We start from the raw sequence: 1,069,644 nt of genomic DNA on the forward strand, positions 1-1,069,644 counted from the left end.
CAGCAGCATAAGGATGGACTGTGCATATTAGAATCTCACTTTTTAAAAGGCCGCTTCTCTGAATCCAAAATATATCACAGTGTTTGCAAGAAGAGGAACGGTGGGGGTTAAAGGGTGTACAGTACCTCTGGTTACGAACACTTCAGGTTATGAGCTCTGCTAACCCAGAAGTAGCTGTTCCTGGTTGCAAACTTTGCCCCAGGATGTGAACGGAAATCGCGTGCCAGAGGTTCACGTGCAGCGGGAGGCCCCATTAGTGAAAGTGCGCCCCAGGATAAGAACAGTTTCAGCTTAAGAACGGATCTCCAGAATGAATTAAGTTCGTAACTAGAGGTACCACTGTATATAGCTACATGCTACCCCAGTCTCTGAGTGGCAAGAGACTCCAGAGTTTCCTTGGAATGAAGACTGCTTTCTTTAGGATATATGGTTTTATTTGCACATCCATACATCCTGACCATAGGATGGACGACTTCCCAGCATTAACACCCCAACAGGTCTTGCTTCTCTACTTGGTTTCCAGGGGAGCCCCAATGTCTACCACAGAGCCAACACACCTCTGTCTGCAGCTTGTAATGTCAGCCCAACTCCCACAACAACTCTGTGCCTTACACAAGCCCTTTGGTCACTTCTTCTCCATCCTAGGATGATATGACACCCAGACACATGAGGTGGGGAAATCCCAGCCATTTGTTCCTATGGCAAAAGACCTCGTTCTTTGCAAATGATGGGTACCTAGCTGAGCTGATATATAAAGCTGGCTTATGCTGACTCAGCCCATGGCTGCATGTAGTCCAGTACTTGATGGAAAACCTGTGATCTTCCAAATGTTGTTGGACTTCCATCAGTCCCAGGCAGCATGGAGGGTGGTCCTGGATGATGACATTTGTGGTTCAGCCCTCTGGCAGACAACCATAGGAATAGCACCAAATCCAGCAGCCTATAAAACTTAGTATTTTTGGTTTCTCAAGCAGACCCCAGCTCTAGAGTTTGAGCCCACTGGTCAGCTCTCACAAGGAACAGTATAAGAGGCCAAAAGCTATCTGGAGCCTTGCTGATTCAACAACAGTTTGTGACTTGTGCTTTGAGAATTGGACACCTGACCTTCTGACTGAATCTTCACATTGATTCTGGCCTTTGCTCCAGCTTGGCCATTCTAGCTTCTGATCTTCAGATTTGGACCATTCTGGTGTCCTCTGACTCATGCTTCCTACCAGCCTTTTCCTCAGATGCTAGCCAGTCTTTGACATTATTGACCACAGCCTGGCACACTCGGAGTGAGACAAATTGCATCATCCCTATGTAAGACTGCCTGGGAATTATGAAATATCTGAAATAACAACAATAATCATATTATTAAAAAGATTGGCCTGATTCAAACCCACTGTCATGGTCCGGTCTACGGGCGATCGAAGTCCCAGCTGAGGACGTCGGGACCAGGGGCAAGATGACGGGGTGGGAGCAGGAACGAGAGTCCAGAAGCCAGGGGTCCAAGGGTCAGGAAGCAGGGAGTCATAAAGTCAAGGGTCTGAGGGTTGAGAAGCAAGGAGTCACGAAGTAAAGGGTCCAAGGGTTGAGAAGCAAAGAGGCACGAATTCAAGGGTCCAAGGGTTGAGAAGCAAGGAGTCAAGTAGCTGAGGTCCAAGGATCAGGAAACAAGGAGCCAAACACAGCAAGGCAGGAAACGTGTTTCTGTGGCAAAGAGCCAAAGGCAAATGCTGACCTTATATCCCTTCCCGGCTCTTGCCACCAGGTGCAGTGAGTTACCAAGCAGCCTCACCTGTGTGGCTGTGCCTTGCCACTCCAGAGCAAACTTAGGAAGGCCTCAGTCCTACAAAGCCCTACTGGTCACAGGGCCTGGCTCCTGCACACACTCCTGACACCCACTGCCTGAGGACTGTTTACAAGGAAGCATTTCAGCAGTCTTTTTTTGGTGGTGATGGTGGGGAGGAATGCACACATGGCTTTAAATGTCGCATAATGGAGTGCAAACCTTAATTTAGAGCAAGACAGCTTAAAAGCCGCATGGAGTTGATTGATGAGACACCCCAGTTGTAATGATGGCTTACTACGCTTTCTGTTGCTAACAGTGAAGTTTGAAACAATGATATATATTTAGCAAAAAAGAGAGTAGAGCTTTGGTATTCCACTGCTCTACACAGATGTTAAATAATGATAATGGGCCAGAGACAGCATTTCACACAAAACAAGTCCTCAATGTAATAAATGAAGGGGACTGTTGTTTGTTTGCTTGTTGGTGATGCTTATTTATTTATTTATTTATTTATTCATTTTTAAAAAAAACAATTCACTCAGGATCAAATAGCTCTCATTGTTCATACTGCAGAAAAGGGGAGGGCATGTTTTTTAAATACCTATTTTTTACTGCTTTTTACTGATATTTTTAGTGCTCTATTCCTTTTTGCAAGCCACAAAGGTTTTAGTACAATCAAGTGCTATATAAATTTTGCTAAATAAAATAAATCAGTATAACAACTTAGTACCACACCCAACAACCTTATTATGGCGACCATTTTCCTGCCACCAAGGAACAACACTTGATGGTCAGGGAAATAAAATATATTTAACAACAACAGTAACACTGCTCTCTACCTAATGAAATACATCATAAGAAGATCACAGTGTGATGTGACATGCTTTTTCTTTTCTTTTTTCTTTTTTTGCATTCAGGAATTTGCACATGATTCACAACCCACAACATGATTCATTCATTCAGAATTAAATGGTGAATTGCAAATTGGAATATGACATGAGATGACAGCTTGTGTATATTAATATGAAGATTCCACAGAGCATCCCAATTCAAAAGCAGATTGAGATGTAGTACAGTATAAAATCAAAGTGGATGATTCAAGTCTGGATGACTATCATGCCTATTTGGAGCCATTTTTTTATGCCTGGGGCTTATAAACAGGGAGGTGCTGAATAACAATCGATCCCTGTTCTCCATTACTTTGTTGAATGTCTTTGTAAAAAGCCACCAAGACTAGTGACAATCATCCCATTTTGTGGGAATGAGTTCCATGAGTTGAAATGAAAGCATCAAACAGCACTTGGGACAAGTTTGATCTGGATTCTAGTAGGATGTAGTTAATAACTCAAACCATGTATTTATCATGCTGGACACAGGCTGGCCTCAACCTGGATGTTAGTACCAGCATTGCTTAGCTTCAGTGAATGAAGTCCTTCTGAGCACTCCATCTCCAAAGCTATAGGACTGCCACCTTGGAAAGAGCATTGCTTTTATCAGAGCAGCCTATAAAGGTGGAAGCATCAACGTTTTGCTATAAGTATTTAATATTTTAGGCCATATGAAAAATCACAGATCACCAGCTAAATATTGCAGAAGATGCTTTGTTAATTGTTTGCATAAACCTGGTAGCATAGAAAGGTTTTCAGCAAATGTTGCCCAATTAAAATAGAAGATTCTTGAAGATGCTCCAATGTCTGTTGAAGGATTCAGCTAACCTGTAAGATATTATTACTATTACTATTTACTATTAATCTGCACAGCTGCGCCTTGATGATATTGCTGTATAATTCACTGATTATTTAAAGAAAGGCAGAACAGGAGTATTACAAATAGATAAAACAAACTAGTCCTGTCGTTCTTTTGGATTTTTATATGTTTTTTATTTTTATTGCTCTACATTGGAATGCAGCTGTGACAACATTTAGGCAGCAAAAAGCACCCAGAAGAGAATCTCAGATTTAGGGAGACAGGGTTTTAACTTAAGACAAAATTGCAGCTGGTGGGAAAGTTGCATTCCAACACGTTTCACTAGTCCCCATGTGGGCCTTAAGTATTTCAGTGCAGGTATTTCATCAATTATTTCTCATCCCCCTGTAAAAGGTGATCTGTTGCCACCCTCTGCTTAACGGCTCCCTAGTCAGGCACAGGAGAGGCTGGCCTTGCTGGAACCCTTCCTACCTCCCTCAGATAAATCTATTTCCTGACATTTTACAATGGGGGGATTTATTGTTTTGGCCCCCTTTTCAAGGTGAGAGAACAGCCACATTTATACCATAAATGCAAAGTGCTATGACACCACTTTAAACAGCCACGGCTTCCCCTAAAGAATTCTGGGAACTGTGCCCCCCTGCCTGCTTTTTGGTCAAAGGAAAGGGTATAAATGTTTGTGTGTGTGACATTTCTTCCTGCCTTGAAGGATGCCAAGGCCAGCCTGGGTTGGCCATTGGCCCAGGGACGTGGGTGGTGCTGTGCCTCTTGGGCTTGCCGATCGGAAGGTCGGCAGTTCAAATCCATGTGATGGGATGAGCTCCCATTGTTCTGTCCAAGGTTCTGCCAACTGGCAGTTCAAAAGCATACCAGTGCAAGGACACAAATAGGTACCACTGTGATGTCTCCATGCGCTCTGTCACTCGTCAAGGTGTCCTGTTGTGGCAGAAGTGGTTTAGTCATGCTGGCCACATGACCCGGAAAGCTGTCTGTGGACAAACGCCAGCTTCCTCGGCTTGAAAAGCAAGATAAATGCTGCACCCCATAGTTGCCTTTGACTGGACTTAACCATCCAGGGATCCTTTACCTTTACCAGGGCCTGAAGGTACTCCTCTAACAAGGCTGCTACTCACAGTTCAGTGTTTCACCTCATGGAGCAGTTGCACACAGATCCAGCAGCTCCTAGCAGGATGTATCTACATTAATGTGCATTAAAGGCAAGGTGACTTGATCCACCTGGAGCAAACTGGTGGCACCCTCTAGATGTTGTCAGACTCCAGTTCCCATCAGTCCCAGTCAGAATGGCAAATAGTTGGCATGATGGAAACTGCAGTCCTGCAGTCCAGGAGGTATCTGGACCCAACACAGTGTGGATCCAGAAACCAAGGACCTGCTGTTTATGACAAAGTGGCAAACAGAGAAAGGGTAAGAAAATTTAGTCCTTTCACGATCTGTAGCTAATCCTTTCCTTCTCCCAGGCCTTTGGCTAATGAAATAATATTTGGCCTTTTAAACTGAGGGAGGGGGTGGTTATTGTTTTTGTTTGTTATTATGTGTTTCTGTGTTGTAAACCGTCCTCTGAATTTCTGGCGAAGGGCAGTATAGATATTTAAGAAATAATAATAATAATAAAATGTCCAGAGAGCTACAGGCAGAGCCATAGTTAGGTGATCTTGCACCCCTGGCAGAACTGTCCAGATTGCACCCCTAGCCACTGACAAAATATCTCTTCTTTCTGCCTCTCCTCCAACCCACCCACCCCATTCAATTCACCCTCTATTTAAAATCTTTTCTTATGAGGCAATAATCAACATTTTTATTTATGCACATATTTTTAGCTGATTTTGCAACCCCTCTTACCTGCGTCACCTGGTGGGTGCCCACCTCTCCACCTATGGCCCTGGCTACAGGTAGCTGATACTTGGCTGAGAGGGTTAATTTCTACAGGGAGGTTTGAGCTGCAGAATTCAGAAAGAATGAGAATCAAGGTAAAGAAGAAGAGCGATAAAGGGACCATATGGTAGAAATCTATTCATCCACGAATGAATGAAGCTTTCAAGCGGCTGCTGTATATTCTTCTATGGAAAAGGAGCTCTGGTAGAAATGTGTTTACTAAATACATCATTATCATGCATTGGTACTGCTGCACGAGCCATTTTTCAGGTTGTGCATGATAAATCTATAGGCAGCCCTAGATCATTTGCGTTGCTCGACTCAACCAAGCACATGACAAAAGTTAATTAGAGTATCGCTGCCTGGGACAGGATTACCTGCTGAGAATGTTCCATTGCTCACGGCAGTTCAGCCAAATGGTTACCCACAATGATTTTTATTATTAATAAATGCACGGCGCAGTAATTATAGACTTTTTACAAGCAACACAGACTCATCTCCAGTGTCGTTAAACCATTATGCCACTCGGAGAGACACACATCGCGCAGCATCTGCGATGCTTTAGTGGAAGGTTTTGGTGTCAATAACACCATTTGTTATTCTTATAAATAATAATGGAGCACATTTTAAATGGCCCAGTGACGCTCATCCTAATTGGTGGGCACAGTTAACAGCAAGGCGGGAGGAATTTGGCCAGTTCAAGTTTACAAGAAACAAGACAACAAATAAACAAACCTATCCACTTCTGTTTCAAATAGGAAGTCAGATACCCCACACCCTTTGAAACTCTTTCCATTTCTTGCATGCAGGTGTTGCCAGTCTCAGTGGCCAGCATCTTCAAGTACGGCAGGGGAAACCATCCCATCCTGAAACTTTAGAGAGATGCTGCCAGTCAGTGTGGACAACACTAAGCTAGATGGGCCAGTGGTATTACCCAGTATAAGGCAGCTTGCTATGTTTTTCTAGGGAAGGGCCGTAGCTCAGTGGTAGAGTATCTGCTTTGCATTGAAGACAGTCCTAGGCTCAGTTCCCAACATCTCCAGGTAGGGCTCAAGAAAACAGAATAAAGTGCTCTCTGACTGCAGCCTAAGTCTGAGAAAATGTGGCATTTCACTGTTGTCCATACATGCCATATAATTATATATATATATATGCTGCCATATAATTGTAGATACAGTGGTACCTCAGCTTACATACACTTCAGGTTACATACGCTTCAGGTTACACACTCTGCTAACCCAGAAATAGTGTTTCAGGTTAAGAACTTTGCTTCAGGATGAGAACAGAAATCGTGCTCCAGTGGCATGGCAGCAGCAGGAAGCCCCATTAGCTAAAGTGGTGCTTCAGGTTAAGAACAGTTTCAGGTTAAGTTCGGACTTCCGGAACGAATTAAGTACTTAACCTGAGGTACCACTGTATATGAAGAAATGTCTCTCCCCACCTCACTGATTATGCTTGGCTGTTTCCCCTGCAGTTGGATCAGTTATTTACTTCTCTTTTGATTTTATCCTGTTTTAAGGCCAAAAAATGGTATATCAATAACATTGCAAACTAACTTCTTAACTTATTATGTAGGACAGCTTCATGCATCATGAATCCACTGGAAACACTGGCATTTCCTGCAGACAGTATGCAACACTGGTGGATTCCACACACGAGTGTACTAGAGATGGGGAAGATGTTTGATGCAATTCACATTCATCTACCTAATTCACACTTTCCAAAATAATTTACAAAGTGAAATGCAGCCATGCTTCAAAATTTGCACATCTCTGAATTTTGCAATGCACTTTCCTGGCCACACAAGGTATACAAAAATGCATTTATGATAGTTAAGCATTCATGAAAATGCATATATTGGTGAAAATAACACACAAAGATGCATTACGTTTCTGGAAACTGCTAGGCAAAAATATATCTATTAAGCAAAACAGCATGCAAAAATGTGTATACCAGGAGAAATTTGTACTAAGATGCTGGAGAATTTTTACGAGGGCTTAAGAAATAATAATTTGCAAACTGATGTTGAAATGTGGAGAACTGAATGTAAGGTTGGAAAAATGAGAAACTGAAAGAAACCAAAATTCAGATGTCCACTCATCCCTAGGACATGCACATATCCTTAAAGTAAACACTGGTATGTGCTTGTTTCGGAAACCTCAGGTTTCCAGAGAGTTATACTACCCTGGCACATGCACACTCCTGTGTGTTGATGCTCACTTGCTGTGTGTTTGTTGTGGGAAATGGGGATTTAACCCTTGATGTTTCCTGCAGCCTCTGTGATGGAGGAGCTGCCATTAATTTTGACTTATGAAAACTGGGGGGGGGGGGGGATTGAAGGTCCCTGTTGCAACAAGTTCATGATGTTTTGTAGGTGCTGCTGAAGTATCCTTGGCCACACCCCATTTTGTTGTATTGATTTTGTTAAGAAGAAGCAGCAGCAGCTGAAGACAGTAATAATAAGGCTAAACCATAGCGTGAGAATTATGAAACAGAATATACCATAATGTGACTGTCAGCTGATATATTTCACCCTGATGTCATTGTGACGGCTGCTGTCCTGGAGGGCAAAAGAAACCCCCCATTTAAACTCACAGGTGGCTTCAGAGGTAATTAAGGAATGGTTTCTGAATCATCCTTCCAACTTGTCATCTGGCATTTACAACACACAGCATTTGTCAACATGAGGGCAATTCTGTTCATGTAATTACCGATGTAAACTGCACATTTTGTCTTTAAATAGAAGCTTGTTATGAAATTCATTTAACACCTTTGGATTCAGTCAAATGAAAAACTCCTAGGCCAGATTCCAGGTTCACCTCCTCTAGATTCCTGCAGAAATGACATCCAGGATGTCTGGTTTTATTAAAGCCCAAAGCATCTGCTCTATAGCCACTCCACAAAATATTTTGTGGCCGAATGTGGTTGCTGGATGAAGCATGAAAGGAATAAGGGCACAAAAAGATCTTAACACTGGACCTTCCAAATCTAACTCTTGTCCATCACACACCTTTACCTGGAATTGGCTTATGGAGCCCATCCATGGATGCAGTAGAGTGGTGCTCGTCAAAAGCAGTGTGGAAATGTTTTCCCTATGGGAAATAGCCTCCCCACCAGTAAGACCCCATCTGCACTTTGCAGCAGCATCCAACTTTAAAGTGTCATAGCTTTCCCTCTAGCAAAGAATCCTAGGAACTATACTTTGCTAAGGGTGCTGAGGCCCTCTAATTCCCCTCAGAGAGCTACAGATCCCAGAGTTTTTTGACAATCAATCCCTGTTCCCAGGGAACTCTGGGAATTGTAGCTCCATGAAGGGAAAAGGGGTTTCCTAACAACTCTCAGGCTGGAATAAGTTCCTCAAGTCTGTTTTATACTATATGATGATCATCTGCCATTGTCTTTTCACTTCTGCATCTCTCTGCGGCTCTTTGCTCCAGCAATCAAGTCCTTGGTCAATGCAATGTGCAATAACTCACCAGTGTTGGGTATAAGCACAGGAGGAGTGGAAAGGCAAATTTTTCTCTGTGCAGATGACATTCGGTTATACATCACCCACCCTTCCCTTGGCAGCGAAAGTTTCTGATTGAACTAGGGGGATCAAGTTTGGGATTTTTGATAATGAAATGAAGAAGTTTTATTCTTTTATTACTATTAAAGACAGATGATACAAAATGGAGCAGGTCCATTTTCTGGGAATGTTAGTCTCTCTTCATACCAGTAACAACACTGCAAAGGGCAGGAAAGGTTTATGAGTTCCATCTTACCTATGTTCTGAACCTGAAACTGGCACTATCCCATTCATAAGCCTATCAGCCCAGTCCTCACTTACATTAAAAAACAGCAACAACTGTGTAAGCTTAGCCACACTATCAGGACACCACAAAAATGTTGTACAAGCAGAGGAGATACACATGCAAAGTGACTGGGAAAACAATTTAAAATCTAGGCTTGGGTGTGGGCCCTGCTACTGGGAGAGAGTGCAAAGTCACCTGATACTTGAGATTCAAAGACAAATATCAAAATAGACAATTTCCTTCTGTCCAATAGGTGTATGCATCAGATAAAATATTCAGAAGTATTCTGTTCCCACCGCCATCATTGGTACTAATAGGAATGATCATTAAATGAAGAGAGGCTTCTACAGCAGTTCGTCCATAGGAAAAAAAATGCAAGAAAGGAGGAAAAGGAACCAATTTCAGCAAAGGAACAACAGGGGGAAAAGAAAGAGAAGCAGACAAGAGTTATTACTGATCTACGGTGAGAAAGATTAAAGGCAGCACCTACCCGGTGGAATTCTGCAAAATAACCGGCACATAAGATCAAAGGGGATACAGAGTGAAAGCTCATGGCTATTAAACTGGCAAAAAAAGCACATACAGAAAGTAGGAATGAGATTGTTAGCAAAGGGGACATAAGAATTTCTCTCTCCTTCTTTTTGATCACGAGGAACAAAATATGGTGGGTAAGCAGAAGGGCTTTGATAGAGATTTGATTTTGTGTCTTCAGAGGAGAAAAAGGTCTTGCGACTTGGAATTGGGCACTCTGGGTGCCAAATTCAATGGTTTTGCACTCTGCACCATCATGAAAGGTCAGCTGAAGAGGGAACCTTTTTTTGTTGGCTGTGCTTGGGCATCTTCAGTGCAAGCTGCCCCAAAGGAGGTACTAAAGCAGGAAGAAGTAGGGTCATATCTCAGAGGTAGAGAGCATCTGCTTTACATACAGGGTTCTTTGGGAGACATCATGTGGCTTTAAATGTCGTTTAAATCAAATGCATGTTACGTATGCAGCCATCATTGCACCAAAGTAACTGCTATCCTAAACTTTCCAATGCAATCAACCATCACTTTCCTTACAGCAAAAATCCCAGTCTTTGGGGGAAGCAGGTTTGTCATGCAAGACCTCAACTACATTGCTCAGCCTCTAAATTTGCTAATAGGTGATTAGATCCCATCCCCAAACAACAATCAGATAGCACCCCATATTATTTGTTTTTACGGTGCTCTCTTTTTAAAAACGTTTTATTGCTTTTATGATGCATTTTTGCATATGGCATAGAGCATTTTATAATACTGAGCTTGAATTTGTTTTAAATAAATAAATAATAAACAATAAAATGTGTTTTATGGTGTGCACATTTCCATTTGGATCCTAACCAGACTGATGCCGACCAGTGGTTTCTTGAGGTTGAGCAAAAGCACTGCCCTTTTTACCTACCAATCCCTCTTAAAGTTTTCGCTGATGTACTGTGACTGCACTTTCCAAAGTAGCCTGTGGGGATATTCATCACTGTGTTCATTGAGGTTAATCCAATCACAGCTAATGACGATCTCCGGTCCAGCTATGGATATGAGACAAAAAGGGGTCTTATTAAATGCATTCTTGTGCCTTAACACTTCCAGCCATCCCCCAAAGAAATTCTGCTGCCTCCAATCCATCAGCCGTTGCACAGCAGTGGTGGAGGCAGTCATTATCAGGTGGGGGAAATTCCCCCTCCCCACATTGGCAGGGTGATCAGTGGCTTTCAAGATCTATGGCTTTCTACCTGAGCAAACTTCTAAATCGCCCTTTGTGATTGATACTGGCAGCGCTTTAAGGAAGTGAATCATTCAGTGTTGCAGAAAATAAGGTGCTACTTAAGGGGTTGGATTTTTAAAAAGTATATACTTTAATCTCTGGGTTGTTGCAGATGACAAATAAGCAGGGGGTGGGGGTGGGACAGTAAACGATGGATAGTTTCTCAGTGAGTGGACTCCAGGCTTGGTGGAGTTTCATGGACCTTGTAAGTTAAGAATGGGGAGTCCGCAGCTCTCTGGATATTGTAGTACTCCAAATCCCATCAGTCCCAGCCAACATGGCCAGTGTTCAGGAGGAGTCCTAGAGGGATAGTATGTTTAGTTTATGTTAACGTACTGACTGTTTTTTTGTACCGCCTTCATGTCTTTTATTCAGCTGGAAAAATAATGAGTGATCTGAGGTTTGTACCTTGGGCCTTCTGCATGCAAAGGGTGTGTTCTACAGCTGACCTGCGGTCCCTTCCCAAAAGAAATGGGAAATGCTAGGCACCCCCATCCTGGCAACTGGATTTTCATCCAACAGTTGCACCACCTTGGCCAACCTGAATTTAGGAACACACACTCTGCTGATCTAAGGTGCGGTTTCACCTTCGGATCTGACTCTATAACTACTAGATGCTTTTTTATTTTATTTTTAGGAACTGATTTGCCCTCATTATCTGAGGCAAAGTCACTGAAGATGCAGTTTCGGAACAGAAGGACTTGTCTTCCGTTTCCCTGCATTGTGTCAAGCAGCCCCCAAAAAGCCAGCTGTCAGTCTTACACATCATTAAGAAGCAGGTTCCCTATGGGGAATGTTCATGTATAGCATCTCTCTCGTTTGCTTTGCTTTGCTGAGATGGTGACTATTCCCCTCACGGAGTCTATATCCGGAACACCACATCTTTGAATGAGGCACGGGTGCTTTTCCAGAGCCAGAATAATATATCTGAAGGGGAGAGTGGTGGGGAGGTCAAATCAAGAAGATGTTTAATGATCAGGGAAATGCAGAAGCTTTGTGGAAGTGCAGTCTATTACTTTAACTGTGGTTCAACAGGAAAACATCACACTGGAAGAAAGAGTAGGCATGCCACAAATATCCACATCTTGGAAGTATATTTTACTCCTGAAGTGTTGTAATTGCAATAACAAATATATGTATTTTTGCTTTGGCAGATGAGTGTCTTGAACAAGATACAGGTTTGCAATAATTTCCTTGGGTCTACTTTAAAAACACACCAGTCTAATGGGCTGTACTGTTGTTAGGGATGTGAGAAAGCACCACTTCCCCTGTATTCATTGCATGAGCATTGTTTCCATTCCACTGCAGTTCACTTTCTGCTGAAACCTATATTATATGTCTTGCTGACTCCTGCAGCAAAATTATGCCCCATATTTAAGTCATTGCACAAATTATGTAATTTACGTTGTCATTACCCATGTCGTGGAATGCCCGCGCAAGGTTAGAGAGGTTAGATTAGCTCCCTTCTTGTTATCTTTCTGCCAGCAGGCTAGTCCTTTGACAACTAGGTGCAAATGATGTTGACAACAGGGGCTCTGTCAGGGCAACTGGTATTTTAATGCTGGTTCGAAATGTGTTTTATTCTATTCTATTGTTGGACAGTGTTCTCGAAGCTACAAACATGAGTCTGACCAAACTGCGGGAGACAGTGGAAGACAGAAGTGCCTGGCGTGCTCTGGTCCATGGGGTCACGAAGAGTCGGACACGATTGAACAACTAAACAACAACAACATACTTTTCAAGTTTATATATTTCAGGAATTTTACAGTCATTCTGACATTTCAAAACTTGACTTCCTTCCCCCTTTCTGCAGTTCCTTAGTTTTGTTTTTAATATCTTCTGCATATCCAAATTAACTTAATTTGCTCATTAATTTGCTCATTAATTTGCTCATTTATTCATCTTCTTAAAATATGTACTCGTATAAAACTGCAGGTTATTACAATAATCCTGCCAATGTTTTTTATCTGTTTATAATTTATCTGTAAATATTCAATAAACCATTTCCATTCTTTTATTTAAAAAAATATTATGTTGATTTCTTATTCTTTGGTAAGTTTCTTTTTTCTTGTCTCCTCCCCTTTCTTCTTACATCATGGAAGCTGAAATCCTAAAACTTTCTCTACCCTGCTCTGTCCACCAGCAGAGAATAACTTGCTCTTATGATGGTTTTCATTGATGGGTTTATGACATAGGTAGGTAAACTAAGGCCCAGGGGGACAGATCCGGCCCAATCACCTTCTAAATCTGGCCCATGGATGGTCTGGGAATCAGCGTGTTTTTACATGAGTAGAATGCTTCCTTTTATTTAAAATGCATCTCTGGGTTATTTGTGGGGCCTGTCTGGTGTTTTTACATGAGTAGAAAGTGTGCTTTTATTTAAAATGCATCTCTGGGTTATTTGTGGGGCATAGGAATTCATTCATTTTTTTTCTTTTCCAAAATATAGTCCGGCCCCCACAAGGTCTGAGGGACAGTAGACCGGCCCCCTGCTGAAAAGGTTTGCTGACCCCTGGTTTATGACTTGCTTCCAGGCCCTTTTACCTTCTGAATGACTTCTATCCCAGGTGAGGCTCTGGTCTAGAAAAGAAACTTAGCCTTCAATACATCAAATATTATCTAAATTCTACCTTTATTTATTTCTAACATTCACTAACTCTAGCAGTTATGGGTGCCCTTGCATCCTCAAACCTCAGATCTGTAACAATATTGTTTCTGGACTGAAAGCAACAACAACACTTAATACCAATCATATTCACAAGAGTAATCTGCATTTCAGACATGGGATGAATAAGTGAACACCACCCATTTCTGCTTCTGTTTTTGTTGGCATTCTCCAACTTCCCTAGCTGTTCTTCATTAGATGAATTGAACACAGAGCAGTGCTTCCAATCTGTGAAGCTCCCTGGGCTTTTGGGTGGGGGAACAATTAGAGACAGTGACCTGCAACGTGCACAACCATGGTTTGGACCCATTTTGCAAATGAATGAATGAATAAGTGTGTGTGTGTGTGTGTGTGTGTGTGTGTGTGTGTGTGGAGAAACACCCAAAAGATGCAGTGCCAAGGACAAAGGGAGTCAGAAAGAGACATGAAATAAAGGGGCCAGTTTCACAGAAACTCCCTAAGGAAGGATGTGTCAAGTTGGGGAAGAGAGATTGTCAGATGAAGCTTCATGGATTGGAGTTTTAATTTGAAAGTGGTTGTGTTGACATAAAACAATATAAATGTCAGGGCACTGTTGCTTTCCCTAAAGGTCAAAAAGAAAGAGCATACAAAAACTGTCTAAAGATGACGTCCCTGAATTGCTATTTTCAAATATTTAGTCATTGTGGAGAGGGTATCTATCAATTTCAGTTGTAGAATGGTCAGGTAAGAATCGGATTGAGCTAAATCTACACTAATTTAACTCTTCTGGACAAAACTCCAAAAAGAATGGATATGAATCTCACCCCAGGGTGTATTCAGATGTGGGGAAAATGTTGTTATTTTTCTTGATTATAATGCTTGTGCTTCTGTCCTGTTCTCTAACATTTGTTTCACACTGTAGTATCCACTGCATGATGGAACTGTGGTTTTTTTTTGACTGATATAATGACATGTCACACACAATTTCATTCATACTAGTGGGTATGGGGTGACGCATCAGTGGACATCACCGGACAATGTTGCTGCTTCCTTCGCATATTCACACGTGTGTTTCTATTCGCCCCATGATTCCTCCATGAAAACAGCAAGAAAGAACTGCATGCCAACATATTTGCCCTAAATTTCACCACTTTACTCAGGGCTGGCCCACCCATGAGGCAGGGTGAGGCCAGGGGCGTAGGAAGGAGGGTGTGTGTGTGTGGCCTGCCCCAGATATCACCCTGATGGGGGGTGACAAAATGGCAGGTGGCACTCGTCACCGTGGGGCCTGCAGAGTGCATGAGCCATGCGTCTCGGCGCCCACAGGCTCCGTCATGTCTACTGCTGCCTCCCCTCAGCTGTAGGGCAGCTGAGGCCCCACAGCATGCCCTGTCCCGTATGGGCATAGCTGTCAACTTTTCCCTTTTCTTGCGAGGAATCCTATTAGGAATAAAGGAATTTCCTTTAAAAAAGTAAATGCATATGGGCGTCGTGCGCCCTGTGGTGCACGGCGCCCATAGGGATGACACAGGACAGGACGACATGGTGTGCGGCGGCGTCCATAGGGATGGGGCATGCCGTGGCGCCCATAGGGACAGCACGGGATGTCAAGCGCCCCATTCCGTCCCTATGGGCATCGCACCCCACCCCTATGGTGGTTTGCCCCTACCCTGGGCACGCCGCCCCAGGTACCTGAGAGGCTTCCTCCGCCGCTGGGTGAGGCAGCCATAGGATCATATTGGGACAGTAGATCTGGCCTCCAAGGAATGCATTGTCTGCTGCTGCCACCTCTGCCACAGTGGCAGCAGCAGCAGCAGCAGCAGCTGAATCACCCTTCTTGGAGGCCAGATTCCCTCCTCCTTGGCAGCCCTCCTCCCAGATTCTGCCTCTACAGTGGCCTCTTGGTGAATAGGAGATGCTGCTTGTCTCCTCCCACCCCCTAGGGAGAAAATGATGGGGGCTGCCTTCTGGGGTCTCCTGGGCTTTGCACCTGCCCAGTGTGATCTTCACCCCCCCCCCCCGTTCCTGAGGTAGTTCTTCACTCACTGCTTCATCTCTGGTGGGAAGGGGCACCATTTTGAGGTTCACCTTAAGTGCCAAAATGTATCGGGCCAGCCCTGACTTTACTCCCATTATTTCCTGGGTTAAGTGGGCCGCAAATGGAATCAGATAACACACAAATCAGTGCTAAACATGCACTCTATTCCATTAGTTTTCCAGAAGCGGCTTTTATGTCATGGGAAAGCTCAAACAGTAAGTGTAGTTAGGGTTGTAAGTAACCAAAAAGTGACCTACCTGCTCAATTGATCTTCCTGCATAATCTGCCCTTTTTATGCATTGCGGTATTACTGATATTGCCTCAGTCATTTATCATCAAATGGTTTATTCTAATTCATGGGGTGATTTTTTTCTTATTGTCCTTAGCCAATACTTTGTTTATATAATCACATGATATTATATGAGAAATGGATTCTTGAATGTTGTTCTTTACTTTTAGTTATAATTGAATCATTGCAAGATGGCAATGTGATCTTTTGGTTCTATATTTTGTCATTTCTGTGGGTTATAAACTGCACTGAGTGCACCATAATGCTGAAAAGTGGCATAATGTGTTTTTTTTTAAAGGGGGAAACAACCTGAAACGAAAAAAGAAAAGACCTTTTGAGAAGCCATAATATAAATGCCTAAAATAAACAGATATTCCAGCACCTCCTTCCCTCCTGCTCAACAGTGCAGTCCTGTGCATGTTAGATCAGAAGTAAGCCTTTCTGTATTAAATGGGGCTTATTCTCTCATAAATGTGCTTAAGTGTTCTGCGCTATAGAATCATATAAATTGTTGAGATTTATTTCCTTGTCTTGGGACTCATTCTACAACAACATATAGTGATTTTACTCAAAACATGCTTCCCAAGCTCCACATGCTGTATCCCATCCCCCCCCCAACAAGAAAAGGAATCATTAATATTGTCAATGCAGACATGTCATACAATGTACAGAACTACAACTGTGGGTGCATTTTTCTCTCCTAAGAGGATTGCGCTAATTAAACAAGGAGAGATTATCAGACTTTGTCTAAAGCTGATAAAAATCCTGCTACAAATTAAAATGGCATGTAAAAGCTAATCTATCACAAACCGGGGGGCGGGGCGGGGGGCGGAGCGGGGGGGGGAAGCTAATGTATTTGCATTTATTAAAAATGTTATTCGTCCTTCACACAGTTTCCCCTGCCAAATGCAAACACTACCATCAAACAGAGCTTTTTAAAATGATGCACAGTGGCAGGATCAGGTAGTTACTTTTAACAAAGTGTTTTATTGTTGATTGTTGTACGGGTGACTCCTGAATTTGCCTTTATACTGGTGCAATCCAATATCATAGACGGGGAGGCAGGGATTGTTAGCCTTCCAGATGTTGTTCAACTCACATCACCTAACATCATTGACCATGCTGGCAGGGGATGTTGGGTGCTGGAGTCCAGTGTTATCTGGAGGGGCCACAGATTCCCTATCCCTAGCATCCTTCCTTAACCTGGTACTCTTGAGCTGTTTTTTGGACTCCAGTTCCCATCATTCCCAGAATGCTTAGCCAATGGCTAGGGATGGTGGATGTTTTAGCCCAAGAACATCTGGAGACTCAAGGCTGAAGAACATTGCTCTAAGCCAAACTAGCTGGGGATAAGCTAGACTCTACCATTGCACCCAGCTTCTTAGGAAAGCATGCCCTCCAACACTTCTCTGATGAAAATAGGGATTACCCATTCCACAATGATAATTTTACTATTTATAGCCCACACATCTTACTGGGTTGCCCCAGCCAGTTTCCAGCATATATAAAAACATAATTAAACATTTTTTTTAAAATTCCCTATACAGAATTGCCTTCAGATGGCTCAAGGTTCAGATACCCTCCAACATTTCTCCAATGAAAATAGGGGCATTCTAAGGAAAAGTGGGACATTCTGGGGTCAAATCAGAAACTGAGATGGCGTCTCTAAATCCCTGGATAATAGGGACACTTGGAGGGTCTGGGAAAGTCTCATTTCAGGTGGGAGTGGAGATTTAGTGCCAGCTCTACCATTAGGCAGAGTGAGGCAGCGGCCTCAGCCAGAAGATGCTGATAGGCAGGGAGGGGCTGGACTGCCCTGTGGCCCCTTAGATAGCTGTCTGCCAGAGCTAAAATTCTCAGAGTGGTTTAGCAGTCCCATATAATTATGGGGATTGTAGCTCTCTGCGTGGAATAGGGGTCTCCTAGCAACTCTCAGCACCCTTAACAAACTGCAGTTACCAGGATTCTTAGGAGGAAGCCAAGGTTGTTTGAAGTGGTATGATACAGCTTTAAATGTATAGAGCAGGTGGGTCCTTGGTCACATGTCTTAATTTCAATGCATCTACTCTAAGTAGGACTAAGAGTGAATACCACCCTTACTCAAAAAACGCACTTCTCTACATTTCCCAAACAGCATAGTTTATTTCTGGCTTGTCCTGAGAACACAGTAAATACATACTCTCTCTTTAAAAGCTTTACCTAATGCTTACCTTCCATCTCACGAGAGCCCTTTCGCTCTCACACAGGCAAAGCGAGGAATTTCTTTGCTTATGCCGCTTCCTGGGTCTCCAGCCCCGAATACATTGCCAAATTGCTCCAAGTGCCAGCGCAATTCAGTGCGCAACATGAATTATTCATAGAATGGTTATTGCCAGCCCGGATACATAATGAGCAGTGTTGTTCTATGTACTGTACGCATGTTAAATTGTTCATGCAATCATGCTCTTGTCAATACGGCTTAGGATTAGAAAGTCTCCAACGCGAATATTCACTCTTTAAAAGTATAGACACGGCTGGCATATAAGTGAGCCTCCCTGCTTATGTATCTGTGGTTTTTATAAATCAAAGGTATCAGGAGGTGACTGATAAATTTAAGCAAAAATGCAATAACTGAAAATGTGATGGGATATTACTATATAAAAAATAGAATATTTTTATGGGGAGGGGGTCAGTCTGGATGATATCTGTGAATCCCTTCCAGGACTGTGATCCAGTGTCCAATATGGGTTTGAATCCAGTGGAAGAAGCTGCAGAAGCTGCCAAACCATTTCTTTTGTTAAGAAAATGGCTTTGGCTGGCCACTTACAGTAAACACCAGCCTCCCAAGGAATAAGCTACATTGCATGAGCTACAACAAAACTATGGTGCTCTCTAGGCTAATGGGTGGACTTTTTCCTGCCATATAGGAGAACACTAGCCAGAGCCATTGTGTGAGAGAGTGCTGAAAAGCTGAATGCTAGAAGCTGCAGAGAGAGAGAAAGATGTTTTCACTCTGTGTTGGATCCAAAGCTGTGACTAATGGAGAAGCAATATCTTTTGGGGTGCTAATGCTGTGAGCCTCTCCATTTTTATGCTCAGGTTATATATGTGTGTGTAAACAAAACCACATATCCTAAAGACACCACAGTCTCCACAGACCTAAATTCTAAGGAAACCAAACCCCGGAAAAGTGCTTGAAACACCTGGAGTCTCTCACCGCTCAGAGACTGGGGTGGCATCTAACACTAAAACATCATTAGAAAACAGCATTAGCCATTGCTTGTGTACATGGGATGTAAACACCACGGAAATAAAAATAATGAAAGGCAGTAAGAAATAGGGAGAGGTCAGGGAGGTCCCTCTCCAATGCACCAAGGCACTGGTTGTCTGAAAGGAAAATGTGCCAGCTGGACTAGGAGTGACATTGCAAGCAAAGTTTGCTGAGGATGCAGAACTGCTCAACCCAAGAGAGGATAAAGCCGAGTGGGAGACACGCTGAGAAAGAGAAGGGGAAGCAGGAGCTGAGGAAACGACATGCAGGAAAGGAGGAGTGAGGGAAAGAGGTGGCAGCAGAGAGAGTGAGGATAAATGGAAGCCTATGAGAGAGAAGGAGAGAGAGAGAGAGAGAAGGTATGGGTGAATGCAGTTTGAGAGTCAGGCCTGAAGGAGAGATTGAGTGAGTGGAACAGAGGACAGGAAGGGGGCACTAATGTGAGACTGAGCATGAAACAGAGGGGGAGGAAGAAGCAGAGAGCCAGGAAGCAAACAGAGAAATCGAGCAGGGAAAGTAACAAGAGACAGGAGTGAGACATCGAGGAAAGCAGGATTAAGGGGAAAGCGAGTAGAGATTGCAAGTGAGGAAAAGTGGATGGGAAGCATCAGCAAAGAGGGAGGGAACAGATAAGGAAGGAAGAAATGGGAACGGAAGTATGTGTGGAATGTTGGGGGCAGTGTATGCCGGCAGCAGGCTAAGCGGCAGGATTCCAGACACGAGACTTGAAATGTAGGGCTGGAGATACTGGGAACTGAACATGGGGACTTCAGCATGCAGCAAGGATGCTCCACCACTCAGCCAGGGGTGTCTCCCAAATAGACCTAGTGGGTCATGTAGCCATGAAATCCCTCTCAACATACAGTTGCAGATGAGGCAAATTCTGTCAGTCACAAAGTACCAACGTCTCACATCCAAAGTCAAACAGTCTGTGAGGCAGTGAAGTGGAGGTGAGATGTGGAAGGGAAGGAGAAAGCATAGGCAGATGGTGGTCCTGGCATGCATGTCATGGAGAATCACCAATACAGTGTTTAGAACAGGCATCACCTGACCCAGAAGAGGTTTGTGTACACATGGCTTGTTTGCTTATTTAAACTTATTAGGATCAGGATTTGGAAACAACTTCCCAATACATGTTTCTGAAGCAGTCAGAAGCAGCTCACAGGATGGGGAGGAGCCGCTTTGCTAACTTCTGGGCAAGGAACTAAAGTTTCCAGTGTTCTCTGGGGACAGTGGTTAATTGTGGGGATTTTGGCCCTGTGAGGTGAATAGGAGTCTCGTAACAACTCTTAGCACCCTTAATGCAGTTCCTTGAATTCTTAGAGGGATAGCTATGACCATTTAAAGCAGCATGATACTCCTTTAAATGTATGGTGCAAATGTGGAATAAGAGCCACCAACTGCATTTCCCACAATGCCCCAGATGTAGCATTACCCCACAGCATTCTGGGAAATTAAAATAGTGACTTCCACCTACTGCTCAATGGGGCCTGCTGGCACAGAAATGCTTCAGGACTGTTCAGATCTAGAGCTGTCCTTGTTTATAGCCCAGCTGTTAAGCAATTCATGCCTGGTAAAGAACAAGAAGAAAAAAACCCAGCCGAAAAGTGAATAATAAATGGGGAAAAGGAGAGAGAATGACTGCAAAGACAGTGAGAAATTAATAACTAACAGGACAAAGCATCTCTGCTTACATTCCCCGTAAACCAATTTCCCATTGGCATGTGTACAATGGCTTTGTTTGTTGATTTGTTTATCGGTTGAACAGGATACATCCCTTCAGTCTCTTGGCTGCTCTGAGCTGCCGAGGTTTTGGCAAGCTCTGCTGCTTTAGTAAAGTATCCATTTGTCTGCAGTTTACTCCAAGAAGGCTGTAATGCATATGAAAAGTGTGCAGCTGATTCACCAGGACATTGCCTACTTGTTAAATATGCACTTTTCAGGAGTATGCTGGCCGAAAAACCCAAAACAGCGGTGGCAAGGAAAATCACCCTTTACCCGTCTTTTGTAAAACAGGGTGCATAGCACGAGTGTTTATGGTAATTATGCCTTTGTGACAGCAACAGAAAGAATGCCATTAGTGGGAAAAGGTTTCCCACAGCCCAGGTCTTTTGATATGCCTTGCATGTTGCACAATAGTAACAACACAACATCCTACAGCAATTGCGAGCAGAGAAACATTAACTTTTCCCGATGCACTTATCTTAACTGATCCCATTGTACTCAGATATTATAGCTTATGGGATACAATATATTAGACAGGCTGCCTGCTGTGACAGAAATGACACCAACAATTTCTCCAGTTTTACATCCGTTTAACCCTAGGGTTGGCAGATGCTTCTTAGATCCACCCCTCCCCCCGTCCGTCATGATGTCCGTCATTTTTAATATGTGCTTTCTCATTCCAGAGCTGCTCAGCCCTGTGAAACATAACCGATGTCATTTATTCCTTATTGTGTAGCAGTGTGGTATAGTGGGTTGAGCACAACTGCGGGAACCTGGCTTCAAACCTGCTTGCTCAGCCAAGAAGCGCAGAATGTGGCCTTGATCCCAAATCTCTTTTGGTCTCAAGCTACAGTTTTTGGAGGCTTTTGTTATTCATTCCTCCACATTTTTTTTAATATAATTTTTATTAACAGGCCAATCAAATCACATTATTTCCAAATCACATTAGTTCCAAATTATACAGCCAGATTTTTAAATTTTGTTGGGGGTGCCCATACTCCAAGCTCCGAACGGGGGTCCAAACATCACTTATATTGCTGCTTTAATTAGACAGTTCTATCCAGTTCTGTCCAGATAGTCTCTTTATTACTTTCTTCATCTTCTTGTTGTTATCGTATATTCCTTTCTTTGCGATCTCTGATAATCTTCACAAGCGGGTTGGAAACAAACATCCTCTGTGTGGGTTTTACACTCTCCAAAAATCATATCACATAGGGACAGACACCATTCCACACCTCCGTAAAGAATTTATCCTCGGTCTGTCCATTAATTTTCCCAGGCTTGCCAAGTATATCCGAGGGCTCTGCCAGGTTTAGATCACATTCCATTCATCATTCACATTCCGATGATCCTGGTCCTCCTCCCCCGTCTTTCTTAGACAAGCCTGTCTTAGCGAGACGCCATTTAAAACTGCGTCATAAAATTTTCCTCCGTTCTCCAATATTTACCAGTCCTCTCTTTGATCAATAATTCACTCCACACAGTTCTTGAATTCCTGCTTGTGATTAATAAAATGCAACGATTCATCTTTCTGGGGTGGAGGGTTGTTAATACTCACATAAGGCAAAGAAAAGAAAAGTTTTTTCCTCCACCCCCCTTCTGTTTCACTCCAAACATACCAGTCTCTTAATGGTGGTTCATCACTTGATTTATTTGTCCCGGCCGTCGCTCCAGTCACAGAGATCCATTAATGAGCAGTCTTATCTCCCGAACTTCGCTTGATGTATGTGCTTCAGCTTCTTTCCAATTATATATTTCCAATTATGTTTTCGAGCTGAAGCGAACCAGAGCGCGATTGGAGAAAGCGTCAGGAAGAGCCGACTTCACCGAGGGCTTGTGCCAAGTGACCGGGCATCCCCTTCTTGCGATTCCGGGGGTGCATTATGGACACTGCTGGCAAGGCAGTCCTCCCCATCTCCTTGGGGGGTCGGGAAGGCTGCATACTTCCCATAGCAGCCTCTTAATTACCTCGTGTGGGTTGGAGAGATGTTATTGTCGGCCATCTTCCAATGCGCCACCTGGTGGCCCCCCCATTCCTCCACATTTTTAACCCTCTCAGGCTGTGTCTGAGAGCAAGCAAGATGATTCTAATAAGTTTCCTCCCCAGTCTCAAACCATCTGTCAAAGCCTAAGGGTGGTGTGGTTGTTCTTGTTGGTGTTGTTTGTTGGTGGTGGTGTCAAAGACATATTGAAGGGCCCCCCGGACTAGGTTTCGAAAACAGGAGTGTTCCACAACATGTTCTTGACACTGACCCCATTTCTCCTATGCATTTAAAGCAGTTTCATACTACTTTAAACAGTCATGGTTCTCCTGCCCCTCCTGCCCTGCCAGATCCTGGGAACTGAATTCTGTTGAGGGTACTGTGGGCTCTCAGAGACCTTCAGTTTCCAGAGTGCTTTAACAATCAAACCCTTTCCCCAGGGAACTCTGAAATTGCTTTCACAAATGAATGAGATTGACATTCCATATATTCTAACCGTTCTTCTGTTTCAACAAAATTAATAAGTGTATTATTTACTTTAAAGCATTTACCTGCCACATATATGGCACTTCAAAAACCTTTAATATCTAATACTTGGGGATGTGAATTTGAAGGATAGCCTTTGCGCTGGACTGAGTACGTTTCTGAAGGAAGAGAGAAAGATTGACCCTAGCTGAGCTGTTCATTGATATAATGCTTCAGTCGCACTGGAGGACAGTGAATCAAGAGGAGCTGTCCGCCCACTTGCAGCTAAGCCACTAAAACCCCACATATCAAAAAAGGGCAGAACAGCTGGCCACATTTGTGATGAGATGGGGTGGGGGCAGCTTTGTGCATGTGTAGGAAATAAGCTCGTACAAATGAGACCCGGAACAAAATGCAACTGTGCAGATTGCTTTGTTGTGCACATTTCAAGTTTTCCTTCTCACCAGCTCACCTTACACCTCATTCTGTAGCCACGGAGCATGCCTCTTGTATGGCTTTAAGAGAGGATTGGACAAATTCCTGGGGAACAAGGCTGTCAGGGGCTACCAAGCCATGATGGCTAGGCTCCACCTCCATTGCTGAAGGCAGTAATGTTTCCAAATACGAGTTGCTGGAAACCGCAGGAGGTGATAGCTCTCTCGTGCTTGAATCCTGCTTGTGGATTTCCTACCGGCATCTGGATGGCCATTGTAAGAACAGGATTCTGAGCTAGGTGGGGCATTGGCATGATCCAGCAGGATCTTCTTATGTTCTTATGTGTGTGAAAGAGGGTCCTCTCTAAGGGCTTAACCCCCTTTTCCAAACCTGTACTGATGGCTTTTGGAGGGCCTATCTAGGGCTCCAAATCTGCTTAATAGTCAGCCATTGCAATACAGTCAAACCTCTTCTTACGTCCACCTCCACTTGTGTTCATTTCGCCCAACGTCCACGGCAAACCCGGAAGTAACTGGCAGGTTTGCCACCATTTGTGCATGCGCAGAAGCGGCGATTGCCATTCATGCATGTGCAGAAGCAGGCAATCGCCGCCCGTGCCTGCACACAATGGCGCCTCTCCCAGCAACCTGTTTCGACCTCCGGACGGACCTTCAGAATGGATTATAGTCGCAGGTAGAGGTTCCACTGTATGTTGGACTGTTTAGCCTGGAAACTTTAAGGGGTTAGCTTTCTATTAGGATATATTAGATGGGGGGAAATGCAAATATGAATGTGGCAATATGAATTCAGACGGGGGAAAGAATGAGAAACCAAGAGAAAGTGAAATTGACAAATCTGCCCATTCCTAAGCACCACAGAGATGCCATGCAGGTGACACCTAAGCAAGATCTTTAGGAACACAAACTAAACCATAGAACAGAGGCAGCTTACAAAAAATGGAAATATGTCATTTCTGCAACAGGCAAACTCAGATGTTAAATCATCATCACTATCACATTTGACTACTATAATTCACTCTATGTGGGGCTGCCCTTGAAGACAGTTCAGAAACTGCAGCTAGTGCAGAATGTGGCTGCTAGGTTAGTAAGTGGGGCAGCCCAGTGGGACCCTGTGCCACGCATCCTGAAAGCCCTGGACTGGCTGCCAGTGAGCTACCAGGTCCATTTCAAGGTGTTAATACTAGCATCTTAAACATAGTTGTCAACTTTTTCTTTTAAGGGAAATTCCCTTATTCCGAATAGGATTCCTTGCAAGAAAAGGGAAAAGTTGACAGCTATAATCTAAAACCCTAAATGTCTTGGGACTCAAGTACCTAAAAGAGCACCTTCACCAATACCAACCACTTGAGACCCTATGATTGTCAGCTGACATCACCAGAGGGCTTCTTTGCAAAGGAAAGCTGAAGTATAAATTCAATAAATAAATTGATCTGTGAAATACCGGTATATAAAGAAGGGCTGTTTTCTATCCTGCTGGTGCAGAGCATGCCTGACTGTTAAAGAGGGGCAGTAGGACAAACAAAAAAACAAACAAAAGCCCACCAAAATACTTTCCAGTCCATCTGCCACTGTGTTTCCTTTCTGAGCCATTTGCTGATGGGCAGGTTGTATCTAAAGGTGTTTTCAGCAGTTGAAGCCAAAAAGAGAGAGTTCAGAATCCCATGTGGTCAGTGGGCCATGCAAAATGCATGTGCCGCAGCTGTGTGTTTTATTTATGAGCCTTTCTTTTAAAATGGTGCCCACGGCTGTCATCACTATGCCCTATTGCTACGGATGGCATGCGCTTCCCCCAGCTGAGCCTCAAGCTGCAGAAGAGACTATACTAGTTGGTGCTGTTGTTAGAAGAGAATGCAAGTGGTAGGCTGGTAGCACTGTTTAAACATTAGTGTTTAAAGCCCTAAATGACTCAGGCCCCCAAATACAGTGGCACCTCGGAAGTTGAACAGAATCTGTTCTGGAAGTCCGTTCGACTTCCCAAATGTTTGGAAACCAAGGCGTGGCTTCTGATTGGCTGAAGGAAGCCGTGTCAGGTTCCCAAGAACGTTCACAAACCAGAACACTCACTTCCGGGGTTGCAGCGTTCAGGAGCCAAAACGTTTGACTCGCAAGGCGTTCGCAAACCAAGGTGCGACTGTACCTGAAAGACTGCTTCCTTCCCTACAGACAGTCTTGGTTGCTGAGATTGCCAGAGGGGGTCCTCTTGGTTGTTCCACTGCCCTCAGAAGCTCAGAGTAGTGGTGACCTGGGCAACCACTCAGTTGCAGAACTGCCTCCCCACAGAAGTGAATCTGGCACCTTCATTATACAGTTTCTGATGAATGCCAAAGGTGCATCTCTTTTGACTCTTCAGACGTATATTTTTCAGACCCACCTTAAGTTTTCTGACTGTAAGCTGGTTTAGACTGTTTATAATATTGTACTCAGATTGTTGTAACCCACCCTGGGACCTTAGTGTGAAGGATGGGATGATTATGATGGTGGTTGTGGTGATTAGAAATAGCAGCAGCAGAAGAAACAGCATTGCAAGGCTTTGTCCAATATGTCCAAAGTATTGCCAGTACTTTTGGAAGTGGCATGGATAGATTGGTTTGTGTTTCCACCTTTGGTGGGGGATGTCTAACAGTGCAGGAATTCCGGAACCCAGTTGCTGATTACTGCCAGGAACATCTCCACCTTAGACTGCGGCAAGTCATAAAACTCTGCTGCTTCATCGTTTTGAACCTAATGACCCTGGATTCCTGCATAAAGACCTTCTAAAGCAATTGTGTACAGCGGCAAAGTCATGTACAGCATGTAATTGGAAGTCTCCCAAGCACCTTTCTAAAAAAAAAAAACTTGTTGATTGATAATGTTTGGGAAGCCGTTATTATGCAACACCTTACTTAGCAAATGCAAAGAACAAGGAATCCCCAACTTTTTTTCTTTTCTTTTAAAGATGCTATACAGTGGTTTCTTGGGTTACATACACTTCAGGTTACATACGCTTCAGGTTACAGACTCCGCTAAGCCAGAAATAGTACCTCGGGTTAAGAACTTTGCTTCAGGATGAGAACAGAAATTGTGCTCCGGTGGCGCGGCAGCTGCAGGAGGCCCCATTAGCTAAAGTGGTGCTTCAGGTTAAGAACAGTTTCAGGTTAAGAATGGACCTCCGGAACGAATTAAGTACTTAACCCGAGGTACCACTGTACTGACATAGATTCTCTTTTTATCCCGTGTGGAAGCTCTGAACAAATTCTAATCAAATACAGATGCATAGTTTTTCTTTTCTTTTCCTGATTCTGGCTTGGTTACATAACTTAAGCACCCAAACTCTCCCAGTACTTAAGCAAGCTGTGATTCTGATGGAAATTACTCCCTCCCTGTGGTGCCAAATAGGAGCATTTTTTCTTTTGCTAAATTGTGGGAGGCGATTTCTGTTGGGGTCGCAGCTGGAGGAGGGAAGGGTTAAATGTCCCTGGGTACTATCGCATCTGTGGAACTTGCTGCCCTCTGAGCCTGGGATTTAATTTTAAAGAATGTTCCCACAAGTCAACTAATTAACACAATGGCTCCAGTTTGGCCTGTGTTCCTAAATACTCAGTAGCTGTCAGGACCGGAGGGGGGGGCACTTATTATCTGGCTTTCCAATGCTGGGGGTACATGATGGGGAGGGTGAAAGGTTTGCCACATCTGCTTTATCATCTCTTCTTCTAGGGTCAATTGTTCATAATATACCCTGAGGTCAAATCCACCCAATACCTTTAAAGCACATGGCTCCCCTTAAAGAATCATGGGAACAGTAGTTTGTTAAGGGTGCTAAGAACTGTAGCTGTGTGAGAGGTAAACTATATTCCCCAGGAACGCTTGAGGGGAAGTTGTGTCTGTAGAAGTGATATTGATGTGTTTTCAGTGTATGCTGTGATTGTGACTTGATCTCATTCCCTCTGAAATACCTCCATGACTTAAGGCTGCTTGCTTCATACTTGAATACCTAGGCAGGGGTGAGGAAGCTGTGTTCCTTCCTATATTATGGGAATGCAACTCCCATCATTCCTTGCTATTGGCCTAGGTTTTAACATACGATCCGTGTTTCTCATCATATTCTTAGCTTGTCATCCAGCAACAACTCCAGCAGATGCAACAAACAGAATTTTTTCATCTTTATGGCTCCCCCCCCCCGAGTGTCTGTAATATTTAAAAACTGTCAATGTATCTTCCTTAATCTTCTTTTACCTAATCCAATTCATGCAGTTTTTGCCCCACATAACTCATCTTCTAGACCTGTCATTATCTTCATGGTTGTCCTTGAAATCTTTTGAAACATGTCAATAACCTTGTGGAACTGTAGTACCAAAACCAACTTTCGGTTCTAAAAGTGCAAGTTGTGCATCAATTGAAATGGGGCTCTGTGATTCAAACAAACTTGGCCCGATTTCACAAAATGTGGTTAAGAAGCTTGACTGTGTTGCTCTCGCTCCTGAACATTGCCAAGGTTCACATGATGCATCTTGCTTGTTGCCTTGTTCCATCTCTCTTAATGGCTGTTGCTTGTGCAAGCTCCCAGTGCAGCAACACAGACAGAAGTGTGACCCCTTCCTGACCTGTCACATGGAAGAGATGAGAGGGATCTGATTTTTGCCCATAAAGCCAGTCCCTCGCACCTAATGGCGCACAATTTGCGGCCCACATAAAAGGAAAAAGCAAAGAAATATCCCCAGCCATATTTATGGGGCAGTAGTATAATTCTGAACTCGGAAGGTCTCAAGCCTCTGCGCCTCCATCCCATTCAGCTGAACTGCTAGCAGAAACCAATATTTCACACCAAACGACCAATAAATGGAATTAAAAAAAAATCCACCCACAGAAAGAGAGATAAAAGCAGAAGGAACCACCTAACACTCAGAGAATTATGTGTCATTGGCCCATATAATATTAGAGGCTGATTATAAACATTTCAAACTGTCCAGAGAAGTCTCTGTGAGATTATTTTTTTGTTTATATGTAATGGCCTCTGAAACTCTTTATGGGTTAATGCACAAAAACATGTTTGTGGCCAAACCACTTGCCCAGGCACCGTCCCCCGCCAGGCGTAGCTGTTCGGATGACATCTTCCTTACCGTCCATAAAAATGATCTACAGCAGGCTCCACAGTTATTCAACAAACAATTTCCAAGGAACACTTTTACTACACTGTATAAAGCAGCTGTAGGACTCCCCTTTCGGAGATGTCAAGCTTTTACACCACATCCACAATACGCCCATAGATCCTCGTCTGGAGGGCGGACGGCGCTTCCAGTTGTTAGACAGAATGTCATTTGTTTCTCTAAAAGGCAAGGGGAGCAATGCTTTGGATTGGGGTCTGTGACTGTGCATATAAAGAGGCAAACCTACCAAGTACAATGGTACCTCAGGTTAAGTACTTAATTCGTTCCGGAGGTCCATTCTTAACCTGAAACTGTTCTTAACCTGAAGCACCACTTTAGCTAATGGGGCCTCCTGCTGCTGCCGCGCTGCCGGAGCACAATTTCTGTTCTCATCCTGAAGCAAAGCTCTTAACCTGAAACGTATGTAACCTGAACCGTATGTAACCCGAGGTACCACTGTACAGTTGTACCTCGGGTTACAGACGCTTCAGGTTACAGACTCCGCTAACCCAGAAATAGTACCTCGGGTTAAGAACTTTGCTTCAGGATGAGAACAGAAATCGCATAGTGGCAGCGGGAGGCCCTATTAGCTAAAGTGGTACCTCAGGTTAAGAACAGTTTCAGGTTAAGAATGGACCACTGTATGTGAGGTCAACATTTGAGTGAGGGAGTATTTGCCACACCCTAACTCCCCCCACCCTGGAAGAAGACTCTGGATGGTTTGTCCCTAGGGGGGAGTTAAGGATCAATCCCATGAGGAGTGGAGCCAATCTGGTTGGGGAGGAAGCTGGGTTTTATAAGCTGGCTCCTCCCCAAACTCTCCACTTTTCCCTTTTCAGCACCTTCCCTTCCTCCCTATGCAATATGGGCTGATTAGGAATTTTTTTTTGGGGGGGGGGGGTGATTCCTGATTGGTCTTGGGACTCTCTTTTTTTACCTATTCCATACTGTTGGGAGGCCTATACTTGAGTGATTTTTTTTTTTTTTTAATGGTTTAACTGGCTTTTAGTTTGGGCTAGTTTGGGCAGGAAAGAGAATTTTATGATCTGGGGGATTATATATCTGAGGCATTATTGGGTTAAGGGCACTCTTTGATCACCTTACACCTGCTTCACTTTGGAGGCATTTGGGGGGCCCTTAAGGCTGTGGTGAATGCTGAACTGGTGGGGCGATGGCACTCTTGCCAAATTTACCTAACCAAGGTTCTCATAGCAAGGAGGAATAATTCCTTCCAATCCTTTGCTGATGAGCCACAGGATGAGCCAGTAAATGTGGCCAGGACTGGGCAGGAGTTGATCCCTATCCTCTTAGGGAGCTTCCCTTCCCAGAGTATATTTTGATTCGCCGAATCACATTTACATGTATTGCTTGCAGATCTTTGTATTGTTACATTTGAATAAACGTAACCTTTTCCACACATCCCATTCCAACTTCACCAGCTTTGTTTTCTTAAATCTACGGGGCGAGCAATTGAAAGGTTTCAGACCTCAAGAACTCTTGACATGGGTGCTGTCAGCTGTCAGAACCCCAAATGGAAAATCTTACAGGATTTGAGACATGTGGAGTTTAACATTAGCTGGAAAAATAAGCCACAAATTATGTGTTGCCAAACGCTTGGCGGACACTGAAAAATTATATGCTGTTTGGTGTGATTTCATCTTAATAAGCAGCAAATACAGTCACGCAGGACTCGCTCTCTCCACAGTAGAATGTGAAATTTGGCTTTCCTAATAGTCTGAAGTAAGTTACCAACCTAATATTAAGTTTCTCTCGGATATTCTGCACTGCTTTTCATACTTCTATGATCTTTATTGTATTTATTTATTTGTTTGATTTACTTCAATAAAATCTTTTTCAAAAGTTTGGTTCCCTGCAACTTCTTTACAGGTGTACTGCCATTGTTCTAAAGGAAAGGGCAATGGAAATAGAAATAATAAACATTTATATTTGCATATATACTGGTACATAGGATGCAACTGAAGACTTGCTTAGGCCCCCATCTGCACTATACATTTAAAGCAGAATAATACTGCTTTGCAGTGCTATTTTTCTGGGAAAAGAGGTGCCAGAACTCACCATGAATGCCTCTTATAATGTTCTCTTATAATGTCAATGGCACCCACCTGAGAGGGGCTGGAGCTGAGTTTCGGTGAGTTCCGGCTGAAAAATGACTCCTGCTTCTTTAAAGAGTCATACCTTTCCCCAAGGAATCATGAGAGCGACAGATTGTTATGAGTACTGCGAGTTGTCAGGAGAACCCTGTTACAGTGTTACATTTCTCAGAGAGGTTTAGTGAGAGGAACAGGGGTATAGAGGAGGTGAGGCCTTAATAGCGGCAGCAGTTCTCTAGGACCTGAGGCAGATGTCATTCATAGATATAGATATAGATGATACAGATACAGATACAGATACAGATACAGATACAGATACAGATACAGATATGAATGAGATCCTTCCAACTGGAAATGCCAGAGATTGACTTTGAAGCCTTCTGCATGTAAAGCCTTGAGCTATGACCCCTTATCAAAGTTGTGGTGCTGCCACATACCACACCACACCATTGTCCTGTCCATGACACTACACTGGCTCTCATTGCCAAACGAGAGTAATAGTGAACAAGAAGGGGTGTCAAATGCAACTGATCTAACACCGCTGTCAAAATTCAACCACATGTAGATGTACAGGTGCTCAAAGTAAAACAACAACAACATTGTTGTTGTTGTTTATTAACTTTGTTCAATTTATTTCTTACATTTCTCACATGTAGTAAATTTATTTATTAAATCTCTACCCAAAGATCACAGGGCAGTTCACAGCAGTTTTACAACAGTTTTACAAACCTTGCTTCTCCAAGCTGGAGTTGCTGCGGTGAAACAAACTGCTTCTCATCTTTGATGTGTGTGGATTTTGACGCACCCATGGGTCTCAAGTTTGTAACTTGATATAAGGTGGGTCACACCAATGTTGCCACCTTTTGGAGCAAGAAGAAGAAAAGTAGAAAACTCACAGAAAGGATCAGGGTGCATTTATTAATTGGACTTGGAGGGAGAGTGAATGGACAGCATAGACAGTGAGGAGGAGGCTAGGGCTTCTGGCACAGCCTCATATATTGGGATAGTCCCTATTTTCAATATTGAATGAATCCACTTTGGCCAAGAACCCCTGGCACATGCTCTGATCACATCATTCTTAATCTGTCTCAGTTTGTGTGCTTATCATTTGGCCCGCTCTGAATAGTTTGCTTCATCTGACTCAGATCAGTACTGATGGCACATTCTGAATGCCAGGACAGCAGCCTATTACTGTAATTTTGTCCTCTGCTGGGCCGTATGTGGTTATTACTAAGTGGAATGGGGAACATCCTCTCCCATCCTGGCTTGTGGAACACATCTGCTGATGAGGAACCTTCTCTTGGGTAAGGTTTAAGGGCTGTGTGGTAGGCTTCAGCCATAGAAAATGCAGTAGTTTATTTACATATTTCACAAAATTTCTATAACACTTAATTTTTTTTATATTAAAAAAAAAAACCTCACGTGTGTTACCAAAAGAATAAAAAAGTGACAGTAAAAAGAGAGTAAAAAACAATTATTTAAGCCATAAAAATAATTAAAATCAACAATAAGCTAGAAGATTTAAACACATGTCAGCATTCTACATGTCTGAATAGGCTTGTCTAAACAAAAATGGTTTTTAGCAGGTGCTAAAGTCCTGGGCTCTGCCATGCTAAAAGATCGATTTATGACAAATGTGGAAGGAATATGATATAACACTTGGAACATCATCAGTTCTGCACAGTTTACATATGTGTGTGTGTGTGTGTGTGTGTACACCCACACCCACACACCCTTCCAGGCAAGCAAGAGGCACGATCACAACTCAAGAACACAAGCCAGGCACAAAAAAGCACTCAAGGAAGGTGCAGAGCATAAGCAAAATGGGACATTGCCTGATGCAGGGATGGGCAGCCGGTGAACCTTCAGATATTGCTGGACTACAACTTCCATCATCCTTGATGGGTGAGACTGATGGGAGTTGGAGTCCAAAAACATCTGGAGGGCCCCATCCTTGGCCTAGTGAGAAAGGAGTGGATAGAGGGGCCTGCAGGGTTTCCACACCCCCATAATAAAGGAAGGGATAGAAGCCTGTTTCTTAATACCTTCTACCTTTCTATTTTTAAAGCTAGCCGTGCTTCATACAGAGCAGCAACATATTAAGATCAAGGGACATCATTGCTATTCAGATGCAGGCCCTCCAGCAATAAGGAAATGAATGTAAAATTTCCAACATTGCACTGACCAAGCACATTAAATCCTTCCCTACCTAGGCCAGACAATAGCATCCGACAATTTGCATCTCATTCCAGGAAGCAGGGGGTGAGCGGGGCAGGACACACGACCGCTGCAACATACAGAACTTCTGCAAAAGGCAGTCAATTGTCAGTGTGAAGGAAGGTGATGGTATGACTGATGTGATGCTTACTGATGTTAAATGCAGAGCCGATACCGAATCTGTAGCCAGGAAGCAGAGGTAAACGGATTTATGCTGAAATTTCATTGCATTTAAAGCATCAATTGGTGTGTGCACTTCTGCCTTTAGCAGCAAGCCGGCAGACAATAAATTCTGGTTGCAAATTTAGGCCTTCACGGCAGTGCCTGCTGTGTGATGGGCCACAACAAACCCCCAGAACATTATATTTCTTCTGCCGCTTTGATTACTTGCATTTTGCCTGGGCGACATGACAAGCAACCAAATCCGACAACGGGAGAGAGATACACTGAACACAGGTCCACATATATAAATATATGAACCTAATAGCCTTATAGATAATGAAGTTGCTGTTGCTATTAAATAACTTATTGATATAGTGTTACCTGGAACTTATGTTCCCGCTCCCAGGAACTTAAAATGGAAAAACAGACACAAGGGTGGGGGACATTTTTCAGCCAAAGGGCCATATTCAATTGTATACAACTTTCTAAGGGCCACATGTGAGTTGTGGATAGGGCTGGAAGCAAAAGTGGGTAGATCAATGGAGTGGACTTTTGCCTTTGTACAATAGGCTACATGCCAGCCAAAGAAAATTCAGAGTCTTCTCCACACCTCCACCCAGGCATTATCACAGTTCAAATACACATTCCAGACATATAACAACAGACAAGGAATGTATAGAATGTGGCCTAAGGAAAGTCCTGAGGATTGGATGTAGATAGACTTGGAGGGCTGAATTTGACCCCCGGGTCTGAGGCTCCCCACTTTGATATGAATGGGCAGTGGGTTGTTGCAAAGGCATCATAGAAAATATGGTCTTTGATGAGGGATAGGTAGGAAGGGAGTGATGTGATTCCATACAAGTGTTCTGGAAGATCGTCCTAAGCATACAGAGCAGGAAGGAAGGAAGCATGTTAGTATTTGATGGTGCCAGAGTCTTTTGGACAGCTGAGAATGGTGAAGCCCAATGAGAAATGGCCACTGGCAGGGATGTACGAATCTGTTAATTTCAGTTTCTCTGTTTTGCATGTTTCCAATCTTCAATTCAGTTCTCCACATTTCCACTTTGACTTAATAAAAGCCCTCATGAAAATTCATCATTTTAGTGCAACTTTCTCCTAATATATACATTTTTTGTATGCAATTTTGATTAACAGACACATTTTTGCAAAGCAATTTCCTCATATGTAATGCATTTTTGCATGCTATTTTCATAAATATATGCATTCTATGCACATTTATCCTTGTATGCACACTACTTGGCTATGCATTTGTAGAATAGGGATATTCTGTGTTCCCTCTGTTTGAGGGATAACTGTGTTCTGGCTTGCATATTGTTTTGGAAAGTCAACCTTTAAATGTGAGCTGAATTGAATCTCCTATCCCCTCATAAGAGGAGAAAGATAAGTGCACAAAGACCATGGAGAGCTTGGAAGGTAAAGATGGGAAGCTTGTGCAGCTGCCTCACTGTACTGGTAGTGCTGGCTCTGTACTCTTCAATATTTTGTATAACTTACAAGGATGTCCCTCTTTGCTTCTGTGAAATAATTGGAAGGTATACAAAAGCCAAATGTCAGCCCTTAGATGCCTCAAAGGAAGGGGCATAGGAAGGGGGGGCAGTGGGGGCAGACCGCACTGGGTGCCCTCACTGAGGGGGGTGACATTTGGCGTGCCAACCACCCACAACTCACAAGCCTACCCTGAGCTGTCAGGGTAAGGGGGGGAGCAGCGCTGCTTTGCCAGCAGCATTCCCCCTTCATTTTGACAGCTTGGGGGAGGCCTGGAAGTCGTGGGCAGGCGGTGTGCCAAATGTCCACCATGGGCAGCTTGTTCTGCCCCCGTGAGCTGTTTGCCCCACCCCCATGGGTGGCTCTCTCCACCCCTGGCAGCAGGGTGTGTGCACTGCTCTGGGCACCCAAGCAGCTATCCTGTGCCTGGGAGGGCACTTTCCATGCCACGCCCCTCCCCTCAGGAGCACACCCGCCCTGGGCAGCACAGGCATATGGTCCCCCATTGCCCAAAGGGAATGAAATTTCAAAAGCTGATGGAGGATGAATTAATGAAATTTTTGCAGCTCCATCTCATAAAGTGTCTGAAAATAATCCCCCCTACAATAAACTAAATTGTTGCCTCCTGTTATGATTCTGTCTGAAGTTCAGCCATTCCCTGAGATTGACAGGATTGCCTCCCGTAAGGACAGTCAGGTTGGCACGCCTGCCTACTTTCCACATCTTATGAATAAGCATACAGTCAGGTGCACATCCCCTGTAAATCTCTATTCACCCCAAAGGAATAATCGCTCGGCAATTCTGTGCAATGAAATGAGCCTTCGTGAAAGAATTTGTGCTCAGAACCATTCCTCGTGACTCCTTAACTTTTCCTCCTTAAGCCCAAGAATATTCCTCCTGCTCTCAAACTCCTCAATGAGTAGCTTGAAAAGTTTCCAGGAATGTAAGGATTGGGGGCTTTGTGCCTTTGCTTTTTTCAACATCACTGTGCAGAATGCACTTCTGGACAGAGGCAATGGCTTAGCCATTCAGTTCGAAACAGGCATCCCCAAATCCCAGAACACCGTTTGACAACAGCCTTCGGCCAGCCTTTCTCTCCCCTCCCTCACACCACTTGGGGGGCTCTGGCTATTTATATTTCCCTCGTTCTCCAGAGACGGGCTTCTGGTTCAACTCACAGGTGCGACATTGACACAGATGTGCATCACTGGGAACACAACATGCGCATCGTGAGCTATCAGCGACTCTAATTAATTTAGGCAGCATGAGAAGGGATGGGAAAATCTATCAATTTCACCTCTCTCTGTCATGTTATCATTTTTAAAATCTTCATTTCAGTTCTCCACATTTCCATATAAGTTTGTGATTTTTTTAAAAAGTCCTCCTGGAAATTCATCAGCATTTTGGTGAAAATTTCCTAAGATGTATATTTTGGTATGCAGTTTTGCTTAATATACACATTTCTGCAAGCAATTTTTCCTAACAGAATGTATTCGTGTCTGTTAATTTCACTGATACATGAATTTTTATGCGCACTTTACCATAGCACATGTATTTGTGTACTCATTACTTGGCTGCAAATAGGGCATTGCAAAATTTGGAGAAGTGTGAATTCTAGAGGCTGCCTGGTTTTCAAGTCAGGTATTATTTTGGGAAGTGCAAATGACCTTTGTGTGCAAACTGAACTGAATTTCTTCCCCATAGCTTACCGTGAGAGAAGGCTGTGGAATGAATTGCAACAGGAATAAATGAGATTAGCAAAGGGTGTAGAGGCTGAATTGTGAATAGGGAAGTCCCTGGTGTGAGTCTTGTCTCTGCTATGAACTCACTTTGGCAAGCCTCAAACATCTGCCTCAGTCATCTGCAGTACGGGGATAAAACAGCTCCACCAGTAATAGGCCACGTGGATATCAACTAGAGTATTAATTAAATGTTTATTATGACTGAGTGGTGCTTGACAGGACATGTGTAGTTGTGGCTCATGAGAAAAGCGGCACTGTTGCACCATCTTCAACAAGATAAACACTTTCCTGGCTACCCCTGCTACTTGGACATCCAGGAGCAAATAATCTGAGTCAAGGAATATTCCCAAAACCACAAACCTGTTTTCCCAGGATGAGGATGATCCTATATGAGACAGTCTGCACCCTTATCCAGTGACAGTGAATGCAAATGTTGGGAAATCCACAACATCAGAAAGAAGGAGTTCTTCACGCAGGTAAACTACATCAGGGGTGGGAAACTGAATGAGGCCAGTGGCCCAGATCCTTACCTTCCCCACCCCTCATGGGCCAACTTTATGTCATTATGACATTGAGTGACAACTTGAAAGGAGCTTCTCTCAATGCCCATCATCCAGTGGGTGCTGAGAGGGAGCTACTTTGAACTCCTTCTGCAGGGGGCAAATGCTGATGGACTCCAACTCTCATCAGCCCTGGAAAACATGGGTAATGGTGATAAATGATGAGAATCTAACAACTTTTGGAGAGCAACAAGTTTCCCACTCTTGATATTAAACAATGAGCCACAAGTCCTCTGCCTCTGAATTATCATGAGTGAGAAAAACGTGGAGTGACCAAGTGGTCTCAGGTTCAGAGTGGGGATGTTGCTGAGAGCTGGAAATCCATTGAGGGCAGTTGCCCAGGCCCCACAAAATCTGGAGCCAAGCATGGGGATGTGCTTCCCCTGTCTAGTTTGGAATACAGAAAAAGGGGTGATCTGGATAAGGGCAAATATCAATAAAGATATCCCTATTGATTGCGATAATGATGTTAATAAATGTGATGGTCCTGCTGTGTCCCTGCATGCCAAACAAATCTTAGTTCTCTCTTTATGTCAAGCATTTTGTCTGCTCCATCAGATGGAATATAGATTTCCCCTTCCCTCACCCTCTAGAAAAGATTATCTTTTTAATTTGATTTCTTTTTTCCCTTTTTTGGGAGGGGGGGAAGTTGCCACACTCATATGTGCTATGGATTGTGACGCTTAATTTTGCTTGATAACATATTGATTTTACAAAATTGGTGGCCTAAGCTTTCAGCAACTTCCACAGATCAGAGAGTTTTGATGCTTATGTTATTTCTTTTTCAAAAACACACACACACACAGCGCTGCAGAAAAGCAACAACCATTATATGAAAGGAATTGCAGATCATCTCGGGTGAATCATGAATAGCTGGGGCTGTTTTGTTTCAGAGCAGCTATGAGAAGGTAGAGGGACAATGGGCAGAACAGACCTGCCAGTGGTCAGTCGATATGTTTCTCTGCTAGGATCTTGCCTGTTTATCTCTTTTTACTGCCTCCCTCAGACACATTTATTCCTAGACTTTGGAACTGAAGAGACACTGTAGTGTATTGGTTGAATGTTGAACTAGAACCTGAGAAACCAGAGTTCAAATCCCTACGTGGCCATGAAGCTCGCTGGATGACCTTGGGTCAGTCACTGCCTCTTAGCCTAACCAACATCAGACGGTTGTTATGGGGATTAAATGAGGAGGGAGGAGGGGACGACAGATACCACCTTGAGCTCCTTGGAGAAAAAGGTGGGATATAAATGCAATCAATCAATCAATCAATCAATCAATCAATCAATCAATCAGTAAACTAGTACACTGCAAGTGTAGCCACACTGTGAATCAGAAAGAAAACATGGTTAATATCTTAGCTCTGCCACAGGAGCAGCTCAGTGGGTGGAGATGGAGCTGCTCTAGCTTCCTGGCAGGTGGGTTGCTGTTGCTTGTTGGGAGGGGTGAGGTGGTGGACTATGGTCCAAACCTCCTCCATTTTGGCCTGTGAAGGCATTTTCCTAATTCATCCCACTTGCCCCAGACCTGGGAAGCAGGTGTGAATCAGGTAAGGATACAGCTGGATCAGTTGTGCAGTGAAGTTACCTGTGCAGAAAGCACAGCTGAACTCACCACCTGCTGGATGATCAAAGCCCTGAGCAAAGACCCTTGTGCTGTGGTTCCCAGTCTCCTGACAACCAGCTGCATATTGGGTGCTTGGGAAGTGATGCACAAGAGAAGTGGACAGCTGGACAAGGCAACCCACCTGTCAGTCATCAGAGTCCATATTAACAGGCAGGTTGTGTCACCTACCTGTCAAAGTTGGCCTGCAGGGGTAACAAGCCAAAAATGTTTCCCAACATTTATTACACCCAGCTGGCTTTATTAAACCCAATGTAATGGCTTGTGAATTGTACTGTACTTGTTAAACTATTCATTTTTATCACAGTGTTTATATTCTTTGATTAGACTGTATACCCTTCAGAGTAGAATTTCTTATTTTAATTGTGTACAGAGCCGTGTAAATTGCTGGTGCTATATAAACAAATGTTAATCATCACCTTTCTTCCAATGAATTCAAGTGGTGCTTGTGATTCTCCTCCATCTCCCCATTTTATTTGCACAATAACCTTGTGAGGTAGGTTAGGAGGAGAGACTGGGAGTGTCCCAAGGTCACACCCAGGGAGCTTCATAGCTGATTAGGGATCTGAACCCTGGTCTCTCAGGCCCTCCTCTGAACTCTGCATCAAACTGGCTCTCTGACTCATAAGGCTGGATTCAACCAAGTCCTACTCAGAGTTGACTCATTGAAATGAATGGACCTCAGTGATGTCCTTTAGTTTCAATAGGTCTACTCCACATAGAACTAGCATTGGTAACAACCCAAAATGTTTTACTCACAAAGTTTTGGAAGTCTCCACTTTTACACATCTCTCCCCCTCAAATAAAGTAGATAATATGCAACTAAAGAGGGGGAAAGGCATTGAGGGATTTTATTTTTACAACCCTCTGCCTGAGGATTACAGCAACGGTGTGCCAGGTCAAGAAGTTGGCCCACACAAGTGGACCATCTGTTTGGGTGGGTGGGTGGAAAACTGATGCGAACTTAAATTGTGGGCTATAAATAGGTGGAACTGGCTGTCCTCCAGGGCAAAGCATTCATTGAAAGTCAGCTCCTCTCTCTAGTTATTGGCTGAAACTGTATTCCCCAAGAAGGCTAACACTGCTGCTGTAGACTGTAATCTTAAACACCCTTCCTGATAATGAAAGGGCCATTAAAGCCAGCGGGACATCCATCAATGGATGTGTTTATGATCAAGGTGTTTGTAGAAACAAGAGAGAGAGAAGATTAATAGGGCTGTCAGTCAACTAAAAGAAATCTGTATTGATTAATCACACAAGCTGTAGTCAATTAATTGGTTAACCAGTGACTTGATTTGCATGTGGATAAAAATAGTGGGTTGTATCCAACTAAGCTATGCTTAGAGTAGACACGTTGAAATGAGTGAAGCAAAGTTATTCATGCCCGTTAATCCCAAAGGGTCTGCTCTGAGTAGGACTTACACTAATACGACCTGTTATGTTGCTCTAGAGCAGGGGTGAAGGACACATTTTTCAGGTATTTTGAAGCAATCTCCCCTAATTGTACAAATTCCCTGTAGGACACCACAAACTTTTTTTTAAAAGATGAATAAACACAAAGTGTGTTTTGCTCCTTGCTTATGCTCTGTATCAGTGGCAGTTCCTTCACAGGAGCCAGTAATTCTTATCTACTACAGTATATATTTTGGAAAATGGTTTGTCTGCCCATCCATCTGTTCTCCAAAGGTTTGGCCACCCCTCAAGATATGGTCACCAAACTTAATGAGAGTTCCTGAGCTAGGGGTGGCAGGTTGTAGGTGTCTGGCTGCTGGCTGCCATTTTGAATCAAGATAGCAGACTGAAGCATGACTTTGGCATGACTTCTCCATTCTTTTTGGCATAAGTCTGGCCACCTCTCAAATAAGCAAGGACCAACTCTCTCCATATGAACCTACCTGGATGCTGAGATCAGTCTCTGAGGCCCTTCTTCATTTGTCTGCTCCACAAGAGGTTTGACGGGTGGCAACACAAGAAGGGGCCTTTTCTTCAGCGGCTCCCTGCTTGTGGAATGCTCTCCCCAGGGAGGTTCGGCTGGCACCTTCATCACACACCTTTAGGCACCAGGAAAGACTCCTTAACCAGGCCTTTGGTGGATTGACTTCTGGAGCCCTTTTAAATGTGTTGTGGAAAGGTGGAGATTGTTGGTTTGTTTTCATTCATATTTTTATTATGTATTTTGTGTTTTTTATATTGTAATTTTATGTTGTGGACCGCTTTGAGATCTACAAGTATAGGGCGGTATACAATTTTGATAAATAAATCATCATCATTGCTGAACTTGGCACAAAGGTTCCCAAGGTGGGGGTCTTCAACCATGTTTGGGTGCTGGGCACCATTTTGGATCAAGATGACAGACTGAAACCTGACTTTGGTGTAACTTTATCCACTTATTTGGCATAGCTTCAAAATCCTCTCGAGATATCGTCCCAAAACTCAACATGAGGCTTCCTGAGATAGGGGTGACAGCTTTCATTTACATTTGGGCATGGGTTCCATTTTGAATCAAGATGGTGAACCAAAATGTTATATTGGCATGACTTCACGCAGTTTTCAGCGTGGGGGGTTCAAATTCACAAGTTACACTATCTGTTTAAAAATCACAATATTTTATGGTTTCTACAAATTCCTGGGCAATACAAGGCACTCCTTGCTAGTCTATATTTTGAAAAGGTAGTTTTGTCTGTTCACAATGCATTTGGATAGCTTTTAAAACTTCGTAATCAAATTTTTCATGATGGTCCCTGAGATCAAGAAGCAGGTTTTCATCTATGTTTGGATACCATTGAATACCATATTGAATCAAGATGGCAGACAGAACTTTACAAAACTGCATTGATTTTTTTGGTTTCTTGGAATTCCCAAGCAACGCTGGGTATGAGGCTCCTAGTCTATTATACACCAAACATTCATTTATGTGTTTGCCTTCATTCAGTAACTGACAGGCACACACACAAACAAGAGAGAACACTTTAAGGCTTTTTATTTATAAGGATGCGACAAAGTTTCACCTGCCTGAAGATGAAGTTGAATTGGAGGAGGTTTCAGACAATAAGAAGTGTTTCAATATGGTTTTGACAGTTTGCTTTCAGTTTGGAAACTGAGAGCAATCTACCTTTATCTAATTTGTGAACATGCTGTCTCTGACACTGCCTGTCATTTCAGTGCTTAAAAAGCACTTTCACTTAACGCACCTAAACCCCCTGTTCCTGTTTTTCAAATTGTACGTTATCGGCTTTCCAATGGTGCACCCTCCCCCACAAATTCCATGTTTATTGTCCAACTGCACACTTAAGAAGAAAACCTTGCCAAGAGCTACAATTTTTCATGCAAATTATTTCAGGGGGCACATGACAGGGGTGTGCAGAGTATGCCCAGCCATGACATAACTCACATGTTTATACACAGCGCACACACACACACACACACATGCACACACATACACCCTACATCCAGTCACACAAGAGGATTTTCACAGTTCAATGCCATATTCAGACAGACAAAAGTATTTGAGGATGGCGTAGAGTGGAGCTATGAAGGGAATGGTTTGGGGAAGGTCTCAAGGGCCAAATAGAGAGGCCTGGAGGGCCTCAAAATGGCAGCTGGGCCTGAGCATGTCTTTCCCTGGTTCTGGTCCTGGTGCTGCAAGCCCTCCCTCTCTGCAGCTGCTATATTTAGAAACCAAACAGCCATGCCAGAGACCTTATAACATCATGCCTGTTGTGGCCCCGAGCTTCTAACTTTAATTAGAAACTTCCACATGCAATGAGGTGATACTGGGGGACCACTGAGGTGATTACAGGAAATACCTGGGGCTGAAATAAAGGTATCTGCCATTGCAACGAATCACATAGCTTCAACCCCAATATAAGTCTGTTAATACTGAAATACGAAAAATAATACTGTGTGAGAAAGACACACACACACACACACACACACACACACAGAAAGAGAGAGAGAGAGAGAGAGAGAGAGAGAGAGAGAGAGAGATTCATCCTCTCTTTTCAGCCTGAGAACTAGTCCCCTCATATGAACTGTTTCTGGATTGACTTTGTATTAAAATGACATTATGCTGCAAAGTGTGGGAGGGGGACAGATATGTAGCTGCTGTCATGTCAGAGAAAAATGAGAAAATGTGGGCTTTGATTCTGTTGGCAGGCTGGAGGGTAAGGTAATTCCAACAAGGAGGCAATGAGGCAGGATTTAAGATTTCTCCCTGTTGAATTTGGAACCTGGCGTGGAAGTGTGGGTGAGAATTGATGTTATTATAGGAACCAAGCTGGGATCCAAAGCTGTCGCTTATGTGTTGCATCTAAGAAGACGGTGAATAAAGGCCACATCCACACTATATGTGCAGAGCACTATGATACCACTTGAAACTGTCACGACTTACCCCAAAGAATTCTGGGAGCTGTAGCTTGCGAAGGGTGCTGAGAGTTGGTAGGGGGCCCCTCTCCCCCCCCCCCACAGAACTACAATTTCCGGAGTTCAATGAAAAGAGGGATTTATTGTTACATTAAGGCTGCCATACACCTGGAATTTCTTGGACATAGCCGGCATAGTTGTCAACTTTTCCCTTTTCTTGCAAGGAATCCTATTCGGAATAAGGGAATTGCCCTTAAAAAAAGGGAAACGTTGACAGCTATGATAGCCGGGATTCGCCTGTCAGAAATAGCGTCTGGGTGGTTTTCCTAAAGAAAAAGCTCAAAACCTCAATTTTGGGGGGCAAACTTGGGGCAAAAAAAGGAAAAAGCTACCTCAACAACTTTTGTGTCCAGGCAGTCCCTGAGCTTCCCCGAACCTAAGTTTTCCCGGGCATTGTACATTTATACAAGGACGTTGATCCTGATTTGGTAGTAGATAGACGGACAATACAGATGCTTTAACAATGATATCACATGTTGTCAACCAGATACTCCCATCAGCAATCTGGACGCAGCATTGAGTGGTCAGGTTACAGGGAACCAGGCAGAGGGCCTTTTTGGTAGTTGTGTCTGCCTGTGGAATGCCCTCCCAGCAGATGTCAATCAGAAAAGCAGCTATGTGATTTTTAAAAGACATCTGAAGGCAGCTATGTTCAGGGAAGTTTTCAGTTTGTGATGTGTTGTGCTTTTACTATTTTTTGTAGGGAGCCCACAGAAAATAGTCATTGTTATTATCCAAACAATATGATCCAGTGTTTACAATATACATTTCAAGCCTTTCATTTCCATAATTAAAACATCACCACCAACAACATGAACCATATTTCTCTCCATAGCACTGAAACAGCTCTGAAAAAGAAGCATCCATATAGACACTGAATCTTGTGCAACCAATTTGAGCCCAGGTTGCGATGGTGCCACATCTGAAGAGTGTGCAGCTTTGTGGCACATTCAGTACATTCATAGCCCTGGCCATATCAGATTCCGTCCCTGATGCTGCAAGTTGTCCCGGAGCAAATCTGCTCGCACATTTATTCCCAGCAGCAATTTGCTGCATTTGGGGCAGGAAACTTCCTCAGTGATTTTGCAGATGGCACTTTGCAGAGACAGGCTTTACCTAAAGCCTCAAATGAATGAGATGCTGAATTATAAGCAGCGGCATTCCTCTCATCCCAGCAAGTGTACACGGTCATCCCTGGATCTTCTGGGGATAAGCTGCACAATATTTCAGAGCTCATTTCACACAGTGGGCTGGGCTTCCTCTTAAGGAGAGTGGCTCCACTAAAAGAGGATTTAGTGTGTATGTGTAGACACTGTGAATCAGTACACCAGGACAATCAAAACAGCAGGCTATGCAATGTGTTTTTTTATTTATTCATTTATTACTACATTGTTATCCCACTTTTCCTCCAGAGAGTTCAAGACTGTGAACAAGGCTCCCCCCCCCCTTCCAGTTTTATCCTCACAGCAATCCTGTGACTGGCCCAGCATCACCCAATGAGCTTTATGGGTGGGGATTTGAACCCTGGTCTCCCAGGTTCTAGTCCAACACTCTGACCATTGTACCACACTATCAAATGATTCTGGTTGTGATCAGCCACCAACTAACCAGGAACAATTGATGGAGTTACAACAACTCTCATAAGACTGTGCAGGGTTAGTTACTCACATGTTTGAAAGTCCCAGACAGGGTTTCATAATGCCTTCCAACACATTTTTCAATGAAGTGTTTCTTTGATGACTTGGTGAAAATGATGAGGACAGTTCAGCGGCGTAGCGTGGGTTGTAAGCACCCGGGGCAAGGCAAGTAATTTGCGCCCCCTAACCCGGGGCAAGGCAAGTAATTTGCGCCCCCTAACCCCTAACCTGCCGCCGCTGCCAGCTTCTTCTTGCTGCTGCCTGGGCTGGTCTGGTGTGGTTCTCTCCCGCGCTCAGCGCTGCGCTGGGCGGCCGCTGCACTGTCCCTCCCCCAGATAGTCCCTCGCTCTCTCTCCGCACCGCACGCCTGGCACCCACCCCCTCCACAGTGGGTGGCGACCCAGCGGCTCGGATCGGATTCGCACAGCCAGCACTGCAGTGAGAGAGAGTGAGTGAGCCAGGTAGGGGCAGAGAGCTGCGAGTGCGAGCGCCCCCCCCCAGATGTTGCGCCCGGTGCGGCCGGTCCCCCCTGCACCTCCCACGCTACGCCACTGGGACAGTTGTGCCTTCAGTGCAGAGACTGGGGAACCTGTGTCCCTCCAGATGCTCTTTTTATCCCTGACCATTGGTCACGCTGGCTGGAACTGATGGGAGATGGAGTCCAACAACATTGGGATGGCCCCAGGTTCCCTATTTAATAGTTGTGCTAAAGAAGAGGTAGCTTCCTTCTTTTGCACAATTCTTAAAGGTGCATGAGCACTCTGCCCTCTTTTTCCATCTGGCCACCTCCAGTGTTAGATCCAGAATAAGCCAACTGGGCCCTATTGAAATTAATGGGACAGAGTAGCCATGACTTAACTTGAGTCCCATTTGTTTCAGCAGGAACAAAGTTTAACTAATTTAGTCTGGATATAACCCTATGTTTTCCTGCTGGTGATGTTGGAAATACGATAGGGCAGAGACAGCTAACTCTGGGTGCTGCTAACCTCCAGGTCCCATCAGCCCCAACCGGCATAGCCAAAAGTCAAGGATGATGGGAGCTGTAGTCCAATAACATATGCAGAGATGCAGTTTATCCCCTTATTTTGGGCAGCCACTCCCCCTTTCCCATCTCATCTTTTCTCTGATTTAACTAACTCAGTTTTATTTTCTTATTCTTTATAATCACACTTATATTTAAGAATTCTGACTGTATTTCTGCTCTTGGCAGTTCTAAGCACACAGCTGAGCACACGCAAAGCCTAGCAAGGATAATTGCACCAGCTGTGACCTTTTAAAGCATGCATTTGGACCAAAACAGAGTGGTGTGTCCCCCCCCCCATCACTTCTGATTGACTTGGGCTTTACTTGGATTTGCATTTTGCAAATTTCAAATATTAGCTTTCTGCTGGGATGCTTAAACACTTTGAAGACTGTTGCAGGTGGCAGGCTTGGCGCCTTCTACCTGGAGGTGGAATTCATGTCACGAGTCATTGCAAAGGTGCATCAGAATGAGATCACCTCCCTAGCTGTAGGGAACTTCGTTACTTGGTAATAGGTGGAAGGAATTAAAAGAAATCTGTGATAGTTTGGGTTGTAGGAGGGAGAAAGAGTGTGTTCATCATATTGGGAGGACCATGCAAACCATCCCACTGAACAGACACAGCCAGGACTCTCACCTGTGAACATATCATCGGAAACTGCTAGATCTTCATGAAGCTTATCCATGTGGGTAAACTACTGAAGTGCAGGCAACATCTTCTCAGTGAAGTAGAGGCCCTAGGCTGGCTACACCCAACCAGGCTGGACAATGGATCCTTCTGGGCAGGAAGGGCTCCATGCTGCAGTTGAGCTTTGCTTCATGAGATACTCCCATAGTGTGGGCAGTGATATTCAAGAGACACTAGGAATCATCTGTCAAGCTTGCATCAACTTCTTATGAGCAAATCTCCAAATCTTGTTGATGTCTTCCAGGTCTCTGGTCACCTCTCTCTTACAGTTTCCGTGAGTTTTTGTGTGTCCCTGCAAACGTGGCTGTACTTGGGTGTGGACTTGCCCTACTGTCCTTATTCCTTACTTGTTTTCTTATTCTGACAGGTTGCTTGGCCCTGGCTGTTCTTGGGTCCCATGACTCCTGGCTAACTCCAGACTACTGCCCATGGCCTAACCCTAAGGCACAGGAAGCTGATTTGTTCTGGACGGACCATTAGCTCCAAGGAGATCCCAAGCAGAGGTTTTTCCCAATCTTGCTGCCTATAATCCTCTGGCTGGAAATACCAGGGTTGAAGCTGGGACCTTCTGCATGCAAAATACCATTGAGTTATATTGTTTCAAGGAACTGACACCCAGGAACTGATCTGCACATAATAAGAAACACTTTTCATATTGTTGTTGCTGTTATGAGTAGTATATAGACTTCTGGTTACAACAAGATGTTGGACTAGATGGTCCATTGGCCTTATCTATCAGGCTCTTCATGTGTTATGTACTCCCTCCAGCTTTCCTTTCCCCATAAAACACTTTAGGCACCTGGATTATAGTACACACATACAGGTTTGGATTCAGGTATTGGATCAGCTTCATCCCAACAGAAATTTACAGTCTGGGAGCAATTGCCCAGCTGTTTCTTACCTTCAAGCTTCTGGCAAGGTCCTGGAGGTCCTTCATCATTGGAATGGCTTGCAGAGGATGTCACTAAACACTCATTTAAGCAAACCCTCGTAAGTAAACGAAGAAAACAGAGAATGGAATAGATCTTAGACTTCAGAACACTCATCTCTGTAGACCTGATGCAGTTTCACACTTACTGTGTTCATTTCCCTCTTCCATCAGAATGGGCCCGAGTGGCAGATTATTAGCAGTCATGGAACAAAAGGCAATAATTGCTCTTCCGAACAGGTGCATTACAAGGTTACAAACAGCATCTCAACCACCAAACATCAATCAACACAAAAAGATAACGTCTGGTTATGTATCCTTATTGAAAAATAAAATAGCCAGCAGTGGTCATTAGGTAAGGTGTGGCTTCTGACACTATCAGTATAATTTTCATCCAGTGTAACCCCTTATTAAAAATTGCTCCCATAGCTGGGATACAATTACGCCATCAATTGTTACAGTTGTGTGTTAATCATTTTCCATAGTTACCACCATTTGCTAGAGTTGATTGCATGCCACAGTTTGCTTTGGTCTTTTATTAGGCACTTGCTCAAGTCAAATATTGGGGACAGATGTCTTAAGTGGGGTGTCACCATCAGTAACAGATGCCAAGCAAATCTATTTAAGAGGAAATAGATTTTATAGGAATGCCCCTGAGATCCCATGCTGGATAATAACAGCTGTTGGCATAGTCTCTCACTATTTATTAGGCTGAGACTGTTCTCACTTGCCATCGGTGTGAAGATTAAAAATAATAATAATTAAAAGCAAGGCATAATGAATCACTTTACTACAAACTACCTCTGTGTATAAGGAAAATGGACAGATTATGCTTTCATGCTTTTGTGCATGTTCAGACATTTCTACCCTTCACTTCTTCTGCACAGTAGGTGCAGCACAATCCCCTCTCCATCTTTTAAAAGGCACTGAGTAAGGAGTACTTTCCCTATCATCAGTTTTGAGTTGAGTTTGGTTCCTAGAACTTCTCATGAACTATAGTGGTGCACTGAGTGATATAACAGAATCCTTATTGAATGTTGATCTATCAACAAGTCCAAAACTATCATACAATTACTGACTAACATTTGTGTGCATGAAAGGGTTAACCTGAGCCTTGAGCTCAAGTTACCAGAGTGGGTGTGGCTTTGCAGGTTCTCTCGGCAACCCACCCTTTTCAGTCTTTTTCTCTCTTCCTGCTTCCTGGAACAAGCAGAAAAGGAGCCATGCGACTTGGCTCTCAACTCAGCAAATTGTGGAAAAGAACCAGATCTCTCCAAAAGGGAGATTATACAACCTGCATCTTTGCTAATCCAAAGATTGCATGATCCCTTTGCAATGAAACCAAGTAATTGTCTGTTTAAAGCCATCTGGAACCTCTTAATCTTTATTTTACTGCCAGTGGATGGAGACTTGTTTGCTGTAACTTCTGGAAACAATGTGAGTAAAATATTCACTCCTCACCTTATGCAGGCTGCAATCATATAACCTTGGAGTAAGCTCTATTTAATTCAACTGTGCTTCCTTCTGAGTGGACATGCATAAGATTGTGCTGTCCATAGGGATGCAAGGAGTCAGCAATTCCCATATTGTCCTGCTCTAAGTAACAGTGGAGCAGGCTTCTGAGATCCAGTGCTGTTTTTCAGGGGGTACTTAAGGGTATGCAGTACCTGCCCCTCTTTTTTGTTGTTGTTGCTGTTGTTGCTGTTAAAAGGTGCGTCACTTACTGTAACAACTTCATGGTGAGTACCAGTACCTATTTTTCTATAAAAGAAAAGCACTGCTGAGATCTATGGGGTTTGCAGGAGTAAGTCCTCCACAGACTGCAACAATCTACTGGGTATAAGGGATAAGGCAGGACCTCAAATAACCTGGTTCTGAGATGTATGGAGTTTACCTGTATATGTTAGTACCACAACCTTGAACTTACTTGGCAGCAAAATTTCAGCCAGAGCAAGTCCCACAAAGTAATGTGTCATGTGCTGGTGGTACTTTGTCTCTATAAGCATCCTAGCCACTGCATTCTGCTCCATCTGCCACCTCATGCTCAACCTAAAGGGTATCCCATATAGAAGGCATTGCAACAATTTATTTATTTGTTGCATTTATATCCCACCTTATCTCTCCAAGGAGCTTAAGGTGGAGACATGGTTCCCCCACCCCCATTTAATACGCACAACAACCCTGTGATGTTGGTTAGGCTGAGAGGCAGTGACTGGTCCAAGGTCACCCAGTGAGCTTTGTAGCTGAGTGGAGATTTGAACCCTGGTCTCCTAAGGTCTATGTCTGACACTATAACCACTGCACCACACTGCCATCACACTAACTGGGGGAGTTACCAATGCATGGATAACAAATAAACTTAAAAAGAATGCTGACCCATTTTTATTTTGCCAACTCAGTGAGTAAAGAACTTGAACTCCAGAAAGGAGGGGAGACGTTGCTTTGGACAGAATAAAGAGACAAGGGACGTGGTTATTTTTAAATGTTAAAAGCGTTCGTCTGCTAAGAAGCATGATAAGTGAATCAATCAGAAAGGAGTTGGTGGGTAGAAGGATTAAATGGGCAATAAAAAGGATACACGGCTGACCTCCAATGGAGGAGGGAGTTGATAATGGGATAAGTAAATCTTATGAAGATAATAAGGATATAATTATGGTTGAGCTCAAACTACTAAGTACATAGTTTGAACCTCTTGAGATATATGCAGATATAAAATTTCAGGATAGTTTGGTAGCAAATGATTATTTTCCGTGCCCCTGTGTAAGAGGCTTGATTAGTGCAAATACGTGGTCCTCTTAAACTTCACCTACCATTCATAATGAGGAATATGGAAGGTCTTTTAGGGTTTCTTTCACATTCTCAGTGTCTCAGGGCCGTAGGGATAGTGGAGGTGGTTGGGGGTTGGTATCCCCCTCACAGATACTCTGCTAGGGTCAGACAAAACTGTCAACTCTCTCCCAGTTTGTCCCTTTTCCAGTCTCCAGTTCTCCCCATTTCAATGCCAGTTTCTATAACCTGCATGAAAATCTGTGCGCATTTTCAGCTTATTTGGGGTGTCATGAAAGATCAAGGCAGTAGTTGGTTGTGTAATGTTATTGCATTTTAATAGGGAGGGGTAGAAGCACTTTTGGAATGTGTATGTGTGTGCTGCAGGTGCCCAAATAACTTCATGGGTCTTGATGAATATTAAAATAAAATAAAATAAAAATAAGTAAGCAGCGTTGCAGTTAAGGGCCTGGGAGCCACATTCTTTTCTGGGTAAATTTCCAGAGGCCACATGCCAGTAGTTGGCCAGGCAAGAGGCAAAAGTGAGCAGGGCAATGGCAGCAATTTTTACCTTTCTACAGTAGGCTAGTTTCTGCCCACATCCACACATCCTTCTCTATTCTTCACCAAGGAAGGGAAGAGGCTCTCTCAGAGAATGTGTTCCAGCTAGACAATGGCACTTGCACTACCCCAACTACTTTTTAGATCATTTAGATAAGTTATTTTATTTTTTTACTGCATTGTTTCAATACTGTGTTGCCACCCTGAGCTCCTGACGAGGCGGCGGTGGGGGGTGGGTGGGTAGAATATAAATTTAATAAGTAAATAATGAAGATGTTGAGGGCCAGACTGAGAATTTTGGGCAGGGTGGGAGAGGCATTTTAACCCCAGGCCTGAGGTTCTTCTGAGTTGTTTGCTAAGAACCAATTCTGGCCAATGAGGGCTGAGGGAATGGAGAAGCACAATTCTTATAGATTGTTCAGAAACAGGGCTATGTATTTAATGCAATTGAACAAACTCAACCCTAATGAGACCAATGTATTTATGTTGTGGCTAATCTGTGGTTTCTTTCTTCACACAATGCATAAACAGCTGAGGAGCTGGGGGAGGGGCTCCTATCCCCATAGTGGCAGACTCAGCAGGAACACACAGGGCTAGGTCACAGCTTTCTCCGTTATTGGATGAGATGCATTGCATTTTTATTTAGACTGTAATCTTTTCCAAATGTGCATTTACTGCATACTCATTAGCACATGCAAATTTTATGCAAATCGGTGTCCTCTTTTAACATTGGCGAGGCAATGCTGGAAGAAGAAGAAGAGTTTGGATTTGATATCCCGCTTTATCACTACCCAAAGGAGTCTCAAAGTGGCTAACATTCTCCTTCCCCTTCCTCCCCCACAACAAACACTCTGTGAGGTGAGTGGGGCTGAGAGACTTCAAAGAAGTGTGACTAGCCCGAGGTCACCCAGCAGCTGCATGTGGAGGAGCGGAGGCGCGAACCCGGTTCACCAGATTACGAGTCCACCGCTCTTAACCACTACACCACACTGGCTCTCTGGAGAAGTGAAAGCACACCCCCTAGGCATGACTCAGTTGCATCCGGTTTGGGTAGATGGAACACCCTCATCCACAGATGCAGGAATAGGGGCCATGACTGGTATGGGAGAAAGTGGGAGGCTTGTTGTGGAGTGAAGGTCAGCCCCACCATGGAGGCAGAGCAGCCAGGTGGCTCATTCCTGGGAGCCACTCAAAAGTCTGAGGCTTCCACATATCTGCACATGCACACACATCTTGCTGTCTGAGGAAGTAAGCGGCATGATCCCAGTTCAAGGGAAAATTCCAGCCAGGCAAAATGACTCAAGGAGGGCATGCCTATGAAGACTATGGCCTGAGAAAGGGACTGTGGCCTGAGGACAGGTTGTAGCCTAGGGAGGTTCTCAAGGCACTGAGGTTCCTCACCCCTGAGTTAGGGCCTACTCTAAGCAAGACAATGGAGGCAGGGAATGTGTGAGGCTAGACTGCTGAATATAAAAGTCAAAGAGGCAGGCCAAGAGGAAAGAAATTCTATGGTTAGGGAAGAAGCAGAAGCAGTAGAAGAAAAGGACCACATGCACAGCCCCCTTTCCTCTGGCCAAGGCCAAAGATTTGCTCCAGCCCTCTATCAGTATCCCATTTCCATTAGAAAGCAGCAGAAGTTAAATTTCAAGGATGGAGTTTGAATGGCCTTTAACCAGAGTTTTATCCTGCAATCAGTCGACAGTCCCAATACTAGAATTGATTTCTTAACACCCACTTCTCTTGGTGCAAAGAGAGCACCTGATCTTTGGCACTCAGGAGCACTTAAAGAGCTCCCTTTGACTTCATCCCCACCTGCAATTTGTGTGAAGGTTCGCTTTGATACTTTCCAAACACAATTGGTTGCAGCAGTGGCAAAATTTTCTCCTGCTGTTGATTGCTGGTGTGTGTATAAAGGCTGGTTTAGAGAGGGGGGGGAAGCAGCTTGTGTTTTAAGGAAGGCTAATTTTCAAGAGATGATGGAGGTGCTTAAGAAGTGGAAAAACAGCGCATAAAGAATGGGAGTCATGTTTCAGCAAAAGTGACAGGTACATGATTGAATAAAATGAAAGCAAATGTGACAGACAACACGGGGTCCTGCAAGATACCGTAGACTTTGTAATTTTTCTTTTCTTTTAGCGTTCAAAAATGCAAGCATAGCCCTGAGAAGCAGCCCTTGAATAACTGTCAATCAAAAAGGAACTTTAAAGTGCCGTGGGGCGGGGGGAGGGGAATGAAACAAAGAGAAGTACAAAAGCTTCATCCAAACCAAATTGCTATCTAGGATGTTTTCTCTTTCCCGCACCCACCCCGCAACACACACCTGCTTATGCAGAAATATGCACATAAACTGTACACATCATTATGGCTACTTGCATGCAGGTCAGGCTGTAATGTACGCAAATGAATACCTAGATGAATAATGGGTGATGAGACAGTGTGATTGGCGTGCACAATCAGCTGGAACATGCACAAGCAAATTAGGTCATTGCCTCCATCGTTCTGCAGTGTCAGTGTAGGCGCATCCATCACAATGTGGGTTGCCAGCTTTGGACTTGAAAATACTGGGCTGTCTTGGTGGGGCCAGGGGGGGTGGAGTGGTGAAGAGGTGTAGCTTAATGGTGAAGTATATGTGTTGCATACAGATGGTCCCAGATGCAATTCCCTGAATCTCCAGATATAGCTGAGAAACATCTTGTCTGGAACTTGAAAAACTGGGGCCAGCCAGTATAGATAATGGTGGGGGACCCCAATGCTGGGGCCAGAATGCAGCTCTTTAGACCTCTCTGCCTGGCCCTCAGTATGCTCCCCAACTCACACTGTGTTCATCACCAGCCCTACTCCAAGCCCCTCTAAAAATACTATTTTGTCTATCTTGTGAACTGTGATTCTTGCCTGGATAAATATGTGTGAGTTTGTGTGCTTAGAAACATCTGTCTTTTCCATAGCTGGAATGCTTCATCGACTGGCATGTGGCCCCTGGAAGTTTCCCAATGAGGAAATGGGTTTCACAAGCTGAAAAAGCTTCCCCATCCCTGTCTTAAGATCCAATCTTTAGATTTGCCAGGTAGAATTGTCCCCTGCTTGGAACCCTGGGGCGTTGCTACCAGTCTGTGTAGATAGCACCGAACTAGATAGACCAAAGGGTCTGACACAGCATAGAATCAAAGAATTGTATAAGTGTAGAGTTGGAAATGACACTAAGGGTCATCTAGTCCAAGTTCCTGCAATGCAAGAATCTCAACTTAAGCATCCATGACAGATGACCATCCAACCTCTGCTTAAAATAGGGTTGCCATACACCTGGAATTTCCAGGACATATCCAGAATACCACAGTCGGAAGCAGTTTCCAGGCAGAAATCGGCAAAATGTCCGGGAAAATCTGGACGTATGGCAACCCATGTCTGCAGTGCTTTTTTCACTTTTTGAAATATAGCAACCTTACTTAAAAAACTCCCAAGGAAGGAGAATCCACCACCTCGTGTGGGAGTCTGTTCCATTGAAACTGGAAACTAGGGATGCTTCCCATGTTCCTAATCAGCTGGGGAGGGCAGTTGTGGGATTCCTTGGAAATTCAGTCTGCTCACTGCATGTCAGTATTCAGCCCTGCCCACACCTGGAGCCTGAGGTCTCCTTAGAGGAGGAACAGGATTGCTCAGCAGATTCTCTGCACCTTGAGGTGTTGGATCCAGACACCAAAACCCTGAGACTAGACTTCTTGACACCAGTTTATAAGTGTTGACTTCTCTGAGGGTGGATCCTTTATGTAGCCAAACTGGTGGATCCTTGTACAGCCAGAATGGTGTCATCCAAGTCCATGCAGGATATGGGGAGAGCAGGTTGGTACGCTTGCCCTGAACCTCAGAGACTAAGCTGGTTGGAGGGCCCCACCCAGGACACACTGCTTATTTTGTTTGTGTTTATAACTTTAATCTAACAAAACACTTATCCTAGGCCTCAAACAAGCTCTCCAAGGGCCTGGTGCCATCCATGCATAAGCTGGCAAGGTTTGCAGAAGAAAGGAAAATCTTTAAATAAAGAAGGAACCCCAAAATCAACTCAGTGAGGACTGAGCATACCCAGTAGCCATGGAATAAGTAAGAGAAATGAAATGTAAAACTGGAGCAGGAGGATGGATTGGAGCATCACAGAATGAGACAGGGCCGGCTGGTTGGAACCCTGAAGAGGAAGACTCCATTTTGTTGAAGGTTATACTTCTAAGGCCAAACAAAGAAGCATTCAGCAGGAAGTTGGAACTCTTTGCTGCTTGTGATTACGGTATTGAAAGCAGACAAGAAAGAACTTTCATGGGACACGCTTCCCAGCCAATCAGTGATGGTGTGCCTCTTCTTCCCTGGAGTTTCCTTCCCTTGGAAATACATGTCCTAAAAAGCCTTTTCACCAGCAGGCCGCATATTTTATGCCCTTAGGCTTCATTGACTATTTATTAATTGTTGTTAATTGGTAGATTTATATCAGGCCCTTTTAGAAACAGTACACAAGGTGCCTTACGTAAAATCAATATAATATAAAGGAGGAGGGGACAAATAAATAAAACATTTGTAATGTATAATAAAATCAAAATTATTAAAGAGAGAGAGCGAGAGATCTGCTTTGGGTGCAGCTGTCTTCCCAGCCCATCCAAATCTCTTCCGTCTTCACAACAGTTATGACTATGGTTAATACTGAGTAGCTAAACTTCTCTGGTCTTATGCGAATTGTGAACATTCTGTGACATCACAGAAGGAAGGTCATTGGACAGCAAGGTTTGCAGACAACAGGTAGTCATTTATACCCTATATACTGTTTTCTGTATTTTCAGCATCCATTTACCTTATTTTCATTTTTAAAAAACTTTTTCTACTGTATGTTTTCTCTTCCCTTGCCAGTGAGGACAATTTCCCCTGTACCCAGGAGGCAATTCCAGCATCTAATAATTTTCTCTCTGTTAGGAAGCTTTCCCTGATGGCACAAACAAAAGGCCTCTTCCACCCATCCCCAGGCCAGCTTCTGGATTTAGTTGCTCCGTGGTGTTCTGCTGCACAGATGTCTCCAAAGAGACAATGTGTGAAGCTGCCTGCCAGATGACAAGAGATGCTTTGAAATTTAGGCTTAGACAAAAATAATATTTCTGGTTAACTTATTTTTACAGAGTGTGACAAAAGCAGAGTTGAGGATGGTAGGAGAAATGAGGAACATTCTCCAATTGTTCTCTTGATATGGGGAGAAAACTAATGGCAAATGAAGCATGTCTTCCTCACATGAGCTGCAAGGTCTGCCCCCCCCCCCAAAGATTCAGTTGCAAATCTCAGGTTGAGTTTTCCTTGAGTGCAAGTCAACATGAATGTCTTCTGTGTATCTTCTGTTCACTTCAATGGGGCTGCCCCAGGAGAATTTTCATGAAGAAGCAGGCTTTGCTTTTCTTCCAGCAAAATTGAAGTACATTTCATTCATTCATTCATTTCCATTTTTCTCCAAAGAACTCAAGGTGGTATACACACATCTCATCCCCATCTTATCATCACTCTGTGAGGTAAAGTTAGGCTGAGAGGCAGTGACTGGTCCAGGGTCACACAGTGAGCTTCATGGCCAAATGGGGATTTGAACCCTGCTCTCCCAGGTCCTAGTCTGACACAGTAACAACTATGCCACACTGGCTTTTTAACCCAGGGCCATAGCTCAGCAGTAGACCATCTGCATAGCTGTCAACTTACAAATTTGAAAATAAGGGACCAGCAGCCGCAAAAATAAGGGATCAGCAGCCAAAATAAGGGATTTTCCAGGCACAGGTATGTTCAACTTCTGAGCCCCTCCGAGCCAAAGGCAGAAAGCCTAGCCAGCAGCCAAATGAAGCATGAAGCCTCAAGGAAAACCACCGTCACCTCTCCACTGGGAAGCGCTGAGCAAAGGCAAGTCCCCAGGCAACACAGCCAATTTGACCAGCACAAGGCATGCAAGCTCCACCCCCCAGTCGTTCTTAGACTTCTTATTGGGTGAGCAACGCAGCCAAGCAACACAGTTGGAGCCTCTCTCCTCCCTGGCTGGCAGGGAGGGAGGGAGAGGAGCTGCTTCCTTTGAAACCCGGGAAATTTAAGGGACATCATCAATAAGGGACAACAGCAGGACACAGCGCTGGGATAAGGGACTGTCCCGCCAAATAAGGGACGCTTGACAGCTATGACCATCTGCCTGGCATACAGAAGGCCTAAGGTTAAATCTCTGGCATCTCTAGGTATGTCTGGGAGAGACCCTGGCCTGAAATCCCAGAGCAGCACTGCCAGTAAGTGAGGACAATACTGAGCTAGATGGACCTCACAGAGCTACACTTTCCAGAGCAGTTTAACCATCAACAGGGGTCTTCTAACAACTCTCAGCACCTTTAGCAGACTACAGATCCCAAGATGCTTTGGGGGAAGCCATGACAGTTTGAAAGGACATGATACTGCTTTGAATCTATAGTGCCTTAGGAGCTTCAAAAAAACCCTTCAATTTTTTGATACATTTACATCTCTTTCTCTTAAATTCTCCATGCATTGCTCTGTTACTTATTACAGACTGAGATCAATTAACTTCTTGATTTCTTTTTAAAGGAAGAAATGAAATACACACGAGTGCAAGAAACCTTCAGATTCTCTCTGTGCTTTGCCTCTTGCTTACTATGTCAGTTCATATCTGCAGGGAGAGAAAGGGAGGTAACTCTTATGAGCTATGAAATATTCATCGCCACACCAGTGCGTTAACTTGGCCTTACCTCTTCAAAGGGAATGCTTCTCGGCTTGGATCTCAAGAGACCGGTTTGCGAGTCAGGCAAGCTAGTGAGTAACTTATTGTGTCATTAATATATTGGTCGTGTCATCTCCTCGTTCTCATTAAAGAAAGTCCATGTCAGCCTGTGAAGCTGCCCAGCTTCAGATGATATGTCGTTTCCCTTCCTCCTCTTCTCCCTATTTTTATTTTATTTTATTATTTTTGCATTCAGCAAGCAGCAGGATGGATTAACCCTCCAGGATTGAAAAGTGAAAAGGTTTTGTAGATGTGTTGAACAGATGCTATAAAAGATCTTTCTTTTTAAAAAAGAAAAGAAAAGATGAGGAACAAACCATCCATCAACTGGGATTTGGAGTGAAATATTGGACTCTCTCACGGTCAGCACCCTGGCAGCTGAAGCAGCATTCAAAATCCTGTTGTTAATTCAATTCAACATGTTAGACCAGAAACGCTAGCAATGGAGGGGGGAAGGGACAGATGATAGCTTACTCCTTTGGTTTCTCCCATGGGTGGATTTGCCCCACCCTGCATTCAGGGGCGAGAACATGGCCTGAGTTGGAGAGGGTCAAAAGGTTTACTGCTTCAGTATTTTATAATCTGAAATCTGTGAATTAGAGAAGACCCCTAGCATGAATTAGACACAACCCCTAGCTTGGTATCACCCTCATGTCCTGGTTGTGGGCTTTCCCAAGCTGGTTGGTCACTAACTGTCAGAGGCAGCATGCCTCAGAATACCAGTTGAGTGCAGCAACACTTAATGTTCCAAGCATCTCCTGCTTGCAAACTTCCCATTGGGGGCATTGGTTGGCCACTACGAGAACAGGATGCTGGACTAGATGGGCCACTGGACAAAGATCACTGTAAATGTAGCCTACTGGAGTAAGGTGGCTGTAGGTGTAGCCTACTGGACAATATAGCCTATTGGACAAAGGAAGCTGTAGATTTAGCCTGCTGGATGAATGTAAGAGTCACATCTATTTCTCTGCCCACTTTTGCCAGTGGCCCCACCCACCACTGACATTTGCATGTGGCCTTCAGGTTGAAAAGGACCCCCCAAGCTTTAAAGTCTCGCGAGGACATAGCCCTCCAAATAGCAGTTTGGCTGCTCATTCTTCATTGTCCAAAAGTCCTTGGGAGTTTATGGTTCAGTGCTAAATCTGTATCTTCCTTTTTGATGAGCCTTTTTATGATGGATAGTGTAAATTATTTTAAGGTAACTTTTTTTGTCAGCTTGAACTCCTGACAAAGATAAATTGATGTGATGCCTTTTAAACTGCCCTTATGAATTAACACTCAACTCCCCTTCCCCTCTCCCAGTTCACGTGGGAGTTTCAAAAGGTTTATAGATGATTATTTTGCCACTTTCCAAGGGTCCCAGTTAGGGATGCAGAGTCACCCGCTTGTTCAGCTCAAAGGCTATTGGATTTCTGCAAGCATTCCCTTTGAATATTCAGAAACGCATTAGAGGGAGTTTTGTGTGTGTGAATATTCAAAATGAATGCCTGCAAAACTCAGTAATTGAAAACCAAGTAATTACAGATATGCGAAGTCACTCACTGTCACACATGCTGCAGGCTGAGAAACAAGAAGGGGATCAGGGGTCATCTCAATAGCTTGGATTGTTCTGCCCTCCATCACAGCAGCTGTGGTAAAAATGGCGCCTCTGAGCACATTTTGGCATGTCACTTCTGGTAGATCATGGGAAATTACCCTTTCTGAAACATCTCTTGCAGGAAGTGGCATTTCTGATCATTTCCCCAATCATCCCCGGTTATTTTTTTTATTGATTTTCCACAATTTTTAACAAATGATGACCAACTTAATACAAATATAAAAGCTGACTTCCCCCGCCCCCGATGTTCCTTTTATTTTCCTCCCTCCTTTGCTGTTCCCAATACATTTCCACCAGTTGCACTTGTAAACGTTCAAGTTGCACTTGTAAACGTTCAGGCTCATCTCAGCTATCTGCCAATCTCCCATTCCCACCACCCTTCTGAGTAATACCCCTCCCCACCTTCTCACTATATAGAAGTGTTGAGTCGTGGGTTGACATAGCAGCCGGCACAGCGATTTCTTCAAGTAGCTCTTTATTATGGTAAGCTGGAATAGAACTGACTGCGAACAGCTCAGCCGGCCTGTATTTATAGGCAGCCGGCTGTCAACATTGTAACCACAACAGCCCAGAGTTCCCGCCTAAAATAACTGCCGCGGACCTGAGTGAAAACTATCTACAGACCTGAGTGAAAACTATATACAGTATCCCCCTGTTGGCCCAGGGTGAAACTACACTACATAACACCCCTCCCCACCGAGATAAGGCGTTAGTTACAATCGTAATGGTTTCCTTATATACAGCACTACGCGTAATGGTTCAATTAAGCACAAAAGCATATCGGTTACATTTCCCATACTTAGACCAACAGTGATACCTGTCCAACAACATAGTCCTTTAAATAAGTTGGGCGCTTGGAAACTCTGCCAGACCGCCGGGGACTGGTAGCCAAGTCCGGAGGGCCACACAGTTCTCGCTGAGGCTGTGGTGCGACCCTAGGTGGCGTTGGAACCAACTCCCCTGGATCCGCTGCTGTGGGTGGAGCCTCCGCAAGTGGAGTGGTCTGAGTCTGTTCTGAAACGGCTTGGTTCGGCTCCACGCTGGCAGTTTGTGAGGGAGGTGTAGGTGGGGCCTCGCCATCTGTACGTGTCTCTTCTGGAGCCGCAAACGCAGTTGGGGGCACCTCGGTAGTGTCCAAGTCCCCAACCCTGCGCCTAAGCTGGTCTATGTGCCGTCGCCACAAGCGTCCGTCTTCGAGTGCCACCTGGTACGAGCGAGGTCCAGTGACTCCCACTACTGTGGCTGGCACCCAAGGGATGTCCCCCACATAGTTCCGGGCAAAGACCTGGTTTCCTGGGACAAATGACCGTGGTGCGTTGGCACAGCCTGGGGGTTCAGCCACGGCAAAGTCTGGGTGTAGCCGGTCGAGCGGTGACCTGAGGCGGCGGCCCATAAGCAGTTCAGCAGGACTCCTCCCTGTGGCCGCATGAGGGGTGATGTGTTGCACGAACAAGTATTCGGCGACCCGCTCATGCCAGTCTCCCCGGTCCAGGCGCGCCAGTGCCTCTTTTGTCGAGCGCACCATTCTTTCCGCTTGCCCGTTGCTGGATGGATGAAAAGGTGCCGTTAGGGCATGGCGGATGCCCAGTCCCAAAAGATACCGCTCAAACGTGCCTGACGTGAACTGCGGTCCGTTGTCAGAGACAAGGACATCAGGACACCCATGCGTTGCAAACAGGCCTCGCAGCACCCGGATGACAGCTTCGGTAGTGGTGGAGGGCATCAGGGCGACCTCCAGCCATTTGGAATAGGCGTCCACCACTACCATAAAGGTCCGGCCGTGAAAGGGGCCAGCCAGATCGATGTGCACCCTCGACCAGGGTGTCTTTGGCGTCTCCCAGGTGTGTCCCTTAGCTGCCGGTGGTGCAGGCCTCGACTCCTGGCACGCTTGACAGGCGGACACCCAGGCAGTGATGGCATCGTCCATATTAGGCCACCAGACGTAACACCGAGCCAACGCCTTCATTTTGACAATTCCCGGGTGGCCAACGTGCAGAGCCTCCAGGACGCGCTGACAGAGTCCCTGGGGAATCACGACGCGGTCTCCCCACAGCAGGCAGCCACGATGAGCTGAGAGTTCATGTTGTCTGGTTGCGAAGGGCTGGAACTCCGATGCAAAAGGCCCTTGTGGCCACCCCCTCCACACCCAGTTGAGCACCCGGCTGATGGTGCGATCCTGGGCAGATGCGGAGGCCACAGTGGCAGCCGATACAGGCGCTGCCGGAAGATCCTCAATCAGAAGGAGCGATGAAGCTGGAGCCGGGTCTTCCACAAATGCTGGAAGAGGGCAACGGCTGAGGGCGTCGGCATGGCCCATCGATTTCCCCGGGCGATGGATGAGCCGGTAGTGGTAGGCAGCCAGGAAAACAGTCCATCGCAGCATGCGTGGTGAGAGGACCGGTGGAGTTGGACGATCACCGGCGAGGAGGCCCAGGAGTGGCTTGTGGTCAGTGATGAGGTCAAAAGTCCTGCCATAGAGGTATTCATGGAACCTCTTCACTCCAGCCACAAGAGCCAATGCCTCCTTGTCGAGCTGGCTGTAATCCCATCCTCGTCGCCAGTGTTGAGTCGTGGGTTGACATAGCAGCCGGCACAGCGATTTCTTCAAGTAGCTCTTTATTATGGTAAGCTGGAATAGAACTGACTGCGAACAGCTCAGCCGGCCTGTATTTATAGGCAGCCGGCTGTCAACATTGTAACCACAACAGCCCAGAGTTCCCGCCTAAAATAACTGCCGCGGACCTGAGTGAAAACTATCTACAGACCTGAGTGAAAACTATATACAGTATCCCCCTGTTGGCCCAGGGTGAAACTACACTACATAACAAGAAGGATCTGGCAACTTCTGTTTCAGTGTATCTGAAGAAGTGTGCTTGCACACGAAAGCTCATACCAAGAACTAACTTAGTTGGTCTTAAAGGTGCTACTGGAAGGATTTTTTTTATTTTGACTATGGCAGACCAACACGGCTACCTATCTGTAATTGTAAACGTTTTGTTTGTGAAGTGGGCAGGAAGGCGGCAGGAGGAGGTCATTGTCAGTCATTTCCAATATCGGCCCAGTCATTGGGTTTAGCTTGTCTCAAAATGAGCCCTGGATTTTTTATTTTTTTTTAAGTGGGGGCCTGAATTTTTGAGGGCCCCCCCATTTATAATTACTCACTATATATCTAGCCCCACTACTTTTACTTCTTCACCACAATAATGTCTGTATAAGAGCTCTGATGCATCTCAGTGCTATGCTAATGAGAACTAATGCAGGAATATTTACGCAATCCTTTTGAAACGCCAAGTGTTTGGGGAAGAAGGAAGTGCAAGGAATAAGTAGCATGTGGTGGTTAGAGTGCTGGACTAGGATCTAGGAGACTAGAGTTCAAATCCCCACTTGCCCATGAAGCTTACTGGGTGACCTTGGGCATGTCTCTTAGGTTAGCCTATCTCACAGGGTTGTTGCAGAGATTAATGTGGGTGTATACCTCCTTAAGCTCCTTGGAGAAGTGGTTTGAGATAGGTGTCATAAAATATAAATAAATACATATTTACATGAAAAGCCAGTGTGTTATATTCAGGAAAAGACAGAAAGGAAAACTACTAAGGGAACCCCTGTCTCACCTGCCACTAAAAGGCTGCATAAGGATATCATAATGTAAGTGGGATCTGCATTTGATTCTTACCCAACTTAATGAGTTAGAGAACTTGTTCAATATACCAGCTTTCACCAGCATTTTCAGAAAGCAGATTCTAGAGTTGCCACTAATTTTCTCCCACAGCAAAACTGGGAGGAACTGTGCTGGGGAGTAACGTCCAAAGAATCTAAGGAGAACAAATAGGGTTTCAATAAGGCTAGTGGAATTTCATGGGGAGGTGATGCGGGGATACCTACATCGCTGCTTGCACATAATATTCTTGTCAATCCTCTACTGGGTAGGGGCAAGAATTCTGCAATATTGGAATTCTTGCTGGGAATCTGTGTTTCTTGAAGGTACTCTCCATACAGTAGGTAAAGTTGGCAAGTCCTGGAACAAGCTGCGCAGAAATCAATTTTTGGTTTGTATCCAATGTCATTCTACTCAGAGGAGACCCATGGAATCTAATGGACATGGTTAATGCAATGTTATTAATGTCAATAGGTCAACTTTGAGCAGAACTTAGTTGGATCGATGTGTCCCTTTGAGTCTAATTCAGTGGCTCCCTTTGTGGACAAGCATAGGTATTTTTTGTGCCTTTTAGAGCAAATGTTTTCTATATGTGATGAAAATGTAGTGTAGGGAAACAGAAAAAGTTATTAGATCCCCTATATCAGTAAAAAAATATTTTATTTTATTGCAAAAGGTTAGAGATTCACTTTTTCTTTTCTTTTGCCACACTCTACTGATAAAGAACCTCCAGAAGTGGTTAGCAACCTGAAAAGCAGAATTATAATAAATCCAGTGATAGCATAAAACAATCTTTTAAAAAAGCAATAGCTGCAAAGAAATAAAAATGCACATTAAAACAGTAATAAAATCCTTGGGGTATATTGAAGATGCTCTCAGGTGCCATCAGGAACTAAAAATTAAAAATTAGATAATTAAGCTTAAGAAATATAGAGATAGCAAATCCATAGAAGAACAGAGGAGGTCCCAGTATAAAAGGAAGGATTAAAAAAATATTGAGATGCACATTATTTTGGCTATGAGGGATGGCACAAGAGTTCAGCCCCTGCCAGGCTTGGTCCTGATGTCACCCGATTTTGTGATGAACTCAATGCCACAATTGGATCACAACTGGAGGTCGCTGGAGCATCTGTGAATTACACCTTGTGGGATCAGTTTGAGTTGTTACAGCCCAAGGATGTGAATAGGACACTATTGGTGGTGAGGCCAACAATGTGCCCTCTTGATCGCTGCCCAACATGGGCGATAAAATCTAGTAGAAGGGGATTGACTGAGTTGGTCCAGGGAGTGTGCGGTGCCTCATTGTGGGAGGGAGATATGCCCATCACCTTGAAAGAGACTGGGTGTGGCCCTTCTTAAGGAGGGTGTCCCTGGGAATATATTTAACTCTGATTAAATCCTAGAGGGAAACAGGTGGGTGAAAGAAGAAATAGGGTGGATGCATTTGGGGTCCAAAATTTGTGATATGCAGGTGGAGAGATTCATTCCCTTTTTGTGGGGGGAGATTTTATTTTTTAAAAACTAAAACTACTAATAAAGCTGTTAAATAATTGGAGGTTCCTCTTCCGGTCTGGGGCTCAGTCTGAGAAGATTGAAAAGAAGCTAATAAAGTTCTAAAGGGATTCATGAGTTTCAGATTTGATATGTTGTTCTTCAACCCCATCCCTAGAAAATGGTGTCCATTCTCAATATCATGGAAAATAAAATGGTGTTCCAAGATTAAGTGATTTGCTTTGGCTACCCACTGGTCCATAGCCAAGCTATGATGCAACCACAGTGGTAACCCAACTGACCCTTATTTACATGACAGTAAGTAGAGAGGGGAGCATATGTTTAGACAGATAAATCTGGAAAAAAATACATGGACGTTGATGGATGAGTCAGGTTTTGCCAGGTGGGCTGCCTGCGATGATAAATCCCCTTGGCTGTTTGAGGGATCTTTCCGCTATAATGCACCTCATTGTTCTCCCTAATGCAGGGTTCTAAGAATAGGATTAATTAGCTCTCGCCACACCACAGTCAGGAAGGGTTGCGTTCATTTTCATTAGTGTTGACCTGATCTCGTCTCCCAACCCACATTGTTATAATTGTTAACGATGCTCCTGAGAGGTATTACTATTAGCGAGATGGAAAAGGCACCAGGCCAGCTTGTTTATAACCTAAGGTTTGTTAATCTGTCAAGTAGGAGAGAACTATTTGTGTGTGAGCTTTGTTGGCATGTCATGAATCAGTCTCCTTGTCATCGTAACTTAGTGTTTTTTTGAGGAGACCAGCAAAAAATGGAATCGCTGTTCAAAACAATCAACAGTTGAGTTAATAATGGTCCCATGCATTGTGAGAGGTAGTCACATTCACACCATGCATTTAAAGTGGAATGAAAGAACTTTTAACAATCATGGCTTCCATCAAAGGATTCTGAGGGCTTTAGTTTATTTAGGGAGCTGAGAGTTGTTAGTAAACCCCTATTCCCCTTCACAGAGCTATAATTCTCAGAGTTCACCATTAAGAGGGATTGATTGTAGCAAGTGCCTTTTTTTCTAGAAAAAGAGGTGCCGGTTCTCACCATGAAGTTGCTACAGTAAGTGCCACACTTTTTAACAACAACAAAAAGAGGTGCCGGTACTGTATACCCTTGAGTACCCCCTGGAAAAAAGCCCTGATTGTAGCATATGGAGGAGAATGGGATCTGGCATTCCCCTTCTGCTCTGGCTGGTGTGAGTGATGGGTTTGCAGACATATCTGTGATTGCTCCACTCCTTTAAGCCCCACTACTGGAAATAGGAAACTGCCTCATACCAAGTTAGACTCCGTCTAGCTCAGTGTTGTCAGCACTGATTAGGAATGGATCTCCCAGTTTTCAGGAAGGGGAGATTCCTAACCCTACCTAGAGATGTTGAGGATTGAACCCAAGTCCTCTTGCATGCACAATGCATGCTCTACCATTGAGTACACCTAAACGTAAAGTAAGTTTATAGTCCTTATGGCTCTGAAGAAAAGCTTGAAATACGAACATAGGAAGCTATTATATACCAAAGCAGACCACTGTTCCATCGGGCTCATCATTGTCAACAGCAGCTGCTCTTCAGGGTTTCAGATAGGGAAAATTACCTGCCCTACCTGGAGGTGCCAGGAATCAAACCTGGGAACATCTGCATGCGGTGCTGATACTCTACCACTGAGCCACAGCCTCAAAGGACGATTTCTTAGGAACATAGGGAGGCACCTATATATCAGACTTGACCATTGGTCCATCCAGTTCAGTGTTGTCTACCCTGACTGGCTGTGGCTATTCAGGGTTTCAGGAAAGAGGTTTTTTTCCTCCATCCCCAATCCTACCTAGAGATGCTGCAAATTAAACCTGGGAGCTTCTGCAAGCAACGTGGATGCTCTGCCACTGAGCTACGGTCCTTCCACCAGCAGGGATTAGATTCTCCCCCCCACCCTAGATAGTGAAGCTGAAGCCTGGGGCTTGGCCAGCGTGTCACTAGAATCCAGGGGTTTAGCCAGCAATTTAAAAATGGAACCTCCTCATGTATCCCCCCCCCCCCTTTCTTTCTTTCCGAGACCCCGCAGTGCTATTTTCCCAGTCAGAATCAGAAATGGGCACTTATCTATTGAAATAAAGTCCTTTGAGGAGTTGTTAAGTTTCTAAAGCAGAGTGAAGCATATCATTTTTCATTATCAGCACCAAGTAGTTTTCCTTTCTTTTTTACCCCAGTCTTTAAATAGCCTGCAGGCATGATTTCCATACGTTTAAAATGATCCTTAAATACGAAATCGTTTTTACATGCTTACCATCTTGTCTTAGACCAAGAACATGCTATTTTTAAACAGAAATGAAAACTATTATTTTCTCCCTAAGCATCAAAGTAGACTGATTGCCAAGGAAAGAACATTAAAATGGCCTGTCCACCCCACCCCCAAAACAACTATGAATCATCCATGCAGGTTCCCATCTTTTTATGTCAGGGCTTAAGCAACACCTAAACTTCTAACAAACTTCTATTGTAATTTAGTGATGCTAGAAATATTTTCCTCTTTGTAGGAAAACCCAATTGATAAGAGCCAAATGGTGATGTATTTTCCTTTCTGTTTTTAATGTCGTGGAAGGCTTTGAGAAGGAGGAAAGCATTCTAGCATTATACTGAAATTTTCTACATTTTTCATTGGAGCTTTGTCAAGTAATGAAAAAGGAAGTTGCATGGGGAAATTATCAAGAGAGAGAGAGAAAATGTTGGTGGAATTCTCATGGGTGGAGCTGTGTGTGTGTGTGCTTGTGCTCACCTTACTTTCAAAGTGTCTGAGGATTTTTGTGAGTGCCCTTTCATTTATTCTACAAATCTCTGGTGGTCTGCAAAAGCCAGGTCTCCTGGGTGCTCACACTTGAAAGCCCCATGACACCCTCTGTTGAGCTTTCCTGTAAGTCCTCTGAGGATGTTTGTGTTCACCTAACTTTCAAAGTATACGGGCATTTTTGTACATGTCCTTTCTTTCATTCTACAAATAATCTCTCTGGAAATCTGCATGCTGCAGCTTTCCTGGATGAACCTCTTTACCCTAACCCTTGGCTGCTGAGAAGTGTGTTTTCAGGGCCCACCCTGCTCCTGTCTTCCACTTTAATTGTTTTCAATTCTGAATTCTAAATTGTTGTAGATAGTGAAATGTATAATAATAATAATAATAATAATAATAATAATAATAATATAGGTTGCATTGAAATGGACTGATGTTAGCAGATGCTAGGTACTCAGGTAACAACTTTACAAGGATTGGAAGTGACGCTGGCAGCCACTTCTGGAATTGTAAATCAAAGCTTTGTCAATGTGCTGTTTCCTTTTGTCAATAATTTGGCAGGTAATCGCATTAGGCCAGCTCTAATCAGTGGAATGTTCACTCCCTGATCATAATTATAGGGGACAGCAACAATGTGTACTTTGGTAGACGAAAACAGAAGTGGACTTCCTAGAAATGTATTTTTTGAAAAATCATCCATATTTATTTATTTATTTAAAAAGATGTGCTAATGTAACCATTTGCCTGTTCTATGAGTTTTGTCCTTAATTAGTCCAAGACGAAAGGGCACTGCTTATTAAAGATGCTTTTATCACTCCACTCACAGTAACCAACAATTAACAAAGGGAGCTTAAGCAGAATATGATTGGCCCGTTGAAACGACCCTTGTTGTTTCTTTGGAAACGCAGCCACAAGGGCCTGGCATTTCCCCTTCCCTAATGTGCATATTAATTAGAGTTATGTGGAATGCTCAGCCATTTAGATTTTTGGGACAATAAAGACCTTCCAGGAAGGGGGGGGGGGTTTCCATGTTTTTCTGTGTATAAGACAATTTTTTTTTCCTTATAAAAAATGTTTAAAATTGTGGGTCGTCTTATACATGGATAGTGCTGAGGGAGGATGGGAGATTGGTGGCAGCCATGAGCAGGAGATTGCCAGCGGCGATTGGGCGGGTGATTGGTAGCTGCGGCAAGGTCTGCTGATGATTGGCTGCTGCTGTGGCAATTGGGCGGGTGATTGTTGGCTGCTGGTGACGAGCGTGCAGACGATTGGTGGCTTTGGCAAAGTGTGTGATTGGCAGCAGCAGTCAGGTGGGTGAGTGATTGTTGGCAACCCGCCCCCCAAAGTTCAACAACTCTGGGCAATCTCCCCCCATTTCCTTAATGTGGGGTCCCCAAAAATAGGAGTCGTATTATACATGGGGGCGTGTTATACACGAAAAAATATGGTATTTCTTAAAGCCTCCCTTAAAGAACACAACTTTGATGCTGATCGCTGCCAAGGGAATAGAGAAAAGTTTTTTCTCTCTCTCAGAACACTGGAACTCATAGGCATCCAAATAAGTTGAAAATTGGATGACTCAGAAGAGACAGAAGAAAGAGACAGCACATAGTTAAACTATGGAGCTCACTCCCACAGGAGGCAGTGATGGTTACTAACTTGGAGGGCCTTAAAATTCATGGGGAAATTCATGTAAGTTAAGGCTCTATCAGTGGCTACTAGTCATGATGGCTATGCGTTTCCTCCACAGTCAGAGGCACTGTCGGATGGACAGAGAGATGCTGCACTTATGTCAAGCTTGAGGACTTCCTGCAAGCATCTGGTTGGCCTCAGTGAGAATAGGATGCTAGACTACCATAAAATTATGAAATGAAATCATCCCTGACCATTGGCCCTCCTGATTGTGGCCAATTGGTGTTACTGTCCAAAACATCCTAAGAGAAGGAAGCGCCAAGGTGCCTTAAAATAATTCCAGCTGAACTACTGAATTCCTCTTGGAGGCTATATCCATCCCCACCTAGTATGTGCTCAGGAGAGAAATCTCCGTTCACAATTCAACAGAAGTTCTTCATTTTTCAACGTTAGCATTTATTACCATTTGCGATTGAGAGAAATGAAATATAATATTATAGGGGAGTTTGAACTCTTCACATAATTACATGGTTTCCACCAACACTGGAAGCTATCAAGCTGCTTAGTCTGAGAAGGCAGATGAAAACATCCTACCCGGTGGTGCCAATGTTCTCTTCACTACTTTAATATATATCATTCATTAACGAAATTATTGATTGGCTAATGTTTATCAAGCTCTTTTGAAGAGGCAAGACACGCTGAAAAACTTAAACATTCCTATCTATGCCAGCCGTCATTTACTAAAAGAGTTAATGTATTCATTCTGATGCAGAGGGTGCTACCATAAGGCTGGGCATATGCTTTCTGTTTCCTAGTGATTTATGCATGATGGCTGTCTCTTGTAGGAAGAAACAGTAGTCAACTATACACTGCACATTGATCTAGCTATCTTTCTATATCTGCGCACACACATTTTATGGATATCCCTTTCCCCTAAATAATATAAAGAACAGGCTGTGGTCAGAAGTGTAGTGGTCCTGGGTCATAGGGGATTGAAGACCTATTACTATTTGTGCAACACTCACCCAGTCAGTATGAACAGGGAGCTTTTTGGTCTTTTCACCCTTTGTGCTGATTGGAAATAATCAGAGTGAAAGGAGGTGAGTCAAGCACCGAGGATTGGCTCCTAGGGTCACGCTGGAGAAGGTATTGAAAGAACATTGAGGAGTTGTTCTGTATGCTTCAAAGCTAGCATTTAGGAATGCGGAAAACGCAAGGCACTTCTGTTTCAAGAGAATGGTGTGCAAGTTCTGTTACATACAATGGAACTTCAAGGAAAACACAACTTAAGTCATTCAGAAAGAAGATACTGGAGCACTCCAAATCATTTGCTCATGTACATCCACAGAAAATAGTGGAGTAGATCTAGATGAAAGGCAACATATGGCGCTCCGCATTGATTGTTTCAATACATTACTGTATAATTATAATTAATATTATTTCATCATTTTAGAAGTTTGTAGAATCTTAGAAGGGTGTGTGGCTATGAGGGGTGTTGTTGTGAGGGGAATGGTTGTGAGTATCTTGAAAGGACCCTGCACTTCTTAATTCTCTGCTACATTAGTGGCTGTGGTTAATAGAAGAGCCCTGCTGGATCAGATCAGTGACTCATTTGGTCTAGCATCCTGTTCTCACAGAGGCCAGTCAGATTTCTATGGGAAGTCTGCAAGCAGAGCCTGAGTGCAAAAGAACTCTCCCTGCTTATGATTCCCAGGATAGAGAACATTGGATACAGCGCCACATCTTCTGAACCCTAAGGTAATCCGTAGCCATCCATTTAAGTGTGTGTGAAACTTAGTGTTTGTGAAAAATGCTATGCAAATAAATGTATAGTGCTGTTTCCAGCTGTTTGCATTTATGTAAAACACAATCAGACTGATATAAATTGTTGGGAGGGAAAAGTGATCTTAAAACAGAATGTCTGAAACAAATTGCAAAAGCAGTACATGTGAAAAGGATCTAGGAGTCTTGGTTTGAGAGCAGTACAAATTGAGAGCAGTACATGTGAAAAGGATCTAGGAGTCTTGGTTGACCACAAACTTGACATGAGCCAACAGTGTTACGCGGCAGCTAAAAAAGCCAATGCAATTCTGGGCTGCATCAATAGGAGTATAGCATCTAGATCAAGGGAAGTAATAGTGCCACTGTATTCTGCTCTGGTCAGACCTCACCTGGAGTACTGTGTCCAGTTCTGGGCACCACAGTTCAAGAAGGACACTGACAAACTGGAACGTGTCCAGAGGAGGGCAACCAAAATGGTCAAAGGCCTGGAAACGATGCCTTATGAGGAACGGCTAAGGGAGCTGGGCATGTTTAGCCTGGAGAAGAGGAGGTTAAGGGGTGATATGATAGCCATGTTCAAATATATAAAAGGATGTCACATAGAGGAGGGAGAAAGGTTGTTTTCTGTTGCTCCAGAGAAGCGGACACGGAACAATGGATCCAAACTACAAGAAAGAAGATTCCACCTAAACATTAGGAAGAACTTCCTGACAGTAAGAGCTGTTCGACAGTGGAATTTGCTGCCAAGGAGTGTGGTGGAGTCTCCTTCTTTGGAGGTCTTTAAGCAGAGGCTTGACAACCATATGTCAGGAGTGCTCTGATGGTGTTTCCTGCTTGGCAGGGGGTTGGACTCGATGGCGCTTGTGGTCTATTCCAACTCTATGATTCTATGAAAAAGGAAATGGATGTAGTCACTGAGAGAAAAGCCAACCTATTTTAAATTCTAATTATTAAAATTTCTCTCTCTCAACAAGTGAAATGAATTTAGCCATTCATGCATAGTAGAAAAGTCAAATCGTCTGTGAATTAAACAAAAATAAAAATGAAAATGAAAAAAATATATACAAATGGGAGTGTTCTGATGTACCACTGAGGGAGACATCATTTACAAGTTGACATTTTGCAGCTGTACTGAAGAAGAATGCAATTTTTTTATTGTGCTAGGTAAATCATGCTCTCCAAACAATGTAGAAATAATTGAAAATGTTTGCTATTTTTAAATAAACATGATAAATCTCATAAGTCTGTAGTAGTTGGATAGAAGAAGAGAATCAAAACACTGAAGCTCCACAGTGAGGATTTTGGTTTCTGCTACACTGATCTGCAGCCTGCTAAAGCAGAGATGGGGAAGCTGTGGCCCTCCAAATATGGTTGGACTCCAGTTCCCATAAACTTCAGCAAGCACTGCCAATAGCCTGGAATTATGGGAGTTGAATTCCAACATAATCTGGGGCAGGGTGGCAGGCAGGCAATGTTTTCACATCCCCAAGTTAAAAGAAGCTTGCTTTTACCCTTTGAGGCTGGTTTCAGAGTTGTGCATCTGAAAACAGTCACAACCTACACATTTGAAATGGCATGACATAACTCAAAAAGGCCCTTTACTCGTAGCTGGGAATGTCACTGAATCCATAAAATGTAGTGTAAATAATTGCCATCTGTTTGGTGTAGCTGACCTTACATGCTAATCACAAAATTACAGAAGTTAGAGGAAGGAGACTGTTTACCTCTCCATCTTCTTTCTTTCATTGAGCAATTGTGCATTAATGCACATTTTGTGGCATTTAAGGATGGAGATTCTGATTCTTCCCTTGGGTGGTTCAATGGTGTAATGGCAAACTCCAAGAAAAGAAATACATGCATTAGGCTGGAAGCAAGATTATCCAGAGGCATTATTGTTAAGCATCTTAAAGGAGTTGTCATAAATGCACCACTATCCTTGTTATGTCCCCATTATTAAACCTAGTAAACATGGTCTTCAAAAACTTGAAAAAGTCATTTCATCAGAGGTAGAGGGTTATGGTGTCAATGGCCTGGTTCACACATAATGCCATGAATTAATCATGAGTTGTCTCACAGACAATAAAACAACCCATGGCTTGTTTCTCTAAAGTTTGTTTTTCCATCTGTTCTTGCCTCATCCCTTTGTAATATGGCTAGCATCTGAATTGGTGTGGTCAAACAAACCATGGTTTAGGAAGTGTGCTAGATTGATACATAACAAACCATAGTTTGCTTAAAAAAACAATCACCCAAAGTTAATAAACCATGGCTTTGGATGGTGGTTTGTGGGCAAGATTCACATATAACAGTAAGTTATGATTTAATAAATGAGATGATGCAATCATATCACCCAGGGGTGGGGAAACCAGGGGTAGTGCCACATTCCAGTGGTAGGTGGCTGGGGGCAGAGAAAACATTGGGTAGAGTAATGGCTGTGTCTTTTACCTTTGTAGGCTACATTTCAACCATACAAAGTTCAGACGGAAACACACCTGCACTCCTTCTGCATCCCCCATCCAGAAAGGGAAAAGGCATTATCAAGGAAACATTACAAGCAAGGAAAAGCTCTCAGAGGTGTAGGTCAGGGTCAGTGAAGGGTGTGACTTGGATAGATTCCTGACTGTTGGAGAGAGGGTTTTGGAGTACCACATTCAGCCCCTCTGGGCCCGAGGTTCCCCACTCCAGTATAGATATGACAGTACTTGGATGTGTTGAGAGAAAATCTGTTTCAGCAGACAATCACAAACTAGTTCATGAGAGTCCCTTTCATTTGAGGAAGAGGACTTAATTCTCCAGATTGGGTTGCAATTGATGGACAATTTGTAGAGTGCCTTCTTTATTTCAGCTGCAAGCTTTGCTCTTCATGACTAGTGTCTGCCTTTTATCACTAATATGAGCTAAATTCCCTTGCAAACAAATTGCATCTGGTGTTTGCTTCATTGAGGGGAAAAAATCTTTTTTGTTCAAAAGAACTATGCAAAGAGGCTGTCTCCACTATTTTCAACAGGACTGACTCCACACCATCTGTTTGGCATGTGCTCACTAGATTGCTGAGTCCATTGCTAGAGAATGCGCCCCAGAAACTGAACAGATGACATTTAAACGTGACTGACAATTAAGCAAAACCTCTTGTCTTTTTCTTCTTTTTTTTGTAATAGCAATGGTCAACAGGATTAGGGAGTGATCTAAGGGACACAGGGAGATGGAAACTGTGTCACTTTGCAGAGTGCTTCAAACACTGTCATGTTGGTGACTAGCTGCGAATGAAAAAGGGAAAAAAGACTGTCACCTCAAGCATCGCCAATTAAAGCAGGATTTGTCTAAGCTTGTGTTTGTCTCTCTACCAAAATCTGTTGGCATATGTGTGTTCTACAAACAGAAGATAGAAATATGATATACTAGCATACACCTACGGAGCGACACTAACTAGGGAATTAGCACATTCGTTTGAGAGAATTGTCTTTTTTTCCTCTTGACATGCTGTGATAAACTTTATCTTCACCCACATGGTGAACCTCATGTGTAACCCATAAACCAACCAGAAGGCAGGCTTAAGTTCTGTAAAACTATCTCTCAGAAGGACAAAGACTTCTGGGAGTCAGAGAGAGCACCAGACAGGATTGTCCCTACAGAGCTATCCCAGTGCCAGGAGTACAAGTAAATCCTCAATCCCAACAAAGCCTAGACTGCTCCTGACTACACCATGCTATCCTAAATCTAAAACATTTAGTGGTACAGACTGTTCTTGGCTTCTCACAGTGTTCTAGCTGTTCATATTCTAACTTTTCATATTCTTTACTAAACAGCTATTGTTCCTCTACGGTGAGGAGAGAGCACAGAAGTTGCTTTAATACCAAAACAGACCACTGGTCCAGCTTGGTCAGTACTGTCTACAACAGCCTTCTCCAAGCTGGTGTCTGTTAGGTGCTGATGGTCTACAACTCTCTGACCATTGGCCATGCTTGAGGGGGATGTGAGTCCAGCAACACATTGGGGAAGGTTGATCTATGCTGACTTGCGGTGGCTCTCCAGAGTTCCCCCCTTTCAGTCCTTGACCCTTGGACCTTCTGTACGTGACACATGTTCTACCGCTAAGCAATGGCCATTCCCACTAAAAGCAGCTTCTGACTTCCTAGAGAATGTAAATAATCTACCATTAGGAGTGAGTTTTATGGTGAAATGAATTGGCGGGTTGGGAGAAGCAACCAACCAAATGTAAAATAATAATAATAATAATTTAGATAAAATAGGGGAAGCAGGTCTGCCAATGCCCGATTCCAGGGGAAGAGCAGAGTATAAGTGCTTTGCTTATTACGGGGATGGGCTGTTTCCCTCCAGATGTCATTGGCCTACAACTCCCATCATCCCTGACCATGGCAATGCTGCCTGGGTATGGGGCTGATGGGAAATTCAGCCCATCAACCTCAGAAGGGTCAGAGGTTCTCTGTCCCTGGCTTATTGATTACTTCCAGGTTTATCATAGCTAATCTTGCTTTCATTCACCAAGAGCTGCTTGACAGCAAGGAGGCTCAATGAATCTGCACTCCACAACATTATTTTGAACTTCAAAATAAGGTCCTTGGAGCTGGACCTCAGTGTCCGGGCTGAACAATGTGGGTGAAGACAGGACCAAGCCCATTTAGGACTTTAAAGGTCAACATCAACACTCTGAATTATGCTCAGAAACGTACTGGGAGCCAGTAAACATCCTTTAGGTCTGGTGTTATGAGTTGGGTAGCCTTGGATTTTGCAAGGCCTTAACTCTTTTAGTCCTAGTTTCTCATTTACCTTTCAGGGCTGCTGTGAGCATGCTCAGACTGGGAGGGGAGGCATGCATGCATGGAAATAGTCATGTCTGGCAAGAACTTATTCTCCCTTTGGCAACTCCTGATTTAGTCATGTGTTTCTCATGAAATCCTCATTTGTGGGGCCTATTTTGTATTAATTTTAAGTGTTGCTGATTTGGAACTCATGAATATTCATGCACCTAATTTGCTTGCTGCCTGTTAGAATTATATCTCCACAGTGTTGTGTGTGTGTGTTGTTTGTTTTATTCCTGCATTTCTCTATGGCACACTGCCCCACACCCAATTTCCTCATGCTGGCGGTTCCTATTTCAAGAGTCTCTTAGCACTGTTCTGCTTTGCAATCTAAAACTGCAGCATCTTTGCCTTCATCAGGTTTTGCAAATGTGTTCCTGGTTCCACAAGCAATTTGTTTCTCCTGGCACCTCTTCTGACAAGGAGAACCTTCTCCTGAAGGACTAAGCGATGCTCCCTGTGAATGTACAACTTGCAGCCTATTCTTGCTCCCCTTTACTTAGAAAGAAAACCCGCTGTGGGGTTTTTATTTCCAATGGGACTTATTCCCAAGAAAAAAAGCATATGGGATTGCAGCTGAAGATAATATCATTTTCCTCCCATTTTAATAAACAAGAACACTCCAAATGTTTTGCAAGTTATTTAGAAGTTTAGCAAATATATATATTGCAGAAACAAATGCACAGAATACTATGTCACTGCAAAAATATATATCCACTTCTGTAATCATATTTTCCAAACCATGCATTTGTCCATTATCTCTCAAAAAGAATTGAAAATACTGCCATTTTAGTCTCAGTGATAATGATATTGGGTGAATTTTGGCCATTCTAAAGGGACTTAATCAGAACAAAAAATGCAGCGTGGCGGCAGCAGGAGGCCCCATTAGCTAAAGTGGTGCCTCAGGTTAAGAACAGTTTCAGGTTAAGAACGGATCTCCAGAACAAATTAAGTTCTTAACCCAAGGTACCACTGTACCCTTAACCAAGAGGGGCAGGCAGAGGCTAAAACCTCCCCTCCATGTCAGTATATGAAAGCATCGCAGCTGCCGACACCCAGATTGTTGACATCACATGATGCGGCTATCTGTGGGAAGGAATTTTCCCGGAAGTTCACAGGCTGGAAAAAGCTCTGTGAGGAGTGTAATTTGAAACCTTCCGTTTGCGTTTGTACGGGAAGTTTGTCAGACTTGCTAGAAGAATTGGACTGAACGGTCATGTTTTTCTCTAGTGCTGTAGACAGAAATAAAAGAATGTAAAAGAGACGTTTCTGTCTGTCTCCTTTTCCCTGCTGGGGAAGAAGCAGGAGGAGGGGGTGTGCATTTACCCACGCTTGGGAAAATGTCACCTATCAATATCTCCCTGGTCTGTCCGGGAAGTCAGCCAGAGGAGGTTACCGGTATGCAAGCTCCAAGGACAGTGAGAGGGGCCAGCCTCTATGGAGGGGGCTTGCAAACTAACACTCCAGCTAAGACTAAGGCTTACCTATGCCTAACCTCACAAAGTTGTGACGATTGCTATGAGGTAGGTGAAAAATAAGTGGCAGTTGCCAGTTTGCCACAAGAGAAAACTCCTGCCCTCCTGACAATGTCCATAGCAAGGTCTTAGCATGAAAGAAGCAGCATATAAAAAAGGAGTAGGAAATCTGAAAAAAAACAAGGAGGAGTGCTAGGCCAGCCTCAGTTTACCCCCCCCCCCCCCCGGGGCAGACCCAAGCAAACTGTGCCCACCCTCTGAAGAATCCCCAGTTCCATACCTTCCTGGGTTTTAGTTGAGATTCCTGCATTGCAGGGGTTGGACTAGATGACCCTCAGTGTCCCTTCCAACTCTACAAGTCTGTGTTTCTATGACAGGTTTTCTTATAAGTTAGTTGGTTACAACCCCATGCATTTATATAATGCTGCTTATGGCACTCGTAGCACTGAGTGACTTTTCCTGAGACTTCCTGGTTCATCCTAGCAAACCACTTCACCAGCCGGTTTGTAGAACCATACAAACCAATGAATTGTGTGCACCTTTTGCACCAGTCTCAGAGTTTTGCTATACTGTTGGTGGCAGTATGCCTCTGAATACTAGTTGCCAGGGATCACAAGTGAGAACGTGCTATTGGGACAGTGGGACATCTGTTGGCCACTGAGAAAAGGATGCTGGACTAGATGGGCTTTTGATCTGATTCAGCAAGACTCTGCAAATGCTCTTCATCCAAGTACAGAAATTTGGGTACCAAAAGAACGCAACCTACACAGATGAAGGCAGCAGAGAGGAGAAAGTGGAAAGAAAGAGGATGGGAGAACAGATCTCTGTAATGGACATCGAGTCAAGACACTGACGTTCCCCTATCTGGTTTACTAAAAATTTCTGGCACTAGGCTTCCTGAAGCTTCCGTACAACAAAAATTTGTACAAAGGCTTAAGTTTCAGCAGCCCTATGTTGGCTCTGATTACTTAACATATTAACATTTTATCAGCTGAAATCCCTTGTGATGTAGTAGGAAGCAGCCAGGCAAACCCACCTTTCTCTCCTATGCAATGTCCTTCTGAACAATCCAGATTTTTATTAATACCCAGTAACAGCTGCCCTCCTCAGGGGAAATGTAGGAAAAGCTGATGCCTGAATTCAAAAGCAAAACAAAAAGCACTGATTTCATTCAAACCCTCTTCTTAATACATAAGAGCAGAGGAGATTCCATCATCCATGTATATGTATGTGTGGATGCACATATATATTTGCTACATTATTGCAGGGAGAATGAAAGCTGCTACAGACACATTTGCAAACAAGAAGAGTTGTCTAAGTTTTTGGGTGCATCTGAAATTTGAAGAATGTATAGTGTCTGCATTTTAAGGTTGGCTTGAAATGTAACCATGGTGTCCAGCAAAAATCAAACAGCTCTTGGGCTGCTTGTGAGTTACAGAAGTGCTTCCAATCCTTTCTTCCTTCACTCCTATTTTTCAAAGGCATGTGCAGCATTTTCATTTCTGCTTCTGTTACAAAGCATTGCCTTAGGCAACTGTCTTGGGATAGCAAGCATTGGGGACAGTCTGGAGGGAAACTGTTTAGAACCAGTCCTGACAGATTTTGGAAGCAGTGAGGTCACCTAGTGGGTGGAGGCAGTGAAGGTCCCTTGGCTTTGTGGAGGATCTGTCTCCACTAAGGTTGTTCAGCATTTGTGCAGAGAGACAACTGCACATTCATTTCATCTGTTAAAGCTGGAGGAAGCGTTGCCAAAACAGCAGTTCCAAGATTAAACCAGCAAAAGGTATCACTGTCAGTGCTAGGCTTTAGGTAACTGTTGAGTCAGGAGTCAGGAATAGATCTTGCAAAGATGGTACAGTGGAGATGTTGCCTAAGTACTGTCATTTTTTGACCAATATTGCTGGCATAGCATGCTAAATTTAATTCACACTTTGTGCTTCTGTTCCTCCATGATTTCCCCCTGAAAACAGCAGGAAAGAACTATGTATACCACCCCAAATTCCATCCCTCTACCACTGGGTTAAGGGGGCTGCAAACAGATTTTTTTCTGGAATCAGATAACATGGAAATGAGCACGAAACTTGCACACTATGTTTTCTGGCAGCAGATTTTATGTAAAAACTCAAATATAACTCCTGTAAAAACTCAAATATAATACATAATGCAGTAATTAAGAGTTAGGGAAATGTCAGGGAAATGGAATAAGCTGCCATGTGAATGCAGACAGAGAGCTCGTCCACATTTCCCCTTGTCCCATGCCTAGAAAGCACAAGTCTGAGCTGTTTTCCTGTTGTACTGCAAGTTTCCCAGGAAAAAACCCACTCTTTAGCTTTAAATTGGAACAAACAGCAATCAGAGAAACAAATTGCTGTTTGTTCTGATTCTGACTGAGCACTAAAAAATGGTTTCCCCCAGGGAAGAGCAGCAGGACAAGAGTAAGTGTGGATAGGCCCTGCGTAAGGAATCCATTAGGGACACAAGTGGTACTGTGGTCTAAACCACTGAGCCTAGGGCTTGCCAATCAGAAGGTCGGCCATTCGAATCTCCACGATGGGATGAGCTCCTGCTGCTTGGTCCCAGCTCCTGCCAACCTAGCAGTTCGAAAGCACGTAAAAGTGCAAGTAGATAAATAGGTACTGCTCCAGCAGGAAGGTAAATGGTGTTTCCATGCGCTGCTCTGGTTTCATCAGAAGCAGCTTAGTCATGCTGGCCATATGACCCAGAAAAACTGTCTGCGGACGAACGTCGGCTGCCTCGGCCAGTAAAGCAAGATGAGTGCCACAACCCGAGTCGTTCGCGACTGGACTTAACTGTCAGGGGTCCTTTACCTTCTTTTTAAGGAGTCTATTACACATTCAGTACCATGGAGAGCTCATATGGTCCTGCTGAGGCAGCTATAGGATCTGTTTTCTCTGCATCTACATTCATCTGAACAGCCAAATACATTGACTGGACCATAGTGTAGCAAGCCCAACCTACACATAAGGACCTTCCTTTTATTTTTCAGTATTTGGCTCCAGCAGGACTGGGAAGACAGGGGTACTCCTCCTCTAAATCAGAGGGGGATGACAGGGCTGTGTCCTCCAGTCAGGATGTTTGGAGGGTCTTCTCCAAAGATGAAGTCAGAGCTTCACTTATATTGAGTATATAAGGGTCACAGCAGTCTCCCAAGCAACCTGGTCCTAAGCTGACTACATTATATATTAGCACTAAAACACTGAACTTGGCTCACATGGTGAAGCCTGCCATTTTCTTCCCCAAGACAAACCAGTAAAGGAGGACAGAACACCAAGCTCAGTTTGAAAAGAGCCTCCAAGAAATTGGGTGGGTGGTATATCCTGTTTCATCTATGTTAAGTGAACCCACTGAGCAGACATAACATTCTGGAGCTCACATTTAATCCACACAACCCTGAAATTCTACCTAAAGTTCAAAATACCATATGGTTTTGCTTTCTACTATAACTTTGTAGATATAAATATGAAAAGATGCAGTGCTCTCTGTCTGGCTCTCCCTGAGAGATACTGGCATCCTGTGGTAGCTCAAATCCAGTTCTTTAGCATGTGCAATTTTCTGTTTGATCTGAGGGGCTCTTGCATCTTTCCACTTTTCTCAAGCCTAGCATCTAGCCTTAGAAGTATCTCTTAAGAGTCTCTTTGGAACAAGAAAAGCTAGAAACAAGGGAGGGGGTATGGAGGAGGAGGAGGAGGAAGAAGAAGAAGAATGAGGGAACATGCTCTTGAGGAGGTCACTCTGTTCATCTAAACTGATGACAGGAATAAAAATCAATCACTGCACTCCAACACTAATTCATTTTAAAGGCTCCGAGGGAGTCACACCATTAAAAACAAAAGCCAGAAAGGAAAGCAGATTGAAGGAAGAGGCCAATAGCTGTAGATCTAAAGCAGACTCTTAATGGAGCCAGCGGGAGCATAAGGAGAAGTATTCCAGCAGGAAGGATCGCAAACAGGGCATGTGCTGTCTTAGCAATTACAATCATCAAAAACTTGTGGGAGCGTCCATCATCTACTTAGAGGGAGAATGACAAGAGGAATATTATGGAAGTCCTCAATATGCTGAATTTCAAGGTGAATTCAACTCTGTTGTGGACAGCCATGTGATTTTTTTTAAAAAAGTTTTTATCTGCTTATCATAGCAAGAAGCCATAAGGCAATCAGCTGACAAAGCCAGTTTGGTATAGTGGTTAAAGTGCCGGACTTGGACCTGGGAGGCAAGAGTTTAAATTCCAATTGACCCATGATGAAACACACATCTGGAGCTGTTCACAGTCTCTCAGTCTAATCTATCTCATATGGTTGTTGTAAGGAGGTGGCAAACCAGGTAGGCCTCCACGAGCTCCTTGGAGGAAGGTTAGCATAGAAATCTGAAAATAAATGAATAGAATCATAGAGTTGGAAGGGATCCTGAAGATCATCTACTCCAACCCACTGCAATGCAGGAATATGCAACTGTTTCATACGGGGATCAAACCTGCAACCTTGGTGCTACAAACACTATGCTGTAACCAGCTGAGCTAAATTTCTGAAAATGGGGAACTATGCCAGAGCTGAAAACTTTATAGAACTAGATGGCACCCCACTTAATTGCTGTGTCACCTGAATCATGCTGAGCTGGTAGCTATATTTCCACCCTCTGTCCCTCACCAGTGGTGGCACTGCAGGGCATCAGAAAGCAGTCCAGCCCAGCAGCCCCCTATCCTGAAAGCTTAGGGTAAGGTATAATTCCTGCAACCAAGTGTCTCTACTGAGACCCCTTATAGCAAAGGCAAGTATGCTGCCCCCATCTCCTGAAAGTTTTACTAAAGTGTCAGCTCCCAATTCCAGATCTTAGTGTGATGCTGAATTAGACTTTCAAAATATTTAAGATTCATTTTCCCCACTAAACGCCAAGCTGCATTTTGGGAACAGGAGGCAAATTTGCACGGAGAATTTAAGCAATGTATTCTGCAAGGGAAGAACAGACTGCTTGGTTTCTTTTATAACAACACATTAGATTTCTCTTATCAGTATTCTGGGGGGAAGGAAGGGGTAGGATGAAACAAACAAATATCTTGATGAAGGAAACAGCTTTCTGCTCTCTCTCCCTCCCCCCCCCCCAACAGCTTGGTATTTGCTCAACTCCCTCCCTCCATTCTTCCCAATATCCCTTTAAATTAAAAGGGCATGAATATGAAACAGTGGAAAATTAGAATTGTAAGCTCTTGCTGGCTTGATTCTAGTCGCCTGCTGGTATTATTCCATTCTATTTATTGATCCTTGTCCCTGATTTACACCTCACTAAGAAGCTGGCACTTGAGCTGCTAAAACCAAGGTATGCATTGGCAATCAACATGGAAATCACAGCCCAAGCAAGTCAGGTAGCTGGTCATCAACAAGCAGAACTTGTCGGGCTTTGGCTTCTTGGCAGAGCATCTCCTTTGCATACAGAAGGTCCCAGGTTCAATTCCCAACTTCTCCAGGTACGGCTGGGAGAGACGTGAAACCCTGGGGAGCAGCTGCCTGTAGATGCACCAGTGATCTGACTCAGACAATTCCCCATGTTTCCTATTTAGGAAAGCTAAAGGTAGGATTGGCAATTTTGTTTTCTCTCATTCTCCTCCCCACAATCTGAATTTCAGTTCAGCCTGTTCCTGCTTCAGTGTATGGATTGTTTCCACCCCTCCCATAACTGCACAAACATTTGTGTACATTTCAATGAGCGTATCTCCTGGTTTCTGCACTGCAGCCTCTGACCCCAATTCTTGATTGCTGCTGGACTCTGGTGTCATGACTCTGGGCGAGTGGGCGGGGAGAGGAGGGACAGATAGACCACTCTATAGATTGCCTAGAGGTCCTAGGTTACAGCTGTGCCCATTTTATTTATTGATTCCATTTATACCCTGTCCTTCAAAGGCATCATACGAGCAGCACAGAATATTAAAACACCATTAGAAAAACAAGAACCCTGAATGCACAAAATTAAGGTAAAAAGAGCAGATCTGTAAAAGCTGCATGAAATAAATCCTTAGCGCAACAGATTAAGTTAAAAGTTCTGGTTTAAAAACAACAACAACTGTCTTTGCCTTTTGTTGCAAAGACAGAACAGAGACCAGGCAAAACTCTCTGGGTAGAGCTAGGGTCACCAACATGGCACCCATGGGTGTTGGTTTGCCAGCCAGTACTTTGTCTGGAACCCACAATTATTCATAAATATTGCCTCAGTAATCTACATTGCACAATATACAGGTCTTGCTTGAGGGCTTCTCAAAGGCACCTGGCTGGCCACTATGAGAAAAAGATGTGGTCAGAGCAGTATGCTGGACTAGATGAGCCTTTGTCCTGACCCAGCTGGGCTTTTCTTATAATCTAATATTCTCATGTTATCTGGTAAGGAAGCCTATCCACTCACAATATCCCCAATGCTTTCTATGCTGGTTCATCTCTCAGCCTCTAATTTCCCTTTTATTTCAAGGGTTTTCATCTCCCCCACCCTGCAAAAAAGCCTGTGTATTTTCCACACATACCCACTGGCAAACAACAATCTAAATATATATTGAAAGCTAGTAGCACTTCTCACAAAGAGAACACACCAATCACACATCTCTTAGCACTCTCCTCTCAATTCTTTGGGGACTTGTACAAACAAACAAAAAAGCCTACAGGTGTGCTTGCACCTCCAAACAATAAACTTGATTATTTCATCAAACAGACTTTATAGAAGCATCTATTTGCATGACTTCAACGCAGGCGTGCACACACACACCCATTTATACATAATTGAGATTGTCCCCACCTTTAAGACAGACTTCATATAAATGCAAGGAATGCAGCTGGGCAAATAAAGCTACCCCAAGATTACAATAAAAAGTTTTTATTTGGATCAAAACCAGAAGCTGCATAATTCCTTTCTGCATATTTTGAACTGTTGCCTAACCTGCAAAATACCTCAAGAGTTGGTAATCTAATACAGTGCTCATCTCTGCTTTTGTGCAAGAGTAATAATCCTTCAAATAGTCATCACAGCTACCCTTCTGTCCCTAAACAGTCCCTGGCAGATGTGCCCTTATTAATTCAGGATTTAGCCTACCCTGTTCTGTGGGCTCTGGATGGAGAACAACATTGCAAAACAACCCCCTGAGTGGATTTATAATTAATCCTGTTTAGCAATGATTAATTAACTGGACATCAGTAAAATGCCCTATAATTTATCTGGATTTTTGTCTCCAGATTAATTACAAATGTCTTTAGGGCTTCAGTGTTAGAATTGCCAGGTCTCCAGATGTTGGAACCCTGAGAGATAAGAGGTTCACTAGGATGAGGCGAACCCTTGTAGCACTATGGAGAATGTGCAGATGTTGATTCCTGGCATGTCAGTGGGTGGTGTTCTGTCCAATCGCTTCACTGCTACCACTTCTCAAGGATCTATCCCCCTTCTGGGTTCTTCCAGATCAGAAGATATGGTTTAGATAGACTCATCAAAACAGTCAATTACTTCTAAATAAGGCAATGGCACTTTAAGACCTCAGGCCTTCCCAGATCTGTGGAGCCAACCAACAGTATTTCCAGACCAGCCAACCTTTATCAGCTTTCAGAAGTCTTTACAGCCTGACGAAGCAGTGATCTGTCCAAGGTCCTGATCAAGCTCTGTCTCTCTTTTCTGGCCACATGTACCTGAAGGAGCATCTCCACCCCATTGTTCAGCTCGGACACTGAGATCCAGCACTGAGGGCCTTCTGGCAGTTCCCTCACTAAGAGAAGTGAAGCTACAGGGAACCAGGCAGAGGGCCTTATACCAATAATGGCACCCACCCTGTGGAATGCCCACCCTTCAGATGTCAAGGAGATGAGAAACTATTTAACCTTTAGAAGACATCTGAAGGATAGATCTATGTTTTTATATATGTGGAAGCCACCCAGAGTGGCTGGGGCAACCCAGTCAGATTGATGGGGTACAAATAATAAATTAGTAGTAGTAGTAGTAGTAGTAGTAGTAGTAGCAGCAGCAGCAGCAGCCGCTGCCGCAGGAAGAGCTCTTGTGACAAGCAGAAAGCAGATTCTCTCTTTGGTCTTGTCAAGCTTGGAGACAGACCACAGCTTTTTCCTGTTATTCCCATACATTTGGTTGCCGTCCTACTCCAACCTGACGTCTTGGAGAGCTGCTGCCAGTCAGAGTAAACAGTCCTGGGCTAGATAGACCCAATGATCTAAGTGCAAGGCAGTTTCAGCTGAACCACAGAAAGCCTAGCAGCAGGGCCAACCCAATACATTTTGGCACCTGATTTGAACCACAAACTGGCACTCCCATCCCCGCCAGTGAAGAAGATCCACAACCAGGAACAAGGGAGGAAATAAAGATGTACATTGGTAATGGGTGTGTGGTGTGTGTGTCAAATCAACTTAACCCAATGGTTGAAGTGGAAATCAAAGGCCATCACTCTGAATTATGCTGTGTGCGTTTGTGCAGAGCCCAAGAGGGCCGCCCCCACCATTTCCTTCCTAGAGGTACTGAGAGGTGGCATGGGAGAGCAAAGGGCAAAAGCACACAGAGCAAAGGAACCCTTAATGACAAGAATAACCTGTACTTTTTCCATAGGTTTTAAGAAAACAATTTGCTTTCTTTAAGAGCAGCAGAGACTGCTAGTTGTTGGCAGAATTCTTATCATGCAAAGTTGGAGGCAAGTTACTTTCCCCCCAACAGCTCCAAGATTTCAAAAAGTTAGGGTTCCAGGTGGAGAAATCGAAGTTGGAAACGGAATTGTTAGAGCCTAAGACTAAGGTACTTTCAAGAATGTATAACTTGCTGTTAAAATGGAACACACAAGATGAAACGGTAAAATCAGCCATGATAAAGTGGGCACAGGACATTGGGTATAATATCATGTTTGAGGACTGGGAAAGGTTGTGGACTACTGGGTTAAATTTCACTGCTTGCAACGCTCTGAAAGAAAATGTAATGAAAATGATATATAGATAGTATATGACACCAGTCAAACTTGCAAAAATATACCACTTGTCTGATAATAAGTGTTGGAAATGTAAAGAAAAGGAAGGAACATTCTTTCACCTCTGGTGGACCTGCCCTAAAGTGAAGGCTTTCTGGGAAATGATATATAATGAACTGAAAAAGGTATTTAAGTATACCTTCTCTAAGAAACCAGAGGCCTTTCTTCTGGGTATGGTGGGCCAAGGGGTGGTAAAGAAGGATCGAATATTCTTTATGTATGCCACAACAGCAGCAAGGATACTTCTCGCGAAGCACTGGAAAACTCAAGATCTACCCACACTGGAAGAATGGCAGATGCAACTGATGGACTATATGCAATTGGCTGAAATGACCGGCAGAATCCGAGATCTGGGAGAGGAGACGGTAGAAGAAGATTGGAAAAAATTTAAGATTTACTTGCAAAAATATTGCAAACTGTATGAATGCTAAGCAGGATGCTTGATCATAAACAATTTGGCACCATTAAAATAGATGAAGAGAAGTAGGAAGATAAGAAAACGTAAGAAAAAAAACAATTCTTATTTTGGACAAACAGTTGGATAAATTTAATTGATAATTAGACAGTGAGGATGGAAGTAAGGTGATAATTTGCTGGATCAAACTTTTTTAATATGGAAGGTAGGGGCGGGAGATGTGAGGAGGTCACAAGAAGATAAGAAAGTATGTTATGTTTTGTTATAATTTTGTTTGATTATTATATTGTAACTTAAAAATTTCAATAAAATATTTATTTAAAAAAAAAAAAAAAACAGCTCCAAGATTTCTATTTGCTTTGCTGCTGCCTTTGGCCCAGCAACAGTTTAAAGACTGACAACGTGTATTAGCTGTGTTTGCCTTCACACTTGTGCAGTTGTTTTCAGATGCATTGCAACATGCATTGCTCATATTCTCTTCTGTTTCATCAGTGTGGATGTTATGGCTTTTATAATCTTGGAGTGCTAGTGTTAAGATAGATGTATGCGAAGATCTGTCACATTTAATTATCTCCTCCATCAAATTCAGTAAGTGGCCTATTAAGAGAGAAATGACTGGTTCATATACTCATTAGAAAGGGAAGATTTCATGGTACAACAAAGAGAGAAGGAATTTTTATTTCTGACTCAGCCTGGAAGAAAAGGGTGGTTGGGGGTGGGAAACCTTCACAATGCTTAAATGAGAATGTGATAACGAATGAACAGAGTTGGGAGCTTTCAGAAACTAGCAATAGATTACGGTTCATTTATAATTATGGAGAAAGAATATGAGGGTGAGGTATTACTCACTTTTGAAATGTGAAAACCATGCAATTAAAAAACTGAAAACCTTCTAATTAAAAAACTACATATGTTTAAGACAAGCTGAAGGAAGAACCACTTCACACAAACTGTGGAACTCTTTGCTGCAATATATTGCACTGGATATTATTGTCGTGAATATAAATGATCATTATGGAGGATTCATTGAACTGAAAATAATTGTCCTGTTGATTATTATCCCACAATATTATTATCTTTGCTCAACCCAGCACCTCCTACATATGCCACCAGGGCCAGGGGCTGTAAGAGGCAGCAGCAGACACCCAATGAGGATGTCCTGGCCTGCGTGCGACAAATATCTAACTGCTTCCACAGCCAGGAGATTCAGCTGCAGAATGGCATTTGCTGGAGACAGCGGGACTGAAATATACCTTTGCCTTGCTATAGTGACTATTGTATCACTGTATCACTGTGTGTTTTATTGTGTTTTAAATATATTGTAAGCCACCTCAAGAACTTTGCTTAGTAGGCATGATAGAAATGCTCCAAAATGAATAAATAAATATGCCTCTTCCATTTCTGAGAAAATATATCCTTGGCTACCAGAAATAACAAAATTAAGAAGAGATAAAATATGGAACTCATTGGGAACAACAAATTACTCTGGAGGCAAGTGAGTGAGGCATCTGGTTGGTTAGACCCAGTGGAATAACCCACCTCTTATTAATAATGACCAGAGATTGAGAATTTGGCAAAGCATAGACAGGATGAACTACAGCCCTGATCCCCACATTGGTTTGGGCTGAGGGTGTTGAACAATTCCAACAAAACAACAGAAGTAGGAGCAGAAAGTGCTGGTGTTCACTTAGTTCTCCCATGCCTGGAATGGAACTCAAGCCATTGAAGGCAATCTGTGTTCACTGTTGCTTTCAGTCCACAATGGATGTGTAGCTGATTGCCTGCCCTCTACCCATATGCATTCTGTTTCCTTTGCAGTCGGAGGCCCCATTAACAAACGTGGTACCACAGGTTAAGAAGGGTTTCAGGTTAAGAACGGACCTCCGGAATGAATTAAGTTCGTAACCAGAGGTACCACTGTATTTATTTTGCAGGGGAAAGAACATTATGTATCAGCGTTTGAGTTTTCTCTATAGAGCTTCTGATGAAAACCCTTCAGAATATATATATATGCTGAGGGAGAGGTTTGGTAAAAAGAGGGTGAGAGCAAAACAGCAAAGAAGGGTTTCAGGTTAAGAACGGACCTCCGGAATGAATTAAGTTCGTAACCAGAGGTACCACTGTATTTATTTTGCAGGGGAAAGAACATTATGTATCAGCGTTTGAGTTTTCTCTATAGAGCTTCTGATGAAAACCCTTCAGAATATATATATATATGCTGAGGGAGAGGTTTGGTAAAAAGAGGGTGAGAGCAAAACAGCAAAGACGTGATGAGATCCAGTGAAAGTCTACTAGAGATGAACTTCAAATACAGCACCCTTTCTACCTGGTTATTCCTTCCCCTTATAAATAATGCTCAAAGAGCTGCTAACATTAGCTTTGGGGAGCTTCTCGGCACGTTAAAGGGAACATTAGCACACAGGCCAGGGAGATAACCTGAATATTTGTGCAAGGCAGATGAAAGATGAGGCACAGAGAATACAGAGTGAGTGAATGGAATGGCACCCCTGTTTTGAGGGCTCTCGTAAGGAGCCATCTTGAGAGGGCCAAGTCTGAAAAATGGACTATCCAAGAAATGAATAAATGGTAACCCATATTTGATCAGTGCAAGTACCAGGGCTGGGTACAAATAAACACACACACCACTAGCCAAATCACAAAGCAATACATACTAAAACAGACCATCAAACAAATCACACAGCTGTATATTAGGAGTAGGTATGAACTGAGTAGCCTAACCCTGTCCCATTCCTACCTTCCTGATGATGATGAAGATGATGATGATTACTGCAGTTGCTTTCTTTACAAATATGCCCCCAAGTGGCTTGCAATAAAACACTAAAACCAAGTATAACAAACAAACAATTTAACTTTTTTAAACACCCTATACAGTTAAAAACAGAACTTAGAGGTTCCACTAATTTTTTGTGAAAAACTAACCTGAAGCCAGGACTAACAAATAACCCAGAATACAATTTTAGGAATACTTGTTAGTCTGTCTGGAACAGGAAGTGCTCATTCTCTCCAGGAACATCCAATTACCAACCTGAGTGGATTAAGTCTGGGGCCTGAACAGTCTGAGAAGTTGGCACTTGCAGTTCCATGGCTTACCACATGAGGCAGGCAAGCATAGATCCAGCAGTTTTCAGTAGTGGTTTTTAAAAAAAGAGTGTATCAAGTTACTTACATAGACACATATCTTTCCCCTTAAAAATAAAACTACCGGTAAATGTAATTTTTTTAAAAATATGCTTTTGGGAGTCTGCCAATGGAAAAGTTTGCTCTCTCTTTCTCTAAAGACTAAGGTAACACTGGTGTATTTATCTCTCTCTCTCTCTCTCTCTCTCTCTCTCTGCCTCCTTACTTCTGTTTGGTAAACTAGAAATGAACTCAAAACAAAATAAAAACCAAAATAAATAAATAACAATACAGGCGGTTGTAAATATTTACCAGTCTTGTGAGACATAACTTCTCAGGTAAGGCACTATATCTGTGGCTTTCCAAATACCAGCCTGGGTTACAGGTGTTCAAACAATCTGTGTGGGGAGCACTGCAAAATCAAATCAAGCACTATATTTAGCTAATTGTCAAGGAGAGAAGGCGAAACGGTGCTACCCTCCCATTCCTTTATAGTTATGTTGTTTTGCAAGCTGGGCTCCATATGCTTCTAATTGACATACAAAGGGAAGTGTGTGTGCGCCTGCTCGTTAATTTGCAGAAACCAAATATTTTGTCATCCCCCTGAAACTATCTGAGATCCATTTTGAAGCAACCTATAATTAGACTTCTGCTATTTGTGAAGTGAGGGAGGATGTCCTGGCTTTGACTCAGTCAGCTGAATGAAAGCGGGGCGGGGGGAGGAAGATAATGATGATTCCCTACCTCTAGGCAAACAGCTATTGGCTTGCACCATTTAACTTTGTGATTACTCTGACAGCAGCAGTACACTGGGGCAGAGGACATTGAAGAAGCAGTAAAAACACTCAGTCGTGCAGGAGCACATGGTTAGAAACTAATGATTCCAGCTTTATGGAAGGTAGATTGCAGGCTGTGGCATATTGGTCATATTCAATATGGTTATGAGTTTTTCTATAACTGGACCAGAACTAAGGCTAGTGAGTTCCACATTTCCTGGAGGATTTGTAGCATTTCTGTCTTTTATTGCAGGGGTCACCAACATTTTTTGCCCAATTTGGAATTGTGTGAAAGTACGATGGGCGCCAGTCACAAAATGGATGCTGTGGAACATGTCATGACACACAAAATGGCTGCTCGGGGGGGGGTGTTGTAGTACAATTACTGCCACAGAAAAAGATACAGTTTAAGTAGTGTAATAGTGCTTTAAATGTATGGCACAGATGTGGCCTCTCTCTTGGCTTTTTCGTGTGTTTCTATAGAGAGTCTTAATATTGAAAATGGATCACTGAGATATTGTAAACAAGTCTGGCACCAGAGAGAGAGAGAGAGAGAGAGAGAGAGAGAGAGAGAGAGATTTCCCCCCAGAAGGGGTCAATCTTGATTAGGCAAGGGGTGGTGGTAAATAAGGAGCCCCATCAACACTATATATCTTAAACTGTATCATAACACTGTACACAGTCCTAGCTTCCCCCAAAGATTACTGGGAACTGAAGTTTGCTAAGAGTGCTGAGAGTTGTTGAGATCACTGTTTCCAATGTGCTTTAATAATCAATCCCTATTCACAGAGAAGGGATGTGGGTGGCGCTGTGGGTAAAACCTCAGCGCCTAGGGCTTGCCGATCGCATGGTCAGCGGTTCGAATCCCCGCGGCGGGGTGAGCTCCTGTCTTTCGGTCCCAGCTCCTGCCCACCTAGCAGTTCGAAAGCACTCTTAAGTGCAAGTAGATAAATAGGTACCGCTTTATAGCGGGAAGGTAAATGGCGTTCCGTGTGCTGTGCTGGCTCGCCAGAGCAGCTTTCTCACGCTGGCCACGTGACCCGGAAGTGTCTCCGGACAGCGCTGGCCCTCGGCCTCTTAAGTGAGATGGGCGCACAACCCTAGAGTCGGACACGACTGGCCCGCACGGGCAGGGGTACTTGACTTGATTCACAGAGAACACTGGGAATTGGAGCTCTGTGAGGGGAATAGGGAACCATTAACCACTCTAAGCACCCTAAGCAAACTGAAGTTCCCAGAATTCTTTGGGGGAAGCCAGGACTGTTTAAAGTACTATTGCAGAACTTCAAATCTATGATATGAATGTGGCCTGTGTTTGCACCAGTGTTCTGCACTGAAATTTGTGCAGAAAAATAAAGCTCTTTGAGCAGCAAACTGTTTTCACTGCTCCATTCCTGTATTTATTTAATGTTATTATTTATTCATTAAATTTGTGTCCCATCTTTCCTCCCATAGGAGCCCAGAGAAACAAACAAGTCATAAGACAATTTTACAAACACCTTAAACACACCTCTTTAACAATAATTTATTTCAACAAAGATGCAGACTAGGAAATATCTCAGCTTAGAAGGCGGAAGACTTCAGCAGGTGTTGAAAAGACAACAGAGATGGTGCCTGCCTAATATTCAAGAGGAGGCCATTCTAAAGAGCAGGTGCTACAACACTAAAGACCCAGTTCCTACAGCATGTGGAATAAACCTCCTGATAAGATGATTTCTGCAGGAGGCCTCCCACCTGCAGAGCACAGTGATCGATTGGCTATACAGTGGTACCTCGGGTTAAGTATTTAATTCATTCCGGAGGTCCGTTCTTAACCTGAAACTGTTCTTAACCTGAAGCACCACTTTAGCTAATGGGGCCTCCTGCTGCTGGTGCGCCACCAGAGCACAATTTCTGTTCTTATCCTGAAGCAAAGTTCTTAACCCGAGGTAATATTTCTGGGTTAGCGGAGTCTGTAACCTGAAGCGTATGTAACCTGAAGCGTATGTAACCTGAGGTACCACTGTATAAGAGGTGAGACAGTTTTTTCACAACTTTAGCTCATTTTAATACCCCCGCCCCACAATGTTTCTGAGGCTGCTGGGAATTGTAGTAGTGCAAGAGTATCTACAAAGAGTCTACACTGCAAACAGATCAAATCTACAGTGCATGGAAACTGGGTTGATGAATGCAAATACAGTACTAGAAATAAAAAAATGTATCTGTATAGGAATGTGGCTTTTATTGTGAGGTGCATTCAGGAATTATTACTGTTTTTGTATTCAAATAACCCTGCTCCCCATTCTGAGTGGGAAAATCTGTAGGGGGTGTTCTTTGTGCATCTGGCTGAATGTACTTAGAAGAAGCTTCCTCGTGATGGGAACCCCTGCGGCTCCACTGCTTTCTCCATGAGATATTTGAACGCATTAATCATAATGCCTGAATCAGTCTTCTGTCTGTGAAGCACCTGCAAAATCAATGTAGAAATTCATATACATGAAATTCCATTCAGCCAAGGAGCTGAGAAAGGAGGTACACTGAATTATTTCATTGCTGACTTTGGCTCAATAGCACATTGGGAGCATAGCTTATACTGCAGTGCACCCAGCCACTGATGATCAAAAGAGGTGCTTGCATACTCAATCCAAAGCAGGTCACTGGGCCTCTACTTCCATTGTCCATGCTGTCAGAGATGGAGTCCAACACCTTCTGATGGAGTCGGATGTAGTCCTCAGTGCACAAGCTGCTTCCACAACACAGAGTACTAACCACTATACGATCACGGCCAGTGCACAAGCTGCTTCCAATGGGATTTTAATGTAATCGCATACTGAATTGTGGCAATGGGAGATTTACACAGACACTTCTGTAAAACTACCCTTCTTTTCACTAGACTTGAATGTCAGGATGTCTCTAAGACATAAATGTCAGGAATAATCTGATCGATGCCCTACCTCATTAAGGGAACCAGCTCAATTAACTTGGCAGTCACTTCTTCAGATGAATTTAACATTTGGCCATCTGATGTGCACATTATTGGGCCATGAAAGGATATCAGGTGTGGTGGGGCAGTCCTAAATTTTCTAACAAATCAAGCCCTCAGGGATTTCCCTTGGGAGAAGTGTGTATTGCAACAAATCCAGCTGGAGGAGGATTATCTACTAAGCAAATATATGCAAATGTTTGCATATTTTCAGCTTTCTTTGACATATAATTGGAATGGCCTTAGTATATAAAGCTGGAAGGAAAGTACTGTCCAAGACGACATGGAAAAAATAAAATAAAATTGTGAAGATTCTTGAAAACCTACTGAATAGCACAAAACACAATTCTGCTTTCTTGGACTTGCCTGGCAGGCAGAGCAGAATGTGTGTCCCTAAGAACAGATGGGCCTCTTCTCAGAAACAAGACTTCCTTCCAAGTAACAGCAAACATTCTGTACTGCAGGCTTCCAGGAGGCATCTGTCACCATTGGAAGCAGGATTCTGGGCTAGATGGACCTTTGGTTGGATCCAGCAGTGCTGTCCGATCCAGCAGAATGCCAAAAGAACTTCTCAAAATGGATTGAAGAATGATAGTGGCTCAGCGGTAGAGCAGCTGCTCTGCATTTAGAAGGTCCTGGGGTATCTCCAGGTAAGGATGAGAGAGACCTGGAACCCTGGAGAACAACTTCCACTCAGTGCAGACAATACTGAGCTAGATGGATCAATAACTGAGGCAGCTGCTACTGTGCTACTGTGATGATGCAAGAAAATAACAGCACAGTTGAATGGGAGAGATTGAATGTCATGTTGAGGCAATTATTCTGTTAAGGCAAGTGTTTTGGTTTATGAGATGGCGTGATTTTCTCATCTCCTTCCCACTGTCCCAGGGTTTCTTCCAGCTCCCTCCCCAACCAATTTCAGAAAAGACACAAGGAGGAAGAAGAGAGGAGAAAACCCTGTTGCACAAACAGAAGTCCTTGCACAGAGGCTTCTACTGATGGGACTCATTATTTAAATCACACAGTGCAGTACATGTACTCTTGGAGAGGAAGGGTAGCACATAAATTCAATTATTAATTAATAGGAGCAGATTGGGGAGTGAGCAATCCTAATTTCATGTTGACACTGATAGGGTAACGGAACCTAGCTTTGTTCCTCTGGCTTCCTAAGGAGGTAAATAGTATATACAGGATTGTAGCCAACTTTTACTAAGAGTAGACCCAGTGGGTTGTAACCAGTGATAGTCATACTCTCAGTATAAAGCTAAATATCAACGATACTAGCTCTACCTGTTAGCATTACAAATCTTATAAAGGAATACAGCCAATTTTTGAGAAAAGGGTGTAAATGACTAAGCTTCTCAACAAAATTTCCTCTTCCTGGCCACCACCCTTAAAAATATTAAGTCATCCCAGCATGACCAAATCCAAATCTACCATGCTTTGAAGAATGCAACAATTTTTTCATCTTGGAAGTTTTCCTCAAGTATTCATTGATTTCATGGTGGCATCAATAAACATTGGGTGTATAGAAATTTTGGTTGGTGGATAATATGAAGGATTTTCAAAGTCCTCAGCTTGGACTAGGATACCTAGAAGATAACCTTCCTCAGTACAGACCAGATTGATCTTTAAGACCTGCTGTGGGCCTTCTCTGTTTTAGCACTCACCCTCTGGATTGCCGTCCCTTGTGTAACTTGTGAGGTACAGATAGTAATGCTATTTAAATGCCTCTTAAATAAATGGATTCTTACTCTTCATTTCCCACCCCCTTTCTTCTACACTGCTCAGTTTTATTTCTCGTATGCAGTTGTGCTTTCTTCTCTTTTTCGTTTATTGAATGTTGTGTTTTTATTGTTTTTGCTGTATTTTTATGTAAACCTCTTAGAGGTTTTTAAACAGCACAAAAACTAGTATAGGAATAACTTTGCAACATGTTAACTCTTTGGAACCACCACAATCATCATTGTTTTGCATTATTTTTATTTTAACTCTTTTTACTGCATTCAGCAGTCTGCAATCTCATCAAGGCTTTGTCATATTCAAGGTGACATATAATGAAATGCATGTGATATTTATACACTTTTGAGCACTACAAATCCAAGGCTGCAATGTCACCAAGAGCAAAATAAGCAGGTGGTCAATATCAAATTTCACAAGCCATCAATTAGCCCAGTAACTATCAGATACTAAGACCACTGGACATACCATTACTTAAACAATTGTTGAATATCACATATTGAAATCAAATTCACACAAGGCTGCATGCAACTAAGCCATATCCAAAGCAAAGACTTAAGTTAGGCATGTGCATTGATATCAGTGGACTGAGTGTGTCTTCACCAACCTAATGCCCTCCAGATATTTTGGACTACCACTTTCTATGTTGTCTTCTATAATGGCCAAATTGCTTGGGGCTGCTGACAGTTTTAGTTCAAAACATCTGGTGGGCACCAGGTTGAGAAAGGCTGGCTTAGTTGGATAAACCCCACAGAATACTCTGACCAGCTCCTCCATTCAAAACCCATAGAATTTAATAGGGTTTTCAATGAGAACATGCTTTGAGGATCATTGCTTCTCAGTTTAAAGGCTGCTGATTTGAAATGGCATCTCCAAACTTCACACCCCACAACATTTAAAATATTAATGGCAGTTCTTTGGCATGTTGTTCCCTGTTTGGAACTGAAGCTATTGCTCTTTAGCTGACAGTCTGGAGCCAACATGATTAACAATCAGGAACAGACATCATGGCTCATACCAGTCTGTTGTTTGTTTCAGAGCTTTGAGAGCACATGCTCAAATGCAAGACTCTTTGTTGGAGGATAATGGAAGTTGGGTGCAATCAATATAACATTTCTGTTATTACAAATGAAATTTCTCACCCAGTTTCTTGAAAGCTTTCATCCTCTTTGAAAGAACCTTACATTTTTCAACCTCATCATTGCAGCACTTGATAATTTCTTCAAAGCTTTGGTCAGTGTGGGGTTGAGCTTAGCATCTCCTTGCAAGGATGGCCATGGGTGGTATGTATTACTCTTTCTATTAAATATTTCTCTATCTACCTGTGCTTCCCAAATTGAAAAATCCCCATGGAAGAAGCAACCCTATGTTCTTTGCCTCTGAGCTTTGATGGAAGCATGGGAAGACAGGAAAACCAAGCACCTGAGATTGGTGTGCTTGTGCATTTTGTGTTCAAGGGAAGTTCTACCATTTATCTTTTAAATCTCTCCGCACTAATTCCTTTAAAGGAAATAGACTTCATTTATTTATTTTTATATAAATGTCATGTGTACAGAAGACACTCTCCCCACCCCCCTATGATTACAGGGAACCCTAGCTGAGGTTCTCACGGTTTTTCTGCAAGAATTATGGATACCAAGAAAGGCTACAGAGTACAAACAAGGGAGAGATGATTTGCAGATTGAAAGAAACAACATTCACAAACATATATTGGTCACCTGGAGAGTAAGGCAAGCACAACACAAAACATGCACCCCACACATGAGGTGTTTTGTTTTTTTTACAAGGAATGGGTGAATCTGCCAATTTCAGTGTCTCATTTTTCCAACCATAAATTCAGTTCTCCACATTTTCAAATCAGTTTGCATTTAAAAAAATAAATAAGCCTCATGAAAAGTTTAGTGCAGATTCCTCCTAATATACACATTTTTTGTATGCACTTTTGCCTAATGTACACATTTATGCACAGCAATTCTCCAAAGATATGGGCATGATATTTTCATTCATGCATACATTTTTATGTACACCTAACAAAAATGCATGCATACACATTACTTGGCTGCAGAATTTAGAGCTGCAAAATCTGGAGAAGTGCACACTGTGAAGGGTGGTTGTCTTTTGGTTTGCATATTGTTTTGGAAAGTGAAACTTCAGTAAGTTTGCCTTTAAATGTGAACTGAATCAAATTTCTCCATCAACTTGAGGTTTCACCAAATTTGTTCTCTCTACTTTGATAATTTTGGATGTTGTTTCTTCCGAATGCAGTTGGCATGGGTGGGCATTGCCATGGCTCCATCCTCCTGGCGGCAGCATCCCTGCCTCTTACCTGGAAAGTGCAGGACAGAAGAGGAGGGCAGTTGTGCTACTGGGGCTGAGAGAATACAACAATTGGTTTTCCTGTTATTGGCAGGATGTCTTTGTGGAATCATCCCACCATACCCATGAAAATTTCACCCCAACATTTTCTGCCAGTTTGAAATGGCAGTTCCAAACCTCACACTCCACAACATGCAATTTCTTTTCTCATTAATTGGAGGAAAATAATGAAAAGTTTTTATCACAACATCTTTCTCTCTATATATAATAAAAATGTAATAATGTCATCACGCAGGCCCCATTGGAGAATCTGTAGTGCTGCATCACCGTCTTGGATTCGTATGAAGTCAGAGTACAGGATCTATCGCAAGACTCTTCATCTTCACGCTCACTCTCTCAAACACTTTTTTTCTGCAACAGACTAACATAGCTACCCATCTGAAAGTCAACTTTCCAAGATAACTAAACAAGTGACACCTTCAACAAAATGTTGCTGTGCAGTGATCCTGTTCAGATTTCCAGCAAATCAGCCATCACCTTTTCCAGCACACTCCTCCACTCCTCTCACCCCCACCCAGTGTTCCACCTCACCACCAAACAAGCACTGAGTATGCCCAGCCCTCATTTTCTTTTATGTAGCCAATCTTATTTATACACATTGTTCTACCTACAACATGAGAGTCCTGGGGCAGCAACGCTGAAGAGAAGTACAGCCAGCGGATGATGAGCCACTAGGAGGCTTCACCCTCTGCCTCCCAGGAAGAACATTGTGACAAGTGGAGAACAACCCTATCTCGTTCAGAAACCAAAGAGGAAGCAACTGCAGGCAGCTTGCTTCACCATTTCCTGCTAGAAAGCACACTTTGAAACTAAGAAGTAGTACCTTGGTTTTGTTTTCCCCTTCTCCCTCTCAGCCCCTTTTCCTTTTGTGCCATGTCTTCAAAGTTTGATGCCAAGCATTGTCTTATTTATTTTCACTGTACACTGCTCTGGGAACCCTTTTCAACTGAAGAGCAAAGTAAGAACCATTCATATATTTAAACAAACTAAGCAGGATTTTCCCTTTCTTCTCCTCCCTCCCCCAGCCCCTCCCTTTTCGTCTTTGGAAAATGAAAGCCACAAGTACATGCAAATGCACTCACCGTTCTCTCCAGTAATGAACACGAAAAGCTCTTAAATATTACAGAATCTCCTCACCCTCCTCCCCTCATTTCAGGTTTATGCCTCTTTACTGTATGTGCACGGTGGCAACATTAATGGACCTTCACAAGATTGGAAAGCTTATCTATTTGCTCAGCTCCCTTAATGCTCATTGTTTGTCCGCTGCTGCCCACATAATGTTTACTTATAGAATACCCTAATTAAACTGATGTAAGAGTGTGTGGGAGAGTGCTGTTAAAGTTAATGGGCCAGTGCTTTAAAACTCAAGGCACTTTTAGGGTCATACATATAGTATATTGAAATGTGTTTTAAGTTCATCGGGTGTGTGTTTACAAGCATGTTGGTGTTAGGCATGTTTTGAGCAACAAATCTTTTGACTAAAAAACCTGCAACAGGGTGCCAAGCATACTTTATGGATGTATTAACCCCCCCCAAAAAACCTGGAATCCATTGGTATAAAATTGTCTTTGATAATCCTGCTTTAATTCCAGAGGCAATTGCCTGTAATTCTAGCTATCCATAGCTCCCCCAAAGTGATAGTGCCGTAATTAAGCACCATTAAAATTTAATGCCTGGGCTTTAACTGCTGCTTTCCTGAATTGCTACCTCATAACCCTAATGATGTGGGAGGGCGTGACACTAAATAAACTATTATTAAGTCCCTGATGTGGAAACTAACTCACCAACTATCTCTATCATTCTGTTGTTTGGGAATAATTACTGAGAAAATTATATACCGTGACGTGGTGTGGAGCTCTGGAATGGTTCTTTGGTTCACATACTGAGGTCAGGTGGTTGCTGCAGAAGAGAAAGGGAAAACTGGGATGTGGCAGCCCCAGCTTGTGGTGACGTGGTAGCATTCAACCCTTGCCGCCAGATTTCAGAATTCAGCTTGCATTGGGGTGCATTTAAAAACCAAACCAAACCAAACCACAGCAATAAGCTTGCTTAGCATCAGCATGTGACCACTTTGGACAACTGCTAGGACTCTTGGTGCAGAACCCAGCACTGACACCAGACCCTCCACCTTTTCCAGTGCTCAAATCAGCTTTGCTCTCTGGCATGAAGTTGACTGATGGCAGGCAGTTCCCATTTGCCTTAATGGACGCACCTCCACTGCTGCAGAGCTTCTTCTGAAAAGGCAAAGTATTTTGGGCATAATGGTTCAAGTCACAAAGCTAACCTTGGGCCACTCACTGTCTCTCAGTCTAAGTTACTTCACAGGGTTGTTGTGAAGATAAAATGGGGGAGGAGAACCCCATGTTGAGCTCCATAGGGGGGAAAGGTGGTATATAAGTGTAATAAATTAAATTAAATACTTTTTTGTAAAGGGGGGCAGTTTTTTTCTCTTTAATATTCATTGCTCAGTCAAATACCTCAATATATCTTTGGCCATTCCTTTCCCATCCCCAGTATGTCTTCTGAGGCTTGTTTCATTTTTGATTTGCCATTAAGATCTTTGTTCTAAAGGGAAATCACCTGCTTAAACTTGCTCAATTCATCACCACCAAGAAAAAAATCAATCATTATGAAGACTAGGACTCTGTGGCTGCCTAGCTGATGTAGCTTCTTAAGCATATGCTAACGTGCATGTCACTGTTGCTTAAACAGTCACTCTGTGTTGAACATTTTCACCAAATGCACACTAGACATCCTTGTAATGACTAACACTGTGTACAAATCAAGACATGTTCAACAGATGAAGACAGAACTTGAATTTCAGAGTGCTGTTATGGGCCCAAGTCAAATGTGTTACTGATATGGAACAAGGCTAAATTGGAAGAAGTAAAAAGATGTGCCAATGAGTTGCTCATACAGTAAGGAATGATGGGCTATAGCAGCAAAATCAATGGGTCATTTTTTGAGCCAAAATGGCAGGTTGTTGGATATAGAGGGTACAGAAAGGCTTAGTCTTTGCCACGCTATCATGGCAGATGACCTGCTGAAAGTACTGCAGATACCAGATCTTACATTTTTATTTATATAAAGAGAAAGAGAGGTAATTATCATTCATTAAATTTATAATTTCCTATTCAGCTGGAAGCTTCCCATAGACAGACAGACAGACAGACAGACAGACAGACATCTAGTAGCCTCATACATAACGTTGCTCTGGAATTCTAAGAAACTCCCCAAAAGGTTTGTTTACAATATCTTAAGAGGTGTCCAAATGCATAACAAACAGACATTTTTCGAAATATATAGTAGATACTGTAAGAAAAACTCTGGGGCCTAATTTGATTAGTAGACTGTCTGGCATCTGGTGGGTGGGGGCTTTTGTGTTGTGCTCTAGAATTGGCCCTTCCCTTCAGGTGTTCAGTTAAATTCAGTTAGAAAGGCCAACTGTCATTCTTGCCTCTTTATTGCCTCATGATGTTGTTTTAGTTTCTCTCAGATAGTATATTATTGTGTTACAATTTTATTTATTGTTGAAGCTTTGTTTCACATATATGTGAGCTGCTGAAAGAAATGGTGGAATATTTTAAACTTGCTGAGTGAGGGGATATTCTCAGTCTGACAGAAGGATTGATTTTTTTAAAAAAATCACCTCACCCTCCACAACAGATACAGCTCTCTCTCTCTCTCTCTCTCTCTCTCTCTCTCTCCCCCCTCTCCTTGTTCATATTACGCAGGTGCTTTCTTTGTACTGTTTTTCATGACTGTTAAAACTTCTAAGAGGAGTCCTCTTGTGGCTCAGCAATTGGTTGAGCAGCAGGAAGCAGAGAGTAGGAATAAATGGACAGCTCTATGGATGAAAAGATGTAGAAGCTGAGTCCCCCAAGGAGTACTGTGACCTCTGCTTTTTAACCTGGTGTTAGCACTGAGGTGATCAAGTTTGCTGATGATACTAAAGTGTTCAGGGTTATTAAAACAAAAAAGGGATCATGAAGAACTCCAAAAGGACCTCTACAAATGGTGTAAATGGGAAGTAAATTGGCAAACATGAAGAAGTGTAAAGTGATGTGTATTTGGGATAAAAAATATCCTTAATTTCACATAAATTCTCACAGGGTTTGAATAGATGGTGACTGACAAGGAGTGAGCCTTATGCTTCTAGTGGATAACTTGATGAAGATGCTGACCCAGTGTGTGGCAGCTGTGAAAAGCATGAATTTCATTCGAGGGATCATTAGGAAAGGAATTGAAAATAAAGCTGCCAATATCGCAATACCGTTGTACAAATTGATGCTGCAACTGCATTTAGAGTATTGTGTACAGTTTTTGATGCATCTTATCTATTTAACTTACAAGCACAAAGTAGGAACCCCATCATGAAAAAGTAAAACAACCTCTGCTTGGTTATTTTCTTCACTCTCTGATTTCCTCTATGCTTATTTGTCAAACAACAAACTTGCAAGCCTTACTATCACTTGCAAAAGCAAGGAGGGTCTGTCTATAAAATGATTTCATGACTCCTCTTCTGAAAAAATATTGGAACTGGCTATCCTTGCACACACACCCCTTTTCTAAGGACTCATTTCAATTATAAAACTAAACCAACAGCCTACACTAAAGATACTATATAACCCACCTCAGAAAATCAGATGAGCTAAATTAAAACAATTTAAACAATTAAATACCCAATCGGCAGTTTTACTAAAAGCAGATTCTTTTGGGGTTTATTTAATGTTTTCAGATTGATATCACACCAGTGAATGTGAGATGTCAAATGAAACTTGAAGCTAAGGTGGTGAGAAAATGGGTCTCCCCAGTTTCATAGCCATAGCCAGTTTATTTATATATCACATTTTTCACAAACACATCTGTGCTTGAAGTGGTTCACATAAAAAATGTCTAAATATAGCAGTGCAATAATTACATAGAGAAGTATCATATCACTGCAATATTACACTAGAAAAATAACTCAGTTCATTTAAGATAAAAGTTCATTTGGAGAAAGTGGATAGAAAAAAGTATCTTCCCCTCCCCCATAATCTATGAGTGGATCTACACACAGGGAAAAACATGCTATTAATAAGTCATAAATTCAATCGTAATGAAAGAAAAAAATGCCATGTAAAACTGCATAGAAAAGTTTTGTGCTCTACAGCGCCATCTGGTGCTGCATGTTCATAATGCATTCAAAACACTGTTTATTTGACTAATGTAGCTGAGTCCTAGGACTCTTGGACATCCAATGAAGTGGAATGTTAAAAGATTTGGGGCAGATAAAAGAAAGGACTTATTCATGCAGTGCATAGTTAAACAATGGAACTTTCTCCCAGAGGAGGCAGTGGTGGCCACCAAGTTGGATGTCTTTCAATGAGGGCTGGACAAATTCCTAGAGGAAAAGGCTATCAATGGCTACTAGCCCTGATGGCTGTACTTCACTTCCACAGTCAGAGGCAGTATCCTTCCAGTTTCTGGAAACAACAGAAGGGCAGCATTCTCTTGTGCTCAGGTCTTTCTTATGGGTTTCTCACAAGCATCTGGTTTGCCACTGTCAGAACAGGATGCTGGACTAGATGGGCCATTGGCCTGACCCATCAGGCTCTTCCTAGGTTATTAATGCAAATCACAATTTAAGTGAGCACAAAATTCACCAATTGAATCTAGCGTCCAGCATGCTGCTTCCCATAGTGGCCAATCAGAAGCTTCCAGGAAATCCACAAACAGGGCATGAAGGCAATTGCCATCTCCCATAGGGTTCCCTAGCAACTGCTATTTTGGGAAATACTGCCTCAAAAAATACAGCCTGGTGTAACATTAAAGCTTGTGCCATTACAGCAAGTGGCTCCCCAACACATATTTAGCCAAGGTCAGGGTGAGTGAATTTTGGGGGCCTTCAGAAATTTACTGATGAATACCAGTGAATATTTTACCACTCATTATGCTGCCACAAACTCATCATAATCATAATCACTTTGGCACTCCACTGCTGATGCTAATTCTATCCAAAGAAACTTTGGGATGGGGCATAATTGTGTCTCATCCCTTGATGGATTATCCCAAGAGGTAGAGGTGGTTTCCGAGCTGCTTAGCAAGCTCTGGAGTCCACATTACACAGCTGTTGTGTATCTCATTCCCCCCAAACTCACTGTAGCATTCAGAGGGGGCTGCCCTTATAAAAAAAAGTTTGGGACTAGCACGGAATGAATAATACCTTACGCAAAGTGAAACACAGCTATCCTTCCAAATTCACAAGGCTACAAACTTGTGATGCACTTCTCCAAACCCCCCAAAATGTGCATGTTACAGGAAATTATATATTAGTTAAAATAAAAAGCACTTTTAGAGAAGAGAGAGACTCCCTGGGACTTATCCTAAGGTAATGTTGGAAGGACCAATTATATTTCATTGTCTGGCCTGTCTCTGCTGATGCTGTGTGCTTCCTTGCCAGGGAATATCTCTGAAATACAGACTGGGCTTATGGCACAGGGTCCATTGCACTTCTGATTTCAAGAGACGATGGAAACATCCCACTCGCACACAGCATAAATCTTGTAGGCTGAAATGGTTCCCCAAGGAAATCCTTTGCACAGCCTTTTTAAAAAAGCTGTTCCTCAAATGAAAATGCTGCTTGGCTCTGTTCCCTGCTGATTGACCTCCCAAGGACAATTATGCATTATGAAAGGTGCTTTTTATCACATTTGTAACAGGTAAGTACTTTGCAATCCTTATCTCATTTAAGAACACAATCATGTTGTGGGCTAGGTCAACAACATTAACATTTATTATTATTTTTGTTGCTATTAGTATTAGTATAACCTTTGACGCGGGTGGCACTGTGGTGTAAACCACTGAGCCTCTTGGGCTTGCCGATCAGAAGGTCAGCGGTTCGAATCCCCGTGGTGGGGTGAGCTCCGTTGCTCGGTCTCTGCTCCTGCCAAGCTAGCAGTTCGGAAGCACACCCAAAAGTGCAAGTAGATAAATAGGTACTGTTCAGGCGGGAAGATAAACAGCATTTCTGTGCACTGCTCTGGTTTCGACAGAAGCGGCTTAGTCATGCTGGCCACATGACCCGGAAAAACTGTCTGCGGACAAATGCCAGCTCCCTCAGCCTGTGAGCGCTGTCCTTTACCTTTACCTTTTTTAGTACTGGTATGAGTATGAGTGTTAGTGTTGGGACTACAGTGCTAAAGATAAACAAACTCAAGCCTCTGTGAAGGCCTTCCAGATTGTATGAGTGTGTTTATGATAAAGCGTGTTCTCCTTCATGGAGAGCACGTGTTGCGGTGGGGGCTGACAGGACACTCCAAAGTTGTGGGGCGGGCTAATTGATTGTTGGTCACTGTTGTGATTGGGCTTCTCTTGTTGTTGGGAAGAAGTTAATGTTGCCATTTGTTGACTGACAGCCAGAAATGCTAAAACTCCCTGCACGAGGCGTAGAGCTTCCTCTTTTCGCCCCGTGCATCGGATTGCCCGTCTCCCCCCCCCCCATATTTAGGGTTGTTCGCTTTGACCTTGCTATGCCTGTCATGGGGTCGTCTGCTCTTGGGGCAGGGGCCCGGTAGGAATTTTGTCCATCTGGCTGATTGGTTGGGACCATTTGGTTTTTGCCTACTGCGTAGCAAATTGTCACAATTTGTAAGGTTGTGGTTAGGCATTGGTTTATGGTTTGGTTGGTTGAGGGGCATGGATTGACTGTGCCTGCCCCTCTAATGCTGCTGCTGCACGGGATTCCGTTAAAGGAATACAGGGGCTTACTACTGCTTTTTTCCGAACCCTGTCAAGGGGCTAGGGCCACGCAAGATCCCCTGGTTGCATTTGGGGAGGGCTGAGGGCAGGTTCCCTGCTCCGTCGCTACCCCAAGTGTATTCCCCTTTTCTGACTTTCACAGGTGTGCGGAATGTCAGTCTGTCCCCCACTGGGGGGCAGATAGTCACAACCAATGCCTAAGCAACCACTCACATTTTTGTATTTTAATAAAGTTGTGGCCAAAATTATGCCAAAAACCTTAAACAAAATTTATGTGTGATGTGTGAGTTATTTGGGGTGGCCCTGGGGACCTTGACACGCACTATAACTCTGGGTGAGGAGCCTGTGGTTGAGGAATGGACTATGCTTTCAGTCACCTCTCTGTTCCATCCTGTGTACCATTCTGTGCTATTGTGGATAAATCCACAATGCTGATACACTCTTAACTTTTTCCTTCCTCAGCTGCTGTAAGAACACTCATTCCAATCACCAAACCCAGCAACACCTGTTCTGAGGTCCTCTGGGACCTTTGCTCTAGAAGGGTTTCTTCTCAAATGAAGCCTGCCTGTGCAGAGTGCAAGTCCTCTGGAGTGATATGCATGAATCCAATGAGCACATTGATAAATCAGTGGACAAAGGTGAAGTGGCTGATGTAAATATTATGCAAATGTGAGCAGCACACCACACAAAAGGTTAATTTCCAAAGTCACTGTGTGCGATGTGCACAGGAAAAGGACATTCATTTCCAGCCACACATGGCTTTGAGAAGTGGGTGGAAGACATTTGGATCAAGAAATGGATCAAGGAGGCAAACAAGGTGAAAGCTTTGCTTCCTTTTGAGGTAGGTTTGCATTTACTTGTTTGTCCCAGTTTTTGTGTTTGTTTGCATTTTATTTTTAAAGTAGTGTAAATTGGAGAGAGAGAGAGAGAGAGAATATTGAACACAGGTATATCTTGAAACTGAGACAATGGGACAGGAAATGTGATGGAGGGAAGCCAATTTTTTTTTATATATAGAAAAAAAACCCTATTTGAAGAGATTAATTAGGTGGTTTATCTGCAGGCAAGCATCTAATGCACTTTTGTGGAGCAAAGCTTATGGTCACATCTCTGGAGATAAAAATAATTCTTAATACAAGCAAGTTTTGACAAGGAAGTTTGGAGATTATGGGTACTGTCAGACATTTTGGAAAAATAGTATTGTTTATGAAAATAATTATGGAAACTGGGGAACAATTGCCTTTTTTATTTTATTTTTTACTTATAGCTGTTTAGTTTGTCCTTACTTCAAAAGTATATGCAGCAATTTCCATGTTTATCCTAACAACTACCCTGTGAGGTAAATTTACTCTAACAGATGGTGATGAGTATAATGCCATCCTTGCGGTCAAGCAGAAACTTAATTATTTATGTGGATATTTAAAGAACCAACAACTCATGATAACGTGGTGGTAAACACCAAATAACAATATCAGTTCATTAAAACATAAAAACTCATTTCTAGGAGCTGGGTTTTGTAGGGACAGGTTGTACTTTGAACAAAAGTGGTATATAAATCAATAGAGGACTGTGCAAGAAGTATGTGTTTGTGCCACAAGAGTTGACTAGGTAGAATGATGTCTTTACTCTCCAACTCTGCTGATCCAAAATGGCTGCATGGGTGTGAGACTGGCAGTGGCATCAAATCAGGAGAGTTCATAGAGGCTGCCCTGGCTATTTCTCTGCACTTCTTTAAACCTTCATTTCCCTCCTCCACCTCACCTACCCATGCTGTGATGATAGCCCAGCAGTGGCGTAGCGTGGGGGGTGCCAGGGGTGCCAGCCGCACCGGGCGCAACACCTGGGGGGGCGCGAGTCCAGAGGGAAGGGACAAGCAATCGAGGCTTGGTTGGGGTGGGGGGTTGTCGTCTCCGCCACTGCTTCTGTTTTCCGCTGCGCTGAGGCGAGCTGGGCGCGGCTAGGCATGCAAGCGCAGCGCCTGGCCAAGCGCTGCAGCCTGGGGAGCCGGCGCCTTAGCGCCTCGCCGTCGGCCGCGCAGCCGTTGCCCAAGCTCGACAACTCGTGGAGGGCGCCTCTCTCTCTCTCTCTCTCTCTCTCTCTCTCTCTCTCTCTGCCTGGAGGGGAGGGGCTTTCCCTGCTCTTTGTTCCGTTTGAGCAAACACAGCAACGAAACAGAGCAGGGTGGGCAGTAAGACCCTGAGGCAGAATGCAGGAAAGCAGCCACTTCCTCTTTTCAGGTTTCCCTTCTCCGGTACCCACGTTTATTGCAAGGGAAATCTAGCTGACTGCAGGGAAGGGGTTGGGTGCATGTAATGTGTGACAAAGGCATCAGGTGTACGTCTTGGGTGGAAAGGGTATAAGGGTGGGGAGGTAGAGTGCATTTAAAAAAACCAAAACATTGTGGATTTAAACAAGGAAAATGTAGCATAATCTACTGTTTGTAAGGGCCCTTTGGGATTGGTTTTACCCATCTCAGACAGTTAGCTCATAGTGTAAATAAAGATGGCTGTTGTTTACATTTTTTTAATAAAAGCATCAACAACGATCCTTTTGCACGGTCTGTTGTGCTGTGTTGCAGAACTTTTTGCAGTTGCAGGATTAGGGATGGTGTTCTGTGCTACAGTGGCGTAGCGTGGGGGGTGCAGGCTGGGCCGGCCACACCGGGCGCAACATCTGGGGGGCCGCGCTCCACGGGTTAGGGGGCGCAAAATCCACGGGTTAGGGGGCGCAAATTACTTGCCTTGCCCCGGGTGCTGACAACCCACGCTACGCCACTGTAGCCCAGCAGTTATCATGCTGTTGTCATGTTGTATTTCACAGCGCCATCTGTCAGGTCACTTTCAGCTGGAGCAACTTTAGAGCTCTGTGTTCTGCAGAGCACAGTTTGAACCCTTGCTTCCAGGCTGAACCTTGTCCCTCCTTGCTTTGTCTTTCAGCCTGGTTGGGCCTTGCCTTCCCACACTGTATGGCATAGTACCCCCATTCCTTCTACTATAACATAAATTGGGTAAGTAGACACCCATTGTCTGGCTTTCTAAGGAAGACATTGACCACATTTAATGAGTATGTTAAAGCCTGTTTTGGTTGTTGGTATATAACTGTGAGAGTGGGGAAAGGCAGAATTAGAAGCAGTGCCCAAAACCAGAAGAACACTGGGCCAGAACAAAATGGTATCTTGTATCTATTCCTCTGTGCTCAGCTATTGTTCCTTTCCATGTACTAAATAAAGCACTGTAACAGCATCTCTTTCTGGATGCTGAAGGATGCTTCAGGGAGCACAGAGGAAGAAGCCAAGAGCTCACCAGAGGAGCTAAGACATTCCCTTCTTTCCCTGCTGAAATAGTCTCCTGACTGTGGGAGGCTTGTTATGTCTATGTTTCTCAGTTTACAGGTGGGTCCACTTTGAAGTTAGTAGCATGGCAGTTGGGGATTGTCCAAACTATCAGTCTTGGTTTCTCTCAATTTATCATTTTTTCAGATCATGAGTTCAGTTCTCCATATTGCCACATCAGTACTGTATAAAGATTGCTTCTTTTTAAGTCACCACAAGAAAGTTATCAAATGTTTAGTGTGCTTTTCTCCTAATCATATTTTTGCTTGCAATACACTTTATACAAGTAATTTAATCCTAATAGAATGCATTTGTGTTTTTCTTTTTCATTACAATGCATACTTTTATGAACACTTTCTCTAACATCTGCATTTCCATACAGATTATGAATTTGGCGAAGTGTGAATGTCAAATTATGACTGGGTTTCAGTCCACATCTTGTTTCAGGAAGTGGGAATTGTGTAGATCTATAGGGTGTGTGCTTTTGTGTATGCATGCTTTATATGGAGTCAGATAGTCGGTCCATCTAGCTCAGTATTGTTGACAGTATTGAATGGCAGTAAGCTCTCCGGGATTTCAGAGAGGGATTTTCCTCTACCTGGAGATGCGAGGAGTTGAACTTGGGACTCTCTGTGTGCAAAATATGTGCTCTGCCTCTGGGCTATATGGGACTTACTTTCAGTGGCAGTTGTGTGTAACAAGAAATGTAGCTTGGCTTTAGGACATCAAAGATATTTAATCTCTGGCCCCCAACCCTGTCTTGGCCATTCTGTCACAAAGAAAGAGGTCTGTAAGAAAAGGTCAAAGCAAGGAAGGAAATCAGACTTTGAAATGTCTTCTAACACAGACCTCCAGTTTAGTAATAGTCTGTTTGTTTATACTCAGTGGGTCTATTGAGTATGGCTTAGTTGGACAACATCCAGAGTCCCTACATTAGAACATAAGAAGAGCCCTGCTGTGTCAGGTCAATGGCCCACCTACTCCAGCATCCTGTTCTCACAGTGGCCACCCAGTTGTCCGAGGGAAGCCTGCAATCAGGACCTGAGCACAAGAGCACTTATCCCTCCTGCGGCTTCCAGAAACTGGAATTCAGAGGTATTACTGCCTCCAACCATGGAGGCAAACCTGTCATGGCTAAGTAGTCATTGATAGCCTCACCCTCCATGAATCAATAGTGTTAGTCTCTTGAGCCATTTTCAAGTGAGTATCTTCAAGTGGGTGAACTTCCCCATGTAACAAAAACTTGCTTCCTTATTTCGGTGCTGTGGATTAAACCACAGAGCCTAGGACTTGCCGATCAGAAGGTTGGCGGTTCGAATCCCCGTGACGGGGTGAGCTCCTGTTGTTCGGTCCCAGCTCTTGCCAACCTAGCAGTTCGAAAGCACGTCAAAGTGCAAGTAGATAAATAGGTGCCACTCCGGCGGGAAGGTAAACGGCGTTTCCGTGCACTGCTCTGGTTCGCCAGAAGCGGCTTAGTCATGCTGGCCACATGACCTGGAAGCTGTCCGCCAGCTCCCTCGGCCAATAAAGCGAGTTGAGCGCTGCAACCCCGGAGTCGGCCATGACTGGACCTAATGGTCAGGGGTCCCTTTACCTATCTTCAAGAGGGTGAACCTCCCCATGTAACAAAAACTTGCTTCCTTATTTCATTGTGCCATGGTGATTCCCCCCCCCCCCCGCTTTTATTTTTATCATAGATCACCTCATTATAGTATATAGGCCAGGCTCACTTGTCTGCTGATTGAGAGCAAAGGAGTGACCTTTGAGCATCTAAGTTCAGGAGAAAGAGGCATTATTAACATCTCTTTGGACACAGGGGAGATGCACGCTGACCCTCTAACAATGATGTGGCACTGCTGTGCTACCTTCACTGCAGGTGTAAGTTCTGCAGTGACTTTTTGCTGTGGTGGCCATCAAACATTCCAGACACAGTACTAGAGCGAAACACTGCAGACAGAGCTTTCTCACACACCACACCCAGACCTTAAATTCAAAGCACTTTAGCAGCCATGGCTTCCCTCGAAGAGTTCTGGGAGCTGTAATTTGTTAGGAGTACTGAAAGTTGTTAGGAGGCCCTGATTCCCCTCATGGAGCTACATTTTCCAGGGTGGTTTAACAATTGAGCCTTCTTCTCAGGGAACTCTAGGAATTGTGGTCTTGTGAGGGGGATGGGGGTCTCAACAATTCTCGGCACCCTTAACAGTTACAGCTTGTAGGATTCTTGGGGGAGGGGGGAAGCCATGCTTGTTTACAGTAGTGTAATACTGCTTTTATAGTGCAGATGGAGCATAAATCTGGAATGGGGGGAAACGCATGCTGCCATTTTGATGACATTGACATTATGTGGATGCTGCAGATGAACTGGCATGAATGAGAAGCACCAACCCCACAGTAAAGCACTCATCTAGTGGCACCCTTTGCTTCCCTTTCCTAGTAAATGGAACCTTGCAATTTATGCAAAGCAGCTTCATGGATATTTCATGTTTCTCCTGGGGATTGCACAGATATTTATAATGCAGCTGTTTTCAGCAGTGCACACAGAGAAATCCTGCAAGTCTTATTGAAAGCCTTTTATAACCTATTTATTACCTATTTATTATGTTCTCCTTCCTCCAAGGAGCTAAGAGTAGCTAAGAGTGGCACATGAGGTTCTTCTCCCCTAGGCATAGTGGAGACATAGTAGCTAGATGCTTGTAATCTGATCAAGTAGATCAGAATTTTATTTTTTTTTAAAGAATATTTATTCCAATTTTAAAGTTACAAAAAAAGTATAGAAAAAAAAAACAAACCACATACATCTTACAAAAAACAGACAGTAAAAAAGAAATGAAAAAAAACAAAAAATCACAGTAGAAAATAACAAAAATCAAATTAGACCATTACAACCATTTTCCCTTTTACTTATTTCCATGACTTCCTCTCACCTCCCTGCTTTGTATTCTAGTTTAAATCGTATCTCCAGCAAATCCTTCAAACCTTCTTTTCTTTTACTTATTTTAACATTCGAAAGTATTTAATTCTCCTCTATCCTCATTTTACACTTCATATTTACTTATTCCATTATACCCTGTCTGCCAATACGGTCTAGTATTCTTCTCCAACCTTTTTCTAACATTCTTTTATATTACAGTGTTTCTGAAGATATATTTTAAATTTTTTCCAGTCTTCTTCCATCAACCCTTCTTCCTGATCTCGAATTCTGCCGGTCATCTCAGCCAGTTCCATATAGTCCATCACTTTCCTCTGCCATTCTTCTCGGGTAGGCAATTCTTGTGTCTTCCAGTATTTCCCAATAAGTATTCTTGCCGCTGCTGTCACATACATAAAAAAATTCCTGTCTTCCCTTCGCACCAATTGGCCGACCATGCCCAAGAGGAAAGCCTCTGGTTTCTTCACAAAAGTGTATTTCAATACCTTTTTTAATTCATTATATATCATTTCCCAGAAGGCCTTGATCTTTGGGCACGTCCACCAAAGGTGGAAAAAGGTTCCTTCATTTTCTTTGCATTTCCAACATTTATTATCGGGCAAATGATAGATTTTGGCTAGCTTGACTGGGGTTAAGTACCACCTATAGATCATTTTCATTATATTTTCTCTTAATACATTGCAAGCCGTAAACTTCATACCTGTGGTCCATAACCGTTCCCAGTCAGCAAACATAATATTATGCCCAACATCTTGTGCCCATCAGAATTTATTTTTTCTCCCATCAATACCTGAACCATTCTCCATGCCCCACAGCAGTCAATTTGTGATCAGAAACCACAACACTTACTCAGAGTTCCACATGGGGCCATGACCCCCAAAATGTTAATGGATGCCCCCACCCCCCAATGTAGAAGGTTCTGGGCCAGACAAAACAATGTATTGATAGATACAAGGCAGCTTTACAAGACCAGCATTAGCCCCCAGAACACCTGGGAGGCTGGAGAAGAAGACTAACCATTTCACTTTCCTCTTTCAAAATACGCCATTGTTCTAACTGTTTTATATGATGTATTATTTCAAGTATGTATATACTGCTGCATATTCTGAATTTCTTTTCTTTTTTCTTTTTTAATTTTTTTATTCAAAATTAAAACAAAACATATTATCCAAAAACATATCATCCTTATTCCTCTCCCCCATTTTTCCTCCCTCCCCCCACCCTCCCACACAAAACCTACTCCCCCCCCCCCCCCGGCTTCCCTCAGTTCCAGTCTTTGGTTTCTCTGAGAATGCTGTTTTCTGCAGGTTACAAAGTTGTATAGATTCTCAAACTATTTAGCTGATTATTATCAATAAAGAGTTTGTGAATGTTTATTCAAAGCCAGCCAAGGAGTCCAGTTCGCTTTGTTGCGTCTTCAAATACTTTGTAAAGGGTTCCCATTCATCTTTAAAGTCACAGTTATCCTTGTCCTGTAACTTATATGTCAGTTTTGCCAGTTCTGCATAGTCCATCAACTTTTCTTTCCATGATTCTTTAGCTGGGGTTTCTTCAGTCTTCCATCTTTGTGCTATTAGAACTCTTGCGGCCGTAATATTCCGAATTTCAATGTAGTGTACCTAAAATGTGTAAAACACCTAAGGAATGAGAACAATTAAAATCTATCCCAGAAACAGAAGCTGCCTTACAAATGGCTGTTGAAATAGGAAAGTCTTTCCCAAGTGCCTGAAGTTCAACAGGAGAAGGTCTATCACAACTCAGCCAACATAGAGAGAGCTCTGTCTTCCAACATCTCACTCCCTGCTACCTCAGGCAGATTCCTTACTTTGCCCAATGGCAGGATCGGCCCTGAGTGTCACCAGAAGAGTTTTCCTTTAAAATCAAATAGCAGATCTGGATAGGTAGTTTCTGTTTTGACTGTGACTGGGGTAGGGTAGGAGACTTGAACTCTCCCTCCTCACCCCACTGGTCTGAAGACTACTCACACTTTCCTTTGGGTGTTATCTGACCCACATATCAGATCATGCAATTAAGCTTATGTGTAGTTTGGCCCAGTGATCCCAATGGTGCCCATATGGGGTGAAGTACTCAGCAGTCTCTTCTCATGGTCTCCCCTCTACTCATAGATTTGAAAGCACCAGTCTTTGTTCTTGCTGTTCTTCCTGCAAATGGTTGTCTGCACTGCTTTTGTATCATTATGATCCATCATATGAGGGCTGCCTTATTGTGTCTTTGATCAGTATTGTAATGTTCTCTTTCCTTCTGCTTGTCTAATGCATTGTATTTGGGGATCTCACTTCTCCATAGCCTCCATAAGCCTAGGTCTGGGCTGTAATTTTATTGATGTTATCTTAAAAATCTAAGCAGCTCCCCAGCGGGTGAGCTGCAAATCTCCTGGTGTGTTTTGTAGCACAAAGGATGATACAAACTCCAGTAAGAAAGTGGTGCAAAAAAGAAAGTCTGATCTCAGACAGAGATAGGAAATTGGTTCCAGACTGGAGGATGATTAGTACCTTCCCCACCTTTGGAAGCCGAGTAAAACATTTGAAGGGGGGCATAGCTATGGAACTCCAGTTCTTGGGAGGCCAAACTGCCCTGCACTCTGCTTTTCTTTCGTTGGTAAGCAAAGACTTTTTTTTGCTGCAACAGGCCTTTGGCCACTAAATGGCTGTTGTGGCAGGCTCTTCTGAATGTAGGTGTTGCACTTGTGTGTGCACACTTAAATTGCTTTAAGTGTTCCCAGTGCTGTTTTAATAGGATTACTTATTTTATTGGGTTTCAACAATATTTATATTTATGTTGTGTTTTTGTTGGATCTGTTTTAGTTTATGCTGTGAGCTGCTTTGACTCCTACAATGGGAGAAATGCAGGTTATAAGTAAAATAGATTAACAGCAACAAGTCACATTCCTGACCTTTTTGCTATACTAAATCCAACTTTGAAATGCTTGCTAAAAACACTTCTATTTTACCATGCCTATGCAAGCAATTAAGAACATAACTATCTACTATAATTAACTGAAGTTTGATTTCAACTTTTTAATTTTTTTTATTGTATGCATTTAAGTACTATTGTTGTATACTGTTCTGGCTTGCTTTTTTTAAATGAAGTAACTGTGTGTGTGTGTGTGTGTGTGTGTGTGTGTGTATTTTTATAAACAAATAAATCCACAACTCCTTTTCATGCCCCCTTGTCATCTTGGACCTAGGGACTGGGTAAAGGAAATCCTCTACCAGCAATGCTCTACTGTGACCTTTGATGGGGAAAGTCCTGCCTTCCTTAGTGAGGAGTGAGGGAAAGAATCGCTGGTACTGAAGGAGGAAGTTGGACAAACAATTTTAGGAAGGAGTTAATGGCATGGCAGAGCTTATTTGCTGGACTTTCTCTGATCCCATCATTGCTGGAGGAATTGGCTTCTCATTGGGCCAGTGGGCTCAGCTGCATGCATTTGGCTCAGGGTACCGTACCTCAACATTTTAATGCTTTAGGTCCCAGCTCACAGCAGAGCTAATTTGGAAAACTGTCCTTTTAGAACTCAGCCAACTCTCTTAGACCTCTGACAATTTCCTGGGAAAGAGGAGATTTGCTGCTGAAGTTCTCTTCAGTAGAGACCTCCTGGTCTGGCTCCCTTTGAGCAATGAGAAGGGTTTCCAGAAGCAAAGGATAAGAAGGGTCTGGCACATACAGCTGTGCCCCACAACAGATTGGAGTGGCTATGGGGGGTCAGGAGAAGCAGCTAGGGGGCTATAGCACCCAGCATTGCCCCCAAAGTAGTTGCCACACTCTGCTTAATGGTAGCTGCACTTCTGGACACCTCCGAGCTGTGGGTTTACTTTCTAAACATAAAAAGCCCTCCCTCCCAATTGACCACTTCATATTTAAAATTGTAAGTACAAATGCACATTCACCTGACTTTGTTCCCAACCTGAAAATATCTACTACTCCCAGAATTTTGGAAGGTTTCCTCCTCCATGACCCCTGCCCCAAAGTTGTGACATTTGTGGAGGGAGTGTGATGTATTGGATCAGCCATACTTTTTTTTGTTTTTAAGTGTCCTACCAAAATACACATGGGCAACTCCTTGTAGCATGGGGAAAAATATAAATTATTCTGTGGATTACTCAATGGTTTCTTGTACAACACAACTATAGCAAATATTCCCCAGGGAGGAATTAAGTTGTCTTGCCTGTCATTCCAGGGTAATTGAATTTCCTTCTTTGGTCTAGCTCTAAGTTATGTCTCATCATTCTCTGAAGGAAGATTGTTTCTCCCATTGGAGTTATAGGAAACTCAGCTAGTAGTTCCTTTCTTTAAAAAACGATGTGTGCATATATGAAACTTGTTTTAAAGCTGCTGGAAACTGTATGGTGATGAAGTTCAAAGCTTGCTTTAGAGAACCTTGGTTAAGTGTCTCACTGTGTTTTGCACAGAGCAGTATACAAATGTAGGACCAACTGATTCACTGACCACTCCCCAAACAAGCCTCCCACAATTGAAACTCCCCACTGCCTCACACACAGGACTGGCCCTAACATTAGGCAAAGTGAAGTGACTGTCTCAGGTGCCAGTTGCTAGCACTTCTGCCACATTGTCTAACCTTCCTTTCACACTTCAGTATCTGTTGAATTGGGGACTGTGCCATTTTTGACCAATATATTGCTCTAAATTTCATTCACACCGGTGGACATGGTGTGACACAACAATGAACATGATTGGACAATGTTTCTGCTACCGTTACTGCACCTATGTGCTTCTGTTTCCCATGGCTCGCCCATGAGAAGAGCAGGGAAGAAGTGTATGCTAGTATAGCACCCAAATTTCATCACTTTACTCCCACAATTTTCTTCATTTAAGGGGGCTGCAAATGGATTTTTTTCTGGAATCAAATAACACAGAAATGAGTGCTAAGCACGCACTATATTCCATTAGTTTTCTGGAAGTGGCTTTTATGTGATGTGAAAGCCGAAATATAATGCATAAATTCACAGGGAAACATCAGGCAAATGGCTTAAACTGCCATTGAATGTAGCCTAAGATTCAACTTCTAGGTCAAGCTGTGGCTGTATGGGGAAGAAGTGCCATCTTGTCATCCAAAATGTCTTCAGATGGACCTGCTCATACAGATGTTTCCCCCTTTTATGTCCCTGGACCACGTTTGATGCCTCATTAATTCACCTTATGCAATGTGTCTGTAAGATAGCTGATCAACTCCTGGGTCCTCTGAGTCTCTTGTAGGCCAGCAGGCCACATGACCGCATCATACACAGAATCATGATGAAGATAACAAAGAAAGAAGCACTTATGTCTTGAGCTAGGCACAGAGCCAAGAATTTAGGAATGTCCTTCAAAACAAAAACCATAAAGAGCAAAACTCAAATGTTCAATGAAGTTTTCTTTCCCCAGGAATAATCAGTGGTGGAAGGGCAAACACCAACAGATGATCTGATAGTTCTCTGCTTCCCAAATCTTCGGATATCTTGACATTGGTGAAAAGAATGGAGCTGACCCAGGAGTTTAGGTGACGTTGTCTAGCATCCATCCATTCCTGAAGGATTATTTTAATGGCTAAGGTTAATGGTGTTTTTAATAGGTTTTATCCACAAATAAATGCTTGCCTTGGTGAAATCTGCATACTTGGCTAATTTGAAATTATTAATGGCATGCCTTAGACTAGCTACTCAGGGAGAAATGTCAATAACGTGCTCTCAAAATAACTGACGTGAGGGGTTTCGCAGTGGGGTTTTTGACTTGGACACTTGCTTCTGACACATATAACCACTTATTGATCTGAACAGGGCCAGTTTTGATGTGCATGGGGTTTTTTATTTCCTTTTTTTGCTAATTCAAACAAGAAAAATGAAGCAAATAAGAATACTTCTCAGTCTGTGTGGGTCTGCAAACTCAGCCTCTTATAAACCCAAAAACAAAATGAGATCATTTGTTGGGCCAGCTTAGAAAAGGAATATACAGTCTTACAAGTTCCATATAATGTTGGCTGCTGCTGCTTCAAATAATGATAATTGTAATAATATTTTCTTGAAGTGGAATGGGTAAATCTCTGTTTCTTATCTATGCCAATTTCACACATTTTACCTGCAATTCCATTTTATTTATTTTTTGCATCTTCTGCCTTAAAAATAACACTCCTCAAAATACAAAGTATGCATTTTATTATTTAGTAGTATAATGCATATTTCAAATGAGCATATTCTCTCAAAATACTTATTTTAAAAGTATGTTTTGATGCCTTTAGATTGCCAGACTGCCTTGGAACATTCAAAGTAATCAGATGTATGGAGAATAGCTAAGTTCCGATCTGAACAGAAGACAGAAGCAGGCACTGAAATGTGTCTTTCAATTTCTGTTTTCTTCCCTGACAAAGGGGCTTCCATTCCCTTTCAGGCCCAGTGGAAGCTGTTCCTTTGGGGCACATGTGGCCCTGACTGCCCCATCAATCCCAGTATGACCTCAGCCAGCTTCTACCTACCTGCCTTCTTACTTACAACTAGTCCAGGGCATGGAACTGTCAGCCAGCTTCCTCCTCCTCCTCAGTCTCAGTGTTGCCTAGGGTTGCCATATGTCTGGGATTTCCCAGACACATCCAGTTTTGAGGTGCCTCTGGGCTTTTTTTTTTTTTTTCATTTTGGATTAAATGTCCAGGTTTGGGTTGTTGTTTTTTGTGTGGCATGCTCAGAAGGCACTGTGCCCCAGAACTGGAAGCAGGCATTGGGTGGCCTGGAGCAGCCTGTTGGGGATCGTGCTAGGCCTGGTGTTGTTCCTGGCCACCACCAGGCCTTGCATGCCCTTCCTGGGGCCACGATAGGCCGCACACCAGTCACGGCAGTTGCCTGGCCTTGGTGACCTTCCTGGGGCCATTCAGCCTCCCATCGTGAGCAGGAGGTTGAAAACACCAAAGGGATGAGAGGGGGAGGGAAGAAGGGGAAAGCAGGTGGGCGAGGAAGGAGTTAGCAGCAGGGAGGGGGAAAACGTGGGATATGCGGAATGGTGGGGGGTGTCCCAAAGGTGGTGGTGTCTGTGTTTTTGATCCCCGGAATATGACAACCCTAGTGTTGCCCTTGTAGAATTCATCAGCGAGGAGGGGGATGGGAACAAAACTAGAATTAGTTTGGCGTTTGGTGATTGCCAATAACTTGAATGGCTTTAAAAGAGGGTTTGAAAACTTCATGGAGGACAAGGCTACCAGTGGCTCCTAGCCACAATAGCTATGTTCTGCCTCCACTGTAAGCAGAATCATGCCTCTGAATACCAGTTGCTGGGAATTGCAGAAGGGCAGAATGCTGCTGAGCTCAAGTTCTGCTTGCTGGTTTCTCACAGGATTGATCAGCCACTTTCAGAACAGACTGCTGGACTTGATGGGGCATTGGCATGATTTGCCAGGCTCAGCTAATGAATTTACCAAAATTCTCTTTCGCTTCCCTGAAAATAACTTGGAAGTTTCCTCCAAGCAAGAGCATCTGCTCTCATGGTACACCAACTTCTGCAACAATGTAGAGATATGTTGACCAAATGTTGCTATTTCACTTTTGACTGAAATAATTCAGACATCTCCTTTGCACACAGAAGGTCCCAGGTTCATTCCTCGATGTCTTCAGGTAGGTTTGTTAGAAACTGAGATATGAAAGCTAGGAGCTAAATGGCACCATAAACCTAGGTTGTGGGCGCAACAATGGAATGTCAAGGCGCATATTTTTATAACAAGAATACAAAGCTGAAAATGAACTGCAGCTAAAATATTATCTTCATTTTTCACATGGTCTAGTCCTTCCCCCTGCTCAGCCCCCTAATATTCTTAAGAGAGTCTTCTTCTCCAGTCTTCAGAGAGTAGCTGGAGATGGGGAGGCAGAAAAAGGTCCTCCTTTCCTTCCACTCTGCAGTTTTACTCTGAAATCTTAGGTGCAGAACTGAGCCCAAAGCTCAGAAACTGCTCGCACTAATGAAATTCCCTGTTGCAAAATGTGCCTAGAACAATTGGAGTTTCAAACACTGTTGGGAATGTTCCATGTCTGAAATCCTGTGGAGCCTTTGCTGGTAAATATAGACAGTACTGAGCTAAATGGAAGCTATTCAGTATAAGTTTGCCTCCTATTTCCCCTTTTCTGGATTTTCCACCTGGGCACAGTTTCCAGATTTGCCTCAAAGTGTAACTTGAGGCAATTGGCAGTGATTGCAATCCTAAACATGATCTTGGTGGCATGCATAATAAGTCCTTTATGAGGAAAAAACAATCTTTTTGGTAACCATTTTCTCTTTCAAAGTTTATTATTTCCCCTGATATTATGCCTATTAATTTCCCAAACTCCTTACAGTCATGAAAATTGGCTATGGCAACTCTTCTCTTTCTCTTTTGATGTATATTTTTATTAAATTGTTTTTCCCCCCTGTTAAAGTCCCCAGGAATTTTATGGAATTAGAAAACCCTGAAATGAGAGGCAAATTACTTAATTTGCTCCACACGTAATTCACAATTTCTAGGTATTTGGGAAATCTGATTGCTGTGGAAAGCATAATTAATCAGAAGAGCCTCTGAGGATAAAGTGTTGTGTCATTAAATTAAGTTTCCTTGAGGTATCCTGCCCTATGAGTGACATGTGGAAGCAATTTCCAGTCCCTGGAAAGGGTCAGTAGAATCAGCCTCTGGCATCTCCTTAGTGAAGGCTTCGTTTATCATCAACAGCTTTGAAGTAACAGATATACTGCTGAAGGCCAAGATCAGATAGCTCAGGAAACCATTGGACTCCATTTCTGAATGTTGTTGGGTCTGCTTGCATGGACAATATTCTCACCAGCATAGCCTAATGTTCACTTCTATCTGATTTTATCCCAAAACCTTATAATGCAACAAATGGAATCAAAGTTGCAATGAAAGTGACAATATTGTGCATGTCTTTCTTGATATTGTTATAGCCCCCCCCCCCCCCAATCTCCACAGCCATGCTGAGATTCCAGGGATTACCCAGGGTTTGTGTTTCCTATGGAATGAGGCAAATGGAGACTGTGGTATCTTTCTGATGTATGTTTTATTTACAGTTATACAGTGGTGCCTTGCAAGACGAAATTAATCCGTTCCGCGAGTCTCTTCGTCTTGCGGTTTTTTCGTCTTGCGAAGCACGGCTATTAGCGGCTTAGCGGCTTTAAGAAAAAGGAAACAAACTCGCAATAACTCGCAAGACGTTTCGTCTTGCGAAGCAAGCCCATAGGGAAATTTGTCTTGTGGAATGACTCAAAAAACGGAAAACTCTTTCGTCTTGCGCGTTTTTCGTCTTGCGAGGCATTCGTCTTGTGAGATACCACTGTATACACAACCTGAGCCTCCTGTGGAAGGGTTCAAAGCATGACACTCAAAATGGGTTCTGTATCTTTCCTGGCTGCAATGTTGGATCCAAAACTGGAGGCAGCCCCCATGGTGCTCTTATCCCTACTTTCTCCAGCTTACAAACTGCTTGTAAAACACAACTTTTTTTCCAAAGGCCAGCTAGAGAGACCTGGAGGGTGACATTTGTCCCCTGACCTGAGGTTCCCCACTCCTGACAAGTTGTGTTGTGGCAAATTCAGAAGATCAGGGTCCCTTCATGGTAATCACAGCAACGGCCCCTCACAGTAATGCCCTGCTAACAATACACTACCTTCTAAGATTATACAACAATATTACAATTATACAATAATATTTATTATTAGGGATGCATCACTATGATCACTGCAGAGCTGCATGTGTTGCCTTTCAGCAAAATCAATATTCTGTGCATGTACATTGGCAAATGATTTGGAGTACTCCATATTTCAGAATGACTTAAAGTTGTGTTTTTCCTTGGATTTCCATTGCACTTAATAGAACTTACACTCCATTCTCTTGAAACTGAAGCACACTGAACTGCTTTCAGTGTTCCTAAATGCTTACCTTTGGAGCATTGAGAAGAACCCGTCGGTTTTCTTCCTGAGCACCTTCTCCAGAGTGACCCCAGGAACTAATCCTCAGTGGCTGATTCACCTCCTTTCTCTCAGAGTGTATTTGAACTGTTTGTCTTATGTGGAATTATTTTTTATAGTGTTTTTACTGTGAAACCACTTCAATATTATCTTATGGGAAGTAATTCACAAATGGGAGCAAATAATTAACAAACACCACTGACTTATCAATTGCAGTTATACTGACTGGACATTCCTGAAGTCCAAACGCTTGCAGCTATTCTGGTCTTGCACATCAGCTGCTCCTGCCAACTACACCCAGGTGCACCTCTGCCTCTTCTGTTAACAAAATGCTTCTTTTTATGATGCTCATGACAGAGCGTGGGCCCATATATTAAAAGGAAAGGGTTCTGAGATGTGCTGCACCTGTCAGTCAGACTGTGGGCAGCTGTTGACTGGAGACTGTGAGGTCAAAACCAGAGAACAAAGGAAGGCTTGTCTTGAATGGGAAACCTTTATAGCTCTTCCTGGTGAAGAGAGCCAGTTGCCAGCTTGGTGGGTGGAGTCACCCCAGGACATAGAAATGCTTAGCTTATTGCTTAGGTAGACTCTGCATTTTGCCCATCGCACTGCCATACAGGGCAGCTGTGGGTTCTTGGCTCCTGCACCAGAAGCTCCTGAGAGCATATTGTATGGGAGGGACATGGGAGTCCACATCTGAGGGCAGAGCATGGTGCTTTGCACCTCTTTGGGCCTCTCTCTCTGTCCATCAGCACTCTCACCAGCTGTGTGTAGAAACAGGCTTAATGTTAAAAAATAAATAAAAATACATTCATTGTTCCACCCACTTTTGTCTCTGGCCCCGCCCACCCTGCACATGTCTCCCTGATAGGTTGCCCAGATGAGAAGGCTGAAAAGGGTTGCTTGCCCCTAGTGTGGAGAGATGTGCCTTACAGTTTCACCCAACTACTCCAAGGCAGCTCATGGGGCTTTTCATAGCAGGTGCTCCCAGTGGTTTTGGAAGGAAAGCTACAAAATATTTGAGGGCCTATCATCTGATTGGAAGGGCATATATTTATTGCTGGAGCTTACCTGCCTGTGATTATGACACAGCCATCATGTGGTTGGTACAATGTAGTGGCAGAGGCAGTGATCCTGTGTATGCTTATGAGGGAGCAAGTCAACATGGGAACTTGGGAACTTGCTTCTAAGTAAAGATGCCTCAGGGTGGCAGATTCAAAAACTCCTGACTAAGAAGGGGGGAGAAATTGGATTTGGCTGGATTTTAATGAGAAAGTACCTAATTCAGCTGATTTTAAACTAAAGCCCGATTATCCTTCAAAATTTGCACTTCTCTGACTTCTATAATGCAGTTTTCCAGGCAAAAGCAATTAATACAAAAATGCATACATTAGAGGGAAAGTGCATATAAAAATGCATACACCTGTGAAAAGAACATACAAAAGTGCATTGTATTAGGGGAAATTGCTTGTAGAAATGTGTATATTCAAATAAACCCACACTAAAATGCTAACAAACTTTCATGATACTTAAAAAAAATGCTACAGAAATGTGAAGAATTAAATTTAAAATTAAGGTAGGAAAAATGAGAAACTGAAATTGACAGATTCATCCACCCCAAGTCCCAAATAAAGCAGCAGTCCTAACCCTGCTTTCCTGTGATTAAATACAGTGTTCTTCAAAGTAAACTTGGTTATGATTGTGGTATGAAATAGCATATTGAATGGGCAGGGGAGGTAAGGGGAAAGGGTTGAACCTCACTCACTGTCGTGGCCACAATTCAGTGGATGGGTGGGGCTTTGTGAAAATAAATTTAAAACTTTTACAAGAATGCTTGAATCATGGATCATCAATGCCTTGTCAATACCACTTCCACTCTAGGGTGGGAGCAAATTGCCGTACCCCCAATCACCCAAAAAGAGCCAAGTTCATTTAGCCCTTGGGAGGAGCTAGTGGTGGTCTATTGTTGGGTTCAGACCGATTCCCAGCCAAGATGGATGAATTTATCAGTCAATTCCTCCCCAAACTCTCCCTCCTCTTTATGGCATCCTCCCTTCCTCCCTTTTAGAGTGTGAGCTGTGCTAGACACCTGTAAAAGGGTCTGAGTAGGAGTTTTGGGGGAAGCCCCTAATTGACTCAGGATAAATTTCCTGAGGCATTGTGGGTAGGTGTACTCTTTGGTTGCCTTATGCTGCATTGCTTTGTGGGAGATTGGAGGTGCCCTGTGGTCTGGGCATGTGTGCCAGGGAGAACACTGAACTCGTGGGGCCATGGTGTGCTTGTTTGATTCACAGCCCATGCCCCTGTTAACAAGGAGGAAGAGGTCATTTCAATTCTTGATACTGGAACACTGGTGGTTCCTGATTATATGTCCAGGAGCAAGAAGAGAAAGGATTTCTCCTCCTATAAGGAACTGCCTTCCTCAAGCTATTTTGATTCAGTTGATTTGTTCAGTCTAGTTACTTGTTTATGTGGATCCTCCTCATTCCTGTAGTTATATTTCAATAAATGTAACCTTTCCCCATTTTAAATTGAGTCTTGAGTCTTGAGTCGTCTTAAAGGTGTGGTGGCAACTCCCTTCTCATTAGTGAGCATGTTGGATAGTTCGCATTTTTTTCTGCCTCATTCCTGCCCTGCAATATGGTGGTGAGAGGAGCCTACCTCTCAGGGTGGTTGTTAGCATGATGGAGGCAATGCATGCAGAGTGCAGTGAGCACTCCATCGTGCAAGGTTTAAACACTGCATGTGGTTTTTTTCCTGCAAGGAAAAAAGTTTCTGCTTTGGAAGGACATGGACTTTTGAGAACTTTACCCCTGGATGACTGCTCAGTGAGTTTGAAAGCCAAAGCCCCACTGTAACCTAAGCAGTTAATAAAATCTATTGCCCCATGATGGATTTTTTCGTCAAGTAGAATTGATCTGTCCTCCTTGTGATTTGCGAGATGGAGGGGGAAACAGCAAATGCAATCAGGATTTCTGGTGCCCCTGAAAGAGCCCCGTTCTGTCAGTCTTTTCAAGCCTGGGAGTAACTGAAGGCTGTGGTGGTCATTCCTTTGATTTATTGAAAATAAAACACCCTTGATTAACATTTTAATAAAGAAGGTCTTTCTTTTGGCACGCAGGGTCTGAGGAGCTATTCTCCCCTATCGTGCAAATCGTTTCCTTCAACGGTGAGGGGAAGAATTACCTCTTTCCAGAAATCCATAAAAGAAGAAGTGATTTCTTAAGCTGTTACTTGTACACACCGAAGTGAGAGCTTTCTTGGGGTGCTCTCTCTCTCTCTCTCTCTCTCTCTCTCTCTCTCTCTCTCTCGTGTGTGTGTGTATGTGTGTGTTTGTCTGCTTGCGAGGGGTGCGCTCCCGATATGTGTTATGCAAAAATGAGGATGATTTGTGAAGAAATCATCCTTGTAAAGCTATTGGTTCTGGTCATCAGCCTTTATCCAATGCTTTGGTGATGCTGCTGCTGATCTATTTGGGAAGTTGGCTGGCTCTCAAGGCAGTCTCTCTCCCTCTCCCTCTCCTCTCTCTCTCCTCAAAGGCTGTTCCACAGTGAAAATATGCTCAGTGCAGTTGAGTGCATGAATGAAAAAGCCTCCAGTATCTTCTAGGCTAGCAAAATGCAGCACAAGGCTCAACTTACCCTGGCTTTCCTCCTGTCCCAGGTAAGGAATTTGGTGCTTTGATCTGGTCTTAGGGGTTATGTGCTTGTGTGTATCTGTGTTTCTTTCTCGGGTTTTTTGGGGGGGAATGTTTTGCATTTGGCTATCTGGAAGTGTCTTGATTTCTCAACGATCGCATGCCGACTTGAAAAACACACAGATACGCACGATGAAGTGTGGATGTGTGAAGCAATTCTCCGATGTGAAAAATGCCTCTCTGTGCTTTCCAGTGACAGGAAATTAGCGACATAATACGTGTGTGTGCATGCAAATTGTATTTCCTTCACATGAAAGAGAGTACGGATTGCTGGTTCCGTGGTGCCAGCAACAAGATATTCTATCACCTTCAATGCTTCAACTTTGATTTTTTTTGCTTCTCCTTCCTATGGCTTCTGCCAGGACAAGATCATTACATTCCTTACTCCCCACACTCGTTAAAAAGAAAAGAGGAAGGGGGGGGGGACATGATTAAGATTTTTTAAAAATAAAAATGTGGAAGAATAAGGGCTTTCCCCTGCCTCTCCTTCTCTGCCCTACCGCTTTCGTGAATTTGTAAAATCGAGTATTAATGAGCAGCTCGGCAGCCTTACCTCCCGCCCTCTTCTCAACTGTAAAAGATCCCACCCCCCACCCCTTGCAAAAAGGTAAAAAAAAAAAAAAAAAAGGACATAGACACCCAGCCTTTAAAAAGCCAAGAGGCTGTGGAGCCCTGCTGTTGCTGTCAGTCAATAGCCGAGGAACTAGCTGCTCTCCAACTTCTGCACTCCTCCCTTGCCTTCCCCTCTGTGAATATGATACGGATTTCATTTTGGGAAGCAGCGTGTGATGTTTAAGGCTCCTTTGTTGTCATTCGGTGTGATGCTCCTCCATCCCCTTGTTCATCCCCCCTCTCCTCTCGCTTGTCTTAGGGAGCTTAATCTCTCATTCAGCTACAAGTCTCTGTCTCTTGGATCCCTGGGATGGTACTCCATGGTGATAAAAGTTAATTCCCTATTGGCTTGGAGACTCGACTCGTTTTTTTGCTTTTAACCCTTGAGGGTGCATAGGAGACCAATGCCTCGGGCGAGAGCAACTTAATGTGCACGATGTCTTCCAAATGAGAGGAACAGCTGTAGCTCGCTGGTAGAACATCTACTCTGCAGGCAGAAGGTCCCAGGTCCAATCCTCAATGGTCTTGAACCTCCAGATAGGACTGGGAAGGACTCCTGCCTGGAAACCTGGGGAGCTGCTGCTAGCCAGTGTAGAAAATGCTAACTATGATTTGACTTTGTAAGGCAACTTCTTAAGTTCCTAAAACATCATAAATCTGGCTGCCTTCTACTAGGTCACAATGTTTGTCTATCCAAGCCACTGCTGTCTGCTCTGACTAGCAGCAGCTCTCCAGGGTCTCAGGCAGAAGTCAGTCCTAGCAACTGCTACCTGGCCATTTTAGCTGGAGTTGCCAGGGATGGGATTTAGGAACCCTTTGCATGCAGAACATGTTCTCCAGCACTGAGCTATATGGCCCCTCAGCACTTCGACAGCCATCTCTATTTATGGTATATAAGTTGCAACTATTTCTCTCTCCTCTTACTGTATTTTTTTTCTATTGAACCTGGAAAAATGGGACCTCCATGTGTATTTTAGAGACAAAACTGTGAAGATACTAGTAGAGTACAGAAACAAGTAATAAGTCACAGTTCCCTCTGTTCAACCGCAGCAGGGTAGTGTCACATGCGTGCTCATAACTTAGAGCGGGGGCACTACAAATTGGTGTCGTTGGGCTTGGTGATTGCTTGGGTAGTGATTTAAGGACAAGACCTTCCATTTATTGAATTAACTCATTCTTTGAAAGTTTTCTAGCATGTAGCAAGCTGGGATCTTGACCAATGCTGCAGTAACTCCCATTACCAGTAGCTCCACCAAAAATGTTAGCTTTACTACAAAGTCCCAATGTTGTGTGAATCTGGCTCCTAGTTGTGTACACTGGTGTTAGGGCAGCAAGAGTTATGGCTCTTGTCTCCTAATGCAGCTTGATTAAGGCTGATTACAGCTCTTCATTGTCAAATGAGAATCAACTATGGTTGACCATGTGAAAGCCATGGAGAGGAGGTTCACTAACTGAAATGTACTGAAGTGGTCTTGAAGCAACAAAATCTAGGGAGCTGTGGCGTGGGTGCAATTTACATGGCAACTGGATGTGCTGAGGCCATTTGAAATATGTGCAGGTGCTGTGTGGAAGAGGGGGAACTATGTGCATGTAATAAAAATGGATGGGACAGGATGTGAAGAGAAAACCAAAACAACTGGTCAGTGGTTTAACTGGTTGCAACTAGCGAATATATGCATACACTTTGGAGTGTGAGAGGGTAGTGGTATTTGTGATGTTGCTACTGGTGACAAAATAAGGTGTCAGATGTGCCTTTCCCCCAGTGTGTGACTTGGCTTACTTGCTTGAGTTATCTGCTCTGCAGTCCTCTTGTGCGATGCACCTTGCTGTCTCTCCTGCCCTTTGTTTGTAGCAGCACACTATGATTTGGAAGATTTTCCCTTTAAGGTTTCTGTAGTTGGGCACACAGAGATAGACTTCCTGCGGTCAAGGAGAAAGAAAAGGTGAAATATAAAAGGAGAAGAGGAAGGAGGCAGGTGGAGAAAAGGAAAAGAGCAAAGGCTGGTAGAAAATAGGATGATGAGTTAAATGTTGTGGCTCAGATCCAAATGATTGTGCCCTCCTTGCAAGGAATCAGGTACTTACTGTCTATCATCTATCTATCTATCTATCTATCTATCTATCTATCTATCTATTCAAAAACCTGCTCCTCTGTCAAGCTATTCAGATGCCCTTGGACAAATGACTATGTCTCAGCTTAACAGACTTTACAGGGATGTTGTGAGTTGGAAATGCAAGCCTGAGCTCTTTAGCAGAAGGGCATTCAAGACACACATGTGTAGCACTGCTTTTTTGGGGGGGGAGGGGGCGGGTAAACAACAATCCTGCAGGAGCTGACCTGTTTCTAGTCACATGCTGGTATGTTCAAATGTTAGTTTTCTGCTCTAACAAGTCCTCTTTTATCAGCATGGCTGGAATGTGTGAAAGTCAGTCTGCTTCTCTTTCTCACCTGTATTTCATGACTCATACAAAAGATAGACATGATAGAATGTGGGCCAACATGTCCTTTGTTAAAGATCAGATTGTATCAGTTGATAGGGCTTGTCCTCAGAAGCTGCTTCAGTGCCAGAACTCAATGTCAAAACACATGGAGCAAAGCAAATGAAGAAAAGATTAACTCTGGGTATGTACAAAGTGCTCCACCCTGGTGACAGAGTTGAAATGGAGAGGAGCAAGGTTTGCAAACTGGAACAGGTGATTCACTCTTCTTCTTCTTTGGGAAAGCAATGACTCTCTGATTGAAATACCACACTTTTGTGGTGGAAATATTAGGAGAAAGAGGCATTGATGAGAAGCTTTGCGACAGCTGGTGAGATGATGAGGAAAAGGCTGCTGTTAAAGGGGCTACTCAGATGGATTGCTTGACTTGGATAGCTTCCGTGCAGCAGCAGAACTAAATGGTACAAAATGGGAGAAGTTACCTGCATGCAGCCATCTGGCAAGGCTCATAGGCGCAGTGATATTTTTCTCTTCCTCAGCAGCAGCTACAACTCATTATTCCTTGATATCCGGCAAGTGGAAATGGGCAACATTGATCTTGATCAACTGATTTATAAGCAATGCAAATCTGTTGCTGTAATGCCTTCCAGGGAAGAGTATAATTCAGGTTTGAGTTAACGATCTAAGTTTGGGTCACGGTGATTAGGGAGAGAAAGCACCTTCTGAGCAGTGTGTTGTAGGCCAATCAACAATCTAAACATGCATAAATTACTTAATAGGTGAAAATGATTTTTTTTTAAAGGGGGGGGGGCACAAAGATCATGCACTCCCAACAGAACTTTGTGAGACAATCCTCTGCTGTTCTGGGGGACAGTTGAGGCTCAGATGTGTTGAAGAGTCTTCTTACATATCATAGTAATAATAGCAGACTGGGTGTGTGGAACTGAGCTGTAATTCCCCTTTCTGTGCTTTTGGAATAGTGTCAGGAGCAGGGAGTTATGGCCACATCTGGAATGTGTACATCTTTCCAGAAGGAAGATGCAGAATTCCTCCTACATACATTTCCACTGAGGCATCTTGGTTCCCACAAGTTGGCCATAGTACATCAACACATGACCAGATCATCACTGGTGGGAACCAGCACATGTAAGTTTCTAAAATGGGGATAGGGTGTGGAACTCCAACCCCCATCAGTCTCAGCCAGCGTGGCCACATTGTGAGGGATGATGGGGTTGTAACCTAGCAACATCTGGAAGGACACTCCTGACCTAAAGCAATTTCCCTATGTTACATAAATGGGCCCATAGCTATGCCTGGTGCCTGTTATAACAAAGAGCGGGGTGTGTGTGTGTGTGTGTGTGTGTGTGTGTAGCACTCCATTAAGCTCTTATGTCCCATTGGTATTTACTATGGATTGCACACCCTAACACAAAGGAGGACTCTCAACTGCAGGCAGCGTTCTGTGCATGCTGGAGCCACTCCAGTCTCTTCTGTGACTTCATGAAACATGCAAAATGGTGTAGTTTTCATACACATAGAACCTGCACATCTTTCTGCAGTGTGATCAGTGTACAGAAATTCCTGCCATCTTCCCAGTACCAATGGAACAGAGAAGTGTCACAATGGAGAGCATTCAAAAGCCAATATCAAGTGGTAGGCTAGATGGCTATGGCTGGCCACTTCTCTATTTATAGAAATAGACAGACCAGTCTAATTCATTTTCACATACCTTTAATGCTAAATTCACTGTGCCCCATTTTCTGTCAATTCTTTTAAACTGCTGAAATATTCACATTTAAAATGCACGTGTTTGTAAGCACTTTCTTTGCAATACATTTTGTCCCTGAAATATACTTCTTTTTTGTGCTCAAACTGCATTGCACATAACTGGCAGTGCATGTGTGCAAACGTATTGATACTTACATTCTGCTCTGTGTAGAAGTTTGTGAAGTCTGTGCATTTGTTTTAAAATTTGAGACCAAATGAACTTTGGGCTTATCCACCCTTACCTTTCCACTGCTCTTTCCAGGCATGGTCTGCACTTTAAAGATTTGTGTCTTAGCAACACCCCTTTTTTTATTTGCACCAGAGCTTTCCCCATGAAAACACACTCTTTAAAGCTCAATCAGAGCAAATGGCAATCCACTGAGAACTTGATGTTTGCTCTGGTTTAATGCTAAGGAGCAGTTTTTGCAGGGCAAAAAAAAGATCCCACTTGAACACGGAGCTTTTAAGCATGGAGCTGTGCCTGGAAAGAGTGGAATGAAAGGTCCTACATACATCTCTGCTGATTTCTAAAAGGAGGGAGAAAGGTATACAGACTGTTGAGGTTGTTTAGAATTGACACTGGAAGGGGGGTGTCCAGGTCCTACTCTTTATAAAAGTTCACCTTATCCAGCCATTGGCTTCATGCTTTATAGCAATTTTTTTTCCACATGATGAAGTTGGGCTAGAAATAATAGGCATAATTGTTTAGCTAATGTGTGCCTTATGGAGCTCTATGACAGTGGCAGGCAACCTAAGGTCCAGGGGCTGGATGCGGCCCAATCGCCTTCTCAATCCGGCCCACGATTGGTCCAGGAATCAGTGTGTTTTTACAAGAGTAGAATGTGTCCTTTTATTTAAAATGCATCTCGGGGTTATTTGTGGGGCCTGCCTGGTGTTTTTACATGATTAGAATGTGTGCTTTTATTTGAAATGCATGTCTGAGTTATTTGTGGGGCATAGGAATTTGTTCATTATTTTTTTCAAAATACAGTCGGGCCCACCACATGGTCTGAGGGATGGTGGACCGGCCCATGGCTGAAAAAGGTGGAAACAATAACTTGAGCTGTAATTGCACTCCAATGGAAACAATAACTTGAGCTGTAATTGCAAAGGAAAAAGTCTCATACGCATGATCTACTCGGAAAGCTTATTTTTTAAATACATAGTGAATTATAGAAAACACAGAAACCACCAACTTTTTCATATTTCTCCAGAAGAGGGCTCCCTGCACAGCATGAAAACCAGTGATAAGATTCAAACAGAGGGATGGGTCACAGCTGTAAAAGAGGGAAAGATGGGGGGGGGGGAGAATCACATTCTATACAGAAGTCATGTCAAAATAGCTTTAAGGGTTGAACTCTGAGTTACTCACTCAACTTGATCTCTTGTTCATACCAGTCTAGTGCAGTACTTGATCATTAATCGTTTTCAGTGAGATAGGTTTTCTTGTGGTAGGGTGAAAATGAATAATTGATACAGAAATGTCCTTTAATTTTGTCCCCCCCCCCCCAAGGAATGAAAACAAGAACCTTGGCAAATGACCTTTCTAACTATGGACTCTGTACGTAGTTGTTGCTTTCCATTTCCGATGTGAAAGCAAAAAATAAACATTGTCCTTTGCTATTATGGAGAAGCATCTTGAACAGGCAGCAGGTTTGAAATGCTGTTTCTGGATCTGGAGGAAAGAAAAGTCAAATGGTTACACAAGATGATACACTGTTAAGTCAGTTGTGCATAGGATGCCACAAAAATAATTTATATGTGCAGTACAGTGCTTAAACTTTAACGTACTTCCGTGTGCTTTCATGGGGAGCATGATGGACAGTTAGGCCTATCATTGCAGATGGTAACACACATGCAGGGTGTGGTTGTGATCATGGTCTGCACTATGAAAACATAGATCAGATTTTGAAAGTACATTCTGAGCATGTGTTGCTAGCACATACAAAGGTAGGGAGATTGCTGGTGATGACATATATTTTACATTCCTGATATTGTTGTCAATGGTCTTTGCTGACATGATGAAACATGGCTTGAGGTACCTAGGTACCAATTAATGTTACTGGAGTGGTGCAGAGCTGCCACAGTTCCCTGTAGGTGGATCCTATGAAAGGGTGTTAGGATAGATTCCTTACTATTTCTTCCTGCCCAAAAGGAACCAATGCCTGGTGGGCAGAGGCAGGCTACACCTGGAAGCAGAGGTGCTGAGCTGCATCCAAAATTTGGGGGGCGGGTGCTGTTGCATTTGTGTGATGTCACACATGCAATGTGCAATGCACGTGACACCCACCCCACCTGCCCAGGCCTTCATTTGTCTCCATCGCTGCAAGACTGAGACTGCCTCCTCCTCCTCCGCAAGACCTGCAGAGGCACTTTGGTGTGTTCCTTTGAGATCTCCAGTGTGCCACAACAGAAAAGGCCCTGCTTCTGATCAGTATTGGCTTACCTTTAGACACTGAAGGGAATTGGAAGCAGGGCCTCCCCTGAAGATCAAAATGAAAAGTGCACCCTTGAAATTGAATGGCATGACTTAAAACAGCCAAGCTGGTGCCAAACAAGTTGCTTTCCTTTCCTTTGGACCACATCTACGAGGCTGAGAGGGGCTGCCCAGACTTGAACCCTGGGGAGGTCACTTAGGTGCTGCTAACACAGAGGTCTGACTTCACCCCGGAGGCACACTCCATTGTCTCTGGAAACGGACAGGTGCCAACGACTTAAAATAGGGGTGAGAGACCTCTAGCTCACCAGATGTTCTTGGACTTTAGTTCCCATCAGCCCCAGCAACGTGGTCAATTATCAGGGATGATGGAAGTTGTAGTCCAGTAGCTTTGGAGGGTCAGAGGTTCTCTGACACCAAATTAAACTGCTAGATAAGCTTTCCCCAATCTGATGCCACTGAAAAGTTTTGGACTACTGCTTACATCAGCTCCAGTCTGTATGGCCTAACTGGGGATGATAGGAATTGCAGCCCTACAACTCCTGGAGGGTTCCAGGTTAGGGAAGTCTGTTGTAGATTCATTAAGCAGCCATCACCTCTGGTAGCATAGCTGCAGTTGTGCAATCGCATGCCTTAAACTTCAATTGAGTGTTGAATGCAGTGGCTTGCACTGCAGCTTTTGCTCACCCCTGTAATTAACAGAAACAGAGGCAATTAATGCGAAATTGCCAGCTGAATGAAATGTTTTTTTTATTTGTATTTCCCCCTGTTGTCCTATGAATCCTTCATTTATTAAACATAGCACCAAGTTCCCTCTATGAATTCTGGAATACTCGTACCAGGCTCAACTCTACACAAGGCATACAGTGTATGTTCTGAAGCATTAACCCACCCTGTCCCTCTTTGCAGCTTCCAAAGCTGTCGGGACTCTTTCCCACTCTTTCCCAGTTATTTTCAACTGATGGAACAAGCCCATTTGGCTGCAGGCTCCCCACCACGACAGGTTTTTTGTTTTTGTTTTGGTCTGTGTTGGATGTGCATATAGCTTTCTGTTAGGCCAGGATTTGGATCAAACAGCTTTATTATGAGTTGGCAGCTTTTGCCTGACCTTCTCTGCTGCCATTTCCACTGGGGCGAAGTGTAAAAGCGGAATCTCATCTTGCAAAAACACCAGTGCAACTCCCGGCAAGTCAGAGAAGCTGCAAAGGCCTTGTGTATACGACCCAGTAAGACTTTGGGATCTCCTTTTAGCCTTGTAAGCATTCCTTCATTGCTTTAGCTTCTAGGAATACCATAAGAAATAGCACTGCTGAGGAATACTAATGGGTCAAAGAAGGCTGGAGTATTAAATTAGGGCTGTCAGGGGATGTTTACACAACTGTTGGATGTGTGCCTGCTTTGAAGAACAAACTTCCTGATAAGGAGAGAGGGGAATTGGTTTAAATGTGGGGCTTTGTGAATGTGTGACCGTAGGAACCTGCTTTAAACACAGGATGTAGGAAGCTTCCAGTGGCTACGGTGAGAAAAGGATGCTGGACCAGATGGGCTACTGACCTAATCAAGGAGGCTCACTTTACATTCATAATAATAATAATAATAATAATAATACAACAACAACAATAATAATAATTTATTATTTATACCCCGCCCATCTGGCTGGGTTTCCCCAGCCACTCTGGGCGGCTTCCAACTGAATATTAAGAACAGTACAGCATCAGACATTAAAAACTTCCCTAAACAAGGCTGCCTTCAGTTGTCTTTTAAAAGTAAAATAGTTGTTTATTGCCTTGACATCTGCTGGGAGGGCGTTCCACAGGGCAGGTGCCACTACCGAGAAGGCCCTCTGCCTGATTCCCTGTAACCTTACTTCTTGCAATGAGGGAACTGCCAGAAGGCCCTCAGCGTTGGATCTCAGTGTCCGGGCTGAACGATGGGGGTGGAGACGCTCCTTCAGGTATACAGGACCGAGGCCGTTTAGGGCTTTAAAGGTCAGCACCAACACTTTGAATTGTGCTCGGAAACGTACTGGGAGCCAATGCAGATCTCTCAGAACCAGTGTTATGTGGTCCCGGCAGCCACTCCCAGTCACCAGTCTAGCTGCTGCATTCTGGATTAGTTGTAGTTTCCGAGTCACCTTCAAAGGTAGCCCCACGTAGAGCGCATTGCAGTAGTCCAAGCGGGAGATAACTAGAGCATGCACCACTCTGGCAAGGCAGTCCGCAGGCAGGTAGGGTCTTAGCCTGCGTACCAGGTGGAGCTGGTAGACAGCTGCCCTGGACACAGAATTAACCTGTGCCTCCATGGACAGCTGTGAGTCCAAAATGACTCCCAGGCTGCACACCTGGTCCTTCAGGGGCACAGTTACCCCATTCAAGACCAGGGAATCCCCCACACCCGCCCGCCCCCTGTCCCCCAAAAACAGTACTTCTGTCTTGTCAGGATTCAACCTCAATCTGTTAGCCGCCATCCATCCTCCAACCGCCTCCAGACACTCACACAGGACCTTCACCGCCTTCACTGGTTCTGATTTAAAGGAGAGGTAGAGCTGGGTGTCATCTGCATACTGATGAACACCCAGCCCAAACCCCCTGATGATCTCTCCCAGCGGCTTCATATAGATATTAAAAAGCATGGGGGAGAGTACGGAACCCTGAGGCACCCCACAAGTGAGAGCCCAGGGGTCTGAACACTCATCCCCCCCCCACTTTCTGGACATGGCCCAGGAGAAAGGAGCGGAACCACCGTATAACAGTGCCCCCAGCTCCCAGCCCCTCTAGACGGTCCAGAAGGATGTTATGGTTGATGGTGTCAAAGGCCGCTGAGAGATCCAGCAGAACTAGGAAACAGCTCTCACCTTTGTCCCTAGCCCGCCGGAGATCATCAACCAGCGCGACCAAGGCAGTTTCAGTCCCATGGTGAGGCCTGAATCCCGATTGGATAGACCTGGTCAGGCTATTTGTCAGTCTAACTCAGCATTGCCTACTCTGACTGGCAGTAGCTCTCTAAAGTCTCAGGCATGGGCCATATATACAATCTGAGCATAGGTTGGAGGGGCTCCCAGCATTAACACTCCAACAGATCTTGCTTCTCCATTCGTTTCCAAAGGTGTGGGGGGGGGGGAGTCCCAAAGTCCAGCACAAAGCAAACAGTCTTTGTGTCTCTATATTCCAACTCATGCATACATATAACTCTGGATATTGTTCTTCTCCAGACCAGCCTGATGCGGAGATAAGGAAAGGCCCACCCGTTTGTTTCTATGGGAGCCTCTTTGGACTTGTAAACCACAGTCCTTAACTAGCCAGCCAAAGCCATTACCTTGACAAAGGAAGTGTTTTGGTAAGCTTTCCCTTATGCATTCTATACAGGATTGCAGGTTCTGGAAGGGGAGCCAGGATTCCACCCAGATGTCTCTCCCCTCCCCCCCCCCCCCCGATAATGAGTTGGATCAGTATGGTGTGAACGTGGCCTCAGTCAAAGCTGGGTTTTGACAGCCAACCTTCCCTATTTGCTGCTTCATGGGATTGCCGTATTTTAATATTATTTTATTGAAACTTTTTTGATTGCAATACCAACACTGCAATGGAGTCATCATCCTGCCATTGTTGAATGTGCACCCTCTGAACTCCTGAACTGCAGTCATTTTGCTACTGCTTTAGGAGACTTTCGATTCTCATTCTCCCAGTATAATGACAAACTTCTGAAATGCAATCGTCTCATTTTTTCTCTCTCCCAGTGCCTGTAACTGCTTCCCAGGGGAGAGTGAAGCTCTGGAAAACAGCTTTGCCAAGCCCGTTTGAAGCTCTGGATGCTTTGGCCTTGAGGCATCTAGGCAGGCAGGTTTGCAGCTTCTAAGTGCTTACTCACTCCTGCCTTGTAAGGCTTATTTTACTAATTTCCCTAGAGATGGGCCCTGTTCTTCTTCTTCTTTCCCTTGGAGGCCCAGGACAGTCAGAAAACCATAGAATTAGCATCCCTTAGAATTGAGGTAAATACAAATAATACTTAAGAGTCATGGAAGTTGAAGGCATCCTGCTCTGAAGATGATAAAAGGGTTAGCATGCCCAGTCTAAACTTGAAGTATAATAAACACAATAGGATTTGGATGGAAATCTAGCATTCTTGCAAAATTGGAGTTGTTTCCTTGGATGAGATGACCCCTGCTCCAGTTGAATAAGTGGAGTCCTTATTTTCTTATCCATACCCTTGGTAAATCAATATCCCTATGTCTGCGTCATGGGGGGGGGGATGCATTTAAATTTTGCTAGCATTAATAAACATATCAGCTTTTTTTCCAAATTTAGCACCTACTCCAGGCTCTGCAGAATCATCTCCTCCTCCTCCTCCTGATTTCCTACCCACCTTTCACCATGAGGTCCCAGGGTGGCTTACAACAATGGAAAAATACAATATGAAAAACAATTAAGTCTTATGTGTGATCCTATGCATGCCTTATTTACATCTCATTTGGATTACAGTAACACATTCTACATGACTACCTTTGGAAAGTGCTCAGAGACTTCAGTGGGTCCAAGACACAATGGCCAAGTTGCTGGTTTCTGGGAGAACAGGAACTCCTTGTCACAATAGCTCTGCTGGTTATTGGTCAGTTTCCAGGCACAATTCAAAGTGTTGGCTATGACTTGGAAAACCCTACACAGCTTGAGTCCAGGCTTTCTGAAGGACTGTATTTCTCTATATGAGCCTGCCTGGGTTTTGCTTTTTGGGGGAGAGGTCTTTCTCTCAGTCCCATCTGCTTCACAGACACCTTTGGTGACGACCAGAGAGAAGGTGTTTCAGTGGCTGTCCTCAGTTTGTGGAACTCCCTTCCATGGGAGAATAGGCTGTCTCCACCCTACTTTCCTATTACCAGCAGGCGATTACTTCTTCTTCTTCTTCTTCTTCTTCTTCTTCTTCTTCTTCTTCTTCTTCTAGCAAACCTTTGGCCTCCAACAGCCTGTTCTGACAGGGTTTTCTGTGGGTGGTTGTTGAACTTGTGGGTGCTTTGAAATTGTTTTAAGAGTTTTCAGTGCTGTTTTTAATAGGATCATTTATTTAATTGCTTTATTTATTATTATTATGTGTTTTAGTTGTATCAATTTTCATTTATGCTGTGAGCCACCTTGGGTCCTGTACTGTGAGAAATGTGGGGTGTGTGTGTGTATAAAATAAGCTAATAAATAGCAAGTCCTTGTCCAGACATACAGAACCAGTGACCTCCAAGAAGGTGTTGGGCTCTCATCATGGCCAATGGTCTGGGCTGATGGGAGTTGTGTTACTGGAAATGAGGTGAGCTGACCCATTGAGACAGCAAGTAGAAACCTCACAGCTCAGCCAGAGGCCCAGCTCTCACTGGCCTCTGCTGACTGGCAGCACCTCTCCAGGCTATCATCTTTCCCAGCCCTGCATGGACTGAATGCCTATGAGTGTGTGTACTTTGCTGCCAGACACACAATTTGAACAATTTGACGACGTTCCTATTGTAGGCAACATATCATTTTCTCTCTTGAAATTGGGCTGCAAGTGGGCTTTGGAAAGGGAGAAGAAAAGAGAAAGCTGTGGATAAAAAGTCAGGCTGAGCCGAAAGTGGAATCACAATGTGAATGGGAAATGGTTGTCAAGGCTGGCATTTATATCCCTGAGGTACTTGACAGCTGGATATGGTGTTTAGACCAGGTGGTATTTCTGTCTCTCTAAAGCACGGACCATAATTGATGAACTGATTTGAACTGGCTGGTGATGCTTTGAACTCCATAAATTGTGCCTTGTGCATAGGAAGCACCTCATTAACCTACAGCGGACACGACTGGTGTCCTGAATACCAACTTTCCCTTGGTTCCTGTGGTTGGCGAATGTTACTAGACTTCAGCAAAGAGACAGAGGGAGTTGGTGGAAATAGGTCACCTATTGTGCAAACTAGGCTCTTACTAGCATTGGATTATGGCAGGCTGTGCTTTTCTTCAAATGCCCTTTTTATATATAAAAAGGGGAAACAAGGGTTTACTTGCTTGCAAACGGAAGTCTGTAGACTGCTCAGTCAATTCTTTTTTTTCATGAAAGAGAGCAGTATGTTGAAGGAGTTTGATATCTCACTCTTCATCCATTCTAATGAATTGATGGAGGAACCTCTAGCCTTCCAGGTGTCAATGAACTACAAGTCCCATCATCCCAGACCATTGGCCATCCTGGTGAGGGCTGACAGAGCCCAACCACCTCTGGAGGGCCACCTCTGTTTTATTGCAATAGTTTTCAGCTTATTCAGACCCATCTTTTAACCCAAACATGAAGTTGGGAACTGTCATCATTTGCCAACTGAAACCTGGGCCCATCAGAAAGTTGGATTTGACAAACAGTGTGCCCCCTTCTGTCTATCTGCCTGTCTTCCCTCCCCATTAGTGCTCCACTGCCATTAGGTGAGAGATGTAATTTTTTTTCCAGGCCACCTTCCACCAAACAGCCCCAAACTCTCTTGTGTCTCCTTGACAACACCTCTTGGTGTTGTTGGCTTTGACTCTTGGATGTAGGTTGAATATATTCATAGAAACCACAAAGATTTGATGAATCAAGATTAAGTGTTTACTAACAGGTTGTTCTTGGGGAGGGGGAGATTTTAACATGTGAATGGTTACATTGACACAAAACATTCCCCCCAATAAGCAAAGTGTACAGAACATAATAGAGCATAAACTCACCTGGCTATACCTTAGCTAAATGGGTTCCCAACTGCTGAAGTCTTACACAGAATCTTGTGTTAATGCTGCTCACCTTATGCCCTCTAGCACTGTGTGTGTTCATTTGTATTCTGAGACCCACCTTGATCTGCCTTTCACTATGTATACCCTTAGGCTAAGTGGTCTCTCAAAACTCAATCTACAAACATTTCAAACCTCAAAAGAAAATACACTTGTCCTGATCCTACAGCAGAAATGACTGGCTTGCAACAGACTTCCCTAATTTGTAACACAACCCCTTCCAGTTTGTTTATGAGACAGGCAGGGTTCAATAACAGGAAGCAAATTAATCCCTTAAAGTCCAAACAAACTATATATTGGACTTTTTAGTTTTGTTTAAACAGTCCAGTTCCATCACAATGACCACATTCTTTTCTTTTCGTTTTCTTTTTAACCATATAATGAGAGTAATGCTGCTATTAAAACCCACCATGGCCCAGTGGTGGGTCCCAATCCATCAGTTGGAGGCCAGCATAATACAGTGGTACCTCGGGTTACATACGCTTCAGGTTACATACGCTTCAGGTTACAGACTCCGCTAACCCAGAAATATTACCTCAGGTTAAGAATTTTGCTTCAGGATGAGAACAGAAATCGTGCTCTGGCGGTGCGGCAGCAGCAGAGGCCCCATTAGGTAAAGTGGTGCTTCAGGTTAAGAACAGTTTCAGGTTAAGAACGGACCTCCGGAACGAATTAAGTACTTAAACTGAGGTACCACTGTAATGCATGCCTGGGTCTTAGTGTTTATAAAACAGCTGGAAAACTGAGCTACAGGAGACCCTTCCCCTGAATGGTCATTTATTCAACTTTCTCAAGCAACCCATTCAGAGAATTACTTGGCCTTCCCCTGCTGCAATAGCTGGTACGTTTTCACAGATAATGTGATTATTTGTCCTCACACACTTGCATTCACACATGCAGAAACTCCAATAGTGGCTAGCTTTCAATATGTTGGCCTCTATTCCACTCAAACCCATGTCCTGCTCCCCGAAAACATTTTATTGTCGTGGTCAGGGAGGAAAGTGGGAAGAGAAACACATATTTTGAATTCCTTGTATCAATTGCTGACACCTTTTGTTGGAACTAGGTAGTCATCTCGTAACACGTTTGCTGTAGCATTTTGTATGGAAAGAATATTGATTCTCCCACAATGTTACAAAGATATCCTTTCAAATATTTCTCTGTGTTTGTATACAGCTGCATCTTCAGCAGTGCACAGCTAAGAAACTGTGACCTGAGAACACAGTGAAAGCTCTCTCTCATCACAGTCAAACGCAGCAGCAATATGTCACTGATGCAAATGTACAACCGGGGGTGCTTCATGAGGAGCTAGTTCTTTGAAGATATCCGATGCATCTGTTCTCTTGGACTAATGTGCAGTGAAGAACTGGATGTCTACTCAGAAGGAAGAACCACTGAGGTTAATGGCACTTGCTCCTGGGAAAATGTGTACAGCATTGCAGCCTTAACCATCTGTTGCTGCTGTTGTTTCACTTCCCAAGTATTCAGACAGTTTTTGGCTCAAAAGTAAAATAAAATAAAATAAAATATCCGGATCAAAATAAATTTAAGAGGAAATACATTTCAAGAATGCATATTTAATTACGAATTATTTTTGTAGATTTTTTTTTTAAAAAATGCTGATTAATGTGGAAATGAGCCAAACTGAACTTATGAACTAACAATGAACACATGAGAAACTGACGTGGTTTGCAAATAGACCTATTCACTTCTACCTAAGCATCACTCTGTTGCAGGGTTCTTTTGTGGTGGATTCTTCTTCAATGGAGGTTTTTAAACACAGGTTGCATGTCAGGTCTACTTTAGCTGTCATTCCTGCATTGCAGGGGGTTGGACTAGATGGCCCTTGGTGTTCCCTCCAGACTCTACAATTCTATGATGTTCTTGTTTTGGAATTCTTCTTTTTACCGAAAGGAAGTATTTTAGTCTGGATTTCAGCCAATCCAAATTATTATCTGGAAGTTAATCAATGACAAATTGTCACTACTGGATTAACAGCCAGCTGTTTTAAAATAAACAACATGCCATGAGAAACTGCTACTGACATCATTTCCCAGCTTAACAATAATACTAATAATAAGAGGCTGTGGCAGTAGCAACAGGAAGATGTGGCAGATTAGATTTTCTTTTGCTATAATGCTGACTGTCGCCTCTTAGAATTTCCTAAGAGGAAGTGGGAGCTTGCAATGTACTTCAGATATTTGGGCATCATGTTAAGCAGCTGTCCCACATTCACTCCTGTGTGACGAACTGAACATCTGCTTCAACCATCCCTCTCTCACGGTAGTCTGCTGCAATGCTGAAGTCAACACAGGGAGAGAGGAAGCTGCCTTATAATGAGACAGGCCATTGGCCTATCTAGATCAGTACAGTCTGCACAGACTGGCAGTGACTCTTCGGGATTTTCCGACAGAAGACATACTGAGTCCTGTGTGAGGATGTTGTGGATTGAACCTGGGATCTTCTGTATGCAATGATGTCCTACCACTGAGCTACTGCCCTTCCCTATGAGAAATGATAGAGGTCCCCCCTCCTAAGTACACCTGATGTTAGATGGATGGCCCTAATGTTAGGTAGGGTGACATTACAGCCAGTTTGGGATGTCGTGAAAAGAAAGCAAATTATTCTATATTTTGTTGTTAAGAGCATAAGAAGAGCCCTTCTGGATCAGACCAAGGGTCCAACTAGTTCAGCACTGTGTTCTCACGGTGACTAACAGGTCTCATGGAACCTGAGTGCAACCACAATCTCCCCACCACCTCATGATTCTGTTATACTGAGGCATACTGTCTCTGATCGGAAGGTCAGCGGTTCGAATCCGCACGACAGTGGTGAGCTCCTGTTGCTCTGTCCCAGCTTCTGCCAGCCTAGGAGTTCGAAAGCACACCAATGCAAGTAGATAAATAGGTACCACTGTGGTGGGAAGGTAAACGGCGTTTCCAAGTGCTCTGGCACTTGTCACAGTGTTCCATTGCACCATAAGCAGTCTAGTCATGCTGGCCACATGATCTGGAAAAGCTGTCTGCAGACAAATGCCAGCTCCATTGGCCTGAAAGTGGAAATGAGCACCACACCCCAAAGTCAAACTCCACCGCACTTAACCATCCAGGGGTCCTTTACTTTTACCTTTGTGAGAAGAGATCTTAGGTTCATGATAGGTTTTTTAGGTAGGGGGCGGTCATTCTGGATGATGCCATGAGTTGCTTTCAATTCTTGTTTTCCTTTTTTTTTGGGGGGGGGGATCCTGAGCCCAGGGCAGGTTAGAATCTAATGGAAGAAGTTGCCAAACTGGTCAGACAAGTTTCTTTGTAACTGTAGCTGGCCACTTAAGTGCCCTCATCAGCATCCCAAAAAATGAGCTAGGTTTCAGAAGCTACAGCTGTGTGATGGTGCCCTCCAGGTGGGCCTATCTTCCACCCCCCTGACCTAGCTGCTAGGTAGAAGAACAATAGCCAGAGTGTGTGTGAGAGAGCTCATCTGGAGACAGGCTGGAAGTTGGAGACACAGAGACATGCTTGTTCTGTGCCAGATCCAAAGCTATAACTAATGAAGAAACAAGATCTGTTGGTGTTAATGTTGTGAGCCCCTCCATCTTATGCTCATGTTGTATATATGTGCAAATAAAACCCTGTATCCTAATGGCACCACAGTCTCCACTAATCTTCCTTCCAAGGAAACAGAACCTGGGAAAGTTCTTGACACCTCTGAAGTCTCTCAATACTCTGAAATTGAGGTGGCGTGTAACAATATAGAGAGTGGCTGTTAAGATTTAAGATTTTGAATTTTAGTATTTTCTTTGTCTCAATCACTGCACAGGCTTCCGGGGTTTCATAGACTTGACCCTTCTTTCTTGTCCAAATCTGTTGCATTATGGCTGAGATGTCCTTGTGCTGCTAAACTCTTAAACCCTGGCTCCAGTCACGGCTGGACCTTGCATTTAGCTTTTCTGTATCTCTGTAATATTTGCGCCATGGAGAGTTTTTTAAGATGCTGAAAAGCCAGCCGTATCAACGCAGTGATATATGGTGCTGGTTTCTTGCTGATGTAGCTGCTGAACTTAGTATCCCTTCTCATGTGCTGACAGAGGAGTCTGAGCAAGTAGATAAAAATTGAATATATTGAAAAGTGCAAAACAAATTGAAGAATGAAAGTTTTTAAAAAATCAGTTCGGTCTACTTTTTGTTGTTGTTGACTTGCTGCTTAGAGGCAGAAAAATATCATCTTGCAGTAGCTGATGTATGAAGAGGAACATTTAACCCTCTGAGTTCTAAATAAAGGCATGAGCACACGTCTTATAGTGTTACGATATCTTTCTTTAAGGGAAAGGGTTTTGGATTACATGATACGTGAGGGAAACCTTAAGACTTTTGATCCATGAAACCTTCCTGAGGTGATTGGAGCATCCAGGATAAGCACATAGGGCTTCTCCAGATTTTCTGGGTTTTCTGGTTGTAGTAGTGGTAGTTTTTACCAGGTGAATTCTGCTACATTCTGTGCAAGTGTATGCATAGGAACTAGCCCAGTGTCGAAGGTAGAATTTATGTTCTTTGCTTTACCCCTGTGAGCTTCTGGCTCCACCCACCACTGACATGCAGCTCTTGGAAGGTTGTCCAGAATGGAATGTGGCCCTTGGGCTGAAGAGGGATGGGATAGCTCAGTTGATAGAGCACGAGGCTCTTAACCTCAGGGTTGCAGGTTTGAGCCCTACATTGGATGAAAGATTCCTGCATGTCAGAGAGTTGGACTAAATGACCCTCGTTATTTCTGGCTATGCAATTCTATGATTCTGTGAAGGTTCTCAATGCGTGTTTTAAAACTAAAAACATCATGCAGAATTGTTTTCTTAAAGTCAACAAAGGTTGCCTGCAGAATCATAATCACATACTATATTTTTCTATGCCTGGTCAGCAGAGATGTAATCGGTCTTCACATGAACATTCATGACAATACATTACTGCTTTAGCACTTAGAATTGGGGGATTCATCCTTGTTATAGCTGTTGGGAAATAACTAGGCCTTGGGGAGGGGGGAAGGAAGGTAAGAATATATCTCTCCTGGTTCACTGTAGGACTGAAGATGTAGAGTAGATGGAAGCCAAGGGAGATCAGTAAGAGACTGATGAGAATTATTTTGCACTGCAGCTGTCTGCTTGCCAGACTTTTGGAGCTGCTTGTCCATCTGTTGGCAGTTTTCTGTGGTGCCCTCTCACCTAACCAGCTGCAGAGTTGAGGTTCATTGGGAGGCTGCCGCATAGCCACTCTGTGAAGCAGCCAGCATTTGTCTTAGCCTTTGCTGCAGATGCTGTCACTTAAGTGGGTAATGGTAATAATAGTGTAATCCTTTGTAGGAGCAAAGAAAAGATGTGTCTGTCATGGTTTTTGGAGAGTGGAGGAAGGAGAAGAAGGAGGTGGTATCATGGTTTGATGGTGGACAGATGTTGGGGTTGTATTCTATTCAGAGCAGATTCCACATTAGTCACATCCAATACTGTCAATGGGTCTACTATGAGTAGATCTGCCATTAGCTCACAACCATTAGAATCAAGGGGGAGCTGGCTGTCAGTGATGCATACAGTAGACACAGCAGGCGAGGACCATATTTTGTAGGGCAGGTATAGTATCAATCCCATTTTTGGGGAATATTGCCTGTGCGCAAGATGGAGCTGATGGAGTACAACAACTTCTAGAGGGATTAGCCATCCCTGTAAACATAAGAACCTAAAAAGAGCCTGCTGGATTAGGCCAGTGGTCCATCTAGTCCAACATCCTGTTCACACAGTGGCCAGCCAAATGCCTGTGGGAAACCTGCAAGTAGGACCTGAGCAATCAGATCATGACATTGCCAGTCAAATTTGGTTACATGGCAGCAATATCATGGAGGGTAATCTCAAAGCCTCCTTTCCATCAATCTTTTGCACTAAATTGGAATGGAAGGAACACTTCCCTATTGCAAGGCAACGATCTTGCTATACTGCTCTAATGGTGATATTGCCCACCAGTCAAGGTGTGTTGATGACTTAGGGTGAAGACAATGGGATCACTTTTCCCTTGAATCAATCCTTGAAGATGAATCCCTTGTTGTACCAAATACAATGGATTCCACTTTGGTTCTGGGCACAATTGAAAATGCTGGTGATAACTGTGGTTTAGCACTTGAGTATTTATTTATTCATTCATTCATTCATTCATTCATTTTCTTGGATCTGTATTCTGTCCGTGGAACCCAATGTGACACAGATGTGATTCCCAGGCAGGTTGGTCATCAGGCACTGACCAGAGCAAGACATACTTAAGCTTCAGCAAGGTGATGATCTCATTTGCCTTCAGATCACATCCTGGAATATCTGAAGGACTGCCTTCTCCCATACAAGTTTGCTGACCTGGACGTGGGTGGTACTGTGGTCTAAACCACTGAGCCTCTTGGGCTTGCCGATCAGAAGGTCGGCAGTTCAAATCTGCTTGACAGTGGTGAGCTCCCGATGCTCTGTCCCAGCTTCTGCCAATCTAGCAGTTTGAAAGCACACCAGTGCAAGTAGATAAATAGGTATGGCTGTGGCAGGAAGGTAAACTGCATTTCTGTGTGCTCTGGCACGCATCACAGTGTTCCGTTGCACCAGAAGCGGTTTAGTCATGCAGGCCACATGACCTGGAAAGCTGTCTGTGGACAAATGCTGACTCCCTCGGCCTGAAGCAAAATGAGTGCTGTACCCCATAGTCAACTTTGATTGGACTTAACTGTCCAGGGGTCCTTTACCTTTACCTTACCTGGCTGCCTGTTGACATCATCTTTGGAGGTACTCCTAGGTGTCTGGGAATGTTCCCAGAAACATTTTGTGTTGGGACAAGGCAGAAGACCTTCTTGGTGGTTGCTTTGAAACTCCCTTTCAGTGGAATCTGGTTTACAACCCTTCTTTAATGACTTCCTAATTTTTAAGAAGACGTTTTGATTTTAAAGGGTTCTTTTAAAGGGCTCTCTAGTTTTAACTGTCTGTGGATTTTGAATATTTTTTATTGTTGCTGTGCTGTGTTAGGTCTTGTTATTATTTTAGTGTTTAATAATGTTCTAAAATGTTAACTTGTTCTTTGTTAGCTATATTGAGATATGCTGGGGGAAGGTGGGGCATAAAAGTTTTAAATAAATAAGAAGAATAGAGTACAAAGAGCTATGTTTAGAATCAGGGAAACTGCTCCACAGATGAATGGATCAGTGCATGTCAATTTCACATGTGACCATTTTAAAATCTATTATCGATTTCATGTGTGCTCATTAGCAAGTCTATTCCATCCTGCCTTCCTCCCATTAATTTGTGATTTTGTTTGAAGTACACATCAAGATCCATGTTTGAGCGCACATTTAATCACAAAATACTTTATGCATTTCTAAATATTTTTAGTTGCATCCAAGTAAGTTTGACTTGGAGTAGACCCATTGGAATTAAATTATTTCCATTCACTTCAGTTATTCAGCTTTTAGCATGTCCGATGCTAGAGAGAACCTTTTATTCTAAAATAGTTTTACACATTTTGCTACATTTTTTGAGCCAAGGCATGTGTCATAAAATTCAGAGAAGTGTGAAATCTGAAGGACCATGGATTAGTCCGAAAGGTATGAATTTGGTTGGCTCACTTAAAAAAAATAAAATAAAAAGGTGCATGGAATGAAATTCTCCTCCATCCTTATACCAGGTAAAGTAAATTGAAATTCATTGCATGGGCTTCCAGTGTGCATACAACGACCATGAACTACCCAGACAAATTGAACAGCAAAATGCCTTGTTTGTTGCAACTTCATGGCCTTTCTTTTCCTTCCTCGGGCTTGTGAGTTTTGTCCAACACAGGGCTGCCTTAAATAAGCCATTACCATCAAATCCTGTGACTTATGAACAATTAATTTACTGTTGCAGCATCACCACGGGTTTCTGCAATATTTACTTGTGACTTGCATGATTCATCTAGCGCTGCTGGAGTTTAAGTGCCAGTAAAGGAGCGAGGAAACAGATGAGTTCAAATATATTCAATCTCTTGTAATATTGCCAAGGAATATTGAAATATTGTTTAGCTACACTAATATGCAATTGGTCAGCATGTGGGGTTGAACAACAAGAGAGCAGCCATTTCATAGAATCATAAGGGCTGGAAGGGTCTCTTTTGGGAACTGTAGTGATGAAATCCTAAGAATTATGTTAGGGAATCCCCCACTTATGCTTCTTGGAACAACATTTCTTAGTTTCACTGTAGAAATGGAATTATGCTAGAGTAGTTTAAGACTGTGATGCAGATATGTATTTTTTGATTTTGACATTGTTTGCAGTTTGATCATCCATCTAGGGATGACCAAATTCGTCAATGTCAGTTTCTCACTTTTACTTTCCTAAGCTCAGTTCACCCCTTTTCTTCAGCAGTTCACAACATGCATGTTTGTATGCATTACTTCTAATATATGCATTTTTGCAAGCATTCTCCCCTAATCGTTATGCATTATGTGTGTCTGTGTGGGTGGGTGTGTAATTTGTGCACATGTACGCCTACCACAGGATTATTATCATTTCTGTACACCATTTTTTGTTTGTGGGGCTAGCATTGCAAAATTTTGAGTTGTGTATTGGTCTGGGAATTGTGAATTAGGTAGTTTCCCATTACAAGGCAAATTGAATGGATTTCTCCTCGGTCCTTACATCCCTTTCCTGCATAATACAAAATAAAAAATAAAAAAAATCAGCTGCTATAAGATCGTTTCTGCATCTTGCCAATTTTTCAACAATAGTTGTATTTAAGCATTTATATTCCTCTTAGAACCTAAAAATAATGAAAGTACATTAAGTTCTTTCCTTTTGACTCGGTGTCCTTCTATGCAGGGCGTTCCCCTCCAGCCTACAGAAATCATGAGTAAGCTGACCATGTACCAGAGCCAAATAGAGTTGCAATGGAACTTAACTCCCTTTGGAATTGCTGTACTTCTTGGTTTACTGTTAGATCTTTTATTCTCATCCCCTCTTGACAGCCCCCTTTTAAAACTCCCGAGAGGCCCAGGGTCAGAATGTTCATTTGAGGCCCTCCTTCTTCCTTCTGCACCCAGGGTCAATAGCAATCCAGCCTCCAAACTAAAAGTGGGGGGACCCTAAAAACTCACACAATCCCTTTTAAGTATATATATATATCACATGGAAGAAGGAGGTGAAGATGTTATGTCTCTAAAATGCAAATATAGCAATTATATTGGGTTCACTAGAAATATATAGAGCAGTGTATCCAGAAAAATCTATCTTGTTGGGGCCCAAGATCAGAGATTCTGCTGGGGCGCATTGTGATTTGCATGTGTTGCTGAACTACATTTGTGCATTTTGTGTGTGTGTGTGTGTGTGTGTGTGTGTGCATGTGCGCATGCACAAGCTTAGAAGTCACATTTCATGACATTTACACTTCTCCACAGAGTAACATAGCATCCTCAGAACTGGGGATTTGACAGCAAAATGCAGAAGTGTGTGTAATGAAAGCTTCATATCAGAATCATCAGAAAACCTAACTAGTTTCAGTTTTTATTTGGAATGATGGACACACAAACACACACACCAAGGGGGAAACAGATGCACAAAGCATAGGATTCTGAAATATACTGAGAGTCGAGAGTGGATTTCATGCTCTTTATTCAGCTCATAGTGGTGAGGAGGGAATGAAAGTCCCCTCAAAGTATCTGCTTTATATACATTATTTACACAATGGGCTGCACGTGATTGGCTAATTCCAGAATTCTCCTGTAGGCCAATCAGGTTGTGGATTCACTTCTATCTGGAGCTGGATTGGGTGGCTCCTGCTGACCAATCATACTGCTGCATTGTTCTAGGACCAATCAGACTGCTGCATTCTGAATCCTATTTTTCTAGGACCAATCAGACTACTGCATTTTGGATCCTATTGTTCTGGGACCAATCAGACTGCTGCAGTTTGGATCCTATTCAACTCAGTACATAACAGATCCCTTGTTAAGTGTATCCTATTATGCTGCTGCATGTTTTCTGGCATAACCACCCATATCATCACATTGGCACATAGCTTCTCAGCGAAGGGGTCCCACATTCTAGAAGGATTTTGAACATCCTGGGAACATTGGTTCAGCACTCTATGGTAGGAGTGGTCCTCCACATGTTGCTCAACTCTGACTCCATAGTCTCCAACTGCCCTGAAAATGCCAGGACCATCACGAAAACCCTTAAGCCATCATGGCTTCTCACTTTCTCATGCAGAGTCCTGAATTCCCATCTTTGTTGAGGCACACTAACAGGAAATGACTTCACATTGGGGGAAGCGAAGGGAAGGAAGAGTCACTGGCTGAGATCTCCTCCTCTGCCACCCCCTTGGCTGCCGCTCCTGGGAGCTGGAGAAGGCGGGGTGAGGGGAAGAGGGAAGAGTTATGCCAGGTCCAAGGGAGGGAGCCACACAGGCCAACTGGCCAGCTGGCTGATGGAGTAGCAGCAGCAGTTGGAAGAGGAGAAGGGGTAAGACAATGGAGCCACTTCTGTCACCACCACTAGTTCTGCCATGGGACCCTGGGACTCTCTGGCCTGGTGGACCCCCAGCCGCACCAAATAAAAACAAGAAGGAGAAAGTGAACGAGGTCAGGTCTAAAGAGAAGACTGCAGCTGGAGGAGACCCTGGGCAGGAACAGACTCTGGGGTGTGGGGAAGGATGTAGCTGGTGGGGTGCAAACAGGTCTGTGGAGGGCTAAAGTTTGAGGGGTGTGGTGGGCAAGGAGATCATGGGGGTTTGGAGTGAGCGCTGGAGCTAGCTGGACTTCAGGGTGGTTGTCTATCATGAAAAACTTTGATAAAAATATTAACATGAATGAACCTACCCACCTACTCTGGCAGCGATACTAATGTAGAATGGAATGGCCCTATTTTCATCTGAAGAATGTTGGAGGCTATGTGACTCCCAGCAACCAGAACCTGCATGGTCGATGGTCAAAGGTGATGGGAGTTGCAATATCTGGAAAGTCACAGGCACCAGGGGAAGATGCGATCTTGGATGCTATCTTCAGTGAGAAGATATAGAGCAGCTTCAATTGACCTATGTGTTATAGTAGACCTTGAGCCTTGGGGGAGACCAGTCAGATCTTGGGGTACGCCAGCTGGATCCATTTTCTAATGCCTGCAAAGTCAAGCAAACAAACCACTTGTAGTTTCAAAGCAGTCCCTGCAGTCATGTTGAATCCATTTTAAATGCATACTGTTAATGTATTTCTCTTTTTTAAAAAAAGTTTCAAAATACACATTATTTCAGTGCATGTTGAATATGTTTTTGTGAGCTGTGAACTATGTCACAATATGTAGAGAAGTGTGAAATCTGATGGATCGCTATAGTCCAAACCAAGCACCTGGGAGTCGGGTCAAATCAGAATGGCAAAGATCAAATTCTCGAAGCAGCTCTTATCTTTATGCAGACCCCACACCTTCCATTGATATTACATCTTTGCTGGAAGGTTCATCCTTGCTGGCTGCATGCTGCATTCCTTTCCTCTAGAACAGCCTGTCTTGCTTTGTTTTAAAAGCCAAGACAATGTTTTGTTTTTTGGGTTAGGAGGGGAGGAGAAAAAAGCAACAACACAGTTGCCCTACAGGATGCTGGCACATCGAAATAGACCTCAGCAGCATCAGTGTGTGAAATGGCTGGTGGTGCAAAGCTCTTTAGAGTTCATATATATATATATATATATATGCATTTTATAACTGTATGCACTAGAGGCAAAACTCAGATTTAAGTTCTCAAGGCCCTGGGGAGCCAGCTGAATCTTAAAGAAGAACAACTCCTAACAACTTGCATTAAACATTTGAATATGCATCCCCAAAAGGCAAAAGTATACAAACAAAAATGAAGAACAGAAATGAGATGGAGATTCACCAGTGGCAGCTGATAAAACAAGCACAGGGTCTATTATTCCTCAATCCTGCTGAGGGTTTTCCAGAGGCATCTGGTTCACCGTATACTTTGTAAGCTGTTTGTATACTTTGTAAGAGGTTTTGGTACAGTGGAGGCTGTTCTACATGGGCAAATGGGACACTGCCCCAACTTCAGTTGACTCCAATTGTCATTGGCTCTGGCGCCACCTACTGTTCATCTCCCTGTCTTTCCTACCAGTCCCAATCAGCACTAACAGCCACAGCATTGGTATGATCCAGTAAAGTAAGAATTCATCCATGCTAAAGTGGATTAAATTCTACTTGGGCTTGAACTGGGTGAAAAGTTTGGTTCTAATCCAAAGTGGTTCAGGAGGCAGCCTCTAGAAAACTTGTCTGAAACTTCCTACTTTTGGATTTCACACCACCACAGCTGTTTCATTGGGATATTATTTTCAGTAAGATATGCATTTCCTAGAGAACTGTAGTGCAAAATTCAGAGAATTGCAAACTTTGAAGGATGGCTGTGTTTCTGTTTGCACACTGTGCCAATTGGGTAAATCCAGTTTAAATGTGATCTGAATCAGGTTTCTCCCACCTCCACAGTGGAGTGCCCCAGTTTGGTTCACATTGATTATATTCTGTCTCCCTATTCTAAAAGACAAAATGATGATGAAAGGTGGAGCTTCACACTAAATAGTTTACTCTTGATATAGCAATCTTGTTTTTGACCATTTTAATCCCAACCATTGCACTGTATAAACACACTTTCTTCAAAACAAGACGATCTGCTTCTATGTGGTGCCGGCTGCTTTGAAAACACCAAGCATTCTGTTGCTTTCTTCTTTTCCTTACCTCCAAGACTCAAACAAACAAACAATATTATTATTACTTTTCCAGAGGGGTTGCTTGGTGCAGCACAGGATATTTTGAGACTGGCTGTGTAATGTTTCGGGAATGTACTAGGACGTCTGTTTCTCATAACGTGGCAGTGAAACCTCCCAAAGCATGCCAGCTCAATGATGTTCTGAATGTCTGTTCCAAGGGTGGTGGCTTGCAATGTTCAGATATATAAGCTAAAAATAGGATGCATTGGAACCCAGAATGCAATAATGCTTTATTTTTATTTTATTTTAGTGAGAGGATGAGTGCTTTAAAAGAGTGAACCTCTAGGCACTAAGAAGTGTGAGGCGGGGAGGTCACTTAAATCCTTGATATGATTTGATTAGATGGAACCTAATCCATATAAAATGATTCATAGTAGTACTTGTTTTTGAGTTTTACAGAGAGGTAGTATACAGCTGTAGCTGAGAAAATGAGCCGGGAACTAGTAAGAGCTAGTTAAAATCTCTCCTCCTGTTCTCTTATGGTGGGACAGGAGGAGGAACATGCCAGTGGTTGGAGGGACCTGAAGCAAAGTGGGTGAGACAATGGAGAATAATGTAAGAAATATAAAAACATAAGAAGAGCTTGTTGAATCAGGCCAATGGCCCATCTGGTACAGCATCCTGTTCTCACAGTGGCCAACCAGAGGCCTGTGGGAAATTCCCCAAAAGAACCGGAGCAAAAGAGCACTCTCCTCTCCTGTGACAGTATTCAGAAGCATTTCCTGCCTCCAGCTATTAAGGCACTTAGGGATCATGGCTAGTAGCCTTTGATAGACCACCAATTTGTCCAGTCCTTGTTTGTCCAATACTGTGGAGAAGTACTTTCTTTTCTCTCTCCTGAATCAATAGGAGTATAGCATCTAGATCAAGGGAAGTAATAGTGCCACTGTATTCTGCTCTGGTCAGACCTCACCTGGAGTACTGTGTCCAGTTCTGGGCACCACAGTTCAAGAAGGACACTGACAAACTGGAACGTGTCCAGAGGAGGGCAACCAAAATGGTCAAAGACCTGGAAACGATGCCTTATGAGGAACGGCTAAGGGAGCTGGGCATGTTTAGCCTGGAGAAGAGGAGGTTAAGGGGTGATATGATAGCCATGTTCAAATATATAAAAGGATGTCACATAGAGGAGGGAGAAAGGTTGTTTTCTGCTGCTCCAGAGAAGCGGACACGGAGCAATGGATCCAAACTACAAGAAAGAAGATTCCACCTAAACATTAGGAAGAACTTCCTGACAGTAAGAGCTGTTCGACAGTGGAATTTGCTGCCAAGGAGTGTGGTGGAGTCTCCTTCTTTGGAGGTCTTTAAGCAGAGGCTTGACAACCATATGTCAGGAGTGCTCTGATGGTGTTTCCTGCTTGGCAGGGGGTTGGACTCGATGGCCCTTGTGGTCTCTTCCAACTCTATGATTCTATGAATGGATGACTTCTCCCTTTGGACTGTAGGCAATAGCCACACAGAAGCCAAACGTGTCTGTATCTCTTTACATCTCTCCATCCTGGCTAGAAAAAAGCAGTCCTTGAGCTGAAGATTCCCCACCTCAGGGTTAATGAAAAGCATCCACAAAGTTGCAGATTCACTTCCTGGTGCTTCTGGAATTGGAGAGAGGGATGAACCCTTTCTGTAGCTCCAGAAAGCGGTTCCTTGGAGGAATAGTTCAAGACTAAATGGACAAATAGCCTGGCTTAGACTGATGTCCTGACACTACTTACCTGGAAATAAACTCTATTGGATTCAATAGGATTTATATTAGAGTAGACATTGTTTATGAGAGAGTCAGTGAAATGCAGTGACCAGAATGTTGGACTAGGGCCTGTGATAGGTAAAGTTAAAGGTAAAGGGACCCCTGACCATTAGGACCAGTCATGACCAACTCTGGGGTTGCGGCACTCATCTCGCTTTATTAACCAAGGGAGCCGGCATACAGCTTCTGGGTCATGTGGCCAGCATGACTAAGCTGCTTCTGGCGAACCAGAGCAGCGCACGGAAATGCCGTTTACCTTCCCACCAGAGTGGTACCTATTTATCTACTTGCACTTTGACGCTTTTTGGAACTGCTAGGTTGGCAGGAGCAGGGACTGAGCAATGGGAGCTCACCCTGTCACGGGGATTCGAACCACCGACCTTCTGATCGGCAAGTCCTAGGCTCTGTGGTTTAAGCCACAGTGCCACCTGCATCCCTTAGGGCCTGTGATAGTGGGATTTAAATTCCTGCTTGGCCATGAAGCTCACTGGGTGGCCTTGGGCCCGTCACTGTCTTTCAGCCCAACCTACCTCATAAGGTTGTTGCAATGTACACAACCTTGATCTCCTTGGAGAAAAGGTGTAATATAAAAGTAAAAGTAACTTTTTTAGAAAAAAAATATGATTGCAATGTTAGCAAGTCAATAGTAAGGCAGGTTTAAGGGAAGGCACATGCCTGATTGGTAAGGCAAAAGCTCAACATGCAGAGACCCCATGTTCAGTTGATGGCATCTCCAGGACTCTGGGAATAGGTTCCACCTGATAATCAGGATAGCTGCTGCCAGCCAGAGTAGACAATACTAGCTAGATCAGGAAGAGTGAACCTGCTACTCTTCAGATGTTGCTGGACTCCAGCTCCAATCAGCTCTGTGCTGGCTAGGGCTGATGGGAGTTGGAGTCCAATGTCATCTAGAGGGCCATAAATTCCACACCCCTAATCAGAGAGCAGCTTTATATGTCCATAGCCTAGTGCAGAAGTATAAATGGGTATCTTTGTAAAGATCCAATCATACAAGTCACCTGAATTATGAAGGGGAGGAAAGTCAATCCCCATGTGCTTTATTTTATTTTTTTACAGCGTTCATTTTTCTTAATGCCAAGGTTTATTTCTACTCTCTCCTAGCCTCCTGTACAAGGTGCGTCACTGCTGTCTGGAGACAGCAAAGATATATCTCCAGTGTGTTTGGGGAATAGCAGTTAGCGGAATGTCATCACCTGTAAGGGAAGCTTTAATATTAACATTTTGTTCTTGCTCAATAAACGGGGAATGTATTGATGACTGGCACATTAACAAATGTAAAATAAAGTGGGAGTAGATGGTATTCAAATCCTTTCCTTGTGCTTGATTTACTTCAGCTTACAGCTCTTAAACCCCAGGTTCATTATTCCGAGAATGTACTGGAAATGGTGTCTGTGCAAGAGAAAATGCAAAAGGAAATTAATTGATTTCAGAATGATTTTTTCTGACAATGGGGTAAGAGGCAGCAGTTGGGCCTGAACATTAAGGATTTCAAATGCCATTTTTTGGCTTTTGCAGTGGTTTCCGAGTAGTTTTCTGCCACCTCTTGTTTCCATTCCCCCTTTCGTTGATGCATTTGTCGAAGAAGAAGAAGAAGAAGAAGAGGAGGAGGAGGAGCGGGGGGGGGGGGGCAGAGACCTGCATAATGTGCTGCTCTACCCCAATAGTTACACAGTGACCTGTGAGGTAGCAAAGACCCATTTTTTACATAATGCTAATCCAGGGGTGGGCCCACTTCAGTCTGGCAGGCCATTTACCCCAAACTACCCCAATTGTTGTACCTAGAGGCAGATAAAGGCATGACTGTCATAATGCTGAAGTCTGTGTTTAATTTTTTTAAATTAAAACCACTTGCAAATCATTTGCAAAGGTGAGCCCCTTTCAAGTTGTTACATATCACCATCATTTCTTACCCTTTCTTCACCCTAACACAATATTAAAAGCGGTTAAAAACAATCCCATGGGAGTGTAGGGATCTGGACCACTAGCCAGATTCAGTCCTGCCCACCCCCCACCCCCATGATAAGCCAAGCCATGAGTGCATGAGAGTGGGGGCTTCCAGAGAGAAGAATGTGCTCCCTCATGAGTTCTGCTACTGTGCTGCAGAATGCTAAGCCACAGTTTAGCTAAGTATGTCATCTGGACCAGGAACAAGTTTACAGCAGTTTCATTTTTGTAGGAGCTTGTAGGGTTGTGGTGGTTATTTTTTTTTTAAAAAAAAAGTTTATAACAATCACTATCTCATGTAGAAATGTAGTGAGCTGCACTTAAAGGTTGGAAAAAACAGAAACCAGGAAAAGCTGAGTTTTGTCCTTTTCTGGAAGTGTCACAACTAGCAGCAGCAGGAATGGAGCTTAGCTTCCCATTCTGTACTCCAAAATCTGCTTTAATGACCCAAAATACACTCCATAGATTTAAATACACTCCATAGATTTAAAACACTCCATAGATTAAAAGTATATCTGACCCACCTTTAAAAGACATGATTTTCCCCAAAGAATAATAGAGACGCTTGTTTTTTAAGGGTGCTGGGAATTATAGCTCTGTGAAGGAGAAATGATAGTTCCTAGGATTCTTAGAGGGGTGTCATGTGATTTTAGTGTGGGTTGGATGTGTTTGAAATATACGTCTGCTCTCCACAGGATGTGATGACATCACCAGATGACTGGCTCATACTTGCCTTGGTTGTATACTGGTCAGAGGACACTTGCAAAGCTCACCTTGCTTACAGATCTTTCTGGAACCTTTCCTGGGAGATGTGACTGAGCCTCTCTCCCCATAGTACTCTATAATGATACCCCTTTATAGTGATACACCTTGCAAATTGTATTAGGTAATTTCCCTGACTTAAGAGCGTAAGTACTTAATATAGCTCCAAAAAGCTCTGGGTTTATTTTTAATTTTTTTTCTTAAAAAAAGCAAAGTGACACCTCTTAATTTAAACCTAATTTTAATTCCTGTAATGCCACTTGTAATAATGTCTAAAGTCCTCAATATTAATTTGACTGGAAAAAATCCAGAAGGACTTTCAATTTTTTCTCATTAAAAAACATTATAGATGTCTTAATTAAGCACTGTTATTAATGGTAATATTACTCAATTTAAACCTACACTAAGATGCCATTACCTCCAGCATGATTAGTCAGATGAGCATTGCCACGCAAGGGTGCACACCACAGTTGTGAATGCCTCCAGATCCTCAGTTGTCCTAAATCGATGTAGGTCATTTGGGAAGCCCTTCCAGACATCATAATGTTAAGTCAGTTGAGGATGAGATGGCCATTTTTGCTATTTATAACTACGGCTACTGGTTGACTCTCCACTAAAAGCTGTGTGTGTTGCTCAGTGATACAGTACTCAGTGCAGTGGCATATTACTATTATCTCAGGTGCTGAGATCCACAGAGGAGGCTCTCTTGGTAGTTCCATTGCTCTCAGGAGCTCAGGATGTGTGGCTTGCATAGGTGCTGGCTTCCTGGAGCCCCGGGTGCCTAAGCACCCACAAATTTTCCCATGAAGGGGCCAGACACCCACAAATTTCAGCTCCAGGGCCATGCACACTACATGGCACCCACAGTCCCAGGCATCCACTGTTGCAGGGCCAAGCTGGCGCTCCTGGTGGCCTGGGAAAGGGCATGCTCTGTGACAGTTGCCCTCCTGACAGAGATGCAACTGGTACCTTCACTCTACAGTTTTCACCATATGCTGGAAGACAAACCTCTTGGCCTTGGTCTTTGACACATGAGGGGTGGGTGTGTTTGTAGGAGCCACCCTATTATTGTGATTTTTTTACAACTGTGTTTATATAGTATTTTAAATTCTTATGACCCACCCTGGGTGAAGGGTGGTTAATTAAGAACAACAACAACAACAACAACAACAACAACAACAACAACATTATTTATTTGCCTCTTTTCCCATGAAAAGTGACTCACACTTTTTACGACTTACTCCCCTTTCTCCCCCACAACAAACACTCTGTGAGGTGAGTGGGGCTGAGAGACTTCAGAGAAGTGTGACTAGCCCAAGGTCACCCAGCAGCTGCACGTGGAGGAGTGGGGAAGCGAACCTGGTTCACCAGATTACGAGTCCACCGCTCTTAACCACTGCACCAAGCTGGCTCCCGAGAAGTATTGAAACCAAACAAATGAATAAGAGTAAAACAATAACCTACAATGCCTCTCTAGAAATATGGTCCCATCTGCACTGTGCATTCAAAGCAGTATCATACCACTTTAAAAGCTCATAACTTTCCCCAAAGAACCCTGGGAACTCTAGTTAAAAAATGAAAATGCGGGAGGGGGGACCCCTTCACACATGTTCCTGCACCTTAACTTTTGTCATTCCTGTTCAGCGCTGTTTACACTTAATATAGGTCTCTACGGGCAAAAGCTTTGAGTTGCTGCCACATCAGCTGCCGTGCAATGCTCAGCAGCTTTAATTGGGCAGCTCAAGTGGCTTAAAATGAGTGGTTTATGACTTGCCATTGGGGTATATGGCTTCATTTTAAATAGCAAATGCTTCAGTGTTTTGAAATGATTACGGGAAAGCCAAGGGCCTAAGTGGACCTGAATGAAACACAGTGAGGTATTTTGATACATTTTATCATCCTTTCCATTGAAATTCAAGGCACTGATTCCATGAGAATGAAAGATGAGATATCTTTATAGCAGTATTTGTACACGCTGACTAGGAGGAAAAGGAGACCAGAGCAACAAGAACCGATTAGAATACCCTCTTTTTTAGGGGGGGAAATGCAGATAGTAAGCAGTCATGTCTCTACCTAGGTTAAAATGTACAGGCGTGCGGGAAACTGTTTCCAATGGAAAAAGGCAGATGAATGTCTAACAATTGGCATATCAGCTAGCAAGGAGTTCTCAGATTGTTACAGACATTTTCCTGTGTTTGCTGATGTGCATAATAGCATGTTCTGGAGGGCCCCAGAGTGTGAAAAGTAAAAGGCGCTTAATATCTTTTGCTTTAATAAATCATTGATTTAAAAGAGGCATCATCCTGCTATTAGAATGCAGTTTTGGAGGGAGGAAAAGCTTCTTTAAAATTGAGCATGATGTTTTGTATCATTGTGGAACATCTGGCTGCCATTTCTGGCAACAGCTGTTTAGTACCTGAGATCTAAACTAAACAGGATTTTATCCATTGATGGTGGTGTTAATTTTCCTGGAAGTATTATGTTCTTACTGAAATATGACAGTCAGTATGTCTCTTTACGTGAAGAGTTTCAAATAAACAGATTGATATCAGCGCCACAGTGAAATGGACATCATTGGAAGGTGATGAACTCTCCTTCACTGGAGGTTTTTAAGGAAAGGTTGGGTGGCCATCTATCAGGGATGCTTTAGCTGTGATTCCTGAATTTCAGGGGGTTAGACTAGATGCCCCTTGAAGTCCCTTCCAACCCTACAATTCTATGATGAGACATCTACTAATATATTAACAGTGGCTGAACAAAAGAATATTAATAGCAAACCTCAAGGATCAAGAAGGCTCTCTTCAGAATCCCAGAGCCAACGGCACTATCCCATGCATGTCTATTCAGATTTAATTCAATGGGTTTTTATCCCAGGTTAGCAGATATAGTGTGGGTGGCAAGCAACTGTGGCCCTTCAGTCCTCTCCCTCTGGCCCTCAGAACTTTTTCCAGACCACACACTCACTACCCCTGCTTTTTCCTACAAATGTTTTGCTTGGAGTGGTATGTGTCCTTGAAATTTCTCAATCTCTCTTGGTGCCCTGGATGTTGGTTAGAGAGGAGTGTGTGTAAAAACTAGCCTACTGTACAATGGTAGAATTAACACATTTGTTGCTCTACTCCTTTTTGCCTCTGGCCCCGCCCACCACTGGCCCTGGAAGGCTGCCCACAATGGAATGTGACACTCTGGCTGAAAAAGGTTCCCTGTCTCTGGAGTATAGTATTGCAGCCTGAATTAATTTTGTGCTGGCTTAGCACCCCTTCCCCCTACTTCAAATCAAATAATTTCCTCTGATTTGCAATTGATTTGATTCACACCTATGTCCCCTTCCTGAAAATCAGTGTGTGGATCACACCACTATTTTTTTTATTTTAAAAAAATAATTTTTATTTTATTTTATTTTTAAAATACAAGCGGCACATTACATTCCAAAGGTGCACACTATGTTTTATTGCTCTATTAATGTTGAAGTGAGATATAAATAACTTCTAGGAAAAAGCTGAACAACTGAGTTAAGACCATATTTTGCTTATTGAACTTGCAAAGGATTTGGATATATTTTCCGACTGAATTAAAGAACTAAATGGCATGAGGTGATATGAGGCTGATCCAGTCCTTGTGTGATGGGAAGAAACCATGGGAGGGAAAGTCCTTGTGCCAAGTCTGGGACTGGTGTTAAACTGATGTGGGCATGGCCTGGTGCAATATAGGGTATTGTGTGTGTTCCCTTCCTACACCAGCTGTGATTCAGCTCCATCGTTATAATTCTGCCTTCATGTCTGCATTCAGACAGCACTTTATTCCACTTTCCTGACATTTCTTTACAAGATAATCTCCACATTTTATGTGATATTTCACATGGCATAAAACCCAGTTCTGGGAATCTGGTGGAATCTAGCAGAAGTTTAGCATTCATTTCAAGGTTAATTGCTTGCATCAAATAAAACAAAATAAAATCAACTGGAGCACAGGATGAAATTTGGGGTGGTATCCCAACACACAGCTCTTTCCTGCCATTTTCATGGGTAAATCACGAGGGAACAGAAGTGTTCATGTAAAGCAGTGGTTCCCTGATAGAGTGGTACCACCCCCTGGGGAACAGTGGGATTACCGGGGCAGGGGGTGGTGCACTAAGTGTCAAGGGGAATGGCTAGGGGGCGGCGGCACTGGAGGTATAAATGACTGTCAGCTTTTGAAACTCTAGCATCACTGGATCAAGTTCACTAATTTGGTTGAGTTACTTAATTAAACTAAATAGTTTTAATTGGATTTTGAATAAATGTGCAATTAATTGCTACTGCCTTGAATTTTATTGTGTTACTATCTTGGTGTGTCTTGCAAACCACCATTCTGAATAATGCTTTTTAATAGCATAGGGTAGGGGGCACTGGAGATGGGTTTATGGAACCAAGGGAGCCATGGCATGGAAAAATTTGGGAACCACTGGCATAAAGGGTGGTGGTGTGTGTGATGACATCTGCTGATGTCCAATGGTGTAAATGCAATTCAGTGTGACATGACTAGATTTTGATTTAAAAAGCCACAGATCCTAAACACAAAAGGTAATGCAAGATTAGCATATAGGGCAGAAGCATTTTAAGCAGGAAAAATAACACAATAATCCCCACACCTGAATGCTCTTAAAATCTTCACCAGTGGTGATGGAATGTTCCTCAGGGATCTTCCACTGCTAAATCTGACATGGTCTTATTATCCTATGCCCCCTCACCTGTCAGATCTTGAACATTTATTTATCTATTGAATTTCCAAGTTTCCTTCCTCCCAAAAGAAGTTCAGAATTTCTCTGGTGGTAGTGAGCGCTGTTCCACTAGGGCAAATGGGTCGCTGCCCCATCAACCTTAACCTGCCCTCAGCCAGCCCTCACCTGCTCTCCTACTTATTTACTCCAGGGCGTGGAAGCACTGAGTGTTAGCTTCATCCCCCTTGGTCTCAAGTGTATAACTCACCAGAAAAGTGGATGGGGACAATACTAGAATTAGTACTGTCTGCGTGGCATTGGGTCTCCGGCTCCACCTACTGCTGAACTCCTTAATTTCTGCCCCATCAGTCTCAAAGGGCACAACACACCATTGTTGTTGTTGTTTAGTCATTTAGTCGTGTCCGACTCTTCGTGACTCCATGGACCAGAGCACTCCAGGCACTCCTGTCTTCCACTGCCTTCCGCAGTTTGGTCAAACTCATGCTGGTAGCTTCGAGAACACTATCCAACCATCTTGTCCTCTGCCATCCCCTTCTCCTTGTGCCCTCCATCTTTCCCAACATCAGGGTCTTTTCCAGGGAGTCTTCTCTTCTCACGATAAGTATTGGAGCCTCAGCTTCAGGATCTGTCCTTCCAGTGAGCACTCAGGGCTGATTTCCTTAAGAATGGAGAGGTTTGATCTTCTTGCAGTCCATGGGACTCTCAAGAGTCTCCTCCAGCACCATAATTCAAAAGCATCAATTCTTCGGTGATCAGCCTTCTTTATGGTCCAGCTCTCACTTCTATACATCACTACTGGGAAAACCATAGCCTTAACTATACGGAGTAAATATTTTTGAGAGAAGTCCCTTTTGTTGCTGCAACAAAATCTCTGATCTGAAACTTCTGCAGAGTAGAAATGAATGTTCCTCGCCACAAGCATGAGTTTTAGAGCTTTACTGGAAACACTCATAAAATAGTTACAAATAAACATTATAAAATTACTCTTTAACAAACACATTACTCTTTAACAAACTAACAATGCAGTCTCATCTTCATTTTAGTCCTTTATTCAGCCCAAGAACTTTCCTCTCTCTGATCCCAGAGAGAGAGATCCTGTGCAAACATCTTGCTTGATCACCATTGTGGAGCTCAGCTTCTATTGCTATTGCTCCTGGCTCCATCGAGATGCTGAATTCTCAAATTTCACCTCATGCTGAGAAAGATATGTTCAGGTTTCCAAAGATGAGTCATCAATTAGCCTTAAGCACTCTCCTTGTCACATTTACTAGAGACAAACCCCTTGTGCCTAATGCAAACTGCTCTGCAAAGCATTTTCAATACAATGCATTCAAACAGAACATTTTATGCATATTAAACTTATATCGTTAAAACCTTTCTGTCACCCATTCTGCATGAGAATGTAGGGAAAGTCTGGTGGATCAGGCCAATGGCTCATCTGGTCCAGGATTCTGTTCTCACAGTGGCTGGTGAAAAGCCTACAAGCAGGACCTATAAGCAATATTCTCCCTACTTATGATTCCCAGCAACCCATGCTTCCACCACACCCTCTAAGTTCCCTGATTTTCCAGGGACAGTCCTGGAATTATGATTTGATCCTGGAATGTCCCTATTTCCCCTGCCAGCTCCAGTCCCACCAAGCTTGGGGAGGCAGATGACCTGGAGCTTCTCCCGAGCGATGGCAGAGGCAGCAGCGGTGGCTGTGAGGAGACATCCTGTGCCCCTCCATGGCCACCACTGCCAGCCTCCTCCCTTGGGCAGCTCATAGTGGCTGGTGGAGAGCAGGTGTGGAGGAGGAAAAGCTACTGGCTCTGAGCGCTAGGCAAGGGACATGGTTGCCCTGGGCAGGAAGAAAGGAGGAATGGAGCTCAAGGAGTCTTGGTTGTTGTTTTTTAAATGCTTTGTGTGACTGCATCTAATCTTTCCCCTTTCTAAAATTTATTTGTTGGTGTGTGTTTTTCATTTTGTGAATCTACTAAAGAATCAAATCAAATCGGGGTTTTCTCAGGATGGTGGCAGGTGTGTGTCCCATTGGTGAAGTGTTAGTGGCACTCACTCTTCTTCTAATAGGAAGTGCTCTGTGGGGGACACAAAAATGGGGGGGTCAATTGCAGGGGAGTGATAAATGTCCCTATTTTCATCTGAGGAATGTTGCAGGGTATGGCTTTCTCTTACTGCCAAAGGAGAGCATAGCTACCATGGTTAGTAGCCTTATCATTTTCTCTGCCACACGGCTTAATTCAAATTGTCTCTTTTGCATTCAGTCTGTGTTAGGGCAGCAGCCCTTTTGCAAGCGCTAAGCAATGTCTGACTTGGAAGATGGATTAAGGTTTACCCTGCTTGACACACAAATCAAGTTGCTTTTGTATTGCTATAAGTGGTGCTGTGGAAAGGCAGGCTGTGAACTGTGACTCTGTCTTGTTTCGGCTTTGGGACAGGGTGAGAAGAGGCTGGCTTTGTGCCCAAAGAAAGCCAATTTGGGGGTGTAGGATCCTTTCCTTTTGAAGTTTCCTCCCAACAATGATTAAAAAGTCTTCCTCCTGGCTTTCTAATCCAAGCACACCATGCATCTAAATATATTTGTCACAGTGAAAGGAGATCCATGGCTCCACAGATGCTGTTTCTGATTTATCTCAGGCATGCTTAACGAGAAACGCTCCTTTACTCTCTCTCCCAGTTTGAATTACTGTGAAATGACATGTATATATATACATAGAGAGAGAGAGACGTGTGACTGTGTGTGTACACAAAAGCCCCAGCACTCTACCCATACATTGATTTAAATGTTTTGCGCTACATACTTTGAAGTGACAATATTTCATGTGGGTGACGGATGATGGAAGGAATATGTTCGGAGAAAAAAAAATAAGCAACATTAATTTCACATTTAATGCACTTAATGTTTGTTTTATGTTAAGAAACTGGAGGACAAGAATGGCATATTGGCCCTTGGACCTGATTAGTTCTAAATGGAGGTTGCATTTCACTTCTGTGCATAACGTTGGGTTTCTCCCAGCACGTGTCAGCACCTTGTTTCTGTGTTACAGTGTGGTGGAGTGGTTACAGTGTGGGAATTAGGACCTTGAGAACCAGGGTTCAAATCTTCACTTGGCTATGAAGCTCACTGGGTTACATTGGGCCAGCCACTGCCTCTCAGCCTAATCTGCCTCACAGGGTTTTTTGTGGGGATTAGAGGGGGGGAGAGAACCGTGCACACCATCCTGAGCTCCTTTGAGAACGCCTGTCCCACCCAGAGAATTTGCCACACCCCAGCTTCCCTTTCCAAGAAGGCTCAGTTGGTTTTGCCCAGGGGAGGAGCTGGTGTGGCCACTAGTCGGGAGAGGAGACAACCTGGTTTTATAAGCTTGCATCTCCTCCAAATGGTGCGGTCCTTTCTTTGTAGTGTCTCCCATCTCAAAGCAATATGGGCTTTGTTAGTCACCTCTTTAGAGAATGAGTAGGAATTTTGAGGGGAGCCCCTAAATGTTCTCAGGGAAGCACAACTAGTTTGGTCACACTGGGCACAGAGCCTCCAGGGCACTGCAACTATGGTGTAGAATGGAAGGTGGGGGTGCCAAATTTGGTGTTTCACAGGGCGCTACTGAAATTTGAGACCTCAGGGTCCGCCACTGCCTGGACTCTCCTTTTTTGCCTACTTCATACTGCTGGGAGTTTTGTTTCAGGGGTATCGTAGTTTGTTTTGGTTTAATTGCCTGTTAGTCTGGTTGGGAAAGACAGGTTAAGAGGGGTGAGATAGCCAAATGAGGTGTAATTGGGTTAATGACACGCTTGGTCACTCTATGCTTTGCAGGAATCATGGAGGGTGCTTTTTGGCATGCATGCTTGTGGTGGGATGCTGAGGTGGCAGGGCCACGGTGTACTTGTCGAGCTCTTATACGCAAGGTGTTCAGAGCAAGGAGGAAGGATCCCTTCCAGTCCCTTTCTCTGAAGCCATGCCTGCAAATGTGCTCAGGTGTAGGGAGGAACTTGATCCCTCATAACATAGGGAACTTCCCTACTCCAGCAGCAATACAACTGCACCTCATGTGGGGGGTCGGTTCCAAGGGTTCCACATATTTGCAAAAACATGTATACTCAAACTGCCCCCGTGCAAGTATGGCTAGCCTTCTGGAGCTTGTGTGCTGACCAGGCCTTGCCCACCAATCAAGACTGAGTGCTTAAAAGCTCTTTTTGTGTCTGGAAAACCCAGCAGGAAAAAAGCTTTGAAGCTCTCCTGCCTTGCTTGCTGAATCTCAACCAGCCGACCTTCAATCAGGTATGATCAAAATCACACAAGTTGAATGTGTGTAAGATGTGATCATATTGCATATTCCTATTTAATTAACCTGGCTGTTGTTGTTGTTGCTGCTGCTGTTGTTGTTTTGCATATACTCAGAGTTGTGTTTTACATTAATATAATCTTTGTCCAAAGTTTGTGTCCTATATCCGCTTTGGAGGTGCGGTGGTCAAAAGGTGGGGTATAAATGCAATTGATCCATAAGCCAGGAAGTGAACTTATTTGTAAGGCTATATGTTAACACTTTGCTTGGAACAAGCTAGAAATTAAATTAAAGTAAATCCATTTAAGAAAATGGTGCACTGCACCACCAACCTCACTGGCCTCCCCAGCTCTCACCTGCTTGCCTTCCCACTTACAATAAGTCCAGAGGGTGGCGCTGTCTGTTAGCTTCCTCCTCCGCCTTCTTCTTTGTATTGCCCTTGTGGAACTCAGCAGGGAGGAGGATGGGGGCTAATACAGAATCAGCTGGCTCTGCCTGTCATTGGCTCTGGTGCCATCTGCTGTTGGTCTCCCTGCCTCCCCCCCTACCAGTTTCAATGGACACCATCTGCCACTGGTACATATCAATACAGATCCAGAGGTTTTCTTTTCTCCAGCCGTAGCAATCAGTGTCTGAAACTGATGAAGACATTCCTTTTTAGCCTCATACATTCATGAGAAGAGAACAAGCGGAAAGCAGTGATTTAGCCTCACCTACAGTAATTCTCCTTCACCTTTATTTTCCATCTGTGGCAAGTAAAATTAGGTCTGCTGAGTGACCACAAATTTACTATCTTGCATGGGCAGATCCATTCACCCCCGGTGGCAAGCATTCAGTCAGTCCTGATAGATGGCCAATTTTGTGGTAGCAAGATCAAAAAGCCAAATGTGCAAGGGCATTGCTTGTTTTGGCACCTTAACAAGTACTTAACAAATGGATGCCAGGAGGCGACTGAGATTAAATTGTAAAATCAGCAGTTAGTCAAAAGGTAGAAGGAAGCACATTTTCTCTCTCGAAAGGTAAGTGAGGAAAGTCAGCATATGGATTTTTTTTAGAGGGTAGGAAAAATGTTTTAAGTGCAGGAGATGAAGGACTGGTGTACAGGTACACAAAATGGTGTGAATTGCAGAGGGGGAGAGCACAGTTGCACTAAGTCTCTATTCTGGTGGAATAGATCAGTGGCTACTGGACATTATGGCTGTGCTCTGCCTCATTGTTGGAGGCAGAAAGCCTCTGAATACCAGTTGCTGATAAATTACAAATGGGGGAAATGCTTCTGTACTCAGGTTCTGCATTGCATTTGCATTCGCCATCACCTGTTTGTTTTATCATCACAAAGGGTCAATGCAAAAACTATTGGGAGCTCTGAATGTGCACAGCTTTCAAAGATGCTGTGCTTATTAAATCATTTTTTGGAGGCAGGCATGCCTTGTAAAAAAAAAAAAAAAAGGTGTATGTATTTATTCATGAGACGGTTGTTCCATCCCAGTCCGTGCTAGACGACACCTTTTAAATGTTTTATTAGTGGCAGATTAATTTTCAACACAGAGCACTGAGAGGAACCAGTCAGGATGTGTTTCAAGCGAGCCGAACAAGTGTATGAAAATGCGTGAAACTTGCTAAAGGATTATGCAATGAATAATTTAAAGGCTAAATATGAGACAAGTAAAGGAAAAAGCTCAACAAAGAGAATCCCTCACCAAATAAGCCACTGGAGATGTACAGAAATGCAAAAAGGAAAAGGGGGAAAAAAGGAAAAGGTAAAAGAAAAAGAAGAAACCCAAGTCTTCAAGTGTAATGTGAGGAAGGAGTGGTGGCAGGGGAGTTGCCAAGTGGCAATGGTAAAAATCAAGATTGCGTCATTTATGATATTTCATCCAATAATACAAATAAAAGTTAAAGGAGAGTGTAAATTTATCCTGTATAAAAAGTGCTGCTTTGTAATGAAAGATTGGGCTGTGTCTAAGACACAACTGGGAAACATTTGACCCTCCAAATGCCTTTGAATGACAAGTCCTATCAACTCTGACCATTGGCCTTGCTGACTGGGACTGATGGGAGTTGGAGCCCAACAACATTTGGATGGCTGTGTGCTCCCCATACCATCTCTCTCTCTCTCTCTCTCTCTCTTTCTGCGTGTGTGTGTGTGTGTGTGTGTGTGTGCGCGCGCGCATGCGCATACAGATATGTATACCTTGGGTGCCTTGGCTCCTTTTTTTTTTTTTTTTTGGCTCAGGGCCGGGTATATTGCCTTTTCTGTGTGAGCGCTTCCCCTCCTCCTTTAATTTATATGCTCATTAATTCTGGGACTGCATCTTATAGAGATGTAGGGAAGAGTTAGAGTATGCGGTAATTCTGAGCTGGGGACCTGACATTCTCTGCTCTTGATTTAATTAGAGGGACAATAAGATGGAATTAATTAATTGTTTCGCTCCCACTCCTCGTATCTTCCGGGCCCCGTAAGGCACTCTCTACCGAAATGCTTTGATCTTGAAAGAGTTTGAAGTCTTTGAAGGACTTGATTTGAGCGAGGGCTCACCAGTGTCCAGCCCCAGATGCTGCTTAGGAGGCTCCGATTGGGCAATCCCAGGGAAAGAGGAGTGCTAATTAAAGAGGGCTATTTGAGCATGTGCACTGCAGGCCATTCCCTCACAATTGAATCTGAACAGTGCCTGCCCCCACCACAAAAGGGAACAGCAAAGGCTGGTCCATTGGGGCAAATGGGGCACTGCCTTGCCAATCTCCAGCTGCCCTCAGCCAGCCCCTTTCTTTCTTATTTACCACCTGTCCAAGGGGCAGCACTGGCTCCCAACTTCCTCCTTCTAAGGTCTCAGTTTTGACTTTTGTAGCAGCTCTGCTTATAACTGGCTCTGGTTCCACTCACTGTTAGTCTCCTAGCCCTCCACCCCACCAGTCCCAATGACCACCAGCCATTACTGGTTTGGGGCTTTTAGGCAAATGTGAATGCTATCTCCTCTATTTTTGTTATCCTGTAATTTAGTGACCAAGGTGGGACTATAAGTTTAAGTCCAGCCTCTACAAGCTATTTTTTGGATCAATCCTGACTGCAATGTGTGCGGTTTCCGTGTGAACCAACAGATCCACTACCTTACAGAACTACTGTAAGGAACAAGAAAATGTATGCAAAGAACTCTTAGCACTCTAGAGTCATAAGGTCACTTCTCTACATGCTCATATCACTTTGCTTTTTTAAAAAAAGTTCTCATGAAAAGTCGCCAACATTTTAGTGCAAATTTCTTAGTGCAAATATATACATGGTCATATGTGATTTTTGTCCGACACACGCACATTTCTGCAAAGCAATTTCCCATAATATAATGCATTTCAGTGCACACCTTGCTCTGGTGTATGCATTTTTATACTCACGACTTTGCTGGAGACACACACTGCAAGTTTCAGAGAAGTGCACATTTTGAGCAATGTTTGCATTGGGCTGGTGCAATATTTCAGAAAGCATGGCTTTTATAAGTTCACCTTCAAATGAGAACTGAATCAAATCTTCTCTCATCCCTAGTTGTGAGGCAACACTGGCTAGCCACACCCACTGCAGCCACCATCTGTATGCAAAAGATCTCTACTCACATACAGTTCTTCTATGCAAGGGGGAAATCTGTCCCATTCAAGGTCTCCCACCCACCTCACGTGCAGGTTCTCTAATGTGTGTAAATCACCACCCTTTCCCAAATCAGCCATATGTGTAGATCAGGGGTCGGCAAACTAAGGACCGCGGGCCAATTCAGGCCCAATTGCCTTCAGGATCTGGCCCGCAGACTGTCTGTGGATCGGCATGGGGATTCTGTTCGTTCGGGTTGCACCATTCTTTTTTCCTGTGCCATTCCATTCCCCCCCTCCCTCACACACACCACGGCGGTGCCTCCTCCCTCCCTCCTCCTGGCTTCTCCCTGCCCTGCCTAGAGGAGGAAGGGGGCTGGGCTCAGCTGGCTGAGCGCCATTTTAAGCAGCCCCTCTCTGGAGCCAGCCCTTTCACGCCGCTCATCTCTCTCTCCCCCCCCCACGCCACCCTGGTGCTCCCATGGGCCAGAGAGCAGAGCGGATGAGTTCTCTCTGCCTACCCACAAGAAGCAGCAGCAGTGGTGGTGGCAGCAGCGGGGGCAGTGGTGGCAGCCTCTGGGAAGGTAAGCGCAACGGCTGAGGCTGGGGCTGGGGGGTGGGGAGGAGGACTACTTGCCCCCCATGCCTCTTCTTCAAGCTGCCTCCCCTGGTGCCGCTTCTCCAGCCCGCCACAAAGTCTGAGGGACAGTGGACTGGCCTGCAGCTAAAAAATATCGCTGGTGTAGATGAGGAAGAAGCATTTGTGCTGTGGGTGATGGTGCGGTTGTGGTTGCTACATGCATTGACAGCAGCAACAGTGCATTTTTGGGACAAGCACAAGACTGCTCACCCATCACCGAGAAAGGTGAAGATGAGGCTTGCTCATGCAATGCAAACAAATGGATGATGTGCATTGGTATCTCATTTCCCACAAGATGATGCAAACTGTTTGGGATGTCATTCATTAGTATGTTGAGGATTGGCAGGTTGTTTATCATAGCACCCGTCACTCCAAAGTGCACTTTAGCTGTTTTTCCAGCAGCTCTGGATTTATTCAGAGTGTGAACTTGCTGATGGAGAGCAAAAAGAGAGGAGAGTGAGTATGAGATGGCAGGGAGAAAAGTATGGGATCTCAGTGATGATGGATAATATTCCATTAGTTGCCTCTAATGGGAGCTGGTGGAGGTTTTAAAGGAATCTGCCAAATTAGAGCAGCTGCTGGTAAACTTTCAAGTACATTTTAGAAAGAGGGAGAGAAAGCTGTTATTTTCTAAGTGGGTGCATATTGTACAAATAATTAATTTGCTGGTGTTCAAAATAGAGTGTGTGTTTTGCAGGGGGTACACAATTTCAAAGTTTTTATCCCAAGTAGGGATGGAATAGAAATTATATTTTCTTTGCATTTTAATGAGAAGCTACTTAATTTGCTCTTCTTGAACTAATAGGTGAACTGAAACACAGTGATCTTTCAAAATTTGCATTTGTTTGAATTTTGTGATGCAGTTTTCCAACCATGCAATGTGTACAAAAAATGCACATATTGGGTGAAAGTTCATAAAGATGCATCTATATGTGAAAATAGCGTAGAGCAATGCATTATGTATGGGCAAATTGCCTTTTTAAAAAAAAAAAAGAGAGAGAGTGTATATTAGTCCAGACTAAATGCAAAAATGTCTTTATGAGTAGAAAAATTGCCCTAAAATGCTGATAAATTGTCCTGATGCAGATTGCTTTGGAAGCTCAAATCAGAAAATGAGAGAAACCAAACTGAGAGAAAGGAAATTGATGGATTTGCCCATTCTTAATCTCAAGCTAAATTTGGTATAGATAAAGAAATAGGGTGATGAGAAACGAACTACCAAAATCTGCTCCACTGTTGAGCCTCAAGATGACACTCCAGGCTGGGGCCAGAAAATAATGATGTTCAGATGTGCTGGCTGTGTGTAAAGGCTAGCTGTGAGCAAGGTGCGTGGGTATGAGTGTGCTAAGCCAGGCTCCCACCACATCACTATTTCCATCATTCTCCATGAAGTGGAGGGCAGAGTCTGAAGAGGTTACCTTCTCTGCTTGTAGAGGCTCCCCTCATAACTTAGCATCCCAATAATGACATCATCAATGTGTATAATGCTTCTTAAATTCTTTTCAACAAGCAATTTTTTATTGGATATTTCTGAGCTAAGACCTAGAGATCTTAAGTCTTGTAACACTCTTTGTATGGTGAGCAAGGACCTCTCTGCTTGCAGCAGCACCCAAAGTTACTTTGAACCATGGGCAATGTGGTCTTTGTTGCTCGCAGCATCCCTAGAAACTACCAATATGTTCAGAAATATCTAGGGCCTTATTCTCTTTTGTGGTATGCCTGCAAAGAACAGAGTCCTTCTAGATGTTTCCTCCTCTCATCTGCCCACATTCTTCAATAATTTACAATGAGTTGGGCTAGCCCAAATTTAGTCCCACTCTAATGGTTCCGTATTCTGACTCTCATCACCATGGATCCATTTCTGTATGGGATGGGCCCTGATCTAACCTGATCTCAGTCCAGGAGACCAAGAGGCCTCTGTCCATTCCATCTAAAATCCAGTGCCCAGTATCTCTCCACACCCAATCCATATGCACACACATTTTGAGTGAACTCTAGTGAAAGATCACATACTTTAGAGTTAATAGCAGTGACATTTGGAGTAGCTGCTTAAGGCTGAAGATTAATTGGGGATGAAACTGAATTTTGAGCCATTAGATAAACTTTGCTTAGAACTGAAATCTTCGGTGGCGGGGGTTGGGGGAGAGAGAATAGAGGTACTTGAGCTAAAAGAAACCAGAATTTCGGGTAATCTAGCTGTGATGGGTTTAATTTCAGCTCTTGCTCCCCATACCTTGAAAGATGGATGGTTTGTGGTGATCTTGGTGCTTTAAGCATGGATGGAAGATATTTGTTTTGTGTTGCTGCCCATTTAAAATGACACTGTCAGGGCCCTGAAGCCATAAAACCTGACCATCCCTGACAGAGGAGCCCTACCTAGACAAACTTGCCCAGTGAAGTCCTAAGGATAAATGTGTCCTTTCTATCTCTCTCTCCCCCCTAGGAAGTTTCATCTGTAAATTAACTAAAGTGAAAGGAAAGGTACTTAACTTTGTGAACTTGATGGGCAAAAACCTGAGAAACCATTTATACTAACACCAGCCTGTAGATAGATGGAAGGATAATACTTGGTGCAACTGGGGGGACAGAGATAAAGAAAGACAAAGAGATTCTTGAATTCTGCAAGGTGAGATTTTCTAGATGAGTGACCTGCTGTCAGGATACATTAATTTTTGCTGCAAAAATACATTGACAGCAGCATCTCTTCTGCAGTGGTGGGAATTGAAGTTGACATGATACACGTCTCTCTGATTGGGAAAGTTTAGTATTTTGTCGTACCTGTACTTTGTGGCTCTATGTATGGTGGTAATTGGTCGTTTTTGTCCATGTCTTGTTGGCTCTTCATAGCAAAGGGGTAACAGGACAAGTCTCTTCTCTTTCTGTCCTCCTTTAAGTACAGCTCCATGTAGGCTATCTTCCAGTGAAGTGGTGGACCTGTACTTGAACTTCAGAGCAGAGGTGGAGACTCAAACAATGGAGTGCTCCTCCATAGAAAAATAGAAAACAAGCATAGAGAACTCATGTGTCAGGAAGAAGGCAAGGCTAGAATACTGATCCCTGACATCTAGTTTATGTAGGTATTTGTATGGTGGAGCATTCAAGTGCATAAGGCCAATAACCCATCTAGTCCAGCATCCTCTTCTCTCCAAGGTCATCCAGATTTCTTCAACACTCCCAAAGGAAGGTGCTAAGTGCAACAGTGTTCTCCCCACTTGTGATTCCTAGCAACTGGCATTCTTTTGCCTATGCTGAATCTTCCAACATTCAGCTTCATTGGAAGTCCAAGGGTTCTAGAGTTACAAGGGCAGAAGGAAAACCTTTCTCTATGCATTTTCTCCTCAGGAAGCCCAATCCATAGTCTGGAGTGGTACAGGGTAGTCACAGTTTTACCAACTGAGTTAGGACTAGACCCATCTCAACTTTTTAATCTTGTGAACCACCCTAAGACCTTCGCATGAAGGGTACTATATAAATTTAATAAATAATAACAATGATTTCCAGTGTGATTGTATTGGACTCCAGGGCCTTTACTGCTCTCCAGTTCCTCATTGGTGACTTGCTCATAAAAGGAATGGATTTTCTTTAACAGCTCTCATGAGCCACCTTTTGGCAACAACTCAAGGCATTGCAGTAGTAGACAACAGCAAGTACTGAGCAACTACAGACTTGCTGCCACCCCCACCCCCATGGAATCAAATTCAGAGGATTGCACCTAAATGTGGGTTGGGGGGGATTGCAGGAAGCTGAAAGTGCTTTGATAAAATTGGCACATTCTTTTCTGGGCAAATTTTGCACTCATCCTTTTATTCACCAAGGCTCTCCTAAAACAGAGGTGGGGAACTCTGTACAAATTTTATGTGGTCCTCCATGCCTCTCAATGGGACCCTGTGATTCTCCTGGGCATCTCCCATCTCCAGGCCACACCTCTCAGAGGCCCAGCTTGGCACCTTCTTTGAGTCCTTTTGCCTAGGTGGAATGTGTCCATGAACTGTGGCAATGTCTCTTTCTTGCTGGCTGGAAGATAGAGGAAATCCCTGATTTTTGCATGACTGGTAGGACTCACATCCATTGCTCTATCCACTTTTGACTACACACCGCTCAGCATATGTGCCCACCCAGGATTCTCATGAGAGAAAGTTTCCCTTGAGGTGACATCTCTTTCCCCATCCCTATTATAACAATGTATAACATGAAAATAAATCCCAATACATAGAAGACATATTTTGTTTGATTGGTTTGGTATACAATACCAACAGCAGTACTACATTTTCTGTCATTATTCTCATTTCCATAATATGTAAGGAGTATGTGAAGAACAATGCATTGTTTCATTTCAAGGCTCTCCAGGAAAGTTCTTGTGAAGTTGGTGATGAGGTCCTAGTTTCATGAGTCCCCAACCACAGAATGAACCCATGCTCTGCAAAATAATCTCCCTTGTTTGTTTCTCTTATTGCTTGCACTTGCTTTGCCTTTCTTTCCATTACAGCATATTGCCATCGTAAAATTTCTGTTCTTGAAATGTTCTTCTATCTTCAGTTTTTCCAGTTCCTTGCTGTTACCTGTCTGGATTCAGCTTACAGCACTGTTTACACCTCTTTATATGGTGCACCTGAATTTTGGTCATCAAACATTTTTGATATATTTCTATCCCTCTGCTTTGGTACAGATATCCAGTGATGTTTTCCTCTCCCTGTACTTAATAAAATAAAATAAAACCACTGTTTTCAGAGAGCCCATAAGAAGCACATTCATCTGGGCAGTCCTCACAGTAATTCAGCTAATATTGCTTTGGTTTTCACCAGCTTACTGCTTTCCTTCTTCCCTCCAGTGGACTATCTTGCAGGCCTCGCTATATTTTGTGTGTGTTCGCCAGACAAGGCATTAAAGTCATTGCAAGTCTGCTGGTGTAATTGCTTTTGTTGCTCAAACGATGGCTTGCGGGAATATCAGGCAGGTGTAATGCTCTCTATTCCTTATCGACATAACAAGGAGTGTGACTTTGCTGTTTCTGCACTTGACTTGGCAGCCGAACCAGGTTTTTTGAAACTCGAGGGGCAATGATGGTCTCGGTGAACTCTCTCACCCCAGTCCCTGGTGTGCCTTATGCCTGCATACTATTTCATCATTTACTTTTATTGTGCCTTCCAGTAAAACACAAACATGAAGCATATGCCTGTATGTGTTTGTTTTATACAAGCAAGGATGCCTTGAGCCAGCCTTAGAGCAGATGATGGAACAGGCAAACCTAAGACAGCTCATAGGAAGCTGCCTTATACCAACTGAGATTGCTGGTCCAACTATTGCAGTATTGTCAACACTGACTGGCAGCAGCAGCTCTCCAGAGTTTCAGATAGGGGACATTCCCAGCCCTTCTTAGATGTTCTGGGTATTGAACCTAGGACCTTTTGCGTGTAAAGCAGATGGTCTATGGCTGACCTATGACCCATTACAGGAGATAAGACTTCTGTTGCAATAAAATGGATTTTACTTCTAGGGATGCAGGAGGAATCTGTGCGGTCTGCCTTTTGCAGTGGAGTGCCCAGATTCAACATTCCTGTAATTGCTTGTGGACCAGAACATAAGTTTCAGTTAGGATCATAGGAAGAGCCTTATGGAAAGTCAGGCCATTGGCTTATTTAACTTAGTATTGTGGACACTGAGTGGCAGTGTCTCTCTAGGGCTCCAGACAAGGATCTCTCCTAGCCCTAATGAGTTGCCAGTGTTTGAACTATGGCTCTTCCCCCCCCCCCCGCCTCAACTTGCTGTAACTCAGTTTTGGCACCTCTCAGGTGGGCAAAATGAACAAGGAAGATGTTCATTGTGAATTCCTGCACCTATTTTTCTAGAAAAATAGCTCTGGTTTGAAACTCCATCTTTTGCATGAAAAGTATGCATTCTGGGAAACAAAATGATCATAGACATTCCCAACAACAAGCAGAATCAGACATGGAATAAAACCACCACCAGGCCCCTTTGTTCAAACTGTGTTTGTTTCTGACAAAACGCCATTGCCTGCAGCTCACCTAAGTGAACAGTATAATGATACATACAATTCTCTAGATATTCATCCTATGATTAGTCTGTGTGAGAGAGGCACTTGCATGGCACTTAAGCAACCAACAGAGCTCTCTGCAAACACAACTCCATTGCCACCCCCTCCCCCGCCACTGAAAGGTTATCCCTGACATTACATCAGGCTGAGCAAGATGTTTAGGGCACGTTCGATCAGATGATTAATAGATACATGTGCCTGTGTGCACTATGATGTATTGCAATGCCCCTGTTGCTTTGACTCAGAGTTGCTTACTGCCAATGCAAGAGTGCACAGCTTTTTAAAAACGACACTCTTCTGTACCTCTGGATCCAGTGCTATAAGCATCTAATAGGCCAGGATTCCATGAAGTGGGCCTTTGCTCATGACAAAAGGTGGAGGGATTGCAAGACTTAATCATTCAACTGCCAAGTTGGAAGGAACTTAGGATACCATCTATAGTCCAAACCCCTGCAATGCTGGAATCACTTGTACACACATTTGACAGTGTTATCATAAGTTGATCATTACACGGAGCAGGGATGAGCTCCTTGTTTATGCAAACTTGTCCACAAGCAAGATGAATTTGGCAACACTCAGAACCAACCAAGTCATGTCCACACCAGTCATGTAAAGCACAAGACTTCCTCCAAAGAACCTTGGGAACTGCAGTTTAAGGGTACTGTGAATTGCAGTTCTGTGGAGGGCAAACTGCTGTTTCCAGGATTCCTTAGGTGAAGCTACATTCTTTTTTCCCTTTAAAAAAAACAAAACAAAAACAACAACAACAAATGTTATTGGTTTTTAAACAAATACAAATACAAGAACCATTAAACAATTACCCAGCCGTACATCTAGTGGTATTTGCTCTATCCACTGACTTTGGACATAAACTTACACATTCGGTGTTCAAACATATTACTTAACGTAACATCTCCACTGAGAATATTGAGTTGTTGGTATAACAAGGTCTTAATCTGGGTCGTTAACACAGTTAAAGAGGGGTCCACATTCCTTGGAAGGTATCTCTATTCGTTATTCCTTTAATTGCCCTCCTGTGTCTGGTGAGACACTCATACATTGTTGCATCCTATATATTATTTCCCCATATGTATTTCAGTCTGGTTCTTCTGTTGTTGAGCTATTGCTAATCATGCTGTGGTCAGTAAGAAGCCTACTAGTTCTATGTGGTGCAAGTCTATGTCCAAAGACAGTTGGGCTAAGGCAGGATTTGGAGAAAGGGGTTGGCTTCTAATAGTAGATATAATGAGTAATACTCTGTTCCAAATGTTTTTGACATTGGGGCATTCCTGCCAAACATGAATAAATGAACCAAGTTTCCCACAACCCTTCCAACATAAAAGGGACAGGGAGGGATTCAATTTTACCAACCTGACTGGGGCCCTGTGCCAGCAGAGGATGACCTTGAGGAGGGCCTCCTGTAAGGGAGAAGAGATGGTTCAATGGAGGAGACAGTGGTCCAGACCACCCTCCCATTTGTGATGTTCAATTGGGTGACCTAATTCTGATTCCCATACAATTTTAGTGAAGCCGTGTTCTTTACAAGCGTGTTGAATGTGGTTTAAGTGCATAGTGCGGATGCGATCGGAGTATATTCTTAAAGGAAAAATGAAACTTCTGAAGAAGGTTTTACACTGTCAGATGCACTTGCATTTGACAGCACATAATTTCTGACATTTAAGCATAATGTTGGGAGAAGTGGGTGAGCAGGGGGGCTTGGGAGCCCAACAGAGAGAATCACACAGTGCTGACTCGCTCTCCCTTACCAAAAGGGTTTAAATGGCATTTTGTGATAGGGGGAATTAAAAGCAGAGAGCCATCTGACAGGAAAGCTTAACTCTTAGGGAAAACTTATGCTGTAGTTTGTTTATAAAGCCATAATAATAAAGATAACTGATCCCCGAGGAAAGGGATAAAATTGGATTATATTCCGCAGTGCCTGCAGTGCCTGGATGCCCCACAATAGAAATTCTATACTTATCTGTGGGTGATGCACTTTCCCCCCATTTTTTTTTAACACGATGCTTGCAAAACAACAATTATATACATTAACTGTAGTCGGTGCCAGGCGAGAAGTTATATGAAATGCACAAATATAATCCTCTTAGACAACCTAATCAAGCATTAAGGCTGTTGCATTTGTGTTTAGAACAAAGCCCATTTGATTGATTGTTTTCCTGACTTGGAGAAGATTTTTTAAAATACATGTTTCAGATTTCTTTTGCTGAAAGCAAGCTGCTTGCTGGCACATTCTTTGAGTTCATTGCCTAATTATGAGCCCCATTGATTGCCTGCTCTCAGACACCCACAGCCTAACCCCAGTCGACAGCCTTGATAGGAAGAATCTGTGGGTGTGTCATTGAAAATCAAGTCTCTGGGCTTTCCCTCCTGCTGCTTTTCACAAGTCTCTGGTAATAGCATCGATCTCATGTGTTAAAAAAATTCCCCTGCCCACCCCCACATCTCCATCTCTCTCTCTCTCTCTAACACACACACACACACACACACACACACACACACACACAAAAATGACCTGACTCACTCTTCATTTCATCGGGGGGTTGCTCTCATGATGTGAGTGGGCCAGTTCTTATTAATGTTAATGAGACCTAGTGTGTAAATTCAATTAGCACTAATGAGAGTTACTCCTATAAACTTTGCATGGATCAATGGGGTGCTCAGGGCAGGCTCCAGCATAACATTACCTATTGAGGTTTTTTTGTTTTGTGGTATAATTAGGTACCTGCATTGGAATATATGAATCCGTATTTTGAAATGCATCAAACTCTTATTTTTTCCACCTGAATTTACATGAATGTGGTAGTGGGTGACCATGCATCTCAGTCTGAGACATATGGAAAGCTCCTTTGAGAAAATTCACTGGTTAATAGCCTAGTTCTCGTGGAAGAGATAAACTTGAGTGTGATCCAATGGCAGCTGCCTACAGTCCTATGATTCTAGTGGGTTGATCTGTGGCTTCAGTATGTGCTCTGGCCACACTAGAAACCCAATTTTCAAAGCTGGTTAGAAGAGGAATGTGGAACCTCAGGCTTGGGAGCTGAATGTCAGGACTCTCTATGGGGCCTTCAGGACTTGCCACAGGCCACATCCCCTCCCCAGCCACACCCCTTCTCCTCAGTCTCCTCCTCAGGTCGTAAATAATCCAAATCACAATTGTTCAATCTAGAGTTTAACTTGCTGTTTGTTTGTTTTTTAAAAAGGGTTCTAGCTCTCTTCAGGTATGTGGTTGACAAAAATGATACATGTTACCCCCAGTTATATCCTACTGTGCCAGACAAGTGGACCTTCCCACACCGCCATACTAAGATTAGTGCAGGTAACCAGGGGTCAATCAGTTTCCCATGCAGAGCCAATGCCCAACCATTTAAAAGGGCGAATCCGATGGAATTGAGGGAGGAGGTAACAGAATTCTTCCCTTCACTTGGAAGGCCCAAAGGGAACAGGTTATTGTTTTATTAATCAAAAAGCGATTCAACATTCATAGCCCATCTTCTCTTGCCATTTCAATCAATGTTCTTTATCTCTCTGAAAGAAACTCAAAGAATGAATCTTGCTTGCAATAGTATCTTTTGTAACTGACATATCATGAAACACTTTACCTGAAAAAGATAGTGGGATACAATAGTTTCACTGGGATGAAACAACAAGGTTTGGGGAGCCGGGATGTGCGTGACTTGATTCTATCATTGTTGTAAAGTTCAGGGAGAGATGAGGGTCTCTAGAGCAAGGGCAGCAGTCATGGAAGCCAGGGTCATGGAATGAAGCTGCTTCAACTCTCATTATCCATGGCCTTTGGCCATGCTGACCGGGGGAGAGAGCACCATATTGGCTATCTTGTTCCATCCTATAATATGGTAGTATTTCTCTTGAGCACTCATTTATTTTTAATTATTTATTACACTCATATACAGCCTTTCCTTCCAATGAACTTGTGTGCATTGGTCTACTCTCCCCATTTAATCTTCATGGCAACCCTGTGAGGTAGGTTAGGCTGAGAGGCAAGGACGAGTCCATGGTCACCTACACTGAGTTTTATGGCTGAGTAGGGATTCGAATCCTGGTCTCCCAGATCCTAGTCCCAAACCCTAAGCATTACTCCATTCTGGCTCTCATATTGACACTCGTCTTAATGAGTGCTTTTATTATTTTTAGAGAAAAAGATGCCAGTACTCACTATGAAGTTGTTACAGTAAGTGCCACACTTCTAACATGTGTGTGTGTGTGTGTGTGTGTGTGTGTGTTTGGGGGGGTGTCAGTACTGCATAAGGTACTCCCAGAAAAAAGCACTGATCTTGACACTTCCCTCAAGCTCCCTTCCACCAACTACATACCCTGTGGGCCTTTCACAGGGAAATGCATATGTAGTGATATGATTATTTCATTCATCAAAGGATGCAGCTCAACTTCACATCCCTCTCCCCCTCCCAAAAATGTTCAGTATGGCTTTCTTGGTATTGTCAGTGTCTGATAAGCCTTGGAACCTGACTACTTCACTAAGCAAAAAAAAATAAATATATCCATTCCCCATCCCATTTCCCCAATTAGCTCACACAACACTACTTTTCCGCTGCTTGAAAGTGCATTTCACACCACAATGATCTGTCATTGAACAGTGTGGCTCAACAGTGCAACAGAGACAGTCTCAATGGACTGCCCGTTGCATCCAGAAATGAATAGGCTTGTATTTCTTTCTGTTAATCATTTTCAAAGCAGGCCCATGCGAACACGTGGACCTAAACCGGGTATGTCCATTGAGTGCAGTAGATCTACTCTGAGTAAGACATATGTTGGAAGCAACCCATCACCTTTCTAGAGTTCAATGTTTCCACTTCTAGCTCCACAGAGAGAATAGACATGGGATAGTGAAAACGGTGGCCATTCAGATGTTGTTCGACTCCAGCTCCCAAAAGTTCCCAGCCATCATGGTCAATAGTCAAGAATGGTGGGAACTGTAGTCCAACAAGGTCAGGAAGGCCACAGTTTTCTTATCCCTAAATCACACCATCTTCTGTCACTATGCCTGTATTTATGAAGCCGTATATTCTGTTTTCCTGATATTTCTGTTAATTTCCACATTACAGTTGCACTTTCACGCACAATGAAAACTCCACTTCCATAAATACTGTGGAATACAGCACAAGTTTCACACTTACTTCTGTGTTATTTGCAAACAATTTTTTTTTCTGGAAGCAAATAACACAGAAATGAGCTCTAAACTTGCACTATATTCCATTATATTTCCAGAAGTGAAAGCTAAAACAAGAGCCTCAGTTACAGCTCAAGGGCACTGCTCAAGAGACAAGGCTGCAGTTCAGTGGCAGGGCATCTGCCTTGCATGCAAAAGGTCCCAAGTTCAATCCCCAGCATTTCCAGGAAGGACTGGGAGAGACCCCTTATACCTGAATCCTTGGAGAGCACATGCCAATGAAGACAATACTTAGCTAGACAGACCAGTAGTTTGACTTGGTATGAAGCAGCTTCCTTTTTTTTTCACTGGGTAAGAGCACTCATGGATGGGGTGGCCTGGGAGACAGTCTCAAGGGCCAAATCAAGAAGCCCAGAAAGCCATGTTTAATACCCACTCCCAGGGCAGAGTTTCCCCCTGCCTGATTTTGTTCTGTTTCAGCATTCTGCTAAATGCATGAGGGCACAGACTGTGTATTTAATTTAACTAAAATGATTTCTTCGCATAAGGTCCCAGTGTGGGTTAGAACAGTATATTAAGGCTATATTAAAATTGCTTAAAACAATGTGCAATGGAGTATTAATTACTGAAATCAGTTAAATCCATTTACATCAGATGAATTTGATGGGTCTAAAGAACATAAAAAAGCCTGCTGGATTAGACCAACGGCCCATCTAGTCCAGCAGCCTGTTCCCACAAGGGCCAGCCAGTTCCCTGTGGGAAACCTGAAAGCAGGATTCGAGCAGAAGAGCACTCTCCTCTCCTGTGACTTCCAGCAATTAGTATTCAGAGGCATTTCTGTTGCGGAGGCAGAGCACAGCTATGGTGGCGAATAGCCACCAATAGCCATCTTCTCCATGACGTTATGTGTGCCCTGCCTTATTCCCCTAAACCATCCAGTAATTCATGCAAAGATCTGGGGTTTCTAAGGGCATTCAGATGAGCATGTTGAGAAGACTCCTTGTGATCAGGAATTCTGGTAGTGTGGGGGGGCCGTGTTCCTTTCGCTCGTACTCCCTATCCACTCACCACCACTGTTGCTGCTCTGTATAGAGGACGGCCTTCCTGCTGCACTGGAGTTTAAATTCCCAGTGCACGCGTCCTTGTTGTCACTGATTGGTTGGCGAGGATCGTCCCTTGAGTGAGGTCGCACCCAGCACTGACAGCACGGGGAGGCAATGGCAGGGCCCAGGGCCTGGCTGCAATGCCAGCCACCAAATAAGGTAAGCGGACCTATCCCTCACCACCACTGCTGCTCTGTATAGCTGACCTTAAAACTTCCACCGCCAAGATGCACCAGAGTGCCTGATCGACTCTAGCCTGATCTCAGCCTTTCCACCTGTTTACTTGCATCCAGTCCAGGGGGTGGTAGCATTTCCTGACGGCTTCCTCCTCTCCTCTTCCTCCTCTTCCTCCTCCTTAGCCTCACATTGCCTTTGTAGAACTCAACAAGGAGGAGGACAGGGACAACATGAGAAGTTATTGGCTATGCCTATCATTGCCTCTGGAACTACTTACTGTTGGGGTTCCTAATTCCTGCCCCACCAGTCCCTCCCACCTTTTAAATTCTGCAAGGGCAGCACTTTGTCTTCCTGGACCCCTCTGTGTCTTGCTTGCATGCAAATTTCTCCCCCATTTTTCAGGAGACCCTCAGAGGTGTAACAATAACAAGGTGACACCACGGATGACATTCTGCCAAGAAGGCTCCTTGTGTGATAAAAATAAAATGAAACCTTTAAGGCAGCATTCCAAGAGCAGCTGGTCTCAGGAGACCTCCACAGTAGGTCCTTGGAAATTAAAATGGTCCATTAGAGCTTCGATTCTCTACCTGAGATGAAATCATGGCATTTACTTAATGTACAATTAAGGCAGCACTGTTTTGGAGAGGAGAGCCTCCTTGTTTGCAAGATAATAGTATCTCATTCCATTCTAAGGCAAAGAGAATGCCCTCCCCTTCACCACAGCCATTGCAAAATGTTGTGGTGTGTTTTTGACTTCAGAGTATGTGTAGGGCCCACAAGGTGTCCCCCAGTTTACAAATGTGCCCACAGGCCCAAAAATGTTGGCAACTTCCATTCTGTACGTTCATTCTGCCTTGTGTTCTGCTCCTGATGAGCTCTAGTTCAAAAATGAAAATATGTAAAATGGATGCTGCAATTGGAACATATTGGGGCCGGCCCTACCATTAGGCAGAGTGAGCCCCCCGCCAATGGCGGATGGAGGTGGGATGTGGAGCATCACTGCCTCTTGTGGGAGTGAACCCCAGAGTCAGAATCATAAAATTATAGAGCTGGAAGGGACCATGAGGGTCATCTCATCCAATCCCTGCAATGCAGGAATCTTTTGTCAAACCCATGATCCTGAGATTAAGAGTCACATGCTCTACTGACTGTGTGTTGTGTGAAGAAGCACTTTTTCCTTTGTCTTTCCTGAATGAGGTTAGTTGACTTGTACTGGTTTCTTCAATATTCTACGGATTTTGCATTTATTGATATTATGATTTATAATTGTGTCAAATGTTCATCTTTATGATTTATTGCATGTGTTGTAAGCCATCTTGGGCACAAGCTTGTGGGAAAGTGACATACCAATAAACATATGGTGATATAATGCTGTTTAGACTCAATGGAGGAAGAACTTGGGCTTTGGCTGATAAGTGAAAAAAATAGAAATAAACAAACACTGTTGCCATGTTCTTGGCTCATCTCTAGCCTTTAGTGACAAGGCTAATGAAGTGCCCAACATTTCATCAAATTTTGAGTAACACATTTTTAATAACCTACTACCTGAATGAACGTGCTTCCCCCGATTTCCCCAAGAAGCGAGAGTAGCCATGGCAACCTCTGCAATTAATTTTCTCCTGCAGGGTACCCTTGAAATCTAGAATCAAAGAGCAGAGATGCCCACCGCAAATGGTAGGAGAGAGTGACAGGGGTGGTGTTGCAGCATTGTGCAGGTGGGGGAGGGAACTGCAATAGGGAAAATCTCGATGATCAGTTGCAAGAGAGAGAGATGGACAGAAAGATTTGAATGAATGAATAGATTTGATGGTTCTCTTATACTAAAAGAAAGAAAAAGAAACAGCAAGTGACCTTCATTCATTCCTCTCCAGGGATCAGATGAAGAGGCTACAATCTTAAAGCTCCTTTTGCTCTTCTGAATGTGGACTCAGGAGAATGGAACACTTGATCATTGTGCTTTGATATAATCTGTCCTATGTGCTGGCACTCTCTAAAGCTCTTCCGTTATCATGTATGCCCTACAAAAGAGGGTTATGAACACCAAGTATCAAGAAATTAAAAAGAGGTGGGGTACAACCGAGTAGATCAGAGTGGATTCTTCAAAACAAAATCCTGAGCAAAAATGCCTGGCAAATGGAAGGCAGAAAATGCACAGTAACTCAAATGTGTATCATCAAGAAAACACACACACAATGAGTATTTTCCCCCTTTCATGCTACTTGTGCAGCTCTAAGAGACTTAAGAGAGAAGGTGTAGACCTACATTTCCTTTTTAAAAGTAATATTTTATTTTGTTTTACAATTACATACATGTCGTATAAAGTCACAAAATACACATGTAAATGTACAAGTGGGGAACTTCAGAGCTTTGATGCCTTTAGACTATATGGGTTTATTTACACATCTATACAACCTGAGCATAGGATGGCAGGGCTCACTGCATTAACACTCCAATAGATTTTATTGAATGTTGTGTTGCTTGTGTTTTGTTCTCACACACTTTACATTGCTATTTCACACTTTTCTACTTAAACAAAGATTGCAACCAGATTTTATTTGTATGATGTTTCACCAATGCATAGGAGAACATCAGTAAAACATTGCCAAAATAATAACAGCTGCTGGAGACCACAGGAGGCAAGTGTGCTCTTGTGGTTGGGTCTTGCTTAGGATTTCCTGCAGGCATTTGGGTGGCCACTGTGAGAACACGATGCAGGACTAGATGGTATGATCCAGCAGGCTCTTCTTATGTTTTTTATGATTGAGACAAAATCATACCGTTCATATGATGTCATCAGGTTAACTTATTTGATTGCAATGTTGTATCAATGTGGATGTCAACAGCAGGAGGGAAGGGTAAATAGACAAAATAAACGAAGGAGTAGGAGCCTTAAATTTTGGAGCTGTGAAATTATATTTTGGAACAATTCTAAAACCCACAATTAGGGCAATATCTTTATTAGGCCTACACACATTTTGCAAAAAATTCTGTGTGAACTTTTGAGACTTTTAGAAAGCTAGGAGACCAGAATCAAACCAGAATTCAGTGGGAGTGGAATGCTGGGCACAGCAAATCCACATAACTATAAAGCAAATTGAACTCTCAAATCCCTAATCAAACCAACACATCTGCTCTCTTTGTCTCTTGTGCCTTTCCTATTTGGAAACCACCCAAGCCAATGCTGCTGTATGCCCTCTCACCAAGCTATAGTAAGCCAGCACTCATTTTCATCTCCATCTCTCTCTCTTTCTCTCTCTGCTCCACTTGTATGGTGATATTAGACTTTAGAAGGATTAAGTGGATGGAAAAACAAGGAACCTCAAGATGTTTATTTGCGGGGAGATTAGCAAGTACAAAAGATAACAGCAATCCACTCAGCCACCATCATTTTCAAGGAGAAAAGCCCACCAACCAAGCATGGCATAGAAACTGCTTTTCCTGAGGTCATCTTAATGGAGTCACTTTATTTTAGAATGGGGTGGGGAGGGAAGCGATGTCTCTTTGGCATGCTTGCAGTAGTCCAGCATTTAGTCATGCTCTGCAGACCCAAAAGGCAAAATTCATTTTAAAACAATACTTGTCTGAGCAGCGAACACAGAGGCTGCTTGGCTCATGGAACTGCACACTGCACTCTGACTAAAGCAGGGGTGTCTAACTCAAATTCATCAGGGGCCACATCAGCAGTTTGGTCACCCTCAAAGGGCCGGTTGTATCTGTAGGACTTACAGTACAGGAGAGAAGGGTTCAGGAAGCCGTTGGATCTGTCACATCACAGGATGGCATGCACTCAATATAAAAACAAGTGGAGGTTTCCTGAATGCATGTAAAGTGGAGGTTTCCTGTGTAGAATGGCCGGCGCCGCTAGAGGGCAGATGTTCTCTGGCTTGTAGGCTGCCGCGCATGCACTGAAGAGGCGGCTTTCTTGTGTCAAAAAAAAAAGTGAGAATAAAAGGTGAAGGCTGGCGGCCGGCGGCAGCTACACGGGCCACATGACGAGGTCTGGCGGGCTGGATTCGGCCCACGGGCCTTGTGTTTGACACCCGTGGACTAAAGTGTTTAACATCACTTGCAAAATCCAGCAGCTTCAGCCTGAAATCCAGGTTTCCATAGAAGAAAGACCCAGTGCATTCAGTGGAGCTTACTCCCAGGCAAGTGTGTGACATAGTGAAGTCCTAATGCATAGCTTTTGCCGTATAACACTATCTTTTCATTTGAGGAGCCATTTGTCTGTGGACCTGGGGAAACGGAATTGATTATCACAAGATGTGGTGATGGTTTTAAAAGTAGGATTATACAAAGCTATGGAGTTGCATTCAGTGTTAGTCCTACCCAGAGGAAACCCATTGACATTAATGGGCATGACTAACTTTAGTCCATTAATTTCAGCATGTTTACTCTGCATGGGACTAGCATTGAGCACAACACATGGAAGGTAGGACTATCAATAGCTACTAGTCATGATGTCTGTAAACTGCTTCCAGTCTCAGAGGCAGTATAACTTGGTAGAAATCAGTTGCTGGTAGTTTTGAGTGGGGAGAATGCCCTTCTACTCAGTCCCTGCTTGTTGGTTTCCCATAGGCATCTGACTGGCTACTTTAAGAATACAGTGCTGGACTAGATGGGTCTTTACTCTGATCCAGCAGGGCTCTTCCAATGTTCTGTTATTGAATCAGGAGAAATGGTTTCAAATTAGAGCTCCCACTTATCTATGAACTTTCCCAACAACTGAGCATTAATATTCTATGTCACTGTCATGACTAGCAGCCATTGATAGACTCTTCATGCATTTGTCTAATCTCCTTTTAAAGCCATCCGAGCTACTGTCCATCAGCACGTCTTCCTCCTAATCTGATCCTAAGAATGCCAATCATTCCAGACTGACTGCAAGGGAATGGACTTCTGTGGATTTTTAAATAAATAATATCCCAAGCACAGAAGCCTGGAAAGCAGAGGGCAACAAATGCACAGTACCTCAACTTTGTTTCATCAAGAAAAAAAGCTCTATGGGACCTAATAGAGAAAGTGTCTATCTGCATATTTTAAACAGGGATGCTGGCTAGTTATGTGAAAGCAGGGTTGGGGAACCTTAGGGGCAGGGCTCAAATGAAGCCCCACAAGCCTCTTCATCTGGCCCTTGGGAGTCTGCCCAGGTCTCACTTACAAGCCCTGCCTTAAAACCTCATTGGGTGCTTCTGCCTGGCTGGAATATGCCCATGAGCTCTGATAATGCCTCTTGTTCATCTGGATAGGAGAAAGAAAGGGGTGTGTGAATGTGTGTAGAAGCTAGCCTACTGCCTCTGGCCCTGCCCACCACTGGCATGTGGCCCGTGGAAGGCTGCCCAGAAGGCAATGTGGTCCTCCAGCTGGAAAACATGTTTTCCCTGGTCTATTGCCTCTGTGCGGAATACCAGAGGTCCATCAACAGTCTCTAGGCTTCTACTAAACTAACTGCTACAAAGTACCGGTATATTAGAAGATAATGTGTGTTATTATGTAAAGCCTCTGAAATGACTCCCCTCCCCAAGCATATATATTCTTTTCTCCTTTTTTGTGCTGCTTATGATTGTTTTACTGGCATAATGCTTCATCTTTGCAATATCAATTTGCTGCAATCCCTTTCTCACTAATCACGTATATCTGAGCGGTACTTTAAGCATCCGGCCGAAGTAGAGCTGCCTACATCTGTGTTTTCAGTTTATTACCCCAAAAAATCTTGTAAAAGGCAAGATCTGTCTCACTTAATTAGATGTCACTGGCATCCTCTCTTGAAAATGTGCCTTGAATGGGTTCTGAATATTAAAATACTGTGGTAGTGATGGGGCGGGGTGGCAGCAGTGGAGAGGCAGTCCATGAGCTTGACAGGTGAAGCAGAGATAGACGCTCAGAACATCCGTGTCTAAGTAGGACTGACAGGGACTGTCGGGAAGCCTCTTTCTCTGCTGCAGAAGTAAGAATCCATCTGAGGAAAGAAGATAATGCCTTTAATTAGATAATTTTAAAGCTAGATTGTCAGCTAAGTAATTTGAAACTTTAAGCATGAACCCAAAGAACAGATCATGGTTCTTCTCATAAAGCACTCCAGGATAAAATATAGACATTAAAAGATGGATATAGATAGATAGATAGATCCACATACCCCTCAAAAAGCAACATTTATAGGTCTAGTTTTAAAGTCTAAGGTGTGTCTACCGTAGTCTGTGGCTTTTTTGTGGGTTAGTCACGCCATATGTTGTGAGATTTTGACAAGGAATTTCATTTTCTAAATGGTAAGATTTTGCTACACCCAAATATCAAAGGGGAAAGCTCCAGGGCTTAACTCTGACTCACAGGTGCTCTCTTCAGACATTTCTTAGAACATATATATGGGTGGGATCACAGACAAACTACATTCCAAGATATGTGGTAGATTTGTTTTAAAATACACATTTAGTACAGGTCAATGCAGAAATGGGACAGAATGGCCTAAGAAATGAACTGATTTGAAACTGACATGGGCTGGTAGTAGTAATAATAATTTATTATTATTATTATTTATACCCTGCCTATCTAGTTGGGTTTCCCCAGCCACTCTGGGCAGCTTCCATCAGTAGACTGATCCATCTATTTCTATTCCTTTCTACTGTGGTGGAGTCTAACTTCTTTCCAAATTAGGTGCCACCTTGAAAACCTCTTTTACTGCTTGCCCTTCAAGCTCGTCATAGTCAATAGACTGCTCCCTACAAAGCAGGGGTATAAAGGCCCCATTTTGGAGAATGATGGAGTATGAGCTTCCTTTTGTGCTGCTATATACCGGTCACCATTGAGGGTGTGCATTAACCTTATTTTTCCAATAGTTCTCCTTCTTTTCCATCATCTACTTTCCATATCATTAGACCTCAACTTTCAAGAGGTTTCTTTAGAAGAAAAATCCATTTGCTGAAATACAGGTTGAAAAAATACACTTGACTTCTTCGTCACTTACACAGAGGAATCTGGATTTTTCCGACACAAAGACTTGCTCATATGAATCAATTTTAAAACATTTCCTGCCCCTCCCCTTTAAACAAATATATTCAGCCCTAAATGAGGTACCTTTCAGAATCTAATGTTTGCAATATAATGTAGGAAAAGTATTCCAAAAGAATAGTTTAGAGGGGGAATTACATGGCCTGCAAAAATAAGTGCTCTTAATGTGTTTCCCAGGTTACTCTTTTATCAAGTGCCTAGACAGATTTTTCACTGCTAAAACATGTTGCTTATTTTTTTAGCAGTCCTGGCTGATAAGTGCAGCAAGGAAATTTGTGATTAAGCTACAGTATCTGTTTAAGGTGCTTTTAGAACCATTTCTAGCCCTGAAGGGCAATTTCCAAATCAGTATTTCTAAGATTGTAGGTGCATTGGTAGATACTATACAGGAAAGATAACATACACTTTTCTCCCACGAACCTGCAAAGAATGATTATTATATGCATTTCATATGAACATAAGAAGAACCTTATGGCATCCGACTAGAGGTCCACCTAGTCCAACATCTTTCTTCCATCTGGCTTTGTACAGCACCTCCTTGAGGACCAGCAGCAGGGCATGCAGTCAACCACCATACTTGGTTGCTTGACCTTGCCGCCAGCAACTGGTATCTGGAGGTTCAATTTAACCGTCACTCCCTCTTAATACTGGACTCGGGCAGAATGTGCCAACGAATTTGTAGCCCACTCACAAATAAGAGAGAGGTATGTCTACCTATTTACTTGGTGCAATATGGTTGACAGGCTTTAAAAAAGCAACCAGCCTGTAAGCAACTAGCTTTTCTGACACTGCAAGTCGAAGGCTGGTGCTGAGGCTTCTCTAGTTTCTAGTTCTTACAAGGGCAGGGCTGTCAAAGGCTGGGTCTGAGAACATCCTGTCCTGGTATTCAGGACATCTCCCCATGAGGATGGGTAGTTGGAGTCCAGGGCTCCAAAAATGGTTGATTCTGGGAAGGGGTTTTTGTGTGTATGTGTATGTGTGTGCATAGCTACAAGCAAGCTGACAATCACTGGAGGGGAGGGGCATATTTATCTGAATATCTACAAAAACATCTTCTGTTACCTTGTTTGCTTATTTTAAAGAGTACTTGTTTGTTTGTTTGTTTGTTTGTTTTTTAAAAGGGTACTTGACATGCGTTGCTGAACACAAACAAAAAATATGCTTCTTTCTCTTCAGAAATACAAATCTAATTAAGTGTCCATTTGCATTTCAAAGGGGATTGCAACTAATGAAAGAGTACTCTGACGAGTAGGCATCTGTCTTAAGAAGCAAGAGAAGAAAACTTATTACCAGTTGATGTAAAAAATCTCTCATCTCTGTATGTCTCCACTGAGCTGCTTTGTGTGATTTGAAAGGAACACGGGAAGCTGCCTTATTTATTTATTGCATTTATGCCTCACCTTTTCTCTCGTGAACTCAAGGTGGTGTACATTGTCCCCCCCCCCCCATTTAATACCCACAACAACCCTGTGAGGTAAGTTAGGCTGAGAGGCAGTGGCTGGCCCAAGGTCGCCCAGTGAGCTTCATGGCTGAGTGGAGATTTGAACCCCGGTCTCTGAGATCCTAGTCCGACATTCTAACCACTTCAACACACTGGCCTTATCCTGAGGCCATTAGTCCATCCAGCTCAAGACTGTTGACATGGACTCATAGTGACTGCCCAAGATCTCAAACAAGGAATATTCGCAGCCCTACCTGGAGATACCAGGGATTTAAACTGTGACCTTCTGCATGTAACACACATGTTGCACTACTGACCTAAGGCCCTTTCCCCTGTATACATGTTCAGTAAGCTCACAACTTACACAGGGCTTACATTCCAGGCCTAAGGCCAAAATCATGTATAGTCAGAATATATTAGGTACAATGCCAGGTGGGATTTCCAAAGACTGTTTTCCCAGACACCCACCCACTTTCCAACCTGCCCCCATTTTATTTTGTTTACATTATTTTGCCAAGCACACAAAGCTGAATGTGCACAAGTTAAAAGTGTGTAAGTTGCAGGCTTACTGGATACCATGTTTGATTGTCTTGCTCACATCAACTGATATGCAAGAGCCCATGTGGTATAAAGGAAAGGATTTGAGACCAAGCGAGTGCTCAACACTGCAAATCCCTGAGGGATGTTGAGCCAGTCACTATCTCTCAGTCTAATCAACCTCACAAGTTTGTTGTGAGTATAAAATAAGATCGCCCCTTATATGTCAGCTTGGAATCATCTTTGAGAAAAAGAACACTTACATGATAAATAATATTCTAATTTGTAACTTTCATATTAGTGCTCATTTGTCTATATTTATATGTGTGGTACTTCGCTGTTGCCGGGAGGCAACAGTATTCAGCATGCTAATTGAAATCTGAATTAATATATCTAGCACACAACTACCTGGTTTATTGGAGAGTAGGGTTCCCCACTCCTTCAGAATTTATTAATGTTGCAATCCTATACTATACATATTTACCTGAACCATACAGATGGAATTCAGTGGGACTTACTTCTGAGTAGACATGCATGGGATTCCACTGTTAGGTATCACTAGCAAAATGCTCAGGATGAGAAAGGCCTTGTGCACTGCTGTTGTGTTGATGAGGACAAATAGCACTGGCGTGGTGGCAGAGAGGACAAGATGATACAACTTGAGTCTGGCACCATAACCTGAAAAAACAGGACAGCTGCTGGTGTCCTCATGCCTCTACAGGGTCCACAGGTGCTGATGTTTGGTCTAGGTTAGGAGTGATGAACCTGTGGTCCTCCGGATGTTGCTGGAGTACAACTCCCTGACCATTAACACACTGGCTGGGCTTGCTGGGAAATGTAGTTAAGCAACACCTGGAGGGCCAATAGTTCCTCATTCCTAGCCTCTAGGCTCACCTAGCCTCCAATCTCTCCAGGGCCTGATCTTACTATGTCAACTTGGGATCCACCATTTTAAATTGCCCACAATGCACTGGGACAGAGCATTGTGGGCAGCTCAAAGCCAGCTCCTTTAGATCACGTTGTTGACCAGTGCTGCCAGGAAGATATACATACATACATGCATATATATATCTCTGTATATCTATATATATATATATCTCCCACACACACACTTAAGCAAAAAGCTTTTGCATGGCTGCAGATGTATAATAAACTAGGATTATGACAATTTGCCTTTAAATACTTTGTCATAAGTCAGGTGTGTGTGCTTGCATGTGTGTTTGGCAAATGTGTCTATTTGTGAAATCTGTTCCACTCAATTATAAAGCCCATTCCAGCTGTCTCATCTTTGCTTTCCATTTTGCTGATTAACCCAACTACTTGAATAAATTTAACAAATAGGATTGTTCTTAACTACAAAATCAGGAGGTTTCTTGCCCCATCCCCCTTGCCGCTTTCACGTAATGTCACCTGAATGAATGCTAACTGTAACGTGAGCTATAACAGGAGATAAAGGAGCAACATAATGTACAATTTCCGACCACATAATGGTAACTCTGAATAACACATGCTCCAGGAAGAAAAGTAATTCAAGCTATATTATAACAAATGCCATATTTCAAAATGGAAACTATCCATCACGGGCTAGAAGGAAGTGTTAGTGTACTACAATAAGTCTAAGGAATGTACTTAGAAATTCTTGTAAGGAGTCCATTAAAAATAAATTGATTGACTTAATTTTGGGACAAATTGTAATAAATTGTAAGTGACAGTTACATATGGTTCTCTCTCTCCTCTTTCTTTCTTTCAGTGCAAAGGAATCATAATTACAGACAGTCAATGGGCAGAATGCAATATAATAAGAAGTAGCTGCTGTCCATAACAATTTTTCCTTTTTTTTAAAAAGAGAGCTGTCAAATGTGAAAAACCCACAAAACTTTAAATTAGATATTTAGATATTTATTTTTTCCTCAGCTGATTTACAGCTCCCCTCCTTTACAAATTTTACTGTTGAAAATCAAAGCATATAAAGTGACAGTAAATAATAATAGGAAGGACCCATTTACACCTATTGTTCATGCTGGCATCAGAAAATTGGAAATCTGCTAGGAGAGTTACTAAACTCTCTCTCTCTCTCTCCATGGATAATTCATATATACATGTATATTTCATGCTTTCAAATGAAGACTTACTAAAAGGTGGAGTAACTTTTCTCTCAGTGCGGCTCTTATTACCAAGGAAGGACACAAGGCAGGTGGCATCTATCAAACTAATTTTAAACTGGGGAGGTGAATTTCAATGGGAGGGTTCTGTGTTTGGCGGCTTTGCAATCCTCTGTGTCTGAATGTCTTTGAGAACAGGTTGTGGAACGCATGCATCCTGATGTAGAGTTTCAGCTGGGTATGACTGTACAAGAATACATTTTCCATTGATTCCAGTGGTGGAAGCCAAACCCATATGCCCCAGTGAGTGGGCATTATTCAAGTTGATCCCGGAAGATCTGTGTCTGAATATCTGCCTAGCCATGAAGCCCATTGAGTTATCATGGGAAAATAACTCTAGGTCATATCCAATGCTAGTCCTACATAGAGCTGAACTATTGAAGTTAATGGATGTGGCTAGCTTAGGTTAATTAATTTCAGTGGGACTGCTCTGAGTAGGACTTAGTTGAATGCAATCCCATCTCTTAGCCTGTCCTACTTCATAGTGTTGTCATAATGCCAAGCAAGTACTATCAGAGTTGTGACTTAATACAAAGTGGATGGCAGCTCAGCTTTTATCAGATTTCTTTTGGTTCTTAAAAGGGAACAGCATCTTTATGGTAGGAAGTCTCTGCTAGAAACCTAGTAAGCCCACCATCCTCCCACCTGCTCCCCATACTGGGAATAATCTCATCCTTCGAAAAAGCCTCCAGATCTGCACCCACAAATTTCTCTCCTTCTCTCTCTCTCTCTCTCTCTCTCTCCAATTTTGAACCATTTCCAAGCTGAGAGTTTCAACACTGGGAACTTGGGGCTCACACCTGTGTCTTGTGGATATACATCACCATTTTCGAAGTGCATGGATAAAGCAATGCAGAATCATCGCCATCATCTCAATCTTGAGTTCATCCAGTCTAACCTGTCATTCACTGCTGTGACTACATTGCCGGAGTCTTGTAACTATAGCACCCAGGATAAGAGTTCCAGAAAACGGTGCACTAACTGCTGAGGAAGATGGCCTTGTAGGAGGCATAGAGATCAGTTGCAAAAGGAGTTACATGCATTTCACCTGGAGCTGGAGCTAACAGCATGCAGCTCTAAGGGCATGAGACTTCTATGCAAGTTAGACCCCCATTCCCTCTTATCTTGAATAAAGTGCCAGGAGATAATGGACATAGCAGCCTTTCCCCCCCCCCCCACCTTCCGGTGAAAATTTAGCAGAGCAAATTCTTCCTTCTCTCTCTCTCTCTCTCTCTCTCTCCCAGAACCTCTAGCGCTGTGCTTAACCAGAGCTTTGCAATTTGCTTCATTATTATGTATGAGGAAGCAAATGGGCTCTCTGGCGTGTCAAACCTTCCTTTTCGAAATATCCCATTCAATTATCGCCTATTGTAGGCCCCTTTTTTACTTATGGAATCATTCAGAACAGAAGTAGATAGAAGGGCTGTAGATTAACTGATGCAATTTTATAAATAGCCTCTTCAGTGGGTGCTGAATTGCGTCTCTCCATCTCTGCATTGGTTTGGTCCCATTTGCTCTCGTGTTTGATAGACAGATAAGAGAACAATGATAGCATAAATAAATCAGTCATATTAACCAGATCAAAGAGGCCATTAAAACCCCTGTTTGGAGGGCACCCCAAGACTGGCAAACTGAAGGTATCTTGCTGAAGCCCAATCCAAACAAAAGTTGATCTAGGGACTGCATCACATGAAGAACTATTTTGCCATGTGGATCAGCTGCTACAGGGGTAGCCAATATAGAACTCTCCAGACACTGGACAACTCCCACCCTAAAAACATAAGAAGAGCCTACTGAATTAGGCCAAAGGCCCATCTAGTCCAGCATCCTGTTCTCACAGTAGCCAACCAGGTGCCTCTGGGAAAATCCACAAGCAGGACCTGAGCACAAGAGTGCTGTCCTCTCTTGCTGTTTCCAGCGACTGATATTCAGAAGCATACTGATCATTGTCCATACTGGTTGAGGCCAATAGGAGATGCAATTCAGCAACATCTGGAGACCACTGTGCAGGCTTGACTACCCACCAGCTACTATCAACTCATCTGTATCTTACTGGTGGTTTGTGGTAGTGTGAAGAACACCACAGGGACTGCATCCACACCTCACATTTATAGCACTATTGTACCACTTTAACAGTGATGGCTTCCCCCAAAGAATCCCAGGAACTGTAGTTTGAAAGTGATTTAACTATCTATTTCTTTTCCCAGGAAACTCTGCAATTTGCACCTCTGTGAGTGGAACAGGTGTCTCTGAACAACTTCCTGCACCCTTAACTAAGTACAGTTCCCAGGATGCTTTGGGAGAAGCCACAGGTGTTTAAAGTGGTCTAATGCTGCTTTAAATATATTGTGTTCATGTAGCTACAATGAACAATCAAATTTGCAATGTTTCTATATATTACAGTGGTACCTCAGGTTAAGAACTTAATTTGTTCTGGAGGTCCGTTCTTAAACTGAAACTGTTCTTAACCTGAGGTACCACTTTAGCTAATGGGGCATCCCGCTGCCGCCGCACATCCACTGTGCAATTTCTGATCTCACCCTGAAGCAAAGTTCTTAACCTGAGGTACTATTTCTGGGTTAGCGGAGTCTGTAACCTGAAGCGTCTGTAACCTGAAGTGTCTGTAACCCAAGGTACCACTGTAGTCATTATAGACTGGATTGACTATCACCAATCATTATAGCACTATTGAGGATTTCAGACAAGGGACATTCCAAGAGCTACCTGGAGGTTCTGAGAATTGAAATTGGGACCTTCTGGTTGCAAAGAAGATGCTCTGCCACTGAGCTAAATAGGTTTCATAAGTGTTTGTCAGCTCCCCCCAAAAAGTAACATTCAATGTGAAGATCAAACCCCATTTAAAATAGTTTACTTCTGCTGCCAAATCACATGTGTGAAATTAATAGATTTCTTTCCCTCACATTTTTCTGGGTTGTAAAGTTGTTTTGTGATTTTAGAACACTGCAAACTAGACTGTTTCCTTTCCCTTTAGCTGTATTCTCCAGATGCACATAGCAAAGGTCACTTGGCACGCATAACTGGCAGTGAGAAGAATTAGAGGCATGCTAATCTTGACTGTCTTTTTAGAAAGCCACCACAACACATAGCTAATCCCCTAGAGTGGTGTCTTGAAAGTGATATTTGTTTGTGTAAGATTTTCAGAGAAGAGTAAATGGAGATTCGTCAAGGTGTTACATGGATTAATGTTAATGCTGAACTTTCTGTTCTGACTCTATTAGCATGTGAAAATATAAGAATGCCAGCTTTCGAGAGCTGTTTCACACAATCATTTGAGCCTAGCAGAGTTGGGCTTGAAGCTGATGGGGTCAAGAGGCATCATAAATGATGTACAGATCTGAATTTCAGGCTCCTCAATTACACAGATAGTGATATGTCTTTACCATGTTGGTGAGACTAGTGGGTGTCATCTTGGTCCCCCATATGAGACACACTTATGTAATGATCATATTTGGAAAGCAGTTGCAACACTAATCTGTTGGTATCTGAGTGGAAGCGCTAGGGCTGAATCCAGCACTGCAGGTCCTCTGGCACAATGGACTTCCATAAGCTCAGTGGAGCTTACTTTTGTCCCCTCTAGCCCCCCCCCCCCATCATACCCTCAAAATCAGCTCTGGAGGGTTAGGGGACCCTCTAGATCATATCTGGTGGTCATGCAGGAGGGGGATGAGATGAAATGGAAGTTCCATTGTGCCAGTAAAACTATGCACACAGAGCACTGGATACAACCCTAATTCTACAAAGTAAGTTATTATGCTTTAGGAGTCCACAGAGTACTGGTAAACTGTTTTGTTATATTTACATTCCCAGGAGAGTTTCAGCTTAGCCTATGTGGTTTCCAAGCACTCACCCCTTGTCGTAATCCATGGGGCTCGCCCAAACAAGGGGGTGGGTCACTGTTTCCAAGGAGACAGAAAGGCAAAACAAGTTTGAATCAGCACCATGGAGAGGGACTTGGTGGTTGGTTGTCAGCTGAGGCAGAACATAAAAGTTGTCGCAGCAGTGCCCTAGAGCAACTATGGGGTAATAATGCCTACCTCTTCCCAAAATACTACATCTGGCCAATTAAGGGACTAGTGCCTTCCTCTGCAGCCATTGGCTTCTTCTAGGTTTCAAATGGTAGGGCTATTTCTACAGAGCTCTCCTGATCCTCCAGTGAGTCTATGGGCCAGTTATGAGAATCTAGTGGCAGAAGAGTCTCCTTGGGTCTCAAGGGAGGAGATATGGGCTTTGATAGTCTGGACTGTGAAACTGCAGAGTGGCAAACGAAGCCTATCAGTAACAACAGGCTCATTCCTCTTCCTTATTAGCATTCACAGAACCACAACAAAGCTTGATGCCAAGTGGCAATCAGGATTGAGTGCATAAACAGGGCAATTGTGCAAACAGCTGGCCAGCTGTGCATCTGCAATTATCCAAAATGCGCATCATGCAATTGCTGCAGTAATAAGGCCTTCGCTTGCATTCCTCCAGCTTAAAAATATCCCCCTCCCATTATATACATCAGGGTGACATTTCAGAGAATAATGGATGTAATGGGCCAAAGCAGAGTTGTAGGGGGGCTTGATTATTTTGAGATGCTGTAGATGGTTCTGTATCCTGTGTGGATAATGGCTAAGATTGTTAGTCTTCTTAGAGTGATTCATATGGTGTTCTGGTGGCACAATCCTCAAGCAGGAGTAAATTTCAAAGTTTACTTTGGTATGTTTAAGTTGAAGTAGAGGGGATCCAGGAACTACAGATAGAATTCAATAGGAATCTTAGGGCTCATCCACATACTGCTGAATCAGAGCAAACAGCAGTTAGGTTTTCCACGGATTGCTCCGATTCAGTGGTAAAGCACTGGTTTTCCCAGGGAAAGCTCTGGGACAAAATAAAAATAAAAAATGCTTGGACACAGACCTAGGAAGCTCAGACCTGTGCATAGAAAGTGCAGAGAAAAGGTAAGTGTGGATGAGCTCTGAGTGCTGTACATGTTTTAAGCTGGTTACTATATTTCCAGGAAAATAAACCTATGTTCTTTATTTTTACATTTAAATTCCACCTTTCATTCAAGGAGCTCAAAGGGGTGTACATGGTTCCCTCCCTTCCCATCATAACCCCAGAACAACCCACTGAGATAGGCTGAGATTAAAGCAACTTGGCCTAGGTCACCCAGTGAATTTTTTGGAAGCAGAAAAAGTGCAGAAACCCCCTAGGCAGCAGGCCCATAGGTGCGTCACCTGCCCCACCACCTCCACCAACAGCTGAGAAGCAGTGCCTCCGCCAGCACCAATTTTGGTCAAGATTGCATCCATTTTGGGTGAGATCTCACCTGACATCAGTGTGATCTTGCCCCCAATCAGCACTGGTGGTGGTGCTGCTTCTCTGCCAGCAGTGGATGTGGCAGGCAGTGGCGGAGCAAGTGGATTGGGCACCTGGGGTGGCGCACCTGGGCCTGGCACCTGGGGCGGAGCCAGCTGCCTGAGGGGGTGGGGCCAGCTGGGTCAGAACACTCCACGGGGCCTCTGAGGAGTCTGCCTCCCTTCTCCCACTCAGCCACCCTACAGGTGAGGGGGAGGCAGCAGGCAGACTGTTTGGGGCAGCGTGGAGCATGTGGGTGCCCAAGCCACCTCATCACTCCCAGGATAGACGCGTGGCTCAGGCAAGCTGCAGGCTCCATGGTGAGTGCTGCCCGCATTTTGTTACCCCCCTCAGTGGTGACACCTGGTGCTGACCGCCCCCACCGCCCCCCTTCCTCCGCCTCTGGTGGTAGGTGCATGGTGGTGGCAGAGTAGATTGTGGCAGGAGCAGGTAGGTGGGAGTTGGAGCCATGGCAGGGCAAAGTGGCACTTCCTGTTTCACGTAAAGCAGCGAAACAGGATGTGCCACCTTGCCCTTAGCAAACTGCAGTTCCCAGAAATCTTTGGGAGAATCCACATCTGTTTAAAGAGGCAAAAGAGTGCTTTAAATGTATGGTGTAAATGTGACTAAAGTTTCCATATGCACCCCAGCACCACACACACACACACACACACACACACCATATAGTGTCACAGAAGCAGATACTTGTTTTAGTTTAGTGGACTTGACATATATCCACTTCTGTAGTTGCTGGTTCGTCTTTCCATCTGCCTTTCTTGGTTAGATGGAGAGGTCGTGTTTGGAAGCAGCCATCTTCCTTGGCTTCCAATTGGCCCTTCACACTTAGAAAGAAAAATCGCTTGATAAGGAACTCTTGAGAAAATAAAGTATTGGACTTGTGGCAGGAAGATACGAGTCTAAAATAGGATGAAGTGAGGCAAACAAAGAGGACAAATGCTTGCTATCTGAAAAGATTAGATAATTCCTTAGCAGATTGCTTTGGAGCCTGTCAGGCTGCTGAGCTGTGGGATGTCTCTTACCTGAACTGATGCTGAGCAGAGCTGAGGTTCTGAAGGGCTTGGACGGAAGTAGAGTCAATTGTTTTAGAAAGTCATTATCTTCTGTTCATAAGGAGGACATTGCTAATGCTTATGGGGGTCCTTGTCTTGGCTCTGTAGCTGACCTTGCTCCACCCTTTAATGTTGATGCTTTTTTCTTTTTTAAGAAAGTGATGGCAGCTATGGGTGGATGAAAAAATCCAGCTTAGTCCGCATCATAATGCAAACCTATCTAGGCAGCATTCATACAACAGACTATTCCATTTCCCTGACATTACCCTAACTGTTACTTTCCATGTTATAGTCGAGCTTTTACATAACATGGAAAGTCACTTCTAGAAACCCAGGGGAAGTGAGGTGCTCATTTGCGTGTTAATTGCTTCTGAGAAAAACCCGTTTGCAACTCCATTAACTCGGAAAACTCGTAAAGCGACAAAATTTGGGTGGTACACCAGCATGCAGTTCTTTCCTGCTGTTTTCATGGGTGGGGAAATAATGGGGGTACAAAATAACACATGTGTAAAAAGGGTGAGGGAGTGGTGATCCAATGACATTTGCCCACTTGTGTGAGTGAGATTGTGGGTAATATGCTGGTGTATTGGTAAAAATAAATAAATCCTGTTTTGCAATATGAAGAAATAATTTACAAATCGGTGTGTGCATGTGCATGCAAGATCAGGGACTCTGATAAAGCAGAGTCGCCCCACCCCCCACCCTCAGTGTGTAGAGGGATGTACTTTCACTCAAGCAAATTATTGTTATTTATTCATTTATATACTGCTGCATGCCAAAATAGGCTTCTAAGTGGTTTACAAAAACAGCAGTTTGACAAACATTAAAATATAAACATATCAGTCATTAAAATACATGGCAGGGAAAACCTGCTAATGTGTCCAGCAGCATCTTTAATAAGGCTGCTGTGGTATGTCTTTTGTTAGCCAGTCAGCCTGATAAAGACCACTATTTCCAGTCTTCCCCACCTCCTCCATCCTGTGGAGGCGGGCATCCTTTGCAGCAGGTGATACCAGCAACAAACCAAAGTGAGCCTGGATAAGTGGGTTGCTAGACAACATGGAAGGCTGGGTGGGAGCTATCAAACACACACACCCTTCCAGTTCCTGTTCTCTTCATCCACGTCAGGGTCAGACAACAGTGAAATATTCAGCAGCAGAGTGGCTGGGGAAATCTCTGTCACATCATGACTAAGTAAGTCCATAAACTCTCCCAACTGCCCCCTTCTGCAATGAGACTTCTCTCTTTGAATAATTCACTGCAAATGTCCCATTGCATTAATGCGGTCCTGGAGCAGGGATGGGGAATTTTTAAAAAGTCTTATGCAAAAGAGTTGCTTGGGCACAAGCTTGCTTTTCGGTGAAGTGGTTCCTTTGGATTTTTGGCCTGCCTTGTAAAGATTGGGGAAGGGCAGGGGGAGAGAAACCTGTAAACATGGCGGGAGCACAACTTGAGAAAACAACCACCAAATACCCACTAAAGACCTTATCAGTTAGGCTGCGACAGCAGCAAAAAGAGACATACAAGGAGCAGCATCCACTTCTTCAGAGTTTATCAGTGTGGCACAGGTGGTGTTTCAAAGTGACAGCAGGTACCTACTAGTACTGCTATATCCCACAGCCGCCACCATCCACTCCTCCAAACCCCAGTAGGATGTTCAATTTTAAAGTAATTTCAAACACCATCCAGAAAGTTAATGGAATTCCACCCCAGCTCCTTTTTTTTTAAGAAAAAAAATTTAGTCTGTTTTGGTACTTTTTTGTCAGAGCCCATAGAGTCCCTTAACAAATCCTGCACTTTTGAAAGGCCATTTACAATCACAATGGCAGAATTATCACACCGCTGCCAAAAGCATTTGCTCTTGGTTAATTCTAATATCTCTGCATACATATGCTTAGGCTGAATGAAGGGACCTTCCCTAGTTAAATCCCATCATCTGCTTTGCTCCCTGCACTCTCGCTTTCATTTGCTTGCCTTCTGCAGCAGAGTGGGAGTTGTTACGGTTGCACAAAACTGAGACCTCATGCCTTACATTCAAAGCAGTATTGTACCACTTTGACTGCCATAGCTTCCCACAAAGAATCTTGGGAACTGCAGTGGGTTAAGGGTGCTGAGTGTCAATAAGAGACCCCTGTTCCAGGCACAGAGCTACATTTCCCCTGAGTGATTCAGCAAGCAGTCCCTCTTTCCAGGGAGCTCTGGGAATTGTAGGTCTGTGAGGGAACAGGGGCTTACCAACAACTCTCAGCACCCTTAAGAAACTACAGTTCTCAGGATTCTTTGGGGTAAAGCCATAACTGTTCAAATGTGAGATGCAGATGTGATGTAATGAGAGGGGTATTCATAGGATCAGAGCACCCATGAGGTTCTGGGTTGGAACACGAGTCCGTAGAATCATAGCAGATGGGTATCCTGAGGTCTGAAAAGTTCTTGCTTATTCATATTCTGAACCGAGCCATTCCTCTGTCACATTGTAAGTTGCTGTGAGAGATATGGGTTTGCATGCCTAAAATTCTTCCACATCTTGTGATTGTAAAGGGTGCTCAGGTAGTGATTCTGATTAGGGGCTGAATTAGGGTCTGTAAGTCACCTTCTTGCTGGGCTGTAGGACTTGAGTTGCTATTTTTTTCTCCTGGCATGGTCAGGACTGGAGTTGGATGAAACCCTGGGGCAGATCAACAGAGAGGGTTGCTTCGTGTCAAGTCGGACCAGTGGACCATCTGTCTCAGATGTCTTGACACTGTCCTGCAGCAGCTGTCCAAGATTTCAGACAGGGAACCTTTTCATAACCCCTGCTTGGAGACCCCAGGGATCAAACCTGGGGCCCTCTGCTTGAAAAGCAGGTGCTATGGCCCCTCCTTGTGGCACAAGACCTTCTCTCCAGGATCCTGTAAATTAGGGGTGGCTAACCCGTGGTCAGTGGACCACATCCCACCTCCATCAGTAATTGTAGCCCCCCCAAGATCACCCAAAATTTCTCATTTGAAAAACTGTCTTATATTTCCTGATTGCTTCAAAGGTCTCTTGCTGTTATGCCAAATGAGTTGTTTTGTCACCCCCCCCACCCAGTTCCTCCAAATTTATCTCATGTATATGAAAATATTGCTTTCATTCTCCATTTGTCACCATCAAATAGTTAAAAGTGAGGGTAAAGCCTGTGGTCTCCTTGCCTGGTTGTCGTGAGACGGTACTGAACTGCAAGTTTCGTCTCTTGAAACAGTGACATTCCACTAATTCAATATTAAAGAGAAGTGCTTTTCTTTCTTTCTTTCTTTTTAAAGAAAGGTTCTATTGCATATCTTTCTGCAATAAGCTTCTCCCTCCACGAGGAAATTAATATAATGTAACCATTTTGAAATGCCATATAATAAAAATGAACATGGGTTATCACAACCTGAAAGAAGTGATTAAAAGATCCTGCTTCATTTTCCGTTGTTACGGTGAAAGGGAAGAAGTTCTTTCATAATGCAATCTGAGTAATTATCCCCGTAATTCTGGGAGAAATAGAACACGGCAGGTGATGTAATCTTGTGAAGAAGCAAGTGACCTGTTTTGGTTTCTTTGGCAGCAAGTGACAGTTCCCACACCCTTTTTTTTTTGGTTACCGGATTCAGTTGACTTAAGAAATGACCTCTGTTTCACTTAGGCCCGAAGCGATTTCCTAACATTTTAGCTTTGTATATTGCTTGACTGGGGAAAACGGAACTGGATTGCCAGAGGTCCCAATATAATATTAATTTATTAATGAAATGCAAATGAGGTCATGCTAAAAAAGACATAGACAGATGGTTTCTTCTTTTTCCCGTGCCATCAAGTCAGGAAATGTGATCGGAAGGCAGGATGTGAAATGCCCTTTAAGTGGCGGCAGGCTTGGAACTAGCTTAAGGGATGTCAAAATTGTCATAGGCATTTGGACACTGGCAAAATTAATGACTGATGAAGAGTGGCATGCAAATTATGAGTGAATGGCACCTGCCTCCATTGTTGAACATGCAGTTATTTATTTGCATCTCCCCAGACACACCTGGGATGCCAAGTGATGTGAATGAGAGTCCATTGACCAGATTGTCTTGTATCTAACTTAGTTTTATTCAAAGCAAAGATGCAGCTGCAGGATAGATTCCTCCTTTTCATGTTTTGTTCTTCCTGTTCACACTTGCCTCATCTTCCTGCTTGACACTTTGGGCCATCCAACCTGACCTGTAGAGATCTAGGGCTGTTTCAATCCGAGTCAATCATTGCCCAGAACCTTCTGAATATGCCCAATTTGGCTCAGACTTCAACCAAATATGCTGTACAGCCTTAACTAAAACAACAATGAAGGGCCATAGCTCAGTGGTAGAGCATATGAGCTGCAAGCAGAAGGTCCCAGATTCATTCCCCAGCATCTCCAGATAGGAGATGCCTGAAATCCTGGAGAGCCACTGCTAGTCCATGTGGACAGTAATGGGCTAGATGGACCAATGGTATGCTTGCTATGCTTGATATGATCCTATGAACTGAAGATAGAATTACCAAATCAGAGATAGGGCAGAAGGGCCCAGTGCAAGTGGTCAGCAAAAGTCAAAGCAAGCAAATGATGGAAGCGGCCAACGTCCATGCCTCCTGAATAACAGAAGGAGTAGAGCATTCCAGAGGGCAGGGGCTACCACAGAGAAGGCCCTGCTTCTATGCTTTTAAAAGAGCATGTACTGGCCACCTACTTGGATAACTTTGAAGAAGGATTAGACAATTTAAAGGAAGAAAAGGCTACCAATGGCTACAAGCCAATGTGGTTATATTCTACCTTTGGTATACCTCTGAAAACCATTGATTCACAGGTGAGGAGAGTGCTGTTGCTCTTGGGTCATGCTTGTGGGTTTCCATACACAATTGGTTGGCCACTGTGAGAACAGGATGGTGGACTAGATCAGTGGATCCCAAAGTGGTGGTGGGATTACCTAGAGGATTCTAAGAGGCAAGGGGTCAGCAGGGGGGTGTTGAAAATGAAAATGACTTCCAAGTTTTGACCAAGTTCATCAGTTTTTCTGAATGAATTAAACTAAATAGTTTTAATTGTATTTTAAATAACTGTGCAATTAATTTTTGCTGTTCTGAATTTTATTGTGTTGTTATCTTCCTTAGTGGATTGTGTAAACTGCTATTCTGAATAATGCTTTTTACAGAGTAGGGAATGGGGCACAGGAGATGTGTTTATGGGACCAAGGGGATCGTGGCCTGAAAAGGTTTGGGAACCGTTGGACTAGATTGTTCTTTGGCTTCATCCAGCAGGGCTCATCTTATGTATGTTCTCATAGGAGGAGCACAAGGATACTATAAGACTCCAGCCCTCTCCTCAGAAGGAAACTGGGGGACAGAGATGCTATGAAACCATCTGGTGGGAATCTACCCTCTCTCCCTCCCTCCCTTCCCAGTAGAATTCCTTTGCACTTGGTCCTCTGTTATTTCTTCTTCTTCTTCTTCTTCTTCTTCTTCTTCTTCTTCTTCTTCTTCTTCCATTTTGTAAAATGGTTTGGAAAGAATGCTTCTGTCAATACACCACAGCCTCCCTTTCTGATTAAATCTCATCTGCTTTACTCAAACAAAAAGTTCTTCATGTCTTGCCTGTGCCCGGAGAATTAGTATCTGAAGGCATAAGGCTTTTACCAGTAGATCACTGTCTCTGGGCTAGCAGCAATCAATACAAACTGCATTGTTCACACACACACACACACACACACACACACACACACACCCATTAGGGGTCCACATCAGCAGGGTGACTTGTCTCTGCTTAACTTGAGCCCCTGGACCTGTGTTTTTCTAAATGGTATTTCTCTTTTAAACAAGAAGGTTTCCCAGTCTGCTAAACAGAACAGTCAACAATCCATTACATCGGACTGAGCAGGTCACCAGAAAGCAAAGTGCTTCTTTGCAGAGAAATTAGCTGCACGGTTGCACGCCTCTTGGCTATGCATACCATCTGAGCCAGCATGTATGAACTGCTGAACTGATGTGTCTGGAAGCTTGTTTTTGCTCAGATAGATAACCAGCTAAAGGGGCAGTCAGCAATTCTTTGGGACTTATATTCCCCATCCCATTTTATCCCATATTTATTTATTTTTCACTGAGCCAGCATCTGCTTGTTTCAACTTGGAAACATATAGGCTCCAGAATTGCATAGAATGAACAGAAAGGTAGCTAATTCTTCAGCTGTATACAGAGGGAGTGAAGATGTATTTGTAACTAACTTCATTGGGTTTCCCTTGCCAACTCTTCAATACAGGAAGTGGCCATTCTATGGACTGAAATCATTGATCCATCTACCTCAGTATTACCTACACTGACTGGCAATCACTGTCAGTCAGAATAGGTAATACTGTACTAGCCTAGGTGAACAAATGTTGTTGTTGTTGTTGTTGTTGTTGTTGTTGTTGTTGTTGTTGTTTAGTCGTTTAGTCGTGTCCGACTCTTCATGACCCCATGGACCAGAGCACGCCAGGCACTTCTGCCTTCCACTGCCTCCCGCAGTTTAGTCAAACTCATGCTGGTAGCTTCGAGAACTCTATCCAACCATCTCGTCCTGTGTTGTCCCCTCTTCCTTGTGCCCTCTATCTTTCCCAACATCAGGGTCTTTTCCAGGGAGTCTTCTCTTCTCATGAGGTGGCCAAAGTATTGGAGCCTCAGCTTCACGATCTGTCCTTCCAGTGAGCACTCAGGGCTGATTTCCTTAAGAATGGAGAGGTTTGATCTTCTTGCAGTCCATGGGACTCTCAAGAGTTTCCTCCAGCACCATAATTCAAAAGCATCAATTCTTCGGCGATCAGCCTTCAAATAGCCTGACCCAATTGCTTCCCATGATTCTTATGTCACTCAGCCTCATATCCCTGTCTGCTATATGGGAATGGTAGCAGTGACCTACCTTAAAGAGTTGTATGTAAAGACTGAATAGGTAAATGGTGAAGTTTTCGATGTTAAGATGTTAAGTGGTAGTAAGTTGATCAACAGGATGAGACAAGTCATACGAAGGAAAGAAAGGGAGATGGGGCTTATCAATTCCACCTTTTACAACTCCTAAATGAGAAACATCTCAGCAGTCCATTCTTTGTTGCACGTTCTGTCCAAACATGTTCTGTGAATAGGTGTTTGTGTGCTCTGATTCTCCATATTGATCTGCCTTGTGTACTTGGTTCTTTCCTCACTTTGTATTTAATGACTGTGATTTTTCAAAAGCTGTTCCTCCCCCCCCGCCCATTTCTGTTGGGGCCTGCAAGAAAGAAGAATGCCTTATTTCTATAGGGCAAAATTCTAGAATCCACTATGCCCTTGTTGCCAAACTTGAGTTGAGCTTTACCACAGAGCATTTCATAAGCTGTTGTTGTGGCCATAGCTCATATGAACTGTTGTGGCAGTGATCCTATGCGGTGCCGCTTTGTTAAGTGGCTTTCCTACCAGAAACCTGCTTACAAAGCAGTTACTGCACCCTGCAGGATTGATACTTCCCCTCAATAGCTGTTGAGGAGAGGCATTGATCCTGTGAGGTCAGTCAGGTAGTACAGTCAGCCAGCATTGGGCTCCAACCTTCTCCTGGGAAGATGCAGCCAAAGCTCAGGTAACACTTAGTCATTTCATGGGTTTCCCCACCTGCCTATCTATCTTTCCTGCCTGCCTGATGCATCACTCCCTGACAGACCCAGATTGCTCTTGACCTTGCATTGTGAACCGTGTCTCAACCCAACTTTGAATTCCTCCAAATTGTCCTGTTTTGGCTCAGTGTACAGCCCTAGCATTCAGAAGAATATTATCACCAGCAGTGGAGATATAACACTGTCCCTCATGCCTTGTAGCCACTGGCAGGCTTAACCTCTTTGAATTTGTCCAATCTGCTTTTAAAACCATCCAAGTTGATAATCAGATAATTATGACAACCCAAATACAGGCATCATGCTATACTTGCACAGAGAATATAAGCACCTCATAATGTGTGGTACATCCCTTTGTGAGTCCTACTCTGAATGAATCGCTTTGAGAACTGCATTCTCTATTTCTTCCTAATTGGCATTGCCTAGTGTTTTCCTATGTGCTTCTTCAAGGGCAATAAAAACAGAAGATAAACCTCCTCCTAAATCTTCCCTCTCTGCTTTATTCTTCTTTTCCTTTCCAAATAGCTGCCTTTAAGTAAGAGATATTAGTATTATCACTGGCTCTGAGTAGGGATGGCTCCAGTTACAACATGAACATTGTTTAAAAACAGCTTTCTCCCCTTTCTCAATTGGAGAGGTTCTCTGTTAATTCCAAGCACCAAGAGACAAATCAAGAGGTTTGGCAATGCTTGGGAACTAACACCGCTAATTTGAGAGTCAGATACATGCATTTTAGCTGCCAAGAGTGTGCAATATAGGCGTCTCATTACAATTTATTTCCTTCACATCGACTTGTAGAGCAGTTAGTCTTCTTCCAGCAATTTCACCTCTGGGTTCGTGCAGCGAGAAGGGGGCGGAAGGCAACCAGCATACGTCTACTCCGTCTCTTCCCTTCATTGTCATTCCGGCTCCATAACAGGGACGTGGGGGTATCTGCCGTTCTCCCTTTTGTTAGCTTTCCATTCAAATTTTGTCAATCAAAGTGAACACATGGTGGTCATTTAGAAGTCACAAGGAAGCTCAGCAATGGAAAGAAATGGCAATCAAGAAGCAAATTTCAGGGTTGGATCCTGCGTTTTACTTACACCAGTGGCTTGATGAAAAAGCTCTGCTGCAGGTATGGGAGAGGAACGTGATTCAGTTCACATTTAAAGGCAAATCTACCTACTTTTCACTTTTGGAAGCAATATGAGAACTGGAACAGTGCAAATGCTTCCAAATTCATGCTTCTGCCATTTTTGCAGTACAGTTCTCCAGGCAAGTAAGGTGTACAAAAAAAGCATATACTAGCTAGGGCAATATGCACATACAGACACATGTGGAGAAGAGAAGAATGGGATGTGGGGCACTGTCTAAAGCAGGCTTCCTCCAACTCGGCCCTCCAGAAGTTTTTGGTCTACAAATCCCATGATCCCTAGCTAGCAGGACCAGTGGTCAGGGATGTTGGGAATTGTAGTCTCAAAACATCTGGAGGGCCGAGTTTGAGGAAGCCTGGTGTAAAGCTACCCCCTTCATTAATGTACTTAAAAATACCTGAATATATGTCACTATATCTTAGGCTTTTTAACATCTATTGGACTTGATACTTTTAGCTGCATTATCAATGCATTATATTGTATCATCTGTTGTGCCAATTTTATGTTATGTAGAAATCATGGGTCTCCCCCCCCCCTTTTATTTTCTTCTTTTCTTTGGTCTTTATTAATGGGGAAAGAATGGTTAAAAATGCATATATTAGTGAAAATAACATGCAAAACGCATTACATTAGAGGAAACTGCTTTGCAAACATATGCATTGGGCAACATGGCCTACAAAAATGTGTATATTGGGAGAAATTCAGATGCATTTTCATGAGGACCTTTTTTTAAAAAAAAAATCGCAATTTAATGTAGAAATGTGAAGAACAGAATTTAAAACCAGAAAAAATGAGAAACTAAGAAAACAAGAAACTAAATTATACTGATAGACATTCCAAGCTCTCCAAAGGAGAGCAGCAAGGTAAGCAAAAGTTAGTCTGAAGTCTCTCACTGCAAACTCTCACTTTTCAATGCATTCACCAGTAAAATACCTATTTTATATGCATCTTTTATATAAAATTTTGTGAGCACTTTTTCCCCACTGAAAAAGCACGGCAAAATCTATAGATGAGCATAATCTGACTGGGAACTGCATTTGGATCTGTAAGAAAGGCCATGTGTGTCGGGATGCGAAAAGCAAAGCAAATAATTTCCTCCAGTATTTCTATCTGTCAATTTCAATTTCTCTCGGTTTCCTCCCCGCCCCCCCCCCCATCTTCAATTCACCACAGCTCTGCTCCAACTTTGACTTTTAAAAAATCCTCATGAAAATTCATCAGTATTTTTCATTCACACATCCCCTAGTACGCATATTTTTGTGTGCACTTTTGCACAAGCAACTTTGTATGGAAATCACATACTTTATCTATTTTCCTCCTGTAGTACAACAATATTGTTTAAATTCAGTGGCCTGATTCACACATATCACTAAATTGGTTTATTAAAGGATGGTTTATTAAATCTTGATTTAGAATTATGCATGACTGCAGACCAGCAGCTTAACTGTGGTTAAGCCACAGTTAAGCAACAAGCCACAATCCAAAGCCATGGTTTGTTGTTGGCTTATGAACTTTCTTTTGTTTTGTCTGAAAGCTTGGTGCTACATCTGAACTGTGCACCCATTCTTAACCGTGGTCTGTTTTTCCAGCCCAGATGCTCACCAACATGTGTTAAGATGAGTTAGAAAACAACTCAAACTTTGGAGGAATCAATCATGAAGGGATAATACATGGTTGACTCATGGTTTCTTAAACAAAGCATGGGTTAGCATTTTATGCAAACCAGGCCAATGTCTGTGCTTGCATAGTATAAATTACAGAGTACAGAGAACTCTGATTGTTTGTGAAGGGAAGGGGCTACTAGCAATAGGATGGCTTTAATCATTTTCAAATACTGCTTTGGAAGCAATCAACTGCCTTTTCAGTAAGGAGTGGGAATAGCAAAAATCCTGACTCTTATTTTTTTCACTACTCTTCAGTCAACAGACAATGAAAGATGGTGCCTATTGCACAGGGTCTGTTTAGCTAGAGGCTTTGCTGTTTCTTTTCAAGCAGCAGAGGACAGGAATCCTAACCTGCAGAGCTGCAGGAGGTAGGGGCAGTGGAAAAAAGGGGGAATGAGTTTTGAGATACAGTACTTTGACCGCTCTGTTGCTTGCACTTAAGTATGCCGAATCCTGCTGGTTTGCAACTGTTACAAGGACTGCACAGCTTCGCACCATGTACTCTTTATTTTGTGGAGCTGTGCCTGGGGCTCTCTATGAGCTGAAGCTGGCTTAAAACATGTGGATTTTTTCTTTGCCGGAGAAGAAAGAGTAGCTCTGGTAATGAGGAAGTTCTACAGGTATTCTGTGTCTCTCAATTTCCGTTGACTGCCTGATGTGAGGCACAGGTCTAGCTCACATATAATGTGCATTTACTGTGTGTATGTGTGTAAAGGAAACTTCCAGACTGTCACTATTTAAAGGAAGAATTCAACGACAGAGCAGCAAATTCAGATTGCACAATTATAGTTGATTAGGTGGTCTTGTGCAACAAACTCACAGTGAGGGGCTTTGGGTTCCAACGGTGCCCTGTGCGGCACTCTTGGAGTTTTCAAATTGATGAAATTTTGGTGCTGCTGTGATTTCTATTTTACTGAGATAGTTTGCTGCTGGTGACTTTCAGTTGTATTCATTTTTGCTTTTATGATCTTGCTTTGGATACACTTGTGTCATGGAAATCTTATCTAAACAGATGTGTTTTGAATAGATGCTGAAAGTCAAATGCAGTTGCCTGAGAGCATATCCTCTCATCCCCTTTTTTTGTGTGAGAAAGCATGCTGGCCATTTTGGGAACAGCGATTATGTCCCCCCCCAACTTTTGTGGTGCCCCAAAACACACATTTTGGGTGTTGTGCTCTCATGTGCTTTCATGGCTGTGGTCTTGCATGGGTCACATGACTCATGCAGGAGTCATGCCCTGGAAGACATGTGTCCCGATTTTCCACACATCCCAGTTGGAGGGTATGTGAGAGTAGGTGTCCCAGAGTGTCCCAGATAGACAGTGCGACAACAGAGAAGGCCCTGCTTCTGTGATGATACAATATCAAGATGACCATGGTACATCTGGCAGGGCCTCTTCTGAATATCATAGGGATTGGCTGAGTCTATGAAGGGGAAGGTGGTTCTCCAGTCCTGGTCCCAAGCTGTCCAGGGCTTTATATGTCAACAACAAAAGCTTGAATGCAACCTTGAATTTGAACTCTCCTTCCTCTTCTTAACCCACCAAAACTTCTCAGACCTGTGTTGCCCCACTGTAAACCCAAAGAGTATTATGCAATATGCTTTCCCCTTCATTTCCTAGGTGGGCACAATCTCTGGAGATTAGGTTATTTAACTGCACTGGCTCAGCAGGAACAGATCTGCTTTGTGGATTCTTAACTCTGAGCGGGAGGTCTCTGTTTCTGAGTCTGCCTGCAAGCTCATCTGAGTATCTTGATTTGGAGGAGAGGGTTTCTCTCAAACTCTACTTCATGTCACAGTTTTGCTTTGCTGTGTGCTGGGTGGAGTCAAGAGGAAGCATGTGAACCCTAGTTCCAATGAGTTATTTGCAATATGCGTAAGAAGGAAGACCATAGTTCAGTGGTAGAACATCTGCCTTGCATGCAGGAAGTCCCAAGGTCCAGTTCCCTAAAATCTTTAGGTAGGGCTGGGAAAGACAATTGCCTGAAACCCTGGAGAGCTGCTACCAGTCAGTGCAGACATTACTGAGCTAGATGGACCAAAGAGTCGACTCACATGCTAAAACCCAAAGAGTATGAGCTATGTTCCTACATAACTGGAAATGGGTATTTTGCAACTGGTCACCTTGGCTGCAGATAGTGCTCTAGTTCTTCAGGTGCATGATGGAAGAGCTATTGGTCCCTTTGGGTTGCCTAGTAACTGAAGGAGATGTTTCCAGCTTCAAAATCTGATATTTTCTTTTTTATAAAAATTATTTGGGGAAAAGAGAGCTTTTCAACCTAAGGTGATTGAGTAATAGATCTCCTGCACCGCAAGCAGGGATGAGGGAATTGGAATACAATATATTCCAATTAGGAATCCTATTTATACCCTGATTTCCCTCCCCTTCCTCCAAGGAATTTTGAGTGAAGGAACTGATGCAGGTGGAACAATTGATGTGACGCTTATCTCTATAAAGTCGGAGAAAATCCAGTGCACAGAGCCAGAGGTTTCTGTATCCTCAGCCTGTACACAAGTGCGTACCAAGCATCCATCCATCCAAGCAAAATGCATTATCACATCACACAAATTCCAGCCATGGTAAAGCATGAAAGGAGTGTGCAGAGCAGGGCCAGTGAAGGGTATGGCCTGGGTAGACCCTTGAGGGCAAAATAGAAAGGCCCAGAGGGCCACATTTGTCCCCTGAGTCTGAGGAAATTAGTGTCTAAAAGGAAGCCCCCAGGCTTTTCAACAATTAGTTTGTGGGGGAGCTCAATGTGATAGGGTCCACATGGGGGAGGGGGCAATTTAGCAACATCCCTCAACTTTCCTCTTAGTTCTTGTGTTTTCCCATATCCAGACTCTGCATTTCAGCTATTGCATCAATGTCTGTTTCCCGTTTTGCCTTTCCTGTGTCTAGAATTTTAATTTAAATTTGTATTTCTTTTTTTCCTTTTTTCCTTTGTTGGGGGTGGGTGGGATGGATATTTGGTTGGGGATTAATTTTAGTATAATTGTTCTGTTTTTGTTTTCTGTTGTTTTATTGGTTCTGTATAGTTTGTGTTTTGTTTTTAAGGGGCGGGATCAGGGCTGCCTGGGAGTGGGGCCCCAGCCAACACGATGGCTGGGACAAGTTCCACAGGGGGGGAAGCACTGGGACATCCGATCTCGGTGATCGTGGGCAGGAGGAGGAGTTACGCTAAGACCAGACCATGTCATTACTGAGGAGGCAGGTTTAGTGGTTGTTTGAAGACTATCCCTGCCTTGACCGGTCTGGCCTTGACCGGATGGATACTGGAATCAACAGGGGAAACCCACATGACCTGAAGGTGTTGCTGTGTAATGCCAGGTCAATGATGAATAAAACCACTGCCATCCACGACCTGATTGTGGATGGAGGATTTGACCTGGCATGTGTGACAGAGACCTGGTTGGAGGAAGCAGATGGGCCTGTCCTTGCTGCCGCTTGCCCACCAGGTTTTTCTTACGCACAGCAACCCAGGTCATGTGGGCAGGGAGGGGGGGTTGCAGTGATTTTTAGGAAGTCATTAGTTTGCATCAGGCGTCCTACTGGGAAGACCCAGTTTTCTGAGTGCATGTTCTGGAAGTTGGGCAATAGGGGCAGTACAGGATTCCTTTTGGTGTACCGACCTCCCCGCTGCACCAAGGATTCCCTGTCCGAGCTGCTTCAGGTCGTGGCGGATGTTCTCCTGGAGACACCTAGTTTGGTTCTCCTAGGGGATTTTAACATCCACGCCGACACGACCTTACAAGGGGCCGCTCGGGACTTTGCGGAAAGCATGGCCTCCATGGGGCTGTCCCTGAATAAGTTGGGCCCAACTCATAGTCATGGACATGCCTTAGACCTGGTATTCACCTCTAGTGACGTGGGTGATCTGACACTAAGTAAAAGTGAAACCAAAGAAGTGCCATGGTCAGATCACTTCCTGGTGCACTTCCTTCCCCTCTGCAGGGAGGTGGGACCAATTCGGATGGTCCGCCCCCGCCACCTAATGGATCCAAATGGTTTCCAGAGAGTGGTAGGGGATGCTTTATCCCATGTTGATGGCCTTTCAGCTGATTCCCTGGTGGCCCGCTGGAATGCGGAGTTAACCAGGGCTATCGACTGTCTGGCTCCGAAGCGCCCTCTCCGATTGCATGGAGCCCGGACAGCCCTGCGGTTTTCTTCGGAGCTGAGGACGATGAAACAATCGCTGAGACAGCTAGAGCACTGGTGGCGGATAACTCATTCCGAATCTGACCGGACACAGGTTAGAGCTCAACGTCGAGCCTACCAAGTGGCGATAGCGACGGCGAAGAAGACTTTCTTCACCGCCTCTATTGCATCTGCAGAAAATAGTAGCAGGAGACTCTTTCAGGTGGTCCGTAATTTAACGGAACCACCTTTACCACCGGGGCCTTGTAAAGACCCCAAGATCTCCTGCAACGATTTTGCAAAGTTTCTTGCAGATAAAATCACTCATATTCGGAAGAAGCTAGACACCACCGTGGGAGCAGGGCTGGGGCGGGAGAGTGCTAGAGCCCTGTCTGGTCAAGTTGCATGGAATCAATTTCAATCCGTTACCCCCGAGGATGTGGACAGGCTGCTTGGACGCATGAAACCAACCACCTGTTTCCTTGATCCTTGCCCATCCTGGCTAATAAAAGCAAGCCGGGAAGGGCTGGGCGATGGGCTCTGCGGGGTGGTGAATGCTTCCCTCTGTGAGGGAACATTCCCAGATCCGCTGAAAGAGGCGGTCATTAAACCGCTTCTTAAAAAACCATCTTTAGACCCGGCCAGTATGGCCAACTATTGCCCAGTCTCAAATCTTCCATTCTTGGGCAAGGTGATTGAGCGTGTGGTTGCTGAACAACTCCAGGCACGCCTGGAGGATGCGGACCATTTGGATCCCTTCCAATCAGGGTTCAGGCCTCATCATGGGACTGAAACTGCCTTGGTCGCACTGGTTGATGATCTCCGGCGAGCTAGGGACAAAGGTGAGAGTTGTTTCCTAGTTCTGCTGGATCTCTCAGCGGCCTTTGATACAATCGACCATAACATCCTTCTGGACTGTCTAGAGGGGTTGGGAGCTGGGGGCACTGTTATACAGTGGTTTCGCGCCTTCCTCCTGGGCCGTGTTCAGAAAGTGGTGGTGGGGGATGAGTGTTCAGACCCTTGGGCCCTCACTTGTGGGGTGCCTCAGGGTTCCGTCCTCTCCCCCATGCTTTTTAACATCTATATGAAGCCGCTGGGAGAGATCATCAGGGGGTTTGGACTGGGTGTCCATCAATATGCAGATGATACCCAGCTCTACCTCTCTTTCAAATCAGAACCAGTGAAGGCGGTGAAGGTCCTGTGTTAGTGCCTGGAGGCGGTTGGAGGATGGATGGCGGCTAATGGATTGAAGTTGAATCCTGACAAGACAGAAGTACTGTTTTTGGGGGACAGGGGGCGGGCTGGTGTGGAGGACTCCCTGGTCCTGAATAGGGTAACTGTGCCCCTGAAGGACCAGGTGCGTAGCCTGGGAGTCATTTTGGACTCACAGCTGTCCATGGAGGCGCAGGTCAATTCTGTATCCAGGGCAGCTGTCTACCAACTCCACCTGGTACGCAGGCTGAGACCCTACCTGCCCGCGGACTGTCTCGCCAGAGTGGTGCATGCTCTAGTTATCTCCCGCTTGGACTACTGCAATGCGCTCTACGTTGGGCTACCTTTGAAGGTGACTCGGAAACTACAGCTAATCAAGAATGCGGCAGCTAGACTGGTGACTGGGGGCGGCCGCCGAGACCACACAACATCGGTCTTGAAAGACCTACATTGGCTCCCAGTACGTTTCTGAGCACAATTCAAAGTGCTGGTGCTGACCTTTAAAGCCCTAAACGGCCTCGGCCCAGTATACCTGAAGGAGCATCTCCACCCCCATCGTTCTGCCTGGATGCTGAGGTCCAGCGCTGAGGGCCTTCTGGCGGTTCCCTCATTGCGAGAAGCAAAGCTACAGGGAACCAGGCAGAGGGCCTTTTCGGTAGTGGCGCCCGCCCTGTGGAACGCCCTCCCATCAGATGTCAAAACGATAAACAACTACCTGACATTCAGAAGACATCTTAAGGCAGCCCTGTTCAGGGAAGTTTTTAATGTATGATATTTTAGTGTTTTTTGGTTTCTATGGAAGCCTCCCAGAGTGGCTGGGGAAACCCAGCCAGATGGGCGGGGTACAAATAATAAATTATTATTATTATTATTATTATTATTATTATTATTATTATTGATGAACTGGCAACAACAACCTTCTTTTGAATTTCTTCACTGTGTGCAAATGCCTAGGAGTGTTGACAATGCTTAAATCCACAAGTCTCTAAGCGCAATCCGGCTCCAAATCCAGCCGCTCATTATGCTATTGTTTTGCCGAGGTAGCGGCTGGCTGGCCTGAAGCCGTGTGCTGTAAACAAGCTTTATTCATATCGGCCGCACGTCTGTGACACGCAACAATCCATTTGCTTATGAGCCCAAGACCCCCCAAACAGAGCAAAATTAGCAGCATTGTCTGTGCTGATGGGCAGCATCTTCTCATATTTCCCAAGACTTAAATGGTGATGCAGAACCATAATTAGTGGATGTAAAAAATTTACTCTAAATCAGACAGATTGGTTGTCTGATTGTTTAGATCTCATTTAGATGCCAGTCTGGGGTGCGGAAGAGTTGCCAGTGTGGCAATGGACTGCTGAGCTTGGTTTGGGAACAAAACCAAGTAATTGTCCTTTTACACTCCACACCACAATATACTATTCTCCAGACAATACATTTCTATTCTGCAAGCTGAATTATCATCTGATATATGGATCTGGGAGACAATGTAGTCTAGAGTTAGAGTGTTTACCTGAGATCAGGGAGACCCAGGTTCAAATCCATATTAATCCATGAAGCTCCCTGGATGACCTTGGAATATTGCCTCAGTTTTCCTGATTATCATGCTAGCACTTCTCTCCTGTTTTCTAACACAGTGTTCCTTTCACACTGCACTACCTGTAGTGTTTTGGAACTGTGGCTTTTTGACAGATAAACTAGCATCTTGTGCTAAATTTCATTCACACCAGTGGGTGTGGTGTTACACAACAAAGAATGTCACTGAATAACATTACTACTCTGTGAAAAGAGATTGGCTGCCAAATCTGTGGATTTTAATATTTGGTTAAAAGGGAAAAATAAATATATACAGTAAAAGAAGGAGAATTCCTTGGATGCCTGTATCCATGTTTGGGGCAAGTACTCTTTGGTGAGAGAGCCCATCAGAGATTTAAAATGAAAAATCATGCAGCAAAGGAAAGCATGGAAATATAGGCTGCTAGACCTTTAAAACACCCCATTCTAAGTTTCTTCCAAAGCTCCCCTCTTCCCTTAGCATAGAAAGAGACCATACATTTGGCAAGTTAAAAATGGTTTACTTACAAACCCTTCAAAGGTCTGATTCACATGCCTTTCCATACGGCAGCAAGAAAAGATGAGCAGTTTAACTTAGTCTCACAATGGTAAATGTTTCTAAATTATTTGTCTAGAAATAATAATAATAATAATAATAATAATAATAATAATAATAATAATTTATTTGTACCCCACCCATCTGGCTGAGTTTCCCGAGCCACTCTGGGTGGCTTCCAACAAAGATTAAAAATACATTAAAATGTCACACATTAAAAACTTCCCTTAAAATGGCTTGTTAAAGTCATACAGTCTAAGCTTGGATCATCCTTACTGGAAGGGTTCACATGGTGCAAGTGGGAGAACAAAGAGTTTAGTAACCCCTCCTCTCAAAATAAGGGGGTGTGACCTAGCTAAGCATGGCATGACAGCTTATTCTATGGTCTTAACCCCGCCATGCATTAGTTAGAGTTAAGCTTGTTGGCTATTTGAGGCTGGCATATCCCACAAAACAATTCTGGGAAATGGAGCTCTGGGAGAGGTGCAGGGAGTCTCCTTACAAATCTCAGCACCCTTAACATACTTCAGCTCCCAGGATTCAGGGGGTGGGGCGGACATGATTGTAAAAAGTGATATCTAGTGCTTATATGGAGTACATTTGGCCTAGGTGAAAGAATGTCCACTTGTGGAGTTGTATAGTTCAGCTGTCGTGCACACAGATATATACAGACTGTGCACTTGTTGATTGTTACATGTGAATAACTGTTTAGCTTCATGTACACAGATTGTGCAATCATTGAATGCAGTATATGAATACCCAAATGCCTGAACAAGGTGGACTGTGATGTGAACTCTGATCATGCCACTTGCCTGCTGGCCTAAATGCAGGCCAGAGAGGGGTGTGGAATAACTAACCTCTGGTACAAAAGTAATATTTACTTTAACTGACCCACCGCTTTTGCCTCTGGCCATGCCTACCACCTGAAGGTGACCCACAGAAGACTGCCTAGAAGGGAAAGCGGGTCTTGGGTTGAAAATGCTGCTGTTCCCCAGTTTAAAAGAACAGAAACATGTGAGTCATCATAAGTTAGAGGACAGTGTTTTATCCCTGTGCTTTGATTATCTTCTTGGTTGACTTCATGCCGAATCATATAAAATGATTACTCTTACTTTTAAAAATAAAAATAAAAATGGATTAAATACATTGTTGCTTATTCATTGTGGCTTGTACAAATTCAGGTCCCCCAATTGTTATTTTCAAGGTTAAACAGCTTTCACAGCAACAATCGAATCACTTTTGCGTACTTGAGGGTACAGGGTGACAGAAGGAAATTTCTCATGTTGTGTCAGCGAGCCAGCTATGCCAGCAATAAGCTTCTTCTCACTCCTTCAGGGCAATCCCAGATCACTGACACCACTTGCAGAACTGAAAATAGCAACCTTTGAAATACTACTGCAGGGGAATGAATTCCAAACAGCTCATATTTTATTGTATTTGTAGATTATGCCTCAACTTTGATGTACAATTTTGCAAGTGTGATTTATCCCTTTCAAATAAGACAATACATTTGCACATCTGGCTCTTATCACCATTACTTAAACCAGGGATGGGGAACCCATGGCCCTCCAGATGTTTGAACTCCAGCTCCCATTAGTTCCAGCCAGCATGGCTTACAGTCAGGGATGATGGGTGCTGAAGCAAACAACTTCTGAGTGGATGTGGATGTGGGATAGTTTGTTTAAATGTTAGGGTTCATTATTGTTCCACAGGGTGTGTACCACTTTAAAAGCCAGGATGCATATCCTGACCTAGTTTTTAAAGCTGTGTAGCAGTGTAGCAGGTGCCGATAAGTCACTGTAATTAGCTGTGTCAGCAATTGTGAATGTACCTTACTAAGGGACATGGGTGGTGCTGTGGGTTAAACCACAGAGCCTAGGACTTGCTGATCAGAAGGTCGGCGGTTCGAATCCCCGTGACGGGGTGAGCTCCCGTTTCTCAGTCCCTGCTCCTGCCAACCTAGCAGTTTGAAAGCACGTCCGAGTGCAAGTAGATAAATAGGTACCGCTCCGGCGGGAAGGTAAACGGCATTTCTGTGTGCTTCTCTGGTTCGCCAGAAGCAGCTTAGTCATGCTGGCCACATGACCTGGAAGCTGTACGCCGGCTCCCTCGGCCAATAAAGCGAGATGAGCGCTGTAACCCCAGAGTCAGTCACGAACTGGACCTAATGGTCAGGGGTCCCTTTACCTTTATGTCCCTTACTCTGCCCTCTGGTGGATGGATGGGTGACGATTATAGATACTATGTAAGATATATATTAGAGGAGTTTTGTTATTAAACCATGCAAAGATATTTTTGTGTCTCTTCAGTGTTTCCATCTGTGTGGTCTACTCTGCATGCACTCTGTGGCATGTTCAGATGCCTAATAGTGGAAATTCCCCATCCCTAGCCTGTAAGGCAGCTTCTGCTTGGGGAATATTACAATATATGATATCTTTATTGTCATTGTCCCATACAGAACAATGAAATTGAAAAACTACATAAAACTACATAAAAACTACATAAAACTACATAAAAACTACATAAAACATTCAAAAACCCCTAAAAACTGTGAAACCCCATTTTAAAATACACTATACTATAGAGACCCCTTATGCTGCGTTTAGAACCAGAATTGTATTTGCGTAGAAACTGTTTCTCAGGCGGCTAGTCCTGGCCTTTATAACCCTATACCTTCTTCCAGAAGGCAGAAGCCTATTGGACCTAATCCCTTCCAAAATCAGGACCCCCCAACCCTATTCCTCAAAAGGGGTTAACACACACAATTCCTGGATATAAATTAAATCTGCAGTCTCAAGCCAATGGTGCTGTCAACTTCAACATTTCTAGCTGTAGCCATTTTGGCTAAATCCCTTGTTCAGCTTATAGGGGAGTGAATCCAGCTCCCATTTCTTCCCAAAACAGTTGGATCTGCACCACTAAAGTTAATATCAATGAGCCAACAATTCCAAATACCTCCTGCTGTGTTGGTCTCCAGCTCCCATCACCCCAAGCCATCATGGCCAATAGTCAGGGATGATGGGAGCTGGAGCTCAACAATATCTGTAGACCCACAGGTTACACACCCCTGCAGTAGAAGAGCAGATATGCCTTCTAAACTCACTACTTGTGTACAACATTGAAAATGAATGCAGAACATATCTTTACAATAGTGCTTTCCTAAACATTTCCACTTAAGGAACCATCACCCCTATTCCTAAAACTGGAAGTTCATCTTCATCTGCTTTGTGGCCTTCCACTTCTGTGAAGGCTTCCAGCAAGGCTTGTGTGGTCCTGTAGCTTGAGAATTGGTGTCTTCAGGCTGCAGATTCTGAAGTCTGAGGTTCCCTTTTCCAAGTTTGTAACTTCCTTCAGAATGAGCCTGTCTGACATTATGAGGCATTTGATGGAAACTCAAGTTCTGTTGCTTTCAGTTTATAAGCCATTATATGCCAATGCACTGGCAGCTTTTTAGCAACCTATTGTTTCAATTCCCTATTTAGTATGCATAATGCAACCACACACCTGATGTCCTCAGCAGGCTATGGCAACACCAGTGGAGAAAGGAACAGGGTAAATCACTCAGAATAAGTGACTAATTAATCATAATCTTGATTCTAATAACATACTGTCTCCGTCGGCAGATTTGTTTGTCTTCAATCTCACAGTCTGAGAAATTCTAGTAGTCAGCCAGCCCCCCATGGTTTGCAAATTGACTTTATGGAAGGGAAAGTGAGAGGAAAAGTTTCTGTCTTGTTAGGAAACTTGATTATGGAGGTAATTACTATGGTTTTCTAAGCAAGACTCAGATTAAGGGAGAAAGGGCATGATAACTGGCCATATTTCCCACTCCAAAAAAATGTTCTTGCCGCTTGGTGAATAATGAGAGCTTGTGTTTTCCATCCAGCAAATCATTCCCTCTCTTGTGACTCTGTCTCTATTACGACCTTAGGCTTAAATTAGGAAAGGCTTATAAATTCAGGTACCTCCTCGGATGAAATAAGGATGTGAAATCTCAGATAGGTGTGAGATGAAGAACAATGCAACTGAAAATTTGTTTCGAAATTACTTTAGACACATTATCAGATTTAAGCACACAAGACAAGCCCTGCTGGATCAGGCCAATGACCCATCTAGTCCAGCATTCTGTTCTCACAGTGGCCAACCAGATGCTTGTTGGAAATCCTCAAGCAAAACGTGACACAAGAGCTCTCCTCTCCTGCGGCTCCCAGCAACTGGTATTCAGAAGCATTACTGCCTGCAACTATGGGGGCAGAGCACACCACCATAGCTAGTGGCCATTCATATCCTCCTCGCCCATGAATTTATGCAATCCTTTTTCAAAGCCATCCAAGTTGATGGCCATCTCAGCGTCCTGAGGGAGTGGGTTTCATAGTTTAACTACACACCATGTTAAAAAGTACTTTCTTTTATCTGTTCTGAATCTTCCCAATTTGTCTCTATCTCCATCTCTATTCAGTTACAGAAGACTGCTTTGAAGGTGGTGGTGGGCAGATTCTGTAAAAAAAAATGCTTTTAAGAGTATCATTCCAGAAATTAGGGGTGCATTTTGATTTTGCTTAGCCTCTCGTACAAGCTTACTGTGTGCTTAACTGCATTGGCGAAATGTGTTCTCTCCCTCTCTGCTTTCAAACACAAGCCCATTAGCTAGTCTACCAGGGAGTAAAAATAAGTTAAGTGAATGGCACTCACAGTTAAAGTCATAACTTTACAATTAGCATCCCACTTTTGCAGGGAAAGAACTACAGAGCACTCTGGCGAAATATACTTTTTGCAGGCTGTGCTTAAGGGAGCTTTTCCAGGAGGGAGGCGGGAGGGGTGAAAATGACTAACACAGCCATTTCAGAAAACCTTATGTACAGTAAGTAATAATTAGTTCTCCATATTATTAACCAGAAGGAGCACTTAAAGTTTTTTGACATACCTAATCTCTGTGCCTGGGGAGCAGTGCGGAACATTTGCATTAAATTATTCCCTTGTTTCCCAAGCCCTGCCTGCCCCTTTTGTATGAGACTTTTGCTGCCAGCATTCTTGAGTCTGGCACCAGCCTGCATATCTTACTGCTAATATAGTTGTCTCCTGCCAGGCACATCAATGTAGGGTGCATTATAGTACTGCATGACAATAAGGAGAGAAGGAGGAGAACGAGGCCGTATGGATCTGGCGCCGCTTCCTTCAAATTAATGGAGTGACATCAAAGGGCAAAGTGCCTGATGCGTTCCAGGCATGGGCTCTGCCAGGGCACTTGGAGGAAGACAAGGGCAGGAAGGTACAGTCTTGAGGAAGAAGAAGAGCAGCGACAAGGATAATGGAGATATTTCCTTCTCTTGCTGCTCATGGTACAGAGCGTATAGCAGCTTAGTGCACAGGGTTTTAGTAATGTATTCGATGGATTGACATTTGTACAACCTGCTTCCAAGGCTGCCTGGTATGACTGCACTGATGCAACTATCGGTCTAGGATACTGTCAGGTGGATTTTCCAATAGCTGACTAGGTTTTATTCCTTGGTTGAGAGAGTGGAGGGGAGGGAATGGGAGAGGGAAAGAGAAGCTTTGCAGAGCTCCTCCATCCTCTTCAAATCAGTAATGGCTGGACTTGTAAATGAAACAAGCTCCACACAGGAAGACATAAGAGGAAAATAAAAAATGGAGAATCTCCTTTGGAGAAACATGGTTGGAGGCAAGGAGAACACAAGGATTTCCCTTTGAGCCTAGGCAGAAGCACTATTTCTTCTTGTGCACTCCTGCATGGAAAAGCAGAGAGCCAAAGGCCCACCTAGATCAGCATCCTGCTCTCTCTGTGGCCAACTATGGAAAGCCCACAAGCAGGGCCTGAGTGCAATAGTGCCCTCCTGACCTGTGTTCCTCAGCAACTGCTTTTCAGAGGTTGCCATCTCAACAGTAGAGGTAAGACTTAGCCTTCATGGCCTATAGCAATTATAAAATTATAATTATGAGGCATTATTATTATTATTAAATTTGTTTGATGCTGAAGACAGGATGGCCTTTAGGTGACTTACAATAAGTTTTAAAGACATACACAGTTATTAAAAATGAACACAGGAGCATAGGAAACTGCCTTATAGTGAGTCAGGGCATTGGCCCCTCTTAATTAGTATTGCATACGCAGCACAGCAGTGCCTCTCTGGGATTTCAGGCAGGGTCTCTCTAAGCCCTATCTGGACATGCCAGAGATTGAACTTGGGACCGCCTGCATGCAAAGCAGCTGCCCTACCACTGAGCTATGGCCTAAATTTAACAAATCAATCCATAAGTCAACACCAGATTCCACAGGGTGGGAAACAGGTTTTTTTCAGCACCCAAGGGTGACAAAGTCTTCACACACCTAGACCATTTCCCATCAAATGCCCAGGAGAAGATGAAAGTCTTGACACAGAAAATATGTCAGTTTCAGAAACAGACAGCATACATTTTTGTTTCTAGTTTAAGATTTATAACTCCACCTTTCTATGCTGCAGCTTTTGTTTTACACAATTAGAATTTATTTTTATTTTTTTACAAATAAAAACTTTTTAAAAGGAAGCCACCATTCATGTGAGGTGGGGTTTTAAAGGCCCCTGAATTGACATCTGAGCTAGCCTTGAGAGAACTTTGTCAGTAAGTAAACCTAGTTTTGAATTGACTGTCCAAGTTGAGACACCTTTTCCTCCTGGACTAACAGATTACACAGCCTGGAAGCAAACTCCCAGCTCAAAGTGTTTAGCTATGGATAAGTCATGAGCTTGCAAACTAAACACATCCTTACCCTTGACTGTCCATAGTAAGTGTGTTTCTTCTATGCAAAAGATAATGTAAACCAAATAACCTTTTAAGCAAAAGCCAGTTCAGCTCAGGCTTACGATTCATTCTATGGCACTTCACCTCTGAAATCATACAATGCATTAATATTCAACCCCCAAAGCTTCCTGTACTTGATCCTTTAAGCTCATTAATCCTCCTGCCCTCTTCTAACTTTCAACAAAGAGCAGCACAGAGAATCCATATACATATATGCCCATGAGGGTAGAAATGTATAAACCTTTTCCTTTGTGTATGTATTTAAATCCCATAATGAAAGCAATGGGTGCTTATTAGGGCTGTGCACCCAGTCCAGACAAATTCCAGATCCAAACTGAATTGGGCCAATTATCCAGTGTGGGTTGAGGCAGCCCCAGATTGCCCTGGGTCTGACAGGGTCTGTCTGTGGGTGTCAAAGGGTTGGAGAATGGTCCGGCCGTGAGGAGAGTGGGGTAGAGAACAGTGGAGGCAGAGTCTCTGCTTCTATCATCTGCTTTCCTCACTCTCTTCATTACCAACTGCACGTTTAATTAGAGTTTAAAATGCTATTTTTAACTTAGGGGCTGTGGAAAGCAATCAATTGGTCTCAGGCCCTGGATTGGGCCTTGGGTTGGGTTGGGCCCAGATTGGTCCGGGTCAGATCTGGGCCCAATTAAGATCACCAAATCATGTCTGCCACCTTAAAAAGCCAATTGCATGTAAGGTTTGCCCTTATGAGCTTTCCAAAAGCAAAGTTCCTGTTTGTTATGTAATCCAACCAAGTTGCAAAAGTGGCCATAACTAAGTGATAGAGCAAATGTGTTTCACAAACAAGGTCCCATGTTCAACCCATGGCCTATATATCTCAAACAGCCTCATGCTTGAATTCTAAGAAACATCATTATCGTTTTGAAAAGTTCAGTGTACCACCTTGATTCAAAATGACACCCAGCTGTATCCAAACACACGCAAAAACCTGCTTCTGAATCTCTGGAATGATCATGCGAAACTTGGTTGTAATATCTTAAGCAGAGTCCAAATGCAAAGTGAACAAATATATGGTAGGTCAGGTGGAAAATGACGGAGAAGACTGTTCTCTAGCTGAGACCCTGGAAATCTATTGCCCAGCGGTGCTGTGTCATTCTTCTGTCTGTGTTTCCCCAAAACCACCATCACAGTTGTCTATCAGTTAATGGGGAAAATGCCTTTGAAAATTGTCAGAGAAATGTAGCTTAGTGGTAGAGCATCTGCTTTGTATGTAGAAGTCTCTGTTAGTCAGTGCAGACAATACTAAGCTAGATGGAGCAGTAGTCTCGCTCAGTATTAGGCAGCTTATTTTGTTCCTAAAGGGCATTCTCTCTCTCTCTCTCTCTCTCTCTCTGTGTGTGTGTGTGTGTGTTTGTGTGTTTGAAATTCTCATTGGTAGCGTGCAGGCTTTTTAAAATTGCAGTCAAGAAAGCTCACAGGTTTTATAAGTGTTCCTCTCTCTATTGGTCTAAGCATAGCCACTTCCACAGGTGCCTGCAGTTCCTACCCCCGCCCCTCCACCCAATACATCATCTTCATTATCACTGGAGCATGGGATTATTGGCCTTAGCTTAAGCAGGGAGTTCAGAGGTGTGCAGAGTGGATTTTAGAGAGATGGCAAAGTCTGATGTACAGTTCCAGACATCCTCCTACAATCCTTTGCAGATGTTCTGGAAGGGCTAAAAGCATGGCCCATGGGCATCATGAGATCTGTGGCATCGTGGGGGCACCCCGACAGAACATTTGTAATGGGGCTCATAAACATAAATTGCGAAGTGGCTTCCTTGTCTGAGATTGTTCAATGCCAACTTGCTTGGAGCAAGTTGCTGAAGATGTACTGTAATTGTCAATTAAAAGCATTTAATTTCGGTAAAAAGCTACTTTAATAAAAGAGCATTGTCTCATTCCAGATAATTACAGCTTGCATCCAAACTGCATAGAGGGAGGGCAGAGAATATTTGACCAGATGCAACTTATGAGAAGTGACACAAAATAGACGCAAAGGACTAAATCGTAGATTCAATTTTTGTTGATTACTAGTTCATATATAATTATGGACTCCAGTGTGCTCTGCTGAATGGCAATTTGCTGCTTGTTGTTGGCCTAACATTAATCATTCTCCTTTTCTGGATCAATTGTGAAAAGTGTTTTTTCCTTTATCTTATGAATGGTTATTTGAGGATTATTTAATAATTTAATCTATTAAAATGGATACAAGTGTTTCTATTTCCCCCATAATTTAACAAATGAAGGCTGCAATCCTTAAAAAGCAGAAGAGAGGCTACTACCCTAGCCATGTCTACCCAGAAGCAAGTCCACCCCCAAGCATGCTGATCCTTTCTTCTTATATCTCAGTGGACCTGTTTTGACTCTCAACCTCATCACTAGAGATTGCTGTTTGGAGGTGAACATGTGGTTAGGATAATACTTGGTGATAGCCATGAACCTGCAACCCAGAAAGCCAAGTGCCTTTGGCAAATTCTAATGCTAGCAGATGGTTTCTGCCTAGGCCATATAAGTTTTAATAAAATGAGCAAAACATTTCTTAGGGTGGGTGGAAGCAGACTACTTCTTCTCCTTCTCCTCCTCCTCCTCCTTCTTCTTCTTTATTTGTGGGATATGACATTCCCCCCTGCAGACTAATTCTGGGGAGAAATGTGATTAAGGTTCCAGATAAAATGTGCATATAAGTACATGTATTAGTGAAAATACCATACAAGCACACATTATATTAAGGGAAATTGTTCTGTAAAAAAAGCACATATTAGGAAAAACTGCATTAAAAATGTGTATATTAGGAACAGCTTTGGGTAGTTGGGGCAAGGGCGGATGATTTTAATCACCATAGTAGATTAAGCAATTGTGATATATCGCTTAATATATTGTGATATGTGTAAGATTTATGTATTGGCCCCTTTACACTAATCCCCAGGATGATCAGATGCATTTTATCTCTCTCTCTCTCTCTCCTGATCAGAAAACAACCATCTCTTCCAGGGCGCTAAATGTTGTGCTTCTGCATGTAGCACTCACCAAGGATTCATTTGAGAAAACTTTTAATTTTGTTTCTGTGCCCAGTGTTCTATAGATATACAGTTCGTAGTCATTTTATTGTCATGGTTCTCTACTTTGTTTCATTTGGTACCTTTCCATATATTTGCACAAAGTTCCTTTTTGAATACTGGTCACTGACCATACCAATTTGTTTCATTGATAAATTGATGATTGATCACAGACATGGATGAAGCACAGGGTCCATCCCCACCCCTTCATCACAATTGTGACACAAGATGTAAATGAAGTACAGTGGTACCTCGGGTTAAGTACTTAATTCGTTTCAGAGGTCTGTTCTTAACCTGAAACTGTTCTTAACCTGAAGCACAACTTTAGCTAATGGGGCCTCCTGCTGCTGCCGCGCCGCCAGAGCCCGATTTCTGTTCTTATCCTGAAGCAAAGTCCTTAACCTGAAGCACTATTTCTGGATTAGCGGAGTCTGTAACCTGAAGCGTATGTAACCTGAAGCGTATGTAACCTGAGGTACCACTGTACCAGGATACACTGACCACGGATCAGGTTCACTATGTGAAGTTTGGCCCAAACTAGCTTGCTGACTTTCAAAAGCCATCAATATGCCTCGCTTCAACAGAATTGCCCAATGCCTTTTAAAAAACCATCACCTGAAGAGCTAAGTAGTGCTTTCAACAGCTGTGTAATTGTGCCTCATGACAAGTCCAACCAGTTCATTCAGAAGCGAAGTCTTTAAAAGCCAAGGATGCACCATTTAGATCGTACCCTTAAAGCACAACCTGCCAGCACAGATCTGTGCGAGATGAATGGTGCCAGGCTGACTCCTGGATGTTTCCATTGTGTCGCCCCCAAACAAGATGTGGCTATGGACAGAGGAGGGAGGTGGGAAGTACAGATGCAGTAGAAATCTCTAATCGATAACTTTCTTCCTGGAGAGGGTTTTGCATTTTGGTTTGTGGTGCCCATCATTTCAGTCTGCTATAATGCCAGACTAAAATGATACTACCTCATAGAGTGCCATTCACCAAAAAACGGCAGCTATTACAGAATTGCTGTTTTTTAAAGAGGTGGAAATACAGAAGAGCATGAACCAATGCATCAAATCAGGAAGAAAATTGTAGGCTATTTTCAGTTTCAGGGCTCCATCCCTCAATTTGCAGTGTCATCAGCTTGGCCTTACTTATGGTGTTTAGAGTTACAGTAGGAAGGGGAGAAAAAGAGCAGCAGGGAACCTGGCTGAAAAAGCCAGAGAGATCATTAGTTCAATTGGGAGGGGGAAAGCACAGAAAATGAACTGCGGCAGAGAACGATGGGGTGTCCAACGACACACAACTTCTGAAGCCTGCAGAAAGTAGGATATGGTGAGATATTTTCCTAACCCTGCTAACTAAGAGGTTAGAATTATGGAAAATAGGAAGTTGCTTTCATTCTGAGTCAAGCTCTTTGGTTTTTCTAGCTCAGCTCCGTCTACACTGACTGGCAGCAGTTGTCCAATGTTTTCTGCCCCTTCCTTGAGATGACAGGGCTTGAACTTCTGCATGTCAAGCAGATGCTCAGCCCTTGAGCTATGTACCTTCTGGAATGGAAGCAAGAGAAAGAGAAAGGTCTAAAATTTTGCTTGCTTATAGCCATCCCCATCCTTCTTTCAGTGGATAACAGTGAAACAGAGAGTGCAGCTGGAGTCTACTGGAGGTCACAAGAACATAAGGAGAGCCCTGCTGGATCAGACCAAAGGTCCATTGAGTCAGGGATCCTGTTCCCAAAGTGGTCAAGCAGTTGCCCATTAAAAGCCCACAAAGAGGCCCATCTGCTCTCCAAACCAGCTGGAAGTCAGAGACACACCGCCTCCAATACTGGAGGCAAACATAGCCATCAAATCTCATAGCCACTTACCCCCATAGATCCTCTGTTGAAGCCATCCAAATTGGTTGCTATCACCACATCTTGCAGGAATGAATTCCATAGTTTAGCTCTGCACTATTATTGTGCTTTGATTTGTGGAGATCCAGGTCCCAGAACATTCTGTTCTGTTACTGGCAAACGTTTGTGTATGACAGGAAGGGGGACATTGCTTTATTCCCAATGACAAAAAGTGAATGATGGAGGCTCTGTGCTCTGCTTCATGGTTTCCCCTTGGAAAACATGTGCTTTCCTTTCTGAACCTTTGCTCTTCATTTACTTCCTGATCCTCTCTGAAAATTAGTTTCTTCTTTTCCCTCCCTTAGTGTTTTACTGCTGAGCTACCTCAGGGTTATTGGGTTGACTGTTTATTTCATGGTCCCTCCTTAGAAGATGAGACTGATCTCAATTATTCAGTCTGGAGAAATTTTCTCCCTGACATAGTTTTCCCTTGGCACTTGTAAGCAAAGCATAGACATGAAAAGGAAGAACTTAGTCGACATTGATTCTATCAGTATTCTATGTGGTTTGCATTTCAGCTATTGAAACCTAACTAATATTCTAACAGATATAATAATTTCCAGCTCTTTTGGAGAGTGTTTTGCCTATACGCAGAAATGGCAGCATGCACAAGTTGCGCATCATTTCCTGATCTACCCTTTGCTTGTTACATGCGGCACTGTTTCTGGAGGAAGGTTGTTTTCTCTAGCTCTGGAAGCTAGGACCTGAATCAATGAATTCAAGTTACAAGAAAGTAGATTCTGAATAAACATCAGAAATAACTGTCTGACAGGAAGAGGTGGTGGACTCTTGGAGGTTTCTAAGCAGAAGTTGGCTGGCCATCTGTCATGTATGATCTAGCTGAGGTTCCTTCATTGCAGAGGGTTGCTCTAGATGGCCCTCAGGGTCCCTCCCAACTCTACAATTCTTTGATTCTATGATTCATTTGCCATCAAAAGCACAGTTTCTCATCTCACTGTCTGCTGTGGTGAAATTACATAACTTGTGCAATTTACTGTATGCAATTAGTTGCCTAAATTGCATAATTAATTAATTATGTATGTTACATTATTATTATGTTATTCTACCCCATTCAGTTCAGCGCAAAGGAAACATAATGCAAATAAGGTAAAACAAAACAAAACCACCTCGTAGTGAATTACATCTGCAGACCAAAAACAACAGTTAATACCAATTGTGTTCCACTGGATTGATTTCCATTCCAGGCATGGGACAAATAAGTGAACATAGGCAATTTCTGAACAGAACAGTTCTCCCTAGTATAATGCATTTCTGTATGTTGTTTTAACAAATGCACAATTTGCATGCACACTTTGCTCCTAATATATGCAATTTTTGTACATGTTGCTTGGGTGGAGAGTCACATCGCAAAATTCAGAGACGGGTAAATTTCAAAGGGTGGCTGTATCTCATTTTGCATCTTGTTTCAGAAAGTGCAAATTAGGTAGGTTCACCTACAAATGCAAAATTAATTGAATTTTCCCCCTGACCCAAGTGAAGAATGAAAGGGCCAAACAGTGTTCAAAGAGCAAGCCACCTCTCCCACCCATTGTTCTTTGTACCGTCATTCATTCTCTGCTCCTTCCCCTTACATGTTATTCTCATTGTTTCTTTGTTTCCCTCCACTACACCACTCTTTGCTTCTGGTTGAGGGCAAAATTTTGGGGAAAGAACAGTTTGTAGAAGTTTTGCCAGCATCTGCAACTCAGGACTGCTAAGTTTGTGTGGTTTATAAGGCATTTTGCACAGGAACGTGTTTGCTGCAAGCTTTACTGATAGCTCTCATTAGCTCTCCGGGGGTTGCACACATGATTTTCGAAACCAGTCATCACATTATTAATTTGCATAAAACCGACCATCTTCTGCTTCTGTTCTCCTTCACACATTTGGAGTGGGAAACTTGGAACAATGTACTTTCACATTTCTGCAACAGAAATGTGTGAACCACTGGGAAGCTGTAATTTTTTCTTTAAGCTCTATCTGTCTGCCATCTTCCCCCTCTACTACCACCAAGAGTTAAGCTATACCTGATGAAATTATAGCTTTGGGTCTTGAAAAGCACCTCCCTTACAACATAGCTACCAGATCTGTGATTTACCATTTCATTAACCAAAAATAAAAAATAATAGTCCTTTCTGGACAGCAAAAGAGGGTTGGATTATTGCAATTTACAGCTTTGTCTTAAAATCTTTACAAGGTAAGTCCTCAGCAGGAGAGGCAGATTTTTATTTTTTATTTTTGTATTCACCTGACCTGCCAGCTATTTTTTAAGGCCCCTCTGTTCATTTTCAAGAAGCCAGACTGCCAAACTCCAAAGAAGAAAACTTTGCAACAGCCTCATGTTTCACAATGTTTGAAGTAGGTATTCACCATGGCTACATAAAAAGTGCCTTGAGGAAGCTCTGGTGCAGCTGCCTATTAAATGTTTCTTCTTAGACAATAAGTATGTCAAGGGCAGCTCCTACAAAGCTGGAGTGGTGGAGAATAAGGTGAAGGCTGGGCAGGGCAGAAGCAAACAAGCACAGGGGCATGATTGCCTTCTTTGAAGAGAAGGGCTGTATCTCAGTGATCCTGACAGAACAACAACTGTACATATGAAAGGTTCTGGGTTCAATCCCCATCCAGGCTGTGAAACGCTCATGTATGAAACATGAAGAGCTACTTCCAGTCTTTGTTGATACTATGGAGCTAGATGGATGGTGGTATAAATGGCACCTCTGTTCCTATACTTAGAGTGGTAAAGAAGCTCAGCCTGAAAGCTTTTGTAGCAATTTGGCAATACAGGTGATCCAACTTCTTGGTGTTAAGAGATACTCTTGCTGGTCATGCTCATTTCTTTGCAGTTTTCTCCATCAGCAAAAAGCTGATTGATTCCCTGTCTTGCATATCTCCAATTCAAGGACCATCTGCAGATGACAAAATCCACTATGCGCCTCCACTATTTGCCCATTAATATTTGGCAAAGAAAGAAAGAAAGAAATTCTCCTCTTGTTTTGGTTTTAAGTGGCAGTGAATAAGCTGTCACCTTTTGATTAAGATTTATTGGCAGTCAGTATGAGACCTATTGGTCTTCAGTGAAACTATGGAAAGGAATCTAAGTCATAGAACTCAGAGCATGGGATGAAGGCACATGAGGCAATAACCTTGGCAGAGCTAAGCAGGTCTGACTCAGTGCCTGTGAGTCCCCATTTGAGAACCCTGTTCTTGCTGCCTTGAGTTCCATCATGGAAGAAACAATGAATACATGAAACCAGTGCCTACCTAGATTTAGAAACTGCCCCTCAGAAATTCACTAGTCCCATAAACTATTCTTATCATCCTTTGAAACTCACACTCATGTGCAGGACCTCCAAGTTCCCTTTGAAATTTGCTTTAAGGGATAATGACTTGTTTGTCTGGATGTGTCAGTGTGTGTAGAAACTAGCCCATGGTACAGAGATCAAATTTGCATTTGTTGCCCCAAATTTGCCTGTGACCCTGCCCCCCCGGCAAGTGGTGCCCCCTTGGGTTGTCCTAAGAATGCGACCCCGGACTGAAAAAGTCCCCCACACTTGCATCACAGGGTGAGTTGCCTTGTAAAGTTATTGTCAGAAACTTGCATATTCTCTGAGTCTTCTGTCCCCTGTCACAATAGCCGTGAGGACAAAAGGAACTTGTGTCTGAGCAGCTTGTGGGCACTTAGTGGCCTTGCTGCCATTCATTTTAAACCCGTTATTTCACGAGGTGTGCCTGCTGTGTTCATCATAATAGGCTAATGCTTTCCTGGTTTTAATTTTGGTCAGTCCCTTGGTCTAATTGAGGTTCTTTGCACTTTCTTTGATTGTAATAATGCAAAGCTTTGCTTAAGCTCAGTTATTCCGGCGATGCCTTGCAACTCAAATTGCGCTCGGCAAGCGTGGTGCGCATGACTGTGGGGAAGAGACAAAAGCAGAACCTTTCCCAAACCCAAGACACATGTTTTTGAATGATAAGCCATGTCCGTACTTTTGTTTCTGAATCAAATGATATATTCTGGAGAGAAAGAAAGAAAGAAAAAGGGATTTACAACAACTGAAAACTCTAAGACCTTAATCTTGGGGGAGTGACTGCAGTGAGCACAATTAACTCCGGATAAAGGGTGGCTTTGTACAGCGCATCTCAGATGTGAATATTTTTTCCCCATAATTGAAATTGGAACAGGGGGACTTTTTACAGCCCTTGATGGGAAGGCAGAGCAGTAAGAACAAGACACTATTGTTTCAATTTACTGTACCCTACAAGTGACTTTTTTGACTTTGGTGTATGCAAAAGTCATGAAAATCTACCCCCTCTCCAGCTGTATGAAATTATACTGCTCCCTTAAATGATTCTGCCTTAAAGTCGCTTAAGGCTGCATGAATAGAACCATCCTTTCTGTGTGACAGGGAATAATGATGCCACTTTGTGCTATGCTAGTTACTCCCCATCTGGAATACTCCGGTCAGTTTGGGGCACTGCACTTTAAGAATGATATAGACCAGATATTAGGAACTTCTGGCCCTCCAGGTGTTGTCTGACTCCGTCATCAGCCCCACCTAGCACAGCCAGTGTTCAGGAACACTGAAAGCTGCCCAGTAACATCCGGAGGCATCCCCTCACATAGTGCCCTCCAGATGTTTTAGACACCAACTCCCATCAATCCTGATCATTGTACATGTTGGCTGAGGCAGATGGGAATTGGAATCTGAAGCATCTGGCCCTCACTGCCATCAGTCTCATCCAGCATCTCCAATTCTTAAGGGTGATGGGATACGTAGCCCTGAAATATCAAGAAGTTCCCACTGCGATGTAGGGGGGGAATCCCTGGGGAGGAAAAAACACAGGCAGCTGTGGGGAGGCAGGGACTGATCCATGGGGTAAGACCTACCGTGAATGAGTTCCTGTACACATTAGATCTGGGGTTTGATCAGCAGCTTTCCCCAGCCCTACCTGGAGATGCAGGGGAGTGGACCTGAGACAACCTGCATGGTCTACAGTCCTCCCCCCAGCATCAAGAGGATGTATTGCATTCAGAGCCATTTGGCCACAAAGACCTTCTGTAGCCTGGGCACTGACTTCAATCCCTGGTGTTTGAGGTTCTGTTTCAATCTGTGGCCTTTTTATTGAGGTTAGGAATTCAACTTAGTTGTTTTTTTAATATTGATGCTAGCAATTAAAAGTAGCTTCCTGCTTCAGGAAGTGGGAAGCACTGATGGAGCAAATGTGTGTTTTAAATAATTCAAAATTGCAGAGTGTGGCACAAAACCAACCTCCTTCCACTTTCAAATGGAAGCTTTTTGTTAAAGGGAGGCGGAAAGGAGGCCCTTGGAAAAAAAACAAAACCAAATTATTTCATGCCCAGCCATCACAGCTCCCCTCCTCAAACAATTTCTGGGCTGAGCATGGTTGGAGGGACAAAAATGAAAAGAGTGCTTCAGTAATTTTAAATTGCTATGTGTGATTGAAATTACTGGATGTCAGTATGTTTCTCACACATTGCTATTTGCTCTTGTTTACAAGTGAAGATGAGTAGATAGATTTTCTCTGTGGTACAGCTTTAAATGTGTCAAATCTACCTATTTACAGTGGTACCTCAGGTTAAGTACTTAATTCGTTCCGGAGGTCCGTACTTAACCTGCAACTGTTCTTAACCTGAAGCACCACTTTAGCTAATGGGGCCTCCTGCTGCCGCCATGCTGCCAGAGCACAATTTCTGTTCTCATCCTGAAGCAAAGTTCTTAACCTGAAGCGTATGTAACCTGGGTTAGCGGAGTCTGTAACCTGAAGTGTATGTAACCTGAAGCGTATGTAACCTGAGGTACCACTGTACCGGCCAAGAAATTTTTCACTTCCACACAATAAAAATAATAGCTGTTCTTGCACTATCCCTGTAGTCTACGTAACACCAAAGGTTGTCTTAGAGGAGTTGGTCCCACCATCACCATGTAAACAGGGGAAGAAGGGAACTAGACTAAGACTCTTCCCTCCCCAACCCCCCAGAAACCTGAATTAGTGCTGTCCGCAGACACTTCTGGGTCACGTGGCCAGCGTGACAAGCTGCATCTGGCGAGCCAGCGCAGCACACAGAACGCCGTTTACCTTCCCGCTGGTAAGCGGTCCCTATTTATCTACTTGCACCCGGGGGTGCTTTCGAACTGCTAGGTTGGCAGGCGCTGGGACCGAACGACAGGAGCGCACCCCGCCGCGGGGATTCGAACCGCCGACCATGCGATCGGCAAGTCCTAGGCGCTGAGGTTTTACCCACAGCGCCACCCGCGTCCCTAATTAGTATGTTAGATACTCAAAAATGTAAGAAGAGCCTGCTGGATCAAGTCAATGGGCCATCTAGCCCAGCATCCCATTCTCTCAGTAGCCAACCAGATGCCTTTAGGACACCCACAAGAGCACTCTCCCCTCCTGTAGTTCCCAGCAAATGGTTTTCATGAGCAGCATGGCTAGTAGCCATTGATAGGCTTCAGCTATTGATAGCCATGTTTTTAAATTTTTCTTTTAAAGCCATGCAAGTTTCCTTTCCTCCTGTAGGAGCAAGGTCCACAGTTGTATGAAGAAATGCTTTTATTTATTTTTATCTGGCCTGAATCTACCAACATTCATCTTCATTGGATGTCCATGAATCCTAGTGTAGGGAGAGAGATAGACAAACTTTTCTCCATCTGCTTTCTCCATGCCATGAATAATTTTATAAACTTCAATCATGTCACCTCTTACTTGCCTCTTCTCTAAACCAAAAAGTTCCAAATTCTGCAACCTTTCCTCATAGGGGAGTCACCCCCTTGATCATTTTTGGTTGCCTTTTTCTTTAGCTCATTCTGGTGTTTCTCATTCTGTTGTATGTGAACACTGAGCTTGTTAGATTCAAGCTTTATCCAACCAGAGCAGGGGTGACAATGCTGTGGTCCTCTGTATGTTGTTGAACTCCAACCCCCACCAGCAACAGGCAGTATGGCCAATGGTCAAGGATGATGGGCACTGTCATTCAGCCACACCTGGAGGCCTACAGCTTCTCCTCGCATGTCTTAGGTTAGTGATATTGTAGAGCACCCTTCAGTTTAGGGCTTTATCAGGGATGAGGAATTGGAGACTATCCAGATGTCTCTGGACTTCAACTCCCATCATCCCTGACCACTGGCCATTCTGTCTGGGCCTGAAGGGAGTTGCAGTTCACATTTTTACATTTCCTTAACACCATCCTGAGTTATACAGGTGTAACAGGTATCACAGAACAGTAAGACAAGTGGAATAAAAAGCTGAGAAAGAGTCATGGGTTGTTGGTTTCCCATAACAGATATATATCAGGTGACACTTTTAAGTGGTGGCTGTTTCTTCCTCGAGAAGTAGTTTATTTGGCAGTAAATACATTTGTGGAGAGAAAGAAAAAAAATAACAGTTTTTGTCCCTAGCAAATATATATTTATAGAAGGTAGCATAATTCCAGCAGAATGTATGCTAAGAGTTTAAGGATCATTAGGAACACTTTTGCTGCTTGGGGAGCATTTCAACACGCATATAATTTATGGTTGGATGGTGGGAGGCACCAGCTGAGGACTCCCTAGGGAAGAAGATTCAGAGCCAGGGGATTGGTGGTGGGATGACAATGAGTGGTCAGAGGAAGAAGACTGGTGGGAGGAGGTGTCAGAAGCAGAAGAGGGGACAGGGTTTAGTGATCAGGAAGAGGCTGTGGCAGAGCACCGTTCAGACTCTGAGGAAAAAACCGAGGGTTGGGCAGGAGTGGGGCCAGGTGGCAGAGAGACTGACTATGGAAGAAGACTATGGAAGAAGACTATGGAAGAAGTCTCCCTCTCCTACTTGCAACTGCCTCCCCTCCCCCCTGGTCTCCTACATCACACAGTGAAATGAAACGGGCAGAGTAGAGGGGGGCTGTGTGCACCAACAGCCTGAGACTGCATGCGAAAGACCTTGGAGAGGAGGAGTTGCAGTGGGCACTGGGAAGAGTTGCTGGGGCCATGAGGCCAGAGCTGTGGATTGTTTCCTTGAATAAAGAGTTAACTTCACTCCAGCCCTGACACATAAGGTGTTTTGGAAGGTAAAATACTTTTATGTTTTGGATGCTTTTCCAAAAAAATACAAGTTGGACCAGGATCTGTTGATGATCAAGTATATCTGCTTTCCTCTTATTTGTTTGGGAAATCATATACTGTCCACACATTTCCTTATATATGTGGTTATTTGTCTCACTGGTACAGTGGTACCTTGGGTTACAGACTACACTAAGCCAGAAATAGTACCTTGGGTTAAGAACTTTGCTTCAGGATGAGAACAGAAATCATGCAGCGGAAGCGCAGGAGCAGGCCCCATTACTTAAATTTAAGAACAGGTTAAGAACAGTTTCAGGTTAAGAACAGACCTCCAGAACGAATTAAGTTCTTAACCCGAGGTACCACTGTATAGAATCCTATGAACACTTACATGGGAGTATGCACCATTGGACCTGATCAAATCTTTTTTAAAACAAACAAACAAACAAACAAACAAACAAACAAACAGAAAGCAAAAGCAAAAACAGACATGGAGATGTTTGCAGCACACAGCCTGGGACACAGCTGGATTCAGTTTTAAGAGGTTCCTTCTGGAGGTCCTTCTATGTTTGCAGACTCTGATGTGCTCTAAGTTATGCCAGGAGGTACTGGTGCTATAACTTCATTTCCCACATTGCTCCAGAGTGATACTACATTAGCGGGATAGAGGGATGGCATCTAAACCTAGTCTCCTGGTACTGTTCAATGTATCAGGCTAATTTTTTTACAGGGGGCGGGCAGTCATAGGTGAGCCCTGTAAGGATGTGGGGACCTGGCAGCTGCCCATGGATGTGACCTGAAATACATCCATACCATAAGCTGGCATCTAAGAGAGAAGATACCAGAGAAACCAGCAAGTTTAAATCTAGCTTGATTTCAGGTTAAACCTCTTAATCACCAAAACAATTTACAGATTTTTTTTTCTAATCCTGATTCCCCCCCCCCCCCCCAAGCCGGTACATACAAATTCCATATGCATATGTAGTTTTGCCACACTACCGATGTGTGGAAGAGCCAAAGTCAATTTTCTGATAGGGTGGTGATTCATGTTGCTCCAGGAGGAGGGTGAGTTTTCATTGAAATCACTGCTAAAAATGAGTTTATCCCACCACACGTTAATAGTGCTTTTAATGCAATCTGTTCCCCTATGCTAGAGAAAGATGCACCATCCCCAATCTTCCAGCTATGTCAATCATTCCCTGGTCTTTATCCCTGTGTAAAGCAGTGGAGGATAATCAGAACTATTTTTTCCATTAGAGTGTTGACTCTAACAGAGCAAGATTTCAATTTTTCACATGCAAAAACTTTCTTGGGGACTCTTAATGCATATGAGGTCAACAGTAGCTCCTTTGTACATTAAAAAAAAAAAAATTGTGTTCTGCTGCTGCTTCTTACTTTTATTTTATTTTTTTAGAAAAGGCAAGTAATTACAACAGAGGGTTATGGACCAAGGTCTTGGTTGCATATTTGTGAACTAATTAATTTATGGCAGGTATAGTTCTCTTTCCCCCCCTTTTTTGGTTTGCCTATTAAGTGTTTATCTTTAATGGTTTGCTTCTACTTCTAATGGGTTTTGCTCCTGCAAAAAGGTCATTCCTGATGCAATGTCATAGTTGCCACTAGGAGATAGTAAGCATTAGAGCTTTTGCTTTATTATAATGTACACACAAAATGTTCAGCTGTTGTGCTGAATGACTTTCCAGGTTCTTTCTGAAGAAGAGCTGGGGCGAGGGGATGAGGATGATGACGATGATACTTAATGGTATGCAAATATTAATAAAACCAAATTGAATTTAATAATATTTAAAAATGAGGAAGAGCTGTAGCTCTGTGGCAGAGAATCTGTTTTGCTTGCCAAAGGTCCCGGGTTGAATCCCTGACCTCTCCAGGTCGGGTTGGGAGAGATCCCAGCCTGAAACCCTGGAAAGCAACCGCCAGCCATAGAATCAAAGAATTATAGAGTTGGAAGTCTACTCTAAAGGTCATCTAGTCCAATCCCTAAAATGCAGGAATTTGCAGGTGAACAGTATGGGGAGTGTGAACTCACAGTCTTGGTGTTATCAGCACCAAACTCTAACCAACTGGGCTAACTACCAGTTTTAACAGTATAAGGCATTTTCCTTTGCTCCGAAGGGCCTTGGTGTTGTGAGTTACTCCAGTATATTTGCACTGATTTAGCCAGAAAATAGGGTGATGGAAGGTAGCTCCAAACACACACACAAACACCAATCTTAGTGAGTCATTGTCTAGAATAATGCCTGCATACTCTTCTATGTATGGGACGCGGGTGGCGCTGTGGGTTAAGCCACAGAGCCTAGGACTTGCCAATCAGAAGGTTGGCGGTTCAAATCCCTGTGATGGGGTGAGCTCCCGTTGCTCAGTCCCTGCTCCTGCCAACCTAGCAGTTCGAAAGCATGAAGTGCAAGTAGATAAATAGGTACCACTCCAGCAGGAAGGTAAATGGCATTTCCGTGTGCTGCTCTGGTTCGCCAGAAGCGGCTTAGTCATGCTGGCCACGTGACCCGGAAGCTGTATGCCAGCTCCCTTGGCCAATAAAGCGAGATGAGCGCCGCAACCCCAGAGTCAGCCATGACTGGACCTAATGGTTAGGGGTCCCTTTACCTTTACTCTTCTATGTAGCACAAATTAAAGGTCTGGAAGCTGGAAGTATCAGCCTTAGAGAATCCACATCGGAAGTAGATTCCCAAAGTTTCTCCAATGTTTACAGTCCTGCTCTGCCCACAACAAAGAGGAGAATAGAGAATTTTTGGGTAACTTCATGTAAAGGACTGCATCTCATTTTAAAAAAACAACCTGTGGGTGAAGAGTGCAGGGCTAAGCCTAAGCCATGTTCCTTGCATTGCGAAAGGCACTGACCTGATCTTCAGCCTTAGTGACAGCAGCCAAGAATAGGGCATCCTGGTAGGGTAGCCCTCTAACTTGAAAGGTTGCCATAAGGGGCAGTTGTCTGATGGCATCATCTATTTGAAGGATGTGTAGTCCAAATCTGGTTTAGAGAGAAGGAATCACCAGAGTGCAGATTGGGGGCTTGAAGTTGCATACCAATAGTCAAAATAAAAAATATTCCTTCTAGTAGCACCTTAAAGACCAACTAAGTTAGTTCTTGGTATGAGCTTTCGTGTGCATGCACACTTCTTCAGATACACACTTCAGATGCACACTTCTTCAGATCTGAAGAAGTGTGCATGCACACGAAAGCTCATACCAAGAACTAACTTAGTTGGTCTTTAAGGTGCTACTAGAAGGAATATTTTTTATTTTGACTATGGCAGACCAACACGGCTACCTATCTGTAATTGCATACCAATAGTTCACTTCTGCAAAGGAGATCAGTGCAGGGAAACTTTCCCACCATGGAGATATGGACTGAATTTCTATTCAATTTTCAGGTATCATTTCCAAATGTCCTTCTATACATATAAACCTGCACATGCAAATTTTATGAAAATATGTCTGTTTTGATGCATTTCCCTTTTTTTGCTGAAGTGTAAAGAGTTAAAACATGTTAAAGGCTGTAAAATTAAGTCTTAGTTGAGTCTCTATACCAGCTACTTTGTGAATTTTTTTGTAGGGAAACGATGCTTTGGTGCTGGGAAATGAACTTCCTGGGTACCCTACAAGACTGCAATTATAGGAAAGGGAATAAAAAAAAAACTGTTAATGTCCCTTTGTGCCATAAAATCCAAAGAGAGTAGTTAGATAGGCCTCATAAAAAGTGTGTGTGCGCATGTGTATTGTAAATGTGATATGCATAATGAATGGTTGGATAAATTCCACTTTCTCTCTTCCAGTTAGGCAGGGTAATATTAAACAATTAAAACCCTTCAGATGTCCATTAGTACTTTAGTCTATTTTTTGTCATTTCAAATAAGTTTTTAATGGTAATAGATGCCTACAGTATTCTCTTCATTATGCATAGATTTCCAGAAAGGTAATACCGGTAATTTTCATCTAAACGTTTTGTGATGGAGCGCAAATTAACTTCTGAGCCAACACAGTTATTTTCAAAGATTGTTGGGTATGATTTTTTAAATTCCTCTGCAGATTTTGAAAGACCCGCTGGTATGATCTAAAGTTAGTAACGTCTCTCTAATACAGTGGCTCTGATTTCAGTGAGATACCTTGGACATATGTGGTTTCAGGGTTATTTTATCAAGTCATGAATGCATGGTATAAACTAATGGTACGCCCCTGGATGTTAATACTGCAGAACAGTGCACAGAAGAATGTTATTTCAGTTGCTGAAATGTGATGAATGTTTCTCAGGCAGTATACCTGGACGTCTTCTGCTGCTGTGCTGTGTTATTCTAACTGCATTGTTTTTGGTGTACATTTCACATTGACTTTTTGTTTTATGTACACTGCTGTTATATTTGTGTGAGCAGCTTATTTTAAATTATTTTAAATAAAATAAATAATACATATCTGTGTTCCCATTTCATACATAGGAAATAAGAGCTACCAACTGGCTATGTAGTCTTATCACTACAAAACCAATGATGCAGTCAGCTAAATAGGCAAACAAAGACATTGAAGGGCCTGCAAATGAAATTCCCTGTAGCAAAGGCACTGTCAGTTGAAGCAGATCTATCCAAAATGGCAGGACAAATGTACCACAAATCTGTCATAATGGGTCTTGAGTTCCAGATGGAGCTCTTTGGGAAATTTTGCACACGTAGTACAGACACCTGCTTAAAAGTGTGATCCTCACAATGTGCTTCTTATAACTGCCTTAAGTTTTAGATGGCTCCTCAAGCATATCTGTCTGTCGCTAAATCACCTTCTTAATGGTCCACTGTCAGGTTTTCCTGTCTTTGACTATCCTGTGTGTGATAAAACAAGATTATAATAAACACATCATTTCTTTTATGAGTCCTTTTTCTTATAAAATTTTCCCTGGCGCTATATGGCTCATCTAAAGAGATTGTCATGTTCCAATTCCAGTTAATGGAAGCCTATTGCTGCCATACCTTTTTAGTGGGAAGAGAGCTTGGAATTCATATGAGCCAATAAAGTTCCCATAATTTGCATTTTCATAACCCACCTTTCAGTGTTCCAAGTGTGACTTTCACTCTTAGGACAGAGCCTGGCTGTAAAAAGGAAAGGAAAGGCCCTTTAAAGGAATATTTGTCATCTCAGAAGGATCTTGCTGCCAAATCTTAATAGCATTTCTCACAAAAATGACTTCAATTCACTATCTGATGTGGAAGCAACACCGTAGAGGTTATGAAGAGAAGTTTCATGAATTATCACTGGGTTGTTGGGTGTCTTTTTCCTCTCTCTCTCTTTAAAAAAGAAAGGAAATGTGGAAGAGGATTAAATTCTATGCACACAAATCCAATGGCCCACCACAACTCAATGCACACACAGCATTGCATGGAACTGTTGACTGGTAAAATATGATCACTGCAGCTTTCGTAGCCTGCCATGGCCAGACCTTTGATGCTTTATCACTCAACAGCTGTCCATCAAAACTGGCATAAATAATGTGGGCAGGTGGGACAGCAGTTGCAGCAAAGCAGATCTATGACTTCTGAGCATGTCCCCTCCGGGGTTGCCAATCATGTGGGGGAGGAGGGACGAATCCATCTATTTCCATGACAGGGAAGGATGTGTGAGTGTGAAGAAACTGCAAAGTAAAACTCACGTTCATTATCCAGTTTTGCATCTGGACTTCACCACCACTTGAATGTGCCCCCAGAAGGCTGTTGAGATGATGTCAGGGACTGGCAGAGCTCTGAGGAGCGGGTGGAAGAGGTACCAGGGCCAGAGGTGGATCCATGGGAAGTGGGTAGCGATTTATGGGGTTTTGTGACTCCCATGTGGCAGGAGCCAGAACTGGAGGATAGGGAGGGGTGTGAGCAATTGGAGGCAGGGAAGGAAAGACACGGCATGGCAGAAGTGGAGGCGGAGATGGTGCCTGAAGGGAGAGAGCTGGCAGAATCCCCTCCATCCTCTCCCACACTGTCCCCCAGGACCAGAAGAGCCTTGAAGAGGAAGGCACAGCAAGAGAAGTCGCAAGTTGCTTACACTCTCACTGTCAGACAAAGGTACTTAAATTTGTGTGTGGGAATGATTCCACCATTACTCCAGCAGTCTACCTCAGAGTGCAAGCCCAGGGAGGAGCACCAGCTACAGTACCAAGCCACCAGAAGCGTGTGTGTGCATGCTTAGTGCACCTCAGGAAGTTCATGCTTTGTCAGTAAAGAATTAAAACTGCTGGCCATTTGCCCTCCTTGTGTGCTCAGGACATACAGTCATACCTTGGGTTACGAACGCTGTGGGTTGTGCGTTTTAGGGTTGCGGACCGCACTGAACCCAGAAGTACCGGAACGGGTTACTTCTGAGTTTTGGCGCATGCACAGAAGGGCAAAATGATGTCGTGTGCACGCGCAGAAGCACCAAATTGTGTCATGAGCATGCGCAGACGCAGTGCTTCAGGCTGCGAATGCTGCGAGTTGCAAACGTGCCTTCTGCATGGATCACGTTCTCAACCTGATGTATGACTGTACAGCAAGGTAGCCCTCAGGCTTCAACTGGCTCCCCAACCATGGAGAAGACAATGTTTGTCTACAGTGGAGGCTGTTCCGTTTAGTTCAATGGGGCACTGCCCCACCAAGCTCCAGTTCACCCTCAGCAAGTCCCCACAGGCCTACCTTCTTACATACAACCAATAGGGGGTCAGGCACTGCTGGTCAGCTTCCTCCTTCTTAATGTTGCCTTTGGAAAACTCAACAGGAAGGAGGATGGGGACAAAGCTAGAATTAGTTTGCACTGCCTATCATTGGCTTCCTGGCTCCACCTACTTTTGGCCTCTCCGCTTTCTGCATCATGAGTTCCAATGGGCAACAAGACACTGCTGGTTGGTTAGCTGGGCCGATGACCTATCTCAGGATATGTCATTTTCTACATTCCTGGCATTGTGGACAGAATGTTACATAACTTTCTCCATTGACTGTGCTCAGGTGTTTGGGGTTTTTGAACAGTTTCTTCGCACAATGAGCCCTGTGTTGGATTAATAATTCCGGCCAAAAATTCATGCTGGCAGATGGCTGGGTGCACCACTGGAGCCCCGCTTAAGATGATTTTGAGGGCTGAACTGGTGCTTAAGTTATGGGCGGCCATCTAATTGCCACCCGGATGTACTGAGACACTTTCAGCTTTCGAAATGAAATTAGCAGTCTGGAGCTTATGGCTTTATGATCTAATGCCCCTGAAGGTGATAAATAATGGAGAAGAGTTACAGTGGAACAAGTTGAGAAAATGATTTCTAAACCTGAAATTGCCCAATCTATTTTGATGACATTGAGACCAGCTAGTTGGAAATTAATTTTATGTTCTGTGCAGCAGCTTGTTTCAGAGGCTATCTCCCTGCTGTTAAGAAACTCTCTGGAATGCCTCTGGAGGGGAAAAGAAAGGAATAAAGAAAGAAAAGAGAGGAGGAGAAATGAGTCCATAAACTGATTTTTTGATGGACAGGAATTGCTAGCTTTTTTGAGTAAAACTCTGTCCCTACTTAATACTTGCAGGATCAGAAGAAGTTCAACAAGTGCAGCATGTTGTGCAACATGATTATCCTGTGATAGAAGGAAGTCTCACTTCCTGAATCTTTGCCACCATTACATCAACAGTTGCGAGTTATGGCAAATTATTTCTTCACTTAAAAGCTTAAGAAGAGATGGTGCAGCAATAAAATGGCTAGCACATTTGCAGACCTAAACAGGGTCTAGCATGGTTTCAAATTGGATGAGGAAATCGCGTGTTGAGACCCCTGCATTGCAGGGGTTGGATTAAATGACCCTTTGGGTCCACAAGTCTATGATTCTATGATGTCCAGCATCCTATTCTCACAGTAGCCAACCATCTGCCTGTGAGAAACCTGCAAGCAAGATTTGAGCACTCCTGTATTTTCCTAGCAACTGGTATTCAGAAGCGTTACTGCCTCCGACCATGGAAGCAGAGCAGAGCGATTGATAGTTTTGTCCTTCATGTATTTCTTCAATCCTCTTTTAAAGCCATCCGTATTGGTGATCCTTATTGCCTCCTATGGGAGTGAGTTCCATCATTGACTTGTGTGCTGTGTGAAAAAGTACTTTTTAATATCTGTCCTGGATCTAGCATTCAGCTTCATTGGATGCCCACGAGTTCTCGTGTTATGGGAGAGGGAGAAAGCACGTCTCTATTGCAAGACATAGAGATGGTCTCCAACTTGGTTAAATTTTGAAGAGGCTCAGACTGGGTGCTAGCCAGTGTTGGAGGCACGAGACTTTTCCTCTGATTGATAAACCGTTTGCAGCGGGGGTGTTGTTAACACACTCAACTGTACTTTGTTAATGAAATGAATCTTGTAGGTTAAACAGAGTATGTGTCCTAACCCCCTTCAATGTGTTTTCATGGTAGGTTCTTTTCTCAGTTTGTATTTGTTCTGTTCTGGGGACTCTGAATTTTTCAAAGCAAAGACATTTAGCAGACAAGACAGCCATTTAATTTCAATAAAGGAATTTTTCACGGTGTATGTGGGTAAGGAACACAGAAGCAGGCCTGTGCTTTTAAAAGATAATTAATTAAAAACCTTCTGGGTGCAGGTGAATTTGGCACCTTGCCGAACATCTAGGAGAGAAGAAAGTGATGGAAATTGTGCGGCTAGAATGATCTTGTTTTGCAAGAGGGCTGGGCCAGCATCTTGTAATTATTCCCAGGAGAAAGCAGGGCACTTTGGGTCACTAAGATGATCTCACACACATCCCTTGCAGGATAATTTCTGAAGCCATTCAGGGTACTCATTTCTTTAGTTTGATCTCCACAATGAGCCAATAACACCTATCTGTTTCTTTGCTGAGAGGTTTGGATAAGAGGTTTTCACTTCAGCTCTCTCCAAATGCTTTAGTTTTCTGTCCCTTTACCATCTCCAGCTCAAGAATCCATTGATAAGACATACTGAGAAAAGCAATGTTGATGTGATTGAAAATATAAAGATGTAAGAACATCAGAAGAGCTCTGCTGAATTTTGGCTTCTCTGTCCCCCTCAAACTTAAGTCCAGTGCTCCATATTTCCACATCAGCTTTTGATTTAACTTTTTTTTTTTAAAAAAAATATTCCCATGAAGATTCATCAGCATTGTACACTGGTACCTTGGGTTACAGACGCTTCAGGTTACAGACTCTGCTAACCCAGAAATAGTACCTCAGGTTAAGAACTTTGCTTCAGGATGAGAACAGAAATCGCGCAGCAGCGGCGCAGCAGCAGCAGTAGGCCCCATTAGCTAAAGTGGTACCTCAGGTTAAGAACAGTTTCAGGTTAAGAACGAACCTCCAGAATGAATTAAATTCTTAACCCGAGGTACCACTGTAGTTGAATTTCTCCAAATGTACACATTTTTAATGCAATTTTGAATATACACAAAATGATTTCCCAAATTATAATGCACAACCTAATGTTCTTTACCTAAGGATTAGGGAAAAAAATTTTTACGGGGCTTGCAAACTGCATAGCAAAACTCTGGGAAGAGTGAATTTGAGTGATTACAGCATTTCAGTTGGTGCATCGTTTCAGAAATTGCATATACAGTATTGTAAGTTCACCTTTACATTTGAACTGAATTTCTCCATTCATACTCAGAGAATAAGGTGAGCTACAAACTACTGTAGGGTGTACCATGGCTTGTTCTTTCTGTCCCACTCCTGGCTCCTTCCAATCTTCTAGTTTATCACTTGATCAAAAGGTCAAAGTTGTTGCACACCATTTAGGATGAGGAATATATCCATCTGCTCTGCCTGAGCTCTGCCAACTTGTCTTGGCATCAAGTTCTCAGGCTACCGGCTGAGATACAGTTAAGTGAGAGGAATGGAGTTCAAATGCCAGGTGTGTTAAAAAGCAGCCACAACACCAACCAAATGTTATTGGGTTGTATGCAGTAGGGTAGTGGCAAATTCAGAAGTTCAGGGCTCCTTCATGACAATCACTCCGTCTCAAAACCGTGGTTCCTCACAACCACACATCCTTCTAAGATTACACTACCTGCTAAGATTATACTTGTTGTTTAGTCGTGTCCGACTCTTCATGATCCCATGAACCAGAGCACACCAGGCACTCCTGTCTTCCACTGCCTCCTGCAGCTTGGTGAAACTCAAGTTGGTAGCTTTGAGAACACTGTCCAACCATCTCGTGCTCTGTCATCCCCTTCTCCTTGTGCCCTCAGTCTTTCCCAACATCAGGGTATTTTCCAGGGAGTCTTCTCTTCTCATGATGTGGCCAAAGTATTAGAGCCACAGTTTCAGGATCTGTCCTTCCAATGAGCACTCAGGGCTGATTTCCTTAAGAATGGAGAGGTTTGATCTTCTTGCAGTCCATGGGACTCTCCAGAGTCTCCTCCAGCACCATAATTCAAAAGCATCAATTCTTTGGTGATCAGCCTTCTTTTATGGTCCAGCTCTCACTTCCATACATCACTACTGGGAAAACCATAGCTTTAACTATAAGGACCTTTGTCAGCAAGGTGATGTCTCTGCTTTTTAAGATGCTGTCTAGGTTTGTCATTGCTTTTCTCTTTTACATGGCTGCTGTCACCATCTGCAGTGATCATGGAGCCCAAGAAAGTGAAATCTCTCACTGCCTCAATTTCTTCCCCTTCTATTTGCCAGGAGGTGATGGGACCAGTGGCCATAATCTTAGGTTTTTTAAATGTTGAGCTTCAGACCATATTTTGCGCTCTCCTCTTTCACCCTCATTAAAAGGTTCTATATAATTATACAATAATAATAATTCGTGGTGCATTGCAAAGATCAATGCAGGCCTCCGTGAGCTGCTCTTCAACTAGATTTATCTATTTTTCTGTGAATGTAGGCAAATGATTTAGTGTGCTCCAATATGTTCTTTCACTGTAACTTATCTCAGTTTTCCTTGAAGTTCTATTGTACATAACAGAACTTGCAAACCATTCTCTTGAAACTGAAACACCTTGTGTTTTCAGTGTTAATGCTTAGCTTTCCAGCATGTAGAATGATTCTTCCTCGGTGCTCTTCCTCACATGTATTACTCACCTCCTTGCATATTGATTGGCTCCAAACAGTACATAAAACAATACTTCTCAGTTGCTTAAAAGCTCCACTTTCAAGCTGATTTGGTGGCTCTAAGGTGCTGACACCTCTAGGCCAAGAATGAGTAACCTGTGATGCTCCAGCAGTCATTGTCCCAGACAGCATGGTCAGTAGTCAAGAACAATGGGAGTTGTAGTCCAACAGCATATGGAGAGTCACAGGTTAGTCGCCCAAGCTCTGGCTTCCTGATGGTTTTTCAGAGCCATGTGCGTGCTCCACTGAACCTTTTAAAATATTGGGCAGTATGTGTTTGGCTTGTTTTGTCTCTAGTTTTCCATCATCGCAAGCTTGTTCTTTATTTAAGATTACCCAGGAAAATAGCCTTATGAGATTTCAGCTGCACTCAGAGGAATCACTTTGGAAGTGGACTTTGACAAATTCCTTTCTTTTTGCCTTTCTCCTCTCTTTCCTTGGCACCCATACAGTGACAAGGCAGATCAGTGATCTCATACAAACACTGACACAAACTGTACTTAACTTTCACCTTCAGATTCACCTTCCAGCATGCTGCAAACATTTCATTTTAAGTCTTCCTCCAGGTAAACATCTTTTGAATGATAGCCAAAACTGGGCAAATTGTGGCTTATGCCGAAGATGGGAAGTAGTGTTCCTGCAGGCTATGTTTTCATCTTGCTCCAAAAGACTGAAGAATGAAGCTGTGTCCAGCTGAAAACTTTGTTGTCTTCAGGGCTGGAGTAGTCGTTCTCCATAGTACCCCATAGGATAGAGGCTCAGTGGTATTTAGTGTTTTTGCTGTGATGCGTTATTCAAGAGTACCACTGTACTGAAAATGTTCCTATCCTTCCTATGGTGTGCAGTGCAATATATTTTGCTTCCCAATTGACTGACAGGGAAAGCAATGTCTACATGGCAGACTGCATCATTTTAAATGTGTGTGTGCTTATTAATTTTTGAGAATGCAACTGCAAAAAATAATAATAATAATCAATAGGATGTACAAATGAATCAAGGGGGGGCTGTAACCATGACTGCAACTGAGTTAAGTACAGATATTGCTTATATCACCTTATTCATCCTTTGCATGCTGGTGGTCCCAGGGTTGACTCGTGGGAGCTCCAGTTAAAACTATCTTAGGTTGCCATGTTGGATCAAAATAAATAAATCAAACATGCCAACTGATTGGCAGTGGCTCTCAAACATACAGAGTTTTGGACAAGAATCTTTCCCTCTCCTGCCAGGGACTGAGCCTGGGACCTCTTGCAGGCAAAATATATCCTCTACCATTGAGCATCATTAAACTCCCTGTTTCCCCTTTGCAACACTGGTGGCTGCTTGTGGGAAAGGAAATTGTAGGCTCAATGGTGTCATGGTTGGTAGGTAGCAGGCCATAATGTCCCCGATAATGGCTACTTTGGGCCTTAATTAACAGATTTGCACCATTTACAATTAGTCCCATGGACTCCTCATTGCCTTTCTTCCCCCCAGTGCCCACAGATGTTAACATTTCAAAGACATTTAACAGCTTGCTTCTCAGAGACTGCTTCCGCACACACTGAACTTTCATGTCCTGGGAGATTACTGGCACTCAAACACTAAAATCAATGGGCAACCCAATAGGGGACACACATACACACACGCCAAAGATGAGTGTCCTAAAATACCTGTTTGATGTGCTTTGTTAACTGCATTAGATTGACTGCATGGGAAATGTATTTATGTCACTTCCTCTTACAGTTTGCATGAAAGCTCCGCAGTACACCCTCAAGGCAAGAACTAGCAAACTTAAAGGGAAATTTTTAAAGTAACTAGCAAACTTAAAGGGAAGGTGTGATGTAAGGGAGCATTTTTAATCTCGTGGAAAGTTGAATCCAAACCTGCTATCATTTGCAGAAGCCAGCATGAGCGGTGAACAAGCAGATATGAAAAGTCATTTTCCCCTTTGTTTTCTCAGGTGCTGCTGCATGTGTTCACGGAAGATTTAGAATGCATCCCTGGATTCCAACAAAAGGTTTTTCATATTGAACACCCGTCTGCATTCATGGCGGACCAGCCAATTCTGAATTGTAAGGAAGCTTATTTTCATATGTCATTTCTGCACACGCACACAAATTGTATTAACCACAGCCTGTGTGTTCCTATCATTTTTGGAATATATCAGAAAATTCATTGTCCTTGTGACAGGCTCCCCTCTGTTGTTCCTACAGGAGTGTGATTACTTCTATTTATTTTATTATTATTATTTTGAAAGCGGGAGAGGCTTTTTCTAAACCCGTATTAATACAGACTTTTCTTTGTATTATGGCTCTGTGTTGAGTAGTTCCTGTCCATTAATTAATGGTTGGCTTGAATATTGATGTGGACACAGGGAATAATCACTGTACCCTTTCTCCTGAATTATTTGGTTCTTGAATTAATTTGTTGATTTTGTGCTGATAACGAATGACTATGATAGAGAACCTTGAGTTGCAATTGAGTCTGTGTCTTGCAACTTGTCCACAAGATGTTCCTGCTATGTGTTGCACCTCAGAATGTGCTACTCAAAGCTTTCCAGACATTTTCTTATCCTCTGCATTTGAACCTCTGGTGACCAACTGCTATTGCCAGTTGGGAGTATGAATGAACTGCATGGCCAAATTCCATTTCCAGTAGACAGGTGTTGCATTAAAGTGCTGGCACTGGTGCGAAGAGGCTTTGTGTGCTTGGCAAGCAGATAGCACAAGGCTAAATGGTCCATAAAGTCTTAACTGTGCTTTCTGCACTTGAGTTGTTTGATCAAGGTACTCAGGGGAACATGTAGTGGTGTTACCATTCATGTTTCTGGAGGTTTCATGACCGATGGATGAAGTGTTGCATCCACACATGTCTTGGATTTGAACCAAGGTTGTCCAAATATAGTGTTAGTGGTATTTCTCATAGAGGAACTGCAGAAAGCCTCAACTGCATAAGACCCTTGTTACGTGGTTTGGAAGAGGTTTTTTCACTTGTCTCTGTGGTGACAAAAGTTAATGGTTCCTAATGCCTGGGTGGAGTGGATGAAAGCCAAGAATCTTGAATGCTGATCTTGAACGCTGAGAAGATGGAGATGCTGTGGGTTGATGGTTCCAATGTGCAGAAGATGGGCCAGTTGCCTGTGCTAGGTAGGATTGCACTCTCTCTGAAAGAACAGATTCAGAGTTTGTGGGTGCTCCTGCACCAATATTAGTGGCTCAGGTAGCCTCAGTGACAAGGGATGCCTTTTACCAGCTACAGCTGCTATACCAGCTATGGACATTTTTGGACAGAGATAGTCTGGCCACCATGATTCATGTTAAGCTAAAGACTCAATTACTGCAATGCATGCTGTGTTGGGGTACCCTTGAGCTGCCCAGAGTGACTGGGGAAAACCCAGCTGGAAGGGCAGGGTATAAATAATAAGTTGTTGTTGTTGTTGTTGTTGTTTGTTGTTGTTGTCCAAAGACTCCTGCTGGTGCAAAATGCTGCAGCTAGATTTTTGATGGGAACAGACTATCACTGGCATGGAACTCCAGTGTGAAAAGCTTGCATTGGATGCCCATACCCTACCAGGCCAGGTTCAAGGTTCTTATATCAATTAACAAATCCCTTCATAACTTGGGTCCAGGAAACCTCAGGGACTGCCTGATCCATTATATCCCTGCTTGGTCACTAGGGTCTTTGGGGAAGTCCCTGTTAGTGGTCCCCCATGGCTGGGTTGCATGGCTTGTATCCACAGAGGGTCATGTATTCAGTATTGCGCTACTTGAAATCAGAAAGGCCTTTTCCCTGTTGAACTTTTGACACTTACTGATCACTTCTTTATCCTTCAACAGGCTTTTAATTGAATTCTGTTTTTATTGTTTTAATTCATTTTTAACTATTTTTAGAATTGCTTTTTTAGTCTCCTGTGCACTGCTTAGAGACAACTGTGATTAAGTGGCATACAAATCACAGTAATAAATAAATAGATGCCTGATGACCACCATTCTCAAGGTGTGCGAAGCAAACCTTGTGCATTCATAACAGTTTGCAGGGGAATGACCTGACTTGTTCTCTGCCTGTTTTTCATATGTGCCATCCTTGGACAGAAGAAACAATGCAACTCTTCCATGTTTCCCAGTTAGTGTGATATAGACATATCTCAGCAATGCATGCTCTCAGTGATACTGGATCTGCATATTGTAGGGAATTTTGAATTCCCAAGAAGAAGAAGAAGAAGAGTTTGGAGTTGATATCCCGCTTTATCACTACCCAAAGGAGTCTCAAAGCGGCTAACATTCTCCTTTCCCTTCCTCCCCCACAACAAACACTCTGTGAGGTGAGTGGGGCTGAGAGACTTTAGAGAAGTGTGACCAGCCCAAGGTCACCCAGCAGCTGCATGTGGAGGAGCGGAGACGCGAACCCGGTTCCCCAGATTAACCACTACACCACACGCGCTCCCAAATAATTCTCCCTGTAAAAAAATTAAGTGAGTCAAAATACTCTCAGTGATTTGAAGTCCATTTCCTTTGAACAAAAGGGAGCTTTAGCTGTCTAGTCGTCATTACTATTGGACATCTTGTTTTTATGTTCAAGAGGCTGTCATGGATATTTGATCCTTCTAGGTTGTGTGTGTAAAAGGATTCTGCCTGTGTTTTACTGTGCTTGTTTCAAGGATAGTGCACATGTTGTTCTAGAAGAACATGCTCTAACATCATATCCTCCAGGATCCTTTCCTTTTAAGGGCACATATGCTTGATTTTTGAACATCATTCATTCAAAAGGACTGTGGCTCAGTGACACAGCACATGCTTTGTATAGAGAACCCAGATACAATCCCTGGCATCTCCATGTAGGGACCGGGATGACTCCTGCCTGAAAACTCTGGAGAACAGCTGCTGGTCAGTATAGTCAGTAATGAGCCTGATGAACAAATGGTCCGACTTGGCATAAGGCAGCTCCTTGTGTTCTAATACCCCACCCCACCCCATGCTCAATAGGCTCTAGGGCTTAATATGACTTCCTGAGAATAATTTTGGTCATGCAAATCTTAATGCTAAGCTAATAAAGGTACACTCCACCATATTTAATACTACTCAAAGGTAAGTGTTGATAAATTCACTGGAATGTTTAAAAAAATGATGTAGACCCCTTAGTTATGCCAAGCTTTTGAAATTATGGAAACAAGACAAGGATATGCTACAGTGTGAGTTTCCATCATACACTGAAGATGTACCTTTTTACCATGATTTTTGACAGTTAAGGTATTCTTGTAGAACTTCCTCTTCTCTTTTGGTTAATATATACCATGTTGTTTCTGGGATAATTTTTTTTTAAAAATGAGCATTCTATAACTACACTATTTTACTTTTCCTCCTGCTCCTCCTTGTCCTCTTCCTGCCTCCCCTTCTTTAATTGTATGGTTGTATTGCTGTAACCAGTCCTGGAAGCTTATGGTGAAGGGTGGGTAAGAAATCTTATCAGTAGTTAAATTAAAATTTCCTCAGAAACTGAGGGGGGCGGGAGGAAAAGATGGAGGGAGAGAAAGAGGACTGGTTGTTAATTTGAATGAGCATTTTGGCCATAGTTCCCAAGGGGGCTTAGAGGTCTCAAATCAAGCCGGAGGAAACAGCCTCATTTTTTTGCCTTTTGCCATTGGCCACCTAACAGTGATGTGCAGTTGGAGGGTTCAAATGTCTTGTTGGTTTTTTCTTTTCTCTGTGTTTGATCCTTTAGAAAGGAAAAGCTGTTTCAGCCACATCCAACTGCTGCTTCTGTGATAACCAGCAAATGGCACTGGTGTGAAATTGGCATAATAATTAAGACACCGTTTTTAATATTAAGTCAAGGAAAGACAAAGCAAGGCTGCTGCTTGTTATCTTGTTATTATTGGTTTCTATTGATTTATTGGTTTGTTGCCTGAATAGGATATTCTGTTTCTTAATGTTTGATGTTTTATTGTGGTTTTATATATGATGTAAGCTGCCCCGGTGGCTGGGGAAACCATAAATATAATAAAATTATATGTATAAAACTATAATGATATAATAATAATAATAATAATAATAATAATAATAATAATAATCTCTTAGTGATCTAAGGAATTAGGCAGTTCTACTCACCAGAGATACCAAATTGGTATGATATATCATATTCCACTTCAGTGGAATGTTGGCCCTACACTTCTAGCCAATTTAATCAGATCAGAAGTTCTAGGTCTCAGTCATGATGGATTAAAGTCTGCATTCTCATTAGACACAAGGGGCATCAAGACAATCCACTGTGCCACACTCTGGGTGAAGTCAGCCCACCACTACCCTGCATTAGTACAGTAGGTGCATTGCATGCATGAGGCCACCTGGAGAGAGTGATTTGCCTGAGGCCACATTCATACCACACCCTGAAAGCACTATGATACCACTTTAAAAAGTCATGAATCCTCCCCAAAGAATTCTGGGGTCTGTAGTATGTTAAGAGTGCTGAGAGTTGTTAGGAGATCCCTGTTCCCCTCCCAGAGCTCCAGTTCCCATGATGGTTTAACAACCAATCCCTCTTCACTGGGAACTTTGGGAATTAAAGCTCTTCAAGGAGAATATCCTAACAAGTCTCAGCACCCTTTATAAACTACAGCTTGCATAATTATTGAAGGGATGCCATGGCTGATCAGAATGTATGTGCTTTAAATGTGTCTTAAGTCAGTGGTATGGAGATCCAACCTCCAGATCCAAGGTTGATGTGTCTTTCATAGCAAGTGTCCCAGAGTCCCTACCAGGAGCAGCCAATTCCCTTTGGTCCCAACATCTACTGGGCTCAGCTGGGGCCACCCATTCCTCTCCCAAGTAGGAGAGGCACGTGTGCAGCTGGAAGGTTGGGAAAATAACAGGTCAGTTATATTAGCCTCTCCTCAAAATCTTTGAAGCTCTGGGAATTCGATCCACATATTTTCAGTGTAGGATGATAGCAGTGTCCTACTTGAGGGGATTGCTTAGCAGAATGAGATAAGAGATAAGGGCAAGAGGGTATAATCAAACCCCAAGATGGATCAGTGCGGAAGAAGTGCCCCTAAACCAGAGGCTTTCCAGCCGACTCATCAATATTTTTTATTGTCTGTTTGACTAGGCTGAGCACTTTTTTTAATGTTGCCATTACTCAAGAACAGTGTAATTTAGTCGTTGCATCTGCATGTGCAGCCCACCATGAGTATGTAAATTAATAGAGCAAATATGCAAAGCAAGTCTAACGGTGATTGCTTTTGTAGTCTTCAATAAACAGAGTACTTTTAATTCTCAGCTGAAGATTGAAAAGAACAGTCATATTTTGTTGTAGGGGAACATCTATCTCCCCCTCCCCATGCTCTGCAAATCCCCTTGATATTTTTAATTTAAACAGAAACATACCACACATACCATTGCCACTGTTTCCATCAGTAATTAAGAACGGGGCTTTTTTTTTACTTCCTTCTTATGTATTTACTACTTAGTTGTAAATGCCCTTGTGTTCATTATTCATGAAAGTTACGAGGGGAAAGAAAGAGGCAGAAGTGAAGAGGCCTCTCTCTCTCTCTCTCTCTCTCTCTCTCTCTCTATTATTTGCATGCAGGCTGAAGCAATAAAAAAGTTTGCTTCCCACATTCAACAACCTTTTAAAATGCCTTGTAGTGAGATATAAAACAAAGTGCAATAAAGAAGTTTGAAACAGGGTGGGGAGATGAATGTTTTGCCTATTAATCTATGAAGGAGAAGGCATCATGAGAATGTAGGGAGAGCGTGCTGGATCAAGCCATCAAGTCCAGCTTTCTGTTCTCACAATGGCTGTCCAGATACCTCTGGGAAACCTATAAGCAGGACCTGAGCACAAAAATGCTGCTGAATTTTCCAGCAGTTGGTATTCAGAAGCATTACTGCCTCTGAACATGGAAGAAAAGTCTCACCATTATGGCCCACAGCTGTTGATAGCCTCCTCCTCCTCCATGATTTTGTCTCACCTTTAAAAACCCTCCAAATTGGTGGCTATCACTGCCTGCAGTCGGAGCAAGTTCCATAGTTCATGGGCTGCATGAGTCGAAATGGGACATTCCAATCAGAAGCCAGGGTGGCTTTTGTAATTCTGCAATGTCCCGCTCAAGTGAAGACTGTTAAGGGATGTGATGTGGTGTACTCCAGCCCTGGAAAAGTGTCTTTTCCTGATGGATACTAGGATTGGAACAAGAATCAGACCCTGGTAGGAAAAGAGGCTTCTCCAAGACTCAGTTATGCCTTCCCCTGCTCTGCCTCAATACTTACTTACTGATTGGTTGGTTTACAGAATTTATATCTTGCCCTTCCTCTGGGCATGATATCTTCTTGCTTATACATACACGTCAATGCTTCTAGAGTCTTTCTAACACTGACTTCAGAAGCAGATCATCTTTGTATTATGAGCCGGACTGTTACAATAACAATGATAACAATCTTTAAAATATTTTAACAGAATGAATGCTTGCATCCTGATCCTTTGCATGATTCCTCATAAGTGTGGGGAATTTGAAACATGTGGGCCCTCAACCTCTGGTTCTGAGTGTGAAAAATTGTCTTCTTGGTTTGAGTTGACTTGAGTAAGTGTGTGTGTGTGTGTGTGTGTGTGTGTGTGTCATTATGCAAACACAGAGACACAATAAATGACTCAGGTCAACTTGAAACAAGAACACAATTTTCTATTGAAGTTTCTAAGCATGTTTCATCCACCGCCCCCCAAAAGCAAAAAAAATATGCCTGAGAGCTCAAGAGAATTTCAGATGACAAGTAAAAATGGAACACAGCAGGCAAACTCAGGGTAGCAGCAGTAGAAACATTTCTGCCGGTGCACCTAATTTCTCATTGTTGCTTTCCTCTCTCATTTTTTTTTCTTCACTTTAGCTTTTGACTAACCTACGAAAAGGTAGTTAAAATGTTCTCCCCCACCCCCCAGTTTCCAGTGTTTCTAAGGAAATCAGCATGACTTCATCTTAGATCTTCTTGGGTCTCAGAGACACTGGTAAATGTTTCATTGCTATAATCTTTGAAGCCATCCTCTAGATATTTAGCCACTGCTGACATATTTATGTGGCAAATGACACCCTTCTTCATCTAGTTTACTGCAGAATTATGGTGTTTGCATCCTGCTCACCTTATTCATAAAAAGATATATATATACCACCAACTTGTATAAAGTAACAAGGCAGTGTACAGCAGACTACAGAGACTCACGAGTCTTAAGGTCAGCAGAAGGGACACTTTTGGAAGTTCCATCTCTCTCAGAGGTTCAGAGGGGAAAGGAATTCTCCGTGGCAGCCCCTAAGTTGTGGATTTCCACCCACACAAGATGCTGCTCATTGTTCATATTAAAGGATTTCAAAAGATAATTGACCCTGTTCTCTCACTAGATGCCACCTTTGGGAAATTTCCATTGACTCCGTCATCATGATACTCCTGGCTGCACGCAGCGCTTTAGCTTCAATAACCGCCCGGGTTGGCAAATTTCTAGCAGTGGCAGTCGTTGTTCATGCGGGGATGATAGAACATCACCAAGCAACCCTGCTACATGCATAAAAATAATCATGTTGCATTAATCATGTTTTACTTTTTAACATACACGAGTTGTGGCTTTTGCGGGGGGGGGAGGGTCCTTTTTTAAAAAATGACAATAAATGAAATGGTATACATGAAAAATGAAGGCAATTAACAAAAAGCATTGGGATGGCGTGCTGTGAATGCAAAGCCAGGAAGAGCATTGCCAATGATTTAAATGTCAAAACAAAGGCAGTTGTGACCCTTACTTGAAAAGCTTTAATTTGGATGTTAATTAATGGCTGACCTCTTCTGTCACTTACGTGATGGATTGCATTTTCTGGGTGTGCAATCCTTCAGATCGGGGTGGGTGGTTGTCTGTCCATCGGCAGGTTCTTGCGTCTGCTGGATTTTAATGAAGAATTTCCTTCCCAACCCCATTCATTTTGCCCTGGTGCTGTTAGCTTAATTTACTTCCACTGTGTGGGATTTATTAACTGATTAATCACGGGTGCTTTAAGGTGTCTCTGCTGCGTTCTTTGATGAAAGTTGCACTTTTGTTGAGCCTAACAGCAGGGTCCTCTGAAGAGCATCCAGTACTAGAGCAACTCATCGTAGGGGGTGCAGATTTTGTAAACACAACACAACATGCCGGAATACAAAAGCATATTCCCTAATGCTTTCCTATTAGTGCATGAAAAACATGCATAAGAGAAAGGCATAACTCATTCCTTCTGTGCACACAGCACCTGCTTTCAACCTCTTTCCGACGTTCCTAAAGGTCAGCTTTGGAAATGCAGTATTGGGGAACATCTGTGATCCTCCAGATGTGGTAGGACTCTAGCTTCCATCATTCCCAACCAACATAGCCAATGGTGAGTGATGAGGGGAGCTGTAGTGAGCTACAGCTTGAAGGTTCTCCATCCACAGCTTCTCCATCCCTTGCTTCACTTAAGCACTGTCACCTGAGCTGGATGGTACTCTGCTCCTAGCTGTGCATCTTGGTCCTTTTAAAGCCAGAAGAGCCTTAGCTCAGTGGTAAGAACATTTGCTTTGCATGTGGAAGGTCACAGGTTCAGTCCCCAGTATCTCTAGATAGGGCTGGAAGAGATTACCTGCCTGAAACCCTGGAGATCCAAAGCCAGTCAATAATCACCCAGATAGTCTGACTCTGTATAAGGCATATTCCTGTGGTTCCCATGGAAATTTTGAGCAAGTTATGATGAAGGCAAGCAAAGCCCCTCAGGTTATTTTGAAATTTGTATCTATGCATATAAATTAGCTTATGCAAGGCCTACACAAATGTGTGACTCCCTTTTTGGTGGGACATTTCCTCTTCATTGGGAATGTGGCTGCCCTACATCTGGTTGGGCACAGCAGAGAAACAGGATTGTGCTAGACCAGGGGTTGGAAACCTCTCGCCCACAGCCCATATCTGACCTGCCAGTCCTCCCCATTTGGCTCTCCAGGCCATTTCATAAGAACATAAGATGAGCCTGCTGCATCAGTCCAGTGGTCCATCTCCTCTAGCATCCTGTTCTCAAGATGGCCAACCAGATGCTTGTAGGGAACTTGCAAACAGAGTCTGAGCAAAAGAGCACTCTCCCCTTTTGCAGTTTCCAGCAATTGGTACTCAAAACCATTGCTGCCTCTGACCCTGGAGACAGAGCATAGTCATCATGGTTAGAAGCAATTGATAGTCTTTTTCCTCCTTGAATCTGTCAAATCCTCCTTTAAAGCCATAGGATATGGAGGCCATCACTGCCCCTTTTATATGCAAATGACTTTTCAGCATCTTTTATTTCAGCTAAGCCATGTCCACCTGCCCTCCACCTGCCCTGACAGGGATGCTTGGGAAATGCTGCACAAGGGACTCTGCAAGTTTCTATGGAAAAAAAAGAAAAAATGCTTGTCTTTTAAAAAAGGAGCATTCTTTTTTTCTTTCCACAAAGAGCAGTTTGCATTCAAAGCGCTTCTTCCCAGTGTTTTGAATACAATGATTCCCAGGATTCTTTTGATGTTCTCATAACATGCCATAGATTGGCGGGGGGGGGGGGCAGGCAGGCAGGATTTAATATCTTGGGGGGAAAGTGATTTGAATTCAGCTCTTCTAGGCCAGGCTTTCACGCACAATTTCATACCATTTTAGTGCATGTTTCTTCCAACACACTCTTTATGTTTTCCCTAATGTAGTGCATAATATTTTCATGAATGTATACATATTTTTTGAAATCTTATTTGGTTGGAGAATGGCCACATCCACACCATACATTTAAAGAACTATGAGGAAACAGTTATGGCTTCCTCCAAAATAATTATGAGAGCTATAGTTTCTTAGGGGTACTGTTCCCCTCACACAGCAGCAACTCCCAGAGTTCCATGTCAGTAGAGATTGATTGTTAAACTACTCTGGGGAATTGTGACTCTGGGGGCATATGTTCCAGCAGTGGGAGAGCTGGGAAGCAGAGCTCACTCCCATACATGCCAAGCATAGGCACCAGGTCTAGGGAACTCTGGGTGCCAGGGCACCCAAAAAAAAAAATTGTGGGTGATTAGCACCCAAAATGCGAGGCTCTGACAGTACCTCCCAGACCACATCGGAAGTTCTACCAGGCCTCCGAATGCGACTTCTGGTAGAAACCTAACGCATCATGACATCATGACATCACAACACCATGTTACATCACAGGCGCCATTGGGCACCCATAACCTGGGGCCAAAGTCAGCACCCCTGGCGCCAAGTGTCCTGTAAAAAGGCACAACCTGGATTTTTTGCAGGAGATCATGTTTTGGTTACTGCATGAGATTGTGCTAATTGTCACCTGGGGACAGCCATTCCATTAGACTGCCTCTGTGTGAGATGTAGGAAACAGGGCTTAATGTCCTTTGCTGGAAGCCTAGCTTCATCAGGGGCCTCCTGTCCCTGAACTGTGCCAACTGATCATTATAGGGACAACTATGTAGTTTTGATTTTGATTTTCCTCTTGCCTCCCTGCCCCTTTTCTCTTGGTTTGTTTGTTTGCTTGGATTGTAAGCCTGTTGGTATGGACTGTCTTGCTTTGATTGTATGTAAGTCACTATAGGAGTCTCCCAACAGCTCTTAACAAATTAGAGCTCCTAGGTTTTTTGTGGGGGAAGCCATGACTGTTTAAAGTGCTATCACAGTGCTTTAAATGTATGGTGGGAATGATGGACAGTGTTGCATGGCACCACTCTCAGAAGTGTGAGTTTCAAAGGACAGCTCTTATTCAGTTGGTCTTTATTAATTTCTACACCGCTTATATGCCAGTATATTAATTTATACACACTTATATAAGTGATTTACAACTAGCAAATCAATACATAATTAAAATACAGAATAACAATTCCATTGGGAACTAAAACATCCTTGATTACAATGAAATGAGCCATTAAAAGAAAGGCAATTACAACAGTTTTAAAAACAGTTAAAACAATAAAGTCAGAAGTGGTGTTCTGGGGAATGTGTGCCTAAGCAAGGGTGTCATCAGGAGATGTCAGCATGCCAACACTGATAGGACTTCAGGTAATATTTCAGAGAGTGTGGATTATGTTGGTCCACACTGTATTGTGAACCAAGCTGAATTTCTTTCGCATCCCTGCCCTTGTGTGTATTTGGTGCACTTTAAACCACCCTTCATTAAAGGATGTAAAAGACGTGTGTGTAGGGGGTATGAATTTGAAACCTCATTGCATATAGGAGAGGTTTGTGCTTGCAAACATCTTCACAGCATGTCTTTCTGAGCCCATCACTGCATTGCACAATTTGTGATGCTTCTTCTTCTTCTTCTTCTTTTTACACATGATCAAAGCCTGCAAAGAGCACAGTTGAGAGCTGCCAGGTGGCCAAAACAGTTGCCTCTTTCCAGCCATCCGTGTCAGCTTTTTAATAGGGCCTGAGGGGGGAAATGAATTCTGAAAGAGGCTTTGATCTTTATGCATATACTTTTAATTTTAACTTTTAAAAGACATTTCAGATCAGAGCAAGGCTATTATGCTGAACAGTGTGTGAGGGAATTAATTGGTGGCTGAACTACAGTGCCAGGGCCGAGTCCAAGTGGGAGCCAGGCGGAGACGCTAATATTTGCATTTCATTATTTCTGCTGCCAGGATTTTAAAAAAGAAAATCCACAGAATGAGCTCCACCTATGCTAGAGTGCCCACATACGCAAGAGAGTCTTGGGTGTCTGTTTGTCATGCGTGTTTTGCATGTGGCAAACCACTTTTGAAAATGCATTTATTAACATTATTAACAACTCAAAAGTGCAGTAACAGAGCATTATATCATACAAAGCAAACAAACTAAAATAAGAGAAAGAAATGGTGACACACCAATATAAATCAAGACATCCATATTTCGCAACATAGGCACTGACTCCTAGGGACCGAGGCAATTTCGGTCCTCCAAATATGCTTTTTAGGGGGCTGGGCCCCTTCAATAATCTGAAGATGTTGCTATAAATTGTTGTGGTGATTCAGAGATTTAATATGAAATCAAGCTAGATTTGAGTTTGTTGATGTAGCAACAGTAAAAGTAAAAAACAAAGCAAACAAACAAACAAAAACAAACTACATATAAAATCAGTTAAAATCTTGGGCGCTTTTTTATTTTTTTATTTGGAAAATGTCTAAAACGTGGCTCTCTGGGCAACCCAGTCAACCCATAATTGCTTTTGTTTCTTATGTTTTTGATCTGTTTTATATTTGTTCTCTTTTGTAGGTTATCTTGAAAATCTAGATTAATAATCATAATAAAGAGTGTGTGTCTCTGGTAACTTCTCTCTCTTACATCTTGAATGTTGACAAATTGGATTTCTAAAAGGCGAAAAATTATTAGAATTGGAGCTGTCAGAGAAGCACAAGGGAAACTGTGTTTTAATGCTCAGGAACTTGGCAAAGTTTTTTATATTATGGATTTTTATATTATGGATGTATGTTCTGTATTATTTTATTAATAACATTGCCTAATACAAGTTTGTCATGGCCTTTGGCTAGAACAATAAACTTATGAACTTGAAGGTTTTCCATTGCAGGCTATTGAAATCCTAGCTGCAGCTAACATCCATGTGTCAAACCACATTTGATATTGGGGGAAGTTACACCAGAGGCAGATTTAGGGGAGTGCAACCACTTTGCCTGCACTGGGCACCAAGTCAAGAGCGAGCCAAAGGGGACACTGCAATCATGACTTAGAACAGAAAGTGAGAGGTGGGGGTGGACAACAAATTTTGGCATTGCACTAGGGGCTGCTGAAATTTTAAAGCCCAAAGTCTGCCACTGGTTACAGCAGCACTTTGATAAAACTAGGAAAGTTTGATAGCTTTCCACCCATTTGATGTGACACACATTTTCTAATCTTACTGTCTTCTACATGAGAATGGCTTTGGTTGAATGGCAGTGACTGTCTGATGGATAGTGAAGTTCCAGGCTGCAAATTAGTATGAGAAATGTAGAGATACAATTATTTTAGAAATGAATTTATAAACATATCATTTGTGTTGCTTGTTTGCTCCCCTCTTATTGGCTATCTTTGAACCTAGTGCTGTGGTTCCCAAGGTGAGCAGTACTGCCACCTGGGAGGCAATGAATTACCTAGGGGATGATAAGAGGCAGGGGACTGGCAGGGGGTGCTGGAGATGTAAATGATTATCAGACTTGGAAAAACTGGTCTCACTGAACCAAGATCATCAGTTTTGCTGGCCTTCTTACTTACAACCCATTGAGAGTTTCCTTCTCCTTAATCTCAGCATTGGCATTGTAGAACTTTGCAAAGAGGATGGGGGCAAAGCCAAAAATAAGTGGTTTTGCCTGTCCTTGACTCTGGTTCCATCTGCTGTTGACCTCCTCTGCCTTCCATCCTACTAGTCAAGGTTGACATGAATTGGCCCAATTCAGTTTGAGATTCAGCAGAATAAGATGCACAGCCCTAGCGTATATATAGGTACTTGAACATGTTGCTTATCATGGTGCACATCTTATAGGATACAGTGAGTAATTCATGCTGCTCACCATGTCTGATTGGTGAACCTCAGTGACTTTTTTTTTTTTGAGGGGGAGGAGCAAATTATACCACAGTGAGCCCAAGAACTTTAGAACAGAGATCCTGGACAGGAGTGGGGGCGGTAATACAAACTGCAAAGTTTGACTTCCTGACATCTTTTGGCATAAAATTGTTTTGTCAAGCATCATTTACTCAAGGCACATTCATGGAAATAGTGGATGCAAAGAATTTTTGCAGCATCAGTTGGTCCCAAATGAGAGAGTGCTAGCATAAATAAAAAGGAAAGGTTTTTCATTTTCTCATCAGGTTTCATAATTGTTCAGAGGTTGGGGGAATCAAAATATAAAGCAAGTGTGTCAGCATCATCTGTTACTGTTTTCTTTTTTTAAAGCCAAACACGCCTTTCCAATGTAACTTGCACATAAATAAAGGTGATGTGATGAAGACAACATGCTCCATTAACCTCTTGGTTGTGAATAGAGGTGATTGAACTGCGGCAACTGAGCTCGATTTGAGATTAGATCTGTTCCTGGAGCCATGCCAGGGACCAGCCTAGTTTACAAATCACACTTTTTTGAAATATGTCTCAGCTTTGGTTGGGTGATGCCAGACAGCTGTTCATCTAATAGCCTAAATCAATGGCCAACTGCTCACAATTAGGAGGTATGTCAGTTGCTCGGTGCAATGAGAAAACCTTACATTAATTATGTTTTCAGAAGAAACTCTTAGTGAAAGAAGGGGCAAAGCCAAACTCTTTCCCCCACCCTTTATTTCCTATGCCCAGTTGGCACATCCAATATTAATCAAAATTTCAGTTAGGTAATATTTTCGGATATAACTCAAATTGACTAGCACTGTTAGGTTAAAAAAACTTTTTTTTTAATGACCTTATCAGTATCCTCTTTCTCATTTATCAGGTAACAAGGATGCTTTTTGATGCCCCTTTGAAGGACAAGACTAGGGTGTCTCACCATTCATGATAGTGTCCAGATCACAAGAACTAGCATTCTATTCTGCAGTGGTTAAGCCATATTTTGAATACTGTGTTGAGTTCTTGATACCACATTTTAAGGAGGACATTGGCAAACTGTTACATGTCCATAGGAGAACATCTTGGTTGGTGTGGTTCTGGAAACTGAGTCCTGTGAGGAATCCTAGAGAGAGATGGTTATTTTTAGCCCGGAGAAGAGAAGGGAAGACAAGATAGCTGCCTCTGACTATCTGAAGGGTTGTCATGCAGTGGATAGTTGATTGTCACTGATAGCCTTATCCCCAATGGATTGGTCCAATCTTTCAAAGCCATCCAAGTTTTTGGCTAACATCACACTTCTGAAAGCAAAACTACGCCCTGTTTAAATAAGTCATTTCTTTTGTCAGTCCTGGATCTTTCAACACTGCAGCTATGCAAAGGCCCTCTTTTTGGCATGGTAGATATATGGGTTATATCTAGATATATGTATGGGTTGTGTACATTGCTAGTTCCACTCAAAGTTGACCTGTTAGAGTGTGGCAGACATAGCTTCATTAATTTCAATGGGTCTGCTCTGAGTTTAAATTAGATGGAGACGCCACATTATATGGCACAATTTTAGACTCTTCAGAAGCTCAATTGTGAATGCATAAGAAATGCATAAATGTACAGCCATCTCCTCTGGAGATACCTTTACCTGTAAGAAATAAAGACAACAGTCAAGTGAGCAGTCATTGGGTTACTTGATATATACACATGCTATATAATGGAATACAATACAATACAATACAATACAATACAATACAATACAATACAATACAATACAATAGGGTTTTTTTAATTCTCCTTTTAATGTATGCATGCATTTGTTTATTGTCAGTCACTTTGAGTTCCTGTGGCAAAGAAAGCAACTAATTAATATAGAATACTAATAAAAGGCACAAGAACTTAACTAGAACCTTGCTGGATCATGCCAAAGGCTCATCTACTCAAACATTCTGTTTCCAAAGTGGTTAGTCAGATGTCCCTGGGAAGCCTGTAAGCAGGACTTGAGTGCAACAGCACTCTCCCCACTTGTGATTTCTAGGAACTGGTATTCCATTCCGACAGTGGAAGTATAACATAGCCACAGTAGTGGGTAGCATGGTGAGGCTGTTAGAATTCCTGCTCCATGATTGCAGTCATGGGATTTTTGTCTATCACATGACGGTGCATGTTTTGACTCCACAAAGTCGGAAGTGACGGAGACAGGATGTCTATGTTACTGTGTTCCGTGAAGTGGGACTATTGTCCTTTGTTCTTTCTTTTTGCTGTCTGATGCTAGAGAGAGAGGGAGCCATGTTGCAGTGCTCCGTGTGTCTTTATATATAAATAAAGTAGATTAGCCAAAATGCTGAGTTGCTGAGGTCTGTCACACAAACTGTGCAGACTCTGTGGATCCCTAAGTGTGCCGGTGTCTGTTGGCATTGGTCACTGTGATGTTCGGGCAGAAGAAAGCTTTTGAAGCTCCCGAACAAAAGACCAGGAGGGAGAGAACATGCCAGCCGGGCATGTGTCTCTGCCAGTGTCCTACTCGAGTGTAGGACTACAGTTCCCATAATGCATGATCATTAACTATGCTGAGTGAGGCTGAAGGAGGTTATAGTCATACTGAAGACATCAAATTGGGGGAAGCTGTTCTGCACTGGTCTCCTGGTTTGAGCCATGAGTCTTTTTTAGCCCTACCCAAAGATTATGGGACTCTTCCTATGCAAACCTCTTAATGCTAGCTCTATTCAGAGTAAATACATTGACATCAATGGACAGGGCTAACTTAGGTTCATTAATTTCAAATAGTCAACTCTGCCTTAGTTGGTTTTAGTTTTTGGAAATCATTAGATAATACATGTCACACCCATATTAGTTGTCTTCAGGCTGCTGAACAACTTAGGTTAGTGACCTAGAGAGCTGGTGTGATGCAGAAAGCGGTGAAGGGCATGAGCTCCAAGCTTGGTTCAAATTGCAGCTCCCCTATAAATTGACTGAGTAGCTTTATGTGAGCCATAGTCTTCTACTTTTAGGGGGGGGGGGTTGGTATAAAATATGGAGGCAAGATTACAAGGTTATCCAGCATTGTTGCAAAGATCACAGAAAATTTACACAGGGCATTCTGAGTATATAGAAAATAGGGCTATATTATGCTGTACAATAATGCTAAGTACAAATGCTAAGAGTATAGCACTCCTTTCTGGACACCCAGAGGATCAGGCTCTTAAGAACTGTCAAAACATAAGAGGCCAATCACGTTGATTTATTCTCTCTCTCTCTCTCTCTCTCACACACACACACACACTCACACACACACACACACACACACAGAGTGAGAGCAATAGAGAGCAGTAAGATAAAGCTGTAAACAAAAGGCTTTTATATGGAAATAATTTTTATATCTTCATACTTGCCATAAAAAACACAATTTGAATGAGACATTTCCTGAATGACAAGAAGATGGGGTTTATAAAAAAGATCTCAGAAGGTGGATATTTATTGTTCAATTAAAAGTTAAAGGTCACAATCCAGTCCAGAGTTAAGTGTGCTTAAACCTATTGATTTCAATGGGCTGAAGTGCCCTGTCATAAATCTAGGTTGAATTCTGCCCAAATTGCATGCATTTCAAAACGTTCATCCTCAGAAAGAGGTGCAGTCTATAGTATATGCATATACAGTGGTACCTCGGGTTACAAACACTTTGGGTTACAGACTCCACTAACCCGGAAGTAGTACCTCAGGTTAAGAACTTTGCCCCAGGATGAGAACAGAAATCGCGTGGTGGTGGTGCGGCAGCAGTGGGAGGCCCCATTAGCTAAAGTGGCACCTCAGGTTAAGAACGGTTTCAGGTTAAGAACGGACCTCCGGAACAAATTAAGTCTGGAACTAGAAGTACCACTGTATACTTATAGAGACCATCAGTTCCTATGGGATACAGAAGGATCAAAAGGAGGGCAGTGCACGGTTGGCTTGATCTGGGGGTTCTGAATCAGGACGACCCTGATTGAAGTAGTTCAGGGGTGCAGCTTATGTTTAATTAGTAAAAGATTTTTAAAAAACCTTAATTAAACATACAGTTGGGAGCTGGGAAGAAGGAGACTTATTAATGTTTCAGTGTAAACTTATCTTTATGTTAAGGTTGCATTCAACTGTAATTAAACGATCAAGTCTTTTCCTGGTTGCATGGATATTGTGTGGCCTCAAAACATTAAACCAATGAGCAGTGGTGCTCCCCCTCCAAACAAGAACAAAATAAAGTAAAAAGAATATTGAATGCTAAGGGCGCATAAGATAAGAAGAATCTTTTTCAATGAGTTATTTTTCAATCATCTCCCACTGGAACTGACAGGAAGGGGGGGGAAACGCATACTTTTATGTTCTCTGGAAATCCCAAGAGACTAAATTATAGCATGACAAATAAACAAGTTGCTGAATTCTGTTAGAGGGAAAACAGTTTTGTAAAACAACAGGCATTTGAATAAACTATTTATGCATTTCCTGTTAATGGCAGCAGCAGGTGAAACACCTAAGCAATGGTAAATTATAAGAAAGCTCTGTGGAGTTTTAGAAGATTAATTGTCTCCTTCTAGGACCAGCAGCAATGAAAAATTAGTGTTCATTGTGAGAAACAATGGTTAACTTAGCCATTGTCACAACCTGGGCTAACAGGCTAGCATTATGCTCTGGTCCAAAACATGCCACTACTGCCATGTTGGCAAACATGGTCATTGTTAGATGTGACATGAAACACAACATTGGGTTGGATCCAGAGCAAATCCATTGAATTTAGGTCTCATTGAAATCAACTGGACAAGTTAGTCATAGCTTGCTTCAGTGGGAGACTTGTGGAGTCTCCTAAGGATAAGAATTGAGACTTGTGGTGAATACTATTGCTTTGTTGCCTGGTATGACCTCATACCAGATATGGTAGCACACAAATGATGCCTCTGGGGAGCAAGGCTCATAGGACAACATCTGTGAAGGTCCAGGCTCAGGCTCTTCAAGCTCTGGGCTACAAGATTACTGTAGGCTACAATTCTCTATCTGGAGGCACAGCAAAAAAACCCTGTATTTGGCCAACTCCTCCTCCTCTGACTCTGAACATAACACTATGCAGGATGCTTCCACCTGATTTGCCCAAGTCCACTGACTGAGTTTTATAGCTGAGTATGGAATTGAACTAGAATCAAACACAGACATTATGGCCACCATACCAGAATATTTGTGCTTATTTTTGTAGGACACTATTGCCTACCACACTTGGAAACTTGCTCACATTCAGAGACTCTTGAAATGTTAAAGATTTGTCTAATAATTCCGATCGCTTGGTTTGGAGAAAAGAAGCAATCTTCTTTTAAAACCATGCAAATTAGTGGCCAACACTGGCTATCATGAGAGTGAGCTCCAAAATTTCACTATACACTCTGTCAGATTGCCAAAAAAAGCCCTTCCATCTGTTGTCTGACACTGTAAGCAGAACCAGGCACACCGCTTGTAGTAATTAACTTTATTGCTCAGTAACCAAGGAATCAGCACATGGCACATCCATCAGATAAGCAAGTAAGTTGCAGAAGCTAAAGTTCTGGCCACTCTTCCCCCATATTTATACCTCCCTCCTGTGACTCAGCTTAATTGTTCTTTTCTCGGCCCTTCATTCCTGTGCTGAGAGTGGGGGAGGGGAAGGAGACGAATCAGGGCTGTATTGCATAGCAGGAGACACAGCCCCTGCTCCTTCTCTGTCAGCACCTGAGGCTACCTCAACTGTCTCCTTTTCACCCTCACTCTTTGCTGATGATTCCTCCCTGTCCCACCAGTCTGAACCTGGTTCAATGTCCTCTTCCCCCTCAGGTGCCTCCACACTTCATGAATAAATTCTTTCTCTTTCTCTGACCTTACTCTCCCAACGTTCTGCTTCATTGAAGGTCCACAAGTTCTACTGTTATGAGAGATGGAGAAAAAAATATTTCTCTATCCACTTTCTCCATGCTGCACATAATTTTATAAACATTTATTATGTCACCTCCGGCCATTAGGATCACCCTGTAGTTCTCACAATTTCCAAGATGCAAGAGAAAGACAGAACATAGGAAGCTGCCTTAGACTGAGTCAGACCGTTGGTCCATTTATAACAATATTTTCTACATTGACTGGCTGCAGATCTCCAGAATTCAGACGTGTCTTTCCCAGCCCTACGTGGAGATGTCAGGAATTGCACCTAGGGCCTTCTCCCTGCAGGGCAGGTATTCTCTCACCAAGATATGGCTCTTCCTCAGATGCATCACTTTGCCCTCAAACAGCATTGCAATGCCTTTAGGATGGTAATAATATCCCAGGGTGTTAAGAGCTAGCAATATGCATAAAATTGTCAGGTGACCTATAGATATATTCTCATTATTACTTACTCAGCAGAGAAATTAGAGGTATGCCTTACTCAAGTTGGTGTAATGGTATTTATTATCTCTCGCTGCTCTAGAAATGATTCCTTGCAGCTTAATTGCTCTCCTGCTCTCCACCTCCTCATTATTTATATTTCGTGGGGGAGGGAGAGGGGAAGAGATTAAATATAAGGAGTGAACCATAAGGATTTTCTTTTTTCCTTGCTTCATAAGATAAATAAAAATCAATTTCTGTATATATATATATATATATATATATATATACCATGATAAATGTGTCAGGGTGAAAAATGTCCTCAGGAGGTACTGGGATTATCTTAATAGGATAGACAATTAAAATGATTCCTATGCACTGATCTAGGCAGATGTCATGGCTCAAAACCTTTGTGATTAATTCTAATTTTAATGCCTTTTCTCAGCATTTGTTTACCCATTCATATGGAACATGTGAGCTTTTTTGTGTGACTTTCCCCCCACAAAGAATGTGCCCTAGACTGATACTGCACAAAATTACTCACCACCAAGCTAAAGATCATCCAATGATGCTGAATGCTGAAAGATTCCAGGCAGACAATGCATAGTTACTGTGGAACTTGCTCCTACAGGAGGCAATGCTTGTTGTCAATTTGGATGACTTTTAAATAGTTTTAAAGTCTGAAGCTTGTCTCTCCCAGGCAGTAAAGTCTTCCTCTCCTGCTGTGTAGCATCTATATATATGGCATATATACGGTATATATATATATGGCATTTCCGTGTGCTCTGGCTTCCGTCACGGTCCTCCTTGCACCAGAAGTGGTTTAGTCATGCTGGCCACATGACCCAGAAAGCTGTCTGTGGACAAATGCCAGCTCCCTTAGCCTGAAAAGCAAATGAGTGCTGCACCCCATGGTTGTCTTTACTGAACTTAACCGACCAGAAGCCCTTTACATTTTTACCTTTTATATGTAGCACGGGAGGTGGGCAAGGAACCAGGCCATCCTAGCTGAATGAGGGGAACTTGTCAGAAGCTGCTGGATCTAGCACTGGGAAAGCACAACTTTGTGTACAGTACCCCACACAGAGATCCAGTGCATGTGCAACTTGGAGCATCCTCCTAGACAATAAAGCGTTCTGGATATACAGTAGAGTGTCTCCGCAACAGAGAGTTCTGCAGCTTAGGTGCCCTCACCAAGAAGGTCCTGTCTGACACATCGGGACTCTCTCTAAATATTGTGGGCAGGTTCATAAGGCTGGAGGTGGCCTTTTATGTTTCCAAGCTCCAAATATAGTGTTGGCTGTTTTTAAAATGTTTGTTTTTTAAGGGAGCCGTCAGCTCCCTGAAGAAGGAAAAATTAAAAAGTCACAAAATAGCACATGGGGACTAGTTCTTCACCCATCTAGGCTGGCCATAGCTTCTCCCCAAGGACAATCCAAACTTCATGTTCAGGCTGAGACTTTGCCTGGACAATGATAGCCTTTACTTACTCTGAGGTTGGTTCAAACTCCCAGCTCTAAACTCTGACTTGTGGTTCCCACTCAGTGGCTGACATTTTCTCAGTACTAACACTTAGGCCTATAAGAAACATCCATCCTTCACGCTTATGAGGATTGAGCTTGGTTATTCCACACCTTTCCTGCTGACAAATGTAGGTAGCATTTGAACTGGCAATTGCAAGAAAGATTAGAATTTCCATCTGATTCCAGCTGAGTGGGAACTTGGGGAATTGTTGGGACTAGTTTGGGACACTTATCAGGCACTAGGAAGACAGATGTTCTAGTTTACAGACTTCATGTTTTGACTGGGTTTCTACAGATAAAAAAAGGTTTTGCTTTGTTTTCCTGGCTTTCATCTCAGTGTTTTTCCATCTCATTGCTTTTATTACCTGGTTTTATTATTGCCATATAACCCTTATTTTGCATTGTGTCTTTAATGGATCCCCTATTTTTTGTGAGAGTTCCAAAACTAATAAAGCTTCAAATTAAACTTTGTGGAAACAGTGTTAGCATCAAGGGAAGAGCCAAATATCACAAATAATGATGATTACAATTACATTTTAAAAATCCTACTCCTTGATGTTCCCTCAAAGGATTCTTCAGTACTCTTAAAATATCAATTAAAACATGATTTAAAACTTTACTATAATACAAGATTGTTGCAGTACATCCAAATTAGGCAGTCAAATCTCCAGAGCATTTATCCACCTCCAAAGGCCTTGGCAAAAAGGTGTTTCTTGGTCCATTAATGAAAGCATACAGTGATGGGGCCAGTTGCACCTCAGATGGGAGAGAACACCATAATCTGGGGAGCACCAGGGAATATGTCTTCTCATGCTCCACTTCCCCAAGGTTAGAACCTCAGAGGATATTGGCACCATCAATAAGGTCTCCCTCACTCTTTTCTTTCCGGGCTCAATGGAGGGAGAGGAGTCGATTATATGTGTTTTCCTCACTTAAAGGATAACCTGTGAATCAGCCATAAGATACATTTATGAGCTGTCGAGGTGCTGTCAGCAGGTTGCTTGAATGGCTACAGCAACTGGGCTTTTTCAGAAGCAAGAGAGAGAGAGAGAGAGACCACAAAATTAACTGCTGGGCTCCTTAATGTTGGCCAATTACAATGATATGCACGGTCTTAACTCGAATAAATATCCTGTGGTTACAACGCACCAAATCCTGTTAATAACGTGGTGACCTTTTAAAAAGAGAGTGAGCACACGTTGTGTTATATTACTCTATTAATGGTGTAATTGCTGGAAGTTGTTCTTGGCCAGTCAACCCATTCTGGCACGGTGAAGCAGCTAACAAGAAATGATTTTTTCTTCTTAGAGTAGTCTTTTGGTTTTAGCATGGCACAGGGATGCTCAAAATCCACATGGCAGCATTGGTGGGGAACCTAACAACATCTGGAAGGCTACAGGTTCCCTATTCCTGGTGTGTAGGGCATTGAAAGTGCAGGATGTTAAAGATTTAATGTCCGACATCTGCAGATGAAAGGGTCTTCAGTTTGGAGGCTGGGAAAGAACGCTGCACAAGACTTTGGAGGGCTACTACCATTTGGGAGTGGACTCGATGGCTACCATTTGGGAGTGGACTCGATGGCTCTTGTTTTTGTGTAAAACACAGCCTTTATTTATGCAGCCTTGTGACCTATGAAAGAGAAAGGAAGTATTGTGCTGTGTTCTTCCCCCCTTTTATAACTGCTGGTCTACTGTAGGAGAAACAGTGTGATTCAGATTTTCCTGGGTTCTTGGGAGAAGTTAGCTGCGTTCAAAGAATCTCTGACTATTTGTCAGCCACACCCTTGCTCTGGTACTGCTGATTACCTTCTAACGTGATTTTTAGATTTCAGCTGACAGATGGTCAGTTCTTTGTCCTTTTCATTCCTTCACTGTGATCTCCTGACTACAGTCTTGTAGGATTTCCCTCCAGAGAAGAGAGAGAGTATGTTTGTGGCCACTTCCTTTCATGTGTGGGTGGATGCTTATGATTAAAACTTCCCTGGGCAATGATCCAAGTCTTCTTGTGGTGGAAAATCAGACCCATCCACATCCCTTGGTCCGCGTGGTTTCTCTCCATGTAAAGATGCAAGATCTCCTTTGAAGGAACCACCTGGGTATTGCACAATAACTGGGCTTTTAGTTTAGCTTTAGATATGGGACATTGTTGATTGTCTCTGCTCCAGTTTTGAAATGCGAACAAGAGTCACTTGTGGTATTTAATATGTGCATATTTTTGGTCCCTCTTTTTTTTATTTTTAACCAGAACAGCTTGACTTGTTTTCCTTTGACAAGCTACATACAGACTCTTCAATAAATTAGAATTTGGCATGGGTGACACACGGCATGCTTAGCTGGTGCTGCTCATTTTCCTGTTCTAATCAAAGAACTACCCTCTATCCTTTTGCTTGGAAATTGAGTAGCAGAACACGGCCCCTCTTTCATCTTAGCTTCAAGTTTACAACAGTTTTCTAAGCTGCATGTCAAAGTGTTTCTCTTTATCATTATGAATTATTATTAGACATGTGACGGCTGTACTGCCAGGCCTTATTGTAACTCTAAAAGTTTACTAGTTCAAGGTCAGCAAAACAGAAGTCAAGATTTTCAGCAAGTCCCTTTTCCTTTGTAATGTGTGGCTTTATTTTTTAAAAATATATAGGGCAGAACTGCTGACATTGGAAGTCAAGGCATGGGGTATAAAATCAAAGTCTCCGAGAACGTTCTTATCCATCTTTCTTTCTCCCCCCCCCCCCCCCCAAGACAGTGTGATTCTTATGTATCTGGTTGAAGCTAATGCTAAAATGATTAGAGTACCATGACATTTCAAAACAGAGAGAGAGAGAGAGAGAAACAATGTAAGTTGTATTTTTATGTGGGTGTTTTTTAAACCCACATTCTAGCATTTTTCTGTCTATGTCACTACTGGTGATGTTTGAATTTTCTTTTCTGTTCAAGTATTTCTTTACTGTGAATATAGTTGTTCTGAATGTTATTCCACCCATTTTATATGGCCTAGTGATATCATGCATGATCAGGTGCACCAAACTCTAGAGTGTTTCTAGAAAGGGAGCCAGGGGGCCCTCAATGTTGAAGGAGCCCTGCATGCACCGTGTGCGCAAGATGTTACATGTGGTGTGCGACGGGCATCACAGCTTCAGCAGCTGTCGCCTCCAATGTGCGCTGGGCCCCCTCAATCTTGGGGGCAACCTGGTGCCCCTTGTGCATGATAAAATGCAGATTGTTTTATGCAGGATTAAGAGTACAACAGCCATGATGCATTGCGACCACAAGCAAATATGCATGACATGAATACACCAAGAACTATGGCAACAGCAAGATATCACTAATGTAGAGTTTATGGTTGTGTGGATATGGCTTCCTAAATATTTCTCTTAAAGAAAAAGGTATGAGAAGTGTGAGTGAGCCCCCTTCTCCATCTATGGCTTCAGCTTACACTTTTCCAGCTGCTGTTTGTGCACTCAAAGATGCATCCATATGTGTTTAAATGGAGAAAAAAGATTTGCTGTGCAACTGAGAATGAAAATTGTATGTTCAGTATTATATTGGTAAATGCTAGTATCTACCTCTGTTTGAGTCAACTAAACCTCACTTATAGAGTCATTCTCCACCTCCATTCTTTATGCATTTACATAAATTACTTTTGCATGGTGTAGGTGTTGAGTAACAGTTGGGTGGTTTCTTATTCTAATTATGTTCCATTAGCCTTATCCGCGTATAACACTAAACCATGGTTTAGCAATGTAAGAACAGGCTTCAGTGAGTCTTGGGCTTACACACTCTCCTCTCTAATGGATTTGGCTCATTTTAAGCAGGCCAATAATGTCTTGATCACAGTTTGTCATGCCAGAAAACATACTGACTCACAGCTAACAGCAAAAGTAAAAAGAGGGGAGGTGGCAATATGAGACTTTCTGTGGCTCATGTACATCACACTAAACTGTGATTTAGCATGATGTATGAACTTGGCCATTGACTTAGCAATAGGCCAGATGAAAATTTTATGCTCATGTTTCCCTCCCCCCCAAAATGATGTCAGTTAGAGAAAGTAGTTTCCTTAATCATAGCTAAATGTGAAAAAGATAGAGACTAAACAATGCCACTCTGATTATTTATTCCAAACATCTCATTTACAGGAAGCTCCCCGCTCCTCATTTGGCTTGACTAATCTAAGGCATAGCAGAGGAGAGTAATAAAAACAAGCACTTGCAAACACTTGCTAATTAACTTTGACACAGCATGCTTGTGAAATGCCCTTATATAACAATTGCAAGCTGTTTAACTGAGGTTAAAACATGCCGCTGGACAAATTTGAGCTTAAAGTTGCCTCTATACACAGTGGATATTGACCTCTGTGTGTTTATGTGTGTGTGTGTTTGCAGAGTCTTTTACGGAAATCCTCAAAACCACACAAGGAATCACTATCAAAAGCCCCCCCCCCCCAAATTTCTTGAATGCCACAAAGCAAATACTGAGAAATGTGCCTTTCAAATTCCTGAACAACTACTCCTAAACAAACATTTGATATCTTGCGAAGATTCATGCATGAAAAGGAGGGTAAGATTGTGGCAGATAAAACCAACTCAAGACGTTTTACCATCTGAAGTAGAGAACAAGTTGGTACCTCTTTCTCTCATCCCCATTTCATGTACCTCCAGGTGGTATCGTATCTCAGCACTAGCAGTGGGACAGTGTCTTCCACCATATTTGAGTGTGTTAGCTGTGTTGTGGTGACTGGCATTTTCAATATTTCCCATAAAAGTCATAGGTAAAGGTACCCCTGCCCGTCAGGGCCAGTCGTGACCGACTCTAGGGTTGCGTGCTCATCTCGCTCAAGAGGCCGGGAGCCGGCGTTGTCCGAAGACACTTCCAGGTCACTTGGCCAGTGTGACGAAGCTGCATCTGGCAAGCCAGCACCAGCGCCGCACACGGAAACACCGTTTACCTTCCCGCTAGAAAGCGGTCCCTATTTATCTACTTGCACTTAGGGGTGCTTTCGAACTGCTAGGTGGGCAGGAGCTGGGACCGAATGACGGGAGCTCACCCCGCCATGGGGATTCGAACCGCGACCTTTCGATCAGCAAGTCCTAGGCTCTGTGGTTTAACCCACAGCGCCACCCACTCAATAGCTCATATCTATTGAGATACCCAGGAATTTTACACCAATTAAACATGAGCAGGCATCAGGGCTGCATTACAGCATTTGTTCGATCAGACAGTGAGCATGTAACCAGGCAGAATGGCGAGAAAGTGGTGACAAGGAAATGAAGATCAGAGACAGGCATGCTCCATTGCTTGCACTGTGCCCCATAACTTTTCTATGTAATACAGGCTGTCATTTTTCTATACGGAGGATGTGGCAAAAATTTGTGTGAGTGCCAACTCTTATGGCTGGAACTGAATAATTAAGTAAATGTAGTCCTCTAAAAACATGAGATGAGCCCTGCTGGATCAGACCAAAGGTCCATCAAGTCCAGTATCCTTGTTCCCACCGTGGCAACTAAATGCCTGTGGAAAAAATCTAATTGAAGGACACGGTTAGCAATGGTTGCTAGCTATGGTGGCTGTGTTCTACCTCTACTGTTTGAGGAAGTCTTACCCTGAATACCAGTTGATGCAAATCACAAGTGGGAAAAGCACATTTTCACTCAGGTCATGCTTATGGGTTTTCCATAGGTTTCTGCATAGAAACAGCAATGTTTGTGGGTTCCCCACAGGAATCTGTTGGGCCACTGTGATAAAAAGATGCTGGACTAGATGGGCTTTCGGCCTAATCCAACAGTACTCTTCTTATGTTCTTATTTCACAAACAGGGCTTGACAAAATCATTGTGTTGTCCTCTCCCCACCCCACTCCCCAACACATCTGAGGTTATTAGGATGGTATTCATTCATGGAATCATTCATTCATGGTTATTAAAAATAAAGCAAGAGCCCATTGTGATGTTCAAATCACATATTTTTTTTAATCCAGAAATTAACTTGGGCATGGTATGTGATCTCCACATCGCAGATCACTCCATACAGCCATTTCAGCACCCAACTCTTTTAATATCCAGTACTTGATCCTCAGAAAATTAAATAAAGCTATGGGAGCAATATAATGAGCTCAATGAGGGGAACTTGACTACATTGACCAGGTATAATCTATCAATGGATTTTCCTGAACTTCAAGCCTCCCCATCCATTCTGAAACTCTGCACTATTCTGGGAGGTATAGATTTTCTTTCTACATCCTTGTACTTCCATGTAGAAAAAAACTGTTGTGTTTCAAAGAAGAGGAAGGAAGCTATCTAGGATGAGACATCAACTTTTGTGTTAATATCCCTGGGTGTATTGTGTGAACAGAAGCTCATTAGGACTGTGCAAATACACCTCCTTTGTTGGATTTTTTTTCTTCCAATGATGTGGGAGGGCAGGAAGAGAAATTCATCAACTTGTATTGGGCTGTAGGAGTGGGCAACAATCATTAGTTTTTTGGGCCAGGGAGGAATTAGTAAACTGACAATTATAAGGTACTCCAAGGAACCCTTTTCCTCCACCCCCCCCCTTTTAAATTTTTTTTAATTAAAAAAATAAGGTAAAAGCTACCTTAAATATCTAGGAGATATGAGTCCCATTGTGAACATTCAAAATGGAAATACTGGGACAAATGAAGAAGTAGTAATTATCAAAATACAAGAAAAGAGATGCAATAGGTTATGTAATAAATCAGGCATGAATTTATTGTGATTTAATTAAATCTAATTGGTATAGCAGTGGAAGTACCAATTATAACTGGCTGTTGTTTAATTGGTGTGTAAATCTTGAGTGGGCTAATTGTTGACTGTCATGTTTAACAATGGCTTTGTCAGCTGCCCCAGGGAATGGAATATGGACTTCATATATTACTTTTTTTGTGTGTTTTTTGGTATATTGCCAAATTAAAATGGGGTTCAGAAATGTGCCTGGGAATGAAACTCAGTGGTGACAAACTCTCGTTTGCAGGTATGTCATAAGGGGGGAGGGGATGCAAGATATCTGCCCACACATATTGATCTAGAAAATACCTCCTGGCTTGCCATGTAGCAGCTAGAGATTGGGTGGAAAACTTGTCTCATTTTGCACTTAAAGGAGAACCTTCCTAACTGTCCCCTTCTGAAACAATGGAAGAACCACAATCCTTCGAAATCCACATTTCTCCATATTTTGTAGTGCAGTTGTCCAGCCAAGCAACATGTACAAAAAACAAACAAACAACATATACAAGGATAAAGTGTGAATAACAATGGATATATGAGTTAAAGTAGGACACAAAAATGCATTGCATTGGAAGAAATTGCTTTGCAAAAAATGTGTAGGCTAAAGTACATACAAGGCTGTGTATATTAGTAGAAAAATCACAATAAAGATTGGACTAAAGTGAGGCTATTGGAAGAGTATGTGTGTGGACACCACCAAGACATTCCCCCCCCCCTTTCTGTTGCTGCTGCCCCCTTTCCCACTACCCATGGACATTGCCTCCATAGGAACATGGGGGCAGCCATCTTGTTCTCCATGGGTCTGAGAGAGTTGAAAGGGGTAAGTTCACTCCAAAGCTCAGAGTGAAGCAGAATCCTCACTGCCCTGAACTGTGAGTAAATATTTGCCAGTTACCAGGACGCACAGGTTGCAGGAAAAGCAACAGTTAGGTTAAGAAAGGAAGAAAAGGGAGAAAAGAACACAAACAAATGGATAACAAAGTGAATGTGCTCTTTAAAAATGAGACTTGACCAAAACAAAGAAAGAAAGCAAAACTAATGCACACTATTATGGTAGCTATAAAGAAAAGGGCTCAATAGCTAGTTCTCTTCTCTTGGCCCCCTTCCCTACACACGCTTTTCTCTTCCAAAGCTGGAACTGAGCCATAAATTGGCAGCTAGGGGGAGGGGCAGGGGGCTGATGGGATCACAGTGAGCCCTCAGGCAGTCACTCGCTGATGTCTGTGATTAAGTGGTGTTTATAATAGCGAGATTCAGAGTATATTATCTTATTGTGGCTTTTGATAGCAAGAAAAATCCAGTGTGTTTCAGGTCACATTAATACCATACATTTAAAGTGCTATGATCCCATTTTAAAGAGTCACATGCCTATTGTTATGCCACTCATAGAGCTACATTTGCCAGAATGGTCTAACAGTCCATCCCTCTCCACAGGGACCTCCGGGAATCATACCTCTCCTAACAACTCTCAGCACCCTTAGCAAACTACAGCCTTCATTTGGGGGCGGGGGGGAGAAAGCCATGACTGCTTCAAATGGTATCATAGTGCTTTAAATGTATGATGTGAACCACATAGCTTCTGTTCCTGAGTCCTTCACAGGTGTCTGTGGGTTGATTTACACTCCACTGTTTTGTACAAGTGAGCTGTCCAGGCTGTCTTTGCACATTCAGGAAGCAGTTGCATGCTATGCTGGGTGGCTGTTTTAACATACTTTCCATCTCGTACCTGTATCTTGTTGCATTTGTAAAATCATGGTCGCCATTGGCACCAGGACCACGATGACCTGCAGATGACTGCCATAGGCACTATAGCACAGTGGCAGAGCCTATTATTTTCCTGCCAATGGTCTTGGGTTCAAACCCTTCAGCACATAAGAAGCTGAATCATACTATTTTTCCATCCAGTATTGTCTACAGTGAGTGACAGCTGCTTTCCAGGGTTTCTAGTCCAGCATCCTGGTTGCAGTTCTCTCCCGGCCACACCTCGAGATGCTGAGGAATAAACTTGAGGCTGTCTGCAGGCAAAGCAGATGTTCTACCATCAGGTTCAGCATGTTCGGTTAAAGGGTACCAGTGATGGGAAAGAACTCTGTATGATATCTTGGAGAAGACAGGCAGTACTGGACAAAATGGACAAATAGTTCAGGTTTAAGGTCTTAGAATTAAGCTTCCCTGGGCCTGGGATTAAGCACATGACCTGTGGCAAGAGAAGTAGTTTGTGGGCTTTTCAGTTGAGCTGCAGGTTTCCCCCCAAAGGAAAATGATATACACCCATCAAGCCACGTTAATCCTTCTATATACAAGTGGGACCTGCAACAAAATTGAGGGATGTATTCTTACCTCCTAACTGTTCTGTTTGAGCAATGAACTCAGCAATGAATTGTTCTGTTTGAGTGATGAACTCAGCAGCATGGAGTCAAGGCAAGGCTTCTGATACCCTGGACAGCTCCAGGCAGGGTTCAGGCTAGAGAATCAGATAATAGCACAGCCCAGATGTTACAGTAGCAGTCATCCTCCAACTGAGTCTCACATAGGAACCGCAACTGCATCTATGCTGCTAGCTCTGCCTTCTGTGACAAGAGTCGCAGTCCAAAACTTTTACACTTGTCTGTGAGTATATTTATTTTTTATTTTTTAAATTAAGCATACGATCTTGTAGTGCTGGTGGATCACAGCTGTGCTGGAGGCTCTGCTAAAATAAAAAAAGAGCCATCAAGCCACCAATCTTTATTCATTTAGTGCTGATGCAAAATCCCCTTGAAAGCAAAACAATTTTTAACAGGATCATTAGCATATGAACTATTGCTCTTGTTCTGCAATGTGTGTGTTTCCATTTATTTATTTTGAAATGGATTGCTTGAGACATATTCTGTCTTTCAATTCCAGCTGCCTTTTCAGGGTCTTTTTGACCAAGCCTATCTGATGTCCTCTGCAAAGCTCACACCACTTCATTATATTTATGCACTGACACTTTGCAAATGTCTGCCCACAAGATTCAATTCCAAGTATCCAAATTAAACACAGCTTGGAGGAAATATTGGCAAGATGGCTCTTTCTCTGCACCCCTTCTATATTTTATTGCCCCATATTTTAACCAGCACAGATAAGATGAAAAGGTGTGTTTTATTCAATGCGTAGTCACACATTTCCCCCTATCTTTTTGTTTTATCTACAAATGCTGAAATTAAATACAACAGAAATGTGTGCTTGCTTTTGCAGTGCCGGGAATCAGATCCCTAAAAATATATTTTAAAATATCTGATTAAAGGCCTTTGATAAACGTGATTGTGGAAGATTCATTAATAGCAAAGCCATGCTGCCAAGGATGTTTTCATCGCCGTCTCACGCTGAGATCTTATGATACCAAGGTTTTCATTCCGGAATGATTTCTTATGGTGCTTTTAACAGCTTAATTATAGCTTTTTGTTCACCATATTTATTTTAAAGCCTCATAATTGTGGATGTTGATATCATAAGTTTGCCTTTTTGATGGTGGTACTATCTACTGTGAGACACAATGCACAGTAGAAATGTTTGATTAAACTGCTCTTTCATGCCTGTATCAGCACAACTGGATGCCTTCATCTCCCCCAGATGCAACAAAATGTATCTCTCCCATACATATCCCATACAACATATCTCTCTCTCTACAGCCACAGCTGTAACTCTCCAATGATTTAACTTCACCCCCAAAGGTGCACTCTTCCATTGTCTCCCAAGGCAGACAGATGCCAGCCTCTCATTTAGATGTTCTACTCCATAGGTGTCAACTCCCTGGGGCCCTGGGTGCCTGAGCACCCACAAAATTCCCCATGAAGGGGCTGGGCACACACAATTTTTGGTGCCAGGGCCATGCACGCTGCATGGCACCCACGGCCCTGGGCACCCATGGTCACTGGCACTCCTGTTCCACTCTATGTGAGTGTAAATATATGGGAGGGCAAGAGTGGAGCTGTGCTTGCTAATTGCCAGTAGTGGTTGCTAGCCAGGATGACTATGCTCTATCTCGACAGTCAGAAGCAGTAGTGCTTCTGAACCCCACTTGCTGGAAACTACAGGAAGAGAGAGTGCTCCTTGGTGGGTGTCCTGCTTGCAGGTTTCCCAGAGGCCCCTGGTTTGCCACTGTGAAAATCAGAGGCTGCAGTAGATGAGCCATCACCCTGAACCATTATGTTAATCGCTTGCAGATTGGCAAAGGTGGTGGGGTGTTGCTGCTCTGGCTTCACAAAGCACAGGTGAGCCTGTAACATGGAGCCTCTGGTATGCAAGCAAGCTTCTCCCACAATTAATCACCCTGTATGGAATCCTGTCCCTTTTATAAACACTTCGCCCCATACATGAACAGCAGTGGAGGGCACTGAAGTTATAGGTCAGCACTGGGTAATCTACTTTCCTCAATAAATGAATTCTTTGGGGGAGTCACTGTTGGTGGTCCCCCTAGGGCTCAGATAGGTAGCTCATTTCCGCAAGGAGCCCTGCTTTCCATAGTGTGGGTCCGATTTTGTGGAACTCTCTTCAAGATGAGGTCAGACAGGCTCACTTCCTGTTGGACTTCTGGTGCTTACCAAAGACTTTTAAAATATTATTCCAGCAGGCTTTTTAATTGAATTCTGATGTTACGTTTTAAATTCCTTTTTTAGTCTTACTGTATTAGATCTCCTGTACGCCACTTAGAGACAACTGCGATTCAGCAGTCTACTCATGGTTGAAATAAATATATCATGAAATAAATAAATCTGCTCTGCATAAAGAAGGCCTCAGCCTTCTTAATCCCCAGCATTTCAAGGTAGGCTAGGAGAAGGTTGCTTGAAAACCTGGATAGATGCTGCAAGTCAGTGTTGACAGTATTAACCTCAATGGACCAATGATCCCCCTGTGAATCTACAACCCAGAGTCATTTTAGAAGATAGGAAAGTTGTGAGGGGAAATATCAGTTTCTGGGACTTACGTAAGTAGTGTACTAAAAAGCATAGTAGAAAAGATCAATATGAAGTAGTTGCACATTTCCCCTTCTCTTGAGCCACAAGAGAGGATGTAAATGCATGGCCATGCTTCCCCTTTAATAAATAACAATGGGCACCATTTCTTTGCTCCCCAAATATTATTTCCAACAAAGGTCAAGAAGGGTTGTGTGTGTTGTGCTTTTCATGCTCATGAATCGAAATTTGCAGAAATGACTTTCAATCATATCCAAATGGATTTCAGAAGGAGGGGGAATAGATGGGTTCTCTGCAGTGACGCAAATGGAAAAAAACCCCCCAACAACTTAGACGATTTCCAATCTGTCGTAAATCTTGCATCTATTTGCATGCATTACATGCTGCCTCTGGGAGTTCTTTGGCAGGACATTATCCATTTCTGCAAGTGGATGTGAGAGAAGGGTCACCATCACCTGGCCTTGAAGATACCTTTGTACTATTTTAATAGCTTCACAGCATAGGATGCATGGTGCTGGGTGATGCTTTGCACACTGAATATATTCTTACAAATAAGTATTGGGTCAGAAGCAGGGATGTAAGAAGGCAGTGATTTCCAATGTGATCTGTATTTGGCATAATCGGTGCTGTTTAAATTGTACTGCAGTTTGGTTTATTGTGTGCATGTTACATAAGTTATGGGATGCGGGTGGCACTGTGGTCCAAACCACAGAGCATAGGGCTTGCTGATCAGAAGGTCGGCGGTTCGAATCCCTGCCACAAGATGAGCTCCCATTGCTCGGTCCCAGCTCCTGCCAACCTAGCAGTTCGAAAGCACGTCAAAGTGCAAGTAGAAAAATAGGTACCGCTCCAGCGGGAAGGTAAACAGCATTTCCGTGCACTGCTCTGGTTTGCCAGAAGCAGCTTAGTCATGCTGGCCACATGACTTGGAAGCTGTACGCCGGCTCCCTCGGCCAATAAAGCAAAATAAGCACCGCAACCCCAGAATCATCTGCGACTGGATCTAATGGTCAGGGGTCCCTTTACCCTTTACCTTTACATAAGTTATGCAGTTGTGTAATATACGTAACTGACATTCGCTTCATTGTAAAGGGAACTTGAAAGCAATGTTAAAAAATGAGGGAACTCATTCATTACATATCTATTCCCAATGGGAACATGGGAAGATAGGAAGCTGCCTAATTTTGAATTAGACAATTGGCCCATCCAACTCAGTATTTTCTGCACTGACTGTCAGCAGCTCGCTGGGATTTCAGGTAGAGGGCATACCTAACTTTACCTGGGGATGCCAGAAACTGAAGCTGGGGCTTTCTGCATGGAAAATAGAAGCTCTGCTGCTGAGCCATGCCCCCCCCCCCCGTTTAAAGAAAGGCCATTTGTTAGTTACATTCTAAGCAGGTGCACCAAATTCTCTATCGCAAACAAGGACACTGTTAAGAAGGGTTGCTGGAGTCACTAGGGATTCACTTCTTCCACAGTGTAGTCCCTAAATGGGCCTGTTACCTTTCTTCTATATGGTTCTATCACTGCCAGGTTATCCTATGGGAAATAGTCAAGAGATGCTGCATTTATGGGGTGCTGTTATGTTGATGGCATGTCCTGCCTGGCCAGCTCTGTTGCACAGTAGCCATTGATTGACTTAGCATCCATGAATTTATCCAAAACTCTTTAAAAGCCATCCAAGTTTATGGCCTATATAAGGCAGTATAAGCATGATGGTCCAGAGTTTCAATATGCAGTTTGGTTTGACCATTTTGCAATGAAGTGTCCCCCCCTTCTCTCCCCCTCCTCTGCTAGTCTTCCAGAATCCCTTCGCCCTTTGCATTCATTCCTTAACCAGTGTTTAATTCATTACTGTCATTAGGGTAGAGAATAATACACTTAGTATCTCAGTACAGGCAATGACAAGTCCTTGCCTCCTCTCCCTTCCCCTCCCATACAATGTAGCAACACAGAAACTCTTTGCGGCAATTTCACTTTATCTTAATGCACAGTATCTGGCTACTGCTGCTGCATGAGATATCCTTCTGTATAGCTTTTCAGTGATGAATAGGGGATTATGGTACAACATGCCGGTCGACACTCTATTTCACTCTGAGTTTGAAAAACCGTGCCTCCTTTCTTGGAATCTCTAAAACGAGAGAGGGGGAGAAAGCTGGAAACAAAGAGAATAACCTATTCAGCTATGTATGGTCTACAGGTAACTTTGAGATAAATGGCTGAGTCAGCTTAGCTTCTAGCTAAGCAGCTCTGGCTATTTGCAGTGCTAGTGTCCACTCATTTTTTCCCTTGTACCTCAGTGCAAATTCTAGTTACCCCTTGTTCAGCAACTGCCGATGGACACAAGTGTAGGAAGCTAAGAAGCAATAGCTGCTTTTTCTCAGTGGGGTGATTAAACACTGAAATGACATGTTGCCTCCTTTCTGCTCAACTGCATATTTTTGCATTCATCCAGTGAAATACTTCCATCCTACTCTTCACCAAAAGTGGTCACATAACAGCCTGAAACAAAAGAAAGCACCAAGGCCGTGCAAAATGTAATAAGCCAGAACATTAAAATTAATTCTTAGAAATAAGGGAGCAGTCCTAATCCAAGACCTGTCAGGATGAGCTGGGTTAGGATCCAGAGGAACTCTGGCTGAGCCAAGAGGTTCCAGACACAGTTGGGAAATGTTGGTGTAGCTCCCCATCCTGTCTTAGCCAAGATCCAGCATGCTGAGCAGAGCCCAATAAATCTTAAGACAGCATAAGCCCTGAAAAAGGGGCGTGGCAGGTGTGTGACTTGCTCAGGACCAGAGAGAAGGGTCTAGGCAAACTGATGTAAGCCAGCAAACTGATGTAAGCCAGCAAAACGGGTGGTGTGACTCAAACACTATATGAAAAACTTGCTTTCCTTCTGCTAGGCTGAGGCCAACTCAGCCAGCAGTAGCCCCACTTTTGAATTGAGTTTGGATCTAAGAACACAAGAAGAGCCAAGTGACCCATCTAGTCCAGCATCCTGTTCTCACAGTGGCCAACCAGATACCTGTGGGAAACCTACAAGCAGAACTTGAGTGCAAGAATCCTCTCCCCTCCTGCAGTTTCCAGCACATAGTCATAAGCATTGCTGCCTCTGACCATTGAGGCAGAGCATAGCCATCGTGGCTAGTAGCTGTCAGTAGCCCACTCCTTGATTAATCTGTCTAATCCTCTTCTGAAACCATCAAAGTTGGTGGCCATTACTGCTTCTGTGGGAGCAAGGTCCATAGTTTAACTATGACTGTGTAGAGTAGTGGTTTCATTTTATCTGTCCTGAATCTTCCAACATTCAGCTTCATTGGATGTCCACAAGTTGTAGTGCTATAAGAGAGAGATGTACTTGACACTGACTCCAGCTTGTTTAATGTCAGCTTCTTGTGTACAATAATAAATAGGGTGGTGGCCCTAGTAAGGAAGGACAAAGACACTGGTTTCCATTCCAAGACATGTTTGTTGCATGCAACACTGTTTCCATTCTGCTGCAGTTCACCTTTCGACAAACACTATGTTATTTGTCTCACTGTCCACTGTAGTAAAATTTTACAAAATCACTTGCCTAACTAATTATGCTGTTATTGCATTCATTTCGCACACCCTTTATTTTAGTGAAAAGGCCATTCATTTCAATGCAAAGGAAACAGTACAACTGGGGGAGGAAGAGACCACCACCAACCGAGTTTTGTTTGCAGACTGAACACAACAACAACAGTAAATACTACTCATATTAGCTGGATTGATTTCCATTTGAGACATGGGAGAAATCAGTGAATCTTTGCAGTTTCCATTCGTTTCCAATGGGATACACTGAAATTACTAGGCCCTGGTTAATTCACCTCTTTATATCTTGCCCCTTTCTTCCTCATATGGGCAAAAAAATCCTGTAAAAACCCAGGGCAGATGACCTTTTTTGTCTTTGTTCTGATGCAGAAATTAGACTTGTCAGCCATGGATTTAGGGGATTAGCTGGCTGAGTTGCCACATGTTAAAAGGCAACAACTTCACCAGTGCCTTCTATTAAAACTTTGGCACAGTATAGCAGATTCAATGAAGTGTCTGCTTAGAAAGAAAAAGACTGAAGAATGGATTTGTTGCCTGGAGGAAGAAAAGAAAGAAAAAAAGCAGAGTAGGACAGTGCTTGCTTGAAATTTTCCTCTTGGTGCTTAATTAGAATCACAAGTTATTTGCTTTCCTTTTTAAAATTCCAAGTAAATATGTTTTTCAAGCTAGAGCACAAAGGATCAAATTCATTATAGAAAATAAATCCTTCAAAACCAGAGGAAAGCTTCACCATGACTATGGGGATGATGTTATAAGAAAGCAAACCTTAGTAAGAAAAGCTGAAAGGACAAGGCAGGTTCTGCTGAATGAACAAAAGTCAAGGTCTTGACTGAAAACTTCAAAATGCTTAAGAGAAAAAAGAATTGGGACAACTGCTCACTCTATCCATTGTCCTAGCAAGACAAGAAACAAATGGTTGTATCCAATGTTTGTAATACTCAGAGTAGATCCACTGAAATTAATGGGCATGCATAACTCAAGCCAATTAATTTCAGTATGTCTACTTCAGACATCGGTGAGGAATCCAAAGGTGCAGTGCAAGCCAATGTGCATTTACTCTGAAATAAGTCCAACTCTACTGAATGGGCTTACTCTCAGGTAAATGTTTATATGTTGTTTATATACCTTAGATACCTGATTAAGATACCCGATTAAGAGGCTCATTATAATGGGGAGATGTTGTAATGAGGTTGAGGTAAAAAGAAATTAGGGTTTGGAGTTTGATCTCTCTCTCCAGCCATGTGACTGTGGTATATAAAAAAGAGACTGCTAAAGAGGTCAGGCAGAATAGACAAATTAAGTTCATAACTAGAGGTGCAACTGTACCAAAGTGCCCTGCATCCTATACATCAACCTAATTTCATGCAGGTATAGAAGAGCATGCTTTGCGTCTTTTGAAATGGGTGGAGGTGGTCAAAGGTAGTTTATCAAATGGCAAGGGAATGCAAACATTCCTACTGGGCATATACAAGCTATTCTGGCAAATAATGACACTCTGGATCAAGATCATAAATGTTGCTTAAATATATTTAAACATAATGCAACACAGAAAAATGGATGTGAGTAATCTGTTCAGTGAAGCATGTGGTGATAGTGGTGCCAGCGAATGACGTCCAAGATTGTGGGGTTTATTTTTTCTTCCCATGCTTTGTTCTGTCTTTTAAATATAATTTCCAATTTCTACATAGCTGAAAGACTACATAGGTTTCGTCATGATATATGGCATTATTCTTAATCAAGTTTAGTTGTGGGTTTTTTGGTTGGGTTTGTGTGTATGTGTTTCATTAATCACCTACAGACATAGTCACTGAGTTCTGTTAAAACAATTGTGTGACTGTAGCTATTTTGGTGAAGAATCTTGCCAGCTAATTGAGAGATCACATGAGGGAGGGAGAATTTAAAGTTAGACCAAAATACTTCAGTTCTAAAACTTACAATTTATTTGTGGGATTTATATCCTGCATTTCAAACTTCAAGGCTTACAACAACGAAACAACAACTCCCCGTGAACAGTAAGACTAAAAAATAAAAAATAAAAATCTGTCATACATGACTAATAGATAAACAATTCAGGCTGGAATCCTGCACCCAGTTTCTTTGGACTATGCCTTACTGATGTCCAATGATATTTTAAAGTAGGATTGCATAGGACTGCAGTGTAAGGCTGTGATCCTGTGTGTATTACCTGGAAGTATGTCCAATTGAGCTCTGTGGCATTTACTTCTGCGTTAAAATACATAAGATTGCACAGTTGTTTTTGTTGTTGTTAAAAAACAACAGCAGCAGCTAAACGGCATTTAAAATCATCAGAAGTACCACTAAAAAAATATAGACTTGGGTGACCAAAAGATAAGATGGTGCCAGAAGAACATTTCTTAGGAGAGACTTCAATCGTTTGGACAGCAAACTCCAGTATCCAAAATCAGGGGGCATTATAACCGAGGAAGCTGCCCAATACCAAGTCTCACCATTTGTCCATATCACTCAAAATTATCTTCCTGAGTTTTCCTACCTTGGTGCCCTCCAAATGCTGTTGGACTCCAGCTTTCATCATCAGTGACCATTGGCCAATCTCCCTCAGGCCGTTGGGATCTGGGATTCAAAACATTGGAAGGCACCAGGTTGGGGGGCTACCACTTAGCTGTGGCTCTCCAGGATGTCGGATAGTGTTGGATCTTTCATAATGCTGTGATTCTTTTGTAACAGAAGATGTTAGGAATTGAACCTGGAGTTCTTAGCGTAAAGCTACTTTGAAATGGAAATGCAATTTCTTTAAGTGATGTCTAAAGTATGTTTCCTTGTTTGAATCTATATACAACAATATGGTCTTGATGTGTCTTATATTTATTTGAATATCTTTAATGTATTTATCTATTTACTGACATATTTATAATCTCCACATGCATAAAAGCATAGTAAGGCGTGTATATAACATACAAATGATATATATATTTTTAAGATAAGTAAAAGCAGCAGTAAAAGCATAATTTAGAACATCAATAAAAAGTCAGTAAGCACTGGTTGGCTGGTTAGAAAGAAAAATCACATTGCCCAAGCAGGCACATTTCTATTGCTTATGCATGTGGTGGATGCAACTAAGACTGGAAGACAGAGTTGGCAGTATAGATTAAACAGTAGGCCCCCAAACCTTGTGGCTGGGGCCTTTTAAATCCTTTAGCCCCTCCTCTCTTACAAGATCCTGTGGGGTGATACCCCTCCTGCAGCATCTCACAAGAGCACAGCAGGGCGATGTAATCCTGCCTCCCCCACCACTCTGGGAGCTCCTGTGCTGCAAGGCAAAGTTGCCACACTACAAGGCAGGCTTGGAGTGGGACCTTCAAAGGCCTGTCTAAACAATATGGTTTTCAGATGATGTCTAAAGGAAGGCAGGGGCAATTCCTACCAAACCTCTACTAGTAGGGAATTCCACAGGGCAGGGCCTGCCATTCTGAAGACTCGGTCCCTGGTGGAGTTCAACCAAACTTCAGGGATGTGGGGAAATGCCAAAAGTTCCGGATCAGAGGATCTCAGTGATTGAGGTGGAACATAAGGGTTCAGACAGCCCTTCAGATACTTTGGGTCCAGGTTGTTTCAGGCTTTGTGAATTAACACAAGTACCTTGAACACTGTTGAACATATTTGCATGGTGAACTGTGAATCGCCATCCAAAGGTTTTCAGAACCCCCTGAATGCTTAATCAGCTCAACTTCAGCTTTTAAAAAAACAAGCTCTGAATGCTTGCTACCTTGAGGATAACTGTGCTACAAAACCACCACAACTAAATATCATGGGGAATGTATCACTGTCCTTGTCAGCACATATGTTATGTTCATAATCACCACTGGGAAAATTTCCAGAGATAACAAATTGACTGGTTGCCAAAATGACATGAGCACCAGCTGTTATCCCAGTTTATTAAGCATCATATATATATATATATATATATATATATATATATACACAACACATTTATCTGATCCTCAAGAAAGTCAGATTATATTGACCAACAATGGATATTTCACTTTCCATGGGGAAAGCTCCTCAAATACTGGGAGGCTCATGGAGAGACATTGTTTCTTCTAGAGAACCCACTGATGATGTCAATTGCTCATACTCCAGTTTACTCTGAAGGGCAAGAATAGCCAATATAGTTGTTGCTAGGCTACTACTCCCATTGGGCCCCAGCCACCATGGCCAATGGTCAAGGATAATGGCACTGTAGTCCTACAACATCTACAGGGTAACCACATTGCCTATCCCGGCTCTAGTCTATTCAGTAGCAGTGTCCTACTTTTAAGCTGTGTTCCTTATTACTTTTGCAAATGATGGAAACATTCCAGTATTGGCAGCATTCTCTGCCATGGGTTCCCAGATATTGTCTCACATCACAACAAAGAACAAGTTCCAGTTGTCTGCATGTTAGACCAGATAACGGTAAACACATGTTTTGACTGAAAAGGCAGTACTCAGGAAGAACTCCAGGGGTATGTTACACTATCTTCCCTGCCCCAGGATCAAATCCTGGCATAACCAGGATGGAGAACTGGGAGAGTCACTTCCATTCAGTATAGACAATACATCGGCAGATGGATCAATGACTCAGAATAAGGCAGCCTCATACATTCCTATGGGATACGAGAAGAGAAATTCTTGGAACATATTATACTGAGTCAGATCACTGCTCCATCTGCCTTGGTATTGTCTAAACCAAGGTTGCCAATGTGGTGTCCTTAAGAAGTTATTGGACACTAAATCCCATATCCAAAACCATAGACCATTCTGACAGGAGCTGATGGTACGTGGAGCCTAATAACTTTTGGAGGGCACCAGGTTGCTTACTCTTCTCTAGATGTTGGTTACTCTTCTCAGCACTGACCACTAGCAGCTTTACAGGATTACAAAGATTGTTTCCTAACCATTCCTATAGATGCCAGAGAATGAGGCTGAGACCTTTTGTGTGCAACATAGTAAGCTACCGTTTACCCCCCTACAATTTGTTTGCTGTCTTCAGTACCAAGCTTTTTATTTAGGGATGCCTCAGTAATCCAAAAAAGGTTTGATTTTCCGACTAAGTATTGCTGATCAGCATGGGAAATTAATGATACTGAACTCTCCCCATGATTGATTCTATCTAAGCTACTTTTCTTCAGAGAAAATAAATTATTGATTTATGATTATACCATTTCTTGGGTAAGCTGGCTGGTGGGGGGATGATGATGAGTTGTGCAAACTAACTGAGGAATTAAGAATAATTATAGAATGTGCATAACTATGGACTGTTGAAATGAAGTGAGTGCCTACTAGATATCGTCCTCATTCCAAAATACATTCAGTATACTAGAGATCCCTTTGAATTTTTCTGGGCTCAGGCTGGCTTTGAGTTTCAGGACTTACAATACCCCAAGGTGAGGTAAGTTTTGCAAGCCCCATCACTTCCTCCCTGGCTCATATTTTAGAACTCTTGGCTTGCCCACCACCTGCAATTATAGGAGCCCCTGAGAAAAACTACATTCCCCATGGGCTGTGCAGGACTTTATTTCTGGTACTCTACCTGTATGTTGGAAAGGGAAGAGAGGCAGAGATCAAATCTCCCCTCTTCTCTCTAACTGCAGTTGGATCTGAACTACCTCTGCTGCCCCAGCTGGGTAAGTCTTGATTAAAGGGAAGGAGGCTAAGATCTGGGGGTCTGGGTGGGAAGGAGAAGTTGGGAGACTTCTGAAGTCAAATTGGTTTAAGAAAACAGGAGTGCTTAGGCATTTCCTTGAACACTCAGTGTGGACAGGGCAGGGTCACAATCCCAACATCCCCATATTTGTCACTCCCCCTTCAGACCTTCTGTGTATTGTACAGAGAAGATCAGGATTGAGAGGGTACTACACATGCAAGAATATTGGGTTTGGGCTTGTGTGTGCTTGTGTCCCCTGCCCTGCCCTAAATTTGTGAGTGTTCATATGTTTCACCAAGTCCCCGTTCTGATGAAAGCATCCAGATATTGTCCAAATAGGGGGATGCAGATGGCGTTGTTGTCTAAACCACTGAGCCTCTTGGGCTTGCTGATTGCAAGGTCAGCAGTTCAAATCCATGTGGCAGGGTGAGTTCCTGTTGCTTTGTCCCAGCTCCTGCCAACCTAGCAGTTCAAAAGCATACCAGAGCAAGTAGATAAATAGGTACTGCTGCGGTAGGAAGGTAAACAGTGTTTCCATGAGCTCTGGCAGTCATCATGGTATTCCGTTGTGCCAGAAGCAGTTTAGTCATGCTGGCCACATGACCCGGAAAAGCTGTCTGCAGACAAATGGCAGCTCCCTTGGCCTGAAAGTGGAGATGAGTGCAGCACCCCATGGTCGAATTCGACTGGACTTAACCACCCAGGGGTCCTTTACCTTTACATTTACCCTGTCCAAATCAATAGGATGTGACCTATGGAGAAATCATCAATCTGTATAATTTTCCACAGTTGTTTGCAAAAAGTAGGATATCAGAAACATTGCATGAAATTTTCTTAAATTTCAAGAACATAAAGCAGAAAGAAGCAAGCCTCAGTATAAATAAAGGATCAAGACATTCTGTATTCCTCTCTTCTTTTTGCAAAGGCTCACAGTATTTGCTAGCAGAACTATTTTTTTAAAAGAGTGTCATTCACTTGCAAATCATTTGAGAGCACATTGAAATTATGCTGTGTTTGAAGAAGAATTTGTAAACTTACAAGAAGCCTGTTAAAACTTTTTTCCATCAAATGGTCTGGAAGTCTGTTGCAAGGATATTCTCCATGGTCAATTAGAAAGCTAATTTTGGTGCCATATTCCCCCCCTCCAGCATTGTATTGATTTCTTTTTAAAAACAAACAAACCCCTGTCCATTTGCTGAAACAGTGAATTATGTTTTGCTTGGGTTCCAAGTCCAATTCCTGGAGGGGTTTGTGTGTTTTTTTGGTCAACACCAGATGCTGGGTTTATACTGTGGGGGGAAAAGTCGGATACAGATTAAATGTTTGGTATTGGTTATATCTCATTTTCTCTGAGATGCCTGTCTGTTCACAGTTCAGAGATTTTCTTGGAGATAAATCCTCTGGGACAGAATAGGTATTATTTGTATGCAGTTCAATAGTATATGAGATTGTATTTCTTTCTTCTGGGAGGGGGATCTTCTTTGAGGAAACATGGAACCTTGATAGCATTTACTCAAGCAAGAACTGAACAGCCCAGTGTGTGTGGATTTGACTCATTTGCTGAATCCATTTTGGAGGACAAGATCAAGCTATCTGTTTTTGATAGAAGAAATCTTGTTTCCCTCCTTCAGTGAGAAGTGTTGTATTATTATCATTCCTCAAACTTTTGGGATAGTTGGGGGAGGTGTGTCTCCGTACTCTGTATTCAGGGTTGCACCCTCTTCAGTTATTCTCAGAGAAGACCCATATTCATTAACTTCAGTAGGGTTACTCTGGGTAGGACAACCTCAGTGCATAACCCTCCACCTACCCTCATGAACGTTGACAAATAACGTTGATGAAGTGTCTCATGGGATTTATTCCCAGTAAGTAGGTATAGCAGTGGTGGGGAACCTCAGGATCTGGTCCTCCAAGCCTCGTTATCTGGCCCTCAGAACTGTCTCCAGGCCACACCCCTCACTGGACCCCCTGAATTGTTTTTTGCCTGGCTGGAGTTTTCCCTTGAACTCCAGTATGTTCCATAGAAAATGGATGAAGATGTGTGAGTGTGTGTTGAAATGAGCCTACTGTAAAAAACAAAAAAACAAAAAAATATATATCCAGAAATCTACTGTTGCCCCACACCCCATTGGCATGTGGCCCCCAGAAAGTTGTCCAGATGGGCATGCACCTCACGGTCTGAAAAGGGTTCCCCCTCCCTCGGTTGGGTGATTGCAACCTGAGTGTAGCAATGCATGAGGAATGGACAGTATTTCACAGGCTTGTTTTGCTGTTCTCGAGAAGATTAAATTTTCCAAGGTATTGGGATTTCAGCTCTTAAAAACAACAACAATGCAGATAATGAGATTTTTTGCCCTTGCATGCTGCACGCAGATGTCGAAGTGAAAGAAATCAATTTTGCTTGCATGTGAGCATACTCAAGAGGACGGTAATTCCATTTTAACTATGGAATACTCTTTGATTTATTCGCATTTTTTGATTATTCCATAAGTTTCACAGATCTTGCAGCATGCTGTCATGTACAGACTGAACACTCACAATACCTATTATGGAGGAGTGCCAATTGTTTCTGAAGGTGTGGAGAACTCAAGGAGCTGTCAACAAAACCCAGATTGCTCATCGGTAGGTAAAATAATGAACTGGGCCAATAGTGCACTTAGGAATTGTTCAGTCAACAATAAAGCATGAGCCCTCATTGAGTGAAGGGAGGTGGGTAGATGCCCTCATTTGACATGATCCAGAATGGCCAATCATTTGACCTGATTGAAATGAAGACCCCAAGGTCCAATGAAGAGCCTGAAGTCATGAAGTCTGAAGGCCTTATAAGGGGGCAGGCGACTTCAGTGCCACCCATGCAGCATTCTAGTTGCAGTGATGGCTGGCCCACTGGCAGCAGAGGCCTGGAGGGACCTGTGACTGTCATGTGAAAGCATATTCATCTGTGGAACCAGCGGGCAAGACCAAACTGCCTCTCAGCCCCTGGGAATATCAACATCAGAAGGGGCAGGTGCAGCTACCCAGTGATGGAACTGGTGCCTCAAGCCCTAAAAGACTAGACTCCCCAGGAGTAAAGGGTACCTAAGAAGCAAATAATTCTTTAGAACCAAGGAACCTGGATGGGTGAGCTAATCAGTGGCAGCTGGGGCTGGACAGGGTCTGGGTGACTAGGCTCCATAAGCTGTCATTTGCAGGCTGTTAGCTGCTGGACCAGGTCTGTGCAGACTAGCTGCTTCGATCTGCTTCCTACCCTGACTGACCTTTTGGCTCCTGCTAACACGTTCCTTTTGGAATCCTGCCTACTTTGACTCAGTTTTGCGTCACAACCTTTTTAAACTGCCTCATCGTGCTTAATCTCTGTTTTTCCTCAAGACCCTACACTGCTGGACTGCCTCAACTGCTCCCTGCTATCCCCCTTTCCTGGGGGATCTAGCTTCCCTCTCACCTTTGCCTCAGGTACCAAGCCAGAATAGTCATGAATAAGACCACCTTGGGGGTGGCTCCCTAGCAGTGCAATAGCCCATCCAAAGAGGTCATCTGTTGCTGTCTTTATGTTCTTTTTGCCCAGGGCTTTTCAGCAAACAGGCTTTTTAAGTAAACCTTTGTCTCTCACTCTTATGGTATGGTTTTGACTCTGAGTTGAGCAATTAATTCTCAACTCCCAAGGCAATTAATTCTGCCTTGGAGTCCTGTCATATCATCACAATTCTTTGGTCACCAACTATCTTAATTTGCCTTAGTGAGTCCCACAAAGGAACTATAGCGCTCTCCCTCATGACTGGGCACTTAGAAATTATTCCCTGAGCCTGCACTATTGGGTCCTGTGTTAACAATCTTCCCCAATGCAGACTTCTATCAATGTTAGACAACTTTAATACACTTTAGGCAAGTCCCCCCCCCATTTCATATGATAATTTGGAAGCCTGTGAGTCCATTTTAAACAAATGATGCTTGGATACACCAGACATGCTGGAGAAATGTGTAATTTGGTGAAAAGATCCTTGGTGGGGATGCTTGCTTTGAAAAGCACACTTGAAGTTCTGTCATACCTGCTAGTGATTTCTATTAGTGGGAGATATAAAAAAAAACCCCACAATAAATAGCAGGCTCTTATTTCAAGGGATGTCAAAAAAGATTTGTTCAGTTGTGTGTCACAAATGTATAGGGTAAATAATCTTGCAGTAAAGCATCTGCCAACAGCTGCATTTAACCCCCCCCCCTTTTCTGGAAAAAGCCTGCTTTGCTAAGCAAATAAGAAATGCTACTTTCAGTTCTTCCTAATTAAGCTTAAGAGCATGCCGGCTCTCAGCCTGACAGCATCTCAGCTAACGTTTTTTAATAGCTCACTCTCTCAATGCATTCCCAATTCACAGCAATCTGTAGTAAAATATGTTCTTTCCATGACTTCATAAATTGGTTTAAAGTATAGGAGCTCCATGGAGTAGCTGAGTTTCATTGCTGTGTCCCTGGTCGTACCGCCTTGTTAACTGCCATCGAGATGGGGAGGAGATCAGGGACAGAACACATGCTTTGCAAAGGAAAACACACGCACACACACCCAACTGGTGGGCTTGTCTGTGTGTATGTGTGTGTGTGTTAGCCTGTCTGTCATTGGGTGCATTCAAATATGGGGCATATTGCATTAATAATAATAATAATAATAATAATAATAATAATAATATATTTATACCTCGCCCATCTGGCTGGGTTTGCCGAGCCACTCTGAGCAGCATCCAACAAAATATTAAAATACAATAGTCTATTAAACATTAAAAGCTTCCCTAAACAGGGCTGCCTTCAGATGTCTTCTAAAAGTCAGATAGTTGTTTATTTCCTTGACATCTGGTGGGAGGGTGTTCCACAGGGCAGGTGCCACTACTGAGAAGGCCCTCTGCTTGGTTCCCTGTAACTTGGCTTCTCGCAGCTAGGGAACCACCAGAAGGCCCTCGGTACTGGACCTCAGTGTCCAGGCAGAACGATGGGGGTGGAGACGCTCCTTCAGGTATACTGGACCGAGGCCATTTAGGGCTTTAAAGGTGAGCACCAACACTGTTATGTTGGTGTTATGTGGCCTCGGTGGCTGCTCCCAGTCACCAGTCTAGCTGCCACATTCTGGATTAGTTGTAGTTTCCAGGTCACCTTCAAAGGTAGCCTCACATAGAGCGCATTGCAGTAGTCCAAGCGAGAGATAACTAGAGCATGCACCACTCTGGTGAGACAGTCTGTGGGCAGGTAGGGTCTCAGCCTGCGTACCGGACACAGTATTGACCTGCACCTCCATGGACAGCTGTGACTCCAAACTGATTCCCAGGCTGCACATCTGGTCCTTCAGGGACACAGTTACCCCATTCAGGACCAGGGAGTCCTCCACACCTGCCTGCCTCCTCTCCTCCAAAAACAGTACTTCTGTCTTATCTTGTCTAACTCTCCTGATTATAATGCAAGCACTTCTACCCCGTTTTCTACCGTTCTTTCCATGTTGCAGTCCTGTTGTGTTCTGAAACAGCAGCTTTTTGATCAAAACAATAATTTTAAACCAGGATGAGAAATCTTTCCTCAGACCCAGCTTTGGCACTCCTATCCTTGGCATGTGGGATCAACTCATCTATCAAGCATAAATCTCTTATGCTCATGCTTCTTGCAGCAGGCAGATTGACACTGGCTGCCCATTGGAAGGCCAAATCATCTCCTTCTCAGGAGGAGTGGCTAGAGAAACTATGGGAAATTGCACTGTCAGAACACCTGACGTATTAATGGTTCTTCAAAAATAGATCCTATTTACTTGATATGGTATTTTTCTTGTAATTGTTATTGTTATTTTATTTATACCCCACCCATCTGGCTTGGTTTCCTCAGCCACTCTGGGCGGCTTCCAGCAAAATATAAAAAATAATAAAATGTCAAACATAAAAAACGTCCTAATACAGTGGGACCTCAGGTTACGAACTTACCGGTAATTTATTCCGGAGGTCTGTTCTTAACCCGAAACTGTTCTTAACCTGAGGCGTGCTTTCGCTAATGGGGGCTCCTGCTGCCACCGCGCCGCTGCAGCGCGATTTTCGTTCTCATCCGGGGGCAAAGTTCACAACCCAAGGTACTACTTCCAGGTTAGTGGAGCTTGTAACCTGAAGTGTTTGTAACCTGAAGCATTTGTGACCCGAGGTACCACAGTACAGGGCTGCCTTCAGATGTATTCTAAAAATGGTGTAGTTCTTTATCTCCTTGATATCTGATGGGAGGGTGTTCCACAGGGAAGGTGCCACAGAAAGCCCTCTGGTCCTGGAAGCAAAATTTAGGGGTTCAAAATTTAGGATGTAGAAATCCCAGGACCCTTAAGGTACCTTTCTTTGAAATGCTGCAATTTCCACACAGAACAACAAGAGCTGAGTAGACTCGATGTGTGAATGAGATGGTAGTGCTGGGAGCAGTGGTAAGGATTTGCATTAAAATGTGAAGCTGAAGCAAACATGTTTCTCCCCCTTCCCTGAAACCCATTCAGCTTAAAGATGTATATATGGCACAAACAGTGGATGCCGTTAGGATGTTTTCTCTGTGAGTTACTGCATTGTATTTTTTTCATTTGATTATTTGCAAGCTTCCTGAAGGCTTGTTGAAGTCAGATTGGGAGAGTAAGAAAGGAAAGGGAAATAAGTAAATGTTGTTGCAAACCAGGAGTTATCTACCTTTGTAGGTAAAAGCACAACAGCAATATTTTCAGAACGAAGTGCAAACAGAGTGGCGATGGGGCTTGTAGCATTTTAGGTGGTAAAATAGAATGTTGTGCGATTGTACTTAGATGAAATGTGTTTGTTATTTTCTTGCCTTCCCAAATGTAAAAGTATCAGAATTTAAATCAGTTAATAAATATTCCAGCACAAAACAGAGACATTAAAATTACCATTCATTAGTGGTCAGCGTCTTTTTCTTTTTACAGAGGGATCACAAAGCTAGAAAGTAATGCTAAAACATGTACTAAACCATTAATCCAGGAGAGTATAAAATTAATTTTGCCCCATCCTCCTTTTTAAAAGCTCACCATAAAAATCTTTATGCACCCAGCTGTCTATAAAACATGATCAAAATGATAAATTTGATTAAGTGTGTGTGTGTGTGTGTGTGTGTGTGTGTGTGTGTTTTCAACATGGCATGCTAACAGGCAAATGTTGGTGATGACAACCTAGAGAAATTGTGAGTTTTTCAAGGACAGTGAAGAAACTATCCAGTTCATTTGCATGAATCCAAATCCATCTATGAGAGCATTTTTGAAGCAATGGTAACTTTCAGTATACTAATTGTGAAAGTATTTTGCCATTACTTTTCAAAATACAGTCACCTATGTCTATTTTATGGTAAAGATATTGTTCCTGGAGATTTTTCTGTGTTGTTGTCCTTGACTCTTAAGTTTTGATGCAATAAACAAGAATTGCAGACACCAAGCCAAAAAAGACTTTATATCCAAAATGAAAGGGCAACCTCTATAGACTGTTAGGTTGTATTTTCCATAATCCCTGACCATTAGCCATGATGGCTTGGGTTGATGGGAACTAGCAACACCTAGAAGTACATGAGACCATATTATCTGTGAATCCCATGAGACCAGCTCCCTGCTTTGCGGGCCTATTCCCACCTGGCTTGGGAGGGTGGGGCCCTTACTGATTCTAGGTACAGAAGCTGCTTCTGAAGGCACCACCTTCACCTCTGTCATACCTTCTGGATCCAATGAAAGTGGATAATGTGAGCTCTTATGGTTGCAAAGGGGCATATACTTGGAGGCTGAAAAAGTTAATGACCATTGTTCAATGGTCTGAAGATCTTACTGCCCTTCCTACATTTGAATTCATATTGCTCAGTTCTTAATTTCATTTAGTACTTGAGTTAATGTTGATGGGATTATGAGATCAGAATTGTTTTGAAATATTTGTCTTCCCCAATAGTTTTCATCCAGACAAAAGCACTTCTTTCAGAATGGAACTTGTGATGACCCCACCCTTTCTTTTCAAAATTTACAGAGGTCAGTTAAGCTTGACCTGGAATGAGAGGGCTGTGGAGTTGCATTATTGTCTTGAGGCTCAAATTACATTGTCATCTTGATTTATGGATGCAATTTGTCTATGCTTATGGAGGTTGTATGCTTAAACCGTTGAACATTTAATTGATGAAGATACATTGAATCACCAGTATTATTATTTTTTTAATTCAGCTGCTCCCATGGTTACAACTGGGTGATTTCTTAAAGCCACTATCTATAATGTACTTTATGCCTGCAGTCTATTTTCCCTCTAGACCAGGCTTCCTCAACCTCAGCCCTCCAGATGTTTTGAGAATACAATTCCCATCATCCCTGACCACTGGTCCTGCTCGCTAGGGATCATGGGAGTTGTAGGTCAAAAGCATCTGGAGGGCCGAGTTTGAGGAAGCCTGCTCTAGACCATAACAGGCATTATTCTTTGGTCTCTGAGGTGGGGGGGGGGGTGAAGACTCATGCGGGTGAGATGAGGAACCTTGGCTGCTTCTAGAGCTGGCAGAAGATGTCATTCCTCTTCCTCCTTTTGCTTTCTGTCCCCCTTCCTGCTTACTTTAAAAGGACTTTGCTGAAGGCAGCATGACAAGAGCACCATTGGTCTCTCTAGGTTGCTCTGAGGATGGTGGGGGTCCTTCCTCAAAATGAAGCATTCTGGATGAGGTGGCCTAGGAGAGTGCCTGCACCATTGCTGCTTTTCCACAGTGCCTAGAAATTATCCTTTAAATTTCGTTGAGAGTTGAAAGACACACCTTAAAGTTTAATTTCAGAAGAGGGTTTCTAGCCACCATGGAAAAGTGATGGTGACATAGGTACTCTTCTGGACCTCCTCAAATATAATGCCCATCTTGGGGTGGGTGCTATGTGGAGTCCCGAAGGAGCTGGGTGTGTACCACCAACATCCGGCAACATAATGGCACCATCACAGCTTGGGTAAAGCTCAGTCCTGGTGCAGATGTAGAAGGCCCCATCTTTCGTTCCATTAGTTTCAGGTAAAGTTGTCAAAGACTCCTGCCTGAAACCCAAGAGAGCTACTTCCAGTAAGTGGAGACAAACCAGACTGGATGGATCAATGAGCTGACTGTATAAGACAGCTTGGGAAGGTCCATAGTTCAATTGTAGAACATTTTTTTTTACATGTGACAGGTCCCAGTGCGCCTTTTTTTTTTCCGTGGCTGCTCTCATACAGTGGAATTTCCTCCCAAGAGAATATAGACTGACTCTTTCTTTGTTATACTTCCTCTGGCAGAAAACTTTGAAAACTAAGGGGCCAATGATGCTGATCACTGGGTTGCTGCCAGGGCAAACTTTTTTAAATTGCTGGTTTTAAATGCATTATCATTATTGTTTTTAACTAGTTTGTTGTATTAATCTGTCTTCTAAAAATGTTGTTTTCTAAATGTTTTACACTATCTTGAATCCCCAAATAGGAGAAAGGCAGGATATAATAATAATAATAATAATAATAATAATAATAATAATAATACCAAGGGTGGGGGGACACTCATCTGAATTTCTGGAGAGGGTTGATGTATGGAGGGGCAATACTCAACTTGCATGGCCATCCTAGACTAGGTGAACCAGTGCTCTGATAAGGCAGCTTCCTCTTTCCCAAGACAGTCCTGCAAGGCTGTCCCTCAAAAGCCTGTTTTGTTCATTTTGTCTTTATTATTTTGCACGCTGCAGCCGTCTTTGAACTCTGTGGCTCTCATGGAAGGAACGTGCTGCAGAAATTCCACTGCTCTACTGCTTTTGACAAATAAACGCCTTGAGAATTCCAAAGCTTGCAGACGGCAGAGAAAAGAGAGAGGCGCACACACATTCAGGCATACACACATTCACACACTGGGAGCTTTGCCCATTTTTCATTTCCAGCCAGGCAACTCTTGTGTAAAAGACAATGACATATGGGGTGGCATGGCACAGTGTCTGAGAAAATTACATTTTCTCTGAAGGGGGGTTGCATACGAAGAAGCCAGCACTTTTCTGCAACTCGCGGTTGCTTCTCACAAGATGGCTACCTTGGGAGGAAGAGAGACAGGCTGCTGGAAACTGCCTAGGTTGGGACGGCTGCTCACAATGATTGTGCTGACATTACCAAGGTTAATCAACAGGCACATGGGGAGGAGTGGGATTGCTGGTCCCTCCTCTCCGCTACCGTGTTTGTTGCTATGCCTACGTGCCTGTACAAGCAGCTGCAGGCTTCATGTAGAGTTTTTGTATGTTTTTCAGGAGTTGGACTGAACATAGTGTTGGGACCAGCAAGTGTAATCCTTCTTTGTATAGTCTATGACAAGGAGCATAGGAAGTGGCTTTATACCAAGCTAGACCAATGGTCCATCTGGACATTATCTGCATTGACTGACAGTGTCTCTCTATGACTTCTGGCAGGAGATGCCATGGATTGAACTTGAGATCTTCTGTGTGCTGAGCTATGATCTAACCCATATTTTACCAACATAGGATTCTCCCTATGTTGATAATACTGAGTTAAAAGGATCAATGGGCTGACTTGGTGTGATTTGGTATTGTTTACACCAGGGGTGGGGAACCTGTAGCCCTCTAGATGTGGTTGGACTACAACTCCCATCATCCCTGACCATTAGCTTTGCTGGGTGGGACTCATGTGAGCTGGTGTAAAGCAGCATCTGGTTTCCCAGTTCCCCATCTCTGCACTAGCTACGCATCCTGATGCCCACTTCTGTCCTGTCCCAGAATCCTTCTAACAACAATCACTGAAGGGTTGCCTTCACCTGCCTCTCTATTGTAATTCAAGCATTGCTTCACTCTTTCTACTGGATCAAGTTCTGTAATGTTCCACATCCCTTGTCCTGTTTTTCAAAATGTGTCTATTACAAAAAAAAAAAAAAAAAAAAAATACCAAAACAAACCAGAATGCATACAGACAGGTGCATATTAGGAGAAATTCATACAAAAATGCTGATGAATGTCCATGAGGACTTTAGCAAACAAATATGGAAATGTGGAAAACTGGGTTAAAAAGAGAAATGGAGAGAAACAGAAATTGACAAATTTGCCTATCCCTAATCTTTTCAGCACTACAGATGTTTTGTTTTTGTTCTTTCGTTTTTGTTTTTGTTTAACCATGCCTGCCTGCAATGCTTGATGGTAACATGGAGGCAAACTGTGTGAAAGAAACTTATCTGCATTGCAATAAAACGTTGGAAACTAAGTTCAACATTTGCACAATTTGGCTTGGTGATCAGCCACATAGAAACAACTGCTCCATGAAGGTTATTCCGTTCATCCATATGTGCTGGCCATATTGCTGGTAGCACTTTGAGTCAAGTACAAAAAATATATATCTCTGCATTTATAGTAGGGATGTGGTGAAGACCATCCCCACTGGAAATTTCACTAGACTTTATCAAAACTTATTTCACTTCCTTCAGAGCTAGAGAAACCCCACAGTCGGAACTTCTCCATAGGGCGCAACTCTAGTGAATAAGGAAGAAGTAATGGATTCAGCTACAAGGCACACATTTGTCTTTCTTTTCCTTTAAATGTGTGTTGATGTGAGCCTGGCTTGAGTGGATTGTAGAGTAGAGGCCTTTAATTTGCAAGCTCTCCAGCATAAATCTTGTTTTACATAACACTCCCATCCAGACCTTGCCAAATTGACATGCCCCTTCCAAAATAATTCACCATGTAATTAAGTTTAACATAAAGTTTATTTTGTACGACGACGCCTTCTAGCCCAAAAACACTTAACTGAATTAAATGGTACAAAACCAGCTTTTGATGAATGGAAAGAAGTGGTGCTCTGGAGGCACTGAAATGGTAGAGAAATTAAAGCATTCAGTGTTGCAGGTGGGAGAGAGTAATCAAATTGAGAGTAATCAACAAAATACGGGAACTGTGGAAATAGGGGAAGGAGAGTGAAATATTGGTTCAAGGGGAAAGGATGTAGATTGGAATCTTCTTCCAGTTGCAAAACAGAGGACACCTAGGACACACTCACACCTTACATTGAAAGTGCTATGATACCACTTTAAAGAGGAATTATGGAAGCTGTAGTTTGTTCAAAGTGCTGAGAGTTGCTAGGAGACACCTATTCCCCTCACAGAGCTACCTCTCCCAGAGTTCCCCATGAAGGGGGATTGATTGTCAAACCTTTTTAAAAACTGAAGCTCTGGGAGGGGATTAGGGAGTCCCCTAAAAACTCTCAGGACTGTGATCAAACTACAGCTCCCAGAAATCTTTGGAGGAAGCTATGGCAGTTTAAAGTGGTATCATAGTGTTTTAAATGAATGGTGTGAATGTGACCCTAATGTCTTTTTACACATTCAGTGAATACGTGGGTGATTTGAATTGGTGCCTGCTGTATTTGCTTCTGACCTCCATCTATTCTTGTGAAGGTCTGAAAAGTATCTATGCATGTGGTATACATTCCCTCTCTGTGCTCAGGAGTCATGAGAATCAGGGGCCTGATTGCACAAAACACCTTGATTGTTCACCACCTCAAGCTCCTTGGAGAAAAAATAGGTGGGCAATAAATGCAAGCAACAACAGCAACACAACTTGAAGAAAGACAAGGAATTTGAAGGCTGTCAGGTGGCCTTCCTTAGGCCTCTAGACCTTATAGGTCATGCCCAGTGCAAAGATCCATGCAAAATGTAGTTGGTCAGGACTTCTGGGACCTTAGAAACTGAAAGGCTGGAAATAGAAAGTGTCTGGGAGGACACTTTTTTGGCAATAGGCCAGTAAAGTAGGAAAAATCCAGTTCCCAAGCTGCCCAAGACTATCCCAGGCATTGGGCAATCCTATCAGCTGTTCACAGTGACTGCACAGTTTGATATACAATGAACTCTCTGTCTCATGAGCTCACCAATTTTGCATGCATGAAAGCATGAAAATAAGCTTATAGGGCATGGAAGATACGGTTTTGTGTGTGCATGTGTGTGTATGAGAGAGAGAACGAGAACACTGAGTCATGGTGTCTCATGATTCAGGACACTTCCCGGAGAAAGCGCTCTCTCATTCTTCATTGCCTCCCTGAAGGCAGCATCTAAATGACTTTGTCAAGAAACATTAGAGGAGTTTCACTGAATGGACTCTGCATAGACGATGTCTATACCCATTCTCAGCAGTGTTCCCTGGAACCTTCCCAATGGTTACTAAGAGCATAAACCGTTCAGTGCACTTTATTTTCTCACTGTTTCTTTGTCTTGCAAAATTTCAAATGCTTGCATGAATAAGCTCACCAGTAAACCATTGCCAAACTCACTGAGATCCACTCATACATCAATAAATATTCTCAAGAGTGGCTCAGGAATTTTGGGGCATTAACAACTGATTGACTTCTTTGATTTGGAATCCGTGTATGCATTCAAGGGGTGATTCAGAGTCCACTGGGCTGAAAGGCAACTCTTCCAAAGACCAGGTGTTCTGGATTCATCTCTCCCTTGTCCCAGGTAAATGAGTCAACCAAAGAGTGCCAGGATGACTATCCTGGTTAGAAGTAACAAAAGAGTTTACAGCACCTTTGAATACTAATTGTAATTATGGCATATATAAGTTTTTGTGGAATAAGAGAAGGACAGGCTTACATGTTCTTCGGATTTGACCTTCCTTCACTGAGCTTTGGGGAAAGGAATTAAATCAGAGTTTCTCTCTAGTCACTGTCTAACTATGTTTGTCTTCATGATCTAATTGCTCTCTTTCTGATATTGATTGCTCTTGCTTAATTGCTTTTGAACATCTCTTAAGTAAAAAGTGTGAATGGATGCAATAGTTGGAACTTGGCCAACAAACTGCTGAAGATTGCTTGGAGGCTTTTTATGCAAAGCAAGCAATCAGAAGACTTTGATTTTCCAGGGCAAGAAAGATCCTTGTGTCTGTCAATGATATTGCAGATATAAATACTGCACAGATGAAAGTGACTGGATGCATAAAAAACTTACTCCTTTAGGAATGAAACATTGCCCAGACCCATTAGATACCATTCAAAAACTTTACTTGCAGATCTTTCTTCAAAACAGAACAAGAACATCAAAAATAATTCCATGCAATATCTTGTGCTGTTCAGCACAGGCTCAGCATCTTAGAAATAAAATATAAACACAGGCATAACCATTTCACTGTGAATTAAACAATTATACTTAACAAATGACACACAACAGCTAACAAGAATGTGTGGCTAAAACATTTTGAACTTCCTATGGGCAGACTCAGGTTGGTCATGGTGTTAGCCAAGAACCACCTGAATTTTGCAGTAACATAAGAATCATAGAATCATAGAGTTGGAAGAGACCACAAGGGCCATCGAGTCCAACCCCCTGCCAAGCAGGAAACACCATCAGAGCACTCCTGACATATGGTTGTCAAGCCTCTGCTTAAAGACCTCCAAAGAAGGAGACTCCACCACACTCCTTGGCAGCAAATTCCACTGTCGAACAGCTCTTACTGTCAGGAAGTTCTTCCTAATGTTTAGGTGGAATCTTCTTTCTTGTAGTTTGGATCCATTGCTCCGTGTCCGCTTCTCTGGAGCAGCAGAAAACAACCTTTCTCCCTCCTCTATGTGACATCCTTTTATATATTTGAACATGGCTATCATATCACCCCTTAACCTCCTCTTCTCCAGGCTAAACATGCCCAGCTCCCTTAGCCGTTCCTCATAAGGCATCGTATCCAAGAATGGGAACACTACTGCTATTTGACTCCCATTCCCATCAGCTCCTGGCAACATGGTCAATGTTCAGGGATAATGGAGACTGCAGGTCAGTGGTATCTGGAGAGCCACAGATTCCCCACCCTTGCTAACGTAATCAACAAATGCATTCAATGTTACCTTGTTGCCACCTGTCTGTCTCGAGAGGCAATGGAGTGTTCCTCCAGGGGTACTTATTTTTCCTCAGGGTTTACTCCTGAAGCCTTTCTCATGAATGAGTGTATCCACAAGACAGCATAGGTTTCGAATGAGAGTTTTGCTTCTGCTAGATGGGCTACCTTCCCAGCTTAATGAGTCCCATCTGTTCCTCATTTCCCTCTACATGCAGTAACTGCCTTCTTGACTGCTGGATCCACTTGCCTAGGAGCAAGCTGGGCTGCATTCTGAGCAAACGTGAATCAGGCCGTGCTGGTAGATGATGCCCTATGAAGTTATCTCTATGAAGTAAGTGGTCCTCTGCTATGACACCAATGACTGAAATTTGTTGTCATGTCACAGACTACACTGTAGTAAAAGGCCACTTGTTCAATTTACCTGGCACTTTGAAATAATTTTATCACAAGCTCAAAAGCAATTCTTATTTCTTATGCCTTATAGCTATTTTCCCCATTGTTTTTCTCAGATCATATTTCCTCTCAAAGCAAGTTCAGCTGAGTGTCAGAAGTTAAAAAGTAAAGGGTATTGTCATTTACCCCACATTAACTAGTTGTGACAAGTGAAATAGCTTCAGGGTTGCACAGAGTTGGAACAAGACAGGGGAGAGACAAACTTACTCTTTGGAACAAGGTGGGGAACAAAGGCAGGGAAAACATTGGCATTCACATTCCGCCACCATATTATGAAAATAAGAATAATGATACAAAGGGGAACATTTTATACCAGACAAATGAAACCAAATATTGCTTTTATGTAATGTAATTATTTACATGCTATTACTGTTGGAAAGTTGGTGCTTTAAATGTGTCTCTAACCTGGAGACATTTCTTCAAAATAAACCAGATAACCATTTTCATACAGGAGAAGAGGGGATTGCACTAAGGAGGTGTCATTACCAATGACCCGAGGGCTTTGTAGGATGCAGGAAAGAACTCTGGTGAGAATGAGGTTGGGCTGCTTCCTCAGGGGAAGGACTATCTTTACCTTTTGTAGGCTACACCACTGACTCAAAATGTGAGTTTGTTGCAGCATTTCTATCTCCCCTGCATTGCAGAAGTCAGATATTTTCAAAGTAAATCAAAGAGCATTTAAACACCTATCCAGTTCTTCCAGGGAGGCAAAGCCTGCCACACCTGAGATCTGCCAAAAGGCTTCAGTTGGTTCTGCTTCTTTGTCCTGATTTCTTTCACCAGTCACTACGTGCTCTCTCTGCAAGCCTCAAGCTCTCCACACAACTGGACAGAGCCACCATTAACTTTCTGGTTGGTAGTGACTCCACATGTGCATTCATTGTGCCAAATTTAGTGTTCCTTCTTTCTAGTGCATCACCTAAAAGTTGTGATGGGCCTAACAAAACCCAGCTCGAGGCTTAGGGTAGTCCCTTGCCAATTCTCCATGTAAACTGCAGTGAAACTAACCCACTATAATTTTGAGGATCACATACGCAATTCCTTCAACTGTTCCTTATCAGGCTGGGTTTCCAGACCCTTGATCATCTTGATCGCCCTCCTCTGCACATGTTCCAGCTTGTCCATACCCTTCTTAAATTGTGGTGCACAGGACTGGACACAGTACTCCAGGTGCGTTCTGACTAAAGCAGTATGCAGTAAAGTGGTAATTAGTCAATAGGAATTCATATTAGGTTGGGTTGAATAAAACGAGCCACACCATGTATGTGCATGAACCTAGCACAGGAGTCTGCTTTAAACAACCTTGTGATTCTGTACAGAAGTGTGATTACACTTTCTTCTGGAGTGGCATAAAAAATAATATAGTGTGCAGGTCCATGTACATGCAAATCAATTGTAACCCAACTTCCTTTTTGTATAGCTCTTATTTTGTTTAATGTGTGTCCGCAGTAATTTGCAAAAAAAAAAAAAAAAAAAAAGTTTTTGTGTGGGTATTATTTGATTCCCTTCCAGATATTTACTGCACAAAAGATGTTTGTTTTTTCTATTGATATAAAGTGCTCTTTGGAGACCATTTCCCAGCATTGTATAATAGTGTGACACCCCACCCCACATGCTCTCATTTTTATTTAAATATTTTTTAAAAACCTGGAAAGCTTTTTTCATTCTTTTCCATTTTGCAAACATGTTATTTTGTTGTTTTACCAGCAATGCTGTTCTTTGACCAAGCCAGAAAAAATAATACTAGCATTCCAAAACTATGCCCCTTACAGGGTGTGGAACTGGGATTGGTCTCCCTAAGTATAAGGAACATTTATTAACTGGATGAAACAAAAGATTAGGGCAAACAAATAGCTATTTCTTCTTTCTACATTGCAAGCAATTTTATGAGAGCACAAAGCAGAGAGTCAAAGACTGTTTCTTGGGTTTTTTTTGTCCCCATCCAATTTAACAAGTGAAAGTGAAAGACTTGTTATACAAAATGGGGGGAAAGAGATATTTGAAACAGTATAAAATTGGGATGGTGAACCCTTCTCTGTATGAGGGCTGGATTCCCTTCTAAGGGCCACATGCTGATGGAAAGTAGAACCACAGGCAAAAGTGAGTGGAACCGTGAATGTTTATTTTTCCTTGGTACAATAGATTCGTTTCTACAGACAAGCAGACATCACTCTCTATCCTCCCTGCAGCCAAGCAAGAAGTGTTATCAGAGTCCAATGACACATTTAAATGTTTTTAGGTGCTCATAATTCTTTGTAATTGTTTTTAATGTGTTTTGGTTTTAATTGTTTTTACTATATGGGGAGGAAGGGGAGGATAGAAATATAATTGTTGTTCCAGGTAGCAAAAAAACACTCAAGGGGATGGCAAAGTGGGCCAAATGAACATCCAAAAGACCTCTTGTCTTTTGTAATGCCCTAGTTGCTTTTAGGTTCCCATCTACTGCTACCAGTGGCTAGTTCAAATGCCCTTGTTTATTTTTGCAACTGCCTGGAGGTGTAATGCTTGTGTGATTTGCACTGGCTACCAAAGTGCTGGTACTAACCTCTAAGTCCCTAAAAAAGCTCAAGACCAGGTTACTTGAGAGACCACCTTATCCCTTATGCACCCAACAGATTTCTGAGGTCTGTGGAGGTTTCTCCTGCAACTTCAAAAGATCTCAGAATCCTGCTCTGTAGTAACTTGGAGCAGGGATCTTAGTGTGGCTGCAGAGAAGGAGATAGTCTTTCCACGAATATCCACTTGTTAGAGTTTTAGTCTTGTTTTAAGTGTCATCCCTGAAGGCTTTATGGTAGAAATTTCCCTCAGGGGTTCAAGATGGAGGCTCACACCAAATTCATAATTGGTCAGACTTTATTCAGTAATGAACTACAGGACAGAAGAGTCCACAGGAGCTTTCCATTATGATACCCTCTATACAGGAGAAAGATGGGGGGAAACATATCTGCCATCCCATTTCTTCCCCATCTCGTCATCCAGCCACGATCCTTGAAATGCAACTTGCTCAACTCATTTTCACTGCAGCTATCAGAGCCCTCCTTGTTAAGTTGTTTTTCACCCTTAACAGTCAGCATTAGGTTCCCCATTAACTGGTTCTTAGCTGTTTTGTGATCAAGCCGCACTCTTATGTAATGACTCTGGCCTCACTGATGATTTGGTTTTACAGAAATTCTGTGTCAGCTTCAAACTGGGTAAATGTGCTTGTAACCGTGGGCAAAGGTAGATGGGGAGAAAGAAAGATGCAGTGCACCCCCCCCCATCTCCTTCTATCGTTAGCCAAATGCAAATTTTTATATAAAACTATTGGTTGTCGCCTGCACATATTGGTTAGTGTCCTGAAGGGGATTGAACATTTGTTGGAGAATCTGATGTAGGGCTTAATCGTAAAGGCAATGTGGGGGGGAGGCAAAGTCTGGTTGATTAAATGGGAACTGAAACAGGCCCATTATCTGTTTATAGCTTTCTCTGAAAGGTGAGTCGGTCTCCAAGGCCCCAATTTTCCAAAGCTAATAAGCAGCTTTTCTCGACTAAAAGAAAAAGAAAGAAAAAAGTGACTAGAAATTGTACTTTTTATGTTCCTCAGCGTTCTCTTCTGTGTTTGGCAGCAACTTGCTCTGATCAATGCTCTTAAAACTTTAAGCATCAGCACTAAAAATAAGAAGAGGTTCCTGGGGTTGGAGGCAGGGAAAGAAAGGTGGACAATAGTGCTTACCAGATTGTTTATGCGTGTTTGGTACCTGCTCTCCCCGCCCCACCTCATTTTCAAGATCTGGATGACATTTTACACTTTCCTACAGCAATATCTTTTATGGGATAATTGCCGTAGGCAGAACATAATGTACTGCTAAACTTTCCTCTGTTTAAAAAATCTTATTTCTCTCTGCAGTGCAGAGTTGTTTCTGCTGTTTGTTTGTCAAAGCACATGCCAAGGCTCAAAGACTTGGGGAAGGTGGAGTGTTTGCTTGGAGCTCTCAAAATTGTGCTTGAGTGCAGGGGGTGGAAGTGGGCTTGCAGGGATCAATTTAAAATAACTTGATCTGCGGCTTTTAAAAAGCCATAGGCCATAGAGGGGAGGCTTGGCTCTGTATCCTCGATCAGTTTAAAGAAGAAGAGGGCCGTCTGCACAGAGACTGGACTCAAAGCTTTTACTTACGCAATAAAAGTTTATTTTATTTCCTATTCTCCTTCCTAATGGCTGCTATTACTCTGAAACTATCCGGCTGTTTTGTAGTCAATAAAAAAGGCCAGAGAAGAGCTTTTCTCTTCCTGAAAATGGTGTAAAAACTAAAGCGCTTGCGAAGACACTTCCTGAAATGGAATGCCCAGGTGTCCTCTCCCTGGGGAAACAGTTGCAACCCATTAATGCACATGCATTGGCGAAGAGGCAGGAAGGCAAGCGTGGCCACATTATGAACGTACAATTTGTTGGGACATTTCTCTCTCAGGAGTTTATGGGATGGGGTTGGTGATCTGTCACTTCCTTTCAGTTTCTCATCTCTTCCAGCTATATGACTGGCTCCTTCCTTGTCCTGCCAGCAACAGGCTTGTTGCAAAAGGTTTTTGGGAACTGACTGTTTTTAATGAAAGGGCTGGTGCTGTGCTGTGCTGTTTGTATTGTAATTATATATTTAAATTTATTTCTTTTTGTGTGTGTGTGTGTGTGGTTATAATTCTATAAAAGTTTAATTGTTTTTAATGGATTTCCCCACTTTTTTTTTTTAGCTGTTCCTATTCCCCCCACGCATAAGTCACTTTGATTTCTGTCAGGTGGGGTATAAATAAATATATATTAATAATCATTTGCTCACAATATTGACTAATATTTGTATTTTGCATGCAAATTTCCCTTAAAATAGTATGTGTTGTTTTCACTGTGGCAACAGAAAGTATCAAATTCAAAAAGTTCTGAATTCAGTCAGGAAAGTATGACTCTAGAGCACACTTAACAAATGTTAAGTCTTCTGCTGTAGCCGTAGTCTGCAGTTTAAATCATATGCCACCATGTGATTGGCAGGTGGGCAGCCCCTAACCCTCTGGTTGAATCCATTTTCCCCATCCCTGATTTTAGAAGTGCAAACAAATTTCTCTCCTATTCCTAGTGTGGGATCTGGGCAAACATTCCTAAGTGCTGTTATTTTGGGGTTTTAGTATGTAAATGTCCACATTACCAGAGTTTGTTTTCTTTTTCATGCTGGCAATTCCCCTGATGTAGAAGATCTGACATAAGTGCAGTGGGTTTTTTGGAGCTGGTCTAGAGCCATGGGGACATAGGAACACTTAAGGGCATTCAGGTTGAAAACTGGAGTGTAAAAGAACAGCTGTGGAAGGAATTCCTATTTTCTAGCTCATGAATGTTTGAAACCACATGCTGGGATTTGCTGGAGCCCAAACCATTCTGTGCACACTAGGTTTGTGCTATAAAACATCAGGGCTACAGGCTATGCCATCTCTCTAGGTCATCCTTTTCCAACCTCGTACCCTCCAGATGTTGGTCATGCAGGATGGGGCTTATGGGAATTGTAGTCCAAAATGTCTAGAAGGCATGAGATTGGGAAAAGTCAGTTTATTCCCTTTGAGCAACCTTTCCAACCCAATGCCCTCCATATGTTTTGGACTACAATTCCCATCACCCTTGAGAATTGGTAGTGTTGACCCAGGGCTGAAAGGAGTTGCAGTCCAACAACACATGGAGACTACTAGGTTTGGGGAAGGCTGCCCTAAGCAATAAAAGGTCTCCAGGTATTGGGAAAGGCTGCCCTAGGCAATAAAACTTTTCCAGGTAGTGGCCACAGACATGCAGAATGTCTCCAACTTGATCCCTAGCATCTCTTGTTTAAAAAAAGACTAGGTAGCAGAGAGGAATGTGAGGAGGCAGTGATTTCTGTCCCATCACGGGCTCATTTCCATTCTGTGGCAGTTTTGCTAAAATCTATGTTATTCATTTTGCTATCTGCTATGCCCAAAATATACTTAGTTAATGATGTCATTAATATCAATGCATTTCAGTGGAAGAATGACATCCAAACAATGAAGAAAATAACAAATATGTAACATTTGAGGACTAAAAGAAGCAGCTCATATTCACTTGCATCTTTTCCATCCATAACCTCAGTGGAATGTGACCCAGTGGAATTCCCACTCCTGTTTCCCTTTGTAATAAAATTCTCCCAGACACTGGGTTGGACTGACAAATATACATACCTGGTACCTGATAGTTTCTCTCTTGAGTTTGCTGATTCTTTATGCTACCCTTAGTTAGATTTTGGTGACAAATGTGGCAACATGTTGTGTTGTTCACCTTTCTATATAATCTGAGATTGAAATCAGCGAGAGTCATTTGTTCCTTTCAGTTGCCATTAATTAGCAGGATTTATGGGGCTGTTTCAGGAATCTGCTCAGGAACTCCCCCCTTCTCCTCTTCTGGCTTATCCATAACTTTGTTGATAAAATTATATATGGGGAGAAGACTGTTGCCATCCATTTCCCCCAAGTGCCTGCTAATTAACACAGTGAAACAATATTGCTGTGAGCTCTAATGTCCTTGGTTTTATTGCCTCAATGGTCTGATATGCAAATCATCTGAATTTCAAAATAGCAAATGTACAAGGGGGAAAATAAATAAAACCCATATCGCAGCTCTATGGCATGCTTTTGTCTGCAGCCATTTCTCTCAAAGACCCCCTTCCTTCCAAATAAATATTTGGGAAGGCTCTAGTGGGATATGCTTGAAAAAGATGCAGAGAGCTTGGACATGTATGTAAATAGGCTTGGAGCCATTGTTTCCAAGTCAACCACAGTTGCCAGGTCACAGGAAGTACCATAATGGTTCCACTTTATGCTGCACCAGTTGGAGCTCTACTAGAGTAATACATTCAGTTGCATAGCTTTCTAGTCTCCAGCACTTTCCCTTTACTCTGGACTGCTCCACATCTTAGAGGAAGACCTTGAACAGTTTCTTCTAAGAGATCTTGGTACTGAAATGTCTGTCAAAGTGTTTTGATACATGCACCCAGAGGAAAAGCCCAGGGGATTCATACATCTCAGCAGTCCTCATACTTAGCTGGAACCAGTCACTCTCAGCTATTCCTTATCATTCTCTGGCCAATTTGCACATACCCTGAGCCCCAACCATGGCTTGCTATGAACAAGCAAAGGTGTGGGCTCCCACAGTGAAGATCATGGCCACTGCATTCCTTCTCTAGTCCTCCTGCTGGAACATTGCTTGGGACTAAGCCATAGTTTGGCTAAGCATTGTGTCAATAAATAGGAAGCAATGAACCTACCTCAGTATTGTCTATGCTGACATGAATCTTTTCCAATCCCTACCTTGAGATGCTGGGGATTGAACCTGCAACCATTTTCATACCAAACATGTACTGCCAGTGAACTGTGGTCTGTTCACTTTCAGAATGGTATTAGGGCACACAGAATGGATTCAGAGGAGGGCAAGAAGACGATCTGAATTGAGGAAGCATTGAAGCAATTGAGTAAATTTAGCTTAGACCAATGGAAGACATGGAATGAATTCTTCAGTCATCTGAAAGGGGGTAAAACTTGTTCCCTACTGCCCAAGGATTAGATCTAATAGCTTAAAATACAGGAGAATATATTTTGGTTGAACTTTAGGAGGATTTCATGATTGTGGAAGGAGTTCATCAATATAACCAATTATGTCCATTGCAAGTGGGTTCTTTCTTTCAGAGAGACTAAAATGTTTTAGACTACAATTTTTATCAGCCCCATCCTGCATGGAAAATGATCAGGGATGGTGGGAACTAAAGTCCAAAACAATTGGAGGGCACAAAGTTGCTAAAAATTGCTTTTATTTGCTTATTTTAATTTATTGCATTTATTGTAATTATTTTTGTTTTCGTTGTGAAAAGGGGGGAATATGGTATCCTACTAAAGTTAAATTTTCATATTTTTATAGAAATAATTTGGCATTATGTTGTTGAGGCTGCAATGATAGGAGCAATTTGATAGCCTTATGTGGTGGTCATGCCTGGAAGTATCAACATTCTGGGATCAGATAATTGAGGAAATTGACAAAATCACACACCAGCAAGTTGTGAAGACCTCAGAGTTGGCACTACTGGGCCCATTTACAAATTAAAATCAGGACTTGACTGACAAACCTTTAAATGGATTTATTCTGGTGGCAGCACATAGGGTCATGAGCAACTTCTGGAAAGGCTTCAAAGGGGCTACTTTAAAATCTTGGTATAGAAGGGTGTGGTGTATAGCCCTCACTGTAAAGCTACAACATTATGACTGGCAACAGGCATAAAATATATGGACACTGTTACTGGAGAGTGCTGAAACTTTGTCTTTACAAATACATCAGAAAGTGGAATTCTAGTATGTATGATTTATATATGGGTTTCATGATAATCATTTTTTATATACGGTACTTTATATTTATAGAAATATCTTTGATTGCTGTGTGGGATTTTTTTTTTTTACTATTATTACAAGGGTGAAGATATATTCAGAGTGGGGAGTTGTAGTTCTTTGGTTTTCCTGACTGATTTTGTAATTCAGCTGTAAAATGACACTAAACATTTTTGTAAAATTTTTTTTATTATTGTTGCAGTTTCTGTAGTTGAGTGGAGATTTGGGGAATCTGTTTTAGTTTGTGACCATGAAGCTTAGGAGTTAGATTCCTAAGAGTTTTCCACTTGGTTAATAATAATAATAATATAATTTGCAAATCTGCCAGGGATGAGATGTATGTAGGGCCCAGCTCTGTAAAAAATAATAATAATCAAACCTGTAGCAACTCTGCGAGTGGCTGTTTAAATCTCTACCCCACCTTACTTCAAAGTTGAAGAAACCTACATTCACATTTGTTTGTTTTTTAAATAAAACCACAAAGAGCTTTCAACTAGTCCTCCTTTAATTTATTCCATTGAAAACCATGTGAGAATCTAAGTAAAGAGACTTGTCAGCTTTAGCTGGCCGTAACTAGAGCAGGCTGTCACTTTGGTCACTGATAACCAAAATACATGCTCTGAATCATGTTTAGGCAGACATGCAGACATGCATTGTCTTAACTGATCTGTGTTTCACAGCCTGTGACAAGGAATAGCTGTGATTGCCAGTTTATCTGACAAACAACTCATGGGAAGATCTCTTTTGCTGCAATTTCTCCCTCTTTCAAAGAGTGTTAACTGTTCAGCGAGCATGCGAATTATTTTTTTGGAAATTGCATGATGCTACAAGCTCTTCTTGATCATGGACCTCCACATGTCAAAAGGGGACTCTGTTAAAACATCAGATGTACCGAGTTGCCTCCTGAAATTGGGAGGGGGGGGGTTGCATTTGCATGATGTCACACATGAGCCATCACCCCCAACTCAGCCAGGCCGACTCGGCCCGCCACCCCCACTGCCAGACACCTTACCTTTTTTTCAATGCCGTGAGGCTGAGGCCACCTCAGCGAGGCCACCCCCTCCCCTCCGTGAGGCCCATTGAGATTACTAGGGTGCCTTCCTGTGGCAATCGTGAAAGGGATGTGCCAGTGTGAAGAAGCTTTGCCATGGCACATCCTTTTGAGGATCGCCATGGAATTTTGTGCGTGACTCAGGCCCCTCCTTGAAAAGATGGGGGGCTACCCCCCAGATGGCACCCCGGTGGAACACAGTGCAGAGTTAGCTGTTGCACCTATGTAAAGATCAACAAATCTTGTTAAGGCAATGGTGGGGGGAGGGGAATGTGTAAGGCAGCTCCCCAACATCCTCCCTTACCAGCAGATTCTTCCTATGCCTGTTGGGGGGCAGTGAGGTAGCTTCCTCCTTGCATCATCATCATCATCATCATCATCATAATTTATTATTTATACCCCACCCATCTGGCTGGGTTTCCACAGCCACTCTGGGTGGCTTCCAGCAGAATATTAAAATACAATAGTCTATTAAACATTAATGGTGCTGGAGGAGACTCTTGAGAGTCCCATGGACTGCAAGAAGATCAAACCTATCCATTCTTAAGGAAATCAGCCCTGAGTGCTCGCTGGAAGGACAGATCCTGAAGCTGAGGCTCCAATACTTTGGCCACATCATGAGAAGAGAAGACTCCCTGGAAAAAACCCTGATGTTGGGAAAGATTGAGGGCACAAGGAGAAGGGGACGACAGAGGACGAGATGGTTGGACGGTGTTCTTGAGGCTACCAGCATGAGTTTGACCAAACTGTGGGAGGCGGTGGAGGACGGGGTGCCTGGTGTGCTCTGGTCCATGGGGTCACGAAGAGTCGGACACGACTAAACAACAACAATTAAACATTAAAAGCTTCCCTAAACAGGGCTGCCTTCAGATGTCTTCTAAAAGTATGGTAGTTGTTTTTCTCTTTGACATCTGGTGGGAGGGTGTTCCACAGGGCGGCTGCCAACACTGAGAAGGCCCTCTGCCTGGTTCCCTGTAACTTGGCTTCTCGTAGCGAGGGAACAGTCAGAAGGCCCTCGGCGCTGGACCTCAGTGGTTGTGCCTCACTCCACTCCCCCGTCTTTCTTGCCATGGATGAACATTAGCCACCTAACAGGAATGGGGAGGAAATTTACTTGCATTTGAGACAAGCTTAGTGAATCAAGTTATTTTCCTCCTCCTTCATAGCAATAACCAAAGTTTTTCCAATAAATGATGCCCTACCATTTCATACCAACAGTTTTAGCAGCAGTTGAGGGCACTGAGCTGGGTTGATAGCAGGGATAAGTGGAAGTGGACTCCCTACACCCCCTAAAGGGAATCCTATAAAGGATCTTGGTGTTGTCTGGCTCTGCTTGGGGGTTGGCATGCCAGCCCCAAACGTATGGCAGTAATGCCATGATATCAGTTCACACCATGGTGGGCCTGAGCTTGGATTCCCCCATGGAGGATGATGGCAGAGAGTTGGATCAGGTTCAGCTCAGATTTTAATGTGAATCTAACAAATCTGCACTTCCTGAAGCAACATGTGAACCAAAACACAACTGTGGAATGGGGAGATCATGCCATCAGTGTCAACAATACTGAGCAAGATGGACCAATGGTCTGATTGGTCATCAGTCAGTTTCCTAGGTTCCTATGGCTCGACTAATTTCTGGGTCTCCAACAGCTGCTTGAAAGCACAGAAGCAAGCTCAGGTTGTTTTTTTAAAAAAGAAGAAGGCAGGAATGACATGATATGAGAAGGTGGTGGTGGTGGTGTCCCTTTGCTGGCAGACACCATGACAGTGAAATGTTTCAAGGGATATGCAAATGCCCTGTCAACAAAAATAATATTTGTGGATTAAATCCATTGGATTGGGGGATTGCTTTAACCTGGTGCAGTGAATCAATGGGGGGAAATGGGAATGAAAGGTCCTAGTTATCTCTCTCTCTCTCTCTCTCTCTCTCTCACACACACACACACACACACACACGATTTCTGCATACATGGGGCTCTGCAGAGATGCCTACAAGCACAAAATGCAGTTGTCATAATTTTACTTGAAATAACTGAGAAAGACATTTGATGGATTCTCCAAAACTGTGGAACAGGGTAAGCCAACATGATGCCTTCTAGATATTATTGGACTAGAACTCCCATCATTGAAGGTCTTTGTGTTAAAAACCAGTAAATGAATAGACCATATCATGCCACCATCCCTGGCTCTTGGTCATGGTGTCTGAGGCTGATGGAAGTTGGAGTCCCACAGCATTGGAGGATACCATGTTGCCTACCCCTACTGTAAAGACTATTTTTTAAAAAATAAATAAATTATAAAATGTCTAAATAATGGGTACAATTATTTTCCTGTTCTATTAAGGTGTCTACAGCATTATCCTAGCCATGTCTACTGAGCAGTAAGATCTACTGACTTCAGTGGTGCTTGCTCCCAGAGAAGTGAAGTTTGGATCTTTTTAAATAGCTGACCATGTTGTCAACAGAAAATCCTGTAAATACTACAAATGATGGTTTCCCACATCCCTGTAATAATTCATGCACTTCCAAGCACAAAAGAAGCAAGAAAACACACACACAAATGCAGCACAAAATGAAAAGAACATTAATTTGTAAGAGCAAAAGTTCCCCTTCGTATATTGCCTTTTGGAATCTCTGAATAGAACATTAATTGGCTAGAAAGGATTCGTGGAAGTGGTATGGGACCCAGAGAACTTGACTTAGCATGAGGCATGTAGTTTCTGCTCTTCAGAAGGCAGCACAAAGCACAAGAGCCTTGGAGGGTAGGAGAAATCAATTTTCAGCAATTGTACAGATTTCCAGCTTTGTGCTTTAATTCTCTTTTCTTGTTCTCTGTAATAAAAAACCAACAACAACCACTATGTTGGGCAGGTCCCCCCATGTTCCAGATTATCTTTCCTCAGCATCATGGAGCTGAAAAGTTGTACAGAGTTAGACAAATCTGGAAATTCGTCCCATTCCCAAACTCTGAATGAGAATTTATTCAGGGCACCCATCCTCAGTTTCCACTCGATAGCTGCTTCTGTTCTGGATGATCTGTTCTGGATGGGCTTCTTCCACCCATGAGTGGAAGAGTACTGAAACATTGGTTTGAGCAATAAAGTTGATCCACTTCTGCTGTTGACTCCAGCATCATTGTTCGGAGAGTGTAAAAAGCTTCACTTGAAAGAATCCAACCCATGGGATAGTCCATGCAAATGCTAGAAGTGTCAAAAGAGTTTCAGAGGTTTTTTTGGGTGGGGAATCATACTAAACATCAATGAACCAATGCAAGGGAGACTCCATATGAATTCGCTGCTAAAAGCTTTTGTCATATATCAAACTTTAGCAGCAGCCAGGTGCAGAAGGGAGTTATGAACCAGCTAGTGCATGCAATCGCCTCTGTTCTCCTTGCAAATAGCTATGTTTTGTGAAGCAGCAGTAGCCTCAATGTAGCTTTAGTTAAATTGGCAGATTATACTAATGCTGCTCTGACAGCATTTGTCTTCATGCTCTTCAGCAGCACAATGACTGTTACAAAGCCTTAATTCCAGAAATAAACATGCTTTGCATCATACATAATCTTGCAGCTTTCATGTCTGGTGATGGTATTTATTTCGGGACTCTTTTCCTTTTCCCACTTCAAGGCTGTGACAGGCTTAGTGTATAGGGTGCTCCATAGGAGTCCAGTTAAATGATTGAGAATGGATTTGCAGGGTATAAGCTGTTTAACCTCATTCCTCCATGTTCTCACCTGGCCATTATTGAATATTGCTTCTCAGGTGGAGTCCATAGAAAGCCTGAGATTACTCCAGCCATCTATCCTTATCTTTTGCTCTTACACTCTTTCTTTCCTTGTTTTTCTGCAGTTAGAAACTTTAGGTCAACTTTAGAGGAGTAAAATTCTTCCTTTACTTCCATCCCTTCCTGTGCTTGCAACAACAAAAAAACAACCATATCCCAACTATAAGAATTTCACTCAATTTTTTTTCCACCTATGACAATTACCAGTTGTAATTTCTTTCTTGTTAATTACCGTATTTTTTGCTCTATAACTCACTTTTTCCCTCCTGAAAAGTAAGGGGAAATATGTGTTCATCTTATGGAGCGAATGCAGGCTGCACAGTTATCCCAGAAGCCAGAACAGCAACAGGGATTGCTGCTTTCACTGCACAGCGATCCCTCTTGCTGTTCTGGCTTCTGAGATTCAGAATTTTTTTTCTTGTTTTCCTCTTCCAAAAACTAGGTGCATCTTGTGGTCTGGTGCGTCTTATAGAGCAAAAAATACGGTACTTTTCTTCTCGTTGAAGAAAAGAAAAAGAAGATTTTTGGGGCATATCACTCATATTTACCAATGTCCATTTGCACATCAGTAAACACACACACACACACACACACACACACACACACACACACACAGAGCATCTTCATGAAATCATATCTGAAATCAAGATTGTGGTGTTTGTGTGTGTGATGTATTTTATTGATGGAGAGGATGCAAATGAATGGAAGCTACTGAAAGCAGCAGCAAACTGTACAAGCCAAAATTCCAGCATTCACATTGGAAATTCTGATGAATAACATGGAGTTCAGAAGCAGCAGATCATGCACTGAAGGAAATCTTCTCATCCTTACACCATGCATGATTTCCTCCTGTTTCATCCTCAGATTTACTCCATGGGTGGTGGTGAACCAGATGAGTTCCTTGTTCTGTGCAGGATTCTCTGCTCTCTCTTTTCTCCTGACACCTCTGAGTTGCTTAGAGTTCAAAAAGAATTGTGAGGTAGAACAGGATTGTTCCCGTTTTACAGGTTCAAAAGGGAGCCTGAAGGCTAGTGACTTGGCTGTGCTAAGACATCTCTTTCTTTCTGCTAAGCAGTGGCCAGGACAGTGGATTCTCACATCCTCAAACAGGGGAAATTGTAACCAAGGCTGTCGACAGAGCAAAAGTGTTGTATTGTGAATATTTTGAAACACAACTGTTAAAAAGAGAAAAAAGAAAACATTGACAGACATTCATAAATAATTGAAAGCAAACTGATGCCTCTTAAATAGAAAAGAAAAACCTCATGAACGAACAGTCAGCTTGTTATTGGAAGAAAAGGTAAAACCAAATTAACTAACTGAATGGTTATAAATTATTCACCCAGGCCTGCTGTTTACTAACAAATGTATTTAGGATGACTTGTTCATGTAACTGTGGAAACAATATCAGAATGTTGCTTAGGTTTCTGGAATATCAGCACTACAAATTGTGGGTGGCGAAACTATTTCTATTAAGGAAGGTTTTGTGTTGTTTTTGTTTTTTTAAAGTTTCACTTGGCAAATCCAATTCGACAAGAAATAAAGTGTAGCTTTAATGAAAAGTGTTAGATGTTTGGTGCAACATTGAGTTTTGCATGATTAATTTCTTCTAAGCTTTGGGTAAAGCTGCAATATGTACAGGAGAAGTAACATTTGAAAAAAGTCTCTGATTCCCTGAGGTGCCCTTGGGGAATGTGATGTGCTTTTAGTATGCAAGGAGCAAACATGGGAAGTCAAAGGCCTTTTATGTTCTACATAATGACAGTATCAAGTTGACTAAACAGTATTTCACACTATGAAACACAGAAGTTGCAGGGATCTGGTGTGTGTATATGCAAGGGAGAGAGAGAGAGAGAGAGAGAGAGAGGGAGGTAGTTGGGTATGTTTTGGATTTGTTTAAATCCTATCTTGTTTATAACCCATCCATACTCAGGCAGCAATAGTTAAAACTATGTCTGGTCCCAACTCCCCTCTTCTGCATGATGTGGAACTAATAAATGGTTCAATCATAGCACCCACATCTACCCTTAATTCAGCCCTTACAATGAGGTTCAAAAACAGAGGTCTTGATTGCTGGTTATCAACATGTGTTTTCTTTTTAAATAGTTGCAAGATACAGTCTTGTCAAAGGGGAGCCACGCAGCATGTATTAATATTGCATGGCTATTGCTCTATAGGCAATGTGCTAATGAGGCTAGGCCAGCAGGATGCCATTTCTGGTTTATTTAAACACAAATTGGAATTGGCCATAAGGCATTTATGCAAAATTATAGATTGCTTGTTGCCTTTTTTCCCCCTCTAGGAGAAATTTTTTGGCAATTAAATTGAACCGTCGTTAGGTAACTGGAAAACTAATCTTAGGAGGATGTCAGAGAACATTTTGCCGATGGGCATGTACAACGTTTTGAGATACACAATGGAGGAAGATCCCTAGCTGGGACTGAGTGGAGTTGGGCTATCTTTCATCTGCCTCTGACAAATTAACAAAAGTGCTGTGTCAGGTTTGTTCGCTTGAGGTTTTTTTACCCAACTTTCCCAAAGCAAATTGGAAAGTACATCCTGAGCATTTCAGTAAGACCGATTGTCAGACTCTTTGGGGCCTACAAAAGGGGGAAAAGGTCACACTGTGTGCAGGGGTGTACCTAGGGGTTGGGCAGGTTGCTCCCTCGCTAAGGGTGCAGGCCCAATGGGGTGCAAAAACCACACCTTTCCACTCCATCAGGAGTGGCTAGCAGAGAAGGCAGTGAGTGGTGGGAGGGAGGGAGGCAGAAAGGCAAACAGGTGAGCCAATTGAGGAGGAAGAGGGGAGGCAGTGCAGATTGACTCCAATGGCCATGGAAGAAGTCACTGGTGAAGCACAAAAGGTGACCAAAAGCAACCTATTTGAGTTTCTGGTACATGGTCTCTCCCAGCTTTGGAAGCACTGATACACCCCTTTGCCAAGGGCACAAGGAATGGTGGGGGTGGGGTGGGGTGGCACTAATACAACTCCTTACCAAAGGTGCAAGGGAGCCTTGATATAGCTATGGCCATGTGAAATTAAGGATGCAATCCTAATCCCAGTTAATTAGGATGCATTGGGGGTTGCTTCTAAGTAAATCTGCGCAGCATTCCACAGTGCCTTATGGAATTTCCTGGCAGGAGATGCAGATTTGGCTTGGATGCCTTTAAAAAGGATGCTGTGATGACTGTGTGGAAAGTTCGGAGGCAGTAGATCTTCAAGTACCTGTTGCTGAGGAACCATGGGAGAGGACTATTGTCTGCATGCCCTGTTTCTGGCCTTCCCAGAGGCATGTGGTTGGACACTGTGTGTTGTTTTTGTCTCATACAACAGGGCTCATAGAAAAGGTTTGTCAGCAACCCTTAGTCACAATAGCTAAATTGGACCCTGCACGGTCAGAGGCCATATACTCTTGAAAACCAGATGCTGTGGACAAACAAACAAATTCTTTGTTGTGTGCTGTTTTTCCATGTTTGTCAAATTATACAAGCAAAGAAACCAGCCACTGCGACTGCATCCCACCATGATCTCGCTTCTCAAAGCTGTTGGAGAAAGCCTAACAGCACACCCAAATTATCTTTTAAAACCTCAGATTAGCTACTGTCAGTTATTTTTAACAAAAGGTTAAAATGTTCCCGTGGATAATTGATGCTTCACCATTGTGTAGAATAATAAACAGTTAGTGTGTGTATGCGTGTGTATGCACACACTGAATTGGAATCCTTAATTGAAGCAAGGATGTAAAAAAACAGATGCGGTACATGACACATTGAGAGTGGATGTTTACATGGCCGTTGTCATGGAGCAAGAACCTTTCTGGTAAATTCAGCTCTTTGTAGACTGAGCAGCAATGATTTCCCCCACCCCCAGGAACTGGAATGAAGTCTGCTCTTCCCTCCCTTGGATTATTTTAGGGGTTCTTTGGTTCTTTTTGACCCTGACCCACCTGCCTTTAGCTGAAAAGTGAAAAGCATCTGATTTTTCACAAGAGATGGGCTGCAACAAAGCTTTGGGGTCTCCAAACCTTTGTGCAAAGCCTGAGTAGCATCAGTGTTGCTACCGTGCTGCTGGTGCAACACTTGGATCCTGGTTTTGCTTCCTGACATGGCTTTGCCTTGCTTTGGCTTTGTGACAGCACATTGCCATTATTTTGCATTGGCTACGTGATGATTCCTGAAGCCTACCCAGAGATGGGATACATGGATGTGTGGTGTATCCTACCCCAATTCTCATATCTTCTGTGTTGTAAGTAGATGTGTTTGTGTGTGGCCCCAAGTAGGAAGGGCAAGTGATGCTCTGATAAATAGGTCAAACATTTTGTTCTTGTCTGCATTCTCTTCCCCCCTGCAAAAAAAAACATGTTCTAAAGGGTGCAGGGTAGAAGGCTGTTTGTTGCCTGTAAATTGGGGCATATAGTTGGGGGTATTTCAGCCCAGTCCTATGGTTGCTACAACATGGACATCACTCTTCTCTTCCAAAAAGCTCACGTGGTTCATCTGTTGATGGGACAGTTATTGGGATTAAACCAGTTGTGAAAATCTCCCTTTCTGATACAAATGCTCTGACCCTATTTTAGCATCTCTGCAATTCCCAATAAAACTAAACATCTCCCAGTCTCTACCTTGACTTAGGAAATGCTGACCCATCACAGAGGCCAAAACTTTCACTCTGCCCATTCCCCAGCTCAGTAAATCTGCCGCCTACCTCTCTCTCTCTCTCTCTCTCTCCCACCCACATACCCACCCACCCACACCCTGCCACCAGGGCAGATATATTATAAAACTATTGCAGTTTAGGTTTCAGGGTGCCTAATCCTAGTTGGGCCCCAGAATCAACTTTAGTCCACACTGCTTAAACATTTTTGGTCTAATAGACCCAATTAGAGTCACACAACTCAAATTGATTATTTTTTGTTGCCTGTATTTCAACAATCTCAGAGTTTGAGAGTCAGTAGCACAGATGCTATAAAGGTTGTTGTAAACAACCGCATTGAAGGAGGCCCCATAACAGTTCAAGCTTCAGGGCCCCCAAAATTTAGGTCCACCATTGCCCACACCCCACCTTGTACCAAACATTTGCCTTGGTCCTTTACCATTCCTTGCAACACAGTCTCCCAGAGACTTAACACAGACTCATCACTCACCCAACAATCTTGTGATTTCTCTCAAAGTTAATCCTTGTTTATCTGCCATGTTAAGTTGTTCTCCATCCAATGGGTAGGAGGAAAGGTCATTGTGAAACTGTGTCTTGAATAAATCCCAGCCTAAAAGGCCAACAGTTGCTTTGAGGATGCAGATATGCATCAATTAAGTATCCCTTCTCAAAAAGAAACTGCTTGCAAGTCCTTATTTACTGTGTGGATGTCACTATCATATCTTTAGCTAGTAGCAAAGTGCAACCCAGATGGAGCAAGGCAACAGTATGTAGCAACACCATCACTTACTAATGCTGTAAGAGACTAGTGCTTTAGGGAAAGAAGAGAAGCTGGTGAAGGGCGGAGGAGTAGGAAGGGGGAGAGTTCTGTTCCAGCAATTCATTCTTTATAATAGGTTTATAACCATGAGCAATGACAAGCCAAGTCAGACTGATTAGTATCTTATCTCTGTAAGCTTCCTTTGCATGATAATCATTAAGATTTTTCTAATCCAGAAGAATAAGAAGCTATTAGTCAAGCAGTTGTCTCTGATAAGTGGGGGGGGGGGGGAGTCTGGTTCCTCAATGAGGTCAGAGGCACAGCTTTGAAGGACTGGTCATGAAATGTGGGCTCTAGCTTCAGTGGTCCCTCAAGCTAAGTTTTCCCATTGGGCCTCTTTCACCTAGAAGAGGCAAGAAGTGCAGAGTGAAAACTCTGGTCTCATTGGACGCTTTATGATGCCACTGGGACATTTGCCAATGGGAGGGGGAAGGCTTCGCCTTGTCATTCCCTGAACCAATCTGTAGCATTTCCAGGCAGTCCCTTTTGAAACCCCCAAGAGCCTCTGCCAATCAAAGGAGACAATACTAAGCTAGAGGAAACAATGGTCTTATGTGGTATAAGACACCTTTCTATGTTGCTATGAGTTCCTCCATTGAGTAAGGGTTGTAGGTCAGTGGCAGAGGATAAGCGTTGCGTGCAGAAATTCCCTGATTCAATTCCCGGCATCTCCATATAGGGCTGGTGAAGACTCCTGTCTGAAACCCTGGAGAGCCACTGCCAGTCTGTGTAGACAACACTGAGCTAGATGGACCAATGGCTTGACCCGGTATAAGGCACTCCCTAAGCTGTCCCTATTACTACTGCATTCTGGAGGCATCTCTGGGCTCACATGTTGTCTGATTTTAACTTCTAGTGGCAGTGTTCCTTCTAGATGAGCCGTTGAGATGCCCTGACTCCGCATGGGATCAGATGGGCTTTATATCTCATGGGTGTCATTGCCAACATACCCATAAAGAAGACTCAGTAAAAGAAGCTTGGTTGGGGGAAATGTTATATTCATTTAAAATATAACAAACTGGAAGATCTGCAAACAATAAATCAACATGTTTACCGAATCAAAATATAGTGCAGACAAGGATGTCCTTTGGTAGGAAAAACCAATTTCCTCCCCACAACAGGGCATGTTTACAGGCACATCCTGTAGTCCCATTGTAAAGGATTGGAAAGAATTCTTCCTCCTGTCTATGAGAACCTTGAGAATGTGAACTCGATGAGTGAATATGGTGATTGTTAGTAAGGAAAAACTACCTGGCCTTCGTGTATTGGGTATAGGATGGGGGGGGGAGAGTCAATTTCTTTTTGATGGTGCTGACTGGTGAGGTTCTCTTGGCCCCCTGATGGCTCTTTTGCTGGTTAAACAGAAGTGGTTCTTTGTGTAAGTGTGAGTATCAAAGGCAATGTTTGATGTGAATAGAAGCCATGTTGGGAATGGCTGTGAAAGGCAAGACAACATGGCACAGTTTTAATGAAATTGTTCTCAACAGCTGCACTTGTCTGAGACTAAGAGTCAATGTTAAAAGATAAGTTATGTCACTTTGTAGCTATTAGGCTTAGCCCTGATGGAATCAAATGTAGTTTGTTGCAATGCACGGAACACCCCTTCCTGAAAAAGCTAGCAGCTCTGTTTTGATGAGCATTCTCAAGAAAGTCCTGGGCTTCAGCAGGTTATAAATCAGGGTGGTCAGTTACTGGCCATTTTTTAGTTGATTAAGGGTGGGTGTGGATCTCTCCCACACCTTCAAGACTAGTGGATCCCAATGTGTGGGGCATCCATAATGAAGAAAGCTAGTTCTCATGGCAGAGAATTCACAAATCATACCAAATAGTTCACACACACACACCAATTAAAATGAAAGAACATGTGCAATTTTTTGAAACAAATATTTTCTAAAGTCAGATACATTCCAACTAACAAGTCTTCTTCAGTGGTAGATCAAGAATGCAGAGCACCAATATGAACATATTTTCAGAAGGTATAATTATTTTTTATGATATGCTGCAACAAAAAATATATATTTTGAAATGGATTTTAATGTGTATTCAATTTTGTCAATGTCATTACATATAGAGAGGATTTATTTATTTATTTATTTATTTATTTTGCATCCCACCCTTCATCCAAAGATCTCAGGGCAGTTCACAGCATATAAATTCAAAAATAAAATAAAATAACAAAACAAAAACACAAGTTACATAATATAAACAAGAACAAAAACAAAACAAAAAGCCCCTAATTAAGCTAGTATTATTTTTATAAAATTATCATTTTAAAGTTGTTTTATGTATGTAATAGATTCATATGCTACCTTTTCTTTTTCTTTTGTATCCATCATTCCATCCATTCATCCCCAAAAAGGATATTGTAGGACTAGCAAAGGTTCAGAAAAGAGGTTCCAAGGGGTTGCAGCAACTCCCCTATGGGGAAATGTTAGGGTTCGGGCGTATGCAATTTTTGCCCCCAACTTTTAGTGTGAACTTAAGTTGAGGAGATAGCAACAGAAGTTAGAGTGCTGCTGCTACCCACAAATATTTCACTGTATATTTCCTTGGGTGCTCTCTGCTGTATTTTGGATCTATAGTGGTTACCATGGTCACCATATGCTAACTGTTTCAGACTATATTGATGTTTAAGAGAATTCATTAACTAAGTGCTATCTGGTCTGCTCTAAAATGTGGAATGTTTAACTGTATTTTTTTTTGGGGGGGGGTTGTATTTAATTTGTGATATTTTAGGAAGCTTGGAGATTTTCTCTGAAATACGAAGTGGTGTAAAAATTGCCTAAATAAATCAATTAACAGTGACTGCTATGTGGAGTGTTGACACCACCAGCAAGAATAAGACTTTTGAAAGAGAGAGACAGAGAGAGTAACAAACTATGGAGAAGCCTGTCAATAGCTATTAGTCATTCTGGCTATGCTCTACTTCCACAGTTGAAAGCAGTGGTTGCTTCTAACTACCATAGAACCATGGAATTGTAGAGCTGCAAGGGACCACCATCTGGTCTACCCCCTGAAATTCAAGAATCTTTGACTCAACTTGGGCCTTGAACCCACAACCCTGGGATTAAGAGTCTCATGCTCTGCCAGCTAAATTATCCAGCCTCCAGTTGCTGGAAACACAGGAGTGGAGAGTGTTCTTGTGTTCAGGTTCTGCTTGAGGGTTTCCCACAGGTATCTGGTTGGCCACTGTGAGAACTGGGTGCTGGACTAAAGGGGCCACCAGCCTGATCCAGCATAAGGCTCTTCTTATGTTCTTATTTCCATTGTTCACCTACATCAGTACGACCCTCTGAAACCTGTAACATTTTGCCTACTGTAGCAATCCTCTACCTCATTTTGGGTGCCCCCATGAAATATGCTCAGAGTCGAGAGTGGATTTCATGCTCTTTATTCAGCTCATAGTGGTGAGGAGGAATGAAAGTTCCCCCAAAGTATCTGCTTTATATACATTATTTACACAATGGGCTGCATGTGATTGGCTAATTCCGGAATTCTCCTGTAGGCCAATCAGGTTGTGGATTCACTTCCATCTGGAGCTGGATTGGGTGGCTCCTGCAGACCAATCATACTGCTGCATTGTTCTAGGACCAATCAGACTGCTGCATTCTGAATCCTATTTTTCTAGGACCAATCAGATTGCTGCATTTTGGATCCTATTCAACTTAGTACATAACACCCCGCCAAGCTAAAAGTTCAGCTCAGACATATTGTACCTGAAACAAATAAAGAAGGGACACATAAGAAAGCTGGGGAGAAGGGAAAATGGGGCCAAATTGAAAGAGAGGAATGCTTATGATCAGAACCAGAGAAATGTACCATTCCTTTGTATTTACTAAGACATTTATTTGTGTGCTTCTCCCAATTCGGTACACTTTAAGTTTCTGCAGAGCTGTGAAAATGCAGGTTTATCTACTCAGTGCTTCTGTTGTCACAGGTCTTTAAATATCTTTATTTTTTCCCCTCCTGTTTCGAAAGAGAAGGAAAATATTGCAGACCAGGCTCTGATTATTACTCACTTTCATTTTGCTTTGCTACATAAACGATGAATCATGTACTATCACCAAAACAAGCAAGCACTTTGGAAATAATGCTCTGGTATCGCTTACGCCGCAGGTGGTGAGAGACAAAGGCTTTCATTTTGGGTGATGCTTCTTAAGATAAATCTCTTACCCTTTGGAATAAATAGTGTTCCCATTCATTTCGTGCAATTTTTAAAGAATGCTTCCCACCGAGTGCCAGCTAATGTTTCTCTGGCTGGTTTGAGTATAATGGCAGAGTCAGGCATAAGCAGTTCTTCAGGGAGAGCGAGGAGAAATTATTTCACCCACATGATGCCACTGTGAAGCATCACTAATGGCAGCACTCTCAATTGCACATGAATGGATTAGTCAATTTCATCTTCTTATTTTCCAATCTTAATTTCAGATCACCACACCAGTTTGCATCAAAATTAGTCAGCATTTTAATGTGCATTTCTATAAATATATACATTTTGTGTGCAATTTTGTCCAATGTACACATTTTTACATGCCATTTTCACATATATAATGTATTTTGCATATTATTTTTGCAAAAGTTTGCAGTTCTGTGCATATTTTTTGCCGAACAAGACTCCTTATTGAACACTTTAAAAAAATGGAAATTTTTACCACAACTTCTGTAGAAGTGTTGATTTTGAAGGCTAGTTGCATTGGAGTTCACTGTAGATGCAGAATGTGTGAATTAGGTATTGCATTAAAATGCAAATTGAACCAACACCCCCTGCCATACCTCCTGTCAATGTATATGATGATGATCCATGGTTGTATCACTAGTTGCACAAAGACACACAGGCAAGAACGATGATTTACCAGGGATGGATGCAAGAAAACAGAAGATCTCCCTTGCCTCTAAGGACATTGAATACTACCTTAGTTTCATTTTTGGATGAGGTCTATGCAGTTAAGTTCAAAGCTTCAGGGGAAAATGAGTTTTGTAGAGGGTATGAAAGATGTTGAAAGCCCCCATCCCAATTTACATAACGGGACGCAGGGCCATATCATTGGTGTCGCATCCAGCATCATGCGCCTACCCACTTTCATCCTCCAATGTCTGTGCATTAAGCATTGGTGTTTGAAGAAGGAGAGCCTACAAATAACACATGATCTGGAACCTTGCACAATCAGGGTTTCATGTTTTATGAAGAAACATGGTGTAGGCCCCCCTAACAGCTTGGGACCAGTTTACTTCTCAGATCACCTTACCCCATCTTTGCCTACTTGACTACTTCAACTGCTTTACTCTGCAGAGTTGACACTCACTGAACATTATATGTAAATAACCATATGAGTGTATGGCTCAACTATTTGTGAACACAGATTGCACACTCATTGAATGTAATGTGCAAATATTCCTCAAGGGTTGAGTAATCGAATGATGCACATCTCTAATACAGTGACCTTGACAGTGACTTAAACTGCAGACCAAAGTTTATGGGAGAGGATTTAAAAAGAAACCCAATGCCTGCCCTAGTGTAAATTATCTGGCAAACAAAACCCAGTTGATTTTTGTCTCAGAAAGCTTGGGAAGCATATTGAAAGCTACAAAAAGCTATAGTTTTCTGCAGTGTGGTTTGCAGGTGTTGTCCAGGTATGCCTGTCCTTACATTTTGGTGATAGGCTGCAGGTGCTAGACTGTGAGGTTCTGGTTCCTTCTGCTGATCTAGTTTTAATTTTTTTTTAAGGGAAGTTAGATGTAAAATATATAAATAATGAAGAAGAAGCCGATGAGATGATGGGCTCCAGTTTGTTTGCTATGAACCAGTTGCTTCTGCTTTTGCAGCATATCCAGCACAATTGCAAGTAAGACTTTCAAAATAAAGTGGAATTAATATCCATAAATTTGGAATAGAAGAAGCTGCCTTATACTGAATTGTACCATCTAGGCCTGGCCAAGGGCGCTGGCTGCTAGGGTCTTGGAGACTGTGGAGGACCCCCTTTTTTAAGGGGCCAGGACCCCTCAATGTTCAGAGGACTCCCCACATGACATCAGGACATTTCACAGAGTTGCACATGGGCCCCCTCATTCCTCCAGAGAAGGTGGCACCTCTGATATTGGCCGATATCGTTCACAATGCCTGGCAGCTGCCATGAGATTGATGGGATGTAGGAGGCCTTCCCAGCACTTAGGGGAGAGACTAGGGGTTTAAGCTAGTGCTTCTGCCTACAAACCATGATTTCTACTGCTGAGCTACACCCCTTCCCCAAGTTTGCTGTGCACCACAGCCTTAATCCTTAGGGAGCTGAATCAAAGGGCAAATATCCACTGCTACAAACACAAATCAGTGTTAAAGTGTTCTAACTGTCAGGGACATAGAGTCTTTGAGAATGCTAAGGTTTTATTTTTGCTTGCTTGCTTGAATATTCATTGGAAGCTCTAAAGAAGATTCAGGGTGGTGAAACCTAAACTTTGCAGTATGTCAGACAAAGTTTCTGACCACCACATCCTTAGCTCATGCCTGACAGTAGCCCATATTTCAAGTCCTTTCCATGAATTTCTGAACAATGATCAGAAAACAAAGTACAATGTTTGTGTATCAGCTCTCTGGACCTGGAGAATTGACCTGTATTTTATTTCAATGTATCTGTATGTTGTTGCTGCCTTTGTCATGTTTTTTTATGTTGTTGCTGCTTTTGTTTTGTTTTTTGATGATTATTTGGGTCAGACGTGGGAAGACTTAGAATTCCCTTTTCTTCTGAGGTTTTTCAGCTCCATGGGAGAGCTGTGATTAAATTTGTAGTACACATAATGTCAACTGGCAGACAAAAACACATACCACACACACACACACACACACACACACACACACAGTAGAATACAGATATAAAAAGTTTCTTGAAGGACCTGACGCTGAACATAATGCCAACAGACTGGTAAAGGAGCAACAGGATGAATGAAATATAGCTTGTTTTTCATTGGAAGATGCTTGGCACAGACTCTGTTCTCCTCATGCTGAGTTTTGGAGCCTATTCTTAGCCATACGGCATATTAAACATAATAAAGATGTTCACTTGGCAGAGGCAGCATGACTAGGGGTATCAGAAGAGCCATACAGAAGATATCAATAAATAAATAACTTTGCACAGAAATAAAAGTTTGAATATATACACATCAGAGTGTTTTATGGAAGTGAAAAATAAGTGGGTGGAGTGATGTGATGGGTGTTGAAATGGTTGAGCGATTTTGTTTTTGGGATTGTGGTTTTTGTGGTTCATAGTTGTTTTACTTAGTGCATTGTTTTAGAGGCATTTATTTAATTGCATTACTTGAACTGTATTACTTAAAATGTGGAATTATCATGATGATTAGTAATTGTAGGGAGAAAAAAAACATTGGTTCTGAAGATGAACTGTGCATTGTAGCCCTTACATTATTTCCTTTCCATTGGGATTTATAATCTCACTTGGAGGTTTTGATTGAAATATGACATGGTATATAAATTAACTAAACAGATAGATCGAGTCATCTGGATATGACTGGTAGATTTTTAAAAATATGTATTTTCATTGGGGATAATGATGGGAATTGGTAAGATGATATATTAATTATATTTAATCTTCTAAAGACCCATGTATGTGGGTTAACAACAAAGGGAAAATGGCTAGGTGCCTGGATTCAAAACGTAGGGTTAGCACACAGATAGCCCCAGTAGTAGAGTATTGAGTCCCATCATTAGGCAGGTTCATGAAGCATATAAATAGGCTATTGAACCTTATTTATTCCATTCATCTGTGTGAAGCAGCTGACCCCCTTTTACCCCTATTTCAACTAATGCAATGTAATTTTAAAATGTTATACTTACAGTTTCTAGGTCTCAGGCATGCATTTTCCTTATGTAACAGCAATGAAATAATACAAATTGTATAGTTGTTAACTGAAGCAAAGTAGCTTCAGATACGTGGGAGCCAGCAGCAGCTCACTGGCATGATATGTCAAGGGTGCACAGACATTTTCACTATACACCAATGTAACGGTGCCCAGGGCCTCTGCTGTACTAGTATAGGATCTTGGCGCAGCATTGGGCCAGGAGGCCAACTATTTCTCTCTAGTGGCAGAACTGAGAAGTATTTTTTTCCCAGGAAGCTGTGCTTTGCTACCTCTGCATCGCCCTGAATGGTAAATTGGTCCTCTGCACTGTGTGTGTGTGTGTGTGTGTGTGTGTGTGTATATATATGTATATAATGGGTGTCCATTTATATTTTTTATTTGCATTATTGATTTTTTCCAGAATAATATCAGTTCAATAAAAAAAGACACTGAATTACAAGGTGTGGAGAAATAGCAAGTCCCACTTTATCTAATCAATATCTCCTCATCTCCCTGAATAGCGAATTTCCCTCACGGGCATTACATTTCCAGCATGCCATTGTTAAGGCTTGTCAAATTACAAAAAAAGGAATTAATTGCATTGTCTTACTTAAATGTGTGTATTGTTGCTATTTTGACATTTAAATGATTGCTGGTGATACAGACTCCCATCGCTGATGGGAGAGGATGTTGATGGCTGTTTGAAAGCCTCATGGAAAGTCTTCCTTCTCAATCTAGGCAAAAACAGCAAGGGGAGCAAAAGATTGGTTCTTATTCTTCCAGAAAAGTACTTGTGCATAACACTCCAATTGCACGACTGCTACATAGCTTCTATGCTGCTGCCAATCTTTCAATCTGTCAAGGGGCATATGAATGGTGTCCCCAAACTGACAGCTGAATTCCTCCGCAGAACCAATGCATGTAGGGGTCTTTCTCTGTCACTCTCTCTGTCTCTCTTTCTCTCTGCCAGGAGTGGCTAATATGGTACCCTCCAGAAGTTTTTAGATCACATCTCCCATCATCCCTGACAATTCCTGTTGGGGCTGATGGAAGTTGGAGTTCCCATGATCTAGAGGGCACCAGGTTGAGGAATGGCTGGTTTAGCAGGAAGCGGGTCTTGTTCTTTTATTTCAATAAATGCCCTGAGCTCATAACTTCTGCATTAAAAATATATATGGTGCATTTGCATCTAATGAAACAGAGAGCTTCACAGATCAGCAGCCTATTAGAGATGGATCTCAATTCCATAAATATGAAAAGCTTTCCATAAGAAAAAGCCCATGCTGAACATAATTACAGTGGTCTACACAATAACAATTATGGCACTGTTGAAGTGTGGAAATTCATATATTCAGGGAGGCGCTTTGATAGTCAAACCAATCATCCTACAGTAATTTCCATCAAACAAACAGAATTGGTTCTTAATATGAAACAAAATTATTACCCAGCACTGTGTTGTTAGCCTTAAGGATTTTAGATGCCCAGGCCAAGCCCGGGATGATTACTATATCATTATTAACTGAAAACATTTTGTTCTTGCCTGCTGTTTCTCACATTATAAACCTGGGGTAACTGCTCCCAAAGTAGATGCTTATATTTCAAGTTTGTTTAACTCTGCTTCTGATTATATTTTGGTGAATAAATTTCACTCTGGACAAATACTAGAAAATAGTTCACTTCTTTGGACTTCACTATGTGAAAGATACCTATTATTTTTGTCCTAGAGTGTCAAGAGGGCTCATTTGGGAATCCTGTAAACCATTAGGGTGACCACCTATGCATCACTCAAAGAGAAGACAAACAAGGGCATAAATTTGCATACATTTTGCATATGCTAATAGATGCAACTTGAGAGAAAAAATTATAATTTAAATATAAATACTGAGCCTACTCATTCTACCATTTAGGTGCCAACTGTTGATGGGTAATTTCAAGGCTCCTATACTCAATTCTTAGGATCCTTTATCTTTAAACTGGACTTGCACTCGACCACCCTTCAAATATAGGACTTTTTCAGATAGCAAATTGTCCTCTGTAAAGTCTGAAATGTACCCACCCTATATAAGATTGCCCCATCTTGCCAAAAGGATATTGTAGTCCTGGAAAAAAGGTATAGAACCAATCATCCTGCAAAGAAAAGTGAATGACATCTGGGTTGTTTTTTTCATTTAGGAAAATAAAGGTGGCTATAGGTAGTGGTGAGCATGAGGATAGAAGTTTATCAAATGATGTGTATAATGTGGCATGTATAGCAATGCAGGAATTGATATTGTTTAGCAAAACGAGTGCTGTTGGGGAACTTGCTTCTCACTGAAATTAGGGAGCAAGGTGGAAATTAGAAGAAATCTGTGTGGATAAACTTGACATTGAGATTTTCAGAAAATTCTACCCTTTTGTTCAAAGAGTTCTTTGGATTGTGAAAAAAGTCCACAGTCACTTTGACTCCCACAGCCATCCTGCATGAACTATCATGAAGCTGTTAAGACCTAGCTACCCTGGTGCTCAGAACTTAAGCCCTCACTGTCATAGCCCTTTTGACAGATAAACATAAACTTTGTGAATTCAGATTGTATTTCAGTGCCAAAAGTTCCCTCAAAATTTGGCCCTGTCATCCTGTTTTGCCCTGTCGTCCTGTCGTCAATTTAGCCCTGTCGTCCTGTCATCCATTTTGTTCACTGACAGGAGGTACAAGAAACCAACCAAGTATGATATACCCATTAGGTCACTGCAGTGCATTAAAAAGCCTCTGCGTCAAGAATGCTGCTACGAAGTAACCTGGAGCAGGGCTTTTAAGTGTGGCTGCCCCTTTTCTGTGGAATAGTTGTCCTGTTGAGATAGCTGTGCTTCCCAGAAACAAATGAAGTCATTTTGGTTCTAACAAGCTTTCCCTGCAAACAGTTCTCTGCCAGGGTGATATTCTGCAGGGGTCCTGCTTGAGAGTTCCCACAGGCCACTGTGAGAACAGAATGTTGGACTGAAGGAGCCTTTTGCAGATCCAGCAGGATCTCCTTATATCCTTATGTTCCTATTGTTTTAAATTTATCTGCTTTTAGTTTTTGTGTAGTTTTGAACTGTGTCTTTGCTGTTTTATTACATTCTGTATATAGCCTTGAGATATGTGTGGAAGGATTAATAATAATAATAATAATAATAATAATAATAATAATAGATATTTAATGGACACTTATGCTCTTGTTTCTATCTCTTTCCCCCCTTTTTGCCTCTCTCTAGTGGTATTTGATGATTGTCAAGGAAATCACAAATTGAACTTTGAAGTTTCAAACCCAGGCTTCAAGGTGGAACCAAATGGGGTTTTAGTTGCACTGAGAAATTTATCGGACACTGGCAGAGCCTTATTCATTCATGCCCGGTCAGCTCAGGCTGAAGATACAGCAGAAGTATTGCTCGTCGACAGAAAAGAGAAACAAGGTTCTTTAAAGGTAAGACTAAAACAAATGTAAATCAAAAGTTTTCCTGCCGCTAGGGCAGATTACTCGGGACTAGCAGTTAAATGGGGATGTCCTTTAGCCATTTTAACAGAGAATAGTCACTTCAGCTTGATGTTATTTTCCAAAGACTATTAATAATATTTTATGCTCTGCATTGTGAAAGAACATTTGAAAGGAAAACAGTATAGTTCATATTGCTAGATCACATGCATTTTTCTGAACTACGTAGTCATGAATCTTGTCAAAGGCATCAATCCAGGTCCACACTCCATACTTAACTACTCCAAAGCGGTCTGACTGAATGCATTGAGATAGCCCCAGCGGGTATGTCATTTGGGAATATTCCATGCTTGTGTTGCTTCCAGTTGATCCCTTTCAGGACAGACAAAAGGAACTACTTCTTCGAAAAATATATACTCAAGCCATGCCATTTGCTTCCTTGAGATGCTGTGATAGTCATTGAGCTAGATGGCTTTTAAAAAAGAAAAAAGAAATAGACAATCCCTGGCTACTAGTCATGATGGCTATAGAGGCCTTGTTGCTTGTTGCTGGGGAACAAGAGTAGGGAAGGGTCATTGTCATCATGTCTTGCTGCTCTTTCCAGAGGCAGCTGGTTGCCCATGTCAGGAAACAGGGTTCTGGAATAGATCAACCTTTGGTCTGATCCAGCCGGGCTCTTCTTATGTCCTTTCATATCCAACTCCTTTCATATTTTGCAATTTCACTCTAAATCCAGCCTTGGCATACAATGAAGGAGGCGGCAGAGAATCGAGGTCCTTTTGCAAACTGATCGAAATGTTTACAGCACATGCAACCACATAACAAAGGAATATCTGAGATAGCCTTCATTTCTGCACCATGGCATTTAGCAAAGAGGCAGTCACGACAATGACTTACAAGACAATTACGCCAGCTACCTTTTTTTACAGACCTATAATTTAGGATGACAAAGAAGCCATAATGAGGAGGTTATAAAGGATGACTGATCCATTGTCTCTCTCCACTATTTAGCTCATCAGGCAGGCAGCAGTTTCATCACTGTAATGGTTCTAGGGGTTGCTCGTGCGTAAGCCAGTGCAAACACCTGGCTGGATTGCCTGAGTGAACCTTTTCTGTCCGGACAGCCACTCACCCGTGGCTGTCTCAATCGCTGGCAGAATCCGTCAGTGGGCGTTTCTTAAACTTCTTCCAGCAAAGAAGCTCTTTGATGCCTAGTCTCCTCCTACTCTCTCTGCGCGAAAGCCTTCTGCGCAAGGAGGGCGTAGGCAGCGGAGGACCTCTACTCTCCCCGCTGGTCCCTGGCAAGGAGTCATGGGACCGCCTCGCCGCTTCCCCCATCTGCCCCCCTTCTCCACTGGTGCTACACTGATTCTCTTCCCCAGAGGATGGGCTGCCTCTCCCAATCCCGGGACGCTCTCCGGAATCCCTCTGGATTTTGCTCTCTCCCTCCGGCACTGATGGCAGTTCCCTGACATCCACCTCCTCAGGACCCCCACCCCACCCCTGGCGCAATTTTCCGGTACAACCTCCTCTCTCTCCTCTGTCGACGATGCGGGGAATCCCCTGAAGGAACTGTCATCATCTTCTGAGGATTCAAAACCAGCCTCCCATCCACTCGGACTTCTCCCCGCTGGTTGAACCTCCCAGTCTGATCCTTCTCCCTCGGACACCTCCCCTCCCTCCTCTTCGGAGGCAGGGAAACCCACAAAGTACCCTTTGTCATCTGTGGGTCCAAATTGTTCCTCCCAGAATCTAGCTAATGGTTTGGGTTTCTCCGGGAACAAACCGTGGAATTCTTCCACCGGATACCTGTCAGTGATTGATTCAGCCGGGATCCAAGTGTTTTCAGACCTAGGTTCCCCCTCCCAGGCTACCAAGTACTCTACCTGGCGACCTCGCCACCTTGAATCGAGTATTTCTGTGGCTTCGTTACAGTGTTCCCTCTCCTCTACCCGTGGGTGGGTGGTAACCCCTCCCTCCCGTCCCGGGAATTCCCGCCCCTCCCTGTAAGGTGAAAGTAGGGACCTATGGAACACCGGATGTATCTTCATGCTGTCAGGCAACTTGAGTTTAAATGCCACGGGGTTAACCTGCTGCATTACCTCAAACGGCTCCAGCCACCTAGGCTGCAACTTCTTGCACCCTTGGGATGACAACCACACCCGGTCTCCCACCCGTATGGCCTCCCCCTCCCGACGGTGCCTGTCTGCCTGCCTCTTGTAGACTTCCTTGGCCCGCTCCAAGTTCAGCCTGAGTTGCTGGTGTAAGGCCTCCATTTCCTCCACAAATTGCTCAGCCGCAGGTACACTCCATCCTTCCTCTCCCCACCCCGGGAAGGCCCTAGGGTGACACCCGTAATTGGCCATGAAAGTGCTCATTCCCGTGGACACGTGTTCAGCGTTATTGTACGCAAATTCAGCCAAAGCTAATTTCTCTACCCAATCGTTCTGCCTCTTGCTGACATAGCAGCGCAGGTACTGCTGGAGTATGCCGTTAGCTCTTTCGGCTTGTCCGTTGGTTTCTGGATGCCTCGCTGTCGAGAAGCTCACCTCGACCTGTAGCAAGCTCATGAGTCTCCGCCAGAACCAGGAAGTAAATTGTTTCCCGCGATCTGAGATTACCCTCAATGGATCCCCATGCAGTCTGAAAATGTGATCCACAAACAGCCTGGCTGTCTCCTCTGCCGTTGCTGCATGTGAGCAAGCTACGAAATGGCACATTTTAGTCAGTAGATCGACCACTACCATGACCGTTGTCTTTCCCCTTGACTTGGGCAGATCTGTCATAAAATCAATGGACACCACCTCCCAGGGCCTTTCCGGTGTAGGCAAGGGTTCCAGTAGCCCCGCGGGGGCAGCCCTTTCCCCCTTTGCCCTCTGGCATCAGTCGCACCCTCGTACATATTCTCTTACGTCTTCCCTCACCTTTGGCCACCAGAACTGCCTGGTGACAAGTAGCATGGTCTTATGCTGTCCAAAGTGCCCAGCTGTTGGGTTGTCATGGAGTTGTCTAAGTATCTCCCCCCTCAAAGTCTCCCCAGGTACATACAGCGCCCCCTTATAGTACAGTAGTCCTTCCTTTTCCTCAAACCCTCCATTGACTTCCTTCCCGTCCCTGAGTTCCCTGATTTTTGTCTGAGCAAACTCATCGTCTCTGGGGCTCCCTGCCAGTTCTCGTTTCCCAACCAACGCTCCCCCACCCACCCACCGGTCCTCGGGGAACACGTGCCTGGTCTCTGGTGGCCCCTCTCCTTCCATGTACTCCGGTTTCCGAGAGAGAGCATCTGCCCTTACGTTTTCCTCTCCCGGCACGTATCGGATCTCGAAGAAAAACTTGACGAACTCCTGAGACCACCTTATCTGCCTCTGGTTGAGCACCCGCGTAGTCCGCCAATATTCCAAGTTCTTGTGGTCAGTTTGGACCTGGATCTTGTGCCGCACCCCTATCAATAGATGTCTCCATTGCCGAAATGCCGTATAGATCACAAGCAGTTCTCGGTCATACACCGTGTAGTTTTGCTCCGACTTGCTCAGCTTCCTAGAGAAAAAGGCACACGGCATCCAGTTCTGCTTGGCCCCGGAATGCAAAAGGACCACTCCGATCACACGGTCAGACGCGTCCGTCTCCAGTCTCATGGGCTTCTCCGGATCCACGTGCAGGAGCTGCTCTTCCGAGGCGAACGCCTTCTTCAGTTTTTCAAAGGATTGCTGCACATCCTTTGTCCACGCGAACTGCTTTTTGCTACTAAGACAATCCGTTATGGGCGCTGTCAAGTGAGCAAAGTTCTTTATGAACTTCCTGTAGAAGTTGCTGAAGCCTAGGAACCTCTGCACATCCTTTCTGTTTTTGGGGGCCTTCAATTCCAGCACTGCCTTCACCTTGCCCGGATCCATGGCTAGTCCTTTGTCTGACAACCTGTACCCCAGGAACTCGACCTCCCTGGCGTGGAATTGGCATTTTTCCAGTTTGACCCACAACTGATGCTTCTTCAATCTCTGTAGCACCTCCCTGACGTCTCTGACGTGTTGCTTTTCGTTGTCCGAATAGATTAAGACATCATCCAGAAAGGCTGCGCAATTCTTGTACAGCAGGGGCCCCAACACATGGTGCATGAATGCTTGAAAGCAGGCGGACCCCGATTGTAATCCAAATGGTATGACTAAGTACTCAAAAGCCCCCAGGGGGGTGAACATGGTCGTTTTCCATTCGTCCCCCTCCCTTATCCTAATCAGATTGTATGCTCCCCTGAGGTCCAGCTTGGTAAAAATCTTCCCCTGCCTCACACGTGTCAAAATATCGTCAATCCTGGGCATTGGGAAAGTCACGGGTTCTGACACCAGGTTTAGGGCCCTGTAATCCATGGCTAATCTGGGCTGATTAGTCTCTTTTTTGTCCACAAAGAACACTGGACTGCCTCCCACCGCCTTTGATTCCCTTATGAAACCCCTCTTCAGGTTCTTGTCAATAAACTGCCGCAACTCCTGCATCTCCCGGTCGGACATGGCATACAGCTTACCCACTGGTAACTGAGCCCCTGGAAGCAGGTTGATTTGGCAGTCAAATGGCCTGTGGGGGGGCAGCCTGTCTGCCTCCCTCTCGCTGAAGACCTCCTTCAAATCCGCATATTGTGCTGGCACCTCCCTCTTTTGCTCCAGGGTCACCCCAGCCACCCTGGCCACAGTCCTTCTTGGTTCTTTCCCTCCCAGACAGTGTTCTAAGCAGTAAACTGACCCAAAGGTGACCAACCGCTGATGCCATGACACCACCAGGTCATGTATTGCCAGCCAGCTCATTCCCAGTATTATCGGGGGTCCTGCCAGCGTGGCCACGTGAAAGGCAATGGTCTCCGTGTGTCTGGAGACCCTCATTCGCATTGGCGGTGTCTGGTGTGTCACTTCCCCTCCCAGGAGTTCCCTGCCATCGATGGTGTTCACCTGCAAGGGAAAATCTAGTGGCAACAGGTGGAGCTGGTGCTCCAGAGTGAAGTCTCTGCTGAAGAAATTACATGAGCTGCCAGAATCTAGCAGCCCCTCCACTTTGACGGGGTGCCCATTTGGGAGTTCTAGCACCACCTCTATGGCTATAGCTGCTTTGGGGGGGTCAGGCTGGGGCACTTCTATTGGTTGCTGGCCTGGCTGCTGCCCCTGCTGGTTGGCAGCCAGGCGTTGTCGTTTCCCTGCACCTGCTCTTCCTCCCCCTTATCGTCATGGCCTGCAGCCCCCATCATGCCTTGCCAGGCTTTTCGTTGAGGGCAGAACTTTGCAAAATGTCCCGGCCTCTGACAGAGGTCAGGCTCCCCTGCTTGCACCCCATCAGCTCCCTCCGTGTCACGCTTTGCTCAATCTCACTGGAGAACATCGCGTCCATCGCGAGGTAGAATTTCTTAAGATCTTTCAAAGCGTCATTCCCCGATGCCATCAAGGGCCTGGTCCATTGGCGCGCCCCATCCTGCAGATGTCCAATAATGTAAGCCACCCTCTCTCCATCATCCGCAAAGTCTTTTTTCTGCAATTCCAAAGCGTACTGAATTTCCTTCCGGAAGGCATTGTAGTCTTGGGGTGTTCCACCAAACTTGTGTACCAGCCCCGGCGCCTTCCTCCCTATCGGGGTGGCTCTAACCTGTGCATCCTGAGCCCATCTCTCCTTCAGCCGCGCAGACAGGGTAGCGACATGCGCCTCCAGGTCTCGGTTCCTCTCGACCAGACCTCGCACCATGGCTTCTTGCTCTGTCTCTCCGGCCGGCCCCGTTTGGCTCATCGTGCTGCCTCTCCGGTGCTGCGCACAAGCAACGTCAGGGACTGACGGATTGCTGTAATGGTTCTAGGGGTTGCTCGTGCATAAGCCAGTGCAAACACCTGGCTGGATTGCCTGAGTGAACCTTTTCTGTCCGGACAGCCACTCACCCGTGGCTGTCTCAATCGCTGGCAGAATCCGTCAGTGGGCGTTTCTTAAACTTCTTCCAGCAAAGAAGCTCTTTGACGCCTAGTCTCCTCCTACTCTCTCTGCGTGGAAGCCTTCTGCGCAAGGAGGGCGTAGGCAGCGGAGGACCTCTACTCTCCCCGCTAGTCCCTGGCAAGGAGTCATGGGACCGCCTCGCCGCTTCCCCCATCTGCCCCCCTTCTCCACTGGTGCTACACTGATTCTCTTCCCCAGAGGATGGGCTGCCTCTCCCAATCCCGGGACGCTCTCCGGAATCCCTCTGGATTTTGCTCTCTCCCTCCGGCACTGATGGCAGTTCCCTGACATCCACCTCCTCAGGACCCCCACCCCACCCCTGGCGCAATTTTCCGGTACAACCTCCTCTCTCTCCTCTGTCGACGATGCGGGGAATCCCCTGAAGGAACTGTCATCATCTTCTGAGGATTCAAAACCAGCCTCCGTTTAAGAGAAATGTTGGCTGGGAAGAGAAGGCTAAGGCAACTTTTCAAATTATTTTCTCTGCCCAATGTGTTTTGATCTCAGCTTTGATCTGTAGAGTGTCTCGTGCAGATTGTGTGGGCAGATGTGTGTTTTCTCTTTTGTTATGTGTGAACCTCCTTTGAGGCTATACAGGGGTTGGAATGAATGGATCACTCTTTCCAGTGCATGGCAGTTTCACATGTTCTGTTTCCCACATTAATAAGAAGTGCCATGTTTGATCAGGCCAATGGCCCATCTAGCCTAGCATCCTGTTCTTACAGTGGCCCAACAGATGCTTGTGGGGAAACCCACAAGCCACACCTGAGTCCAAGGACACTCTTATCTCCTGCGGTTTCTATTAACTGGTATACAAAAGCCTACTGCCTCTGGCCATGTTATATGCAGTGGTATATCCCCATTGGGACTGGTGGGACGGAAAGCAGAGAGCTCAACAGTAGATGAAGCTACAGCCAATGAGAGAGGCAGTGCCAAATATTTATAGTTTTGTCCTCATCCTCCTCCCTGCTGAAAACTGAGACTAAGGAGGAGGAGGAAGCTTACAGGCAGTTCCACCTCCAGGAATGAATGTAAGAAAGATGGCAGGCAGGTGGGGGCTGGCTGAAGGGAAACTGAGGCTGGTGAGGCAGTACCCCATTTACTCTAATGGCCCAGTTTTATGTGTCTATCTGGAGATTCATATTTAAGTACATATAAAACCATTGCCATAATATTGTTTTCAGTTATCTGCATAGAGTATGTCTCCATTTGACATCTAAGGCCCTCTTATCTATTAAGGTATAGTGGGTGGGCTCAAGGAACAGGGTCTTTTCAGTTGTGGTGCCAATGCACTCAAAGGTTCTCCTCAGAGAGGCCTTTATGGCTATTTCCCGACTTAAAAAGGGGGCCTTTGAGTGAGGCCAAACCAATGTAGGGGTTTGTAGTTGGGTTTTTGGGGGTGTTTGTTTGTTTTTGTTTTGCTGCTACTGAGTTTGCTGCTAAGTTTGCTATCTGCTCTAACTGCTGATTTCTTATTGCTACTCTTTTTATTATTGCTGATGCTGTCACTATTGCTATTGTTGGTGCTTTTATTGTATTGCAAGCATTATGATTAATTTTGCTTTCTATGATTCACTGATTTGAGTTTTCTAGTGGAAGACAAATGATGTCTAGGCATCAGGCAAAAATGTTTCTCTATAACCAGGCCCTTGCACCGATTAAACAATCTATGGTCTTTTAAGGAAAGTACAGTGGTGCCCCACAAGACGAATGCCTCGCAAGACGAAAAACTCGCTAGACGAAAGAGTTTTCCGTTTTTTGAGTCGTTCCGCAAGACGAAGCCCTATGGGCTTGCTTCGCAAGACGAAACGTCTTGCGAGTTCTTGCGAGTTTGTTTCCTTTTTCTTAAAGCCGCTAAGCCGCTAAGCCGTTAATAGCCGCTAAGCCGCTAATAGCCGCTAAGCCGCTAAGCCGCTAATAGCCATGCTTCGCAAGACGAAAAAACCGCAAGACGAAGACACTCGCGGAACGGATTAATTTCGTCTTGCGAGGCACCACTATATGGCAGAAATCCTGCACCCTACCCATGAGAATTTGACCCAAATGTTATCTCCCATGTGATCATTTTCAAATGCAATTCATTTTCTCATTAACTGATGGAGATTGGTTTGCAGGGGGGACATGACAGAAAAAATTCCCCTAATTTTAAGACAGATGTCTCCACTTGCTGGCACTCTAGCTTGTACATCTAGGCTAAAAGCTTTGCCAGACACACATTCTCGATATGGTCTGTTCCCAGCCTCTCAAACTTCAATCCGGTGTGATTTTACAAGAAGCTTGGCTGCTTTTATTTATGCTTTGTAGCCAGAACATGTCAGCCGGCAAACAGTGCCACGTCTCCATCTGTGGGCAAGATGAATCTTGGCTAAGAATAGCTCTGCTTGGAACCGTAGCTTGTTAGTAAAATTGTGTAGGGTTAAGAATAGGCATATGCTGCTTTGCTGCTTAGCGTTTCAATCTGCAGATGCAGTGGAATCTCATTTAACGAGAGCGTAAGTACACTTTAAAACCTTTCCCCACTGACTGTGACTCTTGCTCCTCTTTGGAATGCTGTAGCTGACACCTGTGAAATCCTGTTGTTAAATTGCCCTATTTGCGGGAAACCTGACATATCTGGGAATGACTGATGGCTCAACGGTCTCTTAATACGTGGGCTGCCATTTGGGGGAAACTTTGCTCTGGAGAACAACACATCAAATGATCCTGAGGCACATGATGCAGGTTTTTTTGGTTGAAGCTAAGTGGACTTGATCCTGACAATTGTTTGCATGGCAGATAATTTGGAAACCATGGACACAATTGGGTGCAGAGTTAAGCACATGAGCAGTGCAATTCCATCTTTAAATTTGCAGTGTGTGAATCTACTACAGATCAGCCACTACTGATGTAATGTGCTTTATGTGGGTCTTGTATCAGATCTGGATCCGGAACTGTTATATTGCCATGGTAAATATAATGCTTGACTCTTGAGCATCTTGGCAGACTGTAAAAGTGGTGTGCAGTGGCCAGACCACTCACAGGAGTATATGGCTGTCATCAAGCTACCCCTCTGCTGAGAGTTGTTCACAGGTTGCCAGTTAACGCCCAGCCAGGTTGTAGGTTCTTGTGTTAATTCTCAAGGCCCTAAATAACTGGCCCCAAAGAACCTCAAGGACCACCTAGTTCCTTATGCTCCACCTAGATCACTGAGATCCTCTGATGGAGCACTTCTGCTGGTTTTCCACACCCCTAAGATTTGGTTGGCCTTTCCTAGGGACTCAGCCTTTAGTGTAGCTGGCCCAGCCCTGTGTAACTCTCTGCCAGTAGGTATCATCCCTGTTTTACCCCAACAGCAACCATGCTTGAGAGAGAGAGAGAGACTTCATAACTGATCTAACTATAGGAATGAAGCAGGGCTTGTCCCCCCTCGTAGGGGATTGCCATTCCATCAGAACAGAGGAGAGAAGGGAAGCAGGGCTGTCCCATCTGAGTGACCATCTGCCTTGGTCTCTCCTGAACTGACTCCTAGAGGCCAGCTACCTGAACTGTTTCCATCTCAGCTGCTTATTAAACTGTAACTTTAATGAACTGGTGCCAGACCTTCCTCCCCCCCCCCATCCTTCTTCCCTCTTCCTCACTTTTTCCTTGTGTGCCATGTCTTGTAAGATTGTAAGCCTGAGGTCAGGGACTATTTTACTGTTGATCTTTACAAGCTGCTCCAGAAGCCTTTTACGTTAAAAAGTGGGGCAAATCTTGTTTAAATATATACATGAAACCAATTCAGATCCAGGTCTTACAAATCACAGCCCAAACAACAACTGCAAACTTCTAACCAATACACCACACTCTCATGATTTCCACTCTGCATACAACAAATGTAAACTTCGCAATAATCAAACCTCGTAATAAATCAAACCTCAACACACAATTTGCTTTTATTCCATTTAGCCTTCGTGCTTTTGTATAATGTTTTCCCTTATGAAGCAGTCCAAACGCTGAGCTCTGTAATTTATTGGGGCAGTGGAGACACAGCACCCTAGCATGGGGTTTTTCTCATCAGCATAGCTTTACCATATTTGGCTCTCACTGAGCTCCACTTTGAAAGCTCCAGTTTGTTCTGAGTCACAACCTTGGGCGAATAAATCATCACCTCTAAGCAAGGAGGGAAATATGTTTAATCAACAATTAGGCTTATGCAGCTTGAGAGCTACCTCAGTTGCATCTAGAAAGCTGAAACGTATCCCTCTGTCAATATATAATTGGGGCAACGTTGCTTAGTGTTTTTTGAACAGTGAGAGAATACAGCAGGGATACAGAACTCTTTTCAACCTGAGGGCCACACTTCTTTCTGGACAGCCTTCCAGCGGCTGCATGCTAGGGGTGAACGGAGCAATAGATATATTTTTTTACCTGTGTACAGTAGACTGGCAGCAACACATTGGATGGGATTAATCATTGACATTAATGAACAATGTAAGACTAGTGTTGAATACCACAATACTCCTCTCTGACCTCCATCTAGGTAAGCAAGAGTTGTTTTCAGAATTCACAGTCATTTTCCAGCCAGGCAAATGTGAAAGGTGGGGCTGGTGAGGGGTGGGGTCTAAAGGGAGTACTAAGGGCTCAGCTGAAGCAAACAGAAATTTGGGTTTTCTCTGAATTGACAATTGTTCCGATTTAGCACAAAAGAGCAGGTTTTCCCTGAGAAAGGAGAAGGGCAAGGGGGGAAATTCTCAGAGCCATGCTTTCTAGGCAAGGGACAAGTGGCAGTATTGACAAGTCCGCAGTGTCCTTAGGAACATAGGAAGCTGCTTTATACTGAGACAATCCATTGATTGGTCCATCCAGTGCAGCATTGTTGACACAAACTGTGCCATGGCTCACCGATAGAGCATCTGTCTTGCATACAGCAGGTCCCTGGTTCAATCCTCAGATAGGAATGGAAAATACCCCTCTTTGATATGCTGTAAAGCTGCTGCCAGTCATTATGGGCAGCATTGAGCTAGATCAGGCATAGGCTAATTCCAGCCCTCCAGATGTTTGGGACTACAATTCCCATCATCCATGACCACTGGTCCTGTTATCTAGAGATGATGGGAGTTGTAGTCCCAAACATCTGGAGGGCCGGAGTTTGCCTGTGCCTGAGCTAGATGAACCAATGGTCTGATTCAGTAGGAAGAAGCTTCTAATATTCCCATGACTGGCAGCACCTCTACAGTCCTCTGCAGCCCTAATCTGGAGATGCTGGGGACTGCATGAAAAGCAGCCACTTTGCCCTGGGCATGCACCTGGCAACCCCATAACTGTTGCATGTCCACATTCACAATGATACCACTTATGGGAAGCTTGGCTCAACTTATTTGCATCTTTTGCCCAACAGGGCTGTATTTATAGGAACATGTTTTTTTGATTGATTAGTCCCTCATACGTTCCTGTAATCTTTTGGTGATGGACATGCTTTCTGCCAGTTCTACGTGCTCCTTGTCAAGGGGTCAAGATTAATAGCTCCTTTCTTCTCCATCCTGAGTGCTTTGAGAAAAGACTTAATTGCAACACTTACACCAACTCATAATCATCTTGAAATGCGTTTTTCAATTAATAAACCAATCTTCAAATGCAGTGAACACACTGTGTGATGAATAATACTTGATAACAACAAACCGAGCTAGAATCTAATCTATATCTATATCTATATCTATATCTATATCTATATCTATATCTATATCTATATCTATATCTATATCTATATCTGAATGAGAGAGATCTATATATATTGGTGCATTTTGCAGGACAATGAAATGAGAATAGCTTGATTCTTAGTGAAGACTTGCCAATAACAGTGAATGGAGCACTGATCCACCAACCTCAGTCTGCCCCCAGCTAGCATGCATGCCTTTTTACTTACAAATAGTCAGGGGATGGCTCTGCCTATTATTGTCTCTGGTTCCACCTACTGTTGATCTCCCTGGCTTCTGCCCTACCTGTCCCAGTGGGCACCGGCCACCACCGTTGACTTTTGATGTGCCCCCCCACTCCATTTCAACTAGCACCTCTGCTTTCTAAGGCAGCTTTGTGCTTCAAATTAGCAACACTCTAGCACACCAATCCCAACCTGGCACCCTCCCAAGGTAATTTGACACCAATTCCCATCACCCCCGACCATGGGTCATGATGACAGGTTGATGAGAATTCAAGTTATGCAGCATAGAATCACACCATAGGATCATTTCATGGGATCACATCTGGACGACACCTGGCTGAGAGAGCTGTTCTAACAAACAGTTTTGTCATCCTTTGATACCTATAAGCAGGAGTCATTGGGAACTGCTGAAAGGCCAACAGGGAAAACACAAGAGGAAAATCTCTTCCAAATGCCTTAGCTTTCTTTATGTGGGGTGATTTTGGTGCCTGTAGATGTGTGTGCATGTTTGTGCACATGCTTTCAAAAGAGCCACACACCCAGGAGAACCTTTTATCATCTTTAATAAGTATGATCAAGACACATGTGGGTGGAATTACGCTGTCCATTTTTGGTTAATTATAGATTCTGGTAGATTACACTGCTGGTGGAAGCTTGCATCAGGGATAGGGAATCTGTGGCCCTCACTCCAGATGTTGTCAGCCAGCTCCTCTCGGGTATGGGTAATACAGCCAATGGTCAGGCATGATGGGAGCTTTAGTCCAGCAACTTCTAAATAGCGGGCAACAGATTTCCCTTCCCATCTTACGGGGGGGGGGGGGGAGGGAATCCAGCATAAAAAGTCTCCTAGATGCAAAACTGAAACAAAACTTGGGAGGTTATTAGGCTGGAAACTTTTGTCCCTCTGGCATGGTATATCTGTGTGAAAGAAAGAAAGAAAGAAAGAAAGAAAGAAAGAAAGAAAGATGACACATCCACCCCTCCTTTTATTTTGTTTTTTTACCTGCTTTCAATGACTTGTAATCCAAATTGTTCTGCAGAATATGTGCCCATTCCCTTTCAAAACTAGGCTTGAACATTTTTGTGGGGAATAAACAGCAGTAGTTGATGCAAAATAAAAAATGCTGCCAATATGAGATTTTTCAAAACCTATTTAAAACAACAACCTCTGACCAGCCAAGTTTTAAAATATTGGAGAACCAAACTTGGCCATTTAGACGGTCACCTACATAATTTGGTTCCAGCGTTTGCAAAACAGCAACTAATGGAGTCCCAGCACTCTCTTGATTCTCAGGTCATGACACAACTAGGCACCAATCAGTCATGCATTGTATGACAAGCCCTATTAAATATTCAGCTGTTCTCCGTGGTGATTAGCAACCATTGTTTAAAATGCTTCTGCTACACTGAAGTAAAACATCCAAGCTCAGTTTGATTGGTGATGCAAACACACAATCCTTTTTAAGCACCTTGGAGAACTGTATCATGCTAGGATCTGATGGTATGAATCCAAAAGAAGGCAAAATACACAACAGACAAAATCTGTGAATTTATTTTTGAGAGAGAGAAAATTAATTTTTGCCAAGTTATTTTCTTCAGCAACTGCAAGCACAGAATCCAAGGCTTATTAAGAATGAACCATAATGTTTAGTAGGAGAAAATATTTGATTATATTTCTATGCTGCTTTTCATTCAAATGAATTCCAAAGTGGCTTACAAACAATAAATAAGAATAGCATGATAGAGCATCACAGAACATCAAAACTATATCACATATCATATAGAATAATTAACAAATCATCAGTGAAGCAATTACAATCTATAAAACAGTTGACAAAGCAGGAACTAAAAATAAGCTAAACATCACAATTAAAAGCAAATGTCATGTTATATGGTTAACAAATCAATACAGCATTTATAAGCTATAAAACAATATTAACAACATTAACAAAATAGCAGCCAAAAATAAACTAAGCAACTATGGAGGTGGTGGAAATGTGGGAAATCATTCAAAATTTCTGCCAAATTCTGCTGGCAGCACATTCTAGAATTGTTGGGTCCATTCACTGAACTGTAGAGGAAAAATCATGTTTATCATCTATTTATTTTATGAAATCAGAATTTATAGAAGTGGCTGAACTCTGAAACAGGCTATGACAGGGTCAAGATTGCTGCACAAGACCTGTAGTCTAGGTCAGTGGTAGATGGTGAGATGGTTCACTAAGCAAAACTGCTAGCTGCCTTGGGGAAAGAGCCCTGTAGCTCAGTGGTATAGCATCTGGTTTGCATGCAGAAGGTCTTAGGTTCAACCTCTGACATCTCCTGGTATGGTTTGCAAAAGCACTTATCTGAAACCCTGGAGAGCCACTACCAGTTAATGTGGTGCTGAGCTAGATGGACCAATGGTCCAACTCAATTTAAGGCAGCTTCCTCCTTTTTTTATGTGTGGCGGTAGAACATGGGAGGAACCCTCTCAACCATTGCCTTTCCTAATCTGATGGTGGTGTAGGTGGGGAGGGATATAAAAAGCAGAACTGTGCAAGCAGACAGTTATTATTTGAATGGTTGTCTCTGCTGACGTCAGTGACCTGAATCCAATTCCCAGAATGGTTTAACAACCCATCCCTCTTTCCAGTGAACTTTGAGAAGATGGGGCTTAAAAAACAAATAAACACTTGAGCTTTCTTCTTCACCTGCTATTCAACTTGCTTGGTCAGGTTTTGGTTTCTGGATCACAGCTGTGTTCAGCTATAACCCCCAAGGCATAACCGCAGTAATGTGGGAAGCTCTGAGCCACTCAGGAGCCCCTGGGTGGTGGAATCTGTGAGTTCTCCAACTGTTTTATGCCATATCAAGCTGCCACAGGGGGTGGGATAGGATCTGACAGCTATGTTCCACATAAAGCGATATGCAGCATGGGGGAAGAATGGAGGGGGAGAGAAGATTTCTGAGGTGAATCAGCAACAGTATTTGTTTCTCATTCGTATAAAAGTTGCAGAAAATAGCTCTCAGACATGTGCCAGGACTTTCTTGAGGTCAAATCTAGCTGGGAGCTTCATGGGGGTGAATAGGAAAGAAAGTTCAGAGTAATATAAGCAGTGTAAACAGTATGTACAGCCATCCAAGAAGGTTTGCTGGAGTAATTGACATGACCTAAGGTGACTTCCTCTCTGTCTCTTTTTCTTCCATCTACAACACAATGTGACAGTATTTTTTCTCCACCAACAATATTTATCTCTGTGTTGCTGCTGTGTGTGCATGTTACTTGCTGCATGCATGTGTGTGGATGTGTGCATCTGGGGTAGTTAATAATGTGCCCTTCAAATGTTCTGAGCCCTAGCCAGCATGGCCTATGTTAATAAGAACATAAGAAGTTTGTGCTAGTTCAGGGCAGTTTCCCATCTAGGCTAGCATCCTGTTCTCACAGTGGCCAACTAGTGGTAAACCACAAGCAGGACCCAAGCACAATATCACACTCCCTTCCTGCAATTTCCAGCAGCTGATAATCAGAAGCATCACTGCCTCTGACTGTGGAGCCACCACTACAGAGGCATTGTGGCTAGTGACCATTGATAGCTTTCTCCCCCATGAATTTATCCAGTCTTCTTTTAAAGCCACCCAAGTTGGTTGCCATCAGTGCATCATATTGTAGTGAGTTCCATGGTTTAACCATGTGGTCTGAGATGATAGGAATTGTAGTTTGGTTGGCACCAAGTTGGCTGCTATTACTATTTATTAAATTTGTATACCACCCATCACCCACAGATCTCAGGGTAGTCCACAACATAAAAATGCAAGATAAATAGCACAAAACGCATAACAAAAACAAACCAATAATCTCCCCTCCCCTCCCACAAACTCATTTAAAAGGGTATTGGATGTTAATCAGCCAAAGGCCTGGTTTAGGATACTGGGGACATGCTATGTGGTTGGAATCAATATGGCCAATGTCTGTCTAGCTACCTCCATGTGTGACTGCTGTTGTATGTTTGTGGAACATGTGCTGTGTGGAGTGGAGTCCAAATTAGCTCCCTGCTGAGACTGGTGATGTGCAAACGCTCCTTAGCTGAATTTGGAAATGGCTCAAGAGCTACATTCACTTTTGGAGAGCTATTAGAAGAAGGAAAAACAATTCATTTCCCGCATTGGAGTTCAAAAAAGACATGTAATAAGGACTGGTGTCAGGAGTCACCACCCTCTGGCACAGGTATAGGCCCTCCATATGTTTTGGGACTACAACCCCCATCATCCCTAGCTAACAGGACCAGTGGTCAGGGATGATGGGAATTGTAGTCTCAAACATCTGGATGGCTGAGTTTGCCTGTGCCTGCCCTGGCACTTGCTAAGGCCTATGCAATAGTTGCCAATCTCTAGCTCAGCAATTCCATTTACCTTTGGAGAGCTCTCAGAACAATCTAATTCCATCCCCTCTAGACAGAGATGTGATCAGGGCTGGTGTTGAGGTCAGCAGTGTCAGACATGATAGGTCAGCATCATCAGGCTCCACCCTGTTGGGATGTCCTGCATGCTTCCAGCCAAAGAATGCATACAACAGATAATTATTACTTTATTGTCAAAGCAAGCACTTACGGTAGCTCCTACAGGGCTCCCAATACACGGGCACACATATTCTAGTGCCTGGGCAACTGTTCCCAGGTTGGTGCCCTACGGAGAAGGTGTGGCAGCATGGGAGGCCACACTCCTCCACCAACTTATGTACCCTCCTCTGATGGGTTGCGCTCATGCAACTGGAAATTTCTCTGCGGAAGTCATCACTGCTCTTCCCACTTCAAGCTTCTCCTGGTTCTAGGAGACACCAGGGCAGGGAATGGAGGCATCTCCCAATCCTGCCCTGATGAGCCTTTTCCTCCTCCTCTGTTGTAGCCTGTGCCCCCTTCCATCCCTGATAGCTCCAACCCCTCCTCTTGCCCAGGCTCCTGCCTCTGAGGTGGCACAGAACCCCCCCCCCCAAAACACTGACTCCCTCTCCTAGTCTGCACCTCCCTTGCCTGCAGCACACTTTTGCCAGAGCCCTGCCAGTTCCTGACATGGGGCCTACCACCAATCACTAAAGCCTCCTTGACATGGTCCTCCATGCTGATGTTATCTGCTCATCTGTCTTCACCCAGCGACCAAACAATGACAGGGGGAGCAGCAGCTGCCTTTGCTCTCCTTGAACTTGGCCCTTTTGGGAGCAGGTGTGGATTGGGTCCAGTGAGGAAGGCAACTGAATAGGCAACAGCAACAGTGGCAAAGAGGAGGAGGAGACTTTATTCAAGGAGGGGGATCCACTGGAAACACGGCTAACTAAAAAAAGATGAAACAACAACCCTGGAACTTGCACGGTGCATAATGTTCTTATACTATATTAGATTGTTTATAATTTCATCTATTGCTTTTCTGAATTACTGCTTACACAGAGCTAGACAAGTGACTGAAAGGAAGGATTTGTAAGACCCACTGGTCTCTGGGGCCTTAGAAATCCTCTTTTGGACAGTGGGTCTTTGTTTAGCTCCACGGAAACACTAATTAGTGTCCAATATTATGACTAAAAATGGATTTAAGTTTTAATCATGTGCAGGAACTCGTTTGTTTTTATTCCAGACTGCAAAGGAGCTTTTGGGACTGTCATGTTTCAGTGGTTGTTTTGTCTTGCCATGTTCAAGACAGATATTTTGCTTAATATCATTGGGCCTTTCTGGTTACAACTGCAGCAAGCAGGAAAGTGAAAAAAGAACAGCAATAGGCAGCCCAGGAAGATCACATAGGAAAAATGGCATCTGTTCCTAGGTACCATTTGGTTGCTTTTGCAAAGAGCTATTTAAAATAATAATAATCATACAGTGGATGTTAATTAGGATTGGCAAATCTGTTAATTCTGGATCCTCTCTGTTTCTTATTTTTCCAGTCTTCAGTTCTTTACATTTCTACGTCAGTTTGTGATGTTTTTCACTTTAAGTCCTCATGAAAGTTTATCAGCAAATTTTCCCTAATATACCATTCAATAATTAATTTAACTTGCTAGATTTTTATTTATTTCTTCTTCTTTTTTACAAAAAGTAACTCCAAATGACCTACAACAATACCCGTGTTATTTGTTTAATATGCACATTTTCACAAAGCATTTTCCCCTAATATAATGCATTTTTTTCTTTTTTCTTTTCACATGTGTGTGTGTGTATATATATATCTCACAATAGTTGGATGTAAGACTGCATTGCAAAATTCAGAGAAGTGCATATTTTGAAGGATGGCTCTGTTTCCAATTATGTATTAGTTCAGAAAGTGTGAGTTGTGTGAGTTTAGCTTTAAATGCAGAGGGAATAGAATTTATCCCCCATCCCTCGGATGCTATAGAGATGCATGGTGTAAGCATTGCTGAGAAAGAACCTGGTGAATTTGACTAAACTCAATGAAAGACTGTTAACATTGGCTTGCACATTCCTGGCAGTTGCAAGTTAGACTTCTAAAGTTTTGCTGTCAATGTTAAATCATCAAGAAAGATTACTCCAGGTAACTCTTCCACAGCTCCCATCAATAATGCCTGGTCGAGCTCCGTCCTTTAGAGACTTAAAATTTACAGTGAGCCTAACATGCTTTTGTGGCCACATAATTATTTTTATTATGCTCTGTCGCGGTGTTGGCTGCCAAAAGAGGTTGTCCTAAAATCCCAATGTGACAAAAATCAATTTTCAGATGCAAATTAGGGTGCCATAGGTGACATTTTTCATACCCAATAAATTGCTTGTCTGTGGCTTTGAACTAATGGCCACATAAACAAGAGAGATTGGTGGTGAGGCGTTGCATTATAATATCTACCTATGTGACTTGTGCTACACCAAACTACAAAGGACCTCACAAGGGTTGCTGTATTCTTTCCTACATTCTCCCTCTAAATTTAGCCTGCATGTGAATTGAATCATCTCTCCTGTCCCTCCAGAACAGCCTAACACAACGTTGGCTAGATGCTGTTGGACTTCAACCATCATCATCTCCAGCCATCATGGCCATTGGTCAAGGACAATGGCAGCAGTAGTCCAACAACATTCCCCCAAATTTGGGAAGGTTGCTTTGGGCAGGGTTGGAGGAAAACTCAGGTTGAATGCAGCCTTCCATGCTTTGATATATGCCCCTCCTCCTTAGCCACACCCACCCTCCGGAGACCACGTCCTTCACTGGCCTGGATTCATACCCTCCTAGAGTGTTTTTACCTGGCTGGAATGTGTCTTTGTACTCTGGTAATGCTCCTTGCTTTAATGGAATGAGCACTGAAGTGTGTGTGGGGGGGACTAGCCTACTGTACAAAGGCAAATTGCACATTTTTCACTCCACACATCATTAGAATTCAAATACTATGATCCAACTCACTGCTATGTTCGCTTGCGTTTGGTCCAGAAGTTGCAGGTAACACAGAATGCAGCAGCCTGGCTTTTGATGGAGCATCCCATGAACCACTGCTTAATGACCTGAACTGGGTGCACACAGCCAACTTCAATGCCTTATTGTCAAATCTGACCCTCCTGACCTCCCACACCTTGCACGTCTTTGCTTTAACTCTGATAATGCCTCCTGCTTGTCTGAATGAAGGATAGAGAGGTGTGTGTAGAAACCAGCCCACTGTACATAAGTAAAATTCACGTTAATTCCTCCACCTACATTTGCCTCTGGCCCTGTCCATGACTGGCATGTGCTCCTAGATGGCTGCCCTTCTGGAACTGCAATCTGGGGGGAAAACGTTTCCTCACCTTTGCTACAGAGCCTTGCTTAGCCCTGATCCTCAGTCTTTCTTTCCCTGTTAACTGCCGTACTCTCAGTGACACCCTCTGTCTGGCACAATTTTTTGCTTCTTTGTTCAATGCCGCTCTTCGTGCCTCTCACTGGAAAGCTGTCTTCAAAGAAAAAAGAAACTTGTCTTTGTTACATTCCAGGAGATTTCACTGAGAAAAGCCTGAAAAGGTACGCCGTGACAAGATATCATTTGAAGCCCCCTTGAGGATGGCTGATGTGATGAGCCAGCTTGGTCTGAGTAACTTTTGATTCAAATGTGTAATATAGAGAACAGAAGTGGCAGTATGAAGGAGGGCTTGGTGATGGTGTTTCTTTGGAATCCAATATTTTTGGAGGCCTGCCTCGGATATAAAGATCTAAATGCCTTTGAAACTCAGAAGGGGGTGGAAAAAAGCGAAGGGAAAGCAGAGTGTCTGAATTTTTAAAACAGAATCTCTTTTATTACATCCATCTGTTAGGAGATGAACCAGAAATACTGGATGCTGCAAAGTAACTTCAGTCTTTACTGTATTCATTATCTGCCCACGAGTGACAGGACTACTTCTCCTCCTCTTTGCCACCATGCACACTCCTGGTTTAAACCTCTTTCTAATTAAGAGGCCATAATAAGCACAAAGGGATAACTCTTGATTAGTTATCACAGCTGTGTTTCCCTGAATTGCAAACACAACAGCTTGGATACTAGGCTACAGGGGAAACGTCTGCTTTTGTTGAGCCACAACAACATAACTCATCTTCTTGTGGGTGAAACACACTCTACAGCACGTGCACCAAAAGAACTGAGTCCAATCTGGGTGGGATGCTACAGCTACCTATGATTTTGTCTTAAAACAAGAGCAGCAATAGCAAAACAGAATCAAAATTCTAAATAATCTCATTTAAATAAAGAGGGAGAAAGCTGGGTGTTCAGCTATTGTTGGAACAAAGGAAGCTGACTTATGCTGAGTCAGACCAATGCGTCATCTAGCGTAGTATTGCCTACACTGAGTGACAGCAACTCTCCAGGATTTCAGAGAAGTTTGTCTCCCAACCCTACCTGGAGGTACTGGAGATTGAATCTGGGCTGCAAGGCAGATGCTCTACCACTGATATATGGGGCTTCCCCTTGTAGATATCCATCCTGGGCTATTTACTTCTCTGAGTTTTACCGGTTGCTGCTTTGAAATGGGGATTGGGAGGAGTGAGGCCAATTTCCCTTTCAGGTGTTTGGGAAATTCCATCCAATGCTCCCGCCATTCTTCAATGTAAAGCAGATGTAGAGGTGGAGAAGGACATAGAAAAGGTACAACAACAAGGAAAAAGGTGCTGTCCCACCATCTATTGCTTGCATACTCCCTTCTTGACCTCTCCAATCATTTCTTACTTGGAGAAGGGAAAAGGTACTAGAGATGGAGCACACGATAGTAAGAATAGTTTCTCATTGGCCAACAAACCACCAATGACTGACGAGCTAGTAATTGATGAATGAGCACCTGGGTGGGGGGGGACAAATGTCAGTTGTGGCTACATCAACAGACATGACTTTCATCTCTGAGTAGCAGCCTGCAGTTGAGCCATGCACAAGGCAGAGCTTCCTACATGCACATGTTTCCATCTGGGCAAGCTAGAGACAGGAATCATTACTGTTTGCTGGCCAGGCAGAGAAACGGGAGCAGGGCCAGTGAAAGGTGTGACCTGAGAAGGAGGAAGTGTGGCCTGGGGAGAGTCTGGATTCCGGAGGGCCACATTTACTCTCTAGGTCTGAGGTTTACAATCTCAGGAGCAATATGAAGAAGGTGGCTGCTATGAGTTGAGAGCAGTCACTGCAACAAATATTTTTATGGGCAAATGGTTCCAGGCAATGCCAAGTGAATCAAGTGATACATATGATTTTCTAGTGTACACTCGCCCTATATGGCAGAGAGAGCACCATTGTTAAAAAGGAAGGAAGGAAGGAAGGAAGGAAGGAAGGAAGGAAGGAAGGAAGGAAGGATTCAAAGACTGCAACTCCCAACTTCCCTGCTGGTTGGGACTGATGAGAGTTATAGTCCAAAACAGCTAACAGTTATTATGATCAACAGACCTGAAAGAAGAGCAAAAAGAAAATCATATAAAGCAACATAATCTTAAGTACAGAGGAAAATACAAAAGAAAATGTGTATATAGTATGCATATACACAAGAGAGCAAATGGTCTAAGTTGCCCCCTGCAGCTTTGCATGGTTAATTATCCCCTTGTTCTCACTGTCACTGATAAAATTTGGCCGCTACTGATCACACCTAATGTATCCTCCTAGTTTGAAAACATAAGAAAAGTCAGAAAAACAAATCTGTCCATCCATCTAGCCAGTCTTCCTATCTGATCTGCTCACTGGGTTGCCTAATTTGAATTCTGCCCTATTCAATTATGAATGTTTCTGCTGCCAACATCAACCATTTTTAATTGTGAGGGGGTCTTTGATGCATGCTTTCCTTTCTTGAAACATCCTGAACAGTTGTCTGGTTCCAAACCATCCAGTGTCTGCCTTTTAAGCAGATGAAATACAAACCAACAACTCTTGTTATCTTGGCTTTTCCACTGCAATAATGAAGGTATCACAGACTCATAAAAGCAAACCATTTCATGTTTTGCTTATGCCACTCCAATGGGCGAGTTGCATGGGATGGTCCAGCTTTTCCTCTTTCCCACAGCAGCTCCTTGATGAAGACCAGCGGACAGAATTTTAGGCTGTGAACCAATGTGTACTCCACCCTGTTCTCTTGGCAAGAGGTGTAGAGATGGAAAATATGGAGAGTGATGTTCCCTTTCCTTTAAAGGGCATGGCAAAACATTCCCCAAGCCAGCTGTGCAGTCCAGCAATCTGGATGCCCGAATAACCTCTGGCTCATTTGTTGGAAATATTTTGCAAATAGCTATGTGGCAAGCACTCAGGCTGAGAAACATAGAGTTATGCAGTCCAAGATCTCTCTCTCCATCTGCAAATCAATTGTTTATATGCTCAGTTTACTTGTGATTATATTTGGAAAGGTTCAAAGTTGAAAGCAACTTTACAAATTGTGCATGTTTCCTAGACCACAGTTCCGACAGAGGGACCAGTATCAGTTGCACGATACATTTTAACTCATAGTTACTCAAATGTTTGTGCACTTTTGGCTCCGTCTAGACTAACTTTTTCCCCTGAGCCTATCATTGCCCAGGTAGCTCTCTCTTCAGCAAGCAAAATGTGCAGATTCCTCTCATGTACATGCATGCTGTTCACACCTACCTGTGTAAAGCAGGGGTCACCATGGTGGTGCCCTCCCGATGCTGGATTACAGGTCTCATCTGGCATGGTCAGTGTTTGGGGATGTTGTGAGCTGTAGTCATCTGGAGAGTTCCACCTTGTCTATCCTGGGTGTAAAAAATATATGTATTATGGTGCTAAACTTGTCTTACACTGGCATTAGAAGAATAGAGTATCTCTGACCTCTTTCTAGGCCTAGCCAGCCAGAGAAGACAGTGGAAGGGGTAGATACAGTTGCTATCACCAGGAGCTTCCATAGATTCCTTTGTCCATGATGCTGGCATGGAAGCTTTGGTGACTACAATGCTAAATCTCTGTGATTGGAATGAATGTGCCCATCTGCCGCAGGTCTTTATACACACAGTGGTCCATTGGTTTAGCTTGGCCAATAGATAGCTGGATAATGATAGGCATGCTCAGTATGGAAAGTGTCACATGAACATCATTATTGTTCCTCTTATGTTTCTGAAATGTATATATCAGTTGGGGCTGTCATAATACATTTCTCAGTGGAGCACTGCTCATGGTGCTATGCTGGGAGAACCTAGTTTATTTGCTACCAATGCATGGTTATGTGGTACATTATAGTGGTACATAGTAGCTTGTACTTCAAAGGTTTCAGAAGAAGTCACATGCCCCACCCAGGCAACCTCCATCCAGGCAGAGCTTAGATTTGCAGCCAGACTGTAGCCTGTGCTGTCAGAACAAACTAGGCCAAATCCATTATCTTGCTTACCTTCACAAATCCTTAAAAGCAGCCAGTCTCTGAGCCCATCTGCAGCTCCTTGGGCTTCCTCTGAATGGAAGAACCTATAATCTTAAACTGTATTCAGATTCCCATTTACTGTGCCCTCCCTGAATTTCCAGGGCTGGGCTTTTAATCCATTTTCTCACACCATTATCCTAAATGGATATGTATCGTATATTTTGTGCTAAGGTAGCACTGTCTGTGATGTGTCCTTTCTCACAGCAGCTTCACGCCACTTGCAGTTCATGATAAGCCATTCCTAATTTGTTTCTAGCCAAGGTGTAAACACCTTTGCATAAGGTTAACAATATCCCCATCCCATCAGTGCCCCCTGGTGTGTTCACAACAGAAACAGATCTGACACTAATTAAGCCCTGATGATAGGAACAACTGGGGGGGCGGGCTGTGAAACACACCATGGAGATGGACAGGAGCTCCACTGTGCCTAAGGCAGTAATGTGAACACACCCTTAGTCACCAACTGCCCATGGTCAGAAGAAACAGCAACATCACCTTGTGTTTGTGTACATAAACACCAACATATTCCTAATCATAATATACATTTCTCTCCCCCTCCCAGTTCATAAGGACCAAACAGCCATGCTGTTTACTGTTATCTGTTTAGAGATCTCCTCCCATTGGAAATACCTCAAAGGTTCGTCTCTGATGGGATGGCAAGGGAAAGTTTGGGATCTGGCTCTTTCTCAGCATCTAACGCAACACAGAAAGGTTGTTAGAGATCAAACTAAACATGATCATTTTGACAAGGTATGGCTCCCATACATCAGCTATGTAAATAGAAGTGAAGACAATGTCAGACCTCCAGCCACTCCTGCTTATTTATGGAGAGGCTATGTCATGGCCAATTGAAGCCTTAGCAATGCATTCAGTGATTTAGTTACTTGCTGCCCCCTGCTCAGTTTTCCTTCTTATGTGTGACTGGTTTTGCTGAAGTTGATCAATGCCATTTTATTATTATTTCTTAAAAATCTACTCCCTAAAATTCATAATGTACATTTGTATGGATTTTATATCTAAGACACTTAGGGAGTCAATCTTGGTTGAAAAGCTGGGTCTAAATAAATACATTTAGCCTGCATATCACATTCTCAACAATTTGAGAAGCAGGTTGTGTCTGAGGATCCTCCATGGAGCAGTTTGGTTGCCCACATTTGTTCCTCCTTTGGCAGAGCAAGTGCATAGCAGAGAGAGAGAGAACATTTTAAAAATGCAGTCAGGGTAGAGGAGAGAATTCTTAGTCAGGAAATATATTCAATGATACACCATTAGGCATTTTAGCACTGTAAGAAATGTTAATGCATAGCAGGCACATGGGATTTGATGCTCAGGCTGGGGCTTAGCATTGCTCATGGCAAAAGACCAGTCTTCTTCTTCTTTTTTGAAAAGGACTTAGGAAATGGCATAGTTACATAAACTGCCCTAAAATAACTTTTTTTTTTCCTTTTTAAGGAAGAAGCTCCACAAGTTAGAGAAATTCTGTCTGCATTGCAGTCCATGTTTAAATCCAAGAAATCGTGGGTTACAAATTTGTTTAGCATAGTTACAATCTTGGAAGCTGGAGATACTGTCTCATTCTGTCTCGTTAACACATCACTAATATAAAACACGCAGATTCCATTGATGAAGAAAAAATGTCAGTTACTCACAGCTTCTTCATATTTAGAAGAATGGCTTTGGATTCTAAGCTCACATGGTAGGAATCAGTTTTGTTAGGAACCATGTTAGGAACCATGAAGGGGAGGAGTGTATAGGGTTCCGTAAACAGCAATTGGTGAGGTGGTAAGCATTCTGTTTGCAGACAGTAATATGAAGAGGAGACTTTCCAGGTTCCTTCCCTCCCTTCACCACCTCTTGTAGCGATCAAGAAACATTCACCTAAGCAAGGCCTCAAGTGATTAGAACACGGCAGGTGCTAAACCCATCCCTGAGCTTATCTTTGTGTTTTGTAGCTGGAGTTCATTAACTTGTCAGCACTGATTCCTTTTGAGCAATGTGGAGAAATGAAAGCAGTGGGTGGGTATGGAGGAGAAAGATGATGAAGCAAATCAATACTGGCTCTTAAGCAAGTGCCCTGCTTTGAGTCTGAAGCCATGCAGATGCAAGCTCAAAATGGGCTTCCATAAGGCAACATGGTTGCATCATGACATTATAGCATAGGTTAGTGGTTTTCAGAGTGTGGTCCTAGGAAGCTTGAGATTCTTGGGTTTGCTCATGAGCAGGGGTGGGTGGAGGTTATTACTTCCCTGAAAGGCAGCTTCACATGCACTAGCTATTTATGAGAGACGGTCCATGTCTTCTATTAAGTTGGACCATTCTCGAATGATGAGGGTGAAGTTTTTGTTAGGAAAAACGCAGGGAAGGCCACCAACTTCCCAAGACACCGGGGCGGCTCTCCCAGTCATTCTCTGGCTGTAAATCTCCCTCAGTCCAGAGAGACTGGTGATAAGTGACCCCTCCATCCTGAGAGGAGCACACTTGTCTTCTGACATCTCATTGCAGAAGAAAGAGACAGTCAGTAGCTCTAAACTACTTCATTTTACAGTCTATATACAAAGAATCCATCAGCGTGTCTGTGCTCTCTCAGCAGCAGTATAGAAAAGCATCACACACAGAAGTGAAACTAAAGTTCCAGCAGTATTGAGACTTCCTGTCTCACAGACACTCACATGATATAAAGAACATAGTGCTACGTACTGGAGCAGCATGGGTGGATAAAAATCCTAACAGTTTTCACATGCTTGTGAATTGCATCCAATTCTGAGAAAAGAATTAAATAAAAAAATTGTCCAGTAGCACATTAGAGACCAACTAAGTTTGTTCTGGGTATAAGCTTTTGTGTGCATGCACACTTCTTCAGATACACTGAAACAGAAGTCACCAGACCCTTATACTGTATATATAGTGGGAGGATGGGGTGAAGTTTTTCTCAGAAGGGTAGTAGGAGATGGGTGATTGACTCTATGGGTATGGTAAACTTGTTGACGACTGTTAATGACTGCAATTAGTCCTACAGGAAAAAGCAAGGGATAGTATGCAGATGACCAAAAATAGCTTTAGCATATGTAATGAGACAAGAATCCAATATCTTTATTCAGACTAGGTCTCACCATAGTTTTCAGTTTAGTAATAAGTTGTAATTCAGCAACTTCTCTTTCAAGTCTATTTCTTAAATTCTTTTGTAATAAGACAGCTACTTTGAGATCCTGTATTGAATGTCCTGGGAGATTGAAGTGTTCTCCTACTGACTTCTCTGTCTTGTGATTCCTGATGTCAGATTTATGTCCATTTATCCTTTGGCATAGGATTTGGTCTGTTTGTCCAATACAGCCTACCTGAATCAGAGAAAAAAAGAAGAAAAAAAGAAAAGAAAAGAAGAAGAAGAGTGTAGTTTTGTTGTAGATCTGCAAAATTGCCCAAAGAGTAGTTTGCAGCGCATTTGGAAGATCCTTCTCATGCATATGTTCTAAGAAAATATTTAAGAAAGCCAAATGATTATTTGGGTGCATTCTAATATGGGAGATATTTCATTATTTTTCCTGATTATAATGCTAGTGGTTCTGTGTCATTTTCTAAGGTTCCTTTCACATTGCAGTTCTTGTTGCGTCATAGAACTGTGGCTTTTTGACAGATAGACTGGCATGTCACACTAAATTTAATTCACACTAATGGACATGCTGTGACACAACAATGAATGTCATTGGACAATGTCATCCCTCCTCCACCCTTTCTGCACATGCGTGCTCCTGTTCCCGCATAATGCTCCCGTGAAAACAGCAAATGCATATTCAGCCCCAAATTTCTTCACTTTGCTCCCACATTTTCTGGGTTAAGGGAGCTGGAAATTGATTGTTTTCTGGAATCAAATCATGTGGAAATGAATAGTAAACATGCACTACCTTCCATTAGCTTACTGGAAGTGGCTTCCACATCATGTGGAAGTTCAAATGTGATGCAGAAATTAACAGTTAGCCGAACATCAGGGAAATGGAATAAACTGTGTGAACAAAGCCTTCAAGGAAAATAAAAGCAAGAGTCTTCTTTGCACATCCCTGTTGGAGTACGTCTGCAGTGAAGCATCCATCTCTCAGACCAAGCCTTTGCATCTGGCCAGCATGTTATCCAGACTGTGTGATGCAAAGTTGCACCCAATCTCTTTGCCAACATTTGCCCTTATTTGTATCCCCGAGCAGAATTGCTAAGCTCTTAGCACCAAGCAGTTAATGCCCGTTAATTAATTTGGATAGAGGAGTAAATGTGTGAAGTGTGAAGTGGATTGATGCACTTACATTTCCTAGCTCTTTGGATTCTGTTTCAGAGTTTAGCTTGTTTCAAAACGAGCAGTTTGGCCTTGGCCTCCTCCTATGTGAGCATTTTGTCTTCATCACGGACCACCACTTCAACTGTCAGCCCTGGCAGGCTTGGCTTAGAGTGGGAATACAGGAGCACCGCGATGAGCATTCATTCCTTACGACCCTCTTCTCAAAGGCTGTTTTTGGCAGATGCCAGTGGCTAAAGTAGAGAAGGTCAGGATCCTCTCTCGATTACTAGACCTCCTTTACGACTCGACATTCAGACTGCAGCATGGAGGAGTTTGAACAAGAGCTCTTCCACTCAGGGCCCTTTTCAGAGAATGCCTATCTGACAAAATGAGCCTTTCACAGAAAATTTGACATTTGTATGCATTGCAGTGAGCATGCTTAAAAGAAACAGCATTAAGTTTGTGGCTGGGATGAAACGAACTTCAGGGTGCAACGAGGACCAGTAGCAATGGTATCCTACTTGAACACACACACACACACACACACACACACACACACACAGAGGATTGGTTCAGAAGACCCTTCTTTGAATAAATGATTTAGTCCACAATCTGAAACACACTTACAAGGGAGCAAACACAATTGAATACAGCAGTACTTAATTGCCAAGTATCCATATATCAGAATGAGTTTTTATTTAGCAGTGCTGCCAGATTTTTCATTTGCTGGCTCAGAAACAACCATCTCAGTGGTTTGGAATATTTGCCCCAAATATGGGACACAGGCTCTATGAGGCTGTTTCATGCCAAATCAGCCCATTGGTCCATCTAGTCCAGATTGGTCTGCTTGGACCAGCAAAGTCTCTCAAGCAGAAGTAGGTCTTTCTCAGCTGTACTACATGGAATCATTTTAATTGAGGGGGATGGATACTGAACCTGAGCTCTGATGAGGCCAAAGGATGTGCTCTGCCACAAGAGTTGTGACAAAGCACCAACCCCATTTCCCCTGCCCTTTCCACCATCTGTACAAAGAAGCTGTGTGTCTCATCCTTTTTGTCAATTCCTGGGCATAATACTGTGCAAAAACAGACTCTGCCAAATAAGTGAGAGAGAAAATGAAGGGCAGGGGGCATAAATCACTGCTATTACTGGTTGAGTTTTAGGGTACTAAAACTGATTTTTCACCAAAGGCAGGGAGCTGGGTACACCACTGTGACTTCAGGGATACAATCGTTCACTTCACCTCACCTGTCTAACCTGCAAGTTGATGCCACTTGTTATATCTTGCTGTGTTCCTTTGTTTAGAGATGGGGATATTTCTGGTCGCAAGCTATCCATCGAACACCAGAAGGAATTTGCAAAGTGCACCCGCTGCGTGCATGAACTTCTCTTCTCATTATATTTGTTTAAAGTGGCTTCCCTGTGCACAGATGCCAGCAGTGCATCAATAGACCCAGATGGATCATTTTTATTTCAGCACAGACCTAGAGTACCAGGGCCCTGTATGGCAGAGCCAATAAAATATCTAAAAGTAATTTTTACATGCTGCACTATTGCTTAAGGGAAACAAGAAATTGCTTTTGTGCTTCATTCTCATAATGGAATGAGATCCATATTGGACAATGCACACACATTTATATTTACTTTTTTAACATATATATATATATATATAGTGGGTGGGTGGAAGGCACAGTTAGTTTATTTATATATGACATTCTCCACATATACAGGTGTGCTCAAAGTAGTTTGCAAAAACACACACATACAATAGGGCACACCTTACTTTGTAATTTTGTTTTAAAGTTTTTAAATATTGTATAATATTGCATTTGAATATGAATGTTGTGTTTTAATTATTCTACCCCAACCTGGGACTTTAAGGTGGAGGTTGGGAAATTAATTGCAAGAAGAAGAAGAAGAAGAAGAAGAAGAGGAAGAAGAAGAAGAAGAAGAAGAGTTCAGTTAAAATATATTCAAAGGAAATTCATTAGCATAAAGCTTACCATGAAGTCAGTTAACAGTCTCCCAAAGTTGGCCTAAAGGGGGGGTGTCAATAACAATTATTAGATTCCCCCATTATACTGAATGGGGTCTAGAGGACTTCATAGTAATGCAGTAGGGTAAAGGTAAAGGGACCCCTGACCATTAGGTCCAGTCATGGCCGACTCTGGGGTTGCGGCGCTCATCTCGATTTATTGGCTGAGGGAGCCGGCGTACAGCTTCCGGGTCATGTGGCCAGCATGACTAAGCCGCTTCTGGCGAACCAGAGCAGCGCATGGAAATGCTGTTTACCTTCCTGGCAGAGTGATACCTATTTATCTACTTACACTTTGACCTGCTTTCGAACTGCTAGGTTGGCAGGAGCAGGGACCAAGCAATGGGAGCTCACCCCGTCACGGGGATTCAAACCGCCGACCTTCTGATCGGCAAGTCCTAGGCTCTGTGGTTTAACCCACAGCACCACCCACGTCCCTAGTAATGCAGTAACAGGTTGCATTTTTTAAAACACTGCGAAGGAGGTGGGGGGTGGCCTGAGAAGAGTCCCAAGGGACCTGGAGGGCTACAGTTGTCCTGCTGGCCTGAGCTCCTCACCACTACCCTGCATTTCATTTCATTTATTTATTTATTTTATATAACCCACCTTTCAGCATTCATGGAGTCAAAGGCATCACACATGTGCTTCCCAGGTGGCCACCCATTCAAGCACTGTCCCAGACCAAACACAAACCCAGACCTGCTTAGCATCATCAAAGGAGCAGCCTCATGCACTTTCAAACCATACCCTGTGGCCATCTCCCTACTGTCTAATCTATTAGAATTTCCAATAAATGTTTCTAAATAATCTCTAAACTTCTGGTTCTTGGAGATACTTCACTGGGACATATGGAATCAAGAAGCAAAGAGAATTTATCTGAAAGCCAGTGCTAACATTCCCAGTGAGGAAATTAATTGCTGCGGTATATTTTTTCAGGGAAATAACCTATATCTACAGTTTAAGGAAAGAATATGAGAGCAATAGGAGGCGTGAAACTGATTGACTGATCACATTTCTTTCTCCAGAGCTTCAGACAATGAAGCTGCTTGGAAACTAATGAATTTGAGCTGAAACTGCATTCTATTGAGATGTATGCGGCTATGGCATTATGACTAATGGCATGAGACTGACAAGATGTAAATCATTTACTGTGCTGTGTAATGCTCAAGTCTCATTCAGCTTGCCTTACAGATATGAATCATTTTTAACTAGACTAGGGAATGCCCCCATGAAACATTGATTAAGGGTAGAAAGATCTGAGATCCTGACCTACGTTTTATACCAAAGTACGGAAAGACCTGGAGTGATTCCAGTTGACATTTTGGTTGGTGAGCTTCCATGACAGAATCCTGAGAAATAAGCTGGGTTTTACTGCTCTGTGACCATTGGACCACTAGAACCATTGGATATGAAAACCTTAGAACATTCAGTAAAGGGTGGAAGATTGTTGTGCCATAAAAAGAATCATTAGAGACTTCACTCTCTTAAGCATCCTGTGAATGGAGACGGACCATCTTACTAACTTGTGTGTCTGATCTGCATGTGTGTGTTTGTGTGTCTCCACAAGACTTCTGTGTATCTCTGTTGGGTCTCAACTTCAGATTGCTTGTTGTAGTATCTGGAGTATCAAAGTAACAGATTGTTTGGATGCTGTCTTTCCATCTTTTATGACATGGGTGGATAATGGTAGTGCTCTGGAATACACTCATCAGATCCAGACACCATGGCCCTTGGGAATTGGATTCTAACATATGGAGGATGATAGGTTAACCACCTCTGCTTTATGGCTAGCCTTCTCCTATATCTGTTGGGAGTTGTAATTCAGCAACATATGGAGGGCTGAAGCTTCCCCAAACCTGTTTTAGAGGATGGTCCAGAGTCCTTCAACTAGTTCTAACAGGGCAGAATCTTTCAAATCTAATTAATTATCAAGTTTATTTTCTTATCTTGGGGGGGTGGGTATGGGGAGGGCTGGGAGTGTGAGGTGATTGTACCTGAGTAAGATTTCTGTAGATAGGTCTGGATTTATTTATTAAAAAAAAAACAAAAAAACTTTATTCATTGATCTGAGATTTATTTGAACAGCTGTTCTTTTTGCTCAGTTATGAAAGCCCGGAGCACTGCAGAGTCTTTGAGAGGGCTGTTAATAAGAACAAAGATTTTTAATGATTTGGCAAACATTTTTGAAAGTATTAACTGCCAATATAGAGTCTATGATAACAATCAAGTGGTGCTTGGGATAATTTGTACTTGGCACACTTGACAGATATTAATTATGTCCGACGGGATCCGTGTGAACTCCTGGCAGGCAGGGAAGGTATTGCGACACAGACAAGATGATTTCCCAGTCATCCAATACAAAATCCTCCTCCGGAACTGCACTGATAGAATGTGTGTGTGTGTGTGTGTGAGAGAGAGAGAGAGAGAGAGAGAGAGAGAGAGAGAGAGAGAGACGCACTGGTCCATCTAGCTTTCAGGTTGGTACAGAGAAGAAGCAGGTGCTGAAGAGTCCTCCAGAAGTAATTTATCCAAATCTTAGTCTTCCTTGTGGTGACCAGAAGCAGGGGAAATGACAAATATTGTCTACACTGACTGGCAATGGTCCTCTAGGGTTTCTTGCCTCTCTCCCTCTATATCACTAGTCTCCCATTCTCCTTCTCCTGCCAGTGGGCACCACAACCTGCTGGGCCCTTCCCTGGGATCATCTTTTCCCCATTCTGTGCTCCCCCAGGCTCATCCTGCTCCTGGCTCTGCCAGCCCCTGACATCCCACACATGATGTTAGCTGTAAAGCAGGTGGGCATGGCTTGGTTGAAATGGCATTGTGGGTCAAATGAGGAGGCCTTGAATGATTAATTAAGCTCCCTAGCCCTGCTGTAGACTCTTCAACTAACATCATGAATATTAGTTTCCACTTTGCAATTTCAATGTTGTTGTTTTTTTTGCTTGCAGCTATTTCATAAACTTATGGGGAAGGAGCCACGTTCCTCCTGCAGATCTACACAATCAAATCTAATATATAGCTAATCAACATGGAACACAGCTTCCTGGTCAGCCATAATAGGTTACCGATTGCCACGCCAATGATGATTCCAACTCTTATTGTGACAAATAGGCAACGGCCCAGCTGTCTGACTCATACCCATGACGGCTTCTAATGAAGTTTTCCTTGCTAAGACTAATGGTGTCTGCTACCAGGAAGTGGCCAGGTCATTCATTCAAATTTTGAAAGTGGTAGGATCCCAAAGGGACTTTTCCCAGCAAAAAATAAAGAAACAAACAGAATGGAGAATTCTACAGCAAGGGGAAAAAACATTATGCCCAAGCAGCATTCCACTTTAGATGGGCCTTAAATCTATTTAGTTGGAGTCCACAAAAACAATTTCTGTGTCACTGTGAGCATGAGCCATGATGACAGACAAGTTATTGCTCATTTTCAGTAGGAAATCAAACACCTTGATACTATGGTGTTGGAGCGAAAATGTTTCTTTTGAAAAGTGCTATGTGATTAGCATGATAGTCAAAGCATATGTGTTTATAGTATGTGCAAAATGTATGAAGATACATTGAACCATTAATCTGTCTAGTCCAGAGCTGCATCTCTCCAAGATATTAGAGGGGCCTTTTTCAGCCCTCTTGATTGAGACTTTTCCCATGCCAAATTTGGAGTGCTAGGAACTGAATGTATGTACTCTTCCACTGAGCTATGCCCCTTGACTTTTGATAAGATTTGTGTGGGGCACAGGTCCTTGGTATCCAGAAGGACTTCTTTTGTTAAAAGGGGGATTTTTGGTAATTTTTTGTCATCACTTATGCTGGTGCTGCAATCTTGTTTAGGTAATTAGTATTACATACATGCAAGTGGTCCTGGATTGACTCCCAGGAATCCACAAGGGTGGATGTTGTTGTTGTTCCTACTGTTTTTAATACAGAAGTCTGATTCATGTAAGTCTTCTAACCTCTGCCACAGATACATGGCAGCTGGGCCCCTCTGTCTGTCTTCACTTTCAAAGTGGATTTGAAAGCTTACTTCTGCTGCATCACACATGTTGCCTTTTCGACAGACTTCAGTTTTCCTTGACACATCAACTGTGTGTCTTTGCATGTGTGTGGACTCTCTCTCTCTCCTACACACACACACCCCTCTTTGGAGAGAGTGAAATTAAAATGCAAGGCATTGCAGTGCTCAAGATCCTCAATATTCCATATAATGAAAGGCTAAAGAACCAAGGCAACTGTCTGAGGATGGAGGCAAATTCAATATTAGCATGAATCTTTCATAAATAATGGAAGGTGATATATGATGGCAAGAGAAGATTGTGCCTGTGCAGTTCTCCTGACCAGTGGTGCAGCTAAGGTTGGATTTGGGGGCTAAAACCCAGCGCCAGGATCTAGGCTAAAATAGATATGCTGGGACCTATTAATGCTGATTATTACTAGGAGTTGGGACCTTGGTTATTACTAGGAGTTGTCAAATATGTCAATGTTGTTTCTCTCTGTTTCTCTTTTTCTAGTCATAAATTTAGTTCTTCATGTTTCTGGAGCACTTTGTGATTATTATTTAAAAATAAACCTCATAGAAATTTGTCAGTGTTTTGGTGCAAACTTCTGCTAATAAAAACATTTCTGCATGCATATTTGACTAATATACACATTATTGCAAGCAGTTTCACCTAATATAATGCATTTTTGTATGTTATTCTCACTAACATATGCATTCATATGCACACTTTCTCATAACATATGCATTTATGTGCACATAAATTTTGTTTTGACTGGAGAAGTGCATCTATTCTGCATAGAATTAGCACTGAATCCAACCCTTGCTTCAGAAAGTAATAGCAAGTTCCAACATACAGTGTGGGACATCATTAGACACCCTCTTTTGAGACATCCTGATACATGAACACCCATCCAGGATGCAGCCAACACCAACATTCTGTGTTCCTGCAGGCACAGTTGTACTCTTACTTCAGAAATGTGACCCACACATTTCTGCAATCAGATCAAACAGGCTGACAGTCTCAGTCACTTATGCTGGCATTTCTCTTCCCATACCTTCCTTCAGCAGAAATGGAGAGCTGCTAATATAATCTCTACTGCTTTTTTGACACAATGTGGTTATAGGGATGCAGGGTGAAGCATGAATTATCTGTCATTATTGACATTCTCATAAATAGGCCGATCCTGAAGATTTCACTTGAAGAAGCTTAATAATGATCTTCATTAATCAGAAGCCTGATCCTGTGTCTTGAACTAACAATACTTCTACAGCTAATGAAGGTTGAGAAAGTCTATTAGTAGGACTCTGGCTCATGGATGCTTTTATTCAGAAGTAAAAAATATGTGCAAGATGGATAATAAACTATGCTGTCCTAAGAAGCCTTGGGCTAATTAATCTCATTATTCTTTCCTTCTTTCTTTAGGAAATCTTTAAGGCAGAAGGCAGCCTTGGAATTGTAAGGCAAAGAAGGTCCATTGTGGCAACTCCAATCTTAATTCCTGAAAACCAGAGATCTCCATTCCCAAGGCCCGTGGGCAAGGTGAGTGATAAAATCTGCTGGCCTTAACCTAAATTGATTGTTACCATTTGCGTTTGCAGAGTTATCCATGGCCACCACCAATGTGATTGAGTAGATCTTTCTTTTTTTAGTGTATTTGGATTAGTGGTGCTTCTGAAATTCCTCCAATCCAATTTATCTCTGAATTTTAAAGTACTGAATGACCCAGTCTTACTTTCAGACTGAAATCAGTGCATTAGAATCCTCTATATTATACTTATATCAAAATGTTGGGGAGAACATGTGCAAGAATAGTTTGCTACAGATTTATTTCCTTCAATTTATTCATAACTTCTTCTACTTTCCCTGCTTTTCTGGTTCTAGTTCAGTGGTAGGGTATATGTCTTGCATGCATAAGATCCTAAGCTCAATTTCTGGAATCTAGGACTAAGAAGTATCCCAGTGTGAGTTACTGGAGAGCCACCAAAAACCATAGTGGTCTAATTAGTACAGTGGAATTCCTTGTATTAACATGTAAATATAATAAATAAATAAATAAATAAATAAACAAAAACCACCACTACAAAAAAAGCAATATTGATGGAACTACATGCATGCTGAATTCCTTTTGTGTGCTGGCTTACCATCATCCACTTGTAGTTGTGCATCATGATTAAAACTACAAAAAGCCCTATTCATGTGGTTGTCTAGCTGGTTGTGTTAAATTCTTTTTGAATTTTGTTTTGCTGGTCATAGGAGCTCATGTGAACATCAGTAAAGCACCATACAAAAAGAATATTGATCTAGTCCTAGGTATGGGCTCACCAAAACGGTTTTTTTGCAGTGTTTTATATACGGGCATCAGTAATGTGGAAGATAAATAAAAAGGTGAGGTGAAGGGAAACTGCAATTAACTGCATGTGTTTCAGTACCAAAATTGATTTTAGAAATTCTTTCATCAAACTGGAATAAAGGAGAAGGTAAAACATTGGCAAAAGTGAGTCTACAGAATAATAAATAAATGGAATGCGATAAATTGACTCTTGCCTTATTTTGGAGAGAGAAGCCTGGTGTTTGTTTGTGGAATGGATAGATTTTTTCATTGGAACATCTAATTTGGTACAGAAAGTAATTTCCACTAATTGAGATGGGTTCCATTTGCCATATCTAAAGCCACACTAGCACACTTACCTCTAAAATTCCTATATGTGGTTGCAATGGTTTGTGTTTTCAAGATGTGGGGGCAGAGTTCTTGTGTGCACTAGAGCACTTAACAAATTTGTAAGAAGGAATTGTTTTATATATATATGCACATCCGGCAGTAAATATGGGAAGGTGCCTCATTTGACCTTTTTCACAGTTGCATTACATTTCAAGGGCAAAACACTTATGAGATGTTTATCAGCAGCTCTATATTCATCCACCACAACCCTCCCTCCCTTTTTGTCAAATTCAGGAAAAGGTTGCTTGGAATACCCCTAACATTTCAAGTGGCAAACTCAGCCCTTGAATCACAATACTTATTGTTGGATCAACTGAATCAGATGCGGGCTAGGGTGACATTGCAACATTGCCCATACTTAAATAGCTGAATGTAATAGGGAAGAGTTTTAGACTTGGTTATTTCTGTATTCAGTAGGATTTTAACCCTGATGCATGTTACATTGCTGTGAGAGCTGGTGGACTTTAAGAACATATGAAGCCCCCTGCTAGATCATAAAGTATTGTTTTCCAAGAAGAGCTGAAGACAAGAGGTCTTCCCCCTTGTTGCTCTACCCCAGATACTGATACTCACCAACATTCCTCTTGATGTGGGTCCCACTGGGCAATTGGCTTAAACTAGGTTTACCTAACTTTGGTCTCCAGCTGTTTTCGGACGACAACTCCCATCATCCCTAGCTAGCAGGACCAGTGGTCAGGCATGATGGGAATTGTAGTCCAGGTTTGGGAAACACTGGTTTAAACTGTCTTTGTACATAAAAAAGACCATGACCCCTGCTCAGTCAGGTCAAGAGACTCTCTTGTCTGGTATCCTGTTTCCCATAGAGGCCAACCAGATGCCTCAGATTAATCTGCATGCAGGATGTGAAGTCTTCATGAGAACATGGACAGTATGAGAACCCAGGATGAAGTGCTTTGCTTTAAATGAAAGCAGTTAGAGGGGAAAGTGTGATACTATCAGTGTCCTGGTCTTTGAGAGGCCATGGCTCAGAAGAAGCCTAGCCAGATGTCATCAAGAGGCCAAGTCAATTGGGAATCCAGATCCCCTGTAGCTCCTTGGGGAGATCCCAGGGTAGCTATACCAAACCTTGTCTCTGTAAACACCTGAATCCAACTGAAGTCTTCTATGTGTTGATTGAGCTTTAGTTTAGTAATCCCCACCTCCCCAGGAAAGCTCACCGGCTGGCTTTTAAAATAGGCATCACCTGATTTTGCAATGTTTGGCTCCTGTGAGTGTGGGAAGATTGGGTACTGTGGAAGACAGCTCCACTGAATCAGTTGATGGCAGCAAGGGTTTGTCTTCTGGCTGGAAGAAGCCTGAAAAAAGTGCTTTGGTCAGATACCAAAGTGGTATTGAATATCTTCTGCAGGGGAAAAAGAAAACCCACGTGGGGGATGAAACAGTCCCAGGATGCATGATAACACAGGTTTGCTGAACTTACATGAAGTTATGCAGGTACTGGGATAGGGATATGCACTTGTGAAGTGTTAGCTTTTTTACTTGCTTTCCTTTCTAGCAGGCCCGTTTGCTTCATTTTCCACTTGATATTGTGGAAATTGTTTTCTTTTGTTACTGTTTCATAAATGTTTAATTTGTTTTGCTTTGGCACTGATTACAATGGAGACCTGGCCAATCTCTACAACTTTGGAATTTACCACCCAGATGGCATGTAGCTTGCAGCATTCCCCAAAGGAGTGTTGCGCTGCTCCTGAAGGAACCAGACTTGCCAAATGCAAATAATTCATATTATATAAGCAAATGAAAAGGGTGGGGTGGGGTGGAGGTGAGGGTATCCTCTAAGTTTCATGTAACCTCCAGGGACTGCTGGGGATACAAGGAATGTGTAATAGAGGCAGGATGGCCAAGGCTGATCAAGAGGAAGAGGGTTAACAATTTATGGGGATTTGTGCCACCAGCAAGGAAGGAGCCAGGGCTGGTGGAAAGGAAAGAGATTGGAGAGGTGTAGGATGCGTCAGGAGCCAGTTACTTAGTCAACAGAAACGTGTGTTTGTGTGTGTTCAGTGCACCTTAGGAGCTACTGTAAGTGTGTGCTCTGTCAATAAAGAATTAAACTACCAGCCATTTGTCCTCCTCAGACTGAGTGTACTCAGGACAAAAACCTTGTAACTGGAGAGTTGGAAGGGATATTGGAGGTCATATAACGAAACCCTATGTTCAACAATGGAGCTACATTGCCACATGAAACAGCATTATGTCTGTCAGATGGCTGGTCAGCCTCTGTTTAAATACCTCCAGGAAAGGCAACCCCATCTCCTCTCTTGACAAATCGAAGCTACTGTCAAACAGTTCTTACAGTTCAAAATTCCAACTACTGCTTAGCTGTAATCTACTTCTATACTATTTCCACTCCCTGGATAGGAGGAGAAACGGGGGACAAATCTGCCCCATCTTCTGAAATGTAGTTCGTGTGAGAAACAGCTACCATGTCCCCGCTTAATCTTAAGAACAGAGGAACTGCCTTGTACCAAGGGAAATCATTGGGCCATCTAGCTCAGTATTGTCTACACTGACTGGCAGCAGCTCTGGGGTATTAGACAGGGAGTCTCTCTCCCAACCCCACCTGGAACCTCCTGCATGCAAAGCACATGCTGTGCTGCTGAGCCACAGGCCACCACCACATTCTTCTGAGCAACCCATCTTGGCAGGCTACCCACCTGAGCAGAAACTTTACATTTTGAGGATAACATAGGAATAAAGGAAGCTGCCTTATACTGAGTTAGACCATTTGTCCTTCTAGCGCTGAATGGAAGCAGCTCTCCAAAGTTTCAGGTAGGGTCTCTCTCAGCCCTACCTAGACATGTTGAGGATTGAACATGAGAGCTTCTGCATGCAAAACAGAAGCTATAACTATAGAACTATGGTCCTTCCTACCTGCCTAGGATAGTGTTTGAACAGTTAAACCTGCCTTATGTTGAGTGAGACTCATGGTTTATTAAGCCCGGTGTGGTCTACAGTAGCAGTAGCTTACTAAGGTTGCTAGCAGCGGTCTTCCATAGACATATTTGGAGATGCTGGGGATTGAACCTGAGGCTTTCTGCACACAAATCAGATGTTCTGCTATTGTCCTCATTGTTTTCTTGTCTAAACAAATCTATTTCTTCAAATCATTCCTCAAAGGACTTGGTATCAGACCCCTCACCATTCTGGTTGCCCCACTATGGAACTGATCTAGTATGTCAGTGCCCTTTTAACACAATGCCCAGTAATGGACTTAATACTCCAGTTGTGACCTCAACCATTGCTTCATGCTTCATATTGGAGAATGTTCATGCCTCACCACATTCAGAACACTCGAAGATCCCCCCTCCTGTAGAATTTTCTAGGAATGTATCAACCTTCATTCCTAATAAACCTAATGCTGCGCCTTTTGGCAGTTTCAGGAAATCTCTCCTATGAGGAAATAATGGGAAAACAAAATGAAATGACATTTGCTTCTACCATTCATGTCTTTATTTCCATTCACTTGTCATAAAAAGACATCAGGAAGGAATGGGGATTCATCTATCATTATTAATTTGCTTTACAAGTAAATAACTATCAATGGTGTGCCCAGGCCACAAGTGTTTACTTGTACTGTACCTGTGAATGTAGCTTTGGGAAGCAGCTCAATCTGTTTCAGAGCCACAACATTTCTTTACAATTTGACTTGTTATTTGGGACCAAATTACATTTATTAAAAATGAAACTCTGCCTCCCCATTCACTATAATGGGGGAACTACAAATGGCTATATTTTTTAAATTTTTTGCTTTTACAGAAGTGAATGAAATTTGCAGGCACAGCAGTCCCTCCACATTCAACTGAGCCTGCTAAATTGTAGGCAGGTAGATAGAACAATTTTATTACAGGACATCTTTAAAGTTCTATACTATATATTATTCTCAAATGCAGAAACTGGGGTGGAGTGGGGCATTCCACTAATTATTTTTTGATCAGGAAGACTGAAATTCTCCAACAGTTCAGTCAAGTCCTGAAAAAGCACTCTCAAATTTTCAACCAAAATTATTTTCATAGCAAATTCAGTCCAGCTTTAATTTGCTTTTATTTGCATTTCTGGGCTGCTTCAATGTAGCTGATTGTTGAAAGATTCTGGACAGGCAAAAGAAAGTACTTCTTCACACAGTAGATAAATTATGGAAGCTGTATAACTCTGAATGCCAATTGCTGGGAATCACAAGTTTTAAGAGGTAGTAGTGCTCAGGTTATGCTTGCAAGCTTCCCATGGACATCTAGTGGACCACTTTGTGAACAGGATGCTGAACTTGATGGGTCTTTGGCCTGGTCAGGTAGGACTCTCCTCCTTGTCTTGTGTTCTCAGACTGCAGGCAGCTGATTGAGTGAACACTAGACTGCAAAAGTTTGTCTTTAGTACAGTGATGTGTTGTATGTTTCAATTTGAGAATGGGGGCATTTGCTTTTGTTTTGTTTTCTGCACTGGCAGAATCTCAGAGAAACCAAAGAAGAAAAAATGTGCAGGCGAGCCAAGCAGCTTGGGTGTAATAAAAATGTAATATTGAGTGTTATTGAGCTTGCTCCCTATAAGGACGTACACAGCTGAGCTGATCAATAAAATGCTATAATGAGTTATAGTCATCAGATTGGAGTGGGGAAAATGAATTAGCTATAACTTCATACGGTCATTTTCAGAGAAGTTACTTGTCTGGAAAAGCTACTTGCTGGCAATCTGTGCTCCTCCGGCAGGAATGCAGTTACAAACCACTTCTGTGTCAACAAGGAATAAAGACAGAGCATCTCTTGTTCCTGAGCATGTGGCAATGTGACAGAAAGCTACGGCCCGTGTCCTCGTGTAACTGGAGACTGATTTGAGCTGCCAGTGGCTGAAGGTCTCTTCCTCTAGGGAATTGGACACGAAGCTGCCTTTGCTAGCGCCGTGACTATGAATACAAATTGCACGGTCGAGCTACCTAGTGTTGTAAGAACAAATGTATTGCACAGTGGGCTAATGGCAAGTCATTGGCTGGATTCAGACATATCAATATCAGTCTGACAAACCATGGTTTATTGGATGGAAAAGAATTGTTGTGCATTGGTATTTCAGCCTCTTGCATGCCTTAACACAGGCATAGGCAAAGTCGGCCCTCCGGATGTTTTGGGAATACAACTCCCATCATCCCTGACCACTGGTCCTGTTAGCTAGGGTTGATGGGAGTTGTAGTCCCAAAACATCTGGAGGACCGAGTTTGCTTATGCCTTCCTTAACACATTGCTTCTGCATATTGCTAGATGTTTGAACTCTGAAATTGTGGCTTAAGCCTCTGGTTGGTATACAGATTACTCAGAGTAGACACATTAGAATTAACAAGCATGATTAAGCAGCTTTCTGATGAGGAAAGGCTGCAGCATTTGGAGCTTTTTAGTTTGCAGGAAAGGTACTTTAAGAGGTGACATGATAGAAGGGTATAAAATGATGCATGGCATGGAGACGGTGGATAGCTTCCTATGTTCCTATAGCTAAATGGGCAAATAGTCTGACAGGATAGAAGGCAGTTTCCTTTGTTCCTGTAACAAAACAAAGTACTCTTTGGCATATCTACTCTTCTGAGTTTTCAGGTGTTTTGACTTGCATGTTGATGCACAGCTCAGGGCTCAAACCTATAATGCTCTGATGCCTGGGTCCAGGATATGCTTATTACTGATGAATCTCATCCCTATAGCTTCTTCCAACATTAGCCATATGTGTGTGGATGATACACAAGCCTAAGGCATGTGCTTCTGCTAAAAACTGGAGAGCTGTGCCTTAAAAGCTGACATGCTTGAGTGCTCTGCTAGATGAGGCTAGAGCGTGCAATACCTTGCATGACTGAATCTTACATGAGTACAACTTGATTTGTGCTTGCAATTTCCTCACTAATAAACATACAACATGTCCAAACTTAGCTAGGACTAATTTACGACTGTTTTGATGAACTGAACCACTGCATCAAATCCAGCTGACGATACAATGTTTGGGAATGGCCTTTCTTCCTTTAAATAATGCAGCCTAGAGACTATGGACTGGAGGAGAAATTCAATTCGGTTTGCATTTAAAGACACTTTTGCACTTTCTGAAACAATGTGAGAATGGAAGCACAACTGTCCTTTGAAATTTGCACTTATCTGAATTTCATGATGGAGTTCTCTGACCTACCAGCATTTACAGAAATGCACTGTATTGCTTGTGAAATGTGTACAAAATACAAACATGTCTTTACTAGAAGAAGCTCACAGAAATGCTGAATAATTTTCATGAGATTTTTTAAAGAAATGCAAATTACTGCAGAAATGTGGAGAACTGAATAACTTGGAAAACTGAGAGAAGCTAAAACTGAGGGATAATAATAAAATTAATAATACCATTTAATGTCAAAATAAGCATCTAAGCAGTTTACAAGTATAAAATCAAATTCTATTAAAATATAAACCATAATTTAAATACACAATTAATGTATGCAATAAAACAATTCAATTAAAACAATAGTAATTAAAACAGGACACACAGCTCAAAAGATCAAGGGAATACATATGTAAACAAGTGCAACTTCAAAAGTTGGTGGAATACCAAGTAGGATATAATTCAACAGGGTGCATTCTATAACACTGGTGCCACCATAGATAAGGTCCACCTCTTCATCGCCACACCGATAATAATTGTGGTGATTTTTTATTGAATGTTGCAATATTGGACTGTTGGTTTCTGCATAACTCCTCTGCACTTGAACGCTTTGAGTTTGTCTTCACTCCCTGAAGCTGTTCTTTAGTTCTGCCATGTTTCCTGTGGCAAAATGAAGAAGACGTTTCCTTACACCAGGAGTGGTCAACATGGTCCCCCCAGATGTTGTTGCCTACAGCTCCCATCACATCTCAATTGGCCATGCTGGCTGGAGCTGACAAGAATGGGAGTCCAGCAATATCAGGGCCTCACGTTTCCCCAGACCTGATCTAAACATTCTGAAGAACAGCCTGATTTCTTATCCAAATGCAAGTTCACCACAAGAAACATTCTTGTTGCATCATTCCTGGCTGGTCACATTTGCTTTGGGACTTTTCCAACCCTCTGTTAATCACTGTAAATGGGAATAACTAAGCATCTGCCTTTTTGAAAGCACAGAGGCAACACTTTCATAAGCGAGATGGACATTTGTGTTCTTTAATTATTAAAAAAGAAAACTTCTAATTAGGCAGCACAACAAAGACACAATGCAGAGATCCATTTCCTCCTTTATATTATTGCCGGCCTCTCCTGTCCGCCTGGGAGCCTGCTTATTGCTTGTAACTGACTACCCCCTTCCTCAGTATCTCTTAATTAAATAGCTATCAGACACCAAGCATGAGCCTGTGTTGATGGGCCTGGCCGTTTAGCAGACCTTACACTTCTGCATGTGAGGCAGCATTCTTGTGGGAAAACAATGAGATTAAAATATTTTAATACACTCTTGGCAGCGCTTCCGCTCGACGTCCAGATGGCCTGGGTTACCAATGTTGACGGGTATTATTGATGCATTTCCTCACATTCTCTTGCTGATACAAGCAGAGGGATGTCATATTTGGGGGCTGGCAATTTTTTTGGTCTCCATCCATATGCTACTGTTACAATTTATTTGTCTGCCTCAAGTTGGATGAAGTATGGAATAATGGGATGCACCGTACCCTTTAATTACTGGGATTGTTTATTTGTCAGTTGGTCATGAAGAATGACAGATATTTATCCTATGACGAATGGAAGGACCGTGGTTTTATCTGCTTTACCTGGTGGAATTGTGTTTTGCCAATTTCTTTTTATATTCTATTGAATGCAGTTAGAATCAGACGCTGACAGTTATGTCAGTCAAGAGCTGGATGTCTCAACTTGACGCTGGAGTCATTTGAGCATAGGAAGAGCACAATGCCCTTCTCCAAATGTTGTTGGACTGCATCTCCCATCATGTATGTGTGACATTATGCATGCAATGTGCACACATCACATCGCCAGGTGGAGGCCAAATGGAGAGCCCAGCGTGGCACGGCTCAATGGCTGGCTCCTCCTGTGAGAGAGGAAGATGCACTGCACTGGGCTCCCTGCTTGGCTGCCTCCGGATGATGCAACGTTGCGTGTGTATTGCAGGTTATGCATATGACATTTCACACGTGCAATGCACATCGTTGGGAGGAGGCTGAGTGAGGAGCCAAGTGCAGCGCGGCTTCCTCTCTCATGTTTGGGAGGAGCCAGCCATTCAACCTCCTCCACCCCCTCAATATTCAGGGGGCTTGGCCCCCTCCCAGCAAATATTGAGGGGGCCAAGGACCCCTCCATTGCTATGCCATATTCAGTTTTCTCTGTGCCCTAGCATGGTTTGGGACACTGTCAGGACCTGCCAGGACTGGAATCAAGAACCGTTGGCTTTGTTTGTTGAGATACCAGAGCTATTACCTTGGGCAATGCATCATTGTTTGGCTACCATGAGATAGATTAGGCTGAGACATGGGCTTGTATAAAATGCTGGTTCTACTCAGAGTAGACCCATTGACATTAACAGGCATGATCAATGGGCCAATTGATTTCAGTAGGTCTATTCTGAGTAGAACGGACATTGGATGCAATCTGTTGTGACTGAGATGGGTTTTGAACCCAGGACCAGTCTAAATTTTACATTCTTGCTTCTACACCTCCGTGCTTCTCTTAGAAGGCAGAGTAATAAAATACAATAATTTGCATTTGCTCTTTCCTGTTTGGGGTTTCTAGAAATTACAAGACATGGGCCAAAGCTACTCATCACTTGGCATCACTTGTTTAGGGAAGCTTTTAATGTTTAATAGGTTATTATATTTTAATATTCCGTTGGAAGCCACCCAGAGTGGCTGGGGAAACCCAGCCAGGTGGGTGGGGTATAATAAATAAATTATTATTATTATTATTATTATTATTATTATTATTATTATTTTATTATTATTATACTGAAAAAGACCCTTCTTCTCATTTAGCTATTGGGGGATACTTGGGGTGAGGTTTTTTTTTGGGGGGGGGAGCAGTGAAGTCTGTTTAATAGGCAACAGTTGACATGGAAAATTAATCGGTTCTTTTCTAACTGTGGCACAAATGTGCCACCTTCCTCCCCCCCCCCCATTTGTACAAGTGGCACGTGCATGCCATGCAGGCTGCACAATTAAGGTGAGCATGTTATGCAGCATACTCACAGGGCCACTGTGGATTTTTGAGGGGGCTGACCCCCTCCTTGAAATTTTGGGGGTGCCCTTGCACCCCCTGATGGTGCCTATGCTGTGGTACCATTTACACTATACATGTAGAGCAGTATGGTGCCACACTGAAGATAATTCTGCAGTTCCCAGAGTGGCTGAACAATTAAAGCCCTATTCGCAGGAAACTCTGGGAACTGTAACTCTTGGAGGGGAAAAGGGGGTCTCCTATCAACTCTTAGCAAACTACAACCTCCAGAATTCTTTTGGGGAAAGATATGGCTGCTTAAAGTGGTGTCATAGTGCTTTAAATGTATGGTGTGAATGTGCCCTGTATGATTCTTTGATGTCTTCATCACAGAGTGGCTGCAGTTCAAAAGACTACTTTAAAGGAGTGTTCAAAGACTGGCATGCATGGAATTTTAGATTCCACCTCTTTAACAGTTGTCTTTCTGCAAATACTGTAAACTGAATTCCTCCCTCCCCGAAAATTCTCCTTAGTTTCAAAAGCAATTTGGGTGGGACTGGACTTCAAGAAAAAACAGGATTATCCCAGACTGTGTGTTTATGGAAATTGCTGTGTGGTCCTAGAGGGGGGAGAGAAGTTGTTTTTAACCTTTCTTTAAAAAAGAAGATTGTTTTAAATTGTTTTAGAAGTTATAACTGTATTAGGATTGACATGTTTGCTGCTCTGAGCTCCTTTGGAGAAAAGTTGTGGAGTAGAAATCGAATTAATAATAAAATAAAAAATAATTTGTCTCATGATTGGAGCAGAAATCGATCCAGCCAATATTATCAGTATTCACTGTTGTTGCTTTCAGTCTATAAATGATACCTAATTGATAATGTTCTCCATTTGCATTGCATTTCCTTTATATTGAAATGAATTGGGTGTGTTGACAATGTGACTTGCTCGGTTTGTGCAGCTTTTTGCAATTACGTGAAATATGCAGGTTACATAATTTTGCCACAGCAGAGAGTGAGATGATGTATTTTTGTAGGTGGAAGACTAATTTCAGTGGAATGGGAATGGTGCTTCTGTGTGACAAATGTGGGGCGAAAAATTATGCCTTGGAATCATAGAGTTGGAGTGCAGAAATCACATCCTTCTTAAATCCCTAAAGAATGGTACTTAGGAGCACAGTAGGCAGCCATTCTGTGCTCACAGTAAAGCCTAGCTAAGGACATTATGAGGTTTTCAGGAAGCATGGGCTCCTAGGAATGCACCAGAGCAAGGTCCACCTGAGAGAATGAATGAAAAAGACACTTTGTGAGCCACAGCCCCCGGCTGACAAATCTGGTCGGCCAGGGGGCATGGTTTGGGCTATTTAAACAGCTGCATGGCTGGGGGGCTCTCCCTCCTTGCCTACTCGTGCTTCGGATCTCCCGCCCTCCCACCATATTTTCATGTGTTCACCATCTTGGCCTTGCTATGGACCACGATTGGTCACCTGTTGAGGGGGGCAGGTAGGAATTTTCCCACTTGGTAAATTGACACCAGCCATGTGGTTTTTGCCTGCCTCGTAGCAATCGTCACAACTTTGTAAGGTTTGGTGGTTAGGCATTGGAAAAACCTGGTTTATGGGAGGGGAGGTGAAGGCCTTCACCTGCCCCTCCTCTTTAAGGGTATTCTGTTAAAGGGATCTGGTGTGTGTGGATCTTGTCTGAAGCCCAACTAAGGGCTAAGGCCATGCCATGACCCCATGAGGGACCCTGGGGGAGTTTGCAGTTAATGGTCATTGGCAGGTGGTTGACCCTTACTGGACCACCTGCATGGCGGGCAGGAGTCAGATATAGTCATTTCTAGTCCAGTGCCTAAGCCAATACCACTCACATCTGTAACCAATAAAGTTGTGGCCTTATTTAGCCCATAAACACAAAATTCTGGTGTCCTTGACATGCAAAAAGACACTTTGCAAACACTTCTTGTCATCTCAAAATTAAGGCAAATGTAACACACAGACAGACAGACAGACAGACAGTGGTGTTGCAATGGGGGGCGGGGGGGGCAGTATGCCCTGGATTCCATGTCTGCAGGGGTGACAAGTCACCCCATGGGGGCTCGCGGTGGTGCGAGAGGCCATTGTGCCGCCGCAGCTGCATGTGGAGGATCCTCTGTTCGCGGCTGTAGCTGCGAGCAGAGGATCCCGGCGCCGGCGGCAAATCGCTAAGTACAGTGCATGTGTAGTGTTGCACGCATGCACTGTACGTGGCGATGCCACACATGCGCTATATAGCGGTTTGCCACTGGTGCTGCTCCAGTGCCTTACAGATGGTGCCGGGATCCCTCCATTGCCGCTATAGCCATGAACGGCTGTAGTGGCGGTGGAGGGATCCCAGCACTGTCAGTATGGCACTGGAGCGGCACCGGCGGCAAACCGCTATACATGAGTGCACATGAGTGCAACGCTGCACATGCGCTGTACTTAGTGATTTGCATGCATTGTATGTAGTGACACGGCACATGCACCCTACATAGCAATGCCCGCCCCGGGTCTCACGACACCTTCCTTCGTCCCTGCAGAGAGACAAAAGGATGTCATCAAAATCTTCTGTCCTTTGTGATCATTTTTGAATGCAAATTGTCATGTCTTTAACTGGGGGTGAATGGTCTTAAACTGAAGGAAAAAAATGGGCATAGGACTACTTTAAATGAACACAGCCCTGATGAAATATTCTTGTGCAAATAGTTCTGCTTGCATAAAACATTTTCAGAAGTATTGTTGTTGGCTAAACTGGAGACCTCACACATGTTGACAAAGTAATTATAAACTGAATAATAAATACCACCCTCTTTTTTAAGCAGTTGTTTTGGACTGAACAAGGGAAAAGGACGTGGAAACTTTTTTTGTTTTTTTAAAAAGAGGGAATGTCCTTATCTAGTTGCTGCGGTGACAGATTGGTGGGAGATACATTAGCTCTATAGCAACAGCGGAATTAAATTTTCTGCCCAATATTGAAATATCAGTACCTAATTTCCTGTATCTTCATAATAAATCACACTAATGACCTTGGATATATAATCTGGTCTATGCTCAAGAGTTTACTTAGCAAAGGATAATATGAAGGGATTAACTCCTGTGCTGGGAGTGTTGACCTAAGCCTTGGGATTTAAGGAAATCTTGATTTCTTTGTAATGAAAAAGTAGAGATGTAAGTGTACAATGTCCCGTAGATGTGCTTGGGTCTCTTGCTACAATGTGGCATAGTGAACAAATAGATTCTTTTTTTAAAAAAAAGAAAGAAAAGAAAATGCCTCCTAAGTATCTGCACATCATGAATGTTCAGTGTCAAGTAATAGATTTGGATCTCTATTAGCAGTGCCATTCCTCAAGAGAACTACTTTGAGGTTGCAGTCCTAAACATTCTTACTAGGGAGAAAGCCCCACAAAAGACAGGGGGCCTTACTTTCAGTATACCTATTTCCCATTGAAAAGACATGGAGGTCAGTTTGGAGGCTGTGGGTAGGAAGCTGGGGACCACCGGTTTGTGTGTGATGATAAGAGCCTGCTGGATCAGGCCAGAGGCCCACCTAGTCCAACATCACCGTACCAACCAGATGCCTGTGGGAAAACATCAAGCAAGACCCCAGCACAAGAACACTTCTCCCTCCTGTAGTTTCCAGCAACTAGTATTCAGAAGCATTTCTGCCACCAGCTACATCACCATGATAGTAGCCACTGGTGTAGCCTTCTCCTCTATGAATTTGTCTAATCCTCTTCTAAAGCCAGTCAAACTGGTGGCCATCTCTGTCTCCTTTGGGAGCGAATTCTGTAGTTAAGAACTGTTTCGACTGTTCTGAATCTTCCAACATTCAGTTTCACATGACGTCCCCGAGTTCTAGTGTTATGAGGGAGGATACAAACATTTATCTATCCACTTTTCTTCACGTCGTGCATAATTTTATAAACTTCTGTCATGCCAGCCCCTTTTTGCCTTTTCTCTAAACTAAAATGTCCCAAATGCTGCAACCTTTTATCATAGTGGAGTTGCTTGATCCCTTTGATAATGTTGGTTGCCCTTTTCTTAATCTTTTCCAGCTCCCTGAACCTCAAAGACACAGTGGTTCAGGCAGCTGCATGTATATAAGCAAAGGCCGGAGTTTGTTTTTCTAACCAATCCAGAACATAGAATTCTTCCCTGGAATTCTCCCTAAAGCTGAAATACTATGCACACATAGTCCCGCTGAACTGAGATTTAGTCCTTAATAAACATGCATAAAATTGTGCTCACAAGACAGGTGGTCCAGGAGACACCTGAGAGTGATAGCAGCTCATCAGTTGAGATATTAACCTCAATCCAAGCAGTGCCACCTCTGAGATCTATGGCTGCTGCAGACATACATAAACCCATGATCATTGTGGCAAAAAGATGTGTTAGAGACTAGCATGGACAACCTAAAGCCTTGGGAACATATCTGGTCTAAGGGTTTTTGCCTGAGGGGGAAATCATTTGGCACACCAAGTCAATGGGCAAGCAACCATACAGAGGCAATGAAGGGTTGAACTGGTGCTGGTAGGAATTCCAGGCCTTTCCTTGCATCTCTTCTCTCAGTCAAGAAGTTGAGCACTTAATTTAGTGGCAGTTTCTATTAAGGGAAGGGTAGGCTGAGGTTCCACAAAGCAGACCTGGCTATAAATTATGAAAAGGTTAAGGAAAGCAGCCAGACAGATGATTCCCAAAGAAGGTAATGTGTGTTTTATATGGATCTCATACGCCGTCACATGTAATTAGCTGGGACTTTGAGGAGGGGCAGATGTTTGATGCTCTTTCCCCTGTTTTTAATCATCAGTGATTAATGGGGAGATTTTGATAACAGTAAATTAAAGAGGGGAAAGTGCTACCATCATTTTAGCAAAGCTGAGTATATCACTAGCTCATGGGCTAAACCCCATGTCAGCTTGTTTTTTTAAAAAATATATGTAACACTGAACCAATCCACATATAAAAGATATGATGCATTATATAGTAATTGCATTTATTACCCCAGGCACAGTTATGTTATTTGGGGAGCCAGGGAACACATTGACCTGGATCCATAGATAATTGCTATGTAGAACTACGTGACTCTCATGATTTTGCTGCTGGTGAGAGCAATCCAGCTGTGTCTATGTTTGAACCTGGAATCTCCTGCATGCAAAGCAGATGCTCTGCCACCGAACTATGGTCAATGATTCTCAGGTCAACATGGACTGATTCAAAAGGTACAGCAGCCACGGGCTCAAACACTTAATTTCTCTTTCAACCTGATTCTATGATCTTCTTTGAACCTGTCTGTCCTCTACAGACCTGGTGCTAGATCCCAGCTGTTGTTTTGCCAATGGTGAGATATGTTGCATTGCTTTGTAAGCCTCTGAGGATGTGAGTATAAACCACTAGTAAATAGCAAATACTTTTGCTGTGACATGTTCATAGAGCCACAACTATTGATGTTTCTCACTCAGAGGACTAGTAAAATCATTCAGAGAGAGAAAGAGAGAAAGGGTGCTGTCAGAAAATCAACTACCAAACCACTAATAATGCTAGTCTGGGGACCACGAATAGATAAGGAAAAAGACCACTTGGAATTGATTTCTCATTTCTTCATTCTTGTTCATCTCTCATTGGTAGGACTGACCCCAAATCTTCCTCCCCTTTTACCACTTCATTCTCAGTGAGTTAAATGGAGGGGATTTCATTGATTTGGCGGCAGCAGTGTGAAGGGGATGGAATATATGAGCCTTCCAAATGACCTCAGATCCACCATTTTCATCTTCAATAAGTCCTGTGCAAAGAACCTAAAGAACAGCCTGCTGGATCAGGCCAGTAGACCATCTTGTCCAGCACACTGTTCCACTAAGCGTGGGAGAGAAATTCAACTTATTTCACATTTAAGGCAAACTGACTTAATTCACACTTTCCAAGAAAATGTGTGAACCAAAACACAGTCATACTTTGAAATTCACACATCTCTAGATTTTTCAGTATGGTTCTCTGGTCAGGCTATTTGTACAAAAAATGCATACTAGGGTAAAGTGTGTATATAAATGCATGCTTGTGTGTACACATACATTTAAAGGCTAAAACACTATATTAGAGGAAGTTGCTTTGCAAAATAATGTGTATATTAGGAAAAATTGCATGTTATTTACAGAGAAAGTCACAGTAAAATTCTGATGAATTTTTCTGAGGACTTTTTGAAAAATTACCAACTAATCTGGAAATATGAAGAACCAAAGACTGCACAAATGAGAAACTGAGATAAGCTGAAGTTGATACATTTGCCCATCCCTAGTTCTCACAGTGGGAGAAGGGAAGCCTCCAGTAAGGATTTGAGCACAATAGCACTCTCCCCTCCTATGGTGTCCAGGTGGTATTCAGAAGCATTTTGCCTCTGACAGTGGAGTTAGAACATAGCCATCAGGGTTACAGTAACCATTGTACTGTACAAGGTACTGTGCATTGCCAAGCAGTGTAATTCCAATGAAACATCTGTGCAGAAATTTTGATTTGACAGAGGGCACTACTACCCTGCCACAGCAACCTTGAGGCACCTTCATTCCTTTGACTTCCAAAATCTGGCTAGAAAAACCTTGCCTCAGCCTTTGAGTCAGGGCCCAGCCATTCCCAGACCCTGAACCTCAAATCAGCTCCTTGGAATCCCCCCCCCCCCAGTAAACTGCTGCAGAACCAGTAACTCCAATGACTCATTGTTCCTGAAGTTCCAGACCACATTGCCAAACAAAAAAAAAAACAAAAAACAAAAAAAACCAACCCTGAAAACATAGTATCTAGGGACTTCACATGAATTGCCTAGGCTTCCAGCTGGATGCTAGACCTCAATTCATCACCCCAAGGCTACAGAAGAGGAGATTATGATTTTTACTTTAACTTCAGGACCATTGGTGAAGTCCTTGAGTGGCTACTGAAGTTACTATATAGATACAGCTGCCAGGATCAGAACCTCACTGAGAACTAAGAAGCGCCAGAGCTTACAGCTCCTATATAGGTTCTCAGTTTGAGACAGACCAATGATGAAGCAATAGCTTCCTTGAGCTGTTTGACAAGTTCCTGTTGGTGAGCTTCTAGGAGTATATTCACACCCACTATGGACTCAGCAAGGTATTTCAGGTAGGAGTCCCACTGTCTTCCAACTGATAGCCACAAAGTATTATTGCAGGTTGTTAGTCAAATTGTGTGCTGTGGGAATCACCTGCTTCCTGCTAGCATAGGATGGCCTTTTCCAGATAGGTAAGAAACTGCACATTGGGCAAGTTCTGTTGTGAGCAGTTGACACCTAATTTTGCCTCATGCAAAATTTCAGGGCCAATTGGTAACGTTGCCAGAGCAGTACATATGTGGGAACTGGGGAGGAGGTGTCTCTCTAATCTTCTCCTACCATCTGTTTATTTGTTTGTTTATTGTACATACTGCTTAATCGAAGTGGAATGCATACAAAATTTCAAACAGCCTATAGTCAATGAAATCAATTAAAATAATTAAAATGAAAAACATCCTTAAAATGCCTGCTGGAACATGAAGGTATTTGTCAAGCAGCTGAAGCTTAACAAGGTGTGGAGGTGGGGCTGTTTGAGTTCAGCCAGGAAGGAATTCCACAGAATTGGGCCCAGAATAACACACAGCTTCTGTTGCATCTGAGCCATGTTGTTGTTGTTGTTTAGTCGTTTATTCGTGTCTGACTCTTCATGACCCCATGGGCCAGAGCACGCCAGGCACTTTTGTCTTCCACTGCCTCCCGCAGTTTGGTCAAACTCATGCTGGTAGCTTCGAGAACACTGTCCAACCATCTTGTCCTCTGTCGTCCCCTTCTCCTTGTGCCCTCCATCTTTCCCAACATCAGGGTCTTTTCCAGGGAGTCTTCTCTTCTCATGAGGTGGCCAAAGTATTGGAGCCTCAGCTTCACGATCTGTCCTTCCAGTGAGCACTCGGGGCTGATTTCCTTAAGAATGGATAGGATTGATCTTCTTGCAGTCCATGTCAAGAGTCTCCTCCAGCACCATAATTCAAAAGCATCAATTCTTTGGCGATCAGCCTTTTTTATGGTCCAGCTTTCACTTCCATGCATCACTACTGGGAAAACCATAGCTTTTACTATACGGACCTTTGTTGGCAAGGTGATGTCTCTACTTTTTAAGATGCTGTCTAGGTTTGTCATCACTTTTCTCCCAAGAAGCAGGCGTCTTTTAATTTCGTGGCTGCTGTCACCATCTGCAGTGATCATGGAGCCCAAGAAAGTAAAATCTCTCACTGCCTCCACTTCTTCCCCTTCTATTTGCCAGGAGGTGATGGGACCAGTGGCCATGATCTTCGGTTTTTTGATGTTGAGTTTCAGACCATATTTTGCGCTCTCCTCTTTCACCCTCAATAAAAGGTTCTTTAATTCCTCCTCACTTTCTGCCATCAAGGTTGTGTCATCTGCATATCTGAGGTTGTTGATATTTCTTCCGGCAATCTTAATTCTGGCTAGGGATTCATCCAGCCCAGCCTTTTGCATGATGGATTCTGCATATAAGTTAAATAAGCAGGGAGACAATATACAGCCTTGTCATACTCCTTTCCCAATTTTGAACCAATCAGTTGTTCCATATCCAGTTCTAACTGTAGCTTCTTGTCCCACATAGAGACAGATGAGGTCTGAGCCATGGAGAACACCAAAAGAGATCCCCAGAGATCTTGGTGGTTGGGTAGTTACTTACAATGTCCTGGGTCCAAATTTCTAACAACCTTGAACATGGCTTGGCAATATGTATACAACCAATAACATAACCAGTAGATAAAAATAGAAACACACTCACTCAGGGTTTAGCTTTTGCTTCTATACTTCTAAATTGTGTGACAATCAGATCAAAGGACTGTGCTTTTTCTCTCTCGCACCAAGCACTACTGACCTGTGGGCCAACTTCTGTGTTCTTGCTTTTGCAAGTATTTTAAAGGCTTCCCTGCTCTCTCTCTCCCACCCCCCCTTCCCCATCATCTTTCCCTGCTTTCTTCCATCAGCACACTTCAGGGCAACAGAGGCAGTTCTCTTATCTCCCTCATTAATTGTTTGTGCCACACAACTGGTGACCTGATCCAAGTGAAACTCTCTGAAGTCCTCAACCCAAGCTTCCCACTGTGGGAGGGACGTTTTGCTTGGGCATAGTTCAGCCAGGGATCTAAAACAGCAAGTGAGAAGGCATTCTTCTATTTCTTGATGCATCTCATCATGATCCTCTCGGTATCTTTCCTTATAGCTAACAATGTGCTGTATAGTCTTGCCAACAAGCTTTGCCTCCTAGTTTATCAAAGCCTATTAGCAAACTTATGTTTGGAACATAGGAGTCTTCCTTGTACCAAGGGCTCATCCACACTTACACTTATTATCCTGCTGCTTCTGCCAGGAAAACCTATTGTTTACCACTGAATCAGAAGAAATGTCTAACTTTTTTGTGGTTTGAGGTTTTTTTCTGATTCAGCAGTAGATTGCGGTTTTTCCCAGGGAAAGCGGCAGGATAAACCCATGCCTAGAAAGCATGGAACAAGTGGAAAACCTTTTGGACCTGTACTTTTTAGGCACAGGTGAAGTGGAAGTATGCATGAGCCCTAAGGGTGTAAGTGTAGAGCTTGATGTGATCTATTGACTGTAAGTATAGGACTGACAAATAATTAAATGTTTCCTGTTGTGTCTTAGAATTAAGGCTTTAAAAATATTATTATAATTATTACTATTGATTTATTCATCATATTCCAAACCACCATTTGAAGGCAATTCACACACAAGATAAAAACACAAAAACAACAAATTCATTTAAAACAAGTGTAAAACCCTACCAAGTGGAAACTCATGGTAAAGACCCATTTACCATGGGTCTTTTTACCCATTTCCAGCTGGAAAAGCTTGCCAGAACAAAAGTGTCTTCAATTGTTTCTGGAAAGTGCAGCTAGTGAGTGCCAGTCATATCTCAACAGGAATGCTATTCCACAGAATAGGGGCATCCACACTAAAAGCCCTGTTCTGAGTTCCTGCAGAGCAGGCTTCAGAGATCTTTAGAACTTGCAGGAGAAACTCTGCAGTTGTGGAGGGATGTTGTCAGTTCTTCCTCTCTGCACCTCATACTAAATTCAGCCTCATCCTTTGAACACAGGACCAAACTGAAGTGAGAATAAGGAATCATTTGCGGTGTCTGAAGGACGAGAATAAGAAAGCCTATCCAGATGAGGCACACCGTGTGTTAGATAATTCAGCCAAGTAGGATACCCTATCAGTAATTGCAAACACCTAGAATCATAGAATCATAGAATCACAGAGTGGGAAGAGACCACAAGGGCCATCGAGTCCAACCCCCTGCCAAGCAGGAAACACCATCAGAGCACTCCTGACATATGGTTGTCAAGCCTCTGCTTAAAGACCTCCGAAGAAGGAGACTCCACCACACTTGTTTTTAAATGATTATGTACCTACTTGTTTTTAAATGATTATGTGAATCCACTGATGGTCAGGTTGCAATTCACAGGCTCATGTTATACCTTTAAGGTCATAGTTGACTTCCACACACCTCCTTCACTTGCAGGAATCATAGATGATAGGATGACTAAAGACAGGAGGAAAAATGAAAACAGAACCCACAACGATTTTATCTCTTGCTTAGAGGTATAATGTTCTCTGGCTTGCTGTCTGGGAAACCTATTTTTTCTGGCATAAGCCAAATGGGTTGTTTTCTTCTTTTCTTTTTATCTGTGACGGATCTGAGTGCTTTAAATATCAATTTGCACACTTCAGAACTTCCCACATTCCTTGATAATCTAGGAAATTTCTCTGCATCTTCCAGTAAGCACCATCAATCTTGTCCAGAATACACAGACTCCTGAAATGATTTTAATATTTAATAAAGTTTAATAAACCTACTGAATAATTTTCATACAAAGTTCAAGATGTGTTATTGTCTCATTACCATGAACTAAGCAGTGTTGCTAATGCCATTAAATCATTTGTTCTTTTGATTTGCCGGAAGCATTCACATTTCAGGGAAAATTAGACAACAAAGCATGATCCTGGGAAAGGAGCTTGCTTCATTAAGCGAAAAGTTTGATTTACTCCAGTGTTTATCCCTAGAGTCTGTTTGCCAGTGAATGTGCCATTATCTTGAATTATATATAAAAGAATCTGTGATCTGTTTTAATGTGTCTCTGAATGCATGAATCTTGGCATATGCGAGTGGGTGTTGTGGATTTTAGTTTGGTTTCCCATCCTATTCTTTAACAAACTAATTATGGACACAAAGGCGTTGGGGATAGCTTTCTCGAAGGAGGCAGCCCCTGCACTGTAATGACCGTGAACTTATTTTCCAAATCCTAAGGGTGCGTGGAGTTCAGTAGATGTTATTCTTAGGAGCCGCTTGCATTGCACTGTCTTAGCATTTCCATATATACTAGGGAGGTGGAGATACCCCAACTGTCCCATTTATTGGGAACAATACAGGGATGTTGTGGATGCAAGGTCCTGCATTTTTGATCCTGCATTGAAAATGAAGTTGGATTAGATGACCTCTGAAGTTCAGCTCTAACTTTGACTTCCTGTTTACTCAGGGGAAGGGCATTCCATTTCAAACCCTACTAAATCAGAGACAATGTAAGCAAGTCATTCCCAGGTATGAGAACTGTGGTCTTTGCACTCTTTATAGATGGGGTTGCACTCCCTCTGAAGGAGCAAGTATGCAGTTTAGGTTGCCTCCATGGCAAAGACCACCTACCACCAACTTTGTCTGGTGAATCAACTGCACCCTTTCCCTGCCTCAAGGATAACTTGGACACAATGATCCATGCACTGGGAACCTCATTTTAGACTACTGTAATGTGCCATGTGAGGGGCTTCCCTTCAGAGTGGTTCCGAGGCCTCAGATTGTGCAAATGTCATGACAGGGTGTGGAGTCATGTTCCTTACTGCACACAGAGCTGAAGATCTGTACTAGCTGCCTATTAGCACATGAGCCAGTTTTAAGGTATTGCTCATTATATATAAAGCGCTAAACAACTCTGGGTCAGGTTACTTGAAAGGCCAAGTTCTTCTTCACTGCCCAGTGAAGCTTGTTAGCTGCAAATCTCTCTGTCTTTCTGTATCATGTATTAATAAGGCCCTCCCATAAACGAAGAACTATGCTTGCATTATTCAAAGTGTAGAATACAAAGCCATTATCCACAAAAGTTACACTTCTTAAAGTTTAATAATTTAATAGCTCAGACTTTTCACATAATCTTACCATTAGGCGTAAAAACAACAACGCTGCATAATATTATGGTAAACAGTTGTGTGTGTCTTGAAATTATCTCATTTTTCAAAGCAGTGTGAGGAAATACACTATTACATTAGGCTGATTCTTATATCCATTTTCCAGTGTAATGGAGAGTTTTTTTGTGTGAGATATATTTATATATTTCACATATGATTTATGGTCCTACAGTCCAGGAGTGACGAAGACACTGACTCAGAGGCATAGATGCCAACTCCTAGGGGCCAAAGCAGATATATTTTGGAGGGGATTGGGCCCCCTCAATTTTTAGAGAGTGTTCAGCACTACCCCCTGGCTCTTCATGACATTGTGTGATGATGTCATGTTGTCTCCCACCCCATCCTCTGAAGAAGCTGGTGCTGCTCGGAGGCTACAGTGTTGCAAGGTGGGGAGCCAGATTGGGTATCCTATCTCTGAGCCTGATGGTGGTGATGAGGAGAGCACTAGGCACAAGTCTTCTGAACAAGCTCCCACAGGTACAGGGTTCACAGAACCACAACCAGGACTCCCACAGACACCATTCCATGGCCTGAAGAACTGCATGCCTCTTGCAGTACCTCTCCAGTCTGGTGGCACAGGAAGTGCACAAAGTGAGGAGCCAGGGAATGCAGGGCAGGTGCCTGTCTTGAGGGCAGAGGGTTGGCCCTTTAAGACACTCCAGTTCTCCAGCAGGGGACACAGCCTGGGAGATGAGAAATGAAGCAAAGGCCAATTCCAATCCCTGCCTGAGCAAGTAGCTCACTTGGAGCTCTCCTTGGTCCTGAAGCAACTGACCTGCCTTGCCACATGGGCTCCCTCATTGGGACCAGAACGTATTAGGGTTGCATTTTGCTCTGTCTATACCCTGAAATACAATGTGAATTTGGGTTGATTTGGTGGAGGTTCATGTTTTCCTTTGCTGTTGTTTTCAATCAATTTTAAAGATGCACTTCTGGGTGTACTACCTACAATTTAGCACTCTGAAGAGGCTTATATGCCTATAAATTCCATAAACTTTTGCCTGAAGGAGAAACTGCTCTAGACATTTTAGATTGCTCGTTATAACAAATGGGGGAAACTCTTTCATCAGAGCAGCTTGAAGATGGGAGTACAGATCCAAACAGAAAGATCACCAAGCAACTTAGAAACAGATCACCCCCCCCCCTTATTGCACAAATACAGTGTGAATCTTTGGGGCCCTGCACACCCCTATTAATTATCACTACTCATTTTAAGTTGAATTGTTTGAATTATTTGAATTTGATTATTAACAAACTTGCAGACCTTGAGACTCATTTCGTAGCTTTTGAACTGGGGTGGGAAATCTTATGTAACTCAAGTGGTTACTGGAGTACAATTCCCATCCAATCTCTGTGTTGATCATTACATCTGTGGCTGATTGGATTTGGGGTCCAGCCATTTAAAATGTAATTCGAAGGGAAATGAAGCCACCTAAATATCTTCTTTCCCCTCTTTTACGGTGTCAGAATAATATAAAAGCAACTGCATTTTTTAGCTCATCAAGCTTTCAGCCTCATTTTGAGCCTTCATCTGCTTCCTCCTGATCCCAAAGATGAAGCATAGAGAGCATATTTTATGCTGCATTATTATTTCTGTATATCAAATGCTTCACTAATATATAGGGCGCTAATGCAGAACTTGTAATCCAAAGGGCTTTTTGATAGGCATTTTCAGTTTCCAAAGTTTCAGAGAATGGTTGTTTAGGAAATATATATCCACAGCACCACTTATATGGATGTAGCTAATGTGATCAGTGTTGAAATTAATATTTTTGGATAGGAAGCATGGGGTCAAATTCTGCTGTGTGTATATGTATGTTGGGGGGGGTGGATTCAGAGATAGGTGACCCTGATGGGGCTCTGATGGAGTGGTTTGTGTCTGGCCACACCCATTAGTGGTATGTGTCCCCCACCCCCCAAAAAGGTTTTCTATGAGGGAGTGGGTCCCTCAGGCAGAAAAAGATTCCCCGCCCCATAGGATTCCTAACATTCCACAGTGGTGAGCCCAGATCCATCCCTTCCAATTGGTCTGGAAAGCTTTAAAGCCACCCAACTTTTTTGGTAAGTAAGCATTAAAAATAACCTGAGACTTGATACTGATTGTTCAGCCCATTATTTTATATCACTAATCATATAAAAAACCAATGACATGTTTCAAAATTCAGGCAGCTTTCACTTACACATGTTCAATATGTGTGTGACCATGTATGTACGCATTGCGCTGAACTCGGAAGTGACCTGGAAACATCATAAAGATGTCACTGAAACGTCACTAAAAAGGTGGAATGGGGTGTTTGCAGGCTTTTTCAATGAGCTTCAATTATATGTGATTTCACCGATGCACGCAGTGCCTCGGAACGTAACCCTGTGTAAACGGGGGGCTGCCTGTATGAAATTCAAAAAGCATATGAACACTCCAACTTCTTTGTCAGAAGACACTTCAGTTTTACTTGGTCCTGATTCCAATTGATTTTTTTTATTATTATGTGTGAGCTTAAATTCAATGCAATATCATCAGTAGCACCCCCACTCCAAGGGTGTTTTATTGGAAAAAGATGCATAAATAATGCATCAATGGAATGAGCTACTTAGCAGATCGAAAATGCTGATGGACACTCATGACATAAGGATAAATGACCATTTTTTGAATTGTTTGAATCAAGTGAATTGTGTTTCTTTTATGGTGATGGTGAGAAATGAAGTGTCAATGCTATTATCGACTGGGTACTTTGGACAGTTACTTTCCCAATCAATAAAAAGGCTTATTTTGATGTTAGTTTTAAAAGACCAGTGCAAACAAACATGAGACGCAACACTTGGCACCTGGGCTTCACTTCTGATAATGCTGATGATTCCATTGGATTACGTATCCTTTTGCCAATTGCATCTATTCATCATTAAGCATGGTGGTGTCGTGCCTCCCACGACACCACTCTGGATGGAGCAGCTACGAATGGTTTGGTTTTTTCAGCCAACCCAGCATAAAAAGGCTAAAACAAACAGAAAACAGCCACCAAAGGCGCATAAAGTCTAGCTTAGGGATGGCTAATGTATGACTTTCCAAATGTTGTTGGACTTCAGCTCCAATCATCCCTTACTATTGGCCATACTGGCTGGGGCTGATGGGAGTTGTAGTTATACAACATGAATTGGGCCACAGATTAGCCTCTCCTCCTCTAACCTGTGCTATCCAACAATCTACAACATAGGGATAAGGTGATGTTCCATATCCTAAGAGCCTTGTGACTTTGGGTGAAAACTTTATTTACTCCAGCACCTTGGGTTTCTTTTCAACAGGGACCAGTCAGGTGCCTCTGGCAAGTCACAAGTGAGACATGAAGGCAATAGGCACTTCCTGCTGTTGCTCCCCAGCAATTGCTATCCAGCAGCATACCAGAAGTGGCATATAGCCATCAGGACTAATAGCCATTCTTAACTCAAACCACCACAAATTTGTTCAATCCACTTTTAAATCAATTACATCTCATGATCACCAGCATATCTTGAGGGAGTGAATTCCATAAATCAATCATGCAGTTATTTTTTTAAAAGCACTTCCTTTTGTCTGTGCTGAATGTACCATCAACCAATTACGATGAACGAAATCCTTTGAAAGCCCATGATGCTTGATGATAGAAAGTCAATGGCAGGTAGTGGCAAGTAGAGTTGTCAGAGAATTCAGAGAAAAACAGAAACGAAATGGGAACTTGACAGTGTTCACTTATTCATCCCATGTTTGGAAAAGAATTCAACCCAGCAAATGCTATTGAGATTCATTGTTGTTTTCTGTCCACGAATGATATGTAGTGATAAGTACTTGAAGGCTCCCCCCACAAGTTGTGTTGTGTTTCCTTCATATTGAAATGAATGATGTAGACTAAAGTAATGACAACATAATTAATTACACAAAATTTTGCCGTAGCAGACAGTGAAACCGGTAAAATAGGACAGAAGCTGAACTGCAGCAAAATGGAAACTGTGTGGTATGCAATGAATACAGGGCAGAATGGAAATATTGTATCCCTAGTGGCTGGTTTAAATAACCATCTATTTCATTTTCCATGATTCTTGCATGCAGCAAGAAACTCAGCCAAGTTAACATTCCACCATAGCAGGAGGAGACTTTATCAGTTCTCCCAGCAAAGGCCTTTCCAAACGACTTCAGGACTGTAGCGAGAATTCTGTCAAAATCACTGAAGCACATCTTGACTTCTGGAGTCAAATAGTCCATCATTCCACAGGGATGCTCATTTGGGGAACTCATTAATGGCTCATCAGTTGCCACTGCTGAAAGACTTGAAAAGTAAACAGATTCCTATTTTTGAATTCTATTTTTGCATTTAATTTTTAATGAGGCAGTTTGCATTAAGCGTGTGCACACGCAAGTGTATATGCACCACCATCCGTCATAAAGATTATTTTAGGAAACTTTTCGTCCCCCTTGGCAGTTGCAAAGCAAAGTTGATTGGCTTTTTAATGAACTCTTGCATCAGTTAGAGAAAGAGCATTATCTATCAAAGTGAGGGGGGGATGAATATTTTTAAAGTAAAGATGGTGATGATTTTGTTTTTGTTTTGATTAGACCTGAAACAAATTACGCCCAACAATAAACCCTCATCAGGTATCTATTGTATCCCAACAGGGCTTCACTAGTCAAATGACCCACTTTACAAAAGGCAGACCCTTATCAGCACTTGTGTCAAGCCTCAATCATTAGTCATGGTTCAACAGACCACATATTTCATTTTATGTGTAATGCAGGTTAGCTCGGCACAGAATTTTGATGTGTCTCTTTTTTGGCAGCAGGGCATAGATACCTTCCCACTATGCTATGCTAAAATCCTGATTGGTTGAGGCTGCTCCAAATTTGTCTGGGGAGTAATGGGAATATTGTGGTTGATTTCAGATCAGAGCTGAGCTAGTCCTGCTACTTTATGAAGTGCTGGATTAAGAGAGGATGGCTTGGAATTTTGCAGATTGAAAAACACACAGACTGCTACTTATTGACCTGTTTCTTCCAATATTTGATGCTTTTTCTGCACATAGCATTGCAAGAAAGTGCAAGCTCCCCTGGTTATCCAGAGCTTATATGATCAGTGAGTTTGCACAAACAGGAAGAACAGAGAGGGACACTTCTTTACCGAGGTCGATTTTCAGCAAAGAAGCACTAAACATAAAAACTTACAGTCTTAGTCGCCCATAGCAAAGCAGTCATGCTCTCTAAAATTCAAATCGAACACTCAGATATGGGAGGAGGATTAGGAAAGGATTATCCTGGGGCTTTTGTTCCAGCCTTTTATTTCTATTTCTTTCTTTCTTTTACTTTTGCAGATTTATGGCTTCTTTTATATATAGCTTTTTACAGCCCTTTAAACCTCCTATTTATTGTTATCATATCTCGCTATAATAATAAAGTCTCACCAGCTCCAGTATTTCAAACGAGTTTAGTCAGAATGTTTCATAGTTCATTGTACCAACTGAGAAAGCAGCAGTCCCCCAATGAAGGATATTTTCCCTACATGCACACTGATGCAGTTGGGGCATTTGTTCAAAACCCAGTTATTTTGTGATGCCTTTGTTGGTCACTAATAGTCCATTAAGGGCATTAAAATCAACACAGAGAACCTGGCTAGCCTTAGCATTTCCTATCTGGTTGTGATGATGCAGAGTCAGATTTTTTCACTGCTGACAACAGTGTTGCATTTCAGCAAGGAGACCATTCTACAAGAGGCCCTCTCTTTATTGGCACCCTGCCGGCTTTTGAAAATGCCCCTCTTTACACAGGCATTCCCTTGGTCTATTCATGTGGGTCTGGTGTTTTAATTTGTGTGTGGATTTATTGCACATTTTAATCAGGGGCATTTCTGCTTTAATGTTTTAACAGAATTGTTTTTATTAGGGGAAAGACTAGATATTAATATTGTTATTGTTTAGTCGTTTAGTCGTGTCCGACTCTTCGTGACCCCATGGACCAGACCCCATGGACCAGATACTACTAATATTAATATTACTAGTATTAATAAAAGCATATTTTAATTATGGCATGTTTTAATGTTTATATTAACAATTGTATACTTCTTACATTTGTAGACCACTTGGAAGTCATCTTGGCATCAAGGAGGTCAGACATGCTCCTCACTGTTTCTTAGCATGCCTAGACAAATGTGGTCCAACTTTTTAGACCAAGTGGGCTGCAAGAGAACTTTGACATGGAACTCATGGGCCGTACACTGCCTTATCACGTGGAGGTGGGGAGGAGTGAGGCCAAAATTTTACACCCCTCCCCAGCCTTCACACTCCCTTCCCAAAGCTGGCTAAGTGAAGCACTGGGCTTTGGGAAGGAGACGTGAGGCACTGGCTGGATCCCCAAGCTGGGGAACTTGGCTTTGGGAATGTTAAGTATAATTGATGTACAGTGGTATCTTGGTTCTCAAACTAAATCCATTCCGGGAGTCCGTTCAACTCTGAAACTGTTCAAAAACCAAGGTGTGGCTTCCATTTGGCTGCCTCGGGCTGGCATTTTTCTTATGAAATTATTTGGATGCATCTTTGATGTTTCTGTTTTGTTTTGAAGAAAGTTCTCCAAGTAAAGTCTTAATTAAACTCAAGGGCCCCGACAATGTGCCCCCCCCCGAAAGAAGTCAGTTTTCATGCATCCCAGGAGTGCCAGCTTGGCTCCAAGACAGTGGGTGCCTGGGGCCATGGGTAGCATGCAGTGTGCATAGCCCTGGCACCAAAATTTGCAGGTGCCCATCCCCTTCATGGGGAATTTTGTGGGTGCTCGGGCACCCAGGGCCCCAGAGAGCCGACACCCATGGTGCATCCAGTCAGTTCAAACTATGCAATATTAATTTTTGCAATGGGCAAGGAGGCAGGAGGACTCTACGACCCTGTCAGAGCCCTCACACCTCCTTCCGCTTACCTGGCTTTGGGAAGTTAGAGCAAGTGCTGGGGGTGGTGTCAAATGTTGCCAAAGGTGATGTTGTGGGATTGCTACATGTCTCAGAAGTGGATGGGCAGCTGGCCAAGTCAGTCTCGACCCATCCTCCTGAAAGCAAGCTTCACTTGGTAGCTGAGGAGCCAGCTGGCCAATTGGTACAACTGACTCGATCAGAGGTGGAGGGAGAACCAGAGGACTGGACTTGAGTCCAATCTTCAAGGATCTACCACCTTCAGCACAGGCATGAACAGATGTAGATCTCAGCCCCCGCGAGTGCTCAGAGGTGGGCAAAGTTTTCACACTTGGAACAAGAAGCATAAAAATGACTAGGCCCATATCACATTTTAGAAGTTCAGTGGCGGGGGAAGTGTCAGGAGTTGGGACAATATCTTTGCTTTTGTCTGGACATGACTAAGAGCTGGGAAAATGGGGTTCAAAACTCCACTCTGCCATGAAGCTCACTGGGTGGCTTTGGGCCAGTCACTCAATCTAACTTACCTCACAGCTTTGTTGTGGGGATTACGGTAAATAAGGAGAGGGGGTAAAACCATGTACAGCACCTTGAGTGCCTTGGAGAATAAAGGTGGGATATAAATATATCAAATAATCAATCAATCAATCAATCAATCAATCAATCATAGGCTTTGCTGATGCACCTTTTGAGCTGTGCAACCTACAGTCTGAAGTGGTGCTAAGACTATGTGTTGATTTCTTTTATACATCTTTCAGGGGTTTTCATAGCCAGGAGTCCATGTGTTTTATACAAGGGTGGGAGCAGGGACAACAGGGGCTAAATGAGGAGACTTAAGAGAGTGAAACCAGGTTTGCGGGCCAGTGGTTCCCTACCCCTGGTTATTCTGAAAGTGGCTTTTATTGGTATGAACCCATTGTCTAGAAGACCATTGTATTATGTGTGTTTAAAAAAGAATGGAGCCTTAATTAAGGTACAATGTTGATCTTTCCCAAGTGCGAAAGTAAAAAGAAGAAGAAGAAGGGGGGGGAGCCATAGTAAAGAGCAGAGTTTTCTGCCATAACATAAGAGAGGCTAATAATCTTGAGATTTATTGTGGATTTTGAGCCTTTATCTCTGGAGAAATGAGCATAGAAGAATTAGGAGCGAGAAAGTGCTGTCCGTTGTAGTGAGCAATTATTCCAGCCCTCATGTTAGGGCATTATAGGGCTTCGGAAGTTCTCATTAATTCAGAATCAGTTTAAATAAAAAGGTTTATTTAAAAGAGGAAGGGGAAGGCAGAAAACAATTGAAAACACATTGCCTATATTTACTCCGTGTGGTAGGAAGTTCTGAGAGAAGCCTCTTAAAGGATTGCTAGGGATAGGGAGGAGTTTGATGTAGTTCAGATTTAATTGAGAACCTACCCACTTCCTGAAACAACTTGTGATCCAAAGCTCAGCTCTCCTTCAAAATGTTCACCTCTCCAAATTCTGTGATGCAGTTCCCCAAATAATGTACACAGTAATGCATATATTAGGTAAAGTGTGCATGAATGTGCATATATTGATGAAAATGACCCCCCAATCCCCCCATTATATTAAAGGGAATGGTTCACAAAAAATATTTCTAGCAAAATTGAATACAACAGGGAGTATATTAAGAGCAATATGCTCTAAAATGCTGATGGGTTTTAACAACAACAACAACAACAACAACAACAACTGATGCAGAGATTTGGAGAATTAAATGTAGGACATTGAAATAGAGTAGATACTAGGAGGGTGTTGTAAGACTGTGAATAAACGTGTGTGTGTTTGTTGATGTGTAAGAAGGGAAGTATGTGTGTGTGTGCTTATGCAGGTTTGCCGAGCTCATGCTGAAAATGCTCCCACTCCTTGATCTAGAGATTACAATAGATGTATGCTGCCTTTTGCCACAAACTGTTTGGGTCCAATGTTGCATGCTGAACAGGTAGACAGCATCCCTGCAGGGATGATGATGAAAATCCCATAGGTTGCAACATTAAAGCACAATATTAAATATTAAATATTAAAAACAGTTTGAAACAACTTACAATCACAAAAGTGAAATGGGTCCTAAAAATATTAATTCCAGGTATCAAAATAGCTGCGTGTTCACAATTCATCAAACACTGTATAATGAAGATGCCAGACACACCTCTCTAGGGACTGCCCACATAGCAAGCCATCTGTCAGGCCACACCACCTCCAAGCTTCAAAGGCTGGTGGAACACCCAAGGGAATGAAGTGGTCTTTCAGATATTTGGGGCCTTAGTTGTTTAGGGCTTCGAACATCTTGAATTGGGCCTGGTGACAAACCAGCAACCAAGGCAGGTGTTTTAAATGTGAGAACTCCAGTCAATAATCTCACAGCATTATGGACCATTTCAAGTTTCCAAGTCATCTTCAAGGGCAGCCCCATGTAGAGCACAATGAAATAATCTAACCTGGAAGAGCATAGAGTAGAGGGCCAAGTCATTTCTGTCCGAAAGGGTCTGTAGATGGTGAACCAGTTAAGTGCAGACAGTGCTGTTGTACTTGGTTCCTGCTTGTGGGCTTCCCATAGGCACCTGTGAGGCCAGGATTCTAAACTGGATGGACCTTTGGCCTTATGCAGCAAGCCTCTTAGGTTCTTATGATATGATTCCAGCACTTTAAGATACCAGAACTAGGCTCTGGCAAGATCTGAAGGATCACAGTTTCCCCAGCCCTGGAATTCATAACTAGATGTACTTACAGATAAAATACAGAACTCCACCTTTTGCTTCATCAAAGACTTACGGTTTCTTGCATGCTTAATATTCAGTATTACAACCCTTCCCATTACTGACTGTAAATAATAGCATTAAAAACCAGGCAGCATATTTCTAACATCATATCAACATAAAGTGCCTTTTAATATTCACTAAAACCAATTTAATGTGAATGAGTTTACTGATTTAATGTTTTTTTTAGCTAGCAAATGTTTATTTAGTACGACTCTCTGATGTGAATTAAATAGTGTTTTAGAGCAGCAAAAGTGAGCATTTATTTATATTACAAATGATTTGAAAATGAGAAGGGATATGATATATAAAGGGGTGGAAATTTTTATGATACAGAGTTGACCTAATTTGGGCTCTTAAACTTGCTTTTTGCTACCAAGTCACTTCACATAGGGATGTGGTCTTGTGACACCATGCTGTTTGCGTGAATATTAATCAGGTTTGCAGTAGCAAATCGAAAATGGCCATTGCTTTCTTGGATGCAGACAGTGCAGTGGTCCAGGGGTTCAAATGTCACCGACAACTGCATATATCCATAAGGGTCATGTATTGTTGCCATGATCGCTGCTTCAAAATTCTGCCTTACTGGTGAGACAAGGAAACTGTTCAGTAAGTCAAGGATTAAGGCATCATCCAGCAAAGGTTGCAGGGGAAGTTCACTGGGATAAGGTGTTGCTTCAGCACTTTGGTGTAGGTGAGCCAGTGTGGTGTAGTGGTTAGTGGTTAGAGTGTCAGACTATGACCTGTGAGACCACGGTTCAAATTACTACCAGCCATGAAGCATGGGCCAGTCACTGCCTCTCAGCATATCAGTCACTGCCTCACAGAGTTGTTTGGGGGATGAAATGAGGAGGGGGGGAACCATGTACACCACTTGAAGCTCCTTAAAGAAAAAGGTGGGGTAGAAATGGAATGAATAAATAAATAATGAATTGAACTGCTTGGCTCTGCTGCCAACTTTTCATTGGCATGTCAGTGTCCTTGCCCTCATAGCCAGATGAAGAACGTGAACTCGGGTTTCTGTTTCTGCCAAATTCTTTGAAGCTTAAATCTGAGCAATACATAGGTAAGGCAAGAGCTAAAGGCACAGCAGGTGAATTGCATGCCTAAGCTCCAGTAGAAATGCTGACTCAACAAGCTTCATGCCCCCTACCTCTTCCTTTTGAAGAGCAGGGTGGGCACAAGCCTTAGTGTGGCAAATGACAGGCATCTCTGGTCTGGGAAAGCACTTCTGGACATGCACTCTGCAAATGGGTTGGGCCTGTGAAATTTGTTTGCACCAGCGCTGGCAACACCATGTCCTTGACGATGGAGGTGCTGGCACAGTATCTGACTTACTCTCAGGTGCCTCCCCACGAGGCTGCTGCTAACTGACAGGAGTGATAGGAGGGACTGGCAGTGGCCCTTCCTAGGTGTCTGACTAAAGGTGTCTCTTATCACAGGGGTGGGACACATCTATGACAACCCACTTGAACCTTCCTCAGGACTGAGCTCCTGACACTTTGGACCACTGGCCCCCTTCTCCAGCTCAGACATAATTTTGACCCCCTTGTCCCTCTCAGACTCTACCCCTGGTCATCTCTCCAACTCCCTCATATCTTCCTCCTCCACCTCAGAATCCACTCATCCCTTCCATGACATCTCCACTGGGCTTATGACACTCAGGAAGGCTCTGATCTACAGACCATGGAAGTCATCTGGCTTCCTCCTCATGAGAAGGGATGGAAGGTGATGTGTTAAATACGGGCACCATCTCTCTGATATTGGTCTTCTACTCAGGCACTACCACTGTCTCTGCTTCTGAGATAGGACCCATTTGGAGATCCTGGAGGGTTTGGATCTGGTAGTGGCACCAGTAAGGGCATATGGATTGCCCCCCACCCCCACCTCAAGCAGGGTATCTTCCCAGGTGGTGTTATTAGGGTGGTGGTGGTCTGTATCTTCTGACTCCCCTTGAACTCTGTGTGTACTAGAACAGGTGATAGGGTTATTTTCCTCCTCAAAGATCTCATCTGGTTATAGGCTGTTCCTGAGAGAAAGCTGGTGGAACATAGAATCATAGAATCATAGAATCATAGAGTTGGAAGAGACCACAAGGGCCATCGAGTCCAACCCCCTGCCAAGCAGGAAATACCATCAGAGCACTCCTAACATATGGTTGTCAAGCCTCTGCTTAAAGACCTCCAAAGAAGGAGACTCCACCACACTCCTTGGCAGCAAATTCCACTGTCGAACAGCTCTTACTGTCAGGAAGTTCTTCCTAATGTTTAGGTGGAATCTTCTTTCTTGTAGTTTGGATCCATTGCTCCGTGTCCGCTTCTCTGGAGCAGCAGAAAACAACCTTTCTCCCTCCTCTATGTGACATCCTTTTATATATTTGAACATGGCTATCATATCACCCCTTAACCTCCTCTTCTCCAGGCTAAACATGCCCAGCTCCCTTAGCCGTTCCTCATAAGGCATCGTTTCCAGGCCTTTGACCATTTTGGTTGCCCTCCTCTGGACACGTTCCAGTTTGTCAGTGTCCTCCTTGAACTGTGGTGCCCAGAACTGGACACAGTACTCCTGGTGAGGTCTGACCAGAGCAGAATACAGTGGCACTATTACAGGATAGTGGCAAGATCCCACTTCTGCTCTCCATGCATCAACCTATTCTGTAACTCACAAACTATGTGTGCATATGCACCCTGAATATTGGCAGGCTATAGATTTCATACAGTGAGGGTATTAATTTAATGCTTGCACACGTTATATAGATGAGCTAGTCAACATGTAAATATCAGGATCAGAACCAACATCAACACCTCTTCCACACATTTAGGGTGCATTCAGATGAGGGTAATATTGTGTTAGTTTTCCTGATTCTAATATTAGTAATTATAATCCTTCTGCTAGTTTTCTAACATTCTTTTCACACTGCAGTAGTTGTTGTGTTGTGGAACTGTGAGGTTTTTTTAATCGATGTACCACCATGTCATGCTAAATTTCATTCACCCCAGTGGGCATGGTACGATACAACCATGAACATCCTTGGACAACATTGCTGCTGTACCTGCATCCTTCTGTTTCCCCTTAAAATGGCAGAAAAGAACTGCTTCAGATTTCATCACTTTACTCCCCCCATTTTCTGGGTCCACGGGGTTACAAACAGAAGATTTCTGGAATCGATGGCACATGGAAATGAGTGTTAAACTTCCCTCATGTGCTGCTAGGTTTCCAAAACTGCTTTTTGCACACGTGAAAGCCCAAATATAATGAATAAATTACCAGTTAGGGAAACAGAATAAACTGCCCTGTCAGTGCTGTCTTGGTTCCAGATTCCATCTCTAGACACGTCCTATTTTGCCTGCTGCTTGTTTTATAATTCAATCTTCCATTGGCCACTGTCTGTGTGCCTCTTGGTGTTACAATGCAATCACCTTAAGAGCAATGCAGAATAAATTTCAAGCACCACACCTGTTTATCCATCTTTCCCATTCTGGAAGAGCAGCAACCACAAAGCCTATTGATTAAAACGCTTGGATGTGCTGCCATTTTAAGCTGAAGTGCAGGGACAATTTCTGAATAAATATCGTACGATAACCTATCAGGCATGCCATCCCTTCCTGTTTTTTTAGATATTCACATTGGTTTCTCCTTGTTCCTTACTTTGTAACCAGAAAAATGTGCACCCCCCCCAAAAAACCCCTCATTGGATTCCTCTCTTTATTGCAAGAAAAAAGTAGGTGTTTTAATTAATAATTAAAGTATTAAGGGCTTACAAGATTTAAAAGTTCAAGGTGTTAAATTGGTCCAGTGGACCAGCTGTCTGTCCTTGACAGTAGTGTCATTATCTTGTCACCATCCAGACCTGTGACCTCTAGATAAGTTACTTATACATGGGGGTGGGGGAAAATCTTCCTCCCATGACCTTCAGTACATGAGCCATGGATTTGTTTCCTAGGGAACTGGTAACTGAGAAAAATCTATAATTAGATCTGTGGGTTATAAGCTACATATGGGAACCGGGTGCTAAGTGTTTCCCTGCAAAAGTAAAGCATCTAGATGTAATAAGCTAGATCCAAGATGATTTCAATTATGAGGGATTCATTTGAGAAATTATATCAAGTACTCTGGATTTTCTTCTCACCTTTCTCCCTACCCCAACCCCACCTCTCTATGCCGCATGAAGTTTTGTGTGGGATGATGTTATTAGGAATCATATCTTGTCGGAAACAGTTGGAGTCAGAACCTGATTGCCCGTAGTGAAGTCATTGGGAGAGGATGAATTCTGTCATTTACACACACACACACACACACACACACACACACAGCTGTGATCCTTCAGGTTTCTAATTTTGTGGTCCTCATTCAACAAACCTGTCTGACTTGGAGATGCAAGATTAGGAATGTGAAGGCAAAATAAGGCACTGTTATGCATGTTAATACCTCCAAAGTATTTCTGTCCTCCATCTGTCCTACATCAAGGACTTATCCTCATCTCAGTGTATTTATCCTCATGACAATTTTGTTAAAGTAGATTTACGATGTGGCATAGAGATAACAACATGCCCGATCCTACCTGAGATTTGAACCTGGGTCTTAACATTATGTCAGAAGCAGCTTTCCAAGGCTTATATTTTCAAAATGCTATGGTCTGTTGTAGAGATTTTCTGATTTTTTCTTCCCTTTGGGTTTTGAGCTATATGATTAGATAAATGCATTGTTATCCTCGCTAGTTTATAAATGCTAAAGAAATGCAGGTTTAACTCCCCACCAAAATACCCATGCAAGCTGTGCAGTGGGATGGTTAGCGCATTGGACTAGGACCTGGGAGACCAGGGTTCAAATCACCACTTGGACATAAAGCTCATTGTGTACCCGTGGCCCAGTCACTGTTGTGAGAATAAAATGGGGGGGGGGGCACATGTAAGCTGCTATGAACTCCTTGGAGGAAAGGTGAAATATAAATCAAATAGTGAAGATCTTGTGAGATTTTCATCCCACAAATTTTGCATTGCAAAAGGCGTTGACCTTTATGTTGGTTTTCATGTAATTTATTTGAACCACAAACTTTGCAAACCCTAATAGTGCAGCAACAACAACAAAAAAGTGTTTGGCATGTGTATAGATTAGTACTACTCCATGGCCTTGGATATCTGTGCAGATTATTGAGCATTGCTGCAAATGAGGCAATGAAAATTCACATGTGGATATGGCTACTGTTTTGATTTTAATTGGATTGTAAAGGTAAAGGACCCCTGACAGTTAAGTCCAGTCGCAGACGACTCTGGGGTTGCAGCACTCATCTTGCTTTACTGGCCGAGGGAGCCAGCATACAGCTTCTGGATCATGTGGCCAGCATGACTAAGACGCTTCTGGCGAACCAGTGCAGCGCACAGAAACGCCGTTTACCTTCCGGCCAGAGCGGTACCTATTTATCTACTTGCACTTTAATGTGCTTTCGAACTGCTAGGTTGGCAGGGGCTGGGACTGAGCAATGGGAGCTCCCCCCGTCGTGGGGATTCGAACCACCAACCTTCTGATTTGCAAGCCCAAGAGGCTCAGTGATTTAGACCACAGAGCCACCCGCGATGGATTGTATTCAGATTCAAATCGAAATGAGCATTACTTAGCACAGATACACATGCAGATTTGGAACAGGAAGGCCAGATTGTCAATCTATACTCAGGCATGAAACTCACTGGATGAATTTTGACCAATCCCTCTCTTGGGGCTCATCCACATTCTCCTTAGACTAAACAGTTTTCCCTTTGCCCCTCTCCTTTCCCAGGGAAAGCCTACTCCTTATCTCTAAAATGGTGCAAACTTCAATCTGGTGAACACCTGAATTGCTCATTTGCTTTGATTGAACACTAAAGGATGGTTTTCCTCAGGGGGAATGCAGAGGGACAAGAAGAAGTATGGTATTCATAGAATCTTAGAGTTGGAAGGGAGCCACGGGTCATCTAGTCCAACCCCCTGAAAATCATAAGCTCTCTCAATCTAACCTGCCTTGCAGGGTTGCTATGAGGATAACTTTGGGAAAGTTGGAAGGGAGAACCATATATTCTGTTTTGAACTTCTTGGAGAAAATTCTGCTGCATTTGCAACAAGAATAACAATGTGTTGCAAGAAGGCCTAGCTGCAGCTGTGCTGTAAACTTCAAAATACCTCTAGGGAAGCTGGAGAATTTTGTTCAATCTGCATTTAAAAATGAGCTGACCTAATTTGCACTTACTTCCTGAACTAATATGGAGACTGGAATGCAGTTTTCCTATGAATTGTGCTGTTCACTGAGTTTTGCAATGCAGGAAACTCCCCATTTACGTGCATTCAAGGCACGCACATCACACCACCTGTCCATCCCCCAAACGTAAGAATGGGATATAAATGCAGTAAATAAGTGATGCATGTCTTCATTCAGCCACCATTTCTGCACCCTAAAATGCAAAGCTTTAGCCCAACAGTCTAGTGTCTCCTCAGTCATACAGTGGTACCTTGGGTTAAGAACTTAATTCGTTCTGGAGGTCCGTTCTTAACCTGAAACTGTTCTTAACCTGAAACACCACTTTAGCTAATGGGGCCTCCCACTGCCACTGCACGATTTCTGTTCTCATCCTGAAGCAAAGTTCTTAACCCGAGGTACTATTTCTGGGTTAGCGGAGTCTGTAACCTGAAGCGTCTGTAGCCTGAAGCATCTGTAACCCGAGGTACCACTGTACTCATAAATAACTTATCATTCAGATAACTCCCCAGTCTTTTCTGTTCACCCCTGTTGGTATATGTAGAACTGAAAAATGACAAGTCTATCTAGGTATTTGATGCCAGCCCCTAGAAATGTAAAATCCTAGGTGCCCTCTGATGCTTTTGTCTGATAACTGTTTAAGTGCTTCCTATATTCCTTGCAAGGGAGGAGGATGGGAAGAAAGCCAGAATAAGTTGACTCTGCCTGCCATTAGCTGTTCTGTCCCACCAGCTTCGGTGGTTACCAGCCGCCACGGTTATGGGGTGCTGTGAAAAAGCAGCATCTTCTCAATTATTTTGTTTATTACCATTGTGGGAACGCCATTTTGATTTTCTGCCTGAGGCATCAATGTGTCTTGGCCCGTCTCTGTTGGATATATAGCCCTAAAGCCTGCAGGAAACCACAGCAACGCTTTCAGGAGCTGCATTGCCCAGCAGATATTCATTTTATTATTATTATTCTGCACTTAAAATAGTAAAATTAGAGCAGCATTTCTAGTCACATGCATCTCCCAATTAAAATTGACCCTTGGGGATTTGACATCAAATAGAGGATGGGGGGGGACTAATTAAACCTGCAAAAGGAAATATAGCAAAAAGTTAAGAGCCAGGCTTAGTTTTCTTTGCTGAATTAAATTGAGCCTGTTTATTTGCTAGTGTGCAACTTTTCTGCCTGTCAGAAAAAAGGAAACATTTATTACAGTAAAGAAACACACAACCAAAACCAAAAAAGTGCACTGCAAACACACACACACACACACACACATTCATAATCTGTACTGCTGGATTCCTGAAAAAATTATGTTCAAGAGAAAGGAGGTGTACATGATTGTTGTTCTGTATCTATTTATCTCTTTTTGAATTACATGTTTTGATTACATCCACGCCAGAGTACTGTAATGTGACTTAAAGATGTTTTGGACACTTCGTATAGGGCAGAATGTGGCAGCTGAAATGCATGTTGGCATTGGGACTGCATTACACTTCTTCTGTGGTGGTACCACTGGCTGCCAATTTTCCCCCAGACCCCCATTTAAGGTGCTGGAACTGACCTTTATGTCCCTAAACTGTTGGGGACCAGGCTATCTGAAGGATACCTATATAATACCCACATGAAGGATACCTTTGAGTTCAGTTTCTTTGGTCCTGATCTTTGACTCGCCACAGAAGCTGTCTGGTTGGAGCACACCATAGGCAGGACCCTTTTTGGGTTGGCCCCACACTGCTGGAGTGCCTTCCCAGGGAAATGGACATTGCTCCTTTGCTGTTGATTCTTAGAAGCTGCTTAAGCCCCCCCCCCCCTTTTGATCTGCATTTGGATAATTTTATTGAGCTCTGTTTATGCTGATATTTTTAACACCTTTTTAGCACTGATGTTCTGTGCTATTTGATTTTTTTAAAATCATCTGGGATTGTTGATACATTTAATAATTTCAATGATAATTTTATTATTTGTACCCCACCCATCTGGCTGGGTCTCCCCAGCCACCCTTTGTTTTATACACACACACACACACACAAAACAATATTTCTCATTATATTTATAATACTTTTTGTTATGGTTTGCTGTTGCAAATGTAAGCTGCCTTGTGAGGGTACAGATACACTGGGAACAGGGATAGAAATCTCCAGAACAAATAAATATATAGTATATAATCCAACCCTGTCAAGTAGGTGAATGTTGTTTTTAATTTATACTGTGTAGACTTAAGGTCACCCCCCACGATGCATCTAAAACACTCTTACAGCACTGTATCACTTTAAGAGCCATGACATCTCTGAAAGAAGTCTGGGAACTGTAGTGTGTTAAGGGTGCTGAGAATTTTTAAAAAACCCTTAACTAACCATAGTTCCCAGGATTCTTTGAGGGCGTTGTGAGTCTTACAATTCAACGAGATGATGTGGGTGCCTGGAATGTGTAGAGCAGGGGTAATCAATGTGGTACCTGAACTACAATTTCCATCATCCCTGACCATACTGCCTAAGGTTGATGGAACTTATAGTGGGCACATGTGGAGTACACCATCTTGGATACCCTTGGTATAGAGTTTCTGTTAAAATCCAGGTACTTTTGTGTTGGGAAATGGAAAATTATTTTGAGTGCAACCACATACCTGCCTCTGAGACTAAAGGATGTGCAGGAATACTTGGAGTTTTTTTTTGGGGGGGGGGGATAGACAGTTATTAAGTAACATCACCTCTGTGGTTGCTAAGCTGGAATAATATTGTCAAAAGCAAAATTGTTGTGGTTATAAAACTACACACACACACAAATCCTCTCCTGGGGATATTGTGGGCTGATGTTCCCTCCGCCTGGCTCCACTTATCTATTTCTTTCTCACTCCTTGGAAAACGCTCTGTGATTTACTTCTGTGATAAGATCAGAACAGCTGAGGGATCATACTGTTGAAATGAGCTTAGCTGGAAGGGACATGGTAACACCAGTTGAAAAATGGTGTTGGTGAATTTCTTCTGGCCAGAATTCACTGAGTGTAAGGGACTTCTAAGTATAGTTGCCCATTTGTTTTATACTGCTTGTAGGAGTTTATCAGCCTTCGAATGCCATTTGCCTTAGCTTTGATTTCCCTTATGGAGAAACCTCAAGGGATGCAGTCTTTTCCTGCCTCAGAAGTGCTCCTTTTCCTGTTCAGAAGATTTGAATTAGGCCTGAATCTCACAAGAACATTTATTCACAGGGGGTGTTGGAGAGGGCAAAATGGGCAAGGAGCCAAAACCAACCCCTGCCCAGATTTTTCATAGCTTATTTTGTGGAAGCAATGTAACTTCTCTTGGCTGGGGGGGCACCTTATAATCCCCCCGTAAGTCTCATTGGAGCAATAGCACATCATGGCACAGAACAGCCACCTGTAAACTGGTGCCCTCCAGATATTTTGGCTTACAATTCCCATCTTCCCCAGAGAAGATGGCCAGTGATCCAGGATGAAGGGAATTCTTGTCCAAAACATCTGGAAGGCAGAAAATCAGGGAGTGCAGGAACAGAATCATTGCAATGGGAATTATGGGAAGAAATGGGGTTTGTTTTCTCCACCTGGCTTGGGGCGGGGCCTGACAGGCTCCATAAAGGAGTGCTGCTGCTGCTGCTGCTGGGCAGAGAGGGCTCCGTTTTTGTTTTCTTTTTAAAATTGCTTTTATTTTTTATCTATGTCATTTTAGATTGTGATTAATATTAATGCTGTATTCTTAGTTTTTAGCTTTTATGAATTATGTGGAAACTGTTTTCCATTTCGTTGTGTACTTTCTGATGTGTTTTATTTATTGTTTATGACCTTCATTAAGTTGGTGATTATGTAAATCTTGTCATGCTGTAAGTCGCCTTGAGCATTGTTTTAACCATGGAAAGGCGGCATACAAATAAAATGATGATGATGATACACTGGGATAATGATGATGAAGAAACAGGGATGGACTGTGGCCAACTAAGCCCTACTCAGAGTAGACCCATTGCAGCTAATGTCCTTTAGCTTCAATGTGTCTACTCTGTGTAGGGCCAGCATTGGATACCATTTGATGAAATGTTCTAAAGATGCCAGAATGGTGTTGCTCTCTTATTTATTTCATTTATATCTTGCTTTTCCTAAAAGGAGCTCAAGGTGATATACATGCCTCTCCCTATCGCTATACTATCCTTGTGTGGTAGGCTACTCCGAGAGCTGGTGTCCAAGGTCACCCAGTGAGCATCATGGGCAAGGAGGAATGTGAACCCTAGTCCCTCAGGACTTAGTTTGACACCTTAACCACTATGCCACACAGGTTACTATTACCTGGACCCTCAAAAACATGGCATTTTGATTTCTGCCAATCCCCCCACAACTCCTCATTCTTCGGTGTTATCAAAACAGGAGTGCCAACACACTGTGGGAGCAGATAAGCCCCGTCCCACATAATTGATCACATGATCTGGTGTGCGCGCACACCATTTGAATGGCAATGCCCATCAACTTTGGGGGTGGGGTAGGGTGGCCCCCTCAAATATTTTATTGGGGGTGGGTGAAGGGACCTCAACCAAAGAAGCACACATTTTGAATTGTGTCAACATTCTATAGGCATCATGGTTTTCCCCAAAGGATTCTGGGAGCTATTCCCTTCCCAGAGTTACAATTCCCAGAGCAGTTTGACAATCACTTCCTATTCACAGAGGATTCTGAGAATTGTAACTTTCTGGGAGGAGTGGGGGCCTCCTAACACCTCTCAGCACCTTTAACAAATTACAACTCCCAGAATTCTTTGGGATAAGTCCTGTCTATTTAATGTGGCATTATATATGAATGTCACCTCAATTAGAAGAGGTCCATATTTCTGTCATTTTTGGGAGTACGTAGCTCCCTCTTGTGGCTAATTAAACTTTAAACAAAGTATCAACTTAGAAAGACCTTCTTCTGGGTAATTGTCAATGTCGTCATTCCAGACTTTAAAAGAGCAGGTGCAAGGATAGACTCAGGGATGGGCAGACATAATTGGATCTTGACTCTTGTGCTTAGTTTTCATTGCAGGTGTTTTGTTCTGAACCATATCTAGGAGGGTTTTTTTATGTTAACTTTATTTGCAAAATTTGGAGGGAGAATGACTAGAGGCAACAGCAAGCTTTTCAGGGGGATCTGAATGACTGTCCTTCAGAGCAATAGAATGACTTTCTGGAAAACAAACTCCTTTGTCTTCTGAAGCACTCACTTTGACCACATTCACTTCATACATTTAAAGCACTATGATACCGCTTTAATAATAATAATGGCTTTGTCCAAATAATTCTGTGAACTGTAGTATATAAAGGGTGCTGAGCACTTTGATTGACCTCTATTCCCCTCACAGAGCTACAGCTCTCAGAATGGTTTATCAATCATACTTTCTTCATAAGAATCATACTCCTGTGAGGAGGAATAGTGTTCTCTTAACAATTCTCAGCACCCTTAAAAAAAACTTCAGCTCCCAGAAGTCTTTGGGGAAACCATAGCTGTTTAAAGCAGTATCATAGTTCTTTAAATGTATAGTGTAGATGAGGCCTTGAAATGTTGAGAGGGTGCTGTGGACAGCAGTCAGAACCTGGACTTCCTGAAAACAAACTCCTTTGTCCTCTGAAGTGATCGCAGATCTCTCATGTGGAAGAGCTTTGCTGTTCACTTCTGACACCATGTGCAGAATTCCCTCTTTGTTTTAGTGAATTGAACAACTCTCCAGTTTCCAGTGAGAACCGGTGGCGTTGCTTGACCCAAAATGCAGCAACTGTACACTTTGCACTATTTCCTTCTTGGCAGTGCCACTACCACCCTCAGATATTAAGGGGATGGTTTTCCAGCAGAAGGCATTATCTGTAGCAGCTGTAGAATTCCCTCTCCCCAGAGGCACACCTGGGACCTTTATGATGTAGCCTCATTGGATGCTGCACACACACCTTTTTACCCTCACATGGGTGGGTAAGAAATATTATGAATAATAATAGCCAGCACCACCATTGTATATATAGAGGAAACAATATTTCTTACATCATGAATGTTGCCTCATATTATGGATAGATGAACTGTATTGTTTTATTGCTACTGTTGTTGCAGGTTTGTCATGGTCATTGGCTAGAACAATAAACTTATATTGAATTGAACATCTTTAAAGAGACATGGCAAGAGTCATTATTATTGTTTAACTGGCAGCTAACATTGATGGCAAATCTCTCTCACACACACACACACTCACCCCCCCCCCAAAAAAAACAGGGAAGGGACACATCGAATTAGTGTCTGTTGGGTTGAAAATCACGACAGACGAGTGGCAGGTGTCATATGAGAGGCGTCTGCCGGGGCAAGCCCCGGGAACTCTCTTTTATTGAATATTACAAACATTGCCACAGGTGTGCTTGTGGCTGATTGGTTGATACAAACACAAAGCATCTTGTTGCTGATTGGTTAACATAGGTACAAGGCGGGAATTACATATAACTATTTATCACTGATAGATCAAAGGCTGAGAAATGGAGCTAGAACTAGACAGGCATGAAACCTCCTAATTAAATTATAACTAAAGATTGATATTGAAAGAACATAACATGAAAGAATACAACAATCACGTTCCGTAGATGTGGTTAAGAACAGGTCAGGGTACACTGTTTCATGAACTCAATGGGAACTGTTCAGAACATTCTCAGACTCATGTGCAGAGGCAAAAACTTCCCAGAATGCAAGAGAAAAGAAGCAATAGTTCTCATAGCAAGACTTAATGCCACAGTTATGTGCAGAAAGAGAACTGCAGAAAGAGAACTTCCCTTTAAGTGTCTGCTAGGTTCTGTTGGCATCAGGTTACACCTAGGATTCTGGGGGAAGGCAGGGAAAGCAATGTCCTGATCTCCATTGCTGAAAACATAAACCCCAGCTGTTACCTAGACCTGTCTCTTGCCTTACGTGAGGCCCCATCTGCACTATACATTTAAAGCAGTATCATGTCACTTTAAAAAGTCATGGATTCTCCAAAGAATCCTGGGAACTGCAGTTTGTTAAGAGTGCTGGGAGTTGTGAGTTCCCCTCACAGAACTACAGTTCCAATACTACCCTAGGAAGAGGGATTGATTGTTAAACTACTTTGGGAATTGTAGCTATGTGGGGTGTAGGAATCATAATATAGGCATGCTACAAGATGATAAATTGTTCCTAATTCCTTTTTGCTGCTTCCTTGGCTTGTATCCTCACTACTGTGTTTGCCTCATACAGGTGGTAGACAATGACAGACCAGAGGGCTCCAAATTTCGGATTTTTGGGAAAGGTGTGGACCAGGAGCCAAAGGGATTTTTCAAAATTGTCGAGAGCACAGGAGAGGTCCTTGTGACACGGTCTCTGGACAGAGAAGCAATGGCCACATACCAGGTAAGTCTCCATGCAATGTATTTGTGTGTGAGTGTGTGCGCATGTTGTTCTCTCTCTCTCTCTCTCCCCCTTTTAACTTGTGATTGCTTCCAGACTGTCACATTTTGTCTGAGTGATTCAATCACATACCAGACCTTTATGTTTGTGCATTTGAAGTGGATTTTAAAAACTTTGTCATCCTAGCACAATAAATCCACTTTTTAAAAAAGAAAAGAAAAAGAAAGAAAGACATTTTGTGGTTTGGAAAGTGATGGGGAAATGCAATAGAACTTGTGAGATGAATGTATGGGAAGGTTTAAAAACCCTTACAAGCAAATCAGGATGAATGCAGGACAAATGCTGATTGTTCTATAACCACCCTGCCAACAAATCAGGATGCATGCTCAGTAAATACTGGATATAAAGCAACTTCTGTGTGATCTTTGTGCAAGAAAATCAGGATGGATGATCAATAAACAAGTAACCTGGAGGGGCTCTTTATCTTCATGGGATGTTGCAAAAGTTATGCTTTATGTTTCTTGGCCTCAATTTGCTGCTTCTTCATAGTGTTGTAGATAGTGATGTAGAAAATTCAAAACAAGTGAAGTGATGAGGCTGGCCAGAATATGTGAATTTTGTAGGGCCTGGGGAGAAATTTGTCCCCTTTCTGTTGCTTTCCAAGAGCTCACTATACAAAAATTCATTTATCAGAACACAAGAAATTAGTACCCAAACCTCACTATATGCACTGCAGAATCAGTCAAAACGAAAAGCTGGACTTTGTCCACCTCCTTATTGGTGTTTTGCTTGTCAGTGCCAAACATTTTAGGATAGAAACCATGCAGGGAGGGAGAGATCAGAAAAATATATATTTTTCTTTTGTCTCTCTTCTGCTGGTTGACTGCAGCCATTTCAAGAAGGGTGGTGAGAGATGAGACAAATCACAGATTAGAGATATAGGAAACAATGGCAATTGTCAGCTTGTTATGCAAACACTCCCCTAACAAACAATTTCCTGGGTACACATTATGTTCAGAAAGCAGGACCTGTGGGTATTTACTAAATATCAAACCAAGCAAAATACAGCTCCTTCAAAACTTCTCTGAATTCTGTGGTATGGACAGGAATTGGAACATTATCAAGGGTTTCATTGTGTCCACAAATGCCACTTTGTTGACCTCTGTTCTAAAGGCAGTAGCACTGCCTGTAGAACCAAGGCTGCAGTACCTGTAGTAGCAGGATCAGACCATATATAACAAGGCTGTATGGGCCAGAAAATAGACAAGAAAGGAAGAACGTATTGTCAGAAAGTAGGAAGGCAAGTTACAACTTAATGGTTCATCTCACCAACAAATTGTATAGGCTATAGATCAGATAGTTGCAGAGGTTGGGTCTCTTGATTCTCATAGCACAGGGAGTAGGAAGTTAGCAGTGCCTGTTATTCAGGGCTCCAAATTCAAGAGTGTAGGCATGTAACACTCCTTTTAGGTGTCAAATCCTGTATGGCCAAATAGTTGATCAAAGGGCAGCCTTCTCTCGTAGTAAACCAAAGCATTCCCCATGCTGGAACGATTACAGCACATCTTCAAATATAACCCCAATTTATTTCCTTTAGAATAGTCTCCCCCTGCCCTTAAGCCTTGCAAATCACATAAAACAATATATATTGCAGCATGCTAGATGAGCCAGAAAGGAGATGCAAATGCATCTTTTAATGGGCTGCAACTCTTTCTGTGTGACCCGTGATAATTCTGGTGCTCAGCAGGCCAGCCAGAGTCCCGTTGAGCAAGCTGCAGTCAAGAAGATCTGCAGAAGGAGAATGCTCAACTTGATTAGTCAGTCTTTGGAAAAACAATGAACTGGAATCAATGAAGATGTATTGTGAAGTCAAGAAAGCAGCAGGGTTCTGTCCCCCCTTTGATTTTTCTTGATACATGAAAGTATTTGAGTCTCTTGCAAAGTCTTGGGAAAGTTTCTTTTTTTTAAGAAATGCTTTCCTTCGTTTGGTGCTTATGCATTATTTTAAGAGCACAATGGAGATGAAAAATAGGAGGAGATGACTCTCCATGGAAAGATATAAATATTTTCTGAACTGTCAGTGCAGCAGAATAGAATCCTGGTATTCTGCAAAGCTGGAAGTGATAAGTGGGTCATCTGGTTCAATGCAATAGGCTTGAGAGATGGGCCCAGCTCATTCAAATTACAATTGCGACAGAGAACTTCCTGCGGTACATTTTTTCTCTCCAGCAGAAGAATGATTTGCCACTTGTCTGGAGCAAGGAGCCATTAACCTCAAGTAAATGGCTGAGCTGGAAGCCTTCTAGGTAGTGTCACCATTAACTTCTGCCTAAAACAAAATTTAATGTGAACTTGGAAGTTCTTGCTTGAGCAAGGAACTTTGATTTGACTACAAATCCCATTGGACCAGCCAGCATGACCTAGTATCAAGGGTGATGGGAGTTGTAATTCAAAAGACATGGCTGGCACCAAGTTGGGGAAGGGAGAATTAATGTGTAGATGTTGCAGTTTTATCTTTTAAAAATAAAAACAGAGACAATTGCATTTAGAAAGAAAGAAAGAGAAAGAAAAGGAAGGAAGGAAGTAGCACAGATTAACTAATGGAATTAGTTTCCACCTTTTCATTTAGACTCTCACAGACTTGGTCATTCACAAATTATTCTTCTAGTCTGAGTAAACAGCTTGCAAATCAATTCAATAAACAGGAATACTAAATCCAATTCTGTAGATGGAAGGCTATTAATACATTAACCACCCAATGTTTGTGACAGATAATTTATGGCTAACAATCAGGCTCCAAAGTCATTTTATTTTCCCCAAATTGAAAATGTGTTTTCGTTTCACGGAGTGTGCTCAGCTTAAGCGGGGGTTGAGGAAATCCCTTAATTACTACAAAATATTGTTCCACATAATATTGTACAAAATATTGAAAACAAAATCCCTTCTTTGGAAGAGCAGCTTTGTCTGGTACTTTCCAAAACATAGTGAAAGTCAAGTCTGTCTGTGTGGGAACCAATATTTATTTTACTTACTTGTTTGCTTATTTCCTATATTTATATGTCACTTTATAACTGAGATCCTTTCAATGTGGCTTGCAACAGATGCTAAATAATAAAATGTCTTTAAGCAGCCATAGGAATGGCTGGTGAACCTTTTTCAGGCCAAGGGTCTGCTCAAACTTCTGGGTACCACATGCGAGGGCTGTTGGAGTTTTCTGAGTCCTGGGCCCCTGCAATATATGATAAAATGTGATAGCTCAGTGGCAGAGTACATGTTTTGCATGCACAAGGTCCTAGGTTCAACTCTCAGCATCACTAGGTAAGGCTGGGAAAATCTCCCTGTCTGAAACACTGGAGAGATGCTGTCAGTCAGTATAAATAACACTGAACTAGACGGACTGTTGGTCTGATTCAGTATAAGGCAGTTTCCTGTTTTCCTACTTTCCAAGACTTTCCTGGGTGTCATTCATCTGTCACATAAAGTAGGCTCCCACTACCATCATTATTTGATTTTTATTCTCTCCCCTCCCCCCCAACCTGATTTTAATAATCATGTTCAGTATCCCAATTAATCTCTCTCAGAGAAACAGGGGTGCTTTCTTGCTTCTTTGACGGAGCTGTGGGCTTAATTGGTCTGAACGCTTCCTCTTATGTGTCACTATCTAAAGCTTGGGATCCTTGTCTAGGAAGACAGCCTGTCACCGCAAGAGAAGGAAATAAAATGAAACGTGGAGAATGAAAGCTTCTTAACAATTGATTTCACATCCGGCACTTGTTAAACATTTTTCTTAGACAAATTTAAAAAAGAAAAAGAAACCTTTCATAATCTCTGTTTTGTTTCCCTTTTCATAAAGGGGGAATTGCCTAGGTAAATTTTGTCAGGATTCCAATTTTCATGATGCTGGCTGAGTGGCATTATCAAACTTCTCCCCACCCACCTACCTTGCCCCGACGTCTTATGCCTGCAAAGTGTCAGTTTCCGATTGTGTTTGGTTTCAAAGTATTTGTGCTCTGAAAGCAGCTACATAAAAGATTTGTGACTGGTTGCTATTATCTCCTTAAAAGCTGGAGTGCTCCAAAAGGCTGGCTCCCCACCGCCTAATTCTGACTCTGGAGCTTTTAGAGCTGACAAGTCTCAAGCTTCTGATCAGAGTATTTTGTTGTCATATAGGCCCCACAAATTAGTGTGTTTCAGGAGAAGCTTGGGATCCCTTTGGTAAGTAAATGCATGCCAGTTTTAAGAGGGACAAAGTGGGAGAGCGCTATTGCCTTCAAAAGAGAATGTAAGACTAGCCCTGCTGAATCAGACCAAAGGCCCATCTAGTCTAGCAACCTGTTCTCTGAGCTTCAGGCATTTTGCATGCCTGCAAAGTATATATTCTGTCACTGAGCTCTGGCATTGTTCTGAACCAGTATTTTGGGTTTGATAATGATATAAACACATAGGAAGAGCCTTGCTGAATCAGGTCAATGGCCCATCCAAGCCAGCATAGGACAGCCTCAAGCAGAACCCAAGCACAAGAGCCCTCTCTTCTCCTGTGGCTTCCAGCAACTGGTATTCAGAAGCATGACTAGTCATAATGCAGAGCACGTCATCCTTATCATCCATGAATTTGTGCAGTCCTCTTTTAAAGCCATCCAGGTTGGTGACACAGTCTCCTGTGGGAGCAAGTTCCATAGCTGAATGCACTGTATGAAGAAGTAAACAGCATTTCCGTGCTCTCTGTTCCACTGTGCCAGAAGCAGTTTAATCATGCTGGCCACATGACTGGAAAGCTGTCTGTGGACAAACACCGGCTCCCTTGGCCTGAAAGCGAGATGAGCACCACACCCCATAGTTACCTTTGACCGGACTTAACCATCCAGGGGTCCTTTACCTTTACCTATGAAGAAGCACTTTCTTTTTTCTGTATTGAATCTTCCAACACCCAGCTTCATTTATATTACTCTTACCTTTTCTCTAAACTAAAACATCCCAAACATTGCAACCTTTCTTCAAAGGAAAGTCACTCCATCCCCTTGATGATTTGGGTTATCCTTTTCTGAAACTTTTCTGACACTACAATATCCTTTATGAGGCGAGTTGGCCAAAACTGCACAGTATATGCAATGTGGTTGCTCCATAGATTTATAGAATGGCATTATGATGTCAGCAGTTTCATTTTCATTTTCACTTCATTTCCTAATGATCCCTAGGGCAGAATTTGCCTTTATACATCTCCTGCACACTGATCCAGCAGAATGTTCATTCCGTATAACAATTAAATGGGACTGTAGTGTTCAAAGAAAACAGTATACATACCTCTGAACACCAGTCCCTGGGGGACATATAAGGGTGTTGATGGTTTTTATCTTTGTGACATGCTTGTGGGCTTTCTGGATATAAGCAGTTGTCTACTGGGTTAAGCTGGATGCTGGACTTGATGTATATTTGGCCTAATCCCCCAAATATCTGCCTATGTTGCCGTTCCTGTTCTGTGGAACAGCATCCCTTTCAAAATTGGACAGGCACCTACTATCTGCACTTCCAGAAGATATTCTTGTTCCAATAGGCTTTCTCAGCTGAAATAATAGGTCCTTGTCTATTTTGTATTGTTTTAGTTTTAAACTTATCTGCAGTTTTCATATTTGTGTGTTTCATTTTTTTCTGTTTACATCATACATCACCTTGAGACATGCCCAGTATTGTGTTTTGGGTGGGAGGCAGGACACCCAGTTCCTCACATGTGCATCTGTAAAACACAGAACTTTGCAACATGTGATTGTCATGTACCTTACTTTTGTGGTGTGGGGTCTTGTTAAATCATTTTATGTACAGGCATCAAAATATGTAATCCAGTAAATGTCACAGAAGAATACTTTTGCATGGCAAAAGGGATTATTTAAGCAAAAGCTGGATTTTAGCAAAACAGCTACCTAAATTATTATTGTAAGGTATTAGACTCACAGCACACTTTTCCTTCTGAAAAGCTACCATCCAGATCAGAGGAGGTCCAGTCCCATTTAACTTCAAAAAATGCATCAGATCTTTCTACATCATTAAATGGGCCTTGGTGTGCTTTCATGTTCTCTGTCACATTTGGTTATGTAATATAATAAATCCTCTTGCTGTTTTCTCATCTGTTGCAAGGCGAAAGAGGTATTTTACTTTCTACCTGCAAAAGAAATATCCCTCTGAGGCTTGAAAGCCCATGCATGCCAGTGTTCAATTTCCATGCTCCATTTCCACATCTGTTAAACAAAATTTTCTTTTTAAAAATCTGCACAAAAATTGTGACTTTTTGTGTTAATTTCTCACAATATGTAGTTTTTTTTGCTTTTATTTGTATCATTTGGCTTAATATTTGCATTTCTGCATGCGATTTCCCCCAATATGTTGTCGTTTTATACAGTATTGTCGCTAACCTGTTCAATTTTGTGTAAATGGTTTGGTTGGGGAACTGAGTCACATAATTCAATGTGTGAATTTCAAAGAATAGAGGTATTCCGGTTTACTTATTAGTCCAAAAACTGTGAATTGGGTAGGTCTGCATGAAAATGTGAACTGCACACATTTTTTCCCCATTCTTCCCAGTATTACATAACTTGTGCTACCAAAAACATGTATCCTCCCCTATTTTGTCACTGCATATGAGTTCCACCAGGAAGCTGGGTTTTGCTGAAGCGAGACAGAAAAAGGGGGGGAAAGAGCCCTGGATATGGCTTTAAGAGCTAATGCATTTAGATCAGTGGTTGAGTCTTAAAATGATTGTCACAGGATGCAAACAACCAGAGTAAAATACATAGCAGTCACTGAAGAAAATGGATTGAGTACATAAAGAGAATGGGTAAATGAGAAGGTTAAATGGTAGCTGGCAACTTTTCTGTACAAACTGTTGCAGAAATTGAAATGTAACTATATTCGAGGGAAAGTAGAGCTCCAACTTTATATGGACAGCCACAGAGACAGCCCACAGGCCTGTGTGGAAGAACATTGTTAAAATCCAGTGCATCCTGTTCTGCCATCCTTGTTTATTAAGTGAGAAGCAGTTCCCCACAGTTGTGGTTTTAACACACATATTAAGGATGTAACCTGGGTGTTTCTTAAATTGTGATTTCTGATGTTAGGATTGGTTTATATTCAGATCTTTGTGCAAAACCACCTTCTCTCTGAAACGTTTTGTCAAGTCACACATGTTACACAAAGGGATCTTTACTGAAGCAAAGTACAGTCATGCCTCTTGTTACATTTGCTTCGTCCCACGGTGACCCGGAAGTACTGGAAAGGGTTACTTGAGGGTTTCGCTGCTCGTGCATGCACAGATGCTCAAAATGATGTCACACGCATGCACAGAAGCGGCGATTCGCGACCCAGAGACGCGGGTTGCGTTCTGCGCATGTTGCAAACGGTGCTCCGGAATGGATCCTGTTCGCAACCAGAGGTACCACTGTAACAACAAAGATTCAGCTTCAGGCACAAAGTTATAACAGCCCCGGCAGCCAGGTTGTTCATCAGCGCAAGATGATCTGAGTATATTACACCAATCTTGGCCTGACTGCACTGGCTGCCAATTAGTTTCCAGATCCAATGCAAAGTGCTGGTTTTTGACATATAAAGCCTTAAATGGCTCAGGACTGCAATACCTCAAAAACAGCCTCTCCACATTAACCTACTCTGAGATCATCATGTGAGGCCCTTCATGCAAGAGAGGTCTGGAGGGTGGCAACTGGAGAATTGGCCTTTTCTGCAGTGGCTCCCCATTTGCAGAATGCTTTCCTCAGTGAGACTCACCTGGCACCTTCATTATATATAGGCACCAGGTGAAAATGTTTCTCTTCAACCAGGCATTCAGCTGATTAACATTCATTTTTTTTTGTTTTTTTTTGTGGGATGGAGGTTTATTGATTTGTCTTTGTTTTATTATGTATTTTGAATTTTTATATTGTGAACTGACTGGTGGCAACTCATCAGAATTCCAGGCAGTGTTCTCTCCCAGCCCTACCTGGAGATGCTGGGGATTCAACCTGGTCCCTTCTGTAGCCCTTCCTAATGTGACTAATGTACATTCTCAAAATGCTTTCTAATACAGTGAGGTGGTGCAACAGAATACAGATTCCATCTTATGGAATCTGAATTGCTCCCTCCCGTGCTGGAATACCTTGGGAGGTGTATGGCAGTGGCCATGCCTTGCATGCTGCAAGATCTGCAGGTCAGAAAGGAGAATGCCAGAACACCTTGCACAGGAGACCCCTGTTTATATCTGTCCAGAGCTGTCCTGGAGTTTGTTTGAAAGTAGTGACTAGCTGAGCCTGCATCCCTCTTTCTGTAAATACACATGTTTGAGAAGCTAGACTTGGCAACTTACATAGTGACACGGTGAGCTTATTGATGCATGGAACTACTAGCAGAACATTAAACTGCAATCTGTTCTGTACAGAGACTTCTTCACTCTGCAAACTGATTATCCAGTCATTTAATTCCTGGGCACTCTTCTTTGAACAATGGAGTAAATTGCTGTAACACCTAAGCAGAGAGAAAAAACACGTGTGCCCACTTAATAGCCTAAACAATGTGTCAATATGCTGAGGGGGTGAAGGGAGAGCAGTGATAGATGTGCCATTGTTTTCACAGTTAACATGTTTTTAATAGCAACCATTAATCTGGGTATTAAAATATGATGGGTCCCTACAAAATTGCGGGAGGGTGTGGGAGGAATGCAGTAAGTTTAGGAGAAAACATGCCACTAACAGAATTGAGAAATTCAAGGGCATGCCTCTGGGCCTCATTGTTTTTCTTGAGCAGTAGCTATTGATCAATACAGTGCTTACTATGTGTAGAACATGCTTTGAAGTTCTGGATGCAAGCGTCTATGTAATTTCCCCAGCCTCTCATTGACTGAGCTACCTGAACTGAAATCTAAGAGGCAACTTAACTCCTAAATCCAGGTTGGCAAGGTTAGGAAATTGATCAGTTGAATTCTGAATAATAATAAAAATACCATTAACAGGGTAAGCAGGGAATATTTCCTAGGAAACTTGGAATTAACATCAACCCCAAAAGTGGTGGGTGGGGTGGGGATGCAGCCAGGCTTCTGAAGGAAATGTTCATTCCATCAACAACATAGTTGGCAAAAAAAGAAGACGATGGAGAAAACTTTTTCATGTCCTCTGGTAATGTTATGCATTTTAGCAAAGATGTAAAAAATGGAAATAAGCTGTGACTGCTTCCTCACCACTGCCCCCCGCACCTAATTCTGTTCCATATATACAGACAAAATGTAATTTATTTTAGAAGACAGGAGATGCATTTCAAGGGGGGGAGAATGTACTACTAACCACCGCCATTGGCATTATTTAACTTTGCAAATGTTTTACACTGGAAAAGGGCATTAATTGTGTTGATGTGCTTTGTGCAAGGCAAAGTCAACAGAATATATGCAGTTCAGGATGCTGCAGTGGTGAGAACACAGCCAGAGCCAAGATTCATGCCTTTGACAGAGATTAGATCACAGGCATCTAAATTGTTTAGCTGGTCTTCCACTTCCCCATTTTCAGAGGGAATTAAACTATGTCTTTCTTTTAAATAACCATAGATCAATGGGAACAATGAAACAGGCTGCTGCCATCATTTATCTCTTGCAGAACTTTTGGATGAACTACAGTGGGTGGTGGGTGGGTGTTTGCATACACATGCAGCACATTATTATCAAAAACAATTTCTATACTGCATTTCATTTTGCAGCACCCTACTTTCCCCCTATATAGTGTGGGCTTCAGCTAGTTGTATTTTGGGGGGCTGAGTAGGAATTCCCTGGTTGGCTCTTGGGACTTCCTGTTTCTGCCTACTTCACACTGTAGAACATATTCTCTTGAGTTGGCATTATTGGGCTGATTGACATTCAGTTTGGGCAGGTATGGAAATGTAAGATCTGAATTTACTGCAATCCAGTGGCATTCTGGGGGTGATCAATCACTCAGAGCCAGAGACTAGGTGGTAAGTGGGATTTCCCTTGGGACCTGGCCTATGCATCACGTTGAACATTGGACAGTGGCTCCTTAGCAAGGAGAGAGGTTTTCTCCCCATCCTTGGCTGGGGAACACATAGTCTGCTAGTTTCCATGTCTAGGGAGTGAAGGATGCTTCCCTTGTTATGTAAGCAATTCCCCCTGCCCCCATCTGTAATTTGGCAGATCCTCTAATTTGTTACTTTTTAATAAACATAACCTTTTTAAACATTGACTACAGTGTCTTAAGTCTTCTTTATGGGTGTGAGGGGAAACATTTTGTCTTTCCCCCTATCATATCACTTGAGCAGTGTATGTTTTAAAAAAATATTTTTAGCACTGATTAGAAGGGACAGATGTAGGTCACAGATAAAATAACAAGGAACCAATGAAGTTCATGCATGTATGATGCACCCTGTAGCTCCAGTTAAAAGGATCTCTGGTTGCTGGTGTCTGCCCGAGTTCCCTGGAAATGCCACTGCCAGGTGTAGCAGTTAACGATGGATTAGCTAGACGGGCCAGTCATCTGTTTCAGTGGAAATAGCTTCATATGTCCATTCAAATTCTCCTTCAGGAAATGAAATGAAACATAGAGACACAGGAAGCTGCCTTATCTGAGTCAGGCCATTGCTCCATCTAGTTTTTAAAAAATAAATGGTAAAAGTTTTTTAAAAAGATTTTATTGAAGTAAAACAAATCTATACAATAAAAATAACTGAAAAACAAGATTTTGTTTACTGAATCCCTGGGACCATCACCTGAAAGCTCTCAGCTATCAGAAACTCTTGACATGGATACCTCACAATGGAAAACCTTATAGCACTTGTGACGTTCACTATGGTATAAAAGTATATGGGGTTTAGCATTAGCTGGAAAAATGACTCATAAATTTCATGTTGTCAAAGGCCTGGAGGACCCTGAAAGGGTCTATATAACAAATACAGATATAGATAAACAGTACTCCTTCTCCGAATTACAACATTAATTTTGGTTTTCCTAATGGTCGTAAGTACTTTACTCAACTGATATTAAGTCTCTCAGGGACAGACTGCTGCTTTATTTTATTTTACTTTTAATTCAGTATTTCCTACACTCACTGGCCATAGGTCTTTAGGTTTTCGGTCAGGGAACGCTTCCATCTCTACCTGGGGATGCCAGGAATCGAACCCGGGACTTTCTGCATGCATATCAGTTACTTTGTCACGAGCAATGGCCCTACCACGTCACATTGGGTGCCCCAAATTGGTGTCATTGACAAGACTTCAATTCTGCAGGAGAAGAAGGTGTTTGTAGTTCACAATTAAATTAACTAATATTCAGTATTTTTCAATCCACTGTTTTATACAACACATGTGGGTAGGGATGGGGTGCAATGTTCTTGCTTTATGGGACATGCACTCCTTCCAAACCTTTGCACATTTCTGAGGAAGCGGGAAAATGAGGTGTCCCTCCCCCTTTCAGAATTGCCGTTATCTCGGGCAACATTTTTCATTAATCTCGTTACTAAACTAACCCAGCTTCCCTGTGGAAATTAATTACTATGGTAGCATCAGGAATTTTAATTTCCATAATATACCAGTGAGATATACTGCTGTTTCTTTATATATGATCACACAGCGGGGCAATAATCTATTGTAATGAGCTTTATTACAGAGAGAAGGGGACAACAACATTTAATTAAAACCCGTATAACATGTTCTGAGAAGTTGCTTTTGAGTTCCCCGTTGCCTTTGGTGGGTCCAGATTTGGCAGTCTTAATTTGCAGCATTAGCCTGATGACTTGGGCTGTAAGCCTAACTGGCCCTGCTGCATGGTGGCAGGGGAGGAAGAGGAGGCAGGTTACTGAACTGGTGCAGCAATGAGGCCCAGATTTGGCTCGATGTTGGGCCTCATGACAGCAGCAGGGCTGGCTTGTTCCCTCCCTAGCCCAACTTCACAGCTCTCTGCAAGCAGCAAATTCACTTCCCCATAGCTTCAATGGGTGAAAGGAGAGGTCTATGCTTTTGGGATGATGCAGAGAAGCTGGTAGGGTTGGATAGAGGGACTGCTCTGCCTAGAGTTGGAAAAACCTATTGATTTCAGTTTCTCTCTGTTTCTATTCCACCTGCCTGCCTCCCGTCTTAAGATAAATTATCAGTTTGAAATTATTTTTATTTTAAGTCTGGCTGGAAATTCATCAGCTTCTCCCCCTAGAATATACAGTACATTTTTAAATGCAGCTCTGCCAAGGAACTTATTTATTTATTATTATTATTATTATTATTATTATTATTATTATTTGCCATTTCCTCTTATAATGCATTTCAATTATACCTTCACTGATGTATTCATACTTCTCAGAATTTTGCAGTGCAGTTATTCAACCAAGTAATATGTACAAAAATATGTGTATTCAGGCAAAGTGTGCATAAAACTGCATAATATTGGTGAAAACAACAAACAAATATTATGCATTATAGTAGGGAACATTGCTTTGCAAAAAATAAAAATGGGTATAATATACAAAAATGCATACAGACGTGTATATAACGAGAAATTTGTAGCAAAATGGTGGTGAATTTTCGTGAGGATTTTTTTTTAAAAAGAGCAAACTGATGTGGACATGTAGAAAACTGAAATTAAGACTGAGAAACTGAAATTGACAGATAAACCCTTTGCTACTTACAAAAGAGGGCAGACCATCTTGGCAGATCCATACCTTGATTTTTCTACGAGTTAAGTACTGTAAAGTCTTCAGGACTGGGGTGAAAAATAAAGAAGGAAATCCACATTTCTCAGGTTCTTCCTGTTTCCTGCATGGCAGCTTATTAATGCCCATTTTAAAAATGCAAGATATGGAAGTAACTGTCAGGGAGATGACATAAGTTGCCACCAAAGACCATAAATGCCATGAAGTCCATTATTTCTTATTTCTAAATGAAAACGTGGAAATAATTTATGAGTTCTGGGGTGGGAAATTGCTATCAACCAGCATGCTGCGTAGGGGGTGCTCCCATGAATTCTACTCTCATGGTTATCTCTTGCTCTCCAATTGTTTGACTACTATTGTTCCCCCCCCCACACACACATAATTGTAAGGAAATTTTCTAATAAATTCTTGGTGAAAATTAACTGTCAGTTAGTACTACCAAGAATAATAGTCTTTTATTAGAAGCATGACTATTATGTGGTGTACGGTAATTTATAATATCATGTTTTACCAACCCCCGTAGGATTTTTCTTTGGTTTTTGCAGCTGTTTCCAGAATATATTGGTTACTGTAACATTATGGCTTTGGGTAATAAATGCCATATACTTTCCCCCTTGCTACCTTCCCTCTTATTTTCTCTAACAATTTGGGTCTAATTTCAAAGGGTTTCAAAGGGTAAAAATGTCCCTGCTTTCAATTTGTTACGATTTATGTTTTCCCCCTTTATACTTTTACATAAGGGTGTTCCATTACGGTGAAACACTTGGATTTCCATCTTTCTGTAACGCAATGAGTCTGGGACACACAGGTCCACAAAGGATAGTTTTGTTGTTAGTTTCCCAACTTTCATTGAGTGAAAATGTTATGCTGTCATGATACATGTCATGATAAAATACATTGTTTTATTTGGCTTCACATATTGGGGGAGATAATTTCTCTTGGGTTTTGAAGTACTAGATGTTACTGGGACGAACTGTAGTATATAATGTCCCCCTACCCCCCTGCTCACCAGCTACAACGCGATGCAATGCTCTCAAGGACAGGACAGCTAGAAATAATGGATGGGAATTTCAGGGAAGCAGATTTTGGCTAAATATTAGTTAATTCTTCCTTGTGTTAAGAGCTGTTTGGCAGAATGCCTGGTGTGTGTTTGTGTTGATAGTCAGTTCTGAGGATCTTTTTTATTTCTTCATTTCTTTTTTGTTTGTTTAAAGCATTGATGTCCTAGAATCCATTTTCAAGCCATTGGCTCCTTAACTCCAGTTCCCCGTTACATTGATCAGTTTGCTTTTGATGACCTGGAGTGAAGCCCTGACAATTCTTCATAGAGACAGTGATGTGGAAGGGAGCAAACTTTGCCCTAAAACCCATCAGGCCCAGGCAGTATGGCCAATGGCCAGGGATGACAGGGGTTGTTCTCCAGCTAAATTAGTTCCCGATCTGTTTCTGAGCTAAGTCCATGGTCTTAGAATTAATCCACAAGACCAAAGAAAACTTGGAGTCTAGCTATCTGAAATAATTCGTCTCCCTGCGTTAGTTTACCTGTGCCTTCATATTGTGAGAGGCATCACATCGTTCCACTACCATCTAAAATATATCAGGTGGTGATACAAGATAGAGTTGTATTTTTATTGATCTACTGCTGTTTCTCATTGTTGATGGTTTTAATAGTTTTATTAGATAGTGATTCCTTGCATTATATTTTATTGTTGGTCTTAGTACTGTTGTTGGGACGCGGGTGGCACTGTGGGTTAAACCACAGAGCCTAGGACTTGCCGATCAGAAGGTCGGCAGTTCAAATCCCCGCGATGGGGTGAGCTCCCATTGCTCGGTCCCTGCTCCTGCCAACCTAGCAGTTTGAAAGCACATCAAAGTGCAAGTAGATAAATAGGTACCGCTCTGGCGGGAAGGTAAACAGCGTTTCCGTGCACTGCTGTGGTTCGCCAGAAGTGGCTTAGTCATGCTGGCCACATGACCCGGAAGCTGTCTGTGGACAAACGCCGGCTCCCTTGGCCAATAAAGTGAGATGAGCGCCACAACCCCAGAGTCGGCCACGACTGGACCTAATGGTCACGGGTCCCTTTACCTTTTTAGTAGTTGTTACTCATCCTGGGATTTATATGAAGGGTGGCTTACTAATATATGTAACTAACCAGAAGTCTGCAGGCCCTAATACCTGGTCTAAACCATACAAAGATGTACATCTGGCACATGAGAATATAAGAAAAAGAGTTGAAATATGTTCATTTTGCATCATAAATATAATGTGAACCATTATTTTTGCAGTTGAGGCATAGGAACATATGAGGTTGTCTTACATAGAATCACACTGTTGGTCTCCCTCCCTCCCCCACCCCCATATTGCATCTAACTTAATGTTGTCTACTTTACCTGGTAGTGATTCTCCAGAGTTTCAGAGAGGAATCTTTACCAGCTGCACCTAGAGCTATGACCCTTCCACATTATCCTTTCTTTGGGTCAAACCACTTGTACCTCATGATACATCTAGCTTCAATGTCTAGCATAATTCAAGTTAGATGTATCAGAGTAACAGAGTCTCCTGGAATATTGGTGTCAATGAGCAAACTCAGTGTTGTTCTGGAAATCCGTTTTGTAATCCAGGCTTAAAATTAGTGGGGCAAAGGGAAGGGTGCTTTGCTTACAGAATGTCCCAAGTTTCAATATCTGATATAGGGATATTGTACGTTGTCTGATACTGAGTCAGGTTGCATGTCCATCTAGCTCAATATGGTCTACACTGGTCAGCACTGGCTTTCCAGACTTTCAGACAGAGGTCTCTCCTAGCCCAGATTGGAGATGCCAGGGATTGAACCCGAGGCCTGTGTGCTGTGTCCCTGCCCCTTAGATCTCTCTAATATCTGGACAGTTACAGCCAGTCAATGTAGACAATACTGAGCTAGGTGGACCAACAATCTGGATCAGCTTAAAGCAGCTTCCTGTGTTCTGATGTAAACCATTGCCACAGGGGTAAGCTACCACCAGCTCTTAATATTCTGTGACACAGAAGGGCTTAAACTTAGTGTTCTCTCTTTCTCTTCTCTCTCTCTCTCTTCCTCCCCCATGATTTCAGATCAGACGAACACAGCCCAGTTTCTTTTGTCTTGTAACACAATAGTAATTCTCAGTGGTTTCTCCACTCTGCTCAGCTTGTCCCATTGAATTGTCTTTTGTCTACTGATCTACAGTATCCCTTTCCCCTCCACTGAAATTGAACTTTTATGGCCACGTGAAATTGCTTACTGAAGAAGGGCTCCGTGAAATGCCCCAGTCCAATCCTTCCTTTTATATCAAAGCTAACAGCATTAAGCTTTGTAAGTTAACCTCATTAATATGCTGAGCTCTTGCTGAACCTGCACATGGGACACGAGGCATGAGGTGGGGAATTCAGTTCCGACACTAAAGAGAATGACTAAATAAACTTTGATCTTCATGTTTTATGCAGAAGAAAAGGAAAGAAGGAGAAGTGGGGTTTCTTGAGAGACGGATTGAAAGCCTGGCTCCAGTGGAGCAATATCTGTAACAAATCAGAGCTGTAGATGCATGTATTCAGGGAGCAGCATGCCAGTGAACCTGTTGGGAAGATATAACCTGCAGGCTTCAGCTAGGAAGATACTATCCTTGACCCTTCCTCAGATGTCTAAGTAAGTGTGAATGTGTGGTAACCTTAGTTTTAAGAATGAGTTCAAAGGCTGCCGATCTCTCATAAGAACATACGAAGCGCCATGCTGGATCAGGCCAATGGCCCATCCATCATTCTCTTCTCACAGTGGCCAACCACATGCCTACTGGGAGCCTATAAGCAGGACCTGAGCACAGCCACCCTCTCCCCACATGGGATTCTCAGCAACTGGTATTGAGAGGCATGCTTCCTCTGACAGTAGGTGGAGAACATGGCCATCATGCCTAGTAGTCATATTTTACAGCCATATGAGTTGGGGGCCCTTGCTAACACTTGTGGTGGTTACGGTAATTCCACAATTTATCTTGTTTTTATTGTTATTATTTGATGTATTTATTTATTGACTTTCTCTCAAGTTGGGGTTCAAAATTAAACTGTGGTACTGGCTATGTTCTGAATATCTGATACCCACTAGAAAGGCTGCAATGCTATTCCTGTTTGCCTTAGAGTAAGTCTTTTGAACTGAATGAGGCTCACTTCTGAATACACATAGAGCTGTAGTGGAAGTCAGACACCATGCCTGCTTTCGTGACATGTAAATAGGGCAAAGCCACTCCCGAACTAAGGAGGGGGGGTTGTGGGCTCACGCCCCCATCCACATTCTCGCAGGGCTGGCGCCAGCCCCGTGGGACTCAGGGATCCCCATTAGTATTCATTTCCGGCAGGCCCACCTGAGGGCACTTAAGGTCTGGGCAGCCCGGGCTCACCCCTTTTCCTCCTCTGCAGCAGCCGCGGTTTCCCACCCACCCGCCCTTTAGGTGTGCATTCAGACTTTGCTATGGGCTTCGGCTGGTCGCTGCAAGGGGCCTGGTAAGAGTTTTTCCATTTGGCTAATTGGCTGGATTTTGAAGCCACTTGGTTTTTTTCGCCTACCTCGTAGCAAAACGTCACAACTCCTTGGTTTTGGCGGTTAGGCATTGGCCGGGGTATTGTTATGCAAATGAGGTCGGGGGGGAGGATCGCCATCACCTCCCCCAATTCTTGAAGGGTAGTTCGTTAAAGGACTCCGGGGGGGGCGTCACCTCGTCTGAAACCTACGGAGGCTAGGGCCTAAAGCGCGCTCCCGAGCGGTAACCCCTTGGGGAGCGCCTAGGGATGTGCATCTCGGGGGCTCCCCCTGTTGGTGCTTAACCCTTCCTGGTTAGACCGGATAGTCTGTTAGGGCCAATGCCTAAGGCCAATACCGCTCTTACCTGTAATCAATAAAGTTGTGGCCATTTTTCACCCATTAACCTAAATTCTGGTGTCCGGTGTCTTTATTTATTCCATCTGTGGGAGGGGGCGGGTATCACCACGCAAACAACATCCAGGTAGTGGACTGGTATATAAGTTCAAGTTAAAATTTAACTACTCATCCATCTCTTCAATGCTGTTGTCCATTTTCCTCTATTCAATTTCCTCCTTTGTGTCTCCTGTGCTGAATCGGGTTCTTCTAATCATGGAAAGTGTCCCAATTTCTCTCTTTAAGTACTGTTTCTTTTGTCTACCCTCAGTGCTTTGTCAGCGGTAGAATTTTTAAAAAAGTTTTACTCAGTTACGGTATTGATGAATGCCTAAACCTGTTCTCTGCTCAATCAGAAATAAAGTTCTCATTGATTTACAATGAGAAGAACTGGCCGACAGCAGCAATAAAATGAAATGTTTTTAACAATTTACTACTGTGCCAGCTCTATCCTCCTGAGTGTTGCTTACCGTGATACTTGAGTCCTCCCATACTTGGAGGTAGAGCATGACTGCTAATGCCCAGAGAAATTGCTCTCAACACAAGTTTTATTAGATTCATAATGCTGTATCTTTCTTGAAGACCCCGATCAAGAGGTGTTCAAATGTATTGCTTAGCCTGCAACTTGTTTTTAAACTTGAGGGTTCACACGATAACATTATGAAAATATTTACAGAGTATGAAGATCTAAAAATGAGAATATGTGCATTAAATATTTGCCATGTGCCTTACGTTTAGAACAACCTATTTTGCTCATAATGATAAGCCATGGTTAATGTTAATCAACCATAGTTAAAGCTGAAGTGTCTGGTAGACAGTCACTTAAGCCTTGGTTTATAACATTGCACAGCAGCTGAGCTTTGAGAACAGTTTGAATTTTTCACTGCTTTTTAGACACAGTTCTGTAGGATTGGGTCAGCAATGGCTCCCTTAATACAGTTAAGGAGGAGGTCCAGGTTCACATGTAATACTAAACTACGGTTAACATTAACCATAGCTTATAAACTAGCTACAAACCTTGAATAATAAGTGAACTTTAACCATAGTCCATAGCTGTAGTTAAAGCACTGGGCTGGCTTCATGCATAATATTACAACATGATTTAATAAACCCTGGTTTAGCATCAGGTGCAAACAAGGCTAATGAAATCTATGGAAGGGTAGTGGTGTTTAATGAGGAGTTAAACTAATTCAGTCTTAATGCAAGACTGACCAAACCATTTGTATTCATGATAAGTACCTCATCAGTTCTATATTATCTCTAGTTGAAGCCTATGCAAAAGATGAAATGTATGCAGCCCTCCCACAGATCTAAACAAATTGTCATCATCATAGCTTACCTGCTGTGAATGGAGAATTGATTCACAACTGCTTTAGGTATACAATCACAATACTATGCTTGGCATAATAGGGTCTTGCAGTTATCATATCTCTCAATTTACTGAAGACACCAGAAAGTGACTATTCAGTTCCAGTGATTAGAGGCAATACCCTGCAGACAGCTTTCGTGAAAAGAGTTTCTTCTTAAATGATAATAGTTAAGGAAATGTCGCAATATGGGCAAATTGTGACTTGGTCAAAGGACCAGAATTTCACACTCTGCAGGGAGGTTGGATACACTTAACACCAATTGTATAAAGTTGTAAATGTGCTATTTCTCAACAACGTTTAATGAAATGTTTTCTTATACAGCAGAAAATCAAATTGTGACACACACCCTCCTGAAAGCAACTGAGTTCTTTTATTGAGGATATTAAGTCTTCCCAACAGGCAGTACTAAGAGGGGGGGAGGGTGTAGTGGTCTTTACAAATATTTGTTTGGGAAGTTCAAAGATGGTAATTTCAGAATCTGAGCAGCAAATCAAGGCCATTTGGGCAGTCTCCTCCCATCACTTCCATAAAACCAAAACACACACGCACAAGTTCTCTGACAATGCAGCTACTTTTTTGCAATTCTGCCTTTCTGTGTCGAATGCTACCATTTCAAAACGACCACTTTCAAAAGCAGAAATAGAGGACATATCTCCCCCTATTGCAAATACTGGAAGATATATTTTTAAAAAAAATAAAATAAAAATATTTTTATTGAGCAAATTTAACAAATCAAATTCTAATTCAATATAACAAATTGCATTTTTCTCCCCCCTCTGTCCCTCTCCCACCCTCCAGAGACTTCCCTCAGCTCCCCTCTCTGATGTGTTTATACATATTATTCTCTGCATGTTATAAAACTGTACATATAATTGCCTTGTCTATCATATGTTCTACAGTCATACCTAGGGATAAATACGCTTCAGGATAAGTATTTTCGGGTTGCACTCTGCGGTGACCCGGAAGTAACAGAGCGTGTTACTTCTGGGTTTCGCTGTTTGCGCATGTGCAGATGGTCAAAATGACGTCACACGCATGTGCGGAAGTGGCGAAACGTGACCCGTGCAGGGTCACGTTACATTCTGTTCAGGATGAAAACGGGGCTCTGGAACGGATCCCATTCGCATCCCGAGGTACCACTGTACTAATAAATTTGTGGATGTTTATTCAAAACCTGCCAAGGAGTCCAAATCCTTTTGTTGTCTTTTTAAATAATTTGTAAATAGTTCCCATTCTTCCTTAAAGTCACAGTTGTCCTTCTCATGCATAACTCATCAGTTTTTCTTGCCATTGTTCTTTTGTTGGGATTTCCTCAGTCTTCCACCCTTGTGCTAACAAGACTCTTGCCACTGTTGTAGCACACATAAATAGGTTTTTTGTTTTTCCTGGCAGGTCTTGTCCTAAAATCCCAAGCAAAAATGCTTCTGGTTTCTTAACAAATGTCATTTTGAACATTTTTCCCCCCAATTCATTACATATCATCTTCTTTTTCTTTACATTTCCAACATGTATTTGACCCGGTTTTATACATTTTTGCCAGCAAATACTGGAAGAATTAATTGCTTCCTTTGATTCACTTTGCATCTGCAGAAGCACTTTTACTTGTTTTGTGCCTCAGATACACTTTGTGAGTAAATTTCACTGACTTCAGAAGCACTTCTGAACAGGCAGCTCTATAAGGGAAGCGTATATATCACACACACTACTTTGTTCTGATGGGGTGGGTCTGGAGCAGGTCTAACATCAGGGTGGTGTGGGAACACCTGTGGTTTCATGGGAGAAAGGGTATGGCCATAGCTCAGTGGCCGGGCATGCTATGCATGTAGAAGGTCCCAGATTACGGTAACTTCTGTACATCTCCACTTAAAATGATAGAGTTAGACGGTCATCCAGTCCAATATAGGCTCTACAAACACCTCTGCTTGTGTTTTTGAAGAACCACTGGCAGTCAGTGTTTAACTTGTTTGTAAGATTTCTAACCTGCTGTTCATTAAAATAATTCAGAATCAGGATATATAATAATAAGCATAAATAGATGTAGATTATACTGTACAATATGAACCAGTATTCTGAGACCATCTATGGCTGATTCATTGTTAGAATTATTTTCCAAAGGGCAAAGTCCTTTTCTGTTTATTTTCTAGCTGTTGCAAGTGGCATATTGGAACGAAGCACCCAATTTCTTCATACCTGTAAGCTATAGTTGGATTTATTTTTATTGTGGAGTAAAATATTCCTGCATTGCACAGGGTTGGACCAGATGGCCTTCAGGACACCTTCCAACTCTACAATCTCATGATTCTATGATCCCTTTGGGACCAAACTGTTGTGCCTCTTTTTCAGAGCAGCAAGTATATTAAGCCCTGTGGGCAACAGCTTCATTTGTAGAAAGTGTGGGGTGGGGGTGGGGGCAGGGGCTTTTTAAAGATTTAATAATAAAAGAATCTTGGGATTCATAGTCATTCAAGCCTAACATAGTCACACTTCTTAGTAGCAAAAGAAAAGCAGCCAATGACCCAGAGATGAGACCCCAGGGCAGAGGTGAACTGATACCAGGTGTTTGCAGACAAGAGGATTTCATTAACAGGCGTCATACGTCTTGCAAAGCAAAGAGAAGTAAGACGTTTTGACAATGGCGTGGCATCCTTGTTATCTCAACTGAGACCAAAGGGCAACAGCAGGCGTGCTCCACCCTTTACATGTGGGTCTGCTGGGGAAAGCAAATAATAAAATCACGTTTTTAAAAGAAAGAAAGAAAGAAAGAAAGAAAGAAAGAAAGAAAGAAAGAGGAAACCTGACTTCACTTTTTGCGAATGCCATGAATCTTGTGGGAAGGAGGGAGGTGGAGAGAGAGAGAGAGAGAAATACCACTTAACTGCATAAAACAGGGAGCTCAGCTCAGATTATATTTATTTCTTGGATTTATATCCTGCCCTTCATCCCAAAGGAACCCATGGTGGCAAACACATTCACTTTTTTTTAAAGCAGCATTCTAAAACAATTCATACATTCTATGAACAGCTTCAGTTAAAACATTACAAAAAAAAAACACTTTCAGTTTAAAAAAAGCATTATATACCATCAACAAGTAATGATTTCTTATTATCTATTAAACAATATTTAGGAACCTCTTGATTGTAATAAAACCTCTAAGTGGTTTTCAAGAAATTTCATGTAGCTTCATGACTATTGATAATAGCTGCTTCTATTCCATTGTAAATGGTTGTAGGAACAACACAGAAACATAGGAAGCTTCTTTATACTGAGTCATACCCTTGGTGCAACTAGCTCAGTATTGTCTAAGCAGCTCCCCAGGGTTTTAGACATCTCCCTTGAAGATGCCAGGGAGAGAACCTGGGACCGTCTGCTCTGCCACCAGGTGCTATGCATCCTTCTTCCTCTGTGCCACACTGCTCCCACAGATGCACCCCCTACCTAGGTTGTGTGGCAGCAGCAGGTTCTAATGAGATCTCATGAGATTTGGGTGAGGTCTCATTGTAAGAGGAGGGACTAGAAAGTCAATTCCAAATGTTGGGCAGTGAGAGGGAAGAAACTATGCAGACAGGAGGCATTGCCTTTGTATATCAGTTGCTGGGGATTGCAAGTGGGGAAAGTACAATTGTACTCTAGCCCTGCTTATAGGCTTCCACAGGCAAAACACCCATCCCGTCCAGCATACTGTTCTTATAGTGGCCATCTGGCTGGCTACTATAAGAACAGTATGCTGGACCGGATGGGCGTTTTGCCTAATCCAGCAAAGCTCTTATGTTCTAGTCACTTTCCTGTAATCCCCATAAGGGGGCCAAAGAAGACTGGTGGGAGTAATCTAGAGGACATTTCTACAGCAGCTATGGCAGTTGACTTCACACCTATTTTCATTAGCCTAAGGCAAACATTGTTTTGACCAGATAGTGATGAGTTGAGATCTGGTTCTCTGTAACTGGTATTGACTTGCCAGCATAGTCCGGGAGAATGGAATTGGGCTCCTAACTGGAAATTGCCAAGGATTTGGACTGTGCTGTCTGTGTTCAGTTGTATACCTCCTTGTGATGTTTTATATGAAAGTGGGGTCTATTTATTTCAATAAATGGCAGAAGCCCACTTAAGCGCATTATGTAAGAGTATCTTATTGTCTACTGCAAACATAGTGCTGTCTCTCTCTCTTATCTGTCAGAGGAAAACATGGGGGTGGAAATAATTTTTTTTTATTATTATTACTCTATCCTATTAAAATATATTGTGAAGTGCAGCTGGCTGCATATAGGGTCAATGACTGTGCACTGAAATTATTGTGTGTTATTAGTAATTATAAGGCACTCCAATGCACTATAGTATAATGCATCACATATAATAGATCACCCATGCTGTGAATAGAAAATTGATTCAGGTCTGCCTCAGGGCATTGTGGTTATTAATGATAATTCACCATTTGGGTGCCCTGTGATTTTTTATAATCATTTACATAGAATTTTAATCTGCAAAAGGGCAGATTTATCCTGGCTTTCTTTAAAATGTGATTGGTTGCTGATGGTTCCTATTTATGGTTGTGTGAGCCAAGGCCCCTCCAGACTGTGGCTTGTGTGTGTATATTCTGCATCATGTCATTGATGCAATAATAGTGTATTAGTGGTGATTTTATACTGAACCATCCACACAACATTCCAATATATTAGTTTTCCTGTGATGCTTCCCCAATGTTATGACATTGTTGCTGTCCCCAGGGCATTCTTCTGCAGTAGTGCAACAAAACAGTACAAAAAGAAAGAACAGAATGTTTTCGGTATGAAAAGTTACAGGGGTTTAGCAGAAAACTATGGGAAATGCACTGATTAGGAAAAAGGCAGGATGTCCACCACGAAACCTTTGAAGGCACAAACAGTATTGGATGTGGGATCACTTATAACTGCCCTGAAATCACTGTGAGCACAAATAATAAAGAAGGCACAATGGAAAGCATATATGGAAGTGCCCCAGTTCACCAAAATAGGAACAAGTAAAATGATATAATGTAACCATGATGGGGTACCATGTAAAAATGCTTTCTCTCTCTCTGAAATATGGTGGACCCACATTGCATTTCCATTGTGCGCAGTGGCCCCTTCAATGTAGGTTTTAGTTTACTGAGCAAACATTTGCATCTTTCCTGTTTACCTTGTAAAGTGTTGAAGCTATTCCATCAGTGTGTCTCTCTTTCAGTCATATTTGATTAATCAGGTAATCATACTGGATGCCGTAGTTATTACTGTCAGATAATGGATAGCATTTGTAATTAACCATTCCCAAAGGACCAGGAGAGCTAAACAAACAGGAGGGTCGATTACCTAGAAGGAGCAAGTGGTACATTAGAGATTATAGTTATTATAGCAATAATCATCGCACAATAAGACAATTTTAATTTGAGGAGCCATCTGCACTATATATGTGTGTGTGTGTGTGTGTGTATGCAGGATGTGGAGTATTGATTCCTGTTTCCATCTTATCTGACTCTGGCGGGGGGGCAGGGGATTACAATAATTATTTACATAGACAAGTGATGAAGAAGTCAGCATTCCCCCCCCCCCCCGTGACAAGTTTCCCTCTGTAACATTAGATTGCAAACAGAATGTTTCCTTACATGTTTTTGTAGGCTCCTTACAAAATGTTACATGCCGCCCTCACCGCCCCTGCCCCCACATAGATCATTGTAGGATATGCACACACAAACCAACAAGAAAGTCTCTTTAATGTTTCAGCAGCATACATAAAGTTTTAAATAGAGGTGGTAAATGTCTGAAATGATGTTCTCCATCCTTTGGACACCTGCTTCTTTGGTCTAGGCTCAGTTTTTTTATTCAGTTCACTGTGATCTGATGTTATTGACTAGGCATGGGCAAACTAGGCCCTCCAGATGTTTTGGGACTACAACTCCCATCATTCCTGACCACTAGTCCTGTTAGCTAGGGATGATGGGAGTTGTAGTCCCAAAACATCTGGAGGGCCAAGTTTGCCTATGCCTGTTATTGACAGTTCATGGACTGTCATGGACTCAGAAAACTCTCTTCTATTTTCACACAACTTGAAATTCTGCGATAATTCTCAGCTCAAAAACAACAACACTTAAATGAGTATGTAAGAAAACATACTTCATTTTTTTTATGTAGTCATCTGAAAAAAACAGCATATTGATAGACCACCCCCATATAAAATATCAAGACAGTGTACGATAAATATACTGTGGTTAGAGACTGGGTAGGGATTCAGTTTGGTTAACTTTTTAATATGAACCGGCCTAACTGGTGCTTTCCAAAACAATTATGAACTAAAAGACAGATGTTCTTCAGACATACATTTCTCTTGTTTTTGAGTAGTTTCCCACTCCATCCCCCAAAAACTGCTAACTTGCACAAAAATTAAATAGAATTTTCATATTTATTTAATAAAAATTATAGATCACAGCCTCATACAAAATGTCAAGGTTCTATCAAGGAAAATAAGCAAGTAGAATAAAAAAAAATATAGGAAAATATAATGAAACACAAAATAATCATAAAAATGGCTGGGTAATCTAGAAAAGGTTTAAACAACTGAATAGATAGCTATCATAAAAAGGTATTCAAGAGACACCTGAAAATTACCAGTGAAGATACCTATCAAATCACTGCTGGGAGAATATTCCACAGCATGGGACCAGAGACACTGATAAGGCCACATCCATACCATACATTTAAATAGCTAAAGTGCTATTAAAATCAGTCATGGCTTCCCCCCAAAGAATTATGGGAGCTGCAGTTGCTTAAGGATACAAAGAGTTGCTAGGAGGCCCACATTTGATTGTCTCACATTCTGTTGTTGTTGTTGTTGTTGTTGTTGTTGTTGTTATATTTATATATCACCCGCAAGTGTTTGCCTGAGAAGTGTGAGCTTTAATAATATGGAAGGGATGTGATAATCTCATTTTTATTTTTTTTGTCTTTTCACCTTTAATGTATCTGAGGATCTCTATTGAGATCAATGAAAGTCTGGCAACTATGTAATTTTTACCTAAGCTCCATAGTTAACTGGCAATGTGATGTTCCTTCATCTCTTCATCTAGGCTCAAACACTCAATATAGTTATCAATAGAGACCAGAAGAACCTCCTTCCTAACCTCCTTCCTACTAAAGGCTAAATCCAGTCACCTGAAGTAAAAAAGTAAAAGTAGCTGTGGTCTACAATTGTGACTGGGGTGGTGCTGGGACAGGGGGAGGTTTAACTTGGGGAGCATACAGAGTTCTTAGGGTGGAGGAGAATTTTTTAAGTTGTACCTCCCTTGGTTTATTCCCCGGGATATCTGGCAGTTTAGTAGGGCTGAGTGGAGTGTCAACCAATCAGGAGGAAGCGAAAAATTAATAAGTTAGAACCTGACAATGCGATGTCCGATAAGGCTTGGTTACAGCCTGGAAAGGACTTGGATAGGGGTTTGATAGGCAGGGCAACCCAGATTATTTCCCAGAGGGGAAGGAAAACATCCTAGAAAGGGCTGGAAGTGTTTTACAGTGGTACCTTGGGTTACATACGCTTCAGGTTACATACGCTTCAGGTTACACACACTGCTAACCCAGAAATAGTGCTTTAGGTTAAGAACTTTGCTTCAGGATAAGAACAGAAATTGGGCGCCGGTGGCGCGGCAGCAGCAGGAGACCCCATTAGCTAAAGTGGTGCTTCAGGTTAAGAACAGCTTCAGGTTAAGAACGGACCTCCGGAACAAATTAAGTACTTAACCTGAGGTAGCACTGTACTGGCTTAGCAGAACAAATAGCCATTATAAGAGGAATCAATTTAATTAGAAACAGGTTTAAAGTGGAAGTTTTATGTAAACTTCTTAATCTCTTCTGTAAAGTGATTTTGACTGAAACAAAGTATTGTAGTCATTAAGCTTTAACCCTCATTGAATGTGTTTAAATAAAATTTCAGGGTTTTCTTTTCCCCCAATGTTCCTCATCCTTACTGTGATCCTCTGGCTGAGGGATAAGTGGTCACAGGTTTTCCTTTCACATTATTAAGGATCCTTGCTGTTGGATACAGTGGTACCTCAGGTTAAGCACTTAATTCATTCCGGAGGTCCATACTTATCATGAAACTATTCTTAACCTGAAGCACCACTTTAGCTAGTGGGGCCTCCTGCTGTCGCCGCGCCGCCAGAGCACGATTTCTGTTCTCATCCTGAAGCAAAGTTCTTAACCCGAGGTACTATTTCTAGGTTAGCGGAGTCTGTAACCTGAAGCGTATGTAACCTGAAGCGTATGTAACCTGAGGTACCACTGTATTAGTAAATGCTACCATATACAGAGAATCTGTGTTACAGATATGGAGTGTCTAAGTTTCAAAGCACCAAAAAGCTGGTCATGTTACTTATATCCCATCTTTATTGAGGGAATTTTCCACATAGGGCAATGGTCAGAATTTCCTGCACAGCAGCACACAAGATTTTTTGTTACGTGGATAAACATACTTCGCATGCTACTCTGGTAACTTCTGCTTCAGTTGTAAGGGCACTTGTTGACTTGAGCATATGACCTCCATGATTGAGGTGGCTAGTTCTTGTTGAGATTGATAGGGCAAAAAAGCAGGAAGACCAAAGGTAGGCAGAGACAGAACCAATAACAGTTGGTGACAACTAGGTTTAGCCATAATCTCATCCCTGCTGAGTTCTACAAGGGGGAAACAGAGACTAAGTAGTAGGAAGAGGACAGCCAGGACCTCCCCTTTGGACTAGTTGTAGTGTCCAATTCCACCTAATGTACCAGCCTCCACTATGATGCATTCCACATCACAGTAGACAGGTTCTAACAGCCGTGACATCAATCCTCCCTCTCCCTTGGAGTAGGCAAGGTGGGCTGTCAATTAGAGTCAAAGTTCAAGAAATCATCAACGGCACCACAGTGGGAAATAATAATAAAAAGGCATATCACATTAGAAGCAGACTTTAGAATGCAACTTCAGAACCACTGAGTTATAAATATGAGATCATACTCACAACTATGCTCTGAGTGGCATGCACTTCAAACATTGCTTTACATTTGTATACACATGATTGACACTAATGATTCTAGAAGAGATGCTGCTTTCTATCAGATGCATAATTTGTTTTCGGTTGCTTATAACACAGAAACACAGTGCCACCTCACTCAATAGGCTATATGTTTCCCCTGGGAAGACAGTGATGGAAAATGACTAGTGAAGGAGGTTTGCATGGGGTGCGGCAGCTAAACTCCATGCAGTAACTGTGCTTAATAAGTAAGGAAAAGAACTGGTGAGCTATTTGTGATGCAACATATCAAACTCTAGATGTAATTAGGAGATGAAAAATGATTGGCAATCCTACACTAGTCCTCATCCTTCCTGTTATCAACTTAAACATTCTCTTGTTAGGGTTGATAGATCTCTTGGGACTCAGCAAAGCTACACATTACCGTATTTTTCTATCTATAAGACACCCCCATGTATAAAATGCCCTCTTTTTGGGGGAACTCAGATTTAAGAAAATGGGGGGAGATGTATCCATGTATAAGATGCCCCCTAATTTTTGACATTATTTTTAAGGGAAAAAACCTAGTCTTATACATGGAAAAATACGGTATGTTAACTGCGTAGCTGTGCCATTAACTATGGGATTATTTTTAAACAAAATTACAAGCATGGGAGCCCAAATTCAAATTGAAGCCATGGCTTGGGGCTGGGGCAGGCTATACTTTCTTGTGCACACTGTGGCCTTGATCTGAATTTGTCTCCTTGCATCAGTGTTTTGCATGGGGCGGGGCTCTTAGTGCAGTGAATGGGAGTTCAAATAGTGTTTGGAGAGAGAGGTGGAAGCTTACAACTGTGGCAGGGAATGACTTATCACCCCCACTTTTTATTTTTGGCAGGGTGGTTGGCAAAACAGCAGCAGCTGTAGCAGACCTAGGCCACCATCTTGATTGAAGGCAGGGTTATTGTGTGAGCAGACCTGCAGGTATAGTGTGTAAGCCAGAGGAGATGTTTTGTTGTCTGGGGTAAACAACAAGATGGCGCCACCTCTTCATTCCACATACAGAAGCCAATTGGATGCTTAGCTGAATCTTACTTCAGTGTGGGTGATAGAGTCCTCCACTGCACCAGAGACAGCATGACAGATTGAGGGGGGAGGGCAGCAGAAGCTATGTGGCAACAGAGAGGGAAATTGATAGGGTACACGGAATGAACAGCTGAGGGCTTCTGCTGTTGCACCCACAACGTCTGCCTCTTCAAGTGGTTGTCTCACTTTGCCTAATGGTTGTAACAGCCCTGCTAGATTCCTTCCTTCCATTGAAAACATCAACATTTCTTCATACAGTGTTAAGTTTTATTGATTTTTGCCTCCCCTCCACATGCACACTTTCCCTCTCCCAGGCCAGTTAGTAGGCAGATGGGAGTCTGATCCTTTAAAATCCACAAAACTGAATTAAGCCCATGCCTTATGAGGTTTCCATTCTTCTCTTTGTTGCAGTTAACCTTTTATGTAAATGACCCTAGTTAGTCAATAAGTGCTCAGACTCCTTAATCTGTTTGTGTGGCAAACTGGGCTTTGACAGTAGGAGGCCAATTGCAGACAAGGAGAAAGTAATTCTACCTCAGAAGGTCAGAAATCAGTGCTTTCAGTTAGTTTTAACTGTTCTCAAAGGTTTAGTTAATGAGGGAAGCCAAAAACATCATAATGGGTAAACAGGTGCTGATTTGATTCTCTACTGGCATTTTCAGATCACCATTATTATTTTAAATACTCACATTAACTTTGTTTTGACTGAGGTTGCCTACTTTCAGCAAAGCTTCTGAAGGGCAAAGGAGTTTTGAAATGCCAGATTTCTGAGCATGGAAAGCTGATTGTATTTCATGCTCAAAATAATACTCCTCTCCTCTCCTGGCGCATTGTGAGTGGATTAAATTTCCTCCACTATTAAAGAAACCTTTCATCTGTATATGTAATATGAACTAAGAGTGCTGTTGACAAGCCTTTGTAAGCCTCCGGAATCGTTCAGCAGCCTGAAAAACACTCCCCCCCCCCCCAAAAAAAGTGGCTTAGATTTTAGAGTCAAATAACTGTGACATCAGTATCCACAGTTGGGCAATGCCTTTATGAAGGCCATAAATGTGAGCATTAGAGGTTCCAACAGGCATTCCACCCTATCATGGGGCTTTACTACATGCCTGGAAGTTGATGGTGTTCTTCAGCTCATCAAGAGAGGGAAGGACATCCAGCTCTTCCAAGACAGGCAGAGTCTGGATGCTGTCAACTGTTGTGTCAGTGAACATGTTTTATGATCTCTTGATAGGGCTCTACCCATTGCTTCATCTCCTTGCTACAGTCTTGTGATCATCTCTCCAGACAAGGTGTTCAGCAGTGCAGTTTTTCCCGACTGTTGGTTCAAAGACTTTCTTTATGCCTTCACACATTTTGCAAGTGTTGCTGGTGTCAGTAGAAAGTAGCTAATGCCACAGAAGGCAGAATTGGGATTCAAGATGATCTTAACAGTTGGGAGAACTGGGCTAAAACTAACAATATGAATTTTAATAGGGACAAACATAAGGTTCTACGCTATTCAGGAATAACCAGCTGCAACACTATAAGATGGGGGACGCCTGACTTGCCAATAGTACATGTGAAAAGGATCTAGGGGTCTGAGTGGAACACAAGCTTAATAAGAGTCAACAGTGTGATGCATCAGAAGCAAAAAAAGCTAATGCTGTTCTAGGCTGCATCAACAGAAGTATAGTATTGAGGTCAAGGGGAGTAATAGTACCACTCTATTCTGCCTCAGATCACACCTGGAGTACTGTGACTAGGTGCCACAATTTAAGAATATTGACCTGGAACATGTGCAGAGGAGGGCAACAAAGATTATCAAGGGTCTGGAAACCAAGACTTATGAGGAATGGTTGAGGGAGTTGAATATATTTATCTTGGAAAAGAGTGAGATGAGATATGATAGCCATCTTCAAATATCTGAAGGGCTGCCCCATGGCAAATGGAGCAAGCTTGTTTCCTGCTGCTCCAGAGAGTAGGACTCAAACCAATGGATTCAAATGGCAAGGAAGATGATTCCAACTAAGGTGGTGAACTCTCCTTCATTGAGGTTTTTAAACAAAAGTAGGATGACCATCTGCCAGGGGTTCTTTAGCTGTGATCCCTGCATTGCAAGGGAGCGGACTAGATGACTCTTGGGCCCCTTCCAACTTTACAATTCTATGTTTTACACCAGGCATAGGCAGACTCGACCCTCCAGATGTTTTGGGACTACAACTGCCTTCATCCCTAGCTAACAGGACCAGTGGTCAGGGATGATGGGAGCTGTAGTCCCAAAACATCTGGAGGGCCGAGTTTGCCTATGCCTGATTTACACACTCATGTTGCCCACCACCACCCTGGATTTATGAAAGGTGCTACAAGACTGTTGTTTATGGACTTTTAGGAGACTCCATAAAGGACAGTGGCAAAGGACTTTTAGGAGACTCCATAAAGGACAGCTGCATGTTCGACCATAATCGACCATAATCTCAAGTGTGGAAAGGAAAGAATATGCATATTAATTGGAGGGGCAGGGGAATGCAGTTCTTCATTTCGTTAGCAAGACTCCTTGAAAAGGCAAATTATTTTATACATCAGCTATGTGTTGGAACTGACAGATGAGATTAATATGCTTCTTAAATTACCATTACTAGGGGTCAATTAATAAGTGAACCAACCTTGTGAATGTCATTTCAAGAGACCAGTTACGGGTCCATAATGGTCCCTGTCAAATTACGTAAATTTGAGAAAATGAGAAAGCTGTCAAATAAATGGTGAGCCAGGATATACCTACTAATTGCATTCTACATAAGGTAAATGAGGGTTTTTTGTGCTTGTTGGTAGGAGGTTCATGGAGGAGGAATCCATTTAAAATGGATTTATACACTGAATTTGGCGGTTCCAAACGAATCAAGCTTTGCCCACATCAGTCCATTCCTTGCATCAAGCACCTACTCATGTCTGAGCTGTACATGCAGTGTCTTAAAAAAAATATATGAAACACCAGCCTGACTAATAACTTTGAAAATTATATGCAACCCAACCTCAAACATTATATGCAAAATATGAATGAAAGAATCAAGCCTTATACATTCCTGAAGTTTGTAAACATATTTGCTGATAAAATCAATTATTTTATCTTTTCATGTGCTGGTTACTTTATGGAACAGAGTGTATATGGATGTAAAATGCATACTAATATATGGTACACACACAAACATGTTAGTAATGCATATAATATGCACTAATTTTTCATATTTTTATAGGGGGAAATAGCTTGCTTCTCACTGAGATCAAGGAGTGAGATGGGAATGAGGAAAAAATATGTGTGAATAAATTATGCATCAAGATTTTTGGAAAGTTTAATCTAGGCATATTTATTTATTTTATATATTTCATGGAATTGAGTGTGTGTGTATGTATCCCTCAAATTGAGGGTTTTGTTTGCAGGGGGCCCAGTGTGTGTTGGACGCCTATGATGTCATGTGCAATGCATGGTGCACATCACAATTTCAGCACCCAGTTCCACAGAATTGGCCTAAAGTGAAATTTTGAAGTCTATTTGGATGTTTCTGCTTGTTAATATCTGACAATTTTTCACTAGACTTATCAAAACTTTTTTTTCTTAATCTGTTTGTGTTTTGGGAGGGGGGTGTTTGGTGTATGGAAGAACCTCAAAATTCTTCTTCAAATGAAAAATGGTAGCCATTCAGAGATGTTACTTATTCAGAGCAATTCAGAGATGAGGAAGAAATTTTATTCAGTTCACATTTAAAAGTCAACTTCCCTGATTCGTACTTTCCAAAGCACAGCCAGCCTTCAAAACCTGTGCTTCTCTGGATTTTACAACATAATTCTCCATGTGTTTTTCTTTTGCACCCCAGCACTCATCCTAGGGAAGGGCTGCAGCTCAGCTGAAGAACATCTGCTTTGAATGCAGAAGGTCCCTGACTCAGTTTCTCTCCATCTCCAGGGCTAGGAGAAAACCCTGTCTGAAATCCAGGAGAGCCACTGCCAGTCAGCATAAATGAAATTCAGCTAGAAGGACCAATGGTGTGACTCAGTGTAAGGCAGCTTCCGTGCTCATCTTGTGGATAAGTAAAAAACCATTGGACAAGAAAGTTCAGCCTGACAGTACTTCAGAACCTTTGCACAAGTTCTGCTTTATAATCTCGTGCAGCTAGGTTTTTTTACTCTCACTTGTTGCTTGAGCTGCAGACTCAAATCTGAACTCTTCTCACCTCAAGTTAACTTATTTTCGTAGTTAACGTTTCTCCTCACAACCTGCCTTTGTGTTCATTCACACCTCAAATCACCTTTGATCCTGTGGCCAATTTTCTTCTCTTATTTTGGTGGGGCGCTTTGGAGACCTCTGCCAATTTTCCCTCAAAAATTCACAGCCACAGGGATGAGTGTAATAACAAATATCCTGTTCTTTTTATTGTATGAACTGAAGAGTAATGATACTATCTCTTCAGTTCTCTTGCCAGCTCCCTCCTGAGAATAAACTGTCACCCTGAATTTCCCTTATGCTCACTCTCTTCAAAGCTAATTACATGGTTGCTCCAGAGAGCCTCAAAGACCTAGTTTAGTGTCCCCACTTCCATTTTGTGTAAATGTTGAGCTTAGTTCACGACTATGGCCAATTATTTTATCTTTGTACTTAAAAGACGCATTGAAAGCAACACATGATTATTTTTTTAATGTGTTCAATAGATGGAAGATTACAATGGCTATTATAGCTGACCAAATGTTGCCTACCCAATTAATATCAGGAAGGGATCAATAAAGAGTTTGTTCAGTCTACTTTTTGTAGCAGACCAACTCAATTTGATGACCCCAAACTGGCTTTCATATTGGAGCACAAAGCTTGCTAGGATTTCACACTTCTACAGATTTGGCAAAGCACTTTTAGTGCACAAAGGCTTGCACAAAAAAATATGTACCGTATGGTGAAAAAATGCTTTGGAGAAGTTTTTAAAAATATGAATTTTAGAGAAGATGGGTGCAAAAATGCACACAACAAGGCATATAATACAATATAAATGCACACTTTCCCTGCAATCTTTTGAAAGATCCAAGCAAAATTTTGACTTAAAAAAATACTAAGACAATTACAGACAATACATTAAAACAAACTTACATAAAACAATCCAGACTACATTGAGAGAAAAGAAACCATGGGTACTTATATTTTTCCTTAAGTATGTAATATCTGTACAAACAAAGCTATGACTGAATGCCAGTGAAGCAGGATATGGACAAACTTAGGCAGATATTGATATCAGAATCCCTTATGTTATACCTAGATCTTTCATGATGCTGATTCACCACTTCAGTTATTCAGAAGTTTCACTCACTTTACACTTGTATTGTGAGTGTGAGACTTCACTACACATAGAGCTTTTAATGAACCCAAGCTTCCCTATTTACTACTGTAATATTTAAAACAGATTTTAGGCACCCATGCTTCCATAATTTTTGACTGCCAGCAATTCACTGAGAAAACTTCCTTTGAAAAGTTTGTGTAGTAGACAGGCATTAATTAATTGCCTTCTGTACAGTGTTCTCAAGGTGATGTATAATCAAAACAATTAAAAACACAAATAACACCAAATACATGTAGAACAATTGTAACACAATGCTAAATTGAGACTCATATGAAATATCCATTTACCCAGGCAGGAAAGCCAGTTGGACCAAGAATTCCTTCCATCATTTCAGAAAGTGCAGAACGTGGGCATCTGTCATAGCTTAACAGGATTGCTATTCCAGAGAACAGGGAATATGTTTTTTAAAATGACAAAGAGTAAAGTCAATCTGAATGTTTCATTCAATGAAATTTTGGGTGGCTTTGAATAAGTGAGAGATGTTGTGAGAGGATTGTTGTGGTTCTTAGCAAACTTAAAAGAATACAGGGTTGTCTGTTTTCTTCCTTCTTAAGTGTAACTTACTTAAACCTAAAAGCCTCTCCAAGAGGCTATGAAGTGATACACACTTCCATAGCAAGGCAATGTTCATATATCATTGTTTCCAGGGGCTGATTGGAGAAGGGAGGAAGAAATGATTTCGTTCCACAACTTTCAATATTAAATTGAGTAGTGAAAGCAAACAATTAAACTATATTGAGCAAGGAAGGAGGAACTCTCAAAAAAGAAGAAACTTTCATTACCTGAGGGAGACAAGATTTGTACAACCTTGAAAAACCGCTCCAGGGAACTCTGCTCTGGCCTTTTTTGCTCAGCCTTGGGCAAGGCATTAAGAATGGTTGGATTCAGGCAAGGGAGGACTGAGCTGAAGGCTGTGTATGCCTTGTCTCCATCAGGAAATCTAAGCTCATTGCCTTGGCCTCAGGCAGTTGGGTGGAACTGAATAAGAGATAGCTGAGTCATCTAGGGCTGGGAGGTTGTATGCAGTGTTAGAAATTGAGATATGAAAGCTAGGAGCTAAATGGCACCTTAAACCTAGGTTATGGGAGCAACAATAGAATGTCTAGGCGCACTTTTTATAACAAGAATACAAAGCTGAAAATGAATGAACTGTAGTTAAAATATTATGTTTATTTTTCACATAGTCTAGTTCATGGGTAAGCAAACTAAGGCCCGGGGGCTGAATCCTGCCCAATCACCTTCTAAATCCAGCCCGCAGATGGTCCAGGAATCAATGTGTTTTTACATGAGTAGAATTTGTCTTTTTATTTAAAATTCATCTCTGGGTTATTTGTGGGGCATAGGAATTCATTATTCCCCCCCCAAAATATAGTCCGGCCCCCCACAAGGTCTAAGGGACAGTGGACCAGTCCCCTGCTGAAAAGGTTTGCTGATCCCTGTAAGTCCTTCCCCTTCTCACCCCCCTAATATTCTTAAGAGGGCCTCTTCTCCAGTCTTCAGAGAGTAGCTGGAGATGGGGAGGCTGAAAAAGGTCCCCCTTTCCTTCCACTCTGCAGTTTTACTCTGCAATCTAAGGTGCAGTATTGTACCCAGAGCTCAGAAACTGCTCACACTAATGAAACTCCTGTTCACAAAATGTGCCTAGAACAATGGGAGTTTTGAACACTGGTTGTATGACTTCAAATGTTGTGTTGCAATGAGCAATGAATGGTTTTCCACCTTGAAGATCCTGTTTCCCACTCTAGATGGGTTTTGTTGTTGCTGTTGCATTTATTGCCTTAAATGAGCTTGCTCTGTTAAGTTAATTCCTTGCATTGTGCAGTTTACCTGCTGTCAAATCCCATTTGAAGGAGCATCATCTAGCAATGGGATCACCAGGAATATGTCACAGTTTAAAGAGTTATGAATCTGTAGTCTTTAATGAAATTTGTAAAGGTTTCCTCATGTATTCCTAGCAGCAGAACTAAATAGAGGTGACTGATTTCATGACAGTTTTTATTGTACACATGCCAACATTGCACTTCAAGTTCAGTTCTGTGGTTGTAGTTTCTGCAGGAATGTTAACACAACATCTCAAAATTACCTGTGATTGCTGGATACCAAAGAGACAAATATACAATAGGTACATTTTAAATAATAGTTGTTTGAGTTGTTTATGTTGGTTACCACAGATCAAAGGTAGGGAACTCAGAATTCTGATAAAACAATAAAGGAACCGGAAATTGCCAAAGTTCACTTATTCACCCCACATCTGGAATTGAAATCACTCTAGTGAATAGTGAATACAATCTGTATTCACTATTGCTGTTTGCCATCCTACCCTTAAAGAAGACTAAAGAATGGTGAAAAATGTTTCTGTTGATTCTAAGTAGAACAAAGTAGAGGATCTGCAATAAGCAAATTATATCTGATTAAATAGGAATAGCTGAATCAATGTATTGTCCAAGCATGGAAGCTCTCTAATGAGAAAGAGTTCAGCTCCCACCCATCTTCTGGGCATGTTTTCAGGCACCACTTATGGCCCTGCAGCAAAGGATTAGAAGGAATTTTTCTTCTTGCTATGAGCGCGTTGGGTATGTGAATCTGGCAACAGCACTATGACCCCACTGACTCAGTGTTAACCCCATGCCAAGCCTAAAGGGCACATTAAGGTGAAATTCACAATAGAGTGCTAGTGAAAATTCATGAGGATTTCTTTTTTTAAAAAATCACAAACTGATGTGGAAGTGTAGTGTGGAGAACTGAATTTAAGATAACCCAGAATTGACAAACTCACCCAACCATAGTGGTAATTCCATGACCACTAAAAAGATTTCCAAGTATTGTTTCCCAGTCTTTGCACAAGACTTGTGCTGCTACATATGCTGGCTATGCGTAAGGGTTTTTTTCCACCTTCATAGTGTCCTCCTGCACTGTCTGCCAACCTTTTATCAGGAGCCTGGCCTAATTTTATCACTAAAAAGGCACTTGTTATTTGCAAATGAGGTACTGAAGAGCTCTAAACTATTGCATTTGTCAAGGAAGTAATATAATGCACATACATTCCTTTGCCCAAATTGCACTGAAATATGACTTGCTCAGTCTGCCTGTTTTATTTGTTACTACTGCACCTGTTTGGAATATAGATATTAGTATAGATATATATTTTAAAAATGAAGAGAGTATGTTGTGTATATATGATATATATTCACACACACATATATCGAATTTATTCCTAAACCATTTTACCAGCTAGATGGTGAATCTATTTACTGTCAACTGTAATGAGTGCTCATTTATATCAGGCTTTTACCCAAGTGGCATTTCTGCATGCAACTGGTCTGCTTTGTCAAATAATGGTTATAGAGTTGATGTGATGGGGCTGATTATGAAGCTTGGGGATTAAGATGTAGCTACTGACTTTCGCTAGTGGATTTCCCAACTTCAGTGGGTGTTGAAAATGAAATTGCTAGTTCAGGCTTCACCAGCCTGGTTAATGCCGCCCAGATGTTGTGGAACTGCAAGATGTTTCTGGATTGGCAGAGTGATGCCCAAATCTGATTGACAGAAATGTTTGTGGAGTTTTTCTGGGTTCAAATAGAAATATAAAAGGGGGGTGGGCAGGAAAGAATGTATGGTTTTGAGAGATGTTTCTTCAGGGGATGGGTTTAAAAATTGTTTGGCATTCTTATTGGGAACACTATGCATAAGTGGACCAGGCTCCACAGGATAGAAGTGTGTAAAATTATGCATGGCATGGAGAAAGTGGATAAAGGAAGGTCCCCCCTCTTTCAAAGGGGGTACATTCTGGGATCAAATCAGAAACTGCGGTGGCTTTTGTAAGTTTGGGACTGTCTCTGGAATCAGACACTTGGAGAGTTTGATTCTGAACTCTACATTTTCTGTGTGCTGATATGAAGGGGAACTAACTCTCCAGTTAAAGTGGTAATTGTTCCATAGAGGTAAAGGGACCCTTGACCATTAAGTCCAGTCGTGGATGACTCTGGGGTTGCGGCGCTCATCTCGCTTTACTGGCCGAGGGAGCTGGCGTTTGTCCGCAGACAGCTTCCGGGTCATGTGACCAGCATGACTAAGCCACTTCTGGCGAAACAGAGCAGAGCACGGAAATGCTGTTTACCTTCCCGCCAGAGCGGTACCTATTTATCTACTTGCACTTTGACATGCTTTCGAACTGCTAGGTTGGCAGGAGCAGGGACCGAACAACGGGAGCTCACCCCATCGTGGGGATTTGAACTGCTGACCTTCTGATCGGCAAGCCCAAGAGGCTCAGTGGTTTAGACCACAGCGCCACCTGTGTCCCTGTTCCATAGTGGTAGCTAAGGTTAAAGCCATAACAGTCAGAGTCAGTGTCTGCTGCCTCGCAATCACACTTCCCCCTCTGAACACAGCAGAATTGCCCCAGGCAAAACAAGAACTCTTTTGCTATGTCTGTCATTGTCTCTGGCTCCACCTACTGTTGGCTTCCCTGCCTATTGTTCTGCCAGTCCAGTGGGCACCAGTCACCCCTACAATGCAGGTCACCAAAGCTGAATGCATGAACCTGCACGCGGGCATACTGTGATGGTCAATACATTATGAAGAGCATTTCCAGGTGATCTGCTCAATCGAGCAGTGCATTTGGAAGCAAATGTGCCCTCTCTTTTTCCCTTGTGAAGAACATTGATCAAAGGAGGAGGGAGTAACAGCATCCTTTGATGCTTTACTACATAGGCGTGCACTGAGAGCCTTCTGAGAACTCTGGGGTGAAAAAGTCCTTGAAATCTCACAGGCAGCAACCACTTAGCCATCCATTCAGCTAATTTGGGGCTCATTGGCAAAAGCATTATTTCTTTGCCAATTAATGCAGAAAGGTGTCCTGTGTTTCCTAGATTATTTTTTTGAGACAGAAAACAGATAATGAGAAAAACAGAAGCCTGTTAGCTGTCCTGCTTTGCTTTGAAACCATCTGCAAAGGCTACCCACCTTGAAATCTATGCACTTCTCTCTATGCCCCTGGCTCATCATGATCAAAAATCAAATCAACTGTAGGAATCAATGTACGACCTGCTCTGAATCCTCACTGCTAAAATACTATCCTCACCCCGCATCATTCTCAAATTTGCCCCTATAAAGGGAAAGGAGAAATGTTAAATTAACTATACTTAGTATTCTGCCTTAATCTGTTTAAAGATCCTGGTAACAATAAGTTCTGTTGATAGAATTATAAAAATATGTCGCTGAGCATTGTATTGGCAAAAGAGCTGAACGTAATAGGGAATTCAATAGAGCTGACTGTAGACTGAATCAGTAGAAACTCATTTATTTAAAAGTAACAAGCAAAGGGAGCAGGGGATGATCTGCTACCCAAACTTCCAGGCAGAGAGGGCAAAGAGAAAAACTAGAATTGGCATACTCTAGCCTTTTCATGATTATTTTGATAACAGCAAAGATTGAGTGTTGAGACAGGGTTGGCAACATTCCCAGTTTAAATGTGTCCATTTAGAAGAAGTTTCTGGTTTCTGGTTGAACTGGGAGATATCAACTATAGCTGTAATGGATGCATTAGCAACAAAATATCTGGCATATTGCCCCTTTAAGAGAAACAGCTATGACCCAGGAGTACAGCTCCTAGATTGCTGACTCAAATGGCCAGGCTGAAGAAGTTGAGTCACATTCACACCATGTATTTAAAGCACCACTTTAAACAATCATGGCTTCCTCCCAAAGAATTATGGGAGCTCTAGGTTGTTAAGGGTGCTGAGAATTGTTAGGAGGACCCTATTCTCTTCCCAGAGCTACAGTTCCCAGAATGGTTTAATATTCAATCCCTCTACACTACAGGAATTGTAGCTATGTGAGGGAAACAGGAGTTTCCTAACAACTCTCACCTTCCCACAACTTCCATAATTCTTTAAGCGATTAAACCTTATTGAACACATTGCAATTTATTACTGAGAAAGCATGCAGAGGATTGTCCTTAATCAGTTAAAACTCATACAATTAATCTCCCAATATTAATTTGTGTGATAGTCCAGGCATTGAGTCTCTGTGCTCTACCAACAGTGGGTGGATCTGTCAGTTTTTACTTCCCTCAGTTTCTCATTTTTGCAAACTTAAATTCAGGTCTCCATATTTCCACATCACTTTAAATATTCAAAGTCCTTTTGCATATTCATTATCTCTCATTTCCCGTTACATACACAATGTTTACAAATATTTTCCTCAACATCTGTATTTTCTTGGAACACATTTTTGTGTGTTATTTTCACTAAAACATCCATTTCTTTGCACACATTACCCTAGTAAATGCATTTCTTACAAACATCACATGGCTGGAAAATTCATAGAAGTGTGAATTTCAAAGTACGCCTGTGTTTCAGTTTATGCACTGTTTTGGAAAGTGTGAAATTGGTAGTTTCTTCTTTAAATGGGAACTGGATCAAATATTGCCCTATTATGCACAACAACTTTGTATGGAGGAAAACAGACTCAAATAATTATATATTACATATATTGCTCTGTGTGTGTTATGCCACTGCTCCCAAGAAAGCGTTGTTGTTGTTGTTGTTTTTAATAAGCTGACTTTTCTTCCAGTTCTTCTTTGCTTCTTTTGTTAGTAGCGATCAAAACATTCTTGGTAGGGATGGAAAAGAGATAAGCAATAATATGGATAATGAATTTGGAACCCGTTTTTACTTACAATGCCTTATGTAAAAATCTTCATTTTGTAGATTGCAAGTTGAATTTGTAGCAGCTCCAAAACCAATAGCTAAGCCAGAGCCATCATTTACAGCTGATTCAATGTTTTGTTGTTTTAATGAGTTTTTCATAATTCTGTAAAATCGCTGAGGTTTTGAAACTCCCTGAAGGGTTTTCTTCCCAAAATAAATATAAAGATCTCTTAAATATTTGTACTGTAGATTGTGGAATGCAAATAAATTGTGTTTGTGTTTGTTTATTAATGGAAAAGCATAGTTAAGCCAAAGAAACAGAACAGACACAGTGCATAAAAGGTACATATTGTAACATTTGCAGTGAATATTTTTCTAGGAAACTATATTTCATAGGTCTGTAGCAGGATAGAGCAACTCCCCTATGAATAAAGGTTACAGAGTTTGAGACTCTTTTTTTTACTTTAGAGAAAAGACGAATAAGAGGCAACAATAGCAAAAACCATTCATGGCATCGAGAAAGTGAATAGAGAAATTTTCCTCCCTCTCTCATGACACTAGATATTGTGGACATCTGGTGAAACTGAATGTTGGAAGAATCAGAACAGATGACAGAAAGTGTTTCTTTACACAGCAGAATTCATTTCCACAAGATGCAATGATAGCCACCAGTTTAGATGACTTTAAAAGAGGATTAGTGAAATTCATGGAGGAGGAGGTTATTGAAGGATACTAGCCATGGTGACTCTGCCCTGCCTGCACAGTCAGAGCCAGTGATGCTTCTGAACAACAGTTACTGGGAATCACATATGGGGAGAGTGCTCTTCAGTATCCGTTTTGCTTGAGGGCTTGCATCTGGGTGGCCACTGTGAGAACAGGATGCCATTGGCCTGACCCAGCAGGCTCTTATCATGTTCTTATGTTCATTTCTAGTTATACTAAGAAATGATGCATCTTAACTTTCAGCATTGTTCATGAGGTCTAGAAAATGGCCAAAATGAATGCTAAAAAAATTGGGATTCCCTAAGAACTATGACTCTTAACCAGGTGGTATGTATGACAACAGCCACATGGATTTGGACCATATGATGTTCTTAGATATGTAGCCTGTTAATGGGTATGCTCTGTGTTTAGAGAACTATACAAGTTAAACAGCAAGAAGGTGCTGTTGCACTCAAGACCTGCTAATCGACTTCTCAAAAGCATTTGGCTGGCTGTTGCAGAGAACTGAGTGTTGGAGTGAACAGATCTAGGTCCCTTCTTGTGTCCGTATGTCCATATTTTCATATGTTGTGGGGAGGGGAGTATATATCAGTGGTGTGCACACAGCAGGGGTATGCATCAAATATATGGGTGGGCCATATAATGCAGCAAAATTAGGTAATTTTTATTGGCCAAATGGTGTCAATAAAACACACCCCACACCTGTGCCAAGTCTGATCAGGGCCTCCACAAAGCATCCTTTATCTCCAGTATTTCTTTGTTGTTGTTTAGTCGTTTAGTCATGTCTGACTCTTCATGACCCCATGGATCAGAGCACGCCAGGCACTCCTGTCTTCCACTGCCTCCCACAGTTTGGTCAAACTCACGTTAGTAGCTTCGAGAACACTGTCCAACCATCTCGTCCTCTGTTGTCCCCTTCTCCTTGTGCCCTCCATCTTTCCCAACATCAGGGTCTTTTCCAGGGAGTCTTCTCTTCTCATGAGGTGGCCAAAGTATTGGAGCCTCAGCTTCAGGATCTGTCCTTCCAGTGAGCACTCAGGGCTGATTTCCTTAAGAATGGATAGGTTTGATCTTCTTGCAGTCCATGGGACTCTCAAGAGTCTCCTCCAGCACCATAATTCAAAAGCATCAATTCTTCGGCGATCTGCCTTCTTTAAGCTTTTCTGATGATTATAGCTGTGCATTTTTATCGATTTTTATTTTTCTAGGTCCATGGGCTTTGCAAAAAGTGAGGCTGTCCTAAATGTTGCCCATGAAGCACTGAAGAATTCTGGATTTTGTTTTTGTTGTTAAAGCACAGTAGTGGAGAATTTTTTTTTTTTAAAAAAGTTAAAAACTTTCACCAAATGTGCTTTTAAAAAAATAAATACCGTAAATAAAGTTAATTTTTTTTAAAATAGAATCCTATGTTGTTCTTCTTTAACAACAAAAGCAAATGTCATCTCTCTTCAACATTTAAAAACAGCCTCACATTTTAGGGCCTATCAGAGGACAACAACAAGCTGTGACCCATCCATCGCTTTAATTCCCCGCCACAAAGCCCCTGTATCTATTCTACAATTTGTCATGTTCATCTAATCTTACTCCACATAGCAGGCAATTAGATGTCCACAACTGCACTCTCCCCACTTGTGTTCTCTGCAATGGATCTGAAAATAGGAATGTGTCTTGTCAGCTCAGTATTGTCATCTAGCTCAGTTTTGTCTGCACTGACTGGCAGAGGCTCTCCAGGCAAAAGTCTCTGCCAACCTTAGCTGGAGATGCTGCTGTCTGAATCTGGAGCTTTCTGGATGCAAAGCAGATGCTCTGCAACCGATATACCACTTCCCCATATCCCATCGCTGATCTCACCACTGATAGTGGAGGTAGTACACAGCCAGCATGGCTAGTCATCACCAATGGCTTTATTTTCTATGAATTAGTATAAACTGGTAAGGGATGTCCTTTATAATGTTGCCCTCATTCATCACTATGTAACAGATACTTGAATTTCTCCAGGCACAACTTTATTGTAAATGGACAACGCCTGGTGCTCTGGGGGAACAGAGATCTTTCTGAAATATGGGTATCACATTCAAATACACAAATAAAATGTGTGATCATGGGGGGGGGAGTATTCATTTCGATAACTCTCTAGTGCTTAACATTTGCTGGAAATAATATCTCCCCAGTCAAACATGCAAGAGATAAAACATGCATAATAAGAGGTTTCTATCTAAAAATAAGACACTTATTCAGTCTCTTCTGCCTTTGTGTGTTATGGAATAGAGGGAAAGGAAGGGGAATTTTTAATAGCCTCTTTAATCTCAGTGCAAGCACCTCACAGCACCAATTTATGAAATGCTGAGCTTTCTCTCTCTCTCTCTCTCTCTCTCTCTCTCTCTCTCTCTCTCACACACACACACACCCTCTCACACACAGGATTCAGCTACATTAGTAAAGAAAATGAGTTTTAAATGTGTTATAACACTGTGACACCAGATGGCGCTGTGGAGTTCCATCTTTTAGCAATGTGATTTCCCATTATTAGGTTTACAACACGTTATTAGGTTTACAACACGTTTTCCTGAAACGCTTTTTTAATGTGTCTAGATCCAGCCACAATCTGTTACATGTACATTACTTGAAACACAGTTGATACAAACATAGGAAACTTCCTTATTCCCATTTTGACCATTGGTACATCTAGTTCAGTATTGTAAGCACTGACTGGCATCAACTCTCCAGAGTTTCAGGCAGGAATCATTTCCAGCCCTACCTCTCAACACCAAAGGTTGAACCTGAGAGCTTCTGCATGTGAGCTACAACCATTCCCCTCTGAAATCTGCAGATTTGTGCTTCCCTGTTCAGGACATGGGAAGCTACTTTATCTTACATCAGGCATCCCCAAACTCGGCCCTCCAGATGTTTTGGGACTACAATTCCCATCACCCCTAACCACTGGTCCTGTTAGCTAGGGATGATGGGAGTTGTAGTCCCAAAACATCTGGAGGGCTGAGTTTGGAGATGCCTGTCTTAAGTTAAGGTAATTGGACCAGTTGACATTGACTCTTTGCAGGCTTCCCATTGGGACATCTGGTTGGCCACTGTGGAAACAGGATGCTGGTCTAGATGGACCATTGGCCTCATCTGGCATGCTTTTCTTACATTTTTAAAATGAATACTGGGCACTAGGGGAGACGGTGAGCAAGAGGAATAAATAAGTGTTACTGGGGTCAGAAACGGATCTCTAATGCAAGGGGCTACCAGTCTCATCTGCGAGAGCAACCCAGGGCAATGAATATTTGGGAAATAGAGCTTCCTAGCCCACTGCATCCTTCCCAGGAGATGGAATAATCCACGGGGGGTCTTGAAAGTGTTCCGACTCATTTGTTTATGCAATTAATCCATTCCTTTCTCAGTGTGCATGATATTTATGAGTTATTTATAGGTTCACAGTGAACCCAACTGGGAGCGAATTAGGTCAGAATTCTAATTCCTTTGTTAAGAGGAATGGCTTATTATCTCATTCCAGTCTGGTACATTGTGTCTGTGTGGGGGCTTGGCTGTGCAAGGTTGGAGAGCTCAATATTTATTTTTTGGAAGGGACTATCTGATCCCATATTTTACTACCAGAACACTTAACCTGAACACAGTTCATTTTGTGTGTGTGTGTGTGTGTGTGTGTGTAACTCTCACCTTGAATTGAATCCCTATTCTGCAGTGCAGGTCAGACGCCTATAAGTTAACTCAATACAGTTTTGTGCTTGGAACTAGTTCACTTCTAATTGGCTCAATACACAGATTTGTTTTTCTCCTTCTTTGTACTTGTTAGCTGCATTTTAGGGGGTTGGTATTGGCTTTGTAGTATTAAGGATGGGGGAGGAATTCAATTGAGTTCATGCTTAAAGGTGAACCTACCCAATTTGCACTTTCTGAAACAATACATGGACCAAAATCTACACTTTTCAGAATTTACAATGCTGTTTTCCACCATATGTAAAGGGAAAGGTATGCATATAATTGCACATATTCATGGAGAAATTCACACAAAAATATGGATGAATTTTCATGAAGACCCTTAAAAAAACATGCAAACTGATGGCAATGTGGAAAACAGAGGGGAAACAGAAATGGACAGATTCACCTATTACTATGTAGCACAGGGTGGGACATTGCTTTATATGATAGTTCTAGTGGGCTGTACAGCATTGTGTTATGGCTTCTCCCAAAGAATTCTGGGAGCTGTGGTTTGTTAAGGATGCTAAGAATTGTTAGTGGGCCCCTATTCCCCTCACAGAGCTACAATTTTCAGAATGGTTTCACAATAAATGCCTCTTCACAGGAAACTCTTGGAATTGTAGCTCTGGTTGGGGAATATGGGTCTCCTAACTACTCTCAGCACCCTTAACTAACTACAATTCCCAGGATTATTAAAAGAAACCCATGAGTGAGTGTCTCACTCTACCTAATAGTATTGCCACTACATAGCTATGACAATCTCCAAACCCCAATGTGGACACCTGCATACTGGCCATGCTCTATGTGCAGGGCTGGAGAAGCTGTGCAACATCAGTGGAGTGGGGGTGAGGACTTTGACTCAATGGGACATCTGTGTATGGTGCATGCATGAAAGGTGCTTTAGACTCTTTTGCTTCCAGGAAATCACAGAAGCTGATATTCTACTGCCGTATGTAGTATTTCCCCCACTGTTTTAATTGGCTCTCTGTGTGTACACATCCAAGCACATGTGTGCGTGAGAGTGCATTAAGAAGTCCACTGCAGGCCACTAGGCCAGTGCTTTTCATGTCATTAATCAGGTCCTCCCTGCAGGCTTTTTGTGCGACTCTGGATACATTCAGATGTGGGGAGTATTACATTAGTTTTCCTGATTATAATGCAAGTGCTTCCGTCCCATATCTGAATGTTCCTCTCAAATGGCAGTCCTTGTTGCATCATGGAATTGTGGCTTTTTGATAGAAATACCACCTTCTCGCAATGAATTTCATTCACACCTGTGGGTGTGGGGCAACACAACAGCAAGTGTCATTGGTCAACATTGCTACTCCCTCACCTTTTTCACACATGCCTGCTTTTGCTCCCCCATGATCCCCACCCCCATAAAGACAGCATCGGGGGGGGGAGTGTGCCACCCTCACAATTCATCACTTTATTCAATTTATTTAACACAGAAAATTGTGGGAGTAATCTGCCATGTGAATGCATGAATGCAGCCTAAGTCTTGATGCAGTTGTGTGGAGTGGTTTTGAAGTCTGTGGCTGCAAAGAGACATGTGACAATTTCTACCTTCTAAAGTATAATCCTGGATACAACTAAAAAAGGGGGCTTTGAGTTCTTTCTGTCTAGAATAGGGCAGAGCTGATAATGATAGCAGATGGAAGTGGCAAAGCTACACCTCTCTACTCTGTTGGTTGCTTTGGATTTGATCTGTGAGCCACTAGATTAGGTCTGTGAGCCACTATTTTTGTCCAAATACTTGTCTTCATATCACATATATAGGAGAAGCAGTCTATTTGAACAATAGCTTCATGAGAACAAGAAGGATATTCCCCAAAGCCCACAGATACAGCAATTCTTTGCTTGCTTGCTTTTAAAGATTGCTGTAGCTGTGAAAGGTGGTCAAGGGTGTGTTGAGGGGGGGGGGATTTGAACGTGCTTTTTGAATAGGAGATGCAATGAGGAACGGTGATTTCTCAGGAATGTTTATTAGCCAAGAGTGAGACCTTTCTGGAGGGAGTGATTGATTGTCGTGCAGCATATAGCATGAACTATATCAAATTCTCAGCAAGTGCAAGACATAAATTCTGGATGCCTGGTGAAAGGGAGCCACTAATGGGCATATATCTGAACCAATCATCTTATACCACTTGCACTAGGAGAACTTCATTGGCTCCCATTGTGCATCTGGGATCAATTCAAGGTGGCAGGTACAGTCTAGGTATGAGTGGGTTAGGGAATTTGGATTTAAAAGAGAACATATACAATCCACACTTTCTGAAGCAGCATGAAAATGGAAACTCATCTTTCCGTTGAAACTCACTATCCTCTGAATTTTTCAGTCTAGTTCTCCAGAAAAGGACAGTGAACAAAAAATGCTTATAACTGAGCATATATTAGAGAGCATAACATACACAAATGCATTATATTAGGAGAAATTATTTTGCAAAAAGTTGCATATTAGGCAAACATACATACCAAAACATGTATACCATGAGAAATTCACATCAAAGTGTTGATGACTTTTCATAAGGATTTTAAAAAATGCATACTGATGTGGAAATGTGGAAATGTGAACTTAAGGAAAATGAGAAACTGAACTGACAGATTCACCCATCCGTAGCCCAATTCCTGAAGTCCTAAATGGCTTGGAACTTGGATATATGGAGGAGGACCTTCTACTATATAAGACATGGGGAACTGTCATCCTATGTGTCCTGAACCCCTGGACTACCTGGCAGCAAGTTGGTATGTCAAATCCAAAGTTCCAAGTCTGAGGGATAATCAGTACAAGCAATGTGCCGCAAAGGTCAGGAAATGCGATCCACGGTCAATCGAAGAAGCCAAGTTTGAAGACCAGCAGTGAGGATACAGTCTAGAATCAAACCCAAAGCACAGTCCCATAGAGTAAAAGTCAGAGCCCATCAACATGGGCAGTTGAGCAGACACAGCTCCTCAGCTCTGCTGCCCTTTTGTAATTTGCATGCTGACTGCAACATCTGGGCTTGATGAGGCTTGTGACCCCCACCTGTGCCAAGCCTACTGCAGCTGAGGAATCACACGCTTCCTCTCAGAGCTAGCGAGCTCCACCTGGCCAGCTAGGAAGCTGGGCTTGGGGCCCTTGCCTGTCTCAACCTCCTAGAGTGCCACTCCCACTGCTCCCTACACCTCAGCAACTGCCTTGTTTGTGGAGACAGGGTCCCGTCTGGCTCCATCGATGGGTCCTGCTGCTCTGGTTCCTGTGCACTGACCTCCATTCCCTCACCAGCCTCCATTACCCTGTGAGTACTTTCTTCCCTATGCCCTGCTTGCCCCAGTCCTGGCTACACCTCTCGCCAGAATCCATCTCCTCCCTGCCATCCTGCCAGTACATGACACAATGAATTGGATGCAGCCCACGAGTTCTCCCCATCTGACCTACACCCTCCCCTTCTCATTCTTTGTCCCCTACCACCACAATTAGGCTTAAGGGGGGGGGGGACCTCCTTTTGAAGACTATCAATCATTGTTGTTTTCCCAAGCCTAGACACAGGGCCCAGAGCCATTAAGCATTGCAATGTGTGTGAGAGAACCCTTTTCACAGCAAAAATGCTGCCTGTGACATTTAGGCTTGAGGTAAAGCTTGAGGCTGTAATATGAAGCACTTTAAAAAGAAACAACAGCTAAATTATCACACAGGGTTAGAGAGATTGCTGTTTGATGTGTGGTCCTGTATTAAGTATATCTTTGTATTATGTAAGTAGATGTTTGTATTAAGTGTGCATGTGCCATTCCATCATTTTTTGTGTAGTTAGGATTTGTTTGTGTGTATCCATGTGTGTGTGTTGTTGTGTGAGTGTCTTGATGTGCCAACTTTTGGAATGCCGCCCTCAAAAGCTTTGAACTGTGGCAATGTAGGCCTCAGATAGATAAACATTTCTCACTCCTGTCCTGTATAAATATACCTGAAATGTAACATCCAGTGCTCCCCCCCCAAAAAAAAAAATGTTTAGGGGTACCCACATTTTGACTTAAGAAAATCACCATTTTATAGTTCAAATCACGAAAAATAAATACAGTGGAAGCTCGGGTTGCGGACATAATCTGTGATGGAGGCACGTCCGCAACCCGCAGCGTTCGTAACCTGCAGCGTTGCGCCTGTGCATGTGCGTAACACAATTTGGCACTTCTGCACATGCGCAAAACATGATTTAGCGCTTCTGCGCATGTGCGAGTAGCGAAACCCGGAAGTAACCCTTTCTGGTACTTCCAGGTTTCCCGGGTTCGTAACCTGAAAACGCGTTAACGCAAAACGTATGTAACCTGAGGTACCACTGTACAGTAAGTGGACAAAAGTATATAGATTCACAAAAAGTTTATTGGTATGCATACCCCCAGGAAAAAAAGCACTGGTAACATCTGTGTGGAGGACTCATCTCTGGGACTCCCCATCTTCAAAGATGGGGTGGGTTGTGACTGGCAATAAGGCATTTTCAGAGTCCTCTTTATGGAATCTGCCCTGCATCAAATTCAGTTGAAACAAAATCCCACAGGATTTTTCCTTGTTGCAGTGGGTGAGCTCCTTGGATTTACTTTGTTTTGTACTAGAATAGAACCCCAAGATCTACCAACCAGAGCCAAGGGTGAAAGACAGGTAATTAGAATTAAAGATCTGGGTGTCTCTTAGCACACACTCATAATTTGTTTTCAGTTTTATAACTAACAATGCTTTCACACCAGAAGTCTACTTCTGATTACTCCACACTTTCTTCATTTCAGCAGTCTGATCTGCCTTGGAAAAGTCATGTTGTTTTTGCTGTTATTAAATAATTGGGCATCATCCAGTGATGCTGATCTACTGCAAATGTTCCAGAGGTACAGTACGACTCCACTCTGCCCATCCCTAGCTTAGGAGCTTGATCCACTGTGTTAGATTGAGCCATACTTGGTGTGGTGACTTCTGAAATCATTACAAGGGACAGAACAGAATGCTCTGGATAGAGGCAGAGTATAGTTGCAACAATTCCCTCCTCCTCCTAAGAGTCTATTTGTGCATCTCCACTACAACCTATCTTTCAATTTATTTTGTGGTTCAGTATGTTCCCCTTAAGTGTAATTATGCTTGAAGGAGAGAGAGGAGGGGAAAGAAAAGACTTATTCTAAGCAAATATTCACTTCATTAGCATCAAATTGTGTTCCCCCTTTTTCCTTCTTTCGTTGCTTCCTCCAGCAAATTTGGCAATTCAATTGCAAAGTGCCCAATGGGGATCTCAGCGTGAACTCTTTCATTTTTCTTTCAAATGCTTATGCTCACAACCATCCTGCCTTTAGCACAGAGCTCAGCCATCCCAAGTGCTAACCTTGCCTGCGGCCTTGTTATGGCGAAAATGCTGATGTCAACATTTCCTTTTTATCTTCCTCCTCCTTTGATGCCCAGTAACAATCTGATTCCTGTTAACTTTCTCTTTCCCTTTACTTATACAGTTCCAGGTGGAGATCACTGATGCCAGTGGCAAAACCATAGAAGGCCCAGTCCCTCTAGATATCATCATTATTGACCAGAATGACAACAGGCCTCTCTTCCGGGAAGGACCTTACATTGGGCATGTCATGGAGGGGTCTCCAACAGGTAAACTAACTGCAGACATACTGCAACTGCTTATAGGTTTTGTTTCTCTGCAAATTTTATGCATGTTTATCCACTTGAACTCAATGTATTCTGGTTGACCATGATTGACAGGGCTCATTTGACACAGGAACTGTGAACCTGTGGCTCTCTGCAGATTGCTAGACCAATGACTCTCCACAGATGTCACAGGACCATTGGCCATGCTCACTGGGGTTGATGGGGGTTAAGAGTACAACAACACCTGGAGGGCCAGATGTCCCCCATCCCTAATTTAAACTGTGTTTCCGTGCACTGCTCTGGTTTGCCAGAAGTAGCTTAGTCATGCTGGCCACATGACCCGGAAGCTGTATGCCGGCTCCCTCAGCCAATAAAACGAGATGAGCGTTGCAACCCCAGAGTTGTCCGCAACTGGACCTAATGGTCAGGGGTTCCTTTACCTTTAAGCACAAGGAACGATGGAAGGGAGTATAACAGATATAATACGAATAAAAGGAAAAGGCAGTATATAGAATGCAATCAGTAACATGCTAAAAAGAGCTGCCAGTGTCTGTTGCCAGTGTCACATGGAAAACATTTTTGTCCCCTGAGTTCACTTATTCTAGAATTTTTTTAAAATATGGTTGGGAATGGTTTCTTGTGCAGGATTTTTTTTTTTTTTTTGGTTAAAGAATCTAGATGCTCCATTTGAAAAGTGTGACTATTTGATTTTAAATTATTTGGTGGATACATTGTGCGTTTGTTGTAAACTGACGTAGTCATAGAAATGTAAAACTAGTTCATTGCCATTTTTGCAACACATCTGGGCTCTCCCACTGAGACTGTGACCACTCCTGAATGAAAAATGACTGCTGTATTATTATTTGGGGACTGGCTTGATGTAAGGTAGTGCGCCAATATCCTAGAGATGCAGGAAATTGTTTTCAAAGATTGCTAATGCACTTCTTGCAAAGCAAGACAAAAGTTTGTACTGTAAGGAGGGACATAAAACAGTGAGATTGTGGTGTTGGCTACAAATGTAGTAGAAGTGGGAGAAATCTGAGGAAGCACAACAAGGCTGCAGTACTTCAGATTGTAAATTGGAGGTGCCTTGTTCAAAAGCTTTCCCAACTAACACACATACATATACGCACATGCACACAGTATTCCTGGAAATTTTGTTAGCATATCAGTCACAAACATAGTGGCCTAACATTTTTATAGTGGCTGGCAATTTTATTTAAAATTATTTTTTGGTAAAGAATGGGCACATAAAAAATGGCACCTGCTCTCCCTAGGAAGGTTTCCTTTAGCAAAAATGTGCCTTTGAATCCAAACTACTATTGTCAGGCATGGGAAACATCTGGCCTGCTGGCCATATTAGGCCCAGCAGAGTTCCTAATTTAGCCTGCAGGCCTGTTTTCTCCAAAACACTCCCATCTGCCCTACACTAGATGTAATGTATGGCTGGGCAGGTAAAGATACAAATGCAGAGTGCACTCCATATTGTTCCTTGGAAATCAGGCCTCAATGACACCAGCATTCAGCACATCAATGCTAACACTGCTGTGACTGACACCTTTGGCCAGTTTAGATAACAAAACTGTCTGTTTTCAAATGTGGTGCACATCTGAACTGAGCCTGAAAATGGACAAATTGGGGCTTGCAGTGAGTCCATTTGAAGGCTTTGTCAGCACCAGTCAGCCTTCAGAGGGGTATCACCTCCATGGCTAGTCGCTGTTGATAGCCTTACCATCCAAAGATTTGTCCAGTTTTCTTTTAAAGCTACCCAAGTTGGTGGCCACCATTGCCTCCTGTGGGAGTGAGTTCCATAGTTCAACTATGTGCTGTATGAAATACTTTCTTTTATTTGTCCTTAATCTTCCAACATTCAACTTCATTCTTTGTCCATTAATTCTAATCTTGTGAGAGAGGGAGGGAAACATTCCTCTACCCACTTTCTCCATGTCACACATGATTCTATAAACTTCTTCCAAGCCACCATTTACTTGCCTTTCCTCTAAGTGAAAAAGTCTCAGCTGCTGTAGGGGAGTTGCTCCATCTTTTTGATCCTTTTGGATCCCCTTCTCTGAACCTTTTCCCAACTCGGCATCACTATATAATTGTGGACGATCAACCATTGCCATTTAAAAATCCCATTCTTCCCACCCACCCTGATTTTTTCTTTCTTTCTATTTTTCATAGCAAGAGGGTTTTATACGAAATAAATTTCTTAGCAGGACAGATGTTCTGGCTCTTTTGTTGTGTTGCAAAATGACTCCGTGTCCCCAGTGATCAAATGTCTGGGTTCCTTAATTAGGGGAGAAACTATAAAAGCTGGAATGATATTAAACTTTATTTTTAAGCAAAGATAAAAATTGCTGAAGCCTGCAATGGAAAGCAAAGCAAATTCCCATTAGTCAATGTGACACCTACATTATTTTTTTAAATGAATACGCTGGTGCAGGAGAAGCCAGTGTGGTACCCTGCAAATGTCAGTGGATGCAAAGGGTGGCAGTAAATGCTAGTCCTACTCAAGAGTAGACCTATTGAAGTTAATGGGCATGATTAACTTAGTTTAATTAATTTCAGTCGGTCTATTCTGAGTGGGATTTATTTTATATACTTTACATGTGTATCCCGTATTTCTGTCAATGAGCCAAAGGTGGCATACACGGTTCTCCCCATCTCTCTTTTATCCTCAAAACAACCTGGGAGATAGGTTAGGCTGAAAAACAGTGACTGATCCAAGGTCACCACAGTGAGCTTTGTGAGTGAGTGGGGAAGTAGTAATGGTCACCAACTTAGGTAGCTTTAAAAGAGGTGGCTTTTGTCTTGACATGGAGACATGGCAGGTAGAATAGACCCCCATCACTCCTTGAATGGATGTACACAGCATCTTCAGTAAAGTTGAAGGCTCTTCTTACATTCTTAGAATTTTTCACTGCTCTAGAAGATGCTCCAGACTGCATCTGTGGTGGTTGGCTATTCAAGACAGCTTCAAATGGAACCAAGCATTCCTAGCTCTCCCCTCAGTGGTTCCTGATGCAAACTGATACAATTTCTTTTGTGTGAATGAGATCTGCATTGTAACCTGACTTCTTTGCGATTGCCACAGGCGTACATTTTCACTAATAGCGCCATTAAAGAAACTCTGAGTTCTGTCCACGAGCAAGGACAAACCCCCAATTTCCTTTCTTCTTTACCGGAGAAACAAAATTATAGATAGCTAACTCTCTAGAAGGACACTTTGTTGTGCCGGAGGACTGTATTCATAATGATCTAGTGAGGATGTTATCATATCACAGGTGAATGCGAGAGGCAATTACTGGCTGCACTTCGCAAGCAGAAGCCATCCACTGTCTACAAATGAGCTTAGCGAGGGGCCAGCTAGCCAGATACTTAACAGGCGTGCTGGCCTTTTGGAAATTTCAAAGCTGACGAAAGCTGCTGTTTTCTCCCTACTTCCCTCACTTAGGATTGCTTAACAGTCATCACTAGGATCCTATTTCATTTGCTTGAGTCAGTTTGCACCAGTGATTCCTCATATGTTTTGACTTCTATCCGCAGCTTGGAGCAAATCCTCCTAAGCCCAAAATGTGGTGTGTGTGTGTTTTTTAAAAAAAAGAGTGGCTGGTTAAAATTGCTTTTGAATCACATTTAGAAAAGAAAAGAAACATTGGCAACTTGTTTTTCCATTAAGCCATAATAACCCATGTATATTGCATTCCAGCTGAGGAACCCCCAAAGCAGAACTGATGGAAAGTGCCTGTAAAGAATTAGCAGGAACAAAGGGGCATTGAGAACAGCACATGGCATGGAATTAAGAACAGTAGCCTTGAGGAACATTTAGTATCATAAAACCATCATTTGCAGAACTGGATGCAGAAACAGAGAAGGGGCTTGTCTAACGCAGGACATGCATTATGGATGACCACATGCTAGGAGGTTGTAAGCTGCTGTCATTCATGGAATATGGTTTCACAGAAGCAGCCTCCTCATCAGTGGTGGCTGGTGTCCATCTGGACTGGTAAGGCAGAAGGAAGAGAGGCCATCAGCAGGTGGAGGTGGAGCCAATAACAGGCAGAACTAGTGCCAGTGACAGGCAGAAGCAACCAATTCTACCGTATTTTTCGCTCCATAGGGCGCACCTGACCATAGGGCGCACCTAGTTTTTAGAGGAGGAAAACATGAAAAAAAATATTCTGAATCAAATGTTGTACTAAACTATTTAAAGCAGCAAAGCGGGTGGCTCCTGTCCGCTTTGCTGCTTTAAAGCGAGCCTCAGAGGAGGGAAGGAAAGGGAACCATGGCTTATCTAAGTCCAGTTAATAATGCTGAGCCTGATTTTATATGCATCTCAAAGCCCTTGACATATATACATTATAATGACAAGCCGAGATAGGCCTCCTGCATAGGAGGAGGGGAGGAGAAGAGAGGGAGCCATCATAGCTCAATGGGGAGAGCATGGAGAAGATCCCAAGTTCAGTCCTTGAAAGCTTCTCCGGGTAGGGCTGAGGGTGTGTCTCCTGAAACCCAGGTGAGCCTCTGCCCATCAGTGAAGACAAAACTGAGCTCAATGGGCTCAGGAGTCCTGACGTGGTACAGGGAAGGTCCCTCTGTTCCTGTTTAAATTAGCCCTTTCTTCAGAACCATGGGGACTACAATCTTAGTTTGTTTTTAAAGGGAACAGCTGTAACCTCAGTGGCTTTGCATGCAGAACACCACACGTTCAATCCCCGGCTTCTCCAGGCCTGAAACTCTGGCAAACTGCTACCAGTCAGTGTTGACATTACTAAGCTAGATGGAGTAGTGGATCCAACTCCTTATAAGGCAGCTTCCTAGGTTCCCATTTATGCTTCAGATCTGGGCGTGAGGCCTGCTGTCACTTTTAGTGTCAAGAGGGTGGTTCTTTGCACATCTGGAAGACGACTGTGTCACCTCCCATCACCCTCTTGAAGGTGCTTTTACAGCTCAGGGGAAAGGGCAGGCAGACACAACATCTGTAAACTGTAGCATCCTGAATTAAGGGAGGGAGGGGAAAGAGCTGATCTTCAGCTTGAAACCAGGACTTGCTCTTTAACCATGCTGCTCCTCCAGCTGCCAATGCCATCCATGTAACCTGTGTGAATATCAAGTGTGGGTTGTGTCCAGGAACCTGGGAGGATTTCTTTCACATGAGTGCATGTTTTTGTCTTTAAATAAACAGCCCATGCAAGTTTCCAGTTCTTATGGCCATGCCTGGCTGTCTCAGTGGAAATCTGAGGAGGCTGAGGTGGACTTTCCAGTGGTCAAAGTCTTCCTGTCCGGCATCTATTTCCTGCCCTCTTTCCCCACTGAACTCCTGCACCCTGCTTCAAAGCAAGCTACGGAGGGGATTCCCTCTGCTTTGAAGCAGGAAAGCGGAAGAGGAGCTGCTTACACGAGTGTAAGCTGCTCCCTTCCCACTTTGCTGCTTCAATGCAGCCTCGAGAAGCGAGGAGGATCCATGGTTCCCCTTCCTTCCCTCCTTCGTGGTTGCTCTGAAGCAGGAAAGTGGGAGAGGAGCTGCTTACACGAGTGTAAGCTGCTCCCCTCCCACTTTCCTGCTTCAAAGGGAGCCCGGGAGGAGGGAATCCGCTGCAGCCTTGAGCAGCGAGGAGGATCTATGGGTCCCCTCCTTCCCTCCTCCGTGGTTGCTTTGAAGCAGCAAAGTGGGAGAGGAGCTGCTTACATGAGTGTAAGCTGCTCCCATCCCACTTTGCTGCTTCAATGCAGCCTCGAGCAGCGAGGAGGATCCATGGGTCCCCTTCCTTCCCTCCTCCGTGGTTGCTTTGAAGCAGGAAAGTGGGAGAGGAGCTGCTTACACGAGTGTAAGTTGCTCCCCTCCCACTTTCCTGCTTCAAAGCGAGCCACGGAGGAGGGAGGAACCAACGGAATCCCCTTCCCTCACTCCTCCCTGGCTCAGCTCAGCAGCCGCGGCTCTTGCTGGCTTTACAATGAGCCGGAAGGAGGGACAGACGGCAGTCCCTCCTCCCGCCTCCCTGTAAACCCAGCCAGAGCCGCAGACACACTCTACGCAGCTCTTGCTTTACAGGGAGAGCTGCGCAGAGCTTGTCGGCAGCAGCGGCTCTTGCTGGCTTCGCTCCATAAGACGCACAGACATTTCACCTTACTTTTTAAGGGGGGGGGAAGTGCGTCCAATGGAGTGAAAAATACGGTAGTTTTGTCCCCATTTTCCTTCCTGCTGAGTTCTACAAAGGGCAACACTGAGGCCAAGGAGGAGGAGCAATCTGAAGGCAGTGCTGCCACCCTGGACTGGATGCACGTAAGAAGGCAGGCAGTGGGGGGCTGGCGGAGGGCAGACTGGGCACTGCCCATTGGCCCTAATGGACCACCTTGCACTGTACCTCTAGTCACATGCAGCATAGAAGGCTGCCCTCTTTCAGTTAATCTGATACTAGCAGCAGCGGCAGCAGCAGCAAAATCAAGGTTAGTGTGGAGATGCATAGAAATGAGATCTTCATCAGCAGGGTGCAGGAATCAAAAGACATTAGGCAAAGTCATCAATACCAAAGTTCACCTGGGGAAATGGGCAAAGCTAGAGTTAATTCTTCCCCCATTGTCCATTCTGCAGCAATTATTGTTTGATGCTTATGTCTCCTGGGTTATAATGAGAGTTGGTCTGCTGTTGTGTTGTTTGTGTGTGTGTGTTTGCATGCCCAATTCAGTTTTGCTTGTGATCGTGTCTGGTGCGTAGGCAGGGGAAAAATAGGGCCACTTAAGCTTTCAAATGACTAAAATTGCATTCAATTTGCTGAGCACGGCAGGATCTCTTCTTGGCTATGACCTGTGATTCTAACAACCTCAGGGAAACTACGGGGGTTCTCTTAAGAGCTTTCTGTAGTCAGCAGATAGAATAGACATGTTTCCCCCCCCCCCTTCCCTTTCATATACAAAGCACTTCTAGCAGAAGAACCCATTCACAGACAATTTTGTTTCCTTACTGCTAAGTACATCCATAAGTGTGTCCTTGAATAAAATCCAAGGTGTTCCAATTATTAATCCACTACAGCCAATACTGATCTTCTCCCACCTCCTCGGCCTTTGCATGCTTACTATACATGCACAGACAATTGACTTCTATACCTGGTTTTGTGTTTTAGGGCAGAACATGAATCTAAATCAGGAGCCAGCATGGTGTAGTGGTTAGAGTGCTGCTTTGGGCAGCAGCTACTGAGGGTATGGTGCCATTGTGAGCTGTCTGGAGGACAAGAGTTGAGTATACCATGTGACTTCCCCTGAGCACCTTAAACTAGTTAGCTACCCCCAGGTGCTTTGATGCTGTCCAATTACTGATGCTGAAGTAAGATTCACATGTTGGGCTAGTTGATATCTGTATGTGGAATGGGGTTTGTGTTTACCGCATGCATCATAATGTATTGACCTGGAACACAGGAAGCTGCCTTACTCTGATTCAAATCATTGGCCCATCTAGCGCAGTATAATCAATACTGATTCTCCTCAAAGTTTCAGGCAGGGGACACTCCCAACCCCACTTGGAGGTGCTGGCAGTTGAACCTTGGCCCATCTGCATGCAAAACAGATGCTTCACACTTGGCCCTGGCACTGCCTGACCTACTTCTGCAAATACCTTCATGCTAAATGTTACATGTTCAATACTCAAAGCAATAGTATTATTTATAGCATTCTGCCTACAGAGTTTTGTGAAAATAAGCAACACCCTGATTGATCAGTGGAGAAAACCTTGTAATGATAGTTACAAGTAAATTACAGACATGCAATTAGACTATTGCTAGCTCTAATGATCTTAAATTAAAACTGTGAATAAAAACATTCAGGGCAACATCAAAAGCAATTTTGTGTGTGTGTGTGTGTGTGTGTGTGTTACATACTTCACAGTGAGAAACAAATCAGTATAAACTCCTTTTGATGTTGCTTGCTTTTAAAGACCGGAGGGGGTGAACTTGCTGTGCAGTTTGGGTATGAACTCAAGAATTACGTTTGATACTAAAGGTCCAAAGGGAAACCCCCAAAGTAAATCTTGTCTGGTTCTTGACTTGCCACTAGATTCAACTTGTTCATGTAGTTCAGAGGTGGCCAACACGGTGCTTTCACAATCTTGTGGATACAGTTTCCATCATCTCTGACCTTTGCTCAGATTAGTTGGGGCTGGTGAGAATTGAAATCCAGTAGCATTTGGAGGGCACCATGATGGTTATTCTTGATATAGAATCACACAATTATAGAATTATAAGGTACCCCAAGGATCACCCACTCCAATTTCCTGCACTGCAGGAATCCCAACTAAAGTATCTATGATAAGACATCCAACCTGTGCTTAAACATCTCCAATGAAGGAGAATTCACCACCTTCTGAGGGCATCTGTTCCACTGTTGAATAGCTCTTACCATCAGAAAGTTCTTCCTAATGTTTAGTGGGAATCTTCTTTTTTTGTAACTTGGTTACAAAGCTGTTGGTACAGGTCCTACCCAATGGAGCAGGGGAAAAAAAAAAAAAACAAGCTTCCTCCATCTTCCATGTCACATGGCATTTCTCCTACTTTTCCATACAGAGGATTTACCATGTGCTTGTTCTTCCTCTTGCTTCAAACATAGCCAAATAAACATTTTTGATTATTTTTAACCTCACTTTCAAGCCTCATTCTGAGCTTTGGCCTGCCTGACCTTTCCCCCACAACTGTTGACTGCACATGTATACTCTCCCTTCATGTTTTCCCATTTTTATACATCCCTTCTTAAATCTCAACTCATCTGTAAGCTCCTTATGCAGCTACACTGGTTTATTTAGATGCCTCTCACTTTTCATTCATTTGTAGCTTTCATTTGTCCAGCTTTGTTTGTATGTTAGGAATATTTCTTTTGAGATGTTGGTTCATCCAGCTGTGATTGGCACAAGGTCTCCTAGTCTTAGTGAGAGCTCACTCTCAGTACTGCTTTCTTAGATCCTTAGATATCAGGAACTGTACCCAGGACCTTCTGTGTGAAAAGCATGTACTCTTACACTGAAGTATGTCATCCCTTATTTTAATCTGTTTTATACAGCATCAGAGCATTGATCCATCTGACTAGCAGCAAATCATCCATGCCTTGGTTTTCTATCTCCATTGTCCTTTTAATTGGACATTGCAGTGATTGAATTCAGAATTCTGTGTCCAGGGCAGCTGTCAACCAGCTCCATCTGCTACGAAGGCTGAGATCCTATCTGCCCATGGACTGTCTCGCCAGAGTGGTGCATGCTCTAGTTATCTCCCGCTTGGGCTACTGCAATGTGCTCTACGTGGGGCTACCTTTGAAGGTGACCCGGAAACTGCAACTAATCCAGAATGCAGTAGCTAGACTGGTGACTGGGAGTGGCCGCCAGGACCATATAACACCGGTCTTGAAGGACCTACATTGGCTCCCAGTATGTTTCCGAGCACAATTCAAAGTGTTGGTGCTGACCTTTAAAGCCCTAAACGGCCTCGGTCCAGTATGCCTGAAGGAGCGTCTCCACCCCCATCATTCAGCCTGGACACTGAGGTCCAACTCCAAGGGCCTTCTGGTGGTTCCCTCACTGCAATAAGTGAGGTTATAGGGAACCAGGCAGAGGACCTTCTCGGTAGTGGTGCCCGCCCTGTGGAACGCCCTCCCTTCAGATGTCAAGGGAATAAGCAACTATCTGACTTCTAGAAGACATCTGAAGGCAGCCCTATTTAGGGAAGTTTTTAATGTTTGATGTTTTATTCTGTTTTAATATTCTGTTGGGAGCCACCCAGAGTGGCTGGGGAAACCCAGCAAGGTTGGCGGGGTATAAATATATTATTATTATTATTATTATTATTATTATTATTATTATTATTAAGCCCTGCATTCATTTTTTACTGTACTTCCAACATATCTGTAACTCAGGACAATACTTGTGGCAATAGAGTGGAATGTACCACTTCAGGATAAGGTGGTCCTTAAAAAGGGGGGGCTTTTAATGTCCTGCTGCTGTTGGAGGAAGTATGCTTCTGAGTACCAGTTGGTGGGGATCACAAGTGGTGAAAGGGCTATTGTGCTCAGGTCCTGTTTGGGGGCTTATCAGAGGCATCTGGTTGTCTGCTGTGAGGACTGGACGGACCTTTGGGCTGATCCAGCAGGACTCTTATTATGTTCTTGTATTCTTTGTGCATTTGTGATATTATCTAGCAAGCCAACAAACCTCTCTGCATGGAAAACAACACCCACCCACACCAAGGAGAGAGGTTCTTTCCTAGCTGTGTCTTTGCATAGGGTCATTTTCAGGGGGTAATCTTTTGGGTGGGAGATGGAATGACAGGTGGTAGCCATCAATACTTAGAAGGACCACTGCAGCACTAAAACTGATGGCAGAAATAGGGGGCGAGAATAGAGCTAGTAGTGGTACTACTACTATGTTTTATCCCAACTTCTGATGAGCTCAGTGTGACATGTATGGTTCTCCCTCCTCTCCATTTTACCCTCACAACAACGAATGTGAGGTAGGTTAGGCTGAGAGGTGGTGAATGGCCTCAAGGGCACCCAGTTAGCTTCATGGCTGAGGAGGGATTTGAACTCTGGTCTCCAAAGCCCTAGACCGACACTCTAACCACTATGCAACACTGATTCTACGCACACAGAGTACACACAAACATACTGGCACCTCAAAAATTCTAAATAAAACTTTAACCTTACCTTTAATCAAAATTGCAGTTGTGAGTCCTGAACAGAAAAGATAACAGTATCTCAACCATTTTTCATCACTGCTGCTTCTGCATTAAAATGCTGCTTTTGCAACCTATTTCCCAGGCCCGGAACAATCAAAGCAACCATGTTTGGGGATCTATTTATATTAGACTGTTGGTTTGTTAATTAGGGAGGGAAAAAAGCATGTTCCTTAATTAAAGAACAAATGAATTTTTTAAGGAAGCATTGAGGATCCCCTCTGGGTACTAAAGATTGTGGGCTTCAACAAGCTAGCATAATTCTGCAATGCTTTGCCGGGAGAAACTCATTTGTGCCGCGGCATGCTGAAAGAGGCTTTATTGTCTCTCTTTAAGCATCTATTTGTGTGGCCTCTGAGGGACCAAAGGGAGGGGTATGTGCTTAGAAATAACAGGGGAAGGGTCAAGGAGATAAAATCAATTCATCTAAGCAGCTAATTGGTAGATAGTGCCACATGCCTTTGAGTCAAGGTGATGAACTGCAATGTGAACAGATACTCTATATGTGCTACACTTGCATGCAATGCTAGGTGCTTGCCCCACACGTAACTCAGAGTTTGTTGTCTTGGGGAAGTCATGCTTGTTTTCCAGCTGGTGTATTAATGTATTAATTCTGTCAGAAGTGCAACAGCAGGGATCTTTGTTTCTAACTGAAGGGCTAATTCTGTTATCAGTAAGTCAGCTAACCAAGAGGTAGGAGGTGTTGCTTAGCAATCAGGCAGAATGGGCATGATGTTTGCTGAGGTAGTACATGCCCTGATTGCCTGCAGTTCTGAGGGAGTTTTCCCTCTGTATGTTTGTTTGAATGTCTCACTGCTGTGTAAAAGGTCTGGTGTGAGAAAGGCCTGTTCCTTTCTCCTTAAGTTGTACACTGTTTTCATTCAGTTTCCACAGTAAAGTGTTATCAGGATTTATTTTCTGTCTGAACTCTGCCTGTGTTATATAAGTGGCTTCATGTGGAGCTTTAAATGGAAAGTTCAAGGAAGCTGAGAAGTCTGCAGGCCTGGTTCTAAGAAGCAGAACAAAACTGTTCAGTTTAATTAGAATTTTGGATTGTCATGTGCTATAGGTTCCCATGTTCTGCTGTTGCATTTTTTGTACTGCTGTTTATTACTACTCTTTCTTGTGGTATTTCAAATGCTTTATGATTTATAATATTTTAAACTGAGATGCAGTGAAGACTCTCTGACTAGAAAAGCCTCATATATACAGTATTAGGCCTGTGCACTAAATTTGAACCTCAAGCCAAATTGGGCCTATTTGGAGAGACTTGGGCACTGTATGAGTCTGGTTCAGAGAACCACAGATAGTTATGGGTTGGGCTGGATGGCCCAGGGTCTCCTGCCTGCCTGCATAATACTTACCACTTCCAGATTATCTCTTTCATGCAACAGTGTATGTATGGGGGCAATATTGCAAAGTGTGAATGATGCAAGTGGCTTTTCCCTACATGCTGAGCAGAGGGGTTGATTAGGCATACAGAGAGGCAAATCCAGTTTCAGTAGGTAGCTGGAAATGAGATGCAAGTTTTTCTTTCCCCTGCCCCTCTCCCGGCTATATGTTTAATCAGGGTATTTAAATGATAATTAAATATTAGCACATGGGTCAATTCATATAAACGTTTGAATTTTAGTTAGGATCCTTTGCGCAAGTGCTCTTCCCAGTGTGGTGTAGTGGTAGACTTGTAATCTGGTGAACCAAGTTCGCGTCTCCACTCCTCCACATGCAGCTGCTGGGTGACCTTGGGCTAGTCATACTTTTCTGAAGTCTCTCAGCCCCACTCACCTCGCAGAGTGTTTGTTGTGGGGGAGGAAGGGAAAGGAGAATCTTAGCCACTTGGAGACTCCTTCGGGTAGTGATAAAGCGGGATATCAAATCCAAACTACTACTACTACTACTACTACTCTTCTTCTTCTTCTTCTTCTTCTTCTTCTTCTTCTTCTTCTTCTTCTTCTTTCTCCTCCTCCTCCCCTAATGTTCCACTCCATCTAAAATTGCATGGCATCTTGGTACATAGGAGGGGTATTATGGTCCGTATTCACATAGAATTACTGATGGCAGGAGCCGAGTAGTAGGGTGCCTAGTCCCATTCCTGTTTTTAGATGTGAATCATCCATTCTAGACACCGGCCTTGTTTCTTCTCTGACAGCCTCCATAGGTAGTTCAGGGGCTGGTACCTTAAACTGGTGGCGCTGTTTTGCCTTGGGCCCAATGCTTATTTAATTTTTGAGCCCTTCAACATTCATGTAGGAGGTCATAAATTTCTCTCTCTCTCTCTCTCTCTCACACACACACACACACACACACACACACACCTTGTAATCATGGACCATATATTTTAGGTGTCAGGTTTAGAGACTGATGATCTCAGCTGCATTATTTCAAGTCCTGGCTTTCCTGCCTTCTTCCCACACAAGCGGACGTAAATCCCACTGCCCCAGCTACAAGGGTCTTATAACAATGGAGAGTCATTTCAGATGACAGCAATACATCTGATGCCGCCTGATGCTGAATGTTCAGCAGAGGGCGGCGTATAAATTATTGAGGCAGGTGACAGAAGTCTGCTATCTGAACAGCTGCCAGTATCAATCAATAGAGAGATTTGCTCCACCTTTGTCACCCCGAAAAAAGGGAAGAAAGGAAAATCTGGCTACCATGCAGATTTCCTGCTCTTCTTTTATTTTTATTTTACAGAGTACTGCAGTTTAAAGTGATTTCTACCCTGTTTGAAAGAAAACCCCTGGTTTGGAATTACAGTCAACGACCATTACCTGTGTGGGTTTCATTCCTGGGCCCTGCATGCATTGACAGAGCATGTATAAGTGCACCTCATCCCATTATGCTCCGCTTACATTCCACCCTTTTCGTGATGTGTTTAGTGACATTTTCAGGTCACTTCCAGATTTGGTGCCATGCGCATGTGCATGATTGCATTTCATTCAGACGCTTGTTAATCAGTCGTTGCCTGTACTTTATATTGTGAATCCTTTGTACTTGCTAGGAGTATGGTGGTGGTCTTGGGTGCTTGAGGAAGTTGATCTTTGATAGTTCAAAGAAGGATGTTGCTTTAGCAAAGGGTTTGGTATCTGGAATCTTCATTGCATTATCCTTGAGATCCCGTGTCCGAGTCTGTGCACTAGTGCACTTCCTACTGCAACAGCACATAAGGTCATTCTGTTGGTCTCCAAAAGGATGTAAATTTGACTCAGCTCCAAGTACTGCTGTCTAAGCCATTTGGAGATCTAACTGTCAGACAGCTAGAGTGCAGGACAAAAATGTGAGCACATAGAAGATTTCTTCCTAAAATAATAATACAAGGGCATTTATTTTCATAAAAGTCTGCATTAAAAGGAATGCTTGTTCAACAGAATTTTGAAACCTAATATTGCAAAATTCACAGTATTTTTTTTTATAAAAATGACCTCCAGCAACTCTTCTGCAGCTTCTGGGAGATGTTTGGCATGATAGATGATAGATTACTTCTTGATGTAGCAAATCAATACATCTTTATTTGAGAGAAAAGTTTAAAAATGTAATCAAGAAGCTTTGGCAAATTGGATTTAATGTTTTCTCCGCTCTGTAAATATCAGCCTCTCTCCCTGCGGTTAAGCATTATCTGGCCTTCAAAAATCTAAATTGGTGAACCCACAAAAACACTCCTCACTGGTGTGTCTGACAGAGCATTATCCCCATGTATACCTTGGTAGATAATACATAATGTATGTCCAATGAAAGGGCAAACAGCAGACCCTATGGACAATCTGCTGGATCCATTTAATTAGCTCATTTGTTATAATAGCTTGGTCTTTATAAAGATAGGGCTTCCTGCTTGAAACTCTCATAAATAACAAAAACGCCTTGAAAAATGGCCCTGGAAGAAACATCACAATGTGACTCTCCCAATTCGAGGCAACGTTTGCATTCTAGACTCCCTTGGGTTTAGGTGGACGACCACAGTTTTGATTTTAAGTTGAGATACCGCAAAACCCCAGAGGGGTTAGACCTCTGTTTGGGCGAATGGTTCTTCAGATACTTCCTCATTATCAATAACACAATGTAACATCGCAAACATGTTAAATAAGATTTGCTGCATCAGACAAATCGAACATCTTAGTTCAGGATCTTGTTTCCCATGGTGACCACCCAAATGCCTCCTGGGAGAACACAAGCCTGACTTAAAGACAGTCTTCCACATGGCTGTTCCTTCACTTATAGTCTGGAGGCTTCATGTAGTCCTCCTTAGTAGCCATTGATAGATTTCTAATCCATAAAATTGCTTATTCCCTGTTTAAAGCCACCTCCACTGAAAGGGCTGGGAACCATGATTGAAAAATATATTCCTTACCATCCTTCTTCCTTCACCACACATTCTTGCTTTTTGCACTGGCAGCTGCTGGCAGTTGTAGGTGCCTGTGCTGAAATGTACAGAACAAAGCCATTTACAGCTACCAGTGGTGGCTGGTTCTCATTGGAACTGGTAAGGCAGAAGGTAGGGAGGGCAACAGCACATGAAGGCTCAGCCAATGACAGGCAGAGCCAGGTTATTCAAGTTTTGTCGCTATCTTCCTCTTCCCTGCTCATTTCTACAAGGGACAACCTTGAGACTTAAGGAGAAGGAGGAAGAGGCAGATAAGAAGGCAGACAGGAGATGGCTGGCTGAGGGAAAGCTGAAGTTGGTGGGACAGTGCACCATTCACTCTCATGGGCCATTCATCCTAACAGACCAGCATCCACTGAGGACAAAAAAGCTAAAACCTTAATCTGGAATCACCCATCCACCCCCACCAATCTCCAAGCGGTGAAGGGGCTTCAACAAAGGCCCTTCTAGCATGTATCTTAGGTTTGGTTTCCTTGGAATGAAAGTCACTGGAGACTTACAACATTTCTGTGACATAGGTTTTATACATACATCCAGGCTTGGCAGAAGATTAACACTCTCAACAGACCTTTCTTCCCCATTGGCTTTCTAAAGTGGCTCCAAAGCAAAAGCTTTGGATTGTTCACAGAGAGCAAATCAGACCTCAGTGTCTCCTTCATCCCATGTTGCAGGACTGCAACCTGAACTGAAGGCTAGCTTGCCATCTCCCCTGACCAGGAAAATGGATGTATCAAATCAACTCCTGTCTTTCTTGCCTATTCACTAATATGGCAGCTTTTCTGGGTCCTCAGGGACCTGTCTGGATGTGCCTGGGCCAAGCTCTTTCTATATATCTTGCTAATGCTGGGTCCTTTTATGGTTAGGGTTATTGAGCTGGGGTGGATGGGAATTGCACCCAGAAGAAACACCCTTCCTTCTTGGGGTTTTCCACATATTGTAGAATGTGAATGATCACCTTGATCAGTTGCAGACAACATGGTGCCCTCCAGATACTGGTGAAGTCCAACTCCCATCAGCCCCAGCCTGCATGGCCAGAGGCCAGGGATGACAGGAACTGGAGGAGTCTAGCAATACATGAAGGGCACCATGTTGCTTATCCCTGGTCCAGATTATTGGAATGTGATCAAGGATCCTGATTTCTCCCATTCTGTGTACCTCACATCAGCAAGGATTGCCTCTTGGACAGTCAGTAGCTTGAGCTGTAAGCATGTCTGGCTGCAACTGTACCAGCCGTGCCTGCAGATGAGCTCATTTCACGGTCTTTGCTCTCTGGCTTTGGCCCAGAGCATTTTCTGCCTGCAATTGGACTTCCTTAATTTGTCTTTTCCACACCCTGTAAAATAGCATGAAGATCACGGCAATGTTTCACATTGTTCTAATTGCATTTTAATTGTCCTGCGTCCACCCTGTTTTTACAGGGGGAGGGTGGATTTACAAATGAAATGATTGCTGCGTTGTGTTACTCCAACGATCACACCACTCTAGCTGGAATGCACACTTTTCCTCTGGCCCTCCAGTCTTATGTAAACAACAAATCCAGTACAATATCAGAAGTCCACCAAAACACTCCCATTTAATTGTCCCTGGGTCCAAATCTATCAGTGCTTTGCCTTTTTAATCTGGTGGTTTACAGACAGCATCCTAGCTGTTGAGCACAGAATGTGGCATTTATGAGATAACCTGCTGTTGCGATAACTGCACACTCTCAGATATAACTCCAAACCATGATTTGATTCGGTGTCCCAGGAACTTGGTTTCAAGGACACCACTCACACTTTCTCACCAAAGAAAAGAGAAGGTAACTTCAAAAAAGAGGACCTGGATTTGCATAAAAATTGCAGCTAACCTGAAGAAGTACCTCTTGTCCACCCAACCTGCCTGGTTGCTAAGACTGTTGGATGAGGCTAGTTTTCGTTTCTCTCCCTTTCTGATTTTCTCCTGTCTTAAATTCAGTTCTCCACATTCTCATATTAGTTTGTGAAGTCTTTTTCTTTAAAACCACTCATAAAAATTCACCAGCATTTTAGTACTAATTTCTCCACATTTTTGTATGCAATTCTGCTCAATATGCACATTTCTTCAAGCAGTTCCCCACATTTTTGTATGTTATTGTCACCAATGTATGTACTTAATGCACAATTTGCCCCCAGTTTATGTACCTTTTTGCACGTTACTCAGTTGAAGAACTGCATTGCAAAATTCGGAGTACTGCATATTTTAGCTGTGTTTTGGTTAGCAAATTGCTATAGAAAAAACAATTTCACCTTTAAATGGGAGCTGAATCAAAATTGTCCTAGCTGATGCCTTCCTGTTCATGCTCTAACCTGCAGAATGCTCAGCAACAACCAGAAAGGGGCCTTTTTTTTCAAAAGCAGCACCTTCTCCATGAGAACTGAACTGAGGCAAGCACCTCCATTAACCCAATCTCTGCAGTTTCTGAAAATGTATTTGTTTTTGTACACCTTTGTTGACCATTCATACCATCTGTTTTCTTCTCGCTGTCTGCCACAGCCACCATCACAGCCGCTGTTTTATTCTGAAATTTGTAATGTTTTCCTGATGTTTTTCTGAACCGCCTTGTTATGATATACAAAAGGTGGCATAGTAAGCAAAATAAGCAAGTAAGAGAAATACAGAGATGCACATTTAGAAGTTGCTTAATAGTTACAATATTCTTAGTAGTAATTAAGGTATGTCAGGCATCTTCGCTGTTCAGCTTTTGGTGAATGTTGAACCTTCCTTATGCTGGCCTTTCTGTTCCTATTCCCTATTCCTTTGTTTTTAATTCTGAATTTTAGATTGTTGCAACCCACCTTGGGACCTGCTGCTGAACCATGGGTAATACATTTAGTAGTAGTAATTGTAATAATAAAAAATTCAGTCAATCTTCCAGGGGCACCATGTCAGTGGTGGCTGTGCCCCCGTCCACACATATGCAATGTAGCTCCTTAACTAATCTGTACATATCAGCTGGTGAAGGGAATTATTTCTTCATCTTCACTCATCAAGTGACAGAAGGAATAGTGATTTGCAGCTCCAGCAATCAGTCTACTTCATGCCCAGTCCCTTTTGCCATTATCACTAAAATCAGTAGGGTGCTTGGGAGGGCATAAAACTCTGGGAGTTTGTGGGAAGAGAAAATCAGACTCCTGAACTAGGGGCTAGCCACTCCTGCTGTGGATGCTACAGATTAAGATAATAATGCTGATCTTGGTTGCGCCCCCTTGCTCTGCAGCTCTGACAGCTACTTTACTGCTCAGTCCTTTCTTATTTATGATGGTTCTTATTCCCGTTGCTCTTAGTACATATTTGTGCCTCTCTCTCTCTCTCTCTCTCTCTCTCTCTGGGTTTCCCCCCCTCCAGCTATGATGTGGCTTGTATTGGATGTGTGTTGGTTTAAGGTCTTCAGGATTAACAAGCGTGGCTGTTGTTTTCCTACAGTGACACTTTTTATTGAATGCCTTTTGATTTTAATAAGTTCCTGTTTAATTAATTGTATTGTTCGTTTTATTATTGCATGCCAATGGTAGGGGCCTTCAGGCAGAGAGGTGGTGTGCATATTATAAATAACTAACTGCTATTATTAATAAATAAGTGTGCTGTTGAATTGAATCTGGGCTGTGGCTTATGAGGTTCATGCACTAGAGCATAAGTCTACTTATTCTCTCCTTAGAATAGCAGCATGCAATCCCTGGAGCTGAATCTAGTTCTCACATAGCCCTCTTTGCAAATGTTCCAAGAAGCGAAGAAGTCATGAAGGTTGCCAGCGATGAGGGCAGCTTTGTGTAGAGAGGGGGAATCATTCCCTGCTACCTTTGCAGGGCCATTTGCCCCCTGAGATAGTGGTGAGGAGGAATTGGTGACCTTTGTTGGGATGGCACACTTTTAAGTGAAGGGCTTGCATTCTGATGGCCAAAGGTTTTCCTTTTTATTCTTCCTTTAAACACACACACACACACACAAAGAACAAAGCTAAGCTACCACTCCAAGAGGCAGGTCATTCCTTTGCCAAAGTGGGCCAGAGTGTCCCATGGGAATAATGCTGATGCAGTGTCATTTCCAGGGGCATTTGCAGGGTGTGTGTGGCCCCAAAGTGCTGTGACATCCCCACCTATTAAAATAAGATTAGTACAACCTTCAGAGAGGGTTTAGAATTGTTGGAAGGCTCGATGCAACTCATATTGCAGAAGAGGAGTTTGCAAGGGATTCAGACAGACAGAGTGAGGGACAACCACTTGCCCAGACTATCCTCATATCTTTATCCTCTCAGCTTCCATCTCTATTTCCTTGTTGTTCAGAGTGATACCTCTTAAGTTGCATCTTGTTTAGAACTTCCTCCTCCTCCTCCTCCTCCTCACACTTCTCTCTTGGATCTCAAAATGGAAGTTATCTTTAACCATCCTCTGAGAGAACTAGTTAGATTACAAGTGGGCATTTTTCTATTAGGTATTTTCTGCAGTCAGTAAACAAGTTTATTACTTTCTTACCTACAAGCATCTCTCTCTGTGTGAATGAAACAGGTAAACTCCACTCTCTAACCAAGAACCATGAGCTAAATGCTGTATACTAAAGAGTTTCAGTCGGTAGTTCACCCATATGAACCTGTCTGCCCTCTGAGATCTTTGATGGAGGCCACCCTCACAGGCATGCTTGGTAGAAACACAGGAAGGGGCCTTCTCAATGACTGCTCCCAGACTCTGGAATTCCCTTCCTAGACAAGCCTTGTCCTTCCACCAACAGGTGAAGACTGCTTTGTTCTAGCAGGCTTTTGGGAACCAATTGTTTTTAAGGGAGGGCTTTTAATAGTGCAGTATTGTTGGTATAATCTGCTTTTAACAGATTTGTTTTTATATATATTTTTAATTCTGTTATACTTTAATTTCTTTTTAAACTATTACCTTGTATATGGCTTTAGCTTTCTGTATTTCTTGTGTTGTTTTAATTTGTGTCAACTGGTTTGAGTCCCAGTTTGGGGGAAAGGTGGGATATTACTACTATTTCTACTGCAACAACTGGAAACTACAGGAGGGGAGAGAGCTGCTGTGCTCATGACTGGCTTGTGACATCTGGATGGCCACTGTGAGAACAGGATGCTGGAATGGAGGAGCCATTTGCCTGGTCTAGCAGTCTCTTACAGTGGTGCCTCACAAGACGAAATTAATTTGTTCCGCGAGTTTCGTTGTCTTGTGATTTTTTTCGTCTTGTGAAGCATGGTGTCGGGAAAGTTTTGGAAAAGCTTCAAAAATCACCAAAGTCTTTAAAAACCTCAAAAAAGGCTACCACACCACGTTCTATGAGTTGCTCCTCGAAGTCAAGCCGCAACTGTATTAACGGTGTTAAGAAAAAGGAAACAAACTTGCAAGACGTTTCCGTCTTGCGAAGCAAGCCCATAGGGAAAATCGTCTTGCGAAGCAGCTCAAAAAACAAAAAACCCTTTCGTCTAGCGAGTTTTTTGTCTTGCGAGGCATTCGTCTTGCGAGGTACCACTGTATTAAGTTCTTATTTCCATACATTTGTATTGTTTTGTTATCCATACCTACTATTGCACTAGACACTAAGGGAATCACCATATAGGCATGTGAAATCATTAAATATTGCATGCTTGGCAGTGGAAATACTGGAGATACTGCCTAGAGTCTTCATTAAAGGATTTTTAATCACTCAAAGTGTATTTGTGAAGTAAAGGAGGGGGAAAGGAGATAATGCTACTGGCACATTATTAAGCTTCCATTGCAGACACCAAAGGGCTGGAAAACATATAAAAAGGGATTAATTAAAAACAGGGAAAATTGGGTTGTTTTGTTTGTATATTGTCCTATAGAGACCTAGTAATTCATAGCTTGTGGGCTTTCATTTTTGACATCCTCACACAGGGTGTGTGGCCTATGGAATGTTAAATTGACTGACCTGACCTGGGTCACGAAGTTCTGCTGGGAGTTCTCCTCACCCTCATTGGAACACAGGGAAGGAGGAAAAAAGAGGACATCAGATGCTCTTGCTTTGCCCAGGGACTTTGCAAAATTTGCATATAGCCTAAAACTGCTGATCAGAGCTGATCTCCACCACCATCATTATAGCTTAAAGAAAAGTTTGAATATTCAAGACTCTTTCCCCCCATACATCTCTCCCCACCCTCCCAAACTTTAATAGTCTGAAGGGGAAGGGGATGTAGGAACAAAAGTGGGTCACCGATGAGCCATGAGCTGTGCCTGGTGCCAAGAGTTTCAATGGACTGGTTCTACAACGATAGGCCACCATGGACCAAGCTGTACTCTTGCCTTGGCTCTGATCGTCTCTCCTCCTTTTGTCTTTGCTGTCTGCAATTTACAATTTTCTGTAGAAAAAAAGTGCTATTATGCAACCATTCCTAGAAGACACAGGGCAGTCATACATATTCAACTATATATCGAGTGGTATGTGTCCTTCTTCACACTGGACATTCCTCTGTCTAGATCAGGTGTGATTTAAAGATCGAATACCCTAAGGAGGAAGGACTACAGAAGCCTTGAAGTTGCCTATCAATCTTTAGCATCCAGGCAACAGACTGAAGTGGCATACCAGTCACCTGGGCTTCCTTCTGTCCCACTCTGGTGATACAGAGTGTATTTCTTTTTTAATTTATACTCACCATTAATACGCATCTGTGCATCTCAGTTAGCATATGCAAACTTATACAGAGTTTATCCTCTTTTTGATGCATTTCATCGTTTTTAAGTGATGTGTCAGTGGCTGCTCTAACACTCTAGGATGGACATGAGAGTATGGCAGCATAATAGCCCATGATGCTGTGCTCTTAGACTGCATACTACCAGATGCCAAAACGATTTTGTCATTGGGATGTCTGTCTTCCTTCTTTCCTTTAAAAAATTAGCAGAGATAACTGTTCAGGCTCTGTCCTTTCTGACATTACAAACACTGTTATGTTTTTGGAATTAGGCTGTTAATATTATTGGCCCCATAAAAGTTATTACTCTGCATTGCCGGGGATTTTGAAGGTCACTTGTTATGCGTTTGCCACTCAAGATGATAACGTGAATGAAAGATAAACGGAAGGAAAATGGTGAAGTGTGTAAGCTAAATGGGAAGCAGGCAGGGGATGCTCAGGCCCCATATAAATTAGAGGTTGCATCCTGTCAAATAGCATTTTAAATCTGCTGTACTCTTTTGGTGTTTATGCACACATACTCCTGGGCTCTTGCTGAGGCAGAGGTTAGGTTCATTATTCACTTCATGTCTGCCTTCAGGTAAACTGAATTTCTGATATTATCGCTAAATAAAGAGCAGAGCCCAGAATGGAAGGAGAAAAGGCCAGTGCTTTGGTGCTTATGATATATGAACATAAGAAGAGTCTGCTAGATCAGCCCAGGGGCCCATCTAGTCCAGCATCCTATTCTCAAAGTGCCTGTGGGCAACATGAAAGCAGAACCTGAGAACAAGAACACTCTGTCCTCCTGTGGTTTCCAGAAACTGGCATGCAGAAACATTGCGGAAGGACAATGCAGCAGTGAGCATTGGATTGGCTCCACTTCTGCACCCCACCATCTTGCCCCTGACCCTCTCAGTCACCAGCAGCAAGGCACAGCATTGGAAAGTCCAGAGAGCAATGCAGCCCCACTTATATCACTCCAGTGGCCTCTACTTCCCATTTATTGCTCCCTCTTGATATGCCTTGGTTCCCCCAGTTTCAGAAAGCTCTCACTATGCCCTGAGCTCGTTTGGAGGCTGGTATGTAAATGATTGCCTAGGTAAGGCAATGGATTTCCTTGCCCCATTTCTGTTGACTAACACAGCTGCTCCTCTGGAGCGTGTAAATATTGCACCATGGCTGTTGAAAGGGGATTTTTCGAGAATGCAGACTAAAGCCGGTGTGAAATAGAATAAAGTTACTCCCCCTGAAGCACAGCAAGGAAGACAAATGTGATGAGGAATTCGGGATGTGATAACAAAAAAATCTACTGTTAATCCCTCACAAGGGATTAAAGTTCCTTATCAAATTTCCCCTGAAAAGGCTAGCAGAGCTGGTTACCAATTAAGGAAGAGAAGAAAATATCTAGGATTTCTGCCTTTGTCTTTGGAAGCATGGAATCTGTGGCCCTACACCTCCCATCAATCCCTAACCATTGGGGTGATGACAGTTGATCAATATTTAGAGGGCCACAGGTGCCTCATCAAAGTTCTAAAGGGTGGTGCTTCTATCTCAGTTTGAATGCCCTCATTTAACTGCAGTTTCCTCCTCAAACAATATTTAGAACACAAACACTACACCAAGCCTTTTTCAGATGTGCCTGTTGGTTTCCAGGCAAAATTCAGGACGCTCACATTAGCGTTTGAAGCCCTAAACTACCTGGGTTCCAAATATCTGATGGACAGCTCTTTCCCTACAGACTCGCTTGGGTGTCAAGATTAGCAGAGGTAGCCTTCTTGACCATTTCACTGTCCAGTGCCCTTAGACATTCAAGGGGTGGCAGCATTGCATTTTCAGCATTGTGTTTAAAATTGCCACAATCTACCCTGAAACATAATGGTGAAGGATGAGTCATGAACTGAAATGATGATGCTGATGATGATGACGACAAGGTCCAACTCAAATTGTCTGAAGTGGTGGAATGTAACTGGAGAGCAAGGGTTAGTGAGGCACCTGATCAAAAGTCTGAAACCATGCAGTGGCTCCCTGTAGGAGATGTCTCCATCATTATTAACTCTCAGGAGGAACTTTAAAACATTCCTGTATTGTTCACCCAAACATTTGATGCCTGAGAGAGACTGTTCCTTGCAACCCTGAAAGTATCAGCTGTGGCAGTTTTACGTGTTTTTAGGTGTGTTCCATTGCTTTAAAATGTTGTTAGGTGTTTTTAATTGGTTTACCTAGATTTTTACATACTATTTAATTTTATTGCTTTATGGCAACAAAGATCGTGATGGAAGAGATAGCTAGATTTCTCCCAGAGGCTACCAATTTCTGACCCCTGTCCATTATTTCCCATAACTCATCACTTATATATCAGGAATGCCATTACAAATTTTCTGACTGGCCAATTCAAGACAGATTGCAGCTTTTCACATTTTCATATTGCAAATGAATGAGTGAATTATTCAGAGTAATAAACTGCTGAACGCTCAAACTCCTCTCCTAATAAAAAGTGAAGGGCCTAATGGCTATTTACCGTATATAATTTATATTTATATTGTTAAATGCTGAATATCCTTGAGCTAAATCCTCCCTCCGAAATTCTTGCTAGAATAATTCATGCTGCATTCTGCAAGCAAATACAAAGCAACAACAGCACACACACACACACACACACACACACACAACACACACACCATACCCCCCCCCAAGTTATTGAAGATGCTGGGTTTGCCTAAAGATTTTGGCAGTGGCATTTGTTGTGTGTGTGCATTGCAGGGATGGGAAAGGGAGATCAAGCAACACAAGGGTGGAATCCAAAATTATGTGAAGAGAACTATTATAGGGAGGGTGCCATTGTGCTCACAACCTGCTTGTAGGCTTCTCATAGGGTTCTGGCTGGGCACTATGAGAACAGAATACTGGACAGAGAATTGTAGCTCTGGGAGGGGAATAGGTAGTCTCCTAACAACTCTTGCACCCTTAAGAAACTCCATCATCCTTGATGACTGACCATGTTGAGTGGGACTGATAGGCGTTGGAACTCAACAACAACTGAAGGGCACCGTGTTAACTACTTTTGGTTTTGTTGTTGTTGTCTTGTTGATATCTCCAGTCTAATAGATTTCTAGACAGTGTGGGCAGGGTCCCATGCATCCCATGGCCCCACAATTGTAGTGTGTGAATGCAGTTACTGGGGTTTGGCATTCACTGCCTGAAAAACCTTGCTTTTCACTTTTCGACCCAACCTGTTGATCCTGAATCCTGCAAAGGTAGATCTGGGACTGTTTGACTGCTGCTGGGAGAAATTTCAGAGATGATAAAGAATATTGATCTGACTTTCAAAGTTGCATTTTATCCCACTTTCATCTGAAAATATAAATGAATCTTGCATTCTATTTCTGACAGTGGACAGCCAGTTGCCTCCAGAAAGCCTACAAGCAGACTGTGAAATCTGTGTAGTATGGTGAGACTCAAATGTGGATACAGTGGTACCTCAGGTTACATATGCTTCAGGTTACATACGCTTCAGGTTACAGACTCCACTAACCCAGAAATAGTACCTCGGGTTAAGAACTTTGCTTCAGGATGAGAACAGAAATCATGCTCTAGCGGCGCAGCAGCAGCAGCAGCAGGAGGCCCCATTAGCTAAAGTGGTGCTTCAGGTTAAGAACAGTTTCAGGTTAAGAACGGACCTCCAGAATGAATTAAGTACTTAACCCAAAGTACCACTGTATAGACAAGCAAAGGATTAATTTATTATTATTTTCATTAGTCAACATAATTTTCATTAATTAAATGGTACTTGCCCAAATCAGAAATAGAATTTCAAGTAGCCACTATATATTACACCTGGCTTTTCATCTTAACCAATAATTCTTCGGGAGTATGATACGTGGAACGTAAGCATAACCGAATATATTTCACTGGCTTCATCCCTGAACATTAAAGTTACATAAAAAAGTCCCAATGATGTGGAACTCTTTTCCTAGAGATGTCTGTTAACAAGCCCTTTGCGGAGCTCATATTGGGAGAGTTATGAGTGAGTGTGTTTTATGGAGTAGAATTATTTAATGCCTGGATTGTAATTGTCCAGGTATTGCTACTTTGCTTGTTGTGTTTCATGGAGGAGCTCTGAAACAAAATTACCGTTCAAAGGGAAATTAAATCATTGGCGTCATATACCCCCGCTGAAAGTAATATTCTCAATTTTGGAAACAGAAGCAGTGCTTTGATTCTTGGATCACAATGTAGCAGCGTTTAAGACTTTAGTTGAGAGAAAAGGCACATAAGAGGTGACATTCCATGAGAGAGGCTTATAAAATTGTGCATGGCAAAGAGGAAGCAGATACAGTGGTACCTCGGGTTACAGATGCTTCACGTTACAGACTCCGCTAACCCGGAAGTAGTATCTAGGGTTAAGAACTTTGCTTCAGGATGAGAATAGAAATCGCACGGCTGTGGCGCGGCGGCAGCGGGAGGCCCCATTAGCTAAAGTGGTGTCTCAGGTTAAGAACAGTTTCAGGTTAAGAACGGACCTCCAGAACGAATTAAGTTCTTAACCCAAGGTACCACTGTAAGTGCATTTCTCCCCTCTTATATGAACATCGAATGAAGCCTGAATATGCATTGCTGAATATGCAGCACATACTTAAACTTTGGAACTCGCTCCCAGTTAACTTGAATACCTTCAAAAGAGAAGTAGACAAATTCGCAGAGGAGAAAGCTATCAGTGGCTACTAGTCATGATGGCTGTACTCTGCCTGCATGACACTGGCGGAGGAAGAGGAGTGGGGGGGGGAGCGCACTGCCCCCGGCAGGCTGCCATCGTGGCTGCCCCCCGCCCCACCCCCAGGACATGCACCTGCCCCACCCCTGCCTGCCCCCCGGTGCCAGAGCATGAAGCTCCACCACTGCTCCATGGTTGGAGGCAGTAATGCTTCAGAATACCAGTTGCTGGAAACTGCAGGAGGGCAGAGTGCTCTTGTGTTTGAGTCCTGTTTGCATGTTTCCACAGGCATCTGATTGGTCACTGTGAGAAGAGGATGCTGGACTAGGTGGGCCATTGCCCTGATCTAGTAGGCTCTTATGTTCTTATGCACTAAATATACTGTACAAGTCTTTGTTGAATGACTAAGGAGTACCTTGTCTTATTCAATACAACTGGACTTACTTTTATTAGGCAGTTGTCACTTTGATGTGCCCCTCTACTAGTCATTAATTTCATATTAAGGGTAGGCAACCTGTCACTGTCCAGATGTTGTAGAATGAGAAATGGAACAATGGGAGTTGTAATCTGGCAGCATTAAAAAGGCCATGTCCTATTTTAGCAGCGTACATGGAGGCAAGAGCTTTCATTCTCTCCTCTCAGCCTAGTGCTATGTTGGGGGGTGAGTATAGTGTGTCCCTGATTGGGGTGGGAGAGAAAGGACCTGTTCTGCTTGTCTACATATACACTATGTAGTGTGCATGTCAGTTGATGTGTGGTGCATGCATGGGGAGCGTGTATGAGCGGTTTCTGCAGATATATGTGGCAAGTGCAGTGGCAAATATGACCACCCCTGGCACACAGACCTCAGAGGATTGCCCAGCTTTGAGAATGTTTGAGAATGTTTGAGAGGCTGTGAATATATTTCTGAAATAGATTCTCGGCACAGGGAGGTAGGGGTCAATGAGACAGCATTGTCCATTAGCTTTGGAATAATCAGGCTTGAGCCCATAGCTAACAATTGCAACTGACTCCTTTTGAATGGGAAAGCACACTTTAAAGAAATATACCAATGACCAATCTGTAGAACACTCCAGTTTTAAATGCTCCTTTAACTCTTGCTTTAATTGAATTTTAGGCACTATTATTTAGCAGCTTTTCCTATTTCTTTGTATCTTCCTTTTAACACAGTTTTTTAAAAAACAAAAACCCAACAGACCTACAGATGGTCCAGTTTTTCAGTCACAAACGCATTGTATGTGAACTTTCAGACTCCATACAAATGGATCTCTTTTATTTCTTCCACTGGCTTTTCATTGCTTTGAAGTGCTAATTCCTTTTTAAAAGAATGGTTTAGAATGATTAAAACATCTTCTTGTAACCTATTTCTCCAGCTAGAAGGAGAAGGGAGAAACCTAGGAGTGATATTGAGAAACTCCTGAAGGTGAGATCTTGCTGATATCAATGCACAGGGTGGGGAGCAAAAACGGGAATGTGAGATTACAAAATTGGAGAGAGACATTATAGTTTTAGAATAGTTCGACAGCTTAGCTTATAAGATGGGGGAAAGAAGCGGTGAGCCCTAAGTTTGTTGGAAATCTTGAGAGTGGACATAGAAGCCATTCATTTTTCATCTTTTGATTTATATATTCAGTTAATACTGTCCTAACATTGCATGCCGAGCATATTGTCTGGCTTGCTCTGACTGGCAGTAGCTCAGGCAGAGATTACCCATCCCCACCATGTTAACTGAGAAGCTTTTAAGATGCCAAAAATTGAACCTGGGACATTCCCCATGCAAAGCATCCTCTGTGTCACAAAGGCCCATTATTCCCCTGTTCATCATATGGACGCCTCATATGAATACATTATACCGAGTTATAGCATTAATCTGTATACTGTTGTCCCCAAATGGAGGTGGGGCAGCTAGGTGGTGGTTGTTTTTAAACTCTGGCTTTAATGGTCTTTTGGTTTGGTGAACTCTTTAGATCTCCAGGGTTTATTACTTCACTTCACTTTCCCCCTCTGCTGTTCTTGGCTTAAAAGTGCTCTGATTTTCAGCCAACGGTGGGAAACCTCAGGTCCTGGGACTGAATGTGGCCCTCAGCACTGTCTCTAGGATACACCTCCTCCCCAACCGCACTCTGTCTAAGAGGCCACCCTCCTTGAGTGTTTTTGGCCTGTCTAGAATGTATCCTTGAACTCTGATGGTGTTTTTGCTTTACTTGCTGGAAGACAGAGAGGGGGTGGGTGTAGAAACTCACCTACTGTAGAAATGCAGCATTTCCATTTGTTGTTCCATCCATTTTTGTCTCTGGTCCTGTCTCCTCGTGGCATGTGCACCCACCCACCCCGAAGGGCATATGGTACATGGGCTGAGAAGGACTATATTGGGGTCAGCAAACATTTTCAGCCAGAGGCTGGTCCACTGTCCCTCAGACCTTGTGGGGCGCCAGACTATATTTTTTTTGGGGGGGGGAATGAATGAATTCCTGTGCCCCACAAATAACCCAGAGATGCATTTTAAATAAAAGCGCATATTCTACTCATGTAAAAATACGCTGATTCCTGGACCGTCAGCGGGCCGGATTTAGAAGGTGATTGGGCCAGATCCAGCCCCCGGTCCTTAGTTTGCCTACCCATGGACTATATACCACTGTGCTATATAGAGCTTTGTTCCATCATCACTTTAGCCATTCATGGCCACCTGAAATCAACCTCAGGTATTTGGAAATTCTGAAGAAAACAGGCTAACCGCAACTGAAACAGAATAAATAGACATCTACAACAATTGTACTTATGGGCACCACTATTTACTTATCTGAACACTTTCTGTAGTATATATATATATGATAGGGATGATAGCAAAGCAGATTTTGTTCAGTGGGCCATTGAAGTTTACTTCAGAGTCACCAATAAAGATGGTTATGCATGCTTATCTAAGCCTAATACTACACTTAGCTCTAATTATATAAGAACTGTATTCTGAATGAGTTTGATAGTTAACTCCCACCATGCTTTTGTCCCCTTCAGGCAATTTTGGTTTCCAGTGGTTCATGATGCTTGGGCCAAACCAGGTCGCGTGGGTGTTCTCATAGACTCAATTTTCAAAAGACATTTTCTGGAAGCCCATCCCCAAAAACAAAGAGCTCTACTTAATAACTCCGGATTTCTTTTGGGAATCAGTCGCATGGAAAATAATTGGAAAGCATCTCAAAAGAAGTGACAAATCATGCTCATTACAGCTACATTTTAATGAAGTCCTTAATGACACTTTGAATGTATGCTGTGCAGGCTTTGAAAGTAGCAGTCATGAATTAATTGCAAAGCATTATGTGGTCCACAATATGTAGGGCTGAGCAAATTTCATCTTCCAAAGAAACACACTCCCAGTCTTCAGCAGTTGTTGGTGGGCCTGCAAAATGGGGAGATGCTCACCCACTTAGCACAAGGACTGGAAGCAATCCCTACTCCTTTGGCTAGCTAGGTGGCATTTCTAAGAGCCTATTCTGAGTGAGGGTGATGGTTAATGACTTCTATTGGATTTGAGTTTATAATCTCACCACATGGCCAAATCTAGCTGGCTGTGTGAGAGTGTGAAGACAGCATACTGCCTATGTGTGATCCCTGATTGGCTGTGATCGTTTCGTGAGGAAGCCCCTTTGTAGAAGATAAATTATAGATGTTGATTTGCTCAGGCTTTCTAGGAGGGATAAAGTTTAATCTTCTAACACGAGAGATATGGCAGGCGTTTCCATATCTACCTCTATATAGATAGATGCCTTTGATGTATGTGTGTGTGTAGTCAGGCAAAGCTGTTAGTTTCTACCGCTGTTTTCACTTCAGTGGATATTTGCTGGCATGCCCAAGTCTCACCTTTGTTGTTTACACAGAGACAGAAGACTTTCATTTATTTCCTTCTGCACTCCTGCGTAACATGCAGCAGTGCTCACACCGAGGCTTCTTTTCACATATGCTGTGGGGGGTGGTGGTTGCTGCATAAATTTAAATATCAGTTCATTGCTTTAGCAAACCTCTAGGGTCTTTTTGATACACAAAAGTGGGGAGAATATTTGTTTATATTCTTTTAAGAAACAGGGAGGGTACTTTTTATTTTCCCTGATGCAAACAAGCTTATACCCCCCCTGCTAGCACACACACAACCCCCCTTGCATGAGTCACAACTTCTCCCTTTGCAATGATTCCTGTGGAAATCTCTGAACAAAAACTTGTTAACACCAAATGGGATTTGTGGACTTAATTCCAGCATGCATGAATGTTTTGCTTCCTACCCCCTCCTTCCCTCCACCCCGGGGCTGAAAGGAAACCTCAAACTGCCAAGTTGTTAATGGAATTTAGTATGTCTGTCTTTCAGGGATTTATAAACAGACAAAGTTCACCAATATCCAAATTATCATCAAAGTCTAAAGCTGAGTGACATTTCATTCCTTGCTTTTACTACTGAGAAGCCTTGATAGCTCCTAAATCTATTGGAATGCCTTTCACGATGCAGGTGGGAATCTGTGTGGGACTCAGCATTGAAACGAATAAATAGCACTAAAATCTCCAAGTTATTTCAATGTATTGAAATGGAGAGTGCTTCACTTTGCAGAGTAGGGGACAAGTATAAAGGTCATATAGGTTTATCACTGTCTGAAATATCTGGCCTCAGGTATCATACTTCTCTGACTGTCTAGGGTCATGCCCACACCATGCTTTTCAGGCACATTTCAAGCGCATGGTTCCCCATGAAAAATCCTGGAAATTGTAGTTCACCCTTAGTTCAACTCTTAAGAACCCTAAACAAAACCAGTTTCCAGGATTCCTTGTGTGTGGGGAGAGGGCTTTAAATACTTTTAATGTTCTTTAAATGAATGGTGAGGAGGTGGCCTAGCTCTTAAACTATTAGTGTAGTGCACTCAGCTTTTCTTTTTGCAAAATGTAGGTTTGAAGATTAAGTAGGTGCATTGCTTGGGGTCTGATTGAAAGTAGCTGAAGGTTGGTGAGCTTTCCCCCCCCCCTTCCTTCCCAGTATGTAGGATCAGGTCCCTAATTGTATCTGAAGTTCATTTGAGAAAAACCACAGGACTGAAAATGGATGTTTCATTTCATGCTGTTTCCAAACAATTTCTCTCTATCACTTCAAAAGATGTTTTACAGCTGAGTAAAGCTGAGCAAGATTCCCTGTGTTTATGGTCTTAAAGGAAAATAGCAGTCATCATTTTTTGCTGACTAAGTGATCTTCCTTCATTAATAAGCCCTAATAACAAAATTAGTTCATCATAGGAACATAGGAATCGAGTCCGACTATTGGTCCATCTAGAGCAGCATTGCCTGCACTGATTGGCAGCAGCTCTCTGTGATTTCTCTCTGGGGAAATTCCCACCCATACCTGGAGATGCTGCTGGGAATTGGACCCAGGAATTCCTGCATGCTCCAACACTGAGCGACAACCCTTCCCAACACTTTTTTTTATTGAGAAAGAGGAAGCCCTTGTAATAGTGTCAAAAACTTGAAACTTATTAAAAAATTCCCTGTTGTTGACATTAAGCAATTTCATATGTCCAAAGGGCAGATTAACATCCTAGTGTGATAAAATGCTGAGAACCCTATAAGGACATCAAATAGGTAAGAGAGCGTGTAAGGGTGTCAGATCAGCATCCAACAAACTTGTTCAGATTGTGGACAGCAGAGGAGGGAGAGATGGAACTAGGAGGTCTATCCTGACAATGGAGGAGTAAGACTGAACCACTTTCTGACAGATTTTGCAGCCTGTTCAGAAAGTGCAAGCAGTTTAACTGCTTGCAAAAGGAACACAGTTCAAGTGTGTGTGTGTGTGTGTGTGTGAGAGAGAGAGAGAGAGAGAATATATATATATATATATATATATGTATCATTTGCAAACTGAAAGCAATGACAGTGAATACCAATCACATCCACACTGGATCAATTTCTGTCCCAGATATGGAACGAATAAGTGATCATCATTTTCCACTCCTGTTTCTATTTATGGAAAAAAATATCTGACATGCCTAGCTGCAATGTAGCCTATTGTCTGTAAAACTCATCCATTGTTCCACCCACGTTGTCCCACTGCCTCCAGAAGGCTGCCTTTGAGAGAATACCTGGTGTAGGACAAGGGTGTCAGCAAGAACAATCAACAAAGTGCGTGAAGATTTACTGATGGAGACTGGGTAGGCTGTAAAATATCTGTGAACTTACCTTTACTCTTTTGGCCAGACCTGCCCCCACCACTGTATTTTCCATAGTTATCCATGCCAGATGTGATGTAGCATTTGTATGATTCCACCAGCAGCTCCGTTTAGAAACTTTTAATATCCTCTTCCCTCCCCTCTACCCCTCCCCTGCAACAGTAATTTGTTTCATCAAGGTTTTTATGACAAAGGAGATGGTTTTTCTTATTACACTGGATGATGAAAATGTGTCTCCAGGAGCTCAATAGCCTTTCCCCCACTAAATAAATAAAGCAGGTGGATACGAATGCCAGTTCTAAATAATTGGGTAGTTTATATTCTAATTCTATTGTTTGTTTCTGAAAAAGGTTTGAGAATTATGATTCACAAGGGACGGGTACGTGTTAGCTTTCTTTCTGTTTTTTTAAGCTCACTTTACAATGTGGGTTGTTGTTTTTTTGTATGTGCTCCCCCCCCCCAGCCAACTACTAGTGTGCTATTAGTTATTCCATTAAGCCACATCCAATTTGTTCCCTTTTGTTTATTCAAGGTTTTTAAATACTCTGACATTTTCAGGGTAGCTTTTTATTGAAGAAAAATGTTTTGTGGAGCCCACCCCCTTTTTGTGTTTGGGTAAGTGTGTGGGAGCATATTAATGATTGCTGAGGTCTTTGTGCAAAGTGGAGCTGGTTAAATTCTGTGGTTTTGACTGTTTATTTTTCCAGATTAGCTGGAAAACTTGATGCCATCTAGCAATAGGATTGAGGTGGAAAGAATCGGTTCAGGAAAGGGGTGACATAACTGGGCTCCTGAACCCCACAGGGGTGCCAGAGAAAGAAGGTAGTTGGTCAAGGGAGCTGTGAACTCAAAATGTTTGCAAGTTTGCAAATAAAATGTGTAGATCATTTCTGAGCTTGGCTTGGATGAACTTTGCTGACAGCTCTATTTTTAACAGGTATGCATGGTTATTCTTAGTGACTTCAGAACTCCCAGGTTTTGCAACTTTGTATATCAACCTTCCCCAGTCTGGTGTCCACCAAATGTGTTGAACTGCAACATGCTGGCTGGGGCTGGTGGAACTAGTAGGGCAGAACATCTGAGGAACAGCTGGTTGGGGTGGCTACTCTTGATCCTTGCAGAATGGCTCTAAATACCAGTCACAGAAAAGGTTGTTAGCATGTGTTTGTATGTAATTTCACTGAGTTTTCTTGCTGCCCCACTCTTTACCTTGGGGTCAGACTACATGTGACATTAGTAACACAATTGCACCCTTCTGTGCTGGGTTTTTGGTTGGTTGTTTTTTCTTTAAAAACATATATCACTGGATTTGGATGCTAATGTGGAATTTAGAGAGGATACAACCCTTGAACTCTTACCTGTGTGTCTAATCCCGATTTCCAGTGCCAAGAAACAAACAAATAAATATATAAATGGATGGCATCTATTTTGCCAAGCAAACTTTATGAGTGGAGACCTGATGTGGATTGGACTTAAAGCAAGTGGGTAAAGGGTTAACCCCCAACACACCCACACACCAAATGCTAGGGCTCCTGTCTGGATTTAGGGACACCCTGGCTCTTTGGGAGAAAAACTGTGTTAAGGCTGGAGCTTTGTGATTAACGTAACATGGTTTGACCCTTAGCTGCAACCAGGCTCTCCTGTTCACTTCCTTTCCCACCTTTTTGATCTGCAGCTTACAGGTTTTCCCCATCCCACCTGCATTTGATAGTTCCACCCTGCTCTGCTGTCTCTCCATAGCTCCTGGCCTTCACTTTGCAACTACTACCTTTCTCCTTTGCTGCTCTTCTCCAATTTTATTGTCAATGTCCGCAGTTCATTTTTTTTAAAAAAATGATATTTATTAAAGTTTCAAAGAAAAGATTACATAAGTAAAAAGAGAAAAAGAAAAAAAGAAAGAAAAGAGAAAAAAAATACAAAATACAGAAAAAAGATAAAAAACACTTAAAAAACACATCAATCTTTCCATGCCTTGCATTTCATTTCCTTGCTTCCCTGACCTCCTCACACCTCCCTTTTTTGTATTCCAGTTCTATTAATTAATTCAGCAATTCCTTTCCCTCTTTGTTTTTGTCTTAATCCTTTAAATTAATATATTATAACTTTAGATTTTCACCTGTTAACAATCCATTTTTACATACACCTTAATAACATTGCTGCTAAAACCACTTAACTTCATTATGACATCATTCTAACATTCATTAATTTTGCAATATTTCTGTAAATAGTCTTTAAATTTCTTCCAATCTTCTTCCACCGACTCTTCTCCCTGGTCTCGGATTCTGCCAGTCATTTCCGCCAGTTCCATATAGTCCATCACCTTCATCTGCCATTCTTCCAGAGTGGGTAAATCTTGTGTCTTCCAATACTTTGCAATAAGTATTCTTGCTGCTGTTGTGGCATACATAAAGAAAATTCTGTCCTTCTTTGGCACCAATTGGCCGACCATGCCCAGGAGAAAGGCCTCTGGTTTCTTCAGGAAGGTATATTTATATACCTTTTTCATTTCATTATAGATCATCTCCCAGAAAGCCTTAATCCTTGGGCATGTCCACAAAAGGTGAAAGAATGTACCTTCAGTTTCTTTACATTTCCAACATTTATTATCGGGCAAATGATAGATTTTTGCAAGCTTGACTGGTGTCATGTACCACCTGTATATCATTTTCATAATATTCTCTCTTAAGGCATTACATGCCGTAAACTTCATACCTGTGGTCCATAACTGTTCCCAGTCAGCCATCATTATGTTATGTCCAACATCTTGTGCCCATTTAATCATAGCAGATTTCACCATTTCATCCTGAGTATTCCATTTCAACAGCAAGTTATACATCTTTGACAAAATCTTGGTTTTGGGTTCTAACAGTTCTGTTTCTAATTTTGATTTTTCCACCTGGAAGCCAATTTTCTTGTCCAAATTGTATGCCTCCATTATCTGATAATAATGAAGCCAGTCTCGCACTTTGTTTTTTAGTTTCTCAAAACTCTGCAGTTTCAGTCTATCTCCCTCTTGTTCCAAAATTTCCCAATATTTCGGCCATTTGGCCTCCGTATTGAGCTTTTTCTGCGCTTTCACTTCCATCGGTGACAGCCACCTCGGGGTTTTGTTTTCCAATAGGTCCTTATATCTTATCCAGACATTAAACAATGCTTTCCTGACAATATGATTTTTAAATGCTTTATGTGTTTTGACCTTATCATACCACAAATATGCATGCCATCCAAATACATTATTAAAACCTTCTAAATCCAAAATGTCTGTGTTTTCAAGAAGCAGCCATTCTTTCAGCCAGCAAAAAGCTGCTGATTCATAATAAAGTTTAAGGTCTGGCAGGGCAAATCCACCTCTTTCCTTTACATCCGTTAGTATTTTAAATTTTATTCTAGGCTTCTTGCCCTGCCAGACAAATCTAGAGATATCTCTCTGCCACTTCTTGAAGCAATCCATTTTGTCCAAAATTTGCAATGTTTGAAACAGAAACAACATTCTAGGCAATACATTCATTTTTATCGCCGCAATACGGCCTAGCAGTGAAAGCTTCAAATTTGACCAAATTTCTAAATCTTTTTTCACTTCAGCCCAGCATTTTTCATAATTGTCTTTGAATAGATTCCCATTTTTTGCTGTCATGTTAATCCCCAGGTATTTCACTTTCTTAACCACTGTTAAACCTGTCTCATTCTGAAACCTCTCTCTCTCAATCGCTGTTAAATTTTTCTCTAAGACCTTTGTTTTTAACTTACTCAGTTTAAATCCTGCAACCTGACCAAATTCTTGAATCAGTTCCAAAACCCTTTTAGTACTAGATTCTGGCTCCTGTAATGTCGATACTAAGTCATCTGCAAATGCTCTCAGTTTGTACTGTTTAGCTCCGACTTGTATACCTTTAACCAACTGGTCCCTTCTAATCATATTCAGCAGGACCTCCAGGACCGATATGAAAAGCAATGGGGAGATTGGGCAACCTTGTCGTGTCCCTTTTTCTATCTTAAATTCCTCCGTCACCACGCTATTTACAATTAATTTAACCTTTTGTTCTGAATAAATTGCACTTATACCGTTTTCAAAGCCTTGGCCTACCCCCATCCCCTGTAGGTTCTTCTTCATGAAACTCCAAGAAATGTTATCAAAAGCTTTCTCCGCGTCCACAAATATCAAAACTGCCTTAGTATTTATGTTCACTTGTAATTTTTCTAAAATATTGATTATGTTTCTCACATTATCAGACAAATGTCTACCCGGGAGAAAGCCTGCTTGGTCTTTAAGAATCTCTTCCAGTAACACTTTTTTTAGTCTTTTAGCCAAAATGTCTGCAAAGATTTTATAATCCACATTGAGCAATGATATGGGACGGTAGTTCTTAAGCTGTGTCTTTTCAGTCTCTGTTTTCGGTACAAGTGTAATATACACTTCTTTCCACGACTCTGGTGCCCCTTTCCCACCCATTATTTCATTGCAAACTTCCTTTAAAGGTTGTACTAACCATTATTTTAAGGTTCTGTAGTATCTAGAAGTCAGTCCATCGTCAATGTTCTCAGTTCAAGGGAGCAGAGCCCACTGAGCTTCTTAGGGCTTTCATGTTCACAATAGCTTGGTCTTTTTTTTTAGTTTTGGTCATTGCTGCTGGCATTACCCTCCCTTGCTCCCAAATCTTCAGATGTTGCAACTGAAACTTGTGCTATACATTCACGAAAACACCACTCGGAGCCTTCAGCCTGTATTGCTGTAGAGCTCTCCATTTTTGCTGGCTAGCCAGCTACATCATTCACAGTTGTCATGGAAATCACCCTCTCCATGACAGTATCTGTTCTCTCCTCCAAGATCCGCTGAGGACAAAGCAGGAATGATGTCGGCGGCAGCAGCAGCAGCAGCACAAAAGGCTTACATTGTGCTAGTTTCTCTGGCTTCTTTCTCTTGTTTGGAACCCAGCTCTCCGTTGCAGGAGCTCATTTGGGAAGTAACTAGATCTGACTTCTTAGAATCTAGAAGGCCTCTTTCCCACAACTGGGAGAGGCTGTAGTCCAGTGATAGAGCTCAACCTTCAGAGCTGGTAGGCAGGTGAGGCCATTGCTTCAGGCAGCAGAAGGCACCCCAAGGTAGCATGCCCACGGGTGCCCCAGCTGTCCCACCACCTCTGCCAGTGGGGAAGTGCAGCTAACATTGGTGATGATTGTGGGCAAGATTGTGGCCAATTTGGGTGAGATCTCACCCCAAATGGCCACAATCTTGTTCACAATTAATGCTGCTTCTCCACCAGTGGTGGATGTGACAGAGTGTGTTTCAGAAGCAACAAGATGGTGGCAGCAACGACAGCAGGGCAAAGTGGCACTTCCCATTCCACCTCAAGCGTTGAAATGGGGCATGCTGTCTCTGCCAACTTTTTCATGTCAAAATTCCCCATTCAATCCCTAGTATCTCCAGGTAAAGCTGTGGAAATTCCTGTTTGCAACACTGGAGAACAGCTAGATGAATCAGTGGTCTGACTCAGTATGAAGCAGGTTCCTATGTTTCCCAGTAAACACTAGTGGATTCGCTGGATGACAGATAGATAGATATACCAGGGATTGGGACATATTCATTGGGCTCTGCTCAGTAGATGACCCACACGTCTCTCAAGCAGTCAGAAGAAGGCTGCTTATGAAGATAAGGTGTGTTAGAATGTACCCCTTGTAACACCATAAATGGGAAAAGGTTGGGATGAAACATCTCTGTGTCGTCTCTCCTGTGCTGAGAGTCAAGGCTGAGCCAGACACTTATATCAGAGGTGATGGGAATAGAGCAGCACAGACAGCATAAGGGCAGAGGCATATCTAGGCTTAAACCCAGCCGGAAGTCTAAGATCATGTTTGGTAAAGCCATGAACTTGCCCTATTCTCAGGGAGGGTTGAAGAGCTGGTTTTTTCCTCTGCATAAATTTCAAGGGATTGGCTTGTGACACAAGGCATGCTGGTCCAGGATCCCAGAATTTAACAATTAATCTTATGCTCCCAGCCCCCCCCCCCCCCCGTTTCTGGTGATGTAGGTGACCAAAAAGGGGTGGCGGCAGCAGCAACTACTATAGAATAAGACTCCGCTTGCAGCAGTTGGGAAAGGAAGGGTGGTGAGAGGCTCTCCTAAGCATCCCCCATTCTTCACAGGGAATAGTCCTTTCTGAGCAGCAGTAACACATAGATGTAAATCAGGCTTCCCCAACCTCTCCAGATGTTACTGAACTACAACTCCCACCATCCAAATCCAGCTGTTGTCCAAAAACATCTGCCTGGTTGAGGGAGGCTGCTTTAGAATCTTCATACCTGACTGCCAAACCAACCTCCTTTAATTTGTTCATGAATGATTGTGACATTGTTCCATCATGCCTTCTGACAAAACCATTATTTTCTCCAGTGTTGGAGAAGGGAAAGCATTGACACTGAAGAGCAGCAGTCCTTGAGCTTTGAATTCATGTTTCTAAAATGCATCACATGATGGTTTCTGGTCCTCAAATAAGTGCTTAGAATTCCAGTGTGTTGTGCCACAGGGAAGCTGAAGGCATCAGTAAGAAATTGAGAAGGAAGGTTTGGAAGGACATGGCAATCATCAAGTTTTTTTTCCCAGGAGCAGAATCCCAAAGGAAACCTAAGAATCTGCTTTACGTATACATTTTGGATGCATTTGTGCATCCAAATTAGTACTGTCTATGCTGACAAGAAGGATTGCTATCCTTACCTATCCTTACCTAGCTGCTAGAATTTTATTTCCTGGGGGATGCCAGGAATGGAAACCGGATCCTTCTGCATTCAGAACATGTGCTCTAAAACTGAACTATTGATTACTCTTGTTTGAAACATAGGGAGTTGCCTTGTTCCAAGGGAGGCCATTGGTCCATTGAGCTCAATATTGGTTACACTGTCAGCAGCACTCTAGGGTTTCAGACAAGGATCTCTGCCAGCTATGCCCAGAGCATGAATCTGGATCCTTCTTAATGCAAAGCATGTCCTTTGTCACTTTGCTATTGCCCCTCTCCAATAATATATAAAGTTGTCTTCTATTGAATCAGAGGAATGGGTCCCTCCAAAAGCCCAGTGCTGTCACCTCTGGCTGATGCTCTCCAAGGTCACAGGCAGATTGACACTTCATAGTCCCCTGATCCAAGATTATTCAACTACAGCATTCAGTTCCAAAGATTCCATTGGAGGTTGATGCAATTAACTTCAAGGCAGAAATGAATAGATTTATTTGGTCCCTTTCCTTAGTTACGTCTTTGATTTCTTTGACTTCTTTGAAATGTGGTTTAACCGGGACCAAAAGAGTTCTAATCTTGATTTTATTTATTTATTTATTTATTTCTTATGTTGGAGTAAGATACTGTGATGTATACTGGTATTCTCTGTGAGGGCCATCTTATTTCTCTCACACACATAAACACATGCAGCATCACAATCACAATCACTGAATAGGCACACTTCAAAAGATCAATATTGTAAAAGAGTGAAATATGCAATCAGAGTTCTGGTGATTATATAGTTGGCCCCAAACCATCTTAAAGATTGCTACATTTCTAAACATAGAATAATTGCCTCTGATAAATAATCCCCAGTGATATTAAAATTGCCCTGCAAGTTTGAATGGCCTAGGTAAAATAAGTGGCCTGAATCATCAACAACCCCTTGCCATGTTGGATGCCAAGTTAAAAAGAAAAACAACAACACCTCTCCTGAGTTCACATGGGGCAGCTGTGATGCCCAATAAACCTATCCAGTATCCCACATAAACTCATACTGCATCCCTTCTAGGAATGCTGCAGGGGTGAAATGATTCACTTTGCATTTAAAGGTGAACATACTGAATTCACACTTTATGAAAAAATACGCAAATTGAAACAGCCATACTTCAAAATTTGCACATCTGAATTTTGCATTACAGTTCTCTAATCAAACAATGTGTGCAAAACCCCAAATACTGGTGATAGTGTGGATAAAAATGCCTAGATTAATGAAAATGGCATACAAATGTGCATAATATTAGGGGAAATGGCTTGCAAAAGAAGATCAAAACTTCATATAGAAATGTGTTTATCTGAATAAATCCATGCTAAAATGTTTAGGAAATCTCCCGAGGCTCTTTTTTTTATTATTTTTTTATTTAAATGCAAATTGCTACAGAAATGTGGATAACTGGATTTAGGACTGTAAAAATGAGAAACTGAGTAAAAACTAAAGTGACAAAATCATCCATTCCTACCCCTGCTCTAAGCTTTGCTGATTGGAACAATCAAGACTCAGTGGATGGGCACAAAAGTGCCAAGATAAACTAAGGATTTACAATATCCCAATAAGGAAACATCTGTCTCTCAGTCCACATGCTTCCAGGAACTGGATTTTTTTAGCGCAAAGCTAATCAAGATAAGAAGTATCCATTGTTGATGCTTGTTTTTCCACTTGCTGCCCCCAAATCGTGATAAATTCAAGGCCCCTTAAATTTGAGATACTGAACTGTTGTAGCTTCACAAGGCTTTCACAGAACTTAGGTTTCAGCAGATTTTGTTTTATTTTTCATTTAATGCATTTTTACCATTTTTATCCAAGGAGCTCAAGGCGGAGTACATGGTTATCCTCCTCGTCATTCAATCCCAGCAACAGCCCCGTGAAGTAGGTTAGGCTGAGGGAGGCCGTGGCTGGCTCAAAGTCATCAGGGAGCTTTACGGCTGAGTGGGGATTTGAACCCTGGTCTCACAGGTTCTAGTTCAGCACTCTAACCACTACACCACAGTGGCTCTCCAGTGTGCCCTCAGAATATCTGGAAGTGAGATACCTTAGGATCTCAGTTGTAGACTGGAAATGTTCATTCGGTTCTCATCAGATTGAACATGTTATGCACTGTTGTTCTGTCCTTTGCATTTGGGGCTCGGGGCAGGGGGCAGGGTTTTGTCACCTGTTCCTTGGTTGTAATCAGATCAGCTGCCTCAGGAAGTGGTAATCAAACTTCTAGCTGATCAGCAATTGTGTATAACACATTTGGTAGATAAAGTTGCGCTGGAGGCTAAAAATAAATAAATAGCTGTGTTCTAGTCATATCAAGGATTATAATGTATTATAAACTTCATTCCATGCTTTGTTACCCCCTAAAGAATGGCCCACGTGGCTATTTAAAATTGTTCTGTGCCCTTCCATAACATGGTTCTCCTTTAATTCCTATATTGCTTTGGAAATTTTATATTGTAAGGCATTTGGCTGTGAATAATAAAGTTGACTAACCACCTGACAGATTTGAACATGCACAAGGATTCCACAGTAGAGATGTAGACAAGGTCCATGGTAGACAAGTGAACACATCCAAAGGTTCTGTAAAGTTAGGGTAAGCATAAGAACATCAGAAGATTCCTCCTGGCTAGGTCCATCTACCCCACTGGTTCCAACCAGATGTGTAGGAACTTAGGAACCTGCCTCATACAGAGTCAGATGTTTGGTCCACCTAACTCAGTATTGTCTACTGTATTATTTCAGACCGGGGGGGAGGGGGGTTCCCAGTCATACCAGGTGATTCCAGGGTCAAACCTGGGACTTTCAGTATGTAAAACACATGTTCTACCACTGAGATATGAGATAATGTTTTGATCCTATGTCTACTTATCTGAAAGCAAGTCCCAATTGACACAGTGGGACTTGTTTGTGAATAAGCATAGCATATTACTGAGATACACGTCAGTCTGCTAAATCTGAAGGGTCAAACACAAATCTTCGGGGACATAAATGCATGAGAATTGTATGATTCAAAAACTTTCAGATTATTCTTATTTTTTATATGATCTCAATGAAAAGAGATGTCTGTCTGATCTATATCAGGCAGTTTTTTTGTTTAAATGATTTTTAATGCATCTATCATATCTTTTTTATATGAGGCATTTCTAAGAAATACATAAATCGGCTGACTTTATGCTGATTTGTGTCAGTAGAAGATCTGACTGTCAAACAACACTTGTGAATGTTGGTCTGAAATTTCAAAAAGCATAACATATCAGGGGAATTAATAATAATAATCATTCATTTGCTTTTGAAGCTTTGAAGCTTTATGATCTCCCCCTCATATAGTAGACAGTTTCAACATTTTTAATAATTTGATTTTTTTTAAGTTCAAGCAGAGATTCTGGTAGTTTGTTTGGTTTTTTTAATTAGGCAAATTGTATGGCAAATGTCTGTCAGGAGCTAAATGGGGCACTATGTATCTCTGAATATTATCTACAAACCAATACTGTCAACAAACTTCCTGGTAGGTTTCTTGTAGGCTTCTGGTCTGCTGCAGCATGTTTCTGAATACAAGTTGTTGAAAACCACAGGAGGGGGCAGTGATTGGGGCATCTGGTTGGCCACTGTGAGAACAGGATGCTTGACTAGGTGGGCCATTAGCCTGATCCAACAGGCTCTGCATATTTTCTTATGGGTAAAACTATCTCACCTCACATTTGTGGTGTACAGGCACCTGGGTAACATTACAAAAGGAGGTTCCAAAAGGAAGGATGGTGGAAGCAAATGCCTTAAGAAAGGCATCACCATGCCCACAAAACATCTCAGCAAATGTCCCCTTAGAAATCTGCCGTATGTGGAAGACTGCTTATTCTTCCTTCTCAGTTCTGTTTTCACTGGGTCAGCCTCTCCTACACCAAGCATTCCCACATTTCATTAGTTTACCTGTACACTCCTCCTCCCATTTTGAACAGTGAGGAAGATGCAAAGAGCTTTTCTTTGTTAGCCAGAACAGCAATGGATGAGAGAGGCACATTTTCTCCCATTGACTGGGGAGAGAAAACATGCCCACACCATTTTGTGGCTCTGACTCTTTTTCTACATTTTTAGATGTGAAAGAGCTATTTTGAGTTATTATGTGACCTCATGGTATCCATTTTGTATTGCACCATAGCTTCATGGCAGCCATTGTGTGAGTGGTGCCCACAACAACACATCAAAATTCCAAAGATGCCTGTTAGTCCAGAAAGGTTGGTAACCCCTGCTATAAGGGGAAGTCAGGATTCATTAGAATAGTTGAGGGACTGGACTTTAACAGCAACCCAAGAATAAGCTCTAGAGACCCATGTCACAACCATGGACACATTTTGATAAACTATCCTGCCGTCCCTGGGGGTGTCAGAGTGTCTGACACATACTATGCAAACCAAGGACTCCAGAGCAGTTGCCCATAAATGCTCACTGGGTTTATTGCAATTTAACAATTACAATTTTGAAAATGAGTCTCTACAGGACCTCTGTAGAGCCATGCTAGTTTAAGCTCATTGTAATCAACCGAGTTTTGGCTTGGTATGAACTTACAGCAACAGCAATAAATCAGTCCCTGTTCCTTTGGCATTCAGACTGCCCCTTGGAGATTCTCTCTGCAAAGTTTAAGAGAATTTAGAAGCATTGCCTCTAGCACGGTTGCATTTTTTAAACACAATCACACTTCTGGGTCCATAGAATATTGATTCCCCCCCCCCACTTTTTCTGCAAGTTATTAGTGGTTTTATTTTTATTCTTTTTAGGGAGAGAAAGGAACTATGTGGATCCGTGATCAGAATCCGTTAGCAGGCTGTTTTCCTCTTCAGGATTTAGGGTGCATCTATGATTGGAGGCAGTAATGCTTTTGAATAGTGGTTGCTGGAAACCTCAGGAGGGGAGAGAGCTCTTGCATTCAGGTCCTGTTTGTTGCTGAAGCATGTGGCTGGCCGTTGTGGGAACAGGATCCTAGACTAGATTTGCCACTGGCCTGATCCAGCAGGCTTTTGTGCATCCTAAGGTTGCTTCTGACGTTTTTTTAAAAAGGAACCAGAAATTTAGCTTCTTTCTGTAGAGAGACAGAGGTGCCTGCTTTTGCAAAATACCCTTCCATCCACCTGCGGCCAAGGACAAAGCATCTCCCATCTTGTGTTAGATACAAATTGAAAAGGCCTTCCAGCAAGTGCTCAAAAGTACCAGAGACAGAACTGCTGTGACAAGAGATGTGTGGCAGCATCTGAAGCAAGCCAAAGCCTTTATTTACTTTAGAGGGAAGCAAGGAGGGGAAGGAGGCAACCACCAGAGAGGATGCCCAGAATAAAGAATCATCTGTCTGAAGCGGCAGCAGTTGTCACATGTGAAGGACTGGTGTTCTTTTCCACCTGGCACGCTAAGTGTTTGAGGGCTGATTAAATGCACCTTTTGCTATTGCTTTGCTGCTGTAGCATCCTTTTAAGCCACTTAGCTTGCTCAAGAGGATGACACAATATTGAACTCAGTGCACAGATTCATTCCTCTTCCTCCTCCTCCTCAGCACATTTCTGTAGCACTTTGAAGTTTGCAAAAAAACAGCTTTCATCCATTATAATGGCCTGGCCTCCTAATTGCCTGCCCTTGTGCCCATTTTAAGGAAAAGGAACTTAGATTGATAAAGAGAAATATAATGTAATATATCTCTAGGCCAAGGGTGAAGAACCTTCCCCAGTCTGAGGGCAACCTTCTCAGTTTGGCTTGATTTGGGCCTTGGGCAAATTTGGTGCACATTTGTGGTACCATGTTCTTTATTTGAATATCTGGATGGATTGAAGAATAGATGTTATGGTGTGTGTTTTCTTTCACATTTAGTCCACTTCTTTTATAAGCATAATCTGGGTGAATTGGCAAACCAATAAGCAGAAAACAATAGTAAAGTAACTGCTTTCCTTGTCTCAAAGGAGGTACACATTTAAAGTCCTTAGCATGTCTGACTGGAAGGTGGCAAAGCCTAAGGCATCTCCAGTTTGGACTCCAGGTAGCAAGCATAAAGAAAGCAAAGATGTTTGCATGCCTCCCCTAGTCCTCAGATGTCCCACCTTCTACTCTGCTTCTGAATCCAGATAAGACAACACTGGACTAAATGGATCAGTGACCTGATTCAGCATAAGGCTGTTTAATATGTGTGTGTCTCATGCTTCTCTTTTCTTGGGAAATAACCCTTCTTAAGGCCCTAAAGAGCTACTGCTCAGAACATCCAACACTGAACAAAAGCAGGCATGGGCCCTCTGCACCCCTTAGCCTAATTTTGAATGTGTTTGGACTGTGATCAATTCACCCCCCTGGCAAGAGAGATCTGTCTCTCTCACAGCATCCTATTGGTTTGGGAGGTAGAGACAGAGGTCCTGCCTACTTTTTTTGGGGGGGGGGGTCTGGCCCCACCCACTGCTGGCTTCAGCCCTGCCCACCACTAACATGTGGGGACAGTGACACAACAGGTGACTGGTTCCCCACACCCAGGGTAAGAGTCTTGAGTCAATATAAGCCAAGTTCATAATTCCATGTGGCTCCCGCAATGGACATCTGAAGCATTCTTCATTAGATACCTCCAGCCTTTCTTTCTGAGTGCCAGGATGCAAGAAGTGACCTTGAGGAAGCAGGTTTTCCTCCAGCACAGAGTGAGCATCATGAGGTTATTTATAGGAGCCTGCCTGGGCCGTGTAATCAAGGCCTTGGTATGAGAAACTGAATTGCCATTTCAAGAGAGAAGGAGAGACAAATTAAATTAGGCATTTGAGGGAGGGACCCCTAACATCTTTAGTGCAGCTCAAGTACTCTTAGCACATTATTAAGTAATTTCTTTGTGGTTTCCCCTTCAATTATAGCTATTTCATGCATGTGTTAGATGGGGCCATTGTAGCAGTCAGAGACCAATTTTCATCATAAGGCTGATTAGACATTTAGCTTCATTCTGCTTCTGAAATGTCATCATTTTTTCTCTCTCTTTGGCTTTGTTTTTGCCACTCTCTTCATCCCCTTTATTGATTCATGCACATCGGTCTCTCTTCCCCCCTCAAGTCATCAACTTATTGTCTTAATGAAAACTTGTTTGCATTTAACCTCCTGGTGCAAAAGAGAACCCCTGTTTGCTGTTGCAATGCTTTGCCTGAACATTTCAGCATTTTCCTCTTGATTTCTGCAGACCCAGTACATCACACACTGCAGAAACTACTGGGGCTCAATATTGCTGCTACAAACAGCTCTGGCAGCCTGCTTGCTTGCCCACCCATGACCACCAGCAATTGAGGTGGGGCACAGAACAATCAGGGATGTGTGAGAGAAAAAAATTAGTTTGACTTTAAAGATGATACTACCTAATACACAGTACATGAACCAATACATAGAAAGTCTTCAAAATGGTGACTTCCCCAAATTTTGAAATGCAGTTCCCAATCCAAATAATGGAGCTTTAAAAAATGCATATACTGGGATAAAGTGTATACAACAATGCACATATAACATGAATAAAGCATGCTACATTCGGAAAATGGCTTTGCAAAAAAGAAGTGCATTTTAGGCAAAACTGCATGCAAAAAAAGACTATTAGGAGAGATTTGCATTCAGATGCTGAATTCTTTTCATGAGGACTTTTGAACACTGATGCAGAAATGTAGGGGTCTGAACTTGATATTGAAAGAGCAAGAAACAGAGATGAACTTAAAATGGACAGATTTGCCCATCCCTTATGATAACCATCTGCCTAGTAGCAAATCTATGACAATGGACTCGCAAAGCTTTTAGGGATGTTAGCACAGTAGTAGAAGAAAGATTGAAGCATTGCTTCTCTATGCATACCATGATGGTTTCCTGCCGGTGAATGCATAATCACAGTCTTCCATTTCCTGCCTCTCTTCGCTTCCTTACACTTCAAAGTGTGCTCTTAATGAAGTGGCCACCTTTTCATTTTGTGCAACTCTAGTAGTTCTAGACAATAACCATTTGCGGTGCACATTTGAGGGCAGTGATTCATGGTGCTCTGTGATGCCCACATGCCTCCTGGATTGATCATGTCAACAATGCTTCAGTTCATGCATTCCAATTTTATTTTATTTTTTTAATGAGATAAAGTGGACCATAAAAACTAACTGAGGGGAAATAAGCTCTGCTTCCAGAATTGGCATGACCATTTTGGATCAGTTTCAGTGGCTCCAGAGCTAAGTCCATTCAACTTGCATGTGGCTTTCCAGTCATTCTGTTCTCCAAGCCTGACTCCTATAGACTTCTGGAGCTTCTCCCTTGGTAGTTTCACACCCACCACCCCCTCCTGTTGCCACAGTAAGGTGTGTTTTTTTCAGTCACCCAAAGCAGAGATAATGAAAGGTAGCCCATCTAGGAGAATTAAAACTCTGATCCTAAACCTCTGCTGCCTTGTGGGATATCTTTGGGAGAAGGAAAGGCTAAGGAGTAAACCTTACACAAATCCGGAGTGGATGGCTGGATGGCAATTTGTATGCCTCCTGCAGCAAAACTGGTGCCAAACGTATGACTCTGCTTTCTTTGGACCTATATCAGCAAGGACAAGAGGGGGTCTTGTTGTCTGGGCAGCCCAGAACCTCCGTGCACACTGCCGAGGCTTGCGCCCCAGAGAGGTCACTTTGGTGTTGCTGATGCAATTGTTTGACTTCACTCCCACAGGCATACTCAGTCAGCCATTATTGGCATAATTTAGACAATAAAATAATAAGGGGGGGGGACATCCAGAAAACATTGGTAATCCAGACATATTGAACACATAAAACATATAAAAAACTCTGTTTGTTTGGTTTGTTTAGTCGTTTAGTCATGTCCGACTCTTCGTGACCCCATGGATCTGAGCACGCCAGGCACTCCTGTCTTCCACTGCCTCCCACAGTTTGGTCAAACTCCTGTTGGTAGCTTTGAGAACACTGTCCAACCATCTCATCCTCTGTCATCCCCTTCTCCTTGTTCCCTCAATCTTTCCCAATCTTTTCCAGGGAGTCTTCTCTTCTCATGAGGTGGCCAAAGTATTGGAGCCTCAGCTTCACGATCTGTCCTTCCAGTGAGCACTCAGGGCTGATTTCCTTAAGAATGGATAGGTTTGATCTTCTTGCAGTCCATGGGACTCTCAAGAGTCTCCTCCAGCACCATAATTCAAAAGCATCAATTCTTCAGCGACCAGCCGCCTTTATGGTCCAGCTCTCACTTCTATACATCACTACTGGGAAAACCATAGTTTTAACTACACAGACCTTTATCAACAAGGTGATGTCTCTGCTTTTTAAGATGCTGTCTAGGTTCATGGATCACTGCCTTGTCGTGGCGCAGGGACTGGAATAACTCAGAGGAACTATGAGCTATGCCGTGCAGGGCCACCCAAGATGGACAGGTAATAGTGGAGAGTTTTGACTAAACGTGATCCACCTGGAGCAGGAACTGGCAAGCCACTCCAGTATCCCTGCCAAGAAAACTCCATGGACAAAAGACTCAGTAGCCACTATTGAATAAAATTAAGTAGTTTTAAATTTGAGTTTTAAAATCTCGCCTGAATATCCTGAAACAAGTTCAGAGATTGGGAGGCACACTCCATTGTCTCTTGAGACAGACAGATGCCAACAACCCTACCATTTCCTGTAAAGTTATTTCCTGTAAAGTTTGCTGCTTGCGGGACGTGGGTGGCGCTGTGGGTTAAACCACAAAGCCTAGGACTTGCCGATCATAAGGTTGGCAGTTCGAATCCCTGCGACGGGGTGAGCTCCCGTTGCTCGGTCCCTGCTCCTGCCAACCTAGCAGTTTGAAAGCACACCAGTGCAAGTAGATAAATAGGTACCGCTCCGGCAGGAAGGTAAACGGCGTTTCCGTGCGCTGCTCTGGTTCGCCAGAAGTGGCTTAGTCATGCTGGCCACATGACCCGGAAGCTGTACGCCGGCTCCCTTGGCCAGTAAAGCGAGATGAGTGCCGCAACCCCAGAGTCAGTCACGACTGGACCTAATGGTCAGGGGCCTTTTGCTGCTTGCGCAAAATGGTTGGAGGAGACTCTCTGGAGATATGCTGTGTTGGAGCATGACATGGGCATTCTGTGCAAAAGAGCAAACAGAAGGGTGGGAATGGCCATCTCTGCCACTTTTGGGGTGTGTGTGTCTTTAAAGTAGCAGTAAGAATGTGTGTATCTGTCAGTTTCTCTCAGTTTCTTGTTCTCCACATTTCCACATCCGTTCGCATTTATTCCTCATTAAACTTTGTGAGAAAACTATCTGATGGATAAAAAAGCAAGGAGACACTAGTGGGGCAGACAAGCCCTGGAGGGTAGGCTGATATGATTTGCAGTACCCAATCATGTCTTTAGTTCCTGGAAACCTCTTTTGTCTTGCTTATCAAGCTGCCTGTGGGTCCAGTTATGGGAACTTGGTGTTATGGCTCAGATTGTGATTAGGTCTTCAGTAGTAGGTGTGTGAGAGAGAAGGAAAGGGGGGGGGAGGGAGGTGAGAAACCAATTCATGTGGCAGCAGCTGACATTCATGTAAAATTTCAAGCAGGTTGCCTCTCTAGCTATTTTTAGTTCAACGTTTCAACCAGCCAGCATAAACAGCATCTTAAGGTGGTAAAGAGTGTCACGGTCATAAATCTTTCCCTCTTAGGAGTTTGCACTTGTGCTATTACGGAAGCATAAACCTATTACTTATGGACTGAGTGACACGAATCCGGGGCTGAAGCTCTCGGAAGCACAGACAAAGCAGATTAACCCACAGAACGCAGCACCAGACCAATGTAGAACCCATCCTTCCTGATCTTCTGAAAGGGCTGTTTCATCACTGAGACTTATCCAATTATTCTCCGCACCCCCCCCCCCGATTGTATAGTCACAAGAGAGGCGTGTAAGAAGGCATTGTTTTCCATTCTGCCCTGTATTCCTTGCATGCAGCACCATTACAGGTTCAAGGGGGACAGCAGAGCTCTAACATACATGGCTAGGTGCAAGCTCAGAAGTTGTTCCAACACTTGACATGCCCCCTAAGTTCCTTTTTTGAAGAGTGGGATGGGCATAGTCATTCATGTGGGTGTTTTTCTGAGTCTTGGGATTAGACAAGAAAGCAGACACTCCTCCAAGTAGGCAGAGTGTATATATAGAACAAGAGGAACAGGAGACAGTTCCACGTGATACCAAGAAAGCTTATGCTGTAGAGGCAGATGCCATCTTCCATAGCAGGTTTGGGAGTCACAGGTGCAAGCTGAAGGAATGTATTGAAAGGGCAGGTCTTCCTGAGACACACCCAGTCCCAGCACACCAGCTTTGTAGTCTTCCATAAAGCAGCCTTCCATAGCTAGAGGGGAAGCTATGTTTTCCTGAGTATAATTTATGCAAGGGTCTTTCCAAATGACTGTGCGTGACTCTGTGACTTTGATATTCAGTCCTCCAGCTCTTTAAGTCCTCACATATGTGGTAGTAGTGACCATTTGCTGCAAAGTCCATGAGGCAAGCAAAAGGTGGTATCCAATGTTACTCTTATTCATAACAGACTCACTGAAGTTAGTTGGCATAACAAGCTTACCTGACGCCTGCAATTTCCCCAAATGCGGGAAACTCGACTGCATAATTTGTGATAGCAATACCTCAATAAGTACCTCTCCCCATATGAACTGACCCAGACCCTGTAATCATAATCAGAGGCTCTTCTTCATGTGCCTCCTCCATGAAAGGTCTGGAGGATGGCGACATGAGAACGGGCCTTTTCTGCAGTGGCTCCCCGTTTGTGGAATGCTCTCCCCAGGGAGGCTCACCTGGCACCTTCACTACATATCTTTTGATGCCAGGTGACAATGTTTCTCTTTAAACAGGTCTTGGGCTGATTAACATTCTATGTCCTTTTAAATGTGTTTGTGGGAAGATGGTTATTGGTTTATTCTTTTCATGTCTTTATAATGTATTTTGTGTTCTCTTTTTTTATTTTTATGTTGTGAACCACCCTGTTACCTTTGTATGAAGGGCGGTATACAAATTTAATAATCCCAAGGGTTCCCATCTTGCCACCGAAAGTTGGGGAAATGACCCTTTTGTGCTCTCCAAACCAAACTCAGCTCAAATTAAGCCATGTCTTGGAGATTATGCAAATTATATTTCTTTAAATTATCAACAATATTTCCCATTAGGAAGAAGGGGAAGTGTGGGAACCATGCGTTTTGATATTATTGTTGTGCTTAATGCAATATGAAACTTGTTTGCTGAACCTGTAAATAGTTGTGAATCCCAGCCTTTGTTTTCTGTAAATATCTATTTCCATGTTAGCAGGTTTGAAAATGGAAAGCATTTGTGAAACCACTGCTTTGAATCACAGCAACGCAGATTATCAGATGTCTTAACTATGGTTGCTATGGGCATTAGTGGTATGCATTTGGATGCCTGTGTGCAGTAACACACACACACATCCCTTTCTGATAACACACACACACACATCCACACATCTGGGAAATTGCTCCAATTTAGCTTAACAATCTTCAGTCTTTGTGACAATCATATATATCATCTGCCAATATTTTGCAATTCTGTTTGTTTTATGTTATCACAACGGCAGTAGAAAGAATGATATTTTCCTCTCTTTCCTTTATTTCGTTTAGTAATTATGGTGCAGCTTTCAAGAGGATCAGTTACACCGCCTTCACATTCCTAATTGCTTTTCAGTGCAATATAACAGGAACAATGCAGTTGCTGAATCTGCACTGAATATTGCTTAGAATGGTTAATGGTTGTTTCTCTCACCCACTTTCTCTTCTGTGCTGTTAACACCAAGGGTCCATGGATGAGAATGCAGGGAGCATGTAAAATAGAGAATTTCCAGCTGGAGTCAGATTTTAAGGACAGCATTAAAGGTCAGCTTGGGGACATATAACAGGGGAAGTCCATAGCCTTTATGATCTGCTTGTGAGTATCCCAGATCCATTATCCATCTGCTGCTGAAAGCAAAACACAAGGCTAGATGGATCTTCAAGTCATTCTTTCATTCTTCATGAACAATATTCCTTCTACTCGTGGCCTACACATGGTAGCACACAGATAAACTATGGAACCTGTTCCCACAAGAGGCAGGGATGGCCACCAACTTGGATGGCTTTAAAAGAGAATTTGACAAATCCTTGGATGATGAGGCTATCAATGGCTACTAACTATGATGGCTATGCTCTGCCTTCACTGCTGGAAGCAGTAATGCTTCTGAAAACCATTTGCTGGAAGCCACGGGGAGGGAGGGGTGGGGAGTGCTATTGTTTTCAGGTCCTGCTTGCCAGTTTCCCACAGGCATCCCACAGGTTGACCACTGCGATATTAGCTAGAAACAAAGCAGCAAGCGAGGAAGTGAGAGAGTTAGAGTGAAGTTTGGTTTCTCTTTGAAACCAGGGCTGTAGCTATGGGGGAAGCAAGACCCTCTTAGGCTGTTAATGCTGTGAACCCCTGCATCGTAGGCTCAGGTTGTAGATAATGTGTAAATAAACCATATAAAGACACCACAGTATCTACTGTGCCTCATTCCAAATGGAACATGAATCCTGGGTAAGCACCAGGAACCCCTGGATTCTCTTACTACTCAGAGATTGTGGTAGCATGCAGCAATAATATCTATATCTGTATGTTTGTATGTATCAGCACAGAACAATGGAATTCCTAATGGGTCAGTTGCACTTCCAGCACTCCAAAATCCAGGAAGATGTTTGGATAAAGATAATTTTGGAAGATTCTCCCAAGTATATAATAGGGAAAATGCTTAAAAATGTACAAACAACTTCATTTGACTTTGACTCATATAGCTAGAGTGTGCCCTAGTTGGTTTTCCAAGGGCTGAAAGATTTAAACCATAATTTTTCAAATCTGACACATAATCCATAGGTATAAATCATGTGGCTCAGTATTAGATCACAAACTGTCATTGGCATTTCTTTGTGGATAAACAGACGTAAAATAATAATGTTTAAAAGTCTATCAAAGTCAGTAAGTTATTTATTGTATACTCATTCCCTCCCCCCCTCCTGTAAAAAGAAAAGTACTATAGGAAGCAAGAGGAAAGTTTGAAGGGTAATGAATTCTCTATCTCCTCTTGAGATATAGGATCTAAGTGGGGGGAGTGGAATTATAAATGCAATTCCTGCAATTCTGAAGAGCATTGTTAATGCCTTCGAAAGAAGCAACAACTGAGCAGTTGTCTTAAAGAGAACCTTGCACATTGACTTTCAGCCGTTCGGGTGACTAATCTGAAGGTTTACAGTTCAAATTCACAAAGTAAGATTTCAAATAAGCCAGTGGAAAAGGATACTAATAAATCTCAGAAGTGAGTAAGGCCCCAAGCAAGAGCTCTATCCACTTGTTGTTGTTCTTGTTTTTAATCACTCTGAGGGGTTTTTGGGTGAAGAAATCCCTTTATGCAGTTACGGATTTGATCCTGTAATATGAAATATCTTATAAAACCAGATGAGAATATTTTGTGTGGTTGTTTTTGGCATAGAGAAGCATTGCAAGCCAATGTGGTGTATTGACCAGAGTGTTGGATGCTCAGAATTGCAGCTCTGTGAGAGGATCCTCTCACCATCCTTATCATACTACAGCTCCCAGAATTCTTTGAGGGAAGCCAGGTGTCTTTAAAGTGGTATCATAGTGCTTTAAATGTATGGTGTGAATATGGCCTGTATTGTTGACATTCTGTAGAATATACACAACCCCCCCCTTTTTTTTAAGGCTCAGCCTGGAGTAGACACAAGAATGAATGTTAAATAAAGAAAATTGTATTTCTATTTGTCATACACTGAAGGCTTACAAAGTTGCATGATTCTAACCATGTCTACTTTAGAAGTAAGTCCTGTTGAATTCACTGGGGCTTACTCCCAGGTAAGCAGGGTCGAGTTTGCAATCTAAGGCACTCCCATTATCACTGGTGTCAACCTAAGCTGAATAGCAGTAACAAACATTGAAAGGTTGGAAGGTGCGCTAAAAACCAGTCTGATCGCCGAAAGGAAAGGAAGAAGAAAAATGCAGGTTAATCACCTATAATGGAATTGCCTATGAAAAAAATCAGTGCTGTAGGAGGAAGAAAACATGGAAAGGGCAACATGTTGTTTTTAATCATTTGTATTAATTTGAAGAGGATTACTTTTGGGGAATCAATAAACAAGTATATAATACTTCACCCATATAAAAAGAGTCATGTCAAGCCTTAATTATCAGTTGTGCTTGGGCTTTGAGATCTTTAGTGGATCAATTTAACAAGAGCTGACTCTGAAATCAATATTAGGATGAAATGATAAATTGCAATACTGTGGTGCACTGATGCTCTAAGATCATCAGTGGTGAATGAGCAGAGCTGTGTGCCCAACCTCCAAATGTTCAGCAGCAGCCAACATAATGCACATGTATGACTGGAACCATAGTCTCGATTCAGAGTTTCCAATTAAAATGTGGAGGTTGGGAGCAAAGCAAGACTCCTGTCCATATCCCTCCTCACCCTTTGGGTTGGGTTCAGACATTGCAAACAGGAGCATTCCTTCCACCTGGAGAAGGCTTTGGATCCAGCAGAAGTACCCCACAGATTTAGTGGGTGGGAGGGCTGCTGTAGAGAGGGAAATTTGGCAAAAAAATGTCTCAACCCTATCTAATGTGGAAGTGTCATACAAACATAATAGCAAAAGACAATCCTGCTGGATCAGACTAATGGCCAATCTGCTCCAGCATCCTCTTCTCATGTTGGCCAGTGAGATGCCTGTGAAAAGTCCAAAGCAGGATCCAAGCACATGAGCACTCTCATCCCTGTAAGTTTCCAGCAACTGATATTCAGGAGCATTAGTGCCTCCAACTCTGGAGAACATATCCTTCATGGCTAGTAGCCATTGATAGCCTTCTCCTCCATGAATTTGTCTCATCCTTACTTAAAGCCATCTACGTTGGTGGCAATCAGTGCCTTCTGTGGGAGCAATTTCTATGAAGCACATTAAGAAGTACTTTCTGTTATCTTTTTGTCCTAGCAATGGGACCTCAACACCTGCCAGCAAAGTACAAGACAATGAAAAATCATCAACATTCACTAAGGGCTCATCCACAATAATTTCCCTTTGTGCTTTCCAGACACAGGCCTGTGCTTTTCAAGTTCATGCCTGGGCATCTGGCGTGTGGTCCTCAGACAGATAAGTGGCCCTCAGGCAGAAAAATGTTCCCATTTCTGCCCTAGAGAGCCACTGCCAGTCAGAGTTAACAGTGCCTAGATGGACCTAGAATCAGCTTTGCACCAGGCATTTCATCCTGTCTCATGGTTGAGTGTCCTACATTCTGGGAGCCACAGTGGAGAAAGTTCATTTTCCTACTTACCCGCCAGCTATACTACTCCTATTAGTGGAACATGGCTATGCATGTTTACATATTACATCCAAGTAATTAAGCTGTACACTATAAAATGCAGTGTTCAATGGGTGTACAATCTGTGTGCCTGTGTACACAATAGTTGAGCAGTACAAATCAACAAGTGGGCACTCTTTCACCTTTACCTGTGTAAAGACAGCTTCTACCTGTGTTTAGTGTAACATATCAACAAGAGTAGGACAATACCTCATTTACATTCATTCAGGATTTCAGTGAGCGGTTACAAACCTGTGTTGCACAAATAGGGTTGTTGTCCCCCCCCCCCTAAAAAACAATAATTCATATGAATACGTCTCTTGATTGGCTGTTCTGTAAGCATTGGTTCACATGCAGATTGGAGTTAGAATGTGAGCAAATGTGTGAAGGCCATCCTTTGCTTTGATGCCAAACTTAATAGCAGAGGATTAGCACGCAACCAATTAAACTTGCCACTCAAAAGAGGAGCCACAGAGTGCAAAAAAGAAGAAGAGATGAAGTCATGAAATATTTATGAGTTCATCAATTCATCACCCCCAAAATATAATGCATGATGTGCAGTTGGAAATAGATGATGATAAATAATAGCATCGGACAGAAAGTGATTAGTCTTTTTCAGCACAGAATTTAGGAGCCAGGAATTAAAAGGCAGTGCTGATGACCTCATGTTTTAGAAAACTGGAACATGACATTATTCTGGAAGTGAAAAATACAGCACTTCAGCCAAAGTGATTCTTGCCTGAAAGGGACAGAGATTTCTTTGGTGTCTGGAGGTGATGCTCTAACTTTTGAAAACAAAACTAAACAAAAAACTTATTTCAAGCCTAACTTCACACACAGCCACAACTGCATAGAAAGTAACCACAAGCAAGCTTCCTTCTACTCCTGGTTCATAAAGAAGCTGAACTATCACATCACCATCAAACTGCAAAGTGGTTGGCTTAATTTCTGCATGGTTTTGTTTGCAGGAGGAATGTGATAAAAACTATCTCCTTGTTTTTGTTTACTTTTGTAAACTTGGAGGTTCCACTGAGCCTGCTGATAACTCGCATTTGAACACTGATGGTGCTGTTTTGGTGGTACTCAAGAGTCTGAATTTGCTCTTAGCATACGGCATGTTAGCCTTCATTGACACTTTATTCCATTGTCCTGAGGTTTCCTTGCCTGTTACTTTTCATGTTTTATGTGATCCTTCACATGACATAAAAGCCAGAAATCTAGGAGAATCTAGTGGAAACTTAAGTTTGTGTTCATTGTTACCGGGGGATGCGGTGGGATGTAGTTTGCAACCCAGTTAACTTCAAAAATTGTTGGCGTTTTGCTTTGCAATTGCCTCACAGTTGTTATGATCATGCCACTTCCACTCACATGATGAAGGCTAAAATATAATGGAATAACTGATTGTGTGCTATGTTGTGAAGATGCATTCTGGGGGTGGCACTGTTGCATACGTGGTCGGGGGTGTATTTTGTTCCCATTATAGTAGCAAATAAAGACTATGTGACATTTTCTGTCAAAGCTGGAACAGAAAAGACACTGGTTGCTCTGATCAAGTAATGCAGTTATCAGCAAGGAGAGAGAGAAAGGAATATATCTCGCTGTAATACAAACTGAGTCTTCTCCAAAGTAATTCTTTAACATTGTTATTTTTCTTTTCTCCATTGGCTTTAATTAAGATAGCTCCTGGCTTACGAAATTAGTGGAAGTGGAGAACGTTTACATATATCTATTTAGAGCAAATTAACTAATCAATTTCATTTTGCTCAGTTTATTTTCTTCCCTCTAATATATTACAGAGGGTGTGTGGGTGGAAGAATAGTACAGAATTTGGGCTGCCCCTGTTCTGTGGAGTAGCATTCCTGTCAAGGTATGACAGGTGCCCACTATCTGCACTTTCTGGAAACAATTGAAAACATTTTTGTTCTGACAGGCATTCCCAGATCGAGAAATGAGTCTTTGCCAGGTGTGTCTAGTCTGTCTTGTTTAAGTTTTGTTTTAAATGTACCAGCAGGTTTTTGATGTGTGTTTTTCACTGCTTTTTGCTGTTTTTATTGTACATTGCCTTGAGATGATTTTGAATAACAACAACTCATGTGATAACAACCCTTTGTGCTCAGTTTCTGTGCTTTGCACAGAAACTGCTTTGCACAATCTGGAGAAGTGCATAATATGCCTGGGACTTGCACTTCCATCCTCAGGCAAGTTTAGTTGCCATCAAATTGGGTTGACCCACTTCAAAAAGAGAACCAAACTGATTCTTTCTCCATCCCTTGTCCTGGCTCTCTAACTGCTATTCTGTAGCATGGGGAAATGCTAGGAGAGAATAAGAAAGCAAGCAAGCAGAGAAGCTATAGTGGGGAGGGGTGAACCACCCCCCTCACCCACATTTGGATATGGAAAGCATGATAAGGCAAAAGTCTTGCAGGATTTATTTCTATTCGTAAGCTCTGTGCTTAGCCGTTCTAGACTATAAAGTCCGCATCTGCATTTAAACAGCCTGTAAACGTCTGGAATCAAATTTGAATTATGGCAAGCAATCCCGGCTCGCTTTGGGGGGAAACGAGGAAACTTGCATGGCAAATCCAGCAATAAGTGCACATCTATGATGGTATATGGTAACAATAAAAATGGCTTGGATTGAAAGCTGACAAGTGAAGTGCTGAGGCCAGGAGGAGATGGGTGAGAGATCAGCATGTAACCGTGAGATAGATCCTGCCTGCTCAGCCTGTGAAGGTGCTAAAGGACAGAGCAAGCTTAAAGGGCTTGCTCTGAGGGCTTTTCCAGCCCTGCAACCAAAGTTCCTATAATTAAGGATCAAGCCTACAGTTCCCAAGCTGATACACAAATAGGATTGCACACTCCCCACTCCATTTTGTAATGCAGTTTTGGGTTTGTAAAGCATACATAAACGTGTGTTTTATGGGGGAAATGTGTATAAAATGAGAATTTTAGGAAGAGAATGCATGCAAGATGCACATTTAAGGGATGGGCAAAGGTGTGGCTCTCTGCCAAAATCAGGCACCCTTGATGGGCAGCACCTGCAAAACCCTGTGCCATTGCCCACACGGTGTGATTTGAAACCATGAGGGCAAAGCAAAATGTGCCACTTGACAACATGGCAACATAAGACTATTAACTGGGGGACAAGCCCTGCTCAGCTGTTGAAATGGTCTGTGAGGATTGGAGGAGCCCCCTAGATGGAAATAGTTTCCGACTTGGGATGTCAAGAGAATTCCAAAGGATACAGAAATGGGCACAGATGTTGCCAGTGTTTGCTTATTCATTCCGTTCAGTCCAGAATGGAATTCAATCCAGCCAATGCAATCAGTATTTGCTGCTGCTCTTTTTTCCCCTTCTTTATCCCACAAACAATATATAATTGATGGCTCCTTTGCTGTGCTTCACAAAATCATAGAATTGTACAGTTGGAAGGTACCCCAGGACTCCTCTAAACCAACCCCCTGTAGTGCAGGAATCGCAGCTAAAGAATCCCTGATTTTCAAAACCTTAAGTGAAGGAGAGGCCACCACTTTCCAAGGTAGTCCATTCCATTGCCAAATAGCTATTGCCACCAGAAAGTTCCTCCTGCTGCCTAATCAGAATCTCCTTTCGTGTACAGTGTGTCTGCCACTAACCCGAGGGTTCAGTTTCAGGGGTCTGTGCACAAAGGCAAAATTGTGCAGCCAGGAACCCCTGGAATCACTCCCATGTGAGACAGAGGGCTGCTTACTAAGGGCACGAGAGGGCCCCAAGAACTTCCCAGAGACCTCCTATGACCCTTCTAGACCCTGCTAAGTAAGGTGGCACCTTCCTTACTAGCCTCTGGGATACCCCCCAGAGCACCCATACCTCCTTCCCAGAGGCTGGTAAGGAAGGCAATGTGAGGGTTCCGAGATGCTGCTGGAGCCTTCATGTCACCTTCTCAAAGCCCAGTAAGAAAGCAAGGGCTCTCCATTTATTTGTTCCCCCACCACCCGCATAAGATTGTGATCGTGGAAGTAAAGCATGCACAAGTTGTGGGCTTCCTGCATTTTAAATCCATTGGATTGGATGCTCCATCTTCCAAGTGACAGCCCTTCAGATATTTGGAGATGGCTATCATGTCACTTCTCAGTTTTCTCTTCTCCTGGCTAAACATCGCCAACACCCTCAATTATTCCTCATAAAGCTTGGTTTCCACCCCTTTTACCATCTCAGTTGCCCTTTGCACATGTTCCAGCTTGTCAATATCCTTCTTAAACTGTGGTGCCCAGAATTGAACACAGCAATCCAGGTGGGGTCTGACCAAGCCTGTACAGAGTGGTACTATTCCTTTCCTTTATCTGGTCACTATACTTCTGTTGAGTAGGGACGCGGGTGGCGCTGTGGGTAAAACCTCAGTGCCTAGGACTTGCCGATCGTATGGTCGGCAGTTCGAATCCCCGCGGCGGGGTGAGCTCCCGTCTTTTGGTCCCAGCTCCTGCCCACCTAGCAGTTCGAAAGCACCCCTAAGTGCAAGTGGATAAATAGGTTCTGCTTTATAGCGGGAAGGTAAACGGCGTTTCCATGTGCTGTGCTGGTGCTGGCTCGCCAGAGCAGCTTCGTCACGCTGGCCACGTGACCCGGAAGTGTCTTTGGACAGTGCTGGCTCCCGGCCTCTTAAGTGAGATGAGCGCACAACCCTAGAGTCGGACACAACTGGCCTGTACGGGCAGGGGTACCTTTACCTTTACCTTTTATACTTCTGTTGATTTAGCCTAGAATTGTATGAGGATATTTTTTTGCTGCTGATTCAGACAGTTGACTGATGTTAAGCTTGTGGTCTACCCCTAGATCTTTTTTACATGCACTGCTGCCAAGCCAGATGCCCCATCTGATTTTCTTCACATTGAAATGAATAGTGTGGAATAATATATGTTGTTGTTCTTGATTAGTCGTGTCTGGCTCTTCATGACCCCGTGGACCAGAGCATGCCAGGCACTCCTGTCTTCCACTGCCTCCCACAGTTTGGTCAAACTCCTGTTGGTAGCTTTGAGAACACTGTCCAACCATCTGGTCCTCTGTCAGCCCCTTCTCCTTGTGCCCTCAATCTTTCCCAACATCAGGGTCTTTTCCAGAGAGTCTTTTCTTCTCACAAGGTGGCCAAAGTATTGGAGCCTCAGTTTCGAGTGAGCACTCAGGGCTGATTTCCTTCATGGAAATCATTTCCTTGTCGTGGCAAAGGGGCTTGAATAACTCAGAGAAGCTATGAGCTATGCCATGCAGGGCCACCCAAGATGGACAGGTCATAGTGGAGAGCTTTGACTAAATGTGATCCACCTGGAGCAGGAATACAATATCCCTGCCAAGAAAACTCCATGGACAAAGACAACAGAATAATATATAGATAGCATAATTAGTTACACAAGTAAGTAAGCAAGCAAGCAAGTAAGTAAGTAAGTAAGTAATATTCCACCACAGGGGACAGTGAGATGAATAACCCTATCCCCCATCTCTGCTATAGGGGGAACGTAACATATAACATTTTCTGACCCTACCTTCCTTTCTCCAGCTATCTTTGGATTTAGTAGTTTGGTTCCATCTCTATAAGGGAGCTCAACAGCAGCACATCAGTATCAGAAATGGTTCCTTCCCGACAATGCACCTTCACATCCTTATTCCTGGATGTGCCATATTTCACAATCCCTCCAAGAGCGCCAGGCTCTTAATGAATGCTTTTTAACATATGCTGGCGTTCAACAACGAGGTATATTTCCACCAACAAGAGTGGACATAACTCATTTCCAAGTAACCTTAGCACATGAATAATTTCTCCTACCCAAACACCTATAAAGTTCCCTGGGGTGGGGGAGAGGGTGGAGGGAGTAGGAGAGGTTAAGTGCTGGAATTACTAAAGTCTGACCTGGCTGTAAATCTCCACTTGGCTGATGTTTTATGAGAGCATTCAATGGAAAAGTAATTCCCACTTACTACTGTTGCCTTGCCTTTATAAGTCATTTCTGACTGATTGCTGTCATACTGGAGGTTTTAGCACCAATCCCGCTCCCCAAGGGCTTCAGTGTTATTTTAAATCTCATCCAGTTACAACAAAAATACTGGGTGGGAATAAAAAACCTTCATGGAATAGCGTTGTTGGGTGTATACAGTGCAGACAATCAAGGGTTATTGTATAAACGTTTAATTGGTTACTTCTTAATAGCTGCAAGAATATCGATAGCTAGAAATTGGAAAGCAGCAAAAGGTTTAAATGTGCGAAAACAGTATAATGTAATGTAGCTTGCACTTTCTGAATAACTGATGCAAAACTGTTGTGTGTCTAGGGGGCAAAAAGAGAGATACTTTGATGACAGACGGTTGGCCATTAATCCATCACATGAACAAAGACTCTACAGGGCATACTGTACCTGCTGCATTCCATAATATATGGTTGTGTTAACATTTTTCCTTCATGTTAATATTAGCAACTTTCAGTCTCTCTCCACTTCATTGCTTGTATGAACTTTGCTACTCTTGTTTACACCTGAAATATGCGGGTTAGGGAAAATCGAGGAAGGGGATGTTCAGTTTGCTTTTTCCCCCCAGTAGAAAATTAAATAAATTATAAGACTGGTTGCTGTCATATTGGAGGTTTTAGTGGCTCCCCCGTCCCCCAAGTGTTTCTGTGGTGTTTTAAATCTCATCCAGTAATTGATCTGAAAGAGAAAGTGACAGTTGCACAGAGTTTTACACTGAAAATGTCCAATGTTCCAAAAGTCTGTATCTGTCAGCTCCTCCTCTTCAACTTCACATGGAAAAAGAACGCTTTGCAACAGACAGGGTATAATATGCATAAAATAGATCATGGATAGAGATAGTATCCATATAAGATTGTATGTATGTGATGCTTGGGTTTGCCTGAGCTTGGATTGGAAACACTTGCGTGTGGCTGCCTCATGTGGTGAACATGCAGAACTTCATCTTGGAACATCTTCCTGATTCAGAACTATTTTTAGCTTCCACAAAAACACAAGAGCTTTCTGGATCAGGCCAGTGGCCCATCGGGTTTTCTCACAATGGCCAACCAGATGCCTATGGGAAGCCCAAAAGCAGGACTTGGGGGTAACAGCACTTTGCCTACTTGTGATTCCCAGCAACTGGTATTCAGAGGCATACTGCCTTCAACAGTGGATGAAGATCTTGGCCAACAGGGGTCACAGCCACAGATAGCTCTCTTCACCATGCATTTGTCCAATCCTCTTTTAAAGCCATCCAAGTTTGTGGCCATCACTGCCTCTTGTGGGAGCATGAAGGGGGGCTGTCTGTGCAGCAGGGAGTTTCCTATACTTATGGAAGTTACCCGTGAAAAGTAGAAATTCTACATTGCATGGACAAGCAGAGCAGGCTTCTTGCTGTAGTAGACAATCAGCCTCCAATTCATGGATCACAGCAGGGATGACAACAGGCACAGAACTTGCATGCTTGTTACCAACATCTTTGCTTGCACATGCTACTTCTTCATGAGCATAATGAGAATAAATGGACACAGCCTTCCTGGTTCTGGTACAGTTCTGTGCATCCATCAACTTGCGACTCCTGATTCAATTCCTGGCTTCTGGATCAATCCCAGTGCTGTCTGGTGCACTTTGGGGACTAGTAAGGTGGAAGGCAGGGAGATCAACAGTAGGTGAAGGCACAGTCAAGAATAGTCAGTGCTAATTAATTCTAGTTTCCCCCCATCCTCCTCCCTGTTGAATTCTGCAAGGGGCAACACTGAGACCAAGGAGGTTGTCAGGCAGTGCAGTCCCCTAGACTAGTTGTAAGTAGCAAGGCAGGTAGGGACCATTTGAGTGTAGACTGGGGCTGGTGGGCCAGTGTCTGACAGTTGCCTAAAGCTCAGCCTTGATTGCGAGAATGGGTCTTCATCTCATGGACCCATTGGGCGGGGGGTGTCCTTGCACCCACTGCCCCAGTGAATTTATGTCAGGACAATCCCAACCAACTAGCGTTAAGCTTGTTACACTGACTTTTCCTTCACAACAACAGTGACCTGCAAGTGTAGAATATGGAATATCTATCTATCTGCATATATGAAACTGTCTGATACCAGGTCGGACAAATGCAAACTTACCTGATCTGCACTGCCTAGAGCAATCAATTTGTGAACGTTGTTGTCTCTTGAATTCTGCTGTGACATCCTTCTCATTTATTTATTTATTTTAAAAGAGAAATGTGTTTGAGAATTCATTATTTTGTGAGAAACTACTTTTAGATATGCATATTTTGAAAGAAATGAGGTTTGGAAATGTGTATTTTGAAAAGTGAAAGAAGTTCATATTTTAACACTCCTAAATTGTGGATTTTTGTGGGTAAATGGGACAGGGCAGATTTTACGAGTGAACACCTGGGGCACAGAGAGATCAAACATCTCTAGTACACTTCTTGGGCTGTCAGTATGGAGGCTCCATTAGTAAGCAGGGCTCTCCTGACCTCTCCATATTAGCCAGGTGAGATGTTTACTGTGATGAATGCTGAAAGGGCAACTTGAATCTTTAAAGTAACTTGCATTAGGCAGCCATGTAAATATGCATTAGACAAAACAAGAGTTCCTGAGGTTAGGAAATTTTTGACTCTGCAAAATGCTCAGCTATTCTAAGAGACTGAACTCATTAATTCTTGCTAAACATCCTTCTATTGAGCGAGGCCTCCAAGTTTAATAACAGCCATAAGTTAATATTTGAGGCTGCAATTCAAATGTACTTGATTGGAGACATAATAGATCGTTCTTCTTTTATTTGTTTTTGCTTCCCCGGGGCTTGTTTTTCTTTAAAGTACAAATTGACAGTCAAACATGTAATTAGTTATGATGAGCGTCGCAGCCAGTCATCTACCCTCCACCATTCCACTTTCCAAAAAGTTGATTTATTTCGATCACAATGAATTAGGCAGGCCTTTCATAATCTCGGCTTGCTTGCTTCCCTCACATCTCCTTTTCAAATGAAAGAGGCAACCATTATGTGTAACTACCTTGCTCAAAAGGTGACATGAGATACAAGATTGTCATGAGAGGATGGGCTCTCACCAGGAAGTTTCGCTCTTATTTATTATTATTTATTCATCACGTTTATATACCATCTTTTCCTCTAGGAAGCTCAAGATTGTGTAGATGGTTTTTCCTTCCCCATTTTATTCTCAGAACAACCCTGTGAGGTAGGTTAGGGTGAGAGTGAGTGACTGGCCCAAGGTCACTTTGTGAGCTTCATGACTGAATGGAGATTTGAACCTGGGTCTTCCATATCATAGTTCAACAGTCCACACACTTCACCACACTGGTTCTATTGACCAGGCATTGCCAAGTCTGTCAATGTTGGTTTTCTCTCAGTTCCTCATTTTTCTACTCTCCAGTACCATTTTCTACATTTCCACATCAGTTTGGGATTTTTTTTTTTTTTTTTTAAGAATTCCTTAGGGGAATTCATCAACATTTGAGTTTAAACTTCTATGAATAGGCATATTTTTATAAAGCCACCCCCAATATAATGCATTTGGTATGTTATTTTCATGAATATATACATTCACATAGACACTTTACTTTAGTATCTGTCTTTTTTTGGTACCTATTACTTGGCTAGACTGCACTACAAAATTCAAACAAGTGATTTTTTTTGAAAGATTTGTGTATTTCAGTTTCTGTATTCTTCTTCTTCCAGAAAGTGTGAATTAGGTAAGATTTCCTTTAAACACAAACTGGATGGGAAACTTTGCAAAATGAATGGGACTACTTCCTCAGATGCCTAGCTTGAAGTAATGACAAAAAAAAAAGCCAGTGTGCATGAAAAACTGAATTTTCCCTAACAGTGAGCGCAAAAGCATTGTTTGCAAGTATGTGAAAGAACTTTGACAATTCTGCTGATTGTACATATGTTAATTAACTTGTTCCACCGTTTGATTATATAATGCACACAAGCACAAACACACGTATGCAATGCAACAGACATATTGTTTTAACACAATCATTTTGCAAGCTGTTGTTTGGGGCCACAGAACCCAGCTGCATTTATGATTGATGCCCAGAATGGAAGCATTTATAAAATGACACCAAATTAGAAATAGTCAGTTTATGAGTCTTGGGAAATGAATCTTTTATGAAGAATAAAACTTTATGATGGAGTAATGCCAGGGAGGTATGCATCTTCAATTTAATACATTTGGGTGATTACTGAGCTATAGATCCTTTTGAAATATGAACCCAGCTACATGTGCACAGACCAAAACCAATTGATCTTCCAGTTATTACCTTTTAAAGAAATGCACAGTGCTTTTTTTAAAAAAAACAACAGAAAAATCTTGTGCAACAATAGTGAAGAACACACACACACACACACACACACACACACACACACTAATTAATGCATTAGTATTAGTTCAAAAATGTGTATCATTTGGATGGGTGGGGATATGTTTGTGGAGGGAAACAGCAGTATCAGTGAGGTGCTGAGGAGCAAAACTGTGTACCGCATGGTCTGTCTTACACCCCCTAAATAAAACTTCAGCCCCCTGGATATGGTGGGTTGAAAGATATTGCCCTTAAAGGAGGCATAAACATCAAGGGGCATGAAGCCCCTGTGGTCCCATAGCTGGACCCTACCACTGGGCAGAATGAGGAAGTTGCCTCAGGTGGCAGATATTGTGGGGCACATAACAGCTGTAGTTAGGTGTTGAGAGCTCTTTGTGCTTGTTTGTAGCCTCTCAGCCTCCTGCTAGAGGGTGCTGTCCCATCACTAGTGCTGAAGTAAGATTTAACTAGGAGTCTATGTAGCTTTAGCGGTTGGAATTGTGGGTGAAGGGATCTCTTCCTTCTCCCCAGGCAGAAAGGTGTATTGAACAGACCCTAAGCAAGACCCTGCCTTTCCTCAAATGAGTGAACAGCAACACTCATTCTTACAGGGTGTGGGTGAGGGAAGGGATGTTACTCACATACAATGTTAGCGTAGCCGCCTGCTCTCTCTGTCCTTGGTGACTCCAACTGTATCAAGACTCACTCTCCTCTCAACTGAAGTCTCTTGGGATCTCTATGACTGAGCCATGTTAGGTTTATGCCATTGATCTACTAAAAAGTTTCTCCTCTTACATATTATAGAGGATGCCTCTTCCCACATGATACTTGCTATGGCACATTAGTGTTTCCTCTAGAAACAAACTATATTTCTTGTTTCAGAACGTTTGTCTCACTCGTATGCAAATTTAATTAACAAATTGATTGGCTAATTGACTAAAACTCACCTCACTAATCAACAAAGATTCCTGGAATTAGGTGGCAGGCAGAATCACAATTATGTGACAGACCTAATCATTATTATTCATTATTACTATTTCTCCTGCAACAACAGGATGAATAAATACGCATATATGCCTTTACCATAGGATATTCCCCAAGTTCAATCTCTAAAATGCCAGGGGAGTGAGGCCAATGTGGTAGCCATAGCTGTATCCCAATCTACCATGATGCTCTTGAGCAACTCCTAATTCATTTTGGTGCAACAGAGAAGAGCCTCATGGTAGATTATGACCAATCTCTCTAGGAAAGATCCCCTGTCTGAAATCCTGGGGAGCCATGGCCAGTCAGTGTTGAAAATGTTGATGTAGATGGACCACTGGCATGATTCTGGAACTTGAATTAGACTTTCTCACTCAAAATCATTTCAGCACTACTTGGAACTGAGTGTAAAAGGGGATTTTGTGGGTAAAACAAGGTTGTTTTCCCCTCACTTCAAAATAAATATCCATTGTTTCTGCTCTTTCTGCAGTGGTGGCGAACCAAAGGGGTGAAAGCTATGGCCTACAATGTTTTAGGGGACTGCTGCAGGGTGTGTGTACCAAGTGGGGTGGCACATCAAATTGCACTCCACAAGCACTGCTCTCCATTTCGAGCTGCCTGACTTTTAATCACTCATGTACAAGCCCTGGTTGCTGTCAGTTCTCAGTTACATTTCTCAAGGGTGTAACTGTGCCTGAGGTGGCAATGAAGCAAAGCCTTAGAAATCTTCTTTTCAAGGTCGCTATAACAAGAAGAAAGAACCTGGAAGGGGTGGGAGGCACTGAACAAAAACAATGTTCCTGGGGGAAGGAGGGAGCAAGGAAGCAGCAGCAATATATTGGCTTCTTTGCAGTTCATGAGCTTGTACAATGAGGAAGAGGTGGACAAAAATTGTTGCCCCTAATTATCCTAAGAGTTAGGAGGTCCTAAGAATGCTTCTTTCTTTCTTTTTTTTAAGCAAACCATTTCTTTGCACCATATCTGTGATTTAAGGAGAGAGGAGGAAGGAACACTTGATTCCAATGAACCTATCAGATTGGTGCAAGAAAGCCCAGGAAAACCTTCTTTGCAGATCTCTAGTCAGAACTTGGTTTGGGGAGTCGGTGGAAGAAGATTGGAAAAAATTCAAAGTATACTTACAGAAACATTGTAAAATTAATGAGTGTTAGAAGGATGCTGGAATGAAGTTATATGGTTTTAGTAGAAATGCAACAAAGAATTAAGTAAAAGCTGATTGATAACGGGTTAAAATGAAAAAAAATTAAGGTTAGATCGTTAAGATAAAATATAGAAAAAAAATTGAGAAAGATGGGAAGAATTTGCTGAAATAGTGAATTGAACTAGAATACCAAAAAAGGGAGGTGTGAGGAGGTCGATGAAACAAGTAAAGGAAAGGTAAAGACATGGAATATTGGATGTGTGTTTTAGTTTGTTTTTTTCCTTTGTTTCTTTTTGCTGTATTGTTGTATTGCTTTTCTATGTTTTTTTTCTTTTTTATTGTTGTCTTTTTTCTTTTTTCTGTAATTTTTAAACTTTTAATAAATATCATTTTTTTTTAAAAAAAGAACTTGGTTTGGGGAGTTTTTGCTGTGTATTTAGGAGGCAGGCGTTTAAGTGAGTGAAAAGGCAAGTGAGAAGAGCCAGCTCATGTAAATTGGGATGCTAGATTTGGAGAGGAAGGAGCGGTCTTAGGCCTCCGGGGTTAATAATCCCCTGCCTTCTTTTAATTACAACTTGATCACAGCAGGGGATTCTTTAGGCTGCTGAACAATATGCCAAATGAGGTGGGTATGGAAAAATTCATTAAAGACTTTTAATTGAGTTTGCAGCATCCCCTGGTTGATTGAGGATGAAGTTCTCCACCAGTGTACTTTGGGTGTTAAGTCCCGTTTGGAACTGAACCACACACTGCAGGGCGTGAACACCAATAATGCCTCTTTGTATGCATCCATTGTCACATAGATGGGATCCTTTGAACACGTATTTGGTTGGTTTTGGAGTTTGTAACGAAGCACATGGATAGACAGTAATCTCTTTGACATGTAGGGCCCATATCATTGCCATACTTCTTTTGTTGTGTATTTGCTTAAAATGTTGGTGGGGTGGGGGTAGCTTGCTCTTCAACTGAAAAAGGCTCCAAAATTGCCTTGCAAATCCACTTAGCTTATTGGGTGGGTGGCATTGCGGCCAGGTCTCAGGGCCTCCAGTGATCCAGTGGGGGCCTGAGATGTGCGCCCTCCTCACAGGGGCTTGGGCTTGGCCATGACGACAGCACTAGGCAGGCCCCCGCCCAGGAGGGTAGGCTCCGCTGACCAATCAGCGCCAGTGGGGTGTGTCTCTGCAGTAGATTTAAACCATGGCATGGCCAGGAGACCGCCCTTTGCCGGCTCTCCCACCCACCCATCTTCTTTTTCATTTTTACTAAGATATGACCTTGCTATAGAATAATGTTGACCGCCATATGTATGGGACCGGGAGGGAATTTTTCCACTTGTCAAATTGGCTCCAGCCATTTGGTTTTCGCTTACCTTGTAGCAATTGTCACAACTTTGTGAGGTTAAGCATTGGGTACGGGAATCCTGTTAATGGGATCCATGCTTGTGGATTCTGTCCCAGGCCCAGACATACCACTTCCCCAATAGGGACCCTTCGGGGTGCCCCAATTTGATGTAAGTTATAGGGGTCTCCCTATTGGTGGTTTACATTTAGTTGGACTCCCTGCAGACAGGGATATAGTTGGGATATAATCCAGCTTCACTCAATGCCTAAGCCGAACCACTCACGTTTGTAACCAATAAAGTTGTGGCCTATTTGAACCCATAAAGCAAAACCCACTTGTTCATGTGTTTATTTATGAACCAGGAAACTGTGGGTCATGGGGCCTTGGCACACAATGAACATTAGAACGTAAGAGCCCAGATAGATCAGGCCAATGGCCCATCTAATCTATCATGGTGTACTCGCAATGGCCAACCAGATGCCTCTGGGAAGGCCACAAGCAGGAGCACAAGAGCACTTCCTTCCCACTTCTCCACTCTTCTTTTGTTCATATTATCTGTATTGCTACATGCCAAATACGAAGTTTTCATATTGGTGTTATTCTTGTTCTTTTCAGGAAGTACTGTGATGCGTGTGACTGCCTTTGATGCTGATGATCCAGCTACAGACAATGCTCTGCTGAGGTATAATATCCTTAAGCAGACCCCGGACAAGCCATCCCCAAACATGTTCTATATTGACCCGGAGAAAGGAGACATTGTCACTGTTGTGTCGCCAGTGCTGTTGGACCGTGAAGTAAGTTGCAATTTTGTCAGTTGTTTATGGATAGATGCAATATGCAAAAAGAGGTAAAGGTGGTGTACTGGTTGTTTGTCTACTGCAGTGATAGCCAAACTTGACCCTCCAGCTGTTTTGGGACTACAATTCCCATCATCCCTGACCACTGGTCCTGTTAGCTAGGGATGATGGGAATTGTAGTCTCAAAACAGCTGGAGGGCCAAGTTTGGCCATCACAGGTCTACTGTCTCTGCATTCTTATATGGAGTATAGTAGGCCATGGTTGGGGGAACTTTGCCATGGGGAAAATATGGTGCTCCTGAACTCACTCTCTCTCTCTCTGGCCCTCAGGACTCTGTCCAGGCCACAACCCTCTCCCTAGGCCACACCTTTCACAAGTCCTCATCCATAGTCTCATTGAGCGCTTTTGTGTGGCTGAAATATGAAATTGAACTGTGAGAATACCTCTTGCTTCCTGGAGGATGGATGGAGATTTGTGTTTATAGATAACTTTGACTTCTATATAGAATGCAGCTCAAAGTTATGAGTTGCATCCATTGGTCTGTATTGTGCTCCACCAACCACTGGCATGTGCCCCCCCCCCGGGAGGTTTCCCAAGAGGGAGTGCAGTCCTTCAGCTAAATAAGTTTCCCTTCCTGTGCCGCCAGCCATTCATTGAACATATTCTCTGGAATACTTTAGGAAAGCATGGGGCAGGGAAATATCTAAACAGTTGAAGGCCTTCTTGGTGACCAGCAGAGGCTGTGGAATCCCAGCTTTGTCCTTCCTTTTCAGCACCTTCTGAAGGTCTCTTCAAATATTCAGCCAGGATTTTGACTAGTGACTATATCTTTATACTCTCTATTGTTTTCTGAAGTCTGAACTGCCATCCCTCTCTTTCATAAGTTGCAAATTTCAGTATGTTTTGCCATTGGTGGTTTATGATTGTTAGCAGGAGCTCAGGAAAAATATCACGTAGTGGAAAAAGAATTCAGTGGCAATCCAGACTTCCAAAAACCTATCTGTCTGTTTACTTTTCTAACTATATTTATTTTGCTGTGTTCTTCAGGCAGTGAGATAAGTTTGGTAGTGAAGATGTTTGTGAGAATCTTAGGAAGCCAAGATCCAGATGGAAGGGCTTCATTTGGGGAATGGCTGTAGCTCATTGGCAAAGCATGTGTTTTTCCTGCAGACAGTCCCAGGTTCATTACCTGGCATTTCCATGTAGGGCTAGGAAAATCCCTACCTGAAACCCTGAAGAACTTCTGCCGGTCAGTAGAGACAATACTGAACTTGATAGCTCAGTGTAAGGCAGCTTCCTTTGTTTCAGGTTCTTAGAACATAGGAAGCTGCCTTAGACTGTCTAGTCACCAGTCCATCTAGCTCCATGCAGTCTGTACTGACTGGCAGGAAGTTTCCAGGGTTAAAGACAAGGAATCTCTCCCAGCCCTGCCTGCAGATGCTGGGGATTGAACTTGGGACCTTTTTCATGCAATGCAGATGCTCAGCCCCTGAGCTACAGCTCTTCTCCTGGTTCAAGACCTGTCAAAGTTGCTACGCCTGACAACTGTAAAGTTCAACAATGCTGAGAGATGAAATCGGAGAATTTACTAATATGATTTAGGAGCTTTAATCTGTCATCTGTTTGTTTGCTGCATTCAAACCAAGACATTGCTGATACAGAATTTCATAAAACAGATAAAGGTCTTACATACAGGATAAGCTTTGTAAATTCCTCCAGTTCTTTTGAGGGTTCCTCCTTTGCATAAAGGGGAGGGGAGGGCATGAATCTTTTAAGCATTGAGATCTCTGTGCAAAAACAAAACAAAGGAACAGCCTTTGGAGAATCTGAGCCATTGTAAAGGACCCAGATGTGATGTATGTAACAGGGCTGGCCCAGTATGATGCTGAGACAAGGTGGAAAGTGATAGCTCTGCCACTGATGCCCCCTCCCCTGGCTGATGATGACCACTCTGCTGCTCCCCTCACCAATGACACTGATGCCACCGAAGGAAAGGGAGAAAAAGAAGACACCAAAGGAGGCCAGTGGGGGGAAGGAAGAGAAATTGGTGAAGGGTGCAGTGGACTAGACACAGATGGTGAGACAGGGAAAAGATACTGCGGTAAGAAGGAGGAAGCAGTGGCTTACTGGGTAGTCATGTTTCACAATTCTCCTTGGTCTGAGGAAGGATTAGGTGAGAGTTGAAAATTTCTTTGTTGTTTTGGAAACTCTAGTAATGAAGTCAAGTTTAATTTGGAGCATCTTGACTCTCACTCTTGTTATGGGACTGCCACTGAGAATTGCGATGGGGTAAACTTCCTCAGTCGGACATGGAATTGGGGTCATTTCTCTTCCCCCCTGCTGAATTTCAGGAGAAAGCCCACCCACCTTCCTGCAAATTCCTTCAGACTAAAATCTGACCTGTAGAAGAATGTTCAGGGACATTAAAGCCACCAAGAATTGTATCTCTGTGCCAGGAAATGCGAAACCTGCTAACATCACGACTGAAAACAGTTTATCGGTGATCCATTTTGTAGCTTAGTTTAGGGACACTAATTCTGCAATGTGAATGCTTGAGTAATTACATGTTTGTGAGCTGCTAAATAAAACAACATGATCTGTATTTTGTTGACAAATGTACAGATCAAAACTGGTGCTACCCATTTCCATGCAGCCCTGGTGGTAACTGTGCATAGGGAATTGCAGCCTAACTGTGATGACTCATTTGCTATGTAGTGTGCCATCAAAATAAGGGCAAGGCAAACGACTTGGAAGATTTCCAAGGGTGGCATCTGTATAACTCAAAACTTGTGAAAGGATTTAAGAAGAGGGGCCATGCCTGTTCAGCTGGAACTACTATGTTCTGTTATGAAAATGACTTACATACATAAAATTGTAAGTAGCTGGCAGCGCACTCCCCCTCCCCAGGTATCTGATGTTATTCATTTCCTATAAGTTTGAATACAAATTTAAGATTTGTAGAGTCATAATAACTGGCTGTCACATTCGACAGACTGTCTCTGATTTTTCAAGTCAGGTTGGACATTCTCCCCCTCCCTAAAATATAAACAATCTTAGGATAAAACCAATTTTTTGAAAACTGAAAAATCAATAGGAGGGAATGAACAATACTAGCTTCTCAGCTGTGTTGTAAAGATCACTAGTGATACATGAAATAATGATGCTATATTTACATAGAAAGAATGTCTTGAAGACTGAACGGGTATTACTACTGGAGAGACTGTGGCAGTGAAAGAACTGAGCCACTTGTGATTTCCTTTTAATAGCTCATAGCCCCCCCCCCCCCCATTTCTTTATCAGCGTGACCTTAGGGTGAAGGGTGGGTAAAAATAAACAAACAAACACATAAATAATAAAAATAATATCTTAAAGAAAATAAGAAATACAGAATGATTGGGAGGTGAGGTTGTTACCTATCATAAACTTCTAATCGAGATACTACTTAAAGTTATGGAGCAAAAAACAAAATAAATTTAGAAATTGACATGATCCAGATTAGAAACTGGGATTCAATATGTGAAATATTCAGAAGCATAGAAGCTATGTGGGGAGAATGTGGGATTCAGTCTATTTTTCCAGAAGGGAATTAAAATTTAGACAAAGACTGATAATGCATGCGATATTAATTTGTTTGTTAATTATTAACTCACTTTATTACTTTGAGGACATAAAATATCTTGCTTGTAACTTGGGCTACAATTCCTCTTCCCTGAGAAGCAGCTCCTTTTAACTCAGTAGGACTACTTCAGATAGATAGGTAGGTAGGTAGGTAGGTAGGTAAATAGTTTTGAAATAGCTAGGAAAACAATGGGGGGAGAGAGAAACCCCTTAATAACAACAACAACACCCTTAAAGTATCACATACACTGTTTCACATACTGTGTGTTTATCTTAAGAGTTTTAACATGAATAGACAAATAGTTAGATAAAACGTGTCTTTTTGGATGGGCTGTTGCTGTTTTGAATTACAGTGGTACCTCGGGTTAAGTACTTAATTCATTCCGGAGGTCCGTTCTTAACTTGAAACTGTTCTTAACCTGAACTTTAGCTAATGGGGCCTCCTGCTGCTGCCGCGCCGCAGGAGCACAATTTTTGTTCTCATCCTGAAGCAAAGTTCTTAACCTGAAGCACTATTTCTGGGTTAGGGGAGTCTGTAACCTGAAGTGTATGTAACCTGAAGCGTATGTAACCCGAGGTACCACTGTACCACCCCACCCCGCACCCCAAAAAAAGAAGGAAAGAAAAGGAAGGTTTTTATTAAGCTCATTCCAATCCTTTCGGGGGGGGGGGGTGCACGGTGTGGAGACTCAAGGGTGCTATGTGCACCCAAGATATGTTTCCTGGAATGAAGTCAGTGTACTTGTTGCATGTTTGTAACACACACACACACACACACACACACACACACACACACACACAAATTGTCATGCTGTAGTTTGCCTGGCTGCCAACAGATGGCACTGAGAACTGCTGTCCCTGAGCTCTTCTCACTCATCTACCTGCCAACCATGGGTCCCCTGTCCCTGGGATCCAGGTCCCCAGGCTGGTGGGGTTACTGTCTTCCATCTTCTGGTGTCAACTGTGTGTGGCCTGGCCTAAATGACCTCACGGGCCAAATGTGGAGGTCTAGTGGGCCAGATTAGGCCCAAAGGCCAGACGTTCCCCACCTCTTCTTTAAATTAATTTGCCCAGTTGTCATGCACTGGGCAATAGGTATTTGGGCTTTGATTTTAGACCTATGTCACTTCCCATTCCAAATAGAGAGATTTGTGTGCTGAGTTATTTATTTGTTAATTATTGCATCAAGCATAAATGCCAGAGCCACTATAATACAAGCCAAACCTGATGAAACTTACCTTAGTGATTTTTATCTGTGGTTGTGATGGCTCAAATGTGGTGCTTTTATTATTCTTATTTGTGGCTTCCATCAAAGAAACTGGCTGAGCTGAAAGATAAAAAATAGTGTAAACTGAGGGAGTGCAAGTTCTCTTGTTCTCCAAGCATAAGCACAGCTATAAACAGTTTTTAAAGTAACTGCATTCATTCAGTGATCAAAGCTATTCATGTTTTCATGTTCTTTTTATTAATTTTTGGCCATTGCTTAGATGAAGATGCTTACGGGTAGTGTTCCACTTAATTTAAGCCAAATTGTCAAGGATGCAAAATTCTACTTTATATATATAAATATAGTTCAAGTTCTTTCATGTTTGCATGTTGTACAGAACAGGAACCTGGAGATAAGTGCTGGAGGTAGAATATTGAAATGGAGATTGCATCGTATCTGGGGCTTTTTGATTTCCGTTTTGAACAAGCTGTAACCAAGTTACTATTAAAAGAAGAAGAAGTAGTTTTCCACTTATTAAGAGGAGCTCTTGTAAGACAGCGCTGAGATTTATTTCTCAGCAGCAATTTGAGAAGCACCTTCTCTCAAGCTTTTTTCATCAAGTCATATTTGAATGCCAGCATGCCTATGCAGCTGATTGAAGCTTTTCTGACTGGCCAGTTCTTTTAATTATTGTTTTGCACTTTTTGTTGTACACCACCTTGATATTGCAGTATTTAAATTGTATTAAATCTCTCTCTGTGTGTGTGATAGTTTTAAAATAGCCAGGAAGACACAAAAGAGGGAGAAGGAAACTCCACCCCTTAACAAAAAAACAAACGAAAACCCTTAAAGTATAACAGTGTTTCACATACAGCTTAAGTCTCTCTCTCTCTCTCTCTCTCTCTCTCTCTCTCTCTCTCTCTCTCTGTGTGTGTGTGTGTGTGTGTGATGAACATAAATGTTTTAAAATGGGTAGACAAACAGATAGAAGATGGCCTTTTGGATGGGCTGCTATTTGAATTATTTCTCCCCTCCCCCCACCCTGAAAACAAGAAGGAAACAAAATGAAGTTTTATTATTTAACTCATTCAAACTCTCCAGGTGTTGAAAACTAAAGAGTATTGTGTGCACCAAGGGTCTTTCCTGGAACAAAGTCACCATACTTGCTGCATTTTTGTGAAACATTGTATACATACTGTATACAGTGGTACCTCAGGTTAAGTACTTAATTCATTCCGGAGGTCTGTTCTTAACCTGAAACTGTTCTTAACCTGAAGCACCACTTTAGCTAATGGGGCCACCTGCTGCTGCCACGCCGCTAGAGCACGATTTCTGTTCTCATCCTGAATCAAAGTTCTTAACCCGAGGTACTACTTCTGTAACCTGAAGCGTATGTAATCTGAGGTACCACTGTATCTATATCAGCCTGGATAGCTCAGTTGACTAGAGCATGGTGCTGATAATGCTCAAGGTGGCCAGTTTGATCCCCGTATGGGGCAGCTGCATATTCCTGCATTGCAGGGGGTTCAACTAGGTGATCCTCAGGACCCCTTCCAACTCTACAACTCTACAATTCTATAAATCTATATCTGTATCTGTATAGATATGCACACTTACACATTGCTATGCTGTTTGTCAAGCCATCAACAGATCGCACTGGAAACTACAGTGTGACAAGAGGCAGTGGGGGGGGGGGTCACATGAGGGGCAGCCAGAACATGCTGTGGAGCCTCTGAACTCTGCTTACTCTTTTTCCTTCCAACTGTGGTCCCACTGTCCCTGGGATTCAGGCCAATCAAATCATAGAATCATAGAGTTAGAAGAGACCACAAGGGCCATCGAGTCCAACCCCCTGCCAAGCAGGAAACACCATCAGAGCACTCCTGACATATGGTTGTCAAGCCTCTGCTTAAAGACCTCCAAAGAAGGAGACTCCACCACACTCCTTGGCAGCAAATTCCACTGTCGAACAGCTCTTACTGTCAGGAAGTTCTTCCTAATGTTTAGGTGGGATCTTCTTTCTTGTAGTTTGGATCCATTGCTCCGTGTCCGCTTCTCTGGAGCAGCAGAAAACAACCTTTCTCCCTCCTCTATGCGACATCCTTTTATATATTTGAACATGGCTATCATATCACCCCTTAACCTCCTCTTCTCCAGGCTAAACATGCCCAGCTCCCTTAGCCGTTCCTCATAAGGCATTGTTTCCAGGCCTTTGACCATTTTGGTTGCCCTCCTCTGGACACGTTCCAGTTTGTCAGTGTCCTTCTTGAACTGTGGTGCCCAGAACTGGACACAGTACTCCAGGTGAGGTCTGACCAGAGCAGAATACAGTGGCACTATTACTTCCCTTGATCTAGATGCTATACTCCTATTGATGCAGCCCAGAATTGCATTGGCTTTTTTAGCTGCCGCGTCACACTGTTGGCTCATGTCAAGTTTGTGGTCAACCAAGACTCCTAGATCCTTTTCACATGTACTGCTCTCAAGCCAGGTGTCCCCCATCTTGTATTTGTGCCTCTCATTTTTCTTGCCCAAGTGCAATACTTTACATTTCTCTTACATTCATCTTGTTTGTTTGGGCCCAGTTCTCTAATCTGTCAAGGTCGTTTTGAAGTGTGATCCTATCCTCTGGGGTGTTAGCCACCCCTCCCAGTTTGGTGTCATCTGCAAATTTGATCAGGATGTCCTTGAGTCCATCATCCAAGTCGTTGATAAAGATGTTGAATAAGACCGGGCCCAAGACAGAACCCTGTGGCACCCCACTAGTCACTCTTCTCCAGGATGAAGAGGAACCATTGATGAGCACCCTTTGGGTTCGGTCAGTCAGCCATGCTCCCCCCAAAAGTCCTATTCAGCCCCACAACAGGTGAAGTGAAGCCCACACTTCAAAGGGAGGGAGGGCAGGATGTGGGATACTCCAATAATGAAGAGTTGAGTTTGGGGTGGAGCAGGCTTATAAAGCCTGACTGCCCACCACTTCCTGATTGGCCATTCAACCTCCTCATGCCTCCCCCAGCTTCTCCAACAGGAAAGACTTTGAAAGTTTTCTTTCCAATGAGAGGGAGGGTGTGGCAAATTCATTCCCTGCTTGAGGGTGGGAGCAGTGTTGCCGCTGCTGGACTCTATACTACTTTCGTAAGACCAGTTCTTCACTGTAGGATTTCTGCAGTTGGTGGTTTTTACTGCTTCTGCAATTCACACCTCGTTGCAGGTGTTTGCTCCTGACCTGCATTGCGTTCTCTCCAGCCTATCAAAGTTCTGTTTTATTTATGGATTTTCTGCTGGAATATTATTTTGAAAAGTGCACGCTCTTCAGAGTTTGTGGCACACTCCAGTAATTGCAGAACAACATCCATTTTCATTTTAACAAGGCACATAAGGATATATTTTGTGAAGCTTTATGTGCATTTCTCCTATGCCTTGGGAAATCTCAACATCTTTGAAAGTGTCAGAAATAAAGATTGAGGAGAGATGGGGGCAAATCATACCTGCAAACTTCCATTGGCAAAACTCCCCCCTCTTTTTGTGATTCACTAATTTTAAGCACAAAGGCATTTCTTGCAAAAGTATGTGATGTATAGGCCTGCAGGATAGAAATAGTAAATCCACAGTGAAAGGTTGAAATGTCCCCGCCACCCTGGGTGGGTGAGTGGGTTTGCTTTGTTTCATTTGCTAAGATAAAAATGACATTTGGTTAAAAGCATTTATAAACCAATTAATATTTTGAAGATTTCTAAGTGGTCAATTGAAGTAAATAGGAAATTATGCAAGTCTTGCATTTAGAATGGCTTTCCCTAACATTCAAGATGTTTGTTGGACTACTTCACCATTGGCCATGCTGCCAGGGGATGATGGGAATCGGAGCCCAGCAAGATCTGAAGGGCACCAGGTTTGGGAAGACTGGCATTCAAGTGGACGCAAAATACCCTTGAGCTCAGATATTCCATAATCTTACCTACCCCTCTAGACGAGCACTAACTGGGAGAACAGATTTTTATGTCAATGATATCTCTTCTAGTTGTTTGCTGGAGGGCTTTCCAGCATCTGCTTTTGAGGACCACTGCCAGGCACCCTGACCAGATGGTATTGTGAAGTGGGAGCATGGGGTAAGCTACTTCAGCAAAATGCAAATGCATAGTGGGTATCTAGGTTAAGGGTGTTGCCATCAGCCACTTTGACCTTCGTGGTGCCTGCAGTGTCACCCCACACTTTGCAGGGCATTTATCCATCACTTTCCTGATTACAAGAAGTCCAGTCTTTTGAGGAAGTAGGCTTGTTGTTGAAGACCTCCCAATCAACTATAATTGTGCAACCTGAATTTGCCAGTCTGTGATTGTACTTACAGCCAAAATTAGCAATAGCCTTGAAGTGCCCGTCACAGTGCTGGTGGGATCACTGTGTGAACCCTCCAGATTTTCCTCAGTGGAAAATCTGCATGATTCAGAAAGTAGGTACCCCTTTCTGGTGACTATTTTCTAGCTCTGAATTTGACAGCACATCAAATTACCTGCAGAAGTTGTACACCAGCGCTGTAAGTGGCAACGACACTGAACATCATAAAATTCACACAAATTCCTCAGCATACTATCACTACATCTGTGAGAGGACAGGGACATCTTTTTCTGCATCCTTCCTTTCCCTGTTTTTGGTAACATGAATTTGTAAGCAGTCAATACACTTGCCACCTACTCGATCTAAATGCAAATTTTGAGCCCACCGTTGCTCTCTTCTCTTTTTAATGAAAAGATATTAATCTTTTGAGCGAATGCATTTTGGTGTGATCTCTGCATTACCTTCCCAGGTACCTGTGTTTACATTTGCTTTTACCAACAAACTCTTTTCTCTCTTAAAGTTTTGTCCTCTGTAAATTAGAACACTAACCCTGTTTAGGGCTGCTGTTTAGAAGATATCTGCTTTGTCTTTCAGATGCTAAAACATAAAGGGTGTAATCTCGGGGGAAAGGCAAGTTACATGCTTCACAATCCTTCCTTCACGGGAGGAAATAGTTCCTTCCAAATAAAGTAGAGGAAATAAAATACACTTTCACTTCAAGGCTGTCTGTTGGTATTAATTTGTTAGAAGAAAGGAACAGGGCTGGCTCAGACTAATTCATTGCCTTAGGCAAAAAATAATTTTGTCCTCTCTTTGAATATGGTTGCATGTAGCAGGAGAGTTTGGATGTCATTCTAAACCATGGTTTAGCATGATGAATATGAGATCTAGTGAACCTTAGGCTTATGTGCTTTCCTCACGGCCATCCCTTCTCCTCCTCTGGCACAGCCTTGAAGAATTCAGAAGCATCCTCTTCCATTTTTTTTTAATCACCAGCAACTGTGGTTAGCATTAGCTATGGTTTGCATGAGTCAAAATGGCTTCCCACCAAAATGGCTTCCCAACGTTTATGGAGCTGCTATGCTTAAGCAAGCCACTGTTAATATTAACCACAGTTTAGGGTTTGGTATAAATGAGAAGCCACATTGTGGGAAATGGAAGTGACAACATCTGAACTCTTCCTTTGGATAAAGGATAGAGGGAATGTGCACGTCTGAGGTTCACTGGGGTCTTGTTTTCATCCTATTAAACCAGGGATAGCCAGCAGAGTATGCTGTATGCTGTTTGGACTCCAGCTCCCCAGCCAACATTGCCAATGGTTAGGAGAAATTGGATTTTAAGTCCCCACATCATCCAGAGAGCACCATATGGACTACCTCTGCACTAAACTGTGGTTTGGCTTAGAAGTGCCTTAGGATCTGACCTGTGGCACCCCCTCCTTAACCCCTTTCCCCTCGTGCTGCTTAGGAAAAATCTCCAGTTTGCATGATTTTTTTTAAAAAATTATTATTCTAAGTCCGTTTGCTGTGTAAGGGGCAGCAGGGAGGAGAGGAGAGAAAAAGAGAAAGGAGGAGAAAGGAGGGCAGAAAGAAATGAAGATAAATGCATACAGAGAGAGAGATGGGATGTGGCACAAACAAACTGAGTGAACCATCACTAGCTCTGAACTTTGCATCTGGCACAGTTCAAGAGTGGGAGTTGAAACCCAGGGACTAAATGCTTTCAAGACTTTCTCAAGGTCACACATCTCCACATACCTCACCTTCTCCCCCTGGGCCACACCTACTTACCCTAGGCCACCCGTTACATCACCTTCTTCCCCCAACTACACTTTTCTTTTACCTCCTCACCGGTCTTGCTTCACACACCCTTTAGTGTTCTTGCCTTGACAACATGTGTTCTAGAACTCTGATAAATTCCTCTTCCCTGAGTGGATGGAGGATAGAGGTGTGTGTGCACAGATATGTAGGACAAACATTTGCTACCCATTATGGTTAAGAAGGAGAGAGCTTAAGTACTATGTTGGGTTTGTACGACAAGCTAAACCAAATATTGGTTTAGTTGCTGCTCCGTGCTGACCTAAAAAGTCTAGGGAGGAACAAAATAACTATGTTCTCCTCCTCAGGAACCAGAATTTTCACGCATTTGTGCTAAGCTTAGTCAGTGTGCCATGTGAACATGACCATAGGCCAGGATCTATAAAAAGGGATTGGAAACCCCAGTTTTTCAGCTTGATGGTAGCTCAAAGCCTAAAGACATTTAGTCTGCTATGCCTTTTATTGGTGGTGGCAGTTGTGTACCATTGAAACGGGGAAGGAAGGAAGGAGGGAGGGAAGGAAGGAAGGAGGGAGGGAGGGAAGGAAGGGGCTGACTAGATAGGAGAGCAGAAGGAATTCTTCTCCAGTTCAGATTAATATCCAAGAGCTGGATAATAATTGGGAGGTTGTAATACTCACTTTGGGATTAAGGCAGGCATTACAAGACCCCCAAGTTTGTATTCCCAAATCTAGAAGTAAGAGCTTCAGAAAATCTCTACATAATCCAGTATGGGACACAGAAACAAAATAAAATCCCTTTGCAAGTATCTTCATGCCAACACTCCTAATTTACATAAATATTAGCTGGCAAAACTCTTCCAAACCTTTCATTATGTTATTATCATTCCCTTTTCACTTTCACATACTTCAACAGGTAGTTTAATAGTCAGATTGTATTTTTTTTAAAAGAAGACTGACATTAATAACGAGTGCATTTTCTTTTCCATTACAATCTTTGATAGATGAACAATATAACACATCAGGAGCATCATAAATGAGTGTTAAATCTCAAGGACACTCCATGGTTTTGGATGTGGAATAAAGCATCTTGTAGAACAGGCCAGCATGTAGGGTTTATTCACACTTTGAATGGCAGATGACTTTACTGTTTGTCTCTTGCTTGTATCCCTGTCAGAGCCCAAGCATAATTTCTCTGGGATTGATATCAACCTTTTTCCACAGGTCTCCTCCTAGGGATGGAGGGTAATTTTGTTAAATCTGTGTTTTAACTAGAACTTATCTTATTTGTACACAGTGAAGGCTAGGCTGAGGGACAGTAACTGGCCCAAGGTCACCCAATGAGCTTCATGGCTGAATGGGGATTTGAACCTGGGACGTCCGGGTCCAAGTCCAACACTCTAACCACTGCACCACACTGACACACTTGACTAGGCATTGCCAAATCTGTGAATTTTGGTTTCTCACTGTTTCTCATTTTTCCAGTCTAAAGTTCCGTTCTTGAAATTTTCAACTCAGTTTGAGATTTATTTGTAGAAGCCCTCATGAAAATTCCCCAGCATTTGAGTGAGACCTTCTCCAAATATACCTATTTTTGTATGCAATTTTGTCTAATATTCACATTTTTATATGCAGCTTTTACTAATGTAATATATTTTTGTTAGTTGCTTTCACTAAGACATGCATGCTTTATCCTTATGTAACTATTTTTGTAAGCTTTATGTGGCTGGATTGCAAAATTTGGAGAAGTGTAATTTTCAAAGGGTGACAGTTTGACATGGCACAATCCGTTCTACCATTTCAGGACTTTACTATCACGTTCTGTTGCATCTGTAGATGGAACCTAGGTAAATCCAGATTAACAGAAATGGGAGGTTCTATACCAAAAATGAGGAAGGCTGTTCATGTGCATTTAATACCACAGGAAAGAATAAAAAAACTGAAGGCTCTACAAAGGGGTCTGTTCTGTGCCTTAACATCATACAAATATGAGTCTGCTAGATCAGGCCAACAGCCCATCTAGTCCAGCATCATGTTCTCACAATGGCCAACCACATGCTTGTGGGAAACTGGCAGAACTGGATCACCACATCACTCTCTGTTGAATTGAATTGAATTTATTATTTTGGTCACAGACCAGTTCCAGCTCACATACAATATCAAGGAAGTCATAAAACACGATAGGGATACATTTGAATTTGCAATTAGGTATAACAGGGACAATACAGATATAACACACAGTTAAAAAAATATAAATTAAAACTTAGTCACTAAAATTCAACCTAAAATTATCATTTAAGGCCTTAATCATTATGATAGCACAGATTTGTTCCCTAAGTTTTATGGCAATCACACAGAATTTGGCTACCCTTAACGTGATCTCAGGATCCTTGTCCTCTCCCAGGGATTTTAGACACTGAAGTTCAGACTTGCACTCTCCATTACTCTTGTTCCCAGAAATTGATATTCTGCCTTTGACAGTGGAGTAAGATCATAGTCATTGCAGCTTAATTGTTCAAGGAACCGACTTGTGGAACTTTCTGTGTTTCTTTCTCCACCCCTTTCTGCCGCAGCAATGCCTCTTTTTTCAGACGGTGCAATATGTACAGGTCCTCAAAGAATAAAGAATTGTTAACTTGGCTAACAGAGCAGTTTCATGACACCCACCCACATGTTGTTTCTTTCCAGGAAAGTGAAAGGTGTAATTTGTACTGTGATTTCCTCCAGGAACTGATTTTTTTTTCTTGTAAACAGTAGGGCTAAATCTTGTGTCTCACCTTTCTTCTTAATCTGCACTCAACAGTAGGAGAGCTTATACTGAGCCTAGCCCAGTGTTGTCAATATTGACTGGCAGCAGCTCTCTGGGGTTTAGGGAAGGAGTCTCTCCTAGCCCTGCCTTGTAATGCCAGAGATTGAACCTGGGACCTTTTGAATGCAAAGTATGTGCTCTGCTAGGGATGAAAGAAGGCATCATTTTTCATCCCTCCCTGTATTTGTCACAAGCAACACTGTTTCTGTTCCACTCTGTTCCATCTTCTGCAAAAAAAAAAAAAGCTACATTGCTTGTCTTGAATAATTTACGTAATTTCATTAGTAATTATGTAAATTATGTCATTACATCATTCCACCCTATTCATTTCAATGCAAAGGAAACACAACACACATGTGTGTTTGGGGGCAGGGAGACGTAATCAATTATGTATTGTTTTTGGACTGTATAAAACAATGGGGAATACTGATTGCATTATTTGGACAAAGGGATAAAGGACAAATAAAGGAACACCAGCAATTTCTGCTCCCATTTCCATTTTTAACAGAATTGTCTGTCATCCTTGAACACTTCCTCCCCCCACTCTCCCCCAAACATGCAACTGTGTACTACAGAACACATCTTTTTCTTCAATGGCAGGGCGTAGATATGAGTTCCTAACACTGGGGAAACACAACCCATAGTGAGGGATGAGGACAGCCATCTCCCCCACTCCCACCAAAATTCTCATATATTAGATAGAACATCTAAACCACACAACAATGGTTGTGGAATCAGGACACACACACCCCCGCCGCTGCCGCCAAATTCTAATATTCCTGTTAGGTATCTGTTCACGCAGTGATAACCCCATTAAAATATGTTGCTCTTAGGAGATCAAACCATTATCTCATGCTGAGATGACTAGGCTATCAGGCAATAAATGATCACAATGACGATAAAACCATTATCTGAATCTACCATATATGTATTTCCCATCAAATAAATGTTATCTGTATCAAGCACAAAACCAGTTAGTTCTCCTAGGAAATTACACTGCCCTTATAAAATATACTTTAACCTAGTGGTCGGTCTCTCTCTCTCTCTCTCTCTCTCTCTCTCTCTCTCTCTCTCTGTGTGTGTGTGTGTTTATCTTCACATATCTGAATAATGAATTCAACAAGAATACTGAACTTGTGAGTTTTCTATGTGTGATAACCTTTTTCATATGTGTCCAAAGTATATTATAAATGTAATACTTATTAATTAGCAGGTGTACCTCCACATCTCCTCCCCCCCCCCACAATCATCCTGCCACTGCCACCATTTGCCCACCCACCTGCTCACACCTTTTTGCCTCCTGCTTTGTCCTCCGCCACTGCCACTGCTTCCTACGATAGCAGGCACGCCCTCCCAGAGGCACTTTGGTGCAACTCTTTTACGATCGCCTAAGTGCCTTCCAGAATTGTAAATAGGTTGCACTTTGGCTGGTGCATCCCACTACTCCTCTGCATCTATCCAGTCCATGACATCTGTTGCATGAAGCCAGCTCCCTGTACACCAAACCAGTGTAGACATTGCTGAGACAGGAATGTAAACATGCTGGGAATAGGAGCTTGGGAGAACACATCTTTGTTTGAGTCTTTGTCCGTCATGTGATACCCAAAATCTTCCTGACACAGCACATGTGAAAGGCGGGTGTAAGTTGTCCACCACTCACTACCATAAAGCACCACGCTCAACGCACAAGCCTAGTAGATCTTCATCTTGGTATTGGCTGTTAGCATCACATTCTCCCATACCCTTTTAAAGAGGCAAGCCATTGCCATAGCTGCCTTGCCAATACACTTGTCCAGCTCAGTATCAATGGAAATGTTGCTGGTTATGGTGGAACTCAGGTGGACGAAATCATCTACCACCTCAAGCATGTGGTCACGCATGCTGATGTGTGGTGCGCTGACAGCATTCTGACCCAGGATGTTGGTCTTCTTCAGGCTGGTGTTAAGGCCGAACTCCATGTAGCCTTGGGCAAAATGGCTGATGAGTCTCTGTAGAGCTTCCTTGGAGTGTGCTGTGAAGGCTGGGTCATCTGCAAACAACATCTCTTGGATAAGGACCCAACATACTTTTGGCTTGGCATGGAGATGTTCCAGGTTGAACAGATCCCTGTCACTCCTTGAATGGATGCACACAATGTCTTCAGTCAAGCTCAACACATAGGAGGGCAACAAAGAATATGTCAAAGAGTGTTGAAGCAAGAACACAGCTCCAACCCTGTTTCATACCACTCTTTATAGGGAAGGCATCCAAGGATGAGCCAACATCCTGGATGGTGCCTCACATATTGGTTCACCTTATGATATGAAGAGTCTCAGACCACCTAAACAAGGATAAAGTGACTCACCAAGTCAGCTCTACAAAACTGCATAGACATGGAGTTCTGAAGGAATCTCATTAAACTTCTGTGTTGTTCAAGTCAATAGCTTAGGACAAATCATTATTAGATGAAAACACCAACAATTCTGAAAAATGCTCTTCTGATTGCCACCTCATTTATTTTAAAGCAGCAGCAGTATGGGACCCATAAGTGAGTTGTGGATTCACTTAGGAGGATGGATATAGCAGCTTGCTGGTTGCACATGTGTTCAATCATGGGTATGTCTCATCGTATTTTTCCCCACCAAAAAGCAAACTACTAAACATTTGCATTTAAATTCTACATGCTTTCCCCTAAAGTAGGTATTTTGTATGCATTTTGCACACATTCCTCCCCCAACACATGCATTTTTCTATTTATTTTTCCATAAAATACACATTTTGTGAGCATTTTTCTTAACCAGAGCAACATCACAAAATTCAGAGACGTGTATAATGGGCTTGATATCTCCATTGTGCTAAGTCTGGAACTGGTGACTTAAGTTGGTTTGCTTTAAATGGATGTCCACACCAGTGAACTGCATGCATTGAGAACACATCCACCTTCCCATGGGGCAGATCGGTGAGTGACCACTTTGCATGATGCTTAAGAGCACTGAAGGAGGAAACACACATTATTCACACAACATCTTTTGCCATTTACTTCTATTAGGAACCTAGCAATTGCTATTTGTAGAGTCCTCTCATGTGCCCACATTCAAGACTGCCAATCGCTAATGATCAAGATGACTATATGCTCCCTCCAGGATCAGAATCAGCATGTTTCTGCATACCAGTTTCAGGACAGACAAGTGATTCTGCATATAGTGCATGGTTAAACAATGAGATGGCCACCAACTTTGATGACCATAAAAGAGAATTGGACAAATCCATGGAGGATAAGGCTATTGATGGTTACTAACCATATCCACTGAAGGAGACAGCATGTTCCTGAATGCCAGTTGCTGGGAATCACAAATGGTGAGACTGCTTCTTTGCACTCAGGTCCTGCTCCCCATAGGTAACTGGTTACCCACTGTTATAACAGGATGCTGGACTAAATGGCGTTTGTTCCAATTCAGCAGTGCTTTCCTTGTGTTTTTACATTCCTAGTTGCAGGAGAAGAGGGTGAATGTCTTTGTGCCCTGCTTGTGGGCTTTTTTTGGGGGGGGGGGTCTGCCATTGTAGGAAATACGATGCTGGACTAGACAGGCTATTGGTCTGGTGTAGAAATGCTCTTCTTACATTCTTCTGAACATTTGGCTGTGGGACACCACAGTACAAGCCCCTTCTGACTATAGTCTTCAGGAAGTCTTAGAGAGTTGTTGGGAAGCTAGATGATGTAAAAATTGCAGAGCCTTTAAGTTTGATGTATATATCGTTAGAAAATGTATCTTAGAGTGGTGGTGTAGCATAGTGTCTAAAAGCATAAGTCACCATCCAGAAAGCTGTTATTTATTGCATTTATCCATCACTTTATACAACAAAAATTCTCAAAGTGGTCTGACAAGATAAAATAAAACACATTAAAGCAACTGAAGGACATTGTAAAGAAATGAATGATACAAAGTACACCAAATATTCGTTCAGCGATTTCTTAATAAGGATAAGTCCTACCCCAACCCACTAAAAGATGAACACCTCACAGGAGACAAGTTTAATTAACCAAAACCTGGCTAAACAAAAGACTGACAAGGATGGTGTCAGGTGTGTCTCCCTGGGGAGAGCATTCCATATCAGTTCTCATCTCAGTCACATACTCACTTGGTGATTCTAGACCAGTGGTGAGGAACATCTAGCTTTCCAGATGTTGTTGAACTGCACTTCACATCACCCTGTCTATGGGCAATGTTGGCTGGGGCTGGTGGGAGTTGGAGTGCAGCCATGTCTAGAGGGCCACAGGTTAGCCGCCTATGTTCTTGGTTCATTACCCTATCTGCTCTATAGATATTCTACTGGCCCATATTACAGTACAGTTGAAAGGATCACTGAGATAATGTTTGTGAAGTAGTTTGAACACTGAAGTGCGATATAAATGCTACACTACTCAGTTTTGCAAAGTGTATAGCTTCATGAGAACTTTGCACACTTGATGTTGCATAAAATCTAGTTTTATTCCTTTGAGGTGCCCCCCTCCTCATTGCTTAATTTTTTTCTCGTCTTTCAGGGGAGAGAGAGGTTAGGCTCTTGTTTTTCTTTTTTTCAAAAGGTTCCCACTGTGCTCAGAAGAGACACGAACCATTCTGGCTACTGCTGACTTGATATGCTATCACAAAGTCATCTGAGGTGAAATGCAGGATGAAATTATGGATTTATCTGCTCTCAAGATTTTTGTTTGACCTGAATACAGACTGGAAGTAAAACAACTTCCAAACAGTTGATTCTTTCGTTTAGTCAGGCTGCTGGTGAACATCCACTGACCCCGAACTCCTTCAAGGGGCATGGAAACGAACAGATATAAAAATACTCCAAACCTGCCCCAAACCATACCTTTACAGAGTCATTTCTATTGACTTCCACAAAACTTCAAATTGAACCCTTGGTTAACTTCTAATGTTTCATGTCTTGAATTTTTTTAATGGTGCTTAAGAGCAATCCAAACCCACTGTCACAAACAGAGCCCCATTGCTCATGCCTACCAGGGTGGAAGATACCAGAACAGTATTTTTGCTGTGCTAGCTCCAAGCTGGCATGGCAGAAGGGCTTCAGTTGAATACCTGGATGGTTTATCATTCATCTGATCCTTGGCTGACCCAGATTCTTCCCCAGCCCCTTAAACTCCCCATTTCAGTGGTATAAACTGGCTACCACCCACCCATAATTTAGGTCAGGACAACTGGGATCTCCGTATTGGTAGAAAGCTTCACCACCACACTGGCAGATCCCAGTGTAACCATGCACAGTTGGGTATAGGGATGCCTTGGTCTCATCCAAACCCTCTCCAGTGTGGCAGCTCTGCTAATTTCTAAAACTAGATGCAGCAATGAGCTCTGAAGCAAACCAATGAAGCTCATCTCCCTCTTTGTTGGCATGTGTGGGTTTATTGTTGAGACTTGCAGATCACTCTAAAAAACAGTTTGTCAGTTTTCCAACTGTTGATTCATAATTCTATGTCCACATCAATATTCTTTTTAAATAAAATAATAATAAATAATACTTTTTGCAATTATTTTGTTTTGCCAAATACATGTTTGTATGCATTTTATACCCAAATGCATGTGTCCCAATCCATGTGTTACCCAGCATAGTTGAGCTGGATCATTGATCTCTCCCACCATGGGCCACGTTTGACAGGTTGGTGGGGTTGGCCACTTGTCAGTCACCTGATATCACAATGATGTCAGGCACCTTGATTTTGCAAACAACTGATCTTCAGCACTTGCACAGACTTGCACAAGCTGGAGGTTCCACATTACTCTTCAAGGAAATTAACTTAAAGATGCAGACTGAACAAAGTCCTTGAGCATTCCTACCTGGCACAAAGGCCTCTTACATCATTGGCTGGCTCAGTACTGTCTGCTCTGCTGCATCAGGCAATGGCCCATCTAGCCCAGCCCCGTTTTCACAGTGGCCAACCAGATGCTTTTGAGAACCCTGCGAGGAGGACTTGAGTGCAACAATTTTCTCTCTTCACTTGGGGTTCCCAGCAACTGGTATTCGAAAGCATACTTCCTCTGGCTGTGGTCTTCAAGTCTATTGCAGATGTATCTGGTCATTGGGACAAGCTTTAAATCCATCCCACATTCTTACAGCAATCGAGGGGTGTATGTTTCATGTCTTTGATGCTTCAATAAAAGTTGGTTTGAGGAATCTATGTATGACTAATAAGGCAGCAATGCATTGTGCCTAATTATGTTCTTTAAAGTTATAAGTTGGTGCAATTAAAACAGAGAGAAATATTGACAGACATTTGTGACATAAATGCCATCTCCTTGAAAAGAGCTAGATATATATAAATTGTTGAATTATACCCTAAAGAATGGTGCTGGTGCTAGGAAAATCTCCAGGATGTCAATCAAGGCTTCCTTTTGATTTTTCTCTTGGATCAGAGAACTTTTCTCCCCCTTCAAAACACATTGAATCAGCTGGAGAATCATTTATAAAACATGAATACGTGCGAGATTTTGCCGACTTGAGTGCTTTTCACCATTATGAGCAAGAACAAATAAATAGCTTTGGAATCTTGATTAAAATGTAGCTGTGGAATTTTGAAGGAACTAGCAAAAAAAGAAGTGTTTGCAATTGCTTCAGCACTTTGAAGCATTGGGCTTACATGCAGGCAAAGTGTTTAAAACTTTAACAATGCTGAAGGGAAAGTGTACATATACTAGGCCAAACTAGACACAACTTCAGAGGATCATTGATGCCATTTTGACAATGCAAATACCAGCATCAATGGATGGATATTCCTCAGGACCGCAGGGTGCCAATGCAAGGGGGCTGTGACTCAAGTGGATCTAGGCAACTACGTCCTAGACTGGTGTCAGGATCTATTTTTAGGGTCTCCACAGCCTACACCATGAGACTCCAGGACCTTTGAGTACTCCTTCTCCTGAAGCAGTGACTCAGAGGTCATGGAAAAAATACATACAAATGATTTCCAAAGGGGTGGCCTGTTGGATGTGCTTCCACTTATAAACACAACACGCAACAGAATACGGGAAATTGGAATTGTGGTATGAAACAAGAACCTTGCCTGGGGAAAGTCAGCCTCAGGAGATGTTTATTCCCATCTCCAGGACCAAGATGGTGGATGAACTTCAATGGAATCTTCCTTTTTAGAATCCGGGTTTTGCTTTGTGGCACATTTTGCTGATTTGTTATTCATTCAGCCAGAGATCTCCAGTTGGTCTAAGGCAGTGACATTAATAGCAGAAGATATTTCCACCAGATGCTGTTTTACTAGCCATTTAGAAATGATGAGATACATCATGCTAGTGTAGACTGCTTAAGTGGTGTTCCGGAATGTACCATAGTTTACTCCAGAAAGAAGGTGGGGTTCTTTTTCCTTTTCCTTTGGGCCTGGTTGTATATCAGTATAATAAACAACTGTCATGTATATTTAAAACTGCCATTCCAGGATTTTAATTATGTCATCTCCAAATAACTTCTCCTCAGAAGAAAGCTGTAGTGACAGCTTGTGGACTGAAGAAAATGAAACATGACGTGGCTCGTTTTCTTTTCCTCCTAGAGCTAAAATTTAATTTTCTTCTTCTTGACAAGAAAGTATTTTAATTAGAAATTATTTCTAAATGTGCTCTCATCCTTCCCCCCTCCATAACAATACAGAGAGGATTTAGATGGTTGCAGATGGTATGCAAGCATGCATCTATCCACAAATGTTGTCTTTGCCTGTGCAATATTGTATTAAAGCAGGATTCTGCAGATATGAAATAGATGTCTGAATAAAGAAAGGATCTTTAAAAGAATGAGAAAAGGGACCACTTTTGAAATCCAAGTTCTGCAGAACCTTGCAAAGGGGGGGGGGGGTAAAGTTCAATGGTAGAAGACCTAATTTGTACACAAAAGACCACAGGTTCAATCATCAGGTATGGCTGGAAGAGATGCTTGTCTGAAATGCTGGAGATTGCTTCCAGTCATTGAGCCATCAGTCGTATTGATCTAGAATCTAGATGGACCAACGGTCAGACATGGTATAAAGCATCTTCTGATGTTCCTAAGGGTATGAAATTTGGAAGTGCCTCCCTTGGGTCAACACTTGCTGCAGAATAGGGGTGGATTTCAGACTGCATCTGGGGGATACTACTTTTGAATGCTTCCTCCCACAAAAAAACCCTCCAAGACCAATAACAAAACCCCACCCAGTCTGCAAATAGCATCATTTCCTGTCAGGGAGCATTGCACTGAAGTTGCCCCTGCCCTCCAGTTTAATTCAGGACAACAGCATTAGCACCCATGCTCCACGATAGGAAACGACAGTTCTGAACATACTTTGTTTCCAGTAAAGTATGAGGCCTGCAAGCAGGATTTTACTGCTTCTAACAAGCTAGTTATCCTCACCCCTTTCTAAAGGTGGGAAGCACAACAAAATAAGGAGAGTGTCAAAGGCCCAGCTTCCTATTCTCATAGTGACCAACCAGATGCCAAGTTGGTGCCTAAGTTTGGTAGCCGTAGTTTAACTATGCTGCTTGGGAAGAGTCACAGCTCAGTGGCAGAGCATATGCACTGCATTCAAAATGAACATAAGAACTTAGGAGGATCCCTGCTTCATCGGGCCAATGGCCCATCGAGCATCAAGTTTTCACAGTGACCAAGCAGGTGCCGGCAAATAGAACCCAAGTGTAGCAGTACTTGCTACACCTATGATTCCCAACAGCTGGTGCTCAGGGCCACACAGCCTTTGACAGTGGAGGTAGAAATTAGAATTTGTGGAGGTAGAACGTACCAGGTTCAATCAATTTACCGGACAGTGTAGTCAATATTAAAAGGTAAAGGTAAAGGACCCCTGACAGTTAAGTCCAGATGCAGGCAACTCTGGGGTTGCGGCACTCATAAGCCCATTTCCTAATTTTCCATGCAAATATGATGTAGTTGTGTTATTTTTGCTTGGGATGGGGAAGTGGTGTGCCTGTTGAGTTATTTCAAAGAAGAAGCATTAAAAAGAGACAGCCTAGTGGCTGTTTTTAGAGAAATAGACATTAACCCATTCATCTGAAACAAACATCCCCTAAGAAGCCTTCCTCACAAAGGTATAACTACCAGGGTGGTGGTGAGGGAGCAGCCCTAGATTTGCAGGACCCTTTGATTCGGAGGGATGTTCTCAACCTTCTGCATTTGACCTTTGTAGATGGAGGCCGGTTCTCATTGAGAAAATACTGGTTATAACTTTCCCAAAAAGAAATATCACCAACAGTTGCCTCATAATGAAACATTACAGGCCTTTACAGCCTCCAGATGTTTTTTCTTGATCCGCCCCCCCCCCCCCAGCCTATTGATGTCAGGTTTTTCCTTTGAGATGACCTTCAAAAAATAAGAATCCCCTTGTCAAGATTTAATTCTCATCTGTACAAAGGAAGCTACTTTTCAGGAAGCACACTTCACATTTCTGAATTCTTTGTATTAATATTTATGTTTAATTGTCTGCGAAGGATTTTGCTAAAAGATTTTCTTTTTCTTTTTCTGTCAACAAAGGAGCAGCATTCTTCTAATTCAAAATGACATAACACAGGGAGCAGAGCGTGATTGTCTTATGGAGTGGTTGTCAGAAATTCTATAAGCACCTTAGTGCCGAAAGGGCAATTACATCTGAGTGGAAAGCTGTAGATTCAATTAAAGCCGGCTTTCAGCAAGGCAGTTACAAAGGAGGGAGAGCATGTACAACTTAATTTAGGATGGGTCATAATTGTTTTAAAACAAAGTAAACATTTACAGCTTTCTAAATCAGCAGGATTCCCTTCTTCCCGATCTGTCAGACGAGGCCATCTGCCTCCCAGCCAGAAGCCACAGCAGTAGCAGAATGTTAAGCAGGATGTCCCAAACCTTTAAGGGGAAGCTTCCCTGACATGCAGTTGGAAACCTTGTCCTGTCCTCTTGCTCTTATCAATTAAAATATGGTAGTGACCAGATCAGGGATGGAGAATCTGCAGCCCTGCAGAGGTGGTTCGACTCCAACTCCCATCAGCCCTGGCCATTGCCCATGCTTACTGAGATTAAGGGGAGCTGGAGTCCAACAATGGCTGGAGGGCCAGAGGTTCTCCATCTATAGTCTATATAATATAACAGATGGCAACAATGTACTCTGCATGGTGTCTTAGTGTTCGTGTGCATGGACTATCCACGTGCACTATTTAGCAAAGAGTTATAGCTTGATTGTAAAGCATCTGCCTTGCACATGGAACACCCCAGCTTCAACCTCCAGGGTAAGGACCCTGCCTGAAACTCTCCAGAGTTGCTGCCAGTTGGTGTAGACAATACTATGCTGGTCTGACTCCGTATAAGACAGCCTCCTGTGTTTCCTATGTTTCATCTTATATTTACATTTTCCACTAGAGACAGACACATCCACCTGTCACTCTGAGATTTAAGGTATTTTCCAGGAATGGGGGACTTGCAGGACTCCTGCTTCCATCTTTCACAACCTTTGGCCAACATGAGCCAAAGTCTTTCAGCTGCAAACCAGATTAAATTTATCCCTTATCCTTTATGGACCATCTGCAAATAATGCACCTTAATGGCATAGGCTCCGAATGCACACTCTTTCTTCTGCAATAATCTTCTGCAAGATTATTGAGAGGATGGAGCAGCTCCCCAATTAGGAAAGGAGGCTTTTTTCGTTTAGAGAAAAGGCAAGTGAGCAGTCACAGATAGAAGTGTATAAAATTATGCATGGCAAAGAGAAAGTGGTTATCAGTGGCTACTAGCTATGATGACTAGGCTCTGCTTTCACAGTCAGAAGCAGCAATGCTTCTGAATACCAGTTGGTGGAAACCACAGGAGGGGAGAGGACTCTGGTGCTCAGGTCTTCAGTCCCTGTCAGGGGAAAAAGTGGAATATAAATAAATTAATAATAATAATAATATACGGAAAACCCTTTCGTCTAGCGAGTTTTCCGTCTTGCGAGGCATTCGTCTTGCGGGGCACCACTGTATCTGGTGTGCCGTGTGCCCCTTTGATAATAGGACTATGCTGGACTATGAGCCATTAACCTGATCCTGAGAGCAGTCTCTTCCTGTGTTTTAATCTAAAACTAGAGCATGATGCTTTCATAGACTATGCACATTGAAAGCTTTTTGTATCATCTATGCATAAGTTTTGTTGAACGCATGGTGGTTTTGGGACTGGCCCTGCTGATACCATCTCTCCCCATTTTTTATTTTTTGTTCAAGGACCTGCTTACCTAACACAACATGTAAGTTGCATAAGAACTTATTTGTTGCATGTCAAAACCCCCAAGCCCATTAGCCCCAGAAGAAATAAATTCACACAGACACAGATTTTGGTTTAAGGTTAATGGGCAAAATTGAGGCCACAACTTTATTGATTACAGCAAATGTGAGTGGTATTGGCTTAGGCATTGGCAATAAACTCTAACTGACTCCTGCCCATGTTGCAGGGAGTCAGGAAGGGCAAAGCACCAATGAGGCAGCCACATTGGGGAAACCCACCTGCAGCTCTTCTTGGTGTTCCCAGAGGCCTGGCATGGCCCTAGCCCTTCAAGTGGACTTCAGACAGGATCCAGGCCCTGGATTCCTTTAACAGAATACCCTTGAACATGGAGGAGCAGGCAACGGTCAACCTCCCCTCCCCACACATCAATAAGCCAATGCCAAACCTTGCAAAGTTGTGACGATTGCTAAGAGGTAGACAAAAACCAAGTGGCCAGTGCCAATCTGCCAAATGGGAAAAAATTCCTACCCGGCCCCCAGCCCAAGACAGGTGACCAACCAAAGTCCAAAGCAAGGCCAGAGGGCACCCAAAACAAAAGGGAGGGAGGGCTGGTGTTTGGCAGCATGAAGCAGGTGCTCAGCATACGTCGCACTGCCACTTTTGTACCTCCCACAATCACCCCACGCGATTGGCCAAAAGAGGCCTGGGGTGATCGTGGTGCCACCCTGGAGTAAAGGGCATCACTCCCCCCCATGCCAGGGAGGGGGGGAACTGTGTTTTGGGCCCGCCCGCAACCAGGACCATCCTTTAAGATGATCCAGTATCTGCAACATCTAGCTAAGTGACCTATTTAAACACAATGGGATTTACATTTCATTTGGGGGGGGGTCATTAGCTTCCAGAGGACAGAAAAAAGACTTCGGGGTGGTTGTTGTTGCTTTAATCTTTGTGGAAATATAGGGATGTGTGTATTCCGTTTTTTTTATGGCTGCTTAGTCCAGACACAAGAAGCCAGCAGGAATGTAGAAATACAAATTTGGAATGTAGATGATGTTTGTCGAGAAGAGATAAGCTTGGTTGCTTCCATCTTCATAGCAATGCTGCCTGTCCCTCCTCCCTTCTTCTTCAAATCCTTTTCAGGACAGATAAATTAAATTTCTGGATATTATACTGCGGCAGATAAACCTAATGGATCCAATATTTACTGTAAATATTGCAGCACAGAGTGATGATAGAGGCAACTTTATAAATACTTGAGCCTTTTTACTATCAAATACCTCTGAAAAAAACTGACACTATCTGGAAAAGGTATCATGCAATGCATTATGAAAAGCATACTAGGGTATTTTGTATATCTATTTTATTAGCAAAGTGGCATTGGCACTAGGCCTCCTCCCTCCCTCCCTAAGTTACAACATATAGAGGGGGGGAGGGGAAGGAGGGGAAGTCAGGCAAATATATTGAATCGCTTTACATGTAAATATGAATGCTATTCAAATATTGACAGAGTCGGGGATCTGATAGTAGCTTTGAAATGAACAAGGAGAAACAGCTGGCATTGAAGAAAGAGAAAGGGAAAAAAATGTAGGTGTGTGTGAAGGGCAGTGACAAAAACATTAAGAGTTAATGGGGGGAAATAAGAATGGCAATCCAAGTAACATGATTATGGGCACCATAAGAATTGTTTTTGAATTAACTTCACGGGGGAAGATGGCCCAAGAGTGCACTTCCAGGAAGCCTGTTTATTGAACATTCATCCTAATTTGTTTGTAGGGAGATTAGACCACTTTGGCTGTTTAATTCATTCTGATGTCTTTGTGGGGAGGCTAAGAATATGTTGCGTTAAGGCAAATGTTGCCCTGCACTGTCCATTATTGCATCTTTCTGTCACTTTCCTTATTGGAAAAATGTCTGATATTTGGGGGTGGCGGAGTGGGTTTGTTGCAGAAGTCCTCCTGATCAACTATAACAACAGAGCCTGAATTTGCTGGCAATGGAATCCCACCTGAAAGTGGGGACAGTCTAGAATCTCACATAGTGAATTCAGTTCTCCAACTCAGGCCTCTTTCAGCACATAGCTAAACTGTGGAATTCTCACCCACAAGAGTTAGTGATGGCAACATTTCCCAGAGTTCACTGGGAAGAGGGATTGATGGCTAAACCATAAACTATGCACCCCAAGATTCTCTGGGAAAACCCTTGAGTGCTTGAAGTGTCTTAAATGTATGGTGAAGATGGGGCTTATGATATTAAGCTAGTAATAGGAGCAGGGCTCTGAATACAGCTAATTATATATATTTTCATGAGTTTAACTGAATAATGTTTTCTTATCTATTTGCAGTTTTATTTTAAGCTACTTGGAGAGTGCCATATGGTGGGAACAGCAGCGTTTAGATTTAAATAAATTCACTGGTATATCTCAAGGGGAGGGAGAGAGATCCCTGCAAGCAGAATCTTCCCAGCAATATCTGATGGTTTGTGCTCTTAATGATGTGTTGCCCATTTCCATTCCACTTCTACCTTGTTCCAAAAAGCAGCAGAAGGCAAACCAAACATTAATTTGTCAATGTCAGGGAAGGGCAGGAATCCCACTTTGGACAACACTGAGTAGGGATGTCGGGGAATTCCAACAGGTGGATAAAATCAATACCGTGAATATGATTGGTATTCACTGTTGTTGCTTTCAGTCCGCAAACAATATACAATCAATTACGCTTTCCCCTACCCCAATTTGCATTGAAGTGAATTGGGATAGAGTAAAGTAATGGCAACTTAACTTGCTTAGTGTTCATAATTAATTATGTTACTTGTGTAAGTTACATAATTTACAGTTACAGCAGACAGCGAGATGAATCGTGTGTTTTTTTAGGCAGAACTGCAGCAGAATGGAAACAGTGTTGTGTGTGTTGGACACAGGGCAGAATGGAAAATGCTTAGGATAGCTCAGTTGGTAAAACAGGGGTTCAAGCCCCACATTGGGCAAAAGATCCCTGCATTGAAGGGAATTGGACTAGATGACCCCCCATTGTCCCTTCCCGTGCTACAGTTCTATGATTCTATGATGCTGGATGCTGATTGACTATAACTTATGGGATTTCCCAGCATCCAGTGTTGACCACAAGGGGTGGGAAACTACTCAGTCTGGTATGCTGAGATTGGGAGTGGCTGCACATATACCCACCAGGCCAAGCCACAAAAACCATTCCTGATAAATTGGGGAAATGGGAATACTAATAGGATAGCCTGTTACATGACATTTACGGGTCACAGCTTTAACACATTTGAAGAAAAGTAAAGAGAAACCATTGACAACAGATTAATATGAGAAGTAAATGCTGAACAGTGTGTTCATTTTGATTTCAACAAAAAGATGCAATTTGTCAAGTTTTATAGTTAAATAATCCCATCCATTTAGTTCAGCGTGTCCCAGATGTTCAGATAAAACCACATTATTTTAAGAATGGTGCTGTCATAGCAAACCTTTCTCTGTAAAGCTTTTCTGCATACTTTATTTATCTGCCTTTTCTTCTGCCTTAAAATAAATACATTCATTATCTCCTACAGGCTGTGGGGTTGGGGAACGCAAACAGCAAAACAAATGGCCAGGAAAAAGAAAAAGAAACAGAAAAATTCAGGGGGGGAATGGGAAGGAAAGAAAGTGTTGGCAACATGTTTTTGTGTGTGTTTTCTATTTTGTGACTTGTGCAACTTTTCCGCTTCATGGTAGAAAATTGCTTTACAAATTGCTCCGGGCAGTAAACTCAAGAAACATGTTTCCAAATTTGTTCCCCAGTCTAATACTCTTCCCACATCTCCTCACTTTGAAGGGGCTTTAACAAGTAGTTTAAATGTTGCCATCCCCCCCACACCCCTTGCTTAGAAATTCATGGGAAAGAGCTGGAATGGGGGGGGGGGAGTTTTTTCTGTATTTTATTTTGTTTGCTTATTTTTTATATTAAAAAAATCACACCATACCAAGCATGTATAATATCACAAGTAATTTCTTTAGGGGTTTAGTCTATTCCCTCTCAGATCCCAAACCCCTTGAATAAATTCAGAATCTGGATACAGCTCTAAGAAGGAGCGTCATTTTCCTTTGGGGGCTACCCCCCTTGCAGAGCAATAGCCCCAAGGTTGACCTAATTTGCTGCTTCTGGACATGTTAAAAGAGAGAAAAAGAAGTCCTTCCAGGTTGCTAGGCAACAGCCTAAAGAATCTCTCCAACCAAGACCAGGTGGAAACCTGCATCCCATGGTTGTTTGCCAACCATAAATGACCTCTTTAAAAAAAAAAAAAAAACAAACCAAACAAACTTAAATTATGAATGTCTTGGGGCACCAGAACAGCAAGCGGAAGATAAGCCTCTTGGGGGAGTAATATTCAGTGGGTATGATAGTGAAATGGTAGCTCTGCCTCTAATTACCAGTTTCCAGGACACATTCATTTGCTTGTGGGGGTTCCTGGATGGAAGAACAGAGCTCCCCTTGTCTCCATAACTTCCAGATAGTCAAATTCCAATCAATCTGGATCACAATTCTTCAATACGCCTTCCATCTTTATCATCACCTTTATTAACAAATTTATATACTGCTTAATTCCGTAACAGGCTTCAAAGCAGTTTGCAAGTATAAAAAATCAGTTACACACAAATTAAAATAGGCAATAAAATGACACAAGAATTAAAACAGGGGAGTTGGGTCATGAGGTCAATGGAATGCCTGTGTAATCTTCAAAAGCCAGACAAATACCCTTATACAGAGGCAGCTCATATTTCAGCATGAAGTGCCTTCCATAACACTGGCATTACCAGTGCGAAAGCCCACCTCTGCAGCACACAAGCTGGTAATCATTAGGCTGTGGCAAGATGAACTGGCTTCCATTTGTATGTGGTTGTGGCCACAGCTGAACCTAGAAGACTCAAGAGGAGGGGAAAGGCTAACCTGGATGAATAAAGTCCAGTTGTTTAATTTGGGTCAGAACAAAGGAAGGGCCATGAGAACTTGCTGTCCATAGGAACAAAGGAAACTGCCATCAACACAGGGACATTTCACTGCAACATGCAAGAGCTGGTTCCACATTTGCAAGTCCTGGCTTCTGTTCTCCTTTAGCTGCAGTTGCACCCTCGAAAAAGGAGAACCCATCTGTCATCTGTATGACAACGTGTTTGGAAGATATCTCAGCATTTTTCAACCGAGGAGTCTTCAGATTAATTTATAGAATGTGGGAGTCAGCCCATTTTTTAATAGATTCCTCTTAAATCACAGTAAAAACCCATTTACAGTACATCAGCCCTTTGATCTGTGGAGTGATAGGCTATTGTGAATTGACAGGGATGTTCCTTCTTCCAAGGTGTTTGAGTGAAGAATTCACACCCGCATTTGCTGGTTTCTGCATATTCCACAATATGAATCTATTGGGGAGGTTAGCAGTATTGCTGAACCTGACAAGGATCTTCTATTGGAAATCATACTGAATATTAGCTGATGTTGTTGTGATGGACAGGTTCATGGAGACAAGAAGATAGGAAATGGCCATAATGTCTATCCATCTAGTCCAGTATAATCCACTCTGACTGGTAGACACACTACAGGTTCTCAGTCAGGTGTCCTTCATATCACCTATTAGAGCCCTTCATTGTCTCTACTGATTAGGAATGCTTTAGAATTCTGATGAAAGCAAAAACAGGAGCAGAAATTGGTGGTGCTTGCTTATTCATCCCATGTCTTGAATCCAGCGCATATGATCGGGACTCGTTGCTGCTGCTTGCAGCCCAGAAACAAGACTTAATTGATTAGCCTCCTGTCCCATTTGCATCGTGCTTCTTTGCTCAGGTGAAAGCAAAGGCAATTTGAGCTGGCAATACATCACAGCATCTCGGCCGGCGCCAACATAGCACAGGCAGGCAGGGAAAAGGGAGTGAGGTGCAGTGAGCTGGCAGCGGCTGGCGAGCCGTGATGTATTGATGGCTCAAAAAGTCTGAAACCGGTATCACAATGTGAACGCCATACGGGTTTCAGACAGTGAATCAGAGTATTGCCCAGGGCTATTGGTGAGCTGTACAAATCAACAAGTGTACAGTGTTTCACACGGACATTTGTGTGTAGCAGTAGTGGCGGTGTAGTTATGTAGAACAAGCCCTATATAAAGTGGGGGTAGGGAACCCACTTCCCTCCAGATGCTGCTGGAGTCCAACAATATATGGAGACCTACACAGATTCCACCCCTGATATAAGTGAATCACCACCATCATCCTCACTTCAGTAGCCTTCAGCGTTTCCTTGAAGCCTTTGATGTGTGAGTGTCTCTTTCAAAGTTGCTATGACACCGTGCAACAAATTTGAAAACTTCCTCCCTGAATTCCTAAATGATCTGACGCCACCCACCCCACCTCTGCTGTAAGTATCTTTGCCAGACACCAGCTGCCGTTAGACTGTCTGGCAAATTATTCTCCATTGTCGAGGGAAGAAAAGGTCATATATCAGTGGTTCTGATAATGAGTTTGATAACACAAGAGCAGGGTATGCATTTGCTATAGACAGAGTGCAGGAGAGCTGGGATGAGTGAGAAATGCCATCACCACCTACAGATAAATGGTAGAGCTGTGATTGAGGGCTCACCTGATTCATGAAACACTGTCAATATAATCTTCCCCAGGCAGTGAACAAACTCTCTGACTGCATTAGGTGCCTCTGTAATTGTCTTTCCCTTGCTTCATTTTATGCTCTGCGCTTGGCACTGCTTTTGATTCTCATTATTTTAACACACTTTTTTTTGGTCTCTGTTTTTATGAAGCTTGCCCCTGAGATCGGTTGGCTGGCAAGCTTCAATCGAGAACGGCCTCTGAACAGCAGCCCGATTGCAGTGCTCTTATCTCCCTCCCTCTCTGGAATCACACCCTGGCTCAAAGCTGTTTTTGTACAGAAATATTTCCCATACCTCCTCCATGCCTGATCCAACCCTGCCCCATTGATGGCATCCAACGTTTCCCTGCTTGATTAGATGCCCATGTGGCCTGCTTTACTTTCCTTTACTGGAAAAGCTGTTAAGACAGTTCTGCACTCGAAAAGTGCCCTTGATTTGAAGTAGGGATGCAAGAAGGCATCATTCTCCACTCCACCTTATATGCATCACATGCATCACTGTTTCCACTCCACTGCAGTTCATCTCTCAGCTGGAAGGCACATTATCTATCTCATTATCAGCTGTGGTGAAATTCTTATTATAATCATTTTACTATTTATTAGATGCCTTCTTTCACCGCAGAGAACTATGACTTGAACAGCTCACAACTTTAGAAAGTTCTTCCTAATGGTTTGCTGAGCAGACTTTCTTGTAATTTGAACTCATTGCTTTGGGCCCTATCCTATAGATAAATAAGGATTGTTGGCTGGAACTATGAACCAGCCACAACCCCACTTCTAACCACATATCTGATTGTAATAACTGTTTGAGAGTGAAACAGGTTGCTGTGGAATGTGGTGGACTCTCCTTTGCCGGAGGTTTTCAAACAGGTTGGATGGTCATCTATCAGGGATTTTTAAATTGTGAGTCCTGCATTGCAGGGGCTTGAGTTAGATCAGGGGGTCGGCAACCTGTGGCCCATTGGCCACAAACAGCCCATGGGGGTCATTTAAATGGCTCACTAGCTGCCCCCGAACTGAGCCACCCGCTCAACAATTCCCCCGCACTGCGCTAAACCAGCAGAGTGGGGACTCGCTTCCACGGTGCTGGAAATTGCGTCTGCGCAGATGCAGACGCGATCCAGCCCACGGAGCGATTCCCGCAGGAGTGAACCTGTCCAGGCGAGGTAAACCTTGCTGACCCCTGAGCTAGATCACCCATAGATTCACCTACTCTGAAATCCTATTGTTCTATATTAATAGTGGGCTACATTGCAGGGCTTTTGTAAGCTATAATGCACCAGAAACACCACTTAAACACACAAAAAAACTATATATGGGAATAACAGACTGTGTCAGCTTCTGATTCTGAATGCTTTTCAAGGGTATCCGCACGTACGGAGTGTTACAGTAGTCCAGCCAGGATGTAACTAAGGCATGCATCACCGTGGCCAAATCCAACATACCATGCAATTGTATCACCCCTAAAGAAACATGGGAATTGTAGTTCAGTATTCTCTGTGTTAAGAGTTCTGAGAATTATAGTTCAGTTCCCAGGATTCTTTGGGGTTAAACTGTCCTTTAAATCTATGGTGTGCCCACAGCCTAAGAGTCTTAGCACTGGAATTCCATATTCAAATCGTAGCAAATTTAGCCTCTGGATTGGTGTGAATATTTAAGCCATTGCATTGTTATGATTTTAGAAGGATTTAGAAAGGTTTTAGTAGGATTTAGTTTGTGCTGAGGATCCTTGCCTTTAACAGCTGCGAAAGAGAGGGAAAAAGAGAACTCAGGTTTTGCATAAAATGTGCAGATGCCAATTTACAAGCATAGATCCACATTTAGAAATAATGACTATAATTTAAATATAAATGCATCTCAGCATATTGAGGGGAAACTGAGGCCAGGCGACCTGCATGCCTGCTCAGTTTGCTGTTAATGGGCAACTTCAAGGCTCTCCCTCCACAGGGTTCTTTATCTTTACACTGTACCTATAACAGCACTTCAAATAAAGGATGCCTTCAGGTAGCAGGAAGGTTTCCTTGGGGGAAAGTGGCAGGGGGCAAGGAAGCACTCAGACACAGAACTTGAAAGCATGGATCTGTGCCTGGAAAGGGTGGAGCAAAAGGTTCATGTGGATAAGCCCTCGCTATAAGGCACTGGGGAAGACACTCTTTTACATATAGTATGTCCCAGGTTGTTTATGCTAGCAACAAAAACTTAAATGAGGACCAGTGCGGTGCTTTAAGCACCAGAGTGGTATTTATTTATTGCATTTATATCTCACCTTTTTCCCTCTCCAAGGAACTCAGTGTGGTGTACATGGTTCTCCCCCTCCACATTTAATCCCCACTGCAACCCTGTTAGGTAAGTTAGACTAGGAATCACTGGCTGTCCCAAGGTCGCCCAAGGAGCATTATGACCTAACAAGGATTTGAACCCTGGTCTACCAGGTCCTAGTCTGACACTCTCATCACACTGGCTCCCATTAGATTATCCCTCCTTGCACTTCTTGATAACAGTGAGGCTTCAACATTCTGTACCAGCTGCAGCTCCCTGACCATCTTCAAGGGTAACCCCACATAGATATTTGCATGAAAAGGGCTACTTCAGCTTCAGTCTGGGTTGTTGTCTTTTTTTAATTGAAGATCTCTCTTGAGCCTGTAATCAATCCTTAAGATGTTTTATACTCTTAAATATATATCCTGGGACAAACATACTTTCTTTACTGAAGGGACCAAGCCAGGGACTTCCTACTCATCCATGTACCGTCCTGTCAGGAGATTTAAACAGGAATTATAAGATGTTCTCCCTGTGCACAGTGATTTTCAAAAAGCAACAGTAGATGAGCTGTATTTGCATGCTCAGAAGGGGCCCCGGGGACAAGTCTAAATGATAAACTGGAAGCCTGTACAATCATTCATTAAATATAAATTATTTGGGAGTTAAGAAAAAACTAAGCATACCAAAAATATGTTCTTCTTTCCATTAAATGCTTGCTTTATTAGAAAGTGAAGAGGTCCTATGGCTGGTTCACAGAATGTTCTCCACTGTCCTTCAGCATAAACTTCTCATTGTTGCTTGATTTGTATGCTGTCTTTCCATTAAATTATAAAAATAATAATGTGGCTTACAATTATGAAAATGGCAATATATATATAAAAAAATCAACAATTGCAAGAACAATGTTATAATGACAGCAGTATGGAAAGGACATATATGTAACAACATACCCCACAAAAATATTTCAGTGCTATAAATGTAACATAAAATCTCCGGGCAGAGGCCAAACAAACACAAACACCAAAGGGAGTGTGAACAGTTTTGCCTTAGTCACAGGAACATATGAAGCGCTCTCATATGGAGTCAGACCAAGGGTTTCAGGAAGGAAGTCCCTCTCAGCCCTACCAGGAGAAGCCAGAGATTGAACCTCATCTGCATGCAAAGCAGTTGCTCTATCGCTGAGCTACAGTCCTTCCCACTAGATCTTCTAACCACGGGGGTTATGTTCACTACAAATTAAGGGAATACGTTCATGAAAAACAGCATACAACAATGCATCACAATAGGGGAAAATTCAAAAATGGCTATATTTTGGGGGGAAAATATGCACTGAAATACATATTCATTCTTCATTCATTAAAGTGGAAAACTGAATTTAAGACTAGGGGAAATCACAATCTGAGATAAACTGAAACTGACAGATTTACCCATTCCTAGCTAGGGTTCCTTAGGAGACAGCAGATTCAACACACGGATGATGAAGGAGATGTCACATCAAGGGCAAGATTAAAAGTGCACACCACTCCTACTTCAACACCAAAATGAGTAATGTGTGATTTAGGCTAAAGTTTAACTCCAGCTTGATATGCACCTCATGTCAAACACCTGTGTTCTTGCACTCAGCTGGCGACCGAGAACGTCATACTTTTCCAGCCTAGATTCCACACCAATGAAAGAATGTCCTACCTCCCACAAGGTTTGGTTTGGAAGACTACGTTCAGAATTTGGGGAAAGCAGAGGATGTACAGACAAAATTCATACTGGGGATGTTAGAAAGCTAAAAATGAATTCTGACTTGCACATACACCATTATCCTCCTATTTGCTGGATATCCACATATTTGCAGCTGCCTTTAAAATAACCACAGTTTCTGAGGATCAAGTAGTCACAACCCTTCCATTCTGTTCAACAATTCCTCTAAGCGGTTTGACTGAATCTGATTTGGAATGGGACATTAGGCTTCAGAGACTCCCCGAGGGACTTCTCCGAAAATGTCTTACCTCTCATCTCTCTCTCTCCCTCCTTCCCCCTTCTACATCTTCTCATCTCTGGCGTTGACCTCCTCTTTGCTTTCTTCCTGGGACTCAGTGGGCAGGGACGTTGTTCTCATTTTCCATTGCCCCGTCTGCGACTTGGAACTTCACTACCGTCCTCGCTTTGAACCGCTTGGTCACTTGCTGCCTTTGTGGCGTCCTTTAACCTTCCTTTGAATTTAGCTGGGGGGGTTGGCCGACCTCCACACGCTCCTTTCCTATCTTTTCTTGCAACAAACTTGAGTGTGCCTGCTAAAATGTGAATGGGATTGGCGCAGTATCAAGAACAGGTAGTTCAAGGAGGGATTTCAAAGGAGTACATGGATAAAAGAAGGGAAAAATGTGTCTTAATACTAACCTGCAGTTATTACTATGTTGCTTTTATCAGTTTTTTACCTCATGTGATGAGTTTCTAGATGGGGGCGGGGGGAACCTCCCAAGTCTGTCTTTCTGGTTCTTGAAATTCTCCCTACACCACACACACTCCTCCCAGATCATGGCTTTGTACACTCACTGAGTGTTTTTGCCTGGCTGGGATGTGCCATTGAAATCCGATGACGCTTCTCACTAGCCTGGATGGAGAGGGGTATATGAATGTGTCTATCATCATCATTCTTAATTTGTATGTCACATTCCCATAGTTAGAACCATACTCAAGGCTTTGCATGCAACATGAAAAGATCTACATAATTGCAAAAATATAACTAAAGTAGTCATAAGCAATAAATAAAAACATATCAAAAAGTACACAACAATAAACTATCTCCACATAAGTCCTAATAAGCTAAAAATAAAGATACAAAAATCAATATCAATAACAGCAAAATTAACATCTCCCAAATTAAATCTTGACCCCCAACAAAAAACCATAAACAATACCCTATGACAAGAGTCTGGAGACATCTTGAGAAGCAGGTCTTGAAGGAATCACAGTGAATATGTTCTCTTCTGGCCTCTTCCGGAACTTCAGCTTTGTGGCTGGAGTCAGGACTCTGCTTTCCCCAGCAAGGTGGAGAGAGCCTAGCAAGGTAGGGAGCAGGTATTATAGTACTCACAGAGATATATTTTACATTCCTTGCTTTGCCCACTTCTGCTTCTGCCTCTATCCCCCACTGACATACAGCCCCTGGAAGATTTCCCAGGAAAGGAGCTTGGTCCTTGGGGTGAAAAAGGTTCCCCACCCAAACTCTAGACAATGCTGAACATGCAGTTCAAAATAATGCAGCCAATCAACATGGGAGAAAAAGCACTGGCTCGGTCTTACAAAAACTTAAGCCCCAAATGCAAGCTGAAACACATCTCCATCAAATTAAACAGAGAGACACTTCCAGATAACCTACTTATTTACCATTCGTCATGATTTGTTTGCTGGGAGGTTAGCTTATGTCAGCCATTTATTGAGCATTGGTTCTGTTTTCTTTACGGGAAGTTAGATGACATGGCATCAAACATTGTCCCACACTTTGCAGTGCATTTCCCCATTACATCGCTTATTGCAAAAAGTCTGACTGGGGAAGCAGGTTTATTATGCAAGAGCTCCAAATTTGCTGGTGTGTGAATGAATCCCACTGGAAAATAGTGGCAGACTGGAAATGTCCAGAGACTAAAATCAGAATCAAAAGTCTGGAGGACGCAAGTAGGTCTTCTCCTGGTGCTAAAAAGACATTGAACTAGGCCCCGGGCAAGCCTCTTTGGGGAGTGCATTCCATGCAAGGAGGACCACTACCAAGAAGGCCCCCTTCTCTCTGGTTGCCATTTTCTAGGTAAATGGATATTGTTATTTTCCTGCCTTCCTTTCCATACCTCATAAAAACAAGGAATACCAATTTATATGCAACATTCTTAGCTTCGGTTCATGGAAGTATTGGAAATTGGTCTGAATGTGCATCAATGAAGAGAAAACCAATAAAATCTTCATCTAAGACATCTAAGTGCATATGCCTTGGGTTAGATCTCCACATTTTCCCTCTGTGGGGATATCTGCTGATGTTTAATTTACCTCTTGAAGGAGGGCTACAGATGCTTAATGGTTCAATTAACAAACAAATAAATTGGTACACTTCCAACCTTCTGACTGGTATACCAACCTTCTGACATCTTGCTCTTCTTTAATTGATCCCAGGCTATGTAAGCAAACTGTAGTAATGACAATGCAATAGTTTAAAGAAACATCTATGAACCTGCCTGGTTGTGCTAAGGAAAAAAGACACCTGTAGCCATTTATGAAAACTCCCTCTCAGTTTAATGGCTCGCTTGGTGCTGTTGGGACTTAGCTCAGAGATGGCAGATGCTGCAGGAAGGAGACTGGAAAAGATAGAAGCCCTTTCCTCTTCCCACTTTCACACTAAAGCCAGAGATAGAACATCCAGCCCCCTCCCAGGGGGGAGAGAGCGTTGCTGGAATCTGAGGAGGGCTCTGAGCCACAGCCTGAGCAGAATTCGGGGGAATAAGCATCTCCATCATTCTCTCCCAGGATTAGTTTCTATCCCAGGAGAAGAGACAAGTTGCCCCCGCCTAGATTCAATGCATGTTTGAAGATTAGGTGCTCACTCATGAATAGAGATTCTAATGAATGTATCCGTCTCTGCTTTGAAGCTGGATAGGTGGGTGTGGAATTCTTGTTGGAACAACTTTTCAGGTCTTGCGCAGTCTTGAACTTCTTGCAACTGCCCCTGGACTCATGAATCTTTGCCTCTGTTCCTAGACCAAGCCCAACCTAGCAAACTCATTGCCTTGCGAGAGCTCTGAGGCTGGGATAACTCATTCCATCCTGCTGAGGCCATACTTTAATTGTGTTTTATTCTGCCTTAATAAGGAACATTTCATTGCTTACAAGTAACAGCATATACTGTCCTGTTTTAGAACAGGAGCCAAGGGCAATCAGGCATTTTCAAATGGAAACAGGTAGACCTGTAGTTAGCCAGGATCTAAGCTGTACAGGGCTTCATAAACCCCAGCCAGCTTGTTGAATTATGCCTGGAAGTAACTTGGAACCCATTTTTTTCCAGCACAGGCAAGATAGGTTTAGCCAGCTGGTACTAAAGGTCTTGTTCTGCCATATGCTAAACCAGATCAGGATTATGAATTGTTTTCAAGGGCAGCCCCATGAAAAACACATTGCAGTAATCAAAGCTGAACTAATATTTATAGGAGTCACTGGAGAATAGCTTCCCAGGGAAGCTGTTGTAGAATCTGACAATCTGAACATTTGGCAAGTTGAAAGGCTGGCTCAAAGAGCAGCCAGGGAGTGTTTGTCACTCATAAATCCTTCACTGGTGCAGCAGAGGTTCAGCTTGAGGACCTTGGAGATCATGGACTGGTCCAATGAGTCCATAAAAGAAAAGCTAAACCATCCATTCAAGAAATATGCAGAGATGCTGGCCTAATGAAAACTTGATGACCTGTTTCAGAAACCAAATTGGGAGCGACCACAGCTAAATGACATCTGGCAGTTTGCAACACACAGGGGATCAGCAGGCGCTATTATTTTTAGCTTAAAGGCAGAAAATGCAATAAATATTAAATCGAACCATGCCTCACTCTTATGCAAGTGTTGCTGGATTTGAGTTGCTTGCTTTAACAGTTCATTATGTTCCTGTTAAATATAATGAGTTTTACTTTGAGTACCGTGGAATTCTGGATTTCAGCAAAGCCTATATACATGCACATATATCTTTTTTGTATTTAATGCACCACTTCATTTAGAAATAGAAAGTGAAATATTGGAATGCGTGCCTGCATGCTTCAAATATTTATTTGTCGTCCCCGCTGCTGTTTAGTTTAAACATTTGGAAGCCTCTCCCCATACCCCCTTTTCTCTTTCTCTCTTTCTCTGATCCCACGAGACACCCCATGAAAGAGTTTTGCCTCTGGGTATCAATATCTCCATGCAACACAGCTGTTAGACTTGGGAGCGTGATAGATTCGGCTTTTATGAACGTAATGAAATGGAATTTTAAAATGCAGTAAAAGGGGGGAAAACAGACATAAGCTGGCACATCAAAGGGAATAGTGTATTTCTGCTTTGGTTCCTTCAGGAGCGCTCCACGCTTTTGTGCCACTTTTTTGAAGCGGGAGGCGTGCAAGAGATTCAGCCTCCGACTCTCCAAACTCCAAATGAGGCCAAGCCCCGTGTTCACAAATCAGAACGGATTGAACTGCATATTAATCAAGATCTGTTTAAACTGCTCTCGCCACTCAGGGTGGTGATGGCAGGGAGGGAGGGGGGTTTCTAATGCTTTTCTTACAGAGAAGGGCATTGTCATCACTGGTCTGGGTTATACACGGGGAAACATCTTGCAGTGGAATGACCCATGTAATGAATCAGATGCAATGTGCTATCAAACAGGAGGACCTTGTCTTCTGGGCATCATATGAATAGGTTCCATCTGCCTACATGGTGTGATTGAAATCAGAGGTTGTGTGCCTCCCAAAGGACTGCAAGATTACACTGTAATCTGCACACAAACACAATGCAGGGATCCTACTTTCGAGCAGACAGCATATCGGAGACAGTATTCCCATGTTACCAGCAATATGAGCTGGTGATTGGTGGTAGGCCAGAACTATAGTCTATAGCAGGGGAAGCCAATGCAGTGCCCTCCATTTGTTGTGAACATCAACTCCCATCATCAGTGGCCAGTGGCCATTCCTGCTGGAGAAGATGGGAGCTGTAATCCAAAGTATCTGGGAAGCACCAGATCAGTGACTATATTCACCTATGTGAATGGCTTTAAAAGAAGATCGGACAAATTCGTGGACAGCATGGCTATCAACAGGTGCTAGTCTCAGTGGCTATGCTCTGCTTCTGCAGTTGCTTCTGAATATCAGTTGCTGGAAACTGCAGGAGGGAAGAGTGCTCTTGTGCTCGGTTTTACCATATGCATCTGGTCAGCCAATATGAGAACAGGATGCTAGACTAGATGGATAACTGGCTTAGTCCAGCAGGATCTTGTGATCTTATAGGAAGCAATTTTAAGCTCGTAAGTTGTTTGAAATCAAATGCCTGAAGAAGCAGGCATAAAAGTTTGCCCATGTCTTGAGAACTTATTCTGAAACTCTTCTTGAAGTTCCTTCTATATTGGAATTGCACTCTGTGACAACTATAAACAATGTAAAACTAATGCTTCTGTGTGATAACCTTTTGCATGGATAAATTGCTTCTTCATGGGTTTCTTTATCTCAGTAGCTTCTTCTACATATTGCTATTTCTCCATTAACATATAACTTTGCCTCATTTAAGGGGACATTCAGTGAAGAATGCAGCTGTTTTCCATCCGACATCTGCTTAGTGTCCCAAGGCATTTTGTGAAATTCCTTGCTTCACCATGTCACCAAAAACATGGCTTGCCTATTGGCGTTAGAAGCATCATTAGGTACCCAGATGCCTTGATTATTAAATAAATAAATAAATAAAGTTTATCGGTTTGTACCATACTGTTGTTGTTCTTTAGTCGTTTAGTCATGTCCGACTCTTCGTGACCCCATGGACCAGAGCAAGCTAGGCACTTCTGTCTTCCACTGCCTCCTGCAGTTTGGTCAAACTCATGCTGGTAGCTTCGAGAACACTGTCCAACCATCTCGTCCTCTGTCGTCCCCTTCTCCTTGTGCCCTCAATCTTTCCCACCATCAGGGTCTTTTCCAGGGAGTCTTCTCTTCTCATGAGGTGGCCAAAGTATTGGAGCCTCAGCTTCAGGATCTGTCCTTCCAGTGAGCACTCAGGGCTGATTTCCTTCAGAATGGATAGGTTTGATCTTCTTGCAGTCCATGGGACTCTCAAGAGTCTCCTACAGACCATAATTCAAAAGCATCAATTCTTCGGCGATAAGCCCTCTTTATGGTCCAGCTCTCACTTCCATACATCACTACTGGGAAAACCATACTAGGTTGTCTTTTTAGCTACTACCAGTAAGCACTTTTAAAGCATCACCATTGGAAAACATAAATTACCTGTCTGGAGTCCCTTTTCCCCTATTTCAAGAACTGTCATTAAACTAAATTTGACCCACCTACTGTACCTTCTCTGCACAGCGAGGGGGAAACACAGTGTGATTTGAAGAGCTTCTGGATGGTGATGATGATGATTGAAGGTAGTGAAAAAAGCTGGTGGTTCAAAGCAATGGAAAGTAAGAGCACTGCCCCACCCGGGCAGTTTTACCAGCATCTGATTTAGAGCTGGATGAATCTGTTTGTTTCAGTGTCTCTCTGCTTCCTCAGGTGTTCACCTCAACACATGAGTGCTTGAAGTGTGGGCAGGGACACAAATGCAAGCCCTAACCCCAGTGTCATTGATGGATCATGTCCCTTTCAATTTGAACATGAGTAGAACACCTGATGTGATCAGGATCCCTGATTGTGTGAACATGAGATCAGTCCTGCCAGATCAGTCCAAAGGCCCCTCTAGTCCAGCATCCTGTTTTCACAGTGACCAACCAGATGCTCCAATGGGAAACCTGCAGGTAAGAGCTGAGCACAGTAGCCCTCTCCCCTCCTGTTGTTTCCAGTAACTGGTATTCAGACTCATACCACCTCCAACTGTGGAAATAAAACATATACATCAGGCTTAATAGCTATTTACAGCCTTATACTCCATCTGAGTAGCTGAGTAGAAGCTGTGGCCCACAGGTGTTCCTTATTCAGTACAGGAACAGTGTGCCCAGGGACACTGGTGGGGATGGGCTTGCAGGAGCATGTTGCCAATTCCCCATTTTACTTCTTCAGTTTTCAATTTTTCAATTTCCACATACATTTGTGTTTTTAAAAGGTCTACATGAAAATTCAAACTCATCCTCATGTCTCCTAAAATATGCATTTTTTTCTGCATAGTTTTGCCTAGTCACCTGCATTTTTCCAAACATTTTCCCCTAGTGTGATGCCCTTTTTGTACATTGTTTTTATGAACACATGCCTTTTCACATGCACTTTTCACCATTGTTTTTCTATGTGGTGGAAAAACGGCACCACAACATTTGGAGAAGTATGCTTTTCAAAGCAGGGCTCTTGAATAGATTCACAAGGTGTGAATTTTATAAATTAACAAATTCATATAACAATGTGAACCAAATGAATTTCTTCTCAGTCCCCAGAGAGATGGCACCACCTTTAATGACATTTCTGGCAAGTGCTTGAATGAAAGGGTGACCAGATGTACCTTGTCTTTCATGAGAGAAGAAAGGTGGGATCTAAATGTAAGAAAATTAAATAAATGTAGCTAGGCAATATCAGTGTGCAAAAGGTCTGAAGTTCAGTTCTTGGCATCTCCAGGTAGGGCCAGGTAAGTCTCCTGTCTGAAAGCTGGAGAGCCACTTCTAGCCAGTGTAGACAATAGTGATAGTTCAATACTGAATGGTTCAGTGCTCTGACCTGGCAGTTTCCTATGTCCCAAGGATGGTGGAGACAGTCCCAAGGCTGTACATATTTGAAAACATTTGGTCAGCATGAGTCATCCACTGGACAATGTAATGAGTGGCATCTCCAGCACTCAGGTATATTGCAGAACTGACTTAATATGCTCTTATTGCAATGACTTTGAAAATCATAGATGTAAGACTTTTACAGTGTACCTGCTCCAAGTGTGCCCAAGTGAGCTGTGGACAGAAATCCAACAGAGAAGATGAATGTGTGCAGTGATATGGAATATGGATGTCATCCTGTGATGATAAGCCCCCCCCCCTTTTTTTGAAATGTCAACATACATGCATAGTTTAATTAGTTAGTTGACTGAATTTCTGAATCGCTCCCCACAACAGGCAGTCCTGATTTACACCTATAAAATTCAATAATACAGTAGAAAATATATCAACATATTAAATACATAGCCAGAGTAAAACATTTCAATCACTGATATTATTATTAATAATAATTTTTTATTTGTACCTCGCCCATCTGGCTGGGTTTCCCCAGCCACTCTGGGCGGCTTCCAACAAAGATTGAAATACATTAAAATGTCACACATTAAAAACTTCCCTAAACAGGGCAGAATGATGACGTGGGTGCTCTGACACTGAACTGGGGCTCCTCCCCAAACTTCACCCAAAAATTATGAGAACACAAAAATTACTGTTTGTCTGAAAAGTGACCTGACATGCAGTAGATTTCCTTTTATGCCAGCAAACAAAGTCATTTGTTTTCCACTGGTGAAAACATGTAATCTACTTTTCTCAAATGTGAATATTGCTTGGTACTGATTTTTCTTGCTACTTCTATCAGCAAATGCTATTCTCTGATGTAGCCAACTTAATTGAACAGCTCCTTGACAGGAATTAAAACCTGTTTTACAAATTAGTATGTTTTTCTTTCTTTCTTTGCTTTCTTGCTTTCATTTTCCCCCTCTTTTACTCCCCTCTTTCTACACCCCAGTTCTTCTAAACAAGGTAGTTTCATTCTGAATATTTCCTAGGTGGCAGAAATAAATAAATAAATAAATAAGTAAGTAAGTAAATTGCTTGTGGTGGCATTGAAATTCTCCCTGAAAAAAACACACCAAAAAAACATCGCATTATGCTTTCCACCTATTTCTCAGAGATAGCTGCAGCCCGCGGAAAGCTGCCCGCTGTGCCTATACATATTCAGAGGACCATAATAGAGATTTGCGACTGAAATACACAGCGGCATGTCTTCCAAATGCCTCCATTTGGAAAAGATAAGAGCGTGAAGTTTAGAGAGTACATTTTTTGTGGGGTGTTTTTAAAAAAAAAAAAGTCAAGGGTCACTTTGGACATGACAAAATCCTCACAGGGATATATGATGATAATATGAGTGCACAATGATTAGCACCCAGGTTTAGCATAACATATGGACTGATGGACACTCCTAGATCAGAAGGGTTTATCTTCTGACAGATAAATGCCCACCCGGATCTGCTCTTTCATGGATATAGATATACTTGACTTGATTGTACACATATGATTTTGTTTTGTTTTACAATCATCATGCAGATGGCCGGATGTTTCCTACATAGTTGCCATCCTGCAGGAATGTTATTCCCATGTCCTGAGACCATGATCCTAAACTGCACTAGGCTTCTCTGCTTGCACTTTGAGCAGGTGGAATGGGGGATCTCTGCGCTGGTGGAATGAAATTAGCATCACTCTATGGGCGGAGGTTGGTAGAGCTGTTCTGAGCTGGGCTGTGGAGGCTGGTCCATTAGGGTGTGGGGCACAGCCCCACCAACCTCATTCTGCCTTAAAGCCAGCCCTCCTCTGCCTACCCCCTTACTTGCAATCAGTCCAAAGAGTGGCACTGTCTGCCAGCCGCCGCCTCCTCTTAGTGTTGCTTTCATAGAACTCAACAGCGAGAAGGATGACAAGAAAAGCAGAATTTGTTGGCTCCCCCTATTGTTGGTTTTGGCTCTGCTAGACATTGGCTCTGGCACCACCCACTGGTGGCCTCCCTAATAAGCCCCAGGCTCCACTGGAGCTGCATGGAGGGAGAACTCCACCCTGTATAAACCCCAGCATGGCGGGCTTGGGACTTGGAGTTCATGTATCTAAGGAATAGTCACTTATCCGACATGTGCTGGATTTAATAAATACATCTCTTGGTCTGTACCCAACAGTCTTTGCCTGATAGCGTAAGGGTAAGTATTAACATTGTACAAGAGAGGAATCCAGTGCTGTCGTTGTGCTAGAGGAAAATAGTAGGGCAACACATGGCGTGATCTATTGTGCCACAAAGTTACCAGCACCTTACTTAAGCATTCTCTTGCACAATCTCCTGCTGGTGCCAAACGTTTCCCCATCAGAACAGTATCCTACCAAGTGACTTTAACATAGCGCTACATGGGATGTAGCCATTTGTGTCTTCTACTTTAAAAAATGCTAAATATAAACGCCAACTATAAGTAATTCATAACGCAAAATGAAAGAGAGCATTTAAGCCCTTAATTCCAGGCATTAATGTAAAGATCATAATATTTCAAATTTAATTAGAAAAATCATGTTCATTAGTAGATCTTCAGAGATTATCTACGTATAAAGCCTTTTACCAGCCATTATACTTCCAAAGTTTTATTCTTCTCAGGTTCCCATTTTCGATAGGCTGTTCAATTTCACCAAAGCTGTTAAAAACCAGTTGTCACACTGAACTCCTTTCCCTTTACACCTGTATTTGCTTTCCCACTTTCATGTATATGTTAGACTGTGATCCTACCCACACTTTGATATTGCTAGTTGGGAGGAGCAAGATAATTTGTGGGCCCCTCTGCACCAGCCTCCATTGATGGAGAGCAGTAGTGTTGATAGGGGGAGATCTTTGTTGTGGAAATGGCCAGCCTTTGCTGGAGTGGAAGGTGACCTTAGGCCAGTCATACTCTCTCAGCCTAACTTACCTCACAGGGTTGCTGTGGAGATTGAACAAGGGGAGGGAGAGCTATGCAACACCACCTTGAATGGAAAAGGGGGGGGTATACTAAAATAATGTTAACATTGGCAGTTGCCAGTGGGTGACCCCATAAAAGGGCATTGTGGCCACAGTGGCAACTAGACCAAAGAGGTAACAAAGCACATCTAGATCTCAGTGTGGGGCCCCATTATGCCTGGATCTAGTGCCAAGGGGATGGGACCAGGAAAAACCACACCCAGCTGTGGCTTTACCCTTCCAGTCATTCCCTGGGACAAGGTTAGGACTGCTGTGCCTGACTGATGATTTACTAGACTTGCCACTTAGACCTTGTTTCCTTAAGGTCTCCAAAAGACTTACAACACATTTGGAAACATAAGTGCAATGGGTGATATTCCAATGCTAATGCTATCCATTGAAATTAATGGACATTAATTCTGATGTTGTTTAGTCGTGTCTGACTCTTCGTGACCCCATGGACCAGAGCACACCAGGCACTCCTGTCTTGGTCTATTATTTTCAATTGGTTTACTCTGAGTAGAATTACTTGATACAACCTATTATGCTTTCAAATGAATCCATGCAAAACCTCTACAATTATTTATAACACACCTGCAGACATTACATAAAAAAACAGTCCCTTATTTGTTTAAAAGAAACACTTTTTTAAAAAAACCATTCAGTTCACCACTAGGTTTGGTCTCCAGTGTTTTGTATTTCCCTTTCATTCACATGATCGGAGCAAACAAACAAGTGGCCAGTCACTCTGGGCAATTTAGAGGTGCTTGTGAAGCAGTAAATAAGCCAGAGTGTATTCTTGAGTATGCCTTACATTAACAGAGAGGACAACTGAGTGCAGCATATGCCAAGGGACCATCTTGACTTTACAAGTATGTCTGCACTGTAAATACAGCTTTGGTCAGGATCTTTTGTTTATTTTTTAATAAGGAAAAAGAAGAAGATATGGCTGTTCAGCTCAGCTGGCTAGTCATTCAGAGATTCTAAAGATACAGCAACATAAAATGTGCACAGTTCTGAGCCAGACTGCTGCTGCTATTTTGTGGGCATGATTAAATCATATATTGGCAAATTCTGGATGCACGATTAAAGGGGATTTTGAGCTCTTGCACAACAAAACCCTCTCCATCCCACCACACCTTTTGTGGGAAGGAAAGTAAGGGCTCATCCACATTGACCTGTAATTTGATTGTGTTGAGTACCGATTAATTTTCCTGGGTCCAATAGCTTTTCTTGTAGTTCTGCGGCTGTGCCTTGCGAAAATCCAATCTTGCCCACTGAATCAATCTTATCAGATGTTAAGAAAATACAAAACGGTGGGAGTCTGGCCTGGGGGAAAAATCTTCTAAATTTCAGGGTGCAGGAAATGTACATTTGTAGTAGTCAGAAGCAGAGCCAGTGTGGTGTAGTGGTTTTAGAGTGCTGATTACGACCTCAGAGAGCAGTGTCCAATTCCCCACTTGGCCAAGAAGTTGACTGAGTGACCCTGACTAGGGTGGCCTTCAGCTACTCACCAGCTTTCAGGCTAACCTTCCTCAAAGGGTTGTTGTGAGAATAATAAGGAAAGGGAAAGAGCCATGTGTACCATTTTGAAAACCTCGGAGGAAAAATTGTGTGGTATGCAAATACAGTAATAAATAGACGAAAATTAAAGCGGATTCTCCTTTCCACCTATTTCTTTTAAAATTATTTCTGTGGTGTTTCTATTCCAATCTTGACCTATTTCACTGACCAGGTAGGGGAGAGGAGGAATCCCCACCACCACTCTTGCAGTGCTCTACTAATCTTCCTGAGAGAGAAAACAGGAGATACTTCATCAGGTCACTCAGGGTTGCAACTTTGGAGGCCCCAGGCATTTTGAATGGAGGAAGACTCTTAAGATCATGTTGTTGACACTCTGCTTTGGGTCTTAATTGGTGACTTTCTTTGTAATCTAACAAGCTCCTGCAACAAGGGGTCTCATTCCCAACTGTGCTGGACCTTAAACTTTGCACCTTCTCTGCACACAGCTGCGTACTTTTAAAATTTAATGGCCAAAATATTGACCATTTCTCCAGACACAAGGGAAGCTTTTTTTGTGATTTCTATATGATCAGCACATAATTTCTACTGTTATGACTATCGGATAAAGGGGTGATGATTATTTTTTTAAGGCTTTCATTTAGCTAATAGCTTAAAAAAAAAATATTATTATTAACAACAATGATTTATTCATTGCCTTCTAAACTGCCATTATATATGAGATAATTAAAAGCAGTTAAACAAAAACAACAAATACATTTAAAACAAAACTAAAACACTAACAAATGAACACCTATGATAAAGACCTGTTTATCCATTTGGGAAAGCCTGTTGGAACAAATGGTTTCTGGAAAAGGCAGATAGTGGCCACCTGTCCCACAACAACAGAAATGCTATTCCACTGTCCAGGGGCAGATCTCAGATGGGTTGCATTCAACTAATGTTTACTTAGAGTAGACACATCAAACTCAATGGACCTAAGTTGGTCTTGGTCATTAATTTCAATGGGTCAGACTGGAAGTTAGAGGAATACAACCCACTGTGTTTTGCAAGGCTTTTCAGTTTAGGCATGAATTCACTGGTTCCTTTTTATTGTCATTTTGGATAAGGAGTGTGTATTGCCCCAGGTTTCAGTAGCCCTCCTCTCTTGCAACTCAGCTTAATGGTTGAATGGCTTTTGCTTAACATATGTGTGTGCATGTGTGTCCATTTGTGATCTCACTTATGGACCTAGAAAGCATTTCTGGTCTTCCCCTATCCCGTTTTGTTATTCATCTCTCTCTTACACACACACTTTGCTGTGAAAGGCAAAATTGAGGAGCATAATTTTAAATTCAGCAAATCAAATGAATACTATTAATCCCAGATCCTTCTAAGCAGGGTGTGTGTACACAGGTGATAGCACTTCCATACTGTCTCAGTTTTGAGGTGGGGTGCAATCATGTACCAACAAATTAACTTTGCAGATTCACAGTTGTTTGGGAGATCTTGTCCAATACTTCTCCCCAAAGACCAGATCTTTTGCAATAAGTGACAGGGAAATGCACCAAAAATTGTAGAATAACATTTGCTTTGACACAGTGTCACCTAGCCTCCCTGCAAACAAATCAGAACAAATGCCCATTAAATAGCTAATGTCAGCTAATCTTTCTGCAAAACAATTCAGGTTAAATGCTCAATAAGCTGGTCATCTGGAAGTGCCTTGAGTGAGAGAGATCTCCATGCCTTTCCCTTTATGTTTATGCTCATGGGGAAATCTCCCTTTTATTTCAAGCAGGGAGCAATCCAGCACTTATATTTGCATCATGATGTTTCTTGATGAGCCAACCCTGGTACAAAATGATATATTCTATTATTATATTTTCACTGTAGTACCTTTAAGCCTCTGTAGAGAAATGCATCTTTCTGTAATGATCTGTTTGATGAAAAATATTCCACTTTCCCAGGCGAAGCTCCATTATTTTGGTACCTGCAGCCAGGTGTTTGCATTCCTCTCATGTCCCCCATGTCTACCGCCACAGCACAGACAAATAGGCCAGTGTCCAATCCCATTATGGAATACACACTTAGAGCCCATATGGTGCTAGTTTTCTCATAAATAAGTCATGCTGAGAATGGCTGGATGCATAGAGGACCCCTGTTCCTGTTCCTCCATAGAAGAAAGTATTGTTTCTGTGTGCGTGTGTTTGTGTATATATACATATATTTAAAAAATCCAACCCTACTGCAATTTCAGGTCAGCGGTCTTTGTATACTTTATTGGAATTAGATGAAACAAATGAGATTGTGGTGGATGAGGATCAACAAAATTAATAAAATTAAATTGTAATTGCCATTTAGCAGCCGCATGTTGTGTGATTTGGTGGCTAATTTGAATCCAAAATGATGTTAATTAAGTGCAACTATTGCAGAGCTAGATAGTTTCCATCGACAAGCAAATATATTTTGCAAGCATAGCTCAGGATCTGGCAGACAGGAGAGAGAAAAAATAAACACGTCCAGAGCACAAGTTGTCACTGCACTAATGTCCTTCCCAATATGTATAATCCATGCATGCAGATATTTTATTACTGGTTTTGGAAAATTGGGAGTGACAGCAGAGTTTGACTTGTGATAAGCTGCACTAGACTGGACCTATAGGGCAACAGACCCTCCTTCTGCAGCTGCTTATGCTGTGTGCTTTAGCTTTTTGTAAGGTTTCTCCAAGTACTATCCATTAGAAATGTGCACAGGCTGAAATATTCCGTTCAGACTTCACTTCGGTGCTTTGGAAAATAGCAACATTAAGTTTGAAGTACTGTGCAGTCTGTCTAATTTGGTTCGAAGAAAGAGGTCCTCTGGCTGGGTCGGGATGGCATGCGGATGAGGGACCAACTCCCTTCTTTTGCGGGGGCCCAATTAGTGTCAGTGCCTTCAGCTAAGAGTTTGGGTGTAATCCTTGATGCCTCCCTTTCCATGGAGGCGTAGGTTACAGCAACAGCTAAGGTGACATTTTTCCATCTTCGCCACATTAAGCCGTTGGTCCCTTACCTTTCCCGCCCCAATCCGGCCACAGTGATCCATGTGACGGTCACCTCCAGGCTTGACTACTGTAATTCACTCTATGCTGGGCTGCCCTTGAAACTGTCCCAGAAACTCCAGCGGGTGCAGAATGCTGCAGCGAGGCTCCTCATGGGGTCTCTGCAATGGGAGCATATTCACCCAGTGCTTCACCAGTTGCACTGGCTCCCGGTGAAGTATAGGGTCAGGTTCGAGGTGCTGGTTTTGACCTTTAAAGCCCTTTGTGGCTTAGGGCCCTTGTATTTATGGGACCGCATCTCCTAGTATGCCCGCAAAGGACCTTGAGGTCCATGCATAACCATAGTTTGGAGGTCCCAGGCCCTAAGGAAGTCAGACTATTCTCCACCAGGGTCAGGGCCTTTTCAGTGATGGCTCTGACCTGGTGGAATGCTCTGTCCTATGAGACTAAGGCCCTACATGATTTAACCTCCTTTTGCTGGGCCTGTAAGACAGAGCTATTCCGCCTGGCCTTTAATTTGAATTCAGTCTAATCTTTTATTTCCCTTCCCTTCTCTCCCCCCCCTTCCCTTTTATGAAGATTACCCACTCTGGGACCCCACAGCTAATTCTCCCCTGGCCTCCTCACGGGCCCAAGTAGGACTAATTCAGCCAGCTAGCCGTGGTGACTATCTAATGTTTATTGGATGGATTTCCCCCAAATTGATTTTTGAACTTTGAATTCTATTGCTGTTCATGTTTTTATACTGTATTTATTCTGCTTCTATGTTGTATTACATTTAAGTATTTTAAATTGGTTGTTAGCCACCCTGAGACCAGTTTTCTGAACCGGGAAGGGCGGGGTATAAATAAAAAATTATTATTATTATTATTATTATTATTGAACAGAGGTCAGCAAACCTTTTCAGCAGGGGGCCAGTCCACTGTCCCACAGAACTTATAGTGGGCTGGACTATATTTTTTTTTGGGGGGGGGGGATGATGCAAGAGCACCATGTGCCCTAGTGGCTGCTTACCTGTGTCTTGCAAGCGGCAGGGACTGACGGTGGTGGCGGTGGTGGTGGCGGCAGAGGGATGATGAGCGGCACGCGAAAGGGCTCCGGAGAGGGGCTGCTTAAAATGGCGGCTGCTTGTGTGCTGCTGCTGTTGCTGGCACCAACAAAGCCCAACCCCCTTCCTCCTCTAGGCAGGGCGAGGAGAAGCCAGGAGGAGGGAGGGAGGAAGCACCTGCGCCAGCGCCATGTGAGGGAGAGGGAGGGAGAGGGAAAGAATGTGTGCATGCTGGCGATCCTTGCAGCGATTCCCAGACCGTCCATGGGCCGGATCCAGAAGGCAATTGGGCCTCATCTGGACCACGGGCCTTAGTTTGCCTACCCATGTTATAGAACAACAACAACAAAGGTCTCCCTTTTCTCTCTCTCCACCCTGATGTTTTCTGCATATGGAAAGCTTTGGGAGAAATGTTTGGATTTTTGCAGACACACTGCACATCTCTTCTAAGCTTAATAAAATAAATATAAATATTTGTATGTTTACATCTCCCACGCTTGCTTTCTATATGATTTGCTACTATTTTCTTTACCTTTTTCGTGGGCTGACAGATGGAGTGATTCTATGCCAATGCTTCATGTGCAAATTGCTTGTGTGTTTTTTACTAAGTGCTATCCTATTGCTGCCTGAAGAAGTAGTTATACACGGGTATGCATGTGCGTGTTTGTATGTGCCCAGAGAAATGGGTAGGGCAAGTCAGACACTAAATGTTTTGTATGCTGGATATATGGAAGCCTGCACCATTTGGCTGAGCTCTATTGAAAAGACAAAACACTCAATGCTTGCAAATAATAAAAAAATGAGTTAATATACATTTATAAAATTGCACAAAAGTATTTCATTGACAGTTGAGTGTGGGAAGCACTTGTGAAATTGATGTCAGCATTCACACACTGTTCTATTCTGCTGTGGATCTGTTTATGGGCAAATTAGGTTATTTCACTGTAAATATATCCAAGCATTTCACTCCATGATCTTGATTTGAGACTAGAAAGGTGAGAGAAATCAGAACTGGACAGATGTATCCATTTCTTGCATCCAGCACAGTACAGACCACAGAGCTCCTCCATTGCTCTGCCTCCTGCCCAGAGTACCAAACCACCACCACTGCAACTTAGATGTGGAAAGAGAGCAGAGGCTGCAGTGCAGGTCAGCAACAGAGAAGAAGTGTTACCTGAACTGTTTCCTCAACACCTTTTGCTTCTTTTTCTTCCTGGTGCTGCATTGAATAGGAGCATAGGAAGCTGCTATTGGTCCATCTAGCTCAGCATTGCCATCACACTGACTGGCAGTGTCTCTTCAGGCTTTGAGACTGGGGCTTTTTTTGTATTCCTGGATGTGGTCAGGATTGAATCTGGGACCTCCTGTGTGGACTGCAGCTGCTCTCTCTTCCCCGTAGTGCTGCCCTACCATGTAGGAAGAAAGGAAAGGAAGGGGGAAATTATGGTGCTGTGGCGTCCAGAATAAAATAGGGAGTAGCACTCTTATTTTCTTGCTTCTGTTTGTTGAATGTTTGGTGGTTTCCCCTTTGTTACTAGACATTCCCAAATAAGCAAGGAGGTCACTAGACAAGGTGGGGATCTGTTGAGGGCAGCTTTTCCAGGGCCCCCTCAAACCTGGAATTGGCCTGCCTGCTTCTTATAAAGAAAAACACTGCAAAAGCCTTTTTCTTGTGCCTGAATTTCTGTTAGAAATTGCTGCTCTCACTGAAGGGTTTTAAAATGCACTTTTACTTTGTCTCTGGCTGCACTTCTAACCAGAAACCTGGGATGCCTTTGCTTCAGCAGGCCCACAGAACATAAAAATAATCCCAAGTCGATCTAACCTCTTTCCCCCTTCTGTCATTCTTCTAAGCAGAAGTTGGGGAAAAACATAAAATTGAAAATTGAAAAGTATGTATTTGGTTGGATTCTCCTCCTCCTGACAGTTCTTTATTTGAGGATCAGCCGGTTTCGCATCCAGCGGTCAGATGAATGACCTGATATAGTGACACTGAAGATGAGAGAGGACTTGGCATCCTTCAGGGCTTGACAATGAAGGAACAAGAGGCAGGGTTGTTGTTTTCCAGTTGCCTGATTGCTTGGACATCAATATCACAGGTGGCCAATGTGGTGCTTTCCAGTTGTTGCTGAACTACAACTCTCAACCACCCTAACCCCTGGTCATGCTGTATGTGGCTGATATGAACCAGAGTCCAACAAGATCTGGAGATTGCCTTCTGTGATTGTCTTCCAAAGCTTTCATGCTAGTACCAAGAAATGTAAAATATGTTTCTAATGCTGTGAAGAGAACAGATTGCTATAAAAGCCTGAGTTCTCACAGTGGCCAACCAGCTCCTGGTGGGGAGTTTACAAGCTGGACATGAGCACAATGGCACTCTGGCTACCTGTGATTCCCAGCAATCGGTATTCAGAAGCATTACTGCCTCTGGGAAGGTACCCCATCTAAGGAGAAGAAAAACTGATCCTAAACCTCTCCTGCCTTGCGGGATATCTTTGGGAGAAGAAAAGACTAAGGAGTAAACCCTACAGAAATCCAGAGTGGAGTGCCCAAGAAAGTTGTATGGCAGATGCCACAGTCTATGCAATAATTTGCAGCCTGCTCTGTTCAGGCTGAATCTTGCAAGATGCACGCACAGTCCACCTCCTCCTCCTCCTCCTCCTCCTCCTCCTCCTCCTCCTCCTCCTCCTCTTCTTCTTCTTCTTCACTTTTGTCCACCTGGAGATTCAAGACCTCCCCTTGCCACCTGGTGGTGGGCATGCAAACCTATAGATTTCAGGGCAGCCCTGGCCATCTGGCAACCCTGTTTAAATCACTCTTTAAATTCAGTGCTATTTTTCTAGAAAAAGGTGCCAGAATTCACCGTTAGTACCTCCCTCATGCTCTTAGAATGGCAATGGTGCCCACTTGAAGAAGAAGAAGAAGAAGAAGAAGAAGAAGAGTTTGGATTTGATATCCCGCCTTTCACTCCCTTTAAGGAGTCTCAAAGTGGCTAACATTCTCCTTTCCCCTCCTCCCCCACAACAAACACTCTGTGAGGTGAGTGGGGCTGAGAGACTTCAAAGAAGTGTGACTAGCCCAAGGTCACCCAGCAGCTGCATGTGGAGGAGCGGAGACGCGAACCCGGTTCCCCAGATTACGAGACTACCACTCTTAACCACTACACCACACTGGCTCTTGAGAGGTGCAGGAACTGAGTTCTGATGAGTTCTGACTGAAAAAGCCATGTTTAAAATAATTTATTTAGCAGTAGGAGGGTTATTTTCTGCCCACATTCTAAGTGTAACTAATTTTGAAGTAAACATTTTTAGGAGCAGGGTTCTAGAGAAGATTTTCAAAATTCATTTGCTATTTATAGTTGCAGTGCAATTGCAACTCATGCCTGAAAAAATGAGGCCTTTGGCATACAGGATGAGTCTTGATGAATCTCCCCACCACCAACACAGCCATATATCAGGCCCAGGAAGACTCCCCTATGTGAGTGCCTGAGGGCCCTGCTCTTGCCACTTACCACCTGGCCCAGGGCGGGGCCTGACAGGCCTCACTAGGGCAGTTGCTGTTACTGCTGGAGGGGCACAGAGTGTTTTTAAAATGTTTTTTTTTAATTTCTTTTGAATTTTTTGTATGTGGGGGGTGGGGGTGGGGTGGATGTTTGGTTGGGTTTGGGGAATTTTTTTGATTTTGTTGCTTTTGTAATTTTTACAGTTTTTTGTTTGTATTGTTTTATTGGTTTTGTTTGTTTGTTTCTTTAAGGTGTTATTTTGTTCTTTTTTAAAAAATGATATTTATTGAAAATTTTAGAATTACAAAAGAAAACAAAGAAGAAAAAAAGAAAGAAAAAACAGAGAAAAGACAAACCACAATCAAACAATACAGATTAATAAAAATCAAGATCAAAAAATAACACAACACAATTAAAAAACAAAAATATGTCACAAACATTTAAAAACAAATCCAATATTCTCAACTCTTTAACTGTCATTACCTTCTTTCTTTGACCTCCTCCTCCTCCCTTTTTTGTATCCTAGTTATTAATTGTCGCAGCAAATCCTTTCCATATTTCATAATATTCTGTCATTACTTTACCTTAATCTATTTTAATCTTATCTTACTATGAAAACCTTAAAACTTAAAACTTAAATCTTATTTTTACCAGTTTCTCATAACCATAATATTCTTACATAATTCTTTAAACATTTTTACTAGAGCCAAATAATTTCGTTTCAACATCTTTCTAACATTCATCAATTTTATAAAACAATCATAATAAAAGAAATAACAATCCAATCTTCATCCAGCGTCTCTTCCTCCTGGACCCGGGTTTTGTCAGTCCTTTCTATCCCATCAATCTAGCGCATTAACCTGGTAACCTTATGTCTGAGGCCCTTAAGTCCCTTCCATGTCCCTTCCACAGCTCTTCTTCATATTTATAGCTGTATTTTCCTTTGTCTCCTACTTCTTTCACTCTTGGGAACTCCAGCTTGAGAATGCTCTTGACCCTTCTCAACAAATCAGCCCCTTTTCCATAGTCCACACTAAGCTCCATGTGGTTTCAAAGTCCCTCCAAAATTGAGAGCCCCCACAACCCCAAACATCTCACAGCCCATTGCCAGACTCGAAAAGTCCAAACCTCCCTGCATAGGGGGGGTCTATCCAACTCCCCCATTTCCAAGCCAAACCAAACTTTATCTTTCCAAATCTGGCTTTTTCCAAGTTCATTTGTCAAGTCCAAGAATTCATGTTCCTGCTGGGCCGCAGCTCCCTCCATCTCTGGCACCCAAGATTCAGCAACATCCTCTTCCCTCATCTGTTCTGTCAGGGCACACTCCTGATCTGATTCCTGGGTGGGCTCTATATAATTTCCCACTGCCTGTCCAAAATTTCTAATCGCATCAGTCATAAAATCTGTCTTCTCATGTAGCTGTTCCAATAGGGCACTTGTTTTACAGAAAGCACTCAACAGAGCTTCTGAATACATTGTCCTGCAAGGTCAGAAGTCTATTCCCACGATCGTAATCTGTAACAGCTGCGAGCTCCCTGATTCAAAATTGGTTACAGTTTCACAGGCTCCCTCTAGGGGAAGAACTTCTGTTTGTTCTTTTCTTTTAAAAACAGATCTAACAACAAAGTTTCCTTTTTCAGATATTTTGTCAATATTTGTTCCTTTAAAATGCGAAGGGGAACAATGGAATCACTATGTATCTCTTCCTTTAGCTACCTGTCAGAAATGTTTGTCTCTGGTCAATGAGCTTCAAAAAATGTCAGTCCTGACACCCCGCTCCAGGATCAAGACGGTGGAAAGTTACTTTACTTTACTTTACACTGACTTCTGCAGGTTTAAACAGTCCGGAAAAAATCTCCCCTCTTCTCCTGCTTCCGAAGGGGGTTCAACAATTTTAAATGATGAAAGTTAATCCTTTAGAAGCGATTTTCAGAACTCTAGTTTGCCGTGTCTTTGCTTTAATCTATCTGCAAAGAAACAGAAGGCTGACTTCCTGTTTAGACCTTCCCGTTTCAGTGCCAAATTAAATTAAACTTTTAAGTCCAGTTTTCCTTTCTGCTCGCAAATCCTTATTTAGAGTCCAATTGTCCAAAACTTAAGTACTCACGGGTGGTTGTTTTAAAAGCCAAATCGGCCCAGGAAAAAGGCAGCGCTCTCCGGCAACGGCTGTGCGGCTTCGCTCCACGGAAGAAGCAGTTGACTCTCAGCACCGCGCCACTTCCCTTTCTTCGCTCCGGAGCCCGTTAGTGGGTTCCTTTGCGGGTTGGGGGGGCGCTAAAGGTGCCCGCCGAGTCCCATGGTCACAGGCTTCATCCGCCTGTGATTTTTGAATGGGTCCCCGCTTCGCCGTAGCGGAAAAGACCCGTTTCCCATGGAGCTGGTCCCTCCAGTTCAGAGGGAATCCGCCATTGCCGATGGCGCCACCCCGGAAGTCCTGGTGTTATTTTGTTCTTAAGGGGAGGGGTCAGGGCTGCCGGGGAGTGGGCCCCAGCCCACAAAATGGCTGGGGCATGTTCCACAGGGGGGGATGCACAGGGACAACTGATCTCAGTGATCACGGGTAGGAGGAGGAGTTACGCTAAGATTAGACCATGTCATTACAGAGGGGGCAGGCTTAGTCGTTGTCTGAGGACTATTCCTGCCTCCGGGTCTGGTCCTGACCGGATGGATACTAGAATCAGCAAGGGATACCCACATGACCTGAAGGTGCTGCTGTGCAATGCCAGGTCAATGATTCATAAGACCACTGCCATCCATGACTTGATCATGGATGGAGGATTTGACCTGGCATGTGTAACAGAGACTTGGTTGGATGAAGCAGATGGGCCTGTCCTTGCCGCTGCTTGTCCACCAGGTTTCTCTTACGCACAGCAACCCAGGTCATGTGGGCGGGGTGGGGGGGTTGCAGTGATTTTTAGGAAGTCATTAGTTTGCACCAGGCGTCCTATTGGGAAGACCCAGTTTTCCGAGTGCATGTTCTGGAAGTTGGGCAATAGGGGCAGTACAGGATTCCTTTTGGTGTACCGACCTCCCCGCTGCACCAAGGATTCCCTGCCCGAGCTGCTTCAGGTCATGGCGGATGTTCTCCTGGAGACACCTAGTTTGGTCGTCCTAGGGGATTTTAACATCCATGCCGACACGACCTTACAAGGGGCCGCTCGGGACTTTGTGGAAAGCATGGCCTCCATGGGGCTGTCCCTGAATAAGTCTGGCCCAACCCATAGCCGCGGACATGCCTTGGACCTGGTGTTTACCTCTATGGATGTTGGTGATCTGACACTAAGTAAAAGTGAAACGAAAGAAGTGCCATGGTCAGATCACTTCCTGGTGCAACTGGACTTCTCTGCGACCCATCCCCTCTGCAGGGAGGTGGGACCAATTCGGATGGTCCGCCCCGCCACTTAATGGATCCAAATGGTTTCCAGAGAGTGGTAGGGGATGCTTTATCCCATGTTGATGGCCTTTCAGCTGATTCCCTGGTGGCCCGCTGGAATGTGGAGTTAACCAGGGCTATTGATTGTTTGGCTCCAAAGCGCCCTCTCCGATTGCATGGAGCCCGGACAGCCCCGTGGTTTTCCATGGATCTGAGGGCAATGAAACAATCGTTGAGACGGCTAGAGCGCCGGTGGCGGATAACTCATTCCGAATCTGACTGGACACAGGTTAGAGCTCAACGTCGAGCCTACCAAGTGGCAATAGCGACGGCTAAGAAGAATTTCTTCACCGCCTCTATTGCATCTGCAGAAAACAGCAGCAGGAGACTTTTTCAGGTGGTTCACAATTTAGCGGACCCACCTGCAACATCGGGGCCCAGTACGGGCCACATGTTCTCCTGCAATGATTTTGCAAAGTTTTTTGCAGATAAAATCGCTCAGATTCAGGAAGAAGTAGACTCCACCGGGGGAGCAGGGCCGTGGTGGGAGAGTGCAAGAGACTTGTCTAGTCAAGTTGCGTGGGATCAATTCCAATCTGTTACCTCTGAGGATGTGGACAGGCTGCTTGGACAAGTGAAGCCAACCACCTGTCTCCTGGATCCTTGCCCATCCTGGCTTATAAAAGCTAGCCGGCAAGGACTGGGCGATGGGCTTCGTGGGGTGGTGAATGCTTCCCTCCGTGAGGGAGTCTTCCCAGACCCACTGAAAGAGGCGGTTATTAAACCGCTTCTTAAAAAAAAATCTTTAGATGCGGCCACGATGGCCAACTATCGCCCAGTCTCAAATCTTCCATTCTTGGGCAAGGCGATTGAGCGTGTGGTTGCTGAACAACTCCAGGCACGCCTGGAAGAAGCGGAACATTTGGATCCCTTCCAGTCGGGATTCAGGCCTCATCATGGGACTGAAACTGCCTTGGTCGCACTGGTTGATGATCTCCGGCGGGCTAGGGACAAAGGTGAGAGCTGTTTCCTAGTTCTGCTGGATCTCTCAGCGGCGTTTGATACCATTGACCATAACATCCTTCTGGACCGTCTTGAGGGGTTGGGAGCTGGGGGCACTGTCATGCAGTGGTTCCGCTCCTTCCTCCTGGGCCGTGTTCAGAAAGTGGTGGGGGGGGATGAGTGTTCAGACCCCTGGGCTCTCACTTGTGGGGTGCCTCAGGGTTCTGTCCTCTCCCCCATGCTTTTCAACATTTACATGCAGCCGCTGGGAGAGATCATCAGGAGGTTTGGGCTGGGTGTTCATCAGTATGCAGATGATACCCAGCTCTACCTCTCTTTTAAATCAGAACCAGTGAAGGCGGTGAAGGTCCTGTGTGAGTGTCTGGAGGCGGTTGGAGGATGGATGGCGGCTAACAGATTGAGGTTGAATCCTGACAAGACAGAAGTACCGTTTTGAGGGGACAGGAGGCGGGCAGGTGTGGAGGATTCCCCTGGTCCTGAATGGGGTAACTGTGCCCCTGAAGGACCAGGTGCGCAGCCTGGGAGTCATTTTGGACTCACAGCTGTCCATGGAGGCACAGGTCAAATCTGTGTCCAGGGCAGCTGTTTACCAGCTCCATCTGGTACGTAGGCTGAGACCCTATCTGCCTGCGGACTGTCTCGCCAGAGTGGTGCATGCTCTGGTTATCTCCCGCTTGGACTACTGCAATGCGCTCTACGTGGGGCTACCTTTGAAGGTGACTTGGAAACTACAACTAATCCAGAATGTGGCAGCTAGACTGGTGACTGGGGGCGGCCGCCGAGACCATATAACACCGGTCTTGAAAGACCTACATTGGCTCCCAGTACGTTTCCGAGCACAATTCAAAGTGTTGGTGCTGACCTTTAAAGCCCTAAAGGGCCTCGGTCCAGTATACCTGAAGGAGCGTCTCCAGCCCCATCGTTCTGCCCGGACGCTGAGGTCCAGCGCCGAGGGCCTTCTGGCGGTTCCCTCATTGCAAGAAGCAAAGCTACAGGGAACCAGGCAGAGGGCCTTTTCGGTAGTGGCGCCCGCCCTGTGGAACGCCCTCCCACGAGATGTCAAAGCGATAAACAACTACCTGACATTCAGAAGACATCTTAAGGCAGCCCTGTTCAGGGAAGTTTTTAATGTGTGATATTTTAGTGTATTTTTGGTTTCTATGGAAGCCGCCCAGAGTGGCTGGGGAGGCCCAGCCAGATGGGCGGGGTATAAATAATAAATTATTATTATTATTATTATTATTATTATTATTATTATTATTATTTATTATTATATCTACATAGCAAATCCTGTCTACTTTTGGCTATTAGCATATCTGTCAGAATGTCTGAATGTCCAAACCAAAGAGCTTTGTCGAAATCTGTTTCTCTCTTCTCTTCTCTTTTCTTTTCTTTCTCTCCCCCCCCCCCAATTCTTAACTTATTACAGGGTCATTTGGGGGTAGAAGAGCTCAGATAATACAATAGCGCAAAAGCAGAACAAAGCAGGACGAAGAGAGTGGGAGGTGGGGATGGGTGGGCAGGAAATAAATAAATAAGCCCAGTATCTGATGCAAAATCTATCTGCATTTCAGGAGCTGTCAAAATGAAAAATTATGCTGCAATTTTGGCCTTTGAAAATATTAATTCATTTTAAAGAACTGTATGCACACAAACACACACGTGGTGGAAAAGGAGAGTCGACTTATCTTCAAGAATGAGCGTGGAAGGCTAAACCCTTATTGCTTTATCCAGATCTTGAATGTCACTTCTACGATGCCCTTAAATCTTGAAAGAACAGCAAATATGTGCTTGTCATTTTCTTAAATGGCATAAATCCACAAGGCAGGGTCACTTGGTTATTAGTGAAAATATATTAACCAGGGTTTTATGGTGTTATATTCTCCAGAGATGTTGTTTGTCATTTTTGCTGAACACAGCTGCTTCTACCATCCTCTTTTGACCCTGGGCAGCATTTCTGAGTGGCTTGGCTAGACTGACCAAGCTTTGGTGATGGGTATGCCAGAATAGCCATCGGTTGGGAACAAATTTTAATAGTGAAAATTTGGCTGATGACCCTTTCAGTATCAAAATTTGGCTTCCACTCCCTCCAACATTTCATAAGCAAAAGCAAGACTGTGCTTGTAAGAACGCTTCAGTTCTCTTACCAAATATTACTAGGAGAATGTCGTGTTTCTTTTGTCTCTCTATGAAATGATTTGATCCTTAAACTATAGAGGAGAAAGCAGTCAATGGCAGCTTACCATGATGGCTATGCTTTACCTCCACAGTTGGATGCAGTAATGCTTCTTGAAACCAGTCGATGTAAACAATAAGAGGGATAGATATATTATAATGCATATATATTTGCTGCAAATCTAGAGGCAGAGCATACCCTTCATGGCAATAGCCATCCAGAGCCTTTTCCTCCATGAATTTGCCTAATTCTCTTTTAAAGCCAATCAAATTTGTGGCCATCACTGCTTTCTGTGGGAAGGGGTTTCATGGTTTAAATATGCACTTGGTGAAGAAATACTTTCTTTTACCTATCGGGACATTCAACATTCAGCTTACTTGGATGCCCATGGTTTCCAGTGTTACAATATACTTAGGTAGAGAAACCTTTCTCTATTCACTTTTCCCATCCACACATAGGTTTATACATTTGTATCATGTCACCTCTTAAACTGAGCCTTGCATTGGAAACAGGCATCCATATTTAACATTAGTAGTCATATCATGTCATAGGCTCTGCCAGACCTTAGTCCTTGATCCAGGTGTGCTTAACTCCTTGCTGGTAGAAATATGCTATGTTCTCTCTCTCTCTCTCTCTCTCTCTCTCTCACACACACACACACACACACACACACATGGATTCATGGAAATAAATAAAGACACGTCAAGTCATTGGTTGATCTAGTTCAGTAGTGTCTCCTGCAGGAGTAGGGAACCTCTAGCATGCTATACAGTGGTACCTCGGGTTACAGACACTTCTGGTTACAGGCTCCGCTAACCCAGAAATAGTACCTCAGGTTAAGAACTTTGCTTCAGGATGAAAACAGAAATTGTGCTCCGGCAGCAGCGGGAGGCCCCATTAGCTAAAGTGGTACCTCAGGTTAAGAACAGTTTCAGGTTAAGAACAGACCTCCAGAACGAATTAAGTTCTTATCCTGAGGTACCACTGTATGTTGCTGGATTACTGCTCCCATCTTCCATGACCTTTGGCCATGCTGTGTGGGGCTGATGGGAACTGCAGTCCTAAAGATACATGTTTCCATCGTGTCCTCCTGAACAAAAATATTAGGTGTTTTCATCACACAAACAGCCACTCTACTCTTTTCTTTTAATCAGACTAAGTTGGAAGAGCTGGCTTAGGATGGGGGAGGGAGAAAAATTATCTTCTTTAGCAGCATAACAAATCTCTCCAGTTGTCATTTTCATTTGCCTTCGTGTTGCGGGTGCTGTTCTGTACTAACTCCAATAGAATTTAAAGTCATCGTATCAGCATAATAAGCCTCTGCCTTTGTTCCTTTTATTTCCTGGAGATTAGCTCTTTAGACAGTGTATATTGAACTTACAAATTATTAATGATCCGAAATTTGCCAACACTGCCAGTTGGGCTGAAGTTAAACTAATCAGAAAAGTGATTTTGAGCAGTAAAACATAGCAGTTGTATGATTTAGTGCTGTGAGATTATATGTAGAAAATCTACTGCTCAACATCATTCTCTTGTATCCTGGAAATTAAAGAAAATGTTTTAATGATTCCGTTAGCAGAGTGTGCTGAGCAAGTAAAGCCCGCCAGGGGTGTCCATTACAAGCCAAAACTTGTTACTATATTGCCACCTAATGGCAAAGACAAACAGGAAGTGGTTGCATTTTGATGGAGTTTTTCAGTTGATGACATAGTGGAATGAATTGGCCATTCAAACTATCCCTTTGCTCCCTTTTCAGGTAAATCAGAAAGCCATAGAGCCCACAAGAAAGATGAGTGTATCCCAAGGAAGTCAGTTAAGTGCCATGCTATGGCAGAAAGGCAGGAAATCTTCCAGGGCACTGTCAAGAATTGGGCTTGCAGAAGCATGCCCACTCCTGGTAGATGCTGAATGGCACCCAATAGCTGGAATACAGTACCTGACTACAGCTGTGTAATTCAGATGCCAATGTATCAATTGCAAGCACATTCAGAAAATGTTTGCAGTTTGGATGTAGATCTGGTTGATAGAGCCAGGGGCGAGGGGAACAAGCATATCAGTACTGTCCAAAGATTCACATGCTTTGCACACTTACTTAGAGTGTAGTCCCAGTGAACTCAGTGGAGTGTGCTTCTATGTAGAGATGCTATTCATCTCTTATTTCTGGGAATTCCAGTGCAAACCTGATCTGCACCTCCTGGTGGGGAGGTAACTACCAGCCATGATGGCTATTCTGTGTCCACAGCTGGAAGCAGTAATGTTATTGAAAACCATGGGAAGGGATAGTGCTCTTGTGCTTAGGTCCTGCTTGCTGGTTGGTCATTGTCAGAACAAGATGGTTGACTAGATGGGCCATTGGCCTGATCCAGAAGGTTCTTATTATGTTCTTACAGGTTATCAGAGAATTTTGACAAAAATGGAAATGGGAGTGGAAACTGAAAGTGTTTGTGTACAGTGGTATCTCAGGTTACATAAGCTTCAGGTTACAGACTCCGCTAACCCAGAAATAGTGCTTCAGGATAAGAACTTTGCTTCAGTATGAGAACAGAAATCATGCTTCGGCGGCGCAGCGGCAGCAGGAGCCACCATTAGCTAAAGTGGTGCTTCAGGTTAAGAACAGTTTCAGGTTAAGTACGGACCTCCAGAACGAATTAAGTACTTAACCTGAGGTACCACTGTATATACATTCCATGTCCAGAATAGCATTCAGTCCAGTGCATATGCTTGGTATTCACTGTTTGTTGCTTTCAGTCTCCAGATGATATGTAATTGGTTAAGCTTTCCTTTGCATTGAAATGAATGGGGTAGGGCAATGTAATGACAATGTAATTTACTCAACTTAAATAATAAGTGACATAAAGTTACATAATTTCACCACAGCAGAAAGTGAGACAAAGTGGTTTGGGGGCGGAAGATGGAGTGCAGCAGAATAAAAACAGAGTTGCATGTGATGTATCACATTTTAATGTGGAAATGACAGGACATTCTTATTAATGAGCATATGTGAAACTAACATAGACTGGGAATTAACTGATCCATCCAACCCTGCTTCTGAGTAGTCATGCGTTTGACTGGGGATCCTGTAAATCAAATTCTGATTCTCCTTGTCACCCACACTGATGTCCAGAATACTGAACAGCAAGGAAATCAAGCTGGGACCCTTGTGCCACACTGGTTCTGTCACCCAATTAAAGAAACCTTGTTTGATTGGTTGGTGGAATCTCATAGAATTAATCAATTCGTCAATTAAATCAGCATACCTTTGCATTTGAATGAAACAGAACAGACAGACTTCCATTTATTTTCTTCATTATTATATGATTGACCCTATCGAACCCAATATTGTCTACCCTGATTGTCAGCAGCTTTCTTGGGTTCAGGCAGAAAAAAAGGCATTTCACATCACCTTCTCCCTGATCTTTTATACTTGTAAACCTCTTAAACTTGGTTTGAATCTGTTTACCTTCCTGCCGGAGCAGTACCTATTTATCTACTTGCACTTTGATATGCTTTCAAACTGCTAGGTTGGCAGGAGCAGGGACCGAGCAACAGGAGCTCACCGCATCGTGGGGATTCGAACCGCCAACCTTCTGATTGGCAAGTCCTAGCACTGTGGTTTAACCCACAGTGCCACCCGCATCCCTAACCCTCTTTTAAAGCCCTCCAAATTGGTGGATATCACTGCCTCTATAGTTTGACTGGGGGACGCAGGTGGCGCTGTGGGTAAAACCTCAGCGCCTAGGACTTGCCGATCGTCAGGTCGGCGGTTCGAATCCCCGCGGCGGGGTGCGCTCCCGCTGCTCGGTCCCAGCGCCTGCCAACCTAGCAGTTCGAAAGCACCCCTGGGTGCAAGTAGATAAATAGGGACTGCTTACTAGCGGGAAGGTAAACGGCGTTTCCGTGTGCTGCACTGGCTCGCCAGATGCAGCTTGTCACGCTGGCCACGTGACCCGGAAGTGTCTTCGGACAGCGCTGGCCCCTGGCCTCTTAAGCAAGATGGGCGCGCAACCCCAGAGTCGGACACGACTGGCCCGTACGGGCAGGGGTACCTTTACCTTTACCTTTATAGTTTAACTGGTCACTGCATGAATAAGTCCTCTCTTTTATCTGTCCTTAATCTTCCAACATTCAGCTTCATTGAATGCCCATAAGTTCTAGTGTTATGAGAGAGGGAGAAAAACATTCCTCTAGCTACTTTCTCTATTCCGTGCATATTTTTAAATAAACTTTTATGAATAGAATTTACTCACATTACTGTTCTCAACTACCACCACCACCTGGAAAAACATAAAGACCTGGGTTATTTATTTATTTATTATCCCACCCTGTATCCCAAAGGAGCCCAAGGTGGCAAAGTCACTAACAATCAAACAAAACATCTTTTTTAAAAAAATCTAAATAAGGTCCAAGTATAGATGCAGACTAGGGGAAAATCTGTATCTAAAAGGCTTCTTGGAAGCTTCTCAGCATGCCCTCTGTACTCCATCGCCCTCCCACAATCAAGTACATTGACACTGTGGCTTGTTCATTGTCACCAACAGATATCAGAGGTGCAATGGAATGATAAGCTAGGCAGGCTAAAACTGAGATAGCAACACGGAATCTGCCATTTGCCGGCAATGCTCGTCATATATAGATCCACTGCCCTTTACATTTTCAGTAAGGATTCCTCTGACGTTGATGTAAATGCATCACTGACTTGCAAATTTAAATACAGGAATGTTTTATAACCAATGCTTTCCATTGTATTATTTTCTAGTACCATGACCAATGAGGCAAATAATCCATGGCCATTAAGTTTTCTTTATGAAGAATTGAAATGTATATGCTACTTACAAGGCCATGAATAATAGAGTTCTTTTCTTAGGCCTTGGAAGGCTTGACACACATTTATTTCTCCTTCTTTCAAGAATGCATGGTGGCCCTCTGCACTCAATATGCTTGTCATTGTTACAAGTTTTATGGCTGCTTTCACAAACCATCATGCATCACTCGGTGACTGACTTAAACCATTGACTTGCATGCAAAACTGTGAAAAGAGCTGTTTAGTTCTCCATTTGTATTAGCTAACCAGAGCCATCATTTTCCCTACTGTTGCTAGATCTAAATCACTAGGATAAGTGACTAGTTGCCGCCACCACTGCCAGAAGAACTCTGTATTCTAGTTGTTGGGAGTGCTAAGTGGAGATATTACTATTGCATTCAGGTCCTGGTTGCAGGTTTCACCTAGGCATCTGGTTGGCCACTCTGAGAATAGGGATGCTGACCTGGATGAGGCCTTGGCCTGATCCAGCTGGGCTGTTCTGTGCTGCTATTTGCCTGATTGTGTCTCCATGCTCTTAGATCCAATTGAAGCTTAAGATGTGGTGACTGGATCTGTATTATAGTAATCTTGACCTCTCCAGAGCAGCAGGCTAGCTATTAAAGGACCTTCGCCATATTTTGCAGTCTTTGGCTCCTACATGGATGGGGAGACAAGGGCAGTGAGACACTCATTTGAATCAGAGGAGAATGACAGGGCTGTACCCTCTGACTGGGAAGGTCCTGAAGAACATCATAGTGGTTCTTTCTCCAAGGATGAAGGCAAAACCTGATCTTATTCTGTGTTCTCTACCACACAATTCTCAGTCCCCAGGCCATGGGTCATTGCAGAGGATGGAGGTTGAAAGAAGAATGTCTGAAGAGGGCTTATTTTGTATCTTGTACTCAGAGTTCCAAATAAAACTTTAAATAGATCTCACCAGCCAAAAGTCTGCTTCCCCCCATGGTGTCTTGCAGTAACAATTTTTTTGTCAGATTTACAGTTTGGAAATAAATGATAGGCACAACAATTAAATGGTGCAGAAGAGAGCACTGCAGACATTCTGAACCCAAAAGGGATGGTAGTCCTTCGCCAGATCAACAGACTTAGTATATACAACTAGCTTTCTCCTTCCAGCTTCATCTTGTAGCATTTCCGTATATGCAAACTGACTAGCTCCCTGCAGGGCTGCAGCTCTGCATCCACACTCCTGTGGCTGAGCAAAGAAATTAAATGGATCCTTGCTCATTGAGAATTATCTACTTAACCCACATGGCTGACAGCAGTTGGGAGCTTCTACCAGCTCAAGAGAGAGGGTAGCATATTGGTCCTCCCCCCCCCCCCAAATATGTGCAGAATTTGCTCAGGAAACTATGTTTTAATACCCATATAACCTGCAGCATCTTTGCTAAACATGGGCCTTATTTGAAAGCAAAACAGACAGGAGTGTCCTGTGATACCCAGAGAAATTTAGTGATCATGTGCAGAAAATTGAGAGGAGCTTTGGCTAATTCAATAGGCACTGATGGAATGCAAATACAGGGCATTCTGGACCCCAGATTTATGGGCAGATTTCACTCTCTCCAAACAATTTCCCATGCCACCCCAAGCAGATGGTATATCTCATCTAGACTCCAACTAACTAACTCCTCAATTAATCTATTAAATGGGTATAATCACATTGATCTGTGCTGCAGGATGCTGCCCAGTTCAATTAATTAATTTTCTCAACAGGTTTGGAGATCAGAAGATGAAAGCCACTGGATAACAAAAATAAAGATATAATAATATTAATAGCCCAGAGAGCCACATCAAAGCATCATATTTTCATCTTCTAATTGCACTCATATCCTTCAGCAGATGGTACAGCAGGAGCCTTTATGGCAGCTTACTAGGGAAAAGTCTATAACTGGGGAGATTCAAACTTGTAGGCTCCAAAGTGGTTTCTTGGCCATTGAAGAATGGACTTGAAAGAAAGAAGGAAGCCCCGGAAACAGGGCCAGCCCACAACACGGCACCATCTCTAGACATAAGCAGAAGCCAACCTTGTCCAGCTTCTACTGAAGATGAGACATTGTCCTCCACTGTGAAGGCAGCAGGCTAGCTTAGGAAGCCAAGGGCAACCTGTATGTAGCAGTTGGGGAGAAATTCACATTTAAAGGGGAACTAAGCTGATTTGCACTTCCCAAAACAATATGTAAACCAAAACACAAAATTCATACTTCTCAGAATTTTGCAGTGCAGTTCTCCACTCATGTAACGTGTACAAAGATGCACATACTGGGCGTGAAGTATGCACATGCATGCATATATTAGTGAAAACAACATAAAATAATACATTGCATCAGGAGAAGCTGTTTGCAAAAATGTGTATATTAGATAAAATTGCATATAAAAAAGAAATTTGCCCTAAAATACTGAAGGATTTTAATGAGTACTTTGAAAGAGAGAGACAGCTGGTGTGGAAAAGTGGAGCAACTGAACTGAAGATTGGAAAAATGAGAATCTGAGAGAAACCGACATATACATTTGTTCATCCCTAGACGCAGGTGGCGCTGTGGGTTAAACCACAGAGCCTAGGACTTGCTGATCAGAAGGTCGGCTGTTCGAATCCCCGTGATGGGGTGAGCTCCCGTTGCTCGGTCCCTGCTCCTGCCAACCTAGCAGTTCGAAAGCACGTCAAGTGCAAGTAGATAAATAGGTACCGCTCTGGCGGGAAGGAAAGCGGTGTTTCCGTGCGCTGCTCTGGTTCGCCAGAAGCAGCTTAGTCATGCTGGCCACATGACCTGGAAGCTGTACCAATAAAGCGAGATGAGCGCAGCGACCACAGAGTCGGTCATGACTGGACCTAATTGTCAGGGGTCCCTTTACCTTTTTACCTGTGTGTTACACATAGTTCTGTCTGGCTATGGCTCTTATAGTCATTGCCGGCATTACTTTTTGAACCCAAACCTTAAGTTAGTTTGACTAATGGAGTGACAGGGAAGGACCATAGCTCACGGGTATACAGCATTTGTTTGGATGCAGAAGGCCCCAGATTCAGTCCCCAGCATCTCTTGGCAGAACTGAGAAAGACACCCTGTCTAAAACCATGGAAAGCCACTGTGTAGATGGTACCAAGTTGCATAGACTAATGGTCTGACTAGATATAAGGCTGATTCCTCTTTTCCTGTGAGTTTGGTGCAGAAAATATCTGTGTGCACAAAGAAAGAAGGTACAGTAAAAAGAACTCTCAAAGGCCTTCAAAGCTGACTCCCCATCACTGAACCCCTTGGCTTCACTTTGATTTGTGCCCCATAGTTTTGTTTCAATACATACGTATTCTCACCAATAATTATATTCTGACATTGATAAGCAGGACTGAATGGTGTGGTGAACATTTCATGAAAGGCACTCATTTTCTGCAGTGCTCTCGGTGTATTGATTAAACTAATTGTTTCACCAAATGCCTCCCAGTGCCTCTTTTCTTTGAGCTAAAGTTTAGCATGTAAACTCAGCAATTATGTTTTGCTCCAGAAGCTTGCTTTTCTTGAAGTGACCTAGATAGCGGGGCCTTCAAGCTGCTTCAATATGGAATGCCATTTTAAGTTTAAGCGAGTTTATCTTTCTTCCCCTCCCCTTTCTTCTTTGTCTCTTGATACAATATGAGCAAATAAAATTAACATTTTGTCTAATAGGTCCTGCTTTTAATCCCCATTAAAAATATGAAATTTGCAGCTAAAGGACACACCCGCACAGCTCTGTTGTGGAAGGGCTGGGTAGAGAAATGAAGCAGCTTGCTTTGTGTTTCCCACATTAGTTTTTGTGCCATTAAAAGAAAAGATAATCTTGAATTGTCATGATAATTTAATATCCTAGTTTTTGGTGCTCAATATTAATTGCATTCAAATCTCATTAGGGAGCAAAAAAAAAGTTCTTAAGGAATTATAACTTCTCCTGCCAGTATGCTTTAAGTAGTTCCAACCAAGTTCGGGGCCAATCTAAAATATCTTGCTGTCCACAGGAAAAGGCAAAATGGTGCCCCTCATCTATATATTTATCCAACCACATTGGCAGCTGAATTTTATTTTCAGCATTCCAGGTATGGAGGCTGATTTTAGGGACAAGCTACATATAAAATATGATCAATGGCTGGGTAGCATGACATGAATGTGTCCACCACAGATCTCATAGCATACAAAGCTATATTTGAAGATATTAATCCTTGCCCTACTGCCATTCCAACTCTGCCTGTCTGCTGCAGTCAATAAAGATTTGACCTGACTTTTGCCCAATGCCTGGTGCCCTGTTCCAGCTATTTCACCACTCTCATGGGCTACATACTGTGTCTGTAGCATGTTCTACTTCATGTACATTTAAAAAGAAGCCAATTGCAGCTTTGTAGACTAAGGCAGGATATTTCAGGTGCTTACTGGTGCCATTTTATGAGATAACCATTGTTAAGTCCAGTCTTTGCATGTGAAGGCTCAGAAAAAATAAAAGTTTATTCCCTCTAATCTTCCAGGGATTTCCCTATTTAGCAGTTGGCCATGTTTTTCTAACTCCTTGCAACTTCCTTGTCAATTGACTTTCTTTTAATCTACAAAGAGTTGTCAGTAAATGAAGTTCTTACAGACCCTGCAAGATATCCTGCCTCGTCACAGACCTACTTATCTACCAACTTGCTCTCCTTCCTTCAGTGAACTGGCATCCCTCTGTTCCATTTCCCTTTAGGGAGTCTTTCTTCTTGCTTGTGTTCCTTTGCCTGCCCATAGTTCTCATCTTGCTCCTTCCATGGCTCTCACACTTTTTGAAGTCTTCAACTTGTGTCTTTAGCTCCATCCTTTCATCTGTGCCTTATAAGAAGGTATATCCACATGAAATGCTTTTGGCCTTCAAGGAAGATATCAAATCAGTGTGTGCACTGTAAAAAAAAAAAAAAGTCACCAAAAATTAATATCTGGTGTGTTAGGGGTGTGTGAGTTAGGAATAGGGGAGGAATATATTTGGTCCATTTTCACCCATCTGGAATCCTGGAGAGCCCCTGCCAGACAGTGAAGACAATACTGAGTTAGATGGAGCAATTGGGTGGTATCGAACTAACTGTTACTCATAGCAGACACATGGAAATTAATGGACCTGTGTTCATCATCACCTGTGATTTCAAAGGGATTATTCTGACTATTGGATACAACTCACAGGCTGACTCTTTATAAGGCACCTTGCTATGTTCCTCTGTTTTCTATGGAAGGGCTGTAGCTCAGTGATAGAGCATTTCATTCTTGCTGTACTCAAAATTCTTCCTCTTCTATTCCTTAGCTTCCTTATGTGAAAGAGTTAATGTTTGTGGAGCCTTCAGATATCCCATAGTACCTTCACACAATGTATTTCACTCTTGCTATCGTTGTCTTCAACATTAAGTTTCAGATTAAATGTACTGAGTTAGAACAGATTTTTATTAACAAGCAAACACCCATATATGCACATCTGTCAACTGAACTTAACCTTCCTTAACTGAACAAGGCAACTTAAGGCTTCCTCATAAGATTATATTCATCCTAAAGATACAGTATCACACATAATCACCGGGTGTGTGTGCAAAGGGGGCTGAAGTACAGGAGAGAAGAGGAGGCATGGAAATGTGAATTGTCTATGTGCAAAGGAGAGCTGAAAAAAGGAGAAAGTGGGTAAAATAAGTTGAAGGTGAGAGCAAAGTGTGTGCAAAGGAGGCTGTAGAATAGAAGAAGAGAAGGGACAGAAATGGGCATGATCTGTATGCAACAAAGAGGGGGGTTGGGAAAGCAGGCTGAAGGTGAAAATGTGAAAAATGGGTTGCAAAAAAGCAGGTAGTATGAGGCATGAAATGTGGGCATGGAAGGGTCTGCAGAATAGGAAGGGATGCTGGTTTCATAACTGTGTGGAAGGTGAAAATGGGTGAAAAGCAGGGCTGCAGAGGAGCAAGAAGTGGCTTCAGAAGTAGGTTTGGAAAGATGAAAAAGTAAACTTAGTTGCATGGGTCAGGAAAGGGAAGCTCTGATTGACATGGGGGAAATGAGGTGGATTGTCGAGATGAGCAAGCAGGGGTGCACCCCCCCCCCCAGTAAAGATAGATATGGAAAATTAAACTGATGTTCTCATCAGTGTGTGTGGGAGACATATTCCTATAGAGATGATAATTTTACCCGCCCATTGCAAGGTAGGCATCTTCTTTTATATCGGGGGTAAAACATCAATGATATAATTTGAAATCCAATTTATGTGATCTTTCCTCTGATCATTTAGAATCAGATGAATTTATATTCCTCAGGAACTACCCTACAGGCACAAAAATGCAGGCACTAGGCAAGGCTGATCTCATGTGTTGATTCATTACACTCTCTGCAGGGTGCTTAGTTTTTGAAAGCTACCTGGAATTACTGCTGGCAATAGAACACTAAACTAAGATAAGCTTTCCATTTTTTAAAAAAAAGGAAGCAGAAGAAGAGGAAGAGGAGGAGGAAAAGGAGGCAAGGTGGGGCCACACATAAAGGGATAATAAAAATACTGATTACAACTAATATTAGATACCCTGCTTTGATTAAATTATCAGACACCAAACTGTAAATATCACTGATGTTTCAAATAGGCCTTAGCTATGAGGAAGGATCTGCTGGGTTGTGTATGTGTTGTTTATGATTTCTCATTACTTTCGTTTAGATCCTTGCCAGTTTTCACTGGTGCGAGTGAAGGTGTGATGCAATTATGAATGTCACAGGTGGGGTTGCTAAGCAGGTAACCCATCCAAGTACTGAGCAGACCCAGATCTAATGGAAGTTCTGATGATCTCCTCTAATGCACACACAATACATTTCTGGCCACTTCACCCCAAAAAGCAAATTGTACAGTTTGAAAAGTTCAAAAAGAGCAACCAACATGGTCAAGGGGATGGAGCAACTCTCCTATGAAGAAAGGTTTCATGATAGAAGTGTGTACAAATATGCAAAGCATGGAGAAAGTGGATAGAGAATAGTTTTCCTCCTTTTCTCATAATACTGGAACTTGTGGACTTCCAAAGATGCTGAGTTTTGGAGAATTCAGGACAGATAAAAGGAAATACTTCTTCACACAGTGCGCAGTTGGAACTCACTCCTGCAGGAGGCAATCATGGCCACTGACTTTGATGGCTTTAAAAGAGGATTGGACAGATTCATGGAGGAGAAGGCTATTGATGGCTACTAACCATGATGGTTATACTCTTCTGAATTATATGCTTCTGAATTCCCACTGCTCTTGTGCTTGGGTCCTGTTTCTGGGTTTTCCACAGGCATTGGGGTGGCCACTGTGAGAACAGAATGCTAGACTAGATGGTCACTGGCCTGATCCAGCAGGCTCTTTTATATTCTGAGTCTATGTATGTGAAGCTGCTTAACATGAAGGTTCCCTTTTGCAGACCTTCTGTCAAGACATTGTGGGAAGGTTCCACTCTCTCTCTCTCCCCCCCCCCCCATATTTAGACTGAATGCAGCTGCATTAATAAGGCAAGGGTTGACCAGCTATTGAAACTTGCCCTGTTTTTCACTGCGTCTAACACCTGCTTTGTGCCAGTATGGGTGGGGAAAGTCAGAGATGTGAAATAGCACACCACTTTCCCTTTAATATTTAAGAACATTAACATCATGCCAAAGATGTAAAATTGGAATTGTGGGATGTTTTGCACCTCGCAGCACTAATTTCCAAACTAACCTCTATGATTTCAACCAGTTGAGGTAGGCTTGACAGGAAACTCCAGTAATTGAGTTCTCTTGGACATTCTGACCATCGGCACTAATTTGCAAAGCAGATTAGACAGAGGAATACATTTTCCACCTTGACCTTTATCACATTACTTTCTTGTGGGGGAATAAGGAGGTGTATTGAGGGGGATGTGGCCTTTGGTGCACCTAATTTGTAGCAATGTGGTGTCTCTGCAGTTCCCGCTTCCCCCTCCCCACCAATGTTAATCGAGTAAGGTTCATTTTGATTCTCTTAATAAGAGATTATGTTCAATTTGGCGTAAGGGAGCTGTCATAAAACATGTTATCTTTTATTACCCTGGTGGAAGATATTTTTCTAGCGAATCATAAACGGCACACTTAAGGAAAACTTTAATTTGCACCTTTATGCAGGAAAGTTGTATGTGTGGTTTAATGTCACATTCTCAAATCCAGACCCACAGATTTCATTTTGAACTGAAGGCATATTGAGGTGTATTTTTTTTCCCTTTCTAAATAAAATAAAATCTACCTGAGCTCATAGAGCTGAATTGCAGTGCTTTGAGGATTATTTCCACACATAGCGGCAGCTGATCAGAATTCTTTGCAGATTATAGGAGACAAATCACCTGCCTAAATGGTATGGAGAGCAGCCAATATCCAGGCATTGCTGATCTCAGTGATAAACGCACATTATTTGCAATGTTAGACTTGGGGAGGGGCAAAGGGAGAGAGAGAAAAACTCATTATGGAGTAAAGCTGTATCTGGGTCAAATATTGAATTTGCTCCAAAGGACACCAGTTTGAAAAGTATGTTTGAGGAGGATTTACAAACTATTCCACCTTGTCTGGTGCTTAAACAGTGGCTGTCATGACCAAAGTTCAAAGCGTTGTACAAATGTGTCCTCATCTGAAGAACCTGTATGTGTGGAGCTCCTACAGGTGGAGACTTTGTAGCATTAGACTAATGGCCCATCTAGTCTAGCATCCTCTTCCCTGCAGCAGCCAACCAGATGCTTCTAGGGAGACCCAAGAACAGAAGTTGAAAGCAATCACCCTTCTCCTCTATACTACCCCCAGCAAGTGGGCCTGCGCAATGGATTTGGCAAAAGCCTGAATCCCAAACTGAACTAGGCCAGTTTGGGAGGGATGCAGACTTTGGACAAGTTGGGTAAAGAAAGCCTTGGATCACCCCAAGTCAGGTTGGGCATCCAAGAGCAATCTGGGGATGGTGCCAGCGCCGGGCAGGAAGAAGGTGCTTTGGCTACTAGGGAACACATAATTGGAGCAGGGTTGAACCCTCCACTGACAAGCTGGTGAGCAGAGGATCAGATGCTGGGGTTTTCTGTGCAAGCATGTTCCCCATCAGAAATGTACTGGAGAAACAGGTCTCAAGAGGATTCACCCTTTTGCTCTCTGCTGTGTGGTCAGGGGAGGGGAGAGACATAGTATCTCCTTCTGCCATTCCTTCCCAATGTTATGCTTAATTTAGGTTTAAGAAACCCTAATTAATCATTACTCCCTGCCCCACCCCAATTTATTCAGGGCCAAATTCAAGCCAGGTCAGAGGTGATCTGGGCTCTGTAATAGGGTCAGGTGACAAACTGTGAACAAAAATGATTTGAGAATAACTAGGCAGGAATGAGCCTGACACCTGCATAAAAAACATGCTTTCTGAGTGAAAAATGGTCCCTCCCCACATATACTTCTATAGGTGCTTCCACACATCTGGATCTTCTCCTCCCCACTGAAATCAATGAGGTGCACCGGAGTTTGGCTCCAGAGCCTCTGCATGCTTGCACAAGATAGCTGGGATTATTTTAAGCATCCTTTATGGGGCATGATGTACAAGCAAGTGAATCAAGTGAATTGGCGGTAGGCAGGCAAATGTACTCAGAAGGACAATTTTTGTCTTTCCCATTCTATCCAATTCTTACATTCAAATTACGCTTCTCCTGCAGACAGTAAATAGACACTGGTTTTCATCATAGCAGAAATACCACATTGCTTTGATTAAATGGTAGAACTTCCTTTGAAGCATCATAATTGGAAAATGGGGAATTAAAAAGAGAGTTACAATAATGTTATTGTGAGGTTTTGTTTGTGACAAACCATAATTCACGCTCTGAAAGCGCAGCTGGTCTTGTGTTTCCTCTTTGCCCTGCAAACACAATGGGCACTTTAGAGTAAATGTTAATATTATGATAATCTGAATAGCTGCATTCCTTCAATTCCAGTTCCTCATTTGTCAGGGTTATAACACTTGTTTGCATTGGCTGCTCTATATGATTATTTTATTTCAGGTAAATTGAATAGGTACTCATAGCAGGTGGATTTGGGGTGGTGGGGAGTGATGGATGATCCCGTTGTTTTAAATAAACATCAGCTGTTATTTCCTGCAAGTGTACATTATCTTGCATATTTGCATAGTTTATGTGAAAGAAGAACGGCAACAAGTCTAATCATTAGATGTGGGATAGCCAACATTGTGCCATTCATATGTTGTGTAGTGTAAGTCCCATTGCGTGACCAGGCGGCAACAGCCCAAGCCCCCAGGGATCATAAGGAAGGAATAAAGACTCTGACAACGTTATATGGAATTAATATTAGGCCACAACTTTATTAAACTTCCAAATGTAGGAAGACCTTGGCTTAGGCCTTGGTCCCCAGCCTCCCAGCCCCCCAGCCAGGGGGAACTGGGGCTCATCAGGGTAAATGGGATATGGGGGTGCTCTGCGAGACATAAGTGTAGCAGGCAGACAAGTCCATATCCCTGCACGCGTGACCTTTCAGTTCACTGATGACCTTTCAGTGTATGGCCAGTGACCCCCATATATATAACCCCTTTAAGAGGGGGACTCTGGAATTGCCACCGCGGGGGGGGGGGGTGAGTCACCACTTCACAGACACGCACACACCATAGGGAAGAAAAAACTAAAGGATTCCACCCAAGGCCATAACCGCCAAAGTTGTGATGAATTGCTATGGGGAAGACAAAACCTGCCAATGCAAGAAAATATCTTCCCGGTCCTTCAACAGCAACCAGTCAAAGACCGTAACAGCACCTGCTAAACAGGAAGAAAAAGTTAACCTGCAAACAAGAAAACATTAAACTAAGGGAGGGTGAATCTCCAGAGCCAACTGCCTAGCTATTGTCGGCTCCACCTCTATTTATAAATGGGGCTGGCCCCACCTCCCAGCCAGAAACTTGATTACTGAGGCTGGGCATGAACCTCCAGAAATTAACACTGAGAGGCAAGCCAGACCCTGTTTGCCAGTAAGCTCCCTGGGAACTGAAGCACCACGTGCAATCCCGCAAAGGGCACCCACAATGTAAAGTGTAAGTGCTCATTATTTCAGCCTTTGGCAATGCTGGCTGGTGTAGAAGGGAGTTGTAGTGCAATGACATCTGGAAGGCACCACAATGAGCATCCCTGCATTATGTTTGAACTACTACTACACCAAAAACTCCCACCCAGTTTCTCAAAGCTTGTTTTCCTCTATGAGAGAGCATTTCACCACCACCACCACTTCTTAGGGCACTCTATAACTTATTTATAAATTTAGTACGTGCTGGGTAGAACTTGTAACATTGTGAGGTCGCTGTCTGTCATATCTTAGCCAGCACCACCTGGAAGCCCTGGCATTCTGCCAAGTCCTGTATCTGGCTCAATACTGGTGTTAGGAGCCAGGATCCTTAGATGAAGCTGAGGAATGGCCATCAACAACATGGGTGAGTTCGGCCTCTCATATTGGAACTGAATGAGTATTGAGCTTGACTCATTGAGTCATCTTGAATGCCAGACAGAAACCTGCCCCATCAGGAGATGTGCCTGTCTACAGGCAAGGACTCACCAGGAGCCAAAATTGGGGAGTAAGATCCTCCTCTTGAGGAGACCTCTGGGTGAAGACAACTGATAGGAGTCAGCTTCATTTAAGGTGTGGTTTCAGCAGCTCCAACCCAGTACTAGGCTGGAAGAATTGCTGGAGCAATGCATTTGTACCAGCATTGTGTTTTGATGAGTTTGGCCGCTTGGTTATTGTGAATCTGCTAATGGACTCCCCTGGGGCTGTCTCTTGTCTGTACCCTTGTCTGCCCAGTGATCAACTTGAACATAACCTCAGACTGCCCTGATCTTGCCTCTTGCATGATCCCTTGTTATGGAGCTGGGCCTTGGCTTTGGATACTACTACTGTTTTTGCTAATTGTTGATTTTGCTGCATCAGATGCAGAGCAGGTAGGTATGGTGTGGGGGAAATGGCCTCAAGGGCCAAATTTTAACACCTGCTGGGCCTGATTAAGTCCATGGGTTGAAGGTACCCCACCAGTGTTTTCAATAATAACTCACATATTGTAGTATGCATGAGGTTCTGTCCTAGAAGCCAATTTACTTCCTTTGCAATGATTAATTAATTTTTTTCCCTCTGCTCTGTCTTTCATGGTCTGTTCCGAATATTGGGAGTTTAGGGCTATTCATCTTTCCTTGGCTGAAACAAATTTCTTTTGCTTTTAAAGCCTCAGAAATGTCATGAAACCACAGCATTCTTAGAGATTGCATAGCTTCACCCACAGAGAAAACTCTCTAGATTTCAGCTTGGTGTTTGGTGTGGTGGGGGCAAGGGAAAGAATGACGGATTGCTTGGTTTAGGGGGGAGTTTTAATTCTCATTGTTGGTGATATTCATAGATGGACTAGATGAAAGACTTCTTAATATTCAGTAAGGGCAATAATACAGTTGTGTGGAGGTGGACAAGATTATTATTAACACTGTGGGTGGTTCCCCCCCCCTTTCTGCTGTAAATGGTTTCAGAGATATGACAGCTGTGATTGATTTCTGAAAGGAACTTTTTGAAATGCTTTTCAAATATTTTTTTCCACACCCTTTCATTTCTACCTCTTGCATTTGGAAATTCTGAATATAGTGGATTCTCTGGTCCCTATAGATTCTGCTTATTGTAGCTGACTGTATCTGAATCATTAATGCATATTCCTATAGAATCAGGATAGTACAATCAGCTATGTTGGGTCACTTGCTATACCTCTCAGGTATTCATTAAGCTATTGGTGTACCAGGACATCAGATTCCATCTGTGAGCAACCTAGGTCATTTTGGAGAGCAGGCTTTCAAAACGTTCTTGAAGTGAACATTTTCCCTACCAAATTCTTTGGGGGGTGGGGGAGGCCTGAAAGTCTATCATGCCTCCCAATTAACTTTTCTATGTCAGTACAGGGATTCGCCGCAACCCCAATTGAAAGACAAATAGGCACTGAAGCAGCAGCTAAAGAAGATCTTATTCCCAAAGGCAAAGAGATTTGGCCATACTGTATTATGACTTTGATGAGGGATAATTAAGCCAATTCAGAGTGAGGGCAATATTTATTGAATGGGCATTATTCTTACACAGGATTGACTTATTTTTGCCACCAGTGATGTCATCACATAATCAAACCTGATTGGATCTGTAACAATGTCTCTTGCTTCATGGAAAAGTGCCCACTTTAAACAGAGCCTAGTCAAAGCTAAAAAGAAGTATAATGATCTTAATGGGTGGGCATTAAATCATTGCTCCTATGGTGTCTCATCTGTAGCTAGATGTTGGGAGAATTGATATAATTACAGCAGGGAACCCCTTCATTATCCCATAAATTTGCACTTTAGTCATTTAGCCTGCTGCAAAATGACTAAGGCTTGCAAAATTTGTGGTCTGCCAAAGAGAATGAAGTCAAAAAAGAGGTGAATTACACCATTTCTCGTTGATTTTTTCTCTTGCTCTACAAAAGTTCTGACTCTGGCAATTTTGGAGTCTCTGTGGCTGCATTTGAATGGTTGGAAAGCTACTCTGTGGAGTGTGCAGTACGCCTTCTAGTGCTATCTATGCTACCTCCTTGTAAGTTAAACAAAATTAATGGAGGACATGGATGGCTATAAGTTATGGTGGGTTAAGAATGTCAGAATTGGTCAATTTTGGTTTCTCATTCTTCCCAGTCTTAAACATTTAGTTCACTACATTTCGATATCAGTTTGCACATTTGTTTTTTTTAAAATATTGGGGGTGAGGGAAATCTCTTGAAAATTCACCAGCATTTTACCGTTGATTTCTCCTACTATATGCAATTTGTATTCAGGTTTCTATAATATACACATAATATACACTCCCCACTATACATCTTCGTTTGTTTTTATTAATATTTCCACACTTCACTCAAATATATGCATTTTTGTACAGAGTACTTGGCTAGAGAACTGCCTTACCAAAATTCTGTGGAGTGCAAATTTCAAAAGGTAGCAGTGTTTCGGCATGTGCAAATAGAATCATAGAATTTTGGAACTGTAGCGTTGAAGATACCATCTAGTCCAACCCTGGACTATGCAATGCCTAAATCTTTTGCCCAATGTGGGGCTCAAACTCACAACTCTGAGATTAGCACTGAATACAGCCAGATATTATATGGAATACCAGCAGCCCTAAACTCCCAATATTCGGAACAGACCGTGAAAGACAGAGAACGGGGGGGGGGGGATAATTAATCATTGCAAAGGAAGTACCGTATTTTTTGCCCTATATGACACACCGGCCCATAGGACGCACCTAATTTTTTTGGGGGGGGGGGAATAAAGGAAAAAAAAATATTCCCCCCCCAGCCGCGGGGGAAGCCTGACCTTTTAAAAATGCACCTACCGTAGTTTTTAGAGGAGAAAAGGATATCTGCCCGAACTTCCGCAGGGCTCCCTTGGCTGCGGATATCTGCCCGAAGTGCAGGGCGTTCTGCTTCAGAGCGCCCAGCGCTCCGGGTGGCAGGCTGCTATCCGCAGCCTAGGGAGCCTTGCGGGAACTCCCACGGGCTCCCCAGGCTTGCTGATAGCTTCCTGAAGCCTGGAGAGCAAGAGGGGTCAGTGCGCACCGACCCCTCTCACTCTCCAGGCTTCAGCGAAAGCCTGCATTCGCCCCATAGGACGCACACAGCTTTCCCCTTCATTTTTGGTGGGGAAAAAGTGCATCCTATAGGGCGAAAAATACGGTAAATTGGCTTCAGGGACAGAACCTCATGCATACTACAATATGTGAGTTGTTATTGAAAACACTGGTGGGGTACCTCCAGCCCATGGACTTAATCAGGCCCAGCAGGTGTTAAAATTTGGCCCCTGAGGTCATTTCCCCCATGCCATACTTACCTGCTTTGCATCTGATGCCATATAGGGCATCCCAAGACATGGCTCATTGTCATAAGCAGCATTTGCAGGCACCTGTCCCTTTGCAAACTGCTCATTTTCTTGATTTTAAACCATGGGGGCAAAGAATGTAGGGCTTGCAGACACCAGCAATCAGTTGCTCGGCAGGACATCATTGTTATCATCCCACCCTTCACCATGAAGTCCCAGGGCTGGTTATAACAATTAAAGCACAATATCAAAAGCAGTTTAAAGCAACTTGCAATCATGGAAATAAGGTGGGTCCTCACATTCCACATCTCAGGTGGCAAAAGCCAGAGTAAGAGATACATCTTCAGCATCTGCCAAAAGCTGTATAAAGAAGATGCCAGAAACATATCCTCCAACATCCTGCTGATCAAAATCAGGACATTCATTTTTTGGTTGCGAGCTCTCATGGGAGCCAGCCGATTCATGCCAGAGTATGAAACCCAAACCTGAGTGTCTTTTGGTCCAGCACTCTGGCATGAACCAGCTGGAGCGCTGGACCAAAAAATGGGACATTCGGAGATGCTATCAGAAGCTGGGATGGCTTCTGTAATTCCAGGATGTCTCCTTTAAAATGGCATGGTTGAGGGTTATGCAGACACACCTCTGTGGGCGGGGAGTTCTACAACATAGGAGCTGCCACAGAGAATTTCCTCCCCTGGGTCATCCCACCCAGCTATGAGGGCAGTGGAACAACCATAGGGTCCCCTCCACTAGTCCTAATACCCAAGGGGTCTGTAGGGATGGAGGTGGTCTTTCAGGAATTTGGGGCCTGAGTCATTTATGGCTTTAAACACTAACATGAGCGCTTTGAGTTGGGCCTTAAATGAACTGGCAATGGCAACCAATGTAGGGCTGCTTCTGCAACTTCTAATAAACATGTGTTGTTTGTATATCACTAGGGTTGCAAGGTCTGGAGCATCCCAGACCCTGAGATTTCAGGGCCCAAACCTGAGACCTGGGGCAGCCCCCAGTGATGACATAAAGGGCAGACTCCGGTGATGGCATTAAACATAAAACATTATCAGATGACATATCATCAGCTGCATTTTACAATAATCAAGCCTCAAAGTGATGACAAAAGCAATTCTGTTTAAAACCAGGGGTAATTAAAATAATGACAATGAAAAGACATAAACACTTGCCCAGCAACCAGGATCCTTCGGGGGAAGTCCTGTGTTTTCACTGTGCTTTCAGTGTTTATTGTGTACGCAGCTTAAGACCTATATGGCTGCCCCTGGACTTTTCACTTTTCAGGGAAATGGGGAGCGTCTAGCAATGCAATCAAAGTCTCCAGTCCTATGCACACTTACTAGGAAGCAATGACAAAGTGCTACTTACTTCTGAGTAAGCATGAGTAAGATTGCACTATAAGCCTTGTTAGATTTGTAACGGATCTGTTGGAGGAGATAAAAACCACCTTAATTGGAATATTCAGCGTTTTCTGAACACTTTCTTGCTTTGTGGTGTGTGCGATGGCTATAGGAGTTTGGACTGCAGAAAGAATGTATAATTGGGTCCTAGAATTTGATAGTCACTCATCTCTGAGGATGCTACATCATGTCAGCTCGTCTTTTGATTATTGGACGTGGTGGGACTCTACAGGAGCTCATCATTGCCACTCAATAATTGTCACCAGCTTCTCTCCAAAGAACAAGTTGCTCAGTCTCTTTCTCCTCTTCCCCACCCTGTGTGTGTCATATGCAACTTTTCATCAGCATTCTCTCTGTATTTCCCTCTTGCATTCCTCTTACCAACATGTGGTCCCCTCTCCCGTCCAACTCCATCTCTGTTGCTTTTGAAGAGCAGTCAACTATCACCATTCTTAGCTGACTGGTCCCCTCATGCCTTACTGATGCTGAAAAAGCACATTGTCGGCAAATATGGATAAAGCTGTGATGGATCCACATTACCTTTTGGAATAATAAAGGGAAGAGTTTCGTTATCCCATCCCATAAGATTTTCACCCACTACAAAGCTATATAAGAATAATAGGCAAACAAGCAAATGATGAAAGCTCAGGTTGTTGTTTGAGTGAATGGAGTAGAGCATCTACACAGCTGATAATTAGTTGCTGTGGGTGCAATTAAAATGGCATTTGGATGAAGCAGGAGACAGTTTCAGAACTCAGATTGGTACTTAACTAAATTCTACTCAGAATAAACCCATTGAAATAAAAAAATCTAGCTTATTCATGTTTGTTCATTTCAATAGGTCTGGAGTCAGGGAAGCTTAGTTGAATACCAGACTCAGCTCCTAAACAGGAAGCACACACAGTTCCCAGTGGTTCACATACACATATGCTCAGTGGATATAGCGCAGTGCTCTGTGTCTCCGAAAAGCAGAGGGAAAGAAGTGAATTAACTTTATAATGATTCTTTCTGTGGCCACACTCACTCCATAGATTTAAAGCAACAGCTGTAGCTTCTCCCAAAGAATTCTGGGAGCTGTAGTTGGTCAAGGGTGCTGAGAGTTGTTAGGAAACCCTTATTCCTCTCCCAGAGCTACAATTCCCAGAGTTCCCTGTGAAGAAGGATTGATTGTTAAAGCACTCTTTCCCAGCCTTTTCCCAAATGTGTTCAGTTGGAAATTTGTTCTAAAGTGGAGTCATTTGTCTCTCTTTTTCAAAGGCTAAATGTCTTCCTGTCCTTTTAAAGTCTTTCTCCTATATCACTATTGTGAATCACAGAATAATAGGTTTTGAGAATGCATGAGTGAAGTAGCTCATGACTTTAAAAGAAGATGACCACCACCTGCTCCTTCCCATCTGCATTCCCCATCAGCGATGTGGCCCTTGAGGTTTCCCAGCAGATGGGCCCATGCAAGACAGCCACACAAATCAAGGAAATGTCACCTTTAATAAGTTTTAATACCATTTCCATACAGTTAATCTCTGTTCCTGGTAGAGCCTGAAATAGAGTAGGTCACTTGAAATACACTGGGCGTGGCTATGCCCCTCTCCTCGTGTGGAGGTAGGATTGAAATAAGAGGAAGCAACGGAACAAGAGACTTCTTTTCAAAAGACACAGTTAAAGAGAATGAGTGAATGAGTGAACTGGAACAGTTATGGCAGGAGGCAGAACAACTCCGGAATTAAAACAGAGCTGCTAGGAACATACTGTTCTTATTTTCCACCATTTTACATGCTTTTCAGACAAAAATAAGAGTTGGCATGCTTGCTAGTCTAAGTACTGATGCCCTCCAAATGCTTTGGATTACAGCTGATCAGAGTCTGTCAGAGTTGTAGTCCAAAACATCTGGAGGGCACAAGGTTGGAGAAGGCTGGAAGAGATGTTTTGGGCTATGGCTCCCATCAGCCCCAGCTAGGGTGACCAATAGTCAAGGATGGCAAGCACCAGGTTGGGGCACTTCAACATATCTGAAAGTTACTAGGTTAGTGAAGACTGGCATAGATAGTTAGGTAAAATTCTCAGCACATCTATTTGTCAGGGTCCCCTGGCTTTTGTAATAAGCCTGTTGCCTTCTTTCTTTTAGTAGAAAAACATCCTGCAGATCAGTTTTACCTAAGGGTGCCTCTGATGCCATAATGGATATTTCTAAAATGAAATCAATGCATTGCACACTGGGTAATGTATTATTCTTTTTTCATCTCTGCAGACAATGGAGAATCCGAAATATGAGCTCATCATAGAAGCAAAAGACATGGGGGGCATGGATGTTGGGCTAACTGGCACTGCCACAGCAACCATTGTCGTTGATGACAAAAATGACCATGCACCGGAATTCACCAGGAAAGAGGTAAACATTTACTTTAAGATGCAAAAAGTTGAGCATTGCTTGTTCAATCACACAAGTTCCTGGAAACTCAGGAGAAGAGAGTGTTCTTGCGCTTGCATCCTGCTTGTGGGTTTCCTACAGGCATCTGGCTGGCCACTGTGAGAACAGGATGTTGGAGTGGATGGGCCATTGGCCTGATCCAGCAGGGCTCTTCTCAACCTGATTGGATCTAATAGAAGTTGATGTGCACCCTCTGTGCTTCAGGCCTGTGTGGAGGTTTCTGCAGGGAGGTTGTGGATGGTTTCACCATGGCACACAGCAAATGCTTTTAAAATATGCTTGGGGAGGTTGTGTTTGTTTAAGAGTGTGTCAGTTCAACGTTGAGTATTTCCAAGAACAGGCCTTTAAAACTTTGCAGAGAGTCTTTCTCAAATAAAGTATATTTGCCGTTTCACCCTACTGAAATCCAAACATGGTACATTGTTTGTGTTGAATTGTGTGTGGTGTAGAGAAAGGATTGAAATAGTAGGAAGCAAAAGGTTTGTGCTGATGTATGGTTATTTTAAATAATACTCTCCAAAAAAGAAAAGAAAAACCATCCCATTAATTGGCAATGATGCAAATCAATGCCAGATTCTGTCTCCAGTTTCCCATCTTCCTGGGGCTGACTGGGATTATTTCACATGAGTATATCCCTTTTCACCTGGAGTTTACTACCATTTGAACCAAAAGCTGTGACATGGAACTTTTATGTGAATCATTGTCTTTGGTCTGATCCAGTTGTGCGGCTTTTCTTATGTTCTTATGATCTTACAATTTCTAGTGTCCAAAGGGATTTTTGAGCTTCATTAGAAAAGCAGACACCTCAAGCAGATTTAGGAGACCAGCACTGGTTCCATTCAAACTTCAAGTTTTCAAGTTTTATTGCGTGGATAATAAACTGTGTGGAGCCTCGTGGGCACTACAGGGGACATCACAATGATTTAGAATAGAGCGTGAAAGGCAGGGGTGCTGAATTTTGGCATCGTACAGGGTGCCACTGAAATTTCAGAGCCCAGGGTCATCCACAGCAGGCACCTCTATTGCCCTACCAAAATTCCTCCCCATTTCAAAAACAGTTGGATAGAAGGCAAATGGACCTGTTGTCCCAGAAACAGAAGTCCCAAACCACTTTTGATGCACAGAACCAGTTGTGAGACTCTTTGGATCCAGACCTCAATATACACATGAATAAGCCTATGTCGCCTCCAGGTACGTTGACTATTATAACCAGGTAGTACTTAACACACAGTGTCGATTAGTGTGGCACTACATTTAGCGTTAGTCAATGAATTAATTAGCAAAAAGAAATGTAAATTATACTGGTAAAGTGTATGCAGTTTCGACTATTAATTGAATCCGCCTGCAGGTGTGGCTACTCTCTTCAGCTGGAGTAGGAGGAGTGAGAAAAGAATGAAAGACTCAAAATAGCCTTTAAAAGAAAATTAGACTCATTAACTAAAGAAACAGAGGCATAACCTTTTAGATTGTAATTACAGCTGCTATGAAATAAGATCCTTGAATTTTAGCGCATTTTACAGCTACACGTGGGGCTTCTTCCTCTCGTTACATTTTCTTTGCAATATGCACTGGGATGCAGCATACATATTTCCCAACCCCCTCATTTATTAGTGATCTTAAAATTGCAGCCAACTAAGTCCTACTCAGAGCAGACCCATTGAAATTAATGGGCCCATAAACTTAAATCCATTAATTTCAGTGGCTCTACTCAGAGTCAAATTTAGCTGGATGCAGCCCCCAAATATTGAATCAAAACCAAGAATTTAAGCAGTGTGGCTACACTTAAAATGGCCTCCCCACAAAAACACCAACTGGATAAAATTCCCATTAAACTATAACAACTGTTTGCAAACAGTGTTCCTGGACAACATGGGGAAATGCAGGAGGGTTTCAGTGGTTGGGAGATCATTAAATGCGGAAATGTTTCCCAGTAAAACAACTTCTGAGTTCCTGATCAGGTGGAAGTCCCCTGAAGTGTATGACAGTTGTACTTATGTGTATCAGTGGAACAGTTATGGAACTTTGGCTTTTTCACTGATCTACCGGCATGTCACACAAAGTTTCCTTCACACCATAGTGCATAGTCACTGGACAACATGGCTACTCCCCAAACTTTATGCACATGCATGTTTCTGCTCCTCCATGAAAACAAAAGGAAAGGCCTGCATGCTGACGTGATGCTCCAAGTTTTGACACTTTACTGTGGATTTTTTTTTTCTGGAACCAAATAGCACAGAAATGTGTGCTAAACATGTGTTATGGTCCATTCATTTTCCAAAGGTGGTATTTGCATCATGTGAAGGCTCAATTATAATGTGGGAATTAACAGGGAAATATCAGGGAAATGGAATAAACCAGGGGTCAGCAAACTTTTTCAGCCGTGGGCCGGTCCGCTGTCCCTCAGACCTTGTGCGGGGCTGGACTATATTTGGGGGAGGGGGAATGAACGAATTCCTATGCCCCACAAATAACCCAGAGATGCATTTTAAATAAAAGCACACATTCTACTCATGTAAAAACATGCTGATTCCTGGACCATCCGTGGGCTGGATTTAGAAGGCGATTGGCCCTGAACTGGCCCCCAGGCCTTAGTTTGCCTACCCATGGAATAAACTGTCATGTGAATGCAGGCATACACACACGCACACAAATACCTTTCTTTACTTTTCTCCCAATATATATTTCAACAGTTCTTTCTTTCTTTTTTAAATGGCTTATGTTATTGACTGACAGAATAATTTCTGGCTGAAAGTAGCTTTGGCTTCTATTTTTCATTCATTCTGGGAGTTGCTTTGGGTAGCTTAGAGTATATCTGTTCTCAAGGTCCATTTGTCAATTCTGAATGAATGGAGACCAAGATTGTCCCAATGAAAGTCAATTAAGCTACACCAGGGATGCAGCTAGCTCAGAAAACTCTGGGCAATACATTATTCCAGGCTTGCACTTTCTTCTGAATGTGAGCAAAGGAATTTTGAAGTACTCTCAAGTCTCTCGTGGCGGCACTGATTTGTGCACTCTCATCCATCTAAATGAAGCATGAATAGGAGAACTTCCCTGTGTCTTTTGTCCAAAGGTATTTGTAAAACCTGCACAGCTTCTTCTGATTTCCCCTGTTTCTTATGTCAGCACCTTCTGTGCCCTTTATCAGCACTGAAAGAAGACTGTCAGTCTATATGTGAAGACAAATGTAACATGAAAGAGGATTTCCAGCAAATTCTCCAGTTGCCACACTGATCTATACATATAGCTCATATATATGACCCAGACACTGTTCAGTTTTGCCCTGGTCTTGAAGTTTTAATTGTTATCTCCAGCAGAGGGAATGATATCTGGGGAAAGTGTCATTGAGTGGTATGCATGCAAAAGGTTCCAGGTTCAATCCCCCAAATCTCAAGGTTGGGATTGGAGAGACTCCTATCTGAAACACAGGAGAGCTGCTGCCAATCAGTGTATGAATTACATGCACCAATGGTCTGACTCAGTATGAGGCAGATTACTGTGTTTTTCCTGTCTTTATAGCACATATTGAAACACTACACGAGGGACTTGCCAGTTTAGCATTGCTGCCTCCAATTGTAGAGGCAAAGCATGGCCATGAGGGTTAGCCTTATCTTTCACGGCTTTGTCCTCCTTTAAAGCGATTCAAGTTGGTGGCCATCACCTCCAGCTTCACAGGACAAGCGGAACTACTTCTACTCTGGACTGCAACCTTTCTGCTAGTTTGATATGCACTTCAAAATTGTCCACGCTGCCTCATGTGACAAATGCACACACATACGGTCCCGTAATTAATTGGTTTCCTTTCACCCGGAAGCCTGGGTCATAACTGCAGAGGCACATGTGCTGTAGCCAGAATCCATTTACAAAGTGCCTAATTAGCTGCACATACAAAATGTCTATTACTCACATTGACAGCTATTAATGACAGGATGCCATAAGGAAGTTCGCATCCGAAGTGGAATTAACAATGCCCCCCTCCATAAGTATGCATGCATTTCTCAGAGGACGGGATGTTTTAAAAACAAACAAACAAGCTGACTTAATGTATATTATTTGAAACAGAAGCTTCCACCACCATCCCCTCAGGCTTAATTATCATCCACATCTATTTGGTTAAATAGGAACGCCTAAATATTTAGTGGACCTGCTCATTTGCATAATAGCTTGAATTGCAATTGAAAAGGCAGTGATCAATAGTCACATTCTGTTCATTTAATAATGTGATGTTTAGTAAAATTGATTTATTTTCTGGGGGGAGCGGCAAAATATTTCACTCTTGCTCATGCTATATTTTGTTGTACTCACAGGCTTGGTCCAAATGATGGTTTGCCATAATGTGCAAACACTGGTAAACCTTGGCCTTGGCACTTCCTTCTCTTCTTCACACATGAGAAGAGGACACTTAGGGCTTATCTAGACCTCTGTTTGCCCCTCCACTTTCCCCAAGGGAAACCAGAACTTTAGAGCCGAATGAGAACAAAAAGCAATCAGGTTTTCCGTGAATTGCCTTTAGTTCCAATTTAGCACTAAAGAGTGGGTTTTCAGAAGGGAAGCAGTGGGGCAATGGCAAAACTGCTCAGACCTATACTGTCTAGGTGTGGGACAAGCAGAATTGTAGATGAGTCCTAACCTTTGCAGTTAGCAAACTGTGGTAGAAAAACTGCCCAAAATATGAGCAGCTTAATCTGTTGATTGCCAGGCCACCTTTTGAATGAGCAGAATTAAAGTCAAAGAAGCTGCTTGTGAAATAGTGCTGTATGTAGGCTGCTGTTGTGCAAATAAATGTGGGAAGAATGGGAAATGGCTGGGATTCTTACTGCTGTTTTCACCTGTGTAGTTCTTGTGGGGACAAGAGGCATTATGGAAGTTGAGGATTATTTGCACATACCTTAGTTGTGGCAGCAAGAGGAAAAGCAGGGAGAAGGGGAATGGTGCACAGAATGAACAAAACGTCTCACTGGTGCTCAGTCATAGATCTCTCCTATCCTGTTTTGTGTGGATTTTTTTTTTTTTTTTGAAGAGGTGTAACAAAAAGTCTGCATTTAAATTGTACACATTTTGTATAAATGTGCTTCACATTCTAAACCAAAATTAAAAAATCCATATTTTTTCCATGCATGCCCTGTACAACCTGCATTTTTGTGCACATTTTCTGTACTCCAAAACTGCATTGCAAACCCTGGAGAATTGTGTGGTCTGATTGAAAGCTGCTTTCCAATCCACAAGCAAGTTCTGGAATGTCAGAGTGGGTTGGTCTGCTGAGAAAAGTGGACCAAACAAGTTTTTCCACCATCTATGGATAGCTGAAAGGGGACTTATGATAGTCACATTCAAATTTCTAATGGCCTGTTGCATGGAAGATAGAGCAAACTTGGTCCTGAACTAATGGATTCAAATGACAAGAAAGGAGATTCCAACTAAACTGACTTTTTGATGGTAAGAGCTGTTTGACATTGGAATGGACTACCTCAAAAGGCGATGAACTCCCCCTCAATGGAGGGGTTTTTTTAATGCAGAAGTTGGATTGCCATCTGTCAGAGATTCTTTAGCTGTGATTCCTGCATTGCAGGGGCTCAACTGGATTACCTTCCAACTCTCCTATTCTATGATTTCTCATTAACCCTTCCTACACATTTATTCAAGCCAATTCCTATTGAGAAGTCTGGAGCCAGTACCTTACATCCTTGAGAAGCTTCCAGGAGCCCAGGGCCTCACCGTTGATGTATTTTCTGGGGCCTCCTTCAAGCAATTTCCTTTTGCCATGCACAAATTTAATTTCTCCACAATGCCCCCAATTTAGTATCACTCCAGGATGAGGCGGGATGTTGAAACGATGGCCACTCATCCATGTGGTGATGCTAAGAACCCTGCTGGCCACTGCTGGCACTGCTACAGCCATGGAATGCTACCAAGATCCACTGGTGGAGGAGAGGGGATCATCAGTGAGCCCCTTGCCCATGGCCCCTTGCCCAGAGTCCTCTCAAAACCAGAGCTGACACTTCCTATTGATTTCATGTTAGCAATGCAAATCTGCTTTCATTTCCACCTTATGATTCACTTAATGTTTACATGGAAAGAAAAGTGCCTTTCTTTCAAGCAGCCACAGGAATCCAGGAGTGGGGGTGGGGCAAGCTACTTGTTTGGTGAGTGCTCTCCCCCCCCCCATCATCCCACCAATGGCTCCACCTATGAACTCAATCCTGAATATGTATGGAGGGTGGGGAATCCTTAGCATCTAAAGTATCCAGTTGAATGATTGACAGTCACCTTTAGAGGAGGAGAAACTTGTCCTCAAAGGAGAGAAACAAGATTACTACTCATTTTAAAATAACAAAATAGAGTGCCAATACATTCTCTTCAGAAGAAGAAAGAAAATGAATGTTAACAATAGGATATGAAAAGGGCTCTCCTAGCCCACTTTAACATCTTCAGATATACACTGCCTGCATATTAATTTGATTTCCTCAGATATCCTCTTATGCCTTTCTCAAGAACACCTTATTGCAAAAGAGGGAGCAGCGTCCGTTTGCCACCACATCCTTTCACTTATCACATAATTAGACCTGGATATGCAGCATAACAGTGTTTTGCATTTATCTCTTTCCCTGGCAAGGGTTGGCTGCAATGCTTTTGTTCCACTCTCTGCCAAGGTCACCAAATGAATGCCGTTGTCTCTGTAATCTCCCGATAAACACATTTCAGTGGGCTGCAAAGTGACAGGGCACCTGCCTTTTACAATAGAAAGCAGCAAACCCTTGTAAAAACATGAAGAAGTTGCAACAATCAGGAAGGAGCATTCAAAGAGTGCAAAATTGGCCACAGCACACAAAAGGTCCTTTGGAGTTCTCTGGCCCTCTCCACCACCCCCATAAGAAAACTGATTCTTCTTTGTGAATTGTGTTTTCTCAGTTTGCACACAATTACCTCCAACTATTTCCATACATTCCTTCAAAAGGTTTGTTTTCATAACCTTAAAATTTCCTCCCTTGTTTAATCATCTCAAATAATCAGCTTAGCATGATTCAGATACTTGATTAATGTTCTGACCCACCACCTGCCTCGCTCCCCTTTGATCAAGGCTGGTGAACAAAAACAGATTCTTTTTTTAAAAAAATAATAATGTATGAACCTCCACCTGAGCCTGTGACTTTTCCAAGACCTTTGGCTGTGCTCAGGTCAGCATCTAACCCATGGCGATAAAAGCATGCTTGCTACTACTGTTAACATCCTTCCCTCTAAGCCTGTTGCAATCCCAACTACTCTCAGAAAGCTCCCCCCACCCTAGCACTCTAATCTGTGCAACATCTAAAACACAGAATACAACTCCCAAATAGCATTTGCCTCCCAACATTTCTGATCTCAAAAGAGGCAGGTGGGAAAATTATGTGCCGAGGATGAGTTCATAGTGGAAAAACACAATTCCATCCCTTGGGCCACTTTTTTCTGGAGATCAACAAATGGGTACAAGTTCTACATGTGCAGGCTCTGGTCAGACCTCTGGATGAGTGCATGGGATTTGAGGGAGGGTCCGGGATTAACTATTCCCTGTACACCCAAGACATACCACTATGCTTCTGAAATACACATGCACAGTGTCTATATTTATTTATCTATCTATCATCTAATGTAGCATTTAGAAGGGCTTCTTTCAGTGGTGTTCAGAGCTGATTTAATCAGTTCAACTGGTTTGGTGAACATTTCACTGTCCCATAATTACTTGAATAATATAACCTTTCCCCTCCCTTGTGAATAGGGAACAAGCCTCGGGGTTGAAGGTGACCCTCTAGTTCTCTTTATACAACCCTTGGGACTCTCCCCAGACCACACACTTCATCAGTGCTGCCTAACTCCCCCTTGAGTGTTTTTGCATGGCTGCAATGTATACTTGAAGTCTGATTATGTATCTTGCTTGCCTGGATGGAAGAAAGAAAGGATTTGTGTAGAAACTAACCTACTTCACCCACTTACTCCTCTGGCCATTCCCATTGGCATCTGGCCCTTGGGATGTTTCCCTGTCCCCCATGAACATGTTTAATCCTCTTTTAAAGCTATCTAAGCTGGTGGCCACCACTGCCTCTTGTGGGAATGAGTTAAATAGTTTAACTATGTACTGTGCGAAGAACTACTTCCTTTCAGGTTGTAACTGGATGAGATGGTTTTGTTTCTCCTCAGTCTTCCAAAATTCTGCTTTATTGCATGAAGTCCTAGTATTATGAAAGAGGAAGAGAAACTTTTCTACCCATTTTTTCCATGCCATGCATAGTTTTATGCCCTTCTACCATGTCATCTCTTACTTAGCTGTTCCATCCCCTTGATCATTTTGGTTGCTCTTTTCCAAAAAGCCCAGTCAGCAGCCATGTATCCATTCCAGGAATATTTCCATAAAAACTAGGAGAGTCTGCTGCTTATGGGTAAAGCATGTGCTTTTCATGCAGAAGGTCTCAGATGCCATCCCTGACCCTTCTTAAGGGATCTTAGTTACTAGGACAGACTTCTGCTCGTCAAGACCTTGGAGAGCTGCTGTCAATCGGAGTAGATGATGTCTGGCTAGATGAACTCATGGTCTGACTCAGTTGAGGGCAGCTTCATACGTGTAGCTCTACCGACTTAGAGCACAAGGGGAAATCTTGAGAGCTTGCCTTCTCCCCGACCTAGTGAGGAAGTCGCAGGGAAGCAGATGTCTAGATTTGCATCATGCAACGTTCTTGGCAACCGAAGTTCCTTTCGAGCAAAATAGTCCAGGCCAAGTGAGTTATCTGGAGTCTCGTCTGTTCCACTTTTGGCTTGCTTCCCTGCCTTGTTTTGCTTTCCAGCCCAGATGCTCACTGGCTCACTTGCTTAAAGGGTAGCTGTATCTCAAGCTCACTGTCTGACAATCACTTAATATTTATTTGTTGGCACAAATGCTTTTTCCACAGTACCCAGCCATATGCTACTGGGAGGCAAGGAGGAACAGCTTTGTACAGTGCATAGCACTAAATATATAATGAAGTGATGGTTTATATATTAACAGCAACAGGCTTTTGCATGTGTTTAGGGATGCGGGTGGCACTGTGGGTTAAACCACAGAGCCTAGGACTTGCCGATCAGAAGGTCGGTGGTTTGAATCCCGCGATGGGGTGAGCTCCCATTGCTCAGTCTCTGCTCCTGCCAATCTAGCAGTTTGAAAGCACATCAAAGTGCAAGTAGATGAATAGGTACCGCTCCGGTGGGAAGGTAAACGGCGTTTCCGTGCGCTGCTCTGGTTCGCCAGAAGAGGCGTAGTCATGCTGGCCACATGACCCAGAAGCTGTACGCCGGCTCCCTTGGCTATTAAAGCGAGATGAGTGCCACAACCCCAGAGTCGATCAGGACTGGACCTAATGGTCAGGGGTCCCTTTACCTTTACCTAGGGACATCATGCTTAAAGCACCTTGCATAAATAACCACAGTCATTTTAGAACAGTCCTGTAGGGTAGGCCAGTATTATCACCCCACATATGGGGGGGGGGGATGTGACCATCTAATGAGGCCGTGGCTGGGATTTCTGTTCACAGCTTACACCAGTTCAGTGTCACCCATGATTCTCAAGGGAGGGTCTGCACTACCTGATAACCATGATTGTTGAGTAATTTGATTTCTGTGAACTGGCTTGAACAGCATCTCCCAGCCTAATTTGTGAGCTGGAACACAATTCTTATTTAGATTTTTGCTAGGGAGAGGGAAGAAATTCAATTCACCTCCCAATGCCAACCTAAGTAATTCACATTTTTTCAAAACAATGTGCAAACTGAAGTGCAGCTAACCTTTGAAATTCACACATTTTCAAACGTGGTGATGCAGTTCTCCAAGCAAACAATGCATTAAAAAAAATGTGTGAGAAAGTGGGCATCAAATGCATATATTAGGGGAAATAAAATAAGATGCACAGGACATATGCACAATAAAATGTTGATAAATTTTCATGTGGATGAAAAAATAAATAACATAACATAAACAAATGCAGAAACATGAAGAATGGAACTTAAGAACAGAACAAAATGAGAGAGGGGGAAAAATTACAGGTTCCTCCATCCCTAAATTTCACACTTCGTCAAATTTTGAGGAGGGGTGGCAAAACTTGCCTATTTTAGGATAAAATAGGTTTTGAAATGTGCACATTGAGATATAAAATGTATATTTAAATACACATTTTGTGATGAGAAGAAGTACTATTTAACATTCGGAGGTGCTGTTTTGGTTTGCTTTCTTCTCTTCCCTACCCATCCTTTTTTCCTTCTTTTGTTTTAATCTAAGCCTTTCGGTAGCTACTGTTTCATTATAATTAATTGTATGCAGATACATATTAAATACAGATTTCTATGCAGCTATATATATATATAGAGAGAGAGAGAGAGAGAGCTATGCAGCTATATATATATAAATGGTTACAGACTGGTAGTAGGCTGAACTTTCCATCCCTACTGCCAGTGGAAGATAATTTGGATGTTACATATGGGAGATATCTCCAACAAGGACTTCTTGCTGTCAGCCTCTGGCAATCTTCACTTCCTCTCCACCAGTGCTCTGTTTTGACAGCAAACTGAACTCTGTGCTTCGAGGTGCAGATTGAAGAATAACAAGATTCTTCCTTATCCACTAGAAAGGCCATGTAGATCCTCTCTAGCCTGAAAACCATTTTTGTGCTGAGTGTTTTCACCTTCTACAACCGTTAAAAATATTACTTGCTTTTTGTAGTGAGGGGAGCAAACTGGTGTTATCATGAATCCATCTGAATGCAATGAGATCTTCCTGGGATTAAAGTTTTCTTTCACTTGCCATTCCATAAACTAGTGTCCCTAGGAAAATTGTAAAATTCTCTGAGCTCCTGATAGCTCCCTGAATCTTTCCATTTGTTGTAAGTTTCTAATTTTTCAGAACCCCTCTGAAATGTGCAATTTGGTCCTATTACCTAAGCTGCCTGCAGCTTACTTTTGACTCACTCTCTCCTACTTCTTTCTCTCCGTTACTTGCAACTGGCCTCACCAAAAAAAAATTAAAAAAATTTACAACCTGCTGCCTTGCTGGCCCAGAGATACCTTTGATCTTTCTCTTCTTCTATTGCTGTCCGGTGTTATCACCTTAAATTTGCTCCCAGGAACAACTTGATTGCTTTCACCAACTTAAATTTCACTGCTGCGCTCTTCCCTTTCACATCAACACTTGCCTTTCCACAGAAGCTGCCGCTTCCTTCAGCGTAGCCTTGGATGTGATCAAACAAGATGGATTTGTTCACAAGCCACCTCTCCTCCTTTTGCTAGGTGCATGTTGGATACTCCTGTTTGAAGCCCAAAACTCACACATCATCAATCTGCAGACTGGCTTCATCGATCAATGAATCCATCTGTGCTTCCTCAGAGCCCCTCTGCTTAACAAACTCACAAAAATAAAAGCATGAGATACGTTAGAAAAATACTGAGTTTGTTATGAAAACTCGCATGCCTCTCTGGTATGTGAGTCTTAAGTCACTGCGAGCATTATGAGATGTTTGAAACTCCCCCCAAAAAACTTTGCCACCACCTCCTCTGTTATAAATAAGTAATTGGGGAAGCCTGACAATCCCCATAAGAAATCTCCAAAGTGATCTAGTAAGTAAATTTCCATGTGGAAACCATAGGTGAGGAAGAAAGACATTCAGCTCTCATTTTAACAGAAACCTACTGCACCTCCTCAATCAATATGCCAGCTAAAATACTTCTCTCCTTTGAAATTTGCACTTCTCTGGTTTCGCAATGCAATTCTTCAACCAAAGAATGCATTGAAAAATGTGTGTATTGGAGAAAATCTACGATATATTCTGGAAATTGTCTTTGTGCTATGTGTTTGAACACCTCTTAAGAGATCATAACCAGTATTTTGCATGGTGGTTTCTGAGATCAAGGAGCAGGATTTTGTTTCTGTTGGGATACAATTGGATGCCATTTTGAATAAAGATGATGGACTGAACCTTTTAAAGCTGCAATGAGTATAACCATATTTTTGCATGATGGTTCCTGAGATCACAGAATAGATATTCCTGTTTGTTTGGATACAAGTGGACACCCTTTTGAGGGAAGATGACATAATGAAACTTTCAAAACTTCACTGATTTCCATAGAATTGTAGAGCTGGAAGGGACCACGAGGGTCATCTAGGCCAACCCCCTGCAGTGCAGGGAAGTACCCAATATGGGGCTCAAACCTATGACCCTGATATTAAGAGTATCGTACTCTGCTGACTTTTATATGCCTGTTGTCTTTGTCCATGGAGTTTTCTTGGCAGGGATACTGGAGTGGCTTGCCGGTCCCTGCTCCAGGTGGATCACGTTTGGTCAAAACTCTCCACTATAACTTGTCCATTTTGGGTGGCCCTGCACTGCATAGCTCATAGCTTCTCTGAGCTATTCAGGAGACTCTTGAGAGTCCCATGGAAGAGAACAAACCTATCCATTCTTAAGGAAATCAGCCCTGAGTGCTCACTGGAAGGACAGATCGTGAAGCTGAGGCTCCAATACTTTGCCCACCTCATGAGAAGAGAAGACTCCCTGGAAAAGACCCTGATGTTGGGAAAGATTGAGGGCACAAGGAGAAAGGGACGACAGAGGATGAGATGGTTGGACAGTGTTCTTGAAGCTACCAGCATGAGTTTGACCAAACTACGGGAGGCAGTGGAAGACAGGAGTGCCTGGCGTGCTCTGGTCCATGGGGTCACGAAGAGTCGGACACGACTAAACAACAACAACAACAACTCTGCCGACTGAGCTACTGATTTGCTTAGAATTTCTGAGCAAAGGTGGGCACAAGGCTGCTTGTAACATCTAAAACACACACTTTCAGGAGGAAATTGCCTGCAAAAGTTCATATATTAGGCAAAATTCTGTACAAGAATGCATGTTTTATGCAAAATGAAAATGTCTGTGATTTTCAGGCTATTTGAAAATGGGGTGAAGTGACTGGAAAAATGAGAAACTGAAAGGAGCCAGAATTGTTGGATGTGTTTATCACTACTCCCAAGTAAAGAGCATAGGAATGCAACTTTAGGGTCATATTCAATGTAGGACCAAGTAACTTAGCAGCAGACTTGTCTGAAGTGTTTTGCACCACTAGGACATTGTTGCTCAAGAGAATGCATAAGCAGGTTGCTGGTATCTTTGTTGTCCAATAGCTTGCTCAGTCTGTTGCACAATGAGTTACTGCTTGTACAGGTATTGCATTGGGTTCCTTCACTGCACAACTTTAAAACTCACCCATCCACTAAGAGCCTGGTGCCAGGTGACAGAGAGCTTTGGGTACAGCCCAATGAATTGTGTCTAAAGTTAGTAATACCCATAAGGAGAACCCCTGAAACATGGCTAACTTAATTCTATTAATTCCACTGGGTCTACACCAAGTAGGAGTTGGTTGGATACATACAACCATTAATGTGCCAGTTGAATTATGTTGTTTTCTGCTGGGTTTTTCTTGCTGGTTTCTATGTAGCCACAAACCTTGAAGCATCTGACTAATTGATTCAATATTAAAGCTCATAGGAGACATAGGAAAGGACATATTTTCCTCACTTAGCAGTTTTGACCTTTTCAAGGTCTCTGCCTTAAATAATAACTGAAATTGTAAGTAAGTAAGGCTCAGGATCCTTTGGGCACCTTGAACTCTCATTGCCTTCTTGTTTAATGGCCTCTCTGCCTCCTATAAGCCCCTCTATCAGACTACCACCAGGACTGCTTAGAAATATCTGGGGTGCAGCACACAGTTTAACCTCCAATTAAAAAGGATCTTGGGGCCTCTTTACCTGTAAAGCACAAAAAGAACCTGCTTTGCTACTTCTGCAAGTCAAGCAGGTGCTACGGATCAATGCTCAATCATTGTTCCTGAATAAAATAGCAAAATAAGTCAACAAAATGCCTGTATCTTTGCAACAAACGCACAACTTAAGAAGAGCCCTCAGAAGAAGCATCCCTGTTCCTCAAGTTTTCCTCCCTACTGTTGCTCCATAGCGACTGGCATTGCTATGGGAAAACAGTACCTGCACATGGAGATTCAATTCATGGTGTACAGCAGCAGTGAGGAACCTATGATCTGGGGCTTAGTGGTGGGAGGGAACACAGAGGAAGAACTTAGATGGTGCCATAGGAGGATGTGCCCCGGCAGAATTACTGGGGACTACTCCTAGATCTCAGGTTTGGGCCCTGAAAACTCAGGATCTAGAAATCCTACCATCAGCTAATACATTGTAGGGTTATGCCCTAAGGACCATCTCTCCCCATATGAACCAACCCAGACGCAGCAATCATCATCTGATGCCCTTTGTGTGCTTCTCCATGAGAGGCCCAGGGGACGGAGACACGAGGATGTGTCTTTTCTCCCCATTTATGGAATGGTCTACCCAGCAGTTACATAACTTTAAGTGCCAGGTAAATTGTTTCTCTATAACCAGACCTTTGGCTGAGTAAATATTCTGTGGCCTTTTAAATCTGCTTGTGGGAGGGGGACTATTGCTTAATTTTTGTTTTCGTATGTATTTTGTTTATTTAGCATCTCCTTTGTGTTGTGAACTTCCCTTTAATCTTTGGCTAAAGGGCAGTGTATGAATTTACTTACTTACTTACTTACTTACTTACTTACTTACTTTACTTACTTAATTGATACCTTCCTCAAGGAGGTGGACATGGTTTCCATTCAATGGAAACTGCTTCTCCCTCTCAGCACTGCTCTTTGAAGCTACCCCACATGGATCAGCATGGTGTGGGCTTTGCAACCTTTCCCATGCTCACCCTGCTGCTGCTTTGAGTCCCCGCCCCCCCCCGAATAAAAGGGAGACAGAAGCTTCTTTTTCACCTTCATTCCCCCACCACTGCTTTGGGAAGGAGAAAAGAAAAGGGGGAGTTAACTTCCCTTTATGTGCTCCAAATTCCATTCTCTCTCTTTGCCACATACACAATTCTTCCGTTCCATTTTTGCAAACAGTGAAAGAAACAAGATATGCTGTCACAGAGCTCCGTCACCTCCTCTAGTGTAATATATGACAGCCCCTAGGGACTATATCCTCTTTTAGTCTTATGATTAAAACCATAGATGTGGCCAGTGCATCCATAGAGTTCCTATCAATGGTAAACATTCACCTAGGGGGCTTCTTTGCCCTGGAAGATATTTTTCCCCACCTTGTATCCACTTGGGAAACAAATTCCTTTATGTCTTGTTTACACAGGCTGCCTGCCAACGTTTCTCAGAATACCAGCTGGAATTGTACTCTGTTGTGGAGATGAAACATTTAGTGACAGACTCAGGCCAAATGAGAACACGTTCTCCCCTCACAGAGCTACAATTCTCAGAGTTCCCCGTGAAGAAAGATTGACCATTAAACCACTCTGAGAATTGTAGCTCTGTGAAAGGAATAGGGGATCTCCTGACAACTCTCAGCATCCTTAGCAAACAACAGTTCCTGTGATTCTTTGCGGGAAGCCTTGGCTATTGAAAGTGGTATAATATTGCTTTAAACGTCTAGTGCAGATGTGGGGCCTAAGTATGGATCCAGGCAACAGACATACACCACATGAAGTGGGAGAGCTGGAATATGATTTGTGTGGATGCTTTGAATAGATATTAAATACGTAGATTCCAATACTACATTCCAGAAAGTATCTGATACTGTCTTTGAACAACTATGGACGGCTTATTAGCACAGCATGAAAATTCTTATTCTAAATGCACTTCTCAACACTCTTTTGGGAAGAAACTCCCGTGCCCTTGACATGCAGGAGAAATTCCACTTTTCCTATCATTGGAGAACCATACCAGGAAAAGCAGCATGGGCAAAACCTCTCTCTTCCAGCTGACCATTAAAAAGCACAAAAATATCTGTCAAACAAGGAGTTGGCCAAGAGTTCAGCATGTGCTAGTAAGTGAGTGTTTCATTTCCTTTCTCCTGTTCAGCACAGGATCAAGTGGCTAATTGAAGACTAGACATTCAGTGCATTAGCAGCGCTGCATGAAAGACATGTCAACATGCCTCCTTCAAGTGTATCCATCTAGCCTGTGTTGATAATAGCATTTTATGTTCTCTTCTTCAACAATGCCTGTTCACATCCAACAGAAAAGCACAAAAATCAAACATTAAAAAACAGGCAGGGTCATCTGACCCATGTAATTGGAGGCCAGCCTCCCACGTGCACATTTTAAGTTATTCATTATCAGGCTGGTCTTTTCCCCAGTGCTGCCACCTGGTGCATCTTGCAGCAGGGTTGTCTGGCAGAAGGAAAAGAAATTATTCAGGCCACCCAGGGTGAAAGTCTTAGCCACTGAGCAGGAGGAAGAGGCAAAAGATCAGGTCAAGTCTAATTTTGCCCTAAGCAGATTCCAGCATTTCATATCCACATACACCCCTTCTGCAGATAAATACAGGTGAAAAATGTTCAGTGAAAACGTAAGATCCCCAAGGGTAGCTCCCAATGGACTTTCAAGATCTGGGGGGCACTACTCCACCCTGCCTGCACCACACTCCTTGGCAGCAAATTCCACTGTCGAACAGCTCTTACTGTCAGGAAGTTCTTCCTAATGTTTAGGTGGAATCTTCTTTCTTGTAGTTTGGATCCATTGCTCCGTGTCCTCTTCTCTGGAGCAGCAGAAAACAACCTTTCTCCCTCCTCTATGTGACATCCTTTTATATATTTGAACATGGCTATCATATCACCCCTTAACCTCCTCTTCTCCAGGCTAAACATGCCCAGCTCCCTTAGCCGTTCCTCATAAGGCATCGTTTCCAAGCCTTTGACCATTTTGGTTGCCCTCCTCTGGACACGTTCCAGTTTGTCAGTGTCCTTCTTGAACTGTGGTGCCCAGAACTGGACACAGTACTCGAGGTGAGGTCTGACCAGAGCAGAATACAGTGGCACTATTACTTCCCTTGATCTAGATGCTATACTCCTATTGATGCAGCCCAGAATTGCATTGGCTTTTTTAGCTGCCGCGTCACACTGTTGGCTCATGTCAAGTTTGTGGTCAACCAAGACTCCTAGATCCTTTTCACATGTACTGCTCTCAAGCCAGGTGTCACCCATCTTGTATTTGTGCCTCTCATTTTTTTTGCCCAAGTGCAATACTTTACATTTCTCCCTGTTAAAATTCATCTTGTTTGTTTTGGCCCAGTTCTCTAATCTGTCAAGGTCATTTTGAAGTGTGATCCTGTCCTCTGGGGTGTTAGCCACCCCTCCCAGTTTGGTGTCATCTGCAAATTTGATCAGGATACCCTTGAGTCCATCATCATAGTCGTTGATAAAGATGTTGAATAAGACCCGGCCCAAGACAGAACCCTGTGGCACCCCACTAGTCACTCTTCTCCAGGATGAAGAGGAACCATTGATGAGCACCCTTTGGGTTTGGTCAGTCAGCCAGTTACAAATCCACTGAGTGGTAGCATAGTCAAGACCGCATTTTACCAGCTTCTTTACAAGAATATTATGGGGCACCTTGTCAAATGCCTTGCTGAAATCAAGGTAGGCTACATCCACTGCGTTCCCTTCATCTACCAGGCTTGTAATTCTGTCAAAAAACGAGATCAGGTTAGTCTGACATGACTTATTTTTCAGAAATCCATGCTGACTATTGGTGATCACAGCATTCCTTTCTAGGTGCTCACAGACTGTTTGCTTAATGATCTGCTCCAGAATCTTCCCTGGTATTGATGTCAGACTGACTGGGCGGTAATTATTTGGGTCCTCTCTTTCCCCCTTTTTGAAAATAGGGACAACATTTGCCCTCCTCCAGTCTGCCGGGACTTCGCCTGTTCTCCAGGAATTCTCAAAGATGACTGCCAGTGGTTCTGAGATCACATCTGCCAGTTCTTTTATTACTCTTGGATGCAGTTCATCTGGCCCTGGAGACTTGAATACATCTAAACTAGCCAAGTATTCTTGTACTATCTCCTTAGTTATTCTGGGCTGTGTTTCCTTTGCTGAATCATTTGCTCCAAATTCTTCAGGTCGGGCATTGTTTTCTTTATCGGAGAAGACTGAGGCAAAGAAGGCATTGAGGAGTTCAGCCCTTTCTGTGTCCCCTGTTTGCATTTCACCATCTTCTCCTTTGAGTGACCCCACTGTTTCTTTGTTCTTCCTTTTGCTACGAACATACCCATAAAAGCCTTTTTTGTTGCTTTTAACCTCTCTAGCAAGCCTGAGTTCAGTCTGTGCTTTAGCTTTTCTGACTTTGTGTCTACACGTGCTGGCTATTTGTTTGAATTCCTCTTTGGTGGTTTCCCCCCTTTTCCATTTTTTGTACACATCCTTTTTTAATCTTAACTCAGTTAAAAGTTCTTTAGATAGCCACCCTGGCTTCTTTAGGCACCTTCCATGTTTCCGTCTCATTGGTATTGCCTGAAGTTCTGCTTTTACTATCTCCCTCTTAACAAACTCCCAGCCATCATGAACTCCCTTTCCTTTTAGGAAGAGATCTGAATGAAAATGTATAAACTGGAATCCCAAGGGGTTCTGTTCACCTTGTCAATTCTGAGATGGGAGGAGGGTTTTCCAATTGCATCAACAGCAACAGGGGGTAGGGAACCTATTCCAGTGCTTTGTTTTTGCTGAACAGGATTGAAGTGATGGGAGTGTAAATGGTGCTGAGGTTATTAATTTAAAGTGAACGAACTACTGCATCCTTCTTGGTTATATCCCAAAAATGATAAATGGAAGACAGTATTTCCCCCATTAGTTTCTTTAAATAAATAAAAAAAGATGCAAGAGGAAGAAAGAAATTGGGATAGACGCATGGATTTAAGATACATGAGAAATGGCTTATGAATTTAGATTATGCTTTGACACGGAAAAAAAAATTGTACATTTGCTCATTCATTTTAATATAGCAAAGAAAAATGGTATGTAGTGCCAGCTTTTAGAGAACACAGTGGGGTTTTGTGTGTGTGTGTGTGTTTAAAAAATGATTATATAATAGCATCATTAGCACCTGTAATGCAGCTCATACTATGAAAATGTGCAGAATCAATCAATCTCATCCCGTAACATCGGCCTTTTAATAGAGACAGTTGTTGCTGTGCTGAGCAAGAGAATTGGATTAGAAGATAGAGTGATACCTTCTGTCAAATCAATCTGTTGGTCTTAGTGTGCACCAGTGCTGGAACTATGCAATATTATTCAACGAACAGAATTCCATAATACCTAAGAGCCAGCTCATGCTTCCACAACGAGGTGGTGTGGGCATCATACAAGGGACTGTCTGCTGCAAGTTGTATAGACACTTGAAACTGGCCCCACATCAGCAATCAATCATGATAATGAGGCCACATTCACACCATACATTTAAAGCACTATAATTCCACTTTAAACAATCATGGCTTTTCCCAAAGAATTTTGGGATCTATAGTTTGTTAAGGGTGCTGAGAGTTGTTAGAAAACCCCACAGAACTACGGTTCTAATCCTTTCCCATGAAGAGGGATTGATTGTTAATCTACTCCACAAATTGGAATTCTGTGAAGGGAATACGGACCAAGGGTGTCAACTTGAATAAAATATTGGTGGGGTAGGTAAGCCCCACCTCCCATAATCAATCACAAGACGGTGCACGCACACCATTTGAATAGCAATGTGATAGTCTAAAGTGGTATCTTAGCACTTTAAAAGTATGGTGTGAATGTGGAAGTGTTCTCCAAGGTTGCATTCAGACACGGATTCACATCCTCCCTCATGGAGTTGAGGGAGCATGATGTAGCTGAGTCTAGGATCAGAACTTTCTGGTCTTAACAACTTTATGTACTAACTAGCATTCAAACACAATTAGGTTTAACTGCAATTTCCCACAAAAAAGACGTGCACCAATCTTGGTTAGTAGCCATAGATACCCTTTTGCTCCATGAATTTGTCCAATCCACTTTTAAAGTCATCCAGAGAGAATTGCATGTCAAGACCCCATAGCCACCTGACACATTGATGGATAAGACACAATGACATGGATATTAGGTTAATGGTTATTGGGCAAATTTAGGCCACAACTTTACTGGTTACAGAATGTGAGTGGTATTGGCTTAGGCATGGGAATTGACCCGACTATATCTGACTCCTGCCCGTCACGTGCCAGAGAGAATTCCAGAGTTTAACTCCATACTACATGAATTTCTACAGTATTTTCTTCCATCTGCCCTGGAACTTCCAAACTTCTGTTCCCATAATTTCTAGTGCTATGGGAGAGGTATGGGTTTCATATAGAAACCCCTGACTTTTGCATGACTAGAACATAGTCTCCTGTAGCAAGACAGAAGTTGTTAGGATATCCCCATTCCCCTCCCAGAGCTACAGTTCCCAGAGTGGTTTAACTATCAATGCCTCTCCCCAGGGAACTTTGGGAACTGTAGTTTTGTGAGGGGAATAGGGGTCTCCTAACAACTCTCAGCACCCTTAACAGTGTAGACAATACTGAGTTACTATAAGACAGCTTCCTGTGTGTGTTTCCTCATCACTTCTTTTATAAGAGAAAGTTGTCAGCCATCTTGGGGTATAGTACACATTTAAGGACAGAAAGGTGTGATAGAAATGTTTCAAATAAATAAGCTTGCGATTGAAACATGCACCCCCAATGATGCATTCAGACATGGGGAATATATTATTTAGCCTTTCTGACTATAATGCTAACACTCTGTCCCATTTGCTAACATTTTTTTCACACTGCAGTACCCGTTGTGTTATGGAACTGTGGCATCAATCATACTTGATTTCATTCACACCAGTGAGTGTTGTGCGGCACAACAATGAATATCATTAGACATTGTTACTGCTTCCCTACCCTCTCCACATATGGATGCTTCTGTTCCCTCATGACCCGCCCCCCCTTTCCTGGAGATTGCAGGAAATAAGTGCGTGCCGATGTCCAACCCCAAATTTCTTCACTTTACTCCCACAATTTTCCAGGTTAAGGGGGCTGCAAATTGTTTCATTTATTTTGAATCAAGTAACACAAAATGAGTGGTTCCATTAGTTTTCCAGATATGGTTTGTTTCATTATGAGAAATCTCAAATATAATGTGGAAATTAAAAGTTATGGAAATGTAAGGGAAATGGAATAAACTGCCCTGTGACTGCAGGCTTAGAAAGGATTGTGTGCCTGTGCCTGGGGTGTGTGTGTGTGTTAAGGTTGGAGGCTGTGTTGAAAATAGAATGCCAGGTCTCTGTGCTCCCTTTCATCTTCAACCCACTGTGTGTCAAGAGGCCAGGCAGGGAGGCCACCAGGGATAAAAGGAGTGGGTAGGTCCTCTGACTCCACTGACGTAGAGCCTTTTTCAAACCAGTGGAAGAAGGGAGGCATTAGTTGGTGTGTGTGTGTGTGTGTGTGTGTGTGTGTGTGTGTGTGGTTTCATTGTGTGTGTGGTTTCATTGCTCAAAAGAGCAATGGTATAGTATCGCTAAGGGGCATGGAATACAACTTTGCCATTAAGCAGATTAATTTTTATTTTATTTTTATTTCTGTCTCCCAGCACGAAACAACTCTCCTCCTTCTCTCCCCCACCCCCACCCGCCCAAGTCCTTGAGCTCCTGAGTGAAAGCATCACAAGTAATTAAGCAGAATACCCCGGTTGAATATTAAATTAGAAATTAAGCTAAAATGCTCATCCACCGCAGCTCGGGAATTTTGAGCAGATCGCCTTAAATTTGATGGCAGCGGTGCCTGCATATATTTCTTGAACTGCATTGCTAGCTAAATTGATTGAATTAAACATGCTTCGTGATGCTCGCTAACCTTTGACCCCTCCAGTTACTCAGAATAATCAGGAGGCTAATTATCCTGGCAGGAGCTGAGCTTTGAAGAATCAGGGGCACGGCTGAGTTCAGAGAACCTACACTAGTATTAATCAGGATGTCATGACTGAGGTTTGCTGAGAAACCCAAAGTGTCGCAGGACCATGATGGTGGAGTTTTGTTTGTGAGATGTTGTGACTGTGATTCCAATGGGGAGGTAGACGAGGCTTGTTTGCATGAAGACAGTGATCTGTTTAATTGTGGGTTATCCATTTTCACGGAAAGAGGTGGGAATGTTTTTGTTCAACAGCGGGAACAGTGTTATACACCTTCCAGCATGCAAAACAGGTCGGGCTGTCACTGTTTTTAAAGCAGTGGCATGACATGGGTGGCGCTGTGGGTTAAACTGCAGAGCCTAGGACTTGCCGATCAGAAGATCGGTGGTTCAAATCCCCGTGACGGGGTGAGCTCCCGTTGTTCGGTCCCAGCTCCTGCCAACCTAGCAATTCGAAAGCACGACAAAGTGCAAGTAGATAAACAGGTACTGCTCTGGTGGGAAGGAAAACGGTGTTTCCGTGTGCTGCTCTGGTTTGCCAGAAGTGGCTTAGTCACGCTGGCCACATGACCGGAAGCTGTACACTGGCTCCCTTGGCCAATAAAGTGAGATGAGCGCCGCAACTCTAGAGTCGGTCACGACTGGACCTAATGGTCAGGGGTCCATTTACCTTTACAACACGCTTAGCGGCTGCGTGACAGGCATAAATCCAACTGGTGACCTTTCCCCATCACAAGTGATGTTACCTGAAAATATGAAACTCAGTGGCTCAATATGCTCACTTCAAATATGATCTAAGCCTTATTGTCCGAAAACATAAAAACATAAGATCTTGCTGGATCAGGCCAATGGCCCATCTAGTTCAGCATCCTGTTCTCACTGTGGCCAACCAGGAGCCTGTGGGAAACCAGCAAGCAGGACCTAAGCAAAACAGCACTCTCCCTTCCTATGGTTTCCAGCCACTGGTATTCAGAATCATTACTGCTTCTGACTGTGAAGACAGAGCATATAGCCATCATGGTTAATAGCTGTGGCTAGAAGTTCTTCTCTAAGTCTGTTTTCAATCTGAGATGGAAAGAAGTCATCTCAAGATGGCCACTTCTCAGCGGTGCTACCTCACAAGGCGAAAGCTTGACAACTGCATTTGCATACATACATATTGGAGACAATATGCATCCATTCTCCTTCCCCCAGTTCATGTGAATGCAATGTGCAAGATGGATATTCTTAGACAGGTACTCTAGTTGCTAACGTGTGGCTTTCCAGATGTTGTTGGACTCCAACTCCCATCAGCCCCAGGCAGCTGAGTGGTCAAGGATGATGGGAGTTGTAGTCTAGCAACAACTAGACAGCCACAGGTAGCGATTTCAAAGCCAATATGCTAATACCCATTGCATGAAGTGTGCCCCAAAGAACTTAAGCTTCTCTGTGGTGGCCATGAACCATCTAAAACCTAGACAACACATTACCTAAATCACCTGGAGACTTTTTACACAAGCCCCACCCATTGGTGGAGGTGCCTTGTGCTGGCCTAGAAACAAAGGTCTCAGCTAGATTGGTAAAGAAAAAGCGACTTACATGCATTGTGTGTGCGATATAACATTGTGCCACCAGATGGCGAAGTAGAGTCCTATTTTTCTCTACCTGTTTTCCGTGTACAAATTTACAATGCTTTAAACTGAAACACTTCTTTTATGTGTCTAGATCCAGCCAAACCCCACAATGAGAGCTCTCAATAGTATGGCCCTAGCCATTCCTTAGATCTTTGGGCTGGGGAATTATATTTTGGGGTTTCGGACTGTGCTGGCCCGTCATTTTGTTACAGGAACTGGAGCCCAAATGCCGCCCCCCCCGCAAGAGACAACTCTTTAAAAAGCCATTCAATACCATTCAGACACCAATAACTCCTACTTCATCTCTCCCTTTTTTTGAACGTGCATATTAGCTAGGTTCACCTTTAAATGTGAAAGGTACTGAATACCTCCCCCTTCTCTATACTGCATCAATGCTTCTGCTAGTTAGTTGTGCCCTCATATGTGCAGAGGTGTAGTGGTCCGGGGTTGGTGGAGTATCAAAGACCCATTACCATTTCTGCAGCAAAGTCCCAGAATCCATTGTTCCTAGTAGAACCACCCAATATGCTTGAAATTTGAGCTTTATAGTCTCTGAGATAAGTGAAATGAGGTGAGCCAACCACTAAGGAGTGGATCCTTGGGTCACTCTGGAGACAATGTGTGGGAAGAAGAAGTTGTGCTGTATGATCCCAAACTAAGCATTTAGGAACACTGAAAACACTTCAGTGCTTGAGTTTCAAGAGAATGGAGTCCAAGTTCTATTATGTACAATGGAACTTTAAGAAAAAACACAACTTAAGTCATTCTCAAAAAAGATATCGAAGCACTCCCAAACATTTGCCCGTGTATGTGCACAGGAAGGGGGGGGAGAGATCTAGTTGAAAGGCAGCACATGGACACCTGCCTTGATCATTGCAAGGCATTTTTACTGGATAAATATAAGATGATTGTATAATTTTAGAAGGTTGCATAATCCTAAAGGGCTGTGACTATCTTGGAAGGACCTTGCACTTCTGGATTCATGACTAAACTTCTGCATATGTGCAACAGCAAAATTCTGTATGATTCTGAGCCTCTGTTTCTCATGAGCCTTGACATTTGGTTGGTGATGCAGAGGCATTCAAGCTGGCTTGGGACTTTCCTCTGCATCCCCAAAGTGGCCTGAGACCAAAGCAGGTGCTGGAGAGGGAGCCTGGTTATGCATACCGTGACTCACCTTAAATCCCCCCTAATGGAAAGCCGCATGTTTTTCCATTCCCTTATTTATATTAGCAAGTAAGCATCAATAGCTCAGCCAAGTATGTCAACTTTGCAACAGCTCAAAAGATTAAAGAAACACTCTGTCCATAAATGCCGAGCACTAGAAAGAACTGCAAACATTTAAAAGCTGGAGGGGAGGGGCATTTGCTTTCCCTTGCATAAGAGCAGCTTCCATTAATGTCAAAGAGCTGTGCTTGCTTGTGCCTGGGAGCATGGAATAATAAATATTGTTGAAAATAGCAACAAAATTGAGGCCTCCACTTTAGTGGCACCCACCCCCTCATTTGAAGGAAAGCACTCAGGTTCTCCAAAGCCCAGGGAGAGCAAAGGAAGGTTCAGGTGTTCTTGAGCAGTGAAAGACAGCAGTACATTTTGAGCAGTATAAATCTGCCCTGAGGAATACAAAGCAGACCAAAAGTGTACACACACACATGAGAGAGAGAGAGAGAGAGAGAGAGAGAGAGAGAGAGAGATCAGGGTAGCATTTATTTATTGAATTTATACCCTGTACTTCCTCCCCAAGAAGCTCTGAGCAGCAAACCGATACACAATTTAAAAACAAAAACAAGGACATTCTAACAACAAATACAATTAGAAACATCTAAATGCATTTTCAGTTTAAAAACATTCTAAAAGCACTTGCAATTAAAATATTCTTCTATCCAGTGATCTTGGTGCTTTCAGGAACAGTATTCTTCAGCCAATAAATGTCTGGGCAAACAGAAATGTTTTTTTAATTCCTGCTGATAGTTAAAAATGATGAAAACAGGCACAACTCACAAGGGAGGGCATTCTGCAACTGAGGAACTACCGCTGAAAAGACCCTGTCATGGGTCTGGGTCAACCAGGCCATCTTCAAGTTTCACAGGAATCTTCACGGGGCAGAATGGAAAGGGAAAAGAGACTCGAGGGTCTATCTCTACAGCAGCCTTTGCTAACCTGGTGCCCTCAGGATGTATTTTTGGAACTACAGCTCCCATTATGTCCTGTTCCATTGCCAGTGTTTCAGTACAATACAACTGGCATTCCAGTTCATTTCTATAGGAGGAATAGGAGAGCTCTACTTTGCCTCAGGCAGCAAAATGCTATAGGCTGGCCCCCCCTGCCATCTCATTTTGCTGCATGCATAGAGGCTGGAGCTGTCATTGGTTGATGACTGGTCCCCCTGTCTCTGGCACTGGTTGGGACCAGCAGCCATTTTAACGTCTCCCCAATCCCTGTAATGTTGCTCCAAGTCATTGTGAAGGAACAAAATGGCAGCATCCATCAGAAAGCTCTTTACTCACAGTTCTTGATGCATCAGCTGCCCTTAGCCTGTGTGGTTTCTCTGAAACATTTACGCCATTTAAGAGATGAAGGTCACATTCACACCGTTCATTTAAAGCACAATGAAACCACTGTCAAGGCTTGTTCTAAGGAATCCTGTGAGCTGTAGTTTGTTAAGGATGCTGAGAGTCTCTTAAATGCCCCTATTCCCCTCATAGAGCTACTGTTCTCAGAGTGGTTTAACGGTCAAGCCTTCTTCACAGAGAACTCTGGGAAGTGTAGTTCTGTGAGGGGAACAGGAGTAATCTAACAACTCTCAGTACCCTTAACAAACTACAGCTTCCAGAATTATCCGAGGGAAGGCATGACTGTTTAAAGTGCTATCACAATGGTGTGAATGTGGCTTAAGTGAACCCATGATATTTGGGTGGCAATGAAGGGGGGGATCTGTACATTTCTTCTGTAATGCCTGAACAACAAACAGGCTGTGGCACAAACAGTCCAAGCTGTGTCCACTTTGCTTTAATAATATATATATTGTTGACAAGTTGGGAGCACATTAAACTGAGCAAAACAAGCAATAAGCTGTAGCACATAGTAACAGTAAAACATGCTTGAAGCTGCTTGACACTGCATTATACAGTAGCTCAGTGGTAGAGCACCTGCTTTGTATGCAAGAAAGTCCCAGTTTCAGTCCCCAGTACTTCCAGCGACGGCTGGGAGAGACTCCTGCCTGAAACCCTGTAGAGCTGCTGCCAGTCAGTGTAGGCAATACTCAGCTAGATGGACCAATGGCCTGACTCTGTAAAAGGCAACTTCCTGTGTTCCCAGAGTACATCCTCTGATCCAGTTTCAAACAAATGTTTCTTTTCTTGGAGGCAAATCTCAGAGGAGGGAATGACATTTCTTGGCTCTCTAGCCATTCTCTTCTGGAGCTGATGCATCTCCTGTCATTTTTCATCATTTGTGAGCTCTACGAGGGAAAACAAACACAGAGATAGGATGCACCAAGCACCTTCAGCCAAGGAACGATTCCCAGATTAATGCAAAGCGACTTGCACTTTTAATTTGGTTATTCTCAACTGGTTCTCCCAGCGGGTGGAATCCTAATGACTCATTGGGTTTGATGCTCATCAATCCAGACCATGTTTTCTCTTTCGTTACATTTGCTGCTCTCCAAGGCTCTTTAATTCAAACCGCGTTGGCACCACAGTCTGTGACAGAAATCTGTACCTTTGGCAAAGCCACAGAGTCTAGTTACTGATTCTCCTACTGAGCACTTTGCCCAATATTTGTATGGGATACAAAGCGACTATACCATTACAAGAAGGCTTTATGTGCATGGGTGATTGAGTAGGTCATTTTCAAACAGTTTGGCTTTTCAGCTGAATGAGAGGTCCCACCTGGAGCTGTGTGGAACAACCTCACCTGCATATTTCCTGCTGAATTCTGTAGTGACTGAAATGAGCAGTGGCATATTAAATTTAGGAGCAAATAAGCTGTGATGGTAGGAGATCTGTGATCAGATCTCCCTTTATAAACACACCCCGAAACTATCAATTGAGAGTAAGTGGGGTCATACTATAGAGTTTGCTACCACATACTGTAGTGATGGCCTCCAAGTTGAATGGCTTCAAAAGGGGGAGTTAGACAAATTAGTGGAGGACAAGACTACTAGCCATGCTGGCTATGTTCTACCTGCAGTGTCAAAGGCAGTAAGCCTCCATATACCAGTTGCTGGGGATCACAAGTGGGGAGAATGCTGCTGAGTTCAGGTCGGGCTTGTGGGCTTCCCTTTCAGACACCTGGTTAGCCACTGTGAGAGCAGGATGCTAAACTTACATAGGCTTTGGCCTGATCCAACAGGGCTCTGCAGGCTGAGGTGTGTCATTTGTGTGACACAATATTCCTTGGCTCCCATTACATGGAGAAAAGTGGGATGCAAATGGTGGTAAACAGATAAGCCATGTGGCAATTTCAGCACATGTCTATCTCAGTAGAGGTCTTTTTCATCCATGTTCTCAAGGTGTAGATCTGGACATGTAAATCAATGCTAAGTTGCACTTGAGGATTTGAAGTTTCTGCTTGCGGCCAGTTGCTTGCAATGAGATGAATAAATCTTTTTAGGAGGTGAAACTTGCCAGGGAGAATGTCTCAGCTGGCATGTGAACAAGTATAAATCTGCTGACCCAGTTTAAACCAATTGGGGATTTGGCCCAAGGTATGCCATTACTAAGTGATGGTTTTTAGATGGATGCTGATGGCAACAGCTTAAATACACATCTGGACTCATCTATTTTGTTCTCAATTGACTGTGGTGCTTCAGGGATGTGTAGATATTAAAGACAAAGAAAATCAATTAATGCATAATCTAATCATATCTAACAGTCACTGGAGGTTTGGCTACCAGCACAACTTCTCCCAGTCTAACTATTTTTTCCAACTTTAATGGGGGTTGCTATGTTCATGTTATTTTCAGTGTTAGTGATGTATGATCTAATGCTCCCATGTGGGTATTTCTCTTACTTTGTGTGCTGAAATCTGTCCTCTAGTTTTTCAAAACTTTGCCCCCCCCCCTATAAAATCAGCTTGCATTTGGGGGGGGCTCATTCTCAGGGTATTTGAGAATTCCTTTATTATGGGGATGCAGCGTTTTGAGCTTCCGTTATTTTTGTGAGGTGTCCAAGGGTAGTGTATGTGTTTTCCTGCCCAGTAAACATTTCCCCAACACCCTGAAATTTCTCCTGTTTATCTGCTATTCCTGATCTTAAAAAAAACACCTGATGGGAGGAGCTACCTCCTGACACCTTACCCTGGGCTTAAACTAAAGTGCAGAAATCTGTGGAAGCTGCAAAGTACAAACCACTGGTGAAATGATTTTAAGAAAGAAAGGACACTCGCAAACACCACTTGGCCTTCTTAAAAGCTAAGCACATAAAAAAAAAACCTGCACCCTATTCATGGGAATTTCAGTGAGTTCCCTCTACACACTTTGATAAATTTAGGTGCTGTTTCTTTTCCCATTAATTGATGGGAAAATGCAACATAATTTTTTTTGCACTGCACTAAAAGAATATAAGATGTGCCTGATCAATTGGATCAATGGCCCACCTTGTTCGGCCTCCTGTTCTCACAGTGGCCAACCAGACGCCTGTGGGAAACCTGCAAGCAGGGACCTGAGAACAAGAGCACACTCTCCAAGAACTAGTATTCAGAAGCAATACTGCCACCCATAGGAGCCATCTCCTAGGGGCTGAGATCCCTTTGCCAATAATTTGAAGGGGCTGCTCTCTATGGGTTTGAGCTCCAGAGACACATGCATGAGCGCAAAGAGATGGATAAGAGAGAAAATAGCATGGCTTTTTTGAGCAGTGTTGTTACCTACCCAAAAAAGGAATGCAGCAAAATGTTTGGGTAGTTGGCACTGGCTAATTAGAACATAAGAAGTGCCCAGCTGGATCAGACCAAACACCCTTCTAGCTCAGTATCCTGTTCTCACAGCAGCCAACCTATGGGAAGCCCATAAGCAGGATCTGAGTGGAACAACACTCTTCCAACTTGTGGTTCCTAGCAACAGGTAGAAGAACATAAGAAGAATCCTGCTGGTTCAGACCATAGGCCCATCTAGTTCACTATCCTGCTTTCCTGCTTTCTCAGTGGCCAGACAGACGGCTATGGAAAGCCAACAAGCAGGTCCCGAGTGCAACAGCACTCTCTTCTCTTGTGATTCCCAGCAAATGGTACTTACAGGCACACTGGCTCCAACAGTGCAGGTGGAACCTAGCCATCCTGGGTAGTAGTCGAGGAAGCTTCATTAAAATTAGGATGTTGCCACCTGCTCATCACCACTTTGGATTCTCTTTGCACCTTTGCTCTTTGTCCATAAGCAACAGGCATTGAACAAAACCAGGTCAAGTTGACTCCATGCTGGGCTACTTCAAAGTTGACTTGGACCATGTAAAAGTCTTTCCACCTAGGCTGTAAATGGTTACAATGCTGTCACCATCAAGGTTTCCTCCAGCTCTGTGGAAAAATTTAAATGGAAAGAACACTTAAAGGGGAACTGGATAGCTTGGGGAATAAGCTTTGGGAGATCCTCCAGTTATTTTATTACAAAGAACACCATCGTCCATACAGACTGGAAAGGACAATGAAATATTATGGTTCAAGTAGAGAGGGAAGATAATCAAGATGAGTAAAAATCACCTTTAAAGCACTCTGCTCTTAAAAGCATTCTTAATGCATTTCCTCCTCTAAGCATTGTATTCCAAAGCACCTTTATGTATTGTATATTGAATCTCTTTATATTAAGAGGAGTTAACAAAAGATTTCATCTTTTTTATTATTCTGGAGAGTTTTCAAAGCCTGTCTCAACAATCATGTGGTTCCTTATCTTTAATCTTTCAAGAATCAGAGCAGAGAAATTGTAATGCCGTTTCTTATACTGTACGCTCTCTGACTGCATTATTTATGGCCTGTAAAATTTCAGTTTCACTCAAGGATTACATTTTCCCTTTGGTTGTGGTGAATAATTAATAACACCTTAAACAAATTTGTTGTGCCGACCGTGGTCATTTGTTTGATGGTAGTAACATTTATGGCTTTCTTTATTAATTTTGAGTTCCAAGCTACGGTGAAGGAAGGCAGCACGGGCGTGATTGTCAATCTGACTGTGGAGGATCGGGATGACCCGGCAACAGGAGCATGGAGGGCGGTTTATACCATCATCAATGGCAACCCAGGACAGAGCTTTGAAATCCATACGAACCCCAAGAACAATGAAGGGATGCTGTCAGTTGTCAAGGTGAGCAGAAGGATTAGCTGTGCCTCTTAGACATCTAAAGAATGGCCATAATGTCTTATGTTGCCCCTTTTTGGAAATGCTTTAAATTTTCAGAGGTTTCTGTTGTCAGAGGTGGGGAATCTTAGGCGTATGAATCAGCTGCGGCCCCCAGAGCTCCCTATCAGGCCCTCAGAAATCTCCGCAGGCCACATCCCTCAGTGGTCATGTTTCACACCCTGAGTGTTTTTGTTTGGCTGGAATTTGCCCCTGACCCTTGTTTGGAGGATAGAGGGTGAGTGTAGAAACTAGTCTGCTGTTCAGACTGGGGCTGAAAAAGGTTCACCACCTCTGCCATTGTTCATTTCTAATGATACAATGTTGCTTGCTAAACTAGCCATTGTGGGAATGTTCAGGGGTGCAGGAGAGGATATATTGTGAGATTATATCCTAATCCAATTTGTGCTAACAAGTTCCCAAAATATCAGCAGAGTTTATAGACATTCCCCTTTAAGTTCGCAACGGTAACGTGTTCACAGGTTCGCTAGAACCTCTATAATAATTACTCTGGTAATTTCCCCTTTTGTTCCCTCTTAAAATACAAGACACGACACAGTCTTTATAAAAGTATAAAAGAGTTTACTCACGTTCTGTTCACAATGTGATCCCAGAAGGCAGACAGCTTAAAAAAGGTAAAAGTCACTCAGAATCTATCTTATAGGAAGATAGTACTGTCCTCTCTTGGCTGAGAGCCAAGAGGGCATGTTGCTCCTTCAGAAGATGAAGATGAGAGAGAGAGATATGGCTGCCTGCCCTGTGCTTTTATCATTTACCTGCACAGGTGAGGCCACACCCACCTCTGGTCACATGCAGAGGAAGTCTGTCCCCAGGAAGTTTACCTGCTTGCTAGACAGACATCTCTCCCCATGTTCTAACATGTACACTCTAGGAATGTTGTCATTGACTGCTCCTGCGTTTTTACATCCCACAGCCATGAAGTACCCAGCAGGAATTTTCTGAGGGGAGTGATTGATTGCTGTGAGAAATGTGGGAAGTTTAGACTGTGTGGAAAGTTTAGACTGTGTGTTTCAGACAGTTGTGTCTCCCTCTTGAAGAGGGATTTGAGCAATTTGGCTGGATTTTTTTTTTAAAAAAAACAAAAGTACAGAATCACATAGAAGGAAGACAGAACTAGTGATTGGCTACGGGCCACAATTGGCTTGTAGTCTGCAAGCTGACTACCTTTCCTTTAAATTTATCTTTAACTATGAGAAGCAAAAGGGATGTGGGTGGCGCTGTGGGTTAAACCACAGAGCCTAGGACTTGCCGATCAGGTCGGCGGTTCGAATCCCTGCGATGGGGTGAGTTTATGTTGCTCGGTCCCTGCTCCTGCCAACCTAGCAATTCAAAAGCACCTCAAAGTGCAAATAGATAAATAGTTACCACTCCAGCGGGAAGGTAAGTGGCTTAGTCATACTGGCCACATGACCCGGAAGCTGTACGCTGGCTCCCTCAGCCAATAAAGCAAGATGAGCACCGCAACCCCAGAGTCAGTCATGACTGGACCTAATGGTCAGGGTCCCTTTACCTTTACCTATGAGAAGCAAACTTGGATTTCTTCTGGGCCTTCTTTGACTTACCAGAGGAGGATTCAGGAGCTGCAAGTAACTTATTGGTCTGAAGGACCTTGTGTTGTGAGCATCAACATAAGTCAACACAGGCTGTGGTATGTGCATCATGGCTACCAGCGTTGGTGGCTATATTGCACCCTGACTGGTGGACTGCAGGAGGGTAGAGAGCTGTTGTGCTCAGGTACTGCTTGTGTGCTTCCCATAAGCATCTAGCTGGCCACTGTGAGACTAGAATGCCAAACTAGATAGGCCACATCCATCAGGCCTCTTTCTGCATTCCTACATAGGATCAATCCAGAACAGGAAACATTGAAAGAAGTGCCTGCAAGTTTCTAGAACTCATGGTTGCACAGACAGGGAGAAATCTGTTTGAAAAAGAGGCAACATTTCCTGTTTACCACTGATGAGAGACTAGCAATGGTTTAACCCAATATACAACAGTGTGTAGTAAAGGTATGGAATTCGCTCCCACAAGAGGTAGCAAAGGCCACCATTATGGATAAGATTAGGCAAATTTATGGACAATAAAGCTATCAGTGACTATTAAACCTGGTTGATACATTCTATTTGGCTGGCCACTGTGAGAACAGGGTGTTGGACTAGGATGGCATTTGGCCTGATCCATCAGGGCTCTTTTTATGTTCTTATGTTCTTGCTTTTCAGCCTTTGGACTGTGAGATTTCAGCTTTCCACACACTCCTGATCAAAGTAGAAAATGAAGATCCATTAGTTCCAGACATAGCATATGACACCAGTTCCACAGCAACTGTTCAGATCACGGTTCTGGATGTCAATGAAGCCCCTGTTTTCCACCCAGACCCAATGACTATCACCAAACAAGAAAACATCCCCATTGGCAGTGTTGTGTTAACGGTCAATGCCACAGATCCAGACACCTTGCAACATCAGACTATAAGGTGAGTAGAATATTTCTGAATCCCAGTAATTTCTCATGAACTTGATATTTTTAAAAAATGAAATGCTAATATTGAGGTTTGCAAATATTTCACATTAACAACCATATGGCTTTTATATTTGATTGATTGATTGATTGATTGCTGGGATGCCTGTCCTAACACATGTCCTGATTTGAGCACTGTCAAATAATTTAGAAACAAAGACTGAAAATTGGATAAAGTTCACGTTGACAAGACCAATTTGAAAATCTGGATCTTGATTTTCAGAAAGGGTACTGGGACCTTGATGCTCCTATGCTTCAGGGTCACAAAGAAACATATAAAAGTTGGGAAATCTGTTCAAGTTCTCTTGCTTTAAATTATGTGAACGTGTAATTTATTCTGCAAAATAATGTTGGACAAAATAGTTAAGGCAGGTAACAGGGTGGGGTGGGGGAATGCCTCCTTTGTTTAATAGGCCGAATGATATTCATATTTAGTTCTCACACTCACTGGTGAAATGATAGCTATTTGCCCCAATTTTCCAGTGCTACTGGGAAATAAATGTCCTTCAGTTGAAGCATTGACATTAAACAAAGCACCTACTTTTAGAAGGGGGAAAGACCACCCAGGATCAATTCTACAGAATGATGTCTCTGATAATATCACACATGTAGTCCCTGTCTCCAAGGAAGTGTGTGGACTATTAAATGCTGCCATTGTCTCATGTTTAAAGGATAGAGAATCAATTACAATACTATTTTGTGACATATGAATGTGGTTTCCTGTTCTGAACCTCCTGCGGCCACAGTATGTGCAAATATATCAGATTATTCTCATCTACCGGCACTTTTGCACATCCCTGTGGAGAGAGAAACTATAGGTTTTTCACTCTAAAATTGACTGGCTGTTTGGAGTAGGGATAGCTTGGGAATATAGAAACAGCAAATTCTGTGATAGCCAGCTGACATCCAAACTGTCTGCAACTGGCATCATTGTTAATGACATGTAATGCATGGATGTATGTGTGGACCTTTGAAGATGATTGCCACTCCAATCCACAGCCCCATGCATTTGCCAGTGTACTTTTGGAGTCTCTGCTTGCACAGGTGTGGCCTTCACCATTGCTTTTAGTGCACGAGGAAGCAGCCCACAAAGTTTCCTCAAAGGGGTTGTGTCTTTCATCGATATCAGCTAGAATTATCTTTTGCAGCAAGTGCAAATTGCAAATTGGGGTGGCTTATGCTTTCCAGAAGCCCCAGAAGCAAGGAGCTTGGAGGTGACTCAGGACTTTTGCCTAACTTACCTGTTTGGGCTTCCTTTTCTTTGAGCATTCTTCCATCTCTGAAATCCCGTCTCTGCCTTAACATTTCTGGACCCACTTTAGAGCAATCCTGCAGAACTATAGCTTTGACACTGCAAAATCCCTACTTTCTCTCAGCCTTGGGCATATCTGTTGGGCCCTACCTTCTCTCAGCCCTTCCACATATCTGTTTCCACCCACCTCTCTATTATTCTTGAAAATGGACCAGAGATGTCCTTCTGCATGCCTGGGATTCCTTGATTGTTTGCATGACACACAAGCCACAGAACTCCTTAACAGGGTCAACAGCACTTATTTGCTATGCATACATGACAAGAAGACCAATCCTGGGTGGAACCTCTTACATGTCCCTGGGAGTGATATAGGAGCAGTCATATGTGAAGTGGGGACTTACTCTCTCACATTTTATAGAGTTTATATTTGTAACAGGAGACCATAGCTGTTGCATTCCTCCAGCATTGGTGCATGTCACGAGGGTGGCTCCAGTTGGCAGCATGCACAGCTGCTACATTCTTTCTGCCCATCTGTTTCTGTTCTGGAGGAATCAGTACTAACTCCTGTGCTTAGCAATATCTCAAGCTAGGGATGGATGGATAAAGCTGCCCATTTTGATTTCTTTCTGTTTCTAATTATTGCACATTGTCCTGAGTACACACATTCTGTACCCAAATCTAGCAACACTCTTCACAGAGCTATTGTTCCTAATATAATGCAATTTTGTATGCTATATTAACAGATATGTGTAACTTTATGCACACTTTCTCCTAATATACATATTTTTGTATACATGTTTTGGTTGGAGAACTGCATTCCAAAATCCCGAGAAGTGCAAATTTTGAAGGATGGCTGAACTTCACTTCATGTATCACTTTATGAAGTGCATATTAGGTAGGTTCACTCCAGAGGGCACAGGATGGAAGATGGAGTTCTGCATTCTCATCTTGTAGGCATTTGAGTCTTAGATGGCCTGTTACCCCAAGAGCAGTCAAGCTCTGAAAGGGGCTGGCTCAGAGAGCAGAGAGTTGGCTCAGCCCAGAAGCACATAACTCATTCTGCTAAGAAAACGTTTCTGCTGATCATTGCACTCGTGGTGTATACAAACAAGCAGTGGAGTCATTTGGGTGCATGTGGCTTGAGTGAAGCAGAAGTGGAAACAATGCAAAGGAGAATTTAAGCAGATACGAACGTTGCAAATTGCAATGTTAGGTGAGAAAAGTTAGGGTAGATAATTAGAGGGTTCAATTCCCCATGTCGTTAAAACACCTAGTTAAAGCAGAGTATGAATATTTCATGCACCTGTGTCAGAAATAACTATGAGCTCTGCTCTTAACAGGTGTCATCTCCCCTGTTTATTATTTGGGGGAAATTTATTTATTAATTTCAGGTTTACCCACTTCATTTTGTTTTAGTCTTTACTCCAGGAATTCCTGGTGTCATTTGCTGTTCTCAGGGGTGGCTGCTGATGGATGGACAAGTGCTGAGGAATTTCTATTATGTGTCAGAGCATCAGTATATGACTATCATCACCACCGCCAGCTACCTCCCAGGTGCATCACTTAAAACCTAGCTTGTATTGAAGAAGTCCTGTATTCCCTGATGTGGGTTGGCCTTTTTTATTACAAATATGGCGCTCAAGTTATTGACAGGTGTAACTATTTCCAAGGGAGCTATTTTGACAAGAACAGGCTCATTAATTATTTGCAGTGTTTGATCTTTCACAGTGGAAGGGATGCTGTCTCCAGAGACCAAAGGTGTGAGACAGACTGTGGGCTGCTATTATCCTCAATCTGCCTTGAATACCAGATCCCTCCAATGCTCCCCTCCCCTCCCCCCTCAACCATGCCCAGCGATATTTTGGCAATTCCTATAATGATTATGTTGCAAATGCAAATCACAGCTGGTATTAATGGCTCGTCGGGGCGCTCGTTTGCTTTGCAAATAGCATAACCTAGCCAGACAGAAGGGCAGAAATCCCCTTGGCCATGTACCACCAGCCGCAATCTCCTGCCGAGGAGTTAGCAATCTTGAATAACAATGGCGCAGAACCTAAACGGAAGAGGCTTCCAGAGCTCATGACATCACTTAGACCGTCTCTTGCACTGCCAAGCCGCAGGATCTTTCTCTCTGTTCCCCCTAGGAAAGCTTTGCTTTCCTCAGGCTGAACATCTCAAAAAGAGCAGCAATAACAACATGAAAAGCAAAGCCATGAGGTTGGGGGCAGAGGAGGGTTTGGAAGGTGGGGGAACCAGCTGAATATGGAAGAGGCTGAGAAAACTGAGTGGCTTCACAAGATCATACCATTGTACTGAGGGATATTTCAGCTAATGTTGATTTTAATCACCTTTTGAATGTTTTTAAATATCTGTTTTTATTGGGAATTTTTAAAATGTTTTATTATATAATCGTGTAAGCCACTTAGAGATTTTCTTACAATGAAGTGGTATATAATTTTTGTTAAGTAAATGAAAATGAAACTCTAACTAACAGTTCCCAGACCAATATGTGAAACCAAACATAGCTGCCCTTCTAAATTTGCATTATTTAAAATTTTGCAATGCACTTCTCCAAACCCAACCCACCACCAAAACTGTGTCCCAAACAGCATGCATTAGGGGAAAATGTGCACAAGAATGCACACATTGGTGGAAATAATGCATGAAAATGCATTATGTAAATTGAATATTAAAAGTTCTATTTATTTATTACATTTTGATACTACCTTTTCCTCCAAGGAGCTCAAGTAGGTGTACATGGTTTCCCCCTCCCCGTTTTATTGGGGGAATCTGAAGTTGATAGAGTCACACACACACAGCCTAATTGCGCAAGACTTGGAAAATGGTGCAAACTGAACACTTGGAAAATGAGACCCGGGGGTGTGTGGATCACATGGACTGATTTGGTCCAGTCCTCTGACTGCTATCACTGGATTAGCTTTTCACAACTGACTGCTGAAATCTGAAAACCAGCAGTTGTCTGTATAATATTCCCTGTTATTAACAGAGGCCTAATGGAAACATGTGCTTGTATACTTATTTAGCTGTTGTGGGTGAAAATGTTCCTGGAAAGCATTATTCCTGAGCTGCACAGCTATTTAATGCAAAGGGAGCATCTTCAGGTTGCTTGGTGAATAACTAGGAGATTCTCCAGACTCCTGGTAATGAGCAGCATAAGCTAGCCTGATATGTGCAATGTTCAGAATGCAAGAAAAATAGTGTACTCAAACACTCGGGAACATTGGCTTGGGTGAAATTAAAATTAAACTCTCCCTAGTTTGGAGGAAGAAATATCACTGGGCAGAGGACATCACCATCCCTACTGGGTTTCTTTTTACGTTTTTAATTTTGCTAGTGCTTGCTTTGTCCATCTTTCAGTTACAGGATATTGCCATATTAAAGTTTCCCATTCTTTGAATGCTTTTCCATCCTAAATTTTCTATTTTCTTGCTGTTACCTGTCTTAGCTGCAGCTGGTAGCATTGATGACAAATCTTTATATGGTATAGCTGAATGTTGATCATTAGATGCAGTCCCATCTCTACTGTTAAGTTAACCACAAGTTAAGTTTTCTATTTATTGTGTCATTTTTCTTAGACGTCTGGGGAAGCAGGACCCCAAACCATTTATTATGCAACAGTTAAGCCAAGCTAATGATTAATAGATTCCAAATCACAATTCCCAACTTTGATTTCTTAATCAGGGATTCCTGTCAGTTTTATAACAGATTTAAGAGTTTAATTTTGAGTGCCTCTTCCCCATCTCAGAATTGTTAATCAGAACATGTGTGTGTGTGTGTGTGTGTGTGTGTGTGTGTGTGTAAGAGATGTTAAAGGCCAAATTTTATAATGTTCCCTACCATGGGAAATTAAAAGAAGAACCTCATTCTCAGAAATCCATTATTAACAGTAGATCTTAATTAAACATATTTACCAGCTTCAGAAATATGTCTTTATGGAAAGATCCTTCAAGGTATTTCTTTCCACCATGGGCTCAACAAGTCCAGAGCCTTCCAAGAGTTAAGGCTTCACACTAAGTATAAATAAGTTGTTTACTGCACTGTAGTGGTAATTTTTAATTAAAGCAATGCTCTCTGCTTTCATATTTTATTGTGGCAATATATTTTTATTACCTACTGTGCTTCTGGAGTTTTAATTATTTATGTAAATATATTACTGCAACTTTCATTCTCGGGAAATGATGTGAGTTGATCTTTCTCTTGCAAAGGCAGGAGCATGGTTGATTATGGTTTTGCAGCATGTCTAATTGATTAAATAGCTATATTTAATTGGCACACATATTATCTGAAAATATGGGTATGTGATTATATATATATATATATATATATATATATATATTCAACATCATACTGTTACAAATGTTCCATCTGCACAAACATATCAGCTTGCCAGACAGATCAGCCCCCCCTCTCCCATTCACTGTTCTTGGCATTCTCCTGAACCCCCACATCCCTGGCCCTGAGCCAATTTCTAGATGGTTTCTACACACACCTCTCTTTTCTTCATCCAGACAAGCAAAAAGCATTACCATAGTTCAGGGACTCAGCAAAAACTTACAGGATGTAAAGCAGGAGCATTGCAAGATATGGCCTGGGTAGTATTCTGAGGGCTAGATTTGGTCCCATGCCTGAGGTTCCCCACCTAGATATGATTCTAGATAACTTCTTAAAGAGATTCCAGGTGAGAAATGAGTAGCTACATTTATCCATGGTAGCAAAAAGGAGAAAGTTATGTGGAAACTAAAAATCCTTCTATGACTTGATTTTTATTTGGCAAAAGTCTACTTCATCCACTGGAGAAAAGTAATGCTATTTCATGGCTGGTGATCTGGAGAAAAGCCATGAAGCTGCTTGAGGTGGTCTCTTTGGTATAGTTGTGTGAGGAGATGCTCACATTGAGGAACCCTTCCAAATTTATTCTACGTTCATTGAACGAATTCCTGGATCAGTGTTCCAGAGCAATTTTTTACTGATTCAGTTTTCAAAATATACACCAAAAGAGGAACAACATTTATACCATCATTTTAAAACCATTTTCATTTAGAGAGTGGGTGGGGAGAGAGGAAAACCCTACTAAAACCAGCGCTAACAATAACTCAGCATAACTTGATCATTTCACATCTATGATTTGATATAGCACAGCCGGCAATTATCAGCTGCAAGATGCGGGAAATGCCAAGGGAAAGCTTCTTGGAAAAGTGAAAACAAATCAGATCTGGATATTTAATTTATGTATGTAAAGAGATGGAGTCTGCCTAAAACCATTTACAGGGGACACTGATCTGCTGAAGTTCTGTTTGTGAAGTAGCTCTTCAACCCAACTCCCAAGCATTGCAGAAACTAAGCAGAGCAAGAAGTAACTTACTTCTGTTGTCCCTACTTATGCTGCCAATCACCAGCCCTCTGTGAGCAATGAAAGCATAAGCTATGAGTCATGAAACTAATTCTAGAAATGTATTTCATACTCTGCTGCTGGCTTCATCAAGCAGAGCTGAGCACTCTCTGTCAAAACGTGATGGGAGCTGAGAACTATCATTCCTTGCCGTAATGGCGTGGGGATTAATTTTTCACTCTCTTTATTGTAGGCATGGACCAATAAGCTTGCTGTTGGATTACTCAGCAATCTCGTTTCAAAAAGCACCACACACACACACACACACATACACACCTAGAGAGTCTTGAGCCAAAAGTGTCTGCATGTATGCAGCTAGGCACTCATTCATTGCTAAAAATGCCTTCCAGAGTTTGAAAAGCTTGCCTCCAGGCTCTTAAGTCAGACAATTTCTTTCCTTGTGTAGACAGAAAATATAATAAATCTATAGGCCTAAATTAATAGCCTCGCTTCCACCTCCTCAGTAGTCTGAGAATTTTCATCTTTTTAGCTGAATGTTGGAAGACTCGGAACAGATAAAAGGAAGTACTTATTCACACAGCACATAGTTACCTTAATGAACTTGCTCTCACAGTGGAGTTGGATTTAGGGCAGTGCAACTGGTTCCGCTGAGCTGGGCACCTAGCCCAGGGGGCACTTCAGGGCATCACAGCTATGATGTCCTGAACTGAGCAGGGCACCACTGAAATCTGAAAGACCAGAGTCTGCCCTCGCTCACAGGAGGCAGTGATGGCCACCAACTTGGATGGCTTTACAAGAGAATCAGACAAATTCATGGAGAAGAAGGCAATCAACAACTTCAGGCCACAATGGCTATGTTGTGCCTCCATGGTCAGAGGCAGTGATTGCTTCTGAATACCTGTTGGTAGAAACTACAGGAGGGGAGAGTGCTGTTGTGCTTGGGTCCTTGTGTGAGGGCTCCTGTTGCTGCAGATTCTACAAAATTATGCAAAAGGAAGTTAAAAGAGTGGACTAAACATATATTAGCTAACACTGTGCAGCTCTTGCCACACGTTGAAGTGGCTGTTGTCCCTGAGTGTCCTGCAAAACAACCTCCCTCTGTTCATCCACTCTCAGAACACCTTTGTCCCTGCTGCTCTTATGGTTCAGGCAAACACACGAAAAATCCTTAAGAAAGCCCAGAGCCTTTCAGTAGCACTAGCAATTTTTCCCAGAGTCCTGCCTCTATAATTGCCCAATGAGATGGCATTTTATGACAAGACTGCCTCCAGTAAAATGAGACACCCTTTCAAAAAACCACAAAAATACCCACCCTCCTCCCTACCATTTTTCTTTCAATAACCTCATGCAGCATTTGTTATTAGAATTGCACTTAGGTTCGTTTAGGAAATGGTTGGAACATATGAGCACTCATTTTTCACCCAATAGCTTTCTGTAATATTACAGTAATAGGAAAAATACCTCATGGAGTTCAACTAGTGTTTTTTCTATTAACTTTGTAATAAGAGGTCCAATTTCTGTAAAATAGCTTCTGAGTGTAAGTGAAATTATGCACTTTGTTAGGCAGCAGAGAGACCATAAGTCACCCATGAACTGAAGTTCTTCAGAGCTTATAACCAGCAGTAGGTCGTGTGCCCATAATGTAAAGCTTGATCATTACATATGGAAATCCAGTGTAAGGAGCAGAACGCAGGTTTCATCTCTTGAAAGAAGCCATAACTTTGGAGAAATGATAAACCCAATCTTAATCATGTAGCCAAGCTAATTGTTTGCCAGCGGAGACCATTTATGTATTTATTTAATATTTCCAGTATTTACAGATCACTTTTCACCACAGAAGGTCACAAAGCAGTTTTACAGAACAATCAATGAAACAATTCACCCATCAAATAATTTGGTGTTTAAAAGAATTAAAAAATATGACATAGGCATAATATTTATTTATTTCATTTCATTTCATTTCCTCCAATGATTTCAAAGAGGCAGACATTGGTTAGTAGTCAATGCTAGTCATACTCAGAGTTAATGAACATGAGTGTTGTTGTTTAGTCGTTTAGTCGTGTTCCGACTCTTCATGACCCCATGGACCATAGCACACCAGGCACTCTTGTTCCATTGAGTTTTCTTGGCAGGGATACTGGAGTGGCTTGCCGGTTCCTGCTCCAATGAACATGAGTAACTTGGTTCAATTATTTCAATGGGTAAACCTCCTATTCTCATCCCCACCCCAATGTTATGTAGGTTATGCTCAGTGACAGTGAATGGCTCCAGGTGAGACTGACGGCTGAGTCCCATCCCAGCACTCTAACCACTACACCACTCTGTAATATGGCACATACATGTCTTGGGTGGCCATTAAAATGACACATAACAGACTGGCAAAAAAGAAATAGTTAGTCTGAAGTATATGGCCTATGGAATATCTGTGTTATTTTCTGGGGTAAGACAAAATCTGTCAATTTGGGGAGAGAAGTGAATCATTGTCACTGTGGAAGAAGGTGAGGGGGCTCCATTTGCTTGCATTTAGCTGAAAAGCTTTGCCACTCCTTCAGTCGGAGCTGCAGGCAGCAGGCTGATGGCACTGCAGTGCTGTCCTACAAATAGATCCAGAGGGAATCACACTGCAACAGAGGCTGATTATGCAGATGCATCCTGGTTGGAGCCAATGGGGTTTGGAGTTCAACAACATCTGGAGGACAACAGTTTCCCTACCCCTGGACCACAGAAAGCCATGATGGGAATGATGCTGCTAGTTCACCATCCTGTTCTCACCTGGGCCACCCTGGGAAACCAGCAGCTATGACCCAAACACAAGAGCTCTCTCCCCTCCTGCAGTTTCTAGCAACTGGTATTCGTAAACATTACTGCCTCCAAGCGTGGAAGCACAGCATAGTCCTTGTAGCTAGTAGATGTCAAAAGCCCTCTCCGCCATGACTTTGACTTGAATGGCTTTGAAAGAGGATTAGACAATGGCCACCACCCTTAATCCATGTATTGTGTGAAGAAGAGTCAGACCATGGAGCCATCTAGCTCACCATTGCCTACAATCACCTCCAAGGCATCAGCCTTACCTGGAGATGCCAGGGATTGAACCTGGGACCTTTTGCAAGCGAAGTAGATGCTCCGTCGCTCAGCCATATTCCCTTCCATGTAGCTTGCCAGTCAAAGTCCCAGTGGGGCTTCAGTACAGCAGGCAGAAGGGAGGGGGCATAATTTCCACCAGCAGAACTGTCAGTGGCATTGTACGTCTTCATCGTTGTTTTTCCTTTCCGGTTGCCTTCTTTTTCTTCAGCTTAGCTCCCAAACAGCAGCAGCATTTCATCTTCCCTCGGCTTCGAGAGGCAGTGAGAGAGAATAAATAAATAAATAAAGTACCCAAAGTGTTTTCGCACAGTGTGTAATAACAAGTGTAAGAAACTCAACTTGATGTGTGATACATGAAATGCCTAAAACATAATCCGGTGTTCTCTTGAGAGCAAAAGAATAAAACAAAATGAAATGAAAATGAAAATAAGCAAGTCTCCTCCTCTCCCCGCTAAGGCAAGATGCAAGCAAATCTCTCTGTGGAATTCAGACAACCAAATGACACTGCATTTTTCCTGCAAGCCTTTGGCTACAATTGTAGTGTACATTTAAAGTGCTACTATACCACTTGGCTTCTCCACAAAAAAGAGTTCTGGGAGATGTAATAGGTTAAGGGTGCTGAGAGTTGTTAGGAGGCCTCTATTTCCCCCAGAGAGCTACACTGCCCAGAGTTTCCTAGGAAGAGGGATTGATTGATAAGCCACTCAGAATTGTAGCTCTGGAAGAGGAATAGGGAGCGCTGGCTCAGAATGAGATTGGTGGAGCAGTCCCCCATTTTCCCTGATGTGCCAACCTCCACTGTTTGCTTCCATGGATGGTAAGTGGGTGTAGCAACCTCTTTCTTTCACTGGGCTGGATTGTCAAGGATACAAGTAGCATCCGTTGCCCCACCCACCACTGCCATGTGCCCCCCCCCCCGGAAGGGAAAGCGGCCCCCAAGCTGCTCTAGAGTGTGTTAGAATGCAGGGAACCGGCTTATATGTAAGATAACTCACAATAAAGCATGCTGTTCAGTTTCTCAGTCTCATAGCATCCTTGGATTGTCACATGTCCTGTGGGATAACTCAGTTATCTGTTCCTTCTCAGTTCTTTGTCACGTATGAGGTTTTAATTCATTCCTCCAGGCCAGATGAATCATGGCAATGTTTCCCCATCACCACCCCTCCCCCCTCCATTCCTGCTTCTTTTAAGAAGAGCAAATTAGAGAGACAAGGTACTCTCTCAAGCATGTCTTTGCAGGCTGTTAAGAGCCTGACACTGCCTTCAGCAAATTTGGAAAGAGGGTCTTGTTTTTTTTAAAGGGCCTTTTAAATATAAGCATACACAAAACCAAACCCAGCTTTCTCTTATTGCTAGTGTGCAACATAATGCTCCTGTTTGCCTCATTGTGAGTAAGCCCTGCTCTTGATATAATGCTTTTAACACTGTATGCAGGCTTAGGGATGAATGACTCTGTCAAACTTAGTTTTTCTCCATTCATCTTCCCACCACCACCTTAAGTTCAGTTTGCCTCACATTTCCACATCAATTTATGATTGTTGTTTTTCTTTACTTTTAAAAAAGTCTACAGAAAATATCTAAGATTCATTTGCATGCAAATTTCTCCTAATGTACACATTTCCCAAAGCACTTTCTTCTAATATAATGTTGTTTTGTACATTCTATTTACTCATATATGTGTTTTCTGAGACTGCTTTTCAGTCAAAGAACTGCATCACAAAATTCAGTAAGGTCCAAATTCTGAAGCACAGTTGTGTTTCAGTTTGCAAATTGGGCAGGATTGCATGAAAATGTGAAGTCAATTAATTCTTCCCCCAACCTTTGTCATTCAGTGCACAAATTGTCTGATTTTCACAGTATCTGTTAAATGGAAGAAACATGGGTTAGCACTCTCCACAAATGTAAATGCCCATGCATGTGCAGTAGGGGGAATCTCTTACTGCTGGATCTTCCAGTGTTAATTTAACACTGAATGACTGCATGGTGAGCCCAAACCCCACGGCAGTAGGGGACACATCTGTGAAGGCACCTGTTAGTTAGAACACTCAAACACTCCAGTTAGCTACACCTCACTTAACTCATTCAGCAATCAGCTTATAGTATCTGGGGCTTTGATGGTTGTTCTGCCCACTTCAGTCTACTAAAATACCAGGCCCCCCTTGCACCTGTTTGTAATCAAGCACCAATCACTGCTGATACTTCAGGCATCCTTTATCTTCAAACAGTAGATGTGCTTTCTGCCTTATCCAAGTTAATCATGTTTAGCTCTCAGCTACCCATTGCTCTTCCGCATGAAACTGCAACTTGTCAAAGTGAACATGAAAACTCTCCCTTCTGGGGCCGTCCTTGGCAAGGGGAACCACCACCTCCCTTTTCCTTTTCTTGCATGTGTTTTTATTTGATGGAAGAGGGGAGGCAGGATATTGGATGGCTTTCTGCAAAGCCTTTGGCACAGTCCTGTGCATAGCTGTCAACGTTTCCCTTTTTTTAAGGGACATTCCCTTATTCTGAATAGGATTCCTTGCAAGAAAGGGGGAAAGTTGACAGCTATGGTCCTGCAATCCTTACATTGTACTGTAATGAATCCAAAGAAGATGTAGCTCCAATAATCACACATTCTCTTCGTTTACCCTTGCCTCCATATCTTTTTCCTTTTCTGTTGCCTCCCTTATGTTGTTTTCTAGATTGCAAATCCCTTTAGGGTAGCTACTTACTTATCACCTAAAGCCAGAGATGTATCTCTTTAAAAAGGGTGGCAGAGTGACTAGTTTTGCATAAAAATTGCATATGCTGATGTGTGTTTATTGTGTTTCCACACATACATACTACTGTAATTTAAATAATGATACTCTGCATCTTTCCATTGCTCAGCCTTCTGTCCAGGTGTGAACAGTTCATGGGCTCTTCAACTCCCTCACTCAGTTTTTTATCTTTATGGAGAAGGGCCACAGCTCACTGGTAGAGCATTTGCTTTGCATGCAGAAGGTCCCAGCTTCAGCTCCTAGCATCTCCAGGTAATGTGTGAAACCCTGTGGAGCATCAGTGTAGACAATACTGAGAAAGATAGAGTGATCGTCCAATTCAGTAGAAGGCAGATTCCTATGTTCCTGTGTTTTAAACTGAATTTCAGCCAGAGAGCTCAATGGCTATGAAAGTATTTTCACACCGGTCCTAATCTGATTTCTGGCAGCGAGAACTGCTGACCTCTTGCAACATTGTTGATCTAAATGGGAATTTCGCTTCACAGGAGTGAGCTACTTTTTGATGCCTTCCCCTTACCCGCCCCCGTGCTGCCTCCTGGGGTGGAAAAAAGCCACTCTCTTTGAGAACTGTGCCAGTTAATAGGCTTATTTTGTCCAGGCACTTCTGACGTTTCATCTGCCGGCCTCTCTGTCTTTGAAGACTGCGTGGCAACTAACAAGGCAGGGAGATGCTGTGGATTACTGTAGCACTAGTAACGCTGATTATACTGGGAACAGGAACAAGCTAAGCGTGTGTAAGAACAGTGGGCTGAAAGTCCCCCTTGTCTGTTAGCAAGCAAAATCTCCATGGTGGGAGTACATTTAAAAACATGAGAGGAGCCTTGCTGGGTCAGGCCAAGGGCCTGAACAGCATCCTGCACCACATTCACACCATGCAATTAAAGTACTATGGTGCCACTTCAAAATTATGGAAATGGTGGTTAGTTAAGGGTGGTGACACTCATTGGGAGACTCCTGTTTCCCCCCATCAAGTTACAGTTCTCAGAGTGGTTTAATAATCAATCTCTCTTCACAGGGAACTATGGGAATTGTAGATCTGGGAGGGGAATAACCCCCTCCCAGCAGTGCCAGATTATCAGATAGACAGAGTAGGCACCAGCCTATGGGCCCCATGCCTTTGGGGGCCCCACGACAATGGATCAAAATAATATTGATTTGATCTTGAATCAATCAAGCTTTCTCAGATCAATGTTATCCCACTAGAATCCACACCCTGGGGCCTCCCTGAGATTTCAACTGCCTAGGGGTTTCCACATGGTTTAATTCAGCACTACCCCCCAAACAACTCTCAACATCCAAAACTACAGTCCCCTGAATTCTTTTGGGGAAGCCATGACTGTTTGAAATGGTGTCATGGTGCTTTAAAAGTGGTGTGTGAATGTAGTGCTGTTCTTTAAGGGTGCATTCAGATGTGGGGAATACTGAATTAGTTTTCTTGATCATAATCTAGCACTTATATCTCATTTTCTAATGTTGCTTTCACACTGCGGCGCCTGTGGTGTTTTGAAACTGTGGCTTTTTGACTGATATTGCAACATGTTCCAGCTAAATTTAATTCACAACAGTGGGCATGGTGTGACACAACAACGAACACCACTGGGCTACATCTCTGCTCCCCCCCCCCCATTCTCCCATGAAACAGCAAGAAATAACTATATGTTGGTACACTGCCCTAGTTTTCAGCATTTTATCTCTCATGCTTTTCAGGTTAAGTGGGTTGAAAACATTTTTTTTCCACTGTGATAACATTCCCAGAAGTGACCTTCATGACATGTGAAAGCTCAAATGTAATGTGGAAATTAACAGTTAAGGGAATGTTAGGGGAATGGAATAAATGGCTGTCTGAATGCAGCCCAAGTGACCAACCAGATGCTTAGGGGAAGCCCACAAACAGGAGTGCTCTCCCCATTTGCAGTTTTCAGCAATACCAGAAGTAGATTTTGGTAACTTTGGCAGGCATGGCAATAATTAAAATCAGCAATACAATCCAGGTGGAGCTTTAAAATCTCCCAGAGGAGTTCTCCTTGCCCACCACGGGATCCCAGGCTAGGAATTAGTATTATTTTGTGGTGGGACCATCATTCAATGGGAGAAGATTTTATTTGCATGAAATAGGCTATTGTGGGTGGAAGGCAAAGATGCTGCATCACAAGCCGGCTACACAGACAAATGATCTTACAGTCCAAGGCAATTTCATACCGTCTTTTGGAGAATCTGTGGCCTAATAATGGAGCCACTGTTTGCATGCAGAAGGTCATAGGTTTGATCCGCAGTTCAAGGGATCTTGGGACTGACCCTTGGTAGACACATATAATGTTGGAGTAGATGGGTGAGGGGTATGATTCTGTATGTTCCCTCTTCTCCATGAGTTGTGGGATAATGGGATTCTTGGTTTCTAGGATGGAATAAGCATATCTTTTAATGCACGTGGGCACAGACTGCTTCGTAAAACAGCCCCTCATTTTTCTGAATTACATTCCCAAGTGTGATCACTGTATATAGATATTTCTTTCAAAATATTCCAACTTCTATGATTCTTTATGATTCTTCACAGCCACACATTTTCATCCATAGGGATAATAATAATAATAATAATACAACTTGATAGCTAGAAGTATTTGAAAGGGGTTTCAGGAGTAGACAGATGAAGAAAATCTTTTCATTTAATTTCAAATTGTATTTAACAGCCCTATGATCACCACTTTATGGCTTTAATTTGATGAGGGAATATTTACATTCCATTTTAAAGCTCTCATTGCAACAATTCTGCAGGTTTTAGATTCATTTCCCCCCCCCCCCATCCCTTTCAATTTTTTCCAAATGTAATTAATTACTTGGACATTTTTCCAGATTCTATCATCCAGTGGCAAAGAACTTGCCAATTGCCTGATCTTTTTTAAATTTTGTTTAAAATCATTCCAGAAAATGATTATTAAGGTTAGTTTGCTAAATCTCCAGGCTGACATATATGATAAATCAGAAGTGAATTTCAGGTATGGCTTTCCAGAGATGAGGAGTGGTGTCAGAAATAATAGGATGTATTTGCAGAAATAATCCTCAACCTTACCCAAGATTGCCAACTGACTACAAAAAGCTATGTGGCCTGCTCTAATATCTTTATATGCAACTAGTGAGGAACAGTAGAAAGAGCTCAGTGTTTAGCCTGGAGAAGACAATATTAAGAGGACATGTGGTAGCTGTGTCAAAACTGTGTTTGGTTCCTTTTAGGGCAGTGTTTCCCAATTAGTGGTCCACAGACCTCAGGGGGTCTGCATAATCCACCCAGTAGCACCATTCGCAAAACAAAAACTACCATAGAAATATCCAAAATTTCAAAAGTAGGAGGTCCATGGCTCGGCATTTGAAAAACAGGGGGTCTGCATTACTTAGCTAATTGGGAACCACTGTTTTAGAGGAATCGTTTGGGAGTGACACAGCAAGAGGGGATAAGGGAATATATTTTTCTGTAACTCCCACTGAGTATTATGAAAAAGTAAAATAACTAGGTTTTCCTGCTCATTCTTCCTTTTCTTCATAGTGTGCAAAATCAGAGTTTAGTTTCTTATAAGCAGTTAGTAAAAGTTAGTTAATAACTGGAATTATTGTTAAAGAAGCTAAGCTTCACAGAACCGACATTCCTGTTGAGAAGGCTTTAGGAGTTGCAATAAGCTGTCTTCAAAGGCTGTAATGTAGAAGATGGATCAGATTTACCCTCTGTTGCTCAAGATGCCTAGAACAGATGGGTGGAAAATGCAGGTAAGCAGATTACATCTAAACTTTAGGATAAACTTTCTAACAGTACAAGCTGCTGAGCAGTAGAACAGATTGCTTCTGCAGGTGGTGTATTCCCCTTCACGGGAAGTGTTTGAGCAGAGTCTAGGAACCCATCTATTAACCATGCTGTAGTTTTCTTGTACATTGCATATTCTGCACTGAACTCGTACAGAGGTTCAACATAAATTTGGAGAGAATAAAATTTTCCTCTACTACGTTTTCAACCTGGTGCTTGAGTTGTTCAGACTGGAATGAAGTAGTATTTCTGAATTTTAAAAACATGCAAGCTTTTCAAACTCTTGAAGCATTGCCCCACTCCAAAACTCATAGACCTAAAATCATTGTTGCTGCCAGGATAACTACTTGCAACCCCCCCCCCCAAAAAAAGCTAACTTAAATTTAAAAAAACAAATGTCTTGTGGGAAAAATGAAAAGCACAAAACTTGAAACTACCAAAATTATTTTAAATTGAAAGAACAAGTAATACATCCATCTTTGATTCTCTTTCTCAAATACAAAAGAAAATGTTTTAGCACACAAATCATTTTGAATAACCTTGTGAATTGTGTTGTCGACATTTCTCAAAAGTTTCAGTTTCAGGCACATCAAAATCTCACTTTGCATGCCTTTTCCTTTGCAAATTCTGTCACCGGCTCCTTCAGCTCAAGAGCTGATGCTTTGACACGTTCCACTGATGTAGTTGCCAAGCCAACTAGTCTCTTTTGCAACATTGTTGAGCATATGCAAGTCTTTATAAGTTTAAGCTTCGAGAAACTGTGCTCACCACTTGTCACTGACGCTGGAAGTGTGAGGAGGATTCTTATGGCAACAGAAACATTGGACACGTTATCCAGGAGTTTTTGTTGTAGTATGAAGAGAGGTTCTCCTTATGGCAGTATGGACGTCGGAAGTCTTCATTCTGTTGCTATAAGTTCATAGCACAAATAAAACTGTAGCCCTCATAGGTCAAAACTGTGTTTGTCTGAGGTCTGTCTAGCTGCCCTAATGATAACACTCCTTCCTACAATAAAAATACGAGTGGCCTCTTGGAGCATATTCCTCATTTATATAATGCATGAAGACAGGGTGAAGGCAGGCTTCTGGTGATGGGACCCTGTCTGTAATGGACACCAAACCAATGGGACTCTCTAGAGCAGGGGTCAGCAACCTTTTTCAGCCATAGGCCGGTCCACTGTCCCTCAGACCATATGGTGGGCCAGACTATATTTTGGAAAAAATAAATGAACGAATTCCTGTGCCCCACAAATAACCCAGAGGTGCATTTTAAATAAAAGGACACATTCTACTCATGTAAAAACACGCTGATTCCCGGACTGTCCGGGGGCTGGATTTAGAAGGCGATTGGGCTGCATCCGGCCCATGGGCCTTAGGTTGCCTACACCTGCTCTAGAGATGTAGCAAGCCCTTTTTCTTTGCAGTTTTAGTTGGTCACTGAAGATGCACCACTTCTCCTTTGAGTGTTGAGCTGCTGTTGTTGAGTGTCCCGCTATATACCATCTGACTTGTTGATATGTAGGTCTTATACAGTATGATATATTAGAGTGGGGTCATGCGACTATATTTTTTATCTTTTTAAAAATGTAGCCCACCTTGGTTGAGACTTTATGATGGTGATGATGACAGGGGTGCCAAGTTGAATATAAAAAAATGGGGGGGGGGGTCAGGCAAGTCCCGCCCTGCATAATCAATCACAGGATGTGACACACACTTTTGAATGGCAATCCCCTCCCTCAAGTATTTTATTGGGGGGATGAAAGGACATCGGCCCCTAGGCGTTAACTCCTATGGATGGTGGTGGTGATGATTGTGATAAAAATGGAGTAAGAAAAAGGAGAGGGGGCGGAGAGCAAAATCCTGCAAGTTGTCAACACAAAATCTGATGCTGCAATTGAAATTAAAAATGAATTTCAACAGGGACAAATGTCAGGTTCTACACTTGGGCAGGGAAAACGAACTGCACAAGTATAAATGAGGGTCACCTGGATTGCTTTAGTATATGTGAAAAGGGTCTGAGGATCTTAGTAGACCACAAGCTTAACATGAGTCAACAGTGTGATGAGGAGCAAAAAAAAGCTAGTTTTATTGTAGGCTGTGTCCAAAGAACTCTAGTGTCCCACTCAAGGGAAGTAATAGTAACACTCTGTTCTGCCTTGGTCAGTCCACACTTGGAGTCCTGCGTCCAGTTCTGGGCACCACAATTTAAGAAGGGTATTGGCAAGCTGGAATGTGTGCAGAGGAATCATAGAACTGTAGAATTGGAAAGGATCCTGAGGGTCACCTAGTCCAACCCTCTGCAGTCCTGCTCACACCTGTCTCTGTGTGGGCTTGAACCTGCAAGCTTATGGTAAACAGCCAGATGCACTGATCCATTGTGCCACAGAGAAGCCTGCAACTTACTTAATCAGTTATCATTAACTATTTAATGGGCTTGGTTCAGCAGGAAGGGGTTGCAGTTAGCAGAGGAGAAACAGGCTGTTTTTGTGTGTGCTTGCAGGTTAGGAGTGTGCTTTGGATGAGAGCGATCAAGATGATAAAGGGTCTGGAAACCAAGCCTTATGTGGAACAGTTGAGGGAATTGGTTATGTTTTGCCTGGTAAAGAGGAGACTGAGAGGAGCTATGATAGCCATCTTCAAACATCTAATTGACTGTCACATGGAGGATGGAGCAAGCTTGTTTTCTCCTGCTCCAGAGGATTCTGTGATTCTATGAAAGTTGCTCATTCTTTGTTTGAATTCACACAACATCCAAAGTGCAACAGGGCAGAGCTGGGAGGGATGGAGAGTGGCAGAAGAAAGTCAAGACAGGGAACAAGTGAAAACTTGAGGAGGAGGAGGAATCAGAATAATATATTCCTGGCCCTCCAGTATTTTACTGATTAAAATGGGGACACCACTCCAGTTTTAATACCAAGTATCACTGCCAGACACACATCCCACACTCCCTATTACACATTACAGACAGTTCCACACCACCTGCTGTATCGGTTTACTCTTCAATTGCCTATTATCCTTTTATTCAAATGCCAAAAATCGGGGGAAATGGAAAAAAATATTCATTGGACAAAATGGCATGCTGTTCACTATAGCTAATCAGAAAAGAGTAAATGTGTGAGTAAGGATGAGCCAGTTGGATTTTTATGGGGGAGGGCGTTATGCACAATTCAATTGGATTTCAACTTTAAAATTCCAAGGTGCGTAATATTATGCATGGTGAGGAGAAAACATAAATAAGATGTTTTATGGGGCCACCCAATATTGGAAGATTCAGGTCAGGCTAAGGACAGTACTTCTTCATACAGTGCTGATTCACTATCATAATGGCCATCAACTTTGGATTAGACAATTTCATAGAAGATAAAGCTATCAATGGCCACAAGCCATGATGACTATGTTTCTCCCTCCACTATCAGAGGCAGTACATTTCTCAAGGCCAGATTCTGGGGATTGCAACTGGAGAGAGTGCTATTGTATTCAGGTCCTGTTTGTGAACTTCCCATAAGCATCTGGTTGGCCACAGTGAGAACAGGATGATAGACTAGATTGAACATTTTGCCCTTATTTGCTCTTATTATGTTCTTAAACTGTGCACTTGGCCTAGCTGAGCCCCTCCAGTTGAATGTTCACAGCACACTTGTGTTGCAGGCAGAGCTACAGTGTCTGGTTCAAAGGTTAGCAGCCCAAATTGTTGCCCAAAAGGGGAATTTAAATCCTATTCTTTATTCTTCTTTATTATATACCAGGTCTTAGCACAAAATCCAGAGGGAGAGAGAGAGATGGAAGGAAAAAAACCTCATTTGGTATCTTTTGAAATCTCTCTGCACTCCAGGAAGTGTTTTTATGGCCCGCTGCACATTTCGCATATTATCATGGCTTTGCTAACACATGCAGACTTCTGCATTTTGTATCATCAAATATTTAATGGAAAAAACTAGCCAGCTGGTTATGGTTTCCCATTTGAACAGCCAAATGCGGGCAGAAGATTAGGTGGAGGGCAAACAGAGCAAAGCTAAGAATTCGGGGACCCTTCATTTTTCTTTCTGAAGCACGAATGTGTAGTTTCATTTATTGGTGCACTTGGCCCTGATTCAAAGAACTGGTTTTCATTATTTATTATCTTCTCGTTAAAAGAAAAAGAAAACAAGCAAAAGGTTTTGGAGGTCACTAGCACTTTGGATTCTGAACTTTGCTGTCCACCTGTTTGGAGTACATAAATCAAAGGGATATTCCCAATGTGGCAAAATCTAAAGATGATAAATCAGACATTAAGGGTGATTGGAAATCAAATGGTGAGGAAGAAGGTGATCAGACTGTGGCTGAAGCTGCCCCACAAAATATTAAGATATTCATTCATCTACTCATACTGAATAGAAACTAACAGATTGAGGTTGAATCCTGACAAGACAGAAGTACTGTTCTTGGGGGACAGGGTGTGGGTGGATGTGGGGGAACTCCTTGGTCCTGAATGGGGTAACTGTGCCCCTAAAGGACCAGGTGCGCAGCCTGGAAGTCATTTTGGATTCACAGCTGTCCATGGAGGCACAGGTCAATTCTGTGTCCAGGGCAGCTATTTACCGGCGCCATCTGGTACACAGGCTGAGACCCTACTGCAGACTATCTCGCCAGAGTGGTGCATCTCCTGCTTGGACTACTGCAATGTGCTCTACGTGGGACTACCTTTGAAGGTGGCTCAGAAACTACAACTAATCCAGAATGCGGCAGCTAGACTGGTGACTGGGAGCAGCCGCCGAGACCATATAACACCGGTCCTAAAGGATCTTCACTGGCTCCCAGTACATTTCCGAGCACAATTCAAAGCGTTGGTGCTGACATTTAAAGCCCTAAACAACCTTGGCCCAGTATACCTAAATGGGCGTCTCCACCCCCATCGTTCTGCCCAGACACTGAGGTCTAGCTCCGAGGGACTTCTGGTTCCCTCCTTGCAAGAAGTGGGGTTGCAGGGAACCAGGCAGAGGGCCTTCTTGATAGAGCACCCTCCCTCCAGTTGTCAAGGAAATAACTATTTGACCTTTAGAAGACATCCGAAGTTGGCCCTGTTTAGGGAGGTTTTTAACGATTGGTGCTTTTATGTTTTTAGATATGTTGTAAGCTAGAGCTGCCATATGTCTGGAAAATCCCGGACATCACTGGGATTTGTCACCCGGAAATGGTGTCTGGGTGGAATTTTCAATTCCCGTTGTAAATGTCCGGGGAAACCGAAACATATGGTAACCCCTGTTGAAAGTGGGTGGGTTTTTTTTGCTAATTTTGGTTGGTTGGTTAGTTTTGAGGGAAAGCAGCCAGCGTGCCTTCATCTCAGTGGCCTTTTCCCAAAGAACCATTGATTGATTTATCTCCCTCTCTCCCTAACCTGGAAGCAGTGCTAAGCCGAGCCGTATTGAAAGCCAAGGCACAAGGCAGGAGGGTATGTGTGAGAGGGAGCTTTGGTCTGGCTGGAAACTTTGTGAATTTTCCCCGTGCCCCTCAGTTCCCAGCCAAGCAGATCCCCTGGATGTGAGGGTTCCAGTCAAGGGGGTGCCCTGTGCATGCCAGCCTGTGAGTTTGTGTGCTGTTTGTGTGTGTGCACGTGAGAGTGGAAGTGTAGGAGAGGGAGAGAGGGAAAGAGTAGGAGGGAGGGGGGCCGAGGGACAAGAAGCCACCTCTTGGCACCTGACTGTCATCACTGCCCGATCCAAGCCCCCCAGGGCAAAATCAGTAGCAGCCCCCCCTTTACAACAATTGGGGGGGGGTGGAGGTTAAGTGTTTAGTGAATTTTTTCAAGCAGCAGATGAGTATAAATTATCCTTCCCTGACCACCCCCCAATATGTTTGCAGTACGCGGCCAGAGTGCATAATGTGCAATTGGATAGTTCTGACAACACCACAGCTCTTTCTCTGTGTGTTCATTCACAGAATGGGACAAAGGAAATATGGAACATTTGTGCAGGACTAAACAGGTTGCACTAAACCTCAGCATGTTCTGTGGCCACCACCTTTAATTCTTTTTTCTGCCCATGGGGTCTTTGATCATCAAAACAGGTGCATGGCAGACTCTAAAGGCAGCACAGTGCTCAGCTATTAATGTCTGTCCAAACACTCACATTTGAATGATGGCCTGTTATGCTGAGCTTGTTGAATTGGATACACACAAAAAGAAAAGACTGCAAATATCTGGCTTTGATATAAAGCAGGAAGGGGAGGGGCGCAAGGGAAAGTAGCTGTGTAGTCCCTTTATTTCCTTGATTTGATGTGTCTTTCTAAAAATAGCAACAGGATGACATTGCAGGCAACACTTCTGAAAGGCAACATTTGCAAAGGCCCCTCCTTATATTTTACTGCTTTTACATGGAGTTGTTTAGTAGCAGTGGGCTTCAAGATAACAAAGTTATAATGCATGCCTTATCAGCAGCTCCCATGTTTTGTCTACCGAAACTAAAAAATTTGTATTGTGTCACCTTTATTGACTCAACACATCCTCTGTCTAGCAGTAAGCATAATGAATAAGGAACACATGGTAGAAGATCACATGTAAGTCATTGGATCTGTTCAAGAAACCGCAAGGCAGAATTGGATTAAATGCTGTCTTTATAGATTTGAGTGTTGCTATCTTGCAGTCAATAATCTACCCACCCTGCTCAAGAAGCTAATGTTACTGCTACTACTGTTGCTGCTGAATTATATCAGTAAATGAAGTGGAAAAACTCAGAAGGAACTGTGAAGAAGCAACTTCTAAGTGATTTCAAAATATTGGGAGACATGATTACTCCATGGATCGTGTGCTTTTTAAAAAAATCATGCACTGCATAGTTTAACTATGGAACTTGCTCCCACAAAAGGCAATGAGGGCCACCAACTTGGATAGCTTTGAAAGCTATTGATGGTGACTAGCCATGATGGCAGTGCTCTGTCTCCACAGTCAGAAGCAGTAAAGTTTCCAGATACCAGTCTCTGGAAACCACAGGAGGGGAGCATGCTCTTATGCTCAAGTCCTGCTTCTTGGTTTCCCACAGTTTAGCCACTGTGAGAACAGGATGCTGGTCATTGGCCTGATCCAGAAGGACTCTTACATTCTGATGGAGGCATGTGAAGAAAGGATAGGAAAATCTGACTGGCCACTAATGAACCTTTGATCCAGCAAAGTTATTGTTGATTTTTTGAAAATTGTCACATTCTATTTTTAGGACTCAATTTCTTGACTTTAAGAAAGCTGACTTCATAAAACTTAGGGAAGTGCTGGGTGAGATCCCATGGACAGTAATACTAAAAGGAAAGGGAGTTCATGATGGCTGGGAGTTTGTTAAGAGGGAGATAGTAAAAGCACAACGTCAGGCAATACCAATGAGACGGAAACATGGAAGGTGCCTAAAGAAGCCAGGGTGGCTATCTAAAGAACTTTTAACTGAGTTAAGATTAAAAAAGGATGTGTACAAAAAATGGAAAAGGGGGGAAACCACCAAAGAGGAATTCAAACAAATAGCCAGCACGTGTAGACACAAAGTCAGAAAAGCTAAAGCACAGAATGAACTCAGGCTTGCTAGAGAGGTTAAAAGCAACAAAAAAAGGCTTTTATGGGTATGTTTGTAGCAAAAGGAAGAACAAAGAAACAGTGGGGTCACTCAGAGGAGAAGATGGTGAAATGCAAACAGGAGACACAGAAAGGGCTGGACTCCTCAATGCCTTCTTTGCCTCAGTCTTCTCTGATAAAGAAAACAATGCCCGACCTGAAGAATTTGGAGCAAATGATTCAGCAAAGGAAACACAGCCCAGAATAACTAAGGAGATAGTACAAGAATACTTAGCTAGTTTAGATGTATTCAAGTCTCCAGGGCCAGATGAACTGCATCCAAGAGTATTAAAAGAACTGGCAGATGTGATCTCAGAACCACTGGCAGTCATCTTTGAGAATTCCTGGAGAACAGGCAAAGTCCCAGCAGACTGGAGGAGGGCAAATGTTGTCCCTATTTTCAAAAAGGGGAAAAGAGAGGACCCAAATAATTACCGCCCAGTCAGTCTGACATCAATACCAGGGAAGATTCTGGAGCAGATCATTAAGCAAACAGTCTGTGAGCACCTAGAAAGGAATGCTGTGCTCACCAATAGTCAGCATGGATTTCTGAAAAATAAGTCATGTCAGACTAACCTGATCTCGTTTTTTGACAGAATTACAAGCCTGGTAGATGAAGGGAACGCAGTGGATGTAGCCTACCTTGATTTCAGCAAGGCATTTGACAAGGTGCCCCATGATATTCTTGTAAAGAAGCTGGTAAAATGCGGTCTTGACTATGCTACCACTCAGTGGATTTGTAACTGGCTGACTGACCGAACCCAAAGGGTGCTCATCAATGGTTCCTCTTCATCCTGGAGAAGAGTGACTAGTGGGGTGCCACAGGGTTCTGTCTTGGGCCCGGTTTTATTCAACATCTTTATCAACGACTTGGATGATGGACTCAAGGGCATCCTGATCAAATTTGCAGATGACACCAAACTGGGAGGGGTGGCTAACACCCCAGAGGACAGGATCACACTTCAAAACGACCTTGACAGATTAGAGAACTGGGCCAAAACAAACAAGATGAATTTTAACAGGGAGAAATGTATAGTATTGCACTTGGGCAAAAAAAATGAGAGGCACAAATACAAGATGGGGGACACCTGGCTTGAGAGCAGTACATGTGAAAAGGATCTAGGAGTCTTGGTTGACCACAAACTTGACATGAGCCAACAGTGTGACGTGGCAGCTAAAAAAGCCAATGCAATTCTGGGCTGCATCAATAGGAGTATAGCATCTAGATCAAGGGAAGTAATAGTGCCACTGTATTCTGCTCTGGTCAGACCTCACCTGGAGTACTGTGTCCAGTTCTGGGCACCACAGTTCAAGAAGGACACTGACAAACTGGAACGTGTCCAGAGGAGGGCAACCAAAATGGTCAAAGGCCTGGAAACGATGCCTTATGAGGAACGGCTAAGGGAGCTGGGCATGTTTAGCCTGGAGAAGAGGAGGTTAAGGGGTGATATGATAGCCATGTTCAAATATATAAAAGGATGTCACATAGAGGAGGGAGAAAGGTTGTTTTCTGCTGCTCCAGAGAAGCGGACACGGAGCCATGGATCCAAACTACAAGAAAGAAGATTCCACCTAAACATTAGGAAGAACTTCCTGACAGTAAGAGCTGTTCGACAGTGGAATTTGCTGCCAAGGAGTGTGGTGGAGTCTCCTTCTTTGGAGGTCTTTAAGCAGAGGCTTGACAATCATATGTCAGGAGTGCTCTGATGGTGTTTCCTGCTTGGCAGGGGGTTGGACTCGATGGCCCTTGTGGTCTCTTCCGATTCTATGATTCTATGATTCTTTTTTTAAAAAAAATATTTGTTAGTAGTTTTCAGAATTATAAGAAGAAGAAGAAACAACACTATAATAGACAAAAAGAAAAGAAAAAACACAAGAACCAATACAACAATACAACAAAAAAATAAAAAGAAAAAAGAAAACAACACAAATCCCAGATTACATATCTAAAACTTCCATTTGCTTGTTTCATTGACTTCCTCACACCTCCCTTTTTGTATTCTAGTTTAATTAGTTATTTCAGCAAATTCTTTCCATCTTTCTCAATTTTTGTTAAAAGAATTTATCCTAACCTAATTTAATCTAATAATTAACTCAACAAATCCTTTCCATCTTTCCCCATATTCTATTATTCACATTACCTTAATTAATTTAACCTTATCTTACCCTAAAACACCTTAAAGCTTGAATCTTAGTTATCAAATATACATTACTCCTGATATCATTTCTGCTAAAGTCATATAGTTTCATTCCAACATTTTCCCTAATATTCATTAATTTTTAGCCAATTCCCCAAATAGAAAATTTTCTTTATAAATTTTCTTCCAATCTTCATCCAACGTCCCTTCTTCCTGGTCTCGGATTGTGTCAGTCCTTACTGTCCATTCCATCTAGTCCATCAACCTGGAAGCCTTATGTCCGAGGCCCTTAAGTCTCTTCCATGTCCCTTCTGCAATTCTTCTTCTTGTTGTTTATACTTGCCCTTTTCCTTGTCTTTTGGTGGTCTCTTTCTTAGTTTCTTTCCTTTCTCATTGAGGGGTAGGCCTCTGGGGTATTCCAAGCCAAAATTGTCTCCATTTCCCTTCATCAAACCCGCCCATTCCCCACAGTCCCACTCCCCACAATCCTCAATATAGTCCAAAATGTATTTAAAAGCATATTCCGAGGTCTTTCCAACGTTGGGAACCTCCTCAACTCCAGACTCCCCCTGGCCCACTCCAACTTCAAACTTCAATGACAGCGGCTCATACTCCTGTAGGGCCTCGGGACTCTCCATCTGTATTATTTGGGGTGCAACCACATCCTCCTCCATTATCTTCTGCACTTTCCCAGTCAGTACAGATTCATGAGTTGGTCCCTGGATAATTTCTGTATCAATATTCCCTGTTTGCCCACAGTTATTAACTGCAACAGTCAAATCCATTTTCTCATTCATCAAATCCATCTTCTCATGCATCTGTTCCAGCAGGGCACTTGTCTTGCATAAGGCAAGCACCCAGTCTTCTTTCCAACTCATCTTTAGTCAAGGTCAGAAAAGCCTGTTCCCACGGTCTTACTCTCACATCTGTTGAGCCCTCAAATGTACTGCAGCAACAATTTGACAAGCTCCCTCTAGAGGAGGCAATTTCTATTTGTATCCATTTTTTTTAGGCAAGTCCAACAAAGGAAAATTACTTTCGTTTTTCAGATATTTTTCAGATATTTTGTTTCTTTAGGATGCAAAAGGCAACATTGGAATCAGCTTGTTTCTCTTCTTTAGCTATCTGTCAAAATATTCCATTCACAGTCAATGAACCTCTCCAACAATTTCTGTCTCTGACACCCCGTTCCCAGGTTAGAGATGGTGGAAAGTTATCCTTCTTCACTCCCTCTCCTGCTAGGGTTGAACAAAGTTCCCCCCCTTTTCTCCTGCTTCCAAGGGGGTTTCAGTAATTCTAAATGAAGGAAATTTAGACTTTTTTGACAGCTTTCCAGGCTTTAGCTTACAAAGTTTCTGCTTTAGTCTATATACAAAAAGCGGAAGGCAGACTTCCTGTTTTGAACCTTCCCGCTTCGTTACCAAATTAAGAAATTTCTTAATCCAATTTTCCGTTTCTACTCACGGGTACTTGTTTTAAATCCAATTGTCCACAGGAAAAAGTCAGCGCTCTCCGGCAATGGCTGTGCGGCTTCACTCCGTGAAAGTAGCAGTCAGTTCGCAGCACCGCGCTTCTCACCCCACTTCGCTCCGGAGCCCCTAAATGGGATTCCCTGCGAGTAGGGGGGCGCTCCTGGTGCCCTGCTGAACCCCACGTTCCCAGGCTTCCTCCGCCTGGGATTTCTAGCGGGTCCCCACCTTCGCCGCGGCGGGAAGACCCAGTTTCCACAGAGCCCGTTCCTCCGGACGGAGGAACTCCGCCATTCACCGATGGCGCTGACCCGGAAGTGAAAATTGTCACATTCTATAAGCAAATACTTCCAAATATATTACTGGAAGGTTTTCCTGACTGACTGATTGTAGGAATCAAATAATGTTCTCAGCAGGAAGTTGTGGCCATGCCCCATGGTTTATCAGCACTGATTTGGCACCTGCCCTGTTGTGTTGCTGGTGGAACTCATTTATGCTTCATTTTTGCTATCGTTCTAGGTTGACTCCAAGCGCTAAGACCACTCCTTCCCATTTATTGGCAGCTTCCCAGATCTGCCGTCTTCGGCCAGCATGTCATAGGAGCATGAGCCAAGACACCTATCCTCCTTCCCACAAACCTCTTTATGACTACACTGCTGCTGGCTCTGAACATTCCTAGTCTATGTCGCTGGCACATGTGATGGTACTGATTAGATTTCGGTGTTCTTATTGTTCCTGCTTGGAGCAAAGCATCATCTGCCCATATGACCGAGGTCTCAGCAACTGCCATGAGGTGTAGATGGCAAACAGCCTTGTGGATATGGGCTTTTAAACAGTTTGCATCCTCTGCCAGCAAGCAGAAATGGCTTTGGTTGCCATGATGATTTATTTCTGACTTGTAATGAGCAAAGCTAGTTGTTATTATTGGGGCGCAAGCAGCATCTGATGAAACACAAGACATACCCAGAACTGTATCTTAAACCTTCACAAACATGCTCATACCAAGAATAGTGCAGCTATGAAATTTTGAGCCAGGACTTCATTTGGATGATAATATATATTACGTCCATCCATCTGGGCAGCACCAATGATTGGCTGTTTGCCCTGTATTTATGTTCATCATAAGTTGGCACTAGTGGTTCTGATGAGGATGATCCCTTTTAAGATACTGTATTCTGGCTTACGTTTTTAATGTTTTTCTGTGATTTTTTATTATTGTACTTTCACTCTGGTTGCAATTTCTTTTACCAGGTTTTTTTGCAGTGCAAGGAATATATAAACTTAACAAACTTAATAAGTAGATCACGGTGATCATCTGGAGAAGCCCTCTTTATTGCCCCACAATCATTTCATGCTCATTTGGTGAGCCAGGGCTTATAGCATGGTGGGACCACTCATTTGGATGACTGTTCCTATTGAAATCAAGCAGGTACTGACCATCCTGGTAGTTCATCACCTGCAGAAAATTTATCTCTTTAGCCTAGCATTTTTAGAGAATTATTTTTTTATTCAATGCCAGTCATTTGTTGTGCACTTTATGTTTTCCTCCCTAACTTTATGATATTTTAATTATTTCATTGTACACCACCTTTCTAGATCTAGATATGAGTTGGAGGTCTATAAATATTCCTGTCAATAGAATTTAAATAAAAACTGTTCATATTTTTAAGGCTATTTTCTTCAAAAAGCAATAATTCTACTCTGAGACACCAGTTGTAAATAACCACCTGAAATGCATCCTGCCTACTCTTGATTAAGAACTTTTATTCTTTGTTGTTGCATAAAGGTGTCTTAAACTTTAATAAGAAACCGCAAGAGATTGACAGAGCCCCTGTTCAATCACACAAAGAAGATTAAACAAGATAGCAGTGACAGGTGGTACAGAAGTCGGTGGTGATAGTGTGAGCAACTATATTACAATAAAAGAGGTACCTTTCCATCAACAGCAAGGAAGAGGGGAATATGTACACTGCTCTCCCCCTTTTCCTGGGGTACTGAAATTATTATGCAGCATTAATGCAACACGTTTACTGTTCACAGGGCTTTTTGCTAGCATTTGCAGAAACCCCCTCGGGTGGAAACATGTTATTGCTGTTTTATGGACAAGGGACTGAGGTCAAGGGCTGTTTCTCATTATACGTTCTATATCTGAGAGCGGAAAGCACATTGCAAAGTTTACATCAGAAGCAGCTTGCTTGATGGGGCAAGGCCACTACCCTAGTTTCCTGGCAGGCAGGCAGCTCTACAGGTGAGGAGGAAAGGGAGGTCAGTGCAGTGCAAATGTACCAGCCAGAGTAGGAGCTACTAGCCATGATGGCTATAGGTTCTACCTTCACTGTTAGATGCATTGTGACTCAGATACCAGTTGTTGGGAATCAAAGTTGGGCAGAGTGCTGTTGTGCTCTTGCCCGGTTTGCAGGCTTCCCACAGGAATCTGGCTGACACTGTGCAAACAAGATGCTGGACTAGATGGGGCATTGGCCTGATCCAGCAAGCTTGTCTTATGTTCTACATCCACAGTCAGAGGCAATATGCCTCTGAGTACCAGTGCTGGGAATCACAAGTGGAGAGAGTGTGAATGCACCCAGGTCCTGCTTTTATGCTTCCAAGAGACATCCAGGATGCTGGATCATGAGACATTGGTCTGATACAGCAGGGCTCTTTTTAAAGCTATACTTCGTGAGTGGAAAGCCACACTGTACATGCATGTTCATTTTTTCCGCTTCACATATTAAGTGTGAATTTTGTAGGCAGGCATCTGGATCTCTGTACAAAATAAGTCACAAGAAGTGGTCCTGAAAGCAGCATAACTTGCCCAGAGGAAGGGGCAATTCAGCTCAGCTTGAATTTTATGAGAACCAAAATACAGCCACCCTTTAAAATTCATACTTCCCTGAATTTTGCAATGCCATTCTCCAGACAAAATATGTGTAAAAAAAGATTTGTAGACTAGCACAAAGCTTATATAAAGATGCATATATTAATGAAAGCAACATGCAAAAATGGATTGGATTAGGTAGAAGCGCTTTACAAAAAATGAGTATATTGGGCAAAATTGCATGCAAAATGTGCTAAGTAGAGGAAAAATCACACTGATGAATTCTCATGAGGCCTTTTTTGTTGTTTAAAAAGGGAGTCCCAAACTTGTGGAAATGTCAAGAACTGAACCTATGGTTGGTAATGAGAAACTCAAAAAGAAACCAAGAAGTTGACAGGTTTAATCACCTAACCACCCCTATTTGAGGACCCACTCCTGGAAACCCCCCAAAAGGCATCCTGACTCCCCTCCCCCCTCCAAAAAGGTGGCCTTCTGTTGTTTGTCTCCTGCTAAATGAGTTATGCTGCGCAAGATTTTCATGTAGTTCTTGCCCCCAAAGTTGCTGCCTATTACATGTAAGCCCTGCAGGGTATTCTGTTGCTGTCAGTGGAAGCTGAATATGTACATTATGAAACACAGGAATGTGAACTGGGGCATTTGCATGTCTGGGGGGTGGGAATTGTTGTTTTAGTCCCAGTTCCATTATTTTATGTGATTTTCTCTACCATGAGCCCTTCTCTCCGCATTGTTTCACTAGCGGAACTCTGATTTACATTTATAAAAAATAAACCAACAAAGAACAATTGTCTTAGTTAAGCTGCATTATTCACTTACAATAGGTAATATTTCTGGTATTTATTTATTTTTTAAATATAATAACAACAATATGCTCTGTCAAATTGTGCCCTACGTGCTTCAGCTTTGAAGTGCAATCCTTTGCGGAACAGTTGGGAAATGTATTGTGATCTGTTAGAACCTCTTGTTCCTCAAATGTCATAAACTTGAGGTGCTGATTTTTATTTTTTTTAATCAAATTGTTTTAGGGTTGATTGAGCATTTTCTGCCTGGGACTTGATTCACCTAGCCTTTTTCTGTTTTGATTTCTTTCTTTCTCATTTCAGCTCTATCTCTTGTTTTATTTTTTTTAAGGAACAAAGGAATAGTATGCATTAATTAAGAGCATTGTTATTATTCTAATAACTCATTTTCATGGGAGATAAACTCTTTAAATGGTTATTAACCCAGAAGTATAGGCAGAGTTGATGGACTGCATCATTCACTATTCATTAGCGGTTGCATCTGTCGTGTTCTTTGCCCTTTCCCAATGGGGCCAACTTGTTCCTGGGATGCCAATAACGACAGCCTCATTTGTAGCAATGAGATGTTAACAGACTGGGTAGGGTTGCTATAGATGAGACAGTCTTGATGGCATCAGAACTACTGTGCCTTTGTTCATCAAACATAAATATTGTGCCTATAATGTTCCAATTGCATTGATGTCGAGGCCCAGGTTAGACCCGGTCTGCACCCTACATTAAAAGCGCTGTTACTCTGCTTTGAACAGTCATGATTTCTTCCAAAGATTACTTGAAATATGGGTGCTGAAAAGTGTATTTATTTGCTTATGTCATCTGTAAGTAAGGTTCACCATTTTCTGTGTGTTTTTTAAAAAATCAAGCCGTGTATGAATTTTACAAAATAAATGAATATATCCTGCCTTTCTTCCAAACAGCTCAAGGTGGCATACATGGTTGTCCCCATCTCAGTTCATTCCCACAACAGCCCTGCAAAGTAGGTTAGGCTGGGGGCAATGACTGTCCCAATGAGTTTCATAAGTGTATGGGGATACAAACCCAAGTCTCCCAGTTCACTTTCAGGCACTCTAACTACTACACCACAGTGCTCTTGTTAGGCGATCCCTATTCCCCCACAAAGCCACAGTTCCCAGAGTGGGTGTCTTATACACCACAATGTTTTTGTTTTGTTTTGTTTTTAAAAATAAGAGTACAGTTTGTGAATGTATATACAGTTTGTGAATGTTTGTAAATAAACAAATTGCAACACATTTATTTTAGCCTTAGATTAGCTGCAGGGCTCTTTCAGCTTGAGTTCAAGCTGGTCTGCAGAGGAACATTTCCCCTTGAATTCAGCTTGATTTCCCTGCAAAGGGAAACAGCTGTGAAGGACAAAGCTTCCTTTGCCTGCATAGCTTGAAGAAATCAAATTATGTAGGCAAAGGGACTTCTTTCCTACAGAGCCTGGCTGCCTTTGCCCATAAGGTTTGAAATCCAGCTGGTCTGCAAAAGGAAATGCTTCACCTGATTGATGTCATGTGACTGACAATTGGATGGCCCTGGCAACCTGTCAATGTGTCCCATGGGGAGAGGCAGGCATCAGGATCCAGCCCCCTACCCCTAATTCATGGTGCGTATGCAACTTAACATAGTATTTTTATGTCTTGTGTATGTGCACACACTAACACACACATAATCATTTTGGGATTACTTTTTATATATGTATATAAAAAAAACAATATCTGGAAGATGCCAACTTATTCCAGAAAGATAAAGTTTCTCCTGGGATGACAAGTGGGGACTCCAGATTGTATCTGACATATGGAGCCAGTGGTTTGATTTCTTTTGTTTAATACAGAAAGATCAAAATTTGGACATTTAACACTGGTGTCAGGAACACAGTGAATGCAAAGTGTATGGCTGTGGTTGTGTAGTGGAGAAGGAATCTCTGAGGAAAGGATTAACAATTCCACCTGTTGACTACATGCATATTCCAAACCACCCAGCCAACTTTCATTCAGTCAATAGGTGCTTCATGTTTGCATCAATTTGGTAACGGGTTGGGATTTTCTTCGTGGACCAAAGGCTCCAGGAATGGCCATAGCTCAGTGGGAGAGCATCTACTTTGCATCCAGAAAGTCCCACATCACTTCCCAGCATCTTCAAGTAGAAAAACCCTAGTCTAGAACCCTGGAGAGTTGCTGCCATTCAGTGTAGATCAGGGTTTCCCAAACTTGGGTCTCCAGCTGTTTTTGGACTACAATTCCCACCATCCCTGATCACTGGTCCTGCTAGCTAGAGACGATGGGAGTTGTAGTCCAAAAACAGCTGGAGACCCAAGTTTGGGAAACCCTGGTGTAGATGGACCAATGGTCTGACACAGTGTAATGCAGCTTCCAGTGACCCCATTGTACTCAAGCAGAGCCTAAAATAACTATTTTCATTTTACAGACCATCTTTCCATCAACACAGACCTCTCAGCAGTTAGTCTTCCACATTATGGAAATCAGCAAGTTATGATGACAATGAGAAACAGACAAGTGTGTGAAATTATACAAAACAATGTCAAAAATGGCAGGTAACTAGGGGCATAGATGCCCTTTAATGCAAACAGTAAAAGTGTCATGTGGCACACGTCCATCATTAATGCTCCCAGCCCTTGATATGTATAACTTCCCTATTCTAGACAATAGATGCCTGTTTGATAGATAGATGGATTGTCCACATGTCATACAAGATCACAATTTGTGTCTGAACTGACCCTCACTTGACTTCATTCTTGTGACTTGTTTGCCACATCACATCCCTCATTAAGTGCCCATTGACTGATCTTTAATTTCTGCCTTGCTTAATGGCTAGGTAATGAGGGTTGCCTGTGTCATTTTCTTGTAAACTCAAATTCTTATATGGTCAGTGGTGATTGCACATTTCAGAAAGGTATCTGATAAACAGCTGGAGTGTTATGCATTTTTTTCTCCTTGCTTTGTGAAACTGGGAACTGCAATTCAAAGTATGAAGCCTCTAAATTAAGCCCCATGGTGCCTGTGCTCAAGGTAAGTTCTGTATTAATTGAACTCAATTCACAGCTGATTATTGGGTTTTTTCCTTCCCCCTAGGTACTCCATTAACAAAGATCCAGCTGAATGGTTGGAAATTGACCCTACGAATGGTACAATTCGCACCAGGGGTGTCCTTGATCGTGAATCACCATTTGTTATCAACAATGTGTACACTGCACACTTACTGGCAATAGATAATGGTGAGTAATGGCAATTGATGAAAGAAGAAAGTGGTTGGTTGACATGCTTTTCATCCCATTCATTGTATGTCACATTTTCCTGAAGAATCATTAAGAACAGCTCTGTTGAATCAGGCCAGTGGCCCATCTAGTCTAGCATCCTGTTCTCACAGTGGCCAACTAGGTGCCCCATTGGGAAGCTTTCAAACTAGATGATTGCAGCAGCTCAACAAAAGCATCATTGGTGGTCATTGACTATGCTTGCTGGGGCTGATGGGAGTTGTAGTTCAGCAACATCTAGGAGGTCCAAGGCCCTCCACCCCCACCCCTGCTGTAAACAATACTGAGCTAGATGGACTAACGGTCTGATTTGGTATGAGATAGTTTCCCATGTTTACATATCCCTTCATGCACATCCACTCACATACAAGCCACCAATGCCTCTCCCCTTCATTCATCCACCTATTATGCATTTGCAAAGTGGCCATCTTCTTTTTCCAGTGGATCCAGCAAAAGAAAAATCTGAGAAATGTTCTCAAAAAGATTGTCATTTGAGAGATTGCTTTTCAGCTTTGACTCTGTTAGAAAGGACCATCCCTATTGTGAGGATGTATTTCTTGAAGAAAATAAAGGTGTACAGCCCAATCCTCAGGAGGTTGGATATATTAGCATTAACAGATTTAATTTTGCCCCCCCCCAAAAAAGAAATGATATCAAGCCCCTAGCACCACAGTTCCAATAACTAGCTTGACACACCAGAGACTATCCCATTTAACGTATAATAGCAATTACATTGAAAAGACAATTAAAAACCCCTTGTTAAAATGCAATATTTTAAACATATTTTGTGGATTAAGGTTCCTTCTGTCACACATAATCTAAATTGGAAGGATTTTATGAAAACTCATTGCAAGTTACTTTTGTCGCACATTAAAGCCTGAGATGGGAGGGAGAGATGCTGCCTTTTCCTGAACAGCTGAAAGGCACAAAATAAATAAGGGCTTTGTGTGTAATGTTAGAAAAGCTAATATGCTTAACACTTCTCGGGGATGCAGCTGGTTTTTAGCTGCAGCGATGAATTGTGAAATGCTCTTTTTAAGAGGGTAATTTTACCATCTTTTTCATATTGCACGAGTCAGTACAAGGGAACATTTGCAAGGTTTTGACAAGAATATGGCTTTAAAATGCAAAACGGAGAGCAGGAAGAAGGTCCCCTTTGCCATGGTGATTTACTCGGATATTCATAAATGTACACCTCTCACAGAGCCATTTCTGTGGGAGACATTTTTTTTTAAAAAAAAATGCTATTGAAATTATTCCGCATTCCACATTTGTTGGTTTTGTATAATGCATCTTTTGTCGAGTGTTTGTGTTAGCTGTAATGTGATTAGAACCATAAGTTGCTGTTTGCAAAGCAATGTGTAGGAAGCTGGTATTAGGAGGAGATGAATGTTCAGACACTTGGAGCAATGGCTGCAGCAGGGAGGGGGAACCCTGTTCAGACCCAAGGCTGCTTTCACTTCTGGATGACCTGCCAGCAGCCACATGCCACCTGTGGGTAGGGCATGGAGCAAACGTGGATGGGGTTGGAAATGCCAGTGTTAACCTTTTAGAGTGGGCTAGTTTCTGCCCCTGCTCTAGCCCACACACCTGTCTCTGTCCTCCTTGCTGACTAGCAAGAGGCATTATCAGAGTTCAAGGACTCAATCATAGCTGGGCAAAGACACTCAAGGAGTATGTAGAGCAGTGCTGGAGTCCTGGGTTGGGTTCTGGGAGCCGGACAGATGTGGTGAGCTGCATTTGGCCACAGGTCTAATGTTCCCCACCTCTCAACTACAGCAGAAAGGTAGCCTTCAAAGGAGATGCATCCCTCTAGACATAGCGCTCAACTTTAGTCCAGGAGTTCCAATGAATTCTCATGAGTAGATGGACATCCTCTGCCACTGCTTAAAAGCTCGTCAGGTAGGCTGGGGAACTTGCTGGAACAACTGCAGAGATTCTGTGCAGCCCTGCAACTCAGGTTACTTATCTGGGACATGTGAACCTTGCCCCTGGACCAGCGTTATAGCTGCCCATCCTTCACCTTGTAAGGGCTCCTGGGCTACATCTGTCTCCTTCCTTGCCGCTGAGTGTATGCTATTAATCTGTTTTAATAATGCCTCACTTTGATACAGCTAAGTAAGTACACGTAGTGCCATGTGGGGTTTTTTTTTTTTGGGGGGGGTAGCCAAACCAAAGTGGGTCTTTGGTCCCATCTAGCAGGGCTCCTGTTATGTGTACAATTAGATCCACAATTCCACCCAGAGCCTTTTTGGCTTCTGAGAATTGCACATCAGTGCCTTCACTGTTCTCCTTCACAGATAACTTGAAGGACCACACATTTCCACAGTTTTACTGACTGTGTGCAAGTCAGTAACTTAAACACTGTGATGAATGGATGATCCAATGTTCAGCTACTTGAGCTCAAGCTGCAGCTAGTGCCATATTGACTATTAATAGCAGGGTAGCTTAACCTACAGTTCACGGAAACCAGCTGCAAGCTGATGGTCCTGTTCAGGGTTCACTAAGTGACTAGCTCAAGATTTGTGATGGTGCGCTTTAGCATCAGCTTAGGTCAATTCCCTCTACTGGCTTTGGTTCCTTGAAGGAATATTGTTGATCTCTGTCATTCTGTGACCAAACTTAAGGCACGAATGCAATGAAATTATTCCTCTATAATTTTCCTAGCCAACCAACACTAATGCTTAATTTTCTCAAGATTATTATGTTCCCAATGAGCTACATAATGCATGTAGGCTGGCGCTTGAATAATCCAAAGCAAGTATGAAATGATTCCTAGATCTTTCAGAGAAGGTTAAATTAACTGAAAGAGTATCAAATGGAAATACTTTGCTCTCTCTGGGAGAGCAGTGGCATCTATAAATGTCAGTGCTAACATACCGTTTTTTTGTCCTTTCAATATTACTAGGAAGTTGGGATGGGAGGGAGATTAGATCCAGGTCACATTCAAACATGAACCTACCTACCTACCTAATTCAGACTTTCTGAAACAACATGCAAACTAAAACACAGCCACCCTTTGAAATCCTTGCTTCTCCAAATTTTTCAGTGCAATTCTCCAGCAAAGTATTGTGTGCAAAAATGCACATAGAAATTCATTGTGTTAGTCATCATGACATACAAACTTGTGTATTTAGCAGGAAGCTGCTGAATTTTCAAGAAGAGCTTTCTTTTTCTAAATCAATGTGGAAATTTCGAGAACTGAACTTAAGCTAGGAACAGTGAGAAACTCAGAGAAACTGAAACTAACAGATAGACCCATTCCCTCTGGGGAGGACCCCTGACTTAATGGCAGAGCCCGTTTTCAGCATGCGGAATGCCCTGAGTTCAAAATCAGCAAAGAAAGAGTTTCAGATAGTGGGACTAAGAAAGCTTCCTGACTGTGAGTCCTGCTAGGCAGTGGTATAGTGGTAAAATTTGAAGGGCAAGAGGTCATAATGACAGCCTCCACAGCCACTCTCCCAAAATCAGTCCCATAGGTGTCACCTCAAGGAGAGTCTAAAATTGAAGTTAGTTGTGTTGATTCATCATAATCGTCATCATCATCATTATTATTATTATCAGGCTGTATCCAACTAAATAATATCCCTCGTGCAAAAAGTTTTAGCTGCACAATGGAACTTTCCCATTCTAACCACTGACTGTGTGACATGTCAACCTGTCCCAGTGGTTCCTCCAACCCTCCAGAGAAGATTTATGGAGCATGAGAAGAGAGGGTAGAGAAGTTCCATTGTGCAGGTAAAATGTCTTGTGCTGGTGGAACTATCTACTTGGATAGTGACGAGAGAGAGAGCGCATATTATTTGTATTTACTAAAGATCTTCAGTCAGCTGAAATGCAGCCTTAAAAAAAGGTAAAGGTACCCCTGCCCATACGGGCCAGTCGTGTCCGACTCTAGGGTTGTGCGCCCATCTCGCTTAAGAGGCCGGGAGCCGGCGCCGTCCGAAGACACTTCCGGGTCACGTGGCCAGCGTGACGAAGCTGCAGCTGGCGAGCCGGCACCAGCGCAGCACACGGAAACGCCGTTTACCTTCCCGCTATAAAGCGGTACCTATTTATCTACTTGCACTTAGGAGTGCTTTCGAACTGCTAGGTGGGCAGGAGCTGGGACCAAACGACAGGAGCTCACCCCGCCGCGGGGATTCGAACCGCCGACCTTACGATCAGCAAGTCCTAGGCACTGAGGTTTTACCCACAGCGCCACCCACGTCCCATTGCAACCTTACTAATCATGAAATGCAAAAAATCCTGGAAATAAGTCAACTGGGAGGAATTTTCAGCTCACTCATAGAACATTTGGAATCAAGAGGTGAGCAGGGAGATAGCTAAGTTGGCTGGGGACACCAATCAGTTCTGGGTGATGAAAACAAAGACAGATTATGTCTGTCTACACTAAGTGTACACTAAGCTAGTTGTTGGGGAATGTAAGTGGAAGAGGGCTGTTATCTTTATGTCCTGCTTGTGGGCTTCCCAGAAGTATCTTGTTGGTCCTTGTGAGGCGGGCTCTTCTTATGTTGCCAGAACTGAGCTCCACTGAGTCTAATGGGACTTACTCCTGGGTAAGTGTGCACAGACTTGCTTCCTTAAACTCTTATTGGAAAAATCTTTGCTATTGAATAGTTGATGGAGCACAGTATTTAATTTCATAGATAATAAAATGTGACCTTTTCTGTGGATGGGATCCCCCTTTTATAACCCTCTCCTCAATGAATGTCCTAATTTGCTTTGTAGTCTCTTGCTTTCTGTAAAGGTCAAGGCACTATCTGTAGTGTATGTACTCTTATCTCCCCCTTTTTTTATTAAAGGCTTATGTGGACACAGAAGCTCTAATCTATTAAGGGAGAAATTAAATTCTGAAGGAACTTCCATGAAGCAGAGTTAGCACATTAAAGTGGATCAAACCATGTTTAATCTGGGAGTGGATTGAAAATGGAACAGCCAAAGGCAACACTCAGAAAGCATTAGAGGTTTCAGGCTACTGAGAGAAAACAAATTTCAATACATATTCACATGTGCTTAAAAGTGATTTGCTTCCTTGTTGGTGGGAGCTGTAGCAGCAGAAAACATCAAAGGAAATCCATGGTTGCTATGGACAGCCTTAGATATACTTACATATATTATGCTTTGGAGATTACCGTATTGGCCCGACTATAAACCACACCTTTAAAATTCAAGGAGGGGAAAGAGAAAAAGGCAATACTCAAATATAAGCTGCTCCCTTATAATTCTGTAGGCACTCACACCTGTTCTGTTTTACCATAGGTCTGTTTCAGCAGCAATATCGTAAAAGCCAATTTTTGTAAGGTTGCGAATTTAAGCCGCACTTTAACTTTTCATGGGCGGAATTTGGAGAAAAAGTTTGTCTTATATTCAGGCCAATACGGTATATACAGGCAGAGAACCACAAAGATGGGGAGGTGTTTGAACAAAAAAGAGCCCAGTTGGATGGGGCCAGTGGCCCATCTAGTCCAGCATCCTGTTTTCACAGTGTCCAACCAGATTCCTGTGGGAAACCTGCAAGCAGGACCTGAGCACTCTCCCCTCCTGTGTTTTCCAGCAATTGGTGTTCAGAGGCATACGGCTGCCAACAAAGGAAGTAGAACCTAAGCTGGATTTTTTAAAATGCTATAGAAAAAAGCTATAAAAGCTCTTAATGAAAAATTCTATTCATGACAGATCACTTCTCTATAGCGCCATCTGGTGTCACATGTTTATAACACACTTATAATGATATAATCGACAAGTGTAGCTGAGTCCCTAGTCATCGTGGCTCATAGCCACTGATAGCCTTATCCCTCGTGAATTTGTCTAATCTTCTGTTAAAATCATCCAAGTTAGTGGCCATCACCAAGGTGAAGGCAGTGGTGGCCTTTCTTTATTTTTTCAGTCCCCAAGATGATTTTATGATTTCCCCCGCCCTCCAAAATTGCCATACTTCTCTCTCCCCCCCCCCTCCATTCTGGTGGCATGTTTGGAACTAGCAAATCAGAAACCTCCACTGATCTGCCCTGGTGTGCCCCAGACATGCCTCATTTTGTCCTCTCCATCATCAGTGCACTGAAAGTGGAGCAGGGACACCACAGATGCAAGGGGGACAAACTACTCCATCTATGAAGGACAAGATCCTACTGACCCAGGCATGTCCTCCTGGGAACCATAAGATTGCAGCCTGAGCACAACTGCAGGTGATAGATAGATAGATAGATAGATAGATAGATAGATAGATAGATAGATGATAGATAGATAGATAGATGACAGAAAAGCAAAATATCAGAGGTATATAGGATTCTGCCATATTGAATTAAGTCATTGGTTCATCTAGGTTAGTGTTGCCTGCACACTGACTGGGAACAGCCCTCCAGAATTTCAGGTAGGGGTTAGTTTTCCAGCCCTGCCTGTGGATTCTAAGGACCTTATGCATGCAAAGCAGATGTTCCACCACTGAGCTATGACCCTTCTTCCTTTTGTGCATTATTTTTTAAAAGGTATTGCTTTGAACTTAAATAAGATTTCAAATTTCACACTGCTGAAGCAGTTTATCAGTTAAAGGCTTTTAGTTTACTTAACATGTGTTTGAAGTTACCAGGCAGCAGATTTATATTTATTTCTTTTTTGCAAGTTATTTGTCACACTGCAGGTATTCTCTCCCCATCCACCCCCACTTTCTGTCACACAGGATGGAATGCCTCTTCCAAGATGATGCTTGCTGTGACACACGCATGTATCATCCGCAAACAAAGATGCTATGCATCTTACTCCAGAAGTATGCTTACCCATTTGCAAATATATGCAAATGTCACTGATAAGACGAATTGACTAGAACTCATATGATAAATCAACTGAAGGCTTGTTTAAAGAGGAGAAAAGTTGCGCAAACTTCCCAATTTACCAATGTGGGCTGGGGGAATAAGAACATAGGATGCTGTCTTGTACCGAGTGTTGGACTTCTGGTCTATCCAGCTCTGTATCATCCACAGCAGCAGCTCTCCAGGGTCTCAGACTCAAGGGATTCTCCCAGTCCTACCTGGGGATGCCTGAGACCAGGGACCTTCTGCATGCAAAGCACATGCTCTACCACTGAGCTACAACCCTTCTCTTTTAAGATTACATCTGTGCAGAGTGTGGGGCTGCAAACTAAAGCGGGTTTGCATTTAAGTGCCTATGGTAGTCATAGGCGTCTAGGAATTCTGTGCAGGTGGGTGTGAAGATAGCTCCTCCTTTGCATGCATTAGAGAAGTACAGAGGGCTGCTGTTGGAAGGGCAGAGCTTTCTGTCCCTGCCCTGCCAGCAGGCTAATGACATTTGTGGGCTTGTCTAAATCTCCATTTGCAGAGAATACACAGGCACACACTTTCCCATTGACCACAGCATTGGGGGCTATTTGGTTTATGACAGGGTTAGAGAGCCTCAGGCCTGGGGGCCAAATGTGGCCATCCAGGACTCCACATCTGGCTCTCAGAACTCTCCCTAGGCCACACCTCTCACCAGCCCCACCCTACACCCTTCTCATGTTCATTTGCCTGGCTGGAATATTCCCTTGAACTCTGATACTGCCCCTTGCTTGTCGGGATGGAGGGACATAGAAGGCTGTGTGAGTGTGTGTAGAAATCAGCCTACTGTACAATTTTGCTCTGTCACTTCTACCTCTGGCCCACCCACTAGTGGCATGTGGCCCCCAGAATGTTGTTCAGAAGAGAATGTGGCCCTCAGACTGAAAAAGGTTCCTCACATTGGTGTATGCCGTGGACTTGCGTGGGGGAGGCTATTTAAACTGACATGGAAGCCCACTCTCTCATGCCTACAAAGGAGAACATGAATTGGCTTCTTCACCTTACCTTCTGGTCAGAGATCAGCTAAGAAGATAATGCTATCTAATCTATCTATCTATCTATCTATCTATCTATGCTGCAGATAAACAAATAGAGGTGAGCTTAATTACCCTCCTGGAGCTCTGTGAATCTTCATTTCCAGTCTCCATGTTTGATGCAGAGAAAATGACAGGTGATATGAGGAAGATGCAAGCAAAATAACTAAAAAGTGCTGCCTAATAATTCAGTTAGGAGTTGTCTTTCCATCTGCCGTAACCTGTTTATATACATCATGATGCCTGAAATTAAATTACTGCAGATTGATTCCACCTAAAACACACTATTTGGAAAGAAATCAGGCAATTAGTGGCCATGGCAACCCAATTAAGCTGCATTTACACCCTTTATTTTAATTGCTCTATTAATTGAAGAGGGAAAATAAATGGAATGCTCAGCCTTTACTTGTCATTTTAAGTTTTAGCAAAATATGAATTGCAGAGAAAATATCATTGAAATTAGTCACTATGAACTGCAGGTTTGGGGAAAGAGAAAAATTAATTTGCAGCAAACTGGTTTTAAGATGGATGGCGCACGTTAGTAGCTATTTGATAAGAGCTTTGCTTTTTGAAGTATAATTACTCAAATGTAGAAACTGAACACATTGTTGAAATATATGAGTGATTGTAGTTTTAAAGGGCAGTTTGTTTTTTTATGAATTGTTGAGTGAAATATAAGTTAGGGAGGATGGAGTGGGCTGGGGAGACACTGAGATTCAGCTCTGCATTATGGATCCGCTTCCAAAAGTGAGAGGAATGCGTTTAAATTGGAGCATTTTGTATCAGCTGAAGATGCACAGAAATGATTGATTTTAAGTCAAGTGCAGAGATGTTAACAGGATCACATGAAGTGAAATCAACTAGTAAGGCGGACAAGTCAAGAAGATTGGAAGACCGAGGACTGATTAACACTTGCGCGCCTGTTAAACGTTGGCTCATTGTCTTGTGGTGATGTTCATGCCTGTGGTTTTAAGATCTTCCAGAGCAGCAATCCCACCAATTTCTTCCCTCTCCTTTTCCCTCTTCATTTTACTTAAAAAATATAGGCAACAGGGGGAAAAGAACACTGCATAACAATACAATAAGACCTCTAATTAAATCAGGGGTGTATAACCTTGTGTGCTCTTGATGTTGCTGAACTCCATCTCCCCTCAGCCTTAGTTAGCATGATCAGTCATCTGGTATTAGGGAAGCTGTAGCCCGGCAGTGTCTGCAAGGCCACTCTTAGCTAGTGTGTGCATAATAACTATTGGCAGACCTGTCCTCCATGATTGGTCTAATTATTTCACAACATGCTGTGGCCATGAATCACATGAGTTCATTCTTCTGTGTTGAAGAACAGAGCTCCCTATTTGTTTGTCTTGTACTCATAGCCGATCAGTTCCTTTGGATCAAGGGTCAGCAAACTTTTTCAGCAGGGGGCCGGTCCACTGTCCCTCAGACCTTGTGGGAGGCCGGACTATATTTTGGAGAGAGAAAAAGAATGAATTCCTATGCCCCACAAATAACCCAGAGATGCATTTTAAATAAAAGCACACATTCTACTCATGTAAAAACACCACAAATAACCCAGAGATGCATTTTAAATAAAAGGACACATTCTACTCATGTAAAAACATGCTGATTCCCGGACTGTCCGCGGGCCGAATTCAGAAGGCAATTGGGCCAGATCCGGCCCCCAGGCCTTAGTTTGCCTACCCATGCTTTGGATGGCTTCAATGCCTGGTTCAGGTGCTAGGAAGCTGTAGCCCTCCATATGTTAGCAGACTCCAACTCCTATAGGCCGCAGCCAGCATGGCCAATGGTCAAAGATGAAGAGAGCCAGAGTCCAAAAACAACTAGATCCAACAAATCCACAGGTGAACCACCCCTGGATTTGAACCAGGAAATACCCTCAAGTGTCTATAGCAGAGGTGGAGAACTGTGGCCCTGCAGATGTTGGTGAACTCCAACTTTCATCAGCTCCAGTCAAGGATCAGGGATGAAGGGACTTTTAATCCAACAACATCTGGAGGGCCACAGGTTTGCCACATCAGATTCACCAGAAATGTTGATCTCTAGAAATGTTCACCAAGAATAGACAGCTGACATACAATGCAGAAGATGGTAAAGGTCTAACATTTTGCACGCAACTCTATTCTTTTAATCCAGAATTGTGGGCGCTGCCATATATTTATTCTAGGTTTTGTTGTTGTTTAGTCATTTAATCTTGTCCAACTCTTCGTGACCCATGGACCAGAGCACGCCAGGCACTTCTGTCTTCCACTGCCTCCCGCAGTTTGGTCAGACTCATGCTGGTAGCTTCGAGAACACTATCCAACCATCTCGTCTTCTGTCGTCCCCTTCTTCTTATGTCCTCAATCTTTCCCAACATCAGGGTCTTTTCCAGGGAGTCTTCTCTTCTCATGAGGTGGCCAAAGTATTGGAGCCTCAGCTTCACGATCTGTCCTTCCAGTGAGCACTCAGGGCTGATTTCCTTAAGAATGGATAGGTTTGATCTTCTTGCAGTCCATGGGACTCTCAAGAGTCTCTTCCAGCACCATAATTCAAAAGCATCAATTCTTCGGCGATCAGCCTTCTTTATGGTCCAGCTCTCACTTCCGTACATCACTACTGGGAAAACCATAGCTTTAACTATAGGGACCTTTGTTGGCAAGGTGATGTCTTTGCTTTTTAAGATGCTGTTTAAGTTTGTCATCGCTTTTCTTTATTCTAGGTTAATAAACCTGATAAACGAGTGTGACCTTGCAAAGGGACACATTTCTGCATATAGATAGTTTGCAACTCCCTTCCCCACCATTTCAACTTTCTAGTCCTTTTATGCAAGCATTTAGATTCCTCCCCATCACCAACTATGCAGCATGTTGTTTTTAATAAAAGTTTTTTTTTTTTTTTTTTAAAGAGGAATGCCATCTTTTCAATCCACCTAGGGATTTGGTTGGATGGCCACATGTCAAGTTCGGAACCATCTTTGGGTATTTTCTGAAGCACTTCTTTCTCTTTCTTTTCACAACGATATTAAATACATACACAAAGCAGCCCACAGAGTGTAGCAGCCACCACATCCCTTAAAAGCAAAGGCAAGGAAAAGGCTGAAATGAGAGCACTGGGGTAGGAAAATCCAAGTCTAAGCTCAAGGTCACTGAGGTCATCACAGGCCTAAATTGTGCTCTTTGATACATAGCAGTGAATTCGGAATAAATTCCACTGTCTCCTATGAAAGAGCTGCCTACGTGAACTGGGTTGAAATATAAAGCATTGAAAGCACTGGAAAGAAAGAAGAAAAGTGTTTAGATTTTGGGCAACTCCCCCCCCCCCCAACCAATATACACAAAAGTGCTTCCTGAATCTGAGAATTTTAATTGGAGTTCTGTACAATGGGTGTTGCATGTGGTTTTTCCAATGCAGCTTTTTTTCAGATGGAGGAGGATGGAATGACTTGTCAAGCCAATAGCCACTTCTGGGGACTTCATTAAAGCTGATGGGTTTGAATCAGGGATAGTGTGAGGTTTCGGAATGGGGGCAGAGCAGCTCACAATGTGAAAGTAATCTGGAACTGCACTGAAGCACAACAATTTTTGAATATGGGTGGGATGAAAATAGAATTTATCAAAAGCCAATCAGGCTTCTCCCCCCAAATTCCTACTTAACTGTGAATGGCATCTGGATAAGCCCCTACTACACAAGGGTAGGAGGGCAAGATGCCACTACAAAGAAGGAGGACGAGTCAGAAGAGGGGCTAACGTTCTACCCCATGCCAGTTAGCCAAAACAAGCCACATGGTGAAGAGCAAATACCTTCCCACTCTTGGAGCAAAGTAACATGAGACTTCCTCCTTCATTGAGTTGGAACAAAACCACCCCTAAATAAAGTTGTGAGTGATGTTATTATACGTCTTCATTATCTTATAATTATAGCATGCCTTTGTTCCATCTTGGAACCGAAAGTGGCATAGATGTGGTCTCCAGGAAGTCACCTATCCAGGCCATAAGAAGACATGCTTAGCTTTAACAATATGGTGGCCTTGTGTACCTTCAGTCCATACCCTGTGATTTTGCACTACAGCAGGCAGGGACGTTGCTCTCATTAGGCTGGCGAGTCAGCCGTCTTGGGCGGAAACCTCAGAGGGGTGCAGTACTGACCTTTGAGGGGCACAGCTTTATACAGATTAATTCTTGTTACATATTATAAATTCATGATAATATGTTACTTTTGAAGAACTTTATCATTTCTATAAGACATCTGTTTTTGAAAATTGAAGTTAGAAAAACATTGGGGATGCAAATAGTTAGCCTTGCCTAGGGTGCAAAATAGCTTGGCACTAGTACTGAAAAGGTCTGGGAACCTCAGACCTGAAGGCCAAACATGGACCCCCATGTGTCTATCTGGCCCTCTGGGCTCTGTCCAGGCCACACACCCACTGGAGCTGCACTCATCACCACCCTTTTTTCAGTTCATTCTTAAGTATTCTTGCCTGGCCTGCAAAGTCCTTGAAGTCTGAAAATGCTTTTTGTTTGTCTAAATGTCAGCAAGCATAGACTTTGGCCTTTCAAATTTCAGCGGTGCCCTGTGTGAGCCCAAAATTCAGTGCCCCCCTCACTTCTCACCTTCTGTTCTGTATGTGCACAATGCCATAATTGTGACACCCTGTGGCATGCCACCCTCCTCAGCTCAGTGCCCAGTGTGCGGGAACCATTCTCACTGCCCTAAATCCACCTCTGATGTCCACCTACTTTAGCCACTGGCCCCAACCATCACTGGCATGTGGGCCCTGGATGGTTTCCAGAAAAAATAACCCCCCATCTCTGCAATCCATCTACCCTGTACTTTGCAAAATGTCTGCAAGCTTTCCAGAGAAGATAATCGTCACCTTAGACTTGCTTACTGTCCCCCCCCCCCATTACTAGCAATTTTGCAAGAGTGAGATCAGCCGCTTATACTTCTTAAGATTATGTTCACTTCCAGCTATACCACAGCTTTAAGAAGTGTTCTGTTAATACAATTCATTAGCATGGTTCGTTCTTTCTTTTCCCCCTTCTGTGAGATGACAATAACTTTGTCTCTAAGAAGGGCTTCCAGAATAATTTAGAAATTCTGATTAAAGTTCCTTTAAAGTTCCTTTCTCCTAATTGCCACTGATAAGAAATTCTCATAGAAAAGGGATTTAGATAAATGTTCTATGGTATTGCCAGACACAAAGAACTAGCGGTTTGAAGCTACCCCCTGATCTAATCAAAAATATTCAATCTCATTAATAATACTGTCTCTCTGTATTCACAAATGGCTGCTTTTGACTCTACTGTGTTCTTATTAATTGCACACATTTTTACTGTCATTTTAGCATTTTGTTTCTTGGTCGTCCTATGACCACAGATTACATTCTACACATGTACAATCTGTGTACACAAAAGGGGTGTCTGCACATTGCATTCAATGAGTGTTCAGCCTGTGTATCCATGAACACGAACAGTTGAGCTGTACACTTGTAAAGTCAGTCAAATGTATCGTTCAACAAGTGTAGTCTGTGTACCCATGTACACAACAGTTGCACTCTTTCACGCAAACACCTGTACCACTTTAGAGACAGCTTATACCTGTGATTAACATAACATGTGAATGAGCCTAAATAGTTGAGCTGTACGCTCATACAATTCAAATGCAACATTCAGTGTGTACAGTCTGTGAACACAGTAGATAAGCTGGAGAAATCAATCACTACACACCATTTCACATCGGGGGTACATGTGTGTGTCACACATTCCATTCAATGAGTATACAGTCTGTGAGCTGTACGTTTGTACACTTATTCATGTGACTTCCAATGAGCGTAAAGCCACTGTACCAGCGCACAGAAGGTGAACCGTACAAATTGGCAAGTGCGCATCCTTTCACAAGAACACTTGTACCTGTGTCAAGACACTTGTGCCTGTGTTCAGTTTAACATATAAATGGACCTATTGTTAAGCTAGTTTGCTACTGTGTTGAGCGGAATTGCTCAAAATAGCTGTCTAGGATAAGGACCCCAAGATCATCTGTAGAAGCATCTCTGGTAATTCTGCAAGTTGGTGAGCCACATATGACCTTCTGAGGGCCAGAGACCAGTGGTGGGTGGAGCGAGAGGCAAAGGAACGGATGTGACACTTTAGCTTTGTATGGTAGGCTAGTTTCTACACACACTGTCCCACCCCTTTCTATCCTGTATCCAAACAAGCAAGAGGCATTGTTAAGAGTTCAGGGACACATTCCAGGCAGGCAAAAACACTCAAGGAGGCTGGTATTTTATTGAAGTGTTATATTTCCTGGTTGTTGGTGTCAAAAATTTACTTTACTTTTGTTAGCATCCTGCTAACTTTTGCTAGATCCCACCCCCACCCTGATTAAAAGTGGTGTATAAATGACTGGAAATCTGTTTATTATTTACATGGAGCATTTATAGCATTCAACAACATTGTAGCATTGTACAAAACACACACACACATATACATATTGGTGGTGGTGGGGTGCAGCATTTAAGTGCTAAGAAACTTTTTGATTAATTAAAAAGGTGACCCCAATAATTCAAGGAGCAGATTAAGTAACAATATATTTTTAATTTAAGTACTTAAAATACTGCAGATAACATCTTAAAAGAGGTGTTCCCTTTCACATGGGAAAAGCAGGAAGGAAGCATTTTTTCTTTAGATTCTGTTTTCTGTGACGTGTTCACCATATAAAAATAAAATGGGCTGGAGTCAGACTAACTTAACTGCACTCCAAGTGCCACTGAAATCAATGGGACTTAAGTTAATCAGTGTAAATATTGATTTCAGAGGACCTAAATGCAAACAGCTTAGGCTGCAATCCTGTACACACTTAGTTGGAAGCCAGTGTCATTGAACTCAGTATGACTTACTTCTGAGTAATTGCTCGTTTTTGCAATCTAAAGTGCATTTCTGTATCAGTTTGCAATAAAAAGATATTGAAAATCCATATGCATGAAAATGCATGTGTCCTCATATGCACAATTTTGTACGCACATTCCCTAATATATGCATTTTTGTAAGCCATTTCTCCAAATATATTGCTCATGTATAATTTTTTCTGCACACTTCCTGCCCCCCCCCCCCAACACACAGACATATTTTGAAACCTCGCACCATCCCTGTTTCAAACACATCAACTTTAATGCAGCCTCTTTTGGTTGGCAAACTGCAGTGAAAAATTCCAAGAAGTCTGCATTTCAAAGGATATCTGCATTTCAGTTCACATCCTGTTTCAGGAACTGCAAGTTAGATGGCAAATGCATCTGCATCCTTACTTCTGAGTAGTTATGTATAGGATTGCACTGTTAATCCAGCCCCAGTTGAGTAAGCATGCCCCACACATTTCAAGCAACTTTTCTTTAAAGATGCCAATTTATGCAGATTTAATTGGTTAGTTGATTAAGACTTTTTTTTAATTGGCTGATAGTCCTAAGTACTGTTATTACAAAAACGTTCTGTCATCCTTACGAAGATGTCAAACTTACTCTTGATAATTCCTTCTCTTTGTTGACTTGATCCAACTGTCTCATATACTGTATATATTTAACATGTCTTTATTATTATTATTATTAAATAAGTTTTTATTTATACCCCGCCCTTCCCTGTTTAAAAGCTGGGCTCAGGGCAGCTAACATCAAATATAAAACATTGATTAAAATGTGACTTAAAAACAGCATAAAATACAACATAAATGCAGAATCAATGTCAATAGAATTCAAAAATTCAGGGGTCATTTTTTTTGGGGGGGGGACCCCAATCCATAAAATCAAATGATCACCAGGGCTAACTGGCCAAGTTGGTCCTACTAGGGCCAGCAAGGAGACCAGGGAAGAGTTTAAATGTGGGGTCCCAGAAGGGTTTCTCCATAGAAAAGAAAAGGGAAAGGGAATAGAAGATCAGGCTAATTCAAATTGAAGGCCAGGCAGAATAGCTATAGAAAAGCTATTTAGGTAGTTCCTAAATACACTTTTATAACTGCAATAGAACGAATAATGAGACTATAGTATAGTTAACTTAGTGGTTAATTCAGCTCTGGATGTGTCTATTTATCTCTAGCTTGTCTTTTGATGTATTTCTTGCTGCAAAGTTGCTAACCAGTTACAGTTTATGACCTTGACATTTGCTTGTTTTCCTTTTGGAATTCTGGTGTATTTCATGTAATTGGTTATAAATAATACACATGGATGATAAGTCACCAGAGCACACAAGAGGCAATTTTCTGCTCCTTGTATTGTACATATTAGCCGAGGGATCCTTAAAACATTTAGGGGGTGAAGATGACATGTAAACAAGATAGAGCAAATGAAAATGGTATCTGCAGATGGAGAAACAGGGCCAGATTTGTAATGCTATTGGGTTCTAAATTTTAAAAAAGAATGCGACATTTTGTTAATATAAGATAAAAAAGGGGGCATAGCAGAAAATAGTATCAGCCCAGTGGAAATAATATACTGAATTAAAGATAGTGTTTTAATTAAGTGCATGAAAGACTGTCTTTTATGATCATATTTCAAATATTCAAATGCCTGTTTTTTCATCCATTCTCCTCTGACGTGGCTTAATAATATATCAAGAACAAAAAAAAGGGGGGGTGTATAGGAGCCTTTTTGAAAATTCAATTAGTCCAGCACTAAGGGGGAGAAATAATTTCTTTTTCATTAAAAGGAATTCAACCCTTTACTCCTTGTGATGAGAGAGTCTTGAATTCTGACAATTCTGCCTTTGTTATGCATGTATGTATCTGTAACAGATGAGGTGTCATCCTTGGGATAATTTATCATCCTAACAACTAATATTTTATTACAGTTAGTGATTTCTTGAGATCTAAAGAAAGAAAGCATTATTTCCCCCCTTTCCTGCCAAACTTGTCAGGAGCCATTTTGTAGGCATGGCTGTTTCTCCAGCAGGGTTCTTGGGACTTTGTGACTTAGGGGGCATTCAGATGTGGCAGACATTGTGTCGTTCTCCTCATCCAGCCTCCTCATCCAGCCCCCACCTGCCTGCCGTCATACTTACAACCAATCAGCAGGTGGCTCTGTCCACTATTAGCTCTGGATCAAACTACTGTTGGTCTCTGTACTTTAACCCTCCCAATCCCAAAGGACAACAGTAACCACTGTTTCAGAGAAGAAGAAGAGTTTGAGTCTGATATCCCGCTTTATCACTACCCAAAGAAGTCTCAAAGCGGCTAACATTCTCCTTTCCCTTCCTCCCCCACAACAAACACTCTGTGAGGTGAGTGGGGCTGAGAGACTTCAGAGAAGTGTGACTAGCCCAAAGTCACCCAGCAGCTGCATGTGGAGGAGCGGAGACGTGAACCCGGTTCCCCAGATTACGAGTCTATCGCTGTTAACCACTACACCACACCAGAGCAAGCCAGCAGCATGTTTGATGGATTCAATGTACTAACAGTGCACTAATAGTACCCCAGAACTGTGTCTGTGCCTTCTGGATTTATATGGTCATTTGTAGCAAAGAGATGTGAGGATCCCTTACTGTTTGAGAATGTTTTGTCTTGGTGGCGGCACAGAGAAGTCATTTCATTCTCCATTCACATATGAACCTATGTATCACATGGAAAAAGAATTATGTGAACCATGGACTGCATGGAGACAGTTATAAGATGAAACTGAAAGGACTGCCTGTGCTTGCCCTCCCTACCTACACTTCCAGTCTGTTGCACAAAGGAATCCACAGCCCGTTTCACTTGCTCCCTACTCCCAATACTGTGTGAATGCTTTGCAATTTGTATTATTTTTATTGAAGTGGAGGAAATATTCCAAGAGCACATAGAAGATACATGCAAGTGCATGTGTTTACTTTTGACAGCAGTTGTTTCGAAAGAGCGTGCGTGTGGCAAAAGTGAGTAGTAATGAGAAATCACACTTTTCACCTTTATATAAGGCCCTTGGATCAACTTTGGAAACTGATGGAAAGTTATTAACACCTGTCAGCCCTTTGTTGGCCTAAGTAGAATGAGGTGCTGGTCTTACGTCTGCTCCCAGAAAACAAGTGTCTATATGGTTCTCACAGTACCTCCAGGGGATCTGTTTCAGACACTGAGTGACAGATTGCACTGACCGCATGGTGTATAAACTACCCTCTCAACCCCTGTGTCTGGTTACTTCCAGCATAGGTGTAAAGTGCATTGGCTGTCAGTTGCATGAAACCTGTTCTCTCTCTCTCTCTCTCTCTCTCTCTCTCTCTCTCTCCACACACACACACACACACACACACACACACACTTCAATAGAATAGTGCTCATTCTCCACTGTTTTGCTGCTGTTCTTACCTCTCTAAACAAAACTGAGAAGAAACAATCTTGCTGTGGGTGTAGGTGGATGTCAACAGCTACCAAGACAGTCGCATCCCAGGCCCTCTGAAAGCTTCAAGTTCCACTCCAATAAAGAGCTGGGTGGGGTGGATAGGCTCACACTGGAGAAAACAGGAATGTATTATCACCAGCAATTTTTTAAGGCACCTGTTGGTGTGTCTGATGCAGGTTCCCTGGGAGGGAGAGTGAAGAAAAAGACTGGGAGAGAGCAAGATGTCAGCAGCAAGGGCATTTCTGTCCCAGAAATGTCTGTCCCTGGAAAACTGGTGGGAAATATTGTTAACGGTAAAATAACCAAGCGTATAGAAGAATAAGCCTTGTTGAAGCTGAGTCAGCATGGCTTCTGCAAGGGCAAGTCCTGCCTCACTAAGCTATCAGCATTCTTTGAGAATGTCAACAAGCATATAGTTAGAGATGATCCAGGTGGCACAGTGTACTTTGGTTTTCAAAAAGCTGTTGGCAAGGTACCTAACCACAAACCCAGTCATTGGAGCCTCCAAGTAAGGCTAATCTAAGGTCAGTTCCAGGAATTATGCAATTACTTTTAGTTTGAAATTGCCCTTAATTGCATGCTTACCTGTGATTAAACCCCATTGACTTCACAGTTTGAGCAAACATGCGTAAGATTGCACTATTTAGTTCTCTGTGTAATGCTTACCCACAATATGGCTTTTTTCATTTCTCTTATATTTACTGATTTATTGATGGATGATGATGATGATGATGATTATAGTTGCCAATGGTAGAATGCAGTGGGGATGAAAATAGTGAGTGCATATAGACAGGCCAATGCTCACCAGAAGGAAACACAGCATTTAAAATGTATAGCATTGGCTGATGGATGTCTTGATCATGCAATACAGTGGTGCCTTGGTTTAAGAACAGCTTAGTTTATGAATAACTTGGATTAAGAACGCTGCAGACCCGGAAGTAGTTGTTTTGGTTTGTGAACTTTGCCTTGGAATAAGAACATGTTCCACTTCCTGTTGAGTATGTTCCGTTTGTAAATTGAGTCCCCCACTGCTATGGGAAAGCACGCCTTCATTTAAGAATGCTTTGGTTTAAGAACAGACTTCCGGAACGGATTAAGTTCATAAACTAGGGTACCACTGTACAGTGTACATAAATGTCCAATTCACAAAACTCTGCTACTTTTTCCATAGGTAGCCCTCCTGCAACAGGGACAGGGACACTGCAGATTACTTTGGAAGATGTTAACGACAACGCCCCCTCTCTTTATCAAGCGGTTTCATCTGTCTGTGAAGATGCGAAAGATGTGAAGGTCATCTTTGGAGCCTTAGACAAGGATATTCATCCTAATGCCGAACCATTTAAATTTGAGTTGAGCAAGCAGTCTGGACAAGATAAAGTATGGAAAATCACAAGAATCAACAGTAAGTATATTAGAAATAGTACTCCCTTCCATTATTCAATCTTTTAAGTTCTCTCTCCTCCCCACACCTTTTATCCATCCCAACTGTTATCCACAAAATGGATCATTGTTAAATTTCTCAACCATTCTGTCCGATATTTCCATTATATCTAAGGCTGCTTTCTTATCTGTAATTAACTGTTATATATAAAACTGGGCATCCTTAAAAATTTCTCAGTACTTATGTCTGAGATTCCAATTCAATATATTATAACAAGTTTCCCAAACTTGGGTCTCCAGCTGTTTTTGGACTACCTCCCCCATCATCCCTAGCTAGCAATACCAGTAGTACCAAACAGCATTAAACTTTGTTACTAAGCATTTTCTTCATATTTTCCTCTTCTTCCTTCTGGGATTTGTGTTTTGCTTCCAAGTCTGCCTCCGCCTCACAAAAAAGCTTGGATCACACATACACACCATATATGTAAAGCACAATTTTTGCATGGTTGAAGCATACCATTTTCCCCAGAGCTACATTTCCCAGCACCATTAAATCTACATTTCCCAGGAATTTTTGTGGGGAGCAATTTGTGTAATTTGTATGGTGTGGCAGATGTGCAGCTTCCCGCTTCATTCAAGTGCCCCTGTTTTGTTTGAAAAGCTATAAGGCACCTGAGGCTCATTTGAAAGTGGGACCAATGTGCTGAAATACAACCTGAAGACAGTCCAACTAAATCTTGGTCGTGGGAAATGGCCAAGCAGTAAGAATTTTCTGATGCTATTGTTGAAAGCACCGCCTTTGGCCACAATACACAAATCCTGGCCAAAGTCTCCCTGATAGGCTCTGAGGTTGACTCAGACTGTTATAAAAGCTGTCCAAAAATTCAGTGACACAAAGGAAGTCAAGAGGCTGACAGATTTCTGCTGAGGGAGTCCTTAAGTTTTGCTGCGCCTCTGAAGTGCGTTGAATTATCTTCTGTTACAGTGTGTGGGAAATTTTGCCACTTCCTTAGTAGAAAATGAACACTCAGGGAGTCTGAACCAGCTCAGTGCATTACAGCCATCCCATGCAATGCAATGCAATGACTAGCACACCTGGTGGGCTTCTATTCTCATGAAATTGCAGGTGTGGGGAGAAGTGTTTCCCTGTCATATGTTTTCTCCTGCTGAAGCCATTCCTCAGCAGATGCCTTTCTACCTGCTCAGTTATGATTGCAAATAGACACATTCTGGCCTTCACTGAGCTTTAGTAATGGTTTGAGATCTATCAGCATACAGAGCCAGATTGTTGTTTAGCTTTGTTAAACATTTTCTCAGATAGCAATACAAACTTAAGAAGTGTTGCTACGTTAGGTCATCATGGAAGCAGAATTAATGGTTACCCATTTTTGGAAGGAGCTATGAAAAAACATTAATATAAAAAGGGTTGGGATATGGCTTTAGTTGAAATGTTGACACATAAAATAACACTGGCTAAGTGGAGTCAAAAGAGGAATAATTTTGGATCAGAATGGTTTGCTTTTGCAATGCATGTGAATAAGAAAATTAATGATGTAATTCTGCCATCTCTTTACGCTGCTTGGTGGAATCCTAGATGTTTATATTTGCTGTAGTAACATTAATAATAATAGCAGCATCTGTTATCTTTCTACTGTGTTTCATAGAAAGTAATTCTTGTGTGATTTTTGCTGTGCCGATTAGTCTCTGGAACTGAGTTTTATTCGCAATTTAAATTATGTTCAGAATTTTATTTATGTTTTGAGTTACATTCTTTGCAGCAGTTCAGGAACTGCCTTTGCTACACTGGTTTCAAAACTTATTTTTCCTCCTTTCTTTAGATAAGAATGGGTGATGGAGGTAATGCTTCAGGAACTTGATATTTGTGGGTTTCTCTAAGGAATTTGTCTATCTATTTGAAAGAATTTCTAAACTTCTTAAGGCTTTAAAAGATCAAAACGGTATATGCAACATTCATAGAAACAATAAGGCAGTATAAAAACAGATACAACATTTATAAAAAGCAGTATAACAATGCTATACATGCAGATTATGGTAGGAATTCAATAATCATTTAAACCAGGAAGAACCTGGGCAGAGAAAGACATATTTACAAGACGTCTAAGCTTCTTTTAATGTTCCCTAATTGTTGTTTCCTCTTTCATTTCAGACACCCATGCCCAGCTCATCCTGCCACAAAACTTGAAGAAGGCGAACTACAACATCCCCATCTTGGTGACCGACTCGGGGAAACCGCCTCTTATTAACAATACAGAACTGAAAATCCAAGTGTGTTCCTGCACAAAATACAAAATGGACTGCAGCGCATCTTCGACCCTTCACCTCAGCATGGTCCTCTTCTTCATTTCACTCTTCAGTTTATATTGTAAGTTTCCCGAAAATGTCTAACAGTAGAGTTAGTTGACACTTAACCTGGTTCTATTGATTGATGCGTTCATGCCACTGATGGGGATGAAGAAGCAGGGGGAAGTTCATTCAGAGTGGGACCTCTTTCATCAGTATCCCACCCCGCCCCACCCTCGTCATCCAGCCATGATCCTATCTAGCTGAAGTAGCAGCCAGCCATGGGTTGCCATTTTCCCAGAATACTGCAGGGCACCTGCTGTGGGGATGTTTAGAGAGGCAGGAGAGGATATGTTATATTCTATATCTTAGCAGACTTCCATACATTCCCCTTTTTTAAATTTGCACAGCGGTTAGCTTGTTGCAGGCTCGTCTGAGCCTCACTATATAATATTCCTGATAAGATCCCTTCTTATCCCTCTTAAAAACAGTAGACAGGTCAATCTTATTAAAGTCACTATAAAAGTAGTTTACGCACGGTATAATCAGTTCACAACTGGATCCCTGAAGGCAGACTTAAGTTACTATGTGGAACTATCCCATAAGGGAGTTAGTCCCAAGTGACTGCGAAGAGGCAGTCAATTCTGCTCACATGTAGAAAAGCAAAATGGAGAAGAGGAGCAAAAGAAGGAGGTATGTCCCTCTTGCCCAGATTAGGCCATGCCCACATCTAGTCACATGCAAATGAAGTTTGTCCCAGCTCAGGAGGAAACAGGAAGTTTTCTCCTGGCTGGTACAAAGCATGTTGTACTTGACTGCTATGTGTTTCACATCCTACACCTGCCACAGTGTCACTCTCTGGGAAGTTAGCTTCTAGCTGCCTTATGCTCAGCAGAGGCAACAGTTCTGAGGAGCCTTGCTAGGATGCAGTGGCTTCAAAGGGTGCTGTGTGTTGACTCTAGGCCTGCCTCTGATGGATGACAGCTCTTAATTTCAGATATGCCGACTCGGCTCTAAGTCAAGCAACAGGGAAATGAATGATGCTCATTGAGAGAAGGCATAAAGCAGATTATCAACCGAAAAATAACAGTTTTAGACTACAGTGTATATAAAGCAGTGGTGGGGAGCCTGTGACCCTGAACTCCTATCAGCCCTATCCAGCATGAGCAAGTCTTGAGAATAATGAGAGTTATTAAGTCCCACAACAACCAGAAGGCATCAGATTTCTCTCCCCACCCCCATTCCTAGACTTACATATTTTTTTTTTCAGGCTATGACCCTCTCGGTTCCAAGTGCCCTCCTCTCACCCTACCCTATAAAAAGCATCAGTCATAATAGCAGTTTGCACAACCCACTAGGGAAGATAAGAACACCGACAAAGTCAAATAGTAACAATTTATTTCACAATTATTCAAAATCCAAGTAAAGCAATTAATTCAACAAAATTGATGAACTTGATCCAGTGATATGAGTCTGATAGTCTTTACACCATCAGTGCTCCCCTCTTACTTCTTAGTGCCCCCACTGCACCCCAAGAGGCAGAACACCCACTTTGGGAACCACAGATCTAGACTAAGGTTATCAGATCAGTCCCCATACAAAATCCATTGAAGTTGAAAAGTGTCCCCGGATTCATTGAAAAAAATCTGGTAACCTTAATCTAGACACACAATGGACAGTGCATTAAAGCTGCAATATTCCAAGTGTGATTTAGCCATGCCTTCTCACCCCTGACCTACTGAATTTGATCTGCTTGAATGTGAGCAGAACTCTCTGTTCAGTGGGGGACTCTGCTGGTCATGCGGAGATTTCTACTCTTGTACAATTGAACATAAGTACCACAACAACTGCAGGCCTTCTGTTAACAACATAGGATAAGGCCTGCATGCATGGGGGCATGGGTGTACAGGAACTGGGGGCAGGTCTTGTGTGTGCACCCCTGACCCACCCTGCCTTGAAATGTTGTGTGTTCACATGAACACAGTTTGATGTCAGTTAATCTCTTGTCAACCTGATACAGTGGTACCTCAGGTTAAGTACTTAATTCATTCCGGAAGTCCGTTCTTAACCTGAAACTGTTCTTAACCTGAAGCACCACTTTAGCTAATGGGGCCTCCTGCTGCCGCCACGCCGCCGGAGCCCAATTTCTGTTCTTATCCTGAAGCAAAGTTCTTAACCTGAAGCACTATTTCTGGGTTAGCAGAGTGTGTAACCTGAAGCATATGTAACCTGAAGTGTATGTAACCCGAGGTACCACTGTACAACAATAATGGCTACAGATGAAAGCAGCTTTCTGCAGTATTTCCACAGGTTTAACAATTTAGGATTACAGTGGTACCTCGGGTTACATATGCTTCAGGTTACATACACTTCAGGTTACAGACTCTGCTAACCCAGAAATAGTACCTCAGGTTAAGAACTTTGCTTCAAGATGAGAACAGAAATCGTGCAGTGGCAGTGGGAGGCCCCATTAGCTAAAGTGGTGCTTCAGGTTAAGAACAGTTTCAGGTTAAGAACGGACCTCCAGAATGAATTAAGTACTTAACCTGAGGTACCACTGTATATCCAACTAAATTCTACTCAGAATAGACCCTTTGAAATTAATGGACTTAAGTTAGTCATTGGATGCCACTGTTAGTCTCTGCAGAAAGTAACAGAGAAATCAGGTCAAAGAGCCATCTAACCACATCTACTCAGAAATAAGTCCCATTGAATTGAATGGTGCTTACTCTCAGGTAGGTGAGGTTAGAATTGCAGCCCAAGGATTATTTTATGTTATTGCTTTTGGGTTTCTTACCCACCTTTCACCACTTTGCTACATTGCCAAACATTTCTTTCTTTCTTTCTTTCTTTCTTTCTTTCTTTCTTTCTTTCTTTCTTTCTTTCTCTCTCCCGATTCCACACATGGAGGTGGCTCATTTTAAAACTGCCACAAGCTCTCCCACAGTCCAAATATTTATCAGAATAATCAAAGATTACGGTGCTGTAAAAAAGAAAAGAAAAACATGAGAGACCCTTAATGTGTATTGAGCAGATGAAATATCCCCATCACTGGTGGCAAAATTATGGGCTTAATTTTTGCTCGCACATTCAGAAAGAGGGAGAGGAAAAAAACCTGCTTACTTGCTTGGCTTCGCTCTTGGTGCTTATACTTTATGAGCCACTTCTGCCTGGGAGGTAAATCCCTCTGTCAAGTGAGGATTTTGCTTTCCACGCCAAATTTTGTGCCTGCGTGCATACGTTTGACAATCTGGAATGGAGGAGAGATAGCACAATGTGTGAGCCATTCAGTACGACTATGAGCCCTTTGTGAATCTCTTGCCAGAACAAAACATCTTGGTATTATCATTTAAATGAAGCAATTATTATCTAAGCTTCAGATATGTTCAGGAAGTCAGTGGAATGATATGTGGTTGAGGTTTTTATTTTATTTGGGTTGGGGGGCATTGAATGAGTTTAACTGCTCTGAAAAACTGCAGGATGGCAAATAATATCGGAACAGCATATGCAGTGACTGCCCCTAGCAGTAGATGGGATGGATTCCAGCTGCATCAACTATGTGAAGGGAGAAAGCTAGTATTCCACAACTGAGTTCTACTCAGAATAGATCCATCAAACTTAATGGACTTAAGCCAGAGCTGCACCATACATTTAAAGCACATCCACTGCATATTTATTTATTTCATAAATAAATTATCAATGAAAAGAATTGACAGTAATAATTGAAGTCTTTTGAAGAGTTAAATAACAATAGACTAGAAACAGATGGAAACTCACATCAACTTTCTAAACACCTGGGTAGGCTTGTCTAAAAAAAAAAGAAGAGTTTTAGCAGGCTCCAAAAAAAAGAGTACAGTGAAGGCGCCTGACTGATCTCAATAGGCAGGAAGTTTCAAAGTATAGCTGCAGCCATATTAAAAGAGTGTGTATAAATGTGGAACAGGTACAATTTTGTATGCCACCTGTAGCAGTTCCAGTTCTGCCGATTGCAATGGTTGAATGGGCATATATGGGGTAAGGCTCTCTTGTAGGTAAACACAGATTTCAAACTAACTTTTCCCCAAAGAATCCTGGGAGATGTAAGTTGCTAAGGATTCTGGGAACTGAAGTTCTGTGAGGAAGAAACTGCTGTTCCCAGTATTCTTAGGGGGAAGTCGTGTGCTTTAAATGTGAGTTGGGTGTGCTTTAAATGTATGGTGTGGATCTGCCCTTAGTCATGTCCATTAATTTCAGTGGGTCTACCCTGAGTAGATCTAACATTGGATACAGACCCTATTTTTGTTTGTTTGTTTTATTGCATTTATATCCTCCCTCCTTCCCCCCAAGAGCTTAAGGCATAGTCCTCCTCCTCCCCATTTTATTCTCATAACAACAAAGTAACTTAGGCTAAGAGATAGTGACTGGCCCAAGGCCACCCAGTGAGCTTCATGGCCAAATGGGGATTTGAACCCTGGTCTCCCAGGTCCAAGTAAAACACTCACCACTACACCACACTGGCCCTCAGGATCAAAATGTGCTCTGGAATTTCTGGGTAGGCAAACCTAGGTCTCTGCAGGTCATCTAGGCTTGTTCAGTGTGTTTATCAGTTCCTACAAAAAAAGCCCAAAAGCAATTAATGACCAAAGTAAATGTTAAAAAATACATAAACATTATTTAAAACAACTTATTTTAGCAGTGGAATATCACGTTATTAACACTTTCAAATTCCCAGAGAAACAAAAACAGAATCTTTTACTGGCATTAAAACAATGACAATGTTATGTTGGTGCTGGGAGGACTTCTCTAGGAAGAAGATTTGTATGGTGAGCTTCGCTGGACTTTTAACATAGACCAGTTGCTGTACAAGAGTGGCTTAAAACTGCATTGGTGGTTCCTCTACGCAGTATGCTGCACATTACTCATGGGTACAGCAATTAATTGCAAGCTGATTTAGGAGCAGAGACATGCTTTCCGCCACACCCTAAAAAGAGACACTCACTTCCTGTATGAAGAATGTCATTCATCATTGACTGTAAAGAGTTCCCAGTTTGTGAACTCCAGCTCACATGCTGGGATTATGTGCAATCAGGACACCCACAGAAAGGGTGTACCCAGAGTTCACACAGCCATTACAGGTGCATGGGACAGCTAAGCTGTGCCCCCCCCCAATATCTCATTGACCATCAGGCCCAGTCCGCCCATTGGGGCAGGGTGAAGCAACCACCTCATGGGCACCCTGCCTGCCCCACCACCTCTGATGGAGAAGAGGTGCTGGGGTCGGTGCTGCTTTCTGGTGACATCTCAGGAGATTTCACTGGACTTCCATGAGATCTCATGGAGTGTGCCAGATTTCATGAGACTTTGGTGAGATCTCACTGGAAATCAATGCCAGTAACGGTGCCACTTCTCCACTGGTGGTGGTGACAGGTCACAGCGAGGTGGCATTTTGCCTCAAGTGGCAAAATGCCAGCCCTGTTGAACACCAACACCCATCAGCTTCTGCTGGCATGGCCAACAGTCAGGGATGATGGGGTCCAGCAGCAGCTTATGGGTCACATGTTAGCTACTCTTGGAACAGGAGTCTTCCTCAACCTGGTGCCATTCAGATTTTTGGAAACACAACTCCTGCAAGCCCCAGCCAGCATGGAAAAAGATAAGCCACAGATAATAGTGAATACCTTTAGAAATCTATCTTGCCCCCTAGAGAAATTGGGTGAAATGTTCCTTCCAGACTCTAGAAATAGAGCAGAGGATTTCAAGAGCCCATTTGCACATAGTTCTACCATACACAAAAGTTGGTGCCCCACATTTCCTGCCCATTTTTGAATAGATATGAGCACTTTGAAATGAGCTACAGGAGCAAAGAATTGTTCAGTCATTTTGAAGTCAGTCTAAGCAACCTTTAGTGCTCTCCCTTTTCCAAGTTGCCTTGGGGTCTAGCCAGGTCCGCAAACTGCAAAGTTTGACTTTGGCAGCGATAAGTAAAACACTCCATTACCCTGCCGGAAAGTGAGGAGGCAAAGACTGAACTCGATGTGAAGAGACTAAATGAGTTTTGTGGAGTCTGCATTGAAATTAATTTGTCAAACTAAGTGTGAAAGGCCTCAGGTGTGCTGGGAAATGGCGCATCACACAGATGCCAGGACTCTGATTGCAAATAAACCTCAAAGATATCCTTGTATTTAACTATCTATTAATTTCCTCAAGCCTTCCAGTTGAAGTGACAATTCCTGGTAAGACTTCACCCCCTGGTGAGTCCTCTGCATCCACCCGCCCCCTACTTATGATGATGCCACTCTTTCCCATTTCAGCAATGAACCAGAAGACCTAAGATGCAATATAGTCTCATTTCCCCCTCCAGTCTACAAATCCAGAAGACGTAAACCATTAAACATTTCATTAATTGGATGATTTAAATCTATTTGAGTCTCAAGCGAGCAGAATTTGGGGGAACAGTTAATGGAGCAAAGCAGCCTCCCCCAACCTGACAGTCTCCAGGTGTCAGATTGCAAATGGCATCGTCACATGGGTCACACACTGACTAGGGCTGATGGGACTTGGAGCCTAATAGCTTCTGGAGGGCACTGTGTTGGCTACCCCTGCACAAGAAGTTTCTTAGCAGCCACATGAAGCTTGCTGATCCTATATATTTACACTCCATTGAAATGAATGGATGAAGCCAGGAACTTGTGGATGATTTCACACAAGAAATAAATACATATAGGAAATATGTATTCTATGCATACATATCCACATAAAGAGGAAAAGAGACGGTGAATAAATGTGAAAGATAAGTGTATCCATAAGGCATAAATACTTGATCATTTGGAAATATTCCTACTATGTGATCCAGTTGTTGTTTTTTATCAGCTTTTCCTCAGAAGTGAAAGCAGCACTTGAGAAGATTAAACCTTGATGCCTTATGTGGTGTATCTTGAGGGGGGAAATGTTTAATATTCCCTGGTTTTGACAGAGCTAAATTACTGGTTTGTAATAGACTGTGTTTCTTTTCTGGGCGGTTTATTAATGTCAGGCGTATGACTGCCGAGTCATTTTCTGAATTGTTTTAAAACAGTCTATAGCTAAAACCAGCCAATAATTCACAGAAGATAATTTACTTGACAAATTTTGGCTGCTGCTCTGCTGGCAGGGAGGCCACAGAAAATCACAATTTCAGTCTGCTCAAGTTTATCAATTTTTTATCTAACCCAATTTATCTCCTTGTCTTCCATGGGATTCAGTATTCAGTGTGTGATATTCCAAACTGCAGCAGTGTTGGAGGACTTTCAGCATTCCAAATTAAAGCTACACCAGCTGATTTCTTATTTGCTGCCAAGGCCGCGTGGTGCTTTCTTTTCTTTCAACTTCCCACCTTCAGTTACATTCCCTGATTGTGTAATATTGTTTCTACAGAGTAGCATTTTCATGATTAGCCACTGGTGACATTGCCAACTCTAGATATATGTGAGAGCTCCCACTATGGATCTCAAGGATCTTCAAAGTCCTAAGGGTTCTCTTGCTGTCAGAAAATACCTAGTGAGCTCTTCACTCAGAGGAGTTTAGCGCCTTTCATATCCTCAGAGTCCTTCTAAGATCTACTTGTTTAAGCAGTCTTCCTTCCCCCATTAATCACTATATCACCAAGTGTATAGCCTCTCCTTTTCTTCAGCTAACCCTTTCCCTCCTTGACTCACCACTGAGGTGGCTAGCCCCAAAATCGCTGCCTTTTCCTTCACAAGAACATAGTAAGAGCCTGCTGCATCAGGCAAGTGGCCCATCGAGTGCCACATCCTCTTCTCACAGTGGCCAACCTGAGACCTGTGGGAAACTTACAAGCAGGACATGAGCACAAGAGCCTTCGCCCCTCCTGCAGTTTCCAGCAACTGGAATTCTCAATTATATTTGCACAGGAGGCTTGTTGCTACACATATTCAAACATCCCTTTACCAGGTAAAGAAAAATTATCACAGTTCAAGGGCACATTCCAATTAGCCAAAAGGCACACAAAGAGGGTGTAAGGCAGGGTTTGGGAGGGGGCGTGTCCTGAGGAGAGTCCCAAGGGCCAGATTGGGCCTGAGGTTCTCCATTGCTGGTATAGAAGAAAGCACTCTGGCATTTAAAAAAGCAGTCATGAATTTCCTGACTGGAAATGTGGGAGGGAATGTGGGTAAATCAGCAACCTGAACACTGCTGACTGTCTTGTTAGTGCTTTGATTCTGATCAGCTTCCCATCTCCCTGTTCAGTAGCAGTCAGGTTTTATTGAACCTTATGCTGAAAGTGCATGTTTTTAATCATCTGAAGATTAATTCAATAAATATCTGGAGAGAGGGTAATTGTGCTTCTCCCCCCTGAAGAAACTGAGTGATCAGCTAGCAAACTTGAACATCTATCCTTATCAGCCAAATGACTGTATATTACTAGAGCCAACCTGAATGGCTTTAAAAGAGAATTAAACAAATTCATGGATGGCTGATTTCATGGCTATGCTCTGCCTCCACAGTCATTGGCAGTATTGCTTATCAATGCCAACTGCTGGAAGCCACAGGTGAGAAGAGTGCTCTTCTGCTCAGGTTCTGTCTTTAGACTTCACATTAAGGCATCTAGTTGGCCACTGTGAGAACATATTGCTGAACTAGACGACCATTGGCCTCATTCAGTTCTTAAAATTTTCTGAATGAAATTGATCATATAAGTCCATTCCAGTCTTAAGACCTGGTTTTGCAAAAGAAACTGCCTCCATTACTCTGGAGGATGGCCTGACCTGCACTGTGAAAAGAACAGCGGAAGTGCTATCACGTCAATTCATTTTCATCATCACCCAATAGCACTTGATACCTTCAGCCATGGTATCCTTCTGGGCCACCTGGCTGGAATGGATATACAAGCTGTCACTCTTCAGTGGCTCCGTTCCCATCTGGAAGGCTGGATCCAGGTGGTGGTGCTAGGAGACTGCTCTTCTACTCTATCACCTTTGGTCACCACAAGGTTCTGTTTTGTTTTCTATGATTGTTAATAAATACAGTGGTACCTCGGGTTACATACGCTTCAGGTTACAGACTCCGCTAACCCAGAAATAATACCTCAGGTTAAGAACTTTGCTTCAGGATGAGAACAGAAATCATGCTCCGGCGGCACGGCAGCAGCGGGAGGCCCCATTAGCTAAAGTGGTGCTTCAGGTTAAGAACAGTTTCAGGTTAAGAACAGACCTCCGGAACAAATCAAGTACTTAACCCGAGGTACCACTGTACATTAAAATGGGTGAGGTCATCCAGAGGTTTTGGCTGAGATAACCCCAGTGTGCAGCTGACATACAAACCTATTTATTTTGTTCCAGTATTTCAAGTTCAGGGAGGCACTAGAATTGATACTCCAATGTCTGGAGCTAGTTCAGGAATTGATAGAGTTTAACAAAGTAAAAACTTAATCCTTACTACAGGGATGAGGAAGCTGCAGCCCTCCAGCTGTTGTTCCACACACACACACACACACACACACACACACACACCCGGACCCCAGCCAGAATGGCCAATGATCAGAGTTTATGGGACTTGCAACCTAGCAATTTACAGAGGAACATGTGTTCCCCACCACTGACTTACAAGGTGGAGGTACTATTAATGGAGAATGCTGGTGAACTAGGTAGGGTAGTTCAATCTCTTCTGGATGAGATCGCATTCACCCCAAAGGTGCAGGGTACCTAGCTTTGGTTCAGTACAAGATCTATTGCTTTCCTTGAAGCAGAAGTTATGGTGGTTACCAGGAGGACTTAGATGACCTTTGATTTAGATGATCGCCATTTTCTTGAAGAAATGTTATGTTAAACATAGCATAGTTTCTTGGTCAAAAATGATGGAACCCTAATCACATAATTCTCGAGCTAGAGAAATTCAGCATAAAATTTGATTTGAGTAACAGACCAGTGATATTAACAAACAAATCTTTTAGTAGTATTATAGTATTCCACACAACGCCCAATGTGCCTGTATCAGAGATACAGAAACAAATTATTCAAAACAAACAGCAATAACTATCTAGCAAACAAGTAACAACCATTGAGGCCTTGCTTAGTCAGTATATGTTTAGCAGTCAGTGGAATGCGCAGTGGAAATGGAGGCCACAACTGTGAAATTATTTGCATGCTAGTAAGTCCCCTTCTCTTTGGGAGTGTCATTTCTGTATGGCTGGTAAGAACAGTTTTAACAATATTTGGATTTTTAAAAAAATCTTCCAGAGTCTTTGTTTCTTTGTGCTTTAAGCATAGAGGTCCATTGCAAGCTGATGAGGAAGGCAGATAAACAAAGACATTGTGTTATAGCCAACCAAGTCATCACAGAAATAGAATGACTTCCACTTGTGCAACAGAACGTCTCCTCCCTTTCTCCCCACAAACACTTCTCCAAAATCGTTCTGAAGACTTCCCTAGCCCTCCAGAAAAGATGTGGAGGGTTGTGTGGGGCACATGGGGGTAGAAGTGAGGAAGGGGAGAGTTTGTTACATGAGCAGAAAACATTGGTTGGCTTCAACCCAACATCTTTGAATTAATGATGATAAAACATTTCAGAAAAGTAAGTAGAACATTACTAGTATTTTTTAAAAGATACACACTGCTTACCATATTTTTTCATGTATAACACGCCCCCATGTATAAGACGACCCCTATTTCGCTACAGCCACCAAATGTCTGCACACTTGTTTCCAGAAGTCCACATGCCCACTCAATGCAACCATAGCCAATTGCATGCACACCTCACTGCTGCCGTAAATCGCCTGCCCAATTGCTGCAGCCGCAGCCAATCATCAGCAGGCCTTGCTGCAGCAACCAATCACACACCCAATCGCCTCTGCCAATCTCTTGCTGGCTGCTGCCACGAATCCCCCCTGCCCACTATCCATGTATAAGAGGACCCACATTTTTTGCCTTTTATTTCTAAGGAAAAAATATTGTCTTATACAGGGGAAAATACGGTATATTCTCACAATCTCCATTAATCTGGAAAATTAGCCACCATTTCTTGGGGTTACCTGATACAATTTCTTTCTACTGGCAGTCTATTTGTTCCCAAAGTGGTTGTGTGCTTAGTCATGGTCTTAGAGACAATGTCCCACAAAACAACATAGACATGCATTGCATGAGAGATGAGAAGGTTTTGAGCCTTCAGGTGTTCTTGAACTCCAATTCCCATCAGCCTGCATGGCCAACATTCAGGGATGGTGAGAGATGGAGTCCTGCATCTTCTGGAGAGCTGCAGGTTCCCCCCACCCCTACCTTATATCAAATCAGATCATTTCCCTTTCTAGCTCACTGTGATTGGTATCATCTCTCTTTCTGCCTTGCAACCCTTTGCTCAGGCACAGAGCTGTGGCCCCATAAGCATGGCAGCTTGCTAAATTGAAATGTGGACCTACTACATAATGGTCTTATGATCACTCCCCCTCTGAGAGCCAAAAGGGCGGGAGGGCTCAACCGCTCACTCTTGGAGTAACTAGCACAGATTAAAATCTCCATTTCACTCATAAAAATGCATTAAGCATATGAAACAAATCCATGCAGTTATTACTGTGATTATGAGTATGCCCAGATAGTTAAAGCTGTGTTAACTCTATATTAAATGATCTTGAATATGTACTCAAGGGTGAGTTTATATAAGAACATAAGGAACTTACCATTCTTAATAAAAGAAGAAAAGCCCCGCTGGATCTGACCAAAACAGATGCCTCTGTGGGAAGCCTGCAAGCAGGACCCAAGTGCAACAGGAACTCTCCCCACGTGTGATGCCCAGAAGTTGGTGTTCATGGTAGAACATCTCCATTATGGATAGAACCACTGGCAGCCTCCTCTTCCAGGAATTTGTCTAATCCATTTTTAAAGCTGGTGACCTCCTGCAGGAGTGAATTTCATAGTTTAAGCATGTGATATGTGGAGAGATGCTTTCCTTTATCTATCCTAAATCTTCCAACATTCTGTTTCAATGGATGATCCCAAATTCTGGTATTATGATAGTATTAAATGACTGTAGTAAAGGAAGACTTGTTCCTATATTATTCTGAACGGACGTTAAACATTTTGGAAGGCATTTCTCCATGTCCCACCACTGTTTTAATTAATGCTGGTAGGGGTACTCTTCTAGGTGGTAGCATCTGGGCTCAAGAATGCTCTCTCAAAGACCATTAATAGCACCTTCCCTTTCTGTTCTTGATGCCTTGTAAACATTAATAGCACACAGAAATCCATTGATGGATTATGGATCCTCTTGCAATTTCCTGAATGTCTCCCCCTCCCTCCGCTTTGTTTCTCATTTTGCATCTCAGCTTCCTAGACTGGATATCTGAAGCTATATTACTCAAGGGCTGCAATTGACCAATGTAACATTTTGAACTTTTATCCTCCAGCTGTAAATTGTCATAAATAATTGCTTCTGAACATGGGTAATTTAATGTGCCTTGCTTAATCATGTGCAAGCAATCAAATCAGCAAAACCTTCAGATTAAAAGGGATATATATATATATATATATATATATATATATATATATAATTGTCACCTGCTTGCTAATAACCACACATTATTTGCCCATCGCTTAGGTCTGTAAGAACTCCTGGCTGACACCTGAAGCTGACATTATTGAGTTGCCATGGTGACAAGCAAGCAAAGGATATGCCATCCCAGTCAGAAGATCACCTTTGACTCTTACAATTCCTTCACTCCTAAGCCTCAGTCGTGCCAAATGTGGCACTTTGCAACTTCACTCTGTCTGTCCTCCCAGTTGCACGATAAGTTTCTGACAAAAAACCTCCTGCCTCGGTCTGACTTTACCAATGGGTTCCTCGCCCAAGAAGACGGGCGGTTGATGTAGTTGCTCGCCGAACGGTTACAAAATAAAAATAAAAACACCACATAAATCTGATCTTCTGGGAGCAGAATTACAGAAGGACTCCACTCCCCTCTCTCTCTGTTGACTTGTTGCTATTCAACTGTTTTAAAAAAAAATTGTCTGTGGGTTAGTATTTGTATATGTATGAGTGTATGTATATGTATATATATTTATATAGAGAGAAGAGATATACAATAGGGTTAGCTTTTGTATGGCATTCGCCTTAGGCTCACGGTCAATGGAGCAGAGCAGCACAAAGGCTCGGTAACAGATCAACATACCAATAATAGCTCAACACGCTGTGTAAGCTGCTTATAGAAGGGGAGATCCAATATTAGTCATACTCAGAGTAGACATGTTGAATCAAAGCACCTGAGTTACTTGAGTTCCACTGGTCACAGTGGGTCTACTCTGAAGCACGACCAAAAGAGAACAAATTGTGGTGGTACCATGAGAAATGACCACTTTGGTGGCACTTCCTTAAGAAAAGAAGTCTGGTACCATTCTCCAAAAGGTAAGATACCTTTTGTTAATTCATCCTTCCTGTTCACATCCAAGAATATTTTACTCTTTCAGCTTGCTGTGGAAGGTGAGGGAAAAGTAACACTTAACCGTGTTCTAGGGAAAAGAAAGTAGCTCTTCCTGATGGATCATCTATTTAGATATTTCTGGTTTTATAAAAATCTATTTTATATCCTGCTCCTTCCCAAAGAGAGCACGGGGCAGAAAATTATTTAAAAAAAACACCTGTTTAAAAAACAAATAATAAAACATCAATGACATTTTGATAGAGAATCAAATGATATCTCCTTAACACCTCCTCAAAGGCCTGAACAAACAGATGAGTTTTAAATATGTGCCTGAACATAGGTAGAGTGGGGACGACCCAATTTCATTTGGAAGGGAGTTTCACAGGCAGAGTGCCAACACTGAGAACTCCTTCAGTGAGGTAGCCAAGCTCTTGTAACTGTCCCATTTCAGACGGTAGGTTCACATGATGGAAAATTCCAATGTAGAAAAAGGATACTTCCATATAGAATAATAACACAACAGGGAGAAAGAGTTCTAGCCCAGCCTTTCCTCCTTGACATGGATTGTTTTTGGATGTGAGAATATTCCCTGCATTGAGTACCATTCCATCATGTGAAACACCTCCCCGCCCCCCCCCAAAAAAACAACCAGTGTGAAGTAGTATTGCCCACACACAGGTTCTCCATCTCAATCAGAATGAAGTCTCCATGTTTGTACATGACAAGAGGCCACACACCCACACCCTGCTTATTTGGAACAAGCAACATACTGGCACACATTGCCCAATTGCCCCTGGAGCAAGCAGGATGAACAAATCAGGAAGGCTTGATTTCTCACACCATCCAAACAAGGGATTATAGTTTGTTGCTCCCTAACAATCTACAATCCATCAACCAACAGCAAACCATGGCTTAAATGTTAGCTAGTGATCATGGCTGTTGAGGGGGGCGGGATCCACAATCCCACGTTCAGAAGTAATGGGATGCCAAGGCTTATGGATTTGCTTCTTCCTCTCAGCAATGCAGGAATGTTCAATCTTGATGCTGGCTTATCATTACAACTGAACACAGCCTGTGTGTCAATTATAAATAAGAGATCGGAAGGTGTGCCCTTTGACTTTGCTATAGGCAAAAAACTGATGCAATCATCTAGCATTTTCTCCTTCAGATAATTTACAATGAAAACACTTGAGAATTCAGTGGTTGGGCACCAGGCGGTCATGAGCTTTAGGGGTGGGGGAGTCTGTAGTGTCATTCAAACTCATGCATATGAGAACACCTATCAAGATCTCCCATTGGTGGCCCTTTTTTAAAAAAAGTTCCTCAACAGCCTATTAATAACCAGTTCTCTCAATGCCTTTGGAAGCTAGCTCTCATTAAAGTGACACTTGAGCACACCTAGTGGGGTGGGGGGAAAGTTGTTATATAAATATATACATATATATAAAATTTGTTTTGAATATAGTATATATACATACATACACAGGTACACACACAGTTTAAATGAAAACTAACAATGAAAACTCCCTCTTTTCCCCCTCTTTCTTTTGGTCCGTGCAAAATAACCACACTTGTTTGCAAACTGTAGGAATAAAGGGTGTTCATTATGTATGAATATGAATCCTTTTTTTAAGGGGGGGAGTATTATTTGGTGAGCATGTAAGGAAATGGCAAAGTTCTAATTGTACCAAGATGTCCATCTTGTTAATAAATTGTAAATGATCCACAAAGCTCACACCAAATTTTTTTTATAACAAAGGAAATATCAGCAAAAAAGAGAAAGAAGTATATTAAATTGACAGACTGTGGCTTTTAATAGAATTTGACAGTAACTAGGGGTAAGGTAAGTGTCTTAGACTCTTTTAATAAAGTTGCTTATTTAAAGTTTGAATTGCAGAGCTTTCTTATGCAAGAGAATGTCACAGCTGTATATTTTGGGTTGGATTTGAACAAAAACTTACACACCATGCTGTATGTTTAAGCGTTACCTTCTATGTCATACCTCTGTTCCTACGGTAGCTTTTTATGAATCATTAAAGAAATCCAACCGCACATTTAGTTTTTCATACTCTTACACCAACTAGCAAGTGTGCCTTGAAAGGAAACCACTCTCTCAAGCTTCTTTGTTGTACCAACCATGATTGTACATTCACTTTAAGACCAGATGTTGGCCCTTTTTAAAAGAAACACGCTCCCCCACTCCAAATATTTACAATGGCCAAACGATACACAGATGTTGCTACACCATCTGCAATGATTTCCCTGTTCAGTCCAGTGGGGAGGGGTACAGTTCAGCCTTCTTAGCCCTTTGAGTTGGGAAGGTGGCCTCTCTATTAAGACACCTGAGCCATGTTCATAGGAGCTCCAGTCGTGCACCAGAGCGCATTAAAAAACCATGACTTGGACCAATGCAGGTCAGCATAAGTTGGGTTTTATGCATTGTGTGGGGAAAATGCTTTGACAACACATAAGGGACAGACTGCAATCCTGAAAAAGTCCTTGCACATTGTCTACAGAAGCATGTATTCAGTGTCAGTCATACTCAGAGCTGGCACACTGAAAATATTGGATATAGATCTACTCTAAGTAGCATTTAGATGCAAACCTGAGTATCCCAACTTTTGAGAGACTGGGGGGATTGAACGGTGCCAGAAAACAGGGAGTTGGAGATCCTCTTATAGTGCAGAAATCTAAGAATTTTTTCTTTTTGTCTCTCTCTTGCTGCATATTTAGCATAAGGGTAAACACAGTTCTATCTATAACCGATGTAAACCTATCAACATGGTCCATCTCTGGCCAATGTTGCATCACTCAGAAGGTGGAAGGCCCTTATTCCCCAAATGTTGCATGTGATCAAGATATTTTGAAACCATAGGGAATGTGGAATGAAACATGGGTTATGGATGAATCTGTGTCTTTTTTTGCCTCATTGGCAACTCAATTTTACAAAAACAGGCACCAATCCCATTTATGTCATTTCTTAGTTTTTGAAAAAGGTTGTGATTAGGTATTCATTCAGGAATGTAAGAAGGCTTGTTAAAGCAAGCTAGCCCACACAGATCCATGAAGCTTCTAATCAAACAGTGCCATTTTTCAATGTGGTACAGACGTTGACCTTAAACAGATGCAAGTTCAGGTAAATGAAGTTGAATGAAGATTCAATTGTAAGCCTATGGGATAAGATTGGAAGAGGAAACTGTTTCTCTTGGCACTAATGAATCTGATTGCAACAACATGTTGACCCACCACTCAGCAAATCCCATTTAGCCCTTAATTTGCTAGATTGAGCATATAAAAAATGGGATTCTCTGAAGCCAATGGAACAGCAAAAGCATGCAAATATTTTATTTAGCTCACTGTTGTTTTTATTTCACCCAGATATCGAGAACCTTTAACAACTTTGCTGTTGCATGAAAAAGACAACATTTAAATTTTTTTGTCTTATTTACACTGAATTAAGTGCAGTATTTATTAAGAGTTAAGGCACATCATGTGCAAAATCATCTGCATTGAGAGGAAGGCGCATGTAAAAACAGCCCTGGCATTAAATAATTTTGTTCTTTAAACAGAATTTTTGTTAAAAGCACAACTTTAATATAACCGTTATTAAACTAATCAAAAAATTGTGCTGATTAGCAGGGCAAATGCCATTTTCAATAGCAGTCACAAATGGAGAAATTGCCAGAGTGCCTTGGGAGCCTGTTCATATCTTGCTCGTGTGCATATATTAATGTACATTTTTGTTCGGCATTTGCAAAGCTGAAAGATCAAAGCAAAACAATGCCAACGGAACTTCCTGTGGGTGCCAAAGCAAAATTCTAGATTGGAGAAAGCACATAGCTACTCAGCCAGATTCCCACTTGACATTGATGAGTAATTCAAATGACTGTTTTTCTTATAGATTTAGACTAATGCTGAATGGAAGACATTTTGGCTTGTCATTTCTATGCCATTCTTTCTTTTGTTATTCAACCCAATATTCACCTACGCCATTTGTATGCATCTCTCTCTCTCTCTCTCCCATGAATCTTCTGAGCTGAACAGCAAAGTTATGACCCAAAGTCTCTAGAAGTTGCAATGCTTAAGTGATAGGACATGTTACACCCACACCCCAAAAGAAGACTACCAGACTAACTAAAGAACTAGGTGCAAACAGGGGAAATCAATACTTATGTGTAATGGAATGCTTCTTCTCCCCAGGGCGTGCAGACTAGCAGATTCTATGTTCCACAGCTAAGGATGGGGAAGAAAGTCTCCCTCCTTGCTAAGTAAGACTTGGTTAATGGAAGCCCAAACTGTGCATTCTGGCCCCATTGACCAACATTCGCCACGATGTGCATGCCAGGCCCAAAGGGAACCCTCTCAAATATCAATTTCTGGTATCAAAATCTGGAAAGAGCACCTTTCACTCCCACAATGCCTCCCCATAAAGGTGCTTAGCTGAAACTCACACTATAGAGGGAGAGAGACTGACTATTGCAAAGTGAAACAGAGGGAGAAGAGGGGGGTGGAGTATCATTAAATAGTAGGCTGGTCCAACCCTCTGGTTGACTCTAAGAGACACATGGCCTCAAGGCCACCGCTAGAGGAGGAGGCAACTTCACATCTCCTTTCAGAGGGGAGTGAGGCAAACCTACCCCCAGGAAAGGCAGGAATGGCATTCCCATTGTGTCCAATGTGACAGCATGCGCTGCAGGCATAGATAATGGAATGAGGCAGGGAATCTTTCTCAGACCTACCTTGGAGATCCAGGGATTGAAACTTTTTGCAGATGTTCTACTGCACACATAGGCAAATTCGGCCCTCCAGATGTTTTTTGGCCTACAACTCCCATGATCCCTAGCTAGCAGGACCCAGGGATGGTGAGAATAGTAGCCCCAAAACATATGGAGAGCCGAGTTTGCCTATGCCTGTTCTACTGAGTCATTGCCTTTTCACTCCCAAAGTTCATTGTGATGGAGAGTACAAAAATGCAGGCAGCTGTGTTGAGCCAATGCATTGATCCAAGGATCACATGACATTAGGCCAAGAGCAGCATGCAACCATAGATCAGAAGGTTGCATTTCTGTACACAAAGTTGCTTACAGTGGTCGCACCCAGAAAAAACAAATGACCATAAAGACCAAAAGCCAATACCCAGCAGTGGGCTATTGTGGCAAGAAGGTTCCCTGTATATGATAGTTGCTTTCCCACCAGTTTCAACCTTTCAAAACAGGTTCAAAAAAACAAGCAGCAGCAGATTAGCTCAGAAAGCAAGCGTGGATTTGCAACCCAGAAGGAACATACTTCAGGAAAGGTCTCTTAACAAACAGTAGAATCAGGGTTATGGCTTCCCGCCTTGGGGAAGGGCTCAATGATAAAGCAGGAGGCCACTGGTGCAATCCCCATATTCCCCAGTAGGAAGGGGAATCCCCCTGCCTGAAAACATGAGGAGCCACTACCAATCTATGTAGACAATACTGAGCAAGATGGACCAATAGCCTAACTTTGTATAAGGTGGCTCCCTATGTTCCTATAAGTATCCTTTCTTGGAAAGAGTGTGTGTTTGTTGGGTGGAAGGATGTTTCGGAGAAGGACCGTAGCTCAGTGACAGAACATCATCTTTGCATGCGGAAGGTCTCAATTTCTATCCCCAACATCTCCAGGTTAGGACTGGAGGACCGGAGAGCCATTGTCAGTCACTGTGAACAAAGCTCTCACTTAATACAAGGGATCTTTTGATATTCCTGTGTAAATTCACCAATGTGCCTTCTTCACAGGGATGAGGAAGCAATTTGTTATATTTCTCACAGAAGACTGGCCTGATTCAACACTCCTGGACTTACTTATGAGTTAGAACACAACTCCCATTTGAATTATGCACTTCTCTGGAATTTGTTTTTTTGGGGGGAGTGATGCATTTTCACATTTTGCAAATGAATGCACTGAAAGGTATGCAATCGGAGTGCAGACTTTTCATGTACAGTCATACCTTGGAAGTCGAACGGAATCCATTCTGGAAGTCCGTTCAACTTCCAAAGCATTCAAAAACCAAAGTGTGGCTTCTAATTGGAAGCAGCAGAAGCCCCATCAGATGTTTGGCTTCCAAAAGAATGTTTAAAAACCAGAACAGTCACTTCCGGGTTTCAATCATTCGGGAGCCAAAACATTCCAGAATGAGGCTGTTTGAAAACCAAGGTATGACTGTACTCTTAAAAAAGAAAATCTGCAGGAAAATGATGGTGAAATGGGATGGGATTAGGTTATATAGTCTCTCCCTCAGTTTTTGCTTGCAATTGTGTTTTTGATATTTTTTTGGGGGGGGGGCGTTACCTATCCTCTACCAAGACAGTTCAGAGCTTTTGGGTTTTTTTAAAGACGCCTCTTCTAGGGACAGGAGACAAGGGCCATTGCTCTTGCTGCTGTGCTAAGATGATGTGGTTTCCTTCACTGCCGGGAGCTGGGTGAAAACTCAAAATCTCTCCTCCAGCTTGTTGCCTCTGTTCTGTAACTTACAGAGGGGCCCTCTAATTATAGCAAGGAAGGAGTCTCCATGGCCCAAAGGACTTCACATTACACTAAAGCTGTGTTTTATTATTTAGCGGTTTGCAAGACTATCACAGCTGCTGCAGGCTTTTGTAATGCGCCTGTTATCACAGTAGGAAGGTTTGCTTTTCAGGGCATGAATTTTGAATTGCAGTAGGGAGCACACCCAATCTATCCTGGCATCTCAGAGACTAGAAGAGATTCTCTTGCTTTCCTTTGGGCCATAAAAGAAAGATTATATTAAAAAAAATAAATTCAGAGAGAACAAGCACCCTGATGAATCAAAGCTCAGCATTTAATAACGTATCCTGCACAGCAATGCTGGTGGTCGTGGGTGGGTGTAATTTCTTGCTGTCTGCCAAAGTGGATAAATAGGTGCGCCATAAATGTGGCAGAGGCAACTGACAAGCTGCTACAATAGTAAGAATGATGATCCTCATTATTATTATGACTCTTTAAAATTTATGCCCCACTATGCGGCTGAGAAAAACCTCCAAAGTTGCTTGCAATAAAAAGGACCAAATAGATACAGGATAATAAACCAGAAGTCATAAACTGAAAAGTCACGAAAACAAAGCAGAAAGAACAAGAATTCTAATACTGGGGAAATAAAAAATCTCCAGGGATGGAGGGCCACTGTTACTGTTGCTGCTCCTGCTGCTGCTGCTACTACTATTATTTTGTTTAATTATATATCTCATCTTTTCCCTGAAACAGAGGCTCAAAATGACTCACAAAAAGTAAAACAAACATAGTTAAAATGCAGAAAGCTAAAGGCATATAAAAGATAATAGCTATAAAGGAATTTAACTACTGTTGTACCCCACCACAATCTCAAAGCAGTGAGAGAGCAGTGAGGGGTTCTGGGTGCTTACCCAGCATTCATGTTTCCTTTGGGATGGGGCACAGTGGAGACTGTAGAGTCTTTAGGACATATGGTTTATTTACACATATATACAACCTGAGCAGCATTAACACCTCAAGGGGGCCTTGCTTCCCGCTCCCCGCCCCCAATAGCCCCAGCCTTGGATTCAAACAGAAATAAAACATTACTCTGACTCTGTTGTTCCCAGCTTCTAGCTTCTAGCTAACGTATCTCCAACTCTCAACTCTGGCCTTTGGCTTTGTATTCATTCAACTTGTTTTCATTATTGCTTGTTAGCCGCCCTGAGCCTGGCCTTGGCTGGGGAGGGCGGGGTATAAATAATATTAATAATAATAATAAATAAAATTAAAAATAAAAATAAAATTAAAAATAAATAAAATTATTATTATTATTATTATTATTATCATCAGTGAGTTAAGGTACCAACCCACTTCCTTTGTTTCCTTAGACAAATTAGAAATTGTGACAATTCTATAATAGCTGATCTCTGATTTTAAAATTTTATGTTTTTTTCTTGTATGGTTTATCTACCACCATTGTAAACCACTCTATTTTATAAATGAATAGTGAAATATAATAGCTGCAGTGATGTATAGCTCAATGCTATGCATGCTTACCTTGAGTATGAGACTTTTGAGCCCCATGTTGGGCAAAAAGATACCTGCATTGCAGGAATTTGGACTAGATGACCCTCGAGGTCCCTCCCAACTCTATAATTCTATCATTCTAAATCACACAGAGTTCAATGGGGTTTACTCTTAAGTGCATATGAGTGCAAACTAATACAGTGGCAGGTTACAGGTAGGTAGCCATGTTGGTCTGCCGTAGTCAAAACAAAATAAAAAAATTCATTCCAGTAGCACCTTAGAGACCAACTAAGTTTGTTATTGGTATGAGCTTTCGTGTGCATGCACACTTCTTCAATGGCAGGTTTCTGTGTGTGTGAGTGAGTGAGTGAGTGAGAGAGAGAGAGAAAACCAAAATAATGTCTTGAAAGTGGAATACACCTTCAGTGACAAAGCCTTTCTAAAATGAATGCAGCTATCATATAGCTGCTGTCATTTCCAGTGCATGTTCCAGAGAAGCCTTGCTTGTTTTAATTTCACTATGGCTGTTGCTACTTTTGTCACACAATCGGGGAAAGAAAAAAAGAAAAAGAAACCCAACTTGCGCCGCTATCAAACCAACAATGAAAATGCAAGCTTTCAAGTTTCTAAGCACAGCCAGCGCTCACTTGGTTTTACTTTAATGGCAGAAAACTAATGGAATAATTCCATAACATAAAGCTTGATTAAAGCGGTAATTAAAAAGGAATTGATCTGACGCATCCGATTCTTAAAATTACAAGACTATGTAAAATTTAAATCTTTATCTCTGTTGCAGAAGCCTTGAAGACTCCTGGGTTGATGGGGAAAATATTTGAGAACAATAAGCATTTTTCACCAAAGTGAGCCTTTAACATGGAATAAAAACTGGGGGGGGGGGGGGTGGAGAGAGAAGAATCCGCACTGTGATTATTCCATTTTCCACAGAAGAGTGCCTTGCGCATTACATTAGTGTTTGCTATTAGCGTATTTCATGTCACTCCATCATACTGTCTTTCAGTCAAAACCTTGCACTTGTCAGAGCAGATGGAAAGTTAGTTTAAATTAATTGATAGCATGCTGTGCACAGCTTGTGGTTTCAAGAACACGCAAAGAGAGAAGATACACCAATTCTCTCTTCTAAAATACCTATAAATTCAAGGCAAAATCTCTTAAAAAACCATCAGGAAATTACACTTCACCACAACAACTGCTGTCCCTTTTTTTCTGAAAAAAAGAAGAGAAAAAAGCAATGTAGCTTTGATTTTGACACGAGGCGGCAGTGGTAATAAAATTGGTTGAATGCACATCATTTGGTGGGGGGAATGCAGAGCAGATAAGCCTTGTTGTGATGACACAGCTCTTACTGTCTTTTCCCTGATGTTTTCTTTTCCCACAAACACTTCTAGCCCAATTGATCAGCTATTCTGATTAAGGATCTAATCGCCTGTTTATCAGAAGGTTCCCTGTAAATGGAAAGAGGCCAAGCAAAGTCTGCAAAGTGGACATGTCACTCTCCCTCTGTGATGGCCATTCTTTCCTTCTGACAGACACCCTGAGTTTTTAAACTTGCTTTTTAGTCCATCTTTTCAATTGACTTCCATGCAAAAGTCTCTATGGTAAGTTATGTTGCTCTGAGTTAAAAGAATCTGCCCATTTCTCAATCCCTTTGTTGTTGTTTTGGTGCCCTGCCAGAATTCTGAACCATGTTAACCTTTGGGAATTTCCTGTGCAATGAAGTAAGATTTGCCACTTAGGGGCTGGAATCAGAGCTCCACCCTGATAGGAAAAAAGGCTGATGAAGCCAAGAGTTTACAGCCTAAGAGAGTGTTTTTGTAGGATTCTTTGGCATGCACAGGGAAGCCTTTAGAAAGGATCCTGTGACTGGATGTGGTTTCAAGGGCCAAACTGGAAATCCTATAGGGCCCCTAAGTTAAAGAGGCACACTTAACAGCATGAGGAGTTTGTCCCTAAGAAATCATTGGGATGTGATACAAAACTAAGGTATAGCCAGACAGCAAGCAAACAACAACTGAGATGAAAACACAGCCTGTAAAGATCAGACAACAGAGAGAATGCTGAGATGTTCAGATATTAAAGAGAACCCACTTCCTTCCTAAATAAGCCTTCTCAGCTTGCTTTAGCTAAACAGACATGCGCTCTTAACAAGTATATTCATCATGATGACCTGCTAACTTCACAGGTCTTGGATGCGATCCTGTCAGTCATTGGAGGGGAAATGGAAGGGAAATGGATGCATTTAGGCCTCCCTCAGTCAGTTTGATAGACACATATTTCTTTGAAGCTGTGACAGGCGGCCTCCCAACTGTCAAGTTTGATTTAGCATTTCTAAACACTTGGTTTAGAACATCCTAGATTGGGATGGCTTCCAGTGCTCCTTTTCCTGCAAACTCCTCTGAAGAGGCATGAAACATCACTTAAGAAGGATGTATTCATGTCTATTTCTTTTCCATGAGGTGCGTTCAAACAAACCGGCTTCTAGAACTTTGACAAACGGCTAATTAGATGCGCATAACTCCTCTTAGGTATTCTCCATGAATCTTCAATTCAGAAATGAAATGGGGAAAGAGAGAAATCACTGAATCAGCTCCAGAATGAAGTAACAAGAAAGAAAACTAGTCTTCACAGAGATGAAATTATCACCCCCAATTACAAAGTTCCCAGCAGGGACTTAAAAGCAGAAATGGACACATTCAGTGTATTTCTGGTTTGTGTCGGTTCCCCATAAGTCCCATTGCATAGATCTGCAATTAAAAGAAAATCCACAGGGGAAAAAATACATTTCAAAGCATATTTAAAACTGTATTTTCTCTCCAAATACATATTTTAAGCACACCATGTTACTTTTTTGCAGCCAAGAACTGCATGATGTTTGGGTACTGCCAATGGAATAATTGAGTTCCAATCTGCACAGTAGTTGGGAAGATAAGAATCAGGTGGTTTCATTTTGGTTTGAGGCCCAATCTCTTAAAGAAGCTTCCTTCCAATACCTGCTGACTTATGCCATAAGATCTGATGGCAGTCTCACCAGTGGATGTGACCTGTTTCGTGGTGACATGGTGGCACTCTAGTCATAGAACTTCCTCCATGTAGATTTGCACCTGCCCTGCTCCTCTCTGCTGTATCATTGGGAGTGCTTCATATGAGGTTCTGTACAGATATGGGGCTCTGGACACGAGGACATGAGATTATGCCTTATTATAGGGGCATGTGAATGAAGAAAATTAAACAAGATCCAAATGTGCTGTAAGCGACGAAAACTAACGGCACGAGAAAGGAACAATTTTGTCCTGAGCCACAGACTCAGCAGTAACTTTTATAAACTTGGAAGTCAAGGTAAGATTTGACAAGGAGTTGGTGGATCTATTTTTCTGCAATTGCAAATGTGATTGCAATTGCAAAAGAAGAGGGGAATACTGTAAGACAGAGGTGGGGGATCTTTGAACCTCATTAGGCCTCCCCATTTGGCCCATGACACTGTTTTGGCCAAGCCATGCCCTCCCATCCTATGTCTGGCATCAAGCACAGTGGCCTAATCCAATTTCACACCCTTACCCTAGGAATTGCAAAGTTCTAAGAACTCTGAAGGAACCGTAGAAATAATTGCTACATAATCATAACAATACGCCAGCATTGGTGACTGGTGGCTTGTGGCTGGATCTGAATGAAGACGAAAGCTAAGCCCATTAAAATTTACCCAGTTCTGATACTTAACATATTGTAAGATTTATCACATTTCAGAAACCTCTTTCTCTGAAAGCATTCAGAGAAAACATTATCCAGGCAAATGTGGCCACCTTCTCACAACTTATCACTTCAAATAAAAGTGTGAGTATCATAATTCAGCCCAGAATCTATCAAGTTTGCAAAGCCTTTGACCTCTTTTACTCCCCCCTTCCAGAACCACCCCTCCTTCCAAACTGCTGAGATGAAGTGCTGGAAAAAAGGCCCTCATAAAATGCTCATGAATAATTCGATAGTCATAAAGAAACAGGGAATGAGAGAAAATTAACTTCTCACCTCCTAGTGTTACTTCAAGATTAATTTGCCTAAAAAAAAAACCTAATTAGTTGGCGCTCCTCGGGTAAGAAAGGGAGAACAAAATAAATGAGGGTGTTCTAGGGGGTGAGGAAGAACTGTTGGTGTAAACGTACTGGGATCTGTAAGCAAACAGGTTTGATGCAATCCTTTTGAAAATAGCTAGATTAAACCTTCAAAGAGAAAGCTTCCAGGGAATAAATTGAAATACAACACAGTTGGGGGAACACGCTTCTTTCTACCCCATTCCACTTGTTTAAAAATAAACCATACCTCTAAATTAAACAATCTTGCTGAAGTGGAAAGAGTATGCTTAACGGTCCCAAGTTCTCAGAGGCTTGCTTTGAAGTCTAACTTCTGAACTGTCGGTTTGGGAGGCAGGCAATAATAGCTTAAGGTCCATCTGCCTGACCAGCTGAAAGCATAGTTAGGTTAGCCAACAAAATGTTTGTCGGTTGCATCCATAAACGTGTCCTCCATTCTCCAACAAAGGTGCTGTCCATGGTACTTTACCTGCTATCATTTCCCCCCTCACTACCAAGATTTGCTGAAATTATGCACCCAAACATGTGTGTGTGTGTGTGTGTGTGTGTGTGAGAGAGAGAGAGAGAGAGAGAGAGAGAGACATTTGCTCTCATATATTTTGGACCTATAATTCCTAGTAGTAGCACTGCCTCCCACTATTCCTGGGATCAATGATTCTGATGTTAATGAGGCTTTGGTCCTCTCACCATCTTTCTTCCCTGTGCACAAGGAACTCTGAGACTGGTAGCTGTTGAGAGGGCATGTCGCATATGAAAGCACAAGTCTCTATGCTTCTCAGACTACAAGTTTAACTGTACATTCGCTCTCTGTGTGTTTTGACCAGCAGCTTACAAGCCACAACAAATGTTGACTCTAACACTCCTGATTGCTTCTAGAAAAATTCACAAAAATCTCCACCCTGGCCAGCTCAGCAGGGCTTTTGAACTGGTGGCTCCACCACTACAGACTCTCTCCCCTCATGTTACTCTGTCCATGAGTCAGATGGGCTCCAAATGGAAGGAGTGGGAGAACAGAGGATACCATCTTTATAAGCATTTGCCTTTAGCAGAGAGAGACAGAGAAAGGAAAAATCCCTCTGGCAAACTTTTCTTCAAAACGAAAGAGGAAAAAGTGAGGCAGTTCAAGTCTGGCATGATCTAACACCATCGCTGATGATTTAAGACAACTGATCCAACTTCCTCCAGCTCCTTGACACATCAGGTCTTACTCCACCTTTGTTCTCTCTCCCTTTGTTCTCTTTTAATTATAATCCCTCTAAGCCTGGACATCATCTGCTCGCCCTAGCCAACTCTCTACTTGAATACTAACTGTGGAAATGAGTCTGGGTAGGGGAGGGGGGGAGTTATTTGTTCTTCACAGGCTCCAGTGCTCACAGAAGAGTGCTGAACCCACTGCTAGAATACAGCAGCTTTGACCTTGATCAAACAATACAGATGGTTTTGAAACACACACACACACACACACACACACATCCTCACAAATTCATGAAATGCATGCAAGGTTGACAGCAGCAGAAGCTCCATGCAAGTGGTGGGTCAGGCAAAAGAAAAAAGGGGGTGGAGCCAGAAGCAAACAGGGGTGGAGAGAGAGATGAGATTCCAGGCATAGGTCCCAACACCCACACAAAGACTTCTCTCCATCCAGGATGCAGGCAAGAAAGAGGTATTTTCAGATGTCCAGGTGTTAAACAGAACCTGCTTCCCACCAAAATAAGCTTTCGAATCTAAGCTTGCTTCAGCTAAGCAGGCATGTGCTCTTAATAATAACATTCATCATGGTAAAGTCCAGTTTGTCCAGAATTCAGCTTCCAAGTAAATTGGCTCAGTTGCATTCCAGTCACTGAGATTGCTGCAAAACAGTTGTTTATGGGTTTGGCTAGTATTCCAGTGAGGACAATTTAAGCATGCAAAGACTTGATTTTATTAATTTATATTCAAAGTATAAGTAGCTTAATGATTACAGAGCTTTTTCTATCCCACAAAGAGCCGATTCAACGTGCAGAAGAACTTGTTTTGCCTAACTTGGGCTAAAATAGCCCAAAGTGTGGCATAATTTCCCATTTTTAATTTGGTTTCCTTGTGTTTCCCCAAGCATTTAGCAAAAGGGTCTTTTAGTACATGCAAATCACATTCTTCCCAAAGAGAGAGGGAACCTTTTAATAAAGCTGCCAGCTCTCTTTTTTAAAAAAAAGTCGTACACTTTGTATTATTAATGTGTCAGATTTCATTGCATGTTTTCATCCTTCCACGAGCAGAGGGACGAGGCAGTGAAATATAACAGATATGTCAAACATAATATATGGAAGGATGATTAGGAGGAAACTTTCAGCGTTTGTTGCAGATTAATATGTTAATTACAGCAAGCATTGTGTGTGCGTGTGGTGGTAGAGGGAGAAGATTAAGTATCTCCAAAGTAAATTTATTTTTTAACCAGCTTTTATTCCTCACACTTCATAAATTAACCAACAGAATGGGTAATGGAGTACGATTCCGGCGCGTTAGAAACGGCAAAGCCCAACACGAACAACATGAATGTGGATCCAGATAATGTCTTGGTTCCTAAATAAGCTGTTCATCATTAAGGTAATGCTTTGTCTTCAAGCCACTTGTTTTCACAAACCTTCCATATGTGTGTCCTGGAACAAAAGAAGAGGTGGGTGGGGAAAAGAACTCTAGGTGCTTTGTGCCAAACCCTTGACTTCTGGATGAGCTATTCAGTCTAGCGACTGGTAGCATCCTTAGTTCAGTCCATTTTTACAAAGACTTCCAATGAGGTTTGCTATATATATGATGCATTCCTCTCTCCCTCGCGCGATGTGCTTGTGTGTGCTAATGCTGTCCACCAGATCTGGCCAAATCCCACATCCTGCACCAAAACAAGCTGATTCGGGTTGACCTGGAATTTGGACACTTTGGGTTGAGGCAGTCCCGGATCAACCTGAGATAGATTGGGTTCACCCATAGTGACCCAGGGCTGCCAAAGGTTGTGGGGAAAGGTCTGCTAGCAAGGAGAAGCAGCTGCTCAGGCAGTCTGAATATGTCTCCTGCTTCCCCGCTCCCGGCCATATGTTTAACTGAGGTTTAAAGGTCCAAATAAATAAATAACCCACCTATTTAGCCTCACATCCTTTGAGTCGGCTAGGGAGAGAGACGGTGACTGGTCCAAGGTGAGCATCATAGCTGAGTAGGGATTTGAACCTTAGTCGTCAGTTTCCTGGTCCAACCCTTTAATCACAGCACCACCTCTCTCTCCGCTCCCCCCCCCCACACACACTCTCTGTGTTGGTAAGAGAGCTTCCAGATTGTTTCTATTTACTATTTTTGAGTGGTACTCAATCCCATACCAGCAAATTCAAGTTTCACTATTACACTTGATTGGGAGGACTTACACAACAAAAGGGAGTTGTTAAGAGACCCATCTTTTCCTCACAATTCCAGAGTACTTTAACAGTCAAGCCCTCTTTCCAGGGAACTCTTCTCACCCTTAACAAACTACAGCACAGAGAATTCTTTGAAGGAAACTGTGACTGTTTAAAGTGGTTTTACAGTGCTTCGAATGTATGGTGTAAGTGTGGTCTAAATGTCCATAGGTTCTCCCTACGCAGCCATTCAGTACCACAAAGAAGACTTTTCCACACATCAATCTGCCTTGCTGGATCAGGGCAGAAATCGTTCTGTCAGTTCAACAGCTGCAGAAGCACTTCTGCACACACAAAAAGGTCCCATTATTTCCCACAAGCTAAACACAGATTCTTGCCCCAACTCTTCTAAATCCGTAATTTAATACCATAAAGCATCTTGGTTTTCTACCTTAAGCCGCCACAGTTTGTCACCACTTGAGAAAGATCAAAGCCAGCTGCTGGCCTGCTTTTTGACTAACGTAAAACCAACCCAGACTAAAATTACTTTGTGGAACAACTTTGTTCAGTGAGAGAGCCTTGAAGTTTCAATCAACACCAGTGTCTTCTAGGAGACAACAGCTACCATGAGATCACATTTTATTAAAACGCCATTGACAAATCACTTAGCAAAGGGATGGTAATTAATTGGTGCTTTGCTGCATGATTACTGGCAGGTTGGTGTGTTTGAGTGGATGCTTAGAATTGTTACTACCACATCAGTGAGGTGTTCGCTATGGCTGAGGGGGGGGGCCACTGGTTCACTGGGGCAACTACATGTCCAGAGTTTTCACATAGGCCTAGAGTGGGGAAGACTTTCTTCAGTCTGAGGGTCACATTCTCTTCTGTTTACAAAATCAGAGAGCAGATACTATCCTCCCCTCCCTACCCTGCCTCCACAGGCTACAGAATTGGCTTTCAAAAGAACGAAAGCAACAACAGACCTCTGTAATACATTTTAGGTCAAACTGTCAAGGATAATCCCATGCAAAATTGGCATGTCTGGGCATTAAGGTTGACACACACAAAAATCGCAATAAATGATTCCGGCTTGATAATGCTTTGATTGCTAAATTCAGCATGAAAAGCATTTCCTCTCCTGGTAATAACAGAATTAAAAAGGAGAGACATCTATGCATTCCTTGATACTGCAAGATCTTCTTCCCAGCAAGGGATGAACTTGCTTGTTATTGTAAGGACAGGCACAGAACATGTAATTCACATCAATTTCTGATTTGTGGAGGGGAGCTTAATCAGCAGTGACATTTTGATGAAGCGGGTGGGAAAGCATTAATGCCGTAGAAAATATAGTATGTTCCAATAAATAACAAAAATTCGAGAGAAGTTGTTTGGAAATTCTCAGCACCGCCTTAAGATCTACAAGGGAATGCCTATAGGGGTGGTCTGAAAAGAAGGTCTCCTGCCAAAATCTAAGGTAAAAGTTTTACTTCACAAAGATTCTCTGACAAGAGAGACTGAGTGTTAAGCTGTTCTGGGTATTGTAGCTCTGAGATGAGAAAAGGGGATCTCCTAACTACTCTCAGCACACTTAACAAACAACATTTCCCAGGATTCTTTGGGAAAACCCATTATTGTTTGAAGTGGTATGATACTGCTTTAATTGTACAGTGCAGATGGTCCCTAAATATTAGCCACAGTTCAGGGTTGAGCTAAGTAGTGAAATCTTCTAATCTCACTGAGACCACACCAATAGAGGGGTGATGGGAAATTTGTGAGCTGAAGGCTCTCTGTAGTTTGCTCTCAACACACTAAAATATGGTTTAGCACAGCGATAGGAACCTGTGGCCCTACAGATTTTGCTGGACTCCACTTCCCAATATCCCCAGCTGGAATTGTCAGTAGTCAGGGATGATGGCAGGTGCAATCCAGCAACACCTGGGGGGGGGGGTGTCCCTGGTTTAGCTTGATGTCCAAACATGAACCTCTGTCTCCACACAGTGCTGACCACAAGGGAAGTTTGGGAACTTGCAGTCATCCAGCTTTATCAGGAATCACTCTTTCCCAGTTCTACCTTGGAGTTCACTCAGAGCTTCCCAGTTTTCATTATCTCCAGCCTCTCACCGGCACCCTATAAAGGAAGCGTTTCAGGGTGACTGGGCAGTAGTTCTTGGTTTGGCTACCTGCTTGGACAAGCCCCTTTTCCACAAAATTCTGGTTCTAGGTCTGTTTTCCAAGCTGGCACCCAAGGATTGTCTGAGGAGATCCAGGCCAAGTATTAAAACACAAATAATCTAACATGGTCCACCACTATCACTTAGCTCAAAATAGAAAATCTCTCACCACATTCTTTCAATTACTTCTTCTGCATAATATGCTTTAGCTGCGTAAACCTCTCTCTCGTATATCATATTATATATCTATATCATATATCTATATCTATTCACACAATCAATTCCAACTGCTGATCTACAAAGGCATGTCTCAGAACAGGAGCCCACCTCATTGTGAGCCAAATTTTTCCCCAGCGAATCTTGATTGAAAAAAAGTTTTTTGACTGACACTGGCAAGACATATTACACCCCCCACCACCACCACACCCCCTTTAAAAAATCTATTGTCATCTCAACTCTGATTGGAATCTGGGGGGAAATATGATGGGTTTCAGAAAGATGAAGAAGAAATAAAATGTTTGGCCAGCTGCTGCCTCCATAACTCAAACTGTAATTGCAGTGACAAAGCCTGAGATACAAACCCCTGCCCCACTCAAAGATGTGCAATAGCTGGCTAGTTTGCAATTGTGGAGACCGACAACCTGCTGCTTTAATTGTTTTTTTCTGGATGGCTGAGGTGAACAATAGTTATTCGCAAAATGTAATGAACTGAAGCCTGCAAAATAGAAATTTTATAAATGGAGTCAGACCATGACAAATGTTACCAGGAGGGTGTGTGTGTGTGTGTGTGTGTGTGTTTACACACACACACACACACACACACACAATCGCAAACCTTAAAACTGTTTTTGTTAAATGGGTGGTTGAAAGTGAAGACCCTATCATCAGACCCTATCTAGTGCATGAGACCATATCCAGCGTTACTGGTTCAAATCATGAGTTGTGAAGCTGACATGTTTCAACAAATAGTTAAGATTAACCACAGTTTAGGGTTTCAGCATGGGCCACTATGTCTTTTCTTTGAAGCACTGTAACAGCCCACAGGTTGTTTTAATGTTTTGCTTATTGTCTCACTGGATGCTTATTGCCTAGGCAGGCACATTATATGGCCCATGAAAGAGGTGAAACGACTGAACAGAATACCAGAGTTGGGAGAAAATCAGGTCAATTTTTTATTGACTTCAGCAAATAAGCAGGGTTGGCATGACAGTAGGGCAAAGATCAGTTGTTGATTCCACTCAGCCCTTGCTGATGGAATGTCGCTCTGACAGGGTCTGGAAGCACCCAACCCCTCTCTGTGGGAGGCACCCAGTGTTGAACCCTGTTGTGGTGCAAACCAAGCATCCAGAGTCTCACTAGGGTGTGAGATTCCAGCCAGGCAGAAGCCTTCACCTGAGCTTAGGCCATGTCTTAGCCAATCCAAATATTATGTGTTTGAAATTCACAGACCCAAGAGGTTGGAAGATAGCCTGTTCTGCATGGCGTTGAACTCACCTGGAAGGAGCAGGTCTTTAACTTAGGGATCCTCTTGGATCCAACAATGGAGACTCTAGTTTCCTTGATAGGAAGAAGCACCTACTTCCTGCTCCAGCTGGTTTGCTACAGCGACCGTCCTTATGAAAACAGGCCAGAAACCCAGTGCTGGATTTGCTCACAAAGCAGTGTCTGCAGTTTAAACTCTCCAATTGAATAAATTTGTTTAATGAAATATCAGTGTGGAAGGGGAGGAGGGAATCATGCAATCCCTGCAGATGTTTCTTGGCCTGCGATGAACTGTGAGCCTACCTGAGGGCAGATAATTAAGAGTCTAAATTAGAATTTTATATCTGGCAGTCTATTCCGCTTCAAAATGACAGAGAACATGCCATGGGTGTGATCTTTGGCAAGGAGCACACACTCAAGGAAAGTTTAAACTAAGTAATTTTAACATGATTGGTTGGGAAGAACCTAATGCTTTCCTGCTCACCTCCATCTACTTTCACTACAACATATCCAGTTTTAAAATAGCACAGTGGCCGGATATCCCTATAATATGATTTGCACGCATGGTATTCATTCTCCTGCTGTTTTTTATGGCATAGAAATGTACGACACTGCCTTACACCGAGTCAGACCATTGGTCCATCTAGCTTAGTATTACCTGCTGTAGTGTTTCTCAAAGTGGGTTGTACCACCCCCTGGGGGCAGTGGGGTTACCTGGGGGGGCATTAAGTGGCAAGAGGGTGGCAGGGGGCATTAGACATGTAAATGATAATCAGACTTTGCAAAGCTGATACCACTGGATCAAGTTCATCAGTTTTGTTGAATTAATTAAACTAACAAGTTCTAATTGGATTTTGAATAAATGTGCAATTAATTGCTACCATTTTGAATTTTGTTGTGTTATTATCTTCCCTGGTGGGTCATGAAAACTACTATTCTAAATAATGCTTTTTCTAGGGTAGGGGGCACAGGGGATGAGTTTATGGAACCAAGCAGGAAGTGGCCCAAAAATATTTGGGAACCACCATTCTCTCCCAGCCCTACCTGGAGTCGTTGGAGATTGAACATGGATTCTTCTGCATGCAAAGCAGATGCTCTACCACTGAGATACAGCCCCTTCCCCCAAAGTGAGGAAGTGGCTGGAAGAACGGTGGCACTGAGGCTACAATCTTGGCGTGCCAGATATTATCTGATGTGCTTCCTCACCCTATTGTCTAGCGTAGGGAGAGTTAGCCTGTGGTCCTCCAGGTGTTTCATCAGCCCCAGCATAGCCAAAGGATGCGGAGGATGAAAGTTAAAGGACCATAGCTACCGAAAGCTAGTCCACTAGGGTGAATGGGGCACTGCTCCTCTGCCAGCCTTCATACAGCCCCCACTTGTCTGCCTTCTTCCTTTCAACCAGTCCAGTAGTTGCACTGACTGTCAGCTTCTTCCTCCTTCCTCCATCTCAGTGCTGCCCTTGTAGAACTCAGAAAGGAGGAGGTTAAGAGCAAGAATTAGCTCTGCCTGCCATTGGCTCTGGCTCCACTTACTCTTTGGGCTCCCTGTCTTCTGCCCTGTGAGTCCTAATGAGCACCAGCCAGCACTAATCACCACCTCCCTGATGCTGTTTTGCCAGCTGCAACTTAGTCTACCCACCCCTCACTGAGCCCCCCCCCCAAAAAAAATCAGTAGTTTGTGAGAAGGAGAAGACATGACTGGGGTGAAATGTCATCCTTGCCATCTCTTTAAACCGCCTATATAAAGATCACCTTCACTCATTACCCTTTGAATGATTTGCTACTGCTTTTATTGGCTATCCATAAGTTACCCTGTGAGCCTTGTTGGCTGAAGGGTGCGAAGAAAACCTTGCAGTCATTAATAAATACTGTCAAATTTGTGGCACACAGAAAAAGGCAAAAGGCCACCAACTCTGGCATCAGCGTAGTCACTTCTCAACGGAGAAGTCCCAGGATGTGCTCATCGGCAATACACCGTCAAGAGCATCTGAATACAATTAAACTCCTCGCTTGACACATGATCTCCCTTGGACTTTTACCACCAGAAATGTAATTCAGTTAATAGCTGATTAATTTATTTTTAATCAAAATGTTTTCGCTTTGGCATAGATTCCCTAAAGGTTAATGGTTCCAGTGAATTTCTATAAAGCCCAAGAGTGTCCGTACCGAAGCCTACAGAGATTTGACTTTGCATATTGATGATGCCCTTAACTTTCCCCTGTTGAATATTCATCCATACTGAACTGGAGACCTTGTTGCCAATTTGTTGCAAACCGTGGTAGGAAAGGGATCAAAAATAAAACTGCCAATATGGTAATTCCTTTTATACAGATCTGTTGTGCAGCCCCAGTTAGAGCAGCTCTTGTTGCCGCATATCAAAAGCATAAAAATATAAGAAAGGTCCTGTTGGATCAGGCCAAAAGTCCATCTTGTCTAGCATCCTGCTCTCAGTGGCCAACCAGATGCCTGAAGGAAACTCGCAAGCAGAACCTGAGGACAAAAGCTGCCTCCCATGGTGGATGAAAGAACACAGTCATTATGGTTAGCAGCTTTTGATAGCTTTATTTTCCATGCATTTGGCTAACCCTCTAAGCCACCCTATCATTCAGGTTATAAATAGTTATAACAGGTTTTAATAGTGTGTTTTTGCATTGTTGTAATCTACCCTGGAACCTTATGGTGAAGGGAAAGCAATAAAAGAGAAACAACACCACCACCACTCAACCCAAGATATAGGGAAGGAATGGGTCCCTTCAGATGTTATTGGATGTTATATCCCATCATACCTTATCATTGGCTGTGCTGATTGGGGCCAATAGATGTACAACAACATCTGGAGAGCCACAGGTCCCCCCATCTCTGCTATGGGGTTTCTGTCCTGTGACTATGGTAGCATATTCTCATAGTAGGATGGGGTGACCGTAGGAAGTGGAGTCGGACCGTTGGTTGATCTAGCTCAGTGTTGTTTACACTCATTGGCAGAGGCTTTCCAGAGATTCAGATCCAGGACATTCCCAGTGCTACCTGGAGATGCTGTGGATTGAATCTCAGAACTTCTACATGCAAAGCAGATTCTCCTCCACTGAGCTATGGCCCTTTCCTACAGAAGTAAATTCCTGGAGTGTATAATCTATGTGAGGAGCTCCCCTCTGGGCATATTGATTCTGTACTACTGAGTTTATTTTATTTAATTAATCAATCAATTAATTAACAAGTCACTTTTAAAGCATCAGAGGAACTTTGCTTTAAAAGCAGTGTGTTCACAGCTTAGGGGAATGGAAGAAAATGAGTAAAGTATGGAAAAGGCGAAGGGGGATGAGCAACAGTTTTGCAACATGGTTTTAGTAGCCATTTGGTGAAAATTAGCAAAACAGCAACCACAGTGGCATGTGCCAGATACATCTTGAGTGTCCACTTCTTAAACATGAATGTCTCTATCTGCTTTTGAATTTGAGCACTTAAATCCACGAGAGAGAGAGAGAGAGAGAGAGAGAGAGAGAGAGAGAGAGATTGTTCTGTGATCAAACTAGGGGTTGGGGGGGGGAATTCAATTCAGTTCACACTGAAAGGCGAATGTAACAAATTTGCACTCTCAAAAACATTATGTAAACCAAAGCATAGCCATCGTTCAAATGTGGTACTTCTCCAAATCTGGCAATGCAGTAGCAAAGTGATGTCTACGAAAAAGGAATGCACTAATGTGAAGTGTGCACAAAAGTGAATATATTTGTTAAAAATAACAAACAGAAAGGCATTCTATTAGGGAGAATATAAATATTAGGGGAAACAACGCTTTGAAAACATCTGCTTATTAGGCAACATGGCATACAAAATCATGTATATTAGGAGCAATTCACACAAAAATGCTGATGAATTTTCATGAGGACTTTAAAAATGAATCACAAACCGAAGTGCAAATGTGGAGAAATGAATTCAGGACTGGGGCGGGGGGGGGGGCAGATCAGACAATAAAATTGATAAATCCATCCATCCCTAGCCGCCACCCTTTGTGTATTTAAAGGAGGGTTAGGGTTGCTAATAAATAATTGCTTATTATTAAACAAAACACAGGCTCCATCAATAACCCTTTCCTTTTTCATCCCATTATCATGACATTGTCAATTCAAGGAGGGTTCACACACTGGCTGATATTTCTCTGCAACTAATGGAAGCATTTACTTCTAAGAGCACCTGCTAAGGAGAGAAATGTTTTGCAAATGAAATTATGAATGAATGGAAATGTCATGTATATTTCATGTGCAGGTGGCACCAAAGAGGCAGGCGTTTCTTCTCAATGCATGTGGAGGGCCCATCATAATGCACCTGCTTTGCATGTCAAATATCCAAACTTTGTGCCTGACATTTTCATTTAAAGGGTAACAGGGTAGCCGGACTTGGGGAGATCTGGCTCCCTCTACCTGCAGTTGGACAGAGCTGATTGTTCTAGATAGTCCAAGTGTTCTAGATGGTTCAGTAATCAGTACAGCAGCTTCCTATGTAGCCATGATCCTGCCCCAGGGAACTTGCATGATAAAATGGGAGAATCTATATATCATTGGTAGAGCACCTGCTTCGCATGTAGAAGGTAAGTTTGGTCTTCAACATCTCCAGATAGGGATGGAAAAGACATCAGCATTGACCCTTGACAGTGGAAGCAGCACTGCCTCACCTCTGATCTTCTGAATCCTGTAATCCAACTCCATTTTAGGTTTTATATGATACAGCTATTTACTATATTCGTCACTAAACTAAGCAGTGAAGGTGTATGAGACTGATTTTATGATCTGTGTTGTAGATTTTGTTCCCTATTTATTTTATTCCATTCATTTTTTCCAACTGACCGCATCAGTTATGCTATGTACATTTACTCTAAAATATTTTATGTGAAAAAATATTTGAAAATACAATTATTATTATTTTCATTAAAAATTAAAATTAATGGATGAAGAGAATATTTTTTTGCAGTTACTTTTTTAAAGGCTCTAACTGTTAACACAACTGCCAAACACTTTCTGTTGGTGTTTTGAGGCTGGATTGAGTCAAACTGGGGATCTTGCAAGGAAATCCCTCTCCCAAGACGTTCATGGGAATCTAGCTCAGCCAGGTTGTTCAAACAAATGCCTCAAAGCTAGGATGCTTTCTGAAGCTTATCTGGACCCAGCAGAACCTTCAGCTGTTTTGAGATGTGATTTGAATGGACTCGATATCATCCGCTTCTGCATCACATTCTGATTTCGCCTTCTTATCCATGTGACATTGACCAACAGAGTAAGAGGATTGGGCTCCTTTGCAGTATTAACTGAGCTCATAATGTTCCTATTTCCTACCCCCCTCCCTTTTTGTAATCTCATGCAACAGATCCTGCAACCAACGTCATATGCGAGATGCGACACCAGGGAATGTGGTCAGAGAGAACGGAGCCCACAAGACATATTACTGCAAGAACATAAGTGATGGGATTTCACTGAGAAAGGCTAAGTAATGTTAATTTCCTGGAAGCAGATCCAACCTTTGGACCCAGTGGCTCAGCCCTGCAGGCGACACATCTGTTAGGCCTGTGAAGGACTGGGTTGGGGAAAGGAGCTGGCAGAGCTACTCAGAAACTCAGCTGGAGCCCTGGAAACTGATGTTTCACTTGATGTGGCAAACGACAGGGCTTCCAGAATAATAATGTCTGAAACATCATTCTTTATTATTCGATGAAAATAAAATAAATACCACTCACATTCACTGCACTTTCCTTCCTCCTTAAAAGCACAGAATTAACATATTTCAGGACTGATCAGTCCGGTTTTAAAGGATTTTCTTTAAAAGTGAGCCGAACTTTGCAAACAGCCCAGATTTTGAATGGCAGCCCATGAATGCAAATTGGAGGAGATTGGCAACACCACCATTAGCAAATTAACATCATCCTGCCTTTGAAGGAAAAGTCAATTTTATTAGCAGAATACTAATGGGCAGTTAAAATTAGGATCGGTTATCCAAGAGGTTAGACAAGAGCTGCTGGCATAAGCAGCAGAGAAGTATGGGCTATATTGCAGTGGGCATGGGTGGGAATATGTAATGACCACAGCTCAAGTGAAATGACTATTGCTCAGTGACAGAGCATCTGGAGATGGTCCTATGTTCAATTCCTCACATCTCCAGCAATGGCTAGGAAAGGCTCCCTGTCTGAGATTCTGGAGAGCCACTGCCAGTTATTGTAGCCCAGGAATAACCAATATGCCTCACAAATGTTGCTTGACTTCATCTCCCATCAGCCCCAGACTGATGGCCAATGGCAGCTGTTGTGCAGCAACATCTGGAGGTCCTGAAACTTCCAACTTCACTGAATGACCCCATTGGGTTTCAATATTTTGAGAGAGGGAGAAAGACCTCTCTCTATTCACTTTCTCTACATCATGTATAAGTTTCTGCACCTTCTATTATGCCCAATGAATGCATGATAGAATGAATACATTGAGTCTGGAGAAATAGTGAGTACAACTCGCTTTAGAAGGTATGTTGATATCTGACACTAAAAGGAGCCCTCTTGGAATAGACCAAAGGCCCATATAGTTCAACATCCTGTTCTCACAGTGGCCAACAAGATGCACATGGGGAATCTGCAAACAGAACCCGAGTGCAATAGTACTCTCCCCACCAGTGATTCCTAGCAACTGGTATTCAGAGGCATACTGCCTCTGGCATAGGTCACTAGCTATTGTGGCTCCAAAGGTCAGTAGCTGGAATTAGTAGTTGCTATGGAGCACCACACATAATACAATCTGGAGGAACTTTTGAGGGCAATAGGAAGAACCACACATGACCCATAGGTGAAAGCCCCTCCATACTCTGCCCTGCCTTCTCTCTGACAATAAAGTCACATGCAAACATATCTCCTTGGCAGCCCCAACTTCCAGCACTGAAATGGGCTATCTCCCTGGCACTTTAGGTCTTTGAATGTTGTCATTAGAGCTGCAAAAATTCCTTAAACAAGGTTTGATTTTTGGAATACTCCAACTCAGGAGCCAGCTCCTTGATAAACAATCATTTCTATTTACCCCATATTTCTGTTACTACTCCTCCCCCCCATCCTCCCAAAACCAATTAAAGCCTACTTAAGTCAACACCAACAACGGACAATGGGGGCCTTCTAACATCCTACTTGTCATCAAAAACCATTAACCCAGCACTCCCAAACCACACTGCAATGAGGGCTCAGGTGTGGGAGAGACTTGGATTAGTTCTTATTATACCAAATTGGCTGGCTGATTCTCAGCCCCAGCAAAGTGGATTTTGTATCTGTGACTGATTGATTAACACACAGCGAGCTCTTCTGTTCCACGGGGAACATGTTTCCTCTTTGTGTGCATTTGCAAGAGCATGCAGAATTGAAAGGGCACTGAAGAGGTACTCTCTGAGAAAACAAAGCGTTTGCCACCTTCTGGCACTGACCCATTTTCCTCACCAGATGTTTCAGGGTCTTTTCTGTTTTCACCATTGGAATTTCCAGGCTAGACCTCTTATTTTCTTTATTTAGACCATTTATGTACTGCTTAATTTATAATATAGGAAAGCAGTGCAATAACGTAGAAAACTAAGTCAATAACAAGAGGCAGCTTAAGCAACAAGTGTTCCAAAACTGCAGGGTGTTAGGTATACAAATGTTCCATTAAAATATAAACAGATATACCACCTCCAACAGCCAGACTAGAACATAGCCATCAGGGCTAGTAGCCATTGAAAGCCTTATCCTCTGTGAATTTGTCTAATCCTCTTTTAAAGCCACTCAAGTTATTGCTCATCAGTACACCTTGTGGGAACAAGTTCAATAGCTGAGCTATGCTCTATGAAGAAGTACTTCCTTCTCTTTGTCCTGAATCTTTCATTGGATGACCCCGAATTTTCATATTATGAGAGAAGGAGAGAAATGTGCCCCCCTATCCACACAGGCCACCTAGCCATCTGGACACAGTATTCACCATGACGGGGAGGTGTATTGTATTTCTAGTTAAATTAAAACAGCCATTTCCACAACTGCAGCTAGGCATAACCCCCCCCCCCACCTTATACATTTCTAATTTGTTTTGATGTTTTGCACATCTGTGTCCATTTATGGGGCAGTGATGCATTTTCTCTTTCTCTGGTGATGCATTAAGTGGCCATCCTAGTGAAGAAGGCATTCCTTTGGTCTGTACCCTCCTGCCAGTCTTTTTTCTTTGGATTACACCGGGCGATGGACTCACCAAAGTCTCGGGAATCTCTTGTAACTAGAAGGAATGCTTACAGCTCAAGGGACATTTCATTGCAGAAGGCAAGGGCTGACAGAGCATGCTAAAGTGCCTTCCAGGACTCAGCAGCTGGTGCAGAGAATCACAGCTGGCTTCAGAGCAGCGGTGGCAGTGATTTGAGCAGCAACATGGCATAAAGGGCACCTTTGCACCCCGTATCCACTGCCACATACAGAGTCCCATTCAAAGCCCATGGTGGGACAGGACTGAAAGCAGAACGGCCAAATGCTGTTCCAGTGCTTGGTAGCTGCAAAGTAGCTCTCAGCATGCTACTCAGAAATCCCAAACTAGTCATAAAGACCAGATGCCCTGAGCAGAATATCTCAATCAACTCTGTTTCTCTTGGAGCCGAGTCAAATGATAAAGAGAACAGTATAAAAGGCATCCCTTACGTTTGAATGGATGGTGGAAAACAAGAAAAAACAAAGCATGTGCCCCCAAATAAGGGTGCAGAGTGCATCAAGGGGAACATTTAGATTTGCATGACCCAATGACCCTTGTCAGATTCTCCTATGGGTAAAACAAACATGCATGGAAAGGAGTTACCTTGTGTGTCAGGCACTGAGGGGGAGGGCTCAACTCAACTGGGGCCACCAGTGGCTTTTCTCCTGTGCTGCCATCACTCTGCTTCCTTAGCCAATTGCACTAGGCTCTGTGGCTCTAGATTGCAGCTAAGGGTGGGCAAATCTGTCATCTTTGGTATGTCTGAGTTTCTCAGTTTGCCAGTCTTGCATTCAGTTCCCTACATCTCCACATCAGTTCACAATTGTATTTTATTAAAGGGATGCTGTGTTTTGGTTCACAAGTTTCAGAAGGTTCAAATTAGGGATGCACACTGATCTTCTCATGGAGGGGGCAGACATAAAGAAGGGTCTCAGATTATGGTCACAGGGCCCAGGCTGATTCAAGGGGGAGAGGCTGTTCTTGAGATATTATGGTCCTGAGCCATTTAAGGCTTTGTAGGTCAACCAACACACTGAACTGGTCCCAGAAACTGATTAGAAGCTAGTGCAGTTGAGCCAGGATTGGTGTTATATGCTCAAACTATCTTGACCCAGTGAACAACCTTATTTAATTTACATACTGGTTATATGCCACCATGGCTTACAAGCAGTTTACAACGATGAAATCAATACATAATTAAAATATACAATAGCAATTCCATTAGGCCAACAAAGCACCCTTAATTATAATATACAATAAAGCAAAGAAACAAAAGGCATTAACAATCAAAATAATAAAATCACCACTAAAGAGGAATGTTTGCCTTAAGAGGTTGGTCTTCAGGAGCCAGGATAATGTCAACACTGTCAGGGACTCTCACATTACAGCAGGGAAAGCATTCCACAATATGGACTCTGCCACTTAAAAAGCCCACCTCTGGGTTACCACAGTCCCATAATCATCATGCTGTGGCAAAACTAACTGGGTTCCATTAGCTGATCATAATGCCCTTACCAGGCATATTGGTTAAGATGTTCTATCTCCACTGACAGAGGTAGAATGCCTCTGAATACCAGTTGCTGGAGTAACAAGCAGGAACAGGGAGCACTGTTGCACTCAGGTCCTGCTTGTAGGCTTTCCATTAGAATCTGGTTGGTTGTGAGAACAGGATGCTGGACTAAGATGGGACTGATCCAGCCTTATTTTATGTTCTTCACTTGCACAGAATGCTTTCCAGACATACACCAGGAAACACACTTTTTACATGTTCTAGTGAATGTGCTTAAGTTAGGGGTGAGGAAGCCTGCTTCTGCTGCAATACTACTCCTACCCCCCCAATGTGTTCCTTTTGTTTTCTTTCTTAAATTTACAGCCCAGCATTCCATCAGATTAACTGGCATCTAAAAGGAACTATGGTAGAAGGAAGCCTGTTATGACAATTCACTGGAGCAAAGGCCGGACTGCTTAATCAAAGATGGAGAATCGATTGGCTTGGGGAGGGGAGGGTTTTGGCCAAAATTTGGGGAACATTTGCTGTGGGGGGGGGGGGAGAATACAAAACAATAATCTGAGTAGAGTCACCCTTATAGAAGTCAGGGGACTAAGTAAGGTTCAATGAATCAGTTTTTTTCTTTATCAAAGTCAAACTGTTGAGATTGCTTTGAACCTTTCCAGGGCATTTGTAATTTTGTATTTTTGCATCCAAATCATCTTTCTGGGATTTCAACAAGGGGGATACTTGCTTAAATAACTGGTGGCAGTGATTGCCATCTAGGATTTTTCGTCTACCAAATTTTATTGAATTTGAACCTGGTTGAATGCTTTCTCCATCCTTCCAATGTGCAAAAACAGCACATGTTCCAGGAGGCTATGTTCCAGTAGGCCATGGATATGAACTCTTGGAATCTGTTCTGAAAAAGTCGTCTGTGGAGTTCAACATTCTTGTTAGCTTGTCCGGAAACAGCCAATCAGAACCTGTCATGAAGTACCTCATTACAGCAATTTCCCAACTCTACATTCCATCAATTGATGAAGGAAGACAGGCATTTGCATGTCATTCCACTGAAGATTTCAATGCAGAAGACATCACATGGGTGACAGTAAGAAAAATAAGTTTTCTTTATCTGCATGCTCAACATTTCTCAGTTCAGGAAGAAAAATACTGAAAGCCCTGGATTTGGGGTAGATTTGATTTTCAAGAAGAGGCTCCAAGAGAACCTTTATCTTTCTTTTTTTCAAATCCTACCAAGGCATTTACAAAGGCACAGATCTCGTTGGAAGCAGAATATTCATTCTGAAGCTCAAAACTGCAGAAGTTTAAATGTGAGCAGCTTTGTGGAAGCCGAAAAGCACTATTTCCTCCATCTTCTTCAGAAAATGGCAAGTGTCATTCACAAAGCCCAAATTTAATGAGTGATGGCATCCCACCTATTTTATAGCTGTAAAGGAAAAGAAGAAGAAAAAGACCCACCCCGGTCCACTCTGAGGGCTTTGCAGAACAGAGTGTACCAAAACGGACAAGGACAAACCAGTCAATAGAGCAACTGTGAGGTTTTCAAGAAGCTTTTGATGAGGTCGCTCAAAATGCTAGTCGCAGGATAAGAGGAAAGTCCTTTTTCCCCTCTGTGGGTTAGCAACACATTAAAAACACAGGAAGCAGAACATAAAAAAGCAGATTGTCACAAAGCAGAGAACTATAGAACTGCAGAGGATTATGTTGGGCCAGCAAGCAAAAACCTGTTCTTGTGGTGTTCAATACACCCAATTTCCCATTTAAACTGGGTCACCTTGCCTCTGTATTGACAGCACAATAGGGAACTGTAACCCAGGTCGCTCTTGACTTGTGTGCTAACACTGCACAGATAGTGAACAGGGGTGTGCAAGAATTGTTGTTCATTTTATTATTCCATTTGTTTTTGTTGTAAATCACTTATTTCACTTTGGCCACATCCACACCATACTGCTTCAAGTAATCATAGTTTCCCCCAAAAGAATTATGGGAGCTGTAGTTTGCTAAGGGTGCTGAGATTTGTTAGGAGGCCCCTATTCCCCTCACAGTGACAATTCCCAGAGTTCCCTGCAAAAATGGATTGTTGATTATAACCTACCTTCCCTCCCAAAGGAACTCAGTCCAATCACCAATTGGCAGCCAGCGTCAATGCTTACTCTATGTGGTGTACTTTTAGGTGCTCTTGGGCTTCAACACCCATCAGGCCCAGCCAGCACAGCCAATGCTCTGATATGACAGCAGTTGTAGTCTAACAACATCTAGAGTCTAGCATCTGAACTTAAGGAGCTACATGATACTCAAACCATTGGTCCATCCAGCTCACCATTGTCTACACTGAGTGGCAGGGTTTCAAAGAAGGGGCCTTCCTTGGAGATGCTGGGGATAGAACCAGGAACCTTCTGCATACAAAGCTGAGCTGCAGCTCTTCCCCAGGTCACCACGTTGGTTACCCCAGTCTGGTTCTATAGTGCCTGAGTATAGGATCTTCTATATACCAGCACACATGTCAACACCTCCCATCATACAGGTAGGTGACTACAGAAAACTCTTTGAAAGGCTGTTGATGCCATTTGCAAGCACATTAAAACAATAACAAGTCAGTATATGAACTGCTGGAGAAGGTCATTTCCATAAAACAATGTCAAAGTCAGGCCGCATCAAATCCAAGCTAATATTCAGGGGCTGGTTGCAAAGTCATTTGTGAGCGACTCCATTATTTTCACTAACAAGCACTTGCTCCCATAAGTAATCCCAGTGAAACTGCATTGGCATTATTAGGAAAGCTATTAGACAGCTGAAATAATTTATGCCCTCATCCCCGCAAATCATTTCACCTCTCCAAGTCTCTGCACTCACCCCTACTGGCTTTTGCGCTCTCTTCAAACCCCTAGTCCTTATCGTAAATCTTTCCAACTCTCTTTGTCTGACTCTCATCTGTCCCCATCCCTCTCTTGCTACTTAATATTTCAGATTTATACAGTGCTTAAGAGCAAGGGTGGGCGCAATGGAATGATTTTCTGACTTGGTATAAGCCAGCTTCCCATGTTCAACAAGAAAACTTCCAATCTGATTTGCATTCAGAAGGTCCCAGGCTCAATCCCCAGGTAGGCCTGGGAATGTCCCCTGCCTAAAACCTTGGAAAGCCACTACCTATCAGTGTAGAAAGTGCTGTACTAGATGGACAAGTGATTTGACTCAATAGGAAAGAAACTGAAAATAAAACTTCTGCTATCACAATATATAGTGCAACACAATTTGGAATATTATGTATATTTCTGGCCACCTCATCTCAAAACGCATATTGTAGAGTTGCAAAGGGTTCAAAAAAGGGCAACCCAAATGATCAAGGGGATGCAGTGGCTTCCCTATGTAGAAAGGATGCAGCATTTGGGATTTTTTTAGTTCAGAGTAAAGGAGAGAGTTGATAGAGAAAAGCTTTTCTCCCTCTCTCCCGACACTAGAAGTTGTAGACAATGAATGAAGTTGAACGTTGGAAAACTCAGGACTTCATGCAGTGAGTAGTTAAACTATGGAACTTACTCCCACAGGAGGCCACCAACTTGGGTGGCTTTAAAAGACAATTGGACAAATTCATAGAGGAGAAAGCTATCAAGGGCTACTAGCTATGATGGCTAGGCTCTGCCTCCACAGTTGGAGCCAGCAATGCTTCTGAACACCAATTGCTGGAAACCACAGGAGGGGCGAGGGCTCTTGCGCTTGAAGCCCAATTGTGCATCTGGTTGGCCACTGGATGCTGGACCAGATGGGCTATTGCCCTGAACCAGCAGGGCTCGTCTTGCATTCTTAGTATAGCTTCCAATGTTATGAAACTGGCGGGGGGGGGGTGTTTTGCATGGAATACAAACACCTACCCCTACCTACCCTCCCAGCTGTACGTGTTTTATAAATGGGTTTGGCCACAAAATCCTTGTCAAAACTTGGTCATGTGAAGCCCTTTGAGCTTGTCAACACAGTTTGGTTTTTTCTGCCCCCCCCCCTTTTTTTGCATCCTCATCAACGGAAGCCAAGACAGTGTTCCATGTTAGAGAGAGAGAGAGAGAGAGAGAGAGAGAGAGAGAGGAAATTAGTGTGACTCAGAGCTGGTGCCAGCTCTGTAATGACTGTACACAGATGTTTGTGGAGTAAACTTCAGAAAATATGATTAAGACTGAACAATCAGCCATTTGCTGTCAGGCAAAAAATACTCTAAGTAGCTGCTTGAGTGGAAACATGTGCAAGATGAATGAATCGTGGACGGACCCCAGATGCATAGCAACAACATCTGTGGCAATGAAGTCGGCAACAAGGATTTGCATATTCATACTGTCATTATTCTGCCTGTTTCTATAGATCTCTGTGTTGAACTAAAAAGGCATGAAGCTTGCCTGCATTCACCAGCAGTGGATCTGAGCACCATCAGGGGCCACTGACTTAATCAACAGAGAATTCTTGTTATTCAGTCGGAGCAAAAACTTAAATATATATATATATGAAAAATGGTTACCTTGTTATCTGATGGCAGCAGAACAACTTGGGAGAGCTATAAATGGCAACTTAATGCAAACACCTGAACCTCCTGGCTCTCCTGTGCTGAAGGCTGCTATAAATAATGCAAAAGATTAGCTGCTTCTTGTAGTTCTAATTTAGTCTGAGCTGTAGCACAGAGGACGGTGAAGTTACCAAAATGAAAACACACCCTAAAAAAAAATCTAGTGCATTTCTGGGCCTCATGTTCAAATCCAAAAGCAACCAGCATTCCTTTTTTAGCAAGGTTTCTAGATCTCATGGTGATGGAGGTAGATCTTGGCTTTCATGTGAAATAAGCCAAGGAGAAAAGTATAGAGGAAGAAAAGGAAACAATGTCAGTGCAGGATGCAGCTGCAATGAGAGACCAACTGCCAGCTGGCAGAGGAAAGTAGGATGCTGCCTTATACGGAGTCAGTCCATTGCTCCATCCAGGTCAGTATTGTCTACACTGACTGGCAGTGGCTCTCCAAGGTGTGAGGGAGGGAATCTTCCCCAGCCCTACCTGGAGATGCCAGGGATTGAGACAGGGACATTTTCCTTCGCCATTTCATCCCTGCTGCTTCGCCACATTTCAGAGTCTTACTTTCCCTTCCTTTCTGTACCTTTGCGAAACTGCTAAGCTACAGAGTCCCACTCAAGTACTGCAGTGTGTATGCAGCTGTCTCCTGATGGGCGCGCTCCCAGATTTGCAAGAGAGCAACTCCAACTAGTCTCCAACTAGTTAGCCATGGTGCAAAAGCATGGGGAGGGGGGGTGTCAGTGGAATGGAAAGAGGTGGTGTGTTTTTTGGGGGGTGCAAGGAAGGGGGCATAATAAACACTCTCCCGCCACTTCAGTACCTTCTCTGCATCCAAAGGAGGATGCAAAGAAGGACTGGAGAGTGGCTGTGGTGTGAGCCCAGCCAGTGAGGCCTAGAGGGCTGCATTTGGTCCTTGAGCCTTATTTTTACTTACTTATTTATATCCCACCATTCTCCCTGATGGGACTCAAGGTGGCTGGATATTCCTGATCCATGCTGTAACCCAACACTTTTAACAAACAACAGTTCCCAGAGTTCCTGAGATTTTTTTCTGGTTTACCTCAGCAAAATGTATTTGACAGGCCCTGTACGTTCCTATGTGGAGTGGCTGGAGCATGTCCGACAGCTTGATCTTCAGTTATTATGGCATTAATAGCCTGTTTAGGGAAGTTTTTAATATTTAATGCTGTACTGTTTTTAACATTTGATTGGGAGCCGCCCAGAGTGGCTGGGGAAACTCAGCCAAGATGGGTGGGGTATAAATAATAAATTATTATTATTATGTGCCCTATGCTAGAATAACAACCCCAAAAGCAGAACCAGTCCTACCCTGCTGCCTCAGGGAGCAGCGTATGTGAATAGACACAGTAGTGAAGCATGGAAGAGCAGAGACATGTGTATTACACAGCCTGTTCTGCAACTCTCAGCTTGTCTTTGGCCCTCAGGTGTGGTAGATGATGATACAAGATTCCACAGTTAGTCCTGTTGGCTTCAGAACAAATAATAAAGAAGGTTAGGTGTCTTCTTGTCTCCCTCCTGCAGTACAATGTCTTGGGCCAGCCCTGAAATAAAGGTTAATCTATGCACTTGGGAGAATCACACTTTGTGATACAATGCACACCCACCCTCACTGGAATTGTATCCCCTTTAGAAAGAGGGACACCCAAGTTGAAACAGCGAAGCACAGTGGTGTGCTTAACACATTCCCTCTGCAACAAACAGAACTGAACCTCTGCAATCCGCAGAATCGTGCCTTGCATTAAAACTGCTCCTTTAGAAAAAGGAAAACAACCCAAAGCCCACCTGTATATTTTGTGGGTAGTGAAGGGTGACTGTTCCCTTATGAAAGAGCCTAACTTGCAAGGGTTCTGCAGGGAAATCAAAGCTTTCTGCAAGCATTCCAAATCCCTCCTTTCACCACAAGGGAGTCATGTTGAATTCACGTTGCACGAGAGAGCAGGGTACCCATGCTGACATGATGGATCTTCCTTCCTCCTGAACCCATTTCTCATTAATTTGAAATGATTAAAGGGTCATCAAAATTTAATACATCAAGAGAGCAGCTTCTTCGCAGGAGCCAAGGATGAAGTTGCTGTCAAGGATGAGCAAGATACAAGCATACCTTCTGCCAGTCAGCTTGCACAAGCAGAGACTAGCCATTTATTTATCCTGCAAACCTTTCCTCTCCCACATGAACACAGCTACATTCCCCTTGGATGTGCCAGCATTGTTTCTGTGAAGGAGAGGAAGCCAAACTAGGGCTACCAAGAAAATAAAAAGGCTCTCTAAATGATTCTGAATTTACCAGGTGCCCTTGTCATTAGACCTCATTTGCAATGGGAGGAGATTGAAAGGATGATCTACCATTCCTCCCATGTTAAGTTATATGCATGAGTCAGAATCATATCACAATTATCTGGAATATGTTGGGTGAGTTGAAGCTTTGGAAAGGCAGCAAATTAGCTGTCATTAGTCAGTTGTTCTGGAGAGAGAGAGAGCCCCACCATCCGTCCACTGCCATTTCTAACTGGGTGAGAATACTGGGAGTGAACAGGGACATGGAATGCTGCCTTATACCGAGTCAGTCCACTGGTCCAGTTAGCTCAGTATTGTCTGCACTGACTGCCAGTGGTTCTCCAGGGTTTGGGAAACTGAGTCCTTCCCAGTGCTACCTGGAGATACCAGGGATTGACCCTGTAACCTTGTACCACTGAGTGATGGCCCTTCCTCTATAGATTTATACCATCCAGGCAGTTGATGGTGTGGTTTGCGGGAATTAACAAGGCCAAATAAAATTAAAATGACTTTGTAAATGTATCCCAGAAGTATAGATGAGCTAATCTGTCACAATATAGTAGAGAGTCTTGTGACCCCTTCGAGATTAACAAATGAGCTCTCGGGGACTACAACCCACTTCATTAGATGCATGAAGTGCTAACCCAAATTGCAAGTATATCTAGACATAATTTGGAGGGCAGAGAGTTATAAACATTGAAGTGAGAAAGAAAGAAAATGCAGGAAAGTCCAAGCCGTGACGATCACAGTTGCTATTCAGAAACAACCACCACCTGCTGATAGCACAGACATCCTGGCAAGGGTAAGCCAATTGACACACACACACACACACACACACATACGTGTGTGTGTGTGTGTGTGTGTGTGTGTGTGTGTGTGTGTGTTTAATAATAAAAAAACCTTTATGATTCAATGCACAACTGTAAATACAACATTTAGATGAACAAACCAGCAATACTTTCACCATAAATAATGTGTCAAATAATGGCAGTGCCTATTTCTTAAAGAAATGCTGTAGAGTGGCCTAGGCAGAGTCCAGACCCAGGCATGGGGCTGATGGGTTCTTTGGAGTTCTGCCTCTCTGTGGTAGATGGATCTCCACTCTCATGACCTGGAATGGTCCTCCTTTCCACTCCAGCAGCAGCCCCAACTAAAGGAGTTACATTTCAGTTTGGAAACAATTTACTTTTGTTCTAAAAAGTGCTCATCATTTTTAGGGGTGCCTGAGAGTATGTGGGCAAATAATAAGGCATTGTGTATTTAAAAGAAATGTGGGAAAGTTGCTTTGTATGGAAGAGCAGACTTCTACTTCTCCTTTCCAAAACCAGAGAACTGTAAAATGTGGTGAGATGCATCACTGAGCAGCAGATTAAATATGCAATGAACTGTTATGAGATACAAGTTAATAGTATTTATACCTTTATCTTGGGATCTTGCATACCTTTTTTTAAAAAGCATCTAAAATGCTTCAGTGTTAGAGGACTGAATTCCTTCTGTGGGTTTTTATTTGCGCTTCAGATACCAGTCTGAAGTAACTTCATAAAAAAACAACAACAGTGGTTTGTTTTGCCTTATCTTGGTCATGTCAGTGTCACGGAATTGTCCATTTTAACAAAAAGTTGCAAAGGTGAGGCTCTTTGTTTTGGAAAGCTGTGACCCATATTAAAGATCAAAGCGGGTGCCATTTAACGGTGGACCCAAAGTTCTTAAGGTTTCTTAAGGTTGAGAGAAAGTTTCTTTGCTTACTTCTCTATGGACATGCCTTGTATTGAATTGGATGTGGCCTTGGCTATAGGGCACATGCAATCTGATCCAATACAGTTTACTCAGAAGTGAGTCCCAATTTGAGATTCATAGAGCTTGCTTCCAAGTAACTCTCAAGGAAGCTGTGCATAGGATTGCAGCCTTGATGAGGTAGCATGCAGAAGCATAACTGGGAATTGTACTCACAAATCCCATGATGCAATGCAACTATGAGTGAACCAGCCTTTGTGCACATGGCACTTGGGGTCCCTTCCAGCTCTATAATTCTATAAACACATGGCCAGCAAGTTATGTGCGCATAAAAGTTAAAGTAGGCAGATTCATGTATGCTAAGGGAGCAAGGGGTAGTTGGTATGACAGCTCTCCCCCCCCCCTTTTTTTTTTTTTTTTGCTGTGGCTGTCATGAAGAAGGAAGACTACTGGTGTGGTTCTTTTTATTATTATTTTCTGATTTATTAAAGTAGACTATGCAACTGCTTTCCTGCTGAAAAGAAGATTTGTCCTCATTAACCCTCATTATCATATGCCAAGCTACTCACATGAGGAAGGCCAAATGACAGCTCCAGCAGTGGGGATGGGGCCAGGAGTGCCCCCCCCCCCCGTTATCTACCAGGAACGTGCAGTGAAATGTTTCACTGGTAAGTATTTGGAACTTAGAACTGTGCATATGAACTCATTCCTTCCAAATGCACAACCCCCTCCAAATCCTAGGCCCCAAGTAAAATGAATATTTGTTCTATTTATGTCTAAGTATTTATATTTAAGCACCTCCCTGTTCCTTTCCTGTCACCTTCATCCATTTGTCTCTTCAAGCTTCCACCCCCGTTTCTGAAGCTCCCCATCTCCTTAGCTCCCTGGAAATTCACAGATCCTCCTATCTCTGGGCATTCCAGCTACAAATGATCTTCAGTATCAGATAGTGGACAGCTGCACTGGCTTTCAGTATTCTATGACTGACCCTTCCCATCCTGCCCAAAGTTAGAATGCTTTGTGATCATAGGAGTTTACTTGAAGTGATGACTGTGAACTGTTGTTGTGTGAAGAAGTCTTCCTTAACAGCTCACCCTTCAGCTAAAGCTTCATAGATTCAACCGTATATTCAGCTATAATGTAGAGGATATGAGCATCTTTCTAAAGTGCCATGGGCCTAACACCACTGGTCTCTTCTCTCTCCCACCTTCAAGAGACAGAAAAAAGAGAAAATAAGTGTGCCCACACATACCCTTTGTTTCCCCAAAGGATCCAAGTGAAATAATTCATCCAAGTCTTAAAAAAGCAGATGGAAGAGCAAGTGGGCAAGACTGTCACCTTTCCAACTTTGTTCTTCAGCTCTATGTACTTTCCATAGGTGAAAAGCCAGCAACCCTGACTCCCTAATGACCAATGGGCAGTGAGAAGGTAGGGGAGCTAAGATGCCTTGTGGACACCAGGGAACATCTCAAGAGTTCAACTGTGCCCTGTTTTAGTGCCCAGGCAGGGCTGGGAAATACTCCTTCCTGAAACCCTGGAAAGCTGCAGTGTAGAGGATGCTGTGCTAGATGGTATGATGACCCAACAGCAGCTTCTGAAGGAAACAGGGCAGGAAGGGAGCTTCTTTTCAAAAACTTGAATGACTGCAGAGTGGGGTTTTCCTCCTCAGCATAGACCCACTCAAATTAACGAGCCTAAATTAGTCATGTCCCTTAACATGGGCCTTCTTGCCACTCAGGACTCTCAAAATCATGGCTGCCCTAATCAACCTGGAACAATTGGTGTGGCAAGCAGGACACTCTATTCCCCCCATATTGCAAACTGCCTCAGCTTTAATAAACCAGTCAGCTGTTCTGCAACACAAGCGTGTATCCGTCCAAGAAGCCCCACCCCGCCCCTCTCTCCACTTTCTTTTGTCTGCTTTTTATTCCCTCTTTCTCTGGTGAAATAAAAAAATTCCTTCCTGTAGCACCTTAAAGACCAACTAAGTTAGTTCTTGGTATAAGCTTTCGTGTGCATGCACACTTCTTCAGATACACTGAAACAGAAGTTACCAGATCCTTCTATATATTGAGAAGGTGGGGAGGGGTATTACTTAGAAGGGTGGTGGGAATCGGAGATTGGCAGATAGCTGAGATGAGCCTGTTGACGACTCTTAACGACTGTAATAGGTCTTACAGGAAAAGGCAAGGGGTGAGAAGGTGAGAAATGGCTTAGTCATGTATAATGAGATAAGAATCCTATGTCTCTGTTCAGACCAGGTTTCTCCATTGTTTTAAGTTTGGTAATGAGTTGTAATTCAGCAGCTTCTCTTTCCAGTCTATTTCTGAAATTCCTTTGTAGTAAAACAGCTACTTTGAGATCTTGTATAGAATGTCCTGGGAGATTGAAGTGTTCTCCTACTGGTTTCTCTGTTTTGTGATTCTTGATGTCAGATTTATGTCCGTTTATTCTTTGGCGTAAGGTTTGGCCTGTTTGTCCAATATAGAGAGCTGAAGGACACTGTTGGCATTTGATGGCATACACAATGTTAGACGATGAGCAATTAAATAGTCCCGAGATGGTATGTGTGATGTTGTTGGGGCCAGTAATGGTGTTGTCCGGGTGTATGTGGCAGCAAAGTTGGCATCTGGGTTTATTGCAGGCTCTGGTGCCAGTGTCCGTGTTAAGTCTGGTTGTAGTATTATTGTGGGTTAGGAGTTGTTTAAGATTGGGTGGCTGTCTGTAGGCAATGAAAGGTCTTCCTCCCAGAGCTTGAGAAAGAGAACTGTCATTGTCCAGGAGAGGTTGTAGATCTCTGATGATGCGTTGAACTGTTTTAACTTGGGAGCTGTATGTGATGACTAGTGGAGTTCTGTTATTTTCTTTTTTGGGTCTGTCTTGCAGCAAGTTCTCTCTGGGTATCAGTCTGGCTCTGTTGATCTGTTGTCTAACTTCATCTGCTGGGTATTTTAGTTCTGAGAAGGTTTGCTGTAGATCTCTTAGGTGAGAGTCTCTGTCTGTAGAATTGGAACAGATGCGGCTGTAACGTAGTGCCTGGCTATATACAATGGACTGTTTGGTATGTTTGGGATGGTAGCTAGAGGCATGTAGATATGTTTGTCGGTCAGTTGGTTTACGGTATAAGGTGGTGTCTATGTGTCCATCCTGTATTTTTATAGTAGTGTCCAAAAAATGTATTTCTTGCATAGATTGATTCATTGTAAGGTTGATTGTGGGGTGAAAATCATTGAATTTCTGGTGAAAGGTGTCCAGGGTCTGTTGACCATGTGTCCAGATGATAAAAATATCGTCAATGTATCGTAGGTACAAGAGAGGTTTGAGTGGGTAGGAGTTTAGGAAACGTTGTTCTAAATCTGCCATGAAGATGTTGGCATACTGTGGGGCCATGCGGGTGCCCATTGCTGTGCCGCTGATCTGAAGGAACAGGTCATCACCGAATTTGAAGTTGTTGTGGGTAAGGACAAATTGGCAGAGTTTGGTGGCAAGGTCCGCTGTGGTTTTATCTGAAATGGTGTTCCTTATAGCTTGTAAACCATCGTTGTGTGGGATGTTGGTATACAGAGATTCCACGTCCATAGTAGCTAGTATAGTATTGTTGGGAAGATTATTTAAAGATTGTATTTTCCTCAGAAAATCTGTGGTGTCACGTACATAGCTGGGAGCACTGATGGCATATGGTTTCAGAACAGAGTCCATATAACCGGAGACACCCACTGTAATAGTGCCAATACCTGAAATGATGGGGCGTCCTGGATTTCCTGGTTTGTGTATTTTAGGTAGAAGATAGAAAGTTCCTGGTCGAGGTTCTGTTGGTGTGTTGGTGAGGATCTGTTCTTGGATGTGTGGGGGTAGCTCCTTAACAATCTTGTTCAGTTCTTTCTTGTATTCTTGTGTGGGGTCTGAGTCCAATTTTGTGTAAAAGGCGGTATTGGAAAGTTGTCTGCGAGCCTCCTGAATGTAGTCAGTTTTGTTCATGATGACGACAGCTCCCCCTTTGTCTGCTTCTTTAATTATAATGTTTGGGTTGTTTCTGAGATTATCTATAGCTCTCCTTTCAGCATGGTTTAGATTTTGTTGTAAGCGATGGTGTTTTCTGGTTACATCTGTTTGGATTCTGTGGCGGAAGCAGTCAATGTACAAGTCCAGTGTGGTATTGCGTCCATCAGGAGGGGTCCATGTGGAGTCCCTTTTTGTGTAACACTTTTTCAGTGGTAGTTGGTGGTCAGTGTTCTGTTGGGAGGGTGGTTGTTGTTCTCCAGTGGGTTGAGAGGTGTTGTGTTGTGAAGTTGTTGTTTGTTCTGATTTGTCTTGTTGTTGTGTGTGTTGAAAATACTCCTTCAGGCGTAAACGGCGGAAAAATGCTTCCAAGTCCCCGTAGAACTGGATCATGTGTGGGGATTTGGCAGGGCAGAATGACAGTCCACGTGAAAGGACTGATTCCTCGGCTGGGCTGAGTGCTTGCTGTGAGAGATTGACAATATTGTTGATCTTGTTTTGATTAGTAGCCTGTAGGTTGGAAAGGTTAGAGAGTTTCTTGTTTTTCTGTTTCTTCAGTAGCTCCAGTTGAGAGTGGTAAATATTTTGTTTTTCCTTTTGGAACTCTTGCCAAGCTTGGTGGTTCCTGATAGAGTTGTCTAATACAAGGAGTTCCTCCTTTATTAGCTTCTGTTTAGAGTAGAGAACGCTGATCAGATGTTTGAGCAGCTTCTTAGAGAAAGTGTTGCATAGTTTTCTTGCATATTCAGTGGGATACGTGGATTGTAGAGGGTTCTTTCTCTGGTGAAACTGACTTGCAGTGTGTATAGTACAGTAAGACTGATCCCATCCTTTCTTGAGGTCTGCCAAACTAGCCACATTTGCCTGTCTTCTCTCACTTTGCATGCAACATCCCTTCCAGCTAGCTCTAAAAGCAATTAGAAACCCAGATGCAGCGTGGGCAACGCAGGGATGCTAAGAATACAGAGAGACAAAGGCCCCAATCTGAACACTAATGACCTTTGCAGGGGGCAGGGGAGCGGTTGATGTATCAATTATACCACAAATGCTTGCTTGCCTTTAATTCTTTTTATTCTTTTGCCCAGGAACAGCTCCAGAGATGGACAAAACCCTCTTGGGTTCTCAGGGAACAATTGTTGCTTTGATGTTTCTTCCTACTTCCTTGCTTAATAGAGGGCAGGTTGATACAGTTTTTAATTCACCCTCCCACCAACCCAGCCCCTTTCACTAAGGGCAGCAAGTTCTGCTTCAGAACAGCCAAGCTTTTATCTCTCCTGTTCTTAACAGTGCCCTTTCCCTCTTTTTATGTATTTCTCAAAATTACTGGCCCTGCACACAATATGTCACCTTTATACCCCTCCACAAATTGAATTCCACAGTTTCAAAAGCCTTGGCAGTGTTTTGCACTACAGGATTTGAGAAGTGGTATGTATGTGTGTGGCAACACTTCTTTCTTTATATATGACACACTTGTTTGGCCAAATCACATTATGGCCACTTCATGTTTCAGTTGAAATGTGGATTTTTGTAAAGTGGTGGTGGGGGGTGGGAATTAACAAGCATATGTTAATTAAAAACAAAGGCTGTCCAGTGTTCAAAAAGATATGAAATTGGATAGTCTCACACAGACACAAAAAAATTTATGGATTTTTAATTTTAAAAATAAAGAATCCCTTAAAAATCAAAAGTTTGATATTTCAAATACCTGACATGTTGCAAAGCAAACTTAGATTTGGTTTTAGCTCATTCATTTGTACTATCTGATGAAGCCACAACAAGCTGGAATTCAATGAGGATTCCAAGGGCTCCACATTACATCACTCTTCCCATTGCTGGTGAACCAATCAGGACCAAAGGGTAGCACAAAACTCCCTGCCTCCAATACCAACAAAATGCAAAGACAATATTATTTCCACTGCTCCTGTCCAATCTCCCTCATGAAGTTACATGATGTGCTGGGGTTATACAGTAAGCCTGCAAATTACACACATTTAACTTCTGCACATTCAGCTTTACATCCTTGGCATTAGACAGACAGACAGATAGATAGAAATAGGCAGACAGGGGGCAGACATCCAGGAAAAAAGACAATCCCACCAACCATTAAACCTAATGCGTTTTGACTATACACAACTTCGGCTTTAGACACGATCCCCAGAACCCCCACATAAGTTGTGGGTTTCCCATATATGTTGTGTTATTAATGGTGTAGTGTCATACATATAGATGGTGCTTAACAAGAGTGAGAGTAGATTCCTGTGCCAAGGACAATTTAGGCATAGTCTCCCCTAAAGTGATTCAACCCAGAGGGTGCTGGACTCCAACGTCCATCAACTCTCAGCCAGCATGGCCAATAGTCAGAGATAATGGGAGTTGTAGTTCAAAACACCTAGAGCAGGGGGTTCCACAATTTGCATTCTGTGTCTCCCTCACTTTCCCTCGTTGCAAATTGAGCCTTGGGTATGCAAACCCAACATGGCCACCTGTTCAGCATTCATGAAGGTGCGCATGCCAGGCCTAAAGGGCACCCACAAGAACCAAGAAAAGCCAAAAGCTGTGGAAGATAACTGACTAGTGCCCTTAACTCAATAATGCCTCAGGGTGCTGATCCATTAAGGTCCCAAGGCAGGTTACAACTTTAAAACACAGTATTAAAAACACTTTAAAACAACTTCCAATCACAAAAGTAAGGTGGATACTAAAAACATTCACCTCAAGTGTCAAAAGTCAAGGTAAAGAGCTGCATATCACTCAACTGCCTTGACTAAATCAGGGCATCCAGGGCGGGGGGGGGGGGATGTGTGAGATTGTGGAGCTCCAAAATGTTTAAAATTGCGACCTCTTGCAAAGGCAGGTGAGTCAGATGGGAGTGTGAATGGGAAGATGTGCATCCCGGTTTTTAGCCTCAACATGTTGGGGGATAAGGCAGTGTGGCTTCAGCATTCACCCAAAGCTGTATAAGGAAGGTGCCAGATGCACCTCAGTGCTGCGGGAGTCCCAAAATTTAAGGGCTGCCACTGAGAATGCCCTCTCCCAGGCCGGAATCACAACCTGATTTATTCCATTCCATTTATTATATTTCTCTGCCGCTTTTCACTCACAAATCATAAAGTTGCTGACATACAATATGTAGCAACATAGTAGAATATAACACTTGCAACATAAATTATATAAAATAATTAACAAATCATCAATAAAACAACCACCTTCTATAAAGCACTATTATAAGACAACTTTAAAAAATAGATTAAACAGCACAACCACAAGAAAAGTCATTATAAAATTCACAAAGTATTACAGCATTCATAATCCACAAAATATTAACAAACTAACAACCAAAAACAAACTAAGCACTGCTGAATTCACACAAGCTCTCTGCCCACCCTCATGACTCAATTCATCCAAAAATACATTCACATGATTCTCGGAGGATGGAGGAACTACCAAGAGGACCCCCTCTACCAATCTTAGCACCAGAGAGAGTCTGTACAGAAGCAGGCAGTCTTTCAGATGCTTGGGACACAAGCCATTTAGGGCTTAAAATACCCCTTACCTGTCCACACACAAAATGCCAAACAAACCAGATAGTTATACAAAAAAAACCCACCCCAAAACCATATAAAGGTCAATGAAGATCACCCAACAGTGTGGAGTAAGGCAAAAAGAGTAGTCCCAGAGGCCAAAATAAATACCTACTCAGTCCCAAAAGTGCAACTAGAAAAGTCTACTTTTTTAAAGGAGAGATGGATGGCACTGCAAGGATGAACAAAGGACAAATTGGGGTGGAGCTAGCTTGCCAGATGCCCCTTTACATTGGGGTCTTGAGTCCTCATGATCCCCCAAGCCCCCACCCCTTGAGAGACACTAACCAGAGGCTCCTCCAGGAAATGGATGTGTTTGGCAAACTCACCCTCCCTACAGAGCAGGAACAGCCTTGTCTTAGCTCTGTTGCCTATCCATGTGTGTGCGTGTATGTCTGAAGTAAATTTCTTTTAGGTATTACACAGATGATAGTATTTTTGAATGTATGTAATTGCCTCAGCTGTTGGATACTGAAAGGCTCTTTCCCCTAGTTAATTGCTCTCTGAAAGGCAGTTCCAAATAGAAAATGAGAATTTTTAAGGTCAGCGCCAATGGGTAAGCTTAAGTAGTTCTAAAAATGATCACACTTTTCTAGATAACCTTCAAGAAAATTGTAGTTCAGGAAGGCTATTTCCTTCTCATCTCTGGCCTTGGATAGGTGGCCTATCGACACAGGTTCCTACGAGCTTGCTGGGGTAGGCTGGGGGGAGGCACAGAAAAAAGGATGAGGGCCTCATCCCATTTTGACATCTCCGCCAAGAAACTATTTCCCCCTCTTTCCATCCTTAAGTGCTGTTCACTTGGAGATAATCAGAGAAATTTTAAAGTCATCTGCTTGGGGCTCTTATCAGAATTATACATTTGGTGTTGATCACTTTTTGGAAAAGTTATTCTAAGGCAACCTTCTCCTTTTATCTCTTATTGCGTTCAGCAAAAAAAAAAACCCTTATCGCCTCTTTTAGCTAAAGGTATGATAATTGGAGCTTCGCAATTATAGGTGCAGCATACAAAGATTTAATGGGCCAATTTGACAAGGCAAACAAGGAAGTGGAAGGAATTGCAGCTGCTTTATCTGTTAACGCTTAATAGTATAGGGTTGTGTTTTTCCCTTAATTAATCCATAGTTATCAAAGTAATTGCTGGTAGCTATAATTATAAATAAGAGATCTATGTCTGCATAGCAATCTCAGGGTGAGGGATGGAGGGGCAATAGAGGACTTGCTAAGTGGAATAATTGAAAGCAATCACTCTTAGGACACTTTCCTCACAACATGTTCCAAAGCCTGAGAGGCCTAGTTCTCTCTGAATCAGTGGCCATCACTGCCACCTGAAGAAGCAAGTTCCAAAGCTTATCTGTGTTTAGTACAGTGGTACCTCAGGTTAAGTACTTAATTCTTTCTGGAGGTCCGTACTTAACCTGAAACTGTTCTTAACCTGAAGCACCACTTTAGCTAATGGGGCCTCCTGCTGCTGCCGCACCGCCAGAGCACGATTTCTGTTCTCATCCTGAAGCAAAGTTATTAACCTGAAGCACTATTTCTGGGTTAGCAGAGTCTGTAACCTGAAGTGTATGTAACCCAAGGTACCACTGTATAGTTTAACCAATCCATTTGGCTGAAATTAGGTCTTCTGATTGATTAGCAGTGGGATCTATAATTCAGTTGCAGAGATCCACTCCGAGTCCCTCAGTTTGGCTACTCTGGGGTAATACATGCATTACATTTTACATGGTGTAAAAGCTGCCCCGGGAATTGGGCATTGAAGGGCAGGGAATATATTTTAGAGATAAATTAAGAGAGCAGCCTCTCTCCCTACATTGCATCGTAGTCTCATGGCTGAGCAACAATGTGCAGAGCTCAGTAAAGAGTGGGATGCCAGTCAGCCAGAAGAGTCTCTGAGGTGTACTTACCTGGAGGCAGAGTGAGCATCTGAAGTAAGGTCCAGTCCTAGGGTTGGGCGAACGGCAATCTATGTGCTCAGACAGTCCAGGAGTCAGGGAATCCAATGATCATGGGGCCAAGGGCCAAGAAGAGCAGGAAGCAACAAGGTAGGGCCAGGAACTACAAGCATCGCTACCAGAATCTTCACAGCTGCTGGAAGCTCTGCTGAAGAAGGCTGAAGCCAGCTGGTTCTCATCAGTGACTTCTGCTCTGTGTCCTTGAAGGCTGATTAGCTGCAGGTGTTGTGACTTTACCTTCCCCCTCCTCAGGCTGCTGTTTAGCAGGCAAAGCTGATTCCTGGGCCATGGACACGTTGTTACAATTCCCCACCTAAAATCTGAAATGGCAGAATCCAGAATTGTTTCCCCTTGATGTGCCACCTCATTCTGCATATAAAATGTGGGTTGGCTCCCCATTCAAACCTACCCTGATGGCAGAATAAGAGAAGACATACACATATATATATTTTTTTAAATATTTATTGGGGTTTACAATAAAAATAAATATAATAAACAGTATAACATATATCTTAACATAATTTCACATTTTCTTTGGACTTCCTCACATCTCCCGCTCCCACTTTCATCGTTATAACTTTTTGCCAGCAATTTATTATCTTATTTGCATTCTTATGTCCCATCTGTATATTTATAGTCTTATAATTCTCAAAAAGGTTTATATTTTCTCAATCTCACTTATTATCTTAAATCATCTAGTTTGGTGGTGCTCAATTATTTATAATCTAGCATCCTGCTTAACATTCACTCAAATTACAATGTTTTTGTAAATAATTCTTAAATTTCTTCCAGTCCTCCTCCATCTTCTCTTCTCCCAGGTCACGAATTCTGCCGGTCATCTCGGCCAGTTCCATGTAGTCTATCAGTTGCATCTGCCATTCTTCCAGTGTGGGTAGATCTTGAGCTTTCCAGTGCTTTGCAAGTAGTATCCTTGCTGCTGTTGTTGCATACATAAAAAATGTCCAGTCCTTCTTTACCACCCCTTGGCCGACAATACCCAAAAGAAAGGCCTCTGGTTTCTTTGTGAAGGTATACTTAAATACCTTTTTCAGTTCATTATAAATCATTTCCCAGAACGCCTTCACTTTAGGGCAGGTCCACCAGAGGTGGAAGAATGTTCCTTCACTCTCTTTACATTTCCAACACTTATTATCAAACAGGTGGTATATTTTTGCAAGTTTGACTGGGGTCATATACCATCTATATATCATTTTCATTACATTTTCTTTCAAAGTATTGCATGCAGTAAAGTTCAACCCAGTACTCCACAACCTTTCCCAGTCCTCAAACATGATATTGTACCCAATGTCCTGCGCCCACCTTATCATAGCCGATTTAACCATTTCATCTTGTGTATTCCATTTTAACAGCAAGTTATACATCCTTGAAAGTACCTTAGACTTTGGTTCTAACAGTTCTGTTTCTAGTTTCGATTTCTCCACCTGGAACCCTAGTTTCTTGTCATTTTTAAAGACTTCTTTAATCTGAGCGTAATGTAACCAGTCTCGCACTTTATCCTTCATTTTCTCCAAACTCTGCAATTTCCAGTTGTCTCCATCTTTTTCTAGTATTTCCCAATATTTTGGCCATTTGGCCTCCATATTGGGTCTTTTTCGGGCCTTAGCTTCCAAAGGTGAAAGACACCTTGGAGTTTTATTTTCCAACAAGTCTTTATATTTTGTCCAGACATTAAACAGTGATTTTCTGACAATATGGTTCTTAAAGGCCTTATTTGCTTTAACCTTGTCATACCATAAGTATGCATGCCATCCAAAAGTATTGTTAAACCCTTCCAGATCCAACACGTCAGTGTCCTCAAGAAGTAGCCAGTCTTTTAGCCAGCAGAACGCTGCGGCCTCATAGTACAACTTTAAATCTGGCAGGGCAAAGCCCCCTCTTTCTTTCGCATCAGTTAATATCTTAAACTTAATTCTGGGCTTTTTGCCCTGCCAGACAAATTTAGAAATATCTCTCTGCCACTTCTGAAAGCACTCCGTCCTGTCCAAAACCTGAAGTGTTTGGAACAAAAACAACATCTTTGGCAATACATTCATCTTGATAGCAGCAATTCGGCCTAACAAAGAAAGTTTCAATTTTGTCCAACTATCTAAGTCTCTCTTGATTTCTGCCCAACACTTTTCATAATTGTCCTTAAATAGACTTAGATTTTTTGCTGTTATGTTTACCCCTAGGTATTTTACTTTTTTAACCACATTAAGTTCTGTCTCTTTCTGAAACCGTTCTGACTCTGTATCTGTCAGGTTTTTCCCCAAAACCTTAGTTTTCTGTTTATTTAATTTGAATCCCGCCACCCGACCAAAGTCATGAATCAGTTGTAATACTCTTTTCGTACTAGACTCTGGCTCCTGCAGGGTCAAAACCAGGTCATCTGCAAAAGCTTTTAATTTATATTGTTTCTGTCCGACCTGAATTCCTTCCACCAACCGGTCCCCTCTAATCATATTCAATAGCACTTCCAGAACCGAAATGAATAACAAAGGGGAAATAGGGCAACCTTGTCGTGTTCCTTTTTCAATTTTAAACTCCTCTGTAACCACACTGTTAACTATCAGTTTAGCTTTTTGCTCTGAATATATCGCCTCAATCCCATTCTCAAAACCCCGTCCCACTCCCATTTCTTTTAAGTTTCCCATCATAAATTTCCAGGAAATGTTGTCAAAGGCCTTCTCCGCGTCTATAAAAATTAAAACTGCTTTTGTATTTATGTCTGTTTGCAAAAGTTCCAAAATATCAATAATGTTCCTTGTGTTAGCAAACAAATGTCTGCCTGGGAGAAAGCCTGCCTGGTCCTTATGAATTACTTCATTTAAAACTTTTTTAAGTCTACTTGCCAAAATGTCTGCAAATATTTTGTAATCCACATTTAAAAGAGAGATGGGACGATAGTTCTTAAGTTGTGTCTTTTCAGCTTCCGTCTTTGGTATCAATGTGATAAACGCTTCCTTCCACGACTCCGGTGCCCTCTTCCCCTCCATAATTTCATTGCTGACCTCCATCAAAGGTTGTATCAAGTAATCTTTTAGTGTCTTATAGTACTTGGAGGTCAGCCCATCTGGCCCTGGAGATTTGCCCAATTGCATGTTCTGAATGGCCTGTTCAATCTCTTGTCGTGTTATTTTACAGTTCAGGATTGTCTTATTTTCTTGTGACAATTTTGGTAATCCATTTTTTGCCAAAAATTGTTTAATCTCAGCCTCGTCTTGCGGCCCTTGAGTGTATAATTTTTTAAAATATCTCTGGAAACACTTTCTAATTCCCACAGGATTCTGGATATTTCTTCCTTCAATCTCTAAATTTGTAACCGTATTTAATCTTTGTCTTCTCTTCAACTGCCAAGCTAGCAGTTTTCCACATTTATTCGCCGACTCAAACGTTTTTTGTTTCATTAGTTTGACCTTCCACTCTATTTCCTGATTTATCAATTTGGAATATTGTGCTTGATAGAGTTTGATTTCTCTCAAGGTTGGCTGTGACTTCGGGTTTAATCTTAACTTCTTCTCTAATTCTTTTATTTTATCCAGAATCTTGTCTTTTTTCTCATTTTGTGTCCTTTTCTTTACTGCATTCTGTTGTATCAAGAATCCCCTCATAACGGCTTTGCTTGCGTCCCAGACGATTCTTTTTTCCACCCTGGTGGTCATATTTATCTCAAAATAGTCCTTCAAAGCTTTTTGGGCCTTCTTGGTGATTTCCTGATCTCTGAACAAGTTGTCATTCATCTTCCATCTAAAAGAGCCGGTTGGTAACAGTGTCATGTCCATCTTTACTGCATTATGGTCGGAGCAGATCTTTGGGCAGATTTCCACTTTTCTAGCCTTAGGTGCCAGGCCTCTAGATATCCATATTTGGTCGATTCTTGTCAAGGTCAGTTGGGCTTCAGAAAAGAATGTTCCCTCTCTTCCCAGGGGGTTCTTTGTCCTCCAAATGTCAATCAAATCCATATTGTCTGTCATTTCAAAAAAAGTTTTAGGTAGTCTGCCGTCTTTTGTAACATTTTGACTTTGTGACTTGTCCATGTTGGTTGATACGACCCCATTCATGTCTCCCATCATAATGATGTTGTTATAGTCCAGATAATCCAGCATAGTCTCATGCAACTTCTTGTAGAATTCCGATTTCCCTTCGTTTGGTGCATAAATTCCTAATATCAAAAGTTTCTCTCCTTGGTGTTGTATCTCAATTGCCAAAATTCTTCCATGTTCATCTTTAAATAAGAATTTGGGTGACAGGCTCTCTTTCGCATATATCACCACACCTCTCTTCTTTACTCTGTCCGAAGATATAAATTCCTGGCCCAGTCTTTTCTTTATTAACACTTTTCTGTGGAGCCTTGTCACGTGTGTTTCCTGTAAGCAAATAATGTCCAATTGTTCTTTTTTTAGTATATGAAATATTTTCTTCCTTTTTTCCGGAATGTTACAGCCATTTATATTCCAGCTCAAAAGTTGCAGAGACATCCTGAATAAATCTGATTATTTTTCTAGGGGTGGTATCTTATTCACAGGATCTTCAGGTTCCACAGGTGCCGGTACTGCCGGTGCTCCAGGCCCAGAAGGTAGTTCAATTCCTTTTTGGAGGTCCTCTCCGTATGTAGACAGGAATTTGTCTCTCTCTTCCGGTGTTCTAATTTTGACCTTCTTCCCTCTAAAGGTATAGGATATTCCTTGGGGGAATTCCCACCTGAAAGCAATTGAGTTGCTCCTTAATAATTTAACAAGTTCAAAATAGGCGGATCTGAGGTCCAGCAGTTGTCTAGGAATATCTTTGTAGATTTCAATTCTTCTGTCCAGAATGTCCAGTGACTTTCCGTAGTGTAGGCCCAAAATCTTATCCCTTTCCTCCTTTGATCTCAATGTTATCAGGCAATCTCTGGGCCTCTCCTTCTTTATGAATCTTCCAAGCCTGAAAGCTGACACAATTTTAAAGTCCTTTTCCTCTAAATTCCAAAACTTGGAGAATTCTTTAGTTAAAAACTCAGCTAGGTTGCCTTCTTCTGCTTCTTGTAGCGACCTAATCCTTAGATTATTCTCACGGTTTCGCAGTTCTATCATAGAGAGATAAATCTGATGTTCCCCTACTTGTTTGCTGAGTGGTCTTACCTCTTGTTCTAAGTTTTCTAGTTTTTGACTAGTGTCCTCAGCCAATTTCCGATTTTCTGCTGTGGCCTCCGTCAACTGTCCAATTGCCTGTGTGTTCTGTGCAACTTGTCCAGTTAATTTATTTAAGCATTCTGTATTTTGATCAATCTTAGCTGTTTGCTCATCTGCTTTCTTATCCAAAGCTTCCAATTTTTCATAAATTTTCTCTAGAATAGAAGCAGATGATCCTGAGGCCATATCTTCCAATTGTAACTGCTCTATTTCTCCCTCCTTTGCCTGTGGCAGAACGGCTTCTTCTACTTCTGAAGGCAGAGTAGGTACAGATGATCTACGTATCTGCGAGGCTGAGGTTAGGGTTGTCAAAGTTGTTTGTCTAGTTCTTCCTCTTCTTCTTGTGCCACTCATTCCAACGTTATCTAACAGTCAAGGTCACGCTGAGTTATTCCCATGGGAAAAGAGAGGCCCAGAGAAAACAGGCGGCCGGGAAATAGAAAGTAAATGTAAAGTCACTGTTGTAAATCTCCAATCCTCTAGAGGGAGCTTAAGATGTCTTTAGGGAAGAATTCTAATGTAATTAGAGTCTTATTTAATGTCCAAGAACCTTCAAATACAAATATTTAGCAGAGTTGATGTTAACAGTCACTTTGTTTCAAGCAGTGCTTACTGGTCTTTCAAAAGATGTTTCAAAATAGCAGTTCCAAATACCCTCAGATTGTTACAAGTTCTGATACACAATAGCCAAATCTGCAAAACTGACAGCTCAGTCTCTCAAAGAGCTCAGGCAGCTCCGGACCCTGGGTTTCTCATTCCAATTGTAATTCCAATAGAGGAAAGATAAATCAATGCGAATAAATAGTTCCAAATCATAAACTTAAAGTCTTTACTTTAAATAGCAGATTCAGTGGATGCTCAGATCAATAAGGTTGAGAGTTCTTTTTAAGCCTCCACTCCTCCAGCTCTTTGCTTTTTAAAGTTCAATGGCAGCGGAAGACGGACTTCCTGTTTCCACGTCTCTCCGCTTTCAGCCAAGTTCAAATATTTGATTTCAGCTTTTAGTCTCAAATTTAAAGTATTTCAGTCTTTACTCACAAATAAGTTGTTTTCTTCCGAATCCAAAATTTGCAGGAAAAGGGATCAGCGCTCACCGGCAGCAGCAGCGCGGCTTCGCTCCGCAGATCGCGAAATGGCTCTCAGCGCCGCAACCCCCCTCCACGTTCCGGAGCCCCTTACGGGGTTCCTTTACCGCTTAGGGGGTCGCTTCTGGCGCCCACCGAGCCTCAGGACCACAGGCTCTTGCTGCCTGTGGGTTTCCGGCGTGGGTCTCCGCTTCGCCGTAGCGGACGACCCTTTTCTGCGGAGCCTCCTCCTCGCTAGTGGAAGAGGACCGCCATTGCCGTTCGTGCCGCCCCCGGAAGTCCCAAGAGAAGACATACACATAACCCCCCAAAATGCAGGTTAGTAGACATTCAATGACTGCACAGCAGAAGAAACAACCGCTCATGCAGTCACTAATGATCACCCCAGTGAAAGAAAATCCATGACGTGGAGCCAGACCATGTGCCTTTGCCTGGGAAGAAGGGAGAATGATTCTGTATGTGTCCTCTTTGGGGACAAGCTTTTTGATGCTCAAACTCAAATTGTTCATGTCATATACAAGGTGGTTTTGTGTAAAACAAGTTTTCACGAAATGAAAAGAAGAAGAAGAAGCCCACTTGTCGGCCACTGTGGACATGGGCACCTCAAGGGTGTCTTTAAGCCCACAGCAAGCTGAGCACTGGAAGATTCTGGACAGACAAAAAGGAACTGATTCTCCACACACTGCGCATTTAAACAGTGAAACTCACTCCCACAGGAAGCAGTGATGGCCCCCAACTTGGGTGGCTTTAAAAGAGGACTGGACAAATTCGTGGCTACCAGCAATGATGGCTATGCTGTACCTCCACAATTAGAAGCAGTATGCCTTTGACGCAGTATGCCTGGGACGCAGGTGGCGCTGTGGGTTAAACCACAGAGCCTAGGACTTGCCAATCAGAAGGTCAGCGGTTCGAATCCCTGTGACGGGGTGAGCTCCCGTTGCTCGGTTCCAGCTCCTGCCAACCTAGCAGTTCAAAAGCACGTCAAAGTGCAAGTAGATAAATAGGAACCGCTCCGGTGGGAAGGTAAACGGCGTTTCCGTGCGCTGCTCTGGTTCGCCAGAAGCGGCTTGGTCATGCTGGCCACATGACCTGGAAGGTGTATGCCTCCCTCGGCCAATAAAGCGAGATGAGCGCCGCAACCCCAGCGTCGGTCACGACTGGACCTAATGGTCAGGGGTCCCTTTACCTTTATGCCTTTGAATACTGGTTGCTGGGTGGTGTGGGTGTGCATTGAGGTCCTGCTTGTGGACTTCCCAAAAACACCTGGTTGGCCACTGTGAAAACATGCTGGACTAGATGAGCCAACAGCCAGGCTCTTCTTATGTTCTCATCAAATGACACTAAAGCATCTTTATGTAGAAAGACTCGAGTTTTACAGACCCTAAGGATAACCTGTTGTCCAAACGGAATCAGTCTGTCGAAAAAGAAATCAGATTCCAACTTGTACAGCAAGTGCCCAGGTATAAACGGATATGCCATGGTGTCAACCTGGGGTGAACAAGGCATTTGCCTTTTCATAGCTAGGTCTCCCTGCAACAAACACCAGAGCGGTAGAGTAATTCTTTCCTCATCACTGCTTCCATGTTTAATTCAGGGAACTCCAGGTATTTTACCACCTGCAGGTAACCACCATTCACACCTGTCTTCACTGTGTATGTGTTTTGCCATTTATACTTGGTTACATTTTGTGCCTGGGTATAAAAAGAAGAGTATGCATTGACATAATGGTTGTTAAAAATGGTGCACATGAAAAACAATGAGAGTAATCTTGTACAAACAACTGTGGCAGGAAAATGCCAACAATTCCTCCACCATTATATAATTATTAATGGGTATTAATGCATATATGCAATGCAATGAGTAAGGATGGACAAATCTATCAATTTCAATTTATCTCCATTTTTCTTTTTTTCTTTTTTCCAGTTTCAAGTTCAGTTAACCACATCTCAGCATCCGATGGGGCTCATCAACCTGAGATGGTAAGCCAACTAGGAGAGGGAAAACTCTGATCCTAAACCTCCGCTGCTTAGCGGCTATACTCATTCATGATCAAAGCTTTGGGAGTAAACCTTGAGGAAAAATCTGTACCCACTGCCTTGCAGGACCTCTTCAGAAGAAGAAAGGTCAAGGAGTAAACCCTACACAAATCCCAACTTGATTCTCTGAGGTTTGGTGGCATATTATATGCCTCCTTCCGGCAACTCCTGCAGCCAAGCTGGTTCCAAATGTCTTGTTCTGCTTTCCTTTGGACCACATAGGTGAGGCTGAGACGGAGGTATGTCTGGACAGCTGAGGAGCACCATACACACTGCCCAGGCTTGCACCCCAGAGAGATCATTTCAATGCTGGTAGTGCAGCAAAAACACGGGAAGCGGCTGTTATGATGTTACCAGCCTCTGCAGCCACAGGAGGCACTGTGATTCTCCAGTGGTTTGACTTCACACTGCAAGGTGCCCTCTATTGTCTCTTGAGACAGACTGATGACAACAACTTCCAGGTGAGTGGGGCTAGGATTGCAGCCTTAGATAGTGTTGCATTAAAATCAGGACTGATCTGACACACACTCTCTCTCTCTCCCCCACCCCACCCCAATCGTTAGTACTGAGAAGAAAAGAACAACTGCATACAAAACAAGTTGCTGGGTTTTTATCACAACAAGGTGGCGAGATTGGCTTTGATTGGAAGGGGCCAGCTTACACAGTTGCGAGTCCCCAGCCCTCATTGCAGATCTGGTGGTCATGCCCTTAGTGCCAAAGGGTATTGGTTGGGGAAAGTGTAGAGAGGGGAGGTTATTTCCAGAGACTTGAGTTGCTTTCAGACTCCAAACTGTTGCTCACTTTGTTTATTGCCCCCACTGACCTTTCCAAATGCCAGCAGTCCATCAGACATGGTTAGACACATAAGAAGCATTAGAAAATGCAATGGAGTGTAACCAAAGTCACCCATCTTTGCAGGCTGCCTGAGAATGGTTTCAGGAGCTAAATAACAGCACCTCTGAAGTGATGCCTCTTCCTCGCTTTTGTCACAGCCGGCTTAATCTCAGCAGACAGAGTCAGCTTTGCTTTTTATTTCAAGCAGCACTGGCAGAAATGGGATTTGGCTTGTGCAAAAAGTTTCTGGTGGCCAGGACTAGCCGCACCATTAGGGCAATAGACACAATTGTCATAAGTGGAGGGTGCATGCTGGTGAATTTGACTGGCCTTCAGTGTCCTGTCCTGGCTGTTCCTGCTAGTGATCGGCATCCTAACAAGGCCTTCCACCCTTCCCCTCCTTTTCTCATCCTGCTTGCAGAACTCCCAGGGAAAAGAAATCAGATTCCTACTTGTACAGCAAGTGCCCAAGTTTAAAGGGTAAAAAATAGGCCACGGTGCCAACCTTGCATGAACAATGCATTAGTATTTTCATAGCCAGGCTTCCCTGCAACAAACACCAGAGCAGCTGTCTGCTACTGTTTACTGGTGTGGCATTGTTCTTTGGGGGGTTTTTTTGTAACCTATTCAGGGTGCCAACCAGCCAGCTATGTCCTCCTCGAGAATACTCCATTCCACTGAGAATGTTCAACCCTCAGGGGTCTCTTTTGACCTTCTTCTTCCGCTGCTCCCTTCAGGGTTTTTCCTTCAGATGTTTGTCTACAGAGCTTGCAATTCCTCCCAACCTGCTGATGCCTCCATCTTTTGTATGGTTGGTGCTGTTTCACCTACATAAGGATACAGACTCAGATAATGAGTTTAATATAGGTATACAGCAGAGGTAGGGAAACAGATATAGCCAAATCCAGCATTGCTGCATTACCTGCCCCACCCCCAATTATTATTTATTTATTTAAGTTCTATACCAACCTTCATCGAAAGATCTCAGGGTGGTTCACAAAATAAAATACAAGATAAAACACAAGTAAATAGTTAAACCAAAACATAAAACAATAATACCCCCCCAACAATATGGCATCAGGTGATGTGCAGGTTGGCATGGCTTAAGCCAAATCATGCCATGGGCCAATTGTGGAGGCTTGATGGACCTAATCAGACCTTCAGGCTAGAGATTCCCCAATGTTGGTATATAGGATATATTGTATCCCCAAGTTTTGCTAGCCCTAAATGTAACACTTCTTGCTGGGAAGCAGCCATGCAGTCTGTTTGCACCTCTAAATAATTCTTCTACATCGCAAGGCGATAAAGACTGCATTAATCACACCACAGAGTAGCCTCTCCCCTCTCCCCACCTGTTTTAGCTCAGTCCATCTTGCAATTACCGCATGCAACATAAAATATAGCTCCCTATTCATAAACGAGGGGCTCGCTGGTGATTCCGGAATGACTCTGACAGCACTGATATTTCAGGCTGGTGCATAATGATTGGCTAGCTTTATCAAAGCTGACACAGTTCCTGCATGCTTCAGTGGGTCCCCCACCTGCCAAAACATTATCTGAGCCAAGCCATTCCACACCAATGGAACCCTCCTCATTACATGCACCGCAGCCCTGGAAACAACCAAAGTTTACTTCCCAGTCCCCACAACTGCCTTTCTTGTCTGTTTTCCTAAGAAAATGTGGCATCTTCAGCAGAGCTGATTTTCCAGGTGGATCAAAACTATTGGCTGAACAGAACTTTTAACTTTCAAGTTTGGCATTCACATTTGGAAGTTTGTTCCTTTCACAGTTGGCTGTACGAAACCCTCAAGCACAAGAGAACCCCCTGTTTCTACGGTTTCCAGGAACTGGTTTTCAGAACCATTACTCCTTCTGACCATGGAGGCAGAGCCTTGCAGAGGGTGCAGATAACAAACTGATTCTGAGTTGATGTCACCACGTGGTTCCCTTTTCATATCACCCAGGAGAAGAGCCGGCCCAAAATTTCTCAGAAAAGAATTTCCCAAGAAATTCTCTTCAGATGCCAATCAATGGGAGAGGAAAACTGTACATGACCTTAATACTGACATAGTAATCCCTGTGGAACATTGTCACAATGGGGAAAGAATAACACATCAATAAGACCCATCCAAGAAGATGGCACACCAGATGATATTACATAGTTTTATTACATATACATCACAATGAACAATTACAAAGATTGCAACATTCCAGGCCCGGAGTATTTGTTTATTCTATGTAGAACATGCTCTTATGTGATCTGGAATGAAGGGAAAGAAGAAGAAAAAAATTCATATTTATGTGCCTAAGTTGTTGTTCTTTTTTTAGTTGTTGTTGTTATCATCATCATCATAATCACCATTATCATTATTGCTGTGTTGTGCTTCTGAGCATGCAAGTCTGTTATCCCTAAACTGAAAAATCTCAATCTCTCCCTGTCCCTTTCTCTGTAATAGAAATTATTTCATAATTTTCTGCTGGGGGAGATTCCATGGCTGCCTGCATTTTTTACTCTCCTTTTTGGTGTGGTTCCAGGGGCTGTCATTATGAGCTCCTGCACTACAAAATATACCGTCCACAGCAGTCATAGGCAGAAGATTAGACGATCAACTATTTCTACTCCTATCTCAGGCTACAGTCCTTGACATAGAGTACGTTTGAGTTCAATCCCCCATCAACCCTATATGTGCTCTTCTTTCTCTCTTTTCAACAGGGGAAGTGTCTTGCTACCATGTACTTTTCACCGCTCAAGTTTCTAAAAATACTCAAATATGCCAAGCAAAACTGCCTATTTAGTCGAGGCCACTCAGCAGCAGCTGAGATCAGTTAAATTAAAAGTTCACACTGTGTAATTTTAACCGCCCAAAACTTAACTTTGTTGCTATGGCACTAAATTGGCAGGTGAGGTTCTAAAAGGGTTGCATTGCACTTAATGTCCAACTTTTCCAGTCACATCTCACTCTGTGAGAGACAAGGGTTTGGGAAAACCATAGTGGCTGAAAGAGAACAAGGTATAATGGAAATGAGAGGAACTTAGACTCGGGTTCAAATTATTGCTTGTCAACCACCACATTTCAACCTATCCTGCCTCACAAAGCTGTTATGAGCCTAAAATGCCACCTTCTGCTCTGTGTTTTCTAGTACATTTCAGGTCCAAGTTCAAGCTGTTAGTGGTGACATAAATAGCTGTTAACAGCTTCAGAATAAGGTATCTAAAAGAACAGCAGTGTAGGCTTCTTCATGTGCTATGCTCAGGGCCGGATTTAGGTTTGATGAGGCCCTAAGCTACTGAAGGTAATGGGGCCCTTTATATGTCTGGCTGTCCTTTGTCAACAACAAATTGTCGCTGGTTGTTGTTTTTTTTGTTGTTCTTTAATATATGCTTTATGGTAATTTATGGACCTAATAAGTATCTCAAGCCATTTGCACATAACAAAATATGTATTTTATCAAAGTAATTGTTGAAAAGTCCATGCAAAATGCCAAGTCCATGCAGAATGTAGGCACCCTATGTATAGAAATGGGCAAACCAGTGATATTTTAGGGAGCAGGCTAGCAGGCAGGGCCCATTACTTACATCATACGAGCCTACACAACACAAAACACTGTTGCTGTATGTAGGTTTTATTTTATTTCATCTTATATTCTGGAAATGTACATCCAGTTTTTTCCCTTTATTTTTTTGGGGGGCCCCCCAAGAGAGTGGGGCCCTAAGCTATAGCTTGTTTAGCTTATACATAAATCCGGCACTGGGTATGCTGAATACAGTGGTACCTCAGGTTAAGAACTTAATTCGTTCTGGAGGTCCGTTATTAACCTGAAACTGTTCTTAACCGGAAGCACCACTTTAGCTAATGGGGCCTCCCGCTGCTGCCACACTGCTGGAGCACGATTTCTGTTCTCATCCTGAAGCAAAGTTCTTAACCCGAGGTACTATTTCTGGGTTAGCGGAGTCTGTAATTTGAAGCATATGTAACCTGAAGCATATGTAACCCGATGTACCACTGTACTGGTGAAACACAGGTTACAGTCTGAGTATCCGTGTTCACAACAGTTGCACAAATCAATAAGTGCACACTCCTTCACACAAACACTTGCACATGTGTAGAGGCAGCTTGTACCTGGACACAATGGAACATGTGAACAAGTCTCATTATTGTTTTAAGATTAGTGTGGGTTATTTATTATTTTAGGTTTGTTACCTTATACAATGGTTGTTTTAATTGAACTGTGTATTCCACCCAAGTGGTAAATGGTCAAATTATATTTAAAAAGCATCAGTCAATCAATCTAATTCTTCCATAGCAGCTTTCTAATGATTAAAGGCATCCAACCTTTCTCCAACTTCCTCTTCCTTGTTCTTATTTTTGGCTACTGAGCACCTTCTAAACCCTTCCATCATATTTTAGGTTTAGCTAGTTTCTGTCACTTGGGAATCTTCTCAGAAGCTTCACTGACCTACTGATGATCTCCTGTGGTGATCTCCCTAGGGAGACATCAGTACATTCTTCTTTGTGGTGCATTTCTTTGATTTGGGGAGCAGAAATGCATTTTCTATACAGGGAACTTGCAATTTATGCACAGTTCACTTGTGTTCATTCAGTTTTACAATGCTTGTCAAAAAATATAAAGGTGTCAAAAGCAGGACTCAGATTCTGCTTGTGGGCTTCTCATAGTTGGCCATGGTGAAAACAAGATGCTGACCTAGGTGGGTCTTATCCTGATATTCTTAATCCTGGGGGAAATGGACAGATCATCTCACCAGATATAAAGCAGCTCCCAGGTCTGTTTGCACCCACAGCTCAAAGGCAGAGAACACACCTTCCATGCAGAACATCTTAGAATCAGATAGCATTTAATGGGGAAGACATCTTCTGCAACCCCTGGAGGACTGTCTATCAATCATAACAGTGTACCAAATGGATGAGGAGTCAGACCTGGTATACATCTTCATGTTCTTCCTGTTCGTATTGCAACCCCAGGTTGCACTGTAAAAGACTGTGGATGGAGCTCAGCCTGAGTTTCTTCTAGCCCTTGCCTTCTGTGACTAGCATTTAAAATTTTAAAAAATAATAAAAGAAACTGGAACCCATCTGGTGACTGATAGCTGAGTGAAACTTCACCTCACTCGAATCAATTTCCCCCCCTGCTAATCTCCTCGCAATGCAGCAATTACATGATATCTCCGACCAGACAGCCACTAAACGCTGTCCTCCAAGGGAATTAGGCCTTCTTCATCTCCTTTCCTTTCTGCACTGGCTAATCATAGGAGGATGGTAATGTGCTGTAGCCGCCGTTCTCGAAGGGGTGAGAAAGTAATCGCGGAGACGCTTGGAGAAATCGGCTGCGAGCAGAAAGAAAAGAAGCTGCTCTGGATATTCACTCTGTCATTATTGCCATTAGTTGCTCAGCAGGATGTTTTAAAAAGTCTTTCTTTGCCTGCATATGTTTTTTTCTTTCTTTCTTTTTGCAAAGTTGAAGACAGAAATGCAAGGCCAGTTTTGCCTCGATATTTAGCTCATGTAAGGAGATACTCAGTGATGCTCAAGGTCCAAAAGCAGAGGTGGGAAGGTCAGGCTTGGGGGAGCCCTCCAGGCTTCTCCATCTGGTCCTTGGCATCTTCCAAAAACCACACACCCTTCTCAGCCACATGCACTCTCCAGGAAGTGCCTCTCACCAGCCCCACTTCATACACTGCTTTAGGGTTTTTGTGTGGCTGGAAAGTGCCCTCTTGTTGGCCTTGGTAGAGGAGCTTTTGTGTGTAGAAATTAGGCTCTACTACTGAAAAGCTGACATGTGCATTTTTTGCTTCACCCACTCTTGCCCTTGAGTCCACCCACAACTATCATGTGGTCCTTGAAAAGTTGTATCGGAAGACAATCTGGTCAGCAGGTTGAAAAAATATCCCCCATCTTTACCTGAAAGGGGGCATAAAGATGTAGGGACCTCTTTCCTTTGGTCACACGATGCCCATGTCCAACCATTGGGCAGAATGAGGTTAGCTGCCTCAGGTGGCACAAACTGGGGTGTGGGTAACAGCAGTAGTGAAGTGTAGAAGAACAGAGCTTTGTGTGCCCCACAGTCCTGATGCCTTCAGTTTGCTAGAGGATGCTGTCCCATCACCAGTGCTGATGTAAGATTTAGCTGGAGTTGGATAGAATGTCCCTATTTTCATGTGGAATGTTGGATGGTATGCATGGAACAAATAATATTGAAAGGTATGTGTGGTGCCTCAAGCAGCTAGATATCTTGGGCTGGCCCTTCATGTTCCTCTGGTGAGGCAAGAAGCATACAGTCAAACAGCTGACAGTGAAAGAGATTTTGTGGAGAGATGGAAGCCCAGATGCAATGCCAGGGAATGCCAATATGAGCAGGAAATATTGGGGTGTACTCACCAGTATTGCACTCAGTGCCCCATCCACACTCACTCCAACTCCCCTGTGTGTAAGTTTTCTGCATCACGTGTGTTCAGTTCCATCCAATCAATGAATTCAAAAGACAAGGAAGGAGATGATACCTAAAAACTAGGAACAGTAAGAACTGTTCAACAGTGGAATGGACTATCTTAGAAGGTCTCCTTCCTTGGAGGTGCTTTACCAGATGTAGGATGGCCATCTGTCAGGGATTTTTTTAGCTGTGATTACTGCATTGCAGAGGATTTGACTAGAACAGCTTTTACTGCTTGGTCAGATTCTCCTATCTTGTCATTTGAAGATGATCATCCAAATGTCATAGATCAAATGGAGCAAACAGCACACAGACCTAGTGGTGGGAGGAAAAAAATCCTTAAATAAGAGTCACGGGGGAATGATTAATGGACTTCAATGTCTGTACACTAATGCGCAAAGCATGGGAAATAAACAAGATGAGCTTGAGCTCTTGGTACAGCAAACTAAATATGACATAATAGGCATCACTGAAACCTGGTGGGATAAGTCCCATGATTGGAATGTAATAATGGGGGGATACAATCTATTTCAGAGAAACAGACCAGACAAGAAAGGAGGAGGAGTGGCGTTATATGTCAGGGATGTGTATACCTGTGAAGAGATCCAAGATTTAGAACCTCAAAGCCAAAGTGAGAGCATTTGGGTCAAAATTAAGGGAGAGAAGAATAACAGTGACCTCATTGTGGGAGTTTACTATAGATCCCCAAGCCAAACGGAGGACATAGATGATGCCTTCCTGGAACAGATGGCCAAGCATGCAAAAGGAAGGGAGATAGTAGTAATGGGGGACTTCAATTACCCGGATATTTGTTGGATGTCAAACTCAGCCAAGAGCATAAGGTCAAACAGATTCCTCACTGGCCTTGCAGACAACTTCATTGTCCAGAAAGTGGGAGAAGCAACAAGAGGAACAGCCATTTTAGATCTGGTCCTAACCAATGTTGATGACCTGGTTAGTGGGGTAGAAGTGGAAGGATCATTAGGCGCGAGTGATCATGCTCTTCTGAAGTTTACTATACAGCGGAAAGGAGCAGCCAAGCATACTAGGACTCAATTTCTTGACTTTAAGAAAGCTGACTTCATAAAACTTAGGGAAGTGCTGGGGGAGATCCCATGGACAGTAATACTAAAAGGAAAGGGAGTTCATGATGGCTGGGAGTTTGTTAAGAGGGAGATACTAAAAGCACAACGTCAGGCAATACCAATGAGACAGAAACATGGAAGGTGCCTAAAGAAGCCAGGGTGGCTATCTAAAGAACTTTTAACTAAGATTAAAAAAGGATGTGTACAAAAAATGGAAAAGGGGGGAAACCACCAAAGAGGAATTCAAACAAATAGCCAGCACGTGTAGACACAAAGTCAGAAAAGCTAAAGCACAGAATGAACTCAGGCTTGCTAGAGAGGTTAAAAGCAACAAAAAAGGCTTTTATGGGTATGTCCGTAGCAAAAGGAAGAACAAAGAAACAGTGGGGTCACTCAGAGGAGAAGATGGTGAAATGCAAACAGGGGACACAGAAAGAGCTGAACTCCTCAATGCCTTCTTTGCCTCAGTCTTCTCCGATAAAGAAAACAATGCCCGACCTGAAGAATTTGGAGCAAATGATTCAGCAGAGGAAACACAGCCCAGAATAACTAAGGAGATAGTACAAGAATACTTGGCTAGTTTAGATGTATTCAAGTCTCCAGGGCCAGATGAACTGCATCCAAGAGTATTAAAAGAACTGGCAGATGTGATCTCAGAACCACTGGCAGTCATCTTTGAGAATTCCTGGTGAACAGGCGAAGTCCCGGCAGACTGGAGGAGGGCAAATGTTGTCCCTATTTTCAAAAAGGGGGAAAGAGAGGACCCAAATAATTACCACCCAGTCAGTCTGACATCAATACCAGGGAAGATTCTGGAGCAAATCATTAAGCAAACAGTCTGTGAGCACCTAGAAAGGAATGCTGTGATCACCAATAGTCAGCATGGATTTCTGAAAAATAAGTCATGTCAGACTAACCTGATCTCGTTTTTTGACAGAATTACAAGCCTGGTAGATGAAGGGAACGCAGTGGATGTAGCCTACCTTGATTTCAGCAAGGCATTTGACAAGGTGCCTCATGATATTCTTGTAAAGAAGCTGGTAAAATGTGGTCTTGACTATGCTACCACTCAGTGGATTTGTAACTGGCTGACTGACCGAACCCAAAGGGTGCTCATCAATTGTTCCTCTTCATCCTGGAGAAGAGTGACTAGTGGGGTGCCACAGGGTTCTGTCTTGGGCCCGGTCTTATTCAACATCTTTATCAGTGACTTGGATGATGGACTCAAGGGCATCCTGATCAAATTTGCAGATGACACCAAATTGGGAGGGGTGGCTAACACCCCAGAGGACAGGATCACACTTCAAAACGACCTTGACAGATTAGAGAACTGGGCAAAAACAAACAAGATGAATTTTAACAGGGAGAAATGTAAAGTATTGCATTTGGGCAAAAAAAATGAGAGGCACAAATACAAGATGGGGGACACCTGGCTTGAGAGCAGTACATGTGAAAAGGATCTAGGAGTCTTGGTTGACCACAAACTTGACATGAGCCAACAGTGTGATGCGGCAGCTAAAAAAGCCAATGCAATTCTGGGCTGCATCAATAGGAGTATAGCATCTAGATCAAGGGAAGTAATAGTGCCACTGTATTCTGCTCTGGTCAGACCTCACCTGGAGTACTGTGTCCAGTTCTGGGCACCACAGTTCAAGAAGGACATTGACAAACTGGAACGTGTCCAGAGGAGGGCAACCAAAATGGTCAAAGGCCTGGAAACGATGCCTTATGAGGAATGGCTAAGAGAGCTGGGCATGTTTAGCCTGGAGAAGAGGAGGTTAAGGGGTGATATGATAGCCACGTTCAAATATATAAAAGGATGTCACATGGAGGAGGGAGAAAGGTTGTTTTCTGCTGCTCCAGAGAAGCGGACACGGAGCAATGGATCCAAACTACAAGAAAGAAGATTCCACCTAAACATTAGGAAGAACTTCCTGACAGTAAGAGCTGTTCGACAGTGGAATTTGCTGCCAAGGAGTGTGGTGGAGTCTCCTTCTTTGGAGGTCTTTAAGCAGAGGCTTGACAACCATATGTCAGGAGTGCTCTGATGGTGTTTCCTGCTTGGCAGGGGGTTGGACTCGATGGCCCTTGTGGTCTCTTCCAACTCTATGATTCTATGATTCTTCTATGATTCTATGAATCCATTAATTTGAGTTCTACCTGCTGCTGCTGCTGCAGTAGCAGCAGCAGAAAACAAGCTTGCTCCACCTTCCATGTGACAGCCCTTTACGTTATTTGAAGATGGCTGTTGTATCAACTCTCAGTCTTCTCTTCTTTCAGCTAAACATACCCAACTCCCTCAACCAGGCAAGGAATAGGAATACATTTTTCCTTTCTCATAATACTCAGACCTGGAGTCATTCAATGAAACTGAATGGTGCAAGATTCAGGCTAGAAAAAAGGAAGAGCTGATTGACACAGCGCATAATTCTTGTGGAATTTGCTACTGCAAGATGTATTGAGGACAATCAACCTGAATGGCTTTAAAAGGAGATGGAGGTTAATGCTATCAATGACTACTAGTAGTGGTGGCTATATATTAATTCCAGTATCAGAGGAGGTATGTCACTGAATTCCAGATGCAGCAGAGGGCTGTAATGCTCTCATCCTGCATCCATGCCTGTCCTCTCACAGGCATTGTTTGGCCACTGTGGGAAAAGAATGCTGGGCAAGGTAGACCTTGGTACTGATCCAGTGGTGTTTTTATTATGTTCTACTCTCTAAATTAGGGACGTGGGTGGCGCTGTGGGTTAAACCACAGAGCCTAGGACTTGCTGATCAGAAGGTCGGCAGTTCGAATCCCCATGACGGGGTGAGCTCCCATTGCTCGGTCCCTGCTCCTGCCAACCTAGCAGTTTGAAAGCACCTCAAAGTGCAAGTAGATAATTAGGTACCACTGTGGAGGGAAGGTAAATGGTGTTTCCGTGCGCTGCTCTGGTTTGCCAGAAGTGGCTTAGTCATGCTGGCCACATGACCCAGAAGCTGTACTCCGGCTCCCTCGGCCAATAAAGCAAGATGAGCACCCCAACCCCAGAGTCGGTCATGACTGGACCTAGTGGTCAGGGGTCCCTTTACCTTACTCTCTAAATCAGCATTCAAAAGGGGGCTATTATTCTTTAAAAGGTGCAGACATTTCCTGTAAAGTACAGAAAAGGAGGGTGACCATACAGGATAATGGTGTTGAATAACAAATAACTTCATGCCTTCATGAAGTGCAATGCTTTTTGATAATAGGAGCATATAAGGGAGAGAAGAGGTAACATAGGAATGGGGGACTTGTGGAAATCCAACGCCATCAGCTCAACCAGCAAGGGAATGGTTTAGGGTGATGGGGAGTTGTAGTCCAGCCACATCTGGAAAACTCCAGTTTCCCCATCCCTGTCTTAGCAAAACAATCATCGCTGATGAAGATGGCTGCTGGAACAGAGTGAGCCTATGTTCTGCTTTACAGAGGAAGCTCCTCTATTTGAAGATGTCCTCTGTCCAGTCCAAGTCCAAGTCTAGTTGAAAGATAAAGAATTCCAAGAGGGACCTTGTTCATCAACCATGAGCAGTAGATTGAGATTACTTGGCCACAGTCTTCCCCACTATTTTATTTTTTTATTTAAATTATAGCAACTATTTCCAAATTTTCATCTGTATATATAAATCAGCACATGCAAATCTATGCAGTCTTTTTGTCCTATATTTTTGGGGGATGCATTAACTGGCCACCATATGCTGGAGACATATCAGAATCCCCTTCCCTTAAAAAAGCAGCACACATTTTAAGTGAGGTAAGCTAGAGCACAGTCTCTTGTGGAGGGCTGGCTCTTAAGTCGCCGAAATGCTTCCCTCAAAATGCATATTTTAGTGCTCAAAAGGGACCTGGTCAAGGTGAAATGGAAAATTAGCCTTCCCTTGCAAGTTTCAGAGTTCCAATCTATATATTTCAGGTGGCACAGAGAGTCAGAAAGATGTGCCAAGCAGTCACCCAGCCCGCTAGACAGCAATATAACATTATAGCAGCTGGACTATCAATCCAAGTCTCTCTGGGCCAACTCCCTGGCAATCAATCAGATGATGCTTGTCAAGAGCAATGCAGAACAAGATTAAGGCAGAATCTTAGACTTTCGACGCCAGATGTTGGCAAGAGACCGGGATGCTTGCAGACATCAAAGGTAGAAGGGGAAGGCAAATACAGCCTGGCACAGACAAACAGACAAAACTTATCGACTGGGCATCTGTTTTGTGCCCCTGTTTCCATCCTCATACCACCCCAAGGGTGTTAAAAGATAGCCATGAAAGTTATGCAGTGCCAACTGCTGCCTACTGTATTGGTATATCAACGTTACAGCCTTAAGCATTCTAAGTCTAAGTTTTAGGCCACATTCACACCATATGTTTAAAGCACTATGATGCCACTTTAAACAGTCATGACTTCTCCCAAGTAATTATGGGAGCTGTAGTTTGTTAAGAGTGCTGAGAGTTGTTAGGGGGACCCAGAACTACAATTCCCGGAGTTCCCTGTGAAGACGGATTATTAAACCACTCTATGAAGCAGTAAAAAAGCTTGTGACTATCCGTCCTCCTACCTCCTGCTCCACCAGTTCCGATGGGCCCTATCCACCAATGGGGGGGGCAGCAAAAGTGAAGTTGCACCTTTCTTTGCGTTCTGGCTCATAGTATCTTCTGTTCAGACCAGATGACCATTCTAATTTATCCACTCTCTTTGCACAGCTCTGCCTCCTGTCCCAAAGCATCCCCAGCCCCACTCTCCCGACGGACATGTATTCAATCAAAAGTATGTGTTTACTTCATCCCAGCCAGAATCTGCTCCTGGATTTGATCTGGCTATTTTCTGCTTGCGATACAACATTTCTGCTGCACAGATTCCCTTGCGCAAATGTCCTGCTCATCCCCAGCTTTGGCTTCCAGTGATAGATAACATAATATTAAATCCCTTCCTGACTTTAACATGCTTCCCCACCCCCTTTCCAATTTTCTATGACGCCTGAAGGTTCTCACAAAAACTAAACTGGCTGTTGTTTTCTCTGTACCCGACTCCCAAGAGCCAGAGCTGAAGTTTTGCTTGGGTGCTGATAATTCTGAACCTTCCATCTTAAGGATTTCAAAATTAGCATCATTGTACCTTGGGAATTTTGTGTCTTCTACATTGAAATGCTCAACCAGTTGGTAGGGGACATTTTGCAAAATATATTCTCTGGGTGGAGGGTGTGAAATTCTTCAACAGGTGAAAGTGGCGTCATTTCTCTTCAGAAAAATTTCAGCTCTTTCGAGTTTTAGTCTGATGCAAGTTTTAGTTTCGTGAAAAACTTTCAAAAAGTGTGAAAGTGCCAAAGTTTCCCTTCCAGGAAGCCTAATAGGGAAGCCTAATGGAGTTTTAATGCTGTGAACTAGGGATGGGGAGCATTTCACCTTCTAGATGTTGTTGGACAGATTATACATCATCCTTAGTTATTGGCCAACCTGGGTAGCAGGCATGCCAACCCCAGGGGGTCGTGGGTACCCAGCCACCCACATAATTTTTTCTGTGGGTGCCCAGCCTCCTGCCTCTGCCCCCACCCACCACTGCAGCCTCCACAGTCACCTCTGCACACTGCCACCTGCCACACATCACCTCCATGCTTCTTCGCCTCTGCGGAGATGCAGACCCCAGTCATGGAGGTGGAGGGTAGCACCTGGAGGCTACAGCAGGCAGCACACAGAGGCAGCGGACAGAGCGCTCCGGTTACAGCTGTGGTGAGTGGACTGGATCCTGCACCTCCTCCATGAGGCCCCAGAGTGGAGGCGCAGTCCCTAATTCAGTTGTTGCAGCTGTGCTGGAGTACCTGCACCACGACCTAATTACGGTGTGACATGACATAATGACCTCACACTGTGATGTAATTACAGTGTCGCACAGTGCGCGCCAATGTTGTAGGTGCCCCTGATGCGTAGGGTGGAAGGGAGCTGGGAGTCCAGCAACATTTGCTTATCCTCAGTCGGTATATATATATATGTAGATAAACCTACTATAATCAAAGCAATCAATCAATCAATCAATCGTCATATGCCTCCAGTGACCTCCTTTCAAAGGAAATTGAACCTTGCATTGCATCTTTGAAACATCTCACTGCTTGGACGTGGGATGCACGGAGATAATGGTATTTTAATATTGGTAATGGAAGCCATGGATTTGCTTGCAACTCCTTCCAATCCTCCTCTCTTAGCCCATTGCTACCTACATCCACTAGGGTGATCTGTCAAAAGATATCAACAGAGGGACATGTTTGTTCCATGCTGGACTTTGGTGCTCCCCCAGAAACTTAAAGGGGAAGCAAGATGTATGTGGGTGCATTCTCTGCTCAGGTTGTAGGTATAAAAAACCCCAAACCCATATATACTAAGGAACCCACAGTTTCCACTGACCTTCATTCCAAGGATGCTGAATCCTGGAGAAGTGCTTGGTACCCCAGAGTCTCTCAACACTCGGAGTTAGGGGTAGTAAATAACAATATTTATTAGCTGCCATTCAAAATATAATTTCCCACAAAGAAGCATTTAAAACAATTTAAACTGTATGAAACAGTTCAGTATATCATAGTCAACCATACCATAATAAGACTAAAGCAGAGTCTACTGCCTATTGCTATCCCCACTCTTACCTGCCCAGTAGACCAAATATGCTATAATAAAAAATACATATATTGCTTGATATGCATCATTTATGCAGATCACAAATCATGCTATTCACTCTTCAGAAAGAGAAAATTAGTATTAAGACATTAGATAATGACTGCCAACAACATTCCCCTTAACATAAAGGCTGCTCAAAGGAGACGGAGACTCATTCCTATTTAATGACATTTTTAAAATAAATTTTAAAATCCTTATTGGTGTATTGACTTCCATTCTCTACTATTGACTCTCCTTGGGCTACAAAATGCATATTTCCATGACAAAGCTGCTGGTCCACACCTCTGCATGCACACATGGTGCTGCAACCAACTAAAGTCCTACTCAAAGTAGACCCATTGAAGTTAATGAAGATGGCTAACAGGTTTATTCATTTCAATGTTTTTTCTCTGTGTAGGACTTAGTTGAATACCACTCACTGGTTTTCAGAGTAGACCCATTGGAATTAACTTCTGCTCAAGGACATGGCTAACTTGGGTTCATTCATGTCAGTGGATCTACTCTAAGTGGGACTTAGTGGGGGACAGTCCACAGGCATCACCTGCTCCTCTGCTGAGGCGGAGATGATATTCCCCCATCCCCATTTATCAAATGACTGATCTGAGAAGCAGGAGTATGGGGTAAATTGCAACTCTTCCAGGGCACTGGGCTGAGCAGAAGTAGTTTAAATATCTCTACTCATCCCAGTGCAGTGTCATTTTAATTCCAGCCTCCCTTTTTGTCACCACCACCAAGATCAGTGCATTCAAAAAAAGCACCAGAACATCAGAAGAAACTGCTGGACCAGGCCACGACCCACCTAGTCATCCATCCTATTCCTACACTGGCCAAGTGGCCAATTAGATGCCAGTGGGAAACCTGTCCATGACCTGAGATTAACAATGCATTCCCCTACCAACATTTCCCTCAATTGGTAATCAGAAGAATTATTGGCTTTAGCTGTAGAGGCAGAGCATAGCCATTGTGGTTAACAGCCATCAAAAGCCTTCTCCTCCATGAATTTGTCCAATCCTCTTTTAAAGCCATTGAAGGTGGTGGCCATCACTGCCTCCTGTGGGAGAGCGTTCCATACTTTAACTATGCACTATCTGTCCCCAAAAGTTTTTTGGGAGAACCACAGCAGGCCCTTGGACCAAGAGTTAGCCATCCTCACCTTAGGAAAGGTGGCTGTTCCTGTGCAACTAACTTACTCTCCTACCCGACCTGATAGCTATGTTCTACCTCCACTGTTGATGGAAACTGCAGGAGGAGAGAGTGTGGTTCTTCTCAGGTCCTGTTGGTGGGCTTCCAACTGAGGCATTTGGTTGACCACTATGAACACAGTCCACTGGCTTGATGCAGCAGGTTCCTCTTATGACCTCCATTGGATTGTTCTGGCAAACATATTAAGGTTTACTTATTTATTTACTGCATTTATAACCCACCTTGAGCTCAAGGTGGAGTATATGGCTCTCCCCTACCTCATTTAATCCCCACAACAACCCTGTGAGGTAGGTTCAGCTGAGAGGCAGTAACTGTCCCAAGGTCACCCAGTAAACTTCATGGCTTCATGGGTATTTAAAGCCCAGATGTAGCTTCCAGATGCTCTGTATGCAAAACATCTATCTACAGGCCGGCATTCATCAGCTGGAAAACAAAAATCCCCAGAATATATTATTGGCACTCCCTCCCTCCCTCTGCCATCATCCCTTACTAATAGTCTGTTTTTTAACCAGGAAACACTGACAGTAAAGAAATCTAAAATATGATGAGTAAAAATACACCATATATATTCCCTGGTGTCATTTTAACAGCAGCTGATATATTGCGATTGTATGCACTTTTTAACTGCAAGTAAAATAGCCATTACACTTGTAAAAATTTTATGTGCAGTGTTATTGGAGAGAAAATGGCTTTGACAATACATATTTGAAAAAATGTTACTCCTATTTGGAATTCACGGGCGAAACCTCCTTGCAATATATCAACCATACAGCCAGGCTTCCATCATTATATTTCCTTTTCTAAGGTAACCATTAAACTGATACTCTGAAAAACCCGATAAACTGGTGTGTTGTGTGTTAAGGGGAGTGGAAGATTCTTTAGTTTCCTGTGGGGGGTATGGATGAGATATAAGGATATTCAAGGATTAAGGAAATTGAAAAGTTGACACTGATTAAGTGTTTATCACTGTTAAAGCAAGTGTTCTGGAAAGTAAAAGTGGATATTAATTATATAGCTTGGTGGGGAGAGGGAACTGAGTATAACAGCATATGCCATAGCTGATTATTTTTTCAGTGCGCCAAGGTTTCACAGGCATTTAGTAAAAGTCAATACACAAATGCCATGATCTCTGTGTCTATCAAGTCAGTAGGGAAAAATATGTAAAATCATCATAAAAAAATAAGGAGAGCCTATCACATCGGAGCAAATTCCATCCAGTCCAGTCTTATCCAACCTGGTGCCCTTCAGTTTGTTTGCAATGCAACTCTCATCAGCTCCAGCCAGCACGGCCATGATAAACCGAATATTAGCCATCCAGATTCTTTATTTTATGCTCTTTTCCTGCAAATTCAGAAATATACTGCTTCTGGAATTGGAGGTTCCATTTCCATGATAGGTAATGGCTGTTTATATGGTTGTTGTTGTTATTGGCATCTGAGTCTTGGGAAAATATGGAGTGTGTCTCTAGGGGTGAAGTCAAACCACTGCATTAGCAGCAACCAAGTGACCTCTTCAAGGCACAAACATGGGCAATGTATGGAGGTCCTGGGCTGCCCAGATGACAAGGCCCCCCTCTTGGTCCAAAAAAAAAAGCAAAAGCAGAGAAATATGTTTGACGCCATCTTGGTGCAGGGGTTGCCGGAAGGTGGCATATAAGGCGTCACCCAACCATATTTGGCACACCACTCTGGATTTGTGTAGGGTTTACTCCTTAGCCTTGTGTTCTTCCAAAGATATCCCACAAAGCAGCAGAGGTTTAGGATTAGAGTTTTCCTTCAACATGGGCTACCTTCCCAGGTTGATGAGCCCCAACTGCCTCTCACTTCCCTCTATAGCACCTACAGAAACCACCTTCTTGACTCCTGAGAGCTGAGTGTAGAGTGGGGACAAAAAGATGGTCAAACTACCCCAGAAGGAGCAGGCTTTGTCCCCTACCAGAGGTACTACCCCTCCCCTAACACCCCATACAATTAATGGAAATGTCATCCATTAATTGGTATACTCCTTAATTGGTATCTGCAATCAACAGATCCTGTCCTGGAGAAGGGAAGATTTAGTCATCTTCAAATACTCAAAAGGCTGTCATACTGCAAAGTTTGGGAAAGGGCAAATTTCAAACAATAGCTGAGGGTTGCTTTGCAAATTGTTTCAGAAAGTGCAGATTAGGTAGTGTCAGGGAACTGCCATCGGAGCTAGAGGCGGAGGGAAGGCTCCAGAGGGATGCCGGAGAGGGTCCCAGTAGGGAGAGAGGCAGCCCATCTGCTGGGGAAGGAAATCAGTGTAACACCAGTAGAGAAAGGGGGCAGATGGGGGAATTGGAGAGGAGGCTCCAAGATTCCTTGCCGGAGACCAGTGGAGAGAGTACGGGTACTCCGCTGCCCACACCCTCCCTGCGCAGAAAACTTCCGCGCAGGGAGACCAGGAGGAGACTTGGCGTCAAAGAACTTCTTTGCTGGAAGAAGTTCAAGAAACGCCCACTGACGGATTCTGCCAGCGACTGAGACAGCCACGAAGCTAGAGGCTGTCCAGCCAGAAAGGGTTCAACCAGGTAACCTAGCCAGGAGTGGCGGCAACTTACGCACGAGCAACCCCTAAACCCATTACAGGTAGGTTTGCTTTTAAATGTGAACTGACTTTAATTCCTCCTCCACCCCTAGCTGCCATTACAAATATCACACACTGAGTCAGGGTCCAGAGTAGATGGCCATGCAGCTCAACAATTTTACATTTCTAACAACTGGTGAAAAGACAGCTGTCAGGGGTTCAGGAGCAGAGGCAAGGGCAAGGGAGGAAACAGAGAGCGAGGGGGAGGAGGCAGAAGAAAAGATGAGTGATGACGACGACCCGAGATCTCCGAGTCTTTCCAGTGAATCAGAAGATTCACAGAAAGGAGCACCAGTGGCCAGGGCAAGGGGGGAGCCTAGGGGGACACCCCAGGAAGATAGAGCCAGAGGGGACTCAGAGGGGAGCAGTTGGAAATCGGGACCAGCGTCACCGCCAGAGAGCAGGGAAGAGGAAGGGCGCCAGGGATCAAGCGCTGGCAGCTCACAACAGGGGGGAGGGCACGAGTCAGGAGTGGCCACACCTCCATCGGGGAGCGAAGAAACGGTCAGACGGAAGGTGGAAGGTTGGGCGCGCGCGACAAGTTCAAATGCACAGGAAGGTGGCGCAGTAGGCAGCCCGGAAAGGGAGCCAGGTCCTAAAGCCCGCCGAAAGGAGGGAGAAGAGTCAGGGGGGTCAGCGTCAGCGTCAGAGGAATCCCGGAAGGAAGAGACCCCGGGGGGCAGAGGGACCCAGAGAAGAACAGTCAGGCGGAAAAGGTGGAGCAAGGCTAGGATATTAAGTTGGTGTACAAGGGGCGGAGACTCAGATGGGGCTTCGCCGATCTAACCATTAGACGTAGGGTTGCACGCAGCAGCTTGAGAATGGAAACTGTAACTCAATAAAGACTTTTATTTAATGATCGCTGGCTAGCGTGATCCTCTGTGAGCTAGGATCTGGAAGCAACTCTGACAGTAAGCCCCATCTCTTAAATTGTGGGCATCTACAGCCTCGCGGAGAGGAGAGAAAGCGGGTGCCTACTAGCGAGCTCACGAACGGCAGACAACATGACGGCCGAACAGCAGATAGTGGAACTCAGAGAAGCAGTGTCGCGCCTGAATGCCGAGGCTCTTGCATCCAGGAAGAGAGAGGAGGACGCAGCTGCCGCCTACAGGGATCTCCAGGTCAGGTTGGAAGTGCTTACGAAGCAAGGGCAACTGACACCCAAACCGGAGGGGATTGGGTTGGGGAGACGAACAGGCGGTCTGGTCTCTCACTTCGATGGGAATTTGCAACAGTACCCCAACTTTAGAGCAGATGTAATGTGTGCACTGCAACTGCTGAACAAAGACTTTAGAGATGAGCAAGAGAAGGTGGGATTCATCATGTCCCATTTGCATGGAGATGCTAAAGCATGGCTGCGCAATTTGTGGAGAGATAATGATCCAGCGCTCCAAAATGCGGATGCCTTTATTAAAGCGATGGATGGGTGCTTTTTGTCAAGCATTGACGTGGATCTTGCTCGGCAGCAGATACATGGACTGAAGCAAGGGAGGGCCAGCGTAAGGCAGTACCATGCCCGCTTTTTCGCTTTGGTCAGTGCTCTGGAATGGGACAGAGATTCGGCTCCTGTAAGAGACCTGTTTTGGGAGGGATTGCACGGCTCGGTTAAAGATGAAATTGCGAGGGGGGAGAGACCCCGGACCACGCAGGAGATCGTTCAGAGGGCGCTGGCGGTGGGGGTGCGGCTGGAAGGACGTCCGTGGAGCAGTGGCGAAGGGCGTGGAGGGCGCGAACCAGCCAGGGGCTCCTCCTTCCTTCCCAGAGAAGCAGCGCGTGCGCAATCCACGCCTCCGCCAGGAGGAGGAGCGGAACCTATGGAGGTTGGAGGTGCAAGGGCTCAGTCAGCAGCCAGAGCCCTAGCACCGGCAGCAGTGAAAGCGAAGCCTCCTAGAGGGAACAGGAAGTGTTACATCTGCGATGATCCACAGCATATGGCGAAAGAGTGTCCCCAGAGGCTCCACAAGCACACTGCAGCCTCAGCAATGGTAACTGCAGCAACGCAGCAAGGACAACCACAGCAGGGAAACGACGGAGTCTGGTTGGAAGAGGCACTGGGGCCCAGCCAGACGTGTCAGTGAAGCAGTCCCCAGAGATTTTACAGCCCATGGACCCCCTCCCGCCCAAACCGGTAGTGAGGCTCACCGCGTCGCTCCAGCTGCCCAATGGAATCACCATGGACGTGCCAATCACCATTGACTCCGGAAGCAATGCGGACTTTATAGGGCAGGACTTTGTCGACCGGCACGCTATACAGTTGCTGCCTGCCACGCTGCCCCTGCAGGTTGTCACGGTGGATGGCAGGGAGCTGCTAGGGGGGCAAGTGGTGAAGCAGACGCCACCAATGGTGATGCGACTTGGGAATCACAGGGAAATCATCAGCTTCAATGTCACTCAACTATCGGACACGCCCATTGTATTGGGCATGAGTTGGCTGGACAAGCACAGCCCGACGCTGGCTTGGTACCAGAGGCAGCTGACCTTCGGCTCTTCCTTTTGCGCTGAACACTGCATCGTGCCCAGGCAGGAAGGAGAGGAAGAGGAGTCACAGCTGCAGCTAGGCACGCTGCAAGCGGTTCCCCACAAGTACGCAGAATTTTTGGAGGTTTTCTGCGAGAAGGAGGCAGACAGGCTACCCCCCCACAGACCATATGACTGCAAAATTGACCTGCTGCCGGGGGCGGCGCTGCCCAAAGGGAAGCTGTATTCCATGTCTGAGGACGAACTGCAGGAACTCAAAGAGTTCATAGATCATAATTTGGAGCGCGGTTTCATCCGAGAGTCCAAGGCAGCGGGGGGCAGTCCGGTATTCTTTGTTAAGAAGAGGGACACGCCCCAAAAAAGACTTGTAGTGGACTTTCGCATCTTGAACAGTGTGACCAAGCCATCGGACTTCCCCATGCCCCGAATCGACGACCTCCTCGCAAAGGTACGGAAGGGCAGAGTGTTCACCAAGTTGGACCTGCGAGGGGCATACAACCTCATTCGCATGCGGGAGGGAGATGAGTGGAAGACAGCCATGTTCACGCCCCTGGGCACCTACGAATATAGAGTTATGCCTTTTGGATTGCAAAATGGCTCCCACGTTTTTCAAGCTTTCATGCATCACGTGTTGGCGGGGCTCCTCTACAAGACGTGCGTCTGTTTCTTGGATGACATCCTGATCTTTTCGGAATCGCAGCAGGAGCATGACAGACACGTCAAGGAAGTGCTGAGCAGGCTACAGCAACATAGGCTTTACGCCAAGCTGGAGAAGTGCCAATTCGACGTGACGGAGGTGGATTTCCTGGGCTACAAGTTGTCTGATAAAGGGCTCGCCATGGACAGCGCCAAGGTCCGAGCAGTGTTGGATTGGAAAAGCCCACGCAACCGGAAGGAGGTCCAACGGTTTGTCGGCTTCGCGAACTTCTATCGCAAGTTTATCAAAGGCTTTGCGATGCAGACAGCGGCCATCACGGACACGCTCAGCTCCAAGAAAAAGAAGTGCATCTGGACAGAGCAGGCGGAGCAGTCCTTTCAGGCACTCAAGCGTCTCTTCGCGTCGGAAGAGCAGCTGCTTCATGTCAACCCCAGCAGGCCGATGAGGGTGGAGACAGACGCTTCAGACAGAGCCGTGGGAGCAGTCCTGCTGCAGAAAGACCCGCAGGGGGTTTGGAGGCCGGGAGCGTTTTACTCAAGGAAGCTCAGCAAGTCCGAACAGAACTACACCATCTGGGACAGGGAGTTGCTGGCCATTCATGCAGCGTTCAAAGCGTGGAGGCACTTCCTGATCGGCGCCAAGCACACGGTGCAGGTCTGCACGGACCACAAGAATCTAGAGCACTGGCGCACGGCACAGTTCCTGAACCAGAGGCAGATACGTTGGGCTGAGTTCTTTGCGAATTTCGACTTCCGAATAGAATATGTCCCGGGGGACACCAACATCATGGCGGATGCTCTCTCCCGTAAGCCACAGTATCTGGAGGAGGCAACGCCAGCGGCCGCCATGCACATCTTCGCACCGACAGTGTGGGCGTGCGCGGCGGCAACAGTTGACCTGGATGCGGTGCGACGAGCGTTGCAGGATGACTCCTTCGCGCAAGCAAAGATGGCAGAGGTGCACAGGGGCACGGCAGCGACCGACGAGTTCCAGCTGCGAGATGGTTTGCTCATCCGTAAAGGGGCCATCTACGTGCCGGGAGACGAACTTCGCGCCAAGGTACTGCGGCAGCTGCACGACGCGCCCACTGCCGGGCACTTTGGCAAGGAGAAGACGGTGGAATTAGTAGCCAGAGACTTCTGGTGGCCCGGAATGAGAGGGGAAGTCGCGGACTACGTGGCGAGGTGTGACACCTGCCAGAGGGCCAAACCAGTGCACAGACCGCCGGCCGGACTGCTGGAACCGCTGCAAACTCCGTTCGAACCATGGGAGAGAGTGGCCCTGGACTTTGTCACGGATCTGCCCAGCTCGAGGGGCAAGACGGCTGTGCTGGTGGTGGTGGACTTGTTCTCCAAGATGGCACATTTCATTCCGTGTGCGAAGGTGGCCACGGCGGAACAAACCGCCAAACTGTTCATAGACCACGTGTTCAAGGTTCACGGTCTGCCGCGGTCTATTCTGTCCGACCGAGGGCGACAGTTCATCTCGAACTTCTGGCAGAGGCTGATGGGCTTCCTGAACGTCAAGATCAACCTGGCGTCGGCTAGACACCCGCAGACCAACGGGCAAGCGGAGCGGGTCAATGCCATCATGCAGCAGTACCTGAGATGTTATGCGAATCAACAGCCTGCGACGTGGGTGGATTACCTGCCTCTCGCCGAGTTCGCCTACAACAACACGAAGCACGTGTCCACGGGGGTCACGCCGTTCTTCGCCAACAACGGGAGGCACCCCAGAACCTTCCCGGGACTGGAAAGAATGGGGGAGGGGGAGCCGCAGACAGCAGATGCGTTCGCGTCGGAGTTGCAGGAGGTCCACGATCAGCTGCGGCGGCACCTGGAGCTGGCTAAACACGCATACAAGGTACAAGCGGACAAACACAGAAGGGTTGGCGAAGAGATCCATGTGGGAGACTGGGTCTGGTTAGCAGCCCACGCAGTGCCGGCCAGGTCGTTGGCGAAGAAGAAACTAGGGCATAAACAACTGGGGCCCTACCAAGTTGAAGAACAGGTCAACCCGGTGGCTTTCAGGCTGGCTCTTCCGGAGGGTTCCAGAATGCATCCGGTGTTCCACAGATCGGTGCTCACTCCCTACAAGGCACCTCACAGGTTTCAGGAACCAGGAACGGCACCGGGTCCGCTCCGAGAGAGAACCGGGCAAGGGGGAGTGGCACAGGAGGAGCGCATCAACGAAGTCACGGAGATTTTGGACTCCAGATGGGGGGAAGAGGGGGTAGAATACCTTCTCGCCAAGGAGGGCACCCCGGCCAGTGCCAACAGCTGGGTGCCGGGCTACGCTTTGGACGAACCTCTGCTCAAAGAAGAGTTTCATGCCCTCTTCCCACACAGGCCAATGCCAGCAGACTTTTTCGACGACTGGCTTTTCACGCCCACGCTTTCAGCCAGCACGTTCCGGGGGTTCGACTCGGACGAGGAACCGACACGAGACGCCCGTTCCCCGGAGGGGTCACCCTCGGGATCTGCTTCAGAACCCTCGTATTGGTGGGATGATCGACCAGAGGAGCAGTTCCGCAGAAGGTGGCTGGAGGGTCCAGGACGAGCAACGTCTCCAGAAGGCAACGAGGGAGAGACGGACATGGACGTTTTCGGGGACGACCCGGGTTTCGAGCACGGCGGCACAGAGATGGAAGCGGAAGTGACCGTCGTCAACGAGAGCAGGGAGGAAGAACCGGAAGACTTCGGATGGCGGCCCGCCACGGGAAGCGAACTGTATCCGACATTCGTCCCCCTGACACAGCAGCACCCAGATCCCGCACCGGAAGGAGGGGAGGGGGGAAGAGGGGGCTTCGAGGGGGGGATGGATGTCAGGGGTTCAGGAGCAGAGGCAAGGGCAAGGGAGGAAACAGAGAGCGAGGGGGAGGAGGCAGAAGAAAAGATGAGTGATGACGACGACCCGAGATCTCCGAGTCTTTCCAGTGAATCAGAAGATTCACAGAAAGGAGCACCAGTGGCCAGGGCAAGGGGGGAGCCTAGGGGGACACCCCAGGAAGATAGAGCCAGAGGGGACTCAGAGGGGAGCAGTTGGAAATCGGGACCAGCGTCACCGCCAGAGAGCAGGGAAGAGGAAGGGCGCCAGGGATCAAGCGCTGGCAGCTCACAACAGGGGGGAGGGCACGAGTCAGGAGTGGCCACACCTCCATCGGGGAGCGAAGAAACGGTCAGACGGAAGGTGGAAGGTTGGGCGCGCGCAACAAGTTCAAATGCACAGGAAGGTGGCGCAGTAGGCAGCCCGGAAAGGGAGCCAGGTCCTAAAGCCCGCCGAAAGGAGGGAGAAGAGTCAGGGGGGTCAGCGTCAGCGTCAGAGGAATCCCGGAAGGAAGAGACCCCGGGGGGCAGAGGGACCCAGAGAAGAACAGTCAGGCGGAAAAGGTGGAGCAAGGCTAGGATATTAAGTTGGTGTACAAGGGGCGGAGACTCAGATGGGGCTTCGCCGATCTAACCATTAGACGTAGGGTTGCACGCAGCAGCTTGAGAATGGAAACTGTAACTCAATAAAGACTTTTATTTAATGATCGCTGGCTAGCGTGATCCTCTGTGAGCTAGGATCTGGAAGCAACTCTGACAACAGCGTTGTGGATGAAAAGAAGGGGCAAAGGCAGAGAGACGCTTAGAGAACAAAATTCACATGATCAGCCAATGCGATCAAACTTGGTTTTCCATGGGATAAACTGCAATAATCACATGGCAATTTCTTTGAATCTTATCACAGTCTGACAATCACAGATTGTGTCAGTTCATCACCTAACTTCAGAGAGTGAAAATGGCCTATGTTAGATAACACTGAGCGGGGGGGAGGTGATGGGTACAGTTTTATCAAGTGGAAAACTGTTACAATCCACCTAGCTAACTCACTGTGTAAAATCCTACCTTGACATCCAAAGAAACAGATTTTCAGCACTGCCTCAAAATAATACCCATGTATACTAGGGGCTGTGCCCCTGCTTTGTTGTTGTTTAGTCGTTTAGTCGTGTCCGACTCTTTGTGACCCCATGGACCAGAGCACGCCAGGCACTCCTGTCTTCCACTGCCTCCTGCAGTTTGGTCAAACTCATGTTGGTAGCTTTGAGAACACTGACCAACCATCTCATCCTCTGTCGTCCCCTTCTCCTTGTGCCCTCAATCTTTCCCAACATCAGGGTCTTTTCCAGGGAGTCTTCTTTTCTCAGGAGGTGGCCAAAGTATTGGAGCCTCAGCTTCAGGATCTGTCCTTCCAGTGAGCACTCAGGGCTGATTTCCTTAAGAATGGAGAGCTTTGATCTTCTTGCAGTCCATGGGACTCTCAAGAGTCTCCTTCAGCACCATAATTCAAAAGCATCAATGCCCCTGCTCGCATTGCTTAACTCCCCAACCACACCTATACCTCTCAGTACAGTTTAACAATCAGTCCCTCTACCCAGTCTGAGGACTGTTATCTCTGAGTGAGGAACAGGGGTTCCCCAACAGCTCTCAGCACCTTTCCAAACTACAGTTCCTGGGATTCTTTGGGGGAAATCCATGACAATTTAAAGTGGCATGGTACTGTTTAAATGTATAGTGCAAATGGAGATGTGATATTGGATACAACCCATACTTTCAAAGAAATAGGGGGTGTGGCATGGACAAATAACCTTCCATGTCTGGGTTGACTTCTCAATGAGATCCTAGGACTGCTGGTTGTTTCCTTTTTTTTTTCCATAGAAGGGTTCCTTCTATGAACATGGATGTTTTCTCGTCAAGGAAATGAAGTGATAAGTGTCACCTTCTAAATTTATGCACATCAGGTAGCAGATCAGGGGCAGGGATAAGGGAACATTCATATTCCTACAGTTAATTCTCCACACTAAGCACACCCACCCCCATTTTTCTGTTCAAATTGGTCAGGTTCAGAATGTTAGAATTTAAAATAAGTGTCCTTTATCTGGTTCACTCACCTGTTAAAATAAGCACAGTTATCATTTCACCATGTGAGGATATTTGCAAATAAATAAATAAAATAAAATACACAGTCTAGTACTTGCATCCCACCGAATGCACAAATATATAAATTTATGTTGGGAGTCGGAGGCTACACAGTTTATCAAAGTGACAAAACGGGGTCAATCATAGGGGGAAAGCACTTATCCAGGGAAGAAACCCACTGCTGAAAACTCCTATCATTCTGGGGCAACACTGATATAAAAACACTGCTGCCTTGGAACTATGGACAGACAGATCCATAAAAGTCCAGTCCACCCCAGTTCTACATGGAATGGGATTTAGTCCATCCCATCCCATTTCCAGGCAGATTCCGAAAGCAGGGGATCCTTAAAAATCCATGCAGAAAGAAACACAACATTCAATCCTCCCTGGCCCCACAATCGGCAGGGGAGGCTCTGGTGGTGGGGCTGCCCCTGGGGGCTGCCCACTTGGCAATGACCAGTGACAGAGCCTTTTAAATGGTGATTTCCCATTTGTGGAATGCACTACCTGGTGAGGTCTGCTTGTCTCCCTCTATATTAATTTTCAGGAAGGATTATTTAAAAAAACAGACAAACAACAAAACTGTTTGCCCAGGCAGAAAGTCTCTATTTCTGGCAACATTGAAATTATTACTGGAGAGACAACGCAATTGTTTTCACAAGTTGTTAGCTGTATTGTTATTTTATTTTTAGTGCATCATTTTAAGTCTGATGTATTTATTGCCCTGGTCTCCTTTGGGAGGAAGGAAGCAATAGACAGATACAGATAGATAGATGATAGATAGATGATAGATGATAGATGATAGATGATAGATGATAGATGATAGATGATAGATGATAGATGATAGATGATAGATGATAGATGATAGATAGATAGATAGATAGATGATAGATAGATAGATAGATAGATAGATGATACATAGATAGATAGATAGATAGATAGATAGATAGATAGATAGATAGATAGATGATAGATAACTGCATCTTTCCAGGTAACAGGATCACTGGGTTTTTCTTGCCTTTTTTTTACCTTTTTAAGAAGCTCCAAAACCTGTCATCTAGTTCAGAGCAGCTAGCATATGGGCCTATTGCTGTTGCATGCTTTTACAGTACTACACTAGAGCAAGACCACCACCCCTGGAAGCAATTGTGTGCTCTAGTGACCAATGTCCCCATCTGCACTATACATTTAAATCCCTTTAATGCCACTTCAAACATTCCTGGTTTTCCCCAAAGAATCCTGGGGGCTCTAGTTTCTGAAGAGTGCTGAGTGTTGTTAGAAGATCCCTCACCGGGCTACAGTTCCCAAAATGGCTTACCAGGGACCTTTGGGAATCGTAGCTTTGCAAGGGGAATAAGGTCTCCAAACAACTCTCAGCACTCTTAAGAAACTAGAGTGGCTAACTACAGTTCCCAGGATTCTTTGGGGGACGTCAAGGCTGTTAAAGTAGCATAAGACTACTTTAAATACATAGTGTGGATTGGAGCCTAGAGTGTTAGCTGAACAATGCCATGGGGTCACTTTCTTGCCTTAGGCGAGCCCCTAGTGTAAGCAGGACCAAGGAGTGTTAATCTGTAGCTCTTGGCCTAATTTAGTTTAATTGACATGGAGAGGGAAAATGGTCAGTCAAGAGGTAGGGGGATGAGAGACAGAAAAGATGGAGGTTTCTGCACAGGCTAGTGTGCACATTTAGCTGATCACAAGTTAGTGTGGCTAGCATACATTTTGGAAAAGGAGAAACATAGCCAAGATACCCCTTCTCTTCTGCATTCTGAAAGCTTGCAAGTTCTTATCAATTTTGATTTTTTAAAAAATATCCTTTTAAACTCAAAAACATATGTAGTTCTAGAGCACTGTAGACATATACACATGTAGAAACCATTCCTTTAGTTTTCATTAGGCCCATTTCATTTCCAAAGTGCAAACGCAGAGGCACTCAACCACCTGAGTTCACTCTTAGTGACCCAACTCTACGTGACCCAACTAAACATGCCAACTATCAACATCATTCCTCCAGGACCACTGCTCAGGACAATGGTCTCCCATCCCCAATGACTGGGCCCATCATTCTTCCTCCAAAATGAAAACAGAGCCTTCTTTGCACAAACGCACACCTGGAATCTATTCTTACCCACAATATTGGTTTTTGTTTCAGTAAACAACAAACTAGAGGGTTTAAATCAAACGTGGGGGTGACAATAAATCCTCTCCTCTCTCTTTTTCTTCTTCTTCAAAGTTTCAATATATGTGTTCCATAAATAAAATATACAAGGGGAAACTGTGAGTGCAGTATTGATCCCAGTTGTAAGTTAAGACGTAGAGAATTGCAGTGCTGGCATTCACAATCCTGTGAATCGACAATAAATCCCCCACATCCGTGGCTTGCTAGGACCCAAATTACTATTCTGTGCACTGCCAGTTGAAGGGAAGTCATTAATTAGTTCGCCTTCCTTCCACAGGAGGTAAAGGTAGAATTATCCCTCTATGTGTTTTCTTTGGTTGCAGCTTTTCCAGGACCTTCAGCAAATGGAGGGATAAAAATAAGCTCCCAGAGAATCCACAGTGGTCATTTGAAAGCACAGCTGGAGAAGGTGGAGCGAGACAGCAGACATTCCAAAATTGCAGAGAAGAAAACAGGGACATGCTTGTAACGTTCCCATGCCAAGGATCACTGCCCAAACCATCCTAGCCCCAAGAACATGCTGCTGAAAGTTCAAATCTGCCTGCTTTGTTCATTTACTGTCATGGCCTCTTCTGTGCTCTTTTCAGAATCAAAAAATACATGTGTTTGTTTTGGCTGAAGAAATGAGGGAAGGGGAGAACTTTTGATTCAGTTTAGATTTAAAGGTGAACCTACCTAATCACACTATGCAAACTGAAACGCAACCCTCCTTTGAAATTCACACTGCAGTACAGTTCTGCAGCCCAGTGCAAAAATGCATATAAATGTATGCATATAAATACATACATTAGTGAAAAATGGCATAAAATAATGCATCATGCATTAAGGAAGATTGCTTTTCCAAAATGTGTAGATTGGGCAAAATTACACACGGCGAGGTTCATATTAGGAGAAATTTGCACTAAAGTGCTGATGAATTTTCATGAGGGCTTTTATTTTTAAAAAAGAAACACAAACCGATGTGGAAATGTAGAGAACTGAGCTAAAGATTGGAGAAATGAAAAAGTGAGATAAACTGAAATAGGGTGTTTTGCCCATCCCTACTGGGAATACCCAACTGTCATACCAGCAAGTATCAACATCAGGAAATCTCAGCTTCATCAGCATCAAAATGGCAAGCAGTGTTTCACATGATTCCCTAAGATATGTGCATGTGGGCTACATTCATCACCACTCACAATGAAGAGATTTCACTGCTATAGATCTGTGACAGGGACCTAAAATCTGGCTGCAGCAAAGGGAGAAGTGAGACTGTAAGGCCCACACCATGAGCTTGGCTGTAACTAACTTGTCATTTTCCCCTTCCTGAAGTGTCTTATTCAGTGGCCATCTCACCAGTCCTGAAGCATTTGTGCAGTTGTGATGAATAGATGCCTGAATTCTCTTGTTCTTTCCCTAACACTTTCCCCATTTGTATTATGTCTAATACAAACCCAGCGCCAGTCGTCATCCAGGTCAGGCACTAGTTGAGCCACAAAGAGGAGGAGTCTGCTTCACCAATGTGTTCCTTGAAGGCAAGGGCTTTTTCCTGCTCTCTGCAGGAATCTGCCTGCCCAGCAGCCCCCCACAGGAAATGGGTGGAGCCCTACCCAACTCAACCCATCGTCTGGCATCCTACCTGAAGGAGCGTCTCCATCCCCATCATTCAGCCCAGATGCTGAAGTCCAGCTCTGAGGGCCTTCTGGGTAATCCTCCCATCCGATGTCAAACAGATAAACAACTATGTGTCTTTTAGAAGACATTTGAAAGCAGCCCTGAAGTTAGAGGTTTTTGGTGTTTTTATATTTTGCTGGAAGCCACTCAGAGTGGCTGAGGCAACACAGTCAGATGGGTGGCACATGATGATGAAGATGATGATGATGAGTTGGGCATGGCTGGGGGGAAATGGCCTCACTGGTCAAATTGGACCCCCTGGTGGCTGGAGGTTCCCCAACCCTGCTGCAGGTGGTGCCAGGAGTCAGAACTCCCTAAGGACCCCCCAAGTATGACACAGACACAACTCTAGAGAGTTATGGCCCTACAGGAGTATCTGCTGAAGTCCCTACGCCTATAGTTGATACCCAGCCAGAAAGTGGTTTAAAGCATGCATATAAGGCAAGTGGGAAGAAGAAGAAAAGCAAACCTGTGTCTTAAGTTCGTTAAATCATTAGCAAAATCTGCACCTTTAACCTGCACATTCTGTAGTTAGCATTCATTTATGAATTAATCATGATTTTCTAACTATCTATCTTCCTCACTAGAAAAAGAAGACTGGAAAGCGTGGAACGGTAATTTAATTTCTTGATGAAGTGCCTGGATAAATAGCTGTGCAATCCCATGCAGGAGGAAGTCCAACTCAGTTAAACAGAGCCGTAGGAGCCAACTCCTAGGGGCCAAGGTCCCTTTGCCCTCTCCCAGTAAACTATTTGAAGGGGTCAGCCCCCCCCCAGTTGATGGGCATTGCCATTCAAATTATATGTGTGTGCCGCATCTTGGGATTGATTATGTGGGGCAGGGCTTACCCATCCCCATATTTAATTCAAGTTGGCACCCCTGAAAGGAACCTACTCCCTAGACAGTATGTTTGGGGTTGCAGCCTAATAGTGCAACCAAGGCACACTTACTTCAGAGTAATCTCAGCTGAAGGCAGTGGGACTTAATTCTGCTTAGGAGTGATGCTGTTCCAGACCCTCATTTTCATGAATGCAAAACTCAGCAGTTTTACATCCTTAAATGAAGCTTTATTGAAGTATGTTAAATAATAGCCTCCAGGCTACCGAAGTGTAGATTCCACTCCCTTGACAATTTTGCTTGAAGAGGTTGTTCTGCCCAAGGGACTTTGCTTCAGAACACATAATAAACTCCTCTGCGCTTCTGCAGAACACAGCAAGCAATTTGTAAGTAAAGACTGGAGTCCAGGAGAAGATTTTCTTCCTTAAAAAAACAAACACGAAACAGTCTGGAGTTGCAGTTACAGCATCACCCAGCGTAATCCCCTGGATTCCATGGGACCTTCTGACTTTTGCCCCAGAAATCAGAAATATGCTGTATAATTTTAAAGTCTTTATTAAACTTCTTAGATCAATCAAAGTGTCACAAAATAAAGGTATTGCCATAATATGGATTTGGGATTTCTTTTTTCTTGTAGATCAACACAACCACTTTCACTTTCTGTAGCAGTAGTAGTAGTAGTAGTAGTAGCAGCAGTATTACTACTAGTACAATATTATCAATAATGGATATCCAAGGCAGTTACTGATTAAACTTGAAAAGTACAATATACGGTAGATTTTTTAAAAGCAGATGCACAAGAAATGATCAGATGAGATCAAAGCAAGTGACTTCCAATTCAAAGAATCAACCAGGGTGTCCTGAAGATTATTAGGCAGAGTGATATTATATATATATATACAGACACACACACACACACACACACACACACACACTCTTTCTCCCTCACTGGAACAGCGAACAGCTTAGGGCCAGGGTACCGTAAGTATCACCTGAACCTCATATCCCAGGTAGCTCACCAAGATCATCTGTTGCATACTCTCCAACATTTCTCCAATGAAAATAGGGACATCCTATTCAATAACAACAATAACAAAAACGGCAATGGCAATGGCAGCAGCAACAACAATACCCTGCCCATCTGACTGGGTTGTTCCAGCCACTCTGAGTGGCTTCCAACATATATAAAAACATAATAAAACATTAAAAACTTCCCTATACAGGGCTGCCTTCAGATGTCTTCTAAAGGTTGTATAGTTACTTATCTCCTTGGCTCAGGGGTCTTATAACGCCATACCATCCAACGTTTTGCCATCGAAAATGGAGACGTCCTGAGGAAAAGCTGGAAATTCTGGAATGAAATCAGAAACTGGGATGACTTCTCTAAATCCAGGACTGTCCCTGTAAAATAGGGACACTTGGAGGGTCTGCTGTTGGTGAGGCTCATTTGCTAACAAGAAATAAAGTGTATAGTGTCATCAGCCTAGTATGGTGGGATACTCTGCCAACAGAGGTTCAGCAGGTGCTGTCTGTCTCAACATTTTAAACACCCACTGAAAACTTTTGTATTCCACCAGACCATTGCAGGCAATTAAGAATACATCTTTCCACAACAGTTAATTGATGTCTGAAGATCTCAGAGCCTGGGCAGGTTTATATAGGAGAACACAGTCCTTCAGATAGCCTGGACCTATGCCATATAGCATTCAGCTGTGACTTTAGAATAACATCCATGCCAACAAGCTTTTCCTTTCTCAAACAAATCTTAAGAGCATGATTTTGGACTCTATAAGTCCACATCTAAATACAGAGTATCTAAGAGTATTTAGTATTGAACAGCAGGCCGATTCCTTTTACGGATCAGTCTGGCTCCACAGCTCAGTGATACTTTAATTCCTGTGCCTTAAATTTTATTTAAAGTACCAGATAAGTCTAACTAAAGCAGGACACTTTTATATTTAAACTGAGGCAAAAGAAACCTTCACCATATTCTTTCTCCATTGATAAGATCCTCAAATCCTTTGCAGCTGGAAAAAAAAAATTACATGGGATTTTAAAAAAAGGATTCATGCTCTGACTTATAAACTGACATATGAGCCAGTCACTGTAAGGAGTTCTCTCTCGCAGAGACATTCAACCGCTGCGACTTCAAGCATTTTAAATTCTCCCTAAACCCAATCCCTGACAGATGACAGCAAAGAGAAGTAAATGCGTGTCACTCCCCACCTTCCCTCCCCACATAACTGCTATTACAGTTTTACTTATTTATCTAGGTATATTGTGAACTTTCCCTCTGGAGGAAATCAAGGAGAGGAACAGTCTCAAAGAAATATCTTTCAGAAACTTTGTGTGATCAGACTTGACCAAACACAGAACCCTCTGGAGTACCCGGAGGGTTTAGTTCTCTCTGTGTCGTACAGGGCCTGTACTGAAAGCTGCTTCCACATTTTTCCCCAACCATTCCCCCACAACTAATGAGAAGAAATTTTGTTGGAGAATTATGGAAAAGGACAGAGAAATGTAGATGAAACTCTCAAGGGGTGGGGTGCAAGCTTTTTTGTGCTCACTTTGCTTTTCAAAGGAGTGTTGTGAGTGTCCTTTCTCCCATTTTACAGAGAATGTCTCTAGTGCAGCAGCTCCAAAACTGTGGTCCACAGGCCAGAAGTAGTCCATGAGCTTCATTCTAGTGAGACTTGGTGTGTTTGTGAAGAGCGGCAAAAGCAGTGGTTGTGTACAGTGAGCACCGTGGCTGCTCCATCATTCTGAGGACACAACAGTCCTCTCATAAGTGACAGGGGAGGATGTGACTTGGAAGGAGTGAAGAGGACTGGCAGCAAAGCATCTTGCCTTGCCTGAAGATCGTCCCAGGTTTGATCCCTGTCATCTCCAAGTAAGTATTGGAGAGACCACTGCCTGCAATCCTGGAGAGCTGCTGCCAGCCAGTGGAGACGACATTGAGTTAGATGGACCAGTTTCTTAAGGCAGCTTCTTTGCTGTGGCTTAACTGTGCCAAAAAAAATGTTGCATGCTGTCAGAGCAAGCTCCCAGTCGATGTTCTTAAGTCGTATTCCCTTGACCAACTAAAAGGATTGCTTTGCTGAAACCTGTAGCCATGTTTACCAATTCACTTTCTGGCCCGCTGAGTAATAACTGGCTTTGCTGCTAAAAATGCTTTGCTACCAAGACCCGCACGCACATTTCTCAACCCCTCATCAGCGGAAATAAAGACTGCTGCCTGCAAGAGCCTAGAGAGGCCCAGCCAGGCACAATGCATAACCTTCAGAAAGCTAGGCGCCTTAACCTCCAGACGCAGAGACGAATCAAATGCTAAGCACATCTCACCAAGGGAGGTGGAAAGGTTATTATTAAATGTTTTCAATATATTTAATCTGGGACTGGATTGAAAGTATTAATCAAAGCTATATATTTTGCAAGGCTCCTTGCTCTCCTAGCTGCCGCAATTTTTATCCTCTCTACGCATGCCGGGAGAACACAAAAGGTCTTGGCATTTCAGAGCCTGATAAAGTTTAATTTGTCTGTTTGTCTGATAAACAACTTGGATGCATCAAATATGTAGGGAAATATTAAATCCCACAAAACATGGCTGAGGTGTGCTGAGCAGCATCGGGAGACAGGAGATGCATAGCAGAAGGGGAAGACAACATAAGCCAGAGCCGGTGTAAAAAATGGGTTGGAGTCCATAGAAACTGATGTCATCATAAGCAAACCATCCCCACTATTTGCCAGGATGGCAGGAAGGATTGGCTTTCATGGAGATATTCCTTTGCCCAGCCCTGACAGCCTCCATTGGTCTCCCACGAGCTGCCGCCTGCAAAGTGGGGTTTCCAGACTCCTCTGGGCCAACCTAAAGTACCCAGGTTTGCCTTCTTGTCACTAGGTGGCAAGGGAAGGGCTTTCCTCTCTGGTTGAGATGGCCTTCCCTCACTATGCAGGTGAGACGGAATGACCCTCTTGCTTCAGCTGGACCTGGGAATGCCACCTTTAGCTAAGGTTCCTATCTTAATTTCCAACCAGTGGCATATATGCTCATTTATTAGACCCCAAGACATTTTATTTGAATGACACGCTCTCAGCAACTGTGGTTGATTCTCAATGCATCATGCTTAATGACATCGCTGGGGGCTGCCCCTGTGACATCACCGTGTCCTTCCCCTATGACATCACCAGGGACTGCCCCTAGGTCTCAGGTTTGGGCCCTGAAATCACAGTGTCTGGGGTGCTCCTGAGCTGGCAATGCTACTGAGAAGCAAAGCAGGCATGGAGTTCCCCTTCTGCCCATCTGATGGGTGTGCTTCCCGGACAAGCACTCTCCAGAGAAAAGGAGGGCTTCAGCTTCAACCTCCCTGGAGTCCATAGGATCTTGAGCTGATGCCACTGCTATCATGCTGAGCTGAGAGAGGAAGATGAGCCAGCAATTGTCCCGGGCAGCAGTAGTGCTTCTCCAGGGCCTCTCCAAGGTCGCTGCTGCTGGCTTCCTTCCTTCGGCAGCTCATAGCGGCTGCTGGAGGGCGGACAAGGAGAAGGACAGGCTGCTGCCACTGAGGCCCAGCCTTGTGTGATGTGCTGTGTCTGAGGGGCAGGCAAAGGGCAGGGCCGCCCTGGGTGGAATAAATCAGGAGCAGAGTGCACAGAGTCATGCTTTTTCAATTAAAAAGATGCTTTGTGCATCCGTGTCTAAAATTCTAAAATTTATTTATTGGTGTATGTTTTTCTTTTTGTAAATATAGTCCTACCTTGAATCCCAAATGCCCTGCAAGTCAAATGTTTTGGCTCCCAAACGCCGCAAACCTGGAAGTGACTGTTCCAGTTTGTGAACTATTTTTGGAAGCCAAACAGGGCTTCTGCAGCTTCTGATTGGCTGCAGGAGCTTACTGCAGCCAAACAGAAGCCGCACTTTGGTTTCCAAACGTTTTGGAAGTCAAGCAGACTTCCAGAACAGATTCCGTCTGACTTCCAAAGTACAACTGTATACCAAAGAACAGAATAGACTAGAATAGGGATTAGGGGCTTTTCTCAGGATGGTGGAGGGGGTTTGTGCTGTGTCCCCTTGGTGAAGCGGTAGTGGCACTTGCCCTTCTTCTGATAGGAATGCTCTGGGGGGGACAGGGGCAAAAATGGAGGGTTGAGGAGGGTCAGTTTGGGGACAGTGGGAAATGTACCTCTTTTCATCTGAGGAATGTTGGAGGGTATGAACAGATCGATGACCCATTTGAAAAAAAGGCAAAACAATACATTAAATAGCTTCACTCTACTATCAAGGGGTATAACATCCAGTAACTGACACTTATAAGCAGCTTGCAAGTAGCAGTGGAAAGCACCTGATTTCCTTGGTCAGAGAGAGCCCAGATTGCAGAGTATGCGTGTATGTATGCATGTATTTACTTATTTCTGTATATCCCATCTTTTTCTCCAAGGAGTTCAAGGTGGCGTACAAGGTTCATCACTCCTTATTTAATCTCTCTAACAATCCTGTGAGGTTGGTTAGGCTGAGAGGCAATGACTGGTCCAAGGTCATACAGTGAACTTCATAGCCAAGTTAGGATTTGAACCCTGGTCTTCCTAGGTCCTACTGGTTAGAGTCCAACACTCTAACCACTGCGCCACAATGGCTCTGAGTCAAGGTGTCCATGAGGGGAGACACAAAATGGAGGCAGAATACTGCTCTTTGGAAATGCAGCTGCTTGCTCCCATTTTGATTCCCTAAACGAAAGGCTGCCTCAGCTTTTCAAAAAGCCGAAGAGGAAAAATGCAGCATAGTATTAATGACAGTCTAATTACTCCAGCTAATTAGGAAGTCTGCATTGTAGTTATTTAAGAAACACCAGCAAATGCAGCATTATTAACCGTGTGTAATTGACAAACAGCTGTTAGTTTGATGGAAACAGGAGATGGAAAATACAACTCATCACTGGAACACAAAAGGAAGAGAACCACATCTCTCTCTTTTGGGGGAGATTATTTCAAAGAGAATGAAATCCATTCATTCCCAAAAGATCTTTATTCAGCACAGGATCTGAAAATATTGCTTTGATGGAGTCATAGTTTTAAAAAGCACTGCAATTTTCGTAGGCCTTTGGAAGATAGAAATCATGGTCAAGTTCCCTGCAAGAGATTGCCAAAGTTGAACCAAACTGATTCCCCCCTACAATTGGACTCGTATTCTGTCCATGTGTTTAAGTGTGTAATGCATATATTTCATTCACACACTGGGCTTCCATTCACCTAAACTAGGTTTGCAGACTGGGTTTTGCTAATAAATTTTAGCATCGTATGAAAACAGATGCAGCATTTGTGCAAGAGCTTCAAAATGGCATTAAGATCCCATTATCACCAACATAGGACATTTTCTCACATGCAACAAATGACTTAGGAACTAAAAAGACTTTATTACATGTCATATTTTATCCCAACACCTTCTACAGATGTATGTGCCACCTGTAGACATATTTTTCCAAAAGAAATGGACCCACATTGACAGAAAAATATATTTTGAAGAAAAACGAGCCGATTGAAAATGCATTACCACGCTGTAAAGGTAAAGAAGGTAATGGTTTTTTTTTAAAAAAAAAAACAAACCTAACGTTTTTGAAAGATAAATTCCACATTGGACAGGCTCTTTAAAAATCAATTTGTGCTTGCTTCCGCCTGTAAAGATTTATTCCTAGGGGGGGAAAGCCATTAGTATTAAAGTGCTTAAAAAGTTGGCAGACTATCTCCAAAGGCATCAATTTCTAGTGCTAATTACAACTAATTATTCACTCAGCAGTTGTAAGTCGCATTTGGTCCCTGCGGGTGAAGGCGAGAGATTTGTCACTCTCCAACATAGTGGGTTCCGCGTGTTTGTTTTGAGGAATTTTTTTCCAGGACAAACATAGAAGCAGAGAGAGGATCAAGTTGGCATCTCTCAATAATATTCCCATAGCCACCAGGAAAAAGTCTGAGGACTCTCCAGGTGGTATAATGAGACTGAGCAAAATCCAATGACCCTTGAAGTTCTCTCTCTCCGCCCACCCTCATTTGGGAATTTAATCTATTCTCTGGTGGAAGACAGTGGTTGATTTCCCTGGGAGGGTCCTGCCACTTTAACAGCTATGTGCTGCTGCTGCTATTTTAACTTGCATTTGAGTTTGTATTTGGCTTTATGTGCTTTAACTTTTTTTAAAAAAAAATCCAGGGATAAGGATCAGTTCCCAACTGGTGGGTTGGATGATTTGATCCCGTCAAACCCCATGGGCTACTTTGACAGGTGAGTGGTGCTGGCCAGCTGTAGGGGTGGGCAAATCTGCCAATTTCAGCTTCTCTCAGTTTCTCATCCCCACCCCAATTCTTAAGTTCAGTTCTCCATATTTCTACATTGGTTTGCAATAATAAAAAAAAGAGTCCTCATGAAAATTCATCAGCAGATTTCTCCTTATATACCTGTGCAATTTTGCCTAACGTACTCATTTTAGCAAAGCAATTTCCCCTAATGGAATGCATTTTTGTACGCTATTTTCATAAACGTATGCATTCTTATGCACGTTTAACCCCAGTATATGCAGTTTTGTACAAGTTAATTGGCTGGAGATACTGATTACAAAATTCGGAGCATCGCAAATTGTAGAATGGTGGCTACATTTCAATTCATACATTGTTTTGGAAAGTGGCAAATTGAATAAGTTCACCTTTAAACATGCGCTCAATCAAACATGATCCCGCATCCCTAACTAGCTGTCAATCATCTGATGTCACCATAGTGTCAGCAGAAGTGTTTCTCTTTGTCCACACGGTTTGAAAATCAAACTGTACTTTGCAAACATGTTGTCAATCAGCTGTTTGTTGGAACTTGCAAAGGCACATGGATTTGCTGGCACTTCTCATCAGTTCTGGGCTTGGTTGGTGCCTAGATGGGTAATCGCCTAGAAATAACATGCACACCACATTAAGCTCCATTATAGAAAATAACAGGGCATGAATGGAAGAATTCTTTTTCTGTTGCCACTCTTAGGGCTATCTACTCCCAGAATGATTTAGCAAGAAAATACTGCATCAGCCCATAGGTCCATCTAGCTCAGTATTATCTTCACCAACTGGCAGAGGCTCTCCAGCATTTCAAGAAGGGGGGTTTTCCCAGCACTTACTTGGAGATGCCGGGGATTGAACCTGGGACCTTCTGCATGCAAAGCCGATGCTGCGCCACTGAGCTACAGCCCCTCCCAAAGGCACTTTGCTCATGGCACCTTGAAACTTGAGCCAGTCTTACTAGAACATAGGGCATGAACTTGTGCACTCCTCTGCCCAGAGTACTGGCTATCTATCCTGTGTGACAGCTTCAGGACCTGCAATTCTTTGTGGAAGGCAGGATGCCATCCAAAAGCACCCTTGTCTATTCTGTAGAGTAAGCGAAAGTCCACAGTGCACATTAATGCAATGCTGCGGAAAACCTTCTCTCTCGTACTACTAATAATAAAAAGTTGTGTGTCCATGCCAGAGAGAGGCAATAAAAGGTCAGTAATGAAAGAAATATATCATTTGTACAACCAGCTGGGCTTGATTTGAGATTTATAATCCGCTCTGAGTGAAGTAATGTGAGAGGCTTGAAGATAAATTGGCTCTTTAGCTATGATTTCTGTAGGGTACCACCCAGGAATAAAATATGAGGGATTGTATATAACAGAGAACGAGACCTAGTCCATTTTTCAGCATTTCATGTTCCTTATAAATAGCCATTTCCTCCTCCAGCAGGATGCTTGGCATCCAGAGTTTTCCAGAAAAGGGTATTATTAAAGCCCTGTTCAGAAGTTGTGCCTGAAGAGGAAATATTATAGCATCAGTAGGACCCATAGGGCTGTGCATGCCAGCCACACCCCCAGGACCATACATGGAAGACCTTCTCACCCACCTCTGATTTACAGCAGCTGCTGTTGATGCTGGAGTTTTTGAACTTTTTTTAGAGGGGGCTGCCAAAATAGATTTTGGGCTAGGGAGGGGGTGAATGCTGGGATTTTATTTCTATCTGCTAGTTGGTGGGTGGGAGTATTGTTTTATTCTCTGCATGCTGGGAATGTTTTCCCAGTATATTGCATGCAATGTAAATGTGGTATATGATCCCCCTTTTTCTATGGTAAAGGATTCATAAAATCAAAGAATTGTAGAATTGGAAGTGACCCTGAGAGTCATCTAGTCCATCCTCCAGCAGTGCAGGAATTTATGCATATATATATATATATTTACAATGTACCAGTTACGTGGAGTCCCCTTGGGTGATAAGCAACTACAATAAGTTTAATGAATAAACGAACAAACCAGTTGACATTCTGTGAAGTTCAGTTGCATCTTGGACCTTAGTAACCAGAGCAAAATGCTTTGGGTCAGGGCTAGCAGGAGAACAATGTAAAGATGGAAGAGGCATTCATCAGAAGTGACAGTCCAAGTGCCACCAACGCTTCCATGAGGACTGATGATCAACCAGGATGTGTGTGATGGAGTGTCATGGGAAGCCAGCAGAAGGCAGAAGCTGATTAGCTGAAACCATCATTCAGCATCCAAAAAAAAAAAAAAAAGTAATTCCCCACCCCCTCCACCAAATACGTTTTATGAACAAATTGTAGTGAATTATTTATTTTCAGCGATTTAGTGAGCATGGGGAGCTAACGTTTCTTTTGCTAGGCTGCTAAATTTTTCAGGAACCCCACAGAAGGGCTTGGAAGATGTTTCCAAATGCAGAAACAGAGAAGCCCTCTTCCTCCTCCGGCCAGGCCATGGCGTGTTGGAGAACCGCAATCAGTGATGCCGTCATGGAGATCACAACAGAAGTGCCAAAGTCAAGCAAAAGAGGCCTTTGCCCAGTTGAAGGACTTTGGTCCCTTCTCAATCCGGCTTTCCAGGTTGTGTCCTTTTCCTGTAAGGAACCAAGCATCTGTCGGCATTTGCAGTGCAGGTTGAGCTCCTCTGCGTACTAAGAGCTCATCCATATTAATAGCGTGTTTCAACAGTGCTGAAACTAGGAGCTTCTTGGATATGCCCTTGGTGTCTTCACCTCCAAAACCCTGCCAGGTAGTTCGTTCCAAAACACTTATTACTTTTAGACAGAGGAGGATGCTCCCTTGTGTCTTTATTTTAATTTGAATTCCATTTGTGCTCTTTTGTCAATTTTTTCCCTGCAAAGAGTTATGAATAATGCTGACATTCGCTCTACCATTATAGAGTTTGAGCCCTTTAATTAGATCTGCTTATTCCTTTTTTTCCGCTAAGGTTAAAGTTTTCCCCTCCTCCAGCTTGTCCTCATAATTCATTCCTGTAAAAGTTGGAGGCAACATGTTGCTGCTTCCCTCGGTAGATACGCTCAGGCTCCCTTCAAGAGTCAGGCTTTGCCTGGTGATGTACCTGAAACTTTCCACTCTGAGGCTACATCTGCATCATACATTTAAAGTTTGGTGATGTAGCCTCAGAGCAGAAAGTTCCAACCATAGCTGCATCATATATTTAAAACCCAACTACAGCACTTTAATTTTCATGGCTCCCACCCCCAAACCCCACAATAGAATCCTGCAAATCCTGAGCTTTGTTGAGGGTGCCAAGAGTTGTTAAGAAACCCCTGTGAGCCAGTGTGGTGTAATGGTTAAGAGCGGTACACTTGTAATCTGGTGAACAGGGTTCGATTCCCCGCTCCTCCACATGCAGCTGCTGGGTGACCTTGGGCTAGTCACACTTCTCTGAAGTCTCTCAGCCCCACTCACCTCCCGGAGTGTTTGTTGTGGGGGAGGAAGAAAAAGGAGATTGTTAGCCACTTTGAGACTCCTTTGGGTAGTGATAAAGCGGGATATCAAATCCAAACTCCTCCTCCTCCTCTTCTTCTTCTTCTGTTCTCCACATGGAGATTCAGTTCCCAAAGTGACTTAACCATCAAACTCTATTCCCAGGGAATTCTGGGAATTGTAGCTCTGTGGTGGGAATATGTCTCCTAACAACTCTCAGCACCTTCAACAGACAAACTGATGTAGAAATGTGATGAACTAAACTTAAGGCTGGAAGAAATGAGAAATTGATAGATTTGTACATCCCAACACCCAAATGGGTCAGGCTTTATGTTGGCCTGAAAGCAATATGAATTCCATAGAGAAGCTGTTCTATCCCACAGTTAGATTACACTTTCTCACCTACTCTCAGGTGCGGTCATTTATATTACAGTTTTCTGCAGTGTTTTCCCACCTGCACACACCCCAGGCACTACCTGCTTGCACCAGCAAGTTTGTCAAGGACACTTCCTGACATAAACTAGGAAGTGCAGCCAAAGCTCATTAAATTCTTGAAAATTTCTTTTAACTAGATATTGCCATTGCTCTATCCCAAACTACACAATAAGAGACAGGCAGAGAAAATCAAGCTTGCACTAGGCAAGATTTTCTCCAATGCTATTAACCCCCTAGTGGTTTATATCTTTTTAAGTGGTGCTAAGGCAGAATAATGCCCATTATTTTTCCATACTTTGCAAAAGATGCAATCATAATAGACCCCTTAATGGTGGGTCAGGAGAACTGAGTCCCCAAGCTGTTTCTGACTTTTGGCAGACGTGAGAAGCAAGAAGAAGAGAAGGAAAAACTCCACCCTTTTATTATTTAACCCACTCTGCTGCTTTGTAACACTGTGCAGGAAAATATCGTTTAAAAAATAAAAATAAAAAATCTCATTTTAAATCCTTCAAATTGCACTGTTCTCTTTAGATCTATTTCCCAATTACTATGTTTTTGTTCAATATCTGCTGAGTGAGGAAATCTTAAGAAAAAGAAGCAATGCTGCAAGTACATTCTTCCAAGTACAATTTTTTCACACTTTCATTATTTTCTTATTATGAACAAATGAAACTGCCACAAACAGAGTCAAACCATTGCTCTGAACAACCCACTTTGGTTGTGAGGACCTCTGTGAGGACTCAGGTCAAGTATCAACTAGGGAGTGCTGAGCAACTGAACTAGGACCCCCACCCAGTGCTTAAAAAGCTCCTTTTTCATGTTGATTGGGCAGTTATAGGATGCTGGAGGTAGGGAACTTGCAAGGAGCCTGCTACAGAAGTACTAATGGGTCTTTGACCCCTCTGCCACCCTGCCATCACAGCTGCAACCTGCCATCACAACTGCAGGTTCTGTGGGTCAAACCTGACATAGTGATAGCAAACATTTGCTATCACAGACCCCAGCAACTTTGAACTTTGTGGCAACTTCATAGCACATGGTCTGCATCTGCACCCATCATTCCACTTGTCAAATGTACAGATACATTCATTCTATATAGTCTATTCATTTTTCAGGGTATCATATACCATTTATGGGACGCAGGTGGCGCTGTGGTCTAAACCACTGAGCCTCTTGGGCTTGCTGATCAGAAGGTCGGCGGTTCAAATCAGCACAACAGGCTGGGCTCCCATTGCTCTGTCCCAGCTTCTGCCAACCTAGCTGTTCGAAAGCATGCCAGTGCAAGTAGATAAATAGGTACTGCTGTGGCAGGAAGGTAAATGGTGTTTCCATGTGCTCTGGCTTCCGTCACAGTGTTCCATTGCGCCAGAAGCAGTTAAGTCATGCTGGCCACATGACGCAGAAAGCTGTCTGTGGACAAACGCCGGCTCCCTTAGCCTGAAGAGAGATGAGTGGCACACCCCATAGTCGACTTAACAATCCAGGGGTCCTTTACCTCACCTTATACCATTTACAGAGGAACTTACATTGGGCATCATTTTCAATGATGTACTCACAGAAAAATGCATCGTCTTATATTTCTGCCACGCAGAACTGCCAAGATCTCTTTCTAAAAGGATCCTACACTTCATTTTCTTAAAAGATCAGTTTGATGGATTATATAAGAATATCCTCATTTAACCTCTAATCACTCTGCCAAAATGGCCACACAATGAGCTGACCACTCAAGTGTTCATATTTCCAATTGTTGTGTTAAAATTAAGATGTTCTGAAACCATTAATAAGATGGAGGTACCCACCCACTTAAATTTTAAACAGACCCCTATCTTTCTACATGGTTGAGGCATAGTTATTTATTTATTTCAACTATTTATATGCTACATAACACCTTGGTTTTGAAGCAGCCTACAGTAAGATTGCAAAAGGTATAATAAAGAGAAAACCAGTTAAAATGAGCTGTAAAATCAGAAAGCTTGCTAAAAATGCCTGCTGAAATAAAAAGGTCTTCAGCAGAAGATGGAAGTTCAATGTCTGATCTCAGCTGGAAAGGAATTCCACAGAATTATGTCCATAATACTGAACCCTTTGTAGATGTGAGCTCTGTGTCTGAATCATGGGGGACCACTAACAGTAATTCCACCAAAGATCTCAGGGATGTAAGGGGTCAGGCAAACCTTAAGGTATCCTGGCCCCAAGTTCTTGTAAATTAATATAATCCTATAACACTTCCCAGGAGGTAGGTCCCACTAAATGCAGTGTGTGTTATTTCTGAGCAGGTATATATACACAGCTAGTGATTACACTATCAAACACATGGAACTGTTGCTATCATGTCTAGTTTGAGCCTTGAACATTAACTCCATTATACAGCACCACAGATAATCCTTTTCTACAAACTCTACAATTGACAGAAAGTAGAGTTTAGATTGATCCACCATTGTTGGCTTGGGGTGGAGATCATCTTGTGCTGATGAAAATCTGACACACGCTGACAACTGTTTGATCCAGAAAGGTAAGGCCTGGTGGTAACAGAACAGGCAAATGCATTCCAGAAAAAGCCCTTAGCTCAGTGGTAAAGCATCTGCTTTGCATGCAGAAAGTCCTAAATTCAATTCCTGGAATCTCCAGGAAGGGCTGGGAGAGACTGCTGTTTGAAACTCTGGAGAGCTGCTGTCAATCGGTGTAGACAATACTGAGCTAGATGGACCAATAGTCTGACTCAGTGTAAGGCAGCTTCCTATATCTGCTCACCTTGATCAGTGCTTTAGTCACACTTCTTTGTAAGAGATATAATTTTGCGCACAAGATCTCAGCAAATAATTTTTATCTGCTAAGGACAAGTAGCATCTTCTCAGGAGTCAAGAAACTTCTCCTCTGCTGGAGCATTATAGAAACATTTTTTCCACCACTGACATTTGCTTGCAGCCCACCCACAAGCTGAAGGTGAGCTTGTTCTCTGGGTTCTGCCATCTGTCAATTATGCTCAAAACTTCTGAACTCTTCCTTGTTGGAAGCATAATTGCCACAAGGGGACCAGGCCAAACAGAGACATTTATCAGATTAATTCAGCTCCTTCAGATCTGCTTCTGTTTCATGTGGAACTGTTCGTGATATCATCATCATCATCAAATTAAATTTTCATACCACTCTTCATTCAAATATCACAGGGCAGTTTACAATATAAAAACACAAAAAACACATACCATAATAACAAAAACAGTAACACACACTACACAGTTTAAAAGGTCATAGATTTTCTAATTAGCCAAAGACCTGGGAGAAGAGGAATGTTTTTGCCTTGTGCCTAAAGATATGTAATGAAGGCACCAGGTGGGCCTCCCTGGGAACAGCGTTCCACAAATGGGGTGCCACCACAGAAAACACCCTTTCTTGTGTTGCTGCCCTCTGCACCTCTCATAGAAGAGGTGCATGAAGAAGGACCTGATATTATGATTGCATGTTCATATGGGGAAAGTCTGTCCTGGATGGTAGCTTTACTACCATCTGCAAGCCAAGCTTTTCAGTGAGCAGAAAGTTCAGCAGGTCTGCATTCATTCATTCTTCAGGTAAATAGAACATCAAGGTCTAGGGACAGGTTATATTCTCCCCAGTAGCTACCCACCTAAACTTCACAGGTGGGGACACCTGAGAATAGTCTCCAACTGCAATCTCAGCTGCCAAGTAGGCTCATATGGCTGTGGGTGGTCTGTGTTGCCTATGAAACTCTTCAAGGGTCCATGTACAAGCATTGTGTGGCATTAATAAATATAACAGGTCATAGTCAACACTGCATGAGCAGACTTCTCTCATGCAATGGAGCTTTCCATTCCCACCCCACGCGCACCCTGGCAGCCCCCTATGTCTGCCCCAGATGGTTCCTCAACCTTCTGGATCTTGGCGGGGGGAGGGAGAGGGATTCCCTTTGCATAAGCAGAAGCCTGTTCTGCTCACACCATGGCAGACCTAAGTGTCACACTCAGAGCTGACCTACTGAAACCAATTGGTATGACTAACTTAAACCCATCATTTGCAAGGGGTCAACTCTGAGGATAATAATGGGTTGTCTCTGATGTTAATTCTACTCAGAGTGGACCAATGGAAATGCATGCACATGCCTAACGTAGACCCATTAATTTCACTGGGTCTACGCTGGTTAGGACTTAGGCCACCTTCACACCATGCATTTTAAGTACTATTATACCACCTTAACAGTCATAGCTTCCCCTGAATAATTATAGGAGCTGTTGTTTATAAAGGCTGCTGATAGTTGCTTGGAGACCCCTATTCCCGACGCCCGAGTTACAGTTTCAAGATTGGTTTAACAACCAATCCCTCTTCCCAGGGGATATCAGCACCCTTAACCAAAATTTTGAGCAATCTCTCTCTCCTGCAATCTTTCGCAATAACAAAATTTTGTTTTGTTTTTTGAATTCCTGACATTGCCATACCCAGTGTTGCTTTCCTACAAGGGCCTCTGCATTTCAGCTTCCCCTGCAAGATGAGTTTTGACCTTGATAGGAAATGACTTGGTCTAAGCATAAATCATTTATGGGCTTTACATTAAAAAAAAAAAAAAGAATTGGTGGGGGAAGGCAATGACACCCCCTTCGTCAAATCATGACTAAAAGCACACATCAAAAATGAATATGTTATGCATGCACAAAATACAAATTCCTTGACTTCTAAGTGAACTTGGAGGGTACCTGGGAAGCTATGCCCTTGATTTTAGCTATCGATTAACAGTGGGAAGCTGTTGAGTGAAAATATCACGGTTAACATATATCATGTGAAATCAATGCTTTTGGAGATGGTAACATAAAACCGGATTGGGGAAAGAATAGGCCAAGACTGTTTTCAGTAATGAAAATATGAGTCTCCTTGATATTCCCAAAATTAACGGTATTGACATGTGCAAGATGATATTGAAGAAATCCATTTTGAACCAAGCTATGGCTTTATAACATAACAGTTATCTACAAATAGCTCAAAGAGCTTCAGATTTTCCTTCTTTATGTTGTGGTGCACACATATCCATTCATACGATGGAATATTAATGCTATTATTTGTTTCTGTTCTATTCTGTTCTGTTCTATAAGCCTGACGTTTGAGCAAAAAAAAATAATGTATCACATGCAAGGATTCTTATGATAGTTTAATGGTATAAACCAGAAGTGGTCATTGTGGTGCCCTTCAGATGTAGTGAGACTACAGTTCCCATCAGCCCCAGGCAACATGTCCAATGGTGAGCATTACTGGGTACTGAGGCCTAGCACTCTCTGCAGGGCATCACCTTAAACCCCCAGTGCAGCTCTGCAACAATATACTGAGAGTCACCAATTCAGCAGATGCAAATTATGAAATTAGTTTTGATGCCATGGTCAATTCTTGTAATTAACTAATTATGGTGAGCCAAGCAAAATAGACTAGTAATGTAATAGCCTTAAATTTTGCATGCAAGTGATAAATGTTCCATTTCTGAATGGTCACCATTCTAAAGAGTCAATTCAACATGAATGACAAATATTTGTTTTAATGCCCAACCACTTTCAATAGATTCAGGGTTGATAATATCCAGCCAATTCGGATGAGGAACCTTTAAAATAAAACTAGATTTTTTTATATATACACTTAATGAAGTATATAGCTTACTGGTTACTCTGAAAAGGCACCACACTTGGTTTCAGAGAAGCACTCTTTACAAAGATAATTAAGAATGTTCTCAAAATTCACACTTTAGCATGTTCCTAATTAAACCAATTCCTCCTAGAATGGCTATTGGCATTAAACTACAAAAATACTCCCAGCCCCTTCTAGGTTGTCTGCTTTCCCCTCAGGGAAACAGAATTGCCCTGCTTAGGTAACCCATATTTCAGCTCTTCCTAGGCTCTGAGTTCATCCCTATCTAGCCACATTCCAAGCACTAACTCTTACTGACAGACAAGCCCTATCTGAGCTCTCACAGGCAGTCAACTCCTATCTTAAATGTCAGGTTCTAACTTCTAACATCCTGCTCTCTCCTGATTGGATGATGCTCCGCCCAGCTTTGATTGGTTTCTGGGTCAACTGGAGGCCGGTCCAGGGTCTTTTTACTGTTCTAAAAATGAACCATACACACACACACAAACATCTTGTTCCACTTGACTGGGGCAGATGGCCATTTAAATCAAGCTTCCATCATGGGCTAGTTTGGCCCTGAGTGATGTCAGGCAGACGCACCCAAGTGATGCTTTCGAGCTGTTGTGCTGCTTTTTGGAACAACCACTTTGGTTGACTTCGTTTTCATCGAGCTTTGGGTTTTGTTTGTTTTGTAATAAATATCAAAAGCAAAGTGCAGCTAAAAAACAAACAGGGGCAATTATAGGAAGCAAAAGAGGGAAAGAGCGATCACATTTATCTCTCTCCCTTATTAAAGCAACAGGCAAGTTTTACATGGTGTCTCACATGACAGATGAGACTGACAATTAAAATTATTTCAGCATAAAAAAGAATATTTTACCCTCACATCTCTGAGAACTGTTTGTATTTGCTTGATGGTTTTGCTATGGAGATGTGGCTTCCTCTGGTATCTTGATCCCTGAAGTGCATCCACCCAGTGCAATACATTATTCAACCTAATGATTCTTTCCTAGGGAGATAGGAAATTGCCTTTATAGGGAATGAGCCCATTGTGAGCTGGCTGCAATTTCACTGGATTTCAGATGAAAAGCCCCCCCCCCCCCGACACACCTGGAGATGCCGGGGATTGAATCTTCCACATGCTAGGCCTGCTATTCTACCACTTACGTAGTTACAGCTCTTCTCTTTTCCAGTGTAGGGCAAGGGTGGGGAACTTGTGGCCCTCAAGATGGACTACAGCTCCTATGATTCCTGACCATAAGCCATGCTGGATGGGACTGATGGGTGTTAGAGTCCAATGTCATCTCACCTGGGGGGAGAGAGGTATCCCACCTTTGATGTAGGAAAAGCACAGTGCAATCTATAAAATGACTCTGAGATGAACACAGAGATATGCTGTGTTCAAGACTACCACTCAGTTTGAAGGTTCTCACACTGTATGCATTTAAGATCTTTTTGGTCTTTCCCGTTTTCTTCTTTGAAGAACTAGCTAGCCATAGAAATGAAAAGACAGAAAAGGTCACATAGGCAGCATTCACACGGCAATTTCTTCTGTTTTCCTAATGTTTCCCTCTTCAATGATTTCTGCACTATATTTGAGCTAGTTCTGGAAACAGATTACAGCACAAGTTTGGTGCTCATTTCCATGTTATCATCAAGCTTTGTGGAAGTGAGAGCTAAACTTGCCTTAATGGAGGTCCCTATCTAGCACCTGTGCATAGGATTTTAGCCTTATGTCTCTAAGAAGTAAGCCCTGTATCCGGATGTTCTTAATGTTTGGTATTTTGTGATGCTTTTATGTGTGTTGGAAGCCACCCAGATTGGCTGGGGCAACGCAGCCAGATAGGCGGGGTATTATTATTATGCCCCATATTTAAAGTAGTATTGTACCACTCTGAACCATTTCCAGAGTTCGCTGTAAGAGGGGTTGATTGTTAAGCCATTCTGACTGCAGCTCTGAGGGGAATACGGGTCTCCTAGCAACTCTTAGCACCCTTAACAAACCACAGTTCCCATAATTCTTTGGGGGAATCCATGGCTGATACTTGAACTGTATAGTGTAGATGGGCCCTGAGTTCGTTTTTCTCTCTTTGTGTGCAGGGCCGGCCCACCCATAAAGTGGGCTGAGGCAGCCACCTCGGCTGGCAGAACCCCAAGAGGCAGTGCAGATGGAGTGCATGGGCACTCCATCCGCCTTAGGTGACAGTGGTGATGGCTTCCCTCTCACTGAAATTTGATGAGATCTTGCCAGAACCCACAACTGGTGCTTCATGGGCACCACTGTACAGCCCAGGAAAGGGAGGTGAGGTTTGGTTTGGTGGTGGGTTGACAGGGTGGCACCTTCCCATTTTGCCTCAGGCAGCAAAATAGAATGGTGGGTGGGTGGGTGTGTGTGTGTGTGTGTGTGTGTGTGTGCGTGTGAGAGAGAGAGAGAGAGAGAGAGAGAGAGAGAGAGAGAGAGAGAGAGAAGCAATGCAAACTAATTTTTTCAACAAAAGAATTCATACTATAAATATCCATTTGTCTCTTGGGCCTCACATTCAAACGCAAAGGAATGGCTAGAAATTGGAAGTTGACAAAAACTCTTTTGAAATCCTGTTGCTTGCAAATCAAAGCCTGAAGCAGATATGGGATGTGAAAGGTGGCATGCTCTCTGAACCCCACTGTGTCAAATTCTTCTTCTGGTTTTCTTACAGGGTGATGTGAGGCTGGAACAGAGCTTCCTCGTCTCTGAAGAGACATGGTTTCCTGAAACAGTGTTCCTCAGTGAGAACAATAGACCAGGCTTTCACTTCTTCTGTTACATATAAAAAAACAATTTAACTGGCTTCCACACATCCATCCATCCATCCTCTCTCTCTCTCTCTCTCTCTCTCTCTCTCTCTCTCTCTCTCTCTCCTTTGGAGATGTTTTGGAGTGAGATACCTGTCAGAGTTTGAAGAAGGTGACACCTCTTCAGCTGAGGTTTTGAAGAGCAAAAGACAACAGTTTCTATCTGGAGTTAGCCAGTAACTAGGGGTAGGGGTTGAGCTGTCGTAGAAACATAAGAGCATAGCAGTTCCAGCATTCTGTTCTCACAGTGGTCAACCAGATGTCTGTGGGAAACATCCAAGCAGGACCCAAGCACCAGAGCCCTCTCCCCTCATGTGGTTTCCAGCAACTGGTATTCAAAAGCATTACTGCCTCTGACTATGTACGCAGTGCATGGCCATCAAGACTAGTAGCCTTTGATAATCTTAGCATCCATGAATTTGCCTAATAATCTTTTAAAACCATCCAAGTTGGTGGCCGTTACTACCTCCTGTGGGAGCGAGTTCCATAGTTAAACTATGTGCCATGTGCATAAGTACATTCCTTTCTCTGTCCTGACCTTCATTGCATGTCCATGAGTTCTAGTGTTATGAAAGAAAAAATCCTTACAGGAATGCTTCTTATCTTTTTCTACATTTCTAAATTACGCAAAGGTTACCCTCTTAACTTGTCACCACCAGAGAAACTAGGAGACCTAGGGGTGTTCACATTTTATTACATTCCATGAGTGTACAATCTGGGTACTTGTGTACACAAATAGCTGAGCTTTGCACGCATAGTTATTTACATGTAATATTCAATAAGTGTACAGCCTGTTTACCTGTGTGCACAACAGCTGAACTGAACAGATTAGCAAGTGAACACTCTTTCACGTAAACAACTGTGTGTGTTGAGGTGTGCTGAGACGACTTGGACCTCTGAGTTCAGTGAAACATGTGAACAAACCTCATAATGATATAGATGACTCCAAGTTTTTTACCCTGTTCAGATCTAATTGGCATCTATTGTCCCAAGGACAAGGAACAGACATTTTCATGTCAGATGCAATATTGCATTCCATTCCCTTCCCTTTTTAAAATTATTAGCATGTCACCATGCAAAGTGTCTTTCAAATCTCAGACGCAGCATAGCAAAGTTCTTGGGGTCTGAGAGAACCTGCCTGTGGAGAGATGTGCCACAGCGCAGCATGTGTGCGCTCTATCTGTCATCATGCAGCCTTTTGGCCTGTGATTATTATTCCCCTTTATTACCCCTCTCTTGCAGAGGCATCAGCTTTCGAGACTCAGACTCCACAATGTCAAACACATAATGCTTCTCCCATAGAGGACCCATCAAAGCGATGGGGGGGGGGGTGGAACAATGAGGAGGCACCCCTAAACACACCAATGTGAACCAGCTGCAGCAGTCATTTCTGACACCCTTTCATGCCACCCACCTCACCTCTGCCCTCCCCACCATATTTTAAAAAATTAAATAACCATTCACCTGGAGGCAGATGCAGACAAAGAGTGGGGTTTATCTCTGTGAGGCTGGAGATTAAATTATATAGTTCTTCTGCCATTCCAGTAATGAGCTCATGTGGAGAGATGAGTATGATCGGCATGTGTGAAATCCCAGCACAATGGTGTGGAGGCCAAGTCTGTCATCACACTGAGAAGTATTACAGAGAGGAAAATACATTTTTCATTTCTGCGCTGTTTTAGGCCACTTCGGAAATTCATTCGTTCCTATCCACCCCCATTAGCAGAGCTATTGTGCATGTCCATTTCTGAAAATGGGTAACACAGTGTGTTAGGATTAAGGGCATTGTAGAACAGATGACTCACAGATGGGGGTGGTTCAGCTCTAGATTGAGGACCACCGAAGGAGGGTAATAAACCAGGCAGGCCTACAATCCTTGAGTAATAGCTCAGAAAATAAACAGAGACAGTTGATGCTTCTTATGTCACCTCGATTATTTTATTATTATTAAAGGCACTCTCACTCACGTGGAGATTCAAGCCCTCCATCTGCCACGGTGCCACCTGGATGGGGGCAGGTAAACCTGGGGACTTCAAATCAGGCTTGGAGGTTTAGCAACCCAAGATAAAACAAATGCATAGGGCAGGGATGGAGAATCTGTAGCCCACCAGATGTTGTTGGACCCCAGGTGCTATTGTCCTTGACTACTAATCATGCTAGCTGGGAATTAAGAGTCCAACAGCTTCTACAGAACCCCAAGCTTTTGATTCCGGTACAGGCCGAATTAACTTGCATTTTCAAGTCTGTAATATAGATGGATTATATCAGAGCCAACTCATTACATAGGGCCCACGGTGGACTCTCTCTTAAGTGAGTGGGCCTTCCTTAAGCCCCCAGGGAAGCTTGCGTTGTAGCACAGCAGACACATGGGCTGTCTTTCTTTCTTTTTCCCCATTTTACTATAAGGAGTGGCAAATCTCATGCTTTGATGCTGGCCATTGGCGGGTGGAGTGAGGAGGTACCAATGACAGCTCAATGCTAGGGCATGGAGCAGTATGATGGGACCTGACAGCATGCAGGGTCCCCAAGCATTGCCTGCTGTTGCCACATGCTGACTCCAGGCCTGGATGATATGTAGTTTTCCCAAAGCTTATGCTTTCTGTTAAGTATTCCTTCAGCTTGAACATTACCATCAAAATCCTGACCAGGCACATGCAATTGTTCGGGTGGAGGGGTGCCCATTTTCCCAGTTCTGGAGGGGATTACATATACATGGGATGTGGGTGGTGCTGTGGTCTAAACTGCTGAGCCTCTTGGACTTGCTGATCAGAAGGTCAGCAGTTCGAACCCCCGCAACAGGGATTCCTGCCAACCTAGCAGTTCGAAAGCATGCCAGTGGAAGTAGATAAATAGGTACCTCTGTGGTGGGAAGGTAAATGGCATTTCTGTGCTCTCTGGTTTCTGTCACGGTGTTCCGTTACGCCAGAAGCGGTTTATTCATGCTGGCCACATGGCTCGGAAAGCTGTATGCAGACCATCACCAGCTCCTTCGGCCTGAAAGCCAGATGATCACCACACCCCACAGTCGCCTTTGACTGGACTTAAACATCCAGTGGTCTTTTTTTACCTTTACCTGCATATACAGATGTATATGTATATGTATATGTATATGTATATGTATATGTATATGTATATGTATATGTATATGTATATGTATATGTACAGGAGTCTCTCAGGAAGCCCCAGTGGAGCTGTTGCTTCAGCAGTGGTCTGGCTCAAGATGAGGTGTTGGGAGCTGGAGGCTCAACCCCTTCCTGGTTCTCAGCCAGGTTCCGTCCCAGGCAGATGCCTGCATGTGAATATTTCTGAGTAGTCCTGCAGGAAAAGTGTCACAGTCCGGTGTATGGGCAATCGAAGTCCCGGCTGAGGATGTCGGGACCGGGGGCAAGATGGCAGGATGGGAGCAGGAACGAGAGTCCAGAAACCAGGGGTCCGAGGGTCGGGAAGCAGGGAGTCACAAAGTCAAGGTTATGAGGGTCGAGAAGCAAGAAGCCAAACGCAGCAAGGCAGGAAACGTGTTGCTGTGGCAAAGAGCCAAAGGGAAATGCTGACCTTATATCCCTTCCTGGCTCTTGCCACCAGGTGCAGTGAGTTATCAAGCAGCCTCACCTGTGTGGCTGTGCCTTTCCTCTCCAGAGCAAACTTAGGAAGGCCCCAGTCCTGCAAAGCCCTACTGGTCACGGGGTCTGGCTCCTGCACGCACTCCTGACAAAAGGTAGATTTATGCAACTGGACACGCACATTGTCACCAGCCCTGGAGCTCCAGTGTCAGTTGCTGTCTCCTCTGGAGATGAAGGGAGCGGACAGGAGGCAACTGGTGTGAAGACCACTGGTCCAGCAGCTGGACCGCTGGAGGTTTGCAGCAACAGTGAATTCCTCAGGGTCACTGGCAGTGCAAGAATTTTGCTGGAGGATGCTGATCCTCCTCCAAGGAATCCCTTTTACCGGGTTTGAGCAGGGCTGAACCCTGACCTTTAAAAGAAAATGACTCTTGTACCACCAAAGACTGAGAATGTCCTTTAAATGCAGCCTTGTCTCCTCATCTGGAAGCATGTACAATAAAGGCAATTCTTCTCTCAATATTACAGCATTCCTCTATGTAATGAATTCTCCCTAACAGGCTAAAATGTCTTTATTAGGAAGGAACAACCTTTTCTGCCTCATTATGCACCAAGTCCCATTCCAGACACAGTGGCAAAACATTCATATGTTAATATCCGCTCAGGATGTTGCACTGTGTGAAACTTGACACCCATTCAAATAATAATAATAAAAGTAGAATATTTCTGGCTACTGATCAGGACAGATGAAATAATGACCTGAAGTTTTAATACATCCAACGATTCTTCTCAGAGCTGGAAGAAAAAATAATCTAAGAGGAGCTTGCTCCCCACCCCCCTGCGCTTGGGAGATGATACAGCACCTTGTGCTATTCAATGGAAGTTCAGAACTGACAAAACACTCTGCCATTTCACACAGGGCCACCATCCCACCATATATTTAAAGCACTATGACACCATTTTAAACAGCCACGGCTTCCCACAAAGAATTCTGGGAGCTGTAGTTTGCTAAGGGTGCTGAGAGTTGTTAGGAGACCCCTATTCCTCTTACAGTCTTCAGAACAGTTTAGCAATCAATCCTTCTCAAAGAGAACTCTGGGAATTTTAGTTCTGTCACCTCTAGCAATCAAAAGCTCCAAATTATTTTGGGGAAGCCATGCCTATTTAAAGTAGCATAATAGAGCTTTAAATGTATGGTGCAAATGTGGCAATATGGAAATTCTATTTTATTTCCCTTTCCAAGCATTATGGAATGAAAGCAAACTTTCTGATATATGTTTCCTCTTTGTTTATTAATTCATGATAAAATAATGCATTTGAAAACGTTAAAAAAAAAAAAAAAGCTGTACTCTCAATCTTTTGATCTATATTTTATGAATTCTCTCCAGACATGGCATTTGATAGAAATGGGTGTGTGGTGGCAGCGGCAAGGGCGGAGGGAATGATAGAAAATTAGTGACAGAAAATTAATAGGTTGAGGAGGAGAGGAGATTTGCAATTTGTATGTTTGATAGTGCACGTGTGATGTTGTATTTAAGGCACTTAGCCAGAGAAAGTGTAATCTCAGAATCCGGGGGAGTGAAAGCACGCTTGGAGACAAATGACAGCAAAGCTACTGAATGGACTTTAGGTGTCTTAAACTGGAAAATAAGCAGCTTTTCAGGTCAGCTGCTCAAGCCATTCCAGCTTATGGTGTTGGCCTTGTCACATTTCTGAAGATGAAAGGAAGATACTTGCTTTTTAAAAATAAAACTGCTCTTGGTAATCTCAGCAAAGGATTGTCCTTTGGTTTCACTAAAACAGGCTAGCGGAGAAAGCAGCTGCATCTTGAAAGAGCAGGGCTGGCAGGCTGACCCATCACCATTTAACAGATGAAAATATGGACACGGCTTGTAACAACGCTATTCTTATACCAAAAGATCACTGTGCGAACCCTGTCCTTTCTACTATCACAGGCTCTTTATCACCTAGGCATGTTTGGTATTCATTTATTCTGCACAGAATTCAAAGCCGAGAACAGGAGGATGTAAGGCAAGCCTGCTGGATCAGGCCAATGACCCATCTAGTCCAGCACCTTGTTCTCATAGTGGCTAATCAGATGCACATAGGAAGCTTACAAACAAGACCTGAGCTCAACAGCCCTCTCTCCCCACTTACAGTCCCTAGCAAATGCCACTGACCACCTCTCTGACAGCAGAGGTAGGACACAGCCACCAAGGTAAGTAACGAATGGCAGGAGCAAATTTTATGCACTCTGTGAGTAAGCACTGCCTGTTGTCTGTTGTAAATATTTGCTTGCATAATATAAGGCAGGAGAATGTAATTGTTGCAGTGTTGGCAACCATTTTTCTGTGGAAGGCTGCATTCCCTTAGGATGCGGGTGGCGCTGTGGTCTAAAGCACTGAGCCTCTTGGGCTTGTCAATCAGAAGGTCGGCGGTTCGAATCCCCACAACGGGGTGAGTATCATTGCTCTGTCCCAGTTCCTGCCAACCTAGCAGTTTGAAAGCATGCCAGTGCAAGCAGATAAATAGGTACTTCTGCGGTGGGAAGATAAACGGTGTTTCTGTGTACTCTGGCATTCGTTGTGGTGTTCCGTTGCACCAGAAGCAGTTTAGTCATGCTGGCCACATGACCCAGAAAGCTGTCTGTGGACAAACAGCAGCTCCCTCGGCCTGAAAGCGAGATGACCCCATAGTCACCTTTGACTGGGCTTAACCGTCCGGGGTTCCTTTACCTTTTTTTACCTTCCCTTTGGGGGATAATGTCTCAGAAGTTGCATGTTAGCTGTGCACAGGGTCAAAGCCAGCAGTGGGCAGAGCCATGCCTTTTCACTCTTTCTGCCCTTCCCTCCCTCTCCCTACCAAATGGGTTTCCTGGCAGAAACAGACCATGCTTGCCAGAGTGTTGTGTTAGCCATTAGTCTGTAAGCTTAGGATAGGCTGATTTCCCAGTGGAGTCAACTGCAGGCTTAGGTCCATACCCACTACTGCCAAATGGTAGCAAGAGGAGAACGGAAAGCAAAGCCAAAGTCAAACTGAGGTCAGGTCCTGTAGCCCTGGCATGTGCTTTCCTTGTGTTATTATTATTATTATTAAAGCTGGTCTAACATTCACCCCACCACCACCCCTTTTTGAACAGGCCAGAGCGATAGGGAGGGAGAGTTCAGTCTTGGCAAATGTGAGACTTCAGTTGTGTGATAAGAGATGTTTCATAAGAGTGATAAGCTCCTCTACATCTTCCAACATTGAGAGGTCTAGGTCCTCAGTGGAGGATACAGGGTCTGAGGTTCTTCAGGGCCTGACATGACTCAAAGACTGCTTGCTTGCAGGCTTAGAGGGCTACATAAAGTTAGGTGGAGACCTACAGTGCTGAATTTAGGGCAGTGCAGGTGGATGCCCCTCACAGAGTTCTGAGCCAAGGAGGTGCAAAATTGAGAAGATTCATAACTGAGAAGATCCATTTGGGGGGTGTCAAAATTTGGCTTTTCGCAGGGTGCCATTTTAACATTCTGCTCCTGAAGGCTACATTGGGCCACAGATCGCTTACCCATTCTACACATCAAGGGCCACTTTCTCCTCTCCAGCACTAGACTTCAAGGCCCCAGTAACCCCCTAGAAGTAGTTTTCCCTAGGGCTACTACAATGTGAAAGTAAAGGTTTCTGACCAAATTCAATAAAGGGCCAGAGACAAGCAGAGGGTGGTATCCAATGCTGGTCCTACTCAGAGTAGATCCACTGGCCAACTTAGATTCATTTTACTCTGAGTAGGACTTAGTTGGCTAAAACCCATATGGCTTTTTTCAACTAAATTCTTCTCAGAAGAGACCCATGGAAACAGATGGACTTATGTTAGCCATACCTATTATTTTCATTGTTCCTACTCTGAGTAGGACTAGCATTGGATACAACCCCCTATGGTTTATTTCCCTATTTGTGGAGAAATTACTCCATTTGTTTCTGACCCCAATCCAATGGTGAGGCCAGAGAGGCTTGGCATTTATAAACATTCGAGCTGCTGAGAATTAGCCCTTTTCTTTCCCATTCAGTAATTGTTGTGTTTTGCCACTTTAGAAAAGGAGATGGATTAAAATAGCTAACTCACATCTGAACTACTTTAAAACAACGTAAGCAGAGTGGGGAAAAAAGCCCGTTATGCAAATATAGGATGCTGTTTCTAAGAGAGGTCTCGTCTTTTCTAAAATCGGGTCATTCACTCCAACAGATGAAGAAATCTGCAATGACCCTCACTTTTCAGAACAAATGACATCACTTGCCAATTGGTTTCATTAGCTCTCTCCACTACCGCTGCGAGACATAACTCCAACGGAGCTTGATTGTTTCTAAGTTGCGTTCAAGAGCGATTCGCTTTCTTAAAGGAGCTTCTCTCAGCTGTAAAAATTAACAGGATATGGGTTACAGGACAATATTTTCTGTTAAACTCTGATTGGAGCATGCAAAGTTAATAATCCGTATGGCTATGAGCAACCTTACAAATCTCTGCCTTTCAGTGAGCTCGGAAGTGAACATTTGAGCTTAGGCACTTTCGGTGAATTAATCTAATTGAATTAGAGAGAATCCGTTCATCTAGAATAACTAGTCACTATGAAAGCAGCAGGGCCAATGATCTTGTACGCATCAGTGTTCTGAAGTAACATGGGAGGTGGTGGCCCATGGCTATGAAATGTTCTGCATAAGGATTCTTGCCCGGCACCCACATTTATACCCTCTTGGTGCCACACTAAGCCTTATGTTGTTGTTGTTGTTGTTGTTGTTGTTGTTGTTGTTGTTGTTGTTGTTCCTATGGACCTTCTAAGCAGTGGAGGCTGGCCCATTAGGGCAAAAGGTGGTCAGAAGGTGGTTCTAACTGTCATTGGCTCTGGTTCCACCTATTTGAGACTTTGTGAGATTTTTCAGTTTAAAGAAAAGGCAGGTAAGGGCTGCCTTCCTTTTGCACCATGTTTTCCAAGGATCAAGTTGTTGTTGTTGTTGTTGTTGTTGTTGTTGTTGTTGTTGTTGTTTATCCTAGAGCAGGAATGGCCAAACTTGGCCCTCCAGCTCTTTGGGACTACAACTCCCATCATCCCTAGGTAACAGGACCAGTGGTCTGGGATGGTGGGAATTGTAGTCTCCAAACAGCTGGAGGGCCAAGTTTGGCCATGCCTGCCCAAGAGCTTTCCCCAGGGAAACACACATTTTACAGCTGAATTGGAGCAAACAGCAATCTGCAGAAAACTTGATTGCCATTTGCTCTGATTCAGTAGTAAAACACAGGTTTTGCTGGGGCAACAAACTAACTACCGGTAACTAACTTGGATAGTGAGCCTTAAAGCCCAGAGCTGTCCCTAGAAACACAGCACAAAAGGAAGTATGGATGAGCTCTTTAAGAGATGGCATGATGGAAGTTCATAACATTTTGCATGGCATGGAGAAAGTGAATAAAGATTTTCTCCTTCTCTCATAACAATAAAACTTGTAGACATCTGAGGAAACTAAATGTTGGAAGATTCAAGACAGGAAAGAATGTACTTCTTCATGCAGCACATAGATCAGCGATCAAATTTGTTCCCACAGAGGCAGTGATAGTCCCAACTTGGATGTCTTTAAAAGATGATTAGACAAATTCATGGAAGGGAGCTTCTCAGTGGCTACCAGCTGTAATGGCTGTGCTGTGGCTCCATAGTTGGATCCTGGAGCCTGCTGGATCATGGCGAAATCAGCAATGAATTGGGATCAATTTGGTACCCAGCACCACTCCTGCAATCCCATGTAGAAGATGTGGCCTCAAGTGCCTTCTATCAGCTTCAGTTCTACTATTGGACAATGAAAGGCCTAGCCATTGTCATTCATGCTAGATTATTGCAGTGCAAGATGACTCTTGAAGACTGTCCTTAAACTACAGCTAGCACAGAACAATGCTGGTCAAGTGTTTAGCAGGTATGAGTTGTACACCTTTGCCTGCCCAAAAAAAATTCCAAGAATTGAGCTTCCATGGCCCCCTTTGGCCACTGGCAAGAACATGATACTACTGCAGGCTCTTCTCATGTGCTTACTTTTGAAGTATACAATTCTGGGAGTGGGGTGGGGTGAATCCTTAGAAACATCACAAGTTTCACAGACAAACTAACACCTGGGTACTATTTTGAGAATATTGAAAGGATTAAGAAATAACTTCCTTCTTAGAGTACAAGAGCTACCAACTCATTAAGGGAAGGAAGAACCAGGCTTTAATATCCTTCTTCTCAGAGCACATTAGGGAAAGCTGTGGCAAGCTGAGCAAAACATCACTGAAGGTTCCTAGAAACAGCCATAGAAACCGTAATCTTTGCTGGGTTTTCAGAGTCCAGCCAGAAGCAGCTGCATTAATTCTCTTATGTGCTTTGACCGATACAGTGGTGGCTTAATTGGGTTGATTTTTTTAATTAAGAAACTACTTAGGACTTGTCAGTTGTAGCCCACTCAGTTTGTTCTTGGTTTAAGCTTATGGCTACACAGATAGTAATCTCCAAACGACGCAACATAACCCATTAATATAATTGCACATGTTCCTACATGGTTCTGCAACACACACACACACACACACCACTTATTCAGCCAAGACAAAAGTGTATCAAAAGTCCATTTTATTCAAAGCTAAAACAGCCTTCAATGAAGAAATATTATTAGGCAAGGGGCGGGGGATGAAAGAAGGAGCAAGAAAACCGAGAAACTGTTTGTAAAACATAACTCTCGTGCCCAAAGGGACTTATCATTTTCATATTTTAAATCTAAATGCATTTGAGTTATTTTGTGTTTTTGTAGCAATCAGTTCACATTATGAGAATAGGGGAGCATAATTATGGAAATTAAGTACAGATTTCATTTGAATGAACTCATCAGATGGAATTACAGCCTTTCTAGATTGGTCGTCTGGCTTTATGTCAGCTGATTTGCATAAAACATTTAGCTTAATGAGAAGTAAACAACAAGACTGTGGAATGCATTAACCCAGGGGGGGCAGAGCTGACATGTAAGAAATATTACCAATGTAGATCTTTCTTTCTTTCTTTCTCTTTTTGTGGTGGTGGTTGGGGGCACAGAAGGCCACGACTCGGAGCAAATTAGAGACATAAAGGCAACTTTGACCCGGATCATTATTCTTCATGAACAGCATTTCCCTCTCTCACCACCTACAGTCAAAGACTAAGCCATTTTTCAGGTTTATTCACCTGTGGTTGCCTGGAAGCAAAATGTATCATAACCTTGTTGCAATAGTAAGACAGATTCAAGCTCAATTCTTGTGTCTCTAGGCTCGGATCCCCTTTGGCTAGCTTTCTAAAACCAGGCTCGTTTATATTCCCTGGGAAACTAGACATTTATCCAAACTCCCCAGAGGGCTTGATTCTCAAAAGAAGCATGTGTGCATGTACACACTGTCTTTCTGGTATCTTCATTCATTATGTTTCAAGAAAGCAGTTGTTCTAAAAATGTGGTGATTAATTGCTCCAGCTTAAAAAGCAGCTTACTATTTAACCAGGAATCAGCACCTATATTTAATACCAGGGTCCAACCAGTGGGGCCATCTTTTTTTCTTTTCTTTTTTTGTAATGGCTACCAATTATTCCCCTAGAGCACTTCCAAAAACAGGGCATTTTGAGGGAAAGGTGACAGCCACAATACAAGCAGAGCTCCAACAACTTCTACTCTGTCCTCTCCTGACCACATGTGAGAGCCCCTAAGGGTATAACAGATGCCTAAGAGCAGGCATAGGCAAACTCAGCCCTCCAGATGTTTTGGGACTACAACTCCCATCATCCCTAGCTAACAGGACCAGTGGTCAGGGATGATGGGAACTGTAGTCCCAAAACTTCTGGAGGGCCAAGTTTGCCTATGCCTGCCTAAGAGTGTTTTAGTTAGGCAGAGAGGGTCAGGCTGGAATTGCCAGACCTTGGATACTTCCAGACTTCCAGTCCACTGTACATCTGGTAAAGTATACTACCGCCACAAGTTTAGTCCAGAATTCTGGGTCCTCATAGCCACACTTTACTCAGATCTTTCAAGGGGGTGATCCTGGAAATGTGAGGTATCCTATCCATCCAGTTGCTCTACTTTTCTCATTATCCCCACCCTTTTCTCCACCCACATGTCACAGTGGAGCTGCACAGGCCCTCTTTCCTTGCTGTTTCTAGGGGGTCCTCACTGTTGATTCTTACTTCCAAAGTTGTGCACAAGCATACAAAGGCTTGCAACCTTTTGGGGAGGCGGTCTGAAATAAACCAGGAATCTTGGTTGAATCTAAGCATGAATCAAGCCAGTCAAACTAATGAGCAAGGCAGGACCACAGGACAAGCCAGAAGGCAGGATCAAAGAACAAGTGAGAAGTTAGAACCAAAAAGTACATCAGGACCAGAGGCAAACTAGGAAGCAGGGTCAAAGAACAAGCCAGCAGTCAGGACTGACAAGCAAGCCAGATCACACTAGAGTTCAGACATACCTTGTTACTCAAACATGGTTCAGCTGCAACAGGGAGTCTTCCTGCCCAGAAGGCTCCACTGGCCAATATGGATGGGTAGAGTCAGTCTGGAATCTTCTTCAAGTAAGAAGATACCAGTTGCAGTTCCCTGATTCACTACGGGGACAGATGCATGCAGATCAGGCAGTTACTGGCTTCGAGCCCCTATTTCTCAATTCAAATGAAGTGGCACTCTCTCACCACTGGTCACCACTGCGCCCATCCATAATTAATACAGATGCACCAAGGGGTTAGGAAGCAAGGCATCAGGCAGATGTCATAGGTTTGGACCCTTTTATCAGAACTACAGCTCAATTTGTGAAGAACCGTTTGCTAATATGTAGCTGAGAAAATGACTGTTGAGGAGCTAGGAGAAGATAAATGGCAAAGTATTTTTCGGTAAAAAAAAGAGATATTCAGTTTCTATTAGTTTAAGAGAAAACCACTTTAAAGTTTCTTTAAAGTGGTATCTCATGGCAGCTAGAGTGAATAAGTGTAATTGAGGTGTACCAGCAAATATATGTCAGCGTTCTTTGTAAGCTAATGGTAATGATATGTGAATGAAGTGGAGCTGTGGGGAAGTTCAGATATATTGGAAAGATAGGAGTATAACTGGAACATTTCCTTTCATACTTTTGCAAAGTCCATGCACACATATGGTGCTACAGGAACATGTACAAGCAAGTGATGAGACCCCTCCACCACTTATTACTCACCCCTTCCCATAACTTTCTAGGGGGCTAAATCTTGTGCTGCTGCATGTAAAACTCACCATGGATTAATGTCAACAAAGTTACAATTTTGTTTTCGATGCTTTGTGTTCTATAATACAATGCAGCAATTAGTAATTTCATTGCTATAGTTCTCTGATTTTGTTTAGTATTGTTTCATTTATTTGTATAAGGTTTCTTTGTGATTATCTGTCATCGACCATAATAATGAGATAGATGACAGATGATAGATAGATAGATAGATGATAGATAGACACCCTGCTTCTCCAAAGTTAGGACTATTTTTTGGAATGGGGAAAGGAAATCTGTGGCCAAATTGTGTTTTCTGAGTGTTCATATTGAACACTCAAAAATCCTCTAGACAATTTTCAAGTGTTCAAGCACAATTTCATTGTGGGGAAAGAGGAGGGGGCTCACACGTCTCTGGTCCTCAGTTAAACATGGAGAGATGTAACCCTCCTCTTTTCTTGCAAATAATTCTATAGATGCATATACACTATATAACACAGTTTGAGAACGTCTGGCTGAAAGACTTCCTCTGAGGGAGACCTATCATTATTATAACAGGGTCGCTTAATGCATTCCTGATCTACCAGAAGAATTGAGTAAACGGAACTGTGTTTCTAGACAAGCACCTTGTGATGCAAATTTGACTGCCTCCTTAATTCCCCAAGGGAAATCCCGGTATCAGATTGACAGAGAACAAATAAAGTATGCGAGCTCCCTTTTCATCTAAGCAATGAGGTTTATTACTACTGCCTGGGCTGTTACTGGGAAAGAGAAACATTCTGCCTGGCTGTCCCTTGAATTGCCAACGACAAGAGAGTGAAATGCCTGTTGCCAATTCAGTGAGTTGGAAAAGCAATAGGCAAATGAAGAAATACAAATTCATGCGGAAACTCCAAACGGGTGGCGTGCCTTAACTGCCGATGCTGCCTCAGTGGCTCTTCCTGCCCAGGATGCTGAGAGGTGGGTGGGTGGGGGAAACATCCCAAGGACACACACACATACACAAGCACACAAAAGGGTAAGAGTTGAAGTGAGCAAAGTGGGAAGCTGTCGCCCTTGAAAACTTGCTGAGCTAGCATGCAGGTGACGAGTTCTTTGCATTTGCAAAGTGCAAAATACCTGCATTATGATCAAAAACAAATGAAGCTGTGTATTATTAGCATTATCCATCAGATATACAGCCCTCGAAGGATGTAATATCCGTTACAGCCATTAACCTTGGAGATAGTCAAATCCACCCCAGAGAACAAACAAGTCTTTGCTCAATTAAGAGCTGGAAGGTAACGAAGGAATGACCACTGGCAGCCTTTTGTGGGAAGGTCAGATAACAGTCCAGAGAAGAATCCAAATCATACATAGCTCTGCCCTGACAACAATGGCATAGCATGGGTTGCCAGCTCCCAGGGCTGCACAGAGAGGGTGGGATGGAGGGAGGGAGGGAACCAGACAAAGTATGCATGTGCATTCAACTGCCTAATGGTGTCCACATCACCCAGAAGATCACAGCCGCAGAGAGGGGGGGGGGGAGTCATTCCATTGTCTGGAGAGGTCACTTCCTGGTTCACATGGAGAAGGCATTTTCAATGGAGCCCAGCGATGGAAGCATGCAGCTGTAGTGAGGCAGCACAGGTTGTTGAAATTTTGTGCCGCTACCAATTTTGTGCCTAGAGCAACTGCCCCCATGCCCCCCCAATGCTATACCACTGCCTGACACATCATACTGATTATCAGCCATTTCCTAAGTCTATCTTGCCACTCCTAATTTTAGTGGCAGGTTACATTTATTACAAGAATAAGACGAGCCCTGCTGGATCAGGCCAATGGACATCTTGCCCAGCATTCTGTTCCCACAGTGGTTGACAAGATGACTATGGAAGGCCCCAAAGCTTTGTTTATATACAGTATTTCAACAATTCCCTTCCCTGAGCTACAAATCCCAGTGTGGTTCATCAATCCATTTCTCTTCCTAGAGTACTTCTAACAATTCTCGGCACCATTAACATACTACAGCTCCCGGCCTTTCAGATCTGGCAAAGAGATAGAAACTGCACCACTAAGAAAAGAACTCAGGCTAAGGCTGAGGTTCAAAGAAGAACCAAAGAACTAAAGAACACCTGGTGGATTAAAAAAAGCTCAAGAGATCCAGCACTTAGCCGACACTCATAATGCACAGAGTTTCTTTAAAGCCACAAAGACCATCTATGGACCAATAAATCATGGCATATGCCCTCTACACAGATGGTACCACACTTCTAAAAGATAAAGAAGCTATTGCATTGTGCTGGAAAGAACATTACCAGGATCTCCTTAACTGCAACTCCCCCGCAGCTGCTGAGGTCCTCTCACAAATTCCGCAAAAAACAAATTAGAGATGAGCTTGTAGTATCTCCAAATACGGAAGAGTTGTGTATAGCTGTTAACCAAATGAAAGACAACAAAGCCACTGGACCTGATGGGAAACCTGCCAAAGTCTTCAAAGTGGGCAGAACTGAACTTACACAACAACTTCACAAGCTCATCTAAAAAAATCTGGGAGAGAACGGAGATCCCAGCAGACTTTAGGGATGCCAAAATGATAGAATGGACTGTGGAAACTATTGTGTGCAGGTGGGATGTTGGTGGGTCAGTCCACCATGATAAGCCTGAACAGTAAAAAAACAAGAGCAAAAAACATATTTCGGTTTTGAACTTGCAGTGTCAGGTGTTGGGCAGCCCTTTATCATCACAGATGAGAGGTTTCTCTCCAGTTTCCTCTATGCTGCACACAGCTCCAGGTGAGAAAGGGTAATAGCTGCAGCCCCTCATTACCTCCTTTTCCAAGACTGAAAGTTGGCTCTCTTAAGATAAAATGGAGGCTCAACAGCTAGACCCTTGGCACGGCAGGATTCTGTCCTTCTCGGCAAGTCCCGGGACTGGCTTTGCTCCACTTTAAGCACTTAATTGGCTGCCAAGCTCCTTAGGTAGCTAAGCTCTGAGCTAGCTCGGGGAGCCGGCGGAAGCTCAGAAAAGACCAGCTGCAACATGGGCTAATCAGGAGGGAGCGGTGAGGAGAGAAAAGGTAGTTTTTCGCCATGCAGCGAGAGAATACAAGGGCTTTCATTTGAGCCAGGGCTGAGGCCCAGACCAGTAGACCTGACACTGACATCTCCTTTCAATATTAGATCTGTCCTGAAATACGTCAAAGCATAATTTTTAAAGATTGCTTCCAATTACGTGCAGAAAGCATTTCCAGCTTCAGTAATTGCAGCCTGCCCTTTGTGTCTACTATCGGGAGAGGGTGTAACTTCAGAGACCAGGCATTTGTCAGAATAAGACAAGCAGTCCCTTAGGGAACCATAAGGAGAAACCAAGGATGAGATAAACAAGGCAACTCTCAGTCAAGGAAGTACCCTTTTATGTTCACATAGCCAATCAACAAATTTTAAAATAACCATGGGATGCAACCCTCTCAGGATTGCACGCTTTCATATAGCTGTTGGGTGGCAGCAGCTGCTGACCATATAAACAGAAAGCAGGGAGACCAACTATAGGTGGAACCAAAGAGCCAATGGCACGTGCAGCCATCAAATTCTAGTTTAGGCCTCCTCCTATCTTCTGAGTCCTGCAAGGGAACACTGAGAATAAAGAAGAGGAGGAAGCTGACAGGCAGTGCTGCCACTGAACTGGTTATACGTAAGAAGGAAGGCTGGTGGAAACTGAATGAGGGCACACTGAGTTTGATGGGGCAAAACCCCATTTGTCCTAATAAGCCAGCCTCCACCTCTCGTGGGATTGCACGCTAAAATGCTCCCTTATAAATACATATGGTAAATAGGACCCCCTGAAATAAATAGGACTCCCTACATATGGAAAACTAGCTCATCAGAGTTCGCGCTACTTTCCAAGTAGAATCAGAGAATTGGAGGGAGTCTTTGGTGATCTAGAGCATCTCCAACTAATAGCCTCACCTTGAAGACTTCCAGCCGCAATGAGACCATCACTCTCAGTAGGGCAATGACAAATCCCTTCATTTTAGTCACATACACACATCCTTCTAAGATTATACAATTTAATAATGATAAGATGCATTGCAACAATAATTGCAGATCTGTTTGTGCTACCTTCAGCTAAATCTACTATTTTCTCTGCACTTAAATTGTTCCATTCTACATAAAATAAAACTTGCACACCATGTTCTTGAAAGTGAAGCATCTTGTGCTTTCAGTGTTCCTAAATTCTTAACTTTGGAGCATACAGAACAGCTCTTCCTGGGTATTCTTCCACACACCTTCTGCAGAGTGACCTCAGGAGCCGCTCTTCAGTGGCTGACTCACCTCCCTCCACTCTGATTGGCTCCAAGCAGCACAAAGGGTGAGAAGACCTAAGTGGCTAAAAAGCTCCAATTTCATGCCGATTGGGTGGCTCTAGGATGCTAGAGACAGGGACCCTGTGGCAACATGTCTTCAACACCCTGTAACCTCAGACCACTACACCTGTGACAACTCCTTTAGGTAATTAGTTCCCTGGTTGGAGAGGCTCTTACTGTGGTCTATTGAAAAAAAGAAGGGCTTATACCTGTAATATGCAAGCGAACTTTGAAGTGGTGCAATCACAATGGAGTCATTCCACAAGGCTATTTTGAGCGTGAAGCTGAACTCATAGCTATCTACTAGCCTTACCCTGCATGAATTTGGCTATCAGTGGCTACTAACTATAACGGCTATGTACTTTCTCCACTGTCGGAGGCAGTATGCCTTGGAAAAGTAGTTGTTAAGAGTCACACATGGGGAGAGTAAACTTGAGCCACGTCCAAAGGCATCTGTTTTTTCATGCATGCAAACAAGACATGAAGGCTGGCAACATCAACCCAGCCATGTTGGAATCCCGTGCAGATGACTACAGTGCTTGGAGACAGACAGTCAGGTTGTGTATTCACAGCAGTGCCCAGAGGATGAATGACCACTGGGAAGAGCGCAGAGAGAAGAAACACCTTGGTGCGCCTGCAGTAGCACAACTTTCATCTGCCCCAGCTGCAACAAAACATCTCTCTCCCATATTGGTCTCTATAGCCAAAGTAGGCATTGTAATCTTCCAATGATTTGACTTGACCCGCAAAGGCACACTCCTCCATTGTCTCCCAAGACAGACGGATACCAACAATGCTTTTAAAATCCTATCATGGAGGTACATATCCAACTATTTTTGGCCATGTGATGATAATGACATCATCACCGAGAGCCAACAAAGCTGAAACACTCAGCCTGATACTCCCTGTTCTCTGCAAGTTTATTGTGGCAGATTGGTTGTTGCTGTGCAGCCAAAAAAACAAAAACCCGGTTGCCCTGGCACTGGGGATACCCTTGTGAATACATACACGCGCACACACACACACACACACACACACACACTTGAAGTAACCTCCCTCCTTTAACAAGCACTCAAAAGAGAAATGGGACACTTTCTAGGTGCACAAGACTGTTAATAAAAAAGACCTCTTCCCTATCGCAGCTCAGCTTTAATTTGAATTTCTTCAGCACACACAAAAACACACCCGACAGCTAGCAATTTAAAGCCTCTGATCCTCATATTATTGATCAGAATTAATAAGAGTTCTCACAGGGCATGCATATATTTATTTATTTAACTATTTTATCCAGCCCTCTTGTGACTACCTTCTTTTCTAAGAGAATAATAACCGCAACTCCTTAAATCTCTTCTGTCGTGCAAATGCACCTTGTCCTACATTCTTCTGATTTTTCCTGTTGCCGTGTCTAGACCTTTTCCATTTCAGCTCTTTGCGGGCAGGGGGAGAGGTAGAACAGTAATAATAAGGGAACTTAATCTGAAAAGTGAGGGGGGTGTGGGTGTACCTTTGAATTAGTTTGCATCCGAAGTCCTTATGCTGTTTATGGAGATGTTGAAAGGGGCATGCTGATTGCTCCCGTGGTAACTACCACTTGTGGAAATGGCAGATGCAGCCTGCATTTATTGAATTATAGAAACTCTGAATTATACAATGGCAGAGGTATGCTGCCTGTTGGCAACGCACAGCAAGCTGTGGAGGGTAGTCTATTCGAGTCAATGGGCCCCACCAACATCCCACCTGCTTTGCTTCCTACTTACAGCCAGGGATGCCAACTCCGGCTGAGGAAATGCCTGGATATTTTTTCCCCAACCGAGAATGAATTTCTGCATGTTGCTTTACTCCTGAAAATGCTGCTTACAATTCACAGACTGAGTCTGACCCTTTCGATTTATCTTTAAACAATAAACCCCAGGGAGAGTGGCAGATTTCATCAGAAAACCACTCAAGCCATATTTACACCATACATTTAAAACACTGTGAAACTACTTTAAACAGCCATGGCTTCTTCCCTCCAATAATTCTGGGAGCCCTAGTTTGTTAAGTGTGCAGAGAGTTTTTAGGAGACTCCCATTCCCTTCACAGAGCTACAGTTCTAGAGTTCCCCGTGAAGAGGGGTTGATTAAACTACTCTGCTAATTGTAGCTCTAGGATGGAAACAGGGAGCCTCCTAACAACTGCCTGCACCCTTAACAATCTACAGCTCCCATGATTCTTTGTGGGAAGCCCATAGCTGTCAACTTACAGATTTGAAAATAAGGGACCAGCAGCCTTGAAAATAAGGGACCTGCAGCCTCACCTGTTCCAGGCACTCCAGTCTTCCTGTCCTCCTGCAGTCTGGTCAAACTCATGCTGGTAGCTTCGAGAACACTGTCCAACCAACTTTGTAACCAGAGGTTCAACTGAATAGAATCTGAATCACATGCACCACAAGGCCTATGCAGCCTCAACTTAAGATGGCTCCCCGGCCTGGCTTTGCACTGCAAAGTTTGCAGCAGCACGTGCAACAAAATGGCGTCCAGCATTCAAAAAACCCCTCAGCTTGCATTAACTAGCCACACACAAGGCATGCAAGCTCCAACCCCCCCCCCCCAGTCGTTCTTAGGCTTCTTATTGGGTGAGCAACACAGCCAAGCAACACAGTTGGAGCCTCCCTCCTCCCTGGCCGGCAGGGAGGGAGGGAGAGGAGCTGCTTCCTTTGAAATTTAAGGGACATCATTTAAGGGACATCCATCAATAAGGGACAGCAGCGGGACATGGCACTGGAATAAGGGACTGTCCCTTCAAATAAGGGACACTTGACAGCTATGGGGAAGCCATGGCTATTTAAAGTTGTATCATCATGCTTTAAAATGTGGTGTAAATGTGGCCTCACTCTCTGGGGCCATTTCTGTCAGCCTTCTAGGCTCGTTGTATTCTCCCTCACTGCAGCTAGGACTAATGGGCATGACACTTGCGTACTGAAATGCTTTAAATTTAACATATTATTTTCACCTTAAAGCTGTGCTGTCTTTCCCTTCTTTTAACATATTATTTGAGCTGGCCTCTTTCCATTTTCAGCAGATCCAGGTTCTTTTTTAAGAAGCCAAATTATTATTATTATTATTATTATTATTATTTTATTTTCAAGAAATTCTGCACCAGTCATGTTAATGTTTACTTGCACCTACTGTTTGGCCTTCACAACTCCTATCACTCAGCTGCTTTATGTCCTTGGTCCATAGTAGTGCCATCAAACTGAAAACTCTTATGGTAGGCATTAGATACAGAATAGAAAATGTGAAAGACACCATTTTCTTCACTTGGTTGCCACTACCCTTTGACATTTGTCTGAAAATCTCCACCCATCTCTGATCTATATTCGGCTCCTTTGAGAAAATATCTTCCTTTTGTGGGAATGGATTTAGACACTAGGAGAGGATATGTTATTTAGTTATTATCTTTCCTTGCTCACGCTAGTGAGATCAGCAGAGTACCATCCAGCTTAAACTTGGAAGCTAGGACAAGGTTGATTGAACCTTCTAGAAACAATAATCCAGGATGCTTTAAGGCAGACTGGATTTTCCCTTTTCTCCTCCTCAAAAACAACAACCACACACATTCTGTTTTGTGAAGAAGTAATAGTAGTATTTACTTACATAATCTAGGTCTTGAAGTAGCAATTACAGCAGCAAAATGAAGGCAGGTTTGTAGCTACTATCTAAATTACAAAAGTACAAAGTTTAAAATCAAAAATGGTGTCTGAGCTACACAGCTCAGACAAGCACATGTGGTCACCTTGGAGGCATGATGAAGAAAGAGGAGGCTGCCCAGGCAGGAAGGAATTATGTGGTGTTACAGCTTCCTCCTGCCAAGGCAGACAAAGGAAGTAAACTCATGGAATTCGCTAGAAAATTTTACAGGAAAGCTCTGTGAGCCTCCGCCCCTTCATGTACCCATCTGGCCATACAGTGCTTGTCAACGTCTATCCCTCTAGCAAGAGTCTCTAAATCAACCCATTTCAGAGCACTAATATTTGTTTTGTTTTTTTAAGGGATGTCTCAGCATCATATTATTTCTCCAGGTATTCAAAGCAACCTGTCAATATCTTGCTTCCTGTCTCTCAGATTTTTTTGCTGTCAGATGGGAAGCAATTGCCCCAAACGATCTTCCATAGAATTTGTCTTCTCTCCTTCTGTGGCATCATCGCGTTCTGTGCAGCTGACATTTGTTACAATCCAGTTTCTTCACAGCATCCTGAACGTCTCTCAGATTGTGCTGAAAGCAAACTCAACAAGGAGGGAGAGATTTGTGTTTTCCCTCACTGAATGCTCCCCACACATTCTTCTTTGCACATTCTTCTTCCATCACTGAAAAGAAGGACGCCATCCATGCTGGCCAAAAGTGTGATAGGCGTTCAACAGTGGGTAGAAGTGACAAATACCTTGTTGGTATGTGCCAAATCACATGTTTGTATTCCATTTCTACAAACTGAGAAAGCAAAAAGGACTTAAAGATTCTATCTTCTTGCCAGAAGAGGGGGAAATCACTGTATACTCTGAGGGCATTCCATTTCTATAAATTGAGAAAGCAAAAAGGACGTAAAAGATTCTATCTTCTTGGCAGAAGAGGGAAAAATCATTGTATACTCTGAGGGCAAGTGCTTCTACATCAAAATTCAAAGTCTTCATCCCACCATGTCTGACCCACCCATTAGCCTCTGTGGAGCAGTTGCTTCAGGCAGCAGGCTGAGAACAGCTGAGAGAGTCTATTGTTGCCTGCAATCGCCACCAGTGGCACACCTTGGTAATATGACGTCCTGTGTGAGACCAAAATTTGACACACACCACCAGCCTTGTGATGCCTTTCTGAAGCCGGCTAAGTGAGGTGCTGGGCTTTGGGGAGGAGGTGTGAGGCTCTGGCATAGTCCTAGATCCCTCCTGTCTCCTTCCCCAAGCTGGGCAAGTGCTAACTAGGCATTGGGAAGCAGGCAAGAAGGCGCCCTCTTGGCCTGGTGCCCTGTGCCAATGGTGCTCCCCTAAATCCGCCTCTGTTGCCACCTCAGAAGAGTGGGGCTGTCACTGCCGCTACTTACTCTTCTCCAGCCTCCTTTTTTCTCCCCTGCCACTTCCAGCACACCGGGGCTTCGCTGGGCTGCCTCCAGTCACTTCAGGCAATGGCAGCGAGGAGGAGGTGTCCATAGCAACGGGACACCATTTTTTGTTTTGCCTAAGTGGCCATATGTCTTGGACCAGCCCTGCATCCCATGTTTGAGGCAACTGTAAATTACATGGCATTTGCATCCTGCTGGTGGTTATTCAGCTGCTTTAATATAAGATACACTGACCTGTGTTTTGCAACATTTACAGAGGCATTGTCAGCACATAAGATGACACGGTGTTAATGTTGATAGCATTCTCCTGTAGAATGTTGGAAATCTGTGTCGCAATTGCCTCACTTGTCTTGTCATTGTCATTGTGAAAATGAAGCAAGCCATGCTTAATTCCCTCTCTGTCACTCATAACAGTCACACAATTATTGGGACAATTTCCCTGTGTCCCTTGTTGGTGGCAACAGATCCAACTGGGATAGGGGAACCACATCTGCATACCATCCGAGTCCTTACTCACATGTTCTGGTTATTTTGGTCCCAAAATGTTTTCTGCTATGCTAGTTGCTTTTGTTCATCCATAGGAATTTTATTTCTTTTCTTGCTTGCAATTTCTTGGAAGCATTTTGTTTGTCCACCCTTGACTTGCACCATTTAATGGTGAGAAATACCGTGGTAAACCTACAGAACTTCAGCTATTATCACTGGAATTTCTGGGGACAAATCTTTTTCAGTTAAAAAAGAAAAGATGAGATATGTGGCATCCTTTTGTTGTTGGTTTCTCATTTGTTATGCTTTCTGCTTTCTGCATGGCTTCTTGCGGCTTCTCTCCTCTCCTATTTAACCAAATACCCTCGGTAGCATAAAGTGCATTCTGCTGTAACTATGTCGACTTTGTGAAGCCAATTTTTGAACGCATCTTCCTTGCACTATTTTTGTAGACAGAAACACAGCTCCCCTTTGGAATTGCACAACAACACATTTTATGAAATGATTTGAGAGCTGTTTTCTTTCTCTTTTTACTTTTTACAGCCACTCTCAGTAGCTAGAAAGCATTGCTTTTAGATTTTTTAAAATGCATTCAGCTGTCTCCAGCTGAGAACAGACCCACTGAAATTGAAAGGTTATGTCCATTAATTTCAGTAGGTCTACTCTGAATAGGATGAACACTGGCTACAAACCATAGTTTTACCCATTTTGGTGTATCCTGCCCTGGGCTCTTTTGGAATAAAAGGTGGAATAGAAATTTAATCAGCAATCCTATATGTTGAAAAGCGAATCCAAAACACGCTTTGAAACAACAAGGCTGGATGATATGCCACGACATATAATATGGTAGGACACTTTTATTTTATTTTTCACAACTACATGTGGAATATATCTATATCTATATCTATATCTATATCTATATCTATATCTATATCTATATCTATATCTATATCTATATCGTGCTTTTTATATCCATGTTTAGGGGTACTCTCATTTTGACTCAGAAAAATCACCATTTTATAGTTCAAATCAGGAAAAATAAATACAGTAAATGGACAAAAGTACAAAGATTCACAAAAAGTTTAGGGGTATGCATACCCCCTGCATACCCCCAGAAAAAAAACCACTGCCTATATCTGCCTATATCTATATCTCCATGGCATGAATTAGGTGAATAAGGTGATCTGTGCTCATGGTTGTATGTGGTTGCAGATGGAACCATGCCAGGGAAAGCATTAGAGGCCATTCCCTTTAGTCCAACCTAGAAGCCAGGGGCAGATTATAAGCAATCATTTCACACAATGGCCAGACAGATGTTTTTGCTTCTCAGTCACAAAAGAACAGCTAAGAAAAGCATGTTCCAAGGACCATCTGAGAATCATTGTTTCCCCAGAAGGACTGTGACAACCTGGCAGAGATGTCCGTCTGGCAGCTCAGTAGACTTCAAGGGGCACCTGTCTGCTCGTAGATAATGTAAGGCACTGGCAAGTTTATCAGAGCCTTTGGAGAACACCTCTCAAATTATATACTTCAAAACCAACACGCCCCTTGCCAAGCAATCTGGTGGAGTTCCCAACCATAACATGATCATTCTGAGTCCCTGTTAACCATAATTGCCTTGACATGTATTTTTTTCGCTTCAGCAATTCATCTCAGCAGCATTTAAGTCATTTGCCTTTGGTATGCTTTGCTTTCTTCCCATCCTTTGCTCGGTAGCCTTTGGTGTTGGCTACATCTGTGTTTTCCAATCCTCTTAAGGCGGCTTGCCCAAACTGGATTTTTTTTTTTTTTTTTTAGAAAAAGAAATAAATGAATGCAGAGATGCTTTTCCTCCTGTTCTTTCAACCTCTACTTGCTCTTCAAACTTCAGCTCCAATGGGCAATGGCTGGGAACTGCTAAAAATGGAAAGAAGTGGGTAAGAATTGGAGCCATAGTTTGTAAAAATTGGTGGAAGGAAGGTTGTGCTGGTGGGACTCGATTCCATTGCATGGACCTCTCTCATAAACACTAAAACTTGTGGGCGTCTAATGAAACTGAATGTTGGAAGATGAAAGAAAGGACTTCTTTGTGCAGTGCTTAGTTAAACTACGGAACTCACCCTTTACGTGAGGCAGTGATGGCCACCAACTTGGATGGCTTTAAAAGAGGAATAGACAAATTCATGGAGGATAAGGCTATCGGTGGCTACTAGCCATGATGGCTCTACTCTGCTGTAATGCTTCTGAATACCAGTTGCTGGAAACTGCAGGAGAGGGAGAGGGCTCTTGTGCTTGGGTCCTGCTTGTGGGTTTAACACAGGCACTTGTGTGCTCACTGTGAGAACAGGATGCAGGACTAGATGGACCACTGGCTGGATCCAGCAGACTCCTCTTCTGTCCTTATTCAGCTCTAGGGTGCAAGGAGAGGCATCGTGATCCCTGTCCCCACCTTCCACCTCTTGCCTCATCCCTAGTGCAATTATATTCCCCTTGATCACTTCCCAAGCCCATGGATAGTGATTTCCTCAAACATGCCCACCTGGTGCCAATGTCGTCCTCCTCTGGGCATCAGCAAAGCCCACCTCTTAGGTTTTCACAGTGCATTTCTGTGCAATGGGGAACGTCAGGTCTTGCAGGGATGGATGTGGCCTTTCCATCTGGCCCTCAGGACTCTTATCAGAGCAACATCCCTCAATGGCCCTGCCTTGCACCCTTCTTGGTGTTTTGGCTTGGCTGGAATGTGTTCTTTAACTCTGACAGCACTCCCTAAGTGTCTGAATGGAGGACAGAGAAGAGTCTGCGAGTGTGCATAGAACTATCCTACTGTAAAGGTAAAATTCACATTTGTTGCTCTGCCTACTTTTCCATTTGGACCTGCCCACCACCATCATGTGGCCCTCAGAAGGGAATGTGGCCCCCTTTCTGAAAAAGGTTCCCCACACTTGCTATACTTGTTTACTCAGAAGTAAGACCAGCTGAGTTCACTTTAAGTTTGGGAGGCAGGGAAGAATTCCCTGAAACTGCACCAAGACCACCAACACCAACAACACATTTATAGCTGCCAGTGGCTGTTTGTGTGCTTTTGATGCTGTCAACAGTTACTCCACCTCTTGCCCTTGTGTGCCATCCTTATAGTTCTTTCTGATCCTTTCCCGACCAGGAGGGATTCGCTTCAGAGCCATTTCAGGATGGAGGCAGTAAAGGGAAGCAATGTTTTGGAAGGAACTTAGTTAAACTTAGTTTAAAAATATGAGGATCACAAACTAGTGCCCAGCATCAGCAGGGAAAGGGAATAACCCAACTGCATTGTCCTCCCACCCCAAATAATGGCAGAGTGCCTCTTCCAACCCCACAGGCTGAAAATACGGTAGTGAAGTCGCAGGAAGCTTTTCAGCTCAGCTTTTTCTAAAGACTTGCACCTTAGATAGCATTGTAGTGAGCACCCTGCTATTCCCAATCTACAAGTCAATAAAATGTCCTAAGAGACGCTTCCTTCCATTAAATATATTCCTGTCAAATCAAATAACTTGTTCTTTTAATCCCTCTCTGCCTTACAGTAAAATTAATGAATTTTCCTTACAAAATACTTGAGTGGGGGGGGGCGGTTTTACAATGCAAAACTCTGTTGCTTATCTAGTTATATCTAAATTAACAGCATCTCTTGCTAGCAGGTGCTATATTTGGAAAGCAACATACTGTAAGCAATTAGAGAATTGTATGTAAATATATAATTTGTCTGACGAAAGAAGCTCTTTAGTGTGATTAACTCTCATTTAAAACTTCACTGTCAAAGGTAAACATTTTCCCCAAAACTACTGAGTCAAGCTCAGAAATCTATCAAAAAATGTGTTGCCATTAGGGTGGGTGTGAGGTGCCCATTATCAAAAATAAGAAGCTAAAGTGTTTATTTATAGCTGGGGGCTTCAGGGTAGGGGGGGAAAACCCCAAACCCTTTTATAAAAGCATTACTGCAACACTTTGAAAAGATGCAGCCAATATCTTCCCTTTGGAGGACGTTGCCAGCAATATGCTGAGGACACAGAGCTCTACTTCTCCTTTACATCTGCAGGTGAGGCAGTGGAAGTGCTGGACCGCTGTCTTGTTTTGGTAATGGACTGGATGAGAGCCAACAAGCTGAAGCTCAATCCAGTTAAGACTGAGGCACTGTTAGTGGGTGGTTCCCTAGACTACGCAGATGGATAGGAGGTTGCCTGCTATTGATGTGGTTACACCCCCTCTGAAGGAGTGGGTGCATAGCTTAAGGGCACCTTTGGATCATATGCTGTCACTTGAGGTTCAGGTGGCCCCAGTGGCATGGAATGCCTTCCATCAGCTTCAGCAGGTGTCCCATCTATGCCCCTATCTGGACAGGGATAGTTGAACTTTTGTTGTCTATGCTCTGGTAACTTCTAGGTTAGATGACTACAATGCATTACGTGTAGGGCTGCCTCTTTAGAGGTTCAGAACCTTCAGAAGGTGCAGAATTTGGCAGCCAGGTTGCTTACTGGGGCAAGACGGTTTGAGCATATTACACCGATCCTGGCCATAGCTGTCAACGTTTTCCTTTTTTTTTTAAGGGAAATTCCCTTATTCCAAATAGGATTCCTCTGAAGAAAAGGGAAAAGTTGACAGCTATGATCCTGGCCCAACTGTACTGGCTGTCAATTAATTTCCAGGCCCAATTCAAAATGCTGGTTTTGACCTATAAAGCTTTAAACAGCTCAGGACCACAATATCTCAAGTACTGTCTCTCCCCATATGAACTGACCCAGACCCTGCAATCATCATCTGAGGCCCTTCTTTGTGTTCCTCCTTCACAAGAGGTCTGGAGAGTGGTAAGTTAATGGGCTTTTTCTGTGGTGGCTCCCCTTTTATTATATGCCCTCCCCAGAGAAGCTTGACTGGTGCCTTCATTACATATCTTTAGGCACCAGGGAAAATGTTTCTCTATAACCAGGCCTTTGGCTGATTACCATTCTATGGCCTTTTAAATGCATTTGTGGGTTGTTTTTGTTTTATTATGTATTTTGTGTCCCGTTTTGTATTTTTCTGTTGTGAACTGCCCTGTGATATTTGGATGAAGGGTAATATGCAAATTTAAATAATAATAATAATAATTCCCTGCAGAGGTAAAAATTACAGATAAGAAAGTACAGTCACACTACGGGTTACAGACGCTTCGGGTTGCACGATTTCAGGTTGCACACTGTGCCGAACCTGGAAGTACCGGAACGGGTTACTTCTGGGTTTCAGCGCTTGTGCATGCGCAGAGGCGCTAAATCACGCTTTGCACATGCACGGAAATGCTGAATCGCAACCTGCACGTGCACACATGCAGCGCTGCGGGTTGCAAACGCTGTGGGTTGCAAATGTGCTTCCCGCACGGATCATGTTCGCAACCCGAGCGTCCACTGTACTCTGGACTGGGATCATAAAGAGAAGTACAGTGGTACCTCGGGTTAAGAACTTACTTCATTCTGGAGGTCCGTTATTAACCTGAAACTGTTCTTAACCGGAAGCACCACTTTAGCCAATGGGGCCTCCCCACTGCCACCGTCCCGCCACTGCACGATTTCTGTTCTCATCCTGAAGCAAAGTTCTTAACCCGAGGTACTATTTCTGGGGTAGCAGAGTCTGTAACCTGAAGCGACTGTAACCCGAGGTACCACTGTAGTGCTAAAATGATTTCAACTATTTTTCTGAGAAGGCAAAAGATACAAAGATGCTCACACAAATTCCCATCTCCATCAACATTTTACCATGTTGCAACAAGGGCCTAGTTTGAAGTTGATGATGTTTATTCTGCTGTGTCAAATCCAATTTGGAAGGTGCTCTTTGTGTGAAAACTTGAGAAAGGCTTGACAAAGCAGCAGTGCTGGGAACTATAAGCATTCATTACCCAACCTACCAGGGTGGAATCTTGGGCTAATGTGGTTGTATAAGGTTCCTATCCACTTGCCACAGCTACTTGGAATTTATTTAGGCATGATGGCAAGATATGAGGAGGGGGCTATCCCTCCCTTAAAAAACAAACAAACCCACAACACATGTTATTTGTGCTCAGTTCCTGTTTCTACTGGCTTGGCTTACGTGGCAGCCATTTTGTGTTATGCCACAACCCCACATCAGCCATTCTGGGGCTACAGCCTATGACACTTTCTCAAAACTCCAAAAAGCTTTGGTGATCCCTGTTCTCGACTGCCATTGTTCAGTGGTCACGGTTACTAGAAACACTGCGTGTGTGTAGAGGTCTTTTTATTATTTCTATACACATTTCAGCTCTAGAACTGAAAACATTCTTGGTCTGGATGTTGTGTGCTGTGAATAAAAGTTGGGAGGGCCATCTATGTCACCCCAAACACTTTGGAGGACGGATGGGATTATAATGTTAATAATTACAACAATAAAACCTTGTTTGTTAACAAATTCATTTTCAAAACAGTGTTCCAGTTGGGCTCCTAATGTCTCTCTGCAAACAGCACAACAAATAGGTCGTCATTATGCCGGGGAATAGTCTGTTAATTTTATCTCAGGCCATGTCCTCCTCCCGTTACACAGAAACACACTCATTTCTATATGAATGAATGCCTTCCTCATCACAATAATTTCCTAATGACGTTTCATGGTTGAGGGTTGCAGGTGGGGGAAGCCTTGTCTAGCATTGGCAGTAAAGTCCAAAATGAAATATAAAACATCCTTGCAAAAACTTCAGTCAGGGACAGAATGCAGCTGGGGGAAGGACATAAGACTGGATTATGTGTCTCTGTATCAAACAGAGACATCTGCTGGTCAGTCCCAAAATGGCCCCAACATTTCGTTCTCTCAGGCTGGAAAAGAGTTTGCCGTAACAGGAAGGCAGCACGTTCAGTCGGCTACCAGCTCCTGTGCATTTGCAAGGGGTTATGCATCTGTTCTGTACAAACCCCAAATCATGAGGTGGTATGTGGTGAAATTATGCCTTAATGTGGTAGGAGCAACCTCCAGCAGCCTCTGTAGGCCACTGCATTGGCTACCCCTGCTGTAGCATGACCCAGAAGCGGAGTCCATCATGGAGCGATATATATACATTTATACAGTAATCCCTCATTCTAACTCGTGCGATTTCAACCACATGCAGTCGAAGGCAGGCTGGTTGACATTGCACAAGTCAAGTCCCAAGCAAGACGGACAGCTTAAAACCTCTTTTCATTCCAGTTCCACTTGGGCTACTCAACACAAAAAGAGCTTTTAAACTCTCTGCCTTGCTTACTGGACAAGGCCCACTTGGTGCACCAGTTTGAGGAGTGCTGAGGATGCTATAGGGCATGGGTCGACAAACTACGGGCTGGGGACTGGATTTGGCCCAATTGCCTTTGGGATCCGGCCCATGGATGGTCCAGGAATTGCTGCGTGGATCGGTGTGGGGATTCTGATTGTTCGGGTTGCACCATTTCCCCCCCCCCCACACACACACACACCACGGCAGCAGCACCTCCTCCCTCCCTCCTCCTGGCTTCTACCCACCCTGCCTAGAGGAGGAAGGGGGCTGGGCTTTGTTGAGCGGCGGTTGGCTGAGCGCCATTTTAAGCAGCCCCTCTCCGGAGCCAGCCCTATCACACCGCTCATTGTCCCGCCGCCAGCCAGCCAGCCACCGCCAGCCACTGCCACTAGCAAAGCACAGGTAAGCAGCCACCAGGGCTCATCTGGTGCTGTGGAGAAGGGTCGGGGGGTATTTTTTTCAAAATATAGTCTGAGGTACAGTGGAAAAAGTTTGCTGACCCCTGCTCTAGGGACTCAGCTAGGTAAAGGTAAAGGGACCCCTGACCATTAGGTCCAGTCGCGGACGACTCTGGGGTTGCGGCGATCATCTCGCTTTATTGGTCGAGGGAGCCGGCGTACAGCTTCTGGGTCATGTGGCCAGCATGACTAAGCCGCTTCTGGTGAACCAGAGAAGCGCACGGAAACGCCGTTTACCTTCCCGCCGGAGCGGTACCTATTTATCTACTTGCACTTTGACGTGTTTTCGAACTGCTAGGTTGGCAGGAAGGGACTCAGCTACACAGCTGCAAATAAAACATTTTAAATGTGCTGTAAAGTGCAATATACAAATGTGACACTTGATGGCGATGGTGAGCTATTCAAAATTCAATGTATTTTTCAAAACGTTTTTTAAAAAAGCATTTTCACAGCGTTTTTTAAATATGTGTGTAGATTCCACCTCACTATCCCCGCCACCTGCTACCTGTGGGGCATCTCCAAAGGTTTGACTATGAAGGCATTTCACATATATGTGTAACCCTTGGAATCAAACCCACACATAAAATGAAAACTTATTGTAGTGTATTCCTAAGCACATCTCCTCAGTCATAAGCCCCACCGAGAAGACTTGCTTCAATGAGACTTAGGCTGAGTATGCACCATACATATAAAGCACAACTCCCCCCCCCCCCAGGAATCATGGGAACTGTAGTTTACTCCCCAGAGCTACACTTCCCAGCACCCATAACAAACTACAGTTCCCATGATTCTTTGGGGGAACTCATGTGCTTTAAATGTGTGGTGTGAATTCAACCTCAATCCCCATCATAGAATCATAGAATCATAGAGCTGGAAGAGACCACAAGGGCCATCGAGTCCAACCCCCTGCCAAGCAGGAAACACCATCAGAGCACTCCTGACATATGGTTGTCAAGCCTCTGCTTAAAGACCTCCAAAGAAGGAGACTCCACCACACTCCTTGGCAGCAAATTCCACTGTCGAACAGCTCTTACTGTCAGGAAGTTCTTCCTAATGTTTAGGTGGAATCTTCTTTCTTGTAGTTTGGATCCATTGCTCCGTGTCCGCTTCTCTGGAGCAGCAGAAAACAACCTTTGTCCCTCCTCTATGTGACATCCTTTTATATATTTGAACATGGCTATCATATCACCCCTTAACCTCCTCTTCTCCAGGCTAAACATGCCCAGCTTCCTTTGCCGTTCCTCATAAGGCATCGTTTCCAGGCCTTTGACCATTTTGGTTGCCCTCCTCTGGACACGTTCCAGTTTGTCAGTGTCCTTCTTGAACTGTGGTGCCCAGAACTGGACACAGTACTCCAGGTGTGGTCTGACCAGGGCAGAATACAGTGGCACTATTACTTCCCTTGATCTAGATGCTATACTCCTATTGATGCAGCCCAGAATTGCACTGGCTTTTTTAGCTGCCGCGTCACACTGTTGGCTCATGTCAAGTTTGTGGTCAACCAAGACTCCTAGATCCTTTTCACATGTACTGCTCTCAAGCCAGGTGTCCCCCATCTTGTATTTGTGCCTCTCATTTTTTTTGCCCAAGTGCAATACTTTACATTTCTCCCTGTTAAAATTCATCTTGTTTGTTTTGGCCCAGTTCTCTAATCTGTCAAGGTCGTTTTGAAGTGTGATCCTGTCCTCTGGGGTGTTAGCCACCCTTCCCAGTTTGGTGTCATCTGCAAATTTGTTCAGGATGCCCTTGAGTCCATCATCCAAGTCGTTGATAAAGATGTTGAATAAGACCGGGCCCAAGACAGAACCCTGTGGCACCCCACTAGTCACTCTTCTCCAGGATGAAGAGGAACCATTGATGAGCACCCTTTGGGTTCGGTCAGTAGCCAGTTACAAATCCACTGAGTGGTAGCATAGTCAAGACCGCATTTTACCAGCTTCTTTACAAGAATATCATGGGGCACCTTGTCAAATGCCTTGCTGAAATCAAGGTAGGCTACATCCACTGCGTTCCCTTCATCTACCAGGCTTGTAATTCTGTCAAAAAACGAGATCAGGTTAGTCTGACATGACTTATTTTTCAGAAATCCATGCTGACTATTGGTGATCACAGCATTCCTTTCTAGGTGCTCACAGACTGTTTGCTTAATGATCTGCTCCAGAATCTTCCCTGGTATTGATGTCAGACTGACTGGGCGGTAATTATTTGGGTCCTCTCTTTTCCCCTTTTTGAAAATAGGGACAACATTTGCCCTCCTCCAGTCTGCCGGGACTTCGCCTGTTCTCCAGGAATTCTCAAAGATGACTGCCAGTGGTTCTGAGATCACATCTGCCAGTTCTTTTAATACTCTTGGATGCAGTTCATCTGGCCCTGGAGACTTGAATACAAGGGCTTATAGCAAGGACATGGAATGTGGCCCTCCAGATAGTATTGGACTACAACTCCCATAATCCCCAAACATTGGCCATGCTGATTGGGGCTGATGGGTGTTGGAGCCCACTAACGTCTGGGTGGGCTGAAGGTTCCTCATCCCTGACATAAATGAGCCATCTTAGTTCTCAATGGCTCTCATTAAGATCTGTGGGACAAAGTAAAGGGGTTACAATCTGAGATGCAATATGGAGTGAGCAAAGTATGTTCCTTGTTGAAGATATTGGAATATCTGGGGGGGGGGGGGAGTTCCCCAGCAAATGACTTTGCTAGGGGAGGAGTCATTCATTCATAGAGACAGTAATAGTATACATAAGAATAGTCCTGCTGGATCAGGTCAGTGATACATCTGGTGCAACATCCTGATCTCACAGTGGCCAACCAAATGCCCATGGGAGGCCCACAATCAGGACCAGAGCAGAACAGCACTCTCCCATCTACTATGATGGGGCAAAACGTACCCAATACCCACAACCATTGGTCTCCAATGAAATACATCCCCAGGAAGGAAAGGTTATAATGCAGATGTTTTGTGTTTGCATGCAGATGTTCTTCACTCAGTTGCATTCCATAATGGATTTGATATTCTTAATTCAGCATAAACAAAAATTTATAGAGATGCACACATATTCATTCCAAAGATGTATGATACAAAGAATTGTGTTATGTAAAGACTGTGCTTTTCATACTCCCACCATATAATTTCCCCTGCCACACTCTGGATCTCTCTTGCTCTCTCTCTCACACATACCCCAAAGCCAAAAATATAACACGTTGTTCCCCTTAAAATATAAAAAATGAATTGCAACATATACCTACATCTCTAGCAATACTCTGATCTCACTGATCCCTTGGAAGCAGGAAGAGAAAGGTTGTACTCAATCAAAGCCAAATTGAACAGTAAATGGTAAATTAGCATCCAAATTACAGCAGTACATGAATCATAAAAAAATAACTTGGAAATATCAAGAAATTTCCAGCTTTGTATTCAGCCGGTGATGTTTATAGCTGCAGCTCTCTCATAAATGGGTAGGAATAAAGAAACTGAGATGTTCCTAAGAACAGCCTGGCCAATAAAGAGAAAATTTGCTAAATTGCCATAATAAAGCATTAATTTCTACAGGGAAGGGGAACTTCCTTGTAAAGATGTTTACTATACATTAGAAGACGTCCATAACAGTTTGGTTTAATAAAGTATCTTTCTCTTGTTTCTACTGTTCTCATCCTGTAATGTGGCGTCAAGACCACATACAGATAGACAATGATTATCATCCATTCTGGGTTAACTCGAGTCAAGTTACTCATGGGAGTTGCTCTCAATCTCTTTGCCAACCCTTAACGCATCTTAATAATTAGAATTGACAGTCAGATGTTAGATTAAAATAGAGGCTGGTCGTTGCTATGTTAAAGAGATGGTACAAGATCCCTTATTTGCATGTGTCTCCTTAATAAAGTGTTTGCTAAGTGGAGACGATACTCCCAAAATGAAACTGGGGTTTTTGTGTGTGTGTTTTTGCCTTTCACGTACTGCAAACATCACTTGGATAGGCAACAAATGAGCAAATCTTCTCCGAGCCGCTTTGATGGTGTCTAAATTTAATTTCGGAGCTCACCATTGCATCAGCCGCTCCTCGTAATCATTTGGCATTTTACGGAACAGAGAAAGATATTTAATTGGAGGCAGGGCGTACAGCCCAAGTCTCACAACGGGGTTCATTCCAAGGCAAGGCCAGCAGTAGGCCCTTTGCAGAGCTTTGGCCTCAGCAAGTGCCCAGTGATGCCTTCCACTAGCGCCAGCCCTGCCTTGTTATGCTGTCAATTGAGTTCTTTTTGTTGCCTGGGCAACAAAAGAAACATTGATTGATTTCTGGCCTGAGCTTTATGGGCTTTGTGATTGTTGGTGGTTTTGATGCTCTATTTTGCTTTTTAAAAAACAACTATTAGTTTTACATTAGGGGTCCTGTGAATCAAAGCACAAGATATATTATACATAGTGGGGGGGGGGTTAATAAGAATATCAAGTGCCTGTACTCATACCTTTATAAAATGTCATGGGTGCCAGCACAAGTTGGGGGCCATGGGCAGCAAAAAAAAAAGGGGGGGAGGAGTGACATACTTTGTAGTTTTTTGCCGCCACCACAACCCCACATTTTGTACTACCTTAGCCATAAAAAAAAATAAAAAATGCAATTGATTGGTGGCACAACCTAGCTGAAATTCAAATGAATTTGTTTTGAGCATTCTTCTGGGTCTCACGGGTCAGATAACAAGAAGGAAAATATTTACAGTGGTACCTCGGGTTACAGACACTTCAGCTTACAGACTCTGCTAACCCAGAAATAGTACCTTGGGTTAAGAACTTTGCTTCAGGATGAGAACAGAAATTGCACAGTGGCAGCGCAGTGGCAGCGGAAGGCCCCATTAGCTAAAGTGGTACCTCAGGTTAAGAACAGTTTCAGGTTAAGAATGGACCTCCAGAACGAATTAAGTTCTTAACCCGAGGTACCACTGTACAGCCCAAAAGTGGATGGAGAGGGGAGAGAAGCAGCTGTCAGTTTCTATGATCAAACTGAGGTCCATGGATGTTTATTAAAAAGCAAAAGATGTTGTTGTTGTTTTCTGAGAGGGGGGGGGAGAAAGAAAGAAAGAGAGAGAGAGAGAGATTCCACTGACATAAACCTTGAAGCCTGAGAAGGTCATTAAGCTGTAGATAAAGTTGCAAGAGGTGCAGGCAGGGCAAAGTGAGGAAAGAACAAATAATGGGGTAACCAGATTAAAGTTGCTGGTTTAGACATGGAATTCCACTAGCGGAATGCCTCTTATGCGGTTCAATTACTTTTTTTTTAAGCATTAATTCTGTTTTAAAGGTTCGTTCTCTACAAAATGGCCAAGTTGTTTAAGTTAAAAGTGAATAAGTACCTAACAAGTCATTAAAATCTATAAGACTGTGCAGCCCACAGGCAGCTCCATTACCTAGACTCAGTCAATTGTCGCACCATGTGATAAGATGAAGACGTTGGCTTGTTATTGGGAAATATAAAAGGTTGAATGGGGCCACTAATAAGCCACTTCAGGATGTGTTAAACTTGGTAACACTGTTCGGAAAAGCTTGGCGTGTTTTCCCAGACAGTTTTACACTATTAGAGAGTTTGTTTCTTGGAACTGTTGTTTCAAAGAGCAATCTGCTCACAACAATTCACATCTGTCAGAATATTATGCCGGTTCCAAGATGCAATTGGTGCCTGAGGATTTTTTAAATGTCCTTAGCATGTCCACTTGGGAGGGTTGATGAAATGTTAATGGTAGCTGTTCTTCACTCCATCTTAGTGAGAAAGACAGAAATTACAGGAAAATATGAATGGTATTGAAGTGTAGGTGGGTTCCCATGAGGCAAGACACAATGATAACAGCAAGAACCTTTATTGAACTTACAGAACTAGACAACAGGGGAAAAGCAACTGCTTATATACATTTCTGAAGACCTGGGCCACTCCCACTCCCAACATTATTGGCTATCTAAACTCCCAAGCTGCGAATCATAACTCAGAGTTTAAGGGCCAATGGCAGAGGCCCAAATCCTGAATTATTCTGTGATGTATCGAATCAGAACACAGGGGCTCAGAATCCTTAGTCCAGACTCAAGCTCAGGCAAACAGAGACCACTGAATACATAACAGGTGTCACAATCTGGAGAAGTGAAAAATTCAAGAGGAGCCCTGCCAAAACCAAGCAAAGGCCCATCTAGTCCTATGTCCTGTTCTCATGGTGGCCAACTAGTTACCCCAATGGGAAGCCTGTGAACAGAACCTGAGTACAACAGTGCTCTCGCCACTTATAATTCCAGCAACTAGTATTCAGAAGCCTAGTAGCCATTCATAGCCTTATCCTCCATGAATTTGTCTAATCCTCTTTAAAAGCCACCCAAGTTGGTGACCATCACCACATCTTGTGGAAGTGAGTTCCACAGATCTCAAATCTTCCAATTTCCAGCTTCACTGGATGATCCTGAGTTCCAGTCTCATGGGGGGGGGGGGAATGTCTCCCATGTCACTTGTGCCATGCCCTGCAGCATTGGAGGTGGCATGCTTCTGAATACCTGTTGCTAAAATGCATTGCGGGACATTTTTAAATGTCACCTTGTCACTTCCTGCATCCTGAGATGGAGGCTACATGTCAGATGTCAGCATGGCTATGGGTGTCAATTCCAAGGTGCTGTGCAGCTGCTTAAGGGTGCTGCATGCTGCTATCAGATGCTTCCCAGTGGGAAATCGACACCATACAGTAGGGATGGAGAACTTCAGGTGCACTGGCCCAATGAGGTCCTCTGCATCTGATGCTCAAGGCTTTCCCCAGGCCCCAAATTCACCTCAGCTGCACACCTTCTCCCCAGGCTGCATCCCTCAGCGAGGAAGGGCTGTAGCTCTGTGGTAGAACACCTGCTTCGCACGGAGAAGGTCTGAAGTTCAATCCCCAGCATCTCCATGTAGAGATGGGAGAGACTCTGCACCCAAAATCCTGGAGAACCATTGCCGGTCCCTGAGCTAGTTGGATGGTCTGAGTTAGATGGATCAATAAGTCAACTTCCTGTGGTCCCAACTTGGAAGCCTCATTAAGTGTTTGTGTCCTTGAACCCTGAGAGTGAATCTTGCTTGCCTGAAAGGAGGAGAGAGAGGACTGTGTGCAGAAACTAGCATACTGTGCAAAGGAAAAAAGCCCAGGGAGGTGGACCATGAGAGGTAAACCTACTCAAAGATGGAGCCATGCTTCTTTTAAAAAAAGAAGATATGAGTTGCATAAGCTGAACATATGCATTACTTTACTTAGAAATAAATTGCACTCAGTTCCATGATGTTACTCTCCAGGAAGTATGCCTAGGATTGCAGTCTTTTTCTTTTTTCAATATCATTTTTTTTATTAAATTTGTCAAACCATTTCACAATGATCTCCATATCAAAAAATTATGTTGTTTCATAAATTGACTTCTCACCCCCACCTCCACAGTGTTTTTACTCGAACCTTTTCTACTATATTATATCTTTAGTTATTACAAAAAGTGTCTCCATCACCATTATTTTATGATTTTTCTTCCACTGCTTTTATCTCAAATCCTGCCTGTGATTTCATTTGACTATAGCAGGGCTGTCCAGCAGGTCGATTGTGATCTACTGGTCGATCGTGGGATGTCCATGGTCGATCCTGGTCAAACTTTGAACCCTCAGCTATCCCCCCCCCCCAAAAAAAAACCCTCACAAAACTAAGTTTGGTCAACCCAATCCAATGGGTAGATCACTGCCAGTTTTTTTTATAGTGGGAGTAGATCCCAGTCTCTTGGTAACTGGACAGCCCTGGACTATAGTATTTAGGATTACAGTCTTAAGATTTGCTTTTTTCCCTCTTCCACCAGTGATTGGAAAGAAAGCTCATCAGAACTTAAGAGAACTTAAGAGAAAACAAAATATGCTTTGCCCTCCAAAAAAAAGCCGCTATTCGTTGTTTATAATTTTAAACCCAGCAAGCGGATCTCCACATCAATACAGGAAAACATATGCTGAATTCTTCCCAAAGAATAAGAGGAGGAAGGAAGGAAGAAATAGATGATCGAAAGCTGCATGGAGACGCATTTAAGCAATAAAAGACGTACAGAGCATCATAATGATCATACATTATTAATTATAAACAGTATTCACTTTGCAGTGTACAGCTGTCAATGTATAAATAGAAAGAACTCAGCAAAACTATTGCATGGAAGAGAATCCAAAATTAGGGGTGGGGGTGGTTTTTTGGGGTTGTTTTTTTTTTAATGTGTTTGCACTTTGTGAATTATTCAGCATGCAAGTTGCCTTTGCAAACAATCTATGGAGAAATTGTCCTGCACAACCCCCATGGGATGTCAGTGGTGTTCATTCAGGAGACGTGGTGCTCTTTATCAAAAGCATTTAACTTTTAAATAAAATCTGAGCTTCTTGAAGAACTGCCTCTCCACCCCTACCCCCTAAAGCCATTGCATGCATTAAAATGTCCTAAACAGAAAACACTGGGAAGGCCTGATGCACGGCTGCCATCACGTAAAAGCATTTTATTAGAGCAAAATATTAGTTTTGTTTGTTTGCTTGGCATTCAGCAGCCAGCATCCTTATTACCGCAGAATGCCTCTGGTTCCCAGCCTAAAGGCATTCAGAGTTCATCTAGAGATGGAGCAGGGGACGGCAGGCACTTCACTTCAGCGCCTCTTGCTGCTGAGCTGAGCACCACTTCCTATTCCAGTGCTGTCTGATAAGCTTATGGTGGGTGGGTATGATGCAAAGCTCAACCTGATGCTCAACAGATTGATTGCAGGTGGAGGTGGGCAGCCTGCCCAGGGCTCCCTCCAACCTGAACCTGGAGACTGAACATGAGACCATTCTGCACGAATCACATGTCTTCAGCCTGTGAATGTGAGTCAAAACCTTGGCATTTCATTCATTCATTCATTTTATTTGTATGCCGCTTTTCCACCAAAAAAAGAAATCATGCTCAAAGCAGCTTACAAGAAAGAAAACAAAGCCATTTCAAAAGGAAACAGTGCAGGCCCAGGATTTGGGTTATAATATAGAACTGAAAGAGTGGGGGAAATTACGGGAAGTAAACTGGAAATTTACGGCATGATACACTCTGAGGAAAAACTTTCAAAAAATGCAATATCTTTGGTATTTGACCCCATGGAAGCTTTCAAAAATGTATAAAAATATATCTAGTACTTGTTGGAGATGTGGAGAAGAAATAGGTACAATGTTTCATATGTGGTTATATAAAAAAAATAGGATTTTCTGGGATTATATTTATTCAGAACTTTAAAAAAATGTTCAGGGTGTCTTTTTTAAACAACAACAGTAACAACCAGCTTTCCTACTCAGAATTACAGGACCAGACATTCTGAGGAATGTAAGAGAAATTTTTCTGTATGCCACTTTCACAGCAAGAATCCTAATAGCGTCTAATTGGAAAAGTGATAAAATCCCTTCTGGATCAGAATGGTTACAAAAAATTAGTTGAATATGCACAACTAGCCCAATTATCCGAAAAAATGAAAGATAAATCAAAACAAACATTCATTGTAAAATGGGAAGTTTTCAAAATATATCTTAAGAATAACTCTTGCAGTATGAACTCGGTCGCTGCCTTTGAATAACTTCTGTAGCTGTACTAAGTAAAAAACAATGACTCAGGAGAAATAATATTTTATTATAAATTGAATGGATAGGTTTATGCAATAAGTTTGTACATATCAAATGAAATATGGAGATGATGGGAAGTTAGATGTGCTTAAAGAAAATGTACAGTCAGAACATAGGAATTTATTTATTTTTTTAACTTTGTATTTCGTATAACAGGTGACGTAAATGTATGGTTTTCTTTTGTTGATGTTTAAGCACAATAAAGCATAAAAAAAGGAAACAGTGCAAAAACAATTTCATAATAACATAGCAAAACAACACAATAGCAAATACAAAAAAAAATCAGTAATATAAATATAACAAGGTTACATAGGCAACATCCAGTGGCCAATGGCAAAAACAAGGGAGCTTTACAGTTTCATCTTGGCTCTAGAAATAGTCCCTCTTCTCCAGCAACTTCTTATAGGGCTTCCAGGGACTAGGGGTGGGGTAGCTGGAAATAATCCTCCCATGATTTTGCTCCCTGGGATGCTGCAGGACAGGGGAAGGCAACGCAGTATCCTCTATAATTATGTGAACTCCAACTCCCATAAACCCCAGTCAGTTGGGTCAATGATAAGGGATGGTAGGAGCTTTAGTTCAACATCTTCCAGAGATTCAACCCATGGAGCTACTCTTGCTGTGCAGACAGTGGGTGCCACCAGTTGTGACTTTGCACGAGTAGAAGCCCTCTTATGGCTGGCATTTGGCACACTACCAGACGTCTGTAAAAAGATTCCTTGCATTTTCCCACTCTAGCCACCATTTCCTCAGCTCTCTTGCTTTCCAGTTAGCAATTTTATTCAACTTTTTGTTAGAAGAGGTGCAACCTCCCCCCTAGCCCGACATCAGTTAATCTGCATGCCATTCCCGATATAAAAGTGAACTGTCAAGGACGTCGCAAGAAAAGGTCTACAATTATAATGCCGCATAATCAAGAAACACCACCTGTCTCAGAATTCATTACCTCTGTCAAGCAGGCAGCTGTATATTCTCCACTACCTGACAGAGAGGGCGCAGAAACTCCACAGAGTGACAGGTGATGCTTCCTGTTTAAATCTAAAGGGACACCAACAAAATTATTTTAAACAAATATTTTAATGCCCGCTTGTTATTGACTCTCCAGGGTTTCCAAAACAGACTCTGAAGAACACTGAGTAGCTTTTATCTCCCTGCCAATTCTGTTTTCTTTTCACTTGGAGAATGAAATATCCCCTGCCCCTGCTGGCAGGCTGTGTAAAGATGGGCAGCATTCTCCCTTGCCGATAATCTTATCTTGAAAAGAGTGTGTCGTGAAGTGGTCGTGTCCATTTGGGAATAGACCATCACGCGTCAAGCATGATGGAGAGAACTTTTTGGGACAGTTCCAAGACTAACCTTCCTAGAAACAGTGCAATTTAAGGTTAGGAGCAGCCTTCCCCAACCTGCTGCTCCCTAGGTGGTTTGAACTCCACTTCCCATTACCTCAGGAGTCTGACTCTGGCTCAGGGAAAGGTGCCCTTGTGGTCTGGGTGAATCCTCTGGGAGTTCTTGTTGTTGGGTGAAAACACTCAGGCCGGTGCCTCCCCCCCCCCCCCCCACAAGCAGCATCACCTGGGAGTCATCACTCCGATGTCTCGTCACGCTGATGTGACCCATATCCAAGGACATAAACACACGACGAGCAGAGTTCAAACAGAAGCTGAGCCTTCAGGTGTAACATCTAAGCGTAATTTATTGTGCACAAAATCAAACGTAACATAACATGGCTTCTCTCTCTGTCCTTCTTCCTCGGAGAGAGAACTGCAAAAGCAAAAGCTATACAGAACGGAACAGCATATCTCAATTTCCGCTCACAAGACTCCAACAATCAGTGCTGGAATGTAAACACAGACATGTGACATGTATCAATCCCACACATCTGCAGCACGGGAGGAATGGAATTCCCAACTCTTGTCCTACTGCCTCAGGTGCAAGGGCCTCTCCATCTTCTGCAGTCAGTTCTGAGCTCTGACCTGGCTCTCCATCTGGTGCCCCTACAGCCTCCACCTCTATGCCCAGATCACTGCTGGATGCAGGAGGCATCATGGGACTCTTATGAGCTCAGCTGTGGCAGGCCAGCTCCCTCAGGCCTGCTCTCCCTCCACTGTCACCTGAGGGCAGCCATTCCATCAGACTGCCTCTGTGGGAGAGATGGGAAGCAGAAGTCTTGTTTTGTCATCTTTGCTGAAGGCCCCGCTCCATCAGGCACCTTCTGCCCCTGAATTGTGCCAGCTAATTAATATAGGGACAACTGTTTAGAAACTGATGGCTGAGTTTGTGTTTTTATTTTCCTCTCCCCTCCCTGTTCCTTTTACCTTGTGGGTTTTTTGTTTGGTTTTTGCTTTTGCTTTAGATTGTAAGCTTGCTATTAAAGACTGTCCTGTTTTGATTTTATGAAAGTCACTCTGTGAGCATTTTGGGCTGAGAAGCAGGGTACAAATGCTCTAAATAAAGACACAGAGTGTTATTGTAAAGTTCTCACTCACACACCAAGTGGCAATTCACCTTCTCTACCATAGCACATGGTGGAAAACTCTTCTCTGCTTACAGTATGCCATTCCTGCTCCCCAAATTGCTCTGTTATGGGTCATCCTCCACTCCACTGATTTAAAAGCCAAGAGACTGTTTTGTTCTTTTGGCTAAAGGTTGACTTGTTAAAGAGGTCCTACATGATGTTGTTGTCATGAACTGGCAGGACAACGGGCAAGAGGAAGAGGATCCCAGTGAAGGATGTATCTAGGACTAAGATACACCGGTACAAACTGGGGATTTGGAGAGGTTGGTGTAGGAAGTACTCACAGGGTGACAGAGAATGGCGACATCAGTGCACAGGAACCAGAGCAGCAGGACCCATTACCAGGGCCCTAGCTCTGTAGAAGAACACAGGCTGGTATGCAAAACCTGGCATCTCAATATAGGAGTGGCAAAGGCAGCACTGGAGAGGTGCTGCCACACAATGTAGACCAGCCTGCCCCTAACCTTCTACCCTGCAGATGGAATAAGATGCTAATAGGAAGCTTCCTTATACCAAGTCAGACCATTGGTCCACCTAGCTCAGTATTGCCTACACTGACTGGCAGCAGATCTCCAGGGTTTGGGAAGTGAATATTCTTACCCCCACTTGGAGAGACTAGGAAATTGAACCTGCGGCCTTCTGCATGCAAAACAGATGCTGTACCACTGAGCTGCAGCCTTTCCCAATGTCTTGGGCTACAATTCCCATCATCCCTAAACATTGCCAATGCTGGCTGGAGGTGATGGACATTGTACTCCAGAAACACAAGGAAGGCACTGAACTGAGGAAGGCTATTGTAATAGACAATACTTGGTTAGATGTGCCAGTGGTCTGGCTCAATATAAGGCAGCTTTCTGTTTCCCTAATAGCACCATCTTCTACATCTTTACTCAAAGTCCTATGACTCTCAAAGAAATGGGTCTAAGTCAGTGGGGCTTTTGCAGAAGTAAAAATATGGATGCAGTTTGGCTGAACAAGCCATTTCAAAGAGAAGAGCTGGAGTCACAGGTTTCCACTTTTAATTTCTCTGTTGTGTGGGGGGGGCGCATTGGGGGAGAAGCCAACTTCATTCTGAACACATCACAGAGAGCCTGGAAAGGATCACTAAATGGAAGACAAACTGCTAAGCCGGGAAGACAAATTAGCATCCTTAAAATAAGTTAAATATGGCAACAAATAAGAAAACACCAAAAGGCATTTTGCTGCCTTCCGCAGGCCTTGCAAGATGTGTTGGCCATTACTCCTTATTATTGCCCTGGGAAAGAAATGTGCGCTGAAGACGGAAAATGAAGTTAGCAATGATTTTTCAGTCATGAACCTTTCTCCAGGGATGAGTTATAAAGGAAGAAATGTAGCCTGCAAAAAGGGAGGTGGAAAGCAAGAATTGTCTAATTTTATCTGTTGAAAGATAACACACACACACACACACACACACAGGGGAGGAAAGCTTATGAAAAAAGGAGCATTGAAAGCACACAGTTGTTAAGCCAAGTGTATGGCATGTTTGGATCCTGAGGGTTGTGCTTTACTCTCACTAACTTTTACTCAGAGTAGACCCATTGAAATGGACAAGAATAACTTAGGTCTATTCGTTTCAATGGGCTGCATCAGAGGTAGCAGTATGTTAAAGTCAGTTAGCAGCATGTTCTGCTGGCAAAATGTTTTGCCTCAGTGCAATTTTGTTGTGCAACTGATTGGACAAACTGTTGCGCAGTGAGCTTCCGTGCAAATGGAAAGCTTTGCTTCTTTGTTCCATGTCTGGAACAATGCGCAGGGTATAAATCATAAAATTGTTAATATTATTATTAAATGGATGCAGGGAAAAAGACTGAGAGTAGTTGTTTTCAGTCTGCAGAACAATATGTAATGGGTTAAACTTTGTATTGTGTTTCCAGAAAGTGAGACAAAGCGTGTTCTCCCTAACAGAGAGCACGTGTTGCGGTTGAGGGAACAAGCCACCCAGCTGTTACTGGGCAGTTTTGGTGAGGAACCCAAGCCTTTAAGTGGTTAAAATTGGGTTGCTGGGGAGTTTTGATTGTTGCCAATTTGGAGGAGGGGTCAGAGTCTTTAAATACAGGGGCCAGACGTTGGACATCCTCTTGGCCGTTTTGCACCGGATCACCCGCCCTCCCTCCCTTTAATAGGGTGGTTTTTTCTTGATCGCTTGACCTTGCTATGCCTGTCATGGGGTCGTCCGCCTTGGAGCGGGGGCCTGGTAGGAATTTTGCCATCTGGCTGATTGGCTGGTGCCATTTGGTTTTTGCCTACTGCGTAGCAAATCGTCACAACTTGTAAGGTTGGCGGTTAGGCATTGGTTAAATTGGTGCTTGGAGGGGTAAGTGCCTATCCCTCCAAATGATGCGGAAAGGGAATTCCGTTAAAGGAATCCAGGGGCTTGCCATTCTTTTCGTCCTTGTCCGTGGCGTCGGACTTGGGCCGTGCAAGCCCCACAGGAACATGAGGGTGAGAAGTGAGGGTCTGATGCCCAGCTTCATTTCTCACCCAATACTTGTTTCCCACGCTGGCTTCCGTTGGTGTCCGGAAGGCCAGCTCTGTCCCTGAGGGCAAGGACAGATAGTCATAACCAATGCCTAAGCAACCACCCACAAAAATACATTTTTTGTATTTTGAATAAAGTTGTGGCCAAAATTATGCCAAAAACCTTAACCAAAAATTGATGTGAGAAGTGTGAATTTTTTGGGGGGTGGCATTGTGGGACTCAACACGCAAATAGCATACCTTTGGGTGGAAAATGAACGGCAGTGGAATGGAAACAGTGCTACATGTCACAAATACAGGGCAGAACAGAAAACAATGCCTTATGACATTACCAAAGAAATCTTCTGCCTTCTTTTGACCATGATCTAGGCAAAGCTAGAACAATTTGAAGCTCCGTTTTATTTGAATGGGAGACATGTGTTTGCTGCTTCCACGAGTCAATGGATCTTGAAAGTGGTTACCTTTACCCTGACTGGTGCATATTTCAATTCATTTATATGTGCAGATATTTGCAGGCCCTTTATGGAGTATTCAATTCCTTATCCCACTGCATTCTTCTGCTGACTCTTCACGGTGACTTTGGAGGACAGAAAACGCTGCCTTCTTCCATCCCTAGCTCTGCCCAACCACATGCTCACTACAAGGGCTATCCAATGAAAATTATAATCACCAAGTGAAATACATAAAAACTGCCGCTTAGGCAAGAGAGAAGAGCCATGTCTGCATTGGTATGTGCCCATATAGCACAGGCAATGTGATGAGGAGGAAATGGCCAAGATGCAGAATGCGACTTTGAGCTTTTAAATGGCGGAGCAATGCATATGAAAGAATGGAAAGGAGTCATGTAATGATTAAGAAGGCAGAGTATTATTAGCAAGGGTCCAGGAAGAAAAGGTTACAGTTTTCATTTTGGTTTTTTTTAAAGGCAACTTTTAAGTGATGAAGAAATGTCATGAAGTTAAAAGGGGCGAGAAACAATAAAGCTTAGGTTGGACCAAGTTATTTATTCAGAGAGAGAACTAGATTAAGGAATGCATTTAACAATCACGGAGCCACACTGTGAAGCCTGCTGGAAATTGAGAAGGTAAATAAGTAATGGAAAGGTCAGTGGAAATGGGAAAAATCTGAAATAAGGACAGATTGGGGGTATGCATTCACTACATAGAGGATGAAAGAGGAAGGAAGCCCAAATGGTATTGTGAACTCAGAGTCTAGCAGCAAGCAAGGCACTGAGTCAGAGGCTGTAGCATCAAGCTGGGTTCCTGGCTCTGTGTCTGATGCTGGTGACCAGGGAGTGGGTGTGTGGATGTGGATGGCACTAAACAGGAGACTGGAGAGCAGTAGCCCCGTGGATCATTGTATGGTAAATTCGGTGCTCTGGATTGTCTCCAGGAACAGCAAGGATACTTGAGACTTCATCCTGATTCCTTTAGACTGCAGCCCAGTGATTAAATGGTTGTCCAGAATGGCAATTTATGTGGAACAAGTTTCCTGAGCCACAGGTCCTTGGTCAATCTCTAGAGAGAAACAGACAACTGCACTGAGTGGAGAGAGACAGACAGCCACTCTTGCCAGGCATTTACCAACTTCCTCTTCTCTGCCCTCCAAATTTAGGGGAGACTAATCCCCTGTAATCCAATTAGAAAGGATCAGCAAAGTACTCTGAGCTTATGAGTGCAGCTGTTGAAAACAATGAGATGGCACTCTTGTTTTTTAAGTTGGGCACTAATTTATGATGAGTCATTTATTTAACACTTTCCAATACACCTGATTCACATTAAGTCTCCATGAGTCTCTTTGCTCTGCAGAGTAAAGAGATGTTATGTTAAGTGAACACTGCTGTGACTCCCACACACAATTTCCTAACTGCTGTTGTGGGTTTCAGAAACACACGGCAGATATGGACAGAAGCCAGAGGTGGTGAAAAAGCCAGCAAAAGACAGGCCTTCTGGAGTTCTTGAGGTCAAGGTGAACTCTGTGACACGGCAGTGTCCATTACTGGATGCAAAAGCAGGTGGGAAACATTCTATATGGGGCTATCCCTTGGAGTTGGTCTGGAGGCTGCAGCTGGTGCAGAACATGTCAGCTAGTGTCCTTGTGGGGTCAAACAGATGGTGGTTTAGAATGTGATTAATAAACTAATTGTAATAATAAGAATAGCTTTGTAGCCAAAATGCCTTTGGTTGGAATCTTGCAGTTGGTGAGGTCCGTGAGCTTCCATCAATTTCTGGATATTCTGCAATTTGTTGCCAGCTAGGTTTGACTCAGAACAGACCCACTGAAATTGATGGACCTAAGTTAATCATGTCCATTAATTTCAATTAGCCTGCGTATGACTAGTACTGGATACAACCCACAGAAAATGGAAAGCTTGCTTGGTACCAGAACACTGCTCGAAATATTTGGTTTGGTAATGTTACACAGCTGCTTCCAAAACATGGTCCAGTAATATCTCAAAGCAACTGTTCCAATATACATGCAAGATAACCACAAGTGAGGAACAGAATGCCGGGGCCAAATGACTACCTAGTTCACTGCCCTGGCTTGATGCCAGAAATCCCCAGTGACAACATCCCCCAAATGCTGGCTCTCCATTTTTACTACCCTTCCAGGTAATTGGTTCCATTTTCAAACTACTCATATTGTCAAGATGCTTCCCTTAACGTTCAGCCAAAATTTGCCCACTAGTCACTTAAGCCCATTTGCATTCAGACATGGACAATATTTCATTAGTTTTCCTGATTATGCTGCTAGCACTTCTGTGCCATTTTCTAATGTTCTTTTCACTCTGCAGCACCTGTTGGGCTATGGAACTGTGGCTTTTTGACCAATGCACTGGCATGTCACACTAAATTTCATTCACACCAATGGGTCTCGTGTGACACAACAATGCACATCATTAGACTGTGCCCCTACACCCCCACCCTTTCCACACATGCATGCTTCTGTTCCCCTGTGAAGGGGGGAACTATGCTGGGATACCGCCCCAAATTTTGTCCTGCGATTCTCTCGCTTAAGGGGGCTGCAAAAGGTATTTTGTGGGGAATGAAATAACACAAGCATGCACTATGTTCTATTAGTTCTCCGAAAGTGGCTTTCACGTCATGTGAAAGCTTGATTATAATGAAGAAGCTAACAATTAAGGAAACTTTGGGGAAATGAAATAAGCTGTTTTGTGAATGCAGCACTAGTCTGATTCCTCCCCTTCTGAAAACAAATCTTTGCCCTCTGCTCATCCCTGAAGAGTGCCATCATGCTCCCCATCTCATCAGTCTCCAGGCTAAACATACACAGTTCCTTCAACTTCTCATCGTATAACTTGTCTTCCATCCCCCTGTCCGAATTTGTTACCACTTATGTTCCCACTGACCTATGCTAGTGAGGTCAAGAGTTGTTGGGAGGAACTTAGTATAGACTCTCTTTGAAGCATAACCTTGAGATTCTTGTAAGCCCTATGGTAGGGGAGAGGAGCTGGATCCATCATATATTACCTCAGGTGCAGGACAGGTGGGCATACAATGGCTAGGTCAAAAAGGTGACACAGGCCTTTAATTAGCCAAAGGCCTGGGAGAAGAGTTTTTGGCACCAGGTGAGCCTCCCTGGGGAGAGCATTCCATAAGCAGGGAGCCACCTCAGAAAAGGTCCGCTCCTTCTGGATCTCTTGCAAAAAAAAGGCCCACAGATGGTCATTGCAGGGTCTTGGTCCATTAAAACAGTTAAAGCAAGACTTGGCAGACCTAATCCGGTTCATGGGCCAGAGGTGCTGCCTTAGGGAATGAAAGCAACTGTGCTGGTCCCGTGGGTTTCCGTGAGGTGTGGTCAGAGTCCAGTCCAAGGTTGAGGGTGCAGTATTGAGGCCATCCGTCAAAGCTGAAGCTAGGTTCAAGGCAGGGAGTCAGGCGAGGTCAGGAGATCCGGCAGAACAGGGTGCAGGCAGGACCTGGCTACCAACAACGTTGCTCCCGCAACTTGGGACTGGGGCTTGCTGGCTTTTATCTGACCCGAGGCATAGGGCATCCCCAGTCCACAGGTGACTCACCTCTCCTGGCCTGGAGGCGAGCACTCCTTCTGCGGGACCTTAGTTCCCTCCGCCTCTCTGCCCTGAGCCTCTGCAGCTCAGGAGAGGCTGGAGGGTTACCGGACCCAGAGGCAACCTCAGCTTCCTCTGACGGGGGTGAGAGTGGAGCACCTGCAGGCAATGGGTCCTCTATCACCTCAGGAGCCAGAGCAGACTCAGCTGATGCCTGCATCTGAGGATCCAGCACAGGTGAAGACCCTTCAGGCTCAAGCCCCAGCCCCAGCTCAGCTGGTTCTGGAGGCGGGGAATCCTGTGCAGGCTGGGATTCCTCAGGTTCAGCCTCCGAGTCTGAATCCCAGGCCATCACAGCAACCTTGCTAAACGTAAATTGTATCAAAGATGAATAATGAGAGGGTCGTAGCTCAGTGATAAAGCATCTGCTTTGCATACAGAAGGTCTCTAGTTCAATCTGCAGCATTCCCAGGTAGGGTTCCACTGTCTGAAATGCTGTAGAGTTGATGCCAGTCAGCTAGATCGACCAATGGGCAGACTCGGCTTAAGGCAATTTCCTATGTTTCTATAGTAAACTCCCCCACCCCCCAAAAAATATGAGGCTGAACAAGAAATAAGAGACTATGAAAACCAGATTTAGGTAGTGCAAGTTGATGACCTTCATTTACTCTCCTGCCTTAAGAGTTTGTTGGTGGCCAGAGAGCCAAAGATGGCTGCATTAAATCGCTTTATATTTTATACATTCCACGATAGCATAGCGTCATGAGCCTGAAGGGATAATGTTAATGCACCATTTAAATCCTTTAAGTAGATTAAGAAGAATTATGTCCCCCCACTGAGAAAACAAAACAGGAACAGGTGGTGGAAACCAGTTTTCTACACGCAGGTACAAATTAAAACACAAACGAAAGGAATCTAGGAAGGATGTTGGGGACGGGGGGAGAGAAACTGCAAGCATATGCTGATCGGTGTGAAAGTATGAAAACAAAATCAGCGATAAGAGGGAAATAAGGACTTTGCAAATTCCCCTTCGTTATTTATGTTTTGCATCCACACTTCTGCTGCATTCTGTACATTTCAGGTGTTCTTTTAGTTAACTTTTATTAACTAAATGAAAATGCAACTCTTAAGCTTCTGGGTATACTTGGAAGAGGTTTTGGGAAGGAAAGGACTTCTTCATATAGCTATGGAATCTTGCTCCCACAAGATGTAATGGTGGCCACAACTTGGATGGCTCTAAAGGAGGATTAGAGAAATTGATAGATGAGGAGGCTTTCAGTGGCTACTAGACATGATGGCTTGGTTCTACCATGCTATCAGAGGTTGCATGCCTCTCAATATCTGTTGCTTGGAATCACATGTGGGGTGAGCACTCTTGCACTCGGGTCCTGTTTGCAAGCTTCCTAAAGGTTGGCCATGGTGAAAAGAGGATGCTAGTCTAGGGCTGCCATACGTCCAGATTTTCCCAGACATTACTGGGATTTCAAAGGTGGAAATGCCTTTTATTTTCCAGGCGCTTTTGTCTTTTCCAAGAACTGGAAAAATTTGTCATCATTTTAGCCAGTATACAATACCCCCATATGGCTCCACACTGCAATACCCCAAGGATTCCCCATATGAACCTGTGGTCTTCATCAGATGGGTTTTTTCTTGTGCCCCACCTGAGGGAGGTGTCCACAGAAGAAAAAGACCTTTTCAGTGGTGGCCCCCTGTCTGTGGGATGCTCTTGCTAGGGAGGTACACCCAACATTGTTAATCTTTACATGCACAGCTAAGACCTTTTAGTTCACTTAGGCCTTGGGTAGTTAAGTTGTCTCCTACGATGGAGCACATCTTTTAGCAGAGTGGGTAGAACTTGGTCTCATTGTACTGGAAGAGGATTTTATGCTGTTTTGTGCTGTTGGTTGATTAATTTTTTCCCCGGATTTAAACTGCTTTTATTTATTCAATTTTATATTACTGAATTGCATAGAGCTAGTTTTCTTTTGTATAAAATGACTGTCAGATGTAATAGATGGATAACATCCACAATCATGCCATTTTAAAAGAGAGAGATGAAAATGTGGCTAACAACACAAACCCTACGGTGCTCTCTGAGGTATGGAATGGCATCGGAATAGTTTCATCAGGAGGAGGAAGAATGTATCAAGGCCAAAACACCTCGATCAAATAATGACTGGGTCAGGAATCAACACAAAAGGGGCAAAAAATAACCACAAATACCTAACTTGCTTAGGAGAAGTCTCCTAGGAATCATAACCTGCAGCAGCTAATTTCCTGAGGAGGGGAATGGCACTTCAAAGCATTATGTTGGAATAATTGAATATGTAAAGTGCTATATAAAATAATTATCTAAAGTGAAGCAGATTCAGGGGCAATTTAATACTTTAGTGTGCACAGCAGAAAATTACAGGTATTATAAGAGACTAAAAGCTGCCATAATAACGCCTCAACAGCATATTGCAGTGTGGTCAACACCTGCTAAAGTGTTTTGAATACAGCTGCAATGTCAAGACAAACCTGCATTTTTGTCAAACAGCTACAAGTCTTCTGCAAGAAAATCTCACTTCGAAAGAAAAATGTGTACAATGATTCCTTAATAAGTAAATCTGACCTGTCTATTAATAGGATTCGATTTTAAAAAAATAATAATAAAGAAACCCTGAAGGACCAAAGGGATCTAGAATTGCATTATTCATTTAAACTCTTCCCTTTGCACCTGCCTTGGTTCCTAGCCAGGAACCTGCCAAGACTTTTCTATAAGTGTGTGTATTTGGCAGTATTCCCTCTACCCTTTTACTTGACAAAATGAAACCCTGTGACTCAGTAAATGTTCATTACTTTTCAGAATGTTTTCTAGCCAAAGAATTTTGAGTTCCGGACCGAGAATGATGGTTTGGGTCAGAGCAAACAAATGCCCTCTTTGAAGATGTGCAGCGTGTGGGACTCCTTCATTTAGAGAAAAGATGAGCAAGAAGCAGCATAACAGACATTTATAAGATTATGCGTGGCATGGAGAGAGTGGATAGAGACAGGTTTTCCTCCCTCTCTCATAACACTGGAACTTATGGACATCCAACGAAGCTGCATGTTGGAAAATTCAGGATGAATAAAAGGAAGGACTTCTATGGGCCACCAACCTGGATGCCTTTAAAAGAGGACAGGGCAAATTCATGGGGAGGGGGGGAATGCTATCAGTGGCTACCAGCTTGAGCGTAGCCATAATTTTTTTTTGGGGGGGGGGGGAAGCCTTTTGTTGGGGGAGGGCAGAACTGTCAGTATTTTCACTGCCACTACAGTCATACCTCATGTTACGTCCGCTTCATGTTACGTTCTTTCAGGTTACGTCCCACGGCGACCCAGAAGTACCAGAAAGGGTTACTTCCGGGTTTCGCCACTCGCGCATGCATGCAAAATGATGTTGCGTGCATGCGCAGAAGTGGTGAATTGCAACCCACGCGTGCACAGACACGCCGCTGCAGGTTGCACTCTTTTCATGTTGCGAACAGGCCTCCGGAATGGATCCGGTTCGCAACCAGAGGTACCACTGTATTGCAGAGAGTCACGTGATCAGATGTTTCCATTCCTTATCACTGTTTTGTGTATAAGTGGAAGTCAGGCTGATGAACTTCCGCTCTTTGTTCTCTCCCTCTCCAGACAGAGAGGATGTGTGAGAACGCGCTCACGCATCACACCTTGTTTCTTTTGTTTTCTTTGCTGTAAATGATAAATGCTTGATGCCACAATTCCTGCACAATCTTGCTTCTGCTGACTCTGCTAGTCTGCTGATAGCGTGCACATGTCTTCTGGATGTGTGTCGATGTTTACTATGGGACTCCGGCAAGGGGATCATCCTGTTAAGAACCTCAGTTTGCTATGTATTTTTATTGATGGGGGCAGCTGCCCCTCCCTGCTCCCCCCCTGGCTATACCCCTGGCTACCAGTCATGATGGCTGTGCTCTATCTCTCTGGTTGGAGACAGTCATGTTTCTGAATGCCAGTTGCTGGAAAGCACAGGAGGGGAGAGGGCTCTTGTGCTCAGGTCCTGCTTTCTCATTTCCCATAGGCATTTGGTTGGCCACTGTGAGAACAGGATGCTAGACTAGATGTGCCATTGGCCTGGTCCAGCAGGGCTCTTCTTATGTTAAAGGCAGCTCAAGAAGCGTTTTCCAAGCAGCTCTTTGGCTCCCAGCCTGAATCCTTATTTCAAGTGCTTGCTGGTAACTTAATTTCTGACTCCTGCCACCTATAGTGCCTTCCAATGTGTCCTCACCAGGGAAGGGCTATAGCTCAGTGACAGTGGACCTGGATTTCATGCAAACAGTCCCGGGTTCAATGTCTAGCATCTCCTAGTAGGTCTGGGAAGGACTCCTACCTGAAACCCTGGAGAGATGCTGCCAGTCAGTGCCAACCACACTAAACTCTCTGGATCAATGGTCTTACTTGGTGTACGAAAACCTCCTGTGTTGCACTGTGACATTGTGGAGAGAGGTTTTCAGCCCCAAATTGCCAATATTTGGTTGTACTATGAAGAAAAAGCCTACCAAGAGCAGGTTAACTGTGGCTAGGTTTTGTAGGCAGGTCCCTGGAAATCTGTAGTCAAATGGCATGTGAAGGGCATTCAGTCATAGATAGAATAGGAATGTAAATGTCACCCACACAATGGGCTGTGAAACAAGTGTGAAAGATCTTGTTTTAGTGAAGCAGCTGAGAAGCAACTGCATTATACAAAGTTGACCTAAAAGCTGATAATCTGAGAAAAATCTAGCCAATTCTGTCTCTCTCTTTTTTGTATGTGAAACTGCCTGATGAGAGCTAAGAAATGGCTTGGGCTTTCTTTTTCTTGCACACTTCCACCTTGTTTATCAGCAATCACGTGGCACAGGGTGTCTCTCCGCACTTAGCAATGTGAATCATTCATTCGTAGCTCTGAGTTAAATTACTAATAGTTTTGTGATAACAATGTGCTTTATTGATATTCTCCCATGCTTAAACACTCCTGATGGAATTCTACTGTCTCTAGTAACCCTGAAAAGGATCTGAGGAGCTAAATTATTTTCAGCCATGGTAAGGAATTTTCTAAGTGACAAAAGCTACCGGGGCGGGGGGGAGGGAATAATACGCACTAGATCAGGACTGGGGGATTTGTGGCCCTTCAGATGTTGCTGAATTACAAACCCCATCATCCCTGATCATTGGTCATGCTGGCCAGATCATCTTCATACATTAAAATAAATATCTTTCTATCCCTGATTACTGGGAAAGAAGAGTTTGCTGAAGCCAATTGGAGCACCAAGTTCTTAATATAAAAGTTAAAAGGGGAGGGAGCCAATTTTACATCCTTGTTTCACTCCTCTTGATGTTTTAAAGGCTTCAATCATACCTCCATTTAGACCAACTCTGACCCTCTTTTCCGTATTGCTATATAGTTCATGAATCAATAGCAAAAGTTTGCGGTCTGTCTTGAATCTTGATCATTTCTCCCACAGTCTGCTTCAATTTATAGAATCAAAAGCAGCGGAAAGATCAAGAAAGGCTACGTATAGATTATTCTTGCAATTCTTAGTGTATTTCCTTACAGTGTGGTTCAGAGTAAAGCATTGATCAATAGTGTCATATCCTCCTCTGAACCCTGCTTGTTCTTCATAAATGATGTGGTTAGTTTGCAACCAGTCTAATAGTTTTTGTAGAAGATGCCGAGATAAAGCTTGGAGGAAATATCTAGCACACTAATTGGTTGATGGCTATGAGGGTTGTTCCTGTCCCTCTTCTCAAAAATCGGAAATATGATGCTCATTTTTCAACAAGGATGCAATTTTCCTGTACTATTTATGGCAGTAAATAAGGCTGCCAGGATGGGTGTCCACCAATCTATGTTCTTTATATCTTCTCCAGGAACCTTATTTATTTTCATATTGGAGATAAGGGTCTTTACTGCACTGCCAGAGACGGGGAGCCATTGAGAATTTGCTGCCAAGGAGTGTGGTGGAGTCTCCTTCTTTGGAGGTCTTTAAGCAGAGGCTTGAAAACCATATGTCAGGAGTGCTCTGATTGTGTTTCCTGCTTGGCAGGGGGTTGGACTCGATGGCCCTTGTGGTCTCTTCCAACTCTATGATTCTATGAGACTGGGACACATTAAAACATCCTTACACTCTACCATTTCCAGTGTAGGGCCATGTTACTCTCCAAGTACGCTTGAGAAGTAATTAACCCATCTGGTGGCAGGAATTGAGGCTTCCTGTGTTGATCTCACTTAGTTTAAACCCTGGGCAACAATTTCCTAGAATTTAACTTATTTTCTGTTACTGCAAGGCTCAGTTCCTGCCACTGAGTTTTCATATGCTCAGTTTTCTTGTATTTCAGTAGCATTTTGCAATCCAACCTGCTTTTAATCAGCATTCCATGGGGTTTGTTCCCCTCTGATCCAGTTCTTTACCTGCATTAATGTCCAGAGATAAATGCTTCCCAACTGGTCTATGAGAGCAAAAAGACCCAGGGAATAGCAAGCTTCTCTCTGTGAGTCCATGTGGATCTATGCTCCACCAACTCATCTGATTCTCTTTTTAAAGGTATCTAAGCTAGTGGCCTTGGCAGTAGTCACTAAACTACATCTGTTCTCATCCTATGAAACTTTAAATTGAATCTTATTATTGTCTTATTAGAATTCAAAAACCTTGGTTAGGTTAGTAAATGGGGTGGAAACTTAAGTCGTAATAAATAATAAGATGCCAAGCTATTTCCCGGCTCAGCCTTCCCAGCGGGAATTTGTGTGTGTGTTTTTTTCAGGATTGTTGTTTTGTGGGTAGGGAGAGGAAAAGGGAATTACCGGCCTTTATAGAAGAGAATGGAAATGTTTTCCGCTAATTTTCGGGGACGCTGAAGTGAAACTTTCAGCTGAGGAGAGATAATGTTCTGCAGCAGCCTAGCAAATAAGTTCTGCAGAAATGCTCCAGTTGGGCCGACCCTGAGCAAAATGCAAATGGCCTCGGTTTGCGTCCTCTTCTTTGTCTGTGCCCTAAACAGAGCAGCTTTTGGCAAAGCAGATTTACATATAAATCGCTATGTAAATCTGCAATAAAATGACCAGGTTTCTGAAGTGCCAGCAGACTTCCATTTATAATGTTTGCATGAAAAAAACTTCTTAGGTTCTATGAGTAACACAATTTGGGGAAATCCTGCCCCCCTTCAACAGTAGAATAAATAGCCCCCCCCCCCCCAGTAGACCAGGAAATATCCCTGAAATTGTTATTGAAACACAGTGACTTGCAAGCCAAGGAAGACTTACACAGAGAGGGACCACCACTGAGATCCACACCATACATTTAAAGCATGTGGCATCTCCCAGAAGAATCATGGGAACTGTAGTTTACCCCTCTTGGAGCTCTAGTTCCCGTTGTCTTTAATAACCTACGCTCCCCTGGATTCTTTGGGGGAAAGTGATGTGTTTTTAATGTTTACACAACCTTAGTGCAATGAGGTTTACGCCTCAATACGCATGCTTCTGACTGCAACCTCATAGCAGTCCTATGCATGTCTACTCAGATGTACGCAGGAGTGCCAACCAGCTTGGCCCTGTGACTGTGGGAGCCCAGGGCCATGGGTGCCATGCAGTCCACATGGCCCTGGCACCAAAATTTGTGGATGCCCGCCTGGCCCTTTCATGGGGAATTTTGCCGTGTGCTGTGATCCTGTGGTGTCAAAAGCTTTTGACATCCCATCCATTTTACACTTTGGCAACACCCAATTGATATGCACCACCCCAATGGATCAGTGTGGGCCTTAATCCACTCCAGGTGTCCAAATTGTATTTGCTGGGGAGCATACTCAGAGCAGACCTACTGAAATGAATGGGCCCATTATGTCTGTTAATTCTAGTGGGTCCAATTTAATGGATACATCTCTGGATGCATCCCATTGGGTTGTCTGCAAACAAGTTCTACTCACGAGTAGACCCACTGAAATTAATGAGCCTAAGTGAATCGTGCCTATGAATTTCAATGGGTCTGCTTTGAGTAGAACAGCACCCATAGCCTCTGTGGAAACAGCAGGAGAAAAGTTCATTTTCCTGTTAAAAGACACAAAACCCTTTTTTCCTTGTGTTTTAAAGATCACATTAGTTCATCATGTCCACTTAAGTATATTTTTAGATGCTGATTGCAGGAAGGTAATGAGTTTTCCCACTCTTTAAAAAATTTCCACCACATTTCCCTTTTGGGTAATTAGGCAATGGGGTGGTGAGAGAAAGATGGTTCTGTTTAATTTTCTCTCTCCAAAAGCAACTTGCTGTAAAAGGTTCATTTAGCTTTTCCAGACTAATCCCCAATAATCAGGAGATTGCTACTTACCAGGATTAAACCACAAGGGGGTGGATTCCTTAGCAGAGAATTAATCTGTGCTAAGTTCTTCATATGCTCCCAGAGGACTGAGTATCTTTTGTGCTAGACTTGACAGTTCAAACATGTCCAGTAATCTTGACAACTCAAACTTTCAGAAAGGCAATAAATATGAACCAGTGCTTTTTTCTGGGGGGATGCAGGGGTACGCATACCCCTAAACATTTTGTGAATCTAAGTTTGGCCTCATTGAGGGGCAGTGTTTCAATATGAGTAGGAAAATGAGTGTGCCCCTAAACATTTTTTTTAGGAAAAAAAGGACTGGCACCAACTTCAGGGGGAACAGTCCCAAAGCTATTTTGCTACTGCATGCATAGATGATGGGTTTGTATCCAACACTGTGCCAGACCAATGAGATTTCATCCTCCTTTCCCTGTGCACTCCTAAAATCTGCTCTACCAACCCTCTGAAGCAGATTTCGAGAGTTCCACCACATAAGTGAACACAAGCAGAACAGCAGTTCTCATTTCAGTGAGTAGGACTATCAGCCTGGGTTGCACTGATGCAATACCTAGCCAGCTTGATAAGAACATAAGCAGAGCTCTGCTGGATCAGACCAAAGGCATCCTGGAATGGGGAATCTTGATCCTCCAGCTGTTTTTGGACTCCCAACTCCCATCAGTTCTACTCATTATAGCCAATGACTGAGGATGCTTGAAGTTGTGGTCCAACATCTGGAGGGCCACAGGTGCCCTTCCCATCCCTGTTAAGTCCACCCCCTGAGCCATCTTTGCATATATGGCCCCACCCACATCGCTCCCCTGTACCCTAACTCTGGTTGGTCAAGTAGCTTCCACAAGCATGAATTCTGCCCACTGCTGATGTTGAAGATCTTGTCCCCGTTTCTTGGGTGTGGACAGTGGAGCGAGGGATGCTAAAGCAGAATCTTCTGTAGGATCTCCCACCTAATGCTCAGTGAGTGGCAGATGGTTACAGATGCTCAATAAGGCATAAAAGGGCACTCCCTCCCTCCCTCCCTGCCAGCTCAACTGCATATTTCTCTATTTTTCTCTCTAAGCTCCAGCTCTGAACGTTGACAGTGGGAAGATTACTAGGTTAAGCCCAGGTTCAAAATGCATTGTGAAAAGTTGGCAGGCATCTGTAGAACCAAAGTAAGTCAGGGGCATATGAAGGTCCCAAGTCATACCTTGGCAGCAATTAAAAGTAAAATTGCTCCATGTTTCTGCACCAATACATAGCACACACACATTTTATTCACGCTATAGGTTCAGACATTGGGAAAGGCTGCTTTAAACAAGTCTCAATGCAATACATGATAGAGGAGAGTGCTAAGGAGCAACGATTTGCTGCTTATGTGATCTTGAGTACACACACAGGACTGACGGGAGGATAAGAGATAAAGATTGCATAAAGCATTTGGCTTAGCCAGGGGAGAAATATTAATACAGCATCATATCCTCTGACAAATAATTTTCTGTTGGAAACACCTGGCACCAATTATCAGAAAAACAGATGAGGTGAACAATCTAGCTGACTACTGGTCGAAGGAAGAAGTCTGTAGGTGCATTGGGGTTGGAGAACAGACAGCAAAGTGTGTAGCCTATACAAGTCCATAGCTTATAGTGGAGATGCAGTGGCAAGACACACACCATTTGTGCTAACTCGAGTCAATATACTTTGTGACCCAGTTGGAAGGCCATTTATGGTGGGGAACAGGCCAGACTTCTGTAAACCAGTGGTGTGTTTAACACTTTATGCAAGATTGAAAAGTGTTTTGCATGAGGGATGCTCAGTGACAGAGCATCTGCTACACATTCAGAAGGTACCAGGTTCAAGACCCAGCATCTCCAGGCTGGACAGGGAGATACTTCTGTCTGAAATTCGTGAGAGCCGCTGCTGGTCTTTGTAGCAATGCTGAGCTAGATGGGCAAATTGTTTGACTCTGTACAAAGCAGCTGCCTACGTTCCTAGCCTATAATTCTCTTGTAAAGCCAGCTCCTCATCTTTTGCTTTGCTGGAATTTATTTACGTGTACCTTTCTAGTACAAAGAAGAGAACTGCTGCTAACCTAGAGAGCTGGGCTAACCTAGAGTGGGATGTTGGAATGAAACCACGACAGACGAGTAGCAGGTGTCATGTGAGAGGCGTCTCTTGGAGCAAGCCCCGAGAACTCTCTTTTATTGAATATTACAAACATTGCCACAGGTGCGCTTGTTGCTGATTGGTTAACAGGAATACAATGTAAGGGCATTAATCATGAAGGTTGGGAAAGGGAACACATGGTTACTAATGATTGATATTGCATGACTTGAAAGAACATAACATGAAAGAATACAACAATCATGTTCCGTAGATGTGGTCAGCAATGCATTAAGAACAGGTCAGGGTACACTGTTTCATGAACTCAATGGGAACTGTTCAGAACATTCTCAGACTCATGTGCAGAGGCAAAAACTTCCCAGCGGTGGGGGTTCTTTCCAAAGCACAAAACAACAGAAGGCTGGGGGGGGGGAAGTCAGGGGGAGGGGGGAAGAGAAGGATTGGAGGGCAAAGCTGGCAGAAGAAGGGCAGAAGATTCCTGTAAGATACAGGTGCACTATTCATTTCTACCCAGTTGAGCTAAACCTCACTTTTACACTGGTTTGGGGTCGTGATTGACAAATATTCATTTTCTTTACACTGGAAGCTCACCTTTCACAAACTCAAGCTTAGCCCAGGCATCAGAAGGAATACTTTATAAGCCCATAATGCGACTTTAAAAAATAGAGTATACCCTGGCTTTCAAGGTGGGGAAGAGTGTTTTACTTCAAGCAGAACAACCTCTCAAACCTGAGAAATTTTTGCACCACGAATAAAAGCTCTTTGTTCACAGCAACAGTCACCTTTGCAAACAGTGCTACAATTCACCTTGAAAGCTAAAGAGCGTTGTTATACCTTGGCAGGAAGGCCATGGGACCAGCGTGGGGAAGAAAAAAAGAGAGCGAACAAAGAAAGGTGCACATTTACAGACAGATGTGTCATGTCCTACAGCCACATCCGATGTAATTTTACTCCTGGATGAGCAGCAGCATTTTAGGGACACCCATCTAAAAACATTATTTTGACAGCGACAGTTACAAGGCCAGCATGTAAATGTTACAGCCATATGCAACCTTATTTTACACAGCTCATAAACTACAGAATTTTGCAACCATGAGACTTTAAGAGGAATTTTTTAAAATCATTGGAGGGTAAGGCTATCAGTGGTTACTAGTCATGCTTCTGAATACCAGTTGCTAAGGAAATGTGAGTGGACTGATCTGCTCATATCCTGTTGATGGACATCCCACAGGCAACCAGTTGGCCACTGCGACAACAGAACGCTCAATGAAGAAGTGTTTGGAGTGATCCAGCATGACTCTTACGGTGATTTAACATGGATAAACAATCAGTTGCTGGAAACTGGGAGGTGGAGAGTACTGATTCACTCAAATTCTGTTTGTGGGCTTCCTACTGTCTTCTGGTTGACCACTGTGAGAAAGAAAGCTGGACTAGAGGGCCCTTTGGCATGATCAAGCAGTACCCTTCTTATAGGATTCTCTTGTAAAGGTGCAGTAGGGGGTGCAGAGACAATAGGCCTGCTGAGGCAATCCTATCTCTCATGGGATGAGGGAGAGCAGGGATGAGTGTACCAGTTTCACCCATCCACTGTCACCATCTTTATGCCCCTCCATAAATTAGAGGAATAACTTCTGAAGCAGGGAGTCCATTTTACTTGTAGAGGCTCTCTACCAAATTTAGAATTCTGCTCTTCCAAGGTTTGAAATCAGTTGGGGAACCTATGTAAGTACAATAATCTCCAAGCTGAAGACTATTGCCCTAAGGTTGGGGAGGGAAATGAGGGCGGGCAGAGCTCCTGCACTCTATTCACCTGGGGGATTAGAGCACCCAAACACAGTGAATGCTTCATTCAATGTTTAGTTTGTCATCACCAGTTTGTAAAATCCCTTCTTTAACTACTTTTAGTTAGTTAACAATCAATGGATATCTCAGTGGTAAAGTAAATGCTTTGTCTGTAGAAAGCTCAAACTTTGATCCTAGTATCTCCAAATTTTATAAAGGATATCAGGTATCCGGTGTAGAGAAGGCTGTTCTCTGCGATTTTGAAGAATCTTAGGTGTGGGGAACTTCTGGTCCTCCAGATGTTGCTGAACTACAACTCCCAACATCCCTGGCTATTGGTCAGGCTTGCTGGGGCAGATGTAAGTTGTACTTCATCAACACCTGGTTCTCCACATAAGTACACACACAGTGAGAGGTTCATTTGATACATGGCTCATCCCCCCCCCCCCATTGCCTTAGAATATGAGAATTGAAACAATGATAGGTAAGGAATTTGGTGTTGCAGAATTCTATAAGTGGGTCCAGAGAATGGACTTACATTATTAAAACTAAGCAGGTTTCAGATAGGTCAGTTCTTGGATAGAAGACTACGTCAGTCAAACAATTACAGATTTAGTTTGCATTCATGTTGGAGAAAACGTAGCTGAGAACTTTGGCTTGTAAAGCCTATAATTTCATTTGAAGCTCAATAGATTTTTTAAAAACCTTTTCAAATACAAGTATTGATCTTGTAAAAAACCATCTATTTGCAGCCTGAGCACTTTGTAACGAATCAAAAAGCTGTAAAGCAACTGTTAAACTGAGCTTTAAAGACAAGGAATTTACCTCCATGGCAATTATATAGCATACGTAACACTGGAAGCAGATATTCTACGCCAGGGTGGGGGAAGCTGTGCCCCTCAAGATGTTGCTGGACTTCCAAGTCCCATCAGCCTCAGCCAGTATGACCAATGGTCAGAAATTTCTGCCCTCCAGATGTTGCTGCACTAGTTTTTCCACTTTGGTTTCACTTACAACGAAGGGTGGGTTATAAACATTTTAAATGAATAAATTCTTTTTAAAAAAAATAATATTTATTAAGATTTGAAAGGTTACAAAAAGAAAAAAATAGAAAACAGCATACTAAGCAAAAACAGAACATCACACCACAATAAAAAAAGAAGAAGAAAAAGCAAAAAAGAAAAAAGAAAGAAAAAAAACACAATGGATCTTCCCATAACTTATCTTTCATTTACTTGTTTCCTTGACCCCCACACACCTCCCTTTTTTGTATTCTAGTTCAATTAGCTATTTCAGCAAGTCCTTTCCATCTTTTCCAATTTATATCCTCTATTTTATCTTAATATAATGTAACTTTCCCTCCTTTCACCATTTAACAATCTGTTTTTTTCTTAATCCTTTACAGCATCTCTGCTAAAACCGCATTACTTCATTCCAACATCCTTCTAACATTCCTTAATTTTACAATGTTTCTGTAAGTAAACTTTAAATTTCTTCCAATCTGCTTCCACCAACTCTTCTCCCTGGTCTCGGATTCTGCCAGTCATTTCCGCCAGTTCCATGTAGTCCATCACCTTCATCTGTCATTCTTCCCGGGTGGGTAGATCTTGTGTCTTCCAATACTTCGCGATGAGTATTCTTGCTGCTGTTGTGGCATACATAAAGAAAGTTCTATCCTTTTTTTGCACCAATTGGCCGACCATGCCCAGGAGAAAGGCCTCTAGTTTCTTCAGAAAGGTATATTTAAATACCTTTTTCATTTCATTATAAATCATCTCCCAGAATGTCTTAATCCTTGGGCACGTCCACCAAAGGTGAAAAAATGTACCTTCAGTCTCTTTACATTTCCAACATTTATTATCGGGCAAGTGATATATTTATTAAATGATTAAATTCAACCACCAGACAATCTCTACAGATGTAGACAACCCAGCAGAAACACAGCAACCTGCATTTTACAAAGTTTGCAAGGAATTTAATTCAGCAACCATCCACTGCAAAGACATATTTAATAGGGCCCAGAGACAGTATGTTGATTTTGTCAAGTAACTATTCTACAACGGTGAAGTGCAATGAAGCAGCTCCATTGGTGATTACAAGGACAGTAGGAAGCAAGATCTAAAGGCTCGGCAGGGGTCATTTACGGTAGCTGTTACCCACTGCAAATATTTTAACCAAAAGAATCATGATATTGAAGGGAACAGATACACATGCTGGCTAAGTAGCTATTCCTACCCCTGTCCATTGATGTCAGCATGAAGGAATTACACTGTTGTGCTCTCTTGATAATAGTTTGTGACAGAAAAATGAAAAGAAAGTTATCTGCGGCCCCCTTCCTTCAAATGATTCGTACTGTAGTATTGTTTACCACTTATTTCCTTTTGTCAAAAAGGCAATTATATTGAGGCTCTACAATTTTATTCAAGTCAAGAGGCAGGCATTCAGACAACTAAGTTCTTTAACTGGTCAACAATTTTATTAAAAGCTTCAGGTCTTCCATTGCTTCCAACACTTCTGATCAAGGAGTTTAAAAGCAAGTCCACTCTTCCTTTGTTGGTGTGTCCTGAGATATGCATATTAAGTGAGTATATAGAATTGGCAAAATTAACCTCAATTATAAGATACCAATCAAATCAAAAGTTAAGAATAGAGTGGAAGTATTTCAAAGATTACATGTCAAAATATTGTTCTAAAAACGACATGCTAATAGGCTTAGAATAAAAAATGTAAGCAATAACAAAACCAATAAAGAAAGAAGGAAAAATCAGAATTTAACAAAAAAATAATTTATTATAGAATTCAAGGAAAAAAGGTATAAAGAAATATAAAGAAGTTGAATTGCTGTGAAGGGAAGTAGAGGGTGGGTGGTGGGTTTTATAATTAAGTGTAAAATTATGTAGCTGTTGTAATTTACATATTATATTTTATGTGAGGGAATCATTGGGAATTTTGGTTATTATGTATATATGTTAAGTTTCAATAAAGATCTTTGAATACTCAAAAAAAAAAAAAAAAGAGTTTAAAAACAAGGATGGGGGAGGGAGAGCTACAGTTCTGTTCCAAAACTTTGCATTATTTTCTTTTTATCCAGTGCTTGAGAGACAAGACTTTCAGGTGCTGACAAAGTGCTATGTTGGCACTTAAAATACTGTCTTCTGGCATAGCCTTCAAGATTACTCTCCAAGTTGAGCAAAGGGACTCACTTAATTTCCCTTTAACAATTCTCCCCAGATACACTTTCATTCTCCATCAGGAGCTGCTGGTAAGGTTTTTAACTGGTATCTGGATAGTTTCTTTTGATTTGTTGATGGAATGCTGCATGCCTGCTAGCGATGTGGCATAGCTCTGGATTGCAATTATATACTTTTGGAGAAAAAGAAAGACGCTTTATAGCAAAGGTTCCCTGCCACTGTCAGGCCAGATGATGGGTAAAACTGACTTTGTGCTATGGGTGATATATACAGAATGCAAACTCTTTGAAGGAGCCAGCATGGTGTAGTGGTTAAGAGTGGTGGACTCATAATCTGGTGAACCGGGTTCACTTCCCTGCTCCTCCACATGCAGCTGCTGGGTGACCTTGGGCTAGTCACACTTCTCTGAAGTCTCTCAGCCTCACTCACCTCACAGAGTGTTTATTGTGGGGGAGGAAGGGAAAGGAAATTATTAGATGCTTTTAGAGTCCTTAAGGGGAGTGAAAGGCGGGATATCAAGTCCGAACTCCTCCTCCTCTTCTTATCATTCCATTGTGATGCTCACTAGAAGGTTCTTAAGAGCAGCTGTTTTTATCAACACACAAAAGAATGAGGCAACTGACCTAGAATATATACCAATATCCAACTCAATTATCCAAGTGTGGATTGTTATGCAACCAAAATGCCATTATCCATGCATAGGAGGTAGGTGTCAGAAGACTTGGGGAAGCGCAAGGTTCAAAGGAGAACAAAAAAGATTAGAGGGAAAGGAACAAAAAAGATTTTGGGGGGGGAGCCTACAAAATACATCAGTTAATCCTGAGCATTCTCAGTAGGCATGTCATGGTGACTTAATTGAAGTGGTGAGTAGAAAGAGCAGGGAGACAAGCAGAATAGAAAAGAGCAGAGCCCTGAAGAGCAGCACTCCACAAGGAGACTTTTTCCTCCCAGGTTGTATTTGTATTCTCTTAGAGCAGGGGGCTAAAATGTTCCCAATCAACACGGTCAGTGATCAGGGATGGTGGGAGTTGCCATCTGAAGGGCCACAGGTTAGCCACTTGCCTTGGAGATTCATTCAGCAGGCATTTATCTATTGTGGCATGTCAATGATAATGGAAGTTAAGGTCAAACTGCTCAGAGACTAGAAGACCTCATTGGCCTTCTCCCCAAATAAAGCAAAGGGGCATAAAGGGGTTGAAACTGTTATCAGCGACAAGCAGCAACTGGCCCAAGTTGAAGTACTGGCGATTGCCGAAAATAACTGGGGGGGGGGGGAGTTTGCCCAAGGTGTTGCAACCAGATGAGCCCTGGGGATCACCACCAGCTTTATGAACATGTGTGTCCTGTGGTTTGGACCTAGAACTCACAAGTGGGGTAAAATCAGTCTGAACAGCTTTGTGTCACTAAGAACATACTAACTGCTCAAAGTGAATTTCAGCAAGAGAACAATGAGCAAAAAGTGCAGACAAGAAAGTGAGAAAGCACATTTGGCAAAGAGAAGGATCTGTGCATATATATACATTAAGTTAAGCCACGGCAACTACCGTTTAATAAACTATGAGTTGTGTGTCCCCCCACCTCCAAATCAAACTATAGCTTTTTTCTCCAAAGTCTGGTTTGCTTCATAGCTATTCTTGCCTCATCCTTTCATAGCCTGGCAAGTGTTTGGTGTGGCTAGCAAACCATGGTTAAGGGTGTTGTTTTCATTCACAGCACCAAGCTTGGGTTAAAGCAAACCAATGTTTGTGAGCCAACAATAAACCATGGCTTCAGATGATCAAACAAAACATGGTTTAAAAAACCATAGTTCAATACACAGTAAGCTCAGCATTATGTGTAAACCAGGCCTTTGTGTGTCTAAAGTGAGTGAGAAGGCAGTGGCTTGAAAAGTGAAGGTAAGGTGACTGCCCAGAACTGGGGAAAGCGCACACCTAAGCACAAGGCATGTGTGCACCATTAAAAAGACTGCAGTAAAGAAAGGGTGTCTGAGGCCTAGATGTCATGGGAAATATGGAGGCCCAGCATGACCTGAAAAATCGTTCAGCTGAGGCAGAATTTCAGAAGCTGGTTTGTATGTCAGCTAAATCAAAGGCCACACATTTCCAAATATAACACGCCCATTTTAAAATGAAAGCTTCATGTTCTGAGACGCAGATTCCAGGCTCTCCCTTTCTCCATCACCTTCGTGTCTTCTAAACTGCAGGGTAGCGAGGATCCGTACAACAGAATCAACTTCTGTTAAAGACTTAGCTAAAGTAGCTGCACCACATGAAAAACGGAGAGGGCCTGTTTTCATGGCAAAATCTTATTTTAATGTAGAACATTTCAGATTAATAAATAAATAATTCTGCAAGTTAAAAAATATCATTTATATTCAAAACAAGTCTGTAAACATCATAAAACACATTACAACTTACTTTTCTCTCTTCGATATTTGAACTCTTGATTTCACTTCTGAAATAACTAGTTACTGCAAAGCTGCAGACACTTCATTCCATATACTTCTTATCTGGAGAGCACTTGAGTAGATGAGCCAAAATACACAAACAAACAAACCCACACCAAGGTGTTTCCACGCTCCGACCTAGCAAAGCTATAACTCAAGTGATGGCATTCTGTGCCATGCCAACATGGATGGCCTGATCAAAGAGTTTAGCATAGAACAGAAGGGAAGGGTGTGTAAAACAAACATCTTATTGGAGTAGTGCTATGAGATGCTGTTTTGTTTGTGCACTTGGACAAAAAGTCTTTCCTTACTTGTCCCTTTTATCTAGTAACTCTGGTATTGATCTCCCTCTCCCTTTAATGTGTCAGAGCACTCAGGTGTTCAGCGACTCTTTTGAAGATGTGGATTAAACAAGGCTATTGATTTGGTGAGCAAGGCGAGGGACAACACACAGTTCATAGGAGTCACCACTGGCTTGCCATTTCACTAAGTATAGTTTACCCAGCTCTTTCAGTTTGCAGGAAGTATCATCCAGAACATAAATGTGCTCTTCCTCTCTGGCAAAGCATGTCAATGCAACAAGAATGGCCTGGCAGTCAATACTGAATCCTTGATGAGATTAGGGACAGTGTCTGCACGTTTTATCAGCAACATTCCCTCTTTTTATATACAAACACCACATGACTCTCATTTAATTAAACAGGCATTTGTTGTTTTTAAGCTGCCTCATTTATTTAAAGTTTGCTGTTTTGCTGAAACTGAGTTACTAAGGATAGAACCTGCTCTGAGGCTTTAATCTGTTTAGTTCCAAGATATGCAGCACTGTTACTCATAGTGTCCTCCAAAAAATAGCGATAGTTGACCATCATTCCGCAAGAGGCAGTGATGCCACGGGGGCTTGTGTCGGCCATCCAGTTCAAACGCCATAACACTGCACCGTTCTGAAGATGGAAGTTTGCCACAGGGTTAAGGGCATAGCCACGGTGCTTCTCTCCATACAGATACCAGGCACACAGTCTCATAAGTGGCTGCTGTAAAGCTCGGACCAGTCTTTCCGACCTCACCCATTCATTGTTTGCTAAGAGGCGCTTTAGAATTTCAACAGCAGGGTCTCCTGTGATCTCAGATATTTCTTGATATTCAGGATCTGTGAAAGGATCACATCTGCCCGTCTCCTTGGACTGTGAAGAAAGAAGGCCCAGGAACCACTTGGTGAATCCCGGAATGGGAGACAGAGTAGAGAAGGCTTTGATCTGAGGAAATTCCACCTGCAGTTTTTCAGTTTATAAAGAAAAGCAATTTATTATTATTATTATTATTATTATTATTATTATTATTATTATCATCATCATCTCAGTAGGATAAGGAGTCTAATAGCAAGAACACATACTATGTTTTCCCAGAAACTGGCCAAATCAATTCTTAGAATCAGCAAAGGAAACAGACCAGATCACCTTCATAAATGAGCAGAATGGGACCTTAAGTCAAGAGCATGCTGGTTATGTGAGTTTAATATCCTTTTAGAACCATTTCAGAACACAGTTGGAAAACATACCTACCAAGGTGGGAAAACATTTAAGATACAAATCCCTCATCTCTCATTTCTGTCTAATGAAATAAATATCCTCTGCCCAACATATTAAGTTCTCAGGATCCCAAGACTGAGGTCGTAAATTAAGCTCCCAGCAGGGTAGTTTCCATACTATAAAGGCTTGATCAGCCATTCTCTAACAACTGTTAGATGCCGCTCCAAGTATGTGAGATAAGCAACCACTTCTTAGGCTCTTGAAAAACTCAGATGATGCCAAACTGCTTGGTGAACAAAAATATTTATCTTACCCACAGTTTAAATCTGTTTAGCAACAGGACAGCTACAACAGTATACCCCCAAACACACCATCCTCTGCAGAGAAAGAATGTATCCATTCATCAGACCAAGATTAACTGTGGGGAATTCAGAGTAGCAGTCACCCTGGAAAGGAATCTTCAATTTGAGGGAACAGCAGTGATATGCCTCCCTCCCCTCTGTCTATCTCACACAAAATAAGAGTTAAATAAACAAACTCTGAGTTTAACATATACCAAGTGACTGGTAGTTAGAGGTAGGAGTTAAGAGACTTGAATTAGAGATAGGAGTTAAGGGACTCTTTTAGAATAAAGAGCCTGGACACGGAAGTAAGGCATTCTTATTTCCATAACAACAAAGCTTGTAGCTAAAAATTCAGGTGCCCCTAACCTGAACAGAGTATTTATTTGAACAGCATAGTCCACACAGGTGAAATGGGAAAGCTCTGGATCAACTGTACAATTCTATGATTCTAGTACTGTAAGAGCACTGTTGGGTCAGACCAGTTCAGCACTTTGCCTCCACAGTGGCTATAGGAAGCCCACAAGCAGGATGTAAGTGCAACAGCACTCTCCTGTATGTAGAACTTGATGTGTTTTTAATAGCATTTCTTTTGTTTACAAACAAAAAAGAGTAAACCTCAGCATAATTTATTAAGGCAGAGTCTATTTGGAATGGGGGGAGGGTAAGAAAAGCAATCATGTGCTTCTTTTATTTTAAGAAATAACAAGACAAATTGGCAAAACGACCTAGTTTTTGTAGTATCTCATATCTGATGAATGGCTGAGTTTAGAAGCTTATCTTATGTGGCCAGTTCCTGAAGAAAATAATAAATAGATGCAGTAAAGCATGGCCATTTATGCTGCTGCTAAATTGATGTGCTACTTTCCAGGGTTGCTAGTAGAGATCCGTTAATGTTTATTTCCTTGTCAGAAACCCACACTTCCATTAAGAAGTAGATGCTGGGTTTATTTTGTTGCTGCTTCTGTAGAAGGTTGCAGATTCCTTTCTATTATCAGTGACTCATCTAAAACAACAATGAACTGCATTAGCCAAGGCAAGGGGAAAAAGAAAGCAATGCCACCATCTTTATCCTGACTATAACAGATTAAAGCAGTCCTTGCCAACAGCCTCACCAGACAGAATAACTCCTCCTTAAAATAAGCTTGGTTTGTTGGTCCTATCTTGCACTTTGCAAAGATTTAACACATATAGTCTTATGACACGCTTACAGCCTAAAATTTATTGCAGCATAAGCTTTTATCCGATAGAACCCACTTTATCAGATGCATTGCAAAGTTTTAAAGCTAATTCCTACTGATACCTGGGAAAGGAAACAGAAATCAAAATCTGTGGCCTGCTGTCACACACAAAAATATTTACTAGAATGACTGCACGCTCCCAATCCTGGGCACTGTTTGTGATCTAGTAGCATGACATGTTAATAGGTGATGTTTGCAGCTACCTTTATGAAGAGTGGCAGCTGAGATGCAGTTTCTGAGGCTACAGTGGCATTTACAGACAGAAGTGTCACACTGGGTTAAAGTGAAGGCAAACATGGATAAAGGACTGAATAATTTTTACTGGAGAATGGCCTAGTTTTTAAATAAGTGCAGCATCTTAGGTAACCCTGTTCCTTTTGCAACTTAGATAGATGCCCATTGTGGTTAACCTGGGGCATATCAAAGGCTGCAGGAAAATGATTAAATATTTCATATTGATCATATCTCTAGAGACTGTTTACATGCTGCAAATTAACCACAAGCTGTGTGCAAAGGAACATGTTTCCTTTTTCTGTACTTACTTTCCTCCAGCTTTCTACAAAATAACTTGACTAGCGAGTTTTCTTTTTTCTAACATTACATTTTAAAAATACTTAGGCTGTGATTTTGTGTAAAGTGTTAAACTTTCAAGTTACATTATTTTCTGCTGTCTAAGAAAGCTTGGTGTGGGTTTCCTGCCATGTACCCACATATGCAGATATCAAATAAAGGGATGAGCCGCCTTAAGAAACAAGAGTAACTGAAGAAGGTCAAAAGTCCCCATTCCTTGGTAAGACACTTGTCCCTTGCTTAACTCTTACTGAGCTAAAGTAATATCAGTCTGTTTGCTGATGCTAAGAGAGCTCTACACAGTTTTACACTACTGTGTCAGAGTCCCTGCCCAAATACAAAAATTTAGAAAAGTGTTTTGCTGTGATTTGTTTTACACATAATTCTATTTGCACTCATGTCCTTTTAGTGACAGAACTGCCCCAGCTATTCCTGTTTCTCCTCTTAAACTAACCCACAGTTACTGAAGTTCACAAACATCTCAGGGTTCAAATGGTTAAAATTTCCACCACTCCAGTTCAAACTTCAAAGTAATGTCACTTCACATTCCGACACAGCCATGATGGCAATAATTTAACATGCTCTTTTTCTTGGGAAATTAAAAGTTACAGAAGCTTGAAATTAAGTGATTTGGAATTAATCAAATAGATGAGAGAAAACAAAGCAAATAATGATATATCTTATTTTCTCGGCATTGTTTATTCCCCAAAGGATATTTCACATCCAGCCATGAGAAATGTATTACAACACATTAGTATCTATGGGAATGAACCCCAGCAAATGGAGCAGTACCAAGTAATTTAGTTTGGTATTTAAATGAGTAAGCTGCACTCTTAAGACAAATTCCGAAGCATCTGCCTTAAACTAAGTTTAAAACATACAGTGCTCACACAAAAAACCCGTGGACTTTAACCCAAGTGAACAATCCCAAACCCAGTAGGAGTGGTAATTTCCAGAAACCTAAGTTAACAGGTGAGGTGGAAGTATTATAGTAAGATTTTCACATTCATTAGATATGACATAAACGATTCTTTGTGACAGGACACCTTGGTAGCAAGTTAACAAATGTTACTTTATCATAATAAAAATGTTTTCCAGGAGATGATCTTCACAATCCTACCATGTTGGGGCTCTTTCAGAATGCCTCATTTCACACACTTGATGAAGGGAAAGTCACACTCTGGCTCTTCCAATATGTGAATTTGACCTAAGCAGTTTCTGAACACAGGAATCTCATGATCAGGAAGTCTGGAAAAGTAGGGTGAACACTACACACTGCTAATTTGGGGCATACTTTTAAGTTTCCTTGCGAATTTCCAACAGGGCTCTTTGAAGAGGTGGGCATGGTTTACTCCCAAACAACCTGGTGGGCCAAACTTTTGAGGTCCAGTGGCTTGTGGTCCCTGGCTTGCATTCCAGAGTGTCCCCACCACTACCTTTGGGGAAGGGTGGTCAGTGGTCGAGCACATAATTTGCATGCAATGTTCAATCCCTGGTAGTTCTAGAAATCCTGCAAAGGATTTCTTCCTGGAACCTTGGAACTTTGCTGCCATTCTATGCAGATAATACTGAGCAAGGTGGATCAATGATTTGACTCTGCATAAGGAAGTTTCCTGTGTTCGTATACACTGCATTTCAAGTACAAGTGCACCAGAAGAAATGAAGATACAGTCATACCTCATGTTACGTTTGTTTCATGTTATGTTCTTTCAGGTTACGTCCTATGGCGACCCGGAAATACTGGAAAGGGTTACTTCCAGGTTTCGCTGCTCGCGCATGCGCACAAGCGCCAAATTGCACCGCGCACCTGCGCAGATACAGTGCTTCAGGTTGCGCTCTTTTCATGTTGCGAGTGGGTATCCAGAATGGATCCCGTTTGCGACCAGAGGTACCACTGCAAATACAAATTAGATTCTAGTGCTATAACCAGATGGCAATTTTTCACACATACCTGCAGTTCCTTAACAACTCGCTTGATGAGGTACGTCCCCAGCTCCACACCCTGCAGGCCCTGCTGAGTCAAGCTGATTGAATAGAAAATTGCAGTAGTGATTTTGTTCAGATCCTCAACTTCTAAGGGGGGAATCTCCTTCACTATGGCCTAGAGAAAAATTAACCATAAGTAACATTAGTAACTGCAATCACCATCAAAATTCAACAATTTCACATTCTATAACCCACTGAATCCTACATAAGCCAAAATCATGTGACCCAGAAGACTTGCTTTGCATACTCAGCTGTCATGTTGAGAGTTTAACAAGCAGCTCATGGTGCAGCATTAGGGCTTGATAATAGGAAAACACAAGATGTCAGTGCTCAACTGGGCATGTGCAAGCCCTTCTGTTTGCCTAAAGAAAGTCTCAGGACAGTGGCCAAAGTTTGCTTAAGTCTCCTATTTTCATCAACAGAGTGTAATATTGCTGTGAAGTATGAGCAGTAGCCTAATGCCTAACACTTTACAGGGCTAAAATGACAACTATTTAATTCTCTGCTACACTGGCTGAATTTGAACATCACACCAAACCACTGCTTGTACTAACCATAGTTCAGAGCTGCTTGTTTGTTTGTGTTTTGCTACTACTCAGCCCTCTCAACCTTGTGTTCAAGCGGCTTCCAGAAGGCAGAGCAACAGCCTCAACTATGGTTTGTCAATTCAGACTTCATACACTGTTCTGAAACCCAACAGGACAAAGAGAAGTATATAAAATGCTTTAACAAATAAACCTTAATTCAAATCAGTTTGCAAATCTACATTAAGCTTGCTTTTGTAATTCTGGTTCAGACGATGTGGACACCACATGTAACTATGAATCTTCCTTAATTCTAGTTATTATCTCTATGGACAGTTCCAAGAAATTTCACAAGAAAATCTTACTTCTAAAGATAACATGCATAAAAGCACTTGCTGCTCTGTTTGACGACTTTCAAAAATATTTGTAAACAAAGGAATAAGAGACATCTAAGAAATAGTATTAAGACAGGCTAATCACTTCCTTTGTCATCAATAGAGAGCAACAATTCACTCTAGTTGACTAAGCATGGAAGCTTCATGAACAATTATTATTAATGATATATTTTTCTTCTTCTTGACCACAAATGATTAACAGAGGTTAGTATAGACAAATGAGCTACTTAACATGCTCACAAAAGCAAATTTTTCATGGAATTACTTGAAATTTTATATTAAGACATTTGTTTCAATCACAAGTTTTCACTTAGAAAATACTGCTTGATTATGTTCAGGTACTTTATTTCCAAGAATCTGCTTGGAAGTGTTCCATGGTCACATGCTCAAGGCCTGATGATTAACGTGCAACAAAATTTTTCACAAATTAAGTCGAGCAACTATACCTGGATGCTGCTAGATATCTCATCTGTAAGTGCAACATGCAGAACAACCAACGGCTCACCAGGTATTGCACAGTGGGCAAAGTAATAGCACCTTCTGTAAGATCCAACACGGCGTTTCATGTCCATCCAGTTTCTAACAGGATGTACAGCTTCACTACTGGGGGAAAAAATAACAATTACATTTTAACACAGAGAGAAGACATTCACAAAGGTCTGCTCTCTCCCCTAGATTTATTTTGTCATGCAACCTTGAATCTGCATGTGTACATGACTTCCTGAACTTTTAAAAAAGAAGCCACCAGCAATTCTTGGCACTTACTCGCTAATCTTTTGAAGAATCTCACAAGGCGACTGCCATGTAACTCGCTCTAAATTTAGGAATCCTGTGGAAAACCATTCTGACAGCATGTTCTTTAACACTCCATTCATTTCCTAAAAATAAGAGGGGGGAAACCATTTGATCAATTCAGCAGTAGAAGCAGCATAACAACATAGTTTCATGTAAGAGGATTGCTTACAGCACTAAACTATTGGCATCTATTCAAAATGAAACCCCCACTGAGTTCAATGAGATTTGCTCCCAGGTAAATGCCTACAGGACTAGAGTCTTAGTCTTCTATTATATTCAGTATAAATTATAATGACTAGTCTTCACTCAAATAAGTATTATTTCATTATTATGTTGAAGCATTTCTATGCAGAAAAGAGATCAGTAAAGTCACACGTCAATATTTTTAAAATCCAACAACAATAACCAACAGATTTTTAAAGTAACAGATTAAAGGGGGCCAAAGCTCAAGATTTAAGAACAAAGAGGTCTTTGCCTGGTGCCTGAAATTGTGGGTGCCATGCAAGCTTTGCTGGAAGCTGGAGGGCGGTTCCCTAAATTGAGTGTTATAATTGAGCAGGTCCTTTCTCTGGTCACTACCCACCTCACTTCAGATGACAGGAACACTGCTTGCATGTTTTGGCAATCACTTTTTTCCAACTGAATTAAATTTAATGGTCTTTCACAGCCTACTCTATATATACTTCCTGGAGAATTCTGGCAGAAGGACATGATAGGAGAAATATAATTAAATGTGATGCAATCACCAGCTTATGTGTTAACTTTAGATAACAGCCTTTCCAAAAACAGAAAAAGGAGGCAAGGAGTTTTTTTTAATAAAAAAAAAAAACATTTTTATTTATGTATGTATAAATAAAGCAAGAAGCTATGTTTGATCCCTGCAGTAGTATTTCTCAAGTGCAGCTTAGGTAACCTGTCTGCTAGCCCATCCTAGCCAATGGTCGATTATGAGCTCTGCTGTACTGTTTAAGGCCAATGCATGGAGGATCAGGCAAAACTATGCCTCCTACTGCCACACATTTGTGGACTAGGAGGTTGTTGGAAAGGAGATGAAGATACCCTGCAGCTGTGGCCCTGTTCACACTGATGAAATCATGTCAAACCGTGAGGGACCTTGGCAGACATCCTTGCAAGTCCTCTGGCATAGTAAGATGTTTTTCAACTGGTGTGCAGAATGTAAACTGAATAAAACATTTAAAAACCCATACAAAAGTGTCTGTTTATAGAAATAAAGGCACCCACCAATGAACAGTGTAGTAAGTGACAGCTGCCACAAGTTATCACCCCTTGCAATGTCAGCTGGAGCATCATTGCTCCAAAGGGACATCAGCTGCTGAGGGTTTAGCATCAAGGCAACTCAACCTCTTGGGAAGCATAGTAAAAAAAGCTCTCCTGCCTGTCTTGGTAGTTGAATTTGCTGCAATTTATGGCTAGACTCAGAATGACCTTGGGAGCATTTTCTAGTGCAGTCAGTTACTGGCTTTCCAAAGAATCCCCTAGAGTTTCATTCCCAACACTGCACTGTTGTATGAAGTATATGCTTAAAAACAAGTTTACTGGGGATGTGGTGGGGGAACAGACTAAGTAATTTTAAAATAAACACAAAATAGTGGAGACTGACCTGAGGCTTGTAATGAATAGAGAACAGGTAACAATCCTTGAAATATTTTACAGCTAGCAATTCCTACTTTTTTGAATGGTAATATTGCTATAATACAGAGCAAATGTTTAACATTCTCTGAAACCATGTATGAGGGTGTATTTGTTAAGTGTCTGCAAATTGTTGAAGGGGGTGATCCATAAAAATACTGTTTAGATTCCTCTGACACAGACCCCAGTTTAAGCAAATAAATATAGAGGGACATTTTACAGAAAATAACAATTCAACCAGCAGGAGACATTAGGGTGATGAGGTAGTTTGCCGCTACAAAATACTCAGGACATCCTCACCTACCTGATGATTTATTGAAAAATGCACAGCACAGTTTCATGAACTGAGATCTCAGAACAATCTCAGCAAAGCACAGACATCTGCCATAATGCTCTTACAAGAATAAAAAATGAAGTACTTAAAGGAATACATCAGAGAGTTTTCACTTGACCAAGGTAATTACTTCCAAAACCCCAAAATGAAAGCTTTTCTATCAAAAACAACAGATTATCCTTTTATACACTATATTCGCTACTGGATTAGTATACTAGCTCTGAGTAGTATACACCATAGACATACTTCATTCTACAGTAATCCATCGATGGCATTAAGTTAAATTAATTATTGTCTCCCGAAAGACACCAGAGCAGCAAAAGTCAATCTTATATCCTAGCTCTAAACGCTTCATTCACAGATACACACATTTTGTTTAAACTTAAATTAACTACTCTGTTCCACATTAAGACAGATACAGTGGTACCTTGGGTTAAGGAGTTAATTCGTTCTGGAGGTCCGTTCTTAACCTGAAACTGTTCTTAACCTGAGGTACCACTTTAGCTAATGGGGCCTCCCGCTGCAGCCGTGCGGTCGCCATGCGATTTCTGTTCTCATCCTGAAGCAAAGTTCTTAACCCGAGGTGCTACTTCCCGGTTAGTGGAGTCTGTAACCTGAAGTGTTTGTAACCCGAGGTACCATTGTACTTCCTTTAATTATGTCTATTAACTCTCTCTTTTCAGAATTGGCAATATCAAATTTGGTGCTTTCCTTTCTGTATGCAAATTATGTTCTAAGTGTCATAAATATCAAATAAATTTAACATCACAGTCCCAATGGTGGTGCCCTCAGAATCCTATCAGAGCATCCACCAAACTTTTTAATTACATCCAGGCCAAATTACAAATTATAATGGCAACAGTCAAATTTCTGCTTCATTTCCCTCCCCCTCCCCCAAATTGTTTGCTTTGCCCTCCTACCATTCTGATTGGCCAGAAGACTTGAAAAAGAGGAGAGATAATAGTTATATCTGTTGGGGGTAGTCAGTTAGAACTGTTCTTTCTCCTAATTGGATGCCATCAGCAAAGAGAACAGTTTCAATCGTAAGCTACCAGAAATATGACACGTTGATGCCAAAGAGAAGAAGTACAATGTAGCAGCTGTGCCTTAGTGCAAGGCAGATAGCTAAAGGGGGAAAGGAAGAGCATCTAGGAGCAAGAGAGTCCATGTATGCAACAGAAGTGTTCTCTTTGCCTTGTAATGGAAAAGTCAAGGCAACAATCCCCAAAATATTCCACAGAAAGCAGAAAAGCTTCAGCAGCATGTCTGCTGTAGACAAAACAAACTCATAACGATCAGGAAGAACCTGTTACTGTTCTGAGTCTACTAACTCCAAATCAGTAAGAGAAACTGAAAACCTAATGCCTCCAGAATTAACATTCTTGTCCTTCGCAAGAAGTCTAGCTCAGATGGCAAGACATGAATCCAGATAGAATTTCTACAGCATCACATATGAGGCAGAAAACTATTGTTCTTTCCAAAAACCTAAGAAACATATTTAATGAGTATGGTCAACGTATTTCTTATATAAGCTCATTATTAGGGAAGAAAGTCTGAAATACTTTTTGCTTTACACAATTTAATATTTTCTGGGTTACCTAATCCTGGACCAACGCAAGTGATTCTTGCGCAGTCATATACAGACAGCCTTCTGTATATGAGGATCATGTTTTTAATGTGCGACAATATAATATCATTTGCCGACTCCTAAAACCAAGCACAAGGAAGCTTCATTAGAACAAAAGGGTAGCCCTCCTTCCCAATTTAGGTTGGGGATGATGGGATAATGGAGAAACAATCAGTTGTGAACCATTGACTTAATGCATAAAAATTAAAGCAGTTCTAACTTCCATTAAGAAAAACTCAGAATATTGTAATGCAGGTTGTCATTAATTTGAGTTACTTAGAGTTAACTACTTTTCTCTAAATTAACGTTTGAAGACTACTAGTGAAGTTGCAGTTGTGGATCTGGATGTTCCTGTAGTAAAGGGAGATAATAGCAGCAGAACTGAGAGTACATGCAAACTTCTATATTTGGTACAGGGCTGCTTGCTTCTGTTATATTTCTGTATTTTGGATACAGAATGGCAATATGGTCTCCATATGTTTTGTGCTGCTTTAAAATGTTGATTTTTATTGTAGTTTCTGTGTTTGTTTCTGATGTTTTTATTATGTAAACCACTCTGCGATTTCTTTGAAATATCGAGCAGTATATAAATCACCTAAATAAATAAATAAATAATTGTCCGCTTCTATAATGGATATGTAATAGCACACAAGGGTTGCCATGATGCATGTAAACCTAAATGAGCAATTTATAAAATCAGAATTTCAAGCTGTTAGCTCCTTGCAAAGGACACTTTGAAAGTTATTGTCCTCATTGAAATATATGTAACAGCAAAATCTCCTCTTGACTGTTTGCCTTATTTAAATATTGAGCTAGAATTTCTACAATCCCTGTTTCACTTGCAAAGGTCTGACTGCTTAGTCAGATACTGGTGTCAAGACCATTTTTAGAAACAATATTATTGTGCTGTCCACATGGTTTACTATTGTTTTGACTACGGAGATGTGTAAAACTTTATAGGCGATGAGACTTAAAGAGGAGCTCTGGGGCACATCATGCCTTGAAAGAAAAGCAAAATCTCCTTGGCGCTTAAAAACAGATGGTCTTCCATGCTACCAAAGGACATTTTTTATACTCTCAGGGAAATTCTTTTTACTATAAAATGTACAGTTGAACTTTTGCTGGTAGATATGCCTGAACAGAAGCGCTGTACCTAGGTCACAAGAATCTATCATCTTCCACAAATTCAGCAGGAAGACATTTACTGTTTCTTAGCAACTAGTCACTAAGGAGTAGAGTCATTTTCTCTGGGCCATTGCTCTTGATCCTGGTGACTGTTTAACCTTAGAATACTATCCTTGAATACAAATCTATCCATATTTTGAGGGATGTGCATTCTCTCTCGATATAAACTCCACTATTCATTGTTCACATAATGCAGCATTCAACATTTCTACTTATATGCTCCGAGCTATAGGAACAGGCTACAGTTCTACTGCTGCCGAGGACAATTTGTTCATCATGAGTAGTAGGGCTCCAATGACCTCAGCCTCGGTCACACTAGCAAGACCAGCAAGATGAGGACTACAAATCATGTCTAAAAACATATAATTCAGTCATATTCCAACAGCACTTGTATCTTGATGACCAAACAATCTTATTTATGACTGCAATATACTCAGTCATGCATTGGATAGAAGTAGTGCCATTAAGGGAGAGAATAAATAAATGCTGTGAACGTGTGGAAACTATTGCTGGTGATGGCCTCATCCTACAAGATGCTGTAGCAGCTCCTGGGATTATGTATGAAAATTCCAGAACTCACAATAGGCCACCTCAGCAGTCACTGACTCTACTACACTAGTCTTTTTTGCCCTGTCCTGGCTGCAGCATACTAATGCAGCACAAGAGGACTCACTTGATCAGTGCTTGGGCATGTAAGAAGCTCAACAAGATATGTTAAAACGCCATTTGATGGCTCAAAAGCAGGATCTTCAACAAGGATTAACTGTTCTCCTGACACATATGGCAGAACTGCTACTCTACAGGAAGCTATTTAGACTGAAGTTACTAAAGCAGGTTTATAGGATAAGGCTTCTGGAGCTTCCAATTTGTAGTGCTGAATTAACCAGATATAAAACCACATATAACTATAGCACAGTGCGTCATTTTAAAATGACGTTTTGGGAACATTCTGTTTGCTCCTGCTAAACTGTATCTATGTGGATGGGAGAAAATATTTAACCGCTGATGCTGCCATCTTTTAGAAAGGCTACTAGTTAGCTGAGAGGAGCTGCAACCAAAAAATATAGGTCCAGGAAAAGGGTACCAATTTCTGGGTAGAAGCAGCAAGCTTTTAGAAAGCAGCAGCATCTGTACAATAATGGAACTAAACAGTAGTGTTATTCAATGTCTCTGTCCAGGGGGCTGGGGATCAGCATTCGCTGCCAGCCTACCACTGCCAAAGGACACTGCTGGAACAAACCAGTGAAGAAGGAAGAAGGACTTGCGTTCTGACCATTATTCCTACACTCTGAACTAGATATATAATACTTGTAATTATAAACAGCTTGTTTCTTACAAGTATGAGCTGTACAATATGCAGCAGGTATTATGAAAACATTTTTTCTCAACAGACTCTCTGGTCAAACTTCTTAAAATCTAGAGTATATGTCATGTATCTTGCCTAACATCAAGGCTATTGCAGAAATAGTTGGATTGCACCTCTTGCGTTTCGTTCAGCATTCGCTGCCAAGGCCAAGAATATTATCAGCACATCATGTGCTGATCTGAAGCAGCTGAAAACAGAACTTTGGCACTGACACACAAACTTTGCCCTAGTAAGCGTGTCTGCCAGTGCTGTATATGAGTATCAGACATTGTACACACATAACTGTGTGACCATTCCACACACACCCTCCCACGTATTGCATGAATGAACCTGCCCCCATTTACCCCATCTCACCCTGGTCTAACATCCCATACATATAAGGAACAAATATGTGTCAAATTTTCACTCTCCTGAATTTTTAAAAAACTTTTCCCTATATGTTGGGAAGGGAACTTCTGTGGCAGGGAGCCTAATGTACTCATGTAGTCTCCCCACAAGGTTTAGAACCCTGATCTTCGGTGCAGGAGTAGGCATTGAGGTAGGACTGAAGAGTTTGAGAAGTGTGAAATAGAACATAGTTTATATTTTGTGGTAGGATAAGTTGTAGTAATAGTCCTCTTCAGGTGTTGAAACCTTATGGGATGAAGGGGACAGTGGGGATGAGCCTTTTGACCCTGATGCTGGCTTCATCAACTTTAACATTTTGGGAAGGGAACTTCTGTCACGGGGAGCCTTCTCTTCACTACCAGCATTTATCTGCATCTATAGAATGCCCCATCAGATCTAGTTAAAAGCAACAACACCCAAGCAGAATAAAATGCAATCACATCATGGATTCTAAACTTCACTCAAATGGAGAGCAAAGACTCCCAGGGCAATGAAGTACAGAGTGGGTCAGATCAAACTGGTAGGCTTCATGACATTTCCAAAGCTTGTCAGGCTGTTCACTCTTCCTGCAGGCCTCACTTCCATACTTTTAACAGCAGCCTGCCACAAAAGCAATCCAGGCGATGTTCTTGGCATGAAGTTCCAGGAAGGTCATCACCTGCTTAATTTCAGTGTATCAGATTGCAGCAGCACAGAAATAGAGCTATAAAAAACTGGGGAATGTGCAATCTAGAAAGATATGCAGATTTGGACTACACTGAGTCTTCAGTCAGAGGAAAAACTGACTGGAGATGTAAGCTGTCAAGAACGCCTCCCTTTGCACCATTGATTTCTTCACCTCCTACCTCAAAGTTATGCTGTTCAACTGAATACTGTTTTCACCTCTACAGCACTAAAATTTGGGGTTGCCCAAAAAGACTGACCTAAAGTAGCACAGATGAGACAGAGTCCTTCACACAATTTATCATTAACTTATGGCTTTGACACAAGATTATGTTGATGGCTTCTGGTTGAGATGACTTTTAAAAATTAAGACAGCCTTATCAACCTCACAGGGCTGTTGTATACATTCGCCACCCCAATAGCTTAAAGTTCTTTGGCTTATAATAAACAAGTTTATGAAGCAATTTAAATAAAAATAAGACACATATTCAAAAATAATACAACCCCCAAAGTTAAAACACTGAAGAACTATGGGTGCAAGAATATATAACAGTGATATATGCCATTTAAATAATAATAATTATGATAAACGGCAACGAATTTCTGCCTGCAAGGCTGTTTTTAAAGGAGAAGAGTTGGAGCTGCAGAGGATGTTTACCTTTCCCATTACCGTACATGCAAACAAACCTCACTTCAGACCACATATTACTGATATATGTGTGTTGCTGTTGTTTTAAATAAAAATAGCTTTAACTTAATCCGTTTAAAATTAATACTGGGAGGCGCCTTGGGTCTTGCACTGGGAGAAAGGCGGGATGTAAATAAAGCAATTAATGAATACATTGTAAGCCGCTTACGAGATTTGTAACAGTAGGCGGTACGAAATATGGGCTGCAACCAAGTAAGCCTTATTCAAGAGTAGACACACTGAAATTAATAGACACGGCGAAATTGCGTCCCTGAGTTTTCCACTGGTCTCCTCTGAGTTACACACACATATCTGAATGTAAGGAAAGAGAAACCCTCCCGGGGCTCACCCGGACATGCGGCCCTTCGGCCTCCCTGGCAGCCAGGGCTTCGAGCAGGTCCCTGCGGAGCTCCACCAGGAAGCGGAGGCCGCCCTCCTGCCTGCCGAGGTGCTGGAAGAGGCCCCGGTAGCGCGGCGTGAGGTAGTGGCGGAGCCGGTCCTCGGCCTGCAGGAGGGCGCCGGGTTCGTGCTCCCCTTTCTCCCCAGCCGCCTCCTGTTGTTGCTGCTGCTGCTGCAGCAGCCGGGCCACTTTCCCGCTCACTTCGGCCACCCGGCCGTGCTCGACGCCGAAGTCGCGGGCCAGGCGGCTCAGCAGCTCGGCCCTCGGCCTGCCGCTCTCCAGGGCGCGGTAGTAGCGCATGAACTCCGCGCTGCGCTGCTCCAGGGCGGCCCCGGCTGGCGCCGCCACTTTCTCCCGGGTCTCGTAAGGCGGCAGCGGCGGGACCGCGCGGCTCAGAGCTTCTTCCATGGCCGTCGGGCCTGGGAAGGCTGCGGTTGCCATGGCGACGGCGCTAGGCCGCGGCCTGCCGGAAGAGCGGAGAACGAGGTGGCGGAACAGCTGGTGCTGCGCCGATGCCACGCACGGCCCCGCGCGGCGCATTATAAAGCCCAGCGAACCTTTTCCCTCGTTTGTCGGAATCCCAAATTCGGTATACACTCGGGCGAGTCAATGGGGCGGGAGGCCTTCCTCTAAGCACTCTCAGGGGGCGGAAGAAAAACAAAGAAGGGGATTGGACTACTGAGGTCGCCATGTCTTGTCGCGGCCAATAGCAACAGACTAGGGGCGGAGGAAACATGTAAGCCGACCTGAGTGTGGCGGAACTTGCCTCAGCAAGGAGATCTCTGCCATGTTGAGAGTGGCAAAGGTGGGGCGGGGGAGTGGAACCGCCTAATTCTATCCCTAGCCCTCAACTTCAAAAAGAATATAGATCTAGAAAACACAAGACAATATTCTGAAAGTACAAAAGAGGCTTTCCCAATTTAGTGCCTCCCTAGGAAATTTGGAAAGCAGCTCCTATATTCCGAAACTACAAAACAGACTTTCCCAATCAAGTGCCTTCCTAGGAAGCTGTTATATAGAAGAAAGATCAGCAACTCTGTTCAAGAAGACCCCGTGTGCAGCAACTGTGGAAATAAAAATGAAGTCCATTCCAAGAGTACATTAGGTAAGGAACTGAAAATGAAACTGCAAAGAGGATGTCATCACACAGACAACTGGATCTGGCTGTGGAGCAACATCACTAAGAATGACAAACCTGATTCTAGGCGAGGGCAATGCTTCCTCAGTAGGTTTGACCTGAACTAGCTTTGAAATTTATCAAAGACTTTTTCGTTTGCAGAAAAGGAGAGTTAGAAGTGTCGTGACAGAAGTTTGTAAAACTATGCATGGCATGGAGAAAGTGGCTAGAGAACATTTTTTCTCCCTTTCACTTAACACCAGGGCATCCAAATAAAACACTTCTTCATGCAGCATGTAAGTAAACAATGGAATTTGCTGCCATCAAGAGATTGTGATGGTCACCACCTTGTATGGCATTAAAATAATATTACCTTCATGGAAGATAAGGCTATCAGTGGCTACTAGCCATGATGGCTGTGCCAGAGCCTCCAAAGTCATGTGCAGTAATGTTCCTGAATATCAGTTCCTAGAAAATGCAGGAAGCAAGAATTCTCAGGTCCTGCTTGCAGGTTTCCCACGGACAGGTTCGTGCAGAGGGGAGGGGACATCTGGGCACACTTGACCTCGGCCTCGGAAGGCTAAGCCAATTGGCTGCTTTTTCTTCTTCCTTTAGTTTATAACTTTGGCCACTGTGAGAACAAGCAATGGTGGTCTGGGATGTTCTTCTGGGGGCTTCCATCTGACAGACTTAGGCACTGTGTTCTCCTGATCTCCAGCAATCAGCTCAGGACCCTGAACTTGGCCTGCCTCTTTGAATTGGTGCTGGATTTATGGGCCATGACAGGTTTACAGCAAACACTTGAGGAGGGCTATTATCAGATGGTAATGGGCAGCTTACAGAAAGATATAAGCTCCTAGACACTTCCTGCCCTTAGGTTCACAATCTAAGAAGATAAGAGGCAAGGAATGAGAGGTAGGAGGGGAAAGCAATCTCAAGCACATGTTCTTAAATCTGTAGCCAATGTCAGTGGTGAGTCTGGCGGTCCTGCCCTTAAGAATATAAGAAGAGGCATGCTGGATCAGGACATTGGCCCATTGAGTTCGGCATCCCCACAGTGGCCAACGAGATGTCTATGGGAAACCTAAAGCAGGACCTGAACACAACAACTCTACCCACCTTTGATTCCCAGCAATTGGCATTCACCGCCTCTGACTGTGGAGGTAGAACATAATGATCATGGCCCTAAATAAAGAACAGCCCCTCCTCTGAAGCACTCATCCCCTGAGACCAAATCCAGAAGCAGAACTAGTGACACTGCCCAGCTTCTGCCACATAATTGTTCCCTAGATAGCTTCTGAGCACAGGAGCATTTCAGGCTGGTTTTTGTTCCAGGTCAGTTGGCAACTTTGTTGACAGCACTGTATTAGGAAACTTTGACACACAGCAAAACTCACCGTCACCCTGGAAGCAGTCTGCCAAAAGTATACACGGGGCTAATTTTGTGACTTGAAAATGTGCTCAACGAAAGCAAGCATAGCTGGTCTGGATGCATGAAAGGGGCTGCACATTCCAGGGCTATTGCAGTTGCTGGTCAAGCATTTGAACCTGGGTCTACCCAGCTGCAGAATTACAATCTTGAAAGGTCTGAGGTGGATGGGTGGAAAGCTTGATGGCATTCAGTCTTTGATTGCTGGATGACATTTCCCTCTCTCTTTCCCCACTTCCCCTTCCAAAGGTTCTCCAACTTTCCAAAGGTTAAAGTTCTGTTTGCAGATTCTGGACCAAATTAATTTCCACTGGAACACAGGTCACAGGAGTCAGATTTCAGAATACTTCTGTAATTTGGCACAGTCATCTGCAATTTCCCTGCCTCTGAACATAACAGCAGAGCGGTTAAATTAACAGCTCGATACAATGCGGGTGAAGTTCTGCCTGAACGTTAGCCTTCTCAGAGGATAAATGACCTGGAGCCCCTTGGAAATCAAAGTCCTTTATTACAAAAGACCTGACAAGAAGTAATCGGTTTCAGGACGGAGGCTGTTACATTGTCTACCAATGACCTTAATTTCAACCTTTTGGGAGCAATCTTTCCTTCCTCTTGACTCCTTGAAATTGAATGGCTATAACTAAATTAGGCCACTTGGAAGAGTTCTGTAAGGCACACAACGAAAGCATCCCAACACAGATGGGTTTGTTTGTTTGTTTGTTTTGTTTTGGAGAGCAATTTGATCAGATGCTGGCATTTGGGAGAAACTTACGGTTGTAGACCAGGAGTTCTTAAACCACTGAGATTTGGTCTGTTGGAGAAGGGACAGGTATAGGTGTAGTGTAAAAGCTGAGAGATTGAGCTATGAATTAGAACAAGAAGGGAGAGCCTTTTGAGGGCCACGTCCTTTCATTGTCAACCTTTTGGGGACCACATGCCCATGTTGGGTGAAGCCAGATGCAAAAGTGGACAGAGCAATGGATGTGACTCATACCTTTGTATGACAGGCTGCATTCCTGCTGTGCAAAAGCCAGAGGTTTCTAAGCACACACTCCAACTATCTCTCCATCCTTCCCAGCAAGCAAGAGGTATTATCACAGTTGAAGGACACATTTCTAGCCACACAAAAGCACTTTGAAGGTGAGCCTACCTAACTTGCACTTTCAGAAACAGTATACAAACAGGGATGCACCATCCTTCGAAACATTCCCTTCTGAGAATTTTAACAAGTGCAGTTCTCCAGCCAAGTCATATGTGCATAAAGCTTGCATGAAAATTCATATGTATCAATGAAAATAATATGCAAAAATGTGTGATATTAATGGAAGCTGCTTTTATATTGGGAAGAAGTAAGTCTTAGGATAAATCTGCACTGCAATACTGATGTATTTTCATGAGAATTATATAATTGTAAGTTGTCTTTAAACTGTTTTTAATATTGTGTTTCAGTGTTGTGATCCGCCCTGGGACTTTAGGCTGAAGGGTGGGTGATAAATTGAATGATTGTCATCATTATCAACTGATGTGGGAATGTGGAGAACTGAACTTGAAACTGGGAGAAACTGAGAAACTGAAATTGATGGATTCACCTGGGGCTGAATGCAACCCAGGCATCTATTGTCTTCAAGCAACTGTACACTTCTAAACTGAAACTAGTTTGGGTTTTTTCCCTCCTCTGTGCCCATGGGTATTCAAAAATAAGACAACATTATTATTACAAAGGAAGACAAACGGAGGCTGTGTTAGAGGCTCAAGCAATTAAAGAATCTTTTTTTTTCTTTCAAAAAAACACCTAATTGCTCTTCTGCTTCATTCTCAATAATCAAAGGCTTTTGTTCTCCGACACCATTTCTCCTTTGTTTCTGCGCGTGGATTCATGAAGACATCTCTGAGCGAGTCAAACAAATGGAATTGTCGGGCAGACGTACTGCTTTCTGCTCCTCCCTTTCATCCGGGATGGCAAAGTGTTTTATAAAGATGATTTAAATATGCAGAAATGCTTGTGAGCTAGGTAAGCACCACAATTAATACTAATAGGCTCATTTGATGTGCTTCTCAAACAGCTGCCTGTTTTGCAGATGGATATCAAGGGAGAGGAGGTTGCAGTTGCTCTTTCAGAAACTATTGGCAACATGCTGAGCCAAATCACAGAATTCAAGGGCCCACAGTTCCCAATGGAATTCAGCTGGGCTTGCTTCTGAGTGACACAGAAATCTGCCACTGGGAATTGTGACAGCGGGGACCTTTTCTGAACCAAGGAAGCCAGTTAGGTGCTAAGTATTGATACAATCCACCCCAATCTCCAAGCAGTGAGAGACTCTGGGGTTCCAAGCACTTATCAAGGCTTATATACTGTATTGCATCTATTTATTGCATTTTTATATCCCACCTTTTTCTTCAAGGGATTCAAGATGGCATACATGGTTCTCCCCCTTTTCCTGTCATCCTATCTGCCCATCTGCTTGTTTTTAATACTGGAAGAAAATAGTACATACAGAAAAAAACATACTTGTTATGTATGTTGTGTATAGAAGAAATAATATGGCTGGATGCTTTCTAGTATTCTGATAGTTATTTTATATTCTAACGATTATTATTATTATTCTTACAATCCAGCTAAGATGCTGCAAAATGTAAAGAGATCCAGGACTTCCCCAGTCTGTCTTAATACAGATTCTATTCACTATTAAAAGACAAACAACTCTTATGAAATCCTCAGCTAAACTTGCACACACACACACACACACACACCGAATAGCAGAATTGTATGGTAATAACATATCAGACCATTTTCCCTCCTTCCCTTTCTTAAAAAAAAGTCACCACTCTTACTTATTTAGCAAGTGCTCTGTAGCTTTCCCTTATTTTACAGCCCGTGCTTGAGGAAAATAAATCTTAATAGCAGTCATTTCCTTGTGAAAATTCACCCCAACCTCCTAAAACTCCTAGATGTTTCCTGGGGTGGCAGCAGTCAGCCAAAACCTGCTCCGTGCACTAGAATAGAGGAGACTGTACATTCATCAAGACCTTTACGTGTCGTTTTGCTTATGTTACTAGATTCAGGTAGGTAGTCATGTTGGTTCGAAATAAAATTAAAAAATTGTCCAGTTGCACCTTAGAGACCAACTAAGTTTGTTCTGGGTATAAGCTTTCGTGTGTGTATCTGAAGAAGTGTGCATGCACACGAAAGCTTATACCCAGAACAAACTTAGTTGGTCTCTAAGGTGCTGCTGGACAATTTTTTTAATTTTTTGCTTATGTTAGTTACTGTATACACAGCACATAAAAGATTAAACCATAGTTTAGTATTATAGGGATGAGCTGCTATATACCTCAGGCTACCCTTCCCTGCCCCCTTCTCTAGGATGGCTATGAGGAGATTGGGAGCTTTCACTACTGTTGTAGCTTAACAAACTACAGTGTTGTAGTTTGGGGGGGGGGGTTCTGGCAGGGGAGCGTTGCCATCATATGCTCTTGACTTAAGAGTGGCACGGTCCTATCTGGGATGGTCATCTTCCACCGAGCATGCCACTTCAAGAGAGATGCACATGGAGGAATGAGAAGGGAACACCCACCTGCTAGCCAGGTCTGTGGTGTGCGGTAGATGACTTATGGCCTTTTGCATAGCAACCAGCTCAACTCTTCTCAGCCAATCAGAAGATGTTGAAGCTGTAACTCTCCAGAACTGAGAGTCTACGGTTTTCTTGTGACTGGAGCTGAATAATGTTTCCCCAATTAATGGACTGGCCATCTGGACCTTGAAGGCCTGGTACAAGATTACCAGATGCAAGTAATTATGAGTGCTTGCAACTAGAAAGGGGGGGGTCTGCTTTCTTTTAATCTCAACTCTTACCCAGAAGCCTAAGTGTCTTACTGAACCAAATGCATGAGCCCAATATCTTGACACACTGCAGTCAAGTTTAGAGTGGTGCAGAACAGACTAGGGTGGACACACAGCTTTGCACTCCAACCATCTCACTGTTGTCTCCACCCACAACCAATGGCCACCTGAAGTTTCCACCTTACTCTGCCTAACAAGGACATAAAAAGAGCCCTTCAGGGTCAGACCAAAGGGTCACCCAGTCCTGAATCCTGTTCTCACAGTGGCCAGCCAGTTGCCCCTATGGGAAGCCCGCAATCAGGACCTGAGCATGACGGCCTTCTCCCTAGCTGTGGTTCTCAGAAACTGGCATTCAGAGCTTGTAGCCATTGGTAGCTTTCTCCTCCATGAATGTATCTAATCCTCTCTCAAAGCTGTCCAGGTGGGTGGCTGCTATGATATTGTGTAGGATATAATGGTGGGACCAGCCCTGATCCCTATACCTGGAGCTTCCCACTTTTTGTAGAATTGGGGATCTGAAATAACCGTATGCATCTTCTACTGTTTTCCCTGGAAATGCGAGAACTCTTGGAAGCACTTTGCATCCGATTTACGTCCGCTCTGTGTCAGCCGTCTGTTTCCCATTCCTGTGGGTTTGCTTTTTTCACCTCCCGCCTCATCCTTTTTAAAGCTTATTCTGTTTGCTTGCCTTTTAATTGTTCCATCAATTAAGATGTTTTAAATGGGCTCGCATTCATGCCTCAAATTAAGCTGGTTTTGTTTCCAGCTTTTCTTTCAATTACTCCTGTAATTAAAGCTTCCTGGAAGCATAGCGGGAAGTAGAGATGGCATCCAATTCTTTCTCTCCTTTTGGTCACCTGAATATTCAAACGGCTACCACTCATCTCAGAAACAGCAGGTACTAAGGGAATGGCAACTTCTGTGTACTTTCGAACAGAACGGAGCATTTCTTTCTTTTTCTTTTTCCCCCCCAGAACAACAGCCTTGTCATCCCAGAGGGGGAGGGGATGCTTCGGAGGCCGTCTGGAGAGCCTTCGCTTAATTATGCAAATCTGGTCTTAGAAGAAACTTTTTAAAAATGCAAAGCCCGCATTTCCCATTTGAAGCAAAATGTTTTAATCAAGTCAGCCTGCTTTGTTGTTCCCCTCTCGCCAGCCAACGTCAATTTAGGTTTTTAAATATTTGATTAGTGTCGATGTTCATCCCGGCTACATCGTGGGAGCTGAAGTTTGAAGTAGTAGATCTTTCACTTGGAAGGCTTCAAGACAATGAGAGCTAATTTTCCCTGACACTTAACAACTTGCCAGAGATATTGCCCTGGAGGTGAGCTGTGCCTGAGACAGGAAGATGTGCCAAAGGGTGGAAATATGTTCTAATAAAGTCTAAAACATATGAAGCGAGCACTAGGCACAGGAGCACCGGCTGAATGCAAGGTTGGCAGCAGGGCAGGGCTCCAATGTTGCTTCAGCAAGCATCTGACCTGGGTAGGCCCACTCATGAGACACAGTGAGGTAGTTGCCTCAGGCGGCAGGCAGGGAACAGCAAGGAGGGGCAGCAGACCTGGCCCCCAAGGAGCACACTGCTTAATGCCACCTGAGCTTTTTGCCTGCCTCCTCTCTCCTCAACACATAAAATCTATTTCATGGAGTATGAGGAACCCCACAAAGTACACACAGCAATGCCACTCCCTGCCCTATAGCACCTGCCACTTGAGGCTGCTGCCTCATGGTAGAGCAGGCCCCACCAAGCCACAGCTGTTCTGGTGATTCTTGAGTAACTCTACTCTTGTATAAAGCTTCCAGCTCTTCCCACCTCTTTACAACAGGAGTAAGGAATATATGCAACTGTTTTATATTATATACTGTCTGCTTGTGTGTGTACCCGTGTTGGATTTTCCAAAGCTGTCAAGTTTACAAAGTAAAACCATAGCATAAACCGTGCTTTGTTTGAAAGCCCAGAGTGGAAGCAAACGTTCATCATCCAAGCAAATGAATGCAGCATTTAATACAGCTGAAGCCATGAGGTTAGTTTCTGACAAGTCCGTTTTGGCATCTGTCACGAGAAAACTGTTAGTTGTGTTGGGGTTTCTGAGTGAGTTGTCATATCTCTGCCCTTCTTTGTACTGTGATGGGTCAGAGAATAAAGTCAACAGCCGGCGCGAGCTAATGAAAATGGAATCCAGATCTAATGAAGAGCTGGACGAATAACTGTTAACGGTGGCTCCGAAAAAGATGACAGCTTAATTAAAGTCCTCGTTGGGAATATAAGATGACATATGTTAGCTTCTGGGGAGGAATGGATGCATACCAAAATATGCGTACTTCAAAGGTACAAAAGACCTGGATTAAAGTTACTTAAAAGGTACAAGATGCCAGGCCTTTGAACTTTACCTTCTGGCTTTGCTAGTCAGCCAGGTGTTGTGGGAGCTGCAAAAGGGCACAGTTTATCCCTCTGGTTGTTAATCCCTCAACATCTGGAAGCTGGACTGCCATCCGTTGACTAGCTCCATTGCCTTTAACATCATCTTCCTTTGCAGACAAGTACAGGTGACAGGTGGGAATAGCTTTCCTTGCCGATTCTGGGCAGTTCAGTTTCCTCATAGGAGACCTATAGAATTGGTTTGGGTGTTTTGGCAACCCTTGGTTTATTATTGTGACGGGTGAGTAACAGCAAACCTGAGGCTGTTGTTTCTACCCTCCCCTCTACCCCTGGTATATTTGTAAGGAGCATATTGGAAACATTTGCATTTGAGTTTTCTTAACCCCTGTTTTGTTTTACATCTAACTACAAGGGATATTAGGGACTCGGGTGGTGCTGTGGTCTAAATCACAGAGCCTAGGGCTTGCCGATCAGAAGGTCGGTGGTTTGAATCCCCGCGACAGTGTGAGCTCCCATTGTTCGGTCCCTGCTCCTGTCCACCTAGCAGTTTAAAAGCACATCAAAGTGCAAGTAGATAAATAGGTACGGCTCCGGCAGGAAGGTAAACGGCGTTTCCATGTGCTGCTCTGGTTTGCCAGAAGCGGCTTAGTCATGCTGGCCACATGATCCAGAAGCTGTCTGCGGACAAACACTGGCTCCCTCGGCTTATAGAGTGAGATGAGTGCGCAACCCCAGAGTCGTCCGCGACTGGACCTAATGGTCAGGGGTACCTTTACCTTTTTACTAGGGATATTGGGGTGTCAGAGAATTCTGATGAAAAGAAACAGGAGCAGAAATTGCTGGTTTGCTCATTCATCCCATGTGCAGAATGGAAATCAATTCAGCAAATAAAATTGGTCCTCACTGCTGCTGTTGCTCTCAGTATTGTTGTTGTTGTTGTTAATAATAATTACCTGCCCTTCAATGCAAGGTCCCAGGGCAGGTTACAACATTAAAGCCCAATCTTAAAAACAGTTTAAAACAAGATGGCTCCTAAAAATATACTCTTCAAGGAACACAAGCGCTATGAAGTTGGTTATGTTTCAACCCCCTGCCACTTTGCATTGTGTTTCCTTTGCAATGAAACACAATGGGGTGGAATAATGTAGTGACAACGTAACTCACATAGCTTATGCAAGTTGCGTGATGAATTACATAAATCACAACATTTCACCACTGCAGATAGTAAGACCTCAGGGTGAAGGGCAGGTAATAAATATAATAACACTGGTGGTGGTGGTGATGATGATGATGATAATGTTGGTCTTAGCAGAAGACGATGTACAGCAGAATGGAAACAGTACTGCATGCAATGATAGCCCATGGTTCAGTATGGCATCCTAACAGTCCTCTGCTGATGTTTTTGCAACATCAGCTTTTACAATAAGGCTCAGATGGCATTTCTGCACCAGGCAAAGGCCCTTTTATTTTCCCAGGCTTTTAAATCAGATTTGCTGATGGTTTTTATGCTGCTTTGTATCTGCTTTATCTATGCTAATTGCCTCCCCTTCCCCAGTTCTTTAAAGTTGTAATGTCTTAATGTTTTAATCTGGTTTTAAGCAGTTTTTATTGCAATTTCTGTTCTTTGTAAGCTGTGTTGCAAACTTGTAGAAGGACATGTATTAGTCCCTATAAATAAATAGATTCAAGCATGCAAGTAGGACATAACTGGAGGCAAATGCCAGGCACTCGAATACAGCAGCAGAACCAACACCTGATGTCAGATTCCTTGGAAAGAGGCTCCACAACCCGAAAGTGCTTCCAACCATTGACTCACTCTCCTTCCTCTGCCAGTGTATTCTCCTTTCTCTGGCCAGTGAATGAGGTGATAACGAGGCTTTCAAGTTTTACTGCTGTTTGCGACAGATTAACAATGGGAACCTATGACTCTCCCAATGCCACAGCTCCCATCTTCTCTGGCCATTGGCCATGCTGCCTAAGGCTGATGAATGATTTAGTTCAACCAGAGGCAGTAAAAAAAGCCACCAGCCTGGATAGCTTCAGGTTAGACAAATGCACGGGGGATAAGGCTGTCAGCGGCTTCTTGCCACAAGGGCAATGCTGTATATCCACTGCCAGAGGCAGTGATGCTTCTGAATTCTGGTTGATGGAAACCACAGGAGGGGAGAATGCTGTTGTGCTCAGGTCCTGCTTGCATGCTTTTCATAGGCACCTGCCTGATTTCAATCGGGTGTGAGTTCCATAAAATTGGGTCTGCTCCACTGGTGACAAGACTCCTCACTGACATTAGTTGTGCTTCTGGTCCACAGCAAGCTGCTAATGATGCTCTCCCAGATTATATCAGTGAGAGACTTGTGGCATAAATCAGCCTCTAAAATTCCTTGAGCCTAGGTTGTTCATAGCTTTGTACACTAGTACAATAGCCTTGAACCTGACCCAGTAGCAGATGGGAACCCAGTTTGGTGTCATGTGTTGGCATTGGCCTGTTCCCATCATGAGCCTAGCTGCAGCATTTTGCAGTAGCTAACAGTTTTAGACCAGACCCAAGGGCAGCCTTGCATGAAGTGTGTTGCATTATGGGCTATTAACCTGCAACATACCTAAGAAAGGAATCCATAACACCAAGATTGTGCATGAAACAGAAGGCATCTTCCTAGTGTGATGGTAACAGCTTATTGCCTGGATTTCTGCAAAACTCTAATTTTGCTCAATATGTAACACACTAGTGTATAAATTTGTCAGACCCTCTGTCATTTGTAAATCCCTGCCCTCCGAATTGAAATATGCTCCAGACTGCCCCATCATCTTTCTTTCAGCAATTATCTAAATTACCCCACACTGGGGGTACTTTGGGCTATCTGTAGCACCAACCCCAGGAGAAACTCCTGGTCTCTTTCCACCGCTGGTTAGAGTTATAATTGTGTGGGTGCTTGGGGATGGGGGTAAACCCTATTAGCTTGCAAGTGTAATTGGATCAGTGAAGCATGATGATGCCAATGACTTCCTAGGGATTCTGCTGCAACAATTCAATTAAAGGGGAAGAGATCTGTGGATCTGGAGAAAACCATAGCGGTGTGAAAGAGGGGAGATGGTTTGCAAACAGTGTACACTATTGGGAATGACTAGATTGCTTTGTATAGAGTAGAAGTTTTCAGGTTCTTTAGGAGTGTGTATCAGAGATCTGCAGCTGAAGAAAAAGCAACTGAGTTGTGGAGTGTGTGTATTTATGAATAGTGGATTTCAGCTAATGGGACAGATGGCTGATTTGCTTCAGAATAAGGCCACATTTACAGCATACATTTAAAGTGTTATGATACTACTTTAAACAATCATGGCTTCACTCAAATAATACTGGGAACTGTAGTTTATGATGCTGAGAATCATTGTTGTTGTTTAGTTGTTTAGTCGTGTCCGACTCTTCGTGACCCCATGGACCAGAGCGCACCAGGCACTCCTGTCTTCCACTGCCTCCCACAGTTTGGTCAAACTCACGTTAGTAGCTTCGAGAACACTGTCCAACCATCTGTCCACTGTCGTCCCCTTCTCCTTGTGCCCTCAGTCTTTCCCAACATTAGGGTCTTTTCCAGAGAGTCTTCTCTTCTCATGATGTGGCCAAAGTATTCCTCTCACAGAATTACAGTTCCCAGAGGGATTTAACAGGCAATCCCTCTTCCCAGGGAACTCTGAGAATTGTAGCTCTGTGAGGGGAATGGGGGTCTCCTAACAACTCTCAGCGCCCTCAACAAAGAACTGCTCCCAGAATTTCCTGTGTGGAGCCATGGCTACTTAAAGAGGCATCATGGTGCTTTAAATGTATGCTGAGGATACATGTCTTGGTCTGGAGTAGCCCTCTTAGCTGAAGTCCACTATTCACAAACACACCTCTCCTGGCAGGATCACTCCAGAATTGTAGAATTGTAAGGGGCCCAGAGGGTCATTGAGTCCAACCCCCTGAAATGCAGAAATCACAGCTGAAGAATCCATGACTGATGGCCATCCAACCTCTGTATAAAAATCGCCAGTGAAGGAGAGTCCATCACCTTCCAAGGTAGTCTGCTCCACTGTCAAACAGCTCTTACACATGAGTGAATACTTCTATATGCAAAAAAATGAAAATCAAAATGAAAATCTCTTCTCCTGTTCAACAAGGTCTCTGGGAGAAAGCTGTGGTTTCGTCCATAGTAGCTTTCTATGTGAAAGCAGGTTTTTGTTTTTGTTTTTTCATGTGACAGCATTCAGTAGCATGGGTCTTTACCTACAGCCTGGAGGGGCTCAGCTCAGGCGCTGGTTTACCATGTCACTGAGAACCTTCATCTCACTGCGACTGAGCCTCTGGGATGCCTGTCAGGTTGTACACTGGAAACAAGTTCCTTACTTCTTTGTGTTCTTGTTCCAGCAACATGGCAAAAGCTAACAGATAGACCTTTCAGCCTGTCTACAAGAAGTGAAAGGACAACACCGGGGCAGTGAAGCAACGGAATGTGAACTCTTTGGAACACGCAGCACTGAAAACCATCAAGAAGCCTCAAGGTAGCAAAGCCCATCAGCTAATTTGCCCATGACAGGGATGAAATCCATGTAATTTACGAATTTAATATCGTCTGTCACTTGTGCTTAAGGAACAGAACAAAGCAAGATCTAGTACAACATAGAATGGAAATGAATCTGTAAGGTGAGTGACAGAGATGTTCATTCCATTCCCCGCTGGGCTCTCTTCTCTCGTCCACAGTCATAAGAATAGATATATGTATGCATATATACAGGTATATGTATGAGTGTGTGTCCAACTAAGTTTGACTGAAGTTAATAAACATAAGTTAGTAATGTGTATTAATTCCAGTGGGACTACTCTGATTATGCTAAATTATGGATAGGTAAAGGTAAAGGTAAAGGTACCCCTGACCATTAGGTAGTGGTGGAGCTTCATGCTCCGACACAGGGGGGGTGGAGAGCCAGGGGGGCTGGTGCACATCCCGGGGTGAGACGCATTGCCCGTAGGGTGTGGCATGCGTCCTGGGGCATGGCACGCCGCCCATAGGGGCATGGTGCCCAGCGTGGGGGGGGCAGCCACAATGCCACCCCGCCGGCATTGTGCTGCCGGGGGCAGTGCGCTCCCCCCGCACACCTCTTCCTCCGCCAGTGCCATTAGGTCCAGTTGCAGATGACTCTGGCGTTGCACGCTCATCTCGCTCTATAGGCTGAGGGAGCTGGCGTTTGTCCTCAGACAGCTTCCAGGTCATGTGGCCAGCATGACTAAACCGCTTCTGGCAAACCAGAGCAGCACACGGAAACACTGTTTACCTTCCTGCTTATTTATCTACTTGCACTTGATGTGCTTTTGAACTCCTAGGTGGGCAGGAGCTGGGACTGAACAACGGCAGCTCACCCCATCACAGGGATTCGAACTGCTGACCTTCCGATCGGCAAGCCCTAGGCTCTGTGGTTTAGACAACCCTACTATTACATGGAGCAGCAATAGGCAACACGGTGTCTTCTAGATGTAATTTTATTTTTCAAATTTTATAAACCACACTTTCACAAAATATATAATAACGGTTGGCATAAAAACATAACACTACCAAAACTTCAGTAAAAACATCAGTAGTTTATCAATAAAAACTGGTGGAAATTCAACTCCCATTAGCTCTAGTCAGTGTATCCCACTCTACTCAACCCTGCAAAAAAATGTTCAAGGAGTAGTTTAGAAATAAAATAAAATTTTTAAAAAGGAAGAGGACTTGGAGGGAGAGAAGATGAAAAAGACAAACTCATATTCCTAGAGAGGTGAGAGAGAGGGAGACCATAGAGAAGGAAATGGCTGATGCAAACCCAGAATATGGCTGAGCAGTCTATAATGGATATAACCCATCAGAACAGCAAAGGGATGGATCATCTGCAGCTGGTGAAAATGTACAACTATTATATTAAGTTTTAAAAGTAGGGTTTTGTTGAGGTATGAAATAAGAAAACCCAAAAACTGAAGAAGGGAAAATTAAGGGGGTGTTTTCTTAATGACATCATGCAGATGCCCTGTAAAAAGCATGTAAACAGAATGTGACTATTCCACAATAAGTGACCAGTGTGGAAACATTCCTGTTCTGTGTGGAAATGAATGTATAATGTTTTTAAGGGGCAGTCCAACACACCCATGATCTGCAAAAGGGTTTTTCCTTTGTTGGGGAAAGAATTTTCTCATTCTGAAGCAATGGTTCAGAGACTTTGCTTTCATTGTAAGGGAAATTAGATACCAAATGGGGCTTTTTGTGTTTTTTAAAAAAATTCCTCCATTGGGATGGAGAAGTGGAAATCAAGTGAGTTAAAAGCTTTCCCCCTCTGGATTGCTGTAAATTTGCAGTAAATGCCATATCTGGTGCTAAAACCACTCTGAACTCAATTGAAAGCAAAATGTGTTCATCTCAGACCAAGAGGGTTATAATTTTCTCCAGAAGATAACGTACTGGCTACAAAAAGGAGGCATAATGAATGGAAACATTAAGGTGGGGAAGTGAATACAAAATCCATGATTACATTTGGTTTGGGTAATAAAACGGCAAATAATCTGCCAGAAAGGAAGAGGGGGGGAAATATTTAAAGAAAACTTGCCAAGTTACATCCTCCTGTTTCATTGTCCTACATCCCTTTCCCAACAGAATTAATTTTAAAATATCTGAGAACTATAGAAGGGCTCAAAGTTGTTTTCCTTGGATGTTTTGTCAACGGGTTATGAAAAGAAAGATTGTAAAAACACTCGTGAGCACCATCTATTTTTTGCCCTAAATAGATCTACAAGTATAAAGAAAACAATTTGCAATTATGCGGCAGAGAGAGAGAGAGAGAGAGAGAGAATTTTCTGTCCTTTTTGGTGCACAGAAAGGAGAAAATGCTTGGTTACAAAACTGGTAGTCAATAACTGCTGGGTCTAAAGCAGGAGACCCCATTTTATTAAGCCCTTTGTCTTTTGACTCCTTTGTTTTCTTGAAAATTCTGTTCCTAAAAACCTAAAACGAGCCTGCTGGATCAGTCCATTGGCCATCTAGTCCAGCATCCTGCTTTCACAATAGTCAAACAGATGCCTGTGAAGAACCCACAAGCAGAACCCAAGCACAAGAGCCCCCTCCCATCCCATGGTTTCCAGCAACTGATATTCAGAAGCATCAGTAGCATAGCATGGGATGCTGGAGCCCGGGGTGGGGTAAGAGGACTGCTGTGATGTAAGTGTGCCTTGCTTCTATCTTCTACCTTACACCTTACACACACACAACTCTCAACACTGGCCTTTGTCTTTCTAACTACCAGTGAACTGAGGGAGGGGAGGTGGACCAACCTATCTCTCCTCTGGCACAGAGCCACTTCCTTCGTTCTCTTAATGACCCATACTCAGACCATCACCTCACCAAGAAGCTAGCCTGGCTATCCCAGGAATTTGAATCCTTGCTTAGATTTCAACACTTGCTGTATCCAGGAATTAGAAAAGTCTTGGCATACGGCCTACCCCACATCAAACTCCTAACAATTTACATAAATGCACTCTGAGCAGGTATTGCCACTCCAAAAGAAGTCACATTGAAGACCTTTTTGGAGGAGAAATTGGAATATAAACAGATCCCTCTCCCCCAAAAAATAGCATTAACTAACCATTGGGTGGTTGAGCTGCAAGGGCCACCCTAGAGATCCATGAAGGAAGATAAGAGGCAAATTATAAGATAAGCAGGTGAGCTGTGCCTAAGCCTACAACTGCTTCGGATGAAAGCAGTGTGTCTCATCACACAAGCCAAGAGCAAGCAGCCCTTTGTCCTGAACTCAAATGATAAGAGAAGTAACAGTGGAGTCTGGTAGCAAAAAAACCTTCTTGTTAACCTCTGTTTCCTGCTGATCGATTTGCGGTTATGGATCTCTCTGGAGACAGGAGCTGATAATTGAAGCAAGGTCAAGAGATGGCAGAGAACATGGATAGCTGAAGAAAGGGAGGCTTCATGCCAGTGTCTTGAAAAAGGCTCCAAAGATGGAGGTGCCTTGCTATCGCCAGTCAACAAGGAGAGCGGAGAAATAAAGACAGGAAGGCATCGAAGATATGGTTCAGAAGATGTACCTTGCTGCTTTCACCAACATTGGTGATGCACTAATAGAAATTAGATTTCTATTTCTGCTTTTCATGCTGCTGGATTTGGGCTGGTGTTATGCAATGTTTAGCGCAGGGATACCCAATGTGGTGTCCTCCAGATGTTGTTGGAAAGCAAATTTGTGTATTAAAAAAAGCCTATGAGGTATAACTCCAGCCATTCCTTCTGTCTCCTTGGACTCTGGTTCATGAAGTGGGCAATTCCCTCCTTGACTTTATGAGGCAAAGAGCAAGGGATAGTTTGCCCATGTTTGAGAATTTTATTTGGAGTCATTATGAAGGTTCATCAGTTTTTTTAGTGTGCAATTTCTCCTAATACAGTATGCCTATTTTTGTTTGTGATTTTGCCTAGTATAGTACATTTTGGCAAACAGTTTCTCCTAATATAGTACATTTGTATATCTTGTTTTTGCAAATATTTACCCTTTTATGTACCCTTTCCCCTTATGTGCACATTTTTGTACAGTTTTTTGTTGGAGGCTTGCATCATAGAATCCAGAGAAATATGAGTCCCTTCTGTTGCACACATAGGTCCATCCTTTAGGTCTTTCCCTTCAGTTACTGCTGGAACCTTTTAACAGGAGGTGCCAAGGACCTGGGACCTGCTGCACGCAAAGTATGTACTCAACTACCAGACAAGGGTCCCTTGCTATTAGCAACACCAATTGCTGGGAATTGCAGATGGGCAGAGTGCTCTTGCAGGCTTCCCACAGGCATCTGGTCAGCCACCATGAGAACAAGGTGATGCACTAGATGGGCCACTGACCTGTTTCAGCTGGCTCATCTTAACCCAACAGAGTGACTAGACAGTGTGCATGTGCTCTGCCACTGAGCTATGTCACTCTACAAGGTGCTATGTTCACTGATAACATGTCTATTAGCAGTAGTGGACAGTATGGTGGAGCAGCAACGTGCACATGACCTCCTATCACTGCTGATTACTAGGAAGAAGAGGAGGAGTGTCAGGCATGGGCCGTCAGCCGGCTTGATAACAGCACACAAGACGTAATTAACTGGTAGATTTATTGCAAGTAGCAATTAGTCTCTGACCACTCTATTGGAACATCCATTCATCACAGTCAAGTTGACCCTTCTGAAGAGTGCTTCCGTTTGCTGCAGAATATCCTGAACTTCTGACCCTTACGTTTTAGGGCTTGTTTTCTTTCTAGGACTTTCCCTATTCACCTAGTTTTGGGACTAATGGTGTTAGTTGCCTCCTCTTCCTTTGAGGAACTGCGTACTCTCCTTTGTGCCGGGCATGACTGTGCTTCTTGCGAGAGCTGGCTGCTCTGCAGCCCACTCTGCCGAAGTAGATAAGCTGCATTCCTGCCAGCTGCCAAAAGAGGAGGGGTTGACAACCCCCCTGTTTCAACTGTCTGAGAAGTATACTAGCCTCTCTGCTCTCTCTGCATCTGACTGCTTTCTGTTTCAGGCAGTATGTCTTGGCTTTGGGCTGGCGTGTTCACGACAAGGAGAAATAAAGCAATGGGGGAGTCAGTGTGGTGCAAGTGCACCACTGAGGTCAACTTAGTGCTCCTGCCTGTGTGTTTGCACCACACTGACCTCCCCACCACCTCCCTCTCTCCTCTCCAGCAAACAGTAGCAACAGCTGTCGGGAGGTCAGGTGAGCACCACCACCTGCTTCCGGTTATTATTCTTAATGACATCTCACATGGCAAAACTAGCAATCTTGAGAATGAAGGTTGAGTGGCTATATGGTGGAAAGAACGGCTGTGCTGTGTCAAGAGAAGGATCGCTGCTGAATATGTCCCATGTCATTGTGTCAGTACATTTTTTGAAAAGTAGTATCCTATTATGGAAGAAGCCTTACCATGACGCCACCAGCTAAGCCACAAACATAAACAAGGCCACATGCTGAAGGTCACCTTTAACAAATCCTCGCTAGGAAAGGAGGGATCTGGTTATATGGACACTGCCTTGACAATTCAATTTTATTCCCCCTGCCCCACAACAGTAGCAAAAAAAACTACTTCTGAACTGTGCTTAAAATTAATTTGCTGTCGCTCCATTTGTCTTTGCCGCCAAAGCTTAAATCAATTGTACAGTAGCATCATTTGTACATACTTCCTGCAAACCTTGACAGTAATGGCCACAGCGGGATGTCAAAGAATAGATAATTCCCCAGTAGATTCAAAGTACATACCTTGATGTAATTGGGACACATGAGTAAGATGAAGTAAGATCCAGAATCATTGCTTGCTTATCTGTTTCTAAAAGTAAAGCAGATTAATAAAACAATTCCAGTTTTTGGATGGGGGTCAAGAATGATGCGTTTGTGTGAATGTTAAACCTCAGTGCTGCTGAATGAATGCAACTTTTCTCTGACTTCTCATCTACTGATGTCTCTTAGGATATTACCCATTTCTCATTCTATTTTCTTAATGATTTCCCATTGCACGTCACTCTTTTGGACTTGCTTCATGTGGCCTAATAATTTTTTGAAGAAGCAGCTCTGAAGAATCAGATTTGATTTGACTGATGAACTGTCCCCTGTGTTCCTGAAGTTTTTTATTTTCTCTTCCCAGTCCTAAATTGTCTTTTAACACTGTTAAAATAATGTTGCAGAGTCAAGCACTCTGGAGTCTGCAGAACATCAAAATGAAAGTTCTCCATGATGGTACTAGTTGAACTCAGTCCTATGCCTGTCTACCAAGAAGGAAGCTCCATTGAGTTAATCAGCATCAGCAGGATAGAATGGTTGACTTCAAGCTCTGTTTGTTGGCCTCTTGGGAGCAATTGGCTGATCACTGTAGAAAAGAGGATGTTGGTCTAAATGGACCTTTGGTCTGATCCAGCACAACTAAGAACAGATAACAACATAGCTTCTTATTATCATACTCTAGACATAAGAATGTTCTGACTCTAGATCCAAGAAGGTTCCTACTCTGAACCCAAAGAAGTTCCTATTCTAGACCCAAAAATGTTCTTATTCTGGACTTATTATTATTATTATTATTATTATTATTATTATTGACCTAAGAAGGATTCTTATTTTCTTTTAGCTGCATAACCAATTACTTGAAACAGAGCACTAAGAAATGCACAAACCAAGTGACTTCCAGGTGGAAAGTGGTATGTAGATATTTGCAGACAGGTTACACACACACATACACACAGACCCCCCATGATCTCATGATATTAAGGATTAAAGTGCACTCAAAAGCCATCACTGCTCTCTTCTGATGGTTGCCCTCATTCATCTGTTTCCAGTGAAATGGACTGAGATCTTCATCTTCCCAATTAATTGCTGCAGTTACCACTTGAAAATGATTACCCTTCTTCACGGGGCACTGAAATCCATCAAAGGGTGCTTTGATTGCATGAATCAATTGCTCGCGTATAAATACCAGGGTTGTTGGCTGGGTTAGTAGTTATTGTACTTGCACTACAAAATTACCGATTCCCCCCTGTAAATGTTGCTGGTGTGCATTAATTAGAGTCAACTTCAAAACCCCATGCGGCTGTGTGTTTTGCTTTTGCACTGTGTACATATCACTAGCTGAACTGTGCTGTATTGCAAGAGTGAGCTGTGACTTCTTTCTTGGGTGGTCTCCTGTATGTTTCACTCAAATCCACCTGGTGCCCCAATGTGTTGTCCATTTGCAAAGCAAGCATGCATACCCAGCATCTCTGGACAGCAAGTTGTGTTGATCTAATTTCAAGAGGGGTTTTCACTATGCCACTCTACATTCTACACAGGATGAACAGGCCAGTCTCAGTGAATGGTATCACAAATCTGACCTCAGAAATGGCAATATCCAGAAGCCAGTAGGAAAACATTTCAGCCTAACAGGATGCTGTTGTTCACCTTAAGATGAGCAAAGTAATTTGTCCCACCACAGCTGGGTGCCACCACAAAAGGTTTCCTGTCACACCACAGCAGATAAACTATTCAGCAATACTGATTATCAAGTTATCACCACTGTTGTGAAGAAGGGTGACTGTTTACTTTGCAAACATTTTAAGCGCTAATTGAATTGTCATGGACAATGCTGTTTGCATTTCATTTACAAACATGTAAAACTGTTGTCACACTCTACAGTTCACATGCCAACCTCGTGTGTGTGTGTGTGTGTGTGTGTGTGTGTGTGTACCTCCCCTACACACATCTATACATATGCCAAATTAGGATTACACTCCATGATGCATCTGATGAAACGGACACTAGTCTATAACAGTAAGATGCCACCCAACTCCTTGGTGTAGCTTAATCTCCAGTATGGGGATCTTGAAGGAATGTGAATGCATTGCATTCATAAGTGCCAACTCCTAGGGGCCCAGCTCTTTAGGGGGCCCCAATAATTTGGGGGAGCCCCCGCATCAGGAGCCAAGCATGAAGCCAAGTGTAGCACAGCTTCTGGCTCTTTCTCCTGCTGCTGCCATGGAGGGGGAAGCAGCTCCTGGCCAGTGGCTGTGGCAGAAGGAGGAACAGGAGGCTGATTGTGGAGCTGAGTGCAGCATGGCTTCAATGACTGGTGCCTCCTCCTCCTCCTGCCGCATAAGGAAAGCAGCCCCCAGCCAGTAACAGCAGCAGCAGGAGGAAGAAGAAGCCGAGTGCCAAAGAGGAGGAGCTGCCGGCCAGTAAAGCCATGCTGCTGCTATGTTCGGCCTCTGCTGCCTGGCTCCTCCCAAAGTCCTGATGTCATGTGCATGTCATTATCTGCCCCGCCCCCCATCTCCCTCGCAAGGTGGTGCCTCTGGTTGCATCCTTTGGATCCATGCTTTCCCCTAGTCCTTCAGTGACACACATCCTTTCAGCTCTGCTAATATCAAAAGGGCAAGGGAGCTTTCTGTGGTAGTAGGGGGTGATTTGATATCAGATCTCCCTACCTAAGAAGAGCTGTCTCTTAATACTGATGAGACCTAATGCCAGGACCCATAGAAACACAGGGCGAAAGTCTTAAATTATCTTTCTTGGAGGTAGCAGTGTGAAACCATTAGTGCTTTTATGTCAGGTGTCGGGAACCCTCTTTCTGGCCCTCAGAACTCTCCCCAGGCCACACACACCCTTGCTGGCCCTGCTTTATACCTCTGGAATGTGACGCTGAAAGCAGATAATACCTCTTGCTAGAACAGAATGGATGGATGATAGGGATGGTTTGTGTGGGTGCATAGACATTAGCCTGCTGTACAAAGGGAAAATTCACAATCCCTGCTCCACCCACTTTTGAGTCTGGCCCTGCATACCACTGGTATGTGGCCCCTGGAAGGGAATGTGGCCCTTGCATGTATGCATACAGGTAACTCCTTCATGACAGTGTTTGGTTGTGGAAGAAAAGGTTAGAGAAGGTGATCAGAGGAGGCCAGAAAGATTTGTGGAGGGTTTGGAGAGACAACAGGGGTTTGTTGTGTAGAGGAGGTAGTTGGCAGAGCTTCAGACTACAGAATTTTCCCCCTAGTTTTCTAGGTTTCCCCCCTAGTTTTCTAGGTTTTGGGTTGTTGTTTTTTTCCTTTTTCTGGGGAGTGTTCTGGCTTTACGTCATTTTACTTATATGTGCAATGACCAGGAACATAACCCCTGTTTAAGTTGTGAGCTACCTGTATTCAAAATTATGCATGTGGGGTTCAAAAGAACATCCATGAATGAACAGAAATACGGGGGAGGCTGTCTTCAGAATTGCAATTTTCTTATCATCTGTTCCCTGTGCCCCAAGAGAATGTCCAGATTCTGGAATCTTATTTCTGAAAGCAAAGGAGCGTATGTTTGCTTACTGGCAAAGGGCAATTGTCCTTTGCTTTTATAGATAAGAAGAGATGTGTGTTTAAACGAAGCGACTGCAGACTTCTCTCTTCAACATCTAGACTTTTCATTTCTTTCCTTTTTTTTAAGGGGGAAAGAACTGAAGTGACGTTTACACAGCTTTATGAAAAACCCAAGTGTCAGTAGAATTGGGGGAGATAAGCTGCTGTTCCCTTAACTTCTCTAAGCCAGAGACTTTGGAGAGAGGAACTCCCTGGGAATGCTAATGGGCAACACAAAAAGGCTTTTTTATTGCCTGAAAAGAAAATGACCATTCCTAAAAGCTAAAATTACTCCTTTGCTGCAAACCTGCTTTCAAAAGCACAGATTATACTCAGAGGTCGCAATTGGAAAGGATGAGGCAGGCACCGTTCGTGGGGTATAATATCACAGCTTTATTTGGCATTTTACGAGGGTTATGACATTCGTCTAAGTTAAACCTTGTAGGGGGGTTTAAGGCCATTCAGTCCCCTTTTCCCCATGCTGCCTTGCCCCTCAGGCAATCAACTCGGGCCTGAGGCTTGTGCTCAGCATTAGCTCCAGGTTTTAGAGAAACCTTGGGCAACCCACCCTCCATACTGTCACCCCTCTTCCAGCTTGAAATGCAGCAGCAGAGATCATTCAGTGTGTAGCTTAAGAGTTAATTCTGTTATCAGTACTTCAAGTAATGAAGAGGGTGTGGTGGTGGTGTTGCTTAGCAACCAGGCAGTGTAGCATGATCCTTAGTGAGGGAGAACATGGTCTGATTGGTTGTGTAGTTCTGAGGGAGTTTTTACTTTGTATGTTTTAGTTGACTATCATTCTGCTTTGTATAAAGTCTGAACTGAAAGACAAAACCTCTCTGTTCCTTTTTTCTCAAATTATACACTGGTTTTGTTCAGTTTGCTCAGTAAAGTGTTATCAGACTTTTCTTTCTGGACTCTGTCTGCATCATTTAAGTAACTCTGTCAACACTTCCTCCTCATTGCTACCGCCTAAGAATGGAGGAGAAGTTTGACTCAGTGTGCATTTGAAGGCAAGTCTAGCTAATTCACACCTTCTAAAACAATACACAAAACAGAACACAGCCTTCAAAATGCCCCCTTCTCTGAGTTTTCCAGTGTAGTTATCCTGTGAAGTAATATGTACAAAAATACATATGCTAGGGTAAAGTATGCATAAAAATACATATATTAGTGAGCATGACCCAAAAATTAGCACTAAAATGCTGATGAGTTTTAATGAGGACTTTTTTAAAAATCACAAGCATGGAAACATAGAGAACTGAATTTAAGACTGGGGAAATGGCGAAACTGAACTTGAGGGTTTCATCCATTCCTACTTCAAAGGGAGCCCACTGTCAGGCAAGAATCCTTACCTATGGCATCAAGTTTTCTATGTCCATTGAATGTGGTTGATTGCTGACTTTTCAGCCTAAAATAATATGCATTCATATGACCCCCCCATCTCCTACCATGGTCCAGTCCAGAAATAGGGTTATTGTCTTACCCTCTGCTGTTTGTAAGAGCTAGAACTACATGCTCAGCCTATATTTTCCTATTTCCCCCTGGCCTTAAAGGGCAATTTTCTATATACCTATCCAATACGTGGTTCCATTTGATCTCCCCTGGAGTGAGCTGGCATGCAGTTGCTATTATAGTATCTGAGGAGGATAATTCCACACAGTGGGGGTCAAAAGGGTTTCCTTTATGCATTCTTTCAGAGTTGCAAAAGAAATGGTTTTGCTATTTTAAAAAATAATAATAATAAATAAATTGGGAGAGAGAGATAAAGGCCCTTCTACCAAATCAATAACAAATCTCACAGACCTGAGGCAGATTGGTTCAGGAAAATTCAATACAGATGACACTGGTTTTACTTCAGCAGAGTCCTTTTCATCTGGGAGATGTAATAAGGCCAGGGCTGGTAACCTGAGCCGCTTTGCTCCTTGATTCACTTTGTGGTCATGTGCAATAACTGCTGCTTGGGGCAGACAGTGTTTGGAGGATGGTGAGTAAGCTAATATTTCACAGCCTAGCATGCTCGCATGCACACACACACATGCGCGCACACACACAATCTTGAGATGCCTCATTGCAGGGCCAGCCCTATCATTAGCTAAAGCTAGTCAGTGGGCTCAGGTGGCAGATGCTGGCCCTGCCATTATTCCTCAGGGAGTCATCCCCCATTGCACACACTTGCTGATTGCAGCAAATGTGTTGGCCTGGTCTCAGCCTCCTAGTTCACGCAAACAGTATTTATGAGCAATAGCTTAAGGAAACCCTACTGTTGGTACTGGAGGACCATCTGTTATTTTGAGAATCAGGCAGTGTGTGTGTATGTGTGTGTGTGTGTGTGTGTGTGTGTGTAAATTTAAGAAGACCTCTGCTGGTCAACTTAAAGCACCATCCAGTTTGGTACAGTGGTACCTCAGGTTACAGACACTTCAGGTTACAGACGCTTCAGGTTACAGACTCCGCTAACCCAGAAATAAGACCTCAGGTTAAGAACTTTGCTTCAGGATGAGAACAAAAATCATGCTCCGGCGGCGCAGCAGCAGCGGGAGGCCCCGTTAGCTAAAGTGGTTCTTCAGGTTAAGAACAGTTTCAGGTTAAGAATGGACCTCCAGACGAATTAAGTACTTAACCCGAGGTACCGCTGTATTCAAGTTCCCATAGTGCCTCCAGTAAGCCCGCAAGGAAGGGATGAAGGGGCATGGAACAGCTAGGCAGGTTTCAGCACCAAGGACAGCTCCTAGCAAGGCACTTGCTCCCAGGGTTGGAAGTGAACTGATGACAGTGGTACTGGAACACTGATGTCAAACCACAGATCCATCTTGTTTACTCCTGTCAAAACAAGGGGTGGGTGACTTCACCCCCAAGGGACTGAATGTGGCCCTCCAGGACTTTCTATTGGGCCTTTGGGACTCTCCGAAGCCCACATCCCTTACTGGCCCTGCTGTGCACCCAGACTTTTTTTGCCTACTTGGAATGTGCCCTTGATAACAGCTCTTGCTTGTCTGGATGGAGAAACATGTGTGTGTGTGGAAATTAGCTTACTGTACAAATGGAAAATTGCAGCAAATATGCTTGCCTCTTGCCCCACCCAACACTGCCATGTGGCCACCAGAAGGTTAGTCAGATGGAAATGTAACCCTTGAGCTGAAAAGGTTTTGTTACCCCTGATCCATACAGTCTGGCAGAAGGTTTCAGACAGGAGTCTCTATCCCAGTTGTATGCAGATTAAACCTGGGATCTTTTGCATGCAAAGCAAGTGCTCTACCAGTGAGCCACATCTCTTCCCTGACTGTAGTGTCTGAGTTAGTGTCCCAGTCCCTGCTAGATGCTAAGTTAATGACAAGCATCCTATAAGCAGAAATAAATACATGGCATTTTCTGAATGGTTAGTTGACATATTAGTTTGCATCCCAGGCTAAGTTGTTCTTTATTGTTGCTGTTGTTTATCTCGCTTTTCTGTTAGAAGCCGTCAAAGCAGCTTGTGAAGGGGAAAAACAATACAATCAAAAAGATAGAAGGAAAACCAGACAGCCAATAAATAAATAAATAGGTGAATAACAGAACCACATGAAAATCACATCTCAAACTAAAAGCGGCTGTCTATAAATGCAGCACAACGGTAAACATTAATGCATATATCCAGTGCAGAATTAAAGGTGCTGAAGGTTCCAAGTATATGTAGCACTTGCAATCACATCTTTGGGTTTCCTTTCTCTGATTGCTTTATAAATGTGTGTATCATAGTTATTGTTGGTGGGGTGATTGCAGCAAGAGAGGCTTAAACCCCTCCACGTACAATGACCCATATAAAAAAACCCCACCCCACACATCTGTGATTAAATGAAGCAAAACTGATGGCAGGCTTGCAAGCAGAACAGTCACTGAAGCTCATAGGCCAGGCACCCACTGAGACATTTCAAGTTATTTATTACACTTATATGCCAACTTCTTCCGCAGAAAGCAAGGTGGCATACAAAGCTTTCTCCTCTACCCCAGCTCTCACTTTTACTCTCACAATACTCATGACTTGGCCATGGTAGTTCATGCTTTGGTAACTTCCAGATGGGCTTATTGCATTGCATTCCACATGGGGATGCCCTCAAAGACAACTTGGAATCTTCAGCTGATCCAAAATGCAGAGGTCAGGTTATTGACTAGGGTTTCATTTAGATCTCATGTAACCTCTGTTTTAAAACAGCTACATTGATTGCCTGTTCATTCGTGGGCGCAATTCAAAGTTGTCATGCTCAGGTTTAAAGCCCTAATCCAGGCATGGCCAAATTCAGCCCTCCAGATGTTTTGGAACTACAACTCCCATCATCCCTAGCTAGCAGGACCAGTAGTCAAGGATGATGGAAATTGTAGTCCCAAAACATCTGGAGGGCCAAGTTTGGCCATGCCTGCCCTAATCAAAATAGGGCCCAAATATCTGAAAGGCTTCCTTCTTGTCTACTGACATTTGTGGGTGTTAGGGTTAGCAGGGGGGAACCTCTTGGTAGTCCCTCGTCCCTCAAAAGCTTAGGTGGCAATGGCCCAGGAGAGGGCCCTAAGTTGTGTAATTCCCTCCCCACAGAGCTGCATCTGACAACTTCCTTATACAGCTTTCCTCATATACTGAAGATGCACTGAATAGCCAAAGATCATCTGCTGAGGTTTATGACTGTGTGGGGATTTTAACCTTCACTTCCCAAGCCCTAGTGTCTGACACTCTATCCACTACAACATGTTGCCTTTCGATTTTTCCTTCTCTCGCCAGACTATCCAAATCACATGTTACCTACAACCATCACCTTGAATTGCCTTGACCTTCTTATCTTCCTTTTCATGCCCTCCCACTCACTCCAATCCCATGCTTAGTGAATAAATTATAGAGACATATGCTTGCATTACCATAAAGCCAGGAGCTGTGGGAAAATGTGGTGAATTCCCCCACCACTGCTCAACTCTCTAGAGTGATACATACATAGAAATTCTTGATTAAAGAAGATAAGATAGAGTGAAGGAGCGATGGGAGCGATTGTTGAGTCTAAAATTAGGAGCAGAGCTAAACCATCAGCTGAACATCAAATTGAAATCCATATCTCTTTGGAGCCTTCAGAAGTCTGAATTCCTCTTACATTTCCTCTCCTCTCCGCTTTCATCTCAAGCTTTCTGTCACATCATTTCCCTGGTCTTGTCTTGAGCTGAAACGAACATGTACAATTCCATCAAATACTTTCCTTGTGGACCTCTGTAGGCTCCTCAGAACCAAGGGGATCAATATCAGGATGTGACCAAGGAGAAAGGTGATGGGCAAGCTGTCAATCCTTTTGGGAGAGGGGGGAATAGTTTTGGATTAAAAAATAAATGGGTCCACCTCCACAAGATGCTTTCTGCTTTCATTCTTCTGTTCAGAATCTGATTGAAATTGTATAGCTCATGAGAGGATGGACCTTTTTCTTCTATTGAGAGCCACACATCTTCAGGAGTAATCTTTGTGGAGGACACATTCCATCAGAAGGTGGGTTTGGAACCAGTGGGGTTGGGATGTCAAAATTTGGCATGTCACCTTATTTTTGCTCCCTTTCCTCTCTCTGATCCTCAGGACTCACCCTAAGCCACACTCCTTCCCTGGCCTATTGGAGCTGGGAAAGTCAATGTTATGCCCACCAGATTGTTGGACTCCCAACTCCCATCAGCCCCAGTTTCAATGGCCAATGGCTCCAAGCTGATGGGAGGCTGCAGACCAACAATCTGGAGGGCACCACGTTGGCCGCCCCTGCTTTGGAACAGCAGGGCACAAATGTTATTCTGTCATTTATGTAGCAGAATTCTTAATAATCTATTGCCCAGGCTAAGCATATTCAATTTCTTCAACATCTTCTCATAAGATTTGGTCTCCAGGGTCCTCACCATCATTGTCACTCTGTTTGGGACTAATTGAAGCTTGTTGATAACCTTCTCAAACTGCAGTATCCAGAACTGGTCATACCCAGTGCTTTTTTTCTTTAAAAAAATGTTTAGGGGTACTCTCATTTCCCTACTCATATCGAAATACTGCCCCTCAATGAGGCCAAACTTAGATTCACAAAATGTTTAGGGGTATGCGTACCCCTGTGTACCCCCAGGAAAAAAGCACTGGCCATATCAATCCAGGTATGAAGAGTTTAATAAACCATGTGATAGGCAGAAACTCAGCAGGTGTAGTTTTCACAGCACAGATGCACCATGGTGGGTAAACTTGGAACATTTTGTGCAAATGGATTATTTTTTTAAAGCTAGCTTCATCAGCAAAAGGAATGAAAGGGTGAAAAGTATTTACTTGAACATCTTTGGCTTTTCTGCACAGCGGGGGGTTGGGGAGGGAGCCGTGCAAATTAATGCATTGTTACATTCCTTCCCATGTTAAATAATAAGGGACACTCAGCAGAAAATGAAATGTAACTCGCTGTTCCAGTGTTGAGGAATTGCCTAGGTGGGGCTTTAAAATATGTCAGGCCTCTGCTAGAGACTGTAATAAGGTGAACAAAATGCTGTTCACTCAGCCTCTAGGAACGTATTTGTCTTGTGAATTATTCCCCACGGGCACCTGCAAAAAGTTTACCACCCTTATTATGATTTGCAAGCAAGAGTGAACGAAATATGAAGATAACACAGGCCAAAGAAGGTTCCAGGACACTGAGGCCTGCTCTCTGCCCTGGTCACTGATTCCCCTGATGTTGAGCTGTTTCAATCACGACGGCAATCGCTCACCTGTCAAAAGTATTGATCGGTGGTGGCTTAAGGTCCCGCGTAATGAGCTTGCATGCTTTAATTGTTTCAATATGGATCTTTTCCCTTCGCTTCCTGGAGTTATTAAGGCCATAGGTATAACAAATATGGTAATTGAATGTATAACGCTAGACGACAAGTCACCACGTCGTACTTAAAAACAGGGCGAAAACGGATAAAGCAGAAATATCACTTTTCATTCTAGGGTTGTTGGACTGAGTTATTGGTGTATGGCTACATATGGTGCAAAAGTACTCTGTACAGCTGTGGTTTCCCAAGTGGGTGGTTCTGCCCCCTGGGAAGCAGTAGGATTACCTGGGGGGCACTAAGAAGCAAGGGAGGAGGCAGGGGGCACTGGAGATGTAAACAATCACCAGATTTTGCAAAGCTGGCATCACTGGATCCAGTTCATCAGTTTTGTTGAATTAATTAAATTACATAGTTTTAAATGGATTTTTAATAAATGTGCAATTCATTGTTAGTGTTTTGAATTTTATTGCGTCATAATCTTCCTTAGTGGGTTGTGTAAACCGATATTCTGAATAATGTTATGTATAGGATTGTGGGGAGGGAACTGGGGATGAGTTTATGGAACCAAGGGGTTGTGGCCCCCCAAAAGTTTAGGAATCACAGCGCTTGACATTTCCCTCTGGTAGCATCTTTCCTCCATCAGGAATGCCATCCACAACATCAGAGGTTTGCTGATCTGCTCATCTTCCAATGGGATACATGCTGTCATCTGCCTGCAATACCCTTTTGCACGCTGTGTAGGGCAAACAGACCAGTATCTGCAAGGGAAAGAATAAATGGTCACAAATCTGTCACCAGAAATGGCCAGTATCCAGAATCTGAGGAGTAGGGAGAGGGACATTTCAGCCTCCCAGGAGGCTCTGTAACTAATCTTTAAGTGGCCTTCCTTGAACAAGGGATTGCAAAAGGAGACTGAAACAAAGAATTGCAATTTGTCACAGGCTCAATGCCGTAGTTGATAGTCAGTGTGTTGGACTAGGACATGGGAAACCCAGGTTCAAATCCCCACTGTGCCATAAAACTCACTTGGGCCTGTCACTTTCTCTCACTCAGACTAAGCTACCTCACAGAGTTGTTGTGAGGATAAAATGGAGTGGTAGTGGACTTGTTTTGTTTTATTGACCACGTTTATGGACAGCTTCAAAGCATAAGGCCATCAACGCTTATACAGTGGTACCTCGGTTTAAGAACAGTCTGGTTTAAGAATGATTCAGTTTACAAACTCTGCAAAACCGGAAATAGTGTCCCAGTTTGAGAACTTTACCTCAGTCTAAGAACGGAATCCGAATGGTGGAAGGCCACCAGTGGTGGGAGGCCTCATTAGGGAAAGTGCACCTCGGTTTAAGAACAGTTTCAGTTTAAGAACGGACTTCCGGAATGGATTAAGTTTGTAAACCGAAGTACCACTGTATCAGCTTCAGGTGCTATTGTGAAGAGATGGTAGAAACTTGTTACTTTATTATTTTCACCGCATACTGCTGAAAACAAGTCTATTCCTCTCTGCCAATTTTGGCATATTAACTTCTTTACATTTCACAAGCAGTAATTTATATGGATTACAGGGAGTCACATCCAAGCCCTGTGCTGCAATTTACATTGTTGACATCTGCAGGTCACCTTTTCCTGTTAACTCATCTGAGCCTCTGGGCCCAGGGATATATTTTTCCATTTGAATTACAAAATTAAATGAGTGCCGAGATAAGTAAATAAATGAAATCCATGTATTTCGTAATTTCCCATGAAAAGAAAAAGTGAGGAAAATATTACACTTGGCACAGTTGGATCTAATGCAACATTAATCTGATCTTACAAAATACATCTCTTTTATTATTATTATTTAATCTTTGAGGAGATTGCCAAGACCTTGAAAATCATGTTTTTTGGATGGGGGGGGGGGGAGGAGAAGGAGAGAGAGAGATGATGATGTGGAAATATGTACATTAAAAACTGTGCTGAATAATCTCAGTAAATCTCAACACACCAGTCTCTCCTGGCCTAACCTGCCTCACAGGAATGTTGTATGAGTTTAAAATGCAATTTCCCCCTGCTCAACAATTTATAGTCATATTTCATTAATACATGGATACAATGTTATTATAGGCTTAAAGTTCATAGTATTAATTTGGTACTGTAGCACTTTATCATTACTGGATCATTTGTGTGTTCTATATTTTTATGAACAAGGATGATCCAGTTTTCTTTCTTTTAAAAAGTGTCACATGGGAGAGAAAATGAGCGTGTATTTTGTGTGTATGTGTGCATGAGAGAGGGAGGAAGGGAGAGGGAGACAGACAGACAGACATGTATGTCACCTTGAGCTCCTTGAGGAAAAGAATATAAATAAATCTTTATAACTGGGGAGAGAAGCTTTAAAACTGGGAGTAGCTTTTATGAGCTACTATGGATGGGGAAAAAATTAATTCAGCAGCATTTAAAGGCAAACCTAAGAATTCTGAAACAACATGTGAATTGAGGCAAAGTGATTGTAATGGGTTTAGGGGTTGCTCGTGCGTAAGTTGCCGCCACTCCTGGCTAGGTTACCTGGTTAAACCCTTTCTGACTGAACAGCCTCCAGCATCGTGACTGTCTCAGTCGCTGGCAGAATCCATCAGTGGGCGTTTCTTAAACTTCTTCCAGCACAAAAGTTCCTTGACGCCAAGTCTCCTCCTACTCTCCCTGCACAGAAGTCTTCTGTGCAGGGAGGGTGTGGGCAGCGGAGTACCCGTACTCTCTCCGCTGGTCTCCGGCGAGGAGTCTTGGAGCCTCCTCTCCGATTCCCCCATCTGCCCCCCTTCTCTACTGGTGTTACGCTGATTTCCTTCCGCAGCGGACGGGCTGCCTCTCTCCCTACTGGGACCCTCTCCGCCATCCCTCTGGAGCCTTCCCTCCGCCTCTAGCTCTGATGGCAGTTCCCTGACAGTGATCCTTTGAAATTTACACTTCCTCCCATTTTAAAATGCTGTTCTCCAGCCAAGCAAATGCAAATATCAGAGTGAAATCTGCCTGAAAATGCATGTACTGTAATACTGAAACTGACATACAAAAATGCATTCTATGAGAGAAAATTCCTTTGCAAAAAATGTGCATAGTAGGTTAATTTGGATATACAAAAAATGTGTATTAGGAGAAATTTGCACTAAAATGCTGATGGGTTTTCATAAGGCCATTTTTAAAAAAAAAAAAATAATAATAATAATAATAATAATAATAATAATAATAAGGAACTGGTGTGTAAATGTTTAGAACTGAACTTATGGCTGGAGCAATCAGAAACTGAGAGAAGCTGAAATCAACAGATTCTCCTGACACTGCGACCTATACACAAAGAGGTTGCCCACTCCCAATACACATTTACTCAAAAGTCATTTCCACCATGTTCAGTGGTGCTTGCCTCCAGGAAAATGTACATTGGACTGCAGTCCTAAGTATGGCAAACCTTTTGCCAGACTAGGTCCCTGTTTAAAATGACCTTTTAGCCACCTCAGTGTATATGACTCCTCTGATTCACTCTCCCTCTTCGTAATCTCTTTGGAGGCAGTCTGAAGAAAGCTAAGCACCCTTCTACCCCATTAGAGCCAAAGGAAATTCTACGCGCAGTTAAACATTCCTACTGATTTCACACCGATGGCACATCTGACTTTCTCAAGAGTGAACTCCAGCCTTTACATTTACGTGTCCTGGCGACAGACTATAACTAGGCTCTGTGCACATATATTTAAAGCGGATGACTTCCCCCAGATGGTCCTGGGAACTATAGTTCATCACTCACAGTGCTACGATTCCCAGCATACTTAAGAAACTACAGTTCCTGGATTCTTTGTGGGGAGGGGAAGTCATGTACATTAAATGTGCTTCAAATGTATGATGTGTACCCCGCTTATGAATTAGATTCGGGGGGGGGGGAGAAATTACTTCTTGTCCCATGGGATGAACAGCCCTCTGGAAGTATTTCTCAGAGTGGCACTTAGGAATAAGCCTGATGCTTGCCTGCTTGAACAGAGCTTCAGTATTTGTTCTCACTGGATAATCTGGGGAGACAAAGCAAAGCCTCAAAATAGTCAGTCTCCCTAAGGGCTCACCTCCCTTCCAGTCCTTTAGAAAACAAAAAAATGTTAGCATCCCATTACACATGGCACTAGGACATCTTGCCAATGTGTAAAGTGCATTTTAGAAGCCCAACTCACATCATAGACCATTGTGTGAAGAGGTGGGTGAAGTAAAATGCCAGCCATCTCTCAATTCAGAGTCTCTTTCTTAAGGTGCGCATATATATATATATATATATATATATATATATATATATATAATCTTGGGGAGATGAATTAACTGTGCAGTTACTGCTTCCCTCAGCCACCAACCTGCCTAATCATGATCTCTGGGATCTGGTGAAACTGAAAGCAGCCACTTATTCAAACACCTACCCACCCCATCCATTGGGCTACTCACATGTCCATCAGACACATGTCCATCAGAAACTTGATTGGTGAGGGTTCATGGTGTCACCCAGCTGCAGTCGAGGAGTCTAGGGAGCTGCTCAAGCAAGTCAAACTGTTTGTCCATCTAGCTCTGTCTTGTCTAAACTAACTGGTAGTGGCTTTCCAGGCTTTCAGAAAGGAGTCTCTGCTCATCCTACCTGGAGATCCCAGGGATTGAACATGGGACCATCTTACATGCAAAACAAATTCTCTCCCAGTTAAGCTACGGCTCTTCCCCATTCTCCCTACAATTTCTACCATATTTCCACCTCCCCCTATTGCATATGCAGTTCCAGCTGTGTTTATTTACATATTTATTACATTCATGCCCCATCTTTTCCTCCAAGGAGCTCGAGGTGGCATACATGGTTTCCTATCTCTGGATTTATTTTCTTTCTTTTTTAAATAATTTTAATTTGGTTTTACAAATATAAAATTATAATAATACCAGAACACACATCCACAGTTAAAAGATTCCTCCGAATCTCTGGACTTCCCACCTTCTCCTCCATGGGTTCTGTTGATAAACCTTTTTCTACGGCATCTTTTCCAGTAATCCATTTTTTTTTAATAACTCCATTATCTCCATAGTACTTGTTACATTTCAAGTGTTACTGCAATCCTGCTAAGGTTTTCATCTGCTTACAGTGGTCTCCAAGATAAATTATATTTTCCCCCCATTCCCCCATTCTTTTTTGAAGTTTTGGTCTTTTTGGTTCCTTAGCTTTCCGGTCAGTTTTGCCCTTTCAGCATAGTCCAACGGTTTAATTTGCCATTCTTCTCTGGTAGGGACTTTATCTTTTCCCATCTTTCCTACCTCTGCATTTCATCCCCACAGCAATCTTGTAAGGTAGATTAGGCTGAAAGGCACACTGACTGGCCCAACGTCACTCAGTGAGTTTTCTGGCTGCAGGATACAGAAGGGTGTGTGAGTGTGTATTGAAATGATCCTACCATACAAAGGTAACATTTGCACTTGATGCTCCGCCCACTTTTCCCTGTGGCCCCACCCACCACTGGCTTGTGCCCCAGACGGGAATATGGGCCCCAGGCTGAGAAATGTTCTCCACCCCTGTTCTGGTGCTTCTAGCCCCGCTGCCTCCTGTTTTGGCTTCTGGGCATCAGAGCATATTTTGCAACAAGACAAAACACAAGCGTGACTCCTCTGCTGGCTATGGAGCCAGTGCCGAGTTCATGTTGGTGCCAGTGATGAGCATCCAGCAAATCTGTTGATTTCTCCCTCTGGCGGAAATGCCGCCCAGCTTTCCTCCCAAGCCAGGCTTCAAGCTGTTCGGTAAGATGTTCCATCCTGAAAATGCCGGTTAAGAAGCAGAGAGGAAAAGTCCTGTGATTAACAGGAGAGGCTTAAGGCTTCCAAAGAGGGTTGGCTGAACACACACAAGTGCACACTCATGCATGCTCAGGGCTTTTCTTCTTACAGAAATGTTAAAAGGATCTCTCCTCCTGAATTTCTGATTCCTCCTCCCCTTTCCTGAACTCAGGGGGACAGTAATTGTTTTGTTGTTTTTCCTGAGAGGCTTAATTCTTATCAATAAATTATGGAGTTCCTTCCCCTCTCTGGCTGTTTCAGTCTTAAATTCCTTTCTTGTAACTTCTTGGGATGAGCTTACAAGTGTTTCCCTTTGGCTAGATAACACACAAACACTGCTCCTTCTTCAGCAAAGGTTGAAAGTTTATCGTCAGCTTTTCTCCGCATTATAAGAGGTCTGAATCACAGGCCTCTGCTGCAAAGCCACAGTTGTGACTGGAGCACATGGGAGCTTTCCTCTCCATGCAAACATTGGGCATGGAGGAGGAAGTGTTCTGGACTGGCACCAGAGCAGGGGGCAAAGGGTTAAATTGCCTTCCCTGCTTCCCATGCTGGGTCCACTCTGCAACTGCTCCCCAATGCACTATTTCCAAAATAAAAACCATGCACTCACTGACAAACAGTATGATTTGCATCACATGCTATTTGACCCTGCATGTCTTTCCAAGCGCTGGCTGCTACCAGAGGGAACCTGCAGCCCTTCCAGATGTTGTTGGCTGGCAACTCCCATCAGCCCTGCCCATTGGCCATGCTGGCTGGGACTGATGGCAGTTGGATTACTGCTTGGGGGGGGGAATCTGTTTGTAGCCCACTTGGCCTGGAAAACTGTGAGCATAAAGAGACAAATTTGCGGGTGGCATAGAGTTCTTTCCTGCAGTTATCATGGGTAGAAAAGAAGCACACATGTGTGGAAAGGGCAAGGAGTAGTGATATGGTCCAATGAAATTTGTTGCTCTGTCACACCACAGCCACAGGTGATGAAATGTAGTGTAGCATGCAGCTATGTTGGTCAAAAAGCCACAGTTCCATGATACAACAGGTACTGTGGTGTGAAAGGAAGATTAGAAAATGGGACAGCAAGACTAGCTTTATAATAGGGAAACTAACAAGATGTTCCCTTTGTTTGAATTCACCCAAAGCCAGCCCAGAACCTGGTCACCAGAGCTATTTGAAATGTGCAGCCTCTGCGAAGTGGTATATTCAGTATGAACCAGACATTATACTGAACACACCAAGGTGGGTGCCTGCAATGCCACTTCCCAAATACATTCATATTCAAATAATGTGTGACCAAAGATTCCAGCCAATGCTTACTATATCTATGGGGGGGGGGGTTCTCTCCTTTTAAAACTCTTGTATCACAGATCTCTGCTCTTAAGCAACAAATATTCTCAAGATGTACACTTCCCATTCCCGCTTGTGTGACCATATTTTTTATAGGATCTTCCCCCTTGGCAATTCAGCCAAAGGTAGTCAGTTGCCTGACATGCAGCAACCTGCTTCTGGCCAAGCTAACACATCGGATTTCACACGACTGATTATGTTTTTGTCAAAGCTGCAAAAACCAATCTCCCCTCCTGTCATAGGTCAGGCAGCTTTGCTTTCTCCAAGGAAGGGGAGCAGATGGAAAAAGCTTCCGGATGACCACAAAAGGTTTGCACAGCAACAAGTGGGTTGCATCCCTTGAAAGCTGCTTCTCTGTGTCATGACAGTGAAGCTCCAGATTTGAGGTTTCTGCCCCACATCAATAGACCTCCACCCCGACCCGTTCATGCACCTGTGATGTGCTTGCCCCTCACAGCGTAAGTGGGCCAGGTCAGCAGCGCTTCCAGGAAGCTGCCATGTTAATTTCCCACAATGCCCTTGACACATGACCTCAATCTAAGGAATTGTGGGAAATTAACTTGGTAATTCCAAGACCCATATGACTTGCACAAAAACATTGCTTAATAGAGGGAAAAATAGGAAGCAGCCTGCACCAAGTCAGCTCATCAGTCCGTCTAGCAATGTCTCTCCAGAGCTTCAAAGAGAAAGAAGTCTTTCCCAGCCCTACCTTGAAATGCCAGATTTGCTTAACATTTTGTATATGATGGAAATTGGATCGGTTAGCAGTGGTTTCTGACATATTTTATTTTATTTTATTGCTGGAACAGACACACATACACACACACACTTGCAAGAAGATTTTTTCTTAATCCTTTGTCTTTGCATTTCTATTGCTACATTTCTAATTTAGATTGCAGTCATCATATGCAATATCAATTCTTCCTAGCTTTCTGCTTTTCCAAGAATCCCAGCGGGGGGGGGGGGGGGGTTGGAATCTGGGAGTCCTCCAGTGCCAGACTCAAAAGCACAACCCTTTTCACAATCTACTCTTGGCACAGATTAAGAAACCATCCAAACTGGATTGCTCAGTCATTTAGCGTGACTGCCTATCTAAAGTGGCTACCTCAGAGGCTCACCTTAAGAGAGAATTCCTTAAGAACTCAGTCTATTTCCAGAGTCCATAACTTTCATTTGACCAGGAAGGCTGTAAGTTCTCTGCTAAGCCTTAGTTTACCTCTTTTTCCCTATAGTTAATCAAAATTTCATTAATATGTATTGTGTGAATATGCACATATTGTTCTAGCCCTACACTGTTTCACAGGCTAAGTACCACAACTGAAATGAATGACCCCTGTGCAGGGTAGGATAGCGGTTAGCGTGTTGGGTTCTGATCTCCCCTCAGTTATGAAGTTCCCTGGGTGACTTAGGACACTCGGCCATCTTTCAGCATAACAGAGGTGTTGTGAGGATAAAATGGGGAGGGTGCAGATGTAGCCATCGAGCCTCTTGGAGGAAATGTGAGAGTACACACCTAATAAGAAACCTTCCATCTGTGGCGTTTTCCCATAAGGAAATAGGAAGGTGCCTTAATACCAGGTGAGATGATCTGCCCAACTGACCCAGTATTGGTTATTCCCGTTGCTGCCTGGATTCAACCCGTCAGCTTGCAAAGGCTGCGCTGTATCACAGGGTGATGATGGTCCCTTCCCTGACAGTTCCTAGCAGACCATGCAATATATTAAATAAATCCTTCCTATGGTTTTCTTTGTTACATTGCCAAGATCTTGCAGGAGCAGCAGCTAGATGCAAAACAGGTTAGGAAGTATAATATTTAATCTGTTACTGTGCATTATGCTTCATCTATCAAACAGAGTGTGAACGAACCCAGCTATCTGTTTAATGAATGCATTCTGAAAGAATTCGGATCCCGCAGAAGTGCATATTTTGTAAAGCTGTCTGGCTATGATGAATCGAAACGATGCAGCTTATTATTAATTAAACCCAAAGATCAGCGAAGCTGGTGATGGCTCTTTGCATACACTCTTCACTTCAGTGAGTCCTACTGTTTACTTCCCAGGCCTTCTAATGAAATGCCAGAATTGCTGCATATTATTATTTTTCCCCATTAACAAATAAATTTGAATGGATCCATCCTAAATATTCGGGGGGGGGGGAGAGAATATCTTCATTACAGAAGAAAAATATCAGGCAATTAGCCTGGAGGATGCTGCAGGTGACACAGTTGTGACATTAACCAGCTCACGTGTATAAGATTTGCAAAAACAAATTTCTCTGCTTCCCACCTTTCTAAAGAATTTTAAAGGGTTTTTTTTGAATGAATATAGATGTATTATTTGAAAGAGCATTATTCACGGTGAGATCTTTAACTGCAGTGTGAAGCCAACTTAACTGTGGCCTTGGAACTTCCAACGTACATAGCACAGGGTCAAATGCTGCATCAGCCACTGATGTCCCACTGGTGAGTCAGACAGGCAGCCCATGTTTAAAACATATATTTAACAGCACGGGCTACCAACTTGAGTAAAATATTGGGGTGGGTGGGCAGGTAAGCCCCGCCCCACAATATCGATCACCTGACACAGTGCACACACACCATTTGAATGGCACTGGCCATCAACTTGGGAAGGGGTGGCCCCCTTAAATATTTTATTGGGGGGGGGGGACAAAGACCCCTTGGCCCCTAGGAGTTCGCTCCTGTATAACAGCACATCCTAGGAACATGCCATTGCTCTCTGCTGGTGTGGAATAATGGGGCAAATTTTACTCCTCCTCAAATTAAACTAAGATGTCGGAAAACCTTTACCCCTCCACCACGTCAGATATGCCCCCCCCCCCTACAAAGCCTCAAGTGACTCTGTTCTATGCTGATGAAGAATTTACCTCTGCCCATCTCAAAATGCTCCACTTTTACACACTGCAAGAAGTGTCAAGAGTGGATGACTTATAATACAGAATGACCACAAACGTTTCTTCTCTGTGCTTGTTCAGTGCCATTATTCAGGTTGTTATCGACTTCCGGAGGCGGCGCGATCGGCAATGGCTGCCCGATCCTTGTAAGGAGAGGGTAGCTCCGCTGAAAAAGGGTCGTCCGCTGCGGCGAAGCGGAGACCCATTAAGGAAAACTACAGGCGGCAGCAGCCTGTAGTCTTGGGACCCGGCGGGCGCCAGAAGCAGCCCCCAAAACGTTGAAGGGACCCCGTAAGGGGCTCCGGATCGCGGAGGGGGTAGCGGCGCTGTGGGTCGTTGCGCAATCAACGGAGCGAAGCCGCGTTGCTGTTGCCGGTCAGCGCTGACCTTTCTTCCTGCAATCTTCAAATTCAGAAAAGCTGCAACTCGTGAGTAATTTGGACTTTAAGTAATTTGGACTCTAATTTGGACTCGTGAGTAATTTGGACTTTAAGAATTTTTGGAGACCTTTAAAATCTTGAACTTGGCTGAAAGCGGAGTGACGATAAACAGGAAGCCCGTCTTCCGCTAACACTGAACTTGAAAGCAAAGAACAGGAGGAGTGGAGACTAAAAGCGATGCTTTAATCAATTGCTGGCACCTATTTAAAATAGCTAAGGGCAAAGAGATTTTAAGCTGTTTGCTTTTGGACTTATTTGGGAACAAGGATATCTTTCTTCTGTTGAACCAGTGGATTACAAATTAAATAAGAATCCCAGGTGCTGGAGCTGCCTGAGTAATTGAGCATCAGTCTGCAACATTGGATACTTTGAATTTAGACTTTGAAACATTCTGAGCTGGAACTTGTTATTTTGAAACATCTGCAGTCTAAGCACTGTCTGAAATACTGTTTTGCCTTACATATACTCTGTAAAAATTTAACTTTGTGGAGGTCGTTGGATGTTGAATTAGAGCTATAAATTCGAATTGGACTTGACTTTCTCCCTTAAGACATTTTAAGCTCCCTCTAGAGGATTTCGGACTTACAGCAGTGACTGTGTTTTACTTTCCTTTTCCCGGCCTTCTGTTTGACTGTTGCATCTGCGCTTCTACATTCTCATGGGAACAACTCAGTTTGACCTTGGCCTTTAGATAACTTTGGAATGAGTGGAACAAGGAAAAGGGGAAGAACCAAACAAACAACTTTAACTTTATCTGCAGCCTCACAGCGTAGATCATCTGTGCCTGCTTTGCTTTCCACTTTGCCTCCTGAGACAGAGGCGGCCTCCCTGTCACAGGCAGGGGAGGGAGAAACGGAAGAATTACAATTGGAAGATATGGCCTCAGGAGGGAGTGCTTCTGTTTTAGATAAAATTTTTGAAAAATTGGAGGCTTTGGATAGAAAGGCTGATTTGCAAACGGCTAAAATTGACCAGAATACAGAAAGTCTGAATAGATTAACTGGACAAGTTGCACAGAATGTCCAATCCATTGGAGAGTTGAAGGAGGCTGTAGGTGAAAACCGGAAATTGGCTGAGGATACTAGTCAAAGACTGGGAGAATTGGAGAAAGAAGTTAGACCACTCAGCAAACAAGTTGGAGAACATCAGATTCACTTTTTGATGACAGAGCTGCGGAACAGGGAGGCCAACTTGAGGATACGGTCAATACCAGAAGTAGAAGAAGACAATTTAACTGAGTTTTTGACCAAAGAGCTTTCCAAGTTTTGGAAGTTAGAGGAAAAAGATTTTAAAATAGTATCTGCTTTCAGGCTTGGAAGATTTAGGAGGAAAGAGAAGCCCAGAGATTGTTTGATTATATTGAGATCCAAGGAGGAAAGGGATAAGATTTTGGGCCTGCACTACGGGAAGTCACTGGACATCTTGGACAAGAGAATTGAAATTTACAAGGATATCCCTAAACAACTGTTGGACCTTAGATCTGACTACACGGAACTAGCAAGATTGTTGAGGAGCAACTCAATTATCTTCAGGTGGGAGTTTCCTCAAGGATTATCTTTTACTTTCAGAGGGAAAAAGATCAAAATTAGAACATTGGAGGATAGAGACAAGTTTCTGGGAGCCCACGGAGAAGATCTTCACAAAGGACTTGGAGTACCAGGGCCCGAACCTTCAGGGGAGCCTGCGCCCTCGGATCCTCAGGGACAGGAGAACAAGGTACCACCCCAGCAAGAATAACCAGATTTATTCAGGATGTCTCTGCAGCTTCTGAGCTGGAATATAAATGGCTGCAACAGTCCGGAGAAAAGGAGAAAAATCTTTCACATTTTAAAAAAAGAACAATTGGATATTATTTGTTTACAAGAAACACATGTGATTAGGCTCCACAGAAAAGTGTTAATAAATAAAAGACTCGGTCAGGAATTTATATCTTCTGACATAGTCAAAAAGAGAGGCGTAGTGATTTATGCAAAAGAGAGCCTTTCACCTAAATTTCTGTTTAAAGATGAAAATGGAAGAATTTTGGCAATAGAAATACAACATCAAGGAGAAAAAATTTTAATATTAGGAATTTATGCCCCAAATGAAGGAAAATCGGATTTTTATAAGAAGTTGCATGAGACTATGCTGGATTATCTGGATTACAACAACATCATCATGATGGGAGACATGAATGGAGTCGTATCAACCAATATGGATAAGTCACAGAATCAAAATGTTACTAAAGAGGGAAGACTGCCAAAGACCTTTTTTGAAATGACTGACAATATGGACTGGATTGATATTTGGAGAGTGAGAAACCCCCTGGGAAGAGAAGGAACATTCTTCTCTGAAGCCCAACTGACTTGGACAAGAATCGACCAAATATGGATAACTAGAAGTCTGGCACCCAAGATTAGAAAGGTGGAAATCTGCCCAAAGACATGCTCCGACCACAATGCACTGAGAATGGATATGACACTGATCCCAACCGGCTCCTTTAGATGGAAGATGAATGATGGCCTGTTTAGAGACCAAGAGATTGTAAAGAAGGCCCAAAAAACTCTAAAGGACTATTTTGAGGTTAATATGAACACCAGGGTGGAAAAAAGAACCATATGGGACGCAAGTAAAGCTGTGATGAGAGGGTTCCTGATACAACAGAACACCATAAAGAAAAGATCACAGAATGAAAGGAAGGACAAAATTTTGGAAAAAATTAAAGAGCTAGAGAAGAAGTTAAGATCTAACCCAAAGTCTCAGCCGATTCTACGAGAAATTAAACTTTATCAAGCACAATATTCTAAATTGATAAACCAGGAAATAGAATGGAAGATTAAAATAATGAAGCAAAAAACTTTTGAATCGGCTAACAAATGTGGAAAACTGCTAGCTTGGCAGTTGAAGAAGAGACAAAAACTAAATACGGTAACAAACCTAGAGATTGAAGGAAGAAGCATTCAGAACCCTGGAGAGATCAGAAAGTGTTTTCAGAAATATTTTAAAAAGTTATATACTCAAGGGCCACAAGATGAAATTGAGATTAAACAATTTTTGGAGAAAAATGGATTAGCAAAGCTGTCAGAAGAAAACAAAACAATTTTGAATGGTAAAATAACACGACAAGAGATTGAGCAGGCCATCCAGAACATGAAACAGGGCAAATCGCCAGGGCCAGATGGGCTGACCTCCATCTACTATAAGACATTGAAAGACTACCTGATACAACCATTGTTGGAGGTCAGCAATGAAATTATGGAGGGGAAGAAGGCGCCGGAATCATGGAAAGAAGCTTTTATCACATTGATACCAAAATCGGAAAGTGAAAAGACACAATTAAAGAACTACCGTCCCATTTCCCTTTTAAATGTGGATTACAAAATATTTGCAGATGTTTTGGCACGTAGATTTAAGAAAGTTCTAAATGAAGTAATTCATAAAGACCAGGCAGGCTTTCTCCCAGGCAGACAAATGTATGCTAATACAAGGAACATCATAGATATATTGGAACTTTTGCAAACAAACATAAATACTAAAGCAGTTTTAATCTTTATAGATGCGGAGAAGGCCTTTGACAACATATCCTGGAAATTTATGAAAGGGAATTTAAAAGAAATGGGAGTGGGACGGGGGTTTGAGAATGGGATTGAGGCAATATACTCAGAACAAAAGGCTAAACTGATAGTTAACAATGTGGTTACAGAAGAGTTCAAAATTGAAAAAGGTACACGACAAGGCTGTCCGATTTCCCCACTATTATTTATCTCGGTTCTGGAAGTGCTCCTGAATATGATTAGAGGGGACCGGCTGGTGGAAGGGATCCAGGTCGGAGCGAAACAATATAAACTTAAAGCGTTTGCAGATGACCTAGTTTTGACATTACAGGAGCCGGAATCTAGTACGAAAAGAGTATTACAACTGATTCAAAACTTTGGTCGAGTGGCGGGATTTAAATTAAATAAACAAAAAACCAAGGTATTGGGGAAAAATTTGACAGATACTGAGTCGGAACGGTTTCAGAGGGAGACAGAGTTAACGGTGGTCAAGAAAGTGAAATACCTAGGGGTAAACATAACAGCAAGAAATCTGAGTTTATTTAAAGATAACTATGAAAAATGTTGGTTAGAAATTAAGAGAGACTTGGATAGTTGGTCAAGATTAAAACTTTCTTTGTTAGGCCGAATAGCTGCCATCAAGATGAATGTATTGCCAAAAATGTTATTTTTGTTTCAGACACTACAGATTGTAGACAAGACAGAGTGTTTCCGGAAGTGGCAGAAAGATATTTCTAAGTTTGTCTGGCAGGGCAAAAAGCCCAGAATTAAGTTTAAGATATTAACGGATGCAAAAGAAAGAGGGGGCTTTGCCCTGCCAGACCTAAAGCTGTATTACGAAGCGGCAGCTTTCTGCTGGCTAAAAGATTGGCTACTTCTTGAAGATACGGATGTATTAGATTTAGAAGGTTTTAATAATGCATTTGGATGGCATGCATATTTATGGTATGACAAGGTTAAGACAAACAAGGCCTTTAAGAACCATATTGTCAGGAAAGCAGTATTTAATGTCTGGATAAGATACAAAGACTTATTGGAGAATAAAACTCCGAGGTGGCTGTCACCCCTAGAGGCTAAGGCCCGAAAAAGAGCCAATATGGAGGCCAACTGGCCAAAATATTGGGAGATATTAGAAAGAGATGGTAACAATTGGAGATTGCAGAGTTTAGAGAAAATGAAAGATAAAGTGCGGGACTGGTTACACTACGCTCAGATTAAAGAAGTATTTAAAAATGACAAAAAGTTAGGATTCCAGGTGGAGAAGTCAAAGCTGGAAACTGAACTGTTAGAACCTAAGACTAAAGTACTTTCAAAGATGTATAATTTGTTGCTGAAATGGAACACACAAGACGAAATGGTCAAATCGGTTATGATAAAATGGGCACAGGATATTGGGCATAATATTATGTTTGAAGACTGGGAAAGGTTATGGACCTCTGGGCTGAACTTCACTGCATGTAATGCTTTGAAGGAAAATGTAATGAAAATGATATATAGATGGTACATGACCCCAGTTAAATTGGCTAAAATATACCATTCGTCTGATAATAAATGTTGGAAATGTAAGGAAAATGAAGGAACCTTTTTTCACCTCTGGTGGACTTGCCCGAGAGTGAAGGCCTTTTGGGAGATGATATATAATGAGTTAAAAAAGGTGTTTAGGTACACCTTTACCAAGAAACCGGAGGCCTTCCTCTTGGGCATTGTCGGCCAGAGTGTGTTAAAGAAGGACAGAACATTTTTCATGTACGCAACAACAGCAGCAAGGATACTGATTGCTAAGAACTGGAAAACTCAAAATCTACCTACGTTGGAAGAATGGCAGATGCAGCTGATGGACTATATGCAACTAGCCGAGATGACCGGCAGAATTCGAGACTTGGGAGAAGAGAGGATGGAAGAAGACTGGAAGAAGTTCAAGATTTATCTGCAAAAGTATTGTAATTTGGCCGAATGTTGATTAGGATGTCAGAGTAGAAGTAATTGTCTACCACTAAATAAGATTTAAGTTTAAACTATATGTTAATGATCAAATTCAAAATTACGAACAAAATGATAATTTGTTTGGAAACAATTCTTTAACGATGCAGGTGTGTGCGGGAGGCGTGGGGGAGTCCAAAGCAATGATGAAAAGATGTCAAATAATTAATGTTATTTGTTTAAATATGTTTATGTATTGAAAAACTTGAATAAATATATATTAAAAAAAAAAAAAAAAAATATTCAGGTTGTTATCATCACCACCATCTTTATTAAGGGCATGTAGGCTTCACCCTTTAGCCAAAAAATGCTCTAATATGGTTCCTGCCTTCAGGCTCACAATCTAAAAAAGACACAAAGACAGGGTGGCTCCTGCCACACAGTTCTTCCTTCGAGCAGCTGACTTGACTGCAGTTACGATCCTCTTTCCTCCCTGATATCAGTGGCTGTTCTCACTATCTCACCATCCCACTACCATCACACCCAGGAGCAGAGATTGTGACAGTATCCAAACCAGGAGGGTAAGACACCAAAGTGTTGGTGAAAAACGGGGGCGTGGGGGTTCAAATCAGTTTATAATGGCTCCATGGTCAACAGTTGATTTGTTCTACCAGGTGTAAATTTTTACTCAGTTTTAAAAATGCCTTTTATTTTTCTCTTTCTTCCTTGGTGGCGCTCTCCCCCCCCCCCCCCCAATTCCCTTGTTTCCAGAAGGTCATTTCATTTTTCATTCTCCTTCTCTGAGCAGATCTCTTTTCTTTAATTTTATTTAATTGATGATAACTAATTGGCTCCCACTTTGGGGAAAAGTGCCATCAGAGCCTGCTGGGTTTTTAATTTTTCCGCCTTCCTAAGTAGCATCTCAGGTGGAGGTCTGGAAATTAAAACCTCTTTTCTTTTCTTTTTTTAAAAAAGGTAATATTATGGTGAAGGTTATTAACTTACTTGTGAGCTCCCTATTTTGCTTCTCAGGTACTCCTCTCTTTCACTTTGAGTACTATCTGCTGCTATGAGCCCCTTTTGTGTAAGAACGTGTCCCTATATAGCAAGTTCCAGAGTCAAAGGAACTGCAGCTCAGCAGGAGACTGAGCTCCATTCATTTGGGTCTAAACAGAGACAACATTTAGACAAATGCCTCTGAATACCAGCTGGTGGGAATCACAGGTGGGCCGAGTGCTGCTGAGTTCATCTCCTGCTTGAGTGCTTCCTACAGACATGTGGTTGGCCACAGAATGCTAGACTAGATGGGACATCGGCCTGATACAGCAAGCTCCCCTTATCTTCTTATGCTTGGATCAAGAAGAGCTATACTGAACAAGACACAAGAAGGAATGCAAGAGACTCACCTGAACTGGGCAGACCTCTCTTCTCAAAAAAGGTGCTCAAAAGTAGAGTGGCCAAGGGTCCTACTTTATAGAAGACAGTCCTCTGTTTGAAGGAATCCTTTACTTGAAGAGCTGTCCTGTCCATGTCCGGTTTAAAGTTAAGGAACCACAAGAAGGAAGAGGTGGGGCGGGACTTGAAATTGCCCAGTTTTGGGGGCTTATCCTTCTATTCTATTGCAGACGTGCTTCCAAGTAAGCCTGCATTTTTTGCTATTGCAGATTACGAGAACAGTATGCGCTCTCCCACCTATGGTGCTGAAGATGGGAAAATTTTCCCCACTTTCGTTTTCAAAACAAAAAAAAAGCCCTTTCTGGTGTGGATGAGTTTCTGTCTAGAGTGAAGCTTTTGTGTTGCCCTCCAGTGCCACCTTGCTGCCCATCGCAGCATCGTTTATTGCTTTTTCAAAAGACTCCTTCAATTCTTCGGTTTCTGCTCTCTGCCACCAGGAACTCTTTCCCGTGACAGAAAGCCCTTGGACCACCCTCTCCCTCCTCAAACTGGCCCTGTGAGACAAGCAGTCCCACTTGCTCCCACTTGCATCTTGCTCCTCTTGCATCTCCTGTGATGGTTCTCCTCGCGTCTCTTTATTGCAACCTCCCTTACAACACCCCTGTGAGGTAGTATAGGCTCAGGTGGTAACTGGTCCAGTGAGACTCACAGCAGCGAGATCTGTACCTGGTTCTTCCTGGTGATGGGCCAATGCTGTAATAATAATAATAATAATTTATTATTTATACCCTGCCCATCTGGCTGGGTTTCCCCAGCCACTCTGGGCGGCTTCCAACAAAACACTAAAATACAATAACCTATAACCTCCATCTTTCTCTCTCTCCTTTTTATATCCCACTCAGAGCCATGGAGACTGAGGGTGCTGTATGCAGTCATGGTGAGAAATGTATTCAGAATAAATCCAGGCCAAGCTTGAGGCAAGGATGGTGTTTGGCTGTTGAATATTAGGCACTTGGAGTGGAAAGACCTGGGTTCAAACCCATGCCAAGCTATGACACTCACTAAGTGTCCTTTGGCCCAGTCTCTATCTCTGAGCATAGCCTTCCAATGACCTGCAGTCCTGCCTCTGAATAAGGGCTTCCCAAACTTGGGTCTCCAGCTGTTTCTTCAGACTACACCTCCCATCATCCCTAGCTAGCAGGATCAGTGGTGAAAAATGATGGGAATTGTAGTCCGAAAACAGCTGGAGACCCAAGTTTGGGGAAACCCTGCTCTAAAGGATTGATTCCTCCTTTACTTGCCACGCAAATGGGCCTTTTTATAGCCCCATTGTAAAGTCCACCCACCTCACACCCTTCCTGGGGTCCTGGATCATGCTCTACTCCCTGCTACATTTTTGGAGATAGGCAGGTAACATTCAGCAACGTCTAAGCGAATTACTAGAATCAGACAGGAGCTAAATCACAACATTTTCCCAACAGGATCCCCATCAGTCCTTGCTGGAAGATGGTATTTACATCCTCAGTAAAATGTTCCTTTGCAGATGAGCAATTGTTACCCTAACCACTGCAAAGTGGTCTCTGGATCTATTTTAAGCTGCATAATGTACTATTCAATATCCTTTTGATTATGGCAGAGATTTGAGCCTTTACTTGAAGAGCATGTCCCTGTGTGTAAGTTTTGTTGATGTGAGTACTGCAAATGTATTATTTACGACAGAGAAAAGTCCCCCCACCCCCGCTGCCTCCTTTCGCTGTTTAAGGCAGCGCAGGTGCTTTTTGCAAGACCCTTTGCTGTGTCTCAGGAATGACTACAGCTCCACCTAGTGGGAAAGCATGTGGGCATTCTTTCCTACATCCTGTTATCGCCAGTCTCTTATGGCAAAGGTTCCCCATGTTTTAAAATGGATCTTGTTTGTGCATATTTAAGGCTTGTTCTTTTTAGGAAGCAGAAAATGGAGGGTGCTGTATATTTTGGAGTGAGCTCAAGGAGATTTAGCAACAGCTCTGAAAGGTTCCCACTGTCTTATATCGTTTATTAGAAGAAGCAAAAATAAGCCACACCTCAGTGGGACTCCAAATGCTTGCAGGCAACCCCCGACTCTTAAAAAGGAATCTTCTGTATCTAGGGCAGATTTCAAAGTCATCAAAAGCCTTAGCGCACAGCAGAATAGACTTGATAATAACAGAAAGTGGGATGGTCCCAGTGCAGATAGAATAATAGAACTGTAGATTTGGAAGGATATCTCTGCTTGAAAATCTCTAATGAAGGAGAGTCCACAATCGCCTGAGGGAGTCTCTTCCACTGTTGAACAGCTCTTACCATCAGCAAGTTATTCCTGATGTTTAGTGGGAATCTCCTTTCTTGTAACTTGAAGCCATGGTTCGAGTCCTACCTTCCAGAGCAGGAGAAAACAAGCTTGCTCCATCTTCCATGTGACAGCCCTTGAGATATTTAAAGATGGCTATGAAATCTCCTCTCAGTCTCCTCTTTAACAGGCTAAACACATTCAATGCCTTCAAGCGTTCCTCATAAGGCTTGGTTTTCAGACAGCTGTTGCAGCAAAAAACAACCACCACAATGCAGTGGTGTGGCTAACTTCTCGCCCTTCAGATGTTGCTGGACTACAACTACCATCATCCCTGACTAGTAGTCATGACAACCAGGGCTGATAGGATCTGGAATCCAACATCATCTGGAAGACCACAGGTTCTCCATCTCTACTCCAGAGGAAGAGTGAGCACCACTGCCTTCACTCTGATTGGTTCCAGGGCAAGGCTTCCAATGAAGAAAAATGAATGATGTTGGCACAAGCTGTGGCAGCTCTTAGGAGTTCTGTTGCCACTGGTGTTAAGTTTGCTACCAGCCTTACACCCTTTCACAGCCCCCTCTCCCAATGTACCAAAGTGCTCTTGGGTTCCTTTGCTTTAATTGAAGTTATAGCAGAGTTTAAAGCTTGGAAGCTGGAACTATCCAGTCCCACCACCAGCTGTTCTGTCTCATTCTTGTGACAGCAACATTGCTTTAAAAAGGTTAATAAAACACACAAAGGTCCCACTGATAAAAGGGAGAAAAGGTTCTTTACCTGCATCTTCTTCATATTTACAAGAATGGCTTTGGATTCTAAACTCACGTGGTGAGAGCTAGTTCCATGGATGCCTCATTCAGAAGAGATAGAGTGATAGATAGATGATAGATAGATAGATAGATAGATGATAGATAGATAGATGAGAGAGAGAGAAGGAGAGAGTATGTGTGTGTTTTGCAAGGAACCACAAAGTGTATTTATCCCTATCCATTGGTTTCAGCCCTGCCCTCTGCTGAATGGAGGCATGCAAGTTTGCTTAAAATCAACAAATGTCACCTTCACCTTTGCTGCATGCTAAACTTTTCTTTGCAGGGCATTTAGCTCAGCTCTATTTATTAACAATATACCCACGACCTAACCATGTTGACTCTTGCTCTTGTTGTTGTCCGCCCCGTCCCCCACCGCCACATCATTAAGTTTTGCAGATAGAGGGTTAAAAACAAAAACTTCACAGGTCATTGCATTCATAGGAGGATCCCTCTCACATGCACAGACACCATCCTTTAAATCTCCTTCTCCTTTGTGGCAAAATGCAAAAGAGGATATAATCTGTTGGGGAGCTGGAATCTGAGAATTGGCCTCCTGAGGTTTGATCATGGTGCTGGAGATGAATGGAGATGTATCAACTCTGGCATCTTAAAGCTATGTAATTTGCTGTGGGAGAGAGGAAGGACTGGTGGATTCAGTGGAGGATGGGACAGAGACCTTTCAGTTTCTATTAGGGATGAGAATTCAGCCAAGCAGGCAGGAATAACTCCCCAAGTCCAAGAACGAAAACAAGGACTGCAGGTTCTTCTCCCGTTATAAAGACTGAAAGAGCCAGTTGCCATCAGCTGTAGGATACAGTCCCATTAAAAACGAGGATTCTCAGGAGGAAACTTCCCAGGTGAAGAGAGACAGGCATGCACAAACACCTTTGCTGCATCATATATATTTTTTACCTACCACCATGCAATTTGGGGAAAATACCGCCACTGCCAGTGTAAAGTAAAACCTGTCAGTGCCCATGGTACCTTCCCAATTCTCCCATTGCAGATGCTATTCGCAGTCTCCCCCTCTTTTTTAAAAAAAGGTTTTAAATTAACATTTAAATTATTTTCAATCCTTTCCTTGACTACATTTCCCTAATAATCATTTCTTTCATGATTGCGTCCCTCTCCTTATAATTGTAGCATCCCTCCCACTTTCTTTTGATTTCCTTTGATGCTCATTTCTCCCTCCATTCTTTCTTCAGTGAAGCTTAGCCCTCCTCTTGCCCTCTGGATCTAACTCCCTTCCACAGGTTAGTAGCTATTGATCCAACCATTCTTTTTCATCTTACTTCAGAAATTATTAAAGACTCTGCTGCTTTTACCTATCAACAGCCTCTTGGACTTCAGTTTTGTCCTATTCCTAGGTCAATTGTTTAACTCCCTTTTCTTCTCATGCTTTCCCATCTTATCCTTTTCTCTCTAACTCATTCCTCCTTCTGAGAGGCATTTGTTTGCCTTCTGTGAGGGCAGGAAGCAGCTACTCATGATTGTCATATGATCTCTTGTTTCAGAGCCAGCATGCTCTAGTGGGTAAAGTGTTGAACTAGTGCCCAGGAGATCAGGGTTCAAATCCCCACTCATCCATGAAGCTCACTGGGTGACCTTAGGCCAGTCACTGTGCCTTTCAGCCTAACCTACCTCACAGGTGTCTTGTGGGGATTAAATGAGGAGGTGTAGAACCATGTTTGCCACTTGGAGCTCCTTGGAGAAAAAAGTGGGCTATAAATACATAAAATAAGTAAGATGGTATCCTTCTTGCACCTGAACAAATCATATGCATGGGTGTGCCAGAGGGTGAATGCTGAGGTGAAGGCTAGGCAAGGGAAACATTCTGGCCCATATCATAGATGCAAAAAGGACAGAAGGCCACAATGGTTGTCCCAGACTGAGACAGGATTTTGGATCTAAGGAAGGAAAAAGGGAATGGGAGTACAAGAGCAAGAGAATCTTGTTTGGATGAAGCTATAGAACAGAGGGTGACAGCAGCCACGAAATTAAAAGACGCCTGCTTCTTGGGAGAAAAGCAATGACAAACCTAGACAACATCTTAAAAAGTAGAGACATCACCTTGCCAACAAAGGTCCGTATAGTAAAAGCTATGGTTTTCCCAGTAGTGATGTATGGAAGTGAGAGCTGGACCATAAAGAAGGCTGATCGCCGAATAATTGATGCTTTTGAGTTCTGGTGCTGAAGGAGACTCTTGAGAGTCCCATGGACTGCAAGAAGATCAAACCTATCCATTCTTAAGGAAATCAGCCCTGAGTGCTCACTGGAAGGACAGATCCTGAAAACTGAGGCTCCAATATTTTGGCCACCTCATGAGAAGAGAAGACTCCCTGGAAAAGACCCTGATGTTGGGAAAGATGGAGGGCACAAGGAGAAGGGGACGACAGAAGACGAGATGGTTGGATAGTGTTCTTGAAGCTACCAGCATGCGTTTGACCAAACTGCGGGAGGCAGTGGAAGACAGGAGTGCCTGGCGTGCTCTGGTCCATGGGGTCACGAAGAGTCGGACATGACTAAACGACTAAAACAACAACATAGAACAGAGAGGAAACAAAAGGGAATTGCTATGAACTCCTCAGCCCCTTCAGGATCCAGCATGAATTTGGCAGCCCCAAATGGACCAGAAAGAGGAGGAAGACCCATTGGCCCATCTAGCTCAGTATTGTCTACACTGGGTGGCAGCAGCAGTCCAGGAGGTTGCCCCCCCCCCCGGGCCGTCTGCAGAAACCAGACTCTGAATACCCATTCAGTACAGATCATTTTGAGTGGAGTCGTATTCTCCTGCCAGGGAAAAGAACGCTGGTGGCCGTGGTCCAATCCGCAACAAATTGCCTTTGTTCTTCCAATTAATTTTGCCTTCCACTTAGTGTGCAGCACATGTATAATTAGCTCTCCGAAATGAGAGGGAAATGTTGTTCTGGAAAAAAGCGTATGAAATACCCCAAAGAGACCGTCCAGCCGGCTCTCCCCAGTGTTCTCCATCATATCTGTTACCACTTTAATTACCAGCGAGCTGCCTTGTTTAAAGTTATTTTATGGATGAGGCCTTCCCCACTATTAGGAAAGCGGCAATGTAGAAAAGTGGTGGGAAGTGTCACAGAAACTGCATTTTTCTGTATGGATCTGACATTGTGCATGTGCTCCCTTTAGCTGGGTCAGAAAACCCTGTGGTGTGAATGTCTGGATATAACATCCTTGTGGTGGGTGGGCGTGGGGAAAGAAATCAAAACATAAAACGTTTCTATTTGGAAAAACCTTGGCTGGCGTTTTCAAGTGTTTTACTTGAAAACTCAAGCAGACCAGTTATTCCCTACCTTTTAACATGCAGTACATCTGCTATATAGGCACTGTGGTGTAGTAGTTGGACTAGGATCTGGGAGTAGAGGGTTTGAATCCTCACTCAGTCATGAAGCTCATTCAGTGACCTTGGACCAGTCACTGTCCCTCACTCTAACCTACTTCATGGGATTTATGTGAGGGTAAAATGAGGATAAGGAGAACCATGTACACCACCTTGAGTTTGTCCTCCTCTATCCTCCCCATCAGAATGCCAAGTTAACCCAGTTTCTGCACCAATGAAAGCTGCATTCTAACAGCCACAGATTTTGCCTGTAATTCTGGGAGATATGTGCTGCTCATGTCTCCTAATCTAAGACTCCAACTGTTTCAGTTTCCTTGATTCAATTCTCTCAGTTGCAGCAAGCTCTAGAGAACATCTCAAAAACATCCATTCTTCCCCCACTTCTGCTCTTATTGTCAATTGTCAGTCTAACAACTGTTTTAAACACAAACACACTCCCCCATGTCCAACTGACTGGTACAAATTTATGGGAATTTAGGACTAATGTTAGCTTTCTCTCAGATTCCCTTTTGTCCTCTTCTTATAAAAGGTTTTCAGAATTTTCAGCACTGGACTCTCTCGGCTACATCTTTGTTAATAATCTCACTTCTGATTTTATCCTGCCTGCTTTTAAACTGGCTGGATACATATTTACTACAGTCTTCCTCAACCTGGTGCACTCCAGATATTTCAGAGTAGCACTCTCATCAGCCCTGGACAGCTCAGCTTAGCTAACTGGGACTGATGGGAGTTGGAATGGGGGTTACCAATGTTGTGCCTTCCAGATGCTGTTGAACTACAATTCTCATGTTGGCTGGGGCTGATGGGAGCTGTAGTCCAACATCTGGAGGGCGTCACATTGTCCACCCTAAACTAGAAGATGACAAATTAGATGAGGTTTCATTTGCTACATATATATTTCACCTTCATCCAATGGCATTCAGGGTTACTAAAGCAAACACAATTTTTAAAGAGTAGATTGGTGGCCTCTTTAGATCTAGATGTTGTGGGACTCCAACTCCTATCAGCTTCAGCTACCATGGCCAATGATCAGGAATGATGAGAGCTAGGGGTTCAACAATGTCTGGAGGGCACAGCATTGGTTATCCCAGTTTTAGATACTGATGCAGCCTACTCTAGTGATTCCCTCTCACAATGGAACAATCACAAGTTCTTTTTAAGCTCCTGATCATTCCTGTATCACCACATCCTTACCTGCCCCATGTCACATATGATGTCAGATATGGAGTGGGTAGATGTGATTGTGGGAAAACAGCTACGGATCAGGATCCGTGCCAGGCCAGATTGGCCCACTGTCTGGAGGCTCCCTATCTTTATCCTAGAGCTCTATGGCCTGTTCTGTCTTCCCTCAGGGTATCCTGTGTCCTGGCTCCTATTTGAAGATCATTGACTTACAGCATAATTGTTGCCAAGATGTTTATTCCAGAATCCATTACAATGCCCAGATGTAGATCAGACTACAGGGTTCACAATTCAGAAGTTCATAGCAGAGCTCTAGGATACATGGCTAGTGTAAGACATTGGTGTAAGACATTGTCTCAGCATTTGACATGCCCCATGAGCTCCCCCTTTGAAGAGTGGGGAGCCTTGAAAGAGTGCAAGCAAACAAGTGCTCCTGCAAGTAGGCTGGACTTGCTCATGCTGGTGCAGCCAAGCACTGCATCCTTGGAGATGAAGGCAAAGTTGATAAATTTGGTTCACTGTCTGATCCAACCTCAGAACCTCCTCAGAGGAGTGGTGCACTTCTATGATGAGAGGCAGTGCCAAAGACAAGTCAGGTAGCTGCTCCTCAGTTCTCAGGATGTCTGATGGTACCTTTATTTGACAACTGGCTCAGTCCCTCCCTGGTGTACAGATCAATATCTCTCAAACCATTGGGCCCCACTTCAAGATCCACTTCCATGGCCTCATTGTTCTGCTCAGCCCTATGAAGTTGTTTCCATGGGACTAATGACACCCAAAAATTTAAGTTACCCCTGGAAAATTGGCTGCCACGACAGTATTTTCTGTCTTTTGGTGGGCTTATTAGAAGCCGATAGCATAAGCTAAGTTGATGTACACCTTCCTGACTTTTCCTACTAAAAGGAGGTTCACATCCCATTATTATTGTTTTGCCACTTTGCAGAGTTCATTCTGCTTCTATAAGCTGCTGAAGAGCATAACAATTTATGCAAAACAACAACAAAGAGTTTGAGTGCAAATTTGTTTCCTCCACAGAATTTTATGCAGACAACAGAATCCACCTCTCCATGCCATTATAATCTGAGTATCCTTGGACTAGCTTTTTTATGACAACACAGACCACAAACTGGAAAGGAAGAGAGTGGAAGAGACATAATTGCGCACTATCATTACTGAGCACTAAATGAACCCCATGGAGCATAATGCAGAGAAGCATACTTCCTCATGGTGCCTTTAGTTCCCCAGGGGGCTCTGTTAAGTACTTTGTAGTTCTCTTTGCCAGCCTGAAAAGAAGCCACCACTGGGAGTAGAGCTTAATGTCCAAATTCCCAAATCATTTAGAGCAAGAAATATGTTCACGCTTGACTCATGGGGAAGCAGAAATGTACATATCAGAATTCAGGATGGGATGCCAGATAAACAGATAACAACTAAAGAGTCTCCAGTGCCTTTTATCAACCAGGCCGCATATATGATTTATGGATAACTAGCGATAAAACGTTAAGGGAGTTTTGCTCTGGAAGCAAAGGTATTTTGGCCAAGGAGGAGCTGTCCAGTGCTGAAATCCAGGCAATTGTTTATAGCCTAAACAAAAGCAACCTCACTCTACTCGTGGCCCTCCACATTTTGTGGAACTACAACACCCATCAGCCCCAGGCAGCATAGCTAATGGCAAGATATTATGGGAGGTGTAGCCCAACATCATATGGAAGAAATCTGACCTAGAGCATTGGCACTGAAGAAAAAGGGCCAATTTAAAGGCAATGGCTGTGTGCTCCTCTTCTGCCTCCTATTGTATGCATGGCTTAGTGGAGAGGGGAGGTAGGAGACAATGCAGCTCTGAGCCTTTTTCATCTGCTAGAGCTCCGGGATAATTGATGGGCCCCTTTTCTTGTGACAAATGATCCATGACCCATTATCACCCCCACAAAGAGCAGCAGCAGTGTTTGTGTGTGTGTTTGTGTGTGTGTGTGTGTGTGTGTGTTTGTGTGTGTAATTATATGAAATGTATTAAGATCTGTGTAACTGCTATCCTATGCCTACTGTGAGTCAGCTCAACTGAACTCAGTGATGCTTATGTCTGATAAGTCATAGTTTTAACGAGAAATCTGTGGCTTGCCGAGGTCCAGTATAGCCTCTCTTGTAAACACGTTACCATTTACATTGTTAGGGTGAAAGCAGGGACCTCATTAAAAAAAAGAGGAAAGAAGCAACCAACCTATGTTTGATTTCTCCCCTCATTCTTTGACTTGCTTGTTATGTTAACCTGTCACAAGAAACTCAAAAGCCTTGTTATCACCTCAATTCATTTGCTGAAATCAGTGGACTAGCTTAGAGGACACAGGGTAGGCTATGTAGCACACACAGCTCTGCTCTCCTACGCCTTACCCTGCTGCCCATCCCCAGTATCTGCTGCCTTTGGCAGCTGCCTCACTCTGCCTAATGGTTGGGTTGGCTCTGCTCAGAGTTCAGGCAAATTGTTTCAAGTTCAGAGGCTAGTAGCCCCTCCGCTACTCCTTGAGAAGCTTTGCACAGAGGCCTTTCTCATTTTGCCTGGAGGGAGGGTTTCATCACAACCGTGCAAGGCCCACTCATGGTTGCTGCAGGAAACATCTAAGAGGTAGGGTTATAATCTCGTCCTGGGTGTCTGCTGTTGCCTCCTTTGAATCACAGCCCAGATATGGTGGCTGCTTCCTTTTCAGTACTCTTCTTCCCCTGTCCTTCATCTTTCACATGATTTAATTTCAAAAGAGCCACAGAGAGAGAGAGATCACAGCAAGCCTCGAGCCCCTTCGGAGCAAAGCAGAGGTTCAAACGGTGGTGTACAGAAGGATTTGTTGAGCCCTGTTCACTTCCTTAATGGTAAACACACTGCCTAGTTTAATGATCACATTTCAAATCCACATGTGGCCCATTAAAGTGGTAACATCAAAGCTTCAGTGTAAGAAGGCAACAAGATAAATAATTGGAACAGACTCTGTTTTTTTATTAAAAACAAGAAACAGGGACATTGTGCACTAGAGGGCAGTATCTGCCATAAAACTGCAATCCGGATTTATGCTTCTAGAGGATGAGAAACATAAAATCAGCTATGGCCAAACTCCAAGGAGAGGAAAACAGATGTCCCTTTGTGCCAGGAACCAGAACTGTCATAGGAAGATAGGAAACAGCCTCAGCCCAAGTCAGGCTACTGAAACACCTGGCTTGGTATTGTCTATACTGACTCACAGTGGTCCTCCAGGATTTCAGGCAAGGATCTCTCCAAGCCCTACTTGGAGATCACAAAGGGTAGATCAGGTTAATATGTCAACAGAGCTGGATGACCCATCAGGGATTACTTGGGTGAGCAGGTGAGTTTTAAGCAGGTGCCTAAATGTCAGTCATGAAGGCTTCCGCCTATTCATTGGAAACACATTCCAGGAACTGGTGCTGCCACACTAAAGGTCCTACTCTTAGTGTAGCATGCAAATTTGCTAATAAGAAAGGATGGCAACCAGTCATGGAAGAACAATGCCAAGGGAATTTGAGTGCAATTAAAAAGCAAACAAATTTAAATCAATCTATGCTTTCCAAATTGAGGGTTTAGATGACCCTCTCCTCCCCAGTTGTGGTTGCTTTTCAACATAGGAATGTTAAAATAAAAGCTGCCAGTGTGGTGTAGTGGCTAGAGTGTTGGACTAAGACCAGGGATGCCAGGGTTCAAATTTTCACTCAACCATGCAGCTCATTTGGTGAGCCAGATTCTTAAGCTTAACCTCCCATGGTTCTTGTGAGCATAAAATGGGGAGGGAGAAAGCAAAGCACACTAACTTGAGCTCCTTGAAAGAAAAGTGGGATATAAATAAAACAAAAACAACTCCACTTGAGAAGTCCAAATTACTCAGATTCACAAACGAGTTTTGTATATTCAGTTGTAGCTCAGTGGGTTTTCATTGCAAAGAGCTGGTGCACCCAGCTAGGTGTCATGGAGCGCTGAGTAATCAGAGATCAAGTGGTGTGTTTGTGTGTGTGAATCAGGGCTGACTGTAATTGTGGAGTACATTGTTTTTGGTGTGGGCTGATTACCATCAGCTCTGTGCTATTGCTTTTTTTACTTCAACTGATGAACTGCAAAAGAAACATCAATTGCAAACTTGATGTTTCCAGGCACAATTCAAAGTGTTGGTGCTGACCTTTAAAGCCCTAAACGGCCTTGGCCCAGTATACCTGAAGGAGCGTCTCCACCCCCATCGTTCTGCCCGGACACTGAAGTCCAGCGCTGAGGGCCTTCTGGCGGTTCCCTCACTGCGAGAAGCAAAGTTACAGGGAACCAGGCAGAGGGCCTTCTCAGTAGTGGCACCCGCCTTGTGGAACGCCCTCCCATCAGATGTCAAAGAAATAAAAAACTATCAAACTTTTAGAAGACATCTGAAGGCAGCTCTGTTTAGGGAAGCTTTTAACATTTGTTGAATCATTGTATTTTAATATTCTGCTGGAAACCGCCCAGAGCGGCTGGGGGAAACCAGCCAGATTGGCGGGGTATAAGTAATAAACTATTATTATAATATTATTATTATTACTTGTAATCTCAGGGGCAAATGGCACTTAATACAAGAGATCTGTGATCAGAATTCCCATTCTAGCTTTTTCCACCCCACTCTGCCCTGCTTTAGCTAAGGAATGAGGAACCTGTGCCCCTACAGATGCTGTTGGACTCAAAGTCCCATCATTCCCAGCCAGCATGTTAAAAGATTTGGGGTGATGTGAGATGTCGTCAGTAGCAGGCAGTGTAGTGATAGTGGTGTTCACCTAACCCGACAATCACATCTGCTTCCTGGGGAGGTGGAGGGAGGTCATCGAGGTACAAACACATTGGCAGAATCAATCTGGCACTCCTGCTGATGTGTTTGCACTGCATGAAATTCCACACTTCCTCACCCTTCCTTCTCTAGTTCCTGGTAACCATCAGAGGCTCAACTGTCAGGAGGTTAGGTGAGCATAGTTGCCCCACCATGCCATCTGCTAATGGGTATGGAATCCTTCAGGCAAACCAAGAGCAAACAAGGGTTAGTTTATGGTTTTTCTCCAGTGAGACAAACCATGGGCCTAACTTTGGACAGCACACTAAGCCAAACCCTGATTTAGCTCACAGTACCACTGGAGGAGCAATGTGGCCACAATTTCCTCTCCAGAAATCAGTGTGCTCACATAAAGCTGGTTTATTGCTATTTGTGAACTGGGGCACTGTCACAGCATACCTGCCTCACATAAGCATGTAAGAGTAATCAATCCCTTTTCTCAGACCAAAGGCTTATCCGGCTCAGCATTCTGGTCAACAATGACCAGCAAGATGCTCCTGGAATGCTCAGAATCAGAATGACAAAGCAACAGCCCTTCCCCACTGTTTGCCCGCCAGCAACAGGTTAAGAGGTATAGGGCCTCTAAGCATGGAGTTTCCATTTAGCTATTATAGCTATTATAGCTAATAATATAATGCAGGAGCCTAGCTGGATCAGACAAAGGGCCTATCTTGTCCAGGATCCTGCAGCCCACACTGGATGACCAGGTCCCCCCTGGCCACCCCAGACCCCATGGCAGAATAATTATTCACTGTGGAGACTTCCAACCAAATGTTAATCACTAAAGACACAAGATCCGCAGAGTGCATGTCCTACACACAAATCTAGCCTTATTTTAGAGCAATTTCAGCATTTTATTAGACAGTTCTAACAGGACTGGAAAGTCTAAGGCTGGTGGTACACAATGCATTTTCTCCTATCTCCCTTTGCTTTCTTAATACAGCTTAAGAGGACTTCCTTGGCACCTTGAATATTAACAGTGTCCACGTTATCACCACAACAGACATGAGATGTTTTATGAGTGGCACAAACAGATGGTGAATGACAGATGCTGCTGAGGGGTGGAGAAGTATCTTGCATGTTTTCGACAAGGTGGGGAGTTATTACAACTTCCAGCTAGTCACCCCCAAAAATCCTATCTTCCTCTCTTTATTTCTTGGTGCCCAGCCAGATGGGCGGGGTATAAATAATAAATTATTATTATATATTATTATTATTAACAAATGTTCAACTCCTAATGAAATGTTCAACTCCTAAAGTGGTTCTACTGCTGGGAAAATATATAAATGAGAAGGTTCCCAATGTCTTCTAGAGCCCCCTATAGCTATTACCTTGAGTGGATAAAGACCTCTTACGGACCAATATGTGGCTCTTTCAGTTACAACTACGTAGATGGACTCTCACCTGGTTCACATCAGGCTTGCTGAGTCTTTTCACAAGCAGGCCAGTTAAATGGAGGGGCTAACCAGCAAGAGCAATTGACATATAACCTGGCCTGTCATGGGACAGGTCCTCTCTGTGCTATCAGCAGCTAAGATTCAAAGCAAACATGCATGGGAGCTTATCATATGCCCCATCTGCATGGTATGTTTTAAGCAGTATCATGCCACTTTAAACAGTCAGGGATCCCCCCCAAAGAATCCTGGGGATCATAGCGTTCCAGTTGTTATGAGACCCCTTTTCCCCTCCCAGAGCTACAATTCCCAGCATGATTTATCAATCAATCTCTTCCCAAGGAACTCTGAGGCTATACTGTAATGTTGACGCAAAGTGTAGTGGATTCTTAGGCTGCAATCCTAATACACTTGTTTAGTAGCAAGCCCCACTGAACAGCGGGATTTTCTTCTGAATAAATATGTATAGGATTACACTGTTTAAGAGTTCTAGTCTTCCAGCTGTTGTTGGGAACTCCAGCCAGCATGACCAATGGTCAGGAACAATGCAAGTATGTGGTAAGGCCAGAGCTTCCCAATCTCTAGCATAAGCAAATGTTATATTTGCATTTATGTTTATCCTGGTGCAAATAACATTTGCTTTGTAGCGTGCTGGATTGGGGTTGCGGCTATCTTGTGCTAGAGCACCTACCTGCAGCAATAGGCCCTGTCTCCTTTGCTGCACTCTGCTGGGATATAAGATCAATCAATAGCAAGATCCTTGACCAGTGATTATTAAAAGTGACTGGTGGAATTCCCTTGGAGGGCACAAGACACATGGAAAATAGGGAGTAGTGATTGAAGGTGCAGGAAAGGATATGATCCTGAAGCAGGCGGGCTTATTTTTCAGTCACCAAGCCAAGACCCAAGTAGCCCCATGAAGCACAGGACCTTCACTGATTCACATTGGTTTTGGGATGGTCTTCACATCCAGCATCCCACTGAAAAAAGAAGGGAGCCCAGGATGAGCTGCTGGGATGTCCCAGTAATACTTCCCTTTTATTTTATGAGGAATGCAGAACCATCCACCCCCAAGTTAATAATAGGTTTAAACAGGTAATCTCCACACCTGGGAATAAACTAGCTTTCTAAAGGGATATCTCACAAATACAGAAGCCCATTCCCAGGGCAGCACTGCCTGCAGCTTACTGAAATATGACCTTAATATATCATTTGCCCAAAACCACAAGCTGGTATCATGAAGAACACTGACTGATAATAAGAAAACTAAAAAGAAGAGTTATGGTTCATGCAGCCTAAATCCCCCAGAGCAGATTGCTTGTTGTAGTAAATCCATTACTAACAGGGCAACATACTGGTACAATGACAGATTTTAGAACACAATGTTTTCATTCTTGTACTCTAGTCCACAAAAGTACCTTACAAACACATGACAAATTTGTTGTGCAGGCTGATGGAAAGGACTAGTCTTTAGCCACATCATTGAAAATAATTACAAAAAGGCCACAAGTAAAAATGTTTTCTTTTTCTTTTTAAAAGTGCGACCTCACAAAAGCCCACTCATAATGTTAGTATTTTCAATTCAATTCTTATCAAATTCTGCAATGCCATCAAATTCTGCTTAAACAACTGAAGTTTATAGAACGTGTTACTTTGAAAAACTGTGTGAAACCCACAAATACACAAGAAACCAGAATAGAAATTGTTCCAAATCTAGCTATACAAGGTACATTAAGAATGCAAGTTCTACAGCAGTAGAAAAATGTGTTTACATATTAGCAGTTGAAAAAAAGGAAAGAAAACAAAAAGGCTGTCTTCAAATCCCTGTAGGCTTGTAAAAACCGCTTCCTTCCAGCACCCATCGTAGATTATTGGCAAGCTGTTGAGGGGATTAAAAAGACACATTTATTAACAAGAATGCTACCGGAGAAAACTACCAATGTTCATAAGCAGTGTTAACAAAGTCTGCATCTAAAAATACTTTTAACTGAAAAAATAATGTAGCAAGTAGAGTCCAAGATTAGGACCAAGGTTCAAAAACACTACTCAGCTATGAAGTTGCTAGTCCTTGACCTTGTCCCAGTCACTTCCTCCCAACCCATCCTATCTCTTAGGGCTGTTATGAAAACAAACAAGAGGCAGAACTACATATGTGACCTTGGGGTTATTGAAGGAAAGAACACAAGGAGAGTCTGGCTACTGAAGCAGGGCCAAATCCCATGTGCTCCTACATTCTGTTCTCCCAGGGGCCAACCAGATGCCCCAATGGGAAACCCGCAAGCAGCACCTGAGAGCAAGACAACTCTCCCTGCCTGCAATTCCCAGCAACTGGGATATAAAAAGCAGGATATAAACACTATAAACAAGCAAGCAAGCAAATGTTCTGAACATGCAGCCCTTAACGTGGGAGGGAGGCAGGCAGTGTTAAATCTGAAAGGAAGTGTGGTTAGATGCTAGCAGTGAACACATTTTCTGAATGTGGATTATTCTTGTGTAGCCAAAACAGAGCCAGCCTAAATAATCCAGAGGCAGGGGGGAATTCTCAAGAAAACCTTGGGTGAGGGGGGAAATATGGAAGGAAGGAGAGGCTTCCAAAACAGCCCCAAAAGGACTAAGTATGCTCAGTGGTCATGGAATGTCAGCTGATTTTGTAGATGGTGAGGGGAGAAAATCAGGGAGAGAAATGTAATGGAATATCTTGGAGGTGGCCATGGGTGTCTGTCACACTGAACAGGAGCCCTCCACACTGCAACAGTTTGTGGTAGGTTCCACTTGTTTAAGAACCTTATTAACTAGCTTGCTGGACCACTAAGCCAGGCCCAACACTGGCCAGTGTGATTTCTCTGTAGCTTGCAAGCAGGGCATGAGGTGATAGCTGTATCCTGCCAGCTGGTATTCAAAGAGATATAGCTCTATAGGCTGTATTGCGCACAAGTGACTACTGTTACTATCAGCTGTTTCTATCAACAAGATTCTTCTCCACGCAGCCACAGCTACACCTGGTGGCAAGAAGTGCCATCCATTTATTTCTTCTATTTAAAACCTACTGCCAATAATACTCCAGGAAGTATTATTCTATTAAACTTAAGACACTCTGGAAAACTGGGGCATGGCACCCATCCAGATGTTTAGCAAGCCAAGGCCTATTTAGCTCTAGCACTGTATGCATCTGGTGTGTGAATCAGCTCCTGTTCTAAACAGAAGGGCAAAATGTTCCAACCTTTGAAAACAGACAGTCCAAGCCTAGCACTCTTTGATAATTTCAGACCCAATTCAAATACAGGACTACTTTTAGTTCTTTCTGGTAAAGGGGTGGTGAATTAGTAACTCACCAGATGCTGTTGGGTGCCAATTCAACCCCAGCATCATGGCCAATTAGCAGGGACAATGAGAGTTGGGAGTCCAGCAACATCTGGAGGTTCATGGGTTCCCTACCCATTTTAGCAGGTATTTCCCCTCTCTCTTACCAGAAGAAGAAAGCAAAGCAATGTAAGATTGTGGTAATGGTGCAACCCATCTTATCCCCCTTCATCTGGGTTCCCAATCCACCAGCTGAAAGCCACTCTGCTTAGCCTGCCCGCTCCCACAGTCCAAAAAGATAGTTTCAGTTCCCAATATGTAGCCCTGCTTAACATGTTCTGAACTCATTTGAACATGATTCTCACTTGATGTTTTGGTAGCAGGTGCCTTGTTCTCGCCTTCCAGCTCCTCCACTCCAGCTTGCGTCATGAGATCTGCGATGTTCTTCTCCAGGTCGTCAATACGGCAGCTCATGTCATCAAGTGAACAGAGTTAAAGAAAACAGACTAGAGAAATGCAAAAGTGAAGAGACACCACCTGACCCTAAGAAAGCCTAGACCCTGATGTTTTTATAACTAAGTAAATTGGGCCTCATTATAAAAATCAATAATGAAGATTTCAATGTTAGGTGGAACTGGCACTGTTACAGAGCCCACATATAACACATCCTACACTTGTAAGAAATTGGTATTTTAGTGTGGCAGCACCTATGCTTTGGAAGTCTTGCTTATTGAGATCAGGCAGACGCCTTCACAGTACTCTTTTTGGTCCCTGCTAAAAATGTCTTTGTTTAGATATGCCTGCCCAGATATTTAAAATGTGGTGCATTTTTAATTTATTGCTTGGTATTTTTTTTTTAAAAATCATGAATGTTTTAAATTGATTTTACTAATAATTTTATTGTTTTAATCTCTTTGTAAACTGTTTTTTTACAATCAAGCAGTATATAAAAGTAAGAACTGCTCAGCACCTACTGAAGCGCTAACAGCTTTAGAACACAGTAACACAAGCAGGACATGAGGCCTCTTCTACAGTTGCTCCCAGATGACCAGTACTCATCAAGTTGTTATGGCTAGTAGCTATATGCCAAGAAATCATCATTCACTTCCTGCAATCCTGCCAGAATAGACAATCCTGGGCTGGGGGAGAAATAATATATTATCTGGTATAGAACAGCCCTCTACCTTCCCTTCCTTTGTCCTCAAAAGTTAGGCTCCATCACATAATGTTTTAACCATCACTCACTCTTCCCAGGGAACTCGGGAACATATAGCTCTTTTGAGGAGAGATGGCGTCTCCGAATATTTCTCAGCACTTTTAACAAGCTACAGTTCCTAGGATTATTTGGGAGAAGCCATGACTGTTGAAAGTGGTATGATACCGCTTTAAATATACAGCCTTTGGAGGAACCAAGTCATTTGGGGGATTTATAGAATTCATCCATTCTGTACATCACAGAGTGGCTGGGGAAACTCAGCCAGATGGGCGGGGTATAAATAATAAATTATTTTATTATTATTACATCACACAAAGAGCTCTGTTTAAAAGATGGAAAACCCAAAGGATATTCCGGCCAATAATCTGGTCAGACATGGTTTGAAACTTGTCCTGCATTTGCTGCAGCAGTGTCTGCACCTGAGGAGAAAAAAAAAAGTAGAGTTTTGCTTTAAACAGGAATTATCTGGGGCCACAGGAATTTAATTTCTTGGCCCCCAGGTGCAGTATTTAACCCAAAGGAGGTGTTTTGGCCAATACTAAGCTCTGCATGTGAAATGTATTCATCACAACTTCTGAAAGTGAACACTGGGTTCTGACAAAGATCCCAAGCATACTTGAGCTATGAAGCATTAAATGAAGTTCTGAAGGGTTAGTTATGTGAAAATATCTCTTCTTGTGGAAACTGCCAGGCTGGCAAATAGCAAATTATTAAGCGTGGCGGCAGCGGGGGGGGGGGGGGCAGGCTTGTCAATCCAACAAATATAAAATTGCATAGGAGCATCACCACTGATAAAATATGATATATGGATGTTTCAATTTCTCTTGCTAGGGTGGGATCCCAATGAATAAGGATACAAAATGCATCCTGAAATATGTTTCCATACTGCTCTGGGCCCAATTCAACATTTTGTAGCCTGAGGTGGCCAAGACAGTGACTCCCCGCCACACCACATACAAAAGGTGACTGGACTGCAGCTGAATCCAACTTTAACACTGGTGACAGGATAGAATTGCCAACACTGGTATGAGGGCAGAGCACCAACTTAGCAAGCCAAGGGGTAGGGCATGCAACACACACACAGCCCTGCCCTCCAGAATCCTACATTGGCTCCCTGTCCCTCAGCAGCTGCCCCTACCAACTACACTGTAGGAAGTACCCTAATGGAGTGTTGTATTCTAAATATTAGTATTAGTGAATCTTTGTTACTTCCAAACTGCCTGGGGAGGATCTGTGTTCTGAAAGGCAGGATGTAAATAAATTTGTTATGTACATAGTGTACATATAATAAAAGGGGGGGCAGAATGTGTGTGTGTCTTGGGGCACATTACAAAAATACACAATATATACATTATATAATATCCATCACATATACATTTCTCTCTCTGGGGTAGTCATTAAAATAAACCGCACAGAGTAGCCCCCGCCCCAAATATCCATAGAGGCCCCACCCGACCCCCAATCTCTGTAACAAGCAGAGCCCCCTCGGTTTCCATGGCAATCAGACCCGCCCTGACCACTCCTGCCCTCGTCTCCATGGCAACCCCCACTGCTAGGTAGGCCCCGCTTCTCTCTTCTCCATGGCAACACACTCCCCCACTTGAGTGGCCCCATTCGGTCTCCATAGCAACCGAAATCCTTTCCCGCCCGCCCCGGCATTCCCCGCGGCTGCTTTTCTTGCCACCTCACCACGGCGGTGAGGTCTTGCACAGTCTTGGGGTCCGTCTCGGCCATGTCGGTCCTCTCCGTGTCCAGCCTCTTTCCCCTCTCCAGGCCCGACTCCAGAAGGCGCTTCCGGCCTCGCCTACGAGATTTCTCCGCCCTCTCTCGCTGCTCCGAATCCGGCTTCCCTGCCCCAGGCCTCGCGAGACAAAACGGACAGGACGAGGTCGAGAGATTGCAATGCATTGTGGGACTCGTAGTTCGCCCCGTTGGACGCCCTGACAGGTTTGTGTGCGTGTGTTTTGTTAATATAAATTATTTTCTTGTATGTGGTTGTGCTTAATTATTATTTTAAAATTGCGTTTTGGAACCCGTTCTGGTCAAGAAGCAGGATTAAAAAGAAAACCTTTCATAAATAGGAGCGGGGAAAGAGGCAGAGCCTTATGGGAAATGGAGTGTTTTTAACAATCCAGCGGAGTGGCCTCATAAGGGGAGAATAGGATTGTGGGGAATGTAGTCTCTCTGGTTCACAGAGGAAGGAACATTTAGGGCACTCACAGTCTAAATTCAAAATAGGAAACACGCGAAAGGTCGCACCGCTCTAGACCTTTCATTTCTTTGTTGACCTATCTTCTGTATCCTTTGCATTAGGAATCTTTAGAAGTCTTTAGATTTGAGATCAGAAACGATCAAAGGGACTCCAGCAATGTGTGACTCTACATTTTTTGCTATCTCTGTGGGACCAAGAGCTAGGAGATGAGCACTGTGGGAAATGGAGTCATGGGTGTATTGAAGGTATCAGGAGCAGGCAGGTGTAAACTCAGAAGTGATAGGGTAGCCACTTGCACATCACCTGCCACCCAAAAGGACATTGATTTGCATAACATTTGCACCTACTAATTTATATTTATAGATGCAGATTTTAAAATAAGTTCTACAATTGCTAGAGAAATAAAATATATTTTAAATAGAAATGCAATCATCTAACTTTAAGCTAGATTTGGACCAGAAAGCCCTTGAAATAGTGGACACCATCAGACAGAGAAATGTCTGTAAAGCAGGGTTGCCAAATTAGAAGCATCCCAGCTGCAAATAAAACATTTTGAATGTGTTGTAAAGTGCAATATACAATTGTGACACTAGATGGTGAATGTGAGCTATAACAAATCCGATGCATTTTTCAAAACGATTTTTTTTTTTTTTAAAAAAAAGCATTTTCACAATGTTTTTAAAATGTGTGTAGATTCCACCCCAGACTGCAAGATTTCAGGACCCAAACCTGAGACCTAAGGGTACCCCCTCATGAAGTCATGGAGTGGTATCTGGAGATGGAGGTTAATTGAGAGATGGGAACAGAGGAGAGCAGACCCCCACCTCACCCCCACCCTTGGAGTACCTGTGCTATAATTTTCAGCCAGCTCCTGTAGCTTTCCACCCATAACTCAAATGCTGGGTATAACTTTCCAGTCGATTGAGATTGTTTTTCTTTTATCGTTTCCACCATCATTTTATTTTTTGCCTTCTCTATTAGATTGTATGTCACAGATGCAGAACCTGTGACCCTCCAGATGTTGTTGGACTGCAACTCCCATCAGCTCCAGCCAGCATGGCCAAAGGTCAGAGGATGATGAGAGTAGTGCAACAGCATTTGGAGGGCTATGGGATCCCTGTCCTTGGTGTATGCCATTGTTGCAGGAGATTGCCTTGATGCCATTCTGGTGCTGCTTAGAATGGGTGCTCCCTCTTCATCCTTACACAGATGGCACCAGCTGGCAGAAGTATGTGCACCATCTAAAAGCAAGCAAGCACTGTCCTAGACGGATATGCAGAGCAATCAATTAATTTGATTGAAACTAGAATTATAGATATGGGAGGTACATCTGAGATCATCTAGTCCAATCCCATGCTGATAATGTTAATCAGCTGCTATGACATCCCTCAATGGTAGCCACCCAGCCTCTGTTTAAACATCTCTGACAATGAATCTGTTTTAGATTTATTTTCCTTGGGGAATCTTTTCCACGCTTGGTTAGTCAAAGAAGCATTGTCAGTCCATTTTTATTTGACCGCAGCACATGAAAGTTTGGAAACATAATCCTGCTGCTTATTTTGATGCTTTGAGTATAGACTTCCATGCTGTGCAGGTAATCTGGAATCAAAAGGGGAAGCCATCTGTACAAACAGTAGATTCTGCGATGAAAGATTATCTGAGTAAGATTATGCAGAGGTTGGGCACTGAAAACAATATATGTGATTAATGTGCAGTAGGGACTTTCCTTCAGTGTTATGTTTTATTATTTCTAATGCAAAGACGCCAGTTGATTAAAGAGTTTCTGTTTTTAATAGAAGAACTGCTACCTGCATTAAAAAAAAAAAAAAGTTGTGTTGCAATTGCTTTGGAAGGCAATCTGCTGAGGCCATTGATTCCTTTGAACTCATCTGCTGATATCATGTAGTCAATTGCCAACTAAGGCTACCACACATTTGTTGGAGGCTGTGCACGTTTTTCCATACCTCATCAAAGCAGCCTCTTTCATTGGGTTGCTTACTAAGCCCCTTTGTCTCTCCTACTTTATATCCTTTTAGTTAAAACTTAATTGCCACTTGCATTCTATTGATCTTTCTTAATACAGTTTGCTGCTTTGGGGATGCTGTTGTGCTCAACAAACCTATTCTTCACATTAACCTATAATCTTTTGTCTTCACTTAATTGCATCCCTGCAATAACGGGCTGGAGAAACAACTGTTCAAAGTTAGCATTCACTACAGAGATGTGAGTAGTCTAGATTTACACCCACTATAATCAATGCATACCGTCCAATATTTCTCCAATGAAAATAGGGACGTCCCATTCCATAATGATAATTTTACTATTTAAACCCCACACATCTTACTGGGTTGCCCCAGCCACTCTAGGCAGCTTCCAACATATATAAAAACATAATAAAACATTACACATTTAAAAAAACTTCCCTATACAGGATTGCCTTCAGATGGCTTGGGGCTCAGATAACTCCATACCCTCCAACATTTCTCCAATGAGAATAGGGACATCCTAAGGAAAAGTGGGACATTCTGATGGGACATCAGAAACTGTGACGACTTTTCTAAATCAGGGATGTCCCTGGAAAATAGGGACACTTGGAGGGTCTGTCAATGGAGTTATATTTCTTGCATGTGGAGGAGTAGCAAAATAGTAGTCAGAACTCAATTTGGCTACTATCTATTCTAGAAACATCACCACCTTTGTCATCTTTCTTATAATGTGCCTTATCTGCTTAAGTGTGCACAGGACACAACTCAATGTGGCCTACAAATCCAGATTCCTATATGGCTAACTCATTCTGTGAGTGTGGACCCTTTTGTAGCCAAAACAGCCCACTCTCCTTGCACAAAAGAAAGTTATCAGTGTGTTTGTGGGAACCCCTAGTATAGCGCAGGTTAAAAAAGAAATTGGAGAAAAAACTTTGCAGAGGGGATCTGAAAACATGCTCATTAGGCACAGAATGCTGACTGGCAGTGGAAATCACAGGAGAGGGGAAATGGAATGGAGTATCTTGGCAGGGGGGCTGGCTGGCCAGCAGACAGGCTGGCACACTGAACTGGAGCACTGCACATTGCAGCTTTTTGTTGCAGGCCCCACTTATAAACCATTAACAATCAAATCCCCAAAGTCATACTGAAACCCAGAGAGCTGGCACAATCCACAAAAGGGAAACAGGAAAAAAATATCATCCCTAGAATGCTCTAGAAATAAGGCAAATTTTGACTTGATGTGTGCTGAAGAAGAAATGTGCAGAAGCCAGATGAATATTTTTGAGGAGGTGTCATACTCCAGGGGATGCCCCCAAGGGACCAGTTACAGCATACTGTATATAATACTTCACCAAAGTACTCGTCAATGAGGACAGGGTTGCTGGTGCAGCACAGTCCAAACCAAAAGGTAACTCCTGGTTCAGATCTCATATCCGCTGTAAGTAGGCTTAAGCAAGCTTCTCTCTCAGCCCCCCATCTGCAATATATTACAGTGGTACCTCAGGTTAAGTACTTAATTCGTTCCAGAGGTTCGTTCTTAACCTGAAACTGTTCTTAACCTGAAGCACCACTTTAGCTAATGGGGCCTCCTGCTGCTGCCGCACCGCAAGAGCACGATTTCTGTTCTCACCCTGAAGCAAAGTTCTTAACCCAAGGTACTATTTCTGGGTTAGCGGAGTCTGTAACCTGAAGTGTATGTAACCTGAGGTACCACTGTACTTTATAGTAGGGGTAGCCAATGCGGTGCCCTCCAGATGTTGTTGGGACTCCAAGGAGTCCAACATCTGGAGGGCACAATGTTGATTACAGTGGTACCTTGGGTTACATAAGCTTCAGGTTACATAAACTTCAGGTTACAGACTCCACTAACCTGGAAATAGTACCTCAGGTTAAGAACTTTGCTTCAGGATGAGAACAGAAATCGTGCAGCGGCAGCGGGAGGCCCCATTAGCTAAAGTGGTGCTTCAGGTTAAGAACAGTTTCAGGTTAAGAACGGACCTCCGGAACAAATTAAGTTCCTAACCCGAGGTACCACTTTACTCCCATGTGTAAGGCTTATAAGCAGATGAGGTGTGTGCTTGGAACACCTGAAAATGCAATGTAGATTGTAAGCATCATCATTATCACCATTATGCTGAAGGTGGGCAAAAGGATATACAAGAACCTTGGCTAATACTGACATTCACAAACCTAAATGCTGTCCAGGTTTGCTCTGTATTCATCTAAGAAGGTCTCTGAGAAAAGCAGAGCATCCGCTGATGTAATTTAGGATAGTGTTGAGCTTGGGGGGGGGGGGGATCATCGGCTGAATGTTACCCTGTTCCTGAGCTCTTAAAACCCTGTCCCAGATGGAATTAACCTGGGTTGACATGACATTTGAGCAATGCCGCATTCTCAGCTTTATCACTTCAGTTAGTTTCCTATACGTTGTTGCTGCTGCTGCTGCTGCTGCTGCAGTAGCAGCTGTCCTCAGATGGGCACCTGGGAGTTTGCCATCTCCTGATGCCCAAAGGCACCCTGAAGGAAAAACAGAGAGAGATAAAAAGCAGCAACAGCATATATGCATATATTTATTTTGTACCGTCAATATCATTTCCACCAGTGATCATATGCGGGAGGTGGGGTGGGGGCAAGGACTACTATCCTCAATGGCTATGTTTTGCCTTCACTGTCATATGCATCTGAATACCAGGTGCTGGGAATCACAAGTGGAGAGAGCGCTGTTGATCTGTGGACCTGTTTTCAGGCTTCCTATTGGGCTATCTGACTGGCCACTATGAGAACAGAACGCTGGACTAGATGGGCTCTTGACCATGATCCAGCAGGGCTCTTCTTATGTTATTGTGACCCAACAGGATTCATTCTGTGTCTAGAGGACTGCTTTAATCACTCTAAACAGAAAATGGATTTGCACACCACCACAAAGTGCACATTCTTTCAAAATGCAGTTATCTTGAGGGTAATCTGGCAAGCACTGCATGTGGGAGGTGGGCAGAGATGTTAGTGGGTTGAGTTTGCAGGATTGCATGGTTCACTCTGCGTCTATCTCTCTCCCTACCTACCACACTTTTTCTTCCCCACCACCACCACAGTACAATTTCCCCCTTCAGTGCTTCCCATGGACCGCAAGGTTGGGGAATCTTTGGCCCACAAGCCAAATTGGGCCTAGCACAGATCTGTGTTTGGCCCACAGATCCATTTTTCCCAAACCATAAAAACCTGCAACCTGCAGTGTTGCAAGTCACCACCCATCAGCTCTCTTGTTCTAAGGCAGGCTTCCTCAACCTCGGCCCTCCAGATGTTTTTGGCCTGCAACTCCCATGATCCCTAGCTAGCAGGACCAGTGGTCAGGGATGGTGGGAATTGTAGTCTCAAAACATCTGGAGGGTCGAGGTTGAGGAAGCCTGCTTTAAGGGATGCTAATTGGAATGCTCTTATTGCCAGAGAAATATTTCTATTAAGTGTCATGCTTCACAGTTCTGAAGCCGGACAGTTTGTTCAATACTAGCATCTCAAAAGGGAAATTACATTACTGCATTTTGTGCAAGAGAAGCAGCATTTTGGTGATTACTTTTAGATCTGCTAGATGCCACTGGCACGTAATTTATCTGTGCTTTGTGTAGTTGGTGCTGCGTGTCTTGTGTAGCAACTAAACTGCAGAGTCTGTAAGCTGCCGTTTATGATTCCCGCATAAGAGTAAGATCTAGCAATTCAGAAGGTTTCTTTAAAACAAGAATCCTGCTGTGAAACTGTGTTTTACATAAGAACCTCTCCAGGGAGGCGCATTGGTGCGCAAGGAGATTGGAACTGGAGGAAAAAGTTCTGCAAGGTCATTCCTTCCCTAGAAGCCCTGATTCCCAACATTGTGCCGGTGGGTTCAGTGGTGCCTTAGAAGTCATCCCTGGGAGCCTTAAAAGACTCTAACCTCTTCCACTCCCTGCCCCCTTGGTCATGAGGTGGTGAATGTGGTTATGTTTTTCTTCCTTGAATAGTACATAGAATTGAAGGAGAACGTTGGAAGAGTGGTGCTCTTTCTTTCCCACTTTCAGCTCTATGTGCTTTTCATGACTCAGATAAATTCTGCTGGATCTGACTTTTGCCCAGATCTCTTGGGAAAGCTGAATGGGGCTGGGGCTGTGTGTGCGTGCGCACACACGTTTTCTCTCTTAGTGTCTCATGGCATGGCGGCCGATCTGAGGTAGTGGGAGATAAATGACCAGAGGGGGTGGCACACACAATACTCACTTAGATATCCAAATTTGCCTGTAGGGCTGAAAAGGTTGACTGCTGGCTGATTTCTCTTCCATGCTGTGTCTCAACTTCCTACTTTGATTCTTCATCCAAGAGGTGAAGATTTTGTTCATAAGTGTATGGAATGATTTTGTTCTTCCCTGTATTTCATGTCACATGCAAGCTGCAGAAGATGAGGGGCTCAGTTGAGAGACTACCAGTTTTTTGCACCTGTCCTTGAAATTTTCCATCCTGGCTGGTTAAAAGAAGAACCTGTAACTAAGAACTTGCCCCCAAATTTGTCCTCCTCCCTCCAAATCCATTTCCCTTTTGTGCCATGTCTTTAGATTGTAAACCTGAGGGCAGGTACTGTCCTTTGTTTATTGATCTGTAAGCCACTTTAAGAACCCTTTTTGGCCAAAGAAAAGGCTAAAAGTTGTTTAAAAATAAGATATACAGTGGGCCCTGCAAGAAACAATTCCAGTGTCTGTTCATGCTCTTATCCAACAGCTCATTCCATTCTCCTCTCCCAGAATTCCATGGTTTGTTCAGTCCTCATTAAGCTGTTGTGGGGCATCTGTTTTGTGTGCAGAAGTTCCCCAGCTCAAATCACAACATCTCTAGTTAGGGCTGGGAATGTCCCTCATCTGAAACCCTGAAGACCTGCTTCTAGTCAATGTGGACAATACTGAGCTACATGAACTAATGGTCTGACTCAGAGTAAGCCAGCTTCCTCTGTCTTGGTGGTGGTTTGTTTTGGTTTTGGTTTTTGCCACTTCAGGTTTTTGCCACTTCAGGTTGTCCCAGTGCCTCTCCATATCCCAGTGGCCACAGTGGCTCCATTTCTGTTGATACTCACCACCTGAAGTGATCTCCTATTCTATCATGAAAAAGCTGAGAAAGGTCAAGGTGTCTGAAGGTGCACAAAGCTTGTGGCAGTGGAGATATTTGGAAGTGGCACTTGCAAATATTTCAGGTTCTGAAATATTTGCAGGACGTGCCATCAAACCCTGGGAAGGCATTTTCAGATGACACTCACCATTTTCTTTGTTTCGTCTCGGCAACTCAAATCAAAGGAATCCAAAACTTCTTGGAAGCATGAAAATGAATTTTTAATACATCAATTATGATGTGGGTAGTCAAGGGTGGAAAGTATTAAGGAGAAAGCAAGTAGAACCCATCCATAAGCCTAGAAGGGAGGAGGGATGTTCCTTGAGGGCTTTCAAATATAAATGAAGTTGTCGGAATAACATTAACGAAAAGAATATAATTAGAAATCAACAGGCACAGAGGAGAAGGGGAAACAACAAGCTGAACTCAGCCTTTTCATGAATCACATAGCACTGAAATGAAAAGCTCAGGAGTAGGAGATGAGATACAAGACTAAGGCCAAAATAATGGTGATGTCTAGGGGGGGGAGAAACACTACTCTTGTTTTTTCTTCAAATCCTACAAATACTTCAAGCTTTCCAGTTGCTTTTCAGTAGGGATGGGTGAATCTGTCAATTTCAGTTTCTCTATGTCTCTCATTTTCCCCATCTTATTTATTTATTTACAAACACAATTTCTATACCACTTAGTATATTTAAAAAATACATATCTAAGCAGTATATAGAAAACCAATGCAACAACCGACAACGTAAACAACTACCAATGTACACAGATATAAAACTGTTATATTCATACAAAGGTAGTAATAAATATAAGCCAATATCATTTACATTCATTTACATTCTGACGCATCCTCCCCTCTCAGCCTCCTGGCTCTCACTCAGGACTCCACCCACCCAACTTGGCTCTCACCCAAGTAGTAATCAAACTCTTAGCTCACTCACAAAAGTCTTGCAAAGAGGAAGGATCCTGGATACTGCTGGTGTCACCCTTGTCTCCCAGTCTAGGTTTGCTAGAGTGGGTGGCGGTTTCTCAGTCTGCCCACAACTGTGTCCCATTCAGCAGTCAACTGCACTCTCTAAATTCCCCTACATGCGAAGACAGCCTCCAGCAGTAATCAATAGTAGGTCAAACGGTCAAGAAGGCAGTTAATGCACATGCTGCAGAGGGAAATGAGGGGCAGATGGGGCTCATCAACCTGGGAACATCTAGAAGGAGGAAATCTCTGATCCTAAACTTCCACTGCCTTGCAGGACAACTTTGGGAGAAGGAAAGGCTAAGGAGTAAAGCCTCCACAAATCTGGAGTGCAGTCCCTAAGATGGTTGGATGGCTCCTTGTGCGCCTCCTTCCGGCAACTTTTGCAGCTAAGCTGGTGCCAAATGCATTGCTCGGCTTTCCTTTGGGGGGTCCCTCTCAGCAAGGCCCAGGACCTCCATACACATTGCCCTGGCTTGTGCCCTGAGAGGTCACCTTGGTGCTGCTAAATGCAGCAAAAACAACACAGAAGGCAGCAGTTATGAGTTATGAGTCTCTGCAGCCACAGCAGGCACTGTAATTCTCCAACAGTTTGACTCACCCCCAGAGGCACACTCCATTGTCTCTTGAGACAGATGGATGACAACAAGGATCATGCAAATGAACGTGAACTTCTTCCCCATCATTAATTTTCAAGTTATGTTCTTGGAAACTGAAGCTGATCTATTTTTCTGCTAGGGCTTGTTAGCATAACAATGCTAATGAACGATGAAATTATACTCGATTTATTATCGTCTCCTCTCTACATCCATGCATTGTGATATCCATGGGAAGGTTACTTACAATGTGTCATTAAAGTGATGGGAGCGATGCAAGCTTTCAGCATGCATAATAATATCAAGGGGGATTTCAGATATAAATGCAGACTAATTAAAGGCAGGAAAGGTCTTTGACTGTGAATCACAGGCCAGCAATTCTAGGCTCAGGGATGGGTAACCTCATACCTGGGGGCTAAAGGTGGCCATCCAGGACTCTCCCCAGACCTTACTATCCCTGCATAAGGGCTTTTACCTGGCCAGAATGTGTCCTTGAGCTGTGATGATGCTTCTTGACTGCCTGGATAGATAAATGTGTGTGTTTGACCATTGACTTGTACATGGCTGGAAGGTAGCCTACCATACAAAGGTAAGAGTCACACCCATTGCTCCGAATAGTTTTTGCTTCTGGCCCCACCTACCACTGACCTTTGGTCCCTGCAAGGTTACCTACAGAAGGAGAAGTTCATCATCCCTGCTGTGGCCCCTGGCAAAGAGAGATTCCTGGTCTTAGAAAGGGAGATGTGATGACAGCGTCTCCTTCTCTGTTGCTGCCACAGTCTCTGTTCTCCTGGCCCTACCAGTGTCAGGGCTCTGATGTCCAAAATGGCAGCATACAGGGGCAGATTATGGAAAATAGAAGATTAAGGGATCACTGAAAGTCTGCCACACAGAATATGGAGCAAGCTTGTTCTCTCTTGCTCCAGAGAGGAGGAGTGGAACTAATAAGACTGGAAATGATAGGGATCCTGATTTCAGTAAACCATTGGGGAACTTTCCAACAGCCAGAGCTGTTTACCAGTGGAACAGGCTGCCTCTGGAAGGCTGTTCTGTCATTCACTAGAAGCCATCTTTAAGGGGTGCTGTAGTTGCATCCTAGATGGGGGAAATTGCAGCCATTGGGGGAAATGGCATGAGATGCAAAGCCTAAACATATATAGCTGGGATAGGGGGCCTGTGGCCCTTCAGATTCTTATTTTTTTAAACAACTCACATCATTCCTGACCATTCACCATGCCATCTGGGGCTGATGGGACTTGGAGCCTCCCATCCCTGGTATGAGCGCAGTGATGAGCACAATGACCATTTGCTACATTGGCAATGAGGGATAACAAAATCTTCCTGGCTTTGCTCTGATAATTTAACACGGTAGGAGGACATGATAAAACCCTGGTCCCAATTATTCCTAAATGAACAGGAGAAAGTTATCAATAAATTCTAGTGCTGCAATTTCATGCTGCAGTCCCCCTTTGATATTTCTTTCTTTTTTATTTTTAAACTGTTTAATAACATTGACTTTCATTCAACTGACAGTCATCATCTAGTCTTGGAGGTGTCACAACATCTTTTGTCAATCTTCTTGAAGCAGGTGAAATATATGGAGAAAGTGGATAGACAGAAGGTGTCCTGCCGCTCTCATAATATAGAATCCATGGGATAATCCAAAGCATCTGAAGAGATTCAGGACAGACTAAAGGAAGGACACCTCCACATGGCACATATTTAAACTATGGAATTCTCTTGCACAAGGCATATTGATGGCCTCTAGCTTGGATGGCTTTAAAAGATGATTAGACAAATCAACACAGGATGAGGCTATCAGTGACTACTAGCCACAGTGACTAGGTTCTACCTCCACTGTCAGAGGCAATATGTTTCTGAATACTAGTTACTGGGAATCACAGGTGGAGAGAGGGCTATTGTGCTCCAACTTTAGGGCTTCCCATAGGCATCTGGTTGGCCACCATGGGTGGCATTCAACTACGTTTTACTTAGAGTAGAGCTACTGAAACTAATGGGCCTAACTTAGTTGTGTTCATTAATTTAAGTGGGCCTACTTTGAGTAAAATCTAGTTAAATTCCACCCTGTGGAAACAGGAGGTTGGACTAGATGGGCCAAGGTTGTCTTATGTAACAGGAGGAATCAGCCTGCAAAGATAGGACTCACAATGCTAAACTTCCTCACAGGAGCCTGGTCTTTGACATATTTGTCAGCTTTGTGTAAATGAACGTCCCACTCTGGGGTTAAGAGATTTTATGGTGCTGATGGTGGTTTTGAAAATAGCAGCTGTTTTGAAAATTAGATTTCTGATAACAAAAAAGGTGCAAATGAGTGGATCCTACAGATTGCATCACACTTTTTGTTTTCTTTTTTAAACATAGGACCTCAGTTTTTTCTTGCTCTGAAACCCGCAGGGTAAAAAATAATGCAACTTTGGCTTCCTGGATGTGTCGAAGTAATTCTGAGGCCCGAACATGTTGTCCCCTTTCTCTCCCGACAGCAATTAGCTCTTGTAAAATCTCTCACATGTGCTCAGAATTTGTAAGGGGATTTAATTCTTGCGTTCCTGCTGTGAGACCTACTGCGAGTTCTTCCCTCAGCCACTCTGAAGACTCTCAAGGTCAGCCGAGCCTAGAATTGCTGTGCTGAGGCAAAATGTCCACTCTACTCTGTTGACAGAGGCTGCAAAAATTGGGGAGGTTTGGATTTCAGCAAAGATGGGGGAGGGAGCGAACAGGCATAAAACATGGAGACTGGATCATTAGGGCAAATGGGGCACTGCCCCTCCAACCTGAGTCTGCATTTTGCCAGCACTAATTTGCCTTGCCTTCTTGCTTACAGCCTGTCCAGAGGGTAGCCCTGCCTATCAGTTTTCACCTCCTCCTCCTCAGTCTCAGTCTTGCCCTTGTAGAGCTCAGCAAGGAGGACAGCAGAGGCAAAACTAGAATAGAGGCAGATTTAAGGGAGCGAGACCAGTTCGCCTGCACTGGGCGCTGAATGGAAAAGGCGCTGCAGGAGGCACCGCAACAATGACTTAGAACAGAAGACGAGAGGTGGGGGGCAAATGTTGGCATCACACAGGGTGCCGCTGAAATTTGAAAGCCCAAATGCCACTGCCACTGTCACCTGTCTGTCCCCTCCCACCACCTGGCGGTCAGGTGGACCAGTGTTGGAAGTTTGAATGCAACTCTGCTTTTAGAAGAGGGGTTTGCATGGGTTAAAACAATAGGGTTTGGGACCTCCAGATTCCCAGTCCATCTCTTGCTCTTCCTTGCTTTAAACCCATGATTCCCAATGTGGGGCACATCCCCACAGGGGGGCAATTTGATTTTTAAGGTGGGCAATTCGAGAACGAGTTATTAACAATGAATGGCCTTTTAGGCTTCCTCCATGTGAATAGGAGTTCACTTTTTGAATAATAAGAATTATATGTCATGCGGGGTGTTTTTAAGAGAAGCTTAGGTGAGGACGTGGGTGGCACTGTGGGTTAAACCACAGAGCCTAGGACTTGCCAATCAGAAGGTCGGCGATTCGAATCCCCGCAACGGGGTGAGTTCCTGTTGCTTGGTCCCTGCTCCTGCCAACCTAGCAGGGCCTAATTAATTTCAGTGGGCCTATTCTTGCATTGCAGGGGTTGGACTAGATGACTCTTGGTCCTCCCAACTCTACATTTCTCTATGATTCTATTCTGAGCAGCTTTGTGTTCATCTGACATTAGGAAAATGATCTCACCTTTACTGATCTCCGTATGGAGGTACTGATAAGTTTTTGAACCCCAGAATTTCAGAGTATTCTATGAACTATGAATTTGTTCAAGCATAAATCTCCATGGAATCATTACTGTTAAAGTCACAAAGCTTCAGTTTGGTCCAAAGGGGAAACTTAGAGACAGCTGAAAAAGTTTTGCTGTTATTTCCATTGGATATTCAGCCTGCAGGGAGATTTTCTAGGTGCCATCTGTGCTGTGCTATGCAAAGGATCAGGAGGCATTGATCAAATGCTATAGGAGCATCAGGCACAAAGCTCATTTGCTAGCATTCTGTTCGATGCGATAATTGCTTTTCAAACTTCATTAACAGGAAAGGGCAAATTACCAAAAAGTTCCTTACAAACTCAAGGAAAAGAATTTTCTGGGCTTGAGGTTTAGTCTTCAGTGGCAATCCAAAATTGCCAAAGACAGATTACTGCTAGGTAGTGTGTTGGGGTGGGTGTTGGAAAGAGTAAGGAGGAACTAATGGAGCTATCAATTGGTGATCCCTCAAAGCAGCCTTCCCTAACCTGGTGCCCTCGAGGCCATTGGTTCCCAAACCTTCCCCCCACCCCTCATCTCCCACTTGAACATTGCTGAGGGTCTTGGTGGAGCACTTAATGATTTTACCACCTGTTGCAGTAGTTCTAATTGCATAGTAGTAATGCAAAAAAATGTAAAACAAGAAATAAAAGGAGCAAAATAAATACAATTAAAAATCAATATGAATTTTCAATGTGATGGATGTGCCATTGCTCATCTTCAACGACAAATCCACAGACACAGACCACAGATTGGAAACCTGACCACTGGTCTCCTGTTTCCCTGTATGGTGGATAGAGATTAGTGTGTGTTGAAACTAGGCTTCTGTACAAAAATAAAATTTGCATTCATTGCTTCACCACTTTTGCTTCTGGCCCCAGGGAGCTTACATTCTCTGATCTAATATTTTTCCTCTAAATCATCATAATAATTATTAGCATTTGTATGGCTATTTCTAGTATACAAAGCACTTCCTCTGCATTACAATCCTTACAATTTTATAAGTGTGCTATTACTCCCATATTTCAGATGGGAGGTGGACCCAACTGAGGCTGAGAGCAAGGGGCTTGTGGAAGGGAATGCATGGCAGAGATGAAATTTGAGCAGTCTCTGGTTCTTCGTGATTCATAACTCAGCCAATATGCTGCCCCATATCCTGCTGTTGTTTTGAGTAACAATAATGTGGCAGAAATGTACCTTGGTCCCCCATTTCCCAGCTAGGAAATCTAAGAAAGGGGGCAGGGAGAGAGGAAAGAGTTTGCTACAATACCATACAAATAAGTCACTACATAAATCTGTTATATGATACAGACCAGTGTGATAGCAGGGCATAACTTTTTAAAGCTGAGAGCCTTTCCTGATTAATTATTTCCTTTCCAGAGGGCATCTCATTGAAGTTGCAAGAAAGTCACAATTTGGCAGGTTTAATTAAAAGCTTCTGCTCTCCCTCTCCCCCCTCCCCTCTCTTTCCCTCTCTCCACCTCCCCAACTAGAGTAATGAGTGGAAATTTTATCCTGCAAGCTTAAAGCAGACAATGATCAGGATTCCTGGGCAATGTGTAAGCCTAGAATTCTGAATCTGAATCATCCACAGTTCAAGATCACAAGGCTGTTGGGAGGATATCTGGGGTGTGTGTGTTGCAAGTGAAAAGACAGGACTACATTGGGTGAATACATGGAGGGCAGGTGAAAGAAGCTCCTACTATGGTTTTGCTTTATATTTTAGGTAAGCAATGGGGAATCTTCGTCTCTCCAGATGTCATCAAACTCCAGCTCCTATCAGCCCCAGCCAATGATCAGGGCTCATGGTATTTGTAGTCCAACAATGGGCTCATCCACAGTTCCACTTGTCCCAGGCCTAGAATGCATGGGTCTGAACAGTTTTGCACTTATCCTGTGCTTTCTTGGCACAGGTCCACGTGGTTTTCTGTTTGCCCCACCGCTTTCCCCAGGAAAGTGCTGAATTGGCTCAAACATCCATCTGTGGAAAAGCCAATTGACATTTGCTCCAATTCAGCTGTAAATATTGGGTTTTCCTGGTGGGAAGTGGCAGGACAAGTGGCAGTCTGGATGAGCCCAATGTCTAGAGGGCACTTCATTGGCTACCTCTATGTCAGGAAATGGATTGTAGGAAACAATGGCACAAAGCAGCCTTCTCCAAACAGGTGCCTTCCAGGTGTTACTAAACTTATCAGCTCCAGCCAGCACAGACAATGATTGGAGATGATGGGTTGTAGTTCTGTGACATCTGGAGGGCCACAGTTTCCCCATCCCTGTTTCAGATGAACACATATATTCTTTCGAAGGTGCAATGAAGTCTTTTAAAATTGGCACTAACCTTCCCAGCAATGTTTGTGGGAAGTATATACTATATACTATTGAAACTTGCAGTTCTGTGTTAATTAGATGATTAAACAGATGATAAGCTGTGGTGACTGATGAGTATGTGGACTAATCACCCCCGCTCTCCCTCTCTCCCCCTCTTTTTTTGCAGTCCTTGCATTTGGGGTTAATAAGTCACACCAGGAGAAAAGACCCATATCCCACAATGTGGAGGGTACAATGATGTTATTAAGCCCTGACTGATAAAGCTAAGAAGATTCAACCTTATCTCATTAATTAGCTGAGTGCCCTTAGCCTCAACATTTGGCACATGTAAGGGCCTCAATCCTGAGAGATGCTGAATGCCCTTGATTTCCATGTTCCTTCAGATTTCCAAGAACTGACATTGCTCATGTTTTCCTGGAATTGTTCAGGAGTAGACCCACACCTGCATTTAAACATTATTGAAATGAAGATATGAGTAAGAATATATAGCTCTGTATAACATAATCTTGTTCTCCTTTGCGGATTTTTTCTTTCTGTCGCTGGGAGTTGTGAGTTCCATACTCTGCTGCATATTAATTAAGCACCCAAGTTGCAATTCTAAATGCTGTTCCGTAGTGACCAAAACAACTCCAGGAGGTTCTGGGGACAAAGTGAGAAAATAATATGTCAAAGTAAGAAGAATTACAAGGTGAAGGACATCACTTTAAAGGTAGTCTGTAGTAAACTAGCCCTTTCTTTAGAATCTCAGTCATTTCACTCATTCTGTTTCTATGGATCTTTCTAACATTATTTTGATCATCAATGAAAGGCAAAAATGAAATTGCCAAACTCGTACTAACACTGATCTGAGTGATACTCTAGTGTAGGCCATTTCCTGAAGGTGTTTTTATGGCAGACACGGATCTTTACTACAAAAATATTCTTATACATCACCCACAATCCTTACCAGTAGAAATAAATTATTGCACCAAGTTATGATGCAATTACCCGTCTTCCTATCCTTACATAAACTCTTAACCTTTTTATTTTAAAAAATGCTATTCTCGTCCAGTCCTTGAGAATACAGAATGTCATGGTCATTTTGCTTGAAATAATCCTGCTTTTCAATAACAGAAAAAGTCCTAAACTTTTCTTGCTCATTTGCTAATTGCAGGTGCCCACTGGAAGAATCTGGGGGTGAGTATTTCATCTGATATGAGTGATAAAAATAGAATACATGAATCATTCCAGTACTTTAAATTCACAGGAGCAGCGGGTTTTTTCCCCTTCTTTGAAGAGCTCTGAAAGGATTCGTTGGCATTTCCGTTGCTCCTGACAGACAAAGCTGAATGCATTTAATTATAAGAAATAATTTGTCTTTGTGTGTGGAGGCGAATAGCTAATTCTGCCCCTCCCCCTTGCTACTGTTGTCAATGTGGGCCCTCTTCAATAATGTTTCCTTGAAAGAACTTGCAAATAAAAAGGTATTTATTTGTGGCATTCAAAATATGTATTTGTTGTATTTAAAAATAATAAAAGCCAAATGGTAAAGCTGTGCTGCAACAAACAAACAAACAAACAAACAAACAAACAAACCATAACCAGCTTAGATTCAGAAAATAGTGGCCAAAATTATCAAGGGGGTGGAGCAACTCCCCTATGAGAAAAGATTACAGTATTTGGGACATTTAGTTTAGAGAAAAGGTGAATTTGTGCATTTCTCTTAATATGTGCATTTTTGCAAGCATTTTCCCCCTCCCCCATAATTCATCTTTGCTATATTAGTTTCACTTATATGTGTGTTTTTGTTCCTAGTCTCCCCTAATAAAGTCGTCTTCTCCTTCTCCTTCTCCTTCTCCTTCTCCTTCTCCTTCTCCTTCTCCTTCTTCATTTTTTGGTTGGAGAACTGCATTGCTAGGTTTGGAGAAGTGAGAAATTTCCAAGGATAGCCGTGCTTCCTTTTGTGTATTGGTTCAGGAACCGTAATTTAGATTAATGTTAAAATGTAAATTGAGCCCCATCCCTGACAGGCAAGTTGTCCAAAACCCACAAAGGCAAGGAGGCGGCTGCACAGGAAGAGGGAGGGCAAAGACATTGGGAAGACCCTGCCCTGCTCTACAGAAGTGCAACTACCCCTACTGTAGGGGTTCTGACATTGCAGGAACAATTTACGGAGGGAAGATCAAGATTGTGTGCAAGTCAAAAATTAACTCACAAACCTATCCTCCCTGGGGAATTGCATCCCCACTCAACATCACTGTGAAGGCCTTTTGGTCTCAGTGGGAAAGTATGGCGCTTCGGAACAACATATCGTACAGATGTTGAGTATAGGTTGCAGCTGAATGTGCCTACAGAAGGAAGTGAGGATGCTATGCCATGTAGCTTAAACTGCTGGGATGGCCCATATCCTGAACATTTTGAGCCCAAAAACATCATCAACTGGGGGGGGGGAGAGAATCTTTGCTGGCCTTACCCTCATTTATTTAACTGCATTTATACCCCACCTTTCCTCCAATGAACTCAAGGCAGCGTACATAGTTTACCTCCTCCCCTATTTGTCCTCCCAACAAACCTGTGGGTAGGTTAGGCTGAGAGGCAGTGACTGGCCTAAGGCCACCCAGTGAGTTCCATGGCTGAGTGTGGATTTCAATCCTGGTCTCCCAGGTCCGAGTCCCACATTCTATAACCACTACACAAAACTGGCTCTGCCCAATCTTCCTAGTCTGCATTTACAAGGGCACTGCTTTTGTCCTGTCGCTCACATACAATGTCTGATTTAGATGCAGATGCTACTCCTGAGCTAGGGTTGCCTGCAAGGCCCAGGCCTAAAGCAACCATATCCATTAAGAGCCTTACTGAAGAGTCATGATTGTTGGCTCACATTGCCTGTTGGAGGCAAACTATTGTTCCTTGGAAGAACAACAAAAGTAGTTTGCATTTCCACCTTCCTCCATAAAAAAAAAAATCACTATTTACAATCACCAGGGGTGTTGTTACATGGATAACTACCAGTGAAGAATGCTAGTAAATGTTAGATTAACAGCTGCAGGAAGCAGCTGGAATGCATGCCGTATACCAAGCGGTCTTAGAGTATTAAATCTCCCACCTATGTTCTGAAAAATCAAGACTGAAAAAACTTCTCAGAAATGTACAGAGTATCTCATTTTATCTAGAAAAACAAATTAGTTCCTACTTCTCCATTTGGGATTTACCCATGGGCCCAGCTTGTATTTGGATAAAACTACCTAAACTCTGCCAGGATTTCATAAACCCAGTAATGGAAAACCTTGAAAAATCTAAATTTGTCATTGTGGCATAAGAATAGTAGCTATCTTGTGGTTAGGTGAATGGGGGCCCTTGCAATGGTACAGCCACAATATAGAAATGTACATCAAAAAGTTGACTGCACACCAATAGATTGGAGAAGAGAACAGCAGCAAGAATTTAATATTGGCTTTAAACCCTTGCTATACAACCTGGAAAATATTTTCTGTTTGTTTGTTTTGTTCCTGGCTGAATGACTATGCTTTCCATAGAGATTAGCTTATGTGCTGTTATTAGGAATGCACTGATTCAGTTTTTCAGATGATTGGAAGATTAAAATCGGCATAATCTGCACAAAAAAGTAGGACACTGTTCTTTGCTTCTCATTAAGAGAGAAATAGTAAAAGGAAAAAGGAAAAAAATCAGTAAAGTCTTGGTTTTGCAATCTAGCTAAATGGGAAAGATCCTCAATTTCACTGTCCTGCTCAGGTGCCCCCCACTAAGTAAATATCATTTTCATATTGCAGATGTACCATTGGAAGGGCAGATTTCATCCATGTTTTTATAGATGTTGAATGGGCAGGGTAGGCAATAGGGTAAGATATATTCAGAAGGCAAGTCAGTTTTCAACAGTGCAGCCAGTGTCAAGCTCCTTGGTTGGGGGGTGGGGGGAGGTCACTCTGGATGATTCCCTGAGTCCCTTCCAATTCTTGAGATCCTGTACCCAATAGGGATTGAAAGCTGATGGAGAATTCTTAAATGCCTTCATCAGTATCCTAAAAGAACGGGCCAGGCTGCAAGAGCCTACAACTAACTGATGTTGCCCTCCGGACAAATGGATGGGCCTTCCTCCCTCACCTAACAGCCACGTGGTGAGAACAATAGGAATTTAGTTGTTGTGAGCTGAGTAGAAAACAAGCTGAGAACTCGTGGACATCCAATGTTGGAAGATTCAGGACAGATACTTCTTCATGCAGTGCATAGTTAAAACTATGGAACTCTCTCCCACAGGAGGCAATGATGGCCACCAACTGGGTTGGCTTTAAGAGAGAATTAGACAACTTCATGGAGGAGAGGACTATCAGTGGCTACCAGCAATGACTGACATGCTCTGCCTCCACAGTTGGAGGAAGAAATGCTTCTGAATGCCAGTTGTCTGAAACCACAAGAGGGGAGAGGGCTCTTGTGCTCAGGTCCTGCTTATGAGGTTCCCACATGCATCTCCTTGGCCACTTCAAGAACAGAATGCTGGAGTCGATGGGCCATTGGCCTTATCCAGTAGGCTCCTATTATGTTCTTAGGTGGAGCAGGACACAGAGACATGCATTGCTCTGTGCTGGGTCCAAGGTTGTGACTCACGGAGAAGCATGATCTTTCAGTGTGTTAATGCTGTGAGCCCCTCCATTCTGTGTTCAGATTATATATCGGTATAAATAAAAACCACATATCCTAAAGAGAGCACAGTCTCTGCTGACCTCCATTCCAAGAAAATCAAACTCTGAGCAAGCATGTGGAACCTCTGGAGTCCCTCGCTGCTCAGAGTTTGGGGCAGCATGTAGCAATATTTTCATGGTATTAATTCAAAGCATTCTTGTGTGTACACAGCACTTTTGTGGCAGTAAGATATTACACCTATCCTTTAAGGCAGGGGGGATTTTCTTTTGAGATTTGTATATGGAGGGCGCCAGGTTGGGGAAAGCTGGATCAGGCCATGGGAATTCCTACACAATAATTTCATCCCAGTCAGGTTCTGCCAGGCTGCACTAACTGAACTTTTGAGTCAGAACAAAAGCAAACAGTTTACCATCAGGGAAATATAAAATACCGAGATAAAAATCAAAAGCTCAATTGATTTCATTATCTAGGATTTCAGGCTACTTTAAAACTCAGGAATTTGGGGGATTAAATTCTGACCTTCCCCTTTCCTTCTCCTGAGGCTTAGATTGGCAGCAGCGTGCATGAATTTCCTCCTGACCCACTTCTCTAGGAGTTTTGCAGGATATGGTTTTGTTTAATTTTCCTACTTTCAAAGAGATATTTCCCCCTACTGAAAAAAACACAGTATCTCATCTATTGTACAGGACATAGTTGTGTATTTTGTATTCCCATTTTGTATTTTTATGTTGCAAACTGCTCTGTGATCTTCAGATGAAGGGTGATATGCAAATTCAATATGAATAAAAATAAATAAATAAATTTAATACTGCATTTATGAACATAAGGAGCTGCCCTATTCTGAGTCAGATTGCTGATCCATCTAGCTCAGTGTTGCCTACACTGACTGGCAGCTATTCTCCATGGTTTCAGACAGGGAGTCTTTCCTAGCCCTACCTGGAGATGCTGGAGATTAAACCTGGGACCTTCTGCATGCAAAGCAGATGCTCTGCCACCAAGCCACAGGCTTCCCCCACATTCTGCTAAGCAACCTATCTTGGCAGGTCTAGTAAACTATCATAGTAAACAGTAAACTAACCACCTGAAGATAGACTTTGCATTTTGAGGCTTATGTAGGAACAAAGGACCTGAGTGTAAGTTGCTTGTTTTTCCCAGCAGCTGGCTTTCTGCCTCCAACAGAGGAGGTAAAACATAGTCATTGTGGCTAGTAATTTCTCATTGACTGTGGCTTGTTAGGAAGGAACAAGCTACAATTCGTGATCTAGATACTGGTTCCTCTATGCTGTTTGCACTAGGGAAGAGCAAAATATAATGAGGAGAGGCAGGTTGGGGAGAATGCAACAAATTATATGCAGATACAGCCACAGGGCTCTAGATTTTTTTTGGGGGGGGGGGATACAGAATAAAATAGATACCATAGGGTATACAGCACTAGTAGCACATTACCAGCCTGATAGCTGCTACTGTAAAAATGCTATTGCTCTGAAACCTCCATGATTCAAGGCAGGTATGCTTAATAGCAAGCCCGGGTGATGCTCTGGTTCCTTTGGGAGACAATTTAAAGCTGATTTGCCTTTCGTTCTTTCTTCCCCAACTTTAAATGAGGTAGCTCAATCCAGCACTATATATTGGCCAGTTTTACAACTTGGCAATGCTTCACTGCGCCTTTCAAGAGGCTGGATTTTGCTACATTAGTCATGGGATAACAATCCTGTTCAGAAATGCAGTCAAAAGTTTTTTACTCTGTCATCAAGGACGTTTCATTCAGTCTCGCACCTCCTCCTCTTCACTCAATCTCCTCTAGTCTGCAGTAATGTCCTATCAACTGCACCTTATCTAGCTCTGAAATTAGCTGTCATCCTTTTAATTTCAATACTTATACTTGTGAAGTAGGTATCATAATTTATCCATACTAGAGTCTCTGCATCGATTGTATTCAGTTGGCCATAGATTTGCCTACTATTAAAGAATCTTTGTAGAGAGTTGGGTCAAATAATTAGTTCCAAGGTCTGAGCAGATGTTATAAAATAATCAATGAGAGCTCTTCAGTGTCCTCAATGTTCAAGCACGAAAGATGTCTACACTGCTCCTAATATGTGTAGGTAGAAATTGTAAGATTTGTGCACCGCAAGATCTGTGGTAAATAGATTATGCAATTCCACTCTTCATTTATTGGAACGGACACCCATAGGTTCCACTCCTTTATTGATATTATAATCAATTTGCATTCAGGTAGGTAGCGGTGTTGGTCTGACGCAGTCGAAATAAATGAAAAAATTGTCCAGTAGTACCTTAGAGACCAACTAAGTTTGTTCTGGGTGTATCTGAAGAAATGTGCATGCACACAAAAGCTTATACCCAGAACAAACTTAGTTGGTCTCTAAGGTGCTAAGGGACGTGGGTTAAACCACAGAGCCTAGGGCTTGCCGATCAGAAGGTTGGTGGTTCGAATCCCCACAACAGGGTGAGCTCCCGTTGCTCAGTCCCTGCTCCTGCCAACCTAGCAGTTTGAAAGCACGTCAAAGTGCAAGTAGATAAATAGGTACCGTTCCAGCGGGAAGATAAACGGTGTTTCTGTGTGCTGCTCTGGTTCACCAGAAGCGGCTTAGTCATGCTGGCCACATGACCCGGAAGCTGTACGCTGGCTCCCTCGGCCAATAAAGCGAGATGAGCGCCGCAACCCCAGAGTCGTCTGCGACTGGACCTAATGGTCAGGGGTCCATTTACCTTTAAGGTGCTACTGGACAACCAATTTGCAGATACTGGACATTACAAAGGGGTGGGGAGCACAGTCAGATGATGACCCCCACCACCACCACACACATTGATTATAGCAACTGCACAGGGCTAAAGCAAAGCTTTATTGAATTGAGTATCATGTTGTGCTGGGACTTTGCTGGGGAAGTGGTAGCAGTTACAAGAGTCTCTTAAGGCAAGAATAGGCAAATCAAAACCATGGTCAGCTCCCAGTGGTTCCTGCTGCCTCAGATATTGACCATACCTATTGGCTGTACACCCTGGAACTGCTGCCTTTAAAGAGTCTGTAGCCAGTTCTGCATATGTGTGTTCCTCTGTGGTTGTAGAGCAGGAGAAGCCACAGGGGACTCATCCACAGAGACTGAGGATGATCTAAGAGCCACTCCCTCAGACTGAGATGGTGCAGGAGTGGCAGGCAAAGGCTAAGGAATGTGCAGGTGCAATCAGCAAACAATGGCTCCCTTCCAAAAGCAGGGTTTGCAAGTGTCACTGAACAGCTGATCAGCCCTGCTACCGATCAGCCCTGCCACCACCAATCATTCCTGCTACCATTACCCATACAGTTAAAATCAAACTGCACATGCAAAAACCAGACACTGCCAATCAACTGATCAACAGCACCTGAAAACCCTACTTTTCGACAGGGAGTTGCATCTTTACCTGCATTGCACTTGGCATCATATATTACATCAAATGCGCAGCAGGTAGGTGTGATTTGGAGGAAATGACATTATGGGCCAGATTAGGTCTATTTACATCCTCAGGCCAGAGGTTTCCAACCGCTACATTGCATTGGCATTTTGTCAGTGCTTTCAGGCCAAACCCAGGAGATAAGGTAGACTTTGAGGCATGCAGGATCAAAGTTGTTTAAGTCAACTCTGTTCCCACTCTCCAATTTAAGATGTTGTAGAGACTTTTGGGAGAACTTCATTGGCTTAAAAAATATGGGGAAAGCATCCCTGAAGTTGATGCAACAAAAAGTGCCTTTAAGCTAAGTGAGGCTGCTTGCCAGGCACCTAAACTGCTCTTTTAATTAAATATGGTCATGAAATTATGTGAGCAGTGGTACTTGGCCGATCCAATATCTGCCAACGATAACTGCCTGTACCAGGCAGAATTAAATTACACAAGAAGAACTAAATGTTCCTTTCAACATATTGCTTCTTTCTGGAAGAAGAAAGGGGAAACAGCATGAAAGAGGGAATCTAAGAAAAGAAGCACCAGAGCACAGTCTGAACTCACCAAATGGAGGCTGATGGAATCAACCTATTGAAAAGAAGCCAGAAACTCTAGTACAATGCTTTAGCCCCATTGAGATATTTTCCTTCTGACACCATTCATGCTTATTTCTTGTTGGTCATGATAAATAGGGGCAAACTACATGCCATATTGATTGGATGTGTGCAATTAACTTGCACATTTTCTTTAATTTACGTAACTGCTGCACATTTTCAGTAAGTGATAAGAACCTAAGAAGAGCCCAGCTGGATCAGGGCAGTGTCCCATCTCCTCCAGCATCCTGTTCTTAAAGTGGCCAACAGGATGCCTGTGGGAAACTCACAAGCAGGACTTGAGCACAAGAGCACTCTCCCCTCCTGTGATTTCCAGCAAGTAGTATTCAGAAGCATTACTGCCTCCAACTGTGAAAGGCAGAGCATAGTCATTATGGCTAGTAGCCACTGATAGCCTTCTTCTCCATTAATTCATCTAATCCTTTTTCAAAGCTATCCAAGTTGGTGGCCTTCACAGCCTCCTACGATCCACTCACCATTATTTCCCCCAGTGCTTCTCAGCTGACAGAAAAAGAAGGCTGGATTGCAGGGGGGAAAGCATTTGGAGAGTGAGTATGTATCTTCTTCATCATGAGATGGGACTGCATTACTATGAGCGAGTCAACAGACTCCAACACATCACAGATGAAAATAGAGACCCACTTGTGTAACACTCCTGTTTCCATGCCAAGGAGACTGGCTGAAACCCCCACACCCTTACTCATTGCTGAAGTCGCTGTGTTCATTTCCTCTGCAGTAGCCTGCTCTCTTTGCTAGCTTAAAAGCCAAGAGGCTGTTTGTTCTTTTGATTAAAGATATGCCAGAAAAACAAAATGGCTCAACAATCTGTTATCAAAAAAGAAAAGAAAGAAGAGATTCAAACAACATGTGAAATGGCAGGCTGTGTGCTGCCTACCACCTTGATGTTCACGCACTGTACATGAGTGTGCTTTGGAGACAAGATGCATCATTTCCCAGGGAAGAGGTCTTAGATAAGTCACTCTCTGCCTTATTCCCCCCGTCTGCAGTATGGCGACACTTACTTTTACAGCAGAGCTGGGAAACCTGTGCCTCTCCAGAAATCGTTGTACTAGAACTCCCATCATCTCTGGCCATTAGCCATACTGGCAGAGGCTGATGGGAATTGGAGTCCAGTAACATCTGGAGGGCATCAGTTTCCCCAAACCTCTGTTATGGAGTTGCTGCAAAGATTCTAAGAAGAAAATGCAGGTGGAACACTTCAAACAATTGAAAGCATGGTACGAAATGTTAATATTATTGAAAAGCCTTCATCTGGGACATTTATTTCCTTTACAAAATACTTCCTTTACAATGCAAGATGTTATCACAGTTCAGATAAACAAGACATTTCTTTTTAAAATTCTTTCTTCATTATCTCAACAAATTATATGTAAGAAAAATTGTTTGCTAGTGTGAAAAGTTTACGGAGGGCAGGCTGCATGTCAAAGTGCTCTCTATTATTTTCTTCCTTAAACCCGAGTGCTAAGCAAGTCATTTGTGGTGCAGTCCTTGTACAGATACAGATCAGTTGACTGCGGGAGGTTTAAAAGCTTCCGCATATGGGTGTTTTGTGCCTTTGGCTTCAAGGATGCAGAAATGCATCATCGAGAGCTCTTTGATATGTTCAGTGCTCAGCATTTTATAAATGGCCAAGATATATAAGTTCTATGTGAACCTGTTCCAGTGCTTTGATGTCATGGATGGCTGTAAAGGGCATTGGAAAGTCAGAGGCAACTACAAAGAGCCTGTACAGCTGAAATAAGCAAAAGTGTCTCACGGCTGCCCCTTTCTGTCTCTCCCAAAATGGGGGCCTTGTTGTAGTTTGTCACTCATTTAATCAGCATGATGTGAAAGTTGGCGGAGGGCTTAGGGTGCCATCCGCCAAATGCTCCTGCTGCACGCATGCCCTTCATTGGGCTTGGGCAGGACTCTTGCGCCATCAACAATGGAACTGGAATCAACTGAGATGTCAACTGCCAACTATCAGAGTCAAGAGCTGAGGAACTGTAAAGCCAGGAAGGGGAGCCTGTGGTCCTCCAGGGGCTGTTGGGCAACAACATGCATGCCCATTGGCCATGCTGGCTGGGGTGAGTGAGAGTTGGTGTTCAACAATATCTGCCTACAAAGATATACCCAGGAAGTTGCCATATCCCAAGTCAGTCCAATGGCCCATCTTAGCTCAGTTTTGTCTACACTGAGTGGCAGAGGATTTCAGGCTTAGAGGTCTCCCCTAGCCCTACTTGAAGATGCCAGGGACTAAACCTGGGACCTTCTGTATATAAGTCAAGATATTTGCCCTTGAACTGTGACCACTTTCCCAGGGCCACGGGTATCCCTATATCTGCTGTAAAGATTTCCTGCCTTCTCCTCCTGGGCTTTCTGGGGCTTTGTAGATGACACAAGAGTTGTAGAACACAAGCGTTGCATTCAGCTTCAGTCTCTAGTATCATTAGTTAAAGCAGGGGTTGTCAACCTGGTCCCTACTACCCACTAGTGGGTGTTTCAGGATTCTAGGTGGGGTTCTATGGCACAAGCTGGGGGTTCTATGGCACAAGCTGAATCCTCCTTCCATCGAGCACTGGTGGGTGGTAAAGAAATTTTACCATCAAGAAAGACGCATTAGTGGGCGGTTGGTATAAAAAGGTTGACTACCGTTTAGTTAAAGGATTGTAGGAAGCTGGGCTGACCTTGGAAATCCTCTGCCAGTCAGAGCCAGGGCTGACCCAATACATTTTGCCATCTGAGATGAATGGCAAGAAAGCAGTCCTCCAAGGCTCAAGTCCATGTTACAAAGCCAACTAGACTGGTAGCTGAATCCTATTTCAGCACTGATGACTGGACAGCACCCACCACAGCAGTAGGCTTGCTGTGAACTGCAGTGCAAGACATGTAGCACACAACTCTATCCTTCAACATTTATGCCACCTGAGCAGCTACCTCCTTCAGCCTAATGGTAGGGATGCCTCTATCAATGAAGACATGACTGGACTAGATGGAACAATGATTTGACTTGCAATAAAGCAGGCATCATCATATGATTGGTGCCTGATCTAGCTCTTGGATATAAGTTCTCTGTAAAGCCCTCTTAACCAGAGTGACTGCTGGTAAAATTAACAAATTGGTGCCTGGTGCAGTGTAAATTTTTCTCCCTCTCCCCAGGACTGGATCAAGACATTAAGTCAAGGCGCATAGTACCCAAGGCTAGCCAAGTTATTTTGGCATTTGAGGCAGGAAATCCTACAAGCTCCTCTCCCTTTCCTGGCACTAATAAAACAAATGAAACAACTAATCATTTGCTGCCCTTCCCTGACAGCCAAAATCAGCTGCTTCAGGTGGCCGCCTCATTCTGCCTAATGGAAGGACTGGCCTTTCATAAAAAATGGAATTTGGTTCAGCCAATGATGTTGATTGGCAGCAGGTTCAGGACAGGATCAAGAAAGGACTTCTTCACATGGTATGCCATTAATTTATGGGCAATTGGACAAATTATTGGAGACTAAGCTATCAATCAGAGGGTGTTAGCCGCGATAGACTCTCCAGTTAGTATGCCACCAAAGAACAATTGGGGTATGAGAGCAGGAAAAGGAGATGGCTTCTGGGCTTCTCTGGTGGTCCACACTGAGTAACAGAATGCAAGACTGGATAGGCCTTTGGTATGATCCAACAGGATCTGTCTTGCATTCTTATGTAACCTCTCTCGGACTCATGGATGGGAAATCTCAGGCCTGGGAGTCAATTGCACCACCCCACTCTGTCTAGCCCTTGGTATTCTTCCCAGGTCAAACACCCCTCCCTAACAACAACTCCCTACAGCCCCTGTTTTGCACTCTCCTTGAGAGTGTTTGCCTAGCCAGAATGTATCCTTGAATTCTGAACATGCTTCCCAATTGCCTGGATGGAGGGGTGCACATGTGTGTGTAAAAACTAGCCTGCTATACCAAGTCAAAATTTCCATTTATGCTTATGCTTTCTTTTGCACCTGGCCCCACCCACCTATGGCATGTGGCCCCCAGATGGCTGCCCACCAGAGAATGTGGCTTCTGGGCTATGTTCACCACTCCAGTTCTAACTGCATGTGTTCAGTCTCTTTACAGTGCTATCCTGCATGTGTCCACTCAGGAGTAAGTCCCATTCCGTTAAATGGGGCTTACTCCCAGCAAAGTGGGTCAGGATAGCTTACTTTTATTGCTCTGTGGGCTGCCTATCCTGCGATACAAATGGTACCTCATGTGCTAACCTAGCAATGGAGTGTCTTTTCCTCCATGTCTATTTGGTTGGCATGATGTTTCCACTTGCCTTGATTACTGGACTTTGCAACTCTTGAGACTGGAAACTCTGATAATGTGCAAACTTATTTTTGGGAAGGTGAGATCTGTGTGATGCTGTGCACTCATTTTAAACATGAAACACAATCTCTGGTTTGCAGGGAAAGGTCAAAAGTCAATATCCAAAAAGTCTTTCAAGGCATTCCAGGGTCTTGTTCATTTGGTTTGCTCATTATCGTTCTCCCTTAATGTAAGGAAGCCTTTCATGAAGAGTGCCGTCTTGCTCAGCTAGCCTTCATGATGGGTTAGTTGTCTCATGCTTATACCTGGTGAAAAGATGCATCACCACCTATCCTAGGGGATAACTCTCTATCTGGCTCTCAAAATGCTCCCCTCTCTGTCCCTCACACACTCCACACCAACCCTGCTCCACACACCCCTGAAGTGCTTTTACCTGGCCAAATTATGCCGTTTAACTTTGATAAAGCCTCTAGTTTCTCCTGGTATAGATGTGCACATGTAGAAACCTTTGGCTTTTGCATGATTGGATCACAGCCTATTGTACAGAGGCAAAAAGTCACACAACTGTTGTTCCGTCCACTATTGCACCTGGCCCTGTTCACCTTTGTCTCTGTCTCCACCCACTTTTTGCCCTGGCCCCGCCCACCCCTGGCATGTGGCCTCCAGGAGGCCTCCTATGAAGCAACATGGCCCTTGGGCTGAAAAATGGTTTCCCACCTCTGATCTAGTCTAGGGCCACAGCTTGGTGTATGTCTCGCTCAGCCTGTAAACCAGACTCCTACGTGGGGCTCCTAACATCATCAGCACTCTTTAGTACCCCAGGCCCTCCCTGCTATTGCTGGCACTGCCTGAGCATTGTTTGTTACTGTTCTCAGCAATGTGCTTTAAGCTTCACCCGGGCAGACTTTGCAGAAGCAATTGCATTTGAAAATGGCGAATTGCAAGCCTTGGGCTAACTGCTTTGCTTTGTGCATTACAGTACACAGATTATTATTATTATTTTGCAGCAGGATGTTCATTATCCTTTGTAGATGTACTTGATGGGTGAGCCAGTTGCATCCGTAGTGAAGCTTTCACTCTCGTTCAGTGTGTCACTCTCACCAGAAGTGTTGGCGTTCTTTAGCCTCATGATTCGGGACTGTAGCCGCTCATGCTCCCTCCTCAGCTCGGAGTAGGAGTGGGAGAATGTGTGGAATATGGAGGTGGCTGGGAAAGCCATAATGAGTATCCCACTCAGGATGCTGCTTAGGGCAACCATCTGGCCCGGGACGCTCCTGGGTACCATGTCCCCATAGCCCACTGTTGTCATGGAGATGATAGCCCACCAGTAAGAGGCAGGGATGCTGGTAAACTCCAGGATCTTCCCAGATTCGTTCTCTGCAAGGTAGACCAGGGGGGAAAAGAGGGTGACGGCTACACACAGGAAGAGCAAGAGCAGGCCAAACTCTCTTGCGCTCCTCCGGACGGTGAGGCCCAAAGTCTGCAATCCCAAAGAGTGCCTAGCAAGGCGCATGACATACAGTATCCTCAAGGCACGTAAGACCCGTAGCACCAAGCCCACCTTCTCGAGGTACGAGCTCCCGCTCGGCCTGCTGTCTTTCTCAGTGGACTCGTCATCCAGCACAATGAGGGATGCATAATATGGGGAGATGGCCAAGAAGTCGATGATGTTCAGAGGACCTTTGAAAAACTGACATTTGCTCTTGGCCTGGATGAATCGGAGGCAGAACTCCAGGGAGAACCAAGCCACGCAGATGGTCTCAATGATGAAGATGTAATAGCACTTTTGGGAACATTCGCCCTGCATACGGAAGGGGACAAGAAAGAGGTCAGAATGAATGGACGTCTCTCTCCATTAAAACAAATAAATCAGAAAAATACAACAGAGGCTGTAATGTACACCGTGTGTGTTACCCAGTCCTAGTGATGAGGGAGAAGTTTTGTTTGCATTTTAATGAGAAGCTATCTCATTCACATTTCTTGAACCAATGTGCAACCCAGAAAACATAGATATCCTTTGAAATTCACACTTCTCTGAATTTTATGGCACAGTTCTTCAACACAACAATGTGTGCAAAAATGCATTATATTAGAGGGGAATGTGTATATAATGTCAGTTCCTAGGGCTCCCCAATTCCCAGGGCTCCCAAGACTCAGAGCAGATAATAAACATCTCTTGATCTCATGACGCACCCTCCTACCAGCCATCTGCTACATTTGGATCTTTACATGACTCTCCTTCTGGGAAAATGCCTGCATATAAAAGGGATATAGGAACAACCTATTTTACCTTGTTATTATTTATTATAGATTTATTAGGCCACCAGTTCAGCAGCTTCCCATGTGCTGTGATCCCTGCCACTTCCTATGAGTCTCAGTAGCCACCATTGCTCATACAACCCACAATCTGACAGCGCTTTATATATATATATATTGGATGTTTTATTTCTATTAGTTGTGGATGCTGATGTGGCCCTTGTCTTTAAGGCAATGAAGTTGTGATGCATGCACGTAATACAGAAATAATTTTCAAAAGGTGCAAGTGGCTGAATGATTTATGGAAGGCACTTTGTGACTAACCAATGTTTGTAACTGACCAGCTAATTGGGTGAAGTTGCAAACCCATTGAATCCAGCTTCTAACAAGAGGTGGCTTGTGAAAATTCCTTTCCTAGAAGAAAGGCGGGTGGGGGAGGAACCTTCTACCATTTAGGCATTTTGTATCTGCCTTGTCCTCAACCCTCTTACAAGCGAGAGCTGCTCAAATCCCCTGACTGCATTGCTGCCATGAGGATTGCTGAGTCACTTTTCCTGCATTGCTGCTTTTGTTTGAATATTTAAGCCCAGGCTCTAGTTAAATCAAACTGCCCAAGGTGAGAACTTGAGAACAGAAATGGAAAAAATTAAGTACCTCCAATAGGTCACTTTGGCCTTTGAATATGTGGTCATAAGCCAATATCATTTAACCACAAAGGCTTTTGTGGGCAACCCTGAATCCCTCCTCTTCATTGAATAATGAATCTGGATATGCTCAGAGAGAATTCTAACATTTCCTTATGGATCACTGAGAAGGTATTGTTCAGTCATACCATTTAACAGCAAAGGTTATTCAACAGCGGTGTGCCAAAAATGTCTCCTGCAGCCCCCCCCCCCCGCACTGGTCTCCATCAAGTTAATGAGAAAAGAAATTGCATTTGGAAATTATCAATGGGGAGAGAACATTTTGGTGAAATTCTCAAGGATAGGGGGGGGTTCTCTTTGTGTGTGTGTGCATTCATGTTCGTGTATATGTGCACTGACCTTACTTTTGAGGTGGTCAGGTGGTGCCTGTGAGCGTCCTCTCTCTCTTGTTCTACAAATCATTGCACCAGGGTTTTTTGCTCTGCAATCTTCCCTGGTTCCTTCACTTTCAATCAAAGCCCACAAGAAGGCATCGTAAAGGAGCTCCTTTCACAGGGCTTTTTCAGATCAGGAAGTGTGGGAAGCTGGGGAGGGTGCAGAGCACTGGGGAAATGGGTAGAAATGGGATGAAAGAAAACACACTCACACATACCACCCTTGCCCATCTTGAGGTTCTAAAGAAACTTAAGAGAATGAGGCAGACAAATGGAAGCCTCTTTTATAGATGAAATCCTCTGAGAAATGGGTGTTACAGATTTCAGCATAGCACTATTATACAACTGCCTCCTCCAAAGAATGTGTGGGTATGAATTTGAAGTGGTACTAGCCCATATATATATATATATATATATATATATATATATGATGCACTTAAGGAAAAACAATATTCTGAGCACTCTTCAGTGGGCATTTTTAGGTGGCGGCAGTGATAGAGATATGAGGAAGTAGGTAAGGCGGTAAGGCCAGAAGAGCAGATATTTTATAGATACATGAGAGACCTTGTTGTGTAGCAACTAGCATGCTTGACTAAGACCAGATAGATTTGGCTTCAAATCCCCACATTACCAGGACACCTGCTAGATGATCATGGACCAGTCAATGTCTCTCTAAGACTAGTGCAGTGGTACCTCGGGTTACATACACTTCAGGTTACATACGCTTCATGTTACAGACTCCGCTAACCCAGAAATAGTACCTCGGGTTAAGAACTTTGCTTCGGAGTGAGAGCAGAAATCGTGTGGCGGCAGTGCGGCAGCAGCTGGAGGCCCCATTAGCTAAAGTGGTGCTTCAGGTTAAGAACAGTTTCAGGTTAAGAACGGACCTCCGGAATGAATTAAGTATGTAACCAGAGGTACCACTGTAACAAGTCCACCTTACAGGACTGTTGGCTAAAGTCCAAAGGACTATGTGCGCTGCCCCGAGATCCTTGGATAAACAATAGGATGAAACTTCAGCTCACAGTTCTGCAACGAGACGGTCAGCAGTGCTATACATCACTGACAGCAAGCACCCAATGATGCTCACCTGGAATGCAATCCCTGAGCAATACAGTAGTCAGCAGTCTCAATACAGATGTGTTCCTGACCTTGATAACTACCCTCTGAACATACAACAAATGTTATTTGTAGGCAGGGAAGAAAGGGTTTGGTTTTGAAACTTAACAAGTATCTTCCTCCCCAACCCCGTTCACCAAGACTGTTTTGGAAGGCTCTTCCAGAATTTCACAGGTTTTGTAATAGCAGCACATGCTAAGATCCAAAAAAAATAATGGCTGATGGAGAATTGGCATGGCACCAGCCAATATGTTACTAAATGGTGATTACAGGAGCAGGATGAGACTGGATGGTTTAACCATCTGTGACCAAAGATAGTAGAGAGGCAAAATCGACTTTCCATTCATTTTATGGTCTCATCCTCATGTACAAGCTGGAATGTGTACAGAGAAGGGCAACCAAAATGATCAAGGGTCTGGAAATCAAGCCTTATGAGGAATGGTTGAAGGCACTGAGTATGTTTAGCCTGTTAAAGAGGAGACTGAGAGGAGATTTGATAGCCATCTTCAAATATCTAAGGGGCTGCCACATGGAGGATGGAGAAAACTTATTATCTCCTGCTCCAGAGGCTGGAACCTGCACCAATCCCACCTAAAGATCCAAGTCCCTCAACCATTCCTCAAACAGAATAAAATAGAGAAGCCATAACAATACAACCATTAGTAACTGTGTCATGGTATAAAATTCCAGATATAGAAAGCACAATTATAAGTTTGCTTAAATTAGTCCCCAGTGCAGCATCACAATATTTAGCCACCCTGGAAGAGGTGGAAGCTTTCTGATCTGAAAGGAGTAAAAAGGCATAAAACACATCCAATCATCCTGGGACTCCCGTAAAAGGGATTCAGAAGAATCTTACTTACGTTGTAATAAAAGGAACAGTACATAAGAACCAGATATATTGGTTCTACCTCTCCAGATTCACAGGGGCATTTACATTGACAAGAGGATATTTTTTGGAACCTCCCCTCCAGAAGTACTGATGGAAGAACATTTAAATGCACCAAAGTAAAGGCATGCTGGAGAGCCACTGCCAGTCAATGTAGTTAATAGTGATCTAGATGGACAAATTGGTCTGACTTGCGATAAAGCAGTTTAGAAACATAAGAACAGGTCCTTCCCATTAAGGCATCTGGTTGGCCACTGTGAGACCACGATACTGGACTTGATGTGTCTTTGGTCTGATTCTGCGGGACTCTGCTTATGTTCTTAAAACCTTGCTGTGGCAAATTTCAACTCCCAATAAGCAGTGAAATGGGGTCTTTGGTTGTTTCATTTGGGATGCATTCCAGTCAGAGGACCAAGGGATGGTGCTAAACCATTTCCTCTGTGCTATTTTCCCCTCTCCCTTCTTTGTTAGTTGCCCCATTAAGGGAAACTTATGTGTACTACAGTTAATCCAACTACGGTTTCAGTGCAAACAATCAAAGATAAGTGTTGATCTTAAAAGTAATGTGCTGTTTCTGATGATTTTCCTATGGTGGTGATGGTGATGATGATGATGATGAATCATTCCTCTTCTCTCTCATTTTTAAATTACCCTGTGCATTTGGGATAACAACCCAGAAATATTATGCGTGGGTGGGAATGCTGGGGGAGAGGCAAAGCACAGTGCTAAAGCCCCTGGATTAAAGGGATTCTGACCTGCTCAACAAATTGACCCATGGCACTGCTCAAATATCCTCGGTGCTTGTTTGCACTTTTCCCTTTTGTAAAAGATAGTTATTTGCTGCTTCCACAGCAGAAGACATGTTGCAGACAGCTTGCTTAGTTTTAAACCCTCCCACCACCACCCCTGAAAAAAATCAGACCTAAGGCATATGTGTTTGCATTGAAAAACAGCCTTATTACAACCTATTTTTTTTGTGAGGAGAGAATTAAAAGACTGAATAGTGGGTGGTGGGGATTTAGGTTCAGGAGCTCTGGGTCTTCCCTCCCTCAGTCTGAAAAGAAAAGCTGCACACCCAATGAAACTTGTGCTTCTGTGCAAACTTAATCTGATGGTGCAAGTTGTTATGCAGCATGGAAATTTGATTGCTTAGTCACCATATGATTAACCAGCTTTTAAAAAAAACAACAAACAGAATCACACAAACAATCAGTTCACAGCCCTAAAGTGATGTGTATTAACATCTCATTTGACGCATTCTGGGGTTAAGGCCTGACATTTGAAATAAGTTCCGTCCTGATGCTCTGGGGAGGTCTGGCACAAGTGAAGCCATTTTCTTAGCTCTTGCCACTGAACTTAATTCATGTAAGAATATAAGAAGAGCCCTGCTAGATCAGAGGAGAAGCCCATCTAGTCCAGCACTGTCCTTCCTGCAGCTGGCAACCACATAATTTGCATAAGCCCATTAGCAGAACATGAAGGTAAAAGCCACTCCCTAGGTCAGAGGTTTTCAGCCTTTTGGGTCCCCGGTTCCCTTGACCAGCTACAGTCATTCTGCAGCACCTCCGTGGGTTCAGGAGCCCAGTTATGTCACCCCTTGCCTGCAGAGCTGGCAGTCTCTCATCCCTTTTCGAACACCCTCCCTTGTGGAGTATTTCCTCAGCCTCCTCTCCTCTGCCCTCTCCTTGGGTGTTCTCTGGGCAGCTGCTGCTGCCATCCCAGGTCTCTGAGCTGCCCCCCCCCCCGCACCCAAAGACAGGTGCTCCCTCACGCTGCCCCACAAGGGCCTGGAAAGCACCCCCTGGCTAGCCCCAGAGACACCCAATGCCTGGGGAGCTTGTAGCTGGGTCTGTTGCAACGAACAGCTATGCAAGCCTTTAGGAAGCAGAGATGCAAGAGGCTGCATCAGAGGATGGAGGAAAGGAAAGAGGGACAGAGACCAATGTTGCCCATGGCACCCCTGACCACCATTCAAAGCACTCCAGGGTGCCACAACACACTGGTTGAAAACCACTTCCCTAGGCTGTTTCCCAGCCTCTGCTATTCAGAGATATACCATTACAAGTAACAGACAGATAATTGTCACCCAGTTCTTTGAAAACCAGCCTTCCCTGCCTCTGCTCCACAGTTTCACTGAGAAATGCCAAACTCCATTGCAGGCCATTGGTGCAGTTGCATGCAGCATCCCTTTGAATGACTTGTCAGGCAATCAAGCAGCCTTTTTTCTGTTTCACACCTCCCACAGTGCGCTAAAATGTGGAAACAGTTGTACTGGTTGTACCGCATGATGCATAGTAAAAGCGGGGAGAAGTAAATTAATGACATATGCAGTGAAGCTATGTTCTCCTTTATTTTGTTTTTGCTTAGACAGTCATCCCTAAGCCCCACCACAATGGGCAGATATTAATCCTACACATGTTTACTCTGGACAAGTAGTCTGCCTGAGTTCCACGAGGCTTTCCACCTCTTGGGCTGATCTGACATGGGCTACAAAACAGCATACATTGGCCATAAACTGACATGCCTCATTTGTCCCTAGGATGTCACAAGCTAGCTAGGCATCTAGCTGATCTGAATCATATGCTAGGAAAAAGCTTTGCAAAGGATTTCTGTGCCTCTTTGGTGTTATAATTCATCTTTAGAGCAGTGCACAGATTTCAGCCTCATTGAGTTCACGATTAGTTGCTTTACTGAGTCAGACCTCCGGTTCACCGAAGCTCAGCATTTTACAGCCTAAGGGCCACATTTCCTTCTGAGCAGCCTTCCAGGGGCCACATGCCAGGAACGGGGCTACCCACTTTTTGCCTTGGCTCTCCTCTGCAGGATGCCCCCCCCCGAAGGTTGCCCACAAAGGAATGCAACTGCAGTGCTGAAAAATGTTCCCCACTCCAGCTTTAGAGGGGGAGGACTTCCTGACAGTATGAGCTATTTGACAGTGGAATAAACTGTCTCAAAAGCTGATGGACTCTCCTTCATTTGCGGGTTTTTAATCAGAGGCTGGAAGGCCATCCAGCAGGCTTGTAGCAAGGGATTCCCTGCATCAGCACGGGATAGACGATGACCTTGAGGTTCTTTTATGATTCTCCGATTCAAACACACAAAGCGACAGAAGGCTGGCAAAAAGAAGCAGGATGTTTTTAAACCAGCTTTCTAGAGTTCTTTGTGAAGTACAGTACCTTAGCTCAGTGGTTGAGCATCTGCTTTGCATGCAGGAGGTCCCGGGTTCAATCCCTAGCAGCATCTCCTGCTAGAGCTGGGAGAGTTCCCTAGCTGAAACCCTAGAGAGTCACTGCCAGTCAGTGTGGGCCCAGCTGTGCTAGAGAGAACAGTGGTGTAAGGCAGCTTCCAAGGTGTCTATGAACCAGCTGCTACAGCACTGCCTTCAACCATTATTTGATCTGAGGACATTAGGAAGTGATGTTGCTTTTCTCTGCGTCATGAAATTTCCCAAAAGTTGCATCTTAGGCTGCTCTTAACTAGCCCTGGTCTTGTGCTTTTGTGGGGTTGGAGAGTGTTTGTGAACAGCTGGCTACCTGAGGAAGGTGATTCTGATTTGCTTTTCTGTGGTTTTAAGTACAGGTTGGCGCAATGGGAGTGGGATATTAACTATTCTGCATTAATTCACATGATGCAGCAATACTGTGATCGCGCATAGGTGGCAGCTCATTTTCTCCTCTCTCTTTATCACCAGTTTTGTGCATTTGACACAGATATTATTTTGCATGCCTTGTAGGAAGAAGGTGTAGATATCTTTATGTTCACATCTTTATAAACACTGTTTTGGTGGTAGTGGTGGTGTCAGTGTGGTTATTTTGATACACATTGCACCAATGTATTCTTGCATCAATGATGACTTCAGTGTATCTCATAAGATTGCTCTCTCCAGGTACCTTAAAGGCAGATAGTGAGGGTCAGAATTCTTATTATTATTACTTCTACTCCTCTGCTGCTGTTACTACCACTAAAGTCCATTTCAAAATACTCAAGTGATAAAGAGAGAGACCAGATTCTTTGTTAGGAAACAGTGAGGATAGTGAACTAATGGCCTTCCAGTTGTTGTTGGACTACAATTCTCATCATCCCTTCCCCTTGGACATGCTGGTTGCAGGCTGATGGGAGCTGAAGCCCAACAACTGCTGGATTTTCACAGATTCTCCATGGTGGAAGTTTGTGTGCCAAAGTGAAACCACTGCACCACATAGGTATGTTTAGAGAACCTTGTGGGCATTCCTTGCTCAGCCTGCCAGAAAGCCTCCATAATACTAACTTCTCAGCAAATGTGCTTTGGATCAAACTGAAAAAACAACACTGATTTAACTACAAAGAATATTCTGGCACTTTAAAAGGCAAAGGTTGCATTCCTAAACATGCTTTCCTGGGAGTAGGTGCATTGAACTAGGGTTGCCATATTGTGGGCAAAGTTGTTGAGCTTTTGTTTTCAGGGAGGGGGGCAAAGTTGTTGTGGAGCTTTTTTTTTTTTTTTTTTTTGCCCAAAGTTGTTTCCAACAGCCAATTGCTGGCTATGTCTGGGCCTGGCAACCCTAACTGAACAAAAAGGGACTTACGTCTGAGTAAACATATGCTGTTCTGTAAGAAAGAAAGAAAGATTGTGCCAAAATTTTAATTGGCTTTCCTTAGGGTTTTTTTTATTTTAAAAATACTTTTTTGCAGAAAATATTAGTGAATGCTAATGGCTTTAAAAGAATCAATGTAACAATAAATACAGTTGGAGGGAACGACAGTCAACTGTAGCCTTTTTCATTCCTTTTAGTACAAAGAACATGCATTTTTCGAGATTGTTTTCTAAAAAAAAGAAAAGGCAATATCGCCATTAGTGAATGGACTGGCTTCCTTTCCATTTAACATGTATTTGCAAACAAACAATCAAATGCAAAACCAATAATTGCTTAAGGCATCCACAAGCCCTGTCTAAGGAATCTTGCCCAATCTCAGTGGCTTGACGGATTTATTGGTGATGAAAGGGCACCCTATACGTACTCAGAGGCACTGTTGTGTGAATATAGATTTGTTCTCCAAGGAGTGGTTTATAAGTTTGGTAGTTCTATTCTGTGTTCCTGTACAATTCAAATGGTGTCTGTGAAAAGGTGTTTAGCAGAGGCAGGAATGATTTCCTTCCCCACCAGCCAGTTAGAATATGCAAAAGTGTTACTCTCTCATTTCACAGTTTCTGAGCTTGCTCTGAACTGAGCTTACTAGCAACCTTCATTTCAAATTAAACCCTGTTGCCAATCCGGGAAAGTTGAACCACTCATTCTAACATACATTGATTAACCATTTGATTATTTCTCCCCTGGACCACCTCATTCCCCCACCCCCTAGAAAAACTAGATTTGTCTTCATGCTGGGCATAATTCTGCCTACACACACACACTTCCACACTTAGGAGCCACTCTTGACAGATAGAGCAGTTTCCCAAGAAGTACTTTACCACAGCAAACACATAAAATTAGCAGAGTACCAGCCTGGTGCAGTGGCTAGAGTGTTGACCCAGGATCAAGAGACCTGTGTTTGTTCATTTGCTTGTTTTTGTACTTATATCCCACCTTCTCACAACCTTTTAAGGCAGGTTAGAGTGAGAGTTGGTGAGTGGCCCAAGGTGACTCAGTGAAAAAAGAAGCAGGGAACCCAGTCACCTAGAGAAATCCCCTACCCCCATATATGTAGCTATATGCAAGTGGAGTATGCTACCACAATGCCCCTCCCCATCCATATGCATATTCATCAGACACAGCATTATACACACATGGGGACAGTTGAACCTGTGTGCATAGGCAACAAGTGTACAACACTCAAAAGCAAAAGAGAGGAAAATGCATGAGTGAATTAGTCCAAAAGTAGGCATGCAGTGTTGGTTGCAGAATATCATGATGTAACATAGGTCTGCAGATGTAATATAACTAGTGATGTTTATGGTAATAGGAACAGAAGAAGAGCCCTGCTGGATCAGGCCAAAGGCCCTTCTAGTCCAGCATCCTGCTCTCACAGTGGCCAGACAGATGCCTGCAGGAAACCCACAAACAGGATCTGAACACAAGAGCACACTCTCATCCTGTGGTTTCCAGCAACCGGCACGCAGAAGCATTACTCCCTCTGTCCATGGAGACATAATAGAAACTAGTGGCCATTGATAGCTTCATTCCTCCATTAATTTGTCCAGTCCTCTTTAAAAGCCATCCAAGTTGATGGGCATCACTCCCTTCTGTGCGAGGGAGTTCTATGCATTGCCCAGAAGCAGGGTGGTAGGAACACAGGAACCGACTTTGGTCCATATAGCTCAGTACTGCCTACACTGGCCAGAAGCAGCTCTTGTGGTTCCAAGCAGGGGCCTCTCCCTGCCATACCTGGAAATGGAAAGAATTGAAACTGCATGCAAAGCCGATACTCTACCACTGAGCTATGATCCTTCTGAGTGGAACGACACTTTCCCCACTTATGAAACCCAAGAACTCCCAGCATCTGCCTGTGACAGTGGAAGGAGAGCATAAATACAAAACAGGGGCTTACTCACCCTGTCTTCTTCTTCCCTTAAGTCCGGCATGGTGCTGACACAAAGGCTTATCGCTGTGGTGGCCACAAAGAGGATGGAGAGGCAAGCAAAGATTTTCCCCGGGAGGCCTGACCGGGGGTTTTCCACCATGTCCCTCAGCTTGCTCATAAACTGGCCGAATTTGGTCTCCTCTTCCAGGACGCAGGCTGTCACTTTGCTCATCTGCATCTCCTCCTCTCTGCGCATCTCAGCCAGCTCCTCAGCCTTCTGGAAGAGCTTCCGGAAGCAGCAGTTCTCCAAGTTGGACTCCTCGATCCCCCAGTACTTCAGCTCCTCCTGAAAGGACAAGGCACAGGTGTCGTGGAGGAGCATCAGTTTCCCTGCCGCGAGGAAGCTGACAATCACCCCAAAAACGTTGGGGTTCCGGTCGAAGAAAAACTCTTGGGTGTCTTCATCGTAGTCATCACACAGCTGGATTATCTCTTCGTAGCTGCTGCAGAACTTCAGCTTGCTCAGCCGGGATGCGGGGAACTCGTCCAAGGTGCTCCAGGGCAACAGGTACTTGATGCCGCCAACGTTGACCATGATCTCCCTCTTCAGATCGACTGTCCCGAGCCGATCTGGGTGGTAAATCCTCTGGGCCCGTTGGTAGTGGACCCCTTTGGCGGGGGGAGTCTCGACCACTGAGATGGGAAACAGGTGGTTCAAGGACGTGCAGGAATTGTAGCTGTAGTCGTGGTCACTGCCTCCAGAGAGAATAGGCATCTCTGAGGGTTGTCACTGGAGCTCCAGCACAGAAGCAGCATCAGAGCCAAGCTGGCTAGGGAGGTGGAAATGGGAGGGAAAACAGAGACAGGATCATGACCATTGTGAGATGAGGAACACAATAACATAAGAAGAGCCCTGCTGGATCAGGCTAATAGCCCATCTAGTCCAGCATCCTGTTCACCCAGGTTTCTGTGAACAACTTATAAGCAGGACCCAAGCACAAGAGCACTATCCACTCCTATGATTTCCAGCAACTTATATTCAGAGGCATACTGCCTCCGACAACAGAAGCACAACATAGCTATTGTACTAGCAGCCCCAATTTGTCCAATCTTCTGTTAAAACTACCCTAGCTAGTGGCCATCTTTTCCTCCTGTTGTAGTCAGTTCCACAGTTTGGCTATGTGCTTCATGAGCAAAAGCATCTGTCTCTCCTAACCAGTTGTTGTTGTTGGAATGTTAATACCAGCTTTCTTTTCAACAAGAAATGCCAGGACAGTTTGCAAACAAATAAAATCCAACAACAAAATACCCCTTTATTTACAAGGAGGGATTGGGGATCTCAGGCCCTGCTGGGCCTCTCTATCAGGCCCTCGGGACTCTCCACAGACCACACACGAGCCATACCCTCTCACTAGCCTGGCTTTACAGCCTCAAGTGCTTTTGTCTGGCTGGAGTGTGGCAATTCTTCTTACTTGCCTGGACGGAGGATAGAGAGGGATATGTGGGTGTGTCCAGAAACTAGCCTTCTGCACTGAGGTAAATTTCACATCCATTACTCCACCCACTTTTGCCTTTGGCTCCACCCACCACTGGCATGTAGCCCTTGGGAGGTTGCCCAGAAGCTACCTTCAGAATGCAGGGAATGCATCCCTCAGGCTGAAAAAGGTCCCACACCCTTTGTTTATGGCACACCTTAGCTGTTTCTGCTGACACATTCTAGTTTTTTTTTTAATAAAAAAGAGGGGTAGCCACTGGATTCAATCAAAGCTCATTCCTGGGAAAACTTGATGTATAACCTTCAAATCTGCTTATATATTGAAGTCCTCCTCAACAACACCCTGGTGGAGAAGCCACTCCTGTAGTGCGAACAGAAGTGTTGCAGTGCCCTGCTGGGATCAAGCCCAAAGTCTTGCCTGGGTCCAGGATATAGACAAGCTGGAATGTGTGCAGTGGAGGAGAACCAAGATGGCAAAGGGTCTGGAAACCGAGGCTTATGAGGAATGGCTGAGGAAGCTGGGGATGTTTAACCTGGAGGAGAGAAGGCTGACAGGTGATATGATAGCCATCTTCAAACATCTGAAGGGCTGTCCCATGGAAGATGGAGCAAGCTTATCTTCTGCTGCTCTAGAGGGAAGGACCCGAACCAAAGGGTTCAAATTACAAGAAAGGAGAGTCTGATTAAACATTAGGATGACCTTTTTGATGGTATGAGCTATTTGACAACGGAATAGACTACCTTAGAAGGTGGTAGACTCTCCTTCCATCTGCCTGGAAGGCCATCTGCCAGGAATTCTTTAGTTGTGATTCATGTATTGCAAGGGGTTGGAATAAATGACCCCTGAGGTCCCTTCCAACTTTACAATCCTGTACTTTCCAGCAGAGACCAGTCAGATGCCTCCAGCAGGACATGCAGGTGATGTCTTCTTCTTTGGCTTGTCCTCATCCTTTCGTATTCAGAGACACGGTGCCTCTGGATGTGAAAGTTCTATTTAACTATCAAGCCCAAAAGCTTTTGGCTGACCAACTCATCCTGAGTTTGTCTAATCCTAATAAAATAAAATGAATCTAAGCACTTCCCCTCCCCCACCTCACTAGATCCCTATTCCATAAGTTAATCATGTTTATATGGGCAGGATTTATTTTTGCCTGCCCTGAATCTGCTGCAAATCAACTTCATTGTATGGTGGCATTTCAGCAAGAAATCCTTCTAGGTAGTACAGCGGTACCTAGGATACTCTCAGGGATTAATTAACATGATGGCAGTTTGTCTGTCCTAAGAGAACAGGCGGCAGTGCTTACAAAGGCTGTCCATTTTAGCTGGAAGTTCTAAATGTTGCTCTTCTGTTGATGATGTTTTAAAGTTATACACATTTGCACACCCCCAAAAGAGAGAGAAGCAGAAACGGCAATAACATATAAGTGAATAACTTCTCAAGGGTTTGAAAAGTGTCTAACAGGATTCTCTTGAGCATCCACAGACTGGTTCCATTTCACATTCACAGGGAGTCCAGAAGCTTCCTCTATACTGGGTCAGACCATTTGTCCATCTAGCTCAGTACTGTTGACACTGACTGGCAGCTGCTTTCCAGGATTTCAGTCCAGAAGGTCCCCACTGCAGCTCTACTTGGAGATGCCAGAGATTGAACATGGGACCTTCTGCATGCAAAGCAGATGCTCTGTCACTGAGCTACAACATGCCCTTTCCACATTTTACCATGGATGCAACAAAAGCAAATAGAAAATCAGAGAAGCCTGAAGTTTTACAGTTGGTGAGCTGCTGTGAATCATGAAAAGCATAGGAGGAAGCTGAAAGTTAGCATATGTCCCCCCACCATAAGCTGAAACAGCAACGATGTATGCATTTGAGTTCTTCACACAAATTATCTTATAACCTTTACAACAGCCCTGTAAGGTAGACCAAATATCAATATCCCCTTATTGCAGACTGTGGGGCTGAGGTTGGTGTTCATCCTCTCCTTTTCACAGACACCGCCTGCCGCTGGAATTCCGTCTCATTATTGCTAAATACACACACGTCCCCCCTCCCCTTCAAGTAGACATTGCACGAAACCAATTACACATACAATGCTGAGAAGCAAACCCCTTTGTAGAGGTTTGGAGCTGATGGGGAGTAAGGACAAAACCCCTCCAGTCTTATTCCTCTCTGCCTCCGGCTTGCCATCCATCCCGGCGCAGGCTGACAGCATTCCAGAACGAAGTTTCGCAAAGTTACTTACTGCGCTAAACACGGGCTGTGTCCGGGTCAACTGTCTCCCCAGCAGCAAGAGCAGAACACATTGCGAGGAATTGTTGCCATTCCTGGGTGATGGAGAAGCATCAAAGCACATTTGTTGCCCTGGTTCCATGGATGTAATAAAATTGCTCTTGGCCAGCATTTGCTTCTTGATATTCTCTCTTTCCTTTATAGACTGACTCTCTCACTCAAAGACCCTTTCAAAGACTTGGAAGGCATCCCTGAATCTTCTTGGGCAACTGAAAAGAGAGACAAAGTCTGTATTCTCCCTCTCTCCGCTTTTCCTCCCTGGAGGGCTGTCAGTGTGGTCCTCCTGACAGAAGGAGGAGGGAGGGAAGAGGGAAGGGCTTAGACATAATCTCTCCCTTGTTCTCTCTTTCCAGCATCCTCCAGCCCTTCATCCTTAGAGCAGACTGCAGGGCATACCAGCAATTCAGCAGCAGGCTGGAGTGGAAGCAGAGAGACCCAACAAATGCTCAATAATAAATTGATGCTGACAAAGACAGTTCTCCATAACACTTGCCAGTGTTTTTATTCTCTCCCTGTTTTTTGACTTTGGAGGCAGCAATTGAATTGTTTCAGGGTGTTTCCCCACACACCCCAGAAACAGCTTCCTTTCAGGTGTTGAGTTCTGAAAGTTCCAGGCTTCTAAAAAATCACTTTACTATTCCACATAAGATTTAATAGGGCATGTGCACAGGGTAAGTTTGCTGTTGTGATAGTGGTTCGGGGTGTGTGGGTGTGTGCCAGGGTGATGGATCCAGCCAGTCATCTCACTATGGGGAAGAAGGCTCCTTCCCCTTATGTAATAACCTGCTGACAAAAGGTTTGGGACATCTCCATGAGTGATGGAGCTTGTAGGGGGTTGCACAACAGCTGTTCCTGACTCTGCATTTACATCAAGACTCTTGTATACACACAGAGCCAATGGATGATTTAGAATATTAATATGAATCACACATAGTATGTATGCAATGAACTTGTGTAATTTCAAACTTGTTTGGTTGAAAGCTGGCTCTTTGAAATCTCACAAATTAACTGTAGGCAAGGTGGATAGCTCTAATGTGTTGGGTTTTCCTGGTGCAGAAACACATTTTTGCGTATTCGCACCACCCCCAGAACAGAACCCCTGTGGAAGACATGATCATACTGTATATATATTTGATCTCCCACAAAAATTACTAGCCTGCTGGAGTCTGGCAGAGGAATGATGGCGTTATCTGCTGCTTCTGCAACAGCTTGGTGTTCTGGATATGGTGGAGAGGACTTCCCCCATCTGGCTGCCTTCTTTGTTTCCATGCCAGGTGCAGAAGAGGGACAGAATGCTCCATCCTTCCTGCAACAGTTGGCCCAATTGCCTTTAAGGAATTCCTTGTCGCCTATGGCAACTGGGCATATCCTTACAGTGTATTTTGTGTATACACACGCAGTAGCTGCCAACAATCCTTCCCACTCTCCCAGCTTTCTGTCACATTCCAGTGCATGGGTAGGGAATCTCAGGCTCAGGGATTACATGTGGCCCTCCGGGGTGCTCCATCTGGCCCTCAGGAGTCTTCCCAGACTACACTCCCTCACTGCATCTGCTTTCAACCTCAAGAGTTTTTGCCTGACTGGACTGTTCTTGAACTGTGATAGTGTTTCTTGTTTGCATGAATGGAGGATAGAGAGGGGGTCGGTGTGTGCGCGCACGCAGAAACTAGCCTACTGTATAAAGGTCACTTTTTCATCCATTGTGCCACCTACTTTTGTCTCTGGCCTCTCCCAACACTGGCATGTGGCCCCTGGAAGGTGGCCTGGAAGAGTTTGAGGCCCTTGGGCTGATCATGGTTCCCTATCCTTGGTCTAGTATGATCCAGGTTCCTTGCATACTGGAACTTTTGAGTTATTTAGTTACATTTATATCCTGTCTTTCTTTCACCATGGAATTCAAGCTGGCATACATAGAATCATAGAATGGGAAGGGACCCTCAAAGGTCATCTGATCCAAACCCCTACAATTGAGGAATCACAGCTAAATAATTCCTGACATCCAACTTCTGTTTAAAAACCTCCAGTGATGGAGAACCCACCAGCTTCTGAGGTAGTCAATTCCACTATCAAACAGCTCTTATCATCAGAAAGTTTTTTTCCTAATGGTTAGTCAGAATCAACTAGAGAGGAAAAACTGTTCATACAAGCAGTTGTTCACATCATCAGTGTACAGCCGAGATGACTAAATTGTGCAAGATTGTCCCTTCTTTTCAATAATAGCCAGTAATACCTAGAAGATGGTTAGGTTTATGAGCAATGATGACTGGTGGCTACAAACTATTGAACACACACACAAGGACTCTAATTTGGCGAGGGCTGGAGAGATACAATTTGATTGTAATTAGAAAAGGAGACATTAATGATGATGATGCTGATGATGATGCTGATGCCAATCTGACTGGGTTGCCCCAGTCACTCTGGATGGCTTCCAGCAAAATATATATTTGTGTGTTTGAGTTCAGCCTGTTGGCAATCCCCAGACTCTAGACACTACATTATACAATGTTTCAAAATAGCCAGCACATAGGCTGTATCATATCTACATTTGCCTGTCTGATTATGTGATATGGCTCAATAGTAATTTGATTTCCTTTGAAACAGGAATCCTCCTGAAAGGGATGTTGTGCAATCTGCACACTTAACATTCCTTGGGGCTTGCGCCCCTTAGGCAAAAACAGTTGCATAATTTCATAAAGAGACATTATTTATCAAACACAACACTCTCTCTCATGCCCACCACCTAACCAACATCATTTACATTTACATTTGTAAATGATTTAACAATAATGCATGTGTAATTGGTTTCCCTGCTCTCCGTTGCAAGCAGAGACATTTTTCAAGCTTGTGTCATCACAGAGAAGGCTAAGTGTGAATGAAATTAATTTTGGGAAGGCTAAGGGGCAGGCATGGTCTCAGGCAAGACAGAACACCCGACTTGGTTACAAATCCAATCTTCTCTTTGGTCACCTCCAGGCCATCAGTGTTTTGCAGAAGAGATTCTTCAAGCACATACCAGAACAGTGTTTGGGACTTTTTACTTTAGAGAAAATGTAAGTCAGAGATGGCATGATAGAACTTTATAAAATTATGCATAGCATGGAAAAAGTGAATAGAAAGAAAGTTTTTCTCCCTCTCTCATAGTACAAGAACTCATGGAAATCCAATGAAACAATGAAATGTTGGGAGATAAAAGAAAGCAATTCTTCATGCACTACATAGCTAAACTATGAAACTTGCTCCCATAGGAGGCAGTGATGGTGATCAACCTAGATGGAAGAATAGAAAAATTCATGAAGGAGAAGTTTATCAATGGCTGCAAGTGACAATGGCTATATTCTGCCCACACAGTTGGAAAGAGCAATGTTTCTGAATACCATTACTAGGAACCACAGGAGAGGAAAGTGCTCAAATTCTGCTTGCAGGTTTCCCACGGGCATCTGGTTGGCCACTGGGAGAACCAGATGCTGGGCTAGAAGGGTCATTGGCTCTTCTTATCTTCTTAATTCCCAGAACAGTTTAACAGTCCCCCTTCCCAGGGAGCTCTGGTAATTGTAGCTTTGTGAGGAGAATGGGGTCTCCTAACAGCTCTCAGCACCATTAACAAGCTACAGTTCCCCGGATTCTCAGGGGAAAGTGATGATTATTGAAAATGGTATGATACTGCTTTAAATCCAATGGTACCAAATAGTATGGGAAACAGCTTTACTAGAAAAATTAACCAATAAACTGAAACTGACATGGGGACAAAGAGAAGAAGACACCTTTACCCTGGTATGGCTCCCTTTTATCACATACGCAGTCCAACAAGACAGTGACAAAAATCCACCAACAGCATACAAATCAATATGGCTATCTTGATACAAAACACCCACCCACCCCACTCACACATGAAAACAAAGATCACCACAGCCAATCACAAACAAACAACCACACCCTAGGCCAACCCCAACCTCTCTCAGCACCAAAGGAACACAAGTGAATAGCAGAGAACCTGCACAAGCGATGCTGACATAAAACCCCACATATATTAAGTATAATAGAAACATCGCCACCCGACCCCACCCCCACTCACCTTTCCCCCCCCCACCTCTTTCCCCCTCTTCTTCCTAATGTCTCAACAGATGAAACTGATCTGTGAAAAATGTTACGGGGGGGGGGGGGGAGAGAGACATTGCACATACTTTTGTAAACCAAGAAAATCTTTAATAAAAATACATTTTTTAAAAAAATGTATGGTGCAGATGGTGTCTAATTTTCTATAGTCCTCCCACTGCCACCACAATCACCAAGGTCATTCACTTGAAGTTCCCCTCTCCACCTATTTGAATACCAAGTAGTTTTGTTCATAGTCAATAAGAAAAACATCAAGAGGGTTGATAGCAAGTATACATTGCCTGCCTGCTTTTTCTTCTTCTCAGCATGCACATCCAAACTTTCATTTACTCTTAATAGCATTAGTATAGATTTTGCACTCTATATGCTTTGACCTGCTCGTTGATGCAGGAGATGTTTCCGAGCTATAAATCTTTAGCGTGGACACAGGTCCCCCCCCCCCCTTCTTTTCAAACCAAGTGTAAAGCACACTGCGGCTGCCAACATGCCATACATTTAAAGCACATTTTCCCTCTACACACACACACAAAGAGAGAGAGAGAGAGAGAGAGAGAGAGAGAGAGAGAGAATACTGTGGGAACTGTAGCTTGTTATAAGGGTGCTGGGAATCGTAACTCATGTGGGGTAAACTATAGTTTCCAGGATTCTCTTTTGTAGGGAAAATATGCTTTTGACGTGCTTCAAATTTACGGTGTGTGCACAGCCTGTGATTGCAGGGATTAACTTGTGGAATTTGCAACTAAATGTTGCAGTGTGGAGCTTTCCCTGGTCAGGATTCCAGCTACTCCATTCAAACTCCCCTTCTCCCCAATTCTTAACCCTTCCCAAACATTCCATCAGCATTTCCTAGCTACTGAGGATGCTCAGACCTCAGTCAACACTTTATGGATTTCCCCTTTTTTTGATTGGGGCTTTATTTCTTTTTTTTTTTAATGGGGAGCTCTGCTAGCAGACTACATGTAATATTTAAAAGGTTTAAGAAGTCTATATTCCCATGCTATACTGCTGCTTGCTTTTATGACTTTCAAACTCTGCTGCAGAGTGTGCTTTAGCCATGCACTTCTGATTTAGGGATCCAGCCAAGTCTTTTATTAAGCACCCCACATGGGTGATCTATACATCTATTTCCTCCCACATTTCTGATATCATGAAATCTTCTGAAACACTACCTGGGGAATACATTCCTAGAGTTTTTATTGGAGGAAAATTGATTGCTTTTGTCTACTTGCTCCTAATACTGGACTGTAAAATTCAATTACTATACAAATTCAGCTCTGTGTTTATGATGCATTAAATGTCAGGCAAAGAGTTATTCTAATCCTTAGAGAATTCAGAGGTGATCTGTTTGAAAGGAGCACGAATAAAAGAGAGGCCTGGTTAACAAGAAGTGCATCACAAAATTCAGGGAAGTGTGAATTCTAAAGGTATTCCTTTAAAAGTTTTTGTTTAGGGAAGTGGATTGACCCTGGTGGTCCATTAAGTGAATGGGGAACTGCCCCACCAAACTCAGGCTGCCTTCAGTCAACCCTTGTCCTTCCTTCCTTCTTTCTTACAACGAGTCCAGGGGTGACAGTGATTAACCACTCTGAGACCTATAGATATAGGGCAGTATACAAATTTAATAAATAAAAAGAATCAGTGCCTTTTTTCTAGGGGGTACTCAAGGCTACGCAGTACCGGCACCTCTTTTGTTTTTGGTGTTGTTGCTTTGTTAAAAAGTGTGGCACTTACAGTAACAACTTCATTGTGAGTACCAGCACCTATTTTTCTAGAAAAAAGAGCACTGAAAAAAATTAATTCCTTCTCCTTAGTCTCATTATTGCCCCTTGTAGAACTCATCAGGGAGGAGGGTGGAGACAAAACTAGAATTTGTTGGCTCTGCCTCCTCCTTCTGTGATCCTTTCTGCCTTTTGCCCCCATCAGTCACAAGGGGCACCAGCACCAACCCTCTCACCACCTTGCTTCGCCCCACTGCAGAACAAATCAAGTGATGATGCTGATTCCCAGGTCTTAAGAATAAGGGCTGTCCACACTTCCACTTGCTACCTAGACATGTATCCAAGCAGTTTTGCTCCACTGCTTTCCCCTGGAAAATCCACTCTTTAGTGATAAATTGGAGCAAACGTCAGTCTGGAGAAAAGCTGATTGATGTTTGCTACAATATTCCATGCTAAAGATTGGGTTTTCCTGGGGCAAAGTAGCAGGGCAATGACAAGTCTGGATACGCCCTAAGAACAGTGATGCTGCTGCTGGTGCTGGTGCTGCTGCTGCTGATAAATGATTCTGTTGGTTTTGGTCAGCTGAGTTGTCCTGAGCTCGTTCCTGAGAACATGGGTTTATGGTTCTGTGATTTCAAGGCTGAGAAAGTGTGCATGGTTTGTGTTTCACATTGGTACATCTCATCATATTTTGACAATTTTAACGGCCATTGTGGTGCTATTAGGGAAGGAATTTGGGGGCGATGCCTAGGGCCCACTCAGTAGAATGAGCAGGACAGCCTCCAAATGCAGTAGAGGTAGCTCACTTGATTGTGGAGTGATGCAATACACATTATCCTCTAAAGGGAGGGGTTTCATAAGACCAATGAATCATTATCTACTATCTCCTCCTTAAAACTAGAGATGCCAGGGACTGAACTTTGAACCTTCTGCATGCAAAGCATGTGTGATGCCACTGACCTGAAGGTTCCTGAGATCAGCAGAAGCTTTGGAAACTAGAGCCTGAATGTACAGGAAGTAAAAGGCACATCTCCATTGATTCTTCTTGGCCAAACAATCCTCAGGGAAGCACTATTAACATAGAAAATAACTCTCCTGTTACAGCTGCTTGCTTTGGGGTGACAGATGTGGCTAATTCCCTTTCCTCCCAACTGAGAAATCAAAACAATTCATTCCACATTTAGGAAACATTGCACCTGCAGGATGGACTGCAGCCAGCCAAATCGACCTTTGTGGTCCCTCCATTGATTTCACAGTCCACAAGTTCTCTGATTTGTCTCTGAGATCAGTAAGTAGCAGCCTAGATAAGTCTCTCGTAACCTCTCGCACCATCAGCCAAGCTCTCTAAACTCTGGATCCTTAACTTCTCCTCCTAGCTATGAAAGAGAATCAGTTTCTTAAGTCTCCAAGCTATGCCCAAGGCTGCCCTGTGAGCTTCAGAGCTGAGCTTCAACCCCAGAGCCATCTGACTCTCTGGGGCAGAGTTACCCATGCAGTTCACAACTGACCTAGAAAATGACTTGATCTGAAAGCATCCTCAGGGGGTTCTCCTTTCATGATTCATCTGGCTCAGTCATTCCTGCTCAGTTGAAAAGCATTCCCCCTTTGCCCCCTTCTGAGAGGCCTGTTTTTGAGGAGTTCATGATGAGTAGCAAGCAGCTTGTGAAGGCAGCTAGACCAACAGCAGAGCCTTAGAAGCCTGTCTTCAAAGAACCCCTCTCCTCAAGGATATCATGTTTGTTTTGAAAATCGATCCGCTTGGCTCTATCTGCCTGGTAGGGAAGCTGGTAGGGGCTCTACTTACATCCAATTCACTTCTCTTACTCTGAACCCACCTTAATGATACCTGCAGCCAAGTTGTCTGTAGTTCTAGCACCCATTAAGTGGTTCATCTCCTCCACCTTATTCTGTTATCAATCCTCAGGAGTTCACAATGGCAAGCAGTTCCTGCTGAAAGCTGCTTTACTGCTTTGAATGTATAGGGCAGATGGGGCCTCACCATTTGCAACCCCCCTACTTGCTCCATGTGTACATAGACCTGCAACTCAGGATAAAACTTTGTGAATCTGATTAAGTGTGCTGCAGTCCATGAAAGCTATGGGCACAATAAACATGTTTATCTGTAAAGAGCAATAAGACTCTGTTGTTGTTTTTGGTGCAGATACCCCTGATGGGATTGTTACATCTCAGGCCATCTCACAGCTGAAAAGAGCAGAGTTCTCCCTCAATCACCAGCTTACTGGGCACTCACCCCAGATGCTTAGGGTTTGAATTTACATGTTAATATTTATTTTTCTGTCCCATAATTATCTTACGAAACTAGAAGATTAAGCAATCATATGGATGCACAGATGCAGTTGCTTGTTGTGCTCAGTGAGGCAAACATATTGGACTCTTGCAGAGAGTTATCCATAGGGGGGAGGGGGGACCTCCCTAGTTTCATGATTTGACAACAGAGCACAGAGCAAGTTGTGCGGAGTACAATAAAGCAAAATAAAATATATACCCAAGGTTGGAAAAATAGGCCAAGACATGTGACCCATTTTACAGTAAGAGATTCAGGCTTGGCATTTAGTGCAGAGGTATTGTTGCTTTAAAAAAGTGTATGTGTGTGTGTGAGAGAGAGAGAGAGAGAGAGAGAGAGAGAGAGAGAAAGAGAGGGAGAGAATTATCAAGATTACAGCAGGTACAAAGGGGAGAGGTAACTCCTTTTCTTTGCCACAGACTTCAGAACAGGCAAATCTGTCAATTTCACTTTTTCTCAATTTCTCATTTTTTTACTCTTCAGGTAACATCCCCACATCTGTTTGTGATTTTTTTTCTTGTTTAAAATGTCCTCAATTTTGCCAAATATAACTTTTAACCAGAAGATAATGTATTTCTTTCTGAACAGCTGTCCTAGTGGTGTACATAACTTCTCTTATGTCATTCTTAAGGTTTCTTGGTTCTAGTCCTCATGGTGCCCGAGTCCATTGTACACACTGCTATAAAGCCATCCGTAGGAAAGGAAAAGCCAGCTTCCCCAATCTTATCTTCCCAGTTGCTGTCTTTCATTCTCAACCTCCTGATGTGTGGGACCTAGAATGTGGTGAGTTTTGATAAGCTGACTCTGAAAGTTGATGTACAAGGAATTTGTTGTCGTCTGCACTTTTGCTAAGAGATTAGGTATATATGCAACAAAATGGGTGAAGCACACAAAGAATGTAAAACTCCAATTTGTTTTTCTTCAGGGAGAAAGTCAAGATCTGCAGGGCTAATAATTAAGATCTTTCTAATAGCTCTGAGGCTTTGGAGCAAAAAAAAAAGTGTTCTTCACCTCACTTGCTCTGGAGCGCTGCTGTTGATGTGTTAATCAAGTTCAGAGAGTTGAAAACAAGGTGGCATGCCAAGGTTTGAAGAACGGGTATTTGAGCTAATCCTTGTCAGCTTTTTCAAACATAAATCTGCCCTTTGACAAAAGCTGGCTTTCCTGCTTGCCTCTCATTGCCCCCAGCCTTTGTGCCCAGGCCCATGAGATACTGAGCAATGCAAATCAGAAAGCAGCATTGGCAAAATTCGGAATTGGGAGCCTTGTTGAATAAATGTGGACTTTTAGAAGACATGTGAAGGCAGCCCTGCTTAGGGAAGTTTTTAATGTTTGAAGTTTTATTCTGTTTTAAATGTTCTGTTGAAAGCCGCCCAGAGTGGCGGGGTAATAATAATAATAATAATAATAATAATAATAATAATAGATGTGGTCATATCTCCTGCTTTGCACAGTGCAGTCCTCTTTTTCAATGCATCCTCTGTCTGAAGGGTTGACTGGTCCAAGTCCAGTTTAAAGGCAAAGAACCCTAAGGAGAACCTCAAAGCTGCCCATCCACAATTGGCACCTGCACAGCAAATTGTGCAGGCAGACAAGCCACCTGGTTAGAGGTTCCCTGATGTAGTGAGATGTATTGCACTTAAATTTATAGCAATTATTTCTAAATTTACTGGAAACCACAGGAGGGGAGATTACTTTTGCACTCAGGTTCCTGCTTGCAAGGTTCCCATAGGCATCTGGCTGGCCGATGTGGGAATAGGCTGAAAGACTAGATGGGCCGTTGTCCTGATATAGCAGGTTCTCCTTGTGTTTGCATGTTCTTAAGACTTCCTGCAAATACCATGCACTTCAAGGTGTGAGTTACGTGGAGGTACATCAGTTACATAGGCTGCAATCCTGTATACTAGGGATGAGGAACCTGTGGCCTTCCAATGTTCCTGGGCTCCAGTTCCCAACACCCCTGACTACTAGCCATGTTGGCTGGGGATGATGGGAGTTGAAGTCCAACAGCAGGTTCCTGCTTGGATATACACTTATCTGGCAGGAAGTCCCAAGGGTGTAGAAAGCACAGTCACCCAAAAGATGGCACTGTAAATCAGAGGTGTAGTGGGCCAGGTTTGTGAGGGAATTGAAGACTCGTTGCTCCTTCTACAGTATGGCCCAGAGCTTTCCAATCAGCATGAAAGGGGAGCTTTTCAGCCATTCTCACCCTTTGTGCTGATTGGAACTAGTCAGGGTGAAAGGAGGTGAGTCAACCACTGAGGATTGACTCCTAGCATCACTCTGGAGAAGGTGCATGAGAGCAACAATGAGAAGGAGTTGTTTTCTGTGCTCCAAAGCTAAACATTTAGGAGCACCAGAAACACTTGGTGCTTCAGTTTCAAGAGAATGGTGCGCAAGTTCTGTTATGTACAATGCAGCTTCAAGGAAAACACAAATTAAGTCACTCCAAAAGGAATATATTGGAGCACTCCAAATCATTTGTCCGTGTATGTGAACAGAAAACAGAAGATCTGATTGGAAGGCAGAACATGGAGATCGGCACTGATCATTGCAAGGCATCCCTAATTATTATTATTGTATAATTATAAGATTATTATATGCTCTTTGAAGGGTGTGTGGCTGTGAGGGGACGGCTATGAGGGGGCATAGCTGTGCTTACCATGAAGGCACCCTGCACTTCTGAATTTGCCACTACACTACTGCCATTAACCAACAAGAAATCCATGTGTTAGAGACCTGAAGAAGGCTAAGCCTCAAATACCTCACCACAACAGATATGGTGTATGACCTTGAAATGTTTTTCGGATCACTGTAATTCTACCGAGTTCACAGTTCTGTAAACTTTGAAGATGAATGAGAAGGGGAAAGATGCACATCAGCTCAAATGAGGAAAAAAATGGAAACGATAATTGAAAATTACATGAACTGGAAAAGAAGAACAGATGACTAGTTGGGGAGGGGGCAGGAAAGAAAAGCAATACAGAAACTCGGGGGTTAAAATGCCAAAGGATCAAAACAAACAGAACAAAAGAAATATGGAGAATAAAATAAAAAACCAGGAGAACTAAGGGGGAAAATATCCGCTTAAGAGGAGGGGGAAATCAAAACCAATTCTGCTATAATTATATCTATTGATAGAAAGTTATAACGAATCACAAGTTAGGCTACATTAACATGGCAATTTATTCAATTTCCCTGACATTTCTATAACCGTTAATTTCCACAGTGTATCTGGGCTTTCACATGATGTAAAGGCCACTTCTGGATAACTAATGAAACATAGTTCATGTTTAGTGCTCATTTCCATGTCATTTGATTCCAGAAAAGAATCTTTTTGTAGCCCTCTTAACCTGGAAAATTGGAGGATTGAAGTGAAGAAAATTGGGGTGATATACCAGCATACAGTTCTTCATGTGGTTGTTAGGGGAAAACAGAGGCACACATGTAAAGAAAGGGTGGGGGAATTGTCCAATGACATTTGTTGTGTCACACCACGCCCACTGTTGTAAATGAAATTGCACATGACATGCCAGTATATTGGTCAAAAACCCACAGCTGCATAACACAGCAAGTAGTGCAGGGTGGAAGGAACATAAGAGTTTGGATTTGGATTTGATATCCCACTTTATCACTACCCTAAGGAGTCTCAAAGCGGCTAACATTCTCCTTTCCCTTCCTCCCCCACAACAAATACTGTGAGGTGAGTGAGGCTGAGAGACTTCAGAGAAGTGTGACTGGCCCAAGGTCACCCAGCAGCTGCAGGTGGAGGAGCGGGGAATCGAACCCGGTTCCCCAGATTACGAGTCTACTGCTCTTAACCACTACACCACACTGGCTTGAAATGAGATAGAAGCACTAGGGCCACATTCACATCATACATTTAAAACAGTAGCACACCACTTTAAACAGTCATGGCTTCCCCCCAAAGAATTCTGGGACCTGTAGTTTGTGTTGTGCTGAGAGTTGTTAGGAGACCTATTTCCCTACAATTTGTAGAGTGGTTTAAAAAACAATCCCTTTTTACAGGAAACTCAGAGATTTATGGCTCTGGCAGAGGAAGAGGGGCCTCCTAACAACTCCCAGCACCCTTAGCAAACTACAGTTTGTTAATCAGAAAATGAGCTTTTAGAAGGGAGAACCCTCATGGATGCAGATTTTGCATTCGTTCTAGGAGCCCGATTCGAAACGATGCCCATTGCAGCTTTGTACGTGGCAAAGACTGAAGTGAGGTTGCAGCTATGGGTTGCTGTTTATAAAAAATGCAATTGGTCCTGCATGTAAGGAAGATCTCTTTCTTCACTAACAAGAGTAAAGCTCTCCAGAGCAGAGCGGTGCAGGACATCTAAATATTTTATACCATGAATATTTAATACTTGGAAGATTACCCCTGAATTTAAGATGGCTAAAAAAAGAAGTCATCTGTTTTTTTGCTGCCACCCCTTAAACTGTGGAGGCATCAGGATTCCGTGATAACAGATTACTTGAGAAAATCATTTGTGTTGACGGAGGGTGTGTTTTTTAATAGTGAAATTAAAAGAATTTTGTTTTTAATACATGTTTCAGTTGACACTAAACACCAGTGGTTTTAGAACTCTAGATCCTGAAACTCATTGTAGTTTTATCAGGAGTTCCAGCATAAGAAATTCAGAATGGCAAACAAATTCCCCTGAAAGACAGATTGCTCAACACTGCCATAGAAAGTAGCCTTATACTGAGAGAGATCATTGGTTCATCTGGTCAAGCCTGAATGGGAAATGGCATGGAAACAACTCTCAACCAGGTAACCTGAAAGACCAGTTTTCCCTCCATTTCCTGGTAAGGGCACTGAAATCAACAAATGGAATCTTGTTAGTCTTACCACAGCCCAATGATTATCAGCTTGTGTTGATGTGGAGGTGGTTTTTTCCACTGGTGACACCAGTGTTATGGAATGCGCTCCTTGCTGAAATATGAGAGGCTTCATCTAATGTTGACATGCCATTGGCTTTCAATGATTCACCTGTTTTCATTGGCCCTTCCTCAACCTGAGTCTCCTGTTTTAGCTGCTGTGCTGCCCTAATGGGATTGTTTTACTGTATAGTTTAATCACGTATGTTTGTATCTTGTAATGCTTCATAATTGGTTTCTATACTTTGTAAACCACTTAGAAGCCTATATTGGCATTAGGTGGTATGTAAATTAAGAAATAATCATAAAATAAACCATGTCTCAGATTCCACAACAGAAGGTAGGTAGGATATAAATATATGAAAATACAAACATAAAACAGTACTTCCTCCCCCCGCAGACTTCTAGTACTCTGAATTATAACCTCCATTACTTATTGAAGTTGGCTTTCTAGACATACTACGCTGGACAGATCACTGTTCCATTTGATAAAATGAAGGAAACTAACCCTTCCTAACTCATCTTCATTTCCAGTACAGGCATCTCACGATTCTCTGCCATCCATAATTAAAATGCAACAGCCTTCCTTTCATTAATAGGTAGGAAAGAGACACAGAATGCCTTTGTACCTGCCTGTAATGTAATCAGTCCAAAGTCTTGAGTAGACAGCATTGGTTTCTTGGCTGTTACTGGGCCCAATTTACAGCACTGGTTTTAAAGAAAGCCAGTGTGGTGTATTGTAATGGTTAGAGTGTAGGACTAGAACTTGGGAGACTGGTCTGTGTTAGGTAACTAAAAAGGTAATCAATAATCAAATAGAAGGAAGGAAGGAAGGATACTTTGTGGAGTGTCATGTGTTGTTGTGTTGCTGTTGACTTTACATAGCTTTTGGTCTTATGGTTTTATGACTTATTTTGTCTTTGTTTTTCTTATTATAAGCCACCGGGAAAACTATGTTATGGGGTGGCATAGATAGATAGATAGATAGATGATAGATGATAGATAGAGGAGAGATGATAGCTAGATAGCCAGATAGATAGATGAGAGATGATAGCTAGATAGCTAGATAGCTAGATAGCCAGATAGCTAGCTAGCTAGATGATAGCTAGCTAGCTAGCTAGATGATAGATAGCTAGCTAGCTAGATATATAGTATCTAAGAATCACAGGTAAATCCAATATGGTGCCTGATTTCATCTGCCAACCTGCTTTTTCATACACTTCCTTAGAGTATGGTCTGCTAATGGTTGCTCATTGCAAAATACTTGGTGTTACCTGTCTGTTTTATAGGAGAGAGGAGCAAAGCAAATCGTACCTATGGCCTTTGCAATAGCACTTCCTCTCCTCTGTTCAAAGTCACAGATCCTTTTCATGGGTGGCATCATTTTCCCCAACTTTCCCAAGTTCCACTTGAAACTTCAGTTCAGAGACCTGAGAAAGTGACACCTGCTTTACTTTCCTCCTGTCCTGGCTGGCGGTGACTTTTATTTCTTGGCCATTTTCTCCCTTCCAATAGAGGTGACAAACAGCAGCACAGGAATAGCCTGACCTCCTTTCCAATGAAATGCTAGTTGCCCGATCAGGCTAATAGGCCCCAGGGGTCCTACCACTGGCACTTTCTATTGTAGACCTAAAGGAGATATATTGCAAGAGCATTAGGAACAGCCATCTGTTCCCTGTACATGGTGGTGGTGATTTGGAACCTAAGCCAACTTCGCTTAAGGAAGACATGGAACTAGTAGCTCATCAATAAGAGATGGGCCTGAGTAAAGAGAAGGGACTAGGCAGGATGCTTGAATCATTCAGGTGGTTTGTGATACACTGATGTATCATATTGTTGCTCTCTTTTATTGCTCTCTGACAACGTTGATGATTACTGCTGCTTACTATGATTACTTTGTTGCTATTACTGCTACTAGCACCATTATTATTATTATTATTATTATTATTATTATTATTAGATTTGGAAAAAAACCCAGAGTTGTTGTTGTTGTTGTTGTTGTTGTTGTTGTTGTTGTTGTTATATTGAATGAATACCCTGCCCTCCCAAATGAGTCCAAGGTGACAAATAGATTAAGAACAAAACAATCTTTTTCAAAGCATTCTAAAAGCAATTTTAGTTAAAACTTTCTAAAAACGTTCTCTCATCCTGTGATCTCAGGGTTGCCAGGAACACTGTTCTGAAGCCGTCAAGCATTTGGCAGACAAGAATACAACTTCCATCACCCTTGACCAATTGCCATGCTGGCTGAGGCTCATGGAGCGCCACAGGTTTGCCACCCTTTGCTATTAGCTATAAAGCAGGAATGGGGAACCTGGTGCCTTCCAGGTCGCTTGAACTACAACTCCCATCATTCCTGACCATTGGCTAAGTTGGATGGAGATGATGGGATTTGGAGTTCAACAACATTTGGAGGCCCACAGGCTCCCCACATGACATGACAATGTCCACTTACCCAATCAGGAGTGGGCAGCCATTGCGGTCCATCACAACAGGCTCCAAGACCCTGGGAGCAACGTTTATTCAGGCAGCTGGTGGTTGGGAAAATCCCTGGGCCAGCCGCATGGCGCATTGGAAGTTCCCGCTGGTCAGCAATTTGAATTCTGGCCAATCCAGGCCGTCCTAGTGGATGGGGCCTGGGAGTGGACTGGGACATAGCAGTCTTTGCTGTAGTCTGCTCACAGCCCTTAAAAACTGCCACAGTGGGCTTTGCTCCCTGGAGTGGGGTCACCGTGAGTGGGATCACAACCAGTTAACTCTGAGATCCAAAGAGCCATTTAGAGCATACCCAAAGTGATGCATGTGTTCTGATAGAATTTCCCAAGGCTCTTACTTGAGAATACATCCTCCTGCTTCTAGAGTGAAGGGAAGGGCTCAGTGGCAGAGCATCTGCTTGGCATGCAGAAGGTCTTGGGTTCAATTCCTGGCATCTCCAGGTAGGGCTTGGGATCACCCCTGTGAAACCCTGGAGAGCCACAGTGCTGAGCCTGGTGGGTCAAGAGGTCTAACTTGGTATAAGGCATGTGGTTCTTTTGGTGCTGGTCAAAAGTGCAATTAACAGGCCAAAGCTCCAATGACTGTTTTTGCTGCTGTCCTGTGCTCAGCCCCCCCCCCCCCTCTCTTTTATGTAACTTTTTCTCAGTGGTGAGCAGAGCATCTGTTATGGGGACACATGGCTGCCCCTGGCAATGCTTTGCATCCACATATTAGCAGCAGCATAAAACATTTATGGTCAACACTTTGCTTTTTTAGATGGCTCTTAGCAGAGCTGCCACATTGCCATTAATTTTTCTGCTCCCGCCCCACCGCCCCAACTCTGCTTTCATTTGTCTTGATGAAATGTGAAGCTGTTGCTATGCTTTGCTTTAATCCTCTTACACTCTGTTTTGTGTGTGTGTGTGTGTGTGTGTGTGTGAGAGAGAGAGAGAGAGAGAGAGACCCCCCAATGGGGAAATTCCACGTTTTTTGTTTCAGTGTGTGTGTGTGTGTGTGTGTGTGTGTGTGTACATACACACATACACCCAATATGCTTCTGCAGTAAAGGAAAAGATTTTCAGCCTTACAGCTTTGGCACTTTAAGGCTCTTGGGTGTTCTTGAGGCTAAGAAGTGCTGAGAAATCTCGACCAATCCTCTGGAACAGACTCACAGTACTGCAAAATGCATCTGTGAAACATTATTTATTTGCTGGTGTGTTCTCTCAGTTCATACCCATTCCCTTTCAGACACAACAGGGCTGGTGGCTTATAACACTCTTCGCAAACAGCCTCTCCAGATGTCCTTGTAATTGCGTGTTCCTGTGGATTTGGGCTCGCGGTGATATTAGGGCATTTATTTGTGATCCTGCATTCAGTGTTGTTTGTGCCTGCAAAGGTTTTGTGGCGACCATACTGCTTCGTTTCTGATCAGTCCTCATGCCATAGCTTCCTGCAGAAGTTCTGTCACTTTTCATTCCCCAAATGTTCTGGTGTGTTTGTGTGTGTTCTGTTTTGGTTGTGCCATGTGGCACGAGGGCCCTTCCAGGCAGCAAAAATGCTATAGTGTTGGGGAAGCAGTGCAGAACTACTAATAAAGTGGAATGATGTATTGATTGTCCAGTATGGCTCTATCACTGATGCTTTATTATTGCATCAATGGCATGTTGCAGAATATACACCCCTCCCCACAAAAAAACTCAGCAGCCTGGAGAGTCCGTAAATCATTAAAATCCTGCTCAACAACTCCCATAAATTCAACAGGTATGTATGGTCACACAGACAGTGCAAGGTAAATAAATCTCCATCACAGTAATTAAAAGCATGAAGCCTAACAGGTTGGGGGAGGGGAGGGGGAGAGAGAGGGAAAGGTGACAACCTTAAAAAGTCTCCAGGGGAAGAAAAACAGGGCAAGCAAAATGTTCTAGCCTCTAATCTTGCAAATCAAACCCAATAATCTTCTTAGCTGTTCAGCAGATCTATTTTAAATGAGCCCCCACTCCTCCCAGCTGCCCCAGCCACCTGATCTCTGACTCCAGATGTGAAGCTATTGGCTAATACAGCACTTCCAGGAAGGTTTTATAATCCAGATCTAGGCACGATATAGTTCCCTCTCATTATTACATAAATGAGACGGGAGCAACCTCCTTTGGCCACTTGGCACCACATCAGGCAAAGAAAACCGCTGTTTTCCCAATCATCAACATTTATTCAAACTTTCTAAAAGATTTGTGGGGCTGAATCTTGTCAGAAAAGCACCTCTGTCTTGAGCTGTGAGCCTTGCATTATAACTGCTTAGTGTGTTGGCATCCTGCTGTGGTTACCCAGTGGCAGCAAACACACTCTCCGCATGCTCAGAGTTATTCTCATCTTTATTTCACATTAGATGAATAGCTTAGTTGTGAGATGATCCCTAACCTCAGTAAATATACTGTTGAAATCAAGGCAGCTAAGGATCAGTGCTTTGAGCTGTTTGGGAGATATATTCTCTGAGAGATATATTCTCAAACCTTATTGGGAGGGATTTTCTTCCACACCTTTGAAATGAACCGTGAGATTTATTGTTTCAACTGAGACCACACCATTTCTGCTATTTATAGGTAAAGGTTGGAATCCTATACTTCTCTGGGAATAATAATCCACATTCCACTTAATGGGATTTTCTTTTGAGGAGACATGCACAGGAATGTACTCCGAGGTTGCTTAGAACCAACTAGCATGAAAGATAGTTAGACAGATAGATAGATAGATAGATAGACAGATAGATAGACAGATAGATAGACAGATAGATATATTAATGGGGTGGGGAAAAATATTTTTCCGGGCAGAAATTGTTGGACTACAGCTCCCCTATTCTCAGATGACCAGCCATGCAAATTGGGACCAACATGAGCTGGAGTCTAGCAGCATCTGGAGGGCTACATGTTCCCTGCCCCTGATTTGAAAGGATAGTCTAAAATAATAATAATAAATAGTACAATCACAGCAGGTTCACAAAAAGGACAACCAATAAATCCCACCCCATCTACTCATTAACATGAATGACTTTTTAATTTTTTTAAAAAACCTTTTTATTGATTTTTTTTGTCAAAGGTACAGAACTCCATGCTTTCCCATATTGGGTTGATGCCTGTTCTGGATTGTATTAATCCCACGTGAATAACTGTCAGAATAAACAATTATGAAACGCAGTGAGAGATTACAGCCCTGGCTTACTGAAGCTGGCTTGGGAAGTGTGGACAGCAGACGCTACAACACCTGTTGTTGTGGTGGTGCGATCTGAACATGAGATTCTTGGCAAGAGCATCCATCCCTAATGGACCAGTTCATTCCATTGCTAGGTAATCTGCTTTTTTTTCCTTTCAGAGAGGGGAGATTAGGAAAAAGGTTGCAAGCAGCTGTTGCAGCACCAGCTGGGGTGGCTTTTCCAAATTACTACACACCCACCAGGATGGAGGGCAGCAGCCCACACACCCATCTGTCTGGAGTGATGTCACAAGTTCCCACCCACACAGACGAAGAAGAAAATCTCTGTCGTTTTGCGCTAGGCGTATATTCCCTTCCACAGGACTGCCAATCCTGCCTTGGCTGACCCCTTAATTATTGCTAATCTGTCTGTGTGTCTTCCTTCCTTCCTTATTAAAGTTTTCTTGGTTTACAAAGGTATGCACAATGTCTCTATTTTCAAGTTACATTTTCCATAGGTCAGTTTCATTTCTTGAGACATTAGGATTACATTAGGAAGAAAAGGGGGGGAAGAGGCGGAGGGAGCCATGGTGGGTGGGGGTGGGGTCGGGAGGCGATGTTTCTATTTTACTTAATGTAGGTGTGGGGTTTTGTGTTAGTGTCACTTGTGTGGGTTCTCTTTACTATTCACTTGTGTTCCTTTGGTGGTGAGAAAAGTTGGGGTTGGCCTAGGGTGTGGTTGCTTGTTTGTGATTGGCTGTGGCGAACTTTGTTTTCGTGTGTGAGTGGGGTGGGCGGGTGTTTTTGGATCAGGTTAGCCATATTGATTTGTATGCTGTTAGTAGATTCTTGTCACTGTCTTGTTGGACTGTGTATGTGATAAAGGGGAGCCATACCGGGGTGAAGGCATCTTCTTCTATTTGTCCCCATGAGTTTGACCAAACTGTAGGAGGTAGTGGAAGACAGGAGTGCTTGGCGTGCTCTGGTCCATGGGGGTCAGGAAGAGTCGGACATGACTACCGGTAAATGACTAAACAACAGTTTCGGTTAATTTTTCTAGTGGTGCTGTTTCCCATACTATTTGGTACCATTGGTCCATGCTTACTCCTGACAGCTCTCTTCAGTGTCTGGTTATGATGTTTCTGGTTGCTGAGAGTATAGGTGGGTTATGAGTTCTTTGTGATGTGAGTGGGCATTATTGTCTTGGAAGATGTTTAGTAGGGCTAATTCTGGGTTGTTTCTAATATTTGCTTAGTTATTTTTACATATTTCTCATATGGCTGTTGTCCAGAACAGTTGAATTTGGGGGCATTCCCACCACATGTGGAGGTATGTGCCTGTGGAGGTGCACCCTCTCCAGCATTTTGGTGAGGTTCCGGGCATATTAGTGCTAATTTCCTTGGTGTTAGGTATTACCTGTAGGTGAGTTTCCAAGTGAGTTCTTTCCTTTTCATTGATATGGATTTAAAGGGGGGTTTAGACCACATTCTGGTCCACTGAGTGGGGTTAATCTCATAGCCTATGTCATCCTCACATTGTTTTTTGATTACATCTAGGAGGTTTGTGGGATTTTGGAGTATTATTTTGTATATTGCGGACACCATCCCTTTGCCGTGTCCCTTTGTTGTTAGGAGGAGGGTTTCGAAGGTTGTCAGGGGCCTAGTTGCTGATGATTTTACTGGATTGTTTAAGAGGGCATGTAATTGGTGGAATTATTGCTAGTCTTGATTTTTACTGTGAAAGGTTGTCGTGTCAAAGCGTGGAAATGTTCACGACAACAAACATCTCTGTTTTCATGCATTCTGTCACTACTGGTTTGCAGCAATGCTTCTTCCCACTTTGTCATTGTGGCAGGGAAAGGAAATTCATCCCCAGTGTGAGGCCACTGACACAGAGCTTCCTCATACTGGGAAATACCGCTGACTCTCTTATATTGTCTGAGCCAATGGCTGCTGAAGAGAACAAGTTCCTTTTAAGTGTAAAAGGCTGTTCCCAGAGGAAGCAAAGGTCACCGTCCAGACTGAGCTAAAGTCCTATTTGTATCTCAGTATAGGGATGTCTGTTGCTGAAGCAACATTTGAGGATACTTGCATGAATCTCCAGTCTGAGCTCAATATGGAGCTGTCCACAGTGCTACCTGGAACTTGATTTTTGCCTTGTTTTGCCTTGCCTTGCCTGAAACTGAACTTTGCCTGCCTTTTCATGACAGGGGGTAAAACTCTTTATGAAAGGTACTCACCTTAGTTTTGTTCCAGCACACTCACTCCACCTCAATATATTTGTAAAATAAAAAGCAACTGAATAAAGATAGATAGATATAGATACATAATACTGATGGTTGCCTTAAACATGGAAAGTTGCATTATTTAGGACTTGACACCAATTAAGCTATATTATTTTCCATTCCACTTGAGCAGAAGGATTTGGAAGAGCAGATTCATGTCACTGATGGTCCCCAGCAACATGGAAAATGCCCCCAAATTAACTAGGTGTGGCCATTTGAGATGGCAGTTCTGCTACATCACACCTGCTTGTTCAGAAACAATCTCACTGAGAACTTCTCCTAACAGTTTCCAACATTTTTACTATTTTACTTTTCCCCGCTCCTACGTCTCTGAAATCACCTTGATCTGTAGAAGTTAACAGGTGGTGAATGCTTCTTTCTCTTTGGCATGGAAAACTTTGCTTGCTCATTTCTGCAGAGCCAACTGCTGTGAAAGGCAGAGCAGGCCTGGCCGATCATTTTCTGGTCAGTTGGCAATCCCCTCTCCTGCCAATAAGAAGATACCAGTCATAGATCTGAAGGCAGCAACGTCACTGCTGGAAATCTGGGGCAATCTTCATTTAGGGAGCTTGTAGACTAGAGGAATTTCTTTTGTTACATAACATGATTTGTAAGCCAGGCTTTGCTTTGCGGCCTTGGGCTTTCTCCTCTATTGCTCTAATAACATTTGTATTCCTGATATGAAACTCTTTGATCAAAGATAGGGCATCCTGGAGCAGTATGCCTCAGAGACCCTATCTGCACTATACATTTAAAGCATGATCATACCACTTTGAACTGCCTTGGCTTCCCTTGTAGAATTCTGGGAAGTGCAGTTTAAGGATGATCAGTTGTTAGGAGACCACTGTTCATGTCATAAGGCTCAATAACCAGTGAACTCTGGGAATTAAAGGGTGGTCTAAAAGTCTGTGGTTTAACCCACAGCACCACCCATGTCCCACACAGAGCCTAGGACTTGCCGATCAGAAGGTCAGTGGTTCAAATCCCCATGACGGGGTGAGCTCCCGTTGCTTGGTCCCTGCTCCTGCCAACCTAGCAGTTCAAAAGCACATAATTGTGCAAGTAGATAAACAGGTACCGCTCCAGCGGGAAGATAAATGGCATTTCCATGTGCTCCTCTGGTTCGCCAGAAGCGGCTTAGTCATGCTGGCCACATGACCCGGAAGCTGTACGCCGGCTCCCATGGCCAATAAAGCGAGATGAGCGCAACAACCCCAGAGTCGGCCTCGACTGGACCTAATGATGAGGGGTCCCTTTACCTTTACTAAAAGTCTAACAAATTGATTAAAGATAATAGAGTCACCCACAGCCTCACTTCCCATTTGAAAGTGGCAGTGTTTATGGCAAGGCTATAATACATATTGAAGGGAGGAGGTCTACTTTCTATACAGCAAGCACCTTCTAGCTATCATTGTTGATCATCAGCTTCATTCCACTGGAAACAGGAAGTGTCAATCCAATTGTGCTGAGATGGAGACTCCTTTGCAAAAGGTGGGCTCCCCAAAACCACCAGGTACTCTGTATTTTAAAACTTGAACTTTCCCCAGAAGGTAACCGTTTGTCACCAATGATCACTTTGTCTTTTTGTGCTGGGATCTAATGCACTTAGAACGATGCAGAGCTGTTTAATAATGAATCTCCTTAATTCCCATATGCTCAGAGGCAAATGCTTTGACAACAGCAAGGCCAGTTCCTCAAATGACCCCCAGCTAGGGATGTGGGTGCAACATCTAACCCTGAAAAAGTAATAGCCTTCAAAATTCTCTGTTCTCCAAGATTTTGCGGTGCCCTTTTCAAAAAGAAAAAGGGTACACGAATGCATGTATTAGAGGAAAGTGTGTATATACTGAGGAAAAAAAGGCGCAAAAATAATGAAAGTGGGCAGAGTGCTTGCAAAATTGTATGTTAGGAAAGCTGCATATGCAAAATGTAAATAATAGGGGAATGCAAGAAGAGCCTTGCTGGATCAGGCCAATGTCTTGTCTAGTCTAGCATCCTGTTCTCCCAAGATGCCTGTGGGAAAGCAACAAGCAGGATTAAAGAACAAGAGCACTCTCCCCTAATGTGGTCTCCAGTGGTTTGTTTGCAGAAGCATTCCTGCCTCTGACTGTGGAGACAGAACAAAGCCATCATGGCTAGTAGCCACTGGTTGCCCTCTCCTCCATAAATTTGTCCAGTTCTCAAAGTCATTCCCAGTTTTAAAGTCATCCATGTTGGTGGCCATCGCTCCTCCTGTGGAAGTGAGTTTAACAGTTTAACTATGCACTGCATGCATAAGTCCTTTCGTTTATCTGTCCTGAGTCTTCCAAAATTCAGCTTCATTGGATGCCCATGAATTCTTTTGTTATGAGAGAGGAGGGGAAACCTTTTCTCTATGAGAAAAAATGAGAAACATAGAGAAACCAAAATAGACATATTCATCCCTTCTTAAATCCCCACCATCACCCCAAGGGGAATGTATGTATTATGAATCACAACACAACCTTCTCCTTCAAGTGCCTGTACCATCTCCAGATCTAGCCAGACTCTGCAGCTTCCTGCACACAGGATCACCTGGTCAAGGCTGCCTGTGAGCCATGCTGTGAAATCAGAGTAAAAGAGTCCCACAGCTGGAATATGCATGGCTCAATCCCTGCTATTCTTGCTAAAGGAGTTGGACAGCTGATAAGTAGATGCCAGTGGTGGCTAGATGGACCTATTGTCTACAAGGTAGCTTTCTACATCATTGGAGCTTCATTCCAGCTTCTTGTGTTCATTTTAAATTAAGTGTAGCTCAGTTTTGCATTCAGAAGGTCCTGGGTTCAATCCCTGGCTGGTGGATACCTGTGTCTGAAACCCTGGAGAGCTGCTGCCAGTCAGTGTGTGTCTTGTACGGTGGTGGAGAAAGGGGTGTGTGGTGGGGTGGTCCGCCCTGGGTGTCATCCCGGGGGGGGGGATGACAAAATCTCCCCTGAGTGGATTGCCGCCATGCCAATAGGGATGCCCATAGGGATGTGGCGCGCCATGGGACCTCAGCCACCCTACAGCAGACGGTCCGAGCTGTAATGGGTGCCGCCTGTGCCGTGTCCCTAGAAGAAGCTGGGCGCGCTGGTCCTGTAAACACAGAAAGAAAGAAAATAATTCTGGAGTAAATTAAATATTGTCAGCTGCAATGCAAAACCTGGACAGGAAAGTTCCCACTTGTCTGGAGAAGAACAAAGGTAGCCACATACTCGCTCCTTTGTTCTCTGATTATAGCTCCAAGGTTACCTCTCTCATCTTGAAGTCCAAGAGAAAAAATGTGAGGAGTAGGATGTTGTAAAGCAGGATGCAACCTAAGACGTATCATTCTAACATGAAAGAGTTAGAGAGATCAGCTCAAGAAGTTAAAGATACAGGGAGAGTCTGAAGGTCCTAACTCTTTGTCTGTTTTAACCCATGAAAAACCCCTCTTCTACAAGCTAAGTTGCACCCAAAATTCCAACGTGTTGCCATCACACCTATCAGAAGCATAGTTTGTTCAAAATTCATCAATATCTGTTGGAATCCGTCAAAATATAGGATAGTGCTTCTACAACCAGGACAGATTCAGGTCACCTACACGTACTCTCAGTTGTTCAGGGGTGACCCTAAGCTCACCCTTTTATAGGGCTTTTAAAGGAAAGAAGCAGTAAATAATTTGTTATTTGCCACTGTGTTTCCAAGAAAATCAGTTACGGTTATATTCAAGTCTGATGGAGGAGAGCCATTGGGTGGTATTCACTGCTAGAGTAGACCTGCTTAAGTTCAGTGACATGAGAAATTTAGGGCCATTCATTTCAGTGGGTCTGCTTTGAGCAGGACTTAGTTTGATACAATACACTAAATTCAAATTTAAAGCTAACCGACGAAAGAAGAGCAGCACATACAAAACAGTTTGGTTCTGTTTTTAAACCAGTAACTCAAAAACACATTTATATACTCTCTGCCTCTCTTTTCTTTGCTGCCCTCGTTGATATCTGGGGACCAATTTTTCCCCATTTTGTCAAATTGTTTTCTAATGCTTCTTATGGCTCCTGAGTAGATTATGGCTTTGAGCTTGGGAAATCTCTTTCAGAGCTCTCCGCACGCCTGACATGGACTCAGTCAATTTAATCAGAATCTGTTTTCTTCTTTCTCCCCCCTCCCCCCCCAGCAACTATCTCCATTCACACACTCTTCTCCCAGAGTTGGTTCACTGCCCCCTTGCCCTGCACTGTATCTTTAAGGAGAAAAGTTATGTGATGTATCCTTGGAAGGTGGCAGGTGGCACGAGTGGTGCTGTGCTCAAAACCACTGAGCCTCTTGGGCTTGCTAATCAGAAGGTCGGCAGTTCGAATCCACACAACGGAGTGAGCTCCTGTTGTTCTGTCCCAGCCCCTGCCAACCTAGCAGTTTGAAAGCATACCAGTGCAAGTAGATGAATAGGTACCACTGTGGCGGGAAGGTAAACGGCATTTCTGTGTGCTTTGGTTTCAGTCATGGTGTTCTGTTGCACCAAAAGTGCTTTAGTCATGCTGGCTACATCACCCGGAAAGCTGTCTGTAGATGAATGCCTGCTCCCTCGGCCTGAAAGCGAGATGAGCACCACACCCCATAGTCAAATTAAACTGGACTTAACTGTCCAGGGGTTCTTTACCTTTACCTTGGAAGGTTATCAACAAAGTGACAAAATTCCCACTAGTCTGGAAAAAGAGCAAGGAAGAATTTCAATTCACTTCACACTGAAAGCAAACCTCCCTAATTCACACTTTCTGAAAGAATGCACAAACCAGAATACAGCCTTTTCCCAAAATTTGCTCTTCTTTTAATTTTGCTATGCAGTTCTCCCACCAAATAAAATGTGCATATAAGTTCATAGTTCCAGTGAAAATAAGAGGAACTCAGATCAATTGAAAAACTGTTGGATGAATTAAGAAAAATGAAATTCGGATCTAATCAATGGAGTCATTTGTTTTGATTATAGGTTACAAAAAGCAATGAACAGTGTAAAGGAAAAAATGGTATTTAATAATATAGTAGAACAAATATTATGTTAGACAAAAGATTCTTTTTTCACTTAAGACTTTTATTAATTTTTCATAGCTTTAACTAATTACAGTAAATTAGACAGAAGATTATTTACCCTTCATGACTAAGCAGGGCTTTGAACATGGGTCTCCCAGGTCTGCTCTAGCCACTACACCATGCTGCCTCATGCTGGAAAAAAATGTTTTCAGCAGCTGCCAAAAAGAGGACATTGTCAATAGTGGGTGCCGCCACACAAAAGACTGATGTCTTACAAATGCGGAAAGTCGTTGACATTTAGTGCCCTACGTAAAGGTTAGCCTTGAAACCACTCTCCAGAGTATTTCAGCCTAAGCATAATGAAAACACTGCCTCTACATACTTTTAAAAATGGAAAGGGGCATATCTTACATTTCAAATGTGTGTTTTATGTTTTAAAAATCATGCAGAATTCATGCAATTTTGATGTGCCTCTTTCAAAAATAAAAATCACCTCCAAACAGCACAGATTAGAGCTATGAATGAGGGCCAGCAAGACTGAAATGGAATTGAATTAAGCCACACAGACCATCCCTATTTCCCTGTAACCTAGAAAAATGCAGATCCTGAGCAAATGTTCTCCTCCCACCTCATCAAACCGCCTTACAAACTCTCGTCTACCGCTTTCAATCTGGCACCTCCAAAATTAGACTGCGTGTTCTTTCAGAAATGGGACCAGATCTTCTTTTCCATACTGCAGAAGCCTCTCTCACACTTTTTGGAAAAGGAGATCTGAAATGAAATACCTCTCCCTCTTTCCAATCAGATATACATATGCTTCCATCCGAATGATTTATTTATTGCAGCCTGGGGCTTTCCATTCAATGTATCAATGCTGGTCAAGAACGCCAAAAGACAGGACTTCTGTCTACACAGCCAGCTTTTATATGGCACAATTCAAAAATAAAATAAACGTCTCGTGTGAATGTGCAATGATGGATATTAAAAGCTACATGTCAGGGTGCTTATTCTTTTTTTAAGGACCAAATGTGTTTTACTGTAATGTAATTTTACATTACTTTTAAAGTTTTCTCCTGGGCCACAGCTATGCTTATTTAGAGAAATAAAGGAAATTGAAAAGTTTGGTTTGATGGCCGCTATTGGAACACTTTGAGGAAAACTTGTTGGAGTCACAGAAGTGACCTGGGGTGACCTGTAGATGGCAACAGACCAAGAAAAAATGGCATAGCTGGTTTAAAAATGACCTGTCTTGCAGGAATTAGCTGGTGAAGCTTTTTACAAGGATGAATGCTGTCGGCTGCTAATTGCTACAGGAGCTAAGAAAAAAGTTGACAAGCCTAGCCAGGCAGAGGATGGTGAGTAGCAAGCTGGAAATGCATTCATTAAGAGAGAAAGGGTGGTCAGTGGCAAGAACAAGAGAGGGGGAGAGAGGGAAAGAGGGAGAGAGGGAGAGAGAGAGAGAAAAAAAATAGCTTTAAACAAATAGAACCTGCAACAAAACATTGCAGAATGGAACGTGCCCATTGTCAGAACACTCCACTGCCCAGGAGTACCAACTTGGACCCATGACCATGGGTGCCCAGGGCCGTGGGTGCCATGCAGTGTGCATAGCCCTGGCACCAAAATTTATAGGTGCCCAGTTCCTTCATGGGGAATTTTGTGGGTGCTCGGGCACCCAGGTCCCCTGGGAGATGGCACCTATACCATTGCCCCTCCCTTGGTTTTCCAGTCCTATACTCTCAACAAGGTCCCCTTTCCTTCTACTGAAAGATTGGGGGGGGGGAGCAGGGGCTTGATTTCTAAACACCTCCCCGTTGCATACCGATGGCGACATCTCAGCTACATCAGCAACAGCACTCAAAGCCTGCACATTGGAGACAGAGGAAATGCTTTCAAAGCTTTTGCAATTGTATATGGGTAAAGGCTGTGGCCAATTAAGACTCAAAGACTTAATTCTCACTGAGGTAGGAAGCCTGTCTCTTTAGAATGTACCACTTTGGATCGCAATGCTTGGTGCTTGGGCGGGCAGCCCCACATAGCATGACCCATAATAAAAGATTCTAGGAGATGTAGTAAGAACCTGTGGAGAGAACCATATTGACCACCCATGGCCTACATAAGAAGAGCCTAACTGCTGGATTAGGCCAAAGGCCCATCTAGTCCTATTTTTCACAGTGTCCAACCAGATTCCCATGGGGAGCCTGCAAGCAGGACCTGAGTGCAACAGCACTCTCCCCATTTGTGAATCCCAGAAACTCGTATTCAGAGGCATACTTTCTCCAACAGTGGAAGTGGATCCTAGCCTAGCCATCACAGCTAGTTGCCAACAATACCCTTATTCTCTTTCAAAGCCATCCAAGTTGGTGGCTGTAACTACCTCTAATGGGAGTAAATTCCATAGTTCAACCATGCACGGTGTGAAGAAGTATCTCCTTTTTGTATGTCCTAATTTTTCCAACATTCAGCTCATTGGAAGGCTCTGGGTTCTAGTATTATGAGAGATGCTGTTATGTACTGAGCTGAATCCTAGAACAATAGGATCCAGAATGCAGCAGTCTGATTGGTCCGCAGGAGCCACCCAATCCAGCTCCAGGTGGAAGTGAATCAGCGACCTGATTGGCCAGCAGGAGCAGCCAATCAAGCTTCTGGTGGAGGTGAATCCACAACCTGATTGGCCTACAGGAGCAGACCGGAATTAGCCAATCACGCGGGGCCCATTGTGTAAATAATGTATATATAGCTAGACGTTTAGGGAAAAGTTTCATTCATTGCTACTATGAGCTGAATAAAGAGCATGAAATTCACACTCGATTTCAAGTATATTTCAGATGCCTTTTTAAGGTGAGATGACAAGGATTGTACACAGTATTCCAAGTGTGGTTGCACCATTGATTTATATAACAGCATTGTGCCGCAGACACTTTTATTTTGAATTCTAGCATGGAACTGACTTTTTACACAGCTGCTGCACACTGGGTTTTCAATGCATGAAATCCAATGCAGGTAGCCTGATTTCACCAGATAAATCTCGCAATTCACTGTGCATACCCATATTTGAAGGTTAGGGGGGGTCATGTGTGGTGTCACTGCCCTCCACGCATGGATCAGGCTGAAGAACCGTTCAAGTTAGCTGTAGAAACTGAACCAATTGAATCAAGAAAGACTCTTCTCTTGGAGATCAATAGTTTGCAATCCTTGAGATGCTGATTATAGGAACTGGTGCCCTCTTGTGGGATTCCCACAGGAAATCACCAGGTTTAAATGTGCTGAATGGGATTGGACTAGCGCTTCAATGAAGGCTGCCTCTTGTCCTGATAGCATTCATTTGCTAGTCAAAGCAATGCTGACACTCAGCAGACGAGGACACACTACCCACAACTGAACTTCCTAAAATGCAATTCTAATCTGTCAACAACAGAAGAGGCACATTTTCTCCAGTACTATCCCAGATGTCTACAGTTCAGAAAGGCCACAATGAAAAGGCAACAGGGTATCCTTCCCAAACCTAGTGCCCTCAAGATATTCAAGACTACAACTTCACTCAGCCTGGTCAATATGGCCAATGGTCAGGGATGATGAGAGTTGTAGTCTGACAACAACTGGAAGACACTAGGTTGGGTAGCAGTAGAGGCTGCAGCTGAGATTAAATCTATTTTGTCATTCCAGATTAGGGTTGAGGAAGGCCAATGGTTGTATTCTAAGTCCTCCTCAGAGTAGACCTAATGAAATAAATGGATCTAAGTTAGTCATGTAAAATGTGTGCCCTTTGAGTAAGACCAGCATTGAATACAACCCAATATTTTTCCATGTGCTGATGTTTATTTGCGGCCCCTCCATATTTAGTGCTGAGAAACCAAATAATTTTTCTAAGGTACTGATCTCTCTTGGAGGGCAATGATTTTACTTGGGTCCTGCTTCTGGCCTTTCTGTTGGGGCACCTGGTTCTTCACTGTGAGGATAGCCTGCTGGGCTGAATGGGCCTTTGGTCTGATCCGACAGGGCATTTCTTACATTCTTATCATTTTCAGCTGGCGACCCCAAGTGAGTCTGATGTGCATTTGCTCTTGATAACTAGCCCTGCTGTATTTATGCCTCCACTCATTTCCCTTTGATTACATTTCACATTGCCGTGTGTGAGCCCTGTTGTTAATTTGTAATCTTATGTAAAGTGCCATATGTGAAGTGATTTAACTTCCAACTCAATCGGAAATGAGAAGCCTAAGTCCAGTTTCCGTTTCACTCGTCTGCAAATCAGTTTCGCAGGCATGCTCTGCACACCGCCATGGCCTCCTCAAATTGTTCATGACCCTGGCAACTATTTGAGGGGTTGAATTTAAATGCAATGTAGTGAGTCAGACAGACAACTATCTTGGATCAATAGACCAAGCAGAACCTGTAGGCTAGAGTCTAGCTGTGTGTCAGCTACAGTGTGTAGGTGTGTTGTGCAAACGCTCCCCACACTCCTCCCGGAGCTGGAAAGAGACTAGTTTAACCTCCACTTTGCTAGTAAAACTGAATTCCTGATGCATGTTAAAAAGTGTGTCACCAACATGAAAAGTTTGTAAAACTCTCCCTAGCTTATGGCCCATGTGCAGGCCCCGGAGACAGAGGTTAATTGGGAGAGGGGAGCAAGGGAAGGCAGACCCCACCAAGGGCTCTCACCCACCTAGAGAGTCAAGCCCTCCACCTGCCACTTGGATGTATAAGACTGTGGTCTAACATTCTTCTTTCCAACAGTCTCTACGTCTTGTGTGATCTCATCCTCAGTTTTGCTGTTCCTCCATTCAACCAGTCCCTTTCTCACATACTGTTGGTGGGCATCCGTCTATCTTGGGAGACTATGAAGCAGTGCACCTTTGAGGGTGAAATCAAGTCACTGGAGAGTTACAGCGCTTGGTGTGGCTGTAGAGGCCAATACAGGAAAGACCTGTTTTGTTGCAACTGGGGCAGATGAATGCATCCAATTGTGCTGGTACATGGTGCATCTGAGCAGTCATTCTTCCTCTGCTCATTGCTGTGGCTACATGACCTGACTGAGTGCCTCCAGATACTGTGGTCATCTGCAAGGGATTCTCACACATCGGTTTTAATGTTGCCAACCTTTATGTCACGTTTGCAAACATATTTGTAGCACAGAATTGGTCTCTTATACGGATACATACACAGACAAAAGGCTGCCTCCTGCAGAGAATGAGCACTGCTCTGGATAGAATTTGCTGATGCTGGTGGAAACTGGAAATACAAAACCACATCATTGTCATTCCAGCCAGCAAGGAAGTCCTTCCGCACACTGTTCCTCACCTTTATTAGGACTGATTCGTAAAATATTAATGGTTTCATCGGAACAAAAAAAAATCTCCTGGGGAAAATTAGTCAATTAGTACTGTATGTATCATTTCCACCATGAGGTAGAAATATTTCATCCTGAGCACCCAGGCACTGTGAATTAACTATGAGCTGTCCCCTTCAATGCAACCCAGATTCTCTTCTCCCTCTGGGAGATGGGAGGACAAAACTGCTGCAGGTTCATGTTAAGAGGCCTGCCAGGGAATTGTATAAACACTCTTCATAATAAACTAGCTCCTGGTAGAGCTTGAATTCATTTTACAGACAACACACTGCACAATACCAGTTCACTGCTGTAAAGTTCTCCCTTTCTTTCTTTTTTACCATTCTCCTTTAATAGGTGAGAAAAGAAACTGAAAATATGAAAATTAGCAAAGGGAAAATAACACTGGCAACAGAATTCGGGGGCTGTTGGTTTTTTGTTTTGTTTTGTTTTGTTTTGTTTTGTTCTGTTTTTTTAAAGCACAGAGTATAACATATGCAGCTGTTTGGCCTAGTTCCTTGGACCAGCTGCTGAGATGCTTGTTTGAAGGTCAGGGCTATCCCAAATTCCTGAAGTGTTTATAAGTGAGGACTGAAGTCCCGCTGCAGCCAAGAAGGCTGAATTGCTGTGACAGAAGGCCATTGGTTCCAGATGCCTTCTACCAAGTCAGATACACTAAGAGCAACAGTAACTTCCATCAAAACTGGATTATTACAAGCATGGGCTGATTTGCTGCCTCACAGAGTTTCTGTGCTAGTATGCTGCAGTGCTTTGAAGAATACTTTCAGTATGCTAGATAAATATGCTATCTATACAAGTACTGTATGCATTCCTTGGCATTGCTAAACTTAAACGACAGCTAAATGGTGTTGCTTCCACAAGAGGGAGCTACAATCTAATTTTATTTATCATCAAAAAATGAGTTTTCAGAGGAAACACTGTGCTTAATTTCTAACAGAAGACATCTCATGGCTCATATGCATTTAGAAGCCATGGATTAAACCTAAAGACTTTTGTTTTAGTTAGTAGTAAGAGGAGGGTTCACTGCACATGCTCAGATGCACTCTTCTGCATCATATTCTGTATCACTACAGAAAAAGAGGTTGTGAATCTAATAATTTAGCTTAGGACGGACCCTAAACCTCTCTGAGGAGAATTTCGGTCTGAATTTGGGAAGGAGTGGGGAAAGAGAACAAGGGTGAAGGGAAGGGAATTTCTTCTTAAATTTGTGTCTGGCAAGTGGTTGATAAAAGAAGAATATTTATGGTCTGCCTTTTCTGGACAAAACCTTCTCAAGACCCTTTGAGAAGATTCAAATTTAACTTGGTACTTTAGACTGGTTTCCTATCTTCCAGAGTTGCTAGAGCTCAGGGACACATCATGCGATGCATAGAACATTTCAAACAAAGCATTTCAATTTTCACCAATCATAAACATCATTACCTCATTTCATGTTTTACACGTGCGCAATAAGCTCTGGCAATTTGTGCTGATTCAGGTTTGATTCTCACCGTGTTTTGTTACATTGTGGTACTGTGCAAGTTGGGAACCTGTGTTACTTGTACCATGTAGCAACTTACATTCTAGCCTTAAGCCATATCTTTAAGCCATCACATATTAGCTGTATTTCTGCCCCAATTGGGGGGCGGCAACTTGCAAAATCATCAGTTTCATAAAGCAACCGGTTACCGTAACTTCTCTATTAGAAGCGCACTCAAGGATTTCCAGGGGTACACATTATCACATTTATTGTGGCCCTTTGGTTTGTTATGTAGGGATACTCATGCCTAAGTTCTTTTTCCCTCTCCAGTGAAGTAGGAGGTCAGCTGGCTGTCCCACTGTATGATGATCTGAGGCACGAGGTATCGGCTGAAACGTCCTTGATAGGAGGTACCCAAACATGGAAAACCCAGGAATGGCCCCCCACTTGTATCATTAAAGAATTTGGCCTAGGCACTTGGCGTCAGGATGGTATGCAAGGGTACCATACCCCAGTGTACGTCTTGAATCGCCTTATCTACATCCAAGACGTGGTAGAGATAATTACCAATCGCACGGCCACAGTGTTAGATTTACTCTCAGACCAAAGCTCCCAAATGAAAGAGGCCATCTATCAAAATACAATGGTCCTAGATTATCTGCTATCTGAAGAAGTAGGTATGTGCAGAAAATTAAATCTGACCGATTGCCGTCTGAAAATTGATGAACATGAGCATTGACTTTGAGTTTGACACCATCTCAGTCTGCAGCCTAGGAGAAGAGGAGGACATTCTTCTGAGTGTCCCAGCACCATTGGGTGCTGCTGAGCCCGGTGGCATTTTGCCCATGGAGGGCTTCAGCCAGGAAGAACTCCAGGTCCAGCTAGCTTCTGTCCTGGCTGGCCTGCAGAGCTGGAAGAAAGAGGTCCACAGCAAGGCTCTTCAGAAGTTTTCAGGCCTCCTGTTGGAAGCAAATAAACACCCTTCTGTAGAGCTTCCAGAATCCATCCTGGGCAAGATGGTGGCAGTCCTGGTCTCTGTGTGCTAGATCCAGATGCCGGCTGTGATCGTGAGGCAGCAGAGACACTCTGCAACCTCCTGCATGTCATGCGGTGCAAGGAAGCCATGCTGAAGGAAACAACCTGGGGCTGGGAGGCGATCCTTAGGGCTCAGTGGATCCTCAACCCAACTGAAGGACCTTCCCCAGAGTTATTCCTGCATAATGGCTATGCTCTGCCCATGGTCTTTGGTGCCTACCTGCCTCCAGAGCAGCTCCTGGAGGCAGTGTGTTACCTGGCCAGGGACCTTGCAGTAAAGGGCATTTTCATGCCACTGAAAATCCACGCCCTGCTCCACCAAATTTTGGACAAATTCAGTGGGAAAGCTATGCAGGTCGAGCTGCTGCTGGAGGCCTTTCTCCAAAATGCCAAGGGGCCCTCCATGGAGCAGCAGAAAGTGGCACTCTTTGCCTTTTATGTATTGACAAAGCAGTGCCCGGAGAGTGTGATGGGATACCTGCTCCAGTTCCCTTTGAGTGACAGTGGCAAGATCTGGAAGGTGGTCCTTAGCTCTGCGGATCACCCTCACTTGATCCATCTGCTGACTCAACAAAGGGCCACCTTCAAGGAGTCCACCACCACACTATCAATGGCTATTTAGCCAGGATGAATATGCTGTGCCTCCAATAAATGCTGCTGAATACCTGTTGCTGGAAACCACAGGAGGGGAAAGTGCTTGGGTCCTGCTAGAGGGTTTCCCACAGGCACTTGGTTGGCCACTGTGAGAACAAGATGCTGGTTTGATGGACCATTGGCCTGATCCAGCAGGCTCTTCTTATGTTCTTACATTCCAGGAGGGTGTTGAGCAGGTCTGATGATGTGGGAATTAGGCTCTAGTTTCTATTTGCTAGGGAATGTGGAAGATAGCCCTGGGTCGTTTGACCCTTTAATTAGTTCTCTTTTCCCCTCCTATAAAAAACTATGCAAGACATGCTCTTTGAAAGTTTAAAGAACCAATAACTTGTACTTGCAGATGCAGATTAAAAACAGAAAGCAGGTGGATATTTCTTAAATATGTCTTACATAGGTTAAACTGTTATAGACTAACTCTCTCTGAGGCAGACAGCGGCACAACACAACGTACCTGCTGCTCTAACTGTTAAGACTGTTCTGCTAACTGCCATAACAGTACCAACTGCCACAACTGCCTCAGATATATGACATCACAGAGTTCTATAGGTCTTGCAATTAACTCTTTACTTATGCATTTTGGATGCTAGCATCCTACAGCTGAGGAATGAGGAGGGATGGCTGTCTGAGAGTGCCAAGGGCTAAATGGATAGGACTTGAGGGCTGCATCTGGCCCATTGCTCTGCGAGGCCACAACCGTGTATTAAAGGCTGTATTTGTTCACCGGCGGGTTTTTTAGACCTGGTTGCTGTTAGCATTTCAACCGGAGCCTGCCAAGGATCTGGCAGCTCCTCACTTGAAGCCTGGCCTGTGTTTCCTTACCACCTGGCCAATCTAACCCTGCTCAGTCATGTGGAGTGGCAGTGCACAGGGCGGGGCGGAGCCTTCCAGTTTACATCTTGTTTAGTCTGTTCCTTCAGCTCTGCCGCTTAGCCTTCCTTGATGGATGCCTCGTTCCCAGCAGACTCCACTGTGCCTAATTGGAAGACCTCGCAACAGGCACGCAACAGAGAAAGAAATTGACAAGGCAGTCGAGCATCAGAGTAATGAGCCTACGGGACTGTGGGCCGCTGAGCCGGCTCATGAGAAGTCAGGATAAGGAATGAGTGCGAGCGAGTTTTAGAAAATTATAACAGAGATTTTGAAAAATCACATCCCTATCTCAAAGCCATATACCAAAGGACTGCATATTTTAAACAATCAAATCAATTACACATGGTTGTTGTTGTCTTTTAAAAAAAAAACCATATAAAAACAATTGTATATACAGTATAAAACAATTTAAAATTCACACAATTGTGATATATGTTTTAAAAATCTCCACTTCAAAAGCTTGTTGAAAGACGAAAGTCACTGAACGAGTGCTGGAAAGACAATAGTTTGTAGGTTCATTTGACTTATTTTATGAGTAAAGTGATATAGTAGTAGTAGTAGTAGTAATGTCTGATCAAAGGGTTGATGCCTACATGATGTGGAATGGACCTCGTAAAGAGACAATATCTGCAGGATGCCCTCTTCTGCAGAAGTTTGAGTGTAGAAGGGATGAGAATATATTTTGGGTATACTTGTCCCAAGCTGTGTAGTCCTTTGCATGCCAGTACCACCATCTTGAACCTAGCCTCCTGTGAATAAACAACACTGTGTTTACTAAATGTATTTTGACCACATGAAAAATAACAATAGGCAGATTAGCTGCTTCAAAGTGGATCCAGATTTCAGTGTTTCAGGCTTCTTTATACCACGGCTTCTGCTTATATAATCTTTAATTAAAGAAAATAGCATAAGAAAACCCTCAAACTACCAGACTGTGGGTCAGAATGAAACAATCCCTGATTAGGATTGTTTCATGGTGAAACATCCACCAAAGAGCCCCACCTGGTACCTTCCAGATGTTTTAGACTCCAGCTCCCATCAGTCTCATCCAACATGGCCAATGGTCAGGGCTGATGGGAGTTATAAACCAGCCACATCTGCAGAAGGCTGTTCCAAGGCAGCCAAACATAAGAGTCAATGTAGCCTGTGCTAAGTTCTTTGTGGATAAATAAATGCAATCTATACCACTAAATATTAGAAACAACAAACCTCCACTTTGGTTTTGCTTTAGAGAAACAACATTCTCATTGGTTTGTCCCTCAATCAACATTTCCAAAGCAGAAAGACGAAGAGAAGGAAGTTTAGGAATGCTTTTTTGTGGCCAGCCAATCCATTCCCTCAGTATCCTTCCCTCTCTTTTCCTAATGCACAGGCTCCGTTCCTTAAAAGGTACGGTGGAACCTTGGTTTTCGAACATCATCCATTCCGGAAGACCGTTCAACTTCTGAAATGTTCGAAAGCAGAGGCGCAAAGGGCGGTCAGCAAATTTACAGAGAAAATTGAGAAAAATACAGTGGTACCTCAGCGGAAGCCTTTTGACTTCTGAGACGCATTCGAAAATGGAAGCATTTACTTCTGGGTTTTCGGCATTCGAGTTCCAAAACATTCGCCAACGGAGGTGTTCGCAACCCGAGGTACCACTGCATATTTATAACCTGAGTTGGGTGCAACTCAGTTTCTTGAGAGGGGCTTGCATGGAGGAGAGGACTGTTGATGGTTACTAGCCATCATGGCTAGGCTTTACCTCCATAGTCAGAGGCAGGGATGATTTTTAATGCCTCTGAATGCCAGTTGCTGGGAACCACAGGTGAGGAGAGAACCGCCACCCTTGGGTCCTGCTTGCAAACTTCTCATAGGTACTGTATCTGGTTGGCCACTGCAAGAACAGCACTCTGGGCTAGATGAGTCTTTGGCTGGATCATGCAAAATCTCCATATGTTCTTATTGGCATAGATATTGAAAATCTAGCAAGCAGGTTCGTTATCACTCTTCTCTTTTTAAAAAAAGCAACAACCAACATATATCAAGCTGAGTTGAAAACCTCAATTATGATAGGAAATTTTGCAATGATACGGTTCAGACATTTACTGACCTCCTGGCCCCTGAGCTGCTGTAAGGTCCTGTCTGAGATGTTTCTTGTTGATTGATGCATTTCCACACAAAAGCTGAGGTTACAGGGAGGGCAATGGAAAGAGGCCTCCACACACAACCTTCTACTCCACCCCTTGCACTAAAAACAGATGGCATTTGGTTGCAGCTTTCCAGCTGCGGCCTCCTCTCTAGTTCGTCACCTTGATGTGCCAAAGCATTTCCCTGACTGCCCTTCCCTCTCTTCCTTTAAATTCGTCCTTGAGTCCCACTTTTATTTTAGAGAAGTCTTTCCTGGCCCCATCTTCCATTCCTCTCCTTTCCAGGTTCTCCAAACACAGTGTAAATCTACACTCCAATCTACACTCCAAACATCTGTGCAAATCTACTCCAGAAGCCATATTACGATAAATGGGAGTGTGAGCTAAGTGTGTACGAGATTGCAGTCTAACTTGCTCTCATCTTCAACTTTCTACTGCTAATATTCCCTCAGTTTTGGACTCAGCTGCTTTGTATTTGCTAGTGACTGTTAAACATTAAATGCTGCATTAGCCTATAGAAGCATTAACATAAACCCATTTCCTACTTTCCAGAAAGGAAATAATATCCTTTTGTCCACAGTTTTAAATGTGGAAGCGGGGGTTGGGTGGCAGTTATTGGTTTGGTTTGGTTTGTTCTGTTATTTTTATTACATATTTTGTGTTTTTTATCTCATATTTTTATGCTGTGAACCATTCTAAGATCTTTGGATGAAGGTATACAAAATAAAAAATAAAAGTAGGTCTAAGCATGGAGATCAAGTGATGGAGGTCTGCTGCACCTGTTGTACTTCTGACTGCCAGGAATACTGGAACTCTGCTGCACAGGGGCGAAAGAGATATTTGTTCAGTCTGCATGCTAAAGTGAACCAGTCTTATTTGTCAGTCCTGGGTTTAAACATTAATTGAAATGCACCTCTCAGTGGATTGCACACAGATCCAAACTCTGCAATATAGTTTTAGGGTGTTGTGTTTTTTATGTATTGAAAAGCATTTCCGGTATTTGAAAATGCCAAGTGTTTGAGGCAAATAATGAATGAAAAATGAAAACAAAATGGCTACAATTTAAACGTGCATTTTTCATGTATTTTTTTTTAAATAGGAACAGAACAGTCCTATGATTGAGCACATGAGAAACTGACATGGAAATGGGCTGATCCGCCAATTACTGCTGCTGGGAGGTAGGGGGTTGGAGTGGAAAATCTACCACCACCCAATTACATACATAAAATAAAAACATAATATTTGCTGTCATTAACAGCATTGCTGGAATGTCATTGGCTTTTTAATTATTCTAAAGGCAAGCAGTTCTGCACATTTGCTCCCTCCTCTGTTTTCCAACCACAACCATGAAAGGTTTGCTTCCTAAATTATGCATACTGTGGGTGCAGTCAGGAGCGATTAAGGGCACTGGGCAATCTCCCCCACCCCCTTCCTGTCTTTTTTTTTTTTTTTTTTTAAGGAGGGGGAAGCTTTCCTGGGGAATCAATGCTTGCTAATCTTTAGAAAATTACTCTAACAAGCTCCAGGCCTGAACAGCTGGAGTCTAGCTCACTGGCCTCTGAAAGCACGCACAGGCCATTAGTAGAACAGGACTTTAATGAACCAAAAAATCTGTCCCAAGCCATGGCTTTCAGGCTTCTGCATCTGACATTCTGATTAAATGTCAAGCAGCCAAAGAGGAAAAGATAAGCAATGCTCTGGGCTCAGGCAAGAGGCAGTGCAGCAGACTTCAGAAATCAACAGGTGCCAAACTATCTCTAACCCCAACCCAACAATCAACAAGGGAGGGGGGGACACCAGAATTGCTTTCTGGGATAGAGACCCTCCAGACTGTGGGTTGTATGCAGGGGTCCATGGGACATCTCCACCTGACCCTCAGCCTTCCCTCCTCACACGAGTGGTTTCTTGCACATTAGATATAGATATAGAGATAGAGATAGAGATAGAGATAGAGATAGAGATAGAGATAGAGATAGAGATAGAGATAGAGATATATTTATTACATTTATATTCTACCTTTTCTCCAAGGAGTGCAAGGTAGTGTATGTGATTCTCCCCCATGTTTTTCCTCACAACAGCCCTGTGAGCTAGGTTAAGCAATGATTCTTTGACATCAACTTCATCGGACTGGTCATGTTGTGCGGATGTCTGATTATTGTCTTCCCAAGCAGCTACTCTATTCCGAACTTAAAAATGGAAAGTGTAATGGTGGTTGTCAACAAAAGAAGTTTAAGTACTCTCTCATGGCAAATCTAAAATAAATGTAGTAGAAACACCGACAACTGGGAAACACTGGCCCATGAGCACTCCAGTTGGAGAACAGCCTTTACCAAAACAAGCTCAAATTCAGGACGAAAGGAAGAAATGTCCTAAGAAGAAGGCACGCTTGGCAAACCCTCACCGTGATCAACTCCCACCCGGAAACCTATGTCCCCACTGTGGAAGGACGTGTGGATTCAGAATTGGCCTCCACAGTCACTTACGGACTCACGGTTAAAAGCGTGTTCATGGAAGACAATCTTACTCGGCTATGAGTGATTGCCAAAGAAGATGATGTGATTCTCCCCCACCTTTTTCCTCACAACAACCCTGTGAGGTAGGTTAGGCTAAGAGAGGGTGACTGGTCCAAGGTTATCAAGAGAGCTTCATGACTGAGTGGGGACTAGAAGCCCAGACTCTCAAGTTTTAGTTCAACACTCTAACTCCTACGCCACTTGGGCTTTCTCTAACTCACTACATCACACTGCCAAAGAGGACACATTTTGCTGTTGTGCATGGGTAGATGCAAATTTAGAAATATTTGCTCTAACTGAAATAGAAGTACAGTATATATCTCCATTGTGGGGAAGGTGATGACCAGCTGAGCTATTTGCCAGTTCAGTCTGCTTCTCAGCTGCTAGCTGTTTCTTTCTTTATTTGTTTATCAAAATTTATACACCACTTTATTACATTCAAGACGCTAAGCAAGTTTTACAAAAGTTTAAAATAAAACATTACAATTCTTGACTGAAAAACCCCCAGTTAAAAACATGTACTTAAGAGATAAAACACACATAACGTCTACATATCTGGAGAGGTGTGCCTAAACAAAAATGTTTTAAGCAGGCGCTGAAAAGAGTGCAGCAAAGGCACCTGGTTGGAATCAAAAGGCAAAGGTGCTACCACACTAAAAGATGGATTTCTTACAAGCACGGAATGCCTATTATGTGGTAACTGCAAAAGTGCTAGTTCCTCAGATCAAAGCAGTTGAGTGGGCATATATGGAATAAGGTGATCCTGCAAGTAAACTGGACTCAAACTGCTTATATACCAACAGTAACACTTTGGAATTGACCTGGTAGCAAATGGGTTACCAGTGC

The 1,069,644-nt window shown here is 43.0% G+C and overlaps 4 protein-coding genes and 11 long non-coding RNA genes across 20 annotated transcripts; 7 read left to right on the forward strand and 8 right to left on the reverse strand.

The window, feature by feature from the left end:
* The first annotated feature begins 48,725 nt into the window (after positions 1-48,725).
* On the forward strand, positions 48,726-729,513 carry CDH13 (cadherin 13). Of its 2 annotated transcripts, none has more exons than XM_081016580.1 (14): positions 48,726-48,956; positions 250,180-250,291; positions 337,596-337,804; positions 373,205-373,321; positions 419,071-419,223; positions 470,166-470,310; positions 540,428-540,606; positions 625,832-625,972; positions 656,519-656,701; positions 658,972-659,225; positions 693,430-693,572; positions 712,995-713,225; positions 715,371-715,586; positions 728,066-729,513. In XM_081016580.1, exons 1-14 carry the CDS (start codon positions 48,855-48,857, stop codon positions 728,071-728,073), a joined length of 2,193 nt encoding a protein of 730 aa, XP_080872706.1. In that variant the 5' UTR covers positions 48,726-48,854; the 3' UTR covers positions 728,074-729,513. The 2 variants fall into 2 exon arrangements, with proteins under 2 accessions (XP_080872706.1, XP_080872707.1); XM_081016581.1 differs by lacking the exon at positions 48,726-48,956 and adding an exon at positions 124,707-124,897.
* LOC308483060 lies at positions 321,729-363,196 on the reverse strand. Its single transcript, XR_013989574.1, has 4 exons — positions 363,133-363,196; positions 362,114-362,176; positions 360,700-360,824; positions 321,729-322,217 (listed from the first exon to the last, which is right to left on the reverse strand). It is a non-coding gene; the product is annotated as an uncharacterized lncRNA (long non-coding RNA).
* On the reverse strand, positions 542,252-551,684 carry LOC308482476. Its single transcript, XR_013989298.1, has 3 exons — positions 551,558-551,684; positions 545,467-545,555; positions 542,252-542,397 (listed from the first exon to the last, which is right to left on the reverse strand). It is a non-coding gene; the product is annotated as an uncharacterized lncRNA (long non-coding RNA).
* Positions 729,514-859,693: 130,180 nt separating the features above from the next.
* On the reverse strand, positions 859,694-869,985 carry LOC308483057. Its single transcript, XR_013989571.1, has 2 exons — positions 869,829-869,985; positions 859,694-859,986 (listed from the first exon to the last, which is right to left on the reverse strand). It is a non-coding gene; the product is annotated as an uncharacterized lncRNA (long non-coding RNA).
* Positions 869,986-871,818: 1,833 nt separating this feature from the next.
* Positions 871,819-873,913, forward strand: LOC308482477. Its single transcript, XR_013989299.1, has 2 exons — positions 871,819-871,892; positions 873,620-873,913. It is a non-coding gene; the product is annotated as an uncharacterized lncRNA (long non-coding RNA).
* A 29,123-nt stretch (positions 873,914-903,036) lies between these two features.
* On the reverse strand, positions 903,037-918,702 carry MLYCD (malonyl-CoA decarboxylase). Its single transcript, XM_081017685.1, has 5 exons — positions 917,974-918,702; positions 909,695-909,807; positions 909,376-909,532; positions 907,976-908,125; positions 903,037-903,614 (listed from the first exon to the last, which is right to left on the reverse strand). The coding sequence occupies exons 1-5, from the start codon at positions 918,562-918,564 to the stop codon at positions 903,081-903,083; spliced, it is 1,545 nt and encodes a 514-aa protein (XP_080873811.1). The 5' UTR covers positions 918,565-918,702; the 3' UTR covers positions 903,037-903,080.
* Positions 918,703-947,891: 29,189 nt separating this feature from the next.
* Positions 947,892-972,640, reverse strand: LOC308483050. Of its 4 annotated transcripts, none has more exons than XR_013989558.1 (3): positions 972,475-972,640; positions 964,805-965,546; positions 947,892-948,204 (listed from the first exon to the last, which is right to left on the reverse strand). It is a non-coding gene; the product is annotated as an uncharacterized lncRNA (long non-coding RNA). The 4 variants fall into 4 exon arrangements; XR_013989559.1 differs by lacking the exon at positions 947,892-948,204 and adding an exon at positions 951,456-951,474; XR_013989560.1 differs by lacking the exon at positions 947,892-948,204 and adding an exon at positions 963,699-963,801.
* Positions 972,641-972,798: 158 nt separating this feature from the next.
* Positions 972,799-973,897, forward strand: LOC308483054. Its single transcript, XR_013989567.1, has 2 exons — positions 972,799-973,058; positions 973,498-973,897. It is a non-coding gene; the product is annotated as an uncharacterized lncRNA (long non-coding RNA).
* Positions 973,898-980,064: 6,167 nt separating this feature from the next.
* Positions 980,065-985,056, reverse strand: HSBP1 (heat shock factor binding protein 1). The gene is made up of 4 exons (XM_081016610.1): positions 984,900-985,056; positions 983,563-983,629; positions 982,360-982,476; positions 980,065-980,573 (listed from the first exon to the last, which is right to left on the reverse strand). Exons 1-4 carry the CDS (start codon positions 984,942-984,944, stop codon positions 980,563-980,565), a joined length of 240 nt encoding a protein of 79 aa, XP_080872736.1. The 5' UTR covers positions 984,945-985,056; the 3' UTR covers positions 980,065-980,562.
* LOC308483061 lies at positions 985,039-1,001,704 on the forward strand. Its single transcript, XR_013989575.1, has 2 exons — positions 985,039-985,157; positions 1,001,466-1,001,704. It is a non-coding gene; the product is annotated as an uncharacterized lncRNA (long non-coding RNA).
* A 10,516-nt stretch (positions 1,001,705-1,012,220) lies between these two features.
* Positions 1,012,221-1,029,156, reverse strand: KCNG4 (potassium voltage-gated channel modifier subfamily G member 4). Its single transcript, XM_081016585.1, has 3 exons — positions 1,028,770-1,029,156; positions 1,025,064-1,025,862; positions 1,012,221-1,014,993 (listed from the first exon to the last, which is right to left on the reverse strand). Exons 2-3 carry the CDS (start codon positions 1,025,805-1,025,807, stop codon positions 1,014,211-1,014,213), a joined length of 1,527 nt encoding a protein of 508 aa, XP_080872711.1. The 5' UTR covers positions 1,025,808-1,025,862; positions 1,028,770-1,029,156; the 3' UTR covers positions 1,012,221-1,014,210.
* On the forward strand, positions 1,025,460-1,029,302 carry LOC308483056. The gene is made up of 2 exons (XR_013989570.1): positions 1,025,460-1,025,600; positions 1,029,170-1,029,302. It is a non-coding gene; the product is annotated as an uncharacterized lncRNA (long non-coding RNA).
* An 8,291-nt stretch (positions 1,029,303-1,037,593) lies between these two features.
* Positions 1,037,594-1,047,982, forward strand: LOC308483059. The gene is made up of 3 exons (XR_013989573.1): positions 1,037,594-1,037,735; positions 1,044,003-1,044,112; positions 1,047,681-1,047,982. It is a non-coding gene; the product is annotated as an uncharacterized lncRNA (long non-coding RNA).
* Positions 1,047,983-1,050,064: 2,082 nt separating this feature from the next.
* On the reverse strand, positions 1,050,065-1,050,587 carry LOC308482355. Its single transcript, XR_013989246.1, has 2 exons — positions 1,050,553-1,050,587; positions 1,050,065-1,050,270 (listed from the first exon to the last, which is right to left on the reverse strand). It is a non-coding gene; the product is annotated as an uncharacterized lncRNA (long non-coding RNA).
* A 13,158-nt stretch (positions 1,050,588-1,063,745) lies between these two features.
* Positions 1,063,746-1,067,730, forward strand: LOC308483051. 2 transcript variants are annotated; one of them, XR_013989562.1, is made up of 2 exons: positions 1,063,746-1,065,790; positions 1,067,385-1,067,730. It is a non-coding gene; the product is annotated as an uncharacterized lncRNA (long non-coding RNA). The 2 variants fall into 2 exon arrangements; XR_013989563.1 differs by lacking the exon at positions 1,063,746-1,065,790 and adding an exon at positions 1,066,023-1,066,131 and having other exon boundaries at positions 1,067,385-1,067,554.
* The last annotated feature ends 1,914 nt before the right edge of the window (positions 1,067,731-1,069,644 follow it).

This window comes from Podarcis pityusensis, assembly GCF_964106645.2.
Source record: "Podarcis pityusensis genome assembly, chromosome: 8".
Lineage (NCBI taxonomy): Eukaryota > Metazoa > Chordata > Lepidosauria > Squamata > Lacertidae > Podarcis > Podarcis pityusensis.

Excerpts from the sequence above, each read along its gene's own strand:
- HSBP1 (XM_081016610.1), bottom strand. The coding sequence starts at position 984,944 with ATGGCCGAGACGGACCCCAAGACTGTGCAAGACCTCACCGCCGTG. Across the intron at positions 983,630-984,899 it reads TGCAAGACCTCACCGCCGTG|GTGCAGACACTGCTGCAGCA; the intron begins GTGAGGTGGCAA and ends TTTTCTCCTCAG. Across the intron at positions 982,477-983,562 it reads TGACCAGATTATTGGCCGGA|TTGATGACATGAGCTGCCGT; the intron begins ATATCCTTTGGG and ends AACTCTGTTCAC.
- KCNG4 (XM_081016585.1), bottom strand. The coding sequence starts at position 1,025,807 with ATGCCTATTCTCTCTGGAGGCAGTGACCACGACTACAGCTACAATTCC. Across the intron at positions 1,014,994-1,025,063 it reads TAAGGGAAGAAGAAGACAGG|GGCGAATGTTCCCAAAAGTG; the intron begins GTGAGTAAGCCC and ends TTCCGTATGCAG.
- MLYCD (XM_081017685.1), bottom strand. The coding sequence starts at position 918,564 with ATGCGCCGCGCGGGGCCGTGCGTGGCATCGGCGCAGCACCAGCTGTTC. Across the intron at positions 908,126-909,375 it reads AGATATCTAGCAGCATCCAG|GCCATAGTGAAGGAGATTCC; the intron begins GTATAGTTGCTC and ends ATTTTTCTCTAG. Across the intron at positions 903,615-907,975 it reads GAGTTGTTAAGGAACTGCAG|GTGGAATTTCCTCAGATCAA; the intron begins GTATGTGTGAAA and ends GAAAAACTGCAG.
- CDH13 (XM_081016580.1), top strand. The coding sequence starts at position 48,855 with ATGAAACCAAGTAATTGTCTGTTTAAAGCCATCTGGAACCTCTTAATC. Across the intron at positions 373,322-419,070 it reads TCCCAAGGCCCGTGGGCAAG|GTGGTAGACAATGACAGACC; the intron begins GTGAGTGATAAA and ends TGCCTCATACAG. Across the intron at positions 693,573-712,994 it reads CTTACTGGCAATAGATAATG|GTAGCCCTCCTGCAACAGGG; the intron begins GTGAGTAATGGC and ends CTTTTTCCATAG.